The sequence below is a fragment of the Macaca mulatta genome, chromosome 12 (assembly GCF_049350105.2).
Source record: "Macaca mulatta isolate MMU2019108-1 chromosome 12, T2T-MMU8v2.0, whole genome shotgun sequence".
NCBI lineage: Eukaryota > Metazoa > Chordata > Mammalia > Primates > Cercopithecidae > Macaca > Macaca mulatta.
The window spans coordinates 21,547,344-22,700,776 of record NC_133417.1 but is presented as its reverse complement, the minus strand read 5'-3'; the positions used below and the strand labels follow the sequence as shown (position 1 = coordinate 22,700,776).

The 1,153,433-nt window shown below is 36.0% G+C and overlaps 1 protein-coding gene and 1 long non-coding RNA gene across 4 annotated transcripts; one reads left to right on the top strand and one right to left on the bottom strand.

The window, feature by feature from the left end:
- Nucleotides 1–245,575: 245,575 nt before the first annotated feature.
- Nucleotides 245,576–263,392, bottom strand: LOC144333300 (uncharacterized). Its single transcript, XR_013401845.1, has 3 exons — nucleotides 263,166–263,392; nucleotides 246,146–246,313; nucleotides 245,576–245,894 (listed from the first exon to the last, which is right to left on the bottom strand). It is a non-coding gene; the product is annotated as an uncharacterized LOC144333300 (long non-coding RNA).
- Nucleotides 263,393–263,491: 99 nt separating this feature from the next.
- Nucleotides 263,492–965,098, top strand: DPP10 (dipeptidyl peptidase like 10). Of its 3 annotated transcripts, none has more exons than XM_015109936.3 (26): nucleotides 263,492–264,123; nucleotides 411,881–411,995; nucleotides 442,735–442,830; nucleotides 603,567–603,661; nucleotides 633,406–633,480; nucleotides 808,992–809,044; nucleotides 809,146–809,227; nucleotides 854,134–854,254; nucleotides 864,942–865,096; nucleotides 871,661–871,758; nucleotides 878,609–878,732; nucleotides 887,927–887,965; nucleotides 893,446–893,553; nucleotides 903,004–903,095; nucleotides 903,572–903,619; nucleotides 906,669–906,790; nucleotides 908,149–908,196; nucleotides 916,357–916,455; nucleotides 916,563–916,632; nucleotides 934,454–934,648; nucleotides 935,330–935,384; nucleotides 956,771–956,870; nucleotides 957,121–957,179; nucleotides 957,288–957,360; nucleotides 961,498–961,571; nucleotides 962,952–965,098. In XM_015109936.3, exons 1-26 carry the CDS (start codon nucleotides 264,052–264,054, stop codon nucleotides 963,084–963,086), a joined length of 2,403 nt encoding a protein of 800 aa, XP_014965422.2. In that variant the 5' UTR covers nucleotides 263,492–264,051; the 3' UTR covers nucleotides 963,087–965,098.
- The last annotated feature ends 188,335 nt before the right edge of the window (nucleotides 965,099–1,153,433 follow it).

Genomic DNA, 1,153,433 nt, shown 5'->3' with positions numbered 1-1,153,433 from the left:
AGTCAAAATTACAATTTAGACAAGACAAGGAAATCTGCACTTATGTTCTAATAGCACATGATACTTGAAATGATGATTTATACTCCAGTCCTCCTTGGCAGGCTGTGCCTCATGCTGAGGATGTCTGTCTGTCTGTGTGCCTGTTTGCCTGATTCAATAGCACATGCCTTTTTGTCTGGACTTAGTACTGGTTCTCCATGAAGTAGGATCCTTAACCTCCTTTACAACTAGAAACCTTATCCTTAACCCCACTATCTCTCTGGCCTGAAAATTAATAGTCCTACCAAAATTGTGGCCAGAGTTGTTGGAAGACTCTTGCTGTAATTAATGTCCTATAAACTTAATTCTCTTGAACAAGCATTCATTAGATTGTTAAGTACTCTCTTTGTTAAGTACTACAGACTACACACCACACAAGGATAAACCTTCAGGAATTTATCAGCTACTAAGGGAGATAAACCATGTGCATCAGTGTGGTAAGATATTCTGTATTAACCATCTGCCTCTGCTACCCCTCCTCCTAAGTCCCCACACCCACTCTGTGTACCCAGTTAGATTTCATATGCCAATTTCCTTGGAGAAGCACTCCATAGAGAACCAAGAAACAATAAAATAAAATGCTTTGCTCTTAAGTTCTAATGATAGAATCCATGGAGATCTTGATCCAAATAAATAAATAAATGGTCTATGATCCAGCTTGTTATCTCCAAATGAAACTACACAAAGGATCTACAGAGCAGGGGAAAGAATGAGGCAGAGGTCCACATTAACTAAAATGGACTCGATAAGGAGAGACCTCTGAGCACCACTCCACAGGCACGTCGGTCTCCAGCCCCAGGGAGTCAGTGGAACTGTTCTCATACAGAACCTCAGGTCTTCAGGCAGATAAGCCCTGCACATTGCCTGTGAAAAGAAATTCTATCAGCTTTCCTTCTCTTTGTCATTTGATGAGGCTTTTTAATCACTTTAAATTCCCAACTCCCATCACCATATCCTTTTTATGTGGACAAGCCTTCCAAAAACCCAGGACACAGGATGGAGTCCTGGACCCCACAAAAAATGGCAGTGATGGGAAGGGAAAAGTCCCACAACCAAGAAAGGTGGGATTTAGCAGAAGCAACTGAAACTCTTCTGCTAGTTGAGGCAGTGCTAAAACTAATGCTCATTTGACACAAATATTTTCTTAAGCATATTCCATGGAACACCAGTATACTGTAAGGTGAAACGTGTCTTTATTATTAAAAATTCATAATTCCATACTTAAGCAAGCTCTCAAATGTTTTATATTCTAAATCCTTCCTTAAATGTCTCAAGACTCCAAGAAACATATAGTAGGGGAAAATTACAATTTCTCAAATTTAAATGATCACAAAATTCTTTGTCAGAAAGCATCAATCTTATAGTACACTAATGTTCCATAGAAAACAGTCTTCAATAGCTTTTATTTACCGTGAAATATATTGTATATCTATTATGAGTTCAATACGAATCTAAAAGAAAAAACTAGAAAGCTGTATTAACCTTACCAGAGATGCATATAAAATGTCGCAGAGGTTCAAAGGAAAGAAACCTCATTCCTAGCCAAGGCATATAGGTGGTGATTTCAGGAACATGGCGTTTAGGTATGGTCTTGAAAATCGGCAGCTTTTGAATATTGGGAGGTGGATGGGGGAAAGTTATACTGTGATGAGAAAATAGCAGAACAGGTGTACCATGGAGAAGAGAACCAGCATGAAGAAGACAAAGTAGCTTTTCTTGGCTGTAGAATAGGAAACCCAAACAGATTAACAGATATAACAAGGCAGAAGAGGCTGATTGGGGCCAAATATGGAGAGCAGTGATTTCAAAATGAAGTTTGATCTTTACTTCATAGAAATAACCATTACCTGCTCCAGGTTAATAAGCAAAATAATCACACTTCTAAAGCTTGACTTTCATATCATCCAATTAACATATTCATGATGAACATATTTTCATATTGCATTCATGAGTAATGTAGAGTTAACTCTCCAGTTAAAACTGTGAGACAGAAAAAAGATATTTTTTGTCACTACCTTTTATTTCTGCTCTGTGCAACTCTGCTAGAATTAACTGTGGTCCTATTTTCTGAGTACATACTAATAAGACTTCCTACCACCTAAGAATCTTTGCCACCCTCATTTTTCTTCCTCATGGATACTTTTCGTTTTTCCTTACCTCTCTCTGCTATCATCTATGCATCTCTCCATTTTTCAATTATTCTACATATTTAACAAGTTCCCAAGAGAGAAGAGTGTCCAACTGGTGCAGTTTATTTGACAATAGCTGGTATTTATGTAATGAGTGCTGCTATGTGGCAAGTTTTTCTTGCATACATTTATTTTTGAGAAATACACGTTAATAATTCCATTGTGCAAGAGATGAAGGTAAGAAGTAATAGTAATTTGCACAATACAAACCAGAAGTTCCTATTTATGCCTGTCAGACTACAAGGTGCATTCTTAACTCTGGTAACAATTTATTTCTGGGCCTCTAGAGACAAGGTTGTTTACCTTCCTAAGTAATCTAAGTAAAACAACAACAACGAAGTTTAAAGGAGGTTGAGGATGAAAATTTGGCCCTAGAAAAAACAAAAGATTATCTAATGTTTGCCTATTCCCTTCATTCAATAGGCCACTCTGCTTAACAATTTAAGAATTCCCTAAACCTCAGTCCACGAGTTAACAATATTCATTGGAATATTAAATGTTTATTGATTTATCTTTGTCTAAAGGATATTTGGGAAGTATACTGTATCAAAGCAGCAGAAAAGGAACTGTAATAGTTACTTTTCAGAGTAATACTAAGCACAATTAATTTTTTAAAATAACGATTTCACAGGTTTTTAAATAATCTGATTTTATAAGGTAAGCAAAATCTACTTAATAAATGAACAAAGTCTAAAATCTACCTATAATTTACCAGAAGAAAACTTAAAAATAACTACATTATTATATTTCAAAGTATTCTTAAAAACTTGAATTAGCCTCTGTAAAACTGTAAAAGTACAAAATAATCGATTAAGAAATAATATGTAAAAGACAGGAAAGGATATAGCTTATGACAAGAAAAAATTAAATATAGTAAAGGAAATAGTGTGATACCAATTAAGTTGAGTAAAAATTCAGTTATTCATTGCTTTTCTTACCAGAAATATGAGTCAGACAAACTACTTACACTCTGTGTTTTAGTTTTCTCATCTACAAAAAGAGATATGAATAGTTCCTACTTCCTATATAGTTGTTGAGAAGTTATAAGTAGTTCATAATTGGCAAGGGTAGAAGAAGTGTTCAGGATGTAGTATGAGCCATTTAAGTATTGACTACTATTGTTACTAAAGGGACTGAAAATGACGACTATGAGTATTTTGCATTTTGCTTGAAAAAGCGAAGTGTGGATACAAAAGTATTAAATGTTTGCAAAATCACAGTCTACGAAGAATTACACAAATGTGGATGACAATGGTCCTAAGAATTGAAGTACTATGGTGATCATTAGAAACTCATCAAACCCCTTCCTTTTCCTTGGGCACACAGTAGGATTTCATTTCTCAGTCTTATATTGCAACTAGGTGAGTCCCTGTGACTGAGTGATGGCCATTGGAACATGAACAAGAGATATGTGGGTCACTTCCACATGTAAAATGTCAAAATCTCCCACAGTATCCTTGGTGTGTTCTCACTCCTGATATCCTGGGCAGATGCCAAAGGAGATTTCACTGGCATTGGAAGATCCCAGACACAGAGAGAGCCTGGGTGTTCTAATGATTGTGCAGTGAACAGCCTCCACTTCCCAACCTGCCATCCCACGTTTTGATCATGTCATGAACATTTTTTGTTTTAAGCCACTTAAGTTTTGAACTTATTTGTCACAGGAATTAGCCTACTATAACTGAGTGATGAAAAATTATTCAAACAGGAATGGGACACTTGTGTCCAAATTGCACTTCTCACGTTTACTAAATATGTAACCCCAGGGATTTATTCAATCTCTGAATTTTCTTTTCTTTGTTATAAAACTCCTATTATAAAAGTTGTGGGAAATAAATAGTATAGTTGCAGGGCTTGGAATAGAGTATAAATCCTGTAAAGGACAGTTAAATCTAAATTTAACAGTAACTTAGCAATAATTACATAGTACTGAAATGTCTATATTGGGAAGAACAATTGGTAAAATCATATTTTAACAATAATAACAACTATTTAGTTGGCTGAATATTTCACTTTTCAATAGTTGATTTCACAAGAATGCAGTTCTCAGAAATACCATGTTGCTTTTAACCATTTTCTCCAGATACGTGGTATCAATATATTCAAGAAAAGAACAGGGTTTTATTTTCTTCCTGATGTCTGTTCACCAATTTTCCCAATTTCTTTTCTAATAGAGTAGCTTGTATTTAATATGCACAACAACTGCAGGTCATTAATTCTCTAAGTCTTTCCTAAATCAATACTCTGGATGTAGACTAGAATCTTAATACAGTTTTAGTAGTTGGGAATCTCCATCTAATTTATTACATGGAGAGAGGTATGACACCGGAGAAATGCATATTAACTATGTAGATGAATACATTTTTTTTTTCCCAGGTATCTATTTTCTTTTCAAAATGATCATGAACAGATGGCTACCTAAGGAAGGTGGTCACACTAGCTTAATCAATATAGAAATTCTACATATGAATATATATATGAATATACTATTATACATGCATGTATTTTACAGCTAGTTGTCATCTATTTTCTAGAGGTAGCTAGACAGTAGTGAAGAACAAGTTTCAGCTTTGGGTTTTTTTTTAAACTTTTTATTGGGAAATAAAATATACAACCAGGAAAAAAGTGCATTAAACATTGATGTAAAAATTAACAGTCGGATACTAAATAAACTGTTGTAGAACTATCACGTATAACAAGAAACTTAACAACAGTGCCAGCACCTCAGAAGCCCTCCGTGTGCCCCTTCCCAATTAAAATTCCTCCGTCTACCTGATGAAACCACTCTTTTCACTTTTGTGGTAATGAATTTCTTGCTTTCATTATACTTTGACCACCTAACTATGCATCCTTAAACACCATAGCTTAAGTTTCATGGGTTTTTGAAGCTTATGTTTTATTCTTTTCTATTTTTCTTTTAACTTAAAAATACTTTATAAGATTTATTCGTGTTAATTTATGTAGCTGTAGTTTGTGCATTTTCAACGCTGTAGAACAACTGCTTGATGATGCCACAATTTTTATATCTGTTTTACGGTTGATGGACGTTTGGGTTATTTCTAATTTGGGACTATTACAATTATGGTGCCATTAACATTCTTGTCATAGTCAATAACAATGTACACTTAAATTTTTATCAGGAGGGTAGGACTTCATGTTGAGTTCTTACCAAAATAAAACAAGATAAAATAATCAAACAAAATAACAATTCTTGTACATGTCTCCTGGTGGTCTTAGTGGTCAGGTGCACACCTGCTATTGGATATTGCCTAGAAGTAGAATTGTTGGCTCAGAAGTATACAATTTATATTCCTACCAACAGATTATGAGTAAACCAATGGTTCCCCTTCCTTAGCAATGCATGAGCATTCTGGTGAGTATATTATCCTATTGTAGTTTTAACTGTCATTTGACTGATTGCTAAGGAAACTGAACACACATTTATGTTTATCAGAAATTTGAATTTTTCTCATTTGCAAAGCAGCTATTCAAGTCTTTTCTCTTTTTTGACTAGGTTGTTTGTCTTGTACAATTGCTATGTACATTCTGCATACAGTGTTTTGTTTATTTACATGTTGTAAGTACTTTTTCTTTCATTCTTTAGCTTATTTCTTCATCCTCTTCATGTTTCATTTTCATTTTACTAACAGAAGTCCCAAATTTTAATATAATTTTCCAACTTTTTCTATTATGGCTATTACTTTTTGAGACCTGTTTAAGACATATTTTTCAAATGTGAAGGTTAAAAGGTACCTAAAAGATTATCTATGTAATCTTCTTTAAACTTTGCAGCTAAATAGCTTTAAAATTTAGGTGTATGAGGTATTTTCAAAAAGTTCATGGAAAAATGCATATTATGAAAAAAACTATGCATGTATTTCAAGTTTTTGCACCAAAATAAATTCAGACTAACTTTTGAAAACATGTCTGAACAGGATCTAGTTTGAGGCACTAAAAAGGGTAAGATAAAAGTTTTAAAAGAGCCCCTATCAGAACAACATGAGTTGTGCTAACATTGGAACAAGAATAAACATCAAATTTATAATGAATGGTGAACGAATAGTGAAATCATTGATGGTTTACAAAAAGTCGATGGGAAAAATGCCCCAAATAAGTCAGCAGTTCACAAATGGATAAGTCATTTTAAGAAGGGATGAGATGGTGTTGAAGATGAAGCTCATGGTTCCAGATCATTCACATCAATTCGTGAGGATAAACTTGATTTTGTTCATGCCCTAATCGAAGAGGACTGAAGATTAACAGCAGAAACAATAGCTAACATCACAGACACCTCAACTGGCTTAGCTTACACAATCCTGACTAAAGAATTAAAATTGAGTGTGCAAAACCTTTGTGCCCAGATCAGCCACAGACCAGGGCAGAGCTTTCAGTGAAAATTTTAAAGAAGTGGGATCAAGATTCTTAAGCACCTTCTTCAAATAATAATGATAGATAAAAATGGCTTTACCAGTACTGTCCTGAAGACAAAGCACAATCAAAGCAATGGCTACCAATAAGTGGTGTGGTCCAGTCAAAGCACAAGCAGACCAGTCAAGGGCAAAGATTATGGCAACGGTTTTTTGGGATGCTCAAGACATTTTGCTTGTTGACTTTCTGAAGAGCCAAAGAATGACAACATCTGCTTATGATGAGAGTTCTTTGAGAAAGTCAGTCAAAACTTAATCAGAAAAGTGCCCACAAAAGCTTCACCAGCGAGTCCTTCTGCACCATGAAATGTTTCTATTCATTCCTCTCATCAAACAAGGGCCATTTTCTGAGACTTTTTGATGGAAAATAATTTATCATCCACCTTTTGGTCTACATTTGGCTCTTCCTTATTCTTTTTGTTTCCTATGCTATTGAAGCTGATTTATTTATGTAATGTGATCAGTATCAAATTTCATTTTTTTCAAATGGATGTCTAATTCTTCCCACATCATTTATTGAAGAACTGTCTCTTTGCTACTGTGCTTCAATGCTACTGTTGTCATAAATCAAGCATTTAAAAATGCAACAGTATTTCTGGACTGTGATCGTTCAGTTGTCTGTTTTCCAATCTTGTACTAATATCACCTTTTCTTGATTGCTATTGCTTTAAAATAAGCCTTGATGTCAAGTTAAGAAACTCCTCTCATGTTCTTTTTTCAAAGGAATCTTGGCTATTATTGACCTGTTATTTTTATGTGCATTTTAGAACCAGCTTGTTAAGTTCTACTACATCCCCCAATAAAAACCAAACTGGTATTTTACAAATAGACTTTATTTTTTAGTGCAATTTTGGGTTTACAGAAAATTGAGCAGAAAGTACAGAGACTTCCCTGATACTACTTGCTCCCACACATATATAACCCTCCCCGTTATAAACACTCCCCACCAGAGTGGCACATTTGTTACAACTGGTAAACTTACATTGACAAACCATTACTACCTCAAATATATTGCTTAATGAAGGTTCACTCTTGGTGGTTGTACACTCTATGGATTTGGACAAATGTATAATGACATGCATCCATCATTATAGTTTTAAACAGAATATTTTCACTGGTCTAAAAATCATCTGTGTTCCACAAGTTATCCCTTCCTCCCCCCTCATTCCCAGAAACCACTTATCTTTTTACTATCTCTATAGTTTTGCCTTTGCAAGAATGTTACATATTTGGAGTCATACAATATGTAGACTTTTTATTGGCTTCTTTCACATAGTAATATGCATTTACATTTTCTTCATGCCTTTTTATGGCTTGTGAGCTCATTTCTTTTTACAATAGAATAATATTCTCTTGTCTGATGTACCACAGTTGATTTATCCATTTACCTACTGAAGGCCATCTTGGTTGCTTCCAAGTTTTGGCAATTATGAATAAACATAATTGTTTATTCTGCTATAAACATTTCTGTGCAGTTTAAACTGCTATAAACATTTCTGTGCAGGTTTTTGTGTGAACAAACCTGTGAGTTAATACCAAGGCATGCAATGAATAACATGGTAAATGTATGTATAAGCCTTGTAAAAAATTACCAAACTGTCTTCCAAAGTTGTACTAATTTGCCTTCCCACCAGCAATGAATGAGAGAGCTCGTGTTGCTCTAAATCCTTGTCAGCATTTGATGTTGTCAGTGCTTTGAATTTTGGTCATTCTAATAGATGTGTAGGGGTATATCATTGTTTTAATTTGAGTTTTCCTGATGAGATATGATGGGGAGAAGAGATTCTTTGCCATCAATATCTCTTCTTTGATGAGGTGTCTTTTGGTATTTTAAATTAGACTGCATTATATCTCAAGATGAATTTGGGGAGAATTGTGACCTTTGTAATATTGAACTATCTAATCAATTATCATGTGCTCTGGACTGAATTGTGTTCTCCACAAAATTATATGTTGAAGCCCTAACCCTCATTATGACTGTATTTGGAGATGGTGTCTTTGGAAGGTTATTAAAACAAAATGCGATCATAAAGGTGGTACCATAACCAGATAGGATTTATAGCCTTATAAGAGGAGAAAGACTGTACCTCTCCATGCACATACATCAAGGAACAGCTATGTTAGAACACAACAAGAAAGTGGCTGTCTGTAGGCCAAAGGAAAAAGTCTCAGAATGAAACCTGCCTTACAGGCATCTTTATTTTGAATTTTCCACCTTTAAGAGCAGGAAGAATAAGCTGATGTTGTTTAAGGGACTCAGTCTATAATATTTTGTTATCGTAGTCTGAAATGACAAATACAGATTTTGATACCAGAAATGAAATACTGCTACAACAAATACCTAAAAAGGTGGGAGTGACTTAGGAAATGGCTAATGGCTAGAGACTGAAGAAGTTTTTAGATGCATGTCAAAAATATGGACATTATGAGTGGTTTCAGTTAGACATTAGAAAGAAAAGAGGAGAGCTGGAGAGAAGTCTTCCATCTTTTTACAGAATACACAGCCATGAAAATAATTTGATAAAAAATATGAATGTTAAAGGCTATTCTTGCGAGATGTCAAACGAAAATGAGAAACATAGTATTGGAAATGACGTGAGACTTGTTATAAAGTGGCAAAGAACTTAGCTGTATTATGTTTGTGTTCTAGCGTTTTGTAGAAGGTAGGACTTGCAAGGATTGAAATCAGGTACTTAGCTTAGGAAATTTCTCGGCAAAGTGTCAAAAGAGCAGCTTTGTTTTTCCTGACTGCTTCTAGAAAAGACGAGGGAGATGAATTGAGGAAGACATTATTAAACAAAAAGTAAGTGGAACTTGAAGATTTGGAAATTCTCAGCCAATTCATATTGCAAATGTTGATTATAAAGTATGTGCTGAGGACAACACCAATGGTGTGACTGGACTATCCCTTGATAAAGTGTACATAAAATTATACTAACAAAATACAGCAAGTATGAACTGAAGGCAACAAAGATAAGATGAAATGAATAAAGGCCATCAAACTCATTAAATTTCACAGGATGAGTAGATAGAATAATTTGGCTGCAAATGTATTCTATTCTTTAAAAAGAGAGAGAAATGGCCCCAAGTTAATTTAGGGATCATCAGGGCCACTACCTTGGTTGCAACAAACTAGATAATTCGGGGCAGAACTCGCTAGCAGAGCCTTGGCACCAGGTTCTTAGGGATGAGCTTTTAGAGGCAGGAGCTTAGGGATGAGACCCTAGGAATAGGATCAGCTGGCAGATTTTATCAGAGCCATCAAAGCCAAGGGTTTCTATTCCTAGATATTTTATATTTCAGTCTTATCACATATGATATTTACATGGTAAAATTTTATTTTCTGTTTATTGCTGGAATTAGATATAAATTGTGTTTGCTGACTTTTGCCAGCAACCTTGTCAAAACTCTTATTAATTCTAATAATTTCTTTATATTTTATCACTGCATTTTAATATATATTAGTATTATCTTGCCAATTTCTGCAAAAAACTACCTGAGATTTTGTAGGATTGCGTTGGGTAGACAATTTTGGGGGGGTGGTAATTACATTTTTAACAATAATGAATACCTTGATCTGTTCATATAAGATGCTTTTCTATTTATTTAGATCTTTAATTTCTTTAAATAATGTTTTCCATTTATGGTGAGACATCCTCACTTCTTTGGATTAATGTATTCCTAAGTATTTTATTCTTTTGATGCTCTCTTAAATTGAATGATTTACATTTTTGGATTATTTTATTGTATTTTTAATTTTTAACTTTTATTTTAAATTCGGAGTACATGTGCAGATTTGTTATCTAGGTCAACTTGTGTCATGGGGGTTTGTTATACAGATTATTTCATCACCCAGGTATTTAGCCTAGTACCCATTAGTTATTTTTCCTCATCCTCTCCCTTCTCCCACCCTGCACCCTCCAAAAACAAATATCATTTAACCTAGCAATTCCGTTACTGGGTAGGTACCCAAAGGAATATAAATCATTCTATTTTTGTATTTTTTGTAGAGACAGGATCTCACTATATTGCCCAGGCTGATCTTGAACTCCTGACCTCAAGTGACCTGTTGGCCTCAATCTCCCAAAGTGTTGGGATTACAGGCTTGAGCCACCACCCCCAGCCTGTGTATAGATATATGATTGATTTTTGTATATTGATATTTACATCCGGCAACATTGTTGAGGTTTTTTTTTTTTTTTCAGTTATAATAGCTTTCATTGTATTTCTTAGGATATTCTGTATATATAAGATCATGTTATCTGCACATAACATAATTTACTTCTTTCTTACCTATCTGAATGTCTTTTATTTTATTTTCTTGCCTAATTGTCCTGGTTAGATTGTTTAGTACAATGTTGAATAGAAGTAGTGAACATGAGCCAGGCACGGTAGCTCATGCCTGTAATCCCAGCACTTTGGGAAGCTAATGCAAGCAAATTGCTTGAGACCAGGAGTTCGAGACCAGCCTGGCCAAAATGGTGGAACCCCATCTCTACTAAAAATATATACAAAAAAATTAGCCCAGTGTGGTGGTGTGCACCTGTAGTCCCAGCTACTAGGGAGGGTGAGGTATGAGAATCACTCAAACCTGGGAGGTGGAGGTTGCAGTGAGCAGAGATCGTACCACTGCACTCCAGCCTGGAGGACAGAGTGAGATTCTGTCTCAAAAAAAAAAAAAAAAAAAAAAAAGAAACAAGAAAGAAAGAAAAGAAAAGTAGTGAACATGGACATACATTCTTGTATTGTTTCTCATCTTATCATGAAAATATATAGTCCTTCATCATTTTTAGTGTGATGTTAGTTTACATTTTTCACAGATACCTTTTATTAGTTTGATTAAGTTCTCTAGTTTTCTGTGTTCATTGAGTATTAACTGTCATAAAAATAAGTTTGTATTTTCCTAATGGTTTTTCTGTGTCTGTTGAGATGACCATGAGGTTTTTGTTCTTTAACCTATTAATATAATACATTGTATTAATTCATTTTCAGCTGTTGAACCAACCTTGCAACCTCAGGATAAATTCCCACTTGGTCATATTATATAATCCTATTTATGTGTTGCTGGCTTTGTCATCCTAGTATTTTTTTAGATTTTCTATTTGTATGCATAAGAGACAATTATCTGTAGCTTTCTATGGTGTTTTTTGTGTTGTTTGGTATCAAGGCCTCATAGAAGGAGGTTGGAAGAATTTCCTCATTTTCTATATTTTGAAAGTTTGTGAGAGATAGGTGTTATGCTTCAAATTTTGGGTAGAATTTACTAATGAAGCCATTTGGGCATGGAATTTTATTTGTGAGAAGTTTTAATATTTTTAATTTATTCCCTATAGTTTGTTTCAATCCATTCAGATATTTTAATTTTTCTTGAGTCAGTCTTGGTAGTTTGCATGTTTCTAGAAATTATTCAATTTCATATAAGTTATCTAAATTTTGACTTACAGTTTTTTACAGTATTCATTTTCATATTAAAAAAATATTTCTGTAAGGTCAGCAGTAATTTTAGCAATTTAAGTCTTCTTTATCTTTTTCTTGGTCAGTGTAGATAGTGTTTTTAATTTATTCATCTTTTCAAAGAACCAAATTAGATTTTCTTGACTTTCTCTACTGTTTTTCTATTCTATTAATTTCTGTTCTAACTTTTATCATTCCCTTCCTTATGCTTATTTTGTGTTAGATTGTTTCTCTTTTTCCTGTCTCTTAGCGAGAAAAATAACGCTATTTAGTTGGGATCTTTCCCTTTTTAAAATATAGAATTTACAACTATATATTTATATTAAAACACTGCTTTTGCTGCATCTCATAGGATTTGGTATGTTGTGTCTTTATTTGCATTTATCTGAAATTATTTTCTAACTTCCCATCTTTGAGCATTGGTTACTTAGAAGTGTTCATTATAATTTTTAAATATTCCCTCATACTTTTAAATATCCAAAATTTCCTTCTTATTGATTTCCAAGTTAGTTTTATTATGGTTCAAAAACATGTATGATCTCAATTTTATTTTATTTTTTTTATTTTATTTATTTTATTTTATTTTATTTGATCTCAATTTTATAAGAATTTTTTTTCAGGCTTGTTTTTTGATGCCACATATGGTCTATTCTGCAGAATGTTCCAGGTGCACTTGAGAGGAATGTGCCTTTTGCTTTAATGGATTAAGTGTTTTGTACATATCTGCTATGTCTAGTTGGCTTATAGTGTCGTTCAAAGCTTATATTTCCTTGCTGATCTTCTGTCTAGTTGTTCTACCCATTATTGGAAATTGAGTGTTGAAGTCTCCAACTACCATTGTTGAACTGTCTCTCTCTTTTGTCAGATTTTTATTTATATAATTTTGGCTTCTGATATTAGTGTATTTAGATATTTTTACTCAAGCTAGTTGTATCTGAATCTAAAGCATATTTCCTTTCCAAAGTGTATAATTGTTTTGATGGTTTTTTATCTAGTCTAAGGATCTTACAATCTTGATTGGATTATTCAATCCATTCACATTTAATGTTATTATTGATATTGTTAGATTTGCATCTGCTAGTTTTCTTTTGGTTTTGTATGTCTCATGTCTCTTTTTGTTTCTCTGTTGCCCCATACTACATTTTTCATTTAATAAACATTTCCTGGTATTAATTTTAACTATATTTTTTAGTTACTTGCTTAGTGGATGCCCTAGGGCTTATAATCTATACCTTACCTTATGATAATTAACATCAGACTTATACTATCTTAATTCCAGTGAGCTAGATAAATTTTAATCTTGTAAAGCTCTATTCCTTCTTTCTTCTTTTTGTGCTACTATTGAATATTTTATCATCAATTATGATGTTTTCTCTTAGTCTTTTTTAGGGAGAGAGATTGACAAACGTATCAATAAATTGCTATTTTTTAAAAGTCTAGAGTGAATATTACATTTTACCAAATGCTTTATCTACATTTATTGAAATAATTATGCAACTTATTCTTTATTCAGTTAATGTGATGAATTACCTTACTTAATTATTTTTTCTAAATCAACTTTGCATTTCTGGAATAAATATATATTGATCCTGATAATATTATTATTTTTAAATATTGTTGGCATTAGTCAATTAATATTTTACTCAGAAATTTTTATCTACATTTGTGAGTTTGACTAGTTGATTCTCATCATATTTTAATACTGAGTTTACTACATTGCCAAATTAAAGTTAATTTATTTTTTATAATTTCTGAAAGATTTTTTCTTAAGTTTGAAAGAAATCACTGCTGTTGTATTTTTAGCTTGAAATTTTCTTTGGAAAAAAAGTTAGATAATGTATTTAATGGTTGTTAATAGTTTACTATTCCATCTTGAACTTGTTTCAGTATTTATATATTTCTAGGAATATGTTCATTCCATCTAAATTTTCAAGTATGAATTTCAAAATTTTAAAATTTGAAATTTCTTCTCAATAAAATCTATTATCTAGTCTAAGTTAGTTTTAATTCTCAATAAAATCTATTATCTAGTTAGGCAGACATGAGTATGAATCTGGTTTCGCCCACCTATCAGCTATGAGAAATTAGAAAATTCAGTTGACTTCTCTGATCTTCAGTTTTCTAATGATTAACATATGGATAATTAATAGTACCTATTGCATTTCTGATAGCAAATTTTCCATATGGACTACTCCTATGTACAAATTATTTAAAATTCCAGATAAAATGTATAAATAATTCTTTAGCTGGAAGAGAAAGCAGAAAAATCCTCAAACAGTATAAAACATCAATACAGAGTTAACTTTGGCCTTGAGGCACCTCTGAATCTCCAGTAGCTTACAAATTAGGCTTACAAAGCCTAAAGCCAGTAGGATAAGACTTCACAAAAATCCAGATTCCCCAAAATGCAATACTCTCAATAGAATCTTAGGAAAAATCTTGCCATTCAGTAGGAGTGTGTGGAGATGTATAGCATTCTTAGTCTAGATCCTGAGTAAAGTAGAAAAAAATTAGTGTTCTCCAAAAAGTCTTAACTACAAGTCAGCAGTCAATGAGTTGGGACTAGAATTCACAAGATTTTTGTGCCTTAGAAAAAAAAAAAAAAAAAAAAAAACTGAAGTCAATATCTGTTTAAAGTTGTTCTGAGTTGGCAGTGTACCCAGGCATCTGGAAACAACAAACACAAATCTTCTTTGTAGGAAGCACTTTCAGTCTGACCTGAATGAGTTTACAGAGGAAGTTTAAAAGGACATAAATATATGCACACATCAGGAAACATCTAAAAAAATAAGCCATTAGAAGCAAAAGTCAGCAGACGTAATGAACTACAGACTCAGTCTGTAAGGTCTGCATATACTAGGTCCTTGAATCATCCAATATTGAATTATATATCTATGTCTCTATATCTATATATAAACATGTGTATATTTATATATTTATACATAGATATAGATAGAATTAAAACTTTATGAAGAATAGAAAACTACTATATTATAATTTTGGTAGGCTTTAGGCACTTTTGCCTTTTTGCATAAATAAATAAGATAAATAAATGTATACACAAATATAATTTATATTTTATGACTGTGGTAGTATGAACACAAATACATTAATATTGCATATCAAAACATTTTCTCCAATCCAAAGGTTATTTTATTTCTTCTAGCTTTATAATAATTTAAACATTTTAAGGAAATGTGCCAGGAGCCCTAGGCATTGTACCTTATGGATAATTTGGCCCTTGGAGGAAGCAACAAGACTGTATCGACAGCCAGGTTTAGAAAGTAACCAAAGAGAATGTTTAGATTTTAAAAGATTGAACTATAAAAATTATAATTTTAATAGTAGCTGAATAACAAATTCAACACAGCTGAAGAATGAATTATTATAATAAACAGATTTTAAAACACATTTTGTCATTTCTAATCTAATAATATTTTTACTACATTCTGATTTCTGTTTACCAAACAGTTTGTGGTCATTGGCCTTATTTTGTACCTAGAACTGTATTATGTGGGATGAGGGTGTAAAACAGAAAAAGCTATTCACACATATAATTCCTGTGATTTGAAAATTCCCAAAAGTTTTGTGCATAAGAAATCTGGAGCAATGATCTTTAAATATGGACTCCACAAATCTATCCCTTAAAATCAAATAGTTCATGCTCAAAAAAATCCAACACTATTTGGAATATAGGGTTTAAATTTTAATACAATTTTTCAATTTTGTTTTGAGCTTTATTTTCTAAAATGATCTAAAGAATCATTTTCTTTGACTTCTTCCCACTATAGAGGGAAGTAAGACTTTGAAGAAGCATATGGCTTATTTTTGTTCTTTAACATTCAAATGTGGCTCTTATCCCAACTATAGCCAAACACTTTTTATTTTTGTATGTACACCTCATTAAGTAGATAGTAAGTGCTCTTAAATGAAGCAAGATATCTAATGTGGTCTCTTTATTCCTTCAAGTGAGTAATATGGTCTTGCCACATGGTATATGTGAAATCAATACACTTCTCAATGCTTCTTGTTTATAGAAAATCCTCACTTTGATTTTATTTTTTGATTTTTAATGTTCTCTTATTTTTTTTTGACTTCAATTTGTCTTTTTTAAGTGTCTTGAGTATTGTTACAGTGTCAAGTTGACAAGTACTAACATTCAAGAAAGGACACAATCTGCTTTTGTATGACTTTGTTTGTACAGCCCTAATGAATCCATTTACTCATTATTCTATTCTTCCATAGAAATTTATTAAGGGTCCACTCTTTGTCAGCCATGGTGCTTTACACTAAGCATAAAAAATTTTAAAAAGACAAAGAAGATCTCTATCCTCCAAGATCATAGATGAACAATAAATGGGTAACAAATAGAATGATTGATTCATCATTGCAAGGTTCATAAGCTGGGTATCATCATGGAGAATAGGAGAATAGAGGTATCTACTTTGGATAGAATTTTCAGAAGGGGGCTCTCTTGGGCGGTGACATTAATCTGGCACAAAGGAAGAGAAGAAACCAGTCAAGACAGAGCTCGGCAGAAAGCAATCCCAGCAGAGGGAACAATTATGCCACAAGCACTATGTGGGAAGTAAGTTTAGTGGCCAAGGAACTGAGAGAAAGATAAATCATAATGAGCTTTGGGGCCATAGGAAGTAGACTATTACAATGAGAAGACTGAGGTTTTGTTAAGCAGATGAGTGAGTGAGATTAATGTTTACATCAATTACACTCGCTGCTCTGTAGAGAATGAATAGGAGAGGTAGAGAGGGAGAGAACTTAGGAGGCTGGGAGAGCAGCCTCAGTTAGAGATTGTGAAGGCTTTGACGAGGCTCCAGGAAAAATATTTTTATGTTTCTGCACATTCAGGGCTTTTTGAGTAAATTTTACTGTAAGTTCGGACATGGCCTTAAAGAGCAAGATTTGGAAGTTAAATTACAATGGATTGAATAATGATATGCCATTTAGAGAGATATTCCTCCACTGCACATTTTATCCTCATCTTAGATACATACATTTGCACTCACACACACACATACACACATGCATATACATTTACATTTCAAAGAGTAAGAACCAAGGAGACTTCAAAAGTTGAATTTGTTTATTAAAGGAGTGAACATTTTCTCTCCATTTCCAGAGGAGGAGTGAGCACAACTTTCCCTCTACTATACAACAACTGTGATTCATATTTTCATGATTCCACATCTACTATACAGATCCTGCCTTGTAGGATGACATCTAGCTCTCCAAGAATCAGAGCAAAGAATATTCAGTGCAGTTTACTATCAATAAGTGATAACTAACCTGTATGTGCCCCGGGAAACATCATGTTTACATTCATGATAATATTACTAAGTATAGAGGTTAAAAACTTAACACTGAGAGAAGGGAGCCAAGATGGCAAATTAGGCGCAGCCAAGAAGACCTTTTCCCACCAAGAGAGACAAGACCATCAAGTAGAATAGAATATTCCAAACAGATCTTTGAAAAGAAGGCACTGAGAGTGGATAGAAAGAGGATACAGATGTGAGGCTAAAGCGGGAGGCAGCTGAAAACCCTGCAATGGGTTGTTGAGCACCAGAACTCATTCTGGCCCCAAGCAGCTCCCAGGGAAAAGGTGAGTTTGAATAGTTTTTTGAAAAGATCACCAAAATTGATAGACCACTAGCAAGACTAATAAAGAAAAAAAGAAAGAAGAATCAAATAGATGCAATAAAACATGATAAAGGGGATACCACCACCAACCCCACTGAAATACAAACTACCATCAGAGAATACTATAAACAGCTCTGTGAAAATAAAGTAGAAAACCTAGAAGAAATGGATAAATTCCTGGACACATACACTCTCCCAAGACTAAACCAGGAATAAGTTGATTCCTGGAATAAACCAACAATAGGCTCTGAAATTGAGGCAATAATTCATAGCCTACCAACCAAAAAAAAGTCTAGGACCAGATGGATTCACAGCCAAATTCTACCAAAGGTACAAGGGGGAACTGGTACCATTCCTTCTGAAATTATTCCAATCAACAGAAAAAGAAGGAATCCTCCCTAACTTATTTTATGAGGCCAACATCATCCTGATACCAAAGACTGCCAGAGACACAACAGAAAAAGAGAATTTTAGACCAATGTCCCTGATGAACATCGATGGAAAAATCCTCAATAAAATACTGGCAAACTAAATCCAGCAGCACATCAAAAAGCTTATCCATCATGATCAAGTAGGCTTCATATCTGGGATGCAAGGCTGGTTCAACATACACAAATCAATAAACATAATCCAGCATATAAACAGAACCAAAGACAAAAACCACATGATTATCTTAATAGATGCAGAAAAGGCATGTGACAACATTCAACAGCCCTTCATGATAAAAACTCTCAATAAATTTGGTATTGATGGAACATATCTCAAAATAATAAGAGCTATTTATGACAAACCTACAGCCAATATCTTACTGAATGGGCAAAAACTGGAAGCATTCTCCTTGAAAACTGGCACAAGACAGGGATGCCCTCTATCACCACTCCTATTCAACATAATGCTGGAAGTTCTGGCCAGGGCAATCAGGCAGGAGAAAGAAATAAAGGGTATTCAATTAGGAAAAGAGGAAGTCAAATTGTCCCTGTTTGCAGATGACATGATTGTGTATTTAGAAAACCCCATCGTCTCAGCCCCAAATCTCTTTAAGCTGATAAATAACTTTAGCAAAGTCTCAGGATACAAAATCAATGTGCAAAAGTCACTAGCATTCTTATACACCAATAACAGACAAACAGAGAGCCAAATCATGAGTGAACTCACATTCACAATAGCTTCAAAGAGAATAAAATACCTAGGAATCCAACTTACAAGGGATGTAAAGGACCTCTTCAAGGAGAACTACAAACCACTGCTCAATGAAACAAAAGAGGACACAAACAAATGGAAGAACATTCCATGCTCATGGATAGGAAAAATCAATATCGTGAAAATGGCCATACTGCCCACGGTAATTTATAGATTCAATGCCATCCCCATTAAGCTACCAATGACTTTTTTCACAGAATTGGAAAAAACTACTTTAAAGTTCATACGGAACCAAAAAAGAGCCAGCATTGCCAAGACAGTCCTAAGCCAAAAGAACAAAGCTGGAGGCATCACGCTACCTGACTGCAAACTCTACTACAAGGCTACAGTAACCAAAACAGCATGGCACTGCTACCAAAACAGAGATATAAACCAATGGAACAGAACAGAGTCCTCAGAAATAATACCACACATCTATAGCCATCTGATCTTTGACAAACCTGACAAAAACAAGACATGGGGAAAGGATTCCCTATTTAATAAATGGTGCTGGGAAAACTGGCTAGCCATAAGTAGAAAGCTGAAACTGGATCCCTTCCTTACACCTTATACAAAAATTAATTCAAGATGAATTAGAGACTTAAATGTTAGACCTAAAACCATAAAAACCCTAGAAGAAAACCTAGGCAATACCATTCAGGACATAGACATGGGCAAGGACTTCATGTCTAAAACACCAAAAGCAATGGCAACAAAAGCCAAAATTGACAAACGGAATCTGATTAAACTAAAGAGCTTCTGCACAGAAAAAGAAACTACCATCAGAGTGAACAGGCCACCTACAGAATGGGAGAAAATGTTTGCGATCTACTCATCTGACAAAGGGCTAATATCCAGAACCTACAAAGAACTCAAACAAATTTACAAGAAAAAAACAATCCCATCAAAAAGTGGGCAAAGGGTATGAACAGACACTTCTCAAAAGAAGACATTTATGCAGCCAACAGATTCATGAAAAAATGCTCATCATCACTAGCCATCAGAGAAATGCAAATCAAAACCACAATGAGATACCATCTTACAGCAGTTAGAATGGCGATCATTAAAAAGTCAGGAAACAACAGGTGCTGGAGAGGATGTGGAGAAATAGGAACACTTTTATACTGTTGGTGGGACTGTAAACTAGTTCAACCATTGTGGAAGAAAGTGTGGAGCAATTCCTCAAGGATCTAGAATTAGAAATGCCATTTGACCCAGCCATCCCATTACTGGGTATATACCCAAAGGATTATAAATTGTGCTGCTATAAAGACACATGCACACGTATGTTTATTGTGGCACTATTCACAATAGCAAAGACTTGGAACCAACACAAATGTCCATCAGTGCCAGACTGGATTAAGAAACTGTGGCACATATACACCATGGAATACTATGCAGCCATATAAAAGGATGAGTTTGTGTCCTTTATAGGGACATGGATGCAGCTGGAAACCATCATTCTCAGCAAACGGTCGCAAGAACAGAAAACCAAATACCGCATGTTCTCACTCATAGGTGGGAATTGAACAATGAGATCACTTGGACACAGGAAGTGGAGCATCACACACTGGGGCCTGTTGTGGGGTGGGGGGAGGGGGGAGTGATTAGCATTAGGAGATATACCTAATGTAAATGACCAGTTAATGGGTACAGCACTCCAACATGGCACATGTACACATATGTAACAAACCTGCACGTTGTGCACATGTACCCTAGACCTTAAAGTATAAAAACAAAAAAAAAACCAAATAGGCATAGAGTGGCCCCCTCTCATCACAGACCTCCAGCATCTTAGCTGCAGCAGACTACATGATCCCCAGGGATATTTGAGCTGGCAGGGTGAACTGCCCAGAGAGTTGACAGAGACAGAATTATAGCCTGCACACAGCCCAAAGGGTTTTACATGGAAAAGGCTGCAGTGGAACATAGCCTTAGGGTCCCATCCTCCAAGGCTTGCCATGTTCCTCTAGGAGGCTTTAGCCTGTGTTGGCTGCTAAACCTGGACAGAGCAGTGCTATCTTGTCCATGGGATGTGGCCAATATGATTTGAGCACCCTTCTGTCTTCAGACCTATCATAGGGTCTCTGGCTGGGTGCATCTGATTGCAGTGCAGCCTCACCTGCCAAGCCAAGATGCTTACTGGCAGCCACCACCATAGCTCTTTTCACAGCAGACCTCTCCTAACAGTTGGATAGCTTCTGTAAGTGGGCCATCATCAGTTAGTACCTATGCACAGCCTTCTTCCATTGGCGTGCACTCACCTGCAGCCTCCCCCTCCTGCTTTTCAAATGCATACATGCACATGACTCCTGCCACCACCCACCACCCCCACACTGAAGCACGTTTGCCAGCATCCCCCATCAGAGTATTGTTGCCAGTGGACTGGGAACACCTTGAGTCCTCCAGTAAAGCAAGTGCTTAACCTTGAGATGCCAGAGATAAAAAGCCACGATCCTGGTCCCAGTCCTTCAGGGATAGAGCACAAATCCTAGGATTGCTGAGCTGAGCCTTGACCCCCTGAAATCATCCAGAAATAAAGTCAGTCATCTAAATTCAACTTATACCACAGCCAAAAGCAAAAAGCCCTATCCAAAAGATGGCAATTTTAAAGATTAAAGAAACTTCAGCCCAAATAGATGAGGAAGAACCAACACAAGAATTCTGGAAAATCTAAAATCCAGAGAACCTCCAAACAACCACACTAGCTCCCCAGCAATGGTTCTTACATAGACTGAAATGGCTGAAATGATCAACATAGGATTCAGAATCTGGATGACAATGTAGATTAATGAGATTCAGCAGAGAAATAAAACCCAATCCAAGGAATCTAGAGAATTCAGTGAAATAACACAAGCAACACAAGAGCTGAACAACAAAATAACTATTTTAAGAAAGAAATGAACCGATCTTCTAGAGCTGAAAACTCACTACAGTAACTGTACAATGCAATTGGAAGTATTAACAGAATAGACCAAGCTGAGGAAAGCATCTCAGAGCTCAAACACCACTTCTTCAAATCAACTCAGTTAGGCACAAAAAAATTAAAAATAATTTTAAAATGAACAAAACCTCTGGGAAATATGGAATTATGTAAAGAGACCAAATCTATGACTCATTGGCATCCCAAAAGGAGAGAGAGAGGCAAGCAACTTGGAAAACATATCTGAGGATATTGTCCACAAAAATTTTCCCAACCTCACTAAAGAGATTGACATGCAAATCCAGGAAATTCAGAGAAATTAAATGAGATGCCATACAATATGACCATCCCCAAGACACAGTCATCAGATTCTCCAAGATCAATGAAAAATATATATATATATATACATAAAATCTATCTATCTATCTATCTATCTATCTATCTATCTATCTATCTATCTATTAAAGGCAGCTAAAGAGAAGGGGCAGATCATGTACAAAAGCAACCCTATCAGTCAAACAGCAGATATTTCAGCAGAGACTTTAGAAGCTAGAAGAGTAATGCCTATATTCAGCATCCCTAAAGAAAAGAAATTCCAACTGAGAATTTTTTATTCAGCCAAACTAAGATTCATAATCAAAAGAGAAATAAAATCCTTCTTGGATAAGCAAATATTTAGGGAATTTATTGCCACCACCTGCCTTATGAGAAGTCCTTAAGGGAATGCTATACATGGAAATGAAAGACCATTACTTGCCACCACAAAAAGAAGTATATAGCCCACTAGACTATCAAGCAACTATACAATAAAGTCTACATAACAACCAGCTAACAACAGAAAGACAGAATCAAATCCTCACATATCAACATTAACCTTAAACACAAATGGGCTAACTGCTCCACTTAAAAGGCACAGAGTGGCAAATAGGATAATAAAACAAGACCCAACTGTATGCTATCTTCAAGAGACCTGCCTCTCATGCAGTGACAACCATTGGCTCCAAATAAATAGAGAAAGATCTATCAAGAAAATGGAAAACAAAAAGAGAAGAGGTTGCTATTCTTATTTCAGACAAAACAGACTTTAAACCAAAAATGATCAAAAAGGATAAAGAAGAGCATTACATAATGATAAAGGGTTTAATTTGACAAGAAGTTTTAGCTATTGTAAATATTTGGGTACCCAACTCTGGCCAGATTTATAAAACAAGTTCTTGAAGTCTTAGTTAACTACACTGTAACAGTAGGAGACTTCAACACTCCACTGACAGTGTTAGACATCATCAAGCAGGAAATGAATAAAGATATTTGAGACCTCAATGCAACACTTCACAACATGGAACTAACAGACATCTACAGAACAATCCATCCAACAGTAACATAATATACATTCTCATCTGTACATGGTACATAATCTAAAATCAATCATATGCTTGGCTATAAAGGTATTATCTAAAAATTCAAAAAATGGAAATCATACTAAGCACACTATTGGACCACAGTGCAATAAAAATAAAAATCAATAGCAAGAAGATCTCTCAAAACCATATAATTACATGGAAATTAAACAACCTGCTCCTGAATGACTTTGGGGAATCAATGAAAATAAGGCAGGAATTAAGAAATTATTTGAAACTAATGAAAACAAAGAGGTAGCATACCAGAATTTCTGGGACACGGTTAAAGCAGTGTTAAGAGGAAAGTTTATAGCATTAAATGCCTACATCAAAAAGTCAGAAATATCTCAAATTAACAACCTAACATCACATCTAGAGGAACTAGAAAAACAAGAGCAAACCAACCCCAAGCCTAGCAGAAGAAATAACCAAAATCAGAGCTTAATTGAATGAAACTTACACATGAATCCATAAAAAAGATTTTTTTAAAAAGTTGATTTTGTGAAAGCATAAATAAGAAAGACCACTAGCTACACTAATAAAGAATAAAAGAGAGAAAATTCAAATAAATGCAATCAGAAATGACAAAGGTGACATTACCACTAACCCCACAGAAACACAGAAAATCCTTAGAGGCTTTTATGAACACCACTATTCACACAAACTACAACACTTCGAAGAAATGGATAAATTCCTGGAAACATGTAACATGCTAGGATTGAACCAAGAAGTAATTGAATACCTGAACAGACCAAGAATGAGCTCAAAAATGGAATCACTAATAAAAAATCTAACCAGAAAAAGCCCTGGATCAGATGGATTCACAGTCAAATTCTCCCAGATGTATATAGAAGATATGGTACCAAATCTGTGGAAACTATTCAAAAAATCAAAGATAAGGTACTACCCTCTAACTCATTCTATGAGGCCAACATTGTTTTGATACCAAAACCTGACACAGACACAACAACAACAGCAACATCTTCAGGTCAATATTCCTAATGCACATAGAAGCAAAAATCCTCAACAAAATACAAGAAAATCAATTTCAGCAGCACCTCAAAAAGCTAGTCAGCTTTATTCCTGGGCTACAAGATTGGTTCAACATATACAAATAAATAAACGTGATTCATCACATACCATGCCCATGGATAGGAAGAATCAATATTGTGAAAATGGCCATACTGCTCAAGGTAATTTATAGATTCAATGCCATCCCCATTAACTTACCAATGACTTTCTTCACAGAATTGGAAAAAACTACTTTAATGTTCATATGGAACCAAAAAAGAGCCAGCATTGCCAAGACAGTCCTAAGCCAAAAGAACAAAGCTGGAGGCATCACGCTACCTGACTGCAAACTCTACTACAAGGCTACAGTAACCAAAACAGCATGGCACTGCTACCAAAACAGATATAGACCAATGGAACAGAACAGAGTCCTCAGAAATAATACCACACATCTATAGCCATCTGATCTTTGACAAACCTGACAAAAACAAGACATGGGGAAAGGATTCCCTATTTAATAAATGGTGCTGGGAAAACTGGCTAGCCATAAGTAGAAAGCTGAAACTGGATCCCTTCCTTACACCTTATACAAAAATTAATTCAAGATGAATTAGAGACTTAAATGTTAGACCTAAAACCATAAAAACCCTAGAAGAAAACCTAGGCAATACCATTCAGGACATAGACATGGGCAAGGACTTCATGTCTAAAACACCAAAAGCAATGGCAACAAAAGCCAAAATTGACAAACGGAATCTGATTAAACTAAAGAGCTTCTGCACAGAAAAAGAAACTACCATCAGAGTGAACAGGCCACCTACAGAATGGGAGAAAATGTTTGCGATCTACTCATCTGACAAAGGGCTAATATCCAGAACCTACAAAGAACTCAAACAAATTTACAAGAAAAAAACAATCCCATCAAAAAGTGGGCAAAGGGTATGAACAGACACTTCTCAAAAGAAGACATTTATGCAGCCAACAGATTCATGAAAAAATGCTCATCATCACTAGCCATCAGAGAAATGCAAATCAAAACCACAATGAGATACCATCTTACAGCAGTTAGAATGGCGATCATTAAAAAGTCAGGAAACAACAGGTGCTGGAGAGGATGTGGAGAAATAGGAACACTTTTATACTGTTGGTGGGACTGTAAACTAGTTCAACCATTGTGGAAGAAAGTGTGGAGCAATTCCTCAAGGATCTAGAATTAGAAATGCCATTTGACCCAGCCATCCCATTACTGGGTATATACCCAAAGGATTATAAATTGTGCTGCTATAAAGACACATGCACACGTATGTTTATTGTGGCACTATTCACAATAGCAAAGACTTGGAACCAACACAAATGTCCATCAGTGCCAGACTGGATTAAGAAAATGTGGCACATATACACCATGGAATACTATGCAGCCATATAAAAGGATGAGTTTGTGTCCTTTATAGGGACATGGATGCAGCTGGAAACCATCATTCTCAGCAAACGGTCGCAAGAACAGAAAACCAAATACCGCATGTTCTCACTCATAGGTGGGAATTGAACAATGAGATCACTTGGACACAAGAAGGGGAACATCACACACTGGGTCATATTGTGGAGAGGGGGGAGGGGAAAGGTATAGCATTAGGAGATATACCTAATGTAAATGACGAGTTAATGGGTACAGCACTCCAACATGGCACATGTATACATATGTAACAAACCTGCACATTGTGCACATGTACCCTAGAACTTAAAGTATAGTAATAATAATAAAAAAATAAGAAAACCTAAAACAAAAACCACATGATGATCTCAATAAATTCAGAAAAGGCTTTTGATAACTTTCCACATCCCTTCATGATAAAAACCTTCAACAAACTAGGTGTTGAAGGAATACACACATCAAAATAATAAAAGCCATCTATGACACCCACAGCTAAAATCATACTGAGTGGGCAAAAGTTGGAAGCATTCCCCTGGAGAACCAGAGCAAGACGAGAATGCCAACGTTGACCATTTCTATTAAACATAGTACTGGAAGTCCCAGCCAGGACAATCAGGCAAGAGAAAGAAGTAAAAGTCATCCAAATAGGAAAAGATGAAGTCAAACCACCTGTCTTTGCAGACAATATGATTCTATACTTACTCACCTCCATAGTCTCTGCCTAAATGTTCCTAGAACTGATAAACAACTTCAGCAAAGTTTCACAATACAAAATCAATGCATGCAAATCAGTAACATTTCTATACACCAATAATGTCCAAGCTGACAGCCATATTAAGAACACAATCCCATTCACAGTACTCACCAAAAGAATAAAATATGTAGGTACACAGCTAATCAAGGAAGCGAAAAATCTCTGCAAGAAGAATTACAAACCAGTCCTGAAAGAAATCAGAGATGATATAAACAAATGGAAAATCATTCTATGCTCATGGATAGGAGTTAATATAGTTAAAATTGTCATACTTCCAACAGCAATTTACAGGCTCGATGCTATTCCTATCAAACTATCAATGTCATTTTTGACAGAATTAGAAAAAAGCTATTCTAAAACTGAAACCAAAAAAGGAGCCTGAATAGCCAAAGCAATCCTCAGCACACACACACCCAAAAAAAGCTGGAGGCATCACCTGACTTCAAACTATACTACAAGGCTACAGTAAGCAAAATAGCATGGTATTTGTGTAAAAACAGATGCATAGACCAATAGAACAGGTCAGAGAACCCAAAATAAATCCACGCACCTACAACCATCAGATCTTTCACAAAGCTGACAAAAACAAGCAATGGGGAAAGGACTGCATATTAAATAATGGTGCTGGTATAACTGGCTAGCCGCATGGAGAAGACTGAAAGTGGACCTCTTCCTTTCCCCACATACAAAAATCAACTCAAGATGTATTAAGGACTTAAACATAAAACCTAAAAGTACAAAAAGCCCTAGGAGAAAACCTAGGAAATACTATTCCAGATATAGACCTTGGTAAAGATTTCATGACAAAGACCCCAAAGCAATTGCAACAAAAACAAAAAAATGACAAATGGGATCTAATTAAACTAAAGAGCTTCTGCACAGCAAAATAAACTATTAACAGAGTAAACAATCTACAGAATGGGAGAAAATATTATCAAACTATGCATCCAAAAAGGTCTAATATCAAGAGTCTATAGAGAACTTAAGTCAACAAGCAAAAACCAAACAACGTCATTAAATAAGGGCAAAGGACATGAATTGACACTTCCCAAAAGATGACATGCATGTGGCCAACGAGCAGATGAAAAAATGTTCAACATCACTGCTCATTAGAGAAATGCAAACCAAAACAGCACAATGAAATACTATCTCACATCAGTCAGAATGGCTATTATTGAAAAGTCAAAAAATAACATTTGTGAGGGTGCAGAGAAAAGGAAATGCTTATACATTGCTGGTGGGGATGTAAGTTACTTTAACCACCATGGAAAGCAGTTTGGAGATTCTCATAGAAATGAAAACAATCTACCATTCGACCCAGCAATCCCATTACTGGTTACTTACCCAAAGGAATATACATTGTTCTGCATTAAAGACCCTTGCATGCATACATCCATTGCAGTACTTTTCACAGTAGCAGGGACATGGAATCAACCTTGATGCCCATCACTGTTAGACAGCATAAAGAAAATGCAGCATACATACACCATGGAATACTACAGAGCCATCAAATGAATGAAGTCATGTCCTCTGCAGCAATATGTATGTCTCTGGAGAAGTTGCAATGCCTCCTCTTATCTAATCATGTAAGTCACACAGCATTAATTTTATAATATTTTACTGGTTTAACAGTCATTGGCCACTCCACATTCAGGGAGTTTTGAGAAATAAACTCCATCTCTGAGTGGCAGAATGGCTAGCTTCAAGAGGGGTGGAAAGGACTAACAGTGGTTATCTTTGAAACAATCTACCGCATCCCTCTGATCATCAACTGATTTGAATGAAAAACAATATTTTTTCATATCTCAACCTCCAGTCAGGGGTGCTGATCAGATGTAATAAATAGTGGGCTGATAACCACAACAAATGTTCTAAGGAAGAATGTGTAAGTCTGATCCTGTCATCCAGCTGTGACTCATACTTCTCAAAAGCACTCTAAGGCTGACACACCTGACAGCACCCTACTTTGGTCATGTCCTCTCCCATCTCCATATGTGCTAGCACCTTAAATGTCAAAAGACTGATTTGTGAGCTAGTTCTGGAATTCTAATCTTTCAGACCTCTTCAGTCAATTAAATAGTGGAGTGGTCACTGAATTCTGTCTTTTAGGAAGCATACTATCTTGTGAATAACTATAGCCTTTGGTGAGATAAGAGTGAAAATGTGATTTCAAATTCCCTTAAGACTATAAGACATTGTGATTTTTTTCTAGCCAGAGATGTGCACATCCAGTTGCATAAATGAAAACTTACTGATATGCCTCATATACATTTTACAAGAAATGAAAACCCTACCATATTTGCAATTCTGACTTCACTTGTGGCTAATCATGGTTTTTCCACTTGTTTATTTTTGAGAATTCTAGAGCACAGAATCTCCCCAGTCTACTCAAGAACAGTGATCCTCAAACTGCTGTTTGGGTACACACGGTAATACAGGAACTGATGGTGATACAGGTAGACATGGTGACACAGAAAAACTTCGCATCAGAGTACTTGCACCAAGAGTTTTAAGATCCTTAACATCCATATATGCTCTTTGTCGAACTTATCTGCTTGAGAATGAACCAGCATTAATGAATTCTTTCTTTCAATTTACCAAAAATAAATAAATGATAAACTAACAAATAAACAAAGCTCTTCACCCATGCTAAATCTTACAGTGATGTTGTAAAATCCACCAGGGAATCACACAAAGAAGAAATGGAAATGTTGGCTTAAGGAACATTTTAATATTTAATTTCAGAAACATAAATATACAGGATTTCCTGATTTGATATATATTTTCGTGAGGGACAAAGCTTGCTGTTAGAGAGGTATTTTGGCCTATTTGTGGGTGCTGTAAACTCACATAGCTTAAAAATTTTACATAATGTATTTCAAATATTGTGTGTTTAATTCAATACACAGGTGAAATCATTTTTCAAATTACATCATAAAATGTTCATTGCAGTTAGATACATTCATATTATTTCATCTCATCATAATTTCTGGGTATTATAAATTAGATATATTAATTTAAACTCATAATGAAAATATTTAGATGTCAAATTAAAATGTGTAGGAAATACGTAGTTTTATCAAAATTCTCTTAAGGGTTATATAAACTAAATGAGTTGCTACTCATACTCTATTTCTTATTGCTCTATTGATCCGGCTTTATTGAATTATTTGTTATTAGTTTGACTTCACCTTTGGACTGCAGGTCACATTATTGCCAAGATAATATCCGTCTATCATGGCTATATCCAAGATGCCTACCACAAAGTCTCACATTCCTAGACATTCAATGAGTGAGCTGAATATAAGCATGAATGAAAGAGTGAGTGCATGAGCAAAGCAGCAGGTATATAAAACACAGCGGCGTTTTTCCTTGTTTAAATTTTTATTATTTTCTAGCCACCTACTCTACTACTTTTTGAGGTTGAATGCCTTTATCGTAATATTATGTCATCTATCTTGCAAAGTGCTATAATCATAACAGCTGAAGAGTGTATATGTTACATGCTATTTGGCTATTTGACTTTTTAAAGAACAGTTATATTGAGATATAATTTACATACCACAAAGTTAGCCCTTTTAATTTTCAGTGTAAAATGTAATGTAAAATTCAGTGGTTTATAGAATACTCTCAGAATTGTTCAATGCTCTTTCCTATCTAATTTTAGAATGCTTTCATTACCTGAAAAAGAAACCTCATAGCAGCAGTCACTTCCCTCTCAGTTTAGGCAACCACTAATCTCTGTTTTATAGCTTTGTCTATTCTAGAAATCGTATTTATTTATTTTTGAGACAGTTTCACTCTGCCACTCAGGCTGGAGTCCAATGGCATGAACTCAGCTCACTGTAACCTCCGCTTCCTGGGTTCAAACGATTCTCCTGCCTCAGCCTCCTGAGTAGCTGGGATTACAGGCATGTGCTGCCATGCTTGTTAATATTTGCATTTTTATTAGAGATGGGGTTTCACTATGTTGGCCAGACTGATCTAGAACTCTTGACCTCAAGTGATCCACCTGCCTCGGCCTCCCAAAGTGTTGGATTACAGGTGTGAGCCACTGTGCCTGGCCTAGACATTTTATATAAGTGGTACTATACAGTATCTGATCTTTTGTGACTGGCTCTTTCACTTAGCATAATGCTTTCAATATTTTTTCATGTTGTACCATGAATCGACAATTCTTTTTTTAACATTGAGGAACAATATTACATTGTATGGATTTATTACATTATGTTTATCCATTTGTCAGTTGACGGGCCTTTGGGTTGCTTCTACGTTTTGGCGACTATGGCTAGTGTTGCTCTGAGCATTTATGTACAAGTTTTAGAAGGACATATGTTTCTATTTTTCTTAGGTGTACATCTAGGAGCAGAATTATTGGTTTACATGGTAACTCTATGTTTAACAATATGAGGAACCACAAACTCTTTTTCAAATTGGCATCACTAATGAGTATATTTTTATGGACTTCATGGCCATTTATAAATCTTTTTTTGGGGAAATGTCAATTCAAATCCTTTGCCCCCAAAATTGGACTGTCTTTTATTATTAAATTATAAGAGTTCTTTGTATATTTTGGATACACGTCTGTCATCAGATATATGATTTATAATTTTTTTTCCCCATTCTGTGTTTTTTTTCACTCTTTTTTTTCTTTTCACTCTTTTTTTTCTTTTCACTCTTTTTTTTCTTTTCTTTTCTTTCCTTCTTTTTTTTTTTTTTTTAGACAGAGTCTCACTTTGTCACCCAGGTTGGAGTGCAGTGGTGCAATCTCAGCTCACTGCAAACTCCACCTCCCAGGTTCAAGTGATTCTCGTGCCTCAGCCTCCCCAGTAGCTGGGATTACAGGTGTGCGCCAACATGCCCAGCTCATTTTTGTATTTTTAGTAGAGGTGGGGTTTCACCATGTTGGCCAGGCTGGTCTCGATCTCCTGGCCTCAAATGATCTGCCCAACTCAGCCTCCCAAAGTGCTGGGATTATAGACGTGAGCCACTGCGCTTGGCCTTTTTTCACTTTCTTCATGGTGTACTCTATAGCAAAATTTTAGACAATTTGAATGCAATACAGTTTACCTATTTTTTCAATTATCACTCATTTTTGTGTCATATCTAAGAATACTATTTTTTTTTTTAATTTTTATAAAGGCAGGGTTTTGTTATATTGCCCTGGCTGGTCTTGAACTCCTTGGCTCAAGCGATCCTCTTGCCTTAGGCTCTCAAAGCTGGGGTTACAGGTGTGAGCCACTGGGCCCAGCTTGATTTTTAATAATTACTGTTGAAAATAAATATAAGCATTGCCATGCTGATTAACTTGCTTTTTGTGGCTGCCCTCACTTACAATGCAAATTTTACAGGCTTCTCTAGACATTTAGCTGGAACTGCCATGTGTTTTCCCTAAAACCAGCTCATAATAGAGGTGGGCTCACCATAAATCCATTTCCTACTATTCAGTTGAGATCTGCGGGCACTTTTACTTTGTAAAATGGTCTTGCTCACGCCTGTAATCCTAGCACTTTGGGATGCCAAACGCAGGTGGATTGCCTGAGCTGAGGATTTGAGACCAGGCTGGGCAACGTGGTGAAACCCTATCTCTCCGAAAAATGCAAAATTTAGCCAGTCGTGGTGGTGCCTGCCGTTAATCCCAGCTACTCCGGAAGCTGAGGCATGAGAATCGCTTGAACCCAGGGGGCGGAGTTTGCAGTGAGCTGAGATTGCACCACTGCACTCCAGCCTGGGGGACAAAGTGAGAATCTGTCTCAAAAAAAAGAAAGAAGGAAAAAAAAGGCCTTAGGGGAACATAAATACTAAGGGTCTTGGCAAGCAAAGAATACATCTTTTGAGATGAAATTGAGGGAAAATAGGGAGTATAGTGTGTTTTGGAAAAGGAAATAAAACTGGTTTGTTGGAAGGCACACCAGCATGGTCTCTTTCTTATTATCCTTGGGATAGATTTCCCAAATGATATTCCAGCCCTTCATGGCAACAACACAAATCATAGCAAAAAAAAAAAAAAAGAAAAAAAAAAATATCTCACAGCATTTACAGGAGTAAAACTAATTGTAATCATATGATTCAAAAAAGTGCTTTTCGTACTTTTATATGTATACAGATTACCTGTTGAAAATATAGGTTGGCCTGGCGCGGTGGCTCACGCCTGTAATCCCAACACTTTGGGAGGCCAAGGGGGGGGCTAATCACGAGGTTAGGAGTTCGAGACCAGCCTGGCCAACATGGTGAAACCCCCATCTCTACTAAAAATACAAAAAATTATCTGGGCATAGTGGTGGATGCCTGTAATCCCAGCTACTAGGCAGGCTGAGGCAGGAGAATCACTTCAACCCAGGAGGCGGAGATTGCAGTGAGCCGACATCACACCACTGCACTCCAGCCTAGGTGACAGAGCGAGACTCTGTCTCAAAAGAAAAAAAAAAAAAGTCAGGTAGTGATTAAGCAGGTGTGGAATGGGGGCGTCAAAAGCCTACATTTTTAACAGGCTGCAGGTAATGATGTTACTGTTGGTCAGGAACCAAACTTTAAACTTTAAATATCAAAGTTGTAGAAGGCAGAAGGGAGCAAAGAGTTCATTCCCTCCTTCAGAAGGGGAGAAACATTCACTTTTCAATCAGGCTGTGTTTATCGAGATGACTGACCTTTTTTGCATGTGTTCAGACTTAAAGGTCAGATCTGTTTTCTTCTCAGCAGCTGCGTGGGAATTGCTTATCTGGCACTTTCTGTAGGGGTTTGATTACCTAAGTGAACCAAAAAGTTTCACAATATCTCGGAGAAAAACAGTTCTAGTAGCATCCAACATGCAACGTTTTAAACCAACTATGAAATGGCAGGCTTACACAGTCAACTTGGAATTGCATCTCTGGTCCAGGCTGATGGAATGAGAGCCCAGAGATTCTCTCCCTGAGAGCCCTGTAGCTGTGTGTGAATGTGTGTGTGTAGGGATATGGACTATAGACCCTGTTACAGATACTCAGTATCTCTTTGGAAGAAGGCTGTCCTGCAATGTGCCACTAAAAGCATCCACAGGCTAGTCTTACGCCAAACTGTAAAAGGAAAGAAGCCTATCTTTGGCAACTACTCAAGCAGACAGTCTGACAAGCTTTCCTGAGTGTCTAGTACATACTAAGCACAGTGTTCATGCCCCAGGTACAGATATTAACAAGTCTCTGATCTCTAAGCCACATGACTTGATGGGAAGGCTGGCATTGAAATAGACAATTGCAACATTGTAACGTGTGTGGTATAATAGAGATATACACAGACTGAAGAGAGGTCCAATTCAGCCTCTGGAGGCAGAAAGCTCCGGAATAACTTCTCAGATGTGATGCTTGAACTTATTGCCCATTTTTTTTTTTTCCTCCCAAGTGCCTTTATACCATTTAAGGAATTCTTCTTCAAAGAAGAGGGAATTTAAGGAAACTCCTTCACCCAGTGTTATTGATAGTGGCATAAGATGCTTGGTCCAGATAATAGGCCTGAATTTCCAAAGGTATTCACCACTGTAAGCTATTCTTAAAATCTAAGAATGAATTGACAATAAAGAGTTTCACCTACTAGGAAGACAGATCATTTGGGGGCTAGAGTGCCTATGTTCCAATCCTTAAAAGTCACATTGCTGGAATGACTCCTGACATTTGTCAGAAGCTGGATCAGATCACAAAAGCCCTTCCCTGGAGCAAGAGGCCTCCTCCAGGACTGAGCTCATTTACCTGACCTGGCCCTGAATTTCCATAGTGGAGACAGCCTTAGGAAAATGCTAACTCCCTGCTGTGTTGCCAGACTACAAAAGAGTGATCTGTAGAAGTGACAGGTACTTTCCCGCTCTGGGAGAGAAAGGTCCATGTGTTCTCCTGCATGGATCCTCTAGCAAGCAACTTAATAGGGAATCACAGCCCTGGAGGAGACAGGCGAACCCTTGAACAGTCAGGTCAAATGTAAAAGGCAACTGAATCTAGCTGCAGAGGCAGGTGACAGCTTAAAGTGGCACAACGTCATAAAATGATTTCCCTTTTGAGCTGAGGGGAAGATACGTTTTTAATCAGCATTCCAGGCTAATGTGAGAGTACATGGATGCAGCACTCTATCTCATGCTGGATTAGCAGCCCTGGAAACCATAGCTGTCTCTTAATCAAGATGAGGTATTGTAAACTAGATAATCTGAGGCAGGTCTCAGTTAGTTTAGAAAGTATTTCTTTTTGGCCAAGGTTGAGGACGTGTGGGTGACACAGCCTCAGGAGGTCCCGATGACATCGGTCCGAGGTTGTCAGGGCACAGCTTGGTTTTTCACATTTTAGGGAGACATGAGACATCAATCAATATATGTAAGAAGTACATTAATTCATCCAGAAAGGCGAGGACAACTCAAGGCAAGCCCCCTCCCCACCCTGAGGGACTTCTATGTCACAGGTAGATGAGACACAAATGGTTGCATTCTTCTGAGTTTCTGATAAGTCTTTCCAAAGGGGGCAGTCAGAATATGCATTATCCATCTCTGTGGGCAGCTGGGATGACTTTGAATAGAATGGAAGGCAGATTTGCCCTGAGCAGTTCCCAGCTTGAAAGGGCCCAAGATATTTTCCTTTCACAGTATCTTAGTCCATTTCATGTTGCTATAAAGGAGTACTTGAAGTTGGGTAATTTGTAAAGAAAAGAGGTTTATTTGGCTAATGGTTCTGCAGACTCTACAAGAAGCTTGACACCAGTATCCATCTGCTCAGCTGCTGATGAGGGCTTCAGGCTGCTTCTACTCATGGCAGAAGGCAAAGGGGAGCCAGTATGTGCAGAGATCACAAGGCAAGAGGAAGCAAAAGAGAGTAGGAGGAGGTTCTAGGCTCTTTTTATCAACCAACTCTTGTGGGAACTAGTAAGAATGAGATTTCACCAACTGTTCCAGCCAGGGAAGGCATTAATGTATTCACATAGGTTCCACCTCCATGACCCAAACACCTCCCATGAGGCCCCACCTCCAACCTCCAACTTATGAGGTTTGGGGAGACAAACATCCAAACTACAGCAATTTGCCCCTGGCCTTCCAAAGCACATGTCCTTCTCACACTGCAAGATAAAATCATCCCTCTCCAATAGGCCTCCCAAGTCTTAACTTGTTCCAGCTTCAACTCAAAAGCTCACATTCCAAAGTCGCACCTGAGACTCAAGACAAGTTGCTTAGAGCTGTGAGCTGTAAAATCAAAAATAAGTTATTTGCTTTCAAAATACAATGATTGTACAGGCATTAGGTAAAGATTCTCATTCCAAGAGGGAGAGATGAGCCAAAAGAAAGGGTTAACAGGCCCCACACAAGTCTGAAAATCAGCAGGGCAGACATTAAATCTGGAATCTCCAGAATAGTCTACTTTGACTACATGTCGCACATCTTGACACACTAGAAGAAGAGGTGGGCTCCCAAGGCTTAGGGCAGCCTTGTCGCCCTTGCCCCATGGCTTTGCTTGGTGCAGTCCCCCCGGCTGGCTGCTGTCATGGGTTGGAGTAGAATGCCTGTGGCTTTTCCAGCCTGAGGGTACATGGTGCCAGTAGCTCTACTATTCTGGGGTCTGGAAGGTGAAAGTTCTGTTCCTGCAGCTACTCTAGACATGGTCCTAGCACGGGCTCTCTGTGGTGGCTCTGCTTCTTCAGCAGGCTTTTGTCTGGGCACCCACACATTCCTATCCATCTTCTGAAATCTATGTGGAAGCCTCCAAGCTTTCACCACCTTGCATTCTGGACATCTATAGACATAGCACCAGGTGTATGACTCCAAGGCTTCCTGCTTACACACCCCAGAGTGGCAGCCTGAGCCATACCTGGGGCTCTTTGAGCTACATCTGGAGCTGGAGCAGCAGGGACACAGGGAACAGGGAGCAGTATCCCAGGGAGGCACAGGAAATTGGCACCCCAAACATGTCCCCAGAATCTATTCTGTCCTCCTAAGCCTCTGTGCTTGTGATGTGGGGGCAGCCTCAAAGATTTCTGAAGAGCCTTTTCAGTCTTTTTTTCTATTGTTTTGACTATTAGCACTTGACTCCCTGTAGTCACGTTCATCTCTTAGCAAGTGGTTTTACTGCAGTACTCTTGGACTTCCCTCCTTAAAATGTTCTTCTCTACCACATAGCCAGACTGAAAATTTTCTAAATATTTACTCTCTGCTTCCTTTTTAATTATAAATTCCACCTTTAAACCATTTCCTTGCTACCATATCAGGTTGTAAGCAATTGAAAGCAGTCCTGTCACTTCTTGAAGACTTTGCACCTTAGAAATTTATACTCTCAGATACTTTAGGACAGCATTCTTAAATTTGTCCTTTCACTAATCCCAAGGCCATAAATGCAATGCAGGACAGTTCTTTGCTAAGGCTAACAAGGATGACCTTTGCTTTACTTTCCAATAAGTTCATCATTTCCATCTGAGGTGCCATCAGCATAACTTTTACTGTCTACATTTCTATCAGAATTTTAGTCACAACCATTGTCTTAGTTCATTTGTGTTTCTATAAAGGAATACCTGAGGCTGGGTAATAAATGTTTAAAAGTTTCTTTAGCTTATAGTTCTGTAGGCTGTACAAAAAGCATGGCAGTGGAATCTGCTTCTGATGAGGGCCTAAGGCTGCCTTCAATCATGGCGGAAGATGAAGTGGAGCTGTTGTGTGCAGAGATCACATGGTGAGAGAGGAAGAATAAAAGCATGGAGATACCACGCTCTTTTCCACAATTGACCCTCATGGGAACTAATACAGTGAGAACGTATTAACTACCGCAAGAATGGCACCAAGCCATTCATAAAGGATTTACCGCATTTCAAACACTTGCCAATATGCTCCACCTCCAACAATGGGGACCAAATGTCAACATGAGGTTTGAAGAGGTGAAACCTCCAAACTATACCAACCACTTAACGAATCTCTAAGAAGTTTCCTACTTTCTCTTGCCTTTTTGTGTTTTCTGAGTCCTCCAAAATCCTACAGCCTCTGCCCATTAATCAGTTCCACAACCACTTCCACATTTTTAGGTATCTTTATAGCAACATCTCATTCCTTGGTACCAATTTTCTGTCTTTGCTTGCTTGTGTTGTTATAAAGGAATACCTGAAGCTGGGAAGTTTATAAGGAAAGGAGGTTAATATGGTACACTGTTCCACTGATTGTACAAGAAGCACAGCACTAGTATCTGCACCTGGGGAGGGCCTCAGGCTGCTTCCACTCATGGCAGAAAGTGAAGGGGAGTCAATATGTGCAGAGATCACATGCTGAGAGAGAAAGTAAGAGACACAGTGAGGCCATGCCTTGCTCTTTTTAACAAACAGTTCTCATGGGCACTAATAGAGTGAGAACTCATTACCATGAGGACCGCACCAAACCAGGCCAAGCCATTCATGGGGGGTCCTCCCTCATGACTGAAACACCTCCCATTTGGCCCCACCTCCAACATCAGGATCAAATTTCAACATGAGATTTAGGGAGACAAACATCCAAACTATAGCACTGAGTAACTGGGTGGCAGAAATTGTGTATGACTGGAGTAGAATAATCAGGGGACGTAGGTGTATAGACCAGTGTTAGAAATCTGCTGCCATTTACTAACTGCCTGTCCTTTGATAGTAAGTTAACTAAGCTGCATGTCAGGATCTTCTGTGTAAAAAGGAGGAACAGCTGCATCAGTTAGGGTTGCTCAGTAAAATACTGGAGGTCCAGTTAAATTTAAAGTTCAAATAAAGAACAAATAATTTTTTGACCTAAGTGCACTCCAATTGTTGCATGGGACGTAATTATACTAATATTTATTTATTGTCTTTTGAAATCCAAATTTAACAGGGACACTGCCTTTCTCTTCGCTCAATCTGACAACCTCAGAGTTCATCAAGATAGGCTAGTTTAAGGCAAAGTAATATTTAGTTCTAGAATCTCGCTGGCAAATTCTATTGAACAATTTGTGGTTCTCTAAGTGTCGTCCCCAGAAAAGCAGCATCTGCATGGCCTAGAAACATTGGAAATGCAATTTTAGACCCAGTGAATTAGAAACTATGGGTATAGAGCCAGGCAATTTGTTTTAACAAGCCCCCCAGGTGACTCTGATAGATTAAAGTTTGAAAACTACTGCACACATTTGCAGAACATCCAAAAGCTAAACGTTTTTCTGTCCTCTAACCCAACAATTTCATGACTAAGTATATACCAACAGAAATGAGTGTGTTATTCACTAAAATATGAATGGAGTTTTCATAACAGCTTTATATATGTCATGGCCCACAGCTGAAACAACCCAAATATACATCAACAGGAGAATAAATAAATTTTGGTACTTAGAACACGGCACAACCCTAAAAAGAACAAATTTCTTATATGTGAAACAATCTGGGTGAAAATTTACAGACAGTATTTTGAGTAAAACACATGAGACAAAATGTATGTGACATGTATGTTCTATGTGATTTTATTTACATGCAGTTCCCACATCAGGTGAATCTAATCTATTTTAATAGAAATCAGAATAGTGTAACTGCGGTTGGGGTGGATGGCTCTATTGACTGGAAAGAGACATGAAGAATCTTCTGAGGTGCTGAAAATGTTGTATATCTTCACCTGGTTATGGTTATACAGGTGTATTTAGATGTATACATTTATATATGTGTTCATTTAAGATTAATACACCTTATATATGTTATACCTCAAAAAGAGAAAAGAAAAAATAACTAATGAAACAAATCTCAGTGCCTAAAAGAATAAAAAAGTATGCCTCACTCCTACTACATGGCTCTTTAAGCTTCCATCACCTAACCCAGACCAATCATTCATGTGGCCTTATCTATCTTTAAGTGGGAAAAGCAGTGCATCCTTCACAGAGGGAGAAATAGCAGAATACTTATGAACTATCTTACTGACTCCAACACACCTACGTCTTGAAGTTCTATGTAATAGACATATTCTCATTTAATCATCCTCTTTAAAAAAAAAAAAAAAGCGTATACTATGAACAAAGCACTGTGTTAGCCACGTGAGATTCAGTGATTAAATGAAATGGTCTTGCTCTTAGGGAGCTTATATTGAAAGAAGAAAGATATTAAAAGAGATTACATAAATAATTAATTAGAATAATGATAGATCCAGTAGGATTTTGACCACTTGTCTTCATACTTTTCTTAAGGCACTGGTGCTGCCTGGGTACCTCTTTTGCAACGAGGCAGCATCAGCCACGATATACATGACACAATTTGAAACATCCTTTCTCACCCTCTTCAACACCTCAGCAGCTATATGGGCCATCACCAGTTCATAAACAGGGTAAAGAGTAGAACTGTCCTAGTCAGTGTTTAGTGGAAGAGCCTGAGATTCTAAACTGCATGAGAAGCTGAATGTAAAATTCAAAATATTTCAGTAGGCAAAAGAAAGTCAAACAGGGCTTAACACTCACCACTGGTCCTCTGAAAGCACATGATATATAACCAACTATTGCGGTGGGTTGGCTAAATTTGCAAGAGTAGAAGAAAGAGAAATGTGAAAGCAGAAAAGCATCAGCAACAATAAAAAGTATCAAAGGGTGAGAGCTTTATGATAAAAATAGCCAGAAGAATAGCCAAACATTTGGAAGAGAAGTTCTCATACTTGGTCATCCATCAGAATTGCCTTGGGGACTGTTTAGGAAGGTTGTTGGGCCCTACCCACAGAATTTCTGATTCAGCAGATCCAGAGAGGGTCCTAAGAATTTTCACCTCAATAATTCTCAGGTCATGCTGGTGTCGTTAGTCCCTGAACACATATTGAGAATTGCTGACCTAGAGGAAGGAAGGAAATGTAACACTGAACTGCTCTCACTTTCCTTCTATTTTGAACAAGCTGCTATTATTCTGAAACAGAAAACTGAGACATTCTGCCTACGAATGCTACTATTTTTTCAAATTCACCATTAAGATGTAGGGATGTGGTAATAGCTGTGAAACCTCTTGTACTATACTGGGTCTTCCTTGAGTCCACTACAAAGAAATAAATCAGTGACTTTTCTTATTTATTCTTCAGTTGACCCTTGAACAAAGAAAGGGTTAAAAATGTGAAGTTCGGGCCCATGTCTGTGGTAAAAATCCAAGTATAACTTTTGACTCTCCAAAAACTTAACTACTAATAGCCTACTGTTGACTGGAAGCCTTACCAATAGCATAAACGGTTGATTGGCATGTATATTGTGGGTTACACTTATTGTATACTATATGCTTACGAAAAAAGTAAGCTAGAGAGAAGAGAAAAGAAAATATTACTAAGAAAAATATAAGAAATAGAAAATATTCTTACTACACATTAAGTGGAAGTGAAACATCATAAAGGTCTTCATCCTCATCATCTTCATGTTGAGTGGGCTGAGGAGGAGGAGGAGGAGAGGAAGGGTTGGCCTTGCTGTCTCAGGGATGACAGAGGCAGAGTAAAATCTGTAAATAAGTGGGCCCCTGTAGTTGAAATCTGTGTCATTCACAGGTCAACTCTGTGTGTGTGTGTGTATTAATTTGGTTTAGACTAAGGGCAACCCACTCTCCAGGAACCAAGACTGATGCTGGATTATGCCACATATACTAGATGGCATATAGGAGGTGATCATGGAGGACCTTCAGTATCAGAGGCTAGGAACCACAGGGTTGAGGGGAGGTGGTAAGTGAAATAATGGGGCTAGGCTAGAATAGAAAGTAGTATCATGGCATTCATTTTTGTATCGCAAATATCTTTTCTCCGAGTCCTTATAAAATAATATTTAAATGTGTTTTTAATCAGTCCTAAATAATTGGCAAATTATTACATCATCATGATAATCACATTTTCTCATTTGTGGAAAGGATATTTACTGAACCTTCAATGAATGCCAATCACTGTGTTTTAGAGATTCACTCATGAATGAGGTAAATCTACTCCAGGTACTTAACTGATAGAGATTTTAAACTATAATAATGTAGCCATGCCATTCATTCCCCTGTCAGGACAACCCCACTGCTTCCCATGGTCATTCCTCTACATTTAATTACAACCCGGTCTTCTACTCTAACCTCTCCCTGCGATCTTGATCTATGAGATACTTGCCCCTTCATCATCCTTTCCCTTCTGTTAAAAACAAAATGCCTGTAAGCCCCATTCACCCTTATCCATTCTATAAGGATCATTTCAACCCTCATTTTTACTGAAGCCTCTTACCTCCACTTTAGTCCAAAGTCAGCAATCTTTCTTTCTAATTTTCTGTAGGACCTAATGTGCCCATTAGGCATTTCAATGTACACATTCAGTATTGAATCTGTATTGAGCCATGCTATGTGTAAGTAGTACTGTCCCTTTGCAATTTTAATCTATCAGAATTATGGATAAGATTTGCTGTCCCTTCATAAAATTGTGTTTCCATGGTAGTGTCATTTAAAGTTGAATCATTTCCTCATAGGCACTATGAGTGCCATTTGGTGGCTGGCTTTTAAAAAAATAGGCTAATTCAGTCATTCCCAAATGCAGTCTTGATCAGAAATAATCCTTTTGGTTATTTGCTTAAGTGTGTGTGTGTGTTCAGTCCCAACCCAAGACCAACTATCTCAGAATTTCCGGGTAATCTCAGAATTTTGAGATAACATGGCCTGGGGATCTATCTTTTAAACAAGAGCCTCCAGAGAATCTTATGAAGAAGCAAGTTTGGGAACCTTCTGGCTGCATGTTAAACTAAAAAACTGAAAGTGTTTTTTAAAAAATCAATATCCTAGGATAGTTAACTCAAAATCTCTAAAAGTGAGGTTCTCCTGGCATATTGTTTTCTTTTTTTTCACATCTTTCCATGGCATTTATTTATTTATTTATTTGTTTGTTTTAATTTATTTTTTATTTCAATAGGTTTTTGGGGAACAGGTGGTGTTTGGTTACATGAATAAATTCTTTAGTGGCGATTTGTGAAATTTTGGTGCACCCATCACCCGAGCAGTGTATTCTGTACCCAACATGTAGTCTTTTATAACTCACCACTTCCCACCCTTTCCCCAAGTCCCCAAAGTCCATTGTATCATTTTTACGCCTTTGCATCCTCATAGCTTAGCTCCCACTTTAAGAGTGAGAATGTATAATGTTTGATTTTCCATTCCTGAGTTACTTCACTTAGAATAGTAGTCTCCAATTCCATCCAGGTTGCTGCGAATGCCATTATTTTGTTCCTTTTTATGGCTAAGTAGTGTTCCATTGTGTGTGTGTATGTGTGTATGTATATATACACACACACATATATATATACATACACACATACACACACACACACACATACATTTTTATCTACTAGTTGACTGATGTGACTGATGGGCATTTGGGCTGGTTCCACATTTTTAGAATTGCAAATTGTGTTGCTATAAACATGCACGTGCAAGTATCTTTTTAATATAATGACCTCCTTCCTCTGGGTAGAAACTTAGACATGGGGTTGCTGGATCCAACTGTGGATCTACTTTTATTTCTTTAAGGAATTTCCACACTGTTTTTCACAGTGGTTTTACTATTTACATTCCCATCAACAGTGTAAAGGTATTCACTTTTTACTGCATCGATGCCAACATCTATTATTTTTTGATTTTTTGATTATGGCCATTCTTGCGGGAGTGAGGCGTTATCGCATTGTGGTTTTGATTTGCATTTTCCTGATCATTAGTGATACTGAGCATTTTTACATATGCTTCTTGACCATTTGTATATCTTCTTTAAAGAATTGTCTATTCATGTCCTTAGCCTACTCTTTGATGGGATTGTTTGGTTTTCTTCTTGCTGATTTGTTTGAGTTCTTTGTAGATTCTAGATATTAGTCCTTTGTTGGATGTATAGATTGTGAAGAATTTTTTCCCACTCTGTGGGTTGTCTGTTAACTCTACTGATTATTTATTTTGCTGTGCAGAAGCTTTTTAGTTTAATTAAGTTCCCTTTATTTATCTTTAGTTTTGTTGCATTTGCTTTGGGTTCCTGGTCATGAAGTCTGCCTAAGCCACTGTCTAGAAGAGTTTTCTGATGTTATCCTCTAAGATCTTTATGGTTTCAGGTCTTAGATTTAAGTCTGATCCATCTTGAGTTGACTTTTCTGTAAGGTGAGAGATGAGGATCCAGGTTCATTCTCCAACCTGTGGCTTGCCAATGATCTCAGCACCATTTATTGAATATGGTGTTCTTTCCACACTTTGTTTTGTTTGCTTTGTTGAAAATCAGTTGCCTGTAAGTATTCAGCTTTATTTCTGGGTTCAGAAAGTGGGGGATGTGGAGGAGCGGGAAAGATCTGCAGGACTGCCACCAGGGCCAGACTGGCTGCCCAGTTCAATCCTCTGGATGGACTGCACAGACCCCACCTGTTTACCCTTAAGGTTTCATGCCTTCTTGAACTCTTCCTTCAAAAGTTCTTTCCAACTTTCCCTTGTGGTACTGGTTGACTATTGGTCTTGTGCCAGTCTTTAGCCTTAATTGGAGTTTACCACCAGCTTTAGGCTGCATTCCCAAGCAACCTGACTCCAGGAAGATCTGGGCTGGTTCACCTTTTATGGCCATACCACCCTGAATGTGCCCAATCTCCTCTCATCTTGGAAGCTAAGCAAGGTCGAGCCTGGCTAGTACTTGGATGGGAGTCCTCTGGCATATTTTCTAAAAGCCCCCTATATTCCGAATGGGCAACTAAGTTAAGAACCACTGCATAGTGTAACTTATGAGCAAGATTGTTGAACAGTCAGTGAAAACAGAAAGTTTAGTACAAAGTCTGTTCATGTATATTTCCTCCATAGAAGATGTGGGAGAACCTTTAAATTAAAAGAATACTCACCAACCACCAATTCATTTCTTATAAGTAACATATATACATTTTTAGAGAAATTGGAAAACACTGAAAAGTATAGGAAAGTAAAAAAAGTTACTCATTAAGTCGTCATTCCCCATGAGCACTGTGATCTATTTCATCTTAACCATTTTATCCACAGATTATACATACATCTCCTAACTGTCTGTCTGTAACAAAATTGGTTTTATATTTATGTACTATTTTAACATACCTCTTTCTATTAATACAGAATATGTATTTTACATGTTTTTTTTTCTAAAATATGATGTTAAAGAATGTCCATTATTAAATGGGTATAAGAAATTGCTTAGCTGAAACCCATTTCTGCAGGTTTTTCCATTATAATTAATGCCACCATAAATATTCATACATAGTGTTTTGTATATGTCACTGGTCATTTTCCAGCATTATTGAAGATAAACATAATCAAACATATGATTCTTTCTCAAGTAACCAGAAGAGGATTACTGAGTTAATAGATGATCAAACAATTTTTATTTTCTCTTCATAAATATAGTAGTAGCTTAGCAAAAATTCATGGAGAGATCTTTTTTCATTGCTGTAATGAACACAATTTATTACAAATATGTTTTAATTGGCTAATTTTCCAAGTGAAGGAGTTGTACTTAATTTATTTAATTTGTATAACTAAGAAGTGACATTTTTTCTTAGGCATTAGTCTATTTCTTCCTTTTGCAAATTGCCCATTTATACTTTGTCCCCCCCCCCCTTTTTTTTTTTTGGTCAGAGGAGACTTTTTGCCTCATTAATTTGTAGGAAATCCTTACCTAGTAAGTAATGGTAAGTTTCTTATCCCTTTTTTGCTCTGATCATCATCCTCCCACTTTTACATCTTTTGTTACTTTTTAAACTTCTATCAAAGTTATTAGTCCTTGGGGAGAGAGTTCTAACTTTTGATATTATATTTACTTTTCCTAATCCACATTCAGATATTTACTAATTCATTTACTTTCTAACTTTCCTGTCACTTCATACATATATTTTTCCATACATGTGAGTGTGTATACAGAAGTGCATATGTGTGTGCTTTTAATTATTCTAGAATGTATTGCAGTGGATAAACATCTACTTTATATACTACATTCTTACAAAAAAGCTAGAGAAGAGAAAATATTGTCAAGAAAGTTATAAGAAGGAGAAAATATTCTTACTACTTATTAAGTGGAAGTGGAACATCATAAAGATCTTCATCCCCATCATCTTCAAGTTGAGTGGGCTGAGGAGGAGGAGGAAGAGCAGGTGTTGAAAGGGGCGGGGGTTAGGCATCCTTTTGTTCATTTCTAGAAATATTCATTTCTCTCAGTGGTATTTACAAAATAATTTCAATTATTTTACTAAGTTGCGTACTGCCTTTTTGACATACTAAATTTTTAAAATTACTTTTTCCTCCATTATGTATCTTGCTTTATTGACCTGTCTATCCTGACACCTGTTTCACATTGTTTAAATTATTGTAACTACCTTAATAGATATGATTATCAGGATGCACAAAACCTACCTACTTTCACTTTTATAATCAATTTAAGCAATATTGAGTCAAACTTAAGATATGACTTAAAGATAATGAAAGAAAAACCCAAGATATAGTTAAAATCTATCCATTTTAATTGATATCACGAATATTTAATCTAACTCAAATTCTTCTCTTAATTTTAAGAAAACGTACTTCACTTTTGTCCATTCATGTTATACAAACACCATGGAACTAGTGTTCACATGTCTTTGGATAATTTCTGTGATTTCATTCATTTCTTACCCTGTCTGCTTAGAGGGTGGCTGTGGTTTTACAAAATATTTTTATTTATAACTGTGGCTCATATCAAATGTTTTATGGAAAGAAATATTTGATTTCAGTTTGTATATCTTATGTAGAAAATATCACCCATACCAAAATTTTCTAGAACACATTTATTGCACATGTTGAACCATATTAGTCTACAGTGGATCATGAAATACAGGCCTATAATAATCTAATTGCTATCCATTGTAAAAGACTCTCTCACAGTCTCTTGTAATGTGTGCTTATCTACCTTGTTTATGTAGTCTGCCAACTTCTTTAAGTTTGCATTTTAAGCCCTAGCAGTTGGGTAAACATGCATAACGTGTGTGTAACAATTATTTCTGAACTGCCCTCCTTTCAAAAGAATTGATAATCAAAAGTTAATGCACAATCGAATTTTTTCCTTTCTGGGTCAAGCCTATAACCGTAACACTGTGAAACTCTCAGAAAGTGCTCTATTACACCAGGAAGCTTACACTGCTCTTTGACACACAACCCTTTGGATGGTCTGAGTGTCTTGTTATGTTCCAATTGCTACAGTAATCAGTTGGAGGCCAGACACATGTTTTATTATAAGAGCAAACAGAGTGCATCTGCTCTAGGGATCAGAGAGAAAGAAAGACACAAGATTTGACAGCAGCAGATTTCTAAAAACAGACTGGCCTGAAATAAAAATTTCTGGAGCTAGAGTAGTTAGTGTTGCGACAATCAGTTTACATCTGAATAACAGAATCTACATCAGAGACCACTCAGAAAAGAAAAAAAACGGTGTTTTAATAAGATTCTTGCAGGTTTGCATTGGTTCAGCCAACACACAGCATAGCAAACCCCAGATCAAGATATGAAACTTTGTCTTTACCTTGTGTTGAGAGAATATCAGTTAGGTAGAAAAGAAATTAAAACGTCAGGCTTTGATAATATAGCATTAAATGATAAACTGAACTGCCGAGACAGCAAAGCCATTATGTTAACAGAATTGCACATTACTATGACTTGTGTTTACTCCTGTGCTGCACACATTTTATCCTGCCTGTGTATTCTAGTCTCTGGCCTCTTAAAAAGATTAAAAGCTGTAATTTTTTCTTAACTATATCTCCTAAGTCACTAATTACATTCCCTAGACTCTTATATCCTTATTCATGTGACCATTGCTTGTATTTTACAATGGGACTATTGTCAGCTCAACAATCTAGCTGTAATACCCAGGCAAGGCCACACACTCTCAATGCTAAATCACATTACCGAATACTTTTTTCTTAGAACTTGTTTTATCGACCACTTGAGAAAGGTTTAATTGTAAAAGTGCTAAATGAGAATCCAAATAATTTGTTCTTTTTTCTTAAGTAAATTTTAAATTGTTTGGTTTAAACATGTAATGATGCCTGTGATGTCCATGGCATCAAAATAATACATAGACACTGTTCAAATCTCTGAGGGACATGTGTCTTAGGTACCAATCTTGTTGTCAAATGTTCACCCCCAGGGTATTTGCTGAAAGGCTTGGATTTCATTTAGGGACTCCGTTCCTGTTTTCTTCTTCTCAATTAGATACCATTCAGTTCTAAAATCTAAAGATCAAACAGCTACCCAGAGGAGCTTCTCCATGAACAATCACTCTTTATTCCATAAATGAGCCAGATGTTCCCAGGAAATTAGTTATTCCTTGGATATTACAAGTTAAGTGAAAGATTATTTTCTAGATATTACACTATCAGGGATACATTACTAATAAGCATAATAATATTATTTAAAGTATCTGGAGGATTTAATGATCTCCAGTTCATTTTAAATTTTTTATGTAGGAATAATATAGTTCAGTGATCCTGAAAGTTGCTGTATTGCAACAGATGTTAAATTGTTGAGATTAATTCAATGTCATGAAAATATACTCTTAGCAGAAAACAATTAGCTGCCGTTCACTTCCCATCTATACCAGGTAATAGACTTAGTGTTGACAAGCAATCGAAAAGGCACATTCTTAGTTGCTGTTAGGAGGTTTGCATTCATTCTGTCACACCTGTGACGATCTCTATAGGGGTGCTGAGAAACATAAGGATGTGGTAAAATTTCAGAAATATGTATTCAGACAGGCTTTGGGAAAAACAGGAAATCAATATGGAGACTGTGATAAATGTAGCTAATATGACCTCTGTTCTGAACATTTTGTCAGATCAAAAATTATGATATCTTGGCTGGGCACGGTGTCTCACACCTGTAATCCCAGCACTTTGGGAGGCCAAGGCAGGCGGATCACAAGGTCAGGAGATCGAGACCATCCTGGCTAACATTGTGAAACCCTGACCATCTCTACTAAAAATACAAAAAATTAGCCAGGTGTGGTGGCGGGCACCTGTAGTCCCAGCTACTCGGGAGGCTGAGGCAGAGGAATGGCATGAACCCGGGAGGCAGAGCTTGCAGGGAGCTGAGATCTTGCCACTGTGCTCCAGCCTGGGTGACAGGGTGAGACTGTCTCAAAAAAAAAAAAAAAAAAAGAAATAATATATATATTAACATAAAATTATATATATTAAAATAAAATTATATATATGTATATATAGTATCTCTAGCTCATCATTAAAGATTTTGACCAATTCAGTTGGTTCATTCCACATGGGGAGGATGGTTGAAACATAATGGCCAGGAAGAATAATTCAAATCTGTCTTTTGATTACATAGATTAGCCAATTTGTTTTCAAAATTGTTGTTTCGGTAGTCAGTATCCCTGGTGCAGCTACTCTAAGATCTGTTCCTATATGCATTATTATCTGCAAACATTCCTACATTAATTGACTTGCCCCTCAGGCAACTTCAACATCCACTGCTCTTATGATTGCCTTTTACTATAAATATATTAGTGACCATTAAACCTTGCTCAGTGTAACACAAATTATATATGCTAAAGAACAAAGTTTTTATGAACAGTTACTTAGAAACACCGTAGTAAGTCATGTTTTCTAAAAAGTAGGAAAATAACTGAGTTAGAGTGAAATAATTATTGTCTTTCACTCTTTGTAAAAATGAACTGTTTTTCTTATTATACTTTAAGTTGTGGAGTAGATGTGCAGAACGTGCAGGTTTCTTACATAAGTATACACGTGCCATGGTGGTTTGCTGCACCCATCAACCCGTCACCTACATTAGATATTTCTCCTAATGCTATCCCTCCTCTAGCCCTCCACACCCTAACAGGCCATGGTGTGTGATGTTCCCCTCCCTGTGTCCATGTGTTCTCATTGTTCAGCTCCCACTTATGGATAAGAACATGTGGTGTTTGGTTTTCTGTTCTTGTGTTACTTTGCTGAGAATGATGGTTTCCATCTTCAACCATGTCCCTGCAAAGGACATGAACTCATCCGTTTTTGTGTCTGCATAGTATTCCATGTGCCTTTTTTTTTTTTTTTTTTTGAGATGCAATCTCACTCTGTCACCCAGGCTGGAGTGGAATGGCACTATCTCAGCTCACTACAACCTTCTGTCTCCCAGGTTCAAGCGATTCTCCTGCCTCAGCCCCCTGAGTAGCTGGGATTACAGGGATGTGCCAACAGACCCAGCTAATTTTTATATTTTTAGTAGAGATGGAGTTTCACCATATTGACCAGGCTGGTCTTGAACTCCTGACCTCATGCTCCACCCACCTCGGCCTCCCAAAGTGCTGGGATTACAGGCATGTGCCAACACACCCAGCTAATATTTATATTTTTAGTAGAGATGGGGTTTCACCATATTGGCCAGGCTGGTCTTGAACTCCTGACCTCATGCTCCGCCCACCTCGGCCTCCCAAAGTGCTGGGATTACAGGCATAAGCCACCACGCCCGGTCATGTGCCACATTTTCTTTATCTAGTCTATCATTGATGGTCATTTGGGTTGGTGCCAAGTCTTGGGTATTGTGAATAGTGCCGCAATAAACATACATGTGCATTGTGTCTTTATAATAAAGTGATTTATAATCCTTTGGGTATACTGTATTTCTGATTATAATTTAGGTCACAAATGTTATAGAAAATACAGAAGTTATAAAATTATTTTAAAAATCAGCCATCACTCTAAAGAAAACCATCATTAAGATGCTAACATATTTCTTTTCATTGTTTTTAAAAATTGTTGAGACTATGATATATGTACAACTTCCTTACAGCAGTTACATAAAAGTTTATAGCAAAAGCATTTTCTTGGTGGTTATTACCCCATTTTCAACATAAGATGTTATGGCTGCACAATATCTCATTGTGTTAGTATGTGGTAATTTAGTTAGCACGGTTTTTTTATCTTTTTTGCTATCATAATATAATTCTATGTTAAATAGCTTAGGATAAGTTTTTAAATTTCAATTTCTTTATGGGTAATAGTTTTTCAAGAGTAGAATACTTTGAATCTGTGCATTAAACATATTACGGAACCAAGATTGACAATTTTCTTTCCTTGGGTATGTACATTTAAAGAAAGTATTACGTTGATGTTGCAAATACTGTAATTTATAGACATATTTCACATTTATTGACCCTACACTATTAATAATACGATCCATTATTACAACAGTAGTGTATATAGATTCCAAATCCATTTCAACCTTTACCAGCTTTGGATAACTTGTCTAATTTTACAGGAGAAAAATGGTACTTTCATTTCATAAGCGTGTCTTTTCTCTGATACTGGTGAATTTGATTCACGCAGTTGTTTGTTAAACATCCACCTTTCATTTCTTTAAATCAATTATTTGTTGTCTATCCTCTACATTTTAGGCATTCCTTTCCTTAATAAGTTTTGTAAATGATATTTTTTCTTATCCAAACGTTGAAAATATACGGTCATCATACTTTTAACCAGGCATCATTTGTTTTATTAAAGGAAGCTTTCTTGAGCCTTAGGGCAGTGTTAAAGATTTTCTTTAGGAACCACATAACATAATAATGACTATCACTAAATGAGCACTAGGGTTTTTACATTAGGCATTTTACATACACTATCTTTTTAAGTCCTCAAAACAGCACTACAAAATAAATATTGAGGTTGAAGGAAGTTTAACAGCTACAGGATTTTTTTTGGTTAGACTTGATTTTTTTTTTTAACATTCTTATCCAGTTTCATAATCAGGAGTTTTTTCAGTTACTTAGGTGAATTTTAAAATGTCCCCAAGAATAGACATAAGTTGCTGGAACAAAACAGCTCAGAAATAAGATCCACACAAATACAATCAACTGCTCTTTGAAAAAGGAGCAAGGATATTGCATTGGAGAAAAGGATAGTCTCTTCAACAAATGGTGTTGGAGAACTTGAATGTCCATATGCAAAAAGCGAAACAAAAACATAATACAAAACACCTAGACAGCAATTCAAAATAAATTGTATACCTACAGGCTACATGTAAAATGCAAAACCAAAAAAATTCCTAGAAAAGTGTGAAGCAGAAAATCTATGTAAATTTGTGTTTGGTGGTGATATTTTAGATACAATACTAAAAGCATAATCTGTAACAAATTGATGTGTTGCATTTTATTAAAAGTAAAAGCTTCTTCTCTCTATAAGATAATGTTAAGAGAATGAATAGACAAGCTACAGACTGGAAGAAAATATATGTAAAGTATGTATCTGATAAGGGATTTTATGCAAAATATACAAAGAAATCCTACAATTCAACAATAAGGAAACAAGCAATCAATTTTTAAAAAGCGGCAAAAGATCTGAACAGACATCTCACCAATGAAAGTATATAGAAGGCAGGTAAGCAAATGAAGACTCTCACCATCATTTTATTAGGAAATTGCAAATTAAAACATTTGTAGCTTTGGCCAGGTGCCATGGCTCACGCCTGTAATCCCAGCACTTTGGGAGGCTGAGGTAGGTGGATCACCTGAGGTAAGGAGTTCGAGACCAGTCCGGCCAACATGGCAAAACCCCATCTCCACTGAAAATACAAAAAAATTAGCTGGGCATGGTGGCGTACGCCTGTAATCCCAGCTACTCGGGAGGATTAGGTAGGAGAATCGCTTGAACCCGGGAGGCGGAGATTACAGTGAGCCGAGATCCCACCATTGCACTTCAGCCTGGGCAACAAGAGGGAAACTCTGTCTCAAAACAAACAAAGAAGAAACAAAACAAAACAAAACAAACAACAACAACAAAGAAAAAACCATTTGTAGCTTCACAATGGAGAAACATGATAAACACTAACTTAGCCAGGTAAACAAGGTCATCATCAATAATAATGCCATATTGATAACATGTATTCTAACTCAAGTCCAAACATGAGAAAATATCAGGTGAATCCCAAGATGATGACATTCTACAAAACACCTGACCAGTACTTCTGAAAATGGTAAAGGCCATCAGAATCAAGGCATCTGAAACACTGTCAGCCAAGAAGAACCTGAAAAGACATGTCAACTAAATGTAATGTTGAACCCTGAATGGATCTTGGCACAGAAGAAAGAACTTAGGTATAAAACTAAGAAAATCAGAGTAAAGTATGGACTTTACTAAACAATAGCATGTTGATATTATTAATTGTAGCAAATATACCATATTAATGTTAGATGCTAATGATTGGGGAAACTGGGTGTGGGGTATATGGGAATTCTCTATAGTATCTTCACAATTTTTCTTTAAATTTAGCACTGTTCTTTAAAAAGCTTTTTTAAAGGCAATTCTAATGGATATGGAGTTTTAGTTTCATAAGATGAAAAGTTGTAGACCTCTGTTTTACAAAGTGAATATATACAACACTATTAATTTATACACTGAACAAATAGTTAAGATGGTACATTTTCTGTTTTCTTCCACAATTAAAACTGAAAATAAAATATTTTAAAAGTCTCTAAAAAACAAGTAAATAAAAATGTCCCGTATTCATATATGTTTCTCTTTTATACTGTTAATGCAGTGAATTACATTTTCTGATTTTTTAGTGTAAAACCAATCTTGAATCCTAGCATAAATTCATGTTTTATTATCATTTTTATACATTGATAGATTTTTCTTGTTTATATTTCATTTAGGATTTTTTTGTACCTAAATTAATGAGACATTGGGATTTTTCTTCTTATTTCTTGGAAGGTTCTTGTCAAAGATTTGTATCAGCGTTATTCTAGCCTCATAAAATGTATTGGGATGTGTTCCTTTCTTACTTTTTTGCTGTAAGGTTTATATAGAATTGGCATCATTTCTTTCTTTAAATACTTGGATTATTTTTCCAATGAAGACATGAGTTTGCAGTTTTATTTCTGGGAAGACTGTTAGATGTGCATTAAATTTCATAAACATATCTAGAAATATTTACATTTTCCATTTCTCCTTAGGCCAGTTTGGTTAAGCCATACTTTCAAGACATACAAACATTTCATCTAAACATTCAAATGTATTGCATAGTTTTTATCTGTTTGTTTAATCAGTTAAACCTAGAGAGCTGTTGTCAAAATATTCAATTTTTTAAATTCTATGTTCTTTTCAGTTGATCATTTGCTGCTTCATATATTTTGAGGATAATCAGCAACTGCATATGTGACCTGGATTTGTTTTTGTTGTTCCTTTATGTTACCTTTATTTATCAAAATATAATGTCCACTTTGATATCACAAATTTTAATTATTTTCTGGTAAGAACAATAATCTAACATTATTTTCCATATTGGCCTAATACACAATTTTTTCCATCGATGAATCTCTTGGTGTTTTTTTTTTTAAAATTTCATTTATGAAATTATTTGAGAGTCAATTTTTTATGTGAATTTGAATTTCAGGCTGTCATAATTGCATAGTTATACTGATTACTATTAGTTTGTTTATTTCCCTCAAATAAAATAAGTTCCTTCATATTTGTCACTAACTATTCTCCATCTTCATTCCAAAACAAGATTTGTTGAAAATCCCTTGTCATTGTTTTGGTTAACATTACAATTTCAAAAGTTAATAATTTTTTATATTCCCCATATTTCTTTGTTTTTTTTTAACTGTAGTGATTTCTGAAAAAAAGGCCTTTCAAAGAGGGCTTTAGTCAGATGACATTTCTGAGTCTGAGTTAACTCTAAAAACATACTTATGTTTTTAAATAATTTTGATAGTTACATATTTTAAGTTCAAAGTCTTCTTTTTTTCCCTGGACATGTACTTCTTGTTTGTGGCTGTAAAGCTCTTTTCCTCAGGAAGATTTTGAATTTTCCTTTGGCTTTTTATGTTATTGAATGTAATATGGTATGTTCATAAGTTTACCCTTCCCATTGTATCTTTTTGTTTCTGTACATTCTGAATCATTTTAATCTAAGATCTTACAGCTTTCTTTAGTTTTAAAAAATCATTGGTCATTAATTCTTCAAATATTCTTCTTATATATTTTTCCCTCCTGGACTATTATTAATTCAATACTGACACTTCTATATATATTCTCTACATCTCTTACCTTGTGTTTCTTCTGTTCTTTTTATTTCCTTATGCCTTCCAGTTGCATTGTGGGAGAGTGCCTGGACTTAATTGTTTTACTCACTCATTTGTTCTTTAGTTGAACTCATTTGACAATTCAATCCTTCAATTAATTACTTAATTTAATTTTTGATTGCTTTATACTCAATGTTTCTATTTGTTTTTTCTTTAGAAATTCTCATTTTTACTTGACATTTCCAATATTATTTCTTATCTCTACAAAGATAATAATTATTCCTCTTTAAAATTTTCTATTTTCCTGCATTTTATTTTAACCTTATATTGCTTGTCTTAAAAGTCCCACTCATCAGTTGTCTTGAACTGTTGTATTAGTGGGTCACAACCACTTACAATCCTCTCAATCTGGGAAAATGTGAAAACTCGGACCTTATTTTTTCCCCTTTTTATAATTTTCAATAGTTAAACATTTCAAAACAAAAATAGAAAATATCAAAATGTAGACTGAACCACTTCTGTTTGTCTCCCTCATACCACTGACCATCCTTATTCCTCAGGGATCTTACTTGTTTTTTGTTACTATCTTATCAAGTACCACCATTCTTTCTGAGGAAGGAGAGAGTATATTATTCCGTTTTCACATTGCTATAAAGAAATACCTGAGACTGGGTAATTTAGAAAGAAAAGAGGTTTGGCTGACTGGCAGTTCTGTGTGGCCCGGGAGGCCTCAGGAAACTTACATTCGTGGTTGAAAGCGAAGGAGAAGCAAGCACCTCCTTCACAAGGCAGCAGAAGAGAGAGAACCAACGAAGGGGGAAGTGAGACACTTGTTTTTTTTTTTTTTTTTTTTTAAATGAGATGGAGTCTTGCTCTGTCGCCCAGGCTGGAGTATAGTGTCGTGATCTCGGCTCACTGCAACCTCGGCCTCCCAGGTTCAAGTGATTCTCCTGCCTCAGCATCCTGAGTAGCTGGGACTACAGGGGCCCACCACAATACCCAGCTAATTTTTGTATTTTTAGTAGGGACGGGGTTTCACCATGTTGGCCAGAGTGGTCTCCATCTCTTGACCTCGTGATGCACCCGACTCGGCCTCCCAAAGTGCTGGTATTACAGGCATGAGCCACTACGCCTGGCCCAGTGAGACACTTTTAAACCATCAGGTCTCCTGAGAACTCACTTATTATCAGGAGAACAGCATGGGGGAACCACCTCCATAATCCAGTCACCTCCCGGCGGGTCCCTCCCCTGACACACGGGGATTACAATTTGAGATGAGATTTGGATGGGGACACGGAGCCAAACCATATCAGAGAGTATTGCTGGAAGCCACTAGTACCTACTGTTAACCACTTTCTACCCCAGCTATTATTAGCTAGTCTGTAGGGCTTCTCAAACTTGAGTGTTTTTCGGAAGTACTTGGCTAGCTTATTAAAACATTAAAACACAGATTATTTGGCTTCATCCTCAGAGATTTTGATTAATTAGGGCCTGAGTGGTGGGCCCCAAGGGTTTGCACTTGACGTGGACCCCGATGTTGCAATGCTGGGTCTGAGTCTGGAACCACACTGAGAATGTTCACATTTATACCCCAAATTCTCTGTCTTGGGTTGGGTTAGCCCTGCTGTTGTTGCTTCTGTTTGCTCTCTCAGTGCTGATGATTGAAAGAGGCATTACTTCACTCAGTACAATGAGGGAGGAAACAATGTGAGAATTCTTCACCAGTCTCAACTCTTGGCTGCTAGAGCTCTTTCTGCCGTGCTGGCATCCTATAATCTTCCCAAGGGTTTTCACAGTTTTAATGTTAGTAACTAGAACCCATCGAATTCCTTGTTTCTCTGTGGCATCCCCTTAAAGATAGATTCAAGAGTAGAAAGCCACCAACCTGTGTCGGTTCATCATCTTTTCAGAAATGTGAAGTCTAATGTGACTTAAAAAATTTTTTTTTAAAAACTGCTGAATGATATGATTTTCATATAGCTATATGCCAAATACTTTGATAAATTCTCGTATTTAAGATTATTTTTCCTATCTATAGATATAATAATGTAAATGCCAGCCTATCTCGTCTAAACGCAAACAATATATTTCAGTGACATGTTTTCCTTTAACATCTTTAGAAGCTTTTTTGTCATTAATGTGAAATTGCCAAGACAACTACCCTATGTGGGTAAAAGAATAATGAAACTACACTTTGATTTTTTTTTTTTTTTTTGAGACAGAGTCTTGCTCTGTCACCCAGGCTGGAGTGCAGTGCAATCTTGGCTCACTGCAAGCTCTGCCTCCTGTGTTCACGCCATTCTCCTGCCTTAGCCTCCCGAGTAGCTGGGACTACAGGTGCCTGCCACCATGCACGGCTATTTTTTTTTTCTTTTTTTGTATTTTTAGTAGAGACAGGGTTTCACCATGTTAGCCAGGGTGATCTCGATCTCCTGACCTCGTGATCTGCCTGCTTCAGCCTCTCAAGATTTTTTTTTTTTTTTTTTAAATACAACATCTTGAATAGCTTTTAGATTCTAATAGCTGTATAACTTAGAATATCTTTGGGTTTTCTATCCTCACAATGTATTTATAAGACCCCACCTCATTATTTAGGTTTTAAAGGAACTATATTAACAGAAGAAAGATATGTGTCTCTGGAGCATGAATGATTTTGTCAAATCCAGAACAGGGTTTCAAACACTGAAAAATATCCGATTATTTTCAAACACTAGAAAATAAATGATAAGGAAAAACAATATATGACAATGAGGCAGATATGTGTTCATTTCTGGTAATGAGGGCCCCTGGACCACTTATTTGCTGGGTTGGCCTAAAATTTACATGTATGTCAATTCTTTGGACTATAAGGAAAGCATCTCTTGTGGGGATGACAATAGCAAGATACAATGCTACTATGAAATCTAATTGTTATTCACTATTGCACTGGAATGTCAATGAGGGGACGCATTGTTCAAAAGCTGGCATTGGTAAAGTTATTAAATTGATTGGTTCATGAGGGAATATAGTACATTAGTGAGCTATCCAGCTGTGACTGAGAGTATGTATTAGAAAGCATGCCTTCGTAAGTTTCCAACATCATAAATCAAGGCAAGATTTAGTACACAACACTGACAGGAAGGGGCAATCATGTCTTTTACAAGGCTCAGCTCAAGAAAGCTCAATCTTCAATCATATTTCGGTCAGTATTTTATATTTATAATTTGCTCCATGCTATTGTCATGTTTATTATATTTGGTTCTTGTACAAGGAATTTATAATATGAATAGGATTAGAATTGAGCAATAAAAAGATGATCCCTGCAGATTTCTATTGAGTTTCCTCTATGCTTGGTAAAAAAAGTGTATTTTTTTGACTTTTAATTGTGTATGTTTAAAAAGTGATTATAACCAATTTTGCATTTATTTCCCAGGTTGCTTTCACAATTAATTATTCCAAGTTATTAGATATAAATCTAAATATTGTAAAACACCCTAAAGCTAGAGTGAAAAAGAAGGTGTTTTAATAAGAAGAACACATATTTTTAAGCAGTAAAATTAGAATTTCATTTTCACATTTATACTATTTTAGCCGAAAGATCTGCTTCTTTATCAAATCTTATCTGGCCTTTCTAATCTGAATGAATATCACTTCTCTGGATTTTATTACTTTGTTTTTAAATGTATTAGCACTCTCAATTCACCTCGTATTACAGTTTTGCTCATATCCACTTCCTCTACCTATTCTACCAACTGACAACAAAAAGCATATCTGGTTAATGAAAATACTTCCTTCTCTTTTCCCTAATACACTTACAGTCATTTACGAGTTTAATATATTTTGTGAATAAATTAATTATCTGATGTCAAATATAAGAATTCATAAAACATCAAAAAATGTTTTGGTTTAGCAATAATTATTACATAGGAACTATATTTTATAAATAGTAACTAATATAAGTAGTTTAGGTATATAAAGTAATTTCGGTGCTAGAATTAGGTATATAATTTTATTAGTTACCAAACTAACATATTAAAATCTCATATTAAAATCTCAGAAGATATTTTTAGGGTTATAAAATAATCTAAGTAATTAATAAATGTGTGTTGTGTATGATAAAGTTTCCATGCATAAGTTTACAAATACAAGTGCTTATATATAAATTATATTATTAATGACATATATATACAAATACATTCTGGAAATACATTTACATAAAGTTTATACACACAAAACAAACCTTCTTATATTCAACAGTGCTTTCCCATGCAAACAAATGTAAAAACACCTGTAAACATTCCTATACTGTTTCTCTGATAAAACATTAACATGTTAGATACAGTATGATGTGTCAGAATGTACAGTAGCCACACGGATTGATAGTTGGGTTCTAGACTCAGCAACACCAAGAGCCACCACTCGTCATTTAGAAAATAGCCTAACTTCTCTGGTCATTGCTAAGCTGCCTTGTAAAATGAGTATATGAAACTTCGATCTCTAAAATATCTATGACAAATAGAAAAATCTGGCCCTTAATATAGTTCTAAGGCTACCATATTTTTAGCAGTATTAAGAGCTCATGGTGTCTGTCTGTGTATAGACATGTGTGTGAATACAACATGGGTTGGGGAATGATGAGATTGAAAAAATGCACACGAGATATACTCTGTCCAGGAGGAAGTAAAATTTGACTGGCGTAGGTCTAGGTACACAGTAGTTGATGAGTGAACAGTTAAGACATGCCTAGAGTTCTTTAAATTTGCTAGTCAGCCATAGCCATGTGAGGAGGAGTTATCGTTAAAACAGAGAATTAAAGGATAGAAGAGTCAATTCTGTCCATTGGATAGAGCCTTTCTGGCAAATGAAACAAAAACTGCGTGTGTGAGGTCAAACAGAGCTTGCTATTCTTTTGAGGCTTTTGTTGTTTCTTGGATGTTGTTAATTTGTCCTATGTCTCTGTAAATCATTAGGAGAGAATGTGTCAGTACCCAGTAATTCAAAAATCTTTTGTAAATACCATTAAAATATTAAATATGCTTTAAAATCCTTCAAAAGTTTAAAAACTCTAATTTTATTTTACATAGTCAAATAATAGAATCAGAGAACTGAAGCAGCATCTTCATAAATCTAGCCCAGTAGCTTTCAATGTCTGCTATAGAACCATCAGGCTCAGTTTAGCAATCCCATAAGGCACTTAGTTAAAATTACATTAATAAAGTCTATCTTTTGTATTATTTTTGAAGTTGTAGTTTTAAAAGGGAACAACTTCAAATGTCCTATAAACCAAAGTATTAATATACTGGATACCATTAACATAACTTCTGCTTCAAATCTGACTTTTTATTTTCTGAGTCTGAGGACTATAGAATAGTTTTTCTTGTCCTCACATGTGCATGTGTGTGTGCATGTGTGTGTGTGTGCACATGAACATGTATGTCATGTGTACTAATGATTATTAAGGTTGTAACTCAGTATTGTTATTATTCTGAATGAAGGTCTCTGCATGCCTACTCCCATTAACTTATAAAGATGAGTATCCTGTTAGAGCATGTGCATGTCATACTTAATTGAATTTTATCTAAAGTTAGGATACATATTTCTTGCTATGTGCTATAATTATGGTCAATAATAGATTGTTCAACAACAAGAAAATAAAAAAAAATTTTCTTAATGATGCTGTATTATGAATGTTCTAATTTTTAATACTACTGATTATTTAATATTTTGTTTGTTATTTGTTATACTTTGATTCAAATTTTGAGTTTATAATAGATACTGTGATTAGTTTTCGAAATTTTGAACCAAAACTTTCTTCAAATTTTTAGAATCATTTTACTGAAAAGTTACGCTACATATAAAATTGCTTAAATTATTCACAGCTACTTATTTGCACGGGTCAAGACTCTTGGAATTGTTCAACCAAAACAAAATGTAGAAATAAAATAATTCTGCCCCAGAAAAACCAATGAGTTAAAGATGAGATTAAGAAGGACTTTATTTTTTTATTTTTTATTTTTCAAGATGGAGTCTCACTCTGTCGCCCAGGCTGGAGTACAGTGGTACGATTTTGGCTCACTGCAAGCTCTGCCTCCCAGGTTCACGACATTCTCCTGCCTCAACCTCCCGAGTAGCTGGGACTACAGGTGCCCGCCACCACGCCCGGCTAATTTTTTGTGTTTTAGTAGAGACGGGGTTTCACCATGTTAGCCAGGATGGTCTCGATCTCTTGACCTTGTGATCCGCCCACCTCAGCCTCCCGAAGTGCTGGGATTACAGGCATGAGCCACCACGCCCAGCCAAGAAGGACATTTTAAAAATAACTTAAGACAAATGAAAATGGAAACACCACAGACAAAAACTTATGGCATGGAACAAAAGCAATTCTAATAGGGAAGTTTATAAGTAAGTAAATCAAAAAAGAAGAAAGATTCCAAATAAGCAACCTGACATTACACCTCTAGAAACTGGGGGGGGGGGGGGGGAAGAATAAACCAAACCCAGAGTCAGTAGAAGGAATAAAATAATAAAGACAAGAGCAGTAATAAATGAAATGGAGACTAGGAAGACAATAGAAAAGAACAATGAAACTAGGTGTTTCTTGTTTGAAAAGATAAACCAAGCTGACATACCTTTAGCCAGACTAAGAAAAAAAAAATAGAGGACTTAAATACATAAAATTATAAGTGAGGAAGGAGATACTACAACTGAAACCATAGAAATACAAAGAGCTATGAGAGACTATTGTGAAAAAATATATGCCAACAAATTGGATTACCTAGAAGAAAGATATATATTTCTGGAAATGTAGGAACTACAAAAATTAAATCATAAAGAAATAGAAAATCTGAACAGACTGAAAACAAGGAGGTTGAATAAATAATAATCAAATGTCAATCAAAGAAAAACCCAGAAACAAATGGCTTTGTTATAGGAATAGGGTTCCAATCCAGACCCCAAGAGAGGATTCTTGGACCTTGCATAAGAAAGAATTCAGGGTGAGTCCACATGGCAAAGTGAAAGCAATTTATTAAGAAAATAAAGGAATAACAGAATGTCTAATCCATAGACAGAGCAGCTCTGAGGGCTGCTGGTTGCCCATTTGTATGGTTAGGAATAACAGAATGCCTAATCCATAGACAGAGCAGCTCCGAGGGCTGCTGGTTGCCCATTTGTATGGTTATTTCTTGATGTATGCTAAGCAAAGGGTGGATTATTATGCCTCCCCTTTTTAGACCATATAGGGTAACTTTCTGATGTTGCCATGGCATTTGTAAACTGTCATGGTGCTGGAGGGAGTGTAGCAGTGCGGACCACTAGAGGTCACTCTCGTCACCATTTTGGTTTTGGTGGGTTTTGGCTGGCTCCTTTACTGCAACCTGTTTTATCAGTGTGATCTTTATGGCCTGTGTTTTGGGCTGACCTCCTAACTCATCCTGTGACTGAGAATGCCTTAACCGTCTGGTAATGCCGCCCAGTAGGTTTCAGCCTCATTTTACCCAGTTCTTTTTAAAAAGGAGTTGCTCTGGTTTACAGGCCTCTGACAGCTTCACAGCAGAATTCTATCAAACATTTAAAAAGAAACTAACACTAATCCTCCTCAAACTCTTCCAAAATATTGAAGAAGAGTGACCATTTTCAAACTAATTTTACAAGGCTAGCATTAGCCTGCTATCAAAGCTAAACGAGGACTCTACGAGAAAAGAATATTTCAGGCCAATAATCCTGATAAACATAGGTGCAAACATCCTCAACAAAATACTAGCAAACCAAGTTTAACAGCACATTAAAATAATTATTCACCATGATCAAGTGAGATTTATGCTTGGGACTGAAAGATGGCTGAACACACAAAAATCTATGAATTTGATACATTGTATTAATAGAATGTAGGACTAAGCTGTATGATCATTTCAATAGACACAGAAAAAGCATTTGACAACATTTAATATTATTTTATCATATTAAAAAACTCTCAAAAAATTAAGTATGGAAAGAATGTATCCCAACATGATGAAGGCCATATATGATAAGCCCACAGCTAACATCATCAAACTAAATGGTAAAACTTGAACACATCCCTCTAAGATCAGGAAAAACAAGGATGCGCACTCTCACCACTTTTATTCAACATAGTACTGAATGTCTTAGCTAGAGTAATAAGACAAGAAAAAGAAAAAAAAAAGAACATTCAAAAAGGAAAAGAAAGGGTAATATTGTCTCAATTTGCTGATGGCATATTCCTATACATAAAAAACCCTAAAGAAACCACCACAAAACCATCAGAACTAGTAAATTCAGTAAAGTTGCAGGATACCAAAGCAACATGTAAAAATCAGTAACATTCCTTTATACTAACAACAAACTACCTAAAAACCAAATTAAGAAATCTTTCCCATTCACAGTAGAATAAAGAATACATTTTTAAAAATGTAGGAGTAAATTTAACTGAAGTAAAAAAATATGTATATTGAAACTTTTGAAACATTGATGAAAAACATTAAAGAAGAGACAAATAAATTGAAAGATATCCCATGTTCACGGATTGAAAAAGTTTATATATTTTAAATATCCATCCTACCCAAAGTGATCTACACATTCGATGCAATCTGTATCAAAATTAAAATGTCATTTTTCATGGAAACAAAAAAGTGTCCTAAAATTTATTTGAAACCGTCAAAGACCACAAATAGCAAAAGCCATCTTGAGCAAAAAGAACAATCCTGGAGGTATCACACTACCTGACTTTAATACCTATTGCAAATTCATAGTAATTGAAACAGCATGATACTGGCGTAAAAACAGACACATTGACAAATGGAACAGTATGGAGAGCCCAGAAATTAAGCTATGCATTTAAGGTCAATTGATTTCTGACAAAGATGACAACATGCATTGGAGAAAGGACAGTCTCTTCAGTATCTGGTGTTTGGAAAGCTGGAGATGAAAATGAGGTTTTCTCATATCATATAAAAAATATCAACTCAAAATGAATTAAAGACTTAAGTGTAAGACCTAAAACTCTAAAACTATTTGAAAAAAATAAGAGAAAACTCCACGATATTGGTCTGAGAAAGGTTTCTTGGATATTAGCAAAAAAACACAGGCAACAAAATAAACAAATAAGAATACGTGAAAATAAAAAGCTTCTGCGTGGCAAAGGAAACAATAGAGTGAAAACCCAGGGATTGGGAGAAAATATTTGCAAACCACACATCTGCTAAGGGGCTAATATCTTAAATATTTAAGGAGCTCAAACAACTCAATAACAATAAAATAAATAATTCATTGAAAAATGGGCAAAGTACCTGAACAGACATTTTCCAAGAGAAGACATATAAATAGTCATCAGATATATTAAAACATTTTTAACATCTCTAATTAGCAGGGAAATGCAAATCAAAACCACAATGAGATATCACCTCACATCTGTTAGAATGTGACAAAAGTGACAAAGTGACAAAAGATAACAAGTGTGGAAGAGGAAATGGAAAAAGGGGAACCTTTGTTGTTGGTGGAAATGTAAATTAATACAATCATTATTTAACACTCTACGGAAGTTCCTCAATAAACTAAAAATAGAGTCACCATATGACCAGCCATTTCACCTCTGGGTATATTTACAAAGGAATGGAAATCAGTATGTTAAAGAAATGCCTACATTTAAATGTTCATTGGTGCCTTATTCACAATAGTCAAGATGTGGAACAGACCTAAGTGTACATCAATGAATGAATAGATAAAGAAAATGTAGTGTGCATATATCAATTACAAAATGTAGTGTACATATATCCTTAAAAGAGAAGGAAATTATGCTATTTGCATCAATGTAGATGAACTTGGAGAAGATTGTATTATGTGAAATAAGCCTGGCACAGAAAGACAAATATCATATAACGTCTCTTACATATGCAATCTAAAATGTCAAACTCATAGAGGTAGAGAGAACGGTGGTTACCAAAGACTGGAGAAGGATTGGGAAAGGGGAGACGTTGATCAAAAAGTATGCTAAAAGAAATACTTCAGTTGAGTTAAATTTAATGGAGTTTAATTGAGCAAAGAACAGTTTGCAAGTTGGGCAGCCCCCAGAATCACAGCAGATTCAGAGAGACTCCAGGGATGCCTCATGGTCAGAACAAATTTATAGACAAAAGAAAGAGACATGATATACAGATATCAGAAGTGAGGTACAGAAACAGCTGGATAGGTTGCAGATTAGTGTTTGCCTTATTTGAACACAGTTTGAACACTCAACAGTGTATGGGTGGTTGAAGTATGGCTGATGGGATTGGCCAAGATGCAGTATTGTTACAGGAACATACTCTTCAGTTAGGTTTTCAGTATTGTCTACCTATGAAGTTAGGTCATGGTTCAGCCACAAGGACTCAAATATAGACGTACGAAGTCTTTCTCAGGCCATATTTGTTCACTTTAACAGGTACAAAGTTTCAGCTGGGCAGGAGGCCTAATTTTTAGTGATCTACTGCACAGACTGGTGAATAGAATTAATGCATTGCATATTTTAAAATTGCATAAAGATTAGATTTTCAACGTTTTCACCAAAAAATTGATAAGCATGTGAGATGATGGATATGTTAATGAGCTTGATTTAATCATTCCATAATGTAAACATATATCAAAACATCACATTGTACCCTCAAAATATTTATAATTATTTGTAAATCAAAAAAATTAAATTGATTGTTCTGATGGTATATTATTGATGCTGTCATAGATTACTTTTAACTTTAAATATTGTTATATTAGAATTGCCTCATTGTTTACTTGAATGTTTTTATAATAAGCCAGTATAATAGATTTGATATTACGAGATGAATTTGTAGTTATACATGATTTTTCTGTTTTACAAATTTGTGTTATATGTAAGGTAGGCTTTTAAAATTTTCCAGTGTTAAAAAAAGGGTGTAAATCACTGATGTAGATCACCCTATTATTTCTCCCAAGCTTGTTAGAGGTACAGCAAATGATTTTCAGATGGAGAAGGAGATTCTCTCAGACTTCTACAACTAGTTGTTTTGATTGCTTGGGGTTGTTTGTTTTTGGGGTTTTTGTTTTTGTTGTTTTGTTTTTTTTGGTGTTTTTTTTTTTGTCTGAGACGGAGTCTTGCTCTGTCACCCAGGCTGGAGTGCAGTGGCCCAATCTCGGCTCACAGCAATCTCCACCTCCTGGGTTCAAGCAATTCTCCTGCCTCTAAAACACAGTTTTATTGTGATAAATTTACATTTTATGTAATCATCAATTTAAAGTTCACTGGTTTTAAGTATATTCACAATCACTAATCTGTCTGAGTCCATAGATTTGCCTCTTCTGGACATTTCCTCCTAATAGAATCTTACAATATGTGGCCTTTTGTGTCTGGCTTCTTTCAGTTACCGTGTATTTCCAGGTTCATCCATGTAGCATGTATCAATACTTTGGTCTTTTTGTTTTCAAATAATATTTCACTGTAAGGATATAATGCATTTTGTTTACTCATTCATCAGTTGAACATTTTGAGTTGTTTCCTCTTTTTGGCTATTATGAATAATAACACTGTAAACATTTATGTATAAATTGTATCTGAGCATAGGATTTCATTTCTTTTAAATATATACCTAGGAATGGAATCACTGGGTTTAATAGTAACTCTATTGTTTAACATTTTAAGGAACCACCAAACTGTTTTCCAAACTGGATGCCACATTGCCAACAACAATGGGTGAGGATTCCATATTCTCCACATCTTCATCAGCACTTGCTAGTCTCTCTCTTTTTTAATATAACTGTTCTGTGGGTTATGCAGTGGCATGCTATTACAGTGTGGGTTTGCATTTTTCTAATTACTAGTGATGTCAAATAGCTTGTCATGTGCTTATTGGCCATTTGTATATCTTCTTTGTAGAAACATCCATTCAGATCCTTTGCCTATTTTTTAATTGGGCTATTTATTTTCTTATTATCAAGTTGTAAGACACCAGCAGTGTTTGAGGATTCTACAAACTAGTTTAAACATGTGGTCATCATTCTTGTGTAACATACATAACTCCATTTTTAATTAGAAAAAAAATTAACCAGGTTTCTGTAGCTAAGCAATGTTCATCTTATATGTGAATACTCAGTCAGATAATACAACTTACTGATATTACTATTTGAAGATTTAAAAATATGTAATTTCATCTCCTACCAAACCCATTTGCTAACTGATATTTTAGTGCCTTTCCAAAGGCATGACAATTATTTTCCTATGAACTTTCATTTTGAAGAAGGAACTTGAAAACAAAGAGATGTTACTATGGCTCTCATTACCAAAGTCTATTTTCAAAAGAAAATGATAGAGGAATATGCATTTAGAAAATATCTCCTATATCTCTGGTTGTACACAACAACTTTTGTTGGATGGAATATGACCAAGGATCTGTGGAAATAACTGCTGGAAAACCAAAAAATTGGGATATTATTTGCAAAGTTAATATTTTTATACCATTAATTTTACTCATTTAAGAAAGTATAAATAATTTTATCATGCATTCATTTCCGGTGCCTGGAACATGAAAAAACTAAAATATAATTTTACATTTTTTGCTTACTCAGGTAGAACCTCGTTATCTAACCTCAAGTCCACTGAAATGAAAATCCAGTTGTAATCATAATAACACTCTGCACAGTGGTGATAGGTTATATCCATACAGTTTCTGCTCCAGTGAAATTCCATTTTAAGAAAATACTCTATGCTATTCACTCGCTGGATGTTCATTGTAATAAGATGTCATTTGTATAAGCAATATGAATCGTAATCTTCTGTCAAGTGGACATAAGTTCAAGTATGGGTGACTTTGAGAAAGATTCTATACATTGTGACGACCAATGTGTTTTGGTGGCTATATAGCTTAAATATAACAATGGTTGATATTCTATGAAAAATAGACAAGAAAAAATCTAATGGTTATTGTTTAAATTTAAACAGATAATGTCAAAACTCCAGAAAATATGTGATATCTGCTAAGTAATAATTCTCTACATCTCTATGCACTTTTTTTTTTTTTTTTTTTGACAGAGTTTTGCTTTTGCTGCCCAGGCTGAAGTACAATGGTGTGATCTTGGCTCACCACAACCTCCACCTCCCAGGTTCAAGCAGCAATTCTTTTGCCTCAGCCTCCCAAGTAGCTGGGATTACAGGCATGCATCACCACACCCAGCTAATTTTGTACTTTTAGTAGAGATGGGGTTTCTCCATGTTGGTCAGGCTGGTCTTGAACTCCCGACCTCAAGTGATCTGCCCACCTCAGCCTCTCAAAGTGCTAGGATTACAGGCAGGAGCCACCATGCCTGGCCCTCTATGTGCTTTTATAACATTATCTTATGAGATGTAATTGGAACACCATTCATCGCATTGTAATTGTACCTTTGTGTGTGTTTGTGTTTGAATGTGTGTGTGTGTGTGTGTGTGTGCATTTCAGAGAACTAATAAAGGGTATGGAAATAATTAAAGGTATCTTATGAAATGTAGTTGGAACTCTTATCACATTGTAATTGTACCTTTGTGTTGGTTTGTGTTTGAGAGTGTGTGTGTATGTGTGCATTTCAGAGAAATCTGAGAAATAATTAAAGGTATGGAATGTATGGTTTATCTTCATTTTGCCAGTACTTAGTACAATGTCTGACATATAAAAGGTACTCAGGAGGCCGAGGCAGGCGGATCACCTGAGGTCAGGAGTTCAAGACCAGTCTGGTCAACATGATGAAACCCTGTCTCTACTAAAAATACAAAAATTAGCCAGGCATGATGGAGAGCACCTGTAATCCCAGCTACTACAGAGGGTGAGGCAGGATAATTTGTTTGAACCCGTGGGCAAAGGTTGCAGTTAGCCAAGATCACGCCACTGAACTCTAGCCTGGGTAACAGAGAGATACTCCATCTCAAAAAATAAATATAATATAAATATAATATAAAATAAATATAATATAAAATAAATAAAATATAAATATAATATATATTTATATTTGTATATAAATATATAAAAATTATATATAAAATATAGAAATATAAATAAATTATATATAAAATATATAAATATAAATATATAAATATATATAATAATGAAAAATAAAAGGTACTCAGTTCCAATTCATGAATTAATTACTACAGCTGCTGCTGTTAGATTGGCTGCTACTGCTGCTGCTACAAATACTATCTCTATTATTGCTCACTATTATTTATTGAGCGCTTATTATGTGCTATACTCTTTTTACTTTTTCTCACTAAATCCTCATAAGTATGTGGTACTCTTGTATTGCTTTGTCAATGAAAAAAATTGGGTCACACAAAAAAATAAAGCTGGGGAGAGGTTAAAATTCTTTTAACAAGATGAATATTTTGGTCTACTTTGTTTTTGTACATTTGTTTGCTTGTGTGTTTTGCATATATAATTACCTCAGGAAATGTGGCAGTAAAAGAAACTAGGATCCAACATATGTTTCCAAACAGGTCATCGTGAATGGGATCAGACATGTGAAAATTCAGTCAATCCCTCATCAGCATGGGGTGAGGGAAAGGGACATGGGGTTGTACATGTGATGTCTTTAGTTCAACCATCTAGGAGGAAAAAGTGTGTTTTTGTCTTATTTTATTTGCCTTTCTGCCACAAATCCACGTTGCAAAGCTTGTTCAAAATGAATACTCAATAAATATTATTGATAGGCAGTCTACTTGCCACACATCATCTTTGATAAGTGAATTATAATGACAATACTTTGGGTTATGATGTCTGCCCTTTGAGAGAAAGAGAATTTAAAGTAACCACAGCCTATCTCAGCTTGCTGGAGATATGAATCTCTTGGCCCCTGTTAGCATAATCTACTTATGGAAGAGACATAAATGTGGAGCGAAAGGGTTGCAAAATGATTTGCTGGGTACTATTGTTGAGCCCTAATTTAAATCACTTGGTTTTCTCCATTATTATTCCAAAGTCTCATCTGAATCCTTCTGACATTAACTGTACTTTATAGGAATAATATATTCCTATAACTTGTAAAATCTTTAATGTAAGATTTATACTATCTTCAGTAAGATGGATGAGAATAATTACTTTGAGTCTTGTTAAGTTCCTCAACCAATGCTGTTACAAATTTGTATAACAGAAAGAATTAAAATGTCACAAGATATATTTCTGAGGATAACAACCACAGCATTTAAAAATATTCTTAAGCATAGTATTTTTAAACAAAATTCATGGATTATCTTTGCATATACTTATACACAAGGACAGTATGGTTTTCTTGAAAACATTAGTTACAACCAGCTTTCAGGTTCATTTTAAGTATGGGCCATATTGCTGTATGTGAAAGCTATCGTTTCACCAGAGCCACAAGGACATTAAAGTTTAAAACAGCAAATGTAAAATGATGCCACTGGTCATTTGATAAACTTGAAAAGAGAGGACACAAATTTCAGTATCTGTCAAAGAAAACACAATTCACTTTTTTATTCATAGCAGAGAAAGTCATATGTCAAAGGAAAAAAGGATAATTTGCTGTGAGAAGAATGCCAAGGAAAAGGACAAAATAACATTGATTCAGTAGTTAGATTGAATATACAAGAAGGAAGGAAAAAATGTGTATTAATGCACATATATTAGAGATGTAAAATTTATATGGGGTACCAAGACATCATGATACAGATTTCCTTTTCTACATAACCCAGGTTGATGCTCTGTGCCAATGTAAATAGGCCCAATTATTACAGTTTCTAGTGCAGCAGAAAGCAAAGAGATTCAGAGAAAATACTGCCTTAGGCTGTCACCATGGTGGTCTCAGCAGGGGCTGAGCTAAGCCTGAGAGTCTACAGGACTGACCCAAGACTTGAAGAAACCAGTGAGAGGATGACTTCACACAGAGGGTCTTGTCGCAAGGGATTTGCTAAAGATCAAATCCTGGCGACCAAGAAAGCCCAAAAGCTAGATAAGGAGTGAAGTGTTTGAAGCACCCCTAGCAAAGCAGAACTAGAACAGGGGTTTTCCGAGGTAAAACTCTGCAAATATTCTTTGAAGCAAAGACACAGAAAAGATGAAAGATTTTATAAAAGCATTTTTGGCTCCTTCCATGGGGATAGAAGGAGTTCTTTATGGTTGAAGAAGTAAGCAGGAGACAGGACTAATAATACTAAGAACCCACCCATAGACCTTTCACTGACTTACTCGATTTCCATTGCCTTCAAGTAATATATTTGATTTCCTTATTTGTAAACGTGATAGCTAACTTGTCTTCCTTGGAGAACACCTGCGAAGATTAAAAGTGACTATGGACATAAAGGCACTCTGCAAGATTAAAATGCATTTACAAATGGGGAATTATTGTGTTAATTTTGTTTTATTTTCCTTTCTTTCTTCTTTTCTTACATTCAACAAATATTTCATGAGCATTTAGTGTGTACCAGACATTCAATGCCCTATCTGAACAGTCAAATCTTCTTCCCCTATGGAGCTCACATTCAAAGTGGAGAAACGTAAAACAAACTAAATGCTGCAGTAGATGGGACTAGTGCTACAGAGGACTGTAAATAAGCAAAAAAGAACTGGATAAGAAATGTGGGGGTATTGAAATTTTGATAGAGTATCCATGGAAGTCTTCCCTGAGAATGTGACATTTTATGAAAGACTAGGAGACATGAAAGAATGAACCATGCAGATTTCTAGGAGAAGACTATCCAAGCAGAGGGAAGAGCAATCGCAAAGGCCACGAGGTGGAAGAATGTTAACATATCTCAGAATCTCCACGGGGATCTATATGGTTGGACTGGATACAGGGAAGTAAGTAGGATAAAGAGGACATAGTTAGGCAGCTCAGTTTGTTACGTTGAGGATGGACAGAAGAGAACCAATTGTTAAAACTGGGCTCCTCTTTAAAAATATACTAAAAGAATTCAATTTTGAAATGATTTGATGTAGAAAAGAGTGGTAGCAGTGGAAGTGTTGACAAATGTTAAGATTTCTGGATATAAGGTTAAGGTAGACTCAACAGGTTAACTGAAGACTTGGGTGAAGGTTGTTAACAAAAAGACTAAGTAGTCTGAGCAAATAGGAGGCTGGAGTTGACATTAACTGAGATGGGAAAACTGGAGAGAAGAGAATCTGGGGAGGAGAAAGTGGTAGGAGTTCAGACTTTTTTTTTTTTTTTTTTTTTTTGAGACAGAGTTTTGCTCTTGTTGCCTAGACTATAGTACAATGCATGATCTCGGCTCACTGCAACCTCTGCCTCCCTGGTTCAAGTGATTTCCCTGCCTCAGCCTCCTGAGTAGCTGGAATTACAGGCATGCGCCACCATGCCTGGCTAATTTTTGTATTATTAGTAGAGACGCGGTTTCACCATGTTGGCCAGACTGGTCTCAAACTCCTGACCTCAGGTGATCCACCCATCTCGGCCTCCCAAAGTTTTGAGATTACAAGAGTGATCCACCGTGCCTGGCCAGTTTGGGACATTTGAACTTAGTAGAGGCATATCAAACATCCAAGTGGAGATATCAAGGAGTCTTTTGATATAAATCTGAAGATTAGGAAAGTAGATTTGGTTGAATCTATAAAAGTAGGCATTGCTAAAGTAGAGGTGAGGTGGTCTGTAAATCTAGGAGACTGATTAAAACCTTCAAGGGAGTAAGTATAGACAGAGTAGAGATCTACAAATTACCTGGGAGGTATACCCATGTTTCCAGGTCAGAAAGATAAGGAGGAACAAGCAAAGAAAACCAACATGGGACAGTAATTAGGACAGTATGGTAATGTGAAAACCAAATAAAGAAGATATCCAGGGAACAAGGAGTGGCGCACTATCAAATGCTTCTGATTCAGTGAGATGAGGATGAACATCTACCACCTGCCATGATTTGGATCGTTCTTGCCCGAAGTCATGTGAAAATATGATCCCAAATGTGGCAGTCTTGGGAGGTGGCGCCTAGTGGGAAGTGTTTCGGTCAAGGGGGCAGATCCTTCATAAGGACAGGGTAATGCCCTCCTGAAGGGTTAATTTTTTGCACTCCAGGGAAGGGGTTAGTTCCTGAGATTAGCTTGTTTCAAAGACTCTGGTTTCCTCAGTTTCTCCCTGTTGGTTCCTCTCTCACCATGTAATCTCTGCACACACCTGCTCCCCTTCCTCTTTCTGTGGTATGTTGAAGCATCTGGAGGCCCTCACCAGATGCAACTGGCTAATCTTGAACTTGCCATCTACTAGATTCATGAGTCAAATAAACATCTTTTCTTTATAAACTCTATATAACTGCACAAACTATAAACTATAAAAAAGTCGCAGGTATTCTGTTACAGCAACATGCATAGACTAAGACAGCAGCACACACAACAATGTGGAGGCCGTTTATGATCTTGACCAGAGAAATTTCACCTCAAAGGTGGAGGCAAAGCCATGATAAAGTTAGTTTGAGAACACACGAGAAGGCCGGGCGCAGTGGCTCACGCCTGTAATCCCAGCACTTTGGGAGGCCGAGGCGGGCGGATCACAAGGCCACGAGATCCAGACCACGGTGAAACCCCGTCTCTACTAAAAAAAATACAAAAAATTAGCCGGGCGCGGTGGTGGGTGCCTGTAGTCCCAGCTACTCAGGAGGCTGAGGCAGGAGAATGGCGTGAACCCGGGAGGCGGAGCTTGCAGTGAGCCGAAGCTTGCAGTGAGCCGAGATCGTGCCACTGCACTCCAGCCTGGGCGACAGAGTGTCTCTGTCTCCAAAAAAAAAAAAAAAAAAAAAAAAAAAAAAATGCAAGAGAAGGCTGGGCATGGTGGCTCATGCCTGTAATCCCAGCACTTTGGGAGGCCAAGGCAGGTGGATCACTTGAGGTCAGGAGTTTGAGACCAGCCTGACCAACATGGGGAAACCCCACCTCTACTAAAAATGCAAAAATTAGCCGGGCGTGATGGTGTATGCCTGTAATCCCAGCTACTCAGGTGGCTGAGGCAGGAGAATCACTTGAACCCGGGAGGCAGAGGTTTCAGTGAGTCGAGACAGCGTCATTGTACTCCAGCCTGGGCAACAAGAGTGAAACTCTGTCTTAACAAAAAACAAAAACAAAAACAAAAACAAAAAACAAGAGAAGAGAGAAAGTGGAAATGGCAGGTGTCAGTAATATTTTCAAGGAGTTTTGGTACCAAGAGAAGCAAAATTAATAATAATAATTATAAGGAGATGTAAAGTTGAGCAAAGATTCTCATTTGAATAAAAAATATTCTATTAGGAAGCATTCAGAACAGAGGAAAACAATTGATAATCATTGGAACAGTGTTCTTGAGCAAGTGAGAAGGCATAGATCTGGTGTCCAAAGTGAGTTGTCCTGAGATATGTATGGAAACTCTGCTCTGGGGAAGCAGGAAGGCCAGCAGAGTGTGTGGACACAGATGGATTTCTGGGTGAACATGGTGTGGAGAGCCTGCAGAGGCTTTCTTCTGAGTGGTCTGGGTTCTCAGTGAAATTTGAAGCTAAGAGGAACACTGGCACAGAGGGCCGGGCTTAACCAGGAGTCGTGTATCAAGATAAGTGCACACAATTGGGGAATGGGGAAAAAGGCAGGGAAATATATGTGAGAAAGCCATTATGAATGATCATGTAAGCAAAGTAAAAAGCAAAATGAGAAATGAAGGGTGTGGGGTAAAAGTGAATAGGCCGGGCGCGGTGGCTCACGCCTGTAATCCCAGCACTTTGGGAGGCCGAGGCGGGCGGATCACAAGGTCAGGAGATCGAGACCACGGTGAAACCCCGTCTCTACTAAAAATACAAAAAATTAGCCGGGCGCGGTTGTGGGCGCCTGTAGTCCCAGCTACTCAGGAGGCTGAGGCAGGAGAATGGCGGGAACCCGGGAGGCGGAGCTTGCAGTGAGCCGAGATCGCGCCACTGCTCTCCAGCCTGGGCAACAGAGCGAGACTCCGTCTCAAAAAAAAAAAAAAAAAAAAAAAGTGAACAACAGTGAAAGGTTGGAAGGTTTATACATCCCAGGGAGGTCTTACGGCCCAAAAGTCTTGGTCATTCCATCTGCTAAAACGTCTTGAGTTTCTCTGTATCCTTATCACCTCTGCCCTATTTCACATCATCATTATCATTATTATTATTCCCAGAGCATTTTCTTCGCCTCTTCTGGAGTGCTAACCAAAATATCACAGAACAGCAGCATGAACACCACTTGGGAGCTTATTAGAAATGCAAATTTCTAATCGGCATCGAATTAGACTTATTGAATAAGAATCTCTAGAACTGGGGCTCAGGTGATTCTTCTGCATATAAAATGCAAAAATATCTGCCCTTACTGTATATAACATACAAAAATCTCTGTCCATACAGTCATCCAAGGGATATTCCACATAAGCCAACCTCATTATATTCTACTCTTTCTCAAAAAAATTTGAGCCTGCTTTACCTAAAGCATAACATCTAAAAATGTGTGCTTAGCTCATTCCCATATTTACACCTGTGCTGTCGTCTTGTTGATCATATCTTCATGTCTTAGCCTCTGCTGTTGCTGGCTCTGAAAGGTATTCCTTATCTTGCTATACAGGCAGAAAAAAAAATTATTCAGTTTTCACATTTAAGCTGAGACCTGTTCTCATTCCTCTTGGTCACTCAGATGTTTTTACCCTGTGCTTTCACCAAACTTTATATAGGCTTCCATTTTAATAGGCATATCATTATATTATTTATTTTTCCACGTATTGCCCTCCACTAAACAGAAATCTCCTTGATGGTAAGAATATTTTTCTTTTATCTTTGATGTCCAGCATCTCAATCAGTTATTAGGCATTCACTGTATGTTCTTAGAAGATGAGTAACTGAATAAGGTATTCCAAAGTAAAGTGGTTTCTGTGTTTAGATGCTCTGCCATGTCTGAATCTGACTTACAATAATTTATTATACATTGTACACAGCCAGAAATAATGAACAATCTGTTTATAAAATCTATTTCCTTACATCGGGTCATTTATGAATATATTAAATAACAAAATACTTACAATACTTGCATTTTCCATATGGTAAACATTTACTAATTTTTCAGCAAGACTTTGTAATTTGAGTGAATTATTTTTCTTGAACTGTAAAGGATTTTTCCAACCATTCAGTTTCTTTCCCCAGAGTACCCTTGCAGTACCTGACAATATTTGCCTATTACTTTGTCAAGGCAATGTGAATGTTTCTGTGGTTTTGCAACAAGTTTTCCAATTTGAACAATGATTGAAGTGATGATAATGACCTCATCAATTTCACATTCTGGACTGAGCCAACCAATTCCATTCAGATTTGTTATGCACCTCATTTCATGGGGCCATCCTAAGCAAACACTTTCCTGTTAATATTTGACAGCTGGGTCAACTGACACATTTAAACAAACAGTAAACTATTATTGGACAATGAAGATATAAAATGACAAATGACAAAATGATTAATTTGGTTATGTCAATATCCACTGGAATAGCTTAAATGAAGTCTTTTTATTTATTGCTGGTAGATTAATGGAATCATCTGATAGGTAAACCACCAAAAATTTGAAGGTAGTTTCAACACTTCTGGCTGATGTCATATACTTTTCACACAATAATGCAGACTCATATTACTCTTGAATTATTACAGCAAATGTATGACATGGTATAAAAACAGAACTATATAATACTCTAAAGTATTGAAGGCATATGAAATTTTTGGGAAGACTATTTGTTTTGAAAGAGCATTACTAAATTTACAAAGGAATTTACACAGCTTCCTTTAGTAGTTTGACGATATAAGGTCATTGTTTAAATTTTGGTTTTCTAAATTATACAGAGATTATAGCAGGAAATAGATATATATGTGTTTGTGTATTGTGTGTATTCACACACACTCATACACACTAAATTAAAGGAACGAGTCAATAATTATTTTACAAAATTATAAACCCCTTGGATTGATACTTCCAAGGATTATCTGCTTGACTTTTGGAAATTCTTGACATCTGTATTGTCTCTTCCTTGGCACATGCTAGACTGCCTTTTCCAGCATTCCTACAGCTCTGTGTGATGATGTGACTGAGTTCTGGTCAATGCATCGTGAATGGAAATGCTATGTGGTTCTTCTAGGCAAGAACCAAAACAACAACAACAACAACACCACTAGCCTACTTTTCCTGTCATTGGGCTGAATGAACAAGAGTCCAAGGATCTAAAGGAGGCACCTGGCTCCAAACTGGTTCAATAGTGAAGAAAGCCCCCCAACTCCAGTTCCCACCAACCTTCATTAAATTACAATGTAATCAAGATACTTGCATTGTTTTAAACCACTCGAATTTTAGGGTTCATCTTTTATAGATGCTATTATTATTTGCCTTAATTAACATCACTTGAATCTACTCTCAATAGCCAAAAGTCAGTCTTATCTCACCCTTTATTCTACCTTGGGTATGGCTGAATGTCTAGGTTCTGCTTGGCAGAGATGATTCAGACAATAAAAGAGAAAAACTGGAAACTTGGACAACGATCAAGGCAGAGGATGGCCAAGCTTAGCCTGGAGCATGCACAAGTTTTCAACATAATTGCTGGCAAGCTTAGTTGTGGCCTTAGGATGAAATAAGTGGAGAGCTAAAATGGGGAAATAAATTAAGACAAAAATCTAGATATGACTTAAGTAAAGGTGAAGTCTGTGACAATGATGCGAACCTGCTCCAGAAGTTTTATCCACATAGGTTTACAGGTCAAAGCAGTATTTTAGCAGCTCTGACTCTATGTAGCTGATTCATATTTTAAAAGCTGCACCTTATAAGAGTGAAAACTATTTTCTATATTGTTAGTATTTTTATTTATTGAACTCTTCCAATATGCATTTGATGAAAACGATATATCACTTTGCCACAGTGAGGAGAAAGAGGGACACATCATATGCAGGACAGATATTGGCTAATCTCCTAATAATAATCAGATTGTCTCTGGACAAGGGATCAAGTTTATCTGAATTTTACCTACAGCCATGCCAGCTAAGCAGAACAAACCATGGATTTTCAGTTTTTTCATTTAAATTTGTATATTAATATGTGATTCAAAGTAATGATATATTTAAAGCATTTTTGTTTACTTTACACCAAATAAATTAGGATTTAACAATACATTTGTACAATTTGTTGTTTTGTACAACCCCAAGATTATTGATCTCTAGGAAATGAATCCCCAATGCTCAAGTGATTCAACACTTAGCAGAATAGACAGGCACGTGATGGATGACTGAGTTAAACACAAGTTAGAGAGCACATGGAATGTGCATCTAACTAGTTTAATTAAGTTAGTTCCATCTAACTAACTTGCAGACTAGGAAGTTGAGGAGCAGCAATAAGAAGGCTCTGTTTAGAGGGTCGTTATTGAAGAACAGACAACTCAAGTAGGTAATTCAGGGAGACACATTTTGTGACATGTGTTTTATAAACATAACTCAGCTCAGTACATAGCCAATTGAAATAAAAGAGTAAAATGTGATCACCTCTTGTGTGTCAGATGTGATGCCTCATGTTTTACTAGTGTTATCACATTTAGAGCTTAGGGCGGTCTTGCAAAATTGACAAGCAATTTGAGAGATAAGAAAACTAATTCAAATGTTGAGGTCACATTTGGATATTATGATTTATGGCTTGCTAGTCACTTTCAGAAAGTGATTTTTTTACTGCCATAATTTAACTTTCTATTTTTTTTAAATCAATTTACCTCTTGTCTTGGCAAATAGGTAAACTGAATTATAATTACGTGGTACCATTATAGGTTCCCAGAAAAGTTTTTTTTTTTTTTATCCTCTCAAAATCACCACCACTTGCTCACTTATATTTTGAATCTGTTGTAGAAAAAATAAAACTTTCTTTCTATTATTAGTGCTCTAGCTTTATATGTAAAAACACCTTCGGAAGAACTGGCACATTAAAATTGTTTCACACAGAGATGTAAATGAGTGCCAATCTTCATTTAGTTTGCTGTGACATAAACAACACTATACTTTTTCTATATCGTGACTAAAAAGTAAAAGAGAGAAAGCAGACACTAACAAAATGGAGAGAAAGATGCCATAAGATGTTACAAGAAACACAGGAAAAAGGGAGCAAGGGATATTTAACCAGAATATGAGACTACTTCCCACTTTCTCTAAGGCACAACCTCTTCAGATGTTTAATTTTTCATTACTAAAGAAGATAACCCATGAACCTTTAAAAATAGTTGTTTTCCATATTATCTTTGTATCTGTTTTTTATAGTGAGATATTCATGGTTTGTTCATTCACTTCTGTGACGAACGCCTTGCACTAATACAATGACCAAGGGCACCCTCTGGAATTATCATGGATGATGATGAAAACCAAGCCTGAAAACTTGGATTCTCTGTGTCATCCTTTTTAGTAGCACAATTTAGAAACAAGTTAGACTATTATGAATAAGTTGTTTCTCCACAGATGATTTTCTGTGTTGTTAAAACCCCATTTAGAATGAGATTGATTGAATGGTGATCACAACTATTCTAGTTGCCAATCACTCTTTGGGCTTCACTTTTTGTTATTGTCCTAGAGGGTCAGCAGCTGTGAACTTGTTCTCATTGATTTTCCTAGCAAGTGCTAGTTTACATAGAAATGGTTGAGTCCAAACTCAGGACCAATTTGACTGAATTCATTTGAAGTTAGGGAAACAACTGATTAGGGCAGACCTCTAAATTCAACAGATGTTACATTCAGTTTTGAAAACTGATGGAGATTGAAGATCCATGGCCTCAGGGGTTTATAATTGCACTCTAGCACACAATTGATTATTGTGTATTTATTATTTGTCATTTATATGGTATGAAAGACTGGAACCCTTGACTCATAAATGAATATGTCAGTGAAGATGCTTTAGGTATCCTACTGAACCCAGCCTTACACACAAAATGACTTACTTACCTAGCAGGAATCTAGAAATAGGGTGGATCTCAGGGCGATGGATCCATTGACTCCATGCCATTGAAGACTGCAACATACATTTCCCCACAGTACCAGTTTCATCCTGTATTGACTGTCCTCAGGGTGAAGAATGGTTACTATCAGCAATCGGACCTACATGTTTCTTTGTAGATATCTAAAAGCTGAGAAAGAAAGTTTCTTTTCAGTATTCTAATCGAGAAAGTGTTCTATGATTTAGCTTGATTGGATTGTCTAAGTCACATGTCCACAGTTAATAGTGATGGTGACTAGGGGAATATAATGTGTCGATTATATTTCACTAATGCACATGAACTCCATAACAGAAGAACAGAGGCATTACGGTTCTTTTGGAAGGAGGAAGGGGTCAATATTTGCTAATCACACAACCAAAAATATCAACGATAGCCTCTGTTCAGCATCCAGAAAACAGTCAGGCTTTGTTCTTCATTTCATTGTTGCATTGCATTTTGTAATTTTGTTTATTTTTATTTTTGCAGTTAATGAATAGTAATATAGTCATATACCACATAATGATGTTTTGGTCAACAACAAATTTCACATATGACAGTGGTTGCATAAGATTATAACGGAACTGAAGAATTCCTATTGCCTAGTGATACCACAGCTGTCCGAATGTCAAAGCACAATGAATTTCTCGTGTGTGTGTGTGTGTGTGTGATGATGATGGTGTAAACAATCCTACTGTGCTGCCAGTCATATAAAAGTATACCACATACAATTATATATAGAACATAATACTTGATAATAATGTTACTCGTTTATATATTTACCATACTAGACTTCTTCTGGCTATGTTAGTGTATACTCCTACTTATTTAAAAAAAGTTAACTGTAAGCTGGGCATGGTGGCTCACGCCTGTAATCCCAGCACTTTGGGAGGCTTAGGCGGGTGGATCACGAGGTCAGGAGATTGAGACCATCCTGGCTAACACAGTGAAACCCTATCTCTACTAAAAATACAAAAAACAGCTGGGCATGGTGGCAGGCGCCTGTACTCCCCGCTACTGGGGAGGCTGAGGCAGGAGAATGCGTGAACCCGGGAGACAGGGCTTGCAGTGAGCCGAGATCACACCACTGCACTCCAGCCTAGGTGACAGAGCTGTCTCAAAAAAAAAAAAAAAAAAAAAAAAAAAAAAAAAAAAGAAAGTTAACTGTAAAACAGCGTCAGGCAGGTCTTTTAGGAGATATTTCAGAAGGTATTGTTATCATAGGAGTTGACAGCTCCATGCATGTTACTGCTCCTGAAGACCTTCCAGTGGGACAAGATGTGGCAGCAGAAGATAGTGATGTTGATAATCCTGACCCTGTGGAGGCCTAGGCTAATGTGTGTGTTTGTGTCTTTATTTTAACAAAAACTTTAAACAGAAAAAAACAAAAACAAACTTAAACATAGAAAAAAGCTTAGAGAATAAGGATATGATGACATAAGATATTTTGCACAGCTGTACCATGTATTTTAAATTAAGTGTTATTACAAAAGAATCAGAAAGGTAAAAAAATTAGTTTATAAAGTAAAAAATTGCTAGCAGTAAGCTAAAGTAAATTTACTATTGAATTTTTTAAAAATAAATTTAACAAAGCCTAGGTGTGCAGTGTTTATAAAGCTTACAGTAGTGAACAGTAATGTCCTAGGTCCTCTCCTTTACTCACAACTTACTAAGTCCTGCAAGCTCCATTCATGATAAGTGCACCATGTTTCACCTTTTATAGTACTTCTAGTGTACTTTTTCTACGTTTAGGTATGTTTAGTTGTATATTTGTATATGTATATTTGTTTATACAAATACCATTGTGCTACAATTGCCGACAGTATTCAGTAGAGCAGCATGCCGTTCAGGTTTGTAGCCTAGGAGCAGCAGGCTGTTCCATACAGCCTTGGAATATATTTCATCCTTTTTTGTTCTTGAAACAGAGTCTCACTCTGTTGCTCAGGCTGGAGTGCAGTGGCAAGATTTCTATGCACTGCAACCTCCCCTTCCTGGGTTCAAGCGATTTTCCTGCCTCAGCCTCCTGAGTAGCTGGGATTAACCACCATGCTCAGCTAAATTTTGTATTTTTAGTAGAGATGGGTTTTCTCTATGTTGGCCAGGCTGGTTTTGAACTCCTGCCCTCAAGTGATCCACCCCCTTAGCCTCCAATGTGCTGGGATTACAGGTGTGAGCCACTGCACCCAGCCGGGATATAAGCTAAATCCTATATAGAAGGTAGTGGGCAATGCACCTTCTAGGTTCGTGTAGGTAGGCCCTATGATGTTTGCACAAAAACAAAAATCACCTAACAAGGTATTTCTCAGAATGTGTTCTCCTCATTAAGTGATGCATAACTGTAAAGTGATAGTAAGAAATATATATATACATAATAATATATAAAAATCTGTTGCATCTATAAAAAGTAAATGGAATATTTTGAGAGGCTTGACACAATTAAGTGGTTAAAAACTCTTGTAGAATTAATTTTAAAGAAAAAAATATAAGACTGATGGGTGAGATAGGAAAATATCTAGAAGGATTTGCTTGTCTGTTTGTTTGTTTTTTGAGACGGAGTTTCGCTCTTGTTGCTCCGGCGGGAGTGCAATGGCACGATCTCAGTTCGCTGCAGCCTCCATCTCCGCCTCCCGGGTTCAAGCGATTCTCCTGCCTCAGCCTCCCGAGTAGCTGGGACAACAGGTGCCCGCCACCACGTCCAGCTATTTTTTGTATTTTCGGTAGAGATGGGGTTTCATCATGTTGGCCAGGATGGGCTCGATCTCTTGACCTCGTGATCTGCTCACCTTGGCCTCCCAAAGTGCTGGGATTACAGGTGTGAGCAACCGTGCCCGGCCGAAGGATTTGCAATCACATTATTTTGCAAACATTTTAAATGTTTTAATGTTTTACTCTTCTTTTAAAAAAATGAAATTAGAGACCGTAGGAAATATACTGTGGTATGATTATTCCGAAAGGAATAATTTGAATTTCAACTCAGGGCTATGCACTCAAAGAAGAAACATTTATCCTACATCAAATAACTAGTGAATGGTGTCTAGTAAAAATATGTTTGTGCTAATACAAAAATGTAAAGATATGCTTATTATTTCTATCTTAACTTAGCATTTTTAAAATCAGTGTTCAATTGCTTCATTTAATTAATTAATTTATCTATCTATCTATTTATTTATTTATTTGAGATGGAGTCTCACTCTGTCACCCAAGCTGGAGTGCAGTGGCACAATCTCAGCTCACCGCAACTTCGGCCTCCTGGGTTCAAGCAATTCTCCTGCCTCAGCCTCCTGTGTAGTTGGGATTACAGGTGTATAACACCAGCCCAGCTAATTTTTTTATTTTTAGTAGAGATGGGGTTTCACCATGTTGGCCAGGCTGGTCTCAAACTCTTGACCTCAAGCGGTCCACCCGCCTTAGCCTCCCAAAATACTGGGATTATAGGTGTGAGCCACCGTACCCAGCCAATCAATTGCTTTAAATAAAAGGACATTTAATTTTAAATGCGAAGTTTCAAATAAATTTAAAATAAACCAAGTAAATTTTACTTGATTTAATGAAAGTAAAATAATTTGAAGTAGAAGTAAAACTTCTGAACTTTACATGAATGTTTATTCTAGGAATTTTTTAAATGCTCAACAATGTTTAGAAATTAAAAATCATTAAAATGTTATAATCAATTTAAACTACATATTTCATTTTTACAGCTTTAATTGATTCTTTGCTGTGAAATACATGATTAGAACTTTTTCCCCTCCGTATTTTTGTCTCCTACCTTCCCTCTGATTTTGTTGCTTTATTCAGCATTTATATACTATTCTACATCTATAATTTTCTATTGTTTTGTCTGTTATATTTAAATAGATTCAATCCCTACTGCAACTTCTACCATGGTATCTTTATTTCTTAGTTATTGTAACATATTTCTTGGCTGAATTTATCATTGTGCAGGTAATTTTTTCCCAAGAAAAATGTGAGTGCAATACTCCTTGAAGGCTTTTCTTGCTCACATTTGAAAATGTCTGCCTGTTCCCTTTTTCCTCAAATGATCATGTAACTGGAAATAACACAGAATTGCTGAATCATACTTTCCTTTTTAAACTGTGTGGATAGTTTTACATTGTTTTCTAGTGTAGAATATTTCAGTGCAGAAGTTTGAAAACAGCATACTCTTCCCCTCTGTAAGTAACTTTTCTGCAAAAAATTATTTCTTCATCCTTGAAGTTCAATAAAAGATGAACCAGGATGGATATGCATGCTGGTGGTTCAGTGATAAATTCTCCTAGTATTTTATTTATTGTGCCTATTTAGTTTGCAGGTTCAACGATCTCTCGTTTCAGGAGATTTTTCCTATAATACTTTCCTCATTACTATTTTCCATTCCATTTGTTGGATTTTCTACTTGGAGAACATCAATTATCTTTACATTCAATCTTCTTTGTCCATCTTCCATATCTATCATCTTCTAATTACTTTGTTCTCTGGGTCTTTTTCTTCACATTCACTCTGATTAATTCCCTCTATGCCAGTAGCTTGATAGTCAAGAATCCTACTTCGTTTATTTTGGCTTTCATCCATTTATTATATTAATATCTGTAGCAAAGTTGTTTTGATATTCAGTTTGCTTTGATAATTTTTATTCTGCTGCTTATTAACATTTTTCTCTTTTATTGAATTCATGTTTATATTAAATGTGTTTACATCTTGTGCAATTGTCTCTGTTGTTTTATATTTTGTGTGTTATGATCCTCTCAACACACACCCTACCCTTGACCAAACACGCTTGCAAAGTTATATGCCATTTTTAAAATCTCATTCATCATTAATTTGGGCAGCTCTGTTCACACCTTCTATTTACTTTGATATAACGTAAGTGAATGAGTTCTTCACACTTTTACCATCTTATCTAGTACCTTTGTTTTTCCTTTGAAATTATTATTTGAATGGTGGATACTAAAAATAATCTACTTTTTTATACCTGAAGTCACGAAGATAGCTTTATCTTGGATAAAGCTGAGACCATTCCTTGTTGGAGCACATAGCTCCATTCTCTTCTTTGAAATTGAATGTTTTGTACTAGAGCCAACTCCCCTAGACAGGTAGGGGTTCTGCAAGACAGCAACCTCCCACCCCCATCCCCCACTTCAAGAAAGCAATCACTCTGGGTTTTTTCTACCTCTGCCAAAGTACTACATCGCTGTGTAAAATCCTCCAACCTCAAGAGCCATTTTCATTCTAAAAACTGTCCCTGGTTACTTCTGGTATTCTTAATATATTTCTATCCAAACTGGAGAAATATCATTAAAGTTATCAGTACTTGGCTAACTTCTCTTCTTTCCTTGATACTGTTGTACCCAATTCCAGAATTTTCTTTTAGTTTTTTTGATTGCCACTTTTTGATGTTTATGTTTATTTGCCAATGGTGAATCTTATCAATTTTTTAACCGGTTTTGTGTTTTTTTGTTTTTGTTTTTGGCAAATTTGGGAGGGAGATTTTCCAATACTGCCTTCCGCTGACATCTTAATGCAAAATCATCTAATCTCTAAAATTCTGCTGGTCATGACAAAAAGGAAGTAAAAGAAAAGAAGTACAAGCTAGTGAGGATATTAGCAGTTTTTCAAAAATTAAAGGTAGCATGATGAATTCAGCAGTTTGGATCACTGTCCTGACACTGGCAATCAGTAAAGTTTCTACAGTGATGGAAATGTTCTATATATTTCCTGCCCAATATGGTGACCACTAGCCAAATATGGCTATTGAGCACTTGAAGTGTGACTGCTGTGAGTGAAGAACTGGTATGTTCTATTATATATATATATATATATATATATATATATATATATATATGTATATATTTGCTTTCTATTTATTTATTTATTTATTTATTATTATACTTTAAGTTGTAGGGTACATGTGCATAACGTGCAGGTTTGTTACATATATATACTTGTGCCATGTTGGTGTGCTGCACCCATCAACTCGTCATTTACATCAGGTATAACTCTCAGTGCAATCCCTCCCCCCACCCCCCTCCCCATGATAGGCCCCAGTGTGTGATGTTCCCCTTCCTGAGTCCAAGTGATCTCATTGTTCAGTTCCCACCTATGAGTGAGAACATGCGGTGTTTGGTTTTCTGTTCTTGTGATAGTTTGCTAAGAATGATGGTTTCCAGCTGCATCCATGTCCCTACAAAGGACACAAACTCATCCTTTTTGATGGCTGCATAGTATTCCATGGTGTATATGTGCCACATTTTCTTAATCCAATCTGTCACTGATGGACATTTGGGTTGATTCCAAGTCTTTGCTATTGTGAATAGTGCTGCAATAAACATACGTGTGCATGTGTCTTTATAGCAGCATAATTTATAATCCTTTGGGTATATACCCAGTAATGGGATGGCTGGGTCATATGGTACATCTAGTTCTAGATCCTTGAGGACTCGCCATACTGTTTTCCATAATGGTTGAACTAGTTTACAATCCCACCAACAGTGTAAAAGTGTTCCTATTTCTCCACATCCTCTCCAGCACCTGTTGTTTCCTGACTTTTTAATGATTGCCATTCTAACTGGTGTGAGATGGTATCTCATTGTGGTTTTGATTTGCATTTCTCTGATGGCCAGTGATGATGAGCATTTTTTCATGTGTCTGTTGGCTGTATGAATGTCTTCTTTTGAGAAATGTCTGTTCATATCTTTTGCCCACTTTTTGATGGGGTTGTTTGTTTTTTTCTTGTAAATTTGTTTGAGTTCTTTGTAGGTTCTGGATATTAGCCCTTTGTCAGATGAGTAGATTGCAAAAATTTTCTCCCATTCTGTAGGTTGCCTGTTCACTCTGATGGTAGTTTGTTTTGCTGTGCAGAAGCTCTTTAGTTTAGTGAGATCCCATTTGTCAATTTTGGCTTTTGCTGCCGTTGCTTTTGGTGTTTTAGACATGAAGTCTTTGCCCATGCCTATGTCCTGAATGGTACTACCTAGGTTTTCCTCTAGGATTTTTATGGTATTAGGTCTAACATTTAAGTCTCTAATCCATCTTGAATTAATTTTTGTATAAGGAGTAAGGAAAGGATCCAGTTTCAGCTTTCTACTTATGGCTAGCCAATTTTCCCAGCACCATTTATTAAATAGGGAATCCTTTTCCCATTTCTTGTTTCTCTCAGGTTTGTCAAAGATCAGATGGCTGTAGATGTGTGGTATTATTTCTGAGGACTCTGTTCTGTTCCATTGGTCTATATCTCTGTTTTGGTACCAGTACCATGCTGTTTTGGTTACTGTAGCCTTGTAGTATAGTTTGAAGTCAGGTAGCGTGATGCCTCCAGCTTTGTTCTTTTGACTTAGGATTGTCTTGGAGATGCGGGCTCTTTTTTGGTTCCATATGAACTTTAAAGCAGTTTTTTCCAATTCTGTGAAGAAACTCATTGGTAGCTTGATGTGGATGGCAATGAATCTATAAATTACCTTGGGCAGTATGGCCATTCTATTATATTTTAAGTAATTTGAATTAAAATAAAATAATTCAGGAGGTCTCATTCAGTAGGTCGGGGAAATGACCAATGACCTGATACTTCCTATCCAGGGTACCACATTTTGAAAAGCTGTTCTCTATATAATCAACATTTCTGTACAGATTAAAATCGCGCTGTTGATAAAATTGTGCAATCACAGGAAAAGTGCTAGTTGGTGCAAAATACTTGTCTATAACAACATAGGGATACTCAAGAATCTCAGGACATAATCTCCAGTAAGAGACAAGACACTACTCTTTGTTCTTTCCTCATAGAAAATAACCACCTTGTCTCTTTCTCATTCCTTTCAATTGTTACGTGGTGTCTTGTGATAATAACAGAATCACAAACTTCCAAGTTCTGGTTTCAACTGAAGAAGACTTTTTAAATAGGAGTTGGGTTCATTTCCAAATAAAAAATGACACTAATATTTTAATATAGGTATATATCCAAATGATTTCTTCATGACATTGCTAGATAATTTTATAACTTACTAAAGGTAAATATTTTAAGAATGAGGAATGTTTTATGTCATATGTGCTTGTCACCATCAACAATGTAGGAATTGTAGTTCTTTCCTTCTGTAATTCCTAACACATTGTTAACATTTTCCATGCTGGACCATATAATTCAGCATGGCTCATCTCACACAAATTAGGACATTTCGTCATGTTCAAATACAGAGAAAGACATAATCTAGCATTTCCTAGAGAAGAAAAATTGTTAGCATTTTCTTCCACTGAATAATCTCACTATATAGTTTCATTGATCTAACAGCTTATCATATTTTCTAAATCACTTGAATTTTGGTACCATTTTCAGTAGGGTTTTACATAGAGATTTTCTCTAGCTTGGATATTTAAAATGGTACATATTGTTATCTGACTTTATTAAAAATGTTTACCAGGCTCATTGGGGAAAGAGAATCAAAATAATCAGAACAGCTGTTCTATTTATTTAAAAAATTAATTTAAAAACTTTTAAAATTATTTTAATATATTAGAAATTTTTAAAATTATATGACAGATCCTATCAGTTCTTTTCATCACTTTTGATGTTTCCTATCATTTTGTTACTGTTTTAACAAACATGTAATAAAAATCATGATGTTTATTATTATTGTTTGAGTCTATTGTTTGGTAGGGTTTCTCTATTCTTGCTATAGATTTGTCCTTAGTTATCTTAAATTTCTGTCAGTAGTTAAGATATTTGATAATTAGTGATAATTACTAAATAATCTGTCATGCTTGACAATGTGTAAATATGATGTATATATAATTTTATATCTTGAAAATTTGTTATTGCAAAAGCTACACTTTAATCTTGAAACAAAATCACCAAGTGAGATTTATTCAGGGTTCATTTTACATTTTTGTAGCATGCATGGATGAACTACTTTGAAGATTAAATTATGAGCGATAAAAATTAATTTGCTGCATTAGCAAATATACCAGTAAATTATTTAAAAAATTCACTTAAAACTTATACAATACAATTTTAATTATGTAGAATCCATGTTTAGATATCTTTTTTATAATATCCATGGGCTGCAATCAAACATACGAATTTTCTGCCTAAGAAAATGTTGTCAGTTTCCATAGTCTTTTGCAATTATGTATATTCTAAGGCTTGTTTTATTTTGTTTTGTTTGGGTGTTAAGTCTCTGTTAATCAAGTATAATGAGGATAATCTCTCTTACATTATTTTGAACAAGTCATTTTATTTCCCTACCTTCCATCATTTCTCTTTGTTTTAGCTTTATCAATGTGTAACTGACAAATAAAACTTGTTTACAAGCAGGATGTACAACATAATGTTTTGATATGTATATACATTGTGAAATGTCTATTATTTTTCTTGATTCCTCAATCACACAGCCCATATGTGAGGACAGTGATGTGAATGTAATGTGTGACTGTGTGTGTTTTACTTCTTTATCCCTGCTAAGAAAATAGATAAGGAAGTTAAGTGGAAAGAATAACTTTATATGAATAACTATGAATCTGATCTTATTTATCTTTTAATAATAATATAGTTACAAATCTTCTGTCCTCTAACACTATCTATAAATGCCTACTGACACATTTTTAATATCCCTGTAAAATTACATTGGCACTCAAGAATATGGTTAAGAGGCATTTCTCTGCTGAATTACTAAGATTTTATAAACAAATTTAAAGGACAAGTGATACATTTGGAAAAATTATCTGTTACTTATATGATGTATAAAAAAGAAAAAGTCACATTTTATACAGTTTCTAGAACTTAGAAGTAACAAAAAGAATCTACGGAAAAAAAAAAAAAAGAATATAATTCAGTAATTCCCTGAACTAGAAATCCAAATGGCCAAAACACAATCCCAGGTTCAATTAACAAATCCAAGTCTTAACAATAATGATGCAGCAATTGTTAACTAATGAGACTGACAAAATGTAAAGATTAATAATATCTAGTGTTTCAAGGAGTGTATGGAGACAGGTGTTATCATATACTATCGATAGGAGAGTAAATTGGCCCCATCATTTCAGAGGGCAATTTGACTGTATTTCTCAAAACTCTAAATACTCAAATCCAATAACTGATTAACTCTATTTATAAGAGTAAGTCCTGAAAAGACTTTCAGCTGGGGCTATGTCTGTGCAAAGGGCCCCTACAACATTCTACAACATTTTTATGTAACAGTAAAATATTGGAAAATACCTCTGTATCCAAGTCAGATAAAATAATTTTGTTGAATCAATAGAACGGATTACTTGTAGCTAATAAAAATAAGAAGATGTATGTGAAAAATGTATCTTTTACTGAAGAAAAAAGCAAGTTGAAAAAACAAAATCTAGTTACAATACTTTTTTACATAAAAGGTATACACATAAGTGAATACATATGTGCATGTATAAATGCATGAGCCCATATGTTTTATAAGCATAAGAAAAAGGTCTAAAATGGTATACTCTGAATAGTCTACTACTGGGAATCGGGACTGAGTGGCTAAGTAAGACCCCTTTCTCTTTGTCTTTCTCTCTCTCTTTCGAAACAGGGTCTCTCTCTGTTATCCAGACTGGAATCCTGTGGCACAATCATAGCTCACTGCAGCCTGGAACTCCTGGGCTTAAGCAATCCTCCTGCCTCAGTTTCCTGAGTAGCTGGGACTATAAGCTCATGCCATCATGCCCAGATAGGTTTTTTCTTTTTCTTTTTTTTTTTTTTTTTAGAAATGGGGTGTCTCTCACTATTTCTCCAAGCTGGTATCAAACTCCTGGCCTTAAATGAGTCTTCTTCTGAGTCACTGGGATTACAGTGGTGAGCCATTGTGTTCCATCTTTCTTTTTATTTTTGAGACAGGGTCTCACTCTGTCTCCCAGGCTCCAGTGCAGTGGTCCGGATCTCAGCTCACTACAACCTCCACCTCCTGAGTTCAAGTGATCCTCCCACCTCAGCCTCCTGAGTAGCTGGGACTACAGGCACATACCACCACGCCCAGCAAATTTTTGTCTTTTTTGGTAGAGATAGGGTTTCACCATTTTGGCCAGGCTGGTCTCGAACTCCTGACCTCCAGTGATCTACTCTCCTAGGCCTCCCAGAGTGCTGCAGTTATAAGCATGAGTCACTGCACCCCACCTCCACCTTTTCTTTTTAACTATCAATTTCATTTGCCTGATTTTTTTTAACAATAAGTATATTTGTAATTTTTAGTTTAACTTAATGTCAATAACATTTTATACTCCATAGTATAGAAAAATATAGTATACCTATTCTTTTATATTTAAAGAAAAAATATTTAAATTAAATAAATGCAGTTTTATCCAAATATGTCATTTTATTTTTGTCCAAAAGAACGTAGCTGTACTGTCCTGCCAAAAAAAAAAAAACTTTCAATAATATGCAGCAAGCTTTTGTTTGGGAGGGGAGATAATATGTAAATTTAAACTATTAACTTTTCTTTAAGCATTACTACCAAAATAGATTTTAATTCCTATCATTATAGACCATTAACATTTTATATTCCACTATTTCAACCAGTTATGCTAATTTATTTTAGAGATTCTTCAACTCTTCTTTTTCAACAAATATTTTATAATGATCTATAAAGATAAAAAGACAGAGCCAGTAAATTATGACTTTCATGTTATACTAATGCCACACATTTTATGATTGTAGTGACAGAGGTGTCCATCTTGAACAATGACTAATTGCAGGAAGTACAAGTTTTCTTTAAGTACAAGTACAATGGAGCTTCAGCAAAATAACAAAATACGAAAAAAATCAAAATTATGTTTTACTTCAAATATATATATTTTTTTCTTTTTTTCTCTTTATTTTTATTGACACAGGGTGTCACTCTGTCACCCAGGGTAGAGTGCAGTAGTGCCATCATGGCTCCCTGCAGCCTCTACTTCTCAGGCTCAATCCATCCTCCCACCCCAGCCTCCTGAATAGCTGGGACTATAGTATTATGCCACCATGCCTGGCTAATTTTTGCATTTCTTTTTTGTAGAGATAGAGTTTCGCCATGTTGCCCAGGCTGGGCTTGAACTGCTGGGCTCAAGCGATCTGCCCACCTCAGCCTCCCAAAGTGCTATGATTACAGCTGTGAGCCACTGCACCCAGCCAATTTTTCAAACTGAACTTTCAGTTATAAAAGATTATTTGTCTTACTTAAGCATTGTTGTCCTACTAAAATATTACTTCTATATATTAATTATCCTTTGGTGACTTTAGGTTTGAAATCAAAACCCATTTTCTTTTATATAATATTAACAACACTATTCAGAGCTAAGATGCATTATAACTAATGATGCATTATACACTTGGTTATTAATTTTGCTTTTTAAGTGAATAGGAAGAGTGGATATGAAGAGAATGCCCATGGTCCTCATTGCTGTGGAGATTTGCTTTCCACAATTTTAAATCAGGGTTATCAGACAATCCAGTTTCTCCATAGAAAGGTTTAGTTAGTTACATTTGTTGAAAAGTTTGACACATTCTAGATGCTTTATATTTAAGACTATTTTATAATTAAATGCCATATTACGAAAGCTCTTTTTGCTTCTGCATTAACTTATTAATGGATATTGAATTAAAATCATAAAACTTCATCCTCACTGTTGAATACTACTTGAATCTCAACTAATAAACAGTTGGCATATGGACATTCTTATTGAAATATAGGACATTTTTACTGTTGAATACATTTTTCCATTTAAAAATTTTTATGCTGATATAATATAATTGGTTCCATTAAGCTATTATAATATAAATTGCATTCCCCTAAGGTCATTTTAGCCTTTACACATGGTTAAAGGCTTTCATCAGTTATATAAAATTCAGTGCTGTCAATGAATTTACTATTGAGTAGCAGACTGCCAAGCAGACGGAACAACTGAAAAAGAGGAGAAAAAGCAAAATAATGATAAAAATAGATAACATTTATATAGAGCTCACTACAAGTCAAGCACTTTTAAAATTATCTCAATCATATTAATTCATCTAATTCTCATAATGATCTTGGAGGTTGATCCTGTTATCATCCCCATATTGAAGAAACTGAGGCCCAGAGAGCTTAAGCAATTTACCTGTTGTCATACAGGCAGTAAGGAATCAAGCTACGTTTGACCCCAGATATTCTGGCTCCATAGGCCATGCTTTGACTTAACTATTAAGCTACACTGTCCTTCTATGCAAATTGGTTTTGGATGACTGAAATGGTATGGGTGCTTAGAATCAAGTGACATATAAAGCTGCAGACAAAGACAGACCTAAGATTTTATCATTTTAATTTGCTAACACTAAACAATTGGCCAGAACTTGGACTTTCTGGCCCTGTACTTGTTTCTTTCATAGTCTATACCAATATATTTGACATGATTCCATCTTGCTGCCACAAGTGTTAAACTCTAAAGAGACATAGTTATTTGCTTATAATATCTTGCCAGATAATTAATATAGAAAATGATATATTTTTCTCATCAAATGCACCAATGCATTTTTCATTGGAAATACGAACCCTGGTTTGCAGAATGGGGTGAGTCTGGGGCACATTTGTGACTGTCACCTTGGGTTCTAAAGACCAGGTTGACTCAGGAGGAATATTAATCAAGGTAACTTCAGTTTGTAAAACATTAGCAAAAAGAATAAAAAAGGAAAAAAAATGATCAGAGCTGCAAGTCACTGGAGTATGGCAATCCTGCAGGCATGTTAAGAATGAAAACAGCTGGGTGCAGTGGCATGCACCTGTGGTCCCAGCTAATTAGGAAGGTGACACAGAAGGATGGCTTTAGGCTAGGAGTTCAAATCCAGCCTGGGCAACATAGCAAAAACCTGTCTAAATAAATAAATAAATAAAACAGAATTTAAATAGGAAAATTACTAGTGAAGTAACCCATCAGGCACCATTGTTCTAGTTAAAACTTCAGCATTTCCCTAGTTGCTTATTTCCCTCACTTCTCTACTGTGATATCAGAGCCTTTAGGAAGCCTTGAGATTCATTTCTTTTTTTTTTTTTTTTTTTTTTTGAGACAGAGTCTCGGGCTGTTGCCCGGGCTGGAGTGCAGTGGCCAGATCTCAGCTCACTGCAAGCTCCACCTCCCGAGTTCACTCCATTCTCCTGCCTCAGCCTCCCGAGTAGCTGGGACTACAGGCGCCCGCCAACTCACCCGGCTAGTTTTTTGTATTTTTTTAGTAGAGACGGGGTTTCACCGTGTTTGCCAGGATGGTCTCGATCTCCTGACCTCGTGATCCACCCGTCTCGGCCTCCCAAAGTGCTGGGATTACAGGCTTGAGCCACTGCGCCCGGCCACCTTGAGATTCATTTCTAAAACAAAGTGAGACATGCCCATGTTTGGCATTTCTGTGACTCCTGCCCTCTATTCCAATTTGTGGTCCTCTCTTCCTGAGAGCTTAGCTTTGGCTATGTGTCCATTTCCATGACTTTTACATGTGCCCTCTCCTAGGTTGTGTCCATGACACATAGCAGAGGTTTTTAAATTAGAAATGAGATTGTATCATTCTCCTGCCTAAAACTCATTTCAGTGAAAATAAGAAAGTTTGATATATTCCCATATATGTTAGAATAAAATTCAAACTCCTTGTCAAGGCCCAAAGATTCTAAATAATTTTGCCTTTCTCTCACTCCATCTCATCTCTTCTCCCACCTCCTCCTATCATGCTTACTTATTTCCAGTTATACTGTTTCCCCTTCAATTCTGCAAATAGCCACACTGTTTCTTGACTTTGTACTTTTTTCTCCTTCCGTCTTGAATGCTCTTCCCCAGCTCTTCAAATGCCTGGCTCAGTTTCACTCAGGTCTGCGCTCACTGTCAACCTTTAGAGAAACCTTGCTGATCAGCTATTTAAAACAGGGCTCCTTATTTATTTTCTATCACATCACCCTATTTATTTTTTTCACAGCAGTTGCTACAGTCTAAATTATCTTGCTTACCTATTTGATTACATGTGTATTGTCTGCTCCAGTAGACTGTAAGCTTTACCAGAGCAGCAACCTATTCTGCCTCATTTGAAGTGTGTACCCTATGTTGAGCAAAATGCCTGCCATGCAGTAAGTGGTAAATGTCTATTGCATGAATAAAACTGATGGTGAAGCAGTGTCCACAAATGAGCCAAGGAAAATGGCTCAGGGCTGAGACCACGGGCAATGAACAAATTCTTTGCACTGTTTGTGAGAATAGAAAGGCGGGACGCAGTCACATTGGGGTTGAGTCCTCGCACAAACAAAATGATGAAACATGGTAAATGAATGACCCTTCCCTGTCCATCTATCTATCAGTCATTTATCTATTTACCTTTTGTATGTGTGTAATGTCTAGAGCTTTATTTTTTCATAAAATGCATGTTGTATTTGGTAATTTTAAAATTTAATCATAATAAGAGCATAATTAAAATACAGATGTTTACATTTCATTTTAAAAATAAATGCAAACAGTTATGAGTTTTCAGAATGCAAAATTAAGGGGAACATCTTGTTTCTCAATCTCAGATTAACTAAAGATATACTTTTTGATGCAGCAGTCAATTTATATGGTTAAACAGTGTATCATTGAAACACTTGCACATAACATGTGTAACAATGAGATAATGAAACTACAAAAGCAAAGGAAATAATTTTGATTAAAAGTGAACATGTCTTTTTGGAAGTTAAAATAATCAAATGGTAAACTATTGCTTCTAATAATTGCCATATTTATTTTTTTCTTTCATTTTATTTAGAGACCAGTAAACTTATTCCACAAAATTCTAAAAGCACAGAGATGTGAGAAAAACTGAAACTGAAATGGTCATTATTTCTAAGTGCAGGTTTTCTTTTTAACTAGGACTGGGTTTTGAGCATATCGTAATTACCATAAAACTTACTGAAAGCTTAGCAAACTTTGAAGGAGGAGGTCATAGCTTTAATGTTCTTTCCACAATTCTCAGCAATATCATTTACATCCGCTTCTCTGAGGTGTTATTCTATGTGCCCCTTCTGGATATAACCATGTAGGGAGTATAAGAATCTTTACAAATTGCTTCAAGAGGGTGATCATGATTTTAACTGCCACAACCAATCCAATCTGAAGGTCCACTTATTTAATGAACATGAATTCATTTGAAAAAGGAAATTGCCAAACTCATCAGTTAATCACAAAAAGGGAAACAACACAAATAAATAGCATAATTAAATAGCAAAAGGTAATGAGAATCTAGGCATTTTGAGTATCTGCAAAAGGCTAACAATGACTTTTACAAATTAATTGTTGTAGGATAGGTTTTTTGTTTGTTTCTTTGTTTTATCAAGATGGAGTCTCACTTTGTCACCCAGGCTGGAGTGCAGTGGCGCAATCTTGGCTCACTGCAACCTCCACCTCCCAGGTTCAAGCGATTCTCTTGACTCAGCCTCCCAAATAGCTGAGATTACCAGCACGTACCACCATGCCTGGATAAGTTTTTTTTTTTTTGTATTTTTAGTAAAGATGCTGTGTCACTATGTTGGCCATGCTTGTCTTGAACTCCTGACCTCAAGTGATCCTCCCACCTCAGCCTCCCAAAGTGCTGGGATTACAGGGTGAACCACTGTGCCTGGCCTAGGATAGATTTTCTAATTGCCATTACATTAGAGTTTCAAAAAGAAATCTATTGAAAAACTCATTGAACTATACACTTATCTCAATGATCTTTAAGACATATAAATTGCACCTCAGTAAAGTTGCTAGAAAAGTTACATACAAGAACTTTTTTCCAACCATACCTCTACTCTGCATCTTCAACTTTATTCAGTCTACGCCATGGCACTTTCTTCTGTATCTACCACGTATTGCATTACCCAACCTTCTGCTGAACCTACATTTCATCACATTTTTAAATAAGTAACTCTCTTCTTGGACCTTATGCTTGACATAACTTTTCCACTTTTGAGGGATTTTTTCTAAACTATAACTTCATATAATTTCACCCCTTGATTTTTCTATATTCTCTTGTCTCCTCTCATGTCATCTCATTTCTTTTTTTTTTTTTTTTTTTTTTTTTTTGAGACGGAGTCTGGCTCTGTGGCCCAGGGTGGAGTGCAGTGGCCCGATCTCGGCTCACTGCAAGCTCCGCCTCCCGGGTTTACGCCATTCTCCTGCCTCAGCCTCCCGAGTAGCTGGGACTACAGGCGCCCGCCACCTCGCCCGGCTAGTTTTTTGTATTTTTTAGTAAAGACGGGGTTTCACCGTGTTAGCCAGGATGGTCTCGATCTCCTGACCTGGTGATCCACCGGTCTCGGCCTCCCAAAGTGCTGGGATTACAGGCTTGAGCCACCGCTCCCGGCCCATCTCATTTCTTCTCTTTCCTTCCTTGCTTCTTTTATTACTTTTATTTCTGGCTATATATTCAATTCATTTACTTAGAATGTCACCCATCCTAATGCATATAAGCTGTGAAGGACTGGCACTTCTCTGAGGCTGCTCTTACTTTCAAATGGAAATTGGAGTTATTAGGAACTTTCTTAAAGCTAAAATTAGTAGGAATTGGTATTCATTTTGCTCAAGTGAAAAGTGTCAGAAATATCTTGGATCTTATTAAGGTTTTATTTCTCACTACTAGTACAAGACTGTACTCCTTGGGTGTGGAGACAGTAATTTTTGTTTGTTTGTTTTTTGCTTTTTTTTGAGACGGAGTCTCGCTCTGTCACCAAGGCTGGAGTGCAGTGGCACAATCTCAGCTCACTGCAAGCTCCGCCTCCCGGTTCACGCCATTCTCCTGCCTCAGCCACCCGAGTAGCTGGAACCACAGGCACCCGCCACCATGTCCGGCTAATTTTTTGTATTTTTAGTAGAGACAGGGTTTCACCATGCTAGCCAGGATGGTCTCGATCTCCTGACCTCGTGATTCGCCCGTCTTGGCCTCCCAAAGTGCTGGGATTACAGGCGTGAGCCACTGCACCCGGCCGCCGCAGACTGAGTCTTATTCATCTTCATGTGCATCTCCCATATTTGAATGTCTGGCACAGTACTCAAAAAGTAGTATTCACCAAATTTTATGTACCCAACAGTTCCAGAGAAGTTTGTTGTTTTTATTATTGCAGTTGTTCATTGAAGCAATCATTCCAAATGCCAACATAGAATCCTACCTACCTCTTAGTCAGTTCCACAACTAATGAGGTCCACACCTATGTGGTATCAAATGATCATTTTATAAATAATATGGTCTCTCTCCCTTTACTAAAAGGATAAGTAAGCTGACCATATATGTGAGAAGGGGGAGATGGCAAAAAGCCAAGATTGTTCCTTCTGCTTCCTCACTCCCAGACTCTTCAGGACTTTACCCCATAAATTCTCATTTTTTCTCATCTACTGCTAATTGATCCATCTTCTAAGCAAATAATCATACTCCAAACCTTGCTTTTAAAAACAATCTCTCCTCAGATCTTTTCCCCAGGATATAGTCATTTTTCTCTTTTTATAGTGATTTTTCTCATCTTTTGTTCATCAACAATTTATCATCAATATGATCTCTGCTTTCATTTCCATCAGCTTCAATCTAGCTTTTTCCTATACCACTATTATGACACTTCTTGTGAAACGAGCACATACGACCTCTTAATAGTAAAATTATAGAGTTTATACATTGTTTCTTTTATTTTGTTTGCACTTAGTAAATCTATAGAATTTGTAATAATTGAGATATGGGTGAAATCACTGTAGCTATATCAGCCTTGCTCATTTTCAATGGCAAGTAAACTTCATTCTGCATTGATGGTGAATTCAAATGCAAAGATATTTATTAACCATCTGCAATTAAAAACAAAAAGGTATAGGGGAAATACAATAAATATACCAAACAGTATTTTTATCTAAAATTACTGTAGTGGTACAAACAACCATACACCATAAACTACATTATGTTATGAAACAGACTGTGATGATGGAAATCAAGTGTATATTAGACAGAAGGGTTATTCTAACTGGAAAGATTGAGGGGTGGGGTCAGGGTTGCTTTAAAATTTTTTTTTCCTTATTTTTTTCCCTGCCTTTATTTTTCTTCTTTGAGCTATTGTTATTTGATTGGCTAATAACACTTCTCAGTTCATGGGACATTGTCATAAGAGGTCTATGCAAGGTTCTCTCATATTTTATGAATTTATTTACTTCCTGTAACTTCATTCTCTACTGGAGAAAATTTTAAACAGAAGATCACATAAGAACTGAACCTGGGTGGATGAATAGGATTCCACAGAGGAAGTGAAGGGTGGTCCAGAAAGAGGGAAAAGGGGAACATAGGTACCAAGAATTGATCGTTGCTTAAGTCTGGGGTTAGTGGCAGCATATATGTCTGGAAAGATTGTTGCAGCCAAGTTGTAAAGTCCTTGATATCTGTGTTAATACAATTGCAACACCATGATGAATTTTGAGCAAATGGGTTACTGGATCTGGTTCATGTAAGATCATTCTAACAGAAGTATAGAGAATCTATTTTAGAAACTGGGTCAGAGCAAAGATAACTGAGAAAGAACATACAAGAAACTGGACTGGGGAGATTACTTTGAGGGTGGTTCGTTATCTAAATCATAATCACAATTAGGATTTAAGGTAATATTTTCTATTGATACAGAAGTTTAAAATAAGATGTCTATTTGCAATTAATCTTTTCTTCCATACTGATCCTATAGGCCTGGTGTTAAAATGCTTTTCAGAGTGCTCTTGTTATCCCTGTAAACATTGGAGTTTGGTTTCCTTGGGAAATATAAGAGCAGAGTTGATTAGTCTATTCATTCCTAGTACTAAACTATAATGGATCCAGTGGTAGAATGAAAGATTCAGTTTCCTTAACTTGCCATATATCTTTTATTACATTAGGGATGTGTTTTCCCGATATTTGTTTCCTTGTAAACTGTACTTTTCTCTCTTTCTTTGAATTAGTTGCTATCAAAGTGAATAGCTGGATAATCTTGCATTAATTATTAATACTTCTTATGCCAAAGCTAATTAGTGGTTCTGCACAATTTAAATAAACTACAGTCTTATATAAAGAAACAGCTTCTTTCTTTAGAAAACTAACACATATATAAACATATGGTCATAATTTGAACATATTAACAATGTAAGTTTCCAATACAATCATATAAAGATATTAGAAACAAGGAGATGCTGAGTCTTCTGTGATGGCATTCTATTAAAATCCAAATTGAAATGTGAGAAAAAAGTTATATAAATATATATGCCTATCGTCTATCTATTATGTATCTATCTATCTTTTTCAGCCATCTACTTATTTTACTGCCTTCATTACCCACAATTTGTGATTCTCCAAATTCCTTTGTATCCATATGTTGTATTTATTAAGGGTTTTGATTTTGGTCTTGGATTTTGTATGATTTCTTTATTATTCTACATTTAATTATTTTTATGTTCCAACAGTTAATGTGATAACCTTTTTCTATTAATATCCCTTTCTCCATTCAAGTATTTAAAGGAGTAAACATTTTTCTCTTTCCTCCCTGACATTTCTCTATGAAGGAAGCTTGACAGCTTTCTATCACGGTATCTTTATGGTCATAGCACAGACACCCTTTGAAGTTAACATCTTGTTTTCTCCTGAAGATAGTTTCTACTCCTTCTTTATTTTCTTTGACCCCAGCCCAGACTTCAATAATGCATTGAACTTGCTGTCGCTGATAGTCCTTCTGCTGATATTTCATTGCTGTCTCTCTTGCTCAGGGTCAGGGACAAACTCTCAGCTTTTCTCACAAGATTTTAATAGGCTTTTACTGGCACTTAACATTTATAAATAGCAAACAACAAATGACACTTCTGTTGCATGTGCTACTAAATAAGCTTTTTGTACACTGAAGAATGTATTTCTTAAAGAAAAAAATTAAATAATGTCTCTATAACTAAATAACAGATAATAAGACCAAACCATAATTATATAAATTAATATTATTTGGAAACTTTTTAGAAAATGTTTTATATTTTTATCAGTGCATGTAGGCTTGGTTATGCTGGAGTAACATATCGACACAGAAACACCAGTGTCTTAAAGTAACAAAAGTTTACTTCCGTCACCAAGTTCATCACAGCCCTAGCCAACTGTCCAGGCCAGCTGTCTTCTCAGTTTTTGGCTCACTAGTTCAGACTCCGTGATCATCAAGAGAAATGTAGAGTGTTCAGGAGGATCCACACCAGTAATGTAAGGCATTGGCCTAAAAAGGAACAAAGTTACTTTCTCTGAAAAGCCCTTAACCAGAATTATTCACAAGCTTTCACCTAAGTGGGGGATGGGGGGAGAAGACACAAAAGGGTAATTCTCTTAAATAGCTACGAAAGTGAAGAATCAGATATGGATAGACTGGAAATTTCTCCCACAACATGATACAGTGGGTTTCTATTTTACTGCCAACAGTGTGTTAATTCTCCTTTACTCCATGGCTACAAACTTTGGAATATGTTAAGTTATTAGTAGAAGAAGAAAGAGAGATAATTTGTTATGGATGAGGCACTCAAAGCTTGATAAATATAAACAAAGTATTTGGGACTAGAATAAATAATGCAAATATAAGGTAAAATAAAAAGGATACATCACTTAGAGGACAGAACCATTTTGAGAGCTTTTTGGAGATGAGTGTGAAAAGAAAACAGAAAAAGTAGCAGAGAGGGATTGTATGGAGGTTGTGAATGGTGACTATTACAAACACTAAATGCTGATATCCACACATGCTTATGTTCAGGCAAGTCCACAGATGGGAAGAGACTTAGCTGGAGCAGAAATAAGGAATGGGCTGTGAGGTTTACAAGAACAGACCACCCAACACCTGTGTGAAGTGAAAACCTGGCCAAGGACCACAGACATGAATTCAAATTCATTGTCCAGAAAACTAACTCATGTCTCATAGAGCTATTATGGAAGCATCTATTCCTTTTTACATAAAGCCCAATTTTATCTTATGTAAAAAATTTACAGAGCATGCATATGGTTGCAAGTAATTCATTTTCTGTGCCCTTTATTTTACTCATAGGTTGAAGAAGTAGAGATGTCACAAAGGAAAGATCTTCTGGATCATAACAGAACTAATATGGTGCCCAAAATGAAAATGCATTCATCTACATACTTAGTTACAGTTTCAGCTGGTGTTTCTTACTTACAGTTAATAAAATGTTAGACAACTCTCTAGTTCACAGGTTACTCACCCCAGCTCCCTATTCAGAGCTCCCTAGTGGGAAGCTGCTGAGCCTAAAATTCATGAATATCAGTCTCCAACAGAGAGCTTTCACAGATTGCTGCTGCTGCAGCTTCAGGATCCAATCCAGGTCCTGCTTTATGCCAGTCTGGTGTTTAACACTTAGTCTGGTTTATTACTTCCAATCAATCCTTTTTGGGACTATGTTAACTGAAATTAGCTTCTGTTGTTTGCAACCAAAGAACCATAATTAAGACTGCCCTCTCCACCCCCCAAACAGCTGAGATTTTTGCACTCAAGTTGACTAAGAAACCTCTGAAAATAAATAGCAGGTTTAAGATCCTGGTCTAGAGAGCTGAATCACAAGTCATTTAAAGGAGGATAAACAGGGTTCAATTACTAAATTCCTTTAGTGGAGAAAACAGTCAAAAAGAGAAAAAGCAAACATAACTGAGGAGTTTTAAAACTGATGTCATCAGGAGAATGTGATACAATCAATAATTACAGGGAGTTAGGCTGTGAATGACTTGTGGACAGTCAGTGGTATTCACACATGCATATGTTTCCATGAACCTGCTGTTCTTTCTCAACTATTCCACAAATGGAGGGGGCATGTGACTCCTTTCCCTCTCCTGTATTGATTTTCCTCATGGCCACTATTCCAACTGCACTCCGCTATTGGCAGTAGTTTTAATATGTCATACCCTTTAATGCATATGTATTTGTGCCCAAGTTATTTCTCCCTCCTTGGAGTGACCTTTTCTCCCTTGTCTTTCACTTCTTAGAATCAGCTGTCACTCTGCGAAATCTCAGACTCAATAACAAGAACAACTACAAAAATGATCACTCACTCACTACTTTCTTCCTACAGTTCCCAGAACCTACTCTTAGTATTCTGTTTCTCAAAATGCAGTTCGTTATTTAGTTGCATTTATTGTCTTTAATCCACTGTGAATTCCTAAAAGTGGGACTGTGACTTACTTGTCATTGCATGTCTGGTACTTGGCACAGGGTAATACTTTTTTTTTTTTTTTACATAGATGAATGAATAAATTAGTGATCTAGCCTTAAGATTTTTCCACCTCAAAATCTGACATGTACACATGTATTTACGAAACCTTATAGAAGCAAGTTTAGATAAAATTAATAAACTGAAAACTATCCTGTCCTTTTATATTTAGGTTGTAAATTCAATGTAGATAATGGATGGGTTCTTATTATGTGTGTCTATATATAATAGAATTTATGTTTTAACAGAAGCATCCAATCCTTTTTACATACAGCCCAATTTTACCCTATGCATAAAATTTACAGAGCATGTATATACTTGCAAATAATTCATTTTCTGTGCCCTTTATTTCACTCATAGATTGTATGTCTATGTACCCATGTACGTGTGTGTGTGTATTTTTATACACACAGATGTGTGCACATGAGTCTACATGTTTGAATAGATTTTGAGAAGCAATTGTAATGCACTATTACAAGTGAAATCCAAATTGACTGCAACTATGTCAATGAGTGCTGAATCACCAATCTCACTATTTCCTCCTTGACTAGCCTTTCAATAATCTCCATTTTCTCGAGTATTGCTCCATATTCCTACACCGTACCTTCATTCCCTCATCTCCTTCTTTCCATTAAATTTATTCTTCATGGAACTGACATGGACTTTATTTTCAAACAGTGACTTCATTTTTATTAAACCAAGCTAGAAAACCCAATTCTGTATGTATTCTGGGTTTGGTTTTGCTGATGTTAATTCACCATATTAAGTTTTTGTCTTGGCTCTGCACAATCTAGTGGTTAGCATATATGTATAAAATAGAAGAAAGCTTTTATATTGAATGTACTTTCCATGTGCATTAAAACTCTAGGCAGAAGACATGGGGTAAATGCAATTACTATGTAGAGTAGCATGGTAAATCTCAAATTACATGAGAAATTTACCTATAATTAGATCAGATGCATAGACGACAGGTAGGTAGGTAGATAGATAAATTTTATTCAAAATGACCGTCATCAGGAGTGAATCTCAAAAATAACTGTGAAGCTGTAGAACTTATATTGGGTACTTCTTTGGTTGCCTGTGTACATCCATTCTTCCCTTTATGCAAGCATTCCCCTCTGGACCTCTCACTCTTCCTCCTCCTCCCACATACCCTAATGGGAATTGCCCACCACAACTACAGGCTCTCCAGGGTGTGGTTCCCAGTTTCCTGTCCCTCAGAACCTCAACTGCCATTCTCTGGACCTTGTCCCTGACACCTGTACTTGACATACTGTCATGTGCTGTCCTAGAGTTCTACTTACTCATTATATTCTTTCCAGGGATTCTCTTTTCACAGAGTCACACTATGTGAAATATTCTTATCTCCCCTGGGAGCCTGAAAAATGCAGCTTTATCTTGAAATCTCAGTTCTTCTGAGATGACCTGCTCCAGAATGACTCTTCTAACACCACAGTGGTTGTTTAGATGAAATTACCTCGATTTTCTGCCTTATCAATTCTAATATTGCACTTACCATACTGCAATTATTTCTGCACACAATTTTTGTGCGAGACCAAAGGAAAAAATGACCCCAATTCTCAAGCCCTCCCTGTATCCTACGATATTCCCTCATGGTGTCTGGCCATTGTGACACTGAGCTTGACCATGTGACTAACTTTAGCCAGTGGGATGTTAGCAAATGTGAAGTAAGCAGAGGCTTGAAATGAGCTTCTAAATTGAGGCTTCTTTGCTCTTGCCTCTTGCCATTGCCTGGAGAACCTGCCCAGAGGAGCCTGCTGGAGGATGAAGGACACATGGAACACAGCCATGTTGCCCTTGTCATCTCAGCAGTGGCCATCCTTGACCAAATGCTCACCTGCAGTGTGTTCGTTACCATCCTTGTGTGGCAATGCATAACCAGTATGGTTGCTTTGCCTCTATTCTGTGACCTCTTTGTGAGTGAGACATCTATGTCTTGATTAAGTCTCCTTCCCCCATTCCTAGAACAGTAGTTGATCTATTACGTTTTGGTTGAATTGAACCTGTTGAATGCCGTTATTGTTCCTTTCCCAGAAAAAAAAAAAATGAGTGCTGTATCTTATTTCTAATAGGTTTCTAAACAGTTTGATCCCCTGCTTAAAGGAACTCTACAAAAAATATTGAGAACTGCATAACCTCTTTAGAGTAATCAACATATGCAAATGACCAATTTACCTCTATAGTGAGTCTTAAACTTGGCAAAACTATAAAAATTATACATTTTTTCTCAGTAGTCTTCATGTAATGTTCTGCACTTTTCTAAAATTGGTTGTGGAAATTGTGCCTGATTTCAGGGTGGGGGGAACCAGCAAGTTTGGAAACATCATCAGTGTTCTTGTTTTACCCCTCTTGTGGTAAGCACATTAGGTCTGGACAAAGTCTAATGTATATGCAAGTTCTACATAAACTGCATAGATAAATTAAGTAATCTCTCCTGTTCATGTACTTGATAAAGTACTATTTCTCATATACATTTTTAGAATAAAAATTACCTATAAATTTGCAAGATTGGCAGGTATAACCAAATAAAGGCAGTTTTCACTTTTGTATAAATAATGAAATTCATACACCCAAGATAAGGATTGTGGAAAGACTAGGAATTCTAGGATTCAGCATATTTGAGAAGATTGCACTGGCCCCCCTCATGAAGGACTTTTCATTCAAACTTTGAAAGAATCAATCCATGTAAGGATATTTCTCTAAGCTGCTAGTCTAAAAGTAATAAACATCAAGCTTACAGACGGGTGTGGAAACTGAATGGCTTTGCTTTTCTTCTGAGGGATTTAATTTATTTTTAATATCACAGGTGGCTTGAGGCGAGGTGTAATCATCTGTCACTCTTCAGTTAAATCATATCACCTCACTTCTGAAATATGCTTTGATCTCTCTACCTGTAAATCACATTCCACTTTCTCTGTCATATACTGGCATATAGATATAATAATGACATTACAAATTACCAAGAGGATGGAGAGTATGTCTATTTAACAGATGATTGAAAAACACACACATGCAAATACTAACCCAGACATTTACTTTTTAATGTTGTTCTTCTTTTTTGACTTGTTACTAGAATATAGAAATTACATGAAACACATACTGAAGACAAGTTTTAATTTTTTACATTTAAAACACATCAGGCATTTCTTTTTTACTGGCTTTATAGTTTAGGCAATATTAATACCTTACATCTGTAATTTTAGCATTTTGAATACACAGTTTTAAATATACATTATCCATTGGGCGGATCCATAGAACAAGCTGAAACTTTCCAGGTTCACATTACTTTAAAAATACTTTGATTTGCCGGGCACGGTGGCTCACGCCTGTAATCCCAGCACTTTGGGAGGCCGAGGCAGGCAGATCACAAGGTCAGGAGATAGAGACCATCCCGGCTAACACAGTGAAACCCTGTCTCTACTAAAAATACAAAAAATTAGCTGGGCGTGGTGGTGGGCGCCTGTAGTCCCAGCTACTCGGGCGAATGAGGCAGGAGAATCGCTTGAACCCGGGAGGCGGAGGTTGCAATGAGCCGAGATAGTACTACTGCACTCCAGTCTGGCTACAGAGCAAGATTCTGTCTCAAAAAAAAAAAAAAAAAAAAAAAATTGATTTCTAGTCATGCGTCTTAGTTAACAAGTTTTCTGAGGGCATCACTGGGTATGCTATGCCTCACTATATTATGTTAGGAAAAGTGATATATAAAACATTAATTTGTGCTATTCCAATATAAAAAGGTCCTCTTTTCTTCCCCCAATCTAATTATTCAATCACTTATAAGAAACTTAAATATTACAATAAGATATCAACTCTCCTGAATGAAAGTCATAGATGCACACCTGCAATACCAGCACTTTGGGAGGCCGAGGTGGATGGATCACAAGGTCAAAAGATCAAGACCATCCTGGCCAACATGGTGAAACCCCATCTCTCCTAAAAAAAAAAAAAAAAAAAATACAAAAATTAGCTGGACGTGGTGGCATGCACCTGTAGTCCCAGCTACTTGGGAGGCTGAGGCAGGAGAATCGCTTGAACCCGGGTGGCAGAGGTTGCAGTGAGCCGAGATAGAGCCACAGCACTCCAGCCTGAGTACAGAGTGAGACTCCCTCTGTCCAAAAAAAAAAAAAAAAAAAAAGAAAAGAAAAAAGAAAAGTCATAGATGGAATGCCTTTCTAGGAAACATTACCTTCAAAAAAATTGTAATATTACAATAATCAAAATAGCCAAATTCATAAAATTTTACAAAAAAACAAGATTTGCTGAAATGGTAAATCAAGTCATTGTGAAAACAGGTTTAGCTGTATAAATGATAAAATCTGGAAATAGGGATGAGTGTTATTGAAGAGAAGGTTTCTGTTTATATGAAGAAGGAAGTCTGAAGAGATAAGGGAAAGTGATATACTGGCTGAGTGTCCTTTATGCAAAACTCTTGGGACCAGAAGTGTTTAGGATTTAAAATTTTTCTGATCTTAGAATATTTGTATGTATCTGCACATTGTGCACATGTACCCTAGAACTTAAAGTATAAACAAACAAAAAAAGAATATTTGTATGTACCTAATGAGATATCTTAGGAATAGGACTGTCATCTAAACATGAAATTCACTTATGTTTCCTATACACTTAATACACATAGTTTGAGGGTAAATTTATGCAATATTTTAAATAATATTGTGCATGAAACAAAATTTCAGAAAGCAAAGGTTCCACTATCTCCACAAACCATGTGGACAGTCTGTAGTTGATTGGCATCACCATGATTCCTAACTCTGAATTTATACACTATTGATAAGCAATCATCTTCTGACACTTATTCACACATAAGTACTTAACAGCAAAAAAAAGTGACATGGTATTTTCAGATTATTTTCTAATAAATACTTATTAGTCATATAACTGCTATCCTAATGTTTATGTTGTTAGATCAAAAAAAGGAATAATTATGTTAAAGGACCTCAGACTTCCAAAATCAATCTGTGGGCATTATTGATGTTTTATTTCTCTGAAGCCTATCAATTCCATTTCTTGATTCTTCACAGGACTTTTTGACACATTGCTTCAAACTCTTACATCAATGACATATCAATCCCTAGATTTAAAAGAATTATTGCTATATTAGGCAGTATGCGTTTAGTTGCAAGTAATACTTTTTTAAAGGAGCTGATCAAAAGGGAGTATTTATTATAAGGATACAGTCATAGTGGGCAGCAATATACTTAGGCCTCTGGAATGACATGAGAGAGAGGATTGGACAGAAGTCTTCTCTCTGTCCTTGTGTTTCTTACCTGAATTCATTTGATTAATCAGTATCTTGATCAAAAATAAACAGCTTACTCTAACTGAGTCATCTGGGCAGAATAAGGAGACATCTTATACAGACAAGGTACAGCACAGCTCCCTGGCACAAGGAAGACCGGGGAGCCATTTCCACATCTCAGTTTGGAGGACAAGGAGCAAAACAGAAAACTCACAGGGGAAAACTACATGGGGACAACACCAGCAGGTTAGCGCTGCCCCTCTATCTCAGAACTAGCAGCAGGAATACTCCTTAAGCTGCCAGTTTTTGGATCTTTCTTCCATTGTCTCATATCTTTTTCTGACCACAGCTGGGAAAAGTTCTCCACTTTTCAGGGTTCATGTGATTTGATTGACCACACTTAGATAACCCAAGATAATCTGCCCATCTCAATATCATATATCCCTTTGGGTTCTGTGCAGATTGTCCTGGAATAACTAATGCTTGAAGCACTTTTATAAAGTGTGGGGAAGTCGTAGTGTTAAGAATTTAACCCCCATGAGAGCAGACTTTGTTTTCCTTATCCTTTGTTTTGCTGTATCTTCAGGATTTAGAATAGTATTTGGCACATAAAAGGAGAAAAGTAAATATTAGTTGAATGAATGATTGAGTGAATGAGTGGAGAGAGCAATGCCAAGAGATAAATCTGTAGTTTTGAGAAGTAACATATAGGCAAAGAGAGAAGCTTCATCGATACAGCCCCTGCCATTATCTCTCTCCCAGATTACTTCCAAGTGTTCCTCTGAGTTTTTCTGAATTGCATTAATTTCAAATCCATTCCTCATTTTAAGACTAAAATGGGACTTCTTTTGCCTAATAGAATTATTCAGTTCCTTGGTTAAATTCCAACTGGGGTTTCCTTTTCCTGTTGTATAAAATCAAGTTCTTACAACACCCTTGAAGATTGGCCCTGACTACCTTTTTCCTCACATTGTGCTCTGCAGTTGCACTAAAAATATTCTCTTTCCTTGCTCAGCTCCTGTCCCTTCTTATCTTGAGGCCTTTGTTGGTGCTAATTCCTCTCCTTTGTATGCCCTGCCATCTTGAGACACCCTTGTCTGGCATCTTTGTTTGTTCTTAATACTCAACACAGGTGCTCCACCTTCCACAAAGCTTTCCTTGACACTTAAACTCCAAGTTTGCTCCTAGAACCTCCTCTGTATAGTTTTCTACCACCCCAGAAGATGCTGCATCTTGTTTTTTGGCTCTGTCTCCTGTCCACTTGATGTGGGGAAAAGCAAAACAAAATAAAACAAAATTGTATTAGTGCCAGAAAAAAAGAATCATCAAAAGGATCACCCTTCAGAACAATATATTATACTTCCTGCTAATTCATTTCAATTTTCTGAGGAAATGCTATGTATACATGCATGTGTATACACCCATTGTTTTTTTAATTCAACCAACTAGGTTTTTTTTTTAAATCAGTGTCCTTTTTCCTCATGACCATCCCTAAACTCAGAATGAAATTTCCAGATAATTATATTTAATCTGGTATATCTCATGGTCTCTACATTTATGGGTTTTTTTTCCTCCATCTTTTCTACACAAGAATCAATCTAGTATTGAGTCCTCATTTTAATTAGATTTTTATCTTGTTGTTAATAATTTGTATATATGTGCTTTTTTGTAAATTGCCTAAAACAATTTGTAGAAAAATAAAGGTATACAATTTTAAAATCTAATTCATTAAACTTTCAGTTAGTGCTTTTTGAACACCAGGATTGCCATAAAAAGAAACAAACACACATAAAAAATTGGGGGACATAGTTTCTAGAAAAGAAAATTCTTACCATTGATATTTTTTCTTTTCCAGGAATCAATAACTCCAGCAAATAAATACTTCCAAAAGAACTGTGTTCTGTAATGTGGAAATGAAAAACAAATCTAGTTAATTCATTCAGAAGGTTTTTCAGTACCTGTATTTAGGAATCAATTTGCATCTTTTACATTGGTTCCTTTTGTCATTACCGTAAATAGCCTTGGATGGTAATAACCCACTCTGTTGCTCATAAAACCCATTTGATCTGTGTTTATCACTTGCTCTATAAGTAGCTCTTCATTTCTGTTTGTTGCTATCATGGTTATAAAATATACTACTATAATAGTTCTTAAACATACAATAGCACTATAAAACAGTATCTTTGGTGGGTATTTAAACAATTTTAATGCTGAGACAAAATAATTTAATTTCCTTCCCATATGTTGAACATTCCTTAAGGCATTAAAAAAAAAAAATCCCTAAAATCTATACGCTTGAAAATATCTAAATTTCTGCCAAACTTAGTTCAGGCTTATTAGTAATTCCAAATGAGTGCAATCATTGTGATTACACAAGAAAAAATTAATTAAGGTATGGCAGCTTTCTCTACTATCCACTATTTCAGAGCTAAAAACATTAATATGTATATCAAATCTTGGTTTTGTGACATCTAAAATTATCTACAACATTTGTGAGCGAGAAAATGTAGAACCTATCAAATAAACTTTGAGAACCATTAACTTGTTCTACTCTACCTGTAACATTTTCTATAGAGCTAAATTAACATTCTTTGTATTGTTGTTTCAATAAAAATGTTACTACTATTTTATAGTTAAAATCAACTTTTTGAATTTTCAGTGCTAACCATTATCACTTAATAAACAACCGTTAGATTTTGCCACTTTGATTTATTTTAAAGAAAAGTTAATGTGCCATTGAGATGTGAATTTTACATAAAAAAGAATAAATAAAAATACATGATTATCTCAATATGTGCAGATAAGACTTGATAAAATTCAACATCTCTTCATGTTAAGAGCCCGCAATAAACTAGAAATTGAAGGAACATACTTCAAAATACTAAAAGCCATGTATGACAAACCCACAGTCAATATCATTCTGAATGGGCAAAAGCTGGAAGCATTCTGCTTGAGAACCACAACAAGACAACGATAACCTCTCTCATCAATACTATTCAACATAGCACTGCAAGTCCCCGACAGAGCAATCAGGCAAGAGAAAGAAGTAAAAGGTATCCAAATAGGAAGAGAGGAATTCAGTCTATTCATGTTTGCAGACATGATTCTATAGCTAGGAAACCTCATAGTCTCTACCCCCAAGCTCTTTGCTCTGATAAACAACTTCAAAAAATTTTTCTTAATATACAAAAATCATGTGCAATTCTAAACACTCACAACATCCAAGCTGAGAGCCAACTCAAGAATGCAATCCTATTCACACTCACCACCAAAAGAATAAAATACCTAGGAATACAGCTCACCAGGGAGGTGAATGACCTCTACAACAAGAATTACAAACACTGCTCAAAGAAATCAGAGATGACACAAACAAATGGAAAAACATTATATGCTCATGGATAAGAAAAATCAATATAATTAAAATGGCTGCACTGCCCAAAGCAATTTATGGATTCAATGCGATTCCTACCAAGCTACCAATGACATTCTTCACAGAATTAGACAAAACTATTTTAAAATTCATATGGAACCAAAAAGAGCCAAATAGCCAAGGCATTCCTAAGCAAAAGGAACAGAGCTGGAGGCATCATGTCACCCGACTTCAAACTATAATACAATGGTATAGTAACCAAAACAGCATGGTACTGGTAAAAACAAACAAACAAAAACAGACACGTAGACCAATGCAACAAAACAGATCACCTACAACCATCAGATCTTAGAAACAGCTGACAAAAATAAGCAATGGGGAAAGGACACCCTATTCAATAATATGCTGGGATAAAAATAAGCAATGGGGAAAGGATTGAAACTGACCCCTTCCTTATACCATATATAAAAATCAATTCAAGATGAATTAAAACTTAAATGTGTAAAACCTAAAACTATAAAACTCCTGAAAGATAACATAGGAAATACTATCCTGGACATAGGGACTGGCAAAGATTTTATGACAAGGAGTCCAAAATCAATTGCAACAAAAACAAAAATTGATAAATGGCATCTAATTCAACTGAAGAGTTTCTGCACAGCAAAACAAACTATCAATAAACAGACAACCTACAGAATGGGAGACAATATTTATAAACTATGCATCCAACAAAGGTCTAGTATCTAGAATTCCTAAGAAACTTAAACAAATGTACAAGAAAAATACAACCGCATTAAGAAGTGGGCAAAGAACATGAACAGACACTTACCAAAAGAAGACATTCATGTGGCCAAAAAGAACATTAAAAAATACTGAACATTATTAATCACTAGAGAAATGCAAATCAATACCACAATGAGATACCATCTCATGCTAGTCATAATGATGACTATTAAAAAGTCAAAAATTAACAGATGCTGGCAAGATTGCAGAGAAAAGGGAATGCTTATACCACTGATGGGAATATAAATTAGTTCAGCCATTGTGGAAAGCAGTGTGGTGATTCCTCAAAGAACTTAAAACGAAATTATCATATGACCCAGTAATCTTATTACTGGGTATAAACTCAAAGGGCTATATACTGTTCTATCCTAAAGGAACATGCATCTGTATGTTCATTGCAGCATTATTCACAATAGCAAAGACATGAACTCAACCTAGATGCCCATCAACAGTAGACTAGATAAAGAAAATGTGGTACATATACACCATGGAACACTATGTAGCTATTTAAAAAACAAACAAACAAACAAAACCTGAAATCATGTCCTTTGCAGCAACATGGATGAAGCTGGGGGTCATTATCCCAGGCAAACTAACAAAGGAACGAAAAACCAAATACTGCATGTTCTCACTTATGGGAACTAATAAATGAGAACACATGGACACAAAGACGGGAACAACAGATGCTGGGACCTCTTTGAGGGTGAAGGGTAGGAGGAGGGAGACGATTAGAAAAACTACCTATTGGGTACTATGCTTGTTACCTGGATGATGAAATAATATATACACCAAACCCCAGCGACATGCAGTTTACCTATAGAACAAATTTGCACATGAACCCCTAAATCTAAAAGTCCAAAAACAAAACAAAAAAACAAAAAAGAAATAAATTTTGTGAAGTCTTTAGTTTATAAGTTAAATATGCTAAAAACATAAAGAAATCAAGAGTTATAGAGTAATTATGTCATTTATACAACATGAACAATATAAACATAAATTTGAAAGCTTACATAATTCTCAAAAGAACCACAAATTATTGAAAAAATAAACATTTTCTATCCATGTAGCTATTGACCAAAATTTTTATAGAAAAAGAGATTAATGAATACACTCAAATTGTAAAAGCAATCTATTGGCATTTCCAAACTTATTGACTTGATTTATTCCAGTACTATAACAGTATATAAAACTATATATTATATTTATAACAGCACATGTAAATATTACGTATATAGTATTAGTTTATTACATAATGCATACAGTATTAGTTTATCATGTAAGCATATATAACTATACACATGTAGTTATTACTTTATTCATCAATTCAGGTATTCATCAAATTCATCAGATAGGTATTTGCTTACAACTTACTCAACATCTGAAACTGAACTTTGTATTGAAGGTATATAATTTAGCCAGGTCAGTTTCTGCCAGAGCTCTCACTCATATATGGGAGCTAAAAGAGTGGATCTCATGAAGATTGGTGACTACCAGAGGCTGGAAAGGGTAGCATGAAGAGAAGGTGGTTAATGGTCCAAATATACAGTTTGATAAAAGAAATAAGACCTAGTGTTTGATATATTAGTGGGGTGACTATAGTTTACAATGTTTTATAATACATTTCAAAATAGCTAGAATAAAGTAATTTAAATGTTATTAGCACAAAGAAAGGACAAATATTTAAAATGGTGGATATCCCTTGAGCTAAGGGAGGGACAGCTTTAGGAGAAATACCTAACGTACATGATGGGTTGATGGGTGCAGCAAACCACCATGGCATGTGTATACCTATGTAACAAACTTGCACGTTCTTCACATGTATCCTACAACTTAAAGTATAATTTTTAAAAAGTGATGGATATCCCAAGTTTTACTAATATGACCTTTATACATTATATGACTGTATTAAATTATCATGATGTATATCCACTACTCATTAATAAAAATTTTTTTAAAGAAAATAAAATAGATATTTAAAATGTGGTATGATAAGTACCGTAAAAGTGGATGGTCTTCCAAAACTTACTAGTTCCTTTTCAGTTTGGCATCTGCTTCTTCATTTTGTTAAAATGAAACATAATTGCATATTTTTGTGTTTACCTTAATGATATTGTAATTTATGATTTTTACAAGTATGCAACTTTATGATTTTAATAAATCTTATTTAAATATTATTATAGCCAATTAAGTAAAGGTAATCCAGACACCTAAGCATCAAGTTTGTTACAGGTGGTGACACACTGTAAAAATGTGTACACATTAATGTAACAATGGAATTAAGTTTTTAATTTATTCCTGCTGGTAGATAATAACAGGAAGTCAGAGAGATGGATGCACAGTTGCTGTTTATCCAGTCACACATTGTTTGCGACTAAGCACCATTCAAGAGACCTTCTTTCTACCTCATTAAATAAGTTAATCATGTAAATCACAGAGAAAATTTGAAAAAATATCGGTATAGTTTGCACATAAATGATGTATTTTTATTGCTGAGAATAAAAACAGATGTGACAATGCCCAGGTGTCAGTCACAAAATATTATCATTCTTTAGTATGTAATGGGAATGAATAGAAAATTAAAAGGTCAAATTTTTATATATATATATGTGTGTGTATGTCTGTGTGTGTGTGTGTGTGTATATATATTTATATATATAAAATCTGTAGAACATAATCACCAATACAAGTCATACTCCATAATTAAAATAAGTCTAAACAGCTCAACTGCTGTGATAAGAATTTAAAATGAGATACATATCATCTCAGGAAATGACATTGAGAGATTTTTTAAACAGAAGCTGCAAAAATCCATCATTTTATGAACAAAATGTCTATTAATACATGTTTAATGAGTTCATGACTCATGTCATGGCTGAATCCTTTTTATTTTTCACAGTCCCTCAGTACTCCACAAACCTTCTACTGTTGCCAGCAGTATTAGTAGTGTGGCCAGACAGAGGAAGCAACACCTGAAAGACTGATGCAGAACAACTAAATAAATGGAAAGGCAAATGTAAACATGGTCATTCCAAAGCAAATAATTACGGTCATGTCTCTGGAGGCAAATATTGGCCCAAATTTATCTTTTCAATCAGTTTAACATGCTTTAAAACTTCTCTTTTGATTTTGTTTGATCCACGGGTTATTTAGGCATATCTTATTTAGTTTCAAATATTTGGGGATTTTCCACATATATGGTTACTCATTTGGAATTTAATCATATTGTGGTCAAAGAACATACGTTGCATAGTTTTAGAGATTTTTAGATTTGTTGAGACTTACTTTGTGGCTTAGAATATGGTCTATCTTGGTAAATGCTTTGGGTGCCATTAAAAATAATGTGTAATCCATAATGGCTGAACTAGTTTACAATCCCACCAACAGTGTAAAAGTGTTCCTATTTCTCCACATCCTCTCCAGCACCTGTTGTTTCCTGACTTTTTAATGATCGCCATTCTAACTGGTGTGAGATGGTATCTCATTGTGGTTTTGATTTGCATTTCTCAGACCATTATGGAAAACAGTATGGCGAGTCCTCAAGGATCTAGAACTAGATGTACCATATGACCCAGCCATCCCATTACTGGGTATATACCCAAAGGATTATAAATCATGCTGCTATAAAGACACATGCACACGTATGTTTATTGCGGCACTATTCACAATAGCAAAGACTTGGAATCAACCCAAATGTCCATCAATGGCAGACTGGATTAAGAAAATGTGGCACATATACACCATGGAATACTATGCAGCCATCAAAAAGGATGAGTTTGTGTCCTTTGTAGGGACATGGATGCAGCTGGAAACCATCATTCTTAGCAAACTATCACAAGAACAGAAAACCAAACACCGCATGTTCTCACTCATAGGTGGGAACTGAACAATGAGATCACTTGGACTCAGGAAAGGGAACATCACACACCGGGGACTATCATGGGGAGGGGGGAGGGGGGAGGGATTGCATTGGGAGTTATACCTGATGTAAATGATGAGTTGATGGGTGCAGCACAGCAACATGGCACAAGTATACATATGTAACAAACCTGCACGTTATGCACATGTACCCTAGAACTTAAAGTATAATAATAATAAAAAATAAAAAAATAATAATGTGTAATCTGCTGTTGTACAGTGGGGTGTTCCATAAATGTCAATTAGGGCAAGCAGATTATATTGTTGTTCACCTCTTTTATATCCTTACTGATTTTCTCTCTGTCCTGTCAGTCATTGAGACTGAATATTGACATCTCCAACCATAATTATGGATTTGTCTGTTTCTCATTGCAATTCTATCATTTTTTGACCCATGCATTTTCTTAATTTTTAGGCACATAAACATTTAGGATTGTCATGTCCTTCTGATAAATTGACCCTTTTAACCCATGGTAATACTCTTTGCTCTGAAATCGACTTTGTCTAATATTAACATAGCTCACACATCTTGTTGTTGTTGTTGTTGTTGTTGTTGTTTAATGCTGGCATGGTTTGTATTTTTTTTTTTAATTTCTTTGATTTTATCATATTTGGGGATAGCAATTAAGATGGCAGATAGGAGGCAGCACTAGACTTGCAGCTCCCACTTGGAAGGACAGAGCAGCATGTGGAGGCTCACATCCTCAATTTTTTCTCCAAGAACTACTGCAAGAATGTACCAGGAAAGCTGAGAGAATCCACACACCTTTTGAAGGAATTGGATCATCGCTGCTGGCTCCCTGAGACATTGAAAAACCGTGTCTGCTTGCTTTTTCAACTGGGAGGTTCCTGGTCTGGGGTCGATTCTCAGCTCTGGGCACTGGTTGCCTGGAAATAGACTCGGTGCTGTGGGAGTGAGACCAACCTTTAGGACTGCAGGCTGCTGGGAGCAGGGTGAGGTCTGTGACTGCTGGCTTTTCCCCAATTTCCTGACAATCTGTATGAATAAGCAGAGGCAGTCATAATCCCCCTGGGAATATAACTCCATTGGACTGGGAACCACACCCCATGCTCCACATGAGAGGAAGCAAGCCCCGCCCAAGGAAAGGCTGAATTCATCACCACTGATCCCAAAGAAATACAAACTACCATCAGAGAATACTATAAACACCTCTATGCAAATAAACTAGAAAATCTAGAAGAAATGGATAAATTCCTGGATACATACATCCTCCCAAGACTAAACCAGGAAGAAGTCGAATCCCTGAATAGACCAATAAGAAGTTCTGAAATTGAGGCAATAATTAGTAGCCTACCAACCAAAAAAATAAAATAAAATAAAAAAGCCCAGGACCAGATGGATTCATGGCCAAATTCTACCAGAGGTACAAAGAGGAGCTGGTACTATTCTTTCTGAAACTATTCCAATCAATAGAAAAAGAGGGAATCCTCCCTAACTCATTTTATGAGGCCAACATCATCCTGATACTAAAACCTGGCAGAGAAACAACAAAAACAGAAAATTTCAGGCCAATATCCCTGATGAACATCAATGCAAAAATCCTTAATAAATTACTGGCAAACCAAATCCAGCAGCACATCAAAAAGCTTATCCACCACAATCAAGTCGGCTTCATCCCTGGGATGCAAGACTGGTTCAACATATGCAAATCAATAATGTAATCCATCACATAAATGGAACCAATGACAAAAACCACACGATTATCTCAATAGAGGCAGAAAAGGCCTTTGATAAAATTCAACAGCCCTTCATGCTAAAAACTCTCAATAAACTAGGTATTGATGGGACATATCTCAAAATAATAAGAGCTATTTATGACAAACCCACGGCCTGTATCATACTGAATGGACAAAAGCTGGAAGCATTCTCTTTGAAAACCAGCACAAGACAAGGATGCCCTCTCTCACGATTCCTATTCAACATAGTACTGGAAGTTCTGGCCAGCGCAATCAGGCAAGAGAAAGAAATAAAGGGTATTCAAATAGGAAGAGAGGAAGTCAAATTTTCTCTGTTTGCAGATGACATGATTGTATATTTAGAAAACCCCATCATCTCAGCCCAAAATCTCCTTAGGCTGATAAGCAACTTCAGCAAAGTCTCAAAATACAAAATCAACATGTAAAATTCACAAGCATTCCTATACGCCAATAATAGCCATACAGAGAGCCAAATCATGAGTGAACTCCCATTCGCAATGGCTACAAAGAGAATAAAATACCTAGGAATACAACTTACAAGGGATGTGAAGGACCTCTTCAAACAGAACTACAAACCATTGCTCAAGGAAATATGAGAGGATACAAACAAATGGAACAACATTTCATGCTCATGGATAGGAAGAATCAATATTGTGAAAAAGGCCATACTGCCCAAAGTAATTTATAGATTCAATGCTATTCCCATCAAGCTACCATTGACTTTCTTCACAGAATTAGAAAAAAACTACTTAAAATTTCATATGGAACCAAAAGGAGCCTGTATAGCCAAGACAATCCTAAGCAAAAAGAACAAAGCTGGAGGCATCACAATTCCTGACTTCAAACTATACTACAAGGCTAAAGTAACCAAAACAGCATGGTATTGGTACCAAAACAGATATATAGACTAATGGAACAGAACAGAGGCCTCAGAAATAATGCCACATATCTACAACCATCTGATCTTTGACCAACCTGACAAAAACAAGCAATGAGGAAATAATTCCCTATTTAATAAATGGTTTTTGGAAAACTGGCTAGCCATATGCAGAAGACTGAAACTGGAACCCTTCCTTATACCTCATACAAAAGTTAACTCAAAATGGAATAAAGACTAAAACATAAGACATAAAACCATAAAAACCCTAGAAGAAAACCTAGGCAATACCATTCAGGACATAGGCATGGGCAAAGACTTCATGACTAAAACACCAAAAGCAATGGCAACAAAACCCAAAATTGACAAACGGTATCTAACTAAACTAAAGAGCTTCTGCACGGCAAAAGAAACTATCATTAGAGTGAACAGGTAACCTACAGAAGGGGAGAAAACTTTTGCAAACTATCCATCTGACAAAGGGCTAATATTCAGAATCTACAAATAACTTAAATATATAAGAAAAAAAAACAACCCTATCAAAAAGTGGGTGAAGGATATGAACAGACACTTCTCAAAAGAAGACATTTATGCAGCCAACAAACATATGAAAAAAAGCTCATCATCACTGGTCATTACAGAAATGCAAATGAAAACCACAATGAGATACCATCTTACTCCAGTTAGAATGGCGATCATTAAAAAGCCAGGAAACAACAGATGCTGAAGAGGATGTAGAGAAATAGGAATGCTTTTACGCTGCTGGTGGGAGCATAAATTTGTTCGACCATTGTGGAAGACAGTGTGGCGATTCCTCCAGGATCTAGAACCAGAAATACCATTTGACCCAGCAATCCCATTATTGAGTATATACCCAAAGGATTATGAATCATTCTACTATAATGTATGATTATACACATGCACAGGTATGTTTATTGCAGCACTATTCACAATAGCAGACTTGGAACCAACCCAAATGTCCATCAGTGATAGACTGGATAAAGAAAATGTGACACATATACATCATGGAATACTATGCAGCTATAAAAAGGATGAGTTTATTTCCTTTGCAGAGACATAGATGAAGCTGGAAACCATTATTCTCAGCAAACTAAGACAGGAACAGAAAACCAAACACTGCATGTTCTCACTCATAAGTGGGAGCTGAACAACAAGAATACATGGACACAGGGAGAGAAACATCACACACTAGAACCTGTTGCGGGTGGAGAGGGCTAGGGGAAGGATAGCATTAGGAGAAATACCTAATGTAGATGATGGATTGATGGGTGCAGCAAACCACCATGGCACGTGTATACCTATGTAACAAACCTGCACGTTCTGAACATGTATCCCAGAACTTAAAGTATGATAAAAATAATTAAATAAATAGAGTTTGGTCAGTAGTAGGAGTGTAGATTGGGCCTCAGAGAGCCCTGAGCAGCCCCACTGCTGCCGCTGGTCTAGTTACCATCACACCCAGGGAGGAACCACAGCTGCTGCAGCCGGCCCCAGTCACCATCACGGCAACTATGAGCAGCAAGGCAGAGACCCAGCACCCACCTGCCACCCCTCCCACACCATTCCCACAGTCGACCCCTGCCCCTCTGTCCCCCCATTCAGCATTACCAACACCAAGCCCAGCACTATGGGCAGCGGCACAGGGAGTGGTGAGATTTTTAAGAACTTCATTTTTAATTTGTAGTAAAAGCTTACAACTTGGTGATTTTTTTAAAAAAGACAACAAACTGCAAGCACCTGTTAATAAGGTCTTTAGAAATTGTCAAATAAATAAATAAATAAATAGAATGGGAAAAAAAGAAAGGAAAATTCTTCAGTGAAATAGATAGCATAAACAAAAAAAAAATCACAACTTCTGGAAATCAAAGATACAATTAGAGAAATGCAAAATTCACTTGAAAGTCTCAGCAAGAGAATCAAAAAAGCAGAAGAAAGAACTTCAGAGCTTGAAGACAAGGGTTTTGAATTAACCCACTCCAACAAAGACAAGGAAAAAATGAATTTAAAAAACTGTCAGGCCTGTAGTCCCAGCCCTTTGGGAGGCCGAGGTGAGCGGATCACGAGGTCGGGAGATCGAGACCATCCTGGCTAACACGGTGAAACTCCATCTCTATTTAAAAATACAAAAAATTAGCCAGGCGTGGTGGCGGGCACCTGTAGTCACAGATACTGGGGAGGCTGAGGCAGGAGAATGGCATGAACCTGGGAGAAGGATCTTATAGTGAGCCCAGAGTGTGCCACTGCACTCCAGCCTGGGAGGCAAAGGGAGACTTGTCTCAAAAAAAAAAAAAAAAAAAAAAGAACACAGCTTCAAGAAGTTTGGAACTATGTTAAACATCCAAATCTAAGAATAATTGGTTTACTCAGAAGAGAAATATAAAAGTTTGGAAAACATCTTTGAGGGAATAATTGAGGAAAACTTTCCCAGCCTTGCTAGAGATCTAGACATCCAAATACAAGAAGCTCAAAGGACACCTGGGAAATGCATTGCAAAAAGATCATCGCCTAGGCACACAGTCATCAGGTTATCTAAAGTCAAGACAAAGGAAGAATCTTAAGAGCTATGAGGCAAAAGCATTAGGTAACCTATAAAGGAAAATCTATCCGATTAATAGCAGATTTCTCAGCAGAAACTCTATGAGCTAGAAGGGACCTGGGTCCTATCTTTAGCCTCCTTAAACAAAACAATAATTAGCCAAGAATTTCATATCCAGTGAAACTAAGCTTCATAAATGAAGGAACGATAACAGTCTTTTTCCCGGTAAACAAATGCTGAGAGAATTTGCCACCACCTAGCCAGCACTACAAGAACTGCTAAAAGGAGCACGAAATCTTAAAACAAATCCTCAAAATAGAACCTCTTTAAAGCATAAATCTCAAAAGACTTATATAATGATAACACAGTAAAAAAATAAAAAATAAAAAACCCAAGGTATTCAGACAACAAACAGCACAATGAATAGAATAGTACCACACAGCTCAATACTAATGCTGAATGTAAATGTCCTAAATGTTCCACTTAAGAAACAGAATGGCAGAATGGATAAGAATTCACCAACCAAGTTTCTGTTGTCTTAAGGAGACTCAGCTAACACATAGGGACTCACATAAACTTTAGGTAAAGTGGTGGAAAAAGATGTTCCACACAAATGAACACCAAAAGTGAGCAGGAGTAGCTATTCTTATATCAGACAAAACGAACTTTAAAGCAAAAGCAGTTTAAAAAGACAAAGAGGGACATTATATAATGACATAAGGAACAGTCCAACAGGAAAATGTCACAATTCTAAATATATATGCACCTAACACTGGAGCTCCCAAATTTATAAAGCAATTAATACTAGACCTAGAAAATGAGATACATGGCAACACAATAATATTGGGGGACTTTAATACTCCACTGACAGCACTAGACAGGTCATCAAGACAGAAAGTCAACAAATGAACAATGGACTTAAACTATACCCTACAACAAATGGCCTTAACAGAAATTTACAGAACATTCTACCCAACAACTGCAGAGAATACATTCTATTCACCAGCACCTGGAACATTCTCCAAGACAGACCATATGATAGACCATAAAACAAGTCATAGTAAATTTAAGAAAATTAAAATCATATTAAGCACACTCTCAGACCACAGTCGAACAAAATTGGAAATCAACTCCAAAAGAAACCCTCAGAATCATGCAAATAAATGGAAATTAAATAACCTGCTCCTGAATGATTCTTGGGTCAACAATAAAATCAAGCTGAAAATTTAAAAAATTTTTGAACTGAATGATAACAGTGGCACAACCTATCAAAACCTATGGAATACAGCAAAAGTGATGCTAAAAGGAAAGTTCGCAGCATTAAATGCCTACATCAAAAAGTCTGAAAGAGCACAAGTAGACAATCTAAGGTCACACGTCACAGAACTAGAGAAACAAAAACAACACAAACACAAACCCAACAGTAGAAAAGAAATAATGAAGATCAGAACACAACTATGAAATTGAAACAAACAAACTACAACAACAAAAAAGATAAATGAAACAAAATGCTCATTCTTTGAAAAGATAAATAAAATTGATAGATTATTAGTGAGATTAACCAAGAAAAGAAGAGAGAAGATTCAAATAAACGCAATTAAAAATGAAATGGGAGGTATTACAACTGATACCACAGAAACACAAAAGATTATTCAAGGCTACTATAGCCTTTAAACACCTAAACTGGAAAACCTAGAGAAGATGAATAAATTCCTGGAAATATACAACCCTCCTAGATTAAACCAGGAAGATATAGAATCTCTGAATATACCAATAAAAAAAGCAGTGAGATTGAAATGGTAATTTAAAAATTGCCCAAAAAATGTACAGGACCAGATGGATTCACAGCTGAATTGTATCAGACTTCAAAGAAGGATTGGTATCAATGCTATTGACAATATTCCAAAAGCTAGAGAAAGAGGGAATCCTCCCTAAATTGTTCTGTGAAGCCAGTATTACCCTAATACCTAAACGAAGGAAGGACATAACAAAAAAAAGAAAACTTCGGAAAAATATCCCTGATCAATGCAAAATCAATGCAAAAATCCTCAAAAAATTATGACAGCAATTAATATCAAAAAGATACTCCACCATGATCAAGTGGGTTTCATACGAGGGATGCAGGAATGGATTAACATCTGCAAGTCAACAAATGTGATATGCTACATAAACTGAATTAAAAACAAAAATCACAAGATCATCTCAATAGTAACAAAAAAGCATTTGACAAAATCCAGCATCCACTTATGATTAAAACCCTCAGCAAAACTGGCCATAGAAAAATAGGACATATCTTAAGGTAATAAAAGCCATCTATGACAAACCCACAGCCAACATTATAATGAATGGGGAAAAGTTGAAAGCATTCCCCCTAAGAACTGAAACAAGATAAGGATGCCAACTTTAACCACTTCTATTCAACATAGTACTGGCAGTCCTAGCCAGAACAATCAGACAAGAGAAAGAAATAAAGGGTATCCAAATTGGTAAAGAGGAAGTGAAACTTTGCTGTTAGCTGATGATATGACTGTATACCTAGAAAACCTTAAAGACTCATACAAAAAGCTCCTAGAAAGGGTAAATGAGCTCAGCAAATTTCAGGATACAAAATTAATATACACAAATCAGTAACTCTTCTACACACCAACAGCAACCAAGCTAGGAATCAAATCAAGAACTCAACCCCTTTCACAATAGCTGCAAAAAAGTCAAAATATGTAGGAATGTACCTAACCAAGGACGCGAAAGATGTCTACAAGGAAAACAACAAAACACCGCTGAAAGAAACAGAGATGACACACACAAATTGAAACACATCCCATGCTCATGGATAAGAATCAATATTGTGAAAATGACCATACTGCCAAAAGCAATCTATAGATTGAATGCAATTTCCATCAAAATACCACCATCATTCTCCACAGAACTAGAAAAAACAACCCTAAAATTCATATGGAACCAAAAAAGAGCCCACGTACCCAAGGCAGGACTAAGCGAAAAGAACAAATCTGGAGAGATCATGTTACCTGACTTCAAACTATACTAAAAGGCCATAGTCACCAAAACAGCATGGTACTTGTATACAAAAGGGACATAGACTAATGGAACAGAATAGATAACCCAGAAATAAAGCCAAATACAGCCAATTAATCTTCAACAAAGCAAACAGAAACATATAGTGAGGAAAAGACACTCTATTCAACAAATGGTGCTGAGATAACTGGCAAGCCACATGCAGAAGAATGAAACTGGATCCTCACCTCTCACTTTATACAAAAATCAACTCGAGATGGATCAAAGACTTAAATCCAAGGTCTGAAACCATAAAGACTCTAGAAGATAACATTGGAAAAACCCTTGTAGACATTGGCTTAGACAACGACTTCATGACCAGGAACTCAAAAGCAAATACAACAAAAACAAAGAAAAAAAGATGAGACTTAATTTGACTAAAAAGCTTCTGCACAGCAAAAGAAATAACCGTCAGAGTAAACCAACAACCCACAGAGTGGGAGAAAATCTTCATAATCTATACATCCAACAAAGACTAATATCCAGAATCTACAAAAAACTCAAACAAATAATAAAAGAAACAAACAATCCCATCTAAGAGTGGGCTAAGGACAGGAATAGACAATTCTCTAAAAAAGATATACAAATGGCCAAGAAGCATAGGGAAAAATGCTCAACATCTCTAATTATCAGAGAAATGCATATCAAAACCACAATGCAATACCAGCTAACTCCTGCAAGAATGGCCATAATGAAAAAAACAAACAAACAAAAAAATAGATGTTGATGTGGATGTAGTGAAAAGGGAACACTTTTACACTGTTGGTGGGAATGTAAACTAGTACAACCTCTATGGAAAACAGTGTGGAGATTCCTTAAAGAACTAAAAGTAGATCTGCTGTTTGATCCAGCAATCCCACTTCTAGGTATCTACACAGAGGAGAAAAAGTTTATATGGAAAATATACTTGCACACACATGTTTATAGTAGCACAATTTGCAATTGCAAAAACAATATTAAATCAGCCCAAATGCCCATCAATCAACGAGTAGATAAAGAAAAATGTGGTATTGTGGTATACATATATCCCATGGGATACCACTCAGCCATAAAAAGGAGCAAAATAATGGCATTTGCAGCAACCTGGATGGAAATGGAGACTATTATATTAAGTAAAGAAACTCAGCAATAGAAAACCAAGCATCATATGTTGTCACTCATATGTAGGAGCTAAGCTATGAGTTCTCCTAGGGATAAGAATAATACATTGGATTTCGAGGACTCGGGAAAGGGTGGTGGGTGGTAAGGAATAAAAGACTACACATTGGGTACAGTGTACACTGCTTGGGTGATGGGTGCACCAAAATCTCAGAAATCACCACTAAGGAACTTATTCATGTAACCAAATCACCTGTTCCCCAAAAACCTATTAAAAATTTTTTAGAATAAAAAAATTTGGATATTTATATTTCAGGTGGGTTTCTTATAGACAGTATATAGTTGAGTCTTGATTTTTAATCTTAATAGTCTCCTATTTTCATTTGAAATTTTTAGGCCATTTCTATGTAATGTGAATATTGATATGGTTGCTGTTTGTTTTTCATTTGTCCCAATTTTTCTTCATTCCTGGTTTCCTCTTTTTGCCTGCTCTTGAATTAATTTTGTTTAATGATTCCAATTTATCTCAATTTTAGCTTATAAACTATAACCTTTTTAGTATTAATTTATTTAGTGATTGCTTAGGATTTATAATATACCTACATATTTTTCTTATTTTTATTTGTACATAACAGATGCACACGTTTTCAGCATACATGTGATAATTTGATACATTCATATAATGTATAAAGATCAAATTAGGGTAATTGGGATATACATAACCTTAAATGTATATATGTATATATACATACACACATATAACCTTAAATTTATATGTATATAGACAGAACCCTAAAAATATATTTTTAAAAAATAAAATATATATTTTCAAATAAAATATATATATTTTAAATAAAATATATGTATTTTTTAAAGTTGTCTGTATATACATATATATTTAAGGCTATATGTACAAATATATGTGTGTATATATATAATTTAAGGTTATATATATTCCAATTACCCCAATTTCATCTTTATAATATTTAAATATATTTTACAATCTTTAAAATTTATATTAATTTATAAATCTAATTATAAATATTTACAATTTGATCTTTAACATATATATTTTAATGCTAAGAACACTTGAATCATTCTTTTCTAGATACTTTGAATGTACAGTAGATTACTGTTAACTATAGTTACCTTACTGAACTATTGAACGTCAGGTCTTATATCTTTTATCTAACTGTATGTTTATCTTTTTAATCAACCCTCCTCACCTTCCCCTTCCTAGCCTCTGGTAACCACCAATCTACTCTCTCTCTTCATGAGATCTATTACTTTAGATCACACATATATGTAAGAACGTGCAATATTTGTCTTTCTGTGCTCGACTTATTTCACCTAGTGTAACAACTCCCAGTTTCATCCGTGTTACTTCAAATGACAGGATTTTATTCTCTTTTATAGTTCAATAATATTCCATTGTGTATATATAGCATATTTTCTTTATCCATTCATCCATTGATGGACACTTAAGTTGATTCCCTTTTTGGCTATTATGAATAGTGCTTCAAAATACAAGACTACAGATATCTCTTTGATAGATTGATTCCCTTTCTTTTCTTTTAAATATATACCTACTAGTGGAATTGCTAGATCATATGGTAGTTCTATTTTTAAGTTTCTGAAGAAATTCCATACTGTTTCCCGTAGTGGCTGTACTAATAATTTACATTCCCACCAACAGAGTACCAGGGTTCCCCTTTCTTGATATCCTTGTCAGCATCTGTTACATCCAGTCTTTTAGTCATTTTAACTGGGATGAGATAATATATCATCGTGGTTTTGATTTGTATTTTTTATGATCAGTGATGTTGAGCATTTTTTATATATACCTCTTGGTCATTTGTATGTCTTTGAGAAATGTTTTAGATTTTTTACCCATTTTTAATGAGATATTTTGTGGGGTCTTTTTGGGTGTTTGTTTGTTTGCTATTGAGTTTCCTGAGCTCCTTGTGTATTCTGGTTATTCATCCCTTGTCAGATGGTTACTCTGCAAATATCTTCTCCCATTCTGTGGGTTGGTTCTTCACTTTGTTGATTTTTTCCTTTGATTTTTAGCTTGATGTAACTACATTTGTTTATTTTTGCTTTTATTGCCTGTGCTTTTGGGGTTTTATACAAAATATCTTTGTCCAGAACAATATACTAGAACATATCTCTAACGTTTTCTTTTAGTAGTTTCAGGTTTAGATGTAAAATTTGGATGTAATTTTTAATACATTTTGATTTTTTGTGTGGTGAGAGATAGGGATCTAATTCCGTTTTTCTGCTTATGGTTATTCAGCTTTTGCAACACCATTTTTTGAAGAGACTGTCTTTTCCTTATTGTATGTTCTTGGTACCATTGAGTTGGCTATAAATGTGTGGATTTATATCCAGTTTCCTGATTCTGTTCCCTTAGTCTATGCATATGTTTTTATGCCAGTACCATACAGATTAACTATAGCTTTTATATTTTAAAGTTAGGTAATATGATGCCTGCAGCTTTGTTCTTTTTGTTCAGGATTGCTTTGACTGTTCTGGGTCTTTTGTGGTTCCATATAATTTTTTTTTTCTATTCCTTTTATTTGTTTTCTTTTTGAGACAGAGTCTCACTCTGTCACCCAGGCTGGAGTGCAGTGGTACCATCTTGGCTCCTTTTAACCTCCGCCTCCTGGGTTCAAGCAATTCTCATGCCTCAGCCTCCCAATGTAGCTGGGATTACAGGCATGCACCACCATGCCTGGCTAATTTTTTTAATTTTAGTAGAGACAGGGTTTCACCATGTTGGCCAGACTGGTCTCAAACTCCTGGCCCCTTGCAATCTGCCAACCTCAGCCTCCCAAAGTGCTGGGATTACAGGTGTGAGTCACTGTGCCCAGCCTGTTTTTTCTATTCCTGTGAATAACGTCCTTGGTATTTTGATAGGGATTACATTAAATTTGTAAATTGCTTTGAGTAGTATTGTAATTTTAGCAATATTCAGTCTTCCAATCCATGAGCATGGAATATTTTTAAAATTTTTAAATGTCCTCTTCAATTTCTTTTATCAATGTTTTAAACTTTTCCTTGTATAGATCTTTTACTATTTCTTTGGCTAAACTGGTTCCGAGGTATTTTATATTCTCTAGCTAGTGGAAATGGGATTGCTTTCTTGATTTCTTTTTCAGATTGCTTATTGTTGGCATATAGAAATGGTACATTTGTATGTTGGTTTTTATATGTTGGTTTTTGTATCCTGTGACTTTACTGAATTTGTTTATTGGTTCCAACAATTATTTTGTAGAGTATTTATGTTTTCCGAATGTAAGGTTAAGCCATCTGTGCATAAAGGCAATTTGACTTCTTTTGTTCTAATTTGGATATCCTTTATCTCTTTCTCTTGCCTAATTGATCTTGCCAGGACTTTCAGCATTGTGTTGAGTAAAAGTGGTGAAAGTGAATAAAAGTGGTCAACGTTTTGATAATATGATGTATCTCATTTATTGACTTGCATATATTAGACAATTTTGCATTCCTGGGATGAATCTCACTTGATCATGGTGAATTATCTTTTCAACATGCTGTTGAATTCAGTTTGCTATTTTTTTGTTGAGGATTTTTGCATGTATTTTCATCAGCAATATTGACCTGTAGCTTTCTTTTTTGTGTGGTGTGTTTGTCTGGTTTTGGTATCAGAGTAATTCTGGACTCATAAAATAAATTTAGAAGTATTCCCTCATCTTCAATTTGTTTAAAGACTTTGAGTAGAATTTGTTCTTTAATGTTTAGTAGACTTTAACAATTAAGCCATCAGATCCTGGGCTCTTCTTTCATGAGAGACTTTTTATTATGACTTCCATCTTGTTACTCATTATTGGTTTATTGAGGTTTTCTATATCTTCATGGTTCAATCTTGGAAGGTTGGATGTGTCAAGAAATTTATTAATTTCTTCTAGGTTTTCCAGTTTATTGGTGAATAGTTGTTCATATGTCTCTAATGATTCTTTGTATTTCTGTAGTTAGTTGTTATGTCTCCTTTTTCATTTCTAATTTTACTTAATTGGCTCTACCTTTATAATGTAGTTATAGGTTTGTTGATTTTGTTTATCTTTTCCAAAAACCAAGTTTTTGTTTTGTCGACGTGTTTATTTTTTGTCCCAATTTCACTTTTTTTCTACTCCAATTTTTATCATTTCTTTCCTTGTACTAGTTTTGGTTTTGGTTTATTACTGGTTTTCCAGTTCCTTAAGGGCCGTCATTAGCTTGTTTATCTGAAGTCTTCACACTTCTTTGATATAGTCATTTATTGCCATAAACTCTATCATTTGTCATATCCCATAGATTTTGGTATGTTGCATCTCCATTTCCATGTGTTTCAAGAATTTTTAAAATATCTTTTTTATTTCTTTGTGACCCATTGATCATTTAGGAGCATATTGTTTACTTTTTATGTGTTTTTACAGTTTCTGAAGTTCCTCTTGTTATTGATTTCTAGTTTTAATTTGTGGTCAGAAAAGACACTCGATATAATTTCTACTCTTTTAAATTTCTTGAGACTTGTTTTGTGGCCTGATATATGGTCTATCCTGGAGAATGTTCCATGTACTTATGAAAATAATGTATATTCTGATACAGTTGGGTGAAATATTATGGGTGTAGTGTGTAGTTCAACTCAGATGATTCTTTGTTGATTTTTTTGTCCACTACTGAAAGTAGGGTGTTGATGTCCCCTACACTTACTATACTGAAGCCTGTCTCTGCTTAACATTAGACTTATTAATGTTTACTTTGCACACATGGATGCTTCTGTGTGGGGTGCATAGATGTCTATGTCAGTATATCCTCTGTCTGAATTGATCCCTTTATCTTTATATTCTGACCTTCTTTGTATCTTTTTACAGTACTTTACTTGTAGTCTATTTTATCAGTTGTAAGTATAGATATTTCTGCTCTTTCTGGTTTCCACTTTCACAGAATGAATTATTCTATCTCTTCATTTTCAGTCTGTGTGTGTGTTTATAGTAAGGTATATACTTGTCTGTTTTATGTCCAGTTAATCACTCTGTGTGTTTTTATTAGAGAATTATGTCTACCTATATTCAGTGTTATTATTGATAAATAAAGGCTTATTATTGTCATTTTGTTGCTTATTTTCTGGCTGTTTTATAACTAATTTTTTTTCTTTTCTTCCTTTTTTATTGTCTTCCTTTGTGGTTGTTTTTCTCTGGTAGTATGTTTTAATTTGTTGCTTTTTATTTTTAGCATATCTATTATAGGTTTTTACATTGCAGTTACCATAAGGCTCACAGAAATCTTATAGATTTAACAAGTTATTTTAAAGAAAGGACAACTTATCTTAGATCACAAAAAAAGGAGAGAAACAACGACGAAAAAAATTTAAAAAATTCTCTACACTTTAATTCCATCACCCCATGCTTTGACTTTTTGTTTTCTCAGTTTACATATTTTATATTGCCTATCTCTTAATGGTTGCTGTAGCTATTACTGTTTTTGATAGATTAGTTTCTTCATCTTCATAGTAGATTTACAAGTGAATTGCACATCCAAATTACAATATTTAGAGTATTCTAGGTTTGTCTGTGTACTAAATTTTGCCAATGGATTTCTACCTTTATTTTTTTTTCTTTTTGCACATTAGCTTTTGTTTTTTCTTTCAGTCTGAAGAACTCCCTTTAGCATTTCTTTTAAGACAGGTCTAGTAATGGTATGTTTTCTTAGCTTTTGTCATCTAGGAAAAACTATTTCTCACTCATATTTGAAAAATAGCTTTGCTGGATGCAGTATTCCTAGATGGCATTTTTTTTCTTTCAGTGCTTTGAAAATGTAGTTCACTTCCTCTGGGTTTTCACTGAGAAGTCTGTTGCCAGATAAATTACAACTTTTTAAATATATCATTTTCTTCATTTCTCTTGCTGCTTTTGTGATCCTTTCCTGGTCTTTGACATTTGAGAGTTTGATTATTACATGGTTTGGGGTAGTCTTATTGGGATAAAATCTGTTTGGTGTTCTGTCTCCTTCCTGTACCTGGATATTTATATCTTCCTCAAGTTTTGGAATTTTTTCTGTTATTATTTCTTTGAATAAGCTTTCTACTCTTTTCTCCGGCTCAAATTCCTCTTGAAGAGCAATAGTATTTATCTTTGGTATTTTGAGGTAATTTTCTATATCTTGTAAGTTATCTTCGTTAGTTTTCATTCTTTTTTTGTTTTTCCTCCCCTAACTATGTGTTTTTAAGTTTTTCAGCTCAGCAAATGTGTTTCTCAGTTCCAAGATTTATGTTTGATTTTGTAATTTATATCAATCTCTTTGTTAAATTTCTGAATTGCTTTTCTGTCTTATATTGGAGACCACCGAGTTTCCTTATAACTGCTATGTTGAATTCTTGGCGAGAGAGCTCACATGTCACAGTCTTGTTAGGGTCAGTTACTGGTTCCTTGCTTTGTCCATTTCAGGTCATGCTTTCCTGTTTGCAGTTGTTTCTTGTGGATGTACATCTATGTCTTTGCATTGAAAGGTTAGTTACTTATTCCAGTCTTCTCTAGCTGACTTATGTTGGTTCTTACAGGATATGCTTGCTTAGAGATTATTTGTAATTTTTGAATTTTTGAATTTTTATGATCTTGGTATTCTGGATATTTCAGTATTAATATGAATATTATTTTAGTTCTGAGATACAATTAAAATTATTTGCAAACCAGTTTGATCCCTTTGCATCTTGCTTTTAAGCTTTGTTTAGCAGATCACAGAAGTGCTTAGTTTCAGTCTAATTTTGCCCCAATACGGACACAAAATGTTATGAGGACTCCATTCAATGTCCTGTGAATTATGAGGCATGGTTCTTTCCTTAGTTCAGGTAGTTTTGTTGGGTAAAGACTCAAAGGTATCCTCTTCAGATCTCTGGAGTGCTCTGCCTATGCAATCTTTCTGTTTCCAGTACTCTGCCCTATAAACTCATGCCGCTTTCACTTTCCATGACTTTCAACAACTAATTTCTTCAACTCAGAGATACCTCAGGATTCTACCTAATATATTTTCTCTTCACCATGTCCTAGGGAATCTCTAGTCAGTAAGATCAGGCAAACTTAAGGCTCAGCTATTTTTTTTTTTTTTTTAATTTCTCAGATCAGTATCCTTCATTGGCTGATATTCAATGTCTTAAGAATTGTTGTTGGATACATTTTATTTGGTTTCTTACTTTGGTTTTCATTTTGCTTTTTATTTTAGTTGTTTTAGGCATGATGGTAAGCCTGGTCTCTATTAATCTTGTCCTGAAATGGATGTTTGAAAAATCATTGAAATTGTGTATCAATCTTAAACTACATTTTGTCTCCTAGAGCAGAGTTTACTTATGGCTATTCATTTTTCAATTATGAGATTCGATTGTCATGTAAGGAATTATTTTCTTTTTTCCCAACATTTATTTTAAGTTTGGGGTACATGTGCAGAATGTGTAAGTTTGTTAGTCAAATGTGTGCCATGGTGATTTGCTGCACAGATCATCCCATCACCTAGGTATTAAGCCCAGCATTCATTAGCTATTCTTCCTGATTCTTTCTCTGCTCCCACTCCCCACCCTCAAACGTGTCCCAGTGTGTGTTGTTCCCCACCATGTGTCCATGTGTTCTCATCATTCAGTTTCCAGTTATAAATGAGAACATGCAGTATTTGGTTTTCTGTTCCTGTGCCAGTTTGCATGCTGGTGAGGTTGTGGAGAAAAAGGAATGCTTTGACACTGTTGGTGGGAGTGTAAATTAGTTCAAAAATTGTGGAGAACAGCGTGGCAATTCCTCAAAGCGAAGACCTAGAGGCAGAAATATCACTTGACCCATTACTGGGTATATACCCATAGAATGTAAGAAATTATTTTCTAGTGAGTAATCTGATTATTATTTTAGGATGTAGCCACACAATTCTGGGAATCTCATTTTTATTGAAAATCTTCTGACATGTAGTCCCTAAACTGGAAGTTCCTTTTGCACAAAGAATTTGACACCATTCTCAGACATTTTTTTCTTGGGAGCTGTCTAAGCACCATGCAAGAGGCTTATCATATACTCAAAAGTCACAATATGCCTCATATTTTTTTTTCCTCTGGAAAAATATTTTTCAAGGTGTCAATCTTAGAAGAGTCATTCACGAGAATGATTTCCTCTGTCAATTCAATGTATATTGAAAAGAAAAAAAGGAGTGTGATATAACTTGAGAAGATACAAACTATAGGCAACATTTATGTGGCAACATGGCACTGACTTTATTGAGAGCTAATCTTTATTGAGAGCTAATGAGTTTTACTGGATGCCTACTTGGCTTATCATAGATTATTAGAGTTGGCTTGGTTTATTGTGTCCAATCAAGATGGATTTGCAATCTAATTAATTTTTTCCTCACCTCTGTTGACCTTCAAGGGAATAAACAGAAGGAAATTCCTAGACCATTGAACCACTGCTTTCACCACTACATAGTCATTCTTCTGCATGCAGATTGAATATTAGAAAATAAACTGCTTCACAGGTGTTTATTTAGGGTGTTGTGAAAGAAACCAAGAGCAGAGGTAAGGAATTGTTCTGTTTATCCTTTTCTCTAATAATTTCATGGATAGGTAAATCTTTACAACACCTCTCAAAAAACACCTTAATTTTTTTTTTAATAATGTGAATGATGCAGCTTTTAGTTATTTAGCATTTCTAATCTTGCAATCTGACTTAATGGAAAAATCACTTTGTTTTCTTCATCTCAGGTTTCAAACAAGAAATATAGCCATAATGTGTTCTGCTCTTGCATAGACTGCTAAGATAATATTTATAAAAATCACTGTGAAACACAGACCACCCATCATATATAAAATATACTACCACAATAACAGGTGTTATTGCTGAATTATTCTATTTTCAATATTTACTATGATGGTTGAACACAAAGCTTGAATCTATTACATATAATTATTTTTATAAAATACTCTAAAAAGAAGAATCAATATAGGAGAAAAAAATTACACTTTGTGGCTAACACATTGAAACCCTGTCTCTACTAAAAATACAAAAAGTTAGCCAGCCAGGCAGGGTGGCCGGCGCCTGTAGTCTCAGCTACAGGGGAGGCTGAGGCAGGAGAGTGGCGTGAACCAGAGAGGCGGAGCTTGCAGTGAGTGGAGATCGCGCCACTGCACTCCAGCCTGGGTGGCAAAGCGAGCCTCTGTCTCAAAAAGAAAAAATTTTTTTTTTTTTTTTTTTTTTTTTGAGACGGAGTCTCGCTCTGTCACCCAGGCTGGAGTGCAGTGGCCGGATCTCAGCTCACTGCAAGCTCTGCCTCCCGGGTTCACGCCATTCTCCTGCCTCAGCCTCCCGAGTAGCTGGGACTACAGGCGCCTGCCACCTCGCCCGGCTAAGTTTTTGTATTTTTAGTAGAGACGGGGTTTCACTGTGTTACCCAGGATGGTCTCGATCTCCTGACCTCGTGATCCGCCCGTCTCGGCCTCCCAAAGTGCTGGGATTACAGGCTTGAGCCACCGCGCCCGGCCTCAAAAAGAAAAAATTACACTTTGACTTCAACGTAGTCTGTATGACAGTGAGGATAAAATGGCTAAAAGATAAAACAAGTAGTATTTGCTAACAATAGAAGAAAATATCCTGGAATCCATTTTTTTTTTCTTAGCAATAGAGGGTAAATCTGGAAGTAATTTTTTTTCTTACCAAAATGCCAAGAGTATACAGCAGAGCAGAAAGCATGCAAAGCACAGAAGCCGTTTTCAGAGTATGTCACAGCAGCTGCATTTTGAAGAGAGAGTTGAAGAAGTAAAAAACCTGAAATTTTAGTATTACCCATCTCTATATAGTTATGAGAAAGAGTTAATCATAATTCTCTTAAGGCTGTACCTTGAACTATTATACAGAGAGATTTAAAAGTATTTGAAAACAAATATTTGCGAACAATGTGATTCAGAATACAAAGAAAGATATTTATTTCCTTTAGCAATAATCAACTGAGTGTTAATAGTCTTTGGAGAGGCAGAACCTTTATAAATTCCTTCATAAAACATTTTTAAAATAATAAAAGCAAGTTCCATCATACTTAGAATATAGATTCATTGGCCAGGCATGGTGGCTTACACCTGTAATCCCGCACTTTGGGAGGTCAAGGCGGGTGGATCACCTGAGGTCAGGAGTTCGAGACCAGCCTGGCCAACATGGCAAAACCCTGTATCTACCGGAAAAAAAAAAAAAAAAGCAAAAATTAGCTGAGTGCAGTGGCAGGTACCTGTAATCCCAGCTACTCGGGAGGCTGAGGCAGGAGAATCACCTGAACCCGGGAGGCAGAGGTTGCAATGAGCCGAGATTGCACCACTGCACTCCAGTCTGGGAGACAGAGCAAGACTCTGTCAAAAAAAAAAAAAAAAAAAGAAGAAGAAGAAGAAGAAGAATATAGGTCCATTATAGGTTCATTGTTAGGTAGACTTTATAAACATTTTTGATCCATTTTCTCTGTTTTAATCATAAGAGTTAGTGATCCTACTCCTTGCCACAGTGACTCCTTTCACTTCTTTCTTGAATATAACAGTTAATCCTTGCAGGGCACTTACCCAGCAGTCAGGTGATCTGTTCTTCACAAGTTTTATTTCATTTGAACCTCCCAATAACACTGAGGTATTGATAGTACTATTATCTTCCCATTTGGCAGACTTGACACTAAGGCCAACAGAGGCTAAGTAATGACTTGGTTTATGCAGTTGAGTAGTGGGAGAGTGAGGATTAAACCCACAAACCCTGTGGTTATAAACACGAGGAGATAACGCTTTGTTATATAAACCCAGCCTCTCACTCTGTGACCTTTCTCAGACCCTACCCCATCCATAATCATTATCTCCACTCTCCTGACCTTCTGTCACTATCTGTCCCTTTGCTTTCTCCATCTTCAGTGACTCCTTTTGCTCAGCCATATATTAAAGATTTTATGTTTTTCAAAACTGCAGTAGTACCATCGTTCTTACCCTCCAGCTCCAACTCCTTCCTCTGTGCCAAGGTCCTCAGAGCAATGGTCACTTGGCCTCCATTTCTGGCCTTCTCATTTATTTTATCTCACCCACCATGAAACTGAAAATGTACTCTTAAAATATAGTAATAACTTTCTAATTTCTAGTTTTATTTATTTTCAGTTCACATTCTACTCTAATTGTATACAAAATTTGGCAGATTTTACCACAATATCTTCCCTTCTTTTTTTTTGTTTTTTATTTTTAGAAATAGGGTGTTGTTCCATTGCCCAGACTGGAGAGAAGTGGCTCCATCATAGCTCTCTGCAGCCTCAAACTCCTGGGCTGAAGGGATCCTCCCACCTCAACCTTTCAAAGTGCTGAGACTACATGCGTGAGCCACTGTGCCTGGCCAATATCTTTTTCTTTTTCTTTTTCTTTTTTTTTTTTTTTTTTTTTTTGAGACGGAGTCTTGCTCTGTCGCCAGACTGTAGTACAGTGGTGCAATCTTGGCTCACTGCAACCTCCGTCTCCCGGGTTCAAGCGATTCTCCTGCCTCAGCCTCCAGAGTAGCTGAGACTACAGGCATGCGCTAACAAGCCCAGCTAATTTTTGTATTTTTAGCAGAGACGGGGTTTCACCATGTTGGCCAGGATGATCTTGATCTCTTGACCTTGTGATCTGCCCGCCTCAGCCTCCCAAAGTGCTGGGATTACAGGTATGAGCCACTGTGCCTGGCCTGGCCAATATCTTTCTTTAAAGTCTCTTCTTCCTTTCCTTTTTACTCCTGATTTTCCTTCTGTGTCAGTTCATTTATTTTTACTTTTTGTCCACTCTCTCCCCTTAAGTGTTTATGTTTCAAGATTTCTGACCTTTTTTCTCTCTTCTCTTCTTGCTCTATAAAGCATCATTAATCTACAAACAAGAAGAGTCCTAAATGTCTATCTCTAACCCTGACTCTCACCTCAGCATGGGATTCATATTACAAACAGTACAGGGGACATCAGCACCTAAATGCTATGTGGGCTTCTCAAATATTTCCAAAACTAAACACATGATCTCCCACTGCCCTCAAAAATTTCCCCTTCTTCGTTTTCTATGTATAGGAGAATGACCATTAAGTTATCTAAGCATAAAAATCAAGACTCTTCTCAATTAGTTAAAATATTTAAAGTGTTGAGAAAAGATCCTGCACATTATAAACACTCAATAATTTTTAGTGAATAGTAAAATTGCCTTTGCTAGTTAATAGTACTATTTGCCTTTGACTTCTCACTTTTCCTCACTTACTATATCCAGCTGAACTCCCGTCATGACAATGCAATCCCTACTAAGTCTCTGGATTTTTGATTTCCCCTTCCTTTTTCACTGCCACTGCTTTAATTCTTTCAGACTGTCCATTTTCAAACACCAGAGCTGGTCTCCCTGACTTTAGATTCTAACCATTCCCATTACATTTTCTCACTGCCTACAGAGTTATCTTGCTAAAACTTAACTGGGGTCAGGCACTCTCTGTGATAAGTTCATGTAATCATACCACATAAGGCCTTTCCCAATCTAAACACAAGCTACCCTGCCAGTCATGCCAGTTGGCACTTAGCCGATAACACCTTCCACGCTGTGCTACAGTTAGAAATGCTTCTGAACCCTAAGACTGACTATGCCCTGACATATTATACTCTTTTTATACCTATACTCTATGCCTTCTCTTTCTGCCTGGAAAACTCCTACTTAACTTTTAATCTTGATTTGAAACATTACTCTTTCCCTTCCTAGCTCGCCATCCATTTCCATCCCTACCCTCATCGGGCAGAACAGGGGGCTGTCTCAGGGTATCTAGGCAAATTTGTAGAAGCCCATTTTTATAACACAAAATCTTAAATAATTGTTTCCACAATATCATATTTTTACAGCATTATGTTTATTGTCCACTAATTATGTAATAGCTAATCATAACTCCAATGTATCTTGAAGGAGGAACTTCAAGTTTGTTTACATTTGTATTTTCAGAACCATTCTTACATTTGACACACAACAAATTCCTAAAAACTGCTTGTAAAGTGAATGAAATAAAACAATTCTTCCATTTCACTTTCTCAGCCAACCTACTATTTGATTATAATTATGGTAGATACTGCTTTTATAACCCACTTCATTCCTCACATCCTTTACATTTATACCCAAAATATAAATTAGTAGGAATTCTCTAAACCGTTCAGTATCTCATTTTCCTCACCTGCAAAATGCTGAAACTACTTTATAAGGTTGTCATGGATTTATATCATTTATATACAAAAAAAAATGATTAGAGTATAACAGGTATCTGATTAGCATCTAATAAAATTAACGATTACTATGATTACTCATTTATTCAAATGTTCTTTTTTCCTCCGATACATTTGTGTGCAATGCTTCCTATGTATGGATGATAATGTTTTCTTAGTTTTCCCACATAAAAGGGAGAGATCAGTGAGTCCCTTTATAAAAGACATATATAATTATATTAGTCCATTCTCACACTGCTATAAAGAAATACCCGAGACTGGGTAATTTATAAAGGAGAGAGTTTAATTGACTCACAGTTCTCCATGGCTCGGAGGCCTCTGGAAACTTAAAATCATGGCGGAAGCCAAAGGAGAAGCAGGTACCTCTCTCACACGGCGGCAAGACCGACTAAGTGCAAACAGGGGAAATGCCAGACGCTTATAAAATCATCACATCTCGTGAGACTCACTCACTATCACGAGAACAACATGGACAAAACTGCCTCATGATCCAATTACCTCCACCTTGTCCTGTCCTTGACATGTAGGGATTATGGGGATTATAATTCAAGATGATATTTTGGGTGGGGTCACAACTAAACCATGTCAATAATTAAGCCCTAAAATGCTCTTTGGTTAGAAACGATGAGATTTGTTCTTAGGGTAGTAAGAATTATTCTTATGTTATTATTTTGTTATTATAAGAGCAATAATTTTCAGTCAAATTATTAGTCTCCTTTTAAACACTTAAAAAACTTTATAAGTGATGTTTGATTATCACACAATTGTAAAGAGTTATCAAAGGAAATTTGAGGATAAGGAGCGAGATGCTTGCCCTTATTTACACCCTGGCACCTAAACAGATAAACTACTTTCTGCTTTTTTTCATTTCTTTTTTTTTTTTTTTTTTTGAGACCGAGCCTTGCTCTGTCGCCCAGGCTGGAGTGCAGTGGCGCGATCTCGGCTCACTGCAAGCTCCGCCTCCCGGGTTCGCGCCATTTTCCTGCCTCAGCCTCCAGAGTAGCTGGGACTAGAGGCGCCCGCCGCCTCGCCCGGCTAATTTTTTTGTATTGTTAGTAGAAACGGGGTTTCACCGTGTCCACCAGGATGGTCTTGATCTACTTTCTACTTTGTAAGTGCTCCTCAGTTAATGCTGCATGTGAGCCCTATTGGTTTGTATTTGTTTGTTTTACTGCACTGTTTATATCAAAGTACTGTATGCTCATTAACCTGTTTTCTATATGGATATTCCAATTAAATATTAGAACAAAAAGTTTACTTTTAAGTTTCTTTTGGGGGAATGAAAGAAACTCCCAAATTTCAGCAATAGAATCAAATTAAAATATAGAAAAGAAATTTATCTGTGAGTTCCTCCAAGTCTGCAAGATATGAATCATCGCTCATCCCTCACTTTTTCAGGCCTCAGGATCAAACTAGTGCCAGAGGAAGACCAGGTGACTCTTTTTTTCTGAGGGAGAGAAGTAATGGGAGCCATTGTCTTTCCCCTCCCTTTTTTTTTTTTTTTTTTTTTTTTTTTGAGACGGAGTCTCGCTCTGTCGTCCAGGCTGGAGTGCACTGGCCTGACCTAGGCTCACTGAAAGCTCCGCCTCCCAGGTTCACGCCATTCTCCTGTCTCAGCCTCCAGACTAGCTGCCACTGCAGGCGCCCACCACCGAGCCCGGCTAATTTTTTGTATTTTTAGTAGAGACGGGGTTTCACCATGTTAGCCAGAATGGTCTCAATCTCCTGACCTCGTGATCCACCCGCCTCGGCCTCCCAAAGTGCTGGGATTACAGGCGTGAGCCACCGCGCCCGGCAATTCCTCTCGCTTTTTAAATGGATTGAGCTGCCACAGGAGCTATTTGTCTACCAAACACAGACCAGAACTCATCTACATTTTAACTTGTCATCCAGTGGTTCACATGCACTTCAAAGTCTAAAGAGTAATGAGCTAGTCTATATGATTTCTGGAGCCAACCATATAATAATGCTATGTGGAATGATTGGCGCGTGTTGTGGGAGACACACCTAAAAAGTTCTCCGGAAGTTGAATCCCACCATCACACATTGTTATTCTATTTTTAACATTTGTTGGGTGAATCTGTTTCAACTACTATATTTTACTTGGGTTTCTTATTTTTGTTTGTTTATTTTTATGGCACTGAAAATTTAAAGGGTAGTGATATGTAGTTTGAGTTGGGTTATTGTTTGGATATTTGCCTGGTGGAGGGCCACATGGACAATGACTATGAAATTGACACAAATAAGGGATACACCACAAGTCAGAGTTAGCACAACATATCTTCATTCGTCCACTTCTTTATTTTAGTCATCGAATATATTTATTTATTTATTTATTTATTTATTTATTTATTTATTTATTTCGAGATGGAGTCTCGCTCTCTTGCCCAGGCTGGAGTGGAGCGCAGTGACTCAATCTCGGCTCACTGTAAGCTCCGCCTCCCGGGTTCACGCCATTCTCCTGCCTCAGCCTCCCGAGTAGCTGGGACTGCAGGCACCTGCCACTACGCCCGGCTAATGTTTGTGTGTGTGTGTTTTTAGTAGAGACATGGTTTCACTGTGTTAGCCAGGATGGTCTCGATCTCCTGACCTCATGATCCGCCTGTCTCGGCCTCCCAAAGTGCTGGAATTACAGGCGTGAGCCACCGCGCCCGGCTTCAGCAAATATTTACTAAGCTTCTTCTGTGAGCCAGGGATTTAGATAGTATTTAAAATATTAATAAAAGCAAACATTTACTAACCACTTTTACTATGTATTGATGAGTCTCCTTAACTGTCACATAAGATACTGCATTTAACGGTCACAACCCTGTAATGGAGGGACAGTGGTTACTCTTGCTTTACAAGTGAGGAAGCTGAAGCCCAAAGAGGTAGAATAACTTGCTCAGAGTCACCCAGCTAGAAAAGATTTTATTGGGAACTTGAATCCGTTTCTCTTTCATCAGAGCCCTTCCTTTTAACCTCTATGCTATCCTAATGCTCAGATTTCTAGAACTTAGATCACTGAAGTCCTTAATCAAACAAACCCATGAAAAATGTATGGTGAAAATGTTACATTTGAGGTAAACAGGAGGGTCAGTGGAAGTACGGAAGGAAGCAGGAATTCACGAGGAGACAGAGAAGGCCAGAAGATGCTTCCAGGGCACATGGATGGGGAAGGACAGTGGTATTCTAGCCTTATGGAGCAGAACGCACAGCAGCACAAAGCATGAGAGAAACACTGAGTGTAGGAAACTCGACATTTCTTGGTTTTGCTGGAGGGTGAGTTCTGAGACAGGGGAGAAATGGGAAATGATGAACAGAAAGTAAAGGACCAGATATTGAAAAGAATTTGTCCTGCTAAGTATCTTACATTTCTCTTATAGGTGATACAAGTCTATTGAATAATTTTGAACTGACAAACTTTTATATTTTGCTTCGGATAAATTAATTTTCAAACATTAGTGTAATCTTTTGAATAACAATAAATCCAAATGGTTTGTTACTGCAAACTTTAGTCTTCTGAGGGAACATAGAAAAGAAACAGCTGTGTTTCTGAGAGAGTTTGTAGGCATTCTGACCCCAAGGAAAGGGTGAGCATGACATGATTTCTTATACCAGAGGGCAAGACCTTCCCAGTGGTTTATTTTTGACCTGAAAAATTATATGTGCACATTTTTTTTCCTTAGTCAGTGGTGTTGTTCTTGTAGGTCAGGTGCATTCATAAAATTATTTTGTGTTAATCATTTAGAAGCACGAGTGATTTCTAAGCCATCATTTAAAAAAAAATTCTTTCTAGATTATTTGGTAGTTTGGGGTTCTAAAGACTGCACATTTCTGGTCACAATAATTAATTGTGCCACACTCTACCCACAAAGAAATGTATACACCCATCAGCAAGACTCCATTGGGCCATTTTGAAAGTAATGCTTTAATAACAACACCAACTCCAGGTACTCAACAACATGATGCTTATAAACCTTTACCTGATTAAGCCATCCAATTAACCGTTCAAAGACTGTGTAAATATATACATAGATGATGTCTGGGGGATTACAATTTGACCTGAGATTTGGGCAGGGACACAGGCCCAAACCATATCACCAGGTGATCACAGAAAACCAAAAAAGAGTAGGAATACTTAGTGTAGACGTGGTCATCTGTGGGTTAAGTCCTTCTTTATATCCTATTTATTTAATCCTCCTCTGAGTTAGCAGGGTGAGTCACACACTCATATGTATCTTTTTTCTAGAAAAAAATAAATATTTCCGAAAGTTTGAATTCCAATTAAGTGAACTAAATTCAATTAAGTGAACTAAATTTGAATTCCAATGAAGGGAACTAAGTTCCAATTAAGTGAACTAAATGATAGTTGACTAATTTTAAAAAATAAACTTAGTCACAATTTGGAGCACAAACCAAGGGGAAAGAAGGACTTCACCCACAGATGACCACGGCTACCGTAAATATTCCTACTCTTTTTTGGTTTTCTGTGATCACCTGGTAATACGGTTTGGGCCTGTGTCCCTGCCCAAATCTCATGTCAAATTGTAATCCCCAGCATTGGAGGTGGGGCCTGGTGGGAGGTGACTGGATCTTGGGGGTGGATGTGCCCCTCAGTGTTGCTCTCATAACAGTGAGTGTGTGCTGTGAGATTTGGTTGTTTAAAAGTGTGTGGCACCCCTCCACCTTGCTCTCTTCCTCCTGTATGGGCCATGTAAGATGAGCTTGCTCTCCCGTCACCTTCTGCCAGGATTGAAAGTTTCCTGAGACTGCTGGGTGCAGTGGTTCACACCTGTAATCCCAGCACATTGGGAGGCTGAGGCAGGCCGATGACTTGAGGTCACAAGTTCGAGACCAGCCTGGCCAACATGATGAAGCACCGTCTCTACTAAAAATACAAAAATTAGCCAGGCATTGTGGTGGGTGCCTGTAATCTCAGCTACTCAGGAGGCTGAGGCAGGAGAATTGCTTGAACCTGGGAAGCAGAGGTTGCAGTGAGCCGAGATTGGGCCACTGCCCTCCAGCCTGGATGATAGAGCCTAGCTAAAAAAAAAAAAAAAAAAAAAGATTCCTGAGCTCTCCCCAGCCATGCTTCCTGTACATCCTGTGGAACCATGAGCCAATCAAACCCCTTTTCTTTATAAATTACCCAGTCTCAGGTATATCTTTATAGCAGTGCCAGAATGAACTAATATATCTGGCAAATGGAATTAAGTTACACGATGATGCAATATTTTTTCATTAACTAAATTTCAACGGTTACGAATCCTGCTCACACTGATATGATTTCCAGTATCTACTACTTGTAGCATATGAAACAAATAATCATTGGCTTCTTACTTTGTGGTTAGCCTGGCATTAACCCAGGAGAGGAGGGTTCTTTGTCATTCTTCCTAACTATGAGATATTGCTTATGAGGTAGGATAAAGCAGAGATCTCCAGCTTAGTGATTTTTTTTATGACCCAAATCAGGATACCAACTTAAGCATCTCAGCTCTTATGCATTGACAATCTGTATTCTATGTACATTTTTCATAGTAACAGCACTTTTTGTGGTGGTTCTTTATTCCTCCCTTTTGTATCACAGTGGAGCCCGTTCACTCTGTTTGTTCCACCAGTATATCTTTCTAGGTCACACCTTTGCTGTCTCAAGAATTTTAATAAGAGTTATAAATCTACAGTGTCCAGATACCTGGAAATCTCTTGCTGACCTGATCCTTCATGATTTTCGCATGAGAATTTGGTATGACTTTGAGTAATGGTGTGTTTTAAGAAAGCATATTATAGAAATAGGTGGTGCTCTTTGTAACGCAACAAGAATGCCATGAGCCCACTGGTCCTCTGTCAATAGGCCATTCTGTTGGTTTTCCAGCTGTAGAGATGTCATTAAGATGCTTCCGCTTCCTTTTCTCAAATTAAACTGTTTTTCTATCTTATCTTTTTCTTATTTATTATTTATTTATTTTTTGCAATCAGTAACCTGTGTTTTATTGGAAAGAACATAGGAAATCAATAAAATTTAGGTTTGAATTCAAGCTTTGGCACCTACCTGCTAAGTGATTCTCAGATTCCCAATCTGTAAAATGGATAAAACAAAGCCAATTTCAAAAGATTGCCATACATTTTAAATTATGCAATACAAGTAAAATGCTAACATTTTATCTGCCATGAAGTTGGTCCTCATAAATATCTAGTGTAATTGCTATTGTAATTTTTTTTTTTTTTTTTGACAGGGTCTCACTGTGTCGTCCAGGCTGGAGTGCAGTGGTGTGATCTTGGCTCACTGCAACCTCTGCCTCACGGGTTCAAGTGATTTTCATGCCACAGCCTCCCTAGTAGCTGGGATTTCAGGCACCCACCACCACTGCTGGCTATTTTTTGTATTTTGAGTAAAGACAGCGTTTTGCCATGTTGGTGAGGCTGATCTCAAACTTCTGGCCTCAAGTGCTCCACCCACCTCAGCCTCTCAAAATGCTGGGATTACAGGCGTGAGCCACTGCACTTGGCCTAAAATTTTGAACACATTTTACTCTTGGCTGTTGATGAATGTTAGTGTTAGAGCTGGAATAGTTCTTAATTTCAGTCTCTTCTGCTGTAGATCAGGAAGGCAAGAGATAGAGAGGACAAATGAGGTAATCAAAGAGCAGAGGGTCACAAATAGAACTAGCGCTCTCCTCAAACCATCTTGATCTATCAGTTTCAATTCATGCTACAATCTATTGTATAGTATATGCCTTATGTTAATATTTCCTTACTGGTAGCAGTATTCCTCTTCCTACCTCATAGTGCCTACTTGTGCATCATTTTGAAGTTGCAGCTAATAATCAAGGACTCTGTCTAATGTGTCATGTGAAACCCTTGGACTTCATGATATTTTGAATGTTAAATACTTTCATAATTTTAATAGTGTATCTCAGCAATGGCATATGCAAAATCAGCTGGCTGAAGAGTGTTATCTGACCAAGGTCAAAATCTGTAGCCCAGAGACATAGTACATTTAACCTGGCCCACTGGTGCTGGAATATATATAAGCCTTTATAGCCAACTAAAACAATTCATTTAAGGAATTACAAGAGCCAAACTATTTTTTTAGAGTCTCTAACTGATACTTCATGTGCTAATAGAGAAAAATTTATGGCGTCAATGTTTTCCTCTTTAAAATATAATGTAATGTGCCATGACTGATATAGCCAATCTTGAATATTAGAAACGATGCATCATCACCTAATTCATCAAAATCAATCTTGAAAAGGTCAGACTTGCTTGAAAAATAAGTTGATTGGCCGTAAGTGTACATCCTAAGATCTCAAAATTAGAGCGAGACCTCATGGTTTTGCTGAGTTGTTATTTCTAAGTACCCTCATCACAAAATGTAGGCATACAAATGTCAACAGTTTGTGTAGTTATGAATTTAAAAAGCCTTCTTCAATGGAAACACACAAAGTTTCATAACTTTCAGTGACTAATGCCTACCGTACATAACGACCACAGATTACATAGTAAACTCTTCATTATTCAGGAATTGACCAGTCAGTTGGTAAATTAACTGCATTCTAGATTTTTAAATTCTCTCTCCTCATTGCAGGTCTTCTGATTACATCAGTACTCACTAGCAAGTCACACATAATGAAGGAAAAATACTAAAGAATATCCGATTGAAATTATCTTTTGATTAGCAACTTCTTGATTTTAAAAATTATGGAGAAAACATTTAAAAATTGGCTTTCATTTGAAACTTTGAGTCTCTCTACACATAATATATCAAAGATCCTTCTCTTCACTATTTATACGAGGCACTGTCTTGCGGTCAATTATATATTTTAGCAGGTGAAGAGCAGAGGCAATAATTTTTAAAATTTTTTTATAATTTTTAATTTTTATAGAGATATAGTAGGTGTATATATTTCTAGGGTACATGAGATATTCTGATACAGGCATACAATATGTAATCATCACATCAGGGTAAATGAGGTAATCATTGCCTCAAGCGTTTATCCTTTCTTTGTGTTACAGACATTGAATTATACTCTTTTAGTTATTTTTAAATGTATACTACATTTTCGTTGACTGTAATCACTCTATGTATTAGGCCATTCTCACAAGGCTGTAAACAAATACCTGAGACTGGGTAATGTATAAAGAAAAGAGCTTTAATTGACTCATGGTTCCACAGGCTGTACAGGAAGCATAGCATCTTCTGGGGAGGTCTCAGGAAACTTACAATCATTGTAGAAGGTGAAGGGGAAGTAAGATGTCTCACATGGCCAGAGAAGGAGAAACAGATAGAGAAGGCAGAGGTGCCACACACTTTTAAAAGACCAGATCTTACAAGAGCTCTATCATGAGAACAGCACTAGAAGGATGGTGCTAAACCGTTAGAAACTGCCCCCCATGATTCAATCACCTCCCACCTCATGCCCCACCTCCAGCATTGGGGATTACATTTCAACATGAGATTTTGGGGAGAACACAGATCCGAACCATATCAACCTGTTATCAGGTTGATCTTATCAAATATTAGATCTTATTCATTCTATCTAATTATATTTATGTACTCATTAACCATTCTCAATTTCGCCTGCACCCCTCACTACCACTACCCTTCCCAATGTCTGATAACCATCATTCTATTCTCTATCTCCTTAGGTTCAATTGTTTTAATTTTTAGATCCCAAAATAAGTGACAGCATGCAATTTGCCTTTCTATTCCTGGCTTATTTCACTCAACCCAATGTCCTCCAGTTCCATCCATGTTGTTGCAAATGACAGGATCTCATTCTTTTTTATGGATGAATAGTACTCCATTGTGTACGGTACCAGATTTTCTTTATTCATTTATCTGTTGATGGATACTTTGGTAGATCCCAAATCTTGGCTATTGTGAATAGTGCTGCAATAAACATAGAGTGCAGATATCTCTTCAATATACTGATGTCTTTTCTTTTGGGTACATACCAAGCAATGGGATTGCTGGATTATATGGTAGTTCTATTTTCAGTTTCCTGAGGAACATTCTAGGATAAAAGGATTTTTATTTTCTTTCAGCACTTTAAATATGGCATGCCATTCTCTCCTGGACTAATATATTGTTATATTGTATATAGTCTGCTGCCAGATATATTGGAATGCCTTTGTATGTTAATTTTTCTCCTGCTACTTCTAAGATTCTTTATTTTTGACCTCTGAGAGTTTACTTATTAAATATCTTGAGGTAATCTTATTTGGGTTAAATCTCCTTAGCGTTCTACAACTTTCTTGTACTTGAATATTGATGTCTTTCTCTAACTTTGGAAAGTTCTATGTTATTATCTCTTTGAATAAACGTTCTACTCCTACCCAGCCGACTTCTGCCCTGTGTTACTTTCCACTGGGATCAGGATGCACTGAGTTCCAAGGCAAAGTCCCACAATCACTGCACTCACCCTCTCTCAAGTGCACAGATTTTCTTTCTGTGCCATGCGGTCAAGTCCAGGGGATGGTATCAGTAATTCAAGACTGTCTTCCGACCCTCTTCGGTGCTTCTTTTCTTGATATTATGTTAAAACCGGATATTGTAATCACTCATCCGATTTTTGGTTCTTATGAAGGTGCTTTCTTGTGTGGATAGTGGTTCAGTTTGGTGTTCCTGTTGTGGAATCGATCACTGGAGGGTTCTATTTGGCCATCTTGCTCTACAGTAATTTTGACTTATCAGTTTTATTAGTTTATAGGGGCTTTGTTTAATTCCTTTTACTAATCTGATGAGTAATTTTCTCAAACTTCTGTTTGCATAAGAGAGCCGTTTTGAGTGTGCTGAAAGGCAGTGTGTGTGTGTGTTGCTTAACGTCAAATAGATTCAAATAGATTCAAACTATTGGTAATTTTGAATTGACCAGCTGTTTTCATGTAAAAGCAATGATAATAAACATTTTGGTGAGATAAGGAGGTAACTTAAGATTCTAGCAATTAATTAATGTAAGCAACTTAAAATTATTTCCATCTGTAAAACTATCATTTCAACAAATTATATTGTTTTAGAGCAATGACCATGTCAGCAATGACAATGACAATCAATGTAGCAATGACAAGGGCAAAGTTAATTCTGATTACAAAAGAAATAATTCTTGTTTAGTGAAACAAAGATCTCCACTGAAAACCACACCATTTGAATTCTTGCAGACTTTGAAGCTTAAATAGATTATTAGCCTTCACAACCCCTGGGTATTTTTAATAAGAAGCGTAGTGCGATTCTCTGCTTGGGAAAGGAAATAAAATAGAAATTTTTCTCAAGAGGGTCCTTAGGTATATTACATCCAATTAGTCCTATCTTGACTCTGTGAAGTTGTCCCAAATAAGAGTGGGTGGTAACTGTTTGTAATTTCCAACCAGAGAATTCACCTTAGTTTGTACTTTGAATAGGTAATGCTTGGCAGTAGCAGCTTACTTTAATATACAGGACATCTGGAAAATACCTTGTAAAGGATGAAACCAAAACATTCAATTGTCCAAAAATATTATGGAGTGAAGAACACAACCAAATATAATTAAGTTAAATGTACAGTGACATTATATTTGTTAAAGAATTTATTAATATTATTTTTTATTTCATTCTTTGAAGGAAGTTACTATATATCAATTTTAATTATTTTAGTTTTATATTTTCTGTTGTCATCTGTGATTATTTAAATTAGAATTGCCATTTCCTTAACATAATTGCAGATTTAAACGTGTGACTATATTTTGTAGTTTGATTTTTTGTTTTATAAGCTTCATCTGGTACATATTAACCATGAACCTTACTCTCATTCAATTCAGTTCATGTTCAGGTACCAGAATTGAAGCAGTGTCACTCCTATATTTTTATCATTTATTATTGAAAGCAATTGAGAATTAATGATTTTAACAGAAGTAACATTTGTATACAGTTCCATTAAACAATTAAGATAATACTTGATCCACAGAATACATTGGAAACTTTATAAATTAGAAATACACTGAATAAATAGACAACTCATGCTGAGAATAAATGTCAAATAAATCAAGTAAATGTTTCATCATACTCTGTATTCTTCCAATCAGTTATCTAATTTCTACAAATGTATTTTACACTTTATCCTTTTAAGTCCATTTATAATGTCATTGCTCTTTGCCAGCAATACTAAATGTTAATTAAATTTTGAATATTTCAATCACTATTATATTGTGATTAAAAAGAACAACAATGTATTTAATCTAATTTTAATGTGTCTGAATCTCAGAAAATATTTTTCTCTGGTCATATTTTCATGAGTGAGAATTATTTCCAATTATATTTTAACCATTGCCTTTTCATTGTTTTAAACAGTAAAATTTTAACATGTTTACTCCCTTCTTGTTTTATGAGTCTAAATGCCGTAGAATAAAAACAGCCCAATGTGAATTACACAAGCATTTTAAAATGTAAAATAAAAAGCACCTTGATATGAAAAGAAATGCTCAGTTGTACTCTCAAGATAAGAATTTAATAATAAATGCTATTCTTAATGAGGACAGTTTCTAAAATTAAAAAACCTGAAAGTGATACATAACATAGGTATTATTAACAAAAAGACTGGCTAGATTACTTCTTGCTGATTCTCACCTACACCAGCTCAAAACTTTCTTTTGAAACTACTTTTCACCTGCTTATCTAAATGTGACTTATATCTCTCTATCCCTCAGTCCTCCATTTGTCATGAATTGTTCTCTCACCTACTGTTCCTACAGGTCACTCTATGCCCTGAAAATCATAATAGTTTCTGTGTTCATAACTTAGTCTTACTCTCCAGTGATTTCTCATATTTTGTGATTACTTTTACATTAAATGTTTTATTTCCTTGACCACATTGTAAAGTCATTGAGGACTGGAAGCATGTTTTATGCTTTTGGATTGTCCATAATGTTGGGTACAGTGCCACAGTGAACAGCGTATTGTATATGTACATTTGTATGCTTCCAACATATGTAACCCTCTTGCCATCATCAGCTTCTTTTCCCTTATTTCAATGTTTCTCAACTGAGTAGCTCCAGCATGCCCACCAGTGGTCAAATCAAATTATCAGTATTTTTCCCAATCTAACAAATCAGTAAGTCTTATCTAGTATTCCTTCTCAATATATCTTGAATTTATCACTATCTCCCATTGACACTATCCTAGGTCAAGTCATTGTTAATCTATAACTTAGCTTGCACTGGCCTTCTAATTGGTGTAACTGTTCAAAATTGCTTCTTTCAAAACACTTGCTTATTCAGTAGCCAGAGTGATATTTCTAAAATGTAGACATAAGCTAATTTCCTGCTTAAAATCACCAGTTGTTTTTTATTTGGCTCATGATAAAGTCCAAGCTAAGCAGGGTAGCATAAAAGAACCATTATGATCTGGGGTCTGCCCACTTTGCCACCTCGTGCCAAATAGCTCCCTTCATTACTCTCAATGTCTTGTTCTACCAAATTACATCAAATACCTTTCCATTTTATGTAACAGTGGACTTTCTACATGTATCCCCTCTTCTTCGTATATGTGTTCTCCTTACTTTACCAGCATGTTTTGATCTTAGCTCTTTTTACAAAAGACCTAGACAATTTCTCCTCCACTCTTGAAAGAAATATTTTGTGTTCTCCAAATTTACTTGCATGATTTCTTTAAATTTATATGTATAATTCATTGTGTTTATCCCTATTTTAACAGTTGTCATTTACTGATGTTATAAGTATTCTTCTGTTTGCCTAATCATCTGTTAAGCAAATTACATGCAGAGGGCTATGTTTTCCCATAGTTTAATCCCAAATACTTAGTAAAAATATGTTTTTAAAATATTTTTAAACAAGTGATGGGTGGTTTGGTAGATGGATGCTTAAAATAACAACTTTTTAAATACATAATAAATATGAATTGTATGAATGAGAAATGAAATTTATAGAGCACTGATACAATGATGTATAATTTTCCTTTAAAATATATTTAAAATTCATTTAATAACTCATTAATTTTATTATGATATAAATAATAATAATGATGGAGTTGGGCAGCAAAGGTAATAGGGAGTTACATTATTGAGCACTTAATGTATGCTAGATAGTGTGCTATGCCAATTTATATTACTATTATACATGCCACTCTTAATTGCTTATTTTCTTACCAAGCTTGAGAAAAGACAATCAGACTATAGTGAGCCAGCTCCAGTTTCTGCTTTACCACCAAAATGATCTACTTTGTAGCCTTTCATTTCTTGTCTTTATCTATGCAGTGGAGACAATATTTGGTGCCTTTATAACAATACAGTTATGAGAAGTGAGGCAAGATTTTGAAAATTGTTTTAAACTCAGACTATAGAAATTTGATATAAGCCATTTCTTTTCTAAATTGTAATTTATGTTTCTTCCATATCAGAAAATAATGTTACCCTCATTCATATCAAAAGTACTCTGTATCTGAATCTTTCATTCCAGCCGATCTGATACACTCACTATATTCCAAATAGTCATGATGGCATGTGTGAAGAAAACATTACATTGTGCATTTCTGCACTCTTCTTCCTAGTTTTAACTGACAATTTAGTTCTCATAGTTCCGTTTTCTAACATCTTTATAGAGTTTTTTTAAAGTGACATTTGAACATATGTAAGTTACTTCAAATCGTTTTTGGAATAAGCTAGGGGGAAAATGAGCCAGAAATAGTGAAAATAAAATGCCAGTTATAAGATAACTGAAAATAAATGAAGATTACCTCAGCTATCAGGTTATACTAATTTTTTTAACCACCACATTAGGATTCCATAAGTCCATAAGAAGAATTATTTCAAAAGAAATTTCCACCAGAGCAAAAAAGGCAGAGTAAGGAACTTGAAAATTCATCTCCTCATAAAAACAATGCAAAAGCTAGCCAAACAACAACAACAAAAAACTTGTCTAATTTGACTTTTCTAGAATTCTGAAAACTAACTAAAATGCTGGAGAAATTGGCAGACCATTTATTGAAGAAATACCAACTGAATCTTGGTAAGAACAGTGAGTTTTGTGTTGTTTACACTTACCCTGGTTCCATCCCATGCTCTTCATCTTAGAAATGGCAGTGATGAAAATGTACTGTATTTCTAGTACAGGTAATCAGTGCTGGAGGGAGCAAAACAGATCTCACTCACAAATAATTGTTTTAGCCCATCTGGTAGCTCCCTGAAAGACCTGCTTAAAGTCAAGCTAAAAGTGCTTACCTTAATGTCTCATAACTTGGAACTCTCTCAGTGCTGAGGTGGCTATCCAAAGGGTGTTTGTCAAAAATGTTCACAGGCTAATATAATAGTCACTGTTTCCTGGGGGAATGAATAAAATTTGGGGGAAAAAGAAAAGATTAATTAAAAGCTTAGGATGAAAGGCTGGAGACTGCAATGTTTTGGGGAATAAAGGCTTTGACAATTTCTCACATATTCTGGGAATTCAGAGGGCCACACACAGGTATAGGGCAGTGCAAATCCTCAGGAAAAAACTAAAAGTGCATTAATCTCTCCCCACCGACTAAGCTTCAGTCTCTGTGCCAGCAAGAATGAATGCTAAGGCAGGGATGGTACACTGCCTCACTAGTGTTTAACACACACAACAAGCCCATCTCCAAATTGTGGGAGATGTTTTTGGTTCCAGGCATGTATAGAAATCTCTGTCCAATTACTAGCTGACTACTAACCTCACAGAAAAGAGATGTTACTGACCACACATGATAAAGAATACAGACTTTATGACAAGAGTTTAGAAAAGTCACTAAGCAAACAATTACCATAACAAGCAGAACATGAAACTCTGGAGAAGGGAAAGAACCTGAATTCGTACTTGCTACCTTATAATTCTCAAAATGTCCAGTTTTCAACAACAAACACAACAGGTATTAGCCATGCAAACAAACAAGAAGGTATATTCCATGCACAGAAAAAGAAGGCATTCATATAAACTGCCCCTGATTGAACCGAGACATTGGTCTTAGCAGACAAATCCTTTAAATCAGCTATTTTAAGTGTGTTAAATGAAATAAAGAAAATCTTGCCCAAGGAACTAAAGAAAATAATGAGAACAACGTATCACCAAATTGAGAGTATCAATAAAGAGAAAGAAAATTTACAAATGAATGAAGTAGAAATTCTGAAGCTGAAAAGCACACATTCAAGATACTGAAAAAAATAACAACTATCAACCAAGAAAATAAGGCATTCCATAATAAATAAAAACAGTTTTCACTAAATAGACTTGTCCTAAAAGAAATGCTAAAGGGAGTACTTCAGACTGAAACTAATGGACACTAGACAGCTACTTGAATCCACACAAAGAAATTAAGAACATGGGTAATAGTAAATAAATAGGCATTATAAAAGTATTATGTAAAAGTCATTATAAGTGCATTTATTGTTTTAACTCCTCCATTTTGCTATCTGATTTAAAAGACAATAGCAAGAACAATAATTATAAATCTATGTTAACAAACACACAATATATAAAGACAATTTATAGCAATAACATAAAGTTTCACTTAGGATGAATAAGCTCTAGAGATCTAGCATACAACACAGTGACTATAGTTAGGAATTATGTATTGTACACTTGAAAATTGCTAAGAGAGTAGATCTTAAATGTTCTCATCACCAAAAAAATGATAAGCATGTGAGGTAATGAAGATGTTAGCTTGATTTAACTGTCTTATAATATGTACATATGTCAGAATATCATGTTCTACACCGTGTATACATATATATACAATTTTTGTCAGTTATACTTTCAAAAGCTGAGAAAATAAAATTAAATAAAGAATTCGAGTTCAGAAATAAATCCCAGTACTTACGTTCAACTGATTTCAACCAAAGTGCTGAGACCACACAATAAGGAAAGAATAATCTTTTAAAAAAACAGTGCTGAGACAATTTAATATCGACAAGAAAAATGATGAATATGGGCCCCTATCTCTCATCACATAGAAAAACTAACTAATAGTGGATCAAACACCTAAATGTAAGACCTAAAACTACAAAACTCTGAAAAGAAAACATAGGTGCAAATTTCCTACATTTGAATTAGGCAGTGGTTTCTTAAGTATGACTCCAAAAGCACAAGCAACAAAAGAAAAAAATGGTAAACTAAACTTAATCAAAATTAAACTTTTTATATATTGAAATATATTGTCAAGGAAGTAAAAAAAATGACCCATGAAATGAGAAATAATGTTTGCAAATAATATATCTCATAAGCGTTTAATATCCAGAATATGTGAAGACCATAAAACTCAACACTGATAAGATAAACAACACAATTGAAAAATCAGCAAGTAATCTGGATAAACATTTCTCCAAAGAAGATATACAAATGAACAACAAGCACTTGAAAAGATGCTCAGCATCATTAGTCATTAGAGAAATGCAAATCAAAACCACAATGAGATACCACTTCATACCATAAAAATGGAAAATAGGCTGGGTGCAGTGGCTCACACCTGTAATCCTAGCACTTTGGGAGGCCGAGGCAGGCAGATCACCTGAGGTCAGGAGTTCGAGACCAGCCTGGCCAACATGGCGAAACCCCGTCTCTACTCGAAATACAAAAATTAGCTGGACGTGGTGGCAGGCACCTGTAATTCCAGCTACTCAGGAGGCTGAGGCAGGAGACTCACTTGAACCTGGGAGGCGGAGGTTGCAGTGAGCTGAGATCTCACCTCTGCACTCCAGTCTGGGTGACAGAGGGAGACTCCACCTCAAAAAAAAAAAAAAAAGAATGGAAAATAATAAGTGTTGGTGGGCATGTGAGAGAACTGCACCCCTAATCCATCATTATTGGGAGTATAAAATGATGCAGCCACTGTGGAAAACAATCAGGCAGTTCCAAAACCTAAACGTAAAGTTATTATATGACACAGTAATACCACTCCCAGATAAAGTTCAGGCAATTGAAAATAGATATTCAAAAGAAAGCTCATGTTTAGAGCAGCATTATTCACAGTAGCCAAAAGGTGGAAATAATCCAAATAACCATCAGCTGATGAATGGGTAAACAATATGTGGTATGTTTATGGAATGGAGTATTATTCAGCCATAAAAAGCAGCACAGTACTGTCACATGCTACAATATCCATGAACTCTGAAAACATTATGCTAACTGAAAGATGCCAGACACAAAGGTCCCATATTGTGAGATTCCATTCATGTGAAATGTCTGGAATAAATAGACAAATTCATGGAGACATAAAGCAGATTATTGGTTGCAAGTGGCAGGAGCTGAGAGGAATTGGTAGTGACTGATTAATGGATTTTCTTCCAAGGGTGATGAAAATGTTCTACAATTAGATTACTGTGATAATTAGACACCACTGTGGTTTTACTAAAGACCACCGAATTTTACATTTTTAAATTGTTAAAATGGTAAATTTTATCACTGTTTTTAAACATTTATAAGAAAATTCCAATACAAAATTTTAATATACATACTAACATAGAAAACAATGAGAATATATTTCATGGCCTGTTGTGCATTCTAAGTGAGGTTTGTTTGATGAAAATTCCTTTCTTTTCAACTTTTTATCTGAAACTCACATCATGTTAAATCAGGTGTTCCCAATATCCATTTGTAGACTCTAGTACAGTACATTATCTTTTTTCCTAGAACATAAGCATTTTGAGGATACAAATATTTCTTGTTTAGTTAACTGTTTGCAACTAGCTTATTGACTTACAAATAACGAACATATCAATAAGTAGTTGTTTAATGAATGCATTAATTTCCTGACTTAGGGGAAGGAAGCTAACATATTATCATTGGCAGTGCTTTGCCGAATTCTTGCCTTCAGATTTGAATATAAAAAACATGATTTATTGTCATAGTTACAAGTAGAATAGAGCAGCTAATATAGAACCTAATAATAGGTTCATAATCTCAATTGATAAATATGATATTATACTAAGACTTGAATTAACTTAATCTTCAGAAACCCATGAAAGCTTTACCTTATGTAGTATGATTATTATTATTATCTTTGATTTCAGTATTAAATGCTTTGTGGCTCCTTAGAGTCCTGGAACAATGTAAAAGAAGGTAGAGAAGAGGTCTACTTTCGTATAAGGGAGAATTTTTAGCTGTCAGATGGTTGACATTAGTGAACTTCACATTTATCTCTTCCTAACAGTAATTTTTAAGCATATGTCTGTTAATCTAGCTCTTTCATTATTTCCATACATAAGCCCATTGCAAAACTCACCAAATTACAATGTAGACTGTCCCTTCAATAATATTATTAGAAAAAATTGCACTGTTGGGTTCATTTTTTGCAGTTTCTCGTAGCAACCTTAGTTAAACTAAACAACTAAAGTTAACTTTCACCTGCTTAATTTAACCTTCGGTCTATGATATTCTCATGTCTGATCTTTACTTTAGAAATACATATTATAAGCCCAGGACAGCAGCTCACACATAGAATCCCACCACTATGGGAGGCTGAGGCAGGTGGGTCATGAGGTCAGGAGTACAAGAGCAGCCTGGCCAATATGCTGAAACCTAGTCTCTACTAAAAATACAAAAATTAGCCAGGCGTGGTGGCACATGCCTGTAATCCCAGGTACTAGGGAGGCTGAGGCAGGAGAATTGCTTGAACCTGGGAGATGGAGGTTGCAGTGAGCCAAGATCACGCCACTGCACTCCAGCCTGGGCGACAGAGTAAGACTCCTACTCAAAAAACAAAGGAAATACATATCATACCTGCTATGTACAATTTCTTTTCACAATATAATAGGTTTGGATTTTACCTTTTATTATATTTCTTTCCTCAAATATTATTATTTTATTTCAGCATTCTTTTTGAATTGCCCACTCTGCTTTAACAATAGTGCTGTTTTTTATTTTATGGTGCCTGAAATAAACTGTGCTATTGGTCTACCTTGGCTGCCATTTCTTATTTCTCATCCAACCTGTTTTCTTTCAAAGAGGCTAACTCTTATTAAAGAAAGATGACACCAACTAGTAATGTCTTGACTACTTTAGACCCCTGAAACACTGTGTTTTCCATCATTCTCTTGAACTTACATAAAGCTTGTCCTGGTTTTAATCTATTTTTCATAAGCTATAGAGCTATGCAACTCAACACAAGAAGCAATACAAATAAAACTTACTCCAAAGACTACTGCTGGAAATGTTTTGTTGTTTTGAAACTTACCATGTCATTCTTGGAAAAGGTGGCTTTCATTTCCAGTTTATTTGAGAAAGTGTTTCACTTTATTTGAGAAAGTGTTTGGTAGAAGAAAACAACAGGCGAAGAACCACTTAAACAGGTCACTTTGAAGAAGTTCTTTATACTTGAAATTCTATTCTCTCAAGTTCATAATTTTTATAATTGAAATATAAAATATTTTGTTTTCATAGTAAACCTCAAAACTAAAATTAATATCTCATGAGCAAACTATCTGAACATGTTCATTTATTGCTAGTTGTCCAAGGGTAGTTTGAAGATGACTCATTGCAACACTGGTAGAACGGACATCATTTGTCTGCCACCCAATTCTAGAATGAATTGCTGACTGCATTTTTTGCACCCAAGACACTGTAAGGAAGGATTTGCTCGTAATTTTGTAATTGAATTCATTAAAATTTTTACTCTCATAAATATTTGCTATTGTTTGGAGTTTCCTGTCATATAAAAAATGTAGAGTTTTGAAGATATGATACCAAAAATGTGTCATATTAGACTCACTCTTAAAAATTAATTAATCATGCAGCATTTAAAACATACATAAATTATAAAGGATGTAAAAATGAAAACAAAACAAAAAAATAGAAATTATAAAGAATGCAATAAATAGGCATATCTACTACCTAGCTCAATAAACAATATATTGTAAAAGGTCAAATATTTGTTGTTTCTTTCTTCCTGAATATCATCCCCTGGAGTAAACTTGTATCTGCACATGACTCTCTTAAATTTCCCTGCATGTTTATTGCATATATATGGATTCTTAAACAACATCCGGGTGTTGGAGGGTGAGGCGGGGCATATAGTCTATAATTTGCAGAAAATTTTGTATGAGTCAAGGATAATATTGTGTGGAGGCCAGCATGAACAGAAGAATAGACCCAGAGTCACTGAGGTACTATTATGTGTAGGGTCTGGTAAACATGGGTCACTAAAGGCACATCCTGATTATAGGTTCTGAACACCTTTTTTGTTCTTTTTCTTCTTCTTTCAAGAGAGAAGGTCTTGCTCTGTCACTCAGGCTGGAGTGCAGTGGCACAATCATAGCGTCGATTCAAGTTATCCTCCTACCTCAGCTCCCTAAGTAGCTAGGATTACAGGTGCACACCCCCACATCTTGCTATTTTTTTGTTTTTTCCTAGAAATTGGGTCTTCTGTGTTGTCCAGGTCTGTCTTGAACTCTTGGCCTCAAGCAATCCTCTAATTTTAACCCCCAAAAGTGCTGGGATCAGAGGCGTGAGCCACTGGACCTGGTTGACAGGTCCTAAATATCTTAGAGCAATGACAATGTAAGTCCAATGCTACACATCCTCTCTCTCCAAATGGCCCAAAATGGAGGCAAAGGAGTGGGACTCCAAGACAGAAGATGTGAGTGAATTAGAGGAGGAGGAGAAACAAAAGAAACAAACATGGAGATACTGGCTTAGAGCCATGTGTACATTTACAACAACTCTGTTCTTTTGCCTGTAATAAAATAGTCTAAAACAGCTTATCAAAAATAGATTAGTTTTGTTTTATTACTATGACATTAACTAGTATGTGTTCACAAACGAAGGCAGATTGGGAATATACTTCCCTTCACTTTCAAGGTTCATTTCCTCAATTAAGTCTAAAAGAGGAGAACTATTTCCCCCACTCCCTCATCCCCATGAAAAACAAAATAAAAGAAAAAATTCTGTATCTTTAATTTTTTTCTACCAAAGCTGATACCTGAAAATATTTTACAGCTGCATCTGCTATTTCCTGCTCAACCCTTTCTTAGCTCTCTTAGAGATGAGCTAAAAGAAAATATGCCCAGATACCACCTTACCCAAGCAGCATATTCTCTACATGCCTTACCCACTCTATGTGCCAACCCACTTGTTCTGCTGCCTGAGGTAGAAATAGTAGAGTTTTGGCAGCAAAATGATTTCTTCTTGCATTTATTGAAGATGACAAAATTATTTTGGAGTTAAATGGTGAGATGGAGGGATTTTTTTTGGTCTTATATTTAACTAAAGATTTATGTTTCTTGTTTTGTGAAAAATTAATATTTCAATTTGACGATTCTAGCAGCCCTATGAAAGCAGGTAAGGTAGACGTACTAAACCCACTTACACGATAAGGCAACCAGAGGCTCAGTGAATTGCTAAGACGGTGAATTGCTTTTATACTAGGTGAAATTATCTTTTTATGAAACGGACAGAAGGAGCAGAGTTTGTTTTGGTATTTTGCTTTGTTTTTAGTAAATGTGCATGTGCTAGCAAAAAAACAAAGCAGCAAGAAACCAAGGATGTGGTAAATTATTCACTTTATGACTTCAAAGAGCTTCTCTTTTATGAATGGCAGCCTCACCGATCAATAGATATTGGGTGTAAATAAGAGTAATAGAATTTAGGAGTTGGGCAAGGCTTTGAAGGTTATTCAGGACAACCCCTCGTAAGGAGTTATGTTGGTCCAATATCGCTTGGAAAAGATGGACTAGGCCAGACCTTCCAGTCTAGTCTGAGTTTGAGTCTGCGTGAGAAGTTTGACTTGGAATGGGTACAAGCCTGCTTTTTCTTTGGTTTATTCACAAAGTAGTAAATAAGAAGGGCAAAGATTACCAAAGAACTAAGAATGCTTTGAGGATTAAAATTTCTGCTGTGTTCACACTGGGGCACTCTTGTACCTGCGATTGCTCCGGAGGGCTTAGGAGATTTCCCATATTGCCCAGTATGGTCAGAATTGTCCACAACCTGCCACAAGAATTAACCCAGACTCTGTGAGAACATTCCCCCACAATAGGTAGTTGATATCATAGAGCTTTCTTTCTCACTATAGGAAACCCTAATTTGTCAACCTTTCTTCTACAGCTTTATATTGAAATCAAGGCTAGCTTTTAATCATACAGTGACAAAAAAACACACTCCTAGTTAACCCCCAGCTTCTACTGCTCTGTTAGAAGTCCCTTTGTTTCATGGAGACCAGAAAACAGCATTTACATTTCCAACTCTTTGTCTTATTTTATTTTATTTTGTTTTGTTTTATTTCATCTTATTTTTCACTCTGTTGCCCAGGCAAGAGTGCAGTGGCATGATCTTCACTCACTGCAACCGCTGCCTCCCGGATTCAAGTGATTCTCCTGCCTCAGCCTCCTGAGTAGCTGGGATTACAGGCACCCGCCACTACGCCCAGTTAATTTTTGTATTTTTAGTAGAGATGGGGTTTCACCATGTTGATCAGTCTGGTCTTGAACTCCTGACCTCAAGTGATCAGCCCCGCCTCAACCTCCCAAATTACTGGGGTTACAGATGTGAGCTACTGTGCCCAGCCTCTTTGTCTTATTTTTGCAGTCTGAAACAAAGAAAAAGTCAACAATCTTTTTCTTTTCTTTTGTTTTTTTTTTGCAAGCCAGCCCTTCAAATACTTAAATAAATTATCTCTATTTTGCAACCATTCACAGCGTTGGTCTTAATCTTTATTTTTTGTTTTTCTAGTCCCCAAATCCCGATACATCTTCCCCCATGATATAACTTCCTATTCTGTTGTGTGCCTTCACCAGAACATTCTCCAGTGTGTCACTGCCATTATAAAACACAGATCTCTTAGCTGACCCCAGCTGAATCTCAGGTACTATTTCTGAGGTAGAAATAGTAGAGTTTTGGCAGCAAAATGCTCTCTTCTTGCATTTATTGAAGATGACAAAATTATTTTGGAGTTAAATGGTGAGATGGAGGGATTTTTTTTTGGTCTTATATTTGACTTTGAAGTCTCCCAGAATAGCACATTTCAACTAGGAATCCATTCATTTCTATTTTGGTAATCCTATACAGTCAGTCATTCCACTGAGGGGTCCACCTAACAGTGATCCCAAATGAAGGAAGGGAGGAAGGAGAAAGAAAGAAAACAAATGAGAAAGAAAGAACAAATATAGAAATATAAGGAAGAAAGAAAAAGATAAAAGGAAAGAAGAGGAAGGAACAAAAGGAAAGATTAAAAAAAGAATAAGAATGCATTTACTTTAGCATATCTTCTTAATAAATCATGCAAATGTTAAAGAGTCCCCCTCTTTTATCTTGTAAGGTCTCACAAACTATTTGATAAACATTGCAGTAGATATTTCTTTCTTTCTTCTTCTTTTTTTTTTTTTTTTTTTTTTTTGCCTGTATAATATGCACTCTCTTTTTTCTCTAATAGCAATATCCTAATTTCCTAATGGATCCAGGCTAATTCCTAATGGATTGTAGGACAAGTGGTTTGGCAGAGCTGCATCCAATGCTAGCTTTGTAGACACATGGTATGCTGTTCTGACCAATGAGATCACTTTATTTCTCCATCCATGACAACAGGTTCGGAGATGGACATCTGACCTATTCAGAGCCAATCAGAATTAACCTCAGAATTTTTATTGAGAAAACCAGAATAGACTCTATTTCAACAAGATTTGGAGGAAATCTTGGGAACATTAGTGACCTCAACGTGAAGCCAAAAAAAAAAAAAAAAAAAAAAAAAAAAGCAAATGTGGAAGAAAAATAAGCTGATCTCAGGAGACAAAAACAGCTTCCTGATACGTGGAAATACACAAAGCAAGTTGAGGTCAGTTCTACTAGAGACCTTTTCCCTTACTGATCTTTTTTGTTTAAGCGTCTTTCAGCTGAGTTTCTTTTATTTGCAACAGAAAGAGGCATAACTAATATTTATTTTCCCACAATAGACATCAAATTCACTTCTCTCCAAATTATTTCCAATTTAAAACATGACGATGATGTGTGCACATCTTTAGCACTCTCAATTTTTCCAATCCTTATCTTTAATGTAATTTACTAATAATTATTTAAAGCGCCCTCTCTCACTATTGTAAGCTACACGAAGGCAGAAAGCGTCACTTATTTTATTGTCCCTTGCAGTTTAGTGCAATGCCGGGCACTTAGTTAACACACTATAAATGTCTAGATAGATAGATAGAGGTAGATTTTATATATATATGTGTGTGTGTGTGTGTGTGTGTGTGTGTGTGTGTGTGTGTGTGTGTATAGATATAGAAAGATATATTATAGAAGGAAAGAAAGGATACGTAGATTTATCAATAGGTATAAAGCCTGTGGGCTGTGACTCATGCCTGTAATTCTAGCAATGGGCAGCCGAGGTAGGTGAATCACTTTAGTCCAGGAGTTCAAGACCAGCATGGGCAACATGACGAACCCCGTTTCTACAAAATATACAAAAATTAGCTGGGTGTGGTGGCATATGCCTGTAGTCCCAGCACTCGGGATGATGAGATGGAAGGATCCCTTGAGCCTGGAACTTCGAGGCTGCAGTGAGCGGAGACTGTGCCACTGCATTCCAACCTGGGCAACACAGTGAGACTGTGTATCAAATTGATAGATAGAAGAATAGAAATAATTAAATGAACATTATGTCAACTTCCCTATGGTCTATACATCTTAAGCCTTTAATAGTGTATACTTTGGGAACTCATTCACAACATCTTTTATTACTCTGGCAGGTTTCATCTGATCACGTGTTCTCTTGAATGATTTTTCCCCTTCTCCCTTTATCCTGGATTATCAGTGTTTCTATCTAAAGAATGTTCATTTTATGCTAAGACGCTGAGCTCAGAGAGATGCTCCTCAAATTTTTAACCTTTGAAAATTTTCTGGGAAACCTATGGACAAGGTGCTCACCTCTCTTGCAAGAACAGGCTTAGTATATTGACTGGCATACATTTCATTGTCTCTCTGAGGGCCAGTGTTTCTTGCTGCACCTCACAATGGATTTAAAAATCCTTGTAATGCCGAACTTCCCTTTAAACAATTAACCAGAGTCTCTTTGGTTCCCTTGGAGACTATTTTAAGACTCTTAAAATTGTTTGTCTTCTCCCCTGCCCACACTGCAGCTAAAAGCTATGAATTACCACAGTAAACAATATTGAGAAATGTCAAAAATCATCATTTGACCTCATGGAAAATAATCAAAGAGCAAAGATAGAGATTCCCTTCCTATTTATGCACTTGTTTAAGAAGTGTCCGACCTCTGTGGGATCTTCTGGGAAAACTTTGATATTTCGACTATTCGTTATTAAAAATTCATAGATAGAGATGAAAGTGACTCATTTACTTTTTTTTCAGTCTGGCCAAAATTAGCCAAATGGCTTTTGCAGCTGACAGTTTCCAGTTATTCTTTGCAAGGGAAAAGGGTTATCAATTTATGAAGGAGGAGGCATGATAGTGACATCCATAATAAAATTTAAGCAATAATCTACACACAAATATTTACCATCCCTCATGCAAAAGCTAAGCCATTTGCAATTTGTAAACTTACATTATGTTCAAAATAAAGAAATTGAAAAATGCATGCTAGTTAAATAAAATGCACAGTGTTTATAATTGGGAAAAATAATAGCAATAATGATGATGGTAATGATTATAGATAGAACTTACATAGGTTTAAAAGTATGCCAAGCTCTCTAATAAGTGCTTTATGTAAATTGATTCATTTAATCCTTCCAAAGATCATTTGAGGCAGGTACTCAGCTGGGAAAAATATTCTACAGAGTAGGCAGTAGGCACAGCAAGTGCCAAGGGTCTGAGGTGAGAATGAGCACATCATGTTGAAGAAGCCAAAAGACAGAGTACATAATATGTCTTTTACATAACAATATTTTATATCGATTTTTATTTCCTTTCTAGTACAAGATTATTTAAAATATTAAAATTTTCAGTTAAAATTGTTTTTTGTGGCTATTCTTTTGTTGTTTTTTTTTACATATTTTGTTTATATAATGTGGACTTGATTTTCAGTTTCATATAATTTGTTTTTAATTTTGAATTAATATACAAAAATTTAAAATATTCTTTCATGAATGTTTGAAAAACTATATTATTGTTTTAAGATTACAGTTCTGTGTGTGTTTGTGTGTATGTGTGTGTGTGTGTCCATGGTTACCAAATCAAATTTTTAGTCGTTTGAATTTCCCTATTCCTCTTTGAGTCTAATGTCAAATAAATTTTGTATGAAGTATCTTTAAAGCTCTAACATTTAAGGATCAGTAAATTTGTCTTTGTAGTTCTGTCAGCTTAATTTTGTATATTTTGATGCTGCATTTAAAAAAAAAATTACACTCAAGTTTTGTTTTTTATTGTATTTTAAGTTCCAGGATACATGTGCAGAATGTGCAGATTTGTTACATAAGTAAACATGTCCCATGGTGGTTTGCTGCACCTACCACCCCATCACCTAGGTATTAAGCCCAGCATACATTAACTATTTTTCCTGATGTTCTCCCTCCCTCTGCGCACTGCCACCACCCCATCAACAGGCCCCAGTCTGTGTTGCTCTCCTCCTTGTGTCTACGTGTTCACATTGTTCAGCTCTCACTTATAACTGAGAACATGCAGTGTTTGATTTTCTGTTCCTGTGCTAGTTTGCTGAAGATAATGGCTTCCAGCTTTATCCATGTCCCTGCAAAGGACATGATCTCAATCCTTTTTATGGCTGCATAGTATTCCATCATGTATATGTACCACATTTTCTTTATCCAGTCTATCATTGATGGGCATTTGGGTTGATCCTAGGTCTTTGCTACTGTGAATAGTGCTGCAATGAATACATGCATGCATGTATCTTTATAATAGAACATTTTATATTTCATTGGGTATATACTCAGTAATGGGATTGCTGGGCCAAATGGTATTTCTGGTTCTAGGTCTTTGAGGAAACACCACACTGTCTTCCACAATGGTTAAACTAATTTACATTCCCACCAATGGTGTAAAAGCGTTCCTATTTGTCCACAGCCTCCCCAGCATCTGTTGTTTCTTGACTTTTTAATAATCACTATTTTGATTGGTGTGAGATGGTATCTCATTGTGGTTTTGATTTGCATTTCTCTAATGATCAATGATGTTGAGCTTTTGTTCATGTTTTTTGGCCATGTAAATGTCTTCTTTTGAGAAGTGTCTGTTCATGTCCTTTGCCCACTTTTTAATGGGGTTGTTTTTTCCTTGTAAATTTAAGTTCCTTGTAGATTCCGGATATTAGGCCTTTGTCAGATGAAGAGATTGCAAAAATTTTCTCCCATTCTGTAGGTTGTCTGTTCACACTGATGATAGTTTCTTTAGCTGTGGAGAAGCTCTTTTGTTTAATTAGAGCTCATTTGTCAATTTTGCCTTTGTTTCAGTTGTTACCAAAAAAGAGCCCATATAGCCAAGACAATCCTAAGCAAAAAGAACAAAGCTGGGGGCATCACACTACCTGACTTCAAACTATACTACAAGGCTACAGTAACCAAAACAGCATAGTACTGGTACAAAAACAGACACACAGAACAATGAAACAGAATAGAGCACTCAGAAGTAAGATTGCATGTCTATAACCATCTGATCTTCCACAAATCTGACAAAAACAAGTAATGGGGAAAGGATTCCCTATTTAATAAATGGTGCTGGGAGAACTGGCTAGCCATATGCAGAAAATTGAAACTGGACCTCTTCCTTACACCTTGTACAAAAATTAACTCAAGATGGATTAAAGACTTAAATGTAAAATCCAAAACTATAAAAACTCTAGAAGAAAATCTAGGCAATACCAGTCAGGACATAGGCAAGGGCAAAAATTTCCTGTTGATGCTGTGTTTTCTTATGTATATAGGGTTTTATGACTTTACTTTTACCATTGTAAAATATTATTAGCTTGTCTCATTCATCTTTTTCTTCTGGTATTATAATGGGTTTCACAGTGCTGGTTCAATGCTTGCCTTTTGTTAAAATTTGCTCAATTTACTTTTACCATCATTTTATTACCATACTTTATATTATCAAATTTTTAAATTGCTCACTTTCACACAACATACAGTTAGATTTGGGATTGTTGTTCATTTGTTTTATCTTCTTTCTTTTTTCTTCTTTTCTCTCCCTAATGCTAGAGCCTCTGATTTATAAGGAAATATAACTTATGTTTATTATGCCTACAAACACACTTAGTATTTCTTAGGTTGAGATCCCCAGCAAGCGGAGCCTGTGCCTAAGGCTGGTGTGCTTCTGCTCCATTCGAGTGTGATCCCAGGGAGAAGTAGTGAGATCAAGTGCAGCAAAGCAGGGAAGAAGGGAGAGCCAACAGAAAATGTGCCATGGGGCTGAGCATTACAAGGTAAAACAGATGTTTGACCTTCAGGATCACTTCCCCCAGAAACCATATGACTGTGGCTCAGAACAGTGTGCCCAAAGGAGACAGAGGGGAGAATTTATCTACACACATCTGTTGCCCATCGCTTAAAAGTCTGGCTGATAGGGGGTTAATTCTGCCCCACCACCCACCCCTACACACACACATTTTGGTTGGACATAGGTGGGCACTGAACATAGATTCTTTGCTTCCTGCACTTATATGTGAAAAGCAAAGTGTTGAGAACTGGAAGCATGAGTGAGTGACATGCAAGGAACTGACATTGAAGTAAGATTCTGTGAGGGTGAGCTTGCATCTGTAGAAGTTGGTTATAGTCCACTTAGCAATGGTCATCAGAGACTTGGCTGAGGGACCAGTAGATGGCTCTGAAAAGGTAAGTGGATGCTACCTAGGTTTGTTTCGTCTTCTTTCTAACAGGGTTTCTGATTGGGTTTCATTTATTTTATTTTCTTCTACTGAATTGTCTTTTCCTATTTTTCTTTTATGTTTTAAGCATTATCCATCATATGCCTAATAGTTGCCCACATATATTTAATATGTATGTTTATATTATAATTTTTGAAGGATAATTTGAATTATTATCCATTTAGAAAATGACCATAACATACTTTCACATTTCTTGTGCTCTACCTTCTTCACCTCCACTAGCCACCCGTTATATGCTCTGGGTTTCATATTGAAAATATATTTGAAATATTCCTGGATCATTACACGTAACTCTGTAACATTTATTTTTTAAATTCTGGAGAAATTCATTTTTGAGCTCACTAGTTTCCTTTATAATTCTATCCATTTCTCAATTCAACCCACCCATAGAGTTTTTAATCACCTTTTTCAATTAAAAATTGAATGTTTAAATCAAACTCTTTTAAAATGACCACTGCTTAATATAAACTGGGAAGGGATAAGAGAGTCATGGCCCATCTGTTCCAGTAATCACCCCGATGGATGACCAGGTAGCCTCTCCCTTGCTTACGATCATTGACTATGAAACTGCAGGACTGCTACAACCAACCTTAGTAGAAGATCTGAGGACACAAAAGTTTAGGGCACCAGTTTCTTATGTCCATTTTTTTTCTTTGTAGTTCTTTTAATCTTCTCTTTGTGTTTCAGGGATTCCTCAAAATTTCTGGTTGCTTGATGACACTCTTCATCTTTTTGATGTTCATTTGGAAGTGGTGTGTGTGTGTGTGTGTATGTGTGTGTAGTGTGTGTGTGTAGCCACTCTTACCAGTAGTGCACACCCCGCTCCCCATTCTCTCCTCTATCCTACTTTGTTCTTCTGATTTTTTTTCATTTCAAGGGATTTTGGAAAGTAGAATAGTAAAATTATATAGTCAGTCTACACCCTTTGATACAATCTCCAGTGCACTAATTAATTTTACATTTTTATCATTGTTAATTTTCATTGAAACATGCATGCCAAAAGAAAAAAAAATCCACCTAAGAATAATTGGATTAGTATATCTGAGTTTGCTTGGTAGATAATCTTTTAAATCTTAAATTATGTTAATCTCAGCATTTGCAGAGCTATTGTCTGCTATCCTGTAGTGAACCCAGTTTCTAAATCAGAGCAATCCTTAATTAAAATGATACATTAATCAACAGCAAACTATTTGCATCTACCATTATTCTAAATTGCGTGACTTGACAAGATCCATGTTATTGCCTAAGATAAACATTAAATATGTAAACTTTATAAGGCAGAAGTTGCTTATCTTAGTCTTATCTAGAAAAGACATTACAAATAAGGATTCATTAACTTATTCATTTTATATATGTATATTTTTCATGTCATATATATGTATATTATTCTTTGCCAATTATAATTATATGCCTGTTAGGATTAAATAACAGTTATAATTTTTTGTCACACACGTGCCCGCATGTGTAGATACTTTATGCATATGCACAGATTTATATTTATTTATACATTGTATTATTACTAGAAGTTACATTCAAGATTATGCAACAAATGAGAGAAACAAAAATAAAAATATAAAAATGCTTAATTCAGTTATTTACGCAAACTAAATATAAAATTAGAGCATGCTTCCAGGATCTAACGAGAGTCTTAGAGGTCCATTAGATGGCACAATTGGTTTAAAATGAAAATGTCTCTCAAATTTTTAAAATTAAAATTTGCCTTCAATGTAAAGCAACAGTAACAACAAACTGTTAGAATAACATATGGCACTAACCAAATTGATTCTAAATGGCCACCTGTCCCTAATATCTATGATTTCCTCCACAGATAATTATTGGGAACCTGATGCTCAGTACTGTATTAGGCATTAAAAGGATGAAGATGACTAAGAGAATAAAATAACAACTTAGAACGATTCTCTCCTTTTTAGAGTTTTTCCCTAACTTTGTCAAAGTATAATTAAAAAATAAAAATGTATATATTTTCAGCATACAATGTGATATTTTAATATACATCTTCACTGATTACCACAATTGTGCTTATTAACATATCCATTACCTCACAGGTTTACCTTTTTTGTGTGTGCGGTGAGAACATTTAAGAATATTCTCTGAGTAAATGTTAAGTATACAGTACAGTATAATTAATGATAGGTGTGGTCTGTTGGATTTCCAAAACTAATTCATTCTGCATAACTGAAACTTTATGCCATTTTACTAATGTCTCCTCTTTTCCCTCACTCTCCAGACACTGGCAATCATCACTTTTCTCTCTGTTTCTATGAGTTTGACTTCTTAAGATTGTATATGTGACAGTATGCTGTATTTTGTCTTTCTGTCCCTAGCTTATTTCCTTTAACATAATGTTTTCTATATTCATACATGCTGTTGCAATTGACAGAATTTCCTCTTTTTTTTTTTTTTTTGAGACATAGTCTAACTCTGTCACCCAGGCTGGAGTGCAGTGGCGCGATCTCAGCTCAGTGCAAGCTCCACCTCCCGGGTTCAGACCATTCTCCTGCCTCAGCCTCCCGAATAGCTGCAACTACAGGTGCCCGCCACCACGCCCAGCTAATTTTTTGTATTTTTTAATAGAGACGGGGTTTCATCGTGTTAGCCAGGATGGTCTCGATCTCCTGACCTCGTGATCCGCCCACCTCGGCTTTCCAAAGTGCTGGGATTACAGGCGTGAGCCACTGCACCCTGCCAGAATTTCCTCTTATTAAAAGAAGAAAAATGGCCGGCGCAGTGGCTCACGCCTATAATCCCAACATTTTGGGAGTCTGAGGTGGGCAGATCACAAGGTCAGGAGATCGAGACCATCCTGGCTAACACAGTGAAACCCCGTCTGTACTAAAAATACAAAAAATTAGCCGGGTGTGGTGGCGGGCGCCTGTAGTCCCAGCTACTTGGGAGGCTGAGGCAGGAGAATGGTGTGAACCCGGGAGGCAGAGATTGCAGTGAGCCTAGATCCTACAACTGAACTCCAGCCTGGGCGACAGAGTGAGACTCTGTCTCAAAAAAATAAAATAAAATAAAATAAAAATGAGTAAATAAAGATGAAAAATATTCCTGTGTGGTGTGTGTGTGTGTTTGTGTTTGTGTATTTTCTCTGTCCATTCATCTGTCTATGAAAACAGGTTGATTCCGTATCTTGGCCATCGTGAGTAATGCTGCAATGAACATAGGAATGCAGATATCTCTTCAACATACTGATTTTCTTCCTTTGAATGTATACACAATATTGGGATTGCTAGATTATATAATTATTTTTATTGTTTTAAGAACCCCCATACTGTTTTTATAATAGCTATAACAATTTACACTCCCACCAAGAAGGTACAAGGGTTTCCATTTTTTCACTCCCTCACCAACACTCATTATCTTTTGTCTTTTTGATAATAGCCATTCTAACAAGTGTGAGGTTATTGTGGTTTTAATTTGCATTTCCCTGATGATTAGTAATGTTCAGCTTGTGTGTGTGTGTGTGTGTGTGTGTGTGTACCTATTGGCCACTTATATGTCTTTTTTTGAGAGCTGTCTCTTCAGATCCTTTGCCCATTTTTTAATTAGGTTATTTGTTTTTGCTGTTGAGATCTATGAATTCCTTATATGTTTTGGATATTAATCTCTCATTGTATATATGGCTTGCAAACAATTTCTCCCATGTAGGTTGCCTCTTCATTATGCTAATTATTTCCTTTGCTGTACAGAAGCTTTTTAGTTGATGCATTCCCATCTGTCTTTTTTTGATTTTGTTGCCTTTGCTTTGGGGATCATATCCAAAAATTATTTGCCCAGACCAATGTCAAGAGGGTTTTTTCCTATGTTGTCTTTCAATAATTTTATAGTTTCAGATCTTACATTGAAGTCTTTAATCCATTTTGGGTTGGTTTTTGTAGACAGTGTGAGATAAGGGTCCGATTTCATTCTTCTGTACTTAGATAACCAGTTTTCCCAACCTTTATTGAAAAGACTTTCCCCATTGCATGTTCTTGTCATCTTTGTTGAAGATCTGTTGACGATAAATGTGTGGATTTATTTCTGGGCTTTCTATACAATTCCATTGGTCTATATGTCTATTTTTATACCAGTATCATGTTGTTTTTATTACTATAGCTTTGTAGTATATTTCAAAATCTGGTAGTATGATGCCTTCATCATTGTTCTTGCTCAGGATTACTTTTGACTGTTTGGAACTTTTGTGGTTTCATAGAAAACTTTCGTGGTTTCATGGAAACCACATAGAAAATTTCATAGAAACTTTCAAAACAACTTTAGGATTTATTTTGTATTTTTGTAAGTAATACCACTGAATTTTTATGGGGATTGTATTGATTCTGTGTTTGTTCTGAATTTTTAACAATATCAATTCTTCCAATGCATAAACATAGATATTTTTCCTTTATTTGTGTCTCCTTCAATTTCTTTCATCAATATTTTAAAGTTTAACTGTACAGATCTTTTATCTCCTTTGCTCATTCTATTTCTAAATTTGTTTTAAATGATACTGTTAATGGGATTGCTTCCTTATTTTCTTTTTTGGACGCTTCATTGTTCGTATGTAGAAATGCCACAGATTTTTATATGTTGGTTTTGTATTCTGCAACTATACACTGAAGTTGTTTATTAGTTCTAACACTTTTTCAATAGAGCCTTTAAAGTTTTTCCATATATACAGTCATGCCATCTGCAAAGAGACAATTTAACTTTTTCAGTCAAGATCATAATGGATATACCTCCAGACTGTTCAGTCGTTTCCTTACAGAAATCACAGTTTTACCCTCAATAATCTCAATACAATTACAAAGACAAATAAAAGGATCAGTATGTCTTTGATTTTGTTGGAAATACATTAACTCAGCTTTTACTCAGTTTAGTATAGTGGTAAGGTGTACAGGTTTTGGCATCAGACAGATCCAAATTCCAATTCTGCTTCCTCAAATCACATGCTGATGAATTTAGGCATGTTACTTAACCTCCCCGAGTATCTTTTCTTTCTTTTTTTTTTTTTTTAATTTGGTAAGTGAGTGTAATAGTCACAATAATTGAATAGGCTATTTTTTGGATCTATCTATCTCTCTATATAATATCTGTATATGTATATAATATTTATATGTATGTACAAAACATTAAGCATAAAAGCATTCAATTGATTTTAATCTCTTTACCTGTAAGTGTTTATTTTGGTGTGTATTAACACATTGTGTGTATGTTTATATAGTGACTGCATTTAAATAAAATAGATTTAAACTTAATAACATGGAATGCTAGATTTATATCATCACAATTTATTAGGTTAAAATGTGGGTGCTCTAAAACAAATAAACACAATGCAACCCCTCGGGCTCATGAAAGTAAAATGAGAAATACATTATGTGGTGATAAGAGCTAATACTTCATGCAAATGTGACATTACACATCTCTTTGTGTTTAGGACTATGCTTGTCAGCTATGCAAATGCTAGTCATTATTTCTTCACACACTCTGGTCCTTTAATAGCACCAAGAAGAATGTTCTATATTTCACTCATTTAGTACATTATTGTATTGTAATTTTTAAATAAAATTAAAAAGAACTAGATCACATAACCATCTTTGATCAATGTTCAGAACAAATATATGGCAGAGAATTATTAAACAGTACCTCGAGCACGCTCTTTCCAGAGGGCAATGGATTATTTAGTACCATGTCGAATCACATAAGCTAATTCAAAAATGATAAATTACAATGAAAATGCATGCTGATGTTTTGTCCCTGAATTCTAATAATGGGTGTAAAATAGTGTTAACTGTCATTGATCAGACACATTTATTAGCATGCTAACCTAACAATTACCATAGTATTGACTATCAAACAGGCATATGATTATAGTATATGATGTATTATATAGTATATGATTATAGAAAAGATATAGCATATGGGTTCATTTACTCTAGGAATACCAATTATAAATATAAATGTAGAATGCTAATTTGTTAATTAAATAAATATCATTTTAATTCACAACAGTTGACACTCTGGTTCTCCTTGACTCCGTGAGTTTTAAATAAGAAAATATATTAACTAACTTAGAATTTTCTCAAATTAATTTATCATTGCACTTAGCCTTCATCTAATAAAAATGTTTATTTGGCTTCAGGCGTGAAATTTCCCAGATAGTCAAAAACAAATCTGCCAAATCAATGCCAATAATCTTCTAAGTATTTTGAATATTAATATTTATGAAGAACAAAAGGTTACTTTTCTAATGTTGCAATTAAATGTCTATTTTCTCTTCATAAATAGAAATCAATCAATCAATGCTTATGCAACTGATTGCTTGCCAGTTAAACACTTATCTTAGGAATTCATAAATTTCTTTCTCTTCAAAGAGTCAGCAATAGAGAATTCTTTCTTTTTTCTCTTTTTTATAACCTTTCTTCTACCTCCTTTTTTCTTATTCTCCCTGCCTAACTATTTCTTGTCATTCTCTTTGTTCTATACTCCTTTTTCTTTGCTCTTCATCCTCCTCCACCTCCCAGGCAGTGTCTGCTGTTAACTGATACGAAGCAGTGCATGTAGAGACTGTGTTACTAAAACTCCAGGGGTTTGTTCTAGGTTCCATTGCTCACTGCGCAGAAAGCCAATCACTGAGACAATGAGTGTTGCCTGGGAAGAGAGATGGGAGCCAAACCTCAAATCTGTCCTTCTCAACCAAGTAACATTGGGGGTTTGTATATCACGGAAGGAATTTAGCTATGCACAGAAAGCAATCATGACAAATGAGGGTTCTAGCATCTGTCTGGATTCAGTGATCAGGTGAGTTTCAGTTCCTTCCTTGCCTGAGGGTCAATTTCCCTAGGAAGGAACTCAGAAGTAAGTTTCAAGTTTTAAGACCAAAAGGGGCAATTTCTATATATATTTTTTTTTAAATGTAAACATGAGTTCTACGGAGCTTTTGGGCTTGTTTCAGCAGTAGGTGAGGGCATGGCTGAGGCCTGGCAGGGAAATGATGTTCACAAAGCCTGATCACCTTAGTTTAAAACATTTAGAAACTGAGAGGAAATTTCCTGGTCAATAATCTAGGTACCTCAGAAAAGTTTCCATTATTTGTTTTCAAATACACAGATAATTGCTTGACCAAATTGTTCCATGTCGTTGGCAATGACACTGAGGCAAGACCAGAAATGAATGGCTTGAAAGAATGAGAACAGCAAAGAAGAATTGTCCAGTTGTGCAAATGAGAGAATTTCAGCCCACAGTTGAGATAATGATAGCAGATCTGGAAAAGACAGGGACGATAGAGGAGACTGTAAAGAAGAGAGACACTGTAGAATTCAGCAATAGGTTGAAGAAAAGACAGAAGTGAGTCACAGATTGGAAATGGAATAAATGCACACTGATACCTTCCTTCCCCACTGTTTTTTTAAAAAGCACATATATCACCTGATGGTTATCTGAACGAGAGCCCGACTGAAGAGGCTGACAATCAGACTAAGCCAAACAGACAAGTAAAATAGCTATAGGGAACAGTCCTAGAAACAGGTTTTACAATTTAGCATAGATATGTCTTTTTTCTTAAAAGAAACAATCTTGGCTTATATTTTATTCATAAAAGCTACTCTTTACTCTTTTGCCTTGAGTGATTTTGGCTATGTGTAGATGTGAGTATAGCAGCTTTAAATTCACCTGTGCCCTTGAAAGAGCATCCTGTAGTACATTCAACATTGTTGCACTGACTGCTGCTATTCTACCTTCTTTGTGAGCCAATTATGAATCTGTCTTCAGAAAATTGTGCTCTAGTGCTATTACTGAATTAACACTTTGCTTAAGTGTGTTAATTCACAGACACCCACATGTGTGCCTGTATACAACCTCAGAGAAAATGTGCAAATAAGTTAAGAGTAGCAAAAAGGAATGCTTTTTATGAAAAGCTTTTAAAGTGTCTAAATTTTTCTACTTATCCTGTTAAGAGAGAAGGGTGCAGGGATTTATTAATATTGAATTAAATGATGCATATTAAATAGAAAATTTTTTTTTTTTTTTGACACGAGTCTCACTCTGTCACCCAGGCTGGAGTGCAATGGCGCGATCTCAGCTCACTGCAACCTCCATCTCCTGGGTTCGGGCAATTCTCCTACCTCAGCCTCCCGAATAGCTGGGTTTACAGGTGCCCACCACCATACCCAGCTAACTTTTGCATTTTTAGTAGAGATGGGGTTTTACCACGTTGGCCAGGCTGGTCTCGAACTCCTAACCTCAGGGGATCCCCCTGCTTCAGCCTCCCAACGTGCTGGGATTACAGGCTTGAGCCACCACTCCCAGCCAGATTATATTTTCTTTAAGATAGAAATAGTAAGCATAATCTTCCTGATCTTCCTGATTTTGTCTCCCATATTAAAGAACATTTATTGTCTGTCTAAAATTTACTGTTTATGTATACATGGAGTTTAAAGACATAAGGATACATTCCCAAGAAAACTTTAACTTGTATTTTCAAGTCCTATCTTTACATCGGAACACCCTGTAGAGCTTAAGAAGTTCTAAAACCTGAATGCCACCTTGAGAAGTTATGATTTTAAAATCCCCACTGGTCAATTGCATGCATAGCCAAAGTGGAGGATCCCTGTCCTAGGGCCTGCCTGTCACTGGGCACAATGGGTAGTGGCAGGGCACAGTGGAGGTGGGTGTGTGGTGGAAATCACTTCCGAACTTACCTAGCTATAAGATGGGCTGTTAGAGGGCAGTTCCTTCTAAACTTTAAATATGAAATCAACTATTCAGTTTACGATTCTGTTGCTGCATAACCCTGACCTTGAAGTTATCTGGGTCACCTTTGCTTTAAGAAAACAGCCTGTCTAGAAGAGCAGGGATTTTGTAACCAGAGATTTGAACTGAAGTCTTGACTCTGGCCATTTACTACTGAGATACTTATGTAAATTATTGAATCTCTTGTAACATCTGTTTCCTCACTCTGTAAAGTAGAGTGATTAAAAATATACTCAACAGTTCCAAGGTTGTTCAAGTTCAATGAAAGATAATCTGTGTAGGATGTAACACACAGGAAGTGTTCAGTGTGCGTTAATTTCTTTCTCCTGTACTGAATGGTAGCCTTTTTATACTCATTTGTGCTCCTTAAAAAATAGGCAAAGTCAAGGGAAAGTGATTAAAATCATGCGAGCCTGTTCTCTATTTGGCAGTATCTCTGTAAAGAGAGAGAAGATTGGCTCTTTTAATTTTTAAGACAGGAAAATGATGTTTTGATTTTGTTTGGACAGAGTCTTGCTCTATTGTCCAGGCTAGAGTGCAGTGGTGCAATCATAGCTCAGTATAACCTTGAACTCCTGGATTCAAAAGATCCTCCTGCCTTAGCTTCCCTAGTGGCTGGGACTACAGGCACACGATACCATACCCAGATAACTTTTGTAATATTTTTCTGCCAAATTAAGGAATCTTCCCAGGCTGGTCTCGAACTCTTGACCTCAAGCAATCCTCCTGTCTCAACCTCCCAAAGTGCTGGGACTACAGGTGTAACTGCCACAAATGGCAGGGAAATGATTTTTTAAAACACACATAGCAGAATGTTTTTGTCTTAACATGTAATGCCCAACTTAAAATAGTTACCTTTGAGAGCTAAGAGATTATTCCAAAGATGCTGCACTGAAAAAAACAATTCATAGCCAAGCATATGAAATTGTCTTCCAGAATTTAGGATACGTGAAGCAGGATGGAAATATAATGCGATTGCAACATCCTAGGGATACAAACCTGGGACAAACCAGCAAGTTTCCTGACTTTATAGAATTTACCTTTTAGAGGAAGACAGATGTTGATCAAGTACTCCTACAGAAAACTAGGACATGTAAAATAACTAAGGATGGGAGGGGAGCAAATGTAGAATATGGTAAACCATTTCCATAGTAATGAGGTTTGTCCAGGGAGAGAGATGATGACACCTGGGACTAGGGTGGGGTGCTGGAGTCAACTTATGTAAATCATTTAGAAGGGAGAGTCAGCAGGATTTGGATATAGTGGGGATTTCTGCCTGTATTATTTTAGAGGTGAAATCAGTAGGACTTGAAAGAGGAGCTTATATGTGATATATCTGACCTGAGCAACCAGATGAACCATGCTGCTAGTCAATAAAATTTGGAGGACTAAATAAATCTCTCATTTGAGGTGGGAGATCACATTTTGAATACATTGAGTTTGAGATGCCTTTGGACCATCCAAGATGAAATGTTGGATAAGCAGTAGGAGAGATGCCTTGGTCCCACAGACAAGACAGTGAGAAGCAGATATACATGGGTCTTGGTATAAATCATATGATGGCCAGTGAAGCCATGAGTGTGGGAGGTCATATTCAGAGAAAGCTCAGAGTGAGAAGAATCACATTGGTGTTTGCATAAAATAGCATGATCTAATCCACAAATTCTCTTTCTTAGAAGTTGTTTAGTAGTGAAAGCAAAGCTGCTCTTCAATAAATGTCTCTTGCATATACTCAGCCATCCTAGAAGAGAAGCCAAAAGATACAATCAGTGTGTAAAGATACAGTCAGTGTGTAAAGATAGGTATAGATAGGCGTAGATATCTAGGTATAGGTATTTAGAATGTTTAGAATGATCAAGAGGAAGTCCCAGATGAAATATGTTGGAGGTTGTCTGGCCATTTCAGTTTCAAACCCAGTATGAATCCTGAGATTTTTATGCCCTATAGAAATAGTTACTCATTAAGATTCTATCAAAATAGTCTCCTTGAAAAAATAATTTTCATGTTTGTCAGCTGCAGTGTGTAATCTAAAATTTAATTAGAGATTTTAAATATCTCTTGAATCTCTGAGAGCAGTTTTCAAGACATTTGAGGCTTATTTGTTCAGCCCATTTTACTGCAAGAAAGAGTGAGACAGCAATGGTGAACTTTTTTTTTTTTTTAATGTTAGGCAACTCCTTTTATTCCATAATGAGAAAACACTTGCTTTTTAATTAAAATTCTATTTCTGTATACCTTTCTTCAAGTAGTTGAATCCTAACTATTCAGGGGCAGTGAGTCAATTTAAAACTCACAACAAGTAAAACTTCTTAAATTTAATTGTACCCTTCAGGTTCAAAAGTGCTTTGGTAATTTGGGTTCCAAACAGATGCAGGAAGCAATTAAGGGAGGGTGCTATTGTGAATCATGCGTTACAGTCAGAATCGAAAGACGATGGTTTTCCTTCACCCTGTCCTACACACAGGACATGTTTATGAGCTGAACTTGGTGGAAGCAGAGACATATCTTAACCTCTCAGTCTCCATATCTAACTTACAAAGATTTGGTACGTTTTGTTGTTTCTGTTGTTGTTGAAGTTTTAAAGTTTATGGTGAAATATATGTCAGACATTCAGGTAAGAATAAAATATAAAAATATTATAATGACAGGTTTCATTAAGGTGACATTAGGAAATAATTACATCAGTTTATTTTTTAAGGAATTAAATGCTACAAATACAACTGAGATCCTTTTTCTACCTTTCTCCTATATTATTTCCTTCCCTCCTCCTCCACTAGACATACAATTAGGAGTTCAGTGCACATAAAAGGATTTTATTTTAGACTGAAGGTCTCCTGGATCCTTATCTGTGATTACAGAGAAAGGGATCAGAGAGTGTGCTAAATCTATAGGTGCTGGCCCTGTATATGTCAAAAGGATAATAATTTCCATAAATGTATTCTTTTTTTATTACATAATTGTGTGTTAAGTATATGTAATTTCTTTGCATTATGTGTTACCTTTATCCAAATAGTACTACATGTACACTACACTACATGTAACATTGTACCTCTTGCTTTCACTCAATATTTTTTTGAGTTTTCTCTATGTTGGTAAAGGTTACTAATTATTCCAAGTGCTACATCATATTATTCCATTTACAAATGTACCATGATATAGTCTCTCATATTCCTGCTGATGGATGTTAGATTGTTTATAATGTTGAATTGTTCATTGTAAATAATGAAGTAATGAGCATTATTGCTCTTGAACATGCCTTGTGTTCCTATGTGAGAGTTTTATAAACAGCATATTTCTTTCTTGCTGCAGATTAAAATTGTTCACTTTTGCTATCACACTGCTACATTGTTTTCTAAAGTGGTTGTAGAAATTTATACTCCCAATAGCAGTGTCTGAGAGTCTTATTTTTCCATATTTTTGCAGATATCTAGTTATTCCTTTTCTGTATGAGTGCTTGAATTTATCTCAGACTTTCACAGCTAAATCTTTGGGAACACCACCACTGTCACTACCAACATCTCCACAAATGTCACCATCTCCCTGATTCTTTTCATGTAAGCATTGTACACAGGTGCAATGGAATGGGCCAAATACTATTTGTAATCATGGCAGCTGTCATCTAATATATAACTGTATATTATCAAAATAACATGAGTAAAATCTTTATCTTATTCATTCATTATATGTTATTTAAATGTTGGCACAAAGAATAATCATAATTCTGATTTAATAATTAAAAGGATAAAAGAATTATATAATTTTTTATGAGAACACACCAGATTCACCATGAACTTCAAAGAGGGTCACATAAAATTCTGCCCTTGTGTGGATCAAATATATGACATCTAACCTCACCAGTAAACTGGAAAATTAGACAACATAGCAAATAATTATTTAGCTTCTTCCATCCCCTCTTTGACATTCCCTAATTTCACGTAATTGTAGAATTAAAAGGAATACAGTAACAACCTTGCCTGAGTTTCTTATTTAAAATTTAGGAGAATATTCTCAAATTATGAATCCTAGAGAGGTGAAATGCCTTGATAAAGTCACATAACAACAAGAGCCTTTCACCTTTAACTTCTTTTACCTGATTTTTGGCAGCCTAGGACCCTGCAGGGCAGTGTTCTGCCAAAACACGTGGGCCTGTTGCCCTCAAGAACAGCCCAAGCAATCAAGATCTCCCTGACCCACTTGTTTACTCAAACATCTCACCTCCTTTTTCTGTAGTATTTCAGGACTTTCCTCCTTGCTAACCAATCTAATAAACTAATGAACGCAGCACTGGCAGAGGTTTAATGTTCTATCCATTCTCAACAATATTGCCCAAGAGGGAAATTTTTCAGCCACTTTCTATTGAAGCCTCTCAAAATATTACTCTATAACTATCAACCTAATCTTCTCAAATGTAGGCAGTAAAACAAAAATCACTTCAGTCTTTTCTATTTTAATTTGCTAAGGTACGCTAAAGAAAACTTCCCTACCATCATCTACCTCATAAAGGCCTGAGACAATCACACTCACCATTTAAATTCAGACATAAGCATGGCACACTAATGAAACTAAGGCAAATATGAAGGTAACAGTTTGTTTTTAATGACTATTGAATATTGTTAAATTAAAATGAAACATTTAAGAAAATATATGTGACATTCAAATGCACACCAAATGATTTCATTTCACACTAGTCATTATTAAATTAACTCCATATTACATGAAAATGTTAAATATTACTGAAATAAGCAATAAAAGAAAATTATACTGTAACCTCACAAACACATCATGGTTGGAAATTTGTTATTCAAAAAAGATTAAGGCAAATATTGTAAAACTGTTTTAAAGTCAATTATTTTTAAAAATAATTAAGAGAAAATATCATCACATCAGTGGATCCATTATGTGTTTTAAATTAATCAACTGATGAAACCCACTAAAATGTAGGCAGGCATAAACAAATGGCTGCTCGTATAATGCAGTGCTTAGTAAAGATTATTTAAGTAGTATGCTAAAATCTAAACAACATGTAGGGTCTATAAAGGATAACTTTTACATTACATTTCAAAATTAAAAGTTGAAAGAATAAACTGAAGAAATTTCTAACGTAATCAATTCTGAGTTTGCAATATATACACGGGATTGGTCACCTGATATCAATATGCAAGTTGTTTCAAAGTGCAGATTTGATTTTAAAAAGTTTCTTTGGTCTCTATATTCATTTCTATTATTTCCACACATTCTTTCAAATTAAAGACATATTTAAGTATCACAGATAAATTACTCAAGTTATCAGTTAAATTGCTCAAAGAGTAACACCATAATTACTATACAATAATATTTTCATTATTTTGACCTCTCTATAGTCATGCTGAAGAGATATTTATAGGTTCTTGATTAATGGACAATTTTGATTTAGATTAATTCTATGATAAACTTAAGGTTACCAAGTATTATTTTTTCTTCAACCAATAATTTAACATTCACACACAGACACATACACTTGAGTACACACTTGAGTGCCCACTGTACACCATGCTGGGACACAGAAATAAGAAATTCTTGGTGGGGTGCGGTGGCTCACACCTGTAATCCCAGCACTTTGGGAGGCCGAGGCGGGTGGATCACGAGGTCAGGAGATTGAGACCATTGTGGCTAACGCAGTGAAAACCTGTCTCTACTAAAAATACAAAAAACTAGCCGGGCAAGGTGGCGGGCGCCTATAGTCCCAGCTACTTGGGAGGCTGAGGCAGGAGAATGGTGTGAACCCGGGAGGCGGAGCTTGCAGTGAGCTGAGATCCGGCCACTGCACTCCAGCCTGGGCGACAGAGCGAGACCCCGTCTCAAAAAAAAAAAAAAAAAAAAAAAAAAGAAATCCTCAAGAAAATCAGAGATTAATGTGGATGACAGACAAACTAGGACACATTGTTGCCTGCTATTCATGGGGACATTAGCAGAACACTCTGGGAGGCCCAGAGGAGCAGCCTCTATTGGATTTGGGGTGGTATCACTGTCTCGGGTTTCTCGGGGGAGTGTTGTGTGGATTGAGTCTGGAGAGACTAGTATTTGCCAGGTAGACAAATTGGTGCATACTGGGGTTGGAAAAGCAGCCCATGGGACCACAGGAAAAGCAACAGCAGCTGGTGCACTGCACTCTGGAGACCACACTACCCAAGGTCAGTGATGAGATGAGCTTGATGAAGTGAGCCAGAAGTGGTTAGAGAGGAAGGATCAGTACTAAATCACAAAGGCCTCACATGGTGGTGGGTGACTGCAGCTTGATGAACAGATAGGGAAGTTTGCAAAAAAATGTCAACAGAGAAATGGCATTATCAGATTGATTTTCCAGAAATCTCCAGAAATCTCCTACTAGTTGCCTCATTGATGTTGAATATTTCCTACAATTGGAAGCATTAAGTGCACATAAGGAAATGCTTTCTGATAATGGCCCAGGTCTTTACCTGGGACTGACCATAGAAGGAAGGGTCAGAGCCTATGCTATATTTATGGTAAACCGTCCGTCCTGTATATCCTTTTTTTTTTTTTTTTTTAGATGGAGTCTTGCTCTTGTAGCCAAGCCTGGAGTGCAATGGCTCAATCTTGGCTCACTGTAACTTCCACCTCCCAGATTCAAGTGATTCTCCTGGCTCAGCCTCCCAAGTAGTTGGGATTACAGGCACCCACCACCAAGTTTGGCTAATTTCTGTGTTTTTAGTAGATACCGGGTTTCACTACATTGGCCAGGCTGATCTAGAACTCCTGACCTTAAGTGATGAGCCCACCTCAGCCTCCCAAAGTCCTGAGATGACAGGCATGATCCACCATGCCCGGCCGCCCTGTGTATCTTAAACTACAACAATAAAGTGAAGGCTGTAAGTTTTCTTTTGTTTGTTTGTTATTTCTTCCTAGTAAGCTTGGGCACAAACTAAAATGGCTCCCGAATACAGCTCATGAAATTAACTCAAGTTAGAGGTCTGCAAATGATGGCCCCTGGACTATACCTAACCCACTATCTTATTCTGTAAATAGAGTTTTGTTGGAATAAACCCAGCCACATTAAAACCAAAGCTTATTCTTTTTTTTTTTTTTTTTTTTTTTTTTTTGAGACGGAGTCTCGCTCTGTCCCCCAGGCTGGAGTGCAGTGGCCGGATCTCAGCTCACTGCAACCTCCGCCTCCCAGGTTTACGCCATTCTCCTGCCTCAGCCTCCCAAGTAGCTGGGACTACAGGCGCCCGCCACCTCTCCCGGCTAGTTTTTTGTATTTTTTAGTAGAGACGGGGTTTCGCCGGGTTAGCCAGGATGGTCTCAATCTCCTGACCTCGTGATCCGCCCGTCTCGGCCTCCCAAAGTGCTGGGATTACCAAAGCTTATTCTTTTATGAATTGTCTCTGGTTGATTTTGTACAGCAGCAGAAAATCACAAAAGATACCATAAGGTTTGCAAAGAAGAAAATACAATCTAGCTCCATAAGGATAAAGCTCGCCAACCCTTCATTTAAGAGATCACTCAGGGCAGAACATGTATTTTTCCCACCTATTTCCATCTTTTTTGCTCTTTATTCTTTCTTACACCTTAGATGCACCTGGGATCATTTTCTCTGTGTCTAAAGTGCATCTTTTAGAATGCCATCAGTGAAAGTTGCCATAAAGACCCCTCTCAACAGTGTTGGCCTGAAAAAGTCCGTTTTTATCAACATTCCTGAAATGTTCTCTAGATTATACTCACTCTCATTTAGTGCATTAAAGAGATTCCACTATTTACTGTCTGACTTTGTTGCTGTTGAGAAGTTAACTATCAGTCAAATTCTTGATCCTTTGAAGGTGATACTCTGTTGCTGTTCACCTGTGGCCTTTCTTACGATTTTTTTTTCTCAGTCCTTTTTTTCCCCCAGCAGTTTCAATGTAACATATTGAGTTGCAGATTTCTTTTTAATTATCTTGCATGGGATTTGTGAGCTTCTTGAATCTGCAGATTACTGTCTTTCAGATCTAGAAAATTGTCAATCACAATCTTTTCAGATATCTCAGCTGTCCTACGGTCTCTCCTCTCCATCTGGGACTCAGATTACATTTCCTAAATCTTGTTTTGGTGTCATTCATGGTTATTAATCTCTCTCATGTATAGTCCATCCTGGGTCTTTTAAAATTAAACTCAACATAATTGTGTGTGACCAATCTTCACAGATACAAACCCTGTCTTTAGCTGTCTTCAGTTTGTTGTTAAGTCTGCTCACGGAGATTTTAGTTTCTGTTATATATTTTTCCAGAAGATTTTTTAAACCTTCTATGTCCCTTTATATGGTTCCCTGTCCTCTGCAGATATCTTTTAGTTGGTCCTTCATTTACTTTAACCTTTCAGCACAGTAGTTTTATAATCACTATCTAATTACTTATTAATAAATATATTTTGTCTTTACCTTTTGCTGTGGTTCTGGTTTCCATTTCTGTCCTTTTCTACTTGTTCTCATAGTCTAGCACCTTGTTGTCATTTTTGACATGATAAACATTCTTTTTGAAAAAAAAATTTAGAATTAATTGACAAACATTTTTCAAAGAGAATGTTCATTGCTGTATCAAGTTCAATACTTGGTACAGACAACACATGACTGATTCTACCAAGACTCTGCCACTTTCATTCACCCTTAGCCTGAGGGTAAACTCTTTAGGGTCTCAGCTTATCAAGAAGGAGTCTTATTAGACTTCCAATTTTAGGTGAATTCTGCATTAGATTTTGATTCCATTCCCAGAAGGCTTCTGCTAGGAAATCAAATACCTTCAGGGAAAAATCCGTTTTTGTACCAGGATAAATTTCCAAGTTTTCATTATTCCTTCTTTTTAGGCCTGAAAATGTCTTATTGTCTTGTGGTCTGTGCGATGCTTTTAAGAAATTATTTTGTAATATTTTAATCGCTTTTTTAGTTGTTTTCAACAGGCCGGAATGTCCCTGTAAGCTGACCCTCCCATTACTATAAACAGTACGCCTTCTGAACATGCATTTTAACAGTAAGAATATTAGGTTAAGTAAGGTCTTAAATAAAAACCTTCCTGCTAAGGTCATTGCTTGTTCTGCTGCCTTTGTGAGCCAAGGGGAGGTTTCTCACTCTTTATAGCTCCTATGGGCCTAAAGGAAGGCAGCCAGGCTTCATCCTCTTTTTGCGCCAACCTGGTACAAAGTCTGTGCTAAAATAGCCAGTTGAGGCCATTTTTGTCTACATGGAACTATGGTTACGGCAAGTAACCAGAATGCTAAAAACTCTTTGCTGGTAACAAGGTATCTTGCAAAAATGGCAACTTAGCAGCTTTTTGAAAAATGATGTGGAGTCTATTTCTTCATCCTTTGAATCTGGACTGCTTTGTATATTACTTGGTTAATACAATGCTACAGAAAGGATGTTGTATGTAATCTGAGCAGTCTCAAGAATTTTGAGGTATATCCACTCTTACTTTTGGAATGCTGAGAACTTCATATCTAATAAATTACTGAAGGATTTGAGGTCATATGGAAAGATGCCCTACCCATTCCAGCCAGTGAACCTACCAGCTGACTACAGATGCACGAGCAATCTCGCTTTAGATAAATTGAGAGGAACCAGTGTGACCCAGACTAGAAGAATCACTCAGCGAAATTCACGCCAGATTGCCAACCTAGGAATTCGTGAACTAAATAACTGGTTATTGTTTTCAGCTACTAAATGTGGAAGAGGTTCGGTTTGCAGGAAAATTCAACACCTAGAGCTATATTACTTTATTTAAATTGTTCTTCTTAAAATTAAATCTCTCAGTTATCAAATCAATGAGCATTTTTCAGTCCTCATCTAATGAGACTATTTCACAGTACCTGACAGTATTGATTATTCTTAAACAATCTATACTCTTTTAGGGTCTATGACACTGGATCTTCTTGCTTCCGCCAGAATTTCTGTACTATTCATTCTTCATTTCCCTTGTGGATTTTATTTCTTCTTGTTTTCCCTATAAGCATTAGGATTTGTTAGGTTTCCATCTTTTTCTTACTTTTCTATCCACAAACTCTCCCTGTTGGATCTCCTCCACTTTTTTTTTTTCTCTTTCAATAACCAGTTTGTATAAAGATATAAATTATGTCTTTATGCAAAGCCTCTTCCTGCGCTACAGTCCTGAATATATAATCTGACAGTTAGGTAATAGTCAGATATATGTCCTGAGGCCCTGCGCTTCAACATATCCCAAAGTATATAACTGCATTCTTCTCTGCCATCTGCTGGCTGGCTGGCTATTCCTCTATTTCACACAGTATCACAACTAGTCACCCAGCAACCTTCTAGAGAAACCTGGCATAACACATGCCTCCCCCCTCATTATATTTGTGTCCACTCTGTTTCTCTCGCACTGCTCTAGTTTAGGCCTTCCTTCTCTCTCTTTTGAAACACTATAATCGTTTCTTGACTACTATCCTTAGCTGTAGTTTGTTTCTCTAATATCTATTCTAAACTTAGCTGTCAAAAAAAGTTATTAAACAACAACTTTCAGAGCATTTGCTGCAGTGAATTTGGCAAATAATAAACACAGTTGCTACCATGATTTTTGTCTCTGCCTCTGAAAGTCATCACTAAGTGATTTCTGCAAGATTTTCATGGTAGCATCCAACTTTACACAGCCAGCCATTGCTATTGCATAGGAGATAGCTTTAAACCTGAAATCTGTTTGCCTTAGGATTGTCAAAGATTAACAAAGCTGGACAATATTAACATGGCAAGGATATAGTTTAATCAGTAATATACTACTGCAATAAGGAAGAGGATCTAGTTCTATCACAAACACCTCTTCTAATATCCAAGTTAGTTGTCTTTCAGGTGTTTTGTATAAAACATCTAGAGTGGGTTAGGTGCTATACCTTTGTGATTCTGTCAAACCTATATGACATCCTATCAATATGAGTATGAAACCCGTATGAATCCCTATCAATATACCAACTCACAATTTTGAGGTTTTCTGATGATTTTTCTATTTATTTTGCTTGGACTCTGTGAAGTCAAGTACTGTATGCTAAATATCTTTATATCCCCATCATTTAGCACAATACGTGACAATTAAAAGCACTCGGTGGTTTTAAAATTTAACAACAGAAAAACATAATAATGCACTGACCACCTACAACTCGAATAGTGCTTGTGGACTCAACATTATCTGAAAATTATTCATTTAGCCAGAATTATGATTTCAAAATAACTAAGGACTATAGGCAACTCATTCTATTGTCTCAGGGAAATGTCCAAGGTGTCCTACTTTCGTGGACATGTGTTATCTGACAAAAGGTTGTCAAGTTCACTCTTCTTTCCACTTCTGCCTGGTACTATGATTGCAGTGCCTAAGCAGCTTGAATTTCCTAGGCAAGTGTGCACCATGCTGTAATAATTCAGAAGCTGTTTTTGTGTTCTTGAAACATATGGTGCTAGCTCAGATTTATCTTGGGAAAAGCTGGTCAGGAAGAGAAACTGCTGAAGAGCTGAAATCTCTCCCAGCAGCTAAGAAAACAACGGAGGGACACTGGCGTCCTTCCTCTGAGAGCTCAGGCTCACCACCAGTTTGTGGTCCATATGCTGAATCCAGAGTGCTGCTTCACGTCTAATAATGATTGCGTTAAGTTGTGTCAGGCTGATATTCCTCCAGAGGGCTCACAGTTTCAAGTATACCTAAAAGCACCTGTTAGGAAGCACAGTCTCAGAAAAATGCATTAGCATTTCTAAGGAAAGGGCTTATTTTTATTCTTCTTGGTTACAGAGTTGCAAGTTGGCTTGTTCAGATCAGTTTGGCGCAACATTTCAGTCTGGGAAGAGCACGGAGCACCAAAGGTGGCAAGAGATGGCAATAGAGAAAATGCCAAGTGCCCCCTGGCTTATCTCTTGTAGAAGAATTTGTAGCGGGGCTTAGACCACCTGAAATGAATAGCATTTTGCAGTTCTGTCTGAATTTTACTCTGTGATTTATTATTTCATTATACTAGACTGAATTTGAACCAACAAATAGTTTGCCCAGAGAATAAAACATACTTTTACCTTACAGATCCTTTCCCTTCGCTTCCCATCTCTTTTTCTTCTTTCTGTCCCACCTCCACCAAAGTGTGTATGTATATGTGTTAGCATGGGTGTGTGTGTGTGTATACTCACATCCATTCTGTTATAATAATTGGAAACCCACTTTTGCTGGAGCACGTTAAATATTGCCTCTTAAATATTAATATGTTTAGAAAACTCATTCCTATAAATAATAAAAGTGGTAATTTCAACACAGTTGTTCCAAAATTTCAATAAATTAATCTGAATAAATGAGTTTATAGATATTACATTTAGAAAATGCATAGTTAAAAGGAAACATTTTAATAAAATAACACTTTTCAAAAAGCCAAACTTCAAACTGGAAATTCAGAAGTAGGTACAATTTGAATATTTGGCCAGTGCCACTAGGATATGTTAGCAAATCTCAAAGTTTCCCCTCCCCCTTTAAAAAACAGTGTTCCTCAAAAAAAAATATTTACATGTCTCATTTAACTCTGCCTTTTTAACCCAGGCCTATTATAATGCTGTTTGTTCCAAACTATTTCATAAAATATATTTATGCTAAAATATGTAATATTATATTCCACTACATAAATAAATATATTGTACACACATCACATACATATGTACCATCACCAACTCATATACGAGGACTAAAGCTCTGTGATCTTTTTTATCTTGGCCAAATTCCTACCTAAGGGGTGTGGGGAGTCATGCCCTACAAACCAGAAATTCTCATCAGGTGGATTTTATTTAACCCTATATATCATGACTTACTTTCCAATCTGACTCTGGCATAACATTAGGAGACAAGGAAGAAAATCGAAATATTTCACCCCAAAACATGTTTTCCTGCCATGTCTTGAAATGGCCCTACAAAGCCGTCCTTTGTGGGGGAAGATGTGCATCTGTAAAGAATCTCTGTTAACACACCTAGATCTTTTCCTTTCAGGCTCTCCCAATCCTGAAGAGATTAACTGAAAGTCTAGCACCTTTTAAAGATCTGAATAGGATACATTTGTCATCTATTGTCTCTAAGGGCAGCCACTGTAAGACTTCAAAAGAAGTTTGCTCTCCACAATCTTTTATCTTAACCCAAACATTTATTTTCTATCCATCTCAGGTCTTTAGACAAACTCAACCGATTGTCAAGCAGAAAAGGTTTAAATTTACCCATAGCCCGAAGCCACCCGCAAGCCCTCCCTGCTTAGAGAGTTGTCCTGCCTTTCTGAACCTAATGTATTTCTTAAATGTATTTAATTGATGCCTCATGCCTTCCTAAAATATATAAAACCAAGTTGTACCCTGACCAACGTGGGCACATGTTCTCAGGACCTCCTGAGAGCTGTGTCACAGGCCGTGGTCACTCATATTTGGCTCAGAATAAAACTCTTTTACAAAGTTTGACTCTCTTTGTCAACATATACTATAATATCTTCCAAAATGTGGTCTGAACTCACGAGAGGAAACAATGCAGAGTGTGTGATATTTTCTAATTCCATGAGTATTAGCTGGTCGCAAAACATGCACTCTTGGCCAATGGGCACTGTGTATTCCAAGTCAAGCGTATTCTATAATGTGTTTTTATTTTGCTTCACTCTCTCATGTTACCATTTATCTCATCTTATGGTAAAGCAGTTTTGATCCATAACGATATTTTTAAAAGCTGAATTTTCCAAACTAAAACACCTAGCTGAGTAGGCTGTGAGTTAAAAGAGTAGTGTTAGAATGACTGTAGATGCCTTTGAGGAAGTGGTTGAAGGAAGGGATAGATTTTTGGTATTGGTTAAAGTCCTTTAATTTTTTCTTCAGCATAAAAAAAAAATGACTAAATCAATTAGTACAAATAACTTCCAGAGCAGTGGTCCTTAAACTCTAGCATGCATCAGAATCATATGGCAGGTGACTTAAACCACAGATTGTTGGCCCCACCTTTAGAGTTTCTATTCAGGAAGTCAAGGTTGTAGCCTGAGACTATGCCTTTTTTTTTCGCAGAGTTTCACTCTTGTTGCCAGGTTGGAGTTGCCCAGGCTGGAGTGCAATGGCCTGATCTCAGGTCACCACAACCTCTACCTCCCGGGTTCAAGCGGTTCTCCTGTCTCAGCCTCTCGAGTAGCTGGGATTATAGGCATGCGCCACCATGCCCGGCTAATTTTGAATTTTTAGTACAGATGGGGTTTCTCCATGTTGGTCAGGCTGGTCTAGAACTCATGACCTCAGGTGATCTGCCTGCCTTGGCCTCCCAAAGTGCTGGGATTACAGGTGTGAGCCACCATGCCCAGCTGAGTATGCCTTTCTAACAAGTTCTCAAGTTATGCAGATGCTATGAGGTGGTGTCTTGGTTGACTTGAGCTGCTGTAACAAAATACCATAGACTTGGTGGCTTATAACACAGACTTTTATTTTTCACAGTTCTAGAGGTTGGGAAGCTTGGGAAGCTTAAGATTAAGACTCCAGAAAATTCAGTGTCTGGGGAGAGCCCTCTTCTTGGTTTATAGATGGTGCTTTTTAGCTGTATCCTCACATGGTAGAAGGAGAGACCTAGCTTTCTCCAGCCTCTTTTATAAGGGCACTAATTCCATTCGTGGTGGCTCCACTCTCATGACCTAATCACCTCCTAAAGGCCTTGCCTCCTAACACCATCACCTTAGGTGTTAGAATTTCAATATATAAATTGTTAGGGGACACAAACATTCAGACCATAGCAGCAGGAGGGAACACACTTTGATAGCTGTTCTTCTAGAGCAATGCCTATAGTGCTTTTCAGTCTGGACTTCATAAGGGTTACCATGGTATTATCTGACAAAAACAAAAATGGTGCTACCTAGCTAACTCCCACAGAAAAAATCAGAAACAACTTTTCCTTTTTCTTTTATTTTCTCTTTTTCCTTTGAGAGACGGGGTCTTGCTGGGTCACCCAGACTAGAATGCAGTGGACTGATCATGGCTCAGAGCAGACTTGACCTCCTGGGATCAAGGGATCCTCCCACCTCAGCCTCAGCTGGGAATACATATGGGCATCGCCATGCCTGATTGATTTTTAAAAAATTATCTGTAGAGACACAATCTCACTGTGTTGCCCAGGCTGGTCTCAAATTCCTGACCTCAAGCAACCCTCCTACCTTGGCTTCCCAAAGTGATGGAAAAAAATCCAAAAAACTTAAAACTAAGCAACTTTTTAAAAAATGTAATGGATTTATATTAATTTTGTGTTTCTTTTCCACTGAGCAATTAGGAAAAAGTTTAGTGAACTTTTAGCCAAATTTAACTAAGAAAAAAACTTCTTAATTTTGTCCTGAATTCCTGGCTATAGCTGACTGACCACCCCTTGACTTCCACAACCTTTATTGCCATCCCAGGTTGGCCCCTCATCCTCAGAGTAACATCCTGGAGAGCTGTCATCAACCAAGCTTGCCTCACATCTTCTGTCCTAAATTTTTATGTGCCACCTTCTGACCACAAGCTTCTTGACATCTTCAGCCTGATTTCCTCTTTTTCTTTTTTTTCCTTTTTTCTCCATTTCTCAGTTCATTCTCTTCTGCTTTCATTGTTTTTCTGAACATACATAAACCTTATGGTCAATCATTTGATCGTTTCTTTCTAATATTAGAAATGTCCTGACTTTCTTGTTGTTATTCTTACACAAAGTCAAAATAACCCAATCTAATCATTCTTTTCTCTTTGACTTCCACATTAACAATCATTGCTAGGAAAATTAATGGTTAGACCGCCGTTTGAATTTCCAACTTCAAAATGTCTTGTCTCCAAGACTAGATGAGCAGTAATTGGACATATCCCTAATGAGCACTCTGCCATTTTCCACAATTTTTATTTCAGATTGTCATCACTGAAGTCCCTTTCTCACCACCCTCTCTATCACACTTTGGAAAAAGATCTTTCCTCCCATACTGTACAAATAAAATAATAATAATAGCTATCAATTTTTTTTTTCTCTTCAATTTTCTTCACCCTTCCCTATCCAGCTATTTAAAATTTGCAGTCCCTGGGTATTCTTCTGGTTTCTTTCTGTTATTACCTCTCTTAATGGGGTAGGAAAGAGTAGATAAAATTCTACCTAGAGTAGCTATTTGAAGATGATACTTCAAATATTATCCCCAAGTGGTGAGGGTTTTGTCAGGGATTTGGGGAGGGGGTTGAGGGGACTTGCACTTGCCTCGAAACAGTCTAAAATTCCAGTTTAGGTTTGTCGTCTCAAATACACTCTCACAAAATCTGTTACGTTCTCCAACTTAGGAGCATTGCTCTGTTTAGAGTTTGTTTTTTGTAAAAGTTAAAGGAAGAGGAAAGAAACACAAAAAGTGGTTCAACAGTCAAAGATAGATTTATTTTGGAGAACAAACCTGAGAGGGGTTTCTGGCCAATTTTGGTGAAGAGCACTCTCTCTTACAGTCCAAAAGTATTTATTGGTGAGAGAACTTGAAATGTTTCTGTGTTGGAGAGAAGTTTATGGTGGGATTGGAATATCTCTGGTTAGAGGGGAGGTTATCCTGGGGCTGACATCTCTCTGGCCAGATGGCAGGGTTATCTCAGGGCTGGCATGTCTCTGGTTGGGGAGGCATTTTGAATGTTTCTGGATGGAGATGTCATTTGTGGTTTATGGTCATGCCGACCTTAGCCATTAGGCTGATGCCCTTTAGATTTAGGTGGTTTTTGATCAAGACAAACTTTAAAATGGCAGTGCTCATCCAAGATGGTGATGCTGTCCTGCTCTGTCAGTTTTCAGGGTGGGATTGTGACTCACAACAAAGGTCTGTGATATAATAAGATGGCCATTGCTTTCTCACCCTCCTCATTCTCTTATATCCAACCATCTCCCTGTGCTAAGGAGCCAGATCAAGACAACACCAGTGGCCCTCCAGCAAGGTTCCACTGTACAACTTCCTCTCCTATTCTGCCTTGTGGATTTGCATCTAAACCTTGTCAGGATCCCTCCCTCCCTCACACCGCATTCATACTTCTAAACTTTGTCAACCTTTTCCACAAAGAATCGTCACATTATCTTTTCAGATTAATTCACTCTCTTTTAGATAAGTCTGTAGTTGTCTGAAATCTGAGGACATAAATATCAGCTTTAATCATCCTCCATGATTTTGATCCAAATTTTAGTATGTGATGGAGATCATTTGAATTTTAGGTTTGAGGTTGTTTTTTATTTTTGGTTTGTTTCTTGTTTTCCACCACATAGGAAAAGTTATACTTTCCTCACCTTCCCCACCCCATCCCCAACCACAACATGTGTCTATATGTTTAGTGACACTAAAGGGGAAAAAGTAGAAGAAAAATGGCCTATTGCTGCTATTTTTCATTGGCCGTCCATCCTACCAATTTACTTTGAAATTTGTTTGAAGAATGATGTACTGAAGAGAAAAGATGAACTACAGCAAAAAGTCCCTTGCTAGTTATGCTTTGCTCATGGAAGGCCCTCATTTTGGTGTCCTATGACCTGCAGTTCAGTTCCGTTTCTCTCCTCTGAGTGTCCATGTTTAGCCCACCAGCCTCTGCATTGGGCTTTATAGCCTATTTGTTGTTGAGTAGTGAGGATTACATCCTGTTAGAAATGTAAGCTGAAAATAGTCACAATGGAGCTCTAGAATCAATTTTCTTGGCAAAAGTGCTAAATAGTCATCCTGACTCCAGTAAGCCAGGGATACTACTACTACTAATAACCATTGCAGCCTATGAGTGCACACACCATGCCAGGCAGTCTGCTAAGGGCTTCAATGCATTTTAATCTTTTCACCAGCCTAGGACTGTTTTTTTTTTTTTTTTAATAAAGAGTTCTTAAAATAAAGAAAATTTTTAAAATAAAGAAACTGAATCTCAGAAAGCTTAGATAATTTGTGCTAGTTCATCACACTAATAAGTGGTAGACTCTCTCTGTTTGACTCCAATGACTATATTCTTGAACACTATCCAAATGAATACCAAATAACTCACTTTGCAAACATTTCATGTCCATTATCACCTCATTAATTTGTTCATTTTATTGCTCATTTCCAGAATGCTCTCGCCACTCCTTTTATCATAAAACATCCCATCCATTCTTAAAGAGCCAGCTTATATCTCATCTTGTATCTTATCCTTCCCCTAACTATCCAGCATGAAGTAGTGTTTCTGCCTCTGTTCCCCTTAAGCATCTCTGTTTTAACACTTATTTTTAATATATCAGTTAATGTTAGAAGGATATCTATCACCTTTCGGTCTCAGAGTTGTACCAGTCCCATGTCCTACTGTGTCTGATACAGGACAGCTTTTTGTTTTGGTCTTCAGAACTTGATTTCAATGTGTATATGAAAAGAGGAGACATGATACAATAAAAAAGTAACATTTGATATAATAATATCTAAGTCCAATTCTAGGATTTACTAGGTGTGTTATATTAGAAAATGCAACAGGGATCACTGAACCTCAATATTGTCATCTGTAAAAATTATCTTCATAATAAAACTACTTGTTTTACCTTTGAGTTTTTAAGAGAAAAACACATACAATAATAAGTGATGAAGTATTATAACTCATAATGTGCTATGTTACCGTATTTTGTCATTGCTAATAAAAAATAGTTGATGGATGACTTTTTAAGTGACTTTTAGGCAGGGTCTAGAGTGAGCAGTAAAAGAAATTAAAGCTGAAACTGTGAACCTAAAATTCTGTTGTAGAAGTTGTTAACAACTGTCTTTCCTTCAGCAGAAGTTACCTAGCTCTACATTGCCTCTGGCTTTTTGCCACCCATTAGGATAAAAAGCTAGAAGATACGAACTAGGAAATAATAGAGATAAGGTGAAAGTCTAGCTTGAACTCAGTGAAGCAAACCAAAATAAGCAAAGATACCTCCCTTGGAGATGTGGTAGAAGACTTGTGTGAACTGCTACAGTGACTAACTACACAGAGGAATAAGGTTATACATATAAAGTTAAAAGATCTATAATAGGAGTGCTCCTGTTGAATCAGCCAACATGAATTTAGTCATATATTCATAATAGTGTGCATCATAAAACATTATTATAAATAGCAATGAGTTATAAATGGATTTGACCAATATCAAAAATATACTTAGTGAGAAACTACACTGTATTATTACTTTGTATAATTAAAAAAGATAATGGCTCAATATAAATGATAACTAAAATTTAAGAAGAAATTTTCTATTTTTAATCTAGGTTATAAAATGAATGATAGTAATGTAAAGTTTATCTATTTTTCTTTGGAGGGGAACCAAATCTGGAGACATAACAATAATTTGGTATCACGTAATGCCTAGGAAATGTACGTATCTAATAAATATTTGTTGAGTTAATAAATGAATGACAGCCACTGGCATAAGTTAAAAAGTTTTTGTAGGTAAAAGACAAGGCTATAACAATGATTCTTTTGACTCATAACTGGTGGACCATTAATTATATACATATATGCACACACACACATAAACTTTAAGAAAATAAAATTTTAGGAAAATAGGTAAAATGTCAACTAGTATTTTATTGTCCTGCTAAATGAATTTGTTGTCATTCATGACAGTGTAATGATTCCATCTTGTGTCTCTGTGTAGGCACATTTGTGAACCACTTTCTATAATCCTCTTCTTTTTAGTTTTCTTTTTTTTTTTTTTCTTTTTTTTTTTTTTGAGACGGAGTCTCGCTGTGTCTCCCAGGCTGGAGTGCAGTGGCGTGATCTCGGCTCACTGCAAGCTCCGCCTCCCGGGTTCACGCCATTCTCCCGCTTCAGCCTCCCAAGTAGCTGAGACTACAGGCGCCCGCCACCACGCCCGGCTAGTTTTTTGTATTTTTAGTAGAGACGGGGTTTCACCGTGTTAGCCAGGATAGTCTCGATCTCCTGACCTCGTGATCCACCCGCCTCGGCCTCCCAAAGTGCTGGGATTACAGGCTTGAGCCACCGCGCCCGGCCCTTTTTAGTTTTCTAACATTAGAAAAACTATTTTTTGTGTCTATGAAACATACAATTTCAAAATTATTTTATGAAATTGAATGGATACTATAGGAATTAATGTCGTGTATATTGCTGTGTGATTCCTTTTAAAACTGAATGAGAGGCATTTAAGGCATGCCTACTGTTTTTCAGGGGCATCAAGTAACTTTGAGTTATTAGGTAATGAAATGTGAGTGACAGAGTTCAAGTTCATATTAAACATGAGGAGAAAAACATTCATATAGTAGGTTTAATCACTGTTACTTTACACTTTGATGTGCAAATTAAAATCGAGAACATGTCATTTATGTAGGCTTAAGAGTTATTCAGAGGTAGAAATATGACAGCAGGTGACCTTTATTGTTATGTTTTACTGCAACAAAAGCTCTGTGGATGTTATTTAATTTCTAGTGTGAATTGTCTGAAGGTGATAAAAGAAGTCAAATATCTGTACTGAGGTATATATTTTAGGAGATAGAAAAATTACTTTCTTACCTTCAGCAAACTTTCTTATTGATCACAAGAGTCAAAGGGCAATCTTCAATCCTCTAACTTACAACACATGGTAAACTACTTCCTCTGCAATCCCTGAAATGAAAGGTACAGGTGATATTCTGCAAATACAATGAGAAGATTCTGTTGGGTTACGAGCATCTTGTCTGATTAATTTTTACCTTCCATGGACCTAAAATAATACCTGTTTTGAAACAGTAGCTCCATGAGTATTTATGAGGTCAACAGAATTTCATTATCTGAATTTAAATGTAGTAATTGAATTACCCACACAATGAATTTAGTTTGAGTAGTTTTACTTAGCTAATAGTGGCAAGCATAACATTAAAATGGGCAAAGAAATAAGCATGCCAGAGTTCTGCAAGCATTTTCTATAAACAGCCAGATAATAAGTATTTTAACTTAGGAAGGTTTAAAAATAAAAATAAGGATATTATGTAAGTGCATACATAACAACTTAAAATGTAACCATCTAAAAATAAAAAAAAAAAATAACTATTGTAACTCACAAGCCGTACAAAAACAGGCACTTTGGCTAGTGGGCTATAGTTTGCCCTTCCCTGAAATAGATTTTTGTCGAATAAATTCAAAGATTTTGTTCAAGTAGTTGACCTAAATAATTCTGTATATTTGGGCCTCCGTGGTGCAAATTTACATAGACAAGATAATTAGACAGATGATGGATTGAAATCAATTTCTTGTGAATTAAACAATTTAAACGAATTGTTTTATTATGCCTCTGTATCTGCATATAAGTTAGCAAACTCTGGGAACCAAGTGGGGAATGTGGATAAAACGATTTAAGCACGTCTGGAGCCTCTACGGAGAATGGCATCTTTGGAAAAAAAAAAAAAAGTTAGTGGAGTTTAAAGTGTGCCTTAGAAAAGGATAGATTTAGATAGAGAGAAGATCTCATTCCTGGTGATAGGAGGAAGGTCATATGCAAATCGGCTTTGGGAGGAGTGTGAGGGTGAGTTAGTTGGAGCCGGTGAGGGCAGTGGAGCTCACTCTACCAACTTGGCAGAACATTGTGGTCCTCAAGGCCTGATGTAAGTGCATTTAGCTCTGGGAAACATTAGACACAAGTAAGATTATTCAGGAAACTGCTATTACTTGTTCCCAAAAGGAATTCTGCAATTCTTTTTTTTTTTTTTTTTTTTTTTTTGATATGGAGTCTCACTCTGTCACCCAGGCTGGAATGCAATGGCACAATCTTGGCTCACTGCAACCTCTGCCTCCTGGGTTCAAGCAGAAATTCTGCACTTCTAACTGAACAAAATATGCAACTAAATACGCATGAGCAATGCAATTAAATTAACTTTAATCAATTAATTTCTGTGTCTTAAATAAGAGTTTATGGAACATTAGTATTGCCTTATCACAGGAGCCAAAAGCCATTTTCAAGACTGTAAAACATTTTATATGTAGTAGTATCAAGTGGTGTAATAGTAAAATTTAAAAGATAAACAAAAAAATTAAGATGAGCAAGCCTCTTGATGTTTCTGAAGTTTAGCTTCTTCATGGGTAGGGTGAAGATGTGTTATTTAATGTTTGCCAATGTCTCATCTATCTTTACAATTCCAAGAAGTCATAAAATTTAATGTTAAATATCTAAAGTATAAAATTACTCACCAAACGACCCAAGGTACACACATATATACTCATTCAACACCTAGACCCATAGTTCCCAAACTAGGTGTCAATGTGCCCTAAGGGACTTTTAGGCTTGTGGGTCATACAGTTTCTTACAGGCCAACTCAACTCTGTAGCCCTAAAGCAGACATAAATAATATGCAAACACATGAGCATGGCTGTGTTTTGACAAAGCTTTATTTTCAAAAAAAGTGGCCAACACCCAAGCTGTACTTCACTAAACTCTGGTATACAGTATATACACATATATTTATATATGCACGTTAAATATATGTGTTGATATGCTTTCAAGAAATGTACAAATATATGAAGTTTCCTAATTGGTGAATCAAATAATAAACACATAAATACTTAAGTGAAGAATGGAGAGAAGGAAGACAGTAGGTACATTAGAGATAGCCTGAGCCAAAAGGAATAAAAGCCACTACTCAGGGAAAAGAGCTTAATGCATTCATATACATTTAGACATACATTTACATACAGATGCTCCTCAATTTTACAATAGGATTTTATCCCAATAAACCCATCATAATTTAAACATACAGTGGGTTTATCAGGACAGAACCCCATCATAAATCAAGAAGTGTACTAAATGCATACACTTTTGCACAATTTTAAAGTTAACAAATACACGTTGAACCCTCCTAGGTTGGAAAATGGTCTATCTATACATGTATGTATTCATATATTCTCTGTTTCTCTATGAAATATTGATGACAAATTTGTTATTTATTTGTGGTAACGGTTTGTCTCAGATATGATAGATACACAATGTGTATTATTATGAAACTTGTAAAAAGGTTTAAGAATAAATAAATCAATAAACATCCATTTCAAACCGGATAGTAATGAAGTTTAAACTCATTTCCTTGGTACTATCTCTTAAAAATAGTAATAAAAGGTTTTGCTTGAGCAGAATGACTGCCTAACGTAGACATTACACTCTTGTGAAAATAACCACTTTGATAATACAAAGATAGACAGTCTGGTAGAGATTAAACTGAGACAGCTGTGCACCTGTGTGGCAGACATTCAGTTGGCCATGTTATCAAGACCCAAGATATTGTAACAATTTTTAATATAAATAAAAGTGATAATAGTAATAATAATAAAGTTGCTGTAATCAAGCCAGCAGAATGCCCCCAAAATTATTTCCACTTAATAAATGCTCTCCTAACCTCATATTAAAGATTGTGTCTCTGATTGCAGTTAAAGACCAAATTTTAAAAATATGGAGACTTCAAATCTTATTCTGTATTGAATTCTAATGTGAAGATCTTTGCTGGAATGCTTCAAAGGAGATTAGAAATATTGATTATCATTTAAGTACTCTTAGATCACCAAAATCTCACTAATGAAGAATTTCTTTATATAATGACTCCTATTGGCTAGTTAACAAACTATAAAATGAACATGTAATATGTTAATCCCTCAATAACATGACCTGAAATCCCTACATTCTAAAAGTATCTCTTTGTTTTCTGCCTGTAATTGATAGAAATACGCCATTAATGAAATGTTCAGTCCTTGCTTAAAGTTCGTATCGCCATAATTTTTCAAGGAATGTAGGACTTCAATACTTCTTAAAAGTCATGTTTGACTCTTCCCAGGATAGAATATAGAGGTATGATTAGGTAACCTTAAGTGAGAGAGAGATCGTATATAGAAAATAAAGCTTATTCTGCCATCTAGAACAGTTTTTTGAATAGTCCTTGTTAAGGCTGAATCTCGTCACCCAGGTCTCAGTTCAAATACAGAGATCATTTTTTTGATCACTGTATTAGGAAGGGGTATTTAGAAATGAGACTTTGGGACAGAAATGGGTATGTAGAGAGTTTACTGGAAATTGCCTTCTAATTAACACCTGTGGTGGGGTGAAGGAACCTGGACTGGCAGATAAATGTAGTCAAAATTAAGGCCACAGCAGATTCATCTTTTTCACCAGGAGCTCTGGTGCTGGAATGCATCTATAGAATTATTCCAACTTTCCCCAAAGGAGTAGGCATTCGTATCTCCATATCAGTCAGTCACTGGATACGGGATGGGTGCACACCCATGGGTGTCTTACCTCTCCTTGGCTGAGGACAATTTCCAGAGCAAGGCTCTGAGAGCTTTCAGCCAAAACACTCCCAGAAGTTGGGGGAGTAAGAGCCTCAGTCCTAATGAGAGAACTAGGTGGTTTAAAATGGCATCTACAACATTCTACTTCCTGCACTATTCAGGTGCTTGTGATTCATATACAGTCATGCATCCCTTACCAAAAGGGATCCATTCTGAGAAATGGGTCCTTAGATGATTTCGTCATTGTACAAACATCATAGAGCATACTTACACAAACCTAGATGGTATAGCTTACTACACACCTAGCTTATATGGTATAGTCTACTGCTCCTGGGCTACAAACCTGTACAGTATGTTATTGTATTGAATACTATAGTCAACTGTCATACAATGGTATTTGTATATCTAAACATAAAAAAAGGTACAGTAAAAATTCAGTACTATGACCTTACGGAACAACCATTGTATATTGTGGCCCATCATTTATCAAAACATTATTATGCGGTGCATGAGTGTATTAAGTTCTGGAATTAACTCCTCTAGAATCCCTGGAAAAACACAAAAGGACAGCAAGTGATACAAACTACAGCCCACATACTACATCTAGTCAGAAGTCATAAATGATATTCATTGTTTTCCTCTTCTATTATCACATCTAGATTCACATTTATCTAGTGTTTCTGCAGATCGAGGTAGCTACCAAATGCAGAATATCACATCTGCAGGGTCTGGGCTCTTAGTCATCATAAACTTCTCAGGCCTTACCTGTTTCTCTTGTCCAGTTACTACAAAAATTTAGCAGCAGAGAACAAAGAGATGCCTCAAGAATCATCAGGTTTAGGCCGGGTGCAGCGGCTCACAACTGTAATTCTAGCACTTTGGGAGGCTGAAGCAAGCGTATCACTTGAGGTCAGGAGTTTAAAACCAGTCTGGCCAATATGGTGAAACCCCGTCTCTACTAAAAATATGAAAAAATTAGCCGGGTGTGGTGGCAGGTGCCTGTAATCCCAGCTACTCAGGAGGCTGAGGCAGGAGAATTGCTTGAACCCGGGAAGCGGAGGTTGCAGCGAGCCGAGGTCGCGCCACTTCACTCCAGCCTGGGCAACAGAATGAGACTCTGTCTCAACAAAAACGCACAAAAAAAGAATCACCAGGTTTATTATGTGGGCGCCATGCCAATTCTTCCCTGTCCCCATTGTGAAACAGCAGCCACACTTTCTCCTGGTGATCAAGGTGAACTGCCTCTCCGGGATGACTATCACTTTATTTGTCTCCTGGAGAATTGGTATGAAAAGGTCCAAGTGACATGGTAGCAGCTACAGCTTAAATCTAATGGGGCTTTTGTTGCCCCTCAAGGTTCAGGACCTTTAAACCTCTAGAACCAAGAACTGTGAGGACAGAAAACACAGATTCCTAGGAATTCCAGGCAGTGAGCTATGAGTCACTGGAAGTAATGATAAATGGAGCCATTACTTAGTTTGCATATTCATGTATTATACCTGTTGAGGACATAATCATACACAGGGGTCCTTCATGTAGAGTGCATGCTGTGTCCTGGAGGATGGGTCCTCTCAGTGTGTTATTTCCAAGATGGTGTCTCCATTGTGCCTTTATAAGGATCTTCTGTTGCTCTCTAAGGCTGGCAGTTTCTGAGTGTTGTGGGGTGTGACAATGTCAGCGGATCCCATGGATATCTGCTGCTTCTCCTTTGTTGAAGTGTGAATTACTTGGTTCAGTATGATGTAACATATGACATAAATGTTGATGTAGCAGGCAGTCTTTAGTCCATTGTACAATGGTCTGACAGAGACCCTGTGAATAGAAATGGCAAATCTATTCTTGGTTATATGGATGATGCTAGTCAAGATGAATTTCTGCTCTTTCCAGAGTGTAAGGTATCTAATACAATCAATGTGTCACCAAGTGGCTGGTTGGTCTTCTGAAAAGATGATGCCATATGAGAGGTATAGAACTTGTCTTTGTTGGCTGCATGCAGTGGTTCATACCTGTAATCCAAGCACTTTGGGAGGCCAAGGCAAGAGGATCACTTGACATGAGTTTGAGGCCAGCCTGGGTAAGAGGGCAATAAAGATCCTGTCTCTATAAAAACTTTTAAAGAAATTGTCCAGACATGGTAGTACATGCCTATAGTCTTAGCTACTTGGGAGGCTGAGGTGGGAGGATTGCTTGAACCCAGGAGTTTGAGGCTGCAATGAGATATAATCTTGCCACAGGACTTCAGCTACTGGGTGACAGAACGTGACCGCATCTCAATTTAAAAATACACACACACACACACACACACACATATGAAACACATATAAAGGAATATATAGGAATTATATATATACACACATATATTTGTATATATGTATGTGTATATATGTGTGTGTGTATATGTGTGTATATATGTGTGTGTGTGTATATATGTGTGTGTGTATATATATGTGTGTGTGTCAATTGGTCTCTGTTATTGTCAGGTTAGGTATCCAAAATGGCAGTAACTAAGATGGCATATGAGATACGCTGATTGACATGAACTGGCTGACTTAACTTGGATGATCACTGCCTCTTTTAAGTTGCTCTTGGCTGAGTGTTAACCTGGGACACAAAGATGTTCACAAATTATGATCACTCCCATAGATCCATCTGCATATCTAATTTCCATATCTCCTCTTTCTTAGTCATAATCTTTATCCTTCCAGGCCCCTGAACAATTCGTCCATTCACCACAGTCCATGAGTCTGTAAACATCCTTATCTTGAGCCACTTTTCCTTCTATACCAAATGGAAAACCACACCACTTGCAGCTCTCACCACTTGGAGGACTTCCTCTTATAGCTGTTTTTTAGGGTCACTTTTAGGTTTTACCCACATACTGAGCCAACTCCCCTGTGAACCAAGCTCAGTCACTTTCCTCCTCTGCCCACCAGTCATATTTGTCCTCATCACGCAGCCACAGGTGTGTGCTGAGGAAAGGACTTGTATGTAATAGTGACGGATGACATGAAGTCTGGGCTACCTGATTATGCATCATACTTGTGCACTCTGTTTCTGCTCTTGCTCAGTCCCAGGTGTGTAATTCCATCTTTTGATGGATTTCTTTTGCACCTACCCCACCTTATGGCTGGATGAGTCTCTCAGAAATTCATGATTGAAATATCTGGCTGCAAAATCACTTGACATCTCATGGTTGGCTGACACATATCTCCTAATAACTGCTTTTGGAATATAGTATAATTCTCCACTGCAGTGGCATGATCTTGCACCAGAACTCTACGAGTGTACATTGTGATTATCCTATCAGAGTTTGCTATAAACTCTGCGTTCTTTCCCACCACTGACATATGTAATAATATGTTATCTTTTGGGTCATATGGCCCAAGTAGGGAAGCCACTTTCTCCTACACCTCCTACAAAGCATTTTTCCTCTCTAGTTTTCACCAAAAACAGGCAGCCTTTGCTGTCACACACTAATGGGTAGAAGGAGTACTCCCACATGTGAAACATGCTGTCTTTAGAATCCAAAGTAGTGCTGCACTTTGTCTTTTAATTTGATTGGATTGTTTCAACATGCCAAAGATCACTGGACTCCTAAAAACATCACTGCTGTGGTTGGTCTTTAAATCTTCATGGGGTTTATGTTACACTTTCTAGGGCACACGTGTTTTTCCAAGGCCACTAATGCACTTGCAATGTCTTGCTACTCTAGGCCAGTTAACATGAGGTTATCAATGCAGTGGACCAATTTGCAAAATATTTGGGTACCTGAACCAATTCTGCAAATTAGTTACATGGTCCAAATTTCTTCTGACTAATTATGAATAGGAGAAATGAGGAAGTTAACACAGAGTTACATAAAAAAGTAAATGTACACTGGGAAGTATTAGTCTGCTAGGGCTGCTATAACAAAATATTATAAACTGAGTGGCTTAAATAACAGACATTTATTTTCTCAAAGTTCCAGAGGGTGGAGAGTCCATGATCAAGATGTTGGTTCCTGGTGAGGGCTTCCTTCCTGGCTTGCAGACAGCTGCCTTCTCACTGTGTCCTCACAGGGCAGAGAGAGACAGAGAGCTCTGGTCCCTCTTTCTCTTCTTTCCCTCAGGGGGGCTCCAACCCTCATGACCTTATATAAACCTAATTACCTCTCAAAGGCCTTACCTCCAAATACCATCATTTTTAGGGTTACAATTTCAAAATATGAATTTGGGGAACATTAACATTCAGTTAATAACATGGGGGAGGGTTTTGTTTGTTGGTTTGTTTGGTTTGAGACAGGGTCTCGCTCTGTTGCCCAGGCTGGAGTGCAGTGGTGCGATCTTGGCTCACTGCAAGCCCCGCCTCCTGGGTTCTCACCATTTTCCTGCCTCAGCCTCTGGAGTAGCTGGGACTACAGGCGCCCGCCACCACGCCTGGCTAATTTTTTGTATTTTTAGTAAAGACGGGGTTTCACCGTGTTAGCCAGGATGGTCTCGATCTCCTGACCTCGTGATCCACCCGCCTTGGCCTCCCAAAGTGCTGGGATTACAGGCGTCAGCCCCTGCGCCCGGCCTCAGACAATGATTCTTGAACCAAGTCTTCTTTCAGATTTTGGCTCCACCATCTCCAAAACTTGGCTTCCAGAGTTAACTTGGATGTTACCTGAATTTCTAATTTTAGGAAATGAGAAAAGAATATGGGTGATTATGCATGGGAAGTTTTTAATGGAGAAAGCCTAAAACCAGGTCATATGGTTACTCTTAACTGCAAAAGAGAATTCAAAATGGTTTTTCCATGAAGAATCAGAAAGGGGAATGATTTTATTCCCTGTACCTAGAATAGTGCCGGAGTGATAGCAAAACCTCAATACATAATCATTTAATATGTAAATAAATTAGTTTGCTTTGCTCTGCTTCCTAACCAAGGGAAGCAGATACTGGTTGATAATTACTTATTCAAAATGCTTAGGACCAGAAGTGTTTTGGATTTCATATTTTTTCAGATTTTGGAATATTTGCATATACTGTACCTAAAGAGATATCTTTGAAATAGGACCCAAGTCTGAAATTTGTTTATGTTTCATATATGCCTTAACACACAGCCTGAAGGTGATTTTATACAATATTTTATACAGTATTTTAAATAATTTTGTATGTGAAACAAAGTTTGCATTAAGTATTTATACATGGAATTTTCCATTTGTGGTGTTAGGTTTGTGCTTTAAAAATTTTGGATTTTGGAGCATGTCAAATACATATGTCTTTTTTTTTTTTTTTTTTTTTTGTAAGAGGGAGGGTCTTGCTCTGTTGCCCAGGCTGGAGTACTGTGGCATCATCATAGCTCACTGCAGCCTTGACCTCCTGAGCTCAAGCAATCCTCCTGCCTCTGCCTCCTGAGTGGCTGGATCTACAGAAGCCCACCACCACACCTGGCTATAGACCCAACCATATGTCTTGCAAATGTTTTACATGACCGTACAGTAAGATATTACTTATATCCATGAAAATTCTGAGTTCTGGAGAAACAACTCAAATGGTGCTGTTTGTTACTGATTGATTCAAAATTTCATTTATATATAGGCAGTAGCCATCTGTCTACAGCCTCCTTAGTGACAATATATGTGGTCTTCCTTGTTCCTTCACACTGAGTAAGGTCTCATCAGTGTTTTACGTAAGAGGTAGTCTGTATTTTTTTTTCCTTTGCCAATAACTCAGTGAGAGACCACTGCCCTCCAATATAACATCAAAAGTATTTGATCAACTAAGTCAAAAATTTACTTGATCTTCTCTTAGGTTATGCAGGAAAAAAATCTGTTTTGGCCGGGCACGGTGGCTCATGCCTATAATCCCAGCACTTTGGGAGGCTGAGGCGGGTGGATCATGAGGTCAAGAGATTGAGACCTTCCTGGTCAACATAGTGAAATCCCGTCTCTATTAAAAGTACAAAAATTAGCTAGGTGTGGAGGCATGCACCTGTAGTCCCAGCTACTTTCCCAAGTAAGGAAAGTACTTTCCCAAGTAAGAAAATTCTCCTGCTGAGGCAGGAGAATTGCTAGAACCCGGGAGCCAGAGGTTGCAGTGAGCCAAGATGGTGCCACTGCACTCCATCCTGGGTGACAGAGCAAGTCTCCGTCTCAAAAAAAAAAAAAAAAAAAAAAAAAAAAATCTCTTTTATAAAATTAATGTGTGCTTGAATTGATTGAATTTCCCCATGGGTACAAGGAAATAACCTAGTTTGCCAAAGATGACTTATAGAGTTTATATTTTACCGTTTGTCTTTAGCACATACTCACATCTAGGTCTACCTCTCTATTGATTATACTTCCTTAAAATTTTTTTCTCTTAGATGACTATGTCATGATTTTACAAATCCGCATGTATATTAGTCTGTTTTGCGTTGCTATGAAGGGATACCTGAGACTGGTAATTTATAAAGGAAAGAGGCTTATTTGGCTCACGGTTCTGCAAACTGTGCAAGCAGCATGGTGCTAGCATCTGCTTCTGGTGAAGGCTTCAAGGAGCTTAGAATCATAGGAAAGGCAAAAGGGGAGCAGATGTATCACATGGTGAGAGAGAGAGAGAGACAGGAGAAGCACGGCAGGCTTTTTGGAGCAATCAGATTTCGTGGTAAGTAACAGATCAAGAACTCACTCATTACTATGATGACAGCACATTCATGAGGAGTCCGCCGCCATGACCCAGACATCTCCCACATGGCCCCCATATCTAACACTGGGGATCAGATTTCAACATGAAATTTGGAGGGGACAGATACCAAACTGTATCAATATGATTCTGCCCATGAAATAGGTTAGCATAGTTAGAGATAATTAACTAGGCTCCAAGTCTATTAAGTTAATATAAATCCTAGGCAAATAAATTATTTATATTTTCTAACAAAATATGTATTGAAGCTAAGCAAGCACATCTGATTAATCAATCACTCTTCTGTTTGTTGTTTCTTTTTAATTACCCAAATTTTCAGTGATTATATTGAATATTATGTAGGCAAAAGACTCCAAATAAACAAATGAAAGTTCTTAGAAGAAATGTTACCTCTTAATGGCAACACAAACCTTCTTATTTTTATTTTTTAGTATAACTTAGAGGCTTTAAGTCACAGGTCAGATTAACTCCTGATGTAACCCAGCTATGCAGACTTTGTTTCCTAGTACTAAAGACATGAACATACATATAATTTCCATCACCTAAAACTGTTTTGGCATCATTGTGATGGCCTACTGTACTTTTACAAATTACTTTATCATCCTTGCTGCTTTGCAATTCTTCTTGTCAATGCCATGTCTCCAATAATGTCACTTTGAACAGTGATTGTGTGAATGCTTAGAATTACTAATAATTTCCACAGACAGTATCTTGTAGTGAGGTAGTAACGGAATATTTTTCCATTTTGTGTCAGTATCTTACAGGACTGATTTTTTACAAGATGGTTTTCTTGGCATCCAATGCAAGCACTCTCATCCTAAGAGAAAGCTTTTTGCACCAATTATAAATGAGGGAATAAAGTTTCTTAAACTAGAACTGCATCAGAAGATGTGTTCTCTCTGTCTCTGTTGTTTGTTTGTTTTTGAGATAGGGGTCATGCTCTGTCATCCAAACTGAAGTGCAGTGGTGTGAACATGGCTCATTTGCAGCCTCAATTTCCCAGACTCAAGCGATCCTCCTACCTCAGCCGCCCCGAGTAGCTGGGACTACAGTGCACGCCACCATACTCAGCTAATTTTACATTTTTTTCTTGAGACAAGAGTCTTGCCATATTGCCCAGGGCTGATCTAGTCCTGAACTCAAGCAATCCTTCTACCCCAGCTTCAAAGTTCTGGGATTACAGGCGTGAGTCACTGCACCCAGACTGATGTGTTCTCTCTTAAAAAGTTCTTAAACCAATGATTTTCTAAAATCACTAATTAATGATGATTATCATAACTTCAACAACAGTATTTTGAAAAGAGATATTTAAAAGACTTTTCCCCTGATAATTTTTACATTACTTAATTTGTGTATTATAACATGAAGGGAATAGAGTTCACCGATTTGACAGTCTATTGTTCGGTCTAATTAAGTGTATACAAAACTGAATTTCCTTAAAATACTGAAACTCAAGGATTAAAAATAAATTGTTTAGTAAGAGAAAGGAGAAACAAGAAAGCTGATGGGAAAGACAATAAAGAAGGAACAATAAAAAGTTTGTGGGATTGGTTATAGTTTTTGTGTGTGTGTGCTAGCCATAAGATTTATCATATGTCAGATAACTAGAAAATTAAAGCCTATATTTTAAAATCCAGGAGTCAAAATTTCGACAGATACTTTTTAAACAACAGCTGAGATTAGCTAGCTAGATAAGTAGGTAGGTAGATAAATAGAAGATACGTAGATAGATGATAGATAGATAGATAGATAGATAGATAGATAGATAGATAGATAGACAGAGATAGGTATAACAAAATCTTTTTCAATTTATATCATGAGTGTCTTATGCATTACCATCTTATTATAAATGCAAAATGTACTTTAAAATGCTAATTTTGAGAAAGATAATGACTAAGGCAATTTTATAGTACTTGTGATTTGTTCCATTTTAGTATATTACTATTACAATGTCAAAAGACTTATAGAACATTTTTAATCAGTCTTTTTAAGAAAACCTGAATGTGCAAAATTTAAAACAAAACATTCTCTTTTATAAAATAATATATTCATTTAATCTCATCTTTGTTTGAAGGGAAAAATAAATCAAATAACCTTTATTTTTTTCCAAATTAATGCATTTATACATATTTGATCAGCATAAGTTTTTGAGATTACTTCACATAAAATTAACGTTTTCAGCATTATTGCTGTTAATTTGATCACCCAGGATACCAGTGATTTACTCACCCTTTTTCTTGGTGCTGGTATTCTCTTTCACCAGCCTACTTCTCAGGGTGACATATGGATCCTCCGTGGATATTTACCCCTGGAAAAGAATCTACTTATTCCTAATATGTATGTATCTCAACTTACATAGATGAAATATGCAGGGAAAGGAGATTGTGGATTTGTAAATCTGGAGTAGAATGAAAAAAAAATCACTGCACAGATAGACCAAAGTTTGCAAATTCAGATGCCAGCAGAGGTTTGGTAGGTAATATACAAGATTTGAACAGCCAGATATAACCCAATATATTGTGGTGAATTTGAAAGCCTATGCCCCACTCAAAAAGACAGCACATTATCTACAAAGCTCAAGCAAATTATTTCCTTGCAGAAATGTAAAATCTATCTTTCCAACATAGGAGAAATCAGAAATCCAATTCTTTATGTGAAGCAAGTCTCAGTTAAATGTAGGTAAGAATTTGAATTACTGTATTAAACAATGTACAAATCATACAAAACAAATCTCTTGGAGACATTTGGCCTACCAGAAAGCCAATTAAAAACCTATGGATCTAGTGTGGGAATTACAGATTTTCTATAAGTAAAGTCTGAAAAAAATTTTAAATTGAATTTTAGCGTCATCCGACATAGCCACTTTTTCTACCATTACTTATTATTTCATTCCTGTTAGTTTTAATTATTTACCTGCTTGCAGGCCCTGAATGCCCTTGAGGTTGTAATTAATGTTGGTTCAAAAATCTCACTGACAATATTATTGTGGCACAATCAGTGAAAGAAAAGTTGGTGCATGGTTGAGAAATGGGGATGAGAGATATAGGAGACTGGTTGAATGGAGGTATGGCAAAACTATGACAGTGCCCCTCCTGTATCAGATGTGGCACCTCCTCACCCATTTGAGCATCCATAGCTATGTAGAAAAATCCTGAATTTATGTCATTAAAGATGTTTGATGTTAACACAGTAACTGATCATTTGTAAAGTAAATAATAGGGATTTGGTGTGTGTGTCTCTGGCCTTGTCAGAAGTAAACAAGGAGAACATTCATAATCTTTCTCAAGTCATCTGGAGAAGGATAGCTCCTTGTAGTAAGACTTCTCTGGAAAACAAAGAGGTTTGGGGATTTCTTAACCCTATTGCTTTCCAGAATCTCAGGGTTCAGTTAAAACTCAACATTGTCAGCCAGGCATGGTGGCTCACTCCTGTAATCCCAGCACTTTGGGAGGCTGAGGCGGGCAGATCACAACGTCAGGAGATGGAGACCATCCTGGCCAACATGATGAAACCCCGTCTCTACTAAAATAGCTGAGCGTGGTGTTGCGCACCGGTAGTCCCTGCTACTTGGGAGGCTGAGGCAGGAGAATCGCTTGAACCTAGGAGGCGGAGGTTGCAGTGAGTTGATACTGTACCACTGCACTCCAGCCTAGTGACAGAATGAGACTCCATCTCCAAAAAAAAAAAAAAATTTCGACATGGTCAATGAAAATTTGATGGTGAGGTACAAAGAAAAGGTTAGAGAGAATTTCAGTTTAAAGAACTGCAAGTTCTATTAGGGAGATATTTTGTAACACAGCTCCAGGAAATATTATCCATTCCTGGAATACAGTGGCTTTCAACTGGAGGTGATTCCTTCACCCTGAATCCTTGGGGACACCTGGAAGCATCTTTGGTTGTCACAAATGAATGTGGGAATGTGACTGGCATCAATTGGACAGAGGCCGGAATTTATACTAAACATCCTACAATTAAGAGAGCCCCCCACAATAAAGAATCAGTCACCCTAAACTTTCAATAATGCTGAACTTCAGATACTCTGCTGTAGGGACAAAAACACAAGTTTGAGAATTTGATAATTCTCTGCCATCTTCAAGCTACGTGGACTCCCGTAAGTAACTTAGCAAGTACGAGCCTCAGTTTTCTAATATGGTAGTTGGGCAAAATAAAATATTTATTTCACAGGACTTGTGAAGATTAGTGAAGTAAACTCTGTGTAAACACCTACCACAGTGCCTGGCAAATAAGTCAGGAAGAAAATAATGATTACCTCTCCATTTCCCACTCTCCTTTCCATCTATTTCTCACTTCAGTTTCTCCGGACTAACTTTTTTGGTAATCAACAATTTCATAGTGATGACAAGGAGAGTCTAAAACTTCTGGCTTTGGAAGAAAGAAAAAACGGAGCTTTTGTCCCATCAGGATCAGTTTTTATGACCTTAGGCAAACCAACTTACTCTCTGTATTTTAGTTTTCTTATCTGTCAAAAGGACAAAAAGACATTTTCCTTTACCTGTCTTGGAGATGAAAATAAATGAGTTACTAGGAAAAGGAGCAATTTTCCCAGAAGTGATCGATAAATGACTTTTACTTTAGCAGTGTATGAAAGCACTTTCAAAAGTTATGGACATTATCTAAATTAAAGGATTTAAGTTATTTTACCGTAAGTTACATTATTTGAACATAATGAATTTAAATAGTTTTTTTTGATAAGTGTGCTATTTATTTTTTAAGTTATATTTTAAATTAGAGAACTATCACATTAAAAAATACATAGATGAGTCTCAGATTAAGACTATAAAATTTCTCACAATATACATTTCATCTCTGAATAGTCTTTCTTTTCATAGTTTCTCAGTTTTATTTCTTCAGGTAGTTTTCTTTATACAGTTTAAATAAATATTTTGATTTTTTCCCCTGATTTACTAGCTTTAGATAGTATCATTTTATTGTACTTTTGAAAAGTGTAATCACATAGCAACTTAGCCAACTGTATGTTCTCTTTCCTTTCCTAGAGCTTGTTTATATTGGTATTTAAATTTGTAAAGTTTATACATTTCACATTTGATACGTAGCTAAAGTTGTACTCTAGCTTTACTATAGGTTGCTTTTTAAAATATAAGCACAATAAAAATTACATTTATGGTTTTAAAATTACGCAAATATGCAAACCAAATACTGAAATTGAAACTGTGGAAAAGGAAATGCAATCCTATGGCACTAAAGTTCTAATGCTCAAAAGATAATGTCCCAAACTTACACAAGTAGTAGCTTTTCCTTTCTTACGTGCTTATGTTTTCTCCATACATCTTCGGTGACCACTGACTCATATTCATAATCATCCTCTCTCTTTCTTGAATATGTTTTTCATTCTTTTTGTTTTTTAATTAGGTTGTATAGATTTTTAATGCACATTGGTTTCCCAGTAAGCAGATTCTGAAACAAAGATTTGTGTTCAGGAAATTGATAGGACATTGATTGGATTTTGTGCCTAAGGATCAGCCTGGTGGGGGATAAGGGGAGACAAGGGGAGATTAAAAAGGGGAGCAAGATTGAGTAAAATAAAAAGGTGGCCTGTGGAACCCTCACAACAAAGGCCTCAACTGATTTCACAGGGAATCTCTTGGGTGGAGATGCCCCTTTTATGTTTTTCCAGCTGCTGCAAGGGAGTAGGCATGGGGTGTAGGTTACACCCAGGATGGGGTATGATCTTGGGCAAGGTGACTCTCATCAACCAGAACAATATTGGGATGGTGGGTGGGGAGGAATTCAACTGCAAACTTTCAGTCATCAATACTCCCAGCAGCTGGGGGAAGGCAAGCTTCAGACCTGAAATATGTGACAGACCAGGGAAAAATTCAGGCCACATGCAATAAGAAGATCCATCCAGAGCAATCCTCAAGATATAGATTTCTCATGAGATCCTTGAACATTTGGAAAACTGGATTTAGTTTTCCATTATGTTTCACTGGGAAGTTAATGAAAAGTAGAAATATTTTTCCTCAAGGTGTTTCTTCATTGTCTTTTTAGTACTCAGTACCTGATGGAAGTCAAGCAGCCAATCAGATTTCTGCTGTGTGGTGTCCATGTTTTACTTTTTCTCTCCATGGAAGGTTGAGGAAAGTTCCCTATCCTGGAAGTTCTGAAACTTAACAGGATTTGGATCTTTTTAAAATTCTAATCGGCATTTCTATGTTTTTAATAAGAAGATGTGCCTTCCCTTCTCTGAAGACAATCTTTTTCTAATTTATTTACTTGTTTCTTTCATTCACTATCACAGTTCTTTTCACCCGGAACTCTTGTTAGATAAAATCCAGAATATCGTATCTTTTTTCCATTAAAATAATCTTTTCTTTTATTATTCTTCCCGTTGTCTTCTGTTCTTTTTGTTTCCTGGGAAATTTTCTCAAGTTTTATCATCCAGATCATCAGTTAGATCCTTAGGTGTATTTATTTTCCTTTCTGTTCCATAAAGTAACATTAAAAAATTTTTATTTTACATAATTTTCTTTTACTTCTTTTCATATGACTTCTTTATAAACATTTATTATTATTTTAATGGATAAAATTCATATATATTTATCATGTACAACAAGGTGCTTTGAAATACTGTATGTATACATTGTGGAATGGCTAACTCCTGCTAATTAACATATGCATTGCCTCTCATACTTACCGTTTTTTTTTCTGATAAGAATATTTAAAATCCATCCTTTTAGCAGTTTTCAAAAATATAATACATTATTATTAATATAATACATTGTTATTAATACATACTGCATGATCTCACTTATATGTGAAATCAAGAAAAAAGTTGAACTCATAAAAGTAAAGAGTAAAACGGTGATTACCAGAGACTGAGGGTGGTGGGGTGGTGGGGAGATGTTGGCCAAAGGACACAAAATTTCAGTTAGGGGAAATATGTTCAAGAGACCTACTGTACAACTTGGTGACTATAGTTAATAATTCTCTCTTATTTTGACAGCATTCTGTTCTTTTATGAATACAAGTGCTTGCTTTTCTCTGAATCCACCAAATACGTGCTATAGCTAATTTCTACCTCTGCTTTAGTCAGCCGTATGCTTCCCATTCTGGTATTTTCGTTCACATTTGGCTCATATGTTTGGTGGTCTATGAGTCATTATTTCATGAATAAAAACACAACTAGTTTAAATGATATAGTTGTTTTCATAGGTTTACTCTGCAGATACATAGATCTGGTTCCCAAAGTGACTTAAGTTATAGATGTGTGTGTGGTGTATTTGTGTGTGCTGTACCAGTATGGACTAAATTTTATGTAATTATAACATGTAATATTATATATCAACATATATAAAATATATAACACAAATATATGCTATGTTTTATATAATGTTTGTTTTGTATGTTTTACTTGTTATATATACCATATGTTACATTTCATATGTTGTGTATATGCTATATATATATGTGTATATACTTAAATGTGTCTATATGTGCTTTTTAAAGTCTAAATGTTCCAAATGGTTTTTTGCCCCCGAATGTGTCTTCTGTTAGCCTTAAATTCTCATTGTTTTTAATATTTTCATGAAGTATATCTTAGACAGGTTTTTTCTCTTTTTTGCCCATAACAATCCTCCTCCCCAATTCCACTCCTTGGCCCAAGGAAAACACTTCTAATAGGATTAGTGTGATATCAAACAATAGTGAATTCATAGTCACTAACATGTAAGTTGAGTGTGCGTTAAATAATACATGTCCGTTTTCTCTGTCTCCTTGGTACTTACATGAAGGTTGAAGAGGACTAGGTTGCCAGTATTTGTCATATTATGCTTCATCTCCTCTCCACTTCCTTCGTCTATGTGAACAATCCAACAATAATAAAGCCTTGAGATACATATTTTGGGGCAACATATAACGTTCCACATAGGCTGCTCAAAACTGAACTTTACTCGAGCAGTGTATGAAGATATCAAGCATTTGTGCAGCCCTTAATATTATGTTTTGGTTCTTATTTAGCTGTTATTCTTTTTGTGTATTGCCCTATTGAAAACTGTTATCATTGATCATACGTATTGAGTCATTCTTGTTATATCCAAACTGAAACAGAGTCTAGAAGCTGGGGGGAAAAGAACTCAGCATATAAAACATTACTCCAAGAATATAATTCTCTGCAAGTCTGACTACTGAAATTGCTTGTTGTAACCAGGAACCAGTTTTATCTATAGCTTCTGAGATGACTTGCTGCAATGCTAGGACTAATTCTGCCCACCACCATTGCTCACCAATAAGAACTTGCCAGCTCCCCAAACACTTACTAGTGTCAGTGAACTTTGTCAAAGAGCAGTACATAACATACCTCCTTTTTTAATAAAACCTCTAGCCTTCTCTTTGTTCTTTGGAACTACAGAATACCCCCAGTCCATGTACATGCCTCAAACTGCAATTCTTTCTTCACAGATAAAACGTTAAATTTGGAGATTTGTCTTTACATTTTCTTTTGACTTTGAAAAGACACAGAAAAAAAGAAAGTATGATGAGCATGCATTTGATTTAATAAAAGCCTCACTCATAATTCCTTATTCTTAGTCATGCCCATTTAAACATTCTACTATGTCTACATGGATCCATTTAAAACTGTAAATATTAATGAAGAAAAAAATCATTTATCAATTAGCACCCACCAATATTTATTCTCAAAGGGTTATATTCACAATCTAGATTCTCTTCATGTGACACTAAACACCCCACTTTTACAGCTCCTCATTCTGCTCAGGATCCTGTATTCGAGTTCTAACTCCACTTATCTTTTCCTCTCTAAGAGAAAATAAACACATTCTAATGCAAGTGAATATTTTTTGGTACTGATAACATTGAAAAATGCCCAATTCAAAATATAAAATTTCTTTCATGTAATTTTATGTAACACTAGGAACAAATACTAGAATTCATAACAAATCACTTTTGGCATGCCTCTATTCTGATTGTGACTTACTAGTGTTTCTACTTTGAGTTTTAGAAGTAGAGCATTAACACAATAGAATTAATTCCGTAGTTTAACTAGAATACTGCCAACAAGGGAAGTGGGAAATAAATAGTTTGATAAGAATACAGAGAATCTAAAACATTATACTGCCTGCAAAGTGAACAGGTACTGTACCTGTTCACAAAGTGAACAGGTGAGTAGTCATAGGGCACTATGCTGGTTCAGTGCCTACGACGGTACAGGTCGGCTTGTCTATGTGTATGATGATATGTGTGCTCACGTTGGAGACCTATGGGGAGGTTTACAGGAGATGTTATAGAAAACCATTGTTTCTTCATCATTTTGCCAAGAGGTCTTGTCCTCCAACCTGTGTCCGTTCATAGTGGAGCATTATTTGACTAAATGACTGAGCTCTGGGAAACTGGTAAATGACCTAAGGCAGAAAGGTGTAAATAGGCTTGCCTGGGCTTCAGTGTGTGTTATTCTGCTGCTGTGACAACCGTTGTTAGCATAACAATAAGATCCATGGTTACCTTTATGGTTGTGTTGAGTTGTTGGGGAAAAATTAGAAGAGAATTTGGATCATCTATTCTCAGGAGACCCATTCGAATCATCAAAGCTTAATGTCATTTGTCTGTATTTCTTTCAGCCATGCATTCCACATACCAATTTGCTTAAATGGTGGATGCACATGCCAAATCTAATTATCCCTTATCTCACAAAGTCATTAATCATTCCCATCCATTATTCATTGACTACCAATAGCTACTCCAATCTTTAGTACATGCAACTTCAGTACGCATTACAATACTGTGTTTATAAGTGGCATTTATCTCTGAAATGTACTGCATGGCATTTCTAAGTTAGATGAAATATTCTTGGCATAAAAACTGGTGGTGTGTTTTATGGTATTCTTCTCATAATCCATAAAATTAATAATATAAAAAGAAAATGCTAAAGATAATTGTGAAGCTGCAGATAATTATTCATGGTGATGTTAATTAGCACAGTGTTGTGAAAATGGTGCACAACCTACACAGTATCCAAGGATCGCAAAGTACTTTGAAAAGAGATTGTATATTATCCAAAGCATCAGAAGGAAGGTGGTGTGAGGGATAGGTTAGCCTAGTTAAAAGACAAAAACAATGTGAAATTTGAGGTAACTGAAGCATTCTCTAGCCATTTAATATTCTCAACTGCTGCATTCCACACAATTCATATTGTCCCGTATATACTTTAACCGTTTGTTTTCCTCTAAAATATTTGAGGGGTACTTAAATAGCACAATGATTAAGTTCAAATCTCATTTTTTTCCCAGAGACACTTAGTCTATGGGACAGCAGAGATTTGAACACAGATCTCCTGACAGCAACCCAGAGCTATTTCATTAATGGAAGTATTGAATGAAACCAAGGTTTTCTCAGTGCCTTCTACACAACAAGTTACTATACACAGTGCCATTACATACCATTTTCAGAAGTCTATTGAAAATGCTAATTATTTATCTATCTTTATATCTATGTTTTCATCTATAACCTCTATCATCTATCATCTTTATTTATAGGTGAGAAAATTGAGAGTCATCAAGGTTATGTATGTTTCCCAAGCTTCCTAGTTAATAAATAGGTCTGCCATGATCCTAATCTTAATTCATCAGATTCAAACTGTGATGTGCATATTTCCAAGACTCTTACCTTTTTTTTTTTTTTTTTTTTTTTTTTGAGACGGAGTCTCGCTCTGTCCCCCAGGCTGGAGTGCAGTGGCGCGATCTCGGCTCACTGCAAGCTCCGCCTCCCGGGTTCACGCCATTCTCCTGCCTCAGCCTCCTGAGTAGCTGGGACTACAGGCGCCCACAACCGCGCCCGGCTAATTTTTTGTATTTTTAGTAGAGACGGGGTTTCACCGTGGTCTCGATCTCCTGACCTTGTGATCCGCCCGCCTCGGCCTCCCAAAGTGCTGGGATTACAGGCGTGAGCCACCGCGCCCGGCGACTCTTAACCTTTTTTTAGTTTCCTCTCATGCTGGGCAAGTAGGAAGTACTTATTCTTTCTTTATAATAAAGATGTTAAGTTTCAAAGATTCCATAGAGAACACCGGGTCCAAATTACTTATTTTAAATATGAGAAGACTGAAACTCAGAGAAGGTGCTTCTTTACATATACATAATTGTTGTAAACTTGAGGTAAAGCACACATTTCCTAACTATTGATCTTATTGGTATATTTTCCATAACATTATGCTTTCCTCTTGAGCTGCTCACAATTGGAATATCATACAATCTTTTCCTCTTTGATTTTCTCTCTTTCTAGTTAAAATCAATACATAATGTAACATTAAGCTCAAAACCTTCATCTTCCATAAATTTTTACCAAATTTCTTACGCACAAGGAATTTATCTTTTCTTGGAACTAATAGAACATATATATAGTTCAATTAATCTTTTCCATTTGCTGTATCTTTTTATTTATTCCGCCTCATAATCACTCATCGTTTCTTAAACATGTTTATATCTTGTCCCATGAGCTAGATGACAAAGTTCTGTGAGAAAAACTCGTACACTTCCTGTTTCTACACTGTTCCTATTGTATTGCCTTTGCCATGGTAAGCACTCAATCAGTATTTGGTGATTGCTTGCTTAATGTTTGACCATGACAAAGAGTAGATTATTTAGCTTATTTTGTTTACAAGGTATAGCAAGTTAAACAATATGTGTTTTTATCATTAAAAAGAAAAAAGGGAATTAAGGAGATTGAAAATTCAGTGTTCTGCCTGCTACCATGATGGTGGAAAGCGAAAACAGCAATTTTACCAGTCAGCTTTTCCTGTGATGTCCTTCTACACCAAGGAACTTAGTATTTTAACATAAATTGTGTAAAAATAACTGCTAGTATTTATATTTCAAAATGTGTCTATTTAGTTGAGTGTGGTGGTGTTCGCCTACAGTCCCAGCCACTCGAGAGGATGAGGTGGAAGGAGCACTTGAGTCCAGGAGTTCAAGGCTGCAATGAGCTCAGACAGCACCACTGCACTCCAGGCTGGGTGACAGTGTGAGAGCCTGTCTCTAAAAAGAAAAATCAAACTGTCTGTATTTCCCATATTTCATCACACTTTTGGAGTACTGACTTATACATAGATTTCTGAAAACGCTTTGTAAGTTGAACATAAGACAAAAAGAAGATGATGAGAACCAGCCTTATCTTCTTGAAAATAATTACGAAGCTATAAAAAGAAACAGATACAACTAGACAAGGAAGCTTAAGGGAGGGGGGAAAAACTTGGATGACCTCTCTCCCTTCTGGTCTTCTTCTATGTGTATTGATTGCCTCAAACACCTTCAGAGTAATCGTGTTGTGGGGAGTGTGGATGAACACCTAAGAGTGAGAAAATATCAGAATATTAAGTAAAACTAGGTTTTCAAATTCAATAACCACTCACTGTAGCTTTTCAGGGATGATATTTGCCTCGCAATAACTTTTGTTTTAAGAAAAATGTTTTCCGCCAAAACCTATCTCTTCTCTGAGATGGGTTCCAATCAAGATAAATGGCACCGCTATTTGCATGTTTACTCAAGACCCAAACCTACATGTTGATCCCTTTCTCTCCCTTACCTACTATAGCCAATCAATCACCAATTTCTGCTGAGTCTACTCCCAAATGTCTCTTGCATCTTTCCACTTCTCTCAAATCTGTTACTATCACTGTAGTCTGAACCAATATTATCTTTTACCTAGACCATTTATTTACTCCAAACTAATTTCTATCACTATCAACCATCAAATAAGTGTAGAAGTTAACAGTGCCAGCTTTCAAGTCAGACTGCTCACTGGTTAGCTAAGCAATATTAGGTAATTTTGAAAGCTTTTTGTAAGATGAAGATAATAATATTTACCTTGTTAGCAGCAGCAAATTTGTATGGGTCTGTAGCACTCAATACTTTCCTAACTGGAGGCAAAAATTTGGCTGAGGAACAGAAGTAGGTTGAAGGCAGAGGCAGAGATAAAGGCAAGTTTGTTTTTTTGTTTTGTTTTTTGTTTTGGAGATGGAGTCTCACTCTATCACCCAGGCTGGAGTGCAGTGGTGCAATCTCTCAGCTCACTACAATCTCTGTCTCCTGAGTTCAAGCAATTCTCCTACCTCAGCCTCCCAAGTAGCTGGTACTTCAAGCACATGCCACCACGCACAGCTAATTGTGTGTGTGTGTGTGTGTGTGTGTGTGTGTGTGTGTGTTCAGTAGAGATGGGGTTTCACCATGTTGGCCAGACTGGTCACAAACTCCTGACCTTAAGTGATCCACCCGCCTCGACCTCTCAAAGTGCTGGAGTTACAGGCGTGAGCCACCACGTCCAGCCTAAAGCAAGTTTAAGAGCAGGAGTGAAAGTTTATTAAAAAGTTTTAGAGCAGGAATGAAAGGAAGTCAAGTATACTTGGAAGAGAGTCAAGCAGGCAACTCAGGAGATCCAAGTTCCCCATCTGGCCCTTGACTTGAGGTTTCATACATTGGCGTGCTTCTAGGGTTTGCGTTTCTTCTCCCTTGATTCTTCCCTTGGAGCAGGCTGTCCACATGCATAGGGGCCTGCTAGCACTTTGGAGGGGCTGCATGGTCAGTGTGTTCACTGAAGTCGTGCAGGTGCTCATTTGAAGCATTTTTCCCTTACCAGTAGAGTGTTCCAGAGGAAGGTCATATACCAGTTAAACTGCATCATTTTGTCTTTTAGTGTGCATGCCTGAACCTGCTTGCTCAAGTCTTGAGATCTTATCAGGAAACTGTTAATCACCAGCTTCCAGTGTTTTCTATCTATTGGGAGACTGTTGTTGCCTGTGACCAATTACTGTTTTAGCGAGACAGATTAACAACCACTTGATCATCACCTGATGGTTGCCTGACATTCTTGATGGGGGGGCCCTCTCCTGTCCTACTCAAGTACTCCTACCTATGTACTCTAACATTTCTGCCCTCAAGAGTACAAGACCCAATTATTTGGTATAATGGATTAAAGTCAGTCTTTTGTGGTAGTTTGTTCTGTGAGTCTTGGTCTCTTGCTAGCTGTCAGGGAAAAGTGGCTCCATGGGTCAATGAAAATGGTATCCAGCTGGGACCAAGGGAGACAGGGGCAGGAATTCAACTCTGTTGTGTTTCTCTAATGGGCATTCTAGGGTCCTCTAAAAGGGTGCCTCTTGAATATTGAGAGGACAGTATCCCTCACTGAGGATTATTCGGAGTTTGATGGCCTGAAGGCAAGAGGAGACAAATTGGGTTATTATGCTTAGAAGACATGTACCAAAAAGGAGCAAAAGTAGGAGACTAACAAGTGGGCCTAAAAAGGGAAGAACCCAGGAGAACCATGTCCCAGTTTCTTCCCAATTTAGCCAATTCTGAGTGTCCTGTTCTTATAAACTGGATGTTCAATTTAAAAGCTGTCTGATGTGGTCTTGTACTTTTCCCAATTGATTTACCCCAAAGCAACATTTTTCATCTGAGTCTAAACAGATTTCTCCCTGTGCTGCCATTAACATATCTAGCTCTTGACAACTTTGGAGGACTATGACTGCTAAAGAGTCAATTTGTTCTTGCATAGTTGTTAAAGTTTTATCCACGTCATCAATGTTACTGGATATTTTCTTTGAGAGTTGGCTATAGGCCAAGGAGGCTTTTGTGATTCCAGCAATTCCAGTACCCATACCAGCTATAATGCCAAGTCCTATGAGAAAGGGGGTTAATTGGATAGACCTACTCATCCTGGGAAGGATGGAATGCCTGTGGATTGGTGATGGGAGAGAGAGACTGCTGGGGGTTTGAAGATGTCAGAGATATGTAGCCTATGGTACAAGTTCCAGTCTAGTTAGTCAAAAGACATTGGGGAACGGATTGAACACAAATATACAAGGTTCTTTGAACTTAAAGACAAGGAGTCTTCTATGTTTGTGGAGATGGTAGAGATGTCAAAACAAAATAAAGTATGACCCTTTTTAGCATAGCTAGCGGGCATGGCTAACTCTGTATGTTCCCATGCCTTGCCTAGAATTTAATGGATTTAAAGCAGGCAAGTAGTACAATTATTAAGAATCACAGTAGAAGTTTATACTACTAAAGCATTTAATAGACTTAATAACCTTTACAATTTTACATTCCTTTTATAAATTCCCTTTTGCAATTTTTTTATGACTTACATAGACCATCTACAACATACTTGGATGACTTGACTTGTCCTAAACATCCCTCTTTGTAAACAACTAGTCATTTTACTTTAGGACAAGAATTTACCATACAAGATCACTTCTCATATAAAATCTATTTTCTTCATAACCTTCCTTACCAAAAAATCTCTTTACCTTTATAACCTTTGAATTAGATTGAAGTAATTTTCCTTCTGTTAAGAAGTTATGTTGCTGTGCAAGTACTATGAAGGGGGAGAAGATGAGATTATCTGCATACTGTAGAAGTTATTCCCACTCAAGGGATTGCTCAGTTAGATTTCTTACTAGGGCTTCTCTGAGCAAGCATGGACTATTTCTAAACCCCTGAAGTAGGACTATCCAGGTTGAAGTTAAAGATTTGGTAACTTTCCCAGGAGAAATAGGGTTATTAGAGGGAAAGATTAATTCAGAGTTTGGGTAAATATTAAGCAGGCACCCATCCCAAAGGGATGTGGGGCTTTTAGACATTATCTGGTATTTATGGAAGAATAGTAATTGGTCTGTTAAGTAATATAAAAGAGTGTGAATCTTATCTTTTGGAGGGAGGTGGTGCCATTTGCCCCCATTACCCAACAGGATTTGGAGGAGAGTTGCTTAGAGAAGGAGATTAGCACAGACTAGGCAGCTCTTGAACCCAAAAGAGAAATTTATAACTACTTCCTGCCTCCAAAGTTGCCCTTGGCTTTGTCCTGTTAATGGCCAGCAATGTCTGATCTGGGAGCTAGTTGGAGCTGTGGACCCCTTCAGTTTAAGGCCTTTATTGGATTAAAGCCTGGCCTGGGGCATTTTTGGCTCTTGGGACAGTCCTTTTTCCAGTGGCTGAGCCTGTGGCAGAGGGGGTAGGCTATGTGGGGATTTCTCCCATTTGGCCCATTTGGGAAATTCTTTTTCCAGTGGTCTGGTATTTTGCACCAATGGTAGTTATCTACGGGAGTGTCCTTAGGGCAATCTGGAGGGGGCTAGTAGGTTTGAAGAGCAGCCAGTAGTTAAGACTGCCTCCTGTTTGTGCATTTTTCCTTCTCCTTAGCCCTGTTTTCCTTATTCTGCTCTAGGTTATGAAAGACTGAGGAGGCTAATTTGAGGATTTCTTGTATAGGGGCACTGGGTCCTGAGGCTGACTTTTGTAATTTCCTCCCAGATCATTTTTATGCTAAACAGTATTACAAAGGAAAACCAGATTTTTGTTTTAAGATTGGGGGGGGATCAAAATTTTCCCAGGTTTGAGTATGCATCAAAGGGGCATGCCCTGTGGTGTGAAGACACAATTACCTATATGCAAAAAAAGAACAAAGGAGAGAAGAAAATGAAGACATTCTTTCTAGTTTTCCTAACATCTTCTTCCTGCACTTATAGCGGACTGGAGTGAACAGGGTGTCACCCATTCATCCTAGGGGTTCCAGAATGAACCAGTGCTTACAGGGTACCCATAACCTTGGTCCCATCTTTTTTTATGGAAGAGCAATTACCCATTTGTGAAGATACAATACATGAGAGAAGAGAAGAGGAGGGTACCCTCCCACCCCCATTTTTCCCTGACTCCTTTGCCTGTGGCAGATCAGAGTGAACAGGGTTTCCGCCATTCATCCAAGGGGCTCTGGAATGAACTAGTGCTTACTGGATACCCCTAACTTTGGTCCCATCCAATTTCTGGGACCAGCCTTCATTTCTGTCCTACAGGTACTTTGGTCTCTTACACCTGTGGCCTTGGGCCAGCCTATATCCTTGTTGCCAAGACCTTACAGTGACTCTTGTTCAGAGCATTCTAGAAGTTACAAGGAGCTGGCAGAGCCAGTGGTCCAATTAGTGTGTGCCCTGGCAATGAGCCGAGACTTATCTACAAGGAAGCAAAAGCTATGGACATACAAATAATAAACTGGGAATGTGGTCCAGAAGGAGCACAAGACCATTTCAGAATTCAGACAGACAAAACAGGAGAATAGGCAGTGTGTATTTTTGGGAAAGAAGCAGAGGAAACCTTGAACATTACACAGCCTTAGGCTTTAGCCCTACCACTCTCAGAAGCCTCCTGTCCAAGAGGGCCATTAGTGTTTCAGGTCTACTCTGTGCGGACTCCAAGGTCCTTCCCACTCCCATGAGCCACTCATCAGGGGGAGCTGAGAGATCAGCTGAGAAGAACAGAGCCACTGTGACCAAGAGGAATCATTCTGGGCATTGGTTAGTAAGCAGGAGAGTGAATGGGGAGAAAGAATCCCTGTACAGGGATTGTACGCCCTCGGCCAAAGAAAGCAAGGCATAGAGGTGTCTTACCACTAGGGAATGTGCCTGCCCGAGTCACAGCACCAATGTATATTACCAACTACAAATCCATATGGATCTGTGGCAAATCAATCCTTGCCTCCTTGGAGGAAAGAATTTAGCCAAGGGGCAGAAGTAGGCTGAAGGCAGAGGGAGAGACCAAGACAAGTTGTAGAGCAGGAGCAAAAGTTTATTAAAAAGTTTCATAGCAGGAATGAAAGGAAGTCAAGTACCCTTTGAAGAGGGCCAAGTAGGTGACTTGAGAGATCCAAGTTCCCTGTCTATCCCTTGATTTGAGGTTTTAAATACTGGTATGGTTCTGGGGTTTGTGTTTCTTCTCCCTTTATTATTCCCTTGCGGGGGGCTGTTCACATGCTCAGTGGCCCGCTAGCACTTGGGAGGGGTTGCATTTGCAGTGCATTTACTAAAGTAGTGCAAATGCTCATTTGAGGCATTTTTCCCTTACCAATCAAGTGTTCCTAAAGGAAGGTCATTTACTGGTTAAACTCCACCATTTTTCCTCTTGTTGTACATCTTTGAGCCTGGTCACTCAATTCCTGAGAGCTTATCAAGAAGCAGCTGATGACTGATTCAGCTGTTTTCTATCTACTGTGAGACTGTCTTCCTGGTGTCAGCTGAGACCAATTATTATTTTAGCGAGACAGTTTAACAACAACCTGACCATCACCTGATGGTTGCCTAACATTCCTGGGGGAGCCCTCTCCTGCCCTGCTCATGTCTGCCGAACTACCTACTCTAACAACCTCACTGGGTTGTTTTAAATATTAATGTGTTAGATGTTTGCCCCAAAAGAAGCCTGTTGTACAGGAAGATAGTCAGCAAACATTAGCCATTATTTTATTATCACACCCAACAGGCTCAGTTATATCAGTTATACATAAAATGCCTATCTGTGTATGCTTTTTTTTTGAGACAAAGTCTCACTGTGTCACTCAGGCTGGAGTGCAGTGGCCTAATCATGGCTCATTGAATCCTCAACCTCCTAGGCACAATCTTCCAACTGCAGCCTCCTGAGTAGTTGGGACTACAAGCATACCCCCACACCTGGCTAATTTTCTTATTCTTTTGTAAAAATGGGGCTCTTGCAGTCTTGCCCAGGCTGCTCATGAACTCCTAGACTCAAGCGATCCTCCTGCCTCCATCTCCCAAAGTGCTGGGATTACAGGCATAAGCCACCATGCTCAGCCTGACTATGCCCTTTTCAAGCTTAAGACCATTCAATGAATTCCTGTTATTTTTGGAATAAATTCCAAAATTATTGACATAGCTCCACATAAGCATCCCTGATTCACCTCTGCATACCTCTCCAGCCATATCTTTGCTATTCACTGTCTCCCTCATTATCTGATCTTTAGCAGCACTGGCTTAATTTAAATTTCTTAGGCACACAAGATTCATTTGGCCTGATTAAGCCCCTGAAAGGCAACTCTCTTATACCTTCCTTAGACTAGAATTCCGGTTATATTCCCTTCACTCCTGATGTTGCTTCAGAACCCAACTTAAAGAGTACTTTCTCAGGGCCATTTCCTATGTGACATTATTATGTGACCACTCAAGATAAGATCAAATCCCCTTTTTATGCAATTTCATATTACCTAGAATTATAGCTTATTAATTACTTATGTAATTATATGTCTTTGTTTCTTTCTATCATGTAAATTTTATTACATTAAGTTTATAATGAAATGGGAAATGTCTGTTAACCAAGGTATCACTAGTGTCTAAAACAGTACCTGACATCTAGTTAATGTATAATAAATAGTTACAGTTATTGAATAAACTCACTGTAAATAAATGAACTAAAAAAATAACTGTGGAGTTACTCTGATTCTGTACTTTGACTTTCTAGGGGTTAATGCTGGATCTACTTAGCAAGAGGACAGCCAGGGACACCTTAGAGATAATTCATCCTAACCACTCCTTTTACAAATAAAACCAGAGTCCATGCAGCTATAAAAAGAGCCTTTCTCAACCTTCCTCCAGTCATAAGTTCTTTTGTTTCTCTATCTATTGTAACTGTGAAAGGAATTCCATACTTTAACTCAGGCATTAGTGGTGATTAGTTGTCCGATTCATAAAGTTATGCATTGCTAAAAGGGGTAATCCAAAAGTCTAGAATTCAAATTTCAGTAGTAATGAGATCAGTAAAATACAAGGATAAAAAAGGCTTGAGACCACAAGAAAGTATTTCTTCTATCTCATCTTGTTAAAATCATCTCTGAATATAAAATATAACGTGAGGTATATTTTTAAAGATTTCTCAAATGAACTCTAAACAGGAAAAGACAAAATAAAGGAAAGAAACTTGGATCTTGGTTGGTGCTGTAAAACCTGAGAAAGTTATTTATTTTTGTTCTTTCCCTGTGAGGGAAAATGGTATTTCCAATTTCAAGAAATCCAAACATATATAAGCTTTGAAATCAGAAAAATTAGAAGGCAATTATAACATTTTTGAAGTATTTTCTTTGCTTCTTCAAATAGTGAGCCACCTAAGCGCAATAGATCATAATACCTTTTTGTTTTGTTTTGTTTTTTTGTTTTGAGATGGAGTCTTATTCTGTCGCCCAGGCTAGAGTGCAGTGGCATGATCTTGGCTTACTGTAAGCTCCTTCTCCCGGGTTCACACCATTCTCCTGCCTCAGCCTCCTGAGTAGCTGGGATTACAGGTGCCCTCCACCACGCCCGGCTAATTTTTTTTTTTTTTTTTGGTAGTTTTGTAGTTTTAATAGAGATGGGGTTTCACCATGTTAGCCAGGATGGTCTTGATCTCTTGACCTCGTGATCCGCCCTCCTCGGCCTCCCAAAGTGCTGGGATTAAAGGCGAGAGGCACCGTGCCCGGCCCATAATGCCTTTTTAAAAATGTATTTAAATTAGATTTTTACCAAGCCATATTATCAGGCTAAGTAAAAAGATACCTGTTTCATAATTGAGATTATATATATATTTCCAAAATGACAAAATACATACTTTTGTTGAAAGCAACCCATTTTCTGAACATCTTTATCTTATATAATTTTGTTCTAGTCTACACCATCATTGCTACTGGCAAAAAGTACATAGTACTTTATTGAACTCAAATTTATTTTGTCTTGTTTCGTTTTGAGACAGGGCCTCCCAATGTTGCCCAGGCTGGAGTGCAATGGTATGTATGATCTTGGCTCACTGCAACCTCTGCCTCCGGGGCTTAAGCTATCCTTTTTCCTCAGCCTTCCAAGTAGCTGGGACTACTGGCTAATTTTTTGCATTTTTTTTTTTTTAATAGACAGGATTTCACCACGTTGCCCAGCCTGGTCTTGAACTCCTAGGCTCAAGCAATCCACCTGCCTCAGCCTCCCAAAGAGCTGACATTACAAGTGTGAGCCACTGCACCTGGCCACATTTCAAAAGATTTTGTATTTTCTATTCTTGAACAGTCTTGACTGAACATGAATGCTCTCTTTCTGTCCACCTGGAGTAGTTGAAAGATATTTATTTAAAAGTGATGTTAACGATACAAATAGGTAAAAGAAGAGTGTCACCTGGATAAGAATTTTGAAATAAGAGAAAAGTTTACATTTGAAATACAGATTTTACATGAAAATATATATATATATATATTCGGAGTTATTTTTTACAGTGAAGTTCAACTGTTCTTTTTGTTCTTGTTGTTCCGATGCTCTCTCTCTTGTTTCTTTTTGAGTGTCACAGACACTCTTTTATATTCCTCTTTTCTCAACCTAACCTTTCCCTGATTACAGACATTGTACTAATTACTGTGATTCCACAGTTCAACACAGACAGCTTTGTTCCCACTTCTACAAAAGCACAGAGCTAAATCAATATTCAACAGGGAGTTCTTGAAAATAACCTAAGTGGCATTTTGGAATAGATATTCCTCCAATGGGTAAAATATCCACTCAAAAACCACAAAATATACATTCAGTAGCATATTTTTTTGAAATTCTATAGACTTTCCAAACAACTTTGTTTAGAATAAAATATTCATAATATGCTAATACAAATGTAAATATTGTACCAGGCCACATCTAAAGAATGGAAAAGTCTAGTAAATCAAAATGCCCATTACTCTGTGGCTGTAAGGTTTTCTACCAGAGAGGATACACAGTAATATACCCTAACTGTGAAGAACGCAGAAGTTTGTTGCTGTTGTGTTTTGCTTTATTTTGTGGGCATCTGTAAGAACTAGACAAAAACTGTAGAGTCCTGTGTGTGTTTTGTTTCACCTGTGGAATACTGATTCTCTGGGTGTTAAAATGAATAATTCTTATTTGTTATAAAATAGAGGATATTATATAAGTTCTGGATTCCTGTATTCTCTTGAAAATCATGAAGATCTGCCAACTCTGGGCCCAATCTCATCTAGCAGCTACTGTTGCAGTATGGTGCTTAGACTCACGGAGGGAGATGGCTTTCCAGTTCAGCCTTAACCTCACCTCTGCCTTTGCCTCCCATACGCTGAAACCTAGAGTCAGATGGCATATATCATTTTTTCCCTAATATTAGAGTTGAAAATATATTTTGTGAATATCTGTGTTTCTATCAGGAGAGTTAAGATTAAAAATGGACCTGAATGGCTGTATGTTTCAAATAAAAGAGGTGTAGTCCAAGAAGAAAGAATATTTCTTTGTGGAAGCAAGGGACATTCCATATATTTAATTTGTAATGTTGTCTGTGTGAAAGACTACATCTTTGTCATCTGTGCATTTTACTTTCTATACACATTTATATTCATTTACTTGCCCCTTAGTAGCTTAGTCTACAGCCACTGTGACTGTCATATGTCAGCCATGGTGTAAGTTGACATTTTTTTAAATGGGGGTGTGACCATGTGTAAACTTAGGAAAAAGTGGCAAACTCATTGTACCTAGTTCATGAGTTTATCAGTTATTTTAACTTTCTTTTGTTTATCTTTTTCATGCTATGAGTTTTTGACCATGTGCTTGTGTTATATTTAAAAACGGAAAAGCAATAAAACAAAAAAAGACAGAAAATGATTTGTTCAGAATGCTAAACACATATTCCCTTTTTGTTCCCCTCTGGATGCAATTAATGCATACTTCAGTCTTCATCGAACCTCACCCAAAATGCAAAGGTCTTTATAATCAGCCTTCCCAAATTGATTTTTACTCAATCAAAAACCTCCTCTCCAGACATATTGATTTTTTCATTGTCCCTTAAACACACCTGAACTCTGAACCATTTCCTCCTTCACGTTTGTATTTATTCTATTAACCCTCTTGACTTCTATCCCAACCCAGAATATCTTATTTTGTCGATGCATCAAAATACTCACATCATTCAAGGCCAGTTTAAACTCCTTATTAATGCTTCCCTTAGATGCCGGAAATGATCGCTGTTCTCCCTAATTGCAATTGCACTTAAACCAACTTTAGCGAACAGCTCAATCTTTATTAAATATTTCCTCATATTTCCTCTGAGGAACACTAAGACCCTGAGATATTAATAGTTTTTATGATATAAAAATTTCCATGGCTTAAAAATAATGCAAAAATGTTCAGAAACATTTGGTTTAAACAAAATTAACCAGATTTATTTACTGCAGTATTTCTCGGAACCATTAAAACGTGTGTGCTCTCCTGCTAATAGTGAAGAGTGGTTTTCATATAAGGAATTTTACAAAATTTTGTCAGCATCAAACTGAAAATTGTCCATATTATTTTGTCCATATTTTCTAGTAGAATAATGTCCTGCAGAAGATAATTTGGGTGATCCTAGTTCACAATATAGTTTTATGTGTATCTCTTTATTCCAAACCAGCTAGCAAATTTCTAAAGTCACTGAACTTGTTCTTACAAATACTTTTACACGTCGAATCCTTCAAGAGTTATGAGTTCATGGTATGTGTGCAAAAACCACGAGAAGGGGAGTAACAATACATTGTCCATTGGCTAAGATACTGGAGCAGTAACAAGGGGACAGTCATCCCAGATTCAGGGCAACAGGAGGAAACCCATCAAAGGACATTAGGTAATCCCTGAAAGTCTGACAATGTTTCCCTCTTCATGACACTTGGTCCTTGCTTCTCCTCTTCTGTCTGGACCAAATGATTTCAAACTCATGCTTCCTGTAGCTCTCTACTGTGAAAGAGGCTTAAAGAGATAGGATCACTTCAATTCAGGGTGCAGCCTCATTTTTCCCTCTGCTGTTCACATATTGATAGGAACTTTACATCGGTCTTGTCTCCTTTTATAGATGAATGTAGGAAGGGTGGATGATAATGCACTTCAATATTTATTCAATTTCAAAATGAAAGACAAGTTGTAGATCCTTCATGAGGATGCAATCCAAGGAAATATGAGAGCTGTCTACCTACCATCTCTAACAGATTTTGGCCTTTGCTTATTTCTGAAGCACTTATTTGTCTATATATTAATTAAGATAATTTTTGTTTATATTTTTTCAGGCATATTATGATTCCCTTAAATTTCCAGAGAGCCTTGTTCTATGCTCTGTAAAGGAGAGGCATATGCAGGTTAAATAAGAATTTAACATATGCTTAATGAATATACCATTTAATTGTAGAATGCATTATTGTTCCTCCTTGATATTCTTGCCATGCCAAACCATCACAATTTCTGCCATTTGTCAAAGTATATTCTTACTTTGCACTTACACTGATTACACCTGATAGCCCATTTTTCTGAGTCATCCTACTGTTCTCTGTGTCCTTACTTCTCATAGTGTTGTCAGGAAACCAGCAGCATAGGCATCCCCTGAGAGTGTGATAGAATGCAAAATTGCAGCTCCAGCTCCAGACATAGTGATTCAGAATACGCATTTAAACAAAAGTCCTTGGCAATTCTTATGCTTATTAAAGTTGGAGAAGTTCTGCTCTAAGTCTTGCCTGGATTTTTCATTGTGGGCTGAGGCACATGACATATAGATATCTCTCTTTCTCTCAACTTCTTCTGTTCTCCTGGGCATTGTCTTCAATATTTCTCTTTCTTTTTCCTTTCAGCAAGTGCACCTGCTTAGGACTCACTAAACCATTTTCACAATTAATTTTCCACATAATCAAACCCTCCTATCCATATATCTCTACTATCCCTCCAAAAAGAAAAGTTTCATTGAGGCTGCCTCCCTTATAGTTAACTAACTCAGATGGAAGTTGTAGGCTATTGCACTTAGCAGGCATTTTTCAGCCCATTGTTTGCATTTTTGTTTCATAATTTTCCTGAAACTTTTTAGGTCACAATTACCTAAAATTGTTGAACATATTGAGCATTTTTTTGAATTTCAATTGTTTGGTCTCTCTGTCACCTTTGACACTGTTGTTGATGCATTTTTCCTTAAAGCTCCCTTTTTCCTTAGCTTCTGAGAGATAATCCTCTTCCAGTTCCACAAAGACTCAGATGGTCCTTTCTTATTTCCCCACCTCTGTGTTCCCATCCAATAGGTATTGTTCTTCCATCCATGCATGCATATATCCATCCGTCCATCCATCCATCCATTCATCCATCCATCCATCCATCCGTCCATCCATCCATCCGTACATCCATCCATCCATCTTCAGCTTGCTTTTTTAAATCACTCTATACATGTTCTGTAAATGATGTTTCTGACTTTCAAGACTTCAACAACCAGATTCAGAGCTACTGATTCCTTTCATCAGTGACCAAGACTTTTCTCCCACATGCCTCTCTGCATGTGAGATATCTCTCCTTGTCAATACAACCCACACTAAACTTATTTTCTCCCAACCTCTTCCATTCCATATTCCTTAGCTGGGCTGGTAGAATTGAAAAATCTTTCTCAACTCCTACTTCCTTTTCTGTGCACATCCAATTATCCCCTGGGTTCTGTCGATTCCACTGGCTTAACAACTCTCAAGTCTATCTTGTCTTCCTATCACATAGTTACCAACTTAGTTCAGATTTTCTTCATTATTTCTTACCTTCACTGCAATAATGGTCTCCTAGTAGGTTTTCGTTCTTCTTACCCGCAGAGTTCTTCCTAATCAACATTTCTTACTTTTTACACAGTGAAAAAGCTTCCCTTCTCATACCGTAGCCATCTCAATGGGTTTGTTCATGCAGGTCCACCAAAAGCAAAAGGAAAGGCTCCTGAGGTTATACCAATATGAAAGGACACAAAGGTGAGTAATTCAGATAAGATGTGGTTTCTCAGACAATGCTCCCTTCCAACATCTATGAAAATAGATGAACATAAAGCAAAATTAAAATAATAGCAAATAGTCTGGGCACAGTGGCTCATGCCTGTAATCCCAGAACTTTGGGAGGCCAAGGCAGGAGCATTACTTGATTCCGGGAGTTCAAGACCAGCCTGGGCAAAATGGTGAGATCCTGTCTCTACAAAATTAAAACATTAGCCAGGCATATTGATATCTGTCTGTGGTCCCAGCTATTTAGGAGGCTAAGGTAGGAGGATTGCTTGAGTCCAGGAAGTCAAGTCTGCAGTGAGCCCTTTTTGTGCCACTGTGCACCTGCCTGGGCCATAAAGCAAAACTCTGTCTCAAAAAATAACAAGAAGAAGAAGAGTAGCAAATAAATAGCAAAAATACAGCAGAAGAAAAGAAAAGAAAGCAGTCAATAAAAATAAAAGTTCAAATTGATTCTAAATAAAAAACATGCTTGTAAATCCATCTGAAGACTTCCTACCTTAGCTAGTGATTTATTATAAAAAAAAATGCTGTGAAATATTTAAAGAGGTTTATTCTGAGCTAATATGAGTGATCATGGCCTGGGGAACAGTCTCAAGAGATCCTGAGGCCTACAGGTATCCTCACGTGGATTCAGAGATTTTCTTGGCTGGGCATAGTGGCTTACATCTGTAATCCCAACACTTTGAGAAGCCAAGGTGGGCAGATCACTTGAAGTCAGAAGTTTGAGACCAGCCTGGCCAACATGGTGAAACCCTGTCTCTACTAAAAAAAAAATATACAAGAATTAGCCAGGTATGGTGGCACAATCCCAGCTACTCAGGAGGCTGAGGCAGGAGAGTTGCTTAAACCCAGGAGGCAGAGATTTCAGTGAGCCAAGATCGTGCCGCTGCACTCCAGCCTGAGTGACAGAGTGAGAAACCATCTCAAAAAAAAAAAAAAAAAAAAAAAAAAAAAAGAATTTCTGATTTGGAATTTGTTTTAAAAGTTAAGCTTTGTCTTTAGACTGGAAGTCTTTGTCTAAAGACTTGAAATTAGTAGACAGAAATGCTCAAGTTAAGATTGGGGGTGTTGTGATGACCAAGGTTTCTGTTACGTAGATGAGGCCTCAGAAATTGCAGTTCTCAGAGAGAATAGATGGTAAGTGTGTCTTTTGGGACCTTGAAAGTTGTCGGACTCTTACTTAATCTTTTCCAGATTTGAGAAGGGTCTGGAAAGGGAAGGCCTGGCTGCATGAATGGAGATTCTCTACCTATGCAAATTTCCCCCACAAAAGACAGCTTTGCAGGATCATTTCAAAATACGTCAAAGAAATATATTTTGTGGTAAAATATTTTATTTCCTTCAGGATGTGCTTTCTGTCATTTCTGTCATGTGATGCTATACCAGAGTCAGGTTGGAATTTAGCATTTTATTGCCACGAGGATTCTCTTTTGTCAGTCTTATGATCTCTGTTTTAACTTTAATGCTGGTCACCTGTGTCTAAGCTCCAAAAGGGAGGTGATATAATGAGGTGTGTCCAACCTCCCTTCCAGTTATGGCTGGAAATTCAGGTTTTCAGGTCTTTCTGGAGTCCCATTGGCCAGAAGGTGGTCGGTTCAGCCAGTTGTGGGAGCTGAAAATTTTATTTATGGTTTACAGACTTTAGAAATAAACCCCATTTGCCCATCCTATTTGGAGATGGTTCATTCATATATGAAAAACTCCCTCTTCCTTTACATCTTTGATTTATACCTAAAAACTCTGTGCAGGTATGATTTCTGTCATTCCAGTATTCTCCATGCCTCCAAGTAGTGTTAGAAATTTCCTTTTTCTAAAACTACTTCTTTCTGAAGGAGAGCTTTGGAAGCTATCATATAGTTTGGATTCATGGGCTGGGGTTTGGAAAAGAGAATTATACCAGGAGTTTGTGAAGAACCCTAAAATCTTAACAGAGCAAAATCTCTCTCTCTCTCTCTCTCTCTCCCCCCCCCATATATATATTTTTTTTTTCTTTTTTTTTTTTTTTTTTTTTCCTTGAGACAGAGTCCCACTCTGTCGCCTAGGCTGGAGTGCAGTGGCAAAATCTCAGATTTGCCATTGCATTACAGCCTGGGTGGCAAGAGTGAAACACCGTCTAAAACAAAAAACAAAAAACAAACAAACAACAACAAATCGGCCAGGAACATTTCTGTTTAGGAAATTTAAGACCAAGGAATTGAACTAACATTGGGTACTTACCAGAGTCTAAGACCTGTTATTCATGGGCATTTAGATAAGTTTTCTCATTTAATGTTTATAACAACTCTATTGATAAGGACATGTTATCAATAGAGAAAAATGAGGAAAAATAAATGAAAATAACAACAATTGAGTACTTAATGCCAAAAGCTTTATCAGGCATCATAAGGTATCTATTATGTAAAGCTCATTTTGCAGATGAGGGATGCTGCTCTGAGAGGATGAGTAAGCTGCTCACGGAAACGTGGCTCTTAATTGCTAAAGGGAGAAAATAAAGCTTTGCCTACTTTACTGCAAAGCCCAAGCTGTTTTCATTATAACCATCTTCAATCTTCAAGATAGGTAGAGACCATTTTGGACACAAATGAGCTAAACTGCTTATCTATTTGTGTTTTAATCAGGTCTGTCTGCAAAGTTATCTTCCAGCTATTTTGTATTCACCCCACGATGCCTAGCACTGTGTTTTACCATATGTGACAATCAATAAATGTTTGCTAAATTGATGGATGAGCCTTGGTGTGCTATTAAGGAACACTCATCACACTAGAGGAATTGCTTTGTTCCCATGTTAATAGACAACTGGTTATGATGAACTTTTAAAGGAAAATAAAATTATCCTTCTCCAAAAACACATGTAATAAAAATGAGGATGTTATTATTATTTGGTTTGTTTTTGAGAATATTGATCTTAAATACAGTTAAATAAATAGCTGGAAGATTGAAAATAACATTAGGAAAAAGATCCTTTATGAGACATGATAAAGAACAATAATTCTTTGATATATATATTTAAGTACAAATTCACAGAAATCTTTCTGAAGAAACAATTGATTTACTCTTAAGTTTAAGTACACATTAAATATTTCCTGGTAGGCAGTTTCATCTATATGTTACATGTCAGTAGCATTACCTCAAATAAGAGTAACCATTTGGACCCTATTCTTTGGAGTTGAGGAATGGAGGTGATAGTTATTATGTATGAAGTGGCTGACTAGATGATGCACGTAGACTGCCTAATGTTGATATTCAAAAGAATCATATGAAATATATGTTATGATAATCACATTTAGATGGGAAAACTGAGTGAGGAGGAAGTCAGATATGTTTCCTGGCTTACATGTCTAGTACATGTTAAAGCCAGAATTTAAATCTGTATGTCTGATTCCAAAATCTTTGTCCATTCTGCTTCTCTCATGCTACCTCCAATAGCTCAAAGTATAAAGAAGGCACAGTGCTGCAAATAGGGCCTTCATCTAAAAAGATCACAGTAATAGCATAATGGATAATAAAATATTTACAATATCAACAGGGTCAAGGGTAATTGCATTTTTAGAAAAAAAAAATGACTGGAAGGAACCACCACAATGCAAACAGTGGTCATGTTGTATTATATTACATTTTGCTATTTTAGTAATGGAAAATTTTAAACTCATAAAAAAGCAAGATAAGTGCATTTTAGGACTAGGCTTTACATCAGATTAAAGAAGATTTCTGGGAGAGAATCAGCAAGAGGCCATTGTGTAGCCTGGACAGAGGGAGGGAACGTTCCATACTGCTGCTCTAACAGAACACAAGCAATGGCATATGGCACTAATTTGTGAAACTACACTTTTAATTTCAAACCCAGGTTAGGAAGAGTAGTCATGGCTGGAGAATACTGAAGAAGGCTTCCACCTATTAGCTCAAACAGGCAGGTAGAAACTAAACTGATCCAGCAGGCAGCATGCTAGATGTTGGAGATAGAGAGTTGAACACCGTCATGTAAGTAAAAACGGCATGTTGTAGGAGCATACTTTAGGGTTGTACTTCTTTATGGATCCTCTGAAGAAGGGTGCTTGATATATGTATGTGTGTGTGTGTATATATATAAGCAAATATATACATACACATATAAAAATTTATAAATATATAAATAATATATAATTATATATAATGTATAATATATTTAATTGTATGTATAACATATTTATATATAAATATGTATTTTATATATTTATATAATATATATTATATAATAAATTATATATATTATGTATAATTAGTATTATATATTATTTATATATAAACATATATACACACATATATGAGCAAATAGAACATAATAGCTTTTCTACTTCCTTCTACATTGCTTTTTAACCTTTCTTCCTTCCTAATATGTGCATCTTGCATGAATTCCCTATCTACCTTCTTGCATACTGGCCCAATATAGAGAATATATTAATTATTACTTTCCTTATAATAGCACCCAACCCATCTGTTTTATTCAGAAACCCAGTTTTACATTCCATTTTCAATGTCCAGCAAAAAACAGAGAAGGTCTCAGCATTATGAGTGCTGCCCCATGAGATAGTAGGTAGAATGGCCCATCTGTTAAAACACTTTTCATAATTTAAAATGGAACATTTTAAAGCTCAGTGAAATCGTTTCTGGTCTCCAGTACAATGAAATTCTGTTCTCTTACCTCCTGGGGAGGTTGACCTGAACATGGAAAATTGGGCCTTTTTGGCTCTTGCAGTGAATATAAATGGTGATGTCAAATCACTAACTTGGCCCAGGAGATAATTTCTTGTGAGTTGTTGGGGCTGGCTGTTCAGTCTTACATGTTTTACACATAACTCCAGACCATTTTGAAGAAGGTTTCTTGGCTTCCATCTTAAGGATCAAAAGCAAGTTTCCTCATGGTTTGTGATTCTTATGCCAAGAGTAAATGTGCAGGAAGGTCATAAGCAGTAGCAAAGATCCTTTCACATCTGCCTTCAACTTGAGCAGTCAGGCTTACTAATTTGACCTCCTACTGTCATTTAGAATCTTCTGCCAGGAGAGTTTTTTCTTTTTTAAAGAAGTGAGAGGTAGATAATTTGTTTTAATTATTTATATTTAAGAAGTGGAAGGAACAGGGAAGAAAAAAGAGATGCCCTGTTTTTCTGAGGAGTATGCCATGGATGGACATTGAGGGCACAAAACAGCAGCTACCTGGTTTATGTTGAAAAAAAAATAAAAACATGTAAATATCAATTATTGTGCAACAGTAGCCCTGAGGAGGTTCTTCTGCATACCCAATCTTTCTAAGCACCCCTAAGTGTCTTGGACTCTCCATTACAGAAAATGTGTTTAGGTCTATGAATGGAAGAGCGCACCTGTGTGTGTCCTGTCTCAGTGTTTCTGTGATGATGTGGATGTGCTATTAAAATACTAGTAGCAAATGGCAATGTTTTTCTAGTCTTGATGTTATTCTCATAGTATTTACAGGTCACATCAACTGGGCAGATGTGGCTACAAAGTAAGGTCATAATACTTCAAAAATTATTCTCCTTGAAAGCTCATGTATATATATTCTCAAGAGACACTCTCAGGCAGTTAGAACCAGTGTTTATTTCTTTGTAATGACTTATTCTCCCAAACATGGTTATCTCATTGCCCAGGTCAAAACAGATTAAAAGGGGAAATGCTTCTAACAATCAGCAAAGGCAAAAACTGCAAAGGGATGGAATAAAAAAACAAACAAACAAACATAAGGCAGACATAATGATTTACAGAGCCAAGAAATCTGAAGATATCTATTTGAGGAGCCAATAATTACACATATACAAATAATCTTTGGAGGAATAGCACAAAAATTGATGTCTCAGAGGTTGACTCAAGTCATAATTTTTAAAATCCCTAGTGTAAGGAGGCACAGAGCAATATAATTTTAGAAAATCACCCATCCAAAATATATATATATATATATTTTCAAAATATATTTTAAAGAATTTTCACTTAAAGAGGACATTCCTTTTACCAATGATGTAGACTACATTAGTTCTTCTTCCATTTAGATCTGAAGTTCAGTTAGCTCAGTCTCTTTTGTACTAGGTAGAGTTAGTGGCTATTCCCTTGAATAGTCCAGATGACTTCACTCTTAACAAGACAGTTCCAGAGTAGTTAACATGCAAACCACGTGTGAGGGTGTGTGTGGGAGAGAGAGAGGAGTTGGTGGGAAGAGGAGGTCATCTGTGCTAATGGAAAATAAACTCAAAGGGCATATCCAGCATCACCTTTGTATGGGAAGGACATCTATTTGGGGTTTTCATTTTCTGATAGGGAGTGATAGAATTACAACTAATATAATAAATAAATAGAGCTTTAGGGAGTGCAACAAAAGAATCCCAGCCCTGGCCAGTGATTTGATTTGCTCTAGCACATCTATCTGACTGAGCCATCTGGCAGTGAACCAGTGTTATCAGAACAGCAATGGGTATTACCTTGAGGCGGGCTGGCCCCTTGACAAACAGACTGGTGGGAAAAGTGCAGGATGTGGCAGACTGAGGATGAACAACTATCCACCCCGCAGAGGATAGCAACATAGGGAGAGAAATGAGTGGTACACATCACTTTGTCCAGAGTGTTTGGCCAGCCAGGTACGAAAGGCGCTTAGGCTGGATACCTAGGAATGTCTAATAGCAGGTGGAGCAGACAGGAAAGGAGGCTAGCTCTAATTAAAAAGAGATAAATTATGGTTTGGAGAGAGCTGTCCATTCATAACCCAGGGGGCTACAGAAGGCAGAAATCGTTCCCCAATGGGATAAACTGTTAAGAGTTTGAGTGAACTCCAACTAAGAAGGCCTATCAAGGGACAGAAGGCAGGGCATAGAGAATGTTGTGATTTAGAAGTTATACAGCCAACTACCTTCTAGGTACACCTGTGCTGTCAGACTATTAGAACATGACCCAATTCAAAGTTCTATTCAGCTTTGAGACTTAGGCTGCCAGTACTCCCACCAGGTCACATTTGGCTCAGACAACTTTACACAGAGGAATGAAGGTCATCAGCGTAAAAATAGAGATGTTCAGAGCTTAAGGAGGAAAAGCAGATGATATCACATGAGGAATGAAAGAGGCACTGGGATGTGTAACACTGTATTAAGATGAATATTACAAAGCTGAAACAAAGAGTTTTTAAATTCTAATTTGCATTTCCAAAAGTTATATGCACAGATACTTGCACTGCTTCATTTCCTCTCTACATGGGGGTCTGGGTGGCTATCTGGAGGAAAAGAAAAAAGCTTATCATTTTTTTTTTTTTTAGTGCCCTATTGAACACATCACTGCATTTTAATCTGGGACAGATGGTGGAAAATGGCATCTGGTTAATCAGGGGTTCATAGATTATTTGGTGATACAACTTAACTGTGCTGATGAAGAAATGAGAAATTGTGTGTCTTCCCTAGAGCAGCATTATAAAGCATCCTTCCTGGTGTTTAAAACTGATTGTGCATTATATTGGTTTAAAGAGTGGCATTTTGAAAATAAAATTAGGGCTGATTTGCATTTGTGGTGAAATAGTTGCACAGGCATTTGATAAGAATAGTTCCTCTTTCTTTTATAACACATTTACATTTTGCATTTATTTATATTAACTCAATGTTTTATTCAACATTGTTTTAAAAGACAAGACTAACATGGATATAATTACTCATAAAGAAAATAACTCTTATGAGTGAGAATGATTACTATGTATTTCATTTGGGAAAATAAAACACAATGTTTTTTTTTTTTTATTAATTAGTGCACAGGCAATACCTCAGGAAATGTACCAAGGTAATTCAATTTTATAACTGATAATTTTGAAAGGCATTTTGAAACATTATATATTATTAATATTTGCATCTAGAATTGCACTTGTAGATGCTATCAGAATACTTGATCAATATCTGTTTATTAAGATTTAAGCTCCATGACTTAGTTGCATTATGTTTAATTTATGTGTATTTCCTTGATTCACAGTCTGTAGTAAATTCTGATTGCTTAGATCTGGGCAAAATGTCTTTAAAATTATCAATAACTTCCAGGCAATAAAAAAAATGAATTGCGTATTGATGGTAAAGGAAAACAAACTGCTACATGTGATGCACACAGATTTATTAACTAAATAAGTCTTCATTCCTCCTCCAAATATGTTTGAAATTTATAGTCTTTCTAGAAATTTCTATTTTCCAAGAAAGTGTTTGCAAAGACATTTGTATAGTAATTGAACTAGTAACTTTTCCAGTATTTATAATGGGGAACTTGGACATGTGCAAAATAATAATCTTATCTTATTTATGGTATATCATATTATCTTTGAAAAGGAACTCAGGTGACATGATGTTTAAAAGTTTCACTCTCCTAAATGAAAAATATGTTGCCATTGTAGAATTGGTCTTGTAAGATGGTGTCAGACATAAAAATCATAGGAAAGTTTATAGATTTTGGTTTAATTTTTAAGGTATTTCATGTAAATCATCAATGGACTCTAGGAAGACATAATCCCTCCAACCCCCACCGCACACACATATTAAAAACTTTACATTGTAAAAGGCCAGGCAAATACTACTGAGACAGAGAAATATATAGTAAGCACCTGGTTGTAAATTTAACCATAATCATCCAGAAGATTAGTTATAAAATGGATATTCTGGGCTGAGTAGCAATGGTTAAGTAAATTAAGCTTTACCAGGAAAGGGAGGGAACTGAATTTCCAAGTGGGCCATAGGTGAAAAGCAGGTTTTGTGAAACACCTAGGGATGCTGCAATTGAATAGCCTGCAATTGGAAGGTAGATCTAAGAAGTAAAAAAAAAAAAAAAAAAAAAAAAAAAAAAAAAAAAATTAAGATGCTACTTTGTTATAAAATAACTTGATGATTCTGTGTTCATGATACATGAATCAGCTTCCTCCCATCAGTACAGGGCACTTGGTCAATGAACTGACTCTAATGTGTGCTTCTTTGCCCCAAAGTTATAAGGCAGAAAGTCTAAGCTTTAGAAGCTGACTCCTATGGGAGAGGGTGTAGCATTCATGTATCATGACACACACATGTTCATTCTATGCCCCATAAGGGGCAAACACCATTCTGGGTATTTAGGGCATGAATGTGAACAAAATAGACAAAGGGTTTGAGGTGTGGAGTATATATTACAAGAAGAGAAGAGAGAAGATGAACATATAAACAAATCAACATGTTCCATATGGTGATAAATTTTACAAAAATAACAAACCAGGGTAAGGAGAAGAGCGAATACAGGGATGCTATTTTAGAGAAGGTGATCAGGAAAGATCTTCCAGGCACAGTGACATTTGACAGAGATATAGAGGAAGTAAACAATGAGCTATGTGGATGTTCTAGGGAAGTGCACTCTTGGCAAAGGAAACAGCAGGAACAGTGCAGATAGTTTCTGTTTCAGGACCAGCAAGACAGGCAGCAAGTGAGGCTGCAGGGCTATGGGCAGAAGGAGGATGATGGAAAATGATGGCTCAGAGCTGGTGATAGCAAAGAGGCAAGATCAGTTAGAACCTTTTGACCGCTCTGAGAAACTTGGCTTTTCCTTTCACTGAGGCAAGAGGCCACTGGACATTTTTTAGTAGAGTCATGTGATCTGGCTTCTCTTTTACATAGCTTATTTTGGCTACTCTGAGGAAACTGAAAAGAAGGAAGACAACAACAAGCTTTTGCAACAATTCAAACAAAGGGTGTTAAGAGTTTGGACCACATTTATAGCAACGGTAGTGAGAAATCAGCACCTATTCTGATGTGAGAGTCAATGGGATTTGCTGACAGACTGGGTGTAGTGTGTGATAGGAGAAAAAAGTGAAAAGATGTAATCCATGATGCCAAGTTTTCTGATCCACATAATTAAAAGGATGGAGCTACCATTTACTGAAATGGAGTTGATAATGGGAAGCAAGTAAATCTGAAGTCCATTTGGGGGGCATAATTATTTTGAAATACTTCTTAGCTATTGAAGGACAGATCAAAAGATGTGACGTGTTTCTCTTGAAAAAAAAAAAAAACTAAAGAATGAATGAACTAGAGGAATATGGTAAGATTACCAGATAGGCTTAAGAATCACCGGAGTTTGTGAATTTCCTCCAGTGTATTAAAAACTCCACCGAAAATGAGAACAATTGAGTTAGAGCAAGAAGGTAGGGATGTTTGGTGAAGTGGTTAAGGTTTGGAAAAATTACTTAGAAATATTTTATCTTCTATACGTTATAGGGGTGGGGATATTATGGCCAACTGTGTGGCTTGGAAAAGTTCCTTAGTTAATTCTCATTTCTTCTACTCAACATGCAGTTCATATAAATGCAGAGAGAACATCTCTTTAGGTTATATCAGGAGCATTCTCAAACTAACACCCAGAAATTGGCAATTTAGGAAGGGAGGAAAGGAATATTCACTGATTACCTGCTATGTTCCAGACGCTGTGCATGCTGCTTCACACATATTATCTTAATTGATCTTCCCGACACATTTTTGAGATGGAAACTCTTATTTTCATTTTAGGGGTGAAAAAAGTAAGGTTAAAGATTCATCTACTTAACATAGTTAGGCAGGGATAGAGCATGGAATTTGCCTTACCTGCCATCATTTCCATCTGAAGAAGTTGAAAAGCTGCCTCCAAATATTTTGGTATGAGATTGGGGTACATAAATACTTGTTAATAACTTGTTCGACTGCATTATGTCTAGACAAGAATATATTATATTTGGAAAAGAAATAATTTTAGGAGTGTAAGCTTTATGAGGATTTAGTCCATGCTGTCTTGTATACAGGTGCATTCTATTCATTCACTCACCTAATATTCATTTGGTGCTTACAATAAGAAAGGAGGTTTTTGTTTATTTGTGTTTGCTTGTTTGAGACAGAGTCTCACTCTGTCACCCAGGCTGGAGTGCAGTGACTCAGTGTCAGCTTACTGCAACATCCACTTCCCTGGTTCAAGCTATTCTTGTGCCTCAGCCTCCTGAGTAGGTGGGACTACAGGTACATGCCACTATGCCTGGCTAATTTTTGTATTTTCAGTAGAGACACGCTTTTGCCAGGTTGGCCAGGCTGATCTCAAACTCCTGTCCTCAAGTGATCTGCCCGCCTCAGCCTCTCAAAGTGCTGGGATTACAGGCATGAGCCACCACATGAGGCTAGGCTAGGAGTTACATGCTCCATAGTTAAATAAGATATAGTTCTTGTTCTTGAGGATTTCCTATTTTATATATATATATAAATATATAGACAGCCAGATAATAGCACATTGTTTCTACTTTAAAGGCTGCACTCCTCTTGCCTGTTTAATATTCATCAACTGCCTATAATCTGGGGCTTTGCAAAAAATCATTCACTGCTTTTTGCAGTGATCAGTTAATCAAGCAGAGCCACAAAGGGACTCAAGCAAGAATAGTAGAAGGCTGGCTTCTGGAATACAGGAAAAGCCTCTGTTAGCCAGAGCCCAAGGTTCTAAATTCAGACAAAGTCAAAGGCTGGGAAGAAAGCAATGTGTGCGTACAGATAGCATGGACCCAGGAGATCAGCCCCAGGGATGGAGATCAGATGGAAGCCAATATTGCTGGTCTAAATAGAGGCAGACCAAGTTTAGAAACTGAAGCACAGAAGTTCAACTGTTTCAAAGAGATTTACTGCAGCTTTGAAAAATACGAACTGAAAATCAGGGGTGAGTGTGGCAGGGCCCACAAGCTCCCAAAGAAAGAAAGAGAAGCGCTAACTGGGCAGCATCTGTGTGGCTTCTTAGGCTTTAGAGCCTTCTGAAGATGCTGTATATCTTTCTCTATCAGGACCCAGGGAAGTTGGGTTGTTCCCTGGGAATACTTAACTGCTGCACCAGGAGGATGAGACAGCTCCAGTGCCCTAAGTCCCCAGCTCCAGTAGCCCTTGAAGATCCCTGGTCTACTTTAGCTCATCTTTCAAAGCTGCCTCACTCTGAGTAGTTTTTCCTCCCTCTAAGAGAGGCCTATTACCCTTGCTACTGCTGCTGCTAGTGGTGGGGGTGTCCTAGATTTGTCTACTTGTCTGAGTTTGGGGGGCTAGATCTTGGATTGGAGTTGAACTTGAACTTTTATTAAGGGGCAAGGCTCTTGACTGAAATTTCTTCGGTAAACTCTTGTTCCTAGAAAAAATCCAGCATTGGGCTCCCTTTCATTGACCTTTTCATTCTGTAGATACTAAGCCTAATTCTTCTCCCAGCTAGATTCACATGTCTTGGGATAGTACCCGATTCTGGGAGGGACAGTAGTAGGTCATATCATGATTGCAGTCGATGAGCATGGTGCTGTGAAGCTGGCTGAAGTGGCCCTCGATAAAGGTCAGAAGCAATAGGCAAGAAGGGTACACCATTTATACCTACTGGTAAAGTCCGTTGGTAGCCCATGACTGGACAGAAAAACGAGAGTCCCTTTCAGAGGATGGAAGTTAAATTATTCGTTATAAAACCAGAGAAAATATTTAGGCTACTGGAAGTAATGGTTCATTATGATTATTAAAACAACAGTGGCAACATGCAAGCTAAGGATATCTTTAAGATATTGTAGAATGCCTGAGTAGATAAAATATGAGGCAAAATAAATGGCAGGGAATAAATGGGTCTGATTAGTGGATGATTTACTATCCATGATGTAGCATAATTTCCACAAGGCTATATTCTAAAATATGCAGTTAATGCCATAGAAAGCACAAAAGTATACAACGCACTGGGATCTCAATATGCCAAATGCACTGTAGAGTCCAGTGGGGTTGATCTTGCTGAGGATGGCCATGCCTCAACAAAGTTTAGTCTCCTAGATCTTAGGTCATTTGTATTATCTGATAGCATAAAGGTACATGGCATCATGGAAAGAGCTAAGTACCACATTGGAGAAATCTCCCCGGATACCCAAGGATCCCCTAGGAATTTCATTCTGTTCATATCCCGCTACCAGTAGAGGACAGAGCCATCTCAGATGCAGCCTCTACCAATCGCGAGATTCCTTCTCCCAGATCTTTATGTCGTCTCAGAAGAATGGTATTTGTTTTTTTTACAGTGTGTATGTGTGTGTGTGTGTGTGTGTGTGTGTGTGTGTGTGTGTGTGTGTGTGTCCCTGTCCTGGATCCACTTCACACTGTGTTAAGCAAAGTGGCTGAGAAAATGCAGAGTTCTTTCAGGCTGAGACCTATTATGTTGCTCTATATCGGATAATCATAAGGGCTGTTTACACAGTAGGATAGAATTCACTGTTTTATTTTTCAACATTTAACACAGTGAAAGATTTAAACATAAATTATTTGATTGGCTCACTCAGTTACTTGCAGGGAAGCTCCTGAATCGCTGCTTGATCCCCATGCTCCACCAACCAATTCCTGAAACTTGGAACTGAAGCATATTTTTTAGAAACACCAATGCAACAGAAATAAATGTGATTACCCTGGGACCAGTATACCTTATTCTGACCCATACTTCCCTCTCTCTAGGATTGCTCTCTACTGGGAAATGTGTCTTGTTCTTTGGCCATTCTCATGTAGAGACACTGTTCCCTCCCCATGCACCTGTTAGGATTCAGAACAAGAAGTCACTTAACTCTTGTTATGTAGAATCGTTAAGAGTACATGATTATTTAGGAAATTGTAACTTTGATATATTTAAATATAAGAAACATCTGCTTGGAATCTAACCCATGTTTGTAGTTCATGGGTCAATCAGAAAATTAGGCTGGGCTTTAAATGATGTTTTAACTGCTCTGCAAGGTGCAGGCTAAAACCTTTCCTCTAGCTGGATGCTTTAAAAAGAAAGGACTCACCCAGTGTGGCTCCCTTCTTTCAAGTGTTGACTCTTCTCCAGAATTTGCCTGCTTCTGTCACTCTCCAGTGCCTTCAGGTAGTTGTTTTGTAGTTTTTCCAGCATTTATAGTTATTTTTTTGGGAAGGGCAGTCTGATTGAAGCTTATTCACACATTTTAGAGGCATTCCTGACGAAACAGGAAGAAAAATTTGCACTGTTAACCCTTTGCCTTGCGAGCAAAAGGTTTGTAATTATTATATACATACACTTTCTTGGCTTTCATTCTTTTCTAGTATGTATATCAGAAAAACAAAGGAGAAATAAAAGAAAGGCAAGAAGATGAATGGAAGACAGAGATAAAATGAGGCTTTTGATTAATGTATAATGACATATCCACAATTACCGTATTGGGCAGAATAGTTTCCTGTTCCTAAACATTTCCCATTCTCTGCCTATTCATCACTTCCTCCCTCCTTTCAAATTCATGACAACCACTTATCCTTTAACTGTCGCCATAGTTTTGCTTTTCCAGAATGTCACATATTTGGAAGTATGAAGTATGTAGCCTTTTCAGACTGACTTCTTTTAATTAGTAATATGCACTTAAGATTTATCAGTGCATTTTAATAGCTGCATAGCTCATTTTCTTTTAGTATTGAATAATATTTCGTTGTATGGATATACCACAGTTTATTCATCCATTCATCTACGGAAGGGCATCTTGGTTGCTTCCAAGTTTTGGCAATTATAAATACAGTGCTGTAAACGTCTCTGTGCAGGTTTTCATGTGGACATAAATTGTTAATTTATTTGGATAAACACTAAGAAGTCCAATTGCTGGATCACATGATAAGAGTATATTTAGTTTTGTAAGAACTGCCAAACCAAATGGTGCAGCGGCTGTACCATTTTGCGTTCCCACCAGCAACGAATGAGAGTCTCAGTTGCTCCACATTCTTGTCAGAATTTAGTGTTATCAGTATTTTCAGTTTTAGCATTCTACTAGATATGTAGTTGTATCTCATTGTTGTTTTAATTCTCAATTCCCTAATGACATATACTATTGAGAATACCCAGGTTTACAGCATGGTATACTACTACTGCTGCCATTACTTGTACACCCCTAATTAAAACTTTCTATGTACTAGGCAATATGCAGAGTACTTTCCATATATTTTATCATAACCCTATGAGTCACATACAACATATTATGCATTTTCAGGAAAAAAAAAACCACCCTGAAGTTTAGAAGAGTTAAGTACACTGCTAGTAAATGTTGAATCTATGACCCTGGGGTCTTTCTGACTCCAACTCTCATATTTTAACCACTACATACTTTTTCCTCAAAGTGTGATCCTGAATCTCCTACTTCAAGTAGGAAGGTGAAAAAAATTCAAAATTCTGAATTGTACAATATCGCATCAGAATCTTCCTGCTGAGAGTGGATCTGGAGTGGGAGAGTCTGAAACACACTCAAGATTAAGAGCCATTATACTACCATTCTAGCATTACTCCAAGTCCAAAGAGCGGTTTTGATATTTTGTTTCTATCTTGTATCATGTATTTCTCTTTGAAGTATATTTACAAAAGCCTTGTTATTTGTATAAAATAAATTATAATAAAAACATTGAGAGTATATCTTAAATGTAGATGAATACATAGTTTTCTATGTTCCCTAATTAAGGATGCTATAAAGTCTTTTCCTCGCACACTTCTACCCTAGAGATAAATTTGACAACGGGGGAAAAAAACAAAAACCTGTCTGTCAAATATCTACTATGTATCATTCTGGTATAGTCTGAATGTTTGTGTCCTCACAAAATTCATATTTTGAAATCACCAAGGTGATGATATGAGGAGATAGGGCCTTTGAGGGGTGATTAGGTCATAGGTGGAGCCCTCATGAGTGGAATTCCTGTTCTTGTAAAAACGCTTTAGACAGGTAGCTTGCTCCTGCCCACATATGAGGACACAGCAGGTGCCACCTATACACTAGAAAGTGGACCCTTGCCAGACTCCAAATGTGCCAGAGGCTTGATCTTAGACTTCACAGTCTGTAGAACTGTGAGAAATCATTTTCTGTTGTTTATAAGCCACTCAGTTTGTGACATTTTTGTTATAACAGTGCATAGGGACTAAGATATACTTTGTGCTAGATAAATTGAACAAAGTTCATACAAAATACTTCTAGCATTATGACAGATTTACCTAACTTTAAAAGTCTAATGTCTTTTTTTTTTTTTTTGAGACTGAGTCTGGCTCTGTTGCCCAGGCTGGAGTGCAGTGGCCGGATCTCAGCTCACTGCAAGCTCCACCTCCCGGGTTTACGCCATTCTCCTGCCTCAGCCTCCGGAGTAGCTGGGACCACAGGCGTCCGCCATCTCGCCCAGCTAGTTTTTTTTGTATTTTTTAGTAGAGACGGGGTTTCACCATGTTAGCCAGGATGGTCTCGATCTCCTGACCTTGTGATCCGCCCGTCTCAGCCTCCCAAAGTGCTGGGATTACAGGCTTGAGCCACCGTGCCCAGCTAAAAGTCTAATGTCTTTACTGGACAGAAAAACTGCATATATTTGCACATATTACTATATGATATATACTATATATATGCATATATATATATATATAGAGAGAGAGAGAGAGTATATTTAACAGTAATTTCAGGCCAAGGAAAAAGTCATTATTGCAGGAACTCTATGAAAACTTATTAATTAAAATAAACAGACAGCTATTTGTTGTGGCTTTTGATCCAAGACAAGGCATTATTAAGGATATTAACAATATCATTGCCTGTGTTCAAACCTCTGCTATGCTTCTAAATCATTGTGGAACTTTGGGCAAGCTTCTGTAACACCTTTTAGATCTTGGTGTACAAGATTCTAAATGGCGATAAGGAAAGACTCTACGCTCTAGAATTATGGAATTAAAATAATTAGACAGTGCCTGATTCACATTAAACATTGAATAAATGTGAACTATTATTGTTTTCGCTATTATTATTCTCAAAAATAGAAATAAAAATGGGAATTGACTAACAGAGTGGTAGAGTGGAAAGCGTGGCAGAATGGTAGTGTGAGATCCAAAAATATAAGGATAAAAATGATATGTGACAAATCCATAGTGTAGAAATTGAATACTCTGAGCATGAAAAACTGAAGAAATCACTTTTCATGGGAGTGGGCAGGGATGCATGGCTTCTTTGAGGAATCTAAATAAACTTGAAAATGTTTTTAGGTAAAAAGAATGTGTATTTGGAGTGGGTGTCCTCAGGGATGTACAAATTTAGAGACTTTAGCACTTTTTGGCAGATAGGGAAACTCCATTTCGACCGTCAGACACAGCCCACTGTGTCAAGACTTGGCAATTTGAGGAGAGATGGTGCCAAGGTAGGTGCTGTATGAGAAAGGAATCTCAGACACATGAGGAGAAGGCATCCTTTCCATACTAATTGAAGCTCCACTCAAACAGCAAGCTAGAACCCCATTTGCAGCTAGAAAATTGCAGACTGAGTACTACAGTCTTTTAAACAAGCCTGTCACTGAGTTTATAAAGGCAAGAGGCATTGTCACCTGAAGCCACAAATCCTGCTAAGAAGAGCATTAATTGTTCTCTATATCACATAGACTGTTTGGTTCTGCAATCAATAAGAAAGAGTGGGCTCATACCAGGACCCATTGCTTTTTTCAGGTAAATTTGGAATTCAACAAATAGACCACAATCTACAATTTTCTCCATAAGGCAGAATGCAGGCTAAGTTGATACAGTATTTACCAGCATGGAAATGAGTTAATGGCCTTGCGATGAGAATCTCGGTGACATAAATCCCCATTCTCTTTACAACTTCTTGAGTTTGTCTTGGTGTTTGCTAACTCTGAGGAGGTCTAAAAGAATAAACAGTGTCTGCGTTCTGCTTTCAATGCCACGAACACATTTTGGAGAGGCAGGAGCAATTTTATAGCTGTACATACACTGGAGAGAGAGCATGACCCTGGAGAGCTAGAGGTTTATCATCACTTTAAAAAATAACGGTTGAGAAGGAACTGCTCTCAGTGTAGTCTCTGTCTTTTATTTTATATATTTTTAATAGCTACCTTTTATCAAGTGTTTACTAAGAGCCACAAACTCTATTAGGCACTGTTTAAACTTTTATTTTAAAATGAAACACAGATACAGCAAACCACACAAAATTATTATAAAGCAAATATCATCTTAACCACTACATGTGTCAAAGAATGAAACCTTGTTAGCTGTCCAGAAGTCTCTACACATTCTCTGTCCTGTCTCTCCCCAAAAATAACCACCATCTTGACTTTTATATTAATTGTTTTACTTTTTTATTGTTTACAATAAACAATAAATGTTTAAGTGAACATCCTGAGGCATTATAATGTAGTCATCAATTTTCAAATTGATATGTCTTTTTTTTTTTTTTTTTTTTTTTTTTTTTTTGAGACGGAGTCTCGCTCTGTCGCCCAGGCTGGAGTGCAGTGGCCGGATCTCAGCTCACTGCAAGCTCCGCCTCCCGGGTTTACGCCATTCTCCGGCCTCAGCCTCCCGAGTAGCTGGGACTACAGGCGCTGCCACCTCGCCCGGCTATTTTTTTTTTTGTATTTCTTAGTAGAGACGGGGTTTCACCGTGTTAGCCAGGATGGTCTCGATCTCCTGACCTCGTGATCCGCCCGTCTCGGCCTCCCAAAGTGCTGGGATTACAGGCTTGAGCCACCGCGCCCGGCCTCAAATTGATATGTCTTTTAGCTCCAATATCATCAACATGTCATCTCCCTTCTTCCCACAAACTCCTTTCCCTTAGAATGAATCTGTTGACAAATACGGGCCGCTTGCGGATTTTGCCCCAGCGTGGATTTGGTGAGTATATTGATGTACTCATGGTACCAATCTACATATTCTTCTCTTCTCTGCATTTCCAGCAAGTGGCAGCAGGACCCTTGATCAAACTCAGCTTTATATTGTTTGCAACATTATAGGTAGCACTGAGTCATCAGGAGGCAAACTGATGGTTAACAGCAGGCTGGTTATTTTCTTGGTGATTATAAAATGGTAATACTCTAATTCTACCCATTATTTTTACACATTAGCTCAAATAATTTCACATGTAAGGTAATTCTTCCTTTCATCTACAATTTGGTTACCCAGTGGTATAACTCCAAAAAAGACAGAACTGAGGTTTTTATGATAGGTTTTGTGATAGTAAGTTGGTTCCCTATCATCCTCAGAAGATCAATTAGGATTTAAATTTATCTGATGGATCCCAATGCACTGTAATTTTTGTCCTTATTGAAGTGCTATTTTTTCCTTCTTCAGCCAGGTAGAGCCTTTTCAAGGTTAACTTTTGATTCCTCTTGAACTAGTAGTCTTTGATACTTCGCATGTTAGTTCATAACAAAATGTTTAAGATTTATCTGGTATGCTTCTTTTCTTATATCTGTATTCAGCCACTTTTCTAAGAAATTCTGTTTTTGTTTTGTTTTGCTTTGTTAACACCACAATCTGGTTGCAAGTGATAGTCATTGCTATTAAGGTTGCCAGTGTTAGCACATAAAAATACAAACCACATAGTTACGTACTTGGGACATACTTATACTGCAAAATTATTTGTTGTGTGTCTGAAACTCAAATTTAATTGAGCACCCTGCATTTTATTTGACAATTAATTTATGCTAGGCCAGTCATTATTTTTAGACCGAGTTAATCTGGGTCCTCTGAGAAGCAGGTGCAACTAGATGTGCAAGAGAGTTATTGGAGAAAATGTCTGTGAGGGAGTAAGAGAATGAATGGAAAAAGCAGGAGTATCCTTTAGACTATGAGGCTTTACTGCTGTGAAGGTCAACAGGAAGAAAGGAGAATAGATAGAAAGAGTCTCAAACTGTAGTTCAGGTCTAAGAAATATTTAGGAGGGTTCTCAAACCAAAGCTGTCCAACAGAGGATTCCCACAAGCCCTAAAGGGACTGCTTCAGTATCTCTGCCACCTGCACTCAGTCATTCACCTAGTGTAAGCTGTGGGAAGCATAGCCTCACTGCTAATGCTGTTGTGCATTAGGAATGAGATAATAATGATATCTCTAAATCAAAATTTCCAATTCAATTTCAGGGCTATTTTCTAAAGGAACTTCTTCTATTTGCCTCTTATCTATAGTGAAAATTATAGTTCTTAAAGTCTTGGAGATTAGAGAGTTAGAACATCTCATAATTACTCATTTACTTTTCTAATATTATATACACAACAGTAACTATACAAATATTACCACCACCCATTATAAATATCGAAAATATGTTTCTTGCATATGCCGTCTCATTCTCTCCATTTGGTTGTACTAAATCTACATTGGTAGATAATATAGCTGTTATGTACTCTTTCCCACTTAACACTCAATTTGTCTTATTCTACAATAACTAAGTATGTAATCCACCATAATTCTTATGCTTATATCTCTCCAGTTCTGGAATGTTCGCAATGGCTCTTAGTGACATGTGACATTGGACAATTGAAACATGTCTAGTCTAAATTGGTATGTTTGTAAGCATGAAGTATTTTTTATGGATATTGGAAATGTACTAACAATGTAAAATCTCAGATAATTTTCATACAGATTATATATCAAAATGATAAAATGTTTAGTGTGTTGGGATAAATAAAATATACCATTGATTTAAATTCTTCTGTTTCTTTTTACTTTTTTTTCAGGCAGCTACTAAAAAATTTAAAATTACATATATGATTTTTATTTTTTTATTTAATTGCAATGTTCCTGTTAATTTCATTTTCTGAAACTCATTTCTAGAAGATTCCTCAAAAAAAATCCCATGAGGACAATATTCCTTGAGTGATTGCATGTTGGTAATAGTCTTTATATGACCATTATAATTGATATTCAGTTTTACTGAATATAAAACCTCTGGTCCATATTTTTTTTCTTGAATATCTTAAATATGTTACTTCATTTTTTCTCTCTAAGATAAAGCGTTACTGTAGGAAAGTTTAATAATAATAATCTTAGTTCCTTTTTAAGTTAAGTATTCTTTTGTCCTAGATGCCCAAGTAATTCTTTTTTTTCCTCTTTCTTAATTTTACTTGGTGTTGATTGTATTATATTAATATTAACAGTTACACTATGTGATTTTTCAGTAAGTTTAAATGGATTTTTAAAATTTCAGGATTACTTTCTTATACATTTTAGTATTGAGGTTTTTTTTTTTTTTTTTTTTTTTTTTTTTTGGAGACAGAATCTTGCACTGTTGCCCAGGCTGGAGTGCAGTGGTGTGATCTCAGCTCACTGCAAGCTCCGCCTCCCAGGTTCAAGCGATTCTCCTGCCTCAGCCTCCCATGTAGCAGGGACTACAGTTGCCCACCACCACACCAGGGTACTTTTATGTATTTTTAGTAGAGACGAGATTTCACTATGTTGGCCAGGCTGGTCTGGAACTCCTGACCTTGTGATCCGCCTGCCTCAGCTTCCCAAACTGCTGGGATTACAGGCGTGAGCCACCGCACGCAGATGGTTTTGAGGTTTTTTGTTTTGTTTTGTTTTTTTCTTGCTTTGTTCTCTCACTGAGGGACTCCCATGACATTCATGAATGTTTTTTGCCATCTATAATATATGTCACATTTTCTTGAAACCTCTTTCTTTATTTCTTAATTTCTTTTTAGTGTTAAATATTTTTTTCTTCTTTTCAACTTGATTTCCTTTAAAGTGTTATTTTTGTACTTATATTCTCTTATTTTCCTGCTAGATTAGTCTTTATTCCTGCTCTGCTGTTTCCTTTATTTCCATTTTTTTCTTGAGTTTGATTTCTTTCTCTAGTTCTGATTTTTTTTTTCATGTGTTGCATGATTTTCTTAATGTCCTTTAGCTCATTTTAAAGTAATATGTTACACTTCTGAAAACATTTTGAGCATGACATTTTTTGGCAGGCTTATTTTGTCAATAGCAGAAATTGGCAAATTTCCTGTAAGGTTCAAGTCAGTAAATATTTTACACTATATAGGCCATATGGCCTGTCACAAATACTTAACATTGCCATCATACCATGAAGATAGTCATAAGCAATATGTAAATGAATAAGAGTGGCTATGTACCAATAAACCTTTATTTCTAACAAACAGAAAGTAGACTGGAGTTGGCCTCTGGGCTACAATTTGCCAGTCTCTGGTCCCTAGGAATGTCATTCTATGTTTTCTTGTTGCAACTTTCTTTTTGGGGCTAAACTTTACATACATGGCATTTGACCTTGATAGTTTTCTATTGCTCATTTTTGTACAAATTTAGTTTTTTTGAACTTTTAGATAGATAAAAATTAAGACAGACTTTTCAACCTAAAGGAGATTCTTCTTCTCTTATTATGTAACAGTAAATATACTGTTGGAAGGATGCCTGGAAGGTTTGTTTCAAGAGATCACAGGATCTAGACTGCACCATCCACTTAAGACCTTGACATAGGCCTGCTAAGCACAATGAAATATCTGAGATTTTATACTGCTTACAAGCTAATGAGTTAACCCACCAGTTTTATGGATGTTGGCAAAAGACATGAGACTCTGGGGTCAGAGGCAAAGAGTTTTATTACTCATAGTACAATGAGTAGGATGAACATGAGCGTATTTGTGTGAGTTCTGCTTCTCCTCAAGTCCCATGGGAGGGGTGGTTGAGCCAGATGGATGCTTACCCACACTGTAGGCTGTAGTATAGAAGTGGAACCCTGAGCTTAAGGAACACAAATCTTTTTTTTTTTTTTTTTTTTTTTTTTTTTTTTTTTTTGAGACGGAGTCTCGCTCTGTCGCCCAGGCTGGAGTGCAGTGGCCGGATCTCAGCTCACTGCAAGCTCCGCCTCCCGGGTTCCCGCCATTCTCCTGCCTCAGCCTCCCGAGTAGCTGGGACTACAGGCGCTCACCACCTCGCCCGGCTAGTTTTTTGTATTTTTTTTTAGTGGAGACGGGGTTTCACCATATTAGCCAGGATGGTCTCGATCTCCCGACCTCGTGATCCGCCCGTCTCGGCCTCCCAAAGTGCTGGGATTACAGGCTTGAGCCACCGCGCCCGGCCAAGAACACAAATCTTTTATAATGGGGAGTAAGCATGCTTGTTATTTTGTTCCAGAGGAAGACATTATCTTTTTTATACTGAAGAGTAATAATGCTTGTCCTTTACTCCAGAGGAAGGTATTAGTCCTTCTTTACAGGTTAATTGCCGCACAAATATTCTTTAAATATATTATGAAACAAAGGACATTTCCTTCTGATGAGAAATGCAGAAATATGAAAGACCAATTTCCTGCTGGGAAATAGGCTCCCCACAGGGCCCCTTTTACTCAGTGTTGGAATGCACGAAATCTCTCCTAGTTCTATTGAGTGCTCTTACATAGGCCCACTGTAGTTTCTAGTGAATACCGATTGACTATTTGGGGGTTCCTTTCTTAAATATTTTGGAATTATCAGATCTGTACTTTGCCCTACTGCTTTCTTCTGCATTCGCCCACATAGATACCAAAGGCACCCACACTGTGTGGCTTTTGGTATTTAGGGATTTGTAAAGGTATCTAGTTATTTAGAATTGTTGTAAATGTTGTACTTTTGGTTCTGGTATCTAATTCTCTATCTAGCCTAAAACCATGCTGTCCTCACAGCAGCCTATCTTCCCAAAATAACCCTTTCAAAAAAAGTATGCCAAGCCTGATTTTACTTTTTTTAAAGTCCTCATTTTGAGAATAAACTTTATTTTTCCATAAAATACTTATTTCCAAGATCTTCCTAAATTGCATAAAAATACTTGCCTCTCCTCCCCTTGCACCACACTAAGTGGTAGTAGGTCGGTATTATTTTAAGTGGAGGGGCCGATGTTTTCTTTCTTTACTTTCTATAACATTCTGTGTCTTATTTTCTTGCTATATTTGTGTACTCCATCTATCAGCAATTCCTCTTACCCTCTTTCCAAATATGTTGCCTAAAACTAGCAAACAGGATAAACAAGCTTATTTAATATGTGTGCAGAGGATGTAAAGCAAAAATAACTATCTATCTTCTGAGATTGAGCATAATCTTAGAAATTTCTGTTGACTTTGTGGTCCTTTTGGCAGTATATAAACAGTCTAGAGGAATTTAAGCTATATTTACAACAACAATTATTTTATTCAATTTCAATATTTCCTCAGTAGTTTGCCCATTATAGCACCTCCTCCTTCAAATTTAGTATAGTGTGTATGTATTAGGTAAGAAATAAAATAAATTGGGAGTGATAATGCGAACATAATTCTCTCCAAATTCTTCTATGAGCTCTCCACACTGGAAACTTGGTACTTTATAACACATAGTGCCTGCTCCTAAGCAGTAGAAAATTTCAAGCTTATCTGGCTTTTACTTGATGTTTTACAACCAAGCAATATCTGATGGGTTCTTACTCACATCCAGCATCAGTAGATCAGAGGAATATCACGATTATATAATTCCTACATATCAAGTAAAGAAAAATAAAATATTCTAGGACAACAGAAAGAGAAAATATATTTTCCCTGGATGATCCTATTCCATAAAATAAAAAATACAAGCTTATAGGAGATGCTAAGAGAGCTTAATGTTGAGAGGGTAATAAAGTTTGTTTTTTTTTTTTTTTTCCAGAGAACATTTCCTCTGAGATTCCCCCTACTTAGGCAAGGAGACTGATGTAGACCCCGACCTACCACACCCCCCGACACACACAATTAACTCTGTCCCCAATAGAATTCCTTTCTTCTAAGCACTGATATTAGTAGAAAAGATAAGATGGCACGTGTGACAATTAGGATGCTGAACAAGTTATTAGGTTGGTGCAAAAGTAATTGTGACTTTGCCATTGCTTTTTTTTTCTTTTTTCTTTTTTTTTTGAGACAGAGTCTCACTCTGCCACCCAGACTGAAGTGCAGTAGCGCCATCTTGGCTCACTGCAACCTCCGCCCCCTGGGTTCAAGCGATTCTCCTGCCTCAGCCTCCCTAGTAGCTGGGTTTATAGGCATGTACCACCACACCAAACATTTTTTCTTTTTATTTTTTTTGGATTTTTAGTGGAGATGGGGTTTCACCATTTGGCTAGGTTGGTCTTGAACTCCTGGCCTCAAATGATCTGCCCGCCTTGGCCTCCCAAAGTGCTGGTGTTATTATATTTAATTGCAAAAAATGCAATTACCTTTGCACTGTGATATTACAAACTAAATGCATTCAATTGTGCAAACAGGTAAGACACTACAAAGAGTGAAAGAAGAAAGTCCCTGTGAACTTGCAATGGGAAGGTTGTGAAAGGTGTTGAGTCCTAATAGATCAGTTATATTCGAGAAGGTGAAAATGTGAGTGGATGCCTTCTCCATGTGGAAGGTCAGGGGACCCCTGAAGAGAAGAGGACTACCCATTTGTCCTGTGAGACTTTTGAAGTCTTATTAATTAAGATTAAACACTCTTATAAGTGTTGCTCAGTAAATCAAGTTGCTAACTAAAGGGTGATTTTCTAGTCATTGATTTGTAAGAACTATCATTTGTGTTATAGATTCTCTCCTCCTCCCCCACTGATGCTTACTGTCTAATTGGTAAGTGTAACAAATGATAAAATATTACAAGGCAAGGTAAGCTTGAAATTAATTAGTAATATCAAGTATAACTTACCGACAGAGGAATGAGGAAGTTACACTTTTGACTGCATTCTAAAATTATACAAATATATAGAAAACCAATGGCAGGAGCAATATTTAGGGATATTTAGTGGGATTTATGGTATTTCATTTCATGATTCTTATGAAGGTGTTAATAAACCAATGAGACTTACTACACCCTAACATCCCTAACAACTTCAGAATGCATTCTCTTGGCTTTTCCCTTCCCTCTCTGTTTCTCCTCCTACTCTCCCTTGTCTCTTCCTCTTCTTTCTCTTTCTTCTTTGATTTGGATAAATATCTGTGACTTTAGTAAATATTTAGATATGCAGGAGAGAAACTGAGTGACTTAAACATTTCCTTATTCTCCCAAAAAGATACAAATGTGTGACAGATTGACAGACAGATGAATATAACAAGGGATCTACACTAGCGAGCAACTCATTGTGTCTAATAGATTAAACAGAATTAAACAATGTTCAGTATTGAAAGATGTGTTTTAATGTGTCTTATTTCAATGTACTTTGCCTCCCCTGGTATCCTGAAACTATTATTTGTAAAATCACATGACTCTGTGTGGTGAATGGAACCCAAGGACTTGGCCTCAAGTTTCCTTTGGCAATAGTGGAAGAAAAATCCCCAGTGGTAGAAAGTCAATTGGTAGAGACAATGCTAGGGACTCTTTAACGTCAGTGGATGCTCTAGGGCTATTGCACCTGAGTCTTCGACTATCTCTTGTTTTCTGGAGGAAAATTCCTCCAGAAAATTATGGGATAATTTGAATCTAGTACTAAATCCTTAAAAACAAATGGAAGTGTTAAAAAAGATGAAAATGTTTCCTTCCAACATTAGTCAAGATCTTACAGTAGAATTTTCTCTTTCAATTTGTAAGAGATTTTCCAGAATGGAAAATGTGCTGTGTGCTCTTCTGGGAATTTTATAAGGAAAGAAGGTGGGTAACCTCTATGAAGTCTACCTCTAATAGAAGGCTCAGTAATCTTGTACTTTTCAAGGAATAAAGGAAGATTATTTTGAATCATTGGAGAATCTTGTCTTGGTTATGGAAACAAGAAATACCAGATTCAAAGAAATTTATTCATCACAGGCAGACATTGTCTCAAAAAGACAAATGTCATGCCAATGTTTCTAAATACTCCTCCATACATAGCAACCCTCTGTCATTTGTAGACAAGATCTGATTCAGAAAACTTTATTTTATTTCTAAAAAGTTGTGAAAATCAGGAAAAAATACCATTAATATCAGCTCAAAGAGATGGAAGGGTTTTTTTTTTTCTTTTTTACTGTGCCAACATAACCAATTCATTAAATGATGACTCTTTTAACAAAAAGAGCAAAATAAATAAACACATGTCCCTTGTTGGGCATCTAGTAGGTAAACATAACAACAGCAGGTAAATGTCTCATGTTCTTAAGCTGTTTTGGTGTTACAATTCAGCTATATGTATATAGAGAAAAGCATACACGGGAAAATAATCTGTATTGTTTTACTGTCTTAATTCCTGTATATATGACACAGAAGGGCTATGGGGTGACAGGAAGATGTGAGGTTTTAAATACAGCACAAAAAGAGATTTGACAACACTGGACCTCAGTAGGCATGAGCAATTTGTCAATATCTTCAGGTCTCCAGAGAGCAAGAATGACTCTCAGGATATTGCAACTCTGTCTGCTTCCACCAGAGATCATAATTGGGCTATGAATTTTTATAACAGGAAAGTCTTCCTGTCAAAGACAGAGACTGACATAAAGTTTAGTTTACTGATACTGAAAGAATCTCAGAACAGAATGAGTAATATACATGGGTGTCACTTAAATATATAGTGCCTTTCCTTCTTTCTTCTTTTTTTCTTTAAAAGTAAATTCCTGTTATAGTTTACTGGTTAGAGGTTCTACAGTGTAGCTTGTTTATGAGGATTGCTCAGCATACTGGTTTTCTGCCCAGGGACATGATATGCATTTTGGGGAATTCAAAAGCCAATTGAGGTGAGTAGAGGTCATTTATAAATCGAAACCAAATGATAGCAGAAGATGTGAACTGAAGCTATTTCTTCATCTGCAAAGAGCTAATTGGGCACATTTCAGGCCAAGTCTCTGAAGACACAGCTCGTGAACTCTGTCTTCTTGATGCTGTGCTCATTATAGACACTCAATAGAGGACTGGCTAATGCTAGGGAAATCCCCATCAAGGTGGCCTTTACATGACACTGCAGATTTACCTCAGGAAGGAGAGCAAAGAGAAGGAAAATGCAGTGAGGGATTCTAACACCTACCTGCTTGTGGAGTACTATTTGCCTTGTCTAATTTATCTGAAATTGAAGAGTTTGTCTGTAAAGGATATCCTACTTCACAAAGTCTCAAGGGACATTTGTCTTTCTGACATATCAGCTGTTAGCTAGGCCTTATTTCTTACTTGGTTGTTTTTAGAGTAAATTTTGGTTCTTTGGTCCTGTGTCTGCTATTTGAGGTGGAAGATTGAATACTGCATAGATGACCTCTGTATGTCTAGAACAACCTAATTTTGCCACAGATACCAAAACACTATAATGATAATCTTGAATTAATTCAATTATTACCTAAATTTCATAACCTGTCCTCAATTATCGACCTTAATATTTCTAGGTAAAGAGAGATGTACTGCATTGACACCCTGTTTTTAAAGGGTAAGACAGCAAGAGAAAGAAAGACATTGTAGATATTCACAATGTTGTATGTGAGGAAGTTTTTGAATGACTTCAGAAACCCAAATGAATATATTGAGAAAGCAGCATTTTGAGTTCTGTCTACATGTGAACCTGAAACTAGGATTTGAGGCAATCCATTTTCAGAAGGAAGTGATGGAGTTTGAATCCTAGGAAATCTTCCTGAATAAAATGGCCATGTGTTTTAAGGTTCAGATATTTATAACCCAAAATAGAAGGAATTTTGCTAGGTGATCTCTCCAGTTCTTTTTCGGTTATGAGAGTCTGATTTCTTTCCATGAAAAGGGTAGAAAAACTTCTTTTACTGTTATATGAATGTTATAAAATATATACCTGTCTATGAATTAGCTGATCAAAGATAATACATGAAAAATATTCAAAATACTCTGTAAATCTTTTTTTTAAAATCTCTCTTTAATAGATTTTTGTATTCAGAAATGATACTTTGTAAATGCATTTTAAAATCCAGATTGCTGAATTCTAAACATTATCAAGACAAAATTGTGACTATATGTGTATGTAAAACTAGAGAGTACTGGAAAATGTGGTGAATGGTAAGGGCCTTTTGTGAGGTAATTGACTTATTTAACTTATCTATTGATTTTTTTTAAATGTCTAAGTACTTAATTGACTCTTCCACTAAAATTTAAACATATACAAATAATTTTTCATTCAGAAGAGAGGCATTTGATATATAACATCAACATATCATCATAAAAATTTAGAGAATGAGAATATCTTAATGGGCACCTGGTCTAAACATTTTAATTTTACCAGGTAAAAAGGTGGAAGCAAGAGATAAGTGACTTCACTGTGTTCTATACCTCCATGCTCTGATGGACCAAGAAAATCAATCAGTTGACATCAAGTCAGGTACAGAACCCTTGTATCTACACTGTATTAGGGTTATATCTACTTTAGTGCTTTTAAAATTTTGTAGACATTTGATTGTGAATGGACATTTTGTATTTTTTCTTTAAAAATAACATCATTAGAAACTATACAAAACAGAACCGCAAATACTCCCTTCTAAGGTGTAAGGTATTCCATCATTTCTTGTTTGGACATTAGGACTTTTCCTTCAGTAAGAAATTAAGTTGAAAATGAAGTAGAACATCTTATACTGTAATTCAAGTGCAGTACATTGAAAAAATAAAAACAGTATTTAAGTTGGGAAAATCCGTTTACATGTGATTAGGTTTTAATCAGTGCCCTTAACCTAGATCTCAAAAGCTAAAAATGTTCTTAGATTGACAAAATAACAACCCATTCCCAAAGACAAATACTTAAATCAAAGAAGCATTTTTAATAAAAAAATTCACACACACATACACACATAGACCCCCATAATACATGAAACATATAATAATGTATGTCTTTATTTGCAATGAAGTGAGTTTTATACTGAACTCAGAACACAGATGCAAGTTCAACAGTTGAACTCAATCAAGTAAGTAATCTTATATAAAAGGATAACTCCCTCTAGCATATACTTATCCTGTGTGACAGATATCTCTGTAATACAGTAAATTCCTTCAACTGAAGCAGACTGTCCAAAATGGAAACACATTGAAAAGATGAATATACTCAAATAATCAACAGAAGAGCAAAATATAAAAATGGGAACATTTTCTGAATAATGCAGATACCCTCCTTCCAAAAAAAAATTACATGTGAGGGAATATCTAGATTGTCACAATTACTGGAAAAGTTGCCCAATAGCTATTATACTGGTGTTTCACTTAAAAAACTGCTTCGTACTTTTGCAACTTGCAAAGTTATTCCTAGCAAAAGTTATTTCTCCTGAAACAGAATAAATAGGTCATTCACAATATGCACTGGAATATACTTTTGAAAAACAAGATCTCTACTCACCTCTAATTCTATCTTTCTGCTGGTGATTGTTGATATATTTATTTTAAAATATGTACTTTATAGGAGCTATTGTTACAATTAAAATTTAGGACAACATTATAATTCATGTTTTAGAAACTCCTAAGGCAGGAGGACAGCTCCTACCATTTTACAAAGGCCTTTCTGTTAAGAAGTGATTAATTAAGGGACTGAGTGGCTCAAAGCAGGGAGCCAGTCCTTAGCCAATAAAGCCCAACTCAGTGCTACCCCACTGCCCCATATTCTCTGTCCTCTCTACTGGAACTGTCTTGTGCTGAATCCATGAACACCTAAATATTCAACTCACTCCTGCCATTTCTCTGCTGAGCAATCTCCTACAACCTGTGCCTGAGACTTGGAGACTGTTTGTGGTCCATGGGCTTTAGGGGCCCCAGGGAAAGCCACGTGCACTAGTGCATCTGGATGAACTGCGGACTTTGTCTATCCATGAGAATTCAACTTCCCAAGAGCTACATTGACTCATTGATTTGTACCCAGGCTCCGGGCTCCCAATTCCCACACAACATAAGTTCCCTGAAGCCAGGGAATTTGGTAGGTTTGACTTGTTTAGTCTCTCTCCCCTGCAACCCTCTCTCTGAGCCTCACAGTGTATTTGGCACATAGTAGGTGCTCGGTAAACCCACTTTGAATGGGCCAGGGTTGTGTTGAAGAAAGGAAAGGCTGGGAGGACTTGAGATTTGAAGATTTTCCTACATGTGTCCAGGAAGAAAGAAAAGGAAAAAATAAAAGTGAGTATCAGATTCTTATCATCATTACAGTTATTATTGTTTTTAACCAACCTTTAGGAATTCCACTGGCATTACCCAGGCAGCTGGTAGGAGAATCTGGGCTGGAGGCTAAAGGATGTCCATTGCCCCAAATCAGAAGGTGCAGAACCCCAGGTCACAATCTGAGACAACCCCTAGGGTCCCAACAGGTGTTGCCCGCCTCCCATAGGGCTCCGGACCCCCAGTCCCCGACTGTCCCTTGCCTTCTGAGGCGCTGGAGCATGCCCAGTGGCAGAGCTGGAGTCACCGAGGGCTTTGCACGGGCGCACTCCGCTTCTCCGGGTTTTAGCAGAAGCCCGCGGGGGGCGGGGGGGTTGCGTGTCGGGGGTAACCGCGGCACCCGGCAGCCTTGGGCGCGCGAGTGGGGAGCTCTTGCGCCGCGCAGGGCTCTCTCCCCCGTTGCGGCTGCTGAGGAGATGCTGGAGCGCGGCACCCGGCTGCTCCACCTGGCGCGCTGAGCACCGCGCGGGGAGCCCCCGGGGGCCGGCGGCGGGGGGCGCGGACTGCGGTAGAATGCGAGCCCGGCTCCTCCAGCGCAGTGAGACGTCTCTCCAGCTGGGTCAGGTGCCGGGGGCCCGCCGCTCGCCGCTCCACTAACTTGCCACTTGGTCGTGTCTGGTCTCAGAGGCTCGCTACGCTTTCGGGTGGTGGGGGGCGGGGAGAGTGGGGAGTTAGAGGGTCTGCGGTAGCCGAAGGAGGGATCCTGCGAGGGGCAGCCTGCCTGGTGCCGCTCTTCTTCCCCTCCCCGTCGCTCCCCTCCCCCCACCCCGTCGCTGCCGCTTTCCCTTTCGCCAATTCCGAGAGCGACGGGCGCCTGTGACATGCGAACGCTGCCAAGTGACGGTCCCCGAGTCTGAAGTGCCCGCGAGGAAGTGAGCGCCAACGCGGGCCGCCGGCGATGACAGCCATGAAACAGGAGCAGCAGCCCACCCCGGGGGCCAGGGCGAGCCAGGCGCAGCCGGCGGACCAGGTGAGAGTTGGCAGCTGCGGCCAGGCACTCCCGGGAGGGGTGGCTCCAGTCGGCGCTCCCCCCGCCTCTCCTCCCAGGCTCGGCTCCCACGCCTCCCTCTTCCCACCCTCCCCCCCGCCCCAGTTCCAGGGTCTCCTGCTTATCCATGGACTCTGCGGGAAGTTAGAGCCTCTGAGTGCGCTCCGGAGCCGGGCGAGAGGATGCGCAAGGTGGAGAGCCGCGGGGAAGGGGGGAGAGAGGTAAAGGCTGAAGGTGCCCCGGGGAGCCCCGGCGGGCGGGCTACCGAGGGAGGGAGAGGTGGCCAGGGCCAAGGAATGGGGCCTCTTGGCTCCCTATTAACACACGTTGAAGAAATCTGCTGCGCTCCTGATGTCCACTTATCGGGTTCAAGCCCCGTCTTCCTGTAGCCGGGACGCTTGCTGGCCAAAGCGACCCGAGTAGGCAAATGACCTTTAGGCGGACCGAGTTTTTCCTTTCCTTTCTTGTTTCTTTTGAGGAGTCGGGTGTGTGTTTGTGAGGTGGGGTGGTCGCGGGGGTCGATGGGGGAAGAGAGTCCCAGACATCTGTAGTCTGCTGAGTGGAACGGAGCTTGGGGAGCAGCAAGGCATTAATTATTAAGGGGAGCTGGGAAGGTGCTGGCTTTAGTGATTTGTTGGGTTTGGTTGTGTTGTGTCTGCAGAGCTGAGGTGCCCTGCGTGGGCTGAGGGTTATTACTGTCTCTTTCCCGTCCTTCTACACCCGCCAACCCCTTTTTGTTTTGGTCTTTAGAAATCTGTAGCATAACCATACCGTCGTGGATCCCCATCTCGTCTCTGTCCCCGATTTGGGGTGATTTGGGAGTTCGGTGTCGCTCTTTTTCCAAAGTTGGAGGGTCGGGAGCGCCGAGATACCCTGGCAAGGAGGAGGAGGAGGAAGGCTGTGCTGAGCCTGGTGGAGGTGCCGTCACGTTTACATCAATTAGAGACTCTGGGCAGAGAGAGCTGCCCTTAGGTCAGGGATTAACTGTGGACCCCGAGGACCCAAGCACTGGGGTAGGAGGATTGGGGATCTTTGCTCGGAGTGCACTGCGAAGGCTGCTGAAGGCGTTCCCGGCAGAAACCCTCCCAGTGTATTGCTAGCATGGGATGAAGGGAGTGCACGCAGCTAGGCTCCAGCAGCAACTAGGCTTTTCGCGTATTCTAAGCACTAAAGAGCCTATTAAGGGGAGCTGTCCAAATCGCCCAGTAGTGGTGGCGAGACAGAGGAGGCGATGCCAGCGAGGCTGTTATTAATATTGCAGACTTGGTCATCTCTCCTGGCTTATGGTCTCTTTTCTCCTCTCTCCTCCCCTTCTCTTTTCCCTCACATATGTTTCATACAGGTGGTGGGGATTACTCAATGACTTAAAGCTCCCTTCTCGTTTATTAGTGGGAGGGGGTTGAATGTTGGCAGTTTTTACAAAGCATTTGTTTTCTTAAACTATCCTCTTTGATCCATACTCTGAGATAAGTATGAAAATATTAAAAGATCATATGTCCCTTCCTTTTATACCTCTTCCTCCTAATCCCCAGCACACATCAGAATGTGAAAACTGGTTAGCAGATATATAAAAATAATTTCAGGACAGGAACATGGATTTAACATCCTCTTTCAGGCTGACAGCCCTTAAATTTCATTAACAAGCCGCCGAGCCTCTCTACTGCTCTTGGAATGATGCTACCAATAAGAATGATTAGTCAGGTGAGAGTCCCCACATGAAATCTTTGCTCACTAACCTGTGACACCAGCTGGTTACTTGAGGCGCTGCAAACAGTTCAGTGATGGTGGAAGTGGGAGGCAGCAGCAGAGCAGAGCACACAGAAGCTGAAAATGTATGTATAAATAGTGGACACGCTGTCTATGCACAACAAACCCCTTTGTCAGGATTAATCTGGTACTTAAAATTCATGTGAAGAGATAGGTTCGAGCTCGAATCCATTTTTCTTGTTAGTGTGCATTTTTTAATAGCCACTTCAAATATTCAGGGAGTGGCTACTTTGCAGAACTCTTGCTTTGATAGAGTATTTTAAGTGCCTTTCTGAGTATTGACATGATTTTAAAATGTCAGTTTTATGCATCTTATGCATGTGTTAAAATAGATGGATTTTACAAAGAAAGTCAACTGAAATATATACATGGCAGCATCACAGTGAGGGTTTTTCAAGCACTCCCAGAAAATACTCATATCTAGCATATTTTTGTTCAAAGCTTGACATATGAAATTATGGACAAATAATGTGAATTATGTTAGTGAAAGCTTAAACTACTTTCCGTAAGACTACTAAGCTTTTATTAGCCATATTAGTCATTATGGTTTAATTCTGCAATTGCCACACAACTCTCATGCAATACTAGATATAATAGCTTCATAAAGATGTGATTAGGTGTGCTGGCTTCTGTAATATTTCAAAAAAAGATTCACAAATTTAAATTAAAATGTACCTTTATGAAATTATACCTAGTGGTTAAATAGGGCATATGGTCCAGCAAATCAATCACTATGCATTGATTTTGAACGATTTAAGCTATTGCATGTTGCCAAAAATGTCTTCTAGTTTCTATGGTAAAGATTTTTATGAAACCTCGAAGATGCCTTGTCCTGAGGCCATCAAACACCTATTTCCGCTTATAGTACAGTGGAAGACCATAATCCTTCCTCTAACTGAAAATGCTTATGGACCATATAATTTGGTGATGGTTATAGTCCTGTAGAGGGCTCAACCTTCCTGTTTTATTTGATCTGTTACTGTCCTCTGGCACAGGGTGCCATGACAAGAGGACATGCTGTCCCTTCCTAGAGAATGGTGACAACAAGAATAGGAGGGACTGTGTAGGGATCGTGTATTTCATGAATATTCTGAATCATTGGAAATATTTTTTATCATCTTAATAATCTTCCTTTTAAAGATTCTTTGATCAAAAAATATTTACAACAGTTATTTTTGTTGCTTTCATAACACTCCACATTTACAAAATGTCTAAAAACAAATGCCTTGACATGAGTAGACACAATCATTTCTTAACATGATCAATATCTCAACATTGAAAGATCTAAGAACTTGAGTGGCTAATTGTAATTTGTTATTATTTTTTAAAATCCCTTCTTGAATTCTTGCCACAGGCAAAGTACTATTCTCAGGGTTCGTAAAGTAACATTTATTGAATGTATTTTTCTATTTGATTCTCAAAGTAATTTTTTGAGGTGGGTCCTGTTTTTATTTCTATTTTAGAGATGAGAATACAGAGGATTAAGGAAGTTACGGTGGAGGTGAGACTTAGCCAGGAACTCATGGAGGTCTGAAGCCTTACCTTTTAACTTCTATACAATCATAATACAACATATTTCTATTGTAAGGATGAAAATAATTGCAAATCATCTGTGTGTGCATGTGCACAAATTTACCTTGAATATAAGACGAATGAATAATGTGTTTAAAGCTTCAGCTATACATGTAAATCACAGCTCTGGAAATTTTAAAGTTAACTTAATATCACGCTACTGATCTAAATAATATAAAAAGAACAAGATAGATCTTCATAAATTTATAGGAGCTTTTTTTGATCTTTGCGTCACTTGTCTCTGATGACAAGACTCTCCAGGTTTGTTAAATGAGTATATATTTTTGTTAATGGTCAATCAGACAAGGTTTAGAATTTGTTCACATTTCCACCAGGTGGCACCCTTCTGCTGACTCCAGTGGGTAAAAATATTGCCTAAAAAGCATGGCTGTTCTCTCAGCTCCAAAAACAAAACAAAAATAATCACACAAAAACAAAAACAACAAAAACAAATCCATCCCACTTTTTAGTGTATGACTAAAAAGCATATTTTTAAAAGCAACTATTTGACTACAAAGACAGCACTTGTTATGCATTTTCTTTAAAAAAATGCATTTTGGTAGAAAACCAATCTCTTACAATTGAACATGTGGGTGTCACTTGATGAAATAATTCATGACCAGAATTGAGATCAAATGTGTAATGTGTAAAATGCCTTCTGTGAAATATCGATGTGCTTTAGACATTTAGGTAATATTAACTTAAAATGTTTTAATATAGAAATTGGTATTCAGTATTTTTATTTCACCTTTGGTCTAGCAAACCAGATTAAAATATTCAAATATATGCTTAATGAAAAATTGCAAAAGAGTTATTCTTCTAGGTGCCCTTTGCTAATATATACATGTCATAATTTGATCAATAAACTATTGTTTTTAAAACAGAAGCTTGAAAAGAGCTTTCATAAATCATATTGAACAATTTTAATGAATAAAAAATTTATTCTAATTATTAAACATATAAAATGTCATATTTAATTGAGGATAGAGTTCTATATAATTTGGTTATAAAAAATATACATTAAATAAAAATGTTATATGGAAATCTATGATTTGAGAGAAAATATACATTTCCTACTCTCCTTCAATGTCTTATTTTTTATATATAAATATAATATATAAGTTTATAATATAAATATTATATAAGGCATTTTATTTATTGAGTTAAGAACATACCACAAAATATTTCTTGCTTAGAAGCTTCTCATATATCTGTATATCTATTTGATTATTTCAGGATCTGAGCAAATGGTATATTTTAAAAAGATTAAATTATATAAAAACTTAAAGAAAATTATATTATTAAATATTAATGCTGCATTATCTTGTGAAGCATATTACATTGGAAACAAAACACTTAACCATATTTCTCCCAGTCTGAGTAAAAATAAAGCAATTTCAAAATTTTGGTTTCTTGAATTATGATTACAGAATGTCTTCGGCTTTACTACTTATAGGCACATTTTAAATTTACTTAGTGTGACATGTAGCAGACACAGTGACAGAATGCTGTGGCTAAGTTTGTGAGATTTTTTGTGCTATCAACCACAAATATTTATTCGTCACTGTCTATGAGTTATGCACTGGAAATCACAGAGTCAAGTTCATATCCCAGGTCCACGAAAGACCACTGTGTTTTCTTGGGCAGGATAACTGAATTTCCCCATTTCATCTGTGAATGGAGGTGATTGCAGTTCCCTTTAGATGTTTGTTCTAAGGGTTAAATGAAATAATATGTAAGAGTTTTTGAAGAAGGCTTGACTCATACCAAGTCTTCTTATTAAATGTATAGTCTGGGAATAAGAGCCTAGACAAAATTGAAAAAAAATAAAATCTGGGCCTGGTGCAATAGCTCGCACCTGTAATCCCAGCTCTTTGGGAGGTTGAGGTAGATGGATTGAGCCTACGAGTTCTAGACCAGCGTGGACAACATAGTGTGACCTTGTCTCAAAAAAAAAAAAAAAAATTAGTAGGGTTTAGTGGCACTCTCCTGTGGTCCCAGCTACTTGGGAGGCTGGGGTGGGAGGACTGAGGATTGCTTGAGCCTGGGAGGTCAAGACCACAGTGAGTCGAGATTGTGCCACTGCACTCTAGCTTGGGCAATAGAGTGAGACCCTGTCTCAAAAAAAGTCTTAGAGGATTATGAAGCCATGTATAGCTGATCCATTATTTTAACTTTACAGACAACCACATTTTGCAGTACACGTATTAATATGATTACACATGAGTTTTTTGGTGCATGTAAATATTATATTAATGGATTTGGACATCAAAGCTATTTTAGCAGGCATCCAGATTTCAAAATATTCTGTTACATCCTGACTTTCATTCAGTCAAAATTGAACAGTAAAATTCTTTACTGTTCTACTCTGTAAGAAGTCAGGCTAAAAGTAAACTTTGACTAATTCTCACCAAGAATTGAGTTAGCTGCTGACTATGTTGCATGTTGTTTTCAATGCAATGTACTTCCCAAGGTAATTAGCATGAGAAAGAGAATATTTAAAGGAAAGACAGATGGGATTTACAGAAATATGTCAGGGGGTGAGATTTCAGTCAGTGTAGCAGGAGAATGTGCTTGGCAGTGGAGCCACCAAGAAACCAAGGTGCATGCCCCTATTGTTTTGGGGAGGGGCATGGAATTGGATTAAACGTAAGTCAAAAGACTTCTTCATAAATTTTTTCTACAGCTTTTTCTGTTCAACCTTTAAACACACATGTATGCTCCACTTATTAAAATAATTTCCATGTATTTTCATACTTGCTAAGTGACTTGTGCGTCCTAACCAAGTTAATGTACTACTAACATTAGAATGCGGGCCATATACTAAGACATACATCAACCCAATAAAGGTTGGAGGATTTTCCATCTGAAGCCCTGTACAAGGTCCAAAAGGAGGCCAGATAAATGATAAAGGGAATGTAAACTTCTTCATAAACTTATATCCTTATGGATAGTTAGAATTATTCTTGCTCTAGTGAACGCTGCCCTGCCTTGAGAAGTCGTGGGGCTTAGTATTGATTATTACCAGCATAATCTTGTTTTAAAGATTTTATTGACCTGATCCACAAGTGTCTGGCAATAACCAATCTCTGTTTATTTGTCCCTATCTAATAGCACCTGTTCTCTAAGGCGTTTAAAATTAGCACTTACCTTCTTTCTACATGGTAGACGTTCTTATCATCGACTGCATATTAACTCAAGGAATGGTTGTCATTTTCAGTATAGTAGAGAAGGCTGGGAAGTAGGTTCAGTGGGGAGACTGGGGCACTGAAAAGAAAGCTCTTCTATTGTAGCTTTATGTTTGTTGAGCTTTCCTGAATTCTTAGAATTTCAGGCATATCCATTTGTAATGGTAAATTTGTCACCTACTGCCAGGCTAAATACAGAAAATTCACTTTTATCCAAAACTGATAAAAATAAATATTTTGAATTGTTCTGTTCCGTAATTGATGTGAACAGTATTCTTTCAATGTTTTCCACAAAATTAAAAAAAATTTTTTCTAAGTTTATCATGCCATAGTTTATTTAGAAGTTATTAAAATGTTCTACGACATTTTTGGAATTGCCAAATGATTTTCAAATTTAATTACACTTTGGGGAGAGGCAACCTGATGTAAGACTGAGAACAAAGTCAAACAGATTTCAGATTGATTCCTTCCTCTCCCATTTACTAGGTAATTTATAACCCCACTAAAATCATTCTTTCATCTTGAAAAGAGAGAGGATGATGAGAATGTTGCAATAATTAGAGAATCTATGTGAATGAGTTTTTATTGCATCTGGCTCAAGCTTGAAACCTAATAAGCATTTTCATTCTTAATGCTGTCATGCTTCTAGATCATCTGAGAAGGGTATTTTATTCGTTTACAAAAGTAAATTTGCATTTATGTTAATGAAAATGCTGAATATGTGTGTGTACACCATCATCAAATATATACACACTATACACACACACACACACATATATGTATATTTATGATCTAAATGCTGTATTTTATAGGTAGATTATTATAGGGCATTAGATAAAAATGAATTTGTGACAACTTGACTGATTTCTACTATTTTTAGGTGATAGTCTACTTTCACAAAAGACTTAGAATCTTGTTTGATATGTTCATGGTTTAATATTCTCTTTCCAGAAGTTTGGTTCCCAGAAATGATTCACTTAGAAATTCTTTGCATATAGGAACTGGTGATATTACTGAGTTGAAATTTAAGAAAAGTTAGTTGAGTGCATAATCAAAACCAACTTTACATTTGGGAATGTTCTCCAGGCAAGCTATATATTATCTGACTTTAATATTATTGTAATTTGTCATACTTACTGGTTTTCTCAGGTCAGGACAAAATAACTATGTATCAGATTATAAAAGACAGCAAATGAAGAAAAGTGAGGAAAAAGGCTATTTTTATTATCTTTATCCCCACTCTCTTTTTGATATCTAAATGAAGATTCAGTTTCTTATTCCATCTTAGAAACTCTGCCCTGAAAACAGAAATGTGACGAATCTGTATTACATAATCAAGAACTTGAGTGGCAGGCTGTCCTGTGATTTATTTCCAAATAATGGACCAGAGAGACCACTTGAAGTTGCATTAGTAATGCTTGTACAGGGAGAAATAGGCCTTTCTTGTTATTGGAACATGAGTTTACTTTTGGCAAGAATTGAGTAAGTGAAAACTCTGATATTCATACTTACATTAATCAAATCTCACCTCCAGGAATGGTTTTCATATAAGTTAATGAATGCAAAACATGGCTCTTTTTTTCATTTCACATGTTTTAAAACAAGTACTAGAAGTCTTTAGTAAAGCAATCCTTTAAATTGCTGTGTCACGAATTTGCATTAATAATTCTTGTCTCTTAGACACAGAATCGAAGATGAGGAAATAAGGTAATATTTGAATAGAGATAAAATATATCTTTTTGAGAGAAAAAGAACTGAAATCCATGAAAGATTCCTCAAATTTAGAATAGGTCATTTGTTTAGCAAAATTTTAGTCTATAATTTAAATTTCCTGGGATCTATGAAATTATGAATAGATTTTCTATCTACCTCATTAGCTTTTAGGGACTTCAAGGGAAAAGATGACACATTTCACTTGTATGTAGCTTTTTAGAGTACTATAAAACATAAGTGGTCCAAGAAATAAAGTGAACATATTTTGAAGCCATACCCAATGTCTTCATCAGGGTTATTTCTTTTTTTCTGATATTAGGAATTTTGAGTACCCTACTTCTTGACAACCATATTGAGAGTGATAGGCATGTGTGAATTGAACCAGAAGTTGAAATGAAAGAGACTCCCCCTCCTTCACATTTATTAAGGTTGTTTATAATTGCTCCAAAATGAGATTTACTCAACTTTAGGCCATGTGGCATGACGAGTGGCTCATTATTACACATTTCTATTTGCTCAGAGTCAGTATTTCTGTATTCCAGGATGGTACTTTGGGTTCCTTCATTTCCCTTTGCATGAATGCCATCTCCAAACCCAAATCCAGTTCCCTCTGCCTCTCTACATTTCTGAGAGCCATCGTCTGTCTAAGAGTTGATTGACTTGCTGACAAAGAATACTTTGACATTGGCTGGGTACCTTGGCTCATGCCTGTAATCTCAGCACTTGGGAAGGCTGAGGCAGGTGGATCACCTGAGGTCAAGAGTTTGAGACCAGTCTGGCCCACATGGTGAAGCCTCGTCTCTACTAAAAATACAAAAATTATCCGGGTGTGGTGCCGCACGCCTGTAATCCTAGCTACTCGGGAGGCTGAGGCTGGAGAATTGCTTGAACCCAGGGGGCAACTGGGAGCTGAGATTGTGCCACTGAACTCCATTCTGGGTGGCAGAGTGAGACTCCATCAAAAAAAAAAAAAAAAAAAAAAAGAAAAGAAAAGAAAAAGAATAGTTGGATATTGGTAGCAGCATTGCCTTTCTAAATTCTTTCCTTCAAATAGCCATGACATGATAAATGATGGTAACATTCAGAGAAACTGTTGTTTCCTGAATGTTACACCTTTGTATTCAAATCACGAAACAGACAATGGAGAGGTGAAGTGACTTGTCTAAGGTCACATTGTTGTTTAGAATTAGAAGCAGTACTTGATGCTGGGTCTCTTTCCATGTAGCCATTCCCAGATTCAGCTGCTGATACAAAGCCTTTGGTGGTGTCATGGTGGCACATCTGCCTTCCTTGCCACTTGACATAAGTATAACCTTTTAACAAAACAAAACAAAACATGTTTTAAAATGCTTTGTGTCCATAGGCAAAGCTCATTTGACATTTCTTGATTTCTCGTTTGTGATGTGCTACTTCTAGGTCAGTGGTCCTTAGACTTTTGGCACCTGGCCACAAGCCATTACAGAAGTGCATATGCATCTTCTGTACTTTGCCATGGGAAGAGGTTACGCCCAAAGCCATAATGCCTTTCTGAACATAAACTGTGAAATTCACTACTCCAATGAAATGGCAGTGCCACCACTACACAAACAGAAGCTGACTTTCTCAAGCTTCCCCTCTTACTCTTAGCATGAATAAGCAACTGCTGATATCTACACACAGCATTTGAAATCCTAGCAATGGAGTAGCAGTTGGGTGAATCCCTCCTAAAGGAGAGATGCACTTAAAAACTGGGGAATGCATGCAGGTAAATTTTAGAGCTTTCTTGGGACATTAATGGAAACAACAGACTTCTGATACACTGGGATTCTTGGTAAGAAAGGCTTTACCACCAGGCGTGGTGGCGGGCTCCTGTAGTCCCAGCTACTCCGGAGGCTGAGGCGGGAGAATAGAGTGAACCCGGGAGGCGGAGCTTCCAGTGAGCGGAGATCACGCCACTGCACTTCAGTCTGGGCGACAGAGTGAGACTCTGTCTCAAAATAAATAAATAAATAAATAAAACAAAAAAAGAAAAAACAAATTTCCAGAAACTGATTATTTGTATTCCCAGACAGAGTTGTCAGAGCACCAAGTTCCAATACAGACCAGAGAAATGATTATATGCTAAATAAATAAGTCCATGAGAATAATTTTTGAGACACATAAAATTATTTTTAGTGGATGGACCCAGGGATTTCTATTCATTTAACCTGACTTTAAACGCTAGAACCTTGACATACTAGTTTGAACAACTTACCCAGCCTCTCTGAATCTGATACTTCATCTGGAAATGAAATGTTGTTTACTTTGCAGAATTGTTGTGAGGATCAGCAATGATATAGGTTTATTATGCAAGAGATGCTGAAAAATGGTGGTGCTTATTATTTGGTTATTAATATGTTGTTGGCTTACTGTACCAGACAAAGACAGAGTGACGGAAAATTAAACTATGTTGGATGTTGAAGTTCCCAGAAGTTGGAAACACAGCTTTAAAGCACCTTTTGTCATTGTTTGACATTGGGAGCTTAAGGGTGTCTTTAATATTGAACTCCTGTTTTTGTTGGTATGCAGATTATATAGAGTCCTCCTGACTCCAAAGCAAACATGGATTGGGAGTTGGTTAAAAAAATATATGGCATCCGTTTTTATATTTCTTATCACGCAGAGAAGTTGACAAAGTTTATATTTTGAAAATGGAACACTGAATATGCATTTACTTTTCTGAATTTGTTTTTTTTTTTCCTTTCCCCATCCCCATGGTTAAATTTCATCTCATGCTTATAATGTATTCTGCATTTGGAGTGCAGCTTCATTCCTTCTCAGAGCTACAGTTCTTGAGCTGTAACAGCGAATCCAAAAAAACTAATATGGAACCACAGATGGTGCAAATATTTGAAAATAGGTAAATACAATCTAGGATTAGCTGCTTGGACTCAGAAATGTCAGCTTCACATTGCTTATTGGTCACACAAGGCAATTTTAGTTAAGGAAAGCCCAGGACAAAGCCATCATGATATAAAATTGCTGGTTTGGAGATGTGCAGCATAACAAGCCCATAATTGTTATGTAAACCTCAAAATGAGTCATTCTGTAACAAGAAAAAAGTATTTTAGAGAGATCACAAAGCACCAAGAGGTTATGTAGGGATAAAAAATTAAGCAGATACCATAACAGGTTCCTGTTGTACAGTACCATCTGCTGACTTCCATTTACAGCCAATTTTTAAGGAGAAAATATCCATTCTTGTGGGTATGCTTTAGGTAGGCACATATTAAATGACCTGAGCATGAGATGCAACAGTCCAATTGCAAGTGTAAAATGTGCCGATGGTAATTATTAGTAACATGCACTGTGGCTTCATAGTTCTAAGAGTCTTAAATAATAGAATCCCATTTTCTTTCCATTATCTCCCTTTAAGATGTACATATATTTTGAATGAATTTTACAACTGACTATGTGATTAGGTTACCTGGTTTACTGATAAGGCAGTTGAGAACGATAAAGGCTGACTTGCTCAAAATCATACAACTGATCAATTTGGTACAGTAGAAAGAAGAGTTCCTCCCACCTACGTTAAGAGTTGGTAGAAGGAGCCGCACTCAATTATCAGAATCATAGAAATCACTTTGGATTGTCTGTAATGATGTCGATAGAGAAAAAAATTGATGAGAATGTAAGTAGAAAGGTTCCAGCTGGTTTAGGATTTTATTTCTGTTTTTGGTAGCAGGTTTAGTAAGAAGATGTATTCTATAGATTCTATCTGGAAGCAATAAGGTTAACTGTCATGGTTTGTGTAAAGTCTAGATTTTCTGCAGTATCTCATTTTCCTGATGAAGCAGAAGAGAGTAGGAAGAGCTGTTCCAGATCAGACGTGAAGATCTGTAAGACAGTATTGATCCCTTTCAATGTACATGTTTCCAAATAAAAACAGTGGTTCTCATATAAATATGTAGTGAATATCTGTCAAGAATTTAGCTTATTAAAGGAAACATCAAGATGGTAAAGTTGTTTCAAACAATATTTGGGGAAGAGAGATTTATATAGTCTGAAAAGGAATGGCTTACAAAGTTTGCAAAATTAAATACAAAACTGGTTAATATTCAGGCCATAACTTTTGTGTTTGTCTTTGATAGCAGACAGAAATTTTTTGGTACTCATCTATTTTCTGTAATTAACATCTACCTTTATAGACTCTGGGCCTATGTAATAGCAAATAGTAAGAGAAAGTAGGGTACATTCTCCTAAAATTATATAAGCATATGTCGGCTGATTAGATAGTGCCCCAGTTTGACATTGAAAAGATGAATGTATAGTTATGTTTGTTTTATTTGCAGTTCTTAAATTGTTTTCTTAACATTCCCAAGCTCAGAAAAATTGTGCAATTTGGGCCTACACTTGATGTCACAGCCAACTTTTTAAGCCATTTTATTAAAGTTTTCTGTAAACCCTATGGAGCTTCCAGTGTCAGATTTGATTCACCAGCAGTGAGGTCCTGGAATGCAGCCAGTCAGCCAACATTGCTTGTCAGGTTTGTCCCAAGAAATTGATGCAGGTGTCTATGAAGGCTAGAGGAGAACAATTTGGTAGTCTCAAATAGCTTTTCTTTGGAGAAGATGAGATAGGATATTTGCACACAAGGAAGTGAAAAACCATTCTTGGAGGATTTAGCAAAATGAGGTTCAGATCAAGCTGCATGGTGGCAGTCGTTCTGGAGATGGCTACTTTTAGAAACTGCCCTTAGGGAGAAGAGAGATTAACTACCAACATGGTATGATTTAAGGCATATCATAAATGTTCATTCCCTTGTGACTCGCATCTCTAACTGTCAGTGTTCTGAAAAATAGCTCTTCTCATTCATCTGCATAGCTCGGATTCCACCATGACTTCCTTTGTTCCTTTAACTTCTGGCTGGGCAGGGGATATTAACAATTTATGTCTAATTTGTATTCATTTCCTGCTCCGTGACTGCTTAGTATGCTCTGTCTTGAGAACCCATATTTGGGGGCCAGAGAAAGTGAGGGCCTTATTAATTTAAGAAGGGTGGAGGAACAGGAAGAAATAAACATATGAATGGGATTGGGAACCTCAAGAGAGAATCACCACTTGCACATGGGGCAAGCTATTTCCCTTCCCTGGCCCTTTCCTACCGGTGTTAAAAACAAAAACGTAAATTTACGTGAGTACTTCTGTGCAGTATAAAAAGGGGTTCAATGAATAATTTGGAGTTTAAACAACTTATTGAATTATTGAACCTTGGTTTCCTAAAATATCTTTTACTTTCTTACAGAAAAGACCAGCACTATTCAATGGTACATACTGGAAAGATGAAAATGTTCTGTGTTGGTGCTTTCCAATACAATAACCACCAGCTACACGTGGCTATCATGTTAAACACTTGAATTGTGACTAGTGGCACTGAAGAATTGTATTTTAAATTTTACTTAATTTTAATTAATTTAAGCTTAAATAGCTGTATGTGGCTAGGGCTACTATATTAGAGAATCAGTTTTAGAACACTACTTTCCAAACTTTAATGTGCATATGAATCACTTGGGGATATTGCTGAAAAGCAGATTCTAGTCCAGTGAATGTTAGGTGGGGTCCATGATTCTACATTTATAGCAGGTGCCCAGATGATGCCTAGTCTGTGGCCCACACTCTGAGGAGTACGGCTTTCTTTCTCAAAAGCAAGGATTCTCTAATCCTAATTTATGTCTTTAGCCAGGCTGACACTTGTCCTAGAAGATGCGTCAGATGAGCTGCAGCAAAATTACAAAATACGACTTTCAAATTATAAAAAGAAAAGAATTTCAGTGACAAAATTATTGGCATTTTTATTATTGGCAGTAGCTAAACTTTTGAGTCTATACTATTCAATAATATGTTGCATATTTATATTTTATATATTTATATATTTTATACAAAATTTTATATATATTTATATTATATAATGTAATCATCAATTGCTTAAATTTTATTTAATCCTCCCCATAACCTTATGTAATAGATTCCACTTTTGTTCCAGTTTTGCAAATGAGGATCTGAGGTTTATTAAGAGACTCCTTAGATTGCACAGGTAGTAAATGCAGAAGTTGTCTTTTGATCACATACAGTCATATATATTATAATAACCATCAACTTCTTTCCTCTTATTAAGTGGAGGCCAATGATTTCCCACTCTCGGCTGACCAATAAATCCTATTTGATTCTTTTCTACAAATGTTAATAGTAAGAGCCATACTAGTAGTTGTAGTCGTAGTGCTCACTAGAACTCTGTCTACAAGTTAGTACTGTCATCCTCCCTTTAAAGATGAGGAAACTGAGGTTCAGAGAGGGAACCTCTTTGATTACGTAATTTGATTACGACCACATAGCTTGTAGGTGGTAGAACCAGGTTTTGAACCTGGATTGTCTGTCTCTGGAGTCCATGCCCTTGTCTATTCCAGCAGACAGTTTCTCATGTGTTCAGTGAGCACCTATTCTGTTAGGTAATGTGCTGTGAGCATGGCTCCTGTCTTCTGTATATTCAATTGAAAATGGAGTTTACTTTGAAAATTTTAATCATGTATAATTTTATGTCTATCAAAAATATTTTAAGACAAAAAAGTCACTCTTTATTGTCCAAATGTATAATTTTGTTTGTATCATCTTTGATGCCAACTTTTAAATTAGTTTGTCATCTATGAAGCTGACTTTTTAATTGTGCATATTTAGTTTTAGTATCATACCTCCACTTTTTTATTAGTGAAGAACTGGTGAGCACTGCAGTATGTGTATGTGTATTTGTGTGTATATGTGTATATATTAATGTAAACTTTACAATTTAGAAAAACTTAAAATTGTCTTCCTTGTCTCCCATAATGAGCTTGAGCAGCAAATTGGCTTCATCATTTTATGAATGAGAAGGTGAATGCTTTGCTCCCGGTTTTTCAGTAAGCTAAGCATCTGATTTAGGCCTTATTTTTCAGAAGTCTTTGTCATCTTGTTTAGTTCAGCAGTTAATGCTAGCAGAGTCTGTTTTTGTCACTTCCACTTTTAAATAAAACACACAATCTTCTTTAATTTCTGAATAACATACGCATGTAGGTCAAACATCGAATATTACACAAATATATACAATGGAATGGCTCCTTCCCAGAGTTGTTCCCCAGCTGTGCAGTTTCTCATTCTATCACTCTTTTGATAGGTAATCACTAATATTATTTTCGTTGTTTTCTTTTCTTTCTTCCAGAGAAATGTTTGTAGTTTCAGGCTAGTCTAGACTCATTCTTTACCTCTGCTTTTATAAAAATGTTAGGAGACATGTTTATTTTAAAGTGCATAACATTGCTCTTATTGCGTATGTGACAGAGTCTTGCTGTGTCGCCCAGGCTGGAGTACAGTGACCCAGTCTCGGCTGACTGCAAGCTCCACCTCCGGGGTTCACGCCATTCTCGTGCCTCAGCCTCCCAACTAGCTGGGACTACAGGCCTGGCTAATTTTTTGTATTTTTAGTAGAGACGGGGTTTCACCATGTTAGCCAGGATGGTCTCAATCTGCTGACCTCGTGATCCACCCACCTCGGCCTCCCAAAGTGACATTGGTTTTTTTGATAAAAATCTTGATATTATCAAAATAGACCCTCTAAAAGTTGGCTTCTTTAAAAAATGTTCCTCCTTTTTTCATGATGAATTAGATATTATGTGTCTCATAAACTAATAAGTGATAGCCAGTCTTGGTGCAGGTGTGTTTACTGCGCCCTTGCCTGCACACAGAAGGGAAGAGCCATGCTCTCTGCACATTGCCTGACAAAGAGTAGGTGCTCATTAAACACCTGAGACACAGTCTACTGGAGTAGACAAGGGTATGGACTCGAGGGGCAGACAATCCAGCTTCAAAACCCGGTTCTGCCACCTAGAAGTCATGTGGTCCTAGTCAAATTACTTTCCCTCTCTGAACCTCAGTTTCCTTATCTTTAAAATGAGAACAACAAACTAACTTGCACATAGAGTTCTAATGAGCCTGTTTACTACAACGACTATTATGAATATCACTACTGTCATCTGTGGAAGAGAGTGGCTACTTTACTGGTCAACCACAGTCGGCATATCATTGGCCTCAATTTAATAAAGAAAATAAATTGATGATTATTATGATATGTATGATTGCATGTAACCTAAAGATAACTTCTGCATTTATTAGCTGTTCTGGTTTGGGTATCCCTTAACCTCTCTGAACCTCAGCTCCTCATTAGGAAAACTGGAATAAAAGTATTCGATATGTTGGCATCTATTTCAATGCTATATCTATGTGTGTCTGTGTGTATGTATGAATATGTATGTATATATACGTTTATCTGTATACAAGCTTTCCAACTTAGGATGGGGTTAGGTCTTGACATAACCATTGTAAATCAAAAATATCACCGGGTCAAACATGCATCTTAAATTGAAACTATCATAAGTTCCTCTACCTATTATGAGATTGTGGTTTCTACTGGATGTGTATGGCTTTCACACCATGGTAAAGCCAAACCATTATAATCCAGGGACCATCTAGATAGCATTGGTCTACATGTCTACATATGTTAATGGGGATCTTAACAAATTAAAAGTAGAAAAGCTTCCTCCTTATCCCCAGCATTAGACTCAAGTATGTATCCCAGCTTTTGCATATTTTAAGAAGTTGAAAATAATTAATGAGCCTTTCCTAGTAGATGGGTAAAAGAAAAGGGCTATTATTGAAATATTCTGAAACACAATTCTATACCTTATAAGATATTCATGTTAAGGAAACAATAAAATAATATTTAGAAATTTTGATGTACAATTGAACAAGTTCTCTCTGTTTTCTTTTATAATAAGAAAGATATTGTATTCCTGGATGTATGAATGATATGAATGTGAAGTCTAAAGACTAGTAATGGACAGAATCCAGTGTTATGAAAATGTTGTTTCTGTATTATTATTAAAAAATATAGAGACTCTTAATACATTATAATGAATACATGATGTGCTTATGTTTTCTTATATACTGTGAAATAAGTGTAATTTGAGAAATGAGAGGCATTTCTTTAAAAAATAGACTGTGCTTCATTCACCTGTCTTACCCTAAAAAGGCTATCTGTTGCTGTCAGTCAAAGCAAATTACCCTCTCAGTGAATAAGAAGGAGAATAATAATAGTTGAGGTAGGGATACAAGACCTTAGCCTTTGCAGTATTCTTTTATGTTTGCAAAGAAAAATTACCTCGACAAATTATAAGCTTATGGATTTTTGTGTCCTTAACTCCTCATATATTGAGGAAGCTAAGAATTATTCTAAACTCAGCAAATTTATTTGGTCAAAATATTCCCTTCTATTCCATCAAGTAGTAATGGAATTTAACAAACACACCAGGAAGAAAAATCGCAGCATTGAACTGTTTTATTGATCCATAAGAATGACCAGTTCTACCAAGACTCCAAACCATTTCACAGAAGGGATTTTTAGTTAAACTATTCTTAACAATAGGAAAAATAAGTCTTTTATTTCTTTTAAGATTCTGTAAAGATTATAGAGCTATTTAAAATCAAATAACCTCTTTTCTCTGAAAAAATTTAAAGAAAAATCAATTTTTTACAATACACCTGCTGAATTATTGCAGGCCGTATGTGGTAGCCGCTAATCTTTTAACACAAAGAAAAAAACATGTAGTTGTTAATGCTTCTAGGAAGTCAAGCTACTGAATGGAAAGTGGTTTTCAGAGTTCAAATTAGGCCTTAATCTTTGATGTCCTGCTGGGAATATTAGGAGAAGACATGCAGGCATGGTTGAGGGTACATTGATAGAAATCAACTAGGACTTTGATAATTTTTTTCAAGATTCTTATTAAGTAACCCAGATAGAAAAGGTATCTGAAATGTTACCAGGCAGATTCCTGATTTCGTATTATAAATACTGAATAGGTACAACTTAAAATAAATTTAATCAGTTACTAATTACATATTCATACCTAAAATTTGGGTAATGGTACCATCTGATTCTATCATAAAGAATCAAGCCTCTTGTGTGTTATAATCCAGGATCTTTAGGTCAAACCTCTTGCTTTTGTGAATTAACCTGGAAATCCTGTCAGATCTTCTAATTATGGTGATATAGGGCAGTTTAATAGGAAGTCAGGATTCCCTTGGCCTCTGAGATTTCAGTGTTTGGTGGAGTACCAAGCTCTCTGTTTCACCAGCTACTGCTGTGTCTTATGACATACCCAATGGATGAATTATAAGTTATGCCCCCTGTATACATCTAACCTCAACATCCTGTCACTAGAAATGTGCATATGTATATAGACACCCAGACTGATGCTCCAAGGAACTGTTTCTAGATTGAAGGGGTGGGAGTGGGCATGGGTAAAAGTCCCTTCTGCTTATTTATCTCAATGTCCATGGAGGTAACTATTTACAATGGAAGGACTGAGGGTAGCCCCAAGAACTCTTGATTGTAATGACCCTCCCTCCCTCCCTCCCTGCTTGCCTCCCTCCCTTCCTTCCTTTTTTAAGCAAAAAGCAATAGGAAATGAAGAACTGAATAAAAGTTGTCTCGTCTTCCTGGAAATATACGTTACTTAGTAAAGTGCTATATCTCACCCCTATTTTGATTTGTGAATAAGGACAACTTAAAAGCCATCTTCTAATATGAAACACCTTAACACTAAGACCATTCAAGGTACCTCTGTTCTTTTTATCCTGGACATTGAAAACTAATTTACAGACAAACAGTTTGGGTGTGAAAATACTTAAAATGAACAACTTTCATTGTCTTTTAAGAAATCACTGGTGAATGTCTGTGCTAACCTGAAGACATTCAGAAAGTATTTTAGGTAGATTCTGTTTTATCTATTACTTCATATTATATCGCTCCATTATTCGGTGGCTTAAAACAACCATTTTATTTCTCATGATTCTGTTGGTCATGAGTCCAGGTGGCTTGGTGGGCAGTGCTTCTGATCCAAGTGTATTGTGTATCTTGACTGCATTCATCTGGTAGCTGGAAGGTCAGGAACACTTCACTCATATGCCTTGTATATTATTGCTTTTTCATATGACCTCTCTTTCTTTCTCCACATGGATAGTCTGAACTTCTTCATAGCATGGGTCTTAGCATTTCTGACCTGGAAGTTGCCTTCTAAAAGGTGTTATTCCAAGTACCAAGGGGAAAAAAAAACCCTGCAGGTCTCTTAAGAATCAACCTTGGGAGTTCTGGAGCCTCTTTTCTGCCACATTTCCTTGGTCAAAGCAGGACACAGGAGCAGTCCAAATACAAAAGGAGGAAAAATGAATTTCTTGTTTCCATAAGATAAATGGGAAGGACTGTGTAATCATCTCGGATCCACCACAGACTATCATTGGCCAAAACAACAGAACTGTATCTGGATACAGACATTCACTATAATAGGGGCATGTGGATGATTTAAGAATGTTTGAATGTTGAAAATATTATAAGGATAAAAGCCATGTCATGATGTCAGTGCTGTATGCAGTCATAATTTGTCAACACATACCATTAGCCATAATCTATCAACACATGCAGACAAGTTATAATTTATAGAAAATAGTCCTTCATGTGCAGTGATGCTTAAAAAGATAAGAATTTACATTTTCACCATAAAATAGAAATAAATGTAAAGCAATCACCTTTATATAGATGTAGTTATGAAATATATTTATTTGAGAATAAATCTAATGTACCGCTTGGTTGAAAAAGATGGTATGTTCTAAATAATCTTTCAGCTTTGGGGAAATTATGACCATCTAGAGTAATTTTGTGTCAAAAATTAAAATATATAGCTAGACTTCTCAGAAGATGTGTATTTTAAGAAGGGACAGGTACAAAGAAGTGGGTTATGGCCACAAAGATACTTTAATTCTGAGATATCATTACATTAATGAATTCTGCCACTGTGAAATCCTTGATGTTGTCACATTTCAGGCTGGAAGAAGCAATTGATCTGGGACTGGTGGGATTCCAAAGTTTTCACAGAAGAAAGCTTTTTCAGATGGGCGGGGGAATTATCAGCAAAAGTCTTTGGGGTTATCAGGAATATAATATAATTCTCTACGAAATATCTTTTTCAAATTATTCCAGCCCCTCTTTGTGCATGAAAGTATTCTCTTCTCACCTTTTAAAATCTAACCCTTTTAAAGGTACTCCAATGCAAAGAACTTGCACGCGAAGTGTAGATACTCCTTTCTATGGAATATCACCCTAGTTATGACAAATTTCTCCTTTATTTACTCCTTGGAATAAGTGAAGGTGATTTAACTCAGAGGGGAAGGTAGGGAGGCTATTTCAAAAGGAAGATACCTCCCTTGCCTGAGTGATGGGGGTTACCATTCCTTTGCTTCCCACTCCTCCACGTTGCCTGTTTTGCTTAAAATATGACTTCATCCCTTTTTCTTCTTTTGTTGTCATGGGATATTGGAATGTAGGAACCAAGATGTCCTGAGTGGTAAACTTAGCTCCACTACCTGAGAAGGGTGATGTGGCATACACCCACTCATGGACAACAGGCTGCTGGGAGTCCTTTTTGGAAACATAAAATATTTACACACACACACACACACTCACACGCACATGCACACAGAGGCATGCACATTAAGGGAAAAATTTTACTTGAACACTTCCCTTGGAATCATAAGTCTTGTAGAACTAATTGTGGCTAGATTTTAACTCACTCTCTCTTATTCAAAGCAGAAAAGAACATAGAGGAAAATTATCTGCTGCTGTAATGTGATGGTTTTGTACTCCAAAATGCCACATGAGAATGTTCATTCATTTTTTAGAGATAAGTTTTTTAGTAGCACTATAAATTTTGTGGGAAAAGAAGTTATTCTTCCAAACTGATTCTGACCTGTGGAATTTGGGAATAAAGCCATGTGTGCATTTTAAGCATGCCTACTTTGGCGCTTTGGGTTAAATGCCCCCCAGCGGTCATCCAATAGAACCTTTTTCTTGCCTCCCTCATGCTTTGAAATTACCCATTTACTGGTGTCTCTCCAAATACCTACACATTTCTTGAGGTCAGGGACTGGACTTTCTTCATTTTGGATCACCGGCGAAGAGTTTCAAAAAATATTTGTCAATTTGCATTTGTACTAGAAATGCTTTGAAGAAAAGAGAGTTTGACATTTAGGACAGGGTTCCATGGCAATTAAGTTGATTGGTATTTATAGTATCTTCCAGTCTGTGGATCAGCTTAAGGGTATGCTAGGCTAGCAAAGCTGATAAAGTCTCAGTGATCTCAGATTGACAGGTGGAATAAATAATTCGACTTCTGGTGTATAACTCTCTCAGAGAAAATCTGGAGTGAGTTGATGCACAGTAGAAGGAAAAGAGCTCTAAAAGCTAGATCGAAAGAACTTTTTAAAAATTAGGAAGAGCAAGCAGGGAGAAGCAGAATCCAGAGGATAGTAGGATGTCAGAGGGCGGTGTTTCATGTGAGCCTCTAAAAGTGTCCATGGAAATAAGCTAGTTGGAGAGTTCCTGGAGAACCAGGAGGTGAGTTGAACAAGCCAAACTAACAGGCCAGAGTGTTTGCAACATTAGTTTTAACTTTAAATACAGCCAGTTTCTTTGGACTTGCAGCCTAGACAGGGAGAGGGAACAGGGAACTCAATGACTTCTTGAGTAAACAATTGCAAGAAAGTCTGTAAAACCCAGTGAGACCAATAATGACCCCACTAGGTAGGGCCTGATCCTGAGGGAGATTATGGGTGAAAATAAAAACAGTTAGTACTTTAAATGTGTGTTCAGTCATCTGAATGATGTAAGCTTTGGCTATTGTTATTATTTCTTCACTATAATGTAATTTATCAAGAGCAATTCTTTTGCCACCTAATGAAGATGATTTGTGGACTTGAACTGACCCTGTATTGGATAGGGAGGAAGAAGAGGTCATTTCAAATGGAAGGAGAAAGTAAAGTTGCGTGAATATCTGTAGAAGACATGTGTGAATTCTTATTTCTTCTCTTCATTGGACTTTTACAAGACGATGGCAGCAGCAGCGGGGGATTCAACAAGAGTCACTTTTGCTTTGGAGGCTGCCCTTGAGGAATGGCCCCATTTTTCACAACTGTACAGAAGTCATCTCTAGGAGAGCTATAGCAGGCAAAGCCAAGCTGGCTGTAATTAATGACCCAGACTAATATTGGTCTTCGACGTTCTTGGATATTAATAAATGTTAGATAAGAAAAGCAGCTATTTATCTTTTCACCCAATATACCTTCAAACATTTGTACATGAGATAGATATCCTAATGTAAACATTTGCAGCCTCACATATTGTTGGGATCTCTGAACTGTGACTGTTGACAGCAGGTTGCCTTAAGTAATTGCAATGAGACAGAATAATCTAGTAGAAGCTATTGTCGTCATAAGTAATATTTTTCTGAGAAACATAGTTATGAAAAATGAATAATGGCATTTAGTAATGCATAATATGAGAATCTAGAAGAATATTGAAGACAAAGGATATAATCATCATTGCTTGAGGACAACTAAATTTTATATAGCTGTCTTTTGTTGTTACGTTAATCAAATTATAAAACAAGTGATAGTGGGAAAATAGCATTGCTGTGTTATAAAATTATTTTTGGAATTAGATTGGCTCTGTAACATGAGATGGATCACAGTGAGATTATACCTCATGAGTGCTCAACTCTTATAAACACTACAATGACGTTGTTAAATATTCCATGCTTAAAACGCATAGCAAGTTAACTCCTTTATTTCAGGGATTTGCTTTTATAATTAGAGAAGGGTTTTTTTGTTTCTTTTTTTTTTTTTTTAACTTTTAGACTATATGCATACAATGCATTACAGGTGCCTGTGACTTGCTCTAAAAATGTTGGAAGGTGAACTGCATCATATTCACGAGGGAGAACTTCATGTCAAGAATTTAAATTTATGAAACCCATTAATGTATATTTAGAGCATTTCAACAAAGAAATACATTTAGTGACAAAAGGTTTAAAGTATTACAGAAGAGTCAGAACTAAAAAACAACTCATGGAATTTTAATGAACCATTTTACCAAATGTCCTAAAAAATGATGAGTACTTACAAAAGTAAATAAGTACATAAAATTTAAGTTATTATCATTTAGAAATATTTTATGTCAATCTATATTAAAACTGCAGGTTTGTTAATTTCTGAAGAAAATTGCATTAAGAGTGTATGGATATTTTAGGATAATGATTAAAATAATCCAAGATAAAATAACATAAATATAGACATCTAATGATATCCATTTGGGCATAGATGGATATGGCTCTAATTCAGTGTGTCAGGAACTCCGAAAGCTAATTTTAACAAAAGAATGTAATCTGGACAATATTAAACATACAGGTCACAGTATTTAGAGATAATCACTATAATTTTAAACCTGTTAGTAAAGGTTGTAATGCAAGTGTGTTGTACTAGAGTTCTCCAGGAATTACTTTCACTGTTCTCCTGAAAAATATTAAAAATACCTTCAAAGATAAAGCTGATTACAGCATAACAAAGCAAGTCACTACCACCTCTACTTCATAATAAATACACCCCACATTATTGTGTTAGATGTCAGTTTGACAAAATTTATTGATTAGTTGAACTTTTAAACAGTCTATTATATTGACTTCATGTCCAACCCTTTTATAAGTGAGTGGAAATAATTTCTTGTATTTCTTCCCCTATTCCCTCACTCTCATCACTGAGTAGCTCCATTGTTTTTGTTATCTTATTAATCCCTGGTCTTAGTTCTCTTTGCTTTGTTCTGTTTTACGTGTAAACTCATTTCTATGTGGAAGTTTTTCTATGCAGAGAGAGCAGGAGTATATTCTTTATGCTTGGGACAATAAACATTTATAGATTGAACATTATATGCCAGGAACTGTGCTAATTGCTGGATTTACATTGCTGGAGAAGACATGACAGTCCTCTCAGAGCCTATGGTGGAATACAAACAGAGCAGCACAGTGATTTTATGAGGTAACAGAGCATACAGTCAATGCTCTTGTAAGAGCTTGCTTAGCTTTTCCTTGGTGGTAGTAGTGGAGGGGAGTCAAAGAAGTCTTCCTATATGACGTGACTCGTGACCTAAAATATGAACAGGAGATAGGATGAAGAAGGGGGAAGGATGGAAGGTGGTCATTTCAAGAAGTAGGAAGCAGCATACTCAAGTTGTATAGCCCTCAACTGCATAGTACTTATGGAAAAATTATGAAAAATTTATGTGACTATCATGTACAGTTCCAGAAGGTGGTGTGTGATGAGGTTGGAGGAGCCATGTCATGGAAATTGTTGTCCTTGTAGGATATTCATAGCAGTTTGGGTTTTACCCTAGAAGATGAGGAGACAGTTGGAGAGTTTAACTAGGTAACTGGCATGGCTGACTTTACATGCTTCATTTTGGCAGCAGGACACAGGAAGGACTTGGAATATTAATATGCTAGGGTACAGCCTCTAGCCAGAGGCTGTCAACAAAGGACCTGAACATGGTCCACAATTCTGCCAGGTTCTAGCCCTACTGAATTCAGAAGGTGGTGCAAAGATTCTTACAATTCATAAAGAGAAACAAATCCAGCTATGGAGAAGAACTCAGTTTTTAGTATAGAAAGTTAGATATTTATGGACATTTTTCATACATACTAAATGTTGAAGCAGAGAGAGACAAAGACATACATTTGTGAGTTACCAGCATATACATGGTTGTGAAAATTGTGAAAGTGGATGGAGTTTTTTAGGCTTGGTTTATATTAATATCATGGGAAAGTGGTGGTCCAGGAGACCTAGGAAGTTTGGGAGGTCAATAACAAGGGAAGAACTTCCAGAGAGAGCTGGAATTGGAATCAGTAAATTTTAAAGCCCCTGGGAAGCTGGGGTGAAAAATAATGTAGTGGGTGGGAGCATGAAAAAGCTCAGATAGGCCTGGTGCGGTGGCTCTCGCCTGTCATCCCACCACTTTGGGAGGCTGAGGCGGGCAGATCACTTGAATCACGAGTTGGGAATCAGTCTGGGCAACATGGTGAAACCCCATCTCTACACAAAATAAGAAAAAACAAACAAACAAATGAACAAATTAGCAGGGTGTGATGGCGCATGCCTGTAGTGCCAGCTACTTGGGAGGTCCAACCATAGCCAACAGGGGAACTGCAGAGGTGGGAGTATCTCCTGAGCCCTGAGAGGTCAAGGCTGCAGTGAGCTGAGATAGTGCCACTGCACTGCAACTTGGGCAACAGAGTGAGACTATTTAAAAAAACAGAGAGAGAGAGAGAGAGAGAGAGAGAGAGAGAGAGAGAGTGCTCAGGAGAAAAGATAAATCTCAGTAGAGAAGTAAGTTTCAAGAATTTTGCTGATGAAGGAAGGAGGAAGACTAGGAATGGAGGAAACATGAAATTCAGCAGACTACCTTTTGAAAATTTTTGTTTTATATTATTTGCATGCTTTTCCTTCTTATTTTTTAGGATAAAAATAATTGAAAGGTGTGTATGGGCTACAGGCCAAGAGCTAGTTGAGACTAAGATTGGAAATATGGGCGAAAACGGGATAATTAAAGAAGCAGGGTCCTGGCTGAATGTCAGGTAACTGGATCTTTCTGTATAAAGAAAAGTTTGGGTTAATACCTAGAACTACATCATGGTAAATTTTCATGGAAATTAACTCAGAGGGATCATTTCCAGAGTAATTTTAAGCCTATAGAGATGTTTTAAGAAATCAGGCAGTATTTTAGGGTCTCAAGAAAATTCACAGACCAGGTCATAAAATACAATAAACCAAACGTTTTCTAACCACACATAAAGATCCTTATACTTGCTTATAAAAAGAGATATAGTAATTTATACTACACTGCAATACCATTGATCACCTTGAGTTTGGCAAAATCTTAAAGTAGTGAATACTGTCATGGGAATTGCTGTTGGAAATGCAAAATGCTACAACTCTTTATGGAGAGGAATTTGGCAGTGTCTAGTAAAATTATATATACTTTTGCCTCTTGACCCAGCAATCACACTTTCAGACACCTATTTCACAAACCTATTGGTAAAAATATGAAAAAAAAAAAAGCACACATAAGGCTGTTCACTGTACGTCTATTTGTAATAGTGAAAGACTGGAAACAGTTCAAATTTTCTTTAATAATATTGTTGCACATCTATACAAATGTAATACTTCACAGCTATAAAAATGATTCAGAAAGGTAACTATACTATATTTTCATCATTATATATGTATACACACATATGTACAAATATACAGATGCTCCTTGATTTACGATGGAATTGTTATAAATAAATAGCACTCGAACATAAATTTTTCTCAGCAAGGCAGTTTTACTTCTATAGAAGGGTGTGAGTTGCAGATGGAACAATGGCGAGAGCAGCCCTGAACAAGGGAGGGGGAGGGGTTCTTATGCCTGACACAGGTAGCCCCTACTGCTGTGCCGTTCCCCTGTTGGCCAGGATTGGGCTGCACAGTCTAAGCTGAAACCGATGGGCTATTTTAAAGAGAGCAGGGGTATGAGCTGGAGTGGTGGGGTGAGTAGTTTGGCGGGAAGGGTGGTTACAGAACAGGTGACTCAGAATGAGCCAGGACAGAGCATGTGACCAGGGATGACTCAGGTCAAAGCAGGTGACCAGGGGAACAGATGTGAACTACTAATTAGAACTGGCGGGAAAGTTGTTTACTGAATCTAGAGCCAAGGGGGCGAAGAGAATCCGGAAGTTAAACTTTAAAATGGAGCATCAAAGAATGAGAGAGCTGAACATACTGAGATACTGATTCTTTGAAGAGGAACTTGGGGTTCACTATATTTAACAGTCCCCGATCTTGAATTTTTACAGTTCTTTCTCTTCAGACTTCCTTAACATGTCTTGGCTTAGTTGTTCCTGCTTGATTCACTAAAAGAAAAAACTTCTCTGAATAAGTTGGAGGAGAATTAAGGGAGGTTTTAGTAAGTGCTGCCTCTATGAGTCTGCACACCAGCCCACGGATGCATGCTATGACACAACACCTGACAAGAACGAGTATACCTTCTATGGCTGTGAGAGAAGTAAGAATCGAGGCTATGATTCCTTTCCATTTACCAAAACATTTTTCTAGCCACTCTGTGAAGGGGTCATTTACTCCTGAGTTTTTGGCTAACTCATTGGACATAACAGTTAGACCTTGCAATGCCTTTGTTATACTTCCATCAGGGGCGGTATTGTTTGGGATGAAGGTACAACATTGAGTTTTAATCATGACGTAAACTCTTCCTCTTTCTGCTAATATCATGTCTAAGGTTATTCTATTTTCCCAAGCCATCCGGCTAGTAGCCCGATTGTTCAGCTATTCCTTTAACAGCATCTCTAGTGTAGTTAGTAAGCCACTGTTGGTTGTAATAAATGCCATTTATTCAAACTATGTTCTTATTAATTGTCACTCACCAAAATACTGACTTAAATCCTGCAGCTATTTGATCTTGGGTTTTATATTTATCTGGTACTCCTCGTGGAACTCCAATAGCATTTATATAAACATGAGGGTCAAAGGACCCATGTGAGGCACTTCTTCTTTTACAATTTTTTTTAGTCATGTTGACAGAATCCTAGGGTAAAAGGCATGGTCAGTTGAACTAGAGCACGAGTGCTGCTCTAATTACTTGGCAGAGTACCCAGCAATAGTCCCCTGCAATATCACCACACATCTGCTTGGGGATGAAACAGGGCAGACTGATGGGTAAGCTCTTGAAAAGGCTTGGTTTCACTGCACCTTGTTAAGTCTACAAGGAATACTTACTTTTCCCCCTGCCATGAAAGGCACCAGGTGAAGTTAACATCAGGGACTGGAGGCTGGATGGCCCTCGGGGACTGACCCGCAGGGCTCTTAACCTCAGGGAACAGCAGTGACAAAGTCTTGCATGACTCATCGCCCAAGGCTGTGGGGTTCTGGAAGAGAGCTACCATACAGCTCATGCCCAGTCCGTGAGAGGACCACCCAAGTGGAAAGGAGACAATCTGGGTCTCTGGCCTGCCTGTCGCACATAACAGTCACTTTAGTTTAGTGTGCGAACAGAATATTTAATCCATTCCAGCCAAGCACTTGTGTCCTGATATCCTCTTTCAATTGCTATAGTTTTTTTTTTTTTTTTTTTTTTAATTTTTTTTTATTTTTAACCTCTACAGCAACTACTTTGGTTTTATCTTTGGGTACATAATGAGAGAAGGTTTGGTTAGCGGAGAACTTAGGAGAGGGAGAAGGAGGTGCAGGAGGTGAGGAGGCAATGAAGCACATTTCAAAGGATCCTATGGGGTCCTTCCCTGAGACTTCTGCTCCTATACCATAGAAACGGCTTAATGAAGGGGAAGAACTCTGGGGTGCAGAGATGGTAATCTGTACTGGATTGCATTGATTTATCTGACCATGGGGAGGGCTAACTCCTTTAGTAAAATGAACATATGGTTTTAAGAAACTGCAAGTACTAGCTGGGGCAGTCCATCCTTGCTCTTTAGTATTTTACAGAGCATTGAACCAACTTCGGCAGAGAAGCTCTGCTCTAGGAGGACAAGATTTCCAGTTTATACTGGAATCTTCATCAAACTCTTCTCAAACTAACTTATCCCAGTTCACAGGATTTTAGTCTGAGGAGAGCTGGGAAGGATAAAGTACTTTTCTGAAGTGGAGAGTTGCCTCTCACTTGGTTAGTCTCCACAGGGTATAACAAGGCAAGCGACAGATGTAATAGTTTGAGGAAAAATTGACTTGGTTATGTTAAGAAGTAGGTGATCAGCAATAGAGTGAGGAAAGAAGAAGGAGTAATAGAATAGATGAAAGAGAGTTAAATGTTTCTTAGCTTTACTTTGGTAGGATTTTCCCCTGGGACTATGGCCCACGACTTGGGAGGGGGCAGTGCTTTCTTGACTTGGATATTATGGGTCCATCCTTTTTCTGCTGTCCGGACTGTGGTTTCGGTAGTTAGGAGCATTAGGTAAGGTCCTTCCCAGGGCAGTTCGAGCTTTTCCTTCTCTCCAGCTTTTGACGAGGACGTGGTCCCCAGGCTGATGTTGACATACTGGAAACTCTAGGGGTGGCACGTGTGCTAAAAGACCTTTAGTTCTGAGGGAAGAGAAAGTGGAAGATAAACCTAGCATATAATTTCTGAGAAACTGATCTTTTGTTTCAAATATCGGGAGATCAGTAGTAGAATGTAGATAAGGCAGTCCATAAAGCATCTCATAAAGGGATAGGCCTATGTCTTTTTGGGGAACAGTTCAGACTCTCAACAGGGTAATAGGCTTTTCTACTTTCTCTGATGAAGGTGGGCGCCAGGGAGTATGATGTTCCCATGTTATATCCAGTACCTGGGCTAATTTCTTTCCCTCCCTCCCTCCCTCCCTTCCTTCCTTCCTTCCTTTTTCTTTTCTTTCTCTCTTTTCTTTCTTTCCTTTCTTTCTTTCTTTTTTGACGGAGTCTCCGTCTGTTGCCCAGGCTGGAGGGCAGTGGCTAGATCTCGGCTCACTGCAAGCTCCGCCTCCCGGGTTTATGCCATTCTCCTGCCTCAGCCTCCCCAGTAGCTGGGACTACAGGTGCCTGCCACCACGCCTGGCTGATTTTTTTGTATTTTTAGTGGAGAGGGGGTTTCACCATGGTCTTGATCTCCTGACTTCGTGATCAGCCCACCTCGGCCTCCCAAAGTGCTGGGATTACAAGCGTGAGCCACTGGGCTAATTTTTTAATGGCATGTGCAGCGAAATGAGTCCTATTATCTGAAGCAATGTTTTCTATTAATCTAAACTTGGGTATAATATTTTCAGCTAATGCCTTGACTACCTCATTAGCAGTTGTACTTGAAAAGGGAATATCTTTTACCCAATGAGTATGGTGGTCTACTATCACTAATAAATGCTTTAGACGACTAATTGGAGGCATCTCTGTGGAATCAATCGAGATATTTTGGAATGGCGTTAAGTCTGGACTCCTCCCCCCAAGGGGTAATCTTTTACTAAGCAATTGTCTGTAACCTGTTGGCCAGGGTATAAGTTTCTATGCACCCATAAACTCTGAGGACTGTGTCACACATGGCTTGGGGCCCCCAGTGGGTCCCTTGCTGCAGTTGGAACAAGATTTCCCTCATAAGGGATTTGGATAACGTTTCTCTCTGGTTCAGCAATATCCAGTTTCCTTCTGAATAATCTTTAGCCCCTATTTTTATTAGTTTTTAGACCATAGAAAATCAAACAGCATTTTACATTTGACAATGCTTTCCTGTATGATTTTTATTCCAGACAAGCTAAATTTCACCTTTATATTAGTGTGCTATTAATGTTAAACTCAATTTTCATAAAACCTTATAGACATATTTATCCAATTTTAATGTCTGACCATAATGTAAGATTTTTATAGACTCTTTTTAACCCTTTATAATTTTTGTTACAGAGCAGGTTAGTGCTTTAAGAAAAACCCATTGTGCTTTTATTTTAATGTCCAGTTCACAGAAAATCTGGATGATACCCGTTTAACTTTAGCCAATATATTTACACACAGAATTTCCTTTACAATTAACGTTTCAAAACTTGCTTAAATCTTTAAAACAAAACAAAACAAAAATTTAACCTTTTAATGTAGGAAAAAATCCACATTCTTATGCCTCCTTATAATCCTTTTACCAAAAATATATTTTACTTTCCTTACACACCTTGCACATAAACTGTTTCTTCAATAGTTTTACATTCAGGAGGCCTAATTACTTTTAAATTATACAACATTTCTTGCATAAATTCCCTTTTATAACATATTTCATCACTTTCACAGACAATCTTTGACATGCCTTAACTTTTTGACTTGTTGTAAACATCTCTTTTTAAAAATAACCAGTTAATTTACTTTAGGACAAGAATTTACAACGTAAGATTCTTTTTTACATAAATTCTCCTTTTAAATGTCAAAGATGATAACCATTCTTTTCCAAAGCAAACTTTCTTTATGTCTGTGAACTAGACTGCCTAAGATCACAAGATTAGAAGTTAGGATAATACATATTACAGTGTTAACTTTTAGCACACTTTTGTTGAAAACCTGTAAGTTTGGGATTTAATTAAAGAAAGCCTTTTCTGGTGTCCAGGGCCATGGACAATAGCTGTTCCTTTTGGCAACTGAAGGTTATTTATACGTGGGTGATTAATTCCTTGTCGACCAGGTCTTGGTCTTTGCTATTAATAAGTCCTCGTTCAGTGCAAATTTTTCCAAATGTATGAACCACTCAAAAGGCATACTTAGAATCGGTAAGATGGTTCCTTCCTGGTTCTGTAAGTACTTTAAGGCTTGCTGAGTGCAAACAGCTCACACGTTTGAGTAGACCAATTATTAGGCAATTTTCCTAACTCTATTTCTACTCTAATTGATAGAGTTTCTCTATCAATTCTTGAATAGCCATCGTGTCTTTTTCCCTCAATCACCTTGGAGGAACCGTCTATAAATAAGTGTGGTCCAGTCCCGAAGGGAGTTTCTCCTAGGTCTGGTCGGACCTTTGCATGGTAATTAATTAAATCTAAACACGTGTGCTGCCTCTTTAGCTTTGGATCCCCTGTCAGGAAACCTGCTAGGTTAAGCAAATTATCAGTGGTTAATGTTAAATCATCTCTTTCTAACAAAATAGCCTCATACTTTAAGAATTTTGAGTCAGTATGCTACTTTTTTGCTTTCTGAGTTAGGATAGCTCTGTCCTGGTGAGGTGTGCTCACAATGAAGTTTATTCCAAAATTTATTTTTCTACTTTCTTCTGTTAGCAAAGCCGTTGCTGCTACAGATTGAGTGCATTTCAGCCATCCGCCGGTTACTGGGTTAAGGATTTTTTTTTTTTTTTTTTTTTTTTTTTGAGGCGGAGCTTTGCTCTTGTTGCCCAGGCTGGAGTGCAATGGCATGATCTCGGCACACCGCAGGTTCAACTTGGACCGCAGGTTCAACCTGGGAATTGCCTCCCAGGTTCAAGCGATTCTCCTGCCTCAGCCTCCTGAGTAGCTGGGATTACAGGCATGCGCCACCATGCCTGGCTAATTTTGCATTTCCAGCAGAGACGGGGTTTCTCCGTGTTAAGGATTTTTGATAGTAAGGCTACGGGTTGCCAGTGGCCTCCGCGCTTTTGGGTAAGTATTTCTAAGGCTACGCCCTTGTTTACACTGACAAAAAGATGGAGTGGCTGCTTAAGGAGGGTAAAGCTAGGATGGGGCAGTTACTAATAGATGTTTTAACCTTTCTACCTGTTGGATTTCTGGTAATTGCCAAATGAGGGGGTTTGGCCAGTCTTGCGTGAGCGTTTTGTACAAAGGTTTTGTTTTTCGGGTGTAAGAGTCTATCCATAGACAACTGTACCTGACTAATTCTAAATTTTTTTAAGTTCACAGTGTTCTGTGAACATTTGTGGAATCTACACAGCGGAGGACTAGAATGGACATTTATGTGTGATGTTTAATATAATAATGCCGTGTTTTGGACCCAGCAGATTACTCTGTGTTTCATATTCTTAGACACTGATCTCAGCAGACATAGAATCTCGGGTCCCCTTGGGAAAAGAGCATTTGATGAAAAACCTTCGATGCATTATGCATAGGAGAGAAGTCGTGGTGGTCAATTTCCTAGAGTTGGGTTTTGCCTGTCAGATAAATTTAAGTTGGGACAGTGTCTTTTGCAGATCTGGGGATATATTTTGGACATTCAGTGTGCGTTCGTGATGATCACTGACTGGACAAACTTATATTGATGAATCAGTATTATTAGAAGATGAGAGGTGCTCTGTAATTTGAAATCTATTTTCTACCTCTGAGACATGGAAAGGGATTCCAATTTTGATTCAATGTGGGTGGCTTTCAAGATAGTTCTTTTAAGATCATGTGATCTTTGCCCTTCTCACAGTTTAGTGTTGTCTATTTTTAAAGGTGTTAGGAGTAAATGTTGTTTAAACATGATAAAATAACCATACCTCACTGCCACCCCTAACACCCATTGAGATGAATACACGATAGGGATTGCAACTGTGGAAGGTAAACAAATAAGCAGTTTTGCTCTTTGTTTTTTAAAAGTGTGACTGATTGTCTTGATAGTACTACCTTGAGCTTGTGCTTCAAAAATCTGTCCAGCTATTTAGTTCTGCAGGCATATTCACACTCTCAAGCCTGCTTCTGTTAATGTGTTTATGTGATTGTTCTAACACGATGAACATGATGCTTTTGGCTATATGTAGCCAGAAATTATTATTACATTTTTTTGTAACGTAATTTAGAAAATGAACCAAACTTGTGGACCTTTTTTGTTCATTTAGAAGTGGTAAAAGGTTGTTCAGTGGCTTGACAGAATTCTTAACAGCTGCTTCTGCCTTGGTTTTGCTTTATGCGCTTCCTTCCCTGAATGGCCATGGCATTGTATTTTGGGACCCTCTTCCCTCCACAAAGCAACAGGGCAACTCTTCGGTGGATATTAGAATTTTTCTCTTACTTCTCTTCCGGAAACACTGGTGCCCCATACACAGTATATCTTTTATTTTATTACTTCCAGTTTGGTGAAAAACTGGATTTGTCATGACAACCAAGTATTTAGCGGAACAGAAGCAGAGATAAAGAACACATCTTGAAAGGAATACACAGGATCAATATTTCATGTCCATTTGAAGTGTTTTCAGTGTTGTTGAGGGAAAAATACATCTCATTGAAGTGTCCTTTTTTCCCCAGGGACCAGATGTTCATTTTATTTATCAATTGTGGACAATCCATCAAGCCAAGCAATATTTTTTCAGAGATTTCCCCCTGTGGTTTTCTAATTTATTTGAAATTTAGGAAAAGAAGAATTGCAACTGCTGCAGAAGAATTAGAGTTCAACTTACATGTATGTGATCACTGGAGCATATTCCTCCCTCAGACATGAAATGTTTAAAAGGACAGAGTAACCTATGCTTCGTTTGAATCTTGCATCTGCCTGCTTCTCCCAACTGGGTGAAGAATGTTGACAATGGCCTACTGGATTACTTATTCCTCTCCTCTATTTTATGAAATATTTCATATTTTGTATTTCAAAATTTGAAAGCAAATTTGACAATTATTACTATAAGACTATATTTATTTTAGATACTCTCCAAATAATTAGTATTGCAAAGCTTCCTGCTTCAGAATGTATTTGTGATTTTGTTCTAATTGCATTGACCCATAATACCTAAGATTGAAACTACATTTAAAAAATTTCATTTCCCGGCCGGGCGCGGTGGCTCAAGCCTGTAATCCCAGCACTTTGGGAGGCCGAGACGGGCGGATCACGAGGTCAGGAGATCAAGACCATCCTGGCTAACACGGTGAAACCCTGTCTCTACTAAAAAAAAATACAAAAAACTAGCCGGGCGAGGTGGCAAGTGCCTGTAGTCCCAGCTACTCAGGAGGCTGAGGCAGGAGAATGGCGTAAACCCGGGAGGCGGAGCTTGCAGTGAGCTGAGATCCGGCCACTGCACTCCAGCCTGGGCAACAGAGCGAGACTCCGTCTCAAAACAAACAAACAAACAAACAAAATTTCATTTTCCTTCATGTTAGTGGGTAGCTATCACCATGAAAGAGACTACTTGTTTAAAAAAAATTGGACTTTTACATTTATTACCACTGTGAGTGCAATGAGGCAAGGCCTCTGACCATGTTCTCTTGGAGGTTGTTAAGGCATTCATGAATCTTTTGGAGCTGTCAGCCTGCACTTCTCACTTTGTCAGAGCATACGGATGTGTGGGTGTGGTATGCAAGCTGACTGTCCTGAAGAAGCTTATCGGAGAAATGTTTGGAGGAAAAAACATCATAACACCAAGCATAAGTTTGAATATAGCCATATACTAGAATAAAATATGGAGATCAGAAAAGAGCTTCCTATTAGAGATTGGTAACATTGGAACTTCAATTGCATCTTGAAAATGGATGAATAAGGTTTAGTCCAGTAGTGGGTAAACATTACATGGCCTGAAGTTCATAATGGGATATTGAAGAAAGGAGTCCGGGCTGAGGAAACAAAGGAGTAGGCAAAGAGGAGAATGGAATAAGTGGAGTTGGGAATATGGACTCATAAACTTACCTTTAGGAGTTACTAGGAGAGTTTCACATCAGAAGTGGTCTAATCAAAAAAGCCAATTAACTCCAGCCATTTTTAGTCACTGTAATTTGGCTCCAAATTCAAGTTTTAGGGTAAGATATCTTATTGGGTGTATCTTCAAGTTCTTTAAACATTGATATCAGATTTTCTGTACCACATTTAGAGCCTACTATAAACCCTAACAGATAACTTTATCTGGGTAGCTAGAATTTGAGATACCTGTGAATCTTGGCTGTAAAATTGGGCTCAATTTGCATCCACTTTGGAGGAAGCAACAGGATATTAGGGTCGTGAAGTATGCTTATGAAAATAAATATGCTATGACATTTATAATTGGTATGATTCAGAATTTAATTAGATAAACTACCTAGCATTTCTCTGTATTTTCAGAATCTTATTACCAACTTTTGTAGTACTCCCCAAAGAGCAATTTCAGTAATTTGTAGTCTACCTATGGCCATGATAAATGCTATTATATCACTCTGATTTGTAATAGCAGTGCTTTCCACTGTGAAAGATTTACTGAGACTTTCTAATTGACTTAGAGCATTGCCTCTCAAACTCTTTCTGTCTCTCATTCACTGTACTTTCTCATCACAACTTAGTAATCATCTTAATCTTGCTTTCTTGGAAATGATTCATATATTTGCATGAAGACTAATTAAAATAGATATGCCTGTCCTAAATGATTAGGCTAAGACTTAAATGAGCAACTCTCAGCTTAAAATTCTCCAGTGATTCCCCAGCTCACTCAGAGTAAAAGCCAAAGTTTTTATAATAGGTTGTAACACTCTGATACTTTCCTGGATTCATCTCAAACACCCTCTTACTAATACCACTCAGCTTTATGGCACCACTTTTGGTTGTGGTGAAGCCACCAATGAAAATGTTTGTTGTCTGAATTTGGCATGTGTGTGTTTAGTAGTGTGCTCACACATCTGAAAAATATTTACCCTTTAATATAACTTTCTGTCACCGTGTATATACACCTCCAGATTCCTTCAGTTCAGATGTGTCTTTGCCTTTGCTGTTTCACTGGTCTGGAATTATCTTCTCTCAGATATCTTCATGGATTACTCCTTCAGCTTCTTAAGCACTTTGATCAAATTACTTCCAGCTAATCTTTCCCTAGAGGGATTTACTTAAAATTGCATCAATTTTTACTTATTTATGCTCTTCGTTGTTTGTGTCCTCTCTCTGCTCAGCCCACCAACCCCACCCAGACTTAAGGTCAGTGAAGAAGATATTTTTTCTTATTCCTTTACATTACTAAATTTCCAGTGCCTATGTCAAACTCCGGCATGGGGTTAATAAATGTATACAGAATGAAGGAAAGCCTCTTCTAAATGAGTCCTTACTGTCATTATTGCCTCTCAAGAAGTAGCTCTTAATATGAAAAAGGATGGAAAACTCTTCTTACCTTTTCTTCTAATCAGAAGCCTTTGCCATCCTTGAAACATTAGATGGAACCTAACTTCTAGATTTATTTCTCTTTACATCTCCACACATTTGCAGTCCTTATAAAAAACATGTTAGAGGCTAATCATGATAATGTAGATAATAATAGTAGTAGTAATAATAATAGCTAACATTTATTGATGACTTATTAAATTTAAGGTATAACTTTTATTATATCATTAACAAATGTTATTATTTAATGAAAAGTTTTAATTAAATTTTTAACAAACAAAATTCTTGATAAGCAACTGAGTTGATAATCTTATTTGCCCATTTTGAATATGATAACAAATAGCCACACAGTAACTATTTATTTGTGTGCATATCTATGTTTGCATTTTTTTCTGCTTGGGATCTGTTGTATATTTGTATGGAGGTTTTCGTATATGTAGTGCAGAGACTAACATTGTCAGGTGAATTCTGTTATTTCTTTTGGCGCCTATTGGCTTTTAAGCACTGGGCATGAAATATATTTCAAATAACTATTAAGTTGTTATCATCTGACTTTTTCAAACCTTCTACACTAAGGGATTTTTCATTACCTTATTTAAACTACTAGTTCTTGGTTTGAATGTAACAAATTCCTGGGAGGCCCATTTTGTCCGCAGAGAACAATGTAGCTCTATCTTTTTTAAAATAACATACCTACTTACCAAAAGAGTTGGAGAAGAAATCTGGATTCATTTAGGATTAGACTAAAATGTTACATTAGTTTTTCTTTTATTCATTATCTTTTTGTTTATAGCATGTATCAAGACTGAAGAGATGATGATTTTAAAAAGATAGTCATTGTATTATGATTTGCTTTTTCTTCACTGTTTTGATAGGATGATTAAAAATATCTGGATTTCATAAGACGTAATTGACAGATTGCAGGTCTGAGTTGGAGCACATGTCGAATAATATATCAAAAGCTTGAAACTTTTGAGATGAAACATTGTCATAACACCCACAGTGTTTTAAAATAGGCCAGAGGACAGCCTCCTGGATCTCGGACCTTTAACCAACAGGAAGTATATAAAATATCTGCAGAGTAGAATGACTGTATTCCAAACTTAGCTTAGACAGAAACGACACCAGCCCTGGGCTCCATCACTATTTCTGTGCATCAGTTGTTGCATCTGATGTTGCATTTGTTCCCCCACACTTCATCTAGTTTGAAGCAAGAAAATTTAAGAGTGCAGCAAAACAAACTGCCTTTTCCAGCTGAACTCTATCTTCTCTGACAGATGGTTCGGTCGGGCGTTCTTTCCATCCAGAGCAGTGCTGTATTTGAAGAATGAAACATTGAGAGAGATCATTTGTTGTAGAAAGCAGAGTTTCAAATAACCATTACTACTGCCAATCTCTGATGTAATTCTTGGTTTTTGAGATACATGTACAAGGAACTCTGTGGTGAGATTAAACAGTCAGCTAATTTTTTTTTTTTCCACCAAAGCCATTAAGTAGCTAGCATTTAATCTTTTATATATGCAGATTAAAAATGAAGGTTGATTAAGTACCAACAAAGGAAGCTCCGTTCAGGAAAACTCTGGTATACTCTTTGGTGTCTTTGGTGGAAAGGACTATTTATTATGCAGAAGAATAAGACTTTATAAGACTATTATTTCCCTAAGCAGGCACAGTGCTTGAGAAGGTTACAGACTACCTGTTTACTCTGCTAACCTAACGCTCTGTCAATTTCTCTTGTCAATGCCTTTTGCCATTTTGACACAGAATGTTCTACCTAGGACCACCCTGCTGACTGTAGGTCAGGCTCTGGACACTTTCTGAATCTACTCTCATAAATCACAATTTTATTACTGTTTATTCTTGTCTACTTCAGTCATTCCACACAGTGGGAGCTTATTTTTATTACTAATTTAAACTGAGGTGCTACTGAGTGTCTTGATTAACATATTTGCAGTTCCTGAAGACTTCCGAATTTTATCCCAAAGAAATAATGCTCATAGAGAGGAAGCAGACGTGCTAGTTATTTTTTGGGAGAGGAAGAAAAAAGGAAATGGGTATTTAGAAACAAGAGAGACCTCCGTGTTCCTCAATTCATAGCAACTATCCAGTCCTACTTTGGATCATCCTCCTAATCCTATTAAGAAAATAAATGAGACTCCAGCCATTGCAAAATCTGAAAGGTTTTTAGAAAAACAAACTACTCTAAAAGCGTATCTTTGGTCAACGCAGTCAAACACAATGCACAGATTTAAAAACTCAGAATCGGCTGGGTGCAGTGGCTCACACCTGTAATCCTTGGACTTTGGGAGGCTGAGGTGGGCCGATCACCTGAGGTCAGAAGTTTGAGACCAGCCTGGCCAACATGGTGAAATCCCATCTATACTAAAAATACAAAAATTAGCCAAGTGTGGTGGTGAATGCCTGTTATCTCAGCTACCTGGGAGGCTGAAGCAGGAGAATCGCTGGAATCTGGGTGGCAGAGGTTGCAGTGAGCTGAGATCATACCACTTCACTCAAGCCTGGGCTACAGAGTGAGACTCTGTCTAAAATAAAATAAAATAAAATAAAATAAAATAAAATAAAATGACATGGAACCATTTGATGATTCCTTTAGAGACAGGTCAGATTTTTCACATCACTTCTCAGTAGGTGAAGCCTTAAACTAGGACCTACTAATTGTGTCTAGACATAAACGGAAGAGGAAATGAGTCCAACAAGAGGAAACAAAAATGATTCTTTGTCAAGTAGACTATTTCTTTTCAAGAGCTCATGTTATCCTCAAGTTATGTGGAAATCCTTTCTTAAAAAATGACTCCACCTCCCGCTCTGCACGTGTTCCCAGCCCCTTCTTCTCCAGTGGAGCAGTAAGAGTGAAGGCTTTATGTGTCCTCAAGAGCAATGATTTTGCAAATTCAGAATTGCTACTTCCTCAGGAAAAGTTGAAGTTAAGGAAAGGAAGAAGGAAATTTGAAGAAGGAAAACATTAGGGCATTATAGAATGAGGACGTCTCTCATTTCCTGTCACACATATAGTGTCTTTCTTTGAAAAGTAGTGTTTTTATGTCTTAGGATGAGGGTACTACGTGACGCAGGGTTCTAAATTTTGTGTTAAATTAATATCTGTGCATTCTTAAGATGCTATTTATCAAGATGATTTTACATTGGATGAGAACTCAACCACAGATTCATAATGCATTTTCATTATTTATTTATTTTCTTAGAGACGGAGTCTTGCTATATTTTCCATGCTGGTCTTGAAATCCTGGCCTCAAGGGATCCTCCTGCCTCAGTCTCACAAAGTGCTAGAATTACAGACATGAGCACCCATACCTAGCCTACATTATTTAATTAATTAAAACTTTTTAGCCGGGCGAGGGGGTGGGCGCCTGTAGTCCCAGCTACTCGGGAGGCTGAGGCAGGAGAATGGCGTGAACCCGGGAGGCGGAGCTTGCAGTGAGCTGAGATCCGGCCACTGCACTCCAGCCTGGGCGACAGAGCGAGACTCCGTCTCAAAAAACAAACAAACAAACAAAAAAAACTTTTAAGCCACAAAGGCTGCTGAATTTTAAGTTAAGCAATTTTCTATGACCTAGAAACATAAAATAAAATCTTCTCTAGTTTGTCACAAAATGAAAAATATCTGCAAATTAAGAATCGGAAAATCATGGCTTTATGGAATTGAACTTATTTTCAATTTGCTGATTAAACTCCCTGGGAATTTTAAAGTCATCTAATTCAGCTTCTTATTGAGTATTTTCTCTTTTAATTGCACAGCTTTGGTCTAAATACTTCCAGTGGACCTACTTGCCTCTACTTTTCCAGGAAAGTCTATGTCAGAGACAGTTGTATTATTTTAATGTGTTTCATTATTTTGAGAATCCAAAACTGGATTCTGCATAGCTTTACTTGCTTTTCATATTTCTGTACGTAATGGGGATATTTTTGAATTCTAGAAGAGCACTGTCCAATAGCACTTTCTGTGATGAGTAAGTATTTTATTTCTGTTTAATATGAAAATGTGGCTAATGAGCACTGGAAGTGTGGCTAGTGTGACTGAATTACTGAATTTGGGATTTCATCAATTTTTAACTAAATTAAGGTGAAATAGCCACACATGGCTTCCATATTGGCATGGTTTTAGAAATACTGTTTTCATCAAGGACAGGAAGAAGAAAATGTCTTTCTCTTGTTTGACTGCCTAGTGGGAAAAATCCCTTTTACAAACATTGAGGAAAAAACTAAACAACAACAACTACTACAACAAATATGTCTTTTGGAGTTAATGCTTATTTGGCATAGAAATAAAATCATAAAGGAAATTTCAATATATGGCCAACTCAAATTTAGAAAGCAGTCAGCTCTCTATGGTAACTAACCAAGGAAGAGATGAATAAAGAGGGTGTAGAAGGTGGGGAGTAGGACCTGCTTACCAGCATAAAGACAATTGAAAAGTGACAAGAATTCAATTGCAGTGCCCAAGATCATGTTTTCTACAAGAATGTGTGGGTTTTAAGTACAAGGAAGAGTGTTGGCTATGTTGACTATGTTTTTCCCTCTCCATCCTTATTTTTTCCCAAGTTGTTGACAGTGTATAATTTCAATAGATGCTTAGCACTTCTCACATCTCCACTGGAGATGAGCTTTATGCAAGTGAAAGTGCTACTGAGATGGGAAGATGTTAGGTAATGGCATACATGCTTCTCTTTTATCTTTTCTACGATTTGCCTCCATTCCTTATGTCAGTATGAACTGATTGGAGAGGGAGATGCTGAGTGTGTCATATTGAACTGAGCTAAATTGATCAGAACTAAGGGTGATATGCTACTACCATATCCTACTTACAGCTTCATCCATCTAGTGAGGTAGAATTTTTCTACCTCAGACAAATTAAAAGATCCACACGTACACCCACACACCCAGACACACACATGGACACATGCACACAAACCTATTAAGTTGGAATTTCAGCTTTGACCTCTCACGTCTCTTTTTGACCCTCTCTATGATCTGCCTAATTTTCCCTGTCCAAACACAAAATATTTTATGCTGTCCAATATATTTCATCATGGTTTTTCTGGTTAAATTTCCTGTTCTCCTATCTATTCAATCAAAATTCTTTCCCTACATGGAGAGGTTTACCTAATAATAGAGGTCTACCGAATTTTTATGTTAAAGTAACTCATACTCAGTTGTGAGGAAGTTCTCTAAGTTAAGAATAAAGATCATAGGGAAATTTTATTATCAAATGAATACCTAAATGACAAATTTCTGTGGCGATGGACGAGTTTAAGCAGAAGAGACTCCCCCTCGCATTCTATGAATTTTCTTCAGTTGTCGTGATTTGACCTGATTTTAGGCTACTTATGAAGAAATACAAATTTTACTAATCAGTGAAATTGTCTTCTACAGTTAAAAATCTATTAAACTTTTTCTGTCTATTTCTGCTATGCAGCTCTGCAAAAACTGGAGCCGCTTTAAAAGGCTAAGTGATTGCTTCTAGTTTAGACGAGATATAAAAACACAAGTAGCAAAGAAAGTAATTTACCTTTGTCTAGAGAATTTATTCTCTAAATATGCACAAAGAACAGGCCATGTGTCAGACTTCGTCTTTAGTATTCACAGGAAGAAGGAAAAAGATGAAGCCTCTAGCCTCTTGCTGTTGACAGGAGCAATAGATACTACATGGATTATATAGACCTTGCATGCAGTTGTGATGAATTCTATGATAGTAACAGAAAAAAAAAAATTATGGAGCCTTTTGACAAGGCCAGCACTTAACAAAACATTTTAGTCCCAACTCTAATAGCAAAACAACCACTAAAGCAGATGTTACCACCCTCATTTTAGAAATGGGGATTCTGAGGCTCAGGGAAATGGCCTCTGTGGATGAAAACTTTAGGTTTGTTCCTGGCAGTAGTAACAAAAACCCGAACTGGCTAAACAGGTCATAAAAGTAAGGAAGCGACTCAGTTTCGTCGGTCTGCCTGTTCTGTCTGATAGTGACAGCTCCTCCCCTGGGGAGCAGTGATACATGAGTAAGAAGACTTTAATAGCAGCCATTCTGACTGGTGTGAAATGGCATTCATTTTGGTTTTGATTTGCATTTCGCTGATTAGTGATGTTAAGTATTTTTTCCTGTTTGTTGACCACTTTAATGTATTCTGTTGAGAAATGTCTGTTCATGTCCTTCGCCCATTTTTAATGGGGTTGCATTTTGCTTTTTGATTGAAGTTTCTTATAAATTCCAGATATTAGACTTCTGTTGGATACATGACTAGTAGAGTGTTTTCTCCTGTTCTGTAACTTGTCTGTTTACTTTGTATATAGTTTCTTTTGCTGTGCAGAGGCTGTTTAGTTTAGTTAGGTCCTACTTGCCAATTTTTATTTTTTTTGTAATTGATTTTGAGGACTTAGTCATAGATTCTTTGCCAAGGCCAATGTCCAAAAGGATATTTCCCAGATTTTCTTCTATAATTTTTATAGTTTTAGGTCTTACATTTAAGTCTTTAATTCATTCTTGAGTTAACTTTTGTATATGGTAATAGGTAATAATTTATTTTTTTCTTCTGCATATGGTTAGCCAGTTATCTCAGGACCATTTATTGAGAAGGGAATTTTTTTCTTTATTACTTATTTCTGTAGACTTTGTCGAAGATCAGATGGTTTTAGGTGTGCAGTGCAGCTTCAGTTGGTGGGAATGTAAATTAGTTCAGCCACAGTGGAAAGCAGTTTGGTGATTCCTCAGAGAACTAAAAATAGAACTACCATTTGACCCAGCAATGCCATTACTTTGTATATACCCAAAGGAAAATAATTTGTTTACCAGAAAGACACATGCATGTGTCCATTCATCACAGCATTATTCATAGTTCTGAAGATATAGAATCAACATTGGTGCCCATCAGTGATGGATTGGATAAAGAAAATGTGGCACATACATACCATAGAATATTATGCAGCCATAAAAAAGAATGAAATCATGTCCTTTGCAGTAACATGGATGCAGTTGGAGGCCGTTATTCTAAGCAATTGAACACAGAAACAGAAAATCAAATACCACATGTTCTCACTTGTAAGAGGGAGATAAACATTGCATACACAGAGTCATAAAGATGGGAATAGTAGACACTGGGAACTAGAAGAGGGGGAAGCAGGGAGTGGTGCAAGGATTGAAAAACTACCCTTTGGGTCCTGTGCTCACCACCTGGGTGATGGGTTCAACTGTATCCCAACTTCACCATCATACAATCTATCCTTGTAACTACCTGCATATGTGTCCCTGGAATCTAAATTAAAAGTTGAAACCAAAAATGAGTATGAAGATTCTGAAAAGAGGAGGAGCAACTTCTCACTTCAGGGAGGCTTTCTTATGGGAGTATGTTTTATACACACATATACATGTGAATACGTGTATGTGAATCTGTTTTATACACATACACCTATTTCCTTATGGACTATGAGGACAAGAAAGTGCTGCTTCCCTCGTCAGGTGACTGGGCTGCTACCTGGATTTATTAGTTTGGTAAATATGTTAGTGTGAGATAATGTACTAGATGCCTCAGGAAACCAGTTTTTTAAACAATTAATAGCACCATGAATTAGCATTTTCTAATATGACTTTCAAATATTAATTACTATTCTCTGAAAAAGAGTTTCATGAAAAGAGTTCAGTTCACAGAGTCCAGGTACATGTGAGAAACTGCCGACTAGGTTCCTTCCTCAAAGCTCTGAAAAGTACTGCAGTAGAAAAAACATTTGATTTTGCTTAAAGCTATTTTCCTCATATTTATTTGACAATAAAACCATGTCTATTTGCTTTTTTCTCTTCCAAAGTCAAGCTATTGACATATCTGTTCTACAGAAGACAACTAAAAAGAGTTTTATTAAACCGAAGGAATGAGTAATGTGGAAAATTTAGGCATCATAGTGGGATTAGAGAAACATTTTTGGCAGGAGATGGGTTGTGGGCAACCATTTCATTATGCCATTTAGCTCAGTTTACTCCTCTATTTATTGATGTCTGGTACTGTAAGTGTATAATTATTTAGTGTTCTGTAAATGCTAAGCCATGTTAAATAATAATGCTAAGATTAAGCATGTGCCTACTATTTGTCCAATCTAGACACAGGCTAGGCTCAGAGTATGATGTGACTTCAGCCAGGCTGAGGGTTCTATCGGCTTTAATATTCTTCAGAGATGTTATCATAAGACTTAATAGAGCTAGAAACAGAACATGAATAAACCAATATGACTGTATTGGAGATTTTTCCTACTGTCAACAAGTCTTTCGTTGACTGTTCCAGACTTTTAAAAGTGCTGTAACTTCAACATCCGAATCTCTTTTTTGTGTGCATAATAAACATTCCTGCTTTGTGTAATTTTAACTAGACCAAACGATGCTTACACTTCCCAGATACCAGCTGTTGAAGCAGCAACTTTCAAATGATTTTGCAGATCGGCAAACACATTATATCATTGTGTGTTTTGCAGCTGTCTCTTCAGTTAGCCTGGCTTTGCTTTTTGCAGAGTAACTTGTGTACAGTTACAGAAGAGTATTTGTTTTCCTCCAACAGTCTTGGCAATTAGTGCTTTCCGAGCTTCAGTTTTACTTCAGTGCAATAGGCACCCTGTATTGTGAACCATTTATAAACCAAGGTAATGTCTTGCAGGTTTTTAAAAGGTGCTTACTGCACCAAAAAAAAAAAAAAAAAAAAAAAAAAAAAAAAAAAAAAAAAGCTTTCTCCTGGCTTGAGTGATTTTAAAATCGTTTAGTCAAATATTGGAGTGCCTATTGTGTTTAAGGCTCTCTGCTAAGTGTTTTGCGTCCACTGAGCAATACATAGTAGAAGTTAGTTGCATCACAAGTAGATGGGAAGGTTGTTCTAAAGAACACCACTTTTCAAAGGCAAGAGAGCATATCCCTGTGATGCCACAGAGGGAAACTCAGTGAGACTACAGCAGAGTACAAAATCAGAGTATGTTATGGTAGGCATGCAAGAAGTAGATTGCAGAAAGCTATGCTAAAGAGTTTGGAATGGAATTGAATTTGGAATTCATGGAAATCCTTTGGAGAATTTTTTTTTTCAGGGGTATGCCAAGATCAGATTTGTGTTCCTGGTTAAAGATCACTCAGTGTAGTAGAGAGAATGAACTTATAGGCAATCAAATTGGGTGCAGGGAAACCAGTAAGCATACTATTGCCTAGTTATAAAACAATAGATTGGCAAAAAGTGCATAGTAGAGACAGAGTCCTAGTTAGTTTTCTTAAATGAATCTATTAGCTGATGTACAGATATTAGATAGAGGATGATAGCATTTTGGAGCTGAAAGATCTACTAATCTAAGCCCATTGTCTAAGATATGAAAACGAAGTCTTGGGCCAATTGAATAATCTTGATAAAAGCTTTAAAGCTAGATAGTATCAAAGCTAGAATCACAATCCACATCTCTAAGGATACTTTACATTATCTCTCCTTGTGTGTGTGTGGTTTTTTTTTTTTTTTTTTTTTTTTTTTGAGATGGGGTCTCTCTTTGTCGCCCAGGCTAGAGTGCAGTGGCACGATCTTGGCCCATAGTAACCTCTGCCTCCCAGGTTCAAGTGATTCTCCTGCCTCAGCCTCCCAAGTAGCTGGGATTACAGGCATCTGCCACTGCTCCCGGCTAATTTATCTTTCCATTTTTATTTTGTATTTTATTAACTTTATCATTGAGACTTAACTGCATACATTAAAAGAGTAATTGCTAAAATGAGGTCTCATAGCAGAAGAGAAATGTTTAATGGCAGCTTCCTTTACCTCATGCTACTTGGCTTTGAGCAATGCATTCCTTTAGACTCAAAATCTGCTTTTTATTATTTACCAGTCTTCCTTGTCTGGATTATTCAGTGTGCAAGTATTGATCTCCACTTACGTTCCAGGGACTGTAGCAGGTGTTGCGTGAGTACTGTGTGGAAAGCTCTATCCTTGAGGCTGTTACGGTGTTGGAGAAATAGATAAGGTGGCAGGTGAGATGAAGTGCAGGCTGCTCTGCAACCACAGTGGCAGGACATCCTGTCTTTCTGGGGAGTTGAAAATCGCTTCCTGAACTTGAAACTTGATTAAGAGCAGTGCCAACATCATCGTTTCAAATTATCTGGAAGTGTACACTTAGGAGCAAATATACAAAACTATAAAAATGTTCATAATTCTTTTTTATACCTAATACTTGACCCTTGTGCTTGGCTCTGACATGCTTACTCTGAAACTCTTCTGGAGTTGGCTTTGCGTGTAGACAACAGATCAGTTCTCAGATCAGAAAGTAAGTAAACTGGCATGATGTTGGATTTCGGGTAGCCCTAACTATTAAGTAGTGATGACAAGGGCACTCAGCTCTGAGGCATTTATTTTTTATTTTTGATGACACTATCTTAATCTCAAAAAGATATCCGTTGAGTTGAACACCTTTCCTCAGGTTTAAGCTATAATCAAGTTAAGAAAAGTTAAACATTCTCAGTTTCAGGAAGCTATTACTACTTTCTAAAACCTACATTCTATCCAAAAGGCCAAATATATCTCTGAAGGGAACATGAACACCTTGGCAGAAAATGAAGCTGTTTATCAATCTTATTTTCTTTAGTCTCTCATTCCTTAGTTGTTTTCATTGGTCATATTTAAGATATGGACATTTTAAATATATATACACACACAAACGTATATATGCACAAACACATGTACACATACACACTATGAAATAGTCTATAGCTAAGTGAAACATGAGAAGTCTCAGCATGTGAAACTAACAATCTCATTCAGTTACCTTTTGCTAAAGTAGACTTTATTCTTTTGCATTTCTATTATTTCTTTCTTATTACTTTTCTTTGTTTACTCTAACTTTCTTGTTGTCTGCCTCTGGGCTATGTGGTCTTGCAGCTCAGAACAGCAACGAAAAAAATATTTAACCCAATAACTGCAAGGAAGAAACCATGTTTCCTGGGAGAGGAATTATTGCCAAAGCAGATGCAGGAAAAATCAGCTATGGCAGAGACAAGGAAGAATTACACACATCTCTTAAGTTTATACTTCCTAGATTTCGATCACAATGATAGTAACAAAGATGTAAAACACTTCATTTCTATAATATCCTAAGTAGGCCAGGTTCAGTGGCTCACGCCTGTAATACCATGTACTTTGAGGTGGAGGATTGTTTGAAGCTAGGAGTTCAACACTAGCCTGGGCAACATGAGACCTCTTCTCCATTAAACAAACAAATAAACAAACAAAAAACCAAACTTAATTAGAAATTCTAATGATACAGAGAGGAAGATCAAATAAGTCAAAGCAATACAATTAAGAAATATTCAAGACATTTATGTTTTAAGGTAATTTGTTTATTTTGCCAAAAGCAATACATAATCATTTGATCAATCGTATAAATCTGCTACAATTTTTATACTATATTTTATTGATTAACATATAACTTGAATTGTGCTACTCCTTATGAAGTTTTGCTAAAATATTTAATTATTATTTTACAAAATTTGTTATTTTGCAAAATGCAATTTTTTTTTTTCAGAAAGATGAGTTGCTTACTTAGTTGCTTTTGTTGTTCTTATAGTTTTTTTTTTTTTTTTGGTCAAACATTTTTAAAGATGTTAGCAAATTGAGACTGTGTGTGGCCCAGATGATAAGTTATCATTTCTCATAGGAAATCATATGGCCTAAACCAAAATAAAACAAAAGAATAGGAAGTCTATGAGACAAAGCATAGAAGTCATTTAGCATAGGTAACACCTGGGAAGGCCTGAATAAATTGCCATTAGTTACTTCTTACCATTCCCACAAGTTCTACTGTTTCTACAGTAGATGAGAGTAGTCATCTATCTTTCATCATCAATGAAGGCATATATTGGATTTAATAACATTGGCTCTTTTGCCTACTGAATTTTATTATTGTTGACATCAAAACCCCTCCTAATAATGTTTTTTTTTTTCTTTTCTCCTTAAAATATTGTCTCTGGGAGGACACTTACCCAATTTTATTTCATTTAATTTGGCAGTAAGATGCTAATGGTCAGACTTTTTTATTGACAGAAGCAACAACAATTAATACAACTTCAGTGCATCATTATTTGACATGTTTTGTCCATATATTGTTTCAAATCTCTTTAAGAAACAAATGATGTCCATATTTGAGTTAAATACAATGGTAGATAAACTAAGTTAGAGGTGTGTGCGTGTGTATGTGTCAGCCAATACTTTGAGTGTTAGAAATGTTCTCCTATTCATTATTTTTTGAATAAACAAGTAAGTGCTAGTTAAAGCTATTTGATGCTGTGACTGTTTAGTTCCTTATACAAAAGACAGGTCAACACCATTGGATTTGTTGAGATGACTGTGCATTCAGCATTATGCAAAGCAATGACCCAGGATGCATGGCTTAGCTCTGACCTTAACCTGCAATTACTTCTTAATGAAGCTCTGATGCCTTTGTCAAGTACTTGTGCTTTATTCATAAGTTAGCTAATTTTCAAGTTGTGGGGTTAATCTTTATCCGTGTTACCTTTAAACTAAACACTTATTTTCCCTAAAGCACCTTAGTGCTTTAGAGAACATGCTGGAGTGAACCTCCCTGCCCGAATCTGTTATGTCATGACCCTTTATTACAGACTCTTTTGAAGATGTGAGGCAGTTTTATATTAAGCAAAGATTATCAGAGCAGTCTGCTTTATGGAAAGAATCAACCCAATGTACACGACATGCACCAGTGTTTCTCTTTGCCAAAGGGAACACACTAGTCATTCACATTGGAGATGGTCTTAAGTTACTATAGTCAAAACACTCCACTTTGATCTGTATTTTCTTTAATTCAGTATAAACTTTTGTTCATACATCTGAAAAGTCCACGCTGGCACTCAGAGGGTTACTCTTTTAGCATATGAGACAGAGTGATATATGTTGGATGATATTTTTGTGTTTAGAATGGTCATCTCTGGAATGAGATTACAGAACCAATTTTCTTTAATTTAAAAGAAATAAGTATTTAACCTACTGGAAACACACACAAATATGTTAAAAGAAAATAGTTGTTTTTGTGTATTTACACACACAAATAGATTAAATATTACCTTGACATATTTTATTATTACATAACTTGTATCAGTATATATATACATATACATATTGGGGGGGTATATTTGTTCATAAATTCTTAAAGTAGCCTGGTTATACATGCTCTGTCTCAGATGAGTTTAATATGTCATTATTTAACTGTGAGAAATACATGAGTTATTCACATTGGTTTATCACATATGGAGTTGAAAGAGTCTATTTTACTTCTCTTTCAGGATCATACAAATAGTTCATTTAGATAATCACAAAATGGAGATCCGCTCCATGATTAGCCCTGCTCATTAATATTGAATTTTCATAACTCTGTTATTCTTTACATGAGTTCTTAAATATAACGCTTGTTGGGCTATAGAATGTACATTTGAAATAATTATAAATTGTGATAGTAGAAAATCCTGAGAGAATTACAGGAAAGTCTTCACTGAGGACTTACTGGAGATAGCTGGGGTGTATATCTCCCCTTTCCCTAGCAGGATGTCATGCATTTTTACTTCACATATTTTGTCTCAGAATGAGTAACAGACATACCTTAGAGTAGGGTGCAACAGTGTTCTTGAATAGCACTAATTTAGAAAAAAACTGGGATTGTAAATGCAAATGTATTAGCCATTTTGCAAATCTCTTGCTTGTAAGAAATTCCCCGTATTTTTGCCCCATGTCACCCATCCATGGTGATCAATACTCATCCTTAAGCCTTCAGGTTTTATCTTATATAAGGTGTCCATGGAACAATGTATGTTTACTTTATTTATCTCCATTCTGACTGATCATATACTGCTTACCTTCACTCTTTTTAGACTAGTCTTTTTCGTTTTTATTTATTTGTTACTCTGACACTATTTTTCTATGCAATTTTGTTTGAGGCTTTCTAGTAGGGGAGAATAGGTCTACATTATTATTTATAATCTCTTCTGATCATTCCTTGATTTTGTTTTTAGTTGTATTACTGCAGTTAATATTTATGTTTACTAATATGCATATGCTTAATCCCAAATGAATACTAATATGATTCATTACAGTGTACAGTATGTCAAGATGACTGGCAGGTATCTGTTTCCTAAGTACTATAATGAGAAGGTTAAGCCTATAGTACTTAGACTACTGTTATTTCAGTACTTACTACAATCAGTAGATTTTTGAGGCACATTTAAGAGCTTTATAAACTGATGGAGGTTCCTAAATCACTGTTTATTTTGTGGAAATAAAGGCAGGATTTATGAATAGAAAAAAATCAGAAACTTTTTTTAACCCATAAAATTAGAGTAAAATAATTTTTGTAAATAATCTTTAGTATTTAGACTTTGGTTTTGTGGATAAATTCTGTATTTGACAAACAAGCCTTTCGTGGGACAGAGTTGGGAAGCAGTCCTGGAGAGGAAACATAATATCCTGGCAAATGTGGCCAGTGGCCTGGAGAGTGCCATGCAAATTGAGAACTGAGACCAGTTGTGGATGTGGAATGAATAGGGGTTTGGTCCGGGTGCCAAATCAATGTAAGGAATGAAAGCTACATCCCATGAAGATAGTTTAGTGACAACTCTGGCTTTCAGCAAGTTGATGAAAAGCTTTATTATTCTAATTCTGCTGCAGTTACAGGAATCCTTTCTGGGGGTTAAGCTTACCCAAGACTATTACTTCATTTCCAAGTCTAAGCATCAGGTTCTGATACATGGTATGAAATTGTTAAACTCTGGATTTTGAATGTCCTTTTGAAATTATCCTTATCAACCGAGTTGATGTTAAGATACACTGAGATCATTTTCGATTAATTCTACTTCAGCTGATCTTGAGAGGGAGCTGATAGGGAAAAATTGATCAATATTGCCATGGGGTATGCATTTTATATATGAAATAATTACTTGTGTCACTGAACATATGTTTGTCTCAAAGCCATATGAAATTGTCAGAATCTGCCCTTTTTTTCTGACTTATTAAACACTCAATGGTCCTATATCATTCTTAATCTGAGATTGACTTCGGTCTCTAAGGAATGTAACAGCCTGATTTTCTGTGTCAGCTCATCACAGGCACTGGCATTCCCATACCTCTCTTCCAACTGAGTTCTTGCTTGCTTGACAGAATTGTGAGCCCCTTGCTCCCCTTTGACCCCCAGGTTTCCCAATCCACTCAAACTGACAATGCCTTTGGCTCTCATTTTTTTATCCTAGCGCATGTTGCTTTTCCTGAGCTTGCTGTCTGGTTGGCAGCTAGACTGCTGTCTATGTTGTTGATAGGACACAAATTGGGAAATACAGGGACAAAAATTTTAACCTGCTCCATTGCCCAATAGGTTTTTTTTTTTTTTTTAATCTGTATTTTTATTTCATACAAGGTAATTTGTGTTGTGACATACCTATATGGTAATGACTGTTTGGTGGATATCTTCAATGTTGATTTTCCAGAATTGCCTTAGAACAAAAGTGGTGACATTTTTCTCTAGGCTGGTAAATATGTTGTGCTTCCATTTATGCAGTTTCAAAGGGTAACTTATGATATTTGTCCAAATGAAGAAACATCTTTGTTTTTACCTAGTAGGAACTTATAACTTATTTCAATAATGAATTTTTAAATTTATTTGACCAATAGGATTAACATATTAAGTTCTAATTTTAACACAAAAAAAGAAAAGGCATTATAAAATAGGCCATATAATTTTGAGCATTTGTGAATTTTATGGAAATACTGTAAGTTTTGGAGTTTTTAAGTAGGCCACATCTCTAGTATTAAAAATAGTTCACATGTCTATTATTATTTAAGTCAAAAAATTACAGAAGTGGGCAAAGATGTGGAGAAAAGGGAACACATACATTATTGGTGAGAATATATATTAATACAACCCCTATTGAAAACAGTATCGAGATTTTTTCAAATAACCAAAATTAGAATTACCATTTGATCCAGCAATCCCATTACTGGGTATCTATCCCCACAAAACTAAATCATTGTGTCAAAAATACCTCCATTCGTATGTTTATTGCGTTACTGTTCTCAATAGTAAATATATGGAATCATGCTAAATATTCATCAAAGGATGATTGGATAAAGAAAATGTGGTGTATATACATACCGTAGAATACTATTCAGCCACAAGAGAATGAAATTATGTCTTCTGCAGCACCGTGGAGGGAACTGTAGGCCATTATCTTAAGTGAAATAACTCAGAAACAGAAAGTCAAATATCACATGTTCTCACTTATATGTGGGCGCTAAATAATGTGTACACATGAACAGAGAGAGAGGAGTAACAGACATGGGAGACTCAGAAAGGTGGGAGCATGGGAGGAAAGAGGGAGAAAAAATTACCTAATGGGAGCAGTGTACACAATTCAGGTGTTGGTTACACTAAAAGTCCAGGCTTCCCCATTACACGATATAACCCTGTAACAAAACTCCACTTGCACTCCCTGAATCTGTAACAGTGAAAAAACATTAATTAAAAAAGTAGACCACATGTTGTTTCAGCTGATGTTTACATGGAAAAATTTGAATCTCCCAAGGTCTCTGGAGAGATAATGGAACCTCAAAAATTTCAGTGACTGATTTTATAAATGCATATGTACATAAGTGTGTGTATACATATGTCTAACTTAGCATAATCAAAAACTAAGTCAAGGCTGGGTGCAGTAGCTCATGCCTGTAATCCCAGCACTTTCGGAGGCCAAGGCAGGCGGATCACCTGAGGCCAGGAGTTCGAGAGCAGCCTGGCTAACATGGTGAAACCTTATCTCTACTAAAGATACAAAAATCAGCCAGGTGTAGTGGCAGGCACCTGTAGAATCTACTCAGGAGGCTGAAGCAGGAAAATCACTTGAACTCGGGAGGTGGAGGTTGCAAGGAGCCCAGATTGCACCATGGCATTCTATCTTGGGCAATAGAGTGAGACTCTGTCTCAAAAAAAAAAAAAAAAGTCAAAAGCTAAGCTATATATATGTATACACACACATATATGTACAAATATATGTGCTTTTGGACATACATATATACACATATATATGTTTATTCACAAACAATATATGTTTATGTATACATAAACATTACACACTACAATTTTAAAACAGTAATTACAGCACATCCGTCAAATAGATATGTGTTGTGTGTTTTAGACTTATCCTTTTATCTGTCTGATAAGTGGCTATTCATCCAGAAGACCTAATTCACATATTAATTTCTCATCTTCTCACAGGTGAATTGTTTTCACCAGAGTTTTACCAAGATGCTTCATAATTAGGAGTAAGGAATAGGTTTTGAGCAATTTAGTTTTGAAACCTATGTCTGCTAATTACCAGCTGTTTGAACTTAGGATAATTATCTAATGGCTTTAAATATTAATTTCTTCATCTGTAAAAGGATTAAATAATAGCTATCTAATAATACTATATGACCCTTTTGTGTGAGTGCTAAAAGACATCGTACATGGCAAACACATGAAGTGTGCTCGCCACATAAGGCTCATTCAATATTAATTCTGTTTTCATGGATGATGGTTATTATCACTGTTGACTCAAGACTTGGCATTTTTGTTTTCATCATTTGCTTCATAGCTTTGCTTCTTTTACAGATAGCAATAATTGGCTACACATTGATCTTTCCTCAGAAGCTAGCATATGTCAGAAACATAGTAGATATTTAATTAATTTAGGGTGAATAAATGAAGTATGCCACTTCTTTACAAAATGCCACCAGTGCAACTTGCCATATACACATATGATCTAATTTTACTTCAATTTCATCATCACTTGTTCTAAAGAATCTGATCTCCCATACATGAAAATTAAGCTTTTTGGAAAATCACACTATTGTGGTTGGTACTGATTGCTTTGCCCAAATTATTTTGTCCTCCACAATACACTGCTGATTCACATCTTTTTTTTTCTTTGGCTCATGTAATTATTGATTACTTCTGTCTAGAATTGCCTTTGCCTTACTTACTTGTCTGATTCACTTACTCTTTTAAAACTCAACTCCAGTATTGCCTTATCTCAGAGCCCGGTCTAGGTTTAGATGCTCCCATGTCATGCTCTGCTTCACCTACTTGTCATATGTTATGTGACCTTTCCTGTCATTAACTGATTTTGTCTCTTACTCATGAGATTGTAGTCTTTTCAAGGACGAGCACGGCTTCAGTGTCTCAATTGTGAATTTTTTGCCAGAGAGTTAGTTCTTAGTTCCTTACTAGGATTCAGTAAACATGTGTTAAGCTGAACTGAATATTGCATATAGATTGTACATTCTCAGTACAGTTTCTTGACTTGCATTCAAAAGGACAATTTTTATTTTTGCAAGGGCCTATATAAAATGCTACTTAAATGCCCTTGTAACTTTGCTGTAAAAATTGAACTTTTAATGAGCGTATTGCCAAAAATTTTGCTAGATCCTTGTATTTTCTAGAAAACCTTTATTTCCTTACTCCTACTTCTACTTGGTTTCCTTAAAACATGACATTTGAATAAAATTTATGCCTTAGGAAAAATGTATTTCTTTTAAGCTATAAGGTTTCCAATATAGTACTGGCATAGATTCAAAGGAGAGGTTCCATGTCGAATTTTGTACTTCAACAAGATCCTGTTCCCTTCCAATTCATTGCATCAGGCTATAGCTTTCATTTAAAATTTTTTCTTTGAGAATGCTGTGAGTAAAATGTATGGCTTTTTTTCCATATCAGGAAAATCCTCTACAGAGTAGTGTATACTGGAAACACTTATAATAAGATATACTACTGATTTCCCATGTCTAACATTTGGTTCTCTGATGTTTATGAGCTCTACTAATCAGCCTTGTGGTAATTGTTTTTCTGACCATAATTTGAACAGAAAATACTACTGAATTAAATTGTTTTTAATTGAAGAAAAGTCAATGTAGTTTTCATGATACATTTTTACTAAGAGGGACCAATATCATATGTTCCCTTTGGAATTAGACTCAATTATCCTATTAGTGTTAGATGCATAAATACCCATCCTCATACCCATGACATTACTCACCAAATCACACTGAGTACTTATTATACCCTACAACCTTTGTTTAGAGATAGCATGTATTATCTTATTTATCAAAGTGTCTAAAGTAACTATTATTATCCTTTTTTTATAAACAATAAATGGAGGCATGGAAAGTTCAAAGTTACATTTGAATGAAATAACATGTTTAAAAAGTGAAAATAGGTTTTAATTTTTCATCCCAAGATGATAAACGCATTCTCGTAACAGATTTGCATTGACCTCTCTGTACCTGGAGGCTGAGGTTGAGCAATTTTTATTTCTAGACCACACTTCTTGAAAATGAGCAAAATTATATTGCGTTTATTTCCCTGCTATTCATTACATAATAGGAACACACTTGATTTTTGTATGTGAATCATGATCATGGTTCAAGATTTCCAGCTCTGACTTTAAATACTTTGCCAGAATCATCCTACTTCTGTTACATAAGTACACACACACACAGATATACACATATACATATATATACACCTCCATTCTTACTACTATTCTCTCTTTGTCTTTCTTTGTCCATGGTGCTGAAAGCAGGAAGCTGTTCCATAAAGAATAATGACAGAAATTATAACAGTAAAAAGGTGCTGTACTCATCAACCATCAAATGATTGATGTTAATCATATATTGTGCATAACATAGTGATATTTGTATTTCTTGGTGTATTACCCTAAATTATCAATATAAAGATCAAAAGAACTTAATAATTAGGAGAATAAACTAATCTTAAATATTGTACATCACACTTTGAGAAACCAAAGATTAAAAGACTAGCCAGCATCTCACAGAGAGCTTTGAATTGACTGCAGCTGAATAAATATGCTGACTAATTATCTTGTCCTCTAATAATACTATCTTACCTGGCTTTTATGTTACCCTAGAGAAAATTTGTCATGGAAAAATGTGAATGGCTAAATATTTCATTCAAATTTATCACCTATCATCAACAACTACAAATGTGTGAGCCAGTTATTCACCTAACTACATGCTGTGGTAGGATGATGGCTGTGATTGTAACAAAACAACTACCATTTTTTGAATACTTACTGTGATCTTTATAAGGGTCAGCTAATTTAATCATCACTTCAACCTCACAAAAATTAAAACTCTCATTTTGGAGTTATAGAACCTTTTACGTGGGGAGATTTAGTTGCCTGTTTTCCTTGGTATTGGAGCAAGGTTACTGTTCCAAACCAGATTATCTACACTAAAGTCTATACTCTTAATCATTATTCTATATCACCTCCTTCATTTTATACACTCATTGTTGGTAGCTATCAAAATTGTCGGTATTGTAATGACTGAAGTCTGTCTTTATGAGTCAATGTGAAACAGTGATCCAAAATAGTATATTTCCAATTAGTTACCTCTGTGCAGACGTTCCGTGTGACCTTATGAAAGGTATCTTGAGTTTAATACTATCCTAAGAAAAATAAATTCAGGGTCAGCGTGGTGTCTCACACCTGTAATCCCAGTGGTTTGGGAGGCTGAGGTGGGAGAATTACTTGAGGCTGGGAATTTGAGACCAGCCTGGGCAACAGAGTGAGACCCCCATCTCTATAAAAATAAAAATTTAAAAAAGGAAAATAAATTCAAAAAAATTGCACCACAAAGTCATTTGTTTGCAGAAAATTATGTATTGTGTAGATATAACCAATCCTTGATAGACATGTCCCGTACACTTTGGAAATTGTTACACCTGCCTAAACATGTAGTTCATTTAGTTAATATTGCTAAAAACAAAACAAATCACCACTATGTCTTTGATGATTCTTGAGAAGTTCAAAAGGGAAATACAACAATAGTTTACTACTGCTATGCCATGCACTGCACTACATACTTCACAGAATTTACTTTTAATTATCATATACCTTTTGCTCTCTATTTCATATGTATCCATATATTATATATTCACATATATTTTTGTGTTCATATACATTATTTTTATGTAACTAAAATATTATATAGTTAACCAGTGTCAAAGTCAAAATGGTAATCAGTGTATTTTGATTATAAAACATTAAAAATATTAACTATACCAGAAGTTACATACTATTCAATTCAGTACAAATGCAATATTTAATGCATTTATATTTTCACTTTTTTTGCCCAAAGTGCATATTTTATAGATGTTGCAGTTGTTAGAGTTTGTCCATAGTATTTTTGAATTAAAATATGTCACAAAGAAATTAGGATTTTTTTTTTCTCTTGAAATATTAGCAGTCTGGCTGTTTTAGGCTCATATTCATGCATAGATGTATTGACTAAATCCAGGTGTACTTTAAATGAGAATGTTCTCTTTAGTGTACTGTAGTCCCCACCTGGCTTACTTCATTCATTTGTATTAGCGTATATTCCCTGTAGGAATTTAGGTTTGTTGCTTTTGCGTTATACCCAAATGCACTAAAGCAGAGTTCAGCAAACCATGGCTCATGGGGAACAGCCTATTTTTAAATATAAGTTAAGGATGGTTTCTGCACTATTACAGGGTACAAGAAAAGAGAGCTAATAATAAAAGGGAATGTGACAGTAACTATATATGGTCCACAAAGTCTAAAATATTTACTATCTGGCCCTATATAGATATATATAGGGCTAGATATAGGCCCTATCTACCTCTTCTGTAGAGCATTTTGTGGGACTTGTTTATTCCACACTGACTCCACCTCTTTGAAAAAGATTGGTAGCATTATTCAATACAATCATGAACATTAGAAGAGATTTTTCATCGCCATTAGCCTGGCCATCTTGGGCAAAATTAGAGCCTTTGATGTGCTTGTTTCTGTTTTTTTTCTATGAACTAAGAGAAAGCCATGGTCGATAAGATATTTCTAGAAGCAAAACTAATAACCCCACATGGACAGCTGATTTTTCTGTTACTCCTGCTTCTAAAGCCAGATTGAGCATCAAAGGATCACCTGAAATGTTCATTTGGAGCTATTTGTTTGAAGCTGATTAGTGAAAATACTAAGTATAAGTAAGCAGTGTTATTTAAAATCTAGGATTTGGAGAGTTTTTTCACCAGAGGAATCTGATTTAGCTGATTGGAAGGATACACTGATAGATTTCTTGTTAGTAGGAACTTAGGAGCACAGGGGAGAGCAGGTTTAGTAACACAGGCATGCTGATTATGAAGCGTGGTACCACTTACGGGGGAAGAACTCTAATATGTTTAGAGTAAATGAGTAAAGAGGGCCTGGAGATGAATCTGATAATGCATGCCTCACGCAAAGGTACTAAAGTAGGGAGAAATATAGCAAGTAGCATTGTGCTCACCCAACCAGAGATGTCTCCAGCTCAGTCAGTTCAGCATGACTTCCAGTTGGTAATTTGGTTTGAATCATAATTGATAAGATTTGGCTGTGTCCCCACCCACATCTCATCTTGAATTCTCACATATTGGGAGGTAATTGAATCATGGGGCAGGTCTTCTCATGCTGCTTTCCTGATAGTACATAAGTCTCATGAGATCCATTGGTTTTTAAAAGGGGAATTTCCCTGCACAAGCCCTCTTCTCTTGTCTGCTGCCATGTGAGACATGCCTTTCACCTTCCACCATGATTGTGAGGCCTCCCCAGCCACATGAAACTGTTTAAGTCCAGCAAACCTCTTTCTTTTGAAAATTGCCCAGTCTGAGATATGTCCTTAGCAGCAAGCATGAAAATGGACTAATACAGTGATCTCTGACTACTATAGTAGAAGACATTCAAAAGCAATTTAGTGCATCTTCTTCTCATGAACAGCATTAAAAAAAGCAAATAAAATGGTCATAAAATTTAATTAAATTGCCCAAATTTGTCCTGAAGAGTCAGCATTAGTATCTAAATATACTTTTGCAAATTTGGGGCTCTTTTTATTACACTGTGTGAAATTCCACTGACTTATTTTCTAAAGAACATTATTAAAAAAATCAGTCGCCGATTGCTTTAGAGTAGAATACCCAAAGAACAAAGGTATTGGGATTGGATACTCAATGTAATGAATATTTATAAGACTATTTGTAAATGCATTTTGACTAATACAAATAGATCTTGTAGCAATATTGTTTCATAACATATATCTGTGAATGGTGTTTTAGTGTCTTAGGGGTTGGGGCTTCCTTGTTGAGGACTCAGCTAAGTAAGAAAGCCAGTGCATTACTTTTGGACTCAGAATAGACCAATGTGAAGGTATTAACAAGAGTAAAGACGGCAATAAGAGGGTTTAGCTACTTTAACTTTTCCCTCAAGTAAGTTTTAACATTTGCTTAAAAACAGTATTTTTAAGGATGTTTATTTTTTTTTTTGAGGCCACTGTGCCACCAGGTTATTTACTAAAACACTTAATGATTAATTTACTATTTTTCTGCCAATGAAAGAGCTAGGATCCATAGGTTTAATTATGTCTGTGTCAGTTGCTCTTTATGGAGGCTTTGGCAAGTAATTTAAATTCTGAATCTAACAAATTTCCTAAGAATGGATTAACTGGTAGTTCTAGGTACCTACTGTAAAATATATATAGGAAACTAAAATTTAGATAAGGCATATTTGGTTTGACAAACCGTAAGGAGTGAATAGTTTTAATAAACTGTGTTCAAGGTAATGTAAGCATAAGATATGTTCAGCTGAAACTAAAGAAAATGATTAAACAAAAATATGAAATAAACAACAACAAAAAGGAGCCAGTAAACGAAAATGCAGTCCAGCAGCAACAATATGCTAGAAAATTGGAGGAGACCCTGAAAAATGGAAAGCTGTTGGGACCAGACTAAGGGAAAAAGTACTGAAGGAGAAAGTTGGAATCTTTTCTAAGAAAATGATTAATAGCATGCACGAAGATATCCTGGAATGTTTATCACATCAGTACGAGTCATAGAATTTGGAAGCAAACTTTTCTTTCACCAACATGTCTTGTTTTAATAAACCATGATATATCAATACTTTGGAACATTATGTAGCCATTAAAATGTTGTTGCTCCGTTATATCTATTCATATCAAAGCTGTAAAATCACATTTAAATTATTCAATAAAAATTTATTTAGCCCCTTCTAGGCATTAGACACTATTATGTGTACTAGAGGTTCAATGATAAACTCAAAGTAGTCCTGCTTTGAGTTTATTGTCTATTAAATAGAAGACAGACAGTCATCAAGTACATATGCAAATTACTGAATGCAAAGTTAGAACTGTGAAAACATTCTTAAAAGCCTCATCTTAAGGAAGTGTGCAAAATGGGATCCAGATCTAACTGGGGGTTTGAATGGGCTTTCCTGAAATCTGAAGGATGAAAGAATGAAGGGTTAAGTATGTGAAAGTTAGGGGGTAAAAATATAAGGGAGGAGGAGAAAAAAGGTCATATGACCATATGGATTTTTGCCCCTTAGAAATTGAAATAAGATTTGTGTGACTAGAGGTTAGAGAGTAATCTGTGAATGTAGGATAAGTCGAGTCAGAAAAAGGAATATTAAAAATTTGCTAGGTGAGTTTCTCTCTTTAAGTTTCCTCATATAGTCGAGATATTATTCCCAGAAGCAGGGAGTAGAATGGTGGATACCAGGGGCTGGAGGGAAGATGGGGAGATTGGGGAGATGATTGTCAAAGGATATAAAATTTCAGTCAGAGGAATAAAGTCAAGAGATTAATTGTACAATATGGTGATTGTAGTTAATAACAATGTATTATATATTTGAAAATCACTAACATAGTAAATTTTAAGTGTTCTTATCACATACACACAATAATCCTGTGAGATAATATAATTGTAATTTGTTAAATTTAACATTCTACAAGGTATATTTATTTTTTTAAATCATGTTACACACCACAAATGTATTCAATTCTTGTGTTTTTTAAAAATAAAATTGCTAGGTGACAAATACTGAATGCTTACCACATATTGAGCATTAAGAATGATCACATTAAGCACTCTGAATAGCTTTTGAGACAGGTATGAGTATCATTTGCATTTCTCCAGATAAGTACACTAAGATGAAACTAAACCCATGTCATACAGTCCTGCCAGAGCGAGGGTTTCAATCCAGACTGAATAGTAATCACTGCGTTACACTCATCTTCTGGGTAGGAGATAGTCCATATGTCTATTTTAAATGTTCTGGATTTTGATTTTTATCCTAAAATAAGATAAAAAGCTTTGGCAAGTTGTCATTTTTTTATAAATTCTTAAGGCATTTGTGGGGAGGGATATTCAAGTGGAGCAAAAGGGAAAGTAAAGGAGGCCGGCGAGAAAGCTATTAAATAATGCAGAAGAGAGGTCATGATAGCTCTCTCTAAGAGGAAAGATTAGAAGTGGAGGGAAGAAGACAGATTGCAGAGACGTTGAACAGGTGAAATTGCATGGTACTCCTTGACAGACCTGTTGGAGTGCAATGTGAGAGTCCGGTCTCAGGCCTGTGTGGAGGATGACAACCTGCCTTGAGATAGGCAGCACTGAACAAAGGGCCTGACGACTATGAGTGTGTTTTTTTTTTTTCTTATTGAGTGCTTTGAAACATTTATATATTGAAGCCAAACCACATGAATGTGTGTGTGTGTGTGTGTGTGGGTGTGTGTGTGTGTGCGCGTGTGTGTGTGTGTGTGTGTGTGTGTGTGCGCATGTATATCTGGAACTCAGGGAAGGTTACTGAGCTGGGCATAGATTTGTGAATCATCTATGGTTAGTTAGGAATTAGAACTGTGTGTATCAATGAAATTTCCTTGAGACATACATGAATGAATAGAGATGAACATAATAAATCAAGTATTAACTGTAATTATTTCTCTGTTATAGGTTTTCTTTGTGCTATTTTTCTTTATTTGTATTTGTGTTTTACTTTAGTCAACACATATTGATTTTTGTGGGAAAAATTGAAAAAGTTTGTTTCTTTCAATTGAGAAGAAAAAGTAGCCGGGCGCGGTGGCTCAAGCCTGTAATCCCAGCACTTTGGGAGGCTGAGACGGGCGGATCACGAGGTCAGGAGATCGAGACCATCCTGGCTGACACGGTGAAACCCCGTCTCTACTAAAAAATACAAAAAACTAGCTGGGCGAGGTGGCGGGCGCCTGTAGTCCCAGCTACTTGGGAGGCTGAGGCAGGAGAATGGCGTGAACCCGGGAGGCGGAGCTTGCAGTGAGCTGAGATCCGGCCACTGCACTCCAGCCTGGGTGGCAGAGCGAGACTCCGTCTCAAAAAAAAAAAAAAAAAAAAAAGAAAAAGTTTAAACTTGTAATGTGCAATAGATATTATTGTATATGGCAAAGGGTAGAGGAGAAAGAGAACCAAGAAGGACCCAGGGATTTGTGTCTGGATAAAAAGGTTTTTCTCCTCTTATTTTGCACTGTTTACCCCACTCAGTTTGCCACTACCTTTTATTACTCACTGGCAGTATCATTTCCATCAAAATTCTAATTTTTAAATATTTTTGGACAGTAGCATTAGCTGTTATCAGAAGTTGTCAACAAAGCTTAAATTCAATTTTACTTATACTTTAGCATACAGGCTGCACATGCTAACCACTTGTCACTTACAATGCTGTTCTCACTAACCTAGATTGCAGATTTTGTTGTCATGATGATATGTCCTGCAACATTCTCATAGTAGGTAAGCTCGACTGTCTAAGGATTATCTTCTATTACAGTTCGGTTTATCATGCTCTGTTTGGTGCATTCTTTATTAAGAAACTTAATTACTTATAGTTCTAAATATTATGTGCTAATGAGTTGTACATGTGAGTAAATGTATTCCAAACTCATTTTTGGTTACTGATAGATTTCTACAAAGATACTTTGAGAAAAAGAAGCAATAAGATCTGGTTCCATTCTTGGTCAGAAAAGTTGCTACTTAGTCATAATGTGGCTTTATTCCATATTTCCATGAAATTCCTTTGAGATATAGCAAACCCGTATTTTTGAATTTAGTATTTGTAAGTACACTGTCACATAGTCAAGTACACATAGTCAAGTAAGACTTAACAGCCATGAACAAAATCTTTGAACTGTAATGTCATATTGTGTCAGGTAATCTGATTCAGCTATGAAATACTTAACACTTTAAAAATGACACTTTACTGAGCACTTCTACGTATAACAGGGTTTAGTAAAATGTTTATTTTGACTACTTGTTATAGTTATATCAATTTGGTATTTCCAACAGTAATTAGAGGAAGCACAATTTAATTAAATATGTGGATGGAGGTAATTGATTTCAGAGCAAAGTTTCTTATTTCAGATTACTTATTTGGATCTCAGATTTTGCTTGTTGTTAATGGAGTTACATTTGTATAACCAATTGTAATAAATTAAGATTTCCATGAGGCATATTGTTGTGTTCATGTCTGAAGAACTACAGATTTCAAGTAAAACAAAATAAAACGCAGAAATCAGCGAACCAAGTCACATTTATTGAGTACAGACATCAACACAAATTTCATTTTTGTATTAAAATCTAAAAATTCCATGTAAATAACTGTGTTCATAGGTTGTTCTCTTAGGCTAAAAATAAAGATGAATATTGCATCTTTCATCAACATTAACATCAGGATATTTGGGTGGGACCAATATTCTCAAGATTTGATTTTAAATTGTTGCTTAGTCTTATTCAAATTACATGTATCCTTCCCTCTCAAGGTACATAAAATGAAATGTTCTGAAAAGACAATTATGTGAATATGTGAAATTCTAGGGACTTACGGACTCTACTAATTTTAGCAGTAATTTTTTTTCTCATAGTGGGATCCGTTTTCAGAGTACATTAAATCATGTATAAGTAGTCTTCATCTTTCAGTAAAGAGACTGTTTCTTCCAGTTGAAATTTAAACTTTCTTTTACTCTCTTTTTCTTTTTTTCTGTTGTCAACTTTATTGAAATGTAATTTGCATAACAACGAAGTTCATCCTTCTTAGTGAACAGTTCTGAGTTTTGGCAGCTATATATCTGCTGCCAGTATTAGGATGTAGAACATTTAGCCCAAACTCCCTCATGCCGCAACTTTAGTCTCCTTTCCTTGACTCTCACTCCTTGGTAGGTACCAATATGTTTTTTGTTCAGATAGTTTTGCTTTTGCAAATTGTTATATAAATAAAATCATACAACATGTAGCCTTTTGGGTTTGGTTTCCAAAGTTCATCTAATGCATTTGAGATTCATGCATGCTGTGGTGTGTGTATCAGTCTCTGTTTTCTTTTACTGCAGAATAGTATCCTATTATATGAATATACCATAGTTTGTTCAGTCATTTTATGCTTTCTTTTTATTTTGTTTTTTACAAAATTAATTATTTTATGGATATACCATAGTCTGTTCAGCCATTTTATGCTTTCATTTTATTTTGTTTTTTCAAAATTAATTATTTATTTATACTAATTTTGTGGGTACATAGTTGTTGTATATATTTATAAGATACATCCATTTTTTTTTTGAGAAGAGTGGCATTCTGTCACCCAGGCTAGAGTGCAGTGGTGTTATCATGGCTGTCTGCAGCCGTGACACCCTGGACTCAATCAGTTCTCCTGCTCTGGCCTCCTGAGTAGCTGGGACTATAGGTGTGCACCATTATGCCTTGCTGATTTTTTTTTGTGTGTATATATATACACACACACACACACACACACACATATATACACACATACACATATATACACACACACATATACATACATACACACATACATACATACGTACACACACACATACACATACATACATACATACATATATGTTTGTTGTTGTTGCTGTTATTGAGATGAGGTTTTGCGATATTGACAGGCTGGTGTTGAACTACTGGGCTCAAGTAGTCTGTGTGTCTTGGCTTCCCAAAGTACTAGGATTACAGGTGTGAGCCACTGTGCCTGGACCTATACATGGAGTACAGTATGCGGTACAGGAGATGTTTGATACAGGCATACAATGCATACCAATCATATCAGGGTAAATGGGGTGTCCAGCACCTTAAGCATTTATCCTTTCTTTGTGTTACAGACTATCAAATTATTCTCTATTAGTTATTTTAAAATATAAAAGAGATTTTTGTTACTTGTAGTTACTCTTTTTTGCTATCAAATACTAGATCTTGTTCACCCCATCTAACTATATTTTTGTACCCACCAATGAAACCCACTTCAATCCACCCTCCAACCACTACCACACTACCCTTCCCAGCCTCTGGTAACCATCATTTTACTCTCTATCTCTGTAAGCTAATTTTAAAAAAATTAGTTTCCACAAATAGGTGAGAACATGTGAAGTTTGTCTTTCTGCACCACACTTATTCCGCTTAACATAATGACCCCCTGTTCCATCCATGTTGTTGCAAATGACAGGATCACATTCTTTTATATGGCTGAATAGTATTCCATTGTGTATAAGTACAACAATTTCTTCATCCACTCATCTGTTGATAGACACTTAGGTTGCTTCCAAATATTGGCTATTTTGAATAGTGCTGCAATAAACATGGAAGTGCAGATATCTCTGTGATACACTGATTTTCTTTCTTTTGGTTATACACTTGGCAGTGGGATTGCTGGATCTTATAGTAGCTCTATTTTTAGTCTTTTAAGGAACCTCCAAGCTATTTGCCATAGTGGTTGTATTAATTTACATTCCCACCAACAGTGTACAAGGGTCCCCTTTTCTAAACATCCTTGCCAGCACTCGTTACTGCCTGTCTTTTGAATAAAAGCCATTTTAACTGGGATGTGATGATAGCTCATTGTAGCTTTGATTTGCCTATCTCTGATGATCAGTGATGTTGAGCATCTATTCATATACCTATTTGCCATTTGTAGTCTTCTTTTAAGAAGTGTCTATTTAGATCTTTGCCCATTTTTAATTGGATTATTAGACTTTTTCCCTTTATAGTTGTTTGAGCTCCTTATATAATCTGGTTATTAATCTCTTGTCAGATGGATAGTTTGAAGATCTGTTCCCCCATTCTATGGGTTGTCTCTTCACTTTGTTGATTGTTTCCTTTGCTGTGCAGAAGCTTTTTAACTTGATGTCGTCCCATCTGTCTGGTTTTGCTTTCATTGCCAATGCTTGTTTAGTATTACTCAAGAAATCTTTGCCTACTACAATGTCCTGAAGAGTTTCCCCAGTGGTTTTGTTTTTTTTGCTTTTGTACAGTAGTTTCATAGTTTGAGGTCTTAGATTTTAGTCTTTAATCCATGTTTATTTGCTGTTTATATACAGTTCTAGTCTTATTCTGCATGTGGATATTCAGTTTTTTCAGCACCATTTATTGAAGAGATTGTTCTTAGGACCTTTGTCAAAAATGAATTCACTGTAGATATATAAATTTGTTTCTGGGTTCTCTATTCTATTATATTTGTCTATGTTTCTTTTTATGCCAGTAGCATGCTGTTTGGTCACTATAGCTCTGTAGTATAATTTGAAATCTGGTAATGTAATTTCTCTATTTTTTCTTTTCTTTTTCTTTTTGTCTTGGATAGCTTTGGCTATTCTGGGTCTTTTGTGATTCCACATAAATTTTAGGATTATATTTCCTATTTCTCTGAAGAATGGCATTGGTATTTTGATAAGCATTGCATTGAATTTTCAGATTCCTTTGAGTAATGTGGACATTTTAACAATATTGATTCTTACAGTCCATGAACATGGAATATGTTTTTATTTTTCTTGGGTCTTCTCCAATATCCTTCATCAGTGTTTTATAGTTTTCACTGTAGAAATTGTTTTTGTTGTTGTTGTTGTTGTTAATTCCTAGCTATTTTATTTTATTTCTTGATATTGTAAATGGGATTACTTTCTTGATTTCTTTTTCAGATTGTTTATTCTTGCCATATAGAAATGGCGATTTTAATGTTGATTTTGTGTCTTGCAACTTTACTGAATTTGTTTATTAGTTTGTGTAGTCTTTGGTGGAGTATTTAGGTTTTTCCAAATATAAGATTAAATCATCTGCAAAGAGAATTTGACTCTTTTCTTTCTAAGTTGGATGCCCTTCAGTTCTTTCTGTTATCTAATTGATTTAGCTAGGACTTTCTACTTTCTTTTCATTTTGTAGATAGTATTTCTGCCATGAACATTAGGATTATATTAACATTTTAACTAGTTGTTGTTGTATTTACTTTTATTTTATTTTAGAACTTTTCCAATGAGTTGTTATGATTTTAGACTTTCTAAATGAAGAGCTTTTTTATTATTTGTGAACATTTCAATTGTAATAAATATTGCATTTAATTAAAAATGAATTGCTTTTGAAAAGATTCTATTAAAATTCTAGAGATATGTTAATGATTTGTTTGTTGTATTTTTTTGGGTGCTTTTTCTGGTGAAAACACTAATTATGAAAAATCAGAAACCACAGACACATATAAAAAATATAAGGAAGAAAGATCCATAGTATTCTAACATGGCTCATAGTTTTCTGGAAAATAATTACAATTGTTTTCAATCTCTAATATCTGCAATATCAGTCTCAAAGTTTGAGAACTACTGGCAGACCATAGTTGGAAATTTTAATAGTAAAGCCAAAATCAGCTAATTTAGTTAACTGAGGGGAAGCAAGTTGAGCCTATGGAGTGTAGATAAGAAAACATGCTTCAGTGTTCAAGACATCAAAAAGAAAAAAAGAGGAAAGAAACATATATTTCATTATTTGAACTAGATTACATTCTTCCTTGGAGTTCCCTACTTTTGTTATCCTTTGTAATGGTGTTTTAAGTAGGGTTAAAACTAAGATATTTCAAATTCTGTAGTAGAAAAAAATAGTCTGATATTATAGATTAAAAAATGAATTAAATATAATTATTAATCTAAGGTTATGAAGTCTAAGAAATTCCAGCTCATTTGTTTAAAACACGAATGTCCATATTCTTTTACTTTTATTCTATGATATATGACAGTATATCATATATGACATGCATTCTATTTATAAAAGTATGTGTTTATCTTAAGGTACATATGCTAATGAACATTTACAAATTGCTTTCCTTACATTTTGCTACAAAGAATTTGAAGCACATATTTACAGTTCGATTCATATTAATAGTTACGGTCTTTTTTGTACAAGTTGTACCTACATTAAAAATTAGAATGGGTCTAGAAGTCGTCTTAGTTCAAGTACCTTATTTTTCTGGAGAAGAAATTCGTCTCTTAAATGGTCAGTGAATAGAAAAGTTTAAATAGATACAAGGATCCCTAGTTTCAATACAGAAGAATTTTGCCTATAACATCACTGTGATGCAATGAATCTCGCCAAAAATAATTTTCTATATGTCTGTTTGTAACAAGTGTTAGCCCCCAAACCTTTAAATCAAGAAGTAGCGCTATATGAAAGAAATCCAGTCTTGTGGTTCACTCTTTTCTGTGACTCTCACCATTTCCCTCCCTCTATGCTCCCACCACAGTATTTGGGATCAGCTCCACCTCATCTCTTGTCAGGCCAGTACTTCTCACACCTTTGAGGATATGAGAATCATCTGGAGAATCAGTAATGAGCACAAAGTAGAATAGGGCCTGGGCCCGTGGATTTGCGCCAAATTTTGTGGGTGAATTTTATGCCCCCTAAAGAAATCACTGGTGTAGACTCCCGCATGTGCTTCCACATGAGCCCCTTCCTCTCCAGCCTGCCTCATTCTTCTCTAATCTAGAGGATGTACTTTGGCTGGAACAAGTCTTCTAACTGCCTACTCCATTGTATTGTTCCAAACAAGTTAATGGCATGCACTGAACTGAGTCACACTTTCCACCTTGGCATCAGAAGGCTCCCCCGTAACATTCTATCCTGGGTCTCTTTACTCCAGCATGACTGAACTCCGGCCTTTTGAGAGGAAGCATTAAAAGTGTGGTTTCTGTTCTCAGAGACTTGAGTTAAGCTTATAGTTACTACTAATAGAAATGTTCTGAGCTTCACCTTTTTTCTGAAAAAAAAAAAGACAGGTTTTTAGGTGTTTTGAATATGATACATAAAAGCTGAGTATGGGGAAGAAGGCACTTAGCAAACTTGGGGATGATAATGTGATAGGCTGGTCACCTTCCTCTTTAATTATTTTGCTTACAATGTTTCAATTGACCATAGGTTTTGAACTTATACATGCTTCAATGTTCAGTTTTGATTTCACTACTTCCTGGTGCCTTCTGATTTCCTGTGTTGTGTGCTTTCTTATTCTTCTGAACATGTATAGAATTGTCATACAGCCACTGGTAAAAAAAAAAAAAATTCTGCCGTATATTGCTAGTATGCATTCTGCGTTATCCTCACACAAGGCAAGGGAGCTGATTTCATTTCCTTTTGTAATCACTGCACATGACAAGTTCCCAAAATACATATTGAATGAAGTGAATGAATACACTTATTTTGAACTCTTAGTCTTTATAAACATTAATATTTTCTGGTAATCATAATAACAGCTGCTGTTTATTCAGTAGTTAACATGTGCCAGCCTTGGTGCTAACTGTTTTGTGCGTGTTATTATTATGTCCTTAGAACAACTACCCTGAGACACAAGTATTTTAATTCCATTTCATGTATGGGGCAATTTGAAGCTCTGTAAAGTTAAATACCTTCATCACTTGCAATAGCTAGTAAGGCGCAGAATTGAGAACTAAATATACACTCCTAGCAGCTTTTTCAATAGTGTCTATCGTCATCATAATCTTGACTGTAGATTGGCTGTTCTTAAATGGACTTAAAGTGACAGCAAACTAGTGACCACCATGTCATATTTTAAAGGCTTACAATGAAATAATTTATTCTGTTATGTAAAACAGAATGATCTTTCATCTAAATTAGAGAAGTTTTGCGATTGTGTAGGTATATTGAGTGTGTGTGTATGTGTGTGTGTGTGAGAGTTTATTACATGCAGTTCAAGTGAGACTAGGTATGTGATAATATCTTATCCAACAACTGTTCCCACTGTGCTTCCCGAAAGAAAGCAGTCTGATTTCATGTCATTTCAGGCACTTTGGGTTATTTTAAATTCTTATCTAGTTTTTTAAGACTTGGTTCTAGAATGTAGTCTAAGAATGCAGTCCCATGTGTGATTATAAGTCCTCTTTCTCCCTTCCAGTCTTTCCCTGGTTCAGAAAAGACTTGACTCCATAGGCCTCATGTGGGGCTGGAGAAGACCTGTTCTTTTCCCATCCCCTTCAAGTGCTCCTTGCTTTCCCCCTGGTGGTTGTACTTTATAGAGGACTTTCAAATGGGAGTTCACTCTGGGATCCATTTGATAGTTTTTCTCAGGGACTCTGGATCTCCCCTAGAGTTTCCTGGAATTAGGACTTAGTCTCTGCCAAGAAAAATTGACAATAGAGTCTGCCACAGTAATAATTTCTACCCAAGTTTGTAACCCTCTTGTGGGTGAGGACAGGATGATACTCCATAGAATTTCCACGGCATCCTTTTGACTCATGGAAAACTCACTCACCTTTGCCACACCAAATGTGGAATGCAGGCTTTTCCTCATCCTCCACACTCATATCCCATTTCTGCTCACCTGTCTCTCCCTTAGCCCTTCTTCTGCCCGGTAGTATCAGGTAGATTTAAAACTTAGAAAGTTCTAGACTAGAGAGATAAATCAGCCCTCAAAACAGTAGGAAGTTAAATGGAGGTAGTGAGGGAAATGCTTACCAAGGTACGTCTTTATCTTGAAGAAGGGGAGATTGTAATAAGTGATAGAATGATGATGAAGTGGTTGTATTCTCTCAAATTCACTTATTCCCAAGTTTTATAGACCAGTGTTTATCATATTTTTTCTGCAGCCCACACTAAGAAATAATTTTTGCATTACAGTCGAGTTGACTCTCCCTCTCTCTTTCTCCTTTTCTCACACATCACACACGTTAAAAAAAAAAATAATAAACTCAACACTCACATATTTTGTATACCCTGTACTATGTTTCCTTTTCTTCTTCTATTCAGTACTATCGGTGTTTAACATGCTTGTTTCATAACCCACGAAACTGATTAGATAACCTTAATCTTGGCATGGGTTAAGTTTCACAATTTATAAAGCACTGCTATAGAAGGTAAAGACTAATAAACATGTTGGTTGACCTTTCTTCCCTTGTACAAAGGATTCTCAGGTCAATAGCTAGGCTTTACTAAACCAGCCCTGAAAATTTTATGATTTTAATTCTCAATAACAGTTTTCTGTACTGTAATCCATGAGCTACTGGGGAACATTTGAAGGCAAAAAGAATAGCAGTTAATATGGCGTGCCACCTTCTCACCATGTACACTTGGATTCGCAGGTAGCTGTGTACGCATGCACTTACATTTCCTAAACCAGTTTTATTGTTTTTCCTGAACATAAAGATAATACATGCTTGTTGTTTAATAAAACTATTCTGAAATATATAAATTTAAAAATTACCTATTCTTTCTCATTCCTGCAGAGTAATTACTATTTCAGGTCTTTTTTAAGCCCTACATAATACATGTGTACACCCACATATGCTTATACTTTAGTAGTCATTTCATTTCTATCACGGTCTTGTTTATTCTAAAAGTCGATCATTGGAGAGAGGGTGACCTTGACATGAAAGTCGGCTCTTGCTTCAAAGTCTAAACTGGGACCTCCTTACTGCCTTGAAGGGTAAATTTATTACCTCTCTGGGATACGAACATGATCTTTAGACTCTATTAACTTTTCTCCAACTTCTTTCTCAACATGAAAATGCTTAGGTTTTTCTTTTTAACCATTTTTTTTTTTTTTTAGCTTTTATTGTGCACTTGCTAATTTCATTCTCAGTGTGACCTCTTAAATATCCACAGGGAAAGGAAAATTGCTTTAGAAAACCTCTGTGCAAGGAAGTTCAGAGAATTAGACTTATCTTTGTAAGAATAATATGAGCTGGATATGCTTTACTGGGACACAAAAAAAATCTGCATATACCAAGAGATTGGGACAATAGACATAATGATATGAATAGTAAAAATAATAATGAGGACTTTGCCTCATTTATTGATCTTTTTCACATATTTGCCATCTGAGTTACTGAGTACAGATCTCTTTCACTTTACAAAAAATGAAAGAACTAAAGATAAGCAATTATTTGTGGTACCCATGCATTTAAAACATAATTCTGTAGCTTTACTCATTTCAAAGCTAAGGTTGTGATGGCGTTTCTGGAAATTCTCCAATTTATCTTAAAGTTGCTTTTTTTTTTTTTTTTTTTTTTTTTTGAGATTGAGTCTTACTCTGTGGACTAGGCTGGAGTGGTGCAGTGGTGCAATCCCAGATCACTACAACCTCCGCCTCCCTTATTCAAGTGATTGTCCTGCCTCAGCCTCCTGAGTAGCTGGGGTTACAGGTGCTTGACAACACACCCAGCAAATTTTGTATACTTAGTAGAGACGGGGTCTCACCATGTTAGCCAGGCTGATCTCGAACTCCTGACTTCTGGTGATCCACCCACCTCGGCCTCCCAAAGTGCTGGGATTACAGACGTGAGCCACCGCACAACCAAGTTGGCGTTTCTTATGGCTGTTGCCTCAAATAAGTACACTATGGAGGATGGCCTTATGGCTTAAGTCTGCCTCATAGATGATTTTTCGGTGAAACATTTGAATTGCTCCCTAAGTCTCAACTCTAATTCCTTAGTTCACAACTAAAAGATTTACTTTTGGCTAAGGAGTGCAAGAAACAGACAAGCAACCAAAACAAAACCTATACACACTCCCCCCACCACACACACCAAGATTCTAATATTCATTATAATAATTATAGCCATATAAGGAGTTCTTTTTGTGTGTCTGACACTATGCTATACATTGTCACTAAATCTCCAAAGAAATCTTAGAGGTATTTTTACTAAGTTACAGATAAAATGTTTTTAAAAAGGTTTAAATTGATCTAACATCACATTGATGAACATTTTAACCCATCTTTCAGAATATACAATGGACATAGTTGTCAGGCAAGCATGTTAGTGTAGAGATGCCTTTCATTCTTTAATGGTAGGTGCTCTTTTAGATGTCTAGTAGGAACCCAATAGTTATCTTGTTTATTAATAATGAAGATTAAGATGGGAAGTCATTTTCTTTGGTTCCCTTATTTCTAAGCAACATTTCGGCATTAGTAATAAACTCCTTAAACAAACACCGAGGATTCTTATTAGCTTTCTTTTTCTGTGGCAAACATTATTAACTGATCACGGCATCCTTTCACTGGAAAGGCTGGGCAGCAGAAGCTTCCACAGAGGGCTCTCTAGCCAGACACCACCAATCAATTGTTGAAGGTATCAAAATTAAAACCAATGTGCCATTTCTGCCTTCTTCTATCCTATGACTCTCTTACTCTGAGGATTAGAAAGACAAATTTGAAATTTTCACTTAAATCTTAAGAGACATGTTGATTTGCAAGAGGTATTTATTAGGTGTTAAGCAGAATAAGCTGGTTAACTCTTTGATATCCTCTCTCATGGAGACTGAGTAAGTTGGCTTTCCCTATTAAGGAAAAATGCAATAATGTCTGCATTTCACAGTGAGTTAAGAATTTTAGGGAATGGGGCATTACATTTACAGCCTAGGTTCTGAAATTGTACATGAACAATTTGAGCTCAAAGATTAGAATGTTGAAAATCAGTGATTTTCTGGCAGCTCCTTAATGTATAGCAGCAGCAACAGCCATCACAATAATAATATAACTTTTCCAGGTTCCTACTGTGAAGCTAAGCTCTGTACAGGCAAAGCTTATTCTATTGCACTTTGTGTTATTGTGCTTTGCAGACAATGCATTTTTTTTCCAAATGACAAATTTTTGGCATCATTTTTGCAACAGTATATGCCTAATTCATGTGTTTGGGTCACATTTTGGGAATTCTCACAATATTTCAAATTAATTTATTATTATTGTATCTGTTATTGTGATCTGTGATCAGTGATCTTTGATGTTGCTATCGTAATTCTTTTGGAGTGTCATGAACCATGTCAATATAAAACAGCAAAGTTAATCAATAAATGTTGTGTGTGTTCTGGCTGCTCCACTGACTAGCTGTTGCCCCATCTCTTAGCCTTTCCCTAGGCCTCCCTAGTTGCTGATACACAGCAACTTTGAAATTATGGCAATTAATAATCCTATAGTCACCTCTAAGTACTCAAGTTAAAGAAAGAGTCACACATCTCTCAATATAAATCAAAAGCAAGAAATGATTAAGCTTAGTGAGGAAGGCATGTCAATAGCCAAGACAGACCAAAAGCTAGGCCTCTTGGTCCAGTTATCCAAGTTGTGAATGCAAAGGAAAAGTTCTTGAAAGAAATTAAAACTCCAGTGAACACACAAATGATAAGAAAGCAAAACAGCCTTATTGCTGATATTAAGAAAGTTTTAATGGTCTGTATAGATTAAAGCAACCACGACATTCCCTTGAGCCAAAGCCTAATTCCAGAGCAAGGCCCTAACTCCCTTCAGTTCTATAAAGGCTGAGAGAGATGAGGAAATTGCAAAGGAAAACTTTGAAGTGAGCAGAGATTGGTTCATGAGGTTTAAGGAAAGGCGCTGTCTCTGTAACATCAAAGTGCAAGCTGAAGCAGCAAGTGCTGATGTAGAAATCACAGCAAACTGGTTATCCAGAAGATGTATCTGAGATCATTGCTGAAATGGACCACACTAGACAACAAATTTTCAGTGTAGCCAAAGCAACCTTCTGTTGGAAGAAGATGGCATCTAGGAATTTCAGAGCCAGAGAGAAGAAGTTGATGCCTCGCTTCAAAGCTTCAAAGGATGGGCTGACTCTCTTGTTATAGGTTAATGGAGCTGATGGCTTTAAATTGAAGTCAGTGCTCATATATCTTTCCGAAAACCCTAAGAACCTTAAGAGTTAGGCTGACTGTGCTCTATAAATGGAACGACAAACCCTGGATGATAGTACCTCTGCTTACAGCACAGTTTACTCAATAATTTTAAGCCCACTATTGAAACCTACTGCTTAAAGAAACAAAATTTTCTAGCAAAATATACCTGCTCATCAACAATGCACCTGGTTACCCAAGAGCTCTGATGGAGAGGTACAAGACGAATAATGTTGTTTGCAGGCCTGCCAACACAACATTCATTGTACAACCCTTGAGTTCAGGATAATTTTCTATTTCAAACCTTATTTTTTTAAAAGTTGATTCCAACCCTCATGAATGACTTTGGCTCCAGACTTTAGTGTAGGAATTTACTGCAGAGGTGGTGGAAATAGCAAGATAAATAAAATTAGAAGTGGAGTCTCCAGAAGTTTCTGAATTGCTGTACTCTCATGATAAAACCTAAATGGATAAGGATTTACTTCTTATGGATGAGCAAAGATGGAATTTACTCCCAGTAAATATGATGAAATGACAGCAAATGATTTAGAATATTATATAAATTTGGTTGATAAAGCAGTGATAGATTGTATTTGTCAGTCTAGAGGGACAGAACTAATAGGAGATATATATGTATATATAAAAGCAAGTTTATTAAGTGGCATTAACTCACATGATCACAAGGTCCCATAACAGGCCATCTGCAAGCTGAGGAGCAAGGAAGCCAGTCCAAGTCTCAAAGCTGAAGAACTTGGAGTCCAATGTTCAAGGGCAGGAAGCATCCAGCACAAGAGGAGGCTGGAGGCTGGGAGGCTAAGCCAATCTAGCCTTTTTATGGTTTTTCTGCCTGCTTTATATTCCGGTTGCACTGGCAGCTGATTAGTTTGTGCCCCCCCTCCAGATTAAGGGTGGGTCTACCTTTCCCAGCCCAATGACTCAAATGCTAATCTCCTTTGGCAACACCCTCAGAGACACATCCAGCATCAATAGTTTGCATCCTTTGATCAAATTAAGTTGACATTCAATATTAACCATCACATAGAGTTTGAAAGGATAGACTCTAATCTTGAAAGATTAGATTAGAGTCTAATCTTGAAAGAAGTTCAACTGTGGGAAAAAATGCTATCAAACAGCATCACATGCTACAGGTAAATATTTTGTAAAGGAAAAGTCAATCAATGTGGCAAAATTCATTATTGTCTTAATTTCTGAAATTTTCATAGCCACCCCAACATTCAGCAACCACCACCTTGATCAGTCAACAACCAATAATACCAAGGTAAGTTCCTCCACCAGCAAAACATTTAGGACTCACTAAAGGCTCAGATGATTGTTAGCGTTTTTTAGCAATAAAGTGTTTTCTAATTAGGATATGTGCACTTTTTTAGATGTAATGCTGTTGCACACTAGTAGACCACAGTATAGTGTAAACATATCTTTTTTTATTATGCTTTAAGTTCTGGGATACATGTGCAGAATGTGCAGGTTTGTTACATAGGTATACACATGCCATGGTGGTTTGCTGCACCCATCAACCCATCATCTACATTAGGTATTTCTCCTAATGCTCTCCCTCCCCCAGCCCCTCACCCACCAACAGGCCCTGGTGTGTGATGTTCCCCTCCCTGTGTCCATGTATTCTCATTGTGCAACTCCCACTTATGAGTGAGAACATGCGGTGTTTGGTTTTCTGTTCCTGTGTTAGTTTGCTGAGAATCATGGTTTCCAGCTTCATCTGTGTCCCTGCAAAGGACATGAACTCATCCTTTTTTATGGCTGCATAGTATTCCATGGTGAATATGTGCCACATTTTCTTTATCCAGTCTATCACTGATGGACATTTGGGTTGGTTCCAAGTCTTTGCTATTGTGAATAATGCTTCTATAAACATAGGTGTGCATGTGTCTTTATAGCAGAATGATTTATAATCCTTTGGGTATATACCCAGTGATGGGATTGCTGGGTCAAGTGATATTTCTGGTCCTAGATCCTTGAGGAATCGCCACACTGTCTTCCACAATTGTTGAACTAATTTACACTGCCACCAACAGTGTAAAAGCATTCCTATTTCTCCACATCCTCTCCAGCATCTGTTGTTTCCTGACTTTTTAATGATCACCATTCTAACTGGTGTGAGATGGTATCTCATTGTGGTTTTGATTTGCATTTCTCTAATGACCAGTGATGATAAGCATTTTTTCATATTTTTCTTGACCACATAAATGTCTTCTTTTGAGAAGTGCCTATTCATATCCTTTGACCACTTTTTGATGGGGTTGTTTTTTTCTTGTAAATTTGTTTAAGTTCTTTGTAGATTCTGGCTATTAGCCCTTAGTCTGATGATTCTGGATATTAGCCCTTTGTCTGATGGAGAGATTGAAAAAAATTTTTGCCATTCTATAGGTTGTCTGTTCACTCTGCACATAGTTTCTTTTGCTGTGCAGAAGCTCTTTAGGGTAAACATGACTTTTAAATGCAGTAGGAAACCAAAAATGTATGTGACTTGCATCATTGCAATATTTGCTGTATTGGGGTGATATGGAGTTGAACCTACAATGTCTTCAAAGTATGCCTATACCAAACATTCACTCCTTATATGTTCAATTTTCACAACAATCTTGTAAGATAATTTTATTCTTTATAAGTCAAAACAAAATATTTAGAGCTCAGGCCCCAGTAACTTGCTTATCAGCAACACAGCTACACTTCTCAACTGAATACCAAGTCTGCCTTTGCCTCTGAAGTTGTAATGTGACCTAGTACTAAATGATACCAGAGACTTTTCGTGGCAAATCTATAAAAATAAGTAGTGCTGACCGGGTGCAGTTGCTTAAGCCTGTAATCCCAGCACTTTAGGAGTGCGAGGCGGATGGATCACGAGGTCAGGAGTTTGAGACCAGTCTGACCTACATAGTGAAACTCCACCTCTACTAATAATACAAAAATTATGTGGGCGTAGTGGCATGCACCTGTAATTTCAGCTACTCGGGAGGCTGAGGCAGGAGAATTGCTTGAACCCGGGAGGCGGAGGTTGCAGTGAGCCTAGATTGTGCCACTACACTCCAACCAGGGGGACAGAGCAAGACTCCATCTCAAAATAAATAAATAAATAAATAAATAAATAAATAAATAGTGTTTCTAATATCTCTAAGACTGTCTTTAAAACTGCATGTTTAAACATTTTGCTAGACTGATATGTTCAGTATCCCTGGTAGTTGCTAGTGTCTTCTTTCTTTACTTTTTCTGCAAAAGCATAATCCATCTCATTGCTGACATTCTTAGAATCTAATCTTGTACAGATTAACAATATCAAACAGTATGTGCCTATTCACAAAATAATACATAATTGTAGATTTTGTGATTCACAATAAATCAGTAAAAGCACATTGCTCTCTCCCCTCCCCCGACTGGCCTTGGTGATAATTGTTCTGGGAATTCTGTAAACCATGGCATCATCATGAGAGAGATACACATGCTTGCTTTCTGATGTTAATCAAACCATTTCTATTTCTTCATGGCTTTTCATTAGATGGATTTTGGCTTTATGTAATACAGAAACACATCTTTCTTTTAAATGGAACTGTATAACCTTAGTCTTCATCTTTCTAATTGTTTTACTTTGGTCAAATCTGAAAATCCTTCTATACCTCAGAAATGTATCTGGAAAATGAGGATAAACCTAAATCACAGGGTTCTCATAAAGGTTTTAATATACTAGTGAGGAATTCCTTTGAAATTGAATATGCATTGACCACTGTTGTTATCACTAGAACTACTTGGAAGTGGACAACATGCATCATTTTTAAACAATTGTTTGGTGGTACAGTTTTTTTTTTTTTAATTCTATAGGTTTTTGGGGGCAAGTAGTATTTGATTACATGAGTAAGTTCTTTAGTGGTGATTTGTGAGATTTTGGTGCACCCATGACCCAAGCAGTACACACTGAGCCCAATTTGTAGCCTTTTATCCCTCATGCTCTTCCCACCCTTTCCTCCTGAGTCCTCAAAGTCCATTGTATCATTCTTATGTCTTTGCATCCTCATAGCTTAGTTCCCACTTATGAGAGAGAACATACAATGTTTGGTTTCCCATCGCTGAATTACTACACTTAGAATAATAATCTCCAATCCCATCCAGGTTGCTACAAATGCCATTAATTCATTTTTTTTCTTTTATGGCTGAGTAGTATCCCATCATGTATATATACCACAATTTCTTTATCAACTCGTTGATTGATGGGCATTTGGGCTGGTTCCTTATTTTTGCATTTGCAAATTGTGCTGCTATAAATATGCATGTGCAAGTATCTTTTTTGTATAATGGCTTCTTTTCCTCTGGGTAGATACCCAATAGTGTGATTGCTGGATCAAATGGTAATTCTACTTTGAATTCTTTAAGGGATCCCCACACTGTTTACCATAGTGGTTGTACTAGTTTACATTATGACCAGCAATGCAGAGGTGTTCCCATTTCACCACATCCATGCCAACATCTATTTTTTTTTTTTTTTTGGTTATGGCCATTATTGCCAGAGTAAGGTGGTATTGCATTTTGGTTTTGATTTGTGGTTGCCTGATCATTAGTGATGTTGAGCATTTTTTCACATTTGAAAAAACAGCTTAGCTCCCACTTATAACTGGGGGCCATTTGTATATTTTCTTTTAATTTTTAAATAGTTTAAAAACATAAGCTAAGCTACATAGTTTCATATTTTAACAACTAGCTTGAAAATATTTAATATAAAAATTTATATTAATATTGCTTATGTAAACCTTTATTGGTAGTTGGTGATATTTCTATCACTCATGTTAAATTCTCTTCTCAAATAAATTATAATAATGGTTTTATAACACACACACACATGTGTACACCTAACATTTGTTGTGCTTTACTAAGTACTAGGCATATAATTTGCCTCCAAATTTATTGCAAGTAAGGTTTATCAAATATTTTACCACTGCATAACATGGCATATTGCCTTGCCAGCCTCCAATACTAGTTCTTTGACACCAGCTGCCTGAATGCTAAGGCAGTGACAACCATTTTTGTTTTAATTGTAGCAGGATCCCACTCTTAGTACTTGTTTAGGTATTAGGGAGATTTTGATGGGCACATTAACCCTACTGACAGAACATCTCAGTGATTCAACACAGAAAAGACACATTTCTTGCTCATGCTATATGTCTAAATGACTGTTGATTGGCTGCAAGGCAACAGTTCTAAAATAAAATTATGCTTAGCTTTAAAAAAATAAAATAAGGGTCAGTAAAAGATCGAATTATTTTTCTCTATTTTTATTTTCTCACATTTTCATTTAATTTTACATTATTTTATAAATATAACTGTACAAACTGTAAAACCAGTTACTTGCTAAAGAGTTTTTTGATAAAAACAAATTGACTGAGTAGAAAATCTCACCATGATCTTTGACTTACTTAATGGTACTTACAGAAAACAATTTATATAAATTAAAAGGCCATAGCCCAAGCAACCAGCAAGTATTTGACTCATCCAAATCTGTATCGTGATGTCCATTAGCTCAAGATGTTGACTTTTCTTCTTTCTCTTCTTGCTGTTTTTTTTTTTTTAACTATTTTTTTTTCATATAGCCACCAGAGAATGCTTATGGGAAGTTAACATAAATATCACACAGTGTTTTCAAATATTGTTTATGTTTGACTGAATAGAGATTTGTACAAAGAATAGTTAAATATATTGACTAAAATGGATGCTCCACAGTATGAAATAATATTTGGTAGATTACTTATAAAATTTTTCTTGTTATTTTGAAACCCAAAGTTGTTTATGTAAGTAGTCTTACTTTTTAGGTTTAAACCTTTTTATGTGTTTGCTATTAACTGACTTAGAAAAAGTAATACCTTAAAACAAGAAAATAAATGCTCAGGACAATAGGTAGATTGAAAATGTGGCACATACACACCATGGAATACTATGCAGCCATAAAAAAGGATGAGTTTGTGTCCTTTGTAGGGACATGGATGCAGCTGGAAACCATCATTCTTAGCAAACTATCACAAGAACAGAAAACCAAACACCGCATGTTCTCACTCATAGGTGGGAACTGAACAATGAGATCACTTGGACTCGGGAAGGGGAACATCACACACCGGGGCCTATCATGGGGAGGGGGGAGGGGGGAGGGGGGAGGGATTGCATTGGGAGTTATACCTGATGTAAATGACGAGTTGATGGGTGCTGACGAGTTGACGGGTGCAGCACAACAACATGGCACAAGTATACATATGTAACAAACCTGCACGTTATGCACATGTACCCTAGAACTTAAAGTATAATAATAAAAAATAATTTAAAAAAATTCATTTGACATTAAAACAATTTTTGGTGACATTTATTTTTGTGCATATTAGTACCAGAACTGAAAATAAAGCCCTGGCAGTCTCTCTCTCTGTATGTATGTATGTGTGTGCATGTGTGTGTGTGTGTGTGTGTATACACGGATGTGTACTATGATACATTGGCCTTTTTGAATTACTTCTACAATTGCTATTGGTTAAGCCATAATCATAGCAAAATATTTCACCAAGATGAAAGGAATATAAAAATGTTTCTGTCATTATAAAAATTGCAGTGAAGAAGTTGGAACTTAAAGCCAAAACAAATAGCTTGCATAATTAAAACAGAGCTCTGTCTGTGGTAAAATTTTTGGCCTGGAAATATGAAATGTTTCTTAATTCTTGAAAGTAATAGTTGCTAACACTTCATAAAATTATAGTGTGAGAGAGAATGTGTTGTAATTAGCAGCTGCAGAGATAAATAGAAAATCTTGCTTAGTTGTGTACCTTACATTTGCATCCTGACAATGCTGGATACATTTTAATGAGAAAAAAAAATAAATTAAAATTAAAGCATCAGCATAGAATCTATATATACTGTTTTTCCAATCTGCACTCCAAGAGTACCTCTGTGTTTACCATTGCTGTTTATTTATTTATTTATTTATTATTTCATTAGTTTGGGAGGAATGGTTGTTTTCTGTTACATGGATAAGTTCTTTTGTGGTAATTTCTGAGATGTTGGTGTATCTGTCACCCAAGAAGTGTTCACTGTACCCAGTGTATAGTCTTTTATCCCTCAGCCCCCTCAGCCCCTTCCCACGAGTCCCCAAAGTCCATTGTATAATTCTTATGCCTTTGTGTTCTCATAGCTTAGCTCCCACTAATAACTGAGGAAATGTGATATTTGATTTTCCATGCCTGAGTTACTTCACTTAGAATAATGATCTCCAACTCCATTCGGGTTACTACAAATGCCATTATTTTGTTCCTTTTTATGGCTGAGTAATATTCCATGGTGTATATATACCCCACCTTCTTTATCTGTTCATTGGTGGACGGACATTTAGGCTGGTTTCATATTTCTGCAATTGCAAAAACAAATAACCTCATCAAAAAGTGGGCAAAGGGCATGAATAGACAATTCTCAAAAGAAGATAAACAAATGGCCAACAAACATATGAAAAAAATGCTCAACATCACTAATTATCAGAGAAATGCAAATTAAAACTACAATGAGATACCACCTTACCTGTGCAAAAATGGCCACAATTTAAAAATCAAAAAATAATAGATATTGGCATGGATGTGGTGAAAAGGGAACACTTTTACACTGCTAGTCAAAATGTAAATTAGTACAGCCACTATGGAAAACAGTATGGAGCTTCACTAAAAAACTAAAAGTAGAATTACCATTTGACCCAGCAATCCCAATATTGGATATCTACCCAGAAGAATAGAAGTCATCATAAGAAAAAAAGACTCTTGCAAATGCATGTTTATACCATTGCTTTGAGATTTTACTTTGCAGACTTGTAAGAATTCTGTGATACAATTGGAATATGTTACTTTTGTTACTGAGTTTTACATGAAAGGTTTCTGTCATTAAGTCAGCAATAAAATTAATGATTAATTAATGATTCTTATGACCTCCTTATATATATCTTAATGAGACCAATATTAAAGTTTGGCATTAACTAAATTCTGGCCCGAAAAATGTATTATTCCAGATATAGCTTATACGTTTTTTAAAATTGACTTTTGAGCTGATGTTTGGTTTTATTAGAAAAACATATTCAATGAGCTCCAAAAGTTATGCTTATATGTGATGTCAGAAATATCTGGATACTGAATAAAGAAAATTGAAATGAAAGATGGAAACCTGAAGAAGACTACTTTTGAAATAGAGTGATCTAATTTTTAATTTTACTATCTTCAAAGCTCACCTCTCACTGTATGCATTTTTGGGGTTAAAAAAAAATGTGCGCTTCACATGCCCAGTTATCTACAGAACTGACAAGATTCATTTAAATTCATTACATAGCTATCAGACCTTCACTACATTACAACGCTGTGCTACATACTGGCTAGACAACAATAATGAAGCTCATTGAAAATATCATCAGGGCCACAGATAATTTGCTGAGCTTTCCACCAGTGGAATTACCTACGTGCTGTGGTAGCATGAAGACAAACTTTATTCTGCCTGGGAAAACACTAGGGTTTTCCAGAAGAGGTCATCTTTGGGTAAGCCTTGAAAGAGTTGGTGGATTTTTTCAAGTAGAGGTCTCTCTGAGAACACTGTAAACTGAATGACCAGCGTGAACAAATGGATGGGCCCTAAGTGGCCTCACAGAGACAGGAGAAATGTCCACCAGTTGGGTGCTTATTACAGCATCTGGGCGAAGTGTGAAGAGAAACAGATTAGCAGTGTATCAAGTAGGGAGGAGAGGTGACAGAATGGAGGGAAACTGCAATTGTGAGGATTCAATATATGGGACACACACAGATATTGTTGGGGCAGTAGATAGAACGTGGGAACTGGATTTGAACTCTTATTTTACTATATATATACTTATTTTACCTTTTATTATACAATGCTACATATTCTGATAGTAAAATGAGTATAACCACATATACCATGCTCACATCTTGAAGAGGGTTGAAAAAAATCAAACGCCATGGCTTCAAAGTCCTTCCTCTGAACCAGATAGGCTCTGCTCAGTGAGTGAGGGTGTATTTGCCTAGACATGCAGATGAATGAATGAGTGAGAGAAGTGCACTAGAAAACCTACTATCACCAAAGACCTATGTCAGTTTTCCCAAACAGCTTTATTAGTAATGCAGCTAACTTTTACATCCAAAAATGATAAAATAAGGAGAAGTGCATACATTTGTCATTTGTATTAGGGATGAGTGACTAGAATTAGGAAACAGAGAGGAAGACATTTTTATATTTGAATTGCTGATAGATGGTAGTGCTAAGAACAGGATAAAGAATGGAGGAGAAAAATGAGGAGACTTCCAGTAGGATCTAATTTTGTTTTACAGTTTGTGAAGTGCCTGCATGTCCTCATCATTGAGCTACAATTTTGTTTTGAAGTCAACCAAAGTATAAAAACTAGGTCATCCATATACAGATGGCAGTTACACTGGTGGGGGGGAATGTGATGCCCAGGAATTTGTGTATTAAGTGATGTGTTAGAAAGTTGATTCATGAATACTGAATGCAGAAGGCAAACATATGATGTAAATTCTTGAGTGATATTTCTCTCAGAGAATCTGGAGACCCTGAAATGAGTCAAAAAAGGATGACTGCCCATGAAAGGAGCCCTAGAAGGAAGAGTGAAAAGAGATATAGGAATGTATTATGGTGTGAACATCACACATGATGAATAGGACAAGATGTGAGAAAGGGTTGATTACTCTTGCCCCAAGAGAGTCAATGGTGTCCTGCATTGAGTACTTTTCAGTAGAGTGGCTGGAGATGAAATACAATTGTAGGAAATTAAAGAATGCATGGAGGTAAAAATAAAGAAACAGAAATGCAGTTTACACTTTCAAGAAGATTGATGATGAAGGAAAGAAATGTGTTTGACAATAAAACACCCCATGAAAGATTAGCATGCAAAGACAATACAACAAACCAATATACTGTTTTGTTTTTTCCCTTGGTCCTATTCCAACTAGCTAATGGTGGCTGTATAGCTTTCTTATATGCCTCGGTGTTTAGTTTAGGTTGTCTATCTCCAGGGAGAGCATAACATGGTAAACCCTTGGAATATCATGTCTCCTTTGCTAGTTTTCTTCTTTCCAGTTCAGGGGATTGCAGTGATATTTTACATCATTGGCTGCAGCAAAGATCCCAGAGGTGGAAATATGCCTCCCTCAAAGGTACTGATGTCATCTCCATTAGGAGGAATTTCTGTATAATCTCACTAAAGACACCATGAAGACTTGTCCTGTGTTTTCAGTGTCTGATAGATGCTGCTGTAAGGCAGCTCTTAGTTTTTATATGCACTTTTATGCTTTAATGCAATTCTCTCTCTCTCTAGGACTCAGGTATGAGTCCCACAGGAGAAGGGCTGGCAGAGGCATTAAGTGTTAGACCATGAACTGTATTGCATCATTCTTTCGTTCAGACCTGGCTCATGGTTTTAAACTGTGCTTGTATACTCTGGCCTCTTTTTCCTTTAGAAGAGATTTCTTTCTTTCTTTTTACTTTTTTTTTGAGGGGCCTCTCCAACTCTGCTTACAGACTTCTTTTTCTTTGTGAGTCAATCCTGCTTGTCCATCACAAGCACTCAGATTAGGCTACTAATTGGAGTAACCTGCTGCTACATTAGTTATTACAGAGAAAATGATGAAGGAGGTAAAGTTCAAATTGCTGTTCTCTTGCTTTTCACTGAATAAGGGAGGGAGATGGGGGTATAGGGTAGCAAACTGATAATGGAAAGGAAGAGTGGTGCTAATTTCATTAATATCTAAAGAGCAATAGCTGACATAACTGTCTTCATGCTAAAATCAAAAGTGTAAGCAATATGATAATTCTTAATACTGCCATGCATGGATGATGTACCAATCATGCTTGTGTTAATGCACCATGTAACTGAGAAGATGAAGAAATCCAAGACATGTGATTACACCCAAAGACCAGGAGAAAAATCATGATAGTATTGAGGATACTTTTAAAGTAAGTGGCTAAGGAAAATGCTGCAACATCTTTCGTGAATGTCACAGAAAAAGAGACAGTTTGAAAATGGAAATTTTTCCAAATCATATTGAAGTTTAGCTTGTATATTTTACTGAGAATTGAGCAATGATTTTTGAGACCTTCATTATGCTAAAGATTAAAAATACCAAGTTGTTATTTCTAAACTCATTTATTTTTCAGAAAATAGATAGCTTTTCAGCATTTAATATGTATAATAAATTGCACTGTGGTGACACACAGATGAATCTGACACAGTGTCTATTCTATTTAATTGATGTCCTGATATAAAATGCACTTTAGAAAACATTAAGCATTATAAGAGGTAAATTATTGAAGACGTTCAAACAGATTATGTTCATATGTAGTGATTACGAAAAGCCTTGTAAAAATTATGACATTTTAGCTGGACCTTTATAATAGATAGCACTTAGAATGGCAAGAGAAAATGTGGTGCCTTCCAAACAGAGGGAACCACATAAACCACATGGTAGAAGACACAAGCAATGAACATAGAATGCGTGGTTTCTTTTTATTGGGTCGAGTGGTCTTATGAAAGAAGTTAAGATAAATGAGGTTGAAAATGCAGTTTGAGGCAAGTCATTTCATACCATAATAAGGAGTTTGGGTTTTATCTGAAATAATTTCATTGGATAACTTTAAAACAAGTTGTTAAATGATCTGAGCTGAAACTCTACAAAGAAGCTACTGCAGATAGCAAGCCTTTTGAGTTCTACTTTTTTTCCCCCGTTAAACAACTTCTCCATAAGGAAAATTAAAATCCACAGACCATCAAAGTTAAGGGAACTTTGATTTTCTTCCTCAAAGCAATGCCTACTATAAGTAAGAAAGGTTAACGTTACTCCAGGAAAGGAAGAGTAAATCTCTGGGGTCAGGAAGGTTGTTGTGGTGAATGAATACTGTAATAAAATGATCAAATAGTCCTAAATGATGTTGATTAGGACAATTTTGTATTACTAAAATTGCTTTGTATTTATTGAATTATTGCAATGGTTGAGTTACTAGACAGTGAGAAATCTATGCAGTAAGCTGAGCAAACACTGAAAGGATTACAGAATTGGAATGCTCTTGGCTGTTCGGTTCACTGCTTAAGCAGTCTCCAAATACATTCAGCTATTTTCTTTTCTTTTTCTCTTTTTCTTCTTGCTCATTATCTGCTCATTGTCCTTGGATGGGACAGTTACTTATTTGAGAGTATATCACATGATCAGATCTTTTTCATATATACCTTCCTGGCAGACACTGATTCTACAAGTGTTGTACATTGTTTAATTGTTTAATGATTTTGTAAAATAGATATTTACTGAGAGGCTGCAGTAAGACAGACTCATCACCTAAGCTCAGTGAACCCACTGCACGCAATCAATGGGGACGCTTCTCTACCATAGCTCTGAACTGAAATACAGATGCTGCCTTTAGTGGCAGAGGTTAAAACCTTAAAAGTTAGCGTTGAAAAGGGAATGTCACTGGGGGACATGCCGAACCATGTGTGAAGATGTGTGAACAGAAAGGTCTGGAGAAAAGAGAGAAGATTGGAAGAGAAATGTGTGGGTGGTACATGTAGGGAATAGGGACTCAAAGGGAATGTCTGAGCAATGGGAGACACTGTGAGGCCATGGGATATGGTGATGGCAACCTCAGCTCAAAGTACGTTTACATGATTTCCTCTTGTTAGTTTTCCAGAAAAAAATAATGTTGCCAAGTATACCAACCTAAATAACAGCTTATGTTTCAACACTGTATTTTCTAGGTTATTACTGGCAACTTAGAAAGCCTTTACTTTGGAAAGAGTGCTGGAATGGTATTGAGATCCCCACATTGCCTTAGCAAAGTCTTTTTTGATAACTTACTTCTAGAATTATATTAATGAACAGTAGTAACTTGCTATTTCAGACATGATCTTTATGGGGAAATGTGTACTGAACTCCAGTAAAATGAGAACATCATATATGTCCACACCATGATAATCTTTTATGCCACTGGAAAATGTTTGGAAGCGGAGGCTTCCTGCCAGCAGTAGTGGACAGAAGAATGAAAGTGAGAGTCAGATTTTTTGGAAAAGCATTTCATAGCTTTCATCCCCAGTGTCTTTGGAGGAATATGTCACTTCTGTTATTGTGGGAAGTGCAGTTAGAAATAATAGTAACAGTGGTAGCTGCCAGGGACAGATCTGTGGACTTTGAGAACTGAAATACTAGAATTTGCTACCTTTATCTTGATGGGAATCTATGACTATTTTAAACACTTTCTCCAATTTACAACAGCTTCTCTAAGAAAAGCTTCACAGCTTTCTTTCAGAAAAGCTTTGAGAGGTAGGTTTGATTAGCCTAATTTTATTAATGATGGCTTTAAAGCATATTGAGATTCAGGCTGTCACTGCCAAACACAGCACCTCTCTTCGTCAGGCCTCATTTCTCAAACATATACATTTCTCACTCTCTGCCATTTTTTCAGCCGTCCAGTTTCTCTGCGGATCTGTAAATCCAGTCATGGAGGAAGAATAAGCTTAATATAATCCTCTTATTAGAAAGCTTTTACTTCAACAAAAAATCCCCAGGATCTTAGCTCTAAGTCTCTTCAACCCCTATCTATAGGACCTACTTAAAGTGCAAAAGTGTAAAATAAGTAAAAGCAGACAAAATGAGGAGAGGGGCAAAAATAAAAGAATTATTTATTAGGAAAAGTAAGAGAATGTGAAAAATAATTATTTGCAGTGTCAAGGTTCACATACTTCTTCAGGTCAAGTTTATTTTTCTCCAACATTAATGATTTATTGAATCTGAACCCCATGCACAATTCTGTGCTAGACAGTGAGGAGTCATAAATATGATAGAAAATGCCCTTACCTTCAAAGTGGTACAATGTGATAGAAAAGTATATATTTATAAAATATTCTAAGCTATTTCAAAATAGAATTGAGAATGTGACAAAAGCATAGGCTGTGAAAATGTGGTTCTAAATAGATTTTCTTTGGGCAGCCCCACCTTCCAGTATCAGCAAAAAAAACCTGTGTTGAAAATTGCTACCAGACAATCTCTCTTGTTGACCATGTCTAAAAAAGTTTCATGCCTATCAATTTTGCATTTTATCACATATCAGTATGGTGCCCTTAAGCAGATTCCAAGAGGACCTCCTCAATCAGAACACATCACCTCATAAATTATAGGATTAATTTGTTTTAAATATGCCAACTTTCTCTTTTATTCAGGAACGCTTTTTCTGAAAATATACTTAGAACCTTATTTAGTAGATACTATCATGAATTTCATGACTAATTCTAATTTGTTCAATAAATTGTTGATTAAATTACATAAAATTTGGGCACACTGGATAATAAATGCAGAGAACTCATTCCTGTCCCCGCAACCTTGCTGTGGGAGCCACTCTTCTTAATTATCTAAATAATTCCAGTGAGTACTTTTACTTAAATTATTTGCATAATTCTACCTGTGCAAACCTGACTGCAATGGGCTGTTAACCTAGAAACCGTGAGTATTTGATTATATCTGAAATAATTGCCAAGTTTATTGTTTAGTTTAACCCTAGTTTAACTCAGATATACCAAATGCCTCATTATGTTTGTTAACTCTATTCTGATTCTTCAAATATGATTAATTATGATTTATTGAGAACAACCTTTTCCCTCTGTGTTTACTTCAGTCCACAGAGTCTATAGGAGGGGAAATCTAATGAGTTTGATGTTCACTGGAGTTGTTCATTTGAAATAATTAAAGGTTTATTTTTAACTTAGCCATAGGGTAAGGACTGCCAGATATTTCTTTATGTACTTGAATAAAATTTGCTTAAATTCCTCAAATCTCTGGTCTAAACTAATTGATTTCTCTGATGTAGTGCTTCCTTTTCCCAATTGTGTGCCTTTAAATGAAAAATCTCTCTTCTAACCCTCTAGCTATAAGGAGTTCGCTGGAGGCAAAGTCGTTAACCAAGATTTTTATTTTGACCCATAGTTCCAGCTTTCTTTTCATTTTGACAGTTAATATGAATGTACAGTATCTCAGTGTATTAAGCTATTCTTGTGTTGCTATAAAGCAGTATCTGAGACTGGGTAATTTATGAAGAAAAGAGGTTTAATTGGCTCACAGTTCTGTAGGGTGTACAGGAAGCATGGTGCCAACATCTGCTTGGCTTCTGGGGAGGTCTCAGGGAGCTTTCAATCATGGAAGAAGGTGAAGCAGGAGCAGGCACATCACATGGTGAGAACAGGAGCAAGAGAGGGAGTGGGGGAGGTGCCACACACTTTAAACAACCAGATGTCGTGAGAGGACAGCACCAAGCCATGAGCCATGACCCAATTTCCACTAGTCTCCGCCTTCAACACTGGGGATTACATCTGCACATGAGATTTGGGGGGAACATATATCCAAACTATATCATTCCACCCCGAACCCACAATCTCATTTCCTTCTCACATTACAAAATACAAAAATCTTTTCATCCCAGCATTAACTCAAAAGTCCCAAGTCCAAAGTTTCATCTGAGACAATGTGAGTCTTTTCCACCTATGCGCTTGCAAATTCAAAGCAATTTATTTACCGCCAAGATGCAAGAGGGTGCAGGCATTAGGTAAACATTTCTGTTCCAAAAAAGAGAAACTGGCTAAAATAAAAGGGCTCTAGATCCCATGCAAGTTTGAAACTTGGCAGGACAGTCATTAAACCTCAAAACTTCAAAATATATATATTTTTTGACTACATGTCCCATATCCAAGGCACACTGCTGCAAGGGGTTGGCTCCCAAAGGCTTGGACAACTCCACCTCTTTGGCCACTGCTCTATCAGGTTGTTGGGTGCTTTTCCAAGTGCAGGATGCAAATTGCTGGTGGATCTACCATTCTGAGGTCTATGGGGCAATGTCCTCCTTTCCCCAGCTTCACTAGGCAATGCCACAGTGGGAACTCTGTGGGCCTGCCAACCCCATATTTCCCTTCTGCACTTCCCTGGTAGAGCTTCTCTTTAAGGGCTCTGCCCCTGAAGCAGGCTTCTGCCTGGGCACCCAGGCTTTTCTATACACCCTCGGAAATATAAGTGGAAGCCCACAAGCCTTCTTAACTCTGCACTCTGCATGCATTGCTGGGGCGGCCTCAGGAAACCTACAATCATGGTAGAAGGGGAGGCAAACATGTTCTTCACATGGAGGCAACAAAGAGAATCCCAAACAAAAGAGGGGAAAACCCCTTATAAAACCATCAGATCTCATGAAAACTCACTATCATGAAAACAGGATGAGGGGAGTGACTCCCATGATTCAGTTATCTCCACCTGCTCCCTCCCATAACACATGAGGATTATGGGAACTACAATTCAGGATGAGATTTGGGTGGGGACACAGCCAAACCATATTATTCCACCCCTGGAGCCTCCTAAATCTCATGTGCTTGCAATTTAAAACACATTCATGCCCTTCCAACAGTCCCCCAAAGTCTTAACTCATTCTAGCACTAACCTGGAAATCCAAGTCCAATATCTCATCTGAGAAAAGGCAAGTCCCTTCTGCCTATGAGCCTGTAAAATCAAAGGCTTGTTGGTTACTTCACAGATACAATGGGAGTGCAAACATTGGGTAAATCCACCCATTCTAGATAGGAGAAATTGGCCAAAACAGATGGGCTACAGGCCCCATGCAAGTCTGAAATTCATTAGGGCTGCCATTAAACCTTAAAGTTCCAAAATGATCACCTTTTACTCCATGTCTTAGATCCAGGTCATCCTAATGCAAGAGGTGGGCTCCCCCAGCATTTGGCAGCTCCAAGTCTCTAAAAAGTTCCAAACTTTCCTACATTTTCCTGTCATCTTCTGAGCCCTCCAAACTGTTTTGACCTCTGCCTGTTATCCAGTCCAAAAGTTGCTTCTACATTTTCGGGTCTCTTTACAGTAACATCCAACTTTCTGTGGTACCAATTTACTATATTAGTTTGTTCGCATGCTGCTAATAAAGATGTACATGAGACCAGGTAATTTATAAAGGAAAGAAGTTTAATTGACTCACAGTTCAGCATGGCTGGGAGGCCTCAGGAAACTTACAATCATGGTGGAAAGGGAAGCAAACATGCCTTTCTTCATATAGCAACAGCAAGGAGAAGTGCCAAGCAAAAGGGAGAAAAGCCACTTATAAAATAATCAGATTTCATGAGAGTTCACTCACTATCACAAGAAACAGCATGGAGGTAACCATTCCCATGATTCAATTACCTCCCACTGGGTGCCTCCCACAGCATATGGGGATTGTGGGAACTATAATTCACGATGAGATTTGGGTGGAGAGAGGGCCAAGCCTTGTCAGCCACCAGGGCTTATGGCATGCCTTCTCTGAAGCAGCAGACTGAGCAGTATCTGGGACCCTCTGAGCCTATGGCTGAAGTTGGAGCAGCCAGGATGCAGGGGGTAGTTTTCTGAGGTAATGTAGGGCTCTGGTGCTCTGGGCTTGGCCCAGGAAAACAATTTTCTTCCTAGGACAAAGGGCCTTTGATGGGAGTGGATACCTGGAAGACTGCTGAAATGCCTTCGAGGCCTTTTCCCCATTGTCTTGTCTAACAGTACCTGGATTTTTTGAGTCATGCAAATGTATTAAATGGTTGCTTCACAGCTCACTTGGATCCTTCCCCTGAAAATTTTCTAACACATGCCCAGGCTGCAATTTTTTTAAACCTTTACACCCTTCTTCCTTCTTAAATAGATGTTCCAACTTTAACGTCTTTTATTTGCTCTTGCATCTGAATGTAGGCTGCTTGTTAGAAGCAGCCAGGCCACATCTTGTATACGTTGCTGGTTAGAAATTTCTTCCCACAGATACTCTAAATTATGACCCTGAAGTTCCAGCGTCCACAAATCCTTAGGGCATAAATAGAATGCAGCCAAGTTATTTGCTATTGCATAACATGTGTGATCTTTGCTCCAGTTCCCAGTGATTTTCTTACTTCCATCTGAGACCTTGTAAGCGAGAACTTCACTGTCCATATCACTATCAGCATTTTGACCTCAACCATTTACCCAGTCTCTAAGAAGTTCTAAACATTTCCTTATCTTCCTGTTTTCTTCTGAGCCCTTCAAACCCTTCCAACCCTTTCCTGTTACCCAGTTCCAAAGGTGCTTCCACATTTTCAGGTAATTTTTAGCAATACCCCACTCCTCAGTACAAATTTTCTGTATCAGGCCATTCTTGTGTTGCTGTAAAGAGATACCTGAGATGGGGCAATTTATAAAGACAAGAGGTTTAATTGGCTCACAGTTCTGAAGTTTGTATAGGACGCACAGTGCTGGCATCTGGGGGAAGCCTCAGGGAGCTTACAATCATGGCAGAAGGCAAGGGGTAAGCAGGCATGTCACATGATGAGAACTGGAGTAAAAGAGGGAGTGAGGGAGGTGCTGCACACTTTAAACAACTAGATTTTGTGAGATGACAGCATCAAGCAACAAAAGATTCTTTCTTATGGCCCAGAAACCTCCCACCAGGCCCCATGTTCAACACTGAGGATGATATCTGCGCATGATATTTGGAGAGGCCATATATCCAAACTACGTCACTCAGTATGGCATTTCATCTGGATAGGATGCAAAACTAAGTAGAAGCCCTGTTAGTTTCAGATGCTGAGTATTTTTTTCCTAAGTTATATAACATTATGATCTACATTAGTCCATTCATATAACGTAGATATATGCCTTGATGATACAACCTGTTTTGTCTTCTGGTTTAAAATCATTTAATAGAATGGATTTCAAGTCAGTAATGTCAACAGAATTGAATTCAAAGTTATAAAGAGTCCTAGAAGAGGTTTTTCTTAAGAGAAGGATTCAAACTGTGGAAAAGAGATAGAATATATGTAGAATTCCACTTGCAATTAAAATATATGTACCACTATTTTCTCTTTTCCTCTACTCTTGTGATTACTTCTATTCTTTAAATGGAAACAGCTGTCATTAAAACTTGAAAATATTTCTGTTTAAAAGAAAATATTGTGTATTGATGCTAAAAGCATCAAGGAAACAAACACTTTCAAGTTAGATTTGTTATTGTCATGGTACACTGAAATAGATTTTGTTATACTTTATATGCTTGAAATTAGTATGCTATGCAAAAGGATTAGAGTGAAAGATTTAAGCAGGTCAACAGTGAAGATGCTGCCAGTAACTGGTGTTAAATTGAACATTTAATGTGTGTCAGCTATATGAATTTTTTTCTCTTAATTTTCATGGTAACTTGCTGAAATAGGTACCATTCCTATTTAATAGACGATAAAATTATTCAGAGAGTTTAAACAACTGATTGAAAAGTAGGATAACAAAGACACTAATCCAGAAATAAAATTGTTCTAGCTTACAAACTGTAGTATTCAAGTTAGCAAAAAAATCTTTAAAATGTTGTTAAATAAATAAATTATAGTTAAATTGAAAATCACCCTAAATTGAATATAGAATAATTTGTAATGATAAATAAACATGCATTCAACATGTTAAATGAGAAAAAGCAGATTGTGCACTTCAGGTATAATGATTCTATTTTACTTTATGCGGTTACACACATTGGGAGGCTGAGATGGGAGGATCACTTGAGGCCAGGAGCTTGAGACCAGCCTGGATAACATAGTGAGATGAGAACATCTCTGCTACTTAGGGCACACTGGCATGCTCCTGTAGTCCCAGATACTGGGGAGGCTGAAGTGGGAGGATCACTTGAGCCTGAGGCTGCAGTGAGCTGTGATAGCACCACTGCACTCCAGCCTGAGCAACAGAGTGAGGCGCTATCTCAAAAAGTAAATAAAAAATAAATAATTGTGCTTACAGATATATGTTACCAATGAAGATTAAGTTCAGTTACCTGTGACAGAACACCAAAAATTGCAATGGCTTACACAAAGTTAAGTCATTTCTCTTTTATATAGAAGAATGCAAAGGTAGTAATCCAGGACAGATAGAGTAGTGGTCATCTATTTCTTGCACCTTGCTAACATTTATCTTCCAACCGAGGATCATTCTGTGGTCTAGAATTACTGTTAGAATTCCACTCATCCTGCCTGCATTCCCAGTGCCCAAAGGGAGGAAAGAATAGCAAAAGAACGGCTGGGTGCGGTGGCTTACACCTGTAATCCCAGCACTTTGGGAGGCCTAGGAGGATGGATCACCTGAGATTGGGAGTTTGAGACCACCCTGACCAACATGGAGAAGCCCAATCTCTACCAAAATGCAAAATATTAGAAGGTCCTGGTGGTGCATGCCTGTAATCCAGCGACTTGGGAAACTGAGGCATGAGAATTGCTTGAACCCAGGAGGCGGAGGTTGCAGTGAGCCGAGATCGCACCATTGCACTCCAGCCTGGGCAACAAGAGTGAAACTTCATCTCAAAAAAAAAAACAAAAAAACAAAAAAGAATAGCAAAAGAAGCACAATTCATCTATTTGTACCCATATTAGTAATAGCACCTTATCCAGAATCACCCTAGCAAACCTTTTACTTATTGTTCATTGGCCAAGAACATAATCCCATGGCCACACTTCGTTGCAGGAAAGTATAGGAAATATTTATAGTCTGTACCTAGACATATTGCTGCCCTAAATATTAGGTGACCATTTAAAGGCCTCTCTCATGTCATATTTGTGTTGAATGAATGATGATATTAAAAATACACATACGCATAAATATATTCACACAAACTATATATGATATATGATATATAGCATAATCTTATTATCTATGTGTGTATTTCTTTACTTACAAATGTTTAATTTGGTCATACTTGATTTAGTATATCTAATAGTGGTTATATGTCAGTCGGCTGTATGTTTCTTTTTATTTATAATTTAAAATATATTTTAACTTATATAATTATACTTTTAAAAATAATATGTTTAAAAACTAATAAATTTGAAAATTTATATAATTCATTCACTGCTTTTTCATAAAACAACACTTCTGGCATTAATGAGTCACTGCTTTCCATAAACTATACATAAAAATTATATATATTATACATTATTATATATTATATTAATTATATATACATTAATTATGATATATATAATTGTATCATGACTATGTATTAACTTCATGGTATTATGTATATAACATCATGGTATTATTTTCAAGTCTTTTGTTAATATCAGAATGTTTTATATAGCAATTAGGAAGCTAGAAATGGGTTCAAATCTTTCTGTTGGTAATAATTTGAACTTACTTTTCTTTCATGGTATGAAAGCTTTTGTGTGCTACTTTTTACCATTCCTAAACCAAGAAATGTGAAGATCATGTGAATGTATTTGCTGTTCAATTGGAGGTCAGATGTTCAACTCAACAAAGGCTTGGCACAAGATAAATCACTCTGCTGTGAAATGACTCCATAAACACAATGCACTTGCCAGCCCTCAAACAAAGTAGATTTACAAGTTTTAAAAAATCTCAGTGAGAAGTGCCATTGTTTCCTTGAGTGTAAGTTACTCTTATTCGTAAATATGTTTAAATTTTAGAAAAGTGGATCCTAAAAGTCTATCCTAACTATAGTAGTCTGTGATTAAATAGGCAAAAGTAAAGGATGTATGATTTTTAAGCTCGTTTTAGTGCTGTTTTCTAGAGTTTTAATTTTTTCTGGTTTGTTCTTAATAAACAGGTTTTAATTGGAAGTGTTGTTTTGAAAAATGGAAGTGAAACTTTGAGTGGGGCAATATACTTTTAAAGTCAGAGTCTATCCTTGAGTTCATAAGTTCATTCAATTTGGAAATTAAAAGTAGAGGAAACTGACAAGGGAATTGGGGCATGCTACAGAATTACTCTCAAAGCTAAACATGGAGTTAAAACTGTGTCAAAACCATAATTAGTATTTGCCCTTGAATTGTCCTTGTTAATAGAAGTGGAACAGTGGAAAATAGTGCATAGAGGCATTATCTGGAAACTGCATTTCACAGCCAATAAATCCCAACCTACCTTAGTGGAATATAATTATGAGGAGGAGCTATAGTCTCTGTGGCTGAAGAAAAAACAAGAACAGCAACAACAACAACAACAACAACAAAAATATAGAGCACATCTTGCTCTACAATCTAACTTGCATCATGGAATCCACTGAATCTATGCCATTTTGGATTTCATTGCAACTGGTTGAAAGTGGTAGATTTCTTTTTTTGTAAGTCAGCTGGAAGACATAATTTTAGTAAGTCTAAAGGGCACTGAGCCATACAACTACTTTGGTGCATCGTTTCAAGTTTGAGGATTCCTAGTGCGCAATCAGTGAATGTTATACGGAACACGTGGTGAAGAAATACGGTTTAGTGAATCTGGAAACAAAAAATTGGCCTTGGCATCATGAGGAATTCCCATTTGGCCTTGAGCATTTTTGTCTATGTTGGCTTTTCTTTCCCAAGACTTTCTTCAAGACTTGCTTTTTGGGTTAAAGGGAAATAAAATTTCCACACTTCTTCAATGTATGTGTTAGAGAGGACAAGGGAAGGGAATTTATTTTTGTGTGTATGTTGTAAAATCAGAAGCCAATGTTGAAAGGTGATGAACAGTTTGAAAGGTATGTTATTCCCTTGTACTACATCCGGTGGTTACTATGAAGTTTTTCTCATCTCTCTTTTGTATCCTTTCTTAAATTCTGCTGTGTGGCAGAGTATCTTATTTATCTCCATATTAACATGTCTTTTGTAAGGTTTAGTTATATTATTGCAACTGTTCTCAAAAGACACAGGCTTCCTCCTAAAATATGTCACAATCAGGTTTTACTAGACAGGTACTAACAACCTTAAATTAAACAGGATCTCAGGGTGTCTTATCAGTTTGGGTTTTCAGCTGCAGACAGTTGATGAGGGATAAAGAGGAGCCAGCAAGTACCCACAGAACTAGTGCCACATGCCATCTCCCTCCAAAGAGAGAATCCTTGACCCCCGAGTTTACCATTCTCATTTTTGAGGTTCCATTTTCATTTCTACCACATACAAATTCCTTTCCTTGTTTTTAACACAGTTAAGTAATTTGAAAAAAAGTCTGATAAATAATGTATCTCACATCTCTATGTCTTTTAATAGGAAGAAGGCACATATTAATTCAATGTGTTCATTTGCAAGAACACAAAATCCAGGACTTTTTTTTTAACTTACTGATCATTATATATCTGAGACATTTGATGTAACACCAAGTCTTTTGTCATCAGTATCTCCCATTTTTTAAAGTCTTCTTCTATCTCTATATTCAGTAAATGTCACAATTATTTGCTATGATTATCTTAATATGTTTACTACTATTATTTTTATTTTAAAATATGTTCTCATTTTCATATACCTACTATTTTATTTTTAGTTTAAAAATATTTTCTCAGGAACTAAAAGTCAGTGAATATAGGTAAATATTTATTCATTTTGACTACATATATAGAAATCTAAAGCAAATATTGATTGTGATAGGTACATCTACATATTAACATAACATCTTTATAAACGTATTGTTTCTTTCTGTTTCAAACATGAGTCTTGGTCAATAATGGACACAAATAAAAATTCAGTTTTTCCACAAAATTTTGCTTATGTAAAATTAAATAAGGTAACCTTTATATTCAGGCAGTTCTGACTCTTGGATAAATTGCATGCTCAGAAATTTCACTTTAATAAAATAAAGGTTTTCTCCTCATCTGTAATGTATTCTACCTTTTACTATACTAACATTTACATATTGACTGCTTTCATGAATTATTTCTTCCCAAAGTCCCTACAAAGAAGTAAAACTCATTCATAATAGATTGTATGTTAATCCCCAAATTCCATGTAATTCTACAGAAGGAAAAAACATAAACCAAAATCATGGTACTTGCAGTGGAAGAGACATAAGCATCCTACATTTATACCTTTTTCCCCATAAATACATAGTGTAGCTGGCAGCCGGCACAGTAATGATTTAATGAGACTATAAAATCTTAGCAATTCTTACCCTGAGTCTGGAAGTAATCGCTGTGTCCACGAGCAAGTCATTTCCTTTTCCTAGATGTAGTTTTTTATTCTACAAAATACTAGGAAGAGATTACCTACAACAGAAGTCATATCTTCTGGGTCAAATTAGGATCACAAACGTGTTTGTGTATTAAAGTGCTTTAAATTTGAATCAGTTGATGGTACTTCAAAACTTGGGAAATTTGATATTAATATCTTGCAACACATAATAAATAGAAGACTGCCCTTGGTAAAAGCATGCATCTCTGGTCCTCCAGAAGCCATACCATTCCCCCTTGCTACCAGTCACTTAAACCAAGTTGGTGTTGTGGCTTAATGTCTGATTGCCGTTTTAGTTAAAACTCTGACTTTGGCCCCTGGCCTTGAATGACCATTAATGGTATATTTAGCCATGATATCTATGATTCTTTATCCAATAAATGCTTAAGGCTATCTTTGCCTTGATGTTTCTCCCAGAGTTTGCCTAGTCAAGCTTCATCCTCTTAGTTAATTATGGTCCTATATAGAATATGTGCTATTCTGTCTTTTAAAGGCGTTTCCAGGCACACATTTGACATATTTAAACATGATAGCTGGGTAAGCTGTTTTAAAGGCTTTATCCTCAACAACTGCACATCCATAAACATCCCACTCTTGTATGAAAATCATTTCAAAATATACTATTTTACTAGATTTATTCATTATTAAGTCAAGAGTTGCTTCATCAGATTAGTATTTATTTTCAAATGTCTTTCTCATATCCATGTTAGATAGCTTTGTACTCTGAGACTGGATTTGAAACTTTATTTTTTCTTTATAAAATATTAGTGCAAAATTCACAAAAGGATTCAAAACACACTCACACACATGCTCATTATTAAATAGATTTCGTATGTTTCAATTCAAGAAATGATGAGTTTTAAGTTATATCTGAAATGTCCAGGAGAGTGGGTCTTAATTCAGAAAGAAAAAATGGAAAGTAGTTAAAAGTGATTTCCATAGTAAATATTCAATAAAATTATTCTCCAAGAAGAGTACTTATACCAAGGAAATTATGTTGAAAACTTAAACTGTTGAGGCTTTTCAAGAGTGTTAAAGGGTATCTGTGACATATTTTTAGTACTTTAATTTGGTGGAAATATTCTTATAATCTGAGTTATAAATCAATTATTAAAACATCAATTAGTTTTTTAAAAATAATGCTGTACAATAAATGATGCAAAATGTCAATTGACTAACCACCGACAAAATTTATCCCTCACTGAAATTCCTGTATGTTGTTAATGTGTCTCTGCTTTGGGCTGTTGGTTGGGTTCAGGTATCTATGTATCTTTTAATCTGGAGCCTATCCTTTGCTGGGGAATAATATTTGTACAGGAGAGGGCAGGATTGCATAAACAAGTCAAACCACACATGCACATCTACAGCCTGGTTGGATAGAGCTTGTTATATTAACTCACATTTGATTAGTCAAAGCAAGTCACAAGGTCAAGCTCGAAGTCAGCGAAGAGAAGCATTATAGATGCATTGTGGCTAAACCACAATAAGCCATTTCAATGTGGGGAAGGAAGGAAGAATTGTGAACACATAATACTATCTGTCACATGAAATATGCTTGGTAATTTGCATTATTTTGGATATTTCACATAACAGGTTCAAAATATAGCTTGAGAAAGATAATAGACAAAGATGTCACATATTTTGGAATGATGCTGTTTAAGAAAGATGATGCTATTTCAGTTCTGTAAGCTATAAATATTTATCAGTATGTCATCTTTGTTTTAAAATATAAAACTTTATCTACATGCTGATTGTGAAAAGTGGGTACCAAATTTTGGGCTATATAATAGTACATGAAAGGAAATAGTCATAAGAAAATCATGATTTAGAAAAACACTATTGCATTGATAAATTTTATTAAGGGTGTCAAATGTTTCAGCTTATACATTAGAGAAACATAAGCCCCTTTTTTTTCATACTGCTATATGGTGTCACTTGCTGTTATTATAAACTTCTGTACATTGCACTTGAGTTTGGTGAAGATCCATAAAGATTTACTCATTGAGGCATAACAGCCATTGTACCACATAACCTTGGGTTGAGGTCTCAATTCAGAGCCAGCTTCAGGCAGCACCATGAATAAAATTTGACCTCGTCAATTTCACATTCTCCATTTCTCCCATTCAATACATACACATCGATGCTCCCAATGTCTTTATTTTGTCATTTGGTTTTGGAGGCCCCATATATATATATGATTCTCCTTTAATTTCACTCACTATCCTGTCTTACCCATTTTGAGCATCTGTTTAATAAAAAGTTATTATTGGGCATTCTGAACTAAAATAAGCAGGAGACATTGTTCCCTAGGATGGTGGTATTCAAACAATTTTTAAAAAATCTTGACAGATTATAAGAAATATATTTTATTTGCAATCCACTAAATACGTACATATACATGCATACATAAAGCAAAAGTTTCATAAATAATAGTAACCTTACTACAGGTATACATTATAATTTATTTTATTTCATTGGGTATGAGTGTTGGTAGCCACCACGAAATGAATGTCAGTCCCTAGTGTTTCTGAATTCAGTGTATAATAACACTTTAATATTTTAGGTTTAATGGTGGCCAGGGATAAGGGTCAGAGAAAGGGGCAGCTACAAATATCTCCAGTATTATTAAATGCCAAATAAATGGTGCAGATAATAAGTGCCAAAGTGTTTAGAAAAAGGAGCCAGGTGCGGTGGCTCAAACCTGTAGTCCCAGCTACTGGGAGGCTGAGACAGGAGAATTGCTTGAACCCAGGAGGTCGAGGCTGCAGTGAGCTCAGATCATGCCACTGCAATCCAGCCTGAATGATGGAGCGAGACTCCATCTCAAAAAAAAAAAAAAAAGTTTAGAAAATGAAGAAGCTTATTTTGGCTAAAATGTAAAATGGTAATACTAGAAGTTATCAAAGATGAAGAGGTAGGACTTGAATTTCATATTAGTGTTTCAAAATATATTAACATGGGAAGGTAATTTAATTATTTTGGAATGGTTGTCAGCAAGACATATTTTAGAAGCTCTGTAATAGTTTCGAGGGATTAGGCATAGGAGTTCATTTTGAGAATTACCGTGAGATAAACACGAAATGAAGGATTGATTATGTATTATGTCTGAACATGAATTCCAGGCCAATTATCTCAACATTTATCTTTCATGCAATGGAGATTTTCTTTGAGTTTCTGGTGTGGAAGCTAGAATGATGTAAGAAATATTTAGGAAGGTGAATTTGATATGCACCATGGTCACCTATATGCTATTGTATTTTTTATGTTTTTCTTAGATTTTTCGATAAATATTCTACCCTGTGTTTTCTGGGGCTTGTTAGCACTTTAGTAGGAGTTATATTGAATAGTACTTTAACTCAAGTGAAGGATAACTGGGTACACTCTTGAGACAGGTGTCCATGGGGATATGATGTATTCATTTTACACATTATAGGTTCTAACCTGATAATTTTTCATGTTTTTCAAAGCCTTATTCCAAGTATCCAATGTATGCTGAATTTATCCTGTATGGTTTTATCCAGAATGCTATCTGTCCACAGAGGTTTTATCTTTGTCCTTCTTGAGGACAATGCGAATAGCTTCAGATTCGAGAATGATAATAATTTGGTCAATGTTTATGTACTGATTAATTAATTAATTAAATAATTAATTGAAGTATTTCAAAAAATTAAATAGCATGAAATATTTATGGTTGCTATATAGTGAAAAATAATGAGAGATTTTCCTATCCTCATACGGTATTTTGCAGATGGTATAAGCAAAAGCCCTTGTGATTTTTATTCATCTTGGGGGGAGAATTGGCTAAGTTATGTTATATTTTTAAGGTACTGGTTTTTGTTTTATTGTAAGCAAAACTTATTTACTTTTTATAGTGCTAGTCATGATCAATGCCAGAGGACTGCTGAATTGTCCTGTTCTCACCTCCAGTCCTATAGGATTTCACCATCTAAAAACACCTTAGTTCCCATACAGCTTTGCTCTAGAGTCTAGAAAGATGCTAATGATTATATGCTAGAAGGAATTAAGTGATATTTGGAGGAATTGTTCTTGTGGCTTCTAGATTATCATTTTAGAAGCAAATCATGCTTTCTGTGAGATGTCCATAAGTGCCTCTATCAGAGACAGATTATAATGCTATGGTATCATGGGTCTGATTCTGTGGGGAAAATTTAGCTTACTAATTTCAAACATACATGCAATATATATCAAATAGTAAGTGCTGCAAAGTATGTCCCTGTGGTTTAAAAGGGAATTATTGAAGAAATTTCTAATTTCACAAAAATATTTTAGAGTAGCAGGGACTGGTCTTTAGGACAGAAATCTGCTATAGATTAACAAGCACCATTACATTTTAAAATGATATTTTTCAGGCATTTAAAGAGTCAAGTTCTTGAAAATAAGATGGAGTCTCACTCTGTTACCCAGGCTGAAATGCAATGGCTTGGTCTCCGCTCACTGCAAATTCTGCCACCCGGGTTCAAGCAGTTCTCCCGTCTCAGCCTCCCAAGTAGCTGCGACTACAGGCGCCCGCCACCACGCCTGTGACTTTATTATCACATAACTGCATTTCAGCACTGCATCGCTCTCTGTATCCCCTCTCCTTCTCTCCTTGTCTACCTCTCTCACCTTTATTTCACTCTCTGCCTTCTAATCTTGTCGCTTTGCTTTTCCTGCACTTTCTTTCCTCAAGGCATTTGTTTATGTTTATGCAGTTTCTGTGCTTCTTCTCCTCCTATAGGTAAATACAATTCCAAATTTTCAAAATCCATCTCCAATCACAGAGCCTTCAAGATGGTTCCCAAAGCTTCCATCAGATTTAATTTGATGTCCCCGTATTTGCCATAGATTGTGCTTTTAAAAATTGTAGTTATCTTTCTCTGTCTTATTTAATTGCAATTTATGTGTGTCTACTCATTTCATAATGCTCTACTGTAGGTTAAGGACTATGTCTGGCTAACAGACATCTTACTCATCATAGCAGAGATTTGCACATAGCGGACACCCAATAGATATTTACACTGATTATTTTATGAATCATATTAAAATCCATAGGTGGCTTTTAACCATACTTTATTGATGTTGTTATTAGAAGACTCTCTCAAAAACTTCATATGCTTTGATACTGTGGAGGATGCCTCACTCATTGTTGTATCCCTGTTTGTAACTAGCATTTACTGAGTTCCAATTATGTGACAGACTCCTACTAGCACTTTGCACTTTATATGGCTCATCTCATTGAGTCCTCAGAATAACCCACCAGAATAGGTGGGCAGTAATATCCACAGTTTATAGGGGAAACAAATTATGCATCAGAGGCTAATTTACTTTTCAAGGTTTTAAGAGGCAATAAGTGACAAAATCAAGATATAAACTCAGAAAATTCTGATTGGAAAGCTTCACCACTTTCCGCAAACCTTGAACAATCTAGTGAATGAACAAATGTGGCTTCAGAGTTATGACATAACGAGCAGGAGAAAGAAACCATCATGTGACTTCCCAAGATATGATGCATTATTTCTTTCAACAAATTATCTGAGTAAGTGCACTATGCTTAGTAGTTCTGTGAATCATTATCCTGGATTTTATTAACTGTAGGGCTGTAGACTCTGGAAAGAAAGATCCTAGTACTGTGTTCAGGAATCAATGAGAAACAAAGATATTAGTAGAAAAATGGAGTGGAAGAGAGGGTGTATCGATTATGTACTTTGGTGATTCTTTATGATTTCTATGCTGTGGATATTTAAAATTTTATTTTCTTCTTAATCTTCAATTTCTATCTTCTTGTAACTTCTTTAGATAAAAGAGCAAGACACTTTCTTTACCTTTATATCTGCTAGATTTTTATCCAGTGTATTTTAAGAAGTCTTTTTTTATCCAGTGCCTTTTATCCATTGTCTGTGTGCAGTGGCTCATGCCTGTAATCCCAGCACTTTAGGAGGCCGAGGCAGGTGGATCATGAGGTCAGGAGTTCAAGACCAGCTCGGCCAACATAGTGAATACCTGTCTCTACTAAAAGTACAAAAATTAGCTGGGCGTGGTGGCGGGTGCCTGTAGTCCCAGCTACTTGGGAGGCTGAGACGGGAGAATTGCTTGAACCCGGGCGACAGAGTTTGCAGTGACTGGAGACCAAGCCATTGCACTCCAGTCTGGGTGACAGAGTGAGACTCCATCTCAAAGAAAAAAAAAAAAAAAAGAAACAGAAGCTCAATAAGTGTTATTTGGGATAAAGGATTAACTGGTTTGGGATTGGGCATTAAGGAATAACAGAAGCTACCATCTACTGAATTTTTCTTAAGACATTTCAGGACACCAGGAGTGAGAATACAGGGTAGCTGTATTTATTACCTATTGCTTCATAACAAATAATTCCAGACTTTATGGCTTAAAACTACTCATTATCTCACAGTTTCTTCGACTAGGAATTCAGCATCTCTATCTTAAGGTCTCTAATAATGAGGTTCCAGTTAAGCGATTGTCAGGGTCTGTGGTCTTATCAGGAGGCTTTACTAGTGGAGGATCTGCTTCCAAGCTTACTCACGGGGTCTCAGATTTTTGCTCTCTGGGGCCAGAGCTCTCTTTCAGTTGCTTGCCATGGAGGTGGTCTCATGGGACTTTCTCATGACATGGCAACTGGTTTCCCCATGGTGAGCAGTCTGAGAATCTGTCCAAGATAGAAGCCACAGTGTTTTTATAATCTAAATTGGAAGGGACATTCCATCACTTCTGCCACATTCTATTGGTTTGTAGCAAGTCAAAAGGCTAGCCCACATTCAAGGCAAGAGGATTATAGAAGGGCATAAATACCAGAAAGAGAACTCTGGGGAACTCCCTTAGAAGCTGCCTATCAAGGTACTTACCCTGCTGTTCTGTCTACTTATCATTGTATTTCTCTTTAATTTGATTTTGAGATTGTAAAGTGGCTATAAACTTTAGCCCTGCCCTGATGGACTTCCAGGGGATCTATTTGGCTGTGGGTATTTATGATGTGCCTTTCACTGGATACTTCTTTATCCTAGTGGATGGCCTAATGCCTGTGCCTAACTTGTTACTAGGTATGTTTCACACACACACACACACACACACACACACACACACACACACTTATTTATACTGGCAGACTGACAGTCACCTTTGCAGCTCTTGTCTGATCTGCCAAGATAGTCACTCTCTGGAAGAGCTATGACCAGAAGAAAAATTAGATCTGGATGTATTGGTCAGGAGACATAGAAAAGGCAGCACAGCAAAACATATGAAGTATGAGAAGCAGTTTATTACTCGTGAGTCCACAAGAGAAGAGGGTTACTACATAGGAAACAGGGGGCAAGGTTGCAGGAGCAATGTGCTGAACCAGCAGATCAGGAGCAGACAGAAAGAGGACCTGTGGGGCCATGCCTTTGTTGAGCTATGGGTGTTACCCCTTAGGCTTTCCCGTAGAGGTTACTGATTGGCTAGTTTAAAGAAAACACACATGAGGAGGGGAGCTTATTCCCATGACTCTGGTGTTAACATTAGGTTTTGTGGTCAGTAGCTGTGGGTGTGCTGGGCTGTAGATCAGTAAGATGAGAATCAGGCAGATTACCTTACAAATGACCATGTGGGGAGAGGAAGATTTAACTGGGCCAGGGGTGATGCAGCATGACTTATGTCAGGGACTTATGTCAGTCCTAAAGTAGATGCTGAGGCAGCAAATATATGAAACACATTTATGACACACATGCTCATTGCAGATACTAGTAATTGATCATAGCATTATTTCAAAAGGAGACAAGATATGCGACTACAAAACATTCTCAAGGTAGTGTTCCAGGAAGCTACTGACTGTCAATTATTTAAGATTGGAACTCCATTTGAAATCTATTTGTTCTTTATATTGTTTTTTTTTTTTTTTCCAAAAAAAGTTTGTCTTCATTAAAAAGCTGCAAATTAGATATTTATTTTTTTTATTCCACTTTGGAGAAAACAACAACACTAAGAAATATCAAAATTAATCATTGATATATTTGTGACCAGTACAAACTAGTTCAACCTATTGAAAAATGCTCAAGCTCTTTCCTCCATATAATAGCACTTTCAATATCATTTTTTTTCAGCTTAAAGGGAATTTGCATTTAGGTGTTTGTACAATATCAACAAATTGGTGTTACAGGCACATTCAATGTTTTTCTTTTTAGAGGAAATTAAATTCAATTTGATTAGGTTGAGGTGGACAACATTAAAATAAACGTTAGCCTTATTCTGTATTTATGAATCATTACTGATAGTTTTAAGACACCTGGCCATTTTACTTGTTGGTAAGGTCTTGGAATAAGAAAATTTTGACAGAAGTTTTGAATAGTGTATTATTTATCATTTCAAACTGTGAAAACTCTGCACTTTCTTAAGAGTAGATTTTAAAGTCACACAAGGGATCGTGCTGAAAACTGACTTCTACAGTCTTTGCTTGGCAGGTTGTTGCTTTTTTTTCTTTACTATTGAACACTCTTTTGTTCACGCCTTTTTTTCTTACTGCTTGCAGAAATGTGACAAGCTTCAAACTCACACAGAAAGAATAAGTAGTAGAGATACTAGGTATCACTGAACAGCCCAGATGTCTTTTGAAAATATATATTCAGCTGAACTAGAATTTCAAAATCTGTTAGGAAGCTAAAATATATGTTGGAAAACAAAAGCAGATTTTGAATAAAACGTAGGTTAAAAAAACTTTTAAGTAGGAAAATAAGAAAAAATGGCAACAGCTTCAAATGATAACTTGATGGCTTCCACAGAGTAATTCATAGTGTACGTATTTTTTATTAAAACTTGACAAATATTCTAAAACATGTAAAAGTGAAAATTAGGCATTTTAATTGAGAAAGATGAAATTGGCACCATTTAAAAATTTTTTCATGAGTTCCATTTGTGTTAAAATATTTCTTATTTAATCAAATATATGCGCAAAATGTTATCTTAAAAATTCTTCTAGAGTTTTAATGAAGAATGCTCAATATGAGCATACATATTCAGCCATTAGTTATATTCACATTCTCTTCCAGAAATAATCTGCTATTAATTTAATGTGTTTTATAAACACTTACATAATAAAACTCAAATTAGCTTCTCAGATAAATTGTTGTTGCTGCTGTTTAGCTGGTATTGTTATAAACCATCATTCATATAACTTTATTATATTGTGAGTGTTTTATTTGCAACTGATCAACCTCAGCATTTGGAATATGTAGACTATCAGATGGAGAAGTGACTATCTGCCTCAGCATAGTAATAAATATTGTTAGACTGGCACAAATATTAGCCTACACTCATAGTGCCTAAAATAGACCATTCCAGTAATTGCTTAGAAAAATATTATTTGTACAGCTTGTAGAAATTTACAAAGGAACAGAAAAACTCTGCATTTGACCTAGGATATATGAATTCTTCAAATAATAAATATATCAAATGTATTCTGAGTTTGAAATAGTCTTTACATTGAGCCACCAAAAAGGAAAAGAACATAGAATCAAGATTACTTGTTAATTTTCAATTTTGGGGTGAAAAACCTTATCCAACTTCTCCAGTACCTAAATCACATAAAGTTCTTCAGTAGAAGTTAGTTTGTGGAAATAGTTCAAGTAGTTATTCCAAGTCTCCTTCTAACAAAATATCAATGGTTAAAATATCCAATTTCCTTTTCATTTATGCACCATTGTAGTTGCTAATATAAATGTTGGATCTTTCTGCCTCCCACTCCCACCTCCAGCCCCTCTCCTGCCCACGCACCTGTGCTGGCTCACATTGGTGCTTTTTCTGCGGACTGTGCTAAGCAGAAAAGCTGAGGCTATTCAGGGGTCTGTAATGCTCAATTCCATGTTCCGTTTCTTTTCCTCAGAAACAGTTGAAACCTATCTATCGATGAAAAACGCTTCATATTCCAAACATTATTTCAGTCAGATATGAAGAGTGGGTTTGCTGTGCTGTAACGTGCTGTTATTGCTTAGGTTTATTTGATAAAAGTGAACAACCACAACTTTTTTGAAAAACCTTTTTTTTTAAATTTTATGTGAGTTGTCCTTTTGTCAATAGATAGAGGAGAGACACAGGGACAAATAATCTACATGAATTTTGGCTTTTCTCTTGAGTGTAAATGTTTATATTTCCCCCTTCAATGTGAGTTGCTTGGATGTTCAAGTGTGGAGTACATTTCTTTTCTAAAAGACAACATATTTTTCAGTTTTATTCATTGATTTATCACTCAAAACATGCACTTGAAGATACTCTTACTACTCTCGTTCATGGCCAGTTTATACTGTTTTTTCAGAGTTTCTTGAGACCGCTTGCTTTTCTTTGCTTTTTTTTTTTTTTTTTTTTTTTTTTTTTTTTTTTTTTTGACGGGTCTCCCTCTGTCGCCCAGGCTGGAGTGCAGTGGTGCGATCTCTGCTCACTGCAAGCTCCGCCTCCCGGGTTCACGCCATTCTCCTGCCTCAGCCCTCCCAGGTAGCTGGGACTACAGGCGCCCGCCACCACGCCCGGCTAATTTTTGGTATTTTTAGTAGAGATGGGGTTTCACCGTGTTAGCCAGGATGGTCTCCATCTCCTGACCTCGTGATCCACCCGCCTCGGCCTCCCAAAGTGCTGGGATTACAGGCGTGAGCCACCGTTCCTGGCCTGAGACCACTTGCTTTTAATGAGCTCTCACAAACAGGTAGCATGTGTGACTGCCTTTTGATCTAAAATATGATATTTCAGAATATGTTACTAGAAATTTGCAATAATATTCTTAAAATTATTAAGCTTATTGATGTGTTTCTGGAGCTCAGTAGCAAACATTTATTCTAAAGATTGAATTTGGAACATGAGGCCAATTTAGTGTTTCCCCAAACTGTTTTGGGTAGAACACTAATGATAATGCCATGTGCTTTTACTAGTATTTCATAGTCAAATAAATTTGGGTTTTACAGAGTTAACCCACTTGTAGCTGTCTTGTGGACCGCACAGAGCGTTTACTGTGCTAGCATGCATCATGCATCCACCTCTCTTGAGAGTGGTATCATATATGTCTACTGATTGGAATGAGCAGGTTACTCCTGCTTCCCTCTGTAGAGCGCATCATGAAGAATTGTTGTTTGTTTTTTGTTTAATGTGTGTGTGTGTGTGTATGTGTGTGTGTGTGTGTGTGTGTGTGTGTACTTTGGATACCCCTCAGTTAACAGTTATTGTCTAAATCATTCTTGTGATAGAAATGATAATCTTATTATATAAATGATAGCTACACTTGAAAATACAGCCTGATTGTTTTATCTATCCATTTTATCATTAAAGGTGAATTGGAAACTTTTACTCTGATGAACCCCGTCATTTCATATTGAAGTTCTTTAACACTAGAACCTGCAGAATTAGCCACCCTCTGACATTAAAACTATTACATTGCCATCCTCTCTTTTTCCCTGGTGAATATTTAGATGCACTTTGAGATCTGGTTTGCTATTGCTCTAGCGGTGTGCCTATTTTTTAAATATTTTCATTTTTGTTTAGTCTACAGAGACATTCCAAGATCCCCCAGAGCTCTGATGGGAAGAATTGTATAGCGTGTCCCCTGCCAAAAGATCTAATAAAAAATTTACACAGCGGAGGTTTTGATTAAATGAATTATTCATTGACAACTATCCATCAGGGAATTAGAAGTTTATGGCAACATGAGCTGTGGAAAATAGAAAGAAAAATTACCCATTACTGACTTTTTAAATGAGAAAGTCAGAAACTCAGATTGAATTTGAATTTAACCCATGCACATAGAAAGACACTAGGCAAAATATTGAGAGGAGTTGCATAATCTTTATCCAATTTATTACTTAATAAGCACATAATTGGCTGCTGATTAACAGTTGTAGCATCTTTCTTTCTTGTCTTTCTCTCCTCTCGTTAAGCATAATATTATGTGTAGAACTAGCGTAGTGTGGTTTCTAAGTTTAACATTCTTCTATGAGATCACTTGTGTTCAGCACCTCGGACAGGGTTCTATTGACAACAGAATCCGATTTTGCTTTCTTTTATATTAGAAAGAGTCCACGGCATCTTGACAAGGTATTATGAACCAGAGAGGAAAGGTCAATGATTTAAACCAGCTTTAGGAAAAGCATATATAGAAGTTCTTTCTTAGCTTTCTGGAATGAATTTTAACAGCCGCCCATAATTGAAAGCATTTCATGCAGGGCACTTCACGAAATGGACATTTTAAAACTGCAGGTTGACCTGTACTGAAGATGTGAAATTGCTTTGTGTCTTTGAGAAGTACTCTTGAATGAATCATGCCATTGTCTATATTGAGTACCCTGATTAAATAATAGTCTCTCTCTATCTCTTTATCTCTCTCTAGCTAGCCATCCATCTACATATATAACACATACACATACTCAAATAAATATTTACATAACGGATCTATCGATGTATATTAATAAGTAATTACTATGCATTCAGCACATGATTAGGGTACATAATCTCATATACGCATTGCAAAAATATTTGAGGGAAATTATCATTAGTAATATTTTATAGATGACAAAACTGAGGTTCAAAGAGTTTAAGGGATTTTTCCAAGTTCACATACTAAGAAAAAGTTACTGTATAAATCACGTTAGCAGGAAAGGCAAGCCTTTCTTCTTTTTTTGGACATTGTATAAAAATTATATAGAAAAGTTTCCTTTTAAACCTAAGCCATGAGAACAATTCTTCAGTTTTCATCATATATATATATATTTTCATCATATATATATATTTCATCATATATAAAAATATATATATATATATATTTTTTTTTTGAGATGGAGTCTCACTGTGTCACCCAGGCTGGAGTGCAGTGGCGCGATCTCTGCTCACTGCAAGCTCCACCTTCCAGGTTTATGCCATTCTCCTGCCTCAGCCTCCTGAGTAGCTGGGATTACAGCACCTGCCACCACGCCCGGCTAATTTTCTGTATTTTTTAGTAGAGACAGGGTTTCACCGTGTTTACCAGGGTGGTCTTGATGTCCTGACCTCGTGATCTGCCCTCCTCGTCCTCCCAAGGTGCTGGGATTACAGGCATGGGTGGCCTATTCTACTATATTTCAACTCTTAGTGGCAGAAACATCTTTCTTAAATTTCACCCAGAAGTGAATTATATGACCACCCTTTCTTTTTCCTAATGAGTATGTGGAGAGAACAATTATAGTTCTACTTTGCTCTCTTGTAGGTATAGTTGTTAATAATTAGAAAACACTCGAATGGCAGGTTGCCAATTAGAGAGGTGGGTAATAAGATACACAGAACCTGGGCAATTCGAATTTGGGACAATCACCTTTAAAGAAAAGGAGAGCTCACTAAGGTTGCTAATGAATCCTGTCACTTGTGTCAGTCAAGAGGACAATTTGTAAACAGCTTGTAGAGAATCATAGGCCAGAATATACTCTCTTTTCTGACAAGCAGAAAACACATTATATGGGCTAATTTCCGTGCATTTTTATCTTTAATAAAGGATATGGATTTCTAATTCTGCAAGCAAATGCTTTTTTTTTTTTTTCCTAAATGTGAGCTACTTTGAAAAACCTAAAATCACTCATCCTTGAGCAAGAACAGGGCTAGGTTGAGTGTCCAAGAGAAGACTGCGACAGGAGCTGACACATTAGTGAGAAAGGTGACATTACTCCGAGGATCTTAATGATGCCATTTATTTCTTGGTGCTCTGAAGTACAGCCCCCATTTAGATGGATTACTCTGAGAATTTTGTAAGATATCCAATGAGATACAATCACCTTTATTGGTGGCACTGTAAAGGCAAGTATGAGAGATTTTGGCAAGATCATCTTTTTTTAGAGACACATGCATCATTTTCCTTTTTTCCCTCCTTATTAAGTAGGTACTAATACTATTTCTGATTCACTGCTCTCTACTCTCAGGGTTGCACTAATAGGATAATTTTCATAAAGCTTTTGGCTAAGAACTCCTGCTATTGACCTATGCCCCTTTGTGTCTAGGTTGATCCAGAAGATACTTCAGCATAAAAGTAAATGCCAACAAAAGTTTAGTTTCAAATTACAAACGGTCTTTCTGTTTTATTTGTCCAAAAGAGGTTCTAAAATGAAATTTTTGCAATTTCAGGTTCATTAACAGTCTGAATCTTATAAATATGCATAGCTTTTATAAAACTTATAACTTAGATACTAAGAAAAGTCAAGACGTACATTGTTAAAGAAATAACATTTCCATTGTTTTTCTTTCTCAGAAGTGGGATAAACAAGCACTGTAAACTGAAATAAACAATGCATTCTCAGTTCCCTCCCAATAGAAAATACTGGTGTGTCTGTATTACCATTTCAGAAAGTCCAGAGAATGCTACAAACTAGGCAGGTAGTCAAGTGCAATGGCAATGAATAACCTTATAAAATTTCCAGACTTTAAGACTGTCAGTTTGGAAGACTACACTATCTTTTAGTACAATGTACTTTTGGAGATTACTCTAGGGATCTTAGAGAATGATAATTATACTTAAGTCCTGCCAGGGCTTTTATTTATTTATTTATTTATTTTTTTACTGTAGTCAATAGCACTATTGTACTCCTTACATGACATTATGTTATTGAAGAAAATGTTTTATAACAATGTCATTTGAGTGCTTCAGTTGTTATGTCTCCTTGACTACATATGAAAGAATAATTAGCTTTGTAGTAAGGGACATTCTAGTTACACATCTATACTTTATTGGTTTCTTCATGTTTCTCTCCTCAGAAGTAGAAACAATGAAAATATAGCATAAGTAGAGAGCAGTTTATGACAGTATTTCTTTCTAGATGAATTCAATATTTTATTATACCTTGAAATATATCACATTTGCAAAATATTAAGTATAATGTGTGTGATCATTTTGAAACATAGACTTTTAAACTTTAATAATTTATATCTAGGTAACATTTTAAATTTGTTATCTAACTTCCACTGTTAACATCTGAAAAAAAAGTTAGAATTGCCAGACATGCAGGATGATGTTGATTTGCAGCCATAAAATGTGGAAAGGCCTCAATTAGTATCCCCGATTCACACTTACAAATGTGTGTTTAATTGCAGTGCAGTTTGATAAGGTAGTTAAGACCATAGTTTGAGAGACAGATAGGCATCGTTTCCAGTCTTGGCTCAGGCATTTAGAAAAAACTTACGTTATTTGGGCATGTCAGTTTTTCTTTCCAAGGCTCATTTCCCTGTCTGTCAATGAGGAAATAATGTTTCCTTTGTAGAAAGGTGGTTATGAGGGTTCAGTGTAATCATGCATATGCATAGTAAGTATTCTATGCATCTCAATATCATGAATGGTTCCTTTGGACAATGCTACACAAACTTACAGTCTACTCACTACCTTTGATGTAAAGCTGTCTCACTGTCCTTGTGTGCTTTTTCTAGAGGTTGAGCTCTTTCTTCATTTCTCGAAGTTACTGATTTCACCAATAATTTGCTTTTTAAATCTGTTGTTACAGATGCCTTTTTGAATCTGACTGCTCAGAAGCTTAGTCCATTTTGTGTTGCTGTAAAGGCATACATGAGGCTGAGTAATTTATAAAGAAAGGTTTTGGTGCTCATGGTCCTTCAGACTGTACAAGAAGCACGGTGCCAACATCTGCTTGGCTTCTGGTGAGGGCCTCAGGCTGCTTCTACTCATGGTGGAAGGCAAAGGGGAGCTGACTGTGCAGAGATCACATGGGGAGAGAGGAAACACGTGGGAGCGGGTGCATGATGTGCCAGGCTATTTTTAACAAATACCTCCCAGGGAGCTAGTAGGGTGAGAATTCAGTTACCCCAAGGAAGGGCATTAACCTATTCATAAGGAATCTGTCTCCATGACCAAAACACCTCCCACTAGGTCCTACCTCCAATTTGGGGGTCAAATTTCAACTTGAGGTTGGAGGAGACAAAGATCCACACAATAGCAGAAGGCTTTTTTTTTTTCTTTTTTTTTTTTTAAGCTTCAGCTTTACCTGCCATATATAATAGTTTAAGTTTCAAGCATAAAAGTAAATGTCTTTTAGCTCATTTAGAGTTGTACTGCCATCACCATAATGACACTATGAGATCTTCAAAAGAGAACACAGGTGTAAACTTGTGTTATCTTTGATTAGATTATGATTTATTAGATTTGACACCAAAAGCACAAGCAATAAAAGAGAAAATATATAAGTTGGACTTCACCAAAATTAAAAGCCGATATGCCTTTAGGAAACATGTAAACTCAGAAGCCATTCTTATGTGACTGGCTCATGAACATAATTGATTTGACCAGAAATGGACATTAAAACCATGGTAGGCTGATGCAGTCTCTCATGAACTAGACACAAGGAAACATGATGAAGAGAATCTCTGTGGACCTTAATATTTTTGAATTTTAGAAAACAACATTTTACTGTGTGGCATGGAGAGGGAGATTGTCAAAGAGAAAAACAAGAAAGAGGAGGAGGAGGAAAGGAAGAGATTTTGGCTTAAAACGTTACCACTCAAAATGCCTAGCGTGAATTGGGGCAGGTCCATGAACTGCTTGTTAGTGGTCTCTACCCAATAAGGACCTGGCTCCAGAATGCAGCTCAGTTGACATTTTCTTTTGGAAGAAAGATTTTCTCAATTAAAAAAAAAATCACCCTGTTGATTTGCATTTAATAGAATCTTGTTATCAGACACTAGAATTTGGGTAGCATTTTTCTTTTTTTCTTTTATCTTTTTTTTTTTTTTTTTTTGAGACAGGGTCTCACTCTGTTGCCCAGGCTGGAGTGCAGCAGTGCTATCTTGGCTCACTGCAGCTTTCACTTCCTTGGTTTAAGTGATTCTCATATCTCAGCCTCCCGAGTAGCTGGGATTATAGATGCACGGTACCACGCTCAGCTAATTTTTCTATTTTTAGTAGTGACAGGTTTCACCATGTTGGCCAGGCTGGTCTTGAACTCCTGATCTCAGGTGATCCATCCATTTTGGCCTCCCAAATTGGGTAGATTTTTCTGGAATATTGACATCTTAAGCTTTCTTATGATACTCCCTCTTTTCTTTCATACACTGTTATACCCAGTGGGAGAAGGTTGCTTGTCCTAATAGTTCTCAGTAAATGCTGATTAAATAAACTGTAGAAGGGTGAATAGTTAACAAGATTCTGAATTTGGACTTGGGATTTTTGAGCCAAAAAATAAGGTTGAAAGACATGTCTTTTGTATCAACAGGCTTGTATGGAGGTAGACGTGTATAATCTTAGGCATACTAGTGAGTGATGGACATTTTATTCCTGTTTTGCAAAGATATGGACAACATCTTAAGATCTATGTCTTCTACTTTTAGGCATATAGGTAAAAATATCAGTAACAATGCAGAAAGCCATTTTGTCTGTTTAAAAAATGAATACATTGGAAGCTTTGAATGTGAGGCTGAGTAATACAAGCTTTTCCCAGGAGAACTGTGACTTCTTGAGGACCAAAGCTGCACTCTGGAATTATAAGTCCAGAGACATAGTCTATAAACAATAAGAAAATATCAGTCCTATAGTTCAGTGTTCAGCACTGATGACTTCTCACACATAAGCAATATCATGCTAAGCAGATAGACACTCGTAGTCATCCAGTAGTTTGCACTGAGAAAATAGTTTGCTAAAAAGCAAGATGTCATATTTGTTGTTATATTTTCACACATGTTGAGAAATTATCTCTCTTGAAGATTTCTTGAGTTAACCTTGGGGCATTAGCCTTTGCTGAAAAGTTTGAAAAACTTAATTTTTCCCACTCAGTGTGATCAATTACAAGATATTCTGCTTCCTGAATTTTTGAGAGTATTGCTAGTTATTTTACTCTTGGTTACCTAAGAAGGGTCATATGAGGGAATGTTTTGATTATCCTAAATTCATTTCTATGGCTGACTTCATATCTTTGTTCATATCTGATTTCTTTCATAGTCATTTAAACATGAGAATTCTCTCCTATCTTCCACAAAAGCTATAATTGAAATAGCTGTGCTTTCCACTTAAAAAGTGAAAAGGTTAATAGTATGGAGATGAAACTGGAATCCGATCCTCATACACAATACAGTCTTAGCCATTTTTATGTTGCCTTTTTGGTCAGCTAGACCATACACAAGATATTTTATTTTTCTTTTTGTCTGATTGCTTCTAAACAGATTTCTATTACGTCTCCAAATTTGAGTTTCTCTCCCACTGTTCACTCTAGGATAAAGTGGAGTTCTTACTTTATTTCAATAGAAGCTGGAAATAGGTACCTTAATGAGGCAACTCTTGATTCTATTTCAGAACTTGGTAAAACTTCAGCTTTTCATTTCAAAAACAAAAGTAAGCCTCTGTGCTTGCTGATCTGTGTTCCGAAGACTTATTCTCCCTGTGTACCCAGTATTTCTACTAGCTAGAAGTGAAGGAGAATTCCCATAGAGTAATTGTATTTCAGACACCACAGACATGAATGCTTCGCAGAAAAGGTTGCTTCTTCCTCAGTGGAGCTCATTTGGTAATAGATGCCAGGTGCATGACTGCTGCTGGCTTGAAATGGAGGACCCAGTAATAGCTATATGGCTCGGTGAAATCGCATGAGCTCACCAGAATTAGAATATACCCACAGGAGTAAACATAGCTTCTCATTTTTGAAAAATTCATAACTTCTCACAACTTTTGTTGTTCTCATTGCTATTGATATTGTTTTAATGATATGCATCCCTATCAGTGCCTAGCAAGAAAAGATATACAACAAATACTAGTTGAATGAATGAATATTTTAATCCACACAGTGAAAACCATAGGATATAAATATATGTGTTCAATATTCCACTGCAGAAACCACTGGATATCTTAAAACATTATAAAGTTAAGGGTGGGAAACTATTGCTCTGTTTCATGATTTTAAAAGTAAGGTGTATTTATAATAAAATATTTAACAATACCAAGAAATTTTAGAAATTCTAAAATAGTGACCCAAGAATAATCTTTAGGTTTAGTATTAATTTTTATATATGTACTTAAAAATTACTATTATTATTATTACATTTGTAAAATGCAATTGGAGTATATTTGTTACTTTAAGGTAAGAATGGGGAAGTGGTTTACTTCAGAAAAATGGCATCCAGTTTTGTACTTTTTCTCATGCTGAGAAGTTTGTAGAAATAAGCAATGAACTGAATAACTTTAGTATTTATTTTAAAAAGTGTTACACATCCCAACAACTTGTAACTTATTCTTTAAATAACAGAGTTTAAGAAAATAAACAATATTAGATAGTATTACATAATAGTTATGTCTCACTTTTAGTATTTTTATCTTTCTACATATATGAATTTTATAATTAACTGAATATTACAATTTTTAATTTCCAAACTAATTTTCATGATTTTGGTTATCTGCATTGGGGTATAATTTACATACAATAAAATTCACCAATTTTACATATAAAATTTGATTTGTTTTGGAAAATGTGTGGTATTTGCCCTTGGTTTTCTGACAGTAGAATTAAAAACTCGTCAAATCTTTTATCCCCCTTAATCTCACTTCCAATAGAGCTATACTTCTTACATTTTATACTTATAATGTCTTACCTATAGAAACTGATAGAATAGGGCCTTTCATAGTACGAATTATTTCATTTGATGTTTACAGCCAAGAAGTTTTGCTCCTCAGAGGATCTTACCCAAGAACTAACCCTCATCTGTAACTATAGTTTCTCACACCATCAGACTTTTCTTAAAATGTGCCAGAGCCTAGTTAAATATCAAAGAAGAGGCCTGATAGCCTTTGTTTGGGAATAGAAGACAACATGTACTTTGAAGTTACTGTTTCTAACCAATAACATCCTCAGATTTTAAGATTTTTGTTTTGTTTCATTGCAGTCTCACTGACAAAATACCTTTCCCATTTTGTGCCTGAATTTCTGGTGTGAAGAGCAACACCTTAACTCGGTCTTTAAATATAAGCACCGTTTTTGTCCCTTTTATTGACTGTTTGCTTTTTTAAAAAACAAGTCCAAATTAGTTTCAAGATGAAACTTCTATGTGTATTTCGAATCTAGCCTTGAATATTTCCTAATTTATACTGAACTCCATTTATGTGCCATTCTTGGATTAAATTTTCTAATCTGGCCATGTTTTTTTCTTTCAGACCTAGCTCACTCTTTTCTGTTCAAATCTTAGCTCACTCTTTTTTATTCAAACCTTATTTCTCATCCTGGCCTATTTCCCAAGTGCAAAGACAGTGGGGCTTCCTATGTCTTACAGCTGCCCAGAGCTCATGCAAATCACTCAATTACAGTATTATAAATAATATTTTTGGAGTATATAATAAAAACATTACTACCTTAACAACTTAAAATTGAATTTGTAATCACGCTAGAATTAATCAGTGGAAAACTGTGATATAGAGCATTGTGTTTTTCTGTGCACAACTTTGTTGAAATTCTAGCACTTAGGAAATGATGTCTACTGAAGATTTACATTGGCTAATTCCTATACTAATTATTTTTACTATGTTGATTATTTATTGTTTTAAATTGGTTGATGGTTCATTTGAACACTCAAATAAGCAGCCATTCTTGATAACTATTGCTTATCTCAGATGTGAAGTATATAATAACATTTTATTACTGGTTTTGGTTATTGGAGGTTATTTTAACTAGGATTTTACTCTTAGTTCAGTTTTTAACTCAGTCTAAAAGGTATTATTACCAGGTAGGGGAGAGGTCAAATAACTCACATTATTTTCCAGTCATTCTGGCAATCTTTACAAATGTGGTTCCCTGAGTATGTGTACAGTCATGTACCACATAACAATGTTTCAGTCAGTGATGGACTACATATATGACAGTGGTTAAATGAGATTTTATTACCATACTTTTACTGTACCTTTTTTACATTTAGATACAAAAGTACTTACCATGTGTTACAATTGCCTGTAGTATTTAGTTCAGTAAAATTTACAGATTTGTAGTCTAGGAGCAATAGGCTAGACCATATGGCCCAGGTGTGTAATAGGCTATACCATCTAGATTTGTGTAAGTATACTCTATGATGTTTGCACAGTGACGAAATAGCCTAAGGATGGACTTCTCAGAATATATCCCTGTCAATCAGCAATATGTAACTGTACATATGATACTGGGTTGTGATCATTTCCCAATTACAAACAAATTAACTATCAGTTTTCTCCATAATATCAAACTCTTATGTGCTTCTAAGTAAATAATTGGCAGAAAGGAGAATTCACATTAGTTTACTGAAAAAAACACAGCATAGTTTTATGAAATCTTGCCTGTTAGTGATCTACCCTATTCACTTTTGTTGACAAAATGCAAATTACTTTTATAATATTACTGTTCTCCATAACATTCTGATTTGTTTAACCTCGTCATGTTTCTGTTAACCCAGTTCAACAGAAAGGGCTCATCTACCTATAAATAATGCATCATCTTTCAAAAGCCCCATTAATTTTGTGCTTATAATCTCTGGGTAGCTTCAGTAAGTCAAAACATGACTTCATATTCGAACCTGTCAAACTTGTAGGCATCAAGCAATTTTTCCTTCACTTTTTGTTAACAGCACAAAATATTATCTGTAATGAATAGATATGTTAACAAGTTATGTTAAAACAGGACAAAACTAGCTTTTGGCTCGGTGGGGAAGAAAAACATAAATATATTCTTGTTGCTGTTGTTGGGAGGTATCTATGTTAGAATGTTGCTATGGAAGAGAGATGCTACTGAATTGGGTGCAGGGAGGGGGAAACATGGAAGTTGAAACATGTGATTTATACACCTATGTATCTAAGATACCATGCAGAGGAGGATGGAATTAGGACTGATGATTAATCAATGTGATAAAGGGATGTGTTTTCAATCCTTGTCAGATGAATTTCTATTTTATCCTCTGGATTATTGGCCTTTATTCTTCTTTCCCTTAGAACTTATCATTCTTCAAAATTGCAATTATTTCAAAGATTGATATGTAATCATATCAAATTATCAGCTTCTTAGTGATGTTTCTTACCCACTGTGTTTCAACATCTGAGATATGGGTGTGTAGTTAATTGTCATAATAGCTAACTAGCATTCACTGCACGTTCACATAATGTCCAGCTCTGTGTTAAGGGCTTAAAGCTCATTATCTATTTTAGACCCCACAGCACTCTGAAGTTGGTATTCTTAAGAATTCTGTGAATGAGAAAACTAAGACTTCAGGAATTTAGTGATAAATTTAGGTAAAGAGCAGGCCCAGGACCTATGTCTTTCTACAGTGACATACATGCCCTGAACCGCTACTCTCTCTCTTACATTACCTAGGCAGCTTTTATTACCCTTTGTTATCTTTAAAATAGAGAATCAACACTTGCTATTTCATAAGCTTAAAGATGCATTGCCTATAATATTGGAAGCTGATATGCAGCTCACCACATATCCAAAGGCCAGTAATAATGAACATACAATAGAGAAGAAAAGACAGAGTATACTGTAATGGATCATTATCTCTACATGTTGATTTATTTTAAAAATTCTTTTCTGTGTATATTAACACCTTGGAATGTGTGCAAGTTACACCGGTGACCTTTCTGCATAGAACTCCAATGAGAGAAAAGACATCCCATTGTTAGATGAAATGTTTTTCATTTCAAGCATGTAAGCAGTACCACACTTGGTGGATTAAAGATCGATTGATCTCAGCAAGCAAAGAACATTGTTAAATTGTTCAGTCCTCCCTTCTGGCTTTCTCTTTTTGCTAGGAATGGAAAAAGAGCAGACCTTGCTCTCTGTTGTCTCAGATTCTTATACCTAGGGCTATAATTGCTGCAAATAAAACCCAAGAACAATTGGGTTGTGGTTTCCAAGTTTAATTATATTAGAGCTGCTTCTTTTGCCCTATAGTCACATTTGCAATTTGTGATTAAGGTATTAGTGGGAATAAAGTAATGATAGATTGTAGTTAATGAAGCATTTTCTCTATCTGTTGTTTCTTCAATGCCTCCTTCCCCCCACAGAATAACATATTTATGTTAATTTTTATGCATGCCATAGTTAGGTTTCTATATATTATGTAGTGAAACTTTTGCATTAGCTCTAATAAATAAAGCGTTCAGTTTTAAATCATGGTCTTTGCTCTACTTTATTTATTTGTATTTACTCTTTTTCATTACTGCAGGAGGAAACAGACTCAGTGTTTTATTTTTATAATAAAATACTCTGAGAAAGAGTTATTATGCATCCTAATACTAGTATGCAAACATCATTAAAGTTTACACAGCAATGGTTTTTAATAACATTTGGAGATATTTTGGCTGATGCAGTTTTTGTGCTAATATTTTGGCTTCAAGATAAGAAGAACTGGATTTAATCCTTGCTAGAATGCTGGGAAAAACTGATGTTATTTGTAAATGAAGATTTAAAAGCATTTAAACTTCTTTTTAAGATATACATATAGAGCCACATCTTTTTTTTTACTTTGGAATTTTAAAATATTATTTATCTTCCCTTGTCAGGTAGACTCCAGGGTTTAAAGTAATATATATATATGTTATATACATATGTTTTATATACACACACACATATATATATGTATGTGTGTGTATATATATGCAGAAGGCTGAGAATCAAACCAGTATTGAAGCATTCTTACCAATGGCAACTGGGATAGTGTTTGAGAATGAGAATATGGTACGTGTGTCAAGGAGGGAGGTAAGAGTGTGGATTAGGAGTTGTGGAGGTGAGATGATAGAGAAGGAAGAAAATTTTATTGTTATAGCTTTCCTTATTGAAACTGCTCATTCGTTTGAATCCTTCATTCTTGTCTTGACTCCCCATTAAAAAAGAACATGATCTCTGAGAAGGTGTCTAATTTTGATGTGATTTTGAGAGCAAAATAATTATAATAGACAAATGCTTGAAAATGAATGTCCTTGTCACATGACACTGATACACTACAAAACAGGTGTGCCATGGCAGCTTACAATATTTAAGTTTCCTGATTCTAGGTACAAAGACCTCTCTGTGAAAGATGGCCAGATATTTAAGAATGTACTGAAGCATTCAAAAGGTGTACGTCTATGATCTAGAATGATTGATAAGAGTTTAATAATTGGATTGCTTCACTAGGGAAAGGCAGAAAATGTGTGACTGTAGAGTTAACATTCATGAGATTATTAAGGAAATGATAAAGAGAACAATGGAGAATCACTTCCAGTGTACTAAAAGTTAGGGAAGCAGTGGAGGCTTTTGCTGAAATTTGAAAGAGACAAATATTGAGGCAAGTGAAAAGTAATAGTTGAGTCATTTGAGATATGTGCATTTTACTCTGTCAGTTTTATTTTAATTAATTTTTTAAAATTTCAATAGCTTGAGGGGTACAAATGGTGTTGGGTTACGTGGATGATTGTATGTGGTCAAGTTTTGGCTTTTAGTGTGCCCATCACCAAAACAGTGAAATTGTATTCAACAGGTAATTTTTCATCCCTCACCTCCCTCCTGAGCTTCCTTCCTCTGAGTTTCCAATGTTCATTTTACTACTATGTATGCCTTTGTGTACCCTGTGTACCATAGCTTAGCTCCCATTTATAAGTGAGAATGTGCAGTATTTGGTTTTCTATTTTTGAGTTACTTAGGATAATAGCCTCCAGTTCTACTCAAGTTGCTGCAAAAGACATTATTTCACTCATTTTTGTGGCTGAGTAGTTTTCCATAATGTTTCCATGGACTCATTTGTCAGTACACAAATCAGTAGCACTGCTGTACACCAACAATGACCAAGCTGAGAATAAAATAAAGAACTCAATCCCTTGTACAATAGCTACAAAAATAAACTAAAATACCTAGGAACATACTTGACCAAGGAGGTGAGGGATCTCTACAAGAAGAACTACAAAACACTGATGAAAGAAATCGTAGATTATTCCTTTCCATGGAATGCTAAGGAAATAGTATTTCCATTGTATTTATCCACTTATATATTGATAGGCACTTGAATTGGTTCCACATCTTTGCAATTGTGAATTAGGCTATGATAAACATACACATGCAAGTGTCTTTTTGGTATAATGACTATTTTTCCTTTGGGTAGATACCCGGTAGTAAGATTGCTGGATCAAATGGTAGGTCTACTTTTAGTTCTTTGAGAAATATCCATACCGTTTTCTATAGACGTTTCACTAACTTATATTTCCACCAGCAGTAGGTAAGTGTTCTCTTTTTACCACATCTACACCAATATTTACTGTTTTTGTTTTGTTTTGTTTCATAATGACCATTGTGGGTGGAGTAAGGTGGTATCTTGTTGTGGTTTTAATTTGCATTTCCCTGATGATTAGTGATGTTGAGCATTATTTTTTCTATGTTTCTTGGCCATTTGTATAACTTCTTTTGAGAAATGTCTGTTCATATGATTATCTCAGTAGACTCAGAAAAAGCGTTCAGTAAAATCCATATCTCTTTATGATAAAAACCCTCAACCTGGTTGGGCATGGTGGCTCACACCTGTAATCCCAGCACTTTGGGAGGCCAAGGCGGGTGGATCACTTGAGATCAGGAGTTTGAGACTAGCCTGGCCAACATGGTGAAACCCCATCTCTATTTTAAAAATACAAAAGTTAGCCAGGCCTGTTGGGGGGCGCCTGTAATCCCAGCTACTCGGGAGGCTGAGGTAGTAGAATTGCTTGGACCCAGGAAACAAGGTTGCGGTCAGCTGAGATCATGCCACTGCACTCCAGCCTGAGTGACAAAGCAAGACTCTGCCTCAAAACAGAAAGAAAAGGAAAGAAAAGAAACAAACAATCCTCAACCAACTAGGTGTAGAAGAAACATACCTCAAAGTAATAAAAACCGTATATGACAAAGGCCCAGCCAATATAATACTGAATGGGGAAAAGTTGAAAGCATTCCTCCTAAGAACTGGACTAAGAAAAGGATGCTCTCTTTCCCTACTTCTATTCAACCCAGTACTGGAAGTCCTAGCCAGAGCAATCATGCAAGAGAAAGGAATAAAGGACATCCATACTGGAAAAGAGGAAGTTAAACTATCTCTGTTTGCCAGTGATATGGTTTTATATCCAGAAAACTCTAAAGATTCCCCCGAAACACTCCCAGATTTGATAAATGAATTCAGTAAAGGCTCAGGTTACAATATCTATGTGAAGAAATCAGTAGCGCTGCTATGAAACAATGACCAAACTGATAATAAAATCAAGAACTCAACCCCTTTTATAATAACTAGAAAAAAGTTTTTAAATACCTATGAATATACTTAACTAAGGAGGTGAATGATCTCTACGAGGAAAACTACAAAACACTGATGAAAATGACATAAACAAATGGACAAACATAGATGACACAAACAACGGGAAAAGCATCCCATGCTCATGCACTGGAAGAATCAATATTGTGAAAATGGCCATACTGTCCAAAGCAATCTGCAGATTCAGTGTGATTCTTACCAAAATGCCAATGCGATTTTTCACAGAATTAGAAAAAATTAAGCCTAAAATTCATAAGAAAAAAAATAAATAAAACAAAAAGAAAAAAAGAGCCTAAACAGCCAAAGCAGTTCCAAGCAAAAAGAGCAAAGCTGGAGGCATCACATTACCCAATTTCCAATTGTACTACCAGGCTATAGTAACCAAAACAGCATAGTACTGGTATAAAAGTAGACATGCAAACCAATGAAGCCGAACAGAGCATCCAGACATAAAGCCAAATACTTATAAATGGTTGATTTTCAGCAAAGCAGACAAAAATATCCACTGGAGAAAGGACACCCTATTCAATACGTGGTTCTGGAAAAATTGGATAGTCACAGGTAGAAGAACAAAACTAGATCCCTATCTCTCACCGTATTAACATTAACCCAAGATCGATTAAATGCTTAAATCTAAGACCTGAAACCTTACAAATTCTAGAATAAAACCTAGGAGAAACTCTTCTGGATATTGACCTAGGCAAAGAATTTATGACTAAGGCCCCAAAAGCAAATTCAACAAATATAAAAATAAGTCAATGGGACCTAATTAACTAAAAAACTTCTGCACAGTCAAAGAAATAATCAAAAGAGTAAACAGACAACCTACAGAATGGGAGAAAACATTTGCAAACTATACATCCAACAAAGGACTAATATCTAGAATCTATAAGGAATTTAAACAAATAAACAAGGAAAAGAAAGCAAATTATTTTATTAAAAAGCAGGCAAGTGACATGTAAATTATATTTTAAAATTATAACAAAGAGTGAAATCTAGTAAATGTTTTATCTCTTGGTGTTTATGAGTGAAGTATACTGAGGTCTTGAAATGCATGTGAAATTATAAGTTAGCTTGAAATGTTCAGGTTACCTTGAAATGTGTCCAAAATTAAGATGGATTAATTGATGGGTAGATTAAAGGTGGATCAATGGATGATAGAGGTATACATATGTGGATAAATAGGCAGGTAGATATGTGATTAAGTAAATATAACAAAATATTAATTCTAGAATCTAACACTAGGAACATGGCTGTTCACTGCGCTCTTCTCTCAACTTTTCTTTATATTTGAACATTTTCATAATGAAATGTTCTTTAAAAAAGGAAAGCTACCCGAGACAAGGTGAGAAAATTCTTTTTTTTTTTTTTTTTTTTGAGACAGTGTCTTGCTCTGTCGCCCAGGCGGGAGTGCAGTGGCACAATCTTGGCTCACTGCTATTCAGGTAATACTATCTGAAAATGAAATTATTGTAAAAAAGCATTTTGTTAAATTCATGAATTATAGAAACAATGTCACCCCTTTAAAGTTGCTAATGCTCCTCTGACCTTGTCATAATCCTGGATTAGATAAACCATTTATTTTACAAAAGTATTCAATTTTGATACACTTTTGATACAAAAGGAATTATAGTATGAAAATCCTTGGCAGAAAATGTCCTTGAGTCACATGACACTGATCTACTGCAAGTCAGATAAGCAGTAGCAATATTTCATATTTATACTCCCTGCTTCTGGGCATACCATGCCTTAAGGTAAGGATCAGCTACAATATTGCTGAATCATTTGAGACTACAGATTGAAGTATGTATTGAGGATGGAAACTAAGACAGGGATGAGAACCAAATTGAAAATAAACTTTAAGTGGGGATGATTGTCTTAATCCCAAAATATTGCTGACACAGATGTTAATATTAGTTAGCATCTTTCTAAGGTGACACACTATATAATTTGGGGCAAAACACTTCATTTTTCTCTATAAATCATGGTGCCTCAATAATCTTGCACTTGTAACAAGATTTTCTCTGAATTCTCTAACACTCTAGCATTGCTTGTGAAGGGCATTCTTTTTTTTTTGCTAACAAAGAATATTTCTGTCTTATCTTAAAACAGAGATAAGGTAAATCATTTTGACAGTCTCTGAGGCATGGTAATCCCTGCTAATCTACTCATCTTTCTACCTCTTGTATACAAAGAATGGGCTAGAATTTGTCATGGGACCACAGGAATCAGGCTTTGTCCCCATGTTTATTATTTTTCTGAGGCAGAGTCTTGCTCTGTTGCCCAGTCTGGAGTGCAATGGTGCGATTACAGCTCACTGCAGCCTCGACCTCCTAGACTCAAGAGATTCATCCAAGCCTCCAGGGTAGCTGGGATTACAGGTATGTGCTGCCATGCCTGGCTAATTTCTTATTTTTTGGAGAGACAGAGGTCTCCCTATGTTTCCCAGGCTGATCTTGAGCTCCTGTGCTCAAGCAATTCTCCTGTCTTGACCTCCCAAAGTGCTCAGATTACTGGCATGAGCCATGGTATCCCACCTCTGCTTCATTCTTACATACTACTTCTTCCCTGTTTCCCAGACTAAATACTCAAGGTCATTAATAGAATGTTATTAAATTTGAAGACATAAAAATTCTAACTTTAAGCTTTACTAACCAACATAACATATTGAATTTTCCCCACCACAAATTTCCAATAGCTAGTAAATTAATGGTGTGTTTTGTTTTTCATCTTTAAATATTGAATGAAGCACAGGTCTGCTAGATACTGATATCACGTTACTTGTCTTCAAAAACAATTTATATGCCCAGTGTATCAACATTTAATTTATTCACACAGTTTTTTCACCACTACCTTTATTTGAATGATGGATGTCTTGATGCCTAAGCCCGTTTATCACTAAGAATGAAATAACTGCCACTGGGAAACTTTTGGGAATTATATATCCATGAGCATTTCAGAACTGGTCTTTTATGACATGGAGTGGTCACTGACCAGATCCTCATTGTAGACTCATTACTTTTCAACACATTCATCAATACCAAGGCTCGGGTGGCTACTGGATGTCACAGATCTATAGCACTGTGCTACCATGTGCTCCCTAAAAATCTATTACATAGTTTAGACTATGTTCTCCCAAGCTTAAACCTAGGAAAATTGATTGCCTTTCCTATAAGTTTACATAATCAGAGAGACTCAGAAATGGAAAGTATTTTAAGCAGTCATTCAGGTCAAACATTTGTGTTCTAATATAACTTTCTTAAAATATCCAATACAGGTAATAGCAGGTCTTGTTCTAAAATATTTCTGGTAAAAAATTATTCCATTTAGATAATGCCATATATGTATCCAGTCCTTCATTATGTGCAGTGGTGACTAGTCTAATTTTCATTAGTGCTATTTAAGCCTATATCCAGCTAAACTTCATCTCTATAGGAATGAATCCCTTCAGTAACATCCTTATAGTAGACTTCATATATTTATAAAGCTACATAACTACATATAAAACCAATTATGTTTTCTCCTTGTCATTTTTATTTATAATGCATTGTCTAAACTCTTCTGATTTTATTTTAGAACAGCATTGTTTAAACTTTCCTGCTGAATAGTACCAGAGAAGCCTAGAAACTCAAGAAAATCTGCTTTTGAAATATTCTTGGTATCTAAATTTTTGTCTTTAAAACATGCCACATACCCTTTTCTCAGTTCTCCATACTGAATCAATGCTTACCTTAAAACACCATATTTTAACTTATGCATTAGATAGAACACTTCCACGCATCAAATGTTCAGGTAAAATAGATTATCTGTGAACAGACTTGGAATTTATTCTGCCGCTTATGAAATCCTTGCCATGCTGCTGTTTCCTCCAACGTGGTATGTGTTTAAATCTGGGAGCATACTCTCAGTACATCACAAATATAGCCTATTATTATTGTTGTTGTTATTGATGATGCTATTGGTTTACCAAAAATAATTAACTGTAATACTTAGCACATGGCTATCCAATTGAAACACTTAACTTTTACTGAGGATCTGAGCATTGTCCCGTGGTGTATTAGGATGTGTTATTGCTAAAGACCCTACTGAAGATGGTGACTGAATCCTTGAAATGTGTCTGTTGTGGCAATTTGAAAGACAGGTGAAAGCCAAGGTCAGGCTATCACTCAGTGAAGCCAACTGGCTGGCTGCCCACATTTCTCATAACATTTCATTTATTTTGATGGATTCACCAAGGTACGAGCCCTGGCACTCAGGTTTGGGGCACAGAAACTTTGATGTTTATAAGCACATTAAATGGTTCCATCTCTAGGGTACAGATTCACATTAACCAAGGGCACAAAGACTAGCAAGTAAGCCACAGTGCCAAAGGATAAATTGATAAAGAAAAGAAAAATGGCCTTGCAGCTGGCAGGATGTGGGTCAGTGTGGTCAGGCCCTTTTGTCCCTGTTGGCAGGTATTTCAGAAAAGCTAAATGAACATCCAGAAGTTGCTGAGTGAACGTGAAATCAGGAAAGAAAAAAATCAGTTTTATGATTAAGGTATTTAGTAGTAAACCTAATGTTTCCTTATCCATTCATTTCTTCATAGAGACTCACGTGTCATGGGAATCAGAGGGGGCAAGAGTTGGGAGGGCAATGGTGGTGTTTACACCTTCTTCCAGTTGTTGCACAGCTTCTACAGGTGTATTTAATTAATCGTGACATAGGCAGTGCCTTTCTCTGTTGTCTGGGAACAGTTCTTTTTCTGTGATTCAACTCTGTGAAGGCAGTGCTTTCTTTTACTCACTATTACACCATCATGTGGTGTAGGTGAGCTTCTGGTAAGGAAAGAATAAAGAAAAGAAATTACGTTTAGTTGTTCAGAAACTGTGTGATTTAGTAACATAGAGCTTCATTACAGTAATGTATCCTGTAAGTGGAAGGACAGGCAGCATGGGTATTACAAAATGATTTTTTTTTTAAATGGGAGAGAATGATAGAGAAAGAGGCAAAGGAAAGTTACGTTAGAGTCATAAACCCTGGGTGATCCTGTAAAAGTTCATACTTGATCACTGCAACCTGAATCAACATGGATGTCAGTAAATCTCTGCTCTTGCTGAAGGAACAAACTAAGACTATAAAGAAGCACTTTGTTTTTCATACTTATTGTCTTCCCTGACAGCCAAGTCAAAAGAAAGAGATACACAGTGAGCGATTTTCTAACATGAAAAACAACACAAGAAATATCTTTCTTATAAAGGAACCCACTCAGTCTGTTAGTGGTATATACTTTGCCAGTCATTCCTACCCAATTCAATGGATACTTATTGATTGAAGATCTAGTCTTGTGAAAGACACTTGAAACTGGACAAACAGATTTAATTTGATAAGTGCTACCATTAGGGATAAGCCAAATGTCATGAGCAGACTAGGGAGGGATGCCTTGGTATGGAGGGAAATCCCACCCCCAGTATTCAACATGGATTCTTTTCTATTTCCCTAAGCGTCAACTAGTCTGAGAAATAAAGGGAAAGAATACAAAAGAGAGAAATTTTAAAGCTGGGTGTCTGAGGGAGATATCACATGTCGGCAGGTTCCGTGATGCTCCCTGAGCCATAAAACCAGCAAGTTTTTATTAGTGATTTTCAAAAGGGGAGGGAGTGTGCGAATAGGGTGTGGGTCACAGAGATCACATGCTTCACAAGGTAATAAAATATCACAAAGTAAATGGAGACAGGGCAAGATCACAGGACCACAGGACGGGGCGAAATTAAAATTGCTAATGAAGTTTCGGGCATGCATTGTCTTTGATAACATCTTATGGGGAGACAGGGTTTGGGAGCAGAGGATCGGTCTGACCAAAGTTTATTAGGCGGGAATTTCCTCTTCCTAATAAGCCTGGGAGTGCTTCAGGAGACCGGGGCTTATTTCATCCCTTTGTCTTCAACCATAAAAGACAGCTGCCCCTAAAGCGGCCATTTTAGAGGCCTACCCTCAGGGGCGCATTCTCTTTCTCAGGGATGTTCCTTGCTGAGAAAAAGAATTCAGCAACATTTCTCCTGTTTGCTTTTGAAAGAAGAAAAATATGGCTCTGTTCCGTCCGGCTCAGTGGCAGTCAGAGTTTAACGTTATCTCCCTTGTTCCCTGAACATTACTGTTATCCTGTTCTGTTTTCAAAGTGCCCAGATTTCATATTGTTCAAACACAGATGCTCTACAAACAATTTTTGCAGTTAACACAATCATTACAGGGGCCTGAGGCAACATACATCCTCCTCAGTTTACGAAGATGATGGGATTAAGAGATTAAAGTAAAGACAGACATAGGAAATCACAAGGGTATTGATTGGGGAAGTGATAAGTGTCCATGAAATCTTCACAATTTATGTTCAGAGATTGCAGTAAATACAGGCATAAGAAATTATAAAAGTATTAATTTGGGGAACTAATAACTATCCATGAAATCTTCACAATTTATGTTCTTCTGCCATGGCTTCAGCCGGTCCTTCCGTTCGGGGTCCCTGACTTCCTGCAACACCTTGGGAGCCTCACTGAATCATTCTGAAGAAGTTCAAAAGGCAGTCATGGGTGGGTGGGCATGTGTTTGACTAGTAGGTTGACCTAGGAGGGAATATGCTTCTGCTTTTAGAGATTAATGAATGTATTTATCAAATGTGTATTGAAATTCTAATACACATCAGGCTTCATTAACAGTATGGATACATTGAACAAAAGGAATGACATTCAGCTCACATACACAAGTAGGTAAATTTTGGGTTTTTTTTTTTTTTTTGGATTAGCTTTTGTAAATTTACATCTAGAAGGACTGTTGCGGTTTTGTACTCTCTCTTTCTGTTTGTTTTTTGCTTTTTGGGGGAAAGGGGACTTCCAAAATGGTATTTATAACTTTCCTTCTTTGAAAAACAGTTCTTAAATTTATCTTCAAAAATCTCTTCTGAAAACTAGAACAAAATGAAAAATGACTAGGACTGCATCGTTAACCTTATCAATTGTGACTATTAATATGGAATCCTTACACCTATGTAGTTTATGGAGGCGAAGCCTACAGTTGGTTTGAGACAACTATTAAACCTGACCAAATTATCAGAATGCTTATGTGATGCTAATAAGTATCACCACAAAATGAATCAAAGTTTCTCATGCAGCCAAAGTGGCAATGATTTTACAGGAGGGAGAGGCATGAGGTTGGTTATCTGTTCCTGGCAGATGGGCTGTCCCTCCCCAACCCCTCCTCCCAACACAGACACAGGTTGGAAGGATTTTTTCCACTTCTCTTGGAGAATGAAAATATTTTTAAAAAGCAAAACAAAAGAAAACTCTTAATTTATATTTAAATTACCCGTAATTGAATGAGTCACGCAAAATGAACTTTTAGAGCAAATGTCTTTTGAAAATGTATGAAGGATGGCTTATTTTTAACTAATGGTACTGACAGGACATTCTAGGGACTGCTGCAGATACTGGCTACTCTATTCACAAAGACTAAGGCGGGGAAAAAGGCTCTCTTCAGTAGATGAATGGAAACACTGACTGGCTTTGAGGCGAATAATTGCCTTCCTCACCCATACAAAAATTTCAGCCAGAAAAGTCCTCCTTTAAGCAGAGCACAAATGAAGTGCAATGCATACTTGCACAGATAAAGTGTAACTTACCTTGAGTTTGTTTAATTATTCTTGGTCCATGGGATTTCTGAAAAATTGCCAGAATACTACTTTTCTGCAGATATAGATAAAAGATGCAAATGTTGCTTAATTTCTTTTTTCCTTAATTGCATAGTGGCTATATATAGTATACATGTGTTAGAAATGGCTAATAACCATCACAGAGTAGTAGAGAAGTTAAAATACACACATATTCTTAACATTTCTAATTAAAAGCAGCATAGGAATATTGATTACTACAGTGGAAATGTAATGTGTTATTTCTTTCCTTTTTAAATGCCTATATGGTACTTATTAACATTTTTAATGGTAAAAGCAATAAAAATAATTAAAAGCACATTTGGTTCCTGTTCTGCCTCATTTCATTAATTTCTGCTTTTTTTCTTTTGGAGAAAGAGTTGTAAAATTGATGTCTTAGCTGTAGCTGCCTCTTTATGATATTAGATTTCTGTATGTAAAGAAGGTATTAGAAAAATTTTCTCCTACACACATGGAATCTTTAAACTTAAAATAAAAAGTGACTATGCCTTCTATTTTCAAGCAGAATAAAACTTTTTTGCAATGAACAGAATTGTTTTTCAAAGAAGTTTATTACATTTGATTTTTATCAGAGTTAATAAGTGATAATAAATAAATATGTGGAAAAATAAAATTTTGAGCTAAATCAAATGTGTTTGTTTCTACTTCACTATGGGTTTTGATGCCTAAGAAAGTGAAATATTTATCTACTGAACGAGCATACATCTTTGTAGCCCCTATCTTTTCCCCTGGCGAACCTTAGGAAAAATGGCACTTGCTCTGGAGGCAGGGAGGAAACTCCAGATCAGACCCAAGTTTCCGGCTTGGGAGGTAGTGGTGGTGGTGAAGGGAGTGCAGTTAGTTAAGATAAGGAGATGAGGTGAATTGCCAAATTTTCCCCTAGACGCTCAGCGGCATCTAAAGGTCAGTGGTGTTATGAAGAGCAAATTAGTAGTGCTGGCTTTGAACTTAGCTTGAAGCTACAGTGCCACTTGTTCTTTTCATGCAGTTGTGTTTTGCCAATGGCTTTACTATTTTCTTAACCTATGTTTGGCATCTTACCTGACTCCTGGGCAATTACAACCTTTAACTAACCACTAGAACAGGAAGTACATTAAACACGCCTTGTTCATCTTGAAGAGAGAGCAGGCGAATGGGGGTTTCCTCAGCCTGGGATAACTTTCTTCTGCCTTTCAGATCTAAGCTCTTTTTGACCCGGATCTTATTTAACTGGGAAACAGCCAGGATAGATTTGATCGTTAGCATTTGTAACATACATCATCAGGGATTTCTCTTCCCTGAATCCTATTACATTTAGCATCTTGCACCACAGTGCTGAGTATTTTTTAAATACAGTTTTCTCTTTTGTTCTTCTAATGTTTAATAAATTATGTGTCTTCCCAAATAGATTGTCATTTATTTTGGGGACAGTAAGTTCATCTAGAGTCCTTCCTTCCTTTCCTACTTTTCTTCCTTTCTTCTTTCATGCATTCCTTCTTCCTTCCATTAGCAATAGGCTGACACCATACTTAGACTTTAAAAATGTGCATGGGGCATGTTCTTTAAGAGTTTACAGATGTTCTAAAACTAACTCTTTCAGAGGAACTACTTTCCTTGACTCAATAACAGTTAATCTTCAAGAACAATTATGTATAGTTTTATTAATTCTTCAAACTTGTGAGATGTGGTTATAAGACTTAATATAGATGAAACAGTTTATAAATAGTTTTCACTTGTATTATTTATTATTTCTTGGAAACCTCATAAAAACTGTATGCAAGTATCTCTTCTATTTTCTATGTGAGCAGCGTGAGCCTGTGTTATATCTAGGAAGTAGATGAGTGGGGGTGGGTTTTGTGACATGCTGGCTGCATCAGATAATGCCGCATGGCATAAGCTGACACACGCTGCTGTTCTCGTTTTATGCCTAGGAAGATGAAAGCCTTATCTTAAATCATACAAGTAATTATTAATGGGCAGCCCAGGTGGGCAGACCAGGCTGCCAAGTTTACTATTTTCTATCGCTCTTCAATGAATATTCCACATTAGATATAGATTATCTGTTGTCAAGAGAGTTTTATATCACACTTTGATATAAAATTAAGTGTAAGAGGCTATTGAGAATCAATATTTGACATTCTAAAAGTAACATCAAGATGATAAAGAAAAAATACTATACTAAGCCAAAAAATAGTTTCTGGGTTTGTTACATTCATCTGTTTCATAAATATAAGTGGATGCGTGGTGCACCAAGAACTTGGCTTGGCATTGCAAATGCAATGAGAAGTAACTATATTCTCTACTCTCCTTGTGGACAAGAGTCTAGTCTGTTAACCAGAAACTACTTCTAGATGATTGGGCTGCAAATATGATCTTTCTGCTATGTTTTGCCTAGAACATTAGGCAGAATGTAGCAGAAGATTATATATGCAGCCTGCTCATCTCCTGAAATGAAGCTTAAAGATGATTGTCTGGCTTCCTATTCATCCATAGAGGCTTATCAGTCCCAGAAATATGGGGCTATTGTTCCAGTTTGTAGATCACTGACATTCTTTTAATGCTCTTTCAACCACAGTTTATAGTTCCCAGGATGGGTCAACAACTGTACTCCTGGGATGTCTTTTCTATGTTTGAGATGCAGATAGCTAGTTATCCCCCAGTCCTCACAATGCTGAAATGCATCCCTCAAGATTAAAGACCCTATTCCTAACTTTAAGGAATAAGGCTGAGCTTAGTGCTTCAGTCCAAATATTTTGTCAATACTTAGTATGTGCTTTACCAGGTGTTATGGATACAAAAATGATTGTGAAATAGTCTCTGACCAGGTGGAACTCAGTTTAGACTTGAACATAATTTGGAAAATAACATGTATGGAGGAAGATTCATAAGCCTGATCATGTGTGTTAGGCAAAACTAGTTAGGCTTATAATTATGCTTAAATAGATTAGATCAATCGTGTATGTAACAGAGCTAGTAAATAGATAATTAGATATTAAAATGCAGGTGTACTGGTTCCGAAACCACTAACTCATAATGCGTTTACCCAATTCCTCTGAGTGTAAGATTGTTCATTTTAGCAGTTTCAGAACTGTATCACTCCAGGACTTAATCTCCATGGTAGGTGTTCTCCAATTTGAGTGTGCACAGGAATCATCTGGAGAGCTTGTTACAACAAAGATTGCTCAGTCCTTCCCTCCCTGGGAACTCACTAGGTCTGAGTTGGGGATGAATGATTTGCATTTATATAAGCTCAGGGGTGAAGCTGACCATATTTTGAGTAGCACTGACCTTGGGGAATGTTTCCCAGACTTCAGCACACAGTAGAGTCATCTGGAGAGCCTGTTAAAAGTGGCTGTTAGGACTTCCATGGCCGTAGAGATTCAGAAGGTCTGTGATGGGGCTGAATAATTTTTATTTTCAACAAGCTTTCAGATGATGCTGACCCTACTGGTCCATGCATTGCACTGAGCTAAGGCATTGTCTAAATAGGTAGACAGAAGCAACCTACTGAGAAACCAAATTTTGAAAAATATGAAGGCTTGATCAAAATATGTACTCTCCTTAGCACAGAGTCCTTTCATCAGAGAAATGGGAAAAAGTAAAAGTAGGAAACTAAATGGCATGAATCTCATGGGCAACTTTAAGAAGCAGTGGCACTCTAAATAGCAACTGACTTGGATATGTATGAGGGATGTGTTACATATATTGGGAGAAGATTGTCTGTCTGAATAATGTAACTGTAGTACCTCTAAGTAGACTGCTTTCTATCTATTTAGAGGTCAATTTCAATTTCTATCCCTCTTTCTAAAAATATCTTGTCCTTGTATTCTGTTCCTAACATTAACATATAAGGTTGATAGAAAATATGGGTAATATAAAAAGTGCTATTGAATGATATTACTAGAAATAATGTTCATGTAAAGAAAAGATGTGGGCCAGCACCAAGGTCTGGGCAAATGCACAATTTTGAGAAATGGGAAAAGTTCCTAGCAAACAACAAACAGGAAAGTATGGTGTCACAGGAGCCAAGAAAACGTTCTCCTGGGAGGCTTCAGCAGTGAAAGGATTGGAATGCTGATAAGAAATATTGTAAGATGATGGAAAAATTGACTGTCTGACTGGGCTCCATGGAGATCACAGTATTTCTCATTGGAATGTTTTGCACAACCCTAATTGTCCTTCTTTGCAGAATGAAAGTCTTGTGGGAAAATAGAGATTAAAATATAATTAATTCTGTCTATAAATTATATAGACATATATAAGACATATATAAATTCCATCTATAAAATATAACTAATGTGTTTGTGTGCATGCAACATTTTTCCCTGAAATATAGTTTTGCTTCTATATTTTTCTGTTCTTATTCATACCACACATTATTCATTAGCACAGATTTATATTACATTTTGATAACTGATGTCCATCAGATATTATCTCAAAATTATTATTTTATATGATTATTTTTCCATCTAAATTTTAAAATCACTTTATCAGTTAAGAAAAAAAGGATTTTATTTGGATTTTCACTGGAATTACTTTAAATTTGTAGATTAATCTAGGAAGAATGGACACCTTTACCACATTGAATTTTCCTTAACAGGAATTTGAAGATTCTCTACATCCTTCAAGTGGTCCTATAAATTCTGTAATAACATTTTGTGGTTTTCTCTCTTTGAACAATAATACTTTCTAAGCACATTTAATATATTGTTTTGCTATTATAAAGTTATTATTTTATATATTTTATTGTAAATTTTTGTTATTTTCAAATGTACAGTTTTTAACTGTATTATTTTTAACTATACAGTTCATTGACATTAAGTACATTCACATTGTTGTGCAACCATCACCACCAACCAGCTCTAGAACTTTTTTCATCTTATCAAACTGAAACTGCATAACCATTAAAAAGGTAACTTCCCATTTTTTTCCTGTCTTCAGCCCCTAACAGCTACCATTCTGCCTTCTGTCTCTAAGTATTTGACTACTTAAGGGACTTCGTTTAAGTGGAATGATACAGTATTTGTCTGTTTGTGACTGACTTTATTCCCCTTAACACAGTGTTTTTAGAGTTCATCTCTGTTGTAGCAACTGTCAGGATTTCCTTCATTTTCAAAGCTGAATAATACTCATATACACACACACAGGCACACACACCACATTTTGTTATTCTGTTCATTTATCAATGGTCATCTGGTTTGCTTCCACATTTTGCTATTGTGAATTATGTGTCTTTGAACAGAGGTGTACAAATATCCGTTTGTATCACTGCTTTCAATTGTTTTGGGTATATAACCAGAAGTGGAATTACTATGGATTATTAATGATAATCCTGTTTTACTGTTCTGTTAGATGTATCACAATATGAATTTCCAGCTACAATTTCAATGTCGTTTTAAATATTCTCAGTTTTCTTATGTACCATTTTCCTGATTTTCTTTAGTTTGTCATTACTTTTCTTTAGCTCTCAGAGTGTGTTTAAGGCAGTTGTTTAAAAATCTTTCTCTAGTAAATATGAAGTCTTGATTCTTTAAAGTTGGTTTCCGGAGATTTATTTTGATCTTTTGAAAGGACTAGATTTCCCTATTTCTTTATATGCCTTGTGATCTTTCGTTGAAAATTGGGTGTTTGAAAAATAAGACACTTCTTCCAGTCATTGTGGACTGTGTGGAGTGAGACGTTCTCTAAATAGCCCAGCATGAAAGTTGAAGCTTTTCTCAGGCATTTTCGAGGCATGTCTTGCCTGGGCCTGTGTGTGTGGTGTTCTCTCCCGATTGCCCCATAGACAGGGATGCTTTTATTTATTTATTTATTTATTTATTTATTTATTGATTGATTGATTGTGAAGGCTGCTTTGCTATGTTTTATCATCCATCCCTAAGAGTTTCACCCCTGCTTCTTCCTGCAATTTTGGCTGTTCCTCCGTACTACTCTTTCCATAACGTATTGCCCACAGTTTCTGCATGTCAGCATACTCTTGCAGTTTTCACAAACTATGTTACCCATCACAGTTTTCCATGGCTTCCAAACTGAGATTCAAACTATATATTCGGTTTCATCTGAAAGCTCCAATTGAGGCAAGACAGAAACCAGTCCCACCGGCAGCCCACAGGCAGCCCACAGACAGGTCAGAACTTCGCAAAATAAGTTCCACTGCCCTCCTTCCTTCCTGAGAGAAAAATACTGGAAAGTGGGCTACTTCTGTTTTACTGCACTCACTGTTCCAAGGTGGGGAAGCACAGGAAATAATGCCCTGAAATGTCCTACCTTTTGCACTGTGGCTTTTTTCTTGCTGGGGCAGTCACGTGGTTGGAAAGGAGTGAATTTGACTGGTTACCAGAGCTCCCGAAAAGCTGTTTTAGTGAGTCGCTAGTAGTTTACTTGATGATCCTGTGGGGGAATGAGGACCTGGAGCTTTCTAATTTGCCATCTTTCTGACATCAAATCTGTTTGTTTGTATTTTATCTTTTTTAATAGCCTTAGTTGTAGTTTTTAACCCTAAATGTGTCCAGAATCACAGTTGCTTAGTCCTATCTTAGACCTCTAAATCATGATGCTAAAAGTCTAAAACTAACAACACACAATATATTAAGGATAGCTGTCACACTTATTTTGTTTCTAGTTTACTGTTAATTCATCTAGGAGTGTGTATTATTTCGTTTTCACATTATTCTAAATAACTATCTGACACTAGGTAATTTATGAAGAAAAGAGTGTAATTGACTCACAGTTCCACAGGCTTAACAGGAAGCATGACGGCCTCAGGAAACTTACCATCATGGTGGAAGGCAAAGGAGAAGCAAATACATGTTACCATGGCAGAGCAAGAGAGAGAGTGAGCGAAGGGGGACGTGCCACACACTTTTAAACTGTCAAATCTTGTGAGAACTCACTCACTATCATGAGAAGAGCAAGAGGAAAATCTGCCCCCATCATCCACTAGACTCCTTCTCCAACTGATCCCACTAGGCCCCTTCTCCAACATGTTATTTGGGTGGGGCCACAAATCCAAACCATATCCAAGTATGTCACCAATAATCGTAATTATTAGGGAGTGATAAATGCAAATTGCAACTCATATAATTGCCAGTTCTTTCATAAACAAATTACTTATAAACAAACAAACCCAAGCTTAGGCAACAATGCAAGCTCCCATCTCTACACAAAATATATAGAAAAAAAGTAGCCAGGTACAGTGGTACATTTCTGTGGTCCCAGCTACTTGGGAGGCTGAAGTGGGAGGATTGCATGAGCCCAGGAAGTTGAGACTACAATGAGCCATGATTGTGCCACTGCCGTCCAACCTGAGTGCCAGAGCAGGAACCTGTCTCAAAAACAAAAACAAGAAAAACAAACAAACAAAAAGGGCAACAAAAGACACTTGCTTGGCATTTCTAACAAGCTTCCAGCTGATGTTGATGCGTTTGGTCCATAGCTCAGATTTCAATATGAATTGGCATATTTAGCCTTATGTAGGTCAACAGCATAAACCTATAAAGAGCAAAATTTTGAAAAATGTGTAACTTGTAATAAGTTATAAAAAAATTACTTAGCATAGAGTTCTCTAATCATAGAAGAAGGATAAATGAGGAAACTGAATGGCGTGAGAACAATGAGCAATTTTAAGAAGCAATAGGCAGAATAAGTATTAAGTGCAAATTAAATATGAGAAATGATCTCCATGATTATATTTTCTTTATTGGTATTCTTAACTAATGTCTTGTAGGAAACCATGATTGTTTCTCCTAATACTAGACGGTAGTCCATAATATTTGTTATTTATACTAAACTCTTACATTCAATTGACTAAAGTTTTATTTAGTATAATTGCATTTATTTCTTTAAATTGAATTTAAATTCTCTTTTTGTTTTATTTTTTTCAGACATACTATTCAGACAACATGATCTTAATAAAAATTTAGAATTTTTTTCTGCCTTTAATATGTTATAAAATATTTTAAATAGTGCAAAAGTTACTTGTTTCTTGGAGGCAAAATCAGATTTTGCCTGCTTCTTTTGGAAACGCCTTGAAAATTATCTCAGTTCCTTTTATGCTTATTAATCTATTATAGCTTATAAATATTGTCAATTTTTTTTCCCAGAAGGAAAAAAAAATGAACACTTTGTGGAAATTTCCAAATACCTACATGTGTATTTTTATACACATTTTCTACTTACTTTTTAAAAAACTCCTCTGATTCCTTTTCCACTCCAGATTTTTTATAGTTATGTAATCCCAGCATATCCAGCACGTTTTTTATAGGATGTTGATTGAATGTGCAAAGTGAATGTTTTACATCAGTATAAGAAAATTAATATTTTTCTTCTTTATTTCCCATAACAAAATTTTATGACTTATTCTTTTACTTTTATTTGTTTAACCTTGTATTATATTGTTGCCTAGAAAATTCTGCCTCAGACTTTATGCTCACTGGGAACAGGTCTTATTTTAATTTGTATTCCAAGCTTCATCTTGTGTGGTATTCCAAGCCTTAACACACTCCAGTACATTTTGTTAAATGATAAATGGTATTGTTTAAAGGAAATTTAAATTGAATTTCTGTATCTCAATGCTTTTCAAGCCAGAGCTTGCTTAACGTTTGTTAGGTGTGTTGCAAGAGCATGTTTCTTTAAGATGGAGTTTATTCCGGGTATCTTTTAAAGTTTTAACTCTTAAATTCTGTTTCTCTAATATCATGAGGCAATATAGAAACTTTTAAGGTATTTTAACTTCTTTAGGATATTTTCAGATTATTCAGTATAAATGTCTTTGGACTATTTCAAACCTTTACATATTTGGTATTATTTACAGTGGAAAATATAAACACCATCAGTAAAATAAAATAAGTAAAAAACCATTCAAACTTTTGAGCTATTTAACAGAATGTGAACTGATGGAAGAGGACACCCCAATTTTTTAAAATTTTGAGGCACTTTATTGAACTTCTTTGATAAAACATTAAGATTCTATGTGAAGACATATTGAAACTAGTAAATATAGGGAAGGGATAAAAGAAAAGTGAATAAGTTTTTGAGTGATTGGTATGATTGTGTTAAGAAAGACACTAAGCATCAATGTAAAAAATGTTAATACTCTAGGGTTAAAAAACCTAAGTACATCTTTTCAAGCAGAAATACAGATATTTTGAAGAACCTTCCTTGTGTTTCTTAGAAAGTAGACAGGTGGTTGGAGAAAATCTATTTTTGTTAAAATATAGCCACATTGAATCTAGATACATAATTTCAATATTGCAATGATTTTTCCTTATATTTTCTCTTAATATCATGTTTTTTAGACTATTTCAATATAAATGGATTATATTTCTCTTCAGAGTACATATGGCAGATAAATACATTGATGTTTTCCAAAGGAAAGTGCAAGTGGAATACCATTTTTTTAAAAAAACAAATTTTGGTATCCTTTCTTTCTTTATGAAGAAAAGCAAATCAGATAGTTAAGACTTTTTCTTTATTTTGCCAAATAAAATGGTGTATAACCCTTGCATTTTTCCTACTTATTATGCCCAGCATTTTTCTCCTTTCACCTAAACAAATAAAAATGAATTTGAACTTAGATAAACTATCTTTATAATGGTAAGCCTTGTCTTGTAAACTAAACTGTTCTCTGAAGGGTGATGAGTAATTTGTTGGTGGTAGATATAATGTAAATAGTTAGGTTACAGACGCAGTTTAGTTTTGACTATAGCACTAATGTGTCTCCAGGCAATCACAATATTTAATATGATCTGACATTGAACACAAGCATTTCAACTGATGCATCCATCTACTGGAGGGCTCATTTACAAAAGTAGCACCATATATGGATCATTTAATGTTTGTCCCTAAGTTTCTAGACCCCCTCCTTGTGATGTCATAATCTAACATGAACTTTGTTGTGTGGCCAAAGCATCAGATGACCATGTTGCAAGTTCCTAACATGTTCCTTGTCTAAGGCTGCTGCCCAGGATCATACCTGTTCTGTTGGTCTGGCATGTGGAATTGATTACTTTCCGATGTTGGATGGTAGAAAGTCATCAAAGGCAAAGTCAATTAGGATCACTTTCATCACCACTTAATTAACTGGTCAATTACTTTCCAAGCACCTATTAAGAGAACGGGAGATTGTTAACTGATGTAAGGAATCTAAAATTGTCTAAGACTGGGTGTAGTGGTTTATGGTTTTAATCCCAGAACTTTGGGAGACTGACACGGGAGGATTGCTTGAGGCCAGGAGTGTGAGACCAGCCTTGGCAACATAGAAGACCTTGTCTTTACAAAAAATAATAATAATAATAAAAAAAAAAAACTGAGTGGTAATGGCACTATGCCTGTAGTCCTAGCTACTCAGAAGACATAGGAAGGAAGATCACTTGAGCCCAGGAGTTTGAGGTTTCAGTGAGCAATGATTGTGCCACAGGACTCCAGCCTGGGTGACAGAGCAAGATCTTCTCTCTAAAAACATTTTTTTAAATTAAAAAAAAAATAAAAATTTCTAAGATGTGATTCTTACATTAAGGAGTTAATAACTTTAAACCCAACAGGGTTGTGATGGATCTTTACACGTGGTTTTAAGCAACACCGTCACTACCATTCACCATCATCATTATGATGATGATGATGTCGTTCACTCATAATATTATGAATGATGAGAAAGAGTGCAAGTGTATTGAGGGAGAACATTCCAAACAGTTCACTTAGTGTAAACTTTCTTATTGTATACTTAGGTAAGAGTTTTTTTATGAATTATTTTATTTTAATCCTTCCAACACTTAAAAATAATTATCATTGTTATTCCAGTTGTTCAGGTAAAAATATTGAGGCTCAGGATAACTTAGAAGTGTGTTTGCAGTCTACTAGCTCTCAAGTAGCAGAGTTGGATTCAAACTTACTGGTACAATGTATTTTAGGCATTTTTTTTTTTCCCCAGAGAAAGGAAAGTCATATGTGGCTTGCATAATTAGGAGAAACTCCCAAGAGAAGAGACATTTGAGCAGGATGTTGAATGACTGACAGTGTCTAAAACTGGATGCATATGAAAGGGATTGGATGGAACAGAATTAGGAATGGAATGGTGATGTGAAGGTTGAAGCACCTGAGGCAAATGTAAGGAAATGGTAATCAGAGCAGCATGAAATACAAGATTCTTTCTCAGAAGTAGATTGTGCTGGCTGGGGAAACAGGAGCGTGGATATAGATAATTGTTTTTTCTAGACTCACACATTTGTGTTTGATTCTTTAGCTAGCGTAGGGATGTTAAAGAACTTTGGAGAAAAAAGTAACATAAGTAACATCATGCTTTAGAAATGTAATGGTAATAGATATAAGGTGGATGGAAATGGGAGAATTATATTACGTTCATTAAGTCAGCAGTTCTCAAACAGGGACTTGTATATGCCTTGAGCATTGATGAGTCATTTCAGAGGAACCACACATTCTTATGTGCATTACTTTATGAACATAAAAATATGTCTCACTCAAATTTGTTTTACCGCTTTTTAAATGGTGGACTTCCATAGTCAGTTGTGACTGGGAAAATACACATTTATTTGCAAAAATTAATGAATTCAGGATAGCATTACTGAATTCCAAATATTACTGTGCATTTTCCCAAATAAAAGATATTGATGTACAGTTATGTATGGGTCCAAATAACTTACTGATTTATTGATTCTTTAATGTACTTGTTCTAGAAATATTTATCTTTACAAATGGCATTATAGTGGTTAAGTGTGATCTTTATAATCAAATTTTATGAACTAGAACTCCAGCTTTCTCACTTATTGGCAATAAATGGATATGTTACTGATCTCTTCAAATCCCATTTTCTTATCTGCAAATTTGTGAAGATGACACTTATCTTACATGATTATTTTAAGGATTATGTGAGATTGCAAATCTAAAATATGTCAATACCAGATACATAATAATATATGTAAGCTATTATTACTCTTTGTTAGACTATGTCTGGTAGACATTACATGGTTTTATTATAGTCACAAACTGAAGAGTACAGTCAAAAGTCATTTCTCAAATAGTTTATCATGAGTTGGAGTGACAACCTATCAAAATCATAATCAGTCAATTTCAGTTTATAATTTTTTCTTGATTCTCTTACTGAATTGAAAAGTCAGTTATAATTGCTACATTTCTATTCTTTTTCCCTTTTCTTACATTGTGAAACAACAATACATGCTTGCTTCCCTTAGAGTTAATAAATAGGGAAATATTTATGGTTCTTGGCCCTACTCATTTGCTGTTGGTTACTGCCCCTGTTTTCACTGTCTCAGTTCTTGACATGAGTATTTCCCAACTTTCAGACCACTGTAGGCTTTGATTTACAGCAGCAACCTCTCTCGTTCTGTCACTCTACCTTCTGAGTAGCCTCGAAGTAGGGCGTTACTATAGAGAATCACCAATCATCACAGCACACACATTCTGACAAAGAAACTCACCTAGAAACCTGCAAGAACGTTGCATTCCAGATAAGGGTTTATGTTCACAAGACAACTATTGATCGTCTTTATATCACTTCTCTAAAGCTGATAATTTGGGGGACCCACTGTCTTGATTTACGTGGAAAATATGGATGAAAATCCTAAAGTGCAAGAGGAATAGAAGTGTTGGATAATAAGCATTATTTGAAAAAGAGGTGTGGAGCAAGTCATTTAAGCAAAAGTGGAATTGATCTCTCCTGGATTTGGTTTATCAGAATGAAAGACTAACTTAAAGTGATTTATCTGAGAAGGGAAACAGCAAACAACAAAATGCCTCCTATGCATGGTTTCTTCTTGTATTTATTTAGAGTCTAGTTCTTTAAATCTGATGGGTTTATGGCACAATTCAACACCAAAATAACTATATGAATATTGGCTTCAGTGTTTTAATCTGTGAGTCACTGGAACTCATGTACAATTTATTAAATGTTTGCTATTCTGTTTATGTTTGTTTAAAACAAAGCTGCTGTCTGTATGGCTTCTTGGGTGATTTGTGCACATGTTGTGAGCTGGATACTTTCATGTTTTGTGTCCTTTATCACCAAATCGGTTAGCCATTTCTGAATAAAGAGGGCTGTATTGAGAAAGGATGAAAAGCAGGTGGAAAATGGAGTAGGAAGAAAAAAAAAAAACCAAGAAGCTCAGTGTTTTATAAACTCTGTTGCACAGAAAAGCTGACATTCGTTTCAAATCAATGTGATCTGTGCTTTGCTTTGGTGAGTTATGCCCACACATATCTAGTAAACACAGTCGAGCACAGATCATTGGAGGAATGAATAGCTTTACCACATGCATTGTGAGAGATGTACAAGTTTATCTTCCTCGTCAGCCATACTTTTTGCCAATATCATGCATGTTGCCCAGCAAGTGTCATTAACCACTGATACAGAAGGACTCATTTAGTTTAGTTACTACATCCTGTTGGTTTTTATGAGTGGTGGGAGAACTGTTTTAAAAAGACCCGTTTGGTTAACAAATGTGTGCTGCTCTGTGGTAAGGGACATTTTGAATGATTTTCCCATTTCTTTTTCTTTTTCTTTTCTTTTTTTTTTTTTTGAAACGGAGTCTCGCTCTGTTGCTGAGGCTGGAGTGCCGTGGCCGGATCTCAGCTCACTGCAAGCTCTGCCTTCCGGGTTTACGCCATTCCCTGCCTCAGCCTCCCAAGTAGCTGGGACTACAGGCGCCCACCACCTCGCCCGGCTAATTTTTTTTGTATTTTTAGTAGAGACGGAATTTCACCGTGTTAGCCAGGATGGTCTCGATCTCCTGACCTCGTGATCCACCCGTCTCGGCCTCCCAAAGTACTGGGATTACAGGCTTGAGCCACTGGGCCCGGCCTGATTTTCCCATTTCTGATCTTTTCCCCATCCAGTTAGAAAGTAGTCCATAGTGCTTCAAGAACATTTGTATTTACATCTTTATTGTAGGTCCCATTGTAGCAAGAATAAATGTAAATGGACTCACTCGATTTCCATGATTATTTTGCAGAGTATTTTGGCTATCATCCTGGTGTTTATAGTCAATGCATTTTTACACCATCTACATTTTGGACAGCAAGCATAAATTCTGCTGGTTTATCTCACAGAGAGATCAGATTGCCCCCCAAAAGATAGCCATTTATAATACGTGCACTTTTGAATAATTAAATGAACTACCGAAGAGGAAATGGATTCTAATCAGCTTTCAAACTGTGATTGTGCCAGGCACTGAATCATTCCTTTATGAATACATTTCTCTTGGAGCATGTATAATTACAAAACTTTTTTTTCTATCTCGGTAGGAACTGGGAAGTAACAGCCCTCCACAGAGAAACTGGAAGGGAATTGCTATTGCTCTGCTGGTGATTTTAGTTGTATGCTCACTCATCACTATGTCAGTCATCCTTTTAACCCCAGGTAATCTGTCTTTATTCCTCTCTTATGATGGTATTGTGGATGATAATTTCACATTCAAATGCCTTAAGAGGGTAACAATATGTGGTATCTTAGGGCACATTAGCATGGGTTGGAATTTGGAAAAAAAGCATAATCAGACATTTTGCAAATGGCACAATAATTCTGCAGTTCAAATATCATGCAGGATATTTTGGGAAGCTGAAAATGTAAAATATATAAGTTGAGAATGCCAAGGAGATTTTTGGTCTCCATTGCCACTTACAGACTTACTATGTGTTAGTTTGATAAATGCAGAAGACATTTGACTTTTATTGTGGGTTGAAGATGAGGGAGTGGCATCTGGAAGTTTCTATATATAGGTGATAACCCAACTGTATGGAAATGGAAGAGAGGAATTGTTGGAAAAAGAAAATCAGATCGAAAGAGAGTGATCTAAGCCTCTATATTTGGACACCTCTTTCTTATGCCTTCTTTTCCTTCCTTTCCTTAAAGTTTTTACATTCTAAGTTTCTACCCTATCTAAAGAACCTTTGCAAGTTGCGCTTGCAATGATTTTTGAACTGTGTTCTTCAGATTAAAGAGTTTAATACTCATATGGAAATTATCATTGTGCTTCTTTCTGGGGACTATTTCAATACCCAGGAGATTTATTAGTCTTTAGTAGGTACTAATAAGGAAGGCAGAGATAAGGGGATCACTTTTAAACTCCCCCAGTTGTCTTCCAGATACATTTGGCATGTTGCTGCAACCCACCCACGCAACTGTTTTTCTCAAAGACTGAACACCTACATATGATACAGTGTTATGAAAAATAGTCGTTTCCGGGATAGGATTGAATGAATCCAAAAATCAACTGATATTTTAAAATTATAGCCTGTTGTTGAATGTTACTTATTTCCACTTCAGGTTTGTCTTAGTTTTGTTATTTTATGAGCCCCTTAAGCACACTGAACTTATTTCCTGATGTACAAAATATGATTAACGATAACTGTTTTTCAGAGTCATTTAGTCAAGTAATTTTGGTGACTAATTATACAAATGGCAGTATCAATTGTTTCAGTGAGACACTTTGTGAAATATACCATCTTTGTAAAAATATTGACTTTGAAATGTATAGACTGCTAAAAATACAGTTTTTAGATATTAGTTAATGTGAAGAGGTTGAGAAAGAAATTAAGGGAGATAGTAAGGAGGAAGGAGGAGAGAAAGGTAATTGGAAAAGAAGAAAGAAAAAATTCCCTGGTAAAAGTTGGCTTATCCAGCATTCTCCCCAGAAACCTTTTCTTAACTGCCTCATTCGTACATCTGCAATACAATGTAATTGAGCAATATGAGGGCTCTAAGTTTCTGCACAATGCCAAGAATCTTTGTTATAGGAAGATGAGTTTCAGCATGGTGTTTCACTTAAACATATGAAGTTTAACATAATTATAAAAAATGAATGAGTTGATATTGAGGCCTTCTATTGATGGCTCTTAGCCAGATGGAGGTATTCTTGTCACAATTCCTGTGTATTTCTCTTGAACTCTTTTCTTTCATCCTGATTCTAGCATCCTTGGCCCAGTGATTCACTTTCTCAGGTTTTCTTATTCCTCACTGAGGGCATAGTGATACTTTGGCATCCTTGAGAGTTCGATACAAGAAAGGCCATATAGAGTTAGCCACTCACTAAATTAAGCCTCCTCTGCTCAACCCTTTCAAATTTTTCCCAGTATAAACCACAGTGATGAACCATAATTGAGTTCATTTTGTCCTGCACTTATTCATTTATTAAAGCAAGAGCAAGCATGACATACCTCAGTTTGAGTTCTGCCTCTGTAATATACTAGTTTTGTACAATTTGGCAAGTTATTTAACCTTGTCTCTCACTTTACTCATCTACATTTTAAGTATAATATTTAGTCCAAACATTTCAGTATTATTATGGAGGTTAAATGAAATAATGTAGTCCGAGAGTTTATTTAGCACAGTGCCTAGAACTGCTACTGCTTTTCCTTTGATTATTGCTATTATTCAGTACTTATTCACCACCAGAAACCATGGCAAGTAGTGTTATAGAAAGAATATTTCCCAGAAAAGGTATAAAACCTCTCAGGAATATACATGTTTGTGACTTCAATTTCAGTTATGACAAATGGAAAGTTATGACGAATAGAAAATATTTAACCTGGAGTTAGTCTTCTAGGGTGAAATTATTCGTGCATTCATTCATCCCATAGGTAATTATGGAGTTCTTACCACCTTCTAGGTGCTCTGGTAGTTGGCCCTGCACTTTTGCTATTTTATATCTTTCACCTCCAATCCCCAGTTACAAAATGCAAACATTTAGAAAATATACATATTTAGAACACCCACAGCCCCCCAACCCAGACTTAATTTCATATGATATTAATCATACAAATAGAAGTGGCATTTATTTATTTATTATGTTTTGTTTTGAGATGGGGTCTCGCTCTGTTGCTCGGGCTGGATTGCAGTGGCACAATCATGGCTCACTGCAGTCTTGAACTTCTGAGCTCAAGTGATCCTCCCACCTCAGCCTCCTGAGTAGCTGGGACCACCATGCCTGGTTATTTTTTGTTTTTATTTTTGTAGAGATAGGGTCTCTCTGTGTTGTCCAGGTTGGTCTCAAACTCCTGGTCTCAAACAATTCTCTTTCCTAGGCCTCCCAAAGTGCAGGGATTACAATCATGAGCCATCACCCCCAGGCCACAATTATTATTTTGATTTACAGTTTACCAAGTGCATTTCACATACCACGTGTTCAAATGTCTTCAGATTTCACTATTATTATTGGTAGGGTCATTATAAAATAAAAAAGTAAATAATTATGCCGGGGTGGAAAAGGTACTGCTATAGGAAGCAGACACCTTACTTTATAGAGAGAGTGTTCTATGCTTTCTGTAAACTCAATGCCATCAAGTGCCTAGAAGATTATATAAATTGATGAAGTGGGCAAGTGTCACAACAGTGGTTAGAAATTTGAGTTGTGACCCAGCGAAATGGCAGTGCAGTTACATGGCCTTTATGGTGGGCTCAACCCAAACATGTCAGAGTAATATATAAGGCCAGAAGACTAATGGTTTGCAGCTCAATACTTCAGTCTTCAGCCTGGAAGCATTTTTAGAAATTATCTAGTCTTGTCTCTCTCATCGGACAGGAAAAATATCTGAGTTTGTTTAACTTTTGGGGTGAGAACAAGAATATGCATCAAGGCCATGTTCCCTCTTGATTTTGCATGTGTCTGTGGCTGTGTGTCTGTGGTCAGGCTGCAGTGCTCCAATTGCACCAAGCCTTTCTCTCCTAACCCTCAGGCTTGAGTTCTCTCAGCGGTGCTAAAACAGAGCCACAAAGAAAACCTCCAGCTGGAAATTCAAAATACAGCATCATCCTTCTGATCTTCCCTCTGTCCACCAATATGTTCTCAAGGCCTAGCTTTCTAAGTAAAACCAGTCAAGCAGGTGGAAACTTTCAACCAAATAGAGAAATCTATGTCAGGAGGGGAAGCTTCTGATTGTGGAATTTCAGCAAGACACTGGGACTTTTAGGACAAGGCCTGCCTCTAGAACAACGCTTCTAATAAGAGTGGCAGTCAAGCCGGACGCAGTGGCTGACGCCTGTAATGCCAGCACTTTGGGAGGCTGAGGTGGGTGGATCACGAGGTCTGAAGTTCGAGACCATCCTGGCCAACATGGTGAAACCCTGTCTCTACTAAAAATACAAAAAATGAGCCAGGCGTGGTGGCATGAGCCTGTAGTCCCAGCTACTCGGGAGGCTGAGGCAGGAGAATTGCTTGAACCTGGGAGGCAGAGGTTGCAGTGAGCCCAGATTGCACCACTGCACTCCAGCCTGGCGACAGAGTGAGACTCTGTCTCAAAAAATAAAAAAGAGTGGCAGTCCTAAATTCATATAGCTTTTATAATTATATAATCCTGGACTAGTCACTTACTTCTATGGCTTCAGTGTTTCATTGAAGACAAGGGCATCTTTGGTTTGCTAGAATGTGAAGTGATCTCTTGAAGTGTGTTATAACTCTAATGTCTATTGTCTAATATATTAATAACAACTACCAATGATAATAATGCCTTGTCTAGTGGCTTGTCAACGATAATAATGCCTTGTCTATGGTGGGCTCTTTCACTAAAATTCATCAGAGTGAACAGGCAACCTACAGAATGGGAGAAAATTTTTGCAATCTACTCATCTGACAAAGGGCTAATATCCAGAACCTACAAAGAACTCAAACAAATTTACAAGAAAAAAACAAACAACCCCATCAAAAAGTGGGCAAAGGATATGAACAGACATTTCTCAAAAGAAGACACTCATACAGCCAACAGACACATGAAAAAATGCTCATCATCACTGGCCATCAGAGAAATGCAAATCAAAACCACAATGAGATACCATCTCACACCAGTTAGAATGGCGATCATTAAAAAGTCAGGAAACAACAGGTGCTGGAGAGGATGTGGAGAAATAGGAACACTTTTACACTGTTGGTGGGATTGTAAACTAGTTCAACCATTATGGAAAACAGTATGGCGATTCCTCAAGGATCTAGAACTAGATGTACCATATGACCCAGCCATCCCATTACTGGGTATATACCCAAAGGATTATAAATTATGCTGCTATAAAGACACATGCACACGTATGTTTATTGCGGCACTATTCACAATAGCAAAGACTTGGAATCAACCCAAATGTCCATCAGTGACAGATTGGATTAAGAAAATGTGGCACATATACACCATGGAATACTATGCAGCCATCAAAAAGGATGGGTTTGTGTCCTTTGTAGGGACATGGATGCAGCTGGAAACCATCATTCTTAGCAAACTATCACAAGAACAGAAAACCAAACACCGCATGTTCTCACTCATAGGTGGGAACTGAACAATGAGATCACTTGGACTCGGGAAGGGGAACATCACACACCGGGGCCTATCATGGGGAGGGGTGGGGGGAGGGATTGCATTGGGAGTTATACCTGATGTAAATGACGAGTTGATGGGTGCTGATGAGTTGATGGGTGCAGCACACCAACATGGCACAAGTATACATATGTAACAAACCTGCACGTAATGCACATGTACCCTAGAACTTAAAGTATAATAATAATAAATAAATTAAAAAAAAAAGAAAAGAAAAGAAAATATATTTAGTGGGTTGTTTTCAAAGATGAAAGTGTACAAAAAGTTATTTAGTCAAAGAAATGTTTTAGAAACTGTTTTACTCAAAATAGCATAACAATTTGCAGGTAAGTGCTAAGGAATGCACGCCTATAACCAGAGAAACACATGTTCATTGTAATTTTGGTTTGATTGCAAATTTATTACAGAAGTAATTTGACACATGTGCCTTAATTTCTAAAATTATCAGACTCTTCATTGCCTTGTGAAGAGAAGTCCTAACTATTTTTGAAGAATAGGCTATTCGAGTATTTCATTTTATAAGTATTTCTGAAAGGAACAAATTATTCATTCCATTTTTTTAATTACAGGGTGGACTTATTCAGATGCACTGATGAAGCCTACATTATATTTTCTGTTGAGTTTGTTTAAAGAAAAATAATTTATCCACATTTATTTTGAGAATATGTTAACTATAAGATCAATAATTATACTCTACAAATATATAAGAGTACATTCATGCTTAAAGTTGTGGAAATCAGTCTAGTAAAGCTATGCTTCTACTTTACAATTTTATTTTTTACATTTAATATGTAGAATGAGAAGGACTATACTTGGCAGAACATTTTGTACAGAATACAATTACAAATTTTGGCCTGTTTTAAGAACAAAGGTGCATATTTTATGAGTCAAAATGCATTTGATATAGGATAGTCATCAGGCTCTTTAATACATCCACCATATTGAAATAGCCACCTGAGGACTGTGTGTACTCCACAGTTCTTCAGCAACAATGACCTGTTGCCCTTTGACTGTGTCTGTAATCAGTCAATATCAAGACAGAGTCATCACACTGATTATCTGTCATGGCTGACTAAGGATAAAATGGGAATGCACCAAAATGTGGTCTTCATTGTTAGCTCTAGCTCTTGTTTCTTTTGGAAACTTCCCAGTTACCCTCTGTTACAATAGAGGGATTCATTCCTTTAGTACACTTTTTAGGTGTGCACGGTGGATGGTCTTTGCAGGTTTATCAGAGTATGAAAGAAACCAAGCATTGATGTAAGAATCATGAGAGCTCGGCTTTATCTCAGTTAAACAAGAATTTAATAGTAATTTTTCGTTTCTACAATAGAGACGTCTTTATTTTCACTTCTAGAAGTATCTCTAAGATTAAAAATTTTAAACTACTTTTGTTCGCCATGTTGGGTAATAACTTACACAGGTTGATACTACCACAGTGATGTTGATCGTTAGATAAGTCTTTAATATCAGATATGGATTACATCCATGAAACTATGCTCAATTAGTTCATTTGAGTCAGAACATAGAATTAAGGAAGTGAAGGAAATTAGAGAAACGTAGGCAGCCCTATTCAGAAAAATCAACAAAAGAAACCAAAGACTACATGACAGCATTTAAGGGATTATGCCTTTCTTACATCAACTTAAATGTACAGTGCACACAGTCATCTCATTTAACCCTTATAACACACCAGTTTAAAGGAAGTAGAGCAATTTTCTACATAACACAGCTAAGGTCAACAGCTTTGGATGACTTCAGTAGCTAGTTTGTGGAGAAAGTATAGTAGATAGAGTGATTAAATTGACCTTGGTATTAGACTGACTTGGATTCATCTCCTAGCCTTGTTATGTGCCCACAAATATGATGTTGAGGTAAAGAATTCTCTCTGTTCCTATTGTTAAGACACCAGATTAAAAAAAAAGACTTGACCCTTTGAAAGAGGGCTTTAAAAAGATTCATATGTCTGCGCGCGCGCGCACACACACACACACACACACACACACACACACGTAAAACTCATTTCCTAGAAAGCATTTAACAAAATTAAGGACTTTATTGAACTGATGACAGCTGATCTGTTATTGTTATGCAAAAACTCAAAGTGAATTCACTCTAGTTACTATTTTGCTCTAACAAAATGACAGCTCCTGGTATAGTTAGTTAAAATGTTGTGTTGTACTATATTGCAAACAATATCTTGGCCTCTATAATTTAATAGGTGTCATTTAAGCACCTGACCTGTGTTTTAAAATGTCAAAGCAATGATTAAACTATCCCCATTATGCTTTATGAGGGGAAAATAATGTTTTACACATTTTTAGATTTGCACTACTTGTAAACATCGGCATCAACCAAGATGCACATTGTTTATTTTGTTGAATTAAGACAGGAGATGTGTTGTATTGATAGACATAATCTAATGTGTCTCTGCTTGTTGTTTTCAAGAACAGCACAGATTGAACACGAATTTCAGTGTAGCATTACCCAGGCATAATCAGGCTGCAGAGAAAACAATGACAGATTCTAACAGTTTCCCCCTGGATAATATGGATTGTTGTTGCCTTTTAAAATAGATTTATCTCTGATGTTGAATGAAAAATAATTTTCTCTGGCATTAATGGAATAAAAGTAGTTACTTTTTTGTCTTTCCTTTAAAGTTTCATTTATATATTTAAGCCATATTTGATTCCCTTAGTTACCCTCATAATGTTAGAGTGTCCAATGAGATGACTGATGAATTTGGTTTACATTATAATGTGTTTAGTTTTTACAAGAGTCAGAAGAGAACTTATTAACATTTATGTATACCTTCTTTTGCCAGATGTTGTACTAAGTGCTTCCCATGTACTATTTTATTTTTTCTCACATAACTGATATTGCATCTATTTACATTCTAGAGTATTCATTTGAGTCTTACAAGTTGAAGTAAATTGACTAATTTCACGCAACTAGAAGTCAGAGATGCTGGATCACTATCTCAGGCACTTTTGGCTTTGGCATGTGTCATAATCCTTGTAATATAAGTTAAGACATATTCTTGTACACATGGAAGACAGGGGCCAAAATATTTTAGAAAAATAAATTTCCCTTTATTCTTTTCCATGAGTTTTGTAATTAGTAAAGTAATTCTGTGTATTTCTAAAAGGGAAAACATAGCAGAGAAAGAATTCAACTAAGGATGGAGGTGTAAAAATTTGGACAAGGGGCAGAAAGGGAGGAAGTGACAGAAGTGGGAAGTTGAAAATCATAAGTGTAAATTCTGTATGTATTTTTATTTCTGGTTTCATAATTTTTCAGAACCTCAAAAACCCACGATAAAATATAAATTCACATTTTCTATCCTAAACCACATTATATAAAATTATGTCATTGTACAACTTTAATATTTTGTCATATATTTTATATGCTTCTTCCTAATAGAAATTTGATTTAGAAATGTGGTATTCTGGCCTCTAATGTATGATTAGATAGCCTTGTCTCTGAGAAGTCAGGTTTCCATAAAAGAGAGAGTTATGATGTGGTTCGATGGTTCATGCCTGTAATCCCAGCACTTGGGGAGGCCAAGGCAGGAGGATCACTTGAGCCTAGGACTTCAAAACCATCCTGGGCCACATAGTGAGACCCCATCTCAACTAAGTGTTTTAAAACAATTAGCCAGGTATGTTGGGACATGCTGCTCAGGACGCAGGAGGATTGCTTGAGACTGAGAAGTTGAGGCTGTAGTGAGCCATGATCACGCCACTGCACTCCAGCCTGGGCAAGAGAGCATGACTCTGTCAAAAAGAGTCTCTTATCTAGTTCCAAAACATTTTCATCATCCTAAAAGGAAACTCTACCTTTTGGAATTAAGCAGTTGCTCCTCATATCCAACTCCCTCATCCCCTGGCAATCACCAATCTACTTCCATTCTCTGAAGATTTACTTTTTCTAGGTATTTCACATAAATGGAATCAAATAATATGTGATCTTTAGTGTCTAACGTCTTTCACTTTTCATGTTTTAGAAGTGCATCCACCAAGTCACTTATAACAGTGTTTCATTCCTTTTTATGGCTCATAGCAATCCATTGTATGCATGTTCCACAGATCGTGCTACTGTGAACCTGTGTATATTTGTTTGAGTCCAGGTTTTTAGTTTTTTGAGGTTATATACCTAGGAATGGAATTGCTAGGTCATATGGTAATTCTGTGTTTAAATGTCTGAAGAACTATTTGCCGTAGCAGCTGAACCATCTTACATTCCCAACAGAAATATTCATGTGTTCCAGTTTCTCCAAATGCTTACAAACACTTGCTCTTTTCTCTTTTTTTTTTTCATTTATGGGCATTCAAGAGATATGAAGTAGTATCTCTTTTGGTTTTAATTTGCATTTCCCTAATAATTAACAATAATAACTAAGCATCTTCTCATGTGTTTATTGGCCATTTGTATATCTTCTTTAAAGATATGTCTATTTAAGCCTGTTGCCCATTTTAAGGGACTTGCTGGTTTTACTGATAGTGAGTTGTAGGAGTTCTTTATTCTAGATATTAATCTTTTGTCAGAAACATATTTTCATATACTTTTTTCTATAATGTAGGTTATCTCTTTATTTTCATAATAGTTTCATTTGGTGCACAAAGTTTTTCATTTACCTATTTTTTCATTGCTTATGCTTTTGATATCATATCTAAGAATACACTGCTGAATCCAAGGTCACAAAGATCTATCTTTTCAGTTTTTAAAATAAGTTTATGGTTTTAATTTATCTACATTGCTCATTGATCCATTTTGAGTTAATTTGTTATATGGTGTGAGTTAGGGAGTCTAACTTTAATTTTTGCATGTGAACAATCATTTCACCAAGCACCATTTATTGAAGAGACTGTTCTTTCCCAATTATGATAGTGTGACCCTTGTTGATTGTTCTTGGTTATAGATATATGAGTTATTTCTGGGCTTACAATTTTACTTCATTCATCTTTATATCTATCCTGATGCTGGTGCTGCATTGTTTTGATTACTGCAGCTTTGTGGAAGTGTTTGAAATCTGGAAGTGTGACTGTTACACTTTAAAAATACGTATATTGCTTTGCTATGAAGAGCCCATCACAGTTCCATATACATTTGAAAATTAGCTTTTTTATTTCTGCAAGAAAGCCAGTTGGAATTTTAATAGTAATTGCATTGAGTCTGTTTTTGCTTTAGGTAATATTACCATCTTAGAAATATTAGTGTTCCAACTCATAAATATAGAATGTCTTTACATTCTTGAAATAATTTAAATTAAACAAAAATCAACATTTTGTAGTTTATAGTGTAAAAGTGTTTTACACTTGGTTAAGTTCATTTCTAATTATTTTATTCTTCTGTATGATACTGTAAATAGAATCTTAATATTCTTTTCTGATTAATCATTGTTGGTGTACAGAAACACAACTGATTTTTGAGTGTTAATCTTATATTCTTCAACTTTGCTGAAATCATCTATTAGGTTTAGTAGCTTATTGTAGATTCTTTGAGATTTTCTATGTATAGAGGATCATACCATTTGTGATCAGAGATAGCTGTACTTCTTCATGTCCAAATTGACTAGCTGTTAGTTCTTTTTCTTGTCTAGTTACTCTGGCTAGAATTTGCAGTGCAATGTTAGATAACAATGATAAAAGTGGTTATTCTCATCTTATTCCATCACAGCTGGAAAGTTTTCAGTCTTTCTTCATTGAGTAGTCTTAGTTTGTTTAGATAAAGATTCTTTACATTATTGAGGAAGATTCTTTTTATTTCTAGCTCTTAAACTATTTTTATAAGGAGTGTTGGATATTGTCAAATACGTTTTATCAATAAATTGAAATGATCATTTGTTTTCCTCCCTTTTCTATTTTATGTTGTATTACATTGATTTTCTTTTGTTGAGCCACTCTTATATTCTTGGAATAAAACCCACTTGTTCATGGTGTATAAGCCTCTTCATATGCTGAAGAATTCAGTTTTCTAATATACTTTAAGGATTTTTGCATCTGTATTTATAAGAGATATCGATCTGTTGGTTTCTTTTCTTGTGCTATCTTTGTCTAGCTTTCATATCAAAATAATTTTTATCTCACAGAATGAGATAGTAAGTAATCTTTTCTTGTACAATTTTGGGAAGAGTTTGAGAGGGATGAGTGTTAATTATTCTAAATGTTAGAATTCACAAGTGAAGTCATCTGGTTCTAGCCTTTTTATTGTTAGGAAGGTTTTTGATTCATTATTTTGTAACTTACTCATTATTGGTCTGTTCAGGTTTTTAAATTTCTTCTTGAATAAGTTTGGTAGTTTGTGTTTTTCTAGAAACTTGTTTACATCATATAATGTCTAGTTCATTTGTGCTGGTATAACAAAATACCACCGACTGGGTGATATAAACAATAGTAATTTGTTTCTCAGTTCTGCAAGCTGGAAAGTCCAAGGTCAAGGTTCTGGCAGGACTGGTGTCTGGAGGGGGCTGCTCTCTGCTTTCAGGATGACACCTTTTTGCTGCACTCTCCAGAGGGAAGGAATACTGCATTCTCATATGGCAGAAGGAACAGAAGGAAAAGACAGCCTGCCCTTCAATCCCAAGCTGTTTTATAAAGCTATTATTTCCATTCACAATGGTAGGGCCCTAATAATTACCTCTCAAAGTTCACACTTCTCAATACTATTGCTTTGGGGATTACATTTCAATATGAATTTGGAAGGGGAACACAGTCACTCAAACCATAGTATATAATTTGCACTTCTATTATTTCATACATATATGATTATTATTTTATCTATTTAATGACCATTTTTCAATATATAGTATCATTTCTTATAACAATTTTTGACTTAAAGTCTAATTTTTCTGATATGAGGATAACAAATTCTGCTCTTTCTTGGTTACAGTTTGCAAAGAATATATTTTCTATCATTCACCCGCAATGCATTGCATCTTTAGAAAGAAAGTAAGTGAATTTTAAAAATCCATTTTGCCATTTGCAGCCTTTTGAATGGAAAATTACATTTATTTACATTTAATTCTTAAAATGAACTAGTTGTTTCATTGTTCCATTTATTTTCTATTTGTCCTTTAACTTATTGTTTTCTTTAAGTATTTCAATGCTGCCTTATTTTGTGTTTAATTTATTTTTATAGTGCCCTTCTTTGATCTCTTCTCATTTTCTCTTTCAATTGTTTTTCTTGTGGTTATGTTGGTTATTGTAATTCATGGTTTAAATTTATAACAATTTAGTTCGAATTAATTTTAACTTATTTCAATCACAGACACAAACTCTGTTTTCATACAGCTTCACCCTTACCATATTGTTTTTGTCATAAATTACATCTCTCTATATATTGTGTGACTGTTAATCTAGATTTATAATTATTATTATACACTTTTCTTTTAAATCATATTAATATAAGAAGTATAAAGATGAGTCACAAGCCAAATATACAATAAGACGGCCTTTTCTATCTACCTAGGGAGCTATCATTACTAGAGTTTTTTGTTTCTTCATATGGCTTCAAATTATTGTATAATATTTTTCCACGTCATGCTGAAGTACTCCCTTTAACATTTTTGGAGGGTGGTTCTACTTATTGCAAACTCCCTCAGCTTTCCTCAGCTTTTGTTTATCAGAGAATATCTTGGTTTCTCCTTCATTTGAGTGATGATTTTGCTAGATATAGAATTTTTGTTTGAAAGCTCTTCTTGACTGGGAGCAGTGGCTCACACCTGTAATCCCAGCACTTTGGGAGGCTGAGGCGGGAGGATCACCTGAGGCCAGGAGTTTGAGACCAGCCTGGCCAACATGGCAAAGCCCTGTCTCTACTAAAAATGCAAAAAATTAGCTGGGCCTGGTGGTGGGAGCCTGTAATCTCAGCTCCTTGGGAGACTGAGGCAGAAGAATCACTTGAACCTAGGAGGCGGAGGCTGTAGTGAGCTGAGATTGTGCCATTGCACTCCAGCCTGGGCAACAAGAGTGAAACCCCATCTCAAAATAATAATAATAATAATAGTAATAATAATAATAGTAATAATGCTAATAAAGAAAGAAAGGAAGGAAGCTCTTTTTTTAAAAAATGTTGTTCCACCTTTTTCTTGTCTCTGTGTTTATTGCTGAGAAATCTCCTGTTAAACTTATTGTGAATCCCTTATATGTATTAAGAGAGTTTTCTTTTGCTGCTTGCAAGATCATGTCTTTGTTCTTATCTTCTGAATATTTGATTATAATGTGTCTCAGAATGTATTTTTTAGTTTTTTGTTTGTTTGTTTGTTGAACTTCTTGAATATATAGTCCCATGTCTTTTGCCCAATTTGGCAAGTTGTTGGCCATCATTTCTTTAAATACTCTTTCTGCCCTTTTCTTCTCTCTCCTTTTGTGATTTCCATTATTTTATGTTGCTATGTGTGATGGTGTTATAAATGTGTCTTAGGCTTTGCTCATTTTCCTTCATTCTTTTTTCTTTCTGCTCTCTATACTAGTAATTTTAATTGATCTATCATTTTTTTCCACTGGTTCTTTCTTCTGCCTTCTCAAATATGCTGTTTTATTCTTCTACTGAGTTTGTATATAAGTTCTTATACTTTTAAGCTCCAGAATTTCTGTGCATGTATGTGTTTAATATTTTTTTATCTCTTTATGGATATTTTCTACGTTTTCCATACATTGTTATTCTGGTTTCCTTTAGCTCTTTATTCATGATTTCCTTTAGCTCTCTGAGCCTATTTAAGACAATTGATTTAAAGTCATTCTCTATTGAGTAAAATGTCTGCGCCTCCCCAGCAGCAGTTTCTGTTAACATCTGTGAATGGACTATACTTTCTTATTTCTTTGGATGCTTTACAATTTCCGATTGAAAAGTGTACATTTTGAATATTACAATGTGGAACTCTTATAATCAGATTTTTCTTCCTTTTCTGGGTTGGCTTTTGTTTCTTGCTGTAGACTGTAGCTATTTGTGTTTTCTTTGGTAGAATCTTTTAAACTATTTTTGAAAAATCACTGTTATTCACCATGTGTGTTCTCTGGAGTCTGTTCTTTAGGTTGTGTTTGGCTAGGGTTTTCTGTTTGATTATTCTGTTTTGCTTGATTTTTTGGTTTACAAATATTTTCTCGAATATTAGGAGGCAAATGTGGCTGTGGTGGGGTGTGGAGGGTGGGAGAAATAAAAAACAGAGAGGGTAAAATACCTTTTCAGATTAGCTCTGTGTTTCACACTTCAACACTTAGCCAACCCATTTACAACTCTACCTTAATCTTTACTTCCTGCCTCTTTTATTGCGATAAACCTGAATTCCTTATTATATTTGAAGCCCAGCATAAGGTTTATATCTTTACCACCTACACTGCTTTCTACTTTATTATATTATTCATAATAGTTTCTATTACAACTAAGTTCTCAATAAATCCAGGCATACATTGTAATATTGCAGGTTTAGTTTCAGAACACTGCTATTAAACAACTATTCCAATAAAGAAAATCATACAATTTTTTTGGTTTCCCACTGCATGTAAAGGTTATATTTTTAGTGTTTGTGGTTTATTAAGTGTGCAATTGCATTATGTGTTATAAAATTGAACAGAACTTAAATAAAAATTGCTTTGCTGTTAAAAAATTCTATTTGATGATCTGAGCCTTCCGCAAATCATAATCTTTTTTTTGGTAGAGGGTCTTGCATTGATGTTGATGACTGATAACTGAACAAGGTGGTGTTGCTGAAGGTGGGCATGACTGTGACAATTTCTTAAAATAAGACAGAAATAAAGTTTGCCACGTTGACTAGCACTTCCTTTCACAAAATTTTCTCCATAGCATGCAGTGCTGTTTGAGAATATTTTCTCCACAGTAAACCTTCTTTCAAAATGGGAGTTGCTCCTCCCTCTCAAATCCTACTTTTTTATCAACTAAGTTTATGTAATATTCTAAATCCTTTGTTGTCATGTCAACAGTGTTTACAGCATGTTAGCTAGGAGTAGGTTCCATGTCAGGAAATTATTCCTTTCTCTTCATCCATAAGAAAAAATTCCTTGTTCATTTAAGATTTATTTTGAGATTGCGACAGTTCAGTTTCATCTTCATGTTCCACTTTTAATTCAAATTCTCTTGCTGCTTCTACCACATCTGCAGTTATTTCCTGCCCTGAAGCCTTGAACCTCTTGAAGTTATCAGTGCTGATTGGAATCATTTTCTTCCAAACTCCTGTTAATGTTGATATTTTGACCTTTTCACATAAATTACAAATGTTCTTAATGGCATCTGGAAATGTGAATTCTTTCTAGAAGATTTTTAATTCACTTTGCCCAGATCCTTCGGAAGCATCAGTATCTATGACAGCCTTACCAAATGCAATTCTAAATTACCAACATTGGAAAATCAAAATTACTTCTTGATTTGTAGGCTGCAGAATGGATGTTGTGTTAGCAGGCATGAAAACAACCATTAATATTGATGTACCTCTTCATCAGGGCTCTTGGATAACCAGGTGTATTGTCAATGAGCAGTGATATTTTAAAAGGAATATTTTTATGAGCAGTAAGTCTCAATAGTGGATTTAAAATATGTAGTAAACCATGCTGTATCCAAATTTTGTCAACCAGGCTTTCTTGTTTCATTTATAAAGCACAAGCTGAGTAACTGTAGCATAATTCTTAAGGGCCCTAGGGTTTTGAGGATAGTAAATGAGCTTGACTTCCACTGAATGCCACCAACTACATTAACCTCTAACAGAAGAGTCAGCCTCTCCTTAGAAGTTTTGAAACCAGACATTGACTTTTCCTCTCTAGCTATGAAAGTCCTAGATAGATCAAGACCATCCTGGCTAACACGATGAAAACCCATCTCTACTAAAAATACAAAAATTAGCCAGGCAGGGTGGCACGTGCCTATAGTCCCAGCTACTTGGGAGGCTGAGGCAGGACAATTACTTGAACCTGGGAGGTGAAGGTTGCAGTGAGCCGAGATCGCACCATTGCACTCCAGCCTGGGTGATAGTGCGAGACTCTGTCTCAAAAAAAAAAAAAAAGTTCTAGATAATATCTTCTTAAAATAGCAGGCTGTATTGTCTTGTCTACGTTGAAAATCTCTTGTTTAGTGTAGCCACCTTCATCAATGATCCTAGCTACAACTTCTTGATAACGGGCTGCAGTTTCTACATCAGCACTTGCTGCTTCACCTTGCACTTTGATGTTATAGAAATAGGGTCTTTCCTTAAACCTTATGAACCAATCTCTCTTTGCTTCAAAGTTTTCTTCTGCAGCCTTCTCATCTCTCTCAGCCTTCACAGAATTGAAGAGAGTTAGGACCTTACTCTAGATTAGGCTTTGGTTTAAGGGAAAGGTGTGGCTAGTTTGATCTTCTATCTAGACCACAAAAACTTTCTTTCTTCATATCAACAATAAGACCGTTTTGTTTTGCTATCATTCGTGTGTTCACCAGATTAGCACTTTTAATTTCCCTTAAGAACTTTTCATGGCTAACTGTTTGGAGCGAGAGGCTTAGCTTTCAGCCTACCTAAGCTTTTGATGTGCCTTCTTCACTAAGCTTAATTGATTTTAGTTTTGGATTTAAAGTGAGAGATATTTGACTCTTCCTTTCACTGGAATACTTAGAGGCTACTGTTGCCCTAATTTCAATATCGTTATGTCTCAGGGAATAGCGGGGCCTGAAGAGAGAGAGAGAGAAACAGGGGATCAGTTGGTTGATGTCACAATTAGAACACACACAACATTATGCTCTTATATGAGCATGGTTCATGGTTCCTCTACAATAGTGGTATCAGAGATCCCTGATCATAGACCATCATAACAGATATAATAATAATGAAGTTTGAAAGATTGTGAGAATTACCAAAGTTTGACACAGAGACATAACATGACTGCATGCTATCAGAAAAATGGTGTCAATAGGCTTGCTTGACAACAGGCTACCACAACCCTTCAAGTTGTAAAAACAATGTCTGCAAAGTGTAATTGAGCAAAGCACAATAAAATGAGTATGCATGTATTGACCAGTGACAAATTTATCCGGTTATCCACTCTTGCAATAAAAATGTCGGAGAATTGTTTTAGTGAAAGTTCTTGATAATGAAGTACTAAATAATAATACAATAGAGTAAGGTTATTAAAGCTGATGATATTACCAAATAGAAAAGAAAGTCAACATCTTTTGAGACTTGAATAATATTTATTATAACCCTGGTGGTTTGAAATGTGGAAAAACATAAACTTGTAAAATACACAATAAAGTACATGCAGTAGAACTTAGTGTAGTGTACTCTAACAAAGTACTGAGGACCCAAAAATGCTCTGGGATATTTGAATTGCATATATCACCATTTGCAAAATTAGACATTGCAAATAAATTCTGAGATTCCAAATAAAATATGTATTAATTTATTTAAGATGACAATAATAAAACAATTATATATAAATAACGTAAAATGAAAACAGTGATGTTTTTCAAAACAAGGCAAAATAAATGGTGGTGTTTTACATTTTTACAAATGTATTTAATGTCTAACTCAGAGGAAGATGGCAGAATTCTCATATCTGCTCCTCTGTTAATTCTTTTGCAATGCGTTGTTTTGGTTGAGGTATATGTAGAAATTCTGACCTCATAAACACACATAGTTAGAATATGTATGTTAATAGCTATTTCAGATAATTGTAGAGGTTTTTTGCTGTTACTTCTTGAAAACTAGATAAGTGATAGATGCTTGAAGGTTAATCACAGTGTAAAATCTGAATAATATTTTAATAATCTGCTACATTAAAGTCGATTGGTTCATCTTACACGTTGAAAGACTCTTACCCACATCTGCTTCTGTAATATGAATTGGTCATTTGTAAAATATTAGTTCATTGAGTTATGCAGGTCTTCCAAATGTCAGTGGAGCTTATTATACAGTCATGCACATTATAATGTCTTTCAGATCAATGACAGTCTTCATATATTTTGGTGGTCCCATTTGATTATAATTCAACTGTAAAGTTCTTATCACCTAGTGACATAGCCATAGTAAGGTCATAGTAGTGTGATGCATTACTCGGGTGTTTGTGGTGATGCTGACATAAATAAAACTACTGTGTTGCCTGTCCTGTAAAATTATATCACATAGAATTACATATGATACATAATACTTAATAATGATAATAGACTACTGTATTACTGTATTATGTTTTTAATATACTACACTTTGATTATTTTACCGTGCATTCCTTCTACTTATTAAAACATAAGTTAACAGTATAACAGCCTCAGAAAAGTTCTTCAGGAGGTATTCCAGAAGAAAGCATGATTATCATAGGAGATGTCAGCTCCATGCATGTTGTTTACCCTGAAGACCTTTCAGTGGAATAGGATATAAAGGTGGAAGACTGATACTGATGATACTGACCCTGTGTAGGCCTAGGCTAATGTGCGTGTGTGTTTATGTCTTCATTTCTTAAAAGTAAAACAAAATTAAAATAGGCAAAGGTTATGCAATAAGGACATAAAGAAGGAAAATATTTGTGTTCAGTTATGAAATGTGTTTGTGTTTTTAAGCTAAATATTATCACTAAAGTGTCAAAGATGAAAAACATTGATAAAGTACAGTTACAGGAAGCTAAGGTTAATCTACTATTAAAGAAAGAAAAAAATTATATGTTTAATGTAGACTATGCAATGCTTATAAAGTCTATAATAGTGTACAATAATATCTTAGACATTCACATTCACCCATCACTCACTGACTCACTCTGAATAACTTCCAATCCTACAAGCTCCGTTCTTGAAGTGCCCTATCCACGTGTACCATTCTTTTTATCATTTATACTGTATTTTTACTATACATTTTCTATGTTTAGATATACAAGTAGTTACCATTTTGTTATAATTGCCTATGGTATTCAGTGCATTAACAAGCAGTACAGGTTTGTAGTCTAGGAGTAATAGGCTGTATCTTACAGCATGGATACGCAGTAGGCTTTAGTATCTGGGCTTGTGTAAGTACATTCTACAGTGTTTGCACGACCATGAAGTTGCCTGATGACACATTCCTCAGAACATACCCCTGTCATTTAGTGAACGTGATTGTACAGCTATTAAAAATCATGATTAATTTCACTGATGATTTCACTAGAAAAAGCTCACTAGAGGATTATTGAGAAATGTTCAAACTCAAGATGGAGAATATCAGTTTTCTAAAATTCATTTTCTTGCTTGAAAGCTTGAATTTTATTGTTTGTAACAAATACAGCCAATTGTGGGTTTTGTGAAGAAAAAGTTTACTTCATTTTGAAGAAAAACATCTGTCGAACACTTAAATCTGAATAATTATAATTTGTTACTCATTCCTTCCATTAAAAATAATGTTCTATGAAAAACAACGTGGTGAGTTTAGCTCATAACTCAAGCAACTGCCCATATGCTTTTCTATGAGATAACCATCATATTTCATATGTGCTGGTGTTATTTTATTTTATTTTGACATACTGCACCACACAAATATTTAAAAAGATGTTGAGAGTCAAGATTTAGTACAATTAATATTTTTCACTACTTCTGAACTGAAACTGGGTTTATTTTTAAATTGAGGCTATATGGCCATAAAGAATATAATGACGATTGTTTGATGTCACAGTGTCGACTCATGAAAGGGTGGCTGGAGTTTTATCAACCATTGCTTTTGCATCACAAGTGAAATTTTCAACCCATTGATAAGGACAATAATGTCTTTGGGTTATTATGAATACAGTTTTGACTTCTGTGACACCTGTCTTCCTGAAATCCACAACCATACACTGGAAACGTCTGGTGTACGGTAATAAAGACATGGAATAAAAATTTGGTCATGGTAATGTGATAGAAGCAAGCAGCATGTGTGAAAGAGGAACTTAAATTTATGACTTTATAGAGCCGCCATACCACTTTAGGGTAAAAGGATGACGTCATTTCAGGGTGTATGTGTGCACACATGTGTATGTATCACAGTGTGTAAGTGTTCTTTACTTCTTCTAACGTGGAAAACCTTCATACATTTCTCATATTTAGATGCTTTACTCATATTCAGGAGATGTTAATTTGAAAACAGTCTCGGAAAGAGGGTTGAGAATGATTAGCATTTTGAATGATTGACTAATTTGGCTAATTAAAACTACGAGTAAATCCTAAAGCTCTTGACTTATGTACTCAAGGGATGATAAGTTTGAGGTAAAATTTAATAATAGTCCTTCAGAACTGAAAAGTACATTTCTTATTTGATGAGCACTTTGAGTCGCTGCTGAAAATGAAAGAGCTAGTATAAAATATACCAGAAATTAGAGAATCCTAAGAGATGCAAGCTAGTGTGCAGCTCATCATGTGTGTTTGTATGTGTTTTGTGTGTGTGCAAGTATGTATGTGTAGTGCTTCAAATAAAATTCTATGCAAAGAACCAAACATGCCAAAGCAGCACCATTCTGGCTGAAGAGGTCTAATCACATAACCTCTGTCCTTCCCTTATCTCTTCTCTGTCCTGAAAGAGTTCACTAGAGTCCTTAGAACCCTGTTGGATATAGTGTGGTTTAGTCCAACCCTTTGTCTTTGCAAATGCAAAAAATGATGCATAAATAAATGGAATGATCTAACCAAGGAGATACCTGCTAGTGATGGGTTGAATTAGGACTAAAATATGACCTTCTAACTCTGATCACTGTTTTTGAAGCATCATTGCTTATCCCCTTTTGAGAATACAGAAGCAGAGGTTAGATTTATTACCGTGTGCTGGGCACTGCAGGGAAGGTGAAGGCATTGTACAAGGTAAACTTCTTGCAGTTTATGCTTTTGTTTTATGTGTTCAGTATGAATTTCCTAAATATTATTTCTATATTTGTTGAGAAAAGAGCAGAGTTTGGTGAGAAAAAAGAAAGAAGCAGATAATAAATAATCTTTTATTTGTCAACTGTCCTCCTCATTCTATTTAATATAGGCACAGTTTGGTCTTAATTTCTTACCCCATGTTGAATTTTAAAAATGTATTTATAACTAAAATATGGTTTTCTGTACAAAAGTCCTATTTTGGAAATATACTCAGATAGGAAAGAACATTCATTGGATGATTATCTGACCCAGGAAAGAAATTAAGTTAAAGAGTATGTATTATTAGGCTTTGTAAGATACAGAGATAATCTGAGTCAAAAGTAGTTCTAATTAGTAGAATTGATCAGGAATTGACCAGATTCTTTTTTTTTTTTCAAGAAACCTAGCTATTGCTACATCAAGAGAGTCAAAAGAGTAAGAAAAGGCAAAAGAAAGAGATATAGAAGGAAATCCCTCATATGCCAGGAAGAACAAAGGTGATTTCCTGGGACTGTAAAACAGATGTAGTGTGACTGACTTTTCCTTTTTGACTTTTGCTTGAATGGATGAATTACGTTTCACAATACTAAGTGAGAGCTATTTGGTTTTCTTCATTAAAGAGCTTGAATTATAGATTATTATTTTTCCGATTCATATTTTGAAACTTATAAAGTCAGCGTAGTTAAATACACTTCTGAAAAGAGACTTCTGGGTGAATTTTACATTTTACTATATTTTTCCTGTAACTATAAAGAAGCAACTTCATATCGTGTTTCTAAAGGTAAATCTGAGAATATACGTAGAAACATTTTGGCTGAAGAGAACAACTATGAACATATTTCGAGAGAATGAAAAACATTTTTTTTGTGTCTGAAATTGAACAATGTGAAGGTGTTTTATGTGGCCCTATACATTTTGCATTTTAATAATAATAAAGACAATGGCTGAAATTAAATGAGCTAAGTAATTTGCTTAGTGATTTCTATATGTCTTCTTTTATGTAAAACACAAAACAAAACATAACCCAAAAAATCTATGCAAAATATACCAGAATATATCTTTTTATTTTTTTTCTGTTCCACTACTGTATTAGTTCATTTTCACGCTGCTGATAAAGATATACCTGATACTGGGGAATTTACAAAAGAAAGAGGTTTATTGGACTTACAGTTCTACATGGCTGGAGAGGCCTCACAATCATGGTGGAAGACAAGGAAGAGAAAGTCACACCTTACGGGGATGGCAGGAGGCAAAAAGAAAGCTTGTGCAGGGAAACTCCCATTTTTAAAACCATCAGATCTCATGAGACTCATTCAGTATCATGAGAACAGTGCAGGAAAGACCCACCCCCATATTTCAATCATCTCCCACTGGGTTCCTCTCATGACGCATGGGAATTGTGGGAGTTACAATTCAAAATGAGATTTGGGCAGGGACATAGCCAAAGCATATTAACTACTATACAAATTAACTATTGAAATTTATTTTTTAAATTTACCTTAAAAATTGTAAATTTCTTAAGTAGAAAAGAAGAAACTGTTGTTCATTTTCTAGGTGATAAATTAGGAAACATTAAAAACCAAGTTTGTGATCTTATCTTGATCTCAAATGACATAAATTTAGACAATATTTCATCTGCTGCCTAAAATTTCAGCATCATAGGGAAAGAAAAGAAGGGATATTTTAAAAAGAAGATAAGAATAGAATTTATATTTCAGATGTTAAGTACTAAAACAAAATCTTAGGATCTGCTGACAAGTTAGAGAATGTACAAATCAACAGCCGATATTTTCAAAAATCTAGAATTTAATATTGACTATTGTGATTTGCATTCTATAGTTTCATCTGGCTGTGCAAGGAGGGGTAAAGTGATGTTTTTTCAATGAGCTATTCAATAATGTTTAAAATGGAAATGCACTAGAAGACTATCCCATATGACAGGGAAAATGAAGAAAATGATTAAGAATAAATGTTTAAACTACCGCTCTGGGAATGGAGGTGGTGGTACTGGGAAAACCCAGCTAAGGGAGATTCATGTGAGTAGAAAGGAAAATGGCTTATTCTTCTTGTGGGAAATTTTAAATAACTACTTGATTAGATTTTTCTTTCTATTTCTGTTTTAATAGGAAATTATTTTGAATCGGATTTAAATTAAAGAAATATTTCTGAACCTCTGATATCAAGAATAAACTAGATAAAACTAACACAATTATTTTTAGCAAAGAGGAACCAAGAACTTAAAGTCATAAATTAGCTTTTCTTCAGTTGAATGCTGAAGAACTTTCTTTTTTTTCTTCTAAGATTATGCAGCCAACTCATTTCAAAAGGCCATTTAAAAGGAAGATTGGATTTTTGGAAGAAAGAACAGAAATACCCATAGCAGTCTATGATCTTAAATGACCAAATAGAGCAGAGAAAAGAACATGGCGTGAATTATTCAATTTCAGTTCTGTTGCCACATTCATATTGTCAAAGCTGAACTTTTTACTTAAGATTCTATATTACCTTGTAACTATTTAACCATTAAGGATTCTGCTTCCAGGTCTCTAAATACTTGTGAATTGTTAAACCATGCATTTATTTGGATTTTTGTGTCACTATTCATAATTATAGTATCTGATAGGGTTGACAAATATTTACACTTTTAATAGCAACTATTAACATATATTAGGTTTTCAGACTTTCATACCTGTATATTCTCTCTCTCTCTCTCTCTCTCTCTCTATATATATATATATATATATATATATAAAATTGTGCCTTATGTTTTGTTATAGAATCACTAGAGATGAGATATGTTCTCAAATACCTTGCTAGTAAAGAGAACAGCCTATAAGAGGTGAATATTAAATTTTAGCAATATTTTCTTTACATTAGGGACTAAGTATTGATTTTAGAATTTCTTTCTCTAAAGATTAATAAGAAAGGAGCTTTATATGAAAGAATGTCTCTTAAAATGATTTACAGTCTAATACTTTTCTTCTGAACCGCCTTCTCATTGCTCAGTGTGAGCGATTGAGATGAATGATTGACATCCAGATTTCTCTGTTTGTTAGGTAAAAATAAAGAGAAAATTATTTAAATGTATCAAATAGCAAAATTTCTCTAGGTGATTCTCCCTGGGTCTGATTCTAACATAAATTAAGTTCTTGCTAAATTAGGTTGGAATGTGAGTAATAAATGTTTGCTGATGACTGAGTCCTGTTGCAACTATAAATTGCCTGTAACAACGTGCAGAGGGTAAGCTTGGAATGTAAGTCGTATTGCAGACAATTGTCTTGAAGAAAGAAAAAAAAAATCCTACATTTTTATGAATGCTGTGACATTTGTCTCTTTGAGAAAAGAGATTATGCTAATATTACCTTCCTGGGCAAGTTGAGGCAGAATGGGATGCTAATAAGGTCCAGACGGGCTTACACTAAGGAGTTGGATTTCAGCTGGAAGAAGGGTTCTTGTGACTAAAAGGCAATAAGAATATTCTTAAAATAGTTTTATAAGACTGTATATTGTCTTGTGAAAAGATGCTATTAATACATTATTAAAGGGAAAAGCAAAGAAAACTTATTTTTGGGAGACAGTATAGTTTAACGAAGAAAACCTAAAGTCAGAGAGATGCAGGTTCAAGTTTCAGCTCTGCCACTTACTAGTTATGTGGTCTTTGTCGACACTGCTGAGCCTGTTTCTCTGTGAAATGAGGATACTAATACCCAGTAGGGTTTGGGGGACATTCAGAAGAGAGAGGATTGGTTGCAAAGGATGAGCAACCCAAATGATTATGATGAGATAGGGGGAAGCCTGCTCATAAAAAAAAAAAAAAAAAAAAAAAAAAGACGGGATAGAAGTTAGCCTCGGAAGCTATTAAAAGAGAAGCTTAATTATTCATTATATATGTGAGGAAGGAGTCTTTATTCTAGGAATGAAAAATTCAAGAGACTGCAGGGTAGGCAGCTAAGGAAAATTTAAGGAAAGGAACAAAGAAAGCAACACAGAAGAAGAAAAAAAAACAAAGAAATGATTAAAGTATATAGTATTCTCAGTATTCAATAAAGTCAAATGAATTAATTCTTAAATTACATAATCTCTCCTCATTATTGTTTAAACAGAAGATTTATTTACGAGTGTTTGAACTACGTTGAAGGGCTGATTTTAGAATAAGTTCCAGGGGCAATTGGAGTTAAAAAATATTCTTATTATTAAAATTATTAAACTATTCCATAACACAGAAAATAAGTACAAGTTCAAAAATATTTGATAAATGTGTTAATGTGCTAAGTGATCAATATAATACAGAATAGAAAACAAAGGACTGTGTAATTTTATTTATTAACAGATGTAAACATTTAAATAAAAATTTAACATATTAATGTAATAGTATAAAAATAAGAATTCAACATGGTTGGATTTTGTTACAGACATATAGGGTGCTTGTAAACAGGAGATTTTATTTATGTAATTTTTATATCAAGTATTAAAGGAAAAAATATGTTTGTATAAGAGTCTGGAAAGAAATAATGATTATTTCATAATGGAAAAAAAGACAGGAATGTCACTAACACTATGATCATTCAGCATTGTTTTGTGTTTTTTTTAATTAAATTTTTTTAGTTTTAGGGATTAGGTCTCACTTCTCTTGCCCAGGCTGGAGTGCAGTGGCGCAGTGGCACAGTCATAGCTCACTTTAACCTTGAACTAACTCCTAAACTCAACTGATCCTCCTGCCTCAGCCTCCCAAGCAGCTGGGATTATAGACATGAGCCACCTTGCCCAGCTCAATACCATTTTTCACATTCAAGCTAATGAAATAATTCACTAGAATTAAACAAATGCTTTTCAAAAACGAAGTTGGAACAATTAGTCATCCATAGACACAAAACAAAATAAACCAGCAAGCAAACAAAACTTCATATTATGCCTCATGCCATGTGCAAACATATACAAAAAGCAACTCAGAATAGAACAGGGACTAGTATGTGAAATATAAAACTATAACATTTCTTAGGAAAAAGCCATAGGAGAAAGTTTCAAGACCAGGAAATAGGCGAAACATTGTTAGACTTGACAACAAAAGCATATTTCATAAAAGGAAAAATTGATTACCTGGACCTCACAAATATTGATACCTTTTTCTCCACAAAACATTTTCTAAAGAGGGTGAAAAGACAAGTTACAGACTGGAGGGAAATATTTGAAATTCACGTATCTGACAAAGGATTTGTGTTTAGAATAGACGAAGAACTCTTCAAATGCAGCAGTTAAACAAACACACCAACAAAATAATTCAGTTAGAAAATGGATGAATTATATGAACAGATATTTCACTGAAGACTGTATGGGGATCATAAATAAACACATTAAATGATGTTCAACCTCATTAGCTATTAGAGAAATGCAAATTAAACCACAAGGGGATATCACTACATATATATAAGAATAGTCATTTTTTTAAATGACATCAAATGCTGTCAAGGATGCAGAGAAACTAGATCATTTATACGTTGCTAGTGAGAATGTAAAATGATACAGCTATGGTAAAAAAGCGTATGGAATTTTTAAATAAAACTAATGTGTTTACATTTGACTCAGCAACTTCATATTTGGGCATTTGTCTTGGACAAAAGAAAATTTATGTTTGTACAAAAATCTATAAACAAATGTTTTTAGTAACTTTATTTATAATATCCTCAAACCAGAAATAGCAATAACTCAAATGTTCTTCAATGAGTGAAGAGTTAAAGAATGGTATATCAGTACCCTGGAATATTACTCAGCCATCAAAAGGAATAGATTATTGATACACTCAACGACTTGAATGGATCTCAAGGGAATTATTCTGAGTGATAAAAGTCAATCCAAAAGCTTAGGTATGGTATGATTCCGATTATATAGCATTCTTAAAATTACAGAATTTTAAAGATGGAGAACAGAGTAGTGGTTGATTGCCAAGGGATTGGGTGGGGGGGACTATTAATAAAAGGGTAGCACAAGAATTCCTAGTGATGGAACTGTTCTTGACTTTGGTGCTGGTCACATGTGATGCAGTTGCATAGAACTAAACACACAAGAATGCACGTGAATAAATGAATACATGTAAAACTGGGGAAATTGAGTAAGGTTGATGGAGTATATCAATATCAGTTTCTTTTCATGATATTATTATGCAGGATGTTACTTGTCATTGAGAGAAACTGAATGAAGGGTACACAGAATTTCTCTGTAATATTTCTTGCAACTTCATATGAATCTTCAATTACCTGGGAAGCAAATGCATACATAGTATAATTAGTTGCTTAAACTTTGGAAAATAAATAAAAAAATAATATTTTTACAGATGCTATAATATGTAGAAAATAAAAATTCATAATTGAAATATTTAAGAAAATGTGATATGGTGTAATCATTAACCTTATGGGTATAAAAATCATTTAGAATGAGAATGGGAAATATTCTGTTCACAATAACAAACTATATATACTTTGCACTAAATTCAATTGGAAGGGTAAAGGACTTACATGAAAAATCAAAGATAAAATAGTATTAATGTACATAAAATGAGGATGGAATATTTCTGAATGAAAAGCCTTATTATGAAATGTTTAAAGTTTTTCAGTTTACACTGTTGTGTGTAAGTATATAATATATATATAGTGTTATTTAAATAAAATTTCTATTTGAATGAGTTGTAATATGATTTTAAAGCTCACATGAAAGATACCATGTTTGAAAATTACCAAAATATTATTTTAAAATGTATTTGAAAATAAGATTATTTGATGTGGTGGACTTACAGCCTTTTCTTAAATTAACATCTTCCTAAAAATGTAAATGAAATATGTGGAACTCATTAGGAAGAAACTAAATATTTTTAGAAGACAAACAGATGCATACATATAAAAGATATTTATATACAATACAGTTAATATTTTAAATTTAATAGATAAGGATCATTTATTTAATAGTTTGTGTTAGCATAGTCTCTCTCACTGAAACAAGCACATGCCTACCTCCCACCTTTACCTATGTAAATTTATTGTATCAAATAAGTCAATGTTTATCAAATTTAGATGGTAAAAAATATAATTCTCTAAAAATTGAAGGGATCTGATTAGACAAATAATGGTAAATTTATGTGATGGGGAAATTTAAAAATTTTGAAATTTATGTCAAACCTTGGTTTTATTGAGATACTTCATAGAATAAATATATTTCTGAAACCCTAATAAAATTAGCTCATCTGATTAAAATCCCATACTTTTATGATGGAAGCTGAATTCTGGATTTTATCTCAAATGTTCTTCCTCCTTCTCCTGCCCCTAGTATTCCCTTCCTCTGCCTTTTGAAACCTGTAGTACCCAGGGTTTTTTGTTTAATTTTTTTTTTTTTTGCTAATATATTATTTTTCAGAGAAATTTTATATTCACAGCAAAATTGAGTGAAAGGTACAGGAAAGGAATTTCCCATATTCTATTCCGACCCCCCTGTGCCTGATATATGCATAGCTTCCCCCATTATCAACATCCCCTGCCCCCAGAGTGGCACATTTGCTATCACTGATGAAACTATATTGCCACATCATTATCACCCAAAGTCGGTTTGGATTCACTCTCCAGTGGGTTGTGTTCTATGGGTTTGGACAAGTAAATAAGGACATTTATCCACTATTGTAGAATCATGTGGAATAACTTCACCACCCTAAAAATTCTCTCTGTTCACCTGCTCATTCCTTACCTCGCAATTCCTAGCAACCACTGATATTTTTACTATCTCTATATTTTTGCTTTTTCAAAATGTCATGTAGTTGAAATTATACACTGTGTAGCCTTTTCTTGTTGGCTTCTTTCACTTCATAACATGTGTTTAAGTTTCCTCCATATCTTTTCATGGCTTGATAGCTCTTTTTTTTTTTTTTTTTTTTTTTGCACAGAATAATAGCCAATTTATCTAGTTTATTTAGCCATTCACCTAATGAAGGACATCTTGGTTGCTTTCAAATTTTGGCGATGGTTTAAAAAGCTGCTATAAACGTCTGTGTGTAGATTTTTCTGTGTTAATACGTTTTTAACTCCTTTTGGGTAAATACCAAGGAGCATGATTACTGGATGGTATGAAAATAATTTGTTTAGTTTTATAAGAAAATGCCAGATTATTTTCCAAAGTGACTGTACCATTTTGCATTCTTACCCAGGAATTAGTGAGAGTTGGTCATTTTATATTTAAGTGAGGCCTTCTCTGATTTTTTCGTGAGACATTTCCTTTTTCCAAACTCATTTAGCAGTCTCTATCCTTATACTGACATCTATTGTGTGTGTGTGTCTGTATGTGTGTATGTATGTGTGTGTGTGTGTGTGTATATATATATATATATATATATATATATATATATACAATTTGCTTTTTGAGGCAAAGTCTCACCCTGTCTCTCAGGCTGGAGTATAGTGGCGCAGTGGTATGATCTCAGCTCACTGCAACCTGTGCCTCCTGGATTCAAGCAATTCTCCCACCTTAGCCTCCCAAGTAGCTGGACCTCAGATGTGCACCACCACACCAGGCTAATTTTTTGTTTTATATAATTTGGTTGAGATGGAGTTTCACCATGTTGGCTAGGCTGGTCTTGAACTCCTGACCTCAAGTGATCCACCTGCCTTGGACCCCCAAAGTGCTGGGATTACAGGCATGACCCACTGCGCCCGGCCTGACATCTGTTATATTTTTTGTTAAGCATGTGCAAACCCCTCAGGACAGGACAGAAATATGTCTCCTTTCCTTTACAATACTTCACTGTTGCCTTGAAATTTTTTGAATGAAACTAGAAAATTTGTGAATGAATTAAGAAATTCTGGTGTTTCAGACTGCCAGGCAAATGATCAAGTGTTTATCATCACCTAACAGCATTTCATTTTGCAAATCTCTATACAATCACAATGTCTTATGCTAAGATTATAATCAAACAATACTCACTATTGTTACTATAATATTTTTTTCAAATTTTTCTTGGCAGTTATTTTATGGGTTAAATACATGATTGATTTATGTGAAAAGGAATTGCATTTGAAGTTATTGACTCTTTGCCCCAGCTTTTCAGCTGGAAAAAAGCAAAGCTTTTGCTGTAATAAGTGCTGAACCTTTTAAAAATAAAATCTAATGAGGTTAGTATATATCCTTGACATTTTATTTTCAACCGAAGTGAAGGTCATAGCTGAAAAGTCACAAAGATGAATTTATACAGCAAATAAACAATGCTATTATTTTGCAAAGAAAATGCAATATTCCTGTCTATAGCCTCTTGTATGTTAAAGGGTGTTTGTGATGCCTGATTTTAGTATTCAAGCCCTGTTATCTTTTCATTTCTTATATTTTGTAATGTAGAAAGAGGAATACACCTAACTTATCTATTAAAGAGTAGTATAAAATGTATGTGTTATCATTAATATTCTAGTATTATTTGAACTTTACATTTAGGTCAAATCTGCTTTGTATTTGTTGGGTACTAATTTTTTGGTGGAAGTAGGTAATTATTCTATTTCCTTGGTGAACTTCTTTCTGACTTCAGAGTTTAGTCATACATGTTTAAGTCCCTCAAGTCTACCGTCTTTGGTTTTTACAACAAAACTGTACATTTCCAATGAAACAATATGTCAACATGAGTTTGGAAAATAGGCGGCTGAATTATAGTTAAATGGTAGAAAATCTGCCTTTTGGGGTACAATGTACAACAGGAATTCTTAACTGCTTTCGTATTATATTACTAATACATAACATGGGATTGCTCTATTAAATTTGTACCAGATGAAGACAATTTTAATAGTAAAAATAGTTTCATTTATTTAAAAAGTCATTAACAAAGTTCCAATGCCAAAAAGCATGTCAAAATGGTCACTTTATATTGTTATCTAGTTAATATATTTTTTAGAGCAAATATTCCAAATTTTGTAATTTGTTCCTTTTAAAAAACAAGCATAAGATAGGTATCTAATTTAGAATTTCCTTTATTTTAGATGAACTCACAAATTCGTCAGAAACCAGATTGTCTTTAGAAGACCTCTTTAGGAAAGACTTTGTGCTTCACGATCCAGAGGCTCGATGGATCAATGGTAAGTGTCTATCTTTTCAAACATTGTATTCATTTTGAGTTCTGTATAATTAAAATTTTTAAAAATGATATTTGTAAGCGGAGCACAGTGCCTCTTGCCTGTAATCCCGGCACTTTGGGAGGCCAAGGCAGGAGAATCGCTTGAACCTGGAAGGCAGATGTTGCAGTGACCCAAGATCGCACCACTGCACTCCAGCCTGGGTGACAGAGTGAGATTCCATCTGAAAAAAAAAAAAAAAAAAAGATATATGTAGTTAATATTTTAATTGAAAGTATACTGCAAAAATTACATGGGTATTGTTTAAATTAAAACCTTGGTACTTGTGAGAGAAAATCAGTTCCTAAGATAGGGCGTCAATAAATTATTTGACAAACATTGGGTTGACAGTTTTGTGTCTGCTGCTCTCATGATCATTAGTTATATGACTTTAAGGATATATTACATCTCTAGCACATCCCTAGATAATTTTTCTTTTGGCAATTTGGCAGTGCACATTTTGGGAGCTAGTACATAGAAATGTTAAGTGCTTCAAATTTGACAATATGATTGGTTTTTGTTTTTCTCTGTGGCTTTTCTTTTTAAGCTTAAGTGTTACGAACTAGTGAGACTCTATGCAAAGTTGACATGACTTGGAAATATATGGTACTTTGTTTCTTTTCTGGCCTGGCAAATGGGACTCCTTAGGTTCTCTTAAGTCAATCTCTGACATTAAATAAGAAAATAAAACCACTGAGTGGCTTAATGGGCTTCGCTTTGTCTTTATGGAAGATAATAAGGGCATACTGTGTTGGTGAAAAGAAAATCAGTTTTTAATCCTTTGAATATTCTAATTTGCCCAACCATACTAATCATTATGGTTGGATCGCTGTTAATCTTTCCCCTTCACTTTATTTGGGCATAATATCTTTGCTTATTTGCAAGGCATAGAGTGTAATATTTGTATAATAGATGAAAGGAGACTTGCCCTTGTATCTAATAAAGATCGTCATATTTATAGTCCATTCCTTCTTCTCTCTTACTCTAATTAAGTGTATTTATGCTGGTGAATTAAGCCTTAATTTATGGGAGCTATAAAAAGAATGTAATTTAACCCATGAGGGCAAAGGCCAAATCGCATGTGTTTAGTTGACAGTGATATGTCTCTTGGAGATCTGTAGACACTCGAGATCTGTGTTTTGAATAAATGAATGAATGATTTTCATTGATATGCAGTCTCATTTTCACATGAACTGAAATTTTAATTGAAATCAGTTGGAAGATAAATGTGTATTGTGGTAATGATATTACGTGTGAAGAACACAAGGTAGCATTTTTCTTAACAAATCTGTATATATTATTTTGAATTGTTTATAAATTTGAGGCTAGACATATTTTTGCTTTGCACTATGATTATTTCACATGTACACTATAATGAATGCTGTGGCTAAAGAAGGCTAATAAAAAAGATGTATTATCACTAAACATTGTCCAAATATGCAAATCTGTCATAAATAATTCTTCTAATGTGTGATTATAATTATGCCAATCACCTGTTTATTCTGTAGCAAATATTTTCTATTGAGAGAAATGACAAAATGGAAGTTGCTAGAATTTTTTTTAACAATAGTATTACGAGTTGTTAGATTTGAAATGCTGAATAATCTTGTTTTATTCACCATGTTTTTGGACAAATTATAGAAATTTTGTGGTCTTTGACTTTGGAAAGCATGAAAAATTACGGGTCTCATCTCCCTTCTCAGGTTAGCTTGGACTATTTAGAGGCATTTACTCCTGTGTATAGCTGACACTGTGATATTGAAGCTCCAAAGGACAGGACAGATATTTAAGAGGTGAACTGCATGCTAAATTAAGCCATATTTCAATATCTAGGACACAGATTCTACTCTTATACTTCATAGGTTACCAAAATAATATATTTGGAGTTTATCGTTTTTCAAGTAATTTCTTTATTAATCATTGATTAAATTTGATCCTGAGAAGGCATCCTGGGACAAAGCTGCAGGGTTATTAAAATGTTCTAAGTGATACCTAAATATGTAATTTTCATAAAGAGTTTGCCAAAAAGACATCTCTTTAAATTGCAATAAACAGAACATGAGCTCTGAAAGCATGCAGTTTTTATAAACACCATCGAAGGAACTTCTCAGTGTCTGTAGATTGTGTGCACTGAGTTACTTTTTAAGTACAGGAGTGGATTTGTGCTTTTATCCAACCCAGATCTTTCTGGCAAGTACTAGATACTTGGCCTATTTACATATTCTTCACATAGCCTGGAAATTCAATGGGAAATATATGAGTAGGATGTGTAACCTTGGCCTCGTTATCAACAATTATATCTAAATGTAACATGTGAGCTTTTTCTTTATTCTCAAGTGATGTCTCAACTGGTTTTCTTTGTACATAAGTCACTTGAAAGAGTTCAAGCTAAGCTTATTTGGAAGCATCATTCAATTCTTGGAGGTCATCACGGAAATGTTTAATGCATTATTGGTCAAGGGGAAGGAGGGAGTCTAGACAGCCCTGATATGTGTAGGTTATAGTGAGGCGATGCCATTCGTTATGCTGGTCTCAAAAATATGTATCTGAAGCCTCGGATGGGTGCCCCTGTTCATGGTTAGCTTAACAATGGCCTTACCCCAAGTCTGCTCATGTCTTTGAAATCTACATTTTTATAGCATCTTCATTCTAGCGAGGTCACCTTGAAATTTGAAAATCCATCTTATTTGAAATTATTCATCTATCTACACACATTTGATAATCAGTTGATCACCAAAGAAAGATCTAACATTGAGTACCTTCTATTGAGGCTCTGTGATCGATGCTTTATGTACATATTTCATAGGACTGCATATGACATTAAAGTTAACCCCAGAAAACTGAGACTTAACTCAGAAACTTATCCAAGCACACACCTAATAAAAGGCAGAGGCTGCTTTAATCATTATGCTAAAGTATAAAACTTGACCTCTTTCATTGTTTCGCTCTGATGTGTCATCCTCATATCTAACATATTTATCAAGTGCCTCCCTGACAGTCTCATTTTAACAGACCTCATTGCTGTTGTAGGGTGGAAAGGTATAATAGCCTTCCTCACCCATCATAAAGGTCACAGCCAACACTGCTGTAACAAAAGACCAGTTAAGTAGAGAAAAGCATAACAAACTTATTTAATCAAAGTTTTATGTCACTTGGAAGACTTTAGAAATGAAGAATCAAAGGCCTAGGGAAAACTGTCCATTTGTATGCTTAGGTTAAATAAAGCATGGACAGTGTATTGAAGTGTGACTGGAGAAAAAGGTTATCCTCTAATGATAATAAAATGAGGGAGAAACCCAGCAAGTCTTACCTGTTCAGATCTTTCTTGGCCTCCCTGTGTAGCATTTCATCCTCCCAGATATAAGGCAGAACTGCCCTGGAAAGACGGTCTTATGATCTATTATCTGAAAGGTAGGTCAGTGTATTTCCTTGTGACAGCTCCTACACAGAAAAGCAGAGGAAGGTTAAAATATTTTTAGATTTTATGGTTTGCTTGGAAAGAGGGATGCTAGTTTCTTTTTTTATTATTATTACACTTTAAGTTCTAGGGTACAAGTGCAGAACATGCAGGTTTGCTACATAGGTATACACGTGCCATGGTGGTTTGCTGCACCCATCGACCCATCATCTACATTAGGTATTTCCCCTAATGCTATCTCTCCCCTAGTCCCCCGCCCCCTGACAGGCTCCGGTGTGTGACGTTCCCCTCCCTATGTCCATGTGTTCTCATTGTGCAACTCCCACTTATGAGTGAGAACATGCATTGTTTGGTTTTCTGTCCTTGTGTTAATTTGCTGAGAATGATGGTTTCCAGCATCATCCATGTCCCTGCAAAGGATAAGAACTCACCCTTTTTTGTGGCTGCATAGTATTCCATGGTGTATATGTGCCACATTTTCTTTATCCAGTCTACCGTTGATGGGCATTTGGGTTGGTTCCAAATCCTTGCTATTGTGAATAGTGCTGCAATAAACATATGTGTGCATGTGTCTTTATAGTAAAATGATTTATAATTTTTGGGGGTATATACCTAGTAATGGGATTGCTAGTTTTTATAACCTTTCCTGGGGTAGAGGAATCTGTTTTCCATTTCTTGCTTCAGGAATGGCAGAGAGGTAGGAGACAGGAAGGCAGAAGAAGGTCAGATATAGACTTTGCTTCTGAGACTGCTCAGAGGCCTTCCAATATCTTAGTCAGTTCAGCATACTCAGCATACCACCATGCCATACTTCGAGGTATCATTTTCTGAGTCCCAACACTATTAATTTGTTCATGTTGAATACTACAATAATATGTTTATTATCCCAGGTGCATTCATATAGTGGTAACTTATACAGTCACTAAAACTAGAGTTTATACACATGTTTATTGACTTGATCATGATCTAGAAAAATGAACAAAGTGACTTCAAAACAGCATTCATAGTATGAGATATCACATTGTCTATTGTGTAACAGTGATTTTCTCCAGATTATCCTTTTCTTTTTACTTATTTTGTTTTTCTCAATTTTTTTTCAATAAATGTGTGTGTTTACATAGTTTTTTTTTTCTTATTTTAACTTTTTATTTTAGATTTGGGGGTACATGTTCAGGTTTGTTACATGGGTATATTGCAACTTTAGCAATATCAGGATATTCATTTTGAGCTATTATATAAAATGAATCAAACATATTTTATTTTTAAATCTTTTCTTCTACTCTGTGTCAATAGACAGTTCCAAAATTTATCTGGTAGAGTGTAAGCCATTAAAGTTATCATTTAATCAAAAAATGTGTTGTAAATTTTAAATACATCTGGGTTTCAGGAGACAAACATACCATCATATAGTGAGATTTTACTGTGCAGCTAGTGTGTCATTTGCTCACCCCATGAGTTTGACAACACTTACTCAGTGATATTAGTCCACTTACCATTTGTTATGAACCTGCAGCAATATCAAATTGCTATTAAAGTTTTTAAAGTGTACCCACATTTAAACTTACCTGTTCTGGACCAGTGGACATCCCTTCACCAACTGACTGTAGTAAAACAACAACACTCTTAGCACAGTCCTTCCCTAGGAGACAATAAACCATGAGGAATAACTATCAGTATTCAACGAGTGCTCCATAAATAGTTTCATTATCATAATGAGAACAGTTGTATATATAATGGGATGGAAGTTGTTTCACATTTCTTTTGAATAATGACATGCTGTGATAAGTGATAATATGTGAGGCTTTGGGTTTTATTTTGATCTTATTGGACTCATGTTGGAAAAAAATAAACTCACTTGTTACATGAGATTCCAACACAGATATTTTAACCTGCTGTCTTTGTAATGTGTGACAGTATAATATGTGGAAATGGGAGACTCATTAAATCAAGGTAAATCATGGCCTTTCAGCAAGTTATCTAAGCCTCTGAAGGCTTGGTTTCTTCATTCAGAGTGAGGATATTAGTGCCATAGCTAGAAGCATAATACAAAGTAAGTGAGTAAAAATATGTAAAAAGTGAAGATAACAGGTAAAATGTTAAAAAAGAAAAGAAAGAAAAATTATAAATGAAAAGTCAAGGTCTGTAGCCTTGTAGATCTTCAAATGGTAGAGGTTCATAGAACTGATTTTAGAGATGCTCTGAACACCTGACATTTCTTATTAAATGTGCTGGGAAGTCTCATTCTCATAATATATGCAGGATATTGAAGAAGCAGTGAAAAGTCACTGTTGTAGCCTGTATGAAAAACAAGAGACATTATTGTAAATAATATCAATAACATTTACAATAATTTTGTAAATAATATCAATATTTTACAATTATTTGCAATAATAATATTATAAGTAATATCAATAATATTTACAATAATTAGGGGAACCATAAATAGGAAAACTAAAAAATACATCTATATTGTTTCTTGCTTGTTTGTCTGACACAAATTTATCATACTGGAATTATTGTCCATCAACTTAACTTGGTTGAACTGCAGAAGTTGTTGGGTTTGTCAGTGCACAAGGAGCTATTTCTAACTCTAAAGACATTATTACCTGCCCTTTGGCCTATATTCAGCCCCCAGTCAAAATTATCTTATTTTTATCTTATTTTGTATCTTCTTGGCCAAAATGTTATTTTTTTATAATCATCAACCAAATTGATAGTTTAATACAATAGAGTTGAATTTATATTCATGAGGCTCTTGAAGATAATGTGTATTTTTCTTGCAACATAATTTATAAAGATAAAAAATTGCATAGATTCTAGATGCACACAATGAGGTATACGGTCAAATACATCAATTTGCCTCTATTTAATGGAATACTAAGCAGTCATAAAAATTAATATTTAAAAAATTAATGACATTGAAATGTGCAGATAATATATTAATTAAAAATAGCACAATATGGAATTATATATATAGTGTATTCACAATTGCATTACATACATATACACACCTGTATATGCAAAGAAAATAATACTAGAATTCAATATGCCAAAATATTAAATGATTTTCTGCTAGAGTGATTGAGTTGTTTTTATTTTTTTCCTTTCTGTGTATATTTTATAAATTTTCAACAAGCATTCAGCTGTTTCATACTATGGCAATTTTATATACTAACTACGGATATTCAAACTTTAGTTTGAAATTCAAATCTAACAAGTAAATGGTTACTAAAATTCTCATTAAAATGTAGATACATTAAGCTGGACAAATATTAATTGTATTATTCTGCATGTGCCTTTTTTCCCAAAGATCTGTAGAAGGAGATACAGAGAGGAGCGTGAGGTTACTGAACCTGGGAGAATGAGAATGTTCTTAGCACAGCAATGACTATTAGACTCAAGAGGCATGGACTCTTATAACAGCAGTTTCACTTCCTTCTTTCCCAATAGATTGAGACATAATATTTCCTGTAGTTTATTATGTTCTTTTTTCTTCCACTAATCCAAACCTCTGCAACATGCAATTTATCTATATAACAAACCTGCATAGTACCCTAAACCACAAAGGGTTTTTTTTTTTTTTTTTAAAAAAAAAAAAAGGTCAAAAATAACAAATGTTGGTGAGGCTGTGGAGAAAAGTGAATGCCTATATGGTGTTGGTGAAAATGTAAATTAGTTCAGCCACTATGGAAGGCAATTTGAAGATTCCTCAAAGAACTTACATTAGAACTAGCGTTGGACTAGCAATCTTATTAATGGGTATATACCCAAAGGAAAATAAATTGTTCTACCAAAAGGACTCATATATTTGCATGTTCTTTGCAGCACTATTCATAATAGCAAAGACATGAAATCAACCTAGGTACCCCAAAATGGTGGAGTGGATAAAGAAAATGTGGTACATATACGCAATGGAATACTGTGCAGCCATAAAAATGAACCAAAGCATGTATTTTGCAGCAACATGGATGCAGTAGGAAGCCACTATCCTAATGAATTAATGAAGAAACAGAAACCTAAATATCACATATTCTCACTTATAAGTGGGAGCTAAATCTTGAGTACAGGCAGACATAAAGACAGGAACAACCAATATTAGTGACTCCAAAGGTGGGGAGCAGAGAAGGGGAACAAGGCATGAAAAACTTCCTTTTGGTTATTATGTTCACTATTTGGGTAACTGGGATCAATAGAAGTCCAAATCTCAGTATCATACACTATACCTTGTAACAAATCCACATGTGTACCCCCAAATCTAAAATAAAGATTAAAACTTTAAAAATCAAATAAAAAGTAAAAACACATAGGACGCTATTGAAATTATGACATACTTAGTTCCTGATTCACAGACCAGAGACTTGTAAATGAGATTCGGAATATAAATCATTGTTATCAAGGCTGACTTTTCTTTTCAGAGTTATGTATGAAAAAATATCTTTCTATCAAGAGTAGATAATTTCATACTAAAACTAAAGAAATGCTTAAAAAGCGTACCATGAAGCATATTTACTTCTCTCCAAATGACAAAAAAGTTGTATTTATTGCTATGTTGTTTGTAAAATTGTGCTTTTACCAAAGTTTAGATTAAATTTCATCTGTATTAACATTGTTTGAAATCAATAAAATGGAAATATCTACTATAAAAAATCATACTGTGGCAATCTTATATACTAACTATGATATTCAAACTTCTGTTTGGAATTTAAATGTAAATAGTTTTCTTCAAGAAAATATTTTTAAGGTTTCAGTTTGTCTTAAAATGACAATACTTAAACACCAAGAGAGAGAAAAGGGATTTATGATAAAATTCAGTGTTAACATTTAGGAACAAAAACTATGTAAGAAAAAATATATTTCTATGACCTAGATATGCAATGATCAAAGTACTTAAAGATTATTTGAAATACAAACTAAACTTTAGAATAAAGAAGCTAAATATTTATGTTACCACTAATTTCTTGAAATATAAAACTATGTTTTGATTTTTAAAATTAAAAAAAAAAAGCTTGGGGAAATGGGATGAAAGTTACGTTTGGTGTTCATCAACAAGCATTTATTGAGCTTCAAATATGTGCCCTGCATAGAACTTCATGTATTCCAGATGGAATCTGTATGCATTTGAAAAGTTTGCAGTAAAATATCTGGTGTCCTCATACTCCTTTGGTATTCTATACAATTATTAGTCTTGGCCTTGATGGCCCAGGAAATCTGTTTGTCAACACAAATATAGATTAACAGATACATTGACACTGACATCTATCTTTCCATCTATATACAAAGTTATAAAGAAGAATAAACACAGTTCCCTTGATCAAGGACATTATGAATATAAAGGGTTTTTTTCCTCATTGAGCACAATATCTTTCCAGTTGTCTCTGGCTTAGAAGTAAAATTGTAATCAAAAGGCTGTGAATAGGAAAGAAAGTAGACGTAACTGAAGAGTTGCAAGAAATATTCAATCCAATTATGATGAACTTTTATTAACCTCCAAAATCCAAAACACATCTTCACATCCCACATCTCTCTCTTTACTATGATGCAGGGTACGCATGGCACATTTTATTTTTTTGAGCTCCTGTATATGCCCTGCCTCTCTTTTTATTTGATATAGTCTTCACTCACATACGGTAATGATCATGACTAATATATACATGTACCACTGACATGTTCAACAGAAATCAAATATAATTATGGTACCCAGAGACTATAGAAACTAGATGAAAATGATAGGCCTAAAACAATTAGGTGAACAATAATTAGGTGATCCATTTCTGGGTAATTATTTTTTAAAAACAGATGATGCAACTATGAGAGAAGAGTTTGAGTTAAGAATAGTTGGAGTTGTCTTTATGGAAAAGATAAAATTCAGTCTCAGTCTAGAGGACAGATGAGCCCAGGGGATGAAAGAGGGCATTGTTTGGAGAACAAGGATGTGTTATGACAAAATCACAGAAGTTAGCATAGTGTGTAAGTTTAACTGTAAGGAAAATGCTGTGTATATGTGTGGGGGGCCTCTATATGTATAAAAGTAATGGAAAATAAAGTTGAATGACTCAGTATTGGCATGTAACTAGAATATGTATATTTGATTATTTTACTGTAATTGTTATACTTTGATCTCATTTAGCAGATTAACCCTGTATTAACTTTTAATTTGAAACAGAAGAATTTAAAGTTGCTCTGATAATTGTCAACTATTTTGTTGAAATGGGAGATATTAGTAATAGGAATTGAAGTGGGAGATATTAGTAATAGGACTTTACCTAATATATGTGCAGTAAGTCAAAATTTATATATATGTTTCTACTTTTCTAGGTCACTTCTACATATGCTATTTATTTGCATTTTTTAAAAAAACCCTTCTTAGGGAGGCAGGATAGGCATTACTTTTCTTTTATATATGAGTAACTTGAGAAACAGATTTTTTCCACTTCTCTCAGATTCACTCAGTAATGAGTTCTGGCTAGAAGCCACATCTTTCATGTTTAATGTTTGGTAGAGACTAGAGTAGAGAAAATACAAACAAGTGAATTTTTGTATTATCATGAAACTGACATTAAACAATGTTTATAAATTAATTTTTAAAACACATAGACTTAAGGAAAACAGTATTAAGGGAAAGACAGATAAGAATAAGAAAAGATTTTCTTTGTAATTGTATATGAATGTTTCAATTTTATTGGAATGTTTAGATATTTTGAGAAAATGTAATTATTTTTATATCATTGATTTTACATGTAAAAAGAGAGGTCATTGCAGATAGTCATAATAAGAAACTGAAACTTAGGGCATATTTTCATTTTTTAAAAAATGAATTCTTTTTTTACAACTTTTATTTTAGATTCAGGAGTACATGTTGTTACCTGGGTATACCAGGTTGTTACTTGGGTGTATTGTATGATACTGAGTTTTGCAGTATGATTGAATATGTCACCCGGTTAGTGAGCATAGTACCCAATAGATAGTTTTCCAAACCTTGTCTCCCTCCTTCTCTCTCTACCCTCTCTTATTTCCACCAATGTCTAATGATCCCATCTTCATGTCTACGGGTAACCAAAGTTTAGTTCCCACTTTACTTGTGGTGTTGGTTTTTTGTTTTGGTTTTTAGTTTTAGTTTTTTTTGTTTCTGCATTAATTATCATAGGATAATGTCTCGAACTGTATCTATGTTGTTGTAATATGGCATAATTTGGCTCTTTTTATGGCTGCATAGTATTCCACGGTATGTATGTACCACGTTTTCTTTCTTTTTTTTTTTTTTTTTTTTTCCTTTAAGTTCCGGGTTACATGTGCAGAACGTGCAGGTTTGTTACATTGGTATACGTGTGCCATGGCGGTTTGCTGCACCTATTGATTTGTCCTCTAAGTTCCCTCCTCTTGCCTACCACCCAATAATAGGCCCTGGTGTGTGTTGTTCCCCTCCCTGTGTCCATATGTTCTCATTGTTCAACTCCCACTTGTGAGTGAGAACATGTGGTGTTTGGTTTTCTGTTACTGTGTTAGTTTGCTGAGGATGATGGCTTCCAGCTTCATCCATGTCCCTGCAAAGGACATGATCTCATTCCTTTTTATGGCTACATAGCATTGCATGGTGTATATGTACCACATTTTCATTATCCAGTCTATCATTGATGGGCATTTTGGTTGGTTCCATAACTTTGCTATTGTAAGTAGTGCTGCAATAAACATACATTTGCATGTGTCTTTATAATAGAATGATTTGTAATCTTTTGGGTATATATCCAGTAATGGGATTGCTGGGTCAAATGGTATTTCTGGTTCTAGATTCTTGAGGAATCACCGTACTGTCTTCCACAATGGTTGAACTAATTTACATTCCTACCAGCAGTGTAAAAGTATTCCTATTTCTCCACAGCCTCAGCAGCATCTATTGTTTCTTAACTTTTTAATAATTGTTAATTATTCTGACTGACTGGCATGACATTGTGGTTTTGATTTGCCTTTCTCTAATGATCAGTGATGTTGAGCTTTCTTCATATATTTGTTGGCCATTTACATGGCTTCTTTGGATAAGTGTTTTTCTTATCCTTCACCCATTTTTGATGGGGTAGTTTTTTTCTTGTAAATTTGTTTAAGTTCCTTGTAGATTCTGGATATTAGACTTTTGTCAGATGGAGAGACTGCAGAAATTTTCTCCCATTCTAGTGAAGGTTGCCTGTTCACTCTGATAGTTTCTTTTGCTGTGCAGATGCTTCTTAGTTCAATTAGATCCCATTTGTCAATTTTGGCTTTTGTTGCAATTGCTTTTGGCATTTTCGTTATGAAGTCTTTGTGCATGCCTATGTCCTGAATGATATTAACTAGGTTTTTGTTTAGGGATTTTAATGTGTTGGGTTTTATATTTAAGTCTTTAATCCATCTTGAGTTGCTTTTTGTTTAAGGTGTGAGGAAGGTGTCCAGTTTCAGCTTTCTGCGTATGACTAGTCAGTTTTCACAGCAACGTTTGTTGAATAGGAGATCCTTTCCCCATTGCTTGTTTTAGTCAGGTTTGTCAAAGATCAGATGGCTGTAAATGTGTGGTGTTATTTCTGAAGTTTCTGTTCACTCCATTGGTCTATATGTCCGTTTTGGTACCAGTATCATACTGTTTTGGTGACTATAGCCTTGTAGTGTAGTTTGAAGTCAGGTAGTGTGATGCTTCCAGCTTTATTCTTTTTGTTTAGGATTGTCTTGGGTATATGGGGTCTTTTTGATTCCATATGAAATTTAAAGTAGTTTTTTTTTTTTCTTCTGTGAAGAAAGTCAATGCTAGTTTGATGGGGATAGCATTGAATCTATAAATTACTTTGGGCAGTATAGTCATTTTCATGATATTCGTTCTTCCTATCCATGAGCATGGAATGTTTTTCCATTTGTTTGTGTCCTCTCTTATTTCCTTTATTCACTTCTTCCTCAGGACCTATTAAGGGCTGAGAGCCAGTTCTGGTGCTCAGCAACTTTGTGCAACTCCCTCCCTCTTCATCCTCAGTGTCTGTGTTGCCTCTCTGTGGACTTTCAGTTTTCTCCCAGAAGATCTGCTTGAGGTATGATGGTTCACTAGATATTTTGATTTCTCTCAGTAGGAGAATTGCTTCTTGGCTGCATCTGGTCAGCTATCTTGGCCCTCAAGCTCCACATTTTCATATTAACCTTTTAATTCAACTTGCTTTGCTTGTCATATTTTTGTGTGTGTGTTTGTGCATTTTGTTATGAATGGCTAAATTTACTTAATCAGCTTGGTTATATAGTCAATTTGAATGAGCCATTGAGACCTTTGGATAACAATCAGTGATTTCTATTGAATAAACAAGTATTAAACATGTAGGTGCATTCCAAAATGTCTTTAGCTAGAAAAATTTCTAGAGATAACATTCCTTATCATTAAATGGCTAAGATTCTATATGGTAAGTTATGTTTTGTAAGTGGGGCAACTAAAGCCAGACACCATGCTATGCATTTTTAGTTTATTATATCTAATGTTTATAGTTTTCTAACTTAGGTAGATATATGCTTATTTTATAAATGAAGAACTGAGTTTAAAGCAAATAGGTGACTTGTTCAAGAACACAGAGATAAATTGAATCTATACTTTTTTTGCTTATATGTATAATAGAAAAAATCCATAATAAAAAGCTTTATATAGCTGGCATTTGATGTTTTCCAACTTCTGGTTAAGCTGGGTAACAAACAGTGAGTTTCCCATTTCTGCTAATGTTATAGAGAGGTTGGGTGATCATGTGATAAAGATATATTAGTGAGATTCATGTAGTGGATAGGAAATTATTAAAAAGTACCTTTAAGTTCAGCTTCAATTCTATTATTTTATCAGTTTTTCTCCACGTCATCATAAAGGTACAGTTGAAGCTACTGTTTTAATTTTTCCTTGTTTTAGGAAACCAGTGGATATATTGTTCTAGACCTTTCCTAGGGAATAGTGTCAGCTTTCACAGAAAGTTCTCTGCTTTTCATTTCCAGTCAATAAAACTCTAGTGTTTAATACATAGCTCTTTTCTCTTTGATTTGACTGGCCATATGGAGTTGTTAAAAAATTTAAAGGCTGATCTCATTTAGACTTTCAGTTGATAACACTTTGGTATCCTGTTTTGTGCAGTCGTAACCCATGCCAGTTTTCATGAGCTTGAACATTCATTACTGGGCTCATGGCCCAAGCCATTAGCCCATCACTGCCATACGCTTATCAACTGCATCTGAAAGCAAGAAGCTTAAACCTGTCTGGTCTCTGGTGTTATTCAATTTGTGAGTGAAAAAATTACACATTACCTAGTTATGTGTGTATATATTTTTCCCTTCTCCTTTGAGTTTGAATATTATCTGGGTTTTCTACCATTACCAGTGTTGCTAATTGTTTAATTTGTGTCTGTCACCCACATCTGTGATAAAATAGTTTGTTTGCACATTGTACTCCTTAGCTTTTAATTTCCCCAAGATCCTGTTATATTTAAAAGATTTAAAAATGTGAAATCTCTTAAGTAGAGAAGTGACTAAGGCCTTATAGACCATAAGGATTGCATGCTCTCCTCAGGCTCATGGTTAAGTAGCATCAATGCTCTGAACCATTCATCTGTGTTGTTCTCTAAGGCCCAACCAACCACCAAGGTAGAGAAGGAGCATATCTATGAATCATTGTACAGTACCTGAAATGGGAAGGTTAGTTCTGTGTCTAGGAGACATGGTGCACAAGTTATTTGACTTCTGTCAGTGGCCACGTCTTCTTCACCTGTAGGACTGAGAGGATAATTCCTCTTACGTCTTTCTTCTAAAGGCATTGTGAGCATCACAGGCCTATGCTTTCTAAACATTAGAAACCACTTAAAACATTCTTGACTCCTTCTCTTATTGAATAAAATTTGTTTTTCATTTCTCTAGACTCTATGGCTTTGGACAAGTCAACCAGTATTTCTGGGCATTAGTTTTGTCAAAGTACCTGAGTGATAACCACAGTTATTTATTTGGGGTTGAGTATGTGTCCACCATTGGGCCAATAAGGTTTGGTTAACTGTATTTATTCCTCATGGATTATTTTAATTGTCTTCACTTGATGGCTCAGGAAACTGAGCAGAGAGAGTTTGATAACTTCCCTAGGCTTACATAGCTAGTTGCAAATGTCGAGGTAGATGTTTTAGGTCATTAAATAAGGGGGGATTAAAATAATTCAAGGAGTTGTCCTAGGTAGCGTCTAGGTTCAAAGAAAGTAAAATGTGGAGAATAAAAGATCTGCTTTTTTTTTCTTTTTGTTTTGGCCAACTTTTTTCACCAGCCTGTGTTTCCTCTCCTTTCTTTCTTATATGTTTTGAAATTGCAATTGCTGCCTTCACTTTGGCGGGGTAGGTGAGGTTGTTTAGAGTTGCCTTCCCTACTGTGCTTAAGTTCTTATTGTGTAAAGATCCTGTAACTCGCTAAATTAGCTTAAACAGCTCTGGTTTTGCTTTCATGCCAGCATATTATCTCACCACACTATCACTTTTTACCCTCCAAGACTTGCCATACCAAGTGGCAGTGCCCAAATCACATAAAGAGGAGCCGTTGTTGCTTGTTCCCTAATACATGGGTTTGTATCCCCAAACCATGTCTTTTTACATGATACTAATTTTGTGTGGAATGTTCTTATTTTTCCATACAAAAAGCAAATTCCTGCTTTTCCTTATGAAACATCAATCAGTACTTCTGTCTACTCAACCATGACTTTCCCAGACATCTTTTTTTTTTTTTTTCTTTAAGTTCCCAGCATCACTTTTATGCTCAACAATGTTTGGATTCCATGCTCCTGAACTAAATTTTCTCAGAGCAAGGATGCTGGTTTTTGCTTTCTGCATTTTCAGCATCAAACACAGTATCTAGAACGTAGTTATGCCGTTGTTTCAGCAAATGAATTATTACTTTGGTACAACAGACCCTAATTTAATTTGAAGATAGATGCAATTATGAAAGTATACTAAAAAGTTTTCTTGAAATTTTAGATGAAATATAAGTAGTACAGCATATTATTTCTCCTTCCAAAAATTAAAGAGAAGAAAATCATTCAGTTTAATTTTAGTTTAACAAAAAAGAACCAAAGTGTTAAGGCTATTGCTGTCACATAGTATGGTGTGATTACTGATGATCAAACTTCTATAGCAAGTTACAGTTATATATAAAGACTAATACTGTTCGTCCACAATTACTAAGGCAAGTTCTTAGAAGTAAAAATATTTATGTTTAGATTCCTGAAATAGTCACTAATCATGAGACTGTACTGAAGCAAACCAAATTCCTGGAACTAGACAGACAGTGACAGAAACCAGTAGGCTGATGGAGGTACCCTGCATGACAGCAGGGCAGATGGATTTGCTGAAGTCCACTGTTGCCCAACTACAAATCTTCCATAAAAGAAAAATGTAAACATGGAGACTTTTAAAATAGCAATAATTTGGACTCTCACAGAGGAACATTTTCAAGTTATGGTATAGGTGAGCTTCTTAGAGCCATCCTGGATTCCAAGAACTAAAAGTAATTGCAGACATCAGGCAGAGATGGTCCAAGTTGTCAAGCAGAAAATACATGAATTACTCAAAACATGCCATTTCTTCATAAGGATTCTTAGAATTTCCATGTGTAAGAATTGATTTTTTTCTACTTTTTTTTTCTAAGACATATGAAAGTATTTTTTTTTCTCCTTGGTTTTTTTTTTTTTTTTTTTGTATTATTATTTTTTTTAGGGTGTAAATTTTAATAATAACCACTTCCCTACATTTTTTATTGGGAAACAGACAAAAGTCCAATTCTTAAAGGGATGATATACAAAACATCTTAATCTACAAAGGCCAGAATGACCCAGTTATATGCCGAACAACCTATTGGTGAAACAAATCAGAGCTGGCCAAGGATTGGTAAACAGAGAAGGTGTTTACATTTTGTTTGTTTGTTTCTTTTTTACTATACAGATTTTAAAGATTTATTTCCATGGAGTTATAAGCCGACAAATACTATATATACAAAGACTTGAACAGTTTGATAAACAGTTTTCTTAACAGTAATTATTATTTCTCTCATTTTTCAATAATTTCATTAAATGTGTTATACAGTTTTCCACAGACACTACAAAAGTTTGGGTATACATATTAATGAAAATATTTATGTGCACCAAAATATAACATTGCCATAGAAGTTATGAAGCAATGAGTATATTTTAGTTTGCCTTACATTAAATTTATTTATTTATTTTTTTTTATTATTATTATACTTTAAGTTCTAGGGTACATGTGCATAACGTGCAGGTTTGTTACATATGTATACTTGTGCCATGTTGCTGTGCTGCACCCATCAACTCGTCAGCACCCATCAACTCGTCATTTACATCAGGTATAACTCCCAATGTAATCCCTCCCCCCTCCCCCCTCCCCCCTCCCCATGATAGGCCCCAGTGTGTGATGTTCCCCTTCCCGAGTCCAAGTGATCTCATTGTTCAGTTCCCACCTATGAGTGAGAACATGCGGTGTTTGGTTTTCTGTTCTTGTGATAGTTTGCTAAGAATGATGGTTTCCAGCTGCATCCGTGTCCCTACAAAGGACACAAACTCATCCTTTTTTATGGCTGCATAGTATTCCATGGGGTATATGTGCCACATTTTCTTAATCCAGTCTGTCACTGATGGACATTTGGTTGATTCCAAGTCTTTGCTATTGTGAATAGTGCCGCAATAAACATACGTGTGCATGTGTCTTTATAGCAGCATGATTTATAGTCCTTTGGGTATATACCCAGTAATGGGATGGCTGGGTCATATGGTACTTCTAGTTCTAGATCCTTGAGGAATCGCCATACTGTTTTCCATAATGGTTGAACTAGTTTACAATCCCACCAACAGTGTAAAAGTGTTCCTATTTCTCCACATCCTCTCCAGCACCTGTTGTTTCCTGACTTTTGAATGATCGCCATTCTAACTGGCGTGAGAAGGTATCTCATTATGGTTTTGATTTGCATTTCTCTGATGGCCAGTGATGATGAGCATTTTTTCATGTGTCTGTTGGCTGTATGAATGTCTTCTTTTGAGAAATGTCTGTTCATATCCTTTGCCCGAACTGAAGGAGATAGAGACACAAAAAACCCTCCAAAAAATCAATGAATCCAGGAGTTGGTTTTTTGAAAAGATCAACAAAATTGACGGACTGCTAGCAAGACTAATAAAGAAGAAAAGAGAGAAGAATCAAATAGACGCAATAAAACATGATAAAGGGGATATCACCACTGACCCCACAGAAATACAAACTACCATCAGAGAATACTATAAACACCTCTATGCAAATAAACTAGAAAATCTAGAAGAAATGGATAATTTCCTGGACACTTACACTCTTCCAAGACTAAACCAGGAAGAAGTTGAATCCCTGAATAGACCAATAGCAGGCTCTGAAATTGAGGCAATAATTAATAGCCTACCAACGAAAAAAAGTCCAGGACCAGACGGATTCACAGCTGAATTCTACCAGAGGTACAAGGAGGAGCTGGTACCATTCCTTCTGAAACTATTCCAATCAATAGAAAAAGAGGGAATCCTCCCTAACTCATTTTATGAGGCCAACATCATCCTGATACCAAAGCCTGGCAGAGACACAACAAAAAAAGAGAATTTTAGACCAATATCCCTGATGAACATCGATGCAAAAATCCTCAATAAAATACTGGCAAACCGGATTCAGCAGCACATCAAAAAGCTTATCCACCATGATCAAGTGGGCTTCATCCCTGGGATGCAAGGCTGGTTCAACATTCGCAAATCAATAAACATAATCCAGCATATAAACAGAACCAAAGACAAGAACCACATGATTATCTCAATAGATGCAGAAAAGGCTTTTGACAAAATTCAACAGCCCTTCATGCTAAAAACGCTCAATAAATTCGGTATTGATGGAACGTACCTCAAAATAATAAGAGCTATTTATGACAAACCCACAGCCAATATCATACTGAATGGGCAAAAACTGGAAAAATTCCCTTTGAAAACTGGCACAAGACAGGGATGCCCTCTCTCACCACTCCTATTCAACATAGTGTTGGAAGTTCTGGCTAGGGCAATCAGGCAAGAGAAAGAAATCAAGGGTATTCAGTTAGGAAAATAAGAAGTCAAATTGTCCCCTCTTTGCAGATGACATGATTGTATATTTAGAAAACCCCATTGTCGCAGCCCAAAATCTCCTTAAGCTGATAAGCAACTTCAGCAAAGTCTCAGGATACAAAATTAATGTGCAAAAATCACAAGCATTCTTATACACCAGTAACAGACAAACAGAGAGCCAAATCAGGAATGAACTTCCATTCACAATTGCTTCAAAGAGAATAAAATACCTAGGAATCCAACTTACAAGGGATGTAAAGGACCTCTTCAAGGAGAACTACAAACCACTGCTCAGTGAAACAAAAGAGGACACAAACAAATGGAAGAACATACCTTGCTCATGGATAGGAAGAATCAATATTGTGAAAATGGCCATACTGCCCAAGGTAATTTATAGATTCAATGCCATCCCCATCAAGCTACCAATGAGTTTCTTCACAGAATTGGAAAAAACTGCTTTAAAGTTCATATGGAACCAAAAAAGAGCCCGCATCTCCAAGACAATCCTAAGTCAAAAGAACAAAGCTGGAGGCATCATGCTACCTGACTTCAAACTATACTACAAGGCTACAGTAACTAAAACAGCATGGTACTGGTACCAAAACAGAGATATAGACCAATGGAACAGAACAGAGTCCTCAGAAATAATACCACACAGCTACAGCCATCTGATCTTTGACAAACCTGAGGGAAACAAGAAATGGGGAAAGGATTCCCTATTTAATAAATGGTGCTGGGAAAATTGGCTAGCCATAAGTAGAAAGCTGAAACTGGATCCTTTCCTTACTCCTTATACGAAAATTAATTCAAGATGGATTAGAGACTTAAATGTTAGACCTAATACCACAAAAACCCTAGAGGAAAACCTAGGTAGTACCATTCAGGACATAGGCATGGGCAAAGACTTCATGTCTAAAACACCAAAAGCAACGGCAGCAAAAGCCAAAATTGACAAATGGGATCTCATTAAATTAAAGAGCTTCTGCACAGCAAAAGGAACTACCATCAGAGTGAACAGGCAACCTACAGAATGGGAGAAAATTTTTGCAATCTACTCATCTGACAAAGGGCTAATATCCAGAACCTACAAAGAACTCAAACAAATTTACAAGAAAAAAACAAACAACCCCATCTCCTTGTTTTTTTAAACATCTTAATACAATGACAATTAATTCTGGAAAGTCAAAACTGGAAAGGGTTTTGGATAGGTCTTCCTTACTTTGACATGAGATATTTAAGATGGAAGTCTGTTTTAGTTTTTCATAGATCTTACAATGGCCAACCCATTGATTAAAATATTTTAATGTTCAATTAATTTTATTTGAGCTAAATTGGATTCATATCTACTACTCACTCCCATCCACAATCATCATTTCAAACCTGTTTGGGAGTTAAAATAAGTGAATCCTAGGATGACTATGGTTTGTCTCAAGGTCAAAAGCTGTGACACAGCTAGATTTAACATGAACAGATTGCTTCTTATTTTTGTTATTAATGAGTACTAATATATATTACTGAACTTTTTGACCTTCTATAATGAAAATTACTGATTATAGATTTATTTTGTTATGCTAAAAGGTATGCAAATTTAAAGAAAAGGGACACCATCAGTAGTTGGCAGTCAGAGCCAGGGATTTTCTTAAGAGCTGATAGTGAAGTATTATTGAAATGATATAATGTATTATTGAAATAATATATTTTTCCTGTTTTCTTCCCAAAGGATACCTATAATGCTCTGGATGACTCCCTACTCTCAGCCTTTTATATCTAGCACCTCATTCCTTAATACTTTCATCTCTTTTCACTATTCTATGTATTGTGACAGCACCCCAGATTTACCTTACATTATTTATATCATTTTCTTGTGTATAGGAACAATTCCACTCATTAATACCACCACTGCTGCTATTGAAATTTTGGTTCTTTGAATATCTCAATTATATTCCTTCTTCTTTGCTTTATTATATAGCCTTTTTATCCTGGTTTATTCTTTGGAGTTTAATGCTTTGCTTATATGCAATGTACATTGCTATGTATATCTTTAAGTTAGTAAACAGATTTTTAACTGTTTTGTTTTAGAAAAATATCTAGTCTTCCCCAGGTAGATCAATATCAGTTGATTGGCTTGTCTACTGAGTCCTTAGGATGATGTTGTATTTGTTTTCGTAATCATTGATTTATTTGTTCCTGTTTGTCATTGAAGGAAGGTCTGTCTATCTAGACTCAGTGTTTATCTCTCTTGACTCTGCTGGGTCTTCCAAGGTCCACATATCCACAACGAGTGGAGTTGCCTAGCTTCCAGCTCTTTTCTCAGTGGCTAATCAGATTCCAGCTGTTGCATTCCTGTAATCATTGATATTGTGTCTTTCCTTATAGCTCCAATTCTTACCCCTTCAGCACTGAAAACAGACAGTGTACATGGAAAATCACATGACGCCCCCAGCAGTATCTTTATAGAAAGATCGGTGTTGGTCATGCCCAAGACAAAACTCCTTAGTTGTATGGACCTTTTATCCTACAATATGTGGAATCCATCACTCTCTTCTTAACACATCCTATATACTAAGATATTTTCTACAATTTGACATCTCTAATAGATATTGTAAGAGTGACACTATAGGGAGGACAGAGTTGGAAAGTAAAGGTCACATACTTTAAGTAGTACCTAAGCAGCAGACAGATGGCCCCTAATTATCTGATAGATGCAGTCATTTGAATTTTAGATGTAATGGATGGACAGTCCGACAATAGTATCATGGCATAGAGTTTTTATTATTTTGTTTTTGATTATGTTTGTGTGTGTGTGTGTGTGTGTGTGTGTGTGTGTGTGTTGTTGCTGTTTTTAAACTGCTTTTTGGCAGCATAGCCTGGTGATACAAATATTGTGATTTTTAGTTTAATTCTACAAAAATATAGGTCATGGAAGTTCTTCCCAGTGTCTAAAGGTTGACAGTTCTAGTTTACAGTGTAACATGGCATCTACTATATACAACTATATTTGTCTTTATTAGTAATCTGATGAGATCTGGGAGAACATGTGACAAATACAGCTAACCAGGCACAATTTTAATATTAGCTATCATATGACATTTTACTTTTTTAAGTTTTAAAGTGAATTTTTTTACTTTCTTTACACTTTTCAAAATGTTTCAAATTATTAAAATATGTCTTATAATTTTTAAAGACCCTAGGATTAATAAATCCCTGAAACTTTAAGGAGTTACAATATCAAGGCAGTCTTTTGCTTCAGAAAATGATTACAATTATTAATGAATAACAAGCACTAATACAACTTTGTACATCTTTTTGTTATGTATATGATTGATATTTATTTGAGGTTATGGTAAAATTAAAATTCTTTACTGTATCTAATAAAACTAGTTTTAGTATTTATGCAAACTGAAGTTGATATTTGATGGAAATGCAAGTGGAAAAAAACCTCATAATTCTAAGTTTTAGATTGGAATCTAAAGATTTCTAAGTGAAAACAATTTAGGAATTAAAGAAACCTTGTCCTAGTTCTGCCTTCCTCTGGTGTGTGTTTAGATTAATGTCCCTTAATTTAAGGGACATTAGATAGCTAAAAGTCATCAATGAGTTCAGCACACCTTTCTTTATTTTAGTCTTTGCTGTAAATTAAGGTCTGTCACCATTGTCAAAGGTTTACCTGAACTCTTTACAATACTAGTTTTCAATTTCTTCTTGTCCTGAGTTTGCACTAACAAAATCATACAGAAGAAAAATAGGAGAAAGCAGAAATTATGACAGAAAGATAAATATAGGATAGCTTCTCTGAATAAAGCATAAGCCTGGAGACAGGAGGTCTGGAGTGTGCCATATTTCTCTCTTTTCTTTCTGGTAGTCCCCGGGGGCCATTGTGAGATCTCCAGGGAGTCCAGTAGCACAGGATAGAAACCATGACATGGGGAGGTTATTGTGAGATTAAAGGATATAATGTATGTGAACTAGTAATATGCAAACTTTACAAATGTAAGATTCAGTATTATTTTACTTTCTATCAATTTAATGTATTTTAAAGCAGTTATCATCTTTTCCCAATGTATTATTTATTCTACATATTTGAAGCACCATATCATATCACACTTATCCTTAATTGTCTTCAGGTTTGCAGTATTTAAATTAAATCACTAATTCAAATTGAAAAATGAGAGGAATCTATTAGTTTGTGGAAATGTACTTATTACTAAAGTGTGGCAATTCCAGTTTTTTCACGATCAAGTGACTATGTGGTATAATATGATTTCACCAAAAGGCTTCATGTTATTATGAATTTTTGAAAGTGTGTGATAGTTGGCTCCTTTTTAAATTTGAAGTAATTCCGAAATATTTTCTTTAAATAAAATTTGACATCATCATGGAAAATTATATGATATTAAAAAGTTCTTTTCTATGGTAATATTACTCTATGGTAAGTTTATATCTCATTATTTCTGTGCTTGCTATCTGTGCTTTTATTTTATTTGCTCAAGAAAATTGACCATTTTCACTAATAATATAAGTTACTTTAACTAAAGGATAGGCTCTGCATATATTAACAGAGTTGTTTGAGTTCCGGCTTTCATGGAAATAATTTCCTAAGAATTGATTGCATGCCTGATGATAAACTTTCCTACAAGAGCTGAAAATTCACATTTCAGTGTATCTAACAGCAAATGATCAGACTGCTACCCAAACAGTGTGATTCATCTATAGCCATGTTAGGCTAAAAGTGTGAATGAATCAGTAACACACAATGGTGATAAGGAAATGTTCTCACAATTACGTGAAAAAACAAGATTATTTCATAAACAAGTCTATACATTCACAATAAAGTAGAAAGTAGAAGTTTAGATTATTATAATAAAAAAGACATCTGCTTTATGTATAATTAGTTTTTCTATGGTTCTGTAAAAACTTTTATGCAAATAATTGCCTTATTTTTCCTTTGTAGTTTTGATTACTTAAATATCAATTTATTAAATGCCTGTCCTGTGCCACACCTATATTCGGTGTTAGAAATAGAAAGATGAATGAGGGATTATAACTGAACTTCAGGGTGAGATAAAGCTGTGGGCAAATATTTCCAGTAAAATGTTTGGGTGTTATGTAATACTGGAAATCTGTTTAAGATAAAAAGTAGAACAGTAGAAAGATGGAACTTTCTGTGGTGGAGCCTTTACAAAGGAAGTAGAGCTTTATTAGGATTTTCAAGAATAAATAGAAATTGTGAAGTGACAAAGGATTGGCCAGAGAGCATTCCAGATTGAGGTAACAATAGCGTCTTTGCAGTACAGATGTGGCCAGACTGCTTTCTGCTCAGTATTTGAGAAATGTCTTGTTTCTCTCTTCTATGATTCAATTTATTGGCTCATTATTCTGCCCAAGCCAAAAAATATGTATAACTTCTGTTTATGTTAATCCTTGTAAATCCATCTCTAATGAACAGAGAGGTGCCCATGGAAGAAAATGTGTTAGATCGGTTTTCAGATTTGACTGTGCAAAAATTTGGGTTCTAAAGACATGTCTGTGGAGCTGTGGAAGGAAAAGCTGCTTGAAGGCTCTCCTGATTCCCTGCTTCAACCAGAACAATCTCACTTTAAATTTGTTTTAATATTGAGATTTCTCATTTGAAAAACAAAAACATTGAATTGCAAAAAGAAAATATGTTTAACTGAAATCTCCTATCAAAGAGAGCCTTGTGGTTGCTTTTCTTGTTTAATCTATTCTAGATGACAGAAAAATTGAGAGCTTGTTTGTAGATTTGGGAACACTTATGCTTTGAAATCCATATTTACTTACTTGAAGGTCAGTCATTTTTGCCCCCCGATGATTTTAGAAAATGTCAGGGAAATAGGCACAGTAATTGATCATTTTAGGATGGAGTGAATCCATGAAGAATTGACAGCTTGATCTTCAAAGCTGTAGTGTATGTATGTGGATTTGTAGAGAAGTGGAAAATAATTAAAGGCCTGTAGAAAGCAGAGTAAACATAGAGCAGAACCTGTACAGAGTCAAGGACTGGTACACTGGTCCCAGTCCTACTCCTTGTAAACAAAATAATCAATGGAAAGTTAAGGTTTAATACCTGGATTACATAGTTTTTAAAATGGAAGCATGGTTTTTAGCAAGAAGGTAAATTTAAACAAACAAGGACTCCAGGGTACTCAGATTCTTCATCTGCCTTACTGTCTATTTCATCTAGTTCTGGAACATTATGTCCAGAAAATACAAGATAAATCCAATTTTAGCATGTATCAGAATCACCTGATGGGCCTGTTAAAAGATGTACTGGTAGGCCTTGTCCCTGGAATTTCTGATTCAGTAGGTTTGGGGTAAGCATAAGTATTGTCAGCTCTCATAAGTGCCAGGTCATGCCGCCAGTCCCAGGACTCACTCAGAGAATCATTGAGATAAACAAACTATATAAGTAAATTCCTGAAATTGAATGTCTTCTTCAAATAAAAACAACTCCCATTTTTCTGCCCGAAGAGTTGTGAAGGCCTTTATTTTTGAACACATTAAATGAATTGTTAAAAAATTAAAGGTTTAAACATTTTGCCTAAATGAATATTACAGTACCGGCTACATTTATTTTAACAATTTTGGGGGATCATACAACATCTGCCTATTGGTATTTCCCACAAAATTTGAGCTATGTTTCTTCAACTCTTAAGTTTACCTTAGTTTACAACTTTTGCTTTCACATACCCGTCATGTGAATTTTAAATTTTACATTTTGATTTTCAAGATGAACTTTCAAGTTGAACTGCTTATGCCTCTCAAATTGCCCCTTTTTCTACAATTTGAATATAATGCAACCAGATGAAAGAAGTAATATCTCACAAAATGTAGCTCATAACTCATAGCTCATAAAGATATTTGCAAACTCACCTTTTTAAAGAAACAACAAACGTAGGCTTTATCAATAAAATATGTGAACTTGAGCTCTTTATGAAACACCTCTTAAAGATCATTGACTTTGAAACAAACTAATTTTACTTTATTGAATACCCTTTTCCTTTCTTGAAAGATTTCCAATGCTATATATAGATTGTTCTACCCTTTTCAATGTCATTTTGTTTTTCTTGCTGCAAAACCATACTCTGAGTTACTTAATTTATCATTCCAAGTATTATTTTTTCTTCAGCACAGACCCAAACTTATTAATAATGCTGTGATGTTGATTTCAGAAGAGGATAGTACTAAATGCACAATAATTCTGATATCCAAATATTTTTATAAATAACATTGGAAAAACAGTATATATTTTGGTTTAGTCTACTATTAATAGAGGAAAGTTATAGGGAAACATATTTTGTCCTAATAAGAAAGAACATCTAAAAAAACAGAGCAGAAAATCAATTAAATAATTTGCTGATACTTTCATAAATATCTCCAAATTATGGTGTGATTAATACTTATAAGAACTATTTTTCAAGAGGTTCTGGAATAGAGTGAGTTTTCATCTGAGAGCTCTTCTGATCCCCTTACAGTTCTAACAGGGACTTTATAGGCTAATTTTTCTTCCTAATAATGGTTTTCTATGTAATGTAACAAGTCTTAAAGTTTCCTTAAATATTCATGTATTTAGGAGTATAAAATTCCTTGCGGTCTTTTATTTTAGAGATGTTTTTCATTAATAGATACAATTTTGTTGATCATAGTTTAAACCAAAAGGATATAAGTCAAAGAAATATTATTCTCAAGATGAGTTATGGAAGGAGTACAACTTTAAAAATGCTTCATAATGAAGTAAGAAAAAGAGTATATGAAACATCTTTTGGGTTTAAAAATATGAACAAGTGATTTCTGGTGAGTTTTTCTTTTTAATTGCAATTCTGTTTGGCTATTTCTTTAGCTTCTGAGAATCTCTTAAGAGAATGAATGTAAAGGTAATCATTACCCTTTAGAGGTAAAAAAATCTCTGCAGGTTTCACAGAATCTATTTGATTTCAATAAGCATTAAAATGTGTTGTAATTTTGTAGGGTTCTCTCATTGAATGTAGAGCCAAGATTGATTTTGCTGGGAGCTCAGCTAGATGAAAATTTTAGCAAGTATGAAACACTCTGAATTGGCTCACATCCTTGCAGTGGGACTATCACACACCCAGGCACCATTACTTGTGGTAACTGGCTACTGATTCAGCAACTGAATGAGAGAAAAAGATTGTTAATGAACCTGGATCACAGACCAGATTGTTGACCAGTCCCTGGAGTTAATAATCCAACATATGAAGTAAACACATAACCATCATTGAAGTTAGAGTAATGTAAGCATTGCACCTGACAGCAGTATGGTATAGGGAGAATGAGTGCAGTTATTCCTGGCAGGTTTGTACTGGAATATTAGCCTAGATCTTTAATTTGACTTTATGCCAATTATTTAACTTACTCTTGGCACTGGAAATAGAAACACAATCAAGACATACTATCTACCTTCCCTCAAGGAATTTATGGAAAACATAGTCAGTTGTTGATGCTGTCAAGTTATTGATATTGTGATAAATATCATGCACAATTACAATAAAGGTTTATAGAGCTATGATAAGAGTAGTATAGTCTGCCCTTGGAAGCCACAGGAGGTTGCCTAATGAAAGAGATCAGGGAAAGTTTCCTGGAGGATGGGACATCTTAGCTGAAAATAGCAGGAAAAGTAGGAGCAATAGCTCTTTAGTAAATATGTATTCAGTGGTTGTCTCTTACATGTCAGACACCCAGATAATAACAATATAAATGAATTAGTAGGACAATTCCAATATGATAGGAAATCTTATTATGCATCTTCCTTCAGATGAGAAAATAGATGTTTAGGGAAGTCTTATAAGATCGTTGCTTGTACAGTGCATTGAAGCTCAATGGGGAGTCAAAGTTAACACTTATCTAACCATGTGTAGTGCTCTACAGAATGTTAGAATAGTAGATTTGAAAGTCTTTTCTATTAAGATTATATTGAAGCTTAGTAAATGAATGAGAATGCTAACTGATCATAGGATGGGGGTGGGGGGAAGAAATTTGAGCATTATACCAGAGGGATTCCCTTCCTATAGGAAGTAAGAATATGAAAAAAGAGCTAAAAAAAAAAGTGGAAAAACTCAGAAAAGGAATGTTTTCAAAAGAGCATAGTCAATAGGAGCAGATAGTCCATAAGTTAAAATAAAAAGGTAATAAAATTCTGATGGATTTATCTTTGCAATTTACTAGTTGTATTAGTCCATTCTCATGTTGCTACAGATAGCCACCTGAGACTGGGTAATTTATGAAGAAAAGAGGTTTAATTGACTCACAATTTTACAGGCTTAACAGGAATCAAGACTGTGAGGCTTCAGGAAACTTAGAACTTGGACAGAAAATGAAGGGGAAGCAAGCATGTCTCACCATAGCCCAGCAGGAGAGAGATAGAGAGCGAAGTGGGAGCATGCCAAACATTTTTAAACCATCAGATCTTGTGAGAACTTACTCAATATTATGAGAAAAGCAGGGGGGATATCTGCCCCCATGTCTCAGTCACCTCCCACCAGGCCTCTCCTGCAACACATGGAGATTACAACTCAACATGAGATTTGGGTGGGGACACAGAGCCAAACCATATCTTTCTGCCACTGGCTCTTCTTAAATCTCATGTCCTTCTCACATTTCAAAACCAATCATGCCTTCCAAACAGTCCCCAAGTATCTTAACTTATTCTAGGAATAACTCAAAAGTCCAAGTCCCAGGCAAATCCCTTCCACCTAGGAGTTACTTCCAAGATACAATGGAGGTACAGGCATTGTGCAAATACTCCCATTCCTAGTGGGAGAAATTGGCCAAAGCAAAGGGGCTACAGGCCCCATGCAAGTCCAAAACTCAGCAAGGCAGTCATTCAATCTTAAAGTTCCAAAATGATCTCCTTTGATTCCATGTCTCACATCCAGTCCACACTGATACAAGAAGTGGGCTCCCAATGCCTTGTGCAGCTCTTCCCCTGTGACTTTGCAGGATACAGCCCATTGGCTGCTTTCATAGGCTGGCAGTGAGTGTCTGTGGCTTTTCCAGGTGCATGGTGCATGCTGTTGGTGGACCTAGCATTCTGGGGGTCTGGAGCACAGTGGTCATTTTCTCACAGCTCTACCAGGTAGTGCCCCAGTGGAGACCATATGGGTGTTCCAACCTCACATTTGCCCTCTGCACTGCCTTAGTAGAGATTTTCCATGAGGGCTCCACCCATGCAGTATACTTCTGCCTGTACATGCAGGCATTTCCAGACATCATCTGAAATCCAGACAGAAGTTCTCAAACTTCAACTCTTGTCTTCTGCACACCTGCAGGCCCAACACCATGTGGAAGCCACCAAGACTTGGGGCTTGCACCCTCTGAACCAATGACCTGAGCTGTACCTTGGCCTTTTAGCTATGGATAAAACTGGAGTGGCTGGGACGTAGGGTGCCATGTTCCAAGGATGCACAGAGCAGCTCACCCTTGGGCCTGACCCAGAAAACAAATTTTTGCCTGCTAGGCCTCTGGGCTTGTGATGAGAAGGACTACTGTGAAGGTCTCTGATGTGCCCTAAAGACATTTTCTCCATTGTCCTGGCTATTAACATATGGCTTCTCTTCATTTATATAAATTTCTGCAGCTAGCTTGAATTTCTTCCCAGAAAATGGGTTTTTCTTTCCTACTATATGGTCAGGTTGCAATTTTTCCAAACTTTTATGCTCTGTGCTCTGTTTCCCTTTTAAACATGTTATAATTTCAGATCATCCCTCAAGAATGCGTATGACTGTATACTGTTAGGAGCAGCCACGTCACATCTTGAACACTTTGCTGCTTAGAAGTTTCTTCCAACAGATACCCTAAATCATCTCTCTCAAGTTCAAAGTTTCACAGATCCCTAGAGCATAGCACAATGCTGCCATTCTCTTTGCTAAAACATAGCAAGATGACCTTTGCTCCAGTAGCCAGTAAGTCCCTCATCTCCATCTAAGATGACCTCAGCCTGGAATTCATTATCTGTATCACTATCACCATTTTGATGTAAACAATTCAACAAGTCTCTGGGAAGTTTCAGACTTTACCACATCGTCCTTTCTTCTTCTGAGCCCTCCAAATTGTTCCAGCCTCTGCCTGTTACCCAGTTCCAAAGTTACTTCCACATTTTCAGGTATCTTTATAGCAGTCTCCCACTCTGCTGGTACCAATTTTCTGTATTAGATTGTTCTCACACTGCTATAAAGATCTACCTGAGACTGAATAATTTATGAAGAAAAGAGGTTTAACTGAATCACAGTTCCACAGGCTTCACAGAAATCATGACTGGAAGATGTCAGGAAACTTGCAGTCATAGCAGAAGGTGAAGGAGAAGCACACATGTCTAACCATGGTAGGGTGCAAGAGAGAGACCAGGGGGGGAAGTGCCAAACAATTTTAAACCATCAGAACTCATGAGAACTCCCTATCATGAAAACAACAAGAAAATCCACACCCATGATCCAGTCACCTCCCATCAGACCCATTCCTCAACATGGGGAGATTATAATTTGACATTAGATTAAAGTGGGGACACAGAACCGACCCATGTCACTAGTAGTACTTGGTATAAGAATACTCATTAGACTGTTGAGGGTGAAAGCCCAGAAATGAGGCATTAGTGGGTGAATGTTGAAAGCAGGAGCTGATGCAGTAAATTTAGCCCACTCTTGCTAAAATTGTATTGGTGGAGCTATAGATGGACTCAGCAAGATATAAAACAAATATTCATTTGTCTGCTTGTTTCTTTGAAGACTGGAGACTTTTTAAGGAATTGCTTCTCTTGCCATTGTTAAACCATTTTGTTATAAATTTTGTGAGATCTAATGGGAATGGTGGTATACAGCCTAGAATATGAATTTCAAAATTATAAATATAATGATTGAATGTTATGTATGAACACTCAAAATAATTTTGAGTTTTGCCCTTATTGTTAGGAAAAGGTGTAATTTCACAATATTCCCCTCAAAGATAAAAAAGACTGGCTTTATAGTATTGTATTACCAAATGGAGGGATAATCTTTTTTTTCCTTTCTTTTAGTGCTGCTCTTCCAAGCTGGCATTCAGAATTTGAATTTCACCACTGGACACTTGTTAATTCTAATAGTCTCTTTCCAGTGCTACGTCTGTGTCTAGCTAATAAAATAGGTCTCTTCCTAGAAAATTGCTTTTAATGAAGGAGAGGTATGAGGTAAAAGTAGGGACATTTTGCCGCCAAGCAAAGCTTGAGTTGGATGTATAAAAAAAGCTGGAATAGTTTTTCCCTTATTGTCACTTTCCATTTACATGTGTTCCCACCCATTCAATTATTCATTTTAAAAAGGCTAGAGGAAGTGATGGAAAAACTGAAGATAATAAAGACACAAAATTTTGAGGGTGGATATTTGGGAAAATATGTAATAGCAACCAATTGTGGGCCAGGAGGGAAGTCAGAGAGCACTGGGATCTGTTTCTCCTACTCTGCCACAGCATTTTTGAAGCAGCACTCAGTAATTTCTGCACAGGGGGTGCCATACTTAGACAACTCCTTATCAATTTCTCATTATCTTTGAGAAGTGTTTCAGAAACGAATCTAGAGCAAAGGATGGGAGAGGGGACACTATCAAAGATAATGGGTTACAATTTTCCACAATGGGTAAATAGCCTGAGTTTTCAGATTAAAGAATCCCACTGAATATTGAGTGATGATATGGTTTGGCTGTGTCCCCACCCAAATATCATCTTTAATCCCCATGTGTTGTGGGAGGGATCTGGTGTGAAGTAATTAAATTGTGGGGCAGGTCTTTCCCATGCTGTTCTCATGATAGTGAATAAGTCTCACAAGATATGATGGTTTTATACAGGGCCATTTCCCTGCACAAACTCTCTTCTCTTGTCTGCCACTGTGTGAGACATGCGTTTCACTTTCTGCCATGATTGAGAGTCTTCCCCAGTCATGTGGAACTGTGAGTGCATTAAGCCTCTTTCTTTTGTAAATTACCCAGTCTTGGGTATGACTTTATCAGCAGCATGAAAATGGACTAATACAAGTGGTATTTTTAAAAATTCAGTTATGTGACGTGGACATCCTCATTTGCATAAACCAGTTTTATCTGGTTTTCTGCCATTTCAGACTTTACCAAACTAGTCTTCCTGAGAAATGTCCTAATTTTTACTCACCAATTGTGTATGGATACCTCTGTTTTGCCACACCATGGTCAATTCATATGCATTTAAATATATTTAATAATTTGATTTTTAATGTGTATTTCTTATGCATTTAAATATATTTAATAATTTGATTTTTAATGTGTATTTCTTATATAATAGTGATTTTGAGCATATTAAAATAGATTACTCTTTCTTTCTTGTTCTAGCATTTGCTTCTTGCATTAGCTACAAAAAGTTAGTTGAGATTATTTCTCAGCAATGTGGAGCTACTTTCCTGAAAGACTGCTGTACCTTTTTAAAAACTTAATCCAAAGAAACAAATAGAGCATAAGAAATAACCAAATTTAAAGTATCTGTCTAACCAATAGACAAACCTAATTAGAATTCTGCCTACATGCTTATGTAAGTGTTGGGGCTCAGAAAACAATACCCCAAAGTATGTTGCTTTGGCATGCTGAGAAGTTTAAACTAAAGGAGATTGAAGGCCGCAGAAGTCACCTCAGACATATAAAATCTCTCTCCCATCTCCTTCTTTCCTGTCTTCTGCTCCTCTTTCTCCCTCAGAGAAAGTCATAGAAACCAGAGTTCCTGTTATCCAAGGTGAGGCATAAAAACTAGAACTCAGGCCAGACATGTTGACTCACACCTATAATCCCAGAACTTGGGGAGGTCAAGATGGGAATATCACTGGAGACTAGGAGTTCAAGGCTGGAGTAAGCTATGATCACATGACTGCATTCCAGCCTAGATAACAGAACAAGATCCTGTCTCAGAAAATGAAGAAGAAGAAGAAGAAGAAGAAGAAGAAGAAGAAGAAGAAGAAGAAGAAGAAGAAGAAGAAGAAGAAGAAGAAGAAGAAGAAGAAGAAGAAGAAGAAGAAGAAGAAGAAGAAGAAGAAGAAGAAGAAGAAGAAGAAGAAGAAGAAGAAGAAGAAGAAGAAGAAGAAGAAGAAGAAGAAGAAGAAGAAGAAGAAGAAGAAGAAGAAGAAGAAGAAGAAGAAGAAGAAGAAGAAGAAGAAGAAGAAGAAGAAGAAGAAGAAGAAGAAGAAGAAGAAGAAGAAGAAGAAGAAGAAGAAGAAGAAGAAGAAGAAGAAGAAGAAGAAGAAGAAGAAGAAGAAGAAGAAGAAGAAGAAGAAGAAGAAGAAGAAGAAGAAGAAGAAGAAGAAGAAGAAGAAGAAGAAGAAGAAGAAGAAGAAGAAGAAGAAGAAGAAGAAGAAGAAGAAGAAGAAGAAGAAGAAGAAGAAGAAGAAGAAGAAGAAGAAGAAGAAGAAGAAGAAGAAGAAGAAGAAGAAGAAGAAGAAGAAGAAGAAGAAGAAGAAGAAGAAGAAGAAGAAGAAGAAGAAGAAGAAGAAGAAGAAGAAGAAGAAGAAGAAGAAGAAGAAGAAGAAGAAGAAGAAGAAGAAGAAGAAGAAGAAGAAGAAGAAGAAGAAGAAGAAGAAGAAGAAGAAGAAGAAGAAGAAGAAGAAGAAGAAGAAGAAGAAGAAGAAGAAGAAGAAGAAGAAGAAGAAGAAGAAGAAGAAGAAGAAGAAGAAGAAGAAGAAGAAGAAGAAGAAGAAGAAGAAGAAGAAGAAGAAGAAGAAGAAGAAGAAGAAGAAGAAGAAGAAGAAGAAGAAGAAGAAGAAGAAGAAGAAGAAGAAGAAGAAGAAGAAGAAGAAGAAGAAGAAGAAGAAGAAGAAGAAGAAGAAGAAGAAGAAGAAGAAGAAGAAGAAGAAGAAGAAGAAGAAGAAGAAGAAGAAGAAGAAGAAGAAGAAGAAGAAGAAGAAGAAGAAGAAGAAGAAGAAGAAGAAGAAGAAGAAGAAGAACCTACAACCCTCCTTCCCCAAAGGAAGTGGTAAAACCCATAAAGGTCACTGATATGGTTTGGCTCTTGTCCCCACCCAAATCTCATCTTGAATTTTACTCCCATCATTCCCACATATTGTGGGAGGGACCCAGTGGGAGATAATTTGAATCCTGGTGGTAGTTTCCCCCATACTGTTCTCATGGTAGTGAATAAGTCTCACAAGATCTCATAGGTTTATCAGGGATTTCTGCTTTTGCATCTTTCTCATTTTCTCTTGCTGCCACCATGTAAGAAGTGCCTTTCACCTCCTGCCATGATTCTGAGGCCTCCCCAGCTGTGTGGAACTGTAAGTCCAATTAAACCTCTTGTTCTCCCCATTCTTAGTCATGTCTTTATAAACAACATGAAAACAGACTAATACAGTCACTTTCTCCATTTTCTTGTCTCCCTTGAGGACCTTCATTTCAGAGGGATCCTGCCCCATACCTTTGAGGAAGGAGCGCTATACAGAGAGGCCAAGACAAATCTGAAGAGAGTTCTCACTGAGTCCTTCCTGAGTATCTCACCATTAGACCAATCCCTTTTGTTCAATCATATTTCTTTTCTTTTTCTTTTTTTTATCAAGACAGAGTTTTGCTCTTGTCGCCCAGGCTGGAGTGCAGTGGCGTGATCTTGCCTCACTGCAACCTCTCGCTTCCAGGTTCAAACGATTCTCTTGCCTCAGGCTCCTGAGTAGCTGGGATTACAGGAGCCCGCCACCACTCCCAGCTAATTTTTTGCATTTTTAGTAGATTTGGGGTTTTTTCCATTTTGGCCAGGCTGGTCTTGAACTCCTGACCTCAGGTAATCCTCCCGCCTCAGCTTCCCAAAGTGCTAGGATTACAAGCGTGAGGACTGCGCCCAGCCCGTTTAATCAGATTTCTACAGAGCTGTCCATTCTTCACTAAACCAAAGCATAAATGCAATTTTTCCTGCGTCTTTGAGTTTTTATTTCTGACAGCTTCCCTGTCACATAAAACTTTGATTTGAAAAATTTGGTAAGCTTTTACCTTCTTAATCTGTCTTTTGTTTTAAGAGTATGACTGCGATCCTCATGATGGGTGAGGAAAGGTTTCACATCTTTCCACCTCTACATAAGGTATGATATACATTTTCCTCTTTAGTAAACAAAATTGCCAAAGGACAAACAAATGGACTGTAATGATATTCTATCACTATACCACTTGGGAGCAAAGTTGGCCATATAGGTAAGGCTGAATATTAGGATTTATTAAATTTATTTTTAAGTGTTTTAATTCTGTGGAATAATTGGTGGTTAGGCAATTTATCTACCTTATATTAATCACTTAAAAATCTCCTAGAAAGTTAATTGTATTAGACAAACTTCATAAAGGAGGAAAGAGTAATTAAAATACTATTAATGAAAAGGATCACGTGAACAAGATAAGCAAACTTCTTTGTTTTCTCTGCCCCAAGTCAAAGTTAAAACAAACAAACAAAAAAATCTATGTTACAAAAAAAGTATAGAGGAGGGAAATTTTTCTTTATCTTGTCTCCATATTAGGTTCATCAGGTGGAGCTCTAGGCAGCGAAAAGGCAGATTAACGAGAGAAAAATAAACAGAACTTTATTAACACATGCGTCGCCCTTACCCGTGAAAGCACTCAGTAAAGAGTGATGATGGTTAGAACCTAAGCTTATAAAGTATCTTAGCAAAACAATCGTTGTGTAGTGAAATGACAAGTCAAAAGAAAAGGATATTGAGCTTCTAGGGGCAGCATGTGTGGGAAGGCAAATATGTAAGGAAACTAATGGTAGATAATGGTCAGTTAATAACGTTTATTTTGTTGATTCCTTTGCTGCTATCTCAAGTTGATAAGGGTCTAAAGTTGTCTCTACACATTAGCTTCTATCCTTCCTGGTAGAGAGAGGAAGGGGGCGCTGTTACACATCTGTCTCTCCTTGGGCAAACAGGGAGGACAGGTTTTTCTTAAATATGCTGCTTCTCAGTTGTGTTCCTCTCACAATAATCCTTATGCCAAAGTGGCATATTTCGGGGGTGACATATTTTGTTACCCTTTAATGAATTCATGCTGCAATATGTTTGTAATAATCAGCACATATTTATTGATTACATGTTAAGTACTCAGTAAAAAAACTGTCAGAATATTAAAATATGAAGGGCAAAATGCCTCCCTTTAAAGAGTCCTAAAGTCAGCTAATGGAGCTAAACATATGTATCTTAAGATATGTCTGTATGTATCTTTCTTTTCTATTTTGAATGAAAAATTTCAACATATGATGAAGTAGAGAGGAGTGAGATGAGATGGCAGGTCCTGGACCTGTGGTGCTTATGAGCATTTTCCTCCTTTGCCTGGCCCTTCTGTGCTCTGAGGAGGGGGAGGCTGACCCCTTCACCTTTGGTTTTCAGCACCACCCCCACACTTGGTTCTAGCAATAGAAGACTCCAATGGAGATGGGGGTTGAGGGGGCAAGAGAATCCTTAGGGCGTTTCTCCCTCTCTTTCACACCTTTTAGCTTCAAACAGCATGTTAACATCTGGCCTTAGTTGCTTCAATAACTTATTTTTAGTTTTAGTTTTCCCTTTAACAATCGAAAATAAATTACAGACATTTAGCTACAAATTCCTCAGTAGGCACCTGGAAAAACCAAACTATTATTATCACATCAAAGCAAAGTAGCAGGATTTCCATTGAACTCTGTTTTAGTTTTTTGAAATTCCTTACTGTCCTAAGATTTTCTTTTAAATTGATTTATTCGAATCCCTGTCTAAAGAAAGTAAAGATCCCAGTCACATCGAAGTATATTTTATGCAATTGGGACATTCTTATATTAAAATAATATGCTATTGTTTATCTGAAATTCAAATTTAATTGGGTATATAATGTTTTTATTTGCTAACTTTAGGAGTCATATCCACATTTCACTTGGTTATTGTGGTTTTATAGGTCACAGGTATTATACAAGCTCTGGGTCAGTGGCTAAAGGTAAATATGATGAGCTAGTGAAGGTTTTCTGGAGCTCACATTATAATTGATGGTGATAAACAGGCAATACACAATTAAATCAACAAGATGTTGATAAGTGCTGTAAACAAAGAAAAAAAAGTGGTAGATGTGACAATGGTAAATGTGCACGGGGCGGTCAGGGACAACTTCTCTGGGGAAGGGACCAAGTGACATTGCCCTGACAGCTAACTTATGGAAAGCATCTACACATGTGCAAATATTATGCTTAACCTTCAAAGGTTAAAAAAAATACATGATGTAAAATTTGTATGAAAGCCAAATTATAGATCATATCACTTTTTTGTCCTAAGAAGAAGCGATTGAAGATGTAAACCCCATGAGGTGGAAATGCATGTAGTCTACTCCGCAAATGTAAAAAACTGAATATAAGATTTTGATTTGTAGGGTATCTTGAGTAAACTAGAAGGGTATTTTGAAATAAAGTCAAAGAGGTAGATAGGTGCCATGTTATTTAAAGGTGTTTATGACATAAGGTGGAATTTGGATTTTATTCTATGTGTGCTGAGAAGCTTTAATGTAGAATTAGATGAAACTGATTCATGTTACAGGAGAGCCACCTGGCTGCAGAAGGTTGTCAGAGATCAAGCGTAGGAGCCTTGGGCTGGTTAGCAGTGCATGATTATAGCAGGTAAGGTGAGAGATATAGGTGGTTCCCACCAGAGTTGTAGCAGTGGAGATAGAAAGAAGAGGATGAATTTGGAATGCTGCTTGGACAAATACTTCCTGGCCCTCTAGAGTGATTCAACCAGCTCTGCTTGGTTTTTTCTTTGTATTTTCAATAGAATTGTGAGTGAACTTGTATCACAACATCTAAAATGCTATATTAACTTTCCTGATTATGTGGTTTTTTTTTTTTTCTCCTACTAGACTATAAACCCTTTGATGACAGAAATAATGTGCATTTCACAGCACCTTGCTCATATTCAGTGCTCAGTGCATTCTGGAGAGAAATTAATTTAATGAGATTTTAGTTTACATTACACAAACAATTTCCAATGAATATGACTTCTACAATCCTGTTAATTAAAAGGATTGCAACAATAGTCCAAAAATACACATGATATGTAATCTGGCTATTATAGAAACTTTAAATGCTATTCTTTTGACCTTTGAAGGTTAAACTTGGTTCAAGAGCTACCTGGAGTCACAGCAAAAGTAACAAAACACACAAGTTTTTAGCCCCTTGAGGGAATACACATATGACTTCTCAAACTTCCCTTTACCAAATCACATGACTGATATTGAACTATCCTTTTCTCCTTTGCTGCTTTTGCAATCAAAGCTACTCCCATTGTCTTGGTAAAGAATGTATTCTATGATTCCTTGACTCCTATAAACTTAATGACATCAGCTTTTAAAATCTTGACAGAACAAACCAAGTGCACACAGCTGCAACATTCCCTCTGCCTACAGTTAGGTGCTTTTACTAAACACACACTCGCACACACACACACACACACTCTTAAATTCATTCTACTTCATTTCAATTTGAACTACATGTGGCTTGCTACATCTCAGTTGATAGCAAACAACATAACTTGTTGGCTTTTATACAAGTTAATTATTACTTGTGTATTAATTTGTTTAATTTTGTTTGCCCCTAAACACTCTGAGAAGGAATCATTCCTATTTTGTTAGATTTTCTGCTACTTCTCACATGTGCCTGATACTAGGATTTCCATTTTTTAATGAATAAGTAACTGATGTAATGACCTAAATAATAACCTTACTGAACCTAATGCTATGAAATCAAGTGTGGTTGTCACTCAAAGAATTTTAAGTGGGTGGGATGGTGAGAAGAGTCCCATTAGAGTAATGCCCATTAACTATAACACCCACTAGCAACAAAACACTGCTTACACTCTAGCGTGGCTCAACCTAATGCAAGAGGCATTTGGGAAACTCTTGAGAACATACTCAGAAAAGAGTAGTATTCAGTATATGATTATCTTAGAGCCTCTTTGTGATTACTTATTTGGTAAATATATCAATTTTATAGAAGTATTCAACCTGGCTTCTCTATAATTTATATTCATTCATTATTTAGCCTTCTCATTTGTTGTTAAACACCCTACTTTTCCCTGAAACTAAGTTATGACATTAAGGTTCATTGATATCTTATTTCTTATAGGTAGGGTCTTGAGGGCATTAGGAAGAACTTGGGTATTTCTTTGTTAGTGATGGACAAAGTACTTCTATATACAGCAAGGTTATTTGCTGAACCCAGCCCTACATTACATTGTATGATTTTTTTCCCTCTTCAGCTCTTATTACAGTGACTATCCCCTTGTAGAGAGATACTCAAGTACTATTTGTTGTAACTTGAAAGAAGAAACAGCACTTGAGTTGGAAATAGGAAAAAGGCAACTCTTCACAGTTTGTGTTTACGTCCCCAGAAATGCTTGTTGACTACACACAAACACCATGCCGAAATATAATCATCTGATGAAATAAAGCTAAGCTGAGATAATTACCACTGGGCTATTTTTAGTCAATAATAATTATGTGTTAACCAACTGGTATTTTCTGCCAAATGGGAGATGGCATTTCTGTTGATGACACGTTGCATGTGTTCTTTCTACAGCTGCATCTTCATGACTCAACAGGCTTTCTCTAAGTCTTTCTGCAAAAGGAATTAACTATCAGACCATCTTGCTCTTTTTTTATTGCTCTGTCTTTTTGCTCCACTTGATATAAACAGGGATACTGGCCATTTCTTAAATGATTTTTATTTTTCTACTATTTTTCTCAGCATACCAATTTTCCCTTCAATATTCAAGTTTAACGTTGAGAGAGAAATGAATTTTGCCCCCCTCAAAGCCTCTGTTTACATTTAGTTAATGAGATCATTTGTTGAAAGGCTAAATACCATTACTCATATGCAAAAGTTTCACAACATGTAGAAAGCTTATAGAAACATATTAAATTGAATGCCAAAACTATCTAGACCTCACTAAAAATTGGGATCTGGGTGCCTCATTTTAGTGAAGAAGTTTGAATTAAGAGAGATGTCCAGGGCAAGGTTTCAGCATTATGGACTCCATCCTCAACATCATCTTGCACTAATTAACTTTTCCTTCATTGGTAACCCACACATAAGAATATTGCACTTTTTCCTTATGATGGCTAGAGATCCTAGTATTGGTGTATGGAGACCATTAGATAAAAATCTTGGCATTAAAAGCAAGAGAGGAGAGGAATATGGAAAAATGCAGAGCTGTTCAAGAAGGCTAATGCATATAGGTTTTAAGAACCACATAAAGGTATTACTTTTGGAGCACAGTGGAAATCGACATAGACCTAATGCATGACTTATCAACATAATCATTTTTGTATGCACTACTTGAACATATTTTACTAATCCAAAGTCTTTCAAGGCTTGGATATACAATGGTAGAATAATGATTAACAATAGGACTTAAATCTATGCTTTCTTATGACTCCAATAAATATGAAGTCCTTACTACTGGACACTGATTGTGTAAGCAGTATAGCACTCATAGAGAGTGATCACAATCTGAGATCATTCTATTTTATGGCAGGTAAAACAGTGCACATTCAAGGATCTATGAGAATACACTGAGTAAATACCAGATGTAGAAGGAAAGGATTTTGAAGTAGTATGTGAAATGGCTCACAGCACATGAGTTGGTGTCAGACAAATCTAGATTTGAGACCTGGGTCCTCATCTGAATAACTCTATAATCTTCATCAGCTAAGTTCTTTAAAGTACAGTTTCCAAATTTATACATCTAAGGTACCAATATCCATGCCATTTTTATGATGTATATAACCATACCATAAATATGATGTATATAACACTTAGTGTTATTTTAGCACATAAAAATAATAAGCATTTATTATAATTATAAATATCAAAATTTGTCCAATATTCGTTTCATTAAACTGAGAACAGAAATAACATATTAAAAATATTTATCCCATTTCTCCAAATCAATGGGAGAAAAGTACAAGATGAGTGGTTGGGGTGGATAGATGAGAAAAACACAGCGTCTTTACAGTATTTTCAGTTCACTTCTTCGTTTGCCTTGCTCAATATAAGTATATCTCAGGAAATTAAAGAGTCAGCTGATACGATGATTTGTTTGTTACCAGAACCTTAGCATTCTAAGGAGATATAATATTGACCTAGAAGACTGGGGTCTCTGTTCTCTCAGTAACCACTTGTATTTTCCAGGACAAATAAGTTATCATCTTATTTGTGTAATAAAGAGTTGGTTTTATGGTCATTAAGGTCCCTTTTAGGCACGACTATTTGCTGATATAATAACGTCATCTTCAATTTATCCTCTGTTGTCGATGGGAAATCAATTCTAAGTTTTGTATTTTTATGCTTTTTTTATTATTATTTTCTTTTCTTTCCCCCCCGAAGCCTGAAATTACTGGCACAGCTGTGGAATTAGTAAAACCTACTGAGGCTCTAGTCTTTGGTGACCTTTAGTTTTATAAGCTGTGCTGTGTTTTATTGTCTATAACTAGTTTAATTTAAGTAGATATGTTCACTTTGATATCATATTAATAGAAAACCCTCTAAAATATCAGCCTTAAGAACATAAATTGTTGAACTGCATTTTAAAGTTCTTACTTTTTCATTTTTAATTCTTATATTTCACAAATAAAGATGTATGCTTTCATTAAAACATATATGTATACATAACTACACTCATCCTCTTAAAATATCATATATATATAACTAATATTTTTTAAGAGCATAAGTGGAAAACATGCTAAACCAAGTGAATATAATTTATATAGGATATTATCTTCACAATAATATTGAATTCAAGACAGTTGATTAGATGAGCAAGATATTATATAGTTTATAGATTGGACTGTATAGTTTGTAGTTTAATTTCAGTGTTTGTGATTTAAATTAAAACGAATTTTTAAAAATTGCATATAAATGCATTGTTTTAGAGAGATTAATTCTTTATATTCATAGTCATAATTAAATGAGTTTTTCAGTATAGTGAAAACATTTTTTTCTATGAAGATCTTTGTATAAAGATTTCCTTCAGTTTTATTTGAAAGAATCTATTACCTTCAAAATGGTCATATTATTTTTTCTTTGCCAGTATGAGAAACTAAAGTTATTGTTATGATTTACATACTTATTTTGAATTTTCCTTTGTTGTTTATATTATTTCTATTTCTTTAAAAAGTATATGTGAATAGGCTGAGCGTGGTGGCCCATACCTGTAATCCCAGCACATTGGGAGGCTGAGGTGGGCAGTTTGCTTGAGGCCAGGAGTTTGAGACCAGCCTGGCCAACATGGTGAAACTTCATCTCTACTCAGATTACAATAATTAGCTGGGCATGGTGGTGCATGCTTGTGATCCCAGTTGCTTGGGAGGCTGAGGTATGACAATCGCTTGAACCCAAGAGGTGGAGGTTGCAGTTAGCGGAGATTGTGCCAGTGCACTCAAGCATGGGTGACAGAGCAAGACTCTGTCTCAAAAAACAAAAAACAAAAAACAAAAAAACACCATATATGTGAATAGATAAGATGAAATAAAATATCTCTAGTGCTACTAAATGAAACTGGTAACAATTGAACAACTTATCAAAGTCTGAATGACCATTGAATGTTTTGACGGTAGGCTAGAAACTGAAGCCACCTTCCAGTTCTGCAGAACCACGACAAACTGGGATAGAACCCATGGTCTTTTAGCCTTTGAATTCCAGTAGCTCTTAGAAGTTCCCTATCAGGATAAATTGGGGTATGAGGAGAAAGGATTGTACTAAATTCATTAAGAGCCAATACAGTTTTCTGGCTCTGGAAACCATTGTGTATTCCCAGGGAAGAAGAGAGCAAGCACTGGAACTTGTTACTTTCTCTAGTACACAGCTCATAGAATGCAGAAATTTATTTGTTTTCACATAATTACAGAACTCATTAAAGAGGTAGATCAAATTTCCAGACTTGATCTGTCTGGGGTGGTTTCTAGGAGCAGCAATTACAAGCTGATATAGTAAGCATGAATTGGAGTTGGCTAGGCCAAGTAAGGGATGGTGATACATTAGGGTACTTGGACAGATGAAATAGCATATATGGAGGTCCATAGATGAAACAGTGAAGTGTAATCTAGGACCTGAAAAACCTTTGTAGTTAGTTGAATGTATACTTCGAGGTCGTTATATATGGGAAATGAAGATTGGTGCCATGAAGTGAGATAAAAATTATGCAGAGATTGAATTATGCAGTTTCATCAGAAATTGGAAAATTATGCAGAGATTGAATTATGCAGTTTCATCAAATATATAAAGAAATTTGGAATTGATTCTAAAAACTAGGAGGATACAACAAACTGTTTTAAGTGAGAGTGATATAATCAGATTTTCATTTTTTTAAACTTGGATTTGAAACTATTAGAGCCTTAGTATCTTAGATCCTCTTAACAATGAAGGACAACAGTTTATTCACAGACATTTTAAATAAGAATACAGATCCCCAAAGAATTGAAATGACTTAGATCACATTCCTCCTAAAAATGTCAGTAAAAAGATTGATAAAGCCCAAGTTTCTGTTCTTGGAGGTAGTCTTTTGAGAATGTGGGAGATGTTAAAATTCTGTTTTTACTTAGAAAAATCACACTCTATTACAGGCTGCTATGTGTAATCAACCTCACCAAAAAAAAAAAAAAAAAAAAGGGAGAGAGAGAGAAAGGGAAAGCATGACTAAATGCTACCTGTCCCAAACATTAGTGAAATTGATGGATAACATTTTAAATAAGTATTTATCCTAGCATGATACAATTTTCTATTATGAGAGCAAGGTATAGAATTAAAGCAACTACCAAAATAGCCCATATCAGATGGAATCCTTACCGTGAATAACAAGACTCTTACAGATAGGTAGGAGTCTAACCAAAGGGACTTTTGAAAGTGTCTGTCATTTGCTGATGGTGGCACAGATTTTATTACTCTACACATCAGAGGGCCATATATTTCTATTTATAGCGAGGTGTTTTTTTGGTTTTTTTGTTTGTTTTTTGAGACGGAGTCTCGCTCTGTCGCCCAGGCTGGAGTGCAGTGGCCGGATCTCAGCTCACTGCAAGCTCAGCCTCCCGGGTTCACGCCATTCTCCTGCCTCAGCCTCCCGAGTAGCTGGGACTACAGGCGCCGCCACCACGCCCGACTAATTTTTTGTATTTTTAGTAGAGACGAGGTTTCACCGTATTAGCCAGGATGGTCTCGATCTGCTGACCTCGTGATCCACCCACCTTGGCCTCCCAAAGTGCTGGGATTACAGACATGAGCCACCGTGCCTGGCCAAGGTGTTTTTTTTTTTTTTTAACAGTACAGTTATCTTTCTTGAATATGGGAAATCTATACATAGTTACTGTGTTAGAATTCCTCACTAAGAATAATTCTTGATAATCAATGCTATCAGGGGTTGAGGGTGGCACAAGAGAGTTCAAGAATAAGATGATAATTTGATGATGGAAAAATAAATGAATTCTAATGCATACCTCCTATCACTGTAGAAAAAATGTTTATATTTTCAAAACTGTTTTCACATAATACACTCATCACCTCTATGTTAGTTTTCTAGAGCTGCTGTAACAAAATTCCACATTAGGTGTTTTAAATGAATGATCTCACTGATCTGGGTCCTGGAAGTTCATGATCAGGGTGCCGGCAGCATTGGTGCCCTCTGAGCCTCTCTTCTTGGCTTGCAGATGCCCACTCTTCTGCTACCTCTCCCCATGGTCCTGCCTCCGTGCACGTGTACCCCAGTATCTCCTTTTACGTGTATAAATTTCCTCTTGTTATAAGGATGCCAGTCAGGCTGGATTAATTTCCACACTAATGACCTAATTTTTACTTAATTGCTCTTTAAAGATTCTGTCTTCAAATACAGTTACATTTTGAGGCAGTAAGTTTAGAGCTTTGACATACGAGTTTCAGAAGGACACAATTCATCCCATAATAACCTCCAAAGACGTCAATGCTGAACAGCCTCCATGGGGTTATTACCAACTGAAAAACATCTCTTTCTTACCAGGCCTTCCCTGTTTGCTTTACTTGACTGATTAATGTATGCTGCTGCTTGTAGCTGAGTTTCTTTCTCCAGTGAAGACCTACAGTTTTCCCACCTTCTTCTCTAAATCCTACCTTGCCCTGGTTTACAACTCAGCTCACAATATTCCCAAGTTACTTTATCAGTAAAATGTTTTCAATAAATGAAACTCATAGCAAGTCAATACCCAATTTTCCACTTAAATTTACATTATTTTATATTGGATTCTAATTGACCCATACATTTCGATTGTCTTCCCATCTCGTTTGCAGTTGAAGAGAATGGGAATGACACCTTATATTTATTTTGTATCTTCATATGTGTTGCTGTACATACCATATACAATGATAGAGTGCTGTGTATATATTATATTCTCAAATGATTCCATTTGATTCCATTTCTGATAGTGAAATACCAAGATACCTGATTCTGATGGTTTTCAATGTTACTTTAATTGGCTTTGTGAATTTTCAGCATGAACTTTCCTTCACCATACATACTTTATAACCCTCTAGACTGCTCAAGTTGACTGGGCCTGGTCTACCTGACCCAGACCACTGGATGCTTTAGATCACATTCCAGGCATGAGGATGGCTGCACATCTATTACCTCACAGGTTGTCTAGCTTGATTATTACTGATGTGGATGATTATGTCTAGGTGTCCCTATCATACCTCAGTGGTCCCTCTGTGCCTTTTCAAGAAGAGTATTTTACCCAGTACAGAACTTTTTTTAGAAATCAAGGTTATACAAGCATCTGTGCTCATTTGTGATCATCTTGAAATCCATAAATACTGTCTGACTATGTTACTGTGTTAGGTGAAAGATTCATGTTGCTCTCCACAGATTATCAATGTTTGTTTATAGAACATTTGCTTGCGAACAATGTTTGGAAATGAATTGCTACGTGAACTAAGTATCTAATAACTCAAGCCATTTATCCTATGTGGTCTGTTTTATTTTTTTATTTTTATTTTTATTTTATTTTTATTTATTTATTTTTTTTTGAGACGGAGTCTCGCTCTGTCACCCAGGCTGGAGTGCAGTGGCCGGATCTCAGCTCACTGCAAGCTCCGCCTCCCGGGTTCACGCCATTCTCCTGCCTCAGCCTCCGCAGTAGCTGGGACTACAGGCGCCCGCCACCTCGCCCGGCTAGTTTTTTGTATTTTTTAGTAGAGACCGGGTTTCACCGGGTTAGCCAGGATGGTCTAGATCTCCTGACCTTGTGATCCGCCCGTCTCAGCCTCCCAAAGTGCTGGGATTACAGGCTTGAGCCACCGCGCCCGGCCGTGGTCTGTTTTAAAAATGGAAATTCTGTAATCTGGCTTCCTCACCTTGGAGTAATATACAAAATATCAAAATGAGAAAAGGGCCTTTGGTAGTTATTGTTTCTTTCTTGTTTATTCTTTCTTGTTGCATACTCAAAGAAAGAAAAACAGCATTCAATCTTAGTAGCTCCCACTGTGTTGGCTTTTTACTGTCCTGACATATGTCCTAAAGTTTAAAAAGCAATAAAAAGTTGCTGCTTCCACAGTCATTAGCTTTCGTTGCTGCAGTCAATCATCCCTAGAGGTCAGAGCCATATCAGTTTTTTCCATCCTCATTGCACAATCCGCGCTAGCCATTGCGCTCATTTATCATTAAAGGAAAAATGAATCAAGGAAACTACTGGGACTCAAAAGTGAACTTGCAGTGTGAAACAACTCCCATCTCCCTATTTGAGGAAAGATACTACTGACGCGCTGAGCAGACAATAAAATTATAAGACCAACACTGTAAATGGAAGTATTGTCCCATCTATTGACTTATAATGGATTAATTTTCAAGTGTTTTTATTTGAAAAACATGAACATTGACAGAAGTACTTAGATAGTTTAAGATGAAGTCACTTTTGTCTTAGTGACTTGAGCACTTATTCTTAGGCCATAGTTAAGAATCTAATAGGATTGTTTCAGCAGAATGTTGCCTGATTCATGTATAAAGTCAAGAAGTCAAAGAAAAAATTAAGTTAGTCATGTTTGAGTTGGGTGATGTAACCTTGAAACAAACCAACCTTGAAACAAATTAGACTGGACTAATAAGAACAAGTTAATAAATTCATTGTGAACAAATAAAGTAGAAACCTAGGCATTGTTATATTTATTTGCATCTTACTGTCTAACTAGACTTCAGTTGAACCACACTTTATTTCATTTTAATTCAGGCACTCATTGATAATATATTTTGCATTTCTTAGATAATTTCAAAAAAAGATAGTGTGCCATAGTCATATGATTATAAGTGACTCGAGTTACATTCTAAGTCTTCTGACATTCAGTAAAATTGTTATAATTTGGTTAAACATATATGAATTACAAAACATGGGTTTGAAAGTGGTCGTCCAAGCATGATTAAGAAAACTGCATGCAAGTAGTCTTACTAAATACAAGTTGTACCACTCCTTGCTTCATCCCTCAGAAAGAGGCATGATGTGGTCACTGCTACTCGTCTTCAGCTTCCACTTTAGTTTCTGACTAATTCTGGTCTGGCATTTTCTTCCCATGCTTTTGGCTGTGATTTTCCAATTATTGAAATTTCTTGTCTGCCTTCTTTGAGCTAGAATTTTCAGGTTTAGTGTTTGTATTGTTCTGACTTGGTGTTTACAGAGTTTGGGAAGACTACCACCACAAGTATTTCCCCATGCCTGTAATTATATTCTTGATCAATGCTCCTTGTCTGTGTCCACATAACCTCTGATGAATCTGAAATGTGTACCCTTGGCAAGTTGCTGGGTTTAGTGTGAGAGCTGATATAGCAACATAGAGAAAATGTTCACGACCAATTTCTAATTTGATAATGTGATGAAATTTATGGATGCTTTCGTCATTAAGATGTTCATCACACAAACAGCTGCATATAATTTGAAGAGATATTCATGCATATGAACTTTAAAACTCATGGTTTAGAGGGGTTTTTAATGCATTTCCTTGGAGTTTTTCATTGTATATGACCTTTTTTTTTCTTCTTTTGTCCCTTGGTTATATTAAGCTGCTTCTTAATACTTAGAAAAGCAGTGCTTAAGAAATTGGAATATCTCTTTCCATAAATATGTGATAAAATGTATTGCAACTTATATGATTTATTAAATTGAGTCACGCCTGAAGCAAATGCATTATTAAGTAGTTAAAAAATTCATGACATGTCCTTAACACACTGAGAGTGCCTTAGAGGAGTTCATTCATCTGATAAATATGTGTTTAAGAAAATTGCTTGAAATGAATCTCTTTTATGAGTTTTTGTAATTATTGTTCTTATTTAAGACTTAGATATATATAGCATCAATAACAGAATGTGTTTCTCACATAGGGTTGTGGTTTGTTTTTGAATGCAAATAGTCACAGTGTTTGCTTTGTGGGTATATAATAAAATTCTTTTTTGCATCATTAAAAGTTCTCAATAATCTATGGTGTCCTAGAACATATTGTCTACATTGTATATAACTATGTTTCTGTTTTGAGATTTAAAGGAACATATTCAATAGCAACTTTATATGAGATTTGATTCTGCATATCAGACTTCAGCCTCAAACATTTAGTTGCAGAATGATCTTAAATTTTGACTTTTCTGTTTTCAGCCGGGCATGTTCAAAATAAAGGTGCTATTTAAAAAGAGGTTTGTTTCCATGTCATCTGAAATAGGGATTTTTTAATTTATGTTATATTTTGATACAGCAAATCAAAGGGACAAGCCTGCCTCAATAACCCAGTATAATTTTCCTATGGCTGCTGTCACAGAGAGCATATTTAAGTTACAGCTTTCCATCCCTTTAGCACGTATTCATGTATAGATTTATATCATTGCTTATGTATGAAATAATTTGACTAAATATTCTGGGGCATTGTTGGTGACTTTTTGTTGCTGTTAGTACCACCTCTTATTTCATTACTACTGTTAGTACCATCATCTTTGATAATTACTACAATTTACTGAGTGCTCACACTGTTACTAACATGAAGAGAAGTACTTTATTTTAACTATGCTGCAGATGAGAAACTGAGACCTAGTGATTTTAAATAGCACACACAAAGGAAAATTATTGGGTGGATAATTATTTTTGTTTGTTTTGTAATCCATGTACGCAATTCAACAACACACAATACTATAAACTATGATCAAAACTCTTGATAGGTTTTTTATAATGTGATCAGACAACATTATTTAACTTTTTCATTTATTATGTATCTAAACTATTTGAATAATTTCAAAATATTCTCTGCTTTTTAGGCTACTTGATTTGCAGCCCAAATAATCTCAAAATTGTAATATGTCAAGGAACATTTGTAGCCCGAATTATTTAAAAATTCCTTTAATTTGGCCTTAGAATCAACCCCCACACTATGCATTGCATTTTAGTTTTATGCATTTCTTTATCTTTTATTGATGGACTTTGTAATATAGTAATTTGTATGTTTAAAATTCCATTTAGATATGGATTTACTTTTGATTTAAATGTAACTTAAAGAGAAGAAAGAAAATTTTTATTTCATCACAACTTCTTCCAAGTGTTTCATAACAATTCTGATGGTTCTCTTTACTGAACTTCTTCCAGATGTTTTATAAAAATTCTAATGGTTCTCTTTACTGTCTTGTATTAGCTTGTACGTGCTTTGCTATAAAGAAATATCTGAGATGGGGTAATTTATAAAGAAAAAGAGGTTTAATTGGCTCATGGTTCTGCAGGCTGTACAGGAAGCATAGCAGCTTCTGCTCCTGGGGAGGTCTCACGAAGTCTCCAATCATGGTAGAAGGTAAAAAGGGAGTGGGACATCTCATATGGCCAGAGCAGGAGCGAGAGACGGGGGAGAGGTGCTACACACTCTGAAATGAGATCTCATGGTAACTCACTCACTCACTCATTATCATGAGAACAACACCAAGAAGATGGTGCTAAGTCATTCATGAAGGACAACTCCCATGATCAAATCACCTCCCACCAGGCCCCACCTCCAGCACTGAGAATACAATTTGACATGAGATTTGGGCAGGAACACAGATCCAAACCATACTGTGGCTGAATTTACCAAATTAACTGTGAATGGAAAGAAGTGAATGAATGCTAGCAAGTAAACGTATTTCAGATTAAATTTTGTTAGGGGACTAGAAGTGAATTCCCCTGTGTAAAAAATTAATTTATAATGGACTTCTAGTTTTGGCAGCATGAAGATGTCAGATTCTCTCCAAAAAGCAAGTATAGATGCTTCTAGACTTACAATCATGATATCTCATCATAAGTTAAAAAAAAAAAGAAAAAAACTTTCTTAAGTTAAAACATGTTTAATACCCTTATACTCACCATAAAGTAAAAAGTTGTAGGTTGAGAGATTGTAAGTCCAGATGCTTCCGGACTTATGATAGGATTACATTTAGATAAATCTATTGTAGAGTGAAAATGTGTATGTTGAACCCTAGTAACTCAGGGACCATCTGTATAAATTGGAAAAAAATAGAAACAACATTTCAAGGTACATATGTCAACAAAAAAGCAGAAAACAAGTTAATAAAATTTACTTTTAAAATAAATGCAAGAGTTGCAAGTTAGAGCAGTATCTGTGGCCTTCCCAGGTGGCTGCCATCTTCACTCCCACATCAATAGAGTCAGCAAGAATAGTATTTGCAACAGCTGGCATTGAAAACCAACAGTTTTGAGGCTATGCATGGGGAAGTTCCTCAGTTTGGAGTAGCAAGTGAAAACCTGTGGCTTTGCCAGTTAAAAGTGAGTACTTAGGTGGGAACAACTGAGAAAAACATTTTTTATTAGCACACTGAGGTCCTGGTTGGGTGAACAATGGACCAGCAAGAAAGTTAGCCAAGAGATTCTGAAAATGAGCGAGCCATAGAAGGTCTGAGATAAGGTCTCACATATCACTGGCTGTTAGGGAGACCTGAGGGGGATTTGAGAAATAGAAACTGAGGAAGACTTGAGGACTCACTTCAACTTTAAGTGTGTTTTCCAAACCACTCACTAATAAATGTGAAGTGGGTAGACACTTTATGGAAACAAAGCTTTTGAGTACATCCTCTATCCAAATAATTGGGCGATCGCTAAACTATGAAGACATACTGGAAGTCCAGGCTCATTCCTGTAATCCCTGAGCTTTGGGAGGCCAAACCGGGAGGATCATTTGAGACCAGAAGTTTGAGACCAGCCTCGGTAACACAGAGAAGGCTTTTCTCTGCAAAAACATTTTTTTTTTTTAAATGTATCTGTGCTGGTAGTGTGTGCCTGTCGTCCTAATTACTTGGGAGGTTGAAGTGGGAAGGTCATTTGAGCTCAGGAATTTGAAATTACAGTGAGCTATGATCAAGCCATTACACTCTAGCCTGGGCGACACTGTGACACCCTGCCTCTAAAAATAAATGAATGGATAAATAGACACAGGAAGGTATTCCTAGAAAACAAGGCATAAAAATATAAAAAATATAATAGTAATGGTAAATTAAAATTAAGCAGAATATCAGTGGCTGGGCTACCCATCAAAGCTAATTTTAACACACATACACAGAAATTTAAAGTGTATTCCAGAGCTGGTATATTTTCTAATATAGTAAATTTTCAACCACAAATTATGTGATATCCAAAGAAACATGAAAATGTGACCAATACTCAAAAGAGTATTGAGTCAATAGATGTTGACACTACATGGGGCCAGATACTGAATTTAGCAGGAAAAAATAATTCAAAATATTTACTATAAATATTTTCAAAATATTGAAGGAGTGACATCAGCAAAATGGTAGAGTAGGATTCTTGGGCTTCGCTCCCCCTGTAGAAATCCAACAGCAACTATACACAGGAAGTGCACCATCCTAAATGTCCCCGCACTCAGGAGTGAGGCTAAGACTTCCCTTGGACCCTTGGCCTTCAGAACAAAGAAAAATGGAAATCAAATATTAAGGCCTCAGATGTTTCACTTCATTGCCCTTTCTCTAGGCCAACACAGTACCAAACACAGAGAATTCTCCTGGACCCACAGTTTCTACCATTGGGAAAGTGAGTTGGAAGCAAATCCTCAGTTTTCCCATCATTCAGACATTCTTCACAGAGGGCTCATTCCTATTTTGCCCCACAGGGAACATTGGGAGCACAAGCAGGGGTGGGCCACTTGGAGTCAGTTGGAAACAAAGAGCATTTAGGGGCAGCTTTAAAAACGAACAGACAAACCCTTAACTAGACTTCCTAGTTACAAAAGAGAGGTTATTCAGTAAACAAAATCAGAAATGAAAGGCGAGACATTGCAATTTACATCACTAAAATATGAAGAATCATAAGAAACTACTACGAAAATTACACACCAGTACATTGGATAACTTACAAGAAATGGATAAATTCCTAGACACATGAAAACTTTGAAAACTCAAACATGAAAAAATAGAAAACTGAACAGAGCAATAATGAGCACAGAGATTGAACCAGTTAAAAAAAAAAAAAAATCTCCCACTAAAGAAAAGCCCAGGACTGTACAGCTTCACTGCGAAATTCTACTAAACATTTAAAGAAGAGATAATACCAATTCTCAAACCATTCCAAAAAACTGAAGTATAAACTACACAATATTTCCAAACTCATTTTATATCCTGAACTCATTACCACAACACCAAAGGCAAAGACACTACAAGAAAAAAAAAAAAAAAAAAGTGTGTGTGTATGTATATACACACACATATATATATGCCAGTATCATTGATAAAGATACATTTTTAAAATCCTTAACAAAAATATTAGCAAACCCAATTCAAGAACACATTAAAAGAATCATTTTTCACAATCAAGTGAGAGTTATTCTTAGGATGCAAAGATGGTCCAAAATATGCAGATCAATAAATGTGATGCAGCACTTTAACAAAATGAGAAGATGCAGAAGAAGCATTTAATAAAACTCAGCACCCTTTTCTTATACAAATTCTCAAAGATTAAATACATGGAAAAAATGTAGTTCAACACAATATATGACAAACCCATAGCTAGTATTATTCTTAACAGTGACTAGTTGAAAGCATTTCCTCTAAGATCAGGGATAAGACAAGAATGCTCACTCTCACCACTCCTGTCTGTCTTTCTTTCTCTCTCTCCCTCCCTCCCTCCCTCCCTCCCTCCCTCCCTCCCTCCCTCCCTCCCTCCCTCCCTCCCTTCCTTCCTTCCTTCCTTCCTTCCTTCCTTCCTTCCTTCCTTCCTTCCTTCCTTTCTTTCTCTCTCTCTCTCTCTCTCTCTTTCTTTCTTTCTTTCTTTCTTTCTTTCTTTCTTTCTTTCTTTCTTTCTTTCTTTCTTTCTTTCTTTCCTTCCTTCCTTCCTTCCTTCCTTCCTTCCTTCCTTCTTTTTTTTTTTTTTTTTTTTTTTCAGAGTCTCACTTTGTTCCCCAGGCTGGAGTGCAGTGGTACTCCAGGCAAACTCCTTCCAGCTATAAGCCTGTAAAATTAAAAAAAAAAAAAATTCTTATTTTCTACATACAGTGGTGGAACAGGCATAAGATAAGTATTCTCATTCCAAAAGGTAGAGAGAAGCAAAAAGAAAAATCAGCCCAAACTAAGCCTGAAGCCCAGCAGGGAAGACATTAAATCTTAAAGCTCAGAATACTCTTTTACTTCATGTACCTTTTCCTGGACACACTGGGATAGGGGAGGGGCTTCAAGACCTTGGACAGGCCCATCTCCAAGACTTTGCTGGGTGTAGCACATGTGGCTACTGTCATGGATCGCGGTTGCATGCTGGTGCCTGCAGACTTCCTAGGCTGGTATTGCATGTTGCTGATGACTTCTGTGGGTCTGGAGTCCAGAGGGAGGTGGCCCTGCTCCCATGGTTCCACTGGGCATTCTAGAGGAGACTCTGTGTGCCGACACTGCCACTGTGACAGATTTCTGCCTGAACTCGTAGGCAGTTTGACAAATACTTTGAAATCTAGGTGGAGGCTGCTGTACCTCCTCCACTCTTGAATTCTGCCTGCATGCAGAATTAGCACCATATGGATGTGGATATTGCCCAGGCTTACTACTTTTGCCTTTTGAAGTTGTAGCATGAGCTGTACCTGGGATCACTTAAACCATGGCTGGAGCAGCCAGAGTAGCTGGGATGCATGGAGCAGAGAATCCTGAGGAGTGTGCTTGAGAGGCCTATCCTCCGAAAATGATTCCACCCTTAGAGATCTCTGGGCCTAAGACAGGAGAAACAGCCTGGAAGATCTTTGAAATGCCTTTGGGGTCTTTTTCCCATTGTCCTGATAAATGGCCTCTGGCTTTGCTCTCCTCACACTAATCTATGTAGCGAAAGGTTGCTGCTCCAAACCCTTGGTTTTTCTTCTGAAAACAGTTTTATTCTTTACCACATGGTCAAGCAATAAATTTTCCAAATCCTTCCACTCTACTTCCCTTCTTTCTAGCAGTTCACTGTAAGCAGTTAGAAGTAACCATGCAGCAGCCTGCACATTTGCTGCTTAGAAATTTCCACAAAGTCCTAGGACAGGAACACAATATGATCAAGTTATCTGCTAGTGTCTAACAAAGATGGCCTTTACACCAGTTCCCAGTAAGATATTCTTCATTCCATCTGAGGTATCATCTGAATGGCTTTTACTGTTTATTTTTCTGTCAGCATTCTGGTCATGGCAACTTAACCAATCTTTAAGAAGTTTTAAACATTTTTTAGTCTTTTTTTGGTCTTCTTTTGAGCCCTCCTTATATTACCCTTAATGGTCCACATACAGAAATACTATTTATAATAGAATATTATTCTACTTAAATGATGGGTAAGGAGATGATGGATATGGTAACTAACTTGGTTAAAATAGAAAGATACGACCATGTGCTATCTATAAGAGATGAGACTAACTTTAGATTGAAATCTAGAAATAAGTTATAAGTAACTTGATTTAAAAATCTATATCATACAATCATAACCATAAGAGAGCGTGGCTATATTAAAATCAGACAAAAGGATATTTTAAACTAAGGTGTATTACTAGTTATAAAGAAGGATCTTTTAATTAACAAAAGGGCAATATGGAAGGAAAAAGATAACAATTATAAATGTACTTAACACTAGAGCTTTATAATATATGAAGTAAAATCTGACCAAATTGAAAAAAATAGAAATGGATATTTCAACAAATGTAATTGCTATTTCTTTTCTTTTTTCTTTTTTTTTTTTTTTTGAGACGGAGTCTCGCGCTGTTGCCCAGGCTGGAGTGCAGTGGCCGGATCTCAGCTCACTGCAAGCTCCGCCTCCCGGGTTCCCGCCATTCTCCTGCCTCAGCCTCCTGAGTAGCTGGGACTACAGGCGCCCGCCACCACGCCCGGCTAATTTTTTGTATTTTTAGTAGAGACGGGGTTTCACTGTGGTCTCGATCTCCTGACCTTGTGATCCGCCCGCCTCGGCCTCCCAAAGTGCTGGGATTACAGGCTTGAGCCACCGCGCCCGGCCTGTAATTGCTATTTCAACACCCTTTTCTTAATTGATAGAGCAAGAACAGACTAAGTAAAGATGTAACAAACATGAAAAATACTATTGTAGAAAAAACCGGGTTCTTGTCACACGACCAGAAAATACTAGGCACGCAGACACTTTGAAGAGTGAGGGAGAACGGATTTATTGGATGAAATTTAAAAAAAATCCTCTCAGCAAAGTGAGAGACCAGGCTCCTTCCCCCTGCAAACAGTGCAAACTCCCTGAGTCTCCACCCAGTCCCCACCGTGCGCAGGTGGGCATTATTCAGAAAGAATCAGTCAGGAAAAGGGAAGACTTCATCTGGGACAGGCAGTCCTGTTTTTCAGCCCTCAGACTGTTTCAGACTTCAGCCTCAGGCGGGGTTTTGCCAGGGAATCCTTGGCTGCCTCCTGTCTCTATCATCCCCGCTCTAAAGAAGTACATCTAACTGACATCAGAATAAGGATACGGATAAGGATAAGGATAAGGATAAGGATAAGGATAAGGATAAGGATAAGGATAAGGATAAGGATAAGGATAAGGTTAAGGATAAGGACGAAGACCAGCCTTAACTGCTTCCTGATGACGGGGGCGCTGTTTTGGAAAAATGGCAGTCAGATCTCCCCCAGAGGCCAGTCTAAGGGTTCCTGGCAAAAGGGATCATTGTCCAAGGCTCCCGTTGCATGACCATTTGGAGTTTGATGGCCTGAAGGAGAGAAGAGACAAACCAGGTTATTAGAAAACATGTATCAAAATGAAACAAGGGGTGGGTGAGAAAAGCTTAGAAACCTGAGGTCTTTTACCAGTTTGTACAGGGAGGGGGAGGCCAAAAGCCTGACTGGTTTAAAAAAAAAAAAAAAAAACTTTTACCTTTTTGCCATCATGTTAGGCTGGGTTCCCTTCCCCTGAGCCCAGTCCTAAGCCAACTAGTTTAAGTTTGTGAAATTAACTTTTCCCAGTTTGGAGGATGCACATGACGGGAAGGTCCCATAGTATAAACACACAATTACCTATCAGTGAAGAGAGGACAGAGGAGGAAAAAGAAAAAAAAAAAAATACACATTTGTTTTCAAAAGAGTCCTAGAGATTTAGGATGCATTCAGAGGAGTACAGACTGAAGATGAATGGCTACTCATCTAGAATGAGGGGAGCAAGCGTCCCTGGTTCCTTTCTCTTTCTAGCAAATACATGGGGTATGTGAGGGAGAGAAAGTGAAGCATTCCTCTTTCTTTCCTCCATTCTTGTATCTCCTAGTCTCAGTGACCACGACAGGGTGCCATTCGTGGGTGTTAAAGTGGCTTTCACCCATGTTAACAGGGGGACTTAGGTGATAGGAGTATCTGCTCTTACCCACATATACTCTGCCTCCCCTGCTGTCAGTAACTTTGACAGAAAGAGGAACTTTCTCAGGAACAGGAGAGGCCAGGCTCCTCCGTCTTGCAAATGGTGCCAACTTCCTGAGGCTCCACCCCAATCTCCCAGTGTGCAGGTGGACATTCAAAAATAATCAACTGGGAAAGGGGTAGGTTTCTTCTGGGACGGGCAGTCCAGTTTTTCAGCCTTCAGGCTTTTTTAGTCTTGAAGGTGGGCTTTTGCTGGGGGACCCTTGGCTGCCTCCTGTCTCTGTCACTATCAACCAACTGGATCGAGTTGACATCTGTAAAATATTTTACACGATTGTAAACTATACATTACTTTCAGGCATATGTGGAGCACTCTCAAAGGGAACATATGCTGAGCATTAACAAATGTCTCAATATACATAGAAGGACTGAAATCATATGAAGTATATTCTCTGATCCCAATAGAATTCTATTAGGAATCAACAACAAAATGAATAGTTGGAAAATCTTCAAAATTTGAAAATTAATCATAAAGTTACAAGCCCCTTGGTCTAGGACAACATTTTAAGAGATATTTTTAAAAATCCTATGAATGAAAATGGAAACACAGAATCAAAAAACTGATGGAATGTAGGTAAACTAGTGCTTAGTGAGAAATATAGCTTTCAGCCTTAATTTTAAAGAAACATAAAAAATTTAATGTTAAGAATGTAAGATTCTCTCCAAAAAACTAAAGACACACAGATCAAATCCAAAGTAATTAGAAGTAAATAAATAGTAAATCTCTGAGTGAAAAGAATGAAAAAGAAAGTAGAAAAGGAGAAAACTGGTAACTAAAACTTGTCCATTTTTAAAGATAAAGGAAAGAGAAAAAAAGGATAGACTTTTAATTAGATTGACTAAGAAATAATCAGAGAAGAAACAAATTATCAAATTGGGAATGAAAAAGTATCCTCACTGTAGAAACTATAGAAATTTATAATGTAGGACTATAATGTAGGACTATAATGTAGGAGTATAATGTAGGACTGTAAAGGGAACATTATGAACTACTTTATTCCAACAACTGTGAAAAACCTAGGTGAAATGGATAAATTTGTGAAAGTCACAAATTACCAAAACAAACTCAACAAAAACAGAAAATATTGAGATCTATATCAAAATAATGAATTATTAGGAGACAAAAGTGTAAAGCTGACAAAATTTTTGAAGTCAATTTACTGAAGATCACATATAAACAGCATATACAAATGATCAACAAATGTAAAAAAACTGCTCAACATCACTAATGATTAGGGAAATGCAAATCAAAACCACATGCAATATCAACTTACTTCTGCAAGAATGGCCATAATTTAAAAATCAAAAAATAATAGATGTTGGCATAGATGTGGTGAATCGAGAACACTTTTACACTGCTGGTGGGAATGTAAACTAGTATAACCACTATGGAAAACAGTATAGAGATTCTTTAAAGAACTAAAAATAGATCTACCATTTGATCCAGCAATCCCACTACTGCGTATCTACCAAGAGGAAAAGCAGCCATTATATGAAAAAGACAAGACACATGCATGTGCATGTTTATAGCAGCACCATTTGCAATTGCAAAAACGTGGAACCACCCTAAATGTCCTTTAACCAACAAGTGGATAAAGAAACGTATATATACCATGGAATACTACTAAGCCATAAAAAGAAACAAGATAATAACATCTACAGCAATCTGGATGGAAATGGAGACCATTATTCTAAGTGAAGTAACTCAGGAATGGAAAACTAAATATCATATGTTCTCACATATAAGCAGGAGCTAATCTATGAGGATGCAAAGGCATAAGAATGATATGTGTTTTGGGTTTTACATTTAAGTCTTCAATTTATCTTGAGTTAATTTTTGTATAAAGTGTAAGGCAGGAATCCAGTTTCAATTTTCTGCATATAGCTAGCCAGATCTCCCAGCCCCATTTATTAAATAGGGAATCTGGGTATATATCCAAAGGAATATAAATTATTCTGTTATAAAAATGCATGCATGCATATGTTCATTGCAGCACTATTCACGATAGCAAAGATACGAAATCCACTCAAATGTCCATCAATGATAGACTGGATAAAGAAAATTTAATACATATACATCATAGAATACTATGCAGCCATAATAAGGAATGAGATCATGCCCTTTGCAGGGACATGGATGGAGCTGGAAGCCATTATCCTCAGCAGACTAACGCAGGAACCAAAACCAAACACCGCATGCTCTCACTTATAAGTGGGAGCTGAATGATAAGAACACATGGACACAGGGAGGGGAACAACACACACTGGGACCTGTCGCAGGTGTGAAGGGAAGAGCATGAGGAAGAATACCTAATGGATGTTGGACTTAATACCTATGTGATGAGTTGATCTTTGCAGCAAACCACCATGGCACATCCTATGTACATATATAATCCATGTAACCTGCACATCCTGCACATGCACCTGGAACTTAAAATAAAAGTTGAAGGAAAAAGAAAAAAAGGAAGGACATAATGGACTCTGAGGACTCAAGAAGTGTGGAAGGAAGGTGAGGGATAAAAGACTACACATTGAGTGCAGTGTACACTGCTCAGGTGATGTGTGCACCAAAATCTCCTAAATCACCACTAAACAACTTATCCATGTAACTAAAACCATCTATTCCCTAAAAACTATTGAAATAATAATAATTAAAATCACATAAGATAATTCTTACAGTAATTTAAACATCATTTAATAGTTCTATATCACTTGTATTAACATTCTGACATAAAATTAGGCTATTTTGTCTTTCATTTTTAAATGTTTTCACTTCTTTTTTAGTTAATTACATTTTTTAACTTGTAAAACTTTTCTATGATTAAAATATCAAGAGCTGTAGTATGAAAAATAACTATACATAGAAAAGACTCACTTTAGGGGCTAGACACAGTAGCTCACACCTGTAATCCCAGCACTTTGGGAGGCCGAGGTGGTGGGTGGATCACGAGGTCAGGAGTTCGAGACCAGCCTGACCAGCATGGTGAAACCCTGTCTCTACTAAAATTACAAAACATTAACTGGGCATGGTGGCACATGCCTGTAGTCTCAGCTACTTGGGAGGCTGAGACAGGAGAATTGCTTGAACCGGGCAGGTGGAGGTTTCAGTGAGCTGAGATTGCTCCACTGTACTTCAGTCTGGGCAACGGAGCGAGACTCCATCTCAAAAAAAAAAAAAAAAAAAAAGATACAGAAAAAAGAAAACACTCACTTTAACTCTGTCCATTGGTGAATGATGGCTGCTCAAAACTGTAAAACAACTGGTTTATTGCGAAAAAGAATTGTGTGTATTAGCATCTTGGTCAAGGACAATATTACCTTGATAAAGTCTTAGTAAAGTCTTGAAAGGGGGAGGGAAAATTGGGATATTTTTGAAACTTTGGAATATGATTTAAAGAGGGTCTTTTATGAGAGAGTTGGATTAGGGAGAAGCAAGGATTTTAATGATTTAGATTTGGTTGAGGTGGCAAGGTGAACATTTTGAGAAACCTTAGAAAGACTTGGGGAGTAAGCTGTCATCTTATGCCTTCTATTGAAGAGCTGAACAATTTGATCTTTATTGAAATAAGATTTTCAGAAAGTTCCTGGAATGAATAGTTATTTGCAACTATTATCTTCTTGGGCAAGTTTCCTAGAATTATAGTCATGTTGACACACATGTAGTGGAGTTGTTAAATCATGAAAAAGTGGACAATATGCTGTGTGGGGCTGGATGGTTCTAGTTCTCATATTCCACCCTGATTCTCCCTGCTCCTTAACTGTATAATTTTTGCTACTTTATTCATTTTCCATCTGATGTTTCCTTTTTAAGAAAGCAATTGCAGGGATAGCTATTGCTTTTTAGACATCTATTAATGCTTACCACACATTTACCTGAACAACTACTGTGAACCATGCATGGTACTAGGTTTTAAAGATTAAAATGATTTAAGGGTAAATGATAGTTTCCTCCAAAAAAAGAAAAACCTTACTCTAACTTCCAAATTTCATTGCTAAGCACACATAATTGCAGCTAAAAGAGGTTGATGAGGGATTGATGAGGGAGAGGAGAGAAGCGCCTGTGTGGCAACTCTGTTCACATTTAATTAACTGTCTATAGATGGCTGCTACCTGCATTTGTCAAATGACTACCTATACATATTTTACTCTTACATAGGAAAAAATTAAATTGGATACATAGGAAAAAATTAAATATTAAATATAAATATTTATATAACTTTTTACCACCCATTTATTAAGATATAAATTCTAGATTAATGGAGAATATATCAATTTTAGGCAATTTTACTAAAAAGAGCAAATATTGAAGAACAAAAAAAAACACTCTGTAAATACAGGTGTCTACTCGAAGGTTCATTGAAATTTAAATTTGTTGTGAATTCTTCACAATGAGACTTTTCATTTTCATCTGAATTCTTACAATGTTATTATTCCAGGGTTGGAATACAGTTGCCTATGATAATCTTTGTTTCCTTTAAAATAACTATGAGTGACTCAGGAATTCACCTTGGCACAGGACTACGTTATTTCTGATCTACTCAATGGATTGTACGTATTTAGGGTTATTCATCCTTGTTTACTTAATGTATTTTTCTTCACACGTTGGTTTTTAGATGTTATTTGAGAGAAGCAAGACCTTTAACTCTTACTGAGAGGGAAGACAAATTTTCTAACCCTGGGACTTGGCTGCTCACTGAGTGTACACATAATAGATGGGTGCTTCCATTGTGTTATTAGGGGCATTCAGTAGAGGGCCTCTCATCTACCAGGGCACAATTGAGTACTCCTGATGATTTATTTATTTATTTGTGTTTATATATAAGTAATTTCCCTTTAAATGCTAATATTACCAAGTGTTGACCACATGTGATTTCCCTATTCTGAGCTGTCTAACATTGAGTATCAAGGCCAAATCCCATTTTCTGTAGGATTTGGGATTCTTGGTCTAAGGACCCCCCAGCACCATGCCCCAGAGACCTCCTATCCTGAACACAGCTAATGGGACTGAAGAAGTCCATCGGAGGAAGAGGCAGCTGTTGTCTTTCGTAGTCTGACCAGGAGATTAGCAAGTAGCCTGGCCCAAAAGCTCTGCCCCACAGATTTCTCTAGTCAATGGTGAAAGCCAGTTGTTTAGTTACTTTTTCCTAAGGTGTTGAAACGTAAAGCATGTGGAAAACATGCAAATAGAAACAGCAAAATGGAAGCAGAGACCATGAATCAGTAAAATCCACAAAATTAAGAGAAGTGAAAATCAAAGTCAGAAAATAGTGGCAGCCGCCCCACAGTAGTGGAGCATGAGGGTAGGTTATCTCCAAGTGGTGAGGTTTGTGTAAATTAGATTTCTTTATATTTTCTCTACTTTTTAGTGCTCTGCAATTAAAAAAAATGTTACTTTTGTGATCAGGACAATATGTTCTAATTTTTTAAAAGTACTTAAAATTTTTAAAAATGACTAGCTTGATTTAACTAGATTTTCCTTTGTTTATCATCATGACTCTGCAAAAGCTGCGGCATCTGTTGCTTTATGAATGAAGTGCTGATTAGGCAAGCAAAAATACAGTTTTCCAGACCTCACATTTACGCAACTGTTGAAAGCCTAGTTTCTGAGTCAAAGCCAGATATAAATTTCTACCCCGTGTCTCAACTCAGGGCCAGTTATGGATAGTGGAGAGTTTGAGATACTAGTGGTCAAGTCTGATTTCAGCTGCCTGTGTTTTTAACCATTCAACTTTATCTAAGGAAGGCAATTCTACATCTTCTCTCAGTGATTTGTTTTTCCGCTTAGTTTTCTCTGACATAACTGATATCATTGACATTCGAACTAGAGCCTAAGAAATTTGATATATGTGTCTGCTTCAGTGGTTCAAAGTGTTAAAGATAAGCCTTTAATTCTGAGAAAGAGCCTTTAGCTTCTCCTTTCTCTTAATACAAACCTGATTCATGCCAGGTTTATCTAGGGGCTACCGGGATCGTTAATAAAAACATGTAATTTTTATCCCCCAAATTGTACCTATTTAGGATTAGATTTCAGCATCTTATTTGAAACTTAAACAGGCTTTAGAAATAATTTTGTCTCACTCTAGTATTATAGAGATGAATAAATGTATTTTCAAGACAAGTAAAGTGACTTGCCAAGATTACCAAAAAATGTCCAGGACAGAGCCAAATCTAGATGTTTATCTTCTAGTTTCCAGCCAGATACTAGTTTCATGGCTGGTTTCCACCATGCTCTGGGGGAGGCACATTTTCCATCATCTTTTGTCCCAACACTGAATATTGTTTTTGATACATTGTAGGAAATCAGTTAATATTATTTAAATGACTACAAATACATGCTGTAAAATATATCAGAGAAATCTATTATGTGTTTTGAGACAAGCTTTCATATCTACAATATATGTTTTTATGAGACTGATGTATATTTTTAGACTGTGCACCATCAAATGGCATTCATTTTTGAGACATTTTGAGAGTGATACGTATTTACCATCAAATCGAATTCAGTCATATAGCTGAAGTTGTAGCTGGCACTCTGCCAAGGCTTGTCCAAAGAAAATAATATGAAATTAGCTTTGCCTTTCTGAATATTTAATACTTCAAACAAAGTTCAAACAAGAAAAGAAAAATCCGAAGGGAAAATGCTGATCTCTGGAATACTTTGGACAATTCATGCATCAAAAGCCAACTGCAGAGCCACTCTTTGCCAAGCCGTCTCAAGATGGTATCCTATCTCCAGGAAAAGGCTTGGAAGGCAAGCACTACTATTGACCCCAATATCTAGATTTCTGCAGAGAAGTCATATTTGTTAAGATTCAGAGAGATCTCTCTGAAGTACTATGGCCGAGATTAAATTTGAGCCATCTGAAGGCTTCGTCATTATCTCAGATCTTAGCATTGCTTGTGCCTTATTCTATTCTTTAGCTAACTCGTGTGCTGCAAACTGTGATCCTATTGTGGTTTTACCCTTACTAGCTGGTTTTCCTGGTAAGAGAAGTATTTCATTCTGCTCAAATTTCTCCTCTTGCCTTCCTAACTGGTCTGAATCTTTCTTTCTGCTTATTATCATTCTGTCTCAGCACCTGTTTATCTGGCTGCACTTTGGCCAGTTTCATTGTTTATGATTATTTGGTTTTGGTGCCTGCCTATAGGATCAGTTCAAGTCCTAGCCCTGCTGGAAAATTTCTGGCCTCATTATAGACCAGACATTTCCACTCACAGCTGCTTCTGTATATATCACAAGCATGCATTCCTGCCCATGTGCATCAACCCTATATAAATAGTTCTTTCTAGAGAGATAGCCTCTAAGGTCCATCCTTTTGTATATGATCGCAGGTAAAGTGAAATGGGAAGTAACAAGGTCTCTGTTAATTAAAAGACCTATTAAGGGCTCAATGCCAAAAGTTGGATATGGGAAAGCTTGCCAAGTGCACAGGGTTAGAAACTTAATTGCACTTTTCTTTAGCAAGGTTTCTATCAACTGCAGTTCTCAAATATATGACCTTCCTTTAATTTTGTGCTAATGTATAAAATGAGGGTTTTGCCTGTGTTTGTACTTGCCATTTGGATGACATATATGCATTCCTGCCATAAGTGGAATATTTACATATGTGTATGTAGAAGTACAATTCTTGGCTTTATGTCAGTGGAAAAATAAATCAGATTATATAAATGGGTCTGTCTTTATACCCGATTTGCATATATATATATATACACACACACACATATATATGTATATACATACACACACACACATTCATATTTTAATGGGCAAAATATTTGAGAATATTTACATGAAATTTTTTATGTAGTAATCTTCTAATTCTGGAATTGCACTGTTTCTTTTGTAGAGCTTCAAAAATAATCAGTACACAAGTTTGAAAGCAAAACAGTAAACTTGAAGTAATTTTTGGTTACTCTATCTTCTCAGAATACCAAGGTAATTAGACTACAGGGTATCCTTCAATACTTGAAATTATATTTTGTTGTTCGCAATTAAGATGCATTGCAGAATATGTTGCCATGGAATGCCCACCCCAATGGCTGTCAAACAGACATTTTTCTTAGCCAAGTCACACAGATAAATAATAAGGTAGATTCAAGATTGATAAAACACAAAAGCAAATCCACACTTATTGATTTCCTGGTGTGACATTGCGTATACTTTGGGATTTCACAGAAGGGTTAGTTAGAGTATTCCTTCCTGTATTCTGATCAGTTGCTAATATAGGTTTGATTCCTCTTTCAAATAGAAATGAGTCAGCTATAAATTGGTAGCTTCCTCTGTGGGTAGTTAATGCAGGTGGATAAGCAATATTGAAAGCATGACTAAGTCTAGCCAAAGCAGGTGCATGAAAAATTGTTAGTACATTCTGGAAAACCCTAGGCCGTCTATTCTGTAGGATTTCTCTGTCTTTTCCATGCCTGGTGTCAAGTACTTAACTACCAACTTAAGCTTATACTGAAGAGGAGAGCTAGGAAAATCTTCCTTAGATATTCAGATACTCAAAATTCCATTAATCAATTAAACAAGAAATTAATTAAATCAATTTATTTGTGCACTTTGCATGTGAGAAGCATTTCGCTAGTTCTGATCTCATAAGAGATAAACATAGGAAACCATTTCTGCACACTGAGAACTCAAAGGCTTTTGTGGGTATCACACCAGTCATGAGGCTGCGTTCCAGTTTCAGGAATAGCAGTTTATATAAAGAGATTGAAATTTCTGAGAAGATTAATAGAATTCAGACCTGAGAAGACTGTTCAAGTCAAGGGATGGTGCCAGAGGCGAGCATACCCCTTGCTGTGTTATCGCTGCCTGGTGATATCCTATGGGTCTTTTTATTTTATAATATTTCAAGATGTGTTCTGTAACTCATATGTAGGGAGTCAAATTCTGTTATTTCTATTCATGCCTGGCATATAAGATTGATATAATCTTACTGTCAAACTTTTCATGAAGAATGGATGTTAGATTCAGGTACATATTTTTGAATTTAACTGGCCCTTGTTATAGATGTGCCGGAACTCCCCAACATAGAAGAAGTTCTTCCAATATTAATTATTGTATGTTATGTGTTACAAGTTGCCAAGGTACCATGAGAAAACACACAAAATCACTGAATGCAAACCCCCCAAATAATGTAAAAAAATCACCTCTTTTAGCTCTTAGAAAATGAAGTCGACTTCTTTCTAAAGGATATGGTTACTGTAGGGATGAGGAAAAAACTCAATTTAGAGAAAATGAGAAAATAGTTTGCAGTTTTGAAAGGGGTTGTCTTATATAAATATTGGTAATAATTCAATATTAACAATAAATGTTATAATAACAACATAGTTATCATAGTAAACTGTTTTATACCAAAGTAATAGTCCCAGAACTTAGCATGTATTAACTCTTTTGATTCTTATTACAGTGCTATGATGTAGCTATGTATGTCACCCCACTTTAGATATAAGAAAAAAAGAGGCAAAAGGAGATCAAGTTTTTCCAAAATCACAGCTAATACGTTTCAAAGTCTAGGTCAATCTAGATAGCCTTGTTCCAGGTGCCTTAGTCTCTTCAACTGTATGCTGCCTATGAATATATGATACCTCACTTCTTCTCCTATGCTGTGCTCATGGTAGTTTATGTTAATTTTTCAGTTAAAACATTTGTCTTTTCCAGGTGTGCAATCATGTCATTAGTCTATTTTTATACCACTACATTTGAATTTTTCTCTGTCTGACTTATTTCTCTTATCTACAGGAGTGGATCATTAACTCTAGAATAATAGTTCTAGCGATGGGCATTCTTGCCCTAGTGGGAATTCTTCAATTGTTTTCCCCAATATGTGTGAGTTTATTTTGAGGTTACGCTAAGTATATTTTACAGAGTTAAGGTTTATGTAAGAAATCAACTTCAGAAATCCAGCTGAAAGTCAATAGTGTGAAAGGTAGTCAGAATGTAAATCATTTCAAAGATAGAGTTGAGAGCATTTCTTGAGAGATTGGATGTGGTGTGTGCAAGAGAAATAGACGATTCAAGGATGACTCATTTTTTGGTTGTCATTGTTTTTGGTCTGGTCAACTAAAAAGAAGAATGTATTACCTACTAAGATGTGGAGGGCCTGGGAGGAGCAAGTTTTGAAGAAAGATCAAGAATTTATTTATTGATATATGTATTAATCTTAATGTATTTAATAATTTATTAATCAAGTAATAAATTAATTACTTGATGTAAGTAGAAACAATGGGGTATATATGCAGAGAGAGAGGTAGTGAAAGGTGGAGAAAGAGAGCGAAGAGTGAGTGTGAGAGACAGAGACTGTTTTAAATAATGGCTCAAGGGTTTGTTAGAATGGACAAATCTAAAACTTGCAGAGCAAGCCAGGTACATCGGCTCATGCCTGTAATTCTAGCACTTTGGGAAGTGAGGCAGGAGGATTGCTTGAGTCTGGGAGTTGAAGACCAGGCTGCACAACACCACAAGACCTCATCTAAAATTTTTTTTTGAATTAGCCGGGCATGGTGGTGTATGTCTGTGATAGCGGCTACTTGGGAGTCTGAGGAAGGAGGTTCACTTGAACCCAGGAGGTCGAGGCTGCAGTGAGCTCTGATCACACCACTGCATTCCAGCCTGGGTGACAGAGTGAGATCCTGTCTCACACACACACATAAAAATTAATTAATTAATTGTAAAAACTAAAAAGTATAAACAGTTAAAAAATAAAGAATAAAATAAAATTTGCAAAGCAGGCCAGCAGGCTGGAAATTCTGACAAGAGTTCATTTTGTAGTCTGAAGGCAGTCTGGGGGCAGTATTCATTCCTCTTCAGCAAACCTCAGTCTTTTGTATTAAGGCCTTCTAATGATTGGATGAGGTCAACAAACAAGGGCAATTTGTTTTTACCAAAGTCTACTCATTAAAATGTTAATAACTTCTAAAATGTACCTTCACAGCAACATCTAGTGTTTAACCAAACAACCGGATGCCATAACCTAGCTAAGTTGGCATGTAAATTGACCATCACAACATATTAAGTTTTAGATGCCTACTAGATATCTAGGAGAAAATTTCAAATAACCTGTTAAATACACACATCTAAATATCAAGAGAGGAATTCAAGCAAGAGACATACATTCTTGGATTCATCAGAACACAGATGTCAGCGAAGCCTTGGCTCCTGGTTCTGCAGACTGTACAAGAAGCATGGTGTCAGCATCTGCACCTGGTGAGGTCTCAGAAAGTTTTCAATCATGGCAGAGCAGGCATGTCATAAAGCAAGAGAGCAAAAGAGAGAGGGGGCGAGGGCCGAGATTAGTTTATAACCTGATTTCTAACGAGCTAGTAGAGGGGAGGACTAACTATTGCAGGGAAGGCACCAAGCCATTCATGACCCAGACACCTCCCACAAAGCCCACTTCTAACACTGGGGATCGCATTTCAACATGAGACTTGAAGGGGACAAAATATCCGACCTATATCAAATGCTTTATCCAATTTAGAACAGTGACCAATTTATTACAGTTTTCAAACACTTACTTAAAAATAGGCCATCTCTTTCTGTTCCTTATGACTTAAATAAGATGAATCAATTTTACCCCAAAACTGTATATGCTGCTTGAATGCTACAGAAAAGAAGGAACTAAAATATATTTTTAAAATATCTAAAACCATTAAAATGTCTCCCGGTGATATTTAAAATTAGAAATAGGGCACTACTTATTTAAGTAGTATATTAATAATGTGGGAATTGGTTGAATCTTCACCTCTTGAGGTTCTGGAACTTTCCCCTTGAAGTTGTATATATCCATAGATGACTTACATTATCCTTAACTGAGGGATAAAAATATGTTATGGAAGTATTTTTGATTCTGGTTAATACACTTTACATAAAATGCCAAAAGTAAATTATTAGAGGTAAAGATGAGGCTTTGATATTTTTATGAAATATTTTGGTCTGGAACTTGGTTAACCCAAATCCTGTCCCGCTAATCATGCATTCTCCCTCTGGATTTCCTGAGAGGCTCTACATCTGAGTATCAGAGTATCACTTTGATAATTGCTATTTAATTTCTTATGATATAATACAGACCTTTGGACAAAGAATGAGTTGGTACAACTGGACTAGACACAAGGCCTGATGAGAACTTTTTAATTTATTGTCCCCTCAATGTGTGTCTTGCTACTGCCGTAAACAAGCATGCTCGTAGGAAGGAGAAAGAGATGGCTAAAACAACATCAATTTATCCATCATGGATCAGAGTCTATGTAGAACAGAGAGAAAGAGCTGTTCTCACTATAGATCGCTTAAGACTTATGGGTCCAAAACTATGCTGCTGGATTGTGTCAAACAGTTTAGTAAAAATGAAATATTATTCTCTCCTTTGGCGTAAGACATCACGTTGCTTGGACACAATGAGTGATCCTAAAAATATGATGTGGTTATAGCTTCTGTTAATCAAGAATGAGGTAACCAGCAGCTTCTGAAAACAAAGACTGGTAATGATTGAGATCTCCCTTGAGACATCAGTCTCACCTGTGATCAAAAGAAGAGCAGCCCTGGCTCCTTTCTGGGGATCCCTGGCAGCCGTGGTTTTTGACACATCAACAAACAACTCTGTGGCAGCAGGAACTTCCTGGGAAGACAACAGTAGAAGGACCAAAGTAGAAGACGGGGGGGAATATCAAATACCTAAGAACACAGAGAAAAATATCAGATCCTCGAAAAAAATATCCAATGACTAAGAAATGACTCAGAAGACACCAGGATTTCACTAGAGTAGGTGGGAATGGAATCTAGAAATACATAATTTTATTGTTAGTAAAATATAATTCGTGATCTTTCTCCCTGAAATTGGAAGCAATGCAAACACAGGGCTGCTGCAGCCTCTGTTCAAGAAGGCAACCTTTCTGCCCTGTAGTGTTGCGGCTCTATTTTTATTTTTTACTCCTCTTTTTCCCCATCTTTCTCAATTGCTTTTAATTCACCAATTGTATGTTAAATCTGTACCATGTGTTCAGTGTCAGTCTATATGCAAGGGTAAGTAATTGGTATTACCCTTCACACATGGTATGTCTAGGTCCAGAAATATACAAATATATGACTAATGTGAATTGTTTAATATTATAAAATCTTCCTCAGCTGCCATCTTCAGTGGTTGTAAATATCCTATGGAACTATGAATGGAACATGGGTGGAAACAAATAAATGTATGCTCAGCAAATTAAAAAAAAATTCTTACCATGTTCTTACTATTAAGAACTATCTCCCTGCATGTATTCCTGGAGTGTCAAACCTGAAAATGATCTTCTGCAACATCAATTTATTTATATTAATTTGAATCAATTAGACTTAGGAAAATAGCATAAAATACAGGAAGGAATTCCACGAGGGACTAAATGAAATATAAATTCATAATATTTTTTTATACCTATAAAAATGCGGCCAGGTGCAGTGGCTCATGCCTGTAATCCCAGCACTTTGGGAAGCCGAGACAGGCGGATCACGAGGTCAAGAGATCGAGACCATCCTGGCCAACATGGTGAAACCCCATGTCTACTAAAAGTACAGAAATTAGCTGGCCTTGGTGGCGTGAGCCTTTAGTCTCAGCTACTCAGGAGGCTAAGGCAGGAGAATTGCTTGATCCCAGGAGGCAGAGGTTGCAGTGAGCCGAGATCGCTCCACTGCACTCCAGCCTGGCGAAAGAGCGAGACTCCGTCTCAAAAAAAAAAAAAAAAAAAAATGCAAGGAGGTCAAATTTAGGGACTATTTTCTATTTGAAACTTTCCTTCTGTCTCTAAACAAGTTTAAAAGCTGCACCTCTACCTCTCAAATGCCCTTAATAGACAATGTAGTGTAAATAGGGCCTACAACTCACTCAGTTTTATTCCTGTAGAAGATGAAAAGTTACTGCTCTGAGGCAGATTCTTTAACAAACTCAAATGGATTCGAGAAAGAAAATTGTTGATGCAAAGCTGTTTAATGAGTTCTGTTACTGTTAAGTGAAATCAGTCCTCCCAAGGATCATTCACTGTAAGAGGCAGAATGGAAACTTCCTAATGTCATAAATTGTTATACCGATATTTATAGCAAAGGCAACATAGAACTCTGGAGTTTGAATTAGTTTTTTTCTCTCCAAGAATACATTTTTAGTACTGGCTATTTGTTTCAACCTGGGAAGTTTGAGAAGTTATTTCTATTTGGGCTTTTTCTTAGCTTGAAAGTTTAGGTAAGAAGTCTGTGTGACTATGCCAGTAACATATCTCTTTGTGACAAGAATATGCATCATTCTTTGGCTAAGCAAAAGACAAAATTATTTTCTCAAGATAAGCAAAGATTATTGGAAGGCTGAAATTGCACATGATGAAAGTTTTACTCATAGATTTTGTTTGTCCATGACTTTCATTCTGTCCTTGCAAAGAAAAGAATAACTTGATATATTCCATCAAATAATCACATTTTATATTTATAATTTACATTATTAAAATATGTTTTAATCCTTTAAATACAGTTGAATTGATAACAAAGAGAAAAAAAATCATATCCAATAGTGTCAGTTCAGATTTTGTGAGTTAAGGATGAAATAAAACTATATAAATTTGTCCATGTCCCCATGAGTTTCTCAGTGTTTTGAGGTTTTGCTCAGATTCATTTACACATATGGAAAATGTTTTAATAACTTTGTAAGGGAGTCTCATTTGAAGGGATTTCATTTTATCCCTCAATGAAATTAAATCCTTTCAACTGCAACTTCCTTACAAGGTCTGGCCATAGTCTTTATTTATCTTAGCTGCATTTTCTCTAAAGCATCACCATCCAACTAGAATATACTGTGAACCACAAATGTGAACATGACATTTAAATAGTCTAGTGGCAACACTGAAAAAATAAAACAAGAAAATAATTGTAATATCATATCAAAATTTAATATTAGCATATTTAATATCTTTAATATAAAACAAGTATAATTAATTTTAATAAAATAATCTAACCAAATATAAATGTTAACTTTTCATCATGTAACCAACATAATAATTACTCATGACTTATTTTGTCTTCTTTAAAAGAGATTTGCAATTTTTATTTACAGATATTTCAGTTTACACTAGCCACATCTGAAGTACTCAGAGCCAAACACGGCTAGATAGACTATTGAACAGAGAAGTTCTATGGTACATTTTCTTATTAGGTAACTATTATTTAAGGAAATAGCATAAGAAATAAGATATTTTAAATGCTAGTTTAAAATTCTAATGACAAAGCCATGTTTTGTATCATATGTGTAAATAAAACAAAGTCAGATCTTTTAAATGAGTGTTTTCTTTGTATATAGAGACAGCTGTTTCTTTCTGTGGAATATTTCTGCTGAGGAAAGAACTGAGAAATGAGGAAAAGAAGGTCTTTGCCTGGGACAGTAGCAGGGAAAACTAAGAAAAAGGACGATCTAAAATGAGTTAAGAAAATTTGTACTTAGATCCTGGGCATCATAGATTATAAAAGAAGCATTTAATGAGAAAAATATTATAATATCTCAATGTATAGTAAATCAATAGTATCTTCTGGGACTACTGTCTGATACTAACTGAAACACGGTATTTGAGAGGTATAATTGTTCAATTTGAGTATGACTGTCTTCATCAGCAAGAATACCTTAGACAGTGTCTGTTATATTTGCTATTTTTTTCTTCTATTCTTACCTTGTATGGGCTTATATTTGGCAAAAGCTGATTTTATAAGAAGAACCTCGTTTCTACTAAAAATACAAAATTTAGCTGGGCGTGGTGGCAGGCGCTTGTAGTCCCAGCTACTCTGGAGGCTGAGGCAGGAGAATGGCGGAGCTTCCCGTGAACTGAGATTGCGCCACTGCACTCCAGCCTGGGTGACAGAGCGAGACTCTGTCTCAAAATAATAATAATAAGAAGAAGAAGAAGAAGAAGAAGAAGAAGAAGAAGAAGAAGAAGAAGAAGAAGAAGAAGAAAGAAGAAGAAGAAAAGAAAGAAAGAAAGAAAGAAAGAAAGAAAGAAAGAAAGAAAGAAAGAAAGAAAGAAAGAAAGAAAGAAGAAAAAAAGAAAGAAAGAAAATCTATAAATTGCATTCATTGTTATGCCAAACTCTTCAGGTACAACTATCAAATACCAGCACTTTCCAGGGCAGCTCATCTTCAGGATCTGATCATTCAGCATTTTACCAGAATCGTTGGAATCTATGGAGCCACAATCTCTGTTGGACTGTCTGTTACTTTCCTCCAACCTGGCCAGAACCATAGCTAATCAAATAATAAGACATTATGACAAGAAAAGAAATACCCCTTACAAAGACAACCAAAAGAGTCAGCATCCAGTATTGTTAAAAACAATTCCAAGTGTAACCAAATGTTTTTACTATTCAATATTGTTTTTTTAAAAAGTATTATTATTATATGTAAAATTTAAGTTTTACATTTGTATGGCAATAGTTTTTGCATTAGGCCAGAACTCACTATGTTTCCTGAAAATACTTACTAATGTACAGAACTTTTTTATTTTAAAATAATGATTGGATTAGAATATATAACTTAATGACTTTCAAACATTTAATTTTATTATTTTCTAAAATGTTATTATTTTTGCCACAGATTATTCTGCCTTGGTGTACTGTCAATATAAATTCTCAGCAAGTGGGGTGGGGGAGACAATATTTTTAAAAAAACAAAGAGAAACTATTGACATGGCTCCTAGAAGTCTGTTACATCCAATTACTGCTTTGTAGTCACTTTGTTACTTCTTGTTTGCCTCAGTTTTATATTTCTTTTGTCTAGGACGATGTATTTTTAAAATAAATATAGATAAGGATAAATATAAATTAAAATTCAGAAGCATAAAATGCATATGCACAGTCACTTATACAATAGGATGATTAAAAATGTGTTTATATTACGGAACGTAGGTAGCTGATACATCTAATACTTAAGATCTCACCTTTACTTCATTGATACCTGTCACTAAGATAAGAGGCATGTTATCTATTCCTAAGATCAATTTAAGTGATTTGAGATTCTGACTAACAGAATATGATTGATTGTCTGTAGAAAGGGATTGTGTTGCCTCTGCACTAATGGGTACTCTACCTTGCCTGACATCTGTGAAAGGTAAAACACGGGCATATTCATTTGAAAGGAAGAGAGAAGTAGAATAGTTGGGGAATGAGTGGAGAATGAATATAGTGTCTCTGAAATGCAGATAGCTTTCTGGGGAATTAATCAATGAACAAGTTCATAAAAGAGAAAAAAGCACAGATGAATGAGGGTCTCTAGCAAAAACTGCAATTGGATAGGAGGTGCTGGCCCCTTAAAGGGTTTATTTAATAATCTAACTGACTATTTTCCATAGAGAAGTTATGAGTTTGCCAAATTGAATGAGATGACAAGGGGTAGTTGGATAGATGGATGCTAGACAATTCTAGAAACTTCTCTAGGTATTAAAAATGATTTTGAACTTGATTGCAAATTCTTATTTCCAAGTAAGTACTATTGTGTATTCTGTGAAAGTATAATTTTTATGTTGTTTTTGTTGCTGCTATTTCATGAGGGGAGGGGAGGAACTAATAATATAGTTTCTAATATAATTCTGAGGTACTTACCTTTTCACTAGCAATGACATTTCTAGTAACCTAGCCTTCAAAATTCCTCATACTCAGAGGTATATTCATAAGAGTATTTCTTGTGTAATTATTTACAATGAACACAAATTGAAACAAAGTTCAGCAAATAAGGGAGTGGCTAAAGAATAGGTAGCTCTTTATAATAGAACACTATTCCACTTAAATGAAGCACATGTAGTATATGTTGAAAATTAACCAGTTTTCATCTTCTTTAAAAAGATAGATAAGTGATTGATTCATTAATTGATAGTGTATTTGGCCATTTTTTGCATTACTATGAATAAATACCTGAGACTGGGTAATTTATAAATAAAAAATGTTTAATTGGCTCGTGGATCTGCAGGCTGTACAAGCATAACACTGGCATCTGCTGAGCTTCTGAGGAGGCCTCAGGGAGCTTTTACTCATGGTAGAAGGTGAAGGGGGAGGAGGCATGTCACATGGGAAAAGCAAGAGCAAGGGAGAATGGGGGAGGTACCACAATACTAAACAACTAAATCTCATGAGAACTGGCTTACTACCATGACGGCAGCACTAAACTAATGAGGGATCCATCTCCATGACCCAAACACTTCCCACCAGGTACCACCTCTAACACTAGAGATCACATTTCAACATGACATTTGAGTGGGGTCAAACATCCAAACTATATCTTTCTGCCCCGACCTCCACACATCTCTTACGCTTCTCACACTGTTAAATACAATCATGCCTTCTGAATAGTCCCCCAAAGTCTTAACTCACTCCAGAGTTAATTCAGAAGTTCAAAGTTTAAAATCTCATCTGAGACAAGGCAAATCTTTTCTACCTATAAACCTGTAGAATAAAAATTAACTTATTTACTTACAAGATACAATGAGATTATAGGAATTTGGTAAACATTCCCATTCCCAAATGGAGAAATCAGCCAAAAGAAAGGGGCTACAGGCCCCATGCAAGTGTAAAACTCAGCAGGGTAGTTGTTATGTCTTAAAGCTCCCAAATACTCTCCTTTGATGAAATGTCCCACATACAGGGCACACAGCTGCAAGGGGTGGGCACCCAGGGCTTTGGGAAGCATTGCTCCTGCGTCTTTTCCACACTGAAGTTTCAAGCTGCTGTTGCCACCACCTGTCTGGAGTCTGGAGGATGGTGGCTGCCTTCCCACAGCTCCACTAGGCAGTGTCCAAGCTGGGACTCTGTGAGGGAGTCCTAACCCCACATTTCCCCACAGCACTACCCTGGTAGAGTTTCTCTGTGAGGGCTCTGCCCCTACAGCAGGCTTCTGCCTGGTTACCCAGCCTCTCTCATACTTTGTCTGAAATCCAGGGTGAGATTGCCAAACCTTCACTCTTGCACTGTGCATGCCTGCAGGCTTAATACTACTTGGAAGTCACCAAGGCTTATGGTGGCTTATGCTCTCTGGAATGGCCCAAGCTGTACTGTGAGGCCTCTGAGTGGTGACTGGAACCACAACAGCCATTATGTTAGCAGGAGCCTCCTGGGGTAACACTGGGCAGTAGCACTCTGGGCCGATTCCCACACCACCAAAACCATTCAGTCCCCCTGGGCCTCTGATGTAAGGGGCTGCCTAGAAGATCTCTGAATGCCTTGGAGTCCTTTTTCTCATTGTCTTGGCTATTGGCACTTGACTCCCTTTTAGTTATGCAAATTTCTTTAGTAAGTGATTGCTGCACAGCCTGCTTGAATTCTTCTCCTAAAAATGGGCTTTTTGTTTCTACCCCACAGGCAGGCTGCACATTTTCCAAATTTTTATGTCCTGCTTCCGTTTTAAATATAACTTCCAAATTTAAGTCATTTCTTTGCTCCTGCATTTGAAGCTGGCTGTTAGAAGCAGCCAGAGAACTTCTTGAATGCTATGCTGCTTGGAAGTTTCTTCTGTCAGATACCCTAAATCATCTCTCTGAAGTTCAAACTTCCACAGATCCTTAGGGCATGAATACAATCCAGCCAAGATATTTGCTAAGGCATAACACACATGACATTTGCTTCAGTTCCCAATAAGTTCCTCATTTCCATCTGAAACCTCAGCAGCCTGGACTTCACTGTCCATATCACTGTAATATAAATGGGGAGCTGAGCAAGAAGACACGAGGCAGATGAGAGCAAGGGTCTCCTTTATTGGGCTTGCGGGCGAGGTTCACTGGTCCTTTAGGGGGAGGGCCGAGGAAGTTGTGCTCGGGGCAGATATCGGGGGCCTTTTATAGGGCGAAGTAGGCAGAGTTTGCAGGTTTTAGTTTTCCTGAGTGAGGTTTTTGATTTCTGGGGAATGACGTGTCCAGGAGCTTGCACAGAGCAGGGGTTCTTTGGCGGGCGTGGGCTTTTTTCACGCACTGAAAGTCTTAGCAGGAAGTGAAGGGCAGGAAGTCCTAACAAAGGGCCTGCCATGCCGGGTGATACCGCCATGTTGGGTCTAGATTCCTGCCTAACATTCTGACCTCTTTCTAATAAGAAAAAGGGGTGATGTGTTCATCTGGCTGCTTCTTGCTGGTATAGGTCATTGTGGGGTCCTTCAGAGGTCAGAACTTGGATATAGGGATGGAGTAGCATCTGATTGACAGTGACCCAGGAGACTTCTTTCATGCGGTCCTGGATGAAGCAGAGGACACAGAGAGCTATGAGTAGCAAGAAGCCAATGATTAGTAAGGGGCTTAGAAAGGGTAGGACCTAACCGGCCATAGACAACTGCCACCACCTAAGTGAGGGCCCTGATCCGAGGTTTCTCTGGTGGAGTCTTGGGGACCAAAAACCAGGAGTGAAGTATCAGCCTGGCAGGGTTTATTAGGTGAGAGGAGAGGAAAGAGGAGCATGAGGTGTGAGGAAGGGTTGGGCCAGAGGTGAACTGAGGCCTTTAGCTTGGAGAGGAGGTCTCATCCTAACAAGGGGACTGGGCCTGAAGGAATGAAAAGAAATGAGTGCGAGAAGAGGGAGCCATCCAGGCAGCAAGACAGAGGAGGAGTCTGGCAGTAGGTGGAGGGAGTGCCATCAATTCCTATGACCGTGACAGCGGAGGGATAGCTGGGGCCACTGGAGGAAGGCAAAACAGAGTAGGTAGCCTCCTGTGTCCATAAGGAAGGATATGCACTTACCCGCTGCCTGGAGCGTAACCCTGGGCTCGGTGAGAGTAGGAGAGACTTTCCAGCCTGGGCCTCCACAGTAGGAAAGATTTTCTAGCCTGGGCCTTTTAATTTTCATCGGTGTCGAGGAGCTGGCATGTGCCTCCAGTACCTGGAGGAGGGTCGTCACATGGAGGCGTAGCGACTGTCCTCAGGTTGGGGCAGTCCAACTTCCAGTGGCCCATCTGCCAACAGCTCGGACAGGGGCGAGTTGGCTCCTCAGGGTTGGGGCACTGCCTGGCCCAGTGGCCTTTGTTGCCCCACTTGAAGCAGGCACCAGGTGGTGCTTGGGGAGTACCTCCTCTCGGAGAGCTCCTGGAGCCGGCCGGCCTCAGGGCTGCTACCAAGGCCTGGGTTTGGAGGTCTACGTTCTGTTTTAGCCTCACCTGTTGCTGAGCCTCAGCGGCTTCCTCCCTGGAGTTGTAGACCCTGAAGGCCAGTTTGACTAAATCCTGGATGGGAGTTTGAGGGCCATCCTCCACCATTTTTAATTTTTTTCGGATATCCGGAGCCCATTGAGAAATAAAGTACATAGCTAAGACATTCCTCCTGCGGGGGAGCAGGTGGGTGTGGCCGATGTGAAGGAGGAAAACTGCCATGAGGGATAGAAGTTGGAAGCTAGCTGCATTTTTAGCTAACTTATCAGCATAAGCATTGTCCTGAGCGATGGGATCTGATGCCTTTTGATGGCTGCTTTTTTAGTTTCCTTATCAGCTTAAGCGTTGTCTTGAGCAAAGGTTGGGGGAAGAAAAATAGATTTTGGAAGTTATGAGAACTGTAGAGAGTTGAGCATAGTTTGTGATTTTTAGGGCCTCTAACAGTATTAAAGCAGTGGCAGCCACTGCATGCAGACATGAAGGCTAGGCTAAAACAGTAAGGTCGTTTGGACAGAAAGGCTATAGGATGCGGTCCTAGCTTTTGTGTAAGAATTCTGTCCACACTAACTATGCCTAGGAAGGAAAGGAGTTGTTTTGTAGAAGGGATTGAGGTTTGAGGGATTAGCTGAACACGATCAGCAGGGAGAGTAATTTTGTATTTATGAGAATTATGCCGAGACAGGTAACAAATGAGGAAGAAATTTGGGCTTGACTGAAGTAATGGGGGGCTGTCTGTGAAGCCTTGTGGCAGTAGAGCCTAGGTAATTTGCTGAGCCTGATGGGTGTCAGGGTCAGTCTAAGTGAAAGCAAAAGATAGGCTGGGATGAAGGGTGTAAAGGAATAGTAAAGAAAGTATGTTTGAGATCTAGAATAGAATAATGGGTTGTGGAGGGAGGTATTGAGGATAGGAGAGTATATGGGTTTGGCACCATGGGGTGGATAGGCAAAACAATTTGGTTGGTAAGGTGCAGATCTTGAACTAACCTGTAAGCCTTGTCTGGTTTTAGGACAGGTAAAATGGGGAAATTGAAAGGAGAATTTATAGGTTTTAAAAGCCCATGCTGTAGCAGGCAAGTGATAACAGGCTTTAATCCTTTTAAAGCGTGCTGCAGGATGAGATATTGGCATTGAGTGGGGTAAGGGTGATTAGGTTTTAATGAGATGGTGAGGGGTGCATGATCAGTCACCAAGGAGGGAGTAGAGGTGTCCTATACTTGGGGGTTAAGGTTGGGGGGTATGAGGGGAGGATGTGAAGAAGGCTTTGAACTGGGGGAAAAGGTAGCAATGAGGTATGGCTGTAGCCTAGGAATAGACAGGGAAGCAGATAATTTAGTTAAAATGTCTTGGTCTAATAAGGGAACTGAGCAGGTGAGGATAAAAAAGAATGCATAAAAGAATGTTGTCCAAGTTGGCACCAGAGTTGGGTAGTTTTAAGAGGTTTAGAAGCCTGACCGTCAACACCCACAACAGTTATGGAGGCAAGGGAAACAGGCCCTTGAAAAGAAGGTAATGTGGAGTGAGTAGCCTCCGTATTGATTAAGAAGGGGAAAGACTTACCCTCCACTGTAAGAGTTACCCAAAGCATCTGTGATGATCCAGGAGGCTTCCGAGGTGATGGGGCAGCGTCAGTCTTCAGCTGCTAAGCTGAGAAGATCTGGGAAGGAGTCAGTCAGAGAGCCTTGGGCCAGAGCTCCAGGGGCCCTGGGAGTGGCTGCCAGGTGAGTTGGACAGTCCGATTTCCAGTGGGGTCCCGCACAGATGGGACATGGCTTAGGAGGAATCCCGGGCTGCGGGCATTCCTTGGCCCAGTGGTCAGATTTCTGGCACTTGTAGCAAGCTCCTTGGGGAGTAGGTTCTGGAGGAACCCCTGGCAGCTGCGGTTCAGGCGTTTGGGGTTGTGTGCTGGAGATGTGGTTGGGGTTTGTCTCACAGTGGAGGCAAGGAATTGCAACTCAGAAATAAGTTGCTACTCGGCTGCCTCTACTCTATTATTGTACACCTTGAAGGCGAGGTTCATTAAGTCCTGTTGTGGGGTTTGAGGGCTGGAATTTAATTTTTGGAGCTTTATTTAATGTCAGAAGCAGATTGGGTAATAAAATAAAATGCATATTGAGAATAAGTCAGCCTTCTGACCTTTGAGGGTCTAGGGCTGAAAAGTGTCTCAGGGTTGCTGCTAAACGGGCCATGAACTGGGCTAAGTTTTTCATATTTGATGAAAAAGAGCCTAAACGCTAACTGATGTGGGAGAGGTCAGATAAAGAAAAAGCAACATTAACCTTGACTATGCCTTTAGCTCTAGCCACTTTTTTAAGAGGAAATTGCTGGGCAGGTGGGGGAGGGCTAGTCGTGGAATGAAACTAAGCCAGACTGGGTGTGAGGAGGGGAGTGATAAAAAGATACAGGGTAGGGGAGCAGAGGCTGAGGAAAAATTGGGACCTAGCTCGGCCTGGTGAGGAGGGAAGAGGTCAGAGGGGTCTGTAGAAAAGGAAGATTAGAAAGACTCAGCGACGCTTGGGGTTGGGACTGAGGGGACAGGCGGGAGGGAAAGAAGGAAGATTTGGGACAAGTTGCATTGGGAACAGAGACTAGGGAGGGACTGATGTGTAAAAGAATGCCTGGATGTCAGGCACCTCAGACCATTTGCCCACTTTATGACAAGAATTATTTAGCTCTTGTAGGATGGAAAATATTGAAAGTACCGTTTTCTGGCTATTTGGAGTCACGGCACCAAAATGTCATGCACGCCCATGTGAAGAGACCACCAAACAGGCTTTGTGTGAGCAACATAGCTGTTTATTTCACCTGGGTGCAGGCGAAACGAGAGTCAGCAAAGGGAGATAAGTGTGGGGCCATTGGAAGAAACATTTGTCGTATTGAATGATTGGTGATGGCCTGGATGCGGTTTTGTATGAATTAAAAAACTAAACAGAAGACACAAGGTCTGAATAAGAAAAGGAGAGAAAACAGGTATTAAAGGACTAAGAATTGGGAGGACCTAGGACATCTAATTAGAGAGTGCTTAAGGAGGCTCAGCATAGCCTTGCTAGCAAAGATTATTTACTTTAACAGGGAATTTAGAGTGGCGGCTTGGGATAGCACTAGGAGATATCAGCTGTGATGGCTCGGAGAAACAGTGTAAACTAGCAGTGTAAACATGAGCAGGGCATTTATGAGTAGTTGAGAATGGTGAATAGGAGTATGACTAGACAGAAGACAGTAGGGATGAAAGTTTTTTTGGGGTGCAGTCTAAGTTGGTCCCACAGGAGCTCAAATGGGCTGTAACCTGTAGCATTCCGAAGACAGGTCTGAATTCTGAGAAAGGAAAGTGGTTAAAGTGTTGTCTAGTCCTTTTTAAGTTGGTGACTGAGCTTGGTGAGGTGTGTTTTTAGAAGACCATTAGTCCATTCTACCTTTCCTGAAGATTGAAGACGGTAAAGGATATAAAGGTTTTACTGAATACTAAGAGCCTGAGAAACTGCTTGGGTGATTTGACTATTAAAGGCTGGTCCGTTATCAGACTGTATAGAGGTAGGAAGGCCAAACTGAGGAATTATGTCTGACAGAAGGGAAGGAATGACCGCAGTGGCCTTCTCAGACCCTGTGGGAAAGGCCTCTGCCCATCCAGTGAAAGTATCTACCCAGACTAAGAGATATTTTAGTTTTCTGACTTGGGGCATGTGAGTAAAGTCAATTTGCCAGTCCTGGGCAGGGTCTAATCCTCGAGCTTGATGTGTAGGAAAGGGAAGGGGCCTGAACAATCCCTGAGGGGCAGTAGAATAGCAGATGGAACATTGAGAAGTGATCTCCTTTAGGACAGATTTCCATGATGGAAAGGAAATGAGAGATTCTGAGAGACGGGCTAGCGGCTTGTAACTTACATGGAAGAGGTTATGAAATGATGACAGAATAGAATGGGCCTGTGAGGCTGGAAGGAGATAATTTCCTTGGTCTAAGAACTATTTGCCTTGTGTGCGAAGAGATTGATAGGTGGAAGTTTCAGCGGGGGACCAAGGGGGTGCAGGGAAAGAGTATCAGCAGGCTCAGAGAAAGAGGGAGAATTGTCCCTCTCCTTGCTTGAGGGAGGAGATTTCGCGAGCAAGACCTGGGCCAATGAACATCAGGCGCAGACCTCCGGTGGGAACGGAAGTCCTAAAAGGCCTGAACATAGGGTACCTCGGACCATTTGCTTAGTCTCTTGCAGAAGTTGGTCAGATCGGTGAGAATGTTAAAGTCTAGAGTGCCCTCTGCAGGCCACTGAGACTGATTATCTAATTTATACTGCGGCCATGCCACTGTGCAGAAGGAAATAAGCCGCTTTCGCTTTAGGTCTTGGCTGAGACCTAAAGTCTGGAAATTAGCCAAGAGGCACCCCAGAGGGGATTTTGGGTCTGATTTGGACTGGGCAGCCCCCATGGTCCTGAGGCAGGCAGTCCAGAGGCAACTGGAGCGTCCTCCCACTGCCTCCTGGAGTGTGGGATACGGTGGCTTCTACGGATGGGGGAAGCCCTGACACGGCCACGCACATTTCGGGCAGGGATTCTGGCAGCCTGCAGGATGGGGGAAAACTTAACCAGCAGTGATCAAATTGCGTCTCCGATTTGGTGAAACAGCTCCTGGCTGGGAGAGGAGGTCTTGGCTCTGGGGGAGGAGAGCCTGCCGGAAACGTCAGGGGTCCGGGGAGGGGTCTCCTCCCGGGTTTCGGCACCAATGTAATGTAAATGGAGAGCCGAGCAAGAAGACACGAGGCAGATGAGAATAAGGGTATCCTTTATTGGGCTCGCAGGCGAAGTTCACCGGTCCTCTAGGGGGAGGGCCGAGGAAGTCGTACTCAGGGCGGGTATGGGGGGACTTTTATAGGGCGAGGTAGGCAGGGTTTGTAGGTTTCGATTTTCCTGAGTGAGGTTTTGATTTCTGGGGAATGAAGTGTCCAGGAGATTGCGCAGAGCAGGGGTTCTTTGGGGGGCATGGGTTTTTTTCACGCACTGAGAGTCTTAGCAGGAAGTGAAGGGCAGGAAGTCCTAACAAAGGGCCTGCCACGCCCGGTGATACTGCTATGTTGGGTCTAGATTCCTGCCTAACAATCACTATCAGAATTTTGATCACCACTATTTAACCAGTCTCTATGAACTTCTAAACTTTCCCTCATCTTCCCATCTTATTCTGAACCCTCCACACTATTCCAGCCTCAGCCCATTAACCAGTTCCAAAGCTGCTTCCACATTTTCAGGTATTTTTATAACAATGCCCTATGCCTTGGTACCAATTTTCTGTATTGGGCTGTTCTTGCTTTGCTATCAGAAATACCTGAGACTGGGTAATTTATAAAGAAAAGAGTTTTCATTGGTTCATGGTTCTACAGGTTGTGCAGGCATAGTGCTCGCATTTGCTTGGCTTCTAGGGAGACCTCAGGCAGCTTTTACTCATGGCAGAAGGCAAAGCAGGAGCTTGCACCACACATGGTGTGAACAGGAGCAAGGGAGAGGTAGGGGAGGTGCCAAACACTTTAAACAACCAGATCTTGCAAGGACAGCACCAAGCCATGAGGAATCTATTCAGATGACTGAAACCCCTCCTACCAGGCCCCACCTCCAACATTGGTGATTTTAGAAATGCTTGTTTCCCAGTGCCATAAAGAAATAGCACTTGAACATACATTTAATTTCCTCAGCAAGTCCATTTTTACTTTCTGCATAAAGGGTACACTCACCAGCAGTTTTGCCACGAGAGTATATTGAACAAAGGAGATAGGGCTATTTATAACCTGATATGTCCCCTCTGCTGCTGTGTATGGTTTTTATTGGCTGGAATGGGACCTTATATTTAGATGGGGAGGAAAGTATCTTTGAAGAGAAACCTCTACTTTACTTTTTACTGTGATTACATTTCTACATGAGATTTGGGTAGCAACAAATATTCAGATTATATCAGGTAGCTACGTAAGAAAAATAAAGGGAAAAACAAAAAGGATTGAAGAAATATACATAAGGAAGAAAAATAGAAACACATAAAAAAGAAATAGAAATGATTAACTGTAATTATTTTAGTTAATAAAATTTTAGTAAATAAAGGAGGCCTTTTTGTAGAGTTTTTTGCTTTATACATGTAAGGAATTTTTTTTCTCTAAGCTTTTCTTACTACTCTTAAAGTATATTAAATAAAAAGAAAAAAATAAAAATTGTATACGTGCATCTGCTTTTCTTATTTGGAGGCTACTGTAATGTTTAAGCTGCATTTTATTTATTAATATACTCCTCATGTGAGAAAGGAGGCTCACAGAGCTATGTAAAATTCAACAAGCTAGCATTAATAAAATGTTTTGGAAAAATAAATGACATGGTAATATGTGATCTTAAAACAGAGTAGTAATGAGGTTTAAAAATATATAACATAATGTCCAAAAATGGGATTCCATTATGTCTGGCATATAAGAAGAACTCAAAAGAAGAAGGATTTATTTTATGTGCTTAGTAATAAAAGCTGATTGATGTATTCTAGAGACAATACCCAGAGTGTCCTCAGGACTTTAAAAATCTCATGTGTATTTTACAATGAAAATGAACATTAAGTGAATGGCTTATATGTCCCTTCCCCAGCGTTTAATCTTGTCTAGAACCTTCGTTTGGTTCACTTTGTCAGTAAAACACATGGAAACATAACCTTCTCCTCAACAAAGGCAACAATTAAGAATTAAGTTGGAAATGTTGACAGTGTAAGGTAGATATGGGACAAATATTTATTAACAGTCATACAGAATCTTGAATGACACTTGGGGTCATCACACTCTGTCGAAAAAGTAATGTCTATAGTAGCATGTGCAGTTCTTGTTTTCATTATCTAAAAATGTTTATGAACAACCTGGAGCATGTTTAGAGGAGTGTAACTGGAAGTGCAAAGACATTTTTTATGACAAGGGGTAAAAGAAAACATTTCATTTTGAAGGCCTTCAAAAAAGAGCAGGGACACACGGTCTGTGTGGTATTCTTTTGCAAATACCTGAAACCACTAGTTGGGAAATAAAATAAATGAATTAATAAACTAGGAACTGTAGTTTGAGGTTAGATGGAAGTCGATTTGGAACTGATTTAAGATTTTTTAATGAGCAAATCTATCCATTGATGAAATTAATTGTCACACAAATTGATGTTTGCTATTAATATTTAGCTTTAACTGAATGAATACAAGGTCAATGCTCAAATATTGGAAATGTTCCTGGACTAGACAATTCTAAGATTGCTACAATAGTGCCAGATCCACAGTTGGACTTTCTTTAATTCTTAATAATTAATGAATATGAAATTAATCTTCATAATGTAACATTATGAAGCACAGAAACATAAAAACAGGCTTATTTTATCTGTGAATGTATTATAGAGGAAAATGAGATTTAACATTTAAAACATTGGATAATAATAATATTGAGGCTTCTTTACATCTCGATAGATTTTTAAAGTCTTTGTCCATCAAAATATTCAAGTATTTGTGGAATTCAGCTATGTACTAGAAATAAAGTAGATGAGGTAATACAAACAAACGATTTAATATATTTCAGGAGAAAAAATTAGAAAATGTTACTCCTTTTACATTATATATAAAGAAACAACTAAATTGATAATCTCAGGTTTTTGCATTGTATTGAACTTTCTGCCCAAAAGCTTTGGGCGGTACTTTTTCAAGAATGGTGTTCTTTTCATATTTGACTTTAATAAAGACAGCACATTGCCAGCGTCCATAAAATGGTAGATGAGCAAATTGCTCTGTGTTTTACTGCTCACTCGACTCCTACATTCATAGTATTTGACAAGTAGGCCTTAAATGGGAACACTTCTTTTTTTTTTTTTTTTTTTGGAGAGGGCAGTTACTCTATAATCTTAAATGAAACATATTGGAGTAAGGTGGCATAAATTTCCCTCCTCATTTATTAAGATCCAATCTGCATGCAGTACTCTGCCAGACATGTTATATTAGGTTGGTTAAACAGATGTGATCCTAGCTTCTTAAGAGAATAAAAATAAGACAATATCAATGTAGAGACCCAGAGTTATTATTCATGACAATGCACTGTGATTCTTCATGAACTGATACATCTCACAAAAGTGAAGGAATCCAGGAATTCTGTGATAAATATGAGCCAACTTGTCTTGACCAGAGATCTAAGGATTGAAAACAGTCATGAGAGGCTTTCAAGAGTCTGGAGGACAAGTCCATCACTGTAAGAAACAAGCAGTACTGTTACCTGAGCATCAGTTTGAGTATCAAGGAGTAGACAATGAAGTGAAAGGACCAAAGGATGAAATGTTGGTGCCCACAGTGGCGTAAGATAACCACATAATGGAATCAGGAATCCCAACAGAAATTCCTGCATGTTACTAGGTCAGGATGTAGATGAGGAAAAAAATAAACATGGACTGCAAGCATGAATTCTGATACTGCAGTGGTATAGAGATAGCACTACCTACAGCATTCTGCCTAAAGCCAATGATCTCTGAGTGGGAATTGACAAAAAAGCACATGTCTCTTTAGAGCTTTAGGAATGAGAATCTAAAAGAATTTCTCACATCTCTGCAAGCCCTCCTGGGCTCTCCATTGTGCTAATCATATTCAGTGCTGGTCTCCAACATGTATAGAGGTCTAACCAGATCACTTTTCTTGTGTTTGTGGACCAGCTTGCCCCAAATGCACACACTTTGGATATCACCCTTCCATTCTAGGCCCAGTATTGTCCGTTCACTCCCCATAGATCTGAATTTAAAAGTAGAACAAGCAGGCACTTGCATCTGCCTAAATTTTCATGTGAACTACATTTTGAACACTAGTGTTCTGAATCTTCATTTCTACAAGATATCTTTAAAGTGGGATTTGGAATTCGATTAGAATAACATCAGAATTATTGATAGTAAGTCAAATAAGCTGCTTTCCAAGGGAAGCAGGAAATCTGTATACTTTATACTGATAAAAATCATGCCATTAAACATAGTAAGCAAAGCTCTATAAATTACCCATACTCCAGATAGAAAAGCAAACCAAACACAATTACCCCAAAAAAGGGATTTCAAATGATATAGTCAACATTTGTTCTCAATTTTTCTACCCTGAGACTTTTGTTATCTATTAGTTGCCTTCCTTAGAAAGCATCAAGTTTATGGATAAGTACACTTAATTATGTTAGCAGGAATGCTATTCACGACAGACCTCGACAGTTGACTCATACTTTATGTAAGCTATTATGAGCTTGGCTAAAATCTGAAAGAAAGATGATATAATTTATTTTAGGAAATACTTCTTAAAATTAAAGATTTCAAATGTGGGAGATATTCATTAAAAGAAAGAATTGGTTTTGCTCTCGTTGGTTCTGCTTGTTTGGCTACTGTCTAGCTGTATGAGGGACTTGAGGAAAGCCATTCATACTAAGGTGAGTTTAGTTTTTTCATCTGTGACTTTAAAGAATTAGACATGATCATATAAAGGGACCATTTCCTTCTGTTATACTATAGATTGCTATTGATACACAAAATAATTGGTCAATTCAAGTTCAATTTTGTTAACCTGAATTACTTCTGAGAAATTCTTGTTTAAAATCCATAGGCAATTTTGTGTGTGTGTGTGTGTGTGTATGTGTGTGTGTGCCTTTTAGCTCAGTAGTTATCAATAAGGCAATGTTGCCTTTCAGCAGACATGAAACAATGAGACATTATTGATTGTCACAAATATGGGAGAGCTACTGTTATTTAGTGGGTAGAGACTACAAATGCTGCTAAACATCTTTTATGCACAGGAAAGCCCTCCCTTAACAAATAATTATTTGGTCCAAAATGTCAGTAGTGCCAAGATTGAGAAGTCGTGCAACTAGTTGTTGTCCAGATTGATGGCCTACCACATCCTTCATGATATAGTGATCCAAGTGCCTTGTCATCTAAACCAAACAGAGCAGAATCTCCCACTCTCCCTGCCATGAGCAAAGGGATTCTGTTTTCTGTCAGACAGTAAGGATTGGAGACCATATTTGCTCTTGTGCTTGAGAGGCCACATCGTTATTGTGTTAACAGTCATAGCTGGAGAATTCAGTCTGTGTATTTATTTTATTAGTGTTATTTTCCCTTTGTCCTTATGTAACAATTTTTATAAATGTTTCATGGGCTATGAAAGAAGGGCATTTTTCATTTTCATGCCACTGTATTAGCAATGTATAAATACAATCAATATTATGGATTGTGATTTAGGTGGGTGTTCTATATATTTACAGCCAATTAAAAACCACTGAAGAGATTTTCACTGATTTCATTAATTTCTGTTATCTTAATAATTCTCTGTTCAGGCAGGGCTACTTTAGCTATTTGTGTGTATGTGTGTTTCTGTGTGTGTGTAAATATATAAATACATATACACGTGTGTGTGCATATACATATAAAGTCAAAGGCATATCTATATCTAAACAAAATATTCTGTTCTCATCATGTAATTAATCCCACAAGCAATATACCATTCTCTGTGTGACACAGTTTTTTTTTTTTTTTTCTAGTGAGATTTCACATTCACTAAATGTTTAATACTCTCTTGATTTCACTTTATAAATAGAACATCAGGCTCACATATGGCTGCTCTCTACACTAGAACTACCCTCAGGCGTGCACAAATTGAATACACTCAGTATTTTTCTCCTATTTCTTTAAGAACTGCGTTTATTTTCTTAAGCTTTTGAAACAACAGGGCTGATGTTTTCTATAGTGAAGTTAGCTAAATGAGCTTCTTATTTAAATTTATTTAATAAGATTCATTCTTCATGTGTCATTCAGGTATCATGATTTCCATGCTCAAATACAAATTCAAATTTTTGTTTTATGAGATTTTCTACACTTCTGGAGACTTGAATTCCGGTCTGACTCTAACAGTCATTATCTATTTATCTTTAAATAAATAACTTCTGTACACTGTGGGTACATTGATCATAGCTTCCTGCTCAATTTGCCCCAGAGATAGGCTCAGGTAGTAAATATTAAGAGCTTCTGAAAAATATCAATTACTATACATATATGAGTAATGATGATAGTATAATTTACACATTAGACAGCCCAGCAAAAGCAACAAAAGTAAATTAAATAGGGGAAAAAAGATGCTGTAGTATGAAATTTTCTGGATAATTTTAGTTTGATATTATGTTGTTAATTTATAATTGAGAATTTGATAAATTAGTTCAATCTCCATCACCAACCATCTGAAACATTGGCTGATATCGTGGCCAGGTAAATTGTGTCCTTTTTTATTAAATGCAGTTGACTGAACATTTACTTATCAGACATTGAATGGGGTCCTGGCAATACTTGGATGAATCAGACTGTTTCCACATCCTTGAGAAGCTGCCAGTGCAGGCAAAATAGGGTAAGAGCTGTAATAATAAACACATGCATGGCATAGATTGGAGCAAATGGAAGCACTAACGAACTCTTCTTATTTTAAAAAAATAATTTTCATTTCTTTACTGATACATAATATTGTACATATTTTGAAGGTACATGTGATAGTTTGATGCATGTATATAAGATTTAATGATCCAATTAGAGAAATTGGGATATTTATCACCTCAAACTTGTATCTTTTCTTGGTGTTTGGAATGTTTCAGTTCTCTTCTTGCTTTTTTGAAATATATTTTAAAATGTTAATTATCGTCCACCTACTATACTATCAATCACTAGAATTTATTCCTTCTAATGGCATTTTTGTCACCATTAACCAACTTCTCTTCATCCCTCCCTCCACAGTAGCTTTCCCAGCCTCTGATAACCACCATTCTACCCTCTATCTCCATGAGATCCACTTTTTTAGCTTCCACATGAGTGAGAAAATGCAATATTTGTACTTCTGTGACTAGTTTATTTCACTTAACGTAATGACTTCTAGTTCCATCCATGTTTCTGCAAATGACAAGATTTTATTCTCTTTTATTGCTGAATAATATTTCTACACACACACACACACACACACACATATGTATCACGTTTCTTTATTCATTCATCTGTTATTCCGTATCTTGGCTATTGTGTATAGTGCTGTAATAAACCTAAGAGTGTAGATATCTCTTCGACATGCTGATTTCCTTTCTTGGGCTATGTACCCAGCAGTTTGATTGAATAATATGGTAGTTTTATTTTTAGTTTTCTGGGGAAGGAACACTATATTGTTTGTTTTTCATAGTGACTCTACTAATGTACATTCCCACCAACAGTGTGCAACAGTGTGTGAGAGTTACCCTTTCTCCACATCCTCATTAGCATTCATAATTTTAGTCTATTTGATAACAGCTCTTAACTGTGATGAGATGGTTTGATTCTAATTTCTCTGATGATTAGTGATGTTCAACATATTTTCATATGCCTGTTGACCATCTTTATGTCTTCTTTTGAGAAATGTCTATTAGGATCTTTTGCCAATTTTTAATTGGATTATTGTTTTTTGTTTTTTGTTTTTTTGTTTTTTTTTTTGCTACTGAGTTGTTTTAGTTCCTTATATATTCTGATTATTAATGCCTTGTTGTTTGGATAATTTGCAAATATAATCATATTCTGTTGGCTGGCTCTTTACTTTGTTGATTTATTTCCTTTGCTCTGCGGAAGCTTTTTAATTTGATGTAATCCTACTTGTCTATTGTTGCTTTGCTTTCATTGCCTATCTTAACACAAAAAATTTTTGCCCAGATTAATGTCCTGAAGAATTTCCCCAATGTTTTCTTCTAGTAGTTTCTTATGTTCATGTCTTACATTTAAGTCTACAATCCATATTGAGTTGATTTTGTATATGGTGAGAGATAGGGGTCAAATTTCATTCTTCTGCATATGTATATCCCATTTTTCCCAGCACCATTTATTAAGGAGCCTGTCCTTTCCCCAATACATGTTCCTGGCACCTGTCTAGTGGAAAATTTTTTAATTTTTCTCTAAGTAAAAGCATTTGGACAGATGTTATTGGGAGTGGTAATATTCTTTTGTTTACAAAACAACTCTGTTCATAGTGGAAACGCTGGGTCAAAAGGGTGAAAAATATTTTGCAGAGATATCAGTAAAAGTCTATCGCAATGCAAAATAATGTATTTGGTATGGAATAGTGATAAAAATCTTTGTAATCTTAGTTAAGAAGTGATCATTCTACAAATAGTGGCATGTTGAACATATACCGTGTTCTTTCCTCTGTGTTTGGCATCTCATATAAACTAAGTGCATTAGATAAAATTTGGTTTAATTTCTCCCTACAAATTTAGTTGTTAGAGTTTAGGATTTTGGATGTCATTAACTCTTTTAAATCTAGAGACAAGTAAATTGCAAATAGATTATTTTATTTTTAAAATTTTGAGGTATTGAAGACAACTGAGAAGTGTCATATTAAAATGCTTAAATGACATAATTTAAAGATTAAAGTATTGAGATTAAGTGTTAGGGTATAGGTCTCATTTAGAAAATACCTGATTTTTTATCATTGAATGCTTAAGCACACTCATTAGAACTCAAATATTAGACATAATCAATCAACCACTTTTAAACATTATTTATTGAGGCCCATTTAGAATCTTGGCACAGTATGATGCTGGATGTTACAGAGAATAGGGTGGGCATTGAAAAACAACATAATGAAAAATAGTACAGGAACAAACACTTGGGAGTTTTAAAAATATGGAAAGCTACTGGTCTAATATGAAGTTTTCTTTTTCTGGTTCTTTAAGATCATTCAGTTTACGTGTACAACTACATTTTGAGGTAGAAATTGGGATATATGTATATATGAAGCATTTTAAACTGAACCATCTTTAGTTTAATTAACAATTTATTCTACCCCAATAATAATTAGTATTCTAGCCTACCAATCGTAAATTGAAAATTGTGGTCTAATAGTATATAAGATACTGCAATTTCACAAAGTATGAGATACAGTATTTCTCAAAAAGAAGCATATAGTCTCATCAATAAGTAATCACCTGACTGTGTGATGTTAAATCAGAGTGTCATTTATTGATAATTACATACCAAGGAAATGCAGCATTTTAGAGTCACAAGAGAATTCCAAATCATCTAATCTGGACTCTTATATGATTTCATGGAAAAGATGTTTGAATTAATTCAAAATAATGGATAATAGGGTGAAGACATTCCCTAATATCAGCAAGCAGATTTCTACTGAATTAACCCTCTTCTAGTGGATAGCTCAAGCAGCAACCTTTTTTATACATATATATCAACCCTTGATTATAACCTCTTATGCAAGTTTTCAGCATTAGAGAAGAAACATATTTGCCTATTTCTACACTTCATAGAGAGGATCGAAATTGACCCAGTGCTCCATCTCATCTCATGCCATTCAAATCATTCAAATCATGACATAGATTCAGAAAAGGAGTCTACGAAGCTGAAGTGGAGTGAAAATGATTAAAAGAGGAACTTGCTTAGAAGTGGTTTAAGTTAAGTGTGTTACTCAATGTTGATAAGCACAACTTTAGTATCATCTAAGTTATTTATGATTCCACAGATAAACATCTATGTGATGTTTTGAAAATTGAAAAATGATGCTGGATAGGAAAACAGGTGGCAACTGAAATATTCATAATCCAATGTCCCTTTACCTTAATCATGTAGTAAACAACAGCTTGCAGTACAGTGTGTGAATTATATGAAGAATATGACTAAACACTGATGTTCATCTAGTAGAAAATAGGTGTGAATTTTGAAAGTGATAAATGACTGCCTTGGTGGTATTGTAAGAGCTGTCACCAAAAATGAACAAAAATGATACAGTATTTTATTGTGTCTAGATTTTTATTCAAACACAATATAATTTCTTTTGTAACATGTATCTCATTTTATTAAATGCATTTTATGCGCCACATAGTGCCAAACAGCTGACATTCAAGCACTTCAGGAGCGAAAGTTGTATCTGCTTTGGATATTAAAAATAATCATAAGTTTCCTTATATGACTAGGGATTCAAGCTGAAAAAAATGAGAGATGGGCCTGTTAATGTGGATGAAATCTCAAATTAAACAAAAACCATGATTAAAAAATGGTGAGAGTAAGCACATGAAAAGATGTTAAACATCACTAATCATTAGGAAAATGCAAATCAAACCACAATGAGACACCACTTCACCTCCATTAGGATGACTGTCATGAAAAAAATATTGCAACAACAACAAAAATAACAAGTGTTGGCAAGGATGTGGAGAAATTAATTGGAACCTTTGTGCATTGCTGCTGTGGAAGGAATGGTGGCTCCTCAAAATATTAAGCATAGAATAACCACATAAAAAAATTGCCACTGGTATGTATGGTAGGTATACACTCAAAAGAATGGAAAGCAAAGACTTGAACATGTATGTGTATGCCAATTATTATACCAACATTATTCTCAGTTGCCCCCCCCCACAAAAGTAGAAACAACTCAGATGTTTATTGATGGATGAACAGAAAAACAAAATGTGGTGTATACATGCAATAAAATATTATTTAGCCTTAAAAAGGAAGGACATTCTGACACATGCTACAGCATAGATGAATCCGAAAAACCTTATGCTAAGTGAAATAAAGCAGATACAAATGGACAAATAGTATGACTCCACTAATACTGTGTACCTAAAACAGTCAATCCATGGAAGCACAATGTAGAATAGTGGCTAAGAGGGTCTGCAGAAAGAGAATAATGAGAAGTTATTGTTTAAGGGGTACATAGTTTCAGTTTGAAATGATGAAAAATGTCGGGACATGAATAGTGGTGATGGTTGTACTGCAATGTGAAAGCCCTTAATGCCACTGAACTGTACACTTAAAAATGGTTAAAATGATCATTTTATGTTACATATATTTTATCACTACAAAAATGGAATATTTTAATCTTGACAAATATAACTACAGAAAACAACTTACAAAATAGAATTTTAGAAATTTTTGCTAAATTGGAATACATTGTTTTAAATATATATATATGTGTGTATATATATATATATATTTTGTTGTTGTTGTTTGTTTTGTTTTGTTTTGTTTTTGAGGCGGAGGCTCGCTCTGTCGCCCAGGCTGGAGTGCGGTGGCGCCATCTCAGCTCACTGCAAGCTCCGCCTCCCAGGTTCACTCCATTTTCCTGCCTCAGCATCCTGAGTAGCTGGGACTACAGGTGCCCGCCACCACGCCCAGCTAATTTTTTTTTTTTTTTTTTGTATTTTTAGTAGAGATGGGGTTTCACCATGTTAGCCGGGATAGTCTCGATCTCCTGACCTCGTGATCCACCCACCTCTGCCTCCCAAAGTGCTTGGATTACAGGCATGAACCACCACTCTCAGCCCATTCTGTTTTATTTCTACCAAGAAGATGGATAGTAGGTTATTTGGAGTTGAAGAATTACCATGAAGCTTCCCCAAATTCTGATCTCCTATGTGGCAGTGATTAGAAACAAATAAAATTCTTATCTCTTATCCTTAAAGGAAATAGAAATTATCACACATGTGTTTATTCAGAGAGCTGTTCTGAGTTGGAGTGCAAAATAGAGCTTTTATTAAAGACGTAGGATATATTAAATTTAAACATATAAACTCTATAGGTCAAACATTTGAAAAGAAAAACTGATTTAAAACTGGATATACATTTTAGACCATATTAAAAATTTTAGACTGCCTTTCTAAATTCTAGATTACACTGGATTACCATTGTAGAATTGAAGAGTAGTTGGTTTTGAATTTTACAGTTGTAATTGCAAACTTGCAAAAATATTTATTTTAGATGCTACTATTTCTTAATCTTCATTTTGTAAATTAATTAGTTCTTTTGAACAGCATTTTTTTCTTAGTATGATGCCTATGAGAAAAACTACCTGCCTTGGAGGAATTCGTAATCGAGAAAAATAATGTGTGTGTGTGTGTGTGTGTGTGTGTGTGTGTGCACGCGCGTGCATATAACAATTTCCATATATTACATGAAAAGTGAAGTTGAAAAACAAGGTAAGTTTTTTTTTCTGCTAAGGAAAAAATACATTTGTTTTTCATTAAGTAAATATTATACTGGCATTATTTTGTTCTTACATTGGTTTTCAGAAAGTTCAATGGCATATTCAGCTGTATTAAGCCATACAGAGCTGCATTTGTCTACTGTATTATCTTCCTCCCTTTTTTCTAGATATTCCTTTTTTGTCTGTGTTTTTCTTCCTGCTGATTTAGTGTTATGCATATCTTATTATTTTACTAAGCAGTTTCTCATCTTAACGCCAGAGGATTTTGAAGCAAATAATTAAACCAAATCTAATAAAATAAAATTATAAAATTGGTCACAGGAGAAAAGGGGGAAATAGACAAATATAATGTTAAGAGCCAAAGGGGAGTTTAATATAGTGCTGTACAAATCCCGAGTTGGGATTAACCTAGACTTCCAGCTGGAGTTCTTCAGCAAGCTGTGATGTCCATGACCTAGATTTAGCTATTTGATATGGGTTTTGTAATAGGTAAATTTTGTTATTTGAAGTTGTGGGGGATGAAGTTGGAAAGGGCTTTTTATGTGACCTAGAATCATCTATTTGTCATTTGAAGTCAGACGAACTATTATCTCTTCTGGGAATCTTTCCTATTTCCGCCTATTCATGTTTAGGGTAAATGATTACTGTGTTTATCTGAGATACCCTGTGGTTATGTTTGAATATTACTTACCTGTCTCAGCAATGTTTAATATGGTAGGCACAAGCTACATTTGACTATTGAGCACTTGAAATATAATTATTTGTGGCTCTCAGTTATTCAAATCACATGGGTGGTACAAATTTAGACTCCCTACATGTGGAGGAAAAAACCTAGTTATTTGATTCATCATTCCCATGATGAATATAAACTTTAATTTTTTTTGGTCAGACCTATGTCAAGACAAGTTTCTTTTTTGTTTTTCCTTTTTTTGAGACAGAGGTTCTTTGTCTTCACTGTGCTTGTACTCTGTTAAGGTCCTAGATTTAATGCCCAAGTCTCAGTTTTAACCAATTAGTTTTGGTAGTCCCAAAGTTCATCGGCTCCGTAAGAGGATCAAAATCCGATTCCTCGATCAGATATCCAGGTCCAGTGCTCCTCCACTCCTACCCCTTGCCACCACGGCTCTTGCAATATATTATCTGTGTGTGTGTGTGTGTGTGTGTGTGTGTGGTTTCATTAGAAATCTCTAGATGTTATTTTAGGATTGTTTCCGAGTTAGCCTAATTCCTGATTTGGGGGATCAAGAAGATTTTATTAACAGTATTCAGTGTTCAGTGGAATGTTGCTTAGGATTTGTAAGAGAGGAAGAAGATCAACATAGTGCTTTCTGAAGATTTTTCTGGTTGTTTGCCTATAAGCATATTAGAAAGGAAAGACAGTAGAACAAGATGCCTTTTATTTAATGGCTTTGATGATTAATGAGAGGTAACTTGTTTTAAACTGAACACAAATCTAAAGACAAATTTACTAAATGTATTTTTTCCTTTTCAAATCTATGTAGTTACTCTCCCTTACAATGATATTAAAAACTATCACAGACCTTTTCTTCTCGTGGGATTACATTTTTTTATGTAATTCCAAGAGGATTACATTATTGAGAGAAATGTAAGGGGACTTAACACTTGCCAGAATAATTAATATTTTGTCCCTTATCTTTCTAAGATGAGTTGTCTTGAACAGTTCTGTATCTCATGTGGCTTTAGATTGGTCTTAGGATACTGGGTTAGAAACCTAGGGATACCATGGGCTGGATAAAAAGGAAGGTCTGTAACAAAGATTGAGGCTATTGGTCTATTTTGTACATTTTGCACATTTGTACTTTTTAAAGTTTGTCTTTTTTTATTTTATATTGATGCTAATGGAAAGGCTTTTTAAAAATTTACATTATGTTCTTATAAAAGTCCTTGTTTTGATTTGGAAAGGCTAAGTTATGAGGCAGCCACATAATTTTCATTAATATCAATCATGTGTACAAATATTTTAGCATGAATTCTTAAAAGCTTACAACGATTTGAGCAAAGTTTTGTTGACTGATGCTTTCAACTTTCAAGGCAGAAGATATTCAAAGGTAGCAAATACCCTCTCCAGACTTTTCTCGTAATGTTAAAAGCCTATAATTAACAAGTATTTTGTCATTTGGTAAGGGAAATGCTTCTGAGATAAACAACTCAGACTTTGAAACATTGTAGCAGAATTCCAAGCATTTAGATTTGGAAGTTTTTTATTAATTTGATATTTGAGTACCTGTTATGTGAATATGCAGTGCTGAATTGGACAGATTTTACTCTAGTGGAATTAAGAATCTGGAAGAGAAGACAGACATTACATTTATGATTATAGATAGGATATATTGTAGGTAAGGAGAAGTATTACATTTTCTGAATGTTTATATCAAAGTAATTTAGGTCAAGATTATGATTCACAAAATGTAGTTCTCAGACAAGTAGCATTAACATCATCAGGAAGCTTCTTAGAAGTGCAAATTCTAGGCTCCACCCAAGACATACTATGTCAGAAATACTGAGGATAGAACTCAACAATCTGTGATTTAATGTTTTCTAGGTGGTGCTCATGGCTCAACATTGAAAATAGTTCTTCTAGGTCAGAGTTTCTCAACTTGAGCACTGTTGATATTTGGGCCAGAAAATTCTTTGTTAACAGGAGTCTGTTTCTTGCATTGCAGTTTGTTTAGCAGCATCCCTGGCCTCTAACCATTATATGCCAGTAGCATGCCCCAGTAGTGACAGCCAAGCATGACACCAGAAATTGCCAAATATCTCCAGAAGGCAAATTCTTATTAGCAGTTCCCTGCTTCCCCTCCCCCACATCACCCCAGGCAATACAAATGACTTGCCCTGCCTTTTATCTTATCCTATGGTGTGTGGTAAGGTGCTCTGAAACAGGATAAAGGAATTCCACCATGTTTATTCATTATAAGACAAGTGAATTTGATCCCAAGACCAGAGGTGATCCAAGTTCTGGTCATTTTAGTCTTTCATTTTTTTGCCTTGTTTTCAACCTATTTTTCTTCTCCCTTCAATAAATGCTCTTATATATTAATCCTGTTTTATCCTCAAATAGTAACACATTCTGTTTATATTCTAAATTTAATGATTTGATGAATCTCATGTAATTATCATGAGGTTTAGACTCAGGCACCTGCTTTTTCCAAAGATCTTTGAACATAATTAAGAAAGTGAAGGGCATAATTTTAATAGTAAATCAAAATATTCTCATGGATGAATTATGTTATAATAGGTCTCTGTCAATGACATATTCTCTTAGGAATTTGTTTCTTTCCAAGAAGTGCAAGTCTTTTTCTGTAGTTACTCATCTATTATATTTCAAAAGTGTTTCTGAATTGATGGTTATGAAGTAGGAAGATCCAGTTTCTTATCTGTCTGTTAACCAAGTTCCAAAGTGTTTTAGTTTTCTGAGTTTTAGATTATAGGTGGTCCTGTTTGAGATTGCTAGGACCCAAGTAGATAAGAGTAGTTGCAATTAAAATGCATATTACTGCAAGTATAGCAGTAATGCATTTTGGTAGGTTTGTAAACATATGTACACTTTCTACAATGTTTAGATAGCTGTGTACCTATGGCATTTTTTCACAGGTTAGTTTTGCTGGTAGGCCTATAACAAGATTCAATTATCATTAATATTTGGCTCACATTAACTAACTCATAAGAGTCAGTGATGTGGTTTGGCTCTGTGTCCCCACCCAAATTTTATCTCAAAGTGGAATCCCCATGTGTCAAGGGAGGGACATAGTGGGAGGTGATTGGATCATGGGGGAAGTTCCCCCATGCTGTTCTTATGATAGTGAGTTCTCATGAGATCTGATGGTTTTATAAGTAGTGGTTACCCATGCTCTCTCTGTCTTTCTTGTCACCTTTTGAAGAAGGTACTTGCGTCTCCTTCACCTTCTGCCATGATCGTTAAGTTTCCTGAGGCCTCCTCAGCCATGCAGAACTGTGAGTCAATTAGATCTTTTTCCTTTATGAATTACATAGTCTTGGATATGTCTTTATAGCAGTGTGGAAACAGACTAATACAGGAAATTGGTACCAGAAGTGGGGTACTGCTATAAAGATAACATGAAAATGTGGAAGCAACTTTGGAACTGGGGACGTGCAGAGGTTGGAACAGTTGGGAGGGCTCAGAAGAAGACAGAAAGATATGGGAAAATTTGGAACTTTCTAGAGAATTGTTGAGTAGTTTTGAGTTCCTCGGAGTTGAGGAACCTATTGAGAACTGGGGCAGAGGTCACTCTTGCTATGCTTTAGCAGAGATACTGGTAGCATTTTGCCCCTGCCCTAGAGATCTGTGGAACCTTTAACTTGAAAGAGATGATTTAGGGTATCTGGTGGAAGAAATTTCTAAGCGTCAAAGCATTCAAGAGATGATAGAACATAAAAGTCTGGAAAATGTGCAGCCTGACCATGTGGTAGAAAAGAAAAACCCATTTTATGAGGAGAAATTCAAGCTAACTGCAGAAATTTGTTAAGTAATGAGGAGCTGAATGTTAATAGCCAAGACAATGAGGAAAATGTCTTCAGGGCATGTCAGACCTTCATGGCAGCTCCTCTCATCACAGGCCTGGAGGTCTAGGAGGGAAAAACGGTTTTGTAAGATGGGCCCAGGGCCCCATTGCTCTGTGCGGTGTTGGGACTTGGTGTCCTGTGGCCCGGCTGCTCCAGCTCCAGCCATGGATGATAAGGGCCAAGGTACAACTCAGATTGTTGCTTCAGAGGATGCCAATGCCAAGCCTTGGTGGCTTCCATGTGATGTTGAGCCTGCCAGTGTGCAGAAGACAAGAGTTGAGGTTTGGCAACCTTTGCCAAGATTTCAGAGTATATATGAAAATACCTGGATGTCTAGGTAGAAGTTTGCTGCAGAGGCAGAACCCTCATGGAATACCTTTGCTAGGGAAGTGTGGAAGGGAAATGTGGATTTGGAGCCCACACACAGTCGCCACTGGGCCACTTCCCAGTAGAGCTGGGAGAAGAGAGCAACCATCCTCCAGACCCCAGAATGGCAGATCCATGGCTAAGAGTTAAAGAAAGAGGAAGGAAACATGAAAAGCAGCTCAGTAGTCAAAGACACATTTATTTTTTAGTTTAAACGTGAGAGGGGCTTCTGGTCAATTTCATTCAGGGACACTCTCTTACAGACTAAGAGTATTTAAGGATTCAGGGTAGGAGAGCTTATCACAGGCTTGGAATGTTTCTGTGTCTCTTTGTCTTGCTTCTCTGGGAGGGAGACTATCAGGGAAACCAGCCCCCAATATTTCAACGTAGGTTCTTTTCTATTTTCCCTAAGTGTTGGCTGGTCTGAGAAATAAAGAGAAAAAGTACAAAAGAGATAAATGTTACAGCTGGGTCTCCAGAGGTGACATCACATGTTGGCAGGTTCTGTGATGCCCCCAAGCCACAAAACCAGCAAGTTTTTATTAGCGATTTTCAAAGGGGAGGGAGTGTACGAATAGGGTGTGGCTCACAGAGATTACATGCTTCAAAGGCAATAAAATATCACAAGGCAAATGGGGGCAGAGTGAGATCACAAGGCCAGGGTGAAACTAGAATTACTGATGAAGGTCCATGTCCTGCTGGGCACACATTGTCACTGATAAACATCTTAGGAGGAAGCAGAGTTCGAGAGCAGACAACCAGTCTGACTAGAATTTTGCCAGGCTGGAATTCCCCAATCCTAACAAGCCTGGGGGTGCCGCAGGAGACCAGGGCGTATTTCATCCCTATTCTACAACTGCATAAGACAGACACTCCCAGAGCGGCCATTTTAGAGACCTCCTCTTGGGAATGCTTTCATTTTCCCAGGGTTATCCTTGCTGAGAAAAGAATTCAGTGATATTTCTCCTATTCGCTTTCTGAAAGAAAAGAAATGTGCCTCTGTTCTGCCTGGCCCTGCAGGCAGTCAGACTTTATGGTTATCTCCCTTGTTCCCTGAAAATTGCTCTTATCCTGTTCTTTTCAAAGTGCCCAGATTTCATATTGTTGAAACACACATGCTTTACAAATAATCTGTGCAGATAACGCAATCATCACAGGGTCCTGAGGTGACATACATCTTCAGGTTGTGAAGATGATGGGATTAAGAGATTAAAGTAATGACAGGCATAGGAAATTATAAGAGTATTGATTGGGGAAGTGATAAATGTCCATGAAATCTTAACAATTTATGTTCAGAGACTGTAGCAAAGACAGGTGTAATAAATTATAAAAGTATTAATTTGGGGAACTAACAAATGCCCATGAATTATTCACAATTTATGTTCTTCTGCCATGGCTTCAGCTGGCCCCTCCATCTGGGGTCCCTGACTTCCTGCAACAGGAGACATTTTGTGTCTGTTTCCATACATCTTCCTGAAGCTGCAGGCATACCCATCTGAGTCTGCTTTTACCTTTCCTATCTTAGTGCACCTAAAGGGAAAGGGATGTGCTTATTAGGTCCACTATTTTACTGGGGCCCATTGTATGAATGTGAAGTTTGGTGATTACCCAAGAGACTTTCCCCCTTCCTTCTGTGCCTGAGCTGCCTTATCTGTGTTTTACTGTCTGCTGTTTCTGGCTGCTTGTTGTTAAAAGAGAAGTGATTTCCTTGGATTGCATGAGGTTAGAAAGCAAGCTGGAACTTAAAACAGTGGTGTTTGTCCAAGATGACAGTGCTCTTGCTCTGTCACCATGAACAGCTTCTAATGTGCACCTGGAAAAGTTACAGGCACTCAACACCAACCCATGAGAACAGATGTGGGAGTGGAATACTGCAAAGCCACAGTGGTGGATCTGTCCAAGGCCATGTGAATATACCATTTGCATTGGTGCCCTGGATGTGAGACATGGAGTCAAAGGAACTTTAAGATTTAATGACTGCCCCCACTGGATTTTAGACTAGGATGGGCATCTGTGTCCTCTTTATTTTGACCAGTTTGTCCCATTTGAAATGGGGACATTTACCCAATGCCTGTACCCCCACTGTACCTTGGAAGTAACTAACTGTTTATGATTTTACATGCTCATAGGTGGAAGGGATTTGCTTTGTCTCAGATGAGATTTTGGATTTTAGACTTTTGGGTTAATGCTGGAATGAGTTAAGACTTTGGGGGACTGTTGGAAAGGCATGATTAAAATGTGAAAAGGGCACGAGATTTGGAAGGGGCTGGGGTGGAATGATATGGTTTGTCCTTGTGTCCCCACCCAAATCTCATCTCAAATATAATCTGCATGTGTCAAGGGAGGGACATGGTGGTAGGTGATTGGATCATGGATATGGTTCTTCCCATGCTGATCTTGTGATAGTGAGAGAGTTCTCACAGGATCTGATGGTTTTATAAGTTGTGATTTTCCCTGCTCTCTTGATCTTTCCTGCTGCCTTTTGAACCAAAGGGACTTGCTTTTCCTCATCTTATGCCATGATTGTAAGTTTCTTGAGGTCTCCTCAGCCATACAGAACTTGGAGTCAATTAAACCTCATTCCTTTGTATATTACCCAGTACCAGGTATTTCTTTATAGTAGTGTGAAAATGGACTATTACAGTCAGTGAGGGTCAAGCATGTTTTATCTCAACCAACAGTAGATTCTTGGTCAGGATGGCAGTAATGTAGTTTGATACTAATAGGTGATGGATAGGATGATGATGATAATAAATAATATGTAATTATAAATAAATAGTATGTAAGTATAACAAATTTTAGAAGGATATGTTTCAAAGAGTACAGAAGTCTGTTTGACCTGACTGGTATTGGATAGACATAACATTGTCTAAGTTCGACAGAAGGGGAATATTCACCCTGTGTGGGGAACAGTGAGAACAGATCTGAGATATGGTGAATCAGATTGTTGATTTATGGGAAGGGTGAAGTTTTGGAAAATACACAGAATGAGATGTGGCATACTCGAAAGATTCTATTCCAGGGGAAATGTACACACACTGGAAAATGGAGATCTCCCTTAGAGGCACGGGATAGAGAAAGAAGCAGCTAAAAAGAATAGAGTTCTATTAGAATAAAATATCACCAATCAATAAGAAGATAATCAATTAAAAACAGGTTAATGACAACCACCACCATAAGATGATAACAAAAGTCTACCTGCATTAAATAGACTGCACAATTGTACTTTAATGTAGCAAGAGGAAAAGCATGTACCCTTGAACTAAAGATAAAGTCAAGTGAGCCCCCTCCTCCCTTGAGTATCATCTGCTAGTGTGGGAGAAAAATAATTCAAGACATATAATCCTGATCATAAAGGAAATAGAATCCAATGTTTGTAAAACTTACTATATAAAGAAAAATATTGCTTACTATTGCTCGACAAGAAAAATTCAAGATACGAAATTCTGATCATTAAAAAGGATCCCAAAATTTATTAAAATATTCTGTGTAATGAAAAGATAATAAATATTTATTGAATGAATTTCTCATTTCCCTATGAAATGAGAAGAGCTCATGAAAATGCATAGGTAAATTATAAAATGCTACTCCATTTCATTCAGGGCTCTGCTGAACTGAAATACCACAGAGATCCCTTTCCAGACTGAATTGTTTGAAAAAGTTTTTACCTATCATTTTCTTCATAGCAGATATCATTTGAGGTTTTACTATTTTTCTGTCCTTCACTAGAGTATAAGCACCATTTGGTCAGTGAGTTCATTTGTTTTAGCTTGTTGTCTCTCATACCTAGAATAGTTCTGGCCAAATAGAAGACTCAATAAATATTTGCTGAATGGGTAAATGAATAAATAAATCTTCGTTAAATATTTTGAAGGGATTTTCATATAAAAGAAAAAAGAAATGGTGAACTTTTCAGCAAAGTAACCCATGTATTTGAGATAAAACTAATTCTTCCACTTTAAGTTTGATTTACAAAAAAATTGTACATTTTAAAACTATAATTGTAACATGAGAAATATATTTTCTAAATAAGTTAATTAATACATTTTGGAAAACATTTGATGCAAGATATACTGGGAGAGAGCCATGAGATCTGGCCAGTCGACCATTTTACTATTGGGAATGTTAGTAAAACAGTAAGATTGTTGATGTTGCTTTCCCTTAGGAAAATATATCAGATAAACATGTGCTAAGGGGTAAACAAAAATGAGGAGCATAGAGTCTACTTGATCTTAGTCACTGAGATAATTCTATTAACAAGAGAGTAGGGGACCAATACAATGTGGTCTATTAACAAGAGAGTTAAGGACCAATATAATGTGGTCCTTAACTATATCTTTACATAGTTTGACACACGTATGTGTAACCTAGTAACGCATTAGTGACTTTACTGTAATGAGCATCAGATTTAGGATCCTATAATGAACACATCACAGTCTCTCTTCTAGCTAAATGTTGAAGTCAGAGTGGAGAGACTGCATCCTTTGGAGGCTTGACAGAGACTTTGATTGCCATTTGGGCTTATGCTCCATATCAAGCTAACATAAATTAGAGAATTATTCCTACACTGCTGTAAAGGTAAAGCCATAGACTCCTTGTCAGATCCTCAGCATATATGTAATTGAGTTTGTGCCGTAAATAGTGAGGTAGTACAGAAGTTACATGAAAATTCGTCCGTACTATAGTTACAAATATGTATAGTAAAAAGTGTGATTAAATTCAGGGCAATTTAAACTTGAATTGTCCTTTTATTATTCAGAGACAAATACAGTAAAACCCAGAGGAGTGATTTTCCCCACAAAAACCCAAGAATTATTCATCAACAGCACGAAGGCATAAATTGAGGCCTCTTGAATCTCAATCCTTTTGTACTCTTTAATACAGGCACTCTTTGATTTATGGTGAGTTTATGTCCCAATTAGCCCATCACAAGTTGAGACTATCATAAGTCAAAAATGCATTAAATACTACCAACCTACCAAACATCGTAGCTTGGTCTAGCCTGTCTTCAGTGTGCTCGGAGCACTTACATTAGACTGTAGTTGGGCAAAATCACCTAACACAAAGCCTATTTTATGATAAGGTGTTGAATATCTCATGACTGCATATCACTAGCCTGGAAAAAGATAAAAATTCAAAATTCACAGTACATTGAAATTGTGATGATTTTGTATCATTGCACAGTGGAAAAATTATTAACTTGAACCATCATAAGTTGAAGGCTATCTGTATGTGACACTTACCTGCAGAGAATCATCTGGATTCTAACTGAATAAAGTCCTCAATTGAGATTTTTTAATGCAAAACTTTGATTTGAAACATAATGAATAAACATCAAAATATAAGATACAAAGATACAAGCCAATACTTTGAATATAAGAAAAGCAGCCTTTGACAATAAGACTCCAAGACCAGGATATAGTCAACCTTACTCTTTCATCATGACTTTAGGATGACCAAGGCAGGCACAATGAAGATAAAATATGTCATATACTTGTTTTCCTTCAGAGCCATGAATATTTGCTTTTTGTTTAAAAGGTGTTTTTAGCAGCTTGAAGAGGCTGCTAAACCATTTATTGACTCTGAATGTTCAGTGAACTATGTTGAGCTCTGAAGGTGCAATAATTTTTAAGTTATCTGCCTATATCTCTCGTAACCCAGCCGTACGTCTGTGCACCATGTTAGATTTTATTTGTTGTGATTCTCAAAATAGATGATAATAAAAGTATTAACATGCCGCTCTTTAGTTTATTAAATGTTTTCAGTTAATATTAAATTCTGAACAATATGACCAGTATTCTTATAGTTGTCTTACTGATGAGGAATCTGAGGCTCATAGAATGTAATTTGACACAAATTACAAACCTTGTAAATGGAAAAGCACAAGATAGGTATTTCTGACTCCAAAGCCAGTGTTTTCTTGTTTGTTTGTTTGTTTTTTCTTACTGTATTGTTTGTAGCATCTACTTACAGGCATTATTATTATTGTTTAAAAAATCTTGTCATCTGTTTACATTGACTTATCACTTAGAAACCATTTGCTAAAATGTTGACAGTATAATAAAAGTATTCAGTTATCAAGGATGAATAATTAGAACTAGATGTGAAAGGTGAAAAGGATAGAGTTTAAATACATATAATTTATTCTTTAAGAATCTTCTAATAAGAAGATTCTTTTTAAATATGACTATACCTTCCAAAATTTCAGTGAATGTTATTAAATTAGCATCCTCAAAGATTTCATCAGTCTGCCAAGTTTTGCAGACAAGAATATAACTCTTTGAAAGCATCTTGCCACTTGTCTCTAGCTCTTTTATGTGATAAAATGTTTGTAGATTTATTATAAAATCATAATTTCCATTTCACTATTTTCATAATACTATATTTGGTAGAAATTACTTAATAAAAATGTTGCCAAGGGAAGCCAGCTGAAAATTAAGAAAGCACAGACAGCTGTCTAAGTTGTTACCATGACAATTATATATTTTAAGAAGTATTTTATTCTCATTCAACAATGTATGTTGGTTAATTTCAAATATATCTTTCAAATTTATGAATGTATAATTTTTATTAAATAAAAATTATAAACATGCATAAAACAGTGGAAATACTCATGTTTTTATACAGATCAGTTTAGAATACATGTAATTTTTTTGAAGGAACAAAATACCAACTGTATAGAAGAGAGAGAATGTGTGTGTGTGTGTCTGTGTTTATAGAGGTGATGGAAATTTATTAAATTCCCCCAAAATGGAACTGGATGTGACCTTATAGTGTATTTGGTCTACCTAGACCACCTTACTTCTCAACAAATGGGAGCCAGGAGTCTTTAAATCAATATCTTAAAGTCACATAATATGTTAGTAGCAGAGCAGAACTAGAACAGATTTTCTCATTCTCGGTTATCTTTTCTCATTATTCTTCTCCTTATTTAGTTTTATTTGTTATTTATGTTAATTTACAGTGCATTTGTGAACTGACATGCCTATGAGACTTCTGGTGGCCTGCTTTGCTTAATCCTAAGAGGGCTATTATATGAGGATGTCTGAATTGAGAAAGGCAGGGAAATTTATTTAAGTGTGACATTAATTTGTGACCTACAAAAATGTTGTAGCATGCCCCAATATCTAGGCCTTAAGTTTAAACAAATTGGTTAAATAGGGACTGTGGCTCCCACACTCTCCAATTCCTAAAGCTTCTCTCTCCCATCCCAGTCTAAGTCAAGGCTGATTGACTTAGGAGTGTCCTTGTGACTGCCTTCTGGGTGTAAATGCTCAAGATACTGATGACACATATGGTAACTGTATTCTCCTGTATTCTCAGACATGAAAGTAAGCTGTATGTGATTCTACTTGCAAAGCATCTGTGCCTGTTTCTATTCTTTCCCAGCATTTCCCAGTTTTTCTGGATTTCCCATAGATCTTCATCATTTCCATAAACATTTGTCTTCCTCCTTTCCTTAACTTTTGCATGTCATGTAGGAGTGGCCCCTGTAACTGTCGTTTGTTCTTATCCATCTTTCTCTATGACTAAATAAAGCTTTTAAATACTGATCAACGTAATTCAGGCAATGCTCTTTAATAATATAAAATATAATAATAATAAGATATTAATAATAATTATTAATACTAATATAAAAGATAAATCAGATCAATCAGACATACTTGTTTAGTAGGTCAGATTATCCATATCATTACAGCGATGAGCATATAGTAGAATTTATGGAAATACTTCACTTACTTTCCCCTTGTAGACATGACAATAGTAAGAATTTTTGCTTTTTTCCTTACCTTTCACTACATAAGCATGAGCTTAGATTACTTATTTGAAAATCCATAATTAGGCATTTCCAACTACTCAATATGGTTTATACAAAATTTATTAGGAATATCTGTTGAAATAAAACCTTACCTTATGTTTGATTTTAAATGTACCTGTCTTAATTCTCAAAATAACAAGGGTACATTTTTTTCAGTTACTCCTCACTTAAGAAAAGATATTCTTGAGTAGTTGTTTATAATAAGGAGATCATGAACTACTTACATTTTAACTCAAATTCTTCTTAAGTGTTTACATTTTTAAATATTGATTATTCCTAGAAAGAACTCGTACTTTAAATTGGCATACGCTTTTTCTTATTCTTTTCTTGCTTTATTTTGTATTATTCTATAAAGTAGAAACTTTTTCTTAGAATAAACAAAGAAAATCACAGTGTTCTGAGATTTTGCAAATTCTATGTCACTGAATAAAAGTGAATATGATTGTTTCTTATGAATGAGAATATATTCTTTGGCAAAAATAGAATTAAATTAGAAATCAGCTACACAAATAAATTTCAGAAACCCTCAAATATTTGGAAATTTATGAATATACCTCTAAAATAGGTCACAAAAAATTGTAAAATATTTTGAACTGAAAGAAGACTAAAATCCAACATCTCAACGTTTATAGAATGCAACTAAAGCAGTAGTTTTGGGGGAATGTATAGTTTTAAATGTCTATTTTAGGAAATAATAATATTCTCAAATTAACATCCCTAGCTTAATCTTAAGAAACTTGAAAACAGAAAAGTAAAGTTATTCAAAGCAAGCAGAAGGAAGAAAATCATAAAGATTAAGATGGAAATATGCACCAAAGTTAATTATTTAAAAAGACCAACAAAATTAACAAAATCTTACCTAAATTTACTACAAATGTGAGAGAAAACACAAATTACCAAGACTGACAATGAAAGAGATGACATCATTAGGATCCTACAGAAATTTTAATATATTATAAAAGAGTATTATAAAAATGTTATTGTAATAATTTAGATAACTAGCAAAAGTCGTGGAAAGAACCAAATTACCAAAGTGAAGTCAATGAGAATTTGAGAGTATGAATACAACTATAAAATTGAATTAGCAATGTAATATCTTCCGTAAAATAAAAGCCCTCTATCTCATGGCCTCACTCATAAGTTCTGTGAAATATTTAAAGAAGAAATAGTAGTAATCTTTCCTACTGGTACCAGTGGGAACCATCAAAACTTATTTTATTAATAGGCTAGTATAATCCTAATTCTCATACCAGGCAAATGCATCACAAGGAAACACAACCAAACAGATAAATAAGCAACAGAAACTACTGACTAATATTTTTCATGAACATAGAGGCAGAAGTGTTTAACAAAATATTAATAAATTAAATTCAAGAACATATAAAAAGCATTATACACTGTGACCATGTAGGATATATTCCAGACAGTCAAGGTTGGTTTGTCATCTAAAAGTCGAATAAGGTAATACATTATATTAACAGAATAAAGTAAAAAGCAATGCAGTTATCTCAATATACAGAAAAAAACTGAAAAATTCTAGTAGTCATGATAAAAACTCTAAAAAAACTAGTAATAAAAGGGAACATCTTTAAAATGACAAACAGTATTTAGTTCACAGCTGGTATAGTACTTATTGGTACAGAATGTTAAATGTTAATTTTCCATTAATAATGTTAATATTTCCATTATAATCTGGAATGAGGAAAGAATGTCTGTTCTCATCACTTCTATTTAACATAGTACTGAAGGATCTAGCCAGTGCATTAAAAAGGAAAAAAAGCAATTAACAGCACTCAAATTGAAAGAGAAATGTACAATTATTTTATTTCTCAGATGACATGATCCTTTATGCAGAAAATACAGAGATTCATAATAAAACAACTCAAACTAATAAACAAATTTACCAGTGTCACAGGATACAAGATTAATATAATTGTATTTCTGTATATTTGCAAGGAGCAATCTAAAAATGAAATTACAAAAAATTATATCCATGACATCAAAAATAAGATACACAGAAAAATTAAGAATATATTATAAATGTAAATATAATATATATAATATTAATATAATATAGCATAATTATAATAAAAATAAAAATAAATATATAAAATAACATCACAAACTAGGAATATAAATTAAAAAAGTAAAAAATTTGTGTAAAAACTACAAAACATTGCTAAAACAAATTGAAGAAGATCTACAAAAATGGAGAAACATTCCATGTTCATGAATTGTAAGACTCCATACTGTTAAGGTGCCAATTCTCCCAAAATTGTTCTATACATTTAATGTAATTTCTATCAAAATTCTAAGTAGGCTTTTTTTGGAGACAGAAATTAATGAGCTGGTTTAAAAAATGTATATGAAAGGAGGGCGGAGCAAGATGGCCGAATAGGAACAGCTCCAGTCTCCAACTCCCAGCGCGAGCAACACAGAAGACTGGTGATTTCTGCATTTTCAACTGAGGTACTGGGTTCATCTCACTGGGGAGTGCCGGACGATCGGTGCTGGTCAGCAGCTGCAGCCCGACCAGCGAGAGCTGAAGCAGGGCGAGGCATTGCCTCACCTGGGAAGCGCAAGGGGGAAGGGAATCCCTTTTCCTAGCCAGGGGAACTGAGACACACAACACCTGGAAAATCGGGTAACTCCCACCCCAATACTGCGCTTTAAGCAAACAGGCACACCAGGAGATCATATCCCACACCTGGCCGGGAGGGTCCCACACCCACGGAGCCTCCCTCATTGCTAGCACAGCAGTCTGTGATCTACTGGCAAGGCAGCAGCGAGGCTGGGGGAGGGGCGCCCGCCATTGCTGAGGCTTAAGTAGGTAAACAAAGCTGCTGGGAAGCTCGAACTGGGTGGAGCTCACAGCAGCTCAAGGAAACCTGCCTGTCTCTGTAGACTCCACCTCTGGGGACAGGGCAATAACAAACACAGCCGAAACCTCTGCAGACGCAAACGACTCTGTCTGACAGCTTTGAAGAGAGCAGTGGATCTCCCAACACAGAGGTTGAGATCTGAGAAGGGACAGACTCCCTGCTCAAGTGGGTCCCTGACCCCTGAGTAGCCTAACTGGGAGACATCCCCCACTAGGGGCAGTCTGACACCCCACACCTCACAGGGTGGAGTACACCCCTGAGAGGAAGCTTCCAAAGCAAGAATCAGACAGGTACACTCGCTGTTCAGAAATATTCTATCTTCTGCAGCCTCTGCTGCTGATACCCAGGCAAACAGGGTCTGGAGTGGACCTCAAGCAATCTCCAACAGACCTACAGCTGAGGGTCCTGACTGTTAGAAGGAAAACTATCAAACAGGAAGGACACCTACACCAAAACCCCATCAGTACATCACCATCATCAAAGACCAGAGGCAGATAAAACCACAAAGATGGGGAAAAAGCAGGGCAGAAAAGCTGGAAATTCAAAAAATAAGAGCGCATCTCCCCCAGCAAAGGAGCGCAGCTCATCGCCAGCAACGGATCAAAGCTGGACGGAGAATGACTTTGACGAGATGAGAGAAGAAGGCTTCAGTCCATCAAATTTCTCAGAGCTAAAGGAGGAATTACGTACCCAGTGCAAGGAAACTAAAAATCTTGAAAAAAAAGTGGAAGAATTGATGGCTAGAGTAATTAATGCAGAGAAGGTCATAAACGAAATGAAAGAGATGAAAACCATGACACGAGAAATACGTGACAAATGCACAAGCTTCAGTAACCGACTCGATCAACTGGAAGAAAGAGTATCTGCGATTGAGGATCAAATGAATGAAATGAAGCAAGAAGAGAAACCAAAAGAAAAAAGAACAAAAAGAAATGAACAAAGCCTGCAAGAAGTATGGGATTATGTAAAAAGACCAAATCTAGGTCTGATTGGGGTGCCTGAAAGTGAGGGGGAAAATGGAACCAAGTTGGAAAACACTCTTCAGGATATCATCCAGGAGAACTTCCCCAACCTAGTAGGGCAGGCCAACATTCAAATCCAGGAAATACAGAGAACACCACAAAGATACTCCTCGAGAAGAGCAACTCCAAGACACATAATTGCCAGATTCACCAAAGTTGAAATGAAGGAAAAAATCTTAAGGGCAGCCAGAGAGAAAGGTCGGGTTACCCACAAAGGGAAGCCCATCAGACTAACAGCAGATCTCTCGGCAGAAACTCTCCAAGCCAGAAGAGAGTGGGGGCCAATATTCAACATTCTTAAAGAAAAGAATTTTAAACCCAGAATTTCATATCCAGCCAAACTAAGTTTCATAAGTGAAGGGGAAATAAAATCCTTTACAGATAAGCAAATGCTTAGAGATTTTGTCACCACTAGGCCTGCCTTACAAGAGACCCTGAAGGAAGCACTAAACATGGAAAGGAACAACCGGTACCAGCCATTGCAAAAACATGCCAAAATGTAAAGACCATCGAGGCTAGGAAGAAACTGCATCAACTAACGAGCAAAATAACCAGTTAATATCATAATGGCAGGATCAAGTTCACACATAACAATCTTAACCTTAAATGTAAATGGACTAAATGCTCCAATTAAAAGACACAGACTGGCAAACTGGATAAAGAGTCAAGACCCATCAGTCTGCTGTATTCAAGAGACCCATCTCACACGCAGAGACATACATAGGCTCAAAATAAAGGGATGGAGGAAGATTTACCAAGCAAATGGAGAACAAAAAAAAGCGGGGGTTGCAATACTAGTCTCTGATAAAACAGACTTTAAACCATCAAAGATCAAAAGAGACAGAGAAGGCCATTACATAATGGTAAAGGGATCAATTCAACAGGAAGACCTAACTATCCTAAATATATATGCACCCAATACAGGAGCACCCAGATTCATAAAGCAAGTCCTTAGAGACTTACAAAGAGACTTGGACTCCCATACAATAATAATGGGAGACTTCAACACTCCACTGTCAACATTAGACAGATCAACGAGACAGAAAGTTAACAAGGATATCCAGGAATTGAACTCATCTCTGCAGCAAGCAGACCTAATAGACATCTATAGAACTCTCCACCCCAAATCAACAGAATATACATTCTTCTCAGCACCACATTGTACTTACTCCAAAATCGACCACGTAATTGGAAGTAAAGCACTCCTCAGCAAATGTACAAGAACAGAAATTATAACAAACTGTCTCTCAGACCACAGTGCAATCAAACTAGAACTCAGGACTAAGAAACTCAATCAAAACCGCTCAACTACATGGAAACTGAACAACCTGCTCCTGAATGACTACTGGGTACATAACGAAATGAAGGCAGAAATAAAGATGTTCTTTGAAACCAATGAGAACAAAGATACAACATACCAGAATCTTTGGGACACATTTAAAGCAGTGTGTAGAGGGAAATTTATAGCACTAAATGCCCACAAGAGAAAGCAGGAAAGATCTAAAATTGACACTCTAACATCTCAATTAAAAGAACTAGAGAAGCAAGAGCAAACACATTCGAAAGCTAGCAGAAGGCTAGAAATAACTAAGATCAGAGCAGAACTGAAGGAGATAGAGACACAAAAAACTCTCCAAAAAATCAATGAATCCAGGAGTTGGTTTTTTGAAAAGATCAACAAAATTGACGGACTGCTAGCAAGACTAATAAAGAAGAAAAGAGAGAAGAATCAAATAGACGCAATAAAACATGATAAAGGGGATATCACCACTGACCCCACAGAAATACAAACTACCATCAGAGAATACTATAAACACCTCTACGCAAATAAACTGGAAAATCTAGAAGAAATGGATAATTTCCTGGACACTTACACTCTTCCAAGACTAAATCAGGAAGAAGTTGAATCCCTGAATAGACCAATAGCAGGCTCTGAAATTGAGGCAATAATTAATAGCCTACCAACCAAAAAAAGTCCAGGACCAGATGGATTCACAGCTGAATTCTACCAGAGGTACAAGGAGGAGTTGGTACCATTCCTTCTGAAACTATTCCAATCAATAGAAAAAGAGGGAATCCTCCCTAACTCATTTTATGAGGCCAACATCATCCTGATACCAAAGCCTGGCAGAGACACAACAAAAAAAGAGAATTTTAGACCAATATCCCTGATGAACATCGATGCAAAAATCCTCAATAAAATACTGGCAAACTGGATTCAGCAACACATCAAAAAGCTTATCCACCATGATCAAGTGGGCTTCATCCCTGGGATGCAAGGCTGGTTCAACATTCGCAAATCAATAAACATAATCCAGCATATAAACAGAACCAAAGACAAGAACCACATGATTATCTCAATTGATGCAGAAAAGGCTTTTGACAAAATTCAACAGCCCTTCATGCTAAAAACGCTCAATAAATTCGGTATTGATGGAACGTACCTCAAAATAATAACAGCTATTTATGACAAACCCACAGCCAATATCATACTGAATGGGCAAAAACTGGAAAAATTTCCTTTGAAAACTGGCACAAGACAGGGATGCCCTCTCTCACCACTCCTATTCAACATAGTGTTGGAAGTTCTGGCTAGGGCAATTAGGCAAGAGAAAGAAATCAAGGGTATTCAGTTAGGAAAAGAAGAAGTCAAATTGTCCCTGTTTGCAGATGACATGATTGTATATTTAGAAAACCCCATTGTCTCAGCCCAAAATCTCCTTAAGCTGATAAGCAACTTCAGCAAAGTCTCAGGATACAAAATTAATGTGCCAAAATCACAAGCATTCTTATACACCAGTAACAGACAAACAGAGAGCCAAATCAGGAATGAACTTCCATTCACAATTGCTTCAAAGAGAATAAAATACCTAGGAATCCAACTTACAAGGGATGTAAAGGACCTCTTCAAGGAGAACTACAAACCACTGCTCAGTGAAATAAAAGAGGACACAAACAAATGGAAGAACATACCATGCTCATGGATAGGAAGAATCAATATCGTGAAAATGGCCATACTGCCCAAGGTAATTTATAGATTCAATGCCATCCCCATCAAGCTACCAATGAGTTTCTTCACAGAATTGGAAAAAACTGCTTTAAAGTTCATATGGAACCAAAAAAGAGCCCGCATCTCCAAGACAATCCTAAGTCAAAAGAACAAAGCTGGAGCCATCATGCTACCTGACTTCAAACTATACTACAAGGCTACAGTAACCAAAACAGCATGGTACTGGTACCAAAACAGAGATATAGACCAATGGAACAGAACAGAGTCCTCAGAAATAATACCACATATCTACAGCCATCTGATCTCTGACAAACCTGAGAGAAACAAGAAATGGGGAAAGGATTCCCTATTTAATAAATGGTGCTGGGAAAATTGGCTAGCCATAAGTAGAAAGCTGAAACTGGATCCTTTCCTTACTCCTTATACGAAAATTAATTCAAGATGGATTAGAGACTTAAATGTTAGACCTAATACCATAAAAATCCTAGAGGAAAACCTAGGTAGTACCATTCAGGACATAGGCATGGGCAAAGACTTCATGTCTAAAACACCAAAAGCAACGGCAGCAAAAGCCAAAATTGACAAATGGGATCTCATTAAATTAAAGAGCTTCTGCACAGCAAAAGAAACTACCATCAGAGTGAACAGGCAACCTACAGAATGGGAGAAAATTTTTGCAGTCTACTCATCTGACAAAGGGCTAATATCCAGAACCTACAAAGAACTCAAACAAATTTACAAGAAAAAAACAAACAACCCCATCAAAAAGTGGGCAAAGGATATGAACAGACATTTCTCAAAAGAAGACATTCCTACAGCCAACAGACACATGAAAAAATGCTCATCATCACTGGCCATCAGAGAAATGCAAATCAAAACCACAATGAGATACCATCTCACACCAGTTAGAATGGCGATCATTAAAAAGTCAGGAAACAACAGGTGCTGGAGAGGATGTGGAGAAATAGGAACACTTTTACACTGTTGGTGGGATTGTAAACTAGTTCAACCATTATGGAAAACAGTATGGCGATTCCTCAAGGATCTAGAACTAGATGTACCATATGACCCAGCCATCCCATTACTGGGTATATACCCAAAGGATTATAAATTATGCTGCTATAAAGACACATGCACACGTATGTTTATTGCAGCACTATTCACAATAGCAAAGACTTGGAATCAACCCAAATGTCCATCAGTGACAGATTGGATTAAGAAAATGTGGCACATATACACCATGGAATACTATGCAGCCATAAAAAAGGATGAGTTTGCGTCCTTTGTAGGGACATGGATGCAGCTGGAAACCATCATTCTTAGCAAACTATCACAAGAACAGAAAACCAAACACCGCATGTTCTCGCTCATAGGTGGGAACTGAACAATGAGATCACTTGGACTCAGGAAGGGGAACATCACACACAGGGGCCTATCATGGGGAGGGGGGAGGGGGGAGGGATTGCATTGGGAGTTATACCTGATGTAAATGATGAGTTGATGGGTGCAGCACACCAACATGGCACAAGTATACACATGTAACAAACCTGCACGTTATGCACATGTACCCTACAACTTAAAGTACAATAATAATAAATTAATTTTAAAAAAATGTATATGAAAATGTTAAGGACCTAAAACAGCCATGACAATATTTAAAAATAAGAAAATGGCCACACTGCCCAAAGTGATTTATAGATACAATGCTATCCCCATCAAGCTCTCATTGACTTTCTTCACAGAACGGGAAAAAACTATTTTAAATTTCATATGGAACCAAAAAAGAGCCCATATAGCGAAGACAATCCTAAACAAAAAGAGTAAAGCTGGAGGCATCACACTACTGGACTTCAAACTGTACTACAAGGCTACAATAACCAAAACAGCATGGTACTGATACCAAAACATATATAGACCAATGGAACAAAACAGAGGCCTCAGGAACAACACCACACATCTACAGCCATCTGATCTTTGACAAACCTTACAGAAACAAGCAATGGGAAAAGAATACCCTATTTAATAAATGGTGTTTGGAAAACTGGCTAGCCATATGTAGAAAGCTGAAACTGAATCCCTTCCTTTCTCCTTATACAATAATTAACTCAAGATGGATTAAAGACTTAAATGTAAAACCTAAAACTGTAAAAAGCCTAGAAGAAAACCTAGGCAATACCATTCGGGACATAGGCATGGGCAAAGGCTTCATGACTAAAATACTAAAAGCGATGGCAACAAAAGCCAAAATAGACAAATGGGATCTAGTTAAACTAAAGAGCTTCTGCACAGCAAAAGAAACTATCATCAGAGTGAACAGGCAACCTATAGAATGGGAGAAAAAAAATTTCAATCTATCCGTATGACAAAGGGCTAATATCCAAAAACCACAAAGAACTTAAACACATTTACAAGAAAAAAAATAAAACAAACACCCCCATCAAAAAGTGGGCAAAGGATATGAACAGACACTTCTCAAAAGAAGACATTTATGTAGCCATCAAACATATGAAAAAAAAAGCTCATCATCACTGGTCATTAGAGAAATGCAAATCAAAACCACAATGAGATATCATCTCATGCCAGTTAGAATGGTGGTCATTAAAAAGTCAGTAAACAACAAATGCTGGAGAGGATGTGGAGAAACAAGAATGCTTTTCCACTGTTGGTGGGAGTGTAAATCAGTTCAACCATTGTGGAAGACAGTGTGGCGATTCCTCAAGTATCTAGAACTAGAAATACCATTTGACCAAGCAATACCATTATTGGGTATATACCCAAAGGATTATAAATCATTCTACTATAAAGACACATGCACATGTAGGTTTATTGTGGCACTATTCACAATAGCAAAGTCTTGGAACCAGCCCAAATGCCCATCAATGATAGGCTGGATAAAGAAAGTGTGGCACATACACACCATAGAATACTATGCAGCCATAAAAAAGGATGAGCTCATGCCTTTGGAGGGACATGGACGAAGCTGGAAATCATAATTATCAGCAAACTAACACAAGAACAGAAAACCAAACATCGCATGTTCTCACTTATAAGTGGGAGTTGAACAAAGAACACATGGTCACAGTAATGGGAGTATCACACACCAGGACCTGTCGTGGGATGGGGGGCTAGGGGAGGAATAACATTAGGAGTATAGGAGTAATACCTAATGTAAATGATGGGGTTGATGGGTGCAGCAAACCACCATGGCACATGTATACCTAAAAACACCTGCACATTCTGCACATGTACCCCAGAACTTAAAGTATAATAAAAAAAATATAAGAAATTGGAGGAATTGCCCTACCTGATTTCAAAACTTACTATAAAGTTACAGTAGCCAAGAAAATGTGGTACTATTATAATGACAAACATATAAATCAGTGAAATAGAATTGAAAGTCAAGAAATAAGCCCTTAGTTTTATGGTCAATTAATTTTTAAAAATTTCAAGGCAATTCATTGAAGGAAAGAATAGTATTTTCAACAAATGGTGATAGGCAAATTATATATCCATTTGAAAAAAAATGAATTTAGACCCTGATATCGCAATAGAGAAAAAAAAATTCAGAACATATAAGACTTTAATGTTAGCACTAACACTATAAAACTTTTTAGAAAAAGACTACCATGGAATCTTTTACCTTGATTTAGACAAATATTCTTAAATGTGATATCAAGAGCATCATTCATACAAGTGAAAATTGATAAACTTGACATCATTGTTAAGAGAATGAAAAGTCAGGGAGAACATATTTGCAAACCTTGTATTTTATGAAGATCTTATATCTAAAATATATTTTAAAAACTCAAAACAAATTAGGCAAAAGATTTTAACAAATATTTTATGAAAGAATTCATGTGATTAGGTAATACATATATGGAAAGGTTCTCACCACCATTATCTTTAGGAAAATGCAAATTAAAAACATAATGAGATACCTCTGTATATCTACAAGAATACCTATAATCAAAAGGGTAATACCAAACACTGGCAAGATGTGGAGAAGCTAGAACCTTTATGCATTGCTGGTGGAAATACAAAATAGCACAGCACTTGGCGAGACAATCTGACAGTTTCCTAAAAAGTAAAATGTATACTTATTCGATAACTCAAAAATTCCACTGTTAGTTATATGCCAGTGCAAAATGAGACATACAGCTACGCAAAATCTTGTACAGGAATGTTTATGACAACATTCTTTATATACTCAAACACTGCAAACAATACAGAATTCTATTAACTAGTAAATGGATACAGAATGTGTATATTATACAGTGGATTACTATTAATTAACAGTAAAAAGAAGAAACTCCTGGTGGTTACTTTATAAGATGGATAAGTCCTGAAAACATTGTGCTGAGTAAAAGAAGCATATGCACTGCATATTGTATGATTCCATTCATATGAAAAGTCCAGAAAAACAAATTTTCTGAAGACAAAGAGCAGACTGTCTGGTGATTGAATTTCACCTATATAATGGCTAAATTTTCAAGATATGAACATTACACCCCCAAAATGAGAGACATGGAAGGAGTAATCAGAGCCATTTCCAGATGTAATCTCAGCCTCTTACCATAGGGATGATCCAGATTGGAGGAAAGTCTCAAGAATATGATTATTTTAATTGTGATGGGAACAAGGTAATTATAAAGAATAGAAAAAAAAAATAGAGATAAGCCTTGATTTCATTTATGTATTAAATTTATAGACAATTGTTTAGACGCTACTTTTGATTGAAATAATGTGTATAGGCTGACTAGGCTGAAAAGAAAAAGACATGTAGAAAGTTACCTTTAGTTAAACAAAACCTTCCACTGCTTTCTGCATTCCTATTCCGGCTCTTGAAAAGAAAGAAAATGAAAAGACAAACAGAATGGGTGAAGAGCTTTTATTCAACTACATTTTTTTTTTACCTGATATGTTTTAGGTTCAATGAAAGCCAATTTTATGTGTGTGTGGAGATATATATATATATATATATATATATATATATATATATATATATGCACACATATATATGTATATGTATGTTTGTGTATACATATATATGCAATTCTATATAATGGGCAAAGTATTTGACATGGAAGTTTTGAAGTAATGGGAAATACTATATTGAGGTTTGCCAGCTTTTACTCACTAAAAATGCAGTCTAATATTTATTTTAAGGACGTACTTAACTAATATGCTTGGAATAGATTATGGGTTAATCATCAAGCTAAACCAGTATCTAATGTCACCCCACCTTTCTTCCCAGTTAAGCTAGAAATTTTGGTTACTTTGGTGATTAAGGGTGAAATAATGCATTTAAAATTGGTGAGCTGGGAGCTCCTCACTGAGAGGTCCACATGTTTTCTACGTTGTCAGCTTGCTATGGATTTTCTCGCAGTGTCTGTGTTCACTTCAACACTAAGATTAAATTTCTGTCTTGATATTGTTGTTGAGGATTTGACTTCTTTCCCGTGAATTTCAACATCTATATTTTAAAAGAACATATGTAATTGTCATTTAAGGTCTCAACTCCATGATTTATTTAGGCTTATTTTCTTTTGTAATGAAGAATGGAAAGTGAGATGTTCTCAGAGAGACAAACTACGTTGAAACTGCATTGATGCAATATCCACAACTTCAATGTGTGTGTACATTGTGTACACAATTAAGCTCTGCATGATTCACTCAAGTTACATACCAGTTTTCAGCATTGCTCAAATATTAAGACATTTGGAATGATCAGATATAGTAAAATAAACTCTGATATAGAGGACTAGAAAGAAAGAAAAATGACTTTTTAAAAATAAAACAGGTGATTTGTACTTTGAATGTACAGTATATGTGTCACATGTTTACATGTGATACTTATGCCCATTACTTGTATACATATTTAACATTAAACATGTAAAATATACACACTAAGATTACATGTTTTATTTACATTTTGCTAGGTTCTCATAGAATCACAAGGAATATTCATCTAATTAAGGCATAACCTTTTCTTTTAGCCATCTTCTAACAGCAAAGACAGAGGGACACTCTAGTGACGTGTTGTATTTATGATAGATGCTTACAATCAACAATTGCCACTGCAAACAGTTAGCATTGGTTAGCAACTGTATTAAACTTATACGTACTGTTGGTGATTTGGGTGGACATAACAGTTGTCAAAATTTGGGGTAAGTCAGTTTTTATCTTGTGAGTTTGATTTTTTTTTTTTTTTTTAATGCTGGGTCTTGCTCTGTTGCCCAGGCTGGAGTGCAGTGGCACAAAATGGGCTCACTGCAACTGCCGCCTCCCTGGTTCAAGTGATTCGCCTGCCTCAGCCTCCCAAGTAGCTAGAATTACAGGGACGTGCCACCACGTCTGGCTAATTTTTGTATTTTTAATAGAGCTGTGGTTTCACCACATTGGCCAGGGTGGTCTCGAACTCCTGACCTCAGGTGATCCACCCACCTCAGCCTCCCAAAGTGCTGGGATTACAGGCATGAGCTACCACGCCTGGCCGTGAGTTTGATTTTAATATAAAGTTTTCTAACCACATGAAAGAGTTTCTGTTGTTTTTATTACCATGGCTATAATTGATCTTCTCAATGTTTTTATGCAGGCAATATTAGCATTGTGATACGTAAAATATATACTCAATTTAATTTTTTGAGAGTGCCCACCAACTCTCTCCTTAACTGACTACTCTCTAGGGATAAAAAAGCAATTTGAGGAAATTGGGGCCATGTAAAGGTATTGCAAATATAGAAATTGTGAGAAACAAAAACTAAATATAATATGAATTCAAATTGTCTGTATATATTCACAAAAAATCTGTCCAACTTCCAACAGTTGAATGGCTGAAATTTTTTCTGACTTCTGAGATTTGATATTGGTTCTATGACTAAAGAACAAGCTGGAAAGGACTACCATGTTATTAGATCACCCATAGGTAAAATTATTTTTAAGGCTTACATAATAAAACATATATGTATGTTTTTATATATATATAAACATATATATGTTATATATTAAACATATATAACATATGTCTGTTATATATTAAACATATATAACATATATGTGTTATATATATAACATATATATAATACCTTTGCATTATTATACTAGATATTGTGGCTATAAAACAGAATAGAATATGAAATTTGCCCTCAAAGATGTAAAAGTACGTTTAATTTTTTTATTTCTTCTCAGAACATTGTAATAAATGTAGTACATTTTCCTTTGTAGAATTAGTAACCATAGTATTCATTTGAATATTCAGTGGTAATGTGAGTTTCAATTTTTTGCTTTATAGGTACTTTCTAGTGACTGATATAATAGGTTTCAGAGGCCCATTAACTCTACCTGGTGTCCACATAAGTAATCACATATTCTGTTGTATGAATGGCTTACATTTTTCATAACGACCTGCAAATATAAAACCTTTCTTTCTCTCCCTATTAGTTATTCTCTCTTGGCACATAAGTAGAAGAGACATAATGAAATACCGGGAGTTTTATCTATTTGAACTCAAGTAATATCTCCCAAGGTGACATTCCCATGGTTAAAAAAGCAGTCTTCTTGTTTTTTGTGTTTTAAAACACTTATTTAGATCTAGATTTAAATGGTGCTTTTCTTGTAGGAATTTGAAAATGCTTAACAATCTAAAGTTAATTATTACTCTTTACAAATATATTCAAGTTTCTCAAGTTCTCTAACTGGCTATTCTTCCTGGCCAGTTGCCTGTAGATTGTCTTAGAAAATGTGCTGCTTTGACACGGTAATAGTCACACGATGTTGTTCCTACTGTTTTATTCCGGGTGTCTCTCACGCTGCCCTATCAGAATACCGTGAAGTGGCATAGGAAGATCACTGGAGGGTGCAGTGAGCTTAAACTGATCTGGTTACTGCCAGGTCTTGAGAATGAGAAGAGGGAAGAGTTGCTGTGTATGTTGAGCAATGAGCGTACTATCAAATGAATCTGATGACAATATATTGCCTGGACCACTCAAAGTCTATTTTGTATATGAGATTGATTATTCCACATGAGAGCAGGAACCTATCTCTCATAATGAGTCAGGGAAGTGACAATTTCTCGTTAAATTTCAGAGTTATGGGGGGTAACTCTAGTGTGTATTCTGCAGATATGCCTCAAAGATAAGAATAAATTAAATGCAGTGGAGATGTGTACATTAATTCAAAAATTTGTTCTTTAACCAGTTTGTATTTATTAGCTCCTCTGTGGCTTCTGTTATGAGAATAAAACGATGAATAAAACAAGTTTATACTTGTTTTATTTTGTCATCTTAAATGCTCAACATAGTCTTAAATGATTTGATTTGATGCTTTGATTTTAGTTAAATTTATAACCTAGTGACTAAAAGGGCATTCCTTGGAGTGGCAGAGACGTTCTGTGCTTTCCATTAAATACTGTTACAATGAGTAGATTTTGTTATATGAAAATTTTACTCAAAGTAAGTTGATGTTGGTCAAAAGGTGCAGTTTCAATTATGCAGGATGAATAAGTTCTGGAGATCTTTCCTACAGCATGGTGACTATAGTTAACCAATATTGTATTTTGTATTTAAAGATTGCTAAAAAGAGTAAATTTTAAATGTTCTCACCACACTTACGAAGAAAAACTGGTAACTATGTGAAGTAATGGGTGTGTTAATCAGTTTGATTGTAGTAATCATTTTACAATATACAGGCACATCAAAACATATTGTACACCATAAATATATACATTTTTTTCCAATTATATCTCAATAAGCATGGAAAAAATAAATTAAAATGGTTTATTTTCTCTCTCATTATATAATAGACAATAATGTGTACCAGTGCTGCTGGTAAAAGTATTATAAAGAATATTTGCTAATACATATTAATGCAGTTAGAGATTATTTTCCCTTTGCTCTGATGTTCTCATTGTGGAATAATTACTGAGTATAGAGTTAATTCCAGGCTTGCTCTTTCTCTCTGTTTCTTTCTCTTTCACTCACATAAACTAAAGGCATAATTAATAAATGCCCTTTCGTGTGGACCTTTGGAATGTCTTTTATTCCATTAAAATTTAGAGAAATTGAATGGTATTTTAAGCCTTTAACACCTTGCTTTAATTTACTATTTTCTACTAAAGAATTGAGATTTCAACAATCCACAGGTGCCTCAAGCTTAACATGTTCAAAGTTGAACTCACTATTGTTCCTCACTAACTTGTATCTTCTGCTCTCCAAACTTCCATGAATGATACTGTCACTTACCAGTCGCTCAAGACAGAGGTCTAGAATTCCTCCATGCCTCCCTTTTCCTGGTCCTTTACCTATGAACTGTATTCCAGTTCCATCAGTCCACCTCCTTGACACTTCCTGGATCCATTCCCCTGGAGTTACTATTGTGCTTCCAACTTAATTCAGGCTCCATTCATCTTTTAACTGGCCTGCTGCTTTTCTACAATTAATACTTCTGCAGTGGCAAGGTGATCACTACAATATCGAATTGGTTATGTGAACTCCTAAAGTTTAATCTTTTACTAATTTCCCAGTGCCTACAATGTTAGAATCCAAATTCCTTGGTATGACATACAAGGTCCTCCATGATATGAAGCCTATGCATGTCTTCAATAGAATTATAGAACCTGACCATATTTAATATGTTTATTTAATATTTAATACAGAATCTTAAACCATGATAGGTTGTCTCACACATATGTAAAATAAAAGTATGATAAAGAATATTTGCTAATGTATATTTATGCAGTTGGGGATTATTTTCCCTTTGCTCTGATGTTTTTTGGTTTTGTCTGAGACAGTTTCCCTCTGTGGCCCAGGCTGGAGCGCAGAGGCATGATCTCAGCTCACTGCAGCCTCTGCCTCCCAGGCTCAAGTAACCCTTCTACCTCAGCCTCCCCAGTAGCTGTGACTAGGCACACGCCACCACGCCTGGCTAATTTTTTTATATTTTTGGTAGAACTGGGGTTTTGTCATGTTGCCCAGTCTGGTTTCAGACTTCTGAGCTCAGGCGATCCACCCATCTCAGCCTCCCAAAGTGTTGTGGTTATAGGTGTTAGCTGCTGTGCCCAGCCTATAATTTTTATTAATTTATTTCCTCTATCTGGAATAGCCTTACCCAAACAGGGTCACCTAGTGAAATAGCTACTCTGCGACAGTGTCGACTGCATTTGGAAATTACTCATATTTCTCTGAGGGATAAATGACCAACTCTTCCTTATGCCACCACAGCATCTGATTTCTGTACATGCATTCCCTTGTAAATTCTTTGCAGAGCATTTCCATAACTGATTCAGCTCTGAGATTCCTATACCACACCTGGCATCTGACACATGGTAAACACCAAATCCTTGACAAGTTACTGACTACTATTTACATTGTGTGTGATTTATTTGGGCTGAACTAAGTATGATGCTTTCAAAATTTAAATGTGTCTGGTTTTTAACATCAATGAAATCCAGAAGAGATAGTTGGAGAAAAGGTTTCTGAGGTTTTTAGGATTGAAGGAAGTATAGGTAAAAGATCATAAAACTTTCAGCAGCTTTTTAAATATACAGAGTGTTACATAAACACATATCTGTCCATAAGTAGTGGTGTCATAAAATTGTCTATCCTTCGCCTCAAATACACAAAGTGTAATTTATTTTTTCTTTAACGGATTTGGTCTTCCTTATGTGATGAGTATTGGGATATCACACTTTATTTTGGTTCATTTACATCTAATCTTACATTGGTCTATAATGCTGTAGATTCAAGTATCCCTTTAGGCAGTGCTGACTCTCTTGGTTAAAAATCCTCTCAACCAGTACCTCTCTGCCTACTCATCCTATAGTGGCATCTGAGGGAAGGGTTGATTTCCTAAGCTCTTAGTGCTGAGATAAGATCCCTGCATTGTGATGCCCTGTGACAAATGTGAACTCCTTTTTTTTTCCTCCTATATTCCTGTAGTTGCTACTCTCTCTGTTGGTCATAATGGCTGAGCTCCTAAACTGTTTTGAGTCCAGAGTGACATCTGTCTTGTGTGTCCAGTAGAGACTGGTGGTCCTCTCTTGCCTACCCAAGCTCTTTTATTATTATTATTATTATTATTATACTTTAAGTTCTAGGGTACATGTGCACAATGTGCAGGTTTGTTACATATGTATACATGTGCCATGTTGGTGTGCTGCACCCATTAACTCGTCTTTTGCATTAGGTATATCGCCTAATGCTCTCCCTCCTCCCTCCACCCTCCCCACAACAGGACTACCCAAGCTCTTCATGGCTCAGGATGGCGCCATAGGCTCCCTGAATCCTGGCTTCAATTGTTATAGGGTCCTCACTGTTCAACCTCCAGGCCACCTTGCCAGTCCAACTCTACTCCAGATGACCCTGAAATGATTCAAATCATACCATGTGTCTGTTTCCATTACTGAAGGGTGATGTGATAGAGCAGTCGCAGTCATCATGTCTTTGGAGCTAGAACAAGAACATAAATGGAGATTCTTAGTTTTACATTAAATATTTAACTCATGAATCTATCTGACAGGCTGTTAAAAATATATGCTATCCTTCTACCTTGACAAAAATATCTTCTTAATGGTCCGGAAAGCCAGATTTGAATTGAGAATCATCTGACTCCTTAAAGTTTTGGAGCCAAGAAAACAAAACAAAACAAAACAAAACAAAAAGAGTGGTACAGGCGAACTAGCACCTGACAGCTGCCCTGTGTCTAACACCAGATTTTGTTCACCCCTGAGGCTGTTAGCATCTTGAGAGCTTCAAACAAACCTGTGTGAATGCCCCAGCCTGTATGTTGAAACTGTTTAAACGTGCTATGCCTCAGGCCCAGAGATACCCACATAGGTGGCAAAATTCATTGCAAAGAGGAAAAATCCAAGGAATGAACTCCCACAGACCAGGGCAGAGGGCTCAGAGAGGAATGTCTAGAGTCCTGGGTGGGTATTGATTCCAGATAGGTATAATATCAATAGGTAATTTAGACTCCCCTTGGCCTTATGGAATAAGGAGTGAGCTAGAGGAGGGAGAGAGAACCATCCAAAGGGCAGGGACTGGGTGTCCTTGATCTAAGGTTCATACTTACTCAGTTCACGGTTAGATTTCCATCATCTCAAGTCTAAAAGGCTCCTATCTGCTGCTGTCCTTACTTAAGGTCTTCTGTTTATACCATGGCCTAGTTCTCCTTTTATATTCTTTTATCTTCTTAAAGAGAACGAATCACTAACACAATCTGCTTGGGAACAATACACTTTTTGGTAGCATCTTAGAGCAGAAAAGATTTTTAAAAAGCAACAATATAAAGAGGAAATTAATTTTCTTTTTGTTTCCTAAGTATTGCTTAATACTTACAATATATTTTTCCTATTACTTATATGAGTATTGCCATGGACACTTTGGAGGCTGTGGTAATACACACTCATAAATTCAGCAGTTAACTCCTCTAGCTCTGCACATAATGCTGTTATTTCTTTTAAACACATGGTTATCCTATTATGCATGTGAACCTTGGAATAAAATATATATTAAAATATGACTAAAAATCAAAACAGATTGTATAGGCTTAGAATGTACTATACTTTAAAAGATCTGTATTTTTCACACTGAGGGGAGAGAACTACTGAAATAAAGTGTAGTGTGTCAAAGCACTATGCACAGAGTATGAGAATGGCAATATTGAATATCGTTGCCCAACTATGGAAAATTAAGGATTCAGATTTTAGGAAATGCTAAATGTGTTAAAATGGAAAACGTAACTGTGTCAAAGTACTAAGTACAGAATATGAGAATTAATGACAATATTGAATATCCTTGCCCGACTGTGGAAAATTAAGGAATAAGATTTGAGAAAGGCTAAATGCATTAAAATGGAAAATGTAGGCCAGGAGTAGTGGCTCACGCCTGTAATCCCAGTACTTTGGGAGCCCAAGGCAGGTGTATCACCTGAGGTCAGGAGTTCATGAACAGCGTGGCCAACATAGTGAAACCTCGGCTCTACTAAAAATATAAAAATTAGCTGGGGGTGGTGGTGCATATCTGTAGTCCCAGCTACTTGGGAGGCTGAGGCAGGAGAATTGTTTGAACCCGTGAGGTGAAGGTTGCAATGAGCCAAGATCGTGGTACTGTACTCCAGCCTGAGTGACAGAGTGATACTTCATCTCAAAAAATAATAAAAATAAAATAAATGGAAAATAATGAGCAGAACATTTTGTCATTTAGTTGATAAATCTGTAGTTTAGAGTTTGCCATGAGTCAAACAGTGTGGTTTCCCAAGTGAATTAACTTTCATAATAATTTGCCTTTTTAAACATGATAATTACACATTCCACAATGGTAATTATAGTTAACTATATTTTTAAAGAACTCACTTTTTCTATTTATGTATCTATTGATTTGAAAGTGAAAATGTAAAAAAAAAATTTATCAACATCACCAACATGTTTGTCTATAAATCTCTAACTGAATTGTATTCTGTATCTATAAACTGATAGACCCTTGCTTTAGAAACTTATGTGGAAATACCACTCCAGAGAAACCCTGTATCCCTGTCTCCCACCTGGGACTTTTCAGAACCTGTAGTATTCACTTCAAAACGTCTAATACGGGAATTATAGTGTGGTGTTCTTTAACTTTTAATATCATGGATCCCATAATTTGGAGCATCAGATAACATTTTGTAGAGCTACTATTCCTCAGAACACAGTTTGAGAAATGTTCTAATACAGTCATTTTCTACAAATAGGAAATTCCTACAAATATGATTGTACTAAATCATACTAAAACCTACTCTGATTTGATGTATTAATAATAAAGTAATTTAGATTACTTTAATTTTTGAAGATTATTGCCAAAACTTCTTTCCTAAGAGTACTTTACAATAAATTAAATTGAGTCCACATATAATGCTTGTCATATGTACAGTAACAGTAATATCTAAGATAACAGAATAATATAAATCTTATTACTTTTGTGAAAAAATAAAGGGTTACAAAGTAAAATATTAATTGTCTAGAATTTGACTTTCTAGAGGCTTGATGTACTATGATGTAACCCTTAAAATATGGATGTTCTTGTCAGAAATCTAGCTCTATATTGGGTTCTTCTTTTATCGTCAGTATGACTGGGGCAGGTTACTGGATCTCTTTAGGTTTGTTCACTCACAGGTAAAATGGTGGTTAACAATATCTTCCTAGAAGAGTTGTGATATTAAAGAGATGGCCTTTATATGTAAACCTCCTGGCACCTGATAGAAGCATTGATGACTCTTCTACCATTCATTTTCTTTGAAATCTATTTGTTTTTGAGGAAGTACTTCTTGGTGACAGTGAAGGTCCTTAACCCTCAACAAAAAGACAAAACTCAGATTCTTGGAGGAAAGAATGTAGCACTCTGTTTAACTTTGTTATAAAAGGTTAAATTTTCCCTTCAGAAATTTGGAAGGCATGGGGAGAATTTAAGGGAGCAATAAAGAAGAAAAGCAGAAATCTGAACATGGGTGACAATAAAAGTAAATGATAAATACATGCATGTACACTCATGCATGTTTGTACAAACACATGCACATGTGCACACATGCCCAACAACCACATAAAACAAGAGACACTGGCCGGGTGCAGTGGCTCACGTCTGTAATCCCAGCACTTTGGGAGGCTGAGGTGGACAGATCATGAGGTCAGGAGTTCGAGACCTGCCTGGTCAAGAGACAAGCCGGGCCAATATGGTGAAATCCCGTCTCTACTAAAAATACAAAAATTAGCTGGGCGTGGTGGTGGACACTTGTAATCCCAGCTACCCGGGAGACTGAGGCAGGAGAATTGCTTTAGCCCAGGAGGCAGAGGCTGCAGTGAGCCGAGATCGCACCATTGCACTACAGACTGGGTGCCAAAACGAGACTCTGACTCAAAGAAAAAAAAAAGACACTGAAAAAAAGAGAAAATTAACTGTGATGCTCACTACTCCTGTGAGGTTGATTTAACTGCTACCTGGACTGCAATTTAATATGATGAACTTAAGAGTACAAGACATCTGGAATTAATTTTGAAAAATTATTATTAGAATAATGACACTTAAAATGTTGACTTTTGACTTCTATGGAATATTTATTATGTAGAACATTCTGCATACAGGCAGGACTTTGTAGAGCAAAATTTATAGCTTTGTGTTCAGGAGTGATTGCAAACAACTAATATAGTAGAATCAGGGGTTTATTAGAGTACTATGCTATAGTTTTGCTCAATATATGTTAAAGGAAACTGAAAGAATAAAGAGAATCTTGCAGATTATCCTAAGGATTCTCCTAAGGAAAATTGAGTTTTCTGTGCTACCCAGAGAAGGGCCCAAATGGTACTGGATTCCTGTTGTAACTTAAAGGGAAGCTTTTACAGTGGCTGGAACCTGTGATATCCTGAAAATGAAGGTAGCAGATGTCCTCAAGTTTCTTGCAGCAGGAACCCACTTAGGTGGCACCCACCTTGACTTCTAAATGGATCGGTACATCTATAAAAGGAAAAGTGATGGCATCTATATCCTAAATCTGAAGAGGACCTAGGAAAAGCTTCTGCTGGCCGCCCGTGTCATTGTTGCCATTGAAAACTGATGTCAGTGTCATGTCCTCCAGGAATACTGGCCAGAGGGCTGTGCCGAAGTTTGCTGCTGCCCCTGGAGCAACTCCAATTACTGGTTGCTTCATTCTTATGGTGTTCACTAACGAGATCCTGGCAGCCTTTCAGGAGCCACAGCTTCTAGTGGTTAATAATCCCGGGGCTGACCAACATCCTCTCACAGAGGTATCTTTTGTTAACCTGCCTGCTATTGTGCCGTGTTACACAGATTCTCCTCTGTGCCGTGTGGACATTGCCATCCCATGCAACAAAGGAGCTCACTCAGTGGGGCTGATGTGGTAGATGGTGGCCCGGGGAGTTCTGCACATGTGTGGCACCTTCTCCCATGAACATCCGCGGGAGGTCATGCCTGATCTCTACTTCTACAGAGATCCTAAAGAGATTAAAAAGGAAGAGCAGGCTGCTACTGAAAAAGCTCTGATCAAGGAAGAAGAATTTCAAGATGAATGGCCTGCTCTAGCTCCTGAGTTTGCTGCTACTCAGCCTGAGGTTGCAGACTGGTCTCAAGGTATGCAGGTGCTCTCTGTGCTTATTCAGTAGGGCTCTGCTGAAAACTGAAGCACTCAGACTACCACAGAAGACTGGTCTTCAATTCCCACTTCTCAGGCCACTGAATGGGTAGGAACAACCACTGAGTGGTCCTAAGCTGTTCTTGCCTAGGTATTTTTTTTTTTTTTTCTGAGACGGAGTCTCACCCTGTCACCCAGGCTGGAGTGCAGTGGCGCAATCACAGCTCACTACAACCTCCACCTCCTGAGTAGCTGGGATTACAGGTGCACACCACTATGCCTGGCTAATTTTTTGTGTCTTTAGTAGAGATGGAGTTTCACCATGTTGGCCAGGCTGGTCTTGAGGTTCTTAAGCAACATGGCAATAAGGTTGATGGAAAATAAACATTAGTGTGTAAAGAAAATAGGCAAATGAAATACGAAGTTATGAATTTAATACTATTTAGAAGGGCATGAAGAAAGACCAAAGAAGTATTCAAATTGAAATTATTCTAAAATAAAATTTCGAATTAAATTTAATCTAGTTTCCCATTGCTGATTAAATTTTAGATGACACTGTACAAAGCTATCTGGGAGAGCGAAACCACACGACAAATTTAACAGTTGTCATTTTCTACTTTGTGATTTTAGCCTGTAATCAATTTTAAAGGTCTGATATTTAGAGGGCGCTGCCTCTCTACGACTAAGACCTTTTTGACTTTAACGTTATTTATGTCTGTTTAAAGAATCAATATACCTTCAGAGGTTCTACGATCACAGATTGAAATTACTTTGTAAAAAGTTAGCGTCCCCAGGTTCTCTGAAGACTAGTTTCCGAGGCTGAGCATGGTGGGTCACACCTATACGAGCACTTTGGGAGGCTGAGGTGGGTGGATTACCTGAGGTCGGGAGTTTGAGACCAGCCTGACCAACATGGAGAAACCCCGTCTCTACTAAAAATACAAAATTAGCCGGGCGTGGTGGCGCATGCCTATAATCCCAGCTACTTGGGAGACTGAGGAAGGAGAATCAGTTGAACCCGGGAGGTGGAGGTTATAGTGAGCTGAGATCATGCCATTGCACTCCAGCTGGGGCAACAAGAGCAAAACTCCGTCTCAGGAAAAAAAAAAAAAAAAAAAAAAAAAAAAAAAAAAACAGAAAGAAAAAGAAAAAACAAAGTTTAGTCTGGGCGCGGTGGCTCACGCCTGTAATCCCAGCACTTTGGGAGGCCGAGGCGGGCAGATAAGGAGGTCAGGAGATCCAAACCATCCTGGCTAACATGGTGAAACCCCATCTCTACTAAAAATACAAAAAAAATTAGCTGGGCGTGGTGGTGGGAGCCTGTAGTCCCGGCTACTCAGGAGGCTGAGGCAGGAGAATGGCATGAACCCCAGAGGCGGAGCTTGCAGTGAGCCAGTGAGCCAAGATCGTGCCACTGCACTCCAGCCTGGGTGACAGAGCGAGACTCTGTCAAAAAAAAAAAAAAAAAAAAAAAAAAAAAAAAACAAACAAAAAAAACTAGTTTCTTTAAAATATGGATATCAGTTCAAATCTTTGTATAGTATTTGTATAGTATTGCATTTTGAATGTGCTGGATTAATGGATTAATTCCATTTTTAAATGAAATGTGGAAAATCTTGTTTTAAGATGAAGAACCCTCACTAAATAGAATCTCTGTACCCTAAAATGGCCTTTTTAATTGGGAATTTTCAAAGTATGAATTTCATTAATTACAACAACCAGTCAAAATCCTTACCTATGAATTGTCCTGTTCTAAAGCAAGAATGTTCAACTCAGACATGGAATGGTGAAACAAAAAGAGATTTCCCTGTTAGTCCTCTTATAGATTGTGGATATTGGTTATTTGACTTTGAAACATTAAAGAAGAATGTGTTTCAGGGCAGACATGTTGGTAAAACTGTTTCTGTTGCAAAAATTTTAGAGGACAACCCACCCTTTTAATGTGGTGAACTTCCTTTATCATCCTGTCACTGCACCATCTTTTCCCAGTTTCATCCTGGACCAGGGTTTCATGGCACAGAAAAAAACCTGGCCATCAAATCATAGCATATGAACAAGTAGATGGCCCAAATGTTTGAAAGCATAAACATGCCTCTCTCATTGGGCGCTGGTTGAGAGAGTTTGAAGCCCATTATTTGTAATTGCAGTTCAGACGAGGAGAAAAAAAACTGCATCCAGATGAGAAACAATTGGAATGTTTGTGTGGATTTGGGTTTTGATAGCTTCTGTCACATTCCATCACTGTTTGTGTGAGCATTTTCCAATCTGCTGTCCCAACATCAAAGCCATTTCTGCATAAATTTTTTCTCTGTATTGCTTGTTCTTTTCAAAATTTGGTTTTCTATCCTCTTCTCCCCCAGTCTCAGTTAGATTTGCATTTTAATGTATGATCTATCTAATGTATTGTCTATTTCACTTCTAACAGTTGTATCTCTTACATTTACAAATGTACTTCACCATATTTCTTCCAGAACAGTCATCTTTCTTATTATTTTACTGCGCTCATGACATAATATTGTAACTATCTACAATTCTAAGACAAAGGAAACCTTTCCAGAAGAGCTTTCAACTTTTTCTCTTTTGACAGGGAGTATGTCTCTCTATGTCTGTTTTGTCCTTCTAAGTGATAAATGTTTTATGAGTTTTTTTGTCTATCCATATGATAATAGAATCTGAGCATTAATATTTATTTTGGTGGACCATGCACAATTTCTAAAATCCAAAATTTATTTTCAGAACCAATATTACAGTAAATTTGTTAAGCATATACAAGGTTTGGAGGCTTATTGGCTTAATAGGCTCAATCCATAGAAAAGTATAATTGACTACCTACTCAAAAGCATCCCACCTTGAGAGTCAACTAAGTGGGGAAAGGAAAAGTATGCTTTTCTGTTCAGACAGCCTTTGTATCAGTGTTTCAGTAATCTACGTGACTACTTATTCCCATTTCATTTCTTCTCTTTGAATATTGCCTTTGCCTCTCCTGGAACAGTAGAGTTAATCTTATAGGAATACCTAATTCCACAAATTCTTTAGAATAGTATAAGGTTGAGCAATGATTGGCCCTTACCCTGCTTTCTGGTCTCTCCTTCCACCACCGGCTTCCGAGCGGTTCACAATCTTACGTCTTGAAAACCACTTTCAGTTCCTGAAATGGACCAGGATTCTTCCTTTTCTTTTCTTTTTCTCTCTCTTTTTTTTTTTTTTTTTTTTCTGACAAGGTCTCACACTGTCACATAGGCTGGAGTGCAGTGGCATGATCATTGCTCACTGCAACCTCTACCTCCCTGGCTCAAGCGATCCTCTCACCTCAGCCTCCTTAGTAGCTGGGACCACAGGCATGCGCCACCATGCCAGACTAGTCTTTTTTTTTTTTTTTTTTTTTTCTGTTTTTGTTTGGGTGGTTGTTGTTGTTGTTGTTTATTAGAATCAAGGTCTCACACTGTTACCCAGGCTGGTCTCCGTCTCCTGAGCTCGAGTGATCAATTGCCTCAGCCTCCCAAAATGCTAGGATTGCAGGTGTGAGCCACTCCACCCAGCCAGACCAGGATTCTTTCAAGTTTTGGTGACATTGTATATCGTTCCCTATTCTTGGAATACTATCCCCATCTGATTACACTGGGACAGCTTCCTAACATTTTTTTCAAGGCTTTGTTAAACCATAAAATTAAAAAAATAAAAAAGCATTCCTTGAGATTAATTCTCCTGGCTGTGTTGTATAATCTTTCTAGGTGTCTGCATGCTCTATGCTTACTTCTTTAATAATAATTATTATTTATGTGTTTTAAATAATTTACTTATCTGACAAACCTATTCAGCACACAACTCTAGTTATCATTAGTCCTATTTTATGAATGTAGAAAATAAAGCAAAGAAAATTAAGTTACTTACTCAATTCTCACAGCTAATGATAGAGCAAATTTTGAAGAGGTCTGTAGCAGGGCTGTCCATTAGAAATCTAATATGATATACCTAATGTAAATGATGAGTTAATGGGTACAGCACATCAACATGGCACATGTATACATATGTAACAAACCTGCACGTTGTGTACGTGTACCCTAGAACTTAAAGTATAATAAAAATTTTTTTTAAAAGAGAAAAAATAAAAATGGTTAAGATCCATTAAAAAAAGAAATCTAATATGAACTAAAAATGTAATCCAATTTTTAAAAATTTTCAAGTAGATATATTACAAAAGCAGAAAGAAATAGGTAAAATTAATTGTACTGTTATTTCATTCCAAATACCATTTCAACATATGACCCATACAAAACTGGGATTTTTTTTTTATTTCTTCACGCTGAGTTTTCATATCCAGTGTATATTTTAAACTTAAAGCAGATTTTGATTCAGACTGGCATTCTAGAGTGCATGTACCTAACTGCTACCTTTATTCAACAGCACAAGTCTTTACTCCTAATTACAGCACCCCTCTTTGTATTGAAATAGTTTTATTTGCCTGCCCCATTCTACTGTGTGCATCTTTACTGGGTGAAGAATATACTATTCATTTCTTTATTTCAAGTATATAGACTGGTTAATGCCTAAGATACAGAAACAATAAATGCTTATGGAATTTTGTTGCTGGAGTATTGCAGTGGCTTCAGAGTACAGAGATTTTTGGATACTCTTTTTTAGCCATCATCGTAGAACTGAAAATCTAAAAGATTCAAAATGCTTGACCAAATTTCTAAAAGGCGTGTATTTGCCTTTTAGACTTCTGAGCTGGTCATACAAGAAGATTGGGAAGCTATCCTGGAAGTTAGTTGTGGCCCCTACAGACAGTAGAATATGCCAAGTTTCCACTTTAAGAATGCATGTAAATGCTATGACTTTCACTAAAACCACATAGCAATATAATAACTGAAAATGTGTTCTAAAGGTGTACTGACAAATTTTCTAATTATTATAACATATTGTATTTTGTTATCATTAGTAGAAAAATGGGATCAGAGTTAGCATTGTACTATTATTTTGGTAAAATCATGAATGGGATCATGACTCGTACATAGTAGATTCCTAATAAATATTAATTTGATTTGATTTATTTGAGCCAGGGTTAGTAAGTTCAACTCCTACTGATTTCTGTTATTTATTTGAGAACCTATTCGACTTGCCATCATTGGGACAAGCTGGGACAGTTCCTTAAAATGAACTCTATTGTAGTCAAATTGTTCCATCTGTTTTCCCTAAATGAAAGAAGATTCCCTCGATGCTAGTCAATGAGTGAGGGCTCCTTGACTCAGAACCAGATGCAAGCTTTATACTAGCCTTCCATTTCAGCCCAATTACATTCTTGGCAGCCTGTGAGACTCATGGGGTAAACTTTTTATAACAATTATCAATATCAGCCAATTTTTCAGAATGGGCAGGAATAAACTTCAATGGCTCCAGGATGAGTTTTCTGTCTTCCAAAGGCTCTGTCTGGCTGGCTGCCATGGAGAATATGTAGGAGCATAAAGGCTGCTGTTTTATGTAACACTCTAGAAATCAGCTAACTTTATGACTACTTAGAGTTTTAAGATTTTATCAATCTAAATTAACTATTTAGTATTGGCTTAGGTTACTTTTTTGTGACATAGAGAACATTATTTTTATTCCTGTAATACAGACCTCCAAGGTGTGTGAGTACATTACATAGCAATGACTGGAGTCGGGTCTATTGTTGACTCCCTCATAGTTATTGTGGAAGAAAGAGAGAAAGCATCTTATTGATGGGATATAGGGCCAGAAAAATCCTGGAACATCCTTTGAACTCCCTTTGGGTTAGTGCGTGTGTATTAGGATGGGAGATTTGGGGAAGTAGAGTGGAAATTGATAGTGTTATGAGATGACATCGTGTCCTTTAACTCAGGAATGACTAAATCCTGTCAATATCTAGCAATCCCTATACATTGTGATCTCAGGTAGATTGTTATGCAATGGCAATGATAATTATGAACACACACTACTCTATTATTCACTGAATGTTCATAATCACGAAAGGGAAATTGTTTCTTAAATTGCAATAGGGCACCAAGATTTTTCTCAAGATTTAAGAGAAAACTTTTCTATTTTGAGAAGTTTGAAAACTAAAACAAAGAACACATTCATATGAGAAGAGAAGAAAGTGAGAAGACATGAGTCCTCTGGCCTCTTAGCCAGGTTCTAATGGGTTCAGCCCACAGAGGTAGGAATTAGAAGATATCATAGACCATATCAACTTGGACTTCTTAGAAATTCAGCCACAGAGTTTCTGAAGCATGAGAACAGACTAATACAAAAAGTCACTTTTGTTATGCATTAGCAAAGAACTTGGAGGGCATTGTGTCCCTGCTTTATGGATCTGTGGAACTTTGAATTTAAGAGTGATGGATTAGGGTATCTGGTAGAATAAATTTCTAAGGGGCAAGTGATTCAAGATGTGGCCAGTCTGCTTCTAAAAGCCTATATTCATATGTGTGAGCAAAAAATGACCTGAAACTGGAACTTATATTTAAAGGAAAAACAGAGCATCAACAATTGTAAAATTTGCACCCTGACCATGTGATAGAAAAAAAAAAAAAAAAAGCCCATTTGACAGGGAGGAATTCAAGCAGGCTACAGAAATTTGCATAAGTAAAGAGGAGTCAATTACTAATAGCCAAGACAATTGGGGAAAGAGCCTCCAAGGCATTTCAGAGACATTTGTGGCATCCACTCCCATCATAGACTCAGAGGCCTAGGAGGACTGAATGGTTTCACGGGCCAAGCCCAGGGCCCCACTGCCCTGTGCAGCCTTGGGACACTGCTCCCCACATCTCACTCTGCTCCAGCTCTAGCCAGAAAATTTGCAGGCTAGTCATTTAGTAGAAAAGAAAAGCCATTTGCAGGGGAGGAATTCAAACAGGCTGCAGAAATCTGCATAAGCAATGAGGAACCAGTTGCCAATACCCAAGACAATGGGGAGACCTTGAAGGCATTTCAGAGACCTCCATGGCAGTGATTCTCCTCACAGACCCACAGGCTTAGGAGGTCTGAATGGTTTTGAGGGCCAAGCTCAGGGCACCATGGACCTATGCAGCCTTGGGACACTACTCCCTGCATCCCAGTCACTTCACCACTAGCCATGGTTCAACAAGGCCCAGGTACAGCTCAGGCCACTGCTTCAGAGGATGCAGACTGTAAGTCTTGGTGGCTTCCAAGGGGTGTTAAGCCTGTGGGTGCATAGAATGCTGAAGCTGAGCTTTGAGAGCCTCTGCCTAGATTTCAGAGAATGTATGGAAAAGCCTGGATGTCCAGGCAGAAGCCTGCTGCAGCAGCAGAGCCCTCATGGCGAACCTCCAGGAGGGTAGTGTGGAGGGAAAATGTGGGGTTGGAGTCCCCACCCAGAATCCCCACTGGAGCACTGTCTAGTGGAGCTGTGAGAAGAGGGCCACTATCCTTTAGACCCCAGAATGGTAGATCCACCAGTAGCTTTCACCCTCAGCATGGAAGAGCCACAGGCACTCAACACCAGCCCATGAGAACAGTTGTAGGGGCTAAACCCTAGAAAGCCACAGGAGTGGAGCTGCCCAAGGCTTTGGGAGCCCTCCTTTTGCATCAGTGTGACCTGGATTGAGACATGGAATTAAAGAAGATTATTTTGGAGCTTTAAGATTTAATGACTACTTTTCTGGGTTTCAGACTTGCACAGAGCCTATAGCCTCTTTCTTTTGACCAATTTCTCCATTTTGGAAAAGAAATATTTAGCCAATGCCTATACCCACATTGTATCTTGGAAGTAACTAACTTGTTTTTTGATTTTACAAGCTCATATTCAAAAGGAACTTGCTTTGTCTCAGATAAGACTGAGTTAATACTGGAGTGAGTTAAGACTCGGGGGGACTCTTGAGAAGATGTGATTGTATTTTGAAATGTAAGAGAGCCATGAGATTTGGAAGGTGCCAGGAGTTGAATAATATGGCTTGGATTTGTGTCCCTGCCCAAATCTCATGTGGAATTGTAATCCCCAATGCTGGATCTGAAGCCTGGTTTGAGGTGATTGGATCAAGAGGGCGGATTTTCCTTTCGATGCTGTTTTGTGATAGTGAGTGAGTTCTTGTGAGATCTGATATTTTAGAAGTGTGTGGTACCTCGCCACCTTCCCTCCTTCTGCAGCCGTGTAAGACATGTCTGCTTTCCCTTTGCCTTCCACAATAATTGTAAGCTTCCTGAGGCCTCTCCAAAAGTGGAAACCACTATACTTCCTGTACAGCCTATAGAGCTGTGAGACAATTAAACCTCTTTTCTTTATAAATCACCCCATCTCAGGTACTTCTTTATAGCAGTGCAAGAACAAACAAATACAGAGAGCCAATGCTTCACATGGCCAGAGTAGAAGCAAGAAAGTTAGGGATAAGATGCCACACATATTTAAACAACCAGATCTTGTAAGAACTCACTGTCATGAGAACAGCACCAAGGGCATGGCACTAAACAATTCATGAGAAACCTGCCCCCATAATCCAATCACTTCCTACCAGGTCCCACTTCCAACATGGGGGATTGACACTCAATATGAAATTTAGAGAGTACAACATCCAAACTGTATTAACACTGATACATAAATCCTCAACAAAATACTAACAAACTGAATTTAGCAACGTGTTTAAGAGATTATACACCATGACCCACTGGGATTATTCCTGTACTAGAATGGTTCAACGTGTAAAAATCAATCATGTAATACACAGCATTAACAGAATGAAAGATAAAATTTACAAGATCACCACAATTGATACAAAAAATATTTAATAAAAATTAATACCCATTCGTGATGAAAACTCTCAACAAACTAGGAATAAAAGGAAACTGTTTCAATATAATCTAAGTCACCCATGATACACCCATAGCACACATTCTTCTCAGTGTTGAAATTGCTGAAAAATTGTCCTTGAAGATCAGAAAAATGATAAGATGCTCACTTTTGCCACTTCTATTCAACATAGTATTGGAATTTCTGATCAAGGACATTAGCCAAGAAAAATAAATAAAAGCCTTGGAAACTGGAAAGAAAGAGGTAAAATCACTTCTGTTTATATATTATATGGTCTTATACTTAGAAAGTTTTAAAGATTTCCAAAAAGTTTGTAAGAACTAACTGAAAACAATAAGCAAAGTGTCAGGATACAAAGTCAATACACAAAAATCAGTTGCATTTTGATGCACTAACAAACAACCCAAAAAAGGAAATTAAGAAAACAGTTCTATTTGTGGTAGCACCAAAAGGATTAAAATTTTAAGAATTTAGTTACCTAAAGAGATAAAAGTCTTGCATACAAAAAACTACAAAGCATTCCTGAAATAAACAAAGATATAAATTAATGAAAAGCTATTCCATGTACATGGATTGAGAAACAATATTGTTAATATGCCAATAATGTCCAAAACAATATACACAGATAAATGCAGTCCTTATAAAAATCCCAGTGATTTTCTGCAGAAATAGACAAACCCATCCTAAAATTTATATGGAATCTTAAGGTATCCTAATAGTCAGTACAATCCTCAATATAGAATAACAAAGTGTTGAGCTCATACTTCCTGATTTCAAATTTTACTGCAAATCCACAGTAATCAAAACAATGTGGTACTGGTGTGTTAGCTCTTTTTTGTGTGTTGTTGTTATACATATAAAGGCAGCCCTGAGGCTGGGTAATTTATAAGGAAAATGGGCTGGACAGGAAGCATGGTGCTGGCATCTGCTTGGCTTCTGGTGAGGCCTCAGGAAGCTGTCAATCATGGCAGAAGGCAATAGGGTAGCTGACATCTCACATTGTGAGCAGGAGCACAAGAATAGGGGCAGGTGCCACACTCTTTTAAACAACCAGATCTCATGTGTACTCAGAGTGAGAACTCATTCATTACCAAGCCATTCATGAGGGATCCAGCCCTGTGATCCAGTCAGCTTCCACCAGACCCCACCTCCAACACTGGGGATTGCATTTCAATGAGATTGGGAGGGGACAAACAGCCAAACCACATCTATTGGTGTAACAACAGACATATAGACCAATGGAATAGAACAGAGAGCCCAGAAATAAATTCTCAAATATGTGTTTAAATTATTTTCAACAAGGGTGTTGAGACATCAATGGGGAAAAGACAGTATTTTCAACAAATGTTGTTGGGAAAATTGTTTATCTACGTGCAGTAGAATGGAATGGGATTGTAACCTAAAATGATGTTTAAAAACTAGTTCTAAGTGAATCTATCACATAAGTGTTAAACGTTAAACTATAAAATGTTTAGAAGACAGCAGGACAAAAGCCTAAGTGTTTTTGGCAGTAGCATTTCTTGGATATGACATCAAAAGACATCATCCACAGAGCCATATGGTAATCTATAGATTGGGAAGAAATAGTTGCAAATCATATCTATGATAAGGGATTCATATCCAGAACATAGAGAAAATGCCTACAACTCAACAAGAATAACAAAACAAACAGCATAATTAATAGACAAAGGAGTTACATGAAAATTTTTCCAAAAAGATATGCAAATATCCAATAATCATGGAAAAAGATGCTCAATGTCACTAATCATTAGGAAAATGCAAGTTAAAACCATAATTTGAGACCACATCACATTCACTATGATACATACTATCAAAAAGAAAGTAAATGGAAAATAATATTTGGTGATGATGTGGAGAAGCTGAAAGTCTTGTGCACTGTTGATGGGAACGTGAAATATTATAGCTGCTGTGGAAAACATTATGATGCTTCTTCACAAAATTAAATGCAGAATTTCTGCATGATCTAGAAATTATTCTTCTGAATAAATACCCAAATGAATTGAAGGCAGGTTCTTAAAGAGATTTTTATGTACCCCTATTCATAGCAGCATTATTCACAAGAGCTAAAAGGTGGAGGCAACCTAAGTGTCCGTTGATGGATGAGTCAGAGAAGCAAAATGTGGTATGTACATACAATGGGATGTTATTCATCCTTAGAAAGGAAGGAAATTCTGACATATGCTACAACCTTCTAAGGTTCATCCATGCTAAGTGAAATAAGCCAGTTGCAAGCAGACAAATACTGTGTATGACTTTATTTATATGAGGTACTTCGAGTAGTCAAAATCATAGACACAGAAAGTAAAATAATGGTTTCCAAGAAGTGCAGTAAGGAATGAATGGTTATTGTTTAATGTGTACAGATTTTCAGTTTTGCAAGATGAAAGCGGTTCTGAAGATAGGTGGTGGCAATGGTTATCCAACAGTATGAATGTACTTAACACTGCTCAGTTGAAAACTTAAAATGGTTAGGATGGTAAATGATACATTTTATATTGTGTGCAATTTACTAGAAGTAAAAAATGAGGAAAAAACACGGTTTAAATAAAAACACATATATACATATATATACACACATTTTTGATATGATAATATGTGCTCTCACTTAAGACCACGAGGACTTAATCAAATTTGCTCCAGCTTTATGACCTTCTTTAGCCCCTTTGAAAGTCATCACTCTATATTTGCTGAGGTTCAAAGGTGGGTCTGCAACAGTCTAGTGAAGACTAGCTCCACTTTTAGCCACATGCTGTTGTGCTGCTACCGTGGTTTCTCACATTTGTTAACTGACACTGACAAGGCTGAAACTAGCATTAGCATGCACCCTGCAGGGGGGACATGAATGCATACACACCTGAATTTGCCGTGTTCAGACCTCAGTTATTTCCCCTAATTTTGATACTACAAGGAATGTTGGGATCTACCCCTTCAACTACAGCCTCTGGGTGCTGCAGGCCATAACCAGGTAGGGTATGTGCTAGAAGGGGGTGGAGACCAAGCAGCACCATCCCTTGGGGTAGTTATTAAAATTTCACTTCCAAATTGTATTTAAAATCTGTCTCCCATTGGAATTCTGGCTACCCCTTTCTCTTAATTGTATGATGTTAGTCCAGTTAATTAAGTTCCCTGGAGTTCAGTTTTCTTTATGTAAATATAAGAATTTTCTTTACGTAAATATAAGAATTAAATGAGACAAGTATAAATGTCTAACAAAATGTCCTTCCCATTGTAGGTGTGAAGAAATGGCTGTTTCTTTTAATGTACTGCATAACTGTATTTTTTCTCACTGATTAGGTTATGGGTGCCTTTTCCCCTCCTTCTTCCTGCTTCCTAGGGGCATGGTAAACACGTAACAAGTAGTTTATTGAGATTGAAAAGTGTATTCATTATATTGTTGCTTGTTTGTTCTATCAGAACACTTTGATAGGAACAAAAATGGTGATTTTCTATATCATATCATATCTGTATCTTTGAAGACAGTTATCTACCTTTTTATCATATTTGTGCTTCCAGCTGTGCCCAAGAGCAAATGTTATGGAGTTAAAATGCAGGTGAAGTGAGGTAGGATCTGCAGATTGTGGCTCTTATCTGCTTAATGATGTGTGCAATAAGTGTCATATTAGGAAGAAGAACAGGAAGGCCCATGTTTTTGAAGCAGAAACATAATGTTCAGTACAAGGAATCTCATATCATGTTTTCTAAAAAACTGTGTGAGAAAAAAATGGCAAAATAAAATGCTTAAGGAGAGACATCTGTTCTCTCTGATTCTTTAACCCACTTTAAACTTGGAGAAGCAAAGAAAAGCGACAGTTTAATTCTTGTGTTTCTTTAGGTCCAGATCTTTAGCTCTTGCATAAAAGTGAGCAAGCTGCCATCTGTGCAAACAGGTGGCTTGGATTAAATATGATGCTAAGTATTAGAACAATTATATTTATAGGCATGGCAGGAAGTGACAAAATTAAGAAAACCCAGGGTACTTTTAGTAAGATGAGAAATGTGAGCCATAAACTGTGTCTAAGAAGATAAAGTATGAAAATATATGGATCTAAACACCTGCATATTTGACATTTGCTTCTGGTAATTCAAGAAGAGATGAAACACAATTACTCATATGCCTCTTTCAACATACTACTGTGGGTCAACTGGACCTATCATAGAACAGTATTAGGGAAGATCCTTTATGTCATGAATAAAGAGTTGCTCAACTATGAATTAATTATGATTTAACAGTGAATCTCTTAGCTTCATAAAGTACATTCTTCACAGCTTGAAGCTAAGTAGAAAGGCCAAAGAACACACAGGTGGGAGGGTAAGCTTAAGGAAGCAGTGTCAGCATCATTCATTCATGAAGAGATAACCAGTATTGCAGTAACTAGGCTGGACTTGGAATCCTAATTCAGGAGTTTTCGTTGCTGATTCTTCACTGCGTTCAATGCGGCTTTTTTGATGACTTTTTCATCAGGGATGAAATGAAGTCAATGGACAAGATGACCTCCTTGGTTCCATCCAGCTCTCCAAAACATTTTGGAGCCAATTACTTTGTCAACTTTTTTCTCAGGGGTCCTTTGTAGAAACAGTGTATAAAATTTACTGACAAAATAATTAACTCTTTTTGACTGTTTTCCTTCAGTTAGATTAATATTTTCAAGGTTCATCTATCTTGTACTATATATCATTATTTCATTCCTTTCAATACTTTATTATATGAACATATCACCTTTATATGATTAATGTATTTAATATTGTCAACTTATTCAGAATATATATACTACTTGTAGAGCCCTATATTAGAGGTAAGGAGGAGAAGATTCAAATTAAAGGAGAAGGATTACACATAGCAACTATAACACAAGAACAAACATGTTTGTTTCAAAGTTGGTGAGAAGTTAAACTTTACTTTGAGTAGTTGAAATGAATACCAGGAAAATGGCACATTGTTTTGTTTTATATTCCACCAGTAGTTTTGATTTTACAGCCAAACTATATCTAAAGTTTTGTATTTTAAACTTTTGTCGTCTCAATTGTTTCCTTTTTGGTCATTGCTATTTTATCATGTACCTTTAAAAAAATAAGTTTATTGATATAAAATTGTATACCATAAAATTCACTCTTATTTTTTAAAAATAATTTTTATTGTGTCTATTTAATGTATACATCATAATGTTATAAGATTTTATATATATATATATATATCTGCATACATAGTAAAATAGTAACTATGGGGGAACAAATTAGCATATTCACCACCTCACATAGTTACCCATTTTTTCCTCCCTGTGATAAAAACTGCTATGAAATTCACCCTTTTAAAGTGTACAATTCATTGGTTTTTAGTATATTCATAGAATTGTCTAACCATCACTGCTGTTCATTTCCAAAATGCGTTCATCATCTCCAAAGGGAAATCTAGTACACAGTTATTTCTGATTCTCCTCCCCACCAGTCTTTAGCAATCGCTAATCTACTATCTATTTCTGTGGATTTTCCTATTTGAACATTTCCTATAGATTGAATTATGCCATGTGCAGTTCTTTATTAATATCTTCTTTCAGTTACATTCATATTTTTAAGGTTTATTCCTCTTGTACCATGTATCATTCCTTTGTTCATCCTTATTGATATGTAAATACCAATATTATTATATGGATATACCACATTTCATCAATTCATCATTTCATGATACTGGGATGGCTTCCTTTCGTCATAGCCTTACTACCTTAATATCTTCTTATTTTTTCTTTTTATTATTGTGTGCATGATTAACCTCTGGGATTTTACTCTATTCTTGGTTCATTGTCTCATCAAGTGCATATGTGATTTCCAAAATTCTCAAAGTGGGAATACTTAGACACTAATTCAATGAGATACGTAAATACCAAATATATCAGTCTTATTCTTAGTAATTAGGTAAATAAGGAAATTTGTATATTTTCTTCTAAGAGTACACAGCCATTTTAATGGTTAATGGTAGTATCTGATAAGAAGATGAAAGGTAAGTAGGATGGAGAATTAAAAAATGCCTACTAAATCATTGTAGTCAGTTACAATACCTCCATCATCATCATACTCAAGACCACTTTATTGGATACATACTCTGTGCAAGATACTTCATTTTTAACATGTATTATAGTATTTGATACTAAAACAACTTATTTTGGACATTTAGGTTTTTTAAAAAATTATTTCAGATGACAAAAGTAAATTACAGATAGCTAATGTAACCAGCTCCAAAATTAAATACTGTTATGTAGAAGAGTCAGAATTTCACCCCAAATTTCTAAGACATATTCCTTCTTCCTTCTTTCACTGCCTGATATGTCTATCTATCTATTTCTCTATCTATCTATCTATCTATCTATCTATCTATCTATCTATCTGTGTATGTGTGTGCATTTGTGTCTGTGTGTGTAAAACTAATATTGTTTGGGAGGAATTCATAATTCATGGAAGGGGTGGACTTTCAAATTGCCCATGATGTTAGATAAGGAAAATTTGTTTAATCATGATGAGAAGTGAGGTAGGGTCACTAGTTTGAAGAAAACAACCACAGCAATAAAAAATGTACTCTCCCCATTCATGTTCTAACACTGATTGATGTTAAATTATAGGTTTAGAGTTTATCCTTACTGGCAGACTTACTTGTAAATTCAGACTGCTCCTTGGCCAATCTGATTACTCTTAACAACTCAACAGGAGACTTGAAACTTTAATGGAGATTTGTGATTCTCCCAGGACATATATCTATATCTTCTCAGCAGTGTCAGACTGATCTGCTGCCAACATGTTTTCCCCCCTCTCAGTAGAATAAATCTCTGACTACACATCCTGGCAAAAGCACACATTTCTCCTGGCAAGCTTCCTCAATGGGCATCAAATATCTTGAGATTTCAGACAAAATCATTTTTCTCCGGGGAAAACATGACTTGTGTAGATGACAGGACCCCAGACAAACAGCAAACCCCACTCAGAATTTTAACAATTACTAAAAATGTATTTTCTATCACGGACCCACTTTTTTTACCACTGGTACCCCCCGCCACACACACACACACACACAAACAGATATGTGCAGACATACATGTGCACATATATAATCAATTTTCCTGTACTTACCTGCTTTATGAGATGCAAACTTATGGTGAGTTTGGAGACCCCCCCCCTTTTTTTTTGACAAATAATACCCTCCATAAGTAAACATAGTAATTATCAATGCACACTCATTGTGTAATAGATCTGTTGTCTGTGTCACTTAGCTAACTTTGATCATTTTCTGTCATCCAGAAAATAACTTCTTTCTTCAAAACCAACACACAATCAATGCTTGGCAGTAATGGGCATGTGATTTAGGTCTGTGCCTAATTAGCACGTTGCATACCACTAACGTACAGCACAAGAATGAGTACCTGGGTGGTCTACGACCAATGAATGCAAGGAACCTCCTACCGAGAACCCTGGAAAATATGTCTTGCTTTTTTATGTTGTCTTTAAAGTGAGAGGCTGTAGGGATTACATATGCTGTAGTCATTTTTTGATCATGAAGAGAAAGCTTGTCGGAATGGAGCCATCTGAAAGAAAACTATGGTAAGATATTATTCATGCCCCTGACGACAACACTGAAGTATCCGTATCAAGTCATGCATGTCTGCATGAAGCCCTACATGCAGTCAACCAGTTCGGGAGGTAATCTCATTCAGGCAGGAGTTTCTGATACTTCCAAAAGAAGTAAATAGTCTTTACTTTTCTCCCACCTCCTCCCTAAAGTAGAAAATGGTAACAATGACTTATCTATCAATTCTTAGCTGATCATCCTTCTTCTGAAAACATTAACTTGTATATCGTGGCATGTTCCTGTAGTCCCAGCTACTTGGGAGGCTGAGGCAGGAGAATCGCTTGAACCTAGTAGGCAGAAGTTGCAGTGAGCTGAGATTGCGCCACTGTACTCCAGCCTGGGCAACAGAGCAAGACTCCATCTCAAAAACAAACAAACAAACAGACATTAACTTGTATAATAGCTGTTTACAGTTAGCTAAGTTACATCCTAGGCATAAGAACAAATATGATTAAGTCCATTGTACAATTTTAGGCTCATCAGCATTTTTTCTTAATCATCTGAATATTTCTCATAAACTTTAACACTGTTTCAAAAAAAAAAAATCTTAAAGCCTACATATGCTTGAGAAGTTATTTTATCCAAAGAAAAACGACAACCTATTGGCCAAAGTTTTTGCCTTATTTCCACTTGCTATTGTCTTAGAACTAGCTAGTGTTTTGATATTAGTAACCATCCTATAACTATTTCTTTGTAAGTATTTTCATACATTTTATATTCCTGCCCTTCATTCATGTTGTTAAGCATGTGAATTTTAATTATTCCTTCTGTCACTTCTTTCAATGTTGTTTCTGTTTAAATGAATGCAATACTACCAATTTATTCAACTAAATCAATTTTCTATTTAATTAAGTCTTACTTTATGGTTTAATTATATACTTGGATTACAGTGATCAATTCTTCTCTCTAGAGATTTAATTGAAATATGTAGAAATTGATAAGGTATGCCATTATGCATTTGAAGAGTCACAGCATCTGTTGTTTAGATGTATGAATTAGTTTTCCAGACAACAAAATTCTTCAATACTACTCTATGCAATTATGTTCAGAACTATAGCATGTATTATATATTTCAGTTATGATATTTCAATTTAGTTTTCTTTCTATAATGTCAGTCAAGTGTTGAGCTTTTGAAATAGCCGATGGTGAAATTTTAGTGACAGAGTATATTGCCTAATCTATAATTTTAAGGAATAAAGTCTGATCTAAACATTGATATGTAAATGATTGCAACTGTGTTTTATAAGGGAACACATTAAAATTGTCAGTTTCCCTTGACATGTTTGCATTACACAAATTTTCCACAGTGAATATACATTACTTTAAAATCAGAAAATGTAAAAAATTATTGTCTTTGACCCATATGTCTTTTTCTTCTATCATCTTTTGTATGCTGATATTAACCACGACTAGAGAAATATTTTTATAAGGGTGAGAAAACTTGCTTAAGTTTTACTGGCACTAGTAACGTATCTATCTGTCCATTCAACTGAAATACTAGTGGGAAGACATTGAATCTTGAAAGACACAGCTTTATCAAAGATGTTGGAGAGTAAACATGTTTGTCAATTGGACAATATCAACAGTCAATGGAAATTAACTAAAGTTCCTGGACTGACCGTGAAAGATTTGAGCAAGATAATAAAATAGCTAAGTGACGGATGGTTAGGCTATGCTGATAGCTATTTAAATATAGGACTTCAGAGTTTTAAATGACAGTCAATGTTGCAGGATCGAAGCACAAATTAGATAAGTAGAGTTCATTTTGAGTTTCTAATTTACAAATTTGATGAAGGATTATTTGATTTATGACTAAGTTAATGAAACATAACTCTGCAATTTGAGGTCATTTTACTAGTGGCATGGAAATTAAAATTAAAATCTTAAGAGAAAGCAGGGAGATGTTTGGAGTGGAGGGAGGATATCTTTTAAGTGAATAACTGTGAAGGGTCTAAGACTTCACCCTACTTGTAAATTAACAAGTTAGCCTGCCAAAGTATGTGCGACTATATAAAAATGAGGCATTTGGGTCAGAGACAAAGAGTTTATTATTCACAGCAACAGTCAAATCATTATAGGCCAATGAGGTGTTATAGTGAAGTGTATTATTGGAGTGGAACCCCAAAATACAAAAATTGTCATCTTGCATAGGATTGCTGGTGACCTCCCTTTCTCCTAAAGCACAATGAAAGACTAAAATCAGCTCGGTTTAATCTTTTCAGAATGGGGAAAAAAATGGTGTCAATATGGTAGCTGACACAAACTAAATAGAGGGAGATGGAAGTGATTGAAATCTTTGCCTAGCCTCTTTTATCCTCCATATTTTGCAGTTTAGATGTTACTTTAAAATAAGCTCTATTTTCTGCATGTATCACTGCAGTGTAGATTTCTAGACCTTTGAGATCATAAAAACACACCAATCTTTGTATTTACTTTATATGAGCTGCTCAAGTGAAAGAGAAGCATGAATCTGCTTACATCTTTCCTTTGCCTGATGATTTAAATAGACTGGACCATTCAACAAGATTGTTGAGTGTATGAGTATGAAGTCAAGAAACTTTTGGTAAGAGTTTTAACTGAAGAAAGTTAAGAATCAGTTAAAGCTGGTGGTTATGCTACTATTATGCAAACAACCCTTCTGGTGGGAAAAGATATTTAAAATTCTAGAGAGAGATTTTATTTTCCTCTTATGCGATCTTTTTTCAAATAATCCAAAGAATGAAATGATCGTGTGAAAATTGCTGCTATTCACATTTTAGCTACAAATCAGAAAAACATTATTTAGTTGAGTGGCTATCAACTGCTCCATTATCTAGTCTGAAAAAGGCTCTTTATCACAGGAAGTAGCATTCATAGGATTGGCACTTCCACGTGTATTAATAATGGTTACTTACAATTATGATGACTTTTAAATAAAAATGATGTTTATTCTGGTTACTTTTTATGTAAATGCTTTTATTTTGGATATCTAACTTTATCTTATTTACCAGGGATTTGATTCATGTTTTTAAAAATATGTATTTCTCATGCCATGTTGTAAAACAAACAAACAACAACAACAACAACAACAACAAAATACCTTTTAAAGTATATAGCTCTTTTGGAAATCCAGAAGAACTGTCTTTTAGTTACGTTGCAATGATCAGTGATTAACATTTATAAATATAGTAAGTAAAAAATATGTTCTTTGAATGAGGCAAACAATTAATAGGTTAACATAGATTCCAGCAAACTTTTTATTTAAAGAACCAGAGGGTAAATATTTTAGGCTTTGTGGGCCATATTTTCTCTGTTGCAACTACTCAACTATGCCGTTGTAGTGCATAAGCAGCCATGAACAATAAATAGATGTAGCTGTGTTCTTTACAGAAACAGGCTTTGAAAAGCCAGACTGACCCAATGCTATAGTTTATGGACCCCTGATCTAGTATACTGTAAACCAAAAATAAAACCCTAAGTCCCCCAACAGACCAAACAGACTGCCTCTTGACCAAGGGGACCCCAGAGAAACCTGAAAACCTGAATTCCTGACCAGGATGGGAAGGGATGTTGAACACTTTTCATTGTGTCTCCTTCCTTTTGGAATTTAAGCACAAGTGACCAGCATTCAGGTTAAAATAGAGATCATAAGACTAACAAAACAGTCTCTTTGTGGCTAAATAAAAACAAGACAAAAGGTCATGCAAGGCAAAGGTTAAGTCATATCCTACAAACCACAAAATTTTGTAAAGCTGGTGTTTTTTTTTTTTTTTTTTTTTTTTTTTAATTAACCTGGTACAATTTGGCTTAATTTCTAACCTAATTCTGGCATAGTGTCACAGGACAGATAGCAGACCCTGAAGGAAACAAAAATATTTTACCTCCAAATATATTTTTTGATATATTTTGAAATGGCCCCACAAAGCCATCTTTTGTAGGGAAAATTTGGATCTGCAGACAATCTCCATTAATGCAGCCAGACCTTCCCTTCCCAAGCCTTTACCAGATCTAGGGGAGATGAACTGATAATCTGACAACTTTAATGTCTGAAAAGAAACATTTACCATCTATTCTCTCTGAAGACTGCTGGCTATGAGGCTTCATCTGCATAACAAAGCCTTGACCTTCACAACCCCCTTTAATCTTGATTCAAGCATTTGTTTCTTCTGACTTCAAATATTTAGACAAAGTTTAATTCTTGCAACCAATTACCAATCAGAAAGTCTTTGACTCCATTGATGACATGTAAACCTTCCCCACTTCAAGATATCCCACCTCTTATACTGAACCCATGTAAACCTTCCCTGTATTTATTTATGGTTTTATTAGCCTGTTCTCATGGTGCTATGAAGAAATACCTGAGATTGGGTAATTTATAAAGGAAAGGGGTTTAATTGACTCACAGTTCTGCATGGCTAAGGAGGCCTCAGGAAACTTACAATCGTGGCGGAAGGTACTTCTTCAAAGGGCAGCGGAGAGAGAATGAGTGCCAGCGGGAGAAATGCCAGATGTTTGTAAAACCATCAGACCTTGTGAGAACTCACTCGTTATCAGGAGAACAGGATGGGGGAAACCATCCCCATGATTCAATTACTTCCTACCAGGTCCCTCCCATGACACATGGGGATTATGGAGATTACAATTCAAGCTGAGATTTGGGTGGGGACACAGCTAAACCATATTAATGGTTTTACCTACAATTCCTATCTCCCTACAATGAATAAAACCAAACTGTAACCCAACTCCCTTGAGCATATTTCTCAGTACTTCTTGAGAATGTTCCCTGGGCCATGGTCACTCATATTGGCTCAGAATAAACCTCTTTAAAATGTTTCACAAAGTTTATTTCTTCTGTTAACAATGCTAAGTTTAAATTTATATATATGTAAATGTATTAAAAATTATTTAAATGTAATGCTGTAATATTATGAAAGTAGGTTATGAAAGTTGAGATTTGCAAAATAATATTAAAAACTATTCTGACACTTACTAAAACGCTAAGGAAGAACTTATTCAAAGTGAATGCAATAGGGCTGGGCGTGGTGGCTCATGCCCGTATTCCCAGCAGTTTGGGAGGCCAAGATGGTGGATCATTTAAGGTCAGGAGTTTGAGACCAGCCTGGCCAACATGGTGAATCCCCATCTCTGCTAGAAATACAAAAACTAGCTATGTGTGGTGACTCACACCTGTAGTCTCAGCTATTCCAGAGGCTGAGGCAGCAGGATCACTTGAACCTGGGAAGTGAGCCGAGATCCCACCACTGCACTCCAGCCTACAGCCTGGGCAACAGAGTGAAACTCTGTTTCAAGAAAAAAAAAGAAAAGAAAAAAACAAAAAAACCCATACCAAACCCAACAAAAGAACTATTGCAATATAGTAAAGAGACTTAACTGCAACCAGAGCAAACACTGCTTGCTAGAGGTACTTAGAGCCAATGAGCAGAATAAAGCAGTCAATACCTGGAAAACTAACAGGAGGTATCCAGGGCAGGAGGAGTCTTGTTAAACTGGTATAAGAGTTAAAGAAAGAGGAAAGAAACGTGAAACACAGCTGACAGGTAAAGAGGTTTTCTTGGCCGGGCGCGGTGGCTCAAGCCTGTAATCCCAGCACTTTGGGAGGCCGAGACGGGCGGATCACGAGGTCAGGAGATCGAGACCATCCTGGCTAACACGGTGAAACCCCGTCTCTACTAAAAAATACAAAAAATTAGCCGGGCGAGGTGGCAGGCGCCTGTAGTCCCAGCTACTCGGGAGGCTGAGGCAGGAGAGTGGTGTAAACTCGGGCGGCGGAGCTTGCAGTGAGCTGAGATCCGGCCACTGCACTCCAGCTTGGGCGACAGAGCGAGACTCCGTCTCAAAAAAAAAAAAAAAAAAAAAAGAGGTTTTCTTTAGTTAAAACCTGAGAGGCACTCCTGGCCGATTGGTCAGGACCCCTTTCTCTTACAGACGGTGAGTATATATTGGTTTTACGGTGAGGGGCTTATCAGAAGCTTGGAATGTTTATGTGTGTGGATAATTTGATGACAGGTTGGAATGTCTCTGGGAGCAGAGGAGGTTATCTTAGGGCAGACATCATTCCAGCCCGGAGAGGGGTTATCTCGGGGCTGGCATCTTCCCAGCAGGAGGGGGTTATCTAGGGACTGGCATGTCCGTGGTCTGGGAGGAGTTTGGAATGTTTCTGGTTGGAGATGTTATTTGCGGTTTATGGTCATGCTGACCTTAGCCATTAGGCTGATGCCCTTTGGATTTAGGTAGCTTTTATTAAGTTGAACTTTAGAATGAAGGGCATGTCCAAGATGGCAGTGCTCCTGCTCTGTCAACTGGATTAACACAATTTTTGCTAAAGGCAAGCCATAGACTTAAATTTCAAGGGTGGGGGTAGAGAAATTTGATCAAGTGTCAAGGGCAGGAGGATTCTCACTAAACTGACCCAGCAGGATTCTTGTTAAAGGCCGGCCAAGGTCAAGGACTCGTTGTGAAGTGGATGGAGGAGGTTGAACAAATTTTAGTCAAGGCAGATATCTTCGTCAGGAGTGCTAAATGTATTTCTAAATAACGTCACAACAGCAATAAATAAGTAAATAAGTGCATATATATATTTGATAAATGTAGTCAAAAACTTAGAGGAAACAAAAATATTTGCTGTGATCATTCTACTGGATGGGGCTATAGTAAATATTGTAAAAGCTACAAACGACTGAATGGTGGCTTGCCAAAAATTCCACCGAAATAACCTATTGAAGATAAAGCATGACTGACTTAATTGTTTAGTTTGGTAAAAAAGATCACTGTTGTCACAGAAAGTGAGCAGCGTATGGAAAGAGAAAAGCAAAGAAGAGATGCTTATAAAGTTTTGAGGGTATGTACTTGGACAGGTGTTTCAATACGTGGTCTTGATTAGAGTTGGGCATAATTTGTGATTAAGAGTTTAGGATAGTTGAATTGAGGGATGTGAGTGCTTTGGAGAAGCTCTTAAATAGGAAACAGTCATTTGTTTGTGCTGCATGTTGTTCTGAGGAAGATATATTTAGTGAGCCTTAGATGGTGCAGTCTATTTTTCAAGTAAATGGATTTTTGGAAAGTTCTTGGAAAAAGATGGTTATTTGCAACTTCAGCTTCCTGGCAAGAATTTCCTGAAATATTAAGGTCGTATCAACGCAGACGGTTGAATAGCAAATTGTGTTAATGTAAACAGTAAGATATGTTGATGTAGATGGTTTCAGTACTCAAAGGAACAAGAAATAGGTCCCTTCTTGAGTTTATAAAGTAATTGAAAACCCAAAACAAACACATCAAAATGGAATTTTAAAAACTCAGTAAAAAAGATCGAAAGGAATTATATGATTAAATATTAAATGGCTTAGGAGTTCCGAAGAGAGAGATATTAGGTGAATACTTTAAAGGTGTTGGGTATTTAACCATGCTTTGAAAAAAATTAAAAGTTTGGACAAGATCTGGTGTATTTATTGTGGGCATTGTAAGAAAGTCTGAGTGGGAGTGAAGTTTTACATATGCGGAGAACTGTAAGCACCAGATCATCTAGACTATCTTATAGACTATTTGTAGATAATAAATATATAAATATATGTTAAATTTTATATTTTATGATTAGGAAGCCACAGGTCTTTGTAGAGTATTTGAGGTAATGGGAAGTATTGTGTCTAATTGATTGGGCTGTGTAATGGTAATACCTAGAGGCATAGAAAACTCTTACAAAACTAACAATAGTCTAGGTGGGTGGTCATAAAGAACAATATTAATATAGGAGATAAAGATACAGGAAAGGTGTAACCAATAGGATGCTATGTATGTAAATGGAATTTGGAGGGCTAGTAGAGCCAAAACTATAAAAAGTTTAATTTTAGTACTGAGTCTTATATGTCTACAAGATACGTGATCTAGTATAGAATTGGAAATATAGAACTGGCATATGGGAAAGATGAGGACTTTAGTTGAATGTTTAAGAATCAATATAGGAAGGTGTGAGTAGTAAAATAGTCACTGAAGAGCTGTTGGGAAAAAAAAAAAAAAAAAAAAGGCCTACAGCTGAGTTTGGAAGGATGCCTTTGTTTAGATAGCAATTGAAAGGAAAATTTGAAGAACAAATACCAGGGCAAGGTAGTAGTTCAAAGTCAAGAGAAGAGCATTGCAAAATCCTACTGTTCATCATCATTGTTACACACTATGAAGTTGAGTTAGGTGGAGATTAAGCATAGGGGAAGAGCATATTGGACTTGGTTATTGCAGGTCAGTGATGATGTTGGAAGTCTGAAATTTCAGGAGAGCAAGAACTGCAGCTGCACTGCAGAAGATATAGAGAATAGCAGAATAGCATGTATGGCTGTTACGGAGAATATGGAGAATATGGCTGTTACGGAAACCCCTCAGGCAAAAGGTTTATTGAGGCCTAGTGTGAAAGGGAAAAAAAACTAGGAACAGAGAAAAACACCAGACTTAATGTACTTTTTTTCTTTTCTTTTCTTTTTTTTTTTTTTTTTTTGTTTGGAGACAGAGTCTCACTCTGTTGCCAGACTGAGGTACAGTGGTGCAATCTTGGTTCACTGCAACCTCTGCCTCCCAGGTTCAAGCGATTCTCCTGCCTCAGCCTCCTGAGTAGCTGGAGGTTACAGCTGCATGCCACCACGGCTAATTTTTGTATTTTTAGTAGAGACGGGTTTTCACCATGTGGGCCAGGCTTGTCTCTCATTCTGCTGACCTTGTGATCCATCTCCCTCGACCTCCCAAAATGCTGGGATTACAGGCATGAGCCATCGTGCCTGGCCATAGTTTTTTTTTTTTTTTTTTTTTTTTTTTTTTTTTTTTTTTTTTTTTAGCAGAAATCAAAGATATTTAAGAACTTAGAGTGCATTTACTTGTTTATAAAACAGAGCTTCTCTTTGCAAAGGAGAAAGTTCATCTCTTCCCAAAAGTCTTGGGAAACAAAGAGTGTACATGGAATGAGATCTCGAAGTAGAAATAAAGGATATTGAAGCCATTTCTAATGGCCTCAGTTTTCTCAGCTAAATATATGGATCCTAGGGCTCTTCAAAATGTGAGAAAAGTTTAACATTGTGAGCAGTGTTTTAGGAGAGTTGAATGAGGAGCCTACTGTGTTTTAATTATGAATAGCTAAATATTCCAGATTTACCATTGATAATAGTTAATTAAAGAATAAAATCTTAACTTGTTAGTTAACAAACCCTTCCTAGATTTATTTGAGCATTTCCTGTGATAGTAATTTCATTTTTTTTCACGTTTTATTTTTAATTGCCCAGCTTTTTTACTGAGTATAGTTTCTTTTAAAACATGGACTGCTACAGAATTTTAATTGTGGATATATCAAAATAGTTTTCCATGACAATTATGTTTGGATTAAAATTTCTCAGAGAACTGATTTGCCAAGGTTTTTTCTACTTTTTGAAAACTCTTTCCCTATGTAGAGATAGATGATATGTTTATTGATTGATTTAATTTTGAAACACTGAAAGTAGGTTATCACATCAAAAGTAAATGCATACTTACATTAGCCGTTAGCAAGACCAACTACTAATATGGGGATTTTATACTGATACACATGGAAGATGAATTTTGTCAGTTTTCAACTTCTCAGAAGGCTCACAGCGTAACCTGTTAAGCAAAGCTGAGTTTATTACCTATAATAGTCAGAAAAGACAACATTTTATGAGTCCGAGTGTCCAGAAGGAGAAGTTTAGGGGAAGATATGAATAGGGTTGGAAATCTGGGTTTGAATAGATAAGACTGAGCTTTCAATGTAAGGATCTGGTTTGGTTAGGCGCACTTCAAGATGTAATAGTTTAGGATTGGTAGATACAGAAAGGCAGGAATCTTGAAGTGAGTTATTTGATAATTGAGCAATTTACCCAGTTTTAGGAGTTTAATGTTTCTAGAAACTAATTTTCAGCCATTTTCTGAAAAAAAAAAAAGGTTTTTGTTCTGATTTACCCCATTAAGTTCATGAACAAGAACTTCCTAGAACAAATAGTAAAATAGTGAATGTAGGCTGCCTTTGTTCTTGGTCCTGATAGATAAGGTGGATGCAGAAGTCTTAGTTCTTAATTTCAATACCACATTGAGAACTAAATTAACAACGGCAAATGCTGTATATTATCTGCTTTGTGTGGAAGGGGTATAAAATATAATGTTCCATTTACCTGAAAGATTTTAAATTAGGATACTATGTTTTTCTTTTTGTATGCCAAATTATGGAAGAAAGAATTGAATCGAAATGACAGTAATGATAGTTAGGGATACTGCAGACTGAAAATAGATTCTTGGATCTCAGGGTACATAGGCCAGATAGTGACTCTATTCTGCCATACATTTTCATAAAAAAAAAAAAAAAAAAAAAAAAAAAAAAACTGACTGAGTTGAATGGTGTTCAGAATAATTGGCTCTTAACTGTCAAAGAGCTAAAAAGGAGAAAATATTATTTAATCAAAGTACCTTGTAGATATGCATAATGTCATGTTTTAAGAATACTTCAAGTACACCTACCTTAATCTTCCCACGTTAATGCACTTAAGTCATTGATCTGATTCACTCATATTTTATTACTTAATGTTAAACAAAATATATAGTACAACGTTTAGAAATGTAGTTCCAGAATGAAGGATCACTATTAATCTAGTAGATAACTATTAATCTTAGTAACAGGAGTTTCAAAGCTGGGGGTTTCACTAGTGATTATAAATCAAACTGTAAAGTAGAATAAATATGAAATCCAGAAGACCAGATTATAAAGAACAAAAAAAACCCAAGAAAATTAATGAGGGCAGATACTAGTTGCTTTTAAAATAATTCATGCAAAAATCCTTATTAGTTATTAAGCTAGAGAATTACGTGTGAATTTTTAAAGTTTTCTATTAATGCAGCATTGCAGGTCTAACAGTAAAATTTGCAGGAATGTAGAACTAAAGGTATTTACTAATCTTAATTCTCTGTAGATTTTTCTCAAGGCCAAACAATTATCCAAGAAAATTGACTTTAAATAAATTGATATTAAGTGTAGTCTTTATCTTTTCAAACAAGCTTCACTTCCTTCTACTTTCATTCTAAGGGAAATAATGATTAATTTTATTTTGACCACCCCTAATAACAAACTATCACTCATTTAAGATTTTCTTTCACTATAAGGAACTGTGGGGTCACATATTTCTTTTTCTCTTCTCTTGACCAGGAATCACCATTCATACTAAAAATCCTCTATGACTTTTCTTTCTCTCTGATGCCACAGACCTCATCTCAGTTTAAAATTCTCCAGTGTGCTTGTGTAATCACCCAGTGATTTCTTCCTGTCCACTGCAAAAACCAGTTCACTGAGACCTTGGTATTGCAGTAAAGAAGAGTTTCAGTAACATGAGATTCGCCATGTGGGAGAACTGGAGTTATTACTCAATGAGTTTCCCTGAAGTCTTGGAGGTCAGGGTTTTTCAAGGAAAGTTTGGTGGGCATGGGACTAGGGAATGGATGCTGCTGATTGGTTGAGGGAGATGCAATTATAAAAGTGTGGAAAACTGCATGGAGTCTACCTCTGGATGGGAGGTCACAGGACTGTTGAGTGATGAGTCCAGGTGAGGCCAGTCTGAAAATCATCTCAAAAGACCAATCTGAGGTTCTACAACAGTACTATTATCTATATTATCTATATATAAGGGAGTCACAAATCTTGTAAACTTTGGCCACATAACTTTTGAGCAGTAAGGGATTACAGAAACTACAGCTACATTTTAGCAGAATTCAGACCTCTTTCATAATTTCAGTTTTGTTTCCTTTCATTAGCATTACAAGGGTGGTTTCAATCCCTGAACAAGGAGGGGATGAGGTTTAGGGAGTGACTATTATGATTCTTGTTTCAAGGTTAAACTATAAACTAAATTTCACCCATGGTTAGCTTGGTCAATGCCCAAGAATGAGTGAAGACAGCCAGCCTATGAGCCTAAAAGCAAGACGGAGCCAGCCATGTTAGATTTCTTTCATTATCACAATCTTTGCAAAGATGTTTTTGCCTGCCTGTTGGGAGAAAAACTACTTGTCGAGTGTTTTGTTTTGTTTTGCTATATTTATCTCCATGAAGCAATGGAAAATGGAAATTTTTCTCTTAATTTATTGAGAAAATATTGTAAGGATGATTTTGTTAGGGCATGCTATTTGGCTTCTGCTAATCCACGATGATATGTTCATCACAATCAAGAAGTGGGCCAGAGATGAGAATATTTTTAAAAATTCAAAGAGGGAATAGATGTTAGAACTCAAAGTTGAGGTTGGACTATTGATTTGAGCAAGCATTAATTGTGAGTAGGAGGACAGGAGATCAAATCAACTGGCAAGACCAAATGAGCATTACAGATGATTGGTGTTGCTGTTGAGACATGATCATAAATATGGATGGGAAGGAAAGGGAAGACAGGAAAATAATATAAATCAAAATAAATATTTATAGTTTATGTAAATCTGTTATTTGTTCTGCATCAATAGAAAGGAAAACAGGTAAAGTTAAGGATTAAAAAAAGAACTCAACTCCTTTTTAACTGATAACAGAAGTTCAGAAGGTGATACAAGGCCTTAATTTAAAGATCATATAGAACTATCAGTCCATACAGCCAGCCTCAGGGAGTAACTGGGAAATCCCTTCTTTATCTCCTTACTTTCCTCCTTGCTAAAAAGGCCATTTGTCTTTCCCTGTTTCCCAGGCCACAGTTCCAACATGTCACTGTTCCCATGTGATTAAGGTTAAGAAGAACTACTGGCCCTCTGTGTTATTCTTGGCTCTAATAGGAGACTCATATTGGACTATGTCTTTTGAATTAGACACTGAAGAAAACAAACTTCAGTTTTGCTAGTATTGCTTGCTTCTTGTCATATAAACTGTAGACGTAACTATTAATAATATTTAAATAATGAGAGAAGGACTCAGAAAATCTCGTTCTGCCAAAATGTCAGACACTTTTTTGTGTGTTTTTGCTGATAATCTTTGTAACTCATCATTTAGTACTTGTTTTATAAATTTGCAAGTGACGACATTCAGTTTCTGAGATATTGTAACTTACACACATTCATTTAAGTAGTGAATCTCATCTCCATTAATATCACCTTTCTTCCAAGAATGAGCAGGAGATTAGGGATGTGTATGCAACACCATGGAAAAGGCTAGAATTGGGTAAAACTGGGTACAAAGATTGTCATTTAAAAAGAGAACATATTCAAAAATACTCTAATGTGGCTATCTTCTTTTACCTAATTTTATATATATATATGTAATTATGTATAATTACATATATGTATTTATCTCCAGAATATCCTTATATCCTGTCAGTTTTCCCTCAAGTTCGTAATTTCAGACAGAGATATTGTTAAGATGTTTTAATTTTCTGACAAACATGGCTAAACTTACCTCAAAAATATGTGGAAGCACTTATCTGAAAGAAATGCAATTATTTAAAATGAAGACATAGTTCTTCTAGAATTGAAAAGGTTGATTCATTGATATAGTGGTAGCCTCAGAGATTTTGAGCTGCAATTGTGAAAGCCAGATAAAATACCACAGAACAAATTCACAACCCAAAAGAGAATTCAAGAGACTAAATAGGAATTCAGTGTTGGTAGAAGAATCAGATCCATAAATAGGTCTGCATGAGAATGATTCAATCTGAGGAGACTTAGAACTGTATAGAGTTACAGTCAACTGGCAGCACTTTTAAGTTAAAATACTGGATCGTCATCAGTAATGGCCCATTTTTTTTTCTCACTGTAGAATGTGCAGCAAATTGACCATATTTTAATTAATTTTCATTTGTTAAACTATGAACCTGAGTGAATCTCATACTAACCCCTTGTTCATTGTACAATAGACCATGTGTTAGGCGGGCTTTCTGATCTTTCAAAAGAATGAATGCCAAGTACAGAAATCTGCTTGTGTTATTGAAGGCTAAAAATGATTATTCTAATGTGTCTGTTTATTTTGCACGTTTTCTCCCCTACAGTTACTATATTACCTAGTCAATGTATTTGTCAATTGTGAATGTCTTTGTTGTTGCAGATACAGATGTGGTGTATAAAAGCGAGAATGGACATGTCATTAAACTGAATATAGAAACAAATGCTACCACATTATTATTGGAAAACACAACTTTTGTAAGTAATGAATAATTAATTACTTTCTGTGTTTCAGTACTGTTTAGAAAGCTCTCTAGATGTACATAACTCTCTATTCTTCAGCTCCAGCATTTGAAAAGCTTTTCAGGTGAAAATTGGGGCTGGAATAGTGTGAGAATCAGTAAACCTATTGATCGAAAATATCCCATGACTATCTGCTTCATTTTCTCCCCATTTACTTTTGTTAGTAACTGGAGAAATATTTCCATGAATAGTAATTGCTTAAAAAGAATAATTTTCCCAATATTTTATATATAACATTAGTCATACAAATGCCGAGGTTAAGAAATGGCTAGTCTAGCCTTATTTATTATTAACTTTCCTTTCTTCTTTACTTTTCATTCTTTCTGACTTCTTTCTAGTTCTGTTGTTCTCTGGATCAGATGGAAAGGCTTTCCAAAGCTGGTCTTCAGCTGAGGTTGATGTGTTCTACTTTTAGAATTTAGGATTCTGTCAGTACCATTTTACTTATTTTGTATCACTGTTTCGCCAACATGGTTTAAATTACTGTGTGTATCTATATTGGTCTTAATACACACTTTGTCTTTCTGAAAAATCTAGTACCCTAAGGTTAGGAGACTTAACTATAATTACCTGTTTGGTAAGTGATAATGAATTACTATTGCAAATGTTGAAAATCTAGCTACTCAACACCGATGAAAAATAGTACACAGTTATTTACTTACTATTTTATTGTAATTAAAGTTTCAATAGACTGCCAATTAGATGAATTCATAAAATACAGACAAAATATATTACAGGCTCTCAGAAAACCTCCACAAAATAAAAAGATAAGCAAAGTTGTTGGCTACTTTTAAAAATGTATTCATACTTGTACACTTAAAATAAACATTTAATCTCCATTTTTATTATGGAATGGCCCTATGGAAGAAATGGACTAAAAATGTTCTGTTTAGTATTTTTACATATTAAGGAGAAAAGGTCATTACAATCATTAAGTGATTATATATCATTGGGCTAAATTTAACCAGCCAACTAATGTACATTAATAATGAGGTCATCAGTCAGAAGAAAAATAATGACATTTTTGTTTTTAAACGAATTTACAGGGAATCAAAGAATAGCTACTTGGTGTGCAACTCTTTATGGTACTTATAGGATGTCAAGGATATGTACAGCAGATTGCCTACTGTCCAAGAATGTGGATTTCCTTTGGGAGATAATACTAACCCTTATGGAGAATTTTAATAAACAGTATAGAGCAGTATTTACTATTTCTTCAGTGGATGGTCCTCAGGGATACTAGAAAAAAGCCTAGAGAATCATTGAGAAATACTGTCAATAGTGGAAAATTAGCCATTAGTAAGAAGATAGGAAAGGAGACAGAATTCCAGAATCGATAATGATGAGAAGGTATGATAATAATATACAGATTAAAGTCAGAATGAATGGATTTTTAATAAAATTAGTTTGGGGAACAAAAATGGAATGCATTTTAATTTTTGCTTTTTTTTTTTTCATAAAGTAACATAATGTTATGGAGATTCTAGGCCCTCAGTAGCCAAGCATTCAGGTTAGATATACTCAGTATATGAATTATTCTATTATATGACTGTGCCTTATTAAATACTCATTCATGCAAGTCAATGAGGTTTTCCCCCATCACTAATTACGTTTTTGTTTTCCATTTATTCATTACTTTTTTATTTTCCATGATACATCAAAAAAGAAACCAAAACAAACAAAACTTTTAGATTCTTATTCCATTATCTCAGTTCTTTTGTTGGTACTACACACCATCACCATCTCATATCATCGTGGTTTTACTCCATGTGCTAATTAACGCTATTTTATCTTTGTGCTTTTGTGTTATATCTTTTTAAATGCTTTTGAGGTCTCTTTCTATTCTCCTCTATGTTGGCCATGACTCTTAATTACCACAGGGTCATATTTAGTAAATATTCTAATTTACTTACCTTCTAAGATTCATAGGCTCCCTAAGGACGTTTATGTCACAGCACAGATAATTAAGCAATTTATAAGTCCTAGAGGTATCTAAATTTAATGTGGGGGGAGGGGTTAGGGGAGTGGAAGGTGGCATCAGTTTGCAACCAGTTACCCCAAACTGAGAACAAAAATAGGAATTGCCATAATTCCAGATGATTTCAAAGGAGCTTGTTTAATCATTTTCTCCTAACTTCAAGATGGCATTATTTAATACACGTATGTTTTTAAGATTAACATTAGGCTAAAACCTGGATTTAATTTCTCTTCCAGGAAACTCTGTTGAAAAATACATTTTATTGAAACAAGTATTGCTGGTTTTTCTGTGAGCAATTATCAATATTTTAATAATAATAATAATTAATTGGATCAGATCAGTATAAAAAGCTTTGAAATGAAAGCATGACAAGTCGTTTGAGAAAATAAATATACTATTGATAAAAATGTCCTAAGAGAATGGCCTGTTCTATAGTAAGACATATTATGCTACAATATGACTACAAATGTATTTTTAAAATTAAGTAAATTTAACATCATATTATCACTTTTCAGCTTAAACACATTTTAAATATGATTACTGTGTACTTTTGGGTAGCAGATTCTATGATTAAAATAAATATTGGGCATGGTTGCCAAAATAAAAAATACTTTTTAAAAAATGAAATAATTGTGTTAAGGCATTCTTTTGGTTTGAAGGTAGGTGGATTTCTAATGAAAGGAGGAAATTAAGGGGCATATAACTTTTGAATTAGAGGATGAGAAGTAAGTGATTTAGCCTCAAAACTGCTCTTTATAGTTATTGTTTGGAAATGTTATCTCTTAAAGCCAGAACTAGTTCAAACAAAAGCTCATCCACAATGACAAAATGAGGAAAATGTTTCCTAACTATTAGCTGTACTGTTTCCACTGTCAATAATTTGAATATCACCATGGTCATGGCTGAACATACCAGCAGCCGTAAATTGTTTTATCAAATCACTTTTTGAAATTATAAGGGGGTTGTAAACATAAGTCGAAGTCCCATGTACTTAAGTACAGTTAAGATTTTAAAAATATGTATCTTTTTTGTTTTTTTTTTGAGATACAAACTCTTGCTCTCTTGCTCAGGCTGGAATGCAGTGGTGCAATCATAACTTACTGCAGCCTTTAAACTCCTGGGCTCAGGTGAACCTCCTGCCTCAGCCTCCTAAATAGCTAGGACCACAGGTGTATGCCACCAGGGTCGGCTAATTTTTTAAAATATATATATATATTTTTTAGAGATAGGGTCTCACTATGTTGCCCAGGTTCATCTTGAACTACTATCCTCAAGTGATCCTCCTCTGATGGCCTCACAAAGCACTGGGTTTATAAGCGTGGGTCACAGAGCGTGGCCCCCTAAAATATATATCTTATGCATTAATATGAAAAGCAATAATTGAGAGATAAGAGTCTCATCTGAAATCTTTGAAACTCTGTAAGTCTATTTAAATACATTCTACTAAAAATAGCCATAACACAGGAAGGAAATTCATATATGGAAGCAGAATGATTCCAAGAAAAATGTTAGTTACAGGCCGGGCGCGGTGGCTCAAGCCTGTAATCCCAGCACTTTGGGAGGCCGAGACGGGAGGATCACGAGGTCAGGAGATCAAGACCATACTGGCTAATATGGTGAAACCCCGTCTCTACTAAAAAATACAAAAAAAAAACTAGCCGGGCGAAGTGGCGGGCGCCTGTAGTCCCAGCTACTCGGGAGGCTGAGGCAGGAGAATGGCGTAAACCCGGGAGGCGGAGCTTGCAGTGAGCTGAGATCAGGCCACTGCACTCCAGCCTGGGCGACAGAGCTAGACTCCGTCTCGGAAAAAAAAAAGAAAAAAGAAAAGAAACATGTTAGTTACATATTCATTGGTCTAACCGTTTACGTATATCTAGGCCATTACAAAATAGTAGGTTTGGGAAGAACCAAGGAAGATTCATTGATTTATAATGCAAACAGACAGCATCAGCTGGTTTGGATGTCATCCTAGTGTTTTTGGTTTTGTTTCTTGGTTGTTTTATTTGTTGCGCTGCTGGGTATATGGAGGTGATAGATCCAACTGTGTACCACTGTGAAATCAAGGAACTTATTATTTGATTTGTGTTTAAGGAAATAGGTGCCTTATTAAAACAGTAACAACAAAAAAATAAACACAGTAGCACAGATAATTACTTAACAAAGGCATCAAAAATTTTATCTCATAAAATTTGAGATGAGGAAATATTATCAGAAAATTTGATTGGCCATGTGGCCTCACATAATGGCCAATAGTAATGGAAAATTTGATAATTATTAGTAAGATTTGGTCTACTCAGTATCTGTTGGAATCCCAGTAGTGATAGACATCAGTAGTGTAACTAATACTGGTTAATCAGTGAAGCCACGGGAACTGTACATATCAATGTTGTGTTTTGACAGTATTGTTTCTTTTTTTTTCTAGACCAGTGTTTCTCCACTGGGGGTGATTTTACTCCCAGGAGACATTTTTGATTGTCCTGAATGGATGTGAGGGGTTTGCTGTGGGAATCTACTGAGTAGAGGTCAGAAATGTGCATCCTACACTTAACACAACCAGAAATGTCAGGAGTGTAGAGTTTGAGAAACCCTGTTCTAGACAGAGATACAAGAAAAACCATGTGATAATTAGATGGCAGTTTTTTGAGGTGGGATCAAAGTAATGACTTTTAAATTGGTAATTTTAAGGGAGATATTAAGCTGTGGCTTTCAGCGTCATTAGTTTCATGTACTTTTCTTCTTTTTAAGAAGAACCCTGCAAAGAAGACCAGCATGCATGAGTAGGATCATTTGACCTTGACTTCCTCTCCTGTGTGTATTGCTGAGTATAAAATAAAAGTGTGACCCAGTTTTCTTACACTTTTTGGATGATACTTCTGGTTAAGACTTTTTTGTTCAGATAAGTTAGTGTCACTTATTTGGCCATTGCCAAGTTTATTTTTTACTAGGAAACAATTGTTCCTTTTTAAGATAGAGGATAAAAACTGATGGCTACTGGGGACTCCATTCAGCGTAATTGCTTTCATTGGTGCATTGTGCTTATGAATAATTGAATCTCATCGTCTTTTGCTTGGACATGTCCTTCCCCTCGCTATAGCAGTTACCATTTCCTGTTGCTAGATACCTTCATATTTATCTTATTTTTATCATCCTCTATGAAAATATTTAGATACTTATTATATCCACAGTATTTATTTAACGATGATTATTATGTTTATTTACATTATTTAGGTAATTTCCAATTCAGTCATCAAAATAGGATGTAACATTGATGTACATTCAGGGAAATGAATGGAATAATACATGTTTCAGCAAAGATTGGACAGCTTCTATATTTAGGGAAGAAAACATTGAATCTATCATAGATATTTAGGCTTTTCAAAATTTTCTGTAAGTTAGATATATGTGAAAGTGAATTCCAGCATAGCTTTAAAAGTGGTGGTCATTAAAACAGGAAAATTAGAAAGAAAATTTCTGATCCTTACTCTGGAAGTCTACTCATGCACTATTTTAATTAAAAGTGTAAGAAGAAATAGTCTTGTTGCCTCTAAGTGTTTGCAAGTATGACAGGATTACCCTGCAATTTCAAACAGTTATTCATACAGTTCTCCATAGGATTAAAGGGCTAAAATTGACTACTGCATTATTATTTTTTACCCTAAATTACCATTATGAAGGATCTAGAAATTATATTCAACTAATTTATTCATGAGGACAAAGTATCTCAGATGGTATGACCATTTTATTGTCAATAATGATAGTGTTATTAATAAATCTACATTCATAGCCATTTAATTATTATGTATATTGTTAAATGAGTGAGTCATCCTTATAAACAAAACTATCTAAGTAATATAAAAATACATAACTAAATTGTTTTCTTCAGATAGGAATAAAATTATGACAAAAATAAATTAGATGACACTTGTTTAATTATATGAACTAGAACTTGGTTCAATTTTGTCTGATAGACCCTCTTAGATATATGCGATAAAAAGATTACAATTCCAGTGCTGATTTTTTAGAAGATTCTTATTTAGTCTCTTTGGAGCTGGAGGTGTCAGACAGGATGTTGGAAACCAACAGGCAGCTAGATTTGTAACAACTGTTTGCAATCGTTTTGGAATTTGGCTTTCTGAGAGGTCAGCTCTCTGACTTGTATCCAGGACCAGTCAGTCCATTTTGAGGAAGTCAAGGCTCTCGCTTAAATATTTGATGGATATTTCTGCCCTTCATATTCTTTCTGAATAATTTTATATATTGCTGTCTCCCACTCATGGAAAGCCAATTAGAAATTTTAAAAAAATATCAGTCAAAGGATACAAAGTGTCAGACAGAAGGAATAATAAGCTTTTGAGAAACACAGCAGGGTGACCAGAGTTAATAATAATGTATTGTGTATTTCAAAATTACTGAGAATAAATTTCAAATGTCTTACTATGAAAAGATGGGTATGTGAGGTGATCAATGTGTTAATTAGATTGATTTAATCATTTCACATTGTGTATTCATCCATATATAGCAAAACATCACATTTTACCCCATAAATATATATAATTATAATTTATAAATTAAAATTATTAATAAAAAGAAATTTTATAAAATAATAAAACACTCAGTGTTTTATTAATTTATGATGGAACTTAAGCAAAGAAAATACATTTTCAAGAAACTTTTCAAGCTTTTGGAGTTGATGATAAAAAAATAATTTTTCCCCTCTTTCGATCTTTCAGAATACTTCAGTTTACACAGCTTTGATGATGTAGAACTACGCATTGCCAAAACTGCAGCCCATCCACACTCTACATTATATAATACAGATATTTTAATAGTATGTTGGAAATATATTAAATTAGTATTTTGGTTTGCTTGTGAAACATGCATGAGCATTCAAGGAAGTTCAATTTTTGGTAAACATCGAATGACAATGACAGCTCATTATAGAACTAGAAAGCATTTTCCCTGTCTCCTACTTCAGTTTAAATTAAAAAGAAGTAAAATAAAAAACAACTGAGACCCAGAGAAATAAAGAGACTTGCTCAATATATCTCGTGTAGTCTTGAGACTAGGGCAAACATTTCTTGACTCCTAATCCAGTGTTGTTTTTAATATTACTAGCTGAGAATTCCATTCAAAATACCTTTTAAATACATTTAAGAATAAATAACAATCTTTTAGTTTTTTATATATAAAAATAGTCTATGTTGATTTGTGGAATTTTTACTTAAACCTTTTAGGAAAGATGCTTAAATTAAATATATGTATGTTTATATGTATTTATTCATATGTTCACATAATACAGATAGATGATAGATACCTACATATAGATCTATGTATATATGCAAATATTCATCTATCTATATCTATCAATCAATCAGTCTAACAGTCTATCCATTTTACTACCAGATAATCAGGAAGGAAACATCATATAGTGAGTGGAAAAGAGGAAAACTGTAAGTGTGGTTTACATGGCTTTGTTTGCCTTAACTTGTCTGAAGTCATATTTGTTTTTAACATGTTTTAAATATTGTGATGACTATAAACTGTGTCGTCACTGTTTCCATCCATATGTTTTCAATTCTTGTTGAAATACTGCCTCGTGAACAAAGGATAACAACCTTGGCTGCATTACACACACACACACACACACACACACACACACACAACTACCACCAAGCAAACATCACCTATTGTTACGAACTACTAGTCTACTTCTCTTCTTTCCCCTGATATATCTGGCTGAAATAATCTAGTTTATGTTTGAATTTCTTCAGTCTCTTAGAAACTTGTAGAGATTTTTCTACATCTCCATCTTTATAATATTTCTGCTTCATTGTTGAAATGACTCATTATGACTTATTACTTTATTAATTTATTTGCCAACTGTTGTTTGGACCCCTGTTGTGTGTCAGATAATATTCCAGATTCTGGGGATACAATGGCAAGGCAAGTTTGTCAGACTGACAATAAATAAGTAATTCATTGAAAATACAAGAAAATGTTAGCTAGTAAATTTAAATCCTTGTTGAAAAATAATATAGGGTGAGGTCTAGAGAATGATTAGGTGCTTAGGAAAGACTCACTATGGAGGTAACATTTCAAGGTCAAGTTGAAGAGTTGTGTAGTTTCCAAGGCCAGTAATTACAAAGAACATAGGATTCAAACTATATAGATCTATTCCAAGAACAGAAAATATATAAGTGGTGGACATGGGTGGAGAATGGTACAAGATGAACTCAGTAAGATAACTAGGGGAAAGATTTATATTGAGTTTTGTAGGTCAAGGTTTTATTTTGTGAGCAATAGGTACACTTTGAAGAAAGAAGGTGGCAATATCTGAGTGATATTTTAAAAGTACACTCTGTCAATTATATGGAGAGCATTTTCTAGGGATACTAAAGTAGAAACGGAGAGACCATTCTGAAGGCTATTGCAGTGATACAAATAAGAGAAGATGCAGGGCTTGAACTATGTACAAGGATGCTAATGGAGAAGGTAAAAGGTAGGTGGGTGGAGGATTTGCTTGGAGATAAAATGGGTGGGGCTTTGTTGGTTAATTACTTTCAACCTGTTGGAAATAGAGGAATCAGCATCATCTCTGAGGTTTTAAATGTCATTAAACGGGTAATTCTATTTTGAATATTTTGCCACAATTTTTGACAATAGAATCTATTTCATGGTTAGTTCTTATATGTACGTTTATGCATGTTTTCTGTGTATAACAGTGTAACAGAGGAATTTTTAGAAGCCTGGTTGAAACAAAATCTTGAAATAAAATTAACAAATTTATAATACATAGAACATAGACATGCAATCTATTATCTCTTGGGGCTTAAAATATATTATATTGCCTATGATTATTTGATTGAATTACTCCATTATATTTTATATGCTGTTTCTGTCCCAACCACAACTACAGCTGAAGATACAATAGAAAGAAAATAGGAGAGCTCCTGCCATAAGGATCTCATTATGTATTAAGGGATATATGCACTAATCAAATAATTAGATATATAAATATTTACAATTTGTGATATAGAATATCTGTGAAGTTTAGGAATATAAGAATGAAAGTTAAATATTGCTTTTACTTTTATTGCTTAATATCCATGTCAAAATTTATAATGCATTAGCCATTTCTGTTTTAAAGAAGTCACAGAAAGCTTCCCTAAAGAAATGAAGATGAGCCGGGCTCAATGGTTCACGCCTGTAATCCCAGCACTTTGGGAGGCTGAGGTGGGCGAATCATAAGGTCAAGAGATCGAGGCCATCCTGGCCAACATGGTGAAACCCCATCTCTACTAAAAATACAAAATTAGCTGCGCATCATGGCACATGCCTGTAGTCCCAGCTACTCAGGAGGCTGAAGCAGGAGAATTGCTTGAACCCGGAATGTGGAGGTTGTAGTGAGCTGAGATCACACCATTGCACTCCAGCCTGGCGACAGAGCGAGACTTCACCTCTAAATAAATAAATAAATAAATAAATAAATAAATAAATAAATAAAAATGAAGATGACTGCAGATAAGTTGACTAAGCAAGAATATGGTTTGAGCATAGTGGGACAGGCATGAAGCATGGAGTATTAGAAACAAAGAATGCCATGGTAGTGGGAGCAGCACAAGGAAGGGAGAAACAGGTTGGAGAAATAAGTAGTGGCCACATCATGTGGGTCATGGTGCTGAATTTTGAAAAATGATCAGATTTGCTTTTGGAAACAAATGTATTCCTGTTGAAATGAGAGAGTAAGTTAAAATTGAAAGTTGTGGCTCAAGAGAGGATAAATAAAGACACTATTGGATGGCCTAGGCTTGAGATTATAAGCAAATGGACTTAGGCAGTGGCAGCATAGAAGTGAAAGATTTGAATGATAATAATAAGTAAAATAAAAAGAAAGTAACAGAATAAGAATATTGTGGTTGGGGATGGGGGTTAGAATGATGTATCAGGGATAATTCTTGAGATTTTGGTTGTATGACTTAATTGAAAGGGGAGTTAACCACTGAGATGGGGAATTCTGTGTGAGAACCAGGTTTGAGCGTATGGTTGGATTAAAATATCTGTTAAGCAGCATTTAGTAACTTAAATGGGGAAATCTATCAAACGGTATTTAGGGTGTCACATTTCTTGATTCAAATGTAAAAAATAAACCTTTAAATTAAAAATAGTCTCCACTTCTAGGTGGAGGTTGCAGTGAGCTGAGATTGTGCCACTGCACTCCAGCCTGGGCGACAGAGCAAGAATCCATCTCAAAAAATAAATAAATAAAGTCTCCGCTCCTTAAAAAGAAGGAGCAGAGTTGTGGATCAGATGGTAATTCTGTATTAGCAGTTTGAAGAACTTCTAAGGTGGTTGCATGGATTTGCCTTCCCAGAAATCGTATAAGAGGGGCCTGATTTCTTCACATCTCTGCAAACCATGTTCTTACCTATTTGATTTTAACCATTTTAGTGGGTGTGAAGTAATAACTCGCCATGGCATTTATTTGTATTCCCTTAATTTATTGATGATATTGAGGATCTTTTCATGTGCTTCTTGATCATTTCTATATCTTTGATGGAGAAATCTCTGTTCAAATTCTTTGCCCACTTTTTATTGAGCTCTTTTCTTTTCAATTGCTCAATTGTAAGATTTTTTCCATATATTAAAAATCAAGTTCCTTGGCAGATAAATAAGTTTGAAATATTTTCTTCCAGGTATGTTGTCTTTCACTTTCTGGTTGGTGTCTTTTGATGCACCAGATTTAAATGTTGATAAAGTCAAATCTATTTTTTCTTTAGTTTTCTATACATTGTTAATTTAGACTAACTTCTTTTTGTGTGTTTGAGAACATAATAGATTTTAATTCCTATGTTTAGTTCCATTATACATTTTGAGCGGATTTCTTAATATGATGTGAGGAAGGAGGTCCACGTTTATTCTTTTACATATGGACATATGGTTGTCCATGTAACATTTTTGAAAATATTTTTTTTTCTGTTGAATAATTTTGGCACCCTTCTCAAATGTCAGTTGACCATAAATATATGGTTTTGTCTCAGGATTCTCTATTCTATATGTTTTTCCGTAGGTCAGTAGTTCAGTCCTGACTACTGTAGCTATGTAGTGAGACTTGTAACCAAGATGTGTGAGCGCTTGTACTTTCGTCTTCTTTTTCAAAATTGGATTTCTGTGTCCCTTTCATTTCCATATAAATTTTAAGATTAACTTGTAAAATGTGCAAACAAAGTCAAAGGAAGCTAAGACTTTTGATAGTGATTATATTGCTTATGTAGATCAATTTGGAAAATATTGCTATCCTAACAAGGTTCTGATCTATAGATGTACAATGTCTTTTGATTTATTTAGATTTTTAAAAATTGCTTAAAAGGATGTGTTGTATTTTTCCATCTAAAAATCTTATACTTTTATTGTTAAATTTGTTCCTAGGTATGTTGTTGCTTTTGTGGCCATTACAAATGGAATTGCTTCCTCCATTTCATCTTTACATTGTTTGCAGCTAGTGTATAGAAATGTAATGATTTTTGTGAATTGATCGCTTATCCTGCCACATTGCTGAATTTGTTTAATAGTCCAGGCTGTTTATACTCATAAGGGGTTATCAGTCTGTAGCTTTTTCCTTTTTTCTAATTATGTCTTTGTCTGATTTTGATATCAAGATAATATTCGCCTAGTAGAATAAGTAGCAAATTGTTTCCTCCTGTTATTTTTTGGAAAAGTTTGTGAAGGATTTTTTTTTTTTCCTTTTTTTTTTTTTTAAATTTATTTATTATTATTGTACTTTAAGTTGTAGGGTACATGTGCATAACGTGCAGGTTTGTTACATATGTATACTTGTGCCATGTTGGTGTGCTGCACCCATCAACTCATCATTTACATCAGGTATAACTCCCAATGCAATCCCTCCCCCCTCCCCCCTCCCCATGATAGGCCCCTGTGTGTGATGTTCCCCTTCCTGAGTCCAAGTGATCTCATTGTTCAGTTCCCACCTATGAGTGAGAACATGCGGTGTTTGGTTTTCTGTTCTTGTGATAGTTTGCTAAGAATGATGGTTTCCAGCTGCATCCATGTCCCTACAAAGGACGCAAACTCATCCTTTTTGATGGCTGCATAGTATTCCATGGTGTATATGTGCCACATTTTCTTAATCCAATCTGTCACTGATGGACATTTGGGTTGATTCCAAGTCTTTGCTATTGTGAATAGTGCCGCAATAAACATACGTGTGCATGTGTCTTTATAGCAGCATAATTTATAATCCTTTGGGTATATACCCAGTAATGGGATGGCTGGGTCATATGGTACATCTAGTTCTAGATCCTTGAGGAATCGCCATACTGTTTTCCATAATGGTTGAACTAGTTTACAATCCCACCAACAGTGTAAAAGTGTTCCTATTTCTCCACATCCTCTCCAGCACCTGTTGTTTCCTGACTTTTGAATGATCGCCATTCTAACTGGTGTGAGATGGTATCTCATTGTGGTTTTGATTTGCATTTCTCTGATGGCCAGTGATGATGAGCATTTTTTCATGTGTCTATTGGCTGTATGAATGTCTTCTTTTGAGAAATGTCTGTTCATATCCTTTGCCCACTTTTTGATGGGGTTGTTTGTTTTTTTCTTGTAAATTTGTTTGAGTTCTTTGTAGGTTATGGATATTAGCCCTTTGTCAGATGAGTAAATTGCAAAAATTTTCTCCCATTCTGTAGGTTGCCTGTTCACTCTGATGGTAGTTTCTTTTGCTGTGCAGAAGCTCTTTAATTTAATGAGATCCCATTTGTCAATTTTGGCTTTTGCTGCCATTGCTTTTGGTGTTTTAGACATGAAGTCTTTGCCCATGCCTATGTCCTGAATGGTACTACCTAGGTTTTCCTCTAGGATTTTTATGGTATTAGGTCTAACATTTAAGTCTCTAATCCATCTTGAATTAATTTTTGTATAAGGAGTAAGGAAAGGATCCAGTTTCAGCTTTCTACTTACGGCTAGCCAATTTTCCCAGCACCATTTATTAAATAGGGAATCCTTTTCCCATTTCTTGTTTCTCTCAGGTTTGTCAAAGATCAGATGGCTGTAGATGTGTGGTATTATTTCTGAGGACTCTGTTCTGTTCCATTGGTCTATATCTCTGTTTTGGTACCAGTACCATGCTGTTTTGGTTACTGTAGCCTTGTAGTAGAGTTTGAAGTCAGGTAGCGTGATGCCTCCAGCTTTGTTCTTTTGACTTAGGATTGTCTTGGAGATGCGGGCTCTTTTTTGGTTCCATATGAACTTTAAAGCAGTTTTTTCCAATTCTGTGAAGAAACTCATTGGTAGCTTGATGGGGATGGCATTGAATCTATAAATTACCTTGGGCAGTATGGCCATTTTCACGATATTGATTCTTCCTATCCATGAGCATGGTATGTTCTTCCATTTGTTTGTGTCCTCTTTGATTTCACTGAGCAGTGGTTTGTAGTTCTCCTTGAAGAGGTCCTTGACATCCCTTGTAAGTTGAATTCCTAGGTATTTTATTCTCTTTGAAGCAATTGTGAATGGAAGTTCATTCCTGATTTGGCTCTCTGTTTGTCTGTTACTGGTGTATAAGAATGCTTGTGATTTTTGCACATTAATTTTGTATCCTGAGACTTTGCTGAAGTTGCTTATCAGCTTAAGGAGATTTTGGGCTGAGACAATGGGGTTTTCTAAATATACAATCATGTCATCTGCAACCAAAAAAAGTCCAGGACCAGATGGATTCACAGCTGAATTCTACCAGAGGTACAAGGAGGAGTTGGTACCATTCCTTCTGAAACTATTCCAATCAATAGAAAAAGAGGGAATCCTCCCTAACTCATTTTATGAGGCCAACATCATCCTGATACCAAAGCCTGGCAGAGACACAACAAAAAAAGAGAATTTTAGACCAATATCCCTGATGAACATCGATGCAAAAATCCTCAATAAAATACTGGCAAACCGGATTCAGCAACACATCAAAAAGCTTATCCACCATGATCAAGTGGGCTTCATCCCTGGGATGCAAGGCTGGTTCAACATTCGCAAATCAATAAACATAATCCAGCATATAAACAGAACCAAAGACAAGAACAACATGATAGGCTTTTGAGAAAATTCAACAGCCCTTCATGCTAAAAACGCTCAATAAATTCGGTATTGATGGAACGTACCTCAAAATAATAAGAGCTATTTATGACAAACCCACAGCCAATATCATACTGAATGGGCAAAAACTGGAAAAATTCCCTTTGAAAACTGGCACAAGACAGGGATGCCCTTCTCACCACTTCTATTCAACATAGTGTTGGAAGTTCTGGCTAGGGCAATTAGGCAAGAGAAAGAAATCAAGGGTATTCAGTTAGGAAAAGAAGAAGTCAAACTGTCCCTGTTTGCAGATGACATGATTGGATTTTTTTTTTTTTTTTTAATGTTTCATGGAACTCACCAATGATACCATTATGGCCTAGGCTTCTTTTTCGCAGGAAGTTTTAAATTTATTTCATCTATCCTTTTACATGTTATAAGCCTATTCCAAATATGTATTTCTTCTGAAATGTATGTCTTTCTAAGACCATCTTGTTTTGATCTAAATAACTGAATTTGTTGATGAACAATTTTATAATATTCTGTTATATGTTCACTTCTGTAAGGTTGGTACTGATGCCTCTTCTTTCATGCCTGATTTTAGTAATTTGAATCTTTTTATTTTTTGTCATCCATCTATCTAGAGGCTTGCCAATTTTTTTTTTTTTTCTTTTCCAGGAACAAACTCTTAGCCTTATTCATTTTCTCCTTTTTTTTTTTTTTTAGCCCAGATGTAACTTATTTCCACTTAAGCTTTACTATTTCCTTCCTTCTGCTTCTTGTGTTTAGTTTTCTTGTTTTTTTCCTAACTTCTTTAGGTAGAAATTTAAGCTACTAATTTGAGATATTTATTTTCTTCTTCCCGTTTTTTCTTCTTTCTTCTTCTTCTCTTCTCCTTCTTATTCTTTTTTTATTATTTTTTTTTTCAGGGTCTCACTCTGTCACCCAGTCTGGAGTGTAGTGGCACAATCATATCTACTGCAGCCTCAACCTCCCAGGCTCAAGTGATCCTCCCATCTAAGCCTCATGAGTATCTGGGACTATAGATATGTGCCACCATGCCCAGCTAAATTTTTTTTTAAATTTTTTTGTCAAACTGTGTCTCACTGTTTCCTAGGCTGATCTTGACCTTCTGGGCTCAAGTGATCCTCCTGTCTTGGCCTCCCAAACTGTTGGGATTACATATGTGAGTCACCACACAAGACTTCCTCCCTCCCTTCCTCCCTCCCCTCTTTCCTTCCTTCCTTCCTGCCTGCCTTTCTTTTCTTTTCTTCTCTTCTCTTTTTCTTTCTTTTCTTTTGACAAAGTCTCACTCTGTTGCCCAGGCTGGAGTGCAGTGGTGTGATCATGGCTCACTGTAGTCCCAATCTCCCAGTCTTAAGCAATCCTCCCACCTCAGCTTCCTGAGAAGCTGGGACTACAGGCATGAGCCACCACATCTGACTACATGTTTAATTTTTTGTTAGGTAGTGTCTCACTATGTTGCCCAGACTGGTTGTAAATGACTCACCCCAAGCAATCCTCCCACCTAGGCCTCCCAAAGGGAGGATTACACACATGAGCCACGATATATGGCCTGGGATTACAGATATGAGCTACCACACTGTGCCCTGGTCTTTTTTTTTTTTTTCATTCTTTCATTTCTTTTCTTCTTTATTTTTTTCCTCTTTACTTTCTTTCTCTCTCTCTTTTGTTCCTAATATAGATTTTTATAGCTAGTCATTTCCCTGTAAGCTCTTCTTTAGCTATATATCATAAATTTTGGTATTTTGTGTTTTCATTTTCATTCTTCTCAAGTCATTTTATTATTTCGCTTGTTATTTATTTCTTGATTCATTGGTTATTTAGGTAACTGTTGTTTAGTATCTATATATTTGTGAATTTCCCAAATTGCCTTCCATTATTGATTTTTAATATAATTTCATTTTGGTCAAATAACATACTTTTATAATTTCAATACTTTTCTATTCATTGAAACTTGCTTTATGGCCTAACATATGATCTCACCTAGAAAATATTTCATGTGGACCTCATAAGTTTGTATGTATTGTCTGCTAGCATTTTCTGTCTGTAAGATCTTTTTGCTTTATAATGTTGTTTGTCTTCTATTTTATTATTGATGTTCTGCCTACTGGTTCTATCCATTGCTGAAATCAAGCTTTTTAAGTCTCCAACTATTTATTATTAAATTGTTTATTTTCCCTTTCAATTCTTTTTTTATAAAAATAAATTTTTGTTTCATATATTTGTGAGCTCTGTTATTATGTGCATAGATATTTACAATTGTTTTATTTTCTTGATAGAATGGCCCTTTTATTATTACATAATTTATATCTTTGTCTCTAGTAAGAGTTTTTGCCTTGTAGTGTATTTTGTTTGATGTTAGTGAAACCATTCTATCCTTCTTTTCTTTACCACTTTCATGGTATACCTCTCTCATCTGTTCATTTTAAACTTACTAGTGTCTTGAATTTAGAATATATCCTTTGTAGACAGCATATAATTACATTATTTTAAAAAATTATCCTGTCAACCTCTACATTTTGATTCATGTGTTTATTTTCACTAAATGCAATTATTAATAAGGTAGAACTGATATTGGCCACTTATTTAATAATATTTGTTTTCTACAGATCATATGTCATTTTTGTTTCTCTATTCTTGGATTTCTCCTTTTTTGTTAGATATTTTCTGCTGTATCTTTTATATTTGTTATTGTTCCTTTTTACTATATTTTTTGTTATTTAGCCATTGCCTTGTAACTTACAACTAGCAACTTAATTTAGAATAATGTTGTTCAGATAAAATACTAATTTAATTTCAATGGTATACAAAAATTACTCCAACTTCATTTCATGGTTTTCACCCCTTTGTACTATAATTGTCATACGAGTCTATCTTTATATGTTATAACCCAATCAATGCACTTTTATAATTATTGTTTTTATGCAGGTATGTTCTAAAACAAGTACGATAAGAAAGGAGTTACAAGCAAATGTGTTCATGCTGTCTTTCATAATAACTGTGTGGATACTTTTACTAGGTCATTTTATTTCTTCGTGTGGTTTCAAGTTACTATTTATTGTCATTTCATTTCAGCCTGAAGGACTTCTTCCTTTAGTGTTTTCTTAGAGCAGGGCTAATAGTAACAAATTCTCTCAGGTTTTGTTTATTTAGAAATGACAATTTCTCCTTCCTTTATGAGAGAAATTTTAGCTAAATATAGAATTCTTTGTTGACAAGCTTTTTCTTTTAATGCTTTGAAGATGTCAACCTAAATCTCTTCTGGCCTCTGTGGTTTCTTGGGAGAAGTCAGCTGTTATCATAATTGAGGGTTCCTTGTATGTGATGTTATAATTTTAGTGCTGTTTTCATTAATTTCTCTTTGTCTAAGTTTTGTCAACTTGACTATGATGTATCTATGTGAGGATCTTTTTGAGTAGAATTTTTTTGAGTAGAAACTTGGAATTTTTTGAACTTCTTGAGTGTATATATTATGTTTTATCAAATTGAGATGTTTAGAGTCATTATTTTTTAAAATTTGTTTCTACTTATTTCTCCTTTTCTTCTCTGTAGTCTTTATGGTTTTCCATCTTTTTAAATATTGGATATGTCTCACTCTATACATTATTTATATGTGTCTCCTAAAATAGTGACTTTAAATTGTAATTTTAATAAAATATGGTCTAATAATCTAAGTATTACTCTCAGTGTCTTCCAGTGATGTCTTTAAAAAGTAGATAATGAAAATACATATTGTAAAATATAAATATTTACACTATCTGATATGAGAGTCATTAGATAACATGTGGCTACTTAAATGTATTTTTTAATTAATTAAAATCATATAAAATTTAAAATTCCATCTTTCCATCACACTAGCCACATTACAAGTTTTCAATAGCTAAATGAAATCGACAGCTACTACATTGGACAGCATAGAGATAAAACATTTTCATCATCACAAAAATTTCTGTTAGACAGAACTGTCACAGATGTACATATAATAAAATATTCCCCCTTCATCACTCAGTACCCATTTTTGAATGCAGCCATGTAAATATTTGTATCTGTCAAAAATCTTCTACAGAAATATGTTTGTCTATATCTTCATGGATCTATACATAAACAATATAGTATTCCATAATATATACATTTATATGTGTATATGTAAGTGTGTATGTCTACAGTATATTTAATTTCAACAGTACATATGGTCTACACTTTTATCCACTTAATAATGTATCTTGAAGAGCTTTTTATATGAACACTTTTAAAACAAAAAAAGTAATAGCACCATAAAATGTTCTTGTATGATGTATTACCACTTGTTTAAATATTTTTCTATTACATTACTGCTCCAAAACAAAGAAACAAACAGCAAAGCAGGCATATTTCAAATATATATGTAGGCTAGATATATTCCAGTGTATTGGTGAGTCAAAGAAAGTTTATATTGCAATTTATTAGATAGTATCAAATTTCATTAATTAAACCCACCAATAGTATATGATACTGTCTGTTAATCCACTCTTCCTGTTGTTGAGTATTGTTGAAGCTTTTAATTGTTTTCGATTTGGCTGATGAAAGATAGAATTTAATCCTCATGTTGATTCACAATTATTTAATTATGAGAGAGGTTGAGAATCATCCTTTTATATGTGCACTGGCCATTGTTGTTTTCTGATGTTTGAATTCCTGTGCATAAGCCTTTCATATTGGGACTTTACAAATGGAACTCATAGCAGGAACATTAAAACAAATTGTACTTAGTTTTAATCTAACTGGAATGATTCTTTCATTAATATCTGTAAAGTCCATTGAAAGGATGTTCTGTGTTTCACATCTCTTAATAAGCCTTTATCTGTTTTCAACTGGCCTGAAAGAAGAAATGAATGAATGTAAAGGAAGAGAGAACAATGGGAGGGGTTGTGAGTAAATGTCTATAATTAACTCATTCAGTTATAAACACCTGTTTAATAAAAATTGGAGGAATCATCTACCCCATAAGAGTTGGAAATCTTACCCCTAAATTTTCCTTCAGTTTTTAAAATGAAATAAAATTAATAAATAAAACGAAAAATAAACACGCACACTGAACACCTTCTTCCAGCCTTAGGCTTAATTCAGCCTCTATTTGGACATCTAAAAACATGCAGAAAACTGATTTATCTTAGCATTCTACACACTTCACCAAAAAAAAAAAAAACAAAAAACAAAAAACAAAAAAAAAACAAACCACGAAGCTATTAGTGAACATTTCTGAGAAAGTGGACAATACAAGAAACGGCTTTTGGATTTGGGCCATAAAAATGCAAGTTTAGTACATGACAACTCAACTAGTGAATGTCTGCCTCAGCTCCTAAGCACAGTTGAGGAGCTCAGCAGTGTTTGCAGCTGTACTTGGGAGATAAGAAAAGAGAACTCTGTTCTTCAGAGCTTGAGATTTGGCTCAAGACATTGAATCTGGAGGCAGCTCTTGATTGTTTCTTATTGTCATTGTCACTACATTTGGCTTGATTTTATAGGCCTTCTTTCTTTCCCCAACTAAGCAGAAAGCACCACCAGGGATGTAAATCGAAAATTATTCTTTTCCTTTATTATTGTTATTTGCTTTGGCACGGAAGGGTCATTTATGGTGTGTCTGCTTATCAAAAGGATACTGAGAAATGAGCAGGAAACAGCAAATCAATCTATGATTATGAGTCCTGAACATGAGATGTAATGCTACACCCGTTAATATATTTAAGAAATACTGATAATCTAAGCTGAAAACCTGAGCCTTGTTATTCTTTTTTTTTTTAAAGTGAATTGCACATTCAGAATCTTCTTAATTGTCATTTCCTTATATTTTTTGTTGCTTGCATCCTATATCTATTATAATTTAATGTTAAAATTAGAGGACCAAGATATTTTAGCATATCAATATGCTAAGTTCTAAATTATAAAGACATAATGGAAACTATTGGTTAACTTAGAAAATGTTAATGTAATTAATATGTAAAAACTCTTTCACATCAATTGAAAAGGAACAAAAAATATAAATGGACTTTCTATCAAAAAATTGTTGATAAAAAACAAAAGCTGCTTAACATAATTCACAAACAGGAGTATTTATCAACAAGAAGATAGTATTTTTCACATATCCTATTGGCAAAGCTTAACCCTGATGTTACCATGTATTGGAAAGACTGTGGAATAACAGAGCCTCTTACTCATTGATAGCGAGAATGTCATTTGTGTTTTTACTTTGGGTAAAATTTTGTCATTATTGTGTAAAGTGTAACATTCACATGCCCTGCAACCTAAAAATTCCTTCCCGGTATATACCATAAGGAAGCAATTGCACGTGTATATCAGGAAACAAGAACAGGGAGGTTTATTCAGTCACAGTTGCAAACAACCACTGGTCTCCTCAACTGTGCTTAGGAGCTGTTAATGGATATTTCTGACAAAATGATGTGTATAAAGCATGACTTCCAACCTTGGAGATTAAAGTGCAAGTAAATGAACACTCAACTTTTAAATTAATTCACTATGTAAATTATTTTTATACCCTTGGATTTCTGGTTAATGTCTAACTCAGTTTGCTTTGATATGTAGGTATGTTTGCCTATATGATGTATAATTTAATCTTAGTTGGTCTTGAACTTTTGAAAGAGGCATCAGGCAGTCCATGATCTTCTTATACTTCCCTTTATCACTCAGCATTTTGTTACTGATTCATGCATATTTGCATTTAACTTGTAGTTCAGTTATTTTTATAAGATACTCTATTTTTATGTCATTATCATGGTTATATGATATGCCATTTTCTACATATATTACTATATATCTATTGTTTATATTATATTTAAATTTAATTGGGAATTAAATTTTTAATTGCTCAATCTGTCATGAACGACAATATGTGAAGAGACAAAAGCTGTGATTAATCCAATTCAAGAGAGAAAATGATAAGGATAAAGTAGATATCTGTCTTATCTATTAATTCATATTTGTCTTATCTACTAAATAGATATCTGTCTTATCTACTAGTTCATTTTGTATTGCTGTAAAGGAATATCTGAGGCTGGGTAATTTACATAAAAGATGTTTATTTGGCTCATGGTTCTGCAGACTGTGCAAAAAGCGTGGCCCTCGCATCTGCTTCTCATGAGGGCTTCTAGTTGCTTTATTCATGGTGGAAGGTGAAGAGTAGCCTGCATGTGCAGAGATAACATGGTGAGAAAGGAAGCAAGGAAAAGAGAGAGGAGGTGCCAGGCTCTTTTGAACAACCAGCTCTCATGAGAACTGATAGAATAAGAACTCACAATGATAAAAATGGCACCAAGCCATTCATGAGGAAGCTTCTCCCATAACCTAAACACCCATCATTAGACCCCCACCTCCAACACTGGGGATCAAATTTCAATATGAGGTTTGAAGGAGTCAAACATGGAATCTGTAGCAATATCAAATATGGTATCATTGAGAATATGTAAGAATATATTAAATCTGGCACAATTAAATATCTTTTTTATTCGCTAGCCTATGTTTTCTTCTATTTTTTGGAATTATTAATTATAATGCTAAATTAAGGATGTTATATAAACCTTAAATGAGCCTTTAAACCATCAGCTGTCAGGATGATTTAGTCTTTGAATCACTATTATTTTTCTGTTTCTATCTCATAAAAAGAAGTAATTCAGCCATGGTAAAAAAAAAAAAAAAAAAAAAAAAAAGGTTTTTTACTTAATGTTGGACATTATAGTTTCCCTTTTTTTTATAAATATGGGAATTACAAAGCTTCTGGTAACCATTTTTTTCTTGCACTAGAAATAAAATCATACCACTAATTGAAATACAATGTGCGCATTATGTTTTAAAATAACTATATTATTTTTGTTCATAAAATTATACTCTGTAAAATGTACCTGATGGGATATCATAAGAAGAATGAATTTAAGTAACTGTATTGGACAGCTCCAGTCTACCCATCTTATTTTATAAGTATTATATTACACACATTGTATAAGGCCACGGCGAGGAAAACTCATCCGGAAATTCTAATGTCAAACTTTTTAGGACTTCCGTAGCTTTTATATGTTGTATTCTTTAATGCAGCTGTGCTTGAAGGTAACAGCACCATTTAAGAAAAAAATATACTTGATATATGATGATTATAAAGCACTAAGACAATTGGAAGAATCATTACACCAGCACAAACTGAACTTCACATAAATAATTTGCATAAATATGTAAGTTACAATATTCCTTTTTTTCTTTCATCAGCCATAGCTTTTCCAATTTATTGAAGTGTTGGGTGGAGAAATATCGACATTACTCTCAGAGTCACCTTTTCTGCCCTATTGTTTTAAGTTATTAATCGATTTCAGTAAGCATTAATTTCCACTTTCTGTGGGAAAAAAATTGCTTTTTAAATGTTTTAGTGTGTGGCCTATGATATAAATGAATAGAATATTATTTTGGCTATTTACATTTATTGAGCAATAAAAATATATGTGTATCAGTCTATATGGATTAGTAGGTATTGATTCAATAGTTATAAAAATTACCTGGTTGTATCATGGCATTTTCTGCTTTGGGTTGTTTTATTAAATACTCCAGTATCCACAAAATGCATGTTAACAAGAAAAAATATATATAGAGAGAGCATCTATTATGTTTACAAAATATAGATATTGCCGATGTCAGGAAAGATATACAATTTAAGCACGATCATAATTAATTGGTCGGCTAAGAAAAGAGAACATGAAGAAATACACAGTAAAAAAAAAAAAAAAAAAATTGATTTTAAAATTTCCTGCATATGTACCCAATTATAGCTACAGTGAACAATCAAGACTTTGTTTACAGCTAAATGATAAAAACCTATTTGCTTCTTCTCTATTCTTGAAGCCAGACAGTGAAAGAGAATCTGTCTTTTGCATCCTTCTAGGGACTGCTGCCTCCTTTTCCAGCTTCTCTTGATTTCCTTTTTCTTCTTTTCAACCAGATAGTAACCTTTCTCCTTCTTCTCCTCCACTTATGGTCCACTGGCTTTCTGAAATCCTTCTTCATGCTCACACCGGGGAATCTGGTCATTAATAGATGCACTATGAAGGAAGCATTTTCATAATATATACTTAATTTACGTGTTTCAAAATTGATACTTTTCTGAAATGATAGATGGCTTTTCTAAATATTTTTGTCAGGTATCAATAAACTAATAATGAGATTGAGTAGTGAGGGAAGTTATACCCTAAATAAATTAAACATAAAGGATGGCCGGGCATGGTGGCTCATGCCTATAATCCCAGCACTTTGGGAGGCCAAGGCAGGCAGATCACGAGGTCAGGAGTTTGAGACCAGTCTGGCCAACATAGTGAAACCCCGTCTCTACTAAAAATACAAAAAATTAGCCAGGCGTGGTGGTGGGCGCCTGTAGTCCCAGCTACTCGGGAGGCTGAGGCAGGAGAATTGCGTGAACCCGGGAGGTGGAAGTCGCAGTGAGCCAAGATAGGGCCATTGCACTCCAGCCCGGGTGACAATGCGCGACATTTTATAGTGCTATGTCAAAAGACAAAACAAAACAAACAAAACATAAAGGATATATGTGTGTATGTTCAGGGAGTTTGATGGGCTGGAGGTTGAGGGAGCAGGGAAGATATCATAAGATCCAAGAAGACTTACATTTTTGTCTCCATCATTCACTATCTGTTAAAAATGTACCCATCTGTGATTTCAGAATTTTTCAGCCAAAGCTCCTGGAGCATGATTTTTTTTATTTTGTAAATAGAGATGTCTTTAGATGTTTTTATTACCAGCTTATTCCAAGATCTGGAACAATACACATCCCTACTGTACAGTTCCTAATGTTCTGCCATTTCTCAATGTTAAGGCAACCAAGTCCTTCATAGCAACTTGTGTTAATTTTAACTGCATCTCTCATTCTCCCTCTGCTTAGTCCTTTCTCAGCCTCAAGTCATACAAATGAATATTTTATATTTTCTGGCACTTCTGACATTTAAGTTTGTGTTTAATTTCTTGCTATGATCTTTAATATCTGACATCTTGGAATACCATCATTATCTCATTTCTACCTCTAGTTATAATGTTTCTGACAAAAGTGAATCATTGTAATGGAGCGTCTTAATAGGGACATTACTGTGGCAATAAAAGATGTAAATTGCAGTTCCAAACAACCTAGAAGTGCAATCACGAAACAGTGATCAATTGTTAGATGAACTGCACATGTGATTATATACATGTGAGGTCAGATGAATCACTTGAGCTAAGAAGGACAGGGAAGGCTTCAAGGAGGAGAAATAGAATGATGCTTCGGAGAAGCACAATTTGAATAAGGAAAAGGGAAAGGTGAAGGTGATATAGCAAGTAGAGGAAGTTGAACAAAGGTACGAGAAAAAGAAAACATGCACATTTAAAGAATACAAGCAATGGTACCCAGTGCTCTTAACTGCATGATTACTGGCCCACCCCGGTAGACCATGTCATTTGGGGAACTTGTTCCTTTTCTTTAGAGGGGATGGGTTTACATTGAACATAAACTTTCATCTAGTACTCTGTATAAATGATTAAAGATGAGGCTTTCTGGCATCTCTCTTAAACTGAAGGCTTTTTATTCACAAATCTTGCACATTTCCTATTGGCTCTCCTTCAGGAGCTATAACAATAATGTGTATAAGATTTGAATGTCTAAAACTTTCCTCAAAATATGCCTGTTTTTCTTTATTCTCCTCAGTGAGAATGTTATAAAAGCAACATTCACCCAATGATAAAAACTTGAAAACCTGGAGTTATTCTGTATACTTTCTTCTTTCTCCATCTTCACATCTAATCTAATCCTTTTTTTTTTTTTTTTTTGTACTTTATTCACAACCTCCCCTGTACATGTCCCTTTCACTCTTTGCCTCTGCTTCTTCCTTAACTTCTTAACATTGCTTTCTTGGATTGTCATGAGCCTCTTACCAGCTGTCATGAACTCAAGATGTCATCAAATCTAACTAGTTTTTCACCCAGTTGCCAAGGTAATAATTCTAAATTCAAACCTGATTTTGCTTCTTTCTTGGCTTTCAGTTTTACCACTTATGAAAACAGTAATAAGCACTGGCATATTCATGTTGGCAATAATGCGTACTTCATACATAATAGCAGTAATCTATGGAATCATCCCTCATCTTCCCAGGAATTGTTTTTAAGCTACTTGTGCATTTTTTGAAGGTTATTCTCATATTGTAGGTTGTAACTGCATTTAACTCAAAAACACTAGAAGATAAAGTTTTCTCTTACATTACCACCAAATAGATGAAAAGGATATAATTCTGCTTTTTAAACCTCATAGCATTGTCTTCTTTCTCTTCACCCATCCTTATGGAAATTATTACTTTACCGAAAATTGGCAAGCTTGTAGGCTCCAGACAGAATCTGGACCCCAAGTATATTTAGGATTGAATCATAATTTTAAAATTATAAGATTATAAATTAAATTTTGCTTTCTAACTTTTTTTGAAAAAAGTGGAAAACTAGCAACACTGTGTGTATTTTTCTATAGGACGTTGTATCTGGAGCTGAGGAGCTACTGGGCTCTTTTAAATAGGCAGTCTGACTACTCCATCTCTGTTTGATTCTTACGCAGATAGCTTCATTCTTACTCTGCATACCTAGTGGTTTAAAGCATCCATGTTTTGTACCCTGGCTCTACCACTGACTAAAGAGGTTCATGACACTTGTCTTATCCTGAACAATATGGAATGGAAAACATCCTACCCGGTTTGGTTTCCTAACTTTGTGGCACCTTCAGTGTCTCCCAGGGGTTTTGTTGTACAGTGAATGTTCAATACATAAGATTCACTTGAATGGAATGATACATAAAGAAGTACCACAAAATGTTCCTAAGCTGCCTGAAAGCATACATTTGTTTCTCTACTTGATCAAATACCTTGTCTTTCTTGCTTAATTCATCTAGTTAATCACCTGCATATTCACTTTACTCTGTTTATCATACCTTGCTTGCCTTCAGCAGAATGTACATAGATGTCAGTATTCATGCATTTTTTTGCCCTTTGTACCTACTGATGTTGGATGTCAAAAACTGCACAGGCAGGCATCATTGCTGAGTAATGGCAATGAACACATGTGGAAATTACTTTTACATCCTTTCATTTCAATGGTAATTAAGTTGTTAAATATGAAAATACTGTAATAGCATTACTGGCAATAATCAACTTCCCCAAACCACAAATTGAAGTCATACTAAGTTGAAATTAAACCAAAACTACTTAATGTCTACAATTAGAATCGGTGTTGACCAAGATGTGTCCTGTGGCTGCTAGAAAGAATTAATCCCCCAAATGCAATAGATGATAACATTAAGGGCATAAACTAAGAGGGATTGACCTAAGATTTCCAACATCTTCTGTCCTGTTGCCTAAACTGCCAAGATGCGTTTCTTATTTGTGTATCATCAGTAAGTTTCTCTGCAGCATCAGTGACCTGCCCACAACTCTTTAATTTCAGAGAAGGTTCAGCAGCTTGGGCCCCTCAAAAGATATTTGGAAGGTTTCCCAGTTTGTGTGCTGCATAAGCTTGAGGCAGTAGAGTGATAATTAATAAAGTACCAGACTGGATAATTGTAGGAACTGTAAAAGATACTAAAATGTTGTCACCGGAGGCACAGACGCACCTGTGAAAGTGTGAAGTTAATTTGTGTGAGGAACATCACATGAGGGTGGATGAGGACGAGGGAGGTGAGATTTCCTTTAAATTAATTCAGACTTTAGATAGAGAAGCGCTCAAAAAACAAACAAACAAACAAACAAAACCCTACTGCTAGTGAGATAATACAAGGCTTGTGAAAAGAGGCCCTCCTGGATCGTCTTGTTATGCATGCTTCTCTCTGACCTTGGGAAAGGTGTAACAACTGCAATATTGTAGGACAAGCATGATGATATTGCCCTACCCGTCTTTACATAACAGCACACCATTGGGATACTGTCCCCTTAAACATCATGATGATATTGCCCTACCAGTCTTTACATAACAGCACACCATTTGATACTGTCCCCTTAAACATTTCCTTAAAAGCAATACACCTCCTGATACTATAATGTTGGATGCTTTGTGTATCTAGTGTCACCCCAAATTCCCCATAGGTTAATTTCTATCAAATTTCAATATACAATAAAGTAATGAGAGAGAGAATGAGGTCGTATCATAGTATTGCCCTGAAGACTATTTAAGATCATTGATAATTGCAAAGGTCCTAGCAACTTGCAGATCACATGATAGATGACCAATCAATGGTAGCTGCTAATGTTGTTATTTTCATGGTTATTTAAATGAATCTTTTAAAAAATTAAAAAAAAAAATCTTGACGTGAATTATTGCCAATGAACACTGTCATCTTCTTCTAAAATGCCTTATATGTAGATTGTATAAGATAGATGTAAACTCCCATACCTTAGCATTGTCACATGGTGAGGTCTCCCTGAGCATTCCATTCTCTTGCATATTTGGCTCAGGAATTAAAAGCTATGTCATTCCAGAAATGATTCTCTGATACCAATTGAGTGCTCCACAATTCAATTCAATACTGAGACTAATTACCAGGAATCAGCATAGACCCCACAGTTAAGGAGCTCAATTCCCCTGGTCTGTCCTCACCTCAGATGCCAGCTGCCAGTCCCTGGTCCCAGCGGTCCTGAATTATGTCCAACCTCGCTACAAACGTGAAGGTTCTTATTACCCCTTTTCAGGATGGAGAATTTCTTAGAATAACTCAGAGAGCTCAGACAAGAGCCATTCTTACGAGTAACAGTTTATTGTAAAGGGTACAAATGAACAGCTAGATGAAGAGATACATGGGGTGATGCCTGAAGGGGTCCCCAGAACAGGAGGCTGTTTGTCTTTGGACTGGGGCACATCACCCTCCCAGTGCATCCATATGTTTACCAACCAGATGGTTCCTTCAACCCTTATCATTCAGAGTTTCTAAGCAAGCTTTAGTTACTTAGGCATGATATAGTGAATCACTGGCCAGCTGCTGAACTCGGATCTCCAGCTCTTCTCTCCTACCAGATCTTAGAATGGGGCTGAAATTTCTAAATTTGTAATCGCATGATTGATGTGACCTGATGACCAGTTAATCCTGAAACTATAAGCTAACCCCTCCCCTCACAAAGAGTCCTCTGATACTGCAGTCGCTTTAGCATGGAATCCAATAAAGTGGAAAGAAGTTTGCTATGAATAACAAAAGACATTTCTATCACTCAGGAAATTTCAAGGGTTTTTGGAGCTCTGTGCCAAGAACCAGAGAAAAGACCAAAAATATAATTTATTACACCACCCAAACTTGCCAAATATGGATTAGTCTGAATTTCTTATCCTATCCATTGTGTTTTGGGGTCCCTACGTCAAACAAACATAAACAAACAAAAACAAAACAGAGAAACTCTGACTTTACACTTTTCTGGACTCTACAGAGAGCAGTCTTATGGAAACTATAAGGTGTGCATAATTGTTTATGTACATATTTCTCTGCAAATACCATGCAAAGTACCTATTGTGCTTTAAATTTTATATAATTGTGTTTTTTTGTTTATATTTGGGAGGTTTTTGATACATCAACTCAATGTGCTTGCCCTCTCTGTAGATATGAATTAGACAAGTAGCTCTAATTCAAGGGAAATCTTTTCTCTACCTTGAATGTATTTGTTTCTTTGCATAGTTTAAATTCCTTCTGTCCTCAAATTTGTTCAATTATTATAGGCTCAAAATTAGTCAAGTACAGTGTAGTAGTTTTTGTTTGACATCAAATGCAATGTTATGTATTTCTGTTTCACCCTGGGGATTTCCTTTAAAGAGTCTGCCTTTAATGTTAGGGTCCTCTTTAAATATAAACATTCAACCAGTAAGAATACAAAAACACAAGAGACAGAAAATTATGACAAGCAGAATGTCAATAGTCTTTTCCTTTTGATTTATCTAGCATGCAAATATAAAAGCATTTTGGTTACTCAGGAATTTCAATAGGCCTTTGAATTTTTAAAATAATAAAAATATTGGCAGGAGGTGGTGGCTCACACCTGTAATCCCAGCACTTTGGGAGGCCGAGGTGGGCGGATCACGAGGTCAGGAGATCGAGACCATCCTGGCTAACACGATGAAACCCTGTCTCTACTAAAAAAAAAAAAAAAAAAAAATACAAAAAATTAGCCAGGTGTGGTGGCGTGCCGCTATAGTCCCAGCTACTGCGGAGGCTGAGGCAGGAGAATGGTGTGAACCCGGGAGGCGGAGCTTTCAGTGAGCCATGATCACACCACTGCACTCCAGCCTGGGAGACAGAGCAAGAATCTGTCTCAAAATAAATAGTAATAATAATAATAATAATAATAACATATTCTTTAAGAGATAACATATAGAAAGATATATTAGCAAACTTTTTCTTGCTGAAATGTCCTCTTTAAGTTTTTTATATTCATCCGAATAATCATACAGACATACGTGCAAATATATATATAATACAAAAGAAATGAGAATGACATTTTATAGTGCAATGATAATTGAGTTTTTAAAATATATTTATACATCCAAGTTCATGTTAGAAAGCTTTTAAATATAACTTTTTATTTTCTTTTTCTAGGTAACCTTCAAAGCATCAAGACATTCAGTTTCACCAGATTTAAAGTATGTCCTGCTGGCATATGATGTCAAACAGGTAAAGGAGTGATCTTCTTTGAGAATACTTTTCTTTGTGATGCATTGGGGTGACAATTCATAATTTTACTCAGCTATAACTCACCTAAGCAAAATCTGGCATATCTAGCAACTACAGGAGGACAGGAATGACTACTTTGCACAAAAGGTGTTGGAAGGTAATGTCCAAAGATCTTTCATATCTATACAGCAAATAATTGAGACAATTTGCCATGTGCCTATGCTGATCCAAGTCCATCTCTTGGCAGAGGATAATGTGGCAGAGTTTAGCAAATCCAACAAATGTGGGCTTGTGAAAGTTTCAAGATAAGCCTTACCATATGCTTGAGTGTTTCATGTGTGTACAGATTAGAGACTTTTCTAGTGGCTATGCCTTGAGCTTCAGATGTGTATATTGGGAAGGCACCTGCTGAAAACATTGACTCAGATCATGGTCTAGGGATTCTTTAGTGGTATTTGAATGTCAGCTTGGGGTTGTAGAAAATTTTGCAAATGGGGCAAGCCAAGAAATTAATTCTGAACAAATAAAATGTTCTAATTGAAATTAGTGTTTCCTTATTCCATGTGAGCCCTGAAGCACAATTAGAGCAATATGTATGATTGTTGAGTGTTTTGTACTTAGATATCATTTGCACAGTTAAAAAGCAAAGTAAATGTTGGAAAGCCAATTCAGCAGATTAGTATCTGTAAAGAATAAATGATTGGAAATCATTCAAGGAAGTTTACAAGCTTTAAGATGAACAATAAAAATTTGTGGACTTAAGGCATGAAGCCTCATATAATGCTTTGAAAGCCTTTTGACACATGGAATTTCACAGTTTGAAAGAACTGCTATTTGATGGCTTTAGTCTTTTGGAATATACATGTGCTATATTTTTTAGGTTATATTTTTTGACGTAAGTAATTTATGCTGTAAAAGACAGAGGAATTTTAGTCAAAGGCCTCTTTTCCTAGTGTAGATGTTGGCCTGTTTTCTTATCTTTTGCTTTGAGTTACCTTTATTCATTGGGCTTTTGTAAATCATATGTTATAGTAAGAAAAATGTTTGACTTTTATAAACTAAAATATTGTACTAAAAATTTCTAACATAACATTATCTAAATAATTTAAGCTTGAAAAGTCTGCTGTATTAAACTGATCATGAACTTTAAAAAAATTAGGTTTCGGGAGCTATTGTAATGAAGACTGGAACTGGCAGTAGGACAAACACATAGATCAATGAAAGAGAAGACAGAACCCAGAAATAGGCCTTCAAAACTATGCCTAATATATTCTTGGCAAACGTGCACAAGCAATTTAATGGAGGACAGTCTTTTCAACAACTAGTGCCAGAACAATCAGATAGCCACAGGCAAAAAATAAAACAAAAAGCCCACAAGAAACAAAAGCATCATATTGGCTTAAGCCACACACCTTATACAAACTCAGAATGGATCATGCTTTTAAATGTAAAGCGTAAATCTATACAACTTTTAGGAAAAAAATCTTTGGAATTTAAGGCTAGGGAAAGATTTCTTAAACCGTATACCAAAAGCATAGTCCATAGCAGGATACACTATTGCTCCACAATAGACCATGTTTTCAGGCTAAAAATACAAATTACCGTCTAGAAGAAAATACTTGAAAATCACATGTTTGACAAAGGACCAACATTCATATATAAAGAATTCTTAAAACTAGACAGTTAAAAATAACAACTCTAACAAAAACACAACTATTCAATCAGAAAGTGGGCCCAGACATGAAGAGACATTTCACCGAAGATTTACATATGGCAAATAAGTACATGAAGATATTTTAACATTACTAGCCAATAGGTAAATGCAAATTGAAACTACAATAGAGTATCACTGCAAATCTATCAGAATGGTTGATTTTTGTTTGTAAAGTGACAGCACCAAATGATGGCAAACATGCAGAGAAACTGGATCATTCATACATTGCTGTTGGAATGTATAGTGGTGCTGTTGCTTTGGAAGATGTTTTGAAAGTTTCTTTAAAACCTAAGCATATACTACTATCCGACCTAGCAATTAAATTTCACTAGACAATTGTTCCAAGGCATTTATCCCAGATAAATAAAAAATAATGTTCACACAAAAACCTGTCTGCAAATATTTGCAGCAGCCTTATTTATAATAGCCCAAAACTGAGACAGCCCAGACGTTCTTCAAAGGGTGAATGGCGAGATGAACTGTGGTCCATTCATCCCATGGAATAAATATTCAGCAATACAGAGGAACAAGCTTTCGATATAGACAGCAATGTGGATAAATCTTCGGAGTTATGCCAAGTGAAGAAAAAAATCAGTCCCAAATATGATTGTTTGTATGATTTCATCTATCTAACATTCTCAAAGTGACAAAATTAAAGAAATGAAGAAGAGATTAGTAGTTTCCAGGAGAAAAGGAGGGAAAAGGGAGCAGCTTTTTTAATTTTGTGGGACAACAAGAGGGATCTTTGTGGAGACAGAAATGTTCTGTCTCTTGATTATATAAATGTCAGTATCCTGGTTGTTTTCTTGACCAGGATTTCTTGTAGTTTTATAAGATAGTATCAGTGGGGAAAACTGGATGAAACATACATGTGATCTCTCAGTATTATTTATTGCAATGCCATGTGAAAATAATTACGTCAAAATAAAAGATTTTAACTTAAAAAAGCTGTAATTTTAAAAACATCTTAAAATAGGCAAAAGTTTTTTTGTTGTTGTTGTTTGTTTGTTTGTTTGTTTTGGTCATGGTGGGGACAGAGTTTCACTCTTCTTGCCCAGGCTGTAGTACAATGCATGATCTCGGCTCGTTGCAACCTCCACCTCCCAGGTTCAAGCAATTCTCCTGCCTCAGCCTCCTGAGTAGCTGGGATTACAGGCACGCACCACCACGCCCAGCTAATTTTGTATTTTCAGTAGAGATGAAGTTTCACCATGTTGGTCAGGCTGGTCTTGAACTCCTGACCTCAGGTGATCCACCCGTTTCAGCCTTGCAAGCGTGTGAGCCACCATGCCTGATGGCAAAAGTATTTTTTTTTTAATTCAATTTCAATTTATTTTATTAAGTGTATGGATTATGCAAGATCATTGAAATCTTTTGCCTCAAACAAGTTACTGGAAAGAGGTAAAAAGATTTAAGTATGCATTTCCACATTTATAGTTTTATGCAAATCTGATAGTTTTTAAAGATTAGTGAATGAAAATAGTTAAAAGTAGTAAAAAATGATCAATTATTAAATAAACTAGTGAAATTACTTTGAGAACTTTTGTATTCTTGTCCAAGTCAGTCGATTTCTGTCTAGAAGAACAATTTTTTACTATTTGCTTTCAGGGAAGTTGGTTAACTGTCTATGAAAAGTAAAACTATTAGGTTATGCCAGATCATCCCTGATAGCATCACTAATAAAAGTTGCTTTTTCACCTTATTTTTAATAGTAAATTTTTGTAATTTAGATTTATGTTTTTAAAATGTGGAATAAGGAGCATAAAACCAGGTTAACTTTGAGTATTTGGACAAAATAGAGCACAAGCTTATAAAAATAATAATATAAACATACTTGCCAATCTTCATATTCTTTTTTTTTTTTTTTTTTTTTTTTTTTGAGACGGAGTCTCGCTCTGTGGCCCAAACTGGAGTGCAGTGGCCGGATCTCAGCTCACTGCAAGCTCTGCCTTTCAGGTTCACGCCATTCTCCTGCCTCAGCCTCCCGAGTAGCTGGGACTACAGGCGCCCGCCACCTCGCCCAGCTAGTTTTTTGTATTTTTTTAGTAGAGAGCGGGGTTTCACCGGGTTAGCCAGGATGGTCTCGATCTCCTGACCTCGTGATCCTCCCATCTCGGCCTCCCAAAGTGCTGGGATTACAGGCTTGAGCCACCGCGCCCGGCCAATCTTCATATTCTTATGGTCTTTTTTTCTTATCAAGGAAAAATAAAGATACTTCATGACAAAATAACTGGAAGTGAAAGAATGCTAGCATTTAAATCAATTTTAGAAACTTTATTTTACTATTTTATATCATTTCATTTATTTATTCATTTTATTTATTATGTCCCAGGTGCAATTGCTGGACTTTACATTATGCAGGGCGTATTTGTAGGTGTGTTCACATAAATTGAATTATCTCCTTCAAGAAATTTATAACCGGGAAGAGGTGATATGACACAAACATTTATATCCACAACATACAACATCATGTCATGTATCATACATATGGTCGTATCAAAGAATAAAGGAAAACTTTTACTCAGGGTAATCATGTTAGAGAAGAACCATACGCTGGACTTTAAAGAGCAGACAGGTAAAAATGAATAGAAAAACATTCCAGGTGGGCAGAAAACATAAAACCTCAAGGAGGCAGCATTAAGTCTTTGAGGGATAGCAGTCAATTCAGACTCACTAGCCAATTGCTTGACAATTCAGAAAGAAAAAAAAAAAAAAAGAAACCTGTAAATCAAATTCAGCTAAAATTATAGAACGTTCTGTTATATACAGTTTATACTGAAAAAGCATTTTAATTTATGTCTCTTGTTGATTTTAAGAGTTCTTTGACCAGGCGTGGTGGCTTGCGCCTGTAATCCCAGCACTTTGGGATGCCGAGTGGGTGAATCACAAGGTCAGGAATTCCAGACCAGCCTGGCCAACATGGCGAAACCCTGCCTCTACTAAAAATACAAAAATTAGCCGAGCGTGGTGGCGGGCACCTTTAGTCCCAGCTATTCAGGAGACTGAGGCAGGAGAATCGCTTGAACCCAAGAGGTAGAGGTTGCAGTGAGTCGAGACGGCACCATTGCACTCCAGCCTGGGCAACAGAGCGAGACTCTGTCTCAAAAACAAAACAAAACAAAAAAGAAGAGTTTTTCATATATTCTAAAGAGTAGATTTGTATCAGATATATATTTTGGAAATATTTCCTCCCACTCAGTGGGTTTTCTTTTCACTTTCTTGATGATATCCTTTGATTTACAGGTTTTCAAAATTTTGGTGAATTCTGATCTAATCTTTTCTATATTGCGTAGGATTTTTGTATCATATCTAAATATCCAGTGCCAAAATCAAAAAAAGTTTTATAGTTTCAGTTCTCTTCTTTAGTTTGTTGATCCATTTTGAGTTTATTTTTGTATATTGTATGAGGTAGAGTCCAGATATTTTAAGTCTCATGCTACATACTGAAAAAATTCTTTCTGCTTTTTTTGTTTTTAGATATTGAAAAGCTGGTAGGCAGTGTATGACCTATTATGTTTCCATTTTTATTAACACAGGGCTAGATTTTTTTAAAAAAAACTAATTGTTAAATGGTTAGATTATATATAGCCTACCTACTAATGAAACACACACACATCACAAAATCAGTATTAATTGTATATTGCTTCTTAATAAATTGCCCCAAACTAGTGACTTTTAAGTAAATTTAAGAAAGAATTTACTGTCTATCACAGTTCCTGTGGATCTGGAGTTTGGAATCATCTTGGCTGGGTGATTCTGGCTCAAGATCTCTCATGAGGTTGAGCCCAGGTTTCAGCTGAGGCTACGGTAACATGACAGCTTGCCTGAGGCTGGGGCACACACATCCAGATGGGATCACACCCATGTATGGCAAATTGGTGCTGGCTACTGACATGAAGCCTCCAGTTTCTCCACATTGGCTTCTTTACGGGGCTGTGGGAGCCCCTCCTCATAATGTAATGCCTGGACTTCCCCAGTGTGGGTAATTCAGAGGATCAGTGCCTTGGATGGCCTATCCTTGATTTTCACAGGACCTCTTGGTTACACAATTCAGCTCTGTTTCATTGTTGGAGAAGACTAGTAGGGACTGGGTATCTTTGGGAACCATCATGAAGGCTGGCCAACATAGTCCCCAAATGTTTGTTTTCCCTGCTACGTGCAAAATGCTCTCACTCCCTCCAAGGCCCCACATATTTTCATCCATTACAGTGTAGCAGTTCATCAAGCACATCAAGTGAGGGTCCCACAGAGACTCCTCAGGCATGGTTCCTTATCTATAGCCCCTTGTGTATACTTGTGTATTCATAAATAAAATTTAATATATCAGTATGCATTCATGTTCTTATAATTGTATAAATATAAATATATACATATATTGTTGGTATATAGAGGTATAGATATTTCTTTTAATATCTGTATTAATCCATTTAAGCTAACTTTTCAGTATATATTCTCAGTTTTATTAGTTTTGTTGGGAATAATGTATTTATACACTATTTTATCTTTTGTAGTCTTGGTATTTTGTTAAAAAACATTCACTTGTTTAATTCATTTATTCATTTTACATTTTATTTTTCTTTCTTTAAATATATCACCAATTGAGGTTTTCAGTTTTTGTTTTGTTTTGTTTTTTGAGACAGAATCACACTGTGTTGTCCAGGCCGGAGTGAAGTGGCAGGATCTCGGCTCACTGCAACCCCTGCCGCCCCCCAGGTTCAAGTGATTCTCCTGCCTTAGCCTCCCGAATAGCTGGAATTACAGGCATCTGCCACCACGCCCAGCTAATTTTTGTATTTTTAGTTGAGATGGGTTTTTGGCATGTTGGCCAGGCTGGTCTCAAACTCCTGACGTCAGGTTGTCCATCCACCCTCCTCAGCCTCCCAAAGTGCTAGGATTACAGGCGTGAGCCACCCTGCCAAGGCTTTACATTTTTTTTTTTTTATTTAAAATTCGAATTTAGGGATAAAATTTATTTTTACTTTGCTATATTTCCTTTTTCTCTAGGCTTACTAAACTCCATCAATATGATTAATATATAATTGTATTATTTTTCTACTTTTGTATGTTTTTATCATAGATTTTCCATTTTATTTTCAATTGTTTATGGTGCCAAATGATTAAAACCAATCTTCCTAAAAGATCAAATAATGGAAAAAATATTCTGTATGAATAAATATAATCATAGCCAGTAACGTGGGTCGACTTCAAAAGAACATTTTTGATGAATTGTCAGGAAGCCACATAACACAATTAATAGAGATGTTGCCTGAATCATGGGCATCACACATATCCTCAGCCCTGTTTTCCCTTAGCTATAATGAAGAAGAAGAAAGTATGAGCACTTCTCAAACTCACTATCTTGAATCATTGCCTTGTGTAAAGAGAAAGACATATGATAACCGACCTGCTTCGAGGCTTCTGTGATTAGGTGAGAGAGCAACTATGAAAAGATCTAGCACTATTTTTCTTGTAGGATCAGGGTAGACTGAGAAAGCTAATTTAGTTTTTACTGCCCTAGCAATGTTCTCAGTTCGAGTCAAATAAATGTCAATTATTTAGTTTAGGACAAATTTATACATTTTTTTTTTTTTTCAATCAACAACTGACTTCTGTGGGCTCTGTGTGTTACTGGAGAAGATGTTTTTTGTGGATCTAAAGTAGTAGTCTGGGTGTGGTGGCTCACGCCTATAATCCCAGCACACTGGGAGGCTTAGGCGGGTAGATCACCTGAGGTCAGGTATTTGAGACCAGCCTGGCCAACATGGTGAAACCCCATCCCTACTAAAAATACAAAAAAATTAGCTGGGTGTGGTGGCATGCACCTGTGGTCCCAGCTACTCGAGAGGCTGAGGCAGGAGAATCGCTTGAACCCAGGAGGTGGAGGTTTTAGTGAACTGAGATCAGTTACTGCACTCCAGCCTGAGTGACAGAGCGAGACTCTGTCTCAAAATAAATAAATAAATAAAAAATAAAATAAATAAATAAATAAATAAATAAAGCAGTCATTCTCACTCTTGGCTGTACCATTAAAATCATCTGGAGAGTTTTACAAATTATTAATGCTGAGGCCCTACCCTGCAGAAACTCTGATTTAATTGTCCTGAGGTATAACCCTAGCTTTGGAGTTTTACAAACTCCCCAGGAGATAATGTGCAGCCAGTGTTGAAGACCATTACTTTTAAGTGAGCTGGTCTCTCCCACCTATGGAAGACTTTCCAGATTTCAGAAAAGGGAAACCCTAGAAATCAAAATAAAAACAGCTAATTATTTAAACTGCACATATTTTCTGCCAAAGTCTTCACTTGTACATACTTAATCCTTGCATCTTTTATTCATAACACACAGCAGTAGTTGGTGTAATTCTTCCTTTATTTGAAAATACAGAGACTAACTTACCTAATGTGATTCAGGATGGAAAGTTATTATTTTTTTTTTCCTGAAACAATGAGTCTCAATGTATATGCCCAGCATAGCAGTATCAGCATAGCCTGGGAAGTTATTAAAAATCCAAATTATCTTGTCTCATTGAAACAGAAACTGTAGGAGTGGGCCCAGCAATCTGTGGTTTGACAAGCCTAAGTGATTCTGATGCATTCAAGACTGAAAACCAGTGTTTAGGGATCAGATTCCTTAAACTGCAAGAGCTCTACCTACGAAGAGAGCTAAGCAGCCAGAATCTCATCATATGCAGGACAAAGATTCATAGAATATATCATTTAAGAAAGATTATCTACCCTTTTTTTCTTTAGTTTTTCACAATGATTTCTTCCGGGATTTAATGTCCAACTGTTCCTTTCTGACCTTGGATATTGCTCTAGTAACCAATTTACCCTTCAAGGTTAATGTCTGATCTGTTTTCATTATAGGTGGCATAGTGGGGTGTGCATGGAATTTGGAACAAAATATGCGTTTAAATTCAAATTATCCCTATTAAAATTTGTATTGAAATATAACATACCTATAGGAGCTTGCATATACTATGAAGATAGCCTGATGAATTTCTATAAACTAAACACCTCTTTGGTGCCATCACCCAGATAAAGCAGCAAAACATTGCTGTTCTCCCTGTTACTACGTAACAGAAGGGAGAACACTGTCTACATTTGTAAAGATTAATTCTACCCGTTTTTGCACTGTAGGTAAAGTCAAACACTATGTACTGTTTTGTGTATCTCTTATTTTACTCAAAAATTAGTTCGTAAAATATATCCATAGTTTTCAAGTGTTGTATAACAGATTGTGCATTCCCGCTATGATATACCATTCCATTACGCATACCACAACTTATCCACCCTCCTGTTGATTAGATTGTAATACAGATGTACATGAACCATGCATTATTATATAGATTATTTGTCTGATCACTCTCTCTTTCCCATCCATTACTCCGCTTCTTCTTTGACACCTATTTCAAAAAAAGATTATTTAAGAGAGCACAAACATTTTTTGGGTACTTAGATAGTGCATCTGCCATGGAAGTGTGTTTATCAATGTAAACCTCCCGAAGTCCCGCTTCTTGGCTATTTACATCATATTTTACAGAGGAGAAAGACTTAGAGATGTTAACTAACTTCCTCAAGGGCCCCAGTTCACAGTTGCAGAGCTGGGACAGAATTGTTTTTTTCTATCTCCAAAGTCCCTAGCTTTTCAATTACTTGGTCATTTTCAGAAAGTTTTTGTCTATCTTTACAGATTAACTGTGTACTCTGATAGAATTATTTTCCTATCTATTTAAAATCTTATCAACTAATTCATAATTAATTAATTGGAAGGCAAGTGAAACATATTACAATATGTTTGTAAACATATTACAATATTTTATTGTTTATTAATCAAACAATATATGATTTTCAATACTCAGTACTTAATATGCTTCTCCAGACATAATGGTTAGACGTTTTATTTTTGTATTTGCATCTTTACAACTGTTTCTCAAAATAGTCAATGAAATAATCATTCTGGAATGCCTTTTAATGCCATAAAATTAAAAATATGCTTTTAAAGAAGAGGAAAGCATTCCAAAATATGACAAATCATGATATGCTAAAACCTTGATGATCAGAATATTTATGGTTAAAATTTGTCATCTAGTATTTTGATATTCACCATATCAGACTAAATTATTTTTCAGTATTCTGAGTCATGTATCTAAATAGTTTTAATTTAATCAATAAATCTATTTAATGTTATATATTATCCCTATATATTTGGAATTATTGGTCTATTGGAATTATTTAACATTTGTATTTTTAATCTATCCTTAAAAAGTCAAGAGTCCTTTACCACATTTTTTTTTAAGGACAAACATGAAGTAAGGAGAAATCATTAATTTTTTAACCTTTTTAAACAAATTTATAGTTTTATTGTTTTCTTGTTTGGGTTTAAAATACACCACGTCCAGTAGACAAGTTAACCATTTTACACTGTCAACCTCTTTCTTAATACATCCTATGTTTGTGATTAGAAACTTTAATTAAATTTACTGTTGATTCAGCAGAATTAGAACTGCTCTCTATGCATAATGGGATATAAATCTGCATAAAAATTAGCTTTTTCCGAATGCAAGAGTAATAGTTGAATGAATCCTTTAAATCGTGTCTAATAGAGGGAACAAATCAATTGTTACCTGGGCTACATCTGCTGTGTTAGTATCTGTCCTCTAAATTCGATGCTCTGCAAAAGAAATCAGCATTGTTATTCTCCACAGTTAGATGCATTCATTTCAGTTTAGGTCTCTACTATTTTATAGCTCTGTGTACAAAATTATTTTTCTGATAAGTGTCTATTTTAACTGAGAAGTAATCCTATAAAATGCATCCTGCATGCACTACTGCTTTAAGAAGTAACTCTTCTCTGGGGAATTATCTAATTAAATTCTGGACCTTAATACTTCAGTGCTTTACAATTACAGATACATATTTAAGAAGTCTGTGGGAGTATATTATCTGGTTATAGAACTATCTAGGCTGTCAAGATTCATACATTTGGGGTTCACTAATATTTCAAAAAAATACAAACTCCAAGAAAGCACAGTCTGGGAAAGTTACTATGTTCAAACATGTGGGATTCTGAGTTCATCCTGAAATCCTCCTGCCTTCTAGTGCCCATAGGATACTCACCTTTCCTTTTTTGTAGCTGCTGCTGCTGAACCACCTTCCTATTTAACCTTCTCCTTACCACACAGAGATAATAAGGCATTACAAATAAGTTAGTATCAATTTTGGAATATTTCTTTTGGGTTAAGGCAAAAATTCAAAAGTCCCTAGGACGTGACACAAAGGAAGGAAAGAAGTAAACACAAGAAATATTTTTGGAAGCCAGTATTTACAACATTTTTTGGTGAAACTTACTAATGTATTTATCAATTTATCACTAATTAAACAACATACTTTTAAATAGCATCTTTTTATTTTGAAATAATATGACTCTATTATAGAGAATCTGAAAATACAAAATAAAGAAGATAAATATAATGCCTCTATCCACCTCTGTTTTTTAGAGAAAACCACTGTTAATGTACTGGTTTTTCTCATCTAAGTCTTATTTATTGTCATTAGTATGTATATTTTTTCTACTTATAGACAAAATTATAAAAATAGTATAACAGTTTACTATCATGAACATTACACTATGAACATTGTTCCTTGTCTTAAATATTTTTCAAAAACATTATTTTTAATGGCTCGACAATCTTTTCATGTGGTTATATCATAATTTATTCAACTCCATTTCTTTAATATTTATAGTTGACAGATTAGCATGCTGTCACTGTTACAAAAACAACTCCTGCAATGAACACTAATAAATATCTGTCTTTGTTTATTCTCAGTTAAATTAATAAGACTGAAATTATTGGATTATACATTTTCTACATTATTTAATGTTCTCGATGCATATTGCTAAACTGCCCACTAGCAAGCAATGTAATTGTATGCTTCCCCAGTAAAGAGAAAAAATTTAAGGTTCCTTTTTGGTTTATGATACTATTTTATAGGGCACTAATGGTTTTTCTAAGGTAAATGAACAAAAATAAACAACAAAATAATTTATGAACGGGAGAATCTGTGATATGTTAGCAGATTCTGATTCCTTCTTACCACTGAAAGCTCTGTGATTCATATTCACTCTCTAAGTGCAAATATCTAAGATCAAGTCATTGAGAAAGCAAGCCTATTTTTAAAAAACTAAAATAAACACCTTCAATATCAAATGATTGCCTTCATTACTGTGGTAAAATTACACTAGGAATAATAGATGAGTAGAATTGGCAAGTGATGGAGTAAAAGTAAGTTTCTCCTCATAGGAGTTATTTAGTGAGACATATTTTAAAATTATTACTACACAAGACAGTCCTTAATCGTAAAACATAATGGCATCATCATTTGTATCTATCACAGGTAGTTTGTTTCTATAGAAATAATATCCTGTTCTCATTTTAAACTGCAAGGTGCAGATTCCAACCTACTTCTTTAGCTTCGTATACATTTACAACATACAGGTAGATTTGAAACATGATTTTAGAATAGGTACCTATATATGTAATTGTATTAACACAATGGACTCTTTAGTTCAGTGGGTTCCTGCATGTGCCTGTTACTTACTTTTACTATCATGAGATAAGTATCTACAACAATAAAATTACCTGTTTCCTAATGGTGTGTTGACTGGCAAAGAATCCCCTTGCACATGGGGAGGCCACAAAGTAGAAATAGGCTTAGCATGGAGAAAAAGTAGAGCGAGTTCCTATATATTTGTCAAATATTAGGCTGAATGTGAGTTAAGCAGTTTTCTCTATTATAAAGCTTTAGAGAGATTTTAATAAGTTAGTGTATTGTAATTTATCAAATGGAAGAAAACATATTTATTGCACCCTGAGCTTGAGACACATCACTGTTTCGTTTTGTTTTGTTTTGTTTTGTTTTGTTTGCTTTTTCTCATGGATCTATGTATGGTCTAGAACAAAAAAAAACATACTTTGGCCAGTAGTATATTAGGAAAATACTATGATACTAAGTAAAAAGATCTTATTCTGGTCACTTGATAATGATGCACATCTGCCAGACTTCAGGTCATCAAGCAGTCATTTATTGTGATCATAGATTCTGCAGATCAGGGATTCTAGAAGGGCGTGGGTGTACCTTTCCCACAGAGGCCTTATGTGATTGATGCCAGATGTGGAGGCTGCTGTCCTCTGAAGGCTTGACTCAGCTGGGAGCTATACTTTCAAAGTGACTCATTCATGTGGCTGGCAAGTTGATGCCGGTTGTTGACTGAGAACCTCCGTTTTTTCCATGTGTACGTGTCCACAGGACCACTTCCATGTCCTCATGGGAAGGCTTAAGGCTTCCCCCAGTCTCGGTAATTCAAGGGAACCAGGCAGAGTGTGCAAAACTGTAGCCTTGAAACGCATAAACCATCACTAGCACTCTAGTGTTTGTCACACAGTCACAGCTATGATTACAGGTGGGAAGGAAGCACATGAGGCCATAAAATTCAGGAGATGAGAATGACTGATGGCTGTCTCCCTTGACACAGATCCTGAAACAAAGGAAGTGAACTGCATAAAGGTTTGGAAAATGCATCAGGAAATCACCGTAGAGTTCTGAATACTAGTTAGATCTAGTGAGATTAGATGGCTTTGAAGCTGGCTGAATAATCATATCCAGAGAATTGTGATTAATTGATATTATATGTAAAGGCCTCCATGAATAGATCAGAAACCTGTATTATTATGTATTATTAATATTTTCATGTCTGTTTCTTGTTCTATACACTTTGAAGAGTTTAAAATAAATAGATAAAAGTATACTTGTAACAGTTTTGAATGAGCAAGGTAGAATAGAGGATTGGTTTAGAGATAATCTATCTAATCAAGATTACAGATAACCTAGGGTTGGCAATGCTGACTGGAGTTCAAATGATTAAACTTAATAGTGTTTTGAGTGAATTTAAGGCATGCATTTTATAAAAATCTGGCTCCCAAAATGGAGCATGAAGGATAGTAATGGATACACTAACTTAAGTGACGTTATTGGCCACAGCTCAGTATAAATTCAGGCTGTCACATTAACTTTAGAAACATTGATAAATTTTTAAGTTGGTTGGTAAAATGAAACTACTCGGAACCATGTGCCAATACTGTAGTCACCAGCCACACGAGTCTATTGAGAGCTTGAAATGTGGCTACTCCAAACTGCGGTAAAAATTGTACTTCCCGGATTTTGAAGACTTAATAGAAAACAGAAAATCATATAATATTATGTGTCATATTCATGATATGTGTAAATAATATTTGGGATACACTAGGTTAAACAAAATATATTAGTAAATTGATTTAACCAGTTACTCTTTATTTTCTATGAACATAGCAACTAAAAATAAGCTTACATATGCTGGGTTTGGGTTACATTTCTGTTGCTCAGTGCTGCTCAGTGGATACAGGAGGTGGATGTGTCAGTGTTCTAAGGGCTGATTGGAAAATACCTGGGATACTCTAACCAATTAGAGGCTGTATAGGAGACAGTCATAATTCTCCAAGATTTAGCTTGGAGATGAAGCTAAATCTTCATCTCCAGAGTTTTCCTTTTCCACAATTGCATAATTCCTTCATCACAGTTGAAGATGTGATGAAGGAATTATTTAATTTTGGAAAAGGAAAACTGCAAAATATGGGAAGTTTAATAGATATCTTCAGTATTGGAGGGCTGTCACAGAGAAGAGAAATTGATGTATTTCTAAGCATAAAACTAGGGCCTTTGACATGAAATGGTGCCAGGAAGGCAGATTTTGGCTCCACATAATGAAGGCCTCTCTCATCACTTGTTTTTTCACTAATACAAGGCCTAGTGTTGAAGTCAGTGAGTCTGTTTTCTCTAAAAATATTCAAAAGGTGGGTAGATAACTGTCCATCATAGGCATTGTGCAAGGAAATCTACGATGGGTGAGTTATGTTGAAATAGTTAAATTTCACTATTTTCCATTAATTCAAGAAGGATAACAGTTTTACCTCTGAAATACATCATACCATAAACACAGGAAAAAAGGGATGTGACTTTCCAAATAATATGTCAAGTTTGAAATGTTGCAGCTTATATAGACCTTGATTTTTTTTTTTTTTTTTTTTTTTTTGAGACGGAGTCTCGCTCTGTTGCCCAGGCTGGAGTGCAATGGCCGGATCTCAGCTCACTGCAAGCTCCGCCTCCCGGGTTCACGCCATTCTCCTGCCTCAGCCTCCCGAGTAGTTGGGACTATAGGCGCCCGCCACCGCGCCCCGCTAGTTTTTTGTATTTTTTAGTAGAGACGGGGTTTCACCGTGTTAGCCAGGATGGTCTCGATCTCCTGACCTCGTGATCCGCCCGTCTCGGCCTCCCAAAGTGCTGTGATTACAGGCTTGAGCCACCGCGCCCGGCTAGACCTTGATTTTTCTTGCTACAAATTTCAATCAAAAGCAGTAGACTTTGTTTCGTGTCATCGTATCTATTTTGAAAAGTATCAAATATGAAATAACTTTTCAGAGAACCATAACAATAATAATTCTTAGTAGAAACAGAAAACTTCAAGTTAAAAAAAAAACAGGATATACACAGAAGAAATTCAGAAGTAATATTTTCTAATATTTTCTGATTATACCAACACAGCAATGTTATGATTCCTAGTTGGAGTTTATACTAATTAATTTTCAATTGTTTTTATGCTGCCTATTTTAAAAAGGAAAACAGTTAAAGCTGTGTGTTAATAAATTAACCAGCTCAAAGAAAGCGAGTAGTGTGGGGGTCTCTAACTAGAAAGGACCCTAGTGTTTCTGAGGAAAGAAGAAATAGAGAATATAATTAGCCATGAGGTCAACACAGTTTTAAAAGACCTTGGCCTAGAAAATGACCAAGGCTTATGGTAAAAAAAATATATATATATATATATACTTTATTTTTAAGAGGAAATTTGTGTTAAGATATAAAATATAATCTTTTGTACCTGAAATAGAATGAAGTATTGCATTATGATGCTTAATTCTACTTAAACTTCGTTATGTTTAATTAAAATTTATACACATTTTTCTTCCCTTTTTCTCTTGGGATCATTTAAGGCTAAAACTGGAACTTAATCTGTGTGGTAAACCCAGCACCAAGTACAGTGTATGTGCACATTATAGTCATTTGTTTGTTTCTTTAATAATTGAATAAGTGGGGGAAGCTTGTCTATCCAAGGAGAAAATATGCATTTTCTGCATCTTCCTAATTCCTTTTCAAGAGACTTGTTTCAAAATAAGAGATACCTTACAGGCTGATGAAAAGCTAGTGGTGTTTGTGTGAATTTTGATCTTCATAAAGAAACAAATTAAATAATCTAAGTTATTTGTGCATAATTTTCTAACTTAAACTAGTTTTGCACCTATAATTTTGCACTTAAAGTTATGAATACTGTCAGACAATGATTTTCATCATTTTTTTCTTTCTGGATAAAAAAAAAATTCTATCCATAATATTTCAAATACAAAAACATTAGCAATTTTCAATCTGAGGATATCACTTTGTTGTCATTACTTTTCTCTATATAAAGAATTGAAGAGCACTTTTGGCAATTGAATTTCATTTAATATGTATGCCTGTATAATAACACATTCTGAGGGAGAACATTTTATTAATAAGTTACATTTTCTTTGTTTGCAGATTGAATGATGCCATGAGAACAATTAATGGCATAGATGTTCATTTACTCTCCCTTATAATTTCTAAGCAGAAGTATTTTCATGTTTATTGATGTAATGTAAAATATAGTCATCTTGTAAAAGACACTGTGAAAGGGGAAATTTTCTAAATAATGAATGTTGTTAATAGTTATGATGCTAATATAGAATAGAAATTTAAAACCTACAATTAGGTTATTATGGATTATACCTGTACTTATTAGTTATTCATTTATAAAATGAATTATGGTATTTATTTTCTGAAAAATGTTCCAAATTATGGGGTCGTATCCCATACCCCCAAACGTATCCTGTTTCCTGTTATTGGACAGTTAGGTTAATTTAAAATTTCCCACTATTATAAACAATGTTGTGATGATCATCCTTGCCCTTAAAACTGTGGCCACATTTCTGATAAATCACTATATCAAGTGATACTAATTTTGTAGAGGTTATTGAGGCATATTACTGCATTCTTTCCAAGAAGTTTCAAACAGCACTTCCTCTAGCTTTGTGTTTGTGTGTGCTGGGGGGTGTGTGTAAGTGTATGTGTGTGAGACAGAGAGACAGAGAAAGGGAGAGATTTTTAAAATGTAACCATTTAAGCATTATTAGTTTTGTGGATGAGGGAATTGCCTAGAAAGTTCAGGTAATTGCCGGGCGCGGTGGCTCACGCCTGTAATCCCAGCGCTTTGGGAGGCCGAGGCGGGCGGATCACGAGGTCAGGAGATCGAGACCATCCTGGCTAACATGGTGAAACCCTGTCTCTACTAAAATCACAAAGTATTAGCCGGGCGCAGTGTGGGCGCCTGCAGTCCCAGCTACTCGGAGGCTGAGGTAGGAGAATGGCGTGAACCGAGGAGGTGGAGCTTGCAGTGAGCTGAGATCACGTCACTGCACTCCAGCCTGGGCAACAGAGCCAGACTCTGTCTCAAAAAAAAAAAAAAAGAAAGTTCAGGTAATTTGCTAAAGATCTGCTGGATGATAGCAGAGCTGGGATCAGAATCAGAGGCTCATGATATTAGCCATAATGTTAAGATGATATTTATATGTAAAATACTAGGTTAATTAATCATAAATTCATTTAATAGCTATCCATGGAAAGCTTACTATGTAAGCTTTCTTCTGCACTACATGCCATGGATATAGCACAGAACAAAACAAATTATAATGCATAACAGTGGGGAGAGATAAAGGTGAAAGAAAATAAATAAGGAAATTACATAGCATGTTACATGGTGGTAAGTGCTAAGGAGAAATTTATTTTACATTTTATTTCACTTTTACTTACTTTTTTTTTTTTTTTTTTTTTTTGAGACAGAGTCTCGCTCTGTCGCCCAGGCTGGAGTACAGTGGTGCTTTCTCGGCTCACTGCAAGCTCTGCCTCCTGGGTTCACGCCATTCTCCTGCCTCAGCCTCCTGAGTAGCTGGGACTACAGGTACCCGCCACCACGCCCGGCTAGTTTTTTGTATTCTTTTTAGTAGAGACAGAGTTTCACCGTGTTAGCCAGGATGATCTCGATTTCCTGACCTCGTGATCCTCCCATCTCGGCCTCTCAAAGTGCTGGGATTACAGGCTTGAGCCACCGCGCCCGGCCTACTTTTAAGGACAGACTCACACAAATTTGCAAATGAGTATAGAGACCTTTGTATTCCTTACCCATCAGAAAAATCCCCCCAGTGGTGACATCTTGCATAAAAATAGCACATTATCAAAACCAGACAATTGACTAGTGTAATATAATTAATATGATTACAGGTCTTAAACCTGTTTTTGCATATGCTCATTTTCTGACATGCCTTTGTGTGTGATTCTATGACATTTTTTATTACACGTAACCACCTCTACCATCGCAATTGAGATAGAGAACTGCTCTGTCACCACAAAGAGAATCTCTTCTGCTTCCCCTTTATAGTCACACCCTCTGTCTACTTACCTAATTTCTGGGCAACCCCTGTTTTCCATTTCTATAATCTTGTCATGTTAGGAATGGTATATAAATGGAATCATGAAGTATATAATTTTTTGAGATTGGCTTATTTTTTATTGTCCAATATAATGCTCTTAAGTTCCATCCACGTTGTTGTGTGTGCCAAGATTTTGTTCCTTTCCATTGCTGAGTAGTAGACAGTGACAGTAAAGCAAAAGAGAAGATGCCAATAAAAAGGGTGCAGTTTTCAATGGAGTAATGAGCAAGGGCATTGCGTTGGAAATGACACCTGTATTGACTAAGGAAGTGAAGAAAGATTCTTGTGAATATTTGGGGGAAGAGTGTCCTAGGTAAAGGGAATATCTTGAGTAAAAGTTTGGAGCAGCCAGGAAGCCCTTTTGGCCTGAGCACTGAGAGAGAGCACAAGCATTAAGAGATGACATTGAGACCCCTTTTAAGGCCCTGTAGACTCTACAGTTAGTGGTAACTGCAGTAACTGTATAACGATGGTGATTGTATCACATTAGTGACTCAAATTTCCCATGAAGTTACTTCTAAACTCTGAAGAGACTGAAAGAATTATCCCTTCCCTGGGGATGTAGCAAAATGAATACTTTATAATAGAAGCATATTTTAATTGGAATTTTATCGTTTAAAAAGATTTAATCAACTTTTTATTCCATTTATGAAATGTTGTGTCAGTGTTGTCAAACCTTTAAGTAACTTTGGCATTGGATGGGAAACATATATTCTATTATTTTTCATCATTCGTGATTTTTACTTTGTGAAAACCTCAGTTCAGGGGGTGCAAAAGGCATAGAATTTACTGGAACAACAGAGATGGCACCTCGTATGACTCAGAGGAAATTGTATCACAGTTGGGGTCCTCAGCCAGGCAGAGAATATCACAGCAAACACTAAAGGGACCTGCCAGAAAATTCCGGTCCATTTGGGCAGTTATATGATCTAAGTCAAGTCTCAGTCTTTCACTCTGTCAAAGAATAAAAAGGGTATAAGTCATTTTGACAGGTCTCTAAAGCATCTTAGTAAATGAACAAAGCTCAGGACATCAAAGTTGCTGATGTTAATGAAAGACTGAATTGAATTGGTGCTTGGAGGACTGGCAGTCCTAATCTGATTTTCACAAACATGCCAATATCAATAAACTTGCAGGTAAACACGCAGCCAAATAAATAGAAGTGCATTCATTTTTGCTAAATACTAGATATTTGATTTCTTTAATTCTGTACGATGTAATTGGAAACTTACATTTTGGTGTTTTACTTGTATTTCTACCATCGCATATGAACTCTTTAAAGGCAGACACATGCTGTTTTTTTTTTTTTTTTCTCTCCCTCACATGCCTAGAATATAGAATCAGTATGTCTTCAGTCACTCGCTGTGAAAAAAAAATTCATTTATCTGACATCAAAACACACAAGTCATTGCTTTTGGTTACATGGGAATGTCTCTGTTGCTGTAAATAAATTCAGACACATTCAATGAGTGTTAACATCTGATTGTTATTCCTTCTACTTATGACAAAGAACTATGAGATGAGATCTAACTGCCAGAAATCAGTAGGGGAAAGTAGTCATTGTGTTAATTTCAATGCCACTGTGTAAATTGCGTTAATATTAAATGGATTTTTATTTAACAATTGTAACTTCAAAGGTGGCAAAAATTAATTACCTTAACAAATTCAAAAGTCTTTCCTTCCACTGTACAGGTAAGGAAAATAATTAAAGAAAAAACAAAATCCTGAAGAAATACTGACTCTCACATACTTATTCTCTTCCTGAAAATGTGAGATAGTAAAAACTGAGGAATAAATTAAAATTTGCTTCTAACACTATACAATTTTGTCACAAAAGCCATAATAAAAATGAAAATTTCTTATGATATCTGTAGAATATTCAATAATCCTTGAGAAAGTGTCAGTATTATCAGCTTTCTGGAATTACAGGTGTATGCTGTTGTTGTAGTTTTAATTTGTTGTCTTTACGTTTAAACCTCCTGGGCTACCTTCAGCATATGTGTCTATGATTGACAGTACACCGTTGGTATTTCTGCAAGTCTTTTCATGCTGAGATCAATTTTCCCATTTAGTTCATATTAATTCCTGAGTACTCACATCTTATAAAATTAAGTGAGAGAGCATAATCTCAATTGAGGCCATGGGAAATATGGGCAACCTAGTCAAGGTTTTAAACCTGTCATCAAGGATTATTTTTTATTTGTCCCTGAGTTCATTCTGGCACACAATCTAACTGCACATCCTACAACTACTTAGTCAAGACTTTCCTCCCATCAAGAGTAAAACTCTGGTTATAGGCTTTAAGTCTGGCTTATTTTAAGGGTCAAAGCTAAATTAGGCCACTTGAATTTAGACTGGTATCACTCACATTTGCTGTTCTTAAGGGCAACATAACACATGGCATTCAAGCATATCCTCCTGAAAAGACTGAACTTTACATAGAGAAGGGTGTAAAATCTTCCTCACTGCTGCTAGTGGTGGTGAATTGCATTTAAAAAGTAGGGCTGCTTATAGTTTGAGGATGTTTCCTTTTGCTTTATTTTGGTTTGTATTTTCTGTTTGATGAATACAGAAAAGAGGCTGTTTATCCTCAGAAAGTTTGTCTTGACTGCTGCTTAAGTTGTTTTCTTTCTTCTGGGTTAAAGAAGGTTTTCTGGGCTAGTTACCAAGAAATAACAGTGGTTTTTATGTCACAGGGGATGGTAGAACACCTCGATGTATTGCTGAGGAACTGAGGCCCACAAAAGTCAAGTGACAAGAAAAGCTAGGCAGTGGCAGAGTCTGACCTAGATAATATGTTTCCAAATGCTCAGTAAAAGACTTTTCCACCACACTGTTCTTTAAAATACTCCATGTTAATGGCCAAAGGAAAAATTTTATTCTCTACAAAAAAGTTGGTAAAAGACACACACATATCTTGATCTTTTTCAAATACTAATTACCTTGCATTTCTTTCATATATATACTCATTCATTTTTAAATTATTAAATATGAGGAAATGTGGTAGGTACTAGACATAAAAATAGTTACATGTAATTCCTGCCTTTCATTTGAAGAGTTCACAATGTAGTGGGGGAAATTTGTATAAATAGAAGAATTATAGAACATTAGAGCAAGGAGCAAAGAAAAGCTCAAAATTCCAAGAAGAATGCATCAGAACTGTTAGGAAGATTGGGTCTGAGTTTTCCAATACTTTTTTTTTTTCTTTTTGAGTGGGAGGATGCCTTCAGGCATGTCCAGAACAGAACCATGAAAGGTCCTAGAGTGTGTGCACAACACTGAGAGACTTCGTGTGTTAGGAGAGTTGGAAAATGAAGTTTGGAAATCAGAAGTTTAATTCATGTATTTGCTAATTATTTTCAATCCCTGAATTTAAATTTAACTGTGATGAAATTAAATCACAAATCCCCAAATCCTCAAAGGGCTCACAAATCCTCAAATCCTTACTGGCTCACAAAGACTATATGGGATTTTTACATCAGGAAAGAGCTGCCTATTTGTTAGTTGAGAATGCTATTTTTATATGGTATCTCCAGTCCTCATGAGTTTCACAAGATCACAGGAAGCTACAGAGTCTCTTGTGTACCCTCTGACCTGGACCTGCAGTAAAAGTAGATGTCACGGTCCCCCCTCTTTTTAATGTTTTCATCCTTGATGCTCAGGGCTTTTCCAACTCATTCTTGACCTTGCTAGTTCCCTTTCTATTTGGGAGTGGACAAAAAAGGCAAGAGGAAGCTCTGAGCAACCCCTAGATTTAGGAATGACTGACCCTCTTAGACTTAAGGTCTAAAGCTACATTCGGGTTTGGAAACATCTTTTTGGTTCTCCACATCTACAAGACAATGTCGCTGATGAGTTCCATTCTCTCCCTTTCCAACTGGCCACTAAAATGTCTATCAAAGGTAGAACAGCCACTCCCTACTTGATCAGCTTCCAGCCAGATGAACATTTCTTTGGTTGACAACTGAGATAACTGCATTCATTATCAAGCTCTGTTCTAACCCGATGTTAAGTATGTGTATGTAAGTGTATACATGTCTAAATCTGTATCTATATATGTATATCTCTCTCTCTCTCTCTCTCTCTCTCTCTCTCTCTCTCTCTCTATATATATATATATATATATATATATATCCTCAATCTGGAGAAATCAAAACCTATAGCTAAACAATGGGTTCCTTTACAATGGGATAAAAATGTATTTTCTTTCTTTTCCATTCATCTAGGGTTCTCTGTATTATATCTACCAATTTTTCTCAACAGTTTTACTCCTCATTTATTTTCATGCTGATAATGATAACTAAGATGATTTTCTTCTGTCTTTGAAATGAGTTAGATCATCATGGTCCTGATAAAATATAGGTGTCGGGGTAGGATGAAAAGGAAGACATTGATAATTAAACTTATCAAAGACCAGCAATATCACGTGCACTCAGCTTCTTTCTTTGCAGATAGTCAAGAGCTTAGGGAGTGTTATTTGAGGAACTAAAGGTGTAAATTCCGGGAAGACTCATCAAAGTTAGATGATATAGTGGACAGCATGAAAATGGCAGGTACCCTGGGAAAACAGACATTTTCCCTGTTTCACTATTGTGAGACAGGTCTTTCCAGCTCCTCCCATTCTCGATGCAGAATTGCAGCTGCATCACATATAAAAATGGAACTTAATTCAAATGCTAATTATTGGGTACCTACTAATAGAATTAACATCTGCTGATCCTGACAAGAAATGATATGGAATCCTTAGAAGCTATGAGCCCGGCCTTTGAAAAGTTTATAACTGATATTTTTTCCTTGACTTACGTTTAGTTGCGCATATTCCTCTTTATCCCTGACATGAAATGTCACCTAGTATCCATTTCCATCCCAGTATTGCCCTACAGAAAACTCTGAGCTCTAAGCAAGAGATGAATGACAACTTATAATAAAATTCCCAGCGAGGTCATTCTTCATCTTTCACTTTGTTAAATAATTGTGGAACAGTATTTTAAAAGCTATCTGGCAATAACATATAAAGTAGTTTTAGAGTGATGCTTTTGCAGTTACAGCACTAAAATCTTTTTTATGAAAACTTCAAGATTCGTGCAAAAGTTGCTTTGTAAATGAGAGTATTTAAGACTTCCGTGATACGATGGCAGCCTGTCTTAAAAATAAAACAAAATGCTTCATCTGATTTTGCAATTTTAAAGTTTGTTTCATAACTCCATATCAGATACACTTTTCTTAAAATGGCTTATAGACCAGGCACAGTGACTCATGCCTATAATCCCAGCACTTTGGGACAATAAGGAAGGTGATCTCTTGAGCTTAGGTGTTCAAGACCTGCCTGGGCAACATGGTGAAACCCCGCCTCTCAAAAAAAATTAGCCGAGCATTGTGGTATGTTCCTGTAGTCCCAGCTACTGGGGTGGCTGAAGTGGGTGGATCACCTGAGCCTGGAGGTCCAGGCTACAATAAGCTGTGATTACGCCACTGAACTCCAGCCTAGGCGACAGAGTGAGATCCTATCTCCAAAAAAAAAAAAAAAAGAAAAGAAAGACTTATACATAATTTCATTAAGGCAAATGACAGAAGAGCTTGCTTGCATATTTTCTATTCCTTTACATGTAAGAAGAGCACTTATCCAACAGTCTTAAGTAGAGTTGGCATCTTTCCTTAAGTTAGACCAAAATCTATTTCGTTTATGTTTAGATATTCAAATGCATTTTACTTAATAACCCAATTAGACTTGAAAATAGTACTAGAATAAAATATGTGATTTTAACTTTTGCACAATAAAACCTTGATTAGCTAGAAGAAAACTAACAAGAAATATCAATTAACCAGAAGGAACAAAATTACAAGGCAAACTCAAAAGAATCTTGAATTTAGAAAGCTGTAATAGAAAATGTAGAAGAAATTGTGTGCTGAAGGTTATAAGCAAACATCTAATCTGATTCCTTTGTTTTTTTATGGTTACATAATCACAGTTTAGATGTTTAAATCTTCTGGGATCATTTAAGTGAGTTATTATTTTTTTTTCTATGCATTAGATCCTTCTTACCAACCAGAAAAGTGGGATAAAATTATGACAGTAACATCAATAAAGACTGAAAGAAAAGTTTCTGATGATTATTCAAGTCACTTGAGTCCAAGAGAACCTCTAATTTTCCTGGCATTATGCTAAAAAAGCATGCATGGAGGAGGTGATAGCCTCAAAGACGAGTTTCCCAGGCAGACAGTTGAGGACACAGAAGTACAGAGAAGGCCAAGGCACACACAGGAGTATTCTTCAAATATCAGTGTAGAAAGTCATTGATGCCATGAGGAGCTTGTATAATAGGCTTTAGCTATAGTATCAACAAATTTCAAGACCCATTATTACTTCAAACAATAAAGACTCAGAAGAAGATACATTTCCTTGCCTCCATGAATTTACCATCAAATGATGGATGAGGAAGGAGTTCGGTAATTAGACACATAAAACAGCCATTGATAAACATCATAATGATGTTTGATGTGTCCATGATGTAAACACATGTGAAATTTGAGACAGCTGAATATTCATTTGAATATAACATTCACCTCCATCTGAATTACAAATAGTGTTGTTTGATTCTGTGGAAATGTGGCAATGGCATCACGTGACAAAGTTTAAATATCTGTGTAATTATCCTCTTCTCTCACCAAAATGTAATGTTCTGTTGATTCTTCTATTTTTCTTAAAGGTACAACTACCTACCTAACAAAGCTTGAAGCCCCAGTTATCTTTGTAGCACCATCACCATCACTTACCCAATTGTATTTTGATATCAAAGAGCCCAGTTATTGCTTCCACTGCAAATACTTAATCAGGCCTGTTAGTTCCCTCCTTTGCTATGACTCCAGAAGCCATGTCTCTATTACTGCCAAGTACATACTATGAAATAATGGCTTTGTTGTTTGGATACATCAGTTTCCTGAAAATCTTAAATGGTCCAGTGCCTTCTGTTAAATAATGTACAAACTACTTACCCTGATGTCGAGGTCTATATAGTAGGCCTGGAGCTGCCTTTCTGACATTATTTTCTTTATCTGTGCTGTGTTTCCTTTCTACTCCAATTGTGCGTGATCAGTCTTCTCCCAGTCCAACACCCTTTGTCCTTTTTTGTGTGGTTAACTGCACTCACTCACGGATATTCCTTCCTTGATCTCCATCTCTTTCTATCCAACTTTTTCTGTCCTTCAGTGTTTAGTCCAAAGATCTTATCACTCATGTATTCTCTCCCTATTCTCTCATTTCAAAATGACCATTTCTGTCACTGCAATCTTCTACCACTCCTTTGGTTTATTATAAATATCATCTGTTTATTCCATCTCTATACCACCACACTACTTAGAATCTCTATGTTTATTCACCTGGATTGCTACAATAAAATCCTATTTGATCTCTATAGCCAATGTGCCTTACCTCCTCTCTAGTCCATTCTCTTCATAGAAACCAGAATAATTTGTTTAAAAATACAAACCAGTCACTGGCTTAAAATCAATCAGCGACACCACGTTTAGAATAAAGTCTCAATCCTTTAAAGCTCTACAATGATATGCAAACTCTGGCTTCTCTGCCTCTCTAGTTTTGTCTTGTCCACCGTCCATGCTCCAGGAACATTTGATGTAATGTATTTTTGAGAGTATCTTATGCTTTCTTACCCAACCTTCACACATACCATTCTCCCAACTCCTTTCTTCCCACATCACACACATCCCTGAGCCAAGTCACTGTGATGATGAGATTCTGCTGCTCAGGATATACAAATCGAGTCCATCTATGCAGCTCAGGTAGAATTAATTCCAATCAAATCATTTGAGTCATACAAAAAAAGGGGGAGAGAAAGCTTCCTAAAGGGAAGTCCAAATGCTACGAGCAAATGAAAGAATAAATGCTATCCAGCCAAGAGTGAAAATCCACTACAGTCAGTAATGGCTCTTATAAAAATACATAGTTATAGAACCTTTTCTATGCCTGTGAAGTATCATGAATTAGATAGTGAAATATGCATGAAAAATGAAGAAAACTCATCCTTGTACATTGCATGTATATCCATCCAATTGCTAATGTAGCTGATTGTTTTTTGGGCAGGTTAGAAGTTTTCATTCTCATAATACCAATCCCTGTAACATTGCTATTGTCATTGCATCTCTGAAACATTTTTCAGAATTGACAGTTATAATGAAATATATGATACTTACAAAATGTGCTTAAAACCAGGTTCATGGGAATATGCATAGCACATTATTGAAACAGATGAAGTCTCCAGTGCACTTCACAACCCAGAAATATCCCCTTCATTTTCTAACTACTTTTTCATGCAGAAACTGACCCTCATTCTTAGTTTTTGCATGAAATTTACAGTAGCCATCTGCTTAGGCTATGACCTATTTTCTTTCTCAACTTTTCTGTTAAAGAGAATCAGCTATAATGCTTATTTAAAGGAATGTGAATAAGCTAAATATGGGGTTGCAGCTGGTTCAGACTCTCTATTGAAATTCTCATGGCCTGGTATAATTTAAGATCTATTTATGTAATTGTTGTGAAGTTGGAGAAACAATCAAAGAAAGCTGTGTGTTACATCATTTTGCCAAAAGAGATATTGTCTTTGTCTTCTTGTTCAAAGAACTGAACTCTGTAGTGGTAATCTGGTCCATCCATATATGTTTTTAGGTTGACCCTCACAATGTTAACACAAATAATGACTAAAACATTCAAAATTGAATTTATTGTCGATATTTAAAAATTGGAGAATTTTATATTCAAAATCATATTCCTTTTTTTTTCTCTTGAAAAATTGGAAGATCTGGCAATACTGGCATATGGAGACATGGTAACAATTGGTTCACTGTCACAGATGGGGCATTCTGTCTTCAGGTAACCTTAGTACTCACAATTTTAAATATTTTATTCTTTCAGACTTCACTTGCTTGTAGTACCTGTCAAACTTTGGTAGACATTTCAGATTGTAATAATTACTTGTCACAATGTGATCCTCTAAAACAAAAGGTTTGGCCAAAATGAATAGTATAAGGAGTACATTGTGCAATATAATTTTAAAATTAAGAACAAATTGCTCTTGTGGGCTTGGCTATGGCTATGATATGGGTAGCAAGAACTTCCCAAGACTGGGCTGTAGTTAAGGCTCTGGGTGTGGCAGTGACCGTGGGTCAAGCTATGACTGTGGATACAGCTTTGGCTATGGATTCTCTCTCTAATGACCACCGAATTCTCAAAGATGTTGATTATTTTGCTGCTAATGTTTGACTTTCAAAGTTTCCATGCCTCTCCCTAGTATTCCGTGATAAATTTCAAGAAGCTCATGTTGATTTTTCTTACATTTCTCTTTATTCCTTATGGACAGTGAAAGATAACATGACATTCTAGTTTGATCTTCTGCCTCTTGGGCAGTTTCCAATATTTTGGCACAATCAACATTTAAGCATTTGCTTATATGCTGTCAAACTATGGCAATCCAATGTCTCTATTTGTATATATATTTTATTTATCATAGTTCCTAATGAAATGTATTTAAATGTATTTTTAAAAAACAACAAATCACTCAAGTTACAACCTACAACAACTAGAAATCTTTTCAGCTACAAGTACAAGAAAACTCAAACACAGTTGGTTAAAAAAAGCGAGTTATTATTTTTAAATTGTATCTATTAAGTAGGCAGCTAATTTCATTTGTTCTGTGGCTCTACAATAGCAGCCGCTGCATTTCTAGTTGCCCTTAATCTTTCACTGAAGCCTGTGACCTTGTCGTTGTAAGATGGCTACCATAGTTCCAGGTGTGCCCCGCCTATTCCAAGCAAAAGAGTAGATTGAATCAAATGGCAAAGGATTGCATTAGTTTTGTTTGCACCCTTTTTAGCAATGAAACAAAGTATTTACATGATGTACTACCTAGGTGACTTTAATGAAAATAAATCTCTGGCCAAGAGGAATGAGATTATAATGATTCATTTAAAACAATCATAATTTATCCCCGTGAAATAACATAGTATTTGTCCTCTCTGAGATTAAGTTATCTCCCAGAGTTTTCTTAGCATAGAATCTGGGAAGGAAGTGAAGACATTTGTGTAGGCAAAGGACAAAGTCTATGACACAAGCGTCTCTGCTCCCATTCACTTTCAAGCAATTTCACTATAAATTTTGTCTTGTACTTCATGGAGTCTCCTTCTAGAATAATTATTGCCTCACACTTATGGAATTATTATCAAACCAATCAATATTTCTGATAGATGAGGCTGCTGAGCTGCTCATTCTGTAGGTTTTATTCATTTCCCCTTTTATCTTGGATTACAGTTTACCTTGGCATGTGATAGGTATTTTGAAGGAGGTGGAAGATGTTTCTCAGACAAAATTGTTTCAGGATATGATAAAACAGGGGCAAACTTTAAATAATTTTTAAATGTGTCTTTGTTGACATAAAGAACACAATACAGTATGTATTATCAATAAATATTCATCAATATTCATCAATAAATTAAATATTTATTGATGAAAAACTTTATTCAGAAAACTCAAGATCATGATTTAGGCTGGGGTAGCATTAAACATGTATTAACCAGAGAGATAAGGCAGGGAAGACCAAATTTCTCAATAATCTCTTCCATTTCTTTAAGTTATTCTTCGTTCTTTGATTTTAGACAAGAAAAGATTATATAATGTATGCAAAAGTTACACTTTAAATTCCTGGATTTTGAGGTCTTAAATTTGAAACTAGGTTTATCCAGCTGTGGTGACTCAAAAGAAGATAAGAGAGTGAAGGACTCAGACGAAAACCTCCATGTAGTTGTCATTGCCTAGCCTGAGAAATGAATGGATTTAAAAGGAATTTACTATGCTGAAAGCAATTCAGATTAATTTAATGTGACCATTTCAATGTACACTCTTGCATTATTCATGTACTATCTAGATATTATTATTTTATATGCAAGTCTACAGTCATTTGACTTTCAAAGTATATCCTGTAGATATCCTAGGCCTGATATACTTGGTATAAATTATGGAATTACACCATAACATTACCATAAATCTTTATATTCAAATGCAGATTGTGTCTTTCTCCATAGCTATTCTTCTTGCTCATCTAAATAATATGAAGCCAATGTAAATTAGATTTGTAGATGAAAATTATCACTATTTTCAGGATTAAGAAGTATATTAACATATATTAAAAGCTGTTTTCAAATCTGTCATTTCACACGTTATAGTTTTTCTCAAAAAATGTGAAACTTTTTTATTTGAACCTTGAATGAATAAATATAATGATATATTAAATTAGCATAAAATATTCTGATTATTGAGGATAATACATTTTCATGGTCTTCCTACAAGAAGAAAAAAGGATCCTAATTAGATCAGGACATTGATTACATACATTAGTGAGTAAAATGAAGCTAGTATTTACTGAACAAATGGCATATTATACTTTATCTGCACTATGATCTTTGTGGCAGAATAATCTATTGATTTTTTTATATAGACCACCCACAACCATGATTTGGATTCATGGCTGTACTGGGAAGAGGCTTATATACATGTTCTTTTGGCACCCAAAATTATGCTGAGGGTTTTTTTTTTCTTAATTGATTTCCTTAGATAATTCTTGTTATACTATTCAAACAACTTTCGAAATAAGTCGCTGAATTATTTAAACTGAATTATTCAATGTTTCAGGTGGAGCGAGTAGTGGAAAGGCCAGATTCAGGTTAGCTTCTGAGCCCCGACACTTACTTTCTCTCTGTCTCTCTCTCTCTGTCTCTCTCTCTCTCTCTCTCTCTCTCACACACACACACACACACACACACAGAGAGAGAGAGAGAGAGAAAGAGAGAACACATTAACACCTTTCTCCAGGCCCATAAGCATTTTCACTGAAAAACCCTATCTTGCTTTAATGCCAGTGATTACTGAAGTGTCTACTCCCAAAACTACTTTGTGATCTACCTAGAATTTTGACCCTATGTTTTACAAGTTTCAGGGAGTTAAAATTGGTCATAATTGCTGAAATTATGTCACATGTGAAAAAATGGGATGAAAATCACAGATGTGTCCTTATACCTGTTTACTATAGGGACAGCACACAGTGACAAGAGAATCAAGTTTTAGTTCCGTTGTCATTCTCCCCCACCAAGACAACCATTTATCATTTTGAGGACACCAGCAGCAATGTTATTCCTGGGTTTACAAGTACATCTGAAGACAAAGAATTTGTCCTTGGGCAACATCACTTTGATCACCTATTGATTTGGGGTAGATGCACTTAATAAATCAAATGCATTCATTACCTATATTCAAATCAATGAATATATTGATAACTGTAGCCCCAGTCTATGCTGTGTTCACAGATCCACGCTGATATTTCAGGAGCTTTACATAATCTCATACCCCAAAGGTAACTATTGTTAATGGTTGCTCAGGAGTGCTTCCAAAAACATCTTTCTTCTTAAGCACATATACACCAACACACATAAGTCTTTTATACAAAAGGTCTGTATCCTCTGTTCTGTTCTGCAGGCAGTCTTAATAATTTTCATGTGATATCTTTCCATGACAAAACACAAGTACTGGGCTCTTCTTTTCCATCAAGTCACTAAAAATATATATTTCCTTGGTTTATATATAGTCTCTTCCCTTTGTGCAACCTCTGCTTGTTTTACTGAACAAATCACTCCTGACACATTGGATTGAGTTATCTGCTGATGTCCTTTCCCAGAAACATTCCCTTCTAATACAAGGGAAACTCTAACTCTTAAGCTCCTGTTGAGTACTGGGAGAAAATATCTAACTTCTGCACTAATACCTAGGTTTTCACACCTCGAAAGTAGAAAGGACATGACTATGGCCCGATGTCAGGATCTCATTACTTTTCTTCTCTTACTTTGGTATCTGATGGTCCAAATGGATATTGATATGGAAATTTATTTCCAATTTAAGAATCAAGAGCAAAAATTCATCTTCTAGAATATTTTATTTCCTATTTTATATGCTCTTTCCTAGAAACTTAGAACACGTGTAGAGGAGGAAAAACTTTCCTCTACCTCTTACATTTGGAGCTGTGGTATGTGAATTAAAGCATACAAATTGTATTAAAGTTAATGTTTTTAATTTTACATGCACTGGAACCACACAGAAAAGAAGTGAAAAACCTAAAGGAATTATTAGACTCAGGGGCTTATATACCGCTTTAACAAAGGATTATATATTTAGGAAAGTGACTAGGAAATACATGGGAAAAACTGTGATGAGAAGAGTTATTTAGTAAGGTTTGTTTGTGTAGACTCATCTCTCAGTACTCTTTGTCTCGTGTAACAAGGGTTGTTATCTTCTTGAGATGGGAGAAGGGAACATTTCCACAAGGAAAATTAATGTGATGCTTTTAGTCAGAAAGTGAGTGGGCAGAGAACTCTTCCTGTTTCTAATTTCTCTCAATTATCTTCAGTTATAAAAAATCATTTTCAAAAGTGGCATATTTTGGTGTGACATATTTTGATCCCCTCATATGATTATGTTCCTTTTTTCTATCTAAAGACTATATCCCCTAAGTACATCCTTGACCTTTTTTGCCTTCTTGTATTAGCACTTGAGGAAATCCCAAAAATAATAAATTATGAAGCTTATTACTGATGAAATGTATATGTTTCTTTTTGTCATATATGTGTGGTGGAGGAGGTACATAGAGGATATTTCTCTGTAACTTCTAGCTTCTTTAACTTTATTGGCAAGCAAATAGATTTCTTTCTGTGTGTGTTTTCAAGTTATTGTCATTAGCATGGACTACCTTTGAAATAACCATTTGAGAGTTTCCACAGTCTATAATTTTTGAAATAGGAAAATTTTGGGATATTAGTATTTTTCTGAGTTTAAAAGCATAACCTAAAGTTAACTTGTAGGTTTTTTCTTTCTTATGCTTTTTACTGAGTGGTAAAGATGAGCAACCGTTTTTTTAATAGCCAGATATTTTTTTATACTCCTAATACAAATGCTGAAAAAATGAAAGGAACACCCCCTAGACCAAGCTTGTTCAATCCACGGCCTCTGGGCCATATGTGGCCCAGGATCACTTTGAATGCAGCCCAACACAAATTCATAAACTTTCTTAAAACATTATGAGATTTTTTTTTGGCAGTTTTGTTTGTTTGTTTGTTTGTTTGTTTTCTCATCAGCTATCGTTAGTGTATTTTATGTGTGGCCCAAGGCAATTCTTCTTCCAATGTGGCCAAGGAAAGTGAAAATATTGGACATCCCTTGCTTAGATTGTGAGAAAAGAGATCCCATTACATTTATGAATGGGCTGTACTGAAAATTGACAGCAACATCAGAATCCTAATTGTGTGCCAGAAGAAACAGTGCTATTAGAATTTCTCTGTGCTTAGCAAAGGTTTTAGTTAGTATATTCACTTTCAAGCACCCATTCTATGCATTACACCCTCTCATACTCTTTTAACCAATAATCATTTCTATAAGGACATTCTAGTGAAATTAGTGTGTCCAATAATTTAAACTAAAATGGCGACATCTAATATTTTCTCCTCTAAGGTAACATCAGCATTTCAGAGCATTTTCACTATCTGAAAACGTACAAAAACTGATAGAAGAGCTTTCTGTTTACAACTTTATACATGATATTAAAGTTCTAAGATGCAAAGCTTGCACAGCTTTGTGACATAAGCATCTTATGCCAAATTAGGTGAGGATAATAAGATATTGTGTCATTTGTCCAAAGTCACAGAGCAGTACAAAACTCAAGATTTGAACAATAAGTTTTCTGACTATAAGAACCATTCCATTTCTGCTTGCGAAATCAACAATGAAATACAATAGTTTTGCATTGTGACTTAGAGGTACCCTATGTATTCCACTAAAATAATTTGTATTTTATTAGAAATTAAAATATAACCCCATGAAATATGTCTGTGGGCTGTGGGTCTCTCTCTCTCTGTCTCTCTCTCTCTCCGTAATGAATTGCTAGGTGTAATAAAATGCAGTCAAAAAGAGTTACTGTGGTACCGCATTATTTTTTTCTTTTTGCAACATGACAGTATGCTACTTCTAAGACTAATGGTTAACAAATTTTAAAACTTTCAAAAAATGTGATGAGAAAATTGATGAAAGCCTACTGGACAGAAGCAAGAAGGAGGTTTGAAGTGCCTTTCAAAACAGATTACCAAACAGTCTGTCATTTTGACACCACGTAAGATGGCCATAAAATTATCCATCATTGAGAGTTTCTTCATCAAGAACCCTGCCCTCTTATCTGTAAAGAGCTTGCAAACTAAAGCACTGCCTTGTTCAGAGTCTTTTCTATTGCCTTAACCATCTTCTTGTGATTATTATTTTCTATTTTATATGCTCTTTCCTAGAAACTCAGAACACGTGTAGAGGAGGAAAAACTTTCCTCTACCCTCTTACATTTGGAGCTGTGGTACGTGCTAATTTTTTATAACAGAAGGTAATTGAGAGAAATCAGAAACAGGAAGAGCTCTGAATTCCACATGAAAGTCCCTTTCTTAGAGTATAATTTTATGTAAACTTTTGAGCTGCCTTTAAGATTTGTGGGCATATTGTAGAAATACTCAGACATACCCAGCACATTTTTCCAGATGTTCCATGTGTTCCAGAGGTCACAGCTCCATCATGGATTACAAGGCTTTTGGTAAAGAAAGATGGATCAAGTTTAGAGAGAAAAAAAAAGAATGGCCTACTCCTATTTGTCACCTCCTGTGAAATGCATAGGCTCCTACTTAGGAAGACATTTTTCAGGTGCCGAGAGGACTCTTGGGATTTTTTTATTGTGAAAGTTTTATTTATTTTGAAGTACCATTTTAAATGCAAGATTAATGCTCAAAATGGATAATCAACATTATGTAGTAAAAAACACATGGACTTCCACGTTAAAGGTGTTATTCTTATCATCTATGGGAACTTGGTCAAGTCAGGTAACAATGTATATATTTTATGAGACGATATAGACCGGGCGCGGTGGCTCAAGCCTGTAATCCCAGCACTTTGGGAGGCCGAGACGGGCGGATCACGAGGTCAGGAGATCGAGAGATGATCCCGGCTAACACGGTGAAACCCCGTCTCTACTAAAAAATACAAAAAAAAAAAAAAAAAAATAGCCGGGCGAGGTGGCGGGCGCCTGTAGTCCCAGCTGCTCGGGAGGCTGAGGCAGGAGAATGGCGGGAACCCGGGAGGCGGAGCTTGCAGTGAGTTGAGATCCGGCCACTGCACTCCAGCCTGGGCGACAGAGCAAGACTCCGTCTCAAAAAAAAAAAAAAAAAAAAAATAAGACGATATATTGTATACATTACATATACATTTGTGTGTCTGTGTATGTGTGTCCTCTGAGAAGCAGACCCAAAATGGTGTTTCTCCTATTTTGCCCTGAAAACAACCCCCAAGAGACACATGGCCTCAGCATGAACCTGGCAGTGGATCCAGAGGGGCAGCTGGATCCACCATGCAACTATTGGTCAACTGCTCTCCGTAACAGGATCTCTTGAATGAGATCTAAGTAATGCTTTTCCTTGTGCCATAGTGTATGAAATAGAAGATCCACACCTAATTTAGAACTATGAGAGAAGGTAACTCTGTACATTGCAAGGACTCCTGAAGATCTCATTCAATGCCATCATTGAACAACGGCAGGGAGCAGTTATTAATGAAAACCATTGGTCAGAGACTTTAAAACTTCAGGGTGCCCAAGAGTACATTTAAGGGTTTGCTAAAATGCTATTGCCAATCTCAGGAATTAGGATTTAATGAATAAGTAATGAGGATGAATTTTAACAAGCAATCAGGGGGATCCTGAACTGGGTGGTCTGTATACCACAGTCCGAAAAATACTGACCTTCCTAAGCGATGTAGAACATACAAAACTGTACCCATTATAGTATATTCTATTTAAATGGATTGTGTATGTTAGGTTTTCACACTAAAAATCTACTCTGGGAAATTAAGAGTTATTTTCATTTATTCAGAAAATCATATATAGTTTATGATATTATACAACTGAGGTATCAACAAATAAGTAATTTTGATGAAAGTTCAGAAAGGCAGTAGGGACTTGTAGGCATTTGGAGGGCTTCATTTTCCCTTGTCAAGTTGGTATCTCTCTATTACAGTAGATGCCATTATCTACTTTAATTGTAATGAATCACTGGGGGAATTGTATTTGTGAATGACAGGTACTTACTTATGCAAATAAATTGCCCACAGTGAGCTAGTTTAGTTGGCTTTCTAGGTCAAGTAGGGCATTTCCCAGATAAGATAAATAAATCTCTCGGGAGATAAAGAGGAAATCATTAGACAATATCATTCTATCTGAATTTCAAATAGTATTTTTATATTTAATTTGTTCCCCAAATACTATTCAGACTGACTCTATACACTGTTTCTTGAAATATTCACTACATTACTGAACACTATCATTTTTGTGTTGTTCAGCCTCACAAAAAATGTTACCCAAATGGGATGAGTTCTCCAGTGAAATTATGAAAGCCATATGAAAGGCAGGTTCAGTATAAATGCCAATTGCTTTATCAGAAATATTGTGAAATCCTCCAAAAGGAACTAATTTAAAGTTAGTAGAACACTTTTAAAGTGTCTTTTAATGTCGATATCCCTGTAATTTTCAGTATCCTGAAAATAGTAATTATGACAGAATTATAATTTAACAACAATAGTTTTCTTGATTTGATATATTTGAATGAGCTAATTAAAGTCATTCTTAATTGTTTTGCCATTTGAATTCTACTTTACAAACTTGAATGGGAGACTGCTTTCTTGGTGCTTAAGTTAATAGAGGATAATATAAATAATGTTTAAATAATAGAATAGGACATTAGACTTCGGTTTTGTTTCTATTAATAATCAAAATTATTAGTTTGCGGTTTGTATTTTTGTTTTCATGACTGTGTGAATCATATATTTATTTTCCAAATTATGTGCAAGCTGATTGAGGACCCCTTTTACCTTTAGAGCTAAAGTACCCAGATGGCATTCTGAAGTATATTTTACAAATCACAAGGTCAAATAAGGAGGATGTATAGGCCATTTGACAGATATATTTTGTTAAAACTTTATGTTTTTGTGAAAAATCTTATACTAAATAATTTCTAATGTTCTAACATAAGGTTATGTTAGATATTCTGTTAGACATTGTCTACCAAGGGTGCATTGTTTGTGTTTTTAGAACCCTGACTTTAATCTAACTGCAGGTACTTACATAGGAATCTACAGAGAAAAGTCCTTTCTCCTGTGTGAACTAGTAGGGACTGACTACTTTAAATTCTCCCTCTAAGGCTTGAGGTTGCTGTTCAAATAACTAACTGCTGTAAAAGAGCCCGCAGTGTCTTCAATACTTTTTTAAGGTACGACAAGCTACTGACTTCAGGGTGAGGAGGAGACGGGGGAAGTATATTTACAATCTTCAAAAATTATCGCGTTGGTAATGAATATCTAAAAAGAAAAGCTCACAGTGATCTATTCCCCCGGCCTAGGTAGTTTGGTAGTTGCTGCTGAGATCAGAAAATTTTATTTTATTTTGAGACAGGGTCTCCTTCTCTTGCCCAGGCTGGAGTGCAGTGGCACTATCATGGCTCACAACAGCCACAGCCTCTAGGGCTCAAGCTAGCCAAGTGATACTGTTAGCATTCAAAAGAAAGGACAAATTAGCAGTGGGTGTTTTAATATTAAACTCATCTTACTGTGGTCATTATGACCATTAACTCTTCCATACTAAAATATTTTGAAATGAATCATCAGGGACTCTTTGAGTCAGTGGTCTTGTCTTGATGTCTCATAATATGGGTGTCTCTATTCATTTAGACATCTGTCTTCACCACTTACTTCCTAGTGAAAGTGAAAGAGCAGGTCATCAAATTTCAGTATTCTGTTATTTTTTTCAGTCAGGAGCCATACGGAAACTAGCCCATTACCTAAATTGAGATGATAGAATTTGCCTATTGAAATCTCAAGGATTGCCCAGGCACGGTGACTCACACCTCTAATCCTAGCACTTTGGGAGGCAAAGGCAGGTGGATTGCCTGATCTCAGGAGTTCAAGACCAGCCTGGGCAACAACACAGTGAAACCCTGTCTCTACTGAAATACAAAAAAAAAAAAAAAAAAAAAAAGCCAGACTTGGTGTCAGGCACTTGTAATCCCATCTACTTGGGAGGCTAAGACAGGAAAACTGCTTGAACCTAGGAAGTGGAGGTTTCAGTGAGCTGAGATCATGCCACTGCATTCCAGCCTGGGTGACAGAGCAAGACTCCATCAAAAAAAAGAAAGAAAGAATGAAAGAAAGAAAGGAGGGAGGGAGGGAGGGAGGGAGGGAGGGAAGGAAGGAAGGAAGGAAGGAAGGAAGGAAGGAAGGAAGGAAGGAAGGAAGGAAGGAAGGAAGGAAGGAAAGAAGGAAAGAAGGAAAGAAGGAAGGAAGGGAATCTCAAGTTTTGAAAGACTGACCCATTGCCATGTTATCACGTCCAAAAAAAGTAGGCATGTTCACTCATTGCTTTGAGAGAATTAGGGAAATTTTATGGGAAAGTTATTTGGAAAACATAAAAAATTTAATGTATTTTTCCACTCATTTTCAAAATGTACTTTAGCACAAAAGGCCTGGTGCATAGTATATATGAGAAGTATTTAAATGAAGGGATAAATATTGTAAATAACTCTTAGAAAATAAATGATTTTTCTTATAAATTCATGAAAGTATTTCAAGTAATATAGAATAATTATCTAAACCAGTTTTGCAATGGCTATTCATTTTCCTTATGGAAGGAAAATAGACAAAGGCATATTACTGATTTTCTTCTCAATCTTTTTAGTCTTTTTTAAATATATTGAAGAAATACAAGTTTATGTGTAGATTTACTTATATTTGGGTGTCTAAATAAATGTTCTGAATCGCTTTGCCGCTTCTCAACTTACCCCAAAGCAAAACGAACACTTCCATGTGTCTCTTGGAACTCCTCTCCTTTCATCTCCCAAACTGTCCTATATCTTTAAAGACTTTTCTGAATATATGCCTCATCTCCTTCCTTTCTGTGAAATCTGACAGTTTGTCAAAAACACAATCCTGGTAGCCTTTTAGGTAATGACAATGTTTTATTCCATTTCCCACATGTTATAGAGCCAGTATATAAAGTAGGTGATTTATTTGTTCCTCATTGCTACTTCAAAGTCATATCTCACCTTTTCTCCTTCAAAAACCCAGAATGCTTGAAGCTCGAAGTCATCCAGCTATATACAAATCCTTCTGCCTTTTCATTGTTATAACGCACTGACATTTGTCATTCTCTGCCATTCATTTAAGGGGCTGTAGATTCTGGCTTGCTCTTTCTCCTCATCTCTACTTCTGCCTCTATTCTAGTCACCTTCTAAATCCACATGGCCTTAAAACCAAAGGCTTTCGATCCCTTGTCTTACTTGTCTCCAATATATTTTCCTTCACCCTAACTCAGCTGATCATTTAAAGGCTGAGACCATACACTTTTTCATCACCGTTATCAGCGCCCCCACTAACATCAATCATGATTCCAAAAGTTCCACACTCATTTCTTCTCTCTCCTGATCGATGGTTAAAATAACCTCACGTTTATCAATTGTTTTTATCTCTTTTTACTCTCTATCATCTCCTCCTGTTATAATAAACATAGATTCCCAGTCCAAAGTTATAACCACTTTCTTGCAAACAATCTTAGCTATTTTACCTTTGTCTTTTTGAATTATATTTATCTGTCAAATCTGGGTTTTATTCAGTCATTTGCTTATTTTTATCTAAAATATAATCTCCCCAAAGGTACACTTATATTACTGAAAAACACTAATTCAATTTCCTACTCTGCATGATTATTTTATATCTTCTATTGTCTACATAAGTTTAAGTTGGCTTTGTCAAAAGCCGTTCTGATCTCCATAGCCAAGGACGTTCCATCGCTATTGATTTCAACTCATTGGTACTGGTTGATCACCGGAAATCTCAGTGATCACAGATAAGCTAATAATATCTTCCCAGTCAGGAATGTTTGAAGCCAGTTGTCTGTCTTTCTTTCTATGTGTAAGTTATTCATGCACGAAGGTGTGAAATTTTCAACTACCTTTCCTGGAATATAATTTGTGAGTATGTATGAGTAACAATGTATGTCTCCTTTTGTGAACATCATGGGCAAAAGATGAAAACAGAAAAATCACCTCTTAAACATGTCAGTCAGTTACCATAGCCAAGTGCACTACGACGTTATGATGGTTTCAGAGCAGGGAGCATTTGCTGTTCATCATTTTATCCTGAATGTTTTCCTAACCCTGACTCGTGGTAGTACTCCTCAATATGTATTTATTTGAAATGTATGTTTCATTTTCCTGTTAGATCTTGTAAGTGTCAGAGTTCCAAGAACATAAATCTGTTAAAGCCTTGTTTATTATTTTTGTGTATCTCTTAAGGAAATGATATTTCATATATCTTTTCTGATAGGAAAAGAGCAAAAGCCCCTACACTCAAGATAGCTAGTACAATCAAATGAGAAAATGGAAAGGCAAATAAAGAGGATGTGATTCCCTACAGCTATGAACAGTGATGTGGAAAATATACTGGCTTTTAGGTCATATAGGTATTCACATCCTGTCTCTACCACTTAGTGCCTGTGTAACATTGTAAAAGCAACACTAAATCTCTCTAAGATAATTAAGACACGGAATCTGAAACACAGTGGGCACTTGATAGGTGTTATCCCTTTTTATACTCCTACCTCTTTGTAAGGAAATATTTCTGAGATAGAATAAAGTTCAGAATCAAAGTAGCAAGATGCTTAAGCCATTTTGACAGAAAATAGCAAATATGTGGAAAACATAACAAAATATCAAGGTTAACATAACAAAATATATAGGTTAAGGGGGATGTGCCCAAGAGCTGGAAGAAGACAGATTTTCTCTATAAATGATTCAGCCAAGAAATTATAGAATGATAATATAAAACTAGTCATCTGTATTCAAATTTTGATCTAAATGCCTAAGATTGACATGCAATACATATTTGCTCTTAACCATTTGTAGGACCTTGACAACATTTAAAAATAGATTTACTTTCATTCATTTCACTCTCAACCACAGTCTCTTTTTGAATCTATCTCTCTGTGCCCCCTTCTGGAAGCCTCTTTTAATTACTTTTTTTCATAGTGGAAATTGTATTTGTTAAAATATGCCAGTCCTCAATACTCAAATAAACATATTCCAATTGTGGAAAAATGTGAGATGGAATATATTTAATAAAATGAGGTCTCTAATTATTTTTTCACTCAAATTTGATCATCAGTCTTTTTTTTTTTTTTTTTTTTTTTTTTTTTTTTTTTTGGTCTTAGTTTTTAAATGTTTTATTTTTATTTTATTTTATCCTGATTGTCTGGATCCTACTTGCTCAGGCAGAAAAGTAAAACACTAAAATTTGTTTAAAGATAAACTATTAACAAGTGTTAACTTAAGGAAACTCTAGAATATTTTCCATATGGAAGTCCATTTTCACAGAAATAGAGCCATGCTTTTTATGTTAATTTGTACCTAGAATTTTCTGCTTACTGAAATATGATAGAAAGTTCTATTTCAGTACATATATGCCTAACTACGTCATTCATTTTCAAAGACCTTGTGGTATTCCAGGATATAAATGTACCATAATTTATTTAGCTAATATTCTTGAAACTTTCTGAGATGATTCAAAATGAAATGAATTTTTAGTCATAACAACTTTCTGAACATTTTTCACACACAGCCTAGTGTTTTCAATTGTTTTACTCAAAAGAGAAAGGCTTGAAAAAATACATCATATGGTAAAATGTCAACTTGAAGCAGTGTTTCCCACATTAAAAATATTGACATTTTTCTCTTTTCCAAATTTAACTGCCAATTTAAATAACATTTCTGTATTCATTTGTCTTTTATTGATAGAAGAATCAATAGTATTAGTCGATTGGGTTCGAGTGGGAAGAGCTGGAGGTCTGGAGGCAGGTCCTGGGCTTAGACGTGGCTTTGATGCTTGATGTTCAAATGCTAAAGGCATTTTCCCTGTTTTCACTGGGAGAGGGTGAGTGATTACCAGAGTTTCTATATTCTGACACCAGTTGGCCTTCTTTTTCCTGTGATACGGAGAGAAAAATCATGAAAATGCTATATACCAGAAGCAGAAAGCAGAGAATTCTCTCCTACCTCCAAAAAGCAGAAGTTAGCAAACACTGAGCTTTGTGTGCAAGTATGTGTGTGTATACGTATGTAGGTGTCCCTGAAGATAATTTACATTTTTGTTTTACATGTTTTGAAACTGTTGAATTTGAAACAATTTTAGTTTATAAGAAAATTGCAGAATTATTTAATGAAATACTGTAAACCCTTCACCCAGATTATTTCACTACATTTTATGTACATACACACTTATATACATTAATATATAACTATTTTTTCTGAACCGATTGAGAATAAGTTGCCCACATTATGCCCTTTTAGCTCCAAGTACGTTTGTTTATTTATACAATGACATTCACTTAAAAATCATAATACAATGATAAAAAAGAAAATTATTGTTCATAAAATGTTATCACCAAGACTGTAGATCATATTCATATTTTGCCAGTTGTTTTACTAATGTCATTTAGAATAAAAAAAAAAAAATCCTGGTCCTTAGTCTAATCTAGATTCACACAGTACTTTTATTTGGCATGTCTGTTTTGTCTTTTTACATCTGGAATATTTCCATAATTTTTCTTTGTGGGCTTGATATTTTTAAGGAGTATGGGACAATTATTTTGTAGATGCTACTCCATTTACGTTTGCCTGATAGTATCTTGCGATTAGGTAGAGATTATGGGTTTTATTTATTTATTTATTTATTTATTTATAGACGGAGTCTTGCTCTGTCGCCCAGGCTGAAGTGCAGCAGAGCCATCTTGGCTCATTACAACCTCCACCTCCTGGGTTCAAGTGATTCTCCTGCTTCAGCCTCCCGTGTAGCTGAGATTACAGGCATGCACCACCAAGCCTGGCTAATTCTTGTATTTTTGGTAGAGACGGGGTTTCACCATGTTGGCCAGGCTGGTCTTGAATTCCTGACCCCAGGTGATCGGCCCGCCTCGGCCTCCCAAAGTGCTGTAATTACAAGCATGAGCCACTGTGCCTGGTCAAGGTTACGTATTTTTGACAATAATACTATTGAAGTGATATTGTGCTTTTCAATGTGCAACAAATCATGAGCCTCATAATGTCTAGGGGTTCCATTAATGATAGTAGTTACTTAGATCATTTAATTAGGATGGTGTGATTTTGTCATTTGAAACTATTTATAATTTTCTGTAGGGAAATACTCTGGCATTATATAAATGTATTTTATATACATTTTTTCCTAATGTTTGGCATCCATTGAGTTTTCTTGACTGAAAAAGTGTACTATCTTTTTCTAAATGGTGGTTTTTCTCTTCATTTTTTTCTATACTAATTAATTACTGTCACAAAGCATTTTCCATTCTTTCCCATTTATTCATTCATGGGTTTATTTATTTATTTATGTTACTATAGACTCGTGGATTCTTTTTTTATTCTATGTGTTATGACACATTACTATTAAGATTCATTTTGATGATCCAATTTTCTAGATTTGGCCAGTGGGATCCACTTCAAGCTGGCTCCTGTGTCTTTCAAACAAAGTCACCATTCTAGGAACATTATCTTACTTTTTGTTACTGTAAGTTGTTCCAGGCTCACTTTGAACATATTCTGCTCCAATTCAAGAATGAAGTATTTATCCAATGTATTTGCTTTTAGTAAAGAATTATATTAAGGCACCAAGAGCTGGTCTTAGGGATGCTCATTGCTACGTAATGACATATACATACATTTTCAAAATAAATTTAAGACGCTTTCCAGTATCTGTCTCTAGCTCTCTATTATAATCCATTAATTCATACGATATTCACATTCTAATTTAATATTACAGGGTTTAATTTTGCCATCATCCTTTCTATGTTTTTATATTCCTACTTTAACATTGAGAAACCTGGATTCCATTACCCATAATGTATTTACTATTTCCTCAGCCTTATAATAGACATAAGTAGTTTGAAATGGCTAAATTGTGCCATTGTGAAAAGCAAACCAACTCAATACATTTCAATAAAAAATTTACTTTAATCGGAGAGTATATGTCAAAATACAGATTTCAAGTACTATTTGGTGTCTTTTTCTTTTTTCCTTTCAGCACATCTTGACTATTAATTTGAAACACGGTTTTTCTTCCCATGCTCGTAGATTCCAGGAATTTGTTTTTATATGTGAAATATCAATATGTAATACTAAAAGTTAAAACTATACAAAAATATATAATAAAGGAATTGTCACCACTCCTCACCTTTTCAATCAATTTTTAAACTCTTATTCTGCTTTCCAATTCTCACCCTCTCCTTACAGATAACCAGTCTCCTTCGTTTCTGGTTTATCTTTCCAGTGTTTCTTTTACTCACATATACATGGGTATTATATTTCCTTCTCTGTTACAGAAACCTTCGCATGCCTTTGATTCCTTTCGCACTTTGCATTTTTCACTTAATGTTGTAGTCTGGATATCACTCCAAATTACCTCTTAAAGATTTTCTCACCTTTTTTTTTTTTTTTTTTTACAACTGCATAGGACTCCATTTTATGGAAATATGCAAGTGTACTCAACCTCTCTAATGAATAAGCATTTGAATTGCTTTCAAGTTTTAGCAATTACAAACAATGACTTCATGGATAACCTTGTTTATATTTTTGAAGTTGAATCATTAAGGAAAATTCCTAGATATTCATTTCTGAGTCAAAAGTAAATGCATACATAGTTTTATTTATATTGTCAAATTCTCCCTTATAAATGTTGGACCAATTTACATTCACAATAGCAGTGTTTGAGAGTGACAGTTTCCCTTGAACTTTGCCTTGAAAATGTGTTGCCGTACTTTTAAACTTTTGTTAATATGAAAGGTAAGAAATTTTTCAGTGTCTCACGCCTGTAATCCCAGCACTTTGGGAGGCCGAGGCTGGAGGATCACCTGAGGTCAGGAGTTCCAGACCAGCCTGGCCAACATGGTGAAACCCAGTCTCCACTAAAAATACAAAAAAATTAGGTGGGCATGGTGGTGCATGCCTATAATCCCAGCTACTTGGGAGGCTGAGGCAGGAGAACCACTTGAACCCTGGAGGCGGAGGTTGCAGTGAGCCGAGATCGTGCCACGGCACTCCAGCATGGGTGACAAGACTCTGTCTCAAAAAAAGAAAAAAAGAAAAAAAGAGAGAAGAGAAAAGAAAAGAAAAGGCTGGGCTCAGTGGCTCACGCCTGTAAACCCAGCACTTTGGGAGACTGAGGCGGGCAGATCACAAGGTCAAGAGATTGAGACCACCCTGGCCAACATGGTGAAACCCCATATCTAGTAAAAATACAAGAATTAGCCAGGCATGGTGGCAGGTGCCTGTAGTCCCAGCTACTCAGGAGGCTGAGGCAGGAGAATCGCTTGAACCCAGGAGGCGAAGGTTGCAGTGAGCTGAGATTGCCCCACTGCACTCCAGCCTGGCGACAAAGCGAGACTGCATCTAAAAAAAAAGAAAGAAAGAAACAATATTTCAGTATATTTTAATTTGTATTTTTATAATTGCAATGAGGTTGATCCTTTTTCTTGTATTTTTAAAGGTCTTTTTTTGGTCTATTTTTGGGGGTGATTTTGTCATTTGCTCATTTTTCTATCACATACTTGGTCATTATTCTAAATCCCATCACTCTCAATTTTTTTTTTTTTTCAGAGAGGTCATTTAGTTTTCATTTTAGGCTTATTTTCTTTTAATCATGCTCAAGTTGGGTTTTTTTTTTTACAGTTTTATTTGTTCCTCTTGTTATATATTGGTTTGAGGGAATATATGGGCTATCTTAGTTTTCTAACCTACTAAAAGTCCTAAAAATACACATATACACACTCACATATACATATTTTTAGCATGATTTAATTAATTTTTCCTTTAATTCTTAAAAAAAAAAGAGTGTGCAAACTGCTTAGATTAGTATTTTTAACTGATATCCCTATCTAGAATTTCTTGCCTCTTCCCCATTCATTCTTACCAGAGTAAGCTTCAGGGGATTTGTTTGAGTAATGCCACTTGCCTACTCAGAAGTCTTCAGTGGTATCACAATTCATCTTCAAACAAACTTAAAACTCTACACCTGATTTTTTGTGGGATTCCATGTTGTCCGTTTTTCTTTCGTGTTTCTGCTTATTCCCATGGAGTTAATCTGAGTATGTTCTCCACTTAAGCTTCGCCCAGGCTGAGCTGTCAGTCAGTGCAGCTCATTCTGCTACCCTTCTGCTAGCCTTGTTTCCTTGTCACCTAAAATACACTTTTTAAGTTTTTGATAATGTTCAGTCAGCATTAACAGAATAAATTGGCCACTTTGGGCCAATTAGTGAGAAGTCTCATTTCTATTTTCTTGGCATTTTAATCCTTTCTTATTCAGTGTTTCTCTTTCCTTGGTATCAACATTCTTATATTGATGTGCAATAGTTTCCTTAGTGTCTTTCTGCTGTCCATGCCATAACAAAGGTCCTTCCTTTGCTAAATGTGAGATGTGTACAAGTAATATCTTACATCTATACTTTGCAACAATTGCATGTTATATGTACTTTCACCACCCCTTAGTTCACAGATAAAAAAGAAAAACCAAGTTACAGAGAGATAAATAACTGAATTCATACAGCAAGTAATTGATATAACTAAATTTTCAGACCCGGCAACCTGCTTTCAGAGCTTGAACTCAAAACTAGCAATATATATGCTGCATCAGATAAATGTATTTCATTGATTTTGAAAACTTGAAGACATATAATACTGCATCCTAAGCTTTAAAAAGACAAAAGTTTGTTGGCTAATGTATTAGGTAAAGAAGTTATCTGATTTTAATTAAAAAGGGCAAAAGTAGGCCGCAGTTCATATATTAAGTAATTATAATCTGTGGTGTCATTGGTCTCGAAAATTAATTTATACTTAATTTGTTATATCAAATACTAATTATACTTGGTAGAAGGACAAGAATTCATACAGAATTCATTAATCAAAGAATGTGCCGGTTTATTTTAAACTGTACTTAGATTATATCTAAACAATCAACGGATATTTTTGGTAAATTTGGGGCAAGAATTATATGATCCAAGCTGAAATGATCACTGGGGAAGTACACGTTCACCTGATAACTTTTATTTAACTGAAGTAATTATACCAGGCATGAACTATAAGTATAAGTATGCATTCACAGCCACACCCATGTGCAAACTGCATAACATCTGCCAGACTGGGGACACCGTGAGTCATTGGAGTAAACCAGAGGCTCAATTGACATTGTCTCATGGTCATGATCCTTTATCATTATTAAGAATTAATTTTATCACAAATGTGAACTAAAACGAATTTGAAATAAAACACTAATGAAATAAAACACATGCCAGTACTAATTATTAAAAGTAGATAACTTAAAAATAAAATAATCTGAAAACAAATGTTTATATCATCAAGTATTATTTAAATCAAGTTTACTGTGATTGAAATTGCCTTACAGTTATGTGTGTGACACAGAGACTAACGTTGATCGTCAAAGGAGAAAATTCTAGGAAACGTATTTTTTCTGACATTGAAATGTTGCTTTCTGAGGAGTCTTTATTCCTGCAGAGAAATCAACACAACTGGGAAACTCTTGTCTCTTATGCCTGCTGTTTGCTTATTTTACACAAGTGACATGGCTTAGTTGATGGAAACTGAGCAATGCATGAAGCTTTGACACTACATCTTCAGAGCCTAAATAAGCAGAAAGCGTTAAAATAATCTCATGAACTCAGTACAGTCAGGATAAAATAAGCCAGGAAAATCCCCAATCCCCATTTACCTTAACCGCCCTAACAGTTTTAATGGCACACTTGTAAGAAAGTAATTTTTTACTGGTGCTCAACACCTTCTATATACTTCATTAAGGGTAAAATATATGGTTGGGTCTTTCACATAGTCCATGCTTTAGATCTCCCAGAATCTCATTCTGTGCTCACATGTTTTGTGTGAAATTTGGAATCAGTAGGGTTTTCCTTTGAAAGAAATCATTACTCCACCTGCCATCTTGCTCTGTCAACTTCAGGGGAATGCCAAATATTGGTTCTGAGTTAATGCTGTGTGGTGTTGTTATTCTAACATCCCGACAGGAAAGTGCCAATTAAAGGGAAAAAGTGTTGAAAATGAAGTTATTTTGTTAAAAGAATATATGTAGGAGTGCTTCTCTCTTAAATATAGTTATGGACCAAAACACAGAAATTAAGTGTTTGCATAATGGAAGATTAGGCAATTTGAATGAACAAATAATGTAAATATAAATATAATAATAATGACCCAAAATTGTTATTCAGTATACTCGTATTTTATGTACTGCCTTGTAGGGTTATTTTCAGTGATTAACCTATTTCACCTGGCATTTGTTAGCACACTGACTGCCACCACCACAGGACAAAGAGGGGAGTCGGTGGGCATTAACCACAGTGTCAATCAGATTGTGGAGATGCAGAGGCAGTCACTTGCTCTGGCACTCACACACCTCATGTCTGAAGAAGCCAGGACGAGTTCCTATGTTGAACATTCTCAGCCTAGTTTTTCTTACTAGACTCGCTAAGGAAGCGAAATAATTAGATCTATGGAGATACTAAGTGTGAGTCAACACAATGCAAAAACTATCAGAGTAGCCAGTCACTCTATGTCTTTGATTGTTGTCAACGTATTTTTTCTCCAACTTTTATTTTGGATTCAGGGAGTACCTGTGCAGGTGTGTTACCTGGGTATATTGCATGATGCTGAGGTTTGGGCTAAGAATGATCCCGTCACCCAGGTACCGAACATAGTACCCAGTCGTTCGTTTTTCAAACCTTACCTCCCTCCCTCCCCCATATGAGAATCACCAGTTTCTATTGTTGCCATTTTTTATATCCCTGAGAATCCAGTGTTTAGCTTCCTCTTGTAAGTGAGAACATGTAGTATTTGGTTTTCTGATCCTGCGTTAATTCACTTAGGATAATTGTTGCCAACATCTTTAATCAGATACGCAATGTGTAGAAATACGTTAGTAATAGAAGCGTATTGAAAATGGACATTGATGCTGTGTCATTTTGTTCTGTCTTAATCACAAGGACCCTATCTAAGAGAGTTTAGTTCTGTTTTTTCCAAAACAACTTGTAGAGTTGTTCCTTGTTGTTGTTTTTTTCCTGATTTTAGAAAAAATATGTGCTCATTATGGAAAACATAAAAATGGAGAAAAATATTAAAAGAGCAAAAATCACCATAGTCTCAAAACCCCAAATCTATCCCCTGAAGCATTTTTATTATACTTTCCTCCAATATCTTGTGTGTGTGTTTTTTTATAAAGTAAAATTGTGCACTCCTGAAGGGAATATAAAGCAAACCATTTCACTTTTCCAAACTAAATTGTTATGGACCATTTTTCTATTGAACAGTTATATCACTCAATTTAAATACAAAGAATTTTACCCACCTATTGTCTGAACAAATCAAAGCTGTCTAATTACAGTATTGTATATTGTACTCTTTTAAAAGCTTGGTATATTTACAGATCAAAAGCATGTAACACCACACCTGGGTTGCTATAGAGATGTTTAAATTTTATCAAGATTAAAAAAACTTCAACAATAAATGCATTTTTGTAGGTATGCTAAAGACTTACCATAACTTAAACACCCACAAACATTTTTTTTTCTTTTTTTTTTGCATCAGTATTCTGGGAAAAATACAAGTGCAAGATATTTTGTGCCTTTTACATAGCTTCATTTTTCTAAACTTATGTCTTTTTTTCTTCTTATACATCCTTTCCACTCACTTATTTTCTAGTTTAGAATTGTCAGTGAAAAAGTTATGGTTTTCAAACTCTTGAAATATGGCCTGCCAAACTGATAGTGTGAAATATGGAGAAAAATGATGGGTATACACACATTGCACACAAGTACATATATGTACATGTATATATGCACATATGTAAACACAGACATGTTATATGCATACAAATGTGTTTTTTATATCTGTTTCTATGCTATGTATGTATTTACAAACAGAGCACTAGCATGAAGCTTCTTAAAATGTACATAGGACAGAATCAAGGTTATCTGATCTAGATAAGAGTTATCATACATATTCATAGCTCTGAAATTACCTGAGAGTTTGGGGAGGATATTGCTCTAGGGACTTTAACTTTAATGTCAGGGTGTTGATTTGACAAGCATCTCTATAAAATTCATTACTTTATTAGTAAAAGCAAAGTTTAACATTATTATTTTTTTTTAAACCCAAACTTTAAAAACCTTTGGGGTAACTCTTATGAGAAATACCTGACTTTTGTAAGTCATGACTACAGAATTTCATGTTGGCAGTGGCAGAAAAGAGAGTGCAGCTGGAGTTGAGCCTATGTTCGCATCTGTCATAGCAGCATGCAGAAGATACACCGCTTATTGCTTCAGCTGTTTCTAAATGTTGAGATAGAGTCTTGAAAAGGAGCAAACTCCAAACTCATGGTTCTTTAAGCAGAATTTATTAGCTGGATTCAAAAGAAGCAAAAACGTTAGCATGATGAAATAATATGTAGGTAGAGCCTAAGAAAACCTATTAATATCAACTAGGAAATAGAACAATCAGAACATGGTATAGTCATGTTAATGAACAGAGATGTGAAGGGGAGAACTATAAATTCTTACTACTGAGGTGCTAGCCCTGCAGGACATACCACCTGCCTGAAGCCTGGCTTCCTGGGATATTTTTGGGCGGGGTGCAGTGGGGGCAGAGTCTCACTCTCTGTCACCCAGGCTGGAGTGCAGTAGCGCGATCTCGGCTCACTGCAACCTCCGCCTCCTGAGTTTAAGCAATTACAGGAGTGTGCCACCACACTCAGCTAATTTTTGTACTTTTAGTAGAGATGGGGTTTGACTATGTTGGCCAGGCTGGTCTTGAACTCCTGACCTCAAGTGATCTGCCCGCCTTGACCTCTCAAAGTGCTGGAATGACAGGTGTGAGTCATCACGCCTGGCCAGGTAATTTTATACTCCTGGTTTCTAGTATTATTCTCATCTCCTTATTGCTCTGTAGGCATCTTTTGGTAACTCCTCCCTTTACTTGAGCTGGCCTGGTTCTCTACACTTTGAACCACTGAAGCTTAACTAAAGCCATGACCTTTCTAACCACAGTCTGTTATGCCCAGACCATTAGTTCCCCAAAGAAGACCACCAGAGTCCAGAGTCAGAGCCAAGGGGCAAGGATCTTTACTACAAATTCGAACTTGGTCCTTCCATTCCACAGCATATAAGAGGGCCCCGAACAATGCGAGTGCTTGCTTTTTTATAGCCCGAAAGTTACAGGGGAACAAAGGAATTCTTTTGGTTCCCGCGCTTTTAGTAAAACTTCGAACGGCTGTCTCCTTATCGGAGACTTTCCAGGTGGTGTTTGTACTGGGCCCAGGAAGTTTGAGAGATATATGGAGATATGTGGTGGGATGGTTTGTTGTTTGTACTGGGCTCAGGAAGTTTGAGAGATATATGGAGATATGTGGTGGGATGGGATGTGTTTGTACTGGGCTTGTTTGTTTTGAGCCCGGGGCTGAGGAATGCGCCCGATTCCTTTCAAGTCCTTGTGAGTTTCCATAATTTTCTTGGGTTGTTGTAAATTAATTAAGTCATCTGCCATCCATTCATCCATGTAATGCAGGAACCAAGGTGTCACTTCATTCGTTCTTCCCTCCACTTCACTGACTTCCCCACTTTCCCCATCTCCACCCTAGACCCTGTCCTTCCACCTCATTTTCAGGATTAATTAGCCGTCTTCCTCCTTAACAGTACCCTCTCAGTATAGTAGTATCTCTTCCCCGAACTGCCATGAAATCTTGGAAGCTGTTTTTCTCCTACCAGTCTTGTTTCTTTCATTCCCCACATTTTATTCTGAGTAATTAATGTGAGACATAATAGGACTATTTGTTATTCTGATTAAAGCTCTATCACAAGTTCCTCATCATCTTATAGTAAGTTCTCCATGACTTGGTTCTACTTCAGCTTTAGCTCCTGCAACACTTCCTGCTCCATTGTTTCTGATTCATTTGCTTTCCCCATATTTATATTCTTGTGCATCTCCCTCTTATCCTTCAACACTTAACTAAATGATCATTTCTTTTTGCAACAAGACTTTTTTTTTTTTTTTTTGTGAGACGGATTCTCACCCTGTTGCCCAGGCTGGAGTGCAGTGGCACAATTTTGGCTCGCTGCAACCTCTACATCCCAGGTTCAAGCAACTCTCCTGCCTCAGACTCCCGAGTAGCTGGGATTACAGGGGCGCACCACCATGCCCGGCTAATTTTTTGTATCTTTAGTAGAGACGGGGTTTCACCATGTTGGCCGGGCTGGTCTTGAACCCCTGACCTCATGATCCGTCCGCCTCGGCCTCCAAAAGTGCTGGGATTATAAGCGTGAGCCACCACGCCCGGCCAACTTTCTTAAACACTCTATCTGGACCCTCCTCTGTGCGTCCAAATCGGTGCTACCTGTAATTGAGCACATCTCATTGTCTGCTGAGTCAATATCCATTGGTCTTCCACTAAGCTGTCAGGTTATTAATGGTGAGGACTTTTTTATACTACATTCAAAACCTGGAACAACACCTGGAACATGCCAGTGACTGATGAACATTTGTGGAATGAATTTACCTTGGGCATTGCAGTCCCTTAGATGTACATGACCTCCAGGGCCCTCCCACATTGTGCACTTGATCCACGGTTCTCTGCAGCAGCATTGTCCATGGCGGTTTGTTTACCTGCTGTGCCAGACCCAGTTTGTGGCCAGCACTGCGCCCATGAGAATTCATAGACACAGCTCAGAGATGCCTACAAAGAAGGCTCTGTAGAATAAGTGGGACTCCTGCATGGTTTCCCTGAGAACTGGTTTTACTAAGATCTCTTTTGCCCTTCAGTTTTATTGTACAGCACCTTCAACCTTTCCTTCCTGCGATTGACCACACATTTAGAAGAACCCTTCAGTTGCTGCTTTTTGTCTTTGCCCTGCTTTAAGAACAAAATCAGATATTTTAGAAAGATTGTTTGATACCAACAGGAAGGGCTGAACAGCTATGCCGAGTGCAGAGAAATAAGAGTCACCTCAGGCATCAAACTGTTCATAGTGAGATTTAGAGGAAACCAATACATAAACTTGCTCATACTTTACTGTATTTAGTTTTGATTTATTGGATAAAATATATCTTTAAATATCATCATAAGAAACTGAGTGTTGGGTACCGTTTTAGAGTTTGAATTTGAAAAGGGTTTCAAGTGTGAGGAGTCGGTCTCTTCTCGAGGCATTTCACAGGCACTATCATTAGTGTCAAGTGGAGCAGCCTGGGGGGGGCCTTTTACGTTTATCGTCTTTGTTCCTAAAAGATCAAACGTAGTTTTTCCTTGTACGTACAGAAGCTAGGAGCTTGCCACTTTCTCAGGAGGTGCTAGCCCTGTGGCTGAATTCAATTTATGTTCAGAACTGCCCGAAGCAGAATTTCATACATCACCAGCTCAGGATCTCACCCTTGCAATTATCCATGTTGAAAGACTGTGGCAGGCAGAATAAAGATCCCCCACACATGTCCGCAACCACCAGAACTTGTGAGTCTGCCACCTTTTATGGCAAAGGAGAATTGAGGGTGGAAGTCAGCTGAGAGATCATACTGAATTATCCAGGTGGGCCTAATGTAATCATATGGGCCCTTAAAGGCATACGAGGAAGGAAGAAAAGCCATTCTAAGAGATGTGATAAAGCTAGAGGAAGGGACGCATGAGCTCAAGACTGTGAGCAGCCTCTAGAAGCTGGGAAATACCTTCAGTCCCAGTCAGCAATGAAACATAGACCTCAGTCCTACAACTACCTGCAAAGAACTGAATTTTACCCATAATATGAATAAGCAAGGAGATGGATTTTTCCCTAGAGCCTCTAGAAGGCTTCCGCACTGTCACCTTAATTTTATTAATTTTATTAATTCCAACTCATGTTGGACTTGTGACCTACTAAACTGTAAGATAAGAAATTTGTATAGTTTGAAGCTACTAACTTTGTGGTGATTTGTTACTGCAACGTGGAAAAGCAATACAATGATCTATAAAAAACATTGATCGCCTTATCCTTGATAGGGCCAAGAATGCCTTAAAGAATATCACACTCTGATTGCCAACAAAAGATAAAAATAAATGGAAATTTCAACAGTGAAAAAGGAACAACACAATATTTTGAGACAGTAATTGGTTGAATGGTATATAACAGTGCATGATAAATTAGCAAATGAATTCTGCTAAGTTTTGAGCAAAGTCTTAATGAAGAGTTAGAAAGAAATGAGTAAATGAGTCTCAGGTTTCTAATCTCAAGTATATTTTGGACGCTAAGCACAGAGTTGCTAGAAAGTCTTATGAACATTGCTTTCTTTAAGAGAAAATGGCATACCATTAAGTTGAATATTTCATGACACTGAAATGTAGAGACTCCAGTTGAATTTCTCAGGAAAATGGGAAGAATGAGACTGCATGAAAACCAACTTAAATGTACAGGTTGGAGGATTTGAAAAAAGATGAGATGGAGAGGCTTTCCAGAAGAGAACAAATTGATGAGTACTTCAGAGTTGACAATGTCTACGTTAACTCCTGAGACATCAAGGTCAATGCACATGTGCGGAAAGCCACCCACAGAATTGAAGTCCATCCTCCAACTCCAGGCCCACACTTACTCACAAACATAACTTCCTCACCTCAACAGTGGGCAGTACATAATTTCTGAAGACGAGACAATACAGAGTAATCTCTCATGCATCTTTCTTTGATGTAACAGAGACCAGCCTGAGTTGTAATAAATTTAGGGAAAGGGTTCACTATTATTTTGGTTTCTGACTCTTCTCAATCTGGGACAAAATGAAGGCCATTGAAAGGCAAGAGAAATACTCAGTTAATCTCTCTTTTCCAGCCAAATGCGGGAGTATTGAAGGAACAAGATGATGACAGACAAAGATGCTTTTAGAACAGCCCCTAATGCTCTCTCTGTTCCTAAAAGGAAATGGCCAAGGCTGAGGAGGGTTCTACTTTTGAGAAATTGTCCGTGAAAGTGCCCCAGCTGCCCACTGACTCCCAGGCCTAAGGTAGTCAGTCTAGAGGAAGATGCTGCATCTAATATCTCTTCCTGCCTGGGGTTCCATAGAGTCCAGGTCCTGTGGAAAGTCATGTATGGCATTAAAATGAGTGTGATCTTCTTAGCAAGAAGTCATGGGTAGAATTTCTGCCTTACATGTTCGCTAATAAGGGGATTTCATGCCAATTACCTAACCTCTCTGGGATTTAGTTTTTTCATTTGTCAATGGCACTGATGATATTAATGGTATCTCTCTGAGAGTAAGCATTTCTGGATTTTTACACGACTTTTAATGAGATCAGATAAATCTTCAGTAAAATTTGAAGTATTATAAAATGTTAGTATTCTTGTAGTTATTATTGTATTAATTTTCTAGGTCTTCTATAACAAAGCACTGTCAATTGAGTGGCTTCGATAGCAAAAACTTATTTCCGGTGGTTCTGGAGGCTGGAAGTTTAAGGTCAAGGTGCCCACAGGGTTGGTGTCTTTTGAGCCATTTATCTTGGGCTTTAGATGGCCATATTCTCCTTATAGCCTCACATGGTGTTCCCTTTTTGCAGATATGTGTCCAAAATTTCTCATATGAGAACACCAGTCACATTGGTTTAGAGTTCACCCTAATGATTTGATTTTCTCTTTAAAGACACTTTATCTAAATGCAGTCACATTCTGAAATACTGGCGGTTAGGACTTCAGCATACATAATTCTAGGGGGACACAATTCAGCTCATAACGTTATTATTATCATTATTAATTCCAGTTCAGTGGTTAAAATAATATTTTTGCATTATGACAGTCATAACTTTATCTATTAAAAAACTGAATACCTATTTCACGTTCCTTTGAGGCTTTCCAATCACAAAGTCCCCACTACTCAGAAACAAAAGCAAGCTGTCAGCCTGGTTCCGCTGTCTCTTCTTTGCTCAAATGGCCACTGAAACCAGTGCCTTGGCCTCTGTTGCCTTTCACACAAAACACTCTCTTCATAGTCTGATCTCGTTTTTTGTACATTGTAAGGGAATCCACTTGAACTGTAGAAGTTAACTCCAGTGACAAAATAAATATGAAAAATAGCAACTTTCTGCAGTAACCCTAAATTTTCTTCTGGGAAAACACACAAACATGCATGTGTACACATCCACACACACAATCCCCCATCCCTCCAACTGCTAAAATTTTCTTGCTTAATTGATATTTTCCATAAAACCATTTAAGCTGCTTTCTTCTATTATGGCTTCTCTCCTACCAGGCACAGAAACTGTACTGAATATTTAGGGAAAAGGGCTGTATTCTACACTTCCAGTAACCCCATTTGCATTAAGTCCTCAGACAAGCAACATGGACAGTGAGTAATGTTTATCCTGGGGAAACTGATCAAGAAAGAGAAGCCACCTGGATAAAACAAGTCAAGGAAATTTGCATACTTAGAACCATGATTTGAGATGCTAGTCATTACAGAACCATGTTTTATTGGTCCATTTAATTTGATTTGGAGAGAAATCTCCCTAAAGGATTTGGGGATTTTGCAGACCTAAGGCACTAACATACAGAGTAAAGTTGGATTTTACTATATTACTTTTCCCTACGGAATCAGTTCATCAAGGCTGCTAATAACTAAAGCAGTGGCTTTCAAACTTTAATGGCTTTAAGAATTATCTGGAGAGCTTGTTAAAATGCCACAGGCTCAAGAAATTCTAACTCATTCAGTCCTGAGTGGGATCTGGAAACGTACACAATATCAAGGCCTCTTCCTCACCCCAGGTGATTTTAATTTTTCTAACCAACACTCATATAGTGTTTATTATATGTAAGACACTGTTATAAGCATTTTATAAATGCTAACTTATTTCAAGTCACGAAAATTTTACGTTTTGTTATCCATTTTTTACAGGAAAGCAATGGACACAGAGTTGTTTATCCAAGGACAGTCTAGCAAGTGGCAGAGTTGGGGTTTGAATCCAGGCAGTTTTGTTCCAGAGTCCATGCTCTTGGCCACCTTATTTTGATGCATATTCTCCACGAGCACACTTTGAGAAATACCACAGTAAGGAGTACTCACACAGATGTGAAAACTGACCCTATAAAGCAAATGATTCCTGTCAATTATGGCTACCTGTCTCATTTATTGAAAACCTACTTTATGCCAAGGACTGTGGTAGACAGACAAATTTTTTAAAGCATTACAAAATAAGTGTGAAAAAAATCCTAAATGAGTCTTGATTAACCCAGTTGGGTCTCTCTGTGGCCTAATGGTGGAACCAAATGATGTAGCAGAAGGAAAGCAATGTTTCTGTGCTTCCGAATGCGCAGATTGCTGCTGAATACACTGGGCTCCATCCACTGCAGAACTTATGAATTTGCCCCTATGATTTTTACTTTTTCTTTTAATCCAGTGTGTATTTGGAAGCAATTTCAAATTTACACATATATTTAAAGACTACGAATTGTATAAAATACCTTCGTATACATTTCATTCAGAATTACTATTAACATTTTACCTCATTAGGTCCAACATTTGTACAGTCTCTCTCTCTCTCTCAGTTTCTCTCTGTCCACATAACGTATACGCATTTTAAAAAATTAATTTTAATTTTTGTTTTAAGCTTCAGGGTATGTGTGTACAGGATGTGCAGGTTCATTACATAGGTAAATGTGTGCCATAGTGGTTCGCTCCACCTATGAACTCATCACCTAGGTATTAAGCCGAGCATGCATTAACTATTTTTGCTAACGCTCTCCTTCCCCCACTCCACCCCCTGTCAGGCCCAAGTGTGTGTTGTTCCCCTCCCTGTGTCCATGTGTTCTCATTGTTCAGCTCCCACTTATAAGTGAGACCATGTGGTGTTTGTTTTTCTGTTCCTGGGTTAGTTTGCTAACTCTATCCATGTCCCTGCAAAGCTCTATGCATGTCCCTGAAAAGGATATAATCTTGTTCCTTTTTATGGTTGCATAGTATTCCATAGTATGTACGTAATTTTTTAACCATTCATGCCATTAGCATTTTCTTATGGGGGAAGTATTGGTACTTTGTCCCAGAAAATAAAAATAATAAATGAAAAAGTTGGTTAGAGTGTAATATATCTACATGCCACAATCATTTTGGCGGCTTTAGAAATGCTATTACTGGAATTATTTATCTGGAATCAGTTATTTCATCATATCATTTAATTTCCAATTGATCATTATAATCAACATTATTATCATAATTGTTTTTATTGAGCACTTGTTGTGGGCAAAAACCTTTTTGCATTACCTTATTAATTCACCCAACATTATAATATTATAATAATCCTCTCTGTCTCTGTAACTGTAATCCTTACTATCCTCCCCTTCACATAGGCTCCTGCAGGCATGCTGGCTTCCTTGTGGATCTATGAACATTCCAGGCACATTTCAGTCTCATCGCCTTTGTATCTGCTGTTCTATCTACTGGAATATTATTAATCATGATATTCATAAATGAATTCTCTCATTTTCTTCAATGATTCACTCAAATATCAACACTTTAGTGAATCCTTCCTTTTCCATATCATTTAAAATTTCAACACTTCCCTGATATTTTCTTTCCCCCTTCATTGTTGCCTCAATCCCATCTTATGTATGTCAATTACACTTTTTCTCCCTTAAACATTAGTTTCAAGAGGCCAGGATATTTTTCTATTGGGTGTATTCCTGTTTACCAACCCAGAGAAGTGTGTCGGCCATACTGAGGCCTCCTTTAAATATTTGTTGAATAAACACCCATTGTTAAGGTACAGAAAATGAGACCTAGAGAGGTTAGATCACTTAGCCAGAGACAAGTTTCAGGAAAGTGTCAGAGCAAATATGGTATCAGGAAATTGTTTGTAGAGCCTGAATTCTCCCTACATCTAATCAGCTGGGAGAAACATGAGGAACATAATTCAGTTTCATCTTTTAGAGTTTTACATTCTAGAGCTTCTGTGCTCTTGGTGGAGAAGCTGATGCCACACTTAATGCCCCTGATTTTTGTTGTCACCTGTGCCCAGCTTAACTACGGAAAAGAATTTGACTTCATTAGAGTAAGTGCTTTTAGTAGTAGTACTAGAGACACACTGCCCATTTGCAAATATATTTGCTGTTTTCCTAGTACTTTTACATACATTATTTCATTTTACTTCATAATGGGAGAGTAAATCGGGGTTCATTATCACCTTTGTGTGGATGAGGAATCGGAAGTCCATTTGGGTTAGTGATTTTCTCGAGGTCATACAGCAAAAATGTGGTTGTATCAGAAGTAGGGCCAAGGTTCCCAATCTCTGACCTGACTTTTCACTAACAATTTTCTTGCTCAACCACTCATGCTACTATACTCTACTATACAAAATGACTCTTCTAAACAAATAAACAAATGTTGGCCCTATAAAATTGTAGGTATGGTAAGAACAGTAGTCTCAATGGTATCTGCAAATTCCTGTATTACTTGGTTAATTTTACTCAGCAGTACCAAAGGATTTTAGGAAGTTGAGCAAGAAGACCCTCTGGTCATTTGGGGACAGGCATTTAACAATAAATTGAGCCTGAATCTTATAGTCCCCAAACCTGGCTTCCTGAGTGACCAAGCAGAGATGGAATTTAAGGAACAATCATCTCGCCTGTGAGTCCCATCATTGTGTTCACCACAAATTACAAATACTTATATATGAAATGTGCATCTAGAGGCATTACCAGTGGCGACTCCATATGGCTCTGGGTCTGTAGCAACTCTATTCTTGCCTTCTTTGAGGAAAGAATTTGGCTGAGGGTCAGAAGGCAGAGTGAGAGACTGAGGCAAGTTTTAGAGCAGGAGTGTAAGTTTATTTAAAAGTTTTAGAGAAGGAACAAAAGGAAGTAAAGTACACTTGAAAGAGGGCCAAGCGGGTGCCTTGAGAGATCCAAGTGCCCCATCTGACCCTTGACTTGGGGTTTTACACTAATACATTGGTATGGTTCCAAGGTTTGGGTTTCTTCTGCCCTGATTCTTCCTTGCAGCAGGCTGTCCGCATGCATGGTGGCCTGCCAGCACGTGGGAAGGGCTGCATGTTCAGCATATTTACTGAAGTTGTGCACGTGCTCACTTGAGGCGTTCTTCCCTTACCAGTCAAGTGTTGCAGGAAGAAGTTCATATACCAGTTAAACTCTGCCATTTTGCCTGTTAGTACACGTGCTTGAGCCCCACTTGCCCAACTCCTGCGATCTCATCGGGAAGCGGCTCATCACCAGCTTCAGGTGTTTCCTATCTATTGGGAGATGGCCTTCCCCGGCACCAGCTGCAACCAATTATTACTTCAGAGCAATTTTGACATCTGCCTGACCGTCTCCTAATGGTCACCTGACATTTCTGGGAGTGATGCTCTCGTGCCCTGTGCATGTCTGCCTAGATACCCACCCTAAGAGAGGTATTCAGTTCAGTAAAATAATAGATTTGTTGTCATTGTCAGTAGCCATCAGTTATGTTTTATATTTCCAAGGAGTTTTTAACTTCATCACATCTTTTAAGAGCAACAGACGTGTGTAACTTTTATTATAAATAACCCAGTGATAGCTGTGCACGGTGGCTCATGCCTGTAATCCCAGCACTTTGGGAGGCTGAGACAGGCGAATCACAAGGTCAGGAGTTCGAGACCAGCCTGGCCAACATGGTGAAACCCCATCTCTACTAAAAATAGAAAAAATTAGCCAGGCATAGTGGTGGGCGCCTGTAATCTCAGCTACTCGGGAGGCTGATGCAAGAGAATAGCTTGAACCTGGGATGCGGTGGTTGCAGAGAGCCGAGATCACTCCACTGCAATCAGGGCAACAGAATGAGACTCCATCTCAAAAAACAAACAACAAACAAACAATCAGACACCCAGTGATGTTAGTATAAGTAATAATCTCCTTAATTATCACATTCCAAAAAAATTTCTCAGGGTTGTTAATGACTTATCTAATATCTCACAGTTAATATCACTTATTCTCCTGAATGCAAGTCTGTCCTTTTGTTACTATACTGCAGAGGGGAAGGAGAAATATCTGGCATATTCTAGGAACTCAGCTGACATCAGCTTCTTCTTTCTAATTCTCTCTTCCCTATAATGAAATTGTCTTATCATCTTGCAACTTTGTGAGATGATTGGGTATTTTAATCTCCATTTTGATGAATAAGAAAGCTTTTGTAATTGATCTCAAGAAGTGGACTTTAAATCCAACAAACAAAGAGAAAACAGTGCACTGAATATTTGCATTAGGTTTTGTACGTTCCAGGTCACATTTCAAAGTTGCCTTTCTGTTAGATTTCACAGTTGTCAGGTCTACTAGGAAACAAGTTCCTTGATGGCTCTTTTAGAATTATTTGCACTCAGAATTATTTGGTTCTATTCCAGTTATTTACTGTTGCAGAACAAATCTATGTTTAAGGTTAGTAGCATAAAACCACAGGATTGCATTATATATCATAGATTTCCTAGGTTAGAAATTTGAATAAGGAGATTATTTTCTTCCACTGGATATTAACAGAGATTACTTGCTAGTGTTCAGTTGTAAATGTGCTGGTCTGGAAGGTCCAAGAAGGCCTCTTGGTGCCTTGGAAAGGATAGGACCCTAGAGTAGATGGTACCCGGATGAGATGGCTAGGAGGCTGGGTTCACTCGGGACTGCTGACCAAATGACACATGTGGCCTTTGCGACATGATGGTTTCAAAGTGGTTGGATTTCTTACATGGTCTCTCAGGGCTCCCATAGAGGGTTTTCCAAGAGACAGGAAACTGGTAGTGGAGCAAAATTAGTAACACCACTTCCACTATATTCTATGGATCAAATAGTCACATGGCTGTTCAGATTCAGAGGAAAGAAGAAAAGTGGTATAGACACAACTTCTCAGGGAGAAACACGTCACCAAATGTGTGGCCATCTTTAATATTCGCATTTCATGTAGTTCTACTCTATGAGGATAAGCATGCTGGCATCTGACCTGGTCACAGTCTGAACTGTACAGCAAAGGATGGGGGTGGTGAAATGTGAAGTGATGAGCATTAGAAAATGCTTTTTGCCTCTGAGGAGGATTTCCCTAGGCAAAAAGTGGAAAGTAGTTAAAGTTGATCTTTGCTGTTATATTTGCTATTAATCTTGTGGTGAAGGTTCTGGCAAACATATTGAATAACTGAATTCTGTTTCAGCAACCAATGCCTGCCATCGCCACATCTACTAAGTTTCCTAAGACAAGGTTTCCAAATTCTGCAATTCTGTATCATGTTGACCATTTTTACCATATCAGGGTCCTACTTGAAGTATTTTTTAACTTCTTTTTCTAACTTAGTTGACTCCATTTTATTTAAGTTTTAAGATAAAATTTTCATCACTATTATAAATGGAAAGCCATTATCACTTGTCATAAGTAGAGATACTTCTGAAAATAAAAATGAGAACCATATAGTGTTATTCACTTCTAGTAAAGACATGCAATCTTTTTGTTTAAAGTGAAGAATAGGAAGAATTAGGTATTGAAGACATACTATCACCAAATGAAGACATTTCTCTTGATTTAAAAAGACTTGAAAAAATAATTGGAAAAGGAATAACTTATTTAGCATGCAAATCGAGGTTGTGCAATGTTCTGCCTGAATATCAGGTAAGATCACCTCATATGTCAGGAATAGTATCAGGTATTTCGGGAATGTATTAGTTAGATTGTGTTATGTAGAAACTACCTCAAATATTAGCAGTATAGAATAATCATCATTCAGTTGCTAACCAATATGTGGGCTAGTAGTTCTGGCATGGTTCAGCTGAGACAGCTCCTTTCTGCTCCATGCCATGTTATCTGGGCTCATCATACAAAGTTGACTAAGCTCAGATAGCATGGCTGAACCATGAAAGAGTTGACCCCTTGAGATGGCTGGACAGTTTTCACCATGTGGTCTTTCATCCTGAAGGGTGCTAGTCCAGCCTTGCTCACACAGTAGTAGCAATCAAACTGGGCAAAAACTTAGGCCAAAACATACAACATTACTCCCATCACATTCTGTTGGTGAAAAGAAGTCATCACACCAGCCCAGATTCAATGAGTGGAGAAATAGATTTCACTTGCTAATGGCGATAGCAACAAATAATTATGGCCACGTTTTATCTCCCCAAATGAGAGACTTTTCTTAGAAAGCATATAGCACAAGAGATGTTACAGAAAAATACACAGTATTTGCAATTATATAGCTTTGACTTCAAGCTTGGAACTGGGTTAGATCATATATAAGCTGAACAAACTACTTTTGTTTCTCTATGAGAAGACCTAGAACAGCATTTCTCAAGATGTACTTCATGAAGAATTGGTGTTTAGTGAGGTGTTACTAAGTATTCTGGAAACAAACATCCAAAATAGAAGACTTCTAATATTTTAGGGAATGCTATAAAATACAATTCACTTTGAGTTCATGTGAGTATGTAAAAGAATTTGAGTAAATCAGTTTTACTCAATTTCCCAGACTGATCATAGATCACTTTGATCATAGACCTTCCAAATTCCATTTAACAAATATTTATTACACACGTACTTTGTTCCAAGTCCTCTGCTGGACCTGTGGATTAGATCAGTAAGCAAAGCACATGCAGACCTGTTCCTTAAAGATCATACAATGTGGTAGGCAAGCTCAGTATTACCCAGATGGCCATATAACCACAATGGTTGCATCAAGAATACATATATTAAGATGAAAACATACTGAATATTGTACAGATGACCCCTGAGCAACACAGGTTTGAACTCTGTGGTTCCACTTGTATATGGATTTTTTTCAATAAATATTTTGGAAAAACATTTTGGAGATTTGTAACAATTTGAAAAAACTTGCAGATGAACCTAAAAAATTAAGTATGTCATGAATGCATAAAATGTGTGTAGATACTAGGCCAGATTTGGTGGCTCACGCCTATAATCCCAGCACTTTGGGAGGCCGAGGTGGGTGGATTACCTGAGGTCAGGAGTTCGAGACCAGCCTGGCCAAAGTGGCAAAATCCTGTCTCTACTAAAAATACAAAAATTAGCCGGGCATGGTGGTGCACATCTGTAATCCCAGCTAACCAGGAGGCTGAGGCAGGAGAATTGCTTGAACCCCGGGGGGCAGAGGTTGCAGTCAGCTGAGATCACAGTTTACTCCAGCCTGGGCAAAAGAGCAAAACTCCGTCTCAAAAAAAAAAAAAAAAAAAGGTGTAGATACTAGTCTATTTTATAATTTACTACCTTAAAATACAATGTATATACATGTATTATAAAAAGTTGACACTTACCGAAACTTATCTACACAAAGATTTACAGATCATACATGGTGCACTTCACAGTTGAGAGAAATGTAAACAAAAATAAGATGCAATATTCAATCATAATTGTGTAAAATTCACTGTAGTAAGTACTGTACTACTGTAATAATTTTGTAGCTACCTCCTGTTGCTATTTGGTGAGCTTAAGTGGTGAGAGTATCTACTCGAAACGCTGCATGATGCTGATCATCTCTGTGTGAGCAGTTCATCTTCCTTGTAAATTGCATATTGCAGTAAGAAGTGATCTGTCCCAGTTCTCATATATTATTGTGTTTAATGGAATACGTTAACCTTGAATGCAAAGTTCTACTTGTGATGCTCAAAGTGCTCTCAAAGAGGCAAAGCCATGTCATTAAAAGACAAACTTAAATTGCTTGATATAGACCTAGATTGAGGTCTGCAGCTGCTGCCATTTTAAATAATTTATCTTGTGAATGGACAATGTCAACTTGTGTTATTGATGTTTACAGTATAGTAATGTAAACATATTTTATCTTATGATTTTCTTCATAACATTTTTTCTAGCTTACCTTATTATAAGAATACAGTATATAAAACATATCACATTCAAAACATGTGTTAATTGACTCTGTATGTTATTGGTTAAGTCTTCCAGTTAACAGTAGGTTATTAGCAGTTAAGAGTTTGGAGAGTCAAAGTGATATGTGAATTTTTGACTGCATGGGAGGTTGGCAACCCTAATCCCCATGTTGTTCAAGAGTCAACTGTATAATTATATAATATTTGGAGGTCTAATTTAGTTAGGAGGAACTAGCTAGATGAAAGTGTAAGCCACAGGCTACACGTAGTGTCAAAAAGTAAGATAGGGACATTGTTTTGGAAAATGTTGGGTTTCCTGTGTTGTCCCATACAATAGCTACTAGCCTCAGGTGGTTATTTAAATTTAAATCTGTTAAAATTTAAGTAAATATAAAAATTCAGTGCCTTCTTTAAATGAGTCATGTTTCATGTTCTCAGTAGCTACAAGTGATTATGGCTACTGTAATATGCAGAATAAAACCCTTCAATTTTCTCAGAAAGTTCTATTAGAAAGCATTTATCTAGAGCAGAGGTGAGCAAACTGTATTGGTCATTGACCAAATCCAGCCTTTGGCTTGTTTTTGAACAACCTGCAAGCAAAAAAAAAGAAAGAAAGAAGGGATGGAGGGATTAGGGACAAAAAGGAGAGAAAAAAAGAGAGAAAGGAAAGAGGAGGAAAGGAAGTGTGGAGGAAGGGAAAAATGGAGGAAGAAAGAAAGAAGAATGTAGCAAAAAGCATACATAGCCCGCAAAAGCTAAAATATTTACTGTCTGTCCCTTCACAGAAGTTTGATGATCCTTTCTCTAGAGGAATGCTTTTCTTCTTGCTTGTCTTGCCAAAGCAATATTATGTGCTTGTGTTTGCTGCATGCTTAGAAAGCTACATTTGATGCTGCATGGTGACAAACAAAACCTCTTTTGATGGTATAGAGTTGTTGCTGAGCAGCAGCTGTCCAGGCGAGGGATTATAATTCTGAGCCACAGCATCTAGTGGAGCTATGAGAATGGTTCTTACTAATGGTAGAGAAACAAAAGTGATGGGTGTCATTTTGGGTTCCATGTGGTTAAATACTGGTTGCACAATCCTTCACAATCTCTGTCCTCTCATGCCTTTGTCTGCCGGTTGAAAGATGCTTTGTTTAAGGAAATAAGATATTTTGCGGTTTACACTATGGGATCCGATGAACAGTTGTCAGCCTTAAAAACACATACCCATTAATTTTTATTGTGTCCCGTTGGCCATAATTATTCCATAAATACATGTGCTGGGAAAGTTATAGTAGCAATAACCTTATTATTGGGTAACTATTACGTGGGCCTGTATGTGATAGAAATTGGTAGTTAAGAAATAATACTCATTTGCAGGCTATGAGGGCAAAATATTGCTTGTCAAATTCATTCAGGGATATTTTCTGAGTCCCAAAAGTAGATGTGGGCTAAGGAGTAAATTAATCAGTTTAGGATTTCTATTAACTAAAATTCCAAAGGTCTTAATATTAATAAATTACAATGATTAACTCAGACATAATTTCAGTTGCAGGCATGGGTAATCCAGATAATGGCATGTTGAAGATATATAATAGAGTAAAACCCATGCAGTACTAATAAATAAATAAATACATAAAAGTAGGTTTTATTTAGTCAATTTATCAAGATTACTATTTATTGTTGCTAATTGCAGTACTTTTCATGTGCGAAACACTGCAGTTTCTTACATGTGATGTCACTTAGCCTCACATTGAATAAACAAGGTAAATACATTTTATCAAGTTTTCTTCCTCCCTCTTTCCCTTCCTTCCTGTCTTCTTTCCTTTTTCTTCAAAGAAACAAAGATACTATACAGTAAAGTAGCTTGTCCGCAGTTATGTGAGCTTTTCTATAATCCATTGGTATCTTCCCTACCATTTCCATTTTCTCCTCAATCAGTAAGCCCTTTAATTCATTTTTAGTTTATATTTCTAGTTTAGTGATTTTTTTTTTTAGCATAAGCAAATACGTGTGTGGAAATCTAACTATCCATGTCGCCACTTCCTCACACAAAAGGCAGCACCCTATACATTGTTCTGCACTGATTTTTTTTTGCTTATTTTCTGTTTAACATATATCCTGGGAATTGCCATAGCAATGTAGAAAGATGCCTTTAAGCTTTCTTACAATCACATAATAATCCAATGTAAGGATATAATATAGTTTATATAACTTGTGCTTTTTGATATTTGGAGGTGTTTCTAGTCATTTGCTCTGAAAAATAATATCAAAGGCCAGGTGTGGTGGCTCACACCTGTAATCCCAGCACTTTGGGAGGACGAGGCACGTGGATCACCTGAGGTCAGAAGTTCAAGACCAGCCTGGTAAACATGGCAAATCCCCATCTCTACTAAAAAAATACAAAAAGTAGCTGAGTGTGGTGTCACACGCCTGTAATCCCAACTACTAGGAGGGGCTGAGGAAGGAGAATTGCTTGAACCCAGGAGGTGGAGGTTGCAATGAGCTGAGATTGTGCCATTGCACTCCAGCCTGGGCAACAGAGCGAGACTCCATCTCAATAATATCAATGATAATATCAAAATCTTAGAAAATTTGACAGCAAATATTCTTAGAAAAACTTAGAATATATGACAAAATATCATTGTCATACATTCTCTCATATTTGGCTGCATACTTTTGAAAAGATTCTGAGATGTAGGATTACCAGGTTGAAAGGCAAATGTATGTACAGTTTTGTTGGAAAAAGGAATGCCTAATTACACTCTATGATGCTTCTTCCATATTTCACTCCCAACAATAATGGAAGAAAATGCATGTCTTCCCACAGGCTCACCATGTCTCCCAAGACAGGATTTTGGCTGTTTTCTTCTGGGAGTAAAATACTTCTCAGTGTGATGCTTTTTGTTTGGTTTTGTTTCCATTTTACTTGTTTTTCAATACTATTGTTTATGCAGAAACTACACAACTGGTTTTAAGTTTGTATTTCCCCTAGTCATAGTAACATTACATTCTTACTTGAGTTTTCATTGCACTGTTCTCATTATAAGGAACTTGAGTATCTTTTCAAATGTTTAAAACTTTTTTTTTTCATTTTTTATTTTAAAATTTTTTATTGACAAATTAAAACTGCATATATTCTCAGTATATATGTGATGATTTGATATACATATGTAACGTGCAGTGATTACCACAATCAAATTCACACACTTACTAGCACACCCATGCCGCACATTAGACCTCCAGGACTTGTATATTTTATAACTGAAAGTTTGTAACCTTTGACCAACATTGTCCTTTTTTTCTTTTCTTTTTCTTTCTTTTTTTTTTTTGAGACAGAGTCTTGCTCTGTTTTCCAGGCTGGAGTTCAGTGGCATGATCTCTGCTCATTGCAAGCTCCGACTCTCGGACTCATGCCATTCTCCTGCCTCAGCCTCCTTAGTAGCTGGGACTCCAGGTGCCTGCCACCACGCCTGGATACTTTTTTGTATTTTTAGTGGAAACGGGGTTTCACCATGTTAGCCAGGACGGTCTCGATCTCCTGACTTCATGATCCTCCCGCCTTGGACTCCCAAAGTGAACATTGTCCTTTTTCCTACTCCTTAGCCTCTGGTAAACACCATTCTACTCTCTGCTTCTAGGAATTTGACCTTTTAAGATTCCACATATAAGTGAGATTATACAGTTTTGTTTTTTTGTGTCAGGCTTATCTCATTTAACATAATATCCTCCAGTTTATCGATGTTGTCAAAATAAAATTGGTATGTTGAAGATATACTTCATGCACCCTCACGTTCTTTGCAATCTTATATTTATTGCAGCATTGTTAATAATAGCCAAGATATAGAAACAAGATTAGTGTCTACTGATGGATGAATAGCTAAATAAAATGTAGTCTATATATATACAATGGAAAATTATTCAGCTATAAAAAAGAATGAAATCCTGCCACTTGTGACATATTTGAAGACATTTTAATGTTTTTCTATAAACTGTTTGATCACATACTGTGATAATTTTTCTTTCAGCTTGCTAGTTTTATTCTTCTCCATTCTGTGAAGCTTTAAGTATTAGGTATATTAAGTTTTTCTCAGTGATAGAGTTTACAGTATCTGAGATATAAGTTACAGTTACTGTAAGTTCCAAGTAACAATTACTACAATTATCACTCTAAGATCCAAATTATAAATATTTATTGTAGTTGGTAATATTTTGCTTAGGCATTTTGGCATGTAAACTATTATACTTTTTAAAAACTTATGTAAAAAATCTATTGACCTTTTCCATAAAGCTTTTAGAAAAGGAATATATCATCTCCAGGTAGGTATATAAAGAAAATAAACTGTTTTCCTTAATACTTGAATAATTTCTGCTTATTTGTATCTCTGACCCATTGGGTATTTATTGTGGTATGTGTGTGTAAGAAATATTTATAGGCTTTTTAAGACTTTTATGTTTGGTGATCCAGTTCCTCATATGCCATGTATTTAAAAGTTAATCTTTTCATTAATGAATTGGAAACGCACATTTTTCATTTATTCATGTAGCATATCGTTCCTTTTAGTGTTTCTCTCAGTTTCAAAAATCATTCTGTCTATTCATTAACCAATATTCATTTTTTAAATTATACTTTATGTTCTAGGGTACATGTGTGCAATGTGCAGGTTTGTTACATATGTATACATGTGCCACTTTGGTGTGTTACATCTGTTAACTTGTCCTTTACATTACGTATATCTCCTAATGTTATCCCTCCCCCTTCCCCCTACCCTACAACAGGCCGTGGTATGTGATGTTCCCCTTCTTGTGTCCAAGTGTCCTCATTAATTGAGAACATGTGGTGTTTGTTTTTCTGCTCTTATGATAGTTTGCTGAAGATGATGGTTTCCAGTTGCATCCATTTCCCTACAAAAGACAAGAACTCATCCTTTATTATGGCTGCATAGTATTCCATGGTGTATATGTGCCACATTTTCTTAATCCAGTCTATCATTGATGGACATTTGGGTTGGTTCCAAGTCTTTGCTATTGTGAATAGTGCCGCAATAAACATACGTGTGCATGTGTCTTTATAGCAGCATGATTTATAATCTTTTGGGTATATACCCAGTAATGGGATGGCTGGGTCAAATGGTATTTCCAGTTCTAGATCCTTGAGGAATCGCCACACTGTCTTCCACAATGGTTGAACTAGTTTACAGTCCCACCAACAGTGTAAAAGTGTTCCTATTTCTCCACATCCACTCCAGCACCTGTTGTTTCCTGACTTTTGAATGATCGCCATTCTAACTGGTGTGAGATGGTATCTCATTATGGTTTTGATTTGCATTTCTCTGACGGCGAGTGATGCTGAGCATTTTTCCACGTGTCTGTTGGCTGCATAAATGTCATCTTTTGAGAACTGTCTGTTTATATCCTTTGTCTACTTTTTGATGGGGTTGTTTGTTTTTATCTTGTAAATTTGTTTGAGTTCTTTGTAGGTTCTGGATATTAGCCCTTTGTCAGATGAGTAGATTGCAAAAATTTTCTCCCATTCTGTAGTTTGCCTGATCACTCTGGTGGTAGTGTCTTTTGCTGTGCAGAAGCTCTTTAATTCAATTAGATCCCATTTGTCAATTCTGGCTTTTGTTGCCAATGCTTTTGGTGTTTTAGACATGAAGTACTTGCCTGTGCCTATGTCCTGAATGGTATTGCCTAGGTTTTCGTCTAGGGTTTTTATGGTTTTAGGTCTGACATTTAAGTCTCTAATCCATCTTGAATTAATTTTTGTATAAGGTGTAAGAAAGGGATCCAGGTTCAGCTTTCTACTTATGGCTAGCCAGTTTTGTCAGCACCATTTATTAAATAGGAAATCCTTTCCCCATTTCTTGTTTTTGTCAGGTTTGTCAAAGATCAGATGGTTGTAGATGTGTGGTGTTATTTCTGAGGGCTCTGTTCTGTTCCATTGGTCTATATCTCTGTTTTGGTACCAGTCCCATGCTGTTTTGGTTACTGTAGCCTTGTAGTATAGTTTGAAGTCAGGTAGTGTGATGCCTCCAGCTTTGTTCTTTTGGCTTAGGATTGCCTTGGCAATGTGGGCTCTTTTTTGGTTCCATATGAACTTTAAAGTAGTGTTTTCCAATTCTGTGAAGAAAGTCATTGGTAACTTGATGGGGATGGCATTGAATCTATAAATAACCTTGGGCAGTATGGCCATTTTCACGATATTGATTCTTCCTATCCATGAGCATGGAATGTTCTTCCATTTGTTTGTGTCCTCTTTGATTTCATTGAGCAGTGGTTTGTAGTTCTCCTTGAAGAGGTCCTTTACATCCCTTGTAAGTTGTATTCCTAGGTATTTTATTCTCTTTGAAGCAATTGTGAATGGGAGTTCACTCATGATTTGGCTCTCTCTTTGTCTGTTATTGGTGTATAAGAATTCTTGTGATTTGTGCACATTGATTTTGTATCCTGAGACTTGTAGAAGTTCCTTAACAGCTTAAGGAGATTTTGGGCTGAGGCAATGGGGTTTTCTAAATATACAATCATGTCGTCTGCAAACAGGGACAATTTGACTTCCTCTTTTCCTAATTGAATACCCTTTATTTCTTTCTCTTGCTTGATTACCCTGGCCAGAACTTCCAACACTATGTTGAACAGGAGTGGTGAGAGAGGGCATCCCTGTCTTGTGCCAGTTTTCAAGGGGAATGCTTCCAGTTTTTGCCCATTCAGTATGATATTGACTGTGAGTTTTTCATAAGTAGCTCTTATTATTTTGAGATATGTTCCATCAATACCGAATTTATTGAGAATTTTTAGCAAGAAGGGCTGTTGAATTTTGTCAAAGGCCTTTTCTGCATCTATTGGGATAATCATGTGGTTTTTGTCTTTGGTTCTGTTTATATGCTGGATTACATTTATTGATTTGCGTATGTTGAACCAGCCTTGCATCCCAGGGATGAAGCCCACTTGATCATGGTGGATAAGCTTTTTGATGTGCTGCTGGATTCGGTTTGCCAGTATTTTATTGAGGATTTCTGCATCGATGTTCATCAGGGATATTGGTGTAAAATTCTCTTTTTTTTTGTTGTGTCTCTGCCAGGCTTTGGTATCAGGATGATGTTGGCCTCATAAAATGAGTTAGGGAGGATTCCTTCTTTTTCTATTGATTGGAATAGTTTCAGAAGGAATGGTACCAGCTCCTTCTTGTACCTCTGGTAGAATTAGGCTGTGAATCTATCTGGTCCTGGACTTTTTTTGGTTGGTAGGCTATTAATTATTGTCTCAATTTCAGAGCCTGTTATTGGTCTATTCAGGGATTCAACTTCTTCCTGGTTTAGTCTTGGGAGAGCGTATGTGTCCAGGAATTTATCCATTTCTTCTAGGTTTTCTAGTTTATTTGCGTAGAGGTATTTATAATATTCTCTGATGGTAGTTTGTATTTCTGTGGGGTTGGTGGTGATATCCCCTTTATCATTTTTATTGTGTTTGTTTGATTCTCCTCTCTCTTCTTCTTTATTAGTCTTGCTAGTGGTCTATCAATTTTGTTGATCTTTTCAAGAAACTGACTCCTGGATTCATTGATGTTTTTGAAGGGTTTTTTGTGTCTGTATCTCCTTCAGTTCTGCTTTGATCTTAGTTATTTCTTGCCTTCTGCTAGCATATGAATGTTTTGTTCTTGCTTCTCTAGTTCCTTTAATTGTGATGTTAGGGTGTCAATTTTAGATCTTTCCAGCTTTCTCTTGTGGGCATTTAGTGCTATAAATTTCCCTCTACACACTGCTTTAAATGTGTTCCAGAGATTCTGGTATGTTGTATCTTTGTTCTCATTAGTTTCAAGCAACAGCTTTATTTCTGCCTTCATTTCGTTATGTACCCAGTAGTCACTCAGGAGCAGGTTGTGCAGTTTCCATGTACTTGAGCGGTTTTGACTGAATTTCTTAATCCTGATTTCTAGTTTGATTGCACTGTGGTCTGAGAGACAGTTTGTTATAATTTCTGTTCTTGTACATTTGCTGAGGAGTGCTTTACTTCCAACTATGTTCCAAGATGGCTGAATAGGAACAGCTCCAGCCTCCAGCTCCCAGCGTGAGCGACACAGAAGATGGGTGATTTCTGCATTTCCAAGTGAGGTACCAGGTTCATCTCACTGAGGCGTGTCGGACAGTGGTTGCAGGACTGTGGGTGCAGCCCACTGAGTGAGAGCTGAAACAGGGCAAAGCATCGCTGCACCTGGGAAGCGCAAGGGGGAAGGGAATTCCTGTTCCTAGCCAAGGGAAACCGTGACACACAACACCTGGAATATCGGGTCACTCCCACTCGAATACTGCGCTTTACCAAGGGTCTTAGCAAATGACATACCAGGAGATTATATCCCATGCCTGGCCCAGAGGGTCCCATGCCCACGGGGCCTCCCTCATTGCTAGCACAGCAATCTGAGATCTAACTGCAAGGTGGCAATGAGGCTGGGGGAGGGGCACCTGCCATTGCTGAAGCTTGAGTAGGTAAACAAAGCTGCTGGGAAGATCAAAATGGGTGGAGCCCACTGCAGCTCAAGGAGGCCTGCCTGCCTCTGTAGACTCCACCTCTGGGGACAGGGATTAGCCAAACAAAAGGCAGCAGAAACCTCTGCAGATGTAAATGTCCCTGTCTGACAGCTTTGAAGAGATTAGTGGTTCTCCCAGCATGGAGGTTGAGATCTGAGAATGGACAGACTGCCTGCTCAAGTGGGTCCCTGACCCCCGAGTAGCCTAACTGGGAGACAACTCCTACTAGGGGCAGACTGACACCTCACACCTCATACCTCACACCTCACATGGCTGGGTACCCCTCTGAGATGAAGCTTCCTGAGGAACAATCAGGCAGCAACATTTGCTGTTCAGCAATGTTCACTCTTCTGCAGCCTCCGCCACTGATAGCCCAACAAACAGGGTCTGGAATGGACCTTGAGCAAACTCCAACAGACCTGGAGCTGAGGGTCCTGACTGTTAGAAGGAAAACTAACAAACAGAAAGGACATCTGCACCAAAACCCCATCTGTTTGTTACCATCATCAAAGACCAAAGGTAGACAAAACCACAAAGATAGGGAAAAAGCGGTGCAGAAAAGCCGAAAATTCTAAAAATCAGAGTGCCTCTCACCCTCCATAGGAACACAACTCCTCACCAGCAACAGAGAAAAGCTGTACGGAGAATCACTTTGACGAGTTTAGAGAAGAAGGCTTCAGATGATCGAACTTCTCTGAGCTAAAGGAGCAGTTCGAACCCATAGCCAAGAAGCTAAAAATCTTGAAAAAAAGATTTGACAAATGGCTAACTAGAATAACCAATGTAGAGAAGTCCTTAAATAAGCTGATAGAGGTGAAAACCATGACACGAGAACTACATGACAAATGCACAAGGTTCAGTAACCAACTCAATCAACTGGAAGAAAGGGTATCAGTGATTGAAGACCAAATGAATGAAATGAAGTGAGAAGAGAAGTTTAGAGAAAAAAGAGTAAAAAGAAATGAACAAAGAATCCAAGAAATATGGGACTATGTGAAAAGACCATGTCTATGTCTGATTGGTGTACCTGAAAGTGACAGGGAGAATGGAACCAAGTTGGAAAACACTCTTCAGGATATCATCCAGGAGAACTTCCCCAACCTAGCAAGGCAGGCCAACATTCAAATTCAGGAAATACAGAGAACACCACAAAGATACTCCTTGAGAAGAGCAACTCCAAGACACATAATTGTCAGATTCACCAAAGTTGAAATGAAGGAAAAAATGTTAAGGGCAGCCAGAGATAAAGGTCGGGTTACACACAAAGGGAAGCCCATCAGACTAACAGCAGATGTCTTGGCAGAAACTCTACAAGCCAGAAGAGAGTGGGGGCCATTATTCAACATTCTTAAAGAAAAGAATTTTAAACCCAGAATTTCATATCCAGCCAAACTAAGTTTCATAAGTGAAGGAGAAATAAAATCCTTTACAGACAAGCAAATGCTTAGAGATTTTGTCACCACCAGGCCTGCCCTACAAGAGCTCCTGAAGGAAGCAGCAAACATGGAAAGGAGCAACTGGTACCAGCCACTGCAAAACTATGCCAAAATGTAAAGCCCATCGATGCTAGGAAGAAACTGCATCAACTAACGAGCAATGTAACCAGCTAACACCATAATGACAGGATCAAGTTCATACATAACAATATTAACCTTAAATGTAAATGGGTTAAATGGTCCAATTAAAAGGCACAGACTGGCAAATTGGATAAAGAGTCAAGACCCATCAGTTTGCTGTGTTCAGGAGGCCCATCTCACGTGCAGAGACACACCTAGGTTCAAAATAAAGGGATGGAGGAAGATCTACCAAGCAAATGGAAAACAAAAAAAGGCAGGGGTTGCAATCCTAGTCTCTGATAAACCAGACTTTAAACCATCAAAGATCAAAAGAGACAAAGAAGGCCATTACATAATGGTAAAGGGATCAATTCAACAGGAAGAGCTAACTATCCTAAATATATATGCACCCAATAGAGGAGCACCCAGATTCATAAAGCAAGTCCTTAGAGACTTACAAGAGACTTAGGCTCCCACACAATAATAATGGGAGATTTTAACACCCCACTGTCAACATTAGACAGATCAACGAGACAGAAAGTTAACAAGGATATCCAGGAATTGAACCCAACTGCACCAAGCAGACCTAGTAGACATCTACAGAACTCTCCATCCCAAATCAACAGAATATACATTCTTCTCAGTACCACATCACACTTATTCCAAAATTAACCAATATTCATTTAATAAAATTTGTAATAAAGAGGCTTTATAATGGCTTCAATATATGATGGAGTTGGCTTACCCTACCATCATGAAGACGATACCTGTGGAACCCTCCTAAGAAACAGACAGTGATCTTCCAAAGCAGGTGAAGCTCAAATACAGCAAGAGTCCCAAATAACTACATACTTGGGGCATGCCACATGGAATCATGTGTTGCACACACAGGAAACAAAGGGTGTTTTTAAATGTCAGCCCCCCATCAAAAGATGCAAAGGTAAATGCTTTTAGTAGCAGAATTTGATTTGTAATTGAGCTTTTTCTCCCAAATACAGTTCTTTTTGTTTGGAATGGGGACTGAATTTCAGGAACTACATATATATTTGTTGAACAAATGAATGAATTAAAGAATAAACTCCATGAACTAAAGACAGGAATTTCCATGCTCAAGTTTGGACAATATTCTTCTATATAATTATAGTTAGGCTGAATAACATTACAAAAATATATTCAGCTTTGCCTAGACCGTAATAATGTCTTAGACTGGATTGGACTGGAAAAATGTATGAATCTGATTATTGAATAAAATAAATTATTATTTGTAAAATGAAAAATTGGAAAAGAGCCTTATCAGTTGAATATAAAATATTAAAACTATTAAAAATGACATAGGCATTCATTCACTTGACCAATGTTCATTTTATGCCTACTACATAGCTAGCAAAAATCTATGATGAATTATCTAAGTGAACAGTGTTTGTACACTTAAGATAAAGCATTCAGTAACCACAAAGCTCCTGCCTGAAGTCCCTAAAACCATGAAATGTCAAACCAAACCCAGCTTCTTCGTTGACAGATGTTGTATTAATCCATTCACCAAAATGCAAATATTAATAGATAATGCATTTTTATTTTATCAATACATGCTTTAATGTTGTCTGAAATATTTGGGGAATAAAAAAGAGAAGTGATGGCTTTAAAAGAGTTAAGTTAATGTTTACCCAGGTGGACAATCACAGTCTAAATGCTGATTAAAATTTTAGGTCAACTTGGAGGGAAAGAACATGAGATCACTCACAGAACTCTGCTCAAGTGCCTTCCTACTTTCTGTCAAAAACTTCAATTGATGTAGAGAGGATTTTTTACAAATATTACTTACGAACAATTTAAATCTGGAAGAGCAAGCAGTTATGGTGAATTCTAGAATCAATGCTCAGAATCAAAAGACTAAAATGACACATCAAAGCGAGCAAAATGAGATCAACTGAAATCTAACCAGTTGGCATTCCATGTTTTAAAAACTTAATTATAAAGGTAATTGTGCAAGAAGTCATGGAATATTAAAGCTCAGAAACAAATGGTTAAACAAAACTTTAACTTGCATTGACACTAAAATTTAAAGTGTAAGTAATATCCTGAGACTGGCATTCATAATTGTGTAGGTATTTTCCAGTATTACAATGGATAGTTTCTGTCAAATAACTCATTTAATAGACAGTCATGCATATCGGTATCTATACTTTCAGATACACATTGTTTCAGCAAACCAGGTAGTGTAAAGTATAAGGCCCTACATTGTTCTTTTCATTCTCTAACCCTCGAACACTCTGAAGCACATTAACTCTTTTAATCTCCCTGCTTTTTGTTTCTCTCTCATTCTGACTTACGTTCATTAACCACAGGAGCAGCAGAGTATTGCAGTCTGAGATTAAAGTGAACCTGCCTTCCTTTTCATTCCTGACAGGCAAGGTGAGCACCATGAACAATGCAGCTCCCCTGATCTTCTCCCACTACCTACTAACGGGGGTCATCCTCCTAAAAGGGCACTGAGAAATCACTGACATGACGCAGATTGATTAATAGAAAGAAAAGATGTACAGATTTATTTCATGTGTATACATGAGAGCCTTCAGAATAAAGACCCAAGCTAACAATAAGATACGGAAGCTTTTATATTAATATCATCTTAGATAATACAAAGAATGTGGACTCAGAGCATGCCCCAAAACAAGTTTTAGTTTCAAGGCAGATTATAAGAGAGAGAAAGGAAGAGACTTGACTGGCAACGGTGGTCTTGTTAGGTAGATGAAGCTTCCCTCAGAGAAAATAGATGGTAAATGTTTCCTTTCAGACTTTTAAAGGTGCCAACCTCTCAATCTTTACTAGGTCTAGGAAAGGCACAGAAAAGGCCTGAGTAGGCTGGGCGCAGTGGTTCACACCTGTAGTCCCAGCACTTTGGGAGGCCAAGGTGGGTAGATCGCGAGTCAAGAGATTGAGACCATCCTGGCCAACATGGTGAAACCCCATCTCTACTAAAAAAACAGTTACAAAAATTAGCTGAGTGTGGTGGTGTGTGCCTGTAGTCCCAGCTACTTGGGAGGCTGAGGCAGGAGAATTGCTTAAACCCGGGAGGTGAAGTTTGTAGTCAGCGGAGATTGCACCACTGAACTCCAGCCTGGTGACAGAATAACACTTGGTCTAAAAAAAAAAAAAGAAAAGAGAAGGAAAAAAAGAAAAGTCTTAGGTATGTTAATGGAAATTTTCTACAGATGCAAAATTTTTCCTGACAAAAGATACCTTTGCAAGGCCACTTCTGTTTGCTGGCACTGCAACAGGTATTTTATAATATGTGAAATAAATATATTTTGGGATAAAATATTTTTATTTCTTTTGGTACCTACTTTGAAACTTAAAACAATTTTTATACATTAAAAGTCAAGCTGATTACTTTGGTAGAATTTGTGGTAAAGATTGTTAGATATAGAAAAAAAAGTAGAAAGATAAATTGGTATATATGGAAAAGAATAAATTTAAACATACTCTTTAAATCTTCTTTAGTTAGTCTCTTAGTCATGAAAGTATATCAGTTCAGTTAAACAACTGTGTCTCATTCCAAGAGGTGGCATTGCAGATGAGCTTTGCCTTTACATGTGATGCAGGCAGTCAGCTCTCTAATAAGGCATTTCTAAGGAAACAGAAGGAAAACAAAGGTTGATGTCTGGAGCAGCACATCTATGGACTAACTTTTCTAGAGTCTCTAAGTCATCCTCATATTGCAATGGTAACCTGACAGATTCTTCTGGATTGTGATTTGGACCAGGAGTGCAAGTGAACTTTCTGAGACGTCCACACATCAGCAGGGAGGCGTGAAGGTTGTTCATGTATAAGTTGCTGTTATTTATTTTTACTAATGTTTAAGTTGTCTAGCTTCAGTTTGCAGGGCTTTAAGAAGAGCACAGTTTTAATTTCTAGTAATTCCAAGTCAGAAAAACGGAAGAAAAAAAAATGAAAATGAAAAATGTTCATTTGGAGACTGGTAGCAAATAAAAAATTCAGGATTCAGACCAAAATGTATAGAAAAAATGAAAACTCAAAACTAATGGACAAGGTTAGAATCTAATAATAGCATACTACTGTCTCTTTTGAAATACAATTTTTCTCTCTCTATTCCCCCATTTTTTACCAAAGCAAATCACAGTAGGACCAATTTATTTACAACACAAGTTTTAGTCTTATTATTCTTGGCTTAATTAATTGCCTAAAGTGCAACAGGAATTATTGTTCACATAGGCTTTTAAACATTGGTTTTGCTGGAACTTTTTTTGTAAGGAATCTCAGTTTGAACTTTTAAAAACCTTTCAAGCCCAGCCAATAACTTACCTGTGCCTGCAGATACCTATTATGAAGTGGGTAAATTCCTCTCTTCTTGAAGTCCCCAAAACTTGAGATTCTTAGACCTGTCAGAAAGTGGCATTCTTTACTTACCATAGGTCAGGAACCCTACAAAGTAACCATGTAGACAAGAGATCAGTTTTTTCCATGGGTCTGTTATTGGCTCTATAAAATCAATCTTAATTCCTCAAAGCATTCTGGTCATATCTGAAGATATGCCCTTCCAGCTGAAGCCATGATAAAATAACCAGTGTGTCTATTTTTATCCTCTTTAAAATGAAACAGATTCTTACTCAACTTATACATATAACTATATTGCCATGAATTAAGAACACTTACAAATAGTTTCCAAATTCTGGAGAAATCAGACAGAAAGAAATAGGCTTCAAATTTTGTTTATAGTATACTTTACTCAATTGTTAAAAGCTATAAATAGCTCAAAAGAGAAAAGTTTTCTTGACTCTGAGAAGCAAAACATAAAGAATTAGCAATGTTTCAAACAAAAAGTCATAAAAAATTATTTCAGTATCTAATATTCCAGAGGCATGCAATTAACTCCTATTCTTCCTGATGTTGGGCCAACAATCCTCATGAATACTTTAGCTCTCCAATGAAGGTTCTGGAAGTTTTTTCTCTAGTCCAATGGCACAATCTCCAAAATTATCAGAAACCTGCTTTCAAGCATGCCTATGCAGGTCCTTTCTATGAACTCCCCTAAAGAAGCAAGTTTTCTACTCTAGCTGATGATAAACCAATTTTTGAGGAGAATCAAAGCAAAAAAACTGTGGATGACAAAAGTCTTAGCATAGCCATGGTGAAAGACACAATTGACAAGGAAATTTGGTTACCTCTGTGGCCCACAAAAGTTTATCATAATAATCATAATTATTACTGATACCACATACTGAGACATATCAGAATTATAGAAATCCCATACTATTTTGGAACACATACCAATAACACATTTATACAAATATAACCTAAATAAAGTTAAACATTATGTTATATTTCACAATGCTTTCTATATGACTTTAACGTACCGAATAAGCTGAGTATGTCTTTCTTGTACTTCAGGGGACCTAACATCTAAAAAGTTAATGAGGTCAAAAAGACAGAATTTGAAATTGGATTTTGGAAAGTTTGTGAAATCTAAGATTTTTAAACATGTGATATCAAAAATTAGGCCAATATTTTAGAAAGCAAAAACATTTATGCTTTGAGAGGAGACTCAGTTTCTTAAACAATAGGACATAATCAAGATACCATGAAGACAACTGAATCTGCCTTTCTCTTCTCTTTTTTTGCAGTTCACTCAACAGGTTTAAAAAAAAATCTTTTACTATCTCTTACTATTAACTGAAAACTTTGTCCAAAAGAGAAAACAAAATTTTACCTTTCAATAGCATATTATTAATGCTAAAGCTTGTTTTAATAAAATCTTATGAACAAATTAATCCAACCTCAAACAGTTTGACCATGAATTAAGATTTCTGTAGACGCTTTTATAAATTTTAATTATTTTCTATTAAGGAGCAGATCAATGCTCCAAGAAAACCATTACTCCAGCACAAGGGCCCTGATGCTGGCCCTGTATCAGTGTGCTTTTGATATTAATGTTTAATTTATAGAAAAAATGAAATAATCCCTTTAAATTTTAGCCAACTTGATCACAAACAAAATTCCTTTTATAAGATTAATCTGCCATAAACCTTATGTAACTTAGTTTAACCTTCAGTTTTTTTCTAATATTTTACTTTAGGACAAATATTTCTTTTCCTTCCCAATTTTCTATATCCGTTTAGTTTTATCCATCATTTTTCTTTAATTTAAAACAATTCTTATAAACCTCTAAATGAGACCAAATTACTTTTTCTTTAACAAAAACCACATTTCCATGCTTTTTTATAACCTTTTTAGTAAAAACACATCCTACTTTATTATATGCTTTGTATATAGAATTCTTTTACATCTAGTAGTTTTAATTTTATTTATTACAGTGTTGACTCTAACTCTTGTTTTTAGTGGAAAACCTAGGAGGTAAGCAATTTTAACTACGTGTTAGATGCAGAGCCCAGAACAAAGAGCAGAGCTGTAGTTAATGCCTTACCCTTTCCTGCATTGCCAGGAGGCATAGCTAGGCCAAGAAGAACTCATGTCCATTTGTTTAGAGCCTGGAATCTAATAGTTGTAAAACAGGCAAGTCAAATATTTATCAAAAACAGCACACATAGGCCAGGCACGGTGGCTCACGCCTATAATCCCAGCACTTGGGGAGGCTGAGGTGGGCCAATCACGAGGTCGGAGATGGAGACCATCATGACTAACAAGGTGAAACCCCGTCTGTACTAAAAATACAAAAAATTAGCTGGTTGTGGTGGCAGGCGCCTGTAGTCCCAACTACTGGGGAGACTGAGGCAGGAGACTGGCATGAACCCAGGGACGGAGACTGTGGTGAGCGGAGATCCCGCCACTGCACTCTAGCCTGGGCGACAGAGCCAGACTCCGTCTCAAAACAAAACAAAACAAAACAAAACAAAACAAAAAACAACAAAGATCACACATGAATATCACAATTTGTTACCTTAAAACACCTAGCAAAGGCAGTATCTGACTTGCCTGTGTAATTGAGACTGAATTTCTAAATTAAATTCTGATGATGTTTCTATTTTATTTTACCAGTAACTTTAAAACACTCTTAATTTACCAAAGATTACTGAAGTCACGTGAACTAGGAAACTATGTGAGGTAAAATTTTTATTTTTCTGTTAAAATATTTGATTTAAGCGTTTTTTTTTCTTTAAGACAAGTATTTAGAGTTCTTTTACATATTTTAGTAGTGAAACATCATTTGTGCTTATAAATGTGTATAAACACATAGGCATACAGATAAAGAAATCTTCACTTGTCGTATTTCAGAGTTTCTCTCCAGTATTTTAGACTTTCAGTCTCTTGATTACCTGTTTTCTCTAAGCAATAATTACCTAGGCAACCCCAAATTTGCAATTCTAAAGGGATAGCTCTTGTAAAACAAAGTAGAAAATGTATATCTCAGAGTACAAAGGTAAAACATTTGGCCTAAATATTGTATCATCATCTGCTCAAACCACAGGAAAAAATTATGTAAGTACAATTCAGTTAAGATGACCCGAGAAAGCACCTTTAACAAGGGGATGACTTGTAAATTTCAAACATTGGTAAACACTTTTAATGTACACAGGTAGACACCCTTACAAATGGAGATTTCCTTAAATATGTAAATTTCTTTTACAAAAGGGTTTCAGGATAGCTAGCTACGTGCTAGAAAGTTGTATTTTGGCTTTTTTAGTTAACTTGTTTCCTAATTAGATTATTAGCTTTAGAGTGGAGCCCTGTAGCGAATATGGGAAGAAAACCATACAGTTTTTAGGGCTTACTATTTAACTACATGAGAAGCAGGCACAGCTGGAAGTAAAACGCGTATTCCTCAGAATCAAGGATCCCATTTGTGCATTGCATGCTGGGTCCCCCAAGAGAGAGAAACACAGCAGGAGGAGACAGTGCAATGTTTCCACAGTATACTTCACTGTGAGGACATTACCTGGAGGCTGGTAGGCAACCCAACACAAATCAGTCCACTCTACAATCAGCCCGTTCCCTAGCCATTAAACACACCAAGGTCAAATTTTTTCACAATACAAAGTAATTTCTCGTGTCCTTCAAAGCCAAAGAGATCAGGTAAGGCAATGCAAAAGAAATGGAATATGACAAAGAGAAAGGAAGAATAAGGTGGATTAAAAAGAAATAGAACAATTTTTAAGAAAGGAAGCAAACGTAAGTACCATGTACATAATTTAGAAAAAAGTTTTAGCCAACTAAAAATATTCCCCAAAACAGGATCCAAAAAGAGAAAATCATAAAGGCCATATATACATACATATATACATTTATGTACACTCTTTATATATTAATATATATTTTATATGTATTATATATATTTCATTTACATATATAAATAAAATGTGTTTGTGTGTGTGTGTGTAGCTTGGATATCAGCTTTTAATTAAGTAGATTTCTAACTGTAGTGTTCACTCCTCAAAAAAAAGAAAACTTTCAAAATCTTATTACTGGATTTCAACTGGGACAAATAGCTTACGTGTTTTGGCTTTTGAACTCCTTTACCAAAGTTCTAAAGCAGTCCTCATAAGATCTAAAAATGTCAAATCAAAAGTGACTGAGTGATTCCCTCATCAGACCAACTATTCTGGCAATCATTGAGAAGGTGTTACTCTCAAACTATGATTGTAAAGTTGTCTATTTCTCCCTTTAAATCTTTCAGATTTTTGAAAATTTTAAACTTCAGTTATTAGATATGTAAACATGTATGATTGTTGTGACTTCCTCTCCCTTTTATCATTATAAAATATGTCTCTATGTTTTGAAGTCTATTTTATCTGATATTATTATTGCTACTTCAGCCTTCTGACACCTAGTTGTCAATCTTTTTCCATCCTTTTACTCTCAGTTTCTCTGTGTCTTTGTATTTAAATGTATCCCTTTTGGATAGCATATGTTGGAGTCTTATGGGTTTTTTGAAAAATATGTGAACATAATCTTTGCCTTTTGACTTGAGTGCTTAGCCCATTAACATTTACTATAAGATACATTCAGATTTAGTTCTACTATTTTATTAATGGTTTTTGTGATGATAATCTTTTATTTTCTGGTCCTTATGATGGCCATCTTTCATTTTTTGACCTCTGATTTCCCTTCCCTGCTTTCTTCTTAAGTACTTGAATATATATTTTAGAATTCAGTTATTTCTTTATTAGCTTTTTACCTATACCTCTTTGTACCATTGTTAAGTGGCTGTTCTATGGCTTACAATTTATATTCTTAATAATGAACAATATATAACAGTATACTTCAATGTTTTGTAGCATTTTGTGTAAAATATAGAAATCTTGCAATCATATAACAGGTCAATTTATTCCCACTATCCTTTAATTACAATTGTCATCTGAATTAATATACACACAGATTAAAAATCTATAAATAATTTTATAATATTTGCTTTAAAAAGTAAATTATATTTTGAAAAAATTAAAAAAGTTTTTTATATTTACTCATAATTTAACATTTTAATGCCATTTGTTTATGACTAAAGATCCAAGCTTTTCATCTGATATAATTTCTTAGTTTCCCTTCAGCCTGAAGACCTTTTTTTTTTTCATTAATAACATGTTTTTTGGAGTGTAGGTTTGATAGAAATAAATTTTCTTAGTTTTTTTATTTAAATATGTATTTATTTGACATTAATTTTTGAAACATATCTCACTACATTTTAAATTATGAGATGACAATTTTACCTATTTTTAATTTTTTACCTCTGTAAAGATTTCTTTTTCTTCCCTGCTCTCTTTTGGTCCTCATGGACTTCTGATGAGAAGTCTGTTTTTATTCAAATTATTACACCTCTAAAATAAATGTTATTTTCACTAGTACTTTAAAATTTTCTCATGCTTTAGACTGAAAATTTTGAGTATGATTATCTTAAAATATATTCTGAATTTGTCTTATTTGGCATTTGCTCAACTATTAAATTTAACATCTTGTTCATTTACCAAAAATGGTAGTTATAGTCATTATTTCTTCAAGCAGCTCTTCTGCCCCATTTTCTTTATCTTCCCTTGTGGGACTCAATTACCTATATATTAAAACTTTTGACATTGTTCCATAGATTTCTCAGGGTCTGTTGGATTGGTTAGAATTTTTAAAATCTCTCCCATCTTTTGATTTAGTAAAATCTGTTGACAGATTTTCAAGTTCACTGGCCATTTTCTCTTTCATCTCCATTCTCTTATTAAGCTTACCCAGTGAATTTATTTCAGATGTTTATTTATTTCAGTTCCAACACTTCACTTTCTTTTTTACATTGTATCTTTGCTGAGATTTTATTCTTTCATGCATTACAAATGCATTTTTATTTACCTTGAAGAACATAGTTATAAGAGGTGCTTTACGAGCCTCATATGATAATTCTAACCTCTGCACCATCCTGATTGGCATCTGTTCATTATTAATACCTTGGTAGTGGGTCACATTCTCAGCCTTTCTATACTGAGTAATTTTGAATTGCATCCTGGATATTGTGAGTGTTATGCTGAATATATTCTGTATTCTGTTCTACTTTACCTCCAACAGATTGTTGGTGGTTTTTATTTTAGCAGGCAATTTACTTGTTTAAACTCAAATTGTAGACTGTCACACATATAGTGCCTTGTGGCTCACATCTCACGTTTTTGTAATTTTAGTTATAAGTTGTTTTAATTTTGCCCACCATCCCCCATTCACCCCATGAATGGTCCCAGGGGTCAACCAGGAACTTACCTTGAGTTTATGCACTGAATGGAGGGTTCCATTTTCCTGGTCTCTCCTTTCTGTCTTTGACTCTTTGGGAGCCATTGTTACCCCACAGCGCCCTTTTTGTTTGTTTGTTTGTTTGTTTGTTTATGACAAGTCATTTTTAACCTATCTCCACTGCAGCAACAGCTATCTTAAGGATAAATCCCCCATAAAATAGGGATTTTACTCTATGCTGCCCGAAGGTTTGATTCCCCTTTAGAAACTCCCTGCTTGGCTCATCCTCCAAAGCCCTCAGCTAGTTGTGTTTTTGTGTTTTATCCAGCATTTAGTTATTTGTGTAAGGATTGTTTTTTTAAGAGCTTACTCTTCAATTTCAAACACTCAAATTTCCTGTTCAATAATTGTTGAAAAACTAAGATGAAAATGTAATAACTTTCTCTCAAATGAACAAGTATTTTAATGGATTTTCTAAAATCCATTAAAATACATATTTTGGAAAAGAACAATAAAACTTTTTCTTAAAATTTTTATTTACGTGTCCATTTAATTAAATGTGTTAGCTGATTTCCATGGATATATGGAAAATCAGAGAACTAAATTCTTCAGGTAATCTATTTTTGCACATCTTTGGGAAAAAGATTTCTGTTTGATTGCCTCTAAAGCGTGGCTCATTCACATTTAATTATCTTAAGAATAGGCCACTTGTAACATTAATCCACAAAGCTGAATTTATAATTTGTAAGAGATGGCAACTTTGAAGTTGACATTTCTTTTATATCAGTGAGATTGCAGCTGCAGATGAAGTGCAAATGGCAAATTATGCAAAATAAAATAATCACAAGGGGAAACTTCAGTTGAATATTTCTGTTTGATTAATAATCTATAAGCAGATACCATCTAATTTAAATTTGCACAAAAGCATAACTGCTGTTGAAAAATTGCTGCTGTTTAACAGGGAAACCAGTTCGCATTTCTTTCCCTCCTTTTCTTTGTATAACCAATGATTGCAGTTACTTGGTTTTGAATTGGGCTTTTTAGAATGAATGCCTTGAAAACAGAAAAATAATAAAAAGCTTTACCTCACCCTATTTATGCCTATTCATCTGCTTATCATTTTCAAGTCTTTTCTAGGTCCTATGAGACTAGAATCATTATTCAGTTTTGCCCAGTTACCTACTTCTTAAAAGAGAAATGTCATTCAGATTCTTTAAACTATAGCTGATATTCATTGTTCTAGTTTCTCAAAGGCCACCTTAAAGTGGTGGCTAGAATTGAGAAGAGAATTTATTTAAGTAAGTGTGATGAATCGAACTTTTCTCATTATCTGGACTTTAAAGTGTTATTAAAGTTTCCTAAGATTAAATTAGGTTTCTTTGTTTTTTTAAGGGGTTCGTTTCTTTATATGTTTTGTTACTGTAGCAATCCTATCACTCTTGTAAGAGCACAACACAAACACCAATTACCCAAGTATAAAAACATAATTAAAAGCTATGCCTTTGTCACATCAAATACTGCCAAGTCTGGGATGTATTACCTGATTCTGTAATGTAGATAAATACCTTAAATGCATTGTTATTAAAATTGACCACATTGATAAAATTTAACCACTTGACAGAAATTCTAACCTCTTAAAGAGTAATCTTTAGAGGGAAAAGAAAAAAAATATATTAATTGGGTTAATGAGCTTGGATGTGGATTTAGAAGGTCTAATTCCCAACTAGTTGAATCACAATAATTGTATAACTTTATTTTATTTATTTATTTATTTTTTGAGAGGAGTCTTGCTCTGTTGCCAGGCAACCTCATCTCACTGCAAGCTCCGCCTCCCAGGTTCAAGTGATTCCTCTCCCTCAGCCTCCTGAGTAGCTGAGATTATAGGCACGCACCACCACGCCTGCCTAATTTGTTTTGTACTTTACCAGAGATGGAATTTCACCATATTGGCCAGGATGGTCTCGATCTCCTGACATGGTGATCCGCCTGCCTTGGCCTCCCAAAGTGTTGGGATTACAGGTGTGAGCCACTGTACCCGGCCAACTGTGTAACTTGCAACAACTCATTTGACCTCTAAAATTTCTGTTTCTTTAACTGTAAAACTAGATTTTTAAATTAAATCACCTGCATCTTCTCTTTTATCTCTAAAAATGGACATTTTCATGAGTAAAACCCCACATTGTAAGCAGAAACTTAACAGTCTCTAAGTAAAAGTCTGTTTGTCAATAGTTCTGAGTCCTCCAGGCAATTATGTTTCTCATGATCACCTTCACCTGGATATGTTTCCAGAGCTCAAAGAACTATCACAATCTCTGTCCTGAAGAAGCTGATTATCTGTATACAATGACAGAGTTATACATTTAAAAAGATAATGAATGGTTTAAAATGCTAGAACACAATTCCAAAGTAAATGCACATTTTTAGCACAGAATCTTTTAAAGACCTTACAATCAAATTTATATCACATTAAATACTGAATTTCAACCCCATGTCTTCTATGTATCTTTACTTCTGTGTCCTATAAGGGAAATGATATCATTCAACATTAAAAAACATCTTTTTAAAAAATATTTTTTAATATTTCTATTTGCTCTTTGGAGTCATATAAATTTCTTGCTTTATTTTTTCATCCTTCTCTTTCATGTAAAGTTGCTGATTTTATAATACTGAGATTTCATAAAAGAAACAGACCTTCCTCTCGGACAAATGTTCTATGTGAGGAAAAAATACACCTGTTTGCAAGGTCACATTTCTTTGAGTGGTCACTCATGGCACAGCCTGGGGATACACAGACCACAGGCCAACATCTGTGGGGAACTCAGAGCTTTGCCAATTGCAGTCATTGTATTTGCTGGGAATTCACTTAGTGCTCTGAAAAAGCCAGATAGTTACTGGTTACTTTAAAAATTATTTTGAAAGAAACACATGTAAAGCATGTCCCTCTCTTAATTCCTTGAAATAATTTCCAAAAAGTATAATTGTTTTTAAATAAGTTAAAAATAAATTTAAGAGAACTGAAAATTCTCTTAAAAGAAAATTCTCTAAGGTTCTTGATTCTTGATGCTTATTGGCATGTTACCTTCAGAAGGTTGGTACATTTGCCATTCTAGCTGACATTCTTCCTGACATGTTTAAGGGTCATAGTTCCCTTTATTCTTTTCAACATGCTGAATGTTATCATTTTAAAAATACATAAGCCTGTGTGTGTGTGTGTGTGTGTGTGTGTGTGTGTGTGTGTGTGTGGTCATCTGCAAGTTGAACATGTTCTTTGGAGAAATAAAGGTCTATGTTTGAGTCAAAAATTCCATCATCAAGACACAGCTTGTGGTCTCATATTTTCTTCAGTTGGTGACAAGGATCTGTGAATTGTGACTTGGAATAGGCGCGCACGCGCACACACACACACACAAAACAACTCTAGTCTTCATGACAGTAGCAGTGACCAGGAAAATAGAACAGATCTATTTTCTTAGCTTTCTCTGCACTCCCCAGTATCTAGAGAGAGAGGTAAGCAAGGGTGTAAGCTCATGCCCTGGTGTAACATTTGGGCATAACAGAACTGGGCTGGAACTTGGCCTTTCCATCACTGTGTGTTTTTGTTGTTGTTGTTGTTATTTGTTTTTTGTATTTCTTGACAGCTCTAACCATGTAAACCTAATAGCAGAGAAAAGGAGGTAAGTGTCAGCCCTGCCATGTACAATGCTGGCTTTTTTTAAAAGCAGCCCTTTGTTCAAAATAATTCTTAACCATGTTAGAGCAGCGCTATTTCTTCATTGGAATTTGGGTCAGAGAACAAATCCAGTCCACCGACAAGATGTGAGATAAACACAAGAGTTTCTTTATTGTCTAAGGTAAAATATGTACGAGATGATTTTTATCAGAAGACACTATGTAGCAATCTTTACAGACTCTATGCTTGCTGCAGAATTATCTATGCAAACTTAAACTAAGGGAAACCTAGGTGTTTACATCTTAAGACATACATTTCAACCAAGAGAACATGTATTATAAGGATGTGGTTTATAAAAGTAGAGTGGTAAACATACCTTAGGCTAAAGGAAGAAAAAAAAAGCAAGATAGGGACATGCTGTAAGCTGAATAAACCTCCCTTCTAGCTGTTTGGGTTGTGTTGTTGTTGTTGTTGTTGTTGTTGTGTTTGTTTGGTTGGTTTTTTTTAAGATGGTAGCTTTTGAGACAGTGCTATCTTTCAGGATATTCAGATTCCCTTTCAAACAAATGAATATTCTGTGACCTGATTGCATGTTTTTTTAAGTTGGGTGATGACAGTGGATTCTTAGGGTTGTCCTCCCGAGAAGTAGCCCCAACTCCATTTTCAGAGTGTTTCTATTCTCTAGTCTTTGTATATGCCACAGACATTTCATCTCTGAGTTCTCAGTCTTGTAACAATAGATCTTAAGCTTTGTTATCTAAAAAACCATCCAGCTTCTGATTTAAAACCAAGCTGCCTAACTGTAATTCTCACATCTGTTATTTCTTCTAAGATCTCAGAGGAATGCTCTCAACCTGGACTATTTCAGCTCATTCAATAGAACATAACAGCAGTCTCTGAGCCTGAGCTGGTTAGCCACCACAGTTCTATTTTGTCAGGGTAATTGCTATCATGATTCACAACTAGTGTCTCTTTTCTTCAAGAAACTGTCACTCAGATTTACCCTACCTTCTTTACCTAAATCCAAGTCTTTAGATCATAACCTAAATCTCAGCCTTTTTCATTTCACAAACTTACATCTGCAAGGGTCTTTTAATTATTCTCTGACTGTCTTCCAATTTTCTAATATCGACAACATAGCCTTGTATACTTTTCATGAGGTCATTTGCTTTTTGAAAACATCAAGTACCCACTTCCTTCTTACCATACTGCAAACACTCCTGTGTAAGACTGTTAAGGTCATTTAAAATCTGTACATCTCCAATTTCTTCTCTCATACTTACCACAATAAATTAAGAAAACATTAAGTACCCAATGATTTATGACATTTTCAGTTGCATTTTACTCTAATTTGATATATCTTTATAAGCCACTGCTAATTTGTTATAACTTATTGCATAAAGAGAGTTTGATAGAGGTTTCCATGATCTCACCACAAAATACGAGGATAGGGAGATGATAGTAAAGTTACAGAGCAAATAATCTCCGTATTCACCTCATCTATAGGATTAAGTCATGGAATACTTTTACAAAATAAAGAAATTTGGAGATTGTCTTTTTTGGCAAATAATAATTAACATGCATTTTTTTTTGAATGGAGTCAATTTTGGGGATACCACAAGCGTTATATAATTTAATGCTGATAAGAAACATAATAGTTTCACTGTTTCTCTCATTTTGAAAATGAGAAGACTATGAGCTAGAGAGAATACATATATGATACTTTTTCTAAGATGAACAAAAAGATCAAAATTTTAAACTCTTATCACCCCAGGCTATCTCTGTAAGTGTTCTTCTTAATTTATTACCTTCTTTTGGTATATATTTCCCCAGGTTTGCATGATTTGCAGTTTTTTAAAATATTCTGATTCTTTCCATTCTAAGCAAAGGAGAAGTGCATTTTTCTCCAGAATGTAAGGGAAGTACTTGACATTTGATCTTAATTTTGCATTTTTTCAGTGTAGAATGAACTGCAGATAAGAAGAGTGGAAAGAAAGAAAAGGAAGAGAAAGCCAACATGGGCAAATTTCTATTAATTGTCAGATCATGACATATTCCAGCCAAGAATGTTCCTATCTTCTTATCAATAAAAGTAAAAATTACCCTTTTTTTGGAAAATAGAAACCTCTGACTTGCCTTTTAAGCTCAAAATCAAACATTTCTGGAGCACCTACTATGTGAGAGGATCATTTTCTCTATCAATCATCTTCCCAACAATATTATGAATGCAAAGTATTATGCAGATTTGTCAAATAAACTTTAACAAGTTATGTATCTGATCCAAATTCACAAAGAAATCCAAACTCCAAGTTCTCATGACTCCCAAACTTCTATGCCTTTTCTATTTTATGTATCACTAGATGATATTGTGTCTTTCAAATTCCTAATGTAGAATTGTTGGTAAAATGAAGCTCTCTATTCAAATTTAAATTGACCTACGAGTTAATAAAAATGTGCTAATTTCTAATGCAACATTTTATTAAGCATTTTTAATAACGAAAACATTCCTATTGATATTTGTTCACAAAATTAAAATTTATTGTCTAAAAATAAATTGCTCAGTATTGTTTGTTTTTAAGCCTTGATAATAATTTGAGGTGCAGTCGTAGTTCTTGAGAGAAAAACCTGTTCTTAAAATCCTACAGGGCAAACTCAAGCATTAGACCTTTATTTTTCAATGTGTTCTTTCGCTTTTTTAAAAAATGAAATTGCCAAATAATAATAGATTAAAATTTAAACTAAAAGTCTAGAAGATAAAACCAAGCTAAACAAAATAACACTACATTAAAAATATAAGTAGATGAAAATGTGCTATATTTTCCTGTCCACTTCATCCTGTGTAACTTGTCACTGAGCACCAATTAATTTCTTTTAAATTGTTTCTTTCACTTTCCTCTTGAGAGCTGGAGTGTTGAATCTAGCAGCAGATCACAGCTACTTATAAACACTTGGCTGAAGGACTCTCAAACTCTCTGCGAGACTTTGAGTAAAGTGAACCTAGGAATTCTGAAGGGACACCCTTTACGCAGTAAGGAAAGAGCGTTCATCGTTCCTTAGACTAGTTCCTGCTATCACAGAAGTCAACGTTAAAAACACAGGGTATGAATACCAGTACTAATTTCCTGGATTGATTATCAAGTAGCTGTCCTCTTTCATGGTCAGAGGCTAATGTAAGCACTCCTACAACAAAAGCAGGAAGCTTTGTTTCTATTTTCTTAGCCCGTAACAATCTGTGTCCTTTGTTGATATGGGAGACAAAATGTAGTGATGGTATCAGACAAAAGGAAAGAAAAGAATGCGAGCTTTCATTTTTCCTCTCCTGCCTTGATGAGAAGCAGTCAAATGCAACCAAATGCCAAATGCCTTTGGCCACGTGAGGTTGGGATATCTCTCAATTAGTCTGCAACTCCAAACTATCAAAAGGTAGGGAAGGCAAGCGTTCTAGGAAGAAAAGCTAAATACAGACAATTAAAAACTAAAGCCTAAGAGTTGATTAATGAAATGATGTCAGCCTACATGAAGTGCCCTTATGGCTTTGTACGAATCCCTTATGCTGTCTTCATAACTTGGATACTGATGTCAAAGAAAATATGTTTATCATTTTTGGCAAAGGCATAACTATGGGAGATAGAGTTAATATGTTTGAAAAAATAATGCAAATTTAATTCAAATATTTAATAATAATGTAAGAAATTAGATGTTTTCTCACAAGATAAATTTAACATAGATATAAAAGCCCACACTTAGTGAAAGTGAACATATGAAACCACACATATTTACACAGGTAAATAGGGAGAGATGCTATTTAACAACTGTTTATGTACAAAAAATACATGAGCATTTTTGTTACTTTTAGCACAACACGAGTCAAAAGCATTATGTGTCTACTGAAAACTTTCTCCTATAATTTTAGTTAGCACTTTTAGAAACTGCTAAAGTAAAACAAGAAAATTGTTCTATTGCATTCTATCTTTCTTATATCCTTTAGCATTTATTACAACTCAGTATTATTAATTCATTTTTTTATTTATTTAATGTGAATCTGTTCCATTAGATTGTATGCTTCATACCACACATGTTTTATTCACTAATCCTTGTTCAGCCTATGCCTACTACAGTACATGGTCCAAGATGTATGTCCTTAGTGTCTTATATACAGTATATGAGGAAAATTTGGTGGGGTAAAGGAAGTAGAGGCCAGGGTGGAAATGACATACATTATATCCTAGGAAACAGGCCCAAAATCAATATGTAGAAACCATAGAGTGATTAACTTAAAGTCTTAAAGATTAATTTTGGAATACTTAGAATATAATATGTTGTAAGTATTCTAAAGTTCATAAGTAGTCCAAAATGGAGTAGACTAGACTTCTGTTTAAACATGATGGAATAATAATACTTTTCTTTCTATGGCCTAAGAGACACCAAGTCAGCTGAGGGCACAAGCACTAACAAAACAGGGAGAAAGTAATGATTACATCCTTATTCTGGCTGGGCACAATGGCGCATGCCTGTAATCCGAGCACTTTGGGAGGCCACGGCAGGGAGATCACTTGAGGTCAGGAGTTTAAGACCAGTCTGACCAACATGGTGAAACCCCATCTCTACTAAAAATACAAAAATATTAACCGGGCATGGTGGTGCGGGCCTATAATTCCAGCTATTCAGGAGACGCAGGCACGAGAACTGCTTGTTTCTGGGAAGCAGAAGCTGCAGTGAGCCAAGACAGCGTTGCTGTACTCCAGCCTGGGCAACAGAGCAAGACACCGTCTCAAACAACAAGAAGAAGAATAACAGTAACAACAAAAAACAAACAAACAAAAATACCCTGCCTGCTAACCGTACTCTGTCATGAAGAAAATTGGAAGGCTTTTATCTGAAAATGGGATAAACCAAGAGAAAAGATGTGACATTGCCACATAGTTGTTCCAAATAACATGGGGACAATTATTTGGAAAAACTAATGGGGCTATCTGGCCACTCTACAGCAAGGATCATCATTCCTCAAACTATGTGGTAAGAAGTTCCAATAAGCCTTTAGCATCTCTTTCTTAAATATTAATGGATATTCAGTGATGATCAGATATGTGAGCAGAGCTTCTAACATGAAAGGAACAATAGTAAGAAAACTAAAGAAATAGAACGTGAAAGTGGGGAGTATAAGAAGAAAAAGATTAATATCCAAAATGAAATTTTAGAAATTCTTTTGTTAATGATGAGATGATATCAAAAGAAACATAAAATCCATATAAATTGTATTAGACAAAGTTGTAGACATTGAAAAAGAACAAAAAGACTTAGGCATATAATATAAAAGGAGAAATATAAAACAAATAGAAGATCAATTCATAAAGATCAACAAGAATTCCAGGAAGAAAGAACAGAAAAAAATGGGAAAGAAACAATCCATGAACAATGGATGGAGAAAAAGAAAATAATTTTTGCTAGGGCACATCATTATGAAATTCCCAAATGTAAAAAATAAACTATTCCAAAGAAGAAACAATAGATTTGAAAACAGAGGATGGAATCTCAGAAAGGGTCTTCATAATGGCAATATTAGACATTAGAAGACATTAAATAAGCATCTTCAAAGTACTGATGCAAAGTAATTAGCAAGCTAGTGATCCATATCTGGCCAGTAGAGCTTATTAGAATAAAGACATCTTCAGACACACAAGATCTCAAACAATAACTTTCTCAGGAAACTACTAGACAATATGTTGCAGAAAAAAAAGGATGAAAATCACAAAGAAAGTAGATATAAGATTGATGTCTAGGAATCAGAGGATCCATCACAGGAGAGATCAAAAAAGAGTCATCAGGAAGATAGTGAAGGGATATTCCAGGATTCCATTTTTTTAGCAGTCCCAGAGAGTAACTAACCCAGATAAAATGAAGAGAATCATAAGCTCTCACAGCAAAGTGTTCAAGCTAAAAATAAGTATAAATAAATAAATAAATACCTCCCTTCTCATCCACCAAAAAACAAAAACAACAACAACAAAAACCTGCTAAAATACCAGACCCTACTGTGACATTTCCATTTCACTTGTAGAGTTTGGGGATAAATTAGTTGTCACTACAGAGAATAGTAAGCAAAAATTTCAGGAAGAATGAGTCATTAACGTTAGTGAAACCAATATTGTATCAAGTAAAACAATGTAATTAATCGCTCAGCTGTGAATCATATTTATAAGGTCATTAATAGTGAAACTACTGAAAACTGATTAATTTTAAAAACTGAAATATACCATATTGAATGGTTGGAATGAATAGTTAAGAGCTATACCCTTATTTCCATTAATGATAAATTAATACAGAATATCTAAAATGATAAAATCAAGAAATGATGTATCACAGTTATCGATTGCAGAATAAGTATTCAAACATTTTGTAGCTTAAAACATTACATATTTATTATCTTACATAGTTTCTGTGGTCAGAAATAGAATAATGGCTTAAATGTGTGAACTGAGTCTCTCATGAGGTTAAGGTTAGGATGCCAGCCAAACCTGCAGTCAGTAAGGCTTGACTGGTATTCAAGGATCTGTTTTCAAAGTCACTCAGTCACATGGATGGCAAGCAGATACTATTGTTGGCAGGAGGCCTCAGTTCCCTCTACCCAGATCATGGACCTCACCTGCTTAAGACTCAAGATACAGCAGCTGAATTTCCCCAGAGTAAATGATTCAAGAAAGGGCCTGCAATGGGGAAATGTCTTCTATGACTAGTCTCAGAGGCTACAAGTTGTTATATTCACAGTATACTATTAGTTAATGAGATCAGCCCTATTCATCATGGGAGAGGACTTGACATGGGTAACTTACCATGGGGAAGAGAGGATGATGTGGGCCAGCTTGAAGGCTAGGTGCCACAAGCAGTATAAGAGTGTGAGTGCGTGTGTGTGTGTGTGGGGGGGGTGTCTGTGTTTTCATCAGGAAGTGAATTTTAAAACCATTCCCATTACAGATATAAAAGAGCTACATGGGCAGAGACCCCAGTACTTTTAAAAGAACTGTTTTATAATTATCCATGTGAATGAAACTATGTCATTAGTTTATATTAAACATAATTATATTTTAATATAATATATTAAATATAATATAATTTTAAATATTGGGCAGCTTAGTTTGTTTACTTTGCTATTATTGTAAGAGATCTTGAGTAACCTGACAGAAAGCTATATGTGCCCTTTAAATTCTATTATCTGCTCTCCAGCACCACTGCCTTGGCGCAGGTAGAAGTGAGTACTTGGAATTGGCTCTTTGTATTATTATTTTGAAAAGAGAGAAAAAGAAAATCAGTAAGCAATAGTGGCCAAAATGAATATCTTTAGAAATAACCTTCTTAGTAGACCATTGATATTCCTCGGCATTTCAGGAAATTAATCCACCCACTTGATAATGGTTGAAAATTGGTATCTTAAGACTCAGTTCTTTTTCCCAACATATCTACATTATATCAGATTGATGTAGCTTGCATTCTCCCAGTTAAAAGGAAATAGAATTTTAATAAAAGCTGGATTGTGCAACTAATACTCTAGAACTGTAGGGCATTTAAAAGAAATATTCATGCAGGAAATGAAAGAAAAAAAATCCAGATCCTAACTTTTCAGTAGAAGAGTGAAATGTAAAATGATTATAGAAAATAGATTATTTTCAAATTTGTATTCTGCACTTTTAAAGAAGAACGTATTTTCCTCCTGGATACATAATTTGGAAACACATTTCAAAACTGTGTCTTAATCTATGCAAAGAACATATCAAAAAGTAAATAAATATCTTCAAGGGAATGAAATACCATATTAGAGAAGCACACTCTAGGACCACAGTAATTATGGCTTTGCCAACATTTCTGTGCAAAGCCTGATTCTGAAACATGTTTTTCTTACCCCACACAGCCTTGTTTATGTCAGAATTTGGTGTTTACCCCAATCTTCAAATACAAGTTAACCTATTTTATTTTTTACTTCTTTAAGTGAAACTTTTTTTTATGACTATATGACTTTCTAACTTCCTGCAAAAATATGTATGGTTCTGAATTTCCTCCATGCTTCATCTGCTGTAGCTTACAAATGAGACCGTTATAGAATTATTTCATTTTAGAATTGAACTTTGAAACATGTTAGTGAAGCCATATCATGATGGGGGTGCACTCCAGAAATATTTTTAAAGCACTAGTCTTGGAGTCAGAAGCTCTGTGTTAGCCTGCCTACTTATTAGTAGGGTTGCCTTGATGAAGTCACTTCATTTGCCGAAATATCTCTCTCTGTCTCTCTTTCTCTCTCTCTCTCTCCCTTCCTTCTTCCCTCCCTCCCTCTCAAAAATCTGTAAAATGGAATCAACAAACTCAATGGCTTTTAAGATTATTGTAACTTCCAACGTTACTCAAGGTTGAATAGAGAGGTAAGATGAGAAACCAATGAAGAATACACATTTCCTGACTCCCAGTTTGGTATATTCACAAATATTAGGTTCATGATGATTAGTGAGAAAATATAATTACTCCAAATACATTTCTAGGTATATGAGATATATTACAATATGGAAGGAAAATTATACCAAATTGTGGCTCTTCCCTATGGCCCTCATGAGGGAACTATTCTGAAATAATAGGACATATGTCTAACCAAATTCATATTTTTATATGCTCATCAGCTTCTAACTATGCACTTGACTTGATCTATTCTTAATGTCACCAAATTAACATCTTGAGGAAGCATGAAATATTCCAAAAAGAATCTATAAGCATTTGGTGGCTATTTGCCAGAAATATTCCTCCTGGACAAAAGATGGAAAGCCATTCTGAAAAGCAAGACTGTTTTATTAGAATACAGCAGTGCTTTAGTTTAATGTGATCATTATCCTTGTAAGTTTCTAATCAACTATTTGCAGTACGGTTTTACAAATATGGTTTGACTAACCTCAAGCCTTATTTTTGGCATGTGAAATCTATTAGAAAATGCAACATTATCATTATTTCATTTACGTATTTCTTCCACATGTATAGTGAAGTAGAATGTATCTGCCTAGTTCTTTTTTTTTTATTTTTTTTTTTATTATTATACTTTGAGTTCTAGGGTACATGTGCATAAGGTGCAGATTTGTTACATATATATACTTGTGCCATGTTGCTGTGCTGCACCCATCAACTCGTCAGCACCCCATCAACTCGTCATTTACATCAGGTCTTAGCAAACTATCACAAGAACAGAAAACCAAACACCGCATGTTCTCACTCATAGGTGGGAACTGAACAATGAGATCACTTGGACTCGGGAAGGGGAACATCACACACCGGGGCCTATCATGGGGAGGGGGGAGGGGGAGGGATTGCATTGGGAGTATCTGCCTAGTTCTTACCAAAAACCTCTAATATAGTGACATGTTCTGCCAAAATGTAATAAATGAGAAAGCATATGCTTTGCAGGCAGGCACACTGGGTATTTGGAATCTCATTTCTGCACTTCTTAGCTATTATGCTCCTGGGCAAGATATTTAATGTCTCTGAGCCTCACTTCCTTCCTCTGTGAAATGAGACTAATAATACCATTCTCATAAAGCTGTATTGATATGTATTCTAACTACGTATGTGAAATTACATAAAATTATGAAATAGAGATAGTGGTATATTTAGCTCAGTTAGATGTATTAAAATGCTAAACATCTGCATCTTTTTTTTTTTTTTGCCAGTTTTCATTCAATTACAATAAAATCATGACAACTGGCAACTTTCAGAATAATCTACCACTAGGCAGAGTTGATATATCAATTGTATAAAATGATACATAAATCCAAGCCTATGTTTCTCTTTTTAATGCATGTAGCTACAACTACTACATGACCTTCATATTTTACTGCTGAGAGAATACATATTTAGACAAAAGCTGAAGGAGTTGCATTCTATTATATAACATGCAGTGGTTTGTTTCTGTGACTTGCTGTGGAAGTGATTTCTAGGAAAGCCAGATGTTTGGACGCTATTTTTAAATAGATTGAAAGGGAATCCCTTCATTTATTGGATGTTCTTGGCATGGTATTGTGTGATTTGGTGCTTGACCAGATGGAAGTCTCTTATATATGAAGTTCAGAAAATTCCAGTGCTTAGCCAAGTCTCTACTAAATGCCCAGTATATATTTGAAGGTTAACACTGGCATGAAGTATTAGTGTTTCCTGATTTTTATATGTGCATAGAATATCTTTTGGCCCTTGGTTTATACAGATTCTTGCATTATTCTCTCATGAGATCAGTTCTTGGCCTTAAGGCCCTTGAGTTCTTTAGGGCTTCTTCCTCCAGCCTTTTTGTCTGACATCACTACTGCCTCTCCATGATGTAAAATCTGCACTATGATTCAAAGAGATCCCCCGCCTATAGCAGAGTCATTCTTCCAATGTTTTCCTCATTCTTTTTCATTTCAATTCCCACCAACCTCCATCTTCAGCAAGTCTGTTGCTGACAGGTTTGAACAAATACTGCTAAGATATATTTATTCTCTGAGACCCTTTTTCACCTAGAGTAAATATGTTACTGTCTCAGTTCATGTTCCAGCAAAATGCAGACTCTAAGGTATGGATTTCAGTACAAGTATATTATCTGGGAGGTGATCTTAAGAAATACCAATGAGAAAGTGGAATAGGGAAGAAAAGGCACAATAAAGGGTCCACTGGGGAGCCTGCCAACACTGTGGGCAACTGGGATTGAATCCTTTGGGGAGCACTGGAGAATGCTTAACTGAGAGTGACTCCCCCACCTCTCCACAGGAGGGAAAATAGTACACTCAGTCCCTGATTTAAAGCTGATCCCAGAGACATTAATTACTGATAATTCTATAGACTGCTGATGGCGAGATCCAAAAAAGCATTGGGGCAGAGCAACACAGCTGTTCAGATGGAATTCAGGGTATGCCCTGAAATGGTAAGAGACAATGGGATAGGAGCAGATAACCAAAATGTCTACCGTAATCACCTTTAAAACATGCTTTATGAAATTATAGAATTGGAAATTACGTTAGAGACCAGCTCTCAGTTTATGAGTCACAACGTTATTGATAACATTGTAGGTGGGATCATTCTTTATTGGGCATAGTTAGCTCTACACATTGCAGGATCTACCATTAAGCACCAGTCAGACATCCATTAATTTTGACTGCACAAATAACCATTCATATTTTCAAGTACCCCTCTGTTGGTGGAAATTTTCTCTGAACACCGCAATTTTGTAGGAGAAGGAATTTTTTTGTTTTTGTTTTTTGAGTCCGAGTCTCTCTCTCTTGCCCAGGCTGGAGTGCAATGGCACCCTCTCAGCTTACTGAAACTTCCGCCTCCTGGGTTCAAGCAATTCTCCTGCCTCAGCCTCCCAAGTACCTGGTATTACAGGCGTGTGCCACCATGCCAGCTAATTTTTGTATTTTTAGTAGAAACGAGTTTTCATTATGTTGGCCAGGCTAGTCTCAAACTCCTGACCTTGGGTGATACTCACACCTTGGTCAGGCATAAGCAACCGTGCCTGGCTAGGGGAAGGAATTCTAACTTGGCAAGGCTAAGTGACTTGCTAAAAGGCAATTGGCAGCCAGCGTCCAAGTCTCCAGAATTATTATATAGAGAAAACAGAAATTGTCTTTTTGAGGGAGATCATCTCTGAGATATTTTGTACCTGGGTAGCAATGAATCCTGGATACACAGAAATATAAAATAATATTTGAGTGAAATAAGTATTAAATTATTACAGGGGCTAAACAAATTGCCCTCAATTCCCTATCTGTGCATTTTTTTTCTGCTTTTAAATAATATAAATTATTATTACATATGTCCACTTGCAGAGGCAGAGGAAAAGAGAATCGGTTTAAAATGATTACAAGCCAGCAAAATATTTGCAAGTAAAAACATATATTTTGGGGAGAACTGCCTTGTTATTTTAAGTTTACATTATTCCTGCTTTAATTCCAGAATGTCATTACAAAGGGAAAAAAAAGCTTGATTACCTGAGTAGCATTAGCTTTTTAACCTCCTACTGCTTAGTTCTTCACAGCTGGGTAAGTAGGTAACCTTTGTGTCCATGAATTCTTAGGTAGATGGAATCTGTTGGGAAAGGAAATCAATTTTTTGCATATACGTACACATATTTTTAAATTTCAGACTGTTTTTATCTAAAATAGAAGCACGGATTTTGAGTCCCCCCAAAATGGATATTATTTGTCTCATTCGATGGACTTTCTAGAAATTCTAGAATGGCACGGTGTTATAAATGGCATCACACATGCTACACAAGCACAAATTCTGCTCTTAAGATTACACCATTACAAAATAAGTGTATTCTCAAGTAGCTGCAGTATTCTGTTAAAATGTAGACACAAGCAGGATCATTTTTATTAAGAAAAAAAGCAGAGCAAAGCATTTACAATATAAATAAAATATAAAAACAATTGCGTTCATATTAAATGCAAAACTAGAGAGCACTGTTTCAAATTGGTAAGTCATATCTGTTTAATATCATTGCAATTATTTATGGGGATTAAGAAATTTAATGTCAAATCTAATATTTTGGAAAAATGGAAGACTCAATTAATTAACATGAAACTAGACATTTCATCCTGGAATTCTATTTCTTTTTCTTTCCAGCGGGAATCCAAATGGAGATTATATTAGAGAATTAAATTTGACAGTTAATTTACAAAGAAGTAATATTATAAGTATCAATTAAATAGAGGTGAGGGATATATGGAATTAGTTTGAGTTATTAAACTGACCATTTAAAAAATTAGAAGTATTTTATCACTAATACAGATTTGTGAAATTATTAGCAATTCTAAATTATTCAGATTTGCTTAAATTCAATGATTGTCATTTAGATGAATTAAGAAAGTTACTAAGTTTGTTTAAACTGTGTAAGTTAACTTTAGTGTCCCAAATCTGGGACATTAGCTCCATTTTATTTCAGCTATGCCAAGATATCTTTGAAGCTCGTATTGGGTACAACAGTGTGTACTATTGTAGAGAATGGGGATGGATAATAATAATACAATACAACTTTGTCAGTAAATAAATATTCACTGAATGATAATTGTATGCTAATGAATGTATATGTATATTACCTCATTCAATTCTCATAAAATCTATGTGATAGGTACCAGCATAGTTTTCCATTTTCCAAATGAGGTAACTGGGTCACAGAGAATTAAACCTGGCAACCATGGTTATGCTGCTAGTATGTAAGGAATTTGCTTAAATCCCCCAGTATCCTTACTCTAATCTAAGTCAGAATCTAGACATGCAGATCAATACAAATACATTTCAAACTAAAAAAAAATCTCTCAGAGCACATTTCCAATTTTGCCAGCAGTTTGTTATTCATCTCCAACAGCTATTAGTCCCAGTTTGTAATATTAGCAAAAATTAATTTTCAGTCTTTTTCTTATTGATTATCTTGGTAGCTCTTGACAAATTTGGCCATAACCTGTCTCTGGACCCTACTGCACCTTGTCTTTCAGAACGATACTCTTCTGGTTGACCTGTTATTCCTTTGATAGTTACTTCTCTGATTCCTTTAGAGGCATCTCTTTTACATTTCTAATAAATACTGATGGTTTTTAGTGTGTTATTTTTATGATACATATTCCCCTTGGGAAATGGCTCATGTTCAACCACCATCTCATGCTACTGACTCCAGTGTAGATTGCTCTGTGTTCAATCGTCTACTGGAAATCACCGTTGAAAGCTTGAGGCGCGTAACTTAAACTTATATTTTCTCAAACCTGCTCTCATACTGACTTACCCTCACTAGAAGTCCTCTTTACTCCTCTCTCTTTTTTACATGTCCCCATGTTAAATTTCATTATTCAGTCTTGATTCATTGATTAATCTTTTATAATTTATAATTTTATATTTTAGAATTTTTTTCAAGTGCTGGGGATATAGTTATAGACATCATTAAGTACTATTTTCATGAGCTTTGTACAGTAGTTACAGTAGTTTACCCCCTTACCCATGGAGGATACATTTCAAGACCCCCAGTAAATGCTTAAAACCATGGATAGTACCAAACCCTGTGTGTGTGTGTATATTTATATTATATCTAAATATATTATATCTTATATATAATAGATATATATCTTATATATAATAGATATATATTATATCTAAATAAAACTGTTAAAAACACAGAATTTGTGGGTGGGCGTGGTGGCTTATGCGTGTAATCCTAACACTTTAGGAGGCTGAGATGGGCGGACCACCTGAGGTCAAGAGTTCGAGATCAGCCTGGCCAACATGGAGAAACCTTGTCTCTACCAAAATACAAAAATTAGCCGGGCCTGGTGGTGGGCACCTGTAATCCCAGCATATATGTACATGCTATGAATACATGTACACATATATATATGCTATTAAAACATGTATATTTATGCATAACATGAATGAAGAATGCATAACAAGAATGGAGCAAAGCATTTAAAATATAAATAAAATATAAAAACATTACTTTCATATTAAATACATATATATGCATAACAATATTTGGTAAACAATAGACTACATAAAGACAGTAGCCCTATAAGATTATAATAAGATATTTTTACTGTATCTTTTCTATGTTTAGATACAAAAATACTTACCATTTTGTTACAATTGACTACAGCTTTTAGGACATTAACATACTGTCCTAGGAGCCTAGAAGCAATAGGGTATACTACATAGCCTAGGTGTGTAGTAGGCTAGACCACCTAGGTTTGTGTAAGTACACTCTATAATGTTCGCAAAACAAAATTGCCTGAAAACTAACTTCTCAGAATGTACCCCCATCATTAAGTAATGCATGACTGCACTGTTTTTTCCTATATGTCTATACCTATGATAAAATTTAAAATATAAATTACACACAGTAAGAAATTAATCACAATAACTAATAATAAAATGGAACGATTGTAACAATATACTGTAATATAAGCCATGCCAATGTGGTCTCTCTCTCTCAACATATTTTATTGTACTTTACTCCCCCTTCTTCAGATGATGTGAAATTATAAGACACCTATGTGATAAGATGAAGAGAGGTGAATGCTTTAGGCATTGTGACATAGCATTTAAAACATAAATTATTTCTGGACTTTTCCATTTCATATTAAGCTGCTGTTGACCTTAGGTAACTGAAACTGCAGAAAGCAAAACCAGGGATAAGGAAGGGCTACTGTATTCTCATTGAAGAGTTAGGGTTGAGAAAACAAATCTGTAAAGAAACAAATAATATGCTTTCTGCTAGGGATGAGTGTTTTGAAAAAGCATAAAACAGATGAGTAAATAAAGAGTGAAAGGGCATAGCATTTTATCTAAAATATACATTGAGTGCAATGCATCAGTTGAGTGAACTATCTTTATTGCAAAAATCATTAAGGCTCTTAGGAGTCATGAAAGCCTTCTGTGAGAAGGTCACTTTGGTCACAGTAAGGAACGATGAAATGCTGGAATTAATGAAGAGTGGGTGAAAGAGACAAATAAGAGGGAAAGCAAGTTTAAAGGTTCTGAGGAGTGAACAATTTGGCACGTCCCATGGTTTCATTTAACTGTAAGATTTCCTTCCGAAAATCTTTTTCTCTTTGCTGTCACTTGTCTTACTAGGTACTGTAGACTCTGTGCTTTTTCTAAATCCAGCATTCACTAAGCAGTCCAAGTTTCCAGTTTATCTACACATAGAAATCTGTTTATATGATTTCAGTGCTTATACCTTTCTAGATTTACATGTACAACTGTGCACTGCAAAACACTAAAGGATATCGTTCACTTAGACTAGGATGTAAACATTGCTCCATTCTTGTTATGCATGGAGTTGTGTGACACGCTGGCCCTGAATTCCGTGCCATCGACAGTGGGAGGAAGTAGGAATCCTTTGACAATTATTTTCCTCTTGATCTAGGATATACCCTTTGCTGGAGTCTTATTTCTTATACTTTTCTGCCACTCTATTTATGCTACATTGTGGTAGTTTCTGGTTCTGTTACCCTAATTCCCTTCCTCCTCCCTGTAATGACTTCCTTTTCTGGTTAACACCTGTTCATTCTTTGAACTTCAGCTCAGATACAACCTATGTGGAGCAGACTTGCCAAGTCTACATTAAATACCTGTAGCACAACACTGCCAAATTGAGAGACATTTGTCCCTCAATTTTCCGTATCATTTGTAGGTTTTTTTTTGTTGTTGTTTTTTTTTAAGACAGAGTCTCACTCTGTCCCCCAGGCTGGAGTGCAGTAGTGTGATCTCGGCTCACTGCCTCAGCCTCTCAAGTAGCTGGGAATACAGGTGCGTGCCACCACACCCGGTTAATTTTGTGTTTTTGGTAGAGATGGGATTTCACCGTGTTAGCCAGGATAGTCTAGTCTTGATCTCCTGACCTCATGATCTGCCCTCCTCAGCCTCCCAAAGTGCTGGGATTACAGACATGAGCCTCCATGCCCGGCCCTGTTTGTAGTTCTAAAATTCAAGTCTGGATATACTAGTTCCTTGCTTAAAATACCTCATGTCTTCCCATTTCTATAGCAAAAAGTCTACTATCCTTAGCATGACATTGCCTGTATTTTAAATCTCCTTACAATTCTCGCATCTTTTTTGTGAGAGTCCCATTCTCAAGTATACACTTACAGTTTCCTGACTAGGCCAAGTGGTTCCTAGCATAGCTCTGCGTAACCCTGTGGAATTCTACCATCACCTGCCCATCTCCAAAGGCTTAGTCAAGTGTCACATACATTGTAAGGCTTTTTCTGACCCAGGCATAGAACTGCCCTTCGCAGTGTCTCTGCTTTACTCCGTGTGGACTTCTTCTATCACAACACCTATTATCATTTACTGAGTTTAGTCATGTGTTTTTCTATCTTCTTTTGTAAACTCATGGAGGATGGGACTTTGTTTCTGAACTGTGGAGACAGCTGGCACCTGAGAGTTGATTATTTGAGTAGATAAATGAGTGATTTAAAAAATTGGGGAAGGATATTGAGATGAACCCAATCGTGGTAACCATATTCTTAATAAACACAAACAGACAAAAGATTAATTCTATGAATTTTGTTTTGCCCTCAAAGTAAAGTAGAATCTCATTTCATATGTAGTATGGTGGAATGTTTTGCCATGGCTGCTATACTGATTGGCATTGCTCACTGCTGCTCGTTGCAACGTACACCAGCTATTTTTCAGCAGAATGAGTGGGACACCTTGAAAGCCAAGTCTTTCTTCCCGAACAGAGCACTGGGCCAGGCTCAAATCTGTCATCTAATCACTCACTGTGAGCTGAACACTAGTCTGCCTTTCCACGTGATCTTTCTACACTTTTTGCACACATACCCACATACTATTTATGCCAAAAAGAAGAATGTGGTTTGAGAGTATAGTGAATGTGTTAGTTTCAAGAGATAAGATTATCCAGATTCAGAAACTTGTAGCTGTCATCTTCTAGTTTCCTCGCTGCAAGTGTGGAGTAAGATTTGTACATTAGTTCATCATTCTTCTCAGATTAGAAAATCTTACATGGTCATCTGGGAGAACAGGGCAAAACAAAGGTCAAATGTTATGGCTAGAAATCAAGCCTGCAAAGCACCAACAATGGAAAGTTTGTCATATTTTATGGAGAGACCATAATTCTTACATATCTACACTAACAATTCTGGTTGTGTTGATGCTTTGGACTGTCTAGAGATTCACAATCTTCTGTCCATTAACTTAAAAGCATGACTTTTTAGTATGTTCATTTCTCCATATTGGGTACAAGATTAGTAATATTTCCTTTTACCAGATACTTTCTCTATGATCATGGACATTTGCCTATTCTAATCAGATCCCTGCGTAGTTATTTAGGTAACTTCCTTGAAGAATATAGTCCTGAGGCAGAATGACTATATAATTTATTGTCAAAGTTAGATAATTTTTTGAGAGTGAAGAAAGCAGTATTCATAGTTACACCAGGATGACAGGCATATATTGAAATACATGGTCAACATAGTATATAGGAGACTTGACTTTTAGGAGAAAATATTTCCAAATAACTCAAATCTTACTTCCAAAGACTTTGAACCTATTCTGGAAACATAATTTGCTGTTCTTATTTCAGAATAACATGGTTATCACCTGGGGATAGAAAGATCATGACAACACTGATGTGTGCCATGAAATTCTCTCTGTACTTACCTGAGGTTGTCAGGTCCAAACTCCAAATGCAGAAAAACATGCGGAGCATTGTAGTGCTTGAGCATCTCTTCTTGAATTAGAGCATAACAATGAACTTTTAAACCATTTTTGGATACCATTGCAAATGCTTTTTATTTTGGGTATCTTTTTAACTTAAGTGCTAGCTTTTCGAAGTGGAAAGAAGGATAAATACTGTAATTATCCTTCTATTATAAAATATTACATTTTTAATTACAGCAACTCTTTCTAGCTACAAATCTTTAAATGCATGATGTTTTACTTATGTTTGATAATAAATAGGCAATACTTTGCGATACACAGTTGACACAAGACAAATCTAAATAAAAAATGAGAACATGAGCCCCATTAATTTTATGGATTGTTTTTTAAACTGACTTTGTTGCAGGCTTTTCACTTTCTGTAAACATTTAAGGGATATTTTTTAATGGAATTCTGTAAAGTAAATTTTAGAATGGAAAGCATAACTCTGAGGTGTATTTTCAATCCACACATTTTTTTTTTAACAGAGGTGTGGAAAACATCCTACCTGTTATTAAAAAAATTCTGTGTGTTTTTGGTTTGTTTGTTTGTTTGAGATGGAGTTTCGCTATTGGCGCCCAGGCTGGAGTACAATGGCGTGATCTCGGCTCACTGCAACCTCCACCTCCCAGGTTCAAGCAATTCTCCTGCCTCAGATCCCCGAGTAGCTGGGATTACAGGTGCCCGCCACCACCCCCAGCTAATTGTTGTATTTTTGGTAGAGACAAGGTTTCTCCATGTTGGCCAGGCTGGTCTCGAACTCCTGACCTCAGGTGGTTAGCCCGTCTCAGCTTCCTAAAGTGCTGGGATTACAGGTGTGAGCCACCACACCCAGCCACAAATTCTGTGTTTTTAACAGCTTTATTGAGATATAATTTACATGCTATAAAGTTACTAATTTAAAGTGTAAAGTTTCTAATTTAAAGTGTAAAATTTAATAGTTTTTAGTCCATTTACAGGGTTGTGCATCATCATCCTAAACTAGTTACAGTACATTTTAACCATCTTCTCCCCAAAAAAACCTTGATCACATTAGCAGTCTCTCCCCATTCCCTCTGCTGTCCACCCCTCATACAGCCCCCAGCCATAGACAAGTACTCATCAACTCTCTGTCTCTGTGTATTTGCCTCTTTGGAACATTTCAAAAAAATGGTATTATACAATATGTTGCCTTTTATATCTGGCTTCCTTCATTTAGTATATTTTTGAGATTCATAGGTGTTGTGGCATTTATCAGCACTTCATTTCTTTCACTGGCTAATAGTATTCCATTTCTTGGATATACTACATTTAATTTATTCATTCCTCAATGGGATCTTTGGGTTGTTTCCATTTTTGACTCTTAATGCTGCCATCCACGTAAAAGCTTTTACAGTGTTTTGTTTCATTGTCTTTTTTTTTTTTTTTTTTTTAACATATGTTTTCTTTTCTCTTGGGTAGAATTCCACCTCGGAGTAAAGTTGCTGAGTCATGGTAACTCTCTGCTTAACCTTTAGAAAAATTGCCAAACTCTTCTCAAAATGTGCTGTACCATCTCGCATTACCATCAGCAATATCTGAGGATTCCAATTTCTCTACATACGTCCCAATACTTCTACATCTTTTGAAATATAGGCATTTCCGTGGATCACTAGTGATAATAGGCACTTCTGATTGTTTTTGTAAATAAAATGTTATTAGAACACAGCCATGCCCATTCATTTATGATTTTTTTTTTTTTTTGATTTTTTTTTTAGATGGAGTCTCACTCTGTCACCCAGGCTGGAGTGCAGTGGCGCGATCTCTGCTCACTGCAAGCTCTGCCTCCCAGGTCCATGCCATTCTCCTGCCTCAGCCTCCCGAGTAGCTGGGACTACAGGTGCCCCCCGACACACCCGGCTAATTCTTTTTTTTGTGTGTGTATTTTTAGTAGAGATGGGGTTTCACTGTGTTAGCTAGGATGGTCTCGATCTTCTCACCTCGTGATCTGCCCACCTCGGCCTCCCAAAGTGCTGGGATTACAGGCGTGAGCCACCGCGCCCTGCCCCATTCATTTATTCTTGTTGTCCATGGGTATTTTTGCGGTATGATGGCAGAGTTGAACAACATAGACGGCATGGCTCACAAATCCTAAAATATTTACTATTTGACCCTTTACAGAAAAAGTTCACCAGCCTCTGCTTTAGCAAATCAGAAATTTACATCCTCAATCATGTTTTATTTACAAGCGATTTGCATATGTTAGGATGTTTAGTGAGTGATACAAGTGTATTTCATTGTATTTGGAGGGAATGATTGAAATGATTGTATACAGATAGTCTTCTGAATTTATGATTGGTGTTAAATTTCAATTTATCAATTTACTGATATTTATTTAACAAGTTTATTACGTATATATTTATTCGGTATAGTTGTGAAAGTCTTACTATATGCCAGTGACTGTGTTAGACTTTAAGGACAATGCAGTGAGGATCAACAAGATCCCCTGCCTTAACAGAGCTTGCAGTTTATGGAAAAACTGCCTCTTACTCTGAGGAAGGTGGGAGGCGTCCAGTCTACAGTGGAGCTGAGGGCCTGAGGGAAGCTGGGGAATGGTGGATAAGAATTAGTGGAAAGAGCTGTAAGAACAAATCACTGGTACAAGATCTGTAGTTCTGAGGAGCAGACTCTGCTTTTTGTATAACTTCTCAGAGCCTTTTACATATGAAATATGCATTGCCTATCTCTAGCAAGATTTCCAAGATACCTGAGCACCAGATCTCTTCTTCTGATGAAGTATTTAGGGCTGCATGAAACATTTTCGGAAAAAAAATGACGTAGAACATTGTTGGTCAAGAATTGAGTGTCAGATGAAAAGATTCATTAAAACCCCCTAGAAACAAAATGAGATCATTGACTCAAACACTTTATTTTTCTAGTGCTACGTGACCTTTTAGATCTTGAAACTTTTTCTTGTGTAGATGTTAGGTCTGTAAATTAGTTATTGTAATGTCTCATTCAAAGGGTCTTTGAAGTTTAGTTTGTCCTTTATTGGATTCCTGTCTTTCATATTTGTCTTTCTAAAGCACTTTAAGATCATGGAGAAGAAAGTTCAAGGAAAGATGATATAATAGATTATTCTTCCTTGGACTCCAACACTTTTAAAAGGATCGTTCCTTATCTTTTTGTTAACTTGATGTCTGTAAATTTTTCAAAGTGAAGTGTTTTGGTTCTCAAAGGCTAGGAGTATACTTTTATCTTCTTTTTCTACTCTCTCATACTTTCCTTCCTTGACAAATTCATGGCTGAATAACAGTATCGAAATGTTATCATAATTCTTTGGCCAATTATATTTGTCAAGCCCCCCAAAAGGCAAAAACAAGCACTGTTTAAAATGTTTAGTTTGGCAGCACGAGATAAATTGGAAGTGCAGAGAGTGAGCAACCTATGAGATCATCTGTCTGCTGCTACGTGCAGCCCATCACAATTCTAGACTGTTAGAAACTCCAGCTCAATTACCCACTTTGCTATTCAGTTCCTGCATACTTTGCATGAATAACTGCCCCACTCTGTAACTCAGATTCCTCCGCTGTATAATCAATGGAGTTAATAATACTTATTTCAGTTATTGTGAAGCACCAAGTAGATGGTTGGCATGCAATAAATATAGTTACCAACCCATAACATTGGTCTAAGGAATGAAGAAACATCTGTTAGAAAGACAGCTTTCTAAATGAAAATACTAATAGTGCCCTGAAGAAAGATTTATCTTTCTTAGTATGTCACAGTTACCAGATGGAAAAATCAGCAAAACACAAAACACTTAATGAATATAGGCATCATGATATCATTATGAGCAAAAAAAAAAAAAAAAGTGGAAGAGTTAGATGGGGTTATAACTGGTAAATCTATACTTGAACGAGATGTTTAACATTTAGAATGAAGTTCCCCTGGGTTTATTAAAGGTTAGTGTTCTCTATCTTCCCCAGGGAGAATTTTATAAATATATAAATAATGATATAATTTACATCTTTGGATAAATATATAAAGGCAATTTAATAAAAAAAAAAAATGCGTCTGACCTAAAGTTGGAAGGGATCGATAATACGTTGAATAGCAGAATGATGGCCATACCATATGGACAGATGGTGTGATTTATGAGCTAATTGTTTTTTAAAAGAAATGTGAGAAAGAACTTTTTTGGATTCACAATATTATCTTCACAAATCTCTGAAATGGAAAATGTAACTGTGGAAAAGACAAGTATTTAAAATTACTGTAATTGCAAAATAAGAGTTATAGTGTGCTAAGGAGATACTTCTGACAAAAATAGCCCAATATCATTATAGCCAGACCAAATTGATATGAAATATCTGCAACAGTGGAGATTATTGACCTATTCCATTTTAGACTTCATTATTACTGTGTTAGATTCAGTGGAGCTACTCCATTCTGAGGGACAAAGATAAATGTGAAGGTATTCAAGAAAAGTTAAATAGTTTGTTGGCAGTTGTTGATAAAAGGATTAAGACATTAAGAATAGCCATGTAGTTTAGAAAATCAACTACAAAAAATTATATCTGGGAATATCTTTCAAAAACTACCTTTGATATTTTTGTTCCTACAACCTCATGTTTAGGAATTTAACATGAAGGAATCTCTCCTCACATAAAAGAAATGCCTAGGGTTTTAAATTCTAGCATAGTTGTATAATACTGAAAACTACCTAAGGTGTTCATTGAAGAATTTATGTATAACCACTGAGTAGAATAGTGTTTGGCCATAAAAAAGAATGAAAAAAGTTTCTTCTGAGCTGATATGAGGTGATTAAGAAGCTATATGTTGTAAAGTATAATTACAGTATTTTAACTTTTGTTTTACAAATAAGGAAAAATAAGAATGTATGATTTTTTCTCTCTCTCTCTTGAGATATCTCTATATCTGTTTGTCTATTTGTCTGAATCTGTCTGTCTGCTTGGATATACTTTCCTGGCCAAAAAGGAAAAAAAAAAAAAAAAAAAAAAAACAGAAGTATAAACAGAAACTAAAAAATAGTTACCTATGTAGAGTAGGTGAAAATGGGGTAGAGGGAGTAAGAATCGGAATGTGAATTCCTTGAAAGCAAGGAACTTGCTTTATGTAGTAAACTCTTTATGTAGTTGATGTTTGAATTATGAAAATATCCTATATATTCAAAAAAACAAAATTAAATTTAAAGGATGAAAAAATCAGTTGAATCAAGCAGACATACATGATCTTAACTGAATATCAAATTATTCACTACTATACTGAGAAAATAATAACTTAAGTAACATTTACTTGATTAATTTGTCAATTAACATACCAATTAATCAACAAATTAAGATGATAAATTCAGGTAACATTATTCATAAAAAACTTCAAGCACATTTTCATCCATCTTAAATTCATCTGACTAGTCTATATCTCAATATTACCTTTTCCTCTTGATTTATATATGCTTAGAAAGATAAATTCTAAAGTCCAATACAACTGCAAAAATATCATTAGCTCCTTTTTTTTTATAGTTGTATTGGTGTGGTCATTCTCACATTGTTTGTTTTCTGTATATATTGTATGAAAGAACTAGTGAGTAGATGCATTAGCATGGTTGGAAGAAAGGAGACACAAATATGGAATGGGTATGTGTGGAAGAATGCTTTAGTGTTGGGTTTTCTTTAGAAGTATCAATATAACCCTGTTACAGGTAGACACATACACATATTTAATACAAACTTCAAGCACATTTTAATCCATCTTAAATTTATCTGACTATTCTATGTTTCAATATTACCATTTCCTCTTGATTAAAGGATATCATTATGCCTGTTTGTGCATATAATGGACAGATATTGATTTCTAAACACCACTCACTAAACACACATTGAAAACTGGGAAACTTAAATGGCTGATCTCAAGTCTGAAACAAGAAAGAACAAATTGGGTTATGCCAGAAAGCAATGATATGCTCAGTAGTTAATAGGATATGGTTGAGAAGGCACAGATGCTCTGTATAAGGAATTTATTGACCACATTTGGGATATGTAAGCATCAGTAAGAAAAATATAGAATAACATGTTGAATTAAAAAAAAAAAATCCTGTTCACTCTGATGGTAGTTTCTTTTGCTGTGCAGAAGCTTTTTACTTTAATTAGATCCCATTTGTCAATTTTGGCTTTTGCTGCCGTCGCTTTTGGTGTTTTAGACATGAAGTCTTTGCCCATGCCTATGTCCTGAATGGTACTACCTAGGTTTTCCTCTAGGGTTTTTATGGTATTAGGTCTAACATTTAAATCTCTAATCCATCTTGAATTAATTTTCATAAAAGGAGTAAGGAAAGGATCCAGTTTCAGCTTTCTACTTATGGCTAGCCAATTTTCCCAGCACCATTTATTAAATAGGGAATCCTTTCCCCATTTCTTGTTTCTCTCAGGTTTGTCAAAGATCAGATGGCTGTAGATGTGTGGTATTATTTCTGAGGACTCTGTTCTGTTCCATTGGTCTATATCTCTGTTTTGGTACCAGTACCATGCTGTTTTGGTTACTGTAGCCTTGTAGTAGAGTTTGAAGTCAGGTAGTGTGATGCCTCCAGCTTTGTTCTTTTGACTTAGGATTGTCTTGGCAATGCGGGCTCTTTTTTGGTTCCATACGAACTTTAAAGCAGTTTTTTCCAATTCTGTGAAGAAACTCATTGGTAGCTTGATGGGGATGGCATTGAATGTATAAATAACCTTGGGCAGTATGGCCATTTTCACGATATTGATTCTTCCTATCCATGAGCATGGTATGTTCTTCCATTTGTTTGTGTCCTCTTTGATTTCACTGAGCAGTGGTTTGTAGTTCTCCTTGAAGAGGTCCTTTACATCCCTTGTAAGTTAGATTCCTAGGTATTTTATTCTCTTTGAAGCAATTGTGAATGGAAGTTCATTCCTGATATGGCTCTCTGTTTGTCTGTTACTGGTGTATAAGAATGCTTGTGATTTTTGCACATTAATTTTGTATCCTGAGACTTTGCTGAAGTTGCTTATCAGCTTAAGGAGATTTTGGGCTGAGACAATGGGGTTTTCTAAACATACAATCATGTCATCTGCAAAGAGGGACAATTTGACTTCTTCTTTTCCTAACTGAATACCCTTGATTTCTTTCTCTTGCCTGATTGCCCTAGCCAGAACTTCCAACACTATGTTGAATAGGAGTGGTGAGAGAGGGCATCCCTGTCTTGTGCCAGTTTTCAAAGGGAATTTTTCCAGTTTTTGCCCATTCAGTATGATATTGGCTGTGGGTTTGTCATAAATAGCTCTTATTATTTTGAGGTACGTTCCATCAGTACCGAATTTATTGAGCATTTTTAGCATGAAGGGCTGTTGAATTTTGTCAAAAGCCTTTTCTGCATCTGTTGAGATAATCATGTGGTTCTTGTCTTTGGTTCTGGTTAGAATGGCAATCATTAAAAAGTCAGGAAACAACAGGTGCTGGAGAGGATGTGGAGAAATAGGAACACTTTTACACTGTTGGTGGGATTGTAAACTAGTTCAACCATTATGGAAAACAGTATGGCGATTCCTCAAGGATCTAGAACTAGATGTACCATATGACCCAGCCATCCCATTACTGGGTATATACCCAAAGGATTATAAATCATGCTGCTATAAAGACACATGCACACATATGTTTATTGCGGCACTATTCACAATAGCAAAGACTTGGAATCAACCCAAATGTCCATCAGTGACAGACTGGATTAAGAAAATGTGGCACATATACACCATGGAATACTATGCAGCCATAAAAAAGGATGAGTTTGTGTCCTTTGTAGAGACATGGATGCAGCTGGAAACCATCATTCTTAGCAAACTATCACAAGAACAGAAAACCAAACACCGCATGTTCTCACTCATAGGTGGGAACTGAACAATGAGATCACTTGGACTCGGGAAGGGGAACATCACACACCGGGGCCTATCATGGGGAGGGGGGAGGGGGGAGAGATTGCATTGGGAGTTATACCTGATGTAAATGACGAGTTGATGGGTGCTGATGAGTTGATGGGTGCAGCACAGCAACATGGCACAAGTATACATATGTAACAAACCTGCACGTTATGCACATGTACCCTAGAACTTAAAGTATAATAATAATAAAAAAAAAAGAATACTGTTGAGTGGTCAAATAAAATGGATATTGAAAAAAATAATAATAAAAAAATATAAAATAAAAAAAATCCACGAGTACATAGTAACACAAGAGATAAAGAAGAAAGAAAAAAATGGCAGTTCTTTTAAAAAAGAATTATGTGATTTTATTAGCCCTACTTCACCCTGTTGGTGATAAAGGGATTCCTACTCGAGAATTACATGGATGACAGAATATAACACCTGACACTGGGAAGATGAGATCAACTGCAGTTCATGCACACACATACTCACATAGGGCATGTATATATATACTCTCAGCCTAGGAGAGGAGAGCACCCCATGCCACAGAGGCTCACACAGGTTACACTTGGGAACAAAGTGAATAACCAGGGACTGTGGACAGCAAGATTATAGTAAGTACCAGGGAAAGGTCCCTGGTACTTATGGGAGGATGTGATTGGTTTGTTTACTTTTTTTATTTTAAAATTTAATGTAATCTAATTTTCAGTTCTGGGATACATGTGCAGGATGTGCAGGTTTGTTATATAGGTAAACGTGTGCTTTGGTGGTTTGCTGCACCTATCAACCCGTCACATAGGTATTAAGTCCTGCAAGCATTAGCTGTTTGTCCTAATACTCTCTGTCCCCTCGCCCCCTCAACGGGCCCCAGTGTGTGTTGTTCCCCTCCCTGTGTCAATGTGTTCTCATTTTTCAGCTCCCACTTAGAAGCGAGAAGAGGCAGTGTTTTGTTTTCTGTTCCTGTGTTAGTTTGCTGAGGATAATGGCTTCCAGCTCCATCCATGTCTCTGCAAAGATATGATCTCATTCCTTTTTATGGCTGTATAGCATTCCATGATATATATATACCACATTTTCTTTATCCAGTGTATTATTGATTGTTGGGGTCCGCGTGTTTCCTAAACAAAGGAATGAACACACAAGACAACACAAGACAAGACAAACATGGCGGCCGCCTTGAATGGCGCGCTCTGCTTTATTTTATACAGTCGTTTGTGGAATGTTGCCAAGTCACGAGACACTTTGTTGTTTTTCTGACCTTTCCCTGACTTTCTGGATTTTCAAGATGTTTACACATAAACAAGCCCCCAGGGTCTGCTGTTTGTAGCTGGCTCCTTTGTCCTCCCTGTTTACAGGGAAGGAACGCCCTGCTTCGTTTGCAAGAGCAGGACTTATCTGGAACATCTGGTTTGCGAGCACGTAGTCCTCTACAATTGATTGCAATAAACATATACACACATGTATCCCAGTAATAGGATTGCTAGTCAAATGGCATTTCTGGTTCTAGGTCTTTGAGGAATCGCCACATTGTCTTCCACAGTAATTGAACTGATTTACATTCTCATCAACAGTGTAAAAGCATTCCTATCTCTCCACAGCTTCATGGGCATCTGTTCTTTCTTAAGTTTTTAATAATCATCATTCCAACTGGCGTGAGATGCTATCTCATTGTGGTTTTCATTTGCACTTCTCAGATGATCAGTGATGTTTAGCTTTTTTTCATGCTTCTTGGCCACATAAATGTCTTCTTTTGAGAAGTGTCTGTTCATGTCCTTTGCCCATTTTTTAATGGTGTTGTTTGTTTTGTTTCTTGTAAATTCATTTAAGTTCCTTATAAATTTTGGATATTAGATCCTTGTCAGATGGATAAATTGCAAAAATTTTCTCCCATTCTGTAGGTTGTCTGTTCAACTGATGATAGTTTCTTTTGCTGTGCAGAAGCTCTTTAGTTTAATTACATCCCATTTGCCAATTTTTTCTTTTGTTGTAGTTGTTTTTGCTGCTTTCATCATGAAATTTTACCCATGCCTATATTCTGAATGGCATTGCCTGCATATTGTTCTAAGTTTTTTATAGTTTTGGGCTGTACATTTAAATCTTTGAGTTAATTTTTGTATAAGGTGTAAGAAGGAGTTTAGTTTCAATTTTCTGCCTATGGTTAGCCAGTTCTCTCAGCACCATTTATTAAATAGGGAATCCTTTCCTCATTGCTTGTTTTTGTCAGGTTTGTTGAAGATCAAATGGTTGTAGATGTGTGGTGTTATTTCTGAGACCTCTGCTCTGTTCCATTGGTCTATATATCTGTTTTGGTACCAGTACCATGCTGTTTTGGTTACCTTGTAGTATAATTTGAAGTCAGGTAGTATGATGCCTTCAGCTTTGTTCTTCTTGCCCAGGATTGTCTTGGCTATGCAGGCTCTTTTTTGGTTCCATGTGAAGTTTAGAGTAGTTTTCTTCTAATTCTGTGAAGAATGTCAATGGTAGTTTCATGGGAATAACATTGAATGTATACATTACTTTGGGCTGTGTGGCCATTTTCATAATATTGATTATACCTATCATTGAACATGGAATGTTTTTCCATTTGTCTGTATCCTCTCTTATTTCCTTTAGCCATGGTTTTTAGTTCTCCTTGAAGATGTCCTTCACTTCCCTTGTTAGCTGTATTTCTTGGTATTTTACTATTTTTGTAGCAATTGTGAATGGGAGTTCATTTATGATTTTGCTCTCAGCTTGTCTGTTGTTAGTGTATAGGAAAGCTTATGATTTTTGCACATTGATTTTGTATCCTGAGACTTTGCTGAAGTTGCTTGTGAGCTTAAGAAGTTTTTAGGCTGAGACAATTGGGGTTTTCTAGATATAGGATCATGTCATCTGCAAACAGAGACAGTTTGACTTCCTCTCTACCTATCTAAATGCTCCATATTTTTTCTCTTGCCTGATTTCCATGGCCAGAACTTCAAATACTATGTTAGTTAAATAGTGGTTGTGAGACAGGCCATCCTTGTCTTGTGATGGTTTTCAAGAGAAATGTTTCCAGCTTTTGCCTATTCAATATGATATTGGCTGTGGGTTTGGAATAAATGGCTCTTATTGTTTTGAGGTATGTTCCTTTGATACCTAGTTTATTAAGAATTTTTAACATGAAGGGATGTTGAATTTTATCCAAGGCCTTTTCTGCATCTGTTGAGAATCATGTGGTTTTTGTATTTAGTTCTGTTTATGTGATGAATTACATTTACTGATTTGCATATGTTGAACCAGCTTTGTATCCCAGGGATGAAGTGACCTGATTATGGTGGATAAACTTTTTGATGTGCTGCTGGATCCAGTTTGCCAGTATTTTGTTGAGGATTTTCACATTGATGTTCGTCAGGGATATTGGCCTGAAATTTTCTTTGTTGTATCTCTGCCAGGTTTTGGTATCAGGATGACGCTGGCCGCATAAGATGAATTAGGGAGAAGTCCCTCTTTTTGAATTGTTTGGAATAGTTTCAGAAGAAGTGGTACCAGCTCCTCTTGTATTTCTGGCAGATTTCACCTGTAAATACATCTGGTCCCAGGACTTTTTTTTTTTTTTTTTTTTTTTTTTTTTTTTTTTTTTTGGTTGGTAGGCTATTTATTACTGTCTCAATTTCAGAACTTGTTATTGGTCTACTCAACGATTCAACTTTTTCCTAGTTCAGTCTTGGGAGAGTGTGTGTGTCCAGGAATTTATCCATTTCTTACATATTTTCTAGTTTATTTGCATAGGGGTATTTATAGTATTCTCTGATGATTGTTTGTATTTCTTTAGGGTCAGTGGTGATATCCCCTTTATCATGTTTTATTGTGTCTATATGATTCTTTTTTCTTCTTTATTAGTCTAGCTAGTGGTCTATTTTATTAATTTTCTCAAAAAAACAGCTCCTGGATTCATGGATTTTTTGAATGGTTTTTTGTGTCCCTATCTCCTTCAGTTCTGCTGTGATCTTGGTTATTTCTTGTCTTCTGCCAGTTTTGGGGTTTGTTTACTCTTGGTTCTGTAATTCTTTTGGTTGTGATTTTAGGGTATTGATTTGAGCTCTTTCTAGCTTTAAGATGTGGGCATTTTAGTGCTATAAATTCTCCTCTTAACACTATTTTAGCTGCATCCCAGTGATTTTGATATGTTGTCTCTCTGTTCTCATTGGTTTCAAAGAACTTCTTGATTTCTGCTTTAATTTCATTATTTACTCAGGAGTCATTCAGGAGCAGATTGTTCAACTTTCAGGTAGTTGTGTGCCTTTCCGTGAGTTTCTTGATCTTGAGTTCTAATTTGATGGCACTGTGGTCTAAGAGACTGCTATGATTTCAGTTCTTTTGCATTTACTGAGGAGTATTTTACTTGCAATTATGTGATCAATTTCAGAGTAAGTGCCATGTAGCACCAAGAAGAATTTATATTCTGTTGTTTTGGGGTGGAGAATTCTGTAGGTATCTATCAGGTCCACTTGATGCAGAACTGAGTTCAAGTCCTGTATATCCCTGTTAATTTTCAATTGTGATGAGCTGTCTTATATTGACAGTGGGGCGTTAAAGTCTTGCACTGTTACTATGTGGGAGTCTAAGTCTCTTTGCAGGTCTCTAAGAACTTGTTTTATGAATCTAGGTGCTCCTGTATTGGATACATATATATTTGTGATAGCTAGCTCTTCTTTTTGAATTGATCCCTTTAGCATTATGCAATGTTATTCTTTGTCTTTTTTGATCTTTTTTGGTTTAAAGTCTGTTTTGTCAGAAAACTAGGATTGCAACCCTTGCTATATTCTGCTTTCCATTTGCTTGTTAAATTTTCCCCCATCTCTTTCTTTTGTGTCTTTGCACGTGAGATGGGTTTCTTCAATGCAGCACACTGATGGGTCTTGACTCTATCCAGCTTGCCATTCTCTGTCTTTTAATTGAGGCATTTAGCACGTTTACATTTAAGGTTAATATTGTTATGTGTGAATTTGTGTGTCATTGGTCTTTGTACTTCAGTGTGTTTTTGTAGTAGTCATTAACGATTTTTCCCTTCCATATTTAGTGCTTCCTTCAAGAGCTCTTGCAAGGCAGGTCTGGTGGTGATGAATTCCCTCAGCATTTACTTTTCTGAAAAACATGTTATTTCTCCTTTGCTTATGAAGCTTAATTTGGCCAGATGTGAAATTCTGGGTTGGAAATTATTTTCTTTAAGAATGGGAGAAAAACAATCTACCCACCTGACAAAGGGCTAATATCCAGAATCTACAAACAACTTAAACAAATTTACAAGAAAAAATCAGACAAACCCATCAAAAAGTGGGCAAAGGATATGAACAGACACTTCTCAAAAGAAGACATTTATGCAGCCAACAGACACATGAAAAAATGCTTATCATCACTGGCAATCAGAGAAATGCAAATCAAAACCACAATGAGATACCATCTCACATCAGTTCAAATGGCGATCATTAAAAAGTCAGAAAATAACAGGTGCTGGAGAGGATGTGGAGAAGTAGGAACACTTTTACACTGTTGGTGGGACTGTAAACTAGTTCAGCCATTGTGGAAGACAGTGTGGTGATTCCTCAAGGATCTAGAACTACAAATACCATTCGACTCAGCCATCCCATTACTGGGTATATACCCAAAGGATTATAAATCGTGCTACTATAAAGACACATGCACACGTATGTTTATTGCGGCACTGTTCACAATAGCAAAAACTTGGAACCAACCCAAATGTCCATCAATGACATACTGGATTAAGAAAATGTGGCACACATACACATGGAATACTATGCAGCCATAAAAAAGGATGAGTTTGTGTCCTTTGTAGGGACATGGATGCAGCTGGAAACCATTCTGAGCAAACTATCACAAGGACAGAATACCAAACACCGCATGTTCTCACTCATAGGTGGGAATTGAACAATGAGAACACTTGGACACAGGGTAGGGAACATCACAAACTAGGGTCTGTCATGGGGTGGGGGGAGTGGGGAGGGATGGCATTAGGAGATATACCTAATGTAAATGATGAATTAATGAGTACAGCACACCTACATGGCACATGTATACATATGTAACAAACCTGCATGTTGTGCACATGTACCCTAGAACTTAAGGTATATAAAAAAAAGAATGTTGAATATTGGCCCTCAATCTCTTCTGGCATGTAGGGTTCTGCTGAGAGGTCCACTGTTAGTCTGACGGGCATCCCTTTGTAGGTGAGCTGGCCTTTCTCTCTGGCTGCCCTTAACATTTTTTCCTTCATTTCAACCTTAGAGAATCTAATGATTATGTGTCTTGGAGTTGATCTTCTCATGGAGTATCTTACTGGGCTTCTCTGGATTTCCTGAATTTGAATGTTCACCTGTCTTGGTAGGTTGAAGCAGTTCTCCTGGATTATATCCTGAAGTATGTTTTACAAGTTGGTTCCATTCTCCCTGTCTCTTTCTGGTACTCCTATCAGTCATAGGTTCAATATTTTTACATAATCCCATAGTTCTTGGAGGTTTTGTTCATTCCTTTTCATTATTTTTTCTCTAATCTTCTCTTCCTGCTTTATTTCAGCAAGATAGTCTTCAAGCTCTGAAATTCTTTCCTCTGCTTGATCTCTTCAGTTATTGATACTTGTGTTTGCATTGTGAAGTTTCGTGTTGTGTTTTTCAGCTCCATCAGGTCATTTATGTTCCTCTCTAAACTGGTTATTCTTTTTAACAGCTCCTTCTGAAGCCTACTTCTGTCAGTTTATCCATCTCAGCCTCTTCCTAGTTCTGTGCTCTTGCTGGAGAGGTGTTGCAATCATTTAGAAGAGAAGAGGCACTCTGGCTTTTTGAGTTTTCAACATTTTTTCATTGATTCTTTCTCATCTTCATGAGCTTATCTAGTTGTGATCACTGAGGCTGCTGACCTTTGGATGGCTTTTTTGTGGGGACTTTTTTGTTGATGTTATTGTTATTGTTGCTTTCTATTTGTTTATTTTTCTTTTAAGAGTCAGGCTCTTCTTTCAAAGGGGTGCTGCAGTTTGCTTGGGGTTCACTCCAGATCCTGTTCACGTAGTTCCTTTCCACACCTGAAAGTGTCACCAGTGGAGCCTACAGAACAGTAAAGATGGCTGCCTTCACTTTTCCTCTGGGATCTCTGTTCCGGAGGGGCACTGACTTGATGCTAACAGAAACACTCCTGTATAAGGTGTCTGGCAACCTTAATTGAGGGTTCCCCTCCAGTCAGGAGGCACAGGATGTGGGACTCACTTAATGAGGCACTTTGGCTGCTCCTTGGTAGAGGAGATGCCCTCCTCCTGTGCACTGTGCTGGGAGGAATCCCACTTGTCTAGACTGCCTAGATTCCTCAAAGCCAGCAGAGGCAAAGACTAAGTCTACTGATTTGCGAAGACTGTGGCCACCCCTCCTTCTAGGGGCTCAGTCCCAGAGAGATTAGAGTTCTGTTGTTAAAACCCTGGCTGGAGTTTCTGAAATTCCTGCAGGGCGGCCTTGCCTAGCGAAATGGTGTGGGTCAGGATCCAGCCTATAGAGGCAATCTGGTCACACTCTGCCACAACCACTGTCCTGCACTGTGGGGAATTCCTCCAGCGTCCAAACCGTCCATTTTTCCTGGCATTGCAGGGGAAAGATGGCAAACTGGAGCTGCAGTGATGGCGGCCACCCCTCAGAGCTCAGTCATTTCAGGCAGCAGGCAGCCACAGTGATGGCTGCCGCCCTTCCCCTTGGAAGCTCAGCCATCTTAGGCAACATGCAAGCACAGTAATGATGGCCACTCCTCCCTCTGGGATCTTAGTAGTCTTGGGCAATCTCCAGCCGAGTAGCTGCTGAGAATCTGCACAACTCTGCGGTTCGGACCCAAGGCTCTGGTGGCTTGGGCTGACAAGGGGGATCTCCTGATCTGTGGGTCACACAGATCTGTGGAAAAAGTGTGGTTTCCCAGGAAGGGTAGCACCATCAGTCACCGCCTCCCTTGGCTGAAGGTGGTAGCTCCCCTTGCCCTCTGTGGCTCGTAGGTGGGCTGTGGTACCACCCTTATTTTCCTTACTCTCCGTAGGTCACACTAACCACCTACTCGGTCCCAGTGAGAGGACCTGGATACCTCAGTTCAGTTTGTTTGAATAATTCTTCAAGTTTGCAGGGAGCTGAAACTCACCAATTAATGATAAGCAGTAGCTGCACCTGTTCCCTTTGATAAGAAAGGTTATTTGGAAACGATCTTAGCTCTAGAAGCCAAATGCGGAGGGAAGCTTGTGGTTAAGTTATTGGAGGCCCTGTGATTTCACCAGATATCAAGTCAGCACATAATTTTAGACATAGTTTTTAGGCTTTATATCATATAATAAATATGGCTGGAATAATAGACTGGAAAAAGTCTTGATGTTTCTGTCCTAATATTCTAATTTATGAATGAAAGTATTAATACATTCTAAAATCATTGGGTAAAACATGTTTAACAATAGACTATTCATGTTTTCAAAGCATCATTGCACATATTACTCAAAAGGTGGAACATGTCCCTTTAAAATGGAAAGATCATGTACTGACAATCTTAACCAAGTGGCAAAGTTTGGCATTACTGGTGGTCTAAAGCTTAACTTTTGTTTCTTCAGGTGACATGCAATGGGAGATACACCACACCAGCTATGTGATATTCTTACCGAAAATGTTGACTTGAATCTAATCACACACACACACAAAAACAGACAAATACCATCAAAGGATGGTATGCTTTGCCAGACAGCTTGCCTGTACTTCTCATATACTTAATATTTGAATATTAAATCAAAATATGTAATAATGAATAATAGGGGAAAACATCAACTATTTTAAATTAGGTAAGACTAAAGTAACATAACAGTGAAATGCAATGCATGAAGCTGCGTCATAGATTGGAAAGATATAAAGAACATTTATATGACTATTGATGAAATGTAATATAGGTTGCATGTTGTATAATTTTATTAAACTGTTTATTTTTCTCAGGTGTGATAATGGTGTTGTGGTCATATATTCTTGGGAAGCCCATGCTTAAATATAATTATGCACTCTCTTTGGATCATTCCACAAAACAGTTGCGTGTATGTTTATGTTAAAAGAGAGAGAGAAAGGGAGAGAGAGAGAGAAAAAGAGGGAGAGAGAGAAGGAGAGGAGGAGAAACAGTGAATGAAACAGTGAAATGAAGCATGTATAGAAAGATGTTGAGAATTAGTGATTCTAAATGAGCATTATGCAGGTCTTTATTGTACTGTTCTTTCAACTTTTCTTCATGTTTGAAGTTTTTAAAAGTAAAAAAAAAAAAAAAATCTTACAACATAGCTGAAGGCGAAAACACCGATTATGGTGGATAAATAACATAAAGAAGGAGTCAGACTTCTGCTCACATCCTTTATCATAATCAAACTGCAGAATCTAAGAGAGAGTGGAATCTTAAAAGATTTTAGAGGAAAGGCAGTCTACAGAAGACAAGCAATTTAAACAGGCCTCTCAGCAACAACCATGAGAAACCTAAATGCAGTGGAATATAACTTCAGTGAGCTGAGATAGCTTAAAATTCTGTACCTAGTGAATACACTTTTCATGAGGGTAAAATATATTTTTGAACAGATAATCTGGGATAAACCAAAAACAAATACTCAGTAAAATAAATGTTAAAGATACAATGTAAACAGAAAAGAAATCCAGATGTAAAGGGAATGATACAAAAAGAAATTATGAGCAATTATATTGGTAAAATTGCGGCTAAATCTAAGCAAGTTATGACTATAGAAAGCCAAAATAATTTGAAATTTTGTGAAGAGGAAAAATATCTTTCAAAAAACTGATTACAAAATTATATACACAATAGGAAGGGGAGTAAAGTAACTATACTATGGCTTTTGAGCAGTTTGAAAAGGGGCAAGTTAATTGTTTTTGAATTAGTATAATCACAAAAAATATAGATGCAAAGTACACATTTCTAAAAATAGAGGAGAAAAATAGAATAAGAAAATAGGAAGCAGAGAGTTGAGACTCCAAGAATATGAAAAATACAATCCAGTTGATAGAGTAAGATTGGGCAACAATGACAAAATAAAGATTGGGGAGTAGATAAACCAATGCAATATATTGTTGGGAGAGGATTTCCAAGAGCACCAAGAAACTTAGTAGCTCTCAGTTAGAAATAAAAGTTATTTTATGACAATTAATACTAAAACTCTCATTGAATTTATGTGTGAGCCCCCAAATAGAACATGTTTCATAGGCATAAGACTTGATTAAATTACTCTTTTCTCTAGGAGGGAGGTCCCTGTGACCTTGGGGGAAGCCTACACACAGCTCTCACTGATGGACAAGAATGGTGGCCATCCCAGTCAAACTAAACTTGTGTGAAGACCAGTTAAGCCTAGACATCACCAGTCTGTGACCTCTAGTAACACCCTTGTACATGTATCACATTCTACTGGTATAACTCAAATAGAAGTTCAGAGTGAAAGCACTGAATCATGAAAGTAAGAGTATAACCTGTAGAAAAAGAGCCAGAGATCTGACTCCATGTTAGGTTTCACTCTAGACTATTGCCTCTGAGGATCAATAAAATCTTTGGAACGCAAAGATCACTTTTCCTCTGAATAGGATTTGTGAAAGCTCTGGAGTTATGCACTTGCATATACATCTGTGGTTCTGCCTAATTTTAATGGGTACTGCCTTGTGATTCTGTGGGAAGAAAATATCATGGGACTTTGAAATCCGTCAGTTGATTGCACATTTCTTGTTCAGTCAAAATTTACTTAGAATTTCAAGTGTGCATTTACTAAAACTGTGCTTGAAGGGTTGGTAATGGGTGATTTAATTCTCTAGTATTATATGTGATTGCAATCTGGAAGGCTGAACTCTTTTGGTGATGGTCAACCATGCAGTAAGAAGGTTAACACAATTTGCAATGGTAATCTCTCTTTCATCTACACATTTCAATCAACCTTGGCATTATCTCTAAGGCCGGATCCAAGTGTCTGTAAACCAGAAGGCTTCAGGAAACAGCAGCTGTGTTTGTCCTCTCTCACATCGTGGATTCTAGGTCAAAATGTCATGTGAAAGTTTTGTGACCAAAATATCTATATTGATTTCTAGGAATAAAATAGAAATGCCTGGGGGATTCTGTATATTTTCCCTGTAAGTCACTGAAATATCCTGGTGGGTTATCAAGAAACACAATGGATTTTTTCTCCATTGTATGATTGAGTCCTCCCTTGAAATCCTTGCTATTATCTGGACCAATAAATATGTAGAGTCCAGACTAAGAGTGGAGTTGATTTACGGTGCGTATCCACTGGATTTTGGTCAACAAAACAGGACTACTTAAAGCCTTGTTGCATAGGGGTTTATTATAGGAATCAGACCTTACACAAACATGCAAGCACTAAGTGAAGAGAACATGTTTAAAGGAGACTGGGATGATCAGAGAAAGAATCACTGGCCAGTTTTCCTGAAGTGCTGACTTAGGTAGACAAGAAGCCAAGCATGCTCTGCTGCCAAAGTAGGACTCTGAAGGGGGCACTTCAGCAAGATCTATAAGAAGATGTTGTCTTTGGTGGCCACTACCACTGTGAGTCCACAGCCAAATGCCCAGTGGTAGGTTTGGGGCCCCCATTGGTCAGCAGGGCCAGCTACTGAAAAGGTGGACTAGATTCAGAGAAGAGGAGAATAAGGATACACTGAGATTTGCTTGATACCCCTCTACGTACCTTAGGCATCTATCTTATGAAAACCTTCTGAAATTAGTAGCTTCTGTTTCTCTTCTTCCTTCTATATCTCACTGAAAGTCTCTCTTCTGGCCAACTGTAATGTGGAAATATCAGGAAAGGGTATTCACAAATGTAATACTCCATATTAGTCTGACATAAGCAAGATACTCTAGTTAGAAGCTGGTAATTTCCTTGTAATGTAGGACAATTAGGAAGTAGAAATTAGAGTCTAAAGCAGTCTGCAAACTACGAAGACAGTGGCAAACAGGAGTAACAGGAAACAAAGTCAGGTGTGGTAGACAAACATCTGTCCTGGTATTATAGGTTGTGCCAGTATATGGCAGGCTGAGGGTTAGAAGGTTTATGCATAGAGCCAAAGTGAAGCAGGATTTACCTCTGAAATGACAGGAGGTCACAGGTACATGAAACTCAAATGCATTACAGTTTTTTTTTTCTTTGTTATCCAAATATAAAGAGCAGGAGATAAATTTCAGCAACTTTTGAGGTGTTTGTTAAAAAATGTAGATTTCTGAAACTTCCTTGCAGACCTGGGAAGCAGAATCTCTAGGGTTTTGATTCAGGAATCTGCATTTTAAACACAATCCTCAGATGGTTCTTCTGTGCAGTCTAGTTGGGAAACGTATGACCTGCAGAGTGACAGATTCATGCTAACCGCTTGTCAGGTATTTACTGAACTGCTTCAGCACTGAGAACAGAGACTGAATTAGAGGAACAGATATGGAAGTGATTTTTTTTTAACTGACTCATACAGTAGATTTTTTTTTTTTTTTTAAGAGAAGAGAAAATTCAGGCTGGAGATGGCAAATAAATTATTCATGTCACATACCTAGTAAGTGACTGGGCCTGTACTCTAATTTAGATCTACTTGACTCCAAAGTGTACCCTTTGAGTGTTGAATGGAGTAAAAGGCTTCAGGCTTCCAGAATTACTGACATACTTGCTAAACATTCATCAGTGAGACCCCTCAGGGAAGGAAAAGTAATACTGGTCTTCTATTAAGCTAAGTCTGTGTGGATTTCTAAGAAAAGTCCTGGAGGCCAACATTCCCCCAAATAAAAGAACTACTAATGGAGGAAGGCAGGTCCTGAAAAAATCACTCCCAAGAAAAATGAGAACGTCACACTTGCTTTGTTTTCTGCCCCTCTCCTCCTGCCTCTCGGGTGGACCGAGAACTTACAACAACTACTATGACCTCTTCCATTTTTGTGTGTCCTCATCATGCCAAGTATTCCCCTTCCTTCTCTGAAGAAGGAAGGAAGGAAGGAAGGAAGGAAGGAAGGAAGGAAGGAAGGAAGGAAGGAAGGAAGGAAGGAAGGAAGGAAGGAAGGAAGGAAGGAAGGGAAGGAGGGAGGGAGGGAGGGAGGGAGGGAATATCTTGGCCTCATTTATGTGGAATTGATTTTACAGTTAATAAGCAAAACCTACTTTTTTGGGAGCAATATTGCCAACTCACATTGGCAAAGGTATTTAATTGTATTTTTAATTGTATTTATGAAGGAATAGATGAGTGTGATTTGAGAAAGTGCAGAATCAGATTGCAGCTGTAAAGATCAGCCGAACCATGGCAGCGCAATGTGACCCCTAGTCCTTGCATTCTAATTTAGGTTCTGCTGGGAAGCTTTCTGAGATTATTGATACCTTTCTAACAATTAGAGCTGGCCCAGATGGTTTGGGTTGCCTTGGGAATTTGGAAATTCTTCTATGTGAAACATGTTTCTGCAGGGGCTGGTCTTTATACACAGATGGTATAAACAATTAATTTATAAAGTTTCAATTTCACAGTGTTTATTTATTTATTTTTTTCTGTTAGCAATCTATTCACCAAATAGCTATCATTCTTTCCATATCTTGTGGAATTCCTGCTAGGACTAACAAGATAGAAATTGGAAAATAGCTTTGAAAATAGAATAATGTGTATTATATGATGTAGATACAGGAAAGCACTCCTGCATCAGCAACAATTCTACTGATTCCAATATCCCAAACCCGGCAGCTGCTCTTCACCCTCTCTCCCAGCCCAAGCCATCGTTTCTAACAGTTTACTACCATAGTCTCTTAAATGATCTGCTTGTGTTCTACCTTCTTCCATAAGAGTCCATCGTCTACTCAGAGTTGTTCAGATCCTGTCATTTCTTTGCCCTAAAAGGAGAATCAGGACAAATTTTGCCATGGCATCAAGGCCCTGCATGATTTGTCCTCACCTCTGTTTCCAGTGTCATTTCCTCACAGTCTTCCCTGGTTGTCTGCATTTCAGCATCGCAGACTTGCTTTCTAGTCCCCAAATGTGCCCACCTCATTTCCATCTCTGTCTCTGCTCTTCCCATTCATTTCCAATACTACCTCTTCAGAGAGACCTCTTTAAACCAACCCCACTCTCTCCCTCTATCCTAGTATCCTGTTTAGTCTTTTTATTACAGTACTTATTACTGTCTGAAGTTATCTACTTACAAGTTGATATGTGTATTATTGGTTTTCTGCTATTATACTGAAATGCAAGCTCAAGAAGGGTAACGTCTTTGTCTTGTATCTCCAGTTTCTAGAAGAATGCCTGTCATATACTGGGTTCAATGTGCATGTAGAATAAATGAATGGATAAATGGGAGGGGTTCAATTATATGTGATAGTTTGGTAGACAACCAGATTCAGTGAAATTATGGAATACCGGTGCCTCAAAAGAAAACCTTTTCTTATGTCATTTCATATACGATAGTGTTACCAAGTATCAACCTTTTCAGCCACACAGCCTGAAATAATGAAATGGAACATAGGAGTTGGACTTGGAACCAACTTCTGCCTTAAGCAGAAAGCTCATGCAGAATTTAAATTGATTATTAAGGGAAAAAAATCCTCTTCGACACCCACAGAAAGTTAGGGTATTGGTTTTCAAGTCATAGGATTTTCAGTAATTAGATAAGAGAATTATATTATTTGCATGTCATACATTTCTGTAACTCTAACAATCCAAATATGGTTTTTATATTCAAAATGGGTAGCAATTTAAATATAAATGAGACAATGCCTTATGCATATAATATAATGATATTTAAGTTAAAACACTGAGATGGTCAATTCTGTGTGTCAGTTTTGCTAGCTACAGTGCCAGATATTTGGTCAAACATTCCTCTGGATGTTTCTGTGATGGTGCTTTTTTGGATGAGATTAACATTCAAATCAGTGGACTTTGAATAAAGAAGATTACCCTCCCACAAGGTGGGTGGGCTCATCCATTCGTTTAAGGCCTTATCAGAAAAAAGATTGACCTTCCCTGAGCAAGAAGGAATTCTGCCAGCCAACTACCTTTGTACTTTAACTGCAATTCTTTTCTGAGTCTCCAGCCTGCTAATCTGTGCCGTTAGATTTTGGACTCCCCTGTCTTTGACAATAGCATGGCACAATCCTTAAAATAAATTTCCCAATCTTCCTCTCTCCCTCTCTTTTTATCTCTCTCTTAAATTCCTTCTCCCTTTCAATCTCTCTCTCAATCTCACTCTCTCCTTTCCCTATCTCTCTCTCAATCTCTCTCTCCCTCTCAATATCTCATACATACATACACATACATATATGTGTGTGTTTACATATATGCATATGCATTTTATATACACACACATACATATCTTGTCCTGTTTCTCTAGAGCATTCTGATATAGACACATTTCTGATTATAGATTTAACATATACTATGTTGTAGTTCAAATATATAGATATATAGAGAGATTTAAAATATACTATATTGTAGTTCAAATATACTATTGAAAAAAGTTACATAACCTGTCCAAATATTTATTTGGTTATTAATTCAGTTAAACAGATTGACCTCATCTATCATTTCTGGTAGATTACTTCTATGAATCAGAAGATAGCAAGTAATATCTCATGCATTATGAAGTCATTTAAATTATTTAACGTGCATTAAAAGAGATATTCAATGTAGCTCATTTCTTCAGGTTTACTAATTAAAGTCATTCTTGACTCTAGAAATAAAAAAAAAAAAATGAGTAAGAAAAGCAACTATGACAGCATTAGTATTCAGTGAAATTGATGACCTTAGTGGGTTAGTTTTATACAAACTGTTACGGTACGCACAACTTGTCACTGTAGTTCAAAGTTATGTTCAACACAATTTCTCTTCTTAATTGCTCAAGACACTCCACTCTGACATTGGCTACTTTGGCTGCAATAGAGAGATTAAAGAATCAAGTCATTGTATTTTACAGTTAACAGGATTGCTAATAAAGAATAGCAGTAGCATGAAAAAATTGTAGAGAGGCAGTAAAACTGAATGCTCAAGGGTCTACCTGTACAGACTGCGAAATCCATATACTGTACAAAGATTAGAAATGGTGATTAAAGAGGAACCCACGATATAATGGATTAAAACAAAAGATAAGGTGTCTAACAGAACACTGGGTGACTCTGGGAGGATGGGGCACATATGACATTATAAAAATAGAGTTATACTCCAAGGCCCTTTTTAAATTACAAGAATTACTCGTACTTTTACTGGCATTAGTTTTTGCTTGCAAATGTAGCTAGATTCATCATACTTTTAAAAAGCTGAATACAAGATTTTGGTTTGTTCCCATGAAATGCCATCCCCAGCTTTCGTGAAAGTAGCCCTTCATTTAGCAAAAACTCATGAGTTTCTTCTCTGTACCAGATGCTGATGAGCTTAGTCAGTTATTTTTTATGCTGTCACTGTTTAGGACAAATCAAACCATTGTCTAAACAGTTCAGTTTGGAATATTGTGAAAAAAAATAGAGATCCACATAAAAATGTTTAATGTGGTTCTTGTCTTTTTCTTTGTTGGTATTTTCCTGTCATTGCCATAGTCATTGGTACCATTAGCACCTGACTGGCCAACTAGGTCAGTTAATTTTGTTCATCTGAGCCACTTAACATTTCTAAATCCAGTCTCATACTGCACACCAACTGTGGTTCTCCATAAAAAAAAAAAAAAATTTACAGGAAAATAATAGTTTCTTAGTTTAGTTATTCACTGAAGGACTGGATGCAGTGGCTCACACCTATAAACCCAACACTTGGGAAGGCCAAGGAGGGAGGATTACTTGAGGCCAGGAGTTCCAGGATTTCCAGACCAGCCTGGGCAACATAGAGACACTGCGTCTCTATAAGGTATTTGAAAAAAAAAAAAAAAATAGCTGGGCATGGTGCCATGCACCTGTATTCCTAGATACTTGGGAGGCTGAGGCAGCAGGATCCCTTGAGCCCAGGAGTTTAGGGCTGCAGTGAGCTATGATTGAGCTACTGCACTCTAGCCAAGGTGACAGAGTGAGACCTTGTCTCTAAAAATAAAAATTTTTAAAGTTATTAATTGAATAGGAGTTCGGTGTGGGTGAAGTTTAACAGTCAGTACCACTAATCTCCATATTTTAATGTGGTTTATATAAATTATACCACCAAAGATGTAGTTACTTATATTGAAATATCAACATGTCTAACAACATAATTGGATTCTATGTTTATTTGTAATATGAGTAAGTCAGAGGAAAACCTATAGAGTAGCAAAGTCAGATTTCAAAGGTGAACTGCACAGGAACTTGCCCTTTGGTCTTACAGTACTGTCTCCTATTATTGTAAGCGTTCACCTTGATGATACTGTGAAAAGTATTCTCAAATGGGATCAGATAGGAAGCCAAGACACAGACTCTTTTAGCATAAAGGGTCCTGAGAATTGAGATTGTTTTGAATTCCTAAACACTTTCCTTATATTATAGGCCAACCCCAAGTCCCAAATGTGCTTTACTCTGTTCCACTGAGTATGAAAACTTTGTATCAGTTACCAACATTGAACATTGAGAGTTTCGATACAAAGATAGTAATTTTCAATTTATTTAGAAGATTAGAAAATGTGCTGCACATCCCTGCATGACCATGATAAGCTGGAGCTAAGAAGCAACACCCTCTTTCAGATGAGTCCTGTGATATTCAGGGCATGCCAATCCCCACCAGCCACTTTATTTTTTACATCACCTGCCTGGACACTGTATCAAATGACTTTTCAGTCCCTTAGTCTGAATCCTTCATTTTTCCCATGTAATAATTTGAGTTATGAATAGAAATAGTAATTTGCCTGAAATTGAGGAAAGTGAAATTCACCCTTACTAAGCCATCATGTCATATCCCCTTCTTCCTTATTATAAAAAAAATTATGCTGTTCAGGGTGGATGTATGTCTAAGTCAAAATATAGAAAATAAACAAAACCATTAAGTTCTTAGGCACCTTTGCAAAAATGACTTATTATGTAACACACTACGTTCCAATATTAAATAGCAGAAATCAGTTGGGGATTTTTGGGAAATGTTTGCTCTACTTCCTCTTTTTATTCCAACTCTATTTCCTTCTTTGTCTTCCTATATATAACGTTAAGGTGAAGCTGAAGCATTTATATCATGCGGATGCGGTAACAATTATTAGGACAAAGCACAACATAAATATCATAGTCCGGAAAGATAGAAGAGTCTAAATATGATAAGGTATTATGTTTTGTTTTTTGTCAATTATGATCCTGACTGATATAATCCTGACTGTTAAACATATATATTTCACTTCCCATCACACACACACACAAATATACACATACACACGCACACACACGCACGTGCACACACACACACACATACACGCACACTTCTTTGCCCTCTTTGCCTCTTCCTATTTATTATTTTATTCAACAGAGAGTGACTAGTGCTTACTCCATGTCACTATATCACTGCACTGGCCCTGCTTCTACCTGGCAGTGATGGAGATCAGACTGTCACATATTGCTTCTAAACTTAGTAGGCTCATAGAAACTAAAAATAGCATGTCCTACCTAGAGCTTTAAAGATCATTACAGTGGGTCTATTAGCACTGTGAATGCGAACACAGCCTGACTCTGGGTAAAAAAAAGAAATTAAAGACATTATATATGGGAGATTCTATAATTAATAAAATTAAGAGATGAGGCAACAAAGATCTAATACTGTAAGTCCTACCTGCATTATCTGTGCTAAAACACCATGTCCTGCACATTGGCTGTGACATGTAATATCATTAAAACATAGGGTAAGTGTTTATGTGTTTAGTAAACATTTAGGTATTTCCTTAATCCAGCTGGGCTAATAAGCAAGGGATTCTTATGTAGATGGCTATACGGAAAGATTTTGACATCATTTAAAAACATTCTTAGGTCTTTTGAATGAATTATTTTTTCAGATCATTTAGTTTGGGCAGGTTAAACTGTTTTCATACAAATTCTGAAAAAGTTGGCAACCCTGAGCCTCAATTTCCTTCTCTTTAAATTGGTGATTTTGATTATTTTGAATTTTACCACTATTAAGTTCCTTCTAGATCTACCATGTTTAGAAGTCCGTAACATCACTCTCTAATGCACTTTATTTTTTTCTTCTTTGCCCCTGTGTGCACACTGCTAGCTCTTATATTAATCTCAACAGATGAGTGAAATAATTTCATTTGAGGTCACCAAAACTGTAGACTATAAGTAGGAAGTAAGATAGTCATTCTATGGTAACCATAAAAATAGTTCTCATCATATTGGAATGAAACAAAAGTCATGTCACCTCACTCTGGAGACAAGAGATTTATTTGGTTATTTGTAATACCTATGGGCTCCAGACACATGGACAGAAAGAAGGAAGATGGAGACATGGAAGGTTAAAGACACATGAGGGCCTATCCTTTCCTTAGTGTGACACAGTCAAAGGAAGAAGACTGACACTGTTTGGGTTTAACCACTTTAACAAGTGCCGCTCTATACATTACCCAGAGAAACGCATTCTGAATTCTAGAATTTCAGGCATTGCAGTAGGCAGTTGAAGATGTGGCAGCAGCACTTAGGAAGCTTTTTAAACCTCTCCATGTAGCTCTACGATGATTATACTCATTCATTAGCCTTTTTCAACAAACAATGACTTAGCAGCTGTTATGTACTAAACACTCTGCTAGGCCTTCAAATATGGCATTGCATAAGGCAAGATCTTTACTATGAAAAGTGCAAATATTTCAACAATAACAAGATAGATGCTGTATTAGAAATAGTACATGGTAAAAAAAAATTAACAAACAAAGGACTGTGGTAACGTGACTGAAGGTACATCTTTGTCAGTTTGTACTACTACAGCAAAATACCTGAGACTGGGTAATTCATATAAAACAAATTAATTTTTCACAGTTCTAGAGGCTGGGAAGTCCAAGATCAAGGCACTGACATGTGATATTATGAGGGCCTTTTTTGCTGAGTTCTCACATGGTAGGAAGTCAAAGGGCAACTAGAGCAAGCTTCCCTAACACTGCATGAAGCCCCTTTTAAAAGGGCCTTAATTCCATTAATGAGGCAACAGTCTCATCGCTTAAGCACTTCTTAAAGGCTTCACGGCTTAATGCTGTCACCTTCAAAGCACATGAATTTTGGAAGCGATTAAGTTTCATCATGAATTTTGGAGGGAGCAAACACATTCAAACCATAGAAGGATGTGACTAAACCAGTAAAGATTCATATCACTTTTATTCTGTGCAAAGAAGGAAGAACTTATTTTATGTTGTTACTTTAGTTTGCGTGTCTGAGAGAAGGCAAGTGATCCCTCACATCTAGCTTACTAAGATTTGTTCACTTAAGGTACCAGAAGAATTCTCCACCAGAGGAAAAAAAAAAAAATAGTGAGAACCTAACAATTCCTTCATTTAGAATTAATCCTCTATATGGGAAATACGTATTTTTAAAAACTGAACTCATAGAAGCAGAGTAGAATGGTAGTTACCAGGGTCTGTCAAGGGTCAGAGTGGGGGCATTGGTGTGATGTTGGTCAAAGGATACAATATTATAGTTAAATAGGAGGAGTAAGTTCAAGAGATCTATTGTACAACATGGTGATGATAGTTCATATCAATGTATGATATTCTTGAAAATCCCTAAGAGAGCAGATTTTAAGTGTTCTCAAAACAAAAATATATGTGATATAACACATATATTAATTAGCTCAATTTGGCCCTTCCAAAATGTATACATATTTCAAATTATCATATCTTACCCAGGTGATGAGTTCTTGGGTGCAGCAAACCACCATGGCACACGTATACCTATATAACAAACATGCAAATCCTGCACATGTACCCTGGAACTTAAAAAAAATAAAAAATAAATAAATAATTAAAATATAGACAATTTTTGTCAATTGAGAAAATGTAATAAAACTTAGCCTAGGGTATTCTAGGTAATTTACATAGATTATCTCAAGGGAGGAAGGATGGGTAGGGTGATCCTCCTAAAGCAAAGGTGGAGTGAAACGAGAGTTCAGATTAGTGGGGTGGAGAGTCCAACCCAGTTGGAAAGCAAAGCAGTAATAAGAGTCATATGGAGGATCCTCAGCATTCACCTTTGTTCCCTTAACACCTAGCAGGGGTAGAAGGAGCCAAGACTTAATAGATTAATGGAGTAGTGACACCAGTCCAGTTGGAAAGCAAAGCAGTAATAAAGACCAGGTGGCAGAACTGGCACAGGTGATTCCTGGAAACAAACTGAGTGAGTCCATATTACTTTCATTATCCTCTTAAAAATGTGTCTTTCTAGCATTTCTGGGAAGAAAAAAACAAAACCAGAGAAAATTCATGGTTCTAGGGAAAAGGAGAAGAAGTAGATAGTGCAATAGCAAGAATGAGAATATTAATGACAGGAAGTAATATAATCCTAAAGGGATTAGTGAATTAATGCTTATAAATGGCTCAAATTCCTGGGCCAAATGTTCGATGTGAGAGGAGCTACTCTTCTCTTTCTCTCTCTGAGCTCATTAACAACCAAATGGATTATAACGGACTTTGACAGGATTAAGTGACAATCAACATTCAAAGTAAGACAAGAGTTTATTATGGAGAATATTGTATTCAAAGATTAACATTAAATTCATGAAATACATTGTAGAAACTACAGATTACATTTTGCTATGATTTCGTGTTTATATGTCAGTCTTCATTCCTCCTTCAGAGTGCTGCTTATATGATTTGTACATAATTATTTTTAGGAACCCATTGATCAATATCCTAGTAATATTTCATTATTTTATATCATCTTTTACAATAAGATTTAGTTGCTTTCAGACTAATTTAAAAATAATCTTTGGGGTTAATATTCTGTGTTCAAATTATGAAAAATGAAGGAATTCAATCAAATATTGCATTCTCTCACCAAGTAGATTTTTAAGTACCATATGCTGTTTTATGCCCTATATTATGTAGTCAGAATGAAAATGTGCTCCATGTTTTCAAAGTATATACCCCTCTCGTCTTTCACATTGTTTCAAATAGTGAGAAAATAAATATACGTCCATTCTTTCTACTACTTTCTTTCCTTATGTTTATCTCCCAGCTAGCTACCAGACATTCTCTCCACCTTTACTACCTAAGAGGGCTGGCTGCTATTCAGGTCATCTGGCAAGTATCATGTTTTCTCCAGTGTGAAAAAACTAAGACATATGTGTTTTGTTTACAGTGTGTCAAATATGTCAATTCAATGAGTTTTTGGATTTGTTGGCCAAAAAAAAGAGACTGAAAAATAAGGAACAGCATTTTTCTTTTGGCCAGTGGTAATTTGTTGGCACAGGAATTTCTGTATTAAAAATGACACTAAATTCTCTCTTTGATGGCCTCACTTTAAGAACAGATTTTAAATAAACAGATCTTAGGCACACGGAATTTCAATCATTGAGGTGTATCTGCAGAAGTAATTAGATATTTGAAAGTGACTTTTAATCACTTCAGCTTGAATCCATGTGTTGCAAAAAGATTTCCTAGCTAATGTGATTATTCCAGGAACATCTAAAAGTTTTCACTGAGTAACTTTTTTTTGACATGACAACGTCTTATCTTCTTGATCCTGAAAAATTAGTATCAAGATAAAGGCACATGCTGGCATGGGGAAAGAGGGGGAGTAATCCACTTGACAACTGGTAAAGATAATTGTATTTTTACAATTTTTGATAAATAAATTAACTTACAAGCCTTATTATGACTCTAGTTTCTTCTCCCTTTAATCAGTTACACATCTTACTGCCAGAGTAATTGTCATATGTTTTGTCATATAATCCACCTGCTAAGCAAGAGTGTTATGGTTTACAAATTATTTCTCTTCTTAGGATGACACACAGGTCCTTTCACGTGTGGTCTCTCCTTGGTCTCCCAGACTCATCCAGCCTCCATGATTATTTCCTAGTGTAGCCATAGTCAACACACTCCCTGCTCCCCAAGGTGCCCATGCATTTTTGCCCATGATCTTTCTCTTCCAGTAGCATTGAAGGAGAAAGAGGAGGAGGCGGAGGAGCAGAAAAGGAGTGGGGAGGGATGAAAAGAGGAGGCACAGAGAAAAAATGAGAGGAAAGAAAAGTCCAGCGAAGGGAAGAGAAAGAAAGGAAGAAAGAGAGTGAGAGAGAGAATTTCTCCACATTTCTCAAGACTCAACTCAAGTGATCTCTCCTCTTCAAGCCTTCCCTAAATCCCGTGATAGAAAGCCCCATGCCACCATACCTTATGCTGTGTCATCCTCTAGCAAATTTACATGGTGTAACAAAACATGTTTATCTTTTTCTCCATTATGGTTGATCAGAAACTTCAGAGAAGGGTCTGAGTCTTGCTGTTTCTGTGTCTCCCATCACCTAGTAGTAACTAGTCCAATACTATTTTTTTGAAAGAAGGAACGAATGAAAACTGCAAATTAATTAAAAACGAGAGAACAGACAAACAAAATAAAGTAGATTTATTCAACCCTGTTTGTATAATATGAATAGACTTCTAAATTAGTCCTTCTAGTTGGTAAATTGGAGGGAAATTAATGAACCTGAAAATGAAAAGTAGGTGTCACGTTATAAGCTTTCTAAGAAAATAACTTGAACCTTTTTTCCTTGTGCTATCCTCCTCTCCCAGCCCTGAATTATCTTCCAAAATGTTTTGCCCAAGTAGAAAGTTAATTAATTTTTATTAAGCAATTAGAAGAAGGAAAGCAATTTTCATCTTCAAGTAAAAGAGTTGGAAAGAAAGAGAGGAGATGACTAATCGTTAGAAATGGCTTAGATGCCGAATGGTTTCCCACATATACCAAGATAAAAAGAATGAGCAGGAGGAGGATGATCCATGGAGTAATACAATATTGTCAGTCAGGGTACAGACAGGAATGTCTGCCCTGTCAGCTTTGATCATACCATATGGAGACTGGAAAAGAAGAAGATGGTGCTTTTTTACACATATTCTCTAGCTTCCATTTACACTGAAAAGTTATTGTAAAGAGAATAAGCAGATAGTTTCCATGGTTGGACAGCCTTTGTAAGTTTTGCAAATTTTTATTCTTTTTACCAACAGTGACATGCTTAATTCTTCAAGTTATCACACTCAAACTGAATTGAATGTTAGTGTTCTGTTAACTATAAAATCTAATGATTCATTTTTCAAAGTTTCTCTGAAACACGTCAGTTCAATGACATCTGTAGGTTAAGAGGATGCCCTATGATTCAGATATATGAGAATTCAAATGCAGACTCCATAATCGACCTTATCTGTGATGTTGGACAAATTAAATTTTATCTTTCAAGACTGTTTTTCTCAGATGTAATATAGAGATGAATAACAAAAAATTAAAAATAGCTAGAATAATTAGATACATGGTATATGCCAGATGCTCTTTCAAGTACTTTATAGAAATCAATTCATTTAATTATATCGATAAATTTATGGTTTAAGTACAATGATTGCACTCATTTTACAGATGAGAGAAGTGAGAACTAGGAAATTTTGAATTATTTGGTAAATGACGTGTATAGCATAGTGTCTTGTATATAGTAGGCAGTCACTAGCTGGAAAAAGATACTGCTTTTTTCTTCATGTGTTAGGCTGGATTCTCCAGAGAAACAAAACCAATAGGATATATATATATATATATATATATATATATATATATATATATATATAAAGGAATATATATATTCCTTTAAAATATGTATTCTCTAATTCCTTTATATATTATATATATATAATGTAGATAGAGAGATATAGTAATTAGCATAGGAAGTTATAGAGGCAGAGAAGTTTCAGGATCCGAAATTGACAAGCTGGAGACTCAGGAGAGCCAATGGTACAGTTCCAGTGTGAGTCTAAAGTCCTGAGAACCAGGAAAGACAATGATTTAAGGTTGTAGACTGGGTTCAAGGATGACAGCAGGAGAAGACTGATGTACCATTTTGAGAATAGTTGGGCAAAGAGAGCGAATCCTCTTTTATTCCGCATTTTGTTTGATTCAAACCTCCATGGGTTGGATGAGGCCCACTCACACTGGGGAGGGCTGTCTGCATTACTCATTCTGTTGATTCAAGTGCTAGTCTCATTCAGATACACCCTGAAAGATGCACTCAGATATAATGCTTAACCACGGGACTGGACACCCTGTGGCCAGTTTTAAGTTGACACGTAAAACTAACCATCACAATTCACTATGGCAATTTCAAAGAAGGAAAACATTGGCAAAACTGTTTACAAATGAATTCTCAAAACAAATTTCTAATTATATTTTACAAGAGACACAGGGGGAAAGCACAAATGATGATGGAGTCTGGTTTATACTTCACACACAGAAAACATTCATTCAATGAATAATTGAGATAATCAGTTAATTAGAGGTGGATATACAAAATTTAAAATATTGTAACAAGTAATTGAAAAGACAAAGTATGAAAGGCAGTAAAATGAGATGACAATTTAGGAAAAGTAAAGCAGGAGATATGAGGACAAAGAATGTAAAATTAGACAAATAGACGAAACATAAATTAAAATTTGTCTAATACAAGTTAAAAAAGAATAAAACTTATTCTTAGAGTAATAAATGATGACTGCACAGAAGACATATCTAACTCTAGCATTTTATATTTTGCCCAATTTCAATCCATCCTCAGTGGTACCAATAGTTCACTTTTAAAATAACAAATCTGCAATCTACATTAAAAATGTCTTAGAGAATCTCCGCTGTCTAAATGAAATCCTAATTCCTTTGTATTTTATTATATGCTCCTAAAAGTTTTTCTTAGTCTTCATTTGTAGCCTCATTTCCGGCTACAGTTTTCCCAATATACACTAAATTCTGTCCACAATTAACTTCTCATAATTTTCCAGAAACACAATGTGTATGATCTTTACTTCTTATATTTATTGTCTTTTCTAGATGATTCCATTCCCCCTTTTTCCATCCAGTGGGTCCTATTCCCTAGAAGGCAAGTTGATGTTGATGTGACGATAAAAGGAATGATAATGTCTTGGGAAAGAAGAGGAGAGTGTTGGGGGGTTATAGCTCTCTTTTATTAGTTATTTTGGCCAATCCTTGTAGAGGATATCTTAACTGCGTATTTTATTTAATTCTTACAGCAAACCTACTTTTTGTTATCCATGTTTTATTGTTGTGAATGTTGTAACTTAAAGAGATTAAATGGCTTATCCACGGTCACCCAGTTAATAAGACTATTTTACTCAGTTCAAATACCAAATTTACTTTCCTAAGAACTCTTTTATTAAGAATAAAATTTTTAAAATTCATAAAGCCCTATAACATTCTTTTTATATTGTATTAATTATATCGGAAATATTGACACAACAGTCTACTCAATTTGATTTTGATTTTCCTGAATCTAGGAATGAGTTTCATCTAATCTGCTTCCCCCATCCCCTGCAGTTCATCATAAGAAATTTATAACCTTTTATTTAACAGAAACACGTATAAAAAATAAATTCTAAGTATACACAAGTGAAGGCAGCACACTCAATAGTACAAACAAGAAATCAAAGCGAATTGCCTTTGCCATTTAAAAAATTTGGAGGAATTAAACTTTATTAAAATTCTCATTAGTAACATTTCCTATTAATAATTCCCTTATTAAAATACTGGAATGTCAATAGATATAGGTATTGAAGAAAACTAAACGCAAAATTTAATGATTTTTCCTAATTATTATTCAGGGAATATCTTTGAAAAGATAAGTGCAAAATATACAAAATCAGAAAGATCAAGAAGCATGCCGAATTGGCAGTGTGATTGCCAAAGCAAACAGAACAGTCTATAAATTATTTAGGATTTGGGGTGGCTCTTGCATCAGTCACAAAATGCATGGAAATTAAATAATATGCATTAAGAAATCTTGTCATAAGGGAACACATCATGCTTCTTCATAAATCTATTTTTAAAATGAATTTCTTATATGATTGCTCATGAAGAGACCCAACAGTGGTCTTTATTGTTTATAAACCAATCGATATCTCTCAGTCTCATTGTGTAACCTCTGTGTCACCATTAAGACAGCAGAGGGCAAAGAAGGTGCAATAAATTTTAGCATTTACCAGATGAAATAGCTGATAGGCTCATTAGAGTAACTATCAGGGATAGAGAAAGCTGCCTCTCAACATCACTTCCCACAACTTTGATCTTTGGGTTGGATTTCTTCATAAAATTCAGCCTGTTTTTTCTAATTTCCAAAATTCTACATTTATTTTCTATTTTCTCTTGTCTCCTTTTGGTTGTTTTTAAAATTCATCCCTCTAAATGGATACTTGTAAAAAAATTAATGTTTCTTTGCAACTTCACCCTTTGACTGTTATATATGCATTCAACTGGAGATAAAGGTGGGTTGAAATTTGGAATTCAAGATTACTTTATACCAAAGTATATATTGTTTTTAGGTAATTTTTATAATGTCCTAAATACATAACTTTTTAGGCTTTATTTTATGATAGATATTTGGCCAAGTAAGCACAGTCGAAAGTTTCAATTAAGAGTCTAGGACACAAAGTTTGGGAAAAAAACCAAAGTATTCTAATAGTATGTATTCCTTGGATGCTGTACGTCTAAAAACACTCATGAATACATAGTGCGCAGGTGTTAGAATAAATTTTTTTTTAGAGTATAACAAGTTGTTTAGAAAACTTTTTGCATCAAATGGTGTAAAAATGAAATCATTTTATATAAATTTAGAATCTGTAAAATGTACAAATTATGCTTTGCTCATCAATTGTATTTATTTACATCTAATCAACTCCATCTTCTGTTTTCTACTAGATATTAGCTCTATTAATTGATTGGTTTGGATATATGGGGGTCTGTTATCAAATTATACACACCCTTGTCCTTTTCCTCCTTTCATAAGTTTCCTTTAAATTTATGATTCTTATTACTTCTTTAAACCAATAATGATGGAGAATTAATAAGTATAAATATAAAAATTAAGATATTAATCGCATAATTGCTCAACACATTCCCACTGAATTGATTTTAATTTTTGAAGAATTGTCATGTAATATTGAATAAAGAATTAGCTCTTGAATAATACAAATCATTTCTTAGGGGAAGCCTGAGGAGGAAGACTGAATGAGAAGGAGCTTTGGCAATAGGGTGTTAAATACCATGGGAAATAGTCAAACTCATAGTAACTAAGAATAGAATGAATGATGGTTGCCAGGGACTGCGTGAGGAGAAAATGGAAAACTATTTTTCAATGGGTATAAAGTTTCTGTTATGCATAATAAATTAGTTATAAATATCTGATGTGTAACATAGTAATAATCTATATTAATAAGACAGTATTGTGCACTTTAAAATATGAGAGGAGGATACATTGCATGTTGTGTTCTTACCAAACACACACACACACACACACACACACACACAGAAATTTTTGGCAGTGATAGATATATTTATTACCTTGATTTTGGTGATGATATAACGGGTATATGCATACTTTTAAACTAATCAAATTGTATATGTTTAATATGTGCAGTTTTTGTGTACTCATTTTATATCAATAAAACTAAACAATACAATGGAAAAGTCAGTAAGACAGAGATGGATGGTAAAATGTTGTTCATATTTTGAGTTACTTTTTCGTAGGCTCAAATTGGTGCTTCCTAATTTATTTTTTAATTCCAAGGGATAAAAAGCTGGAGGTTTCAGAATATCACTAATGTTTTACATGTAGTTCCGAAGATTTGTAAAAAGCTCTCTTCCCCCATTATTTTAACTTTATATAAATAAGGAGAAAGATCAATCTGTGGGTACGAGAAAGGAAAATTGTAATTGTAAGTTCTGTCTAGGGATTTACTCATGAATAAATTTTTGTTTCAATATTGCAAAACGCTCTTGTCTATGATTAGAGATGTTCATATTAAAAATTCAGATAATGTAGAATGTTATGAAGAAGTTTCAAATTAACTGAAATAAGTTTCAAAATCAGTTAAAGCTCTGAACAACAACAAAATCACTACTGATCTCCCTATGTGAGACTAAATGAAGGATCCTGGGAATATTAATTCTGAAAGAAAGCTTGTCCAGCCTCCCCTTTCATAATAAACTATATCAATTCAAGGACTACATAGAGTAAATTTTTTCAAGTTGTATAGTTCTCTGGTGTGAATGTGTCCCCCAGAATTTATGTGTTGGAAACTGAATCCCCAAAGCACCAGTGTTGAGAAGTGGGAACTTTCAGAGGCAGAGCCCTCATGAATGGAAGGATTAATGCCATTATTATGAAGTGGGTTAGTTAGCATGAGAGCGGATTCCTGATAAAACGATAAATTCAACCTCCTTCCCTCTCTCAGTCTTGTCCTCTCTTGCCCTTCCACCTAACGTCAGGAGATGACTTAGTAAGAAGGCCTGTATCAGATGCTGGCACCATGCTCTCATACTTCCCAGCCTCCATAACCATAAGCCAATATATTTCTGTTCTTTATTAATTACCTAGTCTCAGATATTCTGGTATAGCAGCACAAATGAACTAAGACACATAGTGAGCCTTTAGCAGAACCTTATTTTCCTACCAACCTCTCATCTCACCTCCCACAAAGTGCATTTTCTTTAATTTATGCTAAAAGTGACAAAAGAAAACATAGTTTAGAATTGAAACTATTTCCAGTAGGTATCAAGATGCAAATAGAGTTCACCTTAAGATTTATTTGTAAAAAGCTACAATTCAACAGAATCTCTAAGGCTGCATTCAAATATGAAAAGAAATAAAATGTATTTGTTGTTTGGATTTAGCCACAAATCAGTGATTTAATTTAGCCACTCTTTTCCAAATGACTATGAATTTGATATTGAGTCAGTGCTTTTATAGGATGTACATAGGCATAAAATGATAGCCTTACTGCTTATAAGGTAGTTTTTTATATGTCTAATATCCTGAGAACTTTCCAAAGACTTTTTAATCTTTGCTTAGCATAAGGAGTTTAGTCAGTAACTATTGCAAGGAAAAAATGATGTCTTCATTTTTCAGTTCTATAAGCCCCAGGCAAGTTTCTTTCTGTTTTGACTTTTTATTAATTAACCATATCCTAAGTGCTGAAAGCAATGAGTCATTTTTAAAATTTATCTTTCTTTGTATGCCATCACTTCTAGTTTTACCACTTAGTACTCACAAACAAGCCACAAATGGATTAATCATTATGTCATCTAAGGAAACAAATCCATGGCATAGGGGTAAATTTAAAAAATAGTTTGTACTAGGATTTTATGATAGTTTAAATTTGTTGAAGGGCTACTGTGTCACAGTCAACATGCTCAGCATTTTTCATGTGTTATTTTCAATTTGTAACTGACGACGACTTAGGATTGTTTAGTTAAAATCCCTTCCTTTACAGAATGAGATGTCTGTTTATTACGTTCACAGCCACATTACAGATCTCTTGACATAAACTCCAACTATGGTAATTGTTGCTCCTTTCTTCCCCCACTCTCTTTCACCTGCTTAATGTTTAGCATAATCAAGGTGAGCTTTCTTAGAGAGACTTGCTTCATTTTTCACATTACTATGACCATTCCTACAGTCATTGTAAAATGCAGTAATAAATCAAGTATTTGGACATAAAATAAGGAGTTTAGGGTAAATAAGTTACAAAGTTGTTTTGGGGTCCAAAACTTAATTATGTAAATATCTCCAGGGGATGGAGATTTTTCCCCTGAAAATAGAGCACTTGGAACGTAGAAATTCAGATTGCTCATTTCATATCATATAAATTCCTTATAAAACAACTCTTTAATCTACTTAAAATCCAATAGCCCATTAAAATTATCATCTTATCTTAGACCCCACTATAATTCTTGTCTCATTCTTTCCTTTCATTTTCTCTGTCTGGTTATTTTTTTTCCTAATTTTTATTTTCTTAATTGCATTGCATGGATGTGTATATTTTGTTTATTCTGTTTTGCTTTGTTCTAATCATGAAGGTCTTTATATTTGGAAACAACAAAGTATAACTTAAAAATACAAATATCCTTTTTATGCCACATTTATAGATCAATTTCTTGATTAATTGTTGGATCAACATGAGTTCTGGGATAATTCTTAAAAACTTACTGTGTCATAAGAAAATCAAGAATAATCATTATCAGAAATAAATGTGCAACCAGTTAAAAATTCATATATTATAGGCCCTAATTTTATTTCTCTGTCACCCAGGCTGGAGTGCAGTGGCGCGATCTCGGCTCACTGCAACCTCTGCCTCCTGGGTTCAAGCAATTCTCTGCCTCAGTCTCCCGAGTAGCTGGGATTACAGGCGCCCACCACCACGCCCAGCTAGTTTTTTGTATTTTTAGTAGAGACCAGGTTTCACCATCTTGACCAGGCTGATCTTGAACTCCTGACCTCGTGATCCACCTGCCTCAGCCTCCCAAAGTGCTGGGGTTACAGGTGTGAGCCACCACGCCCGCCCTGAAATATATTTAAATTTGGTTTTGCACATCATTAAATTGGTTTCCTATCATCTTTGACTAGCCTTTCTATAGTTTCTATATTTCTCAGTTCTCAACATGGAAATCAGCTAAAGTTAGGATACAAACCTGTCACCTATACAGCCAATCATCTGAACTTGATTTGGAATTGGTCAGTAAGAAAAAGCAGGCTCCCTGCAGTGCTTCTAAGTTTTGTTAGGTGGATGGTTACAGAATATTTGGTTTTCACTGGCATCAGTTGTTGTGAGTCAAGTTGCTAGCATAGAAGTGGCTTTTGTAGTCCGGAAGCAGGTAGACATTTTCTATAAAGGCTCTATGGAGTAGAAGTTATTGTTTCAACAGCCAGTTTCATGGTGTGGTTTCAGCCAACATTCTTGGAAGCTTTGCCCTGATCTGGGTTTTTTAGTTCACCCAACAAGTTTATCAGCTGCCCACACCCTTCATATTTTGCCTTCAGTTTTATTGTGCTATAATTGAAATTAAAATTTCATATATTTAAGATTGCAAGTTAATGATTTGATATACATTATGGAACACTTAATTACCACAGTTAAGCTTATTAACTTATATCACCTCCTATCGTTACTATCATCTATTTTTCTGTGGTAAGAATAGTTAAGATCTATCCTCTTAGCAAATTTCATGTATATATAAAACCGTGTCAACTATAGTCATAGTGTTGTACATTAGGTCTCCAGAACTTGTTCATCTCACGTAATTAAAACTTTATGCCCTCTGACTGAGAGCTTCTCCTTTCCCCCTCCCCTCAGCTCCTTGGCAACCTCCATTCTACTTTCTGCTTCTATGTGTTTGACGATTTTGGTCTCCACATATAAGTAAGATCCTACAGTAATTTTTTTTATGTGTTTGGTTTATTTTACTTAGCATAATGACCTTCAGGTTTATCCATTTTGTTGCAAATTGTGTTCTTCTTTTTTAAAAATTAACATTTTATTGTATTTATAAAGCACAACTTCTTTATCCATTCATCCACCAAGAGACATTTTAGTTGTTTTAGTTGTTTCCATATTGTGGCTACTTAGTGAATAATGCTGAAATGAACCCAGTAGTGCAGAGATCTCTTAAGGACTCTGATTTTATATCCTTTGAAAATGTACCAAGAATTGAGGTTGTTGTATCATAAGATAGCTCTATTTTTATTATTATTATTATTATTTTAGCAACTTCCATATTGTCTTCTATAATGGCCATACCAGTTCTCAAAAGAAACATACAAATAGCAAACAGGTATATGAAAAGGAGCTAAAATGTACTAATCATCAGGAAAATGCAAATCAAAATCACACTTAAATATCACCTCATACCTGTTAGCTTGGTCATTATTGAGAAAGAGAAAAGATAAGTGTTGGCAGGGATATGGAGGAAAGGAAACCCTTGTACACTGTTGGTAGAAATGTAAATTGGTACACCCAGTATCCTTTTTAATACACTCCTTTTAGTTTTAATTAGATAAAATCCAATGTTGTTACTTGCAGTCAAGAATTCTGGTATGGCCTTCCTCAAACTGTTACTCAATTAAGGGACTCTCGAAGATATGTGAGCATAGAATGATGTATGAAATGTATCTAGAAGTCAAGAAATTCTAGCTTAGGTCCTGGCTCCAATGTGTTCTTACTATATTTGGACAAATCGATTAAATGTTGGCACTTCACTTTTCTTGCATGTAGAATTGTTTTGAGAAGAGAAAATTTTACTTTTTATTTTATCATTTTTTACAATTTTTGTGGATACATACTACGTGTGTGTGTGTGTGTATATATATATATATATATATATATATTTGGGGGGTATATGAGATGTTTTGATACAAGCATGTAATGTGAAATAAGCATATCATGGAAAATGGAGTGTCCATCCTCTCAAGCATTTATCCTTTGAGTTACAAACAATCCAATTACATTATTTAAGTTATTTGAAAATAATAATGAAAAAAATGTAATGTTTTTAAATTTAGTTTTGTCCTTCTCGGCATTTTTTAAAATTCTTGAGCCAAGGATATATATTTAATATTTTAAAAGATGACTTCTTATTCTTGAGGTCTATATTCTTTAGTAATGTATGATAAGATCAAATGAAAACCAAAACTTAAATGTCACTCCTGTTGCATGTCTAATGCACATGCACTCCATTGTTTCATGGTGTTCAGGTCTGTTTTCCTTGCACAACTTTTCATTGCCCTAGTCTTGACGTTTTTCTGTCAAAGAAGACATCTTTTAAAAGGTACATAGACACTTTATAAAAAGTTGTTCCTTCTGGGCACTTATATCCGTAGGCGAACTGTTTAGCAGAGGCTCAATGGCTTGTGTGATGAAAATGGTGTTTTCTTTTCTGGTAGAATACAGCCCTATGCAATAATATAGCCAGAGTATAGATTGGCATTCAGCCATCTCTTATTCTCTAAGCTGAGTTGTTTTATGTAGAGAACAAATCACACAATCATATGAAGAAAACCTCTTATATCTACATGTAATACATACAGACCAGGCGTGGTGGCTCACGCCTGTAATCCCAGCACTTTGGGAGGCTAAGGCAGGCGGATCATGAGGTTAGGAGTTTGAGACCATCCTGACCAACATGGTGAAACCCCTCTCTACTAAAAATACAAAAATTAGCCGGGTGTGGTGGCGTGCACCTGCAATCCCAGCTACTTGGGAGGCTGAGGCAGGAGAATTGCTTAAACTGGGAGGCCGAGGCTGCAGTGAACCAAGATCATGCCAGTGCACTCCAGCCTGGGTGACAGAGCGAGACTCCATCTCAATAATAATAATAATAATATTACATACATGTATGTATTTATTTACATTCTCACTTTATATCAGTGATGATATTAAAATTAGACATTTAAATTAAATTTGGTAAGACATTACATTTTACTGGAATTTAAATTACTACCTACTTCTTACAATTAAATATGTTAAGAGACTTTGGAAATGATTGGAATTCACTAATAACTTTATACTGAAAAACATTTTCAATTTGCCCAAATTGTTTACTAAAGAATATAATACATAAGGTACAAAAAAATGTATACTTAAGAATTACAAATAATTACCAATGATATAAAATACTATCAAATACTGATTACAAATTTTTACAAATTTTTGGTTCATCAGCAGGGAAGATTTTTATCCTCTGGAAAATCTAAGTATGGATATGGGTTAAGGTCCTGAATTTTATTATTATTCTCACTATCGGTTGTTATAATATTTAGAAAGTATAATTAATAATAATGCTTAATGTATATCTCCCACTTTTTTATTGTTCCTAATACTACATTGAGAAAAAAAAAACTAATAATAAAATGGGGGCAAGTATTGGGGATTTCTCTGTCTAGCAAGGAAATGCTTTTCTCAAGAAAAATCTGGAAGCTTGTCAGTACCACGTGAGAAAGGAAAGACAGTTGGTATTTAGCTGCTGAGCTCACCACCTCCTGTGCTTATTACATTCTTAATTGTTTCTCTCTTACCCCAACTGGGTTTATGATGCAGGACCAAGGATGTCAAAGTAGCACTAGTATTTTCAGAGCAGTGCATTAGGGCAACAAAATGCCTGATCTTTCCATCCTAATGTTAAAAATGCTCTAGCCCCATGTCTAAGCTTTGCTGTTCAACACATCACCACTAGTCACATGTGTGCATTCACATTTACATTCAGATTAAATACAATTATGTATTCAGCCTGTCAGTTGTACTAGTCATGTCTCAAGTACTCTAGTCGCCTATGGCTATGGCTACGATATTGGGCAGCACACATTGAACATTTCCATCACTGAAGGAAGTTCTATTAAGAGTCCTGACCTAAGCACTTACTTAAATGCTAATTTGCATTTTTAAGTTAACAGTTCCCTGGCATCTTGCTTGAAATACTCTGATGACATAGTAGAGGTCTCATTCCCATACTGATTGTGTTCTTTCCATTTAATAGTTGGCACTAGGTAATTAGCAGTGTCTCCTGGGATGACAGGCAGCAGAGCACAGCAGTCACAGTGTTATAGTGTTTTAGCCTATAAACCTTTGACAAAGTCACACATCCTTTTATCACAACTTGTTTGTCAAAGTAGAGTAATTAACATATTGCATCCAATCTCAGATACCATCAATTGAAAGATATACCATTGTTTTGTATTTTCATGAGCAGTTAAATTAATGACATTCCATTTGGTCTAGAGTCTGCCCAATTCCGGAGATGTTAAAATGTGAAAAAAGTGTGCACCTTAGGTTTATTGAAATTTAAAATAAGAAGCCAAACTTTTACTCATTTCCAAAATTGAACCTTGTTGCAACACACAAAAAATGAGGCAACTTAATTATAGAAAACCTTACTCGTTAGTGTTTTAATGGATTGAGAGGCTTCTTACAATACTTCTCTATTCCTTTATTTATTTTATGTATCTAGCTGTATTTTGTCCCATTCTAACTCTCTTGCTTTTGGGTGTTCAGTTACACATATGTTAGAACATTTTATATTGCTCCAAACTTTTTTCCTAACGCTTCTTCTCTTTGTATTTTAATTTGAGTAATTTCAACTGACATATCTTTAAGCTTACCATTTTTCTTATTGGTGATATAGAATCTATGACCCACCAGTGGCAGTTTATATTTCTGTTTTATAGTTTGTCCATTTCCAGCATTTCTTTTTTTAATTTCTTTTTTACAAATTGTTTATTTTAGGTTTGGGTACACGTGCATGTTTGTTTTATGGGTAAATTGTGTGGCTCAGGGGTTTGGCATATAGATTATTTCATCACCCGGGTAATACACATAGTACCCAATAGATAGTTTTTTAGTCCTCTCCTTCCTCCCATTCTCCACCCTCAAGTAGACCTTGGTGTCTGCTGTTCCGTTTTTTGTGTGCATGTGTACTCAACGTTCAGTTTCTCTCGTAAGTGAGAACATCCAATATTTGGTTTTCTGTTTCTACATTAGTTCGCTTAGGATTACATTAGTCCATTTTCATGCGGCTATGAAGCATATCTGAGACTGGGTAACTTATAATGGAAAGGAGTTTAATTGATTCACAGTTCTGCATGGCTGGAAAGGTCTCAGGAAATTTACAATCACGGTGGAAGGCAAAAGGGAAGCAGGCACCTTCTTCGTAGGGCTGCAGGAAAGAGAGAACGAGCAGGGGAAAACCTCACTTATAAAACCATCAGATCTCATGAGAACTCGCTCACTATCACGAGAGCATCATGGAAGAAAACCACCCCCATGATCCAATAATCTCCCATCAGGACCCTCCCTCAACACCTAGGGAATTACAATTCAAGATGAGAGGTGGGTGGCAACACAAAGCCAAAGCATATCAAAGGTTATGGCCTCCAGCTACATCCATGTTGCTGCAAAGGACATAATCTAATTCTATTTTATGACTGTTTAGTAGTCCAGGGTATATATGTACCACCTTTCCTTTGTTTAGTCTGCTTTTGATGGGCATTTAGGTTGATTCCATGACTTTGCTATTGGGAATAGCGTTGTGATGAACAGACACGTTCCTATGTCTTTATGGTTGAACAATTTATAGTCGTTTGGGTATATAATTAATAATGGGATTGCTGGGTCAAATGGTAGTTCTGTCTTAAATTCTTTGAAAAAATCACTAAATTGCCTCCCACAGTGGCTGAACTAATTTACATTCTTACCAGCAGTGTATAAGCGTTCACTTTTCTCTGCAAACTCACCAGCACCAGTTATTTTTTGACTTTTTAGTAATAGCCATTTTGACTGATATGAGAAGACTGGAAGAAGGTACCTGCTTCCCTTTTGCCTTCCACCATGATTGTAAGTTTCCTGAGACCTCTCCAACCATGCAGAACTGTGAATCAATTAAACCTCTTTACCATCTCATTGTTTTATTTGCATTTCTCTAATGATCAGTGATGTTGAGCATATTTTCATATGTTTGTTAGCCATTTGTATTTTTTCTTTAAAAAAGTGTTTGTTCATGTTCTTTGCTTATTTTTAATAGGGTTATTTGTTTATTGCTTGTTGATTTCTTTAAGTTCCTTATAGATTCTGGATATTAGAACTTTGTCAGATGCATACATTATAAATACTTTCTCCGGTCTGTAGGTTGTTTGTGTGTGAATATTTCATTGTGCAGAAGCTCCTCAATTTAATTAAATCTCACTTGTCAATTTTCGTTTTTGTTGCAATTGCTTTTGGCATTTCCATACAATCTTTTCTAGTTTCTATGTCCAGAATGTATTTATTAGGTTATTTTCCAGGATTTGTATAGTTTTAGGGTTTTCATTTAACTCTTTAATTCATCTTGAGTTGGTTTTTGTATGTGGTAAAGAAAGGGTCCAGCTTCAATCTTCTGCAGATGGCTTGCCACTTATCCCAGCATTATTTATTAAACAGGGAGTCCTTTCCCCATTGATTGTTTTTGTTGACTTTGTCGCAAGATTATAGTTTTGCACCTTTATTTTGTTTTCTTTAACGTGTTCCATTGGTCTATGTGTCTGTTTCTGTACCAGTCCCATGCCATTTTGGTTACTGCAGCCTTGCAGTGTAGTTTAAAGTTGGGTAATATGATGCCTGCAGGGTTGTTCTTTTTGCTTTTATTTTTAGCATTTTTATTTCCTTCTTTCTTGTATTATATTATGTTATTTTATTTCATTCTGCTGCCATTTCCCATCTAATCATGCATATGTCCTATCTTTTCCACTAGATTCTTTAATATAGTAATCATCTATATATTAAATTTCACAGATGGAAATTTTAATATATAAATGATTAATGTGCTAAACATGTGTCATATATAAACTGATTTTTATTGTTTTATCTTTTGACAGTGTGTTATTTATTTACTTGCATCTTTGTGTATCTTATAATTTTGCTTAAAAGCCATATATCTTGAGTACAGTAGTAGAAATGTAATAAATTGTTTATATATTTTATCCAGAAATTGCCTCTTTTTTTTTTTGGTAAGGACTTTATTATAGGGAGTTGTGTCAATATTCAGGTGCTGAGTGCTATGGTTTGAATGTTCCCACCAACATTGATGTTAAAATTTAATTGCCATTTAACAGTGTTGAGAAGGGGGCCCTTTAAGAGTTGATTAGGTCACAAGGGATCCACTTTTAAAAGTGAAATAATGCCATTATTGAGAAAGTGTGCTCCTGATAAAAGGATGAATTTGGCCTCACTCTTCTCTCTGTCTTACATGCTCATTCACCATGTGATGTCTTCCACGATGGAACAAACCCCACCAGATGCTGGTGTCATGTTCTTGAATTTCCCAGACCCCAGAAGCATGAGCCAAATAAACTCCTATTTGTTATAAATCATCCGGGCTGTGCTATCCTATTGTAGCAGCAGAAAATAAATTAAGACACTGAGTTTCTGGTTTTCTGCTTCTGGTCACCCTTAGTTCACCACAGGCTTCCAAATACTCTGACTTACCTTATGATTAAAGTGTGGGCTGGTCTGTCAGGTAGTTTCTCTCAATGTCTCATCCACTCTCAAATCCAGATCTCCTATGTGCACTTCTGTCTCAGAGAAGGTCGTTCTTTCCACACTCTTATAATTCCCCCAGCTGTAGACTGTTGTGTATTACTCAACACTTTCTAGCCTAGTGTTGGCAGAAAGGGAGGATGACATTTTCCATTTTTCTGTTTTACTATCAGCCTTAGGTAGGGAAGTATGTCATGAGTTTCGAGGGTAGAACCCAATATGAAAATCCTACTGTTCTTTCATTAGTATGAACTTTTTAATAATCTGTGCCCAGAATGTATTTCAGGTCTTCCCTTAGGATTTTTTTTTTCTTCTCTTTCTCCTGAGGGTAGAAGTATTTGCTGCTATTTTGCAAGTGGTATAAAGCTTTTGTTCTATAGTAGATACAGAAATGGATCTGGTTTCTTAGACTGGGGGAATATGTGTTATTGTTACTGTTATTGAGTAGGACATTGTAACAAACGTAATCTATTACTGGTGGGAATGCTATTAGCAAAAGATGTACATTTGGTTTTGGCTATCAGTTGAGAACTAATCTATAGCAAATAAGTAAATAAAAGCATGATGTTTTATTGTGTTAAAGTGTTTAAGGTCAATAGCTTGATCTTCAGAGATAAAACTAAAACTCACTATTGAAGAGCATGAACTAGACAGTTAGATTAGTTCTATACTATAGTTAATGGAAAGGATAAGCATGCAAATGGGAAAAATTAAAGTCAATTCTTAGACTTCCTGTGTTAAATTGTTCTGTTTGCAAGTGACTTCCATACTTGCCCAAAATGTCTTAAGGAAAACAGACTTAAATGGTTCATATAGTCAGAAAGTTCCCAAGTAGTTCTAGTTTCAAATGTGACTTAATAATACATAATCTTTATTTATTTTTCTTGGTTTCTTTTTCCATCATTTTGGTTACATTTAAGACAGATATTCTCTGTGGTGACAAAATTGCTCTAGTAATGTCCCACCTCTTTCCAGACTAAACTGCAGCCAGAAATAATGTTTTCTTCTGGTCCAGATTTGTTATCAAACACTGCATGATGATTATTAGCTCTGAATAGTTACATAGCCATTGTATCAGTCATTGCCACCATAGCATAATCAAGCCTTTTACATGGTATCCCTGGCATCTGAGAAGTGCCAGATTCCTTCTAAACACATTGACAAAGAGTGAAAGAAGACTATGTTCCCAATAAAATATTAGACATTTTTAGGAGAAATAGAATTAACTGATGCCAGTTGGCTGTTTTAGTCAACTGGGGTGCTGTAACAAATTACCACAGATGGGTGGCTTAAATATCAGACATTTATTTCTCATAGTTCTGCAAGCTGGGAAATCTGAGGTCAAGGTTCTGGAAGATCTGGTATCTGGAGAGGGTCTGCCTTTTGGTTTTCAGGTGTGGTCTTCTGATTGGATCTTCACATAACAGAGATCAGAGAATAAGCATACTTTCTTGTTTCTCTGATAAGGGCACTAATCCCATCATAAGGGCTTCCAACTTTATGATCTAATCATCTCTCAAAGGCCCCATATCTAAATGTCATGACATTGGGGATTAGGGCTTTAACATAAAAATTTAGATGGAGAGGACACAACATTTATTCCACAGAAGTGGCCAAAAAACCAAAAATGACTATTGTATTCAAAGATATCATTGATAGTTTTCATTTACTTGATATTTCACAAACTCATATTCTCATCCTTCTCTAGTATTCATGTTTCTCTAGAATTCAAAGACATTGGTCTAATACTAAACTATGTCCACCATGCCAAGTTACCTCAATTTTTGTAAGCTTTTTATCTTATGTCCAGTCTAAGAGTAAAAAGCATTGTCTTTTATTCTAGGTTGTAATTTTGAGAGGCTGAGTTGTGAAAAAGCAGAAATGTTACTACGTCTAGAATCTTCTTTTGCAACTGACTTTACTTTTAAGCTGTTTATGCTGAGATATATACCTACCACTTAAAATATCTCAATCAAAGTCTACGTTAACACTGTCATTCTCAAATAAGGACTATTTATTCATTTGTCATTTAAAATATATTGTATCATGTAATCCTTTCAGTCAATTCATGGGGGAGATGATATTGTCTACTTGGTACTGGCATTGCTCTGATCCCAATGATAGGCCAAATAAATGTTAGATTAAGATGCGTCTCCCTCTGACTTCAAAATTTTTGCTAATTTTAATGTAATATGATACGTGGATAAACGGGCAAAAAATTGATTCACATGAGTTTTCATGTTTTAGAGAAACTATTGGGAAAAAATTGTTAAGTAATGATTGGGAAATAAAGAGTATTCCTGGTTTCTAATATTATACAAATCTCAGTTGATTATTTTAAACTAGTGATGACATTCAGGGTATGTCCAAAAAACACTGGGAGTATAACTGTGTTCATGGTGGGTATAATTAATTTTGATTCGTGTTTTCATTGTTCACAAAATTATGATTTTCAAAATATTTTAATTCTAAATCTTCTGTTTTATCCAGTTTTTGTTTTTAAATTCATATAGGTTTTTAACTGGGTATATGAGTAAGAAAAATATATACGTTTAATATTTGAGTTCTGGTCTTAACTATAGCAGTTTTATAAACCAAGATGATTTTTAAATTTAATTATTAAAAAAATATTTTTTGGTTTGCATTGACTTACTAAATAGATTTGCAGTTCAGAATAAATCATAAGTAAATATTCTAGTTTGAACTAGGACTTAAATAAAAAATTAAATTCATTCAAAGTTTTCATTCAAAGTCTAGTTTTCTGCTAGTTAATTAGGTAGCTTTTAGCCTCAAATAGCTATTGAGCACTGGTAGCATGGCTAGTGCTACATGTTGAAATAATATTTTAGATATGTTACGTTAAATGAAATATATTATTAAAATAAATTACAGCTGTTTATTTTCAGTTTTACTGTGACTGCTAGAAAATTTAAAACTATACTTATGGCTTGCATTTTATTCTATTAGATAGCACTGACTAGATCAAGCTCCAGATCTAGAAATTTGGAAAGCCCTTTAGATTTTAAATCTTCTAAACTGATGCCTATAAACACCAATATTTAAAATCATTTTCTTTCTCTTAGCTAACCAGCAGCTTTGTGAGAATTTTTATTCAGCGTTTCTAGAGAATGCTGAAGTCACTGAATCTCACCACTTGTGCCCCATCTATATTTATACAAATGGAATAATGTGACAACTGATACGTAAAACAATGTATTTTATTATGTGCATATTCTGTTATTCATCGTGTATTCAAAACCACTTATAAGGCAAAAGAACTAGTAGCTGAGATTGTCTGCCATCATATATTCAATACCGACAGCTGAGAACAGTTTTCAGTCGTAGAAATATGTGCATTTTAATGTCGAAAAAAATAGTACTCATTGAGGAATTATGCCCTGTATTTGAAAATATTTTAGTTATTCCATTATAGACCTTGGTGTGCTTTTGAGGTGCTCTTGAAGTAATGAAGTCTTTGTTATGTTGGTTGGTTTGTTGGATGGTTAATTAATTTGGTATCTCAGTGCCATATTTCATTAGCAGGCACACTTGTACAAAATATTCTATATTTTTTTCCTATGACCTAATCAGGTCGTATTGCTTGTGCATCAAGAGTCATAATACCCATTTCATGAAAATCATTTCTATATAGTTAGAACATAATTGTAAAAATTATTCAAAATGAAGGACAAGGGCAAGGAAAAAATGAGCTCTTTAGGAATTAGAACAATTGTTATTTTCCTACAGATATCCTAAGAAAATGATGCACAGTTAAAAGAGACTAAGTGCAACATTTAAAAATTTTTTTCTTGTCCCTGATGCTTTCATTTCCTTCCTCGATTGATTGTTATCATGGCATCTATCCCTCTCTCTCTCTCTCTCTCTCTCTATCTAGCTATATTTTCTTTCTTTCTCTTTTCTTTTCTTTCCTTTTTTCTTTTTTTGACAAAGTCTCACTCTGTCACCCAGGCTGGAGTGCAGTGGCCCGATCTCAGCTCACTGCAACCTCTGCCACCTGGGTTCAAGTGATTCTTTTGCCTCAGCCTTCTGAGTAGCTGGAACTACATGCGTGTGCCACCACACCTGGCTCATTTTTTGTATTTTTAGTAGGGACTGGGTTTCACTATGTTTGCCAGGCTGGTCTCAAACTCCTGACCTCAGGTGACCCGCCTGCCTTGGCCTCCCAAAATGCTGGGATTACAGGTCTGAGCCACTATACCCAATTATCATGGCTTATATTTTAAAAAGTAGTTATGCAGTTATATATAACAGTTAAAACTCTCACCTACATAGCTTAATATGAGTATCTGGAAATTTTTTTTCTCTACTCTCTCCCAAAACAGAACAATCATTAATGATATAGTTTGGGATTTAATTGATATCCTTTGTTATACTGTATTTCCAATGCAGCCAAATGTGATTTTATTATTCAGCTGGCTATCTTTTATTCAATGTCAGAATGGGTTAATCACTTTCTTTCTAATAGTTACCACATTTCAATGAGTTAATGTCATGAAGAATATATCCAGAAAGCAATAACATAGGCTAAAATAGAATATTATAAGGAATATTCTCTATCTGCCTGTTTCACTTCAAGTATCATAATATTGAATGCAATTGCTAATTAAAAGTTTAAGGAATCAAGACATGCCTAAGAATACCTAGATAATTGACCTAGATAATCCTAATAACGTTAGGTGCCTTAACCAAGTCATTAAAATAATTGTATTTATTCTGTTCAGTCGTGTGTCAGCCACTAGTTGTTAAATATCTCCTGATACATTTCTTAGTTCCTCACTCTCTTTCCTAAACTGTTCAGTATGTATTTATTACCTGGACTCTAAACTTTCTTTTTATATGTACTAGGTGTGATATTTCAAACCTGTGCTTTTTAGTCATATTTTGGGTTCTGACCATGATACAGCATTGGGAGGAGACTATAAAAGAGCTGTTGAGAGTCACTGCCTTATCTGTAGTCTGAACTAAAACCGTCTGTCTTCAGATAACTTAAAGAGTTCATATATTTATAAATTGTTACTAATGATTTTTATGATTCAGAAAATTTGAGAAATGACAGAGTATACTTTAAAAATGGAGAGAAGTGGCTGGACGCAGTGGCTCATGCCTGTAATCCCAGTATTTTGGGAGGCCAAGGTGGGTGGATCACCTGTGGTCATGAGTTCGAGACCAGCCTGACCAACATGGAGAAACCCTGTCTCTACAAAAACAAAAAGAAAGAAAGAAAGAAAAAAAAAAAACAGAAACAAAAAACAAAACAAAACAAAATTAGCTTGGTGTGGTGGCACATGCCTGTAATCCCAGCTACTCGGGAGGCTGAGGCAGGAAAATCGCTTGAACCTGAGAGACAGAGGCTGCAGTGAGCCAAGATCATGCCACTGCACTCCAGCCTTGGCAACAAGAACAAAATGCCATCTCAAAAAAAAAAAAAAAAAAAAAAGAGGAAAGGAAAATTTGGAGTCATAAAACACTAATCAGTTTTCTAGCGTCAACATGACTTTTGGAATCAAGCACAAGTGGGCATAGAAGTAAAGAAAACATGCCTACATACTTCACGGTGGTTTTTTTCTTAAACATTTTCTCATATGTTTTCTATTTTTGCTGTAAATCATATGTACTCTCTCCCCCTTGCCAGCAGTTACATGCTTGTGACATGTAGCTTTCCTAAGAAGGAACAAATGTTTATTATTAAACCTCAGATTCGGATGCCTGCTCTGATTTATAGTTTATGGGTGATGTGTTTGGCATTTTGAAGGCTCAGTTGGTTTTGATGAGCTTCAGGACTGAAAACTTGGTCCCTTAAAGAAGAACATTCTGCTTTTAGTAATAACCAGGTTAATGTGGGCCACATGCCAGTCCAGCTGAATATGCATGAAGTGATTGAAATTGAAAGTCAATTCCTTACCTATTTGAGTTTCATGCCATGAGGAACCTTACAAATAGAGGTCAGAGGGATTTTTATGTTGAAAATCAGTAGAGTGTTACCTTTGCTATGGGAGAAAACAACTTTCTTCAGATATTAATGTCAGCATTAGAGTAATTGCTCTGTGAAACTCTGTCTCTAGAGTTCCATTCTCTCTTGAACAACAAATCTTTATCATCACCTTAGTATTCAGGTCATTTTTCATAAGCAGCACATAAAGAACACATTAATCTTTATAGATGTCTGCCTATATTTTTATCTCAAGGTTGGTTATTGTCAAATATTGTCAACCCACAGCCTTTTCCTTTGCCAAGAGTTCTTTATTAACTCCTCCAAAAAGCTCGCATCTTTCAAAATAAAAGCATTGATTTTCCCTTGAAGATGTTATCATTACCTGGAAACTGAGGCAAACAAAGTTAAATCATGTGTTCAAGTTTTCAGTGTAAATTCTGAACCAGACACACAATCCACACATATATTTTAATCCATAAACTCACTATTAAAGTTATAATGCAGACTTCTACTAATATGATGATGCAACCTATTCATTTAAAATGTGAACTAGTAAATAATGTTCACAACCAATATAAATGGATGCTTTAAAAAAAAATGACCCAGACAGATGTCATCAAGATGGCTTACTAGAAGCCTCTAGGGCTCACCTCCTCCACGAAGAAGAACCGTAACAGCAAACCACACATTAAATAGGATGTTTAGGGGAGAACAATGAAATTCAGCAAGGAAGTGATGAAGACTTTCTGGGGCATGGAAGCTTGAGATGGTGGCATAGAGAGCGAAGCAAAGAATCTGGCCAAGATTGGCTCAGAACCAAGAGGTACTCCCCATAGATCTGAGAATAGGTAAGTGGAGAATGCCCCAAAGCCCACATTTCAACCACAGAAACTTGAAATTCTAGCTATAGTAGAGCCCCTCAGCCCTCACAGGGCCTAAGTCCATGAGAGGGAGTTGCCTGGAGTTCCTAGGATTTTATTATCCCAGAGAAAAAAAATTAACACTAGATCACCTTCACTTGTTGAGACCCAGGTTACTGCAGCGCAATGCCATCTTGAAAGCATGGTCACTATCAGAGTATATCCTTCCCTGAGAACCAATAGCCCTTGCATCTCCACATCCGTGGGGCCTCACTGACATCCATCCTACATCCATTCAGAGGGTTGCAGTATTGCACCACCAGCTGAACCCAATAGTTCAGCCATGACTGTTGTACTGAAGCACACGCAGGACTCTCCATCCTAGAGTATAAACAGTCTAGCACAGTGAGGAAGTTTTCTCCAGGACAGAGAAAGCTGACATGCATGTTCCCCAGAGCCTTAAAGCCACCAGTTCAAGGCATACCACCACAGCCAGCAATTCCATTTACTCCAGCAGCAGAGATGCCATGTACTTGTACATGTTCTTGAAGGGCCTGAAGGCTGGTCTGCCTGCTATCCCCGCCTCTGAGCAAACTTGTGCCATGGCAAATAATCACAGAATGGCCACCAGGACACTTGGAGACATTGATTACCAAATAATTTTTATAGAGACCATATTACTGTGACCACTCAGAACCAAAGCCAAAGTATTTTATCCAAGTAAAACTGTAGGACACACATACAAAAAAAAATCTTTCCCTATAAAAACTACTTCATAAAACGGGAAGAAGAGATTGTCCCACCAGATGCACAGATATTAACACAAGAATACCAAAAAAAAACCACTATGATTTAAAGAAATGTCTGTTCATATCCTTTGCCCACTTTTTGATGGGGTTGTTTGTTATTTTCTTGTAAATTTGTTTGAGTTCTTTGTAGGTTCTGGATATTAGCCCTTTGTCAGATGAGTAGATTGCAAAAATTTTCTCCCCTTCTGTAGGTTGCCTGTTCACTCTGATGGTAGTTTCTTTTGCTGTGCAGAAGCTCTTTAGTTTAATTAGATCCCATTTGTCAATTTTGGCTTTTGTTGCCGTTGCTTTTGGTGTTTTAGACATGAAGTCCTTGCCCATGCCTATGTCCTGAATGGTATTGCCTAGGTTTTCTTCTGGAGTTTTTATGGTATTAGGTCTAACATTTAAGTCTCTAATCCATCTTGAATTAATTTTCGTATAAGGAGTAAGGAAAGGATCCAGTTTCAGCTTTCTACTTATGGCTAGCCAATTTTCCTAGCACCATTTATTAAATAGGGAATCCTTTCCCCATTTCTTGTTTTTCTCAGGTTTGTCAAAGATCAGATGGCTGTAGATGTGTGATATTATTTCTGAGGACTCTGTTCTGTTCCATTGGTCTATATCTCTGTTTTGGTACCAGTACCATGCTGTTTTGGTTACTGTAGCCTTGTAGTGTAGTTTGAAGTCAGGTAGCGTGATGCCACCAGCTTTGTTCTTTTGACTTAGGATTGTCTTGGCAATGCGGGCTCTTTTTTTGTTCCATATGAACTTTAAAGTAGTTTTTTCCAATTCTGTGAAGAAATTCATTGGTAGCTTGATGGGAATGGCATTGAATCTATAAATTACCTTGGGCAGTATGGCCATTTTCACGATATTGGTTCTTCCTATCCATGAGCATGGTATGTTCTTCCATTTGTTTGTGTCCTCTTTTATTTCACTGAGCAGTGGTTTGTAGTTCTTCTTGAAGAGGTCCTTTACATCCCTTGTAAGTTAGATTCCTAGGTATTTTATTCTCTTTGAAGCAATTATATGAACAGACATTTCTCAAAAGAAGACATTCATACAGGCAACAGACACATGAAAAAATGCTCATCATCACTGGCCATCAGAGAAATGCAAATCAAAACCACAATGAGATACCATCTCACACCAGTTAGAATGGCAATCATTAAAAAGTCAGGAAACAACAGGTGCTGGAGAGGATGTGGAGAAATAGGAGCACTTTTACACTGTTGGTGGGATTGTAAACTAGTTCAACCATTATGGAAAACAGTATGGCGATTCCTCAAGGATCTAGAACTAGATGTACCATATGACCCAGCCATCCCATTACTGGGGATATACCCAAAGGATTATAAATCATGCTGCTATAAAGACACATGCACACGTATTTTATTGCAGCACTATTCACAATAGCAAAGACTTGGAATCAACCCAAATGTCCATCAGTGACAGACTGGATTAAGAAAATGTGGCACATATACACCATGGAATACTATGCAGCCATAAAAAAGGATGAGTTTGTGTCCTTTGTAGGGACATGGATGCAGCTGGAAACCATCGTTCTCAGCAAACTATCGCAAGAACAGAAAACCAAACACCGCATGTTCTCACTCATAGGTGGGAACTGAACAATGAGATCACTTGGACTCGGGAAGGGGAACATCATACACCAGGGCCTATCATGGCGGGGAGGGGGGAGGGATTGCATTGGGAATTATACCTGATGTAAATGACGAGTTGATGGGTGCTGATGAGTTGATGGGTGCAGCACAGCAACATGGCACAAGTATACATATGTAACAAACCTGCACGTTATGCACATGTACCCTAGAACTTAAAGTATAAAAAAAAAAAAAAAAAAAACTATGATTTAGAACGTCAATAAAAAGAGAGCTATAACAAAAAAGAACCAAATAGAAATATTAACATTGAAAAATTAAATAAATACAATAAAAATAAGTGCTTCATCAATAGATTAAATTAAGTAGAAGAAAGTATTTCTGAACTTAGAGACAGGTCTTTTGAGATAAATGAGTTAGCCAAAAGAGGAAAAAATAATAAAAATGAATGAAGCAGGACTACAGGACATATAAGAGGACATTAAGAAAACAAATATTGGAGTCGTGGGAGTTCCACATGAAGCAGATTAAGCATATAAGAAGAAAAGCATAGAAACCCTGTTTAATGATGTAATAGCTGAAAACTCTCAACTCTTGGAAGATGTATGGCATGCAAATAACAAGAAACTCAAATATTTCCATGTAGATTTACCCAAGAATTTCCTCTCTGAGATACAATAATAACTGCCACAAGATAAAGAGAGACTTTTAAAAACAACAAGAGGAAAGCATTAAGACACACATAAGGAAATTGCAATCAGAGAAATGGTAAATTTGTCAATGGAAACTATATAGATCAGGAGATAATAGGATAATATAGTCAAAGTTCAGGGCAAAGCAGACAAATAAACAACCCTCCAGCCAGAAATATAATACTCAGACAAAGCTATCCTTTAGAAATTAAGGAGAAATAAAGTGTTTCCCAGGCAAGCAAAAACTGAGGGAATTCATCACCATTAGACTGGTCCTACAAGAATGCTTAAGAAAGTGTTACATTTGAAAGCTCATGGGCAATCTCTACCATTATAAAAACATATAAAAATATGAACCTCACTGGTAGAACAGATAAATAAATGAGAAATAAAACAGAATCAAATTGAATCAATATAAAAAATCACCAAACTGAAAAGATAAACAATAAGAGAGGAAGAAAGAAACAAAGAATTTGCAAAACACCAGAAAACAACGTAAAAAATGATAGGAGTAAGTGTTTCCCAGTCAGTAACTGACTAGCATGTAAATGATTTAAATTCCCCAATAAAAAGATACAGATTGGCTGAATCGACTCAAAAACAAGACTCAACTATATGCTGCCCACAAGAGACTCACTTCATTTGTAAAGACACATGTAGACAGAAAGTGAACAGGTGGAAAAAGTTATTTCATACAAATGGAAACAAAAAGTGAGCAGGAAAGCTATATTTATATCAGATAAAATAAACTTTAAGTAACAAAAAAAAACAAAGAAGGTTATTGTATAATAATAAGATCAATTAAGCAAGAGGATATAACAATGTTAAATATATATGTACCCAATACCATAGCATCCAGATTTACTAAGGCAATATTGTTAGAACTAAGGGGAGAGAGAATCTCTAGTACAATAAAAGCTGGGGACTTTAACACCTGACTGTCAGCATGAAACATATCATCTAGACAAAGAATGGCGAAACATAGGTCTTAAACTGCACTTTACACCAAATAGATCTAAAAGACATTTGTAAGTCATTTTATCCTTTAGCTACAGAAAACACATTCTTCTCATTATCACATAAAATATTATCTAGCATTAATTATACTTTGGGCCAAAAACAAGTCTCAAATTATTTTTGAAAACTCAAAATCATATCAAGTAAGAGGACTGTTGGAAGGGTATGATTGTGTTTTAAAATATGAGGACATGAGATTTGGGGGAGGCATGGGTGGAATTATATGATTTAGCTGTGTCCCCCACCAAAATCTTGTATTGAATTGTAGTTCCCATAATCCCTACATGTCGTGGGAGGGATCTGATGGGAGGTAATTGAATCATAGGAGCAGTTACCTTCATGCTGTTCTCATGATAGTGAGTTCTTAGGAGATTTGATGGTTTTATAGGGGTCTTTTCACCCTTTGCTTGGCACTCTTCTCTCTTTCTGACTTGTGAAGGACATGTTTGCTTCCCCATCCACCATGATTGTAAGTTTCCTGAGGCCTTCCCAGCCATTTGGAACTGTGAGTCAATTAAACCTCTTTTCTTTGTAAATTACCAAGTCTCGGATATTTCTTCATAGCAGTGTGAAAATGAACAGTATGGAATCCATGTAAGTGTCCATCACCAGCTGAATGGATTAAAAAATTGTGGTATAAATACACAAGGGAATAATATTCAGCTATTAAAAATTAATAGAATTATGTTATTTGTATCAACATGGATAAACCTGGAAGACATTATATTAAGTGTAATAAGTTAGGCACAAAAAGATGTGTATCACTTGTATGTGGGAACAAAAACATTTAGCTCACAGAAGTAAAGAGAAGAACTGTGGTTATTAGAGGCTTGAAAGGGTAGGAGTAAGAGAAGATAGTAAGAGGTTGAGTAAAGGACATAAAATTATAGCTAGAAAAAAGGAATCCTAGAATTCTATACCACCTTGGGCAACTATAGTTAAAAAGAATTTAATATATATTTTCAAAAATCCTAAAGAGAGGATTTTGAATGTTCACAACACAAAGAAATAATAAATGTTTTAGGTGATGAGTATGCTAATTACACAGATTTAATCATTATATATTATATACATATATAAAAATATCACATTGTATTCCAAAAATATGTACAGTTTTATATGTCAATCAAAATTTTTTAAAGTTTATAAATGACAGAACATTTTAAAGATTTATAAGTAAAAAATTTTAAAACATTTTTAAATAAAAGTTTTAGTCAACAGTATTTAATATGCTTCTCAGTTTAACTAGAACTTAATAAGAATGTGTTTAAGTAGTCAATATTTAGAGTGTGTATATGTCACCAAAATATGAAAATGTATTAATATTCTTTGTGATTAAATGTGTTTTAAAGATGCAATATAATTCTTGTAAGGAAAAGGCAAACAAATAAAGAAATCCACAATAGACCAGTAAAAGACAAATTATGTACAGAATTTAAGTATAACATTCAAATAAAGAAAAATGGCAAATTACAGAACAAATTGCATTAAGCAACTTTCTGGTTATTTGGGGAATAAAAAACAAAACTGGATGTATACCTTACCCCATAAATAAAAAATAATTATTGCTTTATTTAAGAGATCATGGATTTTAAAAGTACTAGAAGAAAAACGTGTGTGAGAACTTACAATGTTAAGCTAGTGAAGCTACTCTTGGCATGCTACTTAATTATGCGACCATAAAGGAAATAACTTATAGAATAAACATATAGTGATTTAAAAATGATCTATGGAAAACACACAAAATGAAAACACAAATGCTAAATAGGGTAAAATGTTTACTGCATACATAAAAACAAAGTTATAATCTGTCATATAAAAAGAGCTTTTAGAGATCAACAAGAAAAAGATGAATGAATTCCCAAGAACAAACAGGAAAAAGACCTTGATATACAAGTTATGAATGTAGAAATACAAGTGATTACAGCTTATGACGGGATATTCAAGCCCAATCATAATCAAACTACAAGTCTAAATGATTTGTTGTTGTTGTTGCTGTTGTTGTCATTGTTTATCCTTGAAACAATTTAAATTACCTCAATGGTAACATGATTGTATTGTGACATTGAGCAAAGAGAGATGCTTGTATAGCATGTAGGACTATAAATTGCTTTTAACTTTAGTAAAAAATGACTGGTAATAGGAATAAAAATGTAAAATGTGCATATCTTCTGATTTACCCATTTAACTTTTGTGAATATATCCTAAGCATATGCAAGCTAAGTAATAAAAATAATTTTAGAGTTGTCTATGGTATATGGAAAATATGAACAATCTAGCTATTAATAGATAAATACATATATTATCATACTTTCTTGAAATTTATATTTATTACCATTTTTCTAATATTTAAAAAATCATTTAACAGCGGTATGTTAATTATGTATGAGGGTATAGTATTATGCAAAGTTACAAATACAAAATCCATACAACTCATTTTAAGGATTTTCTATCTCTGCCTGATAGTAAAACTTTTAAGGAATAAGTTAACAAGTTGCAATTGAAATCAATTTGAGCTTTTCTGGTTGTATTCTCTTGACCTTAGCCTCAGGTAATAACTAAAAAATTTCCATATATTTTTGTCCTTTAATTCTCATAACAAAACATTTGGATATATATTATTTTCTCTATTTCCTTGATGAGTAAATGATGTTTTTTTCCCCTTCCCTTCCCTTCCCTTCCCTTCCCTTCCCTTCCCTCCCCTCCCCTCCCCTCCCCTCCCCTCACCTTCCCTCCCCTTCCCTCCCCTCCCCTCCCCTCCCCTTCCCTTCCCTTCCCTGTTCCCGTTCCCCTTCCCCCTTCCCCCTTCTCCCTTCCCCCTTCCCTTTTCCCTTGCCTTCCCTTCCCTTCCCTTCCCTTCTCTTTCTTTCTTTCTTTCTTGCTTTCTTTCTTTCTTTCTTTCTTTCTTTTTCTTCTTTCTTGTAACTTGCTAACGAAAACACATGCTAAGATTTGATGCTATTGAAATGAAGAAAATATTTTCTCCAAAGATGCTGGGAAATGAAATGACCACTTTTCTAAGTCATGTTTTATTCAGTTAACAAGGGCTTGTAATTTCCCATGTGTTGAAACAATAATTTTCATCCTTACCTTTCTAGTTCAGCACTAAAGGGAAGCAGGTTTGGGAGTCTGGCTTTCTGTCCTATTGCAATATATGTATTTCTGCATAGATATGCTAGAGAGAAAACTAATTTATAGCTAGTGAGACAATGTTTAAACTTATTTCAGTATAAATAAAAAATCACTTGTACTACTGTCAGTAATTGATTTTAAATGCCATTCAGGTTATCAAACCAGATGTTTTCAAATGATGATAAGTAGAAAACAGTTTAATGTCAACTGATGTGGAAGTTGCTTATTTGCAGTAATTAAAGAGGAAAGCTCTGGCCCATGAAAATATTATATTACAAACAGTGGCATTGTCAATGTGGCTGTTAATTTACTCAAGAGTGTGGTATGGTGAAAGTTACATGTTAAATATTGATTATTGAAAAATGGAGCATCTTTGAAAAGGAATTTTGCACTATAGAAAACATCTCAGGAACTCTAAGAGCAATTCTAAGAGCAATTTAAAGAAGGTTTTCCTATAATATAATAAGCTTATTTATGTAACAGGGAATATATTAGGAAATGATTTATTCTGCTCACTCAAACATCTCATTTGGGGTAATAAAGTATAATTTTCTGGTGTTAGCTGCTATTAATACATAGGCCAGCTGAATTATATCCTAGGCAGAATAGTCCTACATGCAATTGAAAAATGTTGTCCAGGTAATTTTGGTATACTTTTAATATTTGAGTCATCAGCCATCCATTATCTAAAGTAAAATAAATATATCACATAAAAACATATGTATTTCATTCATCTCATTAGATTATCAGCATTTACAGTCAGTATTTCTGAAAGTATTGTATTTTAGTTCAGAGGGAATATACTATAATTTATAAAATTGCTGACACAGTATCCAATTCTTTTCCACTGTGACACCTACTAGACCCAAATAAACCAAGGAAAAGTGTAAATATTACTTTATTATACATCCTGTGTGGGCACGGCATCATGCTGCCTATAACAGAATGACCAAATAGGTTTTGTGACAGTCAGTTTTGTTTTGCTTTTTAAATAGCAAGTTTACTTTTATGTTTTATAGATTTTGTCATAAATATAGCCTAATTAAAACAACACTTGTAAACTGTGACATATCTAGACTATGCAATATTATATACTGAAAAAGAGATAAACTATCAAGACATGAAAACACATGGATGAAATGCATGTGCATATTACTAAGTGAAAAAAGCCAATCTGAAAAGTCTGCATACTAGATGATTCCAACTATATGGCATTCTGGGAAATGCAAAATTGTGGAGACAGTAAAAAATTTAGTGTTTGCTAGGGATTAGGATAGAAGAAGGGATAAACTGGTGGAACACAAAGAATTTTGGGGGCAATGAAACTATTCCGTGTGATACTGTAATCACGAAGACAAGTCATTATATACTCATAAAAACTCATGGAATATACAACATCAAGAGTAAACCCTAGTGGAAATTATGGACTTTGGGTGACAATGGTATGTTGATATAGGTTTATTGATTGTAACATGCGTACCACTCTGGTAGGGGATGTTGAGAGTGGAGAGGCTGTGCGTGTGTGGCAACAGAGGTGTATGAGTACTCTCTCTAACTTCCACTCTATTTCACTGTGAACCCAAAAATGCTCTAAATATAGTCTACTTTTAAAACATAAAATAAAAATAAAACTCTTAAATTTTATCTTCTTAATCATCATACTTTCAGACTCACCACCTTAAGTATTTTACTGTTTGCCACTTACCAAAATGGTGATGCAATTGAAGAATGCTACATGATTCCTCTATGATGTATCATAGTAAAGTCATGCTTGCATTTTTTTCTTTCTTATTGTAGTAGAAAAGACATGGATTTTAGAATCTATAAGATCTTAGTTCCAATTCTAGTTATACTAGCTGTGTATCTTGAATAGATAATATCTTTTTAAGGTTACAGTGAACATTAAGTAAGAAATATTTTGAAGTAGTTTAAAATACTGATAAATATTAAGTATACTTTTAATACTCATATATATTTTCCCTTTCAATCAATACTTGTTGTTCAATGTTCACAAAGCTTTTGTTAAAAGGGCAATGTTTTAAAAATATTTCTGTACAGCTGTAGTTTATCATTGTGTGAATCGTATTACAACACTAGAGTCTCCTAGCTCATAGCTAGGAGATAGTTAGTTCTTAACTGTGTAAAGAAGATAAATCTTTTCAAACAACACAGTCACAACTCACTCATCTTAAAAGGTATCTCATTATCCTAGAACAAACTTGGCATCATTGTATTACTGACTTCCAAGAGAAACAAATCCCATTTTGCCTGTATTGTCTTTCCTCTTACTGGCATTCTTTTATAAATGCTGTTGACACAGTAGCTTGCTTTCTCATAGTTCAGTTTTCCTAACTGTTTGATTCCATGGCAAATCCATAATCCTATTTTAAATATTCTCCAGGCCATGAAAATGAATGCTATTTATATCAATTCGGCTGTTTAACTGCAGTGCAGAAAAAGCTTTTGTATCCAGAGATGCAAGCCTCTGGTTCAAGCATAAATTACTAGGGTACACTGTTCTTTGTTCTTTTAAGTGTAACTCTCCTTGACATGAATCCCCATAGATGTCTTAGGTAATAACTGATATTCCAAGAAAAAAAAATTGTGAAAAACAGTTAAAGAAAAGACAATTTACATTTTTAATCTGATATATCAGATCATGTTTCCAAAATGAAATCTCTCTTAACTCTGGTAATCAATTAATTCATGCATATTTCTATCAATTTGGAAATGAGTCTTTTGCAAAACTGGAGTCATGCTTCATGTACTAGCTCCCTGAAAGGTATTGTGCAGAGAGATTCAATCACAAAGTGGGTTGTAATCAGACAGATCTCGGTTCAGACTGTGACTCTTTCCTACCTAAACTTTCAGTTTTAAGCTTGAATTTGGCAGAGCTTATTTTATGAATTACAAATAATATTCACTTCTTGAGGTTGATGTAAATATTAAATTATATAATATATGTAAAGCATTATGCAGAATCTGGTATGTAGTGAAAGCTGAATTCAAATTATTATTATATGCAGGGCTATCTTAAGTTTGACACACTAGCTGTATTTTTCAAAACTATACTTCATCTAAGTCAACTATTATATTTTCTATGATGTGCTCTTAAAACCGAAAAGATTAATCATTTATTGGAAAGCTAATGGACTTATAATATGCAGTCCTAATTGAACCATGACCTACAACAGAGTATTCCATACCAATGTAATGTTTCTTGGCCTTGTTGCACTGAATGGAACATAAGCTCCTTGGGGACAGAGATTACATTTATCTTGGTCTTTGCATTTTGCAAGTTACCTCATTTATGAGCTTGCACATAATTAGTATCCAATAGTTACATAATTAGTATTCAATAGTCATTTATAAACCAACAAACAACATATAAAAGTAAATACAAATTATCAACTGACACTCTTATTTATCTTATTTTTAAAAAAATTTTATTATGATAATTTAAAAAAATAATACTTATTGTAGTGCCTGTATCAAAGATATTGCTTAACAGAAATTTGTTAAATAAGTGAATGTAGCTAATTTTCATTTGCAGAGCATGAATGTCAGAATTTGGATAACTTGTGTACTTTCCTTGTGTTCAAATTTTGGCAGGACTAAAATATGTCTGTTTTTTCTTTCTTCCAGTAATATCTCATGCCATGTTTATATAATTAATACAGTAGATTATTATCCATAAATTCCATATATACAAATTCAGCTACATGCTAAAGTTAACTTGTGCCCCCCCAAATCTACTCTTAGGTCTTTCACTGTCATTCATAGACATATGCAGGATAGCAGAACAATTGAATTGCTTGTTGTCTACTTTCCCAGCTAAGGTTGAACAAGGTGACACTGTGCCTTCCTGTTTCAGCTCTTTTACTGTAAACAATTATCATTTTGAGGGTCTACTTAGTGACATGTTTTTCACATTGTTGTGCTTTCTGTTGGGCATGTTCCTGTTTAAAATCACTCCCCACCACTCACTCCTGCCCCCAAGCATAGTGATAAAGAGTTATCCTGTTTTCCTTAGTGTGAGAAAGCTGTGGCGTGCCTTATGGAGCAAATACATGTGTTAGATAAGCCTCATTCAAGCATGAGTTATAGTGTTGTTGGCCATGAGTTCAATGTTAATGAAATAAGGTGTCTTTAAAATAAGGTGTTTAAAATAAGGTGTCTTTAAACAGAAACACATATGAAATAGGTTATATATTAAAGGGTTCATGAAAATGTTGTGACCAGAGGCTCACAGGAACCTGATCCTGTATTTCTCCTAGGACCAATGATTCAGTAATTGATAATTCAGTGTTTATGGTGAGAGTACAGGTAAAAACAACTGCAAATAATGAAAATTATCTATACCACTTGTAGTAGTCAACTCTTAGTAATCAACTTCTTCTTAGGGTTCACAGTATAATATAGAGATGATGGGTACCAGATGGGGTTACATGATCTTTTGATGTTTTCTGATCCTCCTAATACTTTTCTTGATGGAATTGAACGATTGGATATCTTAAGGCCAGCTTCCAGAAATAAGCTTTGATCAAGTTTTGATATGGTATATCTGAATTCTATCCACCCCCACTGCCTTTTCCATAACTATTCACACTCTAACCAGCAGTGGAACATCATTTGCAGAGACGGGATGAATCGGTAATGTTGGGCTGTGAAATGTGCTTGTCCCCAGAGGTCCCATCAGATGCTCAGTTTGGCTTTCACTATGCAGCAGCCAATCATTACAGGAAAAACTGTTACTCTTCCTAATCTTAAGTAACTTTGATTTTACCCTCTCATCATGAAATGAGACCTACTTAGTTATACAGAAGGGAGTTTAAGATAAAGGAAAATAAGGAATGTTAAAAAAGAGTAGAAATGCTATCCAAGGAAAGAGAGAGAGAAAGAGATACAGATTAACGCAGGGTGAATTTAGACCAGAATGCCTTAATACAGATGTTCAGTAAAGCTAAATCTAATTATCATTGAAAATCCTCCCCTCCCTTTAAAATATCTCCAACACTATGTTAAGAAAGAGAGAGAGAGAGAGAGAGAGAGAGAGAAACTTCTTCTTCCAACCTTGTTCAAGATTTTGCCCTCCCCCATACTCTTTATTCTGTTGTGGGCATGGAATGTGATTTTTCTTATTGAAAGTTAAAAAACAACAAATATTTGAAATCTGCTGGGAACACACATGCATAAAAAGATAGTGAATTTGGGGGAAAGAGTTCTAAACTCAGAGTAAAAGGCTAGGTTCTAATTATCTGAAGATGGCAAATTGCTGGCTTTGTAGGATGGATGAATAGATAGATGATTGATTGATAGATGATAGATAGATAGATAGATAGATAGATAGATAGATAGATAGATAATGGATGAGACCCAAACCTATAATATGCTACTTCATTTTGCTGTGGGTTTGCAGACAAGTCTAGTTTAACTTCTTTATTGCAGTCTTCCCCTCAACACACTGCAAGAGACAATGTTATTATCAGGCTAAGAGCTACAGAACAGAAGGTGGATTTATATAGCCCCTTCTCCAATCACACCATTTGGAAGATATCTAAGTCCTTTGGATTTACAATTAGAGAATGAGCAGAAACCTCTATAACAAATAGTACAGAAAGAGACCAAGATTCAATAATTATACCCAGTTAGGTCTCAGTGACTGTTTTACCTAAAATGATAATGGCTAGCAACTTTTTCTCTCAAGATAGATGTGTGCCTAAAAGCCAGGTACTGTGTGGTAGGTGATTCAAAGATAGGATGAATACTCTCTTTCCCCCCAGGACATCATGATATATTTATCTTCTTTGAAGACCAAGCACTCGCTTGGCAGTTTGCTTTGGCAGCAGAGCTTTCTGAGAGAGAGAGAGAGAAAGTGTTGACAGAGTGGTCACATTTCTCATCTTTTTGTCAGCTCTGTTAGTAAATTCAAGATTTAAATTTGCAATAAAGTATAGAACTTTATAGAACACAATGTAAATGTCAAAATAGACACCAGGAAAAATTATTTTTGCTTCTACAGCCCTATCACAAAGGCAATCTCAGATTTAATAGTTATTCCAAAAGAAATGGGAGCATAAAGCTTCATTGTAAAACACAATACTCTAACAAATGGTGGAAGGCTTGCAATTTCATTGCAAAGAGAGAACATAGTACTTCTTTGCCAAATATGTGGCCAATCATATTTAATTGAAGCTATTATTCCAGTGAGAAGAAATAACAATTTGACTTCTAGGGAGTTTTAATTGACAGTATTGTAATATTTGTGCAATGTATATCCACTACAAGAATAAAAGAAGCTTTTACAATTGCATACTGAAAAATGAAAGTATCAATAAAAGTTCTGTAAATCCTGGAAATAATAATATCACAATATAGCTAGCTAAAGATCATTTTTCTTCACTAGATTCACATAGCTTAGAGAAAAATAATTTTCACAGAAATATACTCATCATCTCTTTCCCTAACCCATCTTTTGCAATTTTCCTCATTTCCTCTGTATTCCACTATTTCATCATCTCATTATTAAGAAGCAAAACATAGAGGCATTTCTGCATTTTGCACTACAGTCTTTTGTTTGAAATTTAATGGGTCATGAGTTCTGCAGTCCTTGGGAAGATAGTGGTTTTTTTTTTAAAAAAAGGGATTTTTAGCTATTATATACTTGAAGCCATCTGCTTAATATGTCATTTTCTACCATTACTATAAAGGTGTGGAAAGTGTTTTCTCACTTTGACTTCACCAACAAACACTTCAACATGCATTAGTTTTTTCCCATAAGAACCATCACTCAAGAAATATCAGTTGAATGCATAGAAACATGGCACTGTGCTAGGTAATGTGGAGGATACAAAGGTAATAGACACCTGTATCTGACAACATTCTAGTAGGAAAAGGAGACTTACACAAAATGTTTATATAGTTTCACTACAGAGTGAGATGTGTCCTAAAAGTCATGCAGGAAAGAAACTGTGAGATGAATTTCAATAGAAGAAATCAATATGAGCTCCATACAGGGGTTTGATTATAAGGGAGTAGAATCTTCACCTCAGTTAAGGTAGAATGTCCTTAGGGGAAAAGCAAAAAAGGTTCAGGACACACAGGGAGAATCCATCTAATTTGAAGTATAGACTGTATGAAGGGAGGCAGTAGGTGACAAGTTTAGAAAAACATGTAGAAGCCAAAATAACAAAATTATTTAACATCAGATAAGGCAGTTTGAATTTTATTTTATAGGCAATAGGCAATAGGGCATCACTGAAAATTTTGAACAAGAAAGTAATATAATCACAATTATACTCAGGATAGAGTGGATTAAATAAGGAATGGAATTGATATTAGAAATAAAAATTAGGCATAAGGCACAGAGAGGCTAATCACCTCCTGAGCTAGAATAATTTATATTTTCATTTCTGCTTAACACCAAGTCTTGGATTTCCTGGATTTTACTAAGAATATATATATATATATATTCACATTAAGATAAAACTATGATCAATAATGTTTCTTTTTTAATTTCAGATTTTTCATTATTCATATACTGCTTCATATGTGATTTACAACATACACACTAGGTAAGTTCTTTGATTTTCTGGTTTTCATGAGCAATTGTGTTACTAAATTGTTGGTGTAGATTTCAGTTTGTTCATGTAAAAAATGTTCACATTTTTTCAAGGGAAGTTTGGGAGTTAAATCCTCCAGAAGTAGAGGACTCCGTCTTGCAGTACGCGGCCTGGGGTGTCCAAGGGCAGCAGCTGGTAAGCGCAGGCATTGGTATGCACTGAACACTACCAATCATGGTCTTATGGAAGATGTTTACTGAAACTTAGGAAAGGACTTAGGAAAACATAAAGTTTTGTAGGGCAAGTTTTCCTATGGTTTTTTCCAAAGTCCTTTATATCTTTTATCTAATATTCCAACTTAAGAATACATTAAATGATACTAGTATTATTTTATCAGTTAATAAAGACAAAAGTTTGTTAAGTAATATATGATTAAACTGCTGGTTTGTAGTGAAACCTAGAAGAGATCCAAGGTTACTAGAACCTTGTACTGAGTAATTTCCCTTACATAATATTGTCAGTTTTCATGAAAAATTCAAAATAAAGATTATTTTTTCTTAAAGCATTGTTCAGGGTAAAAATTTAGATGGAATTATTTAATATTCTCTTAAGAGAGGATTTTTACTTTTATTTTTATTTTGAAATAATTACAAACTCAAAAAGATAATTATTGATGTATAAAGCAGTTTGAGCAATTTTATATATATATGTGTGTGTGTGTGTGTGTGTGTGTGTGTGTGTGTGTGTGTGTATATTTTTTTTTTTTTTTAGGCAAATACACATATATAGTTTTAGGCAAAGTCTTGCTCTGTCATCCAGGCTGGAGTGAGATCTTGGCTCACTGTAACCTCTGCCTCCCAGGTTCAAGCGATTCTTGTGCCTCAGCCTCCCGAGTACCTGGGATTACAGGCACATGCTACCGCACCTGGCTAAGTTTTGTATTTTTAGTAGAGACAGGGTTTCACCATGTTGGCCAGGCTGATTTCAAACTCCTGACCTCAAGCGATCCACCCACCTAGGCCTCCCAAAGTGATGGGATTACATATATGAGTCAGTGAGCCCGGCCTGCAATATTATATTCTTGTACATATCTCATGGTGACCATGTAAAGCCTTTCTCAAGGGAATACTGCTCAGGGAGTAGTATTGCTTACTATCATGTGCATGCTCAGATGTATGGAGCATCACCAAACTGATTTCTAGGTTATTTGTTAAGGGTGTTTACACCTACCAGCAACAATGAGAGAATTCCCTTTGTTCCATATCCTTGCCAACTCCTATTTCCTCAGACTTCTAAGTAACTACCCAAATGATTATACAAAATGGTATTTTGTTACAGTTTTATTAATATTTAGTATTTCCTTGAATTCTAATAAGCTAGAGCAACTTTTCGTATCGTTACTGGCAATTTGTATTTTCTCATATGTGAAATGTCTATTCATATATTTATCCATTCACATTTTTTATTCTTTTTTTAATTAAAAGGAACCCCTTATATGTTCTGGATATTAATACATTATTGGGTCTATCTTCATCCAGTTTTTGGATTTACTTCTCACTCTCTTAATGGATTCATTTCCACAAACAGATTTTTTTAATAAATGTAGTCTGATTTATCAAATACGTGATTTCTACTTTTTGTTATTTATGAAATCTTTATAATGGAATAATACTTCTCTAGAATTTTTCAAGTGGGCCTTCCATGTATAGGTTCTTGATCCATCCATCTGAAATTGCTTTTTTTGGTATGGTATTAAATCTCTGTCCATTTTTTAATTTTTTAATTTTTAATTTTTTTTGAGACGGAGTCTGGCTCTGTCGCCCAGGCTGGAGTACAGTGGCGCGATCTCGGCTCACTGCAAGCTCCGCCTCCCGGGTTCAGGCCATTCTCCTGCCTCAGTGTCCCGAGTAGCTGGGACTACAGGCGCCCGCTGCCATGCTCGGCTAATTTTTTTTTTTTTTTTTTTTTTTTGTATTTTTACAAAATACAAAAAGGTGGGGTTTCACCGTGTTAGCCGAGATGGTCTCGATCTCCTGACCTTGTGATCCGCTCGCCTTGGCCTCCCAAAGTGCTGGGATTACAAGCGTGAGCCACCGAGCCTGGCCATCTCTGTCCCTTTTTATATATGTTTCATATGGCCAACAATTGTCCTGAAACCTTTTATTGACCACTTCATTCTGTAACTACTCCTCTGCAGTGTTACAGTGTTATGCTCCACATATGCATGAGTCTTCTTCTGGCTCTTTTTTTCTCCACGTGGTTTGTCTATTAATGTGCTAAGACAACAGTGCCTTAATTAAAGTAAGCTTTACTCTCTGACAAGGCAGTTTCTTATGCTGACTTCGAATCTTCTTGACTTTTTAGCCTTTCATATTAATGTCACAATTGTCTTTCATGTTACATGCCCATTTTCAGAATTTTGAATACACTATTTTGAATCTATATGTCTATTTTGGGAAATTAACATCTTAGTGATACTGAATCTTCATATCTACAAACATTTAATATATGTATTTAGTTATTTAAGACTCTTAATAGCTCAGTCAAATTTTACAATTTCATATCTAAAAATTTGCAATTTATCATTTTGGTCACTCTTTTAAGTGCTTGTATTTCTTATTTAAAAAATGTTTGCTACTGGCAAATAGAAAGGTGCTCAAAGTATTTATTTGTTTATTTTATATATTTATTTATTTTATATATATATCAACATTGCTACACACAATTATAAATTCCAAATAATTCTGTGTAGACTATTACACTTTTTATTAATAATGACATTTTTCTTTTCCATTTCAATTTTTATAATTTCTACGTTGTTAAAATCCTTCTGCACTTGTTAACCTATGAATGTAACTAGGTATTGTAGGGATTTTTGTTTTTGCTGGGATACTAAAAAATTGATTCTATCATGGTTACTGGATTAAGTTTTACAATTTTTTTTACTTAGTTTTAGTTAGTGACCGCAATTGATGAGACATGCTTAATGGCTTAGGATTTTTTCGAAATGCTTTTTATGTGATAGATAATTTTATATATTTTCTATGTGACAGGTACAATGTTCTATATGTGCCTACTGGATCAATCTTAATAATTATGTTTCTAAGAGTTATATGTTCTTACTAATGACAGTGGATATGTGATTGTTTTTCTTTAGTTGTCTGTCAATTTTGCATTATATAATTTGAACTATGTTGTAAAGAGTGAAGAATTTATAAAAGGATAAATACGTCTTTCTATTGAATTCAAATTTTTTATACCTTAATCAATATATTTACCTTATTTACCTTTAATAATCCTAATTGGCCAATCCTCATTCTAACTTTTAACTAGCTTTTTAATGTAGTTTAGAATCCTCTAGGTTTTTTTAAAATTTTGAATTGCCGTTTTCAGGTGGTTGGGCTGAGTTAAGTTTTTAATTTCCTGCAAGCCTCAATTTCCTCATCTATAAATAGAAATATGTACACTATCATATCATTGTGATAATTATTTTGGAAAATGTGACTATTTTTCATAATAAGGTGCACATTACTATTATTTATATCCTATTTTAGAAATCTGAATGCATATTTCTTAAGCTTATTAGTGAAATAGGGTAATTATAATAGATATTTCTTATCACAAGAAGGCTACAGAATAATACACTCTTGCTAAATAAGGTTTCCTTTCATCAGAAAATAATCTGGACCCTCAAATATTCAAAGAAATCCTACCAGCAACCCTGCATTCACTATCCTTTCCACAATAAATTGTCGAATAATTGAGTAAATCATGATGATGAAAATAGGTTCGTGATTTAAAATGCAAAATGTATGCAATTGTCCAGATACCATAGATTATGGACATTATATTTGCTTTTATCTTGTAGATATTTAGATAAATTAGCAAACAATGCATTTAATCTACCGTCATAGAACTCTCTGTAAATCCATCCCACTATGATATTTCTGAAAAGTGGCAGCCAAATTTGCATAGAATATGGTAAATATGAATGTGCCAGGTTTGGTTTAGATAAGGCATGTAATCAATGAAACATTCATGGACAGTGGTGAGTGGACACCACTAACTGGCAGGCGCTCTCATCCTTCCTGTTTCACTCTGATGTTGTAAACAATAGAGTTGGTCCATTGGGCCAGAGCAACTTTGGAACAAACAGAATTCCAGAACACAGAAATCCAAGACAACTTCACCTTTTGTACAAAATACTGTTCAGTATTTTAGAAAAAGTGGACAGTATTTTGGAAAATGTTTTACACTTTGGTTGGTTTTAAATGAACCTCTTATTCTTTATACTTGAGGGAAACCAACACATATGACAAAATAATAGCACTTTGATTCACTCAAGGAAATAGTATTAATTGTATGCATTTTCTTTATTTGTTATTGATTTCTTTATTTGTTATTTGTTATTATTTTTAATATATTTAAGAAAATTATGAAAATACTAAAAATGTATAAAAATTATAGCTTCCCTGTTTGAAGCCATATTGCACGTGATTATGTCCTGGTTCTACTGCTGTTGATCTTGAGAACATTATTTAATCTTGATATGCCTTACTATTTTCACCTTTAAAATGGTAGTGCTTTATCAATAGTGCTATTCTAATGTTTAATGTATGAATACAGCTCTAAAGCATTTTGAATAGTATCTGGCCTATAACAAGTGTTTTGTAGGTGTTCACTTTTACTATTATTAAAAAATCTGTTTTCATGTGAATTTAAACACCTCAGGGAATTTTAGGGTAACTAGTTTTGTGGAGAGTTAATCTTCAGTTTTCTGTAATGTCATTTTTCAAACTCCTTTGGGGAATTCTTAGAGAAATTTCATATTTATCAAGTTTATCTTTTGAGTGCATGCAAACATAAATTTAAAAAAGTAAAGGACATACTTCTACAAATGACCAATGGTTCGTTTCATATGAGTATGGCATGCTTTGTCAATATTTGAAGCCATTAGCAAACTCAGCAATATGATTTTATTAGAGATGAGTCATTACAATACTTTAATTAGTTTTGCGTTAAATAAATTATAGAACCTTGTAGTGTTTACTAACTAAAGATAATTAATTATCCTTCATTTTCAGCTTCTAATCTTATTTGCTGTAAAAGAAATTCCTGGTTTTATAGAAGAGAGGCAAGGGATTGATATAATTTACTGATGAAGAGGATCTAAGTTAGAACTCAGAATATTGAGGAGAAGTTTCAGTAGCACTAAGTGTGAGTAAAGGCAATTTAGATGTGTCAAAATTTATGGAAAAATGAACCTGAAGCAATAAAGAGTGTATGATTTGGAGAAGGTGGTGAGTAGACCACTTTAGCCGTAATAAATGTTTTATTGAAAAGAAATGGTTTGGGAAGAGGAATCTGGGAATTACGATGGAAGGAGAAGCACCAGGAATCTGTTTTTCCATCCAGATAACAATTGCTACAGTAGACAGGTAACTGTTGAGAACTCTAGTCTATTGAAAGTATGTAAATTTTGTCAGAAGGCTTGAATGAAAGTTTGTGGTTAATTTTAGTTGACTTGAACACTTAGCTCAGAGGCAGCTACCTATCTTTGACCCCCAGCCCCATGGCAGGTGTTCCTGGAGCATGCATGCATCTTGCAGGAACCAGGATGGACAATAAGGGCCCTGTGATGCAAGTAAGTGATGGTTAGTATTCTTATTGCTTATTGCCCCTTCTCATTATGAAACTGAAGATATGCTATGAGAAAGGCAGCTATTGTTTCACATCCTTACACCCTTATAACAAGCTCCTCTCCCTCTAGCTGAAGTGAATTCTAAGATGGTTAAAAGGCCAGTGCCTTTTCCTACTCTTCATTTTCCTCTTTTTAGAGGGATGTCAGCCATTAAAGATTAAGATATTCAAAGGCAACTGAATATTTGGGACAAATTAGCAAGTCACCGTACATGCACAGGGAAAGATGCAGGCTTACAAAAGTCCTGAGAAGACTTGTTTTCACCTAAGGCTGATCCTCAGCATAAAGACAGTCTACAACAATTACAAAAGAACCAACATAACAAAACAAAAGCAAAAACATAAAATAGCAAACCATGGGAAATGGGAATGTATTAGTCCATTCTCATGCGGCTAACAAAGACAAGCCTGAGACTGGGTAATTTATAGAGGAAACAGGTTTAATGGACTCACAGTTCCACATAGCTGGGAAAGCCTCAAAATCATGGTAGGAGGCAAAGGAAGAGCAAAGTCACGTCTTACATGGCAGTGGGCTGGAGGGCATGTGCAACTGCCCTTTATAAACCATCAGATCTCATGAGACTTATTCACTATCATGAGAATAGCTTGAGAAAAACCTTCCCCCATGATTCAATTACCTCCCACCAGGTCCCTACCATGACATGTGGGAATTATTAAAATTTAAGATGCAATTTCAGTAGGGACACAGAGCTAAATTCTATCAGGGAAGATTCTGATCTCCTGAGATACCAAAATTATTACATTAAAATGTCTGATTTTCAACAATAAAAAAATTACAAAGGATACAAAGCAATAAGGAAGTATGGCCAATTCAAAGGGATAAAAGACCCAACATCAAGAAGTAATGGAAGTCACGGAAAATATGAAAACATGATGTATGAACAAAATGGAAGTGCCAATGGGGAGAGAGAGAGAGAGAGAGAGAGAGAGAGAGAGAGAGAGAGAGAGTGAACCTAAAAGGCTCCAAGTAAAAAATGCTAGATCAAAAGGTTACAATAACTGAAATAACGGTTTTACTAGAGAGTCAAGATATACTTGAGCAGGCAGAAGAATGAAACTGAAGATAAGACAAGTGAAATGATTGAGTATTAGAAACATAAAAAATAAAAGACTGAAGAAAAATAAACAGAACCTAAGGGACCTGTGTAGTACCATCAAATGCGGCAACATATGGATTGTGGGAATGTTAGAAGTAGAAGACGGAGATAAAGGGGTAGAAAAAAATTCTAAAAAATTAACAGCCCTAAATTTGATGAAAGTCATTGGTATAAATAACTAAGAGCTCAAAAAGAAATCCAAATAGGATGAACTCAGAGACCCAAACCAAGACAAGTTATAATCAAACTGTTGAAAGACAAAGACAAAGAGAATTTTGAAAGCAACCTGAGAGAGGCTGCTTGTCACAAACAATGTATCCTTATCAGCAGATTTCTCATCAGAAACATAAGAAGCCACAAGGCAGTGGGCTGATGTGTTCAAAATTCTAAAAGAAAAACAAAACAAATCAAAACCTGTTAACCAAAAATTTTCTATCTGGCAAAACTGTCTTTCAAAAGCAAGGAAGAAATTAAGACATTCTCAAATAAAGAAAACTTGACAAGAGTTACCACTAGACCTGCCTTGCAAGAATGATTAGTGGGAGTCCAGTAGGTTGAAATGCAAGTACAATAGGTAGTAACTTGAAGTCTTATAAAGAAATAAAGATGCCAGTAAATGTAAATACATGGGCAATTATAGAAATGTATGTTATTGTGACAATGATTCGTAACTGCACTTTTTGTTTTCTACTTAATTTAAAATGCTAGCATATTTAAAATTTTTAGTCTAAAAGCTAATATTATTTTAACTTTAATTTGCATTTCACATTTTGTTTTAGACATAATTTAAGAGACTAATGCCTTAAATATCTATTAGTTAATACCTTTGGATGTACAATATACAAATACGTAAGTTTGTGACTTCAGTAACTGAGGGAAATGAGGATGAAACTATACATGAGCAACGTTTTTGAATGTTATTAAAGTTCAACTTGTATAAATTCAAACTAGCACTATAACTTTAGGATGTTACATGTAACTGCCATGGAAACAACAAAGAAAATAATAAATATACACAAAAGGAAGGAAATGAGAATGGAATTAAAACATTCTACTACAAAAAAAATTAACTAAACTCAAATAAGATAGTAATGTGGAAAACGAGGGCCATAAAAGATAAGGGATATAGAAAAGAAATAGAAGAATCACAAAAGCAAGTTATTCCTTATTGGTAATTACTTTAAATATAAATTGATTAAATTCTCCAGTTAAAAGATCGAAACTGAGAAGATAAATTTTAAAATATAACGTGATTTGGCCGGGCGCGGTGGCTCAAGCCTGTAATCCCAGCACTTTGGGAGGCCGAGACGGGCGGATCACGAGGTCAGGAGATCGAGACCATCCTGGTTAATATGGTGAAACCCCGTCTCTACTAAAAAGTACAAAAAACTAGCCGGGCAAGGTGGCGGGCGCCTGTAGCCCCAGCTACTTGGGAGGCTGAGGCAGGAGAATGGCGTGAACCCGGGAGGCGGAGCTTGCAGTGAGCTGAGATCTGGCCACTGCACTCCAGCCTGGGCGACAGAGCGGAACTCCGTCTCAAAAAAAAAAAAAAAAAAAAAAAAAAAATATATATATATATATATATATATATATATATGTGTATATATATATATGTATATATATAACGTGATTCAACTACATACTCTCTATAAGAAACTCACTTTAGATACAAAGACACAAATAAGCTGAAAATAAAAGAATGGAAAAAGATATTTCATGCCAACAGTAAGCAAAATAAAATAGGGGTTGCTATACTAGCATAAAAGTAGACATTAAATCATGAACAGTTTTGAGAGACAAATAAATCAATACAGTAAGAAGATATAACAATTCAAACATTTATATACCTAACCAAAATATATAAAACTAAAAATGAATATAATTGAAGGGAATATATATATATATATATATTTCTATCGTAATAGTTGGTGATTTCAACACCATATTCTCAATAATGGCTAGAAAAAACAGACAGAAGATAATCAAGAAAATCGAGGATTTAAAAAACACAATAAGCCAACTAGACTTAACAGATGTATACAGAACACTCAACACAGCAACAGCATACACGTTCTTTCAAGGGCATATGAGAAATTCTTCAGGATGGATCATATATTTTGCCACCTATTAAGTCTCAATGACTTTTTAAAAATTATCACACAAAAGATCTTCTCTGACCACAATGGGATAACGTTAGAAATCAGTAACAAAAGGAAAACTGAAAAATTTATACATTTGTGGAAATTAGAAAACATACTTTCAAACAATGAATGAGTTAAATAAAACATTACAGGAAAATTAGAAAATACTTAGAGATGAAGTAACATGAAAGCACAACATATCAAAATGTATGAGGTGCAGCATAAACAGTGTGAGTGGGAAGTAGCTATATATACTTACTACTGTGGAATTAATGGTGTTCCCACAAAATTTATATGTTGAAGCCTTAACCTCCGATGAGACTTTGTTGGTTTGTTGGAGATAAATGTTTTAGGAGGTAATTAAGGCTGTACAAGATCATGAGTGATGCTTTAATCCAACAGGACTGGTGGGTTAATAAGCAGAGGAAGATCTCTCTTCCACTTTTTCTCTTGCTCTTGCTCTCACTCTCACTCTCACTCTTGCTCTTTGTCTCTCTGTACATACTCAAAGGAAAAGTCATGTGAGGGCAAAGCTGCCATCTGCAAGCCAATCAGAGGGCTCTCACCAAAAACTGAAACATGTTGGAACCCTAATCTTGGATTCTTTCGCCTCCAGCACTGTAAATAAATATATTTCTGTTACAGGCTGCATTGTCTTTGCTATTTTGTTATGGAAGCCTGAGAGGATTAAGATACTTACATTAGAAAGCAAAAAAGATCTCAAATCAACAACCTAATTTTACAACTGAAGGTACTCGAATTAGAAAACTAAACCTAAAGATAGTAGATATAAACAAAGTAGGGAATTGAAAAACAGAGAAAATCACTAAAATCAAAAGTTGATTCTTCAGAAAAATCAACGAAATTGACAAACCTTTAGTTAGCTTGACTAAAAGAAAAAAAAAAAAAAGAGAGAGAAGACTCAGATTCCTAAAATCAGATTGAAAGTGGGGATATTATGACCGTTTCTACAGAAATGTAAAGGATTATAATAGTACTATGAACAATTGTACACCAGTTTATACTGGATAACCTAGATGAAATGAAGATAGTCCCAAAAACGCAAAACTTCATAATAGAATCATGAAGAAATAGAAAATATGAATTTTCTATTTCTGAATAGGCTTACACTTAATATGGATATTAAAGCAGTAATCAAAAACCCCCTGGCCAAAAATGTTCTGGAACTGATGGCTTCATGGCTGAATTCTACTAAACATTTTTAAGAAAACCTAATACCAAGGCCGAGGCAGGTGGATCACCTGAGGTCAGGAGTTTGAGGCCAGCCTGGTCAACATGGTGAAACGCTGTCTCTACTAAAAATACAAAGATTAGCCGGGTGTGTTGTTGGACGCCTGTAATTCTAGCTACTCAGGAGGCTGAGGCAAGAGAATCACTTGAAGCTGGGAGGCAGAGGTTGCAGTGAGTCGAGATTGTGCCACTGCAGTCCTGCCTGGATGACAGAGTGAGACTTTATCTAATAAAGAAAAACAAACAAATCAATATTTCTCAAACTTCTCCAAAAAGTCAAAGAGGAGAGAACACTTCTTAACCCATTATATGCCAGCGTTTTGTAGCAAATCTATACATGCTACAAAAAACTTATAGATCAATTTTTCTTATGAACATTTGTGTAAATATTCTCAACAAAATATTAATACAACAAATTCAACTGTGTAAAAGATTATACAACATAGCTAACTAGGATTCATTCTTGAAATGTAAGGATCGTTCAATATATAAAAACCTGATCAATGTAATTGTATTTGTCCATTCTCACATCACTATAAAGAAATATCTGAGGATGGGTAATTTATAAAGAAAAGAGGTTTAGTTGGCTCACAGTTCTGCGGGTTGTACAGAAAACATGGCTGGGAAGGCCTCAGGAAACTTTTGCTCACGGCAGAAAGGAAAGCTGGAACAGGCATCTTCATGTGTCTAGAGCAGGAGGAAGGGGGTGGGAGTTAGCACACACTTTTAAACAAACAGATCTTGTGAGAACTCACTCATTATCCTGAGAATAGCACAAAAGTGATGGTACTAACCATTCATGAGAAACCCACTGCCATGATTTAATCACCTCCCAGCAGGCCCCTCCTCCAACTTTGGGGAATACATTTAACATGAGATTTGAGTGAGGACATAGATTCAAATCATTTCAGTAATATACTACATTAATGAAATTAAAGAAAGAATCACATAATCATCCCAACTGATACTGAATAAGCATTTGAAAAAATTTAACACCCTTATATGATTAAAAAAAAAAAAAACACTCAACAAACTAGAAATAGGAGAAAAGTACCTCAACAGAATAAATGTCATCTTATATGCAAAATGAACAGTGATCATTATACTTCATGGACAAAGACTGAAAGTATTTTCTTTGAGATAAGAAACAAGGCAAGGATGCTTGGTTTTGACACTTGTATTCACAACAGTACTGGAAGTCCTAGCAAAAGCAATTAAGCAAACAAAAAAATAAAATTAATTCAAATAGAAAAAATAAAATTATTTCTATTTACAGATTATATAATTTTATTTCTTTAAAAGCCTAGGGTCCACACACACACTCAGTCTTTTAGAACTAATAAACACATTCAGCAAAGTACTAGCATAAAAAGTCAACACAGATAAATCATATAAATTTGTAAGTCTGTATGATAACTGTGGGCAATCTGAAAGGAGTTAAGAAAATAATATTATTGACAATAGCACGAAGAAGGATACAATACTAAGAAATTAACTTAGTCAAATTGATGAAAGATTCATACAATGAAAGCTATAAAATATGTCTGAAAAAAATTAAATGACACATAATAAGTGTAAAGACATACCATGTTTATGAATTGGAAGATGTAATCTTGTTATGATGTCAATATGCCCAACACAATCTACAGATTCAATTCTGTCCCTACCAAAATCCAAATAATGTCTTTTGTGCAAATATAGAAAAGCCTATCCTAAAATTCATATGAAATTTCATAGGACTTTGAGTATCCAAAACATTCCTAAAAAAGAAGAAAGTTGGAGTTTTGAAATCACTACTGATTTCAAAACTTACTACAATGTATAGAATTCAAAATAGTGTGACATAAATTATCTGTGCTGGTACAAAGACAGTGATATAGAGCAATGGAAAAGAAGAGAAAGTCCAAAACTATCACATTTATGATCAAATGAAGGTGCCAAATCATTAAATCAGGAAAAGACTATCTTTTTTAAACAACAGATGCTAGAAAAACTGGATATCCACATACATAAAAAATAAACTCTTACCTAATACCACACTCAAAACTTAACTAAGGTTGGATCAAATATCTCAGCATAAGATCTAAAAGTATAAAACTTTTAGAAGAAAATATAAGGCAGAAGTTTGAAGATATTGGAAGGAATAAATGAACTGAATCGTTTTGCAATGCTTTCTTGGATATGACACAAAAGACACAGGATATTAAAAAAGGACAAATTCTATTTTATCAAAATTTAAAACTTTTGTGCATCAATAACACTATCAATGGAGTAAAAAGGCAACCTGTGGAATGGGAGAAAATATTTGCAAATCACTTATCTAAGAAGAGGTTAATATAGAGGAATTTTATATTACAGAAATAAAGTATACAGGAGTTCTAATATAGAGGGATTCTAAAACTTAATAAAAAGAAAGCAACCTGATTCAAAATAGGCAATGAACTTAGATATCAAAGAAAATATGTAAATGGCCAATAAGTTCATCAAAATACCAATTCCTATGGAAAGAAGTTTGATCTTAATATGAAGGTGAGCCTTAGGAATTTACCATTTTCAGCAGATAAACACAATTGAATGTAGATGCTTTAATATCATTCCATCGCAATAAGTAGCAAAATTTAAGTTAAAGTGAGCTACTGTTTCATATCTATATGATCATCAAAAGTTTAAGTCTGATAATACCATTTACTAGTGAGAATACCATTTACTAGTACACAATAGGGACATGCATATCCTGCCAAAGGATGACTAGTGACACAATGACCTTGAAGAACAAAGTCAATTTCCTTGTTCTTCAAGGTCAAGTTTGCAGAACTCAGTCGAGTTAAAGAAGTCCACCTCTAATCCTCATAAAGTGCTGATGGGCATGTAAAATGGTACAGCCTCTTTGGAAAACAGTCTGGTATCTCCTCAATTAAACATAAAGTTATATGATCCAGCAATTCCATTCCTAGGTATATGCCTAAGAGTCCACGCAAACTTTGTACACAAATGTCCACAGCAGAATTATTCATAGTAACCAAAAGGTGAGGAAGAAGACAAATGCCTACCAACAAATGAATGGATAAACAAAATATGGTATATTCAAACAATGAAATTATTCATACAATGAAATTATTCGGCCATAAGAAGAAATGAAGCACTGATATGTGCTACAGCTTGGGTGAACCTTAAAAACATGCTAAGTGAAAGGAGCCAGTCTTCTTTCAGAAGTCATATATGATTTCATTTATGTGAAAGTCCAGAATGAGGAAGTCTGCAGGACAGAAAGGAGATTAGTGGTTACTTACAGTTGGAAGGATTGAGGGATCAGTGAGTGATAGCTAAAGTATACAGGACTTCTTTTTGAGATAATGCAAATTTTATAAAATTAACCATGATAATAACTGTGCACAACTGAGAATACAATACAAACTATAAATCTGTAATTTTTAATGGGTGACTTGGTTGATATGCGAAGAATAGGTGTTTTTTTTAAGAAAGAACTGGTAAGTCTTACAACAGGAAGAATATTTTAGGCATTCAGTTGAAAAGGTACGTGATGCAAGAAGGTGGTCATTTTTCTTTTTAAACATAACATAGCCTTATAAAGGTCAAAATTACTCATTGTAGAACATTTTGAAATTGATGTAATTAATAAAAATGGAAAGTATACTTATCTGTAATTATATCATGAAGAATGGAAGAATTTTGAAAATCAGGTGAAGGAATTTCAGGTTTAAAAGGAAAAACATGTTACTGATTAGAGTGAATCTAGAATCAAGAAGCTCAAGTCCAGATTCTTTTCCATTCTTTTTCTTTATTCTATTTTTCTTTTTTCTTTTCTTTTTTTTGTTTTTTTTTTGTTTTGTTTTGTTTTTGTTTTTGTTTTGCTTTGTGATTTAGGGAGAGCTGAAGGCCGTACGCTTAAATTTACTCACATTAAAAATGAAAGATGGTCATAACTAGTTCCAGTTTTAAGTTTTAACTGAGGTATGTCAAGTGTATCAGTTAAAATTCTCCAGAAAAACAGAACCAATAGGTTATATATCTCCATATATATATATATGGAGAGGGAGAATAAAGAATTAACTCATGCAGCTGTGAGGACTGACAAGTTTGAAGTCTATGGAGCAGGCCAGCGGGCTGGACAAGTATTAATGAGATGATGTTTCAGTCTTGAATCCTAAATCTGTCAGGCAGGTTGGCAGTTGAGAAAGTTAGAGACAATTTTTTGAAACAGAATTCATTTTTTGGGGGAAACATCATCTTGTATCCTTAAGGCCTTCAGCTGATTGGCTAAGGACCATCCATATTATTGAGAATACTCTTCTACTTAAAATAAATTGATTGTAAATGTTAATCACATGAACTCAATACCTCCACAGCAACATCTAGATTAGGGTTTTACCAAACAACTGGCCACTATAGCCTAACCAAGTTAACACATAAAATTCACCATTACAGTGGGCATGACACTTAACACAGTCAGCGCTCAATAAATAATATCTATTATTTTGTTGCCACCTGTTCTTTCCTGCAAATAATTCACTTAATTAGAATCTCATCATCTTTCACCTAGATATTTTAGTAATTTATTTTCTAAAATTCGTTCTCACATCTCCAGTCATTCTAATTCAGCCACCATCCGCAGAGATATATGTTAAAATTGAACATACTTAACAGATTCCCACAAGGTTATATAATGTCATTGAAGTGACACTCGACGTCACTGATGTAACTAATGTGACAACTGGTTCATCATCTGAGCTCCTGCCTCTCTAGCACAGAGCACATATTTTTCTCTACCTGAACCAAACTCTTTGTAATTTCTGGATGAACGACACCTGACTCCTCTGTGTCTCTAAGTCATTCCCCGTGGTAGACCTAGTCATTTAAAAAAAAAAAAATTCCTTCAAAAGTCTTCGTTGAATACTTTCTCTTGTCTTCTCTGATCATTTCTTCCTAATCCTTACTCCATACTAAGTGAATAGTTTGCTTTTTGGGACTCTGGCATTCCTGTGTCTCAAATCATTTTTAATACTGTATATTTACATTGTTATCTACTACCACTGACTTAAGGGAACAGCTAGAATACAGGATCAGCTAAACATTTTTCCTCTCTCATTTATTTTTATCCTCCTCCACTTCTTCCTCCTCCTTTTTCATAAAATTTACTGTAGCTCAAGGCAAAATGTAAGTTTAATAAATTTCTGGTTGCATTGAGAAATTAGTGAAAGACTTACTGTTATTTCTGCGTAAAATAGGAAACCAAAGAAGGTTTTGAGGATGGTATAATATGGAAAGAAGTCCTGTGTGAGAAGAGAGATCTTGTAGAGGAGGCCATGATATACCGTAAGCTATTGAATCTGAAAGCAGGGAGCTAGGCGTAGAGCCCGTTATTATAATCTGGAACCGCAATGATAATCAACCATTTATCGATATAAGAAGCTTTTGTACTGAGATCTACAATTTGATTGCTATTCAAAGATAAAAATTATCTTATAAACCTAGTTAATGTAAATGAAATGAGGCAAATATTAAAGAAGTGTATTTCTAAATGTTTCTTTTTCTTTTTACAAACATGTCCTCCTTGAGACTCCTTCTCTGAAATTGCTAATATTTGTTTTATTTTTTATATTATTGAAAAATGTAATGTTTAGGTAATTCTTCAAATACAAACAAAAATTATCAAAATCTCTGTATCACCTATGTTTTTGCTATTACTAGGAATTTATCTTAAACTTTTATTAAAACCTCAAATTATGAGCAATGGTTTAGTGTCTTTGGGAGACTTTAAATTTGTTATATAATCTCTTACTTTATTACTAATAATAATTGTGAACTATTTTATCAATTTTTCCCGGGTACTATTTAAGGTAGCATTTTTCAAACATATCTTTGAAATCTCACATATCCTACTAAAAGTCAATTAGATTTTGCCTCATAGTCCATTAAATATCTATGCTTTTTAATACAAAAGTAATTATTTTAAATGTCCTTAGGATATGTTTGAGAAATGTTTGATAAACATACACAAATATATTTGTATGTCTGTATGCACACACACACACATTCACACACATTACTGCTGGTACCAAGCACATTCTGAACTGAAAGTCTTGGCTTTAGAGTCCTATCATACCAGAGCTTTAATGGAAGTAGATAAGGAAACAAGGCCAGCAATTGACAAATTGTATTTCAAGTTAGTTATTTAACTGTAGTTTGTATGATGCTCATTTCTAGTTGGAGGGCGATGCAGAAAATCACTAGGGAGTGAGGCCAAACAATTTACACTATTAATATCAAGTGTTTGACATGATGAGTGTTTCCAATATAAATAAATTTGGACCACTTTTTTTTGTTGTTTACCTCATTCATCTTCATTAGTGAAGATAATTGAAATCAGGTTACCTTTTCATTTTATTTGAAACAAAATTGAATGTTCCTGTTTTTAGTTGCAGGGGATAAACACAATCTCCCTTACCACATTCTAGTATTGCCCCATACCTAAGGTCTAATGGGTGTCAAATCAAATTTGAGATCGGGAAAATCAATACCAAGCAGCTCATATCATTTATGTACTCAATATTTAGGCCAGAAATAGTAATAAACTACAAGGGGATAAGTCTGTTTGGGTTTAATGGGAAAAAAATAACAACAGAAAACAAAACCTCACCTTTAAATTATCTTAACTATTTTGACTTATAAATTTGTAATGTATTTAGGTATATATTTACATGAATATATTACATATGTAAATGTGACAGGAAATACAGTGTTACATAAATAAAATGCCTTAACTTTGTGCAGATATGTGGAACAAATATGCAATTATGGTATATAATTTAAAGGAAAATTAATTTGCATTGCTGTGGAAAAATCACCTACACATCAGGTGAGCAATCCCACAAACCTCCTTTAATTCATATTTAGGCAATATTTTAGTCATTTAGAAATACTAAGGTATTTGTAATGACTTTATCTTTTTTCTCATTTTCCAAAGTAAATCACAATTTCTGTGGCACGTCTTGTTTCATCCTGCTCATAACATAATATTAAATATTAAATTGTGGAGTAAGAACCGTCAAAATCCTGGGATTGTAGATTTTCTAACTGTTCGCTTGGGTCATTCATCATCTATTATACACAATGTATACTTTAGACAGTTCCTGCTAAGGAACCTATTTGAATGAAAGAGCAATGTAGATGACAATCAGTGAAAGTTCCTGAATATTAGACTCTTTCTGTTTCATTGCAACTAAGTTCTTACACTATATCTATTATTCTTACATTTGATCAGACAGGGTTAACTTAGAGTGATATGCGAAGTTTCATTTGATCAGCAGTCTAAACAAACATTTAAGAAAAATGATAAGATTATAATAGTGTCTACCACAAGATGTGAACCATCTTACATAACCCCTGAGGTTAAGAGATCCCAATTAGGCAGAGTTCAGTACTTCAGTGATTTACTGTGTTTTATTAAATGGCATGCAGAGAACTCCCCAAAGGGAACTGTGGTCTGCATTAATGTCGAGACTCTTCATGTCAGAAATAACTTCAGACATCTTTTAAGGTGGTGTGGTAGAGGAGCTCTCCACCTGCTCTCCTCCTTAAGAACAACCAAAGAAATGAAAATGAGAAAAGTCAGTACAACTTTTATGATACCATTAATCAGCTACAGCCTAATCTATAATCCCTAAGGAACATAGATTTTTAAAAAATATCCAGAGCCAGAAAAGGATTGAAAGCAAATATATACTTTAATAGACTTTGAGAAACATAGAGAAATAGACAAACTGACAATTTTAGCTGGTAATTTCAGCATTTCTCTTACAGTACAACTTGAAAAATGTAGATAGGAAATCAGTAGGGTATAAAAGGTTTGATTAACACCATCAACGAAATTGACATAACTGACTTTAATAGAACACTATACGTGACAATTACAGAATACTTGACATGTTTAAGTGCACACACTAGGCCATAAAACAAGTATCAATAAATATAAAAGAATTGAATTCATACCAAATTATATTCTATGACCATAAATGAATTAAATAAGAAACAAACAAATTTTACAGACACACACACACACACACACACACACACACTCGCGCGTGCACGAGGGCCATATTTTTTATTGGAATAAGAATATATGTAATGAGTAATATAGTATTATATATCTAGTGATTCCAAATGTAGATTTTATCCTGTAAATATATATTACACATGTGTCTCAAGACATACATTAAGAAAATTCATTGCAACATTATTTGTAATTTAAAAAACAAAATAGAAGACTGAACACAACTAAATTATTATTATGGGAGTAGTAAAATAAACTATGGTACATAAAATAATAAAATAGTGACTTCTTAAGAAGCCATTAAAATTAATGATTTTTCTATATGTGCAGGAAAGCAGTGCTATCCAGTGATAAAAGAAAGGTCCATATTATTACTTAGTATGTCCTTATTATTACAATAGGTAAAACATTCCCCCAAAACAAAAATGTCTATATATTATTTAAATATTTCCAGAATTATGAATAGCAAAGAAACCTAATATACAAAATTGATTACTTTTAACATAGCATATGAAAAGTAAAGCACATCAGGAACTTCCAAAGTAAAGAAAAAGGTGGCAAATTATTATATATATGAATATAGATATAGATACAAATATAGATATAGATGCAGATGACACGTGTGTTACATGTGTCAAACATAATCAGGGACAAAATAGGGAAAGCAATATTTTAAAGTAAAAATAATTATTGTTTTATAGCAGTAAGATAATAGGTAATATGGTCTTTAACATTAATGTTATTGTTTTTCATACTGTTTTAAGTGTTACAAGAGGAACTAGAATTTGAGGAGCAAGGGATATAAAGGACTAGACATTTAAAGCTGAATTTAAAAGGCAGCTGTGACTTGGACCTTAATTCTACTTAGTAGAAAAGACTTGCTAATAATATTGAAGTTGGTTATTAAAAGACCCTGGTAAGTATCTTATTTGTTTCTGATGGGCTCTGGAATGGAAGTAGAATATGAAGATCATTACACTACAAATTGGTACTCAACTCTTAATTCTTTCAAAATTATCCTAATAACTGTTTCTAACATCCTAGAACTAAACTGGGATATGGGGGTGAAGATTGTCAAGTTGGCTGTTCATTTAAGAAAAACAAAGCTTGTCCACTAACTTTTTTGATTTCCCTTATGTTATTCAAATTAGTATCTTCCAAAAGAGCTTTTTTTGGGGGAAAATTTTCACCATGTTCTAACCAATTTTATATCTCTAACATAAAAACCTGTCCCTGAAAGCACAATGAAATTTGTATACATACTAATAATTCAGATCTTTATACTTATTCTTGGAATTAGAATCAAAACTAGAAATAAACTACTTCCCCTTTTAAAATTATATCATTTACTTAACATTAATAAATTCTTCTTGAAAAGGAAAAATAGGGGGCGGAGCAAGATGGCCGAATAGGAGCAGCTCCAGTCTCCAACTCCCAGCGCCAGCGACACAGAAGACCGGTGATTTCTGCATTTTCAACTGAGGTACTGGGTTCATCTCACTGGGGAGTGCCGGACGATCGGAGCTGGTCAGCTGCTGCAGCCCGACCAGCGAGAGCTGAAGCAGGGCGAGGCATTGCCTCACCTGGGAAGCGCAAGGGGGAAGGGAGTCCCTTTTCCTAGCCAGGGGAACTGAGACACACAACACCTGGAAAATCGGGTAACTCCCACCCCAATACTGCGCTTTAGGAAACAGGCACACCAGGAGATCATATCCCACACCTGGCCGGGAGGGTCCCACACCCACGGAGCCTCCCTCGTTGCTAGCGCAGCAGTCTGTGATCTACCGGCAAGGCAGCAGCGAGGCTGGGGGAGGGGCGCCCGCCATTGCTGAGGCTTAAGTAGGTAAACAAAGCTGCTGGGAAGCTCGAACTGGGTGGAGCTCACAGCAGCTCAAGGAAACCTGCCTGTCTCTGTAGACTCCACCTCTGGGGACAGGGCACAGTAAACTAAGACACACAGACACCTCTGCACAGACGCAAATGACTCTGTCTGACAGCTTTGAAGAGAGCAGTGGATCTCCCAACACGGAGGTCGAGATCTGAGAAGGGACAGACTCCCTGCTCAAGCGGGTCCCTGACCCCTGAGTAGCCTAACTGGGAGACATCCCCCACTAGGGGCAGTCTGACACCCCACACCTCACAGGGAGGAGTACACCCCTGAGAGGAAGCTTCCAAAGCAAGAATCAGACAGGTACACTCGCTGTTCAGAAATATTCTATCTTCTGCAGCCTCTGCTGCTGATACCCAGGCAAACAGGGTCTGGAGTGGACCTCAAGCAATCTCCAACAGACCTACAGCTGAGGGTCCTGACTGTTAGAAGGAAAACTATCAAACAGGAAGGACACCTACACCAAAACCCCATCAGTACATCACCATCATCAAAGACCAGAGGCAGATAAAACCACAAAGATGGGGAAAAAGCAGGGCAGAAAAGCTGGAAATTCAAAAAATAAGAGCGCATCTCCCCCAGCAAAGGAGCGCAGCTCATCGCCAGCAACGGATCAAAGCTGGACGGAGAATGACTTTGACGAGATGAGAGAAGAAGGCTTCAGTCCATCAAATTTCTCAGAGCTAAAGGAGGAATTACGTACCCAGCGCAAAGAAACTAAAAATCTTGAAAAAAAAGTGGAAGAATTGATGGCTAGAGTAATTAATGCAGAGAAGGTCCTAAACGAAATGAAAGAGATGAAAACCATGACACGAGAAATACGTGACAAATGCACAAGCTTCAGTAACCGACTCGATCAACTGGAAGAAAGAGTATCAGCGATTGAGGATCAAATGAATGAAATGAAGCGAGAAGAGAAACCAAAAGAAAAAAGAAGAAAAAGAAACGAACAAAGCCTGCAAGAAGTATGGGATTATGTAAAAAGACCAAATCTACGTCTGATTGGGGTGCCTGAAAGTGAGGGGGAAAATGGAACCAAGTTGGAAAACACTCTTCAGGATATCATCCAGGAGAACTTCCCCAACCTAGTAGGGCAGGCCAACATTCAAATCCAGGAAATACAGAGAACGCCACAAAGATACTCCTCGAGAAGAGCAACTCCAAGACACATAATTGCCAGATTCACCAAAGTTGAAATGAAGGAAAAAATCTTAAGGGCAGCCAGAGAGAAAGGTCGGGTTACCCACAAAGGGAAGCCCATCAGACTAACAGCAGATCTCTCAGCAGAAACTCTACAAGCCAGAAGAGAGTGGGGGCCAATATTCAACATTCTTAAAGAAAAGAATTTTAAACCCAGAATTTCATATCCAGCCAAACTAAGTTTCATAAGTGAAGGAGAAATACGATCCTTTACAGATAAGCAAATGCTTAGAGATTTTGTCACCACTAGGCCTGCCTTACAAGAGATCCTGAAGGAAGCACTAAACATGGAAAGGAACAACCGGTACCAGCCATTGCAAAAACATGCCAAAATGTAAAGACCATTGAGGCTAGGAAGAAACTGCATCAACTAATGAGCAAAATAACCAGTTAATATCATAATGGCAGGATCAAGTTCACACATAACAATATTAACCTTAAATGTAAATGGACTAAATGCTCCAATTAAAAGACACAGACTGGCAAACTGGATAAAGAGTCAAGACCCATCAGTCTGCTGTATTCAGGAGACCCATCTCACACGCAGAGACATACATAGGCTCAAAATAAAGGGATGGAGGAAGATTTACCAAGCAAATGGAGAACAAAAAAAAGCAGGGGTTGCAATACTAGTCTCTGATAAAACAGACTTTAAACCATCAAAGATCAAAAGAGACAAAGAAGGCCATTACATAATGGTAAAGGGATCAATTCAACAGGAAGAGCTAACTATCCTAAATATATATGCACCCAATACAGGAGCACCCAGATTCATAAAGTCCTTAGAGACTTACAAAGAGACTTAGACTCCCATACAATAATAATGGGAGACTTCAACACTCCACTGTCAACATTAGACAGATCAACGAGACAGAAAGTTAACAAGGATATCCAGGAATTGAACTCATCTCTGCAGCAAGCAGACCTAATAGACATCTATAGAACTCTCCACCCCAAATCAACAGAATATACATTCTTCTCAGCACCACATCATACTTACTCCAAAATTAACCACGTAATTGGAAGTAAAGCACTCCTCAGCAAATGTACAAGAACAGAAATTATAACAAACTGTCTCTCAGACCACAGTGCAATCAAACTAGAACTCAGGACTAAGAAACTCAATCAAAACCGCTCAACTACATGGAAACTGAACAACCTGCTCCTGAATGACTACTGGGTACATAACGAAATGAAGGCAGAAATAAAGATGTTCTTTGAAACCAATGAGAACAAAGATACAACATACCAGAATCTCTGGGACACATTTAAAGCAGTGTGTAGAGGGAAATTTATAGCACTAAATGCCCACAAGAGAAAGCAGGAAAGATGTAAAATTGACACTCTAACATCGCAATTAAAAGAACTAGAGAAGCAAGAGCAAACACATTCGAAAGCTAGCAGAAGGCAAGAAATAACTAAGATCAGAGCAGAACTGAAGGAGATAGAAACACAAAAAACCCTCCAAAAAATCAATGAATCCAGGAGTTGGTTTTTTGAAAAGATCAACAAAATTGACAGACCACTAGCCAGACTAATAAAGAAGAAAAGAGAGAAGAATCAAATCGACGCAATTAAAAATGATCAAGGGGATATCACCACCGACCCCACAGAAATACAAACTACCATCAGAGAATACTATAAACACCTCTACGCAAATAAACTGGAAAATCTAGAAGAAATGGATAATTTCCTGGACACTTACACTCTTCCAAGACTAAACCAGGAAGAAGTTGAATCCCTGAATAGACCAATAGCAGGCTCTGAAATTGAGGCAACAATTAATAGCCTACCAACCAAAAAAAGTCCAGGACCAGATGGATTCACAGCTGAATTCTACCAGAGGTACAAGGAGGAGTTGGTACCATTCCTTCTGAAACTATTCCAATCAATAGAAAAAGAGGGAATCCTCCCTAACTCATTTTATGAGGCCAACATCATCCTGATACCAAAGCCTGGCAGAGACACAACAAAAAAAGAGAATTTTAGACCAATATCCCTGATGAACATCGATGCAAAAATCCTCAATAAAATACTGGCAAACCGGATTCAGCAACACATCAAAAAGCTTATCCACCATGATCAAGTGGGCTTCATCCCTGGGATGCAAGGCTGGTTCAACATTCGCAAATCAATAAACATAATCCAGCATATAAACAGAACCAAAGACAAGAACCACATGATTATCTCAATTGATGCAGAAAAGGCTTTTGACAAAATTCAACAGCCCTTCATGCTAAAAACGCTCAATAAATTCGGTATTGATGGAACGTACCTCAAAATCATAAGAGCTATTTATGACAAACCCACAGCCAATATCATACTGAATGGGCAAAAACTGGAAAAATTCCCTTTGAAAACTGGCACAAGACAGGGATGCCCTCTCTCACCACTCCTATTCAACATAGTGTTGGAAGTTCTGGCTAGGGCAATCAGGCAAGAGAAAGAAATCAAGGGTATTCAGTTAGGAAAAGAAGAAGTCAAATTGTCCCTGTTTGCAGATGACATGATTTGATATATAGAAAACCCCATTGTCTCAGCCCAAAATCTCCTTAAGCTGATAAGCAACTTCAGCAAAGTCTCAGGATACAAAATTAATGTGCAAAAATCACAAGCATTCTTATACACCAGTAACAGACAAACAGAGAGCCAAATCAGGAATGAACTTCCATTCACAATTGCTTCAAAGAGAATCAAATACCTAGGAATCCAACTTACAAGGGATGTAAAGGACCTCTTCAAGGAGAACTACAAACCACTGCTCAGTGAAATCAAAGAGGACACAAACAAATGGAAGAACATACCATGCTCATGGATAGGAAGAATCAATATTGTGAAAATGGCCATACTGCCCAAGGTAATTTATAGATTCAATGCCATCCCCATCAAGCTACCAATGAGTTTCTTCACAGAATTGGAAAAAACTGCTTTAAAGTTCATATGGAACCAAAAAAGAGCCCGCATCTCCAAGACAATCCTAAGTCAAAAGAACAAAGCTGGAGGCATCACGCTACCTGACTTCAAACTATACTACAAGGCTACAGTAACCAAAACAGCATGGTACTGGTACCAAAACAGAGATATAGACCAATGGAACAGAACAGAGTCCTCAGAAATAATACCACACATCTACAGCCATTTGATCTTTGACAAACCTGAGAGAAACAAGAAATGGGGAAAGGATTCCCTATTTAATAAATGGTGCTGGGAAAATTGGCTAGCCATAAGTAGAAAGCTGAAACTGGATCCTTTCCTTACTCCTTATACGAAAATTAATTCAAGATGGATTAGAGACTTAAATGTTAGACCTAATACCATAAAAATCCTAGAGGAAAACCTAGGTAGTACCATTCAGGACATAGGCATGGGCAAAGACTTCATGTCTAAAACACCAAAAGCAACGGCAGCAAAAGCCAAAATTGACAAATGGGATCTCATTAAATTAAAGAGCTTCTGCACAGCAAAAGACACTACCATCAGAGTGAACAGGCAACCTACAGAATGAGAGAAAATTTTTGCAATCTACTCATCTGACAAAGGGCTAATATCCAGAACCTACAAAGAACTCAAACAAATTTACAAGAAAAAAACAAACAACCCCATCAAAAAGTGGGCAAAGGATATGAACAGACATTTCTCAAAAGAAGACATTCATACAGCCAACAGGCACATGAAAAAATGCTCATCATCACTGGCCATCAGAGAAATGCAAATCAAAACCACAATGAGATACCATCTCACACCAGTTAGAATGGCGATCATTAAAAAGTCAGGAAACAACAGGTGCTGGAGAGGATGTGGAGAAATAGGAACACTTTTACACTGTTGGTGGGATTGTAAACTAGTTCAACCATTATGGAAAACAGTATGGCGATTCCTCAAGGATCTAGAACTAGATGTACCATATGACCCAGCCATCCCATTACTGGGTATATACCCAAAGGATTATAAATTATGCTGCTATAAAGACACATGCACACGTATGTTTATTGCAGCACTATTCACAATAGCAAAGACTTGGAATCAACCCAAATGTCCATCAGTGACAGATTGGATTAAGAAAATGTGGCACATATACACCATGGAATACTATGCAGCCATAAAAAAGGATGAGTTTGAGTCCTTTGTAGGGACTTGGATGCAGCTGGAATCCATCATTCTTAGCAAACTATCACAAGAACAGAAAACCAAACACCGCATGTTCTCACTCATAGGTGGGAACTGAACAATGAGATCACTCGGACTCAGGAAGGGGAACATCACACACCGGGGCCTATCATGGGGAGGGGGGAGGGGGGAGGGATTGCATTGGGAGTTATACCTGATGTAAATGACGAGTTGATGGGTGCAGCACAGCAACATGGCACAAGTATACATATGTAACAAACCTGCACGTTATGCACATGTACCCTACAACTTAAAGTATAATAATAATAAATAAATTAAAAAAAAAAAAAAAACAAAAGGAAAAATAAAAATACTACACCTGGATATGATGAAGAATGTACTGGAAAATAACCTTTTACTTCAGAGCAATCACAATGAAAAGAACTTTGACTAAAGTTGAATAAATGGTTTTACAATCCTGATATGGAAGGGCAATTGCTCACACATTAATCTTCAGACAAATTCAGCTACAAACTCTGACGAAACCTTAAAATAAACCAACACAAAAAAATAGCTACCCAAGGACTCGAGCCTGAACAAAACCAGGCAGATTTTCGAAGGGAGTGAAATTTATAGAAAAATAACTCGCAAAATAGGATTCCTCTATTTTGTTAGTTTTGTTTAGAGATTTGGCCTAAGGGCAACTGTAGTGGAGGCAGAGTGTGGGTATAAAGGGAGCGGAATCTCCAATAGGAAACCCCGCTGTTGTTTAGGCAGGAACAAGAGAAAGAGCCTTTGGGTGGCTATAACTGCCAGAGAATGAGAAGGATCCTTGAGAGAGTCAGAGGAGGGGTAACTAGCTGTATGCAGGAACTCAGCCAAGTGTTTGACTGAACTTCAACTATGAATGACAGAATTTTCAGGTGAAGTCTCTAAAGCTGCTATTCAAACTGTATTTCCTGATCTTCATAAAAATAAATGCATAAGGAATAAAAACATAGGATATATCAGCATACAAATATACCTATCTTAAATCTATCTATTGATACATTTATATATCTTATATATCCTATCGTTTGTAGACAGATACACAAAGAATATTAAAAAGAAGAAAATGGACACTTTTAGAATTTCAAAACAATATTTGAAATAAAAAAGAAATTGGATGGGCTAAACAGCAGAATGAAGATGAGAGAGAACAGAGTCTGTGGCACACAGATCAACACACAATGTTTAATCTGAAAAAATTGAGAAATTTACAAAAGAGAAAAAAAAAAAAAAAGGAAAAGAAAAACAGACCCCTAGGGACCTGTAGGAAAACTGCAGATCACTAACAGATGGTGCTTGGAGTCTCAGAAGAAAAGGAGAGAATAGTGCAGGAAAAATATCTGCCAAAAATGATAGAAATTCCAAGATGCAATAAAAAACACAAATTTACATATTCAAGGTGCTCAGTGAACTCCAAACACAATATATTCAAAGATAATCCCTCAAAAGTACATGTTAGTGAAACTGCTGAAAAGTAAAAGGAAAATGTGGAAGTGAACAGAGACACAACACAACATGTAACAAGGACCAACATTAGAATGCTTACAGACATCTCATTAAGAACCATGGGGAATCTAAGTGAAATAAAGACAGTTTCTGATTAAAGAAAAATAAGGGACCTACACTACAAAAAATGCTCTTCAGTGAAAAAGAATAATATCTTAGGGGAACTTGGATCTTCAGGAATGAAAGAAGAATGTTGGAAATGTTAAGTATATGAGTAAACATAAACCACTAAGTTTCCTCTTAATTTCTGTATAAAACGTATCACTGTTAAAAGCAAAAATGACAGTATGGGGGTATATATGTATGTATGTTGTATGACAATTATAATGATAAAAATGGTAAGGGAGTAAGGAAATTATACATTTGTAACATTTCTATATTTTACACGAGTTTATTATCTTCCTTAATAACAATTTTCACAAGGCACTTTGAGTTGTTAGTCAGTGATAAAAATCAGATTGCCTGGTAAATAATTTTAGAATTTAAGGATATATGGTAAATGAGGTAGTTTATTTTCATCAAACAATAATAGATAATCATGGATTCATAAACAATGTTCATATTTTTTTCTAACATTTTGATTCCAAATGCATTTGAAAAGTTGAAACGAGTCACTTTAAAAAGGCTTCAAAATGATTAATGACTTAAAATTGTTCCAACTTTTTTCTAGAACATAATGAGCTTTTAAAATTTGGGGTTATTTTATTCTTATTTCTAAAACCTAAGATGTATTCTTTTGGTAGCTAATCTAGTTTTAATCATGCAGTTAATAAAATATTTATTAACTAATCCTGTTTTGTTGGTAGCCTGTATTACTCCCAAAGGTCATAATTTAGTTAATAAAATGTGGAAAATATTTCCACAAAGAAACAACAGGACTTGAGTTTTTAAAGAATAAGAAGTTTGCTTTTAGAATCTGTAATGTGTTAGTCACTCTGGAGAATTCAGTTGGAAAAAAATGAAAGAACTGAACTGCTGAGATATTTAAAATCTAGAAGCATGAGGTGATAAGTCAAGAAATACTTTGTGCAAAACTGAAATTCGTATAGCACAATACATGCAGACAAAGCTAGGTGAGTACGTGTTTTTTTTAATGGCGTGAGGGGAATGAATAGTGGATTTGCTGTCTTAGAACCACAGTTTCTTAATTTCAAGTTTGAAAGTTATATACATCAATTTGCAGAAAAGAAATAGAGACCTTACAAAAGAAAAAAGTTACTTGCAAAGACTATTAGGGACAATTTGGTAAGTACTGTTACAGAAATTAAAGATGAGAAAAATGAGGGATACACATAAAGAATGGGGTTGGCTTGGTTGACCTAGAATGCTACAGTGGCTATGTATTTGCAGAGATTATAAATTGAGAGTCACTCTGGATCCTTTTTTTTTTTTTTTTTTTTTTTTGAGACGGAGTCTCGCTCTGTCGCCCAGGCTGGAATGCAGTGGCTGGATCTCGGCTCACTGCAAGCTCGGCCTCCCGGGTTTACGCCATTCTCCTGCCTCAGCTTCCCGAGTAGCTGGGAATACAGGCGCCGGCACCTCTCCCGGCTATTTTTTTTTTTGTATTTTTTACTAGAGACGGGGTTTCACCGGGTTAGCCAGGATGGTCTTGATCTCCTGACCTCGTGATCCGCCTGTCTTGGCCTCCCAAAGTGCTGGGATTACAGGCTTGAGCCACCGCGCCCGGCCACTCTGGATCCTTATACAAAATAAAATGGAGTTTAAGATTACTCTAGCAGTTGTATTGAGGATGGATTTATTCAAGAGGAGGGTGATTGTATAGGATAGAGTCCACTGAAATGATTGTCCTTTGAATGGAGATAGGAAGTACTAATCCTATATAGGTGTGGGAATGAAAAAGATGCATAGGTGGTAAATAATAAGGATAAGAGTGATTTCTATGGATTTCGATTGAAACAAGGCAATGTGAGGAGGCCCAGAAGATAAAGGTATCAGAAATAACTTCTTAAAGATGAGTTTGTTCTTATTGCTAGACTTTGCTGACATTGAGTTGACACATATCTTAAAGTGTTATGCAGTTTGAAAACTGTAAAAATAATTGGTTCTTAAGGTTACATATAGTGATCCATATATTAGTTCATTTTTTACTTAAGAAGATATACTTTAAAATGCATTTTTGTGAGTTTTCCTAGAATATCTGGACCTATAAAATGGTCTGGTTTGTTTTTTGTTGTTGTTGTTGTTGTTTTTTTTAATCATTATCTAATGCATTTAGAACAGCAGTTCTCAACGTTTTTGGCAGCAGGCACTGGTTTTGTAGAAAATAATTTTTTTCCATGGACTGGGGCAGGGGAGGGATGGCTTTGGGAGATTTAAGAGCATTACATTTATTGTGCACTTTATTACTATGATTATAACATTGTAATATGTAATGAAATAATTATACAACTCATCATAATGTAGAATCAGTAGGATCCCTGAGCTTGTTTCCTGAATCTAGATAGTCCCATCTGGGGGTAATGCGAGACAGTGACAGATCATCAGGAATTAGATTTCGTAAGGAGCATGCCACCTAGAGAGCTCACATGGATGGTTCACAATAGGGCTGGCACTCCTATGAGAATCCAGTGCCACCACTGATCTGACAGGAGGCAGAGCTCAAGCAGGAACGTGAGCGATGGGGGCGGCTATAAGCATAGATGAAGCCCACGTTTCACCTCCTGCTGTGCAGCCCAGTTCCTAACAGGCCACAGAATGTTCCATGGCCTGGGGATTGGTGACCCCTAATTTAGAAAATACAATAGAGTATCCTAGTTCTCATTCACAATGAAATTAGAAATAGCTTTGAAGAATCCTGAATTAAAATATATATATATATATATATAAAGAAACTGTCTGATTTTATTCAACACAATGTTTTATAGTTGTTTTACCCTACACTAGGAATGAGCAATTTTTTTCTGTAAAGAACCATATAGTAAATATATTTGGCTTTGTAAGGCAAGAGACAAAACCAAAGTTGTATAGGTGATTATACAATAAGATAGAAATCAAAGTGCTACAAAATTTTATTGTAGTTATTCAAAATAAAATAATAAGTACAATGTTACATAATACAAGTCTACAAATGAAAAAAAATGAAGTATGTTTTTTGCGGGTTGCATGTTAAGTATTCTCTATCATCAAGTCCATTGCAAATGTTGGTCTGCAAAAACCATTTCTAGTTTGCATGCTATACAAAAAGAGGAACAGACTAGATTTTGCCTATGTACCCTAGTGTGTTGAACACTGCTCTAGACCATGAAAACACATTTTTTTGATATGATGCCTATTAGAATTGGTGTTTTAGAAAATCACTCTTCTACAATGAGGAGTCAAAGAGTAATAAATCTGATTGGAATGAACCTCATATGAGAATTTTTTTTTTTTAATAAAGAAGTAGAAACGTTTTGATGTTAAAAAAAAAAAAAAGCAATAGGTAGCAATGAGCGTCTTGAGGTGTGAGTTGACAAGTAGCAGTCATGAGAGAGGGCAGTTGGGAAACTGAGTCATCAAGGAAGACCTAGACATCAGTTATGGCAAAGAAGGAGAAGGAACACTCGGGAGAGATTGAATTGAGGGTAGAGGTAAGTTGGTTGTTTATGGAGTGACAGTTATAGAACATAGAGGTAAAGGTTTTGGAATAGTGAATGCATAAAAAGCCAGGGATTATTGAACATTATTATGGGAATGATAAATTGATGGAGGATCAATTTTTAGTGACAACAGGGCTTACAATCTGGGGATGACTGATGTGGACAGGGATACATGGCATGAAAGAGTTAAGTGATACGGTCTGTGTGAAGAAGGGAGTCACCAAGCCTAGTGTCAAGGGGACTTAGTTGCTGTGATAATGGGATTCACTGAAGCTCCTTGTTCTAGAATAAATGCTATTGCAAAGCATCATATTTCTTGAAGTATGTGATGAAGGATTCTGGACAGGAGACTTGCACTGCAGCCTGAGAGACTGAGCAAATAACTTAGTATCTGGGTGTACTTCCTCAATTCTCATTTTTCTCCTTTTTATCTTCCTCTTCCTTTTCCCCCTCTTTGAGTTACTTTTGCATTACCAGAAATTTCAAAAGTCTCTTCAGAGAGACTTTTATGAAAGTTAGTTCATGTCAAACCATCATCTCTTTTAATCTCTTCTTATCCCATCGTCCATTTATAAAGCCAGAATATTTATGCACTGGTGACATCTGCCCCAGAAGCCCACTGCTCATTTTCTCCCCAATCTCGTTAAATCTTTTCAAGAGTTATGATTCCAAGTCATCACTGAAGACTGAATTTAGACTTTCCTGTAAAGTCTAGCTGTCTAAACATCTGCTTTTCTGCCTCTATTCATTTCAGGTTAGTCTATTCTAACATTAAAGTATCACACAGAGCCACACCCACCTTCCAGCAAAGGCTGATGTGAAAAACAGTCCATTGTAACTGAGCACATGTTGTTTGTTTACTATATTAATACCTGTAGGAGACTTCTATGGGAAAAGTGTTTGGAGGTTCGTTTGAGATATCCTTTTACCTTAATTGTTATATTACAGTATTGTTGAGATTATTGCTATCCTATTCACTTACTGCTTTTCCACTAGAGCAGAATGCAAAGAAAATAATTTCCAGATTAATTAAAAATCAAATGAAAGATCTTAGGATCATGATATTTAAATGTCTTGACTCTTTATCCATCATTGTATCTCCAAAATTGGACCAGTATTTTTCTAGCCAGTTTTTAGGTGGAGCTCTTCAGAATAATCAAAGAAAACAGTGAACAGTTTTAAAGAAAGTGTCTCCCTCTTATCTCTGCATTTTCCCTGCATCTCTCTTGTTCTCTAATACTTCTTTTACATTTGTATCTTGACCCCACTCTTTCTCTAGCATACATGTCTTTGCCTTAACCTTTGCCTTTCTTTCCTTTGGGTTCTTTCTACACTCAGTAGTTTCAACATGCGTCATCTTGATCTGCCTTTCCTCACACTAGTTTCTCTACTTGAAATAGCCCTTTCTCTGCTTAGAAAAATCTACTGGATGGGCGCGGTGGTTCAAGCCTATAATCCCAACACTTTGGGAGGCCAAGGCAGGTGGATCACAAGGTCAGGAGTTCAAGACCAGCCTGGTAAAGATGGCGAAACCCCGTTTCTACTAAAAATATACAAAAATTAGCCAGTCATGGCAACGGGCACCTGTAGTCCCAGATACTTGGGAGCCTGAGGCATGAGAATCTCTTGACCTGAGAGGGAAAAGTAGGAGTGAGCCAAGATTGTGCCATCGCACTCCAGCCTGGGAGACAGAGCAAGACTTTGTCTCAAAAAAAAATAAAAATAAAAATAAAAATAAAAAATAAAATTTATAAAAAGCCAGGCTCAGTGGCTCATGCTTGTCATCCCAGCACTTTGGGAAGCCGAGGCAGGTGGATCACCTGAGGTTGGGAGTTCGAGACCAGCCTGACCAACATGGAGAAACCCCATCTCTACTAAAAACACAAAATTACCCAGGCATGGTGGCGCATGCCTGTAATCCCAGCTGCTTAGGAGGCTGAGGCAGTAGAATCACTTGAACCCAGGAGGCGGAGGTTGCAGTAAGCCAAGATTGCACCAATGCACTCCAGCCTGGGCAACAAGAGCAAAACTCCATCTCAAAAAATAAATAAATAAATAAATAAATAAATAAATAAATAGAAAATAAAAAGAAAAATCTACTGGAACTTGTTGGCCCAGCTAAAATACCATGGTTCATCTGAAGCCTTTTTTTGACCCACCCATCTCTCAACCAGATTCAGACTGTTTCATGACCTTCCCTCAGATTCCAATAACACTTTATGCTTCACTATATTATAAACATACCATACCATATTTGGTCAATTTGTTAGCTCTTCCTTGTCTTTCTCATGTTAAACTATGAATTGTTCAGCAACAGGGGCTGTGACTTGGTTGCTGTTGTTTCAGAGGCACAGTGAAACTGTATAGGAATGAGTAAACTGTATAATCCTCACGTCTCCGTGCATACCCGCACAATTGTACACATGCACACTTTTCTTTTTTCTTTTATCTTTACATTTTCTTTATTAATTCATTTTAAAAGTATTTCTTCCAAATAGCAAATATATATTTACACGTTTCTTTAAATGATAGGAAACTTACAATATCATTTGGCATTAACATTTGACAAAAATGTTCTTTTTCCAGGAAGTCTACCTAGCTGTTCTGACCAAGGTAGCTTTTTTGTTTTGTGTATCAATGTCTTCTCCAATGAAGAAGCAAATAATGCAAATCCAGACATTGATTCATATTTATGCAATGGCAAGTGAATGCGGTTCGCTAAGCCAGAAGCTGCCTTACAGATGGATTAAGAGATCATTCTAGCCAGGCGCGGTGGCTCAAGCCTGTAATCCCAGCACTTTGGGAGGCCGAGACGGGCGGATCACGAGGTCAGGAGATGGAGACCATCCTGGCTAACACGGTGAAACCCCGTCTCTACTAAAAAATACAAAAAACTAGCTGGGGGAGGTGGCGGGCGCCTGTAGTCCCAGCTACTCGGGAGGCTGAGGCAGGAGAATGGCGGGAACCCGGGAGGCGGAGTTTGCAGTGAGCTGAGATCCGGCCACAGCACTCCAGCCTGGGCGACAGAGCGAGACTCTGTCTCAAAAAAAAAAAAAAAAAAAAAGAAATTAAAAAAAAAAAAGAGATCATTCTAAACCATATACTTTGCTGGTAATTTCAGCCTAAAGAGTTTAGTTTTTCTTCTTTGTGGAACGTGTAGTAATACAATATTGTTGGTGTGATTGAATTGGACAATATCAATGAAAACACTAGCAGACAGCTTCTCTTCTGTTATATTGGAAAATGCACTTAGAACTGAAGGGAGGAACAACGGAGTAATTTATTGCAAACAACCCAACATGAATTACTGAGAATTAGAAATTACTCTGTTGAATACCTTTTGACATACTTTTCACCCCCAAATTAAAAGTGATTAGGGTATATTGTGATGTAGTCATGTATACATCGTAGGTAGTATGTAGTTGGATCCCACTGTAACAGACAGATTAACTGATGTACCAGCGATAGCCAATTCTATAGAATCTCATAGGGAGAAAAAGACTCAGGGAAATATTCTAACTGCTTTTTATTTTGGATCCTAAGTTATGCCTGAATTTAAGTGATTCTCATCCTCTGTCATCATTGGTTCAATTAAATTTAAGTTCATAAGAATACTAAAAGGAATACGTTAATTCTGGACATGGGCATTTTGGAACCAAGTTCGCTTTTCTATGATTGTTTTATTGGTATACATTGTGTTTGAAGAATATAGTAAAAAATGTTTGGATGTTTCTGTATTGAAAAAAAAAAACAATATTTATTCATTTGTGGCCAAAGATGCCTTGAAATTTCATGAAGTAGTATAAAAAGTCAAGAGCTGTGGGAAAAATGTGCGTGGGAGATAACCAAGTCTGGTTCCACCTTCTGCATTTTTCAATTTGTTTTCTTATCAGCATGCCCATAAACTGGAAAAGCATTAGGCACAAACCTATTGATAAGCATATGAGAATTTCTTCTAGTGTCCCTCATTCTTTATGGAATTTTTTACAAGAATTTTGGAATCCCCATTTGAAATACAAAGAGTTACAATACAAATGTAAAAACAAATTATTTTAATGTCAGAGGCTGAAATGCATATGCAAGATCCCTGTTGTTAATCTTTGGATGAATGAGAGGGACACCCACCTAGGAAGAAAGAGTAGTTAATTCAGCTCACTACCAACAGAAATGACAGTGAAGGACTTTCTTAACATTGAGGCTTTGGAGGTTAAACTGTTGCATGCCACCTTCTAATTAGGATGCCTGGGAGTAAGCAACAGAAATAGACTCAGGCTTACTTCAAGAGAAAATGAACTCGTTAAAAATATATCTATAAGCTCTCGGAATCAAAGAGAAAGTTGGAATTTCAGAACTGGAAAACGAACAGGAGTTAGGAGGGCCCACACATTTTTGAACATAGGAATGTGTTCAGGAAAATCTGATTAGGATGCTGCAACTGGAAGCCACATTAATGGGCATGCACCACACCACCCTTGCTGGATACTGAGCGTCTGCTGTTGCTTTTGTGAATAACTTTTCAATTACAGTTTTATTTTCTCAAAATTCAGAGTCCAGGGTGGGGGCACGACCTAAGGATATTTTATCTGGATTTTGTCTTATGATTAAAGACTGGGTTGTACTTCCCACGGATACTCACATAATACAACGATCCTCCAAAATAGAAAGGGAAGTCAGACGTAGAGTACCCAAGTAAGAGGAAAAAAATGTATAGTAGGTAGCCGGTATAGAGAAAATGGGTGTGTGGTCATTAATTTACCATCTTTTAAAGCATATACGTAATTTTCAGGGTAACTGGATAAAAATGTTTGATTCTTTCTAAATTATAATTATATATTTTATATTTTGTTGCAAATTACTTACCACTAGCTCCAGCAATTAAAAAAAAAAATCAAACATCTATGTACAGGTACACTGACCAACGTCCATGACCTGATTTTGGTTTATTTAAACCTGTGGACAACCATGAGAAGTATTAATATCGCGTTTTTACAAATGAGAAAACAGACTCAGAGAGATGAAGTAATATGATTGCCCAAATATTACAAAGAGCAATTAACATTGTCAGGATGAGATCTCATGTCTCCTTATAAAAATTTCATTTTTCTACAGAACCATGAAAAAAGTTATCTTTCAGATAACATAGTTGTCATTTAGTTCGCTACTGACTATTTCTACAGTTCTTAGATCTCTTTTTTTCTGTACTTTTTTCTTTACTAAAAATCTTGCTTTTATTTTTATTTTCCATTTTGAGTTCTACTGCAATCACTCATATTAGGCAGTAACATTTTGTGCTAAAGTAATGCCCTCATCCATTGGTTTTATTTTTCCTTATTCTCCATATCTATATTAATTTGTGTATGGTTGTAATGAAAAGTCACATTGGAACATAAGATCTTCTATTTTTTAATCTTTATAACCTCAAGGCTCACCACAGGGCCTAGCACATAGGAGGTACCTGATACATATTTCCTACATGATAATGGGCTTGAAGAAGGAAAATAAGGCATGACAATGGGGTGGTAAAGGAAAAGTGAAAAAGTAGAAAGTTGGGTAGAGAAGAAAATGGATATGCAATGACTAGATAAAACCATCTTCTAGCACTTTGACCCACATAAATCAACACATAAGGGATTTTTAAATAACAGTTATAATATTGATGACTGTTTGTCTCCTGTAGATTCCAGTTTATTTCTTGGGGCCTGTAAATATTTTTCTTAATGTTTTCAGTTACCAAAATGATTTATTCATCACAAGGTCTCCTCTTCTGCTAAATAAGTTTTATGAACTGACTTAACCAAGAGAAAGTCTGTTATTATATTCCTTATATTCCATTTATTGGAGTTGGTCTTTTTGCTAACTTTTGTCTGGTATCCATTTTTCTCCTAAAAAGCATGGATTAAAAGATATGGCTTTAGGGCTGGTAAGTGACTTACATAATTATGAATTTAAGACAAAGGGACATATTTCATTTCTTTGAAAATGCATAAAGTGCTGCAAAGGTTTTAAGAAATAAGAACGTTTTGGAAGGGCTTCCTGATATGAATAATTGCAAATGTCAAGGGATAATAGTTTCCTGATAGTGATTCTATTTCTAGAATGTCAGGTACTGATGCAAAGGTGACATGAGTGATTTGAATGAGTTGTTCTGTCTCAGAGATGGTTCTATAGAGATATGAAAGCAGTACTTTATAACCAACAGAGAGATTTATTTAAGGCCAAAATGTCAGAGGTAATCAAACTGTTTAACTTGTGCTCCTAGCTTTGCTTTGCATTATATACATGGACACACACAATTTATTGTATACTGACAAATTACGGAAACAGAATTTTATAAAAAGTGAAGTTGAATGCTGCATTGTGGCTTTCAGTAAATTTTGACAAGTCTTTATGGTAATATTCTTAATGAAGTATAAATGCTAATATATATTCTATATAACATTTTTCCTTTTGCTTTAAGTTTACATTAGCATGCATGCAATAAAATGTACAGAACTGATCCTTGTGAATGCTTCCATGTGCATGGTGCCCAGAGCAGAAACAGAACATTGTTCACACAGATGAAAAACCTCTATTCTGACATCAACCAGTTACTGTTTACCTGCAAGGGTAATCATTGTCCTGATTTGTAACATCATTATTGACTATCACAAATAGCATTACTAAGAACATGTTCACATGTGTCTTTTGATACAGAAATCACAGATACAGAAATCTATCTATCTACTCATATCTGTTTCTGTTAGATGTATACCTTACAGTGGAGTTGCTGAGTCAGTCCTATGCTCTGCTTTGGTAAGAACTGTTAAAAGGATTTTCAATTTGATCATACCGATTTATTCTCCCACCAGCAGTGCATGAGAGTTCCAATTGCTTCACATCCTTGACAACACTTACGAGTGGCTCTCTTTTTCATTTTAGCCATTCTAATTATAATACCAAAATATTTTGTGTGTGTGTTTGCTTATATTCACTCATACTACCAAAAGAATCTAAATGATATAAATAAAAACATGCACTTTTCATTTATCAGTTTATACATCAAGATTTTAAAGAGTAATTCCTCCAAATGGTTTCCAGAATAAAATGTAGCATATTGCTTAGAGGGGGAAACATTTTTTCAATATTTAATGATCCATTTAAAATTATGTCAAATATTTCAAAAATTTATATTTATTAAGCAGATTTAAAGGTTTTGCAACATCCTATGTATGTGATGGAATTCAAGGTGTCTTATTCTTGTAATACCTTTCTCTGATAAAAGATAACTATAAATGTACTTATATGTTTTAATACAGTCTATATGATAATACTTTTTTATTGAAATAAAATATAGCATGTTAGAGTTTCTATGTGATATAGAAACCTAATAGTGATTCTATTTCACTGAAGTATTTCCATGTGCCTCATTTATTTCCAAAACAATATTACACCAAATTTAAAGACAAATATTTAGTTTATTCTAAAATGTGTTCTTAAAGACATTTATAAACTGGCATGACTAAAAAATTAATGAAATCCAATTTTTACCTCATAAAACAAAAGGCCTAAGGTTCCAGATAAATTTTGAAGCACATGTTTTGTCAGGGGCTATGGTAAGGCTGGAATATGGGTGGCGGGCCAGGAGCCAAACGGAGCTGAGGATATGGTTGCTGGAATGTTCAAGTTCTATTAGGCAGTGAAAAAGGTGAGAACTTCATATGTTTTGAAGGATATGCAACCAGTGCTAAAAAGAGCTGCAGTGGTTGACTCTGGAAGATGAACCTTAGAAGGATTCAAGTGGGAGATACTAAAACATTGACATTGGAATTCACAAACATTTTAGGCATATACATGTAAGACATGGGTTAGGAATCATGACTCCATTTTGCCAATTATAATTCCTATTAGGCAGAATATCTGAATCATTCTTCTGCCAGCAGTCCCCCATGTCCATCACTTATTCTGTAACTATCACTAATTATCTTCCCCAATACTTTCCTAAAGCTGATTAAACACTCATGGCTCATAACAAATTTAAATTTGTCAATAACTGAAAAAAGTAGGTTCTAACTATGTGATCTAGCTTTCAAGCTGCCCTATGGTTTTGTGCAAACTGAACCTTTAGCGCAATTACATCATCATATGTATATCGTCACTAAAATTAACGTTGGTACTTTATTCATAAACATGTATAATTTACATACAAAAACTTGTAGAAGTCATGTACAACAATAAGTGCAGTGACTAATCATCAGGGAAATGCAAATCAAAACCACAATGAGATATCACTTCACACCTGTCAAGACAGCTATTATAGAAAGAAAAAGTGTTGATAAAAATGTGGAGAAATTGGAACTCCCGTACACTGTTCAGTATACAAAATAATCCAGGAACTATGTGAAAACAGCATGAAAGTTCCTCAACAAACTAAAAATAAAACTACCTTATGATCTAGCTGTGCCATTTCTGGGTATTTATTCAAAATAATTGAAATTGGAATCTCAAAGAGTTATTAGCACTCCTATGGTCATTGCAGCACTATTCACAATAGCCAGGAAGTAGAAACAGTCTCAATGTCCATCAACAGATAAATGGGTAATGTGCTATATATATATATATATGCAATGGAATACTATGCAGCCTTTAAAAAGAAGGAAATTGTGCAATATGCAACAACATAGATGGACCTTGAAGACATTTTGCTAAGTGAAATAAACCAGGCACAGAAAGACAAATACTGCATGATTCCCCTTTTATGGGGAATCAAAAATACATAGAATTTAAGAGTGAAATGGTGGTTGCCAGGGCCTGAGGGAGAAGGAAAAATGTGAAGTTACTAATCAACATGCACAGAATTTCAGTCAAGTGAGTTTAGTAAACTCTAGAGATCAACTGGACAGCATTATACCTGCAGTCAACGTTAATGCATTGTACGCTTACAAATTTAAGAGGGTAGATTTCATGTTGTGTTCTTACCACACAGATGATTTTTTTAAGTTTTTACACTATCTTCCTAGTCTTTTCTGTTTGACTATCTGCTTTCCACTTCTGTGCCCCACTGTACATCCATCCATATTAAAAGGCAAACACAGATCCTTCCATAGTCTCCCCATGCTTTCATGTATTTGTAAAATACAGTCATGTGTCACTTAATGATGGGGATAGGTTCAGAGAAATGTGTTGTTAGGCAATTTTGTCCTTGTGTGAACATCATAGGGCATACCTATACACACCTATTTTGTATAGCCTACTACGAATAGGCTATATGGTACAGCTTATTGGTCCTGAGCTATGAAACCTGTAAAGCATGTTACTGTACTAAATATTGTGGGCAACTGCAACACAATGATATGTATCTTTGTGTCACACATATACAAACGTAGAAAAGATATAGCAAAAATAGAGTATTATAGTTTCATGGACCACCCTCACGTGCATGGTCTGTTACTGACCAAAACATTGTAATGCAGTGCATGACTATACTGTCCAAGCAACTATATTCATACATTTTTGTACAGTTTCAGTAAGGGTTTCCAAACAGGAAAACAGATACTACTCTAGTGATTCAGATAGAAGAGATTTAGTACAGATAATTGTCACAATGTTGTAAAGGCTGGAGGGGCCAAAGTGGTGGTATGCAGAACTGATAAACACATGTTTCTATTATCAAGGCAGGACCCGGGAGCTTACACTCCCATCACCACTGCCACTGAGGTGCTATTTCTGAAGCTGATGTGCCAGAGCCACTTCCAGATGCTTCCTGTCTGTGACTGGTAGCTCTCTCCTTTTCTGCAGAAAGTAGCTAGAAGCCAACTAGCAAAGAAGCTAAGAAGACTATTTTGCAAGAAAGTCTTAGAAATGTAAATTTCAGGCTTCTAACCACCCCCAGTAATAAAAAACATAGAGGGTCAGGAGTGCGGCTGAGTACCAACAGACAACATCCAATGTGTATATGTCAGTAAGATTACTGATAGTATGAATTTATGTTAGTATTATCATTGTCTGGTGTATGAAAATGGGCTCACACCGAATTCTTTGTTGTTTTTGTCTTCTTTTGGTTTTCTTTCTTGCTTTTGTTACTTGACGATATCTCAATGAAAATTTTCCAAGTCAACTTTATTTTTTTCCAAGCACAAATTTATTCTCTTCAAGTCATAAATGTTTTTGTATGGTGTGGATGAATAGTAATCTGTCCAGGCATTCAATTCAATTATGATGAGTTTTCACTGTGACTCTTCTTTCTGGCTGAAATGAACATCACTGCTCGTTTTTCTCTACAGGTTGGTGTATTTTGTTGTTGTTGTTTTGTTTTGTTTTTCTACACAGCAAGGTCCCAGGTTTAGGATTGCTGGTGAGATGGAATATGTTAAGTTTGCAATTGCCATATTATATTTCCAAATGGCCATAACACATTATAATTTTACAACTAAATTAGAAAAGGGCAGTTTTCATTGCATCCCTGCCACCAATAGGCATTATCTGGGATACTTTCTTAATTACAATTTTATTTCCCAGAAAGCAAGCCATGGTAGAATGAATGCAAATACTATCTCAACTCCACTGTAACTTTGCAGATCTTTGCAAACTATTATCATGTGTGGAGATTTTTCAGTGATTCTCCATTTTCTAATTTAAAATTATCATGAAAAGTACTCAAATCATTGAATGCAGAATAGCTTTTCAGTAATATTTCAGCCAAAACAGGTCTAATGTTTAATTATGTTTCTTTTATTTTGTGTTTTTGTTTTCTTTTAAGATGGCTAAAATTTTGTTTATATCAGCCATTGTGACAGGTTGAATCACTCACAGTAAGCTAATTTACACTGTAATTGAGCTCAACCTGAAGATCTTAATAAGTTTTAATATCAAATGTTCATTTCTTGCCACATGCTCATCACAAGTTCCTTGTGGATGTGGAGAGAATCTGCTTAATGGCTGTTCATCCAGAAATCCAGCATCTGGTGCATTTGGTAGTACTTGTGGCAGAAGAGAAGGTGGCAAATTAAAAGTTGGCTCTTAAAGACTTCTGCCCAGCAGTGATGTATATTGGGTCTAATCATTTGTTAATGAGCAACATTGACTAACACATTGATTCGAATATCCCTTGAAACGTTTATTACATTATTTCCTAACTTGGCATAATGCAGTACATAGTATTTCAATTGTTCTTCTATTTTCTTTCTTTCTTTGTGTGTGTGTGTGTGTGTGTGTGTGTGTGTGTGTGTGTGGTGACTTTACCCATTTTGAATTATTTTATGGGTAGAGTAAGACCATTGACCTTGAAAGACTGGGAAGTTGGCTGGCTCTGCAAATTGAAGAGTTAAGTCGTCAAATAGCTTTCCCTTTTTATTTGTTATGCTGCTTAGGTGGTGTTTGTTCTTGCATTGTTATAAACACTTGAGACTAGGTAATTTATAAAGAAAAGAGGTTTAAGTGATTCAAGGTTCTGCAGGTTGTGCAAGCTGGCATACACATCTGCTCGGCGTCTGGGGAGGCCTCATGGGTGTTTACTCATATCAGAAGGTGAAGCAGGAGCAGGCATATCACATGGCTAGAGAAGAAGACAGAGTGGGGTGGTGGAACGCCACACACTTTCAAACAGCCAGATCTCACACAAACCCATTCAATATTGTGAGGACAGCACCCAGCTGTGAGGGATGCATGCTCATGACCTAAACACCTCCCACCAGGCCTCATCTCCAACACTAGGGATTACATCTCAAAATGAGATTTGGCAGGGACATAGATCTAAACCATATCAGGTGACTCACTGAAGAAAATAATTAATAGTATAAAATGTTGTGACAGTTTAATCAATAACATTAGGATAAATAGCATTAGTGTGTGTCATATTTTCAGTGTGATTTAAATCTAAATGCAGCCCTTGATGATTGTCATTTGGATCCAGTCTAATTTCATCAGAATGCTCAGACAGTACCTGGGAATACTTGCAGCTCTCAAATTGTTAAGGTAGTAGTTAGAGTTTTCAATTATTGTTGGAAACAACTACAACTAAAGGATAAACCTTGATAATTGAAAAGGGATTAGGATATTAAAAATGCACATTTTCATGAAGACAGCTACTTATTTTTTATCCACTGAAGAAAACATCTTGTGGACATTCTCTCGTATTACAGCTTTCCGTGGCATGGCATTAAAATTCTGATTCCATATTGCTTGTTTTTCTACATTGAAGCAGATGTCAGTTTCATATGGATTCTGAATATCATCCAATCTGTCAAATATAAATGTAATTACTGGTCAATAGTTTTGGATAATTTTTACATCTGTTGAAGTCGTGGAGGTTTTATTAATTATTTTGACTTAGATTGTATTTCCTTCAGAAAGCTGAGAATTTTGAACCATATTACTTTGGGTGAGGTCACCTCCCCTCCTAATAAGAGCAACAGGTGCTGAGCAGACCATGTGTGCATCTTCTGTGCTGTTATGACTCACAAGTCCTACTAGAAGGTTCAGGCACAGGAAAGGCATTTCCTCCAAGTAAGGAAAACGTTGTGCACCTGTGTTGTATACTGTTTGTGAAAAGCAAGAGGATGTAGTATCTGAAAGGTGTAAAGCTTATGCTTCAGTTGGCTAGAACAAAGTTCATATTTTTTCTCAGTTGTCAGGGATCGTGAAAGTCATTAAATCCAACTTCTATCCAGTGTTAAGGAACCTGAGAGGTAATACTCAAACTTTTGCCTAAGTGTGATCCACGTAATTTCAATAATAAGCTTATTTCTGTTTCATTGTCTCACCTGAGAACTTTCTAACTGAGGTGAAAGCAATACATCTCATTTGTTAATATCTCTCTCCTCCTCCATGTCCCCTGCCTTCCTACTATTAATACTACCACTATTGCTGCTACTATTCTGCTGCTACTCCTAATACATATTTAACTAATATAATGTGTACTCTACCAGCCAAACATTGGGATGATTTACATACCAGCTAAAGCTGTAGAGGTTTCATTTTGACTTAGAGTTTGTTGCCTCCAAAACTCTTAACATTCTGAACCAGGTTATCTTGTATACAGGCCACCCTGCTTTTAGTAATAGCCCAATGTGTTCTTTATTCTGTATTCATCATCTCATTTATGCTTCACCACAGATCTGTAAGGTATGTGTGAGTATTATTCGCATTTTGCAAAGTAGAGGACTGAGATTTAGAAAGGTTAAGAATGCTATCAAGATTATTAGGATTTTAAATTTAGGCTGCCTGGCTATAAAGCCCATGCTTTTAAGCACCCTGCAGTACCCTCCTTTCATTGTTTTTATTTATTTTTGCATTCTTACTCTGATATTGAGATTCTCACCTGTGATATAAAAAAGATCCTGTTGTAGTGGTGGAATTAATAATTAAATACACCCACCTGTAAATGCTTGTTAAATCACCAGAATTAAAATAGAATATCCATGAAATGATCTAGATATTAAAATTGCTTTTGTCACTCTGCACACCAAGATTTAAAACCTAGGGCCTTGTAATTATTCAGACAATTGTTTTGGAAGTTCTTGTGTTTTCTCTATTCGCTATTGTGTATTGATTCTAATGCATGCTAAGATATACAGGCCCTATGCCATCTTTCACTTTCTTAGTAGAACGTTTGATCTAAACAGCAATTTGGCTTGCCCTGGACAATGTTCTGCTTCCCCTAACCATAGAAACATGGTTCTGTGGAAGGTTATAATACCACATGGGTCAGCAGCTTCAAATATTGGGCATTAAAGACATTGTAAAGTGAATTATAAAAAATGTTATCCTGAATGATCTATATCATAGGCACATCCTGACTTATTTAGTTTGTTCCTGTTGTTGGGGCTATTGTTGACATTATTTTGGCAGACTCTGTGATATGTTCAAATCAAAACTCTTTCTGGAACTCTCAGTTACAAGGTTATTATTGCTGTGCTATTTACAAAAGAGTTGCCAAGACTGGTGCAATGGAAGCTGTGTTCCACTTATCAGTTCAAAGGAATTTTATTATCATTTCTACCATCAGTGAATCTGTGAGCTGAGCTGGATAGAATCAGAGAGATTATCTAGAGATTATTTTATTGATCACCAAATGCATTTTTGTAAAAGTAAAGACCCCAAATTGAAGCTCTTCAAACAGTCAGTTGGCATTACTAAAATGGCTTATAGGTACAGTTATCAGTCTCTTGAGTATGCAAAATGTTATCTGAAAGCCAAACCAATTTTGTGGTATGGAGAGAAATTATTAAGTAGTTGAAATATTGTTGCTAAAAATATGGATTTAAAAACATCAATACCAAGTGCCATGGAATTTCCAAATGACAACTTGATATTGATACAATAAAACAGAAAACAGCATTAATAATTGAAAGCAATAAAAACATATGCCTTAAATAAAAACAACTTGAAGTGGTAAATAATACAACATGGCTATTCAGTGATCATTCTGTAATACTAAAGTTTTAAAAGGCATCCTAACGTGTTGGATTTTTTGTTTGTTTCACATGTTTTCTGATCCAGATTTATATTTTTGAAAATAATATCTACTATCAACCTGATATAAAGAGCAGTTCATTGCGACTGACATCTTCTGGAAAAGAAGAAATAATTTTTAACGGGATTGCTGACTGGTTATATGAAGGTGAGTTGATCAGATTTAGTTTCAAAAGAAACAAATGACATTTTTTATACAAAATCTACCAAAAAAAGTCTATTCATTCTGGAGCAATACTTATAGTACAATTTCTTCTCATTTCCTCTCAAAATTGCCCTCATGCTTTCATATCTTTGCATGCGCTTATATTTTGTGTGGTTGTGATTTACATCTACTTATATGATTCCACATTTGGTATATACGTGTACATACAGGTTAGATAGATATTATTTGTGAGGACAACTAATGAAAGTAAATGGTTACCTTACATCACTTTGGAATTAGGTGCTGAATTTTTTTCTGACTATCTGGAAAAGAAGAAACAGAAACCTTTATTTCTAAAAAAAAAAAATGCATAGAAAGCCACCTGATTTTAGTTATTTCCATTAGGGACATTCTGTCACACTTTATAAGCTATTACAGAGGGAGCAAAATAAAACCCACATGAAGAGTTATTTTCAATATCTATTGAATCAAGTTTTAGTAATAGCTGAGAATGTAAAAATAAATCAGGTGATGAAAAGTTATCCAGTTTTTATCACATACCAATTATCAGCTGAGTTCTAGATACAGATTGCCTGGGGAAGACGCAAAGTTTGAGTTTATTACCTATGTTTCAGACGCTTCGGCTGATTTTGGCAAAATATGTCAAGATTGAAAGTAAGTCTACTTTATTATAAATTATAAAGCTATGACTCATTCAAAAAGTGAATTTTATTTCATGGGCAGTATTTGCAAATGTAATCTCTCTATCTCAGAATTGGTATTTTTAATTCTATAAGAAAAGTGAATAATTTAGACCAATTATTCATTCATTCATTCTGTCACTCAAATAATATCATTGAAGGCCTACTGTATTCCAGATAGGTGTCTAGGTGCTAAGATAAAAGGCAGAGCAAAAAGTACTGCTCTGATAGACCATATATTTATGTGAAATCTTGTGTTAGGTGGAGCTAGTTTATTAAGGAAGAGATGTAGTAACCCTTGAGATTTATATGTATATGTGTACATGTATATTTATATCTATAATAGATTTCTGTGTACATGCCAGCATCAAATAAGATGTTTAGAGGCTACAATTTATTGTGAAGAGCAGTGAGAGCTTCATGAAAATATCAACAATAAGTATGCTGTGAAAGTGTATATTAGAAAAAGAAATACACAGGTAAGGAGGGTTCATTGGTTGAGAGTGACAGAATCTAAATTTGGCTTTTCTATTTCAAAGAGATAAATTACTGGAGGGGACTGGGATGGCCCCCAGAATTTAATAAACAGGTGGAGAACACATTTAAAATCTGGTTAGTTCTGGCAATCTAGGTAGCAGGAGTTAATTGAAGTGCGAAGACTAAGACATATCCTTTTTCTTCAAAGTATTATTGTTACTGTGTGACAACCTGACAGATGAAGAAACCATGTTAATGCAGTGTGGTAAGTAGTTGAATCTTAGTCAACACATAATTCTATGGCAGAATAAAGGAATGATACCATTCTAGGGATTTGCAAGCATTTTTCTAAAGGAGAAACCCTGGCCAACCACAGTAGCTCAAGCCTGTAATCTCAGCGCTTTGGGAGGCCAAGGTGGGAGAATTATTCAAAGCCAGGAGTTCCAGACACACCTAGGCAACAAAGCAACTTTCTCATTTCTACTAAATAATTTAAAAACTTAGCCAGATGTGGTGGCATGCACCTGTGTTCCCAGCTGAAGAGAGAGGATTGCTAATAAGAGAGGATTGCTTGAGCTCCAGAGTTGAAAGCTGCAATGAGCTATGATCCAGGCCCCTGCACTCCAGCTTAGGCAACAGAGTGAGATCCTTACCTCTTAAAACGAGGAGGGGAGAGAGAGAGAGAGAGAGAGAGAGAGAGAGAGAGAGAGAGAGAGAGAGAAGAGAGAGAGAGCATCTGAGTCAAGCCTGAACAATTAACAAGTGTTACGCATGAGAAGAAATAAGGAAGGAAAAATCTAAGCAGATGTAACAATTTGCAAAAACTCACAAGTGTGTCCCTAGGGAAAAGTCTCCTTGATATAATTGGGCCATAAAATTTGAGATAAAGGAAGATAGCAAGAACCAAGGGATAGTGACCTCTATCAATGATTTGGAATTTCAATTATTTTTCTACCATTTATTAGGAAAACTAATAGGACTTTTCAAGTAAGGGAGTGACAAGGTTGGATCTTCCATATGAATAGATTGTTTTTGCCACAGTGGAACCTGGGGTCTAATGGTGGAAAGAGACAGTGAGCGTCTGTAAGGCTTCTTCTGTGTTCTATCAAGAGATAACGAGCAATGGAACTAGGGTTAAAGCAGTAAAAAGGAAGAAAGATTCTAAAACTGATGAGACAACGAAATATATATGTCTTAGTGGCTAAGGAGATGGGGTGAATGATAAGAAGTCAAGGATGATTCTGTGTCTTCTGGTTCGGGTCACTAGTAAGTAGTGGTGGCAGACATAGTGAGCAAACATTAACGAGGAACATTGGGTTTCAGGGAACAGAAGACTAGTTTAGCAGCAATGTGGGCACTGAACCACGTACTGATGTGCAACCTTGATAAAAGGTGGTCTGTAACATCGATGAACTTTTCAGTTAACTGAGGGTATACTCAATGTAGATCATGCTTATTGCGCTGCTCCAACCCGAATTACGATGACTTGGGTCTCTGTCCTATTGAAAAGGCTTCATACAGGTTTATGGGCATTACATTTTTAAGGAAATTTTAAGGAGAGAAATTAGAGACTGTTTTCTGACAAATATGGTAATTTTCCTAACTAAAGAATAAAAATCTATGTATTTGGTCTGAGAGTTAACTGTTTGTAGGGATTGTGGAGAGCAGAACAAACGGGTAATACAAACTTTTGTGATGATGCTGTAGGCCTGACACATTCCAAAGGGGAAAGGAAAAATTATAGTTTTTGCTATACTTTGGGCTTCTATGTTGCAGATAACTAGGAAATGCTGTACGTGTATGTGATTTAATCAACACAATGTTTGTGTATCTAATCATTTACTCAGAAACCAAGACGTACCCAGTGCTGTGGCTCGTGCCAGCAATCCTAGCACTTTGAGGGGCTGAGGCAGGTGGATCAAATGAGGCAGGAGTTCAAGACCAGCCTGGGCAATATGGCAAAATCCTATCTCCACTAAAAATACAAAAAAAAGGCTGGGCATGGTGGCTCATGCCTGTAATCCCAGCACTTTGGGAGGCCAAGGCGGGCGGATCATGAGGGCAGGAGATCGAGACCATCTTGGCCAACATGGTGAAACCCTGTCTCTACTAAAAATACAAAAATTAGCTGGGCGTGGTGGCACATGCCTGTAATCCCAGCAACTTGGGAGGCTGAGGCAGGAAAATCACCTGAACCAGGGAGTCGGAGGTTACAGAGCCGAGATCATGTCACTGCACTCCAGCCTGGAGACAGAATGAGAGTCTGTCTCAAAAAAAAAAAAAAAATTAACTGCGTGGAGTGGTGGGGTGGCGCATGCCTGTGGTTCCCCGTACTCTGGAAGCTGAGGTGGGAGGATCACCTAAGCCAGGAAGTTGAGGCTGCAGTGAGTCAAGATCATGCCACTGCACTCCAGCCTGGGTAGCAGAAGTGAGACCATGTCTCCAAAGAAAAAATTTAAAAAAGAAACCAAGACTCAGAGAGGATCTGTGATTTAGACATGGCCTCAGAGCTAATGAGTGGGAGAGCCAGCATTTGAATGTGTCTTTTGTTTCTAAAGCCAGGGCTTAGTCACTAGTCTACTCTATTTGTTACAGGGGGATTTCCTTCACTGTTCCCCAAGACACAGCACACATTTTGGGACCTAAATTGTCAGATTTCAGTGATCCATGTCTTGGGTATTTCCAACTTAGTGCAGTGATAAACAATAAACAACTATTGTATTGGGAACCATTTGGAGCATAGTAAATATACATATAAATAGTATTTATTTAACATACTACATAGAATTATAAGTAGAACTAAGTCTGATTGGATGGAGGAATGTCAGGTGCTTCATAGAAGACATGGTTCTTGTGTTGGTCTTCAAGAATGACAAGAATTAAAAGGTGAGGAAAAATTCACGAGATAAGCAACATTCTTACCAGCAGATTCTGATTGTTACACTATTGTGTTGAAATAAAACAGGGCAAAATACCTATTTTCACATTCATGTTTGTTTCACGTTAATGTCTTTTGGTGACATGAAGTTGCATTGATTCAACAGATATTTATTGAGCACTTACTCAGTGCCATCTATGGGGCTGCAGCATGGAAATCACAGGAAGGCAGGGTTATTAGGAGTGCTGAGTCTCCAGAGGTCAAACAAGGAAAGGATTCCCAAGTTTTTGTTGGATTTGCTCATAGATCATTGATGGCCTTGACAGGAGTAAAATCATTTAGTTGGTGGGGCCAAAACCAAGACTGCAGTGGATGGAGGTGTAAATGGGGAGTGAGAAGGTTATGAATACAGACTGTTCTTTCAAGGAATTTGACAGTGAAATGCAGAAAATTAAAAAAAAAAAAATCAAACACAGGCCTGCAGAGCTGCAAGTAGCATCCTCAGGAAATCCTGCTGGTCTAAAGTGATAAACTAAAAATGGAAAGAATCAACTTGCTTTTTACAATAGCACATTAATCTAAACACAATGGTTGTATCTCAGTACTGTGGGAGTGCTTCGTGTTGTGGCTACGTTTTTAAGTGTCTGTGATGTAAAACCACATGTACTGAAAACTCCATCTGCTCTGCAGTGAGATTTTCTAAATCGGAGTGATAAAAACGATGAAGAGCCAAACCTACACTAAATGGGAATGAAACACCATTTGTAAAAATAAATTCTTTGTAATTAATATGATATAATTAACATAGGAAGTTTCAATCCATGAGCAAATGTGCCCATTAGTTGCGATTAAAGAAGCTTGTGCCTTATCCAGGATGACTGTTGAGCAAATGCATATTAAAGATTCTCTTATTTACCTCCTTCCCATTCCAGGTAGCTTTATTTTTCCACTTGAAGAAAGTCACAAGGCTCTCTATATGATTGTTTTGCTACATTAGCATTTTTATGGGGAAGAATATTAATCATATGTCACTCTAAAATAAATGAGAGTAGGCGATGCCTCGTTTCTCTTGAAAAGCATACTCCAATTTGGGTCAGGCTTACTCTTGGGAAGTACTGGACACACATACTTCAGCACCTATGACAGAACCTGTTTCTTCGAAATCTACAGTATTGATTTTAGCCAACAGGGTATCTTTGTACCTTCAAATCTCGTAGAACTTAGAGTTTACAGTGGGGCCAGGCACGGTGGCTGACTCCTGTAATCCCAGCACTTTGGGAGGCCGAGGTGGGTGGATCAACTGAAGTCAGGAGTTCCAGGAGTTCGACATCAGCCTCACCAACGTGGTAAAACCCCGTCTCTAATAAAAATACAAAAATTAGCTGGGAGTGGTGGTGAGCACCTGTAGTCCCAGCTACTTGAGAGGCTGAGGCAGGAAAATCACTTGAACCCTGGAGGCAGAGGTTGCAGTGAGCCAATATCATACCACTGCACTCTAACCTGGGTAACACAGTGAGACTCCATCTTTAAAAAAAAAAAAAAGAACTTGGAGTTTACACTCAATTTGGCCCTTAGCATGCATGTATATACACACAAACATATATGTATATTTTTTCCTCAATGTGTCATGTGTATAACTCATGTCTCCTTAACAAAATTGTAAGTTAGTTGTATAAATCAGTGTCAATATCACAACTGAAGAAAGGTGGCACATTTAAAAGGGAGTAATTCAAGGAGGTTTAAGCTATGAAGGGGACCCTTATCATGAACAACGTAAATGCCACAAACCATGGCTTGTAATGGTTTAGCCATTAGCAGCCGAAGGGGGAAGGGGACACAGCACTCACCTGAAACTAAGAGAGAATGCTGTAATTTTTTTGCAGAAATAGAAGCAGTGGCTTTTGGTTGGGCAAAGCCAAACTCACATAATTTTGATGCATGGGAGATAAGAAAATAAATTCCATGTACTCACTTCCTCCCTTCATTTGATTTGCTGGGGTTTCATAGTGGTCATACCCAAGAAAAAGTCAAAGAACTTAAGAATATTCTTATTATTCAAATTAAAAGTTTGTGTCCCAGGAAAAGAAGCACGCAACATCTTATCTGCTATTGCTTCATTGCAGGATGGTATTAGTCCTGTTATATATCTGGAATTTGTAAATATAGCCGCCACTCGTATTTTTTGTAGAAGGTTGTGGAGAAATGCCCCCATTAATAATAATTTTTTTAAAAGCTTATTATGTAATCTTAATTGGTAATTACAGTTGCCTTCTTCAAATGTTTATTTCTTTTACTTTTACTTTCTGTCAGCATGCTAGAGAGGTTATTTAACAGGTAGGGCAGACCAAAACTTCATTCCTGCCGAATCTTACTCCTTTCCATCCTTTTCTTTTCTTTTTTTCTTTCTTTCTTTCTTTTTTTTTTTTTTTTCCACAAGAGTCTTGATCCGTTGCTCAAGCTGGAGTGCAGTGGCACCATCTCAGCTCACTGCAACCTCCAGCTCCCAGGATCAAGGGATTCTCCTGCCTGAGCCACCTGAGTAACTGGGATTACAGGCACCCACCATGCCTGGGTAATTTTTGTGGGTTGTTTTTTTAATTATTATTTCTTAGTAGAGATGCAGTTTCATCATGTTGGCCAGGCTGGTCTCGAACTCCTGACTTCAGGTGATCCGCCCACCTTGGCCTCCCAAAGTGTTGTGATTATAGGCATGAGCTACTGCACCTGGCCCCATCCTTTTGTTAATTATGTTGTTACAATTTTGGTTTTCCATCAACCAGTACTATTGGGCAAAAATGTATTTGTGACTCTCCTAAGTTCCAAATGTATTTCTCTTTGCCCTCCTTTGCACAGCAAACATATTTTTATTTCTGGCAGATGAGGTCCATCATCAGACCCAGCTGTGTAACTGTGTTTTGTCTTTTTTTGGGGGGGAGGGGGTTGCATAATGAGCCCACAATGGTGGGGAGAAAATTTCGGTTTCCATTTTAGAGGAACAGAATTATGACTATATTCCTGGTGGATACCCTCTTCCTTTAGGCGATGGACTTCTAAATTCACCAACTTCGATATTATGAGAATGAGAAGCAAATTGTGTTCTGTGGGTTATTGGTGTGGTAATAAAAGATAACACTACTGCTTCTACCCCTTAGAGCCTAGATGTGTACCTCATGGCTATACAGGTGGGACACACTGCGTGTTAAAGGATGACATCCTGGCTTCAAGGTTATTGCTAAACAAATAGTGCCAAAACTGAGGTAGAGCAGACTATTTTATTCTTCTATCAGCCCAGGTACATATAGGTAGTGAGGAACATGATGAAATTAGTAAATACCACCACTGAGCCCATGGTGCTTTTTTGCCACAAAATATTTCCTTTTTTGAGATAATGTAATGTAGATTATTATGGTAACAGATAAATGTTTCTGTAAAGAGTAGTGCTGAACAGATCCGTTGGCAGCAAAAGCAAATCCACACCCAGAATATATGTGTATCTCTGTAATGACAAAATGCTACACTGTCTTGATGGAAGGGTTTTCATATAACTCATGTGCCTTCCTCATTATATTATCTCAAAAAAGGAAATATTTTGTGGCAGAAAATTCACGTGTCATCAGCTCTTCCCCTGAGAAGTGATACTATGTCAGAATCTCAGTGGTGGCCACCACCACTGGCAGGTAATAGTGGGAGCCGGAGGCTGATGGACATGTACTTTGCAGTCATCTTCTCCTGAATTTTTCCCCTTTCTAGTAAGTCGATTCACTTGTTTTTCCTAAACCTCCTTGTCACTAGTTTTCTAATTTTACTTTTTACCACATCCCTGATGGGTGGACCCTTATTAGTTATTGTGCCTGAGTCAGGACGTTTCCATGCCCGAAACTAAGTCTCCTTCCACGAAAAGTGGACACCTAAGTATTCCCTTCAAAATCTTACCAACTGGGAAGATTTCTGTTTATTATTGTCTTTCAGTGCCACTCCTGAGTCAGATTCTAATACAGAGCCTACCCAATTCCAGCTTGTTGTTGTACATCATGCAGACCTGCCATAAACCAGGACTGCGTTTATTTCTCCCTTGCCAACTCATGTTAGAAAACATGCCTTGTGGCACAGATGTGAGATGAGGAGAGGGGATGAAGCAGAGAACGCAATACAATGGGCAGTCACATTTGTTTTCTGGCTCAATTTCACTTCTGTTTTTTAGTGGAATGGTGTGTGTGTGTTCTAGTCTATGGTCAGTGGATCAGATAACATTTCATGATGGGCAGTTTTGGTTGCATACTCACTTGGTATCCTATGGTGAGGATAAATGTTTCTGCTGGAGCCCTGGAAAGAGCTGCTCTTGAAATAGATAATATTTTTCAATACAAGCGACAATGGTCTTTTTTCAAATCTTGTAGTGCCTGTCCCATGATTGTCATATGGAGCATCCCAGAGGCTCCACACAGCATCTCTATTTGCCATGGGCACTGACATTGCCATCGGATCTGCTGGAGTCACAAAGTTCTGGACATAGAGAAGGTTGCAACATGGCCTAGATCAGTTGCAGGGCCCCCTGGTACACGGATTCTACTCAGAACGAGCAGCTTTACAGCTTGTCTGGGATACAGAACAGAGAACATATGTCAATGCAGCTTATGTTGTTTTCAAAGTCCAAAGAATTCAATTCCTGTTTACTTTTGCATAAGTACAATCAACAATTTTTCTCTCACTTTAGAAGAGATAGCCCAGTGTATCCCAAACTACTAGATTTCTAGAAACATCCCCAGTGTTGCACACTTTTAAATTTTAAATAAATTTGTCTCCCATTCTCTACCTCTATGCAGAGGAGGTCTTGTTCCCTAGGATAGAGGTTGCCTCTGTCAGGAAGAAGATTTGTCAGAATTTTGATGTTCAGTGTCTTCAGCCATAAAATTAACCACATACAGCAGCACTCAACCATAATGTGTTGTTTATAAGATTGTCCCAGATATCGTAACTATACTGTATACTTTTGTCCAAACATTCTTATCCTGTGTGTTGGGGTCCCAATCCATCTTTATGAATATCTTTGGCTTACTTTAAAAGAACAAATGGAGTTGAGCCTCTAATATGTATTGCAGCCCTGCAACCGTTCCTATGTTATCTTGGACTGTAGCCATAGTTTTCCTGCAACGACAGAAGAGACGGGCTTTTCCAAAGATACCATCATGACCTTTTGTTCTCCATGGGCATTCCTAATTTCACAATCATGGTTTCAAGTTCTCTTTTTTCCTGTGTACTATCTCTGGGGTGTCAGAAGAACCATGGAAACTTATTTCCTAATCTTTACAATCACCATTGTTGTAGCAAGTAAGTGCTAGAACACTTACTTGCTAAAACTAGAGATGCTGTGTGAAGCCTTTGCCACTCTCCATATGACAATCATAGGACAGGCATTACAAGATTTGAAAAAAGACCATTGTCACTTGTATTGAAAAACATTATCTATTTCAACAAGCACTTGCCCTCCCAATGCCATTCCCCTCTACCTGTATTTTATTCCATGTCACCACCACTGATGATTGATTACTCACAATTCCATCTCTTGCTATGGATTATCTGTGCTCCAATTCCCACCTGAGAAAGTGATAAATTCCATTTATACATATAGATAGAGAGATGACAAACGTAGTCTCAAAATCTAATTTTGAGGGCCTCTTCTGAGTCTGCTGCTGGTATTAACTTCTGTATCTGTCAGAGTCCCAAGTGTTGGCACATTCAACAAGATACTTTAAAGATAATTTATTTACAAAGCGAACATTTTATTATCTTTTTATTTACAAGGAGAGCATTTGCTAAGGTGAAGGGGTAGGAAAACCACAAAGGAAAGTGATGTAAACTAAGCTAGTAGCAGCCAAATTGTTACCACTCCTATGACCATGAAGATAAGCCATTACCAGACACAGAAGGAGAAATTTGTGTAGAAGTGGCTGCAGTGACACAAGTGGTGACATCATTTAAAGTTGACAGCCAGCCTGAGGTAACATTGTAGGACAGAGCCAAAAGAATAAATAACCTGACTTTACTCTCCTCTTTCTAATCTCCTGCTAAAGGGAAGCCAGAGGACATGGGGGCCCTTTTGATGTCATTCATATAGGTTAGCTCTCTGGACCAGAAAGTGGGAATCAAAAAAGTGGATAGTGGATCTTGAATTAAATGAAAGATACCTAGTATACTTCTTATTCCGTTTTCCTAGAGCTTAAAATAGTTTGATCCATCTAGTGGGCCCTCAATTTGGTTGATGATGATAGAATGCAAATATGATTGCATGCAAATATGAATGATTCATGACATGGATATGGTTTTAGGCCACATCTCACTCTTCAATCACTGTTCTCATTCTGATTACTCCAGTAGTGCTTTCATCTGTTCTGTCTACATTACTGAAAATCCATGAAATCCTGACTTCATTGCTTAATTGTTTCCTTCCTCTACAGTTGCTATTCCTGGAATTAAAAGGGTAACTCAGAATCGGAGAATTCTCAGAGAAGTTAATAAAATTCAATACACAGTCTAGAAAATGTAGGTGTATAATGGAGATTTCAAGGACAGATGTTTGTGGGTCACTGAGCCCACATCTCTACAGTTGGTCTCAAATAACACTCATTTATTCTAGAGGAACTCCTGCATTCTCACATCGCCCACTGGTGGTCACCAGATGGAGAAAGACTTGCCTTCCTGATGATAAATGACTCCTTGGTACCCACCATGGTTATCCCTCGGTTTACTGGAGCATTGTATCCCAAAGGAAAGCAGTATCCGTATCCTAAGGTAAGTAACGTGAAAGTGCTATTTTGTTCCTTCTCTCTCTGCACTAGTGACTTGACAGATGGTATTCTTGGTTCTTGAACAAGTTGTCTTTGGAGGAAAACAGAAGTTTTCCATACTTGTCAGACTCGTCACTTTCGAGCTCCCAATAGTCTATACACAGTGAAAGAGGTAGACATTATTTGAAAGTGTAAGGACTTTCACTTTGGCTGCATTTCTTTCCTGTTGATGCTTTCTTTTATTTGTTCACACCTCACAGTTGAAAGTGGGGAGAAAAGTGATTGGGGGTGTACTGATGCCACGGCAATGTTTTCTCCAAGGCATACCCCATAATAGTTGTTACAAGGAAGGGGAAAGTGCCATGGTCAAATATACTGGAATATCTTTAAAAAAAAAAATCTAGCCTCTTTCAGATGATTTGTTAGAGCACTTAATGTACTATATGTTAATGTATATTATAAATCTTCTATAAAAAATAGACTACACATAAAGAATCTCCAGTATGAAATAGATTAAGCATAAAGAATCTCAATAAAGAAAAGACCAAGCATGAAAAATCACCCATAAAGAATAGACTAAGCATAAAGCATTTATTAGTATTAGTATTAATATCAGCATTACCTTGGCAAAGCATACTCTAGAACACACTATGTAAAATGCTGGTTGGAGTCATAACCCTGGGTAGATAAGATAGATAGAATTTTTTATCAGATGAAACAAATATGGCAATATGTTCCAGACAACAAAAGTATTTTCAAGTGTTGGGCAAGGCCTCTATAAGAGGGTTGTAAAAACATCTGGATTGTACTGTTTTTTCCTCTGTATGCCATCTTTAATTACTTGAGATCTCTTTTAAACCTGTATTTTTCCCAATGTTTATATAACGAAGAAGAAAGCTCATGAGGAAGGCTCCCAATACATTAATCGTGTAAAGATGTCTTACAGGAAACTTGTAAAATTTCACTTCTCATTTTAGCTCCTAGTTAAGAGAGGATGTTGATCTCATTTAGAAGTCATTTTTACGCCATTTCTTTAGTGAGTTGTACTTTGTTTTTTCAAGCACAATAGGTTTTCTACCTTTTAATTCATGCACTACATTAGTTGGACAAACTACAGGGCAGACTCCCATCACCCTCATTACTCTAGCCCTGTCAGGGTGGGGGTGAGGTAATTCACACTTTCCTTCTGTTCACACCATCCACCACATTCATTTTATCCAAGGGCAAAAAAAGGAGGCTTGAATATGGAGGATCAGAAATAAGATGAGCATTTTCCTCAGTGAGATTTTACTGCCATTCTTTCTCATCCATCTTCCTTCCACAGGTTGTAGTATTAAATGCGAGATTATGAAGAATATGAATCCATGATTTTAAAATGTTATTTTTAGGGTCTTCTCTGGACATAGATTAGAAGGCAGATATGCTCAGTGCTTTTTAGGATAACATAACGATTTAACTTCACAAAAAAATAATACTCACTAAGAGATTTTTATTATACTCAAAGAAAAGAACTTCTGCTTTCTCCAGTTATTGATTTAGCTTTTTTTTTTTTTTTTTTTTTTTTTTTTTTTTTTGGCATGACAGTTTGGGCCTATACAGCATATCAGCACTATTTTTTTCCCCCAGAGAAAACCTGAAAAGTTGCCCCAAATGTATTAATTCTCACATTTTTGATTTATGATAATAAATGTTCACCTGGCAATTTAAATGCAAAATGGTGAACCAGTGACATACTGTGAAACACACATTCAACTGTTCAGTGCACGGCACAAAGGAATAAAATAATATCCAGCTCCTCAGTGCACTGCACAAAAGGAACACAGTCACATCTGACTGCTCGATGCACTGCACAGAGAAAATTCAGTCAGTTCTGTGGAAGGGACAACTGTTTGCAACTGATTTCCCAAAAGAAATGGGATTTTTTTTTTTTATTCACATAGAAAAAACATATGCATTAGCTGTATGCTCAAATTGCCTTTTTAGTTCTAAACTCATGGTGCTTGAACTTGGCCATACCTAGGCCTCATAATTTTGACTAGATTGAGACAAACACATGAGCCAATGGAAGCATTTGAGGAAGTTAAATGATGTCAGCAATAATTCAGAAGATACTGGATATGAACCTAGATACTTTATTATTTGATAATTTCTTCTAATAAATTAATATTGGTTAATAGTAAAGATAGGCATAACATAATAATGTTTGTTTATTAATTGTAGAAATCACATACGCTAGTGATAAACTTTATGTTTTCAGGGAGACTTTCCACTTGTTTGTTTTTTTCTCATTTGGTCTTTATCACAATTGTCTCTATTTCACAAATGAGCAAATAGATTCTAAAAGACTTAGTGCTTTTATACAAGTCACAGTTGTTTTAAGAACAAAGAAAAAACTCAAATCTATTGATTTCATCCCTCTCTATAAAACTACCACAGGTCAACAGTTTGATTTCTAAAAACACAGCTGGAATCCAAACATCTCCTTGTCAAGTTAACACATATATATGGAGCTCTATTTGCTCCATTTACTCCTAATGACTTAGCTACATATGGGTACCATTCTTAGCCTCACACCTGACATTTTATATATATGCAAATCATATATATAACTATATATGATAACCACTGTTAATATTCATTACCTGTCATTTTATATACATGCAAATAATATATATAACTGTATATGATAACTACCATTAATATTTATTAGAAATAAGAAAGCATTTCTAGTTCTCAGGTGATTTTTAGTAGGAAGACCTGCCCCCCTACCCAGGTACTTAAGACAATAGGACTGTAAGAAAATAATCTGTTTTGGTTCTTGTTCTTAAAACAAATTTTAGTATCATTTTGGGTATGTTACTTCAATTTTCAGAATTTTTATTATCTACTCTGGTTTCAAAAATTTTTTTGTTAGTTTTTGCTGTAACAAATGTATTGTTTCAATTCACTCTTATGCAATAAAAACTTTCAAAAAATACTACTTTGAAAATTGAAACAACACAGAGTTTATACTAAATTGTGCTTTAAATTAAACTAGATTAAAAGGAGTATAGCAAATACTTAATGTGGTCAGATTTACTAATGAAATACAGTAAACACATATATTTGTATTTTACTTAATTCAGCATCATTCAGAACTCATAACATACCCTATCATTAGCAATTCAGCACAAAAGAGATGCACGGTTCTATCCCAGTAACCTCAGGTTAATCTTTTTAATTAAAACATTATCTTGTTTAATGACAATTTAGTTGTCAGTAAAATAAGGTTAATTGTTATTGAGGCTTGTGTTTCAGAATAATAGAGGGAAGAAATTTGTGGATTTGCAGTCTTCGTGGCAAATGTAACTGTAAAAAGCAAATAGATGAAAACCCTCTAATCTGCAAACTCTTGAAATGATTCAAATATTAAAATGTACAAATGAACTTGTGATGTGTGCTTAATTTCAAAACTCCATGGAAAGATACAAATCTGAGATTATAGAATGCTGGACTCTTGAATTTTGGAGGCAGCCTAACGCTTAGTTGAGTGTTCACATTTTGTCTGAGAACTGGCCACATATGTGCACAACTTCTACTTTGTGATAAGCTTATAGTGCTGCTGACGTAAAGAAAACTGCCTTAAAGATGATAACTGATATGTCTTTAACAAAGTGTGCCATAAAACTGCATCATTGGTAAGAATTCACAGAAAGATCTAATTTAATTTAATTTCCCATTTGCTTTAATCAGTGTATCGAATGATAAAAAATAGAAGCACAGCTTTTCACTAACTAGAAGATTTAGTATCTTAACAATAATTATCATTTTAATTCAGTACCATATCCTATTTTAGGCACTTTATATAAATCTTTTTATTAGTCTATAAGACATTCTTATCTACAGACAGGAAAGCTTCAACTCAAAATTTCTGATTTGTGACATTCTCAAAGAACAGTTTGTCTCACTTTGGACGAAATGAGACGAATAAAATGATACTTGAGAATCTTTAGCATGTGCTCATAGCCATGCCAACTAAATAAAAGCGTCAACACTTGGACTCAGGTTTCACTGACTTACATATTAAGCTAAGCCCATTCTCAAAATGTGGTCCTTGATATCATAGGGTATCAGCTTCATGCTGGAGGTGGACTGGCTTCAGCAATCAGTATCTTAACAAGCCCCTCAGGAGCTCTGAATGATCGTGATGCTGGCTAACTTGTGACCACCACTGAACTGTTACATAGACAGATAGATAAATAGATAAGGATACAGATAAAGATAAGTATTTTATTAAAATTTGCACACTGATTATCTGGCAATTTTGTTAAAACAAATTTATAGGCCCACACTGAGAGATTCTAGTTCCATGTCTGAATATAGGTTTCAGGTGGGGTCCATGAATGCATTGCTAAGCTTCCAGGAGATGCTGATTGATGCTACAGTCCAAGAACAGCACTTTGAATGGCACTGCTATACTGTGTCAGGCTCTGAAGTGTAACATACCTGATCCAGCTAGATAAATGGTAGGCTAAAAATTAAATAGATAAGGCCATTATTTTCAGGGAGAAACATGACAACTAATTTAAAACAAGAATGATGTGAAAGGGAGCTCCTAAGAGTCACAGAAGGCTAAACTGCCCAAAAAATGTGCCCAGGCACTGTCGGGCTTGGGAACAATGAAAAGACTTGCAAATTCTGATACCAGAGCCTTTGGTGGGTGGCAGGCTCATAGCTTACCTTCCAGGAGGCCCTTTACTCTATAACCAGTTTCATAGTCTCTCTTAATAGTTACCTCATTTCCGTAGTGGAAATCTTTCCTGACTTTCTTCTTTGGCTCAAAACTTCTGACCTGTGAATGATGCACTTCCACAGATGTGCTAGTCTCCTTTGATATCCTAACAAAACAACAGTTATTGAAGAACTCTTGCTGGCTATTGTTGGAATATATTACATTGATTCTGGTCCTGATTTTGTCAATGCAAATTCCTTAAACATGGATCTTCGACATGTTTAAATCTGTTTTATCATTCCCTTTAGGTTTTTAGCAGATTTTTAAATTCAATTCACATTTAATTTCCTTTTTCTTTTCTATATATTTCTTTTTTTTTTTTTTTTTTTTTTTTGAGAGGGAGCCTCGCTCAGTCTCCCAGGCTGGAGTGCAGTGGCCAGATCTCAGCTCACTGCAAGCTCCGCCTCCCGGGTTTACGCCATTCTCCTGCCTCAGCCTCCTGAGTAGCTGGGACTACAGGCGCCCGCCACCTCGCCCGGCTACTTTTTTGTATTTTTTAATAGAGACGGGGTTTCACCGTGTTAGCCAGGATGGTCTCGATCTCCCGACCTCGTGATCCGCCCATCTCGGCCTCCCAAAGTTCTGGGATTATAGGCTTGAGCCACCGCGCCCGGCTCTTTTCTATATATTTCGTGTAGACTTCTTTAAGCATCAGCCACATCAGAAAGATAATGGCATATTGTTTAGAAACATATTGAGCCACAAGTAATCAAGCAAGTTGGTACATCATTGATGGGATTATTCATTCATTCATTCAACCTGCTTGAGATATGTCGATGAAAGTTCTCATTCCTGCCCCTTACTCACAGTGTATTTGGCAAAACTTTGAAGGTCATTGTGTTGGAATGAACAGAAAGCACAATATTTGCATTGTAGTTAAGAACATCCTGGGTTTAAATATGAACTTTCTCAGTTTTAGGTATTTGACCTTGCACAGTTTGCTTAGATTCTCCATTGTGACCAAGAAAATGTTTATATTTTACGACTGTAGTAGGGACATTTAATTTAATAATTTGTGCAATGCCTTTAGCGTCTGCTATGTGCCAGAAACATAGCAACTACTATGCCTGCTAGTTATTATTTATTTAATAAAGTGTTGATTCACTAAACTCAAATTACATTATCCTTGTTATCCTTTCCTTTCTGCTCCTCATGCCAGGTACTCAGTGAGGGCAGTCTGCCCATGGCCCACCTTCCAAGGGTTGTCAATTATGCAAATGAGTCACCCCATGTAGTCATTAGTAATGTTTAAAAGAAAAGCCCGAGAGATTAATGTGATAGCCTACATTAGGCTTTTGGAATTTTAAGCATGGGGCACCTGGTTTGGGTAGGCTTCCTTCTTTCTTTCCTTTCTTTTTATCTTCATTTCTCCTTTTTTTTTTTTTTTTTTTTTTTTTGATTAGTCAAACCTTCTTCCCATCGCAGTGCATATCCTTTAGTGTGAGTAGCTATTTGATCTACTAGGTTTTTTTGTTGTTGTTTTGTTTTTGTTTTTGTACAGCCAGCCCTTCTGGTGCCATTTTAGGGAAAGAACACAGTAGCACTGCCTAATGAGTGAAGTCATCACAATTTCCTATCACCTTTAATTGTCTGACAAAAATGCTTGAGAAGCAGCAATCTTCAAAAACAATTCAAAGCAATCCTGTTGTCGAATTTAAAATCATTTCTACTTCAGAGAAATTAAACTTTTTTTCTCTTCTAACACAAAACAGTAAAGGAATCAAAAATCCTCTTCTTTTTTGCTCAATATATTCTAATGCTTAATATACTTGCAATACAACTTTCATTTTCTCAAAGGCAGGTCAAGTGAACCCAACAATAAAATTATATGTTGTAAACCTGTATGGACCAACTCACACTTTGGAACTCATGCCACCTGACAGCTTTAAATCAAGGTATGCAATTTCAATTTCACTTTTATGGGGAAATAGATATTTTCACTCCAATTATCATTTTGCTGCAATTTAGAGAGAGATGTGATCAGCTCAACAAATCCACTTGAAAATAGAGCTGAAGTTGCCTACATTAGTGAGGAATGAAGTCATTCTTGGTGTCTGGCTGTTCCCAAGAAGCATTTAGCTCCAAGGTGATTATCAGCACCACACAATGACTGAAGAGCCTGATACTGAGAATTAGGCCTTTTGCTGGAGATGTGACAGAGATGGGAACAAAGGATCATTTTCCACTGTATTTTCTTCAAGAACATACTTGCTCCACATGCTTTTTTGAAGGTGTTCGTTAAAAGTGTATAATCTCTCTGGAATTTGTGAGTTTTTCCAACTTTCTCCCCAGAGTTTTCCAAAGATTTTCAAGCTTTCTTCTCCAGACAGAGATATTTAATATTTTTTTTCAAAATATCCTATGTATGAAGTATTTATATTTAAGAAACTTGATCAGGGAGAAAATAAACACACTTTATTGGGTCGGAGCCATAATTTTAATATTAGCAAAATGTTCAGTAGTGAACAACTAATTAAACAATCATGTGTATTTTGAAATCCAGCATGGTTTCAGACTTCAAAAGTGATTCTTTCAAATACTAGAGTCCTTTGGAAATTTTTACAACCCTAGAGATGGGATAGGCAGCTGATTTAGAAAAATGTTTTCACATTATATTGAATGATGTGGGGCTAAGTTCAAAGTCTATTTGATGATATCGATAATCAGTTAGGGTGATTAGTTCCAACAGAAATTTCATTCAATTATTGTTTCATTGACATTATTTAGAAAAAATTTCATCCCAGTTGGTCATTTTCACAGAGTGCACTGATGTATGTGGAAATTTTACCTACTTGAACAGGTAATAAAGGTTTATGGAATGCTTACTCCAGAAGACCTTCATTAACTACCTAATACAAATGTCTCCTTCTACTGATGGAAAAGATAAATCCCAATGAGAGTAAATGATTGAGATAGAGGCTCAGGACTGATTGATAAGAAAAGTAGAAAATGAAGTAAGGCCTCTTTCATCAAGTTGCAGAGCATTTCATCCACGTTGGATGGAAGACCTTAAAGATAGGCCTGAATTGACATATAATGTAATAAAGCTGACCAAATCAAATAGTAACATTTATTTCTGAGCTTGATCTAGCAGCCTTGAATGGTTACCTTACAAATGAAGCAATGATAGATACTATTGACATTTTATCTGGTCCTTAACTCTCATCTTTTTCTCTGGTTTGTTTAATGCTACAGAATAACAAGAAAGGGAAATAGACTAGGAGTGTTTGAGTCACCATTTCATTTGCCTCATTGGATAAATCACTATACTTCTCTCAGGGCTGAATCCCCTTAGCTGGGACTACAGGTGTGTGCCACCACTCCTGGCTAATGTTTTGAATTTTTAGTAGAGATCGGGTTTCAACGTGTTAGCCAGGATGGTCTCGATCTCTTGAACTCGTGATGCGCCCGCCTCGGCCTCCCAAAATGCTGGGATTAGAGGCGTGAGCCACCGTGACTGGCCCTGCTTGTCTTGAAATAATAATTTCTAATTTTTTTCCTTTCAAAAAAATTTTTGCAATGGGAATCAATTTTACAATATCCATGTTTCTTAAAAGGAGCTCTTGATTCCTGACCTTTTTTTTTTTTTTACCTGTTTGTATAAATATAAATATATATAAATTAAATTATTAATAACATACTTTCTTCATGTACTATTAAGTTCATCAAATGTCCTCTCTTCTCTTTGATGTTTGTGTTGTGTTTGTAGCATAGCTACCTGTATAATTTGAAATACTGCCTAAACTCTCAATAGCAGAATACTTAAATAATTAATTCTTTTTATAATAATTTGCATGTTTATGGTTTTTTTTGTATGTTACTTAAGCATCTGGTATATTTTTATAATCTTTAGGTTATCTATGAGTTGGCAGTCAGTAAGTGAATCATATTCTGTTTCTCGGTACTGTTACAAACTCTCATTTTTTCCTTTTCAGTACTTTTTTTCCCACCACCTAAACTGCAAATACAATCATCTCTTAGCTTTCATCTCTTAATAAAATCACCACAATGACTACAATAATAATATAAGGAGGAATAATAGTAAGATCAATATAGAAAGTTTTTTTCATGATTTGCACTACCTTATAAACTGGATTCTCTGACCTCCACACTGGAGAACAACATTTTTTGTTGTTTGAATTGAAGATCTTAGGTTCTTTTTTTGGTCTGTTTGATTGTTTATTTGGATGATTGGTTTACTTATTTATAATAACTAGTGTTTATTCCTGTAATAGAAAAAGTTCCCCAAGCTAGTATCATTATCATTGTCCCTTCAACCCAATACTTATACTCATCAAAGACTGTAAAATATATTTTAATTAATTTATATGATTTAAAAAGAAATTAAAAGGTTAAGATAATCTATAGTAATGCATAATTTCTTCCCCTAATTATTTTCCTCATATTCTCTTCAATTGTTTTATTTATTTGTTTATTTATATCTGATTCAGCTGAAGTCATTTCACCAGTGAGGACTATGAGTGCAACTTTTCTTCAATAGTAATTCAGTTCAGACTCATCTCATCACCATTCAGTTTATCTTTATCTGAATCACAGTCTGTATTGATTCTGAAAAGAATGTAACATGGTAGAAACTAAGATAATGCCCCTTCTTGAATATCCCCAGAACCAGTGGGAGTCAGATGGGTTATCTCATCTTGGAAGGAAGAAACATTTTGCCAAATTGTTGTACTGTTCACTTAGGTATTGCAATCACTCAATACCTTTATTAGAAAATTTAAGTGTGAATTTTAAAATATATATTTACTTTCCAGGGAAATTTTATCTTATGATAATGAAGATATCTTATCTCATGAAGATTTTCCACAGATTGGATAAGTCACATTAATTTGGAGAAGTGATACATAGTCATTTGTGTAGACCTCTCTAGTCTGAAAAGTAAAAGTAATGATTCGTCCTTGGTTTCTTCTTACTCTATGTCTTTAGCGTTATTTTACTTATTAGAAACCTTTCTGTTGTCACCTATCTTTTGTGACCCATTGTTCTCAACCTGCATCACTGATTTAACATGGTCATTCTGCCCCTGTCACTCTGGGCTTGACACTGTCATGCTTTCTCTCCCTATTTCTTTAAGTATATCTAGCCTACATCTCTCAGTCTTCCAAGGAATATCTGTGCCTTCCAAGAAAATCTAATTAATAAATTAACCCATGTTCATGGAAGTGTCCTGAATAACCCTTCTTACAAGTAATGCATAGTTATTAACAGAGGTGTTTGGAGAACACTAGCTATAATTTGGTCATGAATACCATCACAATATACTTATGGGAAGACATCACAGATTATCGAGAAGAGAATGAGCTCAAAGTAACTACATTGCACGAATATTTTGGTGTAAACACAGAGCAATGATTGGACAGGAAGGCCGTGAAAACACGGAGTAACTGCTAACATACCTGTCTGCAGGTGATGCTGGGGCCTCCATTCCACATAACCTTGTGGACAATTAGATCTTCTGTGCCAGACCACCCAGCTGATAGAAAGTCTCTGTTGACTTGAGTGCAATCCCTCTAACTAGCTTGTCTCTGTCTCTGTGGCTCAAGAGGACCAGATCCTCGAGGACTTCCTGGGTAATCCAGAGCCATGGAGACTAGGAACAAGCAGGAAACCCAGTTATAAGAAAGGGACACTTCTGCTGGCCACTGGTCGTGGAACACCAGATCTAATGTGTTCATGAGATGGAGTTCCAGGAGGACAGCTACATCTGCAGCAGGCAGGCCAAGGAGTGTGGCATTTCCAGGTAAGGGTGCTTCCCTACTCCCTCATTCAGAGACAGCCTGAATACTTATGAGTAAGCATGATCAGTCAATATGAATCACAGGGAGATGTACACCTAGGCTCCTGGGGCAAGGAAAGAAAGGATATAGGAAGTGATTTAGTGAATAGATACATCTTTCCTCCCTGCCTATGTGTCAAGCTCCACTTGAGCTTCCATTTTGGCTATCTCCAACACCTTAACATAGAAATTTCAGTGGTTTGAAATGGCCGTTTGTTTGACTTTACAAATGAAAATTTGTGGAAAGCCTTCATTCTTCAGATTGTGTTTACCATGTGCAAGGTCATTCTTGGGTATAAGCAAGGTTTATAATGAGGTATCTCACATCAGATTATGCTTTGCTTATGACCATAAGGCACATTATGTAAAAACAAACACAATAATCACAATATTTAATCAAAAAGAAATATAAGTGTATTGCTGTAAATTAATGATTTTCAACTTAACAATTTACAACTAAGTTAGTGTTCCCTTAAAAATCAGTTATTCTCCACATTTGTACTGGTTGACTTTTTCATTCTTTTCCAAAGATTAAGTTTTGTTTTTTTAAGTCAAAATTTGGCATCTTAGCTAATCAATATATTCTGTCATGCCTGTGAGGTGTTGCAAAGATGTTCTTGTAACATTTCATTTGAGACCAACTTTGAAAAGGAAAGCTCTCAAGATGAATAAATTGTTCTGTTGTTGTTGGTATTTATTTTTAAAATTATTCCTGTTAGTTTGTTACCTCATATTGCACAAAATATAATATTATGGCAGGTAATTGAGACAAATTTCTGATTAGATTAGAAAATCAACTGTATATCAGTTCAATCTAAATTTTTACCAGAAAATATGACCTTCTTGATTTTGCAGTCTTTGGTTAGTTGTTTACAATATTCAAATTAATTTTTTACTTCAAATTTCTACAACATTTATATCAATTGTTCAGCATTTCAGCACTTATTTTCTGATTATTTATAGTACTTACTCTCATTTTTCTATAAGCTAAATTCTCTAGAAAAATCTATTAAAGGTTAATGCTTCATTTTCTACTTTTTAATATTCACATTGCTAAATATAATGGTGTATGCAAAATAATCGGCTTAAACGAAACACAGTGAAAGTGAACAGGACACTATTCTTTGCAGGATCACAAGGCCTATTGATATGGACAAAGATTATACCTAAGCCAGCTGCATATTTGATTCAATGTTGCCTTATTAACTCTTCTTAGGGCACTTCATGTTTTGATTTTACTGAGTTTAAAGGCAGTTTTCAAGCAGAGCTCAGCTAGTTGTGAAAGCTGCCAGATGTCTTGAAGAGATTGTTGAAAAAAATATGGCAGCCTTCCCTGTATGTCAAGTTATGCTTGCCCTTTTACTGACATCTTCACTTTGATAGGCTAACAAGTTTTCTAGAGGAAGCAGTAGCTACTCGGTGATGTTAGATATGTAGCATTCATGTAGTTGGATATCTATCCCAGATACCTCTAAAGACAGGCAATTTGTATCAAGACATTATTTTTCTGTAGCTGATATTTTTTTAAGTCATATAAAACTAGGCTAATTAACTGTGGGTGGTTTTTTGGTTTTTTGTTTGTTTGTTTGTTTGTTTTTGAGACAGAGTCTTGTTCTGTTGCTCAGGCTGTAGGGCAGTGGCACGATCTCGGCTCACTGCAACCTCCGCCTCCTGGGTTCAAGTGATTCTCCTGCTTCAGCCTCCCGAGTAGCTGGGATTACAGGGGTGTGCCACAACACCCGGCTAATTTTTTGTATTTTTAATAGAGACGGGGTTTTACCATGTTAGTCAGCATGGTCTCGACCTGCTGACCTCATGATCCTCCCGCCTCAGCCTCCCAAAGTGCTGGGATTACAGGCATAAGCCACCGTGCCTAGCCAAATCTAGATTAATTAGTTTTAATACAGTGCATTGATGACACTTTCCGTGACACATGGGTGGCTATTTCTTCCGAGATCAGATGATACCCGGCATGTTCACGGTGGTATGGCTATAGACTGGATGGCTATTTCTAAAGTAACTGATCTGTTCTGAAACTGGGCAAGGTTTTAGAAAAGTTTTTTGTAATTTTTATCATAAATGGATGAGTATTGATGATTGCATTTTGTTGCGTGTGAGTTGGAAGCTTTGTGACATATTATATACACGTCCAAATGTATGTATTACAAAGGAAATATAAACTGTTTCCAATTACCAATTACCATGAGAACATAATTGGCCCCATGAATTATATCCTTATTATACCAAGAATTTAATAGACTCTCATGTTCTTTAATTTGATTCATTCCTTGTTTAAAAATGTTTCAAATAAATAAGATAATTAACAATATGGAAAAAAATATTATGTATAAAAATTGGGACTGATCCTTGGTCTACAACTGGCAAAGACCAAAACAAGCCATTCAAACCTTGGTAGCCAAAGTCCCCATGTATAAAGTGAAATAACACAGAGGTTATGTAAAAGATAATTATTAAGCCAGGAATAATCTTTGGCATTTAACTGGAAAAGATTATTCTTGATGATTCACTGATTGTGATTTTAAAGAAAGAAATAACATAACTTTATAAATGTATACTTATTTTGCACATAAAGGCGTACTAATCAATAGAAAATTTTTGTAAATGTCTAGCATGTGATTGTTTTGATTTTTCCAAGAAATACTTTTCTGGAAAATAATTCACTCTCAAATTTTTTCTCAAATTATCTGTATATTTGTATACATATGTATACATCCATGTGAATACATACATATGCATATATTTGTATTTATGTAAATTTTGAAAAGAGTAGATTTCTATTTATCTATCCATCTATACTTAAATTAATATTAAGCAACATCCTTAGAGTAGTTCAGTTATTCTTATGTATAAAATGGCAAATGTATATTGTTGGTACTATATCAATGCCCTGGCTCTAAACATAAGTTTTAATTTTGTTTCCAAACTAGAGAATACTATATCACTATGGTTAAATGGGTAAGCAATACCAAGACTGTGGTAAGATGGTTAAACCGACCTCAGAATATCTCCATCCTCACGGTCTGTGAGACCACTACTGGTGCTTGTAATAAAGTGAGTATAATTTACTTTTCTTTTATGCCTAAAATGAAGTAGCTTATGCGACTTTACAAAGGGGAATCAGAAAATGCTTTGTACAAAAATTTCAGTGTTTAACTTTTAAAACTAGTAGGAAAAGAATTATTCTATTGAGAATATATACTTTAATTTATAAAGCTTCCAAACTTTGAAGTGAACAATATTGATGATAAGCAGAAGAGAACAAACTGAGCTTTTAAAAACCAAATTAATTTTTATACAGCATGAAGTATAATCCAAGCCACGTTAGCTTCTTTCTCAGATATGGAATTTTTCTCCATATTTTGTCTTTGATTATCTTGAGAATATAAGAAGTTTCTTTCCTATCTTCTTTAAACATATTCCTTTTAATTTTTTCTGCAGTTCGGATAGATCTAATAAAATAACAGTGTTTCTGTCCCAAAATTAAGTAAAACAAGTAAAAATATTGGTTCATGAACCACTCTGTTTTGAAATCATGTTACATTTCCATTCCTAATATCAGTTTTTATAAACTCTGTAGTAAATTCAGTGTGTCATTTTTAAGATTCCTGGTAGAGAAAATATTGCAATAAGTTTAAATGGTTATGTGTATGGTATTTGGGTAAAGGATTTTTAGATTAACTGAATTTTCAAACTTCTGTTCTGGAAAAGATGTAGTAAAGGTTACTTGACTAGCTTTTCTGTTGTAAACAACTGTAAAATTGTACAAAATATGCAAAACAGCTGTTTTCAGATATGGGACATTAGGAGGATCATGACCATAAATGCTGAAATCAAGTAAATGCACAAAATCAACCTTGCTATGACTTTCTATTCACAACACTTTTGAGACCAAACGGCAAGGAGATGGAGCCCAAGCAGAGCAAAAAGATCTTTATGATCTAAGTAGATAGGGAGAATCAGAGTTTGAGGCTTTTTTGGTGACTAGCATTTACAGGACAGGGACCAGAGAAGTTGGAGCTATATAGAAAAGGACTCCAGCAATCTATGAAGAGTACCCCTTAAGTATTAGGCTCAATGCTTAGCTGTGCATACATATATGCTTCCATGTTGTCTTAAGGAAAACAACCACTAAAAATTTTTGAAGCAAATGAAGAATCTGCAAGTTGCAAAGTACTTAGGGACGTTAGAGTTCTGAACAACAATAGTGAAGAGATCTCCCTGAAAACCCCGGGTATTCAACTGAGAACCCAGAAAGAAAGAGCATTAGAAGTAGGGCTATTCTAGACACCTTCTAATCACCTTTCAATTATACTGTAAGGTATCAAGTTCATCTGTCTGTAAATTAACTGTCTACTAGGACAAAGTTTACATTTTTAAAGGGAAAATTACAATTAATAAAGACTATCAACAATGTAGCATTTATAATGTCAATCATATGATCAATACTATATATGTAGAAAAGTGAAAAATATAACCTACTCCCCTTCCTCAAAAATATCCAGTAAAAGCTGACCTACAAAGGATAGTAATATTGGAATTAGCAGACACATAATGTTTTAAAAGTTATTAGAAATGATAAATGTTTGAAGTGATGGATATCTTAAATACACTGATTTGATTATTGCATCTTGTATACACGTATCAAAATATCACATGTACTCCAAAATATGTATGATTATTATGTATTAATAAAAAATTAAAAATTAAGGTATAAGTAAAGTACTATGAAGAGAAGAAATCTCACGTGTGCAGTTAAATGAGTTTTGGCAAATGGATATATCCCATAATTCACATCATATCATGATGTAAAACACCCCTATTATCCCAGAAAGCTTCTTTGTCCTCTTTTCCAATTAATATCAGTTCCCAGAGGCAACTAATATTCTTATGTCTATTATAAATTGGTTTTGCAACTTACAAAAGAGAATAGCTCCAATAAATAAACAGATGAGAAATTTTAGTAGAGAAATACAAACTTTAAAATGAAAATAAAATTTCAGGAACTGAAAAATACGATATTTGAAATGAAAACATTGAATAGACAATTCAGAAATAAATACGTATGTTTATAGTGAACTGATTTCCAACAAATGCATCAGAACACGTATCAGGGAAAGGACAGCCTCTTTAGTAAATATTGCTGGGAAACTGGATGTCAATGTGCGGAAGAATGAAACTAGATTTGTATCTCTCACCATATACAAAATTCAACTCAAAATAAAAACTAAACCATAATTTCCAAAACTATAAAACTACGAGAAGAAAACAGAGAAAATGCTTATGGACATTGGTCTAGGCAAAGATTTTATGGCTAAGACTTCAAAAGCACAGACAACAAAAAGAAATGTAAATTGGTACAGCTATTATGGAAAACAGTATGGAGGTTTCTCAAAAAACTAAAAATATAATTAACATATGTTAGTAGCAATTCTACTACTGGGCATTTATCAGAAACAAAGGAAATTAGTATATCAAATACATACCTACATCTGATGTTTACTGCAGCTGTGCTCATAATAGGATGTAGAATCAACCTAAATGTTCATCAATAAATGAATATCGTTTTTAAAAATTATATATGTATGCTTTTTTAAAAAGTGTGTGTGTGTGTATATATATAGTATACGTACATAAAACATTCCGTTGTACATATACAATGGAATACTATTCAGCCATAAAAAAGCATGAAATTCTGTCATTCATGGCAACATGGATAAGTCTGGAGGACATTAACTGAGATAAGCGAGTCAACACAAAGATAAATATTACATGTTCTTACGTCTATCTGGGAGCTAAAAGAAATTGAGCTTATAGAAGTAGAGGGTAGAATTGTGTTTATTAGAGTCTGAAAAGCTTGGGCGGAAAGGATAGAGAGTAGTTAGTTAACAGATACAACATTATAACCATATAAGAGGATTAAGTTCTAGTGTTCTGAAGCACTGAAGGTTGAATGTGGTTAATAATGATTTAGTATATATTTTCAAATAGCTAGAAAAGAGAACGTTGAATATTTAGAACACATAAAAAATGATAAATGTTTGAGGTAATGGATATATTAGTTATCCTGACTTTGTCATTACACATATTTTACATGTATCAAAATAGCACTCTGTATTTATAAACATATACAATAATTACATGTCAACTAAAAATAAAGGAAAATACATCACCAAAGTGAATGTATGAAAACGAAGAATACTTGAATAATTTTACATCAATTAAGATAAAAAATAAAGAATGAATTAAAGATAAATTTATTTAGTAAATTAAATAAATTTAATTCATAATTAGAAACCTTGCCACAAAGAAAACTCTAGAAGCGGGTGGATTCATTGATGGATTCTATCAATTATTAAGGAATAAATCCTATGATTCCTTGTCTTCGTTTGTTTTGTGCTGCCATCACAACCTACCACAGGCTGGGTAGTTTATAATGAACAGAAATGTATTGACTTGCAGTTTTGGAGGCTGGGAAATTCAAGATCGAGAGGTTGGCATCTGGTGAGGGACTTCTTGCTGCATCATCCCATGACAGAAGGGCAAAGAGAGGGTGAGAGAGAGAGAAACAAAAGGAGGCTGAACTTGTCCTTTTATAAGGAGCCCACTCCTGTGATAACAAACCTACTCCCATAATAAAGGCATTAATCCATTAATGATGGCAGAACCCTCATGGCCTAAATACCCCTTAGGATTCTACCTCTTAATACTGTTACAATCACACAATCACAATTACATTTTAACATGATTCGGGAGTGGGGAGCAAATATTCAGACACTATAACATTCTTACTAAGGAGTATATGATAGCATCCCTATACTGCTTAGAAAGTAAAGAGGAAAGATAACATTTCAACTAATATTATAAGAGTAGAATAATACTGATACCACAACTAGACAAGAAAAATACAAGAGACGACATTTTAGACTGATGTCTCTCATTAACACATGTAGTAGTCTGTTTTCATGCTGCTAATAAAGACATCCCGAGACTGCACAATTTCAAAAAAAAATAATAATAATAAGGTTTATTGGACTTACAGTTCTGCATGTCTGGGGAGGCCTCACAGTCATGGCAGAAGGCAAAGAGGAACAAGCCACATCTTACGTGGATGGCAGGAGGCAAAGACAGAGCTTGTGCAGGGAAACGCTCACTGCAAAATCATCAGATCTCGTGAGACTCATTCACTATCACGTGAACAGCAAAGGAAAGACTCGTCCCCATAATTCAATCACCTCCCACCAGGTTTCTCCCACAACACATGAGAATTGTGAAAGTTACAATTTAAGATGTGATTTGGGTGGGACAGAGTCAAATCATATCAACACAAATATGAGAAAATCCTTAAACATATCAATACTCAATTCCAGCAATATAAATAGAGGATAGTGCATTATGATCAAATGAAGTTAATCCCAGGAATTTAAGGTTGGTTTAATATTGAAAACCAATCAATATAATTTATTATATTAAGAAAAAAGAATTAAATATCTTGGTAGATGAAGAAAAAGCAATTGATAATATTCAAAACCAGTTCATGATAACTTTCAACATAAATGAATAAGAAGAGACATCCCCAATCCGTTAAAAGATACTCATAAAGTACCCCCTTACTGAATGTGCAAACACTAACCTTATTCATGTTAAGATTAGCAGTGAAGTAAGTGTATCCATTCTCAATACTGTGATGCAAACTTTTCCAGAGGCCCCACTTAGCAAGGAATCAGGATAGTGTTAGGAAAGGAAGAAGTAAATCTGTATTTATAGATAACAAAATTGTGTACATTAAAAAAAAAAAAGCCTACAAAAAACCCTAGAATACAAAATCACAATGTGTAAGGAAGCAAATGGGGTAAAATATAAACAAGTGGCAGGTAAGTCCAGAGGGTTTCTCAAACCAGTATTCTAACTTTTCTATAAGTTTGTACTTGTTTCAAAATAAAGAATGAAAAAACAACAAAACATAAATTCTATACGTTAGTGACATTAAGTAAAAAAATCAGTTAAAATACCATTAAAACCCTTAAAACTTTAAATACACAATTATAAACTTAGCAAATATTGTGAAATACCCCAATACTGAATACTGCAATGTTGCTAAAAGGCTTTTGAAAGACCTACATAAATGGAAGCTATTCCATGTTCTTAAATAGAAGAGATTAATATTATTAAGATATTAATTCTACCCAAATTTAACCATAATTTTAATATAAAACCAATTAAAGTCCCTTCTGATTTTTTTATCAGAACAGACAAGCTGTTTTTAAAATTAGTATGGAAACAAAAAAATACCTGAACAAGTCAAAGCAATCCTGTAAAAGAATAAAATTGAAAGAGTTAGCCCTACCTGATTTCAAGAATAAATGAAAAGCTGCAAAAACCTGGAGATGCTAGTGGAGGCATAAGGACCACAAATATGTCAACTAAATTGAATGGTTTCCAGAGAATAGACCCACATTTATATGATTGATTGATTTTCTACGCAGGTGCTAAGGCAGTTCGATGGAGAAAAATCGTGCTGAAATAATTGACATCCCTATTGGATTAAAACAAAAATGATATTTGACATCTCATATAATATTCTAAAATCAATTTGAGATAAATCATAGCCCTAAATTTAAGAGCTAATACTGTCAATGTTCTAGGGGAAAATATTAAATAAAACCTTACTCTACTGAATAAGCCAAAAAATCATTAATTATGAAATAATAAATTGGACATCAATAAAATTAGAAACTTCTCATGAAAGACACCATTAAGGAAATGGATCTGCAAACTACAGTCTGGGAGAAAATATTTTGCAAAATGTGTATCAGACAAAAACACATATAAAGAAATTCTATAACTCAATAACAAAAATACAGCCTCATAAAAACATCAAAACATGTGAACAGTTACTTATAAGGAAGAGAATGAACACATGAAAAAGTACTCAACATTTGGCAAGGCATAGTGGCTTATCCTTGTAATTTTAGTAATTTGGGAAGCTGACGGAGAGAATCTTTTGAGGGCAAGAGTTCAAGACCAGCCTGGACAACAAAATGAGATCCCATTACTATGTACAAAATTAAAAAATAAGAAATAAAAGTACACAACTTCATTAGACATTAGCAAAATATAGATTAAAATTGTAACAATATAATACTACACATCATTAGAATGACTACACTAAAATCTCAAAAAACTGACCACATTAACTGTTAAAGAGGACGTGAAGAACAACAATTCTCATTCTTTGCAGGTGGGGATGTAAAATGATACTATTACATTAAAATAATATTTTAGTTCCCAATGAAGTTAAACATATATGTAAATACAATTTTTTGTGTATATATGAATTAGACACACATATATATACACAGACACACACACATATAAAAACATACATTATAGGCCAGGTATGGTGGCTCATGCCTGTAATCCCAGCACTTTGGGAGGCCAAGGCATGCAGATCACCTGAGGTTGGGAGTTCGAGACCAGCCTAACATAGAGAAACCCTGTCCCTACTAAAAATATAAAATTAACCCAGCATATTGGTGCGTGCCTGTAATCCCAGCTACTTGGTAGGCTGAGGCAGCAGAATTGCTTGAACCTGGGAGGTGGAGGTTGCTATGAGCCGAGATCATGCCACTGCACTCCAGTCTGGGCGACAACATTGAAACTCTGTCACAAAAAAAAATACAAAAAACAAACAAACAAAAAAAAACCCATACATTATAATTCCATTATAAAGTATTTGTGCACGAAATGAAAACTTGTGTCCACCAAAGGATTTGTGAAAAATAGCCTGTAGAGAAGCTTTATTTACAATAGCTAAAAAGTGGAGACTATTTAATTGTCCACTAACAGGGAATAGACTTTAACGTAAGGCATAGCTACACAATGGAATTCTACTTGGCAGTAGAGACAAAATACTGATATACTCAACAACATGAGTGAATCTCAGAAACATGTGGTGTGAAAGAAACCTCACACTACAGAGTACATAATATGTATTTGATGCATGATTTCGATTATCTGAATTTCTAACACAGGCATATGCTGTCTCTGGGGAAAAAGATCAGAAGTGATTGCCTTTTGAGAACCCCTGGGGAGGAGCATGAGATAATGTTTTGGGGAGAAATAAAGATCCTATAACTTGATGGGATCAATTTGTCAAATTCATCACATGATATACTTCAAATCTGTGCAATTCACTATAGGTGAAAACTTTAAAACATATTATTTAAATGGTCTATGAAGGAGAGACCTCCAGAGGCCGACTTCTCTTGGAGTAGAATGATCAGCATAGTCGTGGAAATGATATAGTTAAATCAACCATTTGATGCTCTTCTCATTAGGCTTGTATTATTAGAAAATTAGTCTCTTTCTTTTGACTAGATTATAGATTGACTGGGATTTCTCCACGTATTTGTTAAAGTGTTCTGGCTGGTTTCTTATTTGGCTGATTAGTAAGTCATTTAAAAACTGGCCTACAGGCCAGCTGTGGTGACTCATGCCTGTAATCCCCACACTTTGGGAGGCCAACGTGGGCAGATCACCTGAGGCCAGGAGTTTGAGACCAGCCTGGCCAACATGGTGAAACCCTGTCTCTATTAAAACTACAAAAATTCGCCGGGCATGGTGGTGCACACCTGTAATACCAGCTACTCAGGAGGCTGAGGCGGGAGAATTGTTTGAATTTGGGAAGCAGAGGGTGCAGTGAGCCAAGATAGGGCCACTACACTCCAGCCTGGGCAACAAAGAAAGACTTTGTCTTAAAAAAAAAAAAAAAAAAAAAGAAGACACAGGCCAGGCGTGGATAGCTCACACCTGTTATTCCAATACTTTGTGAGGCCAAGTGGGGAGAATGGCTTGAGGCTAAGAGTTCGAGACCTACCTGGGCAACATAATGAGACACCATCTTGATTTTTACATAAAAAATTAAAGTAAAAATTTAAAAATCAGCCTACATATATTGTAGTTAGAGAAAGCCCTTCTAGATAAAGATGTTGTAAATATTTTCATTGCATACAGATAACTGCAAAGATAAATTAAAATGCTTCAATAGAAAACAGATACAGTAATCCTATCATACTATTGATTTGACACCTTATTGATATTGTACTATATTTTATTCTACGTATGGAGTTTAAAAAACTTTGCATTATGTTAATTGAAATAATGAGACAAACAATAACACATGAAGTTTTGGGCTCTCATGGGTTCTACCAAAACTTGATGGTACTAACAAGCAGTGGCATTGGTGTCTATTTTATTTCTGTGCTTTATAGATATCAATAATGGTTATTGCTAGGGTGTAAATGGAGAATAAAGAAATTATTCAGTTAGATTTTTTTGACATCTTCATGTAATGAAGATCTATTGAAAAAAATGCCCTGAAAATAGAAAGTGATCAATTATAATGTAATCATAATATGAATTTAGAAAAAGAAATTAGTATTTTAAAACCTATAAATAATGTATTATTAACAATTTGAGATGGGTACCTCTGCATATAGGAAAATCCGTAATATATTGTTACTTATCTTTCTTAATTCAAATAGTTTTATTATAGAATCATTTCTTTCAGGAAACTACAAGATATTTCATGTCATTACATGTAAACGGTATTTCTAAAGCTTGTTTTTTCTACACATATTTAACTTGAGGCTTAATTAGTCTAATTTTGCTTTTTGTAAGAGCCAAAAGTCTTTGGCTCTGTTTTGAAGGGCCACATAATTTTGTCATTTCAAATGTTTCATATTTTCCTCAAAGACTGAGTTACTACTGATAAGAAAAAAAGAAGGCCATGATTATGAGTGAATTGAATATTGAAAGAATGTCTACTTTTTAATTTTATGCCTGGCTGTTTGCCCAGTTGCTTTGAAGGACTTAATAATTTTGTCTCCCAATGATGCCTAGAGGTGAAAAGAGACAGTGTCTGGTGGTTCAAAACAGTTTGAATGAGGTAATCAAACAGAGCTGGAAAATGATCTTCTATCCCTGGTGAGGTACTGCTGGGAATTCTGAAAGAGTTCACCAAAGAAAAGACTTTATAATTAAATTATCATTTAGTCCCTGTTCTCTACTTACTCATTCAGATTAAATCAATAATGACAATGAAATCTCTCATGGTATTTCACCAGTTGAAGAGAGGTAAAAAAAAAAAAAAAACACCTGATGATAACTGTGTTTTTAAAAAGTTGAATTTATATATGCTCATTTTGGTCTTTAGATGCTTCATGGAGTTACTTGTTTTGTTTCAGAAATATGAGATGACATCAGATACGTGGCTCTCTAAGCAGGTACAGTATAGGTGGTCTGTCACATCTTGGCCATTGTGACCATCCTGTTTACCCATTTCTTATGTGATAACTTTTTGTGAAAAGTATGAGTTTAAGGCTTTGCTAGGTTTGACAGAGTGATCCTTTTTCATTAAAAGGATCACTTATCACTTGGGCTTTATATGGCATCATTTGTGAAAAGGTTACTTCCATTTTTTTATGAGACATAAATTGTAGAATAACTGCCAGGATCACTTTTTAAATTATTTTGGGTAAATACACTTTTGTGTAGATGAAGGAGAAAAACTCAGGACCTAGCCAAACTGGAAATCATTAGCATTGTTCAAATTGTCTGAAAAATTGACCCGACCTTTACATAAATTGATCATGGAGATTATTCAAATAAATACTTCTCTTCTTAGTTGTATTCTAGCTCACAATTCTAGTTTGTGACATAAATGAGGCTGGAATCAAGATGAACATGACAGACTAAAAACCTAATCACTGTTATATGGTCTCATCCTGGAAATTCAGAAGGAAACACAAAGAGCTTATTTAAATATAGCTGAATTCATTTTACTCTTAGCTCCATTACTGAGTTTTTACAAAGGGAAATAATATGTGTGGTATGGTTTGGTTTCGTTTTCTTTTTGTTCTTTAAAGCCCTCTTTTATTTTATATTCTGTCTGTGGTGTTAATGACCACCCACCCATATTTTGAGACCTTCACATTTATCCAGACACTTCAGTGAGTTCTGAAATATCCAAATTTATGCTTGCCATCTCCTCCTAAATCTGTAAAAGTAGCTTCACACTCCCCAGGTCTGAACTGAACTCATTCCTTTTCTAGTCAGTCTTACTTATTTTTATCATAGGAGTCAATGACATAATTATCCATGCGGATCTTAAAACTATTTATCTAATAGTCATCCTTGAATCTTTTCTCATTTTTATCTATATATAATTAATACGTACAGATTTTACTTTCAAACATCTCTCAAGTCAATTTACTTTCCTCTAATTCACAAACACTGTCCAGGTTCAAACTACAGATCCAGCACGTCTCAAACCCTCAGGCACCTGCCAATCTGTTCACACTGCAGGCTGACTGAGTGACCTTTTTAAAATATGTATTTAATTGTTGCTACTAACATTCCCCTCATACTTGCACTTCCACAACTCACAGAACTTTTCTCTCTTCTTTCTGTCCTTCAGATAAAAACCAACACCCTTAAAAGGTCCACAAGTGATGAAAGTGAAAACTTTTTCAGCTCTGTGTCATAGAATCATTTTGCCTGTTTTCTCCAGTCTAGCTACATGGACCCTCATATGCACAGGGACTTCATGAGTGGCCTTCCTTCTGAACAAAATTCCCTCAAACTTCCTTATTTGAAGCCTATTTATTTTTCAAACCTTGGCTTAAATCGCCTACATAAGAAGTCACTTCGTCTAACTAGCCTAACCAAATCACATCTCCCGATAAAAGTTATATTAAAGTCAAGTGTCATCTTTGTGTAACACTTACACAATTATTGCTATGATTTTTTTTAACTAAGATACAAGGGCGTGAGGATGTTTATTTTTTGCTCCTAATTGTCAATCAAATGCCTAGTATAGAATTCGATATGTAAGAAGAGCTCAATAGATAGTAACTGAATGATTAAGGACAAAAGTAAAAAGGATTATAAATAATAGTTTGTCTGAAGGGTAGGTAGATGGATAGACACAAATTCATGCTTGTATATATATTATGAGTATATGTGTCTTTATACATGATTATCTATTAATATAAATACTTTTACCTTAGTCAATATACAAAATAAAATAGAAAAAACCCTGATTTTACAGCCAATAGTAGACTCGCAAATTTCAGTTAGATACAGAAAATAAGAACAATGAAAAATATATAACACATAATACTGATGCATTCTGAATTTCCCTCCATTATTAAACATCTTTTGCTGTTACTTTTATTGCCAGTGACATTCATAATAGTTTAACATATGTTAACATAATGCATGTTCTTTAGAGATTATGCTATCTAATTTTTAAATCCCAAATTTATGAATGTTTAATAGAAACTTTTTTTAAAAAACAAAGCATCCAGTTATTATTCAGTTAGTAAATGCCGTTGGTCATTTTTCACAGTTGATTTTTTTCTTCAGAAGCTCTAAGAGAATTTTATGAAATACTTAGAGTTATATGAAATTTAATGGATGAGCATGGTAGCAGTAATAAGAAGCAGCAAATTTCGAAGATAATTATACATTTAATAGAATCATCATATACTCTTTTTGCATAGTAGATAAGGCAAAGAGAAGTAGGCATGCTTAGCCTAGCTTTCAAGGGACATGCAGTTGGGATGACCACTGTATGATAGATTTGATCAAGGGATAGAGTCCAATATCCCCAGTTCACCATCTTGTGTGTCAAAAACACTGACTTGTATAATGTCATGAAACTGAGCAGTGAGATTGACACCACCTGTATGGAACTGAATGTTTATCACCAGACATTGTCAAGTGTGGGGAGCAGATTTTTTAGTCCAGCAAGGCGTTTGAGATTGTAGCCCTCATCTATTCCTGTTCTGAACTACTTCTAAGGTACTAGAACTGGGAAGAAGGCAATGTAAATGGGAGAATGCTCATATATCCGTATATGAGGAAAAAGCTATTCATCTTTTGAGAGAAAGTACAAAGGGAGAATGGTAAGGGAGGAGTTGCTATGTGGGGGTAAATCTGGTGGATAGAATGATATATATAACTAGTATTTTTGTTCATTGTATCCATATATTCATCTATTCACCAGTTATGAGTTGGGACCTACCGTGTCCTAGGCAATAGATCTAAAAAGATAAAATTTAAAATTTAGTTCAATTATTAATTGCCTAGTGAAGGAAGCCAACAAATTAACAGATCAATGTAATAGACTGCATTGGAAGCCATGATAAAGATGAATCCAAGATACTTTTTAGAATATCTGAGGAGAGATTTCCTAACTAGAGAAATCTTTGAAATTCTTTTGTTTCATGAGAATAAGTAAAAAAATGAATAAGATTTAGCAGAAAAAGGAAGACGAAAAGGTTGTTCCAGACAAAAGAAACTCCAAGAGAGATATATCCCACAGGAGCAGGAGATGGAACAAATAGAATTATTGACTTTATTATACTTGAAAGAAGTGATTCACTCAGTCAAGTATTTTGTCAGTATCCATTATATGCTCAGTTATACAATTTTTCCAACCTTGAATGGTATATTACTTTAGAATTTTAAATTTATTACATATGTTACTTATATTTTCCTGAATGTTCATAAGGCAGATAAGGAAAATATCCTTATTTTACTGTCAAAAGATGTATTATAAATGAAGCTAAAATCAGACTGTTCAGTATATTAAAATACTTAAAATTGACTGATTCATTCGGTAAATAATTATTGAGCTCAATTTACATGATATTCACTGTTCCAGGTGCTACAGATGCAATAGTGAAAAATACAAGTTTCCTGCCTATGAGGCGTACATTTACAGAGAACTGTATACATACATACATACATACATACATACATACATATGTAAATATGAGACTGGTGCAGAAGTAATTGAGGTTCTTGCCATTACTTTTAATGGGAAGAAGGCAATGTAAATGGGAGAATGCTCATATATCTGTATATGAGAAAAAAGCTATTCATCTTTTGAGAGAAGTACAAGGGAGAATGGCTTTTAATGGCATTACTTTTCCTGGCAAGAACCTCAATTACTTCTGCACCAATCTCATATATACATATATTCATATACGATATGTACATATGTACATACATTCATATACATATTTTGCCATCAAAAGTAATAGCAAAAACCACAATTACTTTTGTACCAATCTCATGCATACATACATACATTCATATACAAACAAACACATATACACAAATCATACATTGAATGGTCATAGTTGCTGTATTAGTACATTCTTGCACAGCTGTAAGAGACCAGGTAATGCATAAAGAAAAGAAGTCTAATTGGCTCTAAGTACTGCAGGCTGTACAGAAGCATAGTAGCTTCTGCTTCCAGAGAGACCTCAAAAAGCTTCCAATCATGGCAGAAGGCAAACATGGAGCAACATTTCACGTGGCCTGAGAAGGTGAAAGAGAGGGATGGGGGAGGCGTTATACACTTTTAAACAGCCAGATCTTGTAATAACTCACTCACTAACTATCATGAGACAGCACCCAGGGGATGCTGCTAAACCATTCATGAAGGATTCATTCCCATGATCCAGTCACCTCCCACCAGGCCCCACCTCTAACACTGGGGATTTCAATGTGACATGATATTTGGTTGGGACACAGATCCAAATTATATCAGGTGCTATGGAAAACTAGAAAGAAAATAAAAGGAGATGATGGATGTCAGATAGAGTTAGATGGTCTGACTTTCCTAGTCTCACTTTATATAGAGTAATAAGGGAACACCTTATTGATAAGGAGATTTCAGACCAGAGACCTGAAAGAGATAAGAGGAAGAGCCAGACCAAGAGAATACAAAGTACAAAAGCCCTGGAACAGGATCATGCAGGAACCCAGTGAAGAAGCAAGAAAATGAAAAAGATGAGATCAGAAAGACAGTAGAGGGCCAAGTCATCTAAAAGGGCATATCAAAGCCTTGCTTTATACCATATATGTAATCACTCTCATGAATCCAGCAGAAAAAACTCAATGTTTTGTCAGATAAATATATTTTCTTAATGTTTATGTATATATATGTATATATATCTGTGTGTGTATATAAAATATGTGTGTATATATGTATATATGACTTTTGCCATTTAATTTTCAAAAATAATTCTATTGATTTAATGTGTCACCAGAGTTTAAAAATTATCAAATGGGGTCACAGTTGTAGGTGGGCATTTGTGTTTCTGTGTTTGTGGAGAGATGAGCAATAAAGATGGTAAATTTGAATTAAGTAACTTTCTATAGAATCCTTTCAATTTTGTGGCCTGTTGTCTTTTGTATTTTCAGTAAATTTATGAATACATTATCAGAAATGAACCTTCAAGTACCTACAGTTGTGAAAGAAAGGATTTCAAAAAATATGTTATAGAATTTTATAATTAAAAGATTTATTTTGGTAAACTGGTGCAGATGTTTGCATGTTCCTTATCTTTGAAGGATATATCACTAAACACACTCTTATGTGAAGATATGACAGTTCTTGTTTGAACCAATTTAGAAAGTGTCTTTAGTCTAATAGTAAATCATTCATATCCACCATGCACAAAATTTTCTTATCCTTCCCACAACTCAACCACATATGCATTATAATTTATCAGATTTACTTTTAAAAAACTAAAAAATAGCATACATTCATTTTTTTAAATTAGTGTGCCCATTTTCCTAACTAATTTTAAATCAGTATTTGGTATAACCCATGAAGGAATTAACAGTAGGCAGCACAGGTTGCACGCGTTTTTTTGAGATTGTTCTATGCTCTTCTGTATTTTAGAATGAGGAGCCCGTGTTTTCTAGAGATGGCAGCAAATTCTTTATGACAGTTCCTGTTAAGCAAGGGGGACGTGGAGAATTTCACCACATAGCTATGTTCCTCATTCAGGTAAGTGCTGGCTTTTTTCCATGTTTTGATTTCATTATCCTCATGTCACTGAAGGCCCAGTTCTTGTGGCATTCTAAACCTCTAATTCATGGCCATGAAACCCAGCCATATATACAACTCACAGACAGCTTAGGAAGAGGACCTCCATCCATAGCCATACATTCAAGCCTTACCTTCCCAAAAAACAGTCTCAACACTCAGTACAATTTAATGAGTTAGATGTGTGTCCTGTGAACTGAGGGCTTTGGGATATAGAATTTAATAAATAAAAACCTCCCAACTTTTGAGGACCTGAGGCAATCTAGAGAAGATTTTTTATTCAATGAATACATATAACCTATTTTGTACAAGTAATATTTTCCAGGTGCTATAAAAGTTTTAAATACTCAAAACAACCTAAATATCCACCAAAAATTGATGGTTGAATAAATTATGGCACATCTCCCCAAGCAAATAGAGTGCAGATTTTTAAAAACAGGATAAAATAGATGTTTTATGTTAAATAACATAGATTTCATGTTATAAAGTATAATCTATGTTATATTTTTATGGACTTTCTGATAAAAAGAGGGGAAAGGTTACTTTTTAATCTAATCAAAGAATATGAAGGGTTTATACAGGTTTATTATTAAAAAATTAGTAAATTCAGGTAGTTAGTTTAAATATGACAAGGCTAATGAGTCAATCTGAATTTAATTTCCAAGAGCAAGCATTCATGAAAAAATAAAGCATCCTTCAAAATCATATGCATAAATACTCTAGTCTCACAGGTTAAAGACTTTCTAATGAAAAGTCACTGTGGCTAAAATGGGATCTTTAAGAGAGTTTTACAAACTAGCTAAGAATAATTTTGTACTTACAAAATATAGAATAAATATAAATATGGCAAGGATACTTAACTGACCTTAGTAATCTTATGTTTTTAGAACCTTTAAGACTTGTGCACATTCTCAAACGATTACCATTATCTACATATATTTATATTGGACAGCTTAATGCTTTAGAGTCTCAAAATCTTATGTCAATAGTTTAAAATTTGAAACTTGTTCAGCGTCTGTGCAATTAAAATAATTGTCATTATTTTAACTTTAATTTTAATCAAGACTGAAACAAATAATTTGGAACACATACAGTTTCCACAGTACAGATGTAGATTGATTTTCATAGCATATTATTAAGGTGGAAAAACAGGTTATAAACTAATGCATAATATGATCCTATTTATGCTCTAAATAAATGTATGCATTTATAGATGGATAAAATTTTGGATGTTTTTATATCTATGATTCTATAAGTCAGTTAATTATATCTATAAGTCAGATATAATTAAGAGAACTTTTTTATGAAACTGAAGGGAAGTAGACTAGCAAATTACCTTACTTTATAAGCTTTTGCTAATTAAGAGTCAACTTGGTTATCACAAATATTAGAGAACTATTTTGGCCCCCAAAATAACACACTTTCCAAATCTTACAACTGATTAAAACATTTCATTGAATTTTTAAATTTCAGTGTTTTATATTCAAGAAGCTCTGTGAAAAATGTAAGGGGTAAAGAAGATTACATACAAATTATAGATATTTATAAGAGAGAGTGAAGGATAGGAAAACTTGTACAGTACATCTTTGTATATGTAATTCTCCAAAGAAGACAATCTGTCCTTGACTGTAGGTACCCTGTTGTGCTATCAAATACTACATCTTACTCATTCTATCTAATCGTATTTTTGTATCCATTATTCAACAAATAAATAATAGAAATAGTGTCTTCTAAAAAGTATGGCATTGGGTAGGGTTGTGATGTTGACATATAGGAATTAAAATATTTATACAGACCCAAACCAAGAGTTTTTTTATAAGCCTAGGGAAGAAATACCTTCTATTTTACAGTCAAACCAGCCTAACATGTAGGCTAATTCCTGTATTTCTGAAATGTTCAGAAGAAAAACTTTATAAAGTTCTTACATTGTGTTTACTTTGTTCCTCTTCTATATGGAGACTATAACAAAGCCTTCATTGAAGTAGAAAACATTTTTCTTCTATTCTGATTGCTGTTCAAGTAATTTGTGGTTTGCCTCATTGAGAAATGAACATGACTGCATGATTATTTATGAATATTTTGGCAATTGATTAAAATTAGTCTACTTTGCTAATGAGTCAGAAGTCAGTGCTAGGTAGATACAATTTATACCTAACTTTAAACACACACAAACACAATCACATACATTATTTTAGGAAAGAGTTTGCACTACCTTGCCTCAATTTAAAAATAGCTAACAAAAAAGCTATTTATGATTTGTTTATGACTGCTTAATTGGCATTATGAACTATAAAATTCTGAAAACTTCAAACTGAATAAACTGATAAAGGAGTATATAAAATCACCCACAATAGCATTACCTCACATTCTCACACTTTTAATCCATTATTGTGTATATGTTAAATTCTTTTTTACATGAGAAATATATAATTTTCCCCTAAAGATTGCAATTATAGCATAATATAGATTTATAACATTAAAATAATAGCTAATGAGCATTTTCTGAAAACATTTAATTGTATTCCTAATATTTAACATTTTATATTTTTCTGAAATGTGATTTTAATAGCTGCTCAGCATTACATCAAGCAGATATACTGTACTGTCTTTATTTATTTATTTATTTATTTTGAGACAGAGTCTTACTTCATTACCCAGGCTGGAATGCAGTGACACGATCTTGGCTCACTGCACCCCTGCCTCCCGGGTTCAAGCGATTCTCCTGCCTTAGCCTCCCGAGTAGCTAGGATTACAGGCACCCACCATCATGCCCGGCTAATTTTTGTATTTTTAGTAGAGGTGGGTTTCACTGTGTTGTCCAGGCTGGTCTTAAACTTCTGACATCAGGTGATCTGCCTGCTTCAGCCTCCCAAAGTGCTGGGATTACAGTCATGAGCCGCTGTGCCCGGCCTGTCCTGTATTTAAACGATCCAAGTTTATTCATCATTAAAGTTATTTCTGTATTTTGATGTTAGAAATGATTAAAGTTAAAAGCCCCTATAAACACTTTATTTATCATTCTTCCCACAAAATTATATTTCTAGATGTTAAAAGATATGCAGGCTGGGTATACCATATGTATGTATTTGTTTAGGTTTTGATGTGTAATGCCAAATTGGCTGTCCAAAAAATAGTACAGTAATTTACTGCCTAAACAGTAATGCATGCCAGCATTGATGACTTGTTACCCCCTTTCCTTCCCTTGCCATGTTACATAATTCTACTTAAAATTGTTATGCCTGAAAAGTGAGAAATGACAGGAGTACAGCCTTGGCCACCAGCAGTCAGCCAGATCACCTTTGCAGTACTTGGCGCTGACCTATGTTTGAGAGCTTACTGGTTCACTCAGAATGTATTTATTTGTTTGAAGTACCTTACTCCATGAAATTACTAAATTTTTGCAAACATTTGCTCTCTCATATTATCAGTACGTCCATAAAAATCATTAATTAGAGACCAAGCTGGAAAATTATTGCTTTCAAGCTATTTTCATTATGGAGAGTGATGACTGTCATTACATATATTTTAGTGGGTTTTTTTTTTTTTTCCTCATTTACAAGAGCGGTCCTTGTTAAAGTGATTCCAAAGGATACAAATAAAAGAAGCAAAGAATGCATGTGTTTTCCTCCAGTCTTCATTTAAACATTATTGTAATTTTATAGAAACTACAGTATTGCATCCTGATATGTCAAATTTAAATTTTAAATGCATAGTTTCCCACAATGCTAAATAATTTTGAAAAAAAAAATTCTTTAGAAGATTAATATTGAGTTGACTGGATGTGCATCAATCACCATTATTTGTTGTTCTGTGTTTAATTTACTGGCAATTTGTTGTAATGATAGATGTCACTGTATATAAAGCTTATTTATATTGTGGATTATTTCTTTAGTATTAACAAAACCAGAATTGCTGGATCAAAAGTAAAAGATTTCTAAGCCCTACTGTATGTATTTCCGGATCACTTTCAGTATGAATATATGAAAGCAAAATTTGTGAGTGTTTTCTCCACTTTCATATATTCTATTAAAGATAATTTTTTTAAAAAACTGTGACTTTTCTGAAATCTATATAGCTAAAGAAATTGTTGGCCGGGCGCGGTGGCTCAAGCCTGTAATCCCAGCACTTTGGGAGGCCGAGACGGGCGGATCACGAGGTCAGGAGATCGAGACCATCCTGATAACACGGTGAAACCCCGTCTCTACTAAAAATACAAAAAACTAGCCAGGCGCGGTGGCGGGCGCCTGTAGTCCCAGCTACTCGGGAGGCTGAGGCAGGAGAATGGCGGGAACCCGGGAGGCGAAGCTTGCAGTGAGCTGAGATCCGGCCACTGCACTCCAGCCTGGGCGGCAGAGCTAGACTGCGTCTCAAAAAAAAAAAAAAAAAAAAAAAAAGAAATTGTTCTTCTGGATAGAGTGTTTAGTATGCATTTTAATATCAGTTTATGTACTTCCTGAGTTATACACTGATACAAAACTTTTTACCCCAGACCATTAAACTTTTGATCACTTCAGATATTCGCCCCTTCACTCCCTGAAAAATATTTGTTATGTTGACTTCAAACTTCTGAATTCTCATCTCAGGAACTGTAACATCCTGCCATTCAGGCTGCAGCCAAGAGATAGGTTTTTATCAAAGATATGGCACCTTTTTCTCTCAAATATGGAGTAAGCAGAGTTTTCATTGTGTTCAGCCGTTCAGATTCATAGGCATAAGGAACAGCCCTGCCATCTTCTAAAATTGTGTTAAGTGAAAAATTATATGTTGGTGAATCCGTTCACTTTCTCTATTCAGCAACACGAAGTTTTACCCATGAGACCTTATGATTTCACTTGGAACAATTTTAAGTACATTATTCACTGCAAATACTGTGGAAAATAGTATGCCCCCAATCCACAATTTTATCACCAAATCAACCCAGTAAAATTTTTGCATTAACTTTCATTGCTGTATCTGATTAGGACATTGTCTGAAAACAATTAGCTCATCTCATGTGGTGAATAGATGGCAAATTAAAGCATGCTATTTTTAAGCACTACAACATTTCTCTTATTTAGAAGCTGTAAAAGTTAAAATTTAATATAATAAACTTAAATGAATAATGTGTAATTAGGTAAAAAGCACATGCACCGTTAAACTTGTATTGATACGCAATGTGTTTCCAATTTGTAAATAGAACTATAAAACTAATATTTAACTTCCTTGAGCAGGATAAAATCTCTGTGAATTCAAGGGCACTTGTCTGATGTCTAATGTTCCAAATAAAAACTCTATTCCAAATTTCTAGCCCTCTTTTAAGAATGAGTGAACTTACAAGGTTTGTTGCTTTTTAGTCTGAGATTAAACATGAAATATTAGTTCAATTTAAAATACATTATCATATTGCCTTTATCAAAAGTTCACGACAGTTTTATATTTATATGCAGTATTTCTAGTCTATCAAGTTAATATTGCAGAGATTATGGATGCACAGAAAGAAAGAAATGTTACTGTAGAGTAAAAACTGCTGTTCTTTCCTGCTTTGTTAAGTGACGTTTCCTGTGATTGTATTTCTGCTGAAGGTGCTTGAAAACCTAACTGAAGTACAAACATCGCTTTGTGAAATCTGCTCAAATCCCTTGATATTTATTTTTTAACTGTCGCTCAGTCATCTACCATATTCTGATTGGTATTAAGACTATTAACCAGATCAAAATTAATGTGTCCCCTGCTGTGACATTCTTATATAGGTTATTAGAAAGTAAATATTTGCTATTATATGCAAAATGGGGGTTCAACCTATTCCTCATACCATATTTGCCCTGATAGGTAAAAAGCAAGCAAGGCAATTACAGCTGTTTAAAATAAATCAATAGGTTGTAGGGTTGTTATTATGGCTTCCGACAAGGGATCTTTTGATCCTACACTTGAAAGTGTAATATTTTGAACTAAAAGTATCATTGAAGTAAATAGTGTACAGTTTTATTTTTTTATATTGTGTTCAAACATTTTTCAAAGCATTGGGTTTTTACTCATGGCAATTTTAATTAAAACATACATACACCACACACACACACACACACACACCCCACACACCAAAATATCTTGAAAACCAGAAAATAATTAAACTAGAAATCTGTGGGCCAAAAGTTTCTCCAGATGTTTTCAAATATTGAGCAAAGTTTCTTCACTTTTTTAACGTTTTGAGATTTTTTTTGTCTTGAAATTGGCATCAAAGATGCACTAAAACCTTGAAATTTTAGTATCCCGTCCTTGGCTCATTCAAAGCAGGGCCTGGAAATGAGTAAGAAAGAGGAGCTATCCACTGAGTTATTTTTCTGTGGGAACTTGGCAATAAAATGTATGACTTTAGGATTCTGTGCCAGCCTTTGGGTTGTGCAGGTCTCATATCTCACAAATTGGATGTCTTTGCACTTACATCGTTAGTCAACATATACTTGTAAATCACAGTAGTACATCAGACAGTATACAAAGAAGGTGATACAAAGAAGTCACAGACTTGCTGTTGACCTAAAACAGCTAGAAGTCTGGAGAACTTCCACTAAGAACATAAAATAGACTACTTAGGCAGATATTGAAATGCAAATACACACCAATAAGAAAATTTTTCAAAGGAAGATTCTGTTAGTACGCATGTGTAGTAAGCTATAGAATGCCTTTTTAGTTTACACTTTCAGTTGTATGGGAAAATAGAGGTTATAATAAAACTGTCCCATATGAACCGAATTCTGAATTTATTTTTACCAAAAATGTATTGAAAGTGTTACTCAGCTGACAGATTACACTCTCTGAAGACAATGCAATTGAATTGCACAAATTATAACATTTAAAATGTCAGACATTTAGAAACAAAATATAATTTCTATTCATAGTTTCAAGAAGAAATCAGCAAATACTTGGAACTAAATGAAAATACTACATATACCAAAATACGCAGTACATATAAACAATAATTTTTAATATATGCAATAATTTTATATGCATATGTGAAATTATGTATATATCCAATGTCAGAATTTAGAAAAAGAAGAGAATAAAAGAATAAATTCAAATGTAAAAGAAAGGAAATTAGAAGTGAAAGAGTAGGCTGGGCACAGTGGCTCATGCCTGTAATCCCAGCACTTTGGGAGGCCAAGGCGGGCAGATCACCTGAGGTCGGGAGCTCGAGACTAGCCTGACAAACATGGAGAAACCCCATTTCTACTAAAAATAAAAAATTAGCCGGGCATGGCGGTACATGCCTGTAATCACAGCTACTAGGGAGGCTGAGGCAGGAGAATGGCTTGAAGCTGGGAGGCGGAGGTTGCGGTGTGCCAAGATCGCGCCATTGCACTCCAGCCTGGGCAACAAGAGTGAAACTCAATCTCAAATAAAACAAAACAAAAGAAAAAAAATGAAGGAGTAGCACTTATTAAGCTAGTAAGCAAACATGAAATAAAGCGGTGTGATAAAACAAATAATTTCTTTGGAAACAGTAATTAAATCTATAATAGCTATCAAGAGTAATAATAACTTGGACAGCTCCAAAGTATAAATAATGGAAAGGGACAAAATTACAGATTTTAAAAATATTAAAAGAATACTATGAATAACTTTACATTGGTAAACTTGAAATTTAGGAGAAATGGGTGCAATCCAGAAAAAAAGTCAAAAATCAGATTTAAGAAACAATCAAAATCCCCCATAGTGCTGAGAAAATGGAATCAGTGATGTAAAATTTTTCACATCAGGGAAAGGTTGTTTTTAAAAAATGAATCTAACCAGATATTCTAAGAACGTGCACTTCCAATTTTATGTTATTTTGAAAATGAAAAAAAAATGGCATATCTTTAGTATAATTTATGACATGGGTATCATCTTGTAACCAAAACCAAATTAAGACAGTATGAGAAAGGGCAGTGTAACAAAGTTTAAAAATACTGAACCACTTATTGACAAGTTGACTTATTTAATGCATTTAAAAAATTAACTCATTTTTCACACAGGAATGCAAAATTTGCTTAAAATTTCAAAAATATATAAGATAACTGCATTTAAATCTTCATGAGAAAATTATAATCACCTTAATAGATGCAGACATAGGATCCAACAAAATCAACAAATTCAGTATTCAAAAATTCAAAATTCAACAAAATCAGTATTCAAAAACCTTAGAAATTTGGGAATAAAGGGAACTTCTTTTAGATGAGAAAGGCACTTGTCAAAAGGTTCATTAATGTAGCATAATTGATAATGGAACAGTAGGAATAGTCCCTTTAAAATCAGCACTGAGATAAGGAATCAGAATGAAGTAACTTCAGTATACACAAAACCAGAGATAACAGTTTTGTGGTTTGTTTATACTTTAAGTTCTGGGATACACGTGCAGAAGGTGCAGGTTTGTTACATAGGTATACACGGGCCATGGTGGTTTGCTGCACCCATCAACCCATCATCTACATTAGGTATTTCTCCTAATGCTATCCCTCCACTTGCCCACCATCCCCTGACAGGCCCCGGTGTGTGATATTCCCCTCCCTGTGTCCATGTGTTCTCATTGTTCAGGTCCCACTCATGAGTGAGAATATACAGTGTTTGGTTTTCTGTTCTTGTGTTAGTTTGCTGAGAAAGATGGTTTCCAGCTTCATCCGTGTCACTGCAAAGGACATGAATTCATCCTTTTTTATACCTGTATAGTATTCCATGGTGTATATGTGCCACATTTTCTTTCTCCAGTCTATCATTGATGGGCGTTTGGGTTGGTTCCAAATCTTTCTAATCCATTCTAATCAGTGTTCTCTAACTATGTAAAATGATTAAGGAATAGAATGATAGTATTTCTAAGAATACTTTTTGGGTCAAGCAATATATATTTTTTAGACAATACTACTATCTGTGTTCTACATATTAAAATGTTAGTCCTATAAACACGTTGGAAGCATTGATTAATTACCTTCATCAACATGAATTCATCTTGGAAAAAAAATTATTGCATTAAATGGCAAATCTTATAACAATGCCCATACTGCAAAGGTTAAAATGAATACAAACCTGAGTCTTTATTGGAGTAAATTTTGTTTTAAAGTATTTTTTTAAAAAAAGCTAACTGTAGAGCTGCCAGTCATCTAGATGAGAGTGATTAAAGTCCTACCTTGGTATCAAATGCTGCCATCAACATGGTATTCTTGATTCACCCTTACCCAGAGGAGTTTTCTGAATGACTTTTCTGTAGTTCAAATAAAAGCACTAAGCTACCTACCTTGGTCTGTGTTTACAGGAACGCACGTTCATTCTTGAGCTATGGAACAGAAAACTGAATGTTAACTGAGAATTAAAGAATTCAAAGTGTCACGAGCAGTTGGTACATTCGTGTTTAACAGAGAGATGCTGTTTAAATAAAAGGAAAAATCAATATTTTCTATTTCTTTGCAGAGTAAAAGTGAGCAAATTACCGTGCGGCATCTGACATCAGGAAACTGGGAAGTGATCAAGATCTTGGCATACGATGAAACTACTCACAAAATGTGAGTGTTTTCAGTTCCCTGGTCAGGCTGCAAGTCAGGGTTGTCAAATGCCATCTTTTCTACTAGAATTATGTTTTGCTTACCATAGTCCTAGTCAAAGCAAGCCAGCCATGGAAAGAATAACCTTTCTTTAAAGACCTCTTCCACAGTTCGCACACAGGTATCTTACACAGAGGCATGTACGCGTGTGTGCGTGCACGCATACACACACAGTGATTGGGAGAGATTATGAAAAAGGATGATTGTATCAGGGGAAAAAATATGTTTTCCAGATTGATCAAAGCCCTGTGTTTGAATAGCAAAACAACTCTTTTCTGTATTTGGACAGTTTTAAAACTTCAAGTGAAGATTTAATGTGAAAATTCAGGTGACGATTCCATGTGAATTCAAGATTCAATGTGACAATGTGACAAAATTCACAGATCACAAAAAATAGATCTGTGTCTAATGCTTGTGTTGTTTTCTTTCCTGGACAGTTACTTTCTGAGCACTGAATCTTCTCCCAGAGGAAGGCAGCTGTACAGGTAAGCAGTGTGCAAGGATCTCCTTACACAGACTGGCTTCTCAATGGCTGTCTATGTAGCATAAGGAAGGGAAGGAAAGGAAAAATTTAAAATGTCTTTTGCAACATGGTTAGGGAGAGTCAACTTTGCATGACAAAGCTTCACACTCTTGCACCAGTCTGTCCCTTGGCAGGACTGGACACAATGCAGCCTGCTTTCTCCCTTCCTCCTCTGCTCTCTCCTTATTGTTTTCTTCACCTGCTTTTGCAGTTTCTTAGTATCTTTTTTTGTGGCTTGTTTCTCTCAACTCTCCACGTCAGAGACATTTACATATTTTCCCTTGTGCCTTCATCTCCTGCTAAGTCTCATTTTAAATTTTCAGTACATTAATGTGGCACAGGTGAAATTTATTCTTGTACAGTATAATGTTGTTGTGAACAGTTAGTCTACTGTATCAAGCAGGAAGCTTTCCCCCTTTGTCTTGTCGTTCATAAAACCCAGTGAGATTGTTTCAGGAGGAGGCATCCTTATTTAAATAAGGAACGCTCATTGCTTGCTAAAATAAAGCAATACTTGGGAAAATAATTACGTCTGTTCAATGTTCCCAAATGCAAAACTATACTCAAAAAGAGGCTTAAGCTCGCACCTAGTTAGTATTAAAATGTCTCTTTACTCAGAAAGCTTTTACCAGGATCCCACAAGAATGACTTTTATTTTTGACTGGCAAGCAGCCTATTAATTCTAGACTTTATATACATGTTCTAATTTCCATTTCACAGATCCATTTTTAAAGTGTCAAAACTGCCATGACCTATTCTCAGGGGAAATTCATCATGTTTGAAGAAGTGTCACCACTAATTCTTACCAAGTCGCATAGACTTTCCTTTGAGAGTAAAAATGCATGTTTAAAGTCCCCCGACTTCCTCTACATCACCCCCCACACTCTTATTTGTACACAATTAGCTTTCATCAGAAGCAACCTTGTCCTTTTAATCGCCTTTCTTAATATATCATTTTTATATTCTTAGTTTATTCTCTTGGACCTCCTGGAACCCATGTTCTTAATTCTAACTTCCAGGAAACAAAGCTATTTATATAGAGATAGTGATTTGAATTTTGGATTAGGGATCTTGATCAAAGTACTGGTCACTTTTTCTTTTGGTGACCTGAAGCTTATCTTTCTTGAAACATACATTATGATTTATATTGGTAGCCATAAACTATAACTTAGAGAGGTGGAAATAATTTATATCTTATAAAATTCCTATTTTTTAAAACTCAAAGAAAAATGACAGCATCAGAAGATTAGACTTGGTTAAGTTTAGCAAGTGGAACTGCCTCAATCTTTCTTCCCATTATTAGTCTAAAATGTGATTTGAATCATAATGGCTTCTTAGATTTGTGTGCTTGTCTTATCTCTCTAGTGACTGAGGTAGAACAGTCAATATATCTCTGACGTGTACTAGTGTAGTTGACTGTGTTATAAAGAAAATGTAGTACCGATAAATTTTCCCTTAAATAGCTCATCAAATGCCAGTTGGCTTGACTGTAAGATAATGTTAGCGTTTGACCCAGAAAATGAAATCAATGTCTTGTCCAGGCCATAAAAATGACCATTGGTTGACTTAATATATGGCACTAGGCACCCCTGCAGGAGTAGGACTGCTACCGTAGTCATTGTTACTTTCTTTGTCTCAAAATTTGCATCTCTTTATTTCAGCGATCTCATAATCTAAATAATGAGAAAATACCACATAAATCTCCAGGGAACTTGGATCTAAAAGCTTTATGGAAGAGTAGAGAGAAAAAGGTTTTAAATCTTAGTGTGTCACTGAATAGCTGTGTGCAACTGGGGTAATTTCTAAGTTTTCTGTGGTGAAAATTGTACAATATTATGAATGTAATTAATGAAACTGAATTGTACACTTGGAAATGCTTAAAATGGCAAATTTTATGTTATAAAGGTTTAACCCAAATTTTACAAAATAAAAGAAATTGACTACAAATATTTTATAAGTTATCATGAGTGAAACTAATATGATTTGTGCTTAGTATATATTAATTGTTTTGACTATTATAAGAAAATTTTGGATTATAATCATCTCACAGTGTTTCAAACATGGAATTGTGATTTTGTGAACTGTTTCTTGTATCTGCCTTAACACCCCGTTCCAATCCCCATACCTACAGCGTATTGCACATCAAAACCAACGTGAATATTATTCATTTGCAAATATGTAGACAAAAATCATTTCATTCCAAAATGAAATCGAGCCTTTTGTCTGATCAAGTTTTTTAAAGATATTCTCAACAGTGTTTTCATCCAATGACCTACCAAATTTTGCATTCAGACTTATTTATTAAATAAACAATTCGATAAATGAAATTTAATCTTGTATTAATTTTTCAACTCCTATAACCTTAAGCACCATTATTATAAAATAAAGATAGTGATGACTCTTCTTTTTACCACCTCATTATCTCAAAGTGTGTGTTGTTGTTAGTGTTATATATGTTATAATACAAATACAACTTTTTTTTAAATCAGTAATTTTCTGCAAGTAAATGATGGGGAAAATTTGGCACTGATACCAAATTCTAATGTTTAGAATGTTTAATTTAGAAAATCATGAGCTTGATGTTTTGTTTGACTTGTGGAAGTGTTTATTCCTTCTTTCAATGAGTATGTATTAAATATTGAATAATATCTGTGGGAAATTCCCTTTAAGATTTTACACAGAAATATCTATTTAAAATGCAAAAAACAGTAAGTTATTTTGAGTTCCATTGAAATCAGTTCTTTGTTTATAGCCATACATACAAGCATACATATTGCATACGTAAAAATATACATACTTTTAATTTTAATAGATTAAGAAAAATGTGTATGTTTTAACATTACTAATAGAAGTTGACATTTTATGTATATGGTGATTCATAGTTTACAATGAACCTCTATGCAAATACCAATGTAACTCCCCTGTTTATATTATATTTAAATATGAACACCACACATTCAAGGGCCTAGAATAGTAGCATTTCTATAATAACTTCCTTTTTCTTTCTCCAGTGCTTCTACTGAAGGATTATTGAATCGCCAATGCATTTCATGTAATTTCATGAAAGAACAATGTACATATTTTGATGCCAGTTTTAGTCCCATGAATCAACATTTCTTATTATTCTGTGAAGGTAAGATAATACATGAATTCTGATATATTTTATTCATTGTATTTGATCAATATCTGTTGGTATTGGCAATTATTATTCTAGATGATTTCATAATCTCAATTTGTAAATTTTTGTTAATAGGATATTCATTATATATACATTCACTGAGATACAATTTTTTACATATTTCATATAGAAATAAAAACTGAGACTAAGTCAATAAACATGCACACATAATTAATAAGTGCTATTTGAACATGAGCAACTCTCAAAGGTGAATAAATATATTTATATCAACAAAGCCATGCCACAATCATAAACTAATTTACCTAGTCTTTAGGAAAAGTAATAGTCTAGTGTTCTTGTTAAAACAATGCCTTAGTTGTTAAGAGATTTAGGATCTATGGAAATTTAGGACCTATGGAAATTGAATTCCCCTGCTTCAACGTTCTTCAATTCTGAGCAATTATATTCACCATTATCACCCTTTCTATCTTGTAACAATATGCATAGTCTTACATGTTTATACAGTATTTCTACAATATAGTCATAGAAATCATTTTCCATTTAATATGATACTGTATTTTCCAGAGATTAAATGGAACTCATGTGTCCTCTTATCATATGAGGAGTTGAGTGCTACTACTGCAGCTGATACATTAAGCTGTCCTTTTTTAAGACATAATGAGAGTATACCAAGACTTACTTTTTAACATTGTTTTTCTCTTGATATATGAAATGAAGTAATCAAAAAAGAAGTTCTTGTTTAATGACATCAGGAAAAAAAAAACACATTAGTTTTAGATGGGATTCCTTGGAGAAGTGAAGTTTCAAGATAACTTTTTACAGTAAGAAATTAGCTAGTATATTTTAAGTATTTGGATACTTACGGAGATTAACATATTTTTTAATTAATGTAAAATTACTCCCAATTTTGAAACTTTTCTTGTGGATGAACTATTTTCAATATGCATACATTCTTTCTTTTTTGGCTGAGTGGCAAATAGAATTTGATCTTGGACCAGTGGATGAGGGGTGAAAGGGTCGTGGATTAGCTTTCTGAACATCAGTGGCTAGTCTATAAAAGACTAGAGATAAAGAGAAAGCGTGTAGAATTGGCTAAAAACATAGAAATATAGATCATTTGGGGGAAGAGGGAATCTTAATCTCTGCAAATAGTTTCCTTCTTATATATTCTTACCTTTCTGAATATAATGCTTATAAATAGGAACGAAAACTAGTTATCTGGTTTCTGTTTTGCTATGTTTTAACCACGAAGTGCTTCCATTTGGGGGAAAAAAAAACTATTATGTAAACTTTCTAATGATTATTACTTAGATGTCTTTAAAAATATTTATACACATATTTTTAAATTCCAGGTCCAAGGGTCCCAGTGGTCAGCCTACATAGTACGGACAACCCAGCAAGTGAGTACACAAGAAGACAATTAAGAATAGTTACGGTTGGCATTAGTCTTAGACATTGTATTATCTATTCTGAGTCATATACTCTATAAATCCTTCCTCAAAAAATCCCCAGCATGAGGAAAGCTGTGTGTATACCATCAACTTGACCTTATGTATGTAAGGAAGGCAGTAAAGCAAGCGATGTGAGCCATGTTACAGGCGGGAGGTGAATCTTATATGCCCAAAATAGGATATCTACTACCTAAATCAAATAGAGTTATTGATGAAACAGGTACATTTTAGCTTACTGGCCTCTTAATGTTCTGGTTCATTCTTGCCTGGGCCTCACCTAAGTTGTTCCTCCAGAATAATCTTTTGAAGACATTTTGGAAAACTATGAAAAATATTTTATATATTTTCTATCCTGTTTGTTCCAGATATCCAGGTTCTTCTAGTTTTATATATGCACTTTTTCATTTATGCATTTATTCATTTGTATATTTGTTAAGTGATCACCTACTTTTGTCAAGTGATGTGACAGAGTCTGAGGGTCCATTGGAAGGGTCTCGTGTTCAAGAACTTACAGTAAAGTAGATAAATAAATGCATGGTTGGGCTTATCTTAAAAATGAATAACCAGACTTCATCCTTTCTTCCTTTCTCTTTCCTTTCTTCCATGTTTGTATCCTTCTTTCATTTTTTAAGTTTTATTTAATCAATGCTTCTATTCTGTGATTATTTCACGTAAGCTACTATAATCCAATAATGGCTCATATTTATTGACTCATTTAAAATTCTGAACACCTCTGAGATAGTTAATTTGATTACCCCTTTTTACAGGTGAGAAAAATTAGTCTCAAAGAGGTTAAGGATTAATAGCTTGGCCAGAGTCATACTAATAAATGGCAGAACCACGAATCAAATGAGACAGTCTGACTCGAGAATAGGGTTTGTAATTCAGTACAATATAATAGCTACTTTTTCTATTGTACTTTTGCCTCTTGCATTGCATACTCTTATTTAAGTAGGAGTCAGTTAGGTGCCTTGACTTAGAAGACATACAAGTAAAAATGTGTAAGGTTGAATGACAAATATCATTTTGAGAAAACAGATCAAGACCAATTATATTCTTCAAATAATGTCATATGGACACTTAGTGCATGCACTAGGCAATAAGAAATTTCTAAGTTTGTGTTGGGTTTTTGTGTGGCTGGAAGATGGTTTAGCACACATTTTAGTTTCTATTTATTTCATTATTTCCATCTTCAGTGTAAACTTAAAGAGGTTATGTTAAGCAAATCAAATCTATTCAATATTAACTCTAACAGCAACAATAATGATCATAGACAGTATGGTTGATAAAATGGAAAGAAAGTTGAATCTCATAGATAGAACAATCAGTGTATAAAATAAGTCTATCACATGCTTTTTGTGGGATCCAAGATGGTGTATTAACATCTCATAGAATCAGTGTCTTCCAAGGCAAATAAACAAATGTGTTTGCAGTGGAAATGAGTAATATTCATGATATATAGGACACACTTAATCAATAACTATTTGTGTTACACTGTATATTCTGCCTTTAACAAAGGATAATTAAAAATTTTTCCAATCTGATTTTAATTTGATTTTATCCTATTGTTGCAAGGCAATGTCTTTTCTAATAACTTCTGCTTCAAATTACCAAACATTTCTGTCTTAGGGAAACCACGTTATTTTCCTGTTCAGAAGCCAATCACGATTGTCTCAAGGTCAACAAAAACAAAAAAGGCTATGAATAGTGGTCAAGTGCTTAATTTTCTTTTCAAAGGATAATTACTTAGGGAGATAAAATTTATAGTCAATGGCAAGTAAGTCTTTGGGTTAATGAAAGCGAATATACCAAAAATAAATCATAACTCATTTTGGGGCCACATGAAGTAGAATAATGCATGGGGAGAAATTTTTAAAAAAGAAAAAGGAACATATTTAACAAGCGTGGAAAATCTTTAAACCCACTAGTTATCAAAGAAATGCAGAAGAAACTACTGCCATGTAATTTTTCCTAACAAATTAATAACATTAAACATTTGTATTACTAACAAAGATAGAATGTAGTAGAAGTGTTAATTATAACATATTAAAAATAATAGTCAAGACTTAATTCTTTTTATTTCTTTTCTTTTCTTTTTTTTTTTTTTTTTTTTTTTGAGACAGAGTTTTGCTCTTGTTGCCCAGGCTGGAGTGCAATGGTGCAATCTCAGCTCACTGTAAACTCCGCCTTCCAGGTTCAAGCAATTTTCCTGCCTCAGCCCTCCAAGTAGCTGGGATTGCAGGCATATACCACCACGCCCAGCTAATTTTTGTTTTTGGTAAAGACTGGATTTCTCTATGTTGGTCAGTCTGGTCTGGAACTCGCAACCTCAGGTGATCTGCCAGCCTCAGTTTCCCAAAGTGCTGAGAGTATAGCCATGAGCCACCATGCCTAGCAAAAACTTAATTCTTTTATATCTTTTTTTCATTTTTGTAGTTTATACTGAGAAAATAATTCTAAATGGAGAATATTATGACAAAGCTATTGAAAATAGAAAAAGACATTATAAATAACAAATAATGGGAGTTTGTAAATAAATTTTAATAGAATATGACGCAGTGCCCTGAGCATCTTCCATTTGTTTTTCCAGAACCACTTTTAACTCTCAATTCTCTTCAATGTTCTCTGGCCTGGAAGTACTTTCTACAGATGACTTAGGTTCTGTTGCCCCATGACTTCCAACTGGATTCCACCAAAGGAAATCTTGTAGGCAACTGGAAAGAGGGAGAAAACTGCTCTGGGTTGTTTATTCCACCAGCCCTGTTCCTGTGGAGTCACCACAAGTTGGCTGTGACCTTTGGCTGAAGGGAATCTTCACCCTTGACCTTCAGGCCCAGCCACTGTGTTCTTGAAGTTTTCTTTTTTCACTGTGTTTCTGCCGGGATTTGGTATCGGAATCACACCAAATGATTGAGTTGGAATTAAAAATCATACCAAAAGAATGAGTTGGGGAGGAATCCCTTCTCCTTGATTTTTTAGATTAGCTTCAGTAGGATTAGTTGCAGCTCTTCTTTATACATTTTATAGAATTTAAATATGAATCCATCTCGTTCCAGCCTTTTTCTAGTTGCTAGGCTTTTTATTACTGATTTAATTTCATAACTCATTATTGGTCTGTTCAGATTTCCAGTTTCTCCCTGGTCCATTCTTGAGAGGGTGTGTATGTCCAGGAATTTATCAACTTCTTGTAGGTTTTTTAGTCTGTGGGCATAGAGGCACTCATAATAGTCTCTGAAGGTTTTTTGTATTTCCATGGGGTCAGTGCTAATGTCCCATTTGTCATTTCTGATTGTGTTTATTTGAATTTTCTCTCTTTTTTATTAGGCTGTCTAGCAGTCTATTAATTGTATTTATACTTTTGAAGAATCAACTTTTGATTTTGTTGATCTTTTGTATGCTTTTTCACATATTCATTTCATTCAGTTCAGCTCTGATTTTTTTTTTTCTCCTGTAGCTTTGGATTTGAATTGGTTTGCTCTTGTTTTTCTAGTTTCTCTGTGTGAATATTCACCATTTTTAAAGCATTTAAAATTAAATGCTTAGGATAGCTTCTTTGAGAATATACTAATGTTTAAATAATCAGAGTTTCTTTACATTTTAAACATGTAAAAAACCTCTTAGAACATCTAGTCTTCCAGATATATATTATAGGGGAAGATATTTACTTACAAAAGAGGTAGTTTGATGTGCCTGAGATTACACACACACAGCATTGTCGAATGGGAGAAACATAAAATTACATAGCTATAACAGTCTGTGATTATTTCTCTAGTAAAAGTGTACACAGTTCAGGGCAAGAGAAAGTCAATGCGAAGACATTTTCAGAAAAACAAATGTGTATATACAAACATAAGAACGCATAAAAATGTTCACATTTGCAAGATAAACATTGTTCATCACAGCTGGAACAAAACATTTACTAAAAAAGCAAAAATATATGAGGCCAGAGGGACAGACTGGAATTGGATTGTAACTCTTATTTTTTTCTAAGTAGTTTGGATTCAATCATATTGGTTCAATGATAAACCTTTGACGTTTTAATTTTTTTTTTTTTAATTCTGGCTGTGGAGTAACTGGAAATAGACTTGATCCCCTTGTTTCCCTTAAGAAAAAATAAGAATAATAATACAGAAAACTGGACAAAATATACAAATCAACTGTTTCCAGACATTTGACAATAGCCAGCATGGGTCTCAGATCCCCCCTGAAAGAAGGAAATAAGTAAAATTAGTGTTGTAAGTTCTCTAGCTTTCTTGTTAACAGCAATTTCTGAACTCCAGTGCAATAAGGAATAAACTAATCATAATACAATGATATCCCTGAGTTGAGGAGACAGAAAATGATATTCAGGTAGATTGAGGCTTATGGAGTGTTGACGAATTGTATGGAATTTTATGGAATTGAGGCTTATGGAACGATGGAACTGGAAATGAAGAAGCCACATGGAGAAAGACATCTGCATAGGGCTGGAAGAGGGATCACCCTGAATCGGAAGTGGGATCACCCTGAATCGGAAGTGGGATCACCCTGAATCAGCTGCTGAAAATACCTAGCTGAGTATGCATAGGAAGATGCTTCATGAGTGTGGGCAATGCCGGAGCTTACAGAGTGGTGGGATATGCTCACCTTTTAATCAGCAGAGTAGTGGAACATTTAGAAGAGATCCCAGAAGTGTCCTGCCTTTTGTAGTACTAAACTAGCCATAGAGCAAAGGTCATTCAAATACACACTAAAAAGATTTCTTTAAAGGTCTTCAAATGGTCAACCTGCCTACAACATATGCCAGAACAAAGTCCAACAATTGTTAAAAGATTACAACAAAACCCAGGCTTTCAAAATGTAAATGCCACAATGGTCATTATCTAATAAAAAATTACTAGCTTTGTGAAGAAAGTGGAAAATATGACTCATAAATAGGAGAAAGATTAGTGAATAGAAACAGACTCAGAAATGACAGAGATGATGGAAATCACTGACAAATACAGTAAATTAGCTGTTACAAATAAATAAAGCTATCAAGAAAAGAATTAATGTAGAGAGAAAACAAAGAGAATATATTTTTATAAAAGAACGTTGTGAATTTAAAATAAAATATTTGAAATATAAACTTCTCTGGAAAATACTAAAAACAGATTAGAGGCCAGAGAGGAAAAGATCAGTGTACTTGAAACAATATCAGTAGAAAATTTCTTGACACAAAAAGGAAAAGAAAGACAAAGGAAGAACATAAATTAACTGTAGGCCAATATCTACATCTCTCATATTTGTAATTAGAGTCAGAATGGGACAAGGAGACTTGCAAAAAATATTTGATGTAATAATGGCCAATAATTTTCTAAATCTGATGAAAAAGTTCAAAAAAGTTCAACATAAAGAAAACAAGATAAATGTCAATAAAACCACACTAGTGCACATCATGAGCAATTATACAAAACCAATGATAAAGAAAAAAATTTTTAATCATCAGAAATTAAAAGACACATTACATCCACATATCACACACATAGTAAAAACAAATGACTACAGACATCTCATCAGAAAAAAGCAAACCAAAAGACAATAGACCAAAATACTGTAAATGCTTATGGAAAACAAAACTGAACTAAACAAAAATCCTTAATAGAAAAACAAACCTAGAAGATATTTCTCACTTAAAAATGAAGACAAAAAGAAAGTTTCAAGAAGTGAGAATGTTCTGTCATCAAACTTTCACTTCTAAATAATACATTGATCAATAAAAAATAAATAATTAGAAACTATTTTGAGCCAAAGAAAAATAAAAATACATCAGATCCCAATTTAGGGGTAACTACAACTGTGATTAGAAAGAAATGTATGACTCTAACTTATTGAATAAAAATAAAAACACCTCAGATCCCAATTTAGGGGTTACTACAGTTGTGATTAGAAAGAAATTTATGATTCTAACTTATTGCATTAAAAGTAAGGGTTTAAAATCGATAATCTCCTCTTTCACCTTTAGAAACTAGAAAAACATGAGCAAATTAAAACAAAGTTGAAAGAAGGAGATAAAAATGGGTAAGAAGGAAATAAATGATATTGAAAATAGACTAGCAATAGAGAAAATGTATAAAATCAAAAGGTGCTTACCTGACAAGATCAATAAAGTTGGCAAAATTCTAGCCAGAGACATGAAGAAAAAGAGGAAAATGTAATGCCATTAATAAAAGAGATGATGTCCGTACAAATGCTATAGATATTAGAATGACAATAATGGAACATTATAAGTAATTTTATGCCAGTAAATTTGACATCTTAGATGACATGGAAAAATTCCTTAAAAGACACAAATTGCTAAACATTCACATGAGAAGAAATACAATATATAAATATGCAATTAACATTCTCCTCACAAAGAAAACTCCAGTTTCAGCTAGCTTTACTGGTGCATTCTATGCAACATTGAATAAATTAACACCAAGCTTACACAAACTCTTTTTTAAAATATAAGGCAAGTATCGACCGGATTCCAAATCCAGACATATATATTAGGAGGACAAAAAAAAACCAAATTTTCTCATGAATTTAGACGCAAAACACCTTAACTAAATAATAGCGAGTCAAACCTAGCAATTATAGAAAGTATGATAATTTATTATGGCCATATTGGATTTACCCAAAGATTCTATGTTTGCTGTAACCTTCAACAAACAATATAATTCACCATATTACACTGACACGTCAAAGGATTTAGAAAAAAATTGAAAATTTTGGCCAACAATAATAATAATCAATCAATAGTAATTCCTAATCAAGATAAGATCGAAAGAAATTCCTGAACTTCATGAATGGTATCTGTAAAAATACTACAGCTGACATCATGCTTAATGGTGAAAGAATGATGCTTCTCCCTGAGAACTGGGAAAGTCAACAATGTTTGTTCTCACTCCTTCTGTGCAACATTGTAGTAGAGGACTTAGCCAGTAAAATGGGTAAGACAAAGAAATATATGCAATAAAACTGTGTTTTTGCAGAAGACATGCTATGTACAAAACAAAAGACAAGGAAACAAAAAATTGTGGAATATACACACCTATAAACTATTGAAAACAAGTGAATTTATCATGGTTACAGCTGTAGGCCAATACACAAAATTCAACTATTTCATCAACGAAAATGCAAGATTTGAGTATTTTTAAAATGCTGTTTAAAGTAAGGTCAAAATATCCATGGAGTATCTATGAATAAATCTAATAAAAATAAATACCTCCTCTATAAATCTATATAATACTGCTGGGAGAAATTAAAGACTCAAATTCCCACAGAGACAGACATATATGTGTGTATATACATATATACACACACACATATATACACATCGATATATATGTATACAATATATAAACATATGCAGACATATATGTGAGTGTATATATATTTATGGATTAGAAGGCTCACTATTTTTATGATATAAAGTCTCTCCAAATAGATCTACAAATTTAATACAATGCATGTACATCAAAATTCGAGCAAGTATTGATGTCCACTTCATGTTTTATCAATTTTTTTGATGTTTCATTTTTGATATTTCTCTATTACTGTATTTTCAAGGTCATTACTCTTCTGCAGTGCCTAATATTTTATTAATCTCACTCAGTATATTTTTCATCTTAGGTCATATAATTTTCATGTATTTCAGATTCTGCAGTTTTTAGTTTTAGAAATACATAATATGTTCATACTCTTTCTACCTTATTAAACACCTGAACTGCAGTCCAGGTGTCCTCATCCTGTGTTTCTGTATGCCTTTTAATTGGTATAGGTACCTAGATATTGTGAATCTCAACTCATTTGGTGTTAGATAATCTTGTATTTTGCTAAAATATTCTTAAGCAGGTTAACAATATGATCAGATTTGCATTTTGAAAATGTAAATGATAAATTTAATAAAGAAGCAAATGAAAAAAAATTTACTGGCATAATGAAGCTCACTTAGGAAACTGTTGTAGTAACTCAGAAGAGAAATGATGAGTTAATCAGCACAGTGCCTGCCAAATGGTAACAACTGGATAATTTTTTGTTGTGTCACATTGATTCTTGTTTAATGCATAGGAGTTAGCTATTTACACTAGCCTTTTTGGTTTACAGAATATTTTATATTGGAAAGCAATTCTATGCTGAAGGAAGCTATCCTGAAGAAGAAAATAGTAAAGCCGGAAGTCAAAATCCTTCATATTGACGACTATGGTAAAGTTTTGTGCATGCTATGTTATTCAAGAACAACTTTCTCTGCGTCTTATAGTTTTACCTGTAAATGACTCTCCATCTTTAATATTTTGCTCTTTCTTTAAAAGAACTTCCTTTACAGTTGTCCCTTCCCAAAGATTTTATGGACCGAAACCAGTATGCTCTTCTGTTAATAATGTAAGTATTTTATTTGTTTTTGAAATAAAGGAATATAAAGATTTTCTATTTTTATGTCTCACAAGACAACATTTGATTCAATAAACAAGAGAAGTCCAATGTGTATAGTTAACCAGGGCAGCTATTGTCTAAATTCCTCTAGAAGTCCATCACTAAATCATGTGTAAGAATGTGTAAGTTTTTTGAACTTCTTGCATCTCACATGGAGTTTGGTGCTACCACCAGGAATAGTGACACAGAATAGTTTGATTTCTGGGTGTCTGCTTAGTAATTACTCAAGTCCTGGGCTCTTTATCAACATTGAGGAACATGTAATTCCACTGCTAAAACAATGGGTTATGTTTGTATCACTCCTGTCAGCTTTTCCTCCTGGATACATGGCCTGCAGTAAGCTGCTCCCATGCTCAGAAAACTTGACTCAAGTTTTTTTTTTTTTTAATCTTGAAATTGGCTTTGAAATTAAATATCTTTATACATGTTGTAAGGCTATATCATGACTGTATAGTATTATGCACCGAGGCCCCTAATATCTAATACATAACTAACTTGATATTGATTTAGCACTGCATTCCTGAGATTTATAAGTTATTTCCCTTATTAATATGCTCAGGTTGCATATTGATATAATAGTGTTTAAAATTGTCTAAAATTATATCTTTAGATATAATATTTAGAAATAGTAAATACAAAAATAATATTGCTTATTATGATCACTGAATATAGTGGATAAGTATTCAGTCTGTGGAATTGAATTTCCTGGGTTCAAATTCTAGTTTTGCCATTTCTTAGCTGTGTGTCCTAGGGCAAGTTCCTTAACCTATTACAAGGCTAAGTTTATCTAAACATAAAACAAGCATTACAATACAACGTGTGTTCTAAGACTGCCTTGCAGATGGGGTGAAATACAACATATAAAGTCCCTTAAACAGTGCCTAACACATATGATTCTTATAATTATTGGGGTTATCATTCTTTTTTGTATAGGTAGCATTTATTTTATTTAGGTATTTTAATATATACAAGCAATTTGTCCCTTTATTTTAACAATCCACATAATACAGAAATAATATAATATTTAATTTTCTCTCTGACTCCAGTGTTCATTTCTAATTCTAATTATTGAGCTTTTCATGTTTCTCATATCCAAACTTTTCTCCTTTCTCCGTAAGAGCCAGAAAGTTCTGAAAGTTCTTAATGTCTCTCTAAGGAAGTTCTTATTTGATGTTTCTTAATTGCATTTTTTTCTCGTCTTTTTTACCTGTTTTTTCCTACTCCATTTTAACTGTATGTATGATTTATTGAGGAAAAATGTTTAAGGCACTAAAACGAGACAAAAAGAAAACAAAAATCAACCCCATCTTCTATCTTAGTCACGTCTCCCTTTGGTAAAAGGGAATGCTCTTTTGATTCATTGAAAAATTTTCTCAAGGAAAGGGACATCCCTCAGGCACATCCTAGGCATCCCTCAGTATGTGATGACCTTCAAATTGGAAGATAAAAGAACTGACTGCCCTTGAAGCATGACATTTATGCAGACAAATGTGTAGATAATTATGCTGACTTGGTATCCACTTGCTCTAGGGCAGTGTCACACATAGGGAGAAAACCAAATAAGAGTTAACAGAATCTCTTTGTTTTCTGAAACAGATAAGCTAACTGGCTCATCTTGGCATCAGACTTGTATTTTGTTCTGGTTGATTTTTATTTTATAAGAGGAATATAAGGACCTACACAAGAAACCAATTTGAAGACTTGTCTTATTGTCAAGGCCTACTTGGGTCTTTTTTGAGAAGTAGGATTTTGGAACAAAATGCTGGTTTTGGAGTCAGGTAGGACTGGGTTCAAATTGGAGCGCTGAGATTTAACAATACATTGCTGAATTTTTCTAATCTTCTCTTACCTTACAAATAAACTGGAGAAAATAACATGGGATAATATTTATATTTAAATATATTACCATAGTGTTTGTTAGAGCATAAACACTTGCAAATAGTCTTTAATAAATCATAAGCAGAATCATAATTATTATTAGGATGGTATAAAAATAGTTGCAGTTATTATATAAGTAGTTGCATTACTTATAAATGGCCAAAACTGCAATTGCTTCTGTGCCAAACTAATATGGAAATAGTATTTTAAAGTATTTAATTTGATTAATATAAATATTTAATGTGTAATTTAATACCCATAAAGTTGTTCAATAGACAGACACTACTAAAACAGATAAAATAGTGCAATCAGACCCATAGAATTTACTTTGCTACTTTTTTGGTTGATACAGGAGGAATGAAAATGAATATTAAATCATTTCTAGTTATTTCAGTATATATGTTTATACTAAATATTAATTGACATTATCCACACTTTTGGATTTTAGAGGAAAATTATCGAAAAGCTTTGCAGAATGTGGCTTACAGAATCCAAAATGAGGATTTCTTTTTTAAAAAATTATACTTACAATATGATCTATTCTTTTAAATTGCATGATTATTTCTAAAATACTATCTTGGAAACATATAAGGGTCAGAATAGCAAAAGCAGAAAGTGTTTTTTAAGAATTTAGGAATCTGCTCATAATTTAAAGCCATATTTTTTCTCAAGCTTAAAAACTGTTTTCAGTGACACATTGACTGTCCCATTCTAAAAGTAATATTAATAATTTTTTCATAAATGAACAATTGGACAGACAGTGATGAATAATAGAGTGACTATTATTTAAATGAGTCTAAGAGTCATTCAGTGATTTTGGTGTCAGTACTTTATTGCTATTTTTGTGCCGTATATCTGGTAGCCAAAAGAGTATGAGCCATTTCTTGATCTGTAGAGATGGGTTTACATCCAAGGAATTATATAATGAATGCATGAGTTAGAGTCAAGTTGCAACAAGCACCCGAGGGGCTGAAAGAAAGATTGCCCTGGAGGAAAGTGGCCTCTGGCAATTTAGAAACCCAGTTCTTCTCAATCTTCATTATAGATCTGGAAAAGAAATGGTCCTCTGACCTCCCTTGCTTGGGTTTTGAAACTCAGACTTAATCTCATAACATTTAAAATGTAAGTGAATCAAACATCAATGTCAGTGTCACGTTAAAAAGAGTATTTGGGATGGAGTACATACCGCATAAATATTTTTCCTGTATAATGTTTCTACTGTAATGGAAAATCTAAGAAACATTGGCACCACAGTTGGATCTCAGTGACCTGAGTTCACTGCGGTCTCTATGGAGTCATGATCCCCTTTTTCTGAACAACTCCTCCAATTCTCCCTTCAAGTGCCTACTTGTTTTACTCCTGCCTTTCTGTTTAACATTATAGGGAGCTCTTAAGGACTTGGAGTCCTTATTCATTTTTAAACTTATTCTAGACACATCTATATTCATTCCAGCTCTTATAACCTCATACCGTTCTTTTAAAATATTATTCTTATTTCCTACTCGTGTGTGTGTAATTTAATACCATACACATCTACCACGTTGCTTTTTACATATGAGAAGCCATGTTAATGGCTATGGGGAGATAACAAGATTGCAAGCATCTTAAAGTCTGTAATAGTTATTTGGGGTGTGTTCAGTCTATCTCCACAATGCCTAATACACAGAACTAACTGACTATCCTGTAATTACCAAATAGTGCCAAGACTGAAGGTGTTGTGGAAAATGGCCTGCAGTTGTAGACGTTCATTTGGTAAATAAATAAATATGAATCTAATATGTTTAGATGCTCGTAAAAGCAATCTAGAAAGTTGTATTGTTATTAAAAAAAACAAGGGATTTTTGTTTTTGTTTTTATTTTCTGTCCCTCTGAAGAGGAGCAGCATCAACTGAGGAGTTTAGTTCAGTACCATGGGCCCGTCATCTCTTCCCATTTTCTACTTTTTCTTGCTCATGTTATCTTGCCACACTCATTAAAGGTCTAATAAGGGAGGCAGTAAATGTTCAGCAAGTTATATTAACTTTCAGAATGCAACATATGCTCTCATGCTTCCATGACTTACTTTCCTTTCTCTGAATTCACCTTCCTTGAAATCCCAAGAAATTCATGGTCATCCATCAAATCTTATCTTCCTAGAGCTTTCTTCCATTCTCCTCCTCTGTCAGCCTATGGATCAGGTCATTGTAACTCAAGAACATTATTCATTTTTATCTAGAGTCTCATCGCTGAATGTTCTGTGTATCAGAATCCTATAATTTGGTCATCTTAGTAGAAGTGATCTGTTTTCTATATAACTATTCTTTGAACAGCGTGATATAAGTAACTGATCCATTCACAGTGAGGGAATATATTCAGTTATTCATATCCAACAGTCAAGATAACATCATTGCTGGTCTGTTATACACACATTTCATTTCCTCAAACAACTTGAAATATTGTTCAATATTGTAATTAGCATCAAGCTTCAGATCAGTCAGACATCCTATCTGGATGATTGAACTCTAACCTGCTATACTATTCTCTACTTACACTTGCTTTTCTTTAGTTTATTGCTTTTTGCTCTCTCTCTTTTAGTTGCTTTACCACTCTGTTGCTGAGAGTGTAGCCCTCCTATCTAAAATCCTCTCATTATTCATTCATCATTGATTAAATATCTGCATTTTCCCTCACACTACGTAACAGTCTTCATGATATATTTTCTATTTTTCTCTTCATTTTTATCTCACACCAGCCACCCCAAAAGAGAAATCCCATCCTTTAGATAGACTGCTTTATTCTGGGGATCACCACCACTTCAATCATCACTTGTGTTTTCACATAGTTTCCCCAGTGCCCTGAGTTTGCCTTCCCACCTGGAGAAGTTCTGTTAAGACTTCCAGACACACTTCCAGATAACTTTATGCACACCACTATTATAAACATGTAACCATACCAGATTACAATATTTACTTTGCTTTCTCTTCTGTTAAACTGCCAATTCCTTTTGAATTGTTTTGCCATAATGCACCACCTGGAGCATTATTTGATAGAATAAATGAATGAATATGTGAATACATCAATGAATAAGTAAACAAATGAATTAACCCTGAGTTTGTTCCTCAAGAATGAATTAAGTTGAGATGGGGAAATGGAAAAATAAATGATTTGTGAGTTTATAATTGACTCCTGTATGGGTCCATTTCTCTGCAGTTTAGTTTCCCACTCAGTAGAATGAGACGCGAGATTCTAATTTCTTTTATAGTCTTTCTGGATAGGACTGAATACTGATTGATTTTCATGCTGCCTCTTCACTGTTCCTTTTTACAATTTTTTTATTGAGCTTAAGATAATAAGAAATTGATATTAGCTACCATTTATTGTTTATCATGCAAAGAGTGTCATGCTGAGAATATGTAGACACCACCTTTAATCCTTATAGAAATCATCCAAGGTAAATAGTACTGTCCTCATTTTAACACAAGGAAACTATAACTAAAATAGGTCATGTATATATGTTCCCCCAAGATCATAAGCAGGAAAAGTTAGGGTTTGGACCCAAGTTTTATATATCTATTTTCTGTACTAAAACCTCTGCTGGCCGGGCGCGGTGGCTCACGCCTGTAATCCCAGCACTTTGGGAGGCCGAGGTGGGTGGATCACGAGGTCAGGAGATCGAGACTATCCTGGCAAACACGGTGAAACCCCTTCTCTACTAAAAACGCAAAAAAAATAGCCGGGCATGGTGGCGGGCGCCTGTAGTCCCAGCTTCTCGGGAGGCTGAGGCAGGAGAATGGCGTGAGCCCAGAAGGCAGCAGAGCTTTCAGTGAGCGGAGATCGCGCCACTGCACTCCAGCCTGGGCGACAGAGCGAGACTCTGTCTCAAAAAAAAAAATAAAATAAAAAAATAAAAATAAAAAATAAAACCTCTGCTGTATTACTCAACGCTGCCTACCTACATTGTCCACCATATTATGATATTTATTGGCATATTATCAAAGAATGATGACTTGAATCAAAAGAGTCTTCTCTACTACCAAATTCTTGTGACCTTTTCTTCTTTCCACTGAACAGTTTATGATATTTCTGGAATATAACATTTTCCACATGTACTACGTTAATGCTTTGGTGTAAAGTATTGATTTTAGAAATCATGACTGAGTTCATGAATATTCCACAAGAGAGATCAAATTCTCAGCTCAGATTATTTAATAAAATTCTGAATTCTCATCAAAATGTTCACTTTGTGGGAAGTCTTTTCTACTCTGTATTTATTTCATGAATTCCTAGGGTTTTAGCAGATCAGATTGTCAATGTAAGTTCATTTTGTTTCCCAAGGGTGAAGACACGTGTATTCCAATAACCTCTAACATCATTTGATCTTCTATTTGTTCATGCCACATACACATCTACTTTTACCCTCAGTTTCTTGCAAAAATAGTACAGATACTGTCTGATGTGGATGAAAGAGATCACTTATTGATATTGGTATTTGTCTCAAGAGTGATTATTATTGCTTTGCCATAGAAGGAGGTTCAAAGCTTAAATTTTAGGCTTATCATTTTTTGTATCTTCATCATTTAGATGGATGGAGAATGTACCTACATATTTGCTAATACATAGAAAATGATTAAGAGGAAAAAAGGCAGTGGCATTTAATCTTGTTAATAGAAGGGGAGAAGGTGATCATTTGTTTCTATTTTTTTCTTGGACATATTTAACCCTGTTCTTTCACAATTTGTAGATAATACATCTTAAATGTCAGCATTAATTTCTTACGACTATTTAAAGTTGTACAAACTCAAAGTTGCTGTATTAAGAAGGTGACATGGGGGAAAATCCAAATTTAGATAAATTTGTAGATAATGCATAAGCTGTAATATTCTTTTGGTGATTATTTTAACTGGAATATATATATGTATATGCATACGCAGAAATGCCATTTTAGGTCTTCTGTTAACATGGATTTTAGATATGCATGGATTCACAGAATTATATGAATGATATAATGTGGTTTCATAAGAATGATATGGGCTTATTAATAGTTCCTATTTAAAACTTACATGTATATGATATATTTACAGATATACTATTGAATATTTTTTATAAGAAATATTGAACTTAATTTACAAAGTTCTTAGTTTTAGATAATCATATAAATGCAGTCATTAATGTAAGGGTAATTCATATTTAAATCAGTCTCTTTTTCTCTTTTAATTAGTTATTTGTTTCTAAGAAAAAACATATTAGGATATAATATTAACTATATTATTTGTCTAACATGACTTTGAAAGGTGAAGTTAAAAATACTAAGATACAGTGTTTTCTTTCTTGGTAATCTCACACAGCGCCATGTCAGAGGAGTACATCAATGACATATGTTTTTCCAGGATTTTTAAAATAATATATTCTTCCCTTTTGACTTATATATAAAAACAGTATATTATGAATCATGTAAGTCTGTGTAGCATGTAAGTTAAAGGTTGCCTATCATGATGGCAGACTAGGCCAGAGCTCTAGGCTTTTCTAGTCCAACACACATATATTTTTGAGCAACAAGGAGTGTGCAAAGTCAGTTAGTAAAAATTACAGAGCTTCTAGGAGATATAAAACTTGGGAAGAAAACAATAATTATTTATTTTTAAAACAAAACCACAGCCCAAATAATACAATTGCTATTAACATAGTAAAGTTTTAATCAGCATTTTGATTTGGAATCATTCAGTCATTTTCAGCCTTGAACTTCAGCACTTGTTCTTCCTCTTTGAGGGCATTCTCTTATAGCCATTTTTTCTCATGTTTATAATGCCATTTTTATCAAAATTATAAATCTGACCTAACTGTAGCCTTCTTCATTAATCCACTGATTGAGTCCACGTCTTTGTAGCCTCTATGATTAGAGCTCTCAGTTGTCACCTGTCCCTCAGTAACACGGAGGAAGCATAATCAATTGGAAGTTGCTAGATCAGCCACAACTCACCCTAAAAAAGTGCTTCCTTTGATTTTTAGCTTTTTTTAAATAAGGTTCCAATATATTGCAAAGACTTTTTCCTTACTTATAAGAAAATGTATCTCTGATTACCTCTAAACATTAATACCTTGAGAAAGGCTCTGCCTGCACCACTGTGACAGTGTATTATACTGACATAATCTCCCTCTTTTTCATCACATAGAAAGTATGTCATACAAAATAAATCTGTGTTGCACAAAATATTCTGCATCTTTGGGAATTAAAGTGATGAAAATTATATTTATACATATAGGTTAATGTATAGCTTATATATATTTTAATTTATAAGAGCACATGAAAAATGTCCATCTATATAACTTACAGTTTACAAACTTCCTTTTTTTTTTTTTTTTTTTTGAGATACAGTCTCACTTTTGTCTCCCAGGCTGCAGTGCAGTGGCGCGATCTTGACTCACTGCAACCTCTGCCTCCTGGGTTCAAGCTATTCTCCTGCCTCAGCCTCCCGAGTAGCTAGGATTACAGGCGCCCATCACCACACCCGGCTAATTTTTGTACTTTTAGTAGAGATGAGGTTTCACCATGTTGGCCAGGCTGGTCTCGAACTCCTGACCTCAGGTGATCTGCTTCTCTTGGCCTCCCAAAGTGTGGGATTACAAGATTGAGCCACCACACCTGGCCCTTCCTATGCTTTTATGAAAGCTTATATTCTCAGAGCATTATGATTACAACAGGGCAGATATTCTAATCCCCATTTTACAGGTGAGGACACTTGAGGGACAGAATTGATGAGCAATATGCCTCATGTTGAACGTCTACTAAGAAGTGAAAACTCAGCAACAATGTGCAATACAAGCTTTTATTACTTTCTCTCCCCCCCAAAAATTCTAAGGATAAAGGAATTTAAAATACGTGGTGTAAATTCAGAAAAAGGCCCTTAATTAGAACTTAATAAATACAAGAGATTTTTTAACACCTTAAATTTATAATCTTTTTCTGGCCAAGAATTCCAGTTTCCTTTTGCATTGAGGATATAATTGCTTATATGCCAAAGGTAATAAGTGAATATTTTGTTGAAGTCAACTTTTATAATTGTGTTCTCTCAAAAAAACTGGCATTATTTATCTATCTATGGCTTATAATTTACCTCTACGTGTCAGTTTATTAAGTTGTAAAATGGTTCTGCTAATGCCTTCTCATTCTTAGTACTATAATCATTATTATTCCTGTTTAACTGATGCAAAAACTGAGCTAAGATGTAAAATTCCCTGTGTTTATATAACCACACTTTCCAGTTGATAAATGGATTTTTAGAATGTAGGTAAAGGATTATACAGTTAGAAAACCAATATTGTATCACCACCATCATTACTGAAAGTGTCATGACGCCCTACCAAGGATGAAATACAGGTTGAAAGTTAATAATTAGCATCCATTCCTGTATTATCAATCCGTTGCGCGGGTATGTATTCCTCGATATATAGTCCACGTATTGTCAGCCTCAGTACCGTACTCACTACATTCCCATGCTGAATTGCCCTCTCCTTGAAAAAATAGAGAAATCTAAGTTTGTTGTACAGGTTGCCACCTGCTTCTTTTTTAAAGATACGCACTTTGTTCTATTTTTTTATCTAAATTGCCCCCCCACCCCCTGTTCCTGAAGTCAGCATGTAGAATATTTTCCATGATCATATCCAAAGCAGACTTACTGCATAGGAGAGTCACATTGCAGTTATGTGCACATGAAAAATGAGATAAATTCTTCTGCCTTTGGTGTATTTATAAAATGTGCTAAGCTTTCTTTTAACCATGAATAATTTAAGTATGACCCTTTCTAAATGCAAGAGAATAGATCAAATGCTATCCTAGCTCTGTGATGATATAGCTATTCCCAGCAACTGAAAGAAAAGATCATCAAAGCCTCTTCCCTTTCTACTTACTCACCCACACTGTTAGAAATTATCTCAAATGGAAACTGGCCAAAGGATAGGAATTAACGTAGTAAGACTTTGACAGCAAAGATGATTAGGAGATTAGACAATTCCTTCCATTATATTGAACAATTTCTGGCTGGGAGATGTCCCTGAGGTCCTTTTCTATTGGTTCTAGTCTAATATTTTCATGTGCTGTCTAAGATGTTTATCCTGAAGTTAATTTTGTGTGGATAATGCTAACAGTCCATTTTTGAGTTTTAGAGCTGGCTCATTAATATCCATGCTGTTCAGTGTTTCCACTTGTATAACAATCAACATTTCATTTTTTTGGATTTGTACTATAGTACAAATAACTTCATTTAAACAATTGGACTCTGCTTTTTCTTCATTACTCTCATGATGGTCATTATGCAGCTTTTGCATCAGGCTAAGGAGACAATCTCTGGCTTTCATTCAAGATAAAGAGCAAGATAGTATCAAATTCCATTCAAGACAAGGAAGAGTGCCTTTGGCCAATAATAGTTGATCATGACCTGAGGAAAACTATTTCATTAAAAATAGAAGAGAGAAAAAGGGGAGAAGTAGGAGGAAGGCAAGGGAAGAGATCCAGAAAAAGGATTTCATTTTATTAATGCAAAACACACAAACATGGAGATCAAGGAAAAAAAAAAAAAAATTAAAACATCAAATATATGTTTTAAAAAAATCCTTTAAAAACACAAAAAATTCTGATTGAGGAAAAACATCAAATTTCAGGTTTATCTGAAGTCACAGACAACAATATTAATGACGCTAAAATGTACTGAACAGACCCACATATGAAAAAGTGAAAATACTTAAGAATTTTTTATTTAAAATCAAACTACAACTGAGTTCAGAGGCCCTCTGGATTTTAGCAATTTAAAAGCAATCAGTGTTACTAATCTAATTATGATGAAGGTCATAGATACCTTTAACATATGGCTAATAAAATTGCAAAAGTGACAGACACTCGTTCAAGAGATACATGCTGAGCATCATATACATGTGTGAAAGGCACAATTTTTCTTTTCCATTTGTATGGCTATATAACTATAATTCAAGTCAGCAAAGATTTGGTTATGTGACGTAAAAACTATCAGAATAATAAAGAGATTTTAAAATTGTGTGTATTTGTGCAAATAGACTAGAGGTCAGGAACACTTTGATGATATAAAACCACCTTCCCTGAGAAACTATGTTCTTGAATAAGAGCACAGGAATTATTATTATTATTATTATTATTATTATTATTTTTAACAGTCTTGCTCGTTTTATTTCCTTTATGTACATACCAGAAGTGGAATTACTGAATTCAGGGTTTGAGTTCTCCAAGTCCTTGACAAATATTTTCCTTTAAGTGTTTTTTGTTGTTGTTGTTTTTTGTTTTTTGTTTTTTTAATTTAAATTTATTTATTTATTTATTTATTATTATTATACTTTAAGTTCTAGGGTACATGTGCATAACGTGCAGGTTTGTTACATATGTATACTTGTGCCATGTTGCTGTGCTGCACCCATCAACTCGTCAGCACCCCTCAACTCGTCATTTACATCAGGTATAACTCCCAATGCAATCCCTCCCCCCCCGCCATGATAGGCCCCGGTGTGTGATGTTCCCCTTCCTGAGTCCAAGTGATCTCATTGTTCAGTTCCCACCTATGAGTGAGAACATGCGGTGTTTGGTTTTCTGTTCTTGTGATAGTTTGCTAAGAATGATGGTTTCCAGCTGCATCCATGTCCCTACAAAGGACACAAACTCATCCTTTTTTATGGCTTTTAAGTATTCCATGGTGTATATGTGCCACATTTTCTTAATCCAGTCTGCCACTGATGGACATTTGGGTTGATTCCAAGTCTTTGCTATTGTGAATAGTGCCGCAATAAACATACGTGTGCATGTGTCTTTATAGCAGCATGATTTATAATCCTTTGAGTATATACCCAGCAATGGGATGGCTGGATCATATGGTACATCTAGTTCTAGATCCTTGAGGAATTGCCATACTGTTTTCCATAATGGTTGAACTAGTTTACAATCCCACCAACAGTGTAAAAGTGTTCCTATTTCTCCACATCCTCTCCAGCACCTGTTGTTTCCTGACTTTTTAAAAGTCAGGAATTATTGATGCAGAGTTGCAAAGATATAGACAGATTTGGGTGGCTCAGCTTCTAAAAGAGGAATGGAAGGTGAAAGATCGAGTCCCAAAGTGTTATCCAGAACTAGGTTAATAATATTGAACACCTACACCAAGGACCAGGCACTTTACAAAGCTACATATAGAATCTCATTTAATCCCTGCCATAACTCTACTGGCTAGATGCTATTATCACCCTGTATACCAAATTAAAAGCAAACTTAGGCGTAGGTGTCTAAAGCCACTGGATTTGGGCTCAACTCAGTTTGATTTGATCCCCATATCACCTGTACCTTTTCACAGTGACATGCTTACTTCCTTATAAGGTCTAGGTCATTAATGCAGGTAATTTTTCTAAAGATTTGACAATGGGCAAAAGTCTGAGAATGAAAACAGATGAGTACAAGTGATTTGGAGATAAATACAATTTGAGAATTTAATTTATGAACAGAATTTTCTATACATTATCAGGTGAAGATGGGGTCTTGGTAGCGGTATGAACAACCTTGATCATATCAAATGCTTTCCTGGTTATGACTCATAAAAAAAAAATTCAACCAAAAGTTACACTGTAAATAAACCAGGGTGAGGTATTTGAAGATTATATTAACAATATCCCTAATGGAAGAAGATGGGAATGTGGACAAGAAACAGTTCTCTGGTAGGAAAAAAAATAATGTAATTCCTTACATGATGAAGTAAATACAGTGTATGAGAAAATTCATTCAGCCATTCTTCATGTAGGAAAATCCATCTATGAGAAGAAATTTAAAAATAATGAAGAGATAAATAGAAGTAATTGGCCCAAGAGGCCCTTAGCCAATATGTGGATCTCTGTGTACATACTGCTTGAAAGAGGGCAAGCTTCATTATACTTTAGATATGCTGCAACTAAATCATCACGGATTATAAGTCTCTATAAAGTAAATTTTTAATTAAACCAAGGCAAATATTGTTTAAAGCTACTATCCTATGTTAATCTAATATTCTACCTGAAATGAATTGTCATGAAGAATAAAATTGAAGCATTGATAATTGATTATGCTTCAGAATATAAGGCAATATTGTTCTTTGCATGTTGTTTCCTTTTCCTTACCTTGATTTTTATTCTGTTCTTTACCCCTCCTTTCACATTCTTTTTAAATTCATAATACCTACAATAAAATTGCAACCCTTGGTTCTCAAGGATTCTAGTTCTCAAACAGGTACTCGTGCAACTGAGTGAACTTGTTGTAGGCCTAGAAAGAGCGATGAACTGAGATGACTAGAAAGCACTTATCTCTATGTCCCTTCTTTCCACTGTCCCATTCGACATGGATAAGCAGCTGACAAATTCTGCCATGCTTTTGACTGGTCATGGGAAGTCCTCTCATTGAATAATATTCTTCCTTCTTTTTATTATAACCAAAGCTTTACTGAAAAGGATAAGTGCTTTTAAAAATGTGCTGCCCTGATAATTTGTGATCTTAACTATTTACCACCAAATATTACTTAACAAGGAAAATAATAAATAGAAATAAAAAGAGCAATTAATTGCTCAAGGTACCTCAGCACATTGGTAATGAAATCAAGGACTAAAACCTTAGTCTTCCAAATATAAATTCAATCCTCTTTTTAGAATTTAATTGAAACACCTTGTGAACCTGATCAAACATGTAGTTTGAACAAATCTCTACACTTTAATCCAGTTTTGGTATATTATTTTGTTATGTCATGAAGAGGTGGCTTGTTCTGTCTTTTTAAAAATCTGTTGAGTATTGTTTGTTTTATTCCCTTTTTTCTATATTTTATTATATTGTGAACTCATCCAAACAGACACATTCAGTGTTGAAGGTGTTGAAATAGATGAGGATTCTGCCCTCAAAGACCTTAACTTCTAAGAAAAGTTTGCAGTCTTAATTTGATTCTGCTGCTTGTGTTAAGAAATAGACAAGTTTCATATTGCTATGACCTTTTCACTGCTTAAAACAGATGGAATTGTTCTTTTCACCGCAAATTTCAACAAAGTTGTATGTCCCTACTCTCAACCTTGAAACACCCTTCCTGCTGTGAATCTCCAAAGATTTCTGAGACAGATAAAAAAGCAAAATTGTGTAGAAGGAAAATCAGGCAGACACTCAGAAAGAAACAAAAATAACTAAATCAATTGGAGCTCAGCAATCTTGCACAGCCAATACACACATGAGTCATGGTACCCATTTATTATAAGATAGATGATTTGTCTGTAGTACATCCTCTGTGGTCATCCCTAGCACCAAATGTTTTGCTATTCCTACTTTACTGAATATTCTTTGCTTAGCTTTATTTGTAAGTCTAGTCTTTTCTGCTCAACACTTTGTAAACAACTAATGCCCCTCATTTTCCTGCACATGCCTGGTTTGTTCCTTATAATGTCAATGATTAGCATGATAATCCATGTTCTTTTAAATGTATGTTGAAATAGATACGCCTATACTGTGCACCAAAGAAAAAGAAACAACACCCAATTAGATCACCGAAATGGGTTCAAAATCTTTGGTTCATAATGAATTGATACCACTTTGTAGTCTAACATTTAAAACTTGGAAAGACTAGGTTAAAGTTTAAAATGGCAATTTAGAGAAGAGAGCAAAAGAGTGCAATTGTAGTTTTCTTCCATGGGTGTTGCAATAATAAGTAAAGGATTGAAGGTTTTGTTTTAAAAAATTTGTAGCCATTTACTAATTTTGAGTCTGTAAACTATACCTTATTTTAAACTGTATCTTATAATAATGTATTTGCCTACCATAAAATGTCTGACTTAGTTACATTTTAACTAAACATAACTTAGTTGTGAATTTCTAAAATCGCTGTGAGCAAGGCAGTGTGTCCTATATAAATTGGAAAGTTATATCTTTTAAATAAACAAAACATTTTACATTGCTTTAGCGCTGCTGCCAGAGTTTAAAGGTGAGCAATCCTGCCTTAAAAGTTAGTGACACTCTGCTGATGATCTCCAAGGGTCTGTTGATTGCATTTTTTTAATATCCTTGTAAGGCTTTAAATTTCATTGGTCCAACTAGAAAATGGGAGTACCTCTGACATAATAGCTCATATTACACAGCAATTACGCTTTAGCCATAGATATTGTGCATTTAATTATTGTACAAGTAGCCAAAATTCTTTACGTAGTTCTCCATTTTTAACTGTAACTCTAAAGAGATATGCTCAACATAAGCAAAATTAACTTCAGGTAGAATAGTAAAAAACAGTTTTTATCGTCCTATAAATCTAATCATGGTTTTGTTCATTATACTTCATAAAGTATTTTCAAATACCTTATGCCATTAATGCTTACAGGATGTCTTTGAGGGAAACAGGATAGTGTTTTCCATTATTATAGACACAGACTGAGTCCTAGGGTTTCAGTTATTTTTGCCTATGTTCATAGTGAAGTTGGGATTCAACCTTGTTATTTTTACTCAGCTTAGTATTCAAAGGTGAAGTTAATCTTTGGTACCTGTTCTTTGTGAGTCAAAATATTTGCAATAAATCCACAAGCTTCAAAATACAGTGTCTTTATGTAAACTCAAGACTTTTTAAGTCGTTTCAATTTTAAACTTCATCTGAGTCTGTTTTCCCTGAAAAGGTCTACTTCAACAAGCATTGGCTGTGTCCTACGCATACTAGAAATTGTGCTAGGCATAATGATTCCTGCTAGTTCTCAAATGTTACACAAGCTCTATCAGGATCAACTGGGCAACTGAAAAAAAAAAAAAGAAAAAACAAACAAACAAACAAAAACAGCAATTCCAGGCTTACTTCTGAATAAAGACATTAGACTTCTAGGTTAGAGCGTGGGGACATGGGTAGTAACAAATTTCAAATTATCTGAACAAAAGCCAAGGTTGCATAAACTAAATACATTTTAAAAGAAAATATAAGAGAAAAGAAAAAAATATCTAGGTTGCAAACACTGTGGAAAGACAAGGCATATTTCTATTTAATCACTGAAGATCACCATTGAATGAGTGATTTAGAAAAAAACGGAGGAGAGTTGTGATTCATTAATTTCTATGGCACAGTTTATTTATGGTGTTTCTTTATAATACATCTCATAATCCACATAACAGAAAACTTACTCCCAAAAGGTTTATTAAATTTTGGAAATATAGAGTGCATGACATAATGGATCTTAAGTGCTTAGACCACAGAAGGCATTTACATTAGTTCGCTAGGACCACCATAACTAAATATCAAATATCACTGACTGGGTATCTTAAACAATGGAAATTAATTTTCTCACAGCTGTGAAGGCTAGAAATCAAAGATCAATGTGCCAGCTGGATTGGTTACTTCTGAGGGCTCTCCTAGAGTTGCAGACAACCACCCTCTTTGCACCTCTTCATATGGTAGTCCCACTGTGCACCTCTGGGGTCTGTTGTGTGTCTAAATGTCCTCTTCTTTAATGGGCACCAGTCAGATTGGATTGGGGCCCACCCTTATGGTTTCATTTTAACTTAGTTACCTTTTTAAAGGATATATCTCCAAATATAGTCACAATCTAAGTGACTGGGAGTTAGGAATTCAACATATAAATTTTGGGGAACACAATTCAGCTCCCAATAGCCTTTAATAATTTTCAGTTGCTCTGTGTTTTGTCTGATTCTCTCCTTACTTCTTTATGTAACTTACTAGTCCCACACAACCCCTGTATCTGCTTGGTTTCATTTGTTGCTGAGAGGTTTATTTGCTGTAGTGAATCTAATAACCTAAAATCTTGTTATTGGATATGGTTTGTGTATTGGGGCTTCTAAATAAATATTTACATGTTTATAAATTTACCTGTAAATGTTAAACATTTACATGCTCTTAAAAGAGGAAGGCAGGAGAGTTTGGTGTTTTTACCTTGAAGAGTGAGTAGGGCAGGAATTTCTCACAGGTTACCCAACTAACAGTGGAGATCCTTTTAGAGTTGGATGTTTGAATGCTCTTCATATCTACACACGCACAACTGCCTGTTGGAACTATACCTAGGTATGAACTTTGACACTCTCTGTGATTGTATCAGAGTTTGATTTTTTTTTACTTTTACTGTATTCTAGAAAATAAACTAATAAAAATTGTTAAGCTGACATTTTAAAATTGTACCTTCTTTTCCCTCTGGAAAGAACATTCATGCTTTATTATTTGTGTGTCTTTTTTTCCTTCTAGCTTTCAAATTTTTCAAACATATATGTCTGTGCTTCTTGCTGTCAACTTTAGTGATAAAAAAAGAATTTTTCTCACTGCTTGTTTAAATTTTCCTCAGTGAGAATTCCACCACAAAAACACACAAACAAAACAATTCAGGAAATACTAATGTAGTTTTCTTTTTAGTTTAACGTTATTTATGGTTGTATATTTTCTGTTAAATTATTATCAATTATTTCATAATTGGTTCTGCTATCAGGCCCTTCAGCCCTTGGAAGCCATTTGCAAGACATTTCTAAAACACTCTGGAAGAAATCCAATAAAGATGGACCTGTCTACCAACTTGACAGTCATTCTTTAAAAATGCCTTTGGGAAAGTACCATCCATTTTTCTTCATTTTTCCCCATTGAGAAATGAGCTAAACTAATTTCTACTACAGTGTTAAGTCATACTTTCATTTTATTCAGGGAACTTTTCAATTACAATTTTACAGAGGAAAATAAAATTTTACAGAGGAAAATACAATTACAAAGGATTTTCCTTTGTAAAATTGTATTTTTACCTTCAGGTTTATCATCAAGAATTAACAGAAATGTTAATAGCCAGCACAGTTCTTTCCCATTACTTAACTAGTGAATATGAAAGCTAAAATTTCTACCAGATTTTCAGTTGCTCTTGTTTTGGTCCAATATGTTGGTATTTGCAGGGATGAAGAACCAGGAGGCCAGTTGGTTACAGATAAGTTCCGTATTGACTGGGATTCCGTACTCATCGACATGGATAATGTCATTGTAGCAAGATTTGATGGCAGAGGAAGTGGATTCCAGGGTCTGAAAATTTTGCAGGAGATTCATCGAAGATTAGGTTCGGTAGAAGTAAAGGACCAAATAACAGCTGTGAAGTAAGTGGGTGCACATTTTTCTTCTGTTTTCTATAATAACAGAGTCTAGGTATATACATATAATATTACTGACCCTGACTCAAGGCTTCTATTTTGGTGACTGAGCAATGTTGTAAGGTAATCCTAAAGCCTATTTCATTTTTTTCAAGTACCTGTCACCCTTAGTGGTATAATAAAATAATTCTCATATTTCCCCTCTGGAATTAAAATTTACTTTGGATTTATGAAAGTAGGATACATTTTAATTATACCACTATATTATTTGTTTATAGTAATCCACAATGTCTGTTATATCCTCAGTTAATCACAATTCTTGAAGTTTCACAGATACCATTACCACCCTGGCATGAATGTGTGACCTAAGAAAGTTAGTGGGTTCTTTATAATAGCACACAGAAACCAGATATGATATGGTTCAGATGTAGACGTTGATTCAGTAGGAATGGAATGGGGCCCAGGCTTCTGCGTTTATAACAAGCTTTCAGGTGATACCAAACTACTAGACCATCACTTTGAGTAGCAAGATTTGGGAGTATATGACCCTTATATATGAATAGAGCTACAGTTAGTGAAACATTTCTAGTCATTAGCTATTGTTTTGGATGTATGCATGCCAAGTATACATTTATATACACATTTAACTTACAAAGAGACAACTATTGTTTTTCTTTTTCATTGCAGATTTTTGCTGAAACTGCCTTATATTGACTCCAAAAGGTTAAGCATTTTTGGAAAGGTAAATAGTAGAAATGCTGAATCTACCTTTCTAAGTATATCTGTGTATCTATCTATCCTATTACACATTCACAGGAGGCCAGTTGGTTACAGATAAGTTCCATATTGACTGGGATTCATACTTACTAACATGGAAAACCTCACTGTAGCAAGATTTGATGGCAGAGGAAGTGGATTCCAGAGTCTGAATATCATATATATGAAATACATAATATAATGAAGCATGTATATGTACACATATATGTATTGTTTGTATGTATGTATGTAATTACATGCTTCATTATATTATTATGAATTATATTATTATTATCATTATTTGGAATGATCACTTTCTTAGATGTTTTCCTTTAAAAAAAAACACGAAAAACAAATCTTTTGTATATGTGTTGTTTGTATGTATACATATGTAATTACATGTATGCATTGTTTGTATGTATACATATGTAATTGCATGCTTCATTATATGATGATTCCCCCGTATTATCCTTTAAAAATGTAATAGCATAATTAATATTATATACAGTCAGTCATTTATTAATTCAATAACTATTTATTGGGCAGTTAGTTGGCACCTGGTGTTAGAAGTAGAACAACAACAGGACAAAAGGGGGCTTTGTTTTCATTAAGCTTGTGTTCCAGAGAGGGGAAACAGTAAAGAGGTAAATGAAAAACAGTTTCATATAGTAATAAGCCTCATAAGAAAAATAAAGAAAAACTGATACATGAAAGGTAACTATAGAAAAGGCCAGTGTCATTAGATTGAGTGGTCAATTTAGGCCTCTCTGATGAGGTTATATTTAAATCTATACCTAAATAACAAATGGAAGCTGGTCAAATAAATCTCTTGAAGCAGAATATTCTCCATAGGGGGAAAAAAAAAAAAAAAAACTAGCAAGTATCGCAATCTTAGGAAAACAGACACAGGCTGAGAAATGAGAAATGACCAGTTTGCATAATTACGTCATCTGTGCTCTCTGCACGATATTTACTTATTGTAGTAACTGTTGTGGCAGGTTCAACATTATTTTGACAGTGGAAAAATAAACCTCATGTAGATATTTATTGAGCTTGTTTTTTATTTTTGTTTTGTTTTTTTGAGATGGAGTCTCGCTCTGTTGCCAGGCTGGAGTGCAGTGGCGCAAACAGGGCTCACTGCAACCTCCGCCTCCCGGGTTCAAGTGATTCTCCTACCTCAGCCAACTGAGTAGCTACAAGCACGTGCCACCATGCCCAGCTACAAGCACGCGCCACCATGCCCAGCTAATTTTTGTATTTTTATTAGAGACAGTGTTTCACTATGTTGGCCAGATGGTCTTGATTTCTTGACCTCGTGATCCGCCCACCTCGGCCTCCCAAAGTGCTTGGGATTGCAGGTGTGAGCCACCGTGCCCAGCCTATGAGTTTAACAGATCAGTGGACAATGTATTATAAAGGTAAAATGATGAAAGGAAAAGGAAGACCTTGAACTATTTTAGTTTAGAAATAAAGCAAATTCTTGGTGTTCATGTATTTAAACATATGATATTTTCTACTATTCATAAGTAACCTAGAGATCCATGATATAAAATAACTGGTAACTTTAATTGGGGCTTAAATTTTGGTGGTACACACTGACAGGTGGGTGCAAAAAATCCACTTAAATGAGTAAAATACAAATCAGTGCAATTCACGACCATCCCCTCTCCACTTCAGACATCTGCAGTGTATCATGCCTTTGCAGTATTCTACGCTTGTTGTCAGCAATATTCAACAGATAAGTAAAAATATTTTGTGAGCATTGCTCCTCCAGCATAACAAACAAGTAAATAACTGAAAGTGCATCCCTAGTAGTAAAGATTTGTTTTTCGTGTTTTTTTTTTTTTTTAAAGGAAAACATCTAAGAAAGTGATCATTCCAAAGAAATGGAAACCCTAGACATATTAAAAAGTAAAACGAAATCCTGTCTCAGACTGCAGCACTGTTAAGCCTTAGGGACATTGTGCAAGGTGAAGATAGCCAGTCACAGAAGGACAAATACTGTAAAATTCTACTTATTAAATGAGATATCTAGAGTGGTTGAGTTCATGAAAACGAAGAGTGAAATGGTGGTTGCTAGGGTTTGAGGGGAGAGGAAAAAGGGAAGTTGTTTTTTAATGGATATATGATGGATATATAATAACAGCAAGAATGTAAACTAGTAAAGTAAAAGACAAAGATAAATAGGGAACAACCAAGCCAGAAAATGCAATTCACTGAAAAAAAAAAAAAAAAAGAGAGGGATAGAAGGGAGACAAAAAGGGAGAGCAAGAGCAATAAAGGAAGAATTTGAGTGCAAAGGACAGCAAGGTGCTCTCATTTAGTGATTAGCCATTTTATGAGCTCATCAATTTCTTATTAGAGTTCTTGGAATTTTTGTCGAGTTTCATACTTGCAAGATGAAAAAGTTCTGGAAATCCGTTTCACAGAAACAAATATATACCTGACACTACAAAACTGTGTGTTTAAAAGTGGTTAATAGAGTAAATTTTATGTTATATGTTTTTAACACAAACAAAAAAGTACATGCAGTAGGGAGGGAACGTTTTACTCCTTAACAGTCCTGATATATGTAAGAATTTACAAATGGTTTGGGGCTTATGTATTTCAATGCTCTACTTACTGTACACCTAAATAAGCATAAAGGACCAAATATGCTTTTACAAACATGCATGGCAATTTAGAGAAGATTCAAAGGGTTGTAAAATGCCTCATGGAAAACGGCAACATGAGCTGGGTTGTGATCAGCAGGTAGAGGGGAAGGAAGAGTCTCATGCAAATGCACAGTGTCAGTAAGGGGAGTGTGTGTGGAGAACATGAAATGAAGTAGTTGACTTTTATTAGAAGAATAATAGGCAATAAGAATGAGAGGAAGACTGGGCAGAGATGATAGAGGATCTTCCACAGCCACTGAGAAATTAGAAGCTGAGCCTAGAAACCATGGAATAATAACACTCTAGACTTCACATTTATAAGTTCAAAATCTTTTTCCCCAAATCGTCTTTGTATACTTGATGTGCCTCAGAACAAATGACTCTGGAAAACTAAAACAGTGACATAGGATACAAACAAGAAAAAATATGAATGACTTCATCTTAAATAGAAAAAAAAAATTCAGGTCAATCAACAAATATGCATATCGGTGACTGAGTTATAAATTAAAAGTTGACTTTCTCAGCATATAAAAAAACACTGTTTATCTTAAGATTCAGTAGACCTGGTGATTATTTTTCTTGAAATATACTGATTTCAGATTCAAATTAGGTTATGCTAAACTCATAAAATGGATTGGAAAACAATGTTCTTGCTATACTGATTGCGTGGAAAAATTTGTTTAAAATTGGAACTAGACTATAAAGACATTTGGACCCATTGCTTTCTTTGTGGGATTAAAAAAATTATTTAGTTTTTAAATTTATGTAACCAATAAAAGACTCTTAAGATTTTGTTTCATTTCTTCTGGAGTCACTTTTAGTACTTTGAAAAGAATATTTTTTCACTTATATAACTTTTCAAGAATATACACAAACAGTAATACATAATATCCTCTTATTATATGTTTAATCATTTCACTTGTGGCAGTAATATCGTATTTTGATTTCTATTATGACTTACTAGTGCCTTCTTGGTTTTGCGAGGGCACAGTCTTGCTCTCATTTGCACTCACATTTTTCCTTTATTGTTCTTGCTCTCCCTTTTTGTCTCCCCTCCATCCCTCTCTTGTTTTTCAGTGAACTGTACTTCCTGGCTTGGTTGTTCTCTATCTTTGTTTTTTACTTTACTAGTTTACATTCTTGTCATCATTATTTTTCATCTACTTTTTACATCCATTTTATTCATGAATGATTAAGTTGAATGTCCAGCTTATTAATTTTTCTTTCTTCCTTTCAAATATAAACATTTAAATTAAAAATCCCTTCGAGATGCTGTCTTGGGTATTTTTCACTAGTACAGATATAGAGTACTTTTATTAACATTTAGTGTAAATATCTCTTTGTCAGGATAAGTCTATGTCTTCCGAACTGTTCTTATTTTTATTTCAAATTGAATGAAATAATTTTTTGGTACTTTTCTATAACTTACTGACTGTAATTGAACTGTAGCCAAAAAATTGATCAGGATAACAAAAATACTTTGAAATATCAATTGATTTATGAGTTATGAAGGGAATAATTTTTTATCTTTATCAATCGTTTAATTTTGTGTAATTAATTTTTTTGTTTTGCTCGATCCTGATTAGCCATTTTATGAGCCTATCAGTTTCTTATTGGAGTTCTGGAATTTTTGATTAGTGAATTGATTTTTTTTTCTTTAATTTTTTTTTTATTTCAACAGAGTTTTGGGGACTAGGTGATGTTTAGTTACGTGAGTAAGTTATTTAGTGGTGGTTTCTGAGATTTAGGTGCACCCATCAGCCAAGCAGTGTATATTGTACCCAATGTGTAGTCTTTCATCCCTTACTCACCTCCTACCCTTTCCCCCAAGTCCCCAAAGTCCATTGAATCATTCTTATGCTTTTGCATCCTCATAGCTTAGCTTTCACTTATGAGTGAGAATATACTATGTTTAGTTTTCCATTCCTGACTTACTTCACTTAGAATAATGGTCTCCAATTCCATCCAGGTTGATGTGAATGCCATTGTTTCGTTCCTTTTTATGGCTGAACAGTATTCCATGGGGTGTGTATGTGTGTGTGTGTGTGTGTGTGTGTGTGTCACAATTTGTTTATCCACTTGTTGATTGATGGGCATGTGGGCTGGTTCCAAATTTTTTGCAATTATGAATTTTACTGCTATAAACATGTATATGCAATTATCTTTTTCATATGATGACTTGTTTTCCTCTGGGTAGATACCCAATAGTGGGATTCCTAGATCAAATGGTAGTTCTACTTTTAGTTCTTTAAGAAATCGCCACACTGTTTTCCGTAGTGGTTGTACCAGTTTACATTTTTAAAACTTCCATGTGTGACTAAAAGTGTTAGTGTTACATGTATGTCCATTTAATCAAACATATCCATTTTTATGTTCAAATAATAAACTTTTTATTTTCACTATGTCCTCAGAAAGGTGCATTAAAATATCCCTTTATAATGTGAACTCATAAAGTTCTCCTTATTAAGTTAATTTTTCTAAGTGTATATTAAGGCTATTATTATTCAAGTCCTGCAACTACAAAATCATTATATCTTCTGGATAAACGTAATCTTTTGTTGTTTTTATTGGCCAAGCTTATCTCTATTAATTTTTTGCATTAAAGATGATTTTTATATTAAAATTACTATGACAGCATTTTTTCATTGATATGTGCTTATATCAGCCTTTCCATCTTATTATTTTCAGTCCTTGTCCTAATGATTGAGGTATGCCCTTTAAACAAAAAGAGAGAGAGAGAAATATGTTTTTATCTTTTTGCCAATTTCCATGTTTTAGTCAAAGATTATATTCGTTTAAATTTCTTCTAGTTACTGACAAATTTAAATGTTACTGTTTTCATTATATGTGCCCATTATCTGTTGTATTATTTTTCTTCTGTCTTCCATTTATTTGAATTATTTTTTCTCTTTCATTCTTTTTTCTAAATATAATTTTGTTTGTTCAATTATATTTCTGAGAAGAATTGTCTTGTATGACTTATAAAATAATTTGTTTACCCATTCACCTATGGATAAACATTTGTGTTGTTTTTCGTTTTGTATATAGTTATTATAAACATTTGTAAGCTTGTTTTGTGTAAACATGTATTTTCATATTTCTTTGTAAATACATAAGAGTAGAATTGTTAAGTCACATAGTAATTCCATGTTTATCTGTATAATGAATTTCCCTACTTTTTTGACAGTACTCATACTTTGTATTTTATTTTATAGGAACCATGTAGAAGAGTTTCATTTGTTCTACATTTATGCCAACACTTAATATCATCAGTCTCTTTAAATCATTCACGATTGATGAATAGAGGGATTTATTTTATTTTCATTTGTAGTTTACTGATAACTAATAATACTGGACACCTTTTCATGTGTTTATTGCTTCATATGGGTATATTTTAACATAACTGATTTGTTGACCATTCAGACTGTGCAACTTTCACTTTCATATTAAAACTTACTAAATCACAGAAAGCACATCACAACTGCAAACCTATTCCTTCCTTCCCCTTTTCATCATTTTTAATTGAGATATAATTGACATACCATAAAATTCATCCTTACATCGTATCTTAACATCAGATAGTAGTATCTTAAAATCAAATAGTGGTAGTTCTTCTGTCTTCTTCTTTTCCAAAGTTCTTTTGGCTCATCTAGATATATTACATTTCTTTATAAATTTTAGAATCACTTTGTATCATTTCTAAAGAAAAATATGCCATAGGGATTTCTTATGTGAATTGTATTGAATCTATAAATCACCTGGCTTAAAGATAACTGACATCTAAGCAATATTGAAGCTTTCATATTTTTAAAAGATAATTTTCTTTGGTGTTCTGTTTTTTCTAATATGTGCACAGTTATAGATTTTTTTTAATTGACCATGTTTAGGTTGTATTGGATTTTCTGAATCTATGTTTTGGTGCTTTGTCAATTTTAGAAAATTATTAATTTTCTATTAGAATATTGTCATAACTTCTCATCCTCCTTAAACTCTTATTTAAAATGTGTTAAAAATCTCACTTTAACGTGGTTATTTTATAAACTTTTCTTGGTGCCTTTTAGTCTTTAATTCTGTGTCATACTTGCTTCTATAGTCCAATAATTCTCTCTTCATGTGTGACTAATGGTTTTCTATATTCATTGCTTAAATTAAAAAAAAAATTGTAACTAGAAGTTTCACTGAGCTTTCTATCAAAATGTTTAGCTATATTTTAACTCTTGCTTTGCTGATGTGTATTTTGTAAGATATATTTAACATCGTTATCTGATATTTTACATCGTATTAACCAAATATCTCTTATTTTTGAGCATCAGTTTCTCTTGCCTCTTTTTTCTGCTGGCTCTCAGTCATGGTGATACTTTTCCTTATGTACTATTTATTTACTCATAGATGAGCTTATCTTTCTTGGAATTTTATCTATGGGAATTATTTGATGCTTTTGTTGCTTTTGTATTTATGTATTATGTTTTATATTTAATTGTGCATGCTGAATTGGGACCACAAATCCAAGTGTAGACTTACAGCTCAAATTTTTAGTCAAGATTAATTATTTATTATTAGCTCAGTACAAGCTCATAACAGGAATAAAAAACAAAACATTTCACCAATCTGTTTTATGCAGCATGTTTATTTTTTATCATATTTAGACAATGCTTTTGGGATCTAGATTTATTTAGGGTCTCCTTTAGACCCATTGTGGATTTTGTTTACCCCATCCACCAATGAAGCCATTAGAACAAAACATCAAAGTCTTTAGCGTGTGAATAAAACATTGGTTTTATGCTTTCTTCAGTTTTCAAGTTTCCAGCTTTCAGTTTATATTTGGCTTTTGTGGATTTATGAGCTTGATTTTTAGTGTTTGGGGTTGTGCCTTTTTTTAAAGCCACCAATTTATATTTGTGTTTTATTTGTTCGGTTGGTTGGTTGGTTTTACTTTGGTAATCTTTAGTTGAGGGACCAAGTGGAGTATCTCTTTCACCTAATGCTGGAAAAGAAACTGCCATAAATATGTTGTTCTCGTCAATGAGGCTAAAACAAGTCTACCTTGTAAGATTCTAGGCTAAGTTAAATCTCAATATAAAAAGTGATGTGATTCATTTGAGATAGTCCCTCAAGGAAAGGAAAAATGATTGGCAGCTCTAGTTCTAGAAATTTGCAATTTCTAGCAACTTCTTTTCTTCACACTCACTAATATTTGAATGAATTTCCAGGTTCTGCTTTTTCTCTGTCTAAGATTTACCATGTTTTTATGGTAATATATATCTATATCTAGATAGCTAGCTAAATAATTTCATTCATTATTATGGACTTTGCCAGCAAAAACTAAACTTACATTCCGAGATATATCATACTGATATATATACACCTCCATAAAGCTGAAATTATGAAATTTTAAAAAATGCTCAATGTTTTTGTTGTGTGTATAATTTGTTTAGTTTAATTTTTGTTTTTGAGTATGGAAATGTTTAACAAGGAGTTGGGATTTGGGGATGCCTGTGAGGCACATTCTTTTCATTTTTTAATTTTTTAAAATTTTACTTTGAGTACCATGATACACGTGCAGAATATGCAGGTTTGTTACGTAGGTATACATGTGCCATGGTGGTTTGCTGCACTTATCAACCCGTCTTCTAGGTTTTAAGCCCCACATGCCTTAGGTATTTGTCCTAATGCTCTCCCTTCCCTTGTTCCCCACCCCATGACAGGCCCCAGTGTGTGATTTTACCCTCCCTGTGTCCAGGTGTTCTCATTGTTCAACTCCTGCTTATGAATGAGAACATGCAGTGTTTGGTTTTCTGTTCCTGTGTTAGTTTGCTGAGAATGATGGCTTCCAGCTTCATCAATGTCCCTGCCAAGAACATGATCTCATTCTTTTTTATGGCAGCATAGTATTCCATGGTGTGTATATGCCACATTTTCATTATCCAGTCTATCATTGATGGACATTTGGGTTGGTTCCAAATCTTTCTAATCCATTCTAATCAGTGTTCTCTAATGATGTAAAGTGATTAAAGAATAGAATGATAGTATTTCTAAGAATATGCTTTGGTCAAACAATATATATTTTTTAGACAATACTACTACCTGTTTTCTATGTATTAAAATGTTAGTCCTGTAAACACCAGGAAAGCATTCATTAAATTAATTACCTTCTAAACCTATTACATGGATACCAGAGGAAAAGAGAAGAGACAAACTTCAGTCAGTATAAAAGCATAGATGTGAAGTTTTGTCTTTTTACATGCAATTTTATTTCAATATTTCACAAGTATTCACTAAATTCTAAAAGTTGAAACTATTACGTAAAATGGGTCCTAATGATATTTCAATTGCATTTACTGTTATTTTCTTTCCAACTGCACTTTCTGCAATATAGTTTAACTGAAATCTCTTTGATTATAAGCATGCCTTCTACCTTTCTACCTCAGTATCTTTGTTCATGCCTTTTTACTTCTTTTCTAACAGCCTCTAGCCTACATATTGCTTTAGAATTCTCTTATTAAGCCCTATGCAGGTGTCCCTTCCTCCATTAACTGTCATGCGCATCCATGTGAAGAGACCACCAAACAGGCTTTGTGTGAGCAATAAAGCTTTTTAATCACCTGGGTGCAGGCGGGCTGAGTCCAAAAAGAGAGTCAGCGAAGGGAGATAAGGTTGGGGCTGTTTTATAGGATTTGGGTAGGTAAAGGAAAATTACAGTCAAAGGGGGTTTGTTCTCTGGCGGGCAGGAGTGGGGGTCACAAGGTGCTCAGTGGGGGAGCTTTTTGAGCCAGGATGAGCCAGGAAAAGGACTTTCACAAGGTAATGTCATCACTTAAGGCAAGGACCGGCCATTTTCACTTCTTTTGTGGTGGAACATCATCTGTTAAGGCCTGGCAGGGCATTTTCACTACTTTTGTGGTGGAATATCATTGGTTAAGGCGAGGCAGGGCATTTTCACTTCTTTTGTGATTCTTCAGTTACTTCAGGCCATCTGGGCATATACGTTCAAGTCACAGCAGATGCGATGGCTTGGCTTGGGCTCAGAGGCCTGACATTAACCATCCATTCAATCTCTCGCACTAGCAAATACTGTTCCCTCCTGTGTACTCATAGAACACTTTTTAGTAGCTTCCTGTAATTATTATACCAGTATGTAATGTATTACATTCATTTGTTTTCTGCTTTCATTTCTAAGTCAGACTGTATGCTTTGTCAAGGTAGTTCAGTTTTATTTGATTTTTTGTTGCAGAGACATTTGAATTGAACTTATTTCATAATCGTTCTTTAATTTGGAATTCCCTCTCCCTCTAGATATCCAAACTTTATCCTTTTTTCAAACTCCAATTCAAATCTTTCCTATTCTTAAAGTCTTTACCTCAGTTTCACCACATAGAATGTTCTATAAATATCAATGAAGTCAAGTTGATTGAATATATTATTCAAGCTTTTTGTTTCTTTACTGATTTTCTGTCTACTTTTTCTATCAGCTAATGAAAGAGGGTGTTGAAATCTTTGGCTATGCCATAAGGCAAAATTACAACAGTTTAGTCTAAAAATCTTAATTGCTTTATTTGCAGTTCTAGAATGGGCAACACTTCATTCCATAAAATAGAAAAAGTGTCCCAATGAGCTGGGCAGAAGAGGCTGGTTTTATAGATAGAAAAGAATTAAAGAAAGAAGTAACAAAAAATAAAAAGCAGATTGGTCATTTCAAAGTTATTTTCCTTATAAAGCAGGAACAGTAGAAAAATAACTGGCTAACATCAGGTCACTTGAGGTTACACTTTGTTGTTAGAATTAAAGCAGAGGAAACTTCATTATCGTGCTGATTGAAACTGGCCTGTTTGGGAAATTAGGCTGTTAACCTCTCACTACTGCTTTCTAGGAAGGTCAAGTAACAAGTCAGTTTGGGTTTGGTGACATGGAAAGTCAGCATGAGTGGCTCCATTTTGATTTTTAGTCTGGTCTGTTGAGCTTAGTTCAGTAGCTTAGTTCAAAACAACGACTTCCTGTCATTTTTATTTAAAGGCTGTGATTGTCTGTTTGCCTTTTCCTACTTTCAGTTCTATCAGTTTTGGCTTCATGTATTTCCATACTCTTTTATTGTATAGATACATACATGCTTAGGATCATTATTTTCTCTTGATTAGTTGACCTCTTTTTTGTTAAGAAATGACCTTCTTGGCTGGGCATGGTGGCTCACGCCTGTAATCCCAGCGCTTTAGGTGGCCAGATTACGTGAGGTCAGGAGTTCAAGACCAATCTGGTCAACATGGTGAAACCCCATCTCTACTAAAAATACAAAAATTATCTGGGCATGGTGGTAGGCACCTGTAATCCCAGCTACTTGGGAGGCCAAGGCAGGAGAATTACTTGAACCCAGGAGGCGGAGGTTACAGTGAGCAGAGATCGTGCCACTGCACTCCAGCCTGGGCAATTTTATTTTTGGTTATATTATTTCCTTTGAAATATTTTTTGTCAGATATTAATACGGCCACTCCATCTTTCTTTTGATTATTGTAAACATGTTATAAATCTTACTCTATTATTTTTCTTTTTATGTATTTATGTATTTATATTTATGTACTATGTATTTATATTTAAAATGTGTTTCTTATAGGCTGCAAAGAGTTGGGTCCTGCTTTTTCATTCAATCTGACAGACTCTGCATGTTAAATCTCTAGATTTTAAATAATGTATTTAGCTCTTTCACTTTTAATATGATCATTGTTATTGTTGCATTAAGGTCTATCATCTTGCCATACACTTTCCATTTCTTCCGCTTTTAGTTTCTTTAAAATTTTGTCTAGTGTGCTTTATATTAAAAGAGCATTTTTAATAATTAAATTTATTAAATTTAATTATTAAAATAACAAAGCAAATAATTAAATTTGCTTTGTTATTTGTTAATTATAACTGGTTTTTGCATTATTTTGATGTTTCCTTTGTTGCTTATAATGTATATTTTTAACTATTTAAAGTTGTCCTCCTGTGATATTATTATTTTACTTCCCTCTTCAAGGTAGTGAACTGTAAACAGGCCAGTATTTATGTATGTATTTATATATGTATGTGTACATATATACACATACATATTATATATATCCATGTACACGTGTATATATACATATATATGTATATTTATATATGTACATATATATGAAATGGGATATATCAGAGGAGGGCAACTGTGTGTGTGTGTGTGTGTGTGTGTGTGTGTGTGTGTGTGTATATGAGCTCTACAGTGGTATACTTCTGTTTCTCTATTTCCAACCTTTATGCCATAGTTATCATACATTTTATGCTACATGTTATAAATCCCAAAATACAATGTTATAATTTTTGCCTTTAAAAGTCAGTTATTTTTATTTTTATTTTATTTTATTTTTTTGAGACAGAGTTTCGCTCTGTGGCCCAGGTTGGAGTGCAATGGTGTGATCTTGGTTCATTACAATCTCCACCTCCCGAGTTCAAGCGATTCTTCTGCCTCAGCCTCCCCAGTAGCTGGGATTACAGGTGTGGGCCACCACGCCTAGCTAATTTTTGTATTATTAGTAGAGATGGGGGTTTCACCGTGTTGGCCAGGCTGGTCTCAAACTCCTGACCTCAGGTGATCCACCAGCGTCGGCCTCCCAAAGTGCTGGGATTACAGTCATGAGCCACTGCACCCAGCCTAAAAGTGAGTTATTTTTAAACAAATTTAAATTCAGTGTTTAAATGTTTATATATTTACCCATGTAACTTCCAATTTCAGTGTTCATCGTTTCTTTGTGTAGATACAGATTTCACCTGGTCTCACTTTTTCTTCTGCTTGAAGAACATCCTTTAAATTACCTTTTACTCCAGGTGTGCAAGTAATATATTCTTCCAGCTCTAATGTGTCTTTATTTCACCTTAATCTTTTAAATATTTTATTATTTTCTGGTCAAAAAATTTAAGGTTGACATTTCTTATTCTATACTGTAAAGTTGTTTATTACCTTCTGGTTTGCATTTTTTTTCAATAAGAATATGCCATCATTCTTAACTTTGTTCCTCTGTGTACAATGCATCTCTTCTGTCTAGATGCTTTTAATAATTTCTCTTTATGATTAATTTTAATGAATTTCATTGTGATATTCATTGTGATATGCCTTATTATATTCATATAATTTTATATAAATTATATTCCTATATTTCATATAAATTATATTTCATATAAATTTATATTTCATATAAATAGATGTATATTGGGCTACTTGAAGTTGCCCCAAGCTTACTAATATGCTTTTAAATTTTTTTAAAAAAAGCACATATTTCTTTGTATGTTCCATTTCAGATAGTTCTGCTATGTCTCAACTTCATTCTTCAAGGTGGCAAGATGTGACAATCCTAGGATCGATGTGTTTGTTTTTCATCATTCAGGGATCAATATCCTTCATCGCCCAATGTCCAATGTCTTAAAAACTTCTCTTTCATATATTTTGTCTATATTTTTAGTCATTTCATGTGGGAGGATAAATCTCATTTCTGTTGCTTCATCACATTAGAATTATACACTTTTAAATAAAATAAATTGTATATTTATTAACCATTTTATATGTCTCTTTTTGGATTGTCTATTTACCCATTATACATGCTTAGTTTATGTTGACTTCTGGTATATATTAACATATATATTTGTTTTCTTGTTGACATACTAAGATTTTGCTATATTAAAGGTAGCAGTCTCTGTTCATACTTGTTTAAAATATTTCTTCAGCTTCTGGAATTTTTGTTAAAATTTGCATATGATGAGTCAAAAAACTGAAGTTCTAAAACATGGCAAACTCTTCTCTGAAGGGGTGGCCTGCCCCTCCACACCTGTGGGTGTTTCTCGTTAGGTGGAACGAGAGACTTGAGAAAAGAAATGAGACACAGAGACAAAGTATAGAGAAAGAAGAAGTGGGCCCAGGGGACCGGCGCTCAGCATACAGAGGACCCACGCCAGCACCGGTCTCTGAGTTCCGTTAGTATTTATTGATAATTCTTTATCATCTTAAAGATAAGGGAGTGGCAGGACAATAGGATCACTTTAGGGAGAAAATTAGCAGTAAGACATATGGACAAAGATCTCTGTGACATGAGTAAGTTCAAAGGAAAATGCTGTGCCTCGATATGCGTATGTAAACATCTCCATAAACCTCTAGCAGCATTGCACCAGCAAGTCCCGCCAGCAAGTCCCACCTTATGCCGTAAGGCGGTTTTCTCCTATCTCAGTAAACAGAACATACAATCTGGTCTCACACAGAGATGTTCCATTGCCCAGGGACGGGCAGGATTTTTAACCAGCAAGCTGCGTTCAGGCACTTGTTTAACAAAGACACATCCTGCAGAGCCCGAAATCCATTAAACCTTGAGTCACCACAGCACATGTCTCTTGCAAGGACAAGGTTGGGGGTAGGGTCACAGATTAACAGCATCTCAAATACAGAACCAAATGGAGTCTCTTATGTCTACTTCTTTCTATATAGACACAGTAACAGGCTGATCTCTCTTTCTTTTCCCCACATTCTCAAATGCTTTCTTGGGTAATTTCTTCCAGTGATTTTATTATTTAGATGTCCTGTTTCTATCAAAAGGCTAAATGAGTATTCATTATGTTTTCTCTTTATTTATCTGAGTTTAATAGAGATGAGAGAGATGCATAGCACTTGTGATGGATGGTGAGAATTTATTTATATAGTTTCAAAGAGCTAGCCAGTTTCCTAGCTCCATTGGTTGACTAAATCAAAATCATTAACAGTGATACCCACTAAGTATTAAGTTCTCATTCATTTCAGGGTTTATTTCTGTTGAATTCTGTCTTTCTGTTCTCATGCTAATCTTACAGTCTTTCAATTATAACATGCTTCATTATAACTCATTTTAATATTTTTAAAAGACATTTTCACTCTTCTCTCTTTGAAAATATTCTTGGCTCACCTGTCCTATTGTCTTTGTTTTTTTCAAATTCCCCCAAATATTCAACTGGAATTTTTTAAATTAAAATGTGTTTCAACAGTTATAATAATTTAAGAATTAAAATAGTCACAAGGTGTAACTTTCATCTGAGTCAGACAATATGCACAGTACATTTCTTTTTTTTTTTTATATACCCTAGTAGAATTTTACAGCTTTCTTAAAATATGCCAAATTTCTTTCCTGCTGTTTTTATTTCTAAGTATTGCTTATTATTTGTGTGTTTTAATTTTTATTGTAAATGGTGTCATTTTCTCAGTGTTATTTTCTAACTAGCTTGTTGGGATAATGGAAAGGTTATGATAATAACATATGTAGCTTTTAACTGGCCATGTGTTTATTACTTAGTAATTATGAGTATGACTTGATTGAAGACATTAAGCCACTTTAGTTTGAATAATTATCCTCAGGACCTAACCTCATTTAATATATAATAATTTTTTTTTTTCTTTTAAGAATTCTGTGTAAGTGCTAAATATAAAACAAAACTCCTAGAAGCAAAATGTTATTGACATAGCTTCCTTAAAAACAGTAATCACAGCCGGGAGCAGTGGCTCATGCCTGTAATCCCATCATTTTGGGAGGCCGAGGGGGGTGGAGGGGGTGGATCACTTGAGGTCAGGAGTTCGAGACCAGCCTGGCCAACATGGTGAAACCCTATCTCTACTAAAAAAAAGAACAAAAATTGTCTGGGTGTGGTGGCGAGTGCCTGTAATCCCAGCTACTCAGGAGGTTGAGGCAGGAGAATCACTTGAACCCAGTAGACGGAGGTTGCAGTGAGTCCAATTCATGCTACTGCACTCCAGCCTGGGCAACAAGAGCAAAACTCTGTCTCAAAAAAAAAAAAAAAAAAAAAAGGTTATCACAAGAATTGAAATTAAGTTTGGCTTATAAACATTTTTTTAGAATTGACATAACTGTAATTACCAAAAATTAATTCATCCAGCAAACATTACTGGATGTGCACTGTGTGCCCCGCACTTTTTTTGAAGTGTTGGAAATACAGTGGTCAGAAAACAGAAGAAAAGTCTTTCTTTATTGAATTTAGTTCAGTGAGAAGAGCTATATGGAAAACATGTAAACTAAACATAATTGGTGAAATACATAAAATGTCAGGTGGTGAGAGTTTGATTCCAAAAAAATGAAGAAGAGAGATAAATAAGGAGGCCAGGATTAGAGCTAATGTGGCAAATTTAGATTGGAAGTAAGGAAAGGTATCACTAGGAGATCATGTTTGAACTAAGAGAAGGCAATGTAAGGAGATAAGAACTATGGCCGGGCGCGGTGGCTCACGCCTGTAATCCCAGCACTTTGGGAGGCCGAGGCGGGCGGATCACAAGGTCAGGAGATCGAGACCACGGTGAAACCCCGTCTCTACTAAAAATACAAAAAATTAGCCGGGCGCGGTGGCGGGCGCCTGTAGTCCCAGCTACTCGGGAGGCTGAGGCGGGAGAATGGCGTAAACCCAGGAGGCGGAGCTTGCAGTGAGCCGAGATCGCGCCACTGCACTCCAGCCTGGGCGACAGAGCGAGACTCCGTCTCAAAAAAAAAAAAAAAAAAAAAGAACTATGGATATCTAGGGAAAACAAAAGAAATTTAAAAATGTAAATGAATATGAAAGCTTAAAACTTTACTTAGGGAGATAATTATTTGTTATTTAAAGTTTTGTATCTTTCCAATTGAGGGAGGGCCTCTCAGTGTTTGAGACCAGCTCCAGTCACTTCTAAGGTTTAAAACTTCAGTATACATTATCCGTAGAATTAAGATCCTGCCTCCTTGAGGAAGGATTAAGATCCTGCTTCAAGGCAGGATTATAAGTATTGTGATAAAAGGTGAATGATTATGTTAAGTGAATTAATAGTTTTAATGCAAAATAATATAGTGTCATAAAATTTATCTTGTATTTATAAAATTCTTTATTTCAAATTAATTCATGGTGTACCACAAGTGAAGTGGTTCAGAAAGAATTACACAAGTTCACACAAATCACCTCTTTATGTATTTATTTATTTATTATTTTTATTTTTTGAGATGGAGTCTTGCTCAGTTGCCCAGGCTGGAGTTCAGCTGCGCGATTTCAGTTCACTGCAGCCTCTGCCTCCCATGTTCAAGCAATTCTACCTCAGTGTCCTGAGTAGCTGGGATTACGCCACCACACCTGGCTAATTTTTGTAATTTTAGTAGAGACAGGGTTTCACCATGCTGGCCAGGCTGGTCTCCAACTCTTTACCTGGTGATCCACTGGCCTCAGCCTCCCAAAGTGCTGGGATTACAGGCTTAAGCCACCATGCCGAGCCGAAATAAGCTCCTTTTAAATCCCAGTCTGTCAGTGTATCCCTTTTACTATATTCATAAAGTCATTTAAAGATGATTTGAAAACCTGGGGCCACTGCAAACATAAATTTTGAGTAAATGGCATTGCAGACCCCACCTCTGCTTCTCCAAGTCTTTCTATCTATTGAATGTAGTTTCCTACATCATGGGTATATTTCTTTTAAGAAGGAAAATTCTAAGGAAACATTCCTATATTTTAGGTGTACTAAATTAAATTTTAAAATAACATAAAGTTGTTAAAATTTGGCAGTAATGCTAAAATGCTTGGCAAATGGGAATGACAGAACAATTTAATGAATAGCAAAATCTGATCACTGGGAGACCAATAAAATACACAATGAAAACAGAGCAGCCTCCACTGATGATGGAAGTTTTTGATCTTTATTAAATCAAAAATAGCCTCTAATTTACTACAGACAATATGGTGATTCCCATTTTTTAATCTACCTGATGATATGCATTGTTTTGAAAGTTGAAAGCATGACCTAGAAATTATATCTTATTTTTGCCCTCTTCTGAAGTAAATTTTCCAAAAACTCTTTTGTGATATACTCTTGCATTCTGTGAATACGTATAAAACGGGTGAGAGGAAGGCGAGCCATTAAAATTTAATTTATTTTCAGCTGGGGCTGGTGAGTCACACCTGTAATCCCAGTTCTTTGGGAGGCCGAAGCGAGTGGATCACTTGAGCCCAGGAGTTGAAAACCAGCCTGGGCAACCATGGCAAAACCTATCTGTACAAATAAATACACAAATTAGCTGGCCATGGTGGTACGCAGCTGTGATCCCAGCTACTCAGGAGACTGAAGTGGGAGGATTGCTTGAGCCCAGGAGGCAGAGGTTGCAATGAGCAGAGATTGTGCCATGTACTTCAGCCTGGGTGATAGAGCGAGACCATATCAAAAAAAAAAAAAAAAAAAAAATCATTCTAATTTCTGCCAGTGTTGATTTTTGTTTAAAAATCAAAGAAGCATTTGTGGTTCAATTTTAAATGCTATAAATATAATTTTATTCAACAGCTTTTATCATTTATCATTAAGACTTAAAAAATATTTGACTTCATTAAATGCCAAATTTTCATAATTACAAAAATAGTAAAATATAACTTCTTGTATAGCTAGCAATAATTTACAATCCTGGTTTCACTGAAGAATCATATGGGGAGATCCATCAGGTGCCCATTCTCCACAGATTGTGATTGAATGTGGGTGGGGGGAGCACTGGCACTTTTTTTTTTTTTTTTTAAGCTTCATTCATCTAGGGAATGTTGGCTAGAACTAAGAAGATGTTTCCGGTAGGCATCTTTATTATACAATTATGCAGTAATAACTTGCTGTATGTAATATAGATCAGCAGCATAGCGGTCCCCTGAAGTTTATTAAAAATGCAAAATCTTAGGTCCCACCCCAGGTCTACTGAACTTGAATCTGTATGCTCACAACACTCTCAAGTGATTTGAATTAACTTACAAGTTAAGAAGCATTGTTCTGGGATCCACCCCTCCTTTGGAAGGCAGTATTCTTGATTCCTAGAGATAATCAGGCTATGAGAGACATGTGAAACTGAGATAAATAAAATAAAACAGCAAAAGCATATAATGTCAACTTACATGTATCATTTAAATGTACCATATGCTTTTATGGACTGGAATATTCATTATTCAGATATACAACGATTCTGTCAATGTTTTCAGGTTGTATAAACAAACAGATCATAATCAGCTGAAAGTTTGCTTGGCCATCATGGTATTGTTAATAGAACCAGAAAAGTTGCATGCATCAACTAAGATGTGTGATGCATTCCTCACTATGGGAAGAGTCTTGCCTACGGGAAATACTTGAAATCTCTTGGCTGCAACAGGCTTCGCCCATCTTTATGACAGAGAACTAGGAACAATATACTGGAAATGCTCCCTCTAGGGCCAAGACTTTCAAGAGCTGTTTCCACTTTTGCTTTATGATACAGGTTCAATGTACCTAATCTGAAAATCTGAAATTTGAAATGCTCCAAATCCAAAATGTTTTGAGCACTGACATAATGCCACACATGGAAAATTCTACACCTGACCCTATGTGATGGGTCACAATCAAAAATGCCGTCAAAGCTGTTTCATGCACAAAATTACTAAAAATATTGTATACAATTACCATCAGGCTGTGTGTATAAGGTATATTAAAGCGTATATTAATTTCATGTTTAGACTTAAGTTTTCATCCCTAAGATAACACATTATGTATCTGTAAATATCCCTAAATTTTAAAAGAATTCAAAATCTGAAACTTCTGACTCCAGGCATTTCAGATAAGGGATATTCAGCCTTTAGTTATTTATTTTCTTGCTTTGCATAGCTTCCCCACCCTTTTATTCTTCTTTCTTAGGTAGGTTAATACATTTATCTACCTAAGGTAACATTTAAAATGTGCTACTTCCAAATGTTGCTGGCCTAAGGCTGTCTCTCTCAATGAGAATGAGTAAGGGCACTTTGAGGTGGCTTGTATCTATAAATGATAATTTTCTTTCCTTTAGTTACTAATTTCCTTTAGTTAGAGCTTTGCTCAAGCTTCTGAGTACTACCTAAATATTCCAGTACCAGAACAATATATGTTATCTCAGTCCATTCAGTAATAATGACTGCATTTTGAACTTTTATGTACCAATTTTTAAATGATGCTCCAAATACACACAAATGAAATTATTTCTTACTTCAAGAGTTTAGTGACAATGACAATAAAACTATAACCTGGACCACACTTGAGTCATCTGAAAATCTTTCAAAAGTAGACCTCATCATGAACAAACTTCATCAGAATTTCTGAGATTGAGGACTGAATATTAATATTTTTTAATACCTCCCAAGATGTTCTGATTTCCAATAGCATAAAGTACATTACTGAGAGTAGGGCTGAAAATTAATTTCTAAAACAGATAACACAGTAGGTCATTTCCTTTTTTCAGCATTACTGTAATTATTAAAATCTCCTCTGGAACTTTTCTAGTCAGATAATGGGCTACAAAAGAAAACTGGACATCTTGATTTATTAAAAAACATTTCAACAGGGTATTCAAAATTAAACTCAAACAATAATTTAACTCATCTATCTGGGAACATTATTCATTATATCCCATTGCTTTCCAACACTTAGTTGTGTGAAATATAGAAGAGAAGAAAATTTTCTCCTTTACTCTTCATGAGTTTTTTGCCAAGATTCACTTAACAAAAGGCAGATTAACAAGAGAAAAACAAGCGGGCACGGTGGCTCACGCCTGTAATCCCAGCACTTTGGGAGGTGGAGGCAGGTGGATCACGAGGTCAGGAGATCGAGACCATCCTGGCTAACACGGTGAAACCCCATCTCTACTAAAAATACAAAAAATTAGCCGGGCGTGGTGACAGGCGCCTGCAATCCCAGCTACTCGGGAGGCTGAGGCAGGAGAATGGCGTGAACAGAGGGGGCGGAGCTTGCAGTGAGCGGAGATCGCACCACTGTACTCCAGCCTGGGCGACAGAGGGAGACTCCAAACAACAAACAACAACCGAACAACAGAAAAACAGAAGCTTAATAACATAAATACCTCCTTGATGGGACAGAACCAAGAAAAATGGGCAGATCTCTAGAGCAGATCTCAAAGAACTGTCTTAGACCTCAGATGCAAACACTATCATTCTCTGAAACAAAGGAATAAGGATGTGGGGAAAGGCTTTGTTAAGAGAGATGGCCAGGAAAAGCAAAACACAAGCAAAGTTTGTTATGTATACTTAAGTCAATTCCTTCTCCTTTTATTGAGTCTTCAGTGATGTAGTTATTCTTCTCTTCCTGGTGCAGAAGGAGAGGGAGAGAAAGAGAGAGAAAGAGAAACCCTTGAAAACGTCTATAAATTTCCTTTATAGACGGTGAAATAGTCTGATTGCAGCCTTATTTTGGGGTGACATGTTCTGAATCCTATAAGAAATTAAAACAATCTATATTTTTGGTGGTATATTTTCAAAATATCATTCGTATTTTTTAATTCTACATAATCACCATTATTTCACTATTTTATTAAATATATATAGATATAAAATTAGGGGGAAAATATATGTGATTTAATAAGTGCTTTATTTCCCTAACCTCAAATTATTTGGGGCAATTTCCAGATGTGTAGTATGAAATCATGGAGCAAATATTTGACATTTGGTGATGTAATTAATTTCATATTTTAAGACTTATTAAAATATCTGTTATATAACAATTTAAACAAATGTTCAAACATTTTAATTGCACAAAATGATTTTAGCTTTGTTTTTTTCCAAATCTGAGACATTCTGATATGATGTACAGTACCAAACATTGATCAAAAGCTAAAAATATCTCCAGGCACAGTTGTTATATATAAATATGTATTTGTGTGTTATATATATATATATATATATATTTCTCCCCTAGGGTTATGGTGGCTATATTGCATCAATGATCTTAAAATCAGATGAAAAGCTCTTTAAATGTGGATCAGTGGTTGCACCTATCACAGACTTGAAATTGTATGGTGAGTACTTTCTACAGACTGACCTAATATAATGTATTGATTTGTGGAAAACAAAAGCCTAATTTAGAATAGTTCAATTGAGCTCATTTATCATATGTTATTAGAGCCTGTTTTGAGCTGTTTATCTCCTCCTTGATTCAGTTGATTTTACTAAAGCATGACAATTAAATGTAAAATGAAGAAATTAATGAAATATGCTAGTCAAATAGTTTTTAGTTTGTTCTTGAATGTCTGTTTTCTTGGGTCACAGCCTCAGCTTTCTCTGAAAGATACCTTGGGATGCCATCTAAGGAAGAAAGCACTTACCAGGTAACTAATTTGAAAATAACAAAGAAAGAGGAGTATTTTTGTTCTAAAAATTCAGTTCAATTGCTTATTTAGATCTATAGGTACAGATATCTGTATTTTCCTTTATAGGCAGCCAGTGTGCTACATAATATTCATGGCTTGAAAGAAGAAAATATATTAATAATTCATGGCACCGCTGACAGTAAGTATTATACTTGCTGCTGTTGTTTGATAGGGTATGACCTTTTACAAAGGGATACATCTAAGGACTTGCTTAGAGGAAGCCCTGTAAACCTTCTGAAGAAGGGAGCAGAGAGTCACACAAAGAATCAGATACATGATAGGAGGTAGGAAAAAAGAATTCAGAGATAAGAGGAGAAGAGGCTACGCCTCAAATATCAGCATTGTCCAATCAAATTCCCTGAAATGATGGAAATACTTTATCAACGCTGCTCAAAGAGTAGTCACCGGCCACTTGTGGCCATACTGTGTTTAGTGTGACTGAGGAACTGAATTGATTTTATTTAATTTTAATTTAAAAAGGCACTTGTGTCTGGCGACTATGGTTACAGTGTTATTCAGCACATCTACAATGGAAACCAACCTGGAAAACAGAAACCAAAAACATGCACACACTGAGATGAAATTCTAATGAGGTTACCCGCTTAAATGAACTTAAAACAAAAACTTTAAAAAGGTACTTTTATACCATCTCTCATTTTTTCATCACTTTAAACCTTGGAGGTGGATGTGATTGATGTTAGTAGTAATAAATAATATCACTTTATATTTACATGACACTCTTAGGGACCAAAGAATCTATATTTTATTATCCTCTGTGATATTTTACAACAGACGGCTGAATATTTATAGCTCCATTCATGGATGAGAAAAATCAATTTCCAAAAGGAAACAGATTTATCCAAGGCCATCTGGCAAGTGAGCCAAGAAAGTGAAAGTCTTGAATCAATATTTCCTAAATCTTGAACTTAACTCCTTCGTCTTTAGAGTGGGTTCCACTGAATGATTAGCTTCAAGGATACTATACGGAAAGGGAGAGAAAGAGGAACTTTACAGTGGAGAAATGTGACAAACATCACATCAGCAGTGACAAGTCATGTCATTACTATTATTAAATGCCCTTGATATGATGTAGTGGGGATAGCACTTTACCTCCATGGTTTAATACTCCAAGCCCATATATAACACCAGTCTAACCATGAGAAAATCATCAGGCAGATCTAAATGAGGAAAATTCTATCAGATATCCAGCCACTACCCCTCAGAACTGTTGGGGTAATCAAAAAAAAAAAAAAAAAAAAAAAAAAGTCTGAGAAAGTCTCATAGACCAGAGGAAGTTAAAAAGACATGATGTCTAACTATAATGTGGGATTGTGAATGGAACCCTGAAACAGAAAGGTAACACAAGAAAACAACAACAAGAACACCAACAAGAAAAACTAGTGGACCCCAAATAAAGCGGGTTTAGTTAATGGTAGTATATGAGTCTTAGTTTCTATTTGCGACAAAGTATATAATAATGTAACATGTTAACAATGAGCGGGTTTAGTTAATGGTAGTATATGAGTCTTAGTTTCTATTTGCGACAAAGTGTATAATAATGTAACATGTTAACAATGGGGGAAACTGGAGAATGGGTATCCAGGAACTCTGCACTATCTTTGCAACTGTTCTGAAAATTTAAAACAAAAATACCATTAATAGTCTATTAAAGAAAGATGTAGATGATACAGTACCAGTGTTGGATGAAGGCGAGCATAAAAATTTTGAAGGACATTTGGATGTTGTTCTGAGGTATTAAGATCTAACATATATATCAACAGTAATAAAAATAAATAGCAATTAAGTACTCATTGTATGTCAGAAAATGCGCTAAAAGAATTTAATATTATCTTATTTGTTCTTCTCGCAAACAAGGAATAGTAGATATTATTACTTTTATTTAACAGATTGGGAAAATAAATATTAAGAAATGATAGAACTTCCCTAAAACTGTAGACACAATTGATTAGTAGGAAGGAGATTTGAATCCATGTATTGAGCCTTTTATTCACTGTGCCCTGAAGGCTTATTCATGTGAATAAATTATATTCAAGGTTAAATTATTTTACATCTACCCATCATGCTGGACTAATATATTAGTGCTATTTCAAATTTCTCTGTCAATATGTTGTAGCTATAAAGGTAAATCACAATGTTCTATCTGACTCACTCAGTCACAAGTCTGGCGCTTCACCCATCTAATAAAATACAAGCAGAGGTTCAGCCCCGGTCACTTCAGAGAATATGCACCTGTGAATGTGTATGAGCACACACACAGGGGCACACACACACAGGCACACACACAGGCACACACACACACAGGCACACACACACACAGGCGCGCACACACACAGGCGCACACATACACCACACAACCTATATGGGCTTGGTTAATTATGAGTGCTCAGTCATGACACTGTTACACCACTACTATTAATATTATCTTCAAAAATGACCAGCTAAAGAATTCAACCAGTCAAAGCTGTAATGTTCCCTTTTAGGTATAGCAAACAGACAAATAGCAACAAATATCAATGAACTTTGCACTAGAAACTAAGCAGAAAAAAAAATCCAACTGGAAAAATCCATTTGCACTTTTATTTTCAGCTGTACCCATACAGAGAAATAAGGGATCACATTACCTCTGTCATTGACCTTTTTAATTAGCATTTCTAGAAGCTTACATTTATAGAGCAGTTTGTACTTATGTAGCAACGACAAGGTCATTTTCCCATTAAGTGCCATAGGAAGATGTTGAAAAAGATCTTGACTATCTAGTTTTTAAATAGGTTTAAATGATTGTCTGCCATTTTACATTATCTGCTGTGTGGTCTGATTATTCAACATTCTAGAGTTAAGGCATTAAAGAAGCTTAAACTATTGATAAGGCTGCTCTAGCTTTGCAATGACAATTAAAAATGTTAGCTTAGGCTGGGCGCGGTGGTTCACGCCTGTAGTCCCAGCACTTTGGGAGACAGAGGCAGGCAGCTCACGAGGTCAGGAGTTTCAGACCAGCCTGACCAACATGGTGAAACCCCGTCTCTACTGGAAATACAAAAATTAGCTGAGTATGGTGATGCACGCCTGTAATCCCAGCTACTCAGGAGACTGAGGCAGGAGAATCGTTTGAACTCAGGAGGCAGAGGTTGCAGTGAGTCGAGATTGCACCACTGCACTCCAGGCTGGGCGACAGAGCGAGACTCTGTCTTAAAAAGAAAAAAAAAAAAAAAAAAGTCAGCTTAAACATTAGTTACAGAAATTTGAAGATACATAAACTACAGGAAGGAACACCCCAGACAGAATGTGAGCAAACTGCTGCAGAAAGAACTTGAGTGCACCAAATCTTCATCGCTACCAAACCCAGGGCTATTGGGCTGCTTACTTCAGAATTTTGGATCTTAGATTCAAGCAGAAGGAAGATAAAAGAAAGCAAGAGTAACCGGTATTCTCTATACTAAATAGCCCTTGTGTAATGAGATGTGTATTCTGTTTTCTCAGTATGGGATATTCTTTTCTAATTTGGATAATGAAGCAGAATGCCAGTATCCAACTGAGACTGTGCCCTAGTAATCTTCGAAATGAAATAGAGAGCTGGTTTCCTGTATAAATATCCAGAAAAGACATTTGCCATGTTAAAATTTTTATAAATTTTATAAAATTTATAAAAATATGTGTGCCATTAGGAATAATAAATAATATCCAGTAAAGTAAATCTAAACACCATTCTGTAGAGTAAGTAGGACTTAGTTGTAGCTACTGTTTTGCTTTTTTTTTCTTTTAACAGAGTGAAGCTCAAAGTTTTACCATTATATTTACCAGCTTTCTACCTAAAACCAGATATAATTTTTGTTTTTGTTTTTGTTTTTGTTTGGAAACAGAGTCTCACTCTGTTCCCCAGGCTGGAGTGCAGTGGCGCGATCTCGGCTCACTGCAAGCTTCACCTGCCGGGTTCACGCCATTCTCCTGTCTCAGCCTCCTGAGTAGCTGGGACTACAGGCGCCTGCCAGCACGCCCGGCTAATTTTTTATATTTTTTAGTGGAGACGGCGTTTCACCGTGTTAGCCAGGATGGTCTCGTCCTGACCTTGTGATCCACCCGCCTTGGCCTCCCAAAGTGCTGGGATTACAGGCGTGAGCCACTGTGCCCAACGAGATATAAGTCTTTTAAATATGCAATGTATGTAAAATAAAATACTGAATCTCTTTGAAAAATAATATGAAAAACTTCTGATACAAGTAATGTGTTTCTTCAAATATCATAATTTGATTTCTTGCAGCAAAAGTTCATTTCCAACACTCAGCAGAATTAATCAAGCACCTAATAAAAGCTGGAGTGAATTATACTATGCAGGTAAGCTACTTTCTTAGAAGAATGTGTTTTCCTGCTGTGTTTTTTCACTTGTGAGATACACAACACAGCTTCTCTATTATTCCGTTCTCCATACTATTATTTTTTAATATGTTTTTTAGGTACCAAAGATTGTGTTCTCTGTTCCTAATTAGACCGGGAATGTGAATGAGCTCATGCTTTACAAGTGAATTGTGTAAATCCTTTCTAAATTGTCATTTTCCTCTCAGACTTACTCATATCCCAGATATTGAATTCTTTTAAAAGTCACAAGTTTCTACTTCCCTTCTTGTTCCTTTTGTCTTTTCTTCCTTTTGTTGTTCCTTTCTTCCTTTTCTTGTTCCTTTTGTCTTTTTCCTTCGTCTTTATTAAATATGAGAATTTATTATCAATTTATTATTAACTATGAGAATTTATTATAATTCTCATAATAAATAGTGGATAAAAATATTTGGGGAAATATACGTAAAGAAGAGAGGATAAAAGGCCATTTGTACTACCATTGACACCTGTGCATTCATATATTTAATACATATTTATCAAGGACATTACAGTGGTCACTCTGCTCTATGGGTAACAAGACATACTTTACACTATCAAGGAGGTTCCAGTCTGATATAGGAATCATAAAAGGAAAAAATAAAGTCATTTAAATTTCTTACCATTCAGAAGAACCAAAAGTTGTTCAACTTCTTTAAAACACAAACTACCAGGTTTAGGATAATGAAAGACGAAGATATACAGATAAACATATGTCAGGTCATTCCATAAGCATTATTGAGGAATATGGAGTTTTATTCAAAGGGCAATGAGGCACCATTTAAACCTTTGTACTCAGGAATTAATGGGATAATAATTTTATTTTGTATTTGTATTTTAGAAACAGTAAAATTGTGTTTACCTTGGAAAGGGCATTGTCAAAGTAATAATTGCACCAGACAGCGTTAAACATGCAAGGAAGACCTTATGAAAAACTACTGCAAAGAACACAGAGACTGACCTCAATGCCCTTTAAATAAAGAGCTGGAAAGTTTTCTAAACTAAATACTCCTAAAAAGGGGAGGAGGGCCCAAGGGCCTATAGTCAAAAAGAAACTGTCCAGTTTAGTCAAGCTAGGGGAAAGGTTAGTTCATCTTAGTCAACATAAACTTGAAAAAGTCTACCTTTTATGGCCAACACATTCTAATTTAAATACCAAATAGTAATTGACATGATTACAATTGTTTTAAAAATTTAGCATGAAGAACTTAAGAGTTGAATTAGGTGTGATTTTGGTCAGATATTATTATTCAAAGTTTCCATGCCATTGGGGCTCAGAAAATGAATGCGAGTGACAGTAGTTTCTTGGATAATTTGAAATCTTCTTTCTCCTCAATACCTTAGGTCTACCCAGATGAAGGTCATAATGTATCTGAGAAAAGCAAGTATCATCTCTACAGCACAATCCTCAAATTCTTCAGTGATTGCTTGAAGGAAGAAATATCTGTGTTACCACAGGAACCAGAAGAAGATGAATAGTGGACCATATTTATACGGAACTGAAGGGAATATTGAGGCTCAATGAAACCTGACAAAGAGACTGTAATATTGTAGTTGCTCCAGAATGTCAAGGGCAGCTTATGGAGATGACGCTGGAGCAGCACGCTCAGAGACAGTGAACTAGCATTTGAATACAGAAGTCCAAGTCTACTGTGTTGCCAGGGGTGCAGAACCCATTTCTTTGTATAAGAGAAGTCAAAGGGTTGGTTTCCTGGGAGAAATTAGTTTTGCATTAAAGTAGGAGTAGTGCATGTTTTCTTCTGTTATCCCCTGTTTGTTCTGTAACTAGTTGCTCTCATTTTAATTTCACTGGCCACCATTATCTTTGCATATAATGCACAATTTATCATCTGTCCTACAGTCCCTGATCTTTCATGGCTGAGCTGCAATCTAACACTTTACTGTACCTTTATAATAAGTGCAATTCTTTCATTGTCTATTATTATGCTTAAGAAAATATTCAGTTAATAAAAAACAGAGTATTTTATGTAATTTCTGTTTTTAAAAAGACATTATTAAATGGGTCAAAGGACACGTAGAAATGTGGATTTCAGCACCTTCCAAAGTTCAGCCAGTTATCGGTAGATACAATATCTTTAAATGAACACACGAGTGTATGTCTCACAATATATATACACACGTGTGCATATACAGTTAATGAAACTATCTTTAAATGTTATTCATGCTGTAAAGGGTAAACTTTTGATGAATTAGAAGAGATGCTCTTTTCCAAGCTATAATGGATGCTTTGTTTAATGAGCCAAATATGATGAAACATTTTTTCCAATTCAAATTCTAGCTATTGCTTTCCTATAAATGTTTGGGTTGTGTTTGGTATTGTTTTTAGTGGTTAATAGTTTTCTAGTTGCATTTAATTTTTTGAATATGATACCTTGTCACATGTAAATTAGATACTTAAATATTAAATTATAGTTTCTGATAAAGAAATTTTGTTAACAATGCAATGCCACTGAGTGCTATTTTGCTCTTTTGGTGGAGAAGGCTTTTTTCAAAACTCTTGGTCCTTTTACTTCTATCTCTCAGTGCAGAATCAATTCTCATTTTCATTGTAAAAGCAAATAGCTGGATTATTTCATTTGCCAGTTTCTATTTAGTATTCCATGCCTGCCCAATTCATCTGTTACTGTTTAATTTCAATCCTTCTAGTGAGAATTAGAAATGAAATATTTTTTATTTATTGGCCAAAAAGTTCACAAACAACAGTGTTTGCTATTTCCTTTGAATTGAAGGCACAAAATGCATCAATTCCTGTGCTGTGTTGACTTGCAGTAGTAAGTAACTGAGAGCATAAAATAAACCTGACTGTATGAAGTCAATTTAAGTGATGAGAACATTCACTTTGGTGACTAAAGTCCGAGTATCTTCTCATTTCACTTAAGGGATCTTCCAGAAGATATCTAAAAGTCTGTAATAAGCTTAGAAGTTCAGATAAATCTAGGCAGGATACTGCATTTTTGTGGTTTTAAAAAAGTCCTTAGGACAGACTCAGTTATCATAACTTATGGCATCAGGAGGAAACATTAAAATATCAAGGAATCATCAGTCACCCTCCTGTCTTGTTGAAGGATCAACCCCAAATTCTGGGTATTTGAGTACATGTGAATCATGGATTGGGAATTCAAATTTTTCCCTGGATGCTTTGGAATTGTGTCTTCCATGCTCCACCGGGTTCAATTTAAAATAGGAAACGCTTTCTCTTCTGAAAGACCCATTTTAGGTCTTTTTCGAGAATAGTGAACACATTTTTTAACAAAATAAGTTGTAATTTTAAAAGGAAAGTTTTGCCTATTTTATTAAGATGAAAATTTCTTTTTAGGCAATTTGAAATCCAATTGAAGCTTTTTAATCAGTATTTTAAATTTGAACCACTAGAGTTTTTTATGATGCAAATGATTATGTTATCTGAAAGATGTGGTTTTATTGAATGTCTATTTGAGTATCATTTAAAAAGTATTTGCCTTTTACTGTCATCATTTCTCTTGTTTTATTATTATTATCAATGTTTATCTATTTTTCAATTAATTTAATACAGTTTCTAATGTGAAAGACATTTGTCTGAAACCCATTTTCCCCTCAGAGGCTAAAGAGACGTCAAGCAAAAGCATATTGCTTAGTAGGAAAGTAGAAAATTTTAATCGTTGTGATTCTTTGAGTTTTAATGACAGGGTCGTTTTCAGTAAAGGAAATGCTCACCAACACATAGTCACCAATTATTAAAGGAATCATGTGATTGCATTTTCCCCTTTATACATTTACACTTGATCATAATCCTACTATTTCATACATATTTATGCATTGCTAGAGTTTCCTAGGACTCCAGTAGTATGCTTTCCAAGTGTTATTATTCCCTTAATGTTAAAGAAAAAAAATCAATATATTGAATTCTATAATAAAATAGGTAAGCAGTTAAATCATCCATAGAGATAAACAACCTCTTGAAACTCTTTTGAAAGAGAAAAGTGTTTGTTCACTTTCATTGCCTTCATTAAGATCTCCAAATACTCAGACTAAGGAGGCTATTCTCATCTATTTGAGTTTCCTGACAGAACTAAGGGAAGGAATCACTCTGCAAAAGATGGATCTCAGTTCACTCTGAAAATGTGCCTTTTTAAATTGGGTGTTTAGCATAAAAATCACTATTGGGGATCTTACAGATGTCTGTTGTAGATCTATTACAATGAGGTGACTTAGACATTGGGCTTTATCATATTAGAGAATTACTTAAGCTATTGTCCTTCAAATGTTGGGCTTTGAGTAAGAAGTACCTGACGCTGAATTGCTCTCAAGTCTCTGGAATTACAGACAGCACATGGCTTCTATGAGGAATTATATATGAAACACCTCTTGTGTCCCTCCTCAAGTTCTCTGACCACCTTCACATCCTGCGGCAACCAAAATTGTATGAATACAATCTGGCCTCTCAGCTGTGCTCACTTTCTGTTCTGGGGATTCTCTGATACTAATTTTGGCTACTTGCTAGAACCAAGAGGCAAATCACTTACATACTGCAAACCTATGTGAGGGTGTTAATAACCTGCTAAAACACAATTAATGAAAGACTGTAGCAGGTGACTAATCTTTCCCTCAGATATTCTACATGGTCCATGGAAGACTGTGTGGGCCCCAGAAGCCCAGAGCTGCATATCCTTCTATTTTCCTGTTCCCCATTTCACTCTTTTAAGCTCCCTACTCCTATTCCCTAGGATCACTTTCCAAAATAAACTGCAGGTGTGCTAACTGTTGTCTTAGACTCTGCTTCCTGGAAACTATTTTTCCCCTCCACAAAAAATGATCACTGTGAATATTACAGGAGGAGAAATAAAAGAAGAATAAATAAGTGGTTTTTTTTTAGGTTTGAATAAACTATTTCTAATGAAAATGTACTGGACTCTTACTAAGTGCCAAACCTAAGATAAATGCGCTATGTACACTATCAAATTGAATCTTCTCAAAATGCCCTAAGGAGGTGTTATGATTCCCATTTTACAGATAAGCAAATTGAGTTTAGAGAAGTACGTAACTTGCCCACATTTATGTAAGTAGTAAGTAAAAACACTAAAACCCAGCACCAGCCAACTTAGAAGTTCATGTTCTTAGTGATTCTGCTCTCCAGCACTCCTGAAATAAGGAGAGTTAACCCATGATGACAGCACATAAGAAAACATTCTGAATATTTAAACACACAGTTCCAAATATTTTTGAGACTAATTTGATAGCAATAATACTGAAAAGTAATGGGAAAACCGATTTACCATTGTGGAATGTTTGAAGATACATGAATTCCCTAATGTCAAGAGGACATATGTAACATTAAAACATGTTTTCTTTTTCCATTGAATATATGTAAGAGTTATTCCTGTGCATGGAAACCCTTGCTCAGAAGACCATGACTATATGCTTGGAAGTCATTAGTAAATCTCCTTGCTTGGGCATTATACCAAAAACACTGCAAAATCATTCGGAGAGGCATCCGTATACTGCAGAACCATTATACTGTTCAAAACACCCAGGCTTGTCAACATGAAAACCTCATGTAGTTCTCAAATCCTACAACATACACAAAGCATGTCACAACATTTCAAGTCATGGCAGACACCCACAATCCTATTTGCAATCTGATGCAGAAAAGTTGTATTACCTCCCACTTTTCTACTAGTGTAGAGAGAGTTTTGGTTTACCACTGATCAGATCCGCTAACAACACTTTTATTTCATTTAGCAATATTCCAGCAATTATTGAGGAGAGAATCTGTGAATTTGAAAAAATCCCTTTCTCATCATAATTAAGGCAGACAGGTTTTAAAAAGAAAATAAGTCACATCAAAGTACAATTTTTATTAGTTTTCTTTTAGACATCCAATTAAGTTTACAGTTGACTGATACAAGCATCACAGACTTCTAATAACAACAGTTGGGATAGTAAGAAAATTTCTGTGCCAATTCTCACAACCTGTCTATTTCTATCATACCTACCCCCATTGTAATGAAGTTCTCTTTGACGCGTGTGAAGCTTGAGAATGCAGATTTCTATCTGGCCAATAGCATCAGAGAAAAAGAACTCACATTTATTCTACACCTATGTTTTTTGTTACATAAACTCAGCTAATCCTCAGTCCAGCCATATGAGATAAATACTATTGTTCTCTGATAAAGAAATAAAGATTCAGAGAGATTAAACAATTTTCCAACAAAGCCTCATAGTGCATAAATGATGGAACCAATATTTGAAGTCAGGCCCTGATGATATCAAAGCCCTCACATGTGATGGTTTAAGCATTTTTTTAAGCTAGTTCCTAAAGTTCATCATCATGTCTTTGGATTCAGTTTTCAAACCCCTCACTGTTCGAAGATGTCATTTTGCATGCTTCTGGCTGCAGGAAACTAAATACAACATTTTAAATGGCTTAAATACTTGTGATTCAATATATGCACAGCTCGGACATCACCTGGGAGTTTGTTAGATACGTACACTTTAAGGAACTACCATGGCCTTCTTGAATCAGAACCTGAATGTTAACAAGATCACCAAGTGATTGTTGTGCACATTAAAGTTTGAGAAACATTGGTTTAAATGATAGAAACTATTACTGATTCACATTATAGAAGCGCTAAAGTTGGGTGCTTCCAGGTCAGTTAACAGATCAATGATAGACTCAAATCCCAGTCTCCTCCCAAGTTTACACTTCCGCTTTGGTCTGCTTTTTGTTCCCCGCCTTGTCTTCAGATAACTGCAGCTGCCCCAGGCAACGTATCTTTTCAGAGCAATGTCCAAGGATAGAAGGTCAAAGGATGACTCTCCTCTTGCCTATCTTTTATCAGGAAAGATCATTTTCTCCGGAAGTCTTAAGAAGAATTTTCTCAGGCCCCTTTGTACTGTTCAGGCTTTGATTGCAAGTCCTTCTCCTAGATATAAGGAAAGCTGCGAAGCAATACATCTGAAACTGAAATTTCTTTGGTGAGGGCGCCACAAGGAAGAAGGATAGGAGAATGAACATAAACAAGATCAAGGCACAGAAGGGAAAGGTATACCCTACCCATGGCGATAAGGTTCTCGTTGCTGGCATCTCATCTGGAGGTACACCTCAAAATGTTAAACATTAGGGGGGAGGGGGGAGGGATTGCATTGGGAGTTATACCTGATGTAAATGACGAGTTGATGGGTGCTGACGAGTTGATGGGTGCAGCACACCAACATGGCACAAGTATACATATGCAACAAACCTGCACGTTATGCACATGTACCCTAGAACTTAAAGTATAATAATAATAAATAAATTTTTTAAAAAAGAAACAAACAAAAAGAACTGTGTTTTATACGTATTACACTAGGTAGCTAGTCAGACATGAGCAGAGGAGGAGAGGGCTCCTGCTCTCTCTCTCTGTCGGGTGACCATCAGCAGGTGACTGTCAGGCAGGTGTTTCACTGCCTCTTTAAAATAATAATTGGTCCTAACAAGCGCCAGGGAAAGGCAGCCTCCCACTAAACGGAAACACCTGAAACTGATTGTCAGCAGCTTCCCAATCATATTAGTATGTCAGGAGCTGGGTTAGTGGGCTCAAGCATGCGCACTGAGAGGCAAAATGGTGGTGGTTAACTGGTATATGATCTTCAAGGGACATTTGGCTGTCAAGGGAAGAACGCCTCAAGGAAGCATGCATACAACTCCAGTAAACACTGCACATGCAGCCCCTCCGAAACTTTGGCAGGCCACTGCGCGTGCAGACAGCCCACCCCAAGTGAAGACTCGGGAGACGTAACGCAAGACCCGGTGAGTACACCAACATATAAAACCCAAAGTCAAAATGTCAAACAGTGCCCTTGAGCTCTCGAGTTGCCCACTTGGCCCTCTTCCAAGGGTACTTTACTTTCTCTCCTTTCTTCTCTAAAGCCTTTTGCTAAAGTTTCACTGCTGCTCTAAAAACTTGCGTTGGTCCTTCCTTCTGCCTTCTGCCTCCTCAGTGGAATTCTTCCTATGGAGGAGGCAAGAACTGAGGTTGCTGCAGGTCCATACGGATTCACTGCCAGTAACACAGACTCACTTTTCCTCCCAGAAGACCCCAAACATCGACTCCACTCTGTTCCTGCGTGAGTACACTCTTCCCTGGTTGGCATTTTCTGTTTTCACCTGCGTGCTTCGTCATTGACGCATTTTCCAGTGCAGGCAAGCAGTTTTGAAATGTGATTGCTGTGCTAGCAGTCCCAATTGGTAGGCTTTATTTGCTCTAACACAATTTATGATGCCTTGATTATCTCCGTATGGCCTAAATTGCTAGGCACACCATTAATTCTCCTGATTGATGGAGTGTGTAAGGCATATACCAATGAGAAAAGAAAAGGCCTGACAAGGAAACACAGGTAACACAGCCTCCCAATTCATATGCACTTTTAATGGGTGTAATTCTCATTGCACTCCAACTCTATGCCTTAGGACATCATGTGTGACTTTTAATGATCTGTATAGTGTAATTGGATTTCAAGCCCTTGGGAAGAACAAATTTTAAATTCCCTTGCTCAGATAAAGGAAAAATTTTAACATCAAGGTTGGCTTAAATCATGAAATAACACAAAGATAATTTATGCCTACTATGTACCAGGTACTCTGCTGGATGGCACAGCATTAGGATTCTTGTTTTAACACTTAATCTAATTAGTAAGTCTATACATATGAATGGATATTTCAGTACAAATTTTACAGCTAAATGAGTCATCAGTTACTAAAAAATATCAGCATGGTCAATTTTTTTTCATTGAGTCATTTTTATTTTTTTCTTTTTTTTTTTCTTTCTTTTTTTTTTTTTTTTGAGACAGAGTTTCACTCTTGTCGCCTAGGCTGGAGTGCAGTGACAAGATCTGGGCTCACTGCAACCACCACCTCCTGGGTTCAAGTGATTCTCCTGCCTCAACCTCCCGAGTAGCTAGGATTACAGGCACACACCACCACACCCAGTTAATTTTTGTATTTTTAGTAGAGATGGGGTTTCTCCATGTTAATGAGGCTGGTCTTGAACTCCTGACCTTCGGGTGATCTGCCTGCCTTGGCCTCCCAAAGTTTTGGGATTATAGGCATGAACCACTGCGCCTAGCCCATTGAGTCATTTTTAATGCTCTCCTAGTTGAGTGCACGATTCTCTCGTGCCCACCTCACCTTGAAAAAATATTTCATAATGAATCTACTTTTAAAAATTTAAGTGAAAAGGGCTCCATAGCCCACTTTTATACCGAATGTGGTTGGTCTATATGTGGTTGCCCATTCCAGTCTCAATTTCAAGCACATTTGTAGTAAAGCCCTGCCATTTTCTGATAATTATTTCTTAGTCCAAATTGCCTCTGGCATAAGGGCATTGACAAAAAAAGGTTTAGTTTAGTTTTGTTTTGTTATTTTGTGGTGTGTGGGCATTATTTTAAGTAAATTTGTCAAGGGTAGAAGAAAAGAATTTACATCTCATAGAAAAGTAAATATTTCCAGAGAGTGAAAAATTTTCCAAAAGTCAAATGGCTACTTGCCCTCACCCACCCACTGCCTTCCAATCTCAGTTGTGTCTGTACCTGGCTTGGACCCAGAACCAACCTTTTCCTTTGTGCTTTATTGACCTTCTTTCAGTGCTTTTCTCATTCTCCAAAACCAAGAAATCATATAATTTGGAAGCTTTTCTTTTGTTCTTAGGTTGACAGATAATAGTAAAAGGAGTAAAGAGGTTTGATATTTGGAATCATGCTTTTAACTTCATCTGGACTCTATACTCCATATTTAAACATTTTCTTTAACTGTTACCCACTTTTCTATCAAATTCTAATATATATTTCTTAACAATTTCCAATTATCTTCAATTCCTGAACCCCCCTACCTTATTCTATTTCATTGAATATAATTTGTCATTCGTATATGCTCTTTTTATTGTGTAGAATTTATATTATGCCCTACTCAGTTTAGAAATTGCTGTGATAAAATACGTTGATAATGATGAGAGCTAACATCAACTAGTTGCTTGATTTGTACCAAGTCCTAAGATATGCTCATTAACGCACTTATTTTTAACCTTAAACCAGTAACTAGTTAAGTATGATCACTCTCCCAACTTTTACATGAGAAAACTGTAAGCTTAGAAAATTTAAAAAAGTTATTAAAGTTCAGTGGATTAGTCAAAGTAAGACATACTAGTTAGGGCAACAAAGGGAAAAGAAAACAAATTTCAGTATGTTAAGAAAATAAAGCTTTATTTCTCACTCCCATGAAGTCACATATGGGCAGGTAAAAGCTATTATTCTGTATGCCATCTGGAGCATGTGGCCTCCGTGCTGTAACCTCAAGGGCAGAGAAGGTTGAAGGAGACACACAAAGCCAGCTTTCAATTGTCATCTCTCTGAAGTGACACACATCACATCTGTTTGTAGTCTATTATTGAGGACAGCTCTGAGTCGCAGTCTAACAGCACAAGGGTTGGAAAATGCATGGGAACAAATGGAGAATTTAGTGAGCACTAGCTGTCACTGTCACAGTCCACCATCTGGATATCAAAAATTTTACTTGTTCCTTCAATTTCTCTACACATTACACACAATCAACTCCACCCCAAGAAACATAACTCCAAACCCTTCCAGCTCAAAGCCCGGGATTTCTGGGTGATGTTAAGTACACCTTACATTTAATTTATATACAACTCCTTTTTGTCTGAAAAACTTTGAACTTTAACATAATCTGTTTTCTGTTCTTCATTCTCCTAATAACAGTAGAATAAGGATGAAATAACCAAAATAAATCATTCTATTTGGAAAGGAAAAGAATAAGTAAGTCTGCCTTAGGAAGCAACACAGTTTCCCTAGCACACCTCTTACTTAAAAACAGATGGCAGCTGATAGTTTGAATGTTTGTCCGCTCCAAACCTCATGTTGAAGTGTAACCCCCAATGTTGGAGATGTGCCTATTTGGGATGTTTGGGTCATGGGGTTTGGGTCATGGGGATGGATCCTGTATGAACAGCTTGCTTTCATCCCATGGTAATGAGTTATTTCTCCCTCTTGTAGTTTGTACAAGAGCTGGTTGTTTAAAAGAATCTAGTATATCCCCCCATCTCTCTTGCTGTCACTGACCATGTGATGTTCCAGCTCCCCCTTTGCCTTCTGCCGTGGTTGTATGCTTCCTTCCAGAAGCCATGCAGATACTGGTGCCACGCTGGTATAGCCTGCAGAACTGTGAGCCAAAATAAACCCCTTTTTCTCATGAATTGCTCAGTCTCAGGTATTCCTTTACAGTAAGGCAAAATGGACTAATACAGGAGTCCAACTATTTTCTTAACACTTAAGCAGTGAAGTTCAATTTTGCATATATTTAGTGCTGGGAAATTAGTAAGTTTCTTATTTATTTAACTTTCAAACTGGTCTAAAGCTACTCATTACATTCAAATTTCTTTTAGATCATTTTCTGTTGCTATGACTCAACACCTGAGATTGAGTAACTTATAAATAAAAGAAATTTATTTATTATGTTTATGCAGGCTATAAAGTCTAATATCTAGGACTTGGCACCTGGTCAGCTTCTGGTGATTGCCTTGTGTTCCCTCACATGACGAAAGGCATCACAGAGTGAGACAGGTGCACTGAGAGCCAAACTGGCACTTACAACAAATTTACTCTCATGATAGCTAACCCATTCACATGATAACCCATTAATCCACTAACCAATTAATCTATGAATGAATTACTTCATTCACGAGGAAACAGCCCTCATATCCCAATCACTTCTTAAAGGCCCCACTTCTTCCTACAGTTACATTGGGAAATAAGTTTCAACATGAGTTTCAGAGGACACAAATATTGAAACCATAGCACTCATTACTTAAGAATCTGCACTATCTTTTGAGGGATAGGACATGAGTGACTCTTTCCTTATCCCTCACTAAATTGTCAGCTAATTTAAGACTGCAGCCTAAAAAGGAAAGTTCACACAAATAATCTGATCTTTACATTGATCTCTTACTCCAAGAAATAGTTTTACTAGTCCTGTGTGGTCTGAAACTTATTTAATCCTGTTACTTTCTATTTATAATTAATAACTGTGACTTTCTGAACCCTGAAGAGACCCAGATATATAGAATCTTTATTTAACATTTTCTTAAATTCATTTTCTAATGAGATACAATTAACATACCATACAATTCACCTTTTTAAGGTGTACATTTCAGTGATTTTTAGTATTTTCACAAAGTTGTATAAAAACTTCCACGATTTTCACAGCCTCCAAAAAAAAACCCTATATCCTATTATAGTCACTTTCCATGTCTCCTTTCCCCAGCTCCTGACAATCACTCATGTATCTTTTTCTATTAATTTGTCTATTCTGTATATTTAATATAAATGGAATCATGTAATAATTGACCTCTTTCATTTAGCTTAATGCTTTGAAGATTGATCCATGCTTGAGTATACATCAAGACTTCAGTACTAACATTCTTCTTATGACTAAGAAAGTATACGTGTATGTATGTATATACAGTGTATGTATATACCACATTTTTAAATTTCATACATCAGTTGGTAGATATTTGGGTTTCTGTCTCTTATTATTATGAATAGTGCTTCAATGAACATTTATTTGTGGTTTTTGTGTGTATATGTTTACAAATGTCCTGGCTATGTACCCAAGTGGGGAGCTACTTGGTCATAGGGCAACTCTATGTTTCACTTTTTAGGAACTTCAAAACTGTTTTCCAGAGTGACTGCCCTAATTTACATTACCAGTAGCAATGTATGAGGGTTACAATCTCTCCATATCTGGTCAACATTTGTTATTTTCCACGTTTCTTTTATTGTAGCCATCCTAGTTAGTGGGTGTTAAGTATCTTATTGTGGTTTTAATTTACATTTCCCTAGTGACTAAATATATTAAGCATCTTTGTATATGATTACTGGTCATTTGTATATCTTCAGAGAAATGTCTAATGAAAATCTTTGCCCATTTTTATTTTATTTTATTTTTTTTGCTTGGCACCTTGCTTTTCTATTGATACTAAATTTTACATGCATATGGAGTACATGTGATATTTTGACACATGCATACAATGTATAATGATCAAATCAGGGTACTTAGGATATCCATCAGCTCAAACATTTATAATTGCTTTGAGAACAGGTCAAATCTTCTAGCTATTTTGAAAAATGAAATAAATTATTAACTATAGTCACCCTACTGTGCTATCAAATAGTAGAATTCATTCCTTCTAGCTAACTCTATATTTCTATCATTAATCAACCTTTCTTTATCCCTCCCCCACAATTCCCAGTCTTTAGTAACCATCATTCTACTCTCTGCCTCCATGCAATAACTTGTTTAGCCCCCACATATGATCAAGAACATGTGATATTTTTCCTTCTGTGCCTGGCTTATTTAACTTTAACATAAAAACCTCTAGTTCCACTCATGTTGCTGCAAATCACAGGATTGTATTCCTCTTTAATGGCTGAATAGTATCCCATTGTGTATATATGCCACATTTTCTATATCTGTTGATCTGTTGATAGACATTTCAGGGTTTTTTGTTTGTTTGTTTATTTGTTTGTTTTTTGAGACGGAGTCTTGCTCTGTTGCCCAGGCTGGAGTGCAGTGGCGTCATCTCGGCTCACTGCAAGCTCTGCCTCCCGGGTTCACGCCATTCTGCCTCAGCTTCTTGAGTAGCTGGGACTACAGGTGCCCGCCACCACGCGTGGCTAATTTTTTGTATTTTTAGTAGAGACAGGGTTTCGCCATGTTAGCCAAGATGGTATCAATCTCCTGACCTTGTGATCCGCCTGCCTCGGCCTCCCAAAGTGCTGGGATTACACCGCGCCCGGCCTCAGTTGATTTTATATCTTGGCTATTATGAGCAGTGTTGTAGTTATAAACATGGTGGACCAGGTATCCCTTTGGTGTACTGATTGCCTTTCCTTTGAATAAATACCCCGTAATGGGATTGCTAGATTATATAGCCGTGTTATTTTTAGTTTTTTGCAAAGTCTCCACACTCTTTAAAAAATTTCTATGAATAGCGTTCCTTTTTAATAACAGCCTTTCTAACTGGGGCGAGATACTATCCCACTGTGGTTTTGATGTCCAGTTCTCTGATGATTATGATGCTGAGTATTTTTCATATACCTGTTCGTGTTTTGTATTTCTTCTTCTGAAAAAAGCCTATGTAGCTCATTTGCCCATTTTTGAAATTAGATTATTTGGTTCTTTTTTTTCTTTTCTGTTGAGTTGTTTTGAGTTCCTTGTATATTCTGGATATGAGTACCTTGTTGAATGAATAGTTTGTAAATACTTTCTCCCATTCTATAAGTTGTCTCTTCATTCTGCTGATTGATTTCCTTTGCTGTGCAGAAGCTTTTTAGTTTAATGTAATTTTATTGGTCTATGTTTTGTTTTTGTTGCCTGTGCTTTTGAAGACTTAGCTTTAAATTCTATGCCTAGACTAATTTTCTGAAGCACTTCTCCTTGTTTTTTTTTTTCAATAGTTTTATAGTTTCAGGTCTTACATTTAAGTTTCTAATGAATTTTGAGTTGATTTTTATATATGGTGGAAGATTGGGTTCTAGTGTCACTCTTCTGCATATGAATATTCCATTTTCTCAGAACCACTTATTTCAGAAAATGTTATTTTCTCAACATGTGTTCTTGGTGCCTTTGTCAAATATTAGTTGACTGAATATATGACTAAAATACGTGGATTTGTTTCTGGATTTTCTGTTTTGCTCTATTAGTCTATTAGTTTTTATGCCAATACTATGCTGTTTTGGTTACTATGGTAGTATGTTTTAAAGTCAGATAGTGTGATGCCTTCAACTTTGTTTGTTTTGCTTAGTATTGCTTTGGCTATTTGGGCTGTTTTGTGTTTTCATACTAACTTTACAATTTTTTTTCTATTTATATGAAGAATGTCATTGGTATTTTATAGAGATTGCATTGAATCTATATGTTTCTTTGGGTAGTATGGCTATTTTAACAATATTAGTTATTCCAGTCCATGAGCAAGAGTCATCTTTGCATTTGTTTATTGTTTTCTTCAATTTCTTTCCCCACTGTTTTATAGTTTTTGTTTGTTTGTTTCAAGATGGAGTCTTGCTCTGTCATCCAGGCTAGAGTGCAGTGGTCGATCTCACCTCACTGCAGCCTTCGCCTCCTGGGTTTATTCTCCTGCCTCAGGCTCCTGAGTAGCTGGGACTACAGGCACGTGCCACTATGCCCAGCTAATTTGTGTATTTTTAGTAGAGATGGGGCTTCACCATGTTGGCCAGGCTGGTCTCAAACTCCTGACTTTAAGTAGTCTGCCCACCTTGGCCTCCCAAAGTACTGGGATTATAGGAATGAGCCACCGCACCTAGGCTTATACTTTTCATTATAGATGTATTTTACCCTTTTGATTAAATGTATTAATAGGTATTTTACTTTTTTTGTTTGCAGCTTTTGTGAATAACATAGATTTCTTGATTTCTTTTTTAGCTAGTTTTTTTTTGATTTATAGGAATGCTATTAATTTTAAAGGTTGATTTTGTATCATATAACTTTGCTGAATTTACCAATTTTATTTTATTTTATTTTTTTTGGTGGAGACTTTAGCTTTCTCTAACTATAAAATAATGTCTTTGGCAACGATGGACAATTTGACTTCCTTTTTCCCAATTTGGATGCCTTCTATTTCTTTCTCTTGCCATATTGGTCTGGCTAGGACTTTTGCTCTAATATTAAATAAATGTAGTGAAAGTGAACATCCTTGTTTTGTTCCAAATCAGGAAAAGCTTTTTGCACTTCCACATTCAGCATGATGTTAGCTGTGGGTTTCATATATGGCTTTTATTATTTTGAGGTATGTTCCTTTTATGTCTAACAGAATAATGTTAACCCTGCTGAACGATTTAGGAAAATTTCCACTATCATTAATTTTTTAAAATAGTTTGAGATTTGGTATTAAGTCTCCTTTAGAAGTTTAGTAGATTAATCAGTAAAGCCATTTGGTCCTGGGTTTTGCTTTTTAGGGAGAATTTATTATTGATCTAATCTTATTTCTCATTATTAGTCTGTTCAACTTTTCTACTTCTTCTTTGTTCAATCTTGGTGGATTGTATGTGTCCAGTAATTTATCCCTTTCCTTTAATTTTTAAAAATTTGTTAGCTTATACTGTTTATTATAGTCTCTAATAGTCCTTTGTATTTCTGTGGGTTAAGTTGCAATGTCATCTTTTTCTTCTCTGATTTTGAATCCTCTCTCTTTTTCTTCACTAGTCTAGCTAATGAGTTATCGATGTTTTTAGTTTTTCATTTTTATTTTCTTTTATTTTTTAAGTTTTGGGGTACATGTACAGGATGTACAAATGTATTACATAGGTAAATATATGCCATGGTGGTTTGCTGTACCTATCAACCTATCACCTAGGTATTAAGACCTGCATGCATTAGCTCTTTTTCCTAATGCCCTAAAAGCCAACTTTTCATTTTGTTGATTCTGTGTATTTTTGTTTCTAATTTCTTTAGTTCTGCTCTAATCTTTATTATTTATTTTCTTCTATTAATTTTGGGTTTGGTTTGCTCTTGCTTTTCTAGTTCCTTATGGAGCATTAATAGGTTATTTAAAATCTTTCTGCTTTTCAGATGTAGTTGTTCATTGCTATAATAGTTTTTCTATTAGCACTACTTTTGCTGTATCCCATAAATGTTGGTATGCTGTGTTTTCATTTTTATTTGTTTTAAGGATTTTTTTTATTTTCTTATTTTTTCATTAATTTGATGGTTATTCAATTTTAATTTATTTGTATAGTTTCCAACTTTTTAATTTATTTGTATGGTTTCCAATTTTTTATTGTAATTTATTTCTAGTTTTATTTCATTGTGATCTAAGAAAATACTTAAATCTATTTTTAAAAATGTGTTGAGAATTGTATTGTGGACTAACTTTTGGTCTGAAACATCCAGGAGAATGTTCCATGTGCTGATGAGAAGAATGAATATTCTTCAGCTGTTGCATAAAATGTTCTCTAAATGTTTGTTTAGTCCCTTTGGTCTATCGTGCAGATTTAGTACTATGTTTCTTTGTTGATTTCCTGTATAGATTCTCTGTCTAATGCTGAAAGTCGGGTATTGAGTTTCTCAGGTATTATTACGTTAGGGTCTATTTTTCTATTTAGCTCTGCTAATTTAGATATATGTAACTCAGTACTCTGTTATTGGGTGCATAGATATTTATAATTGTTACATCTTCTTGGTGTATTGGTCTGTTCATCATCGTATAATGATTTTCTCTTTTTATTATTTTTGACTTAATATCTTATTTTTTCTTTCTGATATAAACACAGGTACTCCTGTAGCTTTTTGGTTTCTTTTTACATGAAATCTTTTTTCCATCCTTATAGTGTGGATGTGTCTTTATCAGTGAAGTAAGTTTGCTGCAGGCAGCATATAATTGGATTTATATATTTAATCCATTCAATTTGTCTGTATATTTTAACTGGGGAATTTAAACCACTTACATTCAACATTGTTATTGATAGGGGAAGACTTACTCCTGTCACCTTTTAAATTGTTGCCCAGTTGGTTACATACCCTTATTTCCTCTTCTATTATTTACCTTTATATATTTTTAAATTTTTTAAATTTTTATTTTTAATTATACTTTAAGTTCTAGGGTACATGTGTGCAAAGTTCAGGTTTGTTACATATGTATACATGTGCCATGTTGGTGAGCTGTACCCATAAACTCATCATTTACGTTAGGTATATCTCCTAATGCTACCCCTCCACCCCAAAACAGGCCCCAGTGTGTAATGTTCCCCACCCTGTGTCCAAGTGCTCCCATTGTTCAGTTCCCACCTATGAGTGAGAACATGTGGTGTTTGGTTTTCTGTTCTGGCAATAGTTTGCTAAGAATGATGGTTTCCAGCTGCATCCATGTCCCTACAAAGGACGCAAACTCATCCTTTTTTATGGCTGCATAGTATTCCATGGTGTGTATGTGCCACATTTTCTTTTTTTTTTTTTTTTTTTTTTTTTTTTGAGACGGAGTCTCCCTCAGTGGCCCAGGCTGGAGTGCAGTGGCTGGATCTCAGCTCACTGCAAGCTCCGCCTCCTGGGTTCACGCCATTCTCCTGCCTCAGCCTCCCAAGTAGCTGGGACTACAGGCGCCCGCCACCTCACCCGGCTAGTTTTTTCTATTTTGTAGTAGAGACGGGGTTTCACCGTGTTAGCCAGGATGGTCTCGATCTCCTGACCTCGTGATCCACCCGTCTCGGCCTCCCAAAGTGCTGGGATTACAGGCTTGAGCCACCGCGCCCGGCCATGTCACATTTTCTTAATCCAGTCTGTCATTCATGGACATTTGGGTTGGTTCCAAGTTTTTGCTATTGTGAATAGTGCCACAATAAACATACATGTGCACGTGTCTTTATAGCAGCATGATTTATAATCCTTTGGGTACATCCCCAGTAATGGGATGGCTGGGTCGAATGGTATTTCTAGTTCTAGATCCTTGAGGAATCGCCACACTGTTTTCCACAATGGTTGAACTAGTTTACAGTCCCACCAACAATGTAAAAGTGTTCCTATTTCTCCACATCCTCTCTAGCACCTGTTGTTTCCTGACTTTTTAATGATTATCATTCTAACTGGTGTGAGATGGTATCTCATTGTGGTTTTGATTTGCATTTCTCTGATGGCCAGTGATGATGAGCATTTTTTCATGTGTCTGTTGCCTGCATAAATGTCTTCTTATGAGAAGTATCTGTTCATATCCTTTGCCCACTTTTTGATGGGGTTGTCTGATTGTTTTCTTGTAAATTTGTTTGAGTTCTTTGTAGGTTCTGGATATTAGCCCTTTGTCAGATGAGTAGATTGTAAAAATTTTCTCCCATTCTGTAGGTGCTCTGTTCACTCTGATCGTAGTTTCCTTTGCTGTGCAGAATCTTTTTAGTTTAATTAGATCCCATTTGTCAGTGTTGGCTTTTGTTGCCATTGCTTTTGGTGTTTTAGACATGAAGTCCCTGCCCATGCCTATGTCCTGAACAGTATTGCCTAGGTTTTCTTCTAGGGTTTTTATGGTTTTAGGTGTAACATTTAAGTCTCTAATCCATCTTGAATTAATATTTGTGTAAGGTGTAAGGAAGGGATCCAGTTACAACTTTCTACTTATGGCTAGCCAGTTTTCCCAGTACCATTTATTAAATAGGGAATCCTTTCCCCATTTCTTGTTTTTGTCAGGTTTGTCAAAGATCAGATGGTTGTAGATGTGTGGTATTATTTCTGAGGACTCTGTTCTGTTCCATTGGTCTATATCTCTGTTTTGGTACCAGTACCATGCTGTTTTGGTTACCGTAGGCTTGTAGTAGAGTTTGAAGTCAGGTAGCGTGATGCCTCCAGCTTTGTTCTTTTGACTTAGGACTGTCTTGGCAATACGGGCTCTTTTATGGTTCCATATGAACTTCAAAGTAGTTTTTTCCAATTTTGTGTAGAAAGTCATTGGTAGCTTAATGGGGAGGGCATTGAATGTATAAATTACCTTGGACAGTATGGCCATTTTCACGATATTGATTCTTCCTATCCATGAGCATGGAATGTTCTTCCATTTGTTTGTGTCCTCTTTTATTTCATTGAGCAGTGCTCTGTAGTTCTTCTTGAAGAGGTCCTTCACATCCCTTGTAAGTTGGATTCCTAGGTATTTAATTCTCTTTGTTGCAATTGTGAATGGGAGTTCACTCATGATTTGGCTCTCTGTTTGTCTGTTATTGGTGTATAAGAATGCTAGTGACTTTTGCACATAAATTTTGTATCCTGAGACTTTGCTGAAGTTGCTTATCAGCTTAAGGAGATTTGGGGCTGAGACAATAGGGTTTTCTAAATAGACTAATAAAGAAGAAAAGAGAGAAGAATCAAATACGCGCAATAAAAAATGGTAAAGGGGATATCACCACTGACCCCACAGAAATACAAACTACCATCAGAGAATACTATAAACATCTCTATGCAAATAAACTAGAAAACTGAGAAGAACTGGATAAATTCCTGGACACATACACTCTCCCAAGACTAAACCAGGAAGAAGTTGAATCCCTGAATAGACCAATAACAGGCTCTGAAATTGAGGCAATAATTAATAGCTTAATCACCAAAAAAGTCCAGGACCAGACGGATTCACAGCCAAATTCTACCAGAGGTATAAGGAGGAGCTGGTACCATTCCTTCTGAAACTATTCCAATCAATAGAGAAAGAGGGAATCCTCCCTAACTCATTTTATGAGACCAACATCATCCTGATACCAAAGCCTGGCAGAGACACAACACAAAAAAGAGAATTTAAGACCAATATCCCTGATGAACGTCGATGCAAAAATCCTCAATAAAATACTGGCAAACCAAATCCAGCAGCACATCAAAAAGCTTATCCACCATGATCAAGTGGGCTTCATCCCTGGGATGCAGGGCTGGTTCAACATATGCAAATCGAAAAATGTAATCCAGCATATAAACAGAACCAAAGACAAAAACCACATGATTATCCCAATAGATGCAGAAAAGGCCTTTGACAAAATTCAACAGCACTTCTTGCTAAAAATTCTCAATAAATTCGGTATTGATGGAACATATCTCAAAATAATAAGAGCTATTTATGAAAAACCCACAGCCAATATCATACTGAATGGGCAAAACTGGAAACATTCCCCTTGAAAACTGGCAAAAGACAGGGATGCCCCCTCTCACCACTCCTGCTTTTATATTTTTTTGTACTGATAGTGTTTGATTCCTTTCTCTTTCTCAATTGATTATCTGTTTTACCAGTGAGTTTTTATTTTCTTTTTTTTTAATATTAGGAATCATCCTTTTATTCCACATATAGAACTTCTTTAAGCATTTCTTTTAAAGTCATTCTAGTGTTTATGATTTCCTTCAGGTTTTGTTTTTCTTGGAAAGACTTTATTTCTTCTTCATTTCTGAAGGTTGGCTTTGGTAGGTATCGTATTCTTGGCTGGCAGCTTTTATGCTTTCAGCACTTTGAATATATCCTGTGCTCTCCTGGCCTATAAGGTCCTGCTGAGAAATTCACTGTTAGTATCATGGGGACTACCTTATATGTGACTTGACCCTATTACTATTTTTAGAATTCTGTCTTTGATTTTTGACTATGTGTCTTCTAGAAAACCTTTTTGCGTTGAATCTATTTGGGGCTTCCTTGAGTTTCCCATATCTGAATGTCTCTATCTCTTGCAAGACTTGGAGGCTATCAACCATTATTTCATTAAATAGGTTTTCTATGCTTTTGCCTATCTGTTCTTCTGGAACTCCCCAAAATAGAGTATTTGGGTGCTTTATAATGTTCTACATGTCATGTAGGCTTTCTTTTTTTTTTTTTTTTTTTTTTTTTTGAGACGGAGTCTCGCTCTGCCGCCCAGGCTGGAGTGCAGTGGCCGGATCTCAGCTCACTGCAAGCTCCGCCTCCCGGGTTCACGCCATTCTCCTGCCTCAGCCTCCGGAGTAGCTGGGACTACAGGCGCCCGCCACCGCGCCCGGCTAGTTTTTTGTATTTTTCAGTAGAGACGGGGTTTCACCGTGTTAGCCAGGATGGTCTCGATCTCCTGACCTCGTGATCCACCCATCTCGGCCTCCCAAAGTGCTGGGATTACAGGCTTGAGCCAACGCGCCCGGCCGTCATGTAGGCTTTCTTCATTTTTTTATTTTTGTCTGACTGGTTTATTTTGGAAGACATGTCTCCACATTTAGAATTGTTTTCTTCTGCTCTATTTAGATGATTGTGGAAGCTTTCAACTGTATTTTTTAATTTTATGGTTTGAATTATTCACTTCTCAAATTTCTTTTTTGTTCTTTTTGGTGATACCTGTTTTTGTTGAATTTCTTATTGAAATAGAAAAATTGTTTCTGATTTATTTGTATTGTTTATCTGTGTTTTCTTGTATCTCACTGAGTTTAAAAAGTATTATTTCAAATTATTTCTTAGGTAGTTGATAGTTTCTTTTTATTGGGATCTGTTAATGGAGAATTATTATACTCCTTTGAGGTGTAATGTTTTCATGCTTTTTTATGTTTCTTGTGTTCTTAGGTTAATATGTCCACATCTGGTATGACAGCCTCTTCTGCCAGTTTTATGGATTGACTTTTGTGAGTAAAGACTTTTTTTATTTAGATGTATCTATAATACTGGTTTGGTAGGGTGCTTTGACTTTGATTCTGCATGCATGTAACCTGCAGTAGTGTAAGCTTCATATGATTTATTCAGCTGTAATCAACATCACTAACGTCTGTGAGTTCCTTTGTGGCTTAGGCTTAATGGAGAATGTGCTGAATCTTTGCTGAGGATGAGGAAGCCATGTGGGCTTGTTCTAGGGCACCAGTGGTCATAGTGTCAGGCCAGGAAGGCCAGTCCTCATGACCCTAGTGTATACGTGGGTGCCAGCAGCGATGGCTTCAGGTGGCTGGTTCAGAGCTCTAGGTAGCATGCTTGTGTGCTGATGGTGGCAGGGAGAGCTGATTGTGAGGTTCTTAGTCCCCCTGGAGGTGTGCATTATGTTGGCAGTGGCAGCAGTGGCAGAGGGTCACTCTTTGGGCTCTTGCATGGTTGACCCATATGGCAGAGGGTTGGGTGAGCTAGAACCTGGACCCCTAGATAGCACACACATTGACAGTTGCAGGTAGGGCAGACCCATCATCAGGCTTCTGAATGCTGTGCATGGGTGCCCATCAAAATTTCTGTCCATTTTTAATTTGTTAAAATCTTTTTAAGAGTCTTTGTAATATTCTGAACACAAATTTCTTATCAGATATATAATTTGCAAATATTTTCTCACATTTTATGAGTCTTCTCATTTGCTTGACAGTCTTTTGAAGCACAAACTTTTAATTTTGATGAAGTTTACTTTATCTGTTTTTCTCATAGCCTCTGCTTTTAATATTACATCCAGGAAATCATTGCCTAATTCCAAGGGCATAACAATGTATTCCTGTGTTTACTTTGAAGACATTCATATTTTTAGCTTTTACAATTAGGACTTTAATCCATTTTGAGTTATTTTTATATGATGTGACATGGACATCTAAATTTATTCTTTCTTAATAAACAGTTGTCCCAGAACTCTTTGTTAAAAAGAGATTGTTGTTTTCTCTGAATTATCTTGGCCTTCTAATTGCAAATCAATTAACCACAAATGTAATAATATATTTCCGGAGCCTCAATTATATTCTATTGATCAATATGTCTATACTTATGCCAATGTTACACATTCTTAATTATTATAGTTTTAATAAGTTTTTAAATTGGAAAGTCTGAGTTCTCCAAATCTGTTTCTTTTTCATGATTGTTTTGGCTATTCTGACTGGATCCTCTGAATTTTTCATATGGAACTTAAGATTAGATTGTCAGTTTCTGCACAAAGGCAGATGGAACTTTGACAAATATATTTTGAATTCATAGATGAAATAGACTAATTGATATCTTAACAATGTCTTCCAATCCACAAACACAGAATATATTTTAATTAATTTATTTTTTGTTTATTTTTTCAATAAAAATTTGTAGTTTTCACTATATAATTCTTGAAATTATTTTGTTAAATTTATTTCTAATTATGTTATTCTTTTTAATGATAATATAAATTGTTTTCATTTTAGAGGATTTGTTGCTACTGTATAGACATGTAATTGACTTCTGTATGTTAATCTCATATGCTGCAATTTTATTGAACTTATTTATTAGCTTTAGTGTTTTTCTTACTGCTTTCTTAGGATTTTCTACATACAAAATTATGCCCTCTGTGAATAGACAAACTTACTTCTTTCTATCCAACATAGACACATTTTATTTCTTTTTCTTGCCTAAGTACTTTGTTTAGAGTCTAGTTAGAGCTTCTAGTAAAATACTGCATAAAAGTAATAAGAGGAGATAATCTTGTTTTATTCCTGATTTTAGAGGCAAATATTTCAGTCTTTCATTATTAACTGTGATTTTAACTGGGTTTTTCATACATGCCCATTAATAGGTTGGGGAAGTTTTCTTTTTTTTAATCATTTTGTCAAGTGTTTGTATCATACAAAGACAATAAATTATTGTTAAATGCTTGTTCTTCATATATTGAAATGATTCAGTTGTTTGTAGTCCTCATCTCATGTTTTTAAATTCTTACTCTATTAACATGATATAGTAGGGGATTTTTCACATAGTGAACCAAATGTACATTGCTATAACCAATCAGACAAAGTGTTTAATCTTCTGAATTCAGTTTACTACTATTTTTTGATGATTTTTGGATTTGCATTCATGAGAAGTTGGCTTTTCACAAGATGTTTTTGTCTCATCTCGGTAGCAGGGTAATACTGGCCACATAGAAAAAGAGAGAAAGTTTTGTTCCTCTTTAACCTTTGTAACAGCTTATACAACTCTTTTAAATATTGTTTAAAATCAAATGTTAATTATTTTAAATATTTAAAACATACATATAATTTACCAGTGGATACATCTCTGGTCTAGAATTCTCTTTATGGTATTTTTTTAAATTAATAATTTAGTGTATTCTCTTTATCAGTCTGATCAGATTTTCTATTTCTTCTTGAAATGTTTTGATAGTTTGTGTCTTTTCAGGTATTTATGTCTTTGATATAGGTTACCTAACATTTTGGTATACAATTTTTTATGTTTTTTTTTCTTATAATCCTTTTATTTATCTCTATAAAGTCAACAGTAATGTCTTCTTCATTTTCAATTTTCTCTTTTTTTACTGTTCAGCCTAGCTAAGGCTTGTATACTTGGTTTATGTTTATTAAAACCAACCTTTCATTTTGTTGATTTCATCTATTGCTTATCTACTGTATATTTTGCTCATAGTCACTGTAATATTTATTGTTTAATGGCCCAACATATAATATATCCTATAGAATGCTTCACGTGAACTTGGAGACCTAGTTCATGGATTTCACAGCTAGAATTTAGAATGTTTAAGGATCTGAGAAAGTTCAGGAGCTGGGTCATGTGCATAAAGGGAAGATGTTATAAAATGGAGTAGACAGGTAGCCAGAACGAGGTTCATCCATGTCTTCATAAACAAGGTAGGGATTTAGTTCTTATTCAAGTCCATAAGAACTTATTGAAAGGTATTAAGCAAGGCTATGATATGATTTGATTTGTATTTAATAATAACAACAGGTCAGCTGCTGTGAGGAGAATAAATTGAAACGGTAAAAGAATGGAAGTAGAAAAACAATTTAAAACCATGTAGTTATTCAGAGAAGAGATAATAGTGGCTTTAAATAAAATACTGGTGGTGGAGATGGAGAGAAGTAGGTACCTTTAGGATTTATTTCAGATGTAGAGCCAACAGTACTTCCTGACACATAGGATGCTCAGGATAAGAGGAAGACTAGGCTTGAAGATCTTGTGTAGAATTTTGATTTGAGCAATTGGTTGAATACAGCTGCCACTTACTGGAATAGAAAAAAAAATTAGGAGAAAAGCAGATGGCAAAGAACAGATGAAAATATCAACACTTTTGACCATTTTAAGTTTTAAATGACTTTGTACTTCTGAAGTGTAGTCATAAATAGACAGTCAGGTGGATAGGTTTGGTTCCTTTTAGAGGTTATGGTTATATCTTTCAATCTGGTTACTATCAGCTTTTCGATTATATTTTACCTTGAGGCTACATCATATTTGCTAGGACAACAATACAGATTGAGGGGCAGGCTGCTAGTGAGCATGCCCTGGGTCTTTTCAATATTCAGAAGACAAACAGAGAACCACAGGAGCTAGTAAAGGAGAGCAACAAAGAGGCCAATATTTTAGACAAAGAAAGAAGAGCATGTGTCACTGAAGCTGAGAGGAGATTGTTTTGAAAAAGAAGTGTTGACCTATTTTAAATATGGCTGACAGATCAAAAGACACAACCTTACTGTTCTTATTGGCTGGTGCGTCATCATTTTCGGATCTAGCCTACACAGTTGAGTATGAAAGGGTCTTCTCTTTCTGGCTTCTTTATCTTATTGCATTATCTAGGACTTCCAGTATGGTGTTGAAAGCAATGGACAGAGGACATATCCATGCCTTGCTCCTAACCTCAGTGGGAAAGCTTCTAGTTTCCGACAGTCAGGGATGTTGTTACCTATAGGATTTTGTAGATATTCTTTACGGAGTTAAAGAAGATTCCCCTATTCCTGGTTTACTGAGAGTTTTTATCATAAATGCATTTTTGTTTTTGTTTTTTTTCACATGCTTTTTCTGTGCCTATTGATATGATGATGTGATTTTACTTTTTGGCTATTTATGTGGCAAATTATATTAATTGATTTTCAAACATTGGTCCAGGCTTGCATACTTGTGATAAATACTAATGATTGGGGTGTATAATTTCTTTTAACCTTATTGAATTCAGTTGCCTAATATTTTACAGAAAATATTTTTGTATCCTTTTGAGATAATCTAGGTAGTCTCTTAAAACTTCATTTGTTATATGACAAAATAGGCTGTGCTTTCTTTGTATTCCTTGCCACAGACTTGGATCTATGGTTCTTTACAATGCAAAATTATATTATAAAATTACATTATAAGTTAAGCGATAAGAGTGCTCAATAATAATTTATAAATAATTTAAATATGCTCTATGTTTGGTACTAAGTGCAGTTCTTGACAAGTTATTCATTGGTTTCAAACCACAACTCAACATTATCATCTAATAAAAATCATAACTTTATCACTGATAATATAATTAGTAAGTTAGCTTCAGACTTTTTCCTAATCCTTAGAGTACAGAGCCAAATTACCATATTTTAAAATTATTTGGGAAAAAAATTCCTTCAATATGATGATATTTTATACTCCATAGAAAGTTAAAATTATTGGTTTTATATTTTTAAATATTTAAGCTCTATACTCAATTTTGTTGTATAAAATAAAATATTTGCATGATTTAAAAATTAAGTCTATAAAAAAATGAATATAAAACAGATGCTATTCTACTTCCTTCTACTCATTCCTCACCCATATATGGCACTTACAAAATAAGGTTTATGTATTTTATTTTTAAATAGTATGGATTGACAAAGTATATATAGATTAGTACTCACCTCCAGCTACTTAAATGAACAGTGCAATATTAAGATTGTTTTCTCCAACTTGATTTTTCATTCAAAAATAGATCCTGAAGATAACTTCATAGGATTATAAAGATAGGTTCCTCATGCTTTTTACTGTTGCATATTACTAAATTATAAAAATAATGTAGCAATAATACTATCCCCTATTTTAATGGATTGTATTACATATATAAATTAACTTCAAGAGAAGTGATGTTTTTATACTGCTGATATTTCCTGTGCAAGAACACAGGAATTTTCAATCTATGTTTCATTCAGAAGTGTTTCATAGTTTAGCTCATATGGATTTTCCATATGTCTTGTTTTCGCTTATATATTTTTATTCTATTTATTTTTAGTAAATAGATTATTTTCTTTCTTTTAGCTGTTTTTTCTTTGTATATAAAAATATATGTATTTTTGTTGTTTTCTTAACCAGCTACTTTACTAAATTGACCTAGTTTTAATGACAGTTTTTTCTTGATTCTTTTGGAAAGTGTTTAGATATATAATAACAACAAATATAGTTTGACCTCTTTCCCTTTAATTCTTGTACCGCTCTCCAATTGCTTTGCCTAGTTTATTTTCATTGGTTGAATATATATTATGAATTATATACAAAAGTCTCTTTATATAAATGTATGTATCTAGATATAGCTATTTATGTCTGTAACAACTACATTATTATTAAGTTGTTAAATACTTTATGTTCTTAATAGTTTGTTCATATCTGTCTTAGATTGAAAGGAATGTACTAAAGTCTCAGATTGTTAACTTGTGTCTGTCTGTTTTCTCTTATGTTTTCTGTGATTTCTGCTTTATAAAATTGTTGCATGGTAACTAGGGGCCTCAATGCCGGGGCAATATTTTTTTCTTTCCTGTTTCGTTAAGCTGTATAATTTTGTCAGAATTTGTGTCTATTTTGGCCATTTGGGGTGATTTTTCCCAAATTCACAGTGTCTGTTAATAGTAGATTTTAAATGATAAATTGTAGTATAAATTTAGTAAATTCCCTTTGCTTCAGTTTTTTTTCCCCTTCAGGAATTAGTATTAAATATTAATTGAATCTTTTTTGTTTATGTTATATAACTCACATTTATGTCTTTTTATTTTAAAAAATTTCATTCCTGTTGTTTACTCACTTTTGTATTTTCTCCAATCTTCATTTCTGAAATATTTTCTTTTAATATTTAAAGATTTCTTAAATTCTTTCAGTCCTGTCATGTTAATTCTTTTATGCAATTGCTTCACTGTGTTTATTTAGTTTTAATGTATGTTATTGCTTCAATCTTTCTGTCATTTTTTAAGCTTATTTTAAAATATTACATTCCAACCTTAATCTGCTTTGTTGCTATTTTACTTTACATATATGCATATATAATCTCATGATAAATCATGATATATCATAAATCATCTCATAATTTATCCAAGAATAACTGTTAACATTTGTACTGATAGTGCAAAACAGTTGGGGTTGGGGGGGGGATGTTAATGCTGGCATTTCAGCAAGAATCAAGGCAGTGACATAAACAGAACTAGTAGCCAGTGTATTCTTCACTGTCATACTTTACTAAAATAAAAAAATAATAATAAAATTCCGTTTCTTTTCTTTTTCTCTCTCTTTTTTTTTTTTTTTTTTTTTTTGAGATGGAGTCTTGCTCTGTTGCCAGGCTGGAATGCAGTGGTGCAATCTCAGCTCATGGCAACCTCCCCTTCCCGGGATCAAGCGATTCTCCCACCTCAGCCTCCTGAGTAGCTGGGATTACAGATGCCGGCCACTATGTCCAGCTAATTTTTTGTATTTTTAGTAGAAATGGGGTTTCACCATGTTGGCCAGGCTGGTCTCGAACTCCTGACCTCATTATCCACCTGCCTTGGCCTCCCAAAGCGCAGGGATTACAGGCATGAGCCGCCGCGCCCAGCCAAAATTCTGTTTAAGTCTTTGATGAAGCAATAACAAATATGAATATTATTAAATGTCAACCAGTTAATACATACCTTTCTAATATTCTATGTGATTAAATGAGTGATATACATGAGACACTTTTACATATCAAAGTACAATGGTGTTCTTGAGGAGAAGCACTTTTGACTTTGTGTAAGTTGCAAGCTTAACTAATTACTTTTTAATGGATCACCATTTTCACTTGCAAAAACCATGACAGGAAATTATGGCCATTCATACTTGGGTATTTGATAGAAATATTTTTGAAAATTAAGTAAGTTAGCCTGTAACTTCAAGAAAAACAACTGATTATTTTTGCTACTCATAAAAATTTGTACTTTCAAGTGAGCATTAAAATTATAAAAACTTGATATCTTTCACCAAAATCTTGACAGCTTCCTAACATTTAAGGATTTTAGAATGAGATTAGTGATACATTAAAAATGTGATTAAAAAATATTATATGGCAAAAGGTGTCAATATCTGGAAAACCTGCAGAACTAAGTGAGCCAATATTTTCCAAATGATCAATTTATGATGTTAGAAAATCATGCATAGGTTAATGATTCATTATAAGTGAATCCCAACAGTCTCTCCTAATTTAGGGGCTTTACTCTGAAAGAAAACGTTTGTTGTGTCATTTGGAGAGTTCAGAGATCCCTAAATACCTCAGCACAATTTCACTTTTCCTCAGAATCCTCAATTCACCCATTCATTAGAACGTGGAACCCTTGACCCATTGTCTCCATTGAGAACATTGTTCTCGTATTTTTCCACTGCACACTGGAATGAGTTTCTGTTGATGATTTAGGATTTTTAGTTTTCAGTAACTTATGAATTTCCTTTATTTTCTGTATTAGTAAATTTTCATACTCCTATAAAGAATATATGAGAATTGATAATTTTCGAAGGAAAGAGGATTAATTGATTCACAGTTCTGCATAGCTGGGGAGGCCCCGAGAAACTTAAAATCATGGCGGAAGACAAAGGGGAAGCATGTGCCTTCTTAACAAGGTGGCAGGAGAGAGAGAAAGAGCAGGAGAACCTGCCACTTAAAACATCATCAGATCTCGTGAGAACTCACTATCGAGAACAGCATAGAGGAAACTGCCCCCATGATTCAATCACCTCCCACGTGGTCTCTCCCTTTACATGTGGGATTTACAATTCAAGATGAGACTTGAGTGGGGACACAGAGCCAAACTGTATCATCTTTCTTCTGTTTTCTTTTATACCACTGCTAATACTACACAGTTAATTTAAATTGAGGTATTCTACTTGTATTTTGGAGATTATGAGCATGCTTTGTCACTTAATATTTTTCTAGATGTTATCCACGTTTATTCTTTTACTTTCCTGATAGATATGTTTATTTTTACACAAATGTTCAGAGACATTTTAAAACCATGCTCCTGCCACATCTTTCCAAAATTCTTCTTCCCAAAGCAGTATCTATTAGAGAAAATAGCGAATATGTCTGGCTTGCCCAATCTTCATTTACTAAAACTAGTGCCAATATTCCACTGGAAATTACTGCTAGTTTTAAATTATATCTGTCCTTTTGGTCAAGAGTTTTTTTTGTTTTTTTTTTTTAAACTTTTATTTTACGTTCAGGGGTACATGTGGAGGTTTGTTATATTGGCAAACTTGTGTCATGGGGGTTTGTTGTACAGATTTTTTTTGGTCACCCCGGTAATAATCCTAGTACCCAATAGTTATTTTTCCTAATCCTCTAGGAGTAAGTTTTGAGTAGTTGGTGAACATGACTTACCTGTTATCAAATATTTTAAATACTATTCATGGAAGCAATTGACTTTATATGATTATTATTTTTATTTAGATAAGTTTAGCTTCCAGAACAATGCTTCAAAAGAAAGGATAAACAGATTAAATGTGGACTGACTTTTTGCTATCTAAAAGTGGGTGTTTTTCTCCACTGTTAATGAAATTAAATTATACCAGAATTTTGCCACTTCGTCAAATTTTCATATGAAAGTAGAAATCATTTCTTTGAAAAAATAGCATTATTCAATCAGATATAATGAAAAAACTACTCAATTTGCAGCATAACTCAAGTTTTGGGAGCTGATGTTTTCACACAAGAGCTCAAAATAAAACTCAAATATGCAAATACAATCTGTGATATCCTTGAGTAAAGACATCATCTGTATACATCTTTTTCCACCTGAGATTTAGTTAAGATTGACATTCAGAAAGCACTCTTTAAAGGTGTTTTGATTTAGTAAGAGACCTACTTGAATTAGTGAAAACTACATTGAAACGCATATGCTGAAGATATGATGTATAAATTCATGTGCAGTTGAAACACTTACAAATAGAGTAAAAATTGTGATTTGTAACAGGAAAGTTGTATGCTGCATCTTAGAAATGTAATTGGAAATACAATTGAGCTCATTGATTGACTTGTGTGTGAAAATGGTAGACTCCCCACTTAATCAGATTCCAGATGGAAGATTAGTCTGAAAAATACAATTTTTTAAATGTAAGCAACATTTTTTTTGAAAAATAGATTAGTGAAAGCACATAATTTACATAAACAGATAAGCTATCAAACGCAATCCTTTAGGTCCAGTCTTTTTTAAAATAAAAATTCATCATACTGAGTCTAAAATGTCAAAGTAAAAAACATGATTATCACGGGTAACTTCAAGCTGAAGCTGTATCTTATTTACTTTATGTTTTATATGTATATCCACATATCTGAATTTTTAAGCAAGTGGAAAAATGTGGAATAAAAAATGCATAAAATGTGAAAGGACCAGAAAGAAAGATAAGAAAAGAAAGAAGAAAAAAAGAGAGGCTTAAGTAAAATAGCATGCTGTGAATAAGACTTCAGCCAAATGAAGCGAAAACAAAATTAAAAAGGTTTCATATGGGAGGAAGTTCATAGGTTTATAAAAGAGGAAAGATAGAGGTTGAAGTAAATTCAGCAAAAAGAAGCCGTGAGACTGCCATAATAGATGTCTCAGATTGTCCAAACCAACCCCGAAAACAAATAAAAGAAAAAATGAAGGCCAAATCTATGGTTGACACTATCCTTTGATCTCTTATCCTATCTCCACAGAGGATTATCTGGGAACAAAAAGTTGTTTTCTTTCATTTTCACTCCTTAACACAGAAACCATTTCTACCATCTCAGATTTTTTTTTTTAACAAATTGAAATGTATCACTTTCAAACATAAATAGTGATTATATTTAACTATATTTGCAAATTATTTCCAATAGATTCTGAGGCCACCAGCTTTACTGAAGAGATTATAATTTTGGGTATGTTTATTCTAATAAGGTTAAATATTTCATTGTGGCTTAATTTAAACTCTTATTTTCCATAGTGCTTTTGGAAAGATAAACCAAAGACAAAACTAGCTCTTTCCCTTATCAGTAATACAAAGGTAAATTATTACCATATAGCAATGCAAATTTTGGACTAGCATGACTAAGGAGAATCATGAGTTCGCAGAAACCTTTTGGGGTACTTGGACAAGGGTGTTTGGCATCATAAAAACTTGGTTTCTCTTCAAAGCAACTGTGTGACATTTCCAGGCTATGTCAACCCATAATCCAAATGCTAAATGAGAGTGAAGAGCCCTAAAAAGGAAGTCAACCCTCAACTGAAAAAGGATAAGTAAATGATTTTCCAGTGTGGTTTGGGGAGTATTATAACATCCACATGATTAAAATGTCTCTCTTCTCTGATCTTAAAAAAAACAGATGTTCTCACTCATAAGTGGGAGTCGAACAATGAGAACGCATGGACACAGGGAGGGAGACATCACACACTAGGCTAGGGCCTGTCAGGGGGTGGGGGCAGGGAGAGGGATAGCATTAGGAGAAATACCTAATGTAGAAGACTGGTTGATGGGTGCAACAAACCACCATGGCACACGAATATGTATGTAACCTGCACATTTTGCACATGTACCCCAGAACTTAAAGCATAATAATAATAATAATAATAATAATAAATCCTACTATTAAAACTGTTTCTTTAGGTTAAGTCACTGTCTCTAGAAGGCCTCAATAGAAATAATTAAAAAAAAAATCATTATAAAGGATACATGTTTACATTAACATGAAATCATTGATATAATTAGGAAATAGGGTGGAGGAAGATGATAATAATGAGAGCAAGAAGAAACAAAGTTCTTTGAAGAGCAGAAGGGATAAGACAAATCTTGGATTATCTAGTACTAGCTTACTAGGGATGGAGAATATCAATGTGTGTCTAGTTGCTTGGGCAAACAAGGAATGCCCTCATGCTATAGAACCCTTGGCTATTCTTTTGTTGCTCACCTGTCTTCTAAATGCCTTCCCTTCAACTTTGAAGCTTCCTCTCTGACGAGTTTAGAATATCAATGAACTCGTTCATTTTCTTCTATTCCCTTTTTGATACTTAAGGGTACTTTGTAAATATTTTACCTGTATAAGAGCCATTTCCTTTGTCATAACAGTTTTTCCTAGGGCTTTTAATAGTTCTTTTTTATCCATTATCTTGTTAACAGGTTTTTAGTGTTGAACAATGAATTTTATACATTATGATACTCAATATATTTGTTAAATAAATGAACTGAAGCAATGACGTTCAAAATCACTATGAATGTCCAGTATAACATTGTAGTGATTTGAAAATATAAACTTCAGTTATACTAAAAGAGATAAGATATGATATACAAAAGGACTTAACATAGTGCCTGGAGCATAGATTTTTATTTCTATATAGGTGATCCAGTAAGTCATTTATTATGAAGTGGTGAAAAAATTATTACTTTAAAGTTATTTTTGATCTCTCCAACCAAAGCCTGTTATTTTGATTATCATGAATTTTGCTGCCTCTATTGAACATCTGTGATGTGTAACACAGTACTAGGCAAATATGAAAAGTCAACAATAAATTTATATTGATTAGGCATATTCATAAATACGCTAGATTTTGTATTTTCTTAACAAGTTAATTTCTGCAGGATCATAATACATTTTAATCCTTCATATATTTATTAATGTAATATGCTGAGTATTCCTAGTGTCATATGCCCAGTTTGTACTGCTAATGCATGTTTATTAAACTTGACTTTTTAGATTTGGTATCTAAGGTTTTGTTGGTGTAGATTAGAGTTGAGATTAATAAAACAAGGAATTAACCTCATTGTTGGGTCAAATGTGGCAGGAAGAAGCCCATAATGATAAGAAGTCACGAGTAAGGAAATTGAAGCAGGAAGACTTTTGGCACTGAGAGGGGCTGGGGGTTCCAACAGAGATCATTAATTTATAGTGTCTTTTCTTTAAAGGCAAGCATACAGAGGGCTCCTGGAATATAGCAGTAAACAAATCTTTGCGTTTGGGTGGTACAAGTATCTAGTAACAATTTACTGAACGTTTGTTTTGCCATAATTCATTACTTAACATTCTAAATGAAAACCTGTAAGTACTGTAAAGGTAATGTCTAAGGAGGTTAAAGCCACAAAACATATCAAACTATTTCAAATAAAGCAGAAGTTACGACTATGGGGGTAATTTTTGAGGCTTGATGAATCCGTAAAAATATCTTATTAACCTTTCAAAATAAGGATAAAAGATGTAGAACTATAGGGGTATTTTTGAGCTCTTCCCCAACTCTTAAATTCTGGTGTTCCAGAATTTTATAAATAGGCTATGTTTAAAGATCAGCACAGTCCAGACAAATATTTTGCTAAGAGCAAAGAATTAAACTGTGAGGTTGAAGAAAAGAAAATTCAAATAAACGTCATCCTGATGTCCTCACAGCAAACACTTGGTGGATATAAACTCAAATTAGTACTAACAATCTAAATTTCATGATCTTTCCACAAGCTTCTAGAATAGAATCTAAACTTTGTAATCTCTCAATTTAATATTGCTTGAAATCCTTAAGGTTATTTTAACAAATATCAATCAGGTACAGAACACAAAAAGTTCCTTATTATTTTTTTCTTTTTTTCTTTTTAGTTCTGGTTTCCTTCTTGTTGATACTCTTGACTCAGAGAGTCACTGGAGGATGCCTCACTGTTCTCACTGCCATTGGTGCTTTCCAGAGGATTATGACCAAGTGTGCTTCCTTTCTATTACCTAGAAGTTGCCAAAACAGTTCCACAAATAAGTGTAAGGTATCTGGCCACATTTTATCATTTAATCCTTAATGGTTACTCCTGCTTACACATACACACAAACACACACAACCAAGGTTTTATCAATGGAAACAATTTCTTTATCTTATATCTCTAACCCTCAGTTTATAAGAATTTGAAACCCTTTCAAGAGACTTGGTAAGAAACTAAGGCCATTCTATGGACTAGCTTCTCCATGAACCAAATCCCTACTAATGTCTTCATCCTTTTCTCTAAAGTGAAAGCCTTCACTAAAATCTCTTTTTAAAAATCTCCGCTATTTTATTTGAACATTAGTATTGGTACAACTGGTAGGCCATACTATCATAGTAACCAACTACGTGTTGTTACTGACAGCTAATTGTTGGGTGTCAACTTATTAGACAAGGCTATTTCAGTTGCAAGCAACATAAAAACGATTTAAGGCCGGGTGGGCGCGGTGGCTCAAGCCTGTAATCCCAGTACTCTGGGAGGCCGAGGCGGGCAGATCATGAGGTCAGGAGATCGAGACCATCCTGGCTAACACGGTAAAACCCCGTCTGTACTAAAAAATACAAAAAATTAACCGAGCGTAGTGGCGGGCCCCTATAGTCCCAGCTACACGGGAAGCTGAGGCAGGAGAATGGCGTGAACCCAGGAGGTGGAGCTTACAGTGAGCTGACATCGTTCCACTGCACTCCAGCCTGGGCGACAGAGCAAGACTCCATCTCAAAACAAACAAACAAACAAAAAACAAACAAAAAAAACCATAAACGATTTAAACAGACTTCAGGGGAAAATAAAGGCTGGCTAATAACAATGTGCAGAGATCCAAGCAAAGTCACTGGGATATAGTCCATCTCTTTATGGATTGGATTTTTTATATTCTATCTTTACTTTCTTCTCTAACAGCATTTCTCAACATTATGAGACTCATCTCAAGGCTTCTGCCAACTAGTTTAGCAACCCTGGTGAGGATAGAAATGATCTTTCCTAATAGCTCCAGCAAAGGCCTGAAACTGAGTGCTATTGGCCTTTTTGAGTTACAAGACCATCCATGGTTCATAGGTCAATTGTTGTGTTCAAAGGAATAATATGCCCTGAGTGAGTAGGCTTGATTCTCCTTAAATTGTGTATAGTTGAAATTAGCTATACACAAACCACATGAACTGAGTGAAGAGAAAGAAGGCATTCTACATTAGAAAACTGAGGTGCAGGCCAGGGGTGGTAGCTCACACCTGTAATCCCAGCACTTTGGGAGGCCAAGGTGGGTGGATCACCTGAGGTCAGGAGTTCAAGACTAGCCTGATCAACATGGTGAAACCCCGTCTCTACTGAAAATACAAAAATTAGCAAGGAGTGGTGGTGCAGGCCTATAATCCCAGCGACTTGGGAGGCTGAGGCATGAGAATTGCTTGAACCCAGGAGGTGGTGGTTGCGGTGAGTCAAGATCGTGCCATTGCATTCCAGCCTGGGCAACGAGAGCAAAACTTGGTCTCAAGAAAAACAAAAAAAAAAAAAAAAAAAAAAGGAAGAAAAAAGGAAAACTGAGGTGCACGTAACAACAAAAAAAATGAAAGAAACGGTAATGGACAATAGGCAACTATGTTCATCAGTGTTGATAAAACTCCTATTTTAGTATCTTCACCTTTTCTTTACCAATCAATAAATTGTATTGTTTAGAGATGAGGAAGGAAAAGGAAAAAATAGAAAAGAAAAAAATTAAAGTTCAAATTCCTGCTTACAAGATGTTCTCAATTCATATCTCTGTGGCCAAGATTGTACCCTGTCCTTTGCACTGCCTTTGAAAAAACACACACATCATTTCAATAAACATGTTTTCACCTTTCCCAGCATTTGGCCTTTGCAGCTTTATATCATCAGTGTAAATATTATAGGAATTGCAATGGCCATTTGCACAGGGAAGAAAACCTGGTATTGTGTGCTGGTGGAATATCAATTCTACAGACGAACAGAATATAACCTCAGCATGTTACCTTAATGCCTCAGCAAATATCACACTTTCTGAAGAACATCATAAACAGATATCTCTTCCACATTAGAAACCCTCTTCCAGGTTAAGAAGTGTGAAAAAATTTCCCATGGTATCTTCATTACGCATAGTAGAAAACTGTTAGGAAAAGTGTCTTTTTTTTTTTTTTAATTTTTATTTTTAGGGGAATGAGCACAGAGCTTCCGTGCCTTTCATGGGTGCACCATCCTCCAGAAACCTCCAATTGTCCAGCTATCTGGAAGCTCTGAGAAACAATTTTTTGTAAGTTTATAGAATATAACATCTTGGTAAGAGTTGAAGATTTATTTCTCTTCTTCATTGACATCTTTGTTTACTGTTAAGTATAAGATACAGAGGAAGGAAGTATAGGCTTGTGAGGACAATCCAAACACTAGTCCCAGATTTGCTAAGGTCTACATGTGTAACTACTACAAGAAACTCTAACAGTCAGTATTTCAGTCTCTTCATATTAACAGATAGTAATAACTCACCTTTTTATTACATGGTTCTTATAAGAATGAAATATTGCTATGACCACCCATTGAAAAATTGTAAAGTGTTTTATAAAGGGAAGGTAGCACTTTATTGCTCTTGCTATTATTTTATCATCTACAATTTTACCATATATTTCTATATATGGTAACATAAACCTGTTTCCTCCAATCTTAACAGTCATAAATTCCATTTCACAGCCTCTAAATGGATGCTGGTAACCCCTAAATTTTTCTCTTCATTCCCAAACTCTCTCATTATAGTTAAATGCATATAGTCAACTACTGACTTAACATGTCCACTGAGATATCTGATGGGGGACTTTCATACTCAACATGTTCAAAGCAAAATTTGATGCTGTTCCTCTAATCTTTTTCTACTCCCATCATCTCCCTTGTAATAAATTGAACTGAAAATCACCAGTTGCTCAGGTCAAAAATCTGTCATTCATCAGTAATTATTTCTCTTCACCTTATATATCTTATTCATCAGCAAGATCTCAAAATATATCTACACCATAATATCTTTTCACCACCTTCACTTTAAACCACTCTAGGAAAGCCTTCCTTCTTCCACATTTACCCTCCTGGTAGGCTACCTAAGAAAAGCAGGTTCAGGTGTTTCATTTTGCATTGTCATATGTTTTACATCATGTGTTACTATTTCCAAATCAGCTATTTTGACAGTTGGGCCAGGAATAAGATTTTTTTTTGTGTGAATGAGACAGAGCGTCATTCAGCTGCCCAGGCTGGAGTGCAGTGGTGCAACCTTGGCTCACTTCAACCTCCACCTCCCCAGGTTCAAGAGATTATCCTGCCTCAGCTTCTCAAGTAGTTGGGACTACAGGCGCACACCATCACGCCTGGCTAATTTTTGTATTTTTAGTAGAGATGGTTGGCCATCATCGCTATGATGGCCAGGCTGGTCTCCATCTCATGACCTTGTGATCCATCTACCTCAGCCTCCCAAACTGCTGGCATTACAGAACTGAGTCACCGCGCCTGACCAAGAGATTTCTTAAACAAAGGTTCTGCTCAGTAAAACTACTCTATATTTGATAATGACACATTACACTAAAACAATTAGGACTGCTTTGGGAGTTTTACTGTGAAAGGGAGTCAGGAATATTGACAACAGAATCCAAGCAAGTCCACTGGAAAGGCAATGAAATAAGAATATTGAGTGGGAGAATGATGTGTGTATGCTTGTGTGTATATGTGTGTGTATGTGGTGTGCATGTGTTGTATCAGTATGTGTGACATTAAAAGAGAGACAGAAACATAGTTTAGCCATTACATCCTTGGGAAAGAGAACTGCTAGGATAGTCTTGTAAACTGAGAGTCTCTAATTTAAGAACCTTTGTTACACAACTTTTGAAAGTGTTTGCTCTTTGTCTTCTGTGTTTCTTAAACCATCTTTAACGGAGGCAACCAAAACAAGTCCGTGTTCTTTGTAGCTTGAAAAAAAATCATCAAAAGTAGCTATTTCAGGTGGTTTTCGAGTAACGGATCTTTAGAAAAGGTTGGAGGTTGTGGAAATAGCAATGGTGCAAATGTGGAGGGGAGAGCAAGTGGTAGCCCACGATTTGTCTGTGAAGCTGATGATCTCTTACATAAAAGATGTCCCTGCCAAAGCAAAGTTTTGACTACAGTTTTGGAATTCTTTCAATGTGTTAAGTAATGTAGGCACAGTAGAAATAAAAGTTTGCTTCTCACACCTCTAAATTACTACATAAGGAAAACTACAAAAAAGGAAGAAAAATACTTGTGTTATATAAAATTATTTTATATTTTCTTGTAACTGGTGCTGTAAGCTAGCTTTAAACTAACACTTAAGACATGCACAGCACAATTAAAACAACCCAAAACACTGAAGTCTAAAGGTGATAAAATTTCCTGGTCAAGGTCATGGTCAAGATCTCTAATAGTGAGGGTCAGGCACTTCGAAATTTGAATGAGATTCCTCAGGAAGAATTGAAAGTGTATGAGAAGTTGGAGAATCCCATCAGCTCTTAATATATCACTACAACTAGAGCAAATCAGAATGCCCTATGAGTCTGGGAACAATGTCAATAAATCAGATTAACAAAAAAATTTAGCAAGAATTGTATATAAACTTTTAAAGCAAGCCATTAAACAATTAGGTAAATATAACGATTAGGAATTAACAATTCCTGATGTAAAAGCTTAGCAAATAGGTAAATATTACATTGAGATGATTGGTTGCTTGCTTGGTGGAAATGCATGGGGAAATGACAGACTGTTCAGTGTGTTAATGTGAACAGCTCTCTATAGCTTTAATATCTTCTTGGGTTAACTAATGCAAATTAGTCCCAGTGGTGACCCACACTTCTCAACACTGGAGAATTAATAGACTACCAGCTATGGGAGGAAAGAGTGGAATTGTACCTATCACATGCATCTGGTTGATTCACACCTGCCTTAAAGTCCCAGGCAGGATGCAAAAACAATACAAAACAAAATGTGCACTGCCATGCATATAGGAGAAGCTGTTAGAAGTTAAAATATCGGGCCAGGCGCGGTGGCTCATGCCTGTAATCCCAGCACTTTGAGAGGCTGAGGCAGGCAGATCACGAGGTCAGGGGATCGAGACTATCCTGGCCAACATGGTGAAACCTTGTCTCTACTAAAAATACACAGATTAGCTGGGCGTGGTGGTGCTTAACTGTAGTCCCAGCTACTTAGGAGACTGAAGCAGGAGAATCGCTTGAACCAGGGAGGCAGAGGTTGTAGTGAGCCGAGATCGTGCCACTGCACTCCAGCCTGGCAAGACTCCGTCTCAAAAAAATACCACTTTTCCGATAGTCCTGTCTAAGCCAATAAATGCTAATAAGAGAGAAAAACTACGAAAGATTAACCACAAAATCCCGAAGGCCTTAAATATAGCAATGGTGTATTGTTCACTCAGGCTGTACTAAGAAATAAAAACCATGTAGGGACTTTTATTAATTCAATTAGTAGCTAGCTCAAGTCATGTTTCCTGACAGCCTGTTGGGTGGAAACTATCACATGGCTTTGCCAAATTGCAAGGTGGCAGAAAAATACCAAATGAAATAAAAGGGGAACATCATTGTTTCTGTTTTCTGTTTTATTGCCATTCTGTTCACCAACTCTCCCCTGACTGTCTTTTCATAGAACACATTCAACCCTTCCTCAAGGGATAGAGCCCAGATGTTTTTGCTTATCTTGCTCTAAGTTTGGAATACGTAGGTGAGGGATGGAGAGTCCCTACATTGTCATTACCATTGTTTTCTCTTGGTCTCAAGGTGAATTAGCCTAAAAAATAAAAAGGAAGTCATCCCACCAAATCTAATGTGTAACAGTAATAGGATTGAGGTAGCTACAATGAATATATCTAACTAGAGAGGAAAAAAGTACATACAGATTCTGAAAGCACACTGGGCAGATGTCATGTCTGTGCCCACCCTGGAGAGGGAAACCGCTCATCAGACCCTCACCCTGAGAGTGACTTCACTATCTACAGTTTTTTCCTTTCTGAAATTCTTCTTTCTCTATTTTCTCTCTTTATCGTAACTGACATTGACTTTGGGAAATAAACTCTTCTTACATGTTGTGTAGCTTTCTCTTTGCCATAAAAACCTGGGGCCTCAATGCTTGCTTAGTTACAGTGTCTTTTAATCCAGACTCTAAAGCCTGGTTACTGTGATTTGTGTGTATTCTATTGTATCCGCATCATGTACCAGTAACTATGCCTACAGGTTTTGTTGTTGTTGTTGTTCCTGTTTTAGACAGGGTCTCCCTCTGTCACCTAGGCTGGATCGTGGCTCACTGAAGCCTCAACTTTCCGGGCTCAAGCCATTCCCCAGCCTCAGCCTCCCGAGTAGCTGGTACTACAGGTGTGTGCCACCACACCCAGCTAATGTTTGTATATTTTGTAGAGCTGGGGTTTCACATGTGGCCCAGGCTGGTCTTGAACTCCTGAATTCAAGCGATCTGCCCACCTTGGTCTTCCAAAGGGCTGGGATTACAGGCATGAGCTACTGCACTTGGCCAACCTACTATTTCGTTACAGTTATATTTCTCATGATGAATATAATGTTTGGCTCTTCATTTTCCACTTTCTCCTTCTTCTCCCTCCCCTTGCCTTTTTCACTCACTTAGTGGAATTAATGGTAGGCACCTTGAGATTATATAACCAGAAGAGTTAAAAGAGCCACATCACTATCATAAACTTTTCCTCTAATAATTTTTTAAACTGAAAAAATTTACTGGATGTCACTCCTTAGTATGAACTTTGCTTTGAGGCAATTTAATTAATTGGAAGATTTTGCTAAATATTTGTTACTCAAAGTCACTCTCATTCTAGTTTCTACCTCTTTGTCATTGAAAGTTACCATTGGGACAAATACCTAATGCATGCAGGGCTTAAAACATAGATGACGGGTTGATGGGTGCAGCAAACCACCATGGCACATGTATACCTATGTAACAAGGTTGCACGTTCTGCACATGTATCCCAGAACTTAAAGTAAAATTTAAAAAAAAAAAAAAAGTGGCATTTCTGATAGTGCAACTTCACTAATTTCCGAGATTTCTCTAGTCCCTTTCATTTCTGGTCAGAAAATTGACAATCCTTCTGTGAGTTCAGCTCTTTCCTGCAGTGCCTCCCTGATGCAGCTGAAAACAAAGCCCACTACTAATGTTCTTTGCAAAGCTATTTGTCCATAGCTAAAGGTTCATTAATCTATGACTTGCCTTCCAATTTTCCACAGGCGACAGTATTACCTAATATTTTGCCATTTTATTACTTGGATCACTGCCTTTTCAGGGTTTTGTATTAGTTTTTTCACCATTATTCTCAATTACTAAGCCTAACAATTAAGCTAAGGGCATACATTTGAAGCTTTTTTCTTTTGTTTGTTTCTGTAGTTTGTCCTCCTTTGTCCTCCTTCTCCTTCTTCCTTATCTTCTTCACCTCCTCTTCTCCTCCTCCTCCTCCTTTTTCCTTCTGCTTCTTATTAATAATTAACCCAGACAGAAAGGCTATGCTGTAATTACAAACAATACCAGTATATCAGAGGTTTTATAAACAAGTCTGTGCATGGCACTGATGGCTGGCAAGGGAAACCTTTTCTTGCTTATGCTATGTTCTATCACCTTGTGCCTCCACCATTTTACGAAACAATTGGCCTATTTGGTTGTCATAAAAGAGAAGGAGAGACTAGAGGACAATACTTGTTTGCCTATAGGATTATTTTTACTGACTCGAGTCAGTAAAAATATGTAAGTAAATGTGCTTACATTTACTTTCCAGCACAGTCCTAGGGCCAAGCATCATTGCTCTATAGGGTGATTGAAAATTTAGAGGTGCAAATAGAATATGTGCTAAGCATTGCAGGCTCGCAGTGGACTCAGTGGTGCCTGTTAAGTGTTAGAAGGTATGTGATCGTTGTCATGTGACTAAGAGACTTTTGATCCCTTTTAATAACTAGATATAACTATAGTAGATCAATTATATTCATAGCTGACCTGGAAAGGAATCAGCTAGAATTTGCTTGCTGTAGAAATTGTTTGGAAGGATAATCAAGAAAGGAAATCTTCTCATTTGGGATAATATTTTAGTGCATAATCCCCATAAAATTATCATAGCCCTTTGTCCAGAGAACAGTTCAAGGCAGAAAGGTGGACATTTACAGGTGAATAATTCATACCAAAAAATGGTCTTGTAAAATAGCTCTGCACAACAGGCCCGCGGTAACAGGGCACATCTCTGTCGTGACTAATGAAGCCAATCTTAGCCCTGTTCCTGACTTTTGAATATGAGACACAGAGAGAGGCCATCACCAGAAAACAGAGAAGCAATAGTGGAACCCTATGTCCTGAAAGATATCTTATGATAAATCTCCATTTACTGAGGTAAAGTGTTTCTATTTCTTGCAACTTGAAACATCCTGACTCATACAAAAAGTGGACATGTGCAAATTATGAAGATATTGTATCCCCCAAAAGTCAGATATTAAAGTCTCACCCCCAATGTGGCTATTTGGAGATAGGACTTTTTAGGAAGCCAGTTAGGTTAAATGAGGTCATACAGGTGGGTTCCTAATCCTATACGACTGGTGCCCTTATACGTAGAGGAAACTACACTAGGTATTTTTCTTTTCTTTCTTTCTTTTTGAGACAGAGTTTCCCTTTGTCATGCAGGCTGGAGTGCAATGGCATGATCTCAGCTCACTGCAACAACACGATCTCAGCTCACTGCCACCTCCGCCTCCCGGGCTCAAGTGATTCCTGTTCCTCAGCCTCCCAAGTAGCTAGAATTACAGGCACAGGCCACCATGCCCAACTAATTTTTGAATTTTTAGTAGAGACGGGGTTTTACCATGATGGCCAGGCTGGTCTCGAACTCCTGGCCTCAAGTGATCCACCCACCTCAACCTCCCAAAATGCTGGGGTTACAGGCGTGAGCTACCGCACCCGGCCTAGACTAGATATTTTTCTTTCTCTGTGCACACAAAGGAAAGGGCATGAGAGGGCACAGCAAGAAGGTGGCTGTCTACAAACCAGAAAGAGAGACCTCACCAGAAATAAACGCTGATGGCAACTTGGTCTAGGACATTCAGCCTCCAGAAATTTGAGAAAATAAATTTGTGTTGTTTAAGTCCGGCAGTTAATGGTATCTTGATATGGCAGCCTGAGAAGAGTAATACAGCCTGTATTCTTTACTGAGGCTCCTTGATATGAACACACTATGCCTACTGCTAATTGTTTTTCTTTTGTCTAAGAGCCTCTTATTCAAACGTTTTCAGTTCCGTAACAGAAGTATTACTTTATTCCTTTTTGCCTTGGCAAGTTTTTGTAGTTTAATGGTTTGAAGATCAACAAAGACAATCCATGGGCTTTACAAATCAGTAACAGTAAGAAAAAATAAATTATCAATATTTTACAAATCTTCACGGAAGCTGGTGTGGAAAATTGAGGCGATTATATGAAAAAAATGGCCCCTGATAGTTGCAATACTTGCAAGTTTTTTGTTTACTCTTATTTTTTGAAAGTTTTGTCTAGAACTGTTTTTAATAAACTTTTAATCATTTTAATAATAATTCAATTTATAAAACATATTTTGAGCATTTATCATATGTCAGAGTTCTAGATGCTGAGGAGTAATTAGTGAACAAAATAGACACAAATTTATACCTTCACAAAGGTTGGTAAAAGAAGCCAGGTAATAAATATAGATATGCTAAATATTTGATATGCTACGTAGTGATATGTGCTGCCATGTTGGAAAGGAGATTTGGGTGGGAGGAATTATAATTTAACTGAAGATAACATTTGAGTAGAAAATCTGGAGGAGATATGAGATAGTCAACCACGTATCTGAGGGGAAGATCATTCCAGGCAGAAGGAACAGCAAATTCACAGATGTGAAAAGAAAACATGTTGATGGGTTTAAGAAGTAACAAAGTCAGCGTGGCTGGAGGAAGGTGATGGGAGTGGGGATCAGAAAGGTGATCAGCTGGGTCCTGGTTAATTGAAGGATTTGTCTTTTGACGTCAGAGAGGTAGAAGTCACTGAAGAATATTGAGCAAAGCTCTGACATGATCTGACATATTTTAACAAGACAACTCTGGCTGCTGCATTGAGAAGAACAGACTAAAAGATGCCAAGATAACAGACAGGAAGACCAGTTAGGAAACAACCAAAGTGACAAAGGAGTGAAATGATGGCACCTTGGATCAGAAGGGAGTGAAATGATGGCACCTTGGATCAGAAGCATCCTAGTGGAGGTATTAGGAAGTTGCCTGATTCTGGATACATTTTGTAGACAGAGCCACTAGCATGTGCTGACTTACAGAATACAAAGTGTGACAAAAAGAGGGGTATTAAGGGTTATTCCAAGCTTTTTGGTCTGGACAAATGTAAGGAGGGGTTGTCATTCGCTGAGATGGGCTAAGTGAGAAGCTACACATATGTTGGATGCAAGAGGAATTAGCAGTTTCTTTCCGACCATGTAAAGTTTGAAATATTCAATATATTGAAGATTGAATATTCTGTATCTGTGTGGAGATGTCAGATGAGTAGTTCAAGATTTGAGTCTGGAATTGAGGGAAAGAGACACAATCATTTGAATGGTGTCAGTAAATAAAAGATATTTAAAGCCGTGACACAGATGATACCCACAAAGGAAGGGTGTGTAGATAAGTAAGAGAAAAAAATTCAAGGGATAATTAGAGATTCTGATTAGATGCAGCAACTTTTATGAAGCTATTGTCAAATATTTTATTTTAGCACTTGTTGATTATATCTTGTTGTATCCAAACAAATTTATAGAATAACACTGGACATTTACTTCCTTACTTACAGTAAGTCTTTCTTTATTGCATAAAAACTGAAGTTGATTGTAGTATGTCTCTCTTATACAATATGGAGAATGTTTATATCTTTAAGTTTACTGACTTCCTTAACTTTCTGAAAAATGTTTATTTTTCACTCTATCAAACATTATCATTCTTGATTATCAAGTCTATTTTTGATATTTCTGAATGTTATTCTGTGAAACAAAACAAATCAAATGTTTCCATATTCTAATTCTTTGAAGCAGAATAGTACCTTTCTGCATCATTACAAATCCAGAAAGAAGATTACTTGTTCATAATAGGGACATGAATATCATTGTCAAATGAATAGATTCAGATGTAAAAGAAGAGAGAGTTCATGAATAAAGGAGTGGACAGAGCTGATAGGAGTTTGTTTTGATCTGATTACAATTAATTGGAAGAGAAGACCCTACATTGTTCAAGACTTAATTTCAGTAGGTGTTGAAATAAAATGTCTGTTATTATATATAACAAATTATATAAAATAATTTGCAATTATGGTAACACTGTAACTGCTTCTATTCAGTACAATAATCATATAGCCCTATGTCCTCTTACTCATATGTGAAGAAGTGAGGATGGAGAGAGAATCTGGACAGCCTTCGTCCGACCAGGTTTTTGTCCAGTGTTAATTTGGTAACAGAGTCTGCCTGAAGTCAAATTTAATGCTACGTACACTATCCTGATAAGTAATTGGAAATATTACTAAAATGTTGTAGATTCATTAATTATCTAACACATTTTTATTGAGTGACTTGTGTATGCTCACTGGTCTTCTAAATGCTAAGAATTTAGCAGTGAACTAGACATACAGTCTGTGCCCTCAAGGAGCTTGCATCTTAGTAGGCAATAAACAAAGAAATATATAAATGAAAAATGTCAGATATGATGTGCGTTAAAGAGAAAATGCAGAAGGTTAAAGGGATAGAGACAGGGACAGCTGTAGGTAATAGACAATGTATTTTATGCAGAGATCAGAAAACACCTCTCTAAGAAGATACTTGAATGATGACCTAAATGATGAAGTGATCTAGCACCTACACACACTGGGGCAAGATTGGTACAGAAAGAGGAGAAAGTAGGTGTAATAAATGTGTAAGGATTCATTCATTCGTTTAATAATAAACACTCACATAATAATAGATGCTAGATGCTACATTTCAAAGAATACAGTGTCAGTCCTTGAAGAACTTATGTTCCACTGGTCTGATGAGTGCTCTTATGAAGGTCTATTATTAAATATCAACAAGTTATTACCAGAACTAGAAGGCAGTGTGAGTGGAGTTTTGAGCAGCATTTCTTTTTCATTAAGGAAAACAGGTCTTATGCTCATTAGGAATGGCTAGGTCATTGTCCCACTTCTACATTTTTTCTCTGTTCCTTTCTGTTATTTGTCCATATTTATATGAACATCGCAGAGATCTACACTCTCTGTGTGCTATCTTTTCAGTGTCCAGTTACTCCATTGCTATGACGTTGATGCCCTTTGCCATTTATTTTATTCTTCCATGTCATATACACTTTGAACCGCATGCAAACCGTGTACTTTCAAGACACTCTTTCTTGTGTACTTTCAATTTTCTGACCAACGTAACGTACTAACTTGTCTTTTCCTCAATATCATCTGCTGCTTCTTCTCTGATACTTTTTTTAAAAGCTGAAATTTTAGAATATTTTTAAGTGGCCAGAAAAGTTCTGAAGTATAGAGAGTATAATCAACATCTCACATTAGTATGTTACAATTGAAACAGTAAATGAAACAGTATTTATACATAATTAACTAAAATTCGTGTTTTATTTAGGTTCCCTTAGACTTTACCTAATGTTCCTTTCCTGTTCCTTGATTCCACCCAGTAGTATATCACATTCCATCTAGTTGTTAAGTCTCCATAGGCCCCTCTTGATTGTTACAATATCTCAAACTTTTCTTGTGTCTGATAACCTTGACAATTTTTAAAAGTGCTCCCAGACTGTTTTGGAAAATGCTTCTCAATTTGTGTCTGTCTGATGCTTTTGCCCATGACTAGACTGGGTTTATGGGTTTGGGGAGGAAGATCAGAGGTAAAAACGTGTCACTGTCTTTACATCAAGAGTACATCAGTATGACTTGCTGTTGATGTTAGACTTGCTGTTGATGTTAACCTAGATAACCTGACTGAGGTGGTATTTGTCAGGTTTCTCCATTGTAAAGTTACTCTTCCCTTCCCCTTTACATACAATATTGTACTCTTTGTAAACAAGTTACTATGCACAATCCACACTTAATAAATGGGAAGGTATGTTCCACCTACTTAAAGGCAAAGCATCTATCAAAATTATTTGGAATTTATCTGCACAGATTTGTGTCTGTCTGTCTGTCTGTCTATATCTATCTATCTATCTATCTATCTATCTATCTATCTATCTATCTATCTATCTATCTATCTATCTATCCACTCACCCATCCATCCATCTATTCAGTTGTTTACTTATATCAGTATGAACTAATGGGTATTAGTTAATTTTTTCATGAGTTTATTATTTTTACCATCTTGTTCCACCTCAAAACAAGGAAGACTTCCTGATTTTTGCCTATTTTTTTTTTAATTTGCCTTTTGTTTGTCAGAGAAAGCCAGCATATTCTTTGGGGCGGGAGGTATGCAGTTACTTTGACCTTTGGAGCTCTAGCAGTATTCTCAAATTATTTGTTCAGCCTATGAGGGAGAAAAGCTCTGCCAGTATTTTCTTTGGGGACCCGGGAGAGGTGAATAGCTGAATTAGGTGTCAGGAAGAAAGTGAACAGCATTGAAGTCCCATGCCTGGTAATTCCCATGACCCAGCTTCTTGAGGCCAAATGTTTAAACCTTCAACTCTTTTTTCCCATTCCTATTATATATTTAGAATGTACTCTTTAAACTCACTTTCAAAATGTTTTGATATCTATTCTCTCTAAATATTTTGAAATCTGGTTTCCACTCTACCATTATACTAGAATGGAACTCTAAATATTTAATGTTTCTCAACTGCTAAAGTAGCAAAAATCCAAAATTTTAACAATATACTCTGTACCTAATGATTCAGGTTCTTGATGAGTATTGTTTTTATTGAGAAGCCACTGTTTTTTTCATCAGAAATACTGCTCAGAGATGTATAATGAGCCCCTATGTGCATCTCATGGTTCCACGTATAGTTCTCTTTGCCACCATTGTGGATCAGCAACAAAGTTCTCACGCCTGTAATCCCAGAACTTTGGGAGGCTGAGGTGGGCAGATCACCTGAAGTCAGGAGTTCAAGACCAGCCTAAACAAGATGGTGAAACCCCGTCTCTACTAAATACAAAAAATTAGGTGCGGTGGCAGGTGCCCATAATCCCAGCTACTTGAGAGGCTGAGGCAGGAGAATCGCTTGAACCAGGTAGTTGGAGGTTTCAGTGAGTCAAGATTGCACCATTGTACTCCAGCCTGGGCAACAGAGTAAGACTCTATCTCAAAAACAAACAAATAAACAAACAAAAAACACCACCACCAACAACAAAACCCTCTCCTTTTGGTAATAAAGATCAGTATTTGGCCAGGTCAGTGACCCCCTTTCTATGAATTTTTTTCCAACTGCATAAGGATTACAAGTTAGGGATAATATCAGATCTAAATTTAATATCATTTTTCCTTAATAATGTAGCACTAGGCAATGACTTACAAACTTTCCTATTTGCCAGGGAAATAAACTTGTTAACGCACAGAACATTGGATCCGAATCACTTTTATATTATTTACCAAGTCTTACTTTATACTTTATTTTTGAGATGAAGTCTTACTCTGCCGCCCAGGCTAGAGTGCAGTGACACAATCTTGGCTCATTGAAACTCACTGCAATCTCTGCCTTCCGAGTTCAAGTGATTCTCCTGCCTCAGCCTCCCGAGTAGCTGGGTTTACAGGCACACACAACCACTCCCAGCTAATTTTTGTATTTTTAGTAGAGATGGCGTTTTACCATGTTGGCCAGGCTGGTCTCAAACTCCTGACTTCAGGTGATACGCCCACCTTGGCCTCCCAAAGTGCTGGGATTACAGGTGTGAGCCACCGCACCCAGCCCGTACCTTATATTTTAGACATCTGAGTATGTAACTTATTTCCTTTAGTAGTTGAGAAATTATTGAAAGGACATTTCATATGTGAATTAGTGTGATTTTCACTATAAAGGCATCTCTATATAGCATTTTACTAGACTGAATGATGTTGTTTCTAGGTCGCACGTTTGTCAGTTGTTAATAGTTGAAGAAAAGCTTTTCCTTCCTGATTTCTTTGTTCCTTCTTTCCTTTTCAGTCAAAAAGCCATTAGGTAATTTAGGTAAATATTCTACCTGCAAGGAGATGTATTATAACCCCTACTCTTTAAGTGTGGAATGCACATAATAAATTATTTCCAAAGACTATAATATGGATGGGGAAAGAAAGTAAATTTACAGTGAAGCAACCTGGAAAGCTCTATTCCTGATGGGTGATCAAAGTTCACATCCACAGTAGTAAGGCAGGTTGTGTGTGTACCCTTTGATATGATATGATAATGGCACTTTGTTTCTCTGGTCTTCCTTCTCAAAAGCTGTAACTCCTGTATAATCAGGAGAAATACATCAGATATATCCCAACTGAGGAACAGTCAACCCAATCTCTGATCAGATCAATATTCCTTAAAACTGTACATTACATTATAAAGAAGAGACGTCTGGGAAACCATCATAACCAAGAGGAACCTATGAAGACACGATTGATGACTAAATATAAGATGGTGTCCAAGGTAGGGTTCTAGAACAAAAACAACAAGAAAGGACATTAACTGAAGACTATGGGAATCTAAATAATGTCTGAACTTTAGATCATAATCGTATATCAATATTAGTTCATTATTATAAATATTCTATACTAATGTATGGTAATAGTAGTAGAGGAAACTTGGTATGGGGTATATGAAGACTGTGTCTACTGTATGCAAAATTTGTTGTAAATTTCAATCTATTTTAAATAAAAAAGAATGTTTATTACGAAAGGTTTAAAAAAGACATTAGGTAGCTCAAATAGGGCACCTGATGGTGGCCAAAGCCCAAGCAAGGAGAATGTCAGAACGAGGTAGCTGTGGCAGCTGGGACCCACCCAAGGCAGACTTCAAAGCAGAGTAAAAATACGTTCCAAAGATCGACTGCAGTGAAGGAGATCGAGCCAACGATTAAACATATCTGATTAACAATGGATAATGGAGCCAGGTTTCTCATTTGCTGGAGAAGTGAGGTGCAAATACTGAAAGGAGGAAAGATAGAATGAAGCCTATGGTATTGGACAAATTCACATTAAAGAACATTCTAGAAAATTATTGGTCTATAATTTTTGAAAATGTGAGAAATTATTTCCTGGAAATCAAGAAAAAGAGAAAGACTGAAAAAAGATTCCAGATTTTAAAAGACTAGAGAAATAGGACATCTAGGTGCAGCATAATATCTTTTTGCTCTAAAGGACATATAACAATAGGCAGTTCTTTGTTCTAGCCCTGTTATCTTCAAAAGAAAAAATAGAAATTAAATAAGGCAAAGTCCCATTTTTCTAAAATTACACTTCACACACACACACACACACACACACACACACACACACACACCATTCTTAAATAATAGATTATAGAGACATTTGAGTTCAAACTACCTAAGAAATTTAAACATTCAAGTAAAGAGGTTTAATACCTCGGGACAACTGGCTTTCTTTCCCCAACCATTCTGATTAATTACATATTTTTCTCTAATAATTCTTTACTTGTACCTACTACTCTTCTTGGCTTAGTAAAGTTTTTCTTGTTTTTTGTTTTGTTTTGTTTTGTTTTGTTTGGTTTGTTTTTTCTGGATACCTAAATAAATTGTTTACTTAAACTCTAATCAACTTTAAACTGAAGAAAACCACTTCCATGTCAATAGAAATAGATTTTGGCCTATACTCAGGTTCCACATTGGGTTCTATCCTTACAAAAAAAAATTGTCATTTTTTAAAGTAAGAACCATACAATAAAAATAGGAAAGAGACAACCCTATGTCAAAAGAGAGTTAAAAATTATTTATACTTCTCTTTCTTCCTTCCTTTTTTCCCCTCCTTCTTTCCCTCCCTCCCTCCTGATTCTTCCTTGCTTGTTTCCTTCCTTCCTTCCTTCCTTCCTTCCTTCCTTCCTTCCTTCCTTCCTTCCTTCCTTCCTTCCTTCCTTCCTTCCTTTTTTCCTTCCCTCCTTCTCTCCCTCTCTCCCTCCCTTGCTTCTTTCCTTTCTTCCCTTCCTCCCTCTCTCACTTACTGTTTGTTTTAAATATTTTGTAGTCTAAGATATAATCCATAATTTCCTCTAATTTCCTAACTTATTTAAAGTGAAGGTAGTGACATTTACAATAATAATATATAATAAAATTAATTAAGCAAGAAAGCTCAAATTATTTTTAATGGTTTTAATCACCATGCCATGCTCATGAAACTCTGAAGGGTTAAATGCCATGCTCATGAAACTCTCTAAGGAAAGACTCTATCCAAGATCATCTGGTATAGAGAACGCAGAAATGACTCAGGTTACTCATCAGGGAAGAGTGGCATTCTTTGAATATTTGGCAATACATTTTATAATAAGCCAATCATCCAGAAGAAAAGAAACACTCAAGTAATAATTCATTTATAATTAATTTCTAATTGGAGCATAGCATAGAATATTTATCTTTTAATGAGAATGGTTTTATGATGTGTTTTAAGCAGCACACTTGAGAGATTTAATTCCAACTAACTTAGCTACTTTCTGAATAGTTCAGTGTACCTAAAATTCTAGAGACTCAGATTTATTCTATGTCTACATTCTAGTGGAAGTGGCCTGGAACTGGAAAGCAGAACTGGCCTTACCACGTTCACTTTATGCATCACATGAGTTAAGTTGAATTGTTTTGTTTCCAAAGCTACTAATCTCCAGCTGTTATAATGTAGTGAACTAGAGTTTCTATTTGCCTTCTCCTTTCCTCTCACCCTGCTAGGGCTCAGTCCGTAAGACTTATTTTTCCTTGCTTGGAAATAAATTCTCAATATTTTTTTCTTAATACTTTTCATTAACTCTGCAATAAGATATCAAAAATACCACAATTTTGTTGGAGTGAAATACTCTCATTTCAGGAATATTGCAATCGCCTTTACTTGTGTATTTGCCTTCATGTAAAATTTATTGAAAATTACTGTTCAGAGTAATTTTCTTAAAATACTGCTTTTGCTACTGCTCACAATTCAGTACTGAGTGCAGAAAATTATCTAAATTTCTATATGACAATTCCAGTCAATTCTCAAACTGCTTTACCCTTCATTTACAGGTATATTTTCTCTTGCTCACCTATTTGTTGTCTCAATTTCTAGTCAAAGCAGTTTACTTATGTCCCATTATCTATGTTCCTATTTCTTGTGTCCACATCTTTGTTCATATTATCTCTCTTATTTATTATATGGGCAGCAAAAACTCCTTTCCCACCTCACTTTCCCTCCTTATCAAAATTGTATCAAACATTAATCTTCAACTTAAAATCTTTTCCAACAGCAGAATATGCACTCTTCTCAAGTGCATATGAACACTCTTCATTATAGATGATATCTTAGACCACAAAACAATTCTTAATACATTTAAAAATATTAAAATCATACAAAGTGTATTTTTTGCTTTCTTTTTTTAATTTTTTAAATTATATTTTAGGTTCTGGGATACATGTGCACACTGTGCAGGTTTGTTACATGAGTATGCACGTGCCGTGGTGGTTGTCTGCACCCATCAACACATCATCTACATTAGTTATTTTTCCTAATGCTATCACTCCCCTAACCCCCCACCCCCTGACAAGCCCGGTATGTGATGTTCCCCTCCCTGTGTCCATGTGTTCTCATAGTTCAACTCCCACTTATGAGTGAGAACATGCAGTGTTGGGTTTTCTGTTCCTTTGTTAGTTTGCTGAGAATGATGATTTCCAGCTTCATCCGTGTTCCTGCAAAGGACATGAACTCATCCTTTTTTATGGCTGCATAGTATTCCATGGTGTATATGTGCCACATTTTCTTCATCCAGTCTATTTTTGATGAGCATTTAGGTTGGTTCCAAGTCTTTGCTATTGTAAATAGTGCTGCAATAAACATACATGTGCATGTGTTTTTATAGTAGCATGATTTGTAATCCTTTGGGTATATACCCAGTAATGGGATTGCTGGATCAAATGGTATTTCTGATTCTAGATCCTTGAGGAATTGCCACACTGTCTTCCACAATGGTTGAACTAATTTACACCCCCCACCAACAGTGTAAAAGTATTCCTATTTCTCCACCTCTTCTCCAGCATCTGCTGTTTCCTTACTTTTTAATGATTGCTATTCTAACTGGTGTGAGACGGTATCTCATTGTGGTTTTGATTTGCATTTCTCTAATGACCAGTGATTATGAGCTTTTTTTCATATGTTTGTTGGCTGCATAAATATCTTTTTTTGAGAAGTGTCTGTTCATATCCTTTGCCCACTTTTTGATGAGGTTGTTTGTTTTTATTTTCATGAAAATTTATGTAAGTTCCTTGTAGATTCTGGATATTAGCCCTTTGACAGACAGGTAGATTGCAAAAAATTTCTCCCATTCTGTAGGTTGCCTTTTCACTCTGATGATAGTTTCTTTTGCTGTACAGAAGCTCTTTAGTTTAATTAGATCCCATTTGTCTGTTTTGGCTTTTGTTGCCATTGCTTTTGGTGTTTTAGTCATGAAATCTTTGTCTGTGCCTGTGTCCTGAATGGTATTACCTAGGTTTTCTTCTAGGGTTTTCATGGTTTTAGGTCTTACATTTAAGTCTTGAATCCATTTTGAGTTAATTTTCCTATAAGGTATAAGGAATTTCAGTTTTCTGCATATGGCTAGCTGGTTTTCCCAACCCATTTATTAAGTAGGGAATCTTTTCTCCATTGCTTTTGTCAGGTTTGTCAAAGATCAGATGGTTGCAGATGTTTTGTGTTTTTTCTGAGACCTCTGTTCTGTTCCGTTGGTCTATATATCTGTTTTGGTACCAGTACCATACTGTTTTGGTTGCTGTAACCTTGTGGTATAGTTTGAAGTCAGAAAGCATGATGCCTCCAGCCTTTTATTTTTATTTTTTATTGTTTTTGCTTAGGGATTTTTTTTTTGTTATATGGGCTCTTTTTTTGTTCCATATGAAATTTAAAGTAGTTTTTCTAACTCTGTGAAGAAAGTCAGTGGTAGCTTGATGGGGATAACATTGAATCTATAAATTACTTTGGGCCACATGGCCATTTTCACAATATTTATTCTTCCTATCCACAAGCATGGAATGTTTTTCCATTTGTTTGTGCCCTCTTATTTCCTTGAGCAGTGGTTTGTAGGTCTCCTTGAACAGATCCTTCACATCCCTTGTAAGTTGTATTCCTAGGTATTTTGTTCTCTTTGTAGCAATTGTGAATGGGAGTTCACTTATGTATTGACTCTCTGTTTTTCTATTATTGGTGTATAGGAATGTTTGTGATTTTTGCACATTGGTTTTGTATCCTGAGACTTTGCTGAAGTTGCTTCTCAACTTAAGGAGATTTTGGACTGAGATGATGGTATTTTCTAAATATATAGTTAAGTTATCTGCAAGCAGAGACAATTTGACTTCCTCTCTTCCTGTGTGTATACCTTTATTACTTTCTCTTGCCTGATTGCCCTGGCCAGATCTTCCAATACTATATGTTAAATAGGAGAGGTGAGTGAGGGCATCCTTGTCTTGTGCTGTTTGTCAAACGGAATGCTTCCAGCTTTTGCCCATTCAGTATGATATTGGCTGTGGGTTTGTCATAAATAGCTCTTATTATTTTGAGATATGTTTCCTCAATACTGAGTTTACTGATAGAATTTAGCATGAAGGGGTGTTGGATTTTTGGAAGGCCTTTTCTGCCTCTATTGAGATAATCATGTGTTTTTTATCATTGGTTCTGTTTATGTAATGGATTACATTTATTGATTTGCATATGTTGAACCAGCCTTGTATCCCAGGGATGAAGCCGACTTGATCATGGTGGATAAGGTTTTGTGCACTGCAGGATTCAGGTTGCCAGTATTTTAGTGAGGATTTTCGCATTGATGCTCATCAGGGATATTGGCCTAAAATTTTCTTTTTTTGTTATGTCACTGCCAGGTTTTGGTATCAGGATAATGCTAGCCTCATAAAATGAGTTAGGGAGGATTCTCTCTTTTTCTATTCTTTGGAATAATTTCAGAAGGAATGGTACTAGCTCCTTTTTGTACCTCTTGTAGAATTGAGCTCTGAATCCCTCTGGTCCTGGGCTTTTTTTTTGTTGGTAGGCTATTAATCGTTATCTCAATTTCAGAACTTGTTATTGATCTATTCAGGGATTCCACTTCTTTCTGGTTTAGTCTCGGGAGGGTGTATGTGTCCAGGAATTTATCCATGTCTTCTAGATTTTCTAGTTTATTTGCGTAGAGGTGTTTATAGTATTCTCTGATGGTAGTTTGTATTTCTGTGAGTCAGTGGTGATATTCTCTTTATCATTTTTTATTGTGTCTATTTGATTCTTCTCTCTTCTTTACTAGTCTGGCTAGCAGTTTATCTATTTTGTTAATCTTTTCAAAAAACCAGCTCCTGGATTCATTAATTTTTGAAGGTATTTTTGTGTCTCTATCTCCTTCAGTTGTGCTCTGATCTTAGTTATTTCTTGTCTTCTGCTAGTTTTTGAATGTTTGCTCTAGCTTCTCTAATTTTTTTAATTGTGATGTTAGGGTATTGATGTTAGGTCTTTTGCACTTTCTCCCATGGGGATTTTAGTGCTATAAATTTCCCTCTAAACACTGCTTTAGCTGTGTTCCAGAGATTCTGGTATGTTGTGTCTTTGTTCTCATTGGTTTCAAAGAACATCTTTATCTCTGCCTTCATTTTGCTATTTTCCCAGTAGTCATTCAGGAGCAGGTTGTTCAGTTTTCATATAGTTGTATGGTTCTGAGTGAGTTTCTTAATCCTGAGTTCTAATTTGATTGCACTGTGATCTGAGAGACTGTTTGTTGTTATTTCCATTCTTTTGCATTTGCTGAGGAGTGTTTTACTTCCAATTATGTGATTAATTTTAGAATAAGTGTGATGTGTGGCTGAGAAGAATGTATATTCTGTCGATTTGGGGTGGAGAGTTACGTAGATGTCTGTTAGGTCTGCTTGGTCCAGAGCTGAGTTCAAGTCCTGAATATCCTTGTTAATTTTCTGTCTTGTTGATCTAATATTGACAGTGGGGTGTTAAAGTTTTCCACTATTATTGTGTGGAAGTCTAAGTCTCTTTGTAGGTCTCTAAGAACTTGCTTTATGAATCTGGGTGCTCCTGTATTGGGTGCATGTATATTTGGGATAGTTAATGCTTCTTGTCATGTTGACCTGTTTACCATTATGTGATGCCTTTCTTTGTCTTTTTTGATCTTTGTTGGTTTAAAGTCTGTTTTATCGGATACTAGGATTACAACCTCTGCTTTTTTTTTTTTTTTTTTTTGCTTTCCATTTGCTTGGTAAATATTCCTCCATCCCTTTATTTTGAGCCTACTTATGTCTATGCATATGAGATGGATCTCCTGAATACAGCACACCAATGGGTCTTGAGTCTCTAATTTGCCAGTCTGTGTCTTTTAATTAGGGCATTATTCCGTTACATTTAAGGTTAATATTGTTATGTGTGAATTTGATCCTGTCATTATGATGCTAGCTGGTATTTTGGCCGTGAGCTGAGGCAGTTTCTTCATACTGTCAATGACCTTTACAATTTGGTATGTTTTTGCAATGGCTGGTACCAGTTTTTCCTTTCCATTTTTAGTGCTTCCTTTGACAGCCCTTGTAAGGCAGGCCTGATGGTGACAATATCTCTCAGCATTTGCTTGTCTGTAAAGGATTTTATTTCTCCTTTGCTAATAAAGCTCAGTTTGGCTGGGTATGAAATTCTGGTTTGAAAATTCTCTTTTTTAAGAATGTTGAATATTGGACTCCACTCTCTTCTGTCTTGTAAGGTTTCTGCAGAGAGATCTTTTGTTAGTTTGATTGGCTTCCCTTTGTGGGTAACCCGACCTTTTTCTCTGGATCCCCTTAACATTTTTTTCTTCATTTCAACCTTCGTGAATCTGATGGTTATGTTTCTTGGGGTTGCTCTTCTCAAGGAGTATCTTTCTGGTATTCTCTGTATTTCCTGAATTTGAATGTTGTCCTGTCTTGTTAGGTTGGAGAAGTTCTGGATAATATCCTGAAGAGTGTTTTCCAAGTTGGTTCCATTCTCCTCGTCACTTTCAGGTACACCAATGAAACATAGGTTTGGTCTTTTCACGTAGCCCCAAATTTCTTGGAGGCTTTGTTCATTCCTTTTCATTTTTTTTTCTCTAATCTTGTCTTCATGCTTTATTTCATCAAGTTGATCTTCAATCTCTGATATCCTTTCTTCTGCTGGATCGATTCAGCTATTGTTACTTGTGTATGCTTCACAAAATTCTCGTGCTGTGTTTTCCAGGTCCATCAGGTCATTTATGTTCTTCTTTAAACTGGTTATTCTAGTTAGCAATTTTTTCATGGCTCTTAGCTTCCTTACATTGGGTTAGAATATACTCCCTTAGCTTGGAGGAGTTTATTATTACCGACCTTCCGAAGCCTACTTCTGTCAATTTGTCAAACTCATTCTCCATCCGGTTTTGTTTCCTTGCTGGTGAGGAGTTGTGATCCTTTGGAGAAGAAGAGGTGTTCTGGTTTTTGGCATTTTTAGCCTTTTTGCACTGGTGTTTCCTCATCTTCGTGGATTTATCTACCTTTGTTCTTTGATGTTGGTGACTTTTGGATGTGGTTTATGTGTGGATGTCCTTTTTGTTGATGTTGATGCTATTCCTTTCTGTTTGTTAGTTTTCGTTCTAACAGGCCTCTCTGCAGGTATGCTGGAGTTTGCTAGAGGTCCACTCCAGGCAATGTTTGCCTGTGTATCACCAGTGGGGGCTGCAGAACAGGAAATATTACTGCTTTTTCCTTCCTCTGGAAGCTTCATCCCACAGGGGTACCTCCCAGATGCCAATTGGAGCTCTCCTGTATGAGGTGTCTGTCTACCCCTGCTGGGAGGTATCTCCTAGTCAAGAGGCACTGGGGTCAGGGACCCACTTGAGGAGGCAGTCTGTCCATTAGCAGAGTTTGGGCGCTGTGCTAGGAGATCTGCTGCTCTCTTCAGAGCAGGCAGGCAAGCATGTTTAAGTCTGCTGAAGCTGCACCCACTGCTGTCCCTTCCCCCAAGCGCTCTGTCCCAGGGAGATGGAAGTTTGCTCTATAAGCCCCTGACTGAGTCCACTGCCTTTCTGTCAGAGACTCCCTGCCCAGGGAGGAGGAATCTAGAGAGGCAGTCTGGCTACAGTGCCTTTGCCAGGCTACAGTGGTGGGCTCCACCCAGTTTGAACCTCTGACAGCTTTGTTTGCACTGTGAGGGGAAAACCACCTACTCAAGCCTCGGTAATGGTGGACCCCCTCCCTCCACTAAGCTTGAGCATTGCAGGTTGACTTCAGACTGATGTGCTGACAGCAAGAATTTCAAACCAATGGATCTTAGCTTGCAGGGCTCCGCGGGGGTGGAATCTGCTGAGCTAGACCACTTGGCTCCCTGATTTCAGACCCCTTTGCAAGGGAATGAAAGGTTCTGTCTCACTGGTGTTCTAGGTATCACTGGGATATTTAAAAAAACTCCTGCAGCTAGCTCAGTGTCTGCCCAAACAGCTGCCCATTTTTGTGCTTGAATCCAGGGCCCTGGTGGTATAGGCACCCAAGGGAATCTCCTGGTCTGTAGGTTGTGAAGACCGTGGGAAAAGTGTAGTATCTGGGCTGGAATGGCACGGTCCCTCACAGCTTCCCTTGGCTAGGGGAGGGAGTTCCCCAACCCCTTGCACTTCCCGGGTGAGGCGACACCCCACCCTGCTCTGGCTCACCCTCCGTGGGCTGCACCCACTGTCTAACCAGTCCCAATGAGATGAGCGGGGTACCTCAGTTGGAAATGCAGAAATCACCCACCTTCTGCATTGATCTTGCTGGGAGCTGTAGAGTGGAGCTGTTCCTATTCAGCCATCTTGCCCAGGAATCCTCACAAAGTATCTTTTATGAGCACATTGAAGTGAAATTACAAATAAATATCGGAAAGAAAACCAGAAAATTCACAAACACATGTAAATTAAACAACAAACTCTTAAACAGAAAAGCAAAAAAAAAAAAAGGTCAAAGAGGTAATCACATATTAAATAAGTCAATTTTTCAAAATGAATAAAAATGATAACACAACATACCACAATTTAAGGAATGCAGCTAAGAAAGTGCACAGAAAAAAATTTATAGCTATAAATGCCTGCATTGAAAAAGAAATCAGATCTAAAAGCAATAGCTTAGCTCTACTTTCTGAGGAATTAGAAAAAGAGGCATAAACAAGCCAAAAGGTAGCAGAAGAAAGGAAATAATAAATAATACAACAAAGATAAATTAAACAGAATATAGAAAAATAATAGGGAGAATCAATAAAACCAAAATTTGATTATTTTAAAAGATTAATAAAATTAACAAACTTTTAGCTAGGGTAACAAAGAAAAAAGAGAGAAGACACAAATCAGAAATGAAAGTGGAAATATTATTGACCTTAAAGTTATAAAAATTATGACACTACTATAAAAATTGTATGCTAACAAATTATATAACCTAAATGAAATGGGCACATTCCTAGACATATAAATTACTTAACTTCACCCAAGAGGAATTAGAAAATCACAACAGATCTATGATAAGCAAATAGATGGAATTAGTAATTAAAAGCCTCTCAACAAAAAAAATTCAGATAACTTCACTGGTACATTTTATCAATCATTCCAAACATTTAATAAATGAACAGCAATCCTTCTGAAAAGCTTAAAATTACAGAAAAGGAAGGAAAATTTTCCAACTCATTACTATTAGCCTAACATTAGCCTGATATTAAAGCCAGATAAGACATCACAAGAAAATTACTGGACAATATTCTTTATGAATGTAGATACAAAAGCCCTGAATGAAATACTGTCAACCTGGAGCCAACAGTATAGTAAAAGGATTATACACCATGACCTAGTGGGATTTATTCCAAGATTCAAGGATTAGTCAATATAAGAACATCAATGTAATACTCTACATTAATAGAATGAAAGAGAGAAAAACATAAATGAACAAAATACGATCATCTCAATTGACAAGAGACAGCTGCCAAAATTCAACACCTTTCCATGATAAAAACATCCAGAAAACAGGCCGGGCGCGGTGGCTCACGCCTGTAATCCCAGCACTTTGGGAGGCCGAGGCGGGCGGATCACAAGGTCAGGAGATCGAGACCACGGTGAAACCCCGTCTCTACTAAAAATTACAAAAAATTAGCCGGGCGTGGTTGTGGGCGCCTGTAGTCCCAGCTACTCGGGAGGCTGAGGCAGGAGAATGGCGTGAACCCGGGAGGCGGAGCTTGCAGTGAGCCGAGATCGCGCCACTGCACTCCAGCCTGGGCTGGGCGACAGAGCGAGACTCCGTCTCAGAAAAAAAAAAAAAAAAAAATCCAGAAAACTAGAAATGGAAGGGAACTTCCTTTATATGTTAAAGGACATTTTTTTTCTTTCATCTTTTTAGTTCTGGAAACTGGGCTTTCTCTCTCTCTCTCTTTTATTTATTTATTTTTTTGAGTTCAGCTATATATTTATTTATTCTTGTTAAACTTCAATCAATTTGAAAGTATACAGTAACAGCCCTTCATGCTAAAAACTCTCAATAAATTCGGTATTGATGGAACGTATCTCAAAATGATAAGAGCTATTTATGACAAACCCACAGCCAATATCATACTGAATGGGCAAAAACTGGAAGCTTTCCCTTTGAAAACTGGCACAAGACAAGGATGTCCTCTCTCACCACTCCTATTCAACATAGTGTTGGAAGTTCTGGCTAGGACAATCAGGCAAGAGAAAGAAATAAAGGGTATTCCGTTAGGAAAAGAAGAAGTCAAATTGTCCCTCTTTGCAGATGACATGATTGTATATTTAGAAAACACTATTGTCTGTTGGCTGTATGAATGTCTTCTTTTGAGAAATGTCTGTTCATATCGTTTGCCCACTTTTTGATGGGGTTGTTTGTTTTTTTCTTGTAAATTTGTTTGAGTTCTTTGTAGGTTCTGGATATTAGCCCTTTGTCAGATGAGTAGATTGCAAAAATTTTCTCCCATTCTGTAGGTTGCCTGTTCACTCTGATGGTAGTTTCTTTTGCTCATCATCACTGGCCATCAGAGAAATGCAAATCAAAACCACAATGAGATACCATCTCACACCAGTTAGAATGGCAATCATTAAAAAGTCAGGAAACAACAGGTGCTGGAGAGGATGTGGAGAAATAGGAACACTTTTACACTGTTGGTGGGATTGTAAACTAGTTCAACCATTATGGAAAACAGTATGGCGATTCCTCAAGGATCTAGAACTAGATGTACCATATGACCCAGCCATCCCATTACTGGGTATATACCCAAAGGATTATAAATTATGCTGCTATAAAGACACATGCACACGTATATTTATTGCGGCACTATTCACAATAGCAAAGACTTGGAATCAACCCAAATGTCCATCAGTGACAGATTGGATTAAGAAAATGTGGCACATATACACCATGGAATACTATGCAGCCATAAAAAAGGATGAGTTTGAGTCCTTTGTAGGGACTTGGATGCAGCTGGAATCCATCATTCTTAGCAAACTATCACAAGAACAGAAAACCAAACACCGCATGTTCTCACTCATAGGTGGGAACTGAACAATGAGATCACTCGGACTCAGGAAGGGGAACATCACACACCGGGGCCTATCATGGGGAGGGGGGAGGGGGGAGGGATTGCATTGGTAGTTATACCTGATGTAAATGACGAGTTGATGGGTGCAGCACAGCAACATGGCACAAGTATACATATGTAACAAACCTGCACGTTATGCACATGTACCCTACAACTTAAAGTATAATAATAATAAATAAATTAAAAAAAAAAAAAGAACAACAACAACAACAACAAGAAGTAGGGGATATCTGGCAAAACTTGAGAAACTTGTGTCAGGTTTTAAGTCTGTAAAATAAAGCTTATTTTAGAAGTTTATTTCTCTACAGTTTTCATTTAGAATTTAATCTGTCTTCAAATTCACTTCAACTCTAGAATTTATAACTTAGAGCATGAATATTTATAATGAAAACCTGATGGTCCTAAGAAAGTCACATTAGTAGCCAAAAAGGGTGAAATTGAGTGTCTCAGGGAAGACCCGGAGGAGCTGTGTCCTATACCAATTCTAACTTCAAGAAGCATAAATAGAAGAGAATAAAGGCTTTGGCAATGAAAGGATAAAGCTGGATATAGCATATCTATTGCCATAGAATGACTCAGTTTGACTCTAGAAGCTTTCACCTTTGACATGCTCATTTGATTTTGTGAGGTATTAAATCAATAAAGTTTCTAAGAGGCAGCAGAAAAAAAAAAAAAAAAAAAAAAGAAAACACTATTGTCTCAGCCTAAAATATCCTTAAGCTGGTAAGAAACTTCAGCAAAGTCTCAGGATACAAAATCAATGTGCAAAACTCACAAACATTCTTATACAGCAGTAACAGACAAACAGAGAGCCAAATCATGAATGAACTCCCATTTACAATAGCTTCAAAGAGAATAAAATACCTTGGAATCCAACTTACAAGGGATGTAAAGGACCTCTTCAAGGAGAACTACAAACCACTGCTCAGTGAAATAAAAGAGGACACAAACAAATGGAAGAACATACCATGCTCATGGATAGGAAGAATCAATATCGTGAAAATGGCCATGCTGCCCAAGGTAATTTATAGATTCAATGCCATCCTTATTAAGGTACCAATGACTTTCTTCACAGAATTGGAAAAAAATACTTTAAAGTTCATCTGGAACCAAAAAAGAGCCCACATTGCCAAGATAATCCTAAGCCAAAAGAACAAAGCTGGAGGCATCACGCTACCTGACTTCAAACTCTACTACAAGGCTACAGTAAACAAAACAGCATGGTATTGGTACCAAAACAGAGATATAGATCAATGGAACAGAACAGAGCCATCAGAAATAATACCACCCATCTACAACCATCTGATGTTTGACTAACCTGACAAAAACAAGAAATGGGGAAAGGATTACCTATTTAATAAATGGTGTTGGGAAAATTGGCTAACCATAAGCAGAAAGCTGAAACTGGATCCTTTCCTTACTCCTTATACAAAAATTAATTCAAGATGGGTTAGAGACTTAAACGTTAGACCTAAAACCATAAAAACCCTAGAAGAAAACCTAGGGATTACCATTCAGGACATAGGCATAGGCAAGGACTTCATGTCTAAAACACCAAAAGCAATGGCAACAAAAGCCAAAATTGACAAATGGAATCTAATTAAACTAAAGAGCTGCTGCACACTATTGGTGGGACTTTAAAGTAATTCAATCATTGTGGAAAACAGTGTGGCGATTCCTCAAGGATCTAGAAGTAGAAATACCATTCAACCCAGCCATCCCATTACTGGGCATATACCCAAAGGATTATAAGTCATGCTACAACAAAGACACATGCACACGTATGTTTATAGCGGCACTATTCACAATAGCAAAGACTTGAAATCAACCCAAATGTCCATCTGTGACAGATTGGATGAAGAAAATGTGGCACATACACACCATGGAATACTAGGCAGCCATAAAAAAGGATGAGTTCGTGTCCTTTGTAGGGAGATGGATGCAGCTGGAAACCATCATTCTCAGCAAACTATCGCAAGAACAGAAAACCATATACCGCATGTTCTCACTCATAGGTGGGAATTGAACAATGAGATCACTTGGACACAGGAAGGGGAGCATCACACACCCGGTCCTATTGTGGGGAGGGGGGAGGGGGGAGGGATAGCATTAGGAGATTTAACTAATGTAAGTGACGAGTTAATGGGTGCAGCACACCAACATGACACATGTATACATATGTAACAAACCTGCACGTTGTGCACATGTACCCTAGAACTTGTATTAAAAAAAAAAGTATACAGTAATTGTTACTGAATATAGACAAAGGATAACGGTGTCAATCACTGAATTATAAATGGTGAAGGAACAAATCTCTGATGCAGAAATATTTTAAAGTAATTATGTACATACTGTAGCCTAGAAGATAGGAAGCATAACTCCTCATCTCTTAGGTGTGGCCTGTGCATTTCAGAGTACAGCATAGAAAAGAAATAGAAGAGTAACTTTACAGTGGAGAAATCTGGCAAGTACTACTTCAGCCATATGATCCAGGTCAACATCAGTACTCATAATCCATATTGATAGTATGTACTCTTGATATTATAGGATGTAAATAACACTTTATCTCTGTAGCCTCCCTTCTGAAACACATCACTCCAGTGTAATCCTGAGAAATATGTCACACAAACTGTATTAGCAGGACATCTACAGTATACCTTGCAAGTATTCTTCAAAACTGTGAGAGCCATCAGTAACAGAGTATGAGAAGCTGTCACAATGCTGAGGAGCCTAAGGCGACATGATTACCAAGTGCAATGTGATATCCTGGATGGGATCCTGGAACAGAAAAAGGAAATTAGGTTAAAATTAAGAAAATCTGAATGAACTATATATTTTAATTAATTATAATGTATAAATATCAGTCTGTGATTATTTACAAATGTACCACTCAAGTGTCCCATTTTAATAATAGGAAAAATAATGGATGAGGGGCACAGTGGAAATCTGCAGTTCTGCGCAATTTCTCTGTGAATCTAAAACTTGAAAAAAAATCGTCTGTTAATAATACCAACACAGAAACAAGTTGAGGCACTTGTTTTTTGGAATTCCAGGTTAAAGACGTTGCTTCAGGGAAAGGTGCAAGATAATATCTGACACTGGCACTGGAAATTTTTCTTTTCTTCTCAATTACTGGTCATTCTTGGAAAGTCAGGTGATACCCCTCAAGTCAACTTTCCCCCAAAATGGAGCTAAAAATGTACCCTGAGGGCAGACGTAAATAAAAGGACCTAAAGAAGGAGAGAAATACAGAAGTCAACGTTAGTCTCTTTCCTCACTTCTCCACGTTTTCTTGTCTGTTCTCAGTACATCGATTTTCTGAAGGCACTGGCCTCCTTCACCATTGCCATCTGTGTGTGATATGACCACTGCTGGTCATGACCTTCCACAATGAGGATATTTGAACTAGATAGCTGTCAGGGTGCAGTGCCTTGACAGGCCAGTGAGGACGGAGATTTTTACTGACTCTGAACTCAATCTACCTCACTGAAGTGAAAGCTTAAATTAGATATTTTCAAATAGCGTATATGCAGTTGTGTATTTCCTCATAATTTTCCCCTTCATGTGATGATTGCTTTCCAACGGGACAAAGCACTGTGACATATAATATTAACCTAAGTTATATCTTTCCAGGCTTACAAGTTTCCTTGTTTCACTTTGTTATTTCCAGAAGACTTCCTTTACCCTTCTCTTGATTTCTGCCATTTTTATATTAATGTCTGGTAAGAACAACTTTGTGGGTACTTATCATATATTCTTTCAAACAAAGAATGCTATTATGTTTGCTTCCTTCTGAGGTAGCTTATGCATACATTTTTGTTGCCATTTTAGCTTTGATATCATATTAAGTTGAAATTTTTAAAATGACTATCGCTGGGCATGGTGGCTTATGCCTGTAATCCCAACACTTTGGGAGGCCGAGGCGGGCAGATGACCTGAGGTTGGGAATTCGAAACCAGCCTGACCAACATGGAGAAACCCCATCTCTACTAAAAATACAAAATTAGCTGGGTGTGATGGTGCATGCCTGTTATCCCAGCTACTCAGGAGGCTGAGGCGGGAGAATCACTTGAACCCGGGAGGCAGAGGTTGCGGTGAGCCGAGATCACGCCATTGCACTCCAGCCTGGGCAACAAGAGTGGAACGCGAAACTCTGTCTCAAGAAAAAAAGAAAAAAGTGACTATTAGGACCCATTCTTGAATTCAGCTAATTGATTAGAGAGAGACAAAATTTTATAAGCAATTTCTCATTATTTTCTCTTACTTGCCTTGACTTTGATTTGATTTGTGACTGCCACTGTTCTTCTTAATAATTCAATTAACCAATACTTACTGAGCCACCTGCTCTGCATCAGACAATATTCTATGTATTGCTAGACCAATAACAAGACTGATGAACTACCTACACTTTACATTCTAGTGAGGTAGCAGATAATAAGCAGATAAACATGAAAGTATATAATATAATATAGGAAGTGATGAGTAATGTAAAGAAAGAAAAATCAGTTTTAGAAGATAGGCCAAGAGCAACAGTTTTATAAACAGTGGTCTCTGAGGAGACAGCAATTGCTCAAAGACCTGTATGAGAAAAGTAAGCCACACAAATATCTCAATATAGTCTGGGTAGAAGTAAACTCAATTAGAAAGACTCTAGGCAAGAGCTTGCCTACGTTTATTGTAAAACAGTAAGGATTTTTGAGCAAATAAAATTGGACAGAAGGTAGTCATTGGCCAGATCATAGAAGAACATAAAATATGATTTGAATATCATTATTTGAATATCTTGCATAATAATGATGTGGTCTTGTATTATCATTTTTCTTTTTTTTTTTTCTTTTTTTTTTGAGAATGAGTCTTACTCTGTCACCCAGGCTGGAGGACAGTGGTGCAATCTTGGCTTACTGCAACCTCTGCCTCCCAGGTTCAAGCGATTCTCCTGCCTCAGCCTCCTGAGTATCTGGGATTACAGATGCTTGTCACAGTGCCTGGCTAATTGTTTGTATTTTTAGTTTTTTTTTTTTTTCATGTTGGCCAGGGTGGTCTTGAACTACTGACCTCGTGATCCACCCACCTCGGCCTCCCAAAGTGCTGGGATTACAGGCTTGAGCCACCACGCCTGGCCATATTATCTTTAAATCTCAGGTTCCTCATCTGTGAAATCAACTAATATGTGTTTATTGTTATAAGTCAAAGATAGAAAATTGAAATGAGGCCTAGGATGCTGATTATATTTTGTTCTTTGAGCCAGGTGATAGTTAAATAGATATGATCACTTTGTGAACACTTAAAACCAAACACTGCATGTTCTCACTCCTAGGTGGGAATTGAACAATGAGATCACTTGGACTCTGGTAGGGGAACATCACACACTGGGGCCTATTATGGGGAGGGGGGAGGGGGGAGGGATGGCATTGGGAGTTATACCTGATGTAAATGATGAGTTGATGGGTGCTGATGAGTTGATGGGTGCAGCACACCAACATGGCACAAGTATACATATGTAACAAACCTGCACATTGTGCACATGTACCCTAGATCTTAAAGTATAATAAAAAAAAAAGAAAAGAAAAAAAAAAAGACGCACTTTTCTGCATGTAATGTACACAAAAATGTGTAAATACTTAGTAGTCTTATAAAAATAAGGTAGTGTGTGTGTGTGTGTATATATATATATAGTGAAGCAAAGTACCCAGCACATTTTGGCCAAAGCAGATACATCTCTCCTGCCTTTTGTTTCCTTTTTTTCCTAGCCCAATAATCCTAGAGATTTTAAAGTACTTCTGTTTGTTTACTTTCATTTTCAAAAAAGTTAATTATAAAGCAAATAAACTCATTTTAGGAAAAATGCAAAACATCTGATAATATGATCATTTATAAATAAAAAAGCAAACAAAACCTTTAAATTCTAACAACAGGCCGGGCGCGGTGGCTCAAGCCTGTAATCCCAGCACTTTGGGAGGCCGAGACGGGCGGATCATGAGGTCAGGAGATCGAGACCATCCTGGCTGACACAGTGAAACCCCGTCTCTACTAAAAAATACAAAAAACTAGCCAGGCGAGGTGGCGGGCGCCTGTAGTCCCAGCTACTCGGGAGGCTGAGGCAGGAGAATGGCGTGAACCCGGGATGTGGAGCTTGCAGTGAGCCAAGATCTGGCCACTGCACTCCAGCCTGGGCGGCAGAGCGAGACTCCGTCTCAAAAAAAAAAAAAATAAAAAAAAAATTCTAACAACAGCCACCAGCCTACTCCCACCCTTTCCAAGGTATTCTAATCCTCCTCTTCCTTTTCTCCAAGGCATATTTTTTTCCTAAGGATAGTTCCATTTTATTTTTTACATATACTTCTTTAATTTTTCCACCTTCTTCCAATTTTCTTTACCTTTCTATTGATTATGGATTTAGTAAGAAAAAAAGTTAAGGGTGACAGTCAGAGTGCATGCAGAATTCTTCAAAGCAATGAATGTTGAGAAAAGCCATGTATGTTTAGAAGTTAGTAGTCTCCCCTCTAGATTTCTGTGCAGCTTGAATTCCTCAGTGTTTCTGAACTTCTTGTGTTTTTCTCTTAGGTTTTAAATAATACTCTGCTACTGTTTTTATCTTGATTATCATTTCAGTGGGATTTAAAACATTTCTTTCCATTATTTTTCTTTTCTCCTTACTTCTTTCCTCTTCTCTTATATTTTCTCTTTCTTTCTCTCCAGCTTCATCCCTTCATTAATTTACTTCTCACCTTTTAAGTTTTGGTAACTGTTTTTCATTTGGCCAGCTCTCAGTATACCTTATTTATTTAGTATGTTTGTGTTGGGTTCCAAAGCAAACATCCTCACCAGTGGTGTAAGACGGAAGAAGTGTGATCATTAGCTCTGCAATTACCACCACAGAATTCCTGTGGCTTGCCTAAAACCTTCTCTTGGAACCTTTTCTTACTTGGAAACAATCTCGTCTTAAGAAATCAAGCAATACTTGAAGAAATTTTGAGGAACCCATAAGGAAGAAAAATGTATACTCATTTCCCTTAACATGATACCATTTCAGAATTACCTGTGTGGTGCTTTTCATTGCTATAGAAATCAAATTAAACTCAGAGTGATTGTAATATAATGGGATACTTTACTTGAGAAAGGGGATTTTTATAATTGGGAGAAGCATTGAGAGTCAGCAGTGAATATTCATGACACGGGCTTGGACCATTTAAACAGACAGCTTCTAAGAATATCTCTTGAGGCCATTTAATCTCTTGTGCTTGACGATCCTGACCCAAGGTGAGAATGAGTCTCAAATACATTAAAATTCTTAAACCATTAGTTTTATTTTGTCCCTGAAAAACTAGAGTTTAACTTTCAGAATACATTTTCTCATTAGAATTATCTGTTTAAAAATTCTTGGTGACATTCCATTTTTCACCTAATCTCACATTTGTCTTGTTCTGTTTTGTCAAAAATGTTTTCCTAAAAATGGAAAAAAAAAAAACACCTCTAGAATGATTAATCGAGTGATATTCTCAATAAATCTACAACTAGAATCATCTGTAAGTCCTAACAAGTTTCAGTTTCTATCACGTTAATGCCTTTTAGTGGATAAATTTTGCTCTAGGTCACTATCCAAAAAACTTATGTGAGTTCCGTTGATTCTGCCTTTGTATTCCTAAGAGTTGATTTGGGAAGCAAAATTGCCCAAAAATCTGTCTTCTCAGACTCATGGATAGTTATAACGCGGGCTACAGATATCAAACCCTCTAGTCAGGGGTCAGGCCTAGTAAAGTGCAGAAGGAATACATTCAACAGAAAGTTGTACAATTTTAGGGGCTTTAAAAAATTTTGGCCTAAGTCATGTCTCTACCAGACTAGACACCTGTTCCAGATAAGTATTCTTAATATAGCAGAAATTATTAAAATATCTTACCATATGTCACAATTACATCAATAATATTTGCAATTATACTGGCCCCTTTGAAAATTTTCAGTGGAGGTAAAAATGTTTATCTTAGAAGTAACTGGAGGGGAAACATCCTTATTAAGTGCTAAGCGTTTTTAAAAGGGTATATGAAGATGCTAAATAGACTTCTGATTCCAAAATACCTATAACAATGGAGTCTTTGGCCATGGCTAATTAAAAAAAAAAAAAAAAAATAACACTCTAAAGACTGTCTCATTTATTAATTTGCCAAATTCTTCTTTCTTTTAACGTTTTCTTTATCCCACAGTATCCTTTCTTGCTTTTTGTGCTACCACACTATAAAATTTTACTCTTTTTCTCCCAAATTTCTTTTTCTAACCATCAATTGTCTTCTCCCTCTGATTATGTCTGAAAATAACCACTTGCTTTTCCTTCTTTCTCTTTCTTTCTTTCTGTTTCTTTCTTTCTTTCTTTCTTTCTCTTTCTTTCTTTCTTTCTTCTTTCTTTCTTTCTTTCTTTCTTTCTTTCTTTCTTTCTTTCTTTCTTTTCTTTCTCTCTCTCTCTCTCTTTCCTTCCTTCCTTCCTTCCTTCCTTCCTTCCTTCCTTCCTTCCTTCCTTCCTTCTTTCTTTCCTACCTTCCTCCCTCCCTCCCTCCCTCCCTTCCCCTCCCCCCTTCCCTTCCCCTTCCCCTTTCCCTTCCTTTTTCTTTTCCTTTTCCTTTTCCTTTTTCTCTTCTCTTCTCTTCTCTTCTCTTCTCTTCTCTTCTCTTCTCTTCTCTTCTCTTCTCTTCTCTTCTCTTCTCTTCTTTTCCTCTTTTCTGGGTCTCACTCTGTCACCTAGGCTTGAATGTAGTGGCAGGGATCACAGCTCACTGCAGTGTTGACCTCCTGGGCTCAGGCGATCATCCTGCTTCAGCCTTCTGGGTAGCTAGGACCACAGGCATGTACTACCCCACTTGGCTAATTTTAGTTTTTTTTTTTTTTTTTTTTTTTTTTTTTTTTTTTAGAAATGAGAGTCTCACTGTGTTGCCCAGGTTTGTCTCAAACTCCCAGGCTCTAGCAGTCCACCTGCCTCAGCCTCTCAAACTGCTGGTATTATAGCAACAGAGGCACATACTGGGCCTCAAATTGACATTTTCTTAAAAATTGGACTGCCGAACAAAGACATTAGCCCTAGTAGGCAGAAGATACTATCCTGGTCTGTGTTAAAGGCAATTGTTAAAATTTATCTGAATCTCTATGGGATAGGCATAAATGTACTGATAAATTTCAACAGTCCTAGGAATGCATAATCTCAATTTATTTGACCAATATCAATTAATACCATGTAGAGAGGTCCTTCTATTTCTAAAGTCTGGTTCAGCAAAAAAATAAAAAGTAATTAAAATACCTGAAATAATGTAGCTATTCCTGAGGTACCATTAACAGAATAGAAGCTTAAAAAAGCACATGATATGGAAAAATATTTGCTGAAGGTTATACATGTTAAGTTTCCAACTAAAGATTAATTAGACTTGCAGACAAAAAATGCTGTACCAATTGGATATTTTAGAGATAAATTTTTAGTACTTACAGACAATATTATGAAGTAGCTACGTGGGCATAGAGAAATTTGGGAAATTATCAGACTGGTTCTACTATAATAGATCTCAGTTCACCCTTAGAATATCTTCACTAAAGGAGCTTAACATAGCCCAGATGGTAGATTTGATTGCCCTCATTAGAGTTGGTCACTTGGCCAAAGACAAAAAAAATTATATTTACATAGAAAATAGCTCAAGTACCTGAACCTCAATATGACTATATATGGGGATAGAGTCTTTAAGGAAGTGATTAAGGTTAAATAAAGTCATAATGATGGGGCCCTAATCTGATGAGATTAGTGTCCTTGTAAGAAGAGGAATAGACATCAGGGATTTTTTTTTTTTCTCTCAACCCATGCCCAGAGGAAAGTCATATGAGGACATAACACTAAGAGAGACATCTACAAATCACAGAGGCTGCACCAGAAATCAACCCTGCTAGCATATCAATCTTGAACTAGTCCCCAGAACTGCAAGGAATAAATTTTTGTTCCTTATGCCACCCGATCTGTGACATTTTGTTATGGAAGTCTGAGCTGACCAATACACTTGGGTAACTATCAGTGTCCATGTAAAACAACCCATCTTTAGACTTAAGGAGACAGTCACCTGGCTGTCTAAGGCAGATGCAAATGGATTCTTCTTTACCTGGGTTTAGTAATTCAGATTATGACGCTAAGTATTTTAGGAAGGCTCCAAGTCATTTTGATACTAGTCACTGTGTGTTGCCAGTTTCATGCATGTATTCTCTACAGTCTCAGTCCCATTCTGCAGCTGCTCTTGTGTCAAATGATCCATCGCTCAACTCAAATGAAACGAACTCATCACTCCGTAAAAGGAATAGGAAGATAAGTCCATGGTCCAATCCCAAACTATTTTTTCTGAGATGATAATGTTATCTAGAAATCACAACAGTGGTATACATCTGAACATGGCTGCTTTAGTGGCTGAATAGCTCTTCTCATCAGTTAGGAAAGACTGAGAACCAGTACCATAAATCCATCAACTATGGGATTGCTATTGCGGAATATTTTGTGACTCGCATAATGTTTTCTTCTTTACTCAGAACTTTACCGATTCTCACCTTAATAATTGAAGCAACTCAAAGTCACATTCTAGTTCTGTAGTTCTGCCCTAGGCATTCTAAGCCCAAAGCATCAACAGCAAACAAACAAATAAAAAACCTGCTAATTTACTCTCAAATGAAACCTTGCCAGAATTATCTGTGCAGTGTTTCCTATTGCTGCAATAATTAATAAAACTCAGTTTGCTTATATTGCAAATTTTAAAATTCATAGTGGGAGATTTCTAGTTTCAAACAACAAGTCTTGGCTTTAATTATGAGTTCAACTAGTTTTTGCCCCCCTAATGTTTTAAATCTAGGATCATTATAATGTCTGAGCTTGTCTGATTTTGGCATAGGGAGTATAATTAGAAGTAGTGAATGAAGTCCTAGCTGCTGCTTCGATGTCAGCAGACACCCATTTCTCTTTCCAAACTGCTTTTAAAAAGTCAAACCACTTCCTTCTCTTCTTGCCTCACTCTCTACTTAATGTGATTTTCTTTTAATTTATGAAGGGGATAAAATCAGTGCTTTTTAAGAATCATCCAATCAAGTCATTAAAGATATCTGAAATTCAAGATGTAGTCAAAATATTTCAAGGGCATTACAGTATACTCTGTCTTCTCTAATCTCTCAGGCAGTAAAACTGTACCATCTGCAGAAATAGAAACACTGTTGTGAAAGTGGGTTAAAATCTTGACAGTATCGTGGCTTCTCATTTTAATTTCCAATTAACTTACACAAATGAGTAACTACCTTTATAGAAATAGCATCTGGATTTCTTTGTCCTTTTGTTCCTGAAGTTAGGTTATATTTGGTATCTCTGTAGAGATAGGCTATATTTGGTAGACTATGTTTGGTAAATCTGTTCTCACCTCAGATAAAAGGTTAATATTCTACAAGTGGATAGATGTGGTGAGGACAACTAAAAGGAGATTTAATGATCTCATCAAATTATATTACACAACCTTTCAAAGAAAGCCTGGTTGGATTAAGAGGTTTCTTTATGTTCATGCCCAAAATGCCAAATTCCAAAAGCCCACACAATTTCTTTGAAGTATTTTTCTCATAAGTTTGTTTGATGGACAGCTTAAAGCTCCATTTCCATCCTAGCAAGTGGCAGACAAAAAGTCAGATAGTAAATCATATTTTAATAAAAACGGTTTTATTAAGTGTAAGATATGATCCATTAAATTAATCTTGTTAAGTAGAAGACCAAAATGAGAACTTAATGGGGTGCAAACATCACGGAGAATCAAAACACACACTAGAAACCATACTTGAGAAGCAGAGATGAGTGAATATTTGGTCATCAATATCCATGCTAGGCTTAATCTTGTGGTTATTCTGCCACATCCCTCTTTTTCAACAGAAGTCAGAGAGTATCAAGCCTCATTGAATGTTGGATATTAGCAAGGACATATAATTTGGCTTCGAATTCTTTGTTTTCTTCCAATCCTTGGGGCCTTTCTTGATATATGGTTTATTACAGCATTGTGAATGACTGACCCTTCATAAAGACATTTTCCTTGGCAGAAGTCTATTTGAAATTCATTGTTTTTACAAGATAAGATTTCTGGAAGTTCCAAGCTATGTAAATAGGTTTGGAGGAGCATTCTCTTAAACTACAGAAACTGTTACTACTCTTGAGCAGATGAGCTTATCAGATTCCTTAGTAGTCAACCAAAATGCGGGAGGAATTTTTTTCTTTTCTTTTCTTTTCTTTTCTTTTCTTTTCTTTTCTTTTCTTTTCTTTTCTTTTCTTTTCTTTTCTTTTCTTTTCTTTTCTTTTTCTTTTCTTTTTTGAGACGGAGTCTCGCTGTATCACCAGGCTAAAGTGCAGTGGCGTGATCTCAGCTCACTGCAACCTCCGCCTCCCGGGTTCAAGCAATTCTCCTGCCTCAGCCTCCTAAGTAGCAGGGACTACAGGCACCCGCCACCATGCCCAGCTAATTTTTGTATTTTTAGTAGACATGGGGTTTCACCATGTTGGCCAGGATGATCTCGATCTCTTGACCTCATGATCTGCCTGCCTCAGCCTCCCAAAGTGCTGGGATTACAGGCTTGAGCCACCGCGCCCGGCCAAGAATTTTTCTAATGAAGTATGTGACAAAGCAGAAACATTTTATGCTACGTACAGGCATGGCCACAAAAATATCATTTAAGAGGAGAAAAATTCTGGGGTTCTCAGTGTACCATGGAGGTGAACAATGTCTCACTGTTTTGAGGATAACGATAGATTTCTCCCTTCTGCCTTTGCAATGATTAAAATTTTGGAAATTTGTTTGAGAAAAGTGAAGAGATTTTAAAAAGGTTTCTTGACTTTTTTAACTCTTTTTTTCCCTTAAATCTTGATGCTGTTAGTTGTAAGTTTGTGCTACATATAGCCACTGTTTGGTTGAGATAATTACTCTAAGTCTGTGATATCCATTAGATCGAAACCAATAGCTACATATGGCTATTTGAATTACATTAATTAAACTTAAATAAAATAGTAACTTGGTTTAGTTGCACTAGGCACATTTTACGGCTCAATAGCCATAGTATAAACAGCATAGTATAGAACTTTCTATCAGAGAAAGTTTGTCAGGGAGCTGTGCTAAAGGTGGTGGTTTTCAAAATATAGCTATACCCTGAAAATATTTCTATGCTATTTTAATCAATTTTAACTAATTAATTAACTACATTATACTTTGTTAATATAAAGTCAAAGGCATCTACTTCTGTAATTGGGTGGTAATAACTTGCAATATAAAAATAGATGAGACCGGGCGTGGTGACTCACGCCTGTAATCCCAGCAATTTGGGAGGCCGAGGTAGGTGGATCACCTGAGGTCAGGAGTTTGAGACCAGCCTGGCCAACATGGTGAAACCCCATCTCTACTAAAAATACAAAAAAAAATTAGCCAGGCGTGGTGGCGTGTACCTGTATGGCCGGGCGCAGTGGCTCACGCCTGTAATCCCAGCACTTTGGGAGGCTGAGGTGGGCGGATCACGAGGTCAGGAGTTCGAGACCATCCTGGCTAACATGGTGAAACCCCGTCTTTACTAAAAATACAAAAAATTAGGCAGGCCCGGTGGCGGGCACCGGTAGTCCCAGCTACTTGGGAGGCTGAAGCAGGAGAATGGCATGAACCTGGGAGGCAGAGCTTGCAGTGAGCTGAGATTGTGCCAGTGCACTCCAGCCTGGGCGACAGAGCAAGGCTCCCTCTCAAAAAAAAAAAAAAAAAAAAAAAAAAAAAAAAGGTGACAATTATCTTACTTAATGGTGACATATTAACAGTACTCCCTTTGAGAAAATAGACAATATAATGTGTCTTACTATTACAACTGAAAACATTTTCCACTTAATAGTTTTAAGTCATGCCCAGGTAGAATAAAACATGAAAAACAAATGAAAGTAAAGAAATTAGAAAACAATAACAAGTCATTAATATATGACGGTATGAAAAAATATCTAAAAGCTACTATGGTTAAATGTTATTTTAAGTAAAGAAGTTTGTGAAGAAACTAAAATCAATAAATTAAAGATATTAATATGTTTCTACATAAAATAAACAAACAGAAATGGAATGATCTGATTTCTTATAGTATCAAAACAAAGAATATCTAGATAAATTTAAGCAAGATTTTTAAAAATATATTTTATGAAGAATGTTTTTATGGAAACATATAAAATAATTGAGAATCAGTAAATAAGGCCTAAATAAATGGAGGATTATACAATATTTCTAGGCTACAAATTCCAATAGTGTAACCATGGCAGTTCTCCAAAATTGGTCTATAGATGGAAAATCATCCCAATAAAAATCCTGACAATCGATGTGTTCATGTGCCTGTATGTGTGTGTGCATGTGTTTAAATTGATAATCTGAATTTTAACACTTACATACAAGTAAAAAGGACTTTGCTATCAAGATGTATTTGAGGAACAAATTGGAAGAATTTATTATATTTCAAGACTTTCAATAAAGCTATAATAATTACAACAAAGTGGAGTTATAAAGGAATACAAATAGAACAATGTACCAAAATAGGACCTACGAGGTCACTGGGATAAATGTAGACACTTGGTAAGTCTATCATGGTCTTCTTTCTGGTCACCGAATATTTGATATACTTCCCTTCTCACTAACAAAATATACTCATTTTAAGTGTTCTATTTGGCTATATCAACACACTTAAGCACCATTGTGTCTGGGGGAGATATGATAGGTTATAACTTCAATTACAGGTATGAATCCTGTTAAACTAAAAATACAAGTTGTATATTCTCCACAGTTGCAATATACAATTGTGGTTTAGGGAAAGTGTAATAGTACTAAGCACTGCTATTTAGAAAAGAGTAATAGAGAACACAAAAAATTCATGTCTGTCTCAATTCCAAAATTTTGTTGGGCAGATATTTCAAAGACTTCCCTCCCTACCCGGAGATTAGTGATTAGCACAAATTTTTTAAGACTGAATTTCCTTTCTCTTCAAGAAATTTCCTGTTTCAGTTTGTGTGTGTGTGTGTGTGTGTGTGTGTGTGTGTGTGTGTATGTATGTTTCTGTGAAGGGTCTGAGATTGCACCATACTTGCAAACTAACAAGTTAGTCTGCCACAGTTTCATAGATGCTGGCAGAAAACATGAGAATTCTGAGATAGACACAAAGAACTTATTATTCACAGCAATAGCACTAGGCAGAATATCAGCATTTTCCTGTTCCTGTTCCTGGAGTCCTCATTCCCACAGAGTGATACAAAAAGAGACAGCTGATTCCTGCACACACAGCATGTTGTATTACAGAAGCAGAACCATGAATTTAGAAAACTCAAGTCTTTGATAATGGGCAGTAAGAATGTCTAATCCCGAGGAAGATATTATATTTATTGTACTGGACAGAAAACATTCCTGACTTTTGCCTGAAGAGACATTATTTTGATGTTCCAAAGCTGTTTGCTATACAAATATCTTTGCTAAGATAGTCCAAATCAATGTCAGTTAGTGCCTCCACTAGCAAGACAAAAAGAAACACGAGAAGCCTTTGGAGTGTTGTCTTCTCACACTTCTGTTTTTATGCTAATCCTTGGCCACATCTGACCTAGGCATTGGAGAGTAAGTCCCCCAGGGAACATGGAACAGGGAGTTGGGGAAATGTTTCCTGTTTGTAAAAGGCTTAGATCCTAAGAATGTTTGTACATACAGTCAAAAACGTTTTTAGTTCTGGTACATTGTGTCTTTGGCAGACAGATTCTTCAAAATCTGGCTTCAAAAACTTACCTTCTTACCCCTTTGATCTTGAATAGTTTAATGTGTCCTTATCATATGCATCGGTCTTTTCTACATATGCCTTTCCTCTTAATTTAGTGTGGATATTCTAAGTTTATCAGTGTAATAGGAAAGCAATATCCTTAACCTTGGGAATTTTTTTTCTGCTGTTAAGATTTCCTCCAAATTTCAAACCATTTGGAGATTTTAGCCATGGGTGTCTGAATATAACTTAGATGTTATGTTTGCCATTATACTGAGCTCTAATTGGCGTCTCTTGCTGAGAATACTTCTCAATTCTATATTTAACTCTTTAGGATTGAGAAGTTGCTATGTCCAGCTCTCTAAGCTCCTAAATTCCCAAGAACTCTTTCTATTCTCTCGAATTCATAGTTGCAAATGCGAGATTTGTTTTTTTCTTAGAGGAACCATAACAAACACAATCAAATAGAAGCGAATATGCTATTGCCATTCTTTTTCTAACTTCTAACCCTAAAGTCATAATATGTACTAAGTATATTACCTGCTTTTTAACTCACCACAAGCAAAAATATTGTCAAATATTTTGCCTCTATAAAACGTGGATTGTCATGTTTTTAGCTCTCCATAACAGTTTTCTTTCTGCTTGCTTTCAGTGATATGTTTTAGGTTTCTGTTTAAAAATTATGATGCCACCCTAATTCTAGGTACTAGTTTTCACAACACGCTCTGTAACAGTTTCTATAAAAAGTGATCATTGTAATCTTGGTTGTTTAAAGTGAAGATTTCGTTCTTGCACATCGTATATGACCGTTGGGTGTTGGTGTGTGTATTTGACTCATAGCAGTCTCTTAACAACCTAAGCAGACAAATCAGCTACCATTTTGAATGCTGCAGGACACTAATCTAGGTGAGGAAAAGAAGTCGGATGGGGGTTGTGTTTTGCACCAGCCATTAAATGCTCTAGCCCAGGGAAGACCTGTTTTTTTCACAACTCATGGCCATAACTAGTCATACACCTCACTCAACCTCAAGGGGTCAGCAAGTACAACTGGCCACAAATCTACATGGTGAGAATTGTGAACTATCTGGTCAGCAAAATTAATAATAACAAAAACCTCTCCAACTCCCTGTCCCATGTTCCCTGGAAGACTTATTCTCCAATACCTACTTCAGAGGTAACCAAGGATGAAGATGAAAACATTAAGATGAAGCATTAGGTGACAATTCTCCATGGGTTTTTCATGTTTTTGTGACAGTGGTTCTCAACTGGGTGCAATTTTGTCCCTCAAAAGACATATAGGAATGTGTGAAGACATTTTTGATTGTCTTCACAATTGGGAGACAACCCAAAATCGGAGAGGGGCTGAGTTACTGGCACCTAGTGAGTACAGGCCAGGGATATTACTAAACATCCTATAAAGCACAGAGCAACACCCTCCCACACATGCCAACAAAAGTTATCCAGCCAAATATTTTATAGTGCTGAAATGGAACAACTGTACTTTAGAGAAAGTCATCCATTTATACTGGAATATACACCCAAGAATATTAATAACTTTGTTGTTAATAAATAGCAGAAAATAGATGAAGTACAGTTTAAGTACCAATCAATAGTAGAATCAATCAACAAATACAAATACATTTTCAAAATAAACCAAGGTTATGTAGAGTAACACAAATGTGGATCACAAACAAACTATTGAGTGAAGAAAGTAAGTTTTAAAGGAGTATAATTGCATACTCCATTTATGTATAGTTTGAAAGTAAGCAAAAGTAAAACATTCATTTAAGGGATACATTGATAGAGTGTAAAATTAGAAGGAAAAGATTTAAATAAGTATCATCAAAATGGGGAAATCTGTGAGTGGGGAAGGTGAAATGTGTGATATAAAGAAGTGCAGTATGAGTATGGTAGAGAATGCTTCCCAACTTCAAAAAGTTCTGTATATTCACAAAAAGTAATTGCATGGGTATTCACTTCATAATGAGGGAAGATGAAAGGCTAGAGTTTAAATCTAGTATGTCCAGTGAACTGTGCCTGTTTAGAATGACAATCTAAGCCTGAGAACACACACATTTTGGATAGCGGTTTTGTACCTGATCTGATTAAATATTTAGCTGAATGCTGCTGCTGGAATATCACTGCTTCTGCCACAGATGCCAAAGGAAATATGAGGATATGCATCACACTCAAGGCATAAACAGAATACTTAAACAGATAATGACAAATAAGATAGAGGTTTGGGAATGAACAGAGAAAAGCTAAGGTGCAAGAAGTTAATAACAGGGAGCTTAGGAGTTGATTTGAGGAAAGGCATTATGTGTATCTTTCGAATGGTTCTCGGAATAATTAGGAGTGGGGACAAGTGTGGCTGCTAAAAACTCTTCACTCATGTGTTATCTATAATCTAGATAACAGAATTCAACCCTTGACTAGGCAGTAGAGTGAAAAATACATGTGTTTGAGGCAAGACAAACAAATACTAGAATATAAGTTCTTCTGCTTTCTAAATGTGCGACCTCAGGAAAGTAGCTGAATTCCCATCTTAATATTCTCAATAAAAAGTAGGGATAATTGTATTTATATACTAGGACTTTGTGAGTTAATGTGTAAGAAGCCACTGGTATGATGCCTAGCATAAGATAACAATTCAATAAATAGCAATAGCTGCCATTATTGTTAATAATAGTATTATTGTTATTATTCAGAGTCGTTGTACCTAATATTTACTTGTATGTCCTCTGCAAATGTCAGCAAATGCTTTGGATTGACCATTTCACATGACATACTACATGTTTTATCTTTATTCATTTTTTTTTATTCTATACAGTTGTTAAAGCAGGAGGAATAAGAAGGAAATTATACTATTGTAGAGCACACCAGAGACAATCTATTTTATACAAGATATATTGATTGATAAAATTTTAAAGTAAGAAAACAAACACTATTATTTTAAAAATATAGGCAAAATAGAGCTGGACATGGTGGTTCATTCCTATAATACCAGCACTTTGGGAAGCCGAGGTGGGAGGATCACTTAAGCCTAGGATTTTGAGACCAGCCTGGGAAATATAGGGAGACCCTGTCTCTACAAAAACAAATTTAAAAATAAGAAGTAGGCCCGGCATGGTGGCTCACCCTTGCAATTCCAGCACTTTGGGAGGCCGAGGTGGGTGCATCACAAGGTCAGAAGTTCAAGAATACCCTGGTCAACATGGTGAAACCCCGTCTGTACTAAAAATACAAAAAAACTATCTGGGCGTGGTGGCATGCACTGGTAGTCCCAGCTACTCAGGAGGCTGAGGCAGGAAAATTGCTTGAACCTAGGAGGCAGAGGTTGTAGTGAGCTGGGATCACACCACTGCACTCTGGCCTGAGTGACAGAGGGAGACTCTGTCTCAAAAAAAAAAAATAAATAAAATAAAATAAAATAAAAAAAATAAAAAAAAATTAAAATGGACAAAATACTTGAATATGAATAGCCACTTCACCAAAGAAAATATATAGATGACAAGTAAGCATATGAAAATGTGTTCAACATCTTATGTCATTAGAGAATTGCAAATTAAAACAGTGAGATACCACTATGCACCTACTGGAATGGCCAGAATCCAGAACATTGACAATAGCTAATGCTGGTGAGGATGTGGAGCAATAGGAACGCTCATTTATTGTTGGCAGGAATGCAAAATGGTACAGCCACTTTGGAAGACAGTTTAGTGGTTTTTTACAGAATTAAACTTCCTTTTGTCATATGATCCGGAAATCATGCTTCTTAATATTTACCCAAATGGATTGAAAACTTAAGTCTACCCAAAATCCCATACAGCAGATGTTTGTAGCAGCTTTATTCATAATTGCAAAAACGTGGAAGCAACAAAAATGTCTTTTAGTAGGATAAAGAATAAATAAACTGTGATGCATCCAGTCACTTGGCACCAAAAGGAAATAAGACATCAAGCCATGAAAAGAGATGGAAGAAACAAATTTACATCATGAAAAGAGAGAAACCAAACTTAAAATTCTACAAACTATTAATATTAATATATACATTCTAACTGTAAGATCTTCTATGAAAGAAAAAACCTGGGAAGACTGTAAAAGGATCTGTGTTTGCCAAGAGTCAAGGGGATGAATAAGTGAAACATAGAGACTTTTTAGGATAGTGAAACTATTTTGTATGATAATACATTGATAGATACATGTCATTATACATTTGTCAAACTCCAGAAAATGTACAACACTAAGCATAAACCCAATGGAAATTCTCAACTTTGCCTTATAATGTTGCATCAATATAGGTTCATCTATGGTAAAAGACAAGTCACTGTGGTGCAGGATGTCCGTAGTCGGGAAGGTTGTGTGTGTGTGTTTGGGAACGAGGGTATGTATAAACTCTGTAATTTCCACTTAATTTTACTGTGAACCTAAAACGTCTTTATAAAATAAAGTTTATTAATTTGGAAAAAAGGACTTGAGCTGATTTGAATTTGAAAAAAATGAAAAATGTAAGTTGTGACAGATTGCTTTCTACCTTGATTGGTTGGATATCTGCATTGATTCTCATGGCATGATATATAACAAACTGTTTGGGTGAAGAGTTGTACAATTAATCACAGGAAAATGAGGCAAACAGGAAGTTAATCTAACATTAATGTTCTCTATTCCATGAAAGCAGGCTGAAGAATGCTGCAAATACTCCATTTCACTTCATTTGTCTTGCTTTTTCATAGAGATGTGCATAATTAAATCCAAGTGTAAGTATTTCCAGAAACACGTGACTCAAAAAGACATTCACGTCTTCTCATCTTTCTGATAACTTCATGAAAAGTTATTGAATGAATTAGGCTAACACCTCACTGTGATGACACCCATCTATACAAAAGTTGCTCTGGGGCAGCTATGACAAGGTCAGGCTGCTGGGGTTGCCTCTGAGCCAACTTTTGACAGGGTTTTTGACTTCTCTTCTGCCCACCCACATTTTGTTTTTAAATTGTTCAAAATGTGACCATAAGACAAGAAGAAACTACCTTTGGCTTAGTCCCCAAAAAGGAAAACATTCAAAAAAGAAGTAGAAGAAGGCACCATGGTGCATGTCTAATCTACATCATACATATGGCCCCATTGATTTGTTGCCTCTCAGTTCCAAATCACCCCTTCTTTGTCCTAGGTAGTCATACTGAAACTTTACCCCATAGACGTTTCTCCTTTGCAGCTGTCTCAATGTTAGTCTTTGTCAATAGAAAGAGCCAAAGGGACACTGACAGGGGAGAGGGTTCCCTACTTCTAGTGTGCTGTTTTTGAGGATGTGACAGTCTGCAGATCAGTACATGAGAGGTCTGATAATACTCACTTCAGGACCTTCATAGACTAGCTATGGTTCTCACCAAGCAGCAACTATATCCCACTCAGTAGGCCACACCTCTGTGAGAGCTCCACCCTGCTCTCTCTGGCTGGCTTCCTCATCACCTGAAGGCTGTTGTTCTTGTGGCAGCCATACTTTCTCCAAAGAGGTCCGAATTTAAGATGGGGGTAGGTGTTGGGAACAGGCCCCCACATCTGGCCATAAACTGGCCCCAAAACTGGCCATAAACAAAATCTCTGCAGCACTGTGACATGTTCTTGATGGCCATGATGCCCACGCTGAAGGTTGTGGATTTACTGGAATGAGGACAAGGAACACCTGGCCCACCCAGGGAGGAAAACTGCTTAAGGCATTCCAAAACCACAAACAATAGCATGAGCTATTGGACATGTTCCTGCTGCAGATAACTAGCCAGAGTTCATTTCTTTGTTTCAGCCCATCCCTTTGTTTCCCGTTTTAGTTAATCTATAATCTATAGAAACAATGCTTATCACTGGCTTGCTGTCAATAAATATGTGGGTAAAACTGTTCGTGGCTGTCAGCTCTGAAGGCTATCAGCCCCCCGATTTCCCACTCCACAATCTGTATTTCTCTGTATGTGTCTTTAATTCCTCTAGTGCTACTGGATTAGGGTCTCCACAACTGAGCTGGTCTCGGCAGGTAGGGAGATGTTCTAAGTTCAACCCTTCATTTTGTACTCTCCCTCAGCTCTAGAAATAATAGCACCTGATTTATTCACTTGCTACTTCTGTGAATCTCAGAGTTTTCTTTTAATCTTCAACTACCTAGTTAACAATTCTGTATGTGAAATTTTCCCTCTTCAAATTCCTAGTATGTTTTATATATTCAGATTGGACTCTGACTGATACACATGTATTATGTATAACTAACATCCTAAATGTTCAGCAATAGAAAATCTAAACATGCTGGTATGAACCAAATTGCTTTTATTAGCAGAGACTTGGACTAAAAGCTTATTCTTCCATAGTATTGATTGGTAATAACACAACTATGAAACACTTTTTTTTTTTTGAGACAGTCTCACTCTGTTGCCCAGGCTGCAGTGCAGTGGTGTGATCTTGGCTCACTGCAACCTCCACCTCTCGGGTTCAAGAGATTCTCCTGCCTCTGTCTCCCGAGTAACTGGGATTACAAGTGTGCACCACCATGCCCAGCTAATTTTTGTACTTTAGTAAAGACATGGTTTTACCCTGTTGGCCAGGCTGGTCTCAAGCTCCTGGTCTTGAGCGTCCACTCACCTTGGCCTCCCAAAGTGCTGAGATTACAGGTGCCCCACCCTAAAGTGAACATTTTGCCATCAATGAGGCTAATAAAAATCTAGTATATCTAAGAGGACTTATTCCATTATTAAAGGTGTGTGTTTGTGTGTTTGTGTTTGTATGTATTTGTAGTACTTGTTTATTGAAGATAAACCCCTAAAGTAATTTTTTGAAAGTTTTATATACTCTGCTATACTTATGTATATAATTCTGCCTCCTTTATCACTACCATCAGGAAAAAGAAACGATGTTGAATTATTTCAGTCACTATTATACATACATTTTTTTGTAATTGTCCATTTAATTATATCACTCTTTACTAGAAACAAAATTGTTTAGTACTTCACATATAAAAGACAAGCAGCAAGAATTTTAAAATAAATGCATGTCTGCTGGATGGAGTAAATTGTAGGACTCAGTACATTTGCTGTTGCTTCTATATATGCATTTCCCCAAAGTAAAATCACTAACTATTGGTTACAAGGATTTTAATGTATGGGTATAAGTTGTCTGAAAGAAGACAAATTTTCACGAAATTTTTGCTTTATTTACCACAGTGAAGAGCACCTATTACCTTCGTGCTTAATAGTTTGTCACACTTGACATAGCACCATAAAAGGAACATCTTGGAGAAACTTCAAATATTGTGAATTTCTCCTTATCTCTTACATACGACTCCATTCTTTTTTTGTCTTCAGTTCTAACCCTTGTTTTCTCATTTTACTCCAATTTAAGTCACTCGTTACCTACCTCCTTAATGAATGTCCTTGTTACTGTCCTCACTCCTCTGAGTTCAGTGACTAAATAGGAAGATAGTAATATATAATGGACAAAAGCACTTTTCCACTTTTGTGTTCTGATGTGAGTTGATATCCTGACCACCTCTTTATTAATATACCATCTTGGTCAGTTCACTTAAATGCTCTAAGTCTTTCTTTAAACAATGATAATATGGCCCATGTGAAATTTAAATCTTATAGTTTTATATTAGTCAGAATTCTGTCAACGTAACCCTCTGTAACAAACAACCCCATACTGTCAACAATCATTTATTTATTGGTCGTAGTTCTGCAAGTCTTCTGGGATAGCTCTACTTAAGATATGGTTCAGGTTTAAGTCAGGTCCGTGTTTTTCACTATGAAACCTGCAGCTACTCAGGCATAATTAGGCATAATCCTATTATTTTAGATGGCTAAAACCCAAGAGGCCATGCTAAACCAAATTTAGACATATTTAAAGCCTTTGTTTATATTACCTTTACTAATATTACATTGACCAAAACAAGTTATCACTATGCAAAAGCCGGTGGAACAATGATGTATACTCCACATATTCTTCAAGGAAGCACCGCCATGAAAAACAGCAAAGTGTGTAGATGCATTAAGCCACTGCAGGAAGGAAATGAAGATTTGTAAACTATAGTCCTATGTTCCAGAGCCTTTCCTGTTGTTCATAAGCATCCACTTCCCTCTCACATGCAAACTCCTCATCTCAAACAAGACACATCAAAAGTATCATCCAGTAACTGCATAATCTCAAGACTCAGATTTTCCATGCTTTGCATCATGACTATGTGCAACTTCTCTTTTTTCGAAAACCTGTGAAGTAAAAAGCCAAGTTGTCTTTCTCTCATACTCCAGGCAAAACAACTATAAGATATCTACAAAGATAATCCCATTTGGAAAGGGGACAAAGTTGTACATAGAAGACTTATTCCTAATAATTCTGAAAATCTCCTGGGAAATGTTAGATCCAGCTACCCAGAGAGTAGGGATATTTCTCCATTAGGCCTCCATTTTGTTCCTTACGAATAGGTCCCAATCCATTTTCCTCCACAATTCTTGGCTCTGCCCTGTAGGGACATTCTTACTATATAATGTGATCTTCCATTTCACACATATTGCCTTACATTGCCCACTTCGGCCACTAATCTTGCCAAAAAACCAGTCATTAGGAAGATGCAAACAAACAAGAAACATAGAGAATATAACACTTCTTATCTTTCCATTAGTCAAAAACAGTTAATATCTGGTGTGGAATTTGCAGAGAAGCTGTCATTCACTCACACAGTTGATAAGGTATAAATTTTTAAGCCACTGGAGAGTAATTTGTCAGTATCTATTATAAAAAGTATGCATCCTTTGAATGTTTACTGGAAATTTTTCCACTGGATACACTGTCAAAAAATGTCAGGTTATTTATGTGAAGACTTTATTGAAGCATTTTTTTCAATGAAAAAAGTTTAAAAATAATATAAATGTTCATTACTATATCATTGTTTATGTGAAGGATGTTATCTGCATACAACAGAAACCTCTGTAATTATTGAAATGAATTAAGGAAATCAGTATTTGTAGATGATGAAATATGTCTAAGGTATATTTTTACGTGGAAAAGAAAAAGTCACAAACAATGTATAGTGAATAATTTCTTGTATGTAATAAAAGTATGGTCAAACACTGATTTGCTCACACATATTTTTATCCCACTGGAAGGATACAGATGAAAAACTTAACAAGGTTTTGTTTTGGAGAGAATCACAACTGTGTTTTTTCATAAATTTTAAATTCTTAAAGTTTTTACAATGAGCAGATGATCCTTAAAAACAAGAGAGTAAAACTGTAAAATTACTATGCTCATAAAGACTTGTTTACAATTTTTTTAACAAAAAACATTTCATATGTGCCAAATAAATATATAGATCCTAAGACTTCCTAGGAGGGGATAGAGGATGTGAAATGGAATGTCATGGAGAAAGCAGGCTTTGGGCTGGATGCCACATATCAGGTGAAGAGATGGTAATGAACATTTCTATTCTGGGCACTTTTATCAACTGAGGAGTTTAGCACAATAATTGGGTGGGTAAGTCTGTAAGTCAATCCATGAGCTGGTTAATGGAAAAAACAAGCACAGTAAAATATTTAAAGAAGTGTCTTCTGACCCAGGATGAGAGACCATGACCTGGGGAACAGTCTCAAGAGGTTTTGAGAAGGTGTGCCTGAGGCAGTCAGTTTACAGTTCAATTTTATACATTTTGGGAAAGAGAAGTTACAGACAAAAACATAAATCAATACATGTAAGGTATACATTGGTTCAGCCTAAAGAGATGGGAAATCTTGAAGAGATGGTGTGTTTACAAGTCATAGGTGGATTCAAAGATTTTCTACTTGACAATTGATTGAAAGAGTTAAGTTTTGTTTAAAGACTTGCAATCAGTAGAAAAAGTGCCTGAAGTAACATAAGGGAGATTGTGAAGACCAAGGTTCTTGTTACGTGAGTGAAGCCCCCAGGTAGCAGGTTTCAGAAAGAATAGATGGTAATTTGGTTTTCTGTTCTTGCAATAGTTTGCTGAGAATGATGGTTTCCAGCTGCATCCATGTCCCTACAAAGGACACGAACTCATCCTTTTTTATGGCTGCATAGTATTCCATGTGTATATGTGCCACATTTTCTTTCTTTTTTTTTCTTTTTTATTATTATTATTAGTATTTTTATTATGCTTTAAGTTATAGGGTACATGTGCACAATGTGCAGGTTTGTTACATATGTATACTTGTGTCATGTTGGTGTGCTGCACCCATCAACTCGTCAGCAACCATCAACTTGTCATTTATATCAGCTACAACTCCCAATGCCATCCCTCCCCGCTCCGCCCTCCCCATAATAGGCCCCGATATGTGATGTTCCCCTTCCACACCATGTTCTCACTCATAGGTGGGAGTTGAACAATGAGATTACTTGGACTCTGGAAGGGGAACATCACACACCGGGGCCTATTATGGGGAGGGGGGAGGGATGGAATTGGGAGTTGTACCTGATGTAAATGACGAGTTGATGGGTGCAGCACACCAACATGGCACAAGTATACATATGTAACAAACCTGCACGTTGTGCACATGTACCCTAAAACTTAAAGTATAATAAAAAAGAAAAAAAAGAAGAGATGGTAAATGTGTCTTTTCAGACCTTGAAGACCTCAGGATCTCATTTCATCTCTCCTAGATCCAGGAAAGACCTAGAAAATAAAGGTCTGGCTGCATTAATGGGATTTTCTACAGGTGCAAATTTCTCACACAAGAGATAGATTTGCAGGATCATTTCAAAACATGTCAAAGAAATATATTTTGGGATAAAATATTTTGACTTCCTTCAGGGTCTGCTGTCATGCGATGCTGTACCAGGATCACACTGGAATTTGGTATAGCATTGCCACAAAGAGTCTGTACTGTCAGTCTCATTGAAGGAGCATCCTTTGTCTGGGGAAATGCCCAAGGTTCGTTGTCTTTCATCAAGGAAATCGAAGACGGAGACACACAAAAATGAGGTTAAGAGGGGAGGTTTAATAGGTGAAAGAAAGAGAAAAAAGAATAGCTCTCCTTCCTGTAAAGAGAGGGGTGCCCCGGAGTAGGACTTCCAGTCCGTGGCAGAGTGCGTGGGGTTTTATAGACTAGCTTGAGGAAGCGGTGTCTGATTTACATAGAGCCCAAAGATCGGTAGGACTAGGTGTGATATTTACATAGTGCATTAAGAAGCTGGCCACCCCACCCTAATCTTTTTATTATGCGAATGGATTTTGTGCTTGATGGGCACCATGTTGTCTGCTCCTTACAGCGCATGTGGTTAGCCAGGAAAAGGGAAGATGGAGCTGCCATGTTGAACGTGCCTAGCCCCAAGGTAGCCTTGTCCTATTGGCACAGCTGCCAGCATTTACCCGTGCAAGCTTCCAGCTTGTTTTTTCTATGTCTGCAGCTCGATTTTACCGACTGCTCTTTACTTGAAAAGAAATGATTTTGGGGTTGCTTTTCATTAGAGAAAAACGTTACTGAGGACTTCATTACCCTCACTACCTGCCTAAATAATCTCTTTTTAACTCCTATATTGTGATGATCTCTATTTTAAATTCAATGTTTGTCAGTTGTGCCGAAATTCCAAAAAATGAGGGAATATAATGAAGCATGTCTGAACTCCCTTCCCATTATGGCGGGGAATTCAGTTTTTCAGGTTTATTTGGGGTCCCCTTGGCCAAGAGGGTGTCCGTCCAGTCGTTTGGGGGTCTTAGGATGTTATTTTTGGTTTTTAAGCTCAGTTCTCAGCTCTAACATTTACTAGTTGTGTGATCTTGGGCATGGTTGTTCTTGCTTTTGTGTCTCAATTTTCTTAGCAGTAAATGTGGTTGATAATAATAATACCTACATTCTAGGGGATTTGTGAGAATTAAATAAAACACTACAAAAAAAGCTTTTGGAATAGCGCCTGACGAATAGTAAGCCCTAAATAAATGTTATGATATTATTGTAATTAGGAAGATTTAAAGAAGGATTAGTTAATGGCAAAAGTAGATTGTCTTTTTAAGACTGTCACTCACCATGATAGGGTGATTGAATGAGGCTCTGTAGAACTCTGCTGCATTTCTGATAGTGCTATGGGATATTTCATTTACGGCTCTTTCCTGCTCAATGGGCCTTTTTGCTTGGATTATCAAGAAAATAATAGCTGATCAACTCTGGCTGATAAGTCAAACTTTTTTCTTTTCTTTCTCATGGAAATTCAATCGCAGCACATAATACTTTGGTTTCTAAAGATTTGAAGAAAAATGTTAAGAATTGGCTACCTAACTACACCCAACAAAAGCTTTTCTCCCTGAATCTTGAGCTTTTTCTCTCTAGATGAATAGATGAATTTACTCATAAGAATCACTGCATGAAAGCTTTTCTCATATCTAATCTTAATATCCTTTTGAAAAAATAATTCACTCTTTCCTATACATTGACGGTACATCATCCTAGTTCCTGTTACCTAAAACCAAGCAAAGACAAGTTCAATGAAATGACTGACCTTGTAATCTCTATTTCTCATTTTTCAAGTATGTAATTCAGCAGAATTGTGGACTACAATCTTTGCTTCTACAATCATTGATTTTCTTGGTCAGTCACTTTGCAATGTTCCGCCAAGTGTCATAAACAAACTTCTTTATTATATTTAAATTAAAATGAAAATTTAAATATAATATATACATTTAGATAAGCAACTTCTTCACAAATCCTCCATCAAATTGAAAACAAAACAAATCTGGACTTAGTAAGAAGACTTTACACGAATGTATTATTGAGAGGGAGAAAGGGACTATTGTAATAGGGGAGGATGCTATTTCTCTGATCATAGATCTGCAAGCATCTCAAACCACAGGCAAAAAATTTAAAAAAAATTTTGGTTTTTTTCATTTATATAGAGAAACAAAGCTAGAAAAAGGCTGTGTGTGGAAGAGGGATAAAAGGGAATGTTTTACACTTGGGCCAATCTATTTTTTGGAAGGACTTTTAGGGAGAGTTTGCATGCTGGGTTAGGCTGAGGTGGGTGAAAGTTCAGGAACCTGGGGGACAGAACATTTTAACAAAGTTTGGATAACAAATTGTGGAAATACAGACTAACCAAATGAGAAAAGCAAAGGCTATTACAGGCTTGCTATAGTGAGGAAAACAGCCACTATCATTTTAGAGCGTGCGAGGAAGGCAGAAGAGTGAGAAAGCTTTATACCTAGTGAAAAAAAGAAAGCCTTCAAGTGTACCTTCATTGAAGGATGTTAGCTTAGGGAAGCTGCAGGCAGGCTCACTAGAAGTTGGGCATCCTATGTGATTGGTTAGGGGCACAAATTTGACTTTCTCTCATTGGTCCTGAGTTGGAAGTAGGGACCGTAAGTGGGGAGCTGTCAGTTTTTAATCAGGTCCTGGCCATTTTGAGCCAATTGTTACAAAATTTATTGTATAATTTTCTTGCTTTTCACTAGAGAAAGCAATCTGGTTTCCTCAAAGTCTGATTTATGGCAGGCTGACTTCTTGGATTATTTGTTGTAGCTAAGGGTTGCTTTCCTAGCTAGGTTAATGCAGGTTTTGGAACAACATTATAATTTTATATGTGGTCTGTTTATTGTCCATTTGTACAATCATTCTGTCAAAACCTTTTGTTCTGATGAGTCAGTGGAGACAAACCAGTTCAACGAATCATTTATTAGGCAAAAATGGGAATTTGGAGGGTCTATGTCTAGACATGTCATAGGTAAATAAGGGGGACATCTGTGAATCTTATCTATTAGTAACTTATGGGGCAGAGTGGTTCTTTGCAGCAAATGAGTTTCCATAGCCATAAGTGTTGGAGAGATTTCTTAACCTTTGCATTTTCCAGGATCACAGGGCAGAGATAAATTTCAACACTGTCACCTCTGATCATGATTTACACAACTGTATGTACATGAACATATTTGCAAGTGTTAATTATGGACACTTCCTCTTTACCAATTTGGATGCCCTTTATTTTTTTCTCTTGTCTGATTGCTCTGGCTAGAACTTCCAGTACCCTGTTACTAAGACAAACACCTCACAAAAGTTGATCTGATTATGTCTAATATGTATATGTATATGCATATATAATAAGATATAGCTTATATATAAATAGGAATATATCTTATATCTCATATATATGATATATATGATTTTCAGATGAAGTTCTGTAAGGTGATCATGATAGATTTATATTATATATATGATATGTATAATCTATTTATATATATAACAGGTATTATATATGATATATAATGTTTATATTTTACATACAGAACTTTTTTAAAAAATATTTTTTATTTCAATAGGGTTTTGGGGAACAGGTGGTGTTTGGTTACATGAATAAGTTCTTTAGGGGTGAGTTCTGAGATTTTGGTGCACCATCACCCGAGTAGTGTACACTGTACCCATTGTGTGGTCTTTTATCCCTCCCCATCTCCCACCGTTTCTCCTGAGGACCCAAAGTCTAATGTATTATTTTTATGCCTTTGCATCCTCATAGCTTAGTTCCCACATATAAACAAGAATATTTGATGTTTGATTTTCCATTCCTGAGTTACTTCACTTAGGACTAGTAGTCTCCAATTCCATTCAGGTTGCTGTGAATGCCAATAGTTCATTCCTTTTATGACTGAGTTGTATTCCATGGAAAATATATATATACACACACACGTATACATACACACACACACACATATATATATATATATACATTTTTTTTTGTTTTGAGACGGAGTTTTGCTCTTGTTGCCCAAGCTGGAGTGCAGTGACACCATCTCGGCTCACCACAACCTCCACCTCCCGGGTTCAAGCAATTCTCCTGCCTCAGCCTCCCAAGTAGCTGAGATTACAGGTGTGTGCCACCACGCCTGGCTTATTTTGTATTTTTAGTAGAGACAGGGTTTCGCCACGTTGACCGGGCTGGTTTCAAACCCCTGACCTCAGGTGATCTGCCTGCCTCGGCCTCCCAAAGTGCTGGGATTATCGGCATGAGCCATTACGCCAGGCCCCCTTTTTTTTTGGGAGATGGAGTTTTGCTCTGTCACCCAGGCTGGAGTGCAGTGGCCCAATCTTGTCTCTCTGCAACCTCCGCCTCCCAGATTCAAGCAATTCTCCTGACTCTATATACCACATTTTCTTTATCTACTCATTGATTGATGGACATTTGGGCTGGTTCCATATTTTTGCCATTGCAAATTGTGCTGCTACAAACATACATGTGCGAGTATCTTTTTCATATAATGACTTCTTTTCCTTTGGGTAGATACCTAGTATTAGGATTGCTGGAGCAAACAATAGATCCACTTGTAGTTCTTAAGAATATCTGCACTCTTTTCCGCAGTGGTTGTACTAATTTACATTCCCACCAGCAGCATAAAAGTGTTCCCTATCATCACATCCACACCAACTTTTTTTTTTTTTTAATGGCCATTCTTGCAGGATTGAGGTGGTATTGCATTGTAGTTTTGATTTGCATGTCCCTGATAAATTAGCAATGTTAAGATTTTTTTCCATATGCTGTTGGCCATTTGTATATCTTATTTTGAGTATTGTCTATTCATGTCTTTAGCCCATTTTTTGATAGGATTTTGTGGGGTTTTTTTGGCTGATTTCTTTGAGTTCTTTGTAGATTCTGGTTATTAGTCCTTTGTCAGATGTACAGATTGTGAAGATTTTCTCCCATTCTGTGGGTTGTTTGTTAACTCTGCTGATTATTTCTTTTGCTGTCCAGAAACCCTTTAGTTTAAGTCTCATCTTTTTTCTTTTTCTTTTTTTTTTTTTTTGTTATATTTGCTTTTGAGTTCTTGATCATGAAGTCTCTGCCTAAGCCAATATCTGGAAGGTTTTTTCCAGTGTTATCTTCTAGAATCTTTATGGTTTCAGGTTTTAGGTTAAAGTCTTTGACCCATCGTGAGTCCATGTTTTTGTATAAGTTGGGAAATGAGGATCCAGTTTTATTCTTCTACATGTGGCTTGCCAATTATCACAGCACCATTAGTTGAATAGAGTGTCCTCTACCCACTTTTGTTTGCTTTGTCAAAGATTAGTTGGCTGTATTTGGCTTTATTTCTGTATTCTCTATACTATTCCATTGATCTGTGTGCTGATTTTATACCAGTACAATGCTGTTTTGGTGACTATGGCCTTATAGTATAGTTTGAAGTCTGCTAATGTTATACCTCCAAATTTGTTCTTATTGCTTAGTCTTGCTTTGACTCTGTGGGCTCTTTCTTGGTTCCATATGAATTTTAGGATTGTTTTTCTAATTCTGTGAAGAATGATGGTGGTATTTTGATGGGAATTGCATTGAATTTGTAGATTGTTTTTAGTGGTATGGTCACTGATACGGTTTGGCTGTGTCCCTACCCAAATCTCAACTTGAATTGTATCTCCCAGAATTCCCATGTGTTGTTGGAGGACCCTCAGGGATGTAATTAAATCATGATGGTCAGTCTTTCCCATGCTATTCTCATGATAGTGAATAAGTCTCACAAGATCTGATGGGTTCATCAGGGGTTTCCGCTTCTGCTTCCTCATTTTCTCTTGCTGCTGCCACGTAAGAAGCGCCTTTTGCCTCCCACTGTGATTCTGAGGCCTCTGCAGCCATGTGGAACTGTAAGTCCAATTAAACCTCTTTCTTCCCAGTCTCTGGTATGTCTTTATCAGCAGTGTGAAAACCGACTAAGACAGTCATCTTCATGATATTGATTCTACCCATCCATGAGCATGGGATGTGTTTCCGTTTGTGTCATCCATGATTTCTTTCAGCAGTGTTTTGTAGTTTTCCTTGTAAAGGTCTTTCACGTTCTTGGTTAGGTATATTTCTAAGTATTTTAATTTTTTGCAACTATTGTGAAAGGGGTTGAGTTCTGGATTTGATTCTCAGCTTGGGCGCTGTTGGTGTATAGCAGAGCTACTGATTTGTGTATATTAATTTTGTCTCCTGAAACTTTGCTGAATTGTTTAAATCAGTTCTAGGAGTTTTCTGGAGGAGTCTTTAGGGTTTTCTAGTTAAACAGTCATATCATCAGCAAACAGTGACAGTCTGACTTCCTCTTTACCAATTTGGATGCCCTTTATTTTTTTCTCTTGTCTGATTGCTCTGGCTAGAACTTCCAGTACCCTGTTGAACAGAAGTGGTGAAAGTGGACATCCTTGTCTTGTTCCATTTCTCAAGGGAAATGCTTTCAACTTTTCCCTGTTCAATATAATGTTGACTGTGGGTATAGAACCTTTTTAGTCTGTTTAAGTACACAGAACAATTGAGAGAAAGGTACAGAGATACTCATATGCACCCTGCCCCCACATATGCATAGTCTACTGCCTGATCAGCATCCTCCACCACAGTGATAGATTTGTTAAAACTAAGGAACCCACATAGACACATCATTGTTATCTAAAGGCTAGGACTCTTTAGGGTTCACTCTTGATGTTATACATTCTACAAGTTGGACAAACATAGGAGGATATGTACCCATCATTATGATATCATATAGAACAGTTTCACTGCCTTAATTCTCTGTGTGCTGCCTATTTAATGCCTCCCTTCTGTCTAACTCTAGTCTTTTACTGTCTCCAGTGTTTTGCCCTTTCCAGAATGTCATATATTTGGAATCATGTAGTATATGTCTTCGAGATTGAGTTTTTTCACTTAGTAATATGCATTAAAGTTTTCTCCACATCTTTTCGTGGTTTGGTAGCTATTTATTTTCACTGATGAATAATATTCCATATAATCCTGGATGTACCACAGTTTATCCATTTATTTATTGAAGAATATCCTGGTTGATTACATGTTTTTATAATTATGAATACATTACAAATATAGCTGCTATAAACATCCATGTGCAAGTTCTTGTGTGGAAATAGGTTTTCAATTCATTTGGGTGTATAACAAGGAGTGAGAGTGCTGTATCATAGAGTGTATGTTTTGTAAGAAACCCCCAACTATCTTCCAAAGTGGTTCTATCATTTTGCAATTTCGTCAGCAATGAATGAGAGTATCTGTTGCTCCACTTCCTCACCAGCATTTGTTGTTGTCAGTGTTGTAAATTTTTGCCATTCCACTAGATGTGTAGTGGTATCGCATTATTTCAGTTTGCATTTCTTTGATTAAATATGATATAGAACATTATTTTATGTGCTTATTTGCCATCATTTTATATTCTTTGGTGTCTATTAAGGTTTTATATCCTTTTTTTTTTAAATTCAGTTAGTTGGTTTTCTTATTGTCGAGTTCTGAGAGTTCTTCATACATTTTGGATAACAGTCTGCTATGGTTTGAAGTGGTGTCACCTCTGAAATTTATGTTGAATCTTAGTCCTCATTTTTGTTATATTAAGAATTGGGGCCTTTGGAAATGGATTAATACTCTTACAATAAAAGCTTCAGAGAGCATTCATCCTCTCTTGCCCTTCCATATCTTCCACCATATGAAGACATAGCATTCGTCCCTTCTGAAGGATGCAGCAGACGCTGAACTGTGAGAAATAAATTTCTAAATTTCTGTTGTTTATAAATTACTAAAACTGTGGTATTTTGTTATAGTAGTACAAATAGACTAAGACACAGTCCTTTATCACATGTCTTTTGAAAATATATCCCCTAGTCTAAATCTCATTTTTTTCCTTTACTTGACAGAGTTTTATACAGAGCAGATTTTCTAAAAAATTTAATAATGTCTAGTTGAACAGTTCTTTCTTTCCTGGGTCAAGTTTTGGTGACATATCTGAAAAGTTATCACCAAATGAAGTCATCCAGATTTTCTCCTATGTTATCTTCTAGAAATGTTATAGTTTTGTGTTTTACATTTAGGTCTGTGGGATATTTTGAGTCAATTTGTATGAAGGATGTTAGATCTGTGTAGAGATATTATTATTATTATTATTAATATATGTGGATATTTGATACTTCCAGTATGATTTGTTGAAATGACTATCTTTTCTCCATTGTACTGCCTTTGGTCCTTTGTCAAAGATTAGTTGATTACATTTATATGGGTCTATTTCTAGACCCTTTATTCTGCTTTTTTTATATCATTTTGCTAAAAGCATACTGTTTTGATTACTGTAGCATTATAGTAAGTCTTGAATTTGGGTAGTATTAATCCTCCAACTTGGTTCTTCTCCCTCATTATTATATTGGCTAATCTGGGTCTTTTGTACTTTGTAAAGTAAAGTAAATTGCTAGGATTTTGATTGGTATGGCAGTGAATCTACAGAACAAGTTGGGATGAACTGACATCTTGACAATATTGAGTCTTCCTATAAATGAAAATGAAGTATGTCCTTATTTGTATAATTCTCCTTTGATTCTTTTCATTAGAGTTTCTTCATTTTTCTTGTACAGATGTTGTACGTATTTTGTTTGACTATATATAAATATTTCATTTTTTAGGGTACTAATGTGAGTTGTATTGCATTGTTAATTTCAAATGCCATGTGCTGATGGATTTTTGTATATTATTCCTTGCATGCATCTCTCAACTTTGATATAATAGCTTACCAGTTGCAGGAGGTTTTTGTTGTTGTAGTTTTGTTGTTGTTGTTTGTTTTTGGAGACAGACCCTGTCTCACTCTGTTGCCCAGGCTGGAATGCAGTTGGTGGATTCATTGATTTTTCTCTATTGACTTTCTTTTTTAATTTCATTTATTTCTGCTCTAATTTATATTACTTATTTTCTTCTGCTTAATTTGTATTTAATTATTTAATTTGTTCTTCTTTTTCTAGTTTCCTAAAGTTAAAGCTTAGATAATTGATTTTAGATTTTTTTGTTTATGATACATGTGGTAAATGCTATAATTTCCCTCTAAATACAGTTTTTACTGTATCTGAAAAATTTTGATAAGTTATATTTTCATTTTTATTTAGTTTAAGATATATTAAATTTTCAATTGAGATGTTTCTTTAACCCATGTGTTATTTAGAGGTATGTTGTATAAGCTCCATGTATGTTGGGATTTTCTGCCTTTCTGCTATTAATTTCTAGTTTAATTCCACTCTGGTTTAAGAGCAGACATTGTGTGATTTCTACTATTTTAAATTTGTTAGGTTTCTTTTATGGCCCCAAGTGTGGTCTATGTTATTGAATGTTCCCTGTAAGCTTGAGAAGAGTGTATATTCTGCTCTTGTTGGATGAAATAGTATGTATATTGTAGTCAAATATATCCTGTTGATTGACGGTGTTGCTGGGCTCATGTCTCAGTCTTTTCAGACTGCTATAACAAAATGTCATGGACTGGGTGGCTTACAAGCAACAGAAATTTATTTCCCACAGATATGGAGGCTGCAAATTCCAAGTAACCATCCCTGGCAAATTCAGTGAGTGTGTATTTTCTGGCTTACACATCACATGTTCTTGCAATGGCCTCGCAAGGTGGAAGGAGCAAAGTTTCTATTTATAAAGTCCTTTTAATAAGGCCACTAATCCCATTAGGTTTATAGACTGTGCCTTCTCTCAACATCTTTACATGACTTAAACACCTCCCAAAGGCCCATCTCCAAATATCATCACCTTGGGTATTAAGATTTCAACATTTGAATTTGGGGGGTTAGGGAAGAACAAACATTCAAACCATAGCAGTTGAACTATATCTTTACTGATTTTCTCCTTGCTGGATCTGTTCATTTCTAATAGAGGGGTGTTGAAACCTTCAGCTAAAATAGTGAATTCATCTATTTCTTTGTGCGGTTCCATCAGTTTTTGCCTCATGAATATTGATGCTGCATTGGTAGAATGATATGTTGTTACAAGAATTGCTATTTCTTGTTGGATAATAGACCCCTTTATCTTTATGTAATGCCCCTCTTTGTTTGTGATAACTATTTTTTTTTTTTTTGGCCTGCTCTGGTCTGAAAATAATATAGCTAGCTACTCTTGATTTGATTAGTACTAGCATTGTATATATTTTTACATTCAATTCATTTTAATCTATATGTGTCTTTATATTTAAAATGGGTTTCTTGTAGACAATCTAGAGTTGCATATTATTTTTTGATCCATTCTGACATTCCCTGTCTATTAATTGGTACATTTAGAATATTGTTGTTTAAAGTGACTGCTGATACAGTTGAATTAATATATCATTACTGTTTTCTTTTTTAAGTAAAATATCAAAGACTTGATTTAACTCTTTAGAAACTAGCAAGATATTATAAAAGAGAATTTGAGAAAAATGTCTTTTGTTATTTTTAATATCTCTGGCATTCTCATTATGTGTAGGTTATACCTTTTGTAGTCGTGCCACAGTTGTTTCATGTTCTATTCTATTTTAGTCTTTGTTTTTCCTTTGGTTTTCAGTTTTCGTAGTTTCAATTGATTTATCCTCAAGCTCAGTGTTTCTTTCTTCAGCCATGTGGATTCTGCTAATAAGTTCACCAAACACATTCTTCATTTCTAATTACATTATTTTTTATCTCTAGCATCTCTTTTTGATACTTTCTTAGAATTTTCATCTCTCTGCTTACATTTCCTATCTGTTTTTGCATGCTGCCTACATTATCTGTTAGAACCTTTAGCATGTTAATCCCAGTTGTTTTAAATTCCTGTTCTGGTAATTTCAAGATCTCTGCCATGTGTCTGTCTTTTCAAACTGTGTTTTTGTTTGTTTGTTTTGTTTTGTTTCTTTTATGCCATTTAGAGTATGTGTGTGTGTGTATCTCTTAGATAGATGATAGATAGATAGACATAGATAGAGACATAGATAAGATAGACAGCTGAACAGGATGTACTATATAAAATGAGTGACTCTAAATAGGTCTTTTTTTTTTTTTTTTTTTTTTTTTTTTTTTTTTTTTTTTTTTTTTTTTTGAGACGGAGTCTCGCTCTGTCTCCCGGGCTGGAGTTGCAGTGGCCGGGTCTCAGCTCACTGCAAGCTCCGCCTCCCGGGTTCACGCCATTCTCCTGCCTCAGGCTCCCGAGTAGCTGGGACTACAGGCGCCGCCACCTCGCCCGGCTAGTTTTTGTATTTTTTTTTAGTAGAGAAATAGGTCTTTAGTGATGTGGTTTTAAGGTGTGGGAGGAGAGAAATTAGTCTATCGTCCTGTGATAAGGCCTCTGTCTTTTAGTGAGCCTATTCCTCATTACTGTGAATATTTACATGTGTTTTGAGGTTTTTCTCTCCATCTTTAGGTAGAATAGGATAGCTAGACTGAGCTGGAGTTTGATACTTGCTTTTACTCACATAGAAAGCTAGAGGCTAGAGTTAGATATTTCCTTTCTCCTAGAGAAAGTTTGACTCTGATAAGATTCAGTAGGTTAGACTCAGGTTAACTAGTCCCTCCTGAGGGCACACGTGTTTAAGAAGAACAGCGTGCTCTGCGTAATCAAAAATGATTCCTTTCCCCACTGCCTCCTGGGAGCACAAAGGCATTTTCCCCTCATGTCTGATGTGAGGACTCAGTCAAGTTTCTTGAGGTAAAACTGATGAAAGTCCCCCAGCCCCCATGACTGAGTCCTTCTGCAGTTTTTAACTCTCATGGTTGTTCACACTGAGCCTAGAGCAATTCGTCAAATACAGTTCCAGTTTTCTTACCCTGGCACTGTACAGGTAGGTTGTAATTTTATGCATCTGCCTGTCTGTCACTTCAATTCTGGGAACAGTGTTTTGCCCTGTGATGTCACTTCTTTTCAAATCTAAAAAGAGTTGTTTTTTCAGTTTGTTTAGCTCCTTGTTAGGACAGAGTGGAGATTTCCAAGCTCCTCACCTGCAGAACAGGAAAAATGCTCTGTCATGTACTTTTTGTATTTCTGTCTCCAAAGATGAAATATTTCATTTTGAGGGTTTCGTTTGTGTGTGTGTGTGTTTTTTAAAGAAATCAATCTAAATATTCAGGAGCATCCCTAAGGCATATCATTGTTTCTTCCAATGATAGATTCATGAGATATTTGAGGAACTTAGGAGAATGTTACTCACCTAGTGATGTTTGCTGCATTTTATGTTTGAGAATGTGCTTTAGGCTATTATGAATATAAATACTACTTCCCATGTTACTGAGATTAATAGTTATCTTTTCCCACGTTGGCCATAGATATGATTCCTCAGGCTTTACTTTTCCCCACTCTTAATGTTAAGGACTCAAACACTCAACTTTTCGTTTTTGTGATGACCTTACGCAGACTTGAAAACCTCCAGGGAATGGAGATTGAAACAGACATAATAGACACAATACTTTAGGATCTACCAAGAGTGTGTTATAATTCAGAGCAAAAAAGAAATGCAGAAAAGTTTCATTCATAGAATTGTTAATTATCACTCTCCTTGATTTTTCTTAAATTCAGCTCCTCATGGCCACAATGATTCAATGGAAGAGCCTCAGGAAAGTTTGAAAGTGTGGTTTAAAATATTGTGATTGCCTTGTCTGTGTGGACAACAATTTGATGACCTAAACGTGAAATAAATGAGACGATGGCATTTCCATTGTTAGTCTCTCGCTCCTTAATCTATTTCAAAGCAGTATACACATATCAACCCATTTCAGACTTAACTCAATATGAAGCTTTCAAAATTGAGCCATAAATCATTTTGAAAAAGAAATCTAAGAAGGAAACAAATATTTTTAGATAGGAAGCAGGTTTCCAAAATTTAATTTTGCAAGAATCTTATTTAGAACTATGAGATATAGGCTGGGCGCGGTGGCTCATACCTGTAATCCCAGCACTTTGGGAGGCCAAGGCAAAACACCTGTGGTCAGGAGTTTGGGAGCAGCCTGGCCAACATGGTGAAACCCCGTTTCTACTAAAAATAAAAGAATTGGCAGGGTGTGGTGGCTGGCGCCTATAATCCCTGCTACTCAGGAGGCTGAGGCAAGAGAATTGCTTGAACCTGGAAGGCAGAGGTTGCAGTGAGCTGAGATTGCATCACTGCACTCCAACCTGGGCAACAAAGCGAGACTCCATCTAAAAAAAAAAAAAAAAAGAGATAAAATACATGCCATAAAATATATGCCATGAAACAGCTGGTAGAAACACAAGGTTATGTGCAGGCAAGTATGAGAAAAATGGATCAAAGAAGTATATTTTGATGTCTGCCATGTGAAAGAGAACACTTAAATAATATAATTTGAAAGATGCTAGAGAAACTTCCTGTATCCCAATGTATGTTACCATGCCGGTATGCTACAGTGCAAAAATACTTTGCATGCAAGGGTTAATGGTTCACAGATGCTTACACAGTTATTTTTCCACTATATATTTCTCTTCAATATATACTGAAGTATAGCATGTGTATATATATATACATATAGACAAAAGACCCCATAACTGAGTTCTCCTGCAGTTTTTAACTCTCATCACTGTTCTTATTCAAGTGTATATATACATGGTATATGTCAATAGTTAAACTATGTATATAATATACATATATATAGCGCATATGTTTATATGGCATACTTCAACGGTGTATGTGTACATATGATATATATATATTATGTATATGTGAATCCTCTAATATATATGGGAGAAATAACTGTAAGTCTGTGAACCATTAACCCTTGCATGCAAAGTATTTTTAGATCAATGAAATTCCATAAAATGGGAAATTATATGAGGAAGAAATTTTATAAAAGTATTATAGTCAATAACTACAGTCAAAATATGAATATCTTTGGGATGAGATCAAGGAGGGGTAAAAGCAAAATGGGTAAGTGAGAGATATCAGACAAATTTTACAAAATATAGCTTTGGCTATAAGTATTAAGATAATTTTGCTATTAGTTTTTAGCCAATCAGATTCTAAAAGCAAGGGCTAATTAATTATATCAGAGAAACCTGGAGAGCTTTGGAAGCAAACTCTCTTTGTAAAAAGTGAAGAAATACACCTCTAAGCCATATGTTTTCTCTGTAGACAAGCAAAGAGAAGCAGAGACGAAAGGAGGAGTGTAGGTAAATCTGTTCAAAATTCCTCATCTAGTCAATATGGCTTTAAAAAATGCAGAGTGACTAGACTGGTCTAGTGTATTCTTTAATGTACGGAGAGTATCTTACTTGAAAGATTCAGTTCAACTGAATAACTGTCAGAAAAATTGTAGGTATCTTACTCATCTATTTTTGTCTTTACCACTTTAGTGCAGGCTTATTTGAATTCCAATTGCTAGAAACAGGTTTCTTTTCCTTTGCCTGAGGTTTATCTCTGGCTAATCACCAAGCTTCAGCAACTTAAGGGTGGGGTCAGTTATGCTGGAGATTAGGACCACTTGGGAGCAGTGCTTAACCAAATACTACAGGGAGTTGATAAGAAAAATACACCAATCTCCATGTCCCTTGCGTGGCATTTAGAGGCATGATCTTCACATTGGCTCCTAGTGTGTCCCCAGCAGAATTAAGCTTCACTGACACACAGCGAGTAGCTGGCTTAATAATGTGCCTTATCTAATTTCCCAAACCCTACTAAGTGATTTCTTCACCTTTCAACTTGCGAGAGATCTTTGTCTCAGAGTCTACCCCTGGAGAACCTGAATTAAGAGGAAAATCAACTAAGCAAGTTATTTGATATAATGTAAATCTATGTGGATAAATTCTTTTATTCCATAAATGCTATCACAAAATAAACAGTTCATTTGATGACTAGATGTCTGAAGGCTCTGCCTGTACAACGGGAGAAATCGGGACCTTGAGTGTTTTGGTGGATATGAGGCAATAAAACTCATTCCAGTGTAGCCATTTTCAAGAAGAGTAGATGCTGACAGTGGCAGCTTGTAGTTGTGGTTACTAATATAGGCACATGTACTGAGCCATAGTTCTGGACGCTACTCCATATGTACTGCACAGCTGGCTAAGCTGCTGGAGGAGCCTGCTGCAGAAGATGGCCTGCTGGGCTTGAGATAAAACACACCTGCTCCTGCTTGCTTGCTTCTGGGACCTTCTACGTTAAACTGTATCATCTCTTTTTCAATAAACACAGGGCTCAGTTGTGGGAATACAGCAAGCACTGGGTGCCAGGAATAGAAAAAAAGCCGGAATCTACAGAGGCAAGTTGATAGGACATTATTCTAGACAAAAAGAGAGTTGTATCTGCCAAGTTATATTGGTCACATAGCCACTAGCATTACCGAGACATCCATAATCCTGCAAAATAATTTTAAGAGAAAAATAAGCTCAATTCTCAGAGGACCACAGATTTACATTTGTTTCCAGTGACCCATTGTTACTTACATGGCTTGCTACTTAGATCCTTCAAGCGAAATATTGGAAACTTCAATTCTTACATATGTTTATCACTTTTGTCCTTAAACTTAAGTATCCTTAAGCAGTATTTCCACATATGTAGCATTAAAATAGCCAGTCAACAGTACATTCTTTCTGGTTCACATTCTTCTTTTTTCTTATGAACTTTGTTGACTCAAGCAGCCTGAGCTATTGAGAACTCCTGACTTCTCAAGAATCAGAACTCACACTCAAGAAAGCTAAATGGTTCATGGTTCTTGAATAAATATGTGAGTTTTTCCCAAAGCGAACGAAGCTATTATCGTGAGTCACTGCCTCTTATGAGTCAATATGAGAGTTAGGAGAAAGAATGGAGACAACATCCTGAACACATCTCTGAACCAGTGGATCCGGTGTACTATGCGTTCCTCTCATCAATATTGTCTCTCTTTCTCACTCTTCTCCCACCCCATTCCCTCCTGAGCATCTTTCCAAAGGCCATTGACTCTCCCTTCTTCAGTAGAGGCAGTTACCTTTTAATCTTTTATGTTCAGTCTGACGTGTACATTGCAGGATTTAGGATTTACAGGAAGATTAAACTTGGTCCTTTCTATCTTCTGTGGCTATGTCTTCTTGACTCCTTGGTCTTCTGATAGTTATTTGATCCACAAGCCTGGTTTACAATGAGGAAAACATGAGCCATATTTAGATAGAATACAGTTGCGGTTTACACTAGTTGAAAGAGAAACTGTGGTGAATAGAGAGGCCTTCACAGTTTTCTCTAGGGCTTTTGTGTCAGTTTCCAAGAAATCACTACATAGTTTGCTCTCTCCATTGCCTTTGTATTATCTATGCATCGTATTAAAGAAGTTAAGAACCTGTTGAATTCACGCCAAGAGAAAGGTGAGAAATTGTGTGACAATGATGAACTCAAACATTAGGTTATTATGGAGATTCTTGTTAAAACCTTTAGAGACAAAAAATAAATTATTTTTTAGAGGCAAAAAACTATGCCAACTTTGATTTTGCCAATACCTCACTAACTCTTTTGATGATGATCAGGAGTTGTTTATAAATGTCTATATACATCAATTTGAGAAAGAGAATCTTACAGAAGGATAGCTCAGTTTCTCTCAGCAATATTCAATAGAAATATTCAAAACACTGTTAAAAAATATTCATGACACATTTGTTAAAGATGGTAAGGCCGATTTTATTCAAGAGGAGCCATGATGATAGATGTAGGCACCACTGCAGTGGGATCCTGCAATAGGGAAAATAAATTGGACTTAACTTCCAACTTCAGTAAGAACAAGTGAGAATTTACAACCAAGAGACTGGGTAAATGTCAGCAGATGCAAAATTACTAAGAGGCAACTTCTGGGCAAGGTGTCAGGGCCCCAGGGGCAGAGAGTGATTGACTCATGGATGGTAAAATAATTTACCAACAGTGGTATAGGTTTGAAAAGAAAAGTTTTATTAGAAAGAAAGCTGCGGCAGAGTACAGTGGGGCGCTTAAACAAGAGAAGACTGAGCAGGTCTCGGTGCATTTTTTTAGGCATGTTTATGGCCCTTAAAGCAGGAACTTTAGGGTAATTTGTACCATATTAGTCACCTAAGTGATGGTCAGTTATTACATTCCTAGACATTTTGGTACTTTGATATCAGCAAGGGTTGCACAATGAGTTTTGGCATGCATGCATTCCAGAGATGTATAGAAATTCTAGTTACTTAGAAATTCTTGGGAAAGAAGCCTGTACTAGATGTAGCTTTAGATAACAGGGAAGTTTAATTACTTCTGAATTCTTCAGATAAGGGGTCTTGCCTCTGAGGGTCTGCTTGATGGCCATGAGGTGATCTTTTCTCTTCTCAGAAGCATCAGGGATAAGGGGTTTCTAGCTAAATTGGCTTGACAGAACCATGCTGAAGGCAAAGCAGAGTGATAAGATATCTAGAGTAATTACATACCAAGCATGGGAGATTTTCCCTAAATTGACTTACTGAGATTCTTGCTTGAACTATATTCTATAAGGACAGAAAAGGAAGCCTGAGGTCAGACCGAGTCAAGTAGAGGACTCAGAGGAGCTCGATTAAAGGTTCTATCCAAAGAAGAGAGTCTTTGTAAGCACATATGTAAACTTCAAGTTTCTAGTTGTCACATTAAAAAGAAACAGGTAAATTATTTTTAATAGCATATATATTTATCTCAACATATCCAAGTTTTTTTTTAAATTTCAAGATTCGATTAATATAAAAATTATGGGATATTTTACAGAATTTGTGTACAAAGTCTTTGAAAGCTTGCGGGTGAATTATAATTATGTCATGCCTCAATTTGGACCAACCACATTTCAAGGACTCAAAAGCCAACATGACCAATGGCTACCATGTTGGAAAGCAGCTCTGTGTGACATCTGGACACAAAATTCAAGGATAAAAGTGCTTCTATTCTCAGACCCAGTAAAACACTTAATTGCTCAGGTGGCATTTCTATAATACAGTGATGATAACTCACAGTGGATAATGCCTTTTTTCCAAAATGAATTGCTTACATTTAGGTACTAGGTCCACTGCTCGGCACTGTATATCTTGGAATTGTCTCAACTTACTCCTTGGCATCTGTAGAAGGATACAGTGACTTTTATTGCTTGTAGGACATGATTTGTTTGGCATTAAATAGGTAAACAATAACAGAAAGTATGGATAGTATAAATTTTAAGTGATGTTTACATTATGCATTTGGGAGTTTTTAGAATGGGAGCAAAATTTGCTCTTTTTTTCCCGCATGCTTTAATCTATTTGCTGAGATAGCTTCATGGCTACAAAGAATAGTGGAAAAATATTTGGTAGGGCATCCTCCTCTCTTCTACCAATGTTTCTTGATAATCAGTAGCAAAAAAGCAGAGGCAGGGGAACCATTTTTTAATAGTACCAATTTCTTTGTTGTTTTTCTGGTCAGTGTCTGCTGCAAAGAATATAGAAGTACATGGGTTCCAGTTAGCTGTCCTGGGCGTAAAACTATTCTACTCTACATTCTGGGAAGAGACCAGTCTCAGTTAATCCTATATAGCCATAAAGCATCAATAAAACATTTGAAAATGGAATGCCAGTTCCTGTAAAGCTTATAGAGACAAAAGTTAATCACTAGAAACAACTCTAGACCCTTATCAGCCCAGGGATGGCACCAGAGGAATCTACATAATAAACTTCACTAAGTCTTACCTATCACTAGTCTCCCCATATAGCTGCTTTCCACACTTTGCTGCCCTTAGAAGCTCCAAGTTCTTTCCTTTGTTTTATCACTTCTCTAAATATTTATTTTTCTTTTGTTAAGATGCTCTACAGCCCAAGTTCTCCTTTTAGTTACTCATTGCAGAATGCTCCCATGTGTAAGCAGGATGCACAGGTGAATACATTGGTGTTTGGTTTTCTCTTGTTGATCTGTTTTTGCTTTTGTCAGTCTAATTCACAGGGCCTAAGAGAGGGGGGCTAGGAGGGAACAGTATTTTTTTTCTCCCCTACAGCAGCAAAAAATGCGGAGCTATTTTAAGCTATTAATATTTCTTTGCTCTTTCTTATTGGAGTAATCTAGTACATCTGTTTTACCCTTTGCATTCCTTCTCCATATTTCAAAGGGTTTTGCTCAACAAAACATACTGCAGTATCCTATGTAAGAATGTTCTCACTACTTTAGTTTTAGTAGGGAATATAATTGGGATGTTCTATTTGTCAATATTTACTTTTTAGCTCAGCAAGACCTGTAAGAATCAATCGATGAAACCTCAAATACAGAAAACCATTTTATGGTGACAAATATTCTATGTTAAAGTATCTCAGTTTTCCACAAATTGTATACAATATTCCTTGCTAAGCCCTAAGTCCAATACCAAGATAATTTTTAATAACTCAAGAAAAAGAAAAAGTAAAAAACAACAACAACAACAACTTTTCTCTATAAGAACTCTAGCAAAACAGTCCGTTATATTTATAGCTAAATTGTGTTGCATTTAAAATATATTTTCAACTTCAGAATTTTGCTTATCTTACTGATAGATATGGGACTGTAAGTTAGGTATAAAGCAAATTCAAAAATCTTTCCCCAAACATTAGATCTCCTTGTCACAAAGTTCTGGAGTATGTGACTCTATTGGAATAATTTCAAATTCAGAATCAAAAAGAGTCACATCTCCTAGGGATTGTTAGAAACCTAGAAATGTGATATAGGAAAAAGAAATGGTAAGGAATGGTAAAAGCTGATGAGAAGATATTATTGAAAAAATGTGTTAAAATCATTTTTAAAAGCTGGGGAATTGTATAACCAGATCTAGTATTGAACTATTGTTAGTAGGAAGAGAAAAGAGATAACCTGGGCATGGAAATTGTGCTTTTGAGAGTGTCTTAAAACCCGAAAGGCATTAGAAAAAAAATAACTTTTAAAATAAAGGAAACTTTACATTGGGATGAAGACTCACTTCCAGAAACATAGCTACTAATGTGTCTACATTATATAAAGAAAAAAAGTCTATCTGAAACTGGCAGTGATGAGAAGAATGTATGATTGAAAAATGGAAATTGACCAGAGAGTACTGGATCACAAACTGTAAAGTAATTGAAAGTGTACTGTATTTATATTTATTAATTTTATTGGTATATGAGAGAGAGAGAGTGTGTGTGTGTGTGCACGTGTGTCGGGGGGTGGAATGGGGAGTGGATTTCAATAAGTTCACATGAAATCAGTTTCCCAGACAGCAATTTCTGAAAGATCTTAAACTATTCAGAATAATTTTTTCTACTCTATGGTATATATTTTACCTCAACCAGTGAGGGTTTTAGGTAAATAAACCCATTACTTAACACATATGTGGCATCATATTTTCCAGTTTTCATTATGAAATAGTCAACACTTTTCATTAGAAAAAATAATCTGGCCCCAAGATTTTAAATTCATACAAGAGTTTCAATGTTCCTGCCAATGTGTATCTTAGTTTCCCTAATATGGTGCATTTAATACTCCCATCTTAATCCTGCCTAGAAGTCAACATTCAATCTCCATTACTTTTGCACAAATATTGCAAGTATATTCATATTTAAATGCATCTCACAGCTAATTCCTATGCTTAGAAGTTCTATTTGACTGTGTAGGACTGGAATGTTTAAACAGCCTCACTTTACACCTTTGCTTTTCAGTGATTTCCTGCCAGGATGCTAGTATTCGATTTGGAATTCGAACAGTTTTATGTTTGAGAAGAGAAAAAGAGAGATGCAAATACCTTATCAAGTAGAGGCACTTTTTTCCTAATACAAACATCAACTCTATTCAGAGGATAAAAGTTTAATAACTAATATATCTATTCTTGAACATAATTTAACAATTATCTAGAGCCTACTATGGACAAAGCTAGTGCACTCGTGATTATGGTGTAGGGGTGGAGGAGGACATATAAAAATGAGTAAACTTCTTGATCTCTAAAAAAGGTTAAGCTATTAATGAAGATGAGCTATACATAAATAATTACAGTGCAAGGAAATAAATAATAGATACCATGGAGAATGGAAATGAGTGTTTTGTTTTCCGAGAAGACAGAACACACTCAACTGTGATGACTGGAGATTTCAGTCGGTAAGTGACATATTAGAAAGACACAAAAGATGAGTAAGATTTACACAGCAGGCATAGCAGTCAATGAGAACAACATGAACAGCAGTTCAGACTTGGAAAAGCCTATGTTGTATTCAGAAGGAGATGATGCTTTTACCATGAGGAGAGCAGAGGTTCCCTGCAATAGGGCAATAAATCATCTCATGAAGGGCCTCAGAGGACCCAGGAGTTAGTCCTTGATGAAGATGGACTATTCACAGTGATTTGAGCAGTGAAATCACATTGCAAAATGGTGTTCTTGGAAGGAAAATACACTACTATATGATTATAGGGAGAAGATGAGTGGCAGAGCCTTATTAGAGAGAGGGAAATCCTGTGAAGTGTTGATACAAAAAGATATTGCAAAAAACAATCAGCCAAGTGTTTGCTATAGAGGAGTAGGAAAAATGAAATGCCTAGTTGGACAGGCTGGTGCATCATTAAAAAGAGAGCATGAGGCTGAGGGAGGAGTGGCTTTGTCAGGGAATAGGCAGTCTAATGACAAGCAGAGACTGAACTGTGCATGTACAGACGCCCAATGGGCCAAGAATAAATGAACACTAGAGGACAGGAATGCCTTGGGGCATTAAGATTTATGTCTTTGTGTAAGCACTAAACTTTGTAGGTAAATATTCACTGATGTGAAGCACTCCTGAGGATTGAAAGAGCAGGCCATAGGAAATATAACAAATACAAAAATAGGAGACATCCAAAGGCAAGAACCCCCCCAGTGTTCTGGCTGGTTTTGTGCACGAAAGAAAACAAGACAAAGGAATGGAATGTGTCAAAAGTTCTTTGTTTTGAAATTCACACAATTTTTTTTTTTTTGAGAGGAATTCTCACTCTGTCGCCCAGGCTGGAGTGCAGTGGTGCCATCTCGGCCCACTGCAAGCTCTGGCTACCAGGTTCACACCACTCTCCTGCCTCAGCCTCCTGAGTAGCTGGGACTACAGGCACCCGCCACCACGCCTGGCTAATTTTTTGTATTTTTTTTTTTTTCTTCAGTAGAGAAAGGGTTTCACCGTCTTAGCCAGGATGGTCTCAATCTCTGACCTCGTGATCCGCCGGCCTTGGCCTCCCAAACTGTTGCGATTACAGGCGTCAGCCACCACACCCGGCTGATATTCACACTAATTTTCATATACTCGATTTGCACCTAGTTGGGATCCTACAAATGTTTGGTTAATATTGTTCAAAATGTGATGTTATGGCACACTGAGAAGCTGTGAATTTAGAGAAAAAGCTGAATATGGTAAGATGAAATAGTCAAGGAGTCAGATAATTAGAGATAGAAGGAAGTCATGTGAAGGAATCAAGGAAGCAGGTCAAAAGAGAAAACAGTCAGAACTAATATGAGACCAGTAAAACTCAGAAGTTCACAAAATCTAGAGTGCAGGGTAAGGAGGAGAGAGTCAAAGATGAGAAGAACAGGTATGCACTAAAGAGCAGAGCAAGCCAGCAAGAGGTACCTGGAATTAAGTAGTAGCTTAATCCCTAAGAAATGTCTAGCTGATATGAATTTAGGCATACTAAAATGTCACTGTAGAATTTAATTTATTTGCTTATGTTTTTTTTTCTATTACTGTTGTTTTGTAGCAGTAGGTGAAAGTTCTTACAGAATTTCTATATGTCATTGACTCCCAACTTTGATTACTCATTTGAAAGGACCTCAAGGGCTTTACTCATTACTGAGTTCTAGGCTCTTCCCACAAGACGCCGTTTTTATTCTCCTGTGTGTTGTTTGCACAAATGGAGTTTGGAAACTCCCAGGTGATTTGACTAGCCAACACTGAGAATTGCTTTATATGTAAAGCAGACCAAAATGGAGCTGCCTACGCAGGACAGAGTAGAACCTGTTGCCACACCTCACATTCTGACTCATTCAAGCCAGTTTGTGATGCAAAATCCTAGGAGAGTCCTTATAAAAACACAAAATCCTTAGTCCTATCTGAAATCCATTAAATATGAATCTAAGTGTTGAATGCAGGACCGAACATAAGTGATTCTGATGCACACCTGTTTATAATTTACTGTCATAGCTCTCCCTGACCCATGCTTTATAAACCAGTGCTACAAGTAAAGATTTTGACTTCTGCTGAGTTCCTAAGCTTCCTGTGATCTAATTAGGTCACTTGTGATTCAGGATTATTAGTTTCCATTCCTGTGTTAAATGACAATTACTCTAATTTCCATTAATTGACAGCTATGGACCAAGAATTTTGCTGGTCCCTGGAGATTCAGAGTCACACTATGGTCTTTGTCCTTAAGAAACCATCCATCTAATGGAAAAACAAGTGAATAATTTTAACTTGGTAGACACAGGCAGGAGGAGCTTAAGCACTGAGCCCAAATGGTCTGCGTGGAAAAGCTTCCTTGATGAGAGAGATCATGAGAAGACTGCTTGCTGGAGACACAGCAGGAGTGTGAGAAAAGTAGGAAAGGAACAAGCAAACTGGCTAGTGGCTAACATTCTAAATTGTGCAGCTTTTTTAATTTTTATTTTTTATTATAATTTAAGTTCTAGGGTATATGTGCACAACGTGCAGGTTTGTTACATATGTATACACGTGCCATGTTGGTGTGCTGCACCCGTTAACACATCATTTACATTAGGTATAACTCCTAATGCTATCCCTCCCCCCACCCCTCCCCACAATAGGCTGCACTGTGTGATGTTCCCCTTCCTGTGAACAAATGATCTCATTGTTCAATTCCTACCTATGAGTGAGAATATGTGGTGTTTCGTTTTCTGTTCTTGTGATAGTTTGCTGAGAATGATGGTTTCCAGCTGCATCCATGTCCCTAAAAAGACATGAACTCATCCTTTTTTTATGGCTGCATAGTACTCCATGATGTATGTGTGCCACATTTTCTTAATCCAGTCTGTCACTGATGGACATTTGGGTTGATTCCAAGTCTTTGCTATTGTGAATAGTGCTGCAATAAACAAAAGTGTGCATGTGTCTTTATAGCAGCATGACTTATAATCCTTTGGGTATATCCCCAGTAATGGGATGACTGGGTCAAATGATATTTCTAGTTCTAGTTTTCCACAATGGTTGAATTACTTTAAAGTCCCACCAACAGTGTAAAAGTGTTCCTATTTCTCTACATCATCTCCAGCACCTGTTGTTTCCTGATTTTTTAATGATCGCCATTCTAACTGTTGTGAGATGGTATCTCATTGTGGTTTTGATTTGCATTTCTCTGATGGCCAGTGATGATGAGTATTTTTTTTATGTGTCTATTGGCTGTATGAATGTCTCCTTCAAGAAGTGTCTGTTCATATCCGTTGCCCACTTTTTGATGGGGTTGTTTTTGTCTTGTAAATTTGATTGAGTTCTTTGTAGGTTCTGGATATTAGCCCTTTGTCAGATAAGTAGATTGCAAAAATTTTCTCCCATTCTGTAAGTGGCCTGTTCACTCTGATGGTAGTTCCTTTTGCTGTGCAGAAGCTCTTTAGTTTAATTAGATCCCATTTGTCAATTTTGGCTTTTGTTGCCATTGCTTTTGGTGTTTTAGACATGAAGCCCTTGCCCATGCCTATGTCGTGAATAGTATTATGTAAGTTTTCTTCTAGGGTTTTTATGGTTTTAGGTCTAACGTTTAAGTCTCTAACCCATCTTGAATTAATTTTCGTATAAGGAGTAAGGAAAGGATCCAGTTTCAGCTTTCTACTTATGGCTAGCCAATTTTCCCAGCACCATTTATTAAATAGGGAATCCTTTCCCCATTTCTTGTTTCTCTCAGGTTTGTCAAAGATCAGATGGCTGTAGATGTGTGGTATTATTTCTGAGGGCTCTGTTCTGTTCCATTGGTCTATATCTCTGTTTTGGTACCAGTACCATGCTGTTTTGGTTACTGTAGCCTTGTAGTATAGTTTGAAGTCAGGTAGTGTGATGCCTCCGTCGTTGTTCTTTTGGCTTATGATTGTCTTGGCAATGCGGGCTCTTTTTTGGTTCCATATGAACTTTAAAGTAGTTTTTTCCAATTCTGTGAAGAAAGTCATTGTTAGCTTTATGGGGATGGCATTGAATCTATAAATTACCTTGGGCAGTATGGCCATTTTCACAATATTGATTCTTCCTATCCAGGGACATGGTATGTTCTTTCATTTGTTTGTGTCCTCTTTGATTTCATTGAGCAGTGGTTTGTAGTTCTCCTTGAAGAGGTCCTTTACATCCCTTGTCAGTTGGATTCCTAGGTATTTTATTCTCTTTGAAGCTATTGTGAATGGGAGTTCATTCATGATTTGGCTCTCTGTTTGTCTGTTACTGGTGTATAAGAATGTTTGTGATTTTTGCATATTGATTTTGTATCCTGAGACTTTGCTGAAGTTGCTTATCAGCTGAAGGAGATTTTGGGCTGAGACAATGGGGTTTTCTAAATATACAATCATGTCATCTGCAAACAGGGACAATTTGACTTCTTCTTTTCCTAACTGAATACCCTTGATTTCTTTCTCTTGCCTGATTGCCCTAGCCAGAACTTCCAACACTATGTTGAATAGGAGTAGTGAGAGAGGGCATGCCTGTCTTGTGCCAGTTTTCAAGGGGAATGCTTCCAGTTTTTGCCTATTCAGTATGATATTGGCTGTGGGTTTATCATAAATAGCTCTTATTATTTTGAGATACATTCTATCATTACCGAATTTATTGAGAGTTTTTAGCATGAAGGGCTGTTGAATTTTGTCAAAGGCCTTTTCTGTATCTATTGAGATAATCATGTGGTTTTTGTCTTTGCTTCTGTTTATATGATGGATTACATTTATTGATTTGCATATGTTGAACCAGCCTTGCATCTCAGGGATGAAGCCCACTTGATCATGGTGGATAAGCTTTTTGATGTGCTGCTGGATTCTGTTTGCCAGTATTTTATTGAGGATTTTTGCATCGATGTTCATCAGGGATATTGGTCTAAAATTCTCTTTTTTTGTTGTGTCTCTGCCAGGCTTTGGTATCAGGATGATGTTGGCCTCATAAAATGAGTTAGGGAGGATTCCCTCTTTTTCTATTGATTGGAATAGTTTCAGAAGGAATGGTACCAGCTCCTCCTTCTACCTCTGGTAGAATTCGGCTGTGAATCCATTTGGTCCTGGACTTTTTTTGGTTGGTAGGCTATTAACTATTGCCTCAATTTCAGAGCCTGTTATTGGTCTATTCAGGGATTCAATTTCTTTCTGGTTTAGTCTTGGAAGAGTGTAAGTGTCCAGGAAATTATCCATTTCTTCTAGGTTTTGTAGTTTATTTGCATAGAGGTGTTTATAGTATTCTCTGATGGTAGGTTGTATTTTTGTGGGGTCGGTGGTGATATCCCCTTTATCATTTTTTATTGCATCTATTTGATTTTTCTCTCTTTTCTTCTTTATTAGTCTTGCCAGCTGTCTATCAATTTTGTTGATCTTTTCAAAAAACCAACTCCTGGATTCATTGATTTTTTGGATGGATTTTTGTGTCTCTATCTCCTTCAGTTCTGCTCTGATCTTAGTTATTTCTTGCCTTCTGCTAGCTTTTGAATGTATTTGCTCTTGCTTGTCTAGTTCTTTTAATTGTGATGTTAGGGTGTCAATTTCAGATCTTTCCTGCTTTCTCTTGTGGGCATTTAGTGCTATAAATTTTCCTCTACACACTGCTTTAAATGTGTCCCAGAGATTCTGGTATGTTGTATCTTTGTTCTCATTGGTTTCAAAGAACATCTTTATTTCTGCCTTCATTTCATTATGTACCCAGTAGTCATTCAGGAGCAGGTTATTCAGTTTCCATGTAGTTGAGCGGTTTTGATTGAGTTTCTGAATCCTGAGTTCTAGTTTGATTTCACTGTGGTCTGAGAGACTGTTTGTTATAATTTGTGTTCTTGTACATTTGCTGAGGAGTGCTTTACTTCCAACTTTGTGGTCAATTTTGGAATAAGTGCGATGTGCTGAGAAGAACATGTATTCTGTTGATTTTGGGTGGAGAGTTCTGTAGATGTCTATTAGGTCCGCTTGGTGCAGAGTTGAGCTCAATTCCTGGATATCCTTGTGAACTTTCTGTCTCGTTGATCTGTCTAATGTTGACAGTGGGGTGTTAAAGTCTCCCATTATTATTATATGGGAGTCTAAGTCTATTTGTAAGTCTCTAAGGACATACTTTATGAATCTGGGTGCTCCTGTGTTGAGTGCATATATATTAGGATAGTTAGCTCTTCCTGATGAATTGATCCCTTTACCATTATGTAATGGCCTTCTTTGTCTCTTTTGATTTTTGATGGTTTGAAGTCTGTTTTATCAGAGACTAGGATTGCAACCCCTGCTTTTTTTTGTTGTTTTTCATTTGCTTGGTAGATCTTCCTCCATCCCTTTATTTTGAGAATATGTATGTCTCTGCATGTGAGATGGGTCTCCTGAATACAGCAAACTGATGGGTCTTGACTCCAATTTGCCAATCTGTGTCTTTTAATTGGACCATTTAGTCCATTCACACTTAAGGTTAATATTGTTATGTGTGAACTTGATCCTGTCGTTATGATATTAGCTGGTTATTTTGCTCGTTAGTTGATGCAGTTTCTTCCTGGCATTGATGGACTTTACATTTTGGCATGTTTTTCTATGGCTGGTACCGGTTGTTTCTTTCCATGTTTAGTGCTTCCTTCAGGATCTCTTGTAGGGCAGGCCTGGTGGTGACAAAGTCTCTAAGCATTTGCTTGTCTGCAAAGGATTTTATTTCTCCTTCACTTATGAAACTTAGCTTGACTGGATATGAAATTCTGGGTTTAAAATTCTTTTCTTTAAGAATGTTGAATATTGGCCCCCACTCTCTTCTGGCTTGTAGAGTTTCTGCCGAGAAATCCGCTGTTAGTCTGATGGGCTTTCCTTTGTGGGTAACCCAACCTTTCTCTCTGGCTGCCCTTAACATTTTTTCCTTCATTTCAACTTTGGTGAATCTGGCAATTATGTGTCTTGGAGTTGCTCTTCTTGAGGAGTATCTTTGTGGCATTCTCTGTATTTCCTAAATTTGAATATTGACCTGCCTTACTAGTTTGGGGAATTTCTCCTGAATGATATCCTGAAGAGTGTTTTCCAACTTGGTTCCATTTTCCCCCTCACATTCAGGCACACCAATGAGACATAGATTTGGTCTTTTCACATAATCCCATATTTCTTGGAGGCTTTGTTCATTTCTTTTTACTCTTTTTTTCTCTACACTTCTCTTCTCACTTCATTTCATTCATTTGGTCTTCAATCACTGATACTCTTTCTTCCAGTTGATTGAGTTGGTTACTGAAGCTTGTGCATTTGTCATGTAGTTCTCGTGTCATGGTTTTCATCTGTATCAGTTCTTTTAAGGTCTTCTCTGCATTGATTATTCTAGTTATCCATTCACCCATTCTTTTTTCAAGGTTTTTAGTTTCTTTGTGCTGGTTATGTAGTTTCTCCTTTAGCTCTGAGAAGTTTGATTGACTGAAGCCTTCTTCTCTCAACACATCAAAGTCATTCACTGTGCAGCTTTGTTCCATTGCTGGCGATGAGCTGCATTCCTTTGGAGGGGGAGATGCGCTCCGATTTTTTGAACTTCCAGCTTTTCTGCCCTGCTTTTTCCCCATCTTTGTGGTTTTATCTGCCTTTGGTCTTTGATGATGGTGACGTGTCCTGATCGGGTTTTGGTGTAGGTGTCCTTTCTGTTTGTTAGTTTTCCTTCTAACAGTCAGGACCCTCAGCTGCAGGTCTGTTGGAGTTTGGTTGAGGTCCACTCTAGACCCTGTTTGCCTGGGTATCAACAGCAGAGGCTGCAGACGATAGAATATTGCTGAACAGCGAGTGTTGCTGTCTGATTCTTGCTCTGGAAGCTTCGTCTCAGGGGTGTACCCCGCCATGTGAGGTGTGAGGTGTCGGTCTGCACCTAGTGGGGCATATCTCTCAGTTAGGCTACTCAAGGGTCAGAGATCCACTTGAGCAGGCAGTCTGTTCTCAGTTCTTAGCCTCCATGCTGGGAGAACCACTGATCTCTTCAAAGCTGTCAGACAGGGACTTTTACATCTCCAGAGGTTTCTGCTGCTTTCTGTTTAGCTATGCCCTGTCCCCAGAGGTGGAGTCTACAGAGGCAGGCCGGCCTCCTTGAGCTGTGGTGGGCTCCACCCAATTCGAGCTTCCTAGTGGCTTTGTTTACCTACTTAAACCTCAGCAATGGCAGGCGCCCCTCCCCCAGCCTCACTGTCGCCTTGCAGTTAGATCTCAGACTGCTGTGCTAGCAATGGGGGAGGCTCCAAGGGCGTGGGACCCTTCAGGCCAGGTGTGGGATATAATCTCCTGGTATACTGTTTGCTAAGACCCTTGGTAAAGCACAGTATTAGGGTGGGAGTTACTAGATTTTCTAGGTGTTGCGTGTCTCAGTTCCCCTGGCTAGGAAGAGGAATTCCCTTCCCCCTTGCGCTTCCCAGGTGAGGCGATACCTTGCCCTAATTCAGCTCTAGCTGGTTGGGCTGCACCCGCAAACCGGCATCCACTGTCCTACACACCCCAGTAAGATTCAACCCTCAGTTGAAAATGCAGAAATCATCAGTCTTCTGTATCATTCACGCTGGGACCTGGAGGCTGGAGTTGTTCCTATTTGACCATCTTGGGCCCCCCACTGTGCAGCTTTTAAGATTTGGCTAAGATGCAAGCTTTCTCTGGGAGGTTTGTGATGCATCTCATCTCTCCTCCTTCCCTTTGGAGTCCTGACTAATGGAAGATACACATAAAGGTCTATAACCATGTGAGGACTATTGTTCCTGTTGACAAATCTGGACAAGCCACCTATGACCCTCAAAATGTACATTCTTTTATAGGTCTAACACTCAGATTGGGTTTCCTGTCCCATTTCTCTTCCAGTAAAGAAAACTGAGCCTGCAGAGTGTTTTACCTACTCAGGAGTAGGCAGAGAATCTGGAACAGAAATCTTTTGTGAATCGGGTTTAGCAAGTTCTCCTGATCCATTTATCTGTTTGTAACAAGACGTGAGAGGATTCAAGACGGAAGTCTGTGTCTTTTAAGGCCTGTAATTCTGCCTCCTAGTAAAATGAATTAATTGTAATCTCTGACCAATCACATTGGCCACTCCTCCCTCTCTGGAAAAAGGATTGAAAGTGGGTAGAAGTGGAGGAAGCTAGATAAGCAGAAATTTCCCTCACAGTAAACCCATGACAAAGACTACTAGCTGCTTATTAATATTTATTCTCCAAGCTTGGTATGGTGGCATGTGCCTGTAGTCCAGCTACTTAGTAAGCGAAGGTAGGAGGATCTCTGGGGCCCAGGAGTTCAAGGCTATAGCGGGCTATGATTCTGCCTACGAATAGCCACTGTATTCCAGTCACGGTAACATAACAGGATCTCATCTCTAAAAATAATAAAATATTCATTCTTCATTCATTTCTTAATGACATTTCCCAGATATTGTTGGGACTGACAGTGTGCCCAGTTTAGAAGCAACATTTATCAGTGCCATCTGAGGCATTGATGTCTATGGTGCAGGCTTCTGAGCTATGCGATGTTACAAGAGATTGTTGAGCAGGGCTTGCAGGAAGTTTTCCTAAAACATTGTCATGCCTTAAGATCGTACCAGCTTTTATACTTAGTCTTCTTATTTCTACTATCCCAGAACCTAATTTTCTTTTGGCTGGAGCCACAGCAATCATTTCATGAGAATGAATATGAGAGGAGCCTATACCATAACAACATGAAACCATGGTATCTGTACTATATTGTGACTTATCCATTACTAGAGGAAAACATAAATTCCATAATTTTTTAAGCAACTTTTTTTTTTTGTGGTGGTGATGTCTTTGTTATTTATAGGAGAATATATTTCATAACCAATACTCTCTTCTACACAGGAAGAAAAAATACAGTAAGTCTACTTCTCTACAGTGCAAGGCTAAAAATGTGGCACGAGGGTATAAATGTTTTTTTTTTTAACTTAATAATAGTATAATCTATTGATTTATAAATCAGTATGTTGTACCGCATTACAGGCCAAGAAAGTGCTGAATATAAATTACAAATACTCTTTATAACCTGAAGAAAGAAATGGAATCACAAAATCCTCAAAAATCTGAACTAATTTCCTAAATATGAGAAAAATCACACTCTTAAGCAATGCTAAAAGGCAAACTTACCATTTCATGTTGTCAATTTCTAAGATTATTTTGAAGTAAACACCTTCCTAATTTTCTCAATTGTTAGGTGAGCAATTTGCAAAAGGCTGCCCCAGGAAGTGTCCATGAGAGAATGCGTTGGTCCATTAAATGGAAATGACAGCTGTTGGATAATGCTGGCGTTCTGGCTTATGCCTTCTGACCACTCACTGTGACAAAGTTTTGATGAGTCACCTTATGCTATGAGTATAGAAGCATCCCTTATGAAGAAAAGTGATGAAAATACCTACAATATTTCTCTTTTAAAATTGACTGAGTAATTTAAAGAAATATGCACAATTATCCTCACATCTTTTTAGGGAGCTTATCATCGTTGTGGACATTTCATTCTTTTTATAGCTTTGGTTTAAAATTAATGATGATCCTTAAGGTCTAATGATCAACTTCACAATAATGTTCTCCAAAAGCATTTAGGGATGCAACACTGGGCACCAATTTGACATTACTCAACAGTAATGTCAACAGACTATAGAGATTGAATGCTCCAAGTAAACAATATCAACAACAACAACAAAAAAAAACCATTTTTATTAACGGGGAATTAACCACAGAAAAGATGTTATTTTTCCTATTGTTTCATTTAATAGGGAATTTTATAATGTCTTGATGTTATGGTATAGTTCTTAGTCCCAGGAATACCTGGAACTTGTGAACATAAGGTTTTAGGGTCCCTAAATAAAGATGCCAGGTGCATATCACATATCTATTTTCCAGGTGTTAGTACTCAACATCAACTTTGATAATTTTCAAAAGGGCTTTCACTAGAACCAAATGTGTAAACTGGGGATTGCAGCCAACTTGGAATATTTTTAAAAAACTTAGTGGAAAGCCAGTTTGGTTATCTCCCTCTATACTTTAAGAATCACATTTTCCAGATTATTTAGTTTTTAAAGACCAATGCAGTTAGAATACATGACTGAGCCTATAGCCCATCTAAGTCCCCCAACTGAGAAGTAAATGTAATAATTCCACATAATCCCCATAATATTTTGGATTCAGATAGAAGTAGTTTTAATAATTTTTGTGTTTTAACTAAGAAAACCATCAAATAAATTTTATCATTGATAAATTTAGCATAGCCAGGGACAGACTCCTCTTGTCACCTACATTATGTAGCCTGTTTTAAGCCTGTACATCGTTTTCCACCTCATTATGACCTACTTGAGAATGCCAGAGACTGTAATACACAGAATCAAGACAAGGGCTCAGGAAAATGTCAGCGTCGCAGAGATCACTGAGCTCTCACTAAGTCCATTTCTCAGACTCCTTTTGCACTTATATGTCTCCAACACCTTTCTCTTTCCACCCACTTGTTACAATTGAGTTTGGTAACCTTTGAAATCGTGCTTCCAAAGTTGATGAAGCTATGAGATAAACATCCCTAAATTATTAATTAAAGCAAAGCTGCCCGTCAATGAAGAGCAAACATGTTGGACGTAATGTATACGAGAAATGAATCATCATATTTGAGCCTTAAAATATTCTTTCAGGATTTGTTGGTTACAACAGCTAAGTTACCTTAACTAAACAACAAAAATCATTAGCATTTTTTTTCCTCAGTGATATCCTGCATATTTGGAGGTCTCTCTAGAAAGTCTGTCTCTTAATTCCTTAGTTCTCTACATTAAGTTTGTCCTCTCCCACGTTTGCCTATGACCAAGACATCTAGACATCTCTTCCAATAGAAATGAAGTGGATATTAGACATCTTAGACATCTCTTCCCATAACTCCAACCTAGTTCCTCTTCCAAAACTGCCCTATCCCTGCCTTATGTCTTCATGAACTTGTTTATTTGAGAAGTTTTGAGCTAATTCACTCAAATATGAAACTACCTAAATGTGAATTAAAAATTATCCCTCAAAGGCTAATACCTTTATATTCTGAATTCCAATACACTAATTCAAGTGAATGACTAACATGAGAAATGCAAACCACGTAACTAACTTTTGGAAGACTACAAGTTTAGGAAGATTTTTGATCCCTCATGTCACATCTTATGATGTGTTTCTTATTTAGCAGTATGTGCCATGCAGTGTGTTCCAGCAACCAGTTGGTTGTACCAGGTTAAGCTTTAAGTCCTCACTTTATTAATCGTATCTTCACCAGTACCATCCTCTGGATCTGCTAACTCCATCCCCTGCAGAGTCAAAATTTATATTCTCTTTGAGATGTTGAAGCTGGTTTTCTTCCAGTACAGCCATTAACTTCCAACCTGTGTTCTTCTCCCTCACTGACAGCGTGCTGACCTACAAAGCAGGAAGCCAGAGGGATATGAAAATATCTGTGAATTTCCCTCTTGAAAAATCACTTAGAACATACGAAAACCTACAACAGGATAAACTGAAGTATATGTTCTCGCTGAGCTTCACCAAATAATGTCTTACCCTTAAGCCTGCCTTAGTAAAGTGTGTTTGATTTGCCAGAGAGATAGTTGAGAAAGTCAGGTCCATTAACACAATAGGTCAAAAGTGTTAATGTGCTTTTTAGAAAGTTTGCCCGCACAGCTGCATACAAAGTGGCTGTCGTAATAGGTGATTTGCTCCACATAGATGACTGTTCTGGATAGGCAGTGTGAACAACAACAAAAAAAAGAGTCTTTAAAATGTGGAAATATCCAATGGCCTATATTATTCTGTTTGAATGCCTACACAAGCCTAAAAACCTGGCAGTATGTTGGGCTGTGTTAGATGGAGACCAGCTCAGGCTCCACTCTGTCCGTCTTAGAAGGTACTCTGGTCTGTTTCCCAGTGAGCTTGTGAAAGTGTAGGGGCTGTGAATGCTTGCCAAATGGCTTCATGTAATCAGGGCCCCTAATATCCAATTCATTTGTATATGGCCCTCGTGCATTAGAGCAAATGGCTGAAAATGCCATAAAAAGAGTTATTGTAAGGTTATTGAGGTTCTGAGAGGTGATTGATGCCTTAATTAGGCCTGTTAATAGCCTTCATAGCGGTGTGTTGTAATAACTAAACAGTCAGGGTGGGATTTAGGGTCACTATATTAGTTTGTTGAGTGCCACTAAATGAGGTTTCCTCTTCTGTACCAAATTATAATTTTATGGCTAACTCATAAACTTAACCCAGCTTAAATACAATTTAAAGGGCTCAGAGAGGTGCTTATTTACCAAGCGTTGAGCCACTAAGCTCTAAGCTGTAAAACTTGAAGTCCAGCTATTGCAATTCTTAGTCTTGGTAATAGCCACATTTTAAATAATGCTCTATATTTCATAAAACAGAAAAGGTAAATTATAATACACTAAAGAGGAAATTGCAAGTATACACATACAAGTATAAAGTAACCTTCACTCTTTCTATCAATTTAAAAAGAAACATTGATAATTGCTTGTAGTTCTCAGTGTTCGTATTAGGTTGAGTCAAATTCCAGTCAGTAGTGTGAGGTGGTGCCACAAATATATTTGGTTTCCAAAGCATTATAAGAAAAAAATATCTTCAGTAGTTAAAATTTAATATGACAGTCTCTACTTTTTTAAATTTATATTTATTTTTATTAATTTTATATTTGATTTATAAAGACTCCAGCGTTCATCACATTCAACACAGCGTTCAACAAGAAAAAAAGCATCTTTTGTATATAAAAGAACATAGCCTGCTTAAACTCTTCTCCTTTGATAGTGTAATTGAACATTCTACTTTTTAGCCTTACTCCTAAAATATGTTTCAATGTGACTGTACGTATGCTATATCACTAATAAAAAGTACCTATGGATAGGTAAAACAGGGATTTCTAACCTTATTTTATGAAGAGATACAATGAAGCACATCATTATCTGAATCAGAGTGCACATCAATTTCTGATACCTGGATTCTGTACACTAAGCCTTTTGAAAACCAGTTTTCATAGTATATTGATAGAGCAAGTGAGCTAATCAGGAATATATAATTGCCATGGTTTAGCTCTGCCCCTACCCAAAGTCTCATCTCGAATTGTAATCCCCATAATCACCAGGTGTCAAGGGAGAGACCATGTGGAGGTAGTTGAATCATGGGGGCAGTTTCCCCCATGCTGTTCTCATGATAGAGAGTGAGTTCTCATGGGTTCTGATGGCTTTATAAGCGTTTGGTAATTCTCTTCATTCATTCTTCTTCCTGCTGCCTTGTGAAGAAGCTGTCTTACTTCACCTTCATCTTCTGCCATGTTTGTACGTTTCCTGAGGTGTCCCCAGCCATGTGGAACTGTGAGTCAATTAAACGTCTTTCCTTTCTAAATTACCTGGTCTCAGGCAGTTCTTCATAGCAGTGTGAGAACGAACTAATACAACAATTAAAAAACAAAGTTTTAGAAACATGGTCTCTCTGCTTTGAAAATGGAGGCAAGATGATAACTAGTCCCTACCCACTGATCCTCTGAGACCTGAGGTTAGACTGGTTCATGGCAGCAAGTGAAGGGTAAACATTAATGGTGTGATACAGAGGCTATGCCGGCATAAAATGTAGATGTTGGATCCAAATCAGAGGTCCAAAAAAAGGGGAGAGAAGACAATGCATAAAAATAGTTTGTAAACATCAGAAAGCAAAACAGGGCACATTAAGAGAAAGTGGTTCAGAGTAAGTAGTGATGAGTAAGTAGTAAGTAGTAGTGGTTCAGAGTGAGTAGTGGGAAAAGCTTTTGAGATAGCACATCTCAGTTTGCAGTAGAGTTTTGCATAATCCTGGCACATGCCTGCACGGACAATCTAATGTAGCACAATGGAACCTCAGTGGTAGCATATGACCAAACTGGTGGTTTCAGGACTGATGATTAGAATACTTTATAACTAGGATGCTTGTACCAAAAAACTAATGTTGGTAATGAAAGGAAATACTCATTTTATCCAGTTATTTGGTGTCTTGAATCATTTTCTGTTACAATAGCTGACTGCCACAGACTGGGTAATTTATAAAAAATAGTTTATGTAGCTCACCATTCTGGAGGCTGGAAAGTCCAAGAGCATGGTGCCAGCATCTGCTAAAGGTGTCTTTGCTGCATCATGACATGGCAAGAGTTATCACATGGCAGAGCTTGACAGCTCAGGTCTCTTCTTTCTTTACAAACCCAATAATCCCATCATAAGCTCCCCACTCTCATGATTTCTAGCAATAATTGTCTTCCAAATGCCCTACCTCCAAATACTATCAATGTATAACTTTAGGAATTAAGTTTTTTAAACCATGAACTTTTGGGAGACGCATTCAGATGATAGCATTTGACAAAATATATGCTCAGAGGGCATGCACATTTTTGTTTATATATATTAAGCTCATTTTTACTCAAGTTTAGTTTAAATCACTTGTGTGTTTAGATATTACAGAAGTCATGTAAACAACTTTGGGTGAATAACTACTACTTAAAAGCTGTTTATTTTCAAAGTGTGATGGATTAACTAATTTTTTCATTCATTCATTTATCAACAAATAATTACTAAGTGCTTACCATCTGCCAAGCATGGTGAAATAAACATGATTACAAATGAGAGATTCATTGAGCTTGCAATCAAACCTTGAATCCAGCACTTCCTTGATAAGTGACCTTAGACTGTTCTGAAGCATTTGGTGTCTTACTTTCCTCATCTTTAAAATAGAAACAGTACTTACTTCATAAGGCTGAATTGATACTTATTTTTTAATGTGAACTGCCTAGAACACAGACTGGTCAAGTGTGAATAAGTTTTTATCTTTATTATGGAAAATAATAAGTCATGTTTCTTGCCCTCAAAGAAAATATAGTTTAATGGGAAACAAAAAGTTATATAATAGAGGCACATGAAAACTTTCTTGGGGTGTAATGTTGATATTTAGTAACATGATACCACCAGAGGTTTCTCCCCCTCAAAAAATTATTTTGTGATTATAGGCAATAGACTTGAGCCCTAACTGAGCCCAAAAACTTGTGTCAGTGCAACATTCAAGAATAACACATTAAAGAGACACTGGAGTTAAATTACTAAACCTAGAGTCTGAATCAGAAAGCAAATGTTATAATACAAAGGACAGGAACTCAGATACAAATTTCAATTCTCATTCCAAAATGTATTTTCCAGTCAATTCAGCAAAATTTAGTAAACCCCTCAGTAGTGACTTACCCAATATTTTCTGGATATTAGTTTTTCTTTTGAGATCTAATTATAGAAGCTCAATAAATGGCAACTGTTATTTTACCTCATTATTTAATATAAAAATATGTGACATATATGAAACCTGAACATGTCATTTCTCTGTATATATACTTCATCTTGTCTTCAATGTCTCTAAGACAAAAATATCAATTATTAAGCATAGTCTACAAACCCCTGCCAGACTTCATCTCTGCCTTAGGCTCCAGCCTATTTTTATCACTCCCTCTTCATTTCCAGACACCCCGTGCTTTGTTCTGTCATCTTTTCATGACTTTGCCCACATGCTGTTTCTTGTGATTGGAAACTGCTGTTTTCCCAAACATAAAGACTCATTCATGATTTCTCTCTCCCACGAATCTTTCATTCCCCAACTCCTACACAAAATGAAGTAGGTGCCCTTTTTCTCTGTTTCAAAGTGCTCAAACTCACATATGTTTTGGCATTTTAATTGCATTTGTTTCTCTACTTTTCTGTCTACTTGACTCAAATTCCTTGAGAGAAAAGACTGTTTTCTACACCTTCCTCTTGGAGACCTGGCTGTGAACTGGTCATATAAAGATTGGTCAGTGAATGATTGTGGTATGAATCAATCAGTCCTTGAAAAATATAAACTGTAAGTATAAGTAGAACCAGAATATAAACTCGAAAGATCCTTAAGGCACATGAGAAATTTGAGATGAGAATTCTCCCTCTCTGGAAAGGCTCTTAAAAATCTGGAAAATTTTGCATTCAGTAAAACGTGTCTAAAGTCCTGCTATAACACAAATTTCTCTCTGAGTCTGGGGAACAAGGAGGGCTCTGAGATAAGAGGCACTTGTCTATTATCACCAACTAGTCTTTGGTAAGATACTCAGAGCATTGGCCTCTATGAATTCTTCTTCACTGCAGAATCTTACTCACAGTAGCATTTTAGCTTAATCACAAATGACATCTTTTCTAAATACAGAATCTATTTCCCAATAAATCTAACTATTTCTGATTCCAGATGCTTTTACGTACTGGAACCCTCTGGGAAAATTAAATCTGTTATGTAGGCTATAACCTGGTTACTTCAACTTAGAAAAAGTAGTTTTTCTCTCTTCTTTTTACTTCTTGTTCGAAATAATGTAATGTTTTTGTTTTTGTTGTTGTTGTTGTTTGAAAGTCTCACAAAATTGCTTCTCCTCCATTTCATTTGATTGAGGAGGCCTGACCACTGGGAGTCATTATATTAACCACTCCTCCATGTAAAATAATGAACTGTTCTTGGTCAAAGCTCTTTTCATTGATAAAAACATAAACTCACTCAAACTGACTTTAGAAGAAAAGAGAGAATTGATTATAAATAATAAAGAAAGGGCAGTAAGTACAGTCAGCCTCTCAAAAGACTTGGGGCCTGGAAAACAAACAGGAAACAAAGCAGTCTATCTCCCTCATTTAAGAATATAGTAGCCTGCATAAATATGTTCCTATAAGAAGTGTCTGTTCATATCCTTTGCCCACTTTTTGATGGGGTCGTTTTTTTGTTGTTGTTGTTGTTTTTGTTTTGTTTTTTCTTGTAAATTTGTTTAAATTCCTTGTAGATTCTGGATATTAGCCCTTTGTCAGATGGATAGATTGTAAAAATTTTCTCCCATTCTGTAGGTTGCCTATTCACTCTGATGATAGTTCCTTTTGCTGTGCAGAAGCTCTTTCGTTTAATTAGATCTCATTGGTCAATTTTGGCTTTTTTTTGTCATTGCTATTGGTGTTTAGTCATTAGGTTTTTGTCCATGCCTATGTCCTGAATGGCATTGCCTGCATTTTCTCCTAGGGTTTTTATGGTTTTAGGTCTTACATTTAAGTCTTTAATCTATCTTGAGTTAATTTTTGTAAAAGGTATAAGGAAGGTGTCCAGTTTGTTTTCTGCATATGGCTAGCCAGTTTTCCTAACATCATTTATTAAATAGGGAATCCTTTCACCATTGCTTGTTTTTGTCAGGTTTGTCAAAGATCAAATGGTTGTAGATGTGTGGTGTTATTTCTGAAGCTTCCATTCTTTTCCATTGCTCTATATATCTGTTTTGGTACCAGTACCATGCTGTTTTGGTTACTATAGCCTTGTAGTATAGTTTGAAGTCAGCTTGATGCTCCAGCTTTGTTCATTTTGCTTAGGATTGTCTTGGCTATAGATTCAATGCTATTCCCATATTCATTCTACTATAAAGACAAATGCATATGTATGTTTATTGCAGCACTGTTTACAATAGCAAAGACTTGGAACCAACCCAAATGCCCATCAGTGATAGACTGGATAAAGAAAATGTGGCACATACACACCATGGTATAATCTGCAGCCATAAAAATAATGAGTTCATATCCTTGCAGGGACATGGGTAAAGCTGGGAACCATCATTCTCAGCAAACTAACACGGGAACAGAAAACCAAACACGGCATGTTCTCACTCATAAGTGAGAGTTGAACAGTGAGAACTCATGGGCACAGGGAGGAGAACATCACACACCAGGGCCTGTTTGGGGTGGGGGGCTAGGAGATGGGGTAGCATTAGGAGAAATACCTAATGCAGATGACAGGTTGATGGGTGCAGCAAACCACCATGGCACATGTATACCTACGTAACATACCTGCACGTTCTGCACGTGTATCCCAGAACTTGAAGTATAATAAAAAAGAATATAGTATTTCACTCTATGTATAGAAATTTCATTAATTCTTTTCTTAGCCACTGCCATATCCTCCTTCTCCATAAAGTGGCAGAATGTGATTGCTTTGTAACTCATCAGTTTACATATCTTCCCAGTTTGAATTGTGAAATGAAACTAATTACATATAATTTTTTTTCTTTTTTTTTTTTGAGACAAGGTCTCATTCTGTTGCTCAGGCTGGAGTGCATTGGCGTGATCTCAGTTCACTGCAACCTCCATCCCCCAGGATGAAGTAATTCTTTGATGTCAGCCTCCTAAGTAGCTCGACTACAGGTGCATGCCACCATGCCCAGCTAACTTCTCATTCCCAGTTCTAAATGCTTGCAAGAAAGAAGCTAATTAGCTTGGATGGGTCAGTTGTCCATGTTAATTAACTGTAACTATAGGATGACCATTGCCATGGATGGCCCAGTACATGGCAAGGTGAGCCCTGGTCATATATGAAGCTACATTGTGTATATTTTGTAGGATAGATCCACCTGGAACAGCTAACTACTGTATAGAACAGTATTTTCCATCCAACATCAATTGGTGGTTTGTTTTCTGTAATTGCTGTGTACCAGTAGAGATATTTACAACCGTTTATCAAGTACAGTTTCTAATGTTCAAGAGCAGCACATGGCAATCACATGCTTAGTCTCTATGACTTAGTACTGAAAATTACTAGTGAGGCAAATTCTCTTCCTCTTCTTGGCCAATGTTTTAAAAGACTGTCTCACTATGTCCTACTGAATGACATAATCTTGTAATAAACAGTTAAAATATAATAAATGCTCCCAGTACTACTTTAATTTTTCCTTTGAATATATATTCTAGAACCCTCCTCAAGACAAAGGCTATTTTTTATTTTAAAAAAAGAAAAACATTTCGTGATCTCTGGTGATATGCCAAACATTGTTCTACATACTTTACTTGTAATCAACATACTTAATCTTCATAACAATCTAAGTTATATAAAGTTATATATAATTATGTATGATTTTATAGGTGAGAGAAAAGGTACAAAGCTTTAAGTATTATACTTTGCTCAAAGCATACAGCTAGCTAAGAGAGAAGTAAAAATTGAAACTGGGGATGAATTTGAGGCAGAAATCAGAACCACAGCCTATCTCTGCATTGATCTTTATTTGTCATCTTTGACTTCCTAACACCTTGGACATTATCAATAAATCAAGTGTGTATGGTAGAATTTTCTCTGACTGACCTCCTTTAACCAGTTCACTATGTTAGACCTTTTTCATGTCTTGATATGAAAAACACTGGTGGGCCGGGCGCGGTGGCTCAAGCCTGTAATCCCAGCACTTTGGGAGGCCGAGACGGGTGGATCACGAGGTCAGGAGATCGAGACCATCCTGGTGAACACAGTGAAACCCCGTCTCTACTAAAACTACAAAAAACTAACCGGGCAAGGTGCCGGGCGCCTGTAGTCCCAGCTACTCGGGAAGCTGAGGCAGGAGAATGGCGTGAACCCGGGAGGCGGAGCTTGCAGTGAGCTGAGATCAGGCCACTGCACTCCAGCCTGGGCGACAGAGCGAGACTCCGTCTCAAAAAAAAAAAAAAAAACACTGGTAAGTGCCCTTGTGTTTCTCTTTCCAGTATTTGATATGTTCACTCTTTATGCCTGTTTGAACTTGCAATTTAATTACATAATATTATTAAATAGGATATTAAATAGGACTGATTAAACAGAATCATGAAAACAGTTATTTCTATAAAAAGCATGTTAAGTGTTTTGCAAGAATTTGAGGAGATGAGCCACCATAATAATTGCCTTTTTAAGTAGGATTGGAAAAATGTTATAAAAAATTAGAAAAAAAATTAATTTCACAGAATGATGGGCAAGGGATAATTAATAAGTACCATTAATTGCTTGTTTCACTTTAAAGATTTTATGACTGGAAGGTTTAGGTGATGCATTATTGATATGATTATGCAAAAAGGTTTATTCCAATCAATGGAGAAATATTTAAAGTCTATATAAAAATTGTCAAATAAATATATATTTATATGTTGTAGGCTAAAGCAAGATGTTACAACAGACATGTAACTATTTTTAAATTCCACTTTCTAATTTTTATTACTGATGCATAATATACATAGTTTTGGTGTACATGTGATTATTTAACACATGCATATAATTTGTAAAGATCAGTGAACTTGGGATATCTATCACCTGAAATACTTTTATATTCCTTATGCTATAACCATTCAAATTCTTCTTTTCTAGCTATTTTGAAATGTACAATAGATTAAACTATAGCCACCCTACTGATCTAACACAAGATCTTATTTTTTCTATCAAACCTTGTATTTCTACACATTAATCAACTTTTTTTTTTTATCCTCCTCTTCCCTCCACTTCCTGGCCTCTGATAACCACCAACCTATTCTCTGTGTAAGAGGGCTACTTTTTTAGCTTCCACATATGAATAAGAATATGCAATATTTGTCTCTTTGTGCTTGTGTTTATTTTATTTAGCGTCCAGTTCCATCCATGTTTCTGCAAATAACAGGATTTTATGGAAGAATAGTATTTAATTGCATATGTGTATTGTATATATTTATATTTTATATACATTTGTTTTGTATATAAATATATACCACATTTTCTTTATCCATTCCTCCTTTGATAGGCAGTTAGGTTGATTCCACAATTTGGCTATTGTGATAAGTGTTGTAGTAAGCATGAGAGTGTAGACATCTCTTCAATATATTGATTTCCTTTCTTTTGGATATATACCCAGTAGTGGAATTGCTGGATCATATGATAGTTCTATTTTTTTTTTTTTTTGAGGGAAAAGTATACTGTTCTCTATAGTGGTTGTACTAATTTATATACCCACCAACATTGTGCAAGGATTCTCATTTCTCCTCATTCTCATCAGCATCTGTTATTGCCTATTATTTTTATAAAAGCCATATTAACTGATGTGACATGATATTTCATTGTGGTTTTGATTTGCATTTGTCTGATGATTAGTGATGTTAAACATTTTTTTTCACATACCTGTTGGACATTTGCATCTCTCTTTTATTGAGAAATGCCTTAGATCTTTTCTTCATTTTAAAAATAGAATTGTTTGTTTTTGCTATTGAGTTGAGTTCCTTATATATGTTGGTTATTAATTTCTTGTCAGATGCATAGTTTGCAAACATTTTTTTCCCATTCTGTGGGCTGTCTCTTCACTTTGTTGATGGTTTCCTTTGTTGTCCAGAAGATTTTTAGCTTGATTTGTTTCCGTTTGTCTATTTTTGCTTTTGGTTGCCTATGCTTTTGAAGTCATACACAAAAAAAATCTTTGCCTAGAACAACTTCCTGGGAAAAGACAAAAAAACATGTCCCCAGAGTTTTCTTCTAGTAGTTTCATATTTTGAGGTCTTAGATTTAAGTCTGTAATCCGTGTTGATTTGATTTTTGTGTATGATCAGAGATAGGGGTATAGTTTCATTCTTCTGCATAGTTATCCAGGTTTTCCAGGACCATTAATTGAATAAACTGTCCTTTCCCCATTTTATATCCTTGAAATCTTTGTCAAACAGGAGTTGGCCATAAATGTGTGGATTTTTATCTATGTTATCTGTTCTGCTGCTTTGGTCTATTTGTGTGTTTTTATGAGAGTATATGATGCTGATTTGGTTACTATAGCTTTGTAGTAAATTATGAAGTCCGATAGTATGATTCTTTCAGTTTTGTTCCTTTTGCTTAAGATTGTTTTGGCTATTCAGGGTCTTGTAGCTCCATACAAATTTTAGGATTAGTTTTTGATTTCTGTGAAGAACATCATTAGTATTTTTATAGGAATTGCATTGAATCTAAATTACTGTGAGTTGTATTGTGATTTAAAAATTATTCCTCCATTTCATGAACAGGAGATATATTTTTATTTTTTTCTATCCTCTTCAATTTCTCTCATTAGTGTTGTATCATTTTCCCTGTGTAGATATTTCAATTCTTTCATTAAATTCTTTTCTGAGTATTTTGTATTATTTATACGTGTTGCAAATGAGATTGGTTTCTTGATTTCTTTTTCAGATTTTTTGCTGTTGGCATATATAAATGCTACTGATTTTTATATGCTGATTTTTATCATATAAATTTACTGAATTTATTATCAGTTTCAAGAGTTTTTTTTGTTGAATTCTTTAGGTTTTTCTATATTTAAGATGATGTCATCTGTGAATAAGGCTAATTTGACTTCCTTTCCAGTTTGAATGCCCTTTATTTTTTTTCTCTTGCCTAATTACTCTGACCAGGACTTCTAGTTCTATATTAAATATAAGTAGGGGAAGTGTCTCGTCCCAAATCTTAGAGGAAAGACTTTCAACTTTTAACTTTTCCCCATTTAGTACAATGTTACCTGTGGGTTTGACATATATAGTAGGGTCTTTTTTCTTTATTCAGCCAAACTTTGTCTTTTAATTGAAGAATTGAGTCAATCTACATTCATACGCAGATCCCTGTGAAGCAAAGGGCATCAAACCTCTGAATTCAGCTGAGCCTTCTTTTATAGTATTCTGGCACCCATGTCTGAAGGGTTGGTGCCTTAGGAGTTTAGTCTTTTTTTTTTTTTTTTTTTTTTTTTTGTCTAAAGAAACTGTAATTACTTCCCCTGAGATAGTTAGGTACCGTGCAAGATATTACTGGTTCTGGACAAGACCTACATCCACTACCCCTCTTTTCTTCTAGGCTTATAATTAGACTCATGTTCCTGCAGGCCCAGATGGGTGATGTCAAAGTGTAAACCAGAGAAATCTGAGCTATAGTCCAAACTGCTGTAATATTTTTCTAGTGTATACAGAAAGAAATATGAGAAATATGTGTGAGAACTTATATTAACGGTATGGAATAACAGTGGAAGAAAAAAAAGTTGAACCAGGATAAATGTATTGATATGAGACCAGGAAGCAGAGAATTTGAATTCACTGTTGCAGCTTCATGGATTAGAAGGGGCTCTAACACTTTGATTGGCTTTTTGGGTGAAACCAAGTTGAAATGCAAGATTAGCATTGGATAACGTAGAAGAATAATTCTAAAACTTAGATGTGAATGTTAGATTTATCATGTGAAACTTGGTTACTCACTCTTCAAGGTTCCAGAGGAAACACCTAACACTATAACTTTAAGAAATAAATCTGTAAGGAGAGCCTCAGCATTGATGAAGACCTTTATGGTTCTCCTTCTCTGTAGGTCAGAAACTCCAGTGGGAAATGTTGCCACTGAACTGGGATTGTTAAATGCAATGGAGATAGTTGTATTCTAGGGTGGCAGAAGCCAAGTGGTGGCATGTAATTGCCAATAATAAGGTAGTATAATTGTCTTAATGAACAGAAGTTCAACACAGTAATTAGAATGGTCTGAGTTGCAGAGATTTAAGGGATTGGCTAGTTGATTATGGTCTCCCTAGAGAGAAAAATAGTTTGACAATCTATTAAACTTTTAATTGATATTTAGAAACAGAAACTTTTAAGTCAAGTCAACAGAATTCAAACTTACATTACCAAAACAGTCATGGAGTCTTAATAAGTTCCTAGATTGGATTCAGTTTGCAAAACTGGAACTCTTGAATTAAGAGGACACTGGGTTTGCTTGAGAAAGGACCTACTTCACTGCCTAAAACTTACACTGATAATCTTCCTTCCAGCATTCCCCAGAGTCCTATAGCCTTTTACTAGAATTACCATGCAATAGGAAAAGAAAATTGTGAGACATTTTGGGGGATTATTGGGTTCTAGCTCTGACCTGAAACTAGTTCCAGAAGATGCAGAACGCCAGTGTAGTTCACAAGTCAGTGTGGAGCCTTATGGAAGTCAGGTAATCAGTGGTGTTTTAGGTCACGTCTATCTCACAGTGGGTTCAGTGGATCCTTGAACACACCCTGTGCTATGGTATGTACAGTTGACATGGGCATACTGGCAAAATCGCTGGATTGTGTTCTTATTCTGTGGAGTGAGGGCTATCACGGTGGGAAATGCCAAGTGGAAAGCACTAGAAACACCTCTATACAGAAAATAGTAAATCAAAAGCAATACTGAATACCTGGAAGAATTATTAATGCCACCATCAAGGACTTGAAAGATAAGATGATGATTTTTACTCATCCCCATTCAATTAATCTATTTGGCCTTTCCAGAAAGCAGATGGAACTTGGAGAATGGGAGTGAGAAATATTAAGCCTAACTAAGCACTGATGCCAATTGCAGCTACTGTCCCAGATGTGGTTTTATTGCTTGAGCAAATTAACACATCCCCTGGTATCTGGTATACAGCTATTAACATGGAAAATGCCGTTTTCTTAATATTTGTTAATAAAGACCATCAAAAGAAGCGTGCTTTCAGTTGGCAAGGCCAGCAGTACATCTTCACTGTCCTTCCTCAAGGGTATATCAACTTTCCAGCCCTATGTCATAATACAATATTCAGGGAATTTGATTTTTTTTTATTTCCACAAGACAAAATGCTGGTCCGTTACATATGACACTAGCTTATTTCACTTAGTGAGCAAGAAATAGCTATTAGTCTAGACTTACTGATGAAATATTTGCATGTGAGATGTTGAAAAATAAAACTGGCAAAAATTCAGGGGCTTTTTTTTTTTTCAGTGGAATTTCTAGAAGTCTACTTGTGTTGGGAAGGGAGAAATAATGTAAAGGATGAATTGTTGCATCTATACCCTTCTACAAGCATAAAAGAGGTATAGTATCTAGTGGGTCTCTTTGAATTTTGAAAGCAATATTTTCCTCATTTGGGTAGGTTACTCTGGCCCATTTCCCAAGTTATCCAAAAAACTGTTAGTTTTAAGTGGAGCACACAACAGAAGAAGGTTCTGCAACAGGCCTAGACTAGGCTACTGTGTAAGCTGCTCTGCCACTTAGGCCATATGATCCAGCAGATCCAAAGGAGTGTGAAGTGTCATTGGCAGAGAGAGGTGCTATTTGGACTCCTTAGCAGCCTGCTAGAGTGCATAAGAGTGCAGATCCCTATGATTTTGGAGCAAATCTGCATCAAATTCGGTGAATAACTAATCTCTTTTTTAGTAGAAGATTTTTATTTGCTACTGAACCTTAGTAGAGACTGAACACGATCATTGGCCACCAAGTTACTGTGTAACCCGTACTACCCATTGTGAACTAGTGGTTGTCTGACTCATCAAGCTATAAAGTTGGGTGTCTAGAGCAGCACTCTATCTTCAAATGGAAGCAGTATTCATGATATTGAGCCCTTGAAGGCCCCAAAGGCTCAGGTATGTTACATGAGAAGTGGGCCCAGGGTTCCTACTCCTGCTGCATTACCTTCTTTCATCCATCCCACACCTCCGATTTCCTTGGGAACTCTCTAAAATTAGTTAACTTAAGAAGAGAAATCTTTGGCCTGGTTTACTGATTGCTCTGCATGATATACAGTCACCACTTGGGAGTAAGCAGCTGAAGAACTATAGCTCCTTTATGAGACTTCCCTGAAAAACAGTGGTGAAGGGAAATTCTCCCAGGGTGCAAAACTTTGGTTTATCTTGCTTGGAGGGAGAAATGGCCAGAGGTACAAGTCTATATCAATTCCTACGCTGTAACCAATTGTTTGGCTGGATGGTCAAGAATTTAAAAGGAAAATGATTAGCTAAATACTGAAAGGGAAGCCTGGGGAAGAGGTATATGGCTAAACCTTTTTGAATGGGTGAAACGTGGAAATATTTGTATTTCACCCGAATGCTCACCAAAGAATAATCTCAGCAGAGGAAGATTTTAATTATCAGGTGGTTAGGATGACCCATTCTGTGGATAGCAGTTAGTATTTTTTTTCCCAGTCATCCACATCTGTCATTGCTCAATGAGTCCATGAACAAAGTGCCCAGTTAGCCAAAATGGCAGAGATGAAGTGAAGTGTGTACCTGGGCTCAGCAATGTGGATTGCCATTCACCAATGCTTACCTAGGTATAGCTAATGCTGCATGTCCAGTCTGCTAGCAACACAGAAAAACATGTGGTTTCTCATATGACATGATGATTTGGAGGGATTAGTCAGTCACATGGTGGCAGATTGATTATATTGGATTGTTTCCATCATGTAAAAGTGAGCATTTCGTGACAAAGTGTGGAATGAGCCCGTGCTCATGGGGGTGGTACCACTCACTTTTTTTTTTTGAGACGAAGTCTCGGTCTGTTGCCAGACTGAACTGCGATGGCACAATCTCAGCTCACTGCAAACTCCACCTCCCGGGTTCAAGCAATTTTCCTAGCTCAGCCTCCTGAGTAACAGATTACAGGCACGTGCCACCATGCCTGTCTAATTTTTGTATTTTTAGTAGAGGCAGGGCTTCACTGCATCGGTCAGGCTGGTCTCAAACTCCTGACCTCGTCAAGATCTTCCCACCTCGGCCTCCCAAAATGCTGAGATTACAGGTGTGAGCCACCACGCCCAGCCACCACTCACTATTACTTTTAGTAATCAACTAGCAATTTTATTTTGTTGGTACAAAAGTAATTGTGATTTTAGACTGTGAATTTTAAATCATTACAACCAGGCTAAAACAAATCTTTTTTAATCAAAATAGGAACCGTTATAATAAACACATTTTTGCCAAGGAGAAATGTTTGTTTTTTTCTTGTAGCATAAAAATCCATGTTTTAGGATTCAGCAAACTCTGGAAAAGCATTTTCTGCATCCTGCTGGTTGCAGAAGCATTTTTTTCTGCAAAAAGTTGTCAAGATGCATGAAGAAGTGGTAGTTGATTGGCGAGAGGTCAAGTGAATATGGCGGATGAGGCAAAACTTCGTAGCCCAATTCATTCAACTTTTGAAGTGTTGGTTGTGCAATGTGCAGTCAGGCATCATTGTGGAGAAGAATCAGGCCCTTTCTGCTGGCCAGTGCCAGCTGCAGGCATTGCAGTTTTCTGTGGATCTCATCGACTTGCTGAGCATACTTCTCAGATGTCATGGTTTTGCTAAGATTCAGAAAGCAGACCACCAAGACCGGCGACAGACCACCAGTGACCGTGACCCTTTTTTGGTTCAAGTTTGGCTTTAGGAAAGTACTTTGGAGCTGCTTCTTGTTTTAACCACTGAGCTGGTTGTCACTAGTTGTTGTATAAAATACAGTTTTCCTCCCACGTCACAATCCGATTGAGAAATGGTTCATTGTTGTTGCATAGAATAAGAGAAGATGACACTTCAAAATGATGATTTTTAAAAAATTTTCATTCAGCTTATGAGTCACCTATTTATCGAGCCTTTTCACCTTTGCAGTTTGCCTCAAATACCAAGTGACCATAGAATGGTTGATGTTGAGTTATTTGGCAACTTCTTATGTTAGTTGTAAGAAGATCAGCTTCGAAGATTGCTCTCAATTGGTCATTAACTTGCAATGGCCGGCCACTACACTCCTCATCTTCAAGGCTCTTGTCTCCTTTGCAAAATTTCTTGAACCGCCATTACACTGTACATTTGCTAGCAGTTCCTGGGCCAAATGCATTGCTGATGTTACAAGTTGTCCCTGCTGCTTTATGACCCATTTTGAACTCAAATAAGAAAACTGCTCAAATTTGCTTTCTGTCTAACATCATTTCCATAGTCTAAAATAAATGTAAAATAAACAAGTACTAAGTCGTCAGCAAAAAAAACATAAAGCGAGAAATGCACATTAATATATAACATGACCACATTTATTTAAGAATGTATTTCCTTTTTGTGTGTTTGTTTGTTTTTTGAGATGGAGTCTCGCTCTGTCACCCAGGTTGGAGTGCAGTGGTGCGATCTCCGCACACTACAAGCTCTGCCTCCCGGGATTATGTCATTCTCCTGCCTCTGCCTCCCGAGTAGCTGGGACTACAGGCACCCGCCACCACGCCTGGCTAATTTTTTGTATTTTTAGTAGAGACAGGGTTTCACTGTTTTAGCCAGGATGGTCTCGATCTCCTGACCTTGTGATCCACCCACCTTGGTCACCCAAAGTGCTGGGATTATAGGCATGAGCCACCGCGCCCGGCCAGGAATGTATTTCAATATCAAATGGCAAATTTCAGTAATGCAAAAGTATTTACTTTTGCATCAATTAAAATTATATGTTATAATTTTATATTACAGATTTCATTTCTTAGAACAATTTTAGGTTCACAGAAAAATTGAGTAGAAGGTATTGAGATTTCCAACCTACCCTGTTATTGTTAATTTTTTTGTCAACTTGATTGGGCTAAAGGATATCTAGATAGAAAGTAAAACATTATTTCTACATTTGCCTGTGAGGTTGTTTCTAGGAGAGGTTGACATTTAAGGCTGGGTGCAGTGGTTCACGCCTGTAATTCCAGCACTTTGGGAGGCCGAAGCAGCCAGGTCACCTGAGGTTGGGAGTTCAAGACCAGCTTTATCAACATGGAGAAACCCCACCTCTACTGAAAATACAAAATTAGCTGGGTGTGGTGGCACATGCCTGTAATCTCAGCTACTCGGGAGGCTAAGACAGGAGAATCACTTGAACCCAGGAGGTGGAGGTTGCAGTGAGCCGAGATCATGCCATTGCATTCCAGCCTGGGCAACAAGAGCGAAACTCCATCTCAAAAAAAAAAAAAAAAAAAATTAGTAGACTGTTTAAAGAAGGTCTGCTTTCATCAGTGTGGGAATCCATTCAGAATCCAAATTGAACACAAAGGCAGAAGAAGAGCAAATTATCTCTCTCTTCTTAAGCTAAGGCATGCATTGTTTATTAACTTTGGACATCACAGGTCCTGCTTCCAAGATCTTTAGATTCCGGGACTTATACCTCCTTGTTCTCAGACCTTATGCCTTGGACTGGGAGTTATATCATCCGCTCCCATCTGGTTCTCAGGCCTTCAGAACTGGACTGAATTATACCACTAGATTTCCTGGTTTTCCAACTTGCAGAGAACATATCATGGGAAATATTGACACTCATAATGAATGTGAGCCAATTCTCATAATAAATCTCCTTTTATATATCTACATATATCCCACTGGTTCTGTTTCTCTGGAGACCCATGGCTAATACATATGTCCTACTCCCAAACATGCATAGTTTCACCCATTACCAACATTACTCACCAGAGTAGTACATTTGTTGCAATCACTACATCTGCATTAACGCATTATTATCATCCAAAGTCCACAATTTACATTAGGGTTCAATCTTGTTATTATATATGCTATGAATTTGGACAAATATATAATGATATGTATCTACCATTGTAGTACTATACAGAATAGTTTTACTGCCCTAAAAATCCTCTGTTCACCTTCTATTTATTCCTTCCTGCTCCCTCATCCCTGCAACTACTGATCTTTTAGCTGTCTAAATAGTTTTGCCTTCTACAATGTCATATAGTTGGAATCACACAGTACATAGCCTTTTCATATTGGTTTCTTTTACTAATACGCATTTATGTTTCTTCCATATTTTTTATTTCTTAATAGTTAATTTGTTTTTAGCACTAAATAATTTATTGTCTGGATATATCATAGTTACTCATCTACTTATGTATATCTTGGTTGCTTCCATGTTTTTGCAATTATGAATAAAGGTACTATAAACATTCATGCACAGGTTTTTGTGCGGTCATAAATTTTCAGTTACTTTGGGTATATACCAAGGAGTAAGATTGCTAGATTGTGTGATAAGAATATGTTTAGTTTTGTAAGAAATTGCCAACACATCATCCAAAGTGGCTGTACCATTTTGCATTCTCACCAGTAATGAATGAGAGTTAGGGTTGCTCTACATCTTAACCAACATCTAGTGTTGCTGGTATTCTGGATTTTGCTAAGCTAATTTGGTATCATATTGTTTAACTTGCATTTCCCTCATGAAATATGTTTGGAACATCTCCTTATGTGCTTATTTGCCATTTGTATACCTTCTTTGGTGAGATGTCTGTCAAGGTTGTTAGCAATTTTAAAATTAAGTTTTCTTATTGTTGAGATTTAGGAGTTCTTATATATTTGGGTTAACAGTCCTTTACTGATATATCTTTTGCAAACATTTTCCCCACTCTGTGGCTTGTCTTTTCATTCTCTTTAGACTTTTTACACAGAGTCAAAATTTGTAATTTTAATTAAGTCCAGCTTAATAATTCAATATTTTGATCTTTAGTGTCATATCTGAAAAATCATTGTCAAACCCAAAGTATTCTAGATTTTCTTCTATATTATCTTCTAGGAATTTTATCATTTTGTGTTTTATATTTAGTTCTGAGATATATTTTGAGTTAGTTTTTGTCAAGGGTGTAAAGTTTGTATTTAGATTCTTTTTATGTAGATGTGAGGTTATTTTATTATCATTTTTTTGAAAACACTCCTTGCTCCATTGTGTTGTCTTTGCTCCACCGGCAAATATCAGTTGACCATATCAATCTCTTTCTGGGCTCTCTTATGTGTCACTGATCTTTTTGCCTATTATTTCACCAGTACCACACTGTCTGGATTGCTGCAGCTTTATATAAAGTCTTAAAGTTGGATATTGTACATTCTTGGACTTTGTTCTTCAATATTTGGTGGGTTATTATGTTTTCTTTCCTTTTTTTTTTTTTTTTTTGCCTCTCCATGTAAACTTTAAAGTCACTTTGCTGATGTCCACAAAACAGCTGTTAGGATTTTTGTTGGAATTAAGTTGAATTTATACGTTACATAGGAAATAGCTGACATCTTGAGAATATTGAGTCTTCTTAATTATGAACAAGAAAAATCCTTCTATTTATTTTGTTCTTTTATTTCTTCATCAGAGTTTTATAGTTTTCCTCTTTTAGATTTTATACTTTTTTTTTATATTTATACCTAAGTATTTTTTTTTAGTGGTGCTAATGTAAATGGTAATAATTTTTTTATTATACTTGAAGTTCTAGGGTACATGTGCACAACGTGCGGGTTTGTTACATAGGTATACATGTGCTATGTTGGTTTGCTGCACCTATCAGCTTGTCATTTACATTAGGTATTTCTCCTAATGCTATCCTTCCCTCAACCCCTCATCCCTTAACAGGCCCTGGTGTGTGATATTCCCCACCCTGTGTCCAAGCGTCCCCATTGTTCAGTTCCCACCTATGAGTGAGAACATGCGGTATTTGGTTTTCTGTCCTTGTGATGGTTAACTGAGAATGATGGCTTCCAGCTTCACCTTTTTTCATGTTTGCATAATATTCCATGGTGTATATGTGCCACATTTCCTTAATTCAGTCTATCACTCATGGACATTTGGGTTGGTTCCAAGTTTTTGCTCTTGTGAATAGTGCCACAATACACATACATGTGTGTGTGTCTTTATAGCAGAATGATTTATACTCCTTTGGGTATATACCCAGTAATGGGATTGCTGACTCAAATGGTATTTCTATTTCTAAATTCTTGAGGAATAGTCACACTGTCTTCCACAATGGTCGAACTAACTTACACTCCCACCAGCAGTGTAAAAGCATTCCTATTTCTCTACATCCTCTCCAGTATCTGTTGTGTCCTGACTTTTTAATGATTGCCAATCTAACTGACATGAGATGGTGTCTCATTGTGGTTTTGATTTTCATTTCTCTCATGACCAGTGATGATGAGCGTGCTTTTATGTATCTGTTGGCTACATAAATGTCATCTTTTGAGAAGTGTCTGTTCATAAACTTTGCCCACTTTTTGATGGGGTTGTTTTTTTTTCTTGTAAATTTGTTTAAATTGTTTGTAGATTCTGGATATTAGTTAGCCCTTTGTCAGATGGGTAGATTGCAAAAATCTTCTTCCATTCTGGTTACCTCTTCACTCAGATGGTAGTTTCTTTTGCTGTGCAGAAGCTCTGTAGTTTAATTAGGTCCCATTTGTCTATTTTGGCTTTTGTTGCCATTGCTTTTAGTGTTTTAGTCATGAAGTGCTTACCCATGCCTATGTCCTGAATAGTATTGCCTAGGTTTTCTTCTAGGGTTTTTATGGTTTTAGGTCTAACATTTAAGTGTTTAATCCATCTTGAATTAATTTTTGCATAAGGTGTAAGGAAGGGATCCAATTTCAGCTTTCTGCATATGGCTAGCCAGTTTTCCCAGCACCATTTATTAAATAGGGTATTTTTTTCTCATTTCTTGTTTCTTTCATGTTTGTCAAATATCAGATAGTTGTAGATGTGTGGCATTATTTCTGAGGCCTCTGTTCTGTTCCATTGATCTGTATATCTGTTTTGGTACTAGAACTATGCTGTTATGGTTGCTGTAGCCTTGTTGTATAGTTTGAAGTCAGGTAGCATGATGCCTCCAGCTTTGTCTTTTTGCTTAGGATTGTCGTGGCAATGTGGGCTCTTTTTTGGTTCCATATGAACTTTAAAGTAGTTTTTTCAAATTCTGTAAAGAAAGTCATTGATAGCCTGATGGAGATGGCATCGAATCTGTAAATTACCTTGGGCAGTATGGCGATTTTCATGATATTGATTCTTCCTATCTGTGAGCATGGAATGTTCTTCCACTTGTTTGTGTCCTCTTTCATTTCGTTAAACAGGGGTTTGTAGTTCTCCTTGAAGAGGTCCTTCACATCACTTGTAAGTTGTATTCCTAGGCATTTCATTCTCTTTTTAGCAATTGTGAATGGGAGTATACTCATGATTTGGCTCTCTATTTGTCTGTTATTGCTATATAGGAATGCTTGTGATTTTTTCTCATTGATTTTGTATCCTGAGACTTTGCTGAAGTTGCTTATCAGCTTAAAGATATTTGGGGCTGAGACAGTGGGGTTTTCTAAATATTACACAATCATGTCATCTGCAAACAGGTACAGTTTGAGTTCCTGTTTTCCTAATTGAGTACCCTTTATTTCTTTCTCTTGTCTGATTGCCCTGGCCAGAACATTCAATACTATGTTGAATAGGAGAGGTGAGAGAGGGCATCCTTGTCTTTTGCTGCTTTTCAAAAGGAATGCTTCTAGTTTTTGCTCATTCAGTATGACATTGGCTGTAGGTTTGTCATAAATATCTCTTATTATTTTGATATACGTTCCACCAATACCTAGTTTATTGAGAGTTTTTAGCATGAAGCGCTGTTGAATTTTGTTGAAGGCCTTTTCTGCATCTATCGAGATAATCATGTGGTTTGGTCATTGGTTCTGTTTATGTGATGGATTACTTTTATTGATTTGCATATGTTGAACGAGCCTTTGCCTCCCAGGGATGAAGCCCACTTGATCATGGTAGATAAGCTTTTTGATGTGCTGCTGGATTCGGTTTGCCAGTATTTTATTGTTGATTTTTCACATCAATGTGTGTCAGGGATGTTGGTCTAAAATTCTCTTTTTTTACTGTGTCTCTGCCAGGCTTTGGTATCAGGATGATCCTGGCCTCATAAAATGAGTTAGGGAGGATTCTCTCTTTTTCTATTGATTGAAATTGTTTCAGAAGGAATGTTATCAGCTTCTCTTTTACGTCTGGTAGAATTTGGCTGTGAATCCATCTGGTCTTGGAATTTTTTTGCTTCATAGGCTATTATTTAGTGCCTCAATTTCAGAGTCTGTTATTGGTCTATTCAGAGATTTAACTTCCTCCTGGTTTAGTCTTGGGAGGGCATATCCATTTCTTCTAGACTTTCTAGTTTATGTGCATAGAGATGTTTATAGTATCCTCTGATGGTAGTTTGTGTTTCTGTGGGATCAGTGGTGATATTCCCTTTATCATTTTTTATTGCATCTATGTGAGTCTTCTGTCTTCTTTGTCTTGCTAGCAGTCTATCAATTTAGTTGATATTTTCAAAAAAGCAGCTCCTGGGTTCATTGATTTTTGAAGGGGTTTTTTTTGGCTCTATCTCCTCCTGCTCTGATCTTAATTATTTCTTGCCTTCTACTAGCTTTTGAATTTGTTTGCTCTTCTCTACTTCTTTTAATTGTGATGTTAGGTTGTCGATTTTAGATCTTTCCTGCTTTCTCTTCTGGGCATTTAGTGCTATAAATTTCCCTCTACACACTGCTTTAAATGTGTCCCAGAGATTCCGGTACATCATGTCTTTGTTCTTATTGGTTTCAAAGAACATCTTTATTTCTGCCTTCATTTTGTTATTTACCCAGTAGTCATTCAGGAGCATGTTGTTTAGTTTCCATGTAGTTCTGTGGTTTTTGAATGTGTTTGTTAATCCTGAGTTCCAGTTTGATTGCACTGTGGTCTGATAGACAGTTTGTTGTGACTTCTGTTCTTTTACATTTGCTGAGGGTGCTTTACTTCCAATTATGTGGTCGATTTTAGAATAAGTGTGACGTGTTGCTGAGAAGAATGTATATTCTGTTGATTTGGGGTGGAGAGTTCTGCAGATGTCTATTAGGTCCACTTGGTGCAAAGTTGAGTTCAAGTCCTGGATATCCTTGTTAACCTTCTGTCTAATATTGAACTGTCTAACATTGACAGTGGAGTGTTAAAGTCTGCCATTATTATTTTGCGGGAGTCTAAGTCTCTTTGTAAGTCTCTAAGGACTTGCTTTATGAATCTGGGTGCTCCTGTATTGGGTGCATGTATGTTTAGGATAGTTAGATCTTCTTGTTGAATTGATCCCTTTGCCATTATGTAATCGCTTTCTTTGTCTCTTTTGATCTTTGTTGGTTTAAAGTCTGTTTTATCAGAGACTGGGATTGCAACCCCAGTCTTTTTCTTTTTTAATTTTTTTAAAATTTTTTAAATTTTTTGCTTTGCAATTGCTTGGTAGATCTTCCTCCATCCCTTTATTTTGAGCCTATATATGTCTCTGCACTTGAGATGGGTCTCCTGAATACAGCACACTGATGGGCCTTGACTCTTTATCCAGTTTATCAGTCTGTATCTTTTAATTGGGACATTAAGCCCATTTACATTTAAGGTTAACATTGTTATGTGTGAATTTGATCCTGTCATTACGATGTTAGCTGGTTTTGCCTGTAAATTGATGCAGTTTATTGATAGCATTGATGGTCTTTGCAGTTTGGCATGTTTTTGCACTGGCTGGTATTGATTTTCCTTTCCACGTTTAGTGCTTCCTGCGGGAGTTCTTGTAAGGCAGGCCTGGTGGTGACAAAATCTCTCAGCATTTGCTTGTCTGTAAAGGATTTTATTTCTCCTTCACTTATGAAACTTAGTTTGGCTGGATATGAAATTCTGGGTTGGAAATGCTTTAAGAATGTTAAATATAGGTCCCCACTCTTCTGGCTTGTAGGGTTTCTGCCTAGAGATCGGCTGTTAGTCTGATGGGCTTCCCTTTGTGGGTAACCTGACCTTTCTCTCTGGCTGCCCTTAACATTTTTTCCATCATTTCAACCTTGGTGATTCTGAAAATTATGTGTCTTGGGGTTGCTCTTCTCAAGGAGTATTTTTGCAGTGTTCTCTGTATTTCCTGAATTTCAATGTTGGCCTGCCTTGCTAGGCTGGAGAATTTTTCCTGGATAATATCCTGAAAAGTGTTTTCCAACTTGGTTCTATTCACCCCATCACTTTCAGGTACACCAATCAAAAGTAGATTTGGTCTTTTCACACAGTTCCATATTTCTTGGAGGCTTTATTCATTTCATTTTACTCTTTTTTCTCTAAACTTATCTTCTCACTTTATTTCATTAATTTGATCTTCAATCACTGATACCCTTTCTTCCACTTGATTGAATCGGCTATTGAAGCTTGTGCATGTGTCACGAAGTTCTTGTGCCATGGTTTTCAGCTACCTCAGGTCATTTACGGTCTTCTCTATACTGTTTATTCTAGTTATCCACTCAACTAACCTTTTTTCAAGGTTTTTAGCTTCCTTGCAATGGGTTAGAACATGTCCCTTTAGCTCAGGGAAGTTTGTTATTACTGACCTTTTGAAGCCAACTTTTGTCAACTCACCAAAGTCATTCTCCATCCAGCTTTGTTCTGTTGCTGGTGAGGAGCTGTGATCCTTTGGAGATAGAGAAGCACTCTGGTTTTTAGAATTTGAAGCTTTACTACTCTGGTTTCTCCCCATCTTTGTGGTTTTTATCTACCTTTGGTCTTTGATGTTGGTGACCTACAGATGGGGTTTTGGTGTGGATGTCCTTTCTGTTTGTTAGTTTTCCTTCTAACAGTCAGGACCCTCAGCTGCAGGTCTGCTGGAGTTTGCTGGAGGTCTACTCCAGACCCTGTTTGCCTGGGTATCACCAGCAGAGGCTGCAGAACAGCAAATATTGCAGAACAGCAAATATTGCTGCCTGATCCTTCCTCTGGAAGCTTCATCCCAGAGGGTCACCCAGCTGTATAAGATGTCATTAGGTCCCTACTGGGAGATGTCTCCCAGTTAGGCTATACAGGGGTCAGGGAACTACTTGAGGAGTCAGTTTGTTGGTTCTCAGAGCTCAAACACTGTGCTGGGAGAACCACTGCTCTCTTCAGAGATGTTAGGCAGGGATGTTTAAATATGCAGAAATTTTTGTTGCCTTTTGTTCAGCTATGCCGTGCCCACAGAAGTGAGGTCTGTAGAAGTAGTAGGCCTTGCTGAGCTGCGGTGGGCTCCACCCAGTTTGAGCTTCCTGGCCACTTTGCTTGCCTACTTAAGCCCTCAGCAATGGTGGATACATGTCCCCCCACCTGACTGTAGCCTTGCAGGTTGATCTCAGACTGCTGCACTATCAGTGAGCAAGGTTCTGTGGGATTGTGACCCACTGAGCCAGGCATGGGGGAGAATCTCCTGGTCTGCCAGTTGCTAAGACCATAGGAAAAGCATAGTATTTGGGCAGCAGTGTCCCATTTTTCCTGGTACAATCTGTCAGGGATTCCCTTGGGTAGGAAAGAGAAATCGCCCAACCCCTTTCACTTCCCAGGTGAGGTGACGCCCCACCCTGCTTCGGCTTGCCCTCTGTGCACTGTACCCACTGTCCAACCAGTCCCAATGAGATGAACCAGATACCTCAGTTGGAAATGGAGAAATCACCTGTCTTCTGCATTGATCACACTGGGACCTGAAGACTGGAGCTGTTCCTATTTGGCCATCTTGGAACGACATGGTAATAAATTTTTAATACCAATTTCTATCAACAATTTATTCATTGTTGCTATATAGAAAATTGATTCATCTGTATATTATCTTTGTATCCTGAAATTTTGATAGAATTGCCTAGTAGTTCCAGTTGTTGTTGTTATTTTTGGATAATACTTTCAAATCTTCTACATAGGTAATTATGTGAACAAAGACAATTTTATTTCTTCCTTTCCAATTTGTATACCTTTGATTTTATTTTCTTGTCTTATTGCATTAGCTAGGTTTTGTAGTAAAATGTTGAAAAGCAGTGGTGACAGGATATCCTTGCCTTGTTCTTAATCCTAGTGCAAAAGCTTTGCATTTTCACACCTAAGTATTAATGTTAATTGTATGTTCTTTGTAGATTTTTTTTTAATCAAGTTAAGAAAGTTTTCCTTTATTTACTGTTTACTAGTAAAATTTTTGCTTCTTTTCCTCTGACCTTATGATGTTCTGCTGGTCTAGAGGACTTTGTTTCAAAGAGAGGATTGCTTCTATCAGGAAACAAAACAGTGTTCCCACCAAACTGGCGGTTAGGTCTTTCTCAGAGCCTCTTTGGGCTCCTTGTGCATCTGAATCATCAAAGGAGGGAGTTACTTTGCTGTTAGGAAAGATTAATTCTGATTAACAAGGGAAAATTAGCCTGCCATGACACAGAGGGTATAAGGAAGAATATGTCTCCCTCAGGGAAGGTCCCAGTGACAAAAGTTTCCATGGAAAAAACCACAACATCTCAATTTACACACAATTTCCAATAGCTTGGTCACTTTGGAAATGAAGATTTAGGTCACTGCATGAGGCAAAAACAAAACAAAACAAAAAACATGACCAGGTGATGTGCTTGTTTAGAGTAAAGAGAATATGGAATGGGTAGTGGAAAGAGAGAATTATAAAAACAAGCTTAACACTATGTTATTAGTGTTAAGTTGCCAAGACAAGAGTTGTAATTGTTATGAGTATTTCTTGCCTTTTTTTTTTTTTAAGATAAATATGTTTGTGCATCAAATCTTTGCTTTCTACCCTCTCTTATTCCCTTATCATCTAACATAAGATGTATTGAATAATGGTTAACTTTAAATCACAGTATTTAAGTTTAAGATTTGAAGGAGAAGAGTGAACTTCATCTAAGGACTGTGTCACCTCTTCTGGAAAAAGGACTAGTGTGTTTTCAGTTGCACACAGAATGGCTGCATCATGTTACAAGGAAGTATGACTTTATTGCTGTCTTGATTTGGAAATTAAGTATGATTTAGGGGGATGTGTATGGACAACACGTTGACCAAAGTAAACTGCAATGGTTAATTAAAATGTTAAATTTGCTAGGTTATGGTACACAATCATTCGATCAATTGCAATTAGGTTGGTTCAAAAGTAAGTATAGTTTTCGTCATTACTTTCAAGAGCAAAAACTACAATGACTTTTGCACCAATTTAAAACTTGCAGTGTTGCTGTAGAGGCATTTTGTAGATGTTTTAACAACAAAAATGAGCTAATTTTAAGTAATAGACATTATTCTCAATGGTGGGCCTCATCCAATAAGTTGAAGGGCCTTAAGTGCAATACTGAAATATTTCTAAGAAGAAAAATATCTTTCTAAACACTGCAGTGTCAGTTGAAAGTTTTCAGCCTTTTGTCCTGCTCTACAAATTTTGGGCTGGCCAACCCTTACAATAATCACACAAACCAATTCCAATTTCTTTAAATACACCTCTGTATATACTCATACTCATGGAAATGCACATGCGCACTCGCGTGCAAGCACACAGACACATATGGTGTATTAATGTATGGAAATACGTTTGATTTTTGTGTGTTGATCTTGCATCATGTGACCTAAGCTCATTCATTTGTTTTAGTAGTTGAGTTTTTGTTTTTTGAGATTTTTTGGAGAGGAGACTTGTATTGAATTTCTATACAGACAGTCATGACATCTACAAATGAAGCATAATTTTATTTCTTTCACTTCAACTAGTATGACTTTAATTCCCTTTTGTTTGCTTTATCGAACTTGATGGAACATGCAGATCATGTTGAGTAAGAGTAATAAGAACAGACATCCTTGCCTTGTTCCTGATCTTAGGGGGAAAGAATTTAGTCTATAACCAAGAGTGTTCATTGCTGGCTTTTTGTAGATTTTCTTTATCAAACTGAAGACTTTCACCATCAACTCCTATTTTTCTTAGAGTTGTTTTTTTTTTTTTTTTTTTTTTTTTTTAATATGAGTGAGTGTTGGATGTTTTTTATTTTTATTTTTATTTTTTTTTGTCAGGGGGGGACAAGGTTTCACTCTCTCTCCCAGGCTGCAGTGCAGTTCCCTGCACTGCAACCTCTGCTTCCCAGGTTTGAGCGATTCTCCTGCCTCAGCCTCCTGAGTAGACTGGCTTACAGGCACCCACCACCACACCTGGGTAATTTTTGTATTTTGAGTAGATATGCAGTTTCACCATGTTGGCCAGGCTGGGCTCAAACTCCTGACCTCAGGTGATCTGCCCACCTTGGCCTCCCAAAGTGCTGAGGTTATGGGCCTGAGTCATTGTACCTGGCTGGTGCTGGATTTTTTAATGTTTTCCTCTGTTACTTAGCATAATCAGAATTTGCTTCTTTGACTTTTTGATATGGTGAATTGCATTGTTTGATATTCAACTATTCAACCAGGCCTGAAATCCTGAAATAAATTTCAGTTGGTCATAGTGTATAATTATTTTGTACATTTTTGGATTTTGTTCCCTAATATTTTTTGAGTATTTTGCATCTACATTTGTGACAGCTCTTTGTCTGTAGTTTCTTCATGGTGGGGGGGCAGGAAGCTTCCTTAATACACTTTTGTGTTTCAGTAATACTGGTCCTATAGCATGAGTTGGGCAATATTTCCTCATCTTCTGTTTTCTGGAAGAGATTATTAAAAATTTGTAATAATTCTTTTAAAAATGTTTGGTAGAATTATCAGTAAAACCATCAAACATCTGTGTCTAGAAGTTTATATTTTGAGAGAATTTTAACTATGAATTTAAGATATTTGATGGTTATAAGTCTCTTTGGATCATCTTGAGTTTCAGTAGCATGTGGTTTTTGAGGAATGGATCCATTTATCCTAAGTTGTCTAGTTGACGAGTGCAAAGTTTTCTGAAATATTCCCTTGTTATCTTGTCATTGGCTGTAGAATCTCTAGTGATTGTTTCCATTTTATTCCTGACAGTGGCAATTTTTGTCCTTTGTCCTTTTATATTTGTTAGTGTTGTTGGAGATTTACTAATTTTGTTGATTTATTTTAAGAGTAAACTTTTCACATCATTTGATTTTTCTGCCATTTTGAACAATTTTGCATTTTATTAATTTCTGTTGTTAACTGCTTCCTTTGGCTTGTTTTGTGTTTAATTTGCTTTTCTTTTTATAGTTTCTTGTGATAAGAAATTAAATTATTCATTCAATCCCTTTCTATGCTTTTATACCTCCCACATATTTTGCTATGCTTTTCCTTTTCTTTCAAATTCAATTTTGTTTTATTTATATATATATATTTAAGTTATACAATATGTTTTGATATGCACATACATAGTTAAATGATTATAGTCAAGCCAATTAACATATCCATCATCTTATGAAGTCATCTTTTAAAATTTGTGAGATCCCCTAAAATCTATTCCATTAGCCAATTTTCTGTGGGTAATACAATATTATTAACTATAGTCTTCATGATGTAGATTAGTTCTCTAGACTTACCCTGCATAGCTGCACAATTGTACCTTTTAACCTTCATCTCTCCATTTCCGCCCTAACTCCTACCTCTGGTAACTACAATTCTACTATGTATCTATGTATTATACTTCTTTATATATGCCACACATGTATTTGCCCATTTTTGAATTGCTATAAAGAAATATCAGAGACTGGGTAATTTGTAAGGAAAAGAGGGGTAATTGGCTCATGGTTCTGAAGTCCATGCAGGAAACATGGCAGGATCTGCTTCTGGGGCGGCCTCAGGGAGCTTTTACTTATGGTGGAAGGCAAAGCAGGAACAGACATCTTACATGGCAGGAACAGGAGCAAGAGAGGGAGGAGAGTGTGCCACATACTGTTAAACAATCCGACCTTGGGAGAACTCAGTCACTATCATGAGGACAGTACCAAAGAGGAAATCCACTTCCATGATCCAATTACCTCCCACTGGACCCCACCTCCAACATTGGGAATTACAATTCAACATGAGATTTGGGTGGAAATACAGATACAAACCGTATCGATATATAAGAGAGCTCAGGGAGGACGTTTCTTTTTTGATCTGGCTTATTTCACTTAACATAGTATTCTCCAGATTCATCCATGTTGCTACAAACAGCAGAATATTTTTAAGGCTGAATAATCCATTGTACATAATTTCTTTATCCAGCCATTCATTGATGGAAGTTTAGGTTGTTTTCATATCTTGTGTATTGTGAATAATGCTGCAATGAACATGAGCGTGCAGCTGTCTCTACAAGACGCTCGTTTCATTTCTTTTGAGTGTATACGCAGCAGAGAGATTTCTTGGTCATATGGCAGTTCTCTTTTCAATTATCTTAGGAAACTCTACACTGTTTTTCCATAACGACTGCAACAATTTTCATTCCTATCAACGGTGCGCTACAGTTTTCTCTTCTTCATACCCTCAACAAAACTTGCTGTTTCTTGTCTTTCTAATAAAGGCCATCCTATTGGGTAGACGATACAGTGATTTTGAGTTGCATTACTCTGATCATTAGTGATGGTGAACACCTTTTCATATACCTATTGGTCATTTTTATGTCTTTTTTAGAGATGTCTATTCAGGTTCTTTGTCCAAATTTTAACTGTATTATTCATTCTTTCCTATTCTGTGAGTTCTTTATATATTTCTAATATTAACTCCTTTTCAGATTAATGATGTGCAAATATTTTCTCACAATCCCTATGCTGCCTTTTCATTTTAGTAATTGTCTACTTCCTGTGTGTGGAAACTTTTTACTTTGATATAGGCCTACTTTTTAACTTTTTCTTTTGTTTTCTGTGTTTTTGTTATCCTATCCAAAATCTTATTGTGTAGACCAACATTAAGAAACTTCCTCAGCCACGCCTGTTGGCTTAAGGCCTGTAATCCCAGCATTTTGGGAGGTCAAAGTGGGAGGACTACTTGAGCCAAGGATTTTGAGACTAACCTGGGCAATGTAGTGACATGTGGTCTCAAAAAAATATATATTTTTAAAAATTAGCTGAGCATGGCAGTATACACCTATAGTCCCAGCTACTGTAGTCCCAACCTCCTAAGAGGCTACTTAGGAGGATTCCAAGCCCGGGAGGTCAAGGCTGCAGTGAGCTGTGATCATGCCACTGTGTCACACAACCTGAGTGAGAGTGAGACCCTGTTTAAAAATATATAAGTGAATAAAAATAATTTACAAAAAGGGGCTTTCCCCATATATTTCCCTCTAGGAGATTTTGGGTTTGAGTCTTACATGTAAATCTTTATTGCATTTTGATTTGAATTTTGTGTATGGTATAAGATAATGATCCAGTTTCATAATTTTGCATGTGGTTAGACAGTTTTCCCAGCATCATTTATTAAACAAGACTGTTCTTTCTCCATTAAATCTTTTTGGTGCCCTTTTCAGAAGTTAGTTGACTATATATGCTTGGCTTTGTTTCTGGAGCTCTCTATTTTGTTCCACTGGTTTATCTATCTGTTTTTATGCAGCACTATGCTGTTTTGATTACTATAACTTTATGAAGTAATTTGAAATGAGACGGAGTAATACTTCCAACTTTGTTTTTCTTTTACAAGATTGCTTTGGCTACTTGGGGTCTTTTGTGGTTCCATATGGATTTTAGTATTTTTTTTGATTTCTCAAAATTGCCATTTTGATTTTGGTAGAGAATATGTTGAATCTGCTTATTGCTTTGGGTGGTGTGGAAATTTTCACAATATTAACTTCCTTTCCAGTTTTGTCTTCTAAAAAAATCTCCTTTGAGATGCATGGACTGCATTTAAAAATGTGTGGTTTTTTTTTGTTTCCATATTTTTATAGATTTTCTTGTTGTCTTTCTGTTATTGATTTCTAGCTTGATTCTATCAGGCCCAGAAAACACAACGTGCAAGATTTAAAGTCTTTTAAATTTGTTGAGGCTTTTTTATGACTTTGGCTATGGTCTGTTTTTATAAATCTTCCATGGGCTCTTAAAAAATGTGTTCTGATGTTTTTGGTTGATGTGTTCTATATATGTCAATTAGATTCTGTTGGGTGGTTCAGATCTATATTCTTGCTAATATTTTTTCTAAAAGTTCTGTTAGTTGCTGAGTAAGGAGAGTTGAATTTTCCAACTACAATTATGCGTATTTTCCTTAAAGTATTAATAGTTTCTACTTCATGTATTTTGAGGCATTTTTATTTGATGCACACACTTTAGGGCTGTTTTCTTGGTAGGCTGAGTCATTTATTATTATGTAACATATCTCTGTCTTTAATAATTTTCTTCATTCTGGAGGCTACTTTATCCAATATTGATATGTTTTTCTTGCCTTTTTAAATTAATATTTGCATATATGTCTTTTTCCATCCTTCTACATTCAGCCTACTTAATGTCTTTGAATCTGAAGTGACTTTCTTGTAAGCAGCGTATGGTTAATGTTGTGTTCCAGTAGTCCCCAACCTTTTTGGCACCAGGGACCAGTTTTGTGGTTTCGTGGAAGACAATTTTTCCATGGACCGGGGTGATGGTTTCAGGATGAAATTGTTCAATCTCAGATCATCAGGCATTAGTTAAATTCTCATATGGAATATGTAACCTAAATCCTTTGATTGCAGTCTACAATAGTGTTCAAGCACCTATAAGAATCTAATGCCACTGCTATTCTGACAGGAGGTGGATGAATCTCAGGTGGTCATGCTCTCTCTCCCACTGCTCACCTCCCACTGTGCAGGGTAGTTTCTGGTACAGTTCCGTAGCCCGGGGGACTGGGAAATCCTGATGTGTTCTGCTAATCAACTCTGCCAAGCTCTCTTTTGATTGGTATATTTAGAACATTGACATTTAAGGTAATTATTGATATGTTACAGCTTAAGTCTGTCATTTTATTACTTCTATTGTGTTTGTTTTCTCTGGGTCTTGTTCAGCTTAACTTTCTGTAGGTTTCTTACATTTTTAAAGGATTCTTTCCTTACAGTGTGTTTGAGTATATTTCTTGGCATAGTTTCCATAGTGGTTGCTGTTGTGTCTGGAATTTATTCCTTCTAGTGGGTGCTTGGTCTTGGTGACTTCAAGAATGAAGCTGCGGACCTTGTGGTGAGTGTTACAGCTCTTAAAGGTGGTGCCTCTGGAGTTCGTTCCTTGCAGTGGGTTCATGGTCTCACTGACTTCAGGAGTGAAGCTACTGACCCTCGCAGTGAGTGTTACAGCTCTTAAAGGTGATGTGGACCCAAGGAGTGAGCAGCAGCAATATTTATTATGAAGAGCAAAAGAACAAAGCTTCCACAGCATGGAAGGGGACCCGAGCAGATTGCTGCTGGGTCCAGTGGCCAGCTTTTATTCCCTTATTTGTCCCCACCCATGTCCTGCTGATTGGTCCATTTTACAGAGTGCGGATTGGTGCGTTTACAGTCCTTTAGCTAGACACAGAGCGCTGATTGGTGTGTTTTTACAGAGTGCTGATTGGTGCATTTTACAAACCTCTAACCACAGAGCACTGATTGATGTGTTTTACAATCCTAGCTGCAGAGTGTTGATTGGTACATTTTACAATCCTCTCGTAAGAAAGAAAAGTTCTCCAAGTCCCCACCCTACCCAGAAGTCCAACTGGCTTCACCTCTCACTGTGAGCATTACAATATATGTATGTAGCTTGTAATAGTCTTCTGGCATCAACACCTTGCCACTCTGAATAAAGTGAGAAAATATCACCTTCGTTTAGGGCTTTTAACCTCATCAACTTTTAACTATCATTGTCTTGGATATCAGATGATATTTTCTTTCAATATCAAATATAATTTATAAAACTCATGAGGAAAAGGATAGCCTATTGAATGTACTCATAAGTCTGTTCTTTCTGTTGTTTCTTCTTCCTGATATTACAAGATGCTTTCCTTTATATTAGGTCCTTTTCATTTGAGTAATTAACCTAAGACAGTTTTTTTTTTTTTTTTTTTTTTTTTGAGACGGAGTCTGGCTCTGTTTCCCCAGGCTGGAGTGCAGTGGCCGGATCTCAGCTCCCTGCAAGCTCCACCTTTCGGGTTCACGCTATTCTCCTGCCTCAGCCTCCGGAGTAGCTGTGACTACAGGCGCCCGCCACCTTGCCCGGCTAGTTTTTTGTATTTTTTAGTAGAGACGGGATTTCACCGTGTTAGCCAGGATGGTCTTGATCTCCTGACCTCGTGATCCGCCTGTCTCGGCCTCCCAAAGTGCTGGGATTACAGGCTTGAGCCACCGTGCCCAGCCTTAAGACAGTTTTTAATGGTAAGTCTGTTAGTGACAAATTAATTCTGTTTCTATCTTTTGGGAAAGTTGTTTTTCTCTCTTATTAATAAAGAATAGTTTCAGCAGCTATAGACTTTATGGTTGGCAGTTATTTTCTTTTAGCACTGGAAAAAACAATCCTCTTTCTTTTGGCCCCTATGGTTGAGAAATTCGCTGTGATTTGAATGTGTGTTCCTCTATGTGTAATGTGCTTGCTTGTCTCTGGATGTTCTTTTTTTGTTTATTTCTCAAAAGTTCAGTTATGGTGTGTCTTGGCATGGATAATTTCAGTTTTTCTTAATTTGTATTTATTCAGCCTTTTGAACTTACAGGTTTTTGTCTTGTACTAAATTTGGTGATTTTTCTTCCATTATTTCTTCACATACTCTCAGTCTGACCCACTCTCTTTCTCCTATCCTGATAATATGAATGTTAAATCTTTTGTTATTATGCCACAAGTCCCCAGGCTTTGTCCATTTTTTTTTTTCTGCCTATTTTCCCCTTGATATCCAGTTGGCGTGAATCCTATTGCTTTATTCTTAAATTAATTGATTTATCCTCTGTCATCGTCACTCTATTATTGAGTCCACCCAATGAGTTTTATTTCTATATTGTATTTTTCAGTTCTAAAATGTCCATTTGTTTCTTCATTTTAAAATCATGATCTATTTATTTGTTGAGTTTTATAATTTTCATTTGTTTAAAGATAATTGATTAATTATTGAAATATTTTTATTATGGATTCTTTAAAACTCTTTTTCAATAATTTCAATATCTGATTTTTCTTGGTATTCATATCAGTTGATTTTCTCATTCAAGTTATAACTTTCTCAATTCTTGGTACAATAAGTGATTTTTAAATTTATCTTGGACATTTTGTCTATCATGTTAGAAGTTTCTGGATCTGATATGTGTGTGTGTGTGTGTGTGTGTGTGTGTGTGTGTGTGTACCCCCACACAGGCATTTACCTCTTTATGAGTATTTAGTTTATGAGTATTAGCCCACCTTCATAAGCTGTGATTCCAATGGTCGTTTCATTTTTAGAACCTTTATGTTGTTATTTTGGTATGCTTGGTTAATCTGGTGCTACTGGGGGTCCCAGTAGTCCCTGTTGACACTGCCTGAATGATCAGAGTTTCCCCAGATCAGGTAGCAGGATGTCTCTCCATGAAGGAACAGGACAGCTATGGTGTGATACTCCTATTTTTTCACCTATCTCCAACTATTCTGGTGTCTCTGGGAAGTGGAAGAAAGTCCCTAACTTACGGGGACAGAGAGGCTTTCCAAACCAGGCCACCTGCTTCTCTGATTCTTTTCTGTTGACTCGAGCCATTTTGCCTTATCTATTAGTAAAAGGGGAATCACAGGCCAGGCAAGGGAGAGAGGGAAGAGTGGCAGCTTCTGGAAGAGCTCCCGAATGATTCCTCATCAGTAGTGTTGTAGATCTCACTTGATATTATCAGAAGAATATTTGATCTGGGGAGGAATGAGCTGTCTTTTGTTGCTAAAATGAGGATCAGGACAAGCTGGGTCTGGGTGGCCTTCCTCTGTTGAGTGAGTGGCATGCAAGATACCCTGCCACCGTACTGTTCCTTTGGTCCTGGGGTTTGAAACTATATCACACTTTTCTTCTTTTAGTTCTCCTTTGGTTGTCTCTTGAGTAATTTCCAGGGTTCATAGTTGTACTTAGCAGAAAAGGGAAATAAAAACAGGTCCATGCCATCTTGTGCCCACCGGTGGCACCTGGATATCATTTTTAATAAATTGATGCAAAGAGGAAACTCCTTAGAGTGAGTAAATAAATGTAAAGAAGTTTATAACATAAAGTTTTCATCGTATAAAACAAAATTTAATGTTTTATGTATGATAGGATGTTCTTTCCAAAATACATTTATTTCTACTTTCTGCTTATTGAAAGCTTTAAGGGGTTTAAAAATGGCTTTGATGTCAAGATTTCCCAACATGATGATGATGATGTAGGCTCAAGCAGTTAGACCTCCTCCTCCGGCTTTGTTTTGCTACTTAGCATAGGGAATGTTATTGCCCTCATGACAGTATAGAAATTTTAAAAGCCTCAGTGATACTATACAGGAATGAAATTTAAATAAGGGAATAATAGTATGACCTTTGGTCAATAATTGCAAATCTATTACAATAGTCAAGAAGGACAATGAAGATATACAAATATCCCTAATTGAAGGGTGAAATCAAGTCAAAGGAGAAGCTGATAGAACAGAGAAATGTGGGAGGGAGATGCTGATACAGAGTCCCTGGAAGCAAGGCTTTACATCAGAGCATTAAACCCCAGGTCTTTATGAAATAGGTTTTACCAGAGAAAGAAGTGAAAAATATCTTCATAACAACCAGAAAAGTTGGGGCTGTGATGGCTCCAGTAAATAAGCCCAAATATTGAATGAGCTAACACGGAAAAAAACAAAAAAAGTCTCTGGCATTATCTAAAATCAACTTAAGTCAAAAGAAAGGTTCTGCCCTGAAGAATCAGAAAATTCCCTTATCTAAAATTGTTTCTCTGTAAGACTGAAGAAACCAATTAAACTATTTCTGATTGGCATACAACAAAGCAAATATAAAGCTAGATTATATAGTCATGATGAAACAATATTCTGATATTTTTTGAAAATTAAGATTATAAATATAATTGTCAAATAAAATTATGTACTGATGAAAATCAAGTTATAACTGCAGACTCTGGATTCTGAAGGCCAAAGATGCATGTGCTGGTCCAAAACTCACATGCTGAGTGACATGGCAGGAAAAATGACAAGAAAGGAAGAGGGAGAAGATAGAGAAAGAAAGAGAGGAAGGGTGGGGTGTGGTGGAGTCATGAAATATACGTTAAAGGATTCAGAGAAATTTAGTTTGGTTTCGTTGAAATATTTTATTTTCTTTCCTTTTCTTCTTTTTATAGAATTATCCTAACAGTTTAGTCAACTAGGGCAACTGAGCGTGCAAGAGCAAGAAGACTTGCTTTGCCAGTGGAAGGGCCAGGATAAGAATAAAAGAGGGAGGTCCAGTAGAAAGATGGAAAAGAAGGATACCCAATGAAATAATAAGGAGAATGATTTTGTGTTTTTTAGGATCCAACCAGGAACAAAAACCACCTTAAGTATTTACAACAGAGGCAGTTTTCTGCAGGGAGTTGGTTATACCGATGACAGAAAAGTGAAAGCAGTCAAATCAACAGTGAGGCCACACACAGACTAGCGATGTCAGGAGACATTCCACCCCCAGACAGAAGGACAAGGGGAGAATGAGATTATCAGAAGCCCAGATGTCACATAGCAGGAGTGTAAACCTTTGCAGGCCTTTCTTGTAGGAGCAGTACATAGGAGAAGAGGCAGTCACTGACAGGGAAACTACCAGAATCTTTGGCCTTCCAGTCTCTCACTAGAGCCACTCATAGGTGGACTCTGGCTGGAATGCAACTGACATAGCAAGGTAAGAGTCAGTCCTCCTGCAGCACAAAGCAAGGGAAGAGCAAGAGATTCTCAGGGCAAATAATTTTGTGACATAATGATGCTGGAGACGTATTTGAAGAGAGAAATAGAGGAAGGACAAATTGGACAGCAAAAGAAGTGACAGAAATCAGAGGCTAAGAATGAACAGTGACTGAGGAGAGTAAAGTTGGGAGCTAGAGATGACGAAGGTGAAGATGGCAATTGGAAGCAGAAGTACCAGGAGAAACAGTAAAGCATATAAATATACAGGAATGCAAATCCGTATGCTTCCTCACTTTTCCTATCAATGTTTTGCATCTGAAGTGTGCAAGCAGATAAACTGCATAGCATCTCAGGGCAGTGAACGACAACACAGGCTTAGCATCTCCTAAATGATGGAAGGATTTTAACAGTGCTAATGATGATGCTGTTAGGAATTTGAGAGTATTTGTCCAGACTGCATAGGGAGGTAGATGATTGCAAAAGATGAAAGCAAAGACAGAGAAAGAATTGCGTTAGTGTCTGTATCACACCAAATGTAATTTCGAGTGCAGTTCATCGTAGTAGTTCAGATAAGACCCAAATTGCTAGGGATCCAGGTGGATATAGATGGCAAAGAGTTATAGGGAACAAATGCCCATCACTTCTTCTAAAAATTATAAGTGAGTGAAAGGAGAAAATAAGCGAGTAGTTATGAATAGTTATATTTTTTTAGAATAGTAAAATTGTGCATATGTTCAGAAAATTAAAGGGAATTACACATTTCCAATGACAGGTAATTAAGGCAACCACACATATTTTTACTTAAAAAGAGGTTCTAGTCATCTGTTTACACAGTCTTAACTTTAATTCAGCTGATTTTATATGTTAACATTAATGGGTGATAAAGAGATCGAAGTATTTATTTTATAAGATGTCATAGAAATTTTACATGTACAGCATTGGCAAATGTATCTCCAAACATCCCAACAGAATCACCATACTAATCCCTGGGAATATTTCCAAGCACAGTCTTACAATAACAATTTTAAAAACCAGAAAAAGAGATTCTGTAGTCACGATGAGGTAAAGTGTTGACAAAGAGGACATAGCAAGTCATATACAGGTGGCTTTAATATAGACAACCCTGTGCTTACCTCTGGGAAGTATTCCAAAGGACAGGTCCTGAAGAAACACGTAGCAGCAGTAGTGGACCAGGTAAATAATCAAGTAAGCTTTGTGACTCTATACCACTCACAATTTAGAGCAGCTAAAGGGAGAAAGCTCCAACAAGAAAACCACTGCAATAATTGAGCCATACCTATTAACACTTTAAAGAGAACATTAAAATTAAGCTCAATGTACTGTATCTGTCCTTTTAAAAAATGTGACAAAGAAGTCTGGGTAAAACATCATCCAAAGTATAACAAAAATGAAGTAATGTTGGAAATCTGTGGCTATAGTGAGATGTGGTTAGGAGATTTCACTTTGACATTTCAGTATTTATTTATTGATGTAATTTCAACAGATATTGGGCTACAAGTGGCTTTTTGTTACATGAATGAATCTTTGAAATTGTGAATTATGCTGAAATTAACATATGTGCTCATGAGTCTTTTTCATGTAATGACTTATTTCCATTGGGTAAATACCCACTAGTGGGATTGCTTTATCAAATGGTAGATCTACTTTTAGTCCCTTAAGGAATCTAAATACTGTTCCCAGTAGAGATTATGTTAATTTACATTTCCACCAGCAACATAGAAGCATTCCTCTTTCACCACATCCAGGCCAACATCTATTGTTTTTGACTTTTAAAATAATGGCCATTTTTGCAGGAGTAAGGTGTTATCTCATTGTGTTTAAAATTTGCATTTCACTGTTGATTATTGATGTTGAGTATTTTTTATGTTTGTTGGCCATTTGTAGATCTTCTTCTGAGAAAAGTATATTCATGTCATGTACCCAATTTTTGATGAGGTTATTTGTTTTTTCTTGCTAATATGTTTGGGATCCTCGTAGATTCCAGACACTAGTCCTTTGTTGAATTTATAGTTTGCAAATATTTTCTCCCATTCTTTGGGCTGTCTGTCCACTCTTTAAGATTATTTCTTTTGCATGCAGAAGCTTTTTAGTTTAATCAGGTCTCATTTATTTATTTTTGGTTTTGCTGCATTTGCTTTTGGGGTTTTAGTCATAACTTTTTTTTTTTTACCTAGGCCATCATCTAAAATAGTTTCTCCAAGGTTTTTTCCTAGAATTGTTATGGTTTCAGGTCTTAGATTTAAGTCTTTGATCCATCTTGAGTTTATTTTTGTGTAGCATGAGAGATCGGGATCCAGTTTCATTCTTCTGCATGTAGCTAGCCAGCATTCCCAGTACCATTTATTAAATAGGGTGTCCTTTCCCCAATTTATATTTTTGTATGCTGTGTTAAAGATAAGTTGACTTTAAGTATTTGGATTTATTTCTCGGTTCGCTGTGCTATTCTATTGGTCTATGTGTCTACTTTTATGCTGGTACCTTGCTGTTTGGGTAACTATAGCCTTGTAGCGTAACTTGAAGTCTGGTAATGTGATTCCTCTAGATTTATTCTTTTTACTTAAATTGCTTTGGTTCTCAGGCTCTTTTTCAGTTGCATATGAATTTTAGGATTCTTTTTTTCTAATTTTGTGAAGATGATGCTGATATTTTGATGGGAATTGCACTGAATCTGTAGATTGCTTTAGGCGGTATGGTCATTTTCACAATATTGATTCTTCTAACTCATGATCATGGGATATGTTTTCATTTGTTTGTGTCATCTGTGATTTCTTTCAGCAGTGTTTTGTACTTCTCCTTGTAGAGGTCTTTCACCTCCTTGATTAAGTTAATTCCTAGGTATTTTATTTTTTTGCAGCTGTCATAAAAGGGATTGAGTTCTTGATTTGATTCTCAGCTTGGTCATTGTTGGTGTATATCAGTGCTACTGATTTGTGTACATGGATTTTGTAACCTGAGACATTACCGGATTTGTTTATCAAATCCAGGAGGCTTTTGGAGCAACCTGTAGGGTTTTCTAGGTATGTAATCATATTATCAGTGAATAGTGATAGTCTGACTTCCTTTTCTCCAATTTAAATGTCCTTTATTTCTTTCTCTTGCCTGATAGTTCTAGCTAGGACATCAGGTACTATGTTGAATAGAAGTGGTGAACTTGGGTATCCTTGTCTTGTCCATTTTTCAGGGGCATTGCTTTCCACTTTTCTCCATTCGGTATGATGTTTGCTGTGGGTCTGTCACAGATGACTTTTATTAATTAATTCGAGGTAAGTCCCTTCTATGCTTAGTTTGCTGAGGACTTTTTATCACAAAGAGATGCTGTATTTTATCCAATGCTTTTCTGCACCTATTGAGATGATCATATGGTTTGTTTTTAATTTTGTTTTCGTGATATATCACATTTATTGACTTGGATATGTTAAACCATCCCTGCATGCCTGGGATGAAACCCACTTGATCATGGTGTATTATCTTTTTGATGTGCTGTTGGATTTGGTTAGCTAGTATTTTATTGAGGCTTTTTTGTTTGCTTTAATCTATGTTCATCAGGGATATTGGTCTGTGGTTTTTTTGTTGTTGTTGTCCTTATGTTCATTCATGGTTTTAGTATCAGGGTGAAATTAGCTTACTAGAGTGATTTAGAAAGGATTCCCTCTTAATCTTTTGGAGTAGTTTCAGTAGAATTGGTACCAATTGAACGTCTGGTAGAATAGAACTCTGAATCCATCTGGCTTTTTTGTTGGTGGTGGTAGTTTTTGTTTGTTTGTTTTTACTGATTCAATCTTTATTGAACCCCATTAAGGGTTTCTCTTTTTCCTGGTTTAATCTGGGAGGATTATATGTTTCCAGGAATGTATACATTTCCTATAGTTTTTCTAGATTGTGTGCATAGAGGTGTTCATAGTAGTAGCAAATGATCATATTTCCGTGGTGTTAGTTGTAATGTCTCCAGTTTCATTTCTAATTGCACTTAATTGAATCTTCTTTCTTCTTGGTTAACCAAGCTAATGGACTGTCAATTTTGTTTATCTTTTGAAAGAACTACCTTTTTGTTTCAGTGATCTTTTTATTGTGTGTGTGTGTGTGTGTGTTTTTTTTTTCCAATTGCATTAAGGTCTGCCCTGATATTTGTTACTTTTTTTTTTTCTTCTACTGTCTTTGGATTCAGTTTGTTCCATTTCTCTGCTTCCTTGAGGTGTGACATTAGGTTGTCAATTCATAATCTTTCAGGCTTTATGATATAGGCATTTACCACTATGAATTTTCCTCTTAGCATGGCTTTTGCTGTATGCCAGAGATTTTGATAACTTGTGTCACTATTATCATTCATTTTGAATAATTTTTTTAAATTTTCATATTGATTTCATTGTTAACCCCAAAATCATTCAGGAGCAGATTGTTTAATTTCCATGTATTTGTATTGTTTTAGGGGTTCCTTTTGGGTTGATTTATAGTTTTATTCCAGTGTGGTCAGAGAAGATACATGGTTTGATTTCGATTTTCTTAAGTTTATTGAGACTTGTTCTGTGGCCTGTCATATGATCTGTCATGGAGAATGTTCCATGTGGTGATGACAAGAATGTATATTATGGAGGTCTTGGGTACAAGATTCTGTAAATATCTATTAGGTCACTTTGTTCCAGAGTGTAGTTTAAGCCCATTATCTTTTCATTGACTTTCTCTCTTAATAATCTGTCTGGTGCAGTCACTGGAGTATTGAACTATTATGTTCCTGTCTCTCTCATTACTTAGGTCTAGTAGTAATTGGTTTACGAATCTGGGAGCTCCAGATTTAGGTACATATATGTTTAGGACAATATCTTTTTGTTGGACTGATCCTTTTATCATTATATAATGACAGTTGCCTTTTTTTTTAAACTGTTGTTTCTTTAAAGTCCGTTTTGTCTGATGTAAGAATAACTACTCTTGCTTGTTTTTGGTATTGATTTGTTTTTGTTTTTTGGTTTGTCTTGTTTTTGGTTTCCAGTTACGTAGAATGTCTTTTTCCACCCCTTTACCTTGGGTTTATAGGAATCCTTACATGTTAGGTAAGTCTCTTGAAGACAACAGATACTTCGTTTGCAATTCTTTGTCCATTCTGTTAGTCTGTATCTTTTAATTGGGGCATTTAGGCTATTTACATTTAATGTTAATATTGAGGTGTGAGGTATTGTTCCATTCATCATGTCAATTGCTTTCCATCTACTATTTTTTAGTTTCTGTCATTGTGTTGTTTTATAGGCTCTGTGAGTTCTGTGCATTCAAGAGGTTCTATTTTTGTGTATATTGAGCTTTTGTTTCAAAATTTAGAACTTATTTTAGCGTTTTTTAATAGAGCTCATCTGGTAGCAACAAATTCCCGCAGTAGTTGTTTGTTTGAAAATGACTTATTTGTCCTTCATTTATGAAACTTGGCTTTGCCTGATACAAAACTCTTGGTTTACAGTTATTTTGTTTAAGGAGGACAAAGATACAACTCCAGTCCCTTCTGGTTTATAAGATTTCTGTTGTAAGTCTTAGTAATTTCTTAGTCTGAAAGATTTTTCTTTATAGGTTACCCCATGATTTTTTCCTCACTTTTTTTAAGAGTTATTTCTTTCTTGTTCACTTTATATAGCCTGATGCCTATATGTCTTGGTGATGACCTTTTTGCAATGTATCTCCCAGATGTTCTTTAAGCTTCTTGTATTTTAATATCTAAATCTCTACCAAGGCCAGGGAGTTTTCCTCAATTATTCCCTGAAAAAAAGATTTCCAAACTTTTTGCTTTCTCTTTTCCCTCAAGAACACCAACTATTCTTAGGTTTTGCCATTTTACATAATCTCATAATTCTTAGAGATGTCCTTCATTTCTCTTGATTCTTTTTTCTTTATTTTTGTTTTATTAGGTTAATTTGAAAACTTGTCTTAGAATTCTGAAATTCTTTCTTCTACTTTTCATTGCATTGTGTAATTTAGTAAGTGTGTATTTCATTTCCAGAAGCTCTGATGTTTTTAAGATATCTATCTCCTTAGAAAATTTACTATTCATATCCTGAATTGTTCTTTTTTTTTTTTTTTTTCTAATTTATTTCTGTTGGTTTTTACCTGTCTCTGGTATCTCCTTGAGTAACTTAATAATCAACCTTTTGAAATTTTTATCTGGTGTTTCAAAGATTTCATATTGGTTTACATTATTTGCTGGAGGGCTAGTGTGATCTCTTGGGGGTGTTATAGAATTCTGTTTTGTCCTATTATCAGAATTGTTTTTCTGGTTTCTTCTTATTTGGGTAGACTATTTCTTCACATTATTATTGAATTTACTTTTGACTTTACTTCTTTTAAATTATTTTTTTCCTTTTTATGGATGTGATTTTAACATTTATAGTTTATTGAAACCTAACTTAGGTACTGGTGCTTTCTAGGGTGAAGACTCAGTATGGGTTCCTTGGTTATAGGTCTTCATATGATGGCCTTCTCAGGTGCTGATTGTAGTAGCAATTTGCTCACTGTGTGAGCAAGTTTGCTGTTTCCTGTAGGGTTGAAATGGCAAATACCTCTTGAAGCTTATCTCATTCCCCCATGGTGTTTACTTTTTTATTAATTTTTCCCCAGGATTTTATTTACTGAATCGAATAGTTCAGGCTTCAGCCCAATAGGGGATGTGTCTACAGGTAGATATCAGATGTTGCTAAAGCAGGTGGGTAAATGCAGTATCCAGTGGCTGGGCAGAGGACAGAGGTGGCTGAGAGAGCTCTCAGTGAAACACAACGAGGTCTTATCAGAGGGAAGGACCAGATTTACCTCAGCTTCTCTGCCAGCACAACAGGAAATCATTCCCCCACCAAGACACACCCCTGACCTGGTGTTCCAGCTGTTCAGATCAGACAGGTTCCTTTTTTTCATCTGCGGGAATGTTGGTGTTTCAAGTAGAGAGAAATTGTGGTTCTACCTCTCATGTAAACCTGCACTTGGAGGGCACTCCTCCTGTGGGGATGCAGCCTCCCTGAAGTGTTGCAGAACATCTGTCTCTGGGTACACCCACACTGAGCTCCTATGGGAAAACCCCAACTGTGTCTGCGGTGGTGGTGGACAAATGGTAAACTTGTCCCATTCTTTAAGACATTTCATGAGTACCAGAGTTGCCTGAGTATTGGGGTAGAACTGAAGACTTTCTCAGCTGAGCCTAGAACTGCAACTGTGGCTCCACTGGAAGAAACTTCCCACCAGCAGAAAGGTCAGTGACTCAAGGCCTGCTATCTGGGTTTTGTCCCAAGGGGCGTCCCCTTGATTTGGGGCCCTCTCCTTCCTCTAGGAAAGAGAAGTTCCAGAGAACCAGACTATTGTGAATGCTGCTGCTCTTTGGTGTGTAGCAATCCACTAAGGCCACCACACTCCAGGCTGGTGCTGGTGAATGTCTGCAAGGGATCGTGAGATGTGGCCTGTCCTTAAGTCTCCCAGCAGTGGGTACTAGCAGCAGCTCTGATAGGAATGACAGGGGAGTGACATAGACTCTGTGAGATTCCTTGGTTATAGATAGCCTTAGTTTGCTGACTCTCTCAAATGCCAGTTGTTGTCGTGATGAACTGTCAGGTAGACAGACTTAGAACCTCCTGATTAGCCAGAATTGTGCAGGCAGAGTGGTAATTTAAGTTGCACACAGGTTTTCTTCTTCCTGGGTATAGTGTTTTTCTACCTGCAGATGCTGTAATGGACTGTGTCAGTTGGTTTCCAGCCAAGAGTTGACAATTTCAAAAGAGCACCTGGTAGTACTGGTCAGCTTTGTGATTGCCTTATGTAACCCAGGGGAGGTACTCTGGTTTCTTAGATGATAGGCAGGGTCATAAAGCTCCTGAAAGGTTTGTCCTTTGTGTTAAGTTACCAGGGTGGGTGAAGGGCAAAACAAGGTGGGGGCTGGGTCAGGCAGGTGTACACTCAGGAGTGGCCCTTGTGGGAGTAAGGAGGGCAGTTCTCTGGCCACTGAGGTAATATTCCAGAGAAGAGCATAGCTGCCTCCGCTGCGGAAGAGTTTGTGTAGGGAGTGGGAAGTAGCAGGTGGCAGTAAACCCCACCCAGGGACTTGGCAAGGCAGATCTCCCAGCTGCAGTTTTTCTCTAGCAGTAGCAAACTAAGTTTCAGGCAGTCTATGCTCAGAACTCACAACTTCCCCAGGCCATAAACTCTCCCTGCAGAGATAGCAACCATGGCTTTCGTGCTATGCCCTTCCCAGTCTGCCTGCACATCCAGGGTGCAGAGTTCCTGTGCTCTTGGTTGCAGCACACTTCCCACTCACTCATGGGTTCTGACCAAGAGAATTCTTCCCCATTTGAGGTTATGTTACAAAATTCATTTGGGGGATTCTTTCAACCTGCCACTGCTGCCTGAGTTAGTTGGGAGACTTTTGTGAGGTCCCCTGTGAGGCAGAATAAAGAATGGCTTCCCTAGGTCTGGGCAGTCTATCCTCCTCTCATGCTCTGAGGACTTAGATTTTTTGCTTGCTCATGGTGTAGGTGGCAGCCTGCTGCTACTTTCAAAGGGTCTGTGGATTTCTGTTTTCCTGCTAAGTTCTTGCATTGCTTCTTAGAAACGAAATCTCACACTGGGAGTATCTATGCACTGTTTTGTCTTTCCAAGTGGGAGAGACATGCTAACACTGCCTCCAGTCAGCTATCCCGGGGTGGGGGGACCTTTAATATGACTTAGAAGGCTGACTGTTGCTTGTCTAGAAAGCATTTGGAGAGTGTGAGTTACATTCAGATTTCTTGGGATGTATTCTGTATTAGTGTTTTCATGCTGCCATAACAAAATCATGCCAAAGGTGTGAGAAACAATAGAAATGTATCTTCATGCAGTTCTGGACATCAAAGTTTCAGCTAGTTCTGGTCTAGATAAGGGCTCTCCTCCTGGCTTGTAGTTGGCTGCCTTCATGCTGTGTCCTCACATGGACTTTTTTGGGAGCACGTGCGTGTGTACGTGTGTGTGTGTGTGTGTGTGTGTGTGTGTGTGTGGTGGGGGAGAGAAAGGGAAACTCTATTTTTTTTTTAAATAAGGCTACCAATCCCTTTCATATTAGGAACTTCATTTTATGAACACGTTTAATCCTAATTACCTTCTTATAGGCCCTCCAAATATGGTCTTAATGAGAATTGGGGCGATTAAATTTTGAGGGAACGCAATTTAGTCCACAGCATGTTCTAGTGGCTTGAGTCAAAGTGCTTAACATAATCTAAGCAGCCTGGAATGTATGACCTGTGCCCTGGCTAGATCTCTCATATTTCTATCTACTCTATTTGAGCATCCTGACTACCGGCTGTTACTTGAAATGCTAGATGTATTTTCTTCTCAAAGCCTTCCTTTGCAGTGTTTTCTCTGCCTGCTTCCATAGTGACATTTTTGTTTGGCTGAAACCTTTCAGTTAGATCTCTGCCCAAATGTTGTATCCTTATCCATTTTTTAAGGGTTTAAAATATACTTTCATCAATTTATAAGTTCAGTATAAAGACATACTCTTTTGTTCATTGTTTCTTATGAAGTAATAAGTATTTATTGGATTAATGACAGAAAAAAAACGGATTGAGTACCAATTTTATTTTAATGACACACCAAGGAGAATCTGAATGGCTGGACTTTTTCTCATCTGTTTATAATTAAGTCACTTGGCTCCATATGCAAGTTCATAAGGGTATGCCCTTTCTTTCTCTAGCCCTTTCAGTCTGGTCCACATTAACAAATGCATGTATCTAACTATCAAATACTCCTTTAGATATTCAACATAATTAGTAGCTCACGAGAGAACAAATTATTTATATTTTATATCTCCAGTTTGGGGTAGCTTTTTCAAAAACCATTGTTGGATGCCATTATAAAAGAATTTCTCAATGGGGGCCTAAATGTTTACAATCTCATCTCAGAAAATTCCACATTTATTATCTCCAAACAGTTAAAAAAAAAAAAAACCTGTTGATCTGAGTTGTAAAAAGCATAATTTATGGCTAAATTAAGCAAAAGCTGAAATTACTTATGATCCATCTTTATTCCTTCTAATGGTGTCAATATTCTTTTTATTCAATTTTTATGAATTTTATTTTTTCGGTCCTCAGACTATTAGGCAGAAGGTGTCAACATTTGTGATGACAGCAAGGAACAATAAGAACAATCAAGGTAACAGGTTGACAAATTTATTAGAAATCACAGGAAATTTACACAAGCCACTGCACTAGGTGAGTCACTCCATCTTCTCCCAGTTCTGGCATTCTCTCCTGTGCTGCAGTGACCACCAGGTAGAACATGAAGGGTACACAGAAAGTTGACACTATCTATCCTAAATTCTCAGGAGGAATCAGAGTGCAGTAACAACTCAATTTGGAAATTCAGCATTGTTTCTTTTATTTACAACCCACAGCTCTTTCTCCTGTCATTTCTTACTTGTGTGTTCTTCAGACATATGTTTCACACCTCCTTGGACTTCCCTCAAAGGAGACATATGGGTAACCCAATCTGAATATGCTGTTTACTTCACTTGCACATGAGTTTCTTATTATAATATAATTGACATGGGGAGGCAGGTATACAAAGGCACGCTTGGAGCGTCTTTCCAATTTGGCCAAGTTTGAATCCTATTTCAATATAATTGAGCCATCATATTTACCACACGTCTGTCAGGTACACTTATTTCTTTTCTTACTAGCCAGCATTATTTCACCACATAATTCAAAATAATCCAAGTAGTTACATTGATCTAATTATCTCTTGGAATTTTGCTTTTTTACCAAATGACATTAACTTTTGAATGTATAAGATAATATTTGTGTTTCATTGTATATGACTATCAATTTTTACATAATGCATTTATCTTATACATTCTATCTGGTCGCATGAAGGACCTTGCACAAGGCCTTGGGGGTAGAGAACAGCTTTGAGAATGACCAGAACCTAAACTCTCCTAGAAGACTATCAAAGAAAGGAACAGCATGGGCAGTAAGTCACCATGTTGGTAAATTCAGTGATTATTACTTCCAAAGTTTTGCTTTCTTCACATAGCACTTAATTCTTTTTCAAATTTCTGAGTGATGATTGAATAAAGGAGTTCAGATCACATTCTAAGGAAAAATGTGCTTCCCAAAGATTCCATAGTGCCAGGAAATACTGTCCAGGCTCAACCATACACAACATTGAGGGTAATTTCTCAAAAACATTGTTATAAAGAGTGTTTATTGTACATAAATTTTAATTTTTATGTGTACATAGTAAGTATACATATTTATGGGATATATAAGATGTTTTGATACAAGCAGGCAATGTGTAATTATATCATTATCCTTTGTGTTACAAACAATCCAGTTATACTCTTTTAGTTATCTTTAAATGTAAAATTAAATTACTGACTATAATCACCCTGTTTTGCTATCAAATGCTAGATCTTATTCATTTTTTAATATTTTTTGTACCCATTAACCATCTGCACCCCACCATTCCACCCCCACTACACTTCATAGTCTCTGATAACCATTCTTTTACTCTCTATGTCCATGAGTTCAATCGTTTTAATTTTTAGCTCCCACAAATAAGTGAGAACATGCAAAGTTTGTCTTTCTGTGCCTCGCTTATTTCACTTAACATGATGACCTCCAGTGCCACCCATGTTGCCACAAATGAGAGGATGTCATCTTTTATGACTGAATAGTACTCCATTGTGTATATGTACCATTCATTCATTCTTTATCCATTCATCTGTCAATGGACACTCAGGTTGTTTCCAAATCTTGTCTACTGCGAGCAATGCTGCAATAAACATGGGAATACAGTTATCTCTTTGATATACTGATTTCCTTTCTTTTGGTGATATACATAGCAGAAGGATTGCTGAATCATATAGTTGTTCTGTTTTTAGCTCTCCAAGGAAGCTTTGAAATGTTCTCCATAGTTACTGGTTGTACTAGTTTACATTCCCACCCACAGTGTAGGAGGGTTCCTTTTTCTCCACAACCTCACCAGCATTTGTTATTTTTTATTGCTATTCTTATTAATAAAAGCCATTTTAACTGGGATGAGATGATATCTTGTACTTTTTCTTTTTTTTTTGAGACAGAATGTTATCTAGTCTGGAGTACACTGGCGCCATCTTGGCTCACTGAAAACTCCACCTCCAGGTTCAAGCAATTCTCCTGCCTCAGCTTCCTGAGAAGCTGGGATTACAGGTGTGTGCCACCATACCTGGCTAATTTTTGTATTTTTACTTGAGACAAGGTTTTGCCATGTTGGTCAGATTGGTCTCAAACTCCTGACCTCAAGTGATCCACCTGCCTTGGCCTCCCAAAGTCTCTGGATTCAAAGTGTCTGGATTATAGGCATGAGCCTCTCATGCTACTATTGATTTGCATTTCTCTGATGATCAATGATGTTGAACACCTTTTCATATACCTGTATGCCAGTTCTGTGTCTCCCTTTGAGAAATGTCTTTTCAGATTTTTTGCTGATTAATCAAATTATTATTATTTTTTCCTGTAGTGTTGTTTGAGCTCCTTATATATTCTGGTTATTAGCCTCTTGTCAGATGGATAGTTTGCAAATGTATTCTGCCATTCTGTGGGCTGTCTCCTCACATTGTTGATTGTTACTTTTGTTGTGCAGAAACTTTTTAACTTGATGTAATCCCATTTGTCCATTTTTGTTTTAGTTGTCTGTGCTTGTGGGGTATTACTCAAGAAGTCATTGACCAGGCCTAGGGAATTCTAGGACAGAGATACTTTGTCTTAGAGAATTTCCCCAAAGTTTTCTTTTAGTAGTTTCATAGTTTGAGGTCTTAGAATTAAGTCTAATACATTTGACTTGATTTTTGTGTATGGCAAGTGATAAGGGTCTAGTTTCATTCTTTTGAACATGGATGTCCAGTTTTCACAGAAACATTTATTGAAGAGACTGTCTTTTCTCTATACATGTTCTTGACACTTTTGTTGAAAACAAGTTTATTATACTTATATGGATTTGCTTCTGGGTTCACTATACTGTTCCATTGATCTACGCATCTGTTTTTATGCCAGTAACATGCTGCTTTGGTCACAATAGCTATTTAGTACAATTTAAAGTCAGGTAATGTGATTCTTCCAGTTTTGTTCTTTGTGTGTAGGATGCCTTTGGCATTTCTGGGTCTCTTGTGGCTTCATATAAATGTTAAGATTTTTTTTTTTTCTTTTAACATTTCTGTGAAGAATGTCATTGGTATTTTGACAGAGATTGCATTGAATCTGTCAATTGCTTTGGGCATATGGACAGTTTAACAATTTGATTCTTTCAATCCATAAAAAGGGGCTACCTCCCCATTTTTTGTGTGTCCTCTTCTATTTGTTTTTCAATATTCTATAGTTTTCACTGTACAGATACGTCACTTCTTTGGTAAATTTCTAGGTATTTTATTTTATTTGCAGCTATTGTAAATGAAATTACTTTATTGATTTCTTTTTCAGATTATTTGCTGTTGGCATATAGAAATGTCATAGAATTTTATATGTTGACTTTTTTATCATGCACCTTTACTGAATTTGTTTATCAACTCTCACAGTTTTTTGTGGAGTCTTTAGGTTTTTCCAAATACAAAATCATATCATCTGCAAACAAGGATAATTTGATTTCTGCATTGTTAATTTGGATGCCCTTTATTTCTTTCTCTTGTCTGACTGCTCTAGCTAGGACTTCCAGCACTGTGTTGAAACAGTGGTAAAAGTGGGTATCCTTGTTATATTCAAGGTCTTAGAGGAATGGCTTTCAGTTTTTTTTTTTAATTTTATTTTTTATTTATTTATTTATTTATTTTTATTATTATACTTTAAGATCTAGGGTACATGTGCATAACGTGCAGGTTTGTTACATATGTATACTTGTGCCATGTTGCTGTGCTGCACCCATTTTTCCCAATCTGTATGATACTAACTATGGGTCTGTTGTATATGGCGTTTATTATCTTGAGGTATGTTCTTTTTGTACCCAGTTTATTGAATATTTTAATCATAAAGGGATGTTGAATTTTATCAACTTCTCAGCATCAGTTGAAATAATCATACGGTTGTTGTCCTTCATTCTGTTGATATGATATATCACCTTGATTGACTTGTATATGTTGAATTATTCTTTCATTCCAGGAATAAATCTCACTTGGTCATGATGAATTATCGTTTTAATGTATTGTTGAATTGGGATCTTTACAATGTATTGTTAGTTTGTTTATTTGAAATTTTTATACTTTTTTATGTAGGTGCTTATAGCTATGAACTTTTCTCTAAGTACTGCTTTTGCAATATCCCATACGTTTTGGTATGTTGTGTTTCCATGATTTGTTTCAATAATTTTTTAAATTTGCCTCTTATTTCTTCATTGATCCACTGGTCATTCAGAAACATATTATTTAATTTCCATGTAATTGCATAGTTTTCAAATTCTTGTTATTTATTTCTAGTCTTATTCCATTGTGGTAAGAAAAGATACTTGATGTTATTTTATTTTTTGAATTTTTAAAGACATGTTTTATGGCCGAATGTACAGTCTATCCTTGAGAATGATTCATGTTCTAAAGAGAAGAATGTGTATTCTACAGCCATTGGATAAAGTATTCGGTATATATCAATTAGGTCCACTTGGTCTATACTCAGATAAATATCAATGTTTCTTTGTTGATTTTCTGTCTGGATGATCTGTCTAATGCTAAAATTGGGGTATTGAAGTCTTTATTGTACTGGGGTCTATCTCTCTGTTTACCTCTAATAATATTTGCTTTATGTATCTGGGTGATCCAGTGTTGGGTACATATATATTTTCAATTGTTATATCTGCTTGCTAAATTGAACCCTTTATTATTATATAATGACCTTCTTTGCCCTTTTATAGTTTTTGTCTTGAAATTCATTTTGTCTGCTATAAGCATATCTACTTGATATGGTTTAGATATTTGTCCCTTCCCAAATCTCATGTTGAACTCTATTCCCCAGTGCTGGTGTTGGGGCCTGGTAGGAGGTGTTTGGGTCATATGGGAAGATCCCTCATGACTTGATGCTGTCTTCATGATAGTGAGTGAGTTCTTGCAGGATCTGGTCATTTAAAAGTGTGTGATATTTTGCTTCTATTCTCTTGCTCCCACTTTCACCATGTGAAATGCCTGCTCCTACTTCATTTGCTGTCATGAGTAAAAGCTCCCTGAAGCCTCCCCAGAAGCAGATGCTGCTATGCTTCCTGTACAGCATGCAGAGCCATGAGCCAATTAAGCCACTTTTCTTATAAAGTAACCAGTCTCATGTATTTCTTAATAGCAAGTCAAGGATGGTCTAAAACAGAAAATTGGTACCAAGGAGTCAGGTATTGCTACAAAGACACCTGCAAATATGGAGGCAGCTTTGGTTCTGAGTGGTGGGCAGAGGTTGGAAGAGTTTGGAGGGCTCAGAAGAAGATAGGAAGATGAGGAAAAGTTTGGATCTAAGCAGAGACTGGTTAGATGGTTGTAACCAAAATGCTTGATAGTGATATGCGTAGTGAAGACCAGGCTGCCAAGGTCTCGTATGGAAATCAGGAGCTTATTGGGAACGGGAGCAAAGGTTATGTATGTTATGCCTTAGACAAGATCTTGGCTGTATGGCGTTCATGCCCTAGGGATCTGTGGACATCTGAACTTAAGAATGATGATTTAGAGTATCCAGTGTAAGAAATTTCTAAGCAACAGACCATTCAAGAAGTAATCTGGCTGCTTCTAACAACCTATGCTTAGATGTGGGAGCAAAGAAATGACTTAAATTTGGAATACATATTTAAAAGGGAAGTAGAGTATAAAAGGTTGTACAATTTGCAGCCTTGCCACGTGGCTGAGAAAGAAAAGGCTTTCTCAGAAGTGGAATTCAAGTGGGCTGTGTAACAACAACTTGCTAGTGATGTTTGCATATCTAAAAGAGAGTCACGTGCTAATATCCAAGGCAATGGGAAAAGGGCTTTGAAGGCATTTTAGAAACCTTCACAGAAGCTCCTTCTACCACAGGACTGGAGGTCTAGGAAGGAAGGATGGTTCCCTGGGCCAGCCCCAGGGCCCTGCTGCCCTGGGCAGCTTTGGGACAATGCTCCCCACTTTCTGACAGCTTCAACTCTAGTCTCAACTCAAAGAGCCTTAGTACAGCTCAAGCTGACACTTTGGAGAATGCAGGCCATAAGCTTTTGGCAGCTTCTGTGTGACCTTAAGCCTGTAGGTACACAGAATGCAAGAAAGAAGAAGTCTGAGGAGCATCTGCCTTGATTTCAGAGGATGTGTGAGAAAGCCTGGGTGCCCAGGCAGAAGCTTGCTGCTGGGTCAGAGCCCTCACAGAGAACCTCTGCTAGGGTATTGCCAATGGGAAATGTGGAGTTGGAGCCCCTATGCAGGATCTTCAGTGGGCACTGCCTAGTGGAGCTGTGAGAAGGGCACCTCTCCTTCAGACCACAGAATGGCAGATTCACTTGTGGCTTGAACCCTGCACCTGGAAAGCTGTAAGCAGTCAACAGCCTGAGAGAGCAGCCACAGGGGCTGAACTTTGCAAAGTCACAGAGGTGGAGCTGCCCAGTCCTTGAACCTGCATGCCCTGGATGTGGGACATGGAGTCAAATGACACTCTTCTGGAGTTTTCAAGTTTAATAACTTGAAAAAAAAAAAAATGCTCAGTTTCAAATTTGCACAGGGCTTTTGACCCCTTTCTTTTGGCTGATTTCTCTCTTTTGGAACAGGTGTGTTTACCCAATGCTTATGCTCTCACTCTACCTTGGAAGCAAATAAATTGCTTTTGATTTTAGAAGCCCATAGGTGGAAGCCTGTGAGCTTGCCTTGTCTCTTTTTTTTTTTCCTTTTCTTTCTTTTTTTTTTCTTTAATTTAAGTTCTAGAGTACATATGCACAACGTGCAGGTTTGTTACATACGTATACATGTGCCATGTTGGTGTGCTGCACCCATTAACTCATCATTTACATTAGGTATTTCTCCTAATGTTATCCCACCCCCTCCCACTACCCCATGACAGACCCCTGTGTCCAAGTGTTCACATTGTTCAGTTCCCACCTATGAGTGAGAACATGTGGCATTTGGTTTTCTGTGCTTGTGATAGTTTGCTCAGAATGATGGTTTCCAGCTTCCTCCATGTCCCTACAAAGGACATGAACTCATCCTTTTTTATGGCTGCATAGTATTCCATAGTGTATATGTGCCACATTTTCTTAATGTGGTCTATCATTGATGGGCATTTGAGTTGGTTCCAAGTCTTTGCTCTTGTGAATAGTGCCGCAATAAACATATGTGTTCATGTGTTTTATAGTGGCATGATTTATAATCCTTTGGTATACACCCAGTAATGGGATGGCTGTGTCAAATGGTATTTCTAGTTCTAGATCCTTGAGGAGCTTGCCTTGTCTTAGATGAGACTTTGGACTTTTGAGTTAGTGCTGAAATGAGTTAAGATTTTATGAGACTGTTGAGAAAGCATGATTGTATTTTGCAATGTGAGAATAGCTTGAGATTTGAGAAGGACCAGTGGTGAAATAAGAGAGTTTGGATATTTTTCCCTGCCCAAATCTCATGTTGAATTGTAATCCCAGTGCTGGAAGTAGAGTCCGTTGAGAGAGGCGTTTGGATCATGGAGGCAGATCCCTCATGACTTGGTGCTATTTTTACAATAGTGAATGAGTTCTCACAGGATCTGGTCATTTAAAAGTGTTTGTGTGGCATATCCCTACCACTCACTCCCTCTTGCTTCCGCTTTCTGTATTTGAAGTTCCTGCTCCTGCTTTGCCTTCCATCATGAGTAGAAGCTCCCTGAAGCCTCCACAGAAGTAGAGGCTGCCATGCTTCCTGCCATAGCCTGTAGAACTGTGAGCCAATTAAGTCTCTTTTCTTATGAATTACTCATTCTCAGCTTTTTCTTTATAGTAATTTCAGAATGCCCTAATACACTACCACTGCTCTTTTTGGTATTCATTTGAATGTAATACTTTTTCCATCCTTTTCTTTTTCATTCTATGTGTGTCTTTATAGGTGAAGTGTTTTTTGTGGGCAACAGATCTTTGGGTCTCTTTTTTTTTTTTTTAATCTATTCAGTCACTTCATGTCTTTTGATTGGAGAGTGTAATTCATTTACATCCAGTATTATTAAGGAAGGACTTATTCCTTCCATTTTGTTTTTTTCTGGTTCTTTTGTTATCTTCTCTTTCTTCTTACCTTCCCTCCTGTCTTCCTCTTACTGAAGATGATTTTCTCTGGTCGTATGTTTTAATTTTCTGCTTAAAAAATATATCTGTTGTATGTTTTTAGATTTGAGGTTACCATGAGGCTTATAAATAATATCTTATAATCCAGTATTTTATTTATTTTAATTTTTTTAAATTCTACTTTAAGTTTCAGGATACATGTGCAAAAGGTGCAGGTTTGTTACACAGGTGTGCCATGGTGGTTTGCTGCACCTCTTGACCCATCCTCTAAGTTCCCTTCCCTCACCTCCCATGCCCAACAGGCCCTGGTGTGTGTTGTTTCCATCCATGTGTCCATGTATTCTCCTTGTTCAACTCCCATTTAGGAGTGAGAACATGCGGTGTTTCGTTTTCTGTTCTGTGTTAGTTTCCTGAGGATGATGGCTTCCAGCTTCATCCATGTCCCTGCAAAGTACATGATCTCATTCCTTTTTATGGCTGCATAGTATTCCATGGTGTATATATACCACATTTTCCTTATCCAGTCTATCATTGATGCAACACCGTATTTTAAACTGATGACAACTTAACACTGATTACATGTTCAAACAAACCATCAAAGACAGGCTGGGCACGGTGGCTCAAGCCTGTAATCCCAGCACTTTGGGGGGCCAAGACGGGCGGATCATGAGGTCAGGAGATCGAGACCATCCTGGCTAACATGGTGAAACCCCGTCTCTACTAAAAATACAAAAAACTAGCCGGGCGAGGTGGTGGGCACCTGTAGTCCCAGCTACTCGGGAGGCTGAGGCAGGAGAATGGCGTGCACCCGGGAGGCGGAGCTTGCAGTGAGCTGAGATCTGGCCACTGTACTCCAGCCTGGGTGACAAAGCGAGACTCCGTCTCAAAAAAACAAAACAAAACAAAACAAAAACAAAACCATCAAAGACAAAACTAGTAACAACTCTCTTTTAACTTTGTCCCCCCACTTCTTAATTTTTGTTGTTTCTATTTACATCTCATTGTACTGTCTATGTCTTGGAAAGTGGCAGTAATTATTCTTGATCACTTCATCTTTTCATCTTTCTATCTAAGATAGTAGTTTACACACCACAATTACAGAGTTATGATATTCTTTGTTTTTCTGTGTTCTTACTATTACCAGTGAGTTTTATACCTTCGGATGTTTCTTACTGTTCAACAACATTCATTTTTTTTTTTTTTTGAGATTTAAGAATTCCCTTTAGCATTTTTGTTAGGACAGATCTGATGTTGATGAAATCCTTCAGGCTTTATTTTTCTGGGAAAGTCTTTATTTCTCATTCATGTTTGAGCAGTATTTTCACTGGACATACTATTCTAGGGGAAAACATTTTTCACTTCAGCTCTTTAAATACATCGTGGCAGTTCTACCTATAAGGTTTCTGCTGAAAAGTCTGCTGTCACACTTATTGGACTTCCATACTATGTTCTTTCTTTCTTTTTTCTTGCTGCTTTTAGGATTCTTTCTTTATCTTTGACCTCTGGGAGTTTGATTATTAAATTCTTTGAGGTAGCCTTCTTTGAGTTAAATCTGCTTGGAGTTCTATAACCTTCTTTTTCTTAAATATTGATATATATTTCTCAAGATTTGGGAAGTTTTCTGACATTACCTTCTTAAATAAACTTTCTACTCCTATCTCTTTGTTTACCTCCTCTTTAAGACCAGTGACCCTTAGATTTACCCATATAGGACAATCTTCTATTTTGTAGGTGTGCTTCATTCTTTTTTATACTTTTTCTTCTATTTCCTCTGACTGTGTATTTTCAAATAGCCTGTCTTTAAGCCTCCTGATTCTTTATTCTGCTTGATCAACTATCTTATTATGAGACTCTGATGCATTCTTCAGTATGTCAGTTGCATTTTTAAATTTCAGAATTTCTGCTTGATTTTTTTCTAATTATTTCAATTTCTTTGTTAAATTTATCTGATAGAATTATGAATTCATTCTCTGTATTATCTTGAATTTGAGTTTCCTCAAAACACCTATTTTGAATTCTCTTTCTGAAAGGTGACATGTTTCTGTCTCTTTAGGATTGGTCCTTTCTGCCTTATTTAGTTCAATTTGTGATTTCGTGGTTTCCTGGATGGTCTTGATGCTTGTGGATGTTCATCAGTGTCTGGGCATTGAAGATACACATGTTTATTGTAGTCTTTGCAATGTAGGATAGTTTCCACTCATCTTTCTTAGAAAAGCTTTCCAGGTATTCAAAGGCTCTTTGGTGTTATCTAAAATTTTGGTCACTGAAGCCATATCTGCATTTGTGTCATCCCAATCCCAGTAACACTGTGACTCTCACAGACCTGTAGAGGTACTGCCTTGGTGGTATCTCTTGGTGGATGAGATCTGGCAGAAATCTCTGAATTACCAGGCAGAGATTTCTGGTCTCCTCCCTTATTTTTTCCCAAAGAAAAGTCTCTTTCTCTGTGCCTAGCTGCCTGGGACCAGGGGAGGGATGACACAAGCCTGGGCAACATGGTGAAAGCCCATCTCTGTAAAACAATACAAAATTAGCTGGGCGTGGTGGCACATGCCTGTAGTCCCAACTACTTGGGGGGCTGAGGCAGGAGGATCATTTGAACGCAGGAGGTTGAGGCTGCAGTGAGCTGAGATGGCACCACTGCACTCCAGTCTGGGTGACAAAGTGAGACCCTGTCTCAAAAAAATGAAAAATAAAAAAAAAAAGACTAACAAAAATGAAATGTAAATTCTTTGACCTCATTGCCGACCCGGTGTGTTAGTTTCCTTGATCTGCCATAACTAATTACCACAAACACAGAGGAAGCTAGAAGTCCAAAATGAAGGTATCAGCAGGAGTCTTTGTTCTGAAGCCTCTGAAGGAGAAAATTTCCGATGCTCTTCTCCTAGCTTCTGGTGGTTACTGGCTTTTTTTTTTTTTTTTTTTTTCCTGCACTCCTTGGCTTGCAAACACATCACTACAATCAATGCTTTGTCTTTACATGGCTTTCTTCTGTGTGTTTCTCTTCTGTTTTCATATCTCAAGTATTCCTCTTTCTTTCTCTAATGAGGACACCAGTCATTAGATTTGCAGCCCACCCTAATTCAGGATGACATCATCTTGAAAGTCTTAATTTAATTACACTTTCAAAGATTCTAACATGCTGAGGTTTGGAGTGAATATGAATTTTTGGAGGGTTCCATTTAACCCACCACACATACAGAACCAGAAGCTTTGCTGGTGTAGTCTAGCAATCCTTTACGAAAGTTTGCAAATGATTCTGATGCATACAAAACTTGGCAAACCACTGATACCAGTTTATGTCCCGGACTTAATCCATTTGTGCTGCTATAACAAAATAACTAGACGAGGTAACTGATGAAGAACAGAAATGTATTTGCCACTGTTCTGGCGACTGAAAAGTCCAAGATCGAAGTGTCAGCATTTGATGAGGACCTTTTTGCTGCATCTTAACATGGTGGAAGGCAGAGTGACAAGAGAGCAAACCTTTCACAAGCTCTTTTTATAATGGTGTTAATCCATTGATGAGGGCAGAGGTTTTGTGATCTAAACACCTCCCATCAGGTCCCACCTGTCAACACTGTTGAATTGGTGATTACATTTCAAACGTATGAATTTTGGAGGAGACAAAAGCATTCAAACCATAGTATTTCTTTGACTGATAAGAAGTAACAAAATGTATGGAGCTACGTTTTGTTATAGTCCCAACATAAATATCAATAAAAATTCTTTTTATTCACGAAAGCATCCCCATTTGAATATTAACTGATCACCCTTATAATGACATGTCAAACTATTAGAATATTCACAAACTGAGCAAATTTTACAAGATGGGGAAACTAAGTGTGGGTAGGGACTGCAAGTAACAGTTGACAGATGATTTATACTATCTCACTGACTTGTTAAAATAGATATACACATAATTGAGGAATATGCCCATCCTTTATTCTGTCTTTTCCTTTAGGGAGAAATCGAGGGAGAGAACCCTTGGGAAATAAAGTTGAAATTGTATCTGAGACTTGTTGGGTAGAAATGTATGCCCAAGTACGTCTAAAATGTGAGTGATTAAATATATGAACAGAGAAAGTTTTAACACCCTCACAAGCTAGGTAGAAAATTTAACATAGGGAATTGCATCAAGCCTGAAAAATGGCCCAGGAAATTGAATAAATAAGAAATTTACAAATGGCCTTTCTAGTAACCAAAAACTGAATGTAAGGAGATTATATTTTTCCATCTATCTGTGTATACAATTATTTCTATTGTTGACATGTTCTGCAATGTTAGGCAAAACCTAGGAAATATTTTCTGTGCCATCCCACATGAATGAATAGAGAGTTAATTGAAGACCAACAACCTACTACTTCCTCTTCTCTGTTTAACTTCAGAATAAGAAATCCTTCTTCAAAGCTGTGTCATGAGATTTCACTTATTTTTAGTTTTACTATTGTTCTCATCATTCCAAAAGGAATGATAATTTTAGTTTTGCATATCTTTAAGAAGTAAATACCCATGCGCATTGCCTGTTTTCACTGTGAACAATTCTCTAACCAGAAGAGAGATAAAACTGAAACATGTTAGTTTGATGACAGGAAAATACAAAATGATAGAAAGCATAGTTACTTCTCTTTTTCTCTTTCCAGTATTCTATTATTTAGGATAGTTATCTTCTGTGTTAAAATGGTAATTTTTTCACCAAGGTATAAGATTGTTTTGTTCATAAAATAAGAAAAAAAAAAGCTAGAATTAGAGCTTAATGTTTTGAATATGCAGGCTTCATTTAAATTAATTAAACATTAACCATTTTCAACCATTTATTGAATATGCTGTGTGAGGCTTTCTTGATCTTTGGTAAGAAGAACTCATTTTATACTTATGTATACAGTATATATACTTATTTAAGGTGCGTGAAATATGAGTATGTGAATTATGGCAGTTTAGCATGTGAAAGACGTCACTTTAAGAGTGCTATTTCAGAATTGTGTGATTTTTTTCATTTTGACGTAAAACTCTCATACCATAAAGGCAGCAAAAATTTCAGAACAAGCAGACCAGAAGAAAATGAAGGAAATGGAAGAGAGAGGAGGAAGGGAGGGAGAGAGGGAGAGAGAGCCTGAAGAAAAAGAGTAAATAATTTAAGCATTAAATTTAAAATTTTTGAAAAATAAATCGTAAAGTGTAAAGAAAGTGAAATAATAGAATTAATTTTAAAAAGACCACACCATATTTTAAAAAAAGATATTAATAATGTAAATCAAATTGTGTTCCATTTGAAAACAATAAAATCTAGACTAATCAGGAGAAGATAAGGAAGAAAGCACAGAAACAAAAGATGAGGGAGGAAATGAAAAAGAGCCAAAGATACAAAGGAAATTAAAAAATTCAACAATTCACCACTTTCTTCAGATCATTTCAAAGGCTGACTACAATAGATGAGATTGCAGGAAAATGCAAATTGCTAAATTTAACATATGCAGTAACAGAAAACATAAACAGATCAGTTGCCTGAGACAAACATGTTCAAAAAGAAAACTACCTCCTCCTCATTACTGCATCTCTAATATTGGGCAAAAGGCCACAAACCAGAGGTTTTTACACGTAAGTTTTATGAATATTTCAAGGAATTGATCACGTTGTTGCTGTTTAAACTGGTTAAGAGCACTGAAAGTAAAGAAAATGTTCTAAAATATTTTAAAAATCAAACATGTCTTTGATATCAATAGCAGACATATTAGTACAAAGAAAGAAAACTAATTTCAACATATTGATTTTAAAATGTCACATAAAATGAACTCAAAAACAAGAAAACAATTAGGGAATGCAGTAGAAGACTAGAAAAAAGAATGATTTAATATGAAGAAATACGTGCATATAAACTGTATTACATTATAAGACATACACTAACAAAACGTATACATATAACTACTAAAAAACATATAGCAAAGCTAGATTGATGGTAGAAAGGCATGTTGAAAAATATTTTTTTCAACTTTTATTTTAGGGTCAGGGTACATGTGAAAGTTGGTTACATAGGTTAACTTGTGTCGCGGTTGTCTGTGGTACAGATTGTTTCATCACCCAGGTATCACGCTCAGTACTCAATAGTTATCTTTCTGCTCCTCTCCCTCCTCCCAGTGTCCAGCCTCAGGGAGATCCCAGTGTCTTTTCTTCCCTTCTTTGTGTTCATGAGTTTTCATCATTTAGTTCCAACGTATAAGTAAGAACATGTGATGTTTGGGTTTCTGTTCCTGCTTTGCTAAGGATAATGGCCTCCAGCTCCATCCATGCTCCTGCAAAAGACATGATCTCATTCTTTCTTTGTGGCCACGTAGTGTTCCATGGTGTATATGTGCCACAATGTTTTATCCAGTTTGTCATTGATTGGCATTTAGGTTCATTTAATGTCTTTGCTATTATGAATAGTGCTGCAATGAATGTTCACGTGCATGTGTCTTTATGGTAGAATGATTGATATTCCTCTGGGTATACCCAGAGGTATATTGAATGGTAGTTCTGCTTTTAGCTCTTTGAGAAATCACCAGACTGTCTTCCATAATAGTTGAACTAATTTACATTCCCATAAAAAGTGTATGAATGTTCTCTTTTCTCCATAACCTTGCCAACATTTATTAATTGACTGTTTTTTTCAAGACAGGGTTTTGCTCTGTTGCTCAGGCTGGAGTGCAGCAGTGTAATATTGGCTCACTGCAGCCTCAAACTGCCAGACCCAACTGATCCTCCCATCTCAGCCTTTCAAGTAGCTGGGTCTACCAGCGTATGCCACCACACCTGGCTTATTTTGTATTTTTGGAAGAGATGGGGTTTCTTTATGTTGCCTAGGCTGGTCTTGAACTCCTCAGCTCAATAGATGTGCTTGTCTTGGCCTCCCAAGGTGCTGGGGTTATAGGCATCAGTCACTGTGTATGGTCTTGCCTTTTTAATAATACCCAGTCTCACCAGTGTGAGATGGTGCCTCATTGCGATTTTGATTTGCATTTTTCTAATGATTAATGATATTGAGCCTGTTTTGTTTTTTTTTTTTTTGAGACAGAGTCTCACTCTGTCACCCAGGCTAGAGTACAGTGGTGCGATCTCTGCTCACTGCAACCTCCACTTCCCAGGTTCAAATGATTCTCCTGCCTCAGCCTCCAGAGTAGCTGGGAATACAGGCACATGCTACCATGCCCGGCTAATTTTTGTATTTTTAGTAGAGACGAGGTTTTGCCATGTTGACTGGGCAGGTTTTGAACTCCTGACCTTATGATATGCCCACCTTTGCCTCCCAAGATATTGAGCTTTTTTTCATGTGCTTGTTGGCCACATGTATGTCTTCCTTTGAAAAGTGTCTGTTCATGTCCTTTGCCTACTCTCTAATGGGGTTGAAAATTTTTTTATTATAATTGCTTAACTTTAAATAAAATAGTATTAGATTGATGCAAACGTGATTGTGTTTTTGTCACAAAAATAATGGCAAAAACCACATTAACTTTTTTGCCAACCTAATAATTGATGCATGTTTCCATTGTGTTACCAAGCACAGGCTCTGCTGCTCAGCGCTTGCAATGTCAATGACAAAGATGAAGCACCATGAAAGGAAAGAGATTTTACTTACCAAAGCTAGCAGTGGGGGAATGGTCTAGGCTCCTGTCTTAAACCATTTCAGAGTTCTGGGTTGAGCGTAGGTACTTAAAAAGGGGAGACACAGTAGGAGGGGCATGTAAGAGCAGCGAGGAGGTGCTGGTCTACATGGCTTGTTCTGATGTCTTACCTTGAGTTATTGCCCCACATGGTGAATAGGCTGGCGCCATCTTGGCAATGAGTAATCTTTTTTTTCTTTCTTTCTTTTTTTTTTTTGTTGTTGTTGTCGAGATGGAGTCTCAGTCTGTCACCAAGCTGGAGTGCAGTGGTGCAATCTCAGCTCACTGCAACTTCTGCCTCCCGGTTTCAAGTGATTCTCCTACCTCAGCCTCCTGAGCAGCTGGGACCACAGGTGTGCACCACCATGCCCAGCTAATTTTTGTATTTTAGTAGAAATAGGGTTTCACCATGTTGACCAGGATGGTCTTGATCTCTTGACCTTGTGATCTGCCTGCCTCAACCTCCCAAAGTGCTGAGATTACAGGGGTGAGCCACCACACCCAGCTGGTTATGAGTAATGTTTGGAAGATTACTGATGAAGGAAAATTCCATTGCTAACTGGATTGTTTCAAGATTTAGTCTCTGAAACTTCTAAGGAATAATTAAATAAGGAAAACATTGTGCAAAAGGGTACCTAGTGGAAAGAAAGAACATAAAGGATACTATTTTATCATTAACAAGAATCGGGCACCAAAGAGGAAGGGAAGGAAAAGAAAGAAAAATAAGAAAAATAATAATAATAAGAAGAAAAAAACCCTTAAAAATAGGATACTTGTTTATGACTGTTGCACTTAATAGTAGAACACTGGAAAATTTATCACTACATTCAGAAAACATAAAGCAAGTCTATTGCCACCATTACTATTATTTAACTTTTTTCTAGAAGTACTAGTCAATGTAAATACACAAGAAATCTGTATTTATATGTATAAAACATTTTTGTTAAAGAAGAGGCAAAATTTTTATTTTAAAAATGATGAGATCATGTAACTGGAATAACTAAGTATGTCAATTTAGCACTGTCATATTAACAAATGAAGATAAAACTCCTAAATTATTCTTAGTCAATAAGAATAAATGGTGTAAACATCTTAATTCATTCAAATTTAATCTATGTAGTTAATATGATTAATAAAATAATGGTTGATTGTTTTGTTTCTTTGATACTTAAATTGATTTTAAACCTCCAATAACCAATAATTACAAAAATTGAAATAATAAATAATGATAAATACAAATGATAATTAAGAATGCTATTTCTATGGCTGGGTGCGGTGACTCACGCATGTAATCCCAGCACTTTGGGAGGCCGGTGCGGTGGATCACCTGAGGTCAGGAGTTTGAGACCAGCTTGGCCAACATGGTGAAACCTCGTCTTTATGAAAACACACAAAAAATTAGCCAAGCATGATGGTGCATGCCTGTAATCCCAGCTACTCAGGACGCTGCGGCAGGAAAATCGCTTGAACCTGGGAGGCAGAGGTTGCAGTGAGCCGAGATTGCGCCATTGCACTCCAGCCTGGGTGACAGAACAAGACTCCATCTCAAAAAAAAAAAAAAAATTACTATTTCTATTTATATTAAAACACATTACAGATACATAGTAATAAAAACTGTTGATCTTAATACAGGGTCAGCAAGCAGATATATGAAACAGGTAAAGATTTCATAAAATATATTAAAGTTGCCATTTAAAGTTAATGAGAAAGCTATGAATTAATAAACAGTTAGACAACTGAAACCCAAGTAAAAATAAAATAATGCTAGACCTTGATAATGTTCATTATATCACACTGTCAAAACTAGAGGACAACATGGAGGAATTTATTTTATAATCTTGGAGTAGAAAAGGGTTTTTCTAGAAAAAAAAATCCAGAATCCATAAAAAAAGACAGCTTATAAACTTGTGATTATATAAAAATTTTAAATGTATATATGAAAAAATGAATGAAAGAAATAAGTCAAAATACTAAAGTCAAACTGAGAGACACAAAGAGAAATTAAGAATCAGTGAAAAAAATATCAGAAACCGAGTAGGAAATAGAATAGATCAAGGATATGGATATGGAGGTAGAAATACTTAAGGTAAAATATAGTATCAATATATGAAACAATTCACTCACAATTGAAATAAACTGACCCCAAAATAAAGTAAATTAAACTCTCATATCACCCTTCCAGCAAAAATAAATCAACAATCGGCCAGGCGCTGTGACTACTCACGCCTGTAATCCCAGCACTTTGGGAAGCTGAGCTCAAGCAGATTGCTTGAGCCCAAGAGTTTAGAGACCAGCCTGGGAAACATGGCGAAACCACATACATCTCTACAAAAATTTAAAACAGAAAAAGAAATACAAAACTTAGCTAGGTGAGGTGGTGAGCCCTTGTAGTCCTAGCTACTCAGCAGGCTGAGGTGGGATGATCACCTGAGCCCAAGAAGTTGAGGCTGCAGTAAGTGGAGATCACTGGGCTTAGGTGTTGAGACTGTTTCTCAAAACAAACAAACAAACAACCCAAGGTATCCGATAATGATAAATGTACTCTTTATTTCTTATTTCTGCTTCCTTTTTTAAAACCTTTTTCTCAGACAGATACTTTCTACTTGTTTGAATCTATCAGTTCCACGTTAACATCCTACTCTAAAAACACTAATGGAAATAAAACATCTTTTTTTTTCTAATTATGTTGGCAGAAGTCCTAGTCATGATTATCACTGGACCAGTGTGGTCATGTGCTCTCTGCTGCTATAATTGCAGCGTTAATATGGCGGAACCCTTATGGAACTATGGCGACTCCAGTGTTATCCAAGCCACATGGAGAACTGTAGAATGAGACTGTTTCCAAGAAAAACGAAGTCTTGTTACAGATGAAGTTTCAGCCTTCTCTGAGAAAAATATTAAAGCTAGTTGAATCCTCTTATTTCTCTGCAAAGAGGACTGGTCCACTGAATCCACTACAGCGCTCAAACCCTGTTGCAGGAAGAGACAGGATAACAGGAAGGAAAGAGTAGCATTGGAGTTACGCTGGCAAGCTGGTCTGTCCTAGATTACTGCTGACTTGGGAAAAGACTCTTATCTCCTTTGATCTCAGGTTTCCCCACTTGTATAAAATGGAGACAATGATATGTATCTCACAGCGTCACTGAATGAAGTTTGAATAGAAAGAATTCATCATATTTCTGGAATCATAGCTTTTGATTCATATTTGTTAGTTCCACTTCCCATTCCCCTTACATATGCCTAGTCTGTGCTCTTAACCGCCCCATGCTATTCTGACCTTTTTCTTGGAGTGCTTGCTGACATGCTTGCTTTCCATTTTCTATCCCAGCAGTTGTCTTTATTGGAAATACTTTTGAATTTTTATTTTCCAAAATAAAAGTTCGTGCCACACCAGGCAACTTCACAGTGGACAGCCTCTGTACTCTGTACAAAGGATAATGAACAAAGAATTCCTGAGATCAGATCCATAGATACCTGAGGGAGTGAGCCCCTGTGGCTGACAGTGTATTAGGTTAGTATTGACTGTGACCCATGTTGAATGGGTAGATAGCAGTTGAGATTTAATATTGTCCTTTGTAAATGACCTGTTGTAGTCCATAATCCTGAAAACATTAGTGGACAAATCTGATGATTATCCTCCTAGTGAATGAAGGCAAAGGATCCTGAATTTAGGGGTTATCTGGCTACAGAAGTCCAAGGGGTCCGAGAAGAGATGTGCTGGCCCAGCTAATGAATACTAATGAGGAAAGGGGCTGAGATGAACTCCAAACTGTTTTGGAACATGCAAATGATTATTATAACAACACAGAAACCCTGTAAACATATTTTCATTAAGTATGGAGAACTGAAGTCAACATCTTTTCTGTTATCATGGTAACTAATTCTAGGAGGCAGCATATTTTCATGCTTTTGTGCTAAAATAGTCTGGATCAGGCAAAAATAATTTCGCTGCTTGTTCCAAGAAATTCTTGTTCTTGTGAACCAACTAAACAGCTTCCTTATCAAAATTAATAGTTTTCCTCATCAAGAATCACTTGCAAGAACCTCACTTCAGTTCACTGCAACCATTCATTCAAAGTTACTAGGTCATATACTGTGCCTTCTTAACCTCAACCAGTTTCCTGCCTTAGAAGTCTTACCTTAAAATCACCCAGTCCAGCCCACACATCCTGTAAAGGCCAGTTCCCAATTATCCCATTTTGAGATGATATTGAGAGTTGGTCAAGGTGATGGTCTCGTCTATGGCATAATTTTGCTTGAATAAAGATTTTCTGGAGATCTCTTGGGAAGTGACATTTGTTATCAATAAATACAATAGTGGGCAATATATGAGAAGAAACCAGATGTTAAATCAAGGTTGGCAGTTAACTTTCTCATGGCTGCTGCACATCATCACCTTTACTTGAATGATAATACTTTTTAAAGCCACAGCCATTTAATGTGCTCTTTTCTATATATGAATGAAGAAAATTGACATCTTAACAGAGTCGTCAACATTGATACATGTTAAAAGAAATTAAATTAAAGAGAAAATCAGAACTAGAATTATTTCACCACTGTTAATTGCTCTATTAAAATAATGCTTATCTCTGAAGATCTCTTTATCCAGCATCTATCTATCTGTATGTATATATTTTATAATATAAACACATTTTAAAGTATAAGTCTCTAAATTATGCTATGAAATTATGAAATGCTATATGTTCTTTAAGTACTTTTAAAATGGTACAACAGATAAAAATGTTACCAAAATATACAAACCATTTATTTTAGGGATTTGAGCATAATTCTGGAGTACAATTTTCAAAATTTACAATAAGAATGACTTAGAGTTCATATTAAAATTATATACTTATGGCTCCTCTTTGATCTACTGAATATTTTTATAAGAGGTCCTAAGAATTTTATCAAGTTGTCAGATATTTTTAATCTAAGGTAAGTGTGGGAAATGATGTATTCTGGCTCTTTGGCTCACATACCTAGTTGCTCTTTTGAATCACGTGAGAAGTGTTTTAAAAATACCAATGCCTGGCCATACCCTAGACCAATTAAAGTATTTTTGGGCAAGAACCAAGTTATGCTAATGTGCATAGGGCTGAAACCCAGCATATCAGAGTTTCTCATTTATGTACATACATATCTTAGTAAAACTCACATCCTAATTCAGTGGATCTGCAGTGGGGTCTGAGATGCCGAATTTCTAATAAATTCCCAAGTGAGGCTGATGCAGCTGTTTGCAGACCACACAAAGAGGGTAGCAAGCAATTAGAACAATGATTCTCTAAGTGTGGGCTCCAGACCAGCAGCATCAGCATCCCCTGGGAACTTGTCAAAATAGAAGTCCCTGGACCCCCACCCTAACCTATTCAATCAGAACCTCCAGGTCTCTGGCCTTGCCTTTATGACGCCCCCTTCCCCCATGCCCTCGTAGCAACGGAAGGTTCACTGTCATTTATTTGACACACTGAGCTTCCACCAATAATTTTGTTTCAGTAAGAAGTTCTGAGAATAATAATTAATATATAAAATTGGTTATGTTGGTACATAATTGAAAACCTCACATTTACAAGAAAATTATGAATTTGGAATCAGAAAACCAAATTTAAAATTGTAGCTCAATTTCCTCTTAGTTTTGTGAACTTGGGTGAATCATGTAACCCTGAACTTCAGATTTTTAACTAAAAAAATGTAAAAGAAAGTTAAAATGAGCACTTTCC

Bases quoted from the DNA above. Each gene is read 5' to 3' on its own strand.
- DPP10 (XM_015109936.3), top strand. From the start codon at position 264,052: ATGACAGCCATGAAACAGGAGCAGCAGCCCACCCCGGGGGCCAGGGCG. The intron at 903,096-903,571 runs GTGAGTGTTTTC...TTTCCTGGACAG, and splicing joins GATGAAACTACTCACAAAAT to TTACTTTCTGAGCACTGAAT. The intron at 906,791-908,148 runs GTAAGATAATAC...TTTAAATTCCAG, and splicing joins TTTCTTATTATTCTGTGAAG to GTCCAAGGGTCCCAGTGGTC.